The sequence below is a fragment of the Pleurodeles waltl genome, chromosome 11, assembly GCF_031143425.1.
Source record: "Pleurodeles waltl isolate 20211129_DDA chromosome 11, aPleWal1.hap1.20221129, whole genome shotgun sequence".
NCBI classification, from domain to species: domain Eukaryota; kingdom Metazoa; phylum Chordata; class Amphibia; order Caudata; family Salamandridae; genus Pleurodeles; species Pleurodeles waltl.
This window is the reverse complement of record NC_090450.1, coordinates 55998942-57152374: the sequence shown is the minus strand read 5'-3', so window position 1 is coordinate 57152374 and position 1153433 is coordinate 55998942. Positions and strand designations below refer to the sequence as shown.

Genomic DNA, 1153433 nt, shown 5'->3' with positions numbered 1-1153433 from the left:
TTCTTATTATTTTCTTATTTTAGATTGTTTTATATTTAAAATGTACTTATTTAATTCTGTTTGAATTTTGCCTGAATCCATCAATCCATCCATCATAGGCGCACAGCTGCACTACAGCATTCTGGTTTTTTTTTAGGTATAATTCAATTTTCCCTCACTGCAGTGCACTACAGACACATTGGCATCATTTTTTTTTTTAATGATTATTCCATTTCCCCTTGGACCACAAGCCTGCCATGGATGTTTTAAGGATTATTCCATTTACCCATGCACCAATCTGACTACCAAAGTGTCTCCTTTAGAATAAATGGAAATAAAGCAAAGAACTGTATGTTGCATTGCTGGATTTGAACTTTAATTTAATGGTATGGTGGTGTGGTTTGACTTTACAATGTTTGAATAATTTATTATTTATTACCTAAGTAACCAACCACACTAATCTTGCCTTTGTCTGTACTACTTCAACCTGCAACAATGCCATGATTAACTAACTACATGTTTTTCTTGCTTGGTTGCTTTTAGGAGACATCACCCACAGTATTGCCAAACAGAAGGCCTGTATAATGACTTGAGCCCTCCAATCTCTTTTGCTTGTGTAGCTCAGTACCACAGCCTACTGAGCTCTTTAAGATGGCCCCAAAGAAAGTTCCTGCCATGAAAGTGCTCAGTGAGAAGATGTTTTCCACCAGTGGTGTGCCAACCACAACCTTTTTCAGGAGATATGTGCCTGCCACACCTCCCTCCAGGGAGGAACCTGGGAGCAAAATGCCCGCATCAACAGCACCACCCCAACCTAAGCCCAAGACCATGTCTGTCAGTGATGCAGTCACTGCAATCATGGTGATGCTGATGAGCATTCACAGTGAATTAGATTTGTCCCTTTGGCAAAGTAGTACCCATTCATTCAGGAAACAGAGCAAAGAAGATAGCTGCCAGCAATAGTAGACCTTCCTGAATTTGGAGCAGAACAGGAGGATGCGCTTCATGTCAAGCAAGAACCTCCTCTTTTAGAATTATTGGCTCCCAGATCTCCAGCAAGGAAAAGGAAGGGTACTACTCCACTATTTTCTCCAAGCACAACTTCTGATGAGGATGATGATAGGGACATGGAGTGGACCCTAGGAGAGTCTGGGAGATGCCAGGAGAGGCACGTGAAAAGAAAAGTTACTAAAAGCCTTAGAAATATGGAAGGGGATCATAAGGAGGATGATAATGATGAGCCAGTCATTGTGGAAGCTGGCACAGAGAAGTCCAATATTATTATTCAACCTTCTTCAAGGATTGTGACACAAGTAGCACAACCAGCTCCCATATCTGTTGAGACCCAGCTGAGATCTGCACCAACCCCTACCTCAGTAGAAGTATGCACTGCAGAGAGGCAATCAACGACACATCCACTTACCTCCAGTTCTTCTTCAAGTATTGTCGGTACTCTTCCACAGCTTGGGACATTTTTTCGCTTAGCAAATCGGAGGTGAACATTGAAATATGCTCCATTTGCCACACAAGTGTTTGTTAAGGTAAGCCTGGTTCACATTACGGTACTGGAGGCCAAATAACCCATATGAAAAGAAAATCCAGTGGGAGGAGCACCTTAAAACAAATTGCTGAACATGGTTGTGGTGGTAAAGGTTAGGAGAGCCGGGAAACATCAGCTACAAGTCCAGTCATGGTGGGAAGTGATGAGAAAGAAGAGAGTGACATCCTCATGCAAATCAGGCCTAACCCCAGCAGTGCACCAGAATCATCCACCTCAGCGACCTCACAATGGCACAAGAAGACTCAGAGTCATATGGAGACACCATGACATACAGTGAATGCCTCATGATGCACATTGAGTCTACCACCACCTACTGCTCGAACGTCATCTGCCTCAGTGGCCTCAGAAAAGAAGAACATCCAGGCTCCTGTTATGGGTATGTTTAGGCAGGAGGGGCCCAACGACCACAACCTCCCAACAGCATGTTTGTACACGTTTGTACAATGGGAAGCTGGCAAAAATGGTAGTGCTCAATCTCTTCCCATTTTCTTTGTGGAGGCCATCTTCTCCAAATGGAAGGCTCCAAGTCAGACCTATTTTGCCACAGTTGCTGTTCCGACTTAGAATAAAGTGTTGTTCACACTATCTACCTGATGAAAGACATGTGGGCCAGTTGTCAGTCGACGTATTACATGTGCATCACTGCACACTGGATCTCTTTTAGAGGAGTAAAGCAAAAGCTATTTGCAGATCCTTACAATCAAGAAAGTTTGAAGAGTGTTTGGTGGCATGCAACAGTAGCCATGTTCACCATGGAGAAATAACATACAGCTTCAAATATCTTGGACGGATTTAACAGCAAGGTGTGTGAATTGCTGTAACTCAGAAGTCTCAGAATTGGATTTGTGTCACGGACAATGACAGCAACATAGTCAAGGCCATGGCAGACAGTGGTATTTTCAGGGTCCTGTGTTTTGTGCGTTGCATCAACCTGGTTGTGCAAGACTTTCTCAGAAAAAGTCACAGTCAGCAACATACTGACCAACTGCTGGAGAGTGTGCACTCATTTCAGCCATTCTTTTAAAGCCCGGAATTAGCTGCAGATTATTTAGCATGCTAATAAAGTACCAGTTAAAGCCCTGATACAGGAGGTGCAAACACATTGGAATTCGACCTATTACATTTTGCATCGTCTGTTTGATCTAGAAAGACAGATCAATGACTATGGGGGTCATTCTGACCCTGGCGGTCATTGACCGCCAGGGTCAACGACCACGGGAGCACCGTCAACAGGCTGGCGGTGCTCCCAAGGGCATTCTGACCGCGGTGGTATGGCCGCGGTCAGAAACGGAAAACCGGCGGTCTCCCGCCGGTTTTCCGCTGCCCTGAGGAATCCTCCATGGCGGCGCAGCTTGCTGCGCCGCCATGGGGATTCCGACCCCCTCACCGCCATCTTGTTCCTGGTGGTTTTGCCCACCAGGAACAGGATGGCGGTGAGGGGTGTCGTGGGGCCCCTGGGGGCCCCTGCAGAGCCCATGCCAATGGCATGGGCACTGCAGGGGCCCCCGTAAGAGGGCCCCTACAAGATTTTCAGTGTCTGCCATGCAGACACTGAAAATCACGACGGGTGCTACTGCACCCGTCGCACCCTTCCCACTCCGCCGGCTCCATTCGGAGCCGGCTTCCTCGTGGGAAGGGGTTTCCCGCTGGGCTGGCGGGCGGCCTTCTGGCGGTCGCCCGCCAGCCCAGCGGGAGACACAGAATAACCGCGGCGGTCTCCTGACCGCGTAGCGGTATTCTGTTGGGGGAACTTTGGCGGGCGGCGGAGTTAGAATGACCCCCTATGTCTTTCAAAGAGGAAAGGATGCAATTGGGAAAGCTATGACCATGGATGCGGACAAATGGCGTCTAGTCAAATGCTTTACACAGATGCTACTCCCTTTTGAGGTTTTCACATGGGAAATTAGCAAGGAGGACAGTACGATAAGCCAAGCTATCCCGCTGTTGAATCTGCTACAGGACCAGCTAAAAAAGGTGTCTGAAAAGTTTGCACTTGGAAGTGTGAACAAAAACACAGAAGTGCATGCAATGGTTGAGAGCTCAATCCTTCGCTTGGTTTGTAATGCATCTGTGTCACATTACTTGATCTACAGAACAAAAAAATCTGCCCACTTTCATTCCTTTTTCTGAAGGGGATGGTTCAAAATACAAGAGGTAGATTGTTGAGCAAGCTGGAGACCTGGAAGAACAGCTGGAACTTAGAGACCCACTCTGCAATTCTAAGGTGCTGTCTTCAACTTCCTGAGACGACAGTGTTGTCTTACAGCAGCCAACTTCAGCAACAAGAACACCAGCAACAACAGTAACAGAAGAATCAGACCCAGCCACTGTATTAGCTTAGTTTCAAGTGGCAGGTCTTAAGTCCAGTGCAGAGGTGAAGGCAAAAGAGGTTGAGAAAGTGGCTGCATCAATGACCATTCAGAGGATGTTCCATGTGTATCTGGATGACCCAAAAGAGGTCTATGTTGATCAATACTATTGATGTATTGTTATAGGAATGGTCATAGATCAGCAGGCTGGCAATAAAGTATCTGGCATGTCCTGTAGCCAGTGTCTGCTGAGAGTGTGTTCAGTGCAGCTGGTGTAGTTGTTACAGTGAGACAAGCCAGTCTGTCACCTTAAAATGTGGAGGGATTTACCATGATCAAAATCAATGAACATTTCATACTATATGATTACACTGTTCCTGAAACAGGAGGAGGAGGGTGATTAGTCAGAATCAAGTGCGTTAGCTGATTCTCTTAGGGCGAATCATCTGAGTTTGAGGACAAACTCTACTTACTGGACTGAGTATGCCATTGCCACCATAGAACATTTCAATTATTTATTGTTAAACTTCTTTCTTTGCAACAAAAAAAGTAGCTAGTGGAACATTCTGTTTGTGTCAGATTTATGCTGCCCCATCATTTTTTAGTCACATACTGTATATGGCCAGATTGGATTTGGACCAGTGTGTAGTGAAGAAGCCTCCACAACTCCTTCAGGACTTTGGATAGAATGCCTATCTCCCTTGCATGCCTATCCCTTTTTCTGTCACTTAGAAGGGCTGCCCCAGAAGATCATTGATTTACAGCAGTGTTAGTACCAAATTCCAAAATGTTGCCTGAGTCAAAGATATGATTGTGTACCTCACCTACCCGTGCCTGGATTTGAAGAGGCAACTACAACTATTGCAACAATGAGTGAGTGATTGTGAGTGATGGCTGATGATTTATGGGGTGGAAGACAGTGAGGGAAGGTATTCAATTAATAGTAAACTTGATTTGATCAATGTTAGTTGCATGATGGGTGATCATTTTTCCTGAAGGTGATTGGCCTGTAGAAACGTATTATTCAAAAATGTACCTGTACGGTACATTCCATTTTTCAGGTTCTTCAGAGACCACACCAGTCACTTTAGTCATCAAACACAAATCTATATAAAATACTGCAGTTCTGTTTCTCTACTTGTTCTTCAACAGCAGTGCACTACAGGTATATCTTGCTCGAGTCAGGACTGGGATGGAGTTATTCAGGGTCAGGGGGAGTTTGGAAGGACTCAGGGTGGGGCTATCTCCTCAACAGCTAGAAGAAGAGAGTTATCGACTTGAAATGGAAACCATTAGTCTGAGGCCTAGTACTCAGCTATACGGAAAGAAGAGAGGTGTGTTGATTTGGGAAATGTTGCGGAGTGTGTTATCAGTGTGTGTGTTGCACGGGTGGCAAAAGTGAAACTCCTAGTCCTCTTGCTTTTTGCTCTGCATCTGAGTCTTCTGGTACACTCCTCATTACGTTTACCTTCCTTCGGTCCTTCTCCATGACACTACAATACAAATGTACAAACACACAGGCGTTCTCCTCTCCTGCATGAATGAAAAGTGAAAATTGAGCTCAGAACCCCTTCTTACCTACCAGACTGGTTCAGACAGGCACTCAAGAGTGATGGACATTCCTGAGGGGAATGCAGATGCACCCCCCATTTGACAAAACAGTATAATTTTTCTTTTTTAGAACTGGGTGACTGCCATTCACTCCTCCATAGTTAGCTTTTTTTCAAACCTAGAAGACAGAACATTTAGATATCTAATAACGTGGGTCTCTGGGGCAGAAGGTCTGTTTATAATGCATTTAACTGAAGTGTGTCATACTCATTCTTTTGTTTCCTTCTAACATATTGATGATGATGATGTCCTGCTCATTGCCCTGATGAATATTGTTCTTGTGCTGTGTTTGCCTTTGTCACACCTTTCCCCAAATCCCCTTTCCCATCCTTTCATCAAACCCCTAACCCTCTTTCCTTGGGCTGTGTGATTTATTTGGAGGGGTGTCTTAATTTACACCAAATAGATCACACACTTGATGGGGCAGATGTGGTTAAATGCGACACCAACACACCGCTTGATCTTCTATTACCTGAGCAATAGCCAACACCAGCCCCAATTACCCAACCAGGCATAGAAACGTCATTCCCCAACGTCAACATCATCATTCAAGCCTATATTATGCATAAATAAAAGACTTAGCCTTGTTGACTACAGAGTACAGGCTTTGAGTACATTTTTCCTGACTTGAGGATTTCATAACTTTGGTTTTCAAATGCTACGCTTACCATTGCTCAGAATATTTTACTATTGCTAGTTTTTAATATGTGATATTCTTTGATGTGCCTAGTGGTAGCAGTCCGTCTTCAGTCTTTCTAAAGCTATAATATAAATGAATATGCATAAACTACTAACTATTGTTTTTTCTTTCAATTTAGTTGCCTGTGATCCTTTTGATTAATCCCACAGTTGGAGATCACCTAGGTGGGAGTGGGACCTCACTGTGATGCCTTCCCTGTTAGCACACTACCACTGCCAGAAAGAAGGCACCTTGGGAAAGCCTTCAGTAAGGTGCTGGAACTTGGAAGACTGACAGAGGGAGCAGTTGCTGGCCATCACTTCATCTATTCAGGTAAGAGAACTATGGGGTGAAGTAAACTACTTTACTTAGTCCATAACTAACTTCTACTGCAGATGAGATATCTGCTTGTTTTTCCATGTTTCTCGGAGAAATAGATTAAAAAGAAACGTTGTGTAAAAAGGCCTCATTGCAAAGTAAAACACACAAAAAAATTCAGACATAAAGTGGATTATAACATTTCCATGTTCAAAAAGAAACATGCCTATCCCACATTCCCACCCTCTCCACCCACAACAACTCTCTCCCACCAAAACAAAAAATAAAAAAGGGCTAATAGAGGGACCTTTCCTATGAGGGTCTCCAGGTGTGTCATCCTATGGCACAAGTGTGCCAGCTCACGCAGCATGAGGCGATAGTAGAGCCGAACGGAAAGGGGAGCAGCAAAGGGATGGGCAGCTGCAAGCGTCCGGCAGTGATGGTGTGGCCTGGAGATTGAAGGTGTAGGCGATTGGCTGGTAGAAATGGGCCCACTGGCAGGAGCAGGGGCATGTGCCGGGCCCTCCTTGTCCACCAGTAGCAGTTCTGTGGCTGGAGCCGGGCCGTGATCTCCTGCCGGGTCACAATTGGTAGTGAACCAGCAGGAGTAGCTGTATCAAGAAAGAAAAAAAAGAAAAAACAAACACATTGTAAAGAATACTCTGCGCAAACATTTCCTTTATAATTACCTAGTGACAGAGTATAAGCAGACTGATGCTAGTCCCTAAGGCCATTGGAATTTTTTATTTGATTAGGAAAGTCAGTCACAGGGAGGGACATGATTTTAAAAACACGTAAAAACCTCTGACTGCTTGAAAGGAGGCAGCATAAGATTTTTAAAAAAGAGTGATTTTTTTTCAGGTAAAGGATTTCCTAAAAAATGAAACCACATAGACACTTTGGGCCTGATTATGATCTTGGCAGATGGGTTACTCCATCACAAAAGTGACAGATATCCCACCCACTGTTTTACAAGTTCCATAGGATATAATGGAACTTGCAATACAGCGGGCCGGATATCCGTAACATTTGTGACTGAGTATCCCATCCGCCAAGGTCACAATCAGCCCCTTTATATGGAATAAATATAAAAATAACTCTATTTAATGAGTAAGGCATCATCCACCATTATGCAGCAAAAGTATCCTATTCTTGTTGTGCTAAATGACTGGAAGCATGCTAGCTAGCGCATCAGGTACACATTTGCTATTCTCTGCAGTCTGCAACTGCGGCAGCTGCAATGGACAAAAAAATATTGATTCCAATGGCCCTGCTCCTCTCCAATGCCTTTGAATTCTACCCTGACTCCCAAGAGGCAGATGATGATTAATATGTTACACACATAATATATAATATGCCGATAATAGATATCCTGTCTGGTGTAAGTAGACAGTGAGAAAAACAATGCACTGCAGTAGAGGGATAGGAATGGGATATATAGATTTTATTGGGCACGTTCATAACAGAGTATCCCATTTGTGACACACAAAATCACAGACACTACCACTTTACTTCATGGCTTCACCTTCAAGCACAAATTATTTAAATCAAATAGATTTGCTTGGCAGTAGGGGAAGGAAACTGGACTTAGGGGCTGATTTAGACTAGGGTTTGGCGAAGGGGTTACTCAGTCATAAACGTGACAGTTATCCTGTCTGCCGATTTATGATTCATAATATGGCAGACGGGATATCGGTCATGTTTGTGATGGAGTAACGCCTTCCGCCAAACTCTAAATCAGGCTCTTAGTGTGCTACAGCAGGGTAAGGTACAGAGAAAAGGCCAGGTAGGTATGGTAGAGGTTTTGCTATAGAATAGTTGGGGTGTGGTTCGCTGATGATGTATCTTAGGCATAATCAGTCACTGCAGCTGAAAGTGAAAGTTGGTGAATGTCAAATTTGAGCAGGCATAAAAATCCATTATGGAAGCCATATGAGGTAGGAACCACTTGTCTGGGCCGTAACATGAGGCACATGGCAAAAATATTTTTCTTACAATGTGAACAGAACTTAGAAGCAAATAAAGGAGTGTGTTACTAGGGGAGGTTACTGAGTGGGCACTGGGAGGGAAGAGAAAAATACCATGTTTTCATTTCGGTTTGGACCCTATGGAAAGGTTTGTAAATGCTACATTAACAGAAGCAGACGCACATGGCACAACCAACACTGCAGTGCCGGATTGAACCATGATGCAGTTGGGTGTGGTCATGGCCCATGGGCAGGGATGTCATGGATGATAATGGGTGGGATCTGCCTCACTTAACAAATAGAGTTGACATGCTAGTAATTGTCAATAGTCAAGCAATGTGACTTACCATCATCTGTCCCTGCAGAGACTCCCCGTTCAGCTGTTGCATTGTCTGGTGCACTGGTACTGGCCCCGGCACTGGTGGTCTATGTGGCTAGAAAGCACATTACACATTTTAGACGTCAGATACACCTCCATCTTTTTTTTAACAAAATACAACCCCAACACATGACTACAGTTCAGTTCACAGTATCTTCTCGACCATCTAAAATATCACTTTGGGCATTTTGCTGGTTCACACTGTTAGAAAAGTTAGTAGTCAAGCCAACCTTAATGAAGGGGCAGGGATAGAATGATGACTGTGAGTTATTTAAAATGCAAAGAAGGGGTAGAATAAATTGATCTATGAAGGGCAAATGGTTTGCTTTTGGTTGACACATTTGGCAAATACAATGGCATCATCCTCATACTACTTTCCTGCTGTGCTGCACTGTCATCTAAACTGCTGGGATACTGAATAAAAAGTCATACAACACGGCGTTGTTGGGGGGGTCACCATAACCTTTGCCACTCTCTCATCATTTGAGTATGAGCAAGAAATAGAAGGGTTTCTCTACAAACATGCGTAGAAGAGCTTGCTTGGGTCTGAAAACTCTGCATTCTTCAAGTAGACTGCTTAATCTAGTGTCTTCATCTCACAGTACCAGCCCACACGGTACAAAGTTAGGTGAGAGGGACAGCATATCCAAGCAGAAGAAAGCTTAAACTAAAGATTAGTACAGAAACAAGATGAAGTCAGCTACAGAAACAAGAAATATAGAAAAAAGGACAATGCATGGCAGGATAACAAGAATGAAACATTAAATAGAATGAACAACATCTGAAAAAAGGTCACACTGTAGGAGAAAAGAGGAAAATGTAATCTAATGGTGAGAGGTAAAAGTTAGAGAAATTAATAATACCAACAAGAACTTGCTGGGGCAGCAGAGTCATCTGCCGTGGCCGTGGCATTGGTGGTGGTGCTGTAAATACCAGCTGTCACTGTGATGGTGGTGGCACCCTCCTCTGTTCAATCCTCCAATGCCTTCTTCTTGCCCTTGGGTGCTGAGGTAAGAAATAAAGAAGATAACAAACAGATTGGTGGTACGGTTAATCTCCTGGAAAATATTTAAACAGCCGAAGTACCCAGTAACAAATTTACATTGTACTTTTTTTAATCAGATTGCCTATTTTATCGAGTTGATCTATTCCCCATAATTTCCAAAACCTTCCCTAAGCCATACTCCATATTTCCTAAATTACATTTAGAAAAATGAATGCATTGCAACAAATTATATTTGTTTCGCAAATTGCATTTGAAACCCCCTTTAATGGGCCAAATCAATCAGTTTCACTTTTCAACACACAGATGCATCCATCACCGGAAGATTGCTTGGGACCGTATGAGCTACATAAAAAGAAAGACACTAAGGACCTTATTTACAAGAATCTGACGCATCAGCTCCGATGCGTCAGATTTATTGTGTTGCCCAGTGCCCCCCCTAACATCACTATGGATGTGCTGAATTAGTAATACAGAGCTCCATGGCACACATTTTCACAGATGCATCAGAAAGTCAAGCATAGCTGGACTAGCATAAAAATAATGATGCTACTTCAGCAATGCGAGGGGAGTCCAATGTTAAAAGCCCAGCATCACTTTAATGTTTGCTCTGAGCAGGCATTAAAAAATTGATGCTGTGAAGGCGCAGAACAACACAGTCAAATTTTGTTGATTTACCTGCACAAGTTCTGCATGGCTTTTACTGGGGGAATGCCTCGCTTGCATACGTTATACCTAGTGCAGGTATAATGTGGCACAAGGCTTCACAAACTGGTGCAATTATTCCATTGCACCAGTTTGTAAGTGTGATGCGCTGTAGGAGTCTGCTTAGCGCCACTGCAGCGTAAAAAAAAAAAATCATGCTACGGTGGTGCTAGAGGATTGTAAATAAGCCCCAAAGAACACTAACTCACTGATATTACATCACTACTACTACCACACTACTACTATCTTAGTGACAGGGGGACAGAGGAGTCAGCATAACTTCTTAAATATTCAGCCCAAGCGAGCCCTATAGCAATGAACAGAACCAGGTAGGACAAAGCATCTGGTTCACTCAAATTGGATCACATAATATTCAATAGGGTACATTACATGAACATAATTTACCTCTCAGTGTGACCAGCATGCTATATGAAAAAAAAAATAGCATTATAGGATAGGACACACCAAAATTAGTAATAATTAATTACTAGTACTCACCAAGCCCCGAACCTGGATGCCCAGCAGGTCGAGCAGGTCCCTCTCCCGGTGCAGGATTTCACCAAGCTTGCATCATCAGCTGCTGCTGGGTGCGCTGAATCCCAGTACGTTGGCAGATGCAATGGCCCACTCTCCCCCCAGCAGTCGATGCTCCCGCAGGCCCTACCCCCTCCTGGGCCTGCCATCTACTACCAGAATGGAGGGGAGGTGGCACTGCATAAACAAAACAAGCGCTCGCACCTCCTCCTTGCTAAAAATGGCTCAAGGCTGCCCTCCATGGTGGAGCCATAACCCGCAGTGTGTGTGGTTTGCTGCACCCCCTGCACTGATGCTGTCTCGTCCCCAATGTTCAGCTTTGGGTGAAATATAAAAAAAGGATAGAGGGAATAGAAGGAATGGAGGAAGAAATGAGGATGTTAGGGGAAAAAAGTCACAGAAAATAAAAAAGAGGCAAAAACATAAAATACATCAGATAAAGGATAAGTTGGATAAAGTAAGGATGGCTAAGATATAGTAGAGATTGAAAGGTAGGCCGTGCACCATGCACAGAGTAGGAGAAACAAGATGTCTGGATACACGGGCGACCGTGTGCTGCCATTAATGCAACACGGAGTGCAGTACTTGCACCAATCAGAGCGAATGGGCAGCCGAGCACAACTCCGCCGTTTTGTGTGGAGTTGACAGAGTTCACAGAGGTTTTTTTTTTCACTCACCAGAATTCGCATAGTGAAACACCACAAACTCCACCCAGGCCTAATTTTAGGGGAAATGGTGTAAGAAGCAATTACTCCCATTTACTCCCATACTCACCAACACTCCATTGACATTCATCATATGGGATACTTTTAAACTTGTAAGACCGAGTACTTAACAGTTTATATAGCACAAAAAGTGAGTAAGTAGCCTGCAAGACCACTCACTGAAGTGGAATACATTGTGCAGCTCCACTGTTTGTGCCTTCTGCCATGTCTTCTAATACCTATGTTCCCTTGCTGCAGCAATGTGTTTGAATAATGCACAGGTGAACAACAAACAACTGACACTTAATGGTGCATGAACATAAAATTGCTAATGCTCCATACATTCCTCTATGTCTTTCGGTCCATACAGACCTCAAATAGTTATTTTTGCCAGGATTGACACTGTCCTTTTTAAAGGTATTAGGGGACAACAAAAGCTGTGGGAGAGTTTTGTTTCCTAAAGTTCTCTTGGGAGTAATGAGGGCCACATACTTTTTTTTTACTGTCTAATTAAATTCCATCAAAGGGAAACCTCAAAATTCCTGGTAAAATCAGCCACAGATGCCACTGGAAGATGCTGCTGAATTTTGTAGATTCCTAGTCCTTTAGGGATGTTAACCTTAAATAATTGTACAGTTTACATAGGACGTGGAATTATATTTTTATATGTCATGGTATATTACCTGCCATTGGACTGCGGTAATCATCTGCCACATTGCATATATTGTAAACACATTTTCAAAAATCTTTCTAGCCAGGATATTTGAAAATTTGCAAGCAAACAGGAATTAGTGCACAAATCAAAATTTGGTTGCTTGGTAATTACGACAAGTGTCTGATACAGGAAGAGATTGTTTCTTATTCTATTGAGTCCATGAATTTCACCACTGATTAATGTAATCACAGCAAGAACCAACATTACTAGGCAATGTTAGACTTCTACATAACCCTTCAGAAAATTAGTATATGGAACATATGTGGCATGGCAGTTTTGTCACTGTTTAGTGAGCCCCAGAAAGACAAATAGCAAGTATTTACTTCCTGCACTGCTGTTACTTTGGGACCTTTGAAGGGTAGCTGCATGGTGTACACATGACAATCTTTTAAAATTGAGGCATATCAAAGAAACCGAGCTATGGTGCACCAAACCACAAGGAAAATTCATTAAGTCCAGCTTTGTGCTGACTGGATATGAAATGAAGCAAAACAAATTTGTTCCAATTCACATCACTGAGAGATGGTGAAAAGATACTGGTTAACCATGTGCAGCCAGTTATTTATTTTCAATCATTTTAAGAAAGTCAAGGAGATATAAAAATCAAAAAAAAAAACTATTTTAAAGAAAGACAAGGCAATCTAATCTTGCACTACATTTTGCTATTTACATAGTAAAAAAGTTAAAAACTGAATAATCTGACTTTTCTTCGGGATCTACAGTGCACATTAGAGAATTAGAGGATATTTTTTCATCCGTTTATCATGGTAACAGAAAAATAGCGTGACATTAGATTTAGGGCCTGTTTATGACCTTGGTGGATGGGATACTCTGTCACAAATGTGACAGATATTCCACCATCCATTTTATAAGTTTCATAGGACATAATGGAACTTGTAATACAGCGTACGGGATATCCATCACTTTTGAGATGGAGTATCCCATGCACCAAGGTCATAATCAGGCCCTTAGACCTGGTGCACATTTATTTTGTACTGATTCAATATTTCTGAGAAATGGACTGTGGAGTTCATTATTGTATTTTTGTATTGACATTTTGATGCTTTAGTGTGATGTTGTTAGAATTGGAGCTTCTGGTTGGCTGAGGTGTGCAGCCAAACCAGGCAGATCCCACCATTCTAGTCAGGGTAAGTCTGAAACACACTTTAAATTAACCTGTGCCAACCCTCTGATAGCTTAGCTCAGAGCAAGCAGGTGCTAGCGCACCTGGTCCTTAGTAAGTAAACTTACAAGGGGAGGCGTATAGGCCGATGAACCTTTTCGACTGCCTGGAGTTTCCTAGCTATGTAGTAATCGATGGGCAGCAATTATCAATGTACGTATCAATTAATAAACAAAACACTAATCAACAATTGTTGTTAACGTCATCATTTCATGAATAACCACAACTCAATTATACGTTTTATCAATTTTATTTCCCTATTAGTTACAATACTAGTCCATTGATTAATTCAAAGTTTATTCGATCAGCTCACAATTAGTTCATTAATGACCACCAATAACATAATCTAATCAGAACGTAAGCACACATATGCTCTAATGCTTCAGAACAAGCTAACAAAGATGAATATATTGGCATTAATAGCAGAGTTCAGCAATCAGTTTTGTCAATCATTTGTCACTGTCAACGTCACCTAAAGGAACCTTGCCTAACCCAGATCAGCATTAGCTTGTGGGACTTCATGCAAAAACAATTTAGAACATGAATTTAGAAAACATCTAGCTAAAAGAAAATTATTCAAACAGCGCAGTTGGTACCTAGAAAGAAAATCACAAAAAGTTAACAGTCACATTGTCATAGCTACCTATGGATCAGCAACAAAGTCAGTCTTCGTCTTCAGGTCATTAATCGATCAGCAACCATCAGGCTCTCAAGAGCATGAGCCCAATGACAGATTCTCAAATCGCGTCTTCTGGCATCAGCATTCCACCCCTCACATCGTCTGAAATTTTTACCCTTTTTCCATCCCCCTAATTCCTAGTTGGTTAGTCAAGCACCAGTTATTACCCTAACCAATAACTTTAATTTTACAAATCTATGAATTCTAATATTACGTCGTTCTCAGGGTTGATTGGTTCACTGTACGATGTCCTCATCATCCGGCTCATCAGGTATAAAAAATGTTGCATCTTCTTCTCCAGTCTGTGCTTCTATTGTTCAAGTCCTGGGAAAGTACATTGAGTCTGTCTTACACCAAAATTGTTACATGTCTAGTTCCATCATCGCCTGGCCGTCGGTACATTGCAGAAAATTCTAACTACGCCGATTTTATTAACATACGTGGTTCATGGACAGTTCAACGCACCAGCTTCTCTGCAGTGCGCTAGAAATTCAGCTTCTGCATGAGGCCTGGTAACTAGGCCACAACTTTGACTAAGTTAACTCTACAATATAATGCAAAACATGGGTTATCTATCTTAATATGACATGATACTACATTATTATTACAGATTTTCATTTTTTCGCACATTTTTTGTCATTTTTAATATAATTCACGAACATTGGCAGCCACTTTTCGTGGGCACATTTTCAAATGGGCACATTAATTTCACTACATTTAGTTTTCTTGTTAATCAAAACACATAAACATTCATTAATAATTTCTAATTAGCATATCTGCTTCAACACAGGCTTAATTTAAGAAGCAATGTGTAAAGTATTGGGCAACACACACAGACGAGAAACACAATGGAAATACCTCAAAAAGACTCCACACAGGTTTAGCAAAATAGAACATATTTACCGGAGTAAAACAAGATCAAAATAACAAAAATCCAATAAGTAGTTCATGAGATATTAAAGTAAGAAATGCAGAAACAGTGCTTTAAAAGTCATTAAAGGTTTGGATCAGGTTATCGTTGCTACTGCAGTAAGAGCAAGCCATTACACCTGTTGTTTCAGTTTACATTTGCTTCCACAGTAGTTGAGACAGCTATTGTTGGTCTCTTGTGCAGGACTAGTTGTTTGCCCAGGTTAGTTTAGCAAATATGGTTGTGTGAGGGAGTCGAAGAGTAGAAATAACCCTGTTGCTTCACAACACTCAGTACCTCTGAGGAAAAAATGTTGGTGTCGCACTTGGGCTCCTCAGGCTGGCAGTTGTTGATGAGCTTTGGGTCCACCAGGCATCGTTCTGGTAGCCGCATTGTTGAGTGGAGCACACTGAGTGATTTTCTTGATGCAGTGGTGATTCACAAAAAGGAAATGGTGGTGCCTCCACTCAGCACATAGAGCTCAAGTGCTGGTCATTGTGTCTCCCTTTATGAAGGGGCCGCGCCGAGGGAATTCTCCACAGTCCAGCAGCGGCCTCAGGTAGGAATCCAGCGGCTTCAATCAGTACGCAGAGTTGCCATACTGGTTGGTACATCCCAGGGAGAAATGTGGTCACGAGCAGGAAGCCAGCCAAGCGGGGTTGTGGCTGAGTTAAACATGGCGCACTGAGCACAGCGTGGTATTTCCCCACATGATGATCGTTGCTCCCACAGTGCAGATTGCGGGTTTTTGAAGAACAGCTTTTGCAGCAGTGATGTAGGCAGAAAGCGGATAGCAAGGTCTTTGATGTCTCTGAGTCCTCGGTAGAACAGAGGACAAGCCAGTAAATCCTTCGAGTCACTCTGGGTTTTAGTCCTTGGTCCTTATGCAGGGAAAGGTCAGTAGGCTACAAGGCAGCTCAGCAAAGCAGGCAAGTAGTTCCTCAGAACAGTCAGGTACAGCAGAGTGGCAATCCTTTAGCACAGCAGCCTTTACTCCAGAAGAGTTCTTTCCAGGTCCAGTAGTGTACTGAGTTGCTAGGGTGACTTCAAAGTAGCTCCTTGAAGTGCACATGTCCCTTTTTCATCTCAGCCCTGGTCCCATACTTTCAGTACGGAATAATCAGCCGTTTGTGTGGGGACAGGCACTTCCCTATTAAAGTGTTAGTGTGATCTCACCTCCACATTTCCAGACCAGGAAGGCCCATTAGAATGCAGATAAATGCAGATCCGTCCTTTGTCTCACACACACTATTCCTGTGTTTGTGGCTGTCTGGGGGAAATGCACAACGTGTAGCAGTTGATTAGCCCTGACATGTAATAGAGACAAGCTAAGGAATTCACAATGCTGGCCTATGAGTGGAGTAGGTCTCAAAGTAATGAAAAACGACTCTGGGAGTTTTTCATTACCATGACATGTAAAACCTAAAAGTACATGTCCTGGCTTTTTTCTCATATAGCACCATGCCCTATGGGCTACCTAGGGCCTACCTTAGGGGCGAGGTATATGTAATTAAAGGGGAGAATAAGGTTTGGCAAAAGGCTGTAAATGCCTAGTCAAAATGGCAGTGAAGCAGCACACACAAGCTCTGCAGTGGCATGGCTGAGACATGTTTATAGGACTACTTAAATGACTGGCACAATCAGTGCTGCATGCCCACTAATAGTATTCTACAGGCCCTGGGTATATAGTATACTACTTAACCAGGGACTTACAAGTAAATGAAATATGCCAATTGTGTGTCCAATTGTTACCATGAGTAGGGAAGACATCACATGCACTTTTGCACTATTCAACAGTGGTAAAGTGCTCAGAGTCCAAAAGCCAACAAAAAGAAGGTCAGAAACAGAGGAGACGGAAGGCAAAATGGGCTGTTTCCAAAAGATGCGTTGTATTCTTTGGGCAGTGTGATATGTTGTGGTTTTTTGATTCAGTGTGGTGTGTAGTTATGTTTTGGTCGTGTCTTGATTTGTTAAGATTCTATTATTTTGAGGCTTTTGTCTTGTGTTCTGATTTGGCTTCTTGTATTGTGAAGTTCTATAGCTATGTTGTTTGGTTGTGTTAAGCTATGTTGTTTTAGTTGTGTTTTGTGTTTGTATGTTTTATCTTAAATGTTAGCGTATTGTGTTGTGTTGTTGCATGCCTGCTGTTTTGTGTTGTATTATTGTAATTAAGTGTTGTGTTTCTGAGGTACAGTGATGAATTTATGTGCAGTCTATCTTTTTAAGCATACATAAACCGTCATGTTACACACCACTCCCATGGCAAACTCACTTTCATGATACAGTATTAAACGTTGCAACAAAAAACACTGCCATGATTTCCTTCACCTTGTTGTTTAAGGCTCCTTTGACTGTGGAGAGAACTGAGCGATTTATTTTTAGTTGTTTAGCCAAACGCATTTTCATTCATTGAAAAATATCGGTTTACATGACTCATTTCTAAAGAAAACATTTTTGGGTTTCAGCTCGCCTGTTCAGATATAGCATACCGAGAAGTCTTAGAAGAACATACTTAGAAATCTGGAATATAGGGCGATCAATGGGTGGCTGACAAAACATTTGATTTAAATAGAAAAGCAACCTACAGTGAATCAACCAGAAATGCCAGCCTACAGAGTAGGGTCCCGATGAAGGTTCAGAAGTTCTTGCCAAACTTTTCTTAAACTTTTAGTGAAAGTTATAGTCAAATTTGGATGTGCGTTTACAACATATTGTAATACAACACTATAGAAAACGCATTTAGTCTGCCTGTAGTTTTGATTTATCACACCTTTAGTTGCCTTTGGTTTGACCTGGAAAAGGTAAAAAGACATACTGCAAAGGTTGTTCCTCCGCCTCTTCTAGAAATAGAGGGGCATAGTTATCAACAATCTGCACTGGTGCAAAGTCATCAAAATTGATGCAAACTAGTGCGAAGGGCTGATTTGATATTTACTTTCCAGAGCAAAGTAGCTAGAAGGTGAGACAAAGTAGTATTCTACCATGATGTATGGTACTTTACGTCAAGGGGACGACACAGGGATCGTACAAGGGGTTCCCATTTACCCACCCAATGCCAAACCCCATCTACTAAAATAGGTAGGCTGACTTTTAGGGTTAGCAGAGATGTTCTTGAAGGCGTTTCAGAAAATACATTGAGGAGAATGTATCTGTGGTTTATACACTTAGGGCCATATTTATTCTTTTTGACAAAACTGCGCCAACGCAGTTTTGCCTCAAAACGTTTAACGCCGGCTAACGTCATTTCTTTGCGCCACCCAGGTGTCAAATTTATACTTTGACGCTCCGTGGCGCAAACCACGGGTTAGTGTCCTTTTTTTTTGCTCTAACCATTGCACCACGTCGTAAAGCAAAATGACGTTAACACAGCAAAAATGACTTTAATCCGGTTTACGACTTCGCAAACCAGATACGCGCCATTTTTCCCTGCAATAGCGTCAAAAAGCGGCACAAACACAGCAAAATGTGCAAAGGAGCCCCAAAATGGATCCCAGAAGCCAGGAGAGTCCCCAGGAAGACCCCAATTGACCAGGAACCAGCCAGGAGGACCCTGACAAGACCCAGGAGAGGGAGAAGAAGAAAAGAAAGTATCGTTTCAGTGCAGAGGAGCAGGAAATACTGGTAAAAGAGGTGATGGAACACCAGCATCAACGTTTTGTCACCTCAAAATTGACAATTGGGAGGAGAGAGGCAATTTGGCAACAAATTGTGGACACGATTAACAGTGTGGCAGAAGTATGGAGAACAGTCACTCAATGCAAGAAACGCTGGCATGACTGCAAGCACAGGACCAAGGAAAAAATGTCAAGGAACAGGAAGGCAGCACTGCAGACTGGAGGTGGGAGTCCAGCACCGCAGGAGACCCTGGACCAGATGGAAGAGATGGTGGCAGCGTCATCCTAGAGGAGATCGTCACAGGGATTCAAGGACAGGACATCGCGGACTACCAGGAAACAACACAGATGCAGGGTAAGTTGCATGGGGGTCAAAAATGCCTAAATGTTACCTGCAAGCAGGGGGGGGACATACCTACTACACAATGCATGTCAGCCCTGAAAATCAGGCAGTGGAAAGGGCAAAGGGGCATGGCATGGGTTCATGGGCTGTGCAGGGGAAACCAGAGGCACACCACAATACTACACCAACAACTTTTGCTTGGGGGTACTTTGCCATGCCAAGGATGTTGGAAAGGCAAAGCCTGTCTAGGAGGGTAGGGTACAACGTAAAACTGGCCTGCTGTCACACGACAGCTGGTATTGTTACAACATGAACTAGGGCTCAATTTCCAGTCTCAGGCCATATCCACAAGTGGCATTTACCAATGACAACAGTTGCCACTACCACCTGTGCTGTGTGTGTAGTTAGGTGCCCATGGATCAAACACACCCAAAATTTAGGGTTCAGGATTACAACGTTATCAATCCCCTGTAATTCCTAATAAAGTGTAAATCCTGTCAAATGCTCATGTCTATAGGCGCAATAAACATCAGGTATTGTTACTTACATTATGAAGTACACAGCAGTAATGCTATACCCATGCTGCACATTATAGGGTCTACCCCGTGCCTGTGTGACAATAGCTGCAATGCCACCTTGCAACATCCCAACTGTCATACTGCTAAGACAACAGCATTGAGGGGCAGGACATATGTGTCTAGCTAGTTAAACACATCCGCACAGTCATAGGAGGAAATTGAACACTGCCAGGCTCATCAGTGCAATCCAACGTAGCACACATTCCCCAACATCAACATGACATGCTACCAATGCTGACACCTGTATCGTGACATGCCAATTCTGTACATAGTATGTGCTTGGTCTCAGCAACATATAGGTGTATGTGAAATATCAGAGACTGGGTCAGTCCCATATTGTTAAGTGTGGTGCAAGTGGCATCAGAACACCCACAGCCATTGCAAGGCCTCACCATGCCAATGTAGGTAGACGGAGGGTTGAGTAGGACAAGAAGGTGGCAACATACAATTTGGACAGAACCTACACCTAGAGGATGTGACTCAGACAATTCCCCAAACTGCCCACACTACATGTGACATGCAGGTGGGGCATAGGCCTGTGAGAATGCTAGTATTAATGACAGGAACAATGAACAGGAACCAAGATTACAATTTCACACTAATAGGTAGTCAGTAACGTCACATTACAACTGCTACAAGACAAACACACTAATTGCACAATATCTCATTGCAGAGGACGATGGCTCTCCTGTGGATATGCCTGCCCTGGACTTCCCTGATGACATGGATGACGAGCTGACACACATTAGCCAGCAAACCCTCGAAGATGTCCTTGGAACCCTCCAGACCCCACCTTCAGTCAAAAGGAGGAGTACAGATGCAGCAGACATCCCAGAGGATACACCCACCACCCCAATAGTACGACCTGCAAGCTCCAACCCAGCTGAGGACTCTGAGGACACTGGTACCACCTTTGAGAGGACAGTAGTGGGAGTACAGCGGGAGCTGGCCAAGGAGGTGTGGGTGGGGATGCAAAATATGGCAGCCAGCCTCGAGGGGATGCGCATGTGCATGATGTCATCTGCAGAACAGGCAACAGCCATGCAAGCGCTACCATCCCTCCTGTAAGGACTACAAAAATGTGTGAGGGATTTCACCACAGCAGTTAGGGAGTTGCCACAACACCTGGCATCCCGAGCCTTTCACCGCATGCACGAATGCAATCATGACCCCCTCAGGGCTGACCAGGCTGCCTACCACAGTGATGTAGCTGCTATACTCAAGAACCAGCAGCTCCTCCTTGCTGCAGTAATGCCCTTAATAGTCCCACAGTTGCCAGCTACTGGGAATTCTGACTCCACGTCTTCCAACAATGAAGTGTGTGTTGCTCCTTCAAACCCACCACCACCAAGGGCAGAGGAGACAACACACACATCAGAAGAAGAAGACATGGAGCAGATCACCTTCACCCGTAGGAGTACCCGGTAGCACTAGTTCATGCCACGTGGGCACTGATTTCCTAGGTCCTGTGCTTGTTAACATACCAGTCTTGCTACAGTTGGTAACATGCACTGTTCTCCAGCACACTGTTTACCTTCCCACTATGCACTGCAATTGTCTCTCAGTACCTCATTGGCAATTCATTTTCCTCTGCACTGAATGACACTTCATCCCAGCTTGTCCAATGGCATGCCCTCACCATTGCACTTGTGTTGCATCACAATAGAAGGCGTCACACTAATGGACTTACAATCCTGGACTATCTAAATATTGCACTACAGCACTTTAAAATAAATAGCACTTGCACAATCACTTAGTCTCTGTGTAATGTGACACATCAACTGTGTAGGAGATTTGGGAAGTATGTAACATGTCAATGTCCATAGAATGTCAATACAACAGTTTAGAAAGAATGTGGGCTGATAACTATGCACAGGGGTCTGGATTTTATCATCATCTGTGCTTCCTTAGGCTTATTTCTGAAGTGAAATGAGAACAAACAGTATAATGCTGTGTAGAACTGAAAAAGTCAGATCCAAAGTATGTGTAGGATGAAACTTAATGTGGCCAACATTCCCTTCAAGACAATCTTTATGTATGTGACATCTGACTATAAACTTTAATCACACACACACACCATACAGCAGGAACGGATGTGTACGAGTGTATGAACAATTATGTAACCTGGGAGTACAATGTAAGAAATGATAGGTGTAAGTTATGTATACAGAACTTCATCCAATTATAACATCACTCAGATTATTAGGGTTCACATGAACATCAGGCTGCAGGCAGACGTCTCGCAGTTGCCAAGATTCCAATACAGGACTCAAACGATGACAGATTTAAAAACACACCAACCTTTACAACACATTGGGAACCATAGTAACCTTGAGTGGTGGGTGCAATGGATGGCAGATGCATAGAGAAGTAGCTTTGTTGTAGCTGCCAATGTGACAGCTCGTTAGGAATAGGGAATAATCACGTCAATAATAGGGTTCTGATGCAGGATGGAACACAAATACAAATACTAAATTGACACTGTACACCCATGCCAAGTCCATGATCCCCAAGTATATGACACATACTGTAATGGAGTATCTAAAACTTTATTTTACGGTAATAAAGGAAAATTGAACTAGGGGAAACACCTTAACTAACCCAACCTATCCTAACTATACATTATCCACAACAGGCCCTAACTACCCTAATCTAAACTTACTTACCACATTTATCTAAACACTTTAAACATCAACCCCCAACCCTCCTTATATGATGGGACACATGTAGGACAACATTAACTAAGCTAAACATATACTAACTTATCCTAAACAAATATGTATTTTTTTGTATTTTTTTTAATACACATAAACCCCAACATCATCCCTCAACCACCCACCCACCCACGAAAAAATATGTAATAATATAACACCCTCCACCCCACAACCCACTTATACTAACTAAACTAACAGCCTACTCTAACCTAACACTAAGCCCCCTAAACCCACTAAAGAAAAGATTGAGGAAAGAGGAGGGAGAGGAGGGAATCATGGGTGAGGATCCAACATTTACAAATTGGCACTCCGCAGGATCTTTTTGATACCCCGCAGTCTCCTGCTATTGCGGGACACCTCCTGCTGCAGCTTGTCCATCGTGCACACCATTCGTTGCATGTCACGTTTCAGTGTCTGCAAGTCCTGATTGTCTATCACAGCAGCTGGGGTTGTCTGGGTACCACTTGTAGATGGCATTGCTGGTGCCGATGCCGTGGTTGGAGGGGGGAGCTGCAGGAGGTGCTGCTTGTGGGGCCGGAGCAGATGAACTTGAGGGACCTGCTACAGTGGCTGTCATCCTTGGGGCCACTGTGGAATAGAGAAGGTCAAACATTATTGACATCATTGTCTGATGCATCTACAGATGATATTTTAACACTTCATTAAAAATAGCACATACAGTCCAAATCACAGTACAGATGATAGAATGTCCCTGAGGAATTACATGCCAACGCAGCCTACCCATCAACTATCTAACAGCACAGCAGTGCACAACAAGGTGTGTACTTAATTAAATGATATGTGCATCTTTGTACTGCTATTAGTCACATAACAAATGCTGCAAGTACTCCACATGTGCCAAGCCCACTAATAAATATCTTCAGGATCAAAATCAAGGCACACAACAACTGTGATTTGTATATTGAACTGCCAGGACGGTATGCAGTTGGTAATCATGAGGGGGCATTGTAGTTTGGAACACATGAATGCTTGAATTACATTTCTGTCATCTACACTGTGATCATCACACCTAGCTACTCATATTTTCTAGCCCTAACCCTGTGCCTCAGGGGGGGATGGACATGCAACATATACTTGCAAACGTCAAGGACAACCACAAAACTTTGGACAGCTGTCCATGGGTTCAGTCACTCCACCACAAGTAAGGAGGCCTGCCAACTAGGATTGAGTCAACCATTGGACAATCACATCTACATTCATTTTTCTAATTGCGGACAATTGTCAACATCATTAGATTTCACTGACACATTTCCAAAATCAAGCACATTGATGCAAGCACCCATCTGGCCTTGACCTGCATGCACACCTATGACATTTCACTCAAGTGCCCCATAAATGGAGTACAACATGTGGAGCTAGATGCTGTGGGAAAGTCACCCATACAGTCCTGCATTTTCATTACTTAACAGGGATGCTCAAGTATGTGGGTAAAACGTCTGGATCACTGGTCTGTGTGAATCAGGGTATGACTTGCTGACTAAATCATGACACTGGCCACCTCCAAATTAATCATTGGCATACATGTAGCAACAAATCACCCTGTTCACCTGCCCATGCCTATAGCGCAGCACTCAACTCCCAATATATGACTCTCCGCCGCAGAATGTCCAACTCAAACATGGAACAAAATGTCAACCTCCAGTCAAGTCACATATCAGACCATGTTCCAGCACATCATACCTTGCAATGAGTCCAACACACAGGAGTCAATCACACAACAGCTGCAAACACAACACAGGACAAACATATTAACACTTACTGGACACGTCTGTGTCTGCAAATCGAGCCAATTCACCAATTGTATATGCGGCGGGTCCATCTGTAAAACATGGAAGGGTAATATGTGCTCAATGTCTGCTCACTGTACAAAACTTGGGTCAACAAATTACTGTGTGTGACATTTTATATGATAGAGCAGCACATCAGCCATGTAGACATACCAACAGACATAGGTGGTCATTCTGACCTCGGCGGTAAAAGGCGCCTACCGCCGGTCAGAAATCCTCCATAATCCCGCCGCGGTCGCGGTAACCCGCCACGGTCATTCTGACCTGCAGCAGCCAAACCTCCGAAAATCCGACAGCCACAACCGACCGCCAGACCAGCGGGCGGCGGAAAGGTGGAGGTGACCAAACCTCCACCGCCACGCCAACAGAAATACGCCCATGCCATTACGACCCACGAATCCACGCGGCGGTCATTCAAACGCGGTATTCCATTGGCGGGACACACCGCCGCGGTCAGAATACACACAAACGAACAAAACTCAGCCACATTGGACGATTTGAATCCCACACACCTGATACACATACACACACCACTCCCACACACACAATACAATATAAAACACCCACCCACATCACCCACAAACCCCTACGCAAAAAAATTCTGAAAGAAGGCCAGAGCGAGACACCAGCATCCACAAACTAACAGCCACAGCCACTCAACACCATCACCCACACACTATCCACACACAAAACAACACACACTACCACACTCAACACACTTAACTACACATACTCCACCCCACACATCATACACACCACCCCATGGCACCCCAAAGACAACCCCGCTTCACAGACGAAGAACTCAGGGTCATGGTGGAGGAAATCGTTCGGGTAGAGCCCCAGCTGTTCGGCACACAGATACAATACACCAGCATTGCCCGGAGGATGGAGCTATGGCAGAGGATTGTCGACAGGGTCAACGCAGTGGGACAGCACCCCAGAAATCGGGAAGACATCAGGAAGCGATGGAACGACCTACGGGGGAAGGTGCGTTCCATGGTATCCAGGCACAACATCGCCGTGCAGAAGACTGGCGGAGGACCCCCACCTCAACCCCCACAATTCACATCATGGGAGGAGGAAGTCTTGAACATCCTGCATCCTGACGGCCTCGCAGGAGTCGGCGGAGGAATGGATACTGGTAAGTTGAAGCTTCACCACTGCTTCCCCCCCACCTGCATGCCAAATCATACCCCAACCCTCACCCCCATCCTCGAACCCCACCCTCACCCCCACCCCCATCCTCACCCCCACCCTCACCCCCACCACCATCCTCACCCCCACCACCATCCTCACCCCCACCCCAGCACACCTATTCCCCGCCAATGTCTCACCATCACAACCCACACATCCCAAAACCTAGGCCTGCATGCGTCCACTAAGCATGGACACCCATCACCAAAGCATGCCCAATGCATATACACATCCCCCCCACAAGCCACCCTCACCAAAGCCCCCACACACGAATGCCAGCACTTGGGGACACGAGAACCCATAGATACACCCATATGCCACACATTGAAACTATAACCATACCTCTATACTCCTGCAGGACCCGACCGTCAACACACCGCGGCGGAGGGGCCAGAATTCTCCACACCCCCCACCCAAGAGGCCGTCAGCGATGACAGCAGCTCTGTCGACCTGGACATCGATGACCAGCCCGGACCATCGGGGACCTCTGGACAGTCGGTTCCCCTCACACAGGCCCAGGCCACTACAGCCCCAAACCCCTCTGGGAACACCAGCACAGCTCCCACCCAGCGGGCCCATGCCTCTGTCTCCAGGGCGCGTCAATCTGCGGTGTGTCTACCACTACAGGGCACCCAGGATAACCCACCACCCCAACTACAACAGGGACCTGGGGGCAGTGGTAGTGGGCACACCGGCCAGGGGGCAGAGGCCCAGGGAAACAGGGCAACTCGGAGGGCAGCTGTGCGACAGGGGGGGGACGGGCCCAGGGAACCCACTCTCCACGAGGTCCTCACCACCATCATGGGAGCATACAACCGCTCCCAGGAGACGATGGCGACGGTACTGGCCCGGTTCCAGGAGATCCAGGTACTGCAGGAGGAACACTATCGGGGGTACAGGGAGGACATCAGAGCCATCAACACCACCCTGGTTACCATGGTAGGGCTGCTGCAGGACCTCGTCAACACCAGGGCGGACACTGAACAACACCCAAGGGCCCCTGCCACTAGCCTGGACCAAGAACAGCCAACCACCTCCGCCGGCGCTAGTGGACAGGAGGCCCCCGCACAGCAGCAGCCCACCAGACCCCCACCTCCTGCAGGAGAAGAACCACCCCGCAAGAGGGCCCTGAGATCTCGCAAGAAGACAGAGTAGGATGTCAAGACCCCCGCCAGCAATGGATACCACCTGATGTCATCCCACTGTCCCACATTGTCACCCTGTCCATCCTTGAACTGCCCATGCTCCATCTCTCCACAGGCCTCTGGACAATGCACCTGTGTGACTGTTACTCTGGACTCTGCCATGGACATTCCTTCACCATAGCCCCCACCCACTTGAAACCACCCATCCCATTTTGAGCACTTAAATAAACACCAATTTTGCACAAAACTATCTGGAGTCTGGCTGTGATTTCAATATATTGTAATTGACATGACAGTGCAAATATGTCCTTGTACATGGTGAAGTCAACAAACAGCTGCCACAAAGCTGTAGTCCATGGGGAAACGAAGCACAGGACTCGTAGTGGGGACCCCAGATCTGAAATAGGGAGGGAAAAGCCAAAACTCAGTCATCATACACTGGGGCAAATAGACAGGCAGCAGAGATGCAGGAGAGTAGTTAACATTTACTAAATTATCTTTGAAATGTTACCTGTGTCCTATTGGAAGTACTGTTCAATGATTCTGTCCCTGTTGTCTGTTTCAGCCCTGTCGTCTTCCTCCTCGTCACTCTCCTCAGGTTCCACCGCTGCCACAACACCACCGTCTCGACCATCCTCCTGCAGGAAAGGCACCTGGCGGCGCAAAGCCAGGTTGTGAAGCATGCAGCAGGCCACGATGATGTGACACACCTTCTTAGGTGAGTACATTAGGGATCCACCTGTCATATGCAGGCACCTAAACCTGGCCTTTAGGAGGCCAAAGGTGCGTTCGATCACCCTCCTAGTACGCCCATGGGCCTCATTGTACCGTTCCTCTGCCCTGGTCCGGGGATTCCTTACTGGGGTCAGTAGCCACGACAGGTTGGGGTACCAGAGTCCCCCACTAGCCATACACGGTGTCTCTGTAGCTGTTCCATCACGTAAGGGATGCTGCTATTCCTGAGGATGTAGGCGTCATGCACTGACCCTGGGAATTTGGCATTTACATGCGAGATGTACTGGTCAGCCAAACACACCACCTGGATGTTCATTGAATGGTAATTTTTTCTGTTCCTGTACACCTGCTCCCTGTCTCTTGGGGGAACCAAAGCCACATGGGTCCCATCAATGGCACCAATTACGTTGGGAATATGTCCAAGGGCGTAGAAATCACCCTTCACTGTAGCCAATTCGCCCACCTCAGGGAAAATGATGTAGCTCCTCACGGATTTCATCAGGGCAGACAACACTCTGGATAACACCTTCGAAAACATGGGCTGAGACATCCCAGAAGCAATTCCCACTGTTGTCTGAAATGACCCACTTGCCAAGAAATGGAGTACTGACATGACCTGCACCAGAGGGGGAATCCCTGTGGGTTGGCGGATGGGGGACATCAGGTCGGGCTCCAGCTGGGCACACAGTTCATGGATAGTGGCACGGTTAAGACGGTAGGTCAGGATAATGTGGCGTTCTTCCATTGTCGACAGGTCCACCAGCGGTCGGTACACGGGAGGATTCATCCGTCTCCTCGCCCAACCCAGCGGACGGTGCCTAGGAAGGACAACATGGAGCACACAGTCAAGCAACCCACAGGTACGTACTCACAGCTAGCACAGTAAACGATTCTCTATGCAGTGAATGGCGTGTCTGAGTGGCTATGCAAGGCCTAGGCCTGTGTGACGCAGTTGAAATTGAGCCATGTGGGCCCTGGAAATGGCGGCTGCCTGACCTGTGAAGTGTGACAATGGGATGTGAGGTCAATGCGCTGGCGTGGCACACCGCGGCGGGCGGCGGGCGAAGACCGCGGCGCGAAGCCGCATTGGTTAACATTGAAGCCTATGGGTTTCAGGAGCCAATGGCGAAGGGCGCCGGCGGTGGCGGGACGCACCGCCGCGGTACGCACCGCCGCGGACGTGACCGCCATTTTCTATCTACTTATCCACTTGCGACTTGAACTTTCACAGGAGAGGACCTATACTGCAAGTGTTGCTGTGACCTCGGTCTGGAAGGGACAATGGCTGCTGCGCCTGGGGAAAGGGCCCCTGCCTTCACTGGAGAGGAGTTGGAGAAACTTGTGGATGGGGTCCTCCCCCAGTATGCGCTACTCTACGGTCCTCCAGACCAACAAGTGAGTTTAATTCAATCTGGATTTGGGGCCACTGGCTGGCTTGGGGGCCTGGCGGGGGGCCTGGCGGGGATGGGGGGCATGTTGGGCCTGGCGGGGGGCATGGCGGGGGGCCTGGCGGGGATGGGGGGCATGTTGGGCATGGCGGGGGGCCTGGCGGGGATGGGGGGCATGTTGGGCATGGCGGGGGGCCTGGCGGGGGGCCTGGCGGGGATGGGGGGCATGTTGGGCCTGGCGGGGGGCCTGGCGGGGATGGGGGGCATGTTGGGCATGGCGGGGGGCATGGCGGGGGGCCTGTCGGGGATGGGGGGCATGTTGGGCATGGCGGGGGCCTGGCGGGGATGGGGGGCATGTTGGGCATGGCGGGGGGCATGGCGGGGGGCCTGGCGGGGATGGGGGGCATGTTGGGCCTGGCGGGGGGCCTGGCGGGGATGGGGGGCATGTTGGGCATGTCGGGGGGCATGGCGGGGGCCTGGCGGGGATGGGGGGCATGTTGGGCCTGGCGGGGGGCCTGGCGGGGATGGGGGGCATGTTGGGCATGGCGGGGGGCCTGGCGGGGGGCCTGGCGGGGATGGGGGGCATGTTGGGCCTGGCGGGGGGCATGGCGGGGGGCCTGGCGGGGATGGGGGGCGTTGGGCCACTGGCAAGGAAAATGCTGACAAACTTGAACGTGGTATTTCTCCCTCCCTGTACGTGTCACATAGGTCCGCGCCCATGAGAAGATCGGGATTTGGCGTGCCATCGCCAAGGAAGTCCGGACCCTGGGGGTCCACCATCGACGGGGCACCCACTGCCGCAAGAGGTGGGAGGACATCCGCCGCGGGACCAAGAAGACCGCCGAGTCTCTGCTGGGGATGGCCTCCCAACGTAGGCGGGGTGCCTGCTGTCAACTGAGCCCCCTGATGTTCCGGATCCTGGCGGTGGCCTACCCTGATTTGGATGGGCGCGTGAGGGCAGCACAGCAGACACAAGGGGGTGAGTACAAGCATTATCTACTCTGTTGTCGCGCAGTGGAGGTGTCTGGGTGGGGGAGGAGGGCTGGGGGTCCCCCTAGGCCAGGGCGATATCTGTAGGCTGGGCACCCCCGTAAGCCCCTGTGTCCCCAGCCACCACCCTCAGTAGTTTGTCAGTACAGCCATCCCTGGGCCGTGTCATCCATGAATGCAGTTGTCAACTCTAGGCGTGTAGGGCATGTTCCACGGAATGCGTAGCGGACCCCAAGTGCGCAACTTAGTGCAGGGGGCATCTGTGTCTGTCATGTCCGCTAACTGTACCGGAGATCCATGTACTCAATATCCCTTTATTTCTCTCTCCCCCCCCCTTTTTGTTTGTCTTTCTGTGCTTGTGTGCATCAGCATCATCAGGCGGAGGAGAAGTGGCATCGGGGCAGGAGGGAGCTGCATCTCACATGGCCCAGGAGGGCCATGCCACAGAGTCAGACTGGACCAGTGAGACGGAGGGCGAGGGGAGCTCCACGACGGGGACGACTGGACCCTGCAGCGACACGACACGTCCTCGGAAGGGGGCTCCCTTGCGGGGGCGGCACCATCCGTGCCCCCCGCCATTACAGGTACAGCCGCCACCCAGCGCACCATCTCCGCCCTCCCAGCAGCCCCTCAGCGTTCGCCCCGTGCCCGCTCTGCCAGGAAGCCGGGCATCTCCTTCGCCCCAGGCACCTCAGGCCCTGCCCCTGTTACCCCCGCTGCCCTCAGTGAGGAGGTCATTGACCTCCTCCGAACGCTCATTGTTGGGCAGACTACCCTTTTGAATGCCATCCAGGGGGTGGAGAGGGAGGTTCATCGCAGCAATGCGTACCTGGAGGGCATTCATTCGGGTCAGGCTGCCCATCAGCGATCGTTCCAGGCTCTGGCCTCAGCACTGACGGCAGCCATTGTCCCTGTCTCCTGCCTCCCTCTACTAACTCCCTCCTCCCAGTCTCCTGTTCCTCTGCCTGTCCCACCCACACCATCAGACCAGCCTGCACACACCTCAACACCCAAGAGAAGCTCATCCAAACATAAGCACCACAGATCACGCAGACATTCACACACGCAACATTCCGATGCAGACATGCCAACAGTCACTACCACCTCTGTGACCCCCACCTCCTCGTCTCCCTCCTCCCTCCCTGTGACGTCTACACTCACACTCCATTCACCTCACCATCAGCCAGTGTTTCCATCACCAGCACACCCTCCACTCCAGTCCGCACACGTGCAGTCACCACCCCCACTGCCATTTACACGTCCCCTGTGTCCTCTCCCACTGTGTCTGTCACCCCCTCTTCCACACCACACAAACGCAGCCACCCACCCACCCAACAGCCATCCACCTCACGACAGCCTATCCCTCCTGCACCTGCACCCAAAGACAGCAAACGTGACTCACCTACAACCACATCCTCTCCCTCCACTCCCATTCCCACTGTACCTACCACTCTCCATTGTCCCAAGAAACTCTTCCTCGCCACTACTAACTTCTTTCCTGACCCTGAGCCCCCCCCTCCTTCTCGTCGGGGTAAGAAGAGCACCTCAGCCACCACCAGCCCTGCAGCCCCCTTGACAAGGGTGCAGGGGTATTGGAGCCCGCCAGCCCGCATGTCTGGATCTTCGCCCAGCAGCAAGGGGACAGCCAGCCCACCCCCTGGGAAGAGGAGCAGAAGGCGGAAGGGGCGCCGCAGGAGCCCGCCTTCTACATCCCCCCCGGACACCACCCAGAGACAGTCACCAGCCACAGCTCCAAAGGGAGGAAAGGGCCACAGGCCCACGACTAAGGAGGGCAAGGGCAGCAAGTCGGAGAGGTCAGGCAGCAGGCCTGCTGCCCAGGAGGAGCCCACAACCCCCATAGCCGCTGCCCCGGGAGGAACCGGCACAGCTGCCCCGGGAGAGCCCACCACCCCCATAGCCGCTGCCCAGGGAGGACCCAGCCCAGCTGGCCAGGAGGGCCCCACCACCCACAGCCCAGGTGGGCATTGAAGGAGCACCATCCCCGCTGCCCAGGAGGGCACCACCAGGCAATGAGCAGTTGGCCATAGACCGTCCGCCGTCTCCAGAACCGCTGAACTGGGCCCCGCCGTCTCACGCACCGCTCCGCTGGGCCCCGCCGTCTCAAGAACCGCTGAACTGGGCCCTTCAAGGCAAGGAGCGCTGAACTGGGCCCCGCCGTCTCCAGAACCGCTGAACTGGGCCCCGCCGTCTCACGCACCGCTCCGCTGGGCCCCGCCATCTCCAGAACCGCTGAACTGGGCCCGCCGTCTCAAGCACCGCTCCGCTGGGCCCCGCCGTCTCAAGAACCGCTGAACTGGGCCCTTCAAGGCAAGGAGCGCTAAACTGGGCCCCGCCGTCTCAAGAACCGCTGAACTGGGCCCTTCAAGGCAAGGAGCGCTGAACTGGGCCCCGCCGTCTCCAGAACCGCTGAACTGGGCCCTTCAAGGCAAGGAGCGCTGAACTGGGCCCCGCCGTCTCAAGAACCGCTGAACTGGGCCCTTCAAGGCAAGGAGCGCTGAACTGGGCCCCGCCGTCTCCAGAACCGCTGAACTGGGCCCCGCTGTCTCAAGCACCGCTAGGCTGGGCCCCGTCGTCTCCAGAACCGCTGAACTGGGCCCCGCCGTCTCAAGCACCGCTCCGCTGGGCCCCGCCGTCTCAAGAACCGCTGAACTGGGCCCTTCAAGGCAAGGAGCGCTGAACTGGGCCCCGCCGTCTCCAGAACCGCTGAACTGGGCCCCGCCGTCTCAAGCACCGCTCCGCTGGGCCCCGCCGTCTCAAGAACCGCTGAACTGGGCCCTTCAAGGCAAGGAGCGCTGGACTGGGCCCCGCCGTCTCAAGAACCGCTGAACTGGGCCCTTCAAGGCAAGGAGCGCTGAACTGGGCCCCGCCGTCTCCAGAACCGCTGAACTGGGCCCTTCAAGGCAAGGAGCGCTGAACTGGGCCCTTCAAGGCAAGAACCGCTGGCCCTTTGGCAGACGTGGCAGGGCAGGATCTATCTCGGGCAGGGCTGCAGGATGTCCTCTGGCCAACTTGCCTCCTCCAGTGGCAGTGGGGTCTGTTATGGACTGTATGGACCGTGGCTTTGCACTCCCCAGGATGGCCCAGTGGGCAGGCCACCCACTGTATGGACTGTATGGACTGTGGCTTTGCTCTCCCCAGGATGGCCCAGTGGGCAGGCCACCCACTGTATGGACTGTTTGGACTGTGGCTTTGCTCTCCCCAGGATGGCCCAGTGGGCAGGCCACCCACTGTATGGACTGTATGGACTGTGGCTTTGCTCTCCCCAGGATGGCCCATTTGGCAGGCCACCCACTGTATGGACTGTTTGGACTGTGGCTTTGCTCTCCCCAGGATGGCCCAGTGGGCAGGCCACCCACTGTATGGACTGTTTGGACTGTGGCTTTGCTCTCCCCAGGATGGCCCAGTGGGCAGGCCACCCACTGTATGGACTGTATGGACTGTGGCTTTGCTCTCCCCAGGATGGCCCAGTGGGCAGGCCACCCACTGTATGGACTGTTTGGACTGTGGCTTTGCTCTCCCCAGGATGGCCCAGTGGGCAGGCCACCCACTGTATGGACTGTTTGGACTGTGGCTTTGCTCTCCCCAGGATGGCCCAGTGGGCAGGCCACCCACTGTATGGACTGTATGGACTGTGGCTTTGCTCTCCCCAGGATGGCCCAGTGGGCAGGCCACCCACTGTATGGACTGTTTGGACTGTGGCTTTGCTCTCCCCAGGATGGCCCAGTGGGCAGGCCACCCACTGTATGGACTGTATGGACTGTGGCTTAGCACTCCCCAGGATGGCCCAGTGGTCATGGAGTCCCCTCGTGGATCTGGCGTTGTGTACTCAAGTGGCTGAGGTGCCCCCCCTTCCCTTCCCCCTGAGGTGCCTGTCCTATTTTCTTTCTGATGCCCCTGCATTGTTCTCTCCGTGGAGTTCTTGTCGTGGGACTGGGCCTTGCCCCTTTGCACAGGACCCCTGTGATCCACGGACAGTGGTTGGACTACATTTAGTAGCTGTGTATATTTTGTACATAGTTTATTTATTTATTGGGATTACTGGTGTACATATTTCAATATATCTGCCCGTTTATGATCTCTTCTTTTGGTCTTTGCATTATTTCGGAGGGGGGTGGTTTGTGGGTTGTGACAGTGATCTGTGGGAATGCATTGATGTGTGTGTTGTAGTGGGTGTGGGTGGGTGGGTGTGTGCCGGTAATCTTTTCCCTCCCCTGTGTCGTAGGTGCAGTACTCACCGATGTCTTCCGCGCCGCCGGGCGTGCTCCTGGTATATGAGCAGGTATAGGAGTGCGGGGATGACCTGCAACTCTGGTTCCATACTGCCGGAATCTCGCGTGGAGTGCGTAGAGGTGAGCGTTTTCCCGTTCGTAGTCTGTTTCCGCCGTGTTCTTATCGGCGGTGCTCCCGCCCCGGAAAAGGTGGCGGATTGGTGGGTCGTGATAGGGTGGGCGGTACATTGTCTGCCGCCTGGCTGTTGGCGGGGACCGCCGCGCTGTTTGTTTGTACCGCCGTGGCGGGCGGAGTGTTAATACGGCGGGCTGTGTTGGCGGTTCCCGCCAGGGTCAGAATTGCATATTTTAGACCGCCGGCCTGTTGGCGGCTTGGCCGCCGCTTTATCACCGACCGCCAGGGTCAGAATGAGGGCCATAGTCATGCAAACATGCATTGACACTGTCACTCCAGTGAGTGATAGACACACATATGCACACATGCACTGGCCCTAACACTCATGTGGTGCCAAACATGATTACTCAATTTTGTGCATAATTAATTCTAGACGGTACTCCATGGTCCATTATGTGTGTGCCAGTGTTGAAAGTAGGTTACATATGCCACATTGGCAGTGTACCCAGAGATGTATATGCCCCCTATGACAACATGATGGCAGGGATCCTGTGTGTTACTTGATGACAATGTTACGCTAAACATGGATTGGTCATTTATCTGATTGAAAACAACAAAAAGATGTATGCTGACAGTGTCTAATTTGATCATCCGTGACAGAATGCATGGGCAAAGGTGTAGTCATTGCACCTGTAATTGATTACTCTGGGCCCTCTGTACCTATCTCAGGTATTGTAATTCACACTTTGCCACATTCATTAACTTCGAATTGCCAAGTTGGGTGATTTGTGGTAATACAACCAAACCGACACTGTGCGCTAATTAAAACATGGGTTAGCCAATGTCCTACTTCTGCAATCTTGATGAGGTAGGTCTCTATTTGAAAGCAGCTTGTGAATGGCGGCACTCACAGGAATGCTGGCCTGCTGGTCTTAGCATACCACCATGTCTGTGATAGCCTTCATACTGAGAAGTTAATAATTGTACATATGCTGCACTATATCAGCAGGGTTGTACCAAAAGTAAAATAAAAAACTATTGTCACTTAAAATGTATAATGGAAGCAGTCAGTGGTCCCTTGCACAACATCATGCAAATAAATAGTTTGTGACCATGCATTCACAAAGCGCAGGGATCCCATGATGACCCATTCACTTTACAAAATTGTTTGGCTACAAAGTGACACAGATGGTAACTGCACCACCTCTGTACCAGCAATTGTGCCCAAAGCAAAAATGTTGTTGGGCCATGCTACTCAGAGATAGGATTTCCACGCCTACTCCGAAAAGCCACTAGATGAACCTGTTTTGTGCTACTGCAATCTGGTAGCATCCGGGCACAATTAGGTTTGGCCATGTGAAATAATTTCTGTCCACACATAAACACACAGAAACAATAAACTTAGGGCCAGATGTGCCTTTTTTGTGTGTAGCATTTGCTTTATTTGCTTACGCTACAGATATGGAAAGTAGCACAAAAAAATTTGATTGTAGCAAGTGTACTATACTTTGGCATCCAGAAATAATGCAAATGCTGCACAAACAAAGTAGATATATCGACCTAAGATATTAGCACAGGTTAGGAAGAGCTTTTTACGTATGGCCATGAATACTGTTCAGACAAGGTTTAATAAAAATGGTGACTCATTGGTTCCTTGTAATAGCATGTGAAATACATCCCATGCCTGGTACACTCACAGGCTCTGAATCATAAATTGTTTTGTGGCGCATTACCATCATATCTTGATGCCAAAGCAGCACTAATTTACAAGATAAAGTTGTCTTTTGTAAGTTTGTGTAGCTTTAGTGTCAACAATTGACGGTAATGCGTTTCAAATATTGTATAAATCAGTGCCACAGTTTGTTCAACTTGCATTTCACATGTCCACAAACATTGCATGCAGCATGTCACAAAATCTGCTACTGTCACTCCAGAGCATTGTACTGTACACATTAGTCAAATTTGTACTCACCAACAGGGCCACCAACTACCACACCCAGGTGGTCCAGCAGGTCCTGCTCTCAGGCCAACAGGTCAGCCCAGAGATGTTTCAATTGGTGGTTATTGCGCAGGCTGTTAAAGATTCTTCTCAGGTTGAACTGCACCTTTGCCCACCTGAGCCTCCTTGCCTCCGAGTGATACCCCTGTATCATCCGTCCCCAAGCCTCCAACATCAGGGGGAGGAAGTGGCACACCAGTCACACAAAAGCCCCTAGCTCCTCCTCACCCATTCTCCCCAGACGTGGCCTACCCAACATCTCCAAAAAAGTAGATTAAGAAAGGGTAAAGAGGGAAGAACAGGGAAAGTAGGTATGAAAAGGAAACTTAACTAACCCACAGACAGCCCAACAATAACCCAAATAATAATACCCACTAACACACTCCCAATAGTACAAAGACAAATATAATCACAATAAATGACAATAAAACACTTACCCAGATTAACACAGATACTTACAAAACAACAGAATATAATTGCAATAGCACACAGGAGACAAAAGCACAAAATTCACAGAGTCAACTCAAGACACAGTCACACAGTCTAGAATAATCACAGACTGCAAAGTGAAAGTGAAAGTACACACACTGTACAATTTCTGTAAACAGGATATCCTATTAAATCACTTCCTGTCTCAATTGCGGTGTGTTTTTTTCTATTGCGTGTAATTTTATGACGCTGACGAAGTTTGAGTCAAATTATTTTGACGCATATGCATGAAAAATCACCTGCATTCAAGGATCAATACCTCTTTAATAGATAACCGATTTCCTGTGGTGCAGTGTTGGACTTAACGCTAGGGACCAATCGATAGATTATGGGTGTGAGCGTAATTTTTCAACACATATGCATTATATTTTGATGCATATGCGCCATTTTTTGACACTTTTGCGTAAAAACATCTATCTTAAAGTGTGTTTGTGTTATTTTTCATTTTTTTACATGCATGCTGTTTATAACTATATAAAGATAGGATGGTATGACCTGCAGTGTGTGTTCTAGTATTTGGACACATGTGGCAGACCATACAACTGCAGACCATAATACTCATGTTGTTGTGCTGGGTTAGCTCTCTTAACTAACGCAACTGAAACACAAACTTTTAGAATAAAATTGGTATTAACTAGTTTGCGCAGGTGTTGCATCAATAGAGGATAGCAAGGCTACGCAACTAAACTAATAAACTCATGGCCTGTGTGTTTATGTCTGTGAGTTGGCTCTTGAAATTGTTGTTGTGCCTCTGTGTGAACGTCACAAGAATATTCTGGCATAATGTGCATGTAGGAATGTGTTATAATAGTGTATAGCCATCAGATGCTATTAATTGAGGTACATCAGTCATGATATGTGTTTGTTATATCTGTTGCGTCTTATGCTGTGTGTGCTTCCTTGACTTTGGGGTCAAAACATTTCCCATGACAAACTATACACAGGATAGATAGAGGACGGTTGATAATGGCTATGTCAGATATGTAACCCATCACATTCAAAGAAATGTTGAATACCACCTCATGGTCACTTGTGGTTATACTACCCATGAGTCAGGCTTTTGAACATGCTAGGTAGGTACAGTGTTTGTGACACAGGGTCTCAAATCCAAAACTAAAGTTGTTATGTACAACACAGTTTGAGTCATGTAAATGACATATGTTTCTCCTGTGGCTGTGGAGGACCATCAGCCCATGCTGAATGTGTTCACATATTTCCGGTGGTTCATTGCACAAAGGTGTCCAGTTCAAGTGTGTTGCCATGTGTACCCTGTGTCAGTATTGGCCTCCATGTAGTCACAGTTACGTGCAGGTTTAGTCATGAGTCTGTGGAGGCAATTCCTAAATTGACAGAGTATCCTTCAAAGCAGAATTTACCTAAAGCCAAAGATAAATGTGAGACACACATGGGGATAGTCCAGCTATGGCACTGCAGAACTTTTATAAGGCTGACAACAGGGCATTCTTGGTGTGCTCAAACACTTTATGGATCAGTAATAGGAAACAGGCAGGTTTCATCACAACATTTGTACACAGGGTGGGCTCTAAATTTCCCACTGCAACAGGGAACATGAGTGCTTCACGGCTGATTAATCTCACAGCTAGTCACCACGCAAGCCCCATCAAAAGGTGGTGGCCAAAGTGAATCTGTGTGTGGACCGCCAGGGCACAAATATGTTTTGTCGTTACATACACATTAGCAACCCTTGTTTGTTGTGCTGGAGGCACCGTACCGAATCCATGCATACAGCCACAGCACACTGTCACTGTTTGGCACTCATGAATACATGCAAAACCAGACAAGGGAAGGGCGATAGATTACATGTCCCAGAACTGAATACGATAAGTAGACTGATTAAACTATACTATACATTTGAGGATTCATCGTAGACCTACCAGACACAATACCCCAGGAGGAAAGAGGGGGCATGGAAAGCAACTATGAGACAAATGTAGCCACAGGGAAACTCTATGGTTAACGCAAAGACAGGAACCAGCCAGGCTAACAGGATGCAGGCTCTGTCATGAACAAACATGAACAAGGCAAATACACAGTGAGCAGACTCTGACTGGGAAAAGCAGGAACAACACTGTGGGAACTAAAAAGAATGTGTGCTGTGGTCTGCAACGTTACACAATCCACCAAGGGCTCTGGTACACAAGTGATTTGTATGCCAATGCACAACAAGGAGATTCAGAAAATGGCAGCTTCTAAGCAGTTCCAGCCTGCAGCAAGGGCAGGGCAGGTTCAAATGTCTGGTCTGCATGGAAGTTCTCACAGGTGTGTGCACCTTCAGTCTCTCACAAGTCCTGGAGTTGAGAATCAAGTTCAAAGGGCCAATTGGACCTTTCACATGGGAAGCAATGGACAGCTGATTAAAGGTCCTACCGACTACCAGGCAGTGCAATATTTGACCTGAAGTCCATGCAGACTGATGAACTGTGATTATGGCATGCCATACTGAAGAGGGAAGCACACAGGAGTCAGAATGGGAGTCTGGGTGTGTGTAGATGAAGATTCTCAGGACACAGATAGTCCAGTTACAGGGCCCCCTAGAGAAGGGTGGGCAGAGACTGAAAACATGGCAGTGGCAGGACTTATTACCTGGGGTGGACTCCACAGGGCATGTCTTGTGAGCAATGCTTGTCATACCTGGGGCACTCGTGCTATTCATTTTCAGCTTAGATGGACATCTTGTCGCACATGCTCCTTGCAGAGATAGCTGATGTCACACTTACTGCTGTCAAGGGTCTGGTTATACATTACTGTTACCAATGCAATAGCACATCCACTGCCTCATGTATGAAACACTTTTTTGCCTTATGATTGATGGTGTCTTAGTTGTGTGTCATTTGCTGCAATGAACCATGTTAGCAACATGGATGTGTCACATAGATGTGGTCCTCTGATATTGCCCTTCAAATGTGAAATAGACAGGATATATGTCATTTACACTGTGTGTGATATTTGCTGTACATTCATACCCATCAAATGTGATGTGGCTTTTTCAGTATCCTAATCTGTATTTCTGCAATGGTGAATGAGGCTAACTCTGATTATGATTCCTAGGGATCTTGTGATGCATAAATAATTACCCAGAGCATGATTGAGTGATGAAGTGAGGTGTTTAATTACATATGATAACAAAGTGGTGATGGTGACTATAGTTAAAAGAAGTTTTGTATGATGTGTTGTCTCCTACTCAATCCTGCAGCTGTGTTTGGATGTTCCCCTTCATTTTCACGGACAGCATCCTCTTCTTCCTCCTCTTCAGGCATTTGAGTATCTGGTTCATAGAGGGGAATGTTCCTCCTCACACGAATGTTGTGCAGGATGGCACAGGTCAAAATGATCTTGCAGACCATTTCAGGGGAATATAATAGGATGTATCCGGTGATGTCCAGGCACCTGAATCTGGACTTCAGGATGCCAAAAGTTCTCTCAACTATGGTGCGTGTCCTACGATGTGCTTCATTATAGGCACGCTCTGCTGCTGTGCTTGGGGTGGCAATTGGGGTCATGATCCTGTAACCCTGATCAGCTGAAAGAGAAAATGAGGGTAGGTATGTGGTTGTTGGTTGCACCGTGACTGTCACTTAGCATGGCAGTTGTTATCTTGTGTCGTCTGTGATATGTGGTATATCAGTGGTATATTTAGAAACTTGCAGTTCAGTGTGGATCTCCCATGCATTATGTAATGTGTCCGTGTGCCTTCACTGGAGGTGACATGATACTTCCACACACACAATCAATTCCACTGTGGTGGTAACACGGTTGCACTATATGGCCTGAACATCCCATCCAATTTGACATATATGATTGCAGGTGAAATGCAACAGTGAGGCCCTTTAATTTGGCTAGTTGACAATGCACAACACATCTCCATAAGTTGGAAGCACTGAAGTGTTCACAATTGACAATACACAATTATCCCATGTGTTACAAATTCTAAGCAAACCTATTTTTGTGTCTTCACCGAGTTGGCTCATGTGAAAACTTGTACCTACACTACTGAACCTGTTCCAGGTAAGCTGGCTAACTTGGTTGGGGGGTGAAGGTTTTAGTGTTGGAAGGTCCATCTGCCTGTCCATCTGTTATGTATATGGGGGATTGTCTCAATCTGTATGTGTAGCAGTGTGCACTTTGCATTAGTGTCACATCCACATGTTTTCATAGCACAGCCCACTTCCTTATTGGTAGCTGGCAATGTCACCCCAGGAGTGATGTGAGATGTTGGTACTGCCTCAATGATTCCATGTCACCTTCATTAGAGTCAGCATCATCATGCTATGTGTCTTTTGGTGTTTGACCTGCAGCAACAAACATCACACACCCCTCACACAGGCTGTATTAGTTGGAAGGGTGTGCGATTGAGTGTTATTGATGTGATAGTGAAAGGTTCATCTTCCAAGTTGTACTGCCAGTTAAGGCCATGTCATTGTCACACTGTGTGGTTTTAAATTGGTCCTGTGTGGCTCTAGAGTGGCATCTCTTGTTATTTGCATCTGTCTTTTGTCCATAGGTGTGTATCCCATTGGGTCAGGATATCAAACATGACTACCAGTGTCACACCTCAGTGTCTTCCTGGCCACGTGTTAATGTAGTTGTGTATGTGTTGTGTGTCCTACAGGGTTGCTGTGCTGTGTGTAAAGAACTAGGTTTCTGTACTTACCAAAAAGTAGGCCATTGCCATATCGTCCATCCTGGAAGTGCTGGTTGATGGTGCTGGGGCGGAAGATGAATGCATCATGTACACTCCCAGGATACTTTGCCATGATGTTGGTGAACTATCTATGGTGATCCACAATGGCCTGCACATTGATGGAGTGTGTGTGCTTCCTGTTGCGGTATAGATGCTCGGTTGCAGCAGGTGGCACAATCCGTACATGTGTGCAGTCAATGGCACCAAGCACGTGCGGGAAGCCATGAATTTGATAAAACCCCTGTTTGGTCTCCTGCTGCTTCTGCTGGGTGTTAGGGAAGCTGATGTGGCAGGGTGTGAGGGAGAGGATGGCATCAAGTAGCTTGGGAAGGAAGGCAGAGAATGAGGGCTTTGAGATTCTGGCAACCAGGGCACCAGTGGTTTGAAAAGAGCCACTTGCCAACATGTCCAGGACAGCTAGCAGCTTGGTCTCCGGTGGAATGATGTGGGGTGTCTGCAAACTGGGTGCCAACTGTGGCTCAATGTGGCACTGCAGCTTCTGTATGGCTTGCCAGTTTAGTCTTTACCTCTGGATGATGCCATGTTCCCCAAGGCCCTGAAGGGTTGTCCTGGTCCTGAATATCCTCTCCTGCCTTTTGCGTTGCCTTTGGGGTTCCTGTTGGTGTGGTGGCAGCTGCTGCTGTTGCTCCTGTGCTCTGCGTCTTCGTGCTGGATGAATAGCACCTCCATGTCTTCATTTTTGAGCTCTGATGTTGCTTCTGTGAGTTTTCCTTGTGTAGTGGTGTGTTTGCCCCATTTTAACGCCTGCCCTGACCCAGGTGTTAAATTATGGTGCAAATCGGGATTTGTGCCATTTTCCGGATCCCCTACCAGACGTGAGCCTTTTTTTGCACGGTTGGATAAATATGCCGCACGGGTGTTTAAGTCATTTTTTAGACAGGAACGCCTACCTTGCATCTCATTGACGCAAGGCGGTTTCACGCATCTAGAAAATGGCGCATACGGGGATATTTTGACGTGAGACGGGTCTAGCGTCAAGATATAAATATGGTGTTAAGTTTGCACCAAATTAGCGTAAAAAAATTACGCTAATCCAGCACAAAGGGAGTATAAATATGGGCCTTAATAAGCAAATTGATAGCACCAGAGTGGACAGGAGAACTATTGACATTTCTATCTCACACATGAAAAATGAAAAATGGTCTTACATTTATTTATAATTCTGATGTTGCAGTTCGAATCACAGAATGATTAATAAATTGTATTTCTTTTACATGTATCATTTTAAAAATTATTTTAAAAAATAAAGAATAAAAAATAATAATAATATATAGACTAAGGAATATTGACAATTGTACCTGGAGGAAACTGTGGTGTCTTTTAAATGTTCGATTACTCTCTTTAGTCATTAACACCTTTGCTGCCAGGCCTTTTCCCCCTCAGGTGCCAGGCATTTTTTGGCTATTTGGGGCAGTTTGCGCTTAGACCCTCATAACTTTTTGTCCACATAAGCTACCCAAGCCAAATTTGCGTCCTTTTTTTCCAACATCCTAAGGATGCTAGAGGTACCCAGAGTTTGTGGGGTCCCCTGAAGGATATCAAGAAATGAGCCAAAATACAGCAAAAATTTCATTTTTTAAAACAAAATGCGAAAAAAGGGCTGCAGAAGAAGGCTTGTGGTAGTGTCCCTGAAAATGGCATCAACAAAGAGTTTGTTGTGCTAAAACCACCATATTACCAGCTTTCAGGAACAGGCAGACTTGAATCAGAAAACCCAATTTTTCAACGCAATTTTGGCATTTTACTGGGACATACCCCATTTTTACTATTTTTTGTGCTTTCAGCCTCCTTCCAGTTAGTGACAGCAATGGGTGTGAAACCAACGCTGGATCCCAGAAAGCTAAACATTTCTGAAAAAAATAAAAATAAATCTGAATTCAGCCAGGGGTCATTTGTGTAGATCCCTCAAGGTTTTCCTACAGAAAATAACAGCTGAATTAACAAATATTGAAATTGAGGTGAAAAAAACAGCCATTTTTCTCCACGTTTTACTCTGTAACTTCTTCCTGCAATGTCAGATTTTTTAATGCAATATACTGTTACGTCTTCTGGACTCTTCTGGTTGAGGGGATATATAGGGCTTGTAGGTTCATCAAGAACCATTGGCATCCAGAGCCAATAAAGGAGCTGCACTTTGCAACGGGTTTTCATTCTCTACCGGGTATACAGCAATTCATTCGGTGAAATATAAAGAGGGAAAAATAGGCCTCAAGAATCTTTTTATTTCCTAAATGGGCACAAGATAAGGTGTTGAGAAGCAGTGGTTATTTGAACATCTCAGAATTTTAAGGCCCCTATACTAGCATGTGAATTACAGGGCATTTCTCAAATAGATGTCTTTTTTACACACTGTCGTACATTTGGAAGGGAAAAATGTAGAGAAATACAAGGGGCAAGAACACTTGTTCTGCTTTTCTGTGTTCCCCTAAGTCTCCCGATAAAAATGGTACCTCACTTGCGTGGGTAGGCCTAATGCCCGCGACAGGAAATGCAACATGGACACATAACATTTTCCCAAAGAAAACTGACGTGTTTTTTGGAAAGTGCCTAGCTGTGGATTTTGGCCTCTAACTCAGCTGGCACCTAAGAAATCCTACTAAACCTTTGCATTTTTGAAAACTAGACACCTAGGGGAATCCAGGATAGAGTAACAGAAAGTTCTGGAATCTGAGAGGAGCCACAAATTTCCTTCCACCCAGTGTTCCCCCAAGCCTCCAGATAAAAATGGTACCTCACCTGTGTGGGTAGGCCTAGCGCTTTCAACAGGAAATGCCCCAAAACACAACATGGACACATCACATTTTCCCAAAGAAAATAGAGCTGTTTTTTGCAAAGTGCCAAGCTGTGGACTTTGGCCTCTAGCTCAACCGGCACCTGGGGAAACCTACCAAACCTGTGAATTTTTGAAAACTAGACACCTAGGGAAATCCAGGATAGAGTTACTTGTGGGGCTCTCACCAGGTTCTGTTAACCAGAATCCTTTGCAAACCTCAAAATATGGCCAAAAAACACCTTTTCCTCAAATTTTGGTGACAGCAAATTCTGAAATCTGAGAGGAGCCACAAATGTCCTTCCACCCAGCGTTCCCCCAAGTCCTCTGATAAAAATTGGATCTCACTTGTGTGTGTAGGCCTAGTGCCCGCGAAAGGAAATGCCCCAAAACACTATGTGGATACATCAAATTGTCAAATAATAAACTTCCTGTTTTTGTGGGAGGGACCTGCGTTTTTGGTCCTAGGCTCAGCAGCCATATAGGGAAACCTACCAAACTCAAACATTTCTAAAAACTAGGCACCCGAGGGAATCCAGGGAGGTGTAACTTGTGTGGATCCCCCAATGTTTTCTTACCCAGAATCTTCAGAAAAACTCAAATTTAGCTAAATAAATCACATGTTTCCCACATTTCTGTGTGGGATCACTGCACCAGGACACATTTCCTACCACCCAACATTCCCCTCAGTCTCCTTGTAAAAACGATACCTGTGACAGGGAAGAGCCAAAAACATGTTGAAATTGAGGGGGAACCAAAGCGGGTCCAAAAGGGCAGTTTGAAAAAAAGCATTTTTTAGGCTGTCAAGTGGGGCAGAATTTTTATTGGTATAGGTGAGACAATGCTGGGTGGTAGGAATTTTGTGGATTTCTGCAGATTCCGGAAGGTTCCATCACATAAATGTGGGGAAAATTTGTGTTTTCCAGCAAAGTTGGAGGTTTTGAAGGGCATTGTGGGTAAGAAAATGGTGCTGGGTGCATTTGAAGCACACCACCCTGGAATCACCCAGGCTTAAAAATATTTTGCCCCCCTGGGGAGCGGCCCTTGCCCAAGGGGCCGATCCCCTTATGTACAAATATTTTTTTTTTAAATCCCTGTGGCAGCAGAAATGCTGAGAAAGACATCAAAGGAAAGGAAAGGCCTTTTCTTTCCTCTGATGCCTCTCTCGGCCCCTCCACGTGATCAGAGGAGAAATGCTAAAGCATTTCTCCCCATTTCGCGCTGGAAGCTGAGCTTCCAGCACGGAGGGGTAGGCCTCTGATGAGGTCATTATGTGATTGCACGCTGATGTCATCAGGCGCCACTGGGGAGTCGGGGGGGGCGGGGTGGAAGGGGAAGCGATTCCTCTTCCATCCCTGCCCAGGGGAGGGGCGTGCTTGGCCCTTGGGGGAGCGCTGGTGCTCCCCCTGAGGACCCATAGCAGGGCGAGCTGGTCTCCTCCTCGGCACCGGGCAACCATTGCCGAGGACGAGACCAGCTCATCCTGGGCACCCTAGGGGTTAAGGAGAATCCAAAGACATGTCTAAAGCAAGTGATACCCTCAAACCTCTTCCACACCTGCATTAGACGCTTCTGATTCAAGCACCTTCTGGGAGGGATAAATGAGCCAGTGGACGCTTTTCCCAGCTCCCTCACCACCAGTAGTGTTGAATGGAAACAAAATATCAAGTGGAACAGACAGGATGATGCCAATAAAAGACTACAACACCTGCGTGAGCTGGTGATTCGTTCTTCGTGTGCTTCTATGATCCAAAATTTACCTACACAATACATGTCATGATGGCGGCCACACAGCTAGCTGTACAGAGTATAGGCGTGACACATTATTCAGAAAAATTAAGCACTTAGGCCCTGATTTAAGAAAAGTGGCGCAGCACCTAGTACAGCGCCACTTTTCCTGCACCCCTTAGCGCTCCCCTATTGCCACCATGATGGTAGTTAGGGGAAGTAGTGTCAAAAGTATTGACGCTACTTTGGAACGTTGCAGGATTAGTGCCAAAAATGTTGACCCTAATCCTGCAAAGCCCATTGGAGCCCATTGAAAACAATGGCATGCCTCCTTTTAATGCCTGCTCTGACCAGGTGTTAAAAGTGCTGAAACAAATGACGCAAAGAAATCTCTTGGATAGGGAATGCACCCTTTGCATACATTATGCCTGGTGCAGGCATAATGTAGCGCAAATGGTTACAAAGTGGCGCAATGCATGCATTTAAATTTGACGTCCGCAATTTTGGGCCACATCACCATAAACAAAATTATGCTAATGCAGCGCAAGGAGGCACCAGGGGCTCTCAAATCAGCCGCTTAATTTCATGAATGGTGATATTTTCATGGCTAAAAAGTACGTAAAATGGGAAAGTCTACTTATCACTGGTGGAATAAGTCCTTTATCATGAACACATGCTTCTATTCTGCCTTACACTTTCTGATTGCTCTCATTTCCAAGCACCAGAAGTCTATTTCCCCTTCAATCTTGTCTTTTCATTACTTGAAAGTTATTTGGAACACTCTTGCAAGTTTTCTACAAGACATTTAACAATTGTTATTATGATGATTACGGGGGCAGATATATGTCCTTTAGTGCCCAACATAACTCCAAAATTCACGGTACCGAGGGGCTTATTTGTGCAGGAAGGTGTCCCTTCCTGCACAAAAACAATCCCGCCAAAAACGCGGACACCTTTTCATCATGGTGCACGAGTGCCTGCGTTGGCGCTAGGCAGCAATTTGTGCTCCAGCGCAGGGGGAAAGGACAGAAATTCACTGTATCTTATAAATTTTATGCATTGCTGCCCTTTCACTGTGGTGCAGGGCAGCACAGCACAGTCACTTGCTACACTGCCCTGCAACACGGGGCTTGTAAATATGCCCCTAGTGTATATTGCCTGACCCTAAAGTGGCCTCCAGAGGATAATGCCTGCCTCCATGCAGGAGGACATGCACAGTTTGTGGTTTAGAGAGTTGTTGCCATCTGAGCAAGGTGGGGGAATGGTAAGAGTAAGGCAAGGGGTTACAGGCTGGATGAATTATATACACCTCTAGCTCAGCTGTTGCATTATCCTGAGTCTCTGCAGCAGGCTTTTAGCAAGGCACTGAAACAATTATTGAAAGCCAATTTTTCCTACTAATGCAAACATAATCAGCATTAGTAACCTGCCTAAGTAAAGTAAGATCAACAGAAATATGTGAAGGTATTTGAAAAACTGATATTATTTTTCATATTTCATGGTGTTGTTTTACACAAAATGATGTACTTGATGAATAATGCAATACATATACTGCATTTTCAAAGTTATTCAGAGACTACTTCAAGCGAGTACTTAGTGATTATCAGTCGTGGCTTGCGGTAATTCCTGGGGGCGGGGCGGCGCGCAGGGTGGGGATTGGCGGGGCACAGGAGGAATTAATATTAAAATTTAATTCAATAAAAAAAAAACTTACCTCTGCTACTGCACCACGCGACGAGTCGCTCCACTCCTTGCCTTCCTGTGGATGCTGCAAACACAGGCTCCCAGCCTGCCCTGCGGCCAATCCCGATGCTACCCAAAGCAGCATCAGGATTGGCTGGGAGCGCAGGCAGGCAATTCTTATCCTGCATTATGATTGGCCTGATGACTCTGCATTTATTTATTGGAATAGTGGGTTTTGGATTCAAGCTCTACGTTGTTGCAAGAGACTATTTTTCCAAAATGTGGGTACTTTTACTGTGAGACTACTTGGGGGCATCTGACCTTGTTTATCTTTACTAACAGCCATTTTTTTGTTCAATTAATGACTAGATAGTTCATGCTCGGTCATTGGGCCCCCGTTGTCCCATGAAGCTCGTTCCTTTAATGAGGGGGTAAGCTATTCAACAATTTTTGCATGCACTAGTGTGCTACCACCTGCACCATCACAGCGTGTTTTTCACCCATTACAATGTTCTCTGTAGTCAATTTGTTTTAACTACATTATTGTTTTGTCACTTTTTCTTTTGTTTGCAGGGCGACAATTAGGAATAGGACGTCCAAATCACACATTAGTGTAAGTGACAGTAGCACTGACAATTGACAGTCTCAGTCCATATGTATTTTTACAGTTATAGAGAAGGAGAAGTTTAATTCCACCTGGTCCTGAAGAAGCGTCGCTGGATCCATCTGGACCATTAAAGACGCGAAACTTGTTGACCCTAGTTTCAGGGACGGTCTGGTAATTCCACACCATCCTTACTCCATTATATGTCGTTGAGAGTGTTTTGACCATTACATTCATTTCACTCTCCTCGTTTGTTTTAATCTTGGCCTTCACCCTCTTTGTTTGAACAAATGATTACCCTTAGGTTTGGGTCTCGAGCCAATTTTAACTTTTTTTTCTACCATCTTCTCCCTTTCCTTCCAAACTCACTTTTTGGAGTCTTGGCATCATCGAGTAAAGATCTCCGGCAAAGAGCCCCCCTGCAGGGGGTGCCCGTCAGACATTTCAGTGCCAGTCTGACGAGGAGCATTTCCGATGATGAAGCATGACACCCAGTTGGGTGAGTGTGGATTCTTGCTCCTAGAATTAGGATTTCCTTTTCCGTCTTCCTCTTTGGAACAGTGTATTTTGGTGTATCGAGGTTAATACTCACTCAGGCTCGTCCAGGTGCCGGTTCAAGATAGTTTGGGGCTTTTCTGTCTCTGATCAGGAAGCTAGCCAATTTGCCCTTGGAGTCAGTCTGGTAGTTCTGGGTTCAAGTAGTGTGACACGGCTCAAGCAGCAGGGCAGGCATTTGAGGGTTCAATTCGGGCCACAGACAGCAAAGCAGGTTCTCCAGGTGCAGCAAAGCTGTCTTGTGGTGTACACAGCAGGACACAACAGCAGGCAGTCCTCTGATAGTCATCCGCAGTTCCAGAAAGTGAACTGAAGAGTGGGTCTGAGGGTCCAATTTCATACCTGCTTTTTCTTTGAAACAAGAAAAGTTTTCAGAGGGTTCCTTTTGAAGTCCCTGAAGCTTCCTGCCTTTCATGCCCTGTCTTCAAGATGTCTGCATGAACAATGCAAGGGAGCCAAGTACTTCTTTAGAAGACAGTGGTCATCAACTCTGATGTGCCCCTTTTTTTTGCATCGCCCTGCGCTCCACAAACGTTACCATGGTAGCACTGTATTTACTTTACAGCGTACCATGGCACGTTAGCACAATAGTGTCATAATTTATTACACAGTTTTGGCGCTTTGCTGAGCTACCAACATAAATGATGGCGCTGGTCCAACAAAGCATGGGGAGGCCAAAAGGAAACATGAAAAGGTTTCCCCTGTTCCCAATCAAAGTTTAGCACTTAGTGTTAAATGTAATAAGAAAACCCAATGTTGTCCCATGGGAGAGGTAGGCCTCACAGTGCTGGGAAGCTAATTTAGGAGTTTTTCACTACCAGGACATTTCAAACTTAAAATCGCATGTTCAGCCTTTTAAATTCAATGCACCCTGCTCTATGGGCTGCTCAAGGTCTAACTTGGGTGACATATGCACTAAAAGGAGATTGTCCAGTTGAATTGGCAGTTTAAAACTGCATTCAGGCTTCAGTGGTAGTCATGAGACATGTTTAAAGGGGCTACTTAAGTGGGGGCACGATAAGTGCTGCAGGTGCTGTAGTTGCATGTAATTTAGAGCTCCTGGGTATATGGTATGCCACTCTCCAAGGAAAGTAATTTAAATATGTCTATCAGGTGTAAGCCAACATTTACCACATTTGAAGGAATGAGCACAAGCACTTTAGGACTGGTTACCAGTAGTAAAGTGGCGTATTAGAGTCATTAAAAAGTGTAGAGTAAATGCCAAACGTTTGTGGGACGACCACCCTAAGGCTGACAGGTCTAAAAGCCATCATGTGGCGACTGTCAGAAGTGCTGGTGTTGACAATTATCTGCAGGTGCCAAACACTGGAATCCACTGGCTTAAATTGAGCAGTGTCAGGCAGACAACTAACCTGTAAAGCTGCAAATGTTTACAAAAAAATAAAATATTAAATAACCATTGTCTTTTACTGATTTATACTTTTAGCACATACATAAATTGATCTGTCAGGAAATTTAAGGTCATGTCAGTAGTAATGAATACATGATGCTTTCACTGTTTTAGAGAAGAAAGCTTTTCAAATGTTTTTATAATATGCACAAATGTATCTGGTAAATATACTTTCCGTGCTTTCCATCACAAGTCCATTTTGAATCATGTAATGTTTTCTTCTGTTTGGCAACGACTCGGTTTTTAATATAATGGAGGCTATAGACCAGTTTAATAGTTTCCAATAAGCATTGTTAGAGATACATTTCAGCCACAAAAGTTTGCTTTGGGCTGACTTATGTTTACCTAATTGGAAAAGTGTGATCAGCAATATTTTACCACCTTATACAGGGGTAAATATTTCCTCCTGGCCACGGTAAATTTAAAGTAATGTGCTGCTTTTGGCTGGAAAAGTAGCAATATTTGTCACCATATCTAAACTAAACAACAGTACATAACACAATGAATACACAAAGCAAAATAATAACACATTGAAAACAAAATAGAACACATCACAGTAAAACAGTCACATCACAAATTCTGCAGTACATACAATACAACATAGTTACAGCGTAATAATGCAGCACAAAACACAGCAGCATTAAAATTAACACACCACCGCAACAACAAAATAGCACACAACAAATACATGCAAATGGTCTTGTCACACATTACCACTTCCAGAATCCGGTTTTCATGACTCTAGATAAAAATATGTTTATTGCAAGCACTGCCTCAACTTATCACCAAGGACATGACATAGTGCCAGTCAAAAATATTTTGTGACCCTGCCCTGGGTTTTAACTTAGAGTTACTAATGCTGACTTTATGATATTTGGCCCTTTGTCTTAAATGAGCTCCTGAAATATTCACTATAGCCTTAGAACCCGCCGTAGCGGGCTCTACCGGCTATTAAAGGCCCGCTCCCGAGTTAAATGCCCGAGCCGAAGGCGAGGGCATTTAACAAGGGAAAGGGCCTTTAATAGCCGGTAGAGCCCGCTACGGCGGGTTCTAAGGCTAATAGAACATTCTGCCACTCAGGGCAGAATGTTCTCTTAAAAAAAACAAAAAAAACAAATTGCTCACGGAGCTCGAGGGGATTAAAATCCCCTCGGGCTCCGTGAGGCTTTGTTCACAGCTGCTGCTGTGAACAAAGCCCATTGGAATGTTGGCGCTGCGGGGCCCGCAGCACTCCATTGTTTTCAATGGAGCTGCCAACTTCCAGTGTTCTAATTCATGTTATACAGCTCAATGAGTCTATACAGACGGTGACTTTATTGCAGGAAGTGGCCCTGGATTACATTTCCCTGATTTTTATTAGTCTGTGTAGAAATTACAAAAGGTGTCAGTCTTCTTTGGCCGAAATTGAGAAATGACAAATCAGCTCTGATAGATAACGTGCTGAGGGTGGATATACGATCCTGGGCTGACATTTTTCATTTTTCCACCAGTTACATGATTGATACGTTGTGTACGATAAATGCTGAAACTCAAAGTGGCTAGGGGCAGGTTATGTCCCTAGTAGCTTTTTTGCTGCTGACACCGGCAGCACAGTTCAAACTGAAAATGATTTACTTGGGGTGATTTAAGAGTGATTGCACAAAAATAGATTTCATTACTAATCAACTCAGATGGTAACCACACGTTTGTAGATAAAAGATATATCATATAATGTTTCTATTATTAATTCTGTTTTATATACACAAAAACTGTCTGAACGACGGGTGCAAAAATAACGCAGACACTGCAATTTTCAAAGAGATGCACAGGTTTAATTAATCATTGAATGAATCATGCTCTAGGTAATTTACAACACTTAACTGCGATGAAACCTGGAATATAATATTTATAAAGCCATCGAAACAACTAGCTTCGGATCAAATATTTCTTGAAAACGTTTGATTTACCATGGGAAAGGTAAGGATTAGGGTGGGAAAATGTGAGTGTTGATTAATTTCCTTTGCTAAAAAAAATTTGAAACATTAGAAGTTCAAAAAGCGAAACTGAATTTATTTATCCAATAAGATCTGAAATAGGTAACTCTGTAGCAGAGGTGATCTGAAGGTGTGGCTAGCTGCATGAATTGTTCTGTGTCCTCTGACCTTTGAATCAGTAAGGGGTTCCAGTCCTGTGCACTAGCACTAGATTTGTTTCCTACTTCCTCCATGCCCCTCCTCAGTTAGGGGCTGGTATGGGGTACTGAAAGCCTGGAAAGGTAAACTTATATTTTTGTGTAAGTTTACTTTTTATTGCATTCACAAACTATGAGTTAATAGTAAGTTTACGACTTCAGAGACCTGTGCACATAAAAAGGTAGGCTGGCCCTATACAACCTCGAGAGACCCTCTTCCAAACACTCCTAGACCTGTGGAAGTTACAGAAGAAGAACTGCCACTCTGTCAGAGAACTACCCTACAGCGTGAAGAGTTGCCTTGCTGTCTGAGAAGGAAGATTGGACCTACTTGCCTTCATGACGGACTACCCAGAGGGACTCCAAGGGTCAGCTGGCTGATCTCCTGTGTGAGTTGCAGGGACACAGCAAGCTTCAGAGGCCTGCTTCCAACTGCCCAGCTGACCTAATGCAACTGGACCTGCACGGACCTTCAACTGGACCTGCAGCTGGCCTTGGCCGGTGTGAGTACTGATCCCCAAGAGGTACAGAATCCTTTGCTGGCCTCAGAGAGAGCTCCTCTTGCATAACTGAAGGTCACATCAAACCTGGTGTAATGTGGCACAAAGTCCCACAAAGTCTCACCACACGTCGGACAGCTCCACTGGAATTGATTCAGAGGACCGCAAAGCCCCGCAAAACCTCACAACTCAGCTGAAAGCTTCATCAGAACTGACCGAGAGCGACAAGAAGCCTCAGAAAGGCGTGGGGTGATTCCACTGAAAGAATACCACTTTGAACAGTCGGAGCCTCTAATGCACATAGGTGGTCATTCTGACCCTGGCGGTCTTTGACCGCCAGGGCGGAGGACCGCGGGAGCACCGCCGACAGGCCGGCGGTGCTCCAATGGGGATTCCGACCGCGGCGGTAAAGCCGCGGTCGGACCGGCACCACTGGCGGGGTCCCGCCAGTGTACCGCGGCCCCATTGAATCCTCCGCGGCGGCGCAGCTTGCTGCACCGCCGCGGGGATTCCGACCCCCCCTACCGCCATCCAGATCCCGGCGGTCGGACCGCCGAGATCCGGATGGCGGTAGGGGGGGTCGCGGGGCCCCTGGGGGCCCCTGCAGTGCCCATGCCACTGGCATGGGCATTGCAGGGGCCCCCGTAAGAGGGCCCCTACATGTATTTCACTGTCTGCTGCGCAGACAGTGAAATACGCGACGGGTGCAACTGCACCCGTCGCACAGCTTCCACTCCGCCGGCTCGATTCCGAGCCGGCTTCATCGTGGAAGCCTCTTTCCCGCTGGGCTGGCTGGCGGTCTGAAGGCGACCGCCCGCCAGCCCAGCGGGAAAGTCAGAATTACCGCCGCGGTCTTTCGACCGCGGAACGGTAACCTGACGGCGGGACTTTGGCGGGCGGCCTCCGCCGCCCGCCAAGGTCAGAATGAGGGCCATAATGTTTATCTTTGTTCCCCTAATGTCTCTTAGAAGAGATTGGCTGTGGCTACTCTTCCTGCATCTAAACCTGAGAACGTGTAAAGATGCATTTGTTGCCTGTCATTCTGGGAAATTCCTGTAATTGTCAGCTCACTACCTGAAATATATGCAAAGGGAAGATGAGCTTCTAAATGAGAAAATTCTGTAAGCAGATGCCCCCTGCTCAAATCCTTGGATGCGATTGGGCCTTAACAGCACTAACAAAGTGGTCAATGGTGAAATTACTAATTTGTTAATGATTGCATATTTAGCGCAAGAATGATCAGTATTTTTATAAATTAATCATATTTATTGAGCCTTAGGTACAGCATTGGAAATCTTAGATACAAAACAGTTGTTTCCAAAAAGCTGCTAGGGTCCCCGGATTTTGAAATGAGGGCTCGCACCTTACTTCCGAGCCATGATCGAACTGTATAATTCATTTATATGCTCAGTGGCTTTGAGATACTTTTACCTGAAAATGTAGCCCATAACTATCGGCTGTGTTGGCTAAGTCATTCGCCGTTCAACAGTAATGTTCCAGCTCTTACACGTGGAAATGTGTCTTTTTTAATTACTCATTCCTCTTATCATATTGTAAAGGTTTTAATTAACTGAAACAGGCCCCATCATTTTGGGTTACTCTCATATACCATACCTCTCTTAATGCTGTGCAAGAGTTTTACGATTTAGAAGTTTGGCAAGGTTTGCACTGTGTTTATCTTTCATAGTTCACCCATTTATTGTGTACATGAAGGAACTATTGGCCAGGTTTCTCAAAGTGTTGTATTTCCCTTGCAACACACAAGAGTAATGCAACATTAAGGTCAGATTCATCCAAGGCAACATTGCATGGCCCGGCACGTTTGGAGTAACGCAAGGCAGCGCAAATTGCTCCACTGCGTTACTCTGCCCCAGTTTAGGCATTCAATGGTAAAGCGTGGGTGTTCCTACACATCTACCCATTGATTTTGGTGCATTCCCAGATTTACCATTAGTGGTAGACCTGGGAATACATCAAAATGCTTGCCTTCCCAGGTGAGGTGTAGCCAGGAGAAATATCTTTATTTCTCCTCATTTTTTACTTGCACTAATGCAGGAACCGTAATGCAAGGGTGCCTGCATTAGTGCTAGCCAGTCTAAAGTGTCCCTGCACAATGAAAGAACATGAATGTGCCATATAATTTTAGATAGAGCGCACTCCTGCCCTTTCCCTTTCATGCAGCGCAGCAAGGTGAATGCTATGTTGTGCTGCGTGAAAGTATGATAAGTCTGGGCCAAAGTTCTGAAATGAATGTTTGAAGAATAAACTAAAAATAGTGCTTAGAAGTCAATAGCCGTCAAAAGGTTACTTGAGATTGTGAGGGACTGGCGCGAATCCAAATTTCAGGATGACGTGATAGAAAGTGGGTCTGATACAGTAAGTCCTGCTGAAGTTTTGCCCTCTCAGTTTGGTGTGAAGAGTCTTTGGCAGGGGCGAAGAGCCACCTCATGGTCATGAGCGGCAATGCCAGTCTGCAAAGATATGAAATTGCAACCGCTTGCGTTGATCCCTTGTGCAAGCAATGCTGTTCTGGGGCCTGTTTACGGTCACGGTCGTAAAGTGACCAAAAGCTTGATTTCAGGAGTCAAAAAACACTTCCAAGGGCACAGGACTGGACAGCAGCTTCCTGGGGTTATGGAGCTGGTTGAAGACGGGTCCAGCAGCTGTAGTAGAGTTGAGGGGAAGTCTTTGATGGACCTGAGTCTTCTAGAACAGGAGGCAAGCCCTTGGTGTCACTTGGTTCTGCAGAGATCATAGAGCACAAAGTCCAGTCTTTCTCACTCCCAAGCAAGAGGGAGCAGACAGCAGGCCAACACAGCAATGCAGTTGAGCAGAGTGGCAGTCCCTCCTGGCAGCACAGCAGTCCTTTTTCCTGGCAGAATATCCTTCAGATCCAGAAGTGTTTTGATTTGTTGGGATTTGGGGTCCAGCACTAATGCCCAGATGGGCCTCTGAAGTGAGAGAGACTTCAAAGAGTGTCTTTCAAGAGCTTAGAAATCCTGCCCTTCCTTCCCTGGCTCCCGACACTATACAGGGGGTTATGGATCCCTTTGTGTGGGGAGAAGCATAGTCCTATTCAGGTGTATTAGCTTCTCCCTCCCATCTAGCGGAGGAAGACCCACCTCCCTTCCTGTGTAACTGTCTAGAGGGAATGCGTAAAGCCCAGCTCTAATTTAGAGAGAGGCACTGAATTATTAAGTGAGAAAATGCCAAGTTTCTAAAAGTGGCATTTTCAGACTTACAATTTAAAATCTGAGTTCACCATAAGTTGTGATTTTAATTTGTAAGTCCAAAGACACCAGTGTAATGGCAGGCCTGAGACATGTTTAAAGGGCTACAGTAGTGGGTGGTACAATCAGTGCTGCAGGCCCACTATTGACATTAATTTATAGGCCCTGGGCAGGTATTTGCACTTTATTAGGGACTTATATGTAAATTCAAAATGCCAATTTTGGATAAATCAATATCACCATGTTAGGAGTACAGAACACCTGCACTTAGCACTGGTCAGCAGTGGTAAAGTGCACAGAATTTTAAAGCCAACAAAAATGAAGTCAGTAAAACAGAAAATCAGAGGGAAAAAAGATAGGGCAAACCAAGTATGTCAGGTCTAATTGGTGGGGACAGATAATGAATCTTTTGTATTTTCCCCTGCTATATCTCTAAATATTGCAATCATTCAAGTCCCTTTAACACAGTCAGAAGCTGGAATGTTTAACTTTTAGTCTAGGACCTGCATAGGTGCTTTGGAATATGTATTTTCTGATGTGAAAAGAAAAAGATATGGTGGATGTTCTTATCCCATTCTCTACATGAACTGTGGGAGGTCTTCTTATGGCAGTGCTGCCAGTGGGTCTTAGAAAGCTACTCTACGTGTTAGACCTAACCTAACTTATCAGTATGGCTGGTACCCTGAAGAACTGTTCAGTAAGTAGATGCCTGACAGCATTCATTCAGCAGCATGCCCCAAAGCTTTGCATTGGCCACATCTCGAGGTGTCAATCAGGATATGGTCGAAAAGAGGAATTTCTCATAAGTGTCAAAGCATTTTGGAATTTAGGTAAAGTGCCTTTCTCGATCATGTAGGTGTCCCGACAGATTGTGAAAGAAACATGTGCGACCATTTTGTGACCAGGGAAGGAACACTTCAATGAAGCCTTTCAAAGTGAGGATACACCACTCTGTTTATTAGTAGAGGCAAATTCTGAATGAATTGGCAACTCAGTTAATTTGGTCTCACTGCACATTTAAAGCCAGTTCTAAGGGTTAGATTCCTAAAGAGTATTCAAAGGGTTCAAAAATATGTGGAATTGTGGTAATTCAGTTTATTTAGAAAGCATGAATTCATGTTGTTTCACCAAAAGAGGTAGAAATTATGAGGGTGACAGCCGTCCAATTTGCCTTTATTATGTTATGTTAAAAAATTCCAAGGTGCTACTGTCACCAAGAAGTGAATTGAACCTTCATAGCAGGACACAAATACGGGAATTTTCAGAGAGAGCAGCATTCTCAAGCATGTCTTGAATTGGAGATGTTATTTGTTTCTCTGAGTAAAGGAGGGAAGGTGTTTTGCTGGTTAGTTACATATAGAAGAAGTTTGTCCTCCCACTCTTTTCATCCTGTATATGATGGGGTAACCATAATTGAAGAGGAGATTGAACAAAGAGGCATATTAGGGATATATTTCTGAAATTTGTCGACGTAGCGAGCTAGCAAGAACTACAGCCTCCTTGAGGGCAGAATATACCTCTTTGTTCAGTCTCCTCTTATAGTTTTGTGGCATCATATTATTAAGGGTACCATGAGTGATCTTGAGTTAGTATCAGCTACAGGACCTGGCCTTTGAGTTTGTCTTAGGTAATTTCATGGTTTATTGAATCTGAACCAGATAATCGGCTAATCAGAGAAGAGGCGAGCTCTTTACCACGTAAACATTACTGAGTAAAGAGAAAATAGCCATCCGTGTAATATGGAAAGTACACAATTTGGGTTGATCCAATATTCTGGCAGGCCTCACAAGATTCATGGAGTCTACATGGGCCAGCAATCTGCCCAGATAATAAAATCACCCAGAATAATTAAACTGGTAATATATACTATTATGTGACAAAACGTCTTACAGTGAGAAACAAAACTGTGGATAAAAAGATGATGGGCAGTAGATTAAAATACCTGAGAACAAGCACAGAGTTTGAATCCAAGTAATTTAACATAAGGGAAATCATCAAGAGCTAGAGGGCACATGGAAATAGATTTTTTAAATATTATATTCAATCTTCTCTTCTTTACCCTTTGGTTGCAATTGTCTGCTCTGAACATTTTAAAACCAGAGTAGATAGCAAGTAGCAAGTCAGGATTTAACTTAACAGGAAATGGGAAATGCTAGGTGATATAAAATCCACACAACACTACATCAGTGGTGTCTGTGCCTGGTTGGCAAAGGAAAAGAGACAACATGGACCTCATGCCAAGGAAACACATTCAAATAAAGCATTATACAAAGAGTACTAGAAATAATAATGACACTTGACTCCACAAACACTATAATTTATTAGGGAACATTTATTTCATGCCTTCTTAAATGTATTTATTCGCACAACGCGTTATCTGTATACCAAATTGTTGATGCGAGCAAACCTGCTAAAAACGGGTAATTTGTGCGTGATTCAAGATGACGATACCTTACACAGAAGTTGAACATTTAAAATCTTGCTGGTTTATGTGTATTCACACATTTACCAAATTCTACCCGTTAGATCCTGACTAGTTAAAGATCAACTACTGCCAACTCCGGGATTAATCATTGTTTTCAATGTAGAAACAAAGAGAGAACCAGAATCGAAACCACAAGGGCATTGTATATAGCTGCCTTATTGTGCCATTCCCGATTAGAACAAGGCTGTTCCAAACCAACATAATGGCTTAAAAATGGACTTGCTTAGGGGAAAAGAACATCCAAATAAATAAATAAAGAATTGCCCGAGCCTCGGAAAGTCACCGCAGGAGAGCTCAAGAGAACTTCCTATAAATTGGAGTGGTTGGAGGTAAAGGATTATCTCAGAAAGTGATAACAAGTTGAAGTGTGTGACATTTAATAGTAAGAGATAATATAGACGAAAACATATTTCTATGCAAAAATACAAAGTAATCTGCAAGTTGCAATTTCATATGGGTATTTCTGGAATTCTTCAAGAATTTCAAGAAAGCTTGCAAATTACAATACTAACTTTTTTTGAAAATGTGCTTCATGTACATCAAGAATTATTGAACATGAACCTGATTTTGACCATGTACTGCACTCTGCTGTCTTTTGGCTAGGTTTGTGCTATACAACTACCATACACATACATACATACATAATGCTTACATGTATCTTCTACATTAGCATCATCGCCAACCACAAAATTACATTTATAAATAACCTTCCTTTTTCAAGGCTGTTCACTGTTGAATATTTCTGAGCATCTTTCACCTATATGTGTGTGGGCTGGAGTTGAACTTTAACCAGTAAGACAAAAGTGCAAAACACTGGGATACCGGTAGGACCACTAAAAGCCAGACCGCCCACTATTGATGTATTAGATTGGAACCTCATCACCCTTCTTCAAATTAGTGTTTCAAGGCCCAGTAAGCTATATTCCTCATTCTCGAAGGCAGCTGCAGTAGCCAATAGAACATACTCTCTTTTCAGCCTTGATAAATGTAGTGCAGCGTATACATTCCTTATTTCCCACAGGCATCTTTGTTAACGAATTCTGTTTCTCAACTCTTTTTCTAGTCTAGGGCTGAACAAATAGTTTCAACTCTGAAGTCCCACAATTCTTCATTAGGATAATAATTAATGGGCACCAAAAGTGCTCATGAAGATTCCTGCAGGGTGAACTATGCAGTTGTCATACAATTTAGTTAATGAAAGATTTGGGAAGACTTGGAAAAATGCTTTTAGAGCATAACAACTTAATCTTGGGTTTACTAATCACTGGTTCTTCTTCCGTGGTTTTCTTTTGGTACTTATTCGTCACAATTCTTCTTTGCAGTGAACCCTTTAGCTTGCAAAGAGGATCATACTCAATTGAGGGAAGACCAAGCGGAGTTTTGATTTTGACACCTGGCTCCATCAGCTATGTGTGCTAGAGTCATTAGAACAATCTATGTTTAAGGCTAGGAATTGCACTATTAACGTGGTCATTTTTGAATGAGTGAATAAAATTCTATGAGTAGTGGTTTGTTATTTCATTTTCTCTTGCATACTTCATATCATTTCACCTCATGACACGCAATCACCCATTCAACTTTTCTCAATTTTTTTGTGAGCCTTCTCCCCTCCCTCCCTGTAATTATGTCGTCTATATTTTTAGGCTGAGTCACGTGACTTTTATAAAATATCCAATTCCATTTACTCACTTATGTCCAGTATTACAAAAACAGTGCAATGCAACACTACGCAGAGATGTATGGGACAAGGTCATAACATTGAACGTTTCTAACGCTCTGTTTTGCAAGACAGCATACTATATGGACACAATTCACTTATTGGGATTGAACACTATGCCCTGAAGAAGTCCTGTTGTATGGAAGAAAATGTGTTGGCTTTTGCTGTTATGAACATGTGTCCTTTTAAAAAAAAAGAAAGAAGACTAAAAAAGAAGACCTAAATGGACTGCTTTTTTCAATTGGATATTTCAATTCTACTTTTGTTGGTGGTGCACCGTTAGTCAATTATTTCTATACTACGCAGAGATGTATTCAATACACATTGGGCCACATTTGAGGTGTTTGCATCATGAAAGTGAAGCAAACCTGCGCAAAATGTTTTTTTCATTATTTACATTTCAGTGCAAACTGGTAATTGCGTAAAAGTAACACAAAGTAGTGTGAAGCACTGCTTTGTTTTACTTAGCATCACGGAGTGTTACATGGGCGTTCCCATGCTACCACCCATGCATTTTGACCCAAACGCCCGGATCTGCAGTGCTTCCTGTGTGTTGTGTAACTGGGCAGGCATCCCAGATGCTGCAGACTCGGATGTACTCTGTATTTTGGTCCCCTTGGGGCCTGGTGGAGATGCGGTCCCACTGCCTGGTTGGTAGGGGTCAGGGCCAGGTGGGCAACACTGTGCAGAGGTGTGTGATCTTGGAAGCAATGTGCAGTGGATATATTACTAGATCTTGTATAGGTGCTGGCTTAGGCGCTAGGCAGCCCTGGGGGGCCACCTCTGCTTCGACAGACACGGGTTGTCGGCAGCTGCACTGGACAAGACAAGTGGCTTTAAACTGCCTCCCTTAGTGCGGGCTGCACCTTGGAGGTCCAACTGCTCATGCCACCCTATTGTGGCTACCTTGAGGTACTGGCGGGTCACCCGCTGAGTAGAAACTTCTATCCATCGTGGGGGGATCTCACCAATGACAATGCACAATGGCCAAGGATAAAATGCCCTCAGTTTCTAAATACAGCACCCTGGAAAAATATATCCAACCTGGAGGGCTTCCTTCATTGGAGCAATGGATGGTCATTAGGAGCCACTCCCAGAAACAAATCTTTTGGCAGCAGGGACACCCTGGAAGCGAAGATAGCCGCAGTGGGGTAGGAGCTCACCCTGCTCTGCATGGACTTACATAATGCTGTGGAGCTGATCACGGAGGCAGAGACCCGGATCTCGGGGGTTGAGAACTCGGTGGTGTCCCTCCAGCAAACAGTATCTAAACTCACCGATATATCTAAGAAACTGGCAGCATCAGTGGAGTATGCGGAGGGCAGGCCACGCCGCAGTAACATCAGCTTCAACGGTTTTCCCGAGGAGTGTGAAATGCTCCTCTATGGAACACTTCCCTGACTTGTGGCTGTATAAGAAATATTGCCCTGGGTTGTCCTCTCCAATCTTTTGAATTGATCGGGCACCCTGGCCCTTGGTGAGGCACCCTCCCCTGGGCCAGACCCTGTCCAATCATTGCAAAGCTTTTGAATTATTTGGACCGTGTTGCCATCCTCAAGCACGCTTGGCTCCAGGGCAAACTTCAGTACCACTCCCACACAGTAATGATTTTTTCCCACTTGCTTGGTGCAACCACAGGGTCAATCCTTTCAAGTGTGTAAACAATGTCAGTGTGATCTGAACATACAGTATATGCACCTCTTTCCAGCTAAGATGAAAATATTCTACCAGTCCAAATCATTCATCTTCGACTCCAGAGAAGACGGATTCCAGTAAATAGATGAATGGATCCAGGTCCAACTCCACACTCCTCCGAGTATGGACTCTCGCTCCCCCAGGAGGGAGCACAAGGGTAGAGCCCCCAAGATCCAGGTGAAGCATCACAACAGATCCACCTTAAACTGGCAGGGCTCCAAGAGATCAATGGAAATGCAGGATTTGGAGGAAGATTCTTGGGCATCCTAGCTGTCTGGTACCGACTCATCGTGATGACAACATCAGCAATTCAAGTATAAGATGATGACTCCTGCAGTTGCAGAACATGTATTTACACAGGTGGCAATGAACATAAAGGAGTAGTTTTTGGTTTAGGAACTTTTTCCAATGTTGGGGATCGGGATCCTCTGAGGCAGCCAAGGTAGGGACCCGCAGTGAGGCCTGGGGATGGGCTGCCCTGCAACAAGTACTTCTAGTTTCCAAAGTATGGGGGCAGGGATTCTGTTTGCTTATTTAGACCCAAATGTGACATTTATTCATGTATCATGTGTGTATATGTTGAGCATTTAGTTCGGGGTTACATTGTCCTGCCTGCTATCAGTCCATGCACCCTCTGGGTAGTATCATGGAAAGTTAAAGACTGGTTAGATAAAACCAGGGAGTTGTCCTCAAACAGGCAAGCGGATTGGGGCAGACATCCTTTGGTTACAGGAGACCCACACTATTGGTAATAAACTCCTGTATATTGCCTGATATGGGTACACACAAGTCTACCATGCAGGGTTTGCAAGGGGTTCCCGGGCACTGGATTATTGGTTAAGAATGCAGTCCCTTTTCATCACACCAAGATATGGTCGGATAGATATGGTTGATACATTTCAGTTACAGCTACGTTCAAAGGCGAGACCCTTACATTCTTTTGTGTATATTTCCCTCCCCTGCTGGGACAGTCCTTCAACAAACTCATAACAGGAGTTTGTGGGGGGGGGATCTTCCAGCAGACCTCACTCTGCTAGGATGTGATTGGAATAGGGTGGGGGCCCCAAAGCAGGATAGCTGGTGCCACATGCGGAGGTCACTCAATACTGGCCCTTTCCTTTTGTCCTCGTTTATTACGGCTCTGGGATTGATGGATGTTTGGCATGCTTATCACACTAGTGAGGGGGCTATACCATCTTCTCGTCTGTGCTTAGCTCTTACTCCCATCTTGATTACTTCTTGATCCCACAATCAAATCTTCATAGGGTTTCGAGCATTACAGTATTGCCAAGAGGATTGTCGGACCACTCACCAGCAGCATGTGAGCTAAGGGTGGGGGCTCAGCACCAGGCCTCCTGCTGGCATCTCTCACAGTGGACCCAACAGAACACAAAATACCATGAATCAATGGAGCACTCTTTTGAAGACTATTTTACTCATAACATTGCTTTGGTGCAGTCCCAGGCAACACGATCAGAGGCCTTAAAGCACACACTGCTGGGGGTCGATATCAGCTTTTTCATTTCAGAGCAATGGCATAGGGTTCAAAAATTCATTGAACTTGAGGTCCACATCAGGAATCTTGAAGAGAAGGGCTGAGCGCAGACAGTTGAGCAATGTCCAGCAACAATATCGACAACTCTTGTTGGATGAGGCCAAGGTAGCCTGGCAAGCATCCTAGAGCCACATATACCAATGGGGTAATAGGAGAAGTCAGATGGTCCATAGACAGTGCCAGAGCCTGCCCCGCTTGCCCACCTCCCCAACAATTAATGGTGCTTACAGACCCAGAGGAAATCACAAATAGCTTTGCCTCCTATTTCGAGGAAGTATACAGGAGGAGGGAAGTACTAACTAGAACCCAGATAGAGAAGTTTGTGCAGGCACTAACCTCTTAAGACCCTCTCCCCAAATGATTGTACATCCTTAGATGCTGAACTTACTGCTGAGGACCTTTCCATGACACTTGCAGGGTTGTTCAAGAGCCAAGTCCCAGGCCAATTGGTTTCCTGAGCAAGTTAAAGCTTATATGTCAAATCTTCATGAGTGTTTATTAGAGGTGATCAAAACAGCGAGGGTTGATGCTGTCCTATCCCCAGATTGGTGTTATGCTGAGATTGTGGTGTTACCGAACCCAGGTTGTTCGCCAGATGAACATTCCTCTTATTGTCCGATCACCCTGCTCAACCTAGAGGTTAAAATCTTTGCTAAGGCCCTAGCAAATAGGTTGATTCAGCATATTCCAGACCTGGTACACCCAGACAAGGCTGGCTTTATGCTCCATTGCATGACCTATCATAATATCCGCTGAGTCTACAATGCTCTGGCACTCGGCGAACCAGCGGTCATCCACCTGACTGACGTCAACAGGGCGTTTGACTTGGTCGGCTGGAAGTTAAAATTAATTCTTCTTACACACCTGAATTTTGGCCTGCATTTTATTTCTTACCTCAAGTTGCTTTACACAGGTTTAACGGCTTTGGTGCTGGTGATGGTTGCTAGATGATACACTTTCTACCAGCAGCAGCTGTCCCCCCCTGCTATTCCCTCTTGCCATGGGACCACTAGCTGTTTGGGTGAGGCTGGACACCCAGGTGCAGGACTTTGAATGGGGGTACAGGCTTTCAAACATGAATGCGCTCTATGCAGATGATCTTTTTTCTCATTACACCTTCCTCCACATGATCTTGGCTAATGAAATTTATGCAAATTTTTAGCAAAATATCAGGCTTTCATATTAACACCTCTAAATCCACAATTTCCACACTAGATACCAGCCTTCAGGTCTTGGACTGGGCATCTTGACTTCGGATCACCACCTGCTGTTTCCAATACCCGGGGGGGGTATACATCACAGCGGGGTCAGTCACATGGTCAGCAATCCGGAGCCGGCGCTTACTGACATCTGAGAAGACATTAAGGGCCAGATTTAACAAAAAATGACAGTGCATGGCGCTATGCCAAATCCGTGTTTCCCCCAGCGTCAGCGATGTACTTGCTGCCATGTGCCAACGCAGCAACCCTTGCACCATTGTGCAAGGATGGCTGCATTGAGGGGGAGGTTGTTTTTGTGCAGGAAGGAGCACCTTCTTGCATTTAAACAATCTTAAATGGCAATTTGCTCTTTCTATGTGTGCTGCAGAATTCAGCACACATAGAAAGAGCAAAGAAAGAGGAGGAATAAAAGGATTCCTCCTCGTTGCGCCTTGCTAATGCCACCCCTGGGGTGGTGTTAGATTTTGGCACCACCTCAGGTTTATGAAAACTCATAAATCTGGGGCAGTGTCAAAATGCAATGGGTGTTGCTGTGACACGCCGACAGTAACACCCATGGCACGCCCCTTCCATGCGAAGTGCTGCGTGTGTACGGGCCACAGAAAGTGGCTTAACGACACCTTGTAAATACGGTGCAGTGCATAGCGGCACTGAAGCGTCACTAAAAGTGATGCTCTGGTGGCACTAGTGGCTTAACGACACCTTGTAAATACGGTGCAGTGCATAGCGGCACTGAAGCGTCACTAAAAGTGATGCTCTGGTGGCACTAGGGGGCTCTTATATATGCCCCTAAAAATCTGGACGGCTCTCCCATTGACCTTGTCAGTCTTCCATATTTGAGATGGATGATTTACCCAGGCTCCTTTACCAACTGCAAAACATCTCATATGATATTTCACAGCAGTGGTTCTGCAAGCTAAACACCATCTTAGTGACTTCCTATGGGAGGGGGGGCTTCCCCGGTGGCCCTTGGCAAATGTTTTCAGTCCACTTATTGTGGTGGCTTTGCAGTGCCTAATATTGAATCCTACTACTATGTAGCCCACCTTCTTATTATCAATGAGTGGTGGTATGGAACACAGGGTGACCTGGCATACGGCTCAGATAGATAAGTATGGGGGTATCCCCCTCAAGACTTATTTGTATGGAGGCAAGTGGAGAGAGGCCTTCCCTTGGCCTCCAGGGTAGTGTTCTACCTGTCTGGTTCTTGCCTCCGTCCAAAGAGTTGATGGGGCAGATTCACAGAGAACACTTCCTTGTTACAGGTGCTCTCACTACCCACCAGGTTGCTGGACTAGAGGTATTCAAGAAATTGGATTTTATTGGGATCTCCACCTTGGGGGATGTGATGCAGCTTGTAGGCTTTAAGACATTCCAGTCGCTTCATTCCATAAATACCTTCAGCTCTGTCATGCACTGTCTCCATATGTCGCCGCTCTTTCAGAGCTCCCAGAATTCAACCCATTGGATTTCTCATGGGTGATCTCGGGGCTCACAAAATCACAAAATGTGTCACTCTCTGATCTCTAATCGAACCAACACATTTGGCCACCTTCGTGCGGCATGAGAAGCAGACATGAAGGCTTCGAAAGATGAAGATAGGGCAGAAATTCTGAGACTGTCAGATGCAGCTGCAGTGGCATCCAGGTTGAGACTGATTCAATTTAAATACATACACCAGGTGTATTACACACCACCTCGGATGTGGAGGATGGGGGTGATTGCCTCACCGGCTTGCTGTGGGCGAAGGAGGACGCCTTTTTTCATACTGTATGGAGTTGCCACAAGTTAGACACATTTTTCAGAGGCTGTTGATGTCTATGACTGGGGTACTGTCTTGTAGGGTCCTAAGGGATCCCCGTATTGCCCTCCTCCATCTGACCTTGCTTTATATGTGTCTCATGTTGGTAATACGCGATATTGCCAACGAGGGGAGGTTGGTGATCCCCCCCTCCTTGCCGGGTGGAAAAAGTGGATGAATCAATGTATGGGGATGGATGTAGCGGCCTATAAAGCACAGGGCTGTCCCCATAAACACCATAAGATGTAGAAGAGATGGCCTGAGTACAGATCTGGCACCGATCAACCCCATAGATGGCTTGCCGGACACTGGAAACTTGAACATTCCCGAGAGTGCGGGCTGACCCGGTTGCGGTAGTAGGATTGATCTGCAAATTCGGATTTCATTACATGAGCAGAGCATCGGGGGAATGGGGTAGTGGGGGCAACAAGGGGCATGCTTTTTTGCAGTGTCTGTTCGTTATCGTTCAACTTTTTGTAATTGGTTTGCATTTTAATGTCAGCCATGTTAGTCAAGATGTATGTTGGGGGGATGTTGGAGAGGGAAGGAGGAAGCCACATCTCGGTGGATATGGCACTTTCCTGCTCTCTCCCCGTCACGCAATACAGCAGCATTTTTGGCTGCTGTGCAGGGTTGGGTGACACTACAATAAAGCTGGCTGAGAGTGTGCCAATAATCTAATGATTGTGCTAAAAAAGCCTTGCCAGCCCAATGCTGAACATCCTTTGGAATTACGCCATGGCCAAAGGTGAGTGAGTGGTGTCTTGCACGAGTTTTTTATATTTAATGCACTCCCAACAGTATAACTCTCTACAAGCAAGCTTTGCCCCAGTGTGGTATGCGTAAAACCTGCTATTGTGTAGACACTACATGCATTACACGTGGAACTATCAAGTGGTTTGCCTTTGGCACATTGTTTGAGCCTGTTTTTATTTAGTGCTAGGACTCCAAACAAAGCAAGGTCACACTACTTTGAGTGACATTTTGATTATTACGGGATTAATGCTACGCGACGCAATGCCGCTTCATTGCGGCGCTCGTGTCATATTTCAACCTTAAAATCCTTTCTAAAGTGAAAGTTAATGGTCGCTGTTGTGCAGACCGCTTTGTGTTGCTTGGCACCACTTAGCACCTAGATTGCTCATGCGCTAAAGATCAGTAAATCTGGGCCTTAGCTTGCCTATCTTCTTATGACATTTTCAATGTATGACCATGCGTAATTATTTATTGTATGTGCTTCCTTAATGTGGTCTTAATCTGCTTGCTTTGTTTTGCAGGAAATATTCCATATAACGATTTAAAAATATACCACTTTTATCAATCATGTACAAACTCTCAGATAATAAATATGAGATTGCCTGGCGAGTGCCCTGTGCACGCTTTAGAAAGAAGATTTTGGAGAGCTTAATCTTTCCAGTTACCCATTCATTAGCTTTGCATTTAATTTGGTTTTATTTGGATCTAGATGAACCTTCTGCAATCCACAAAACAGTGGAAATGTCCTTGCAGTGCCAGAGAAAAACAGAACACTTACTATAAGGATCTCTCATTATTCTCTGTTCTGAACACAGACATTGACTTAAACCTCCTGACTTACTGATTGCTCTGCAGTCCAGTGTAAACAAGCAGTATATTAATTTGTTGCAAATGATTTGTATAAATAATAAAATGCAACACAATCATATACTGCATGCAGGGGGATTCTGAAACATGCTTAAATGTTTTCAAACGTATATAAGTATTCATGGCAGCATGTTGAATTTATTGGCGTCTCATGATACATAATAAATAGACAGAGTTACTGAAATCCAAATAGACAAAGGCATTTGTGACCACAATTCTCTGAGAGAATGAGAAGTAAAATATACAATACAGCACTGTCACTTGGAACACTTGATCAAAGCAGACACAGGATTCATAATAATTTGATTAGCAACAATCATTATATCAAGGGTATGTAGACACTGGGCGCTAGAACTGGGGCCAAAACCTGTCATCCCAAACATCCCAGCAATTAAAGACTAGAGCTCAGTAACTTAACTTTAATTTAAGGAAAGTTTGATTTCGAAAATCCTTAGCCATACATCCCTGGACAACTTACAGATACATTGGTAGATAGGTACCCTTAATGCTGCACCCACATTCTCCCCCTGCACATTGAAAAGGAGTTAAGTACCATTCACCTACATGGAAAACAACAGCTGATAATGATGTAGAAGTTCAACTAAGGGATGGTGATGGAGTGAAAAATAGTGGCTACAAAGTCGATACCTTTGACATCCTCCAGGATACTGATTTAGGCATAGGCATACATGAAGACAGCTCTATCACTGGTATCCTGTCTTGCAGAAAGAAAAAAATAATCCGAGGGGCCTTTCCTTGGATGTAGAAACACGAGATGTAATAAATATGAAGTGCATGAGCAATAGTGGAAACGTCTGGAGGTAAGTCTTGAAAGATCAATGCCATGACAGTGTCGCCATCAGCTATCATCATTAGTTCACCAAAGTAGCCATATTGTCAGTCACTCTTTCTGGCTTTTTAATGTTCTAGCAGATTTTGGTTTCTACAAACATCTGCGCTGGAAGTAGCAGCCCCTTCCAGGAACTTGTACAAGTAAGGCAGTAACAATAATGGCCTAGAATTGGCAGGATCATTAGAGTTTAACGAAGGCTTTTTCTAAGGAGGTTTTAGTACTGCTATATTGCAAATATAATTAGCAATCCCTTATGCAAGAGACTTTAGGCCTCATTTAGATATTTGCGGACGGGTTCCTCTATCACAGCAAAATATCTAAACAAGGCCCTCTATAGAGATCTCTTAAAAGTGAAGAAGAGAATGCTGCCTAACCTACGGGGAATTGTGGACAAGGATCAGCCCACCTTAGCTATAAATTACTTTTTGTTTATTTGTCAATGAGCTTTAGCTCCAAAGGCGATACTGTGACCTACAAAGACTACACTAGCCTCATGGGACATACATCATACATTTGTGGGTGAGCCAGTGGCTTTGCATTTTAAAATTATTTTGTGCAGATTGGCGCTGTGAGCAAGATGAAGAAGTTAAGATTGTAAGGCCCATATTTATATTTTTTTAGTGCCGCATTTGCGTTGCTTTTTTGATGCAAAAACGGTGCAACCCTACAAAATACAATTGGATTTTGAAAGTTTGTGCTGCTTTTTCGTCAAAAAATTACGCAAATGCAGTGCTAAAAAAGTATAAATATGGGCCTAAATGTTGACTAATGTCTTTGTAAGGGAAAACCTAATAAATGACTGCACGTTTCTGAAGACAAAGTTCTCAGGTTGTCTAGAAACACCATAGACAGCAAAATATTTTTCCCAAATATTGTTACCCAAGCTATCTTGTGCAAATAAAACTCATTTTTTGTTAGTGAAATTTTATGGTTATAATTTCACATCATGTGCAATTAGCAACATATTCTGCTCCTTTTAAAACTGCTTCAACACTTACACCTATGTAAAATTGTTTTGTCATCTTAGAAATCTCTTTTTCTCATTTGCTGATTTACCAACTTTTGTAGATGAGTGTTAGACCTGTGAGCCCTAGGGTGGTCTTCCCGCAAACTATTTGCCTTCTCCACTTCTGTTTTGCTGAACTAGTTTTTGTTGGCCTTAGGACTCTGTGCACTTAACTACTGCTAACCAGTGCTAAAGTGGTTGTGGTCACTCCCTAAAATGCTCAAAATTGGCTTAGAGCTGATTGACATACTTAATTTACTTATAAGTCCCTAGTAAAGTGGTGTGCCCCCATATGCAAGGCTGGTAAATTAAATGCTACCCATTTAAGTAGCCTATTCAAACATGTCACAGGCCTACTATTGCAGACTATGTGCACTTTTAAATTACCAATTCATCTCGGCAAAATAAACCTTTTGCTGTGCCTACAACTCCTTTTTTTTAAACATACATTACCCGTAAGGTGGGCTCCACACTACCCATAGCACAGGATGCAGTGTATTAAAAAATATGGACATGTACTTTTAAGGTTTATATGTCCTGGTAGTGAAAAACTCACAAATTCATTTTTCACTACTGAAAGGCCTACCTCTCCCACAGAATAATATTATCGCATTTATTAACAGACAATTTTAATTGGGAGCAGTTAGAAATGTTATGTTTAATGGTAAAGTTGGATTTTAGCTGACAATTCTGAAAATACCACTTTTTGAAAGTTGGTATTTTCTTATCCTAACCATGTGATGCCTCTTTCTGGGTCACATAACTAGCTGAAGCTGGCAATTAGTCTTTCTGTATTCTTCCATGAAAGTGATACAGAAGGGGACTAGGTGTTGTCAGGATGGGCCAACTTGTCAAGATGGGAGGGGCGGAGCTGTTGCCCTCCACACTTGTGCGTCAAAGGGTTTGCCCAAGAAAACACATAGAGAACTTCACACTAGTCTATTGTCTCCCCAAACCACTGGGAGCCAGGGCAGGGGAAGAAGGAAATTCCAGAACCAGATGAGGGAGGAAGTCTAGAACCTTTCCCACTTCAAACTTGACACCAAGTATTAATATTGGACCCTCAGACCAACACTCCAGTAGATCTGGACCTGAGTATACTCCTGGACCTGTGGGTACTACAGGAGAAGCACAGCCCTGTTGCCAGATGACTGCCTGGCTGTCTGAGGCCTGCTCTGCTGTCTGAGATGAAAGTCTGGTCCTGCTCACCTCACCCCTGGCTACCTAAAGTGACTCTGAGGGTCAGATAACTGACCTCTTGTTCAGAACTACAGGGACATAACAAGCTCCAGAGGCCTCTCTGCATCAGCCCAGGTGACCTGCTGCAACTGGTCTTGCCTTGACATGCAACTGTACCTCCCTTAGCCTTGCTGGCCTCTGCTACAGCGAGTTCCCGATCCCCAACAGGTGCCTTGGTAGATCCTGGGTCCTTGAGTGGCATTAAAGTGCATTCCTGTGAAGAAAACAGGGACATCTTGAGCTTTTGGGCTCTTTGCAACCAGACAGGCTTGTTTGTACTGAGATCTTTGAGGCCACAACAACTGCTGGTATAAAGTTCCAGTCGACCGACTCTTCATGCTACATCGACGACCAGCAACACAAGACCTTCACTTCATACTACAGCGACAACAGCCAGAGGGGCTACCCTTGCAAAGCTCCAGCCACTGCCATTCACAACACCCAACAGGATCTTCGTGCTACAGCGATGACCACCCGCAATACTCTCCCTGCTTCTTGTGGCCTCCTCCACCTGGAAGTGGACTGTTCATGTTAGACTTCAGAAGGTAGCTTTTCCAGCAGGACTAACCTGGTCCCTGTATCCACTGGTGCTCCATCGCATCGGCCTCAACTTGAGAATTTCCCTTCGTCTACAACAACTAGATAACCATTATGGTGTTTTGGGCTTTTAGGCTTTATGCTTACCTAAAGCTTGGAAATCGCATATCTCTTGTTCATCTGATTAGATTTCTTTCATTTTGGTGTGAAATAATTGACTACATTTTACTTTGTTATCTAGATTGGTGTGGGATATATCTCATGTTGTGTTTTAACACTATTACTGTTTGAGTGCTGCATAAATACTTTACCCACTCTCTCTAAGTTAAGCCTGATTGCTTTTGTGCCAAACAACCAGAGGGTTAAGCATATGTTAATTTAGTCATTTTTTTGTGGTTCTCCCTGACATGAATTGTGGCTGTTGCTTGAGAAGGGCTCACACACTACTCATTCATCAACCCAGTTTCTCTCAGTAAGGGTGAGGAAAAGTCTGTTTATTTTGACAGTCTACTCAAATCACCCGTTGGCATGGCAGTCTCTTTTGCAGGTGCCAGTACCAATTTTGTGGGATTTAGAAATCCACACAAAACATCAATTGTGATTCTTTAAGGCTACTTTCTTCACCACTGGACTCTGGAGATAAATTATCTGAATTTTGCTAGAGTGTAGGCATGAGAGTGTTCTTTCCTCACCTATTGCACGATGAAGCATTTATGACAACAAACCACCATAACAGAAAGTCCATAACCACAAACTGAACACAATGATTCTTTATCATTAATATGTGATTTGTTTGACAATTCACCCATCAAAATGATGACCTATTCAATATGTATGGGCCCATATTTATACTTTTTTAGCGCTGCATTTGCGTCATTTTTTGATGCAAAAGTTGCACAAACTTACAAATACAATTGTATTTTGTAAGTTTGTGCCACTTTTGCATCAAAAAATGACCCAAATGCGGCGCTAAAAAAGTATAAATATGGGCCATGGTGTTTTCCTCTCCATGATCATCAGCATCACCCTAAATCTTACTCTTTTCCTAACCTTTTTGCCTCAGTTTTTTACCCCTATTGCTTAGACTAAACATACCACTTTCTCCTTCCCAGTCCTTTATCTTTTCCTTTGTGCCCAAAACTAACTCCATTTCTAACCCTAATCCATAATATTTAATTTTCCATTACTCAATTCATACTGCATCTTTGACAGTAACCTTTACGCTAAACCTAACCATCATAGAAAAACAAATCTGGTGCCTAAAACTAATCTATACCCTAATACCTATGTTTACCTTAAACCAATGTGTACCTTTTTCAAAACGCATATTATGTATTGATTTTAGTTGTAAGGAAAACAATTCTTGAGTCAACGTCTTTATTTTGTTGTAACATTGTGCAGTGTCAACTGTCCCGAATGTGCTAAGTTTACCCATATAAAGACAGTTTTAATGTGACATTTCTTTCCCCAAGGGAGTCATTTGAATTTAAATGTGCCTAAATGATGGGTGGAGGTTAGTCTAATGTGACTCACCAAGGTGTTGTACATGATGACATGATCTTGATCATAGCCAAACACATGAAAGTAAGGGGCATATTTATACTCCATTTGCGCCGGATTTGATTCGTTTTTTTTACGCAAATTAGACGCAAAACTAACTCCATATTTATACTCTGGCGTTAGATGCGTCTAGCGCCAAAGTCCATGGAGTTTGCGTCACTTTTTAGCGTGGACACCTACTTTGCGTTAATGATATGCAAGGTAGGCATTCCCGTCTAAAAAATTTACTCCGAAGCATGTGCGCCGTATTTACACTCCCGGGCAAAAATCACACCCGGGAGTGGGCGGGTAAAAAAAGAATGACGTCCAGCCGCTTTTGCGTCGTTTTTTAGCGCCTGGTCAGGGCAGGCGTTAAGGGACCTGTGGGCTCGGAAGGAGCCCAGAGGTGCTCTCCCATGCCCCCAGGGACCCCCTCTGTCACCCTTGCCCACCCCAGGAGGACGCCTAAGGATGGAGGGACCCATCCCAGGGAACATAAGGTAAGTTCAGGTAAGTAATTTTTTTTTTTTTTTGTGTGGCATGGGGGGCCTGATTTGTGCCCCCCTACATGCCACTATGCCCAATGACCATGCCCAGGGGACAGAGGTCCCCTGGGCATGGCCATTGGGCAAGGGGGCATGACTCCTGTCTTTGCTAAGACAGGAGTCATTTCAATGGGGGTTGGGAGTCGAAAAAAATGGCGCAATTCGGGTTGAGGCGATAATTTTGCCTCAGCCTGACTTGCCCCATTTTTTGGCGCCCAAGCTCCATATTCCCCTACGCCGGCGCTGCCTGGTGTACGTCATTTTTTTTCACGCACACCAGGCAGCGCCGCCGGCTTACGCCGGCTAACGTCATTGTATAAATACAGCGCCCGCATGGAGCTTCAGAATGGCGTTAGCCGGCGTTAACTTTTTCGACGCACAACTGCGTTGGCGCAGTTGTGCGTCGAAAAGTATAAATATGGCCCTAAGTCCCTTTAGGTAGCGAATCTTCAGTATAATAAGAAAGATGCAACCTAACCTTTTCACAATTGGTGATGGCACAGCTCGCTAGGGTCTAAATGATACTATAAATGTTGCTGACGTCTCTGGATGCTTGTAAGATGTTTAACCATTGTTAAGTGGAACAGGCCCATAAAAATATCAACTTTTTGTTAAAGTAAAATATATTATTAGATCTGGCGGAGAAAATACCCCAAAATAATTTGGCATTACTCTGAATGTGATTCAGTATTGAGCAAGTGTCCTCAACACATCTTTTCACACATATGTACATGCTTGCAAGTGTCCTTTGAGAAATAGTTCTAAGTTGGTACACATTCTCTCCTTCATGCATTTCTCAATATTCGAAGCCATCCAATTAAAATGTCATCACTGGAATCTGGCTCTTTACATAGTGGACCAAAATGAGGTACACTGTGCAAAGAGTCCAATCAATCCCCAGAGGTCTCACATAGGTACAAATGATATCCCAAGTGCTCTCTTTTTGAGTAGTGTGGTCAAGCAGTTAGGCACATCAGAGGGAAGTGCTAAGCAGGTAAGGCACACACTCATACAGTAAGTGAGACACACATTTCATAAAGAAATCTGACACCAATTTCTTAAAAATAACCCATACTTTCATATAAACTTTGATGCCAACATCAGCGGAATCAGGTGAGTACTTTTCGAGATATTAATTTATAGAGTTTTTAAATGTTGACACAGTGCAAATCTTGGGGTGCAGTAATGTTATCTTATGGGGGAAAAGCATGTACTACATTCAGACACTTCACAGCGACTTACGCAATTGTTCTCCAGGACTTAAGGTGAGTATGGAGCAGTGTCCAAGGCCACACCAACATGTCACCTCTGGAGGCTCTAGGACACCTGGGTACAGAGGTGTTTTATGGCGGCGGGTATCCCATTCACTTCAATTGGAAATGGTCCAGTTGGGAAGTTGCTGCACGCTGGGACTGAAAGGTTAAACTGAGGGAAACCACAAGGGGGCTCCACCGCTGAGGTCATTGGGCACATGGGGACCCCATTGGTCCACTTCTTCTCAGGCTTTGGGGCTTGGGTACAGTGGTGTCTTCTGACATCGGGTCCGGTGTTGGAGTTACTCACGGTTGCAGGGGGACCTGCAGAAGCAGTCTGCAAGTGTGGACTGGGCAACCAAGCCAGCAATGGGCTCAGGTCTCACAAGGCCGGGAGACATGGGGCCACCCTTGGTCCTCTTCTCCTCTGTCCTGAGAAGATGGGTGTAGAGGTGTCCCGAGGAGTCGGGCCTTTGTCTTCAGGTCACTCGCTGTTGCAGGGGGGTCTGCAGACACAGGCTGCAGATGCTATAGTGAAGTCCACAGTAGGAAAACTCTAGGTGGGCTTCATCTCTAGAGGATCTGGGGACTAAGCTGACATCGTTGGCCCATTTCATTTCGGGCTAGGTGGCTCGGGTGCGGTGGTGATGTCCAGCATCAAGTTGTTTCTGGTCCCAGTGCTCACAGTTCTTTCTTTGGGTGCCTGCAGATGAAGGGAATCAGCTCACCTGTTCCAAGGGAGTTCTTCTTGGCAACTGGGGAGGCACTGGCAACTTTCTGGTTTCTTGGAGGCTGCAGCTGCAAGGGTTGGGTACAGACCGCAGGCTAGCAGGGTTGGTGCCAGGTCAGTCATGATCCTCCGTTCTCGAGTCAGCATTTGACCACTCCTTCTTTTGGGTCCAGCGAAGATCTGAAGTCCTGGTATCAGGGTGTCCCCTAAATACTCAATTTAGGGGCTGTTATGGGGAGTGAAGGGTGGCCAATGGGCTACTTATCCTTGGGGTCACTACACCCCCTAGATGACCACTTTCTGTGGGGAGTCGGTATCACCCTGTCCAGAGTTCCTGAGGCTGTGTTCATTTCAGGCTGGTCACCCTAGGGGGGTGTCCAATTGGGAAATGGAACACGCCCATGCACAGCTAATTTTCCCACCTGTCCAGGTGCCAGATGGGTCCTGGGGCAGTGGAGGGGTCAGCAACTCCCTCTGAGGAAGGTCAGTTCTGCGTACCAAAGGCGTAGGCTTCTTTGAAGCTGCCTGCTTAGGAATGCAGATTTGCAGGTCATCCTATTGGGAGCAGTGTGTAAACACCTCTCCCAGAGCAGACTTTGGCTTCTGACCTCCAGAGAGCAAAGGTTCTCACAATTGGGGGTCAGATTCTTATCTGTTGGTGGCAGACTGTTTAGAACTAGTCAGTGAGCTCACTAGCTTTTGGTAGGTTTTCAGAGATGAGTCCTCTAAGGTGCCCTCTGAATGAATGTATTAATAAATCCATCACTGAAATCAATGAGGGGTTATTGATATGAACTGTTTGATACCAAACATTCCTAGTTTTAGTGAAGCCATCATGTATCTGGGGAAATCGTATTGACCGGTGTCCAGCATTTGTACTTAAATTGGCTCCCCTGTTCACTTACTATGTCTAGGAATTGACAAAGACACAGTAGGGGCATATCTGCTCTTGCATATATGTCCACAAATGTAATATAATGCACCCTGCCTTAGGGCGGTAAGGCTTGCTGTAGGGGTGACTTAAAAATATGTGCAGTGTTTAGGGGACAAGGCACACTGGCTGTGAGCCAATGTTGTGTTTTCACTTTTAGGGAGTGCCTTGTCACGCATCCTGCAATGGCAGTCTGCATGAGGTTGGTGCTGGGTCCCTTAGAGTGGCACAAGTTGTGCTGCAGCTCTTAGGGCCCCTCTTCAGTACCCATGTCATAGGTACGAGGGGTACCATTTACTATGAACTTACAGAGGTGCTGAAGGGCCTGGCCACTTGGGGATCAAGTAACCAGATGCCTTGTTCTGGGGAAAGAACACTGGAATTGGGGACCTTTGGGCAGTACTGCAACCAGAACCCAGTTTCCTACAATCAACCATATATGCCTTTGAAGGGTTAAAAAGAAATGATTATGGCTGATTCATTTTCAGACCAACCTCAGCCTTTTTAGGATGCACCTGCTGAACTCTGCACAATTCTTTGTAACCTCCAGCTCAGTTTTCGTTAACATGTTTTCTTGAGCTCTCTTTCCTTATATATAGACTCATTCTGCTTTTAAACAGGCCTATCTTTCTCATGCTACACTTAACCTCTGTACCCCAAGGGATGCCAATAAGACCAGTTATTTTCTGACAGCAAACTGGGTGCATGAGGAGGGTAACTGGCATTATTTCAATACACATTCTATTAAAAAAGTAAAAGCATGCATAGGTATATATATTGAAACCACTTGGAGGTGTTTTAAAATGCACCATTAACATATTTCTCCATATATATCCTTTGGTTGAATAGCATGTGACAGCTGATGGATATAGGGAATGTGATTCAATATTTGTTGCTACGGTCACTCATGAAGGGATGCTATAATGTTTTTAACATCCATTCCTTAATAAATAAAATTAAATAAATAAAGTAATAAAACTTGTAAGTTGAAAATATATTCATGTTTTATTAACTTGGCTGGAGTGAATGCCTACACACACATATATATTTTTTTCTATTCAACATTCTTTGTGGAGTTTTTTTCTTAAATGTTACTCTTGAGATGCAGGTGTTAGGAGTGGAAACTGAGTCAACAAGAAGCTCATTTTGAGTGAAAGATAAGAAAGCCTGGGAGGAACTATGCAAGGATGAAGAGATGAGTGCTCTGGAAGCTTGGCAGTCATAACTCTTTTGAATTTGCTGAGACTGAAGAGAATCAAGATGGGATGCATCTGAGATTGAAAATTGTAACTTCCAATTAAATTTAAGAAGGGTTTCATTCGAGAAGCTTTGACAGTAATGTCATCGTCCTGGGAAATTGTGATTTAAGGAGGGTTTAGTTAGTGACGTTTCAGACCTTTCTCAGTTTTTTAGAGCTGAACAGACCCTTCTGAGGTATAGACCTCATATTTTGTGTGGCTTCATGCCATCACACATCTCTAAACAGAATATTCTTGTGAGAGAGACTTGTGTCTCAAAGTGGGGCTCAAAGACAGTAAACCTTGGTAATTTCCTCATCATTTCTTTCTACAGTTCCACACCGCAAAATGAAGATATAAAGAAGTAAGTCCTGTGATATCTGATATTAAGCAGTGCATCAGAAGGTGATAAACAGAGCAAACTTATTTTTAAAATGTCTGATGGATAAAAGTTAATTGTAAACATCTAAAGAAGAAAGTAAGGAAAAGACTTTTGTGAGGAACATATAAATACGTATATTTTATATAGGTATATATAATATATATGTGTGTGTGTGTGTATGTATACAAATGTATATATATATATATTTATATATATATAGCAACAAGCAACTTTAATATAATAATGCCAGAAGAAAGTATTCCTTCAAATAAATATAAACTTTGAAACTAAGAAATATAAAGACTGTCTTTAAATGAACAACAATTTCTAGCAAATTAACAGACTGGCATAATATTATATGGCTTCATCCAGCAGAGCAGAAAAGGAATGAAAAGTAATTTGAAACTCCCAACTTAAAAACGTTTTACAAGAAGCAATACTTTTGAACTTAATAGAATGAAGCTAATCCTCAGAAAAGCACAGGTAAAACATATGGTAAATTAGTATTTGTAAACATTTAGATAGTGAAGTTAAGATCGTAAACTTAAAGTAAGTTTCACTGTTAGTGATGATTTAAGTTTTGTTATTATTTATTGTAGGTGCCTTCTTCAGAAACACTAGCAGAAGATGATACAAAAGACAGAGAATTAGAAGCAGCAGGTGTCTGAGGCAATCTCTCTTACTATCCACTTCCCCTTTTCCCTCCACTGGTGTATGTGGCAGATATTAATTGTCTGTAGCATTCAGTGGTGGAGAAAATTGAGGTTTGATCTTCTGCTCCAGTGGAATTTAATTATCAGGTACTCTGACACACTCAGCCTTTCACAACACTCACTCACTCAAATACACAAACATACATTCATACTGCATGCACATTCGCGTGCACACAACAAAAATCAAGAAACAAAACTTACCTTCACTGCAGCTCTCCGAGAAGGAAGCCTGGGATGTCTGAGGAGGGTTGGGACTGCAACCTTCCCTCACTGGTAAACTAAATGTCACTAAAGATCAACAACATAAAAACAAATATGCACATCAAAAACAGGCTAATTTGTTCTGATTTGTTCACATTCTCATAGGCTTTATTCTCATATGTAATTCCAGTACACAACCACTGGGCATCTTTTTATTTTTTCTGTTCTTCATAAGGTTCTCCTGTGAATAAACAGAATTCTTAAAAAAAGCATATCTTGTCTTGGATCACTTACAGAATAATGGAAACAAGAATAACATGTAAACAAAATATTGTGTCAAAAATATCAAGGATCAAAATATCGAGAAGGTGAGTGCAAATAAGTAAGTATAGATATACTATTGTTAAGTCCACATTTACATACCTTGAAGATATATATATTGACAATGTACATATTTGTGGTGCTACTTAGAGTAAGACTTTGCTTAGCTATAGAAACTTACCTTCATGATATGTTTGTCCTCAATTTTCTTGGCATGATATTTTGGCCTGCGATATTTCTGTTTCGGCTATATTGTCTAACCACCTCTTGTCTTTGACAATTCAGTCCAGCTTATAAGCTGCCAACCATTTTATGGCAGGATATTAACAGGTATGTAGAGCTACACTCTCTCTAAGTTTCATTTCAAAGAAGTACTATTAAAATATGGGTGAATTACCTAATACAATAGTGTAGAAAGAGCTTGGGTTGGCCACTTGCATGTTCGTATACTCATAGTCACAACATTATCAATCATAATATGTTGACTCAGTTCTTCACTCACATACACAGTAAAGTGGAATGGAACTAGAGTTTTTAGGTAGATATATAGATTGGTTTTAGTAAAGGTCTTGAGAGTTATTAAGTAGATTAGTTCTAACAGAAATATACAATCTACCAAGAAGATTCCACTAAAAATTAATTAAATATATCTCCACCTCTATTTATCATTCATCTTCCAGGATATGATTAGCTCTATCATTGGCACATGATTTCCTATTTGTATCCAAGGAGAAAACTTATTATTAAGAGACTACAGGAGGTCAAAAACACTCTTACCATGCAGTCATCTTCAGTCACTAACACCACCTAGTCTTCTATACTTGAAAGAGCACTTTGGGCCTAGGTGATAAATGAAAGCCACCTCAGTCCCAGATGTACCCAAACAATGATCTTTGATAAAACTTGTTGGCCCAGACTTATTAACATTTTAATCACGATTGCATCACAAAAGAGAGGCGAGAGTTGTACTGGGATTTACTTTCTAGCTAAAAACATTATTTGCTCTAGAACGTCTCAATAAAGTAACACACAGTAGTGCCAGGTGCTGTTTTGCTTTACTTCACATTATTTTCCATCAACGGAAGAATTCCATGGTTGGTACATAGATATTACAATGCAACCATCCATTGGTTTTGATGCAAATCAATATCTATGAATATAGGTCGACAGTGCTCTTAAAAATGTACACCTTATAATGGCAGAAGTTTTCTTTTTTCTAAAATGTTCCTACTTTGTATGTGTACAGATGTATAAATCACATACCAACTTGGAAAAATAATAACTATGTCAAAGCATAGCATTTTGTTCTAGAAGGGTCCCCTTCCAGTACAAAACCTATGCTATATACTACACCCTTGGATTATGGTGTAAAGATGTATGCAAGGCCCAAGGCAGTTAAGTGCACAAGCACCGGGGAGTGAGAAAGAGCCCCATAGGTTAGAAGGGTTGTATGACAATACATCCATACAAACAATATTGCCAAACCTTATGCTTAAACAGTAAAGACACAAATATAGATAAACATATCACTGAAAATATCTAATCTACAATAACCGTGAAAACAAAAATAAAGAAAAACGAAATATGGCCAAAACATTAAAAATAAGGACTATATATATGCACACACAAACACACACACATAAACACAAATAAACATAATTCGAAATAAAATGAATTTGCATAAAAAAAATAAAACAAGTACTCTAATTAGCATCTACGGTAAATAGGCAAAATGATTTGAAGCTAATTTCAAGTTCTGCAGGCATGCCCAGAATGCAATGACTGGACCAAAAGGAACCAGGAAGAGACATGACACAGGGAATCCGTTGGCTTCAAGGTGGGAGTCACTGTACTCTATAACGTCTGCCAACATTTACGTTGGATGGTAGGTGTTGAGCGGTCCATAACTGGTAAATGGTGGCACTTAATAGTCCTCAGGGGCTGAAGCATTAAAGCTTCTTCTCTGGATACTTGCCTGGCAAAGTGGGAGAAGTGTTCCTTCTGATTAAACGTTAATCAGTCCCTGGTAACTAGTGGGCAGGATGAGTGATAGTAGGGAGGCCTCATTTCAAGGTCAATGTCAAAAATGTGTGCCAGTAGTATGTTAATAGAAAGGTCATAATTCTGTATGAAGTCCAGACAATTCAGGGCTCTGGATCATATGCAACGTTTGAAGTATTTGTAAAAAAAAGTTTCAGTCTGTAGTACTGACCAAATAGAGGTATACTTGAATTAAGTGCAGTTCTATGACCCTTACACATTAAACCTTCAACATGGATCAGACAGCACCCACACACTCTAGTAACCATTCATACAAGCCTCAAATGCAACACATTATATAATTTTGCACAATGCTTTGGAGTCACACCAGTGGTAGCAAGGCACCAAACAAATATCAAATCTAATACAATATATAACGTTTCATATTTCGGTATGTCCTATGTTACAGCAGAGTACATTACCCTGTCCCACAATGGAGGAAAACAAGCATAATAATTCTGTAATTTATTTTTAAAAAGTGTTGTTAACTGAGGTTGGTATATTACTGCACATCCATTCGTATGGCCTTCTTCATTACACAATGGATTTTACAAGGAATAGTGGAAGTTTATATGGTTTTGTGTGTAAACCGTAAATGAACTGAACACAAAACGAAAACTGACTCAGCACGTGCGAAAATGTAAGTTAAAGGAATGCATAAATTGAACCGAAATGAAGCTTTTTCACAACATTCTTTTCTGGTCCCAGCTGTGGAAAACCGTAGTGATATTTATTATATTGTAGAATGCCACAGCTGCCTTTGAGAGGTTGATGGATAGAATAATATGGCCTTCATGGTAGGCCTAATTTATCTTGATGGCATTTTGTTTCACTTGCAAATGTCACAAAATTCTATCATCCTTTCTCAGGGGAGTTTCATTAGTATGCTAGCAGAAGAACCTGTAGCAGCAAAAGACGCGGATAGCGATGGTAGTCTTGGCTTTCTCATTACTTAGTAATGGCAAAAGACACTAAATATTTTCAAGGTTAGCTAGTAAATATTGGGTTGTGCTATTTTGAATACTTTAGATAGAATGACTAAAAAGGGAAATATTGTGTGATGGCTGTTTAGATTTGTAAAAGGGCTGAAGAAGTAAGCATTGGCTCCATTTAACGACCATGAAATCACTTTCCTAGAGAAGCATGAATTAAACACCAGAATCCCCTTTAGGTTAGTCTAACCCATTCACAAAAAAAAAATGAATAGATAATAAGGTCCCTAAATATCATACCAAACAAACGCAGAACTGAAAACTGGGATTTCTCTGCAATCATGTAGCAAATCCCTTTTCCAAATCCTACGAAAAATCTACATTTTCAAAGAAGGCACCTTAGAAGTCACGGACTTATCAGAGGGACACACATCGAGTGGCCATCGAGACCGAGGTCAACCAAGTCACCTTCAGAAAAAAAAACACTCAAACCTATGGGGGAGTTTTATCAACACCTTGTGCCACCACAAAGTCATCCAAAGTGATGCAAAGCGGCGTAAAGTGTTTACTTTCCCAGTGCAATTGTGTAGCACTGGAAAGTAATCCTTAACTCCAAATAGCGGTTTGAGCTGCTTCCCACTACTTTGCATCAAGGGAGTGTCACACGACTGGCAAATGGGTGTCTCAGTGCTTTCACATTTGATTTTTGATGTAAATCCTTATCTATGAAAGTTGGTAGTCAGGCCACCAAAACATAAAGCGTTCTAGAGGGACACGCTGTTTTTATTTCTCCTATCTTTACTCTCATTGCACGTGTGCTGCAAAAAGTTTTAGAGTTAGTCTTTATTTTATACAGTAAGATTATCCTTCAAGTACAAAACATGTGCTACACTTCATGCATTCACCTTTGAACTATGGCGCAAGGGTGAGTGCATGGCACTAGACAGTGCTGGTGAAGAGAACAACACCCCTATATTACAGTATATGACTCTACAATGCCCTCTGCCTCAGTGCAACACAGCATAGCAACTACTTTTTCATAAAGCTCGGTATATGTTTTTCATAACCCTTTTTACACTCATTCATCTCAACAAAGTCCCCCTTCTGGGGAGAAGATACCATTTGCAGAGCCAGGTTAGGCAAGAATATTTATCCAAATATGAAATTTCTTGACTTGGCCCTTTCTGTAGCATCTTCCTCCGACTTTTTGCCTTCCTCCTCCCCTTTTTTCCTGACTTTGTTTTTGCTGGCCTTAGGACTCAGCACACTTTACCACTGCTAACCAGTACTAAAGTGTTTGGACTTGCTTCCCAAAACATTTTGAAATGGTTTATGCCCAATTGGCATATATAATTTATTTGTAAGTCACTAGTGAAGTGGCACTACATGTGCTCAGGGTCTGTAAAATCAATTCTAACAGTGGGCCAGCAGCACTGGTTGTGCCACCCACTTAATTAGCATTTTGAACATGTATCAGGCCTGCCATTGCAGAGCCTGTGTGTGCCATTTAAACAGCCAATTCAACCTGGCAAAATTAACTTTTTGCCTGGCCCAAATCTTCCTTTTTAGTACATATAAGTGCATCTTTGGTATGCCCTGTACAGCCGAGAGGGCATGGTGCCATGCATTTAAAAATCAATACATGTGCTTTTAAGTTTTACATGTCCTAGTAGTGAAAAAGTCTTACTTTTCTTTCACTACTAGGAGGCTTATCCCTCCCACAGGTTAACATTAAAGTTGTCTTATTATATTTTATAAGTGTAATTTCCAAATGGAAGAGATAATCAGATCATGTTTGGTGTCTCTGAAATCACAATTTAAAATCCTAATTTATGGTGATGCCGGTTTTTAAATTGTAATTCCAAAAATGTCACTTTTAAAAAGTTGGCATTTTCCTGCCATAGCCATTTAGTGGCTGTTGCCTGTGTTGGGCCAGATGATTGGGTGTAACTGACACTTAGGCCCTCATTTTAACCTCAGCGGTCTTTTTGCAAGACCGCTGAGGTACAGCCGTGCTGAAGACCGCCAGTGCAGGCGGTTTTCCGCACAGCATATTATGACTGCTGGCAGCACTCCGTCCTTTATCAGACGGAGAGCCACCAGCAGCCATACTGGCGGTCGGCGGGGAAGTGGAGGCTGCTCCACCTCCACAGCCACGTCATCAGAACACCGCCCACCGAATCACATTCCATGATTCGGTGTGGCGGTGTTCTGGTGATGGGGAGCTGGCGGTGGACCAGCCCCCATGGATCCCATACCCTCCCGGAGGATCACCGGACCAGGTAAGATGATCGTCCGTTAGGGGAGGGAGGTGGGGGGTGTTGTGTGTTGTGTGCGTGCATGGGGCTGTGCAGGTGAGGGTGTAGAGGGGGTGTGTGAGTGCGTGTATGCATGCGGGGAGTGTGTGGAAAATGTGTGCGTGTCTGTCTGTTTGTATGTCTGTGTGTATGTGTGTGTGTTTATGTCTGTGTGTATGTCTGTTGCAATGTCTGTATGTGTGTGGGTATGTGTGGTTGTAGTGTATGTGTGCGTATAGGGGGGTGTCAATGTTGGGGGGTGGGGAGGGGGGTCCTGCCACCTTTGGGGGGTGGTAGGGGGGTTGGGGGTGTGGCGGGAGAGCTCAGGGGTGAGGAGACCCCTATCAGTGCCAGGGAAGGAATTCCCTGGCACTGATAGTGCCTACCGCCATGGATTTCGTGGTGGTACAGAACCCCACGAAATCCATGGCAGTATGCGGGTTCATGATACCGCCCGCGCTGTAGTGACAGCCGCTGGTCTGGAGAACAAAGTCTCCAGCCTAACGGTCGTTACCACCCTGGCGGTCGGAGTGGAGAAGTGACGATTTAGCATGGAGGTCACATACAATTTTTGCCGCCGGCCTGTTGGCGGTATTACGGCCAATTCTCCACCGACCGCCAGGGTTGTAATGAGGGCCTTAGACTTTGAGAATTCCTCCCAGACAGTGACACAGTAGAGGAATGAGGAGTGCCTGACTGGGCCATTGCTTACAGGAGGGGGACAGAGCTCAGCACATCCCCATTTACAACTGAAGAGTCTGTGCTCTGCCTCTACAAAAAGGGCCTAAGAACTCTGGATTGCTACTATAGCCACCTTGGAGCCACAGCAAGGGAAGCAGGAGATTCCATGCACTTCAAAGCCACTGGCTGGAAGCTTCTCCCACCTCAAGAACCAGGGCAGAAGGGTATGAAAAGGGACCTCAGACACCAACTCTTCAGTACACTTATTGACCTGTTGGGAAGAAGGGCTCCTGCACTGGTACGACTGCCACTCTGTTGAACTGCTGCTCTAAAGGGATGGCTGCCCTGTTGTGCTGACCTGCTGCCCTCTTGTCTGAGGAAGAAGAACTGGACCTGCAAATTCATTCTGAACCCAGAACACCAGACTGAATCAATGGGGTAGTCTGCTGGCCTCCTGATCTGAGCCTAGGCGACATAACAGGCTCTCCAACCAGCTCTTTGACCCAACTGCTCCTGACTCACAAGTGATGTCTCTCTTTGCCTGGACCCTTGGTGTGGCTCATGGACTCCTAAAATCAAGCTTTTGGACTCTTTGTGAATGCAAATGGGCCCGTTCATACTGAGTTTGCATTGCTCACACAGAAATTCAGTGGAAGCCACGCCAGCCGAATTCTTTGCACAGCAAGCATCAATTGCTAGCGGATATCAACCAGCGCAAAGCACCAGCCCGCACGTCCGCAATGCCTTTCCTGGTCTTAGCGCCATGCCGACCGCCATCTGTGACACTCTCCTTGCTCCCTGGGACCCTCTCCAGCGTGAACAAGATTTCTACTGTTTTGTTTTTGTCATTTTGGTCTTGCTTTATTTATTACATACAGTTCTATTTTGCTACCCTGAGAGGGATCTTTTTGTGTGGTGTTTTCACTGTTTTCCTATTTGAAGTGTTTCACAAATACTTCACACATTGAGTCTAAGTTAAGCTGAGTTCTCTGTGCAAACCTATTATGAGGTTAAGCCCAGGTTAATTTGGAGCTTATTTGTGCCTTACGCTGACTAGGACTGTGGTTGTTGCATGACCAAAGCTCACACCCAGTCAGCCAGTCGTGTGTACATAGGTCGAGCTATATTTATATATATGGATCAGTATTTGGTATCCTCGTCATTCTTCATTTATATTTATTTTTCAGCATTTTAAAAAACTATTTTCAATACTCTTGACAAAAAGGTTTTTGTTGATAGCTCTTTCTGAAATACAATTTTGCGTTAAATTGCACACATAGCAAATTATGTGAAGCTGACAAACATTGCAAACTTTATAACGTGCAAATATTTTTAGGTTTACTAAACTGTGATAGCAATCTGTATATTTCATACACCCTACCTTTCATTGTGTTTTAAAGTAGATTTAGAATAACCATTGGCCTCAGTGCAGAGACCACAGATGGGGGTAAGTGAATTAGAAAACGGACTTTAAGTCCTATGGAGTTCTAATGTCAAATGGCACAAAGACTAGAGCATGAGAGATATGATAACAGGGCATAGTGAACATCTTATGAAAAACACAACTCTGAGAAAGTCTGTAGAATCACCTTCTTTTTACCGGAGTCCTATTCATTAGGCTTTTAACAAAATCATCAATGTGCTAAATTCCAGCGAAAGTGCGAATATTAAACCTAAAAGGTAGTTCAGTGTACTAACATGACACAAGTAATATAATTGTGAACATTGCCTAATCTCCCGCCCTTCTCTCTCTCCAATAGTAACTACTACAGGTATGACAGATCAGATTGTGTGCCGTTGATAGTCCTACCATGAAAAGTGCGTTCATCAATGTGCTTAAAATGGTCTTTGTATTTAGAATGGGCAGAGTCCCCCAACCAGTTATAAGATAAAAAATCATCTCTATTAGGTAGGCTGTCAGTAAATAATCAGATTTAGGGCTCAAAGTTTAAGTTGGCAGGATAGGCTATGGTTGGGAGACCTGTAGACAGAGAGGATCGAAGTGGGCCCCATACTGCTTCCACATTTCTATGTTGGTCCACCATGTTCATGGTCTCTCCGTCCCCATCAAGTTCTAAAAACTCCACTGACAATGAAGGATGGCCAGTGATTCTTCTTTTTCTACTGTGTCAACAGAGTGATTTTTTGACCCCCCCAGGTAATTCCACGTGAGTATGCGATCACTCATACTTTGGTGCTCAAGGACGGTGATGCGCAAGAGAGCAGGGTGAAGATAATATCAGTAAGGATAGGATAGCATAACACTGTTTTCATAGGCAAAAGGATTTCAGTTCAGAAGAGCTGAATGTGGCAGCAGTCCCACTGGTTACATAAGAAATCCCCCAACAACTCCAACAGAGAACACTTCAAAGATATATTTTTGTAATTTCACTAGAAAAAATACCAGTCACATGCTTCTTTATGATAAGCCCCCACTTCCTAAAATTGGACCAGACTTGGGTTTCCCATATACCTATACCCATTGCCACCACCTTTTTTCACCCTGTAGGCATAATATAATGATATCTAGCAGGAGCTAGTATATTGCTAAAGCAGACCTAAAAGAGATGATAGAATGAATCAGATCGATGTCAGGGGAATGAGGTGGGAGCAGTGTGCTTTATTAGTGAGTTCTCGACTGTAAGAGCGGTGTTCGTAGAGGAGCTAAGATAGGCATTGGGGTTCTGTCTTGCTTAGGTTTCCATACCAGGCACCAGATGATTTATATTTTGCCAGAATTTTTCAGTTGATTGGCGGTACCAGTATGAGAGAATAGGTAGCTGAGTATCTATAAAGAGGATGGGAAAGTACTGATGAGGCATCTAACACTTCTATGTAAGTTGTCAAAGGATTTGTAAAACATTTGAGGTCTGCCTTTTTGCCAAATAAATCTAGAAGTAGCATCTTGAGCTAGAAAAAGAAGTCTTTGTGAACCAGGGTGAGTAAAGCTTGAAACAGATATAAGGCCCTGTGTTGTATGCTAATTTTTATGGTATAGATCCTGTCCAAATAGGAGAGAAAAGGGGCATCCATTTTTACAAATCAACTCTGAATTCCTTGAGGGGTGGATAATTAACTTCAAAGAGGACCTAAGGATTGGCATGAAGCCAAAATTATCTAATGGACTGAGTCACCCAGTGTAAAAGCATTTGGGGTTTCAAAGTCTCCATTGCTTCCTATGTCAAAGCTAGGTTAGCATGCTAATTTTGAAAGCAGCATCTCTTTAAAGAGAAAAAAATGGGCTTGTAGGAGAGTGATGCACGTAGCTGGTGATGTTAGAAATAGGCATTCATCATCTGCAAATAATGTTATTGTTTGCATGTTTTGCCAAATCAAATTCCCTCTGCTGCTGTGTCTATATTTATACTAGTTGTGAATGGTATTATACTGAGGGAATTGAGTAAGAGAGAGAGAGAGAGAGAGGGTATCCTTAATGGGTGCTCCTCTCAAGAGATATTGGATGCAATAGACTGCCATACATAGTGTTTCCAGAAGGGGTTTGGGATACTCTGCCATGCCCATCTTATAAAGCCTGGACTAAATCTCATTTTATGGAGTACTCATTGGAGTACGGAGGAATCGTTTGTCCGGAAGGCTGAACGTTTTTTGGGTATCTAAAGATATCATCGCCAGATATATTTCATCCTGATTTTTTCAACCAAATGGGCCATGTGACAGCTAATGTCATGCTTGGAAGTGTTTAGTGGTGTATGAAATTCACATAATTTCCTTCTGTATAATCAAAAAGAAATTTTGAAAAAATTGAGCACAATTATGTGTCATGGTGCGGAATGCAAATCAGTTAGTGCTATGTTTTAGTGTACCATTTGTTCTGACATTAATTTTTTATGTGAGAACTCAAAAATTACAAATGGCACATGCAGCAGACACATGTGTTGTGGCCATTCATGTTATTCCTGGTCTCTCCTGTTAATTTTACTTCAAAGGGAGTGTAATTATGCAATATGGTATAATGTCTTAAATTTAGGAATTTTCAGTAACAAGTGTAATACCGGAATTACGCTGCCATAAATTAAATTTCACACACAACTTGTCTTTTCCAATTCTCAATTAACCTGGACTGGTTGGGATGGAATAAGTCTGGGAGGAGTGCTTATATTTTGACATCAATATTTATCAGTGCAATTGTTCAATAGAATGCACACAGTTTAATATTTTTACTTTGATTTAATATTATGAAAAGATTACCTTGCTTATTGAGGATGTCACTCTCCCCTCCCCAACTACTGCGTTAAAGAGTTCAGTTAGGTATGTGATCATGGAATTAGTAAAGTTTTATGAAAGCTGGGTACCTGGAGATAGTCCAGGTCACTATCTCCTTAATAGTCACATGGACCCTCGAAACTTAGGGTCAGGTACAACCTGCGGAGTAGAGGTCAAGAATGGAAGAATCTCGGAAGATAAGTAAGTGACTTGTTACCTTTTAGACTGGGGTTGAAAGTGTAAACAGTGTAGTAAAAATTATGAAAATCCTTCAGTTTGTCCACTTCTGCTGTGAGGTCATCTTGTTAGGATGACTGTATGCTTCAAATATACCCACTCTCCAACCTCTGTCTTGGATGTCCAGCAAGATGGGTTCCTACACTCTTCCCCTAGTTAAAAATCACTGTTCTCTGATGACCATGATATAGACATGATTTCATGCCAACTGTAACTGCCCCACTCAAAGTTATACCCTCTGTGAAATGAAAGTCAATTTCTTCCTGCAAGACAAGATATAAGGCTGAGGCCAGTGAGGGTCTTTCAAAATCATATATCTTTGGCATTGAAATCCCACTGAAACCATTGGGTTTGGCACCAAATGCTCTACATAGAGCAAATCGAGATTTGGTAGCCAACGAGGTTGCCATGTGGGATACAGCCAGGCAGAACGCCACAAGGTCAGATAGGTTCACTATGAGGTACCACTGATCAATTGCAGAAGGCTCTGAGTTGAAGGAACCTGGTTTCCTTGACAACCTTGATTGTAACTTCCCTGGCCAAGTTTAAGCACCTTCTCACTATAATCCAGAGGTGGAAAAAATGACGAAGGTGTTGATTGACAAGCTTCGGCCAAGGAGACAATAACCTGCAATATTTACAGATCTCTGGCTACCATGTTTCATGCAGACTTTTCCATTTCACAAAACAAGCTCCTAAAGTGAGAGGTTTTTTTGTAAAACAAAAACTTAATGACACTGACACTACGGACTGGATGTTTTCTCTCAGAGTGTGGGGATTATTTTTTTAATTTTTCTGTTCAGGAACATGTATGTTTTCCCTGGTGGTACCCAACAGAAAAAAAGTACATCAGGATGTTGGGCTTTAAGAGGGCAATTAGACTGCAGTAGTATAATAAATTGGGTTTGTTAGTTGACTGCTGTTAGAAATGGGGTCTTTGCTTGGCAGTCAGGTTACCCCCTGTCCAAGCAAGGACCCTCACTCAAGTCAGGGTAAAGGAGAATCACCCTCAGTTAACCCCGCTCACCCCCTTGGTAGCTTGGCACAAGCAGGCAGGCTTAACTTCAGAGTCTAGGTGTAAAGAATTTGTACCAACACACACAGTAACTCAGTGAAAACACTACATAATGACAGAACACAGGTTTAGAAAAATAGAAAATATTTATGTAAACAAAACAAGACCAAAATGACAAAAATCCACAATACACAAGTCAAGTTACGAATTAAAAAGCAAGAAAGAGTCTTAAATCCTTGAGAAAACAGTAAAAACACTGTTAGCGTTGAAAAGTACCTAGATAGCGTCAAAATAACACGCACGGGCGAGTGTGTGTCAGAAAGGGTTAGCGATGGGTTGATTTTTCATCCAAAAGCGACACCGTGTGTTGTTTCTCCTCCTCCGGTCACGTCGGCGTGCTTCGTTTCTTCTCTCCGCAGGAGAGCGGTGTGTCCTTTTTCCGGGCCAAGCGATGTTGCGTCGAAAATCTAGCCGCACAGTATCAGGAAACCTGTGTGGGTTGCGACGTTATCAGCCTCCGTCAGCGGGTGTTGCACGTCGTTTCTCCAGCTGCGTGCATCGATTTTCCAGCCGCGATGCAGGTGGGGCATCGATTTCTGCTGCAAAGCCAGAGGCGCGTCATTTTTCAGCTGCATCTCAGAAGGTCCATCTAAATTTTCCCCGCAAGGCGGTCTGTGCATGGATTTTCAGTCTTGGTGTGCCAGCTTCACCTTCCAAGGCTGCAGGAACTGGATAGGGCACCACTTGGCAGGGCATGAGTCTCAGCAGAGAGTCCAGGTGCTGGCAGGAGAAGTCTTTGATGGCCCTGAGACTTCAACAACTGGAGGCAAGCTCAGGACAAGCCCTTGGAGATTTCTTCACAATCAGGAATGCAGAACAAAGTCCAGTCTTTGTCCCCTCGCACAGGCAGAAGCAGCAACTGCGGGATAGCTCCACAAAGCACAGTCACAGGCAGGGCAGCACTTCTCCTCAGCTCTTATCCAGGCAGAGGTTCCTCTTGATGTCCAGAAGTGATCTAATTTTCAGGGGGTTTTGGTGCCCTTCTTTTACGAAGTTCTTCCTTTGAAGTAGGCCTACTTCAAAAGAAAGTCTCGATACTGCCTTGCCCAGGCCACACCCCAGACTCACACCAGGGGTTTGGAGACTGCATTGTGTGAGGGCAGGCACAGTCCTTTCAGGTGTAAGTGACCACTTCTCCCCTCCCTCCTAGGACAGATGGGTCATTGGAATATGCAGGCTACACCCCAGCTCCGTTTGTGTCACTGTCTAGAGAGAGGTGCAACCAGCCCAACTGTCAAACTGACCCAGACAGGGAATCCACAAACAGGCAGAGTCACAGAATGGGTTAAGCAAGAAAATGCCCACTTTCTAAAAGTGCCATTTTCAAACACACAATCTTAAAACCAACTTTACCTAAAAATGTATTTTTAAATTGTGAGTTCAGAGACCCCAAACTCCACATGTCCATCTGCTCCCAAAGGGAATCTACACTTTAATCATATTTAAAGGTAGCCTCTGTGTTAACCTATGAGAGAGAAAGGCCTTGCAACAGTGAAAAACGAATTTGGTAGTATTCGCTGTCAGGACATATAAAACACATAAGTCCATGTCCCACCTTTAATATACACTGCACCCTGCCCATGGGGCTACCTAGGGTCTACCTTAGGGATGTCTTACATGTAAGAAAAGATGAGGTTTAGGCCTGGCAAGTGGGTACACTTGCGAAGTCGAATTGCCAGTTTAAAACTGCACACACATACAGTGCAGTGGCAGGTCTGAGCCATGTGTACAGGGCTACTAATGTGGGTGACACAACCAGTGCTGCAGGCCCACTAGTAGCATTTGATTTACAGGCCCTGGGCACCTCTAGTGCACTGTATTAGGGACTTACCAGTAAATCAAATATGCCAATCATGGAAAGCCAATTACATAAACATTTTATGTAGGAGCACTTGCACTTTAGCACTGGATAACAGTAGTAAAGTGCACAGAGTAACAAAAACAGCAAAAATAGAGTTCAGCACACATCAACAACCTGGGAAACAGAGACAAAAAGTTAGGGGAGACCACGCCAAGGATGTCAAGTCTAGCAACTGCTATGTGAACCCTGGTCATGCAACAGTCACAATCCCTTGCTGACTGAACCACAAAAGTCACTAAATTAACCTATGCTTAACCCGAATTTGCTTGGCATACATACAGTCAGGCAATATGTAAAGTATTTATGCAGCACACAAACAGAAACAAAAAGAAAACACAAGACAAGAAAAATCCCAAACCAACCTCGAAAAGTAGAGTACATTTTAATATAATAAATTATTTGACACCAAAGTGACAATCCAATCAATATAGCCAAAGTTATGAGTTTTTAGTGAGACCTTGCCTAAAAGTTCAAAACGGCAAATGCAAGCATCTAGTCACGTGAAATTCGGTCAAAATCAAACAATCTGGCTGACCGCAGTGGAGTGCAGTTTGGATACAAGAAGTGAATTGGACCCTGTGAGCCCTTACCCCTGGACATTAAAAAAGAATCTGAGAAAAATGTTCTGAAAAGGTATAGTTCAGCATGGCTGCAGGCGGCATCAGAAGAGGGAAAGTCATCGATGGATGACCTTGGTTCAAAGTTGAAGTGAAAATTTCTATATTCAGACTTAGTGGCCAAATAAAAGACAAATATCTCCGGTGGGATGAGGCAGATGGCTGCAGCCGAAGACAATTCCACAAGTCCAGAAACCCCTTTGATGAAGGTCCACTATAAAGGATTTGCTGCTGCAGAGAGGACATTGCTGGAGGGGGCAAAAGTCAATACGACCGACGATGCGCCTTGGGTGGACAGGTGAGCAGGTTGGTCCTGGTCTCCTCCAAGTTCTCAGAGAAGTTTTTAGCCAAAGAGTTTGGCTATCTGGGCACTTTTAGCACCCCTTCCAAAGGTACAGCACTAAAGGTGCACCACGTGGAAGGTCAGGACTAACTCAGGCTAGGTCCAGGTAAGGGTTCAAGATGGAGGAAGACTTTTGTGTTCCTGTGGCTCTGAAGAGGAGGCCGACAAACTAGCCCTTGTGAGTCACTCTGGAGGTCCTGGGACAGTTGAAGATTTGGTTCTTGTACCCAGGCATAAGGGGATAAAGCAGCAGAATAACAGGGCAGCAATCCAGAAGGACAATAGTCCTTCAGAGCAGCAGTCCAGCAGAGTGGCAGTCTTTCGAGCCGCAAAACAGTCCTTCTTCCTGGCAGAGTATCCACTGGTCCAGAAATGTACAGAATAGTTGGTGTCTGATGTCCTCGTTTCATACCTTGGTTTTTAAGGTGGGATAAGCTTCTAGATAGTGGTGATTAAGTGCCTGGAATTTCCTGTTTCTCCTGCCCGGGCTCCAAGCTGCCTACAGTGACAATGTTGAGCTGTTACACCTTTTGTGTGAGGCAGAGTACTATTCCATTGCAAGTGAGGCTATGCTCAGATCTTCCCCCCCATCCTACCAGCAGATGGCTCATTAAGGCCTCTTTTTATCCCTCCACATTCACAAAGTCTGTCAGGTACACTGAGTCATGTGATCCAAGACAGGCTTCAGGCAAAAATGGGCTAAGGGCAGAAAAATGCCAACTTTGAAAAAGTGGAATTTTTTAAATTGCAATCAAAAACCCAACCTTACCATTAAATATGATTTGTGATTAGAATTCCAGAGACACCAAACATGATTTATCTACCAACTCCCATTTGGAAATTATAGCTTATTAAATGTATTAAGGGATCCCCAATGCTATCCTGAGGGAGGCATATGCCTCCCATTAAAAATCTAAGAGTTTTTCACTACCAGGACATGTAAAACCTAAAAGTGCATGCACAACCTTTGTATTTACATAGCACCCTGCCCCGTGGGCTACCTACGAACTACCTGAGGGATAAGGTATATGTAATAAAAGGCATGGCAAGGGGGTTTAAATGACAAGTTGAACAGCCTAACACTGAACGTAACTGCAATAGCAGGCCTGAGACATGCTTTGCAGTGCTACGTAAGTGGTTGGCACAATAGATGCTAGAGGTCCACTGGTAACATTTAATTTATAGACCCTGAGTATATAGTATACCACTCTACAAGAGGCTTCCTGGTAAATTAAATATGCCAAGTGGTTATAAACCAATCTAACCATGTGTTAGGGGAGTGAGCACAAGCCCTTTAACACTGGTTAGCAAAGGTAAAGTACACAGTCATAAAGCCAGCATAAACTAGTTCAGCAAAAAGTGGAGGGAAAAAGGCAAAAGGTTCAGGGGTGAACCTGCTGAGAGGGCATGGTCCAACAGGTATGTACACCAACAGCCACAAGTCCATTTGCAAAAGGTTTTTACTGACTGAGCCAGTAAGGACTCAATGAGTGGATATATGACTGTCCACCTAACTCTAAATAGAGCAGGAAGACCATCAGTTTAGCAGACAGAGCACTCCTTTATCTTTTTGGTGCAGTACTCTGACCATCAAACTGTAAATGAGGGCCACCTTCTTCTTAGTGATGGAACAGTATGTCCTAATTAGTCACGTAGACCCTAGCGACATAGTGAAGGCTTCTCTGCCGCAGGTCTCTTTTCTTTCCAGAAATCACTCCTGCAGGGTCCAGCCATCTATAGTCAGCCAGGGCAAATTGAAGTCATTAACTCATTTGCTTTTGTAGGAAGCAGGTAAACAGGGGTCTAGTAACATAAATCTTGGAGAACAGTCTGGTTCCTCAGTGCCAGAAGCATTCAAGAGTCCTTGAGCACTTCAGTGAGTCATCTTGTTTCACCAGTGATACATTCTCTAGATTTTCCCACATACACAAAGTATTTTAGACCCTTTGCACAAAGGACTTAGTGAATGCGCACCTCATATCAGAAAACCCATTGAATTGCAACCATTCTACAACCCACTGAATAATATTTGAGCAATTGTGTTCTAGGTAATAGTCAACCACAAGAGATATTACAAGTACAATCAGTAGTACCACAGACCTTTATTTTTTAGGAATAACACATTCAAGAACACTAGAACACAAAGGACCATATTTATGGAAAAGTGACAGAGTGCAGTGCAGCAAGCCACCTTGCTGCGCTGCAGCACAGGGAAAGGGCAAGGATGCCTGGTATTTAAAAGAATACCACACATTCCTGCCTTTTCCCCTGCACTCATGTCGTTTTGGCAGCCTAGCACCAATGCAGGCACACTTGCAGCATGGTGCAAGGGTACCTGTGTTGCATGCAGGATTGTTTTTGTGCAGGAAGGGACACTTTCCTGCACACAAACAACCCTGAGGGGCATATTCCTCTTTCTATGGGTGTTGCAGAATGCAGCACACATAGAAAAAGGAACTAACAAATAAATAAAGTTATTTCTCCTTTTTACATCTCCCCTGGGAAGGTATAGCATTTGCTTAAATTTCCGGCTTTACATCTTCTTGTGAATCTGGGAATGCATCAAAATCCATGGGAGTTGCATAGGAACACCCATGCAACACCCATGGAACGCTTTTCGAGGGCAGAGTAATGCAACACAGTATTTTTTGCTGCGTTGCATTAGTCCATATTGACACGCAAGGCCACCTTAAGAAGGCTTCTTAAATCTGCTTTAGGAGTTGCGTCCCTCTTGCCCCACGTTATGTGGTACAAGAGCAACGCAAACAGGGTCGTAAATGTGGACCATAGAATATGTTTTAAATGTTTATTTTAAAATCAAAATCCTAGTTTAGTGCACCCAATATGAATTGCAACCACAAAGACAACAAAATGGTAGCAGCATTGGTTTCTATAAAATGTGAAGAATAGATACTCCTTCATGATTACTTTTATTAATCTGTAGCCCTCATTTTACTACTTATAAGCAATGATCTAATTCTAGGAAAGCAGACAATAAAATAAACTTTGAGTTTTAGATATGTTACACACCAACTTACCTGTTCGAACAATAGAGTTCTATGTTCAATAAAAAAAAAGAAGGTCTGCTGAATATATGATTTCGTATAGCCTGCCTTAGTGTCTCTTGGAGTGAAGGCTCCTCTCAGGCCTTCACCTCATGTGCTTGATTTTTATAACATAATCTCCTTGTTTCAAATGTCTCAGGGGAACTATTAACACAAAGGAGGTCATTACAACATTGGCTGTAAAAGCTGCTTACCACCGTGCAGAAGACCGCCAACACACCGCTGCGGCCGCGGAATTCCGCCACAGCTATTATGACCCACATTTCGGAATCCGCCAAAATTCAGACACCCACACAAGTCCACCACATCAAAGGTCAGTGAGAAACTGGCAAAAACAAAACCTCAACCGTCACGCCAACAGAAATACGCCCACACTATCACGAACACACGAATCCACGCAGCGGTCTTTCAACTGCGGTATTCCATTGGGGGTACACACCGCCGCGCTCAAAATACACACACTCTCACAAAACACAGCCACATTGGACAATTCCAAATACACACACCTGATACACATACATACACCACTCCCACACACCAATTACAATATAAAACACACACCCACATCACCCACAAACCCCCACAACCAAAAATTCTGAAAGAAGGCCAGAGAGAGACACCACCAGCAAGAACAACAGCATCCACAGGCACACAACACCATCACCCACAGAACTTCCACGCACCTCACACAACATACCACTACATATCAGCACACTTATCACCACACACTCCACCCCACACATCACCTACACCACCCCATGGCACGGCAAAGACACCCCAGGTTCTCGGAGGAGGAGCTCAGGGTCATGGTGGAGGAAATCGTCTGGGTAGAGCCACAGCTATTCGGAGCACAGGTGCAGCACACCTCAATTGCAAGGAAGATGGAGCTATGGCAAAGAATAGTGGACAGGGTCAACACAGTGGGACAGCACCCAAGAAATTGGGAGGATATCAAGAAGAGGTGGAACGACCTATGGGGGAAGCTGCGTTCCGTGGTTTCAAGACACCACCAGGCGGTTGAGCGGACTGGCGGCAGACCCCCACCTCCTCCCCCACAATTAACAACATGAGAGGAGCAGGTCTTGATGATTCTGCATCCTGACGGCCTCGCAGGAGTAGATGGAGGAATGGACTCTGGTAAGAAAAATCTTAATTATTACATCCCCCACCCTACCTGCATGCTATCACATACCCCCACCCTCACCCTCACCCCCAGCACCCCAACTCCTCACATATGTCCCAGCATCACAAACCACCCATCCCAACACCAAGCCCTGCATGCAACAACAAAGCATGGACACCCATCACTAAAGCATGCCCACTGCACATACCCATACAACCCCCTAAACCATCATCACTCAAGGTCCCACACAGGAATGCAAGCACTGGGGTACACGGTCACCCACCCATTGCACACCATGACACACACAGATGTAATAACCATCCTTTTATACCCCTGCAGGACCCCTACCCAACGTCACCGGACAGGAGGGTCCACACATCCCCACACCACCAACAGAAGAGGCCCCAGTGATGACAGCACCTCTGTCCAACTGGATCTAGATGACCAGCCCGGCCCATCGGGGACCTCGGGACAGTCGGTTCCCCTCACACTGGCACAGGCCACCACACACCTTCCCCCCCTGGAAACATCTGTACAGCACCCACCCAGCGGACCCATACCTCCGTCCCAAGGACACGTCAATTAGCTGTGTGTCCACCACTACAGGGAACCCAGGATAACCCACCACCCCAACAACAACAGGGACCTGGGGGCAGTGGTAGTGGGCACACGGTGTAGGGGACAGAGGCCCAGGAACACTGGGGAACTGGGAGGGCTGCTGTGCGTCAGGCCAAGGGAACCCACTCTCCACGAGGCCCTCTCCTCCATCATGGGAGCCTACCACCACTCCCAGGAGACTATGGCAACGGTACTGGCCAAGTTTCAGGAGACCCAGCGCCTGCAGGAGGAACAGTATTTGGGCTTCAGGTAGGAACTCAGAACCATCAGCTCCACCCTGGGCACCATCGTAGGGGTGCTGAAGGAAGTACTCAACACCAGGAGGGACACTGTGGCACTACATGGGGCCCCTGACACTAGCATGGACGATGAACTGCCCACCACCTCTGCCGGCGCTAGTGGACAGGATGCCCGCCACAGGACCACCACACCAGCACCCCACCCCCTGCAGAGGGAGAACCACCCCGCAAACAGTCCCTGAGATCCAGGACAAAGACAGAGCACAATGCCAAGACCCCCGCCAAGAAATTAGACCACCCTGATTGTCATCCTACTGTCCCACTTTTCACCCTGTCCATACTTAAACTGCCCCAGCTCCACTTCATATGCCCATTTGGGCAATGCACCTGTGAGACTAATAGAGTGGACTCTGCCATGGACATTCCTCCGCCATCACCCCTCACCATTTCACTTCCCCCTCCAATATTGAGCACTAAAATAAACACCCTTAAAGCACAAAACAATCTGGAGTCTGTCTGTGATTCCGAAATAGTGTATTATTGTCAGAGTCACCAGATCCTCGGGGTCTGTGCACGTTCCCAACACTTCCACCACAAGACAGCTCCAATACTCTGATTAGATTTATCACAGAGTCTAAGAGAGTCCAAGTGGGGAAAAGGGGATTAGGACAGGAACAGCTCAGAAGGAGACCTGTAGGAAGCAAAAGGTTAAAACACAACATCAAAATTACATCTCATGAAATCAGTACCATGCTACAACTCTAAGCTTCGTCTTTTCCGAAAAAACATGAACAACCCTAGAATAGTCCTAAAACTGACTAGGCTTTAGATGACCGAATGCCTGAGGAGGAAACAGGAAAAGTTAAATAGGACTTTCAGATTCGAGTACTTTCTTTAGCATGAGAATCAGGAAACACTCTGAGCAATTTCTAAACAACCATATGAATCTCCTTTTAAGAATATATTTCAGGAACACACAGCATTACATCTCGAACTCTGGTATTGTTGTGTTCATCTCAGAAAAAACATTGGGAAGTGAATTGCGCACATTGCAGATTTTTATATGAGTATTAAACACCATAAAGGATTGTACACCATGAAATCACACAACGTAGATTCAAGGAATAAATCACGCAACGTGTCAACTTGAAATGTTACCAAGAAAATGTCTTAGAATAGTAGCGCACAGTAATTTACATTATTTATACATGAGGAAAGAATTGCGCATCTTGCCGATTCAAATGCCACCATACAAATGCCAAGAAATGGTTGCCCCCAATGAACAACATGAAAAGCACTCAGGGAAAGAATTGCGCGTCTTGCCGATTCAAATGCCACCATGCAAATGCCAAGAAATGGTAGTGCACAATGAATAACATGAAAAAACACTCAAGGAAAGAATCGCGTGTGTTGCCGATTCGAATGCCACCGTGTAAATGCCAGAAAATGGTAGCGCGCAATGAACAACAAAGTTAAATGCTCATGAAACGAGTTGCACGTCTTGCCAACTCGTAAAACATCATGTAAATGTCAAGAAATATCAGCGCGCAATGAACAACAATGTAATAACGAAGTCAAATCTTTATGGAATAAATTGCGCGTCCTCCCTATTTGCAAACCACCATACAAATGTCAAAAAATGGCAGCACACAAGTAATCTGTTATTCATTTAAGAATTAAAATCAAGAATATGAAAATTCTCAATTACGGTGTTGGGAAATGTCCAAACACCGTCTTACCGCCTGGAAACAGTGATCACCAATGAGAGATGAGCGCAGAAGACTGGAAAATCCAAATAGGCCGCCGGGACAGGAGCTCAGGAAGAAGCTGCTTCTCTGCACCGGGACCTCTGAATAGTGAGCACTGGAAGTTGGGCTGACTCTCTTTTATAGAGTCTTGGCCCAGCCTAGAACCACGCCCAGGCATGTTGCAGGGAAAGTCTCTGGAAGACCCTGGAAAGGGACCACACCCTAACACACTCTGAATGTCTGCAGCAATACATTGCAAATGTACAGTATTTATAAGCACCTTAAAAATGAATCTTTTGGATGGAATTCTGCAATGCAAAAGGTTAAACAATAACATATCATCACAATGCATGAATTACATTATCTTGCGAGTGTTGGGTTTTTGCATTCTAGATGCCCGTAGAGCGCGCACTGTCCTGGTGTTAACAGTACTCCCCTCTCCCAGGCGTGCTCTAGGGCCTGGTTTATCTGGATTGAGACAATGAAACCGTCTCACAAGTACTGGAGCATGAACATCAGATGCGGAGACCCATGAATTACTTTCAGGGCCATAACCTTTCCATGAGATTACGTACCATAGGTTACGCCCTCTTAGTTTAGAGTCCAACACTTTCTTGACTTCATATTCTTCTTCTCCCTGTACTAGAACAGGAGCTGGATGAAGGTGGACCTTTTGGACTGCCTTTTTAAAGAGGGAAGTATGGAACACTGGATGAATCCGTAATGATTTTGGCAATTGTAGTTTATAGGTCACAGGATTGATTTGCTGAAGAACAGTGTAAGGACCTAAAGATTTGGGGTTGAACATGTGCTTCTTCTTGAAGTCTATATGTTTTGTGGAAAGCCACACTTTGTCACCAGGTTGATACTGCGGTCCTTCACAATGTTTCTTGTCATAATGCTTTTTGTATTTTTTTTTGGCTTTTTCTAAATGTTGTTGAATCGATTTCTGAGTTTTATACAAATGTTGAATGATTTCTGACACAGCTGGAGTGAGAGAACTTTCTTGAGGAATTGTGATGGGCAAGGTGTCAGGATTATAGCTAAACAAACCAAAGAAGGGTGTAACGCCAGTAGACGTGTGGAAGGAGTTGTCTTAGGCTAACTCAGCTAACCAGAGCATTGATGTCCATGAATTAAGTGCTTTTTCAGCGTAAGCACGTAGGTATTGCTTCAAAGTCTGATTTAGTCTCTCCGTTTGACCATCTGTTTGAGGATGGTGGCTAGTAGATAGGGTAGATGTCACTTGGAGTGTTTTACACCATGTCTTCCAGAAGTTGGAGGAAAATTGCGATCCCCAATTGGAGAGGATCACTTTTGGCAGTCCATGATAACGAACCACTCTATTCAGTAAGATAGTTGCCAGTTCACTAGAGGTGGGTAATTTCTTGCAGGCAATGAAATGTCCATATTTCGTGAGACTATCTACTACCACGAGAATTACTGAATGCTATTGAACCACTGGCAGACCTGTAATAAAATCTAAAGAGATGTGTTCCCACGGACGACTTGGGGTTGGGAGTGGGTGTAACAACCCTTTTGGTTTTAAATGACTTATTTTAGTGCGAGCACAGACTTTGCAGTTGTTTACCATTGTTTTTACATCCTTTGTTAAGGTAGGCCACCAAAAATAGCGTTGGATCAATTCAAGAGTTTTAGGAGTACCAGGGTGACCTGCTGTAGGTATAACAATCAACCAATGAAACACTATCTTGCAAAGTTTGGTAGTGGGCACGAACAAACGAGCCTCGTGAAAGGGTAATCGTTGCTTGATTGATCTTTTCGGATCTGCTTGGGCCCACGCCTGCCATTTTTCAACAGTGAATGAATTGCGGATACCTTCAAAGAAATCTTCTGTTTTTATGATACATAGGACCTTGTCAGGAGCAATTATAGCTCTGGAGGTTTGAACTGCAGGCAATGTGGTAGACTCTTGGCGGGACAAGGCGTAAGCTTTGCGATTATCTTTACCAGGCCGGAAGGTTACCACAAAATCAAACTCGGCAAAAAACAGCATCCAGCGTAATTGCCGAGGAGTCAAAAGTCTGGCAGAACTCATGAATTGAAGATTGCGATGATCAGTATATACTGTGACAGTATATTTAGCTCCCAACAAATGATGTCTCCATTCTTTAAAGGCGTCACAAATCGCCAGAAGCTCTTTTTCAGCAATGACATAGTTCTGTTCGGCTTCGTTCAACTTCCGAGACATGTGAGCTACAGGATGAAGCTGACCAGTGTCTTTGTTTCGTTGTGACAAGACTGCTCCTATCGCCACATCTGAAGCATCAGCTTCCACTATGAAAGGTCGATCCGCATCTGGATGAGTCAAGACTGGGGCAGTGGAGAAAGCTTCTTTCAAAGTTGAAAAGGCTTGGTCTGCTTCTGGGAACCATACACATTTTTCTTTCTTTCTTAATAACTTAGTAATTGGAGCCACAGTCTGGGAGAAATGATTGATGAACCTCCGGTAAAAATTTGCAAAGCCCAGGAAACATTGTACATCACGAACGGTCTTTGGGATGGGCCATTCAGATACAGCTTTTACTTTCCTTTCTGCCATCACCATACCTTGAGGGGTAAGGATAACCCCTAAAAACTCAACTGTGGTAACATGAAACTCACACTTGGTTAGCTTGCAATATAAATGGTGTTTACGAAGGGCTACCAAAATTTTCTTGACATGTTGAACATGTTCATTCTCATTGTCTGAGTAGATCAAAATGTCATCAATGTAAACTATGGCAAAGATATCGAGGTACTCTCTAAGAACGTCATTTAAGAAAAATTTAAATGCTGCTGGAGCATTGCACAGACCAAAAGGCATGACGATGTATTCAAAAAGGCCATATCTTGTTTTGAATGCCGTTTTCCATTCGTCACCCTCTCTCATTCTGACCAAATGGTAAGCACCTCGAAGATCAAGCTTCGTGTAGATTTTTGCTTTCTTTACTTGTTCCAGTAAGACCGGAATTAGAGGCAAAGGATATTTGTTCTTGATGGTGATTTTATTCAAGCCCCTATAGTCGATACAAGTTTGAAGCTCTCCGTTCGCTTTTGGAACAAAAAATAAAGGAGAAGCTGTGGGAGACTTAGAGGGGCAGATGAAACCATTCTCTAAGAATTGATCCAATTATTTTCGTAAATGTTGATTTTCATGTTCTGACAGGGCATACACACGACAGTTGGGAAGTATCCCCCCTGGGACTAGATCAATTTGACAGTCATAAGATCTATGAGGAGGTAAGCTCTCTGCTTCCTTCTCATCAAATACATCTTCATAAGACGAATACTGTTTGGGCAACTGAACTTCTTTCTCTGCGGCGGTAGCTATGTAAGAATGGCGAACTTCCGATTCTTGAGTCCTTTGTAGACAATGTTCTTTACATAGCACTGATGAGAACACGATCTTTCGTTCTGCCCAATTAATCTCTGGATTGTGATGAGTTAACCATGGCAAGCCAAGGATGATCCCATACTGGGGAGCATGGATCACGTCAAGGATGAGTTCCTCTTTATGTTTCTTTCTTTGATTTTTACCTTCACAAATTATTGTCAAGGGGACAGTCTGAAGAGTTATCGGACCTCCAGTCAAGAGTTTTCCATCAACTGCCTGGATGGTTTCTGGGGTCTTCTTTTCAATACATGGGATCCCCCATGCACAAACCAATTGGGCGTCAACAAAGTTTCCGGTAGCCCCAGAGTCGACTAGAGCCTTCTTGAAATAGGTCTTTTTCTTGACCTGAACTCTTATTCCCAATTTTAGATGTTTGGATTGTGAAGGATCGACGGTGACACCCAAGAGCAACCCTTCTCTGCAACTTGGGTGCTTTAGATTTTCCCACTCGACTGATGCATTGGTTGCAACTTTCTGAACTGGACCTCGCTTGCTCTTTGTTTTGATTGGACAATCTTTGGCGAAATGACCTTTCCGCCCACAATAGAGACATTGCTAATTTTTTCTGCGTAGGTCCTTTTCATCTTTGGTCAAAGGTCTCCTGATGGTTCCAATTTCCATCGGTTCCGGCGTTCTTTCTCTCAGAGTTCTTGAGTCTTTGTTATCATGAGCATGCCTAGAATGTTTTTCAGTCTTTTTACGCGTTCCTTTTCGTTTGTTTAAACGATGATCAAGCCTCAAGACAAGGTTTATTAAATCTTGACAGTTTGCAGGTTGTGGGTCGATTTGCGCTAAGATGTCTTTTAGCTCCTCATTGAGTCCCCTGTAAAACAAGGCCGCTTGTTTTTCTTCAGGCCAGGATGTCTCAGCGACCAGCTGATTAAAGTTGGCTAAATATGACACTAAGGGCGTCATTCTGACTCCCGCCGGGCGCGGTCACCGCGCGCCCGGCGGGAGCCGCCAAAATACCGTACCGCGGTCAGAAGACCGCGGTGGGTATTTTGAGGTTTCCCCTGGGCTGGCGGGCGGCCTCCAAAAGGCCGCCCGCCAGCCCAGGGGAAACCGTCCTTCCCACGATGAAGCTGGCTCGTAATCGAGCCGGCGGAGTAGGAAGGTGCGACGGGTGCTACTGCACCCGTCGTGTATTTCACTGTCTGCCAAGCAGACAGTGAAATACTCGTAGGGGCCCTCTTAAGGAGGCCCCTGCAGTGCCCATGCCAGTGGCATGGGCACTGCAGGGGCCCCAAGGGGCCCCGCGACCCCCCCTACCGCCATCCGGTTCCCGGCGGGCGGACCGCCGGGAACTGGATGGCGGTAGGGGGGGTCGGAATCCCCTCGGCGGCGCAGCTAGCTGTGCCGCCTTGGAGGATTCAATAGGGCGGCGGTACACTGGCGGGAGACCGCCAGTGTTGCCGGTCTGACCGCGGCTTTACCGCCGCGGTCAGAATGCCCTGCGGGGCACCGCCGGCCTGTCGGCGGTGCTCCCGCCGAACCTGGCCCCGGCGGTCTAAGACCGCCGGGGTCAGAATGACCCCCTAAGTCCTGATTCCCTTGGCCTAAGTCTAATAATTCACGATCTGCTGACTGTGTTACAGTTCTACAATCGAAAACTCTCTCAAATTCACGAACAAAATGTTTCCAGTTGTACAACAGGGGACTATTTTTACGCACAAGAGGAATAGCCCAGGTAGCTGCATCTCCAGACAGATATGACAACAAGAAAGCTACTTTAGACTGGGCATCGGGGAAAGTATGTGGTCTGCAGGTGAAGTGAAATTCCACTTGAACCAGAAAAGATTGCGCTTTCAAGGGATCACCTGAGAAGCGTTCTGGGGAAGCTAAAGGAATGGCTGAAGGAACATTGAGGGAAATGTTAGTCGGATTACCTCCAGAAGTCTGAGAAGAAGTACCTGGCCAACACACACCTGTGGGACTTTGTTCTTTCTTCTCAACCTTATTCTGTAACTGACTCACCCTCTCAGCTAGACTATTTGTCAAATCCTTTGATGATACCACTTCTGACTGGAGCTGGGTGATAACCTTGACTAGCTCGTCCAGTGTGGCCATGCTGAGAACATACACAAACCAGGAGGATAATAATTTGTGGGCTCACTATTCTGTAAGAGTCACCAGATCCTCTGGGTCTGTGCACGTTCCCAACACTTCCACCACAAGACAGCTCCAATACTCTGATTAGATTTATCACAGAGTCTTAGAGAGTCCAAGTGGGGAAAAGGGGATTAGGACGGGAACAGCTGGGAAGGAGACCTGTAGGAAGCAAAAGGTTAAAACACAACATCAAAATTACATCTCATGAAATCCGTACCATGCTACAACTCTAAGCTTCATCTTTTCCGAAAAAACATGAACAACCCTAGAATAGTCCTAAAACTGACTAGGCTTTAGATGACCGAATGCCTGAGGAGGAAACAGGAAAAGTTAAATAGGACTTTCAGATTCGAGTACTTTCTTTAGCATGAGAATCAGGAAACACTCTGAGCAATTTCTAAACAACCATATGAATCTCCTTTTAAGAATATATATCAGGAAAACACAGCATTACATCTCGAACTCTGGTATTGTTGTGTTCATATCAGAAAAAACATTGGGAAGTGAATTGCGCACATTGCAGATTTTTATATGAGTATTAAACACCATAAAGGATTGTACACCATGAAATCACACAACGTAGATTCAAGGAATAAATCACGCAAAGTGTCAACTTGAAATGCTACCAAGAAAATGTCTTAGAATAGAAGCGCACAGTAATTTACATTATTTATACACGAGGAAAGAATTGCGCGTCTTGCCGATTCAAATGCCACCATACAAATGCCAAGAAATGGTAGCGCACAATTAACAACATGAAAAGCACTCAGGGAAAGAATTGCGCGTCTTGCCGATTCAAATGCCACCATGTAAATGCCAGAAAATGGTAGCGCGCAATGAACAACAAAGTTAAATGCTCATGAAACAAGTTGCACGTCTTGCCAACTCGTAAAACATCATGTAAATGTCAAGAAATATCAGCACGCAATGAACAACAATGTAATAATGAAGTCAAATCTTTATGGAATAAATTGCGCGTCCTCCCTATTTGCAAACCACCATACAAATGTCAAAAAATGGCAGCACACAAGTAATCTGTTATTCATTTAAGAATTAAAATCAAGAATATGAAAATTCTCAATTACGGTGTTGGGAAATGTCCAAACACCGTCTTACCGCCTGGAAACAGTGATCACCAATGAGAGATGAGCGCAGAAGACTGGAAAATCCAAATAGGCCGCCGGGACAGGAGCTCAGGAAGAAGCTGCTGCTCTGCACCGGGACCTCTGAATAGTGAGCACTGGAAGTTGGGCTGACTCTCTTTTATAGAGTCTTGGCCCAGCCTAGAACCACGCCCAGGCATGTTGCAGGGAAAGTCTCTAGAAGACCCTGGAAAGGGACCACACCCTAACACACTTTGAATGTCTGCAGCAATACATTGCAAATGTACAGTATTTATAAGCACCTTAAAAATGAATCTTTTGGATGGAATTCTGCAATGTAAAAGGTTAAACAATAACATATCATCACAATGCATAAATTACATTATCTTGCGAGTGTTGGGTTTTTGAATTCTAGATGCCCGTAGAGCGCGCACTGTCCTGGTGTTGACAATTATCAATTGCAGTGACAAAATGCTCTTTCAATTATAATGTCAACATACCTATGTCACCCAGCTCTAGTCCATAAGGAATCTAAGCAGATGTCACACAGTAGGACCCACAACTGTGAAATCGTAAGGCAAAGTGACAACTCAGTGGGTGAAAACGACAGACAGTAGAGAGGTAGTACTGTTAAAGTACATGTAGTAGGCAGGTCTGTACTCTTACCTGTGTCTCACTGGAAATATTGCTGGATCAATGAGTCCCTGTTGTTCATGTCTTCCTCCTCTGCTTCCGCGTCTTCACTGTCCACAGGCTCCACAGCTGCAACAACACCGCAATCTGGATCATCCTCCTGCAGAAAAGGCACCTGTTGTCGCAAAGCCAAGTTGTGAAGCATACATCAGACCACGATGATCTGGCACACCTTCTTTGGTGAGTAGAAGAGGGATCCACCTGTCATATGGAGGCACCTGAACCTGGCCTTCAGGAGCCTGAAGGTCCACTCAATCACCCTCCTAGTTCGCCTATGGGCCTCATTGTTGCGTTCCTCTGCCCTTGTCCTGGGATTCCTCACTGGAGTCAGTAGCCATGACAGGTTGGGGTAACCATTCACCTGCAAATGATGAGGGACAACTGTTAGACACGCACTAACCTGGAGGGATATCCCCAGACCCAGACAACCATTCCCACTGACTTGCCTCCAGCTGCTCACTAATAGCCACACACAGTGCCTCTGGAGTTGACCCATCACATAAGGGATGCTGCTATTACGCAGGATGTAGGCGTCATGCACTGAGCCAGGGAACTTGGCATTCACATGGGAGATGTACTGGTCTGCCAAACATACCATCTGTACATTCATAGAATGATAACTCTTCCAGTTTCTGTACACCTGTTCACTCCTGTGTGGGGGGACCAAAGCCACATGGGTCCCATCAATGGCACCTATGATGTTGGGGATGTGCCCCAGGGAATAGAAATCACCTTTCACTGTAGGCAAATCCTCCACCTGAGGGAAAACGATGTAGCTCCGCATGTGTTTCAGAAGGGCAGACAACACTCTTGACAATACGTTGGAACATCCCTGATGCTATGGCCACAGTTGTTTGAAAAGACCCACTTGCAAGAAAATAGAGCACTGACAGCACCTGCACTTGAGGGGGGATTCCTGTGGGATGGCGGATAGCTGAAATCAGGTCTGGCTCCAACTGGGTACACAGTTCCTGGATTGTGGCACGGTCAGCCTGTATGTGATAATCAAATGTCGCTCCTCCATTGTTGACAGGTCCACCAACGGTCGGTACACAGGAGGATGCCGCCATCTCCTCACATGTCCCAGCGGACGGTGCCTATGAAGGACAACAGCGAGCACAGAGTCAAACAACTCAGAGGTACGTACCCTCAGTTTACCCAGAACACCAATCATACACAAAAGGTGGCCTGTATGTGTGTTGAGTCTAGGCCTAGGTATGTGTGATGCAGTTGGAAATGAAGCCATGTGGGCCACTGAAATGGCGGCTGCCTGACCTGTAAAGTGGGAAAATGGGATGTGAGGTAACTGCGCTGGCGTTGTACACCGTCTCGGTAGGCGGTCGAAAACCGCAGCGCGATGCTGCATTGGTTAACATTGTACCCTATGGGTCCCAGGAGCCAATGACGATGTACGCCGGCGGTGACGGTACGCACCGCCGCGGACATGACCGCCATTTCCTATCTGTTCAATCATTCGATACCTGATCTTCGACAGGAGAGGACCTACACTGCAAGTGCTGCTGTGACCTCGGTCTGGAATAGACAATGGCTCGAGTGTCTGGGGAAAGGGCCCTTGCCTTCACATCGGAGGAGTTGGAGAAGCTCGTGGATGGGGTCCTCCCCCAGTACACGCTACTCTACGGTCCTCCAGACAAACAGGTAAGTACACAGGGATCATGTTGTATGGGCTATGCCTGTGTGGAGAGGGCTGGATGTAAGAAGGAAGGGGGGAGAGTGCTGCGTGCATGAAAGATGGTGAATGCATGTGCCACATGGCAAGGGTAGGGATGGGGGCCAATCACTTTGACGGTGCAGCTGGTAATAACTTCTCTTTTTCCCCTGTACATTTCATGTAGGTCAGCGCCCACCATAAAAAAGATATTTGGCGTGCCATCGCCAAGGACGTCCGGACCCTGGGGGTCTACCACAGACGGAGCGCCCACTGCCGGAAAAGATGGGAGGACATTCGCCGCTGGAGCAAGAAGACGGCGGAGGCTCAGCTGGGGATGGCCTCCCAACGTGGGAGGGGTGCACATCGCACCATGACCCCCCTGATGTTCAGGATCCTGGCGGTGGCCTACCCAGAGTTGGATGGGCGGTTGAGGGCATCACAGCAGCCACAAGGGGGTGTGTACACTCTCATTCTGGTGACTTTGCGTGCAGTGGAGGTGTCTGGGTGGGGGAGGTGGGCTGTGGGTTTCCCTAGGCCAGGGAGAGTTCCGTAGGCAAGGCCCCTCCGTAAGGCAGGCCATGTGGCACCCCACCTCTGTAGAGTACCAAGTACACCTACTCATGCCCCTGTGTCATCTATGTGTGCAGATGTCGTCCATAGCCTTGTAGGCCATTTCCCAGGAATTGAACAGTGGACCCCAAGAGCGCGGCGTAGTGCAGGGGGCTTCTGTGTCTGTCATGTCCGCCAACGGTAGCGTGCATGCACTCAACTTGCCTTTCTTCTGTCCCCCCCCCCTTTTTGTGGTCTCCCTGTTCTTGTGTGCATTAGCATCATCAAGCGGAGGAGCAGTGGCACCGGAGCATGAGGGAGCTGCAACCCACATGGCCCTGGAGGGCGAGACTACTGACTCAGAGTTCACCAGTGGAGCTTCACGGCGGGGACAGGAGCTGACACCAGCCACACGGACTCGTCCTCTGATTGGAGCTCCCTTGTGGTGGCGGCAACATCTGTGCCCCCAGCATCTACAGGTACAGCCGCCACCCCCCCTACCAGCACTGCCCTCCCAGCAGCCCCTCAGCCTTTGCCCCGTGCCTGCTCGCCCAGGAGGGTGGGCATCACCTTCACCCCAGGTGCCTCAGGCCCTGCCCCAGTCACCCCTGCTGCCCTCAGTGAGGAGGCCATTGATCTCCTCAGGTCCCTCACTGTTGGGCAGTCTACCATCTTGAATGCCACCCTGGGTGTAGAGCGGCAGTTGCAACAAACCAATGCATTCCTGGAGGGCATTCATTCTGGTCAGGCGGCCCTTCAGCGAGCTTTTCAGACTCTGGCCTCAGCACTGATGGCAGCCATTGTCCCCGTCTCTAGCCTCCCCCCTCCAACTTCCTTCACCCCAACCAATCCCCTGTACCTCAGCCTATCCCAAGCACACCTACAGACCAACATGCACACACCTCAACACCCAAGGGAAGCTCAGGCAAACATAAGCACCACACATCCCACAGGCACTCACGCAAGCATCACACACATGCAGCCACACCAATATCCACTGCCTCCACTGTGTCCCCCTCCTTCTCGTCTCCCTCCTCCCTCCCAGTCTCGTCTACACTCACACCTGCATGCACTACCTCTACAGCCACTATGTCCCTCTCCAGCACACCCACCACCACACCCCGCTCATGTGCAGTCACCCCCCCCACTACCATTCACACGTCCCCTGTGTCCTCTCCCAGTTCGTCTGTGACGCCCCCTCCCAAGATACACAAACGCAGGCACACACCCACCCAACAGCCATCCACCTCAGGACAGCCTGCAGCGCATGCACCTTCACCCAAAGTCACCAAACGTACACCTACTACAACCACCACCTCTTCCTCCACTCCCAAACCCCCTCCAGCTACCCGTCCCAGTGTGTCAAAAAAAGTTTCCTGTCCAACCTTGACCTCTTTCCCACACCTCCCCCTTCCGTCTCATAGGTCCCAAACTAGCACCTCAGCCACAACATCTCCGGGACCAGTGGTGCCTGTAGTCACCGGAATCTGGAGTGCACCGCCCACCAGGGCAGCCAGTGTGGCACGGTGCCACAGCACGGACAGCCCCCCACCTGCGAAGCATCAGAAGTTGGCCAGTGCCCGGTGGGAGGGGGTGAAGACTCCAGCCACCAAAGCCGCTCCCAGGGGTCCCGGTGGGAGTGTGGAGTCAGCTGTGACACCTTCCATGGTGGGGAAGGGCCACACGAAACCCGGCAAGTCTGGGAAGAGCAGCACAGCGGAGAAGACCGCCATCATCCCCGATGCCCAGGAGCCCACCTCCAGCACAAGCCCAGCTGCCCAGGACAGGACCGCCAGCACCAGCCCACCTGCCCAGGAGGCCACCGCCAGCACCAGAACAGCTGCCCAGGAGGCCAGCACCAGCCCACCTGCCCAGGAGGCCACCGCCAGCACTAGCCCCGCTGGGCCTTGAAGGATCGCCAGCAAAAACCCCGCTGGGCCATGAAGGACCGCCTGCAAAAGCCCTGCTGGGCCATGAAGGACCGCCAGCAGCTGACACCCTGCAATGGAGACAGCCATCTGAGGCACCGCTGCACAGGGCACCCCCATCTCAAGCACCGCTGAACAGGGCACCGCCATCTCAAGCACTGCTGCACAGGGCACTGCCATCTCAAGCACCGCTGAACAGGGCACCGCCGTCTCAAGCACCGCTGCACAGGGCACCGCCGTCTCAAGCACCGCTGAACAGGGCACCGCCGTCTCAAGCACCGCTGCACAGGGCACCGCCGTCTCAAGCACCACTGAACAGGGCACCGCCGTCTCAAGCACCGCTGGCCCATGATTGGCAAGGGCACTGACGCAACTGAGTCCGTCACAGGGTGCATGATGTACTCTGGGCACCAAGCCCCCTCCAGAACCAGTGTAGAAAAGCATCCACTACCCCAATCCTTGGCAGGATGAAGCCCTCTGGGCACTGAGCCCCCTCCAGAACCAGTGGAGAAAAGCATCCACTACACCAATCCTTGGCAGGATGAACCAATCTGGGCACCATGCCCCCTCCATACCCAGTGGAGACTGTCCTCCACTTGTGAGGCTGTGGCTTTGCACTCCCCAGAATATGGCAGTGGGCAAACCACCCACTGTAGAGACTTGAGAGACTGTGGCTTTGCACTCCCCAAGATTGAACAGTGGGCAAACCACCCACTGTAGAGACTTGAGAGACTGTGGCTTTGCACTCCCCAGGATATGGCAGTGGGCAAACCACCCACTGTAGAGACTTGAGAGACTGTGGCTTTGCACTCCCCAGGATGTGGCAGTAGGCAAACCACCCACTGTAGAGACTTGAGAGACTGTGGCTTTGCACTCCCCAGGATTGAACAGTGGGCAAACCACCCACTGTAGAGACTTGAGAGACTGTGGCTTTGCACTCCCCAGGATATGGCAGTAGGCAACCCACCCACTGTAGAGACTTGAGAGACTGTGGCTTTACACTTCCCAGGATTGAAAAGTGGGCAACCCACCCACTGTAGAGACTTGAGAGACTGTGGCTTTGCACTCCCCAGGATTGCACAGTGGGCAACCCACCCACTGTAGAGACTTGAGAGACTGTGGCTTTGCACTCCCCAGGATTGAACAGTGGGCATGTGGCCCCCTCGAGGATTTGGAGTCATGCACTCAAGCGGCTGAGGTGCCCCCCCCTTTCCCTCCCCCTGAGGTGCCTGTTTAATCGCTCTCTGATGCCCCTGCAGTGTTCTCTCCATCATGGTTGGGGATCCTGTGTGGGCCTCACCCATACCGTGTGGTCCAAGTGTTCCACGGACTTTCTTAGAGCACTACCTGGACTACTATGCTTGGTATATATTATGTACATGGTGTATATATATATATATATATATATATATTTCTGCCTACTTGCTTTTAATATATTACAATGGTTACACTCATTTTCTATTGTCTTTGCATTCTTCCGGGGGGTTTGAGGGGTGTAACTGTGATGTATTGCTATGCATTAGTGTGTGTGTTGTAGTGGGTGAGGGTGGGGGTGGGGGTGTTGCGTGTGTGTGTCCCTGTTTTTTGCCTCCCCCCTCCCCTGTGTCGTAGGTGCAGTACTCACCGTGGTCTTCGCCGCCGGCGTTCGTGCTCCTGGTAGAGGAGCAGGAAGACTATTGCAGGGAGAATTTGGAGTTCCGGGTCCATGGCGTCCTCGTTCCTCATGGGGTGTGTAGAGGTGAGCATTTTCCCTTCGGGATTCCTGTTTCCGCTTTTTTTTTATCCGTGGTGAATCCGCCCCGGAAAAGGTGGCGGATTGGCCTGTCATAATAGTGTGGGCGGTACATTGTTTCCCGCCTGTCTGTTGGCGGTGACCGCCGCGCTGTTTGTTTGTACCGCCGTGGCGGTCGGAGTGTTAAAGTGGCTGTCTTTGTTGGCGGTTTCCGCCACGGTCGTAATTGCAAATTTTTTACCGCCAGCCTGTTGGCGGTCTTACCGCCGCTTTAACACCGACCGCCAGGGTTGTAATGACCACCAAAGTGTCCTGATGCCCTTTAAATTATTTGCAATTTTCTTTTGAATAACAACAAAAAATGAGGCACTTTGTTGCAAACCTTCTGGAGACTCCTAGAATTCAATATCAAGCAAATGTAAAATGAAGTAGTCATAATTTGAGATCCAATACCAAAAATATACTGACATGGGCTTGTTTCTGACATTGTAGAACATACTATAAACCAAATGTGTGACATAGAAGTCATACATATTCAGCTTTCTGATTAACTAACACATGTAACTCAAGCAAGGAATTGTCTAGAACAGAAAAAAACGAATATTCATTACAACAGGAGTCAAGAGTCATGAGTCTTCTTCCAATCATGCCTTCTTCTTTAGGTTGAGTCTTATGACTTTAAGGAATGTTCTGAAAGGTGGTGGGTGAGGTATGAGATTTATCAAGTGCAGTAGAAAGTGATTAGAAAAATCCCACCACCCAATCCTAACTATTCACTTGCAGACTTTTTTTTGCATCTCTTTCACTTCCTCTTCACCTTACTGTAAAATTCACCAGGAGCTTCTATTTCAAGATGGCAAGAAACCGTTGTCACCCACTCAGATCCTCAGCCACACCCCCATTTAGATGAAGGCTCCCCCAACCTAGCAAAGTCAAACTTTGAATGTCTACATGACTTGGGCTTGGCTGTGGGGAATGGTCCTGAGAATGAAAAGAAGCCCTCCTTGGCATGTTCAAGTCAATGCGAATAAAAGTGGTGATAAAGCTGACCCCTTATTCTGCTGACTGTCCATGTCTACTCCTAGACAACTAATCCCTGCTAAGTGGTCATCATTCAAAACTCATTTGTTTTCCTAGGCTTAGAGGCAGGCTATTGTTCTCTGAGCCAGGGTTGTTAACTTTCCCAGCTAAAGGTGAGTATCACAGCTCTCTCAGGGCTTAGTTGTAAACTAGCTATTGGACAGGTTTGGCTCAAGCAACACAAAGTATATACTTACTAAGTTACTTTTCCACTTAATTTATCAAAACTGTGATTTTACCTTTACATCTGATTTTGAAAAGCAAGTAGAAAATATCATTGAAACATTTGTTTAGCATTTTCCCATGTAGACACAGGAAATAAAGATTTGCGTGCTCTCTAGATCTGTTCAGGAGAATCTGTGCGAAACACTTTATAGGCTTTTAGGTATTATGATTTAATTCACTGTTGGAAATGGACCTTTCTGCAGTGTTTCCTCATTCTTTTGGCCCTCCTGTTTTGATCCTGTGCTAAATTTCATTTTTGCTGGCTTTAAGACATTGCTGACCAGTGCTAAAGTGCAAGTGCTCGCTGTCTAAATTGTATTCGCAATCAGTTTAGCCATGATTGACATATTTGATGTACTAGTAAGTCCCTAGTAAAGTGCACTATGTCTGCAGAGGACCTGTGAATCAAATGCTACCAGTTGGCCTGCAGCACTGATTGTGCCACCCACGAGTAACCCTGGAAACATGTCTCAGACCTGCCACTGCAGGGTCTGTGTGGGCAGTTTGGACTGCCAGTTCAACCTGGCAAGTGTACTCACTTGCCAGGCCCAAACCTTCCCTTTTACTACACGTAAGTCACCCTGAAGGTAGGCCTAGGCCGCCCCATGGGCAGGGTACAGTATATTTGAAAGGTAGTGCATGTACTGGGGTGTTTTACATGTCCTAATAGTGAAATAATTCTAAATTTGTTTATCACTATTGCAAGGCCTATCTCTCCCGAAGGTTAACATTGGCATTGCCTTGAAATATCTTTTAAGTGCAATTTCCCATTGGGAGCAGATAGAGATGTAGAGTTTGGGGACACAGAACTCACAATTTAAAAATACATCTTTTGGTGAAGTTGGTTTTGAAATTGTATGCTTGAAAATGCCACTTTTAGAAAGTGAGCATTTTCTTGCTTAACCATTCTGTGCCTCTGTCTGGCGTTGGAATACACATCTGGGTCAGCATGACAGTTGGGCTGTTTGAATTCCCTCTGGACAGTCACACAAAGCGAGCTTAAGTATGTTCTGCATGTCCTGATGGGTTTTCCTGAGCTAGAGTCGTTAGATGAGCGGACACTTGCACCTGAATAGGGCTGTACCTGTCCATACACAAAGCAGTCTCCAACAGCCTGGGGTGTGTCTGGGGCCAGGGCAGGATAGACAGGGTCTTGTGCACTACAAAGACTGTCCTTTGCGATTTGCCTACTTCAAATGCAGAAATGAGTATAAGTATTGGACCCTTGAGACCACAACTTCAGAGGACTTCTAGACCGAGGACATTATGCCAGGGAGAAGAGCTGGATGCTTTAGGAGAAACTGCCACTCTGCCTGTTGCTTTGCTGTGCTAGCCTGCTTCTGCCCTGCTTGCTGCTTCTGCTTTAGGAGAAACTGCCACTCTGCCTGTTGCTTTGCTGTGCTAGCCTGCTTCTGCCCTGCTTGCTGCTTCTGCCCTGGGAGTTAAAAGACTGGACTCTGCTTCCTACCTCTTGCTTTCCAAGGTTCTCCAAGGGCTTGAACTGAGATTGCCTCCTGTTAAGAAGTCTCAGGGACATCTAACACTTCATCTGCCAGTGCCTGGACTCTTCTGCTGAGAGTACTAAATTGCCAAGTGGTGACAAATCCAGTCCCTGGGCCATTGGAAATGGAAACTGGTGTCACGAGCAAGGAAATCCATGCATCGGCTCACCGCAGCTGAAAATAGATGCATCACCTGGCTTGCGGCAGAAGAATTGACATAGCGCCTGCCTTGCAGGCAAAGAATTGGTGCAGCACCTGTCTTGCTGTGGAATAATCAATGCAGCGCCTATAGGACTGACGCAGCACCTGTTCCCCTGTGGCTCTATCATCACCGTGTGTCTTGATTTTCCTGTGCATCATCTCTGAGTGTCATTGTTGCATCCACCTGCACCACAGCAAGGAAACCAATGCATCATCTCTCCTGAGTGGAGGGAACCAACACATCACCTTCCCTGCCAGTAAGGCACCAATGCATCACACCCCCTGCCAGTAACAAACTGATGCATTGCTTTGTTTTCCGGGACCTCACCTCCTCTGATGTTTGCTTCGTCTTTGTTTTTGACGTATCCCAGGTACTGTGTGTTAAAAAGAGGAAATTATTGATTCCTCTGACATAAGACTCTTCAATAGTAAAATCTTTTCTTGTCTATGTTGGATTTGTTTTGTTTTGGTCTTGTTTTATTCAGATCAATATTTGATATTTTTCTAAACTGGTGGTAAATGCTTTTGTGGTGTTTTCACCGTGTTACTGTGTGTGTGTACACATACTTTACACATTGCTTCTGAGAGAAGCCTGAGTGACTAGGAACATTCAACCCAATACAGACACAGACAGATCGGGGTCCTTCTTGTTTAACATTAGTTCCTTGTTCTAAGACTTGTATGTTTCAATCTTTAGGTGAGGTTCAGGCTAACAAACCTGTCACATATTTTGATAGTATTTAGTAGTCTATATAAACAAAGGTTTGGATCCGAATGGGCCAGGTCTACTTCTTTTAACAGACTCATGCTCCTTTACGGTCAGCCATTTTTTTGTTTTACGTTGACCCGGTCTCAGGTGACTGGATGTCCTCAGTTGGCACTATGATCTTTTAGGTACTCTTTTTTCCTTAACATTTAATAAATTCTGGTTCTGCTGACTGGATTTTTGTCATTTTGGTGTCATACAATTTATTAAAGCCCATTCTTTTTTCTGTAGTTGGTATTGGATTTTCCTTGTGTTGTGTTTTCACTTCATCACTGCTTGTTTGCTACGTAAATGCTTTATACATTTCCTCTAAGTTAAGCCTCACTGTTTTTGTGACACGCTACCAGAAGGTGTGCCACAGTAAAATAAAGTAATTTTTGTGCTTAAGCCTGGTAGGTATTGTGGCTGTTGATTGAATAGGGGCCAACCCCATTTAACCAACTACCCAGTTTCTGACAAGGTTTTATACTTTCTTGAAATGTAGTTACTTCACAGTTGGCAATGTACCAAGATATCTGGCATATCTCAGGGGTTTACTCATTATTTTCTCTTTGGTGCTAAATAAAGTGGTAATTTCTGTATGCTATCATTCTAATTAGAGGACTTTTTAAGTATTTTCAATAAACCGCTATTGTCGATCATCCATTTATTACTGTGCAGTACTTCATGTATTCATTTAGTAGGTAAACTCAACAAGATGAAAGTTGGGGTAAATTCATCTACAGTATAATCTCTTCTGTCATAGCCAAGTCATATGAAGACATAATTTCCCCAACAATTCTTGGCCTTAGGACACTGTTCACGCCTAAACATTTACCTCAGATCCTGTCAGGGTTTTCTGCTGTTCAGTGTAGGGATGACTATTCCACAATGTCACCACACAATTGAATATGTGGTAGGCAATTGTCCTTGAGAAGCTGACACTTTCACAGGCATAAAAAACATCCTTGCTGGACACACCCTACAAAGGATTGAAGAAAACCAGGTAGCTGAAATCTGATAGTGAAATCCTTAAGGAGTGAGTACTCAGGATCAGTAAGTGGAGGCAGCGGGAAAAAAAGCAAAGAAACATAGCTTTGTTGTGATGTACCCTCCAGACAGACTGAACCCTTTTTTATGATAAAAAAATAGAAAAAGAAATATCACATGACAGGAAATACAAGTGATTGGTAAAACCAGAAAGGAATCATGTGAGAAACAGCCAAGACAGAAAATGCAAAGAAACACTATTAAAATTTGAAATCAGCCAATCTGTGGAGTAGATTAAAAAATCAGCTGCAAACCCTTTGCCAGGTGATTGGCATTTTTGACCTGGAGGAGTAAAGGACAGCAACGAGGAACCAAGGAGCATGTGTGAAGGCAGCCCCAGGTGAGTGAGGCAGCTGTGGGCTTCCTGTGACATTTTCTAAGACCCAGGTGTAGAATTGCAGTCATATTGTTAGGTATGGAGGCCCTGAGACTCCCGGGCTGTAGATACTCAATGATAAAGTGAGGCCTGTTGTTGAACAGTTCATAGCCCCCGTGAACCACGTTTATTGTTCTTCACTTTGCTTGCTCAGAACTCATGCATGCTAGCTTCAGCAAAATATTAAGATATCTGTCTTTCAGTGCACATGTTGTTTTTGTGAACAGAAAGTCTCCTGATCAGTATGTAGCAAGTGTAGGCCATGATTTTGTAACCACTGTGACTATTTTAGTGTGTCTGACTTTATCTACCAATATTATGAAACTGTAACTGGAATCATGGTTGTCATGTTCGAGAATTTGACCAGGTGACGAATATTGATTGGACCAGACATGAAACCCCTGGTTATGCCTTTAATAAAAGAATAAAATATTGTATGTAAGTTCCACAATTTAGACTCTCGAACGTGACTTTGCCAATCAGAGTCTCAGTGTCACATTAAAATAAATGTTCTTTTTACTTTCCTTGCTGAGATCCTGTCCTTGATTTTTCTAACCTACACGGGAACCACAGAACCATGCATAGTACTTTGGCTCTCGGATGCCTGGGAGGGGGAGATGCCACAGTGCCACAGTTTCAACCAACAGATAGCAAACATATGCTCTCTCTCTAAAATCAGTTCCCCACATCTGCAGCAGCCAACCTTTAGATAATCCAAATTGTTCCATGCATAGGTTTTATGGATGGTTATATAGAGGTAAAATTATTTCCTATACAATTGAATTGTAAATGTATCTACCAAGGACCTGGCATATATTAGACTTATTTGGTCCGAAGAGGCCTTTTATTCCACAGGGGATTTTCTTGGTGGACTGGCACCCTTGAAAGTCTATGGCCGCTCCTGATGCCTCTGTCCCTTACCTTTTGAGATGCATAGAGGAAGGTATAGGAAGCTTTAAGAGAGTGAGGAAGAGGCTAGAGAGAAAGAAACCAGAGGGGGAAATAGAATGAGGAGGGAGAGAAAATGGATCTATGGAAAGTGAGAGATAGGGCAAGCAAATAAAGGAAGCAGAACAGGTTTGAGCCTTTTCCCTGGGATGCTTTTAGTTCCCAAGTCTGACCATGAGACATATCAAAAAAGGTAAAAAAGTTCATAAAAGTGTTTCCCAATCAAATTGTCCATTCTTATGCTCATCGTGTAATATCATCTTGTAGTGCTTCCAAAAACAGCAGATAGCAGTTTTTAATTCTAATTTGTTCTCTGCACTTTAAAGCTCATATAAATGTGCAATAAACAAATCCCTTCATGCCCCTTGTTGGAATGATTTAGTAAATAAACATCCTGAAGCTGTACATATCTAAAAACATTGGTTCACTCGGATGTGAATTCATTTTGAAGAACACTGAAGGCTTGGAAACTGCTGTAACCAATCAATTTCATTTAACATTATAAGTTCCTTGTACTTTTACTGTAAAACAATAATATTGCTTTCATTTTGCTTACCCTTTATTCTAAGAAGTGGAAATCCATGTTTTCGGAGACTGGTTCACCTTCTTGCCTTGGATACCTGAAGGATTTCTATTGAAAAACTTTAGTCTCAGTAGAGGAGCCAGTAATTGGAAATACCCATAGACAAGAGATGGTTCTTTTACTCTAGAGATGTGATGGAAAGCAAGAAGAAATAAGAAGGTATGGGGTGAAAAAGCAGACAAAGGGTTAGATTGGCCAGCATTTTGGAAAAATCGTGGAATTACCCTAAGACCTCATTAGCCAGGTAGCTATTACAATGAGAATCAATTTTTGCACTTTCCTTTTCCTATTTCACAGTGAATCTGGAAATAAAATTAAAATATGCTGGTTCTTTGTTCTTGGATTGTTCTTATATGTTTCTTTGCTTGGGCTTGGGTATCAGAATTTTTTTTATCTGGGTCTACTTAACTGTATTTTGTTGGTGGTATGCCTTTCTGGCTGCAAAAACAAGTATATCAGTGAGCTGCTGGCTAGGACAAACTAAGGGACAATTGTTGTTAGGCATAACTTTTGAATCAATACAAGCCAGATTTTTTAATCAATTATGCCTGTTCTTTTGAGAAGGAAGGTTTGACAACATCCCTCTTCTGATGATGTTTGCCTATTCTACTGGAAAAGGTATTGTCTTTTTCTGTGGGGACCTTTTGGATTGCTTAATTTGAAAGCAACTGCAGTTATAGAAGTCTCTGCTTGCATGTGAGATTTTCTTCGGCTTCAAATTTAGGGTGCGGACACAACTCTTTGTTACACTAAAAATATAAAAGCAACATCCAATATGGATATCTCTGTTTGATACTTCTGAGCAGGAGGTAGAGTAACCTTTTTAGATTTCAACTTTTTGTACTGCAGAACAACTAAACCATGTGCTTCACCAGCATTTTTGCAGTGTTTTATTGTGCTATTTAGTGTCAAGGTGTGAGGACTCGTCAGCACCAGAGTTCTTGTTCCAGTACCCTCTTCCTGGTTCTTTCTTAAGTGCCTGTAGGAAGGTCAAGATCGTAGTAAGAATTGTTAGTTAGGGATTCTATTCACATGCTTCTTGGGCATTTCTCGGTTTCGCATCTAAATGCTGTTTCTAGGATGAGTGTTCCAGTGGATGAATTTTACCTAGGGATACACCACTACAAATGTAATTTTGGGCAAAATGTGTTTTGCATTCCCTAAATAGCTAATTTTCAGAAATCACTAATTAGGAAATACGAAATGGTATGGAACAAAATAGCAAATCCCTAACAGCGATTCCTACAGAATCGACACCCAACTGATCCTCTCCCTGTCTGAGGACTCGGCTCAACCCAAGAAGAATTTCCACAACGGGATGAGAGCAGTCACCTCCCAGATGGAGGCCAGCTGCCTCAAGCTCAACTCGGACAAGACAGAGATCCTCCTGATCCGCTCCACCCCTTCTGCCTGGAATGACTCCTGGTGGCCCACCGCTCTGAGTAACTCCCCCGCTCCCACTGACCATGCGTGCAACTTGGGCATCATCCTGGACTCCTCTCTATCAATGACCCGCCAAGTTTACGCCATCTCTTCATCAAGCTTCCACACGCTCTGTCTCCTGTGGAAGATTTTTAAATGGATTCCCGCTGACATGAGGAAGCCAGTCACCCACGCACTCATCACCAACAAACTGTACTACGGCAACACACTCTATGCTGGGATCACCAAGAAATTTAAATAAAGACTACAAAGAATCTAGAATGCAGCAGTCAGACTCATCCTGGACATCCCTTGACACAGCCGAATCTCCTCCCACCTCAGAGACCTACTTTGGCTCCCAATCAACAAGCGCATCACATAGAAGCTCCTGATCCCCACCTTCAAAGCATTGCACAACATAGGACTGGCATCACATCAGCCTTTCCCTTACCATCTACGTACCCAACGGATGTCTCCATTCCTACCAGCTTGCCCTTGCAGTCATTCCCAAAATCCGGAAAAGTACAGAGGGAGGAAGATCCTTGTCCTACCTATCAGCCGTACATGGAACCCCTCAAGCTCAGGCAGACCGCATCACTGAAGCAGTTCAGGAAGAAACTCAAGACCTGGCTTTTTGACTAAGCAGCACGTCTACAATCAGTGCCTTGAGACCCTATGGGTGATTAGCCATGCTTTACAAATCCATGATTGATTGATTGATTGATTGGAATCCTATTTGGGATTGTGACTCCATTCATTCCTATGGGCCTTAAGGCCTAAAGGCCCATAGGCAAGAATGGTTTTGCATTAACTGAATTGCGATCTCCTATTAGGAAATTGCAAAATTGGGAAATGCAAACCCAAGGGTGCTGAGGGCTTAAGGCTACTTTGAAACACCCCAAAAATAATTTGTGCACAAGTAAAGTGCGCACATGCCCTAGGGGCATATGTGAACTACATGGCACTTTAAAAAATGCATTTGCATTGCATTTTTTAAAATTGCACATGGTTACCACCCACTTCATTTCCAAAATGCCCATTTCACATTTGGAAAATGCTTGTTACATGTGCTTGGAGGATCACAAATAAGAAATCACACAATTTACATGTAATTTTGCTGAAATTTCACATAAGTACACAAAACAAAAATACACAAATTATGCATACTGCTACTTGTATTGTAGCATTCAGCACTCACCTGCTTATGATCAGATCACCAGTTGTTTAACAGATAATTCTTCCAATTCATAACGTTTTCAGATTTACTCTTCATTATGTATAGTTGAGGTTCCCTCACTACCAAGGGTATTGTTTTCCACCAAGTAGCATCTCAAAACTACAGTGCCCACAGTCTGCATTTAAAATCATTACATAATTTGGCAATGGTAAATGTATGGTAAAGAACAGAAGCAAGGGCATAATGTGATACACAAAACTAATTTCCATGGAAAGGGTGAGACAACGTACAGCACGACCTACTTTTTGCCCTGAGCTTAAATCATTGTACTTGTATTGAAACCATTTGGGGGTGCTCTAATTTACTAACTGTCAACATCACAATGGAGATTATAACACTGTTCGTTTGGTGAAATAAGAGATCAACGAGGTAAAAAAAAAAAAAATTATATCTAGATCTAGTCCATGATATGCCATGAAAAACAAAGGTCAAACCCTGGGGCCTAGATGAAAGGAGGGAATGCCAAGGCAGTTGACATCAGCTAAAAAACGTAATCGGTGACCCTTTAAATCGAAATGATAAAGGTTGCACAAATCTTCATACACTGACATCCACACTTTCTAACTCTTCTATGGAAATAATTGTTTAAATACTTTCGTGGGATATTACGAGGCCCATTACATGAATCAGCATTTGATATTGGTCTGCACAATGGGAAACGTTATCAAGAAGGGTGAATCAATGCCATGTTCTGCACTATGTAAAAGAAATTAGGGCTGCTATTTATCAAGGGCTTGCGCTAGCCTTGCGTCGTGCAGTGTGACGCAAAAGCAACGTACGCAGTAAATCAAGGGCCATATTTATACTTTTTGACGCAAAATTGCGCTAACGCAGTTTTGCGTCAAAAAAATTTGCGCCGTCTAACGCCATTTTGAAGCGCCATGCGGGCGTCAAATTTATACTTTGACGTACGGCGGCGCAACCAACAGGTGGGAGTCATTATTTCGTGACGCACACAGCGTCCGTCTGTCGTAAAGGAAACCAACGTAAATGCGACGCACATCACTGTGGGTCGATTTACGACAGCGCAATCGTGAAAAAGCCGGTATTTTTCACACTATTGCGTTTAATTTTTGTGCGAAAACTGCCCTTTCAGCAGAGGAGAGCCAAAATGGATCCTAGATGCCCCAACAGACCCCAGGAGGATGAGAGCAGACCAGGAACCAGCCAGGAGGATCCATACAGGAACCAGGACATTTAAAAAAAAAAAAAGAAAGTGTCGCTTCAGTGCAGAGGAACAGGAAATCCTGGTGAAAGAGGTGACGGAACACCAGCACCAACTTTTCATCTCCTCAAAATTGCCACTCAGTAGGAGAGAGGCCATCTGGAAACAAATTGTGGACAAGATTAACAGTGTGGCTGAAGAACGCCGGACAGTCACCGAGTGTAAGAAACGCTGGCATGACTGCAAACGTAGGACCAAAGAGATAATGGCCAGGAACAGGAAGGCAGCAATGCAGACTGGAGGGGGGAGTCCAACACAACAGGAGGCCCTGGACCACATGGAGGAGATGGTCGCAGCCGTCATCCCGGAGGAGATCGTCACAGGGATTCAAGGACTGGACAGCGCAGACTACCACGACACAACGCACATGCAGGGTAAGTCGCATGGGGAATTCAAATGCAATAATGGGGACTGTAAGCAGGGGGGGGGATACCTACTACACAATGCATGTAACTTAGCACATATATGAAGTGGCATGGGGAAAGGGGCACAGCAGGGGGGCATGCCCAGTACTGACCGAAGCTGGGGCACGACAAAATACAGCAACAACAACAGTCCCACGGGGACATCCTGTAATTACAACAAGAGAGCCAAGGGAAAGCAGTGACAGGTGGGAAGGACACTACCTCAAATCCACATCCAGGCACTTGTATTGCAAAATCTATTCTACATCAACTAGGTCCCTACCTGTAATGCAGTAGCAAATACAACAACTGCAACGTAACTGCCACAACAGTTGACAATAACACCTCTCATCTCTGTGCAGCTATAGTACCAAATGGCAGGAACCCCACCCTGGAACATACATACCTAAATTAGGGGGTGAGAATGACATCTGCAACTACTCCTAGAAATAAGACAAAGGTACCAGTACACTCAAATGCCGAATGTCCATAACTGACACATACATAAGCCTAAGTAAACAGCAATAGGAGCCACACAGCACCAACGACACACACATGCTGCATACGTCAGGGTCCCTCATGTGCCTGGCTAACAAGGCTACATCACTAATGTCATACTGCTCAGACAACAACATTGAGGAGGGGACACAGGCAACTGGTCACTGAAACACATCTGCACAGTCAGACAAACAAATAGGACATTCATACGATAAACAGGCCAATCCAGTAAGACACACATGATACCCCATCATATTCAAACATCAACAATGTTTACATCCATACCACATCCTAACATTGACATGCATAGGTAATGCCACGTAACATGTACAGATCATGCGATGTGAATAAAAAGTGTATGGGGCAGGGCCTGAGAGGCAAGTGTGCTGGCAGGGCAGTCACAACACCCACAGTCAGTCAAAGTGTAGTGTGGCAAGTGAAACGTATACTTTGCGCATTAGCCTCAGGCTGGAGGCCTTTGTGCATCTTACCCTGAATGTACTTATACTCATTTGCTCACATCTAAGAGCCTCAGAGCACTTTGCACTAAATGAATCTCATTGCCCTTCCTATCAGTTAATGTATCAAATAGTCAGTCCTAAGGTGTTGTCAATTAGTCAAATCACACTGTTTTGCCTACTTCTGCACTGGAGTTTGCCAGAACATATTCACTCTGTGCCCCAGTCAAGGATACCGTCTGGTACATTGCTGATAGATGTGGTAGGGGTTAAGGTTTGGCATTCCTGCGTAGGGAAACTTTGTCATCACCATGACATATGTCTTTTAAATTCACTTCCTCGTCCCAAGACACGCATGGGGGAGTTTCCAAACAGAAAATCACAACTAGATGCTGCCTGCCTTGCTGCTGATGCACAACCAGATCCCAGCCCATTCCTCTGATATGAGGGATGATGTCTCCCCTGTGATTCAGACAGGCAAGCTCCAAACTTAACATGCTGTGCTATACATAGAACAAGCAGAGGGAGAGTAGAAACTGTTAGGCACCATGATAGCTGTGTACTAATGTATTACTCTCCTGCGGACTATTTCAATTCTAACAGTGTGTATTGTTTGGGCTATTGGGGCTCACACCTAAATTTCTACAACTCAGTTGTACAATGAAACTTCATATTAAACAAATACTGTCTTTGTCATTTGTGTATGGGAACATACCGGAAAAGATCGAATTGTGTAGGATCTGAGTGACCACCACTTCCCTGAGAAGTTCCAAAGATGTCATGCGCTCGGATGTCTAAACATTCCTTTGATGTGGGAGACTAGAGGCACTGCTAGTCTGTCTGAGCTAAATTGAATATCTGGGTGACAGAGTTATTTACAAGTCGGTCAAACTTAGTCCCCACACCATTAGCTATCCTGCTGCCTAGAAAGCCAAGAATCACATGTAGGATAATGAGAGCCCACCCAACAAAATGTCCCTCCATAACAATAGTGAAACACCGAGGGAGGAGTAGGACAAAAACACGCCTATTCCTAAATAATTACAAAGCAACACCTAGAGGCGACCTGGCAGACATGTCTGATAGCTCCATATCATACATGTGACACACAGGTGGGCCATAGGCCTACAACAATGCCCTATGACGGACAGCAGATACCAAGACAAACACAGAGTACAAAGTTAAGGCATCCAAAGGCTTGTATCTTAGTGCAAAATTGTCACAACACAGACACACTAATTGTACCCTGTTTCCTTGCAGAGGAACATGGATCTCCTGCCGATATGCCTGTCCATGAGTTCCCTGATGACATGGATGACGAGACCATCAACCTCCCACAAGAGACCATTGACATGGTCCTTGAAAGCCTCCAAACCCCACCTTCAGTCACAAGGAGGAGCACAGAAGAAGCAGCCACCACAGTAGAACCACCCGCCACCCCAATTGTAAGACCTGCCAGCTCCAACACAGCTGAGGACTCTGACGACACTGGCACCAGCTTCGAAAGAACAGTCGTTGGGGTCCAGCGGGAGCTGGCCAAGGAGGTGTGGGTGGGGATGCAAACTATGGCAGCCAGCCTTGAGGGGGTGCGTTCGTGCATGTTGTCAACTGCTGATCAGGCAGCTGCAATGCAAGCCAGAACATCGCTCTTGGAGGAACTTTTAAAAACACAGAAGGAAATCTGCACAGCTGTCATCCAGTTGACACAACAACTCCAACTGCAAGCCAGTCAACGTGTGCACGAATGCAACATAGAACCCCTCAGGGCCGACCTGGCTGCCTACCATCGGGATGTGGCTGCCATTCTGAAAAACCAGCAGGCCCTCCTTGCTGCAGTACTGCCCTTCATTACTCGACAGGGATCAGCCCCCGGGATGTCTGCCTCCATGTCTTCTAACACTGAGGTGTGTGTTGCCCCTTCACAACCAACAACAACAAGGATACACCAGGCAACACACACATCAGAAGAAGAAGACATGGAACAGATAACATTCACACGCAAGAGTACCCGGAAGCCCTAGTCCCTGCACCATGGCCTACTCTGACCAAGGTCCTACATTTTAACACATGCCAGTCTCACTACAACTACCCTCAATGACTGTTCGGCAATCCACTGTATGACTTGTCCCCATTGGCAGTGAATGTTTCTCTCCTACTATTTGGCAATTCCTGTTCCTCTGCACTGTCTGTGACATCACCCCAGCATGTCAGGAGCATCATCCACACCCCGTCTGTAGGATCACCATGTAAGAATGCACCAGAACGGACTCAGCTAACATTGTGAATGGACATTTTGCACTACACCACCTAAAAATAAATATCACTTGCACACCTATTGTGTCTCTGTGTTATTTCACACTTCAACTGTGCAGTACATAACTCCAAAGTGGCTGTGTGGCAACCATGTTGATTCTCTACTGTATACTACTGTCCTGATTTCATGTATACTGAAACATCTGTGCAGTGGCCAGGATTGCATCATAGCTTTACTATACTGAGGAAAATAACTGATGAAGGGACTAAGCACACACAATCATGCTGTGTTGGACAGAATGATGCACCATCTATAGCTATTCTAGACAACTAATGGTGGCTGAGAAATGTAGGCACCATGCAATACAAAAATTAGAAATTATGCTGTAAAATGAAAGGAATGATAAACAAATTACACAGCATCAATCACCCTTACGGCGTATACTTCCATGAAGGAAAGTCATGCTGAATCAGTACACACATGATGTAGGTCAGCAATGACAGCAACAAGACAAGAGTGTGAACAAATCCTCATCTACAAAGATCTCCCTGAACTTCACACTGCTGTCCGACCTATCTATTTACCTACAATAACAAGTCTGGAAGCACTCTTTGTGAAGTAGGATACATACCAACCCCAAACCTTGATAATCAATGCACACTACCAATGGTGGCTCTCCCACATGGTGGATACTTACCAAGTTAGCACACGGGTAGCTGGCATGTTAAACCTCAATAGCCTGGGGATAGCGAGCATAGGACACAAATGTCATACTAAAACTTTCTGCTACACTGATGTCAAGGCCATGAGAAGGTAGCACCTAACGCATCATGTAAAGGGTTAACAATTTTTTTATTTCAAAGTAGTAATAAAAGAGGCAACTAAGGGAAAGGTAAACCTACACTAATCTAACCTGACTACTACTAACCCACAACTGTCCCTAACTAACCTAAGTTAAACTTACTCTACACATGTAACGAAACGATCTAAACATCAACCCCCCACCCACCATTATAAGACAAGACACATGCAGGACAACACTTACTAACCTACACACATACTATACTATCCTAAACAAACATATATTTTTGTGAATATTTTTTTAAAAAAATTATGATTTTTTAATTTTTTTTTTTTTTAAACAGGAATCCCAACATTGCCCCCCACCCACCCACCCACACAAAAATATAAGATAGAAAGAATAAGGACCCCCCACCCTCTTACCTAACACTAACTAAGCTAATTTCCTATACTTATCCTATAACTAACCCCCCAAACCCAACTAACAGTATGAAATAGGAAAGAGGTGAGACGGGAGGGGTAAAAGTTCAGGAGGGCAAAATGACTACTGATTTGCCCTCCGTAGTGTGCGCCGGATGGAGCGCACCTTCTTCTTGACCTCATTCATGTCCTCCGTCAGGCTGTCAACCTTTCGAATCAACCTGTCCAATTTTCGGGACAATGCCTGGAAGGCCGCAGGGTCGATAGGAGGGTCAGTGCTGGTTTGCGTGCCAGTGTAGGTGGATGTTGTTGCTGGAGTTGTGTGGCCACGGGACAGCCCTGCTCCCACCACACGGCTGGGTCCAGGTCTGGAGGAAGATGCTTGGTCTATCCATGTCCCTACATGATGGATGACATCACCCTAAACTACTCATCCAAATCATACCTAAGGCATTAGACATTATGGCACCAGCTCTTCCGCATACTGACTTCACTACATATGTCATTCTATGTGATAACAATCACACTCCTCACTCAATGGCATTTGGAATTAGTTGTGTGCTAAGATTGAACCCCTGGCCCAGAATCATATGTCCACACTAGGGGCCAGATGTAGGAATTTTGAAAAATCAACTAGCAATTTGCAAAGCAGAACGGTGTCTCTGACACCGTCTGCGAGTCGCTATGGGGTCCCTAAAACCCACCTCATGAACATCAATGATGTGGGTTCCAAGTTGCCCCACCTTAGCAACTATGGGCACTCACGGGATGGAGGCCTGCTGGGAACAGCAGAACTCCATAGACGTGACTGCTTTTAAATAAAGCAAGTTATTTTTCCCCAAGTGTAGGCCGTTTACCTGAAAGGAAAATGAGCTGCAATTAGTTAAAAATCACAATTCAACTTGGAAATTTTCACGGTAATTATTGGTCCCTTAGACCACTGGCTGTTTTGCGCAGGATTATTTTGGTCCACTCACAAAGGTGAAGTTTTACAATGAGGACCCCTTCCAGTCAGCAAGTTGGTTACCATCCACTTCAAGTGGATGATAACAGCTACTCACTTTGCAACCACGTACTCGGTTGCAAATGGGATTGCCTACCACTGTGAGTTGCAAGTAGGTCTGGTAAACCCCTTTATTATTTGCATTTTGAAAAGCATTTTGCTAATATGTACATGACCACCAAATACATTTTGGAATAGGAAACAGACGTTTGCAACTCACAAACAGAAATTTATGCCATTTGCAACGTGTAGACATTTTGCTACATCTGGCCCTAGGTACTAACTCAAGTCACAAAAGGTGTTAAGTACGTGTAACATACTGGTTGCTACAGTCCAAGGTACCCTGTTTCACAGTAACATCCCAGCCTTTGTGGGTGGTGTGGGAAGAACAACCAACAATCCCATGTTCAATGCACACCCAGGAGTGTACAGAAAGTTCAACAAGTATGTGCCTTCACACACAACACCTATGAAGGGCTAGCAACACGTTGTAGTCAGCCCAACCTTGTCACATCCCAGGTCCACACATGTCAAAATGATATGACTTAGCCCAACATAACATACTATTAGTGAGGCATGTTTTACAACACACACAGAGGAGGTAGAACACCCATTCTCATGATTTGACAGAACACCTAGGCCATTGCACTCAAGTCACACACACTTCGAGTTCACCTTGTGGAAGTACATGCCCCGGAAGATCCAACCTACAGTGTACACAGTCCATCCTCAACTAGGAAGAAGCACTTGTCATCAAAGCCATGTGCCTAAGCTATCTGGGAGACTGTCAGTCTGATATGCAGACTCAGTTAATGGCAAGTCCCTGACCAAGTCTAACATTGACCAGTGTATTCCAAATGAGTCATACCATTCCCAATTGCCGCCCTAATTGAATGACCTACAGCCCCTCAATCTGAGAGATGACTAGGTATTGCTTTACAGAAACATTATTCCTATTTGATATCACACTAAAACAATCAAGCCAATGAACGGCCAGCACATCAAATCATGAATTCTCTTGAACACACAGTAATCCATCATGCTTCATTACCAAACAATGAAAATAGCACTCAGGCGACACTCACTGTAGGTATCGGGGTCGTCAAAATGGGCCACCTCTCCCACGGTGTACGGGGCTGGTCCACCTGTAAAGCATGAAAGGAAGAATATACTCAGACTGGGTGAACGGACAAATAATTTCTATTACAATGACACTGTGTGAATATGACATGGTAATGATACACTTTCACACATGCTCATCCTGCATGGATGACTTTGTATTCAACATTATCATTGGATGAGTCTCCTGCTCCAGTGACACACCCTACTACACTCATGCAGTGGTCAGGACAGTCATGTGTCGTCCAAGTTAATCCTCCATTAGTATGCCCCAACAATAATGTTATCCATACATCTCAGCATGTGCATCCCAGAGAGACATTCCAAAACTGGTTCCATGAGGACTGCATGACCACTCACAATCAAACAGGCTATGTGGACAGGTTCAACACACAGCAACCAGACACACATGTGACATATGTGTGGACAACATGACTAACTTCATGTGACGTGAAGGCAACACACATGTATAGCATCATCATGTGTTTCCAATTTTCTGCCTAGCTATGGCGTCTACATATGGTGTCTACATATGTAGGTATGTTGTTTCTACATGACGTACTCACTGGCCATTATGACCAGTAGAGTACAAATAGAGCAGTTCACGTGTTGCTTTTCTGACACAAATGCAACACTACATTACATGCAGCTACAGCCATCTGGTATGTGTTGCAAAAATGAGCCATCGGACTGGTAGCATAGGTCTTCATACACATTCTGCAACAAATACACATTAGGACACATATGTATACCTTTGTATCGCAGCATTTGCATCATTTTGTGACGCAGAGAGGGGGCTACTTACCAAAATACAAATAGATGTTGGATTTTACTGCTGTTATTGCGTGTACATGTGTTGCAAAAATGGGGATTTATGTGTATGACCTAGGTTTCCCTAGCATTACACACAGTCAGCTACTTATTTAGCAGATTGGCTAACAATCATCACATGTTCACACACAGATTTCTATTATTCCCATGTAATTGATTTGTACTCACCAACATGGCCACCAATCCGGAGTCCCAGGTGGTCCAGCAGGTCCTGTTCCCTGGTGATCAGATCTGCCCAGCGGTGCTTGACTTGATGGACATTTCGCAGACTCCCGTAGACCCGGACCAGGTGATGGCGCACCTTCTCCCACCGGATTTTCCTCGCCTCCGTGTGATACCCCTGTATCACACGGCCCCCAGCCTCCAGCATCAGTGGGAGGAAATGCCTTACTAGCCATATGAACCCCCCCAATTCGTCTTCACCCATCCTGGACAGGCGAGGCCTACCTGACATATTGAGAGGTCTAAAAATGGACAAATGAAATATGAAAGTAAAAGTGGGAAATGGGGAAAGGAAGAGGTGTGAAAGAAAAAGAAGAAGGAGAAAAATAGCCCAACTAACCCCCCAAACTATGCTACCCACAACAGACTCCCACAGACAATACAAACTATCACAGGTATAGACAAAACAAGACTAAACAGACTGAGACAATGTTATACAACAATAATAGATTGACACTAAGACAAAATACAAGGCACACAGGACACTAAAGCAGTAAAACACAGGACAACACCTTTCACACAACCACACAGTCTAGATAAATCTGAGACTGCAAAGTGAAAGTGAAAGTTAACTCCCAGTACAGATTTGGTAAACAGGATATCCTATTACATCACTTCCTGCATAAAATGGCCGCCGTTTTTATTTTCCCGTTATGCGTCATATTTTGACGCATACACAGTTGTGCGTCATTTTTTTTGACGCATTACAGTGCACATGATGCGGAGTGAAAAAATATGATATGAATATTAATAATTTTTTATGTACATGAGATGACCAACATATTGTCCATGTAGCGTCAATTTTACCACGCAATCATCATGGGCGTCAATTTTTTTACATGTACAGTAGTGCACATGATGCGGAGTGAAAAAATATGATATGAATATGAATAATTTTTTATGTACATGAGATGACCAACATATTGTCCATGTAGCGTCAATTTTACCATGCATACATCATGGGCGTCAATTTTTTTACACGTACAGTAGTGCACATGATGCAGAGTGAAAAAATATGATATGAATATTAATAATTTTTTATGTACATGAGATGACCAACATATTGTCCATGTAGCGTCAATTTTACCACGCATACATCATGGGCGTCAATTTTTTTACACGTACAGTAGTGCACATGATGCAGAGTCAAAAATATTGTGGATGTAAAATATACTTTCAAGGCGAAATATTAAGACACTTTTGGATACATTTGTATTTGACTCTGCATTGTGTGCACTCATGTACGTGAACAAATTATGACGCCCATGCTGTATGCGTAGAATATGGAGCAAATTTATCCTTATGTCTTCATGTTTTTACCTTTGGAAAGGTGATTTGTCATGGTCAAACGGTGCGATGTGATACACATTTGTGTTTGGATATGACACATGTCCGTTGTTTTATGTATAGAAGGCATTCACACTGTAATGTTTGGGATACGTTGACTAATGTATTGACCATTTTTGACGACATATTTGGTGTAATTGCTGATGGCTATTTTGAAATGATGGATGGGATACCATTATGTATTCCGTCTCCAAAATGTGTCCACATTTATGATGGTGATGCTTTTATCTGTAGTCCTAACAGGGAGTGGAAGAGTCACTTACAGTTTTTATGGGGCTAACCATGTCCCATTATGATTTTGTGTTTCAGATTTGTGTTGGACTTATGACATGGAGGCCAAACATGTGCCTTATGCATGTGTTTAGTTCACAAGTACATGATTCTTGTATGTTTTGGGGGCGGTAGAGGTGGACTTAGGCCCCCAGCACCCTAGGATTTGACCATCCAGAATAGCTACTGTATCCATGGAGTATATTTATTATATCATGGCAAACCTGCAGCAGCAGGCTAATGTAAGGCCATATGGTATGAATGACTGTTGACCATTCATTCATCTCATTAGCCCATTTGACGTTTGCAGTAATGATGAATTGGAGCTAACTTGCATACCATTTTCCTATGACTATGTTTGCAAGACTCTCAGCGTTCCCGATGTGATAATGAGAATAATTTTTTGGTTGTCTGTGTCCCTTTCTGCATAAACTGGTTTAGTATCATGTTACAATCTTCCTGCTAGGTTCAAACTGGGACACAACTGTGATGGTCTACTTTCAAATATTAGGTTGATTGTATGACATATGTGTACATGTGTGTGGGAATGTGGATCCACTATCACCTGTCTGGGTGTATGTTGTCACTGTAACTTCAAGGTCTCCGGCTGAGTTAGTGGCAGCTGATGTTGTACCAATTGTGTATTGCTCATATCACACACTTGAGAGAAGCCATTGATGACATGGTCACGTACACATGGATGGTCCCACCCTGTCTCTGAACACGTGTGATGTGACTTTCAAATGATCTCCAATTTTGGGCTGGATGAGAGACTGTTTCAGTTGTTTGGATCCGGCATCTGTAATTGTCACATTTGTACTCTTGTTGGGCTCTGTGTATGGTAATGTATCATGTCACATCCTACCCTCTGTGCACACAATTGTGATGTTTATTTTTGGTGTGATGAATGTTATAGCATTCTTGCTCAATGAGACGACATTCATCTTCAGCAATTTCAAACTAAAGGTGGTCTGAAATGAATAGGCCAAAGCATGATGTGGTGTTTGTTATCTGTGTTTATTTACAAGTGTGGAATACAAGTGATTATAATAACTTAAGTAAAAAAATTGTTGACAATCTGTTGGCGCCTACGCACTCCTGCTGCCGTGTTAGGTTGTTCCCCCTCCTGTTGCAGGCCAGCATCCTCCTCATCGTCATCCTCAGGCATGTCTGGGTCCGGTTCAAGGTGGGGAATGTTCCTTTTCACACAAATATTGTGTAATATGGCACAAGTGAGTATGATCTTACAGACCATCTCTGGGGAATATAGTAGGCTAACGCCAGTGATGTCAAGGCAGCGGAACCTTGACTTTAGGATCCCAACAGTCCGCTCCACAATGCTGCGTGTCCTCTTGTGGGCGTCATTGTATGCCCGCTCAGCAGCAGTATTTGGGTTCCCATATGGTGTCATTATCCAAGGCTGGATGCCATACCCCTGATCAGCTGAAAGAGAAACACAGAATGGTATCAATTAGATGTCGGAGGCACTGTTGTACGTATCTTTGATGGCAGTAGTTGTGTTGTGTTGTCTGTGACTATTTTGTGTACTAATGTGACAACCTATGGTTGTTGGTGAAAACTTTGGCATTGTTTTTTTTCCTTGGCTGAGCAAGTGTTTGTTGGCTAACTGTTTGTCAGCAGGATGTATTGGTTTCTCAAGTACAGTGTGCCCTCCCTTGCATTGTGACTTGTGACACAGGTGTCCGTGTGTCCTCACTGGGGGTGTGATGATAGTTCCATGCAGAGTTGAAACATGAAAGTGTATTAGAAACGTTCATATGAACATACCCAGGCCATCCCATCCCTTAAAACTTATGCATTGTATTCCTGGACAGGTTATTGTGAGCCTTCAAATTTGCAAGGTGACATTTAGGCAACCACAGTCATTAATGTCTTCACACTAAGCTGTAGAGTAAATTCCAATGTGTGAGAGGTTCAATGGTGAGTTGTGAAACATGGCTAGTGATGTGAGTACCTCAGTGTGTTCCTGTCTAGGTGTTGCTATTGTGCTGTATGGGTTGTTTATCCTAGAGGGTTTCTGTGCAGTGAGTATATAAGTAGACTTTTGTCCTTATCAACAAGTAGTCCATTGCCATACCGTCCATCCTGGAAGTGTTGGTTGATGGTGCAGTGACGGAAGATGAATGCGTCATGTACACTCCCAGGATATTTAGCCACGATGTTGCTGATCAGTCCTTGGTGATCGACTATGGCCTGCACGTTGATGGAATGTGTGTGCTTCCTGTTGCGGTAGAGGTGTTCACTCGCAGCAGGTGGCACAAGGCGTACGTGTGCAGTCGATTGCACCAAGGATGTGCGGGAAGCCACTGATCGCGTAGAACCCCTGTTTGGTTTCCTGCTGCTTCTGCAGTGTGTTAGGGAAGCAGATGTGGCGGGGTGTCAGTCCAATGATGGCATCCAGTACTTTAGGCAGGAATGCGGAGAAAGATGGTTGTGATATTCCACCAACCAGGGCACCAGTTGTCTGAAAGGAGCCACTTGCCAGCATGTGAAGTACGGCAAGCAGCTTTGTTTCTGTTGGGATAGTGCGTGGAGTCACTAAAGTGGGGGCCAATTGCTGTTCAATATTTGTCAGCAGCTGCTGAATGGCCTGCCAGTTCAACCGGTACCTCTGGATGATGTCTCGTTCCCTGAGGCCATGCAGGGTTGTTCTTGGGCGGAATATCCTCTCCTGCCTTCTGCGCTGTCTTTGGGGTCCCTGCAGTTGTAGCTGCTGTTGTTGCTGCAGGGCTCTGCGTCTACGTGCACGCTGAAGAAAAAGCACCTCCATGTCTCCCTGTTGCTGCTCTGCTGCTCTGCTGCTCTGTTGTTTGTTCTGTGTGTTCTGATTAAGTACAGGTGTGTTTGCCCCATTTTAACGCCTGCCCTGACCCAGGCGTTAAAATTTCACGATATTCGTGCTTTGTGTGATTTTTTTGCGCCGCCTGCCGCGCGGGAGTGATTTTTGCCCGGAAGCATAAATACAACGCACCTCTGTGTGCGTCGGTTTTTGGACGGGAACGCCTACCCTGCATGTCATTAACGCAGGGCGGGGTGCCGCTTCCAAAAACTGGCGCACATAGCGCCATTTTCCTTGTGCGCCGGATCGGGCGTCAGGGTTTAAATATGGGGCAACGTTTGCACTGAAAGTGCGTCAAAATTTTTGACGCACATTCGGCGCAAACGGAGTATAAATATGCCCCCAAATTCATCAAGCAGAGCAAGAAAGAGCACAACTGCGTCATTTTAGGCAATTTTGCTGTGCACCTGCTGCATTGAATCTGGCTGCATCATACAGGAAATAATTTATGCAATGTGGGCATTCTCATGTAAATTCCAACGCAGATTCAACACAGTGGTATTTATCATTCTTTCACTGCATCACGCATTGTGATGCAGTGTACAGCAAAGATAGAAATGCATCAGAATACTGCACATTACCAATGCAGGCATAGGAAATGATGCAGTGGCTTTAGAATAAAAATCTCACCATCACAACATACTTTGGCAAGCTCAGCTACGCAATGGAGGTTGTCATATCGCAATTGAGAATAGTTAGGAGACAACCACATAGGCAGCAAAGGAGAAAGGCGTGTGCATCCCGTCATTGTATATCCCTCATTGACCTTGGGGAGGAGGAGGTCATCCAGTTATACAGACTGAAGAGGTAAGGTATCATGGAATTGTTGGAGAAGATATCACCATCTATTCAGCCAGCAAACGCAAGGACCAATGCCATCCCAGCACAAGTCAAATTGATGTCTGTTCTAAACATGTAGGCCTCATGATCTTTTCAAAGAACAAGAGCAAGACTGGCTGGCATTTCTCAAGGAGCTTTTTCGGCATTCCTCCCATCTGTGTTGAATTCCGTCATACAACTTACACCCCAGGATCTTCTCTTCCCAAAAAACAGCCAACAACAATTAGCTACCAAGCAATGGTTCTACAACATCACTGGTTTCCCTGATGTGCTTAGTGCCATTGATTGCACACATATGTAATCTGTGCCCTCTGCAGTCACTGCACACCATTTACACCACACAATTACTCGATTAATGTCCGGGCAATAGTGCAAAATAATGGACTGTTTATCAATGTCCTTGCCTAATAGCCCGGAAGTACCCATGATGCATACATATGTTGGCACAGTACCATCAATAAGTGGTTTGAGAATGGCAGATATGGGAAAGCAGATCATTCAATATATCATTTGAAATGGAAAAGGATGAATTAATAGACATTTCTATGTTTGTGTTTAGATCTTGTGTCATGTGCACAGAGTAGTGGTATTTCACTTAATCATATAGCCAGTAATGTACCATTGTAGGTTTACATCACTGATTACCTATTGAAAGTAGAAACATGCTCACTGTGAGAAGTACTATGTCATGTCACACAATGTGCAAGGATAGAATCACAATATGTGCAATATTATAGACATCAACTGACAAATAATGTGTACAAACATTAATTGTAATCCAAGAACAATGAATTAATCATATAAATGTTAGAAAAGGTTGTCTAACAAATATGTTTATCCTAAGCATATGTGATGCACATGGCAGTATATGTAGACTAGGAAAACAAAAAGAAAGTGCACACCAAAAATCAATGTCTGCTCTGCACTGAAAGTGTAGTATCAAATCAGAAAATTAATATGGACTGTAGGTGCATATGTGATTTGAAAAGAGCAAACAGCAGCAAATGTCCAGGTATCATGTCATTCAAAGATAAATTGTACACATAGATTCAAGCCACATTGGCATTAATCATTCATTAATGTGATAGATAACTGGAATATTATCGCAAGTTGCCTACAATATAATTAATTGTTGCTTCCCAGTTTACTGTTTTGACATAGTGAATATATAAGCTTATCAAGACGTGAAACACCAGGAAGTAATCTATATAAAAATAAACCAAGGTAGGGTATCACAGTATATTTACAACAAAAATATGAACCTTCTAACGCTACAAAAAGTTGGTGTAAAAAGCAAGTCATATAAGCACATTTTCACAAACAAGGAAAATTCACATATATACATGTCCATACAGAAAGTGTTGTGGGCATGTCTGTAGATAGAGGTTACTTATTTCACCATCATTCAGCCTCATACAAAAAAGGGTGCATTGCAAAACATATGCATCATTCTTAGTCCATGAATACAACGTACTGTGCAAAAAGCTTTAGCTGATGTATAAGGAATCCCAAATAAAATTTCCAAGTAACATGTTGATTAATGCCTAAATTTACTAACGACCTATCAATGCAAACTTATGTTAAAAAATCTAAGGCTGCACAACAGTTATGTATACAGCAAGGGCATCTTAGGCAAGAAAAGGCTAATCATATGCGTTAGTCATAAAGTAGCGGTCACTGACAGTACATAAATAGCTTATAATTAAGTAATATAACATGATCCAAAGTTGTCAACATGGCATACATATTGAATGTAATTCCCATATAGTTGATGCAAATATTGTAACTTGCTTATTAAACTAAACTGCTGTATAAACATCAGTATTTTTTTGTTGATGCATTGTATGTGTTACACCCAGTACACTAAATGGAATGAACCATATATGTTGAACATTCATGTGTAAAGCAAAGGTCATCATTATCTAAAAATTATCTGCTTTTTGTAGAATAAAATGTGAATGAACTTGCCAACATATATATTAAACATAACTAGTTATGGAAAAGTGACAACCAATCAATAACTGGTATGGACTTATTGTCATTTTAGGTGATCTCTGATATGAATAGCAGGCTTGGAGTGTTCCCTCTATAACTATGCATACAAGGATGGACAGCAGATATATAATTCTGCTCTGACCAAAACAAGAAATGCTGATAAGTACATGTTTGGTGTCCTAAAATCCTGTCTTAGATTCCTTGATCATTGTGCTGGTAGACTTCTATACTCACCAGCAATGGTTTGCAATATTGTATTAGTCTGTGCAATATTGCACAACATATGTCTAAAAACAAATGTACCATGGGACTATGACTGTGCAATCCCATCTGAAGATGATGGGGACGACCAAACACAAGAAGAAATGGAACATTCAATGGCCGGAAGTTTCAGAGCTGAACAAATCAAAACAAATTTGTTTTGTAATAATATATGAATTAAGGTCTCTTATTTTTGGATATGTGAGCTGCAACAATAATATGTTTTCACACACCTTCCTGTACAACAACTGTCCTCAGAGGTTTTTTCTGCTTTCGTTGTGCTGCTGAATAAAGATATTTTTCCTTGTTACGCCTCATCTAAGGAGTTATAGTAGCATTTTGAGCCATCCTAGATCTACCCCTAATGCAGAATCTAGGAATGCACCAAAATCCATGCGTGGATGCATGGAAACACCAACACTCCAACCATTAACTGTCTCTCTGCTGTAGAATAAGACAAGGCAGTGATTTGCCCTGCCATGCGGTACTCTAGATTTATCAGGCCATGAAGGGTCAAGCACGGTGACCTTTGTGTGGCTCACTAAGGGGCATATTTATACTCTGTTTGCGCCGAATGTGCATCATACCGTGCACAATATTTAAACTTTGATGCCCGAGACCGCGGACGTCAAAATTCCTCTGTGTGCATAATTTTTGGGATGCAGGAAACTGCCTTGCATTAATGACATGCAAGGTAGGCGTTCCTGCCCCAAAAATGACTTTAAGGCCTGTGTGCCTTATTTATACTCCTGCGTTATTTTCATGCAGAGGAGGGGGCGGGCCTTAAAAAAAATGGCGCACAGCCTGATGTGCGCTGTTTTTTAACGCCTGGGTCAGGGCAGGTGTTAAGAGACCTGTGGGCTCACTTCCATGGTCTCTGACCATGGAAGGAGTCCAGAGGTGCCCTTCCCTGCCCCCCAGGGACACCCCCTGCCACCCTCGCCCACCCCTTGGGACACCCATGGATGGGGCGACCCGTCCCAGGTAAGTACAGGTAAGTTGAGGTAAGTTTTTCTTAAAAAAAATTAAGTGGCATAGGGGGGCCTAATTTGGGCCCCCCACATGCCACTGTGCCCAATGACCATGCCCAGGGGACAAGGGGGCATGACTCCTGTCTTTGCTAAGACAGGAGTCATTTCAATGGGGGGCTGTGCATCAAAAAATGGCGCAAGTCCGGTTTGAGGCATGATTTTTGCCTCAAATCTGACTTGCGCCATTTTTTGACGCACAACCCCCATTTTCCCCTACGCCGGCGCTGCCTGGTTTGAGTCATTACTTTGACCAGTCCGCATAAATATGGGCCTAAATCTCAGTTAGATTTTTGATCTTGCTCCCTTTGCATGGGCAACCCAAATCCTTGATATATCGCCCACATAGTGTTTGTTTTTACAATCAAACACCTGTAAGAGATGGGATCAATGGTATGACTTAAATGTGTGGTTGTGACAATAAGAAGAATGAGATTTAGGTCACACTACACTGACCTTCATCCTTTAAGACTGACATATTAATAATAATATGAAATGACATTGTAATAAAGATATATTGAACGTGTATCTATACAAAGGATAGGTGTATGTATGGACTGCCTCTTTTTCTTTAACAACAATGTGAGGAAATTATGTAAATAAGAGATGTCCATAGTTTACATGACCTAATATCATGATCATTTTCCACTCTAGCTCATTTGTCTGCAGATGTAGCAAAGACAGTTCCCATGAGAAGGGCAATATATGGGAGGATTAGGAAAATAGCAAATTGTTTTTACAAAATGGGGAAGATCTATGAGTGTGAAAAGGTAGCAGGGACATGGGCTTCCTCTGCAAAGTTCCAGACAAAGCCCACTATATCAGCAATGACTACCTCTCACTTGAGTACTCAGGTACAGATTGTTACACACACTACCGCAGGGCCATCAACTGCACAGCAGAGTAGTGAATCAATTATCCCAAAAAAGGACATGCACTTTACCGGCTCATCCAGAGTCAAGTGAAAATTATGACAAGGATAGACAAGCAACTGCCCAAAATGTCCAAAGTACAAGACCAGCACACAAAAATAAAATGTTTGATGCAAATCTAACCCTGGACTCTCCATCAAACATTTGCTTTCCCTGTATGATTGCCAGTTATATTTGTGTTTTAAGTATTACTAGGTAGTTAGGGAGTATGGTAGGTTTATGGATATTGTAGGTAAGAAATAGTTTAGTAAGATATTTTAGGTGTATTTTAGTGTCATAATTTTTGAATGGTTAAGAATTATATTTATGTTTATTTGTACTTCTATGTGCAGATAGTATTTGTTTGGGATATGGTTTATGTTTGTATTGTATTAACATATGTATATTAAGGGGGTGGGAGATTAATGTTTATCTTAAAATGTGTTAATAGTTGCTAAGATAGGTTACGTTCTAGATAAGGTAAGATAGGATAGTTGTATTAATAAGTAGTGTAGGTTAGGTAGTGTTAGGTAGTGTTTTATATAATATATATATATTATCTCTAAACAAATGTTACCTAGTTCACAGAATGATTTTTTTAAAATTTATTTTCCTATCATTGTGTTAGGAGAGTATCTGATGTTTATATATTTCAGAGTATATTGTACCAAAATTCTGCAGTGTCAGACTCCTCTTCAGAACTGGAGGTCATCCTCACATTGCAGATATGAATGTGCACATATCCATGCTTCTAACAATGATAATGGGGTATATTCTTTTATTTTACACACACCACAACACAGCTAGTCACCTGACTACAGTGCATTGCATGAAAGGAAGAGGGCAGGAATGAGACATATTTTACATGATATGACACATTCATGCTCTCTGCCTATGCTGGCACACAAACTGCTGCTTAGTGCAAATGCAGACACCCTTGCAACATGTTGCAAGGTGGCCTGTGTTGTAGGCTGGAATAATTTTTGGGCACCTAGCTGGCCAAAACCAATCCTCAGAGGCATTTTCCTCTTTCTACATGTGCTGCATAATGCAGCACACTGTGAAGGAGGACAACACAAGGAATTTAAACATTCATCCTCCCCGTTAACCCTCCCATGGGAAGGTGGACCATTTTAAAGATTCCCTGGTCTAGCTCTATTGCTAAATCTGTGAATGCATGTAAATTATTGTGTGGGCGTGTGTGTACCCCCATGCTAAACACATGTAATGCCTCCTTAGGGCTGAGTAATGTAAGGCAGCTATTTTGCCCTGCATTGCATTACTCATCATTTATCAAGTCACACAAGGTTACACAAGGTGGCCTTGCATGGCTTGGTTAATATCATTCAAGGTATTCTGTTGCCCTTGTGCCCCCTTGTGTGGCACAACCGAAGTGCAAGTTCCTGAAAAATATAGGCTTTAGAATCTGGCTAGTATGGGGTCAAACATGCTGAGTGTATTTTAGACAAACGTTTGTGGGAACAGAGAGGTATACAGGTTATGGTTTATGTGGAGATAAGTACTTTGCAGCATAGATAAGGATCAGTGGGACAGTGTGTTAGGTTCAAATACCTCATATATCCGTTTTAGAGGTGGTAAGTCTTTGTGTGCTTTAGATTCATCTCTCCGTGTGTCCATCAAGATTAAGCTACTTGTTGATTTCCTGTGATGTTCCATAAAGATACTACACATTGTTCAATCTTCCATTGCAATGCATGTTATTGTAGTAGTTGCAGATTCAGAGACAGCATGTGATATTTACTTTATTTCCCTCTGGTTTTGATGAACAATTATTTTATCCTGTTTTTGTAAGGTATGTATGAAGACTTTAGAGATTGGACTGTCGAGATCTGGTCATGGAATTTCATTTTTTTAAATTATAAATCAGGGTCAGAACACACATTTCATCATGTGATAATTATATGTTCAGTAAATCATCACATAGTCACATAGTATCAAATACCAATGTGTAGCAATTCACAATAAATGTAGGTAATAAATGTAATTTGCATTTACATATGAAACAAATTGCCATCAGCAAATATGGATGCTATTTGATGAGAACAGTAGGACAAGCCCAATTATTTAACAAAAATAGAGTCATGTATGGGTTGCAAAGAAAGTGGCATGACTTCCAACTCAGAACAGATGGGAAAACTGACCAGGAGGCTTTTACAAATGCTTATAGTGAATTTCTGTTTCTAAAATTGGGGAACTGTGTAACTTCCTCCTCTGAGTATTGTTCTGCTTCCAATTGATGTTGGAATAGGATGTAGAGAAGTGATGGTAACTGCCTCTGAACACAGACATCAGAGGCAGTAGATGTTATTCCCAAATATGTTTGTGAATGCCGGTATGACAGCATGGTAAGGACTTCCTGGATGGACAACATAAGCTACGAGGTTGCTATTGAGGGCATTTGTTGATGCAATGACGAATTCCATCTTGGCGTCCAAAATGATTACCTAAGGCCTCCAGTTCTCTTTCCAAGAACTGGGTGTAGAAATTGATGGCTCCCAGCTGGCTAACAACATCACTGGTGTCAGATGTTGAAAGCTAGTGGATGTTGGTCCTTCTGCATCATTACATCAGCAATATCAGCTAAGGAGACATCAATCCCATAAAAGCAAGACCTAGGCACAGATTTTTCATACTTTCACACAGCCCAATGCAGCAAAGCACCTTGCTGTGCTGCATGAAGGGAAAAGGGAAAAGGGAAAAGGGAAAGAATGTGCTACATTCAACAATTATACAGCACATTCCTGTCCTTTCCTTGTGCTGGTGCCCTTTTGGCTGCCTAGTGGCAACACAGGCACCCTTGCGTAATGGTGGAAGGGTGCTTGCATGGTAGGTTTGTTTTTGTGCAGGAAGGCTTCCGTTCCTGCATGAAACCAATCCTCAGAGGCATTTTCCTCTGTCTACATGTGCTGCAGAACATGCAGAAAGAGTTAAAAACAAGCAGAAATAAACATATTTCTCCTTGTTACACCTCTCATGGTGAGTTGTAGACTTTTGACCCATTCCTGGGTCTACCACTAATGGTAAATCTGGGAATGATTCAAAATAAGTGAGTGGATGTGTGAGAACACCTGCACTCCCCTCATGTAACACCTCCATGGGGCAGAGTAATGCAGGGCAGTGATTTACACTGCCTTGCATAACTCCAAATTTATAAAGCCATTCAGGCCATGAAAGGTGGCCTTACGTGGCCTGATAAATCTCAAGGGGGCATAATGGGGCACAAGGGCTACACAAAACCTTAATACATATGGCCCTGTGGGGCATACTTACAAGCCCCTAGCACTGCATTGCAACGCCCTAGCATCATTTTGTTTTTTACACGAAGGTGGCACTGAGGAGGCCCTCACAGGGCGTCTAATTTACAAAACAGCGAGATGCTTGCAATGTGCCACTTTGTAACCGATTGTGCTACATTATACATGTGCCAGGTTTAATGTATGCAGGTGGCGTTCCCTGCAGGGAGGCCAAAAAATGGCGCAGTGAAATTTGCAAGATTTCACTGTGCCATTTGTTCCGTCATTTTTAATGCCTGCTCAGGGCAGGTGTTAAATTGACGCTGCCATTATACCTTATTGGCTTCCCTGACTTTTGCTGGACTAGCATGAACATTTTTGACACTAGTCCAGCAAAGCATGACAGTAGTGTCCTATTGTCCTAACATGCGCCACGGTGTGCTACACAGTAAATGCTTCATTTGGAGACCCAACAACGTTGTATTCCCTTGCTGAACCTGGAGATGTTTCTATTATATACAGGAGCTGTTGGAAGGTGTCTTCATCAATGGGGGCAGGAGGGTGTCTACAACAGGTTCTTCATCACAAACAGGCTGAACTTCAGGACATATTGTGTGACCCTCCATGAAGAAATAGAGATATGTTACTAATATTCCGTGATTGTATATCACATAAGTGATCTCTGTTACATTGCAACATCATTTTCAATCCCTTTCACGAACAGACAGATATGAAGCACATAGGTTTCTTCAAGTGAACATGCCCATTTTGTACTGTTGTCACTTGTCACAGGGCAAACCATATACATTGATCTCACACTCTCATTGTTAAACCTGACAGCCTTAGGCTGGTCTTTCCCCCAACTTTTTGTCTACCTCCTCCACATTTCTAACCCTGTTTGCACTAACTAGTGCTAAAGTGCTTGTGCTCACTCCGCTAAAGGAGGTAATATTAGCTTGTCCCCAATTGGCATATTTAATTTACTTAGAAGTCCCAAGTAAAATGGTTCTATATGTACCCAGAGCCTGTAAATGAAATGCGCATGGTGGGCCTGCAGCACTGGTTGTGCCACCCACTAAAGTAGCCCCTTAACCATGCCACAGGCCTGCAATTGCAAAGCCAGTGTATGCAGGCTTACACTGCAAAGTCAACCTGACAAAATAACCCTTTTGCCACGTCCATACCTTCCCTTTTCATACATATAAGTTACCCCTAAGGCAGACCATGGACGCCCCAGAGGGCAGGGTACAATGTATTTAAAAGGTAGGACATGTAATTGAAGTTTTTACATCGCCTGTTTGTGAAAATCTCCCAAAGTCATTTTTCAATACTGCAAGACCTATCTCTCCTATAGGATGATATTGAGATTACCTTATTAAAATATCATTATAATTCTTATTTGTGAAAAAATTACTTTTCATGATTGATGTATCTGGAATAACAATTTGAAACCCAAACTTATGGTGAAGTTGGATTTTAAATTGCAATTCTAAACATTCCACTTGTAGAAAGTTGGCATTTTCTTACTTTAGACATTTGGGGCCAGATGTACGAAAGTTTTGCGAGTCGCAAATGGGTCACAGCGCTATTTGCGACCTCGCAAAAAGCAAAATGGTATGCTCCAATGCCATTTCGGAGTTCCAAATAGCGATGCGACCCATTACAGACTCGAAAAAATTGCGACTTGAAATTGCGACTTGCAATTATGAAGTTGCAAATTGCGAGTCGCAAACCGAATGCACAAGGCAGTCGCAAATTGTGACTAGTCGCAATAAGCCCTTTTTGCACACCAAGATTAGCACTGATTCCGAACAGGTGGTAACCAGAACCAAAGTATAAAAGGAGACCCAGAAGGCATCTGGCTTTCTCAAAATGGCTGCACTATACGTGATTGCATGGAGGAGGAGAGTCCAGGCTGCCCAGCAGAGGAGGAGGAGGCAGAGACAGGAGAGGATATACCGAACCAGGCAGACACTATTTCAACAAACTGAGGATGAGATTTATGATAAATACAGACTGAGCAGCGCAGTTATCCTAGAGATCATGGAACTGCTGAAACCTCAGCTTGAACGCTAGACAATGTGTGGCTGCTCCATCCCCACACATGTGCAAGTGCTCTGCTCACTGCACCTCTTGGCCTCGGGTAGCTATCAGTGGGTGATTGCTGAGGCAGGTGGGGTGTCCCAAAGTGCCGTCTCACAATTCTTCAGACGTTTCCTAGATGCCATACTCGCACACATGTCCAGATATATATACCTTCCCAGGAATGAGGTGGAAATTAACAGCACCAAGTTGGACTTCTACAGAATTGCCAACTTCCCCCATGTAATAGGGTGTGTGGACGGGACACATATACCAATTTGCCCACCAGCAAATCTGGAATATCTGTTCCGCAATAGGAAATGTACCCACTCACTAAACATCCAGGTGGTATGTGATGCCCATAATGTCATTACTGACATTGTGGCTAAATATCAAGGGAGTACACATGATGCATACATATTCAGGCACAGTGGGATACACCAACGCCTAGAACGTGGGGAGTTTGGCGAAGGATATTTATTAGGTACTGTCGAGTACACTCTGATGCCTTAAATACATGTCACTGCGTAAACCTGTGATGCCCTGCTAATTTTGCCTCTTTTGTCAAACAGGTGACAGTGCATATGCCCTGAGACCATGGATACTCACCCCATACCTAACACCTGGCAATCAGAATGAGAGGCGATACAACAGAGGGCATCGGCAGACCAGAGCTGTCATTGAGAGGACGTTCGGCTTGTTGAAGTCACGTTTCCGATGCCTGCATAAAAGTAGAGGGGCACTCCAGTATGCCCCAGAAACTGCATGGAAGATCGTTACAACTTGTGCCATCCTCCACAACATTGCTACCAGACATAGGCTATATCTCACCCTCAACGACACAAATTCGGAGGATGAGGAGCAAGAGCTACCACACCGACAGACTGGGGATGGAAGCATCACAATGGAGGGCAGACAGAGACGGATCCACATTGCAACCCACTACTTTGGCAGGTACGTGGCAACCGTGACAATACTCACAAATGTAAGACACACATAGCCCAGTTGTGTAGTACAACAAATTATCCCTTTAATTTGAGGAATTTAATGCAGGAAATATTGTCAACTCAACTGCACGAAAAAAGCAAAACATAATGTCTGACACATTAAGTTCATGTGCCTCAGTCAAAACACAGATTAGGTAGCTCACAGCCTCCTGCGACTACGGCCACCATGGCCCAATCCAGGTGGTCCCCTGATCCTTGCCGGGCACTGCTACTCTGCAGGATCCGTGCTGACGCTGGATATCTCCTCGCTATCCTGAGGGGTATCGCCAATGCCTCTTGCTGCCTGGCTGGTCTCTATCAGGTCCACTGCATGGCTGATGTGCCCTAGTCCTCTTGCCACATCATCAGCAAAATGGCCAAATTTCACCTGCAGCTTCACTGTGCGCCTTGACAGGCAGGTAGTTGTGGTTGCAAGACGCCCAAATGATAGACTCAGTCAGTCCAAACGGGGAGCAGTGTTGCGCTCTCTGCGCCTTGCATGTTCCCTACCTGCCAGCATTTCCCTGACCAAGTTGCTTATGGAGCTTGTAAGGTTTGCCATGTTTGTGTTCATGGCAGTAAATTGGTTGTCCACATTGGCAAAACCCTGGGAGAGTGTCTGCTGCAGTCTGTTCAGGTTCCTATTCATAACCCGCATGTGTTTGACTTTGAAGTAAGGATGCCTCCAGTTCTAATAATTATTAGTCGGTGACATCCTCCTCACTGGCTGACTGTGTAGGGCATTGCCGTCTCCGCACAGACCCAGCTGACCTATGTGGCCGACTCCCACTCATCAGTGGCCCCAGTGTCAGGTTGCCTGCCTCAAGATCCAGATCAGTCTCATCGATGTTCTCTGGTGCATGTTGGACGGGTGGTGTAGTCATGCACTCCCCAGCAGTTACAGTGGCTGCCTCGTCTGCTGTGTTTGTGGCTGGTTCATATCCCTGCACAGTAGGGTTGTTGGTGGGTCCTTGTGGGAGACCTGTGGGACACAGGGGATACACTATAAGTGCCTCACATATGTTTGATGTCTCAGAATCAATATTTCTCAAACGTTGGACTACTGTACTACATTGCCCATATTGCATTGTTCTATAGGTTGCAATATAGGCATGGAGCAAATCTGGAGAATGCATGCTTATGTGTACTGTGGTTGTGTGCATGGTGCACTGAGTGGTGTGAATAAGTGAATTTTGGTACTTACTTTTGGATGTTCCCGGAGCAGAACTGTCAAGGTCTCCAATTCTGATTACAGCCTCCGGCTCCAGAGTGGTCTCCACCATGGTCTCTATGGCTTTAGGGGGTGGTACTGTCGATGGTCCTCCTCCAGTGCCATGCATCTCCCTCATCCGCTCGGCCACCCTTTCCTTGGTTCTGGACCGAGGTCGTACCACCTTTTGTGGACCTCATCTATTGTGCAATGGCTGACTCCAATAGCATTTATCTTGGTAAGGAAGTCCTGCCAGATTTTCTTCTTTTGGGTGTCAGGGACCCTCATTGCTGCCTTCCCAAACAAGACATCATGGTGCAGGCAGCACTCCTCTGTTAGGACCTCCAGCTCCTTTTCAGAAAACTTCAGTTTCCTTTTCCTGCCAGCACTGGGTGTCTCCTTGTCCTGAGCTGACATGGTTGTAGTAGCTCCTCTCAGCTGGGTGTGACTCTGCTGTTTTTGCTGGGTAGGCTCCTCCCTGTTCAATGGGGGTACTTCCTGGTTCTGATGTCATCACTCAGAACCAGGAAGTGTGTTTTTAACTATTTTATTTGCACCTGCGTGCAATTTGCGAGCCAGTCGCAATTTCGACTCCGGACCACACACCTTGTGACCTTGCAAATTGCAAACTCGCAAATAGTGATTTCGCAAATTGCGAGTTTGCAAATTGCAGTGCGACTCCGCACCGAATTGCAATTTGGTTTTGCGATATTTTCATGCACCTCGTTTTGCGAGTCGGAAATAGCGATTCACAAGGAGTCGCTATTTCCAACTCGCAATTATTTTTCTTCCTACATCTGTCCCCGGGATCCTGCTGCTTTCCTCTGATCACATATCTGGGTTGGGTGTCAGCTGGGCTTTGCGTATTCCTTCTAGACAGCCACACACACTGGCAGCTTAGATGTGACTTGCTGGGTCATCCTGTCAGTGTGGGAGGGGGGAGCTGGGATCAGCCTCACATCTTAGGCTGTGCGCTGTCCCCACACAAAGGGCCACATATACCCCTGTAGTGAGTGTGGAGCCAGGGCAGGAAGTGCAGGACCTCTGTGCACTTCAAAGGTCTATCTTTGAAGTCTCCCTCACTTCAAAGGCCCCACTGGGTATAAGTACTGGACCTCTGACACTACCACTTCAGTACACTGAACATTTGGATCTGTAAATACTCTGCCTGGATAAAGGACTGCTGTGCTTCTGAAGAACTGCCAGTGTGCTGGACTGCTGCTTTGTTGGACTTCAGCCTTGCTGTGCTGACCTGTTGCCTGCTGCTCCCTTGCCTGAGTGAGGACTGACCTGTACCCAGTGTGACTCCAAGGGCTACCTGGCTGGCCTCCTGATCTGAAGTCTCAGAGACATGACACACTTCTAACCAGCCTGCTTCTTCACCTGGGCTTTGCCATCTGTGAGTCTACCAAGTGGTGACAGCCTAGTCCTGGACCCTTGGAAGTGGGCCTGGGATGCTTACCAGCTGAACAAATGCATCATCTTTGCAGAGCGGTACATCCTTGAGCAAATTCGTTTCAACTCCTCTATAGATCAGTCAATCCTGAGCAGACCTAATGCATTTCTGCTGCTCTGTGGATTGGACCCTTTGGAAAAAACTTGCATTGCCGGCACATCCCACATCTTGAGTTTGATGCTTCACCTTCGGAACCTCCACTGCATGTTGCTTTTCCTTGCGCAAGCTCCTCCCATCTCCCGTCAATTGTAGCCTCCATGACAACAACAAAACTCTTCATTGCAGCTTCACAGCTCATCAGAACTGACGCATTGCCTCGGCTGTGTAACGCATCCTCGACACTGGCCTTTGCATCGCAAGCCCCGTCGACAGGATCCTCAACATCAACGCTACAAGACTTTGCACCCCAGCCTCATTGCACCTAGGAAACCGATGCATTGCCTTGGCTGTGTGATGCATCTTTGACGTGGATCCACACAATACTCAGGAGCCTAGGATTTAAAGTACTTTTGTTCAACAGGCCTAACTGGGTCCCTGTTGGCAGCCCATGCCTCATTATGTTCAGCCTGAATGTTTGACTTTGTTCTGGTCAGGCGTGATCAAATATTCACAATTGCAATTTATGCTTCTTGGTGTTATTTTTACTTGAAGCTTTGAAATTCAATATCTCCAGTTCTACTTATTGGAATTGTGTCATTTGTTTTGTTTTATTTATTAAACTAAGATCTATTTGCCTAACCTGGTGTGATGTTTTCACTGTTTTACTGTTTGAAGTGTTACACAAGTACTTTACACACTGCCTCTAAGTTAAGCTTGACTGCTCTCTGCCAAGCTACCAGAAGGTGAATAAAGGATAATTTAGAGTTTGCCTGTACCTTACACTGACTAGGATTGTGGTTGCTGCTTGACCAGGGCTCGCACCCCAGTCAACCAACAACCCAAATTCTAACACTCATTAGTCACCAGAAGCATTTAGAGATATACCGTGAAGGATATACCCAGTGGGCACAAAGATGTTCGTTTCTAAACAGTATGGGGCGTGTCTATCAGGGGTATGCATCACCCTTGCACTATGCAGGGGGCGTAAGGGCAAAAATTCCATGTCTCCCCAGGTGCGGCTTAACAAGGCAAAACATCTTTATTTTTCTTCATTGCCTCATCTTTCGAAGTGTGCTGTATTGTGCAGCGCTTGTAGTTAGAGGAAAATACCTCTGAGGAATGATCTTGTACACGAAGGCACAAGCAGAGAGCTTTAATGCACCATATATTGTTAAGACCCCACATTCCTTCCCTCTACCTTTCACACAGTGCAACATATCAAGCTGCCATGCTGCACTATCTTATATGTCATTTATGAATAGTTGCACCCTAGAGTCATATTTGTCAACCATTCATGCAGCACTATGCAGCAAGCAACGTTGCTGCACTCCATTGAATGGAAAGGGTATGGCATATTTTCCATTTTATGGGCTATTCTTTCCTTTCCTAGCCCGCTGTTGGCTGTCTAGTTGCAACGCAGACACCCTTGCTTCATGGTGAAAGGATGCTTGCGTTGGAGGCAGGATTGTTTTTTTTCCAGGAATGGACACCTTCCTGCACAAACACAATCCTGAGAGGTACTTTATTCTCTCTATGTGTGCCGTTGAATGCGACAAACATCAAAAGAGGAAACAAGCAGTAAACTATCAAGATTTCTCATCATAGCACCTCTGGTGGGGAGTCATACAGCTCTGACACATTCCCAGGACTGCAAACTTTTGAAAATGTGGGAATGTGTCATACTGTCTTGGGAGATGCATGGGAACACCCACAACCCACCCATGGCACACCTCCCTGTTGCACTGAATTGCAAATGAGTGATTTCACCTACTTATATTACTCTAGGCCTAGCTTGATGAAACACATTTGTATTTTGCCTTGCACTTGCATCCCCACAAGAACAAAGCTACATATTGATAAATGTGCCCCAGCAATCAAATGGAAATTCACTTTATTTGTCCCTTAGTGGACGATTGATCATACTGTCCTTGTACACTTCTCTTGACATTATAAGCCTTGTTTTCACTCACCCTGTACTTCTTGCTGGTCCTGTAAGTCAGCACTGTCCTGACCTTCCACTCTGGCTCCCAACTCTGTTGGAATGAAGGATGCCACCTGCTCCTCCAAAGGGTCCAGAAACTCCTGGACATCAGGTCCTCCTCCAGTCCTCATGGCTGCTTTTGGTTTCTTGGCCAGGTTTTCTTTTGTCCTACGTTTGAAGTCATGTCACCTCTTCTTACACTCCACTAGTTCTTGGTTGTGCAGTGCAGTTGATCTTGTCCACTATAGATTGCCATATGACATCCTTTTTTGCTAATGGCAGTTTGGAGGTGGTAAATAATAGATGTTCACTACTGGTCACCTGATTGATCAGATTTGGTTTTCTTACTGTGAGAAATTTGGCTTCTTCCTTTTCCACTGGGAAGTTGGCAGTTCTTCAGGGTTAGGGTTGTTGCCCTTCTGGACTCCTGAGACTCCTTCCAAGGTTGTAAATATTGGTGGGGTTGGCAGTGGAAATTGCGTGGCTCTCTTTTTTGTTTTCAAGCATTCCTGCAACACAATGCACTCCTGTCTGACACAATGCTGATGTGCATCAGGTGAAGGTGTTTTACGACATGCAAATCAACTTTGAGCCATATTTTACTACTTTGCAACATGATGCATGATGCATCTCAGGGCCCCGCACCATGGTGCGCCATATGATGAATACGGTGCATACATGGCACAGGAGTTTGCCGCAACACGGCACAAGTCATTCTGATGCAACACTATGTAATGCAGCGTTGCATCAAAATGATAAATTTGCACCTAAATTGACAAAGCAACTATTAGGTTTTGCTATGAGGTGCTGCATAGAACCAGCACTGAACACTGTCAAAGAAACATATTCACCACCATAATAACATGAAGTTATGCAAATGAGGGGATTGCATGAGGGAGAGTGCTGTCCCTAATTGCATTTGCACTCATGGAGCCTTAAGCCCTTTTCTCAAGGACAATGTGCAGTCTGCAGATGGGCAAGCCCTAACAAGTCTGACTTATTAAGATCCTGGAGGACCAATAAATTAATATAGTGCGCAGTCTTATAGTCTTCAACTTGTTAGGGGTGCACAGGAAGATGATTGGGACCATCCATTATCTCCTCCAAACTAACAATGGGGCACTAAATGTCCACCACCTTAAGATTATCAGGCATTCAACTGCGTCATGGGCAAATAACTGTGTGTTATAAGATAACAGTGGCCCTGATTTCGAGGTGGGTGTAATGAAAAACTCTCCGATGTACAGAGGAAGTATCAGGTTCAAAGCATAATTCACCATTGAATTTTCTTCAGGACAGTGGTTGCAAACAATTCCTGTTGTAGATTATCCTCCTGTGGATTATACTCTGTTACTTATAATGTACAACCACATGCCCATTTCAAATATCTCTTTCATAATTCGGCAGCAATATTTACTGTAATCAGACTTGGACTGGTGCCGGGGTGCGGAAAAAATAATCTACCAGAGTAGGGGTTGTCCAAAAACGTGGGAGAAAATCTGGGGACGGTGGGATACCTACAGGAGTAAGGAGTGATTCTCTGAGTGGGAGCACATAGGTGGGCAGGAGGGCTATAGACCGGCTGTATCAGACTATTTCACCTGGGTGGTTTTTGATCGAAATACTACACCTCTGATTCTTGACACCCATTGTAATCTGTCTCTGAGTTGTAGATACATGCTTTGTTCTTTATTGCCTGCATGATACATTGTGCAATAGCTGTTTCTGTTGCTCAATAAAAAGATTTACAAAAAAACAATACTTCCATGTACTTTTATGACACTGAGGATTTTTTTTCAGTATGCGCTACTTCACTTCTCCTCCATTAAGCTGAGGCCAAGCAATTAGAAATAGTTGGCTATGTCCCAGATTTGGCACCTTTTATGAAAGATTATTAACAGGACCAGTTCTGTGACACAAATGAGTCAAAACTATTGTGACTAATGGACAATGTGCCATGACACGGGATGCCCCAGCATTAATCACATAAATTATGTCATGTCTGTGCGTTTTATTTTGGTAATCAGTTTTTAGAATGTTCAGACAAACTCATTTTATATTTCAGCCTGAGCGATAACTCTGTCTGACCTACATTACATGGATGACGCTGTTCTCAGCATCTTTGCTTTAAATCAGGCATTCAGTACCTTATTTACAACAGTGATTCCCTTTAAATGATTTTGTCGCAAGCCTGACATTGAAACCATTAAAAAAATATTGTTATTCTTCTGATTTCTTTTTAAAGGAAAAAGAGTGAAGAACACCCCACTGTGGTTGCCAAAATAAATAGAATGCATTTTAACAATCCAGCAATTCGAGGATTTAAGAGGAAAACGATTTACATTATAAAATGAATATCTAACACTGAATTAACTTTCATCTGAGAACTATGTTTTTCAGTGGAAGTATAAACAGGCTACATGAAATACCGTTTCGGAGATCAATCTGATAATATTTGCAACACCTCTAAAGATGCTCATGTATAAATCAAGATTTGGATGAAAAAGGAGTTTAAATTTAAGTGAAAACTCTAACCAACCTGTCCAGTGAATGACTTTGGCCTCCGGTTTACAAATTTTTTAGACAGAGAAGCTAATTTACATACTGCTGGTATAGAAGGGGAAAACCAAGGGGCATATTTACAAGTCGCTTTGTTCCGGTGGAACCTCGCTTTTAGTGAAGGTCTGCCGGCGCACTCTGCAGGGCCATATTTATAAGGACACCTCAAGCCACCCTGCATGGCTTTTCATGGCCTTGTACATATGGACTGAGTCAATGCAGGGAAAGTTGCTGCATTGACTCAAAACGACAGGAAAGTGTTCCATGGGCATTATGGTGGGTGTTCCCAAGTAACACCCATGGCATTTGACACATTTCCAGATTTTTGAGTTGGGATGCGTCAAAAGCCTATGCCTTCCCAGGGGAGCCATAAGAGATACGCAACCAGTGGCATAACGAAACTAGAGGGGACCCCCATGCAAAGTGTCTTGAGGGGGGCCTCTCTCCTCTGGACCCAGTCAGATGACTGCCACCCATCCACAGTGTACTGGGGCTGCACAAAAACAATCATCACTGCAACGCAGACACTCTTGCACCATGGTGGAAGAGTGCCTGCCTTGGCGCATGGCAGCCCATTGTCCGCCAGGACAGGGGAAAAGGACAGGAATGTGCTCTATCATATAGATATGGCGCATTCCTGTCCTTTTCTTTTGGAGCAGCAAGATGGCTTGTAGCGTTGCTCTGTGTCAAAAGATTACAATATGTCACACAGTGCAGAACTACCAAATGATAGGCCTGATGTTGTTTCATACCCTGTGCTGTTGCACAAACAGACTGCCTTCCTTCATGCACAGCCTCACATCTTGGAGCAGAGGTCCAGTGTAGGATTTCTACTGGAACCATACCCTTCAATTTCAATCCATGTGTTGCTCAAATGAGAATTTACCTTAAAAAACAAAAGGCAAGAGGTTTCTGACAAAACAGGAAATAGTTAGTTTAATAAGATTATGGCCAGGTGAGCAGTTACAGAACCGGGGTCTGAGAATTATCTCTTGTTGTACACCAGAATGAAGCAAGTTGCAATAAAACCAGAAAAATGCATACAGTTGTCACGGAGTAATAGATACAATTCCACATAGGGAATGCAGGTGGGCCTTGTTAGACTTGGCATCACTGGCATGGTCTCCCCTAACTTTTTGCCTCCGCTTACCAGGTTGGTGATGTGTACGGGACTATGTTTTTGCTGTTTTGAAACTCTTGGCACTTTACCACTGCTAACCAGTACTAAAGTGCAGATGCGCCTGTGTAAAATGTGTGTGTAATTGGCTATCCTTGATTGGCATATTTGATTTACTAATACGACCCTAGTAAAGTGCACTGGAGGTGCCGGGGGCCTGTAAATCAAATGCTACTAGAGGACCTCCAGCACTGGTTGTGCCACCCACCTAGGTATCCCAGTGAACATGGCTCAGACCTGCCACCGGAGTGTGTGTGTGTGTGCAGTTTTAAACTGCCAATTCGACTTGGCAAGTGTACCCATTTGCCAGGCCCAAACCTTACCTTTTTATACAAGTAAGGCACCTCTGAGGTAGTCTCTAGATAGCACCAAGGGTAGGGTGCAGTGCATGTTAAAGGTGGGCCATGTACTGTTGTGTTTTCCATGTCCTGACAGTGAAACACTGCCAAATTAGATTTTTTTTACTGTTCCAAGGCCTATCTCTCTCATAGGTTAACATGGGGGCTGCCTTTAAATATTATTAAAGTGCAGATCCCCCTTGAAGGCTGATAGAAATATGGGGTTTGGGGTGTCTGAACTCACAATTTAAAAATACACCTGTTAGTGGAATTAGTTTTTAGATTGTTAGTTTGAAAATGCCACTTTTAGAAAGTAGGCATTTTCTTGCTTAAACCATTTTGTGACTCTGCCTGTTCATGGATTCCCTGTCTGGGTTAGTTTGACAGTTGGGCTGTTTGTGAATCCCCTCTAGACAGTGAGACAAAGGGGGCTGGGGTGTACCCTGTATAACCTGATGAGCCATCTGTGCTAGAGTGGAGGGAGGAGTGGTCGCTCGCACCTGAAAGGGCTGTGCCTGCCCTCCCAAAATGCAGTCTCCAACCCCCTGGTGTATGTTTGGGGCCTGGCCTGGGCAGGGAAGGATCTTGTAAACAAGTGAGACTTCCCTTTGAAGTTTGCCAACTTCAAAGGCAGAAAGGGGCATAAGTATTGGACCCAAATTCCCTAAAAATTAGATCCCTTCTGGAATCAAGAGGAACCTCTGCCAAGGAGAAGAGCTGAAGAGCTGAGGAGAAGTGCTGCCTCTGCCTGTGACTGTGCTTTGTTGGGCTATCCTGTAGTTGCTGCTTCTGCCTGTGAAAGGGGACCAAGACTTGTGGTATATTCCTGCTCGAGAAGAATCTCCAAGGGCTTGGAGTAGAGCTTGCCTCCTGTTTCAAAGCCTCAGGGACAGCAACGGCTTCACCATTCATTTCTGAGTCTGCAAGCTGTGGAATCTAGCTTGCCAGAGGACGCCATTCCAGTTCCTGGGCCCCTGGAAGTGACTTTCTGGAGAAAACCTGTCTAACGACGGTGGACAACCCTGAGCCACTTCGCTAAGGATGCCCCGCACGGAAATCGCAATGCTGCCTGCCCTGAAGCCGCATACCTCGCAGAAGCGCGATGACCCCAATGACTCTGCAAGCCATGCCTTTCTGCAGCTGTTGATCCTGCACGACCTCGCTGATATCAGAGTGTCGTAGGTCCGACATCCGTGACATCTAAAGCCACTGCAGCACCTGCAGCCCTGTGACATCATCACAACCCCATGAAGTCACCCGCAGCATTGTGACTTTGCCAGGCTTTGTATTTGCAGAAACCAAGGGACTGACACCTTGCAACCAATGCCACCTCACCTCCACCAATCAGCAGTAAGGACCCGACGCCACTGTGCGACGCCGCTGCTCCTCTGCCCCATAGCACCAGAACTGACACCGCATCGGATCCAGCAAAGCCTCGCTCCCCGACTCCGTGACCCGGCCTGTTTCCTACTTGTTTTATGAAGGTGCTGTACCTGGGGGACCGTATGACTCCGTAAACGGTGCCATTGGCGTCGCATTGTTGGAAACGACTCCGTCACTATGCCGCTTGACATCTTATTGCAGCATTTGTGCCTATACCAGTATTTTTGTGGTTTTAAGTGCTAAAATCATATTTTTAATGGTGCATTGTGGATTTGTATCATATTTGGTCTCCTTCAGTTAGATAAAATATTTACTATTTTTCTAAACTTGTGTGTTGTGTCATTTAGTAGTGGCTCACTGTGTTACTGTGTAATTTGGGACAAATACTTAACACATCGTCTCTGAGTTAAGCCTGCCTGCTCGTGCCAAGCTACAAAGGAGGTGAGCGCGGGTTAACTGAGTATGATTCTCCGTTACCCTGACTAGAGTGAGGGTCCTTGCTTGGACAGTGGACAACCTGACTGCCAACCAAAGACCCCATTTATAAAAAACCTTGACCTGGCATAGAAACATGTTTATTATTCAAGCACTACCTTCAAAACACATGACTCGTCATTAAGTACTTAGAGAAAGTGAGGCCTCACCAAACTGTTAACCCTGTTAATAGAAATGCACACTAATTGTATGTCATAGATTTTTTCCCAAAATGTTTGCATAAAAATTAAGTAAAATAAACTAAAATATACTCTGCTTCTGCACTATGTGCAAAGTTTCTAAAACCTTCACTTTTTGGTCTATTTAAATGTGTCTTTTGTAGCTGTAGCTTGGGAAACAATAATTTGACTGTGACTGACATTTCCGTGTTACATAGCCCTCCGAATATACATTCTGGAAGCACCAGAGTCTTAACAGTGCCAATACCTGAAGAAAATGCTTTGCATTGCTTGAAACAACGTTTATGAACAAGATGAATTTAGATTGTAAGAAATCAATTTTTTAACCAGTCCTCATGTCCTTGCAACAGGGGGAGGGGATGACTCATTTCCTGGTACCTTGGGGATCTTATTGTATGTAAAATTACCACCTGACATGAAAAACCACAAAACAAGTATGTCTCCAAGATAACATTTGTTCTTCAGAAGAGGAACTCTGAACCTCCCTGTTTGTACAGGCTCCTTGAAAGGCACACCGATAATCACTAATAAATTGTCTTTTTGAAAAGAAAAACATCTAGGAATAGTGAAATTCAAGTGTACCTTTGTTACAGTAAGCAGCATAATTACAACAGATGTTAGACCCATGAGTATGGTGTCAATCAACTCAAACAGCTCCTCACTGATGGCTCCTCATGGAGGCTAAAAAACACTCTCAGTGCTGCTTCAATTCCCTTTGGAAAAAGGACCTGGTCTGGCAGATTGGATTGTACTGTTCCTGTAAGAGCAGGAACAAAGACATGGCCTAATGCGCAGAATAAGGTAAATTTGTATTCTGCGTCCTGGTCAAAAGATCAGCTGGGCATTGCTTCAAGGTGTACACAAGCAGGAATTTCTAATGGCTCATACTTCTTCCTAGGAGTGCAAAGCATTTTTTAGGGCACATTTCCAACATGTCATTTCCAAGGATGTGTCTTTTTGGGGACATTTTGTACATGTCCTCATTCTCAAGAGATAGATTTTGTTTTTAAGTGTCAAATGTGGCAACTTTACTTTTATACTTTCTTTCTAATGGTACAAAAGATCAAAAACTTTCCAAAAACATACCCGGACTACTATTTATTGGTTGCAGGATGATTCACCAAAACTCAATTCCAGGTCTACAGCAAAATGCCAAACTACAAGTGTTTCCTGGTATTCATCTGTAACAGCAGCAATTTGCTGTTTTCCACTAGGCTGCAGCCATAGTTCTGTCAGACTTTAGGACTTTCAGGAAACCTTACCTCTGGATTTCAAGTTGCACCCTTCGTGCTCTTGACCTGGACCTTATGCCCTAGGTAGTCAACAAAAGGCAAGCTTTACCAGCCTTCAAAACAAGTCCCAAAATTTTAAACAGAGCTGCAGACACAATTTTCTCCCAGTCCTTTTGCACATCTCTCTGGCTCTCTAAATCATATCCAAAGCCTGGCCATGTTTCTTCCACCAAGGACTAACAAGATTCTTCAGCTTCCAGGCCCTGTCTGTTCTTCCTCCTGTGCTGGGCCCTTTTTTACTATTTTTAGGTGGGTCTCCTACCCCAAAATACTTTTTGAATTGATAATACCTTTCCTAAGAAAATGTGATCTGGGAGGCAAGGGGTTTTTCGAACTTCCTTTCCTGAACCATCTTTTTTGGATTTCCTTTGAAGTCAGACTAGAGAGTCTTAGGCATGAAAGTGAAGATGAAGATGGAGATGGAGTATGTGAACAGGAGGAGGCCAGTCAGAATGAGAATCAGTGGTTGGCTAAGTACTGCAGCCAGGTTTCTGTCTAGCTATATTTGATTCTTTAAAATGGGGATGGATATCAGAAGTAATCAAAATATAAACTCTTAAATTATTTTGGCATGCTGGATTACCTATACATTATGAATTTGTCATTTGTAGCTCACAGAATTTAGAACATCAAGTCCTCATTACAAGTGGCCCAGAAAATGGTGAGGTATTTTCCCAGTCTTGGAGCTTTTTTTAACTGGTATCACAAGTTGTGACTCTGCAGGACATGAGGCTGCTGATACTGTACTGCAGATGCAAGCAAAGAATAATATTGCAGTGTTAGAGAAGGAAAACATGACAGGATTGATGTTAGTGAGTTGTTTGAAGATGTAAGGCAGAGGAAGGAAAAGTTTCCTCCAAACTAGAAAGAAGATGTTCGGAGGTTTTACAATGATGCCAGACCTGTCACAGGGGTTTCCAAATCAGATCAATACTTCACTTTAAAAACAAGAACATAGTGAGACAGCAATGTTGAAAATTTTGAATATATCTTTCGGACAGTGATCCAGTGAATCATTGGGCTGAAGACAAATACATGTAACACAGTAGGAGGATAAGTAATGAACGCAATGTATAGGTATTCTGATTTGTGATCTAAAAACCTGCAGAATAAATTACTATGAATCAAATGAGGAAAAACAAGAACAAAATTAAAAACACTCCAGTCTATGTATGCCCTAGAACAAACCTGTCTAGCCTTGTCCATATGGGCAAAGGGTACACGTCCCCTCAAATTTTCACAAGAGTAAGAATGTCTGTTAGACTGAGCAAAGGTCAGCTTGACACACTCTCTTCTTTTTCAGGTGAGGCAGCCATGAGCTAAATGTGCAGACTCTTGACCGACTGACTTGAACTTCACACAGACTGAGGATTTCACAGCTCTGTGGGCATGACCTTGCAAATGTGCCTCCAGACCCTTGTCCTCATGATGAGGGAGAGCGCCACTGATTGCCATGGACCAGGGCACTTCAGGTTTAAGCCCTGAAGCACCAAGGGACAAGTGTTAATAAGTGGCACCTCTTCACACTGTGGAGAGGGCTCAGCAACTCTCAGTGAACCCATACCAATCTGTGAGGAGTGAGGGACTGTTGTAGCCCCCACATTGGCTGACCTAGCGTCAGCCAATGAGGGAAGGCAGTATTTAAAGCTTCCTAGCACCACTGAGGCTTTCCGATCCTGGAGCTGCAGTAAAGGTAAGTTTTATGTTTTTGAACAATTCATACATGTGTGTATATATAAAATAATTAATTTGTTGTGAGTGTGTGTATATGTGTACGTTTGTGAATGCATGGGTGTGATTGTATATGTGTCTGTGAGCCGCTACTTTTGCATTGTAGGTCCAGAAGTTGAAGGCAACACACTATTTCATTTTCTGTTCTGCTGTGAAGTGGCATGTACAGAAACATCTCCAAGTCTCCCTCAAGTCTAATGGGGTATTTTGAAATCTGGAGAAGATAAAGGGATCCTACCAACCTGGTGAAGGGGCAGCAATATTCTCTCTATAGTAGAAGGACATCACAGGCCTCTTTGCTGAATACAGCCACATCTGGCTGCCATTCTGGTGGAGAGGTAAGTGTGAGCAGGTTCAACTCACACAGTTCTTCCAACGTCACTGGCTTAGAGATATATGTTTTTTTAATCAGTCAGAGGATCTATACTATATGTATAGATGGCCTAAATGACCAAACATTTGCGGAACTTGATCAAGCAATACCGCCTAGAGTGTTTTTATTTCCTTCTTCCAAAAAATGCAGGGCGAGGTATATATTATCAAATTATATGATCATTCAATTTACATCTCTCCTATGTCTCCCCTTTGAATAAGTAATAGTATTCACTTTCGTGTTGACTCGTGCCAATATGTCTCTTTTTCCAGTCAGGAATTTTCAAACAAGCAGATACTGTGGAATCCTTGTAGGTGGACATTGTCATCCCTTTTGAAGGGGTTCATTCAGAACAGCCAACAATCCCAGCTCCTAAAGGCTTAACCATTACATACAGATACCACAGATATGTGACAATGCACCAGCGACACAGTTTTAATTCACTGTAAAATGTTTACAATGGTAATGGGTGCGTCAAATGTCATCCACATCTTAAAAGGAAGTTCATCATATTTTAGGAACTTGTGTTAGAAATCCGGTACCGTAGTAAAATGGTAAATCTCGCTTTTCCTTCACATTGAGACTATTAAACTAAAATCAACGATGTGCCCAAAGCTACCACCATTATTTTGCTATAAAAAATCTGACTGACTGCATTTCGAATGTTTAAAACAGTTTCCTTTACAAAGCCTGTAGAATTACTTATACATTCTGCTTAAACAATTGCTAAAGCAATGTGAAGTCGTATTTACTTTTTCTTCTCACGTTTGTTCTTTCCCTTACTATTTTTACCTCCCTTTCAGAATCATGGACTCATTTGGATGGTTTCCAGATTAGATGTGGGTGGGCTGCATCATTGTGAAAAGTTGCCTATAATAAAAGTTCTTTGTAAAGCATGCTCCTTGCTCTATGCTTTGGTCCCAAATAAAGAATTGGCATTCAGTATTATGATTATATTTTGGCAGGAAAAGAGAAAAACAGTAGGGCAGAAATGCAAACAATAATGACAGGGATTCCAAAGTAAACCACCGCAATCTAAAGGCACAATCCTTTTAGGAGAAGTTAGGATTACAATGCCAAACAAAATACATACGTATGTTGCACTCTTTGTAAACACCTGCTTCAAATATACAGCAGCACCACTCTTAAATCCAGTTCGATTAAGGATCAGATGTTAAAAATGCAACAAGAAATTGTACACCAACAATTAAAAGATACAGTACACAGTTATGCCTGTATCAGAAAAACTGGTCCTAATTTACAAGCCCTTTGTGCCACCTCTATATATTATTTTTTTTACGCAGCTGTGGCGCCAGCAGCATTGGGCCCCAAGTGTCAGTTTGTAAAGCCCTGCATCACATTATACTTGCAACACGTATAATGTATGAAGGGTAGGTGTTTCCACAGGAAAAACCTCACAAAACTGACAGTGAAATTTACAACAGTTCACTGCTTCATTCTGCGACTTCACTGCATCAGAATGTCACCGACTGCAGAGAGCAGGTGTAAAATTGACGCAAGGCTTTTTCCTATTTGAGACCGCCGCTCCAGAAATGGGTGAGCTTAGCGCTAACAGATGCAGCAGGAGTTCTGACGCATCGGTGAAAATGTGTGCCATGGAGCTCTGTGTTGTAAATACAGTGCGCCCATGGCATTGTTAGGGCATTTGCTGTAAGCAGAAAAAATCTGATACATGGATGGTGATGCATCAGATTCCTGGAAATGATTCCCACAATGTTTAGTGAACGAACCCAGACAGCAATATATAGTGCAGAAAAATACAAGACATGATGAAACTGCTGTCTCATAAATAGAAAAAAACATGCAGGACCTGCATTTGTTGAATTACCTTTCTCACAAAATCCTGAATAAAATCGGACTAGTTGTGCGCAGTTTCCCACAGAGTTACCGTACATAACAATCCACCAAAAATACCTGGGAGCGTGGCTTGACTGCATGCAAGATGGCAGCTTGAACTGGATCCTCTGTAGTCTCATGTTCTTCTCAGGGAGATTTATTGTGGCTGCATTGATCTCCAAGACTTTATTTTGATTTCTCTCAAAAGGCTGAGAAAATGAGGAGTGGCCCGGTGGGTTTCTTTCACAGCCCTTGGGTTTGTTTTACTGCCCTAACAAAATAATAAGGGCTATGGGCCATGTATACAGGTTTTGTGGATGACAATTTCATAATTGTGACTCTCTGCTAATCGCAAATAGGAAATCGCTATCCCTAATATATGAAACTGTGTTTCCTAGTGGGCCCAAAATCTACCTGCCTCATGAATAGTAATGAGGTGGTTAGCAGTTTGCGACCCATTGGGTATAACATCTATCAAAGGGATGGTGACCTGCTGGGGGCACCATATATGTGATTGCTTTTTACTAAAGCATTTTTTTTTTAAACACAGCCCATTTTCCTTTAAGGATGTGCTTGAAAAGAAGAAATGAAACTTTGAAGTTTTATATTTTAAGAGTAGGCAGTGGTCTGTGGGAATATTTCAATTTACATTTTCCAAGTAAAAGGGGTCCCTTCAGGACCCCTTCTAGTTTGCAAATAGTTACTACTTCCTTCAAGGAGTCGGTAAAATATTAATGTTTTTCAACCTTAATTTGGTCACAAAACGTTCAGACATTCCACTCAGATTTGGTATTTTGGAGGAAAGCCCAGAACACGCCCTTCCAAATACCAAACCACAAACACAGATTGCAATTCGGTAATGTGCTACCGAATCACAATTTGTGTTTTGTACACATGTAAAGGCATTTTTGTGATCAGAAAAAGCATATTGTATCTAAGTCCTTAAATCCTTTATCCTACTTGTCACTCCTTCTAAGCAACATAGCACCACTATATGTAGAGTGCAAGTATTTTTTGTTGCGCTCTTCATAAAATGTACATGGTACTCTCAATGGAACTTAATGCTTACTTTTAATAATTGTGACTGATGGATGCTGGCTGTTGAACAAATGGGGTGTGGAGCTGTGAATACTCTTCAGTGCCCTGTCACCCTTTAAGAGTGATTCTTCTTTCCATTCGCTGCTTCTTCGGACAATGGCAAAGCACCCACTATTTTATATACAGTGTGTTCTATTTTGCTGATTCCACAGGCAGGCCACTTACACCTACATTTAGAAGCTTAGCGTCTGTAATGGGCTAATCTAATTCAATAAGCACTTGTGACTAGGTACATTTTCAAATCTGTACCTTCGAAAATACTCAGGCCCATATTTATACTTTTTTAGCGCCGCGTTTGCGCCGTTTTTTTGACGCAAAATCGGCGCAAACTTACAAAATACAATTGTGTTTTGTAAGTTTGCGCCGATTTTGTGTCAAAAAACGACACAAACGAGGCGCTAAAAAAGTATAAATATGGGCCTCAAATTCACAAAAAAGCTAGCAGCATTGAGGATTTAAATGGCTCTTCTTCTCCAGAATGTGTTCTTTAAACCAAGTGCCATCAAGCCAACATACATTAATTTCATAACATTCCTTCTCATATCTGTGGATGGGCAGAAATACACATTTATGTCACAGGATTCTCTCATGGAAAGTCAACATGGTGGATGCTGTGGGATCAATGTCTGATAATGTGACTGGAATTCCTAAATCTTCAAGTACCACTTTATAATTCATGACTTTCAGAAAGGAAAATCTTGGCCCAAGAAGTTTATATAAGAGGCCAGAAATGGATCCTAGTTCACCAACAAAGTCACGTCCACTTCTGTCACTGAGGATGTGATGGACAACCTTAGAAGTTTATGGCTTCTGCAGTCAGTACCAAAGCTAGCCTCCAATGAAGTGAAGAGAAATGGTTGACCCCCGATGCAAGATTTTAAGTTCCTAAATTTGACAAGCTGACTAAAGAAATTGAAGGTCTCAAACAATATACAGAGGATTTAGGAAAAAGAAATCAGAGAAACAAGCATTTTATAGAATTCCTGAAGTTGCAGAGGGGTCTAACATGATCTCTTTTTGACAATACAACCTTCCTAACCTTGTTGACCTTTCAATAGGTCCTATCTTCAACATACAAAGAGCTCACCACATCGGTTCAAGGTCTTCATCTTCTAATAATACTTCAAAACCAAGTGGCATTATTTTCTTTTTTCTACAATACACCCATATCACACTAATTCTTGAAGTTGTTAAACAGTGAAAACAAATATTATGGCTAAGAATTTTCATTGCTCAAAATGATTCTAGAGCTACAGTGGTTAGACAAAATTAGTTCCTTGATATGTGCCCCGTTCATCGAGCTATGAAGGATTGCTTTGAATTGGTATACCCATATTTTTCCAAATATACTTACAAGGACAAAACTATGACTGATGAATGCCCCAGTAAACACTGTGCATTTATTCATTCACAAAAGGGTGAATCAATAGAATTTAATAGAAATAAGTTATAATAACTTTCTTTGACGATTATATATGAGTAATTTTATCCGCTTGTTCATCTGATTTAAAAGTGTTGTGTTGTAATAAGTTATTTTGTTTTGTCCTGTCAAGTTTCATGGAGGACTTGTATGTCTACTTGTCATTTGATATATGACATCGTTTAATTTCATCATCAGTCCTTGAAAATATTCTTTCCTTTCCATTGTCTGCCAAGTTGATAACTTTTTTCTCCTTTTGTTTATTCTTTTGTAATATGGTTGTCTTGATGTATACCTTATACTTTGCTTGCTATCTCTCTATTCCTTTTACATATACCAACTATTTCAGGATTACTATGTTCTTCTGTCTCTTGCTCTTGGTAATTTGCCCTCCTTATGTCTATTTATGGTCATATTTATGGCCAGGCTTCTTTTGATCCCATAATGTCTCTTCTTTCTTACTATATAGGGTTTGTTATTCTCACGATCCCTCTTTTACTTTTCCCCTATTTATTGTTTCATTTCTCTTCACTTCTACTTTTTAACTGTTTTTATTTCATGCAATGACAAGTTTTTCTTAGAAATAGTTCTCTCTCTAGTTTTGAATGTTTCCCCCTTTTATGGCCTGTTTCATATTTAAACACTGCATAAAAGCTGAATATGACCCATGATTTACATATTTTACTACCTGGAATGTTAAGTGCTTACATAGTCCCATTAAAAGACAGAGAGTGGCATCCCACTTATCTCAGATGTCAAATTGATCTCTTTGAGCAGAATTATCTCTCTGTGATGGATATTCATTATTTATCTATAATGTTGTGCTGGTCAGGTACATTGTTCTTTGGCTCATGGGAAAACAAATTAGGTGGCCATTCTGTTTCATATGTCATTACATTTGGAAATTATATTTACTGAACATGATCAGATTGGACGATGGTTATTCATGCATATTAAGATTAATGATATTCCTATTTCTAATGTTTATGGCCCAACAGGTATTGGTGTCTCCTTTTGGAAATTTATGTCAGGAAAATGAGTGCTATGTGCAACAGAGAAATTGACATTTAGTGGTGACTGTAATCAAATTATTGATCCCTTCTTGGGTAGAAAATCCACTTTCAAATGCATTCCTAATAAATGCAAAATAAGCTCCAATTTTAAAAGGGGATTGGTGGATGCCTGCAAGATTTCTAATCCAGGCTGCTTTGAATATACTTAATACTCCACTCCACTCCACATCATCCCACTTCAATGTTAGATTATACTTTTTTTTGTAAAAATGTATCCATTGCTTTACTGAATGCTGAGATTGGAGCTATTTTGATCTCTGTGCCCCAGTGATTACTGATCCGGAGCTTAATTTACGCAATGCTTCGTCAAGTAGGCAGCACTTCACTATTGGTTTAGTTCCTGACAAAATGTTTTTGAATAATTCGAAGACATTGCTGAAGAATTTTTTGTTCCTAATACGACCACGCACTCCTCTATTTAAACTTTATGGGACGCATTCACACCAACAGCAAGGGGGTTCATTATTAATTATAGCCTACAACAAGGCAGTCTTTAAATAATCCAAAGACCTTTTACAACAACTATCAACTATCTGGAGCATCAATATTATTATTTAAGCCAAATTACCTCCTAGGACCATTGACTAAATTGACGCTTGACTTTAATAAGAAGTCTATAGAACAAGCTGCTGGTATTCAGCCTAGAATTAATGCAAAATATAATATATTAGCCAGTTATTTAAAAAATTAAAAACATCCATGTACACGTAAGAGGATTTTCCTTCTACTGATTTATAGGATTTTTATTTTAGTTCCATCCAATAATGTCCTGTACAAACAAATGATTTATCTACACTGGAATGCATCATTGAATTTAATGAGATTCTTAAAGCAACAGCTGAACTTTCAAAAGGAAAAGCTCCTGGTCCTGATGGATTTCTATTAGATGTTTACATTCAGTTCTCAAACATTGTATATCCCAAAATTCTAACCCTTTGAAATAACTTTCATTCTTTTGGACAGGCCAGTGGTACATTTTTAGAAGCCATACAATCTTTAACTCCCAAGAAGGACCACAATTTTTTTTCCTGTAAGCATTATCACCCAATTTTCCTTATCAATACTGATTGTAAAATCTATTCCAACATTTTAGCAATGCAAATTATTGAATTTGTCCCCAAATTAATAGGAGTTGGTCAATGTGGATTTGTAAAGGTTGTTTTACTACTGATTATTTGAGAACTTTCTTAAATATTATCGATGGTGAATCTAAACTTCATGAACCCCTGCCTACTACTGATCTTGATGTTGAGAAGGCCTTTGGCAGAGTTAAATGGAGTTTCATAATGAAAGCACTTCAATGACACCGTTTTCGGAAAATATTTAACAATGCATTAACACATTTTACACATCTCCTAAAACTTCTGTTTTTTTTTATAAATACTCAATCTTTCTTTGCTTCTCTTCAAGAAGGAACCCAACAAGGTTTCCCATTTTCTCAATTCCTTTTTATGTTGTCTCTAGAACCACTTCTAGAAACATATTGTCATTCCCAGCATATTCCATGGGTGAAATAAAGTTTTCTGCATAAGATAATCTACTGTTTGTCTCCAATCCTGAATCTTTCATCCCCAATTTCGTTGCAGAACTACATTCTTTCTCTAATGTTTGTGGTTTAAAATTACATTTTGACAAATTGGAAATTGTATCTCATAATAAACATTGTTTTGAGACATATATTCAAGGACACTGGCATCTCATGAAAGCAGATAAAATCTTGAAGTTTAGTCCTCCCATTCTGTTCAACTAACTCTTCACATTGATATAGATGAACTTAAAATGAACTTTACAGTCATATTGAAAAATTGTCTTCTTTACTTTTATCTAAGTGGGGGAGGTTTATGTGATTACAATGATGTACCTCTCAATTATTAGTTTCTACACATTGACAGCATTTTATCTATTTTTTTATAGAATAAGAAGAGAGCCCGTATTTCTCTCAAAAAACTGAAACAACCCATACCAGGTGTAGGAGTACACCTCCCTGATTGTATTTAGCATTCACCCTTCATCCTCAAACTGTTCCGGACATGCTCTCTGATGTTCCCTACCATACCAAGGCAATTTGACAAACCTTAAAAAGTGTCTTTTCAGACCCTTTACTTGCAAGACTAATATTCTATTCAGACCCTTTACTTGCAAGACTAATATTCTAACGTCACAAAAACCTAAATGTCTCACATCTCCAATAAACAAGCATTTTTATAAACTTGCCGTATCTTTACTTTTTTTAATTGAATCTCCTATTTAAGATTTTGAGCATTCCCATATTTGGTACATAATAAATAGTGTCCTAATAAAATTCTTCACTAGTGAGAATAGATTGATAAAGGTACAATTTACACGTATCAATTATTTAAAGAAGATTCTACTATTCCATTTAATGAAATTCAGAAGCAATATAATATTTCTAAGGATCACCATTCTATATTTGACCAACTATCAGCCTACATTATCCATATTATGTCTAGTTTTCTGATTCTAATCAACAATTGTTCACATATCCTCAATACTCTTATGATTTTGATAGAACTGTTAGAGCTTATTTTCCATATCACATATTTACTTCCCATTCCTGTGACAGTAGAAAAATAAACATTTAATTACAATGGGAGCAGGACTCAGACTTAGGTTTATCCGCTTCCACTTTTAATAAGACAAAAAATTAATGTAACTTCCTGTTTGGCCAGCACCATATATATATATATATATATATATATATATATATATATATATATATATATATATATATATTCAATCTTTGATTGCCGCTCCCAAGTCCACGTCCTCACATGGCAGACCGATATGGGATAGCGAAGCCCCTGTAAATTTCGCAGCTGTTCCTTTTACAAAAAGGAAAACACCCCGGTCACCCACTGCCTTAAAAAAAACAGTTATTATTCTTATAATGGCAAATCAGACATAAAATGATTTTTTTTCTTTTTTTGTGTCTGATTTGCCATTATAAGTATAATAAATGGACATTTTAAGGCAGTGGGTGACCGAGGTGTTTTCCTTTTTGAAAAAGGAACGACTGTGAAATATATATATATATATATCTGGATATATATATATATATATATATATATATATATATATATATCCTTGTAACAAAGATGGTCTGAAAGTTGCTGGGTGGTGCACTCTGCTGCCGGTGCCAGTGACGGAGAGGACCAATCTCAAAGAATACGAATCACCAAAAGTATTCACTGCACTCCATGAAGTTTCAATAGTGCATCTATGCAGGGAGGCTATTGATAAAATACTATTAAAAGTATATAATATTCCAGTCGAATAATGAAAGCTATTACGGTGGAGAGAACCAATATGTGTATATCTAGAATAAGAGAGTAGAATGAAATAAGTGAAAAAAGAAAAAAATGTTAAAATCATAATAATGAATGGATTTATCAAATCTCTCAAGACCATTATTGATATATAGGAATGCTTTAGTTAGAAATGCTACACACTAGAGTGACATCATTTGTCTTAATACATAAATGAAAAATGAAATAGATGGTAAAGGGTAAAGGGTAAACAGTGTCATATGTGGACAGCATCGATAACTACAATGTAGTAATTAATCAGTAGCCTTTGTAAATAGTATGAAATTATGAATTAGGATGAGACAGCACAATACAGAACACACGTAATGAGTACTATATGATGAGAAAGGGATCTTTTATATATTAGATTTATTTATTTTTATTATTAGTTTTTTTATTTAGAAAAATATAGAATTGGGTTTTAATTGGAAACTACACTATCCATAATATATTGTGTATGATGAAGCACTATGGGGTATAAATAGCACAAGGGAAAAGGGACTCATTCCCTGTGAACAAGACTCCTTGGGGAGTTGAAACGCGTTGGTGGTTGTTATTTTGGAATAAATATGCACTATTGAAACTTCATGGAGTGCAGTGAATACTTTTGGTGATATATATATATATATATACATATATATATATATATATATATATATAGAGAGAGAGAGTTTTGTATGTTTTGTATGTTTAAAATGTGAGCCTAACTATAATGTCCCTGTAACATTCTGATTTTTTAAGTGAATTGCTATGTTTCTTAAAATTGTTTTTCCTAACTATAAAGTCCCTGTAAACTTTGTTTTTCAGTGAATTTCTATGGGTTTTTTAATTTAATGTAACTTTTAATGCTATGCGTTAATCCAACCACCTCCATGGATGGCCTATGGGTGTGAGAATACCTGTGAGAGGGTGTATCTGAGTGTGAGAGTGGCTGTGAGAGTGTCTGTCTGGGTGTGAAAGTGGGTGCATCAGTGTCTTTTTGGGTCTGTGAGTGGGTGCATGAAGGTTTCAGTGGGTCTGTGTGTGGGTGTTTGAGAGTCTGAGTGGGTGCATAAGGGTCTGAGTGGATCTGTCAGTTGGTGCGTAAGGGTCAGAGTGAGTCTGTGAGTAGGAAAAAAGATTGAAAGAGAGAAACTGAGGGACAACGAGAAAGAGAGTGAGAGGGAGATAGGGATTTTTTTAGGCTTTGGTGAATGATATACTTAAAATGAGATATTTCTGGACAAATTGAAAAGAAAAATGTATTTGTCGACTGAAAAGGGTGAGCACACCTTTCACTATCAACCTTAAACTTTTGAAGTTTAAAGAAATTAAAGAGGGAAAGTAACCACAGATACACCTGGAGTAGAACCCTCAATTTTAAGTGAGAGGGTCTGTGACCGTAACCTTTAGGCCACAGGTGTCTCCTTACTGTGATGTTTCTAGACATATCTATGAAAGTCAACCAACGCATATGACGAAAGGAAACATGAGTGTTCCATCACTAAGAAGGTTTAACAGTCAAAACGCTAGTAAATAAACAAACACACTGCCAATCGATATTGAGTGACAGCACAAGACCTTGACCATTAAGCCAGAAGTGACTCTGTTCCACTCTGCATCCAAACATAACTATAACATTTGTACCAATCATCTTCCCAGTCTGCCTTTTTTAAGTCATTGTATGGAGAGACCATTGCAATGGCAATCTCTCTCTCTTCCATTCCTCTATGCGATGGAAGAAAAAGAGAGAGTGACAGAAACATGGAAGGCCCACAAGGTCATAGCTGGCTCTCCGCATCCTATGGGAGCCGACATTGCTCCCACAAGCAGGGAGCTAATTTAAATAGCAGCTCCCTCCTTGTGAGAGCAATGTTTTCAACTGTTTCCCTGCACGCATATTACAATACAATGAAAACTTAACTTTTTGCAAGTGAGAGCTGTTTGACCGCCAAAGATGCCAAAGCTCCTGCCAAGTCCAAGCAAACAGCTGTGTCCCGGTGGGCACCAAAGGACATAGTAGGAGCTGGTCCCCGGAGGATGGTGGACCCCAGGGCCATCATTGGCACCACAAGGAGGGCCAAGTGTCTCCCCACCAACTTTTACCACGCTGGGGAGTTGGTGGTCCTGAGGCTTGGGAGTCCACAACGGACCCCCTTCATTCTTCTATTGTAGTCCCATGAGGTAGTGGTCCAGAAAGCTATGGGGGTGGATGACCCCCTGAATTCAATTGGTTCAAAGCCCCTGTTAGACTTTTCATCCTTGGCATGGTCTCCCCTAACTTTTTGCCTCTATTCCCCAGGTTGTTGATGTGTGCTGGACTCTGATTTTGCTGTTTTTGTTACTCTGGGTACTTTACCACTGCTAACCTGTGCTAAAGTGCAAGTGTTCCTTTACAAAATGTGTATGTAATTGCTTTATCCATGATTGGCATATTTGGTTTACTAGTAAGTCCCTAGGAAGGTGCACTAGAGGTACCAGGGCCTGTAATTCAAATGCTACTAGTGGGCCTGCAGCACTGGTTGTGCCACCCACATAAGTAGCTCTGTAATCATGTCTCAGACCTGCCATTGCAGTGTCTGTGTGTGCAGTTTTAACTGTAAATTCGACTTGGCAAGTGTACCCACTTGCCAGGCCTAAACCTTCCCTGTTCTTACATGTCACACACCCCTAAGGTAGGCCCTAGGTAGCCCCAAGGGCAGGGTGCTGCTTATGGTTAAGGTAGGACATAGGGTACGATGTTTTATGTGTCCTGACAGTGAAATATTGCTAAATTCGTTTTTCACTGTTGCAAGGCCTGTCCCTCTCACAGGCGAACATGGGGGCTACCTTTAAATCTGATTAACGTGTAGATTCCCTTTGGGAGAGGATGGACATTTGGAGTTTGGGGTCTCTGAGCTCACAATTTAAAAATCCATCTTTTAGTAAAGTTGATTTTGAGATTCTGTGTTTGAATATGCCACTTTTAGAAAGTGAGCGTTTCCTTGCTTATACCATTTCTGTGACTCTGCCTGTTTGTGGATTCCCTGTCTGGGTCAGTTTGACAGTTTGGCTGGTTGCACACTAGACAGTAACACAAAGGGAGCTGGGGTGTAGCCTGCATATCCAGATGAGCCATCTGTGCTAGGAGGAAGGGGAGGAGTGGTCACTCACACCTGAAAGGGCTGTGCCTGCCCTCACACAATGCAGTCTCCAACCCCCTGGTGAGTGTCTGGGGCCTCGCCTGGGCAAGGCAGGACTTCACATTCAAGAGAGACTTTACTTTGAAGTAGGCCTACTTCAAAGGCGAAATTGGGTAAAAGGAGGGCACCCAAACCACAGACATTAGAAAACCCTTCTGGAAACAAGAGGAACCTCTGCCTGGAGAAGAGCTGAAGAGCTGAGGAAGAAGAGCTGCCCTGCCTGTGACTGTGCTTTGTGGAGCTCTCCTGCAGTTGCTGCTTCTGCCAGAGTAAGAGGGCCAAGACTGGACTTTGTGTGCCTTCCATCTTGAGAAGAAATCTCCAAGGGCTTGATTTAGAGCTTGCCTCCTGTTGTTTGAAGTCTCAGGGACGGCAAAGACTTCTCTCTGCCAGCACCTGAAGTCTCTGGAGAGACTCCTACTCTGCCCTGTGGTGCCCATCCAGTTCCTGGGACCCTGAAAGGAGGAGCTGGCAGCCTAAGCAAAAGGAAATCCACGCACGGAGCGCCGTGTGGGGAAAAGATCGCTGCGGCTCTGATCTGTGGCATGAGGAAACGACGCGCCGCCGGCTCCGTGGTTGAAAATCAACGCTTGCTGAAAACGCGACTGAAGAATCAACCCACGGAGGAGGAAAAACGATGTGCAGCATCGCTGACGGAGGCTAGGAGATCGCAACCCACGCTGCATGGTTTTCGGATCATTGTGCGGGCGGATTTCCGATGCAAGTACCGGTGGGTGTGTAAAAACAAGGCAAGGCCAGCCCGGACCCGAGAGTGCTGACCGGATCAACGCATCGCTCTCCTGCGGAGAGAAGAAACGAAGCGCCCAACCTGACGAAAGGAGAAACAGCACATGGTCCCACTCGTGAGTGGAATCGATGCATCACAAGCCCTTTTTGACGCACACTCGCCCATGCAGGGTATATTTGTGACGCACCCAAGGTACTTTTTCCCGTTAACAATGTTAGTGTGTGTTTAAAACTACTTAAAGACTCTTTTTGCACTTTTATTGATAACTTCACTTGTGTATTGTTGATTTTTGTCATTTTGGTCTTGTTTTGTTTAGATAAATAGTTTCTATTTTTCTAAACATGTGTTGTGTAATTTTGTAGTGTTTTCATTAAGTTACTCTGTGTGTTGGTACAAATACTTTACACCTAGCACTCTGAAGTTAAGCCTACTGCTCTGCCAAGCTACCAAGGGGGTAAGCAGGGATTAGCTGAGGATGATTCTCTTATACCCTGACTAGATTGAGAGTCCTTGCTTGAACAGGAGGTAACCTGACTGTCAACCAAAGACCCCATTTCTAACAGCCCCAGGGACGTGGTGATCCACAAGGGGACCGGGGGGAACCCCCACCTTACATTTTATTAAAGTTCCAGAGAGGTGGCAGTCCCAGGGGCTGCAGGGGGCGCTGGGTGGCCTCACTGAATTACATATTATTAAAGCCCAAGGGAGCAGTCCCCTGGGCTGCGGGGGGCCGTGCATCCCCCTCTTTTAATTAAACATTAGTCCAGAGGAGGTGGCAGTCTACAGGACCGCAAGGTATAGGCAGGCCTCTGCGTACCTTATTAGTTTAGCACCAGGAAGGTGGCGGGCCCCAAAGCTTTGGCAAGCCCAGGTGTGGGGCCCTGTGTGTCCCTTCTCCTTAGTTTTTGGCAGGCCCAAAGGACTTGGCCCATCTGAGGGCTTCATTAAAAGGGCGGGAAATCACACATTTTTTTAATGTCAGGAACATCCATGGATTTTTTCGATGTTTTAAAAAAATTGCATTTAAGCACTGGCTCTCGGACCAGAGCACCAGAGCTATGGGGTCAGGTATCCCTATCCTGGCCCCGTTTATTTTTAATCTCTTTTTTCTGGGAATCGGCAGAAGCCGAATCCAAAGATGGTTGCCAATACTTTCTTGCTGAAGTATTGACAGCCAATCAAATAGCTGCATGAGGACAGTCGGATCCGTGGAAGAGCTTGTCCCTATATATCTATATTTTTTTAACTCTAATTTCTCCAAAACTACTAATGGATGTACAAAAAATCACAAAAAAGTGTGTTTTGAGACCAAGATCTAGCTTTCTGCCAAATTTGGTGTAATTACAGTCAGTGGTTTGAGCTGTAGTTGTGCTAAAATATTTGAAAAATCCCATTGACATAGATTGGGGAAAAAGTGTTTTGGGTCTCCCCTTTTTCTCGGCCCACACTTGATAGATCACCCTGAAACTTTCTAGACAACAGTTGTACTGACCAAAGTAACCTTCTGACTGCTACTTAATAACTCATCTTCTACTGATTCGAATTTTTGTTGTTTTGGTCTTGTTTGACTCAGATAAATATTCACTACTTTTCTACACCTTTGTGTAGTCTTTTTGTGATGTTCTCATTGTGTAAGTGTGTGTATATGTTGCACAAATACTTTGCACATTGCCTCCTAAGTTAAGCCTGCCTCCTCTGTGCCACGCTACCAGAAGGTGAACACAGGTTACTTTAGAATGTGTATCTGACTTACCTTGAGTTGAGTGGTGGTTCCTCCTTGTACAGGGTGTAAACTATGACAACCAGAAACCCCATTTCTCACACCCTGTGACTAGCAGAAGTTATAACACTGAGTCAGTAGTTTGTGTCCTATCAGTACTATTTGCCCTGCAATGGAGAGTAGGGCCTTACTAATAAAAATATCCAAAAACACGGTACTGCTTTAATGATTTGGTTAGATGAAAGGCTGCGATTTCTCTGTCTGTGCTCTAACCTTCTAGCTAATGCTACATGTAGATCGCTGCAAGAAACACTTCTGAACTCTTTCTGCAACATTTCATGTGCGTTGTAAAATGGAAATCATTATCTAATTTAGCAGACTGCTCACAGCATGTTCTGTGCCTCACCGAACCTTCTCCTTTACTCAGGCCTTTGCTCCAATCTGACACCTCGTCCTTCCTTTTAAGTATTTTTTAAATACGTTTGTTTCTGAGAAGCGCTGTAGCATATTCAGAACTTTTCAGAAGAATCGGCGACTGAATCAAAATTCAGACAGTCTGGAATATTTGCAAAGATTTATAAATCACCTTACGTAAATCTCGCAGTAGCGCTTATATTCCACTCCATTTATTTTATGAGGGGCCAGGTCGGAAATAGACGTCATAAACTGCACCAGATTTTGGCGACCTGTCTCTAATTTTGTGATGCAACATATGTGCTTATACGTAGCTTAGTAAAATCTCCAGCCACTGAGGGTAGCTAATCGACGGGCCTATTGCATATCAATTAAGAATGTCATTATTTTCAACCCCAGTGATTGGCTACCAACGCAGGAATGTTGGCCAGGCAGTAACCCCTTGAAAACTACCTGCTGCTACTAAGGTCGCCCAACATGATTCTCAGAGGGAAAGAGCCTCTTCTGAGGCCCCTTCCTCTTTGCACATCACTTAAATTGACACATATCTTACTAAATCTGAATGAGGAAGCAATGCCACCATCTGCGTTTTCCTATGTGTGATTCAGTTTAAGTTGTTAAAACAAGTTTGTGAGTCGGAAATGCATTTAATACTTGTGAAATGGATTCAGTACATTGTTAAAAAGCATATTTCATTTGCAAACCTGTGATTTTGTGAATCACACGGTTTGGAAACTCAAAGATGTTTTGTAGTTATTGACCTTTATTCTTTAGAGCTAATTTTTGTATAGCACTGAGGCAACCCAAGTGTCCCTTCAAAGTGCTTTAAAGAGTGATGTTAGAGAGAACAGGAAATGGGATAAGGAGCTGTAACTAATTCAAACTAGTCTAAGGAAATCCACAGCTGAGGTATTCAATCTTATTAGAGCAACACCACTGCTGAGTATCAGCACTGACTCATGTCAAAATTCTAAAGTCTGAAAAACTGTGAAAATTGTTTTCCATATGTTGGACTTTTTGCCTTACGCAGGGTCATCCTCAGTCTTTTTGCCTCCTTCCTCCTGGTTTTTCTGACCTCTCGCTGTTGGCTCTAGGACTCTGAGCACTTTATCACTGCTGACCAGTGCTAAAGTGCAGGTGCTCTCCCATCTAAAGTTCGTATGATTGGCTTATACCTAATTGGCATATTTAATTTACCTATAAATCCCTTGTACAGTGGTATCTCTATACCCAGGGCCTGTAAATTGAATACTACTAGTGGGCCTGCAGCGTTGCCTGCGCCACCCACTGAAGTAGACTTTCAAACCTGTCTCAGGCCTGCTAGCGCAGGGCCTGTGTGCGCAGTTTTCTACCACAGGAACCTGCCATCTAAATTTACTTGCCAGGCCCAGAACTCCCCTTTTACTACATGTAAGTCATCCCTAAGGTACGCCGTAGCTAGCCCTATGGGCAGGGTGCCATGTGTGTAGAAAGGCAAGACATGTGCTATATTGCCTGGCCTGTCCTAGTAGTGACAAACAGCCTAACTTGGTGTCTCACTGCTGTGAGTGCTGCCTTCTCATAGGATTGCATTAGAAATGCCCTGCCTTATGTGTAAGGGGTATTGTCTGATTTATGAGGGGTAGCGTAGGCGTGTTTGGTATGGTTGTGATGGTGATAATAAATGCTGCTTACTGGTGTGGGTGTATTTTTTATTACTATCACAGAAATGCCATTTCTAGAAAGTGTGCATTTATCTGTGCTTATGACTCTGGTGTTTTGCAGCTTGACTCCAATCCACGTCTGGGCAGAGTGACAGTTGGGGCTTTGTGCATACTTTTCAGACAGCCTATACACAGGGAGGGTGGAGGTGTCACAGAGGTGCATCTGCATACTGAATAGTCTTCCTGGGCTGAGAGAAGGGAGAGGCGGGGCACACCTGCATTTGTAAAGACTGTGCCCTGGCCTCACACAATAGGGTCGTTAACCCCCCACTGATGTTTGGAGCCTGTGCTGAGAGAGGGGGCACTCCCAGAACCAGTTGTAACTGGCTGGAACCTCCTCTCCCTACCATAGTAAAACACTGTAAGAACTGACTATAAGTACAGGGGAATTTCCCCCACAATTTGGAGACTCTTGGAATCATCTTGGAACTGGCCACCAAAGGCTGAAAGGACTCACCAGGAACCGCCATGGACTGCTGCTGCTGCTGTGCTGACCTGTGACCTGCCTGGTCACTGTGAAGGACTTGCCACTTGCTGCCTTTCCCTTGTGCTGGCCTGTAGCTGGGCCCTCCACCTGAGGACTTGTCTTAAGTTTCTGCTCCCCAGGGGCAGGGTGCTGTGGCCCCTGACCCCTGCATCCATTTCTTCACGAGGGGTGCTTCTCCGTGGTTGCGGCTGCCATAGCGCTGATTGCAGCGTGCTTATGGAGCCTTGGGAGCTCGTAGGCTCCTTGCTGCATTGTGCCCCTTTAAATAAGATCACGCAGCGGCCCAGGAAGCTGGAAGAACACTCGCGCACTGCATCGGGTGCAGGCGAGTGTCTGCTCGGGCACCAGGAGGGGTCCGATCTTCTTGTGGCTTCACGGCAGGACCAGGGGAAGGTGCGGGGAGCGCCCCATTCCTCCTGGCCTCTGTGTTAGGAGCAGGACGCTCCTTTTCTGCTGTTAGGTAAAACGGGCATTATTGTGGGCCCCCCCTTGGTGGAAGGGCCAGTGGAGGCCCGGGGGGGCCCCCAGAGATCGCGGATCCCGGGAGGGGCCTGCCTGTGAAAGAGAGGAGGTGCATGTTGCCCTCATCTGACCCCAGAGTATAAGCGAGGCCCCCGTTTTGCGCATAGGAGCGCCGGGGTCCCCATTGTTCGCCTTCTAGGCACTGGAGGTGCCTTCATCCAACTAGGTACTGTTTAAAGGACCAATATAGTTGCAATCCAAAGTTCTTTCTACAGACTTTTGTTTGATTCATATATTACCTACCTGCGTTTGATGTTTTTACATATGTGTATGCAAATGTTCCTTTTATGGACATACTTGCTAATATGTTTTTCTAACTTGCCATATGTTTTCTAATGTTCCTACTATGGGCATTTTATGATATTCTTATGACAAGTGCTGTGATGTAATAACGTGTTTTCCTGACTACTGCTTAAGTTGCAGAATACTGAGTAACCTGTGTGTAATGTGTGACTACTGCTAGGTTGCAGAGTAACTAATGTGTAACGTTCTGACAACTGCTAAGGTAGCAGGATAGTACTGATATGTGATGTTTGGTCTGATAATTGCGTTGTGTACAATACAGTATATTTTCATATAATCTGGTGTTGTGTTTCCTTTGTGGTGGGGATATTGCGTCATGTGTTGTGTGTGTTGTGCAAACGCTTTACACATTGCCTCCAGGTTAAGCCTGACTGCCCGTGCCAAGCTACCAAGGGGTTGAGCAGGGGTTACCTTGGACGTGTAACTCCCTTGTCCTGACTAGAGTAGGTAAGTTCTGCCTGGCTGAGGTGCATACCCTAGCCAACCAGAAACCCCATTTCTAACATTGGTGGCAGCGGTGGGATAGGACTTGCGCTTGCACAATACCATTGTGACTCATTATTTCACTACAAATATTGCGTTTAGACCATCACATGTTTGGCTTCTCTTAACTTTCTCTCTGTGGTCATTTTTCCTGTTTTCAGTTCTCACGCTTGGGTATTGTGGTTGTCACATTTGAGTTATTTTTACCTTTTCAAGATGGGGCTTACCTTTGATTTAGAGGACCTGCCGTTTCACACGCAGGAGCAATTAGAGGGGTTCTGTAGAGAGAGAGGGCTGCCTGTAGAAGGGGACCTCAGGAGATCTCTGAATTTCTTTGAAAGGTTTGTGGCATATACCCAGGTAGGGAGTGTGCTTAGGGGGTACCCAGAGGATCCTGAGTGTAGCAAGGGTTCCCAATCGGAGGGCTCCCAGACCTCATCCCTAGAGAGTGGTAGAGAGACTGATCAGGAGGGTGAGAATGACCGGTTGGGGATGCCAGTTGACAGCGAAGGCCCCAGTGATAGGGAGTCCCTTGCTGGGTCCAGTGTAAAAAGCAGGGCTACCTCTCATTCCTTGACGCCTGATGAGCTAAGAGATAGGCGGGAAGAGAGGAACCTGAAGTTGCAGTTAGCGCACCTAGCTGTTGCGGAGAGAAGGGCTGAGGTAGAGAAGGCCTTAGTACAGGAGAGGATGGCAGAGGCGGAGAGGGCCATTTCCAGGGAAAGACTCGCTCTAGAGCGCAGTCTGAAGGTTCTGGACTCACCAGCGCTGCAGGAGGAGTCCAGTGGTGGCAGCAATGTTCAGTGCTGTAGCAAAGATGTTCCTCACATACCCATAGATCTGGTACCTAGGTTCCAAGAGGGGGGTGACATACGTCAGTGGTTAAAGGAATATGAGAGGGCTCTGGTAGAGCGCAGGATCCCTGAGAAGGATTGGGGAACTGGCCTAGGGAGCTTTATTCTTGAGGAGGGGAGGGATGCCCTACTGACTCTAGAAGAGAGTAACAGGGAGGGGTACTCCACTGTAAAAAATGCACTGATTGTGAAGTATGGTTTTTCCCCTGAGGAATACAGAAAAAGGTTTAGGAGTGGTAAGAAACTGCCCCACCAGTCTTGGGAGGAGTTTGTGGAGGATTGCTGCATTGCACTAGATGGATGGGTGAAGGGTAGCACAGTAAACAATTTTGAATGGCTGTTTAATCTGATTGTCAGGGAGCACCTGCTTCGTTGTTGTTTTTCAGAGTTACGCCAACACTTGTCAGTGTGTGAGCTCTCTGACCCCAGGGAGCTTGCAAAGGAGACAGACTTCTGGTTGCGTACCAGAGGGTCTGGTGTGGCATTAGGGGGTGTTCCTAATGAGAGTGGTCTAGGTGTTTCCCAACCAGGTGTGGTGGGAAAGGCTTGTGTCCCAGGTAGGTCCCAGTGTATTGGGGCGGGTAAGGCACCCCATGTCCAGTCTCAGAGGAGAGGGAATGGGGTTGGGCTGAAGCCCAGGGTACCCGAGCTCCAGTCCCAGGTCCTAGAGGGTTCCATGAGTGAACGGCAGGAGGTGAGCCTAGCCTGTGCCTTAGGGCCAGCTGTTCAGAAGGATCCCATTTTGTCATTAGGATTTGGGCGGGTGGCTGGTGATATCGTTCCGCCGGTCCTAGTGTCTGGTAGTCTCGCTGTACAGCGGAGGAGGCAGAAATCCAGGCATAGGGTGGAGAGGGGGCTGCGGGCCCCAGTGGAGAACCTGGAGGGTCAGGGGTCAGCTCTGAGAGCAGAGCCACCCAGGAATGACCTTGGTGAGACCATTTCTTGGCTGGAAGGGATCCAGACTCTGTCAGATGGGCAGAGGTCAGGAGACCTACGTCAGCCAGACTCATGTGTGGCCCTTGGGGAAGGTGTTTCCCTGGTGGGGGGTAGGTGTGCCCCCCAGGAAGTCCTGGTGCGCCAGGCAATGATTCAACCGCAGGGTGGTGACTCTGGGTTGGATGGTCAGGTTCAGGGGGTAAACTCTGACCTGATGGGGAGTAGGTGTGCTCCCAAGGAAGTCCTGGTGTGCCAGGTAGTGGTTCAACCGCAGGGTAGTGACTCTGGGTTGGATTGCCAGATTCAGGGGGTAAGCTCTGATCTGCTAGGGGGTAGGTGTGCTCCCAAGGATGTCCTGGTTCGCTGGGCAATGGTCCAGTCTAAGGGTGTCGTCCCTCCATTAGATAGACAGGTTCAGGGGGTAAACTCAGACCTGGTTGGGGGGGCGGTTAGAGTGCTCACCCCCGTGTGAAACTTCTGGTGGCTTCTCCCGAGGTGGGGAGACGCAGGACTCTGGAAGTGGGGTTCAGGGAGGGGGAAGCCCGCCCCGGACCCCGGTGCAACCCAAGGGTGTCGTCCCTAGGTTGGGTGGTCAGTCGCCAGGTAGTGATCCTGGGCTGACGAGAGAGTTGTGCAGGGCTGCTGTACCCAGCACCCTGGCAAGTGGGGATTCTGCAGATACCCCTCCTAAGAAAGGAGGGCGGGATCCTAGACGGAGGGGTATAGGGAGGAGAGCCTCACCTCTAGCCCCTGTAGAACCTATCAGTGCGGACCCTAGGTTGGTGGATCAGTGGCAGGGTAGAGCCCCTGAACTGATTGGAAGTGGAGTGGAGACAGGTTGCTTTGTACCTGGGGCTACCGTCCCCCACTCGTTATGGTTTCAGAGACCAGAGGCTCCTAGATGGCCTGGGGCCTGGTTCTGGCCATTGGCAGCTAGAGAACCCCCGTGGGTTGGTCTAGGTTGCCTGGGAAGCATTGAGAGAGAGATCCAAGTGGAGTCAGGAAGGCATAGAACTGGAACATGCCCCTGCTGTTGTGGGCCTGGGTCCTTGTTCTATCGCCCCAATCAGGGAAGTACATCAAGGTATTGATTGTTCTCCCCTGGCTTTTGGCTGGTAGGGGGTTGTGTTGGACTTTTTGCCTTACGCAGGGTCATCCCCAGTCTTTTTGCCTCCTTCCTCCTGGTTTTTGTGACCTCTCGCTGTTGGCTCTAGGACTCTGAGCACTTTAGCACTGCTGACCAGTGCTAAAGTGCAGGTGCTCTACCATCTAAAGTTGGTATGATTGGCTTATACCTAATTGGCATATTTAATTTACCTATAAGTCCCTTGTACAGTGGTATCTCTATACCCAGGGCCTGTAAATTAAATACTACTAGTGGGCATGCAGCGCTGCTTGCGCCACCCACTGAAGTAGACTTTCAAACCTCTCAGGCCTGCTAGCGCTGGGCCTTTGTGCGCAGTTTTCTGCCACAGGGACCTGCCATCTAAATTGACTTGCCAGGCCCAGATATCCCCTTTTACTACATGTAAGTCACCCCTAAGGTACGCCGTAGCTAGCCCTATGGGCAGGGTGCCATGTATGTAGAAAGGCAGGACATGAGCCCTATTGCATGGCCTGTCCTAGTAGTGACAAACAGCCTAACTTGGTGTCTCACTGCTGTGAGTGCTGCCTTCTCAAAGGATTGCATTAGAAATGCCATGCCTTATGTGTAAGGGGTATTGTCTGATTTATGAGGGGTAGCGTAGGCGTGTTTGGTATGGTTGTGATGGTGATAATAAATGCTGCTTACTGGTGTGGGTGTATTTTTTATTACTATCACAGAAATGCCATTTCTAGAAAGTGTGCATTTATCTGTGCTTATGACTCTGGTGTTTTGCAGCTTGACTCCAATCCACGTCTGGGCAGAGTGACAGTTGGGGCTTTGTGCATACTTTTCAGACAGCCTATACACAGGGAGGATGGAGGTGTCACAGAGGTGCATCTGCATACTGAATAGTCTTCCTGGGCTGAGAGAAGGGAGAGGAGGGGCACACCTGCATTTGTAAAGACTGTGCCCTGGCCTCACACAATAGGGTCGTTAACCCCCCACTGATGTTTGGAGCCTGTGCTGAGAGAGGGGGCACTCCCAGAACCAGTTGTAACTGGCTGGAACCTCCTCTCCCTACCATAGTAAAACACTGTAAGAACTGACTATAAGTACAGGGGAATTTCCCCCACAATTTGGAGACTCTTGGAATCATCTTGGAACTGGCCACCAAAGGCTGAAAGGACTCACCAGGAACCGCCATGGACTGCTGCTGCTGCTGTGCTGACCTGTGACCTGCCTGGTCACTGTGAAGGACTTGCCACTTGCTGCCTTTCCCTTGTGCTGGCCTGTAGCTGGGCCCTCCACCTGAGGACCTTGTCTTAAGATTCTGCTCCCCAGGGGCAGGGTGCTGTGGCCCCTGACCCCTGCATCCATTTCTTCATGAGGGGTGCTTCTCCGTGGTTGCGGCTGCCATAGCGCTGATTGCAGCGTGCTTATGGAGCCTTGGGAGCTCGTAGGCTCCTTGCTGCATTGTGCCCCTTTAAATAAGATCACCGCAGCGGCCCGGGAAGCTGGAAGAACACTCGCGCACCGCATCGGGTGCAGGCGAGTGTCTGCTTGGGCCCCTGGAGTGGTCCGATCTTCTTGTGGCTTCACGGCAGCACCAGGGGGAGGCGCGGGGAGTGCCCCCTTCCCCCTGGACTCTGTGTTAGGAGCAGGACGCTCTTTTTCTGCTGTTAGGTAAAATGGGCATTATTGTGCCCCCCCCTTGGTGGAAAGGCCGGGCCAGTGGAGGCCCTGGGGGGCCCCCAGAGATTGCAGGTCCCGGGAGGGCCCTGTCATTAAACCGGAGGGGGTGTGTGGTGCCCCCCTCCTGCCCTAAGTTGTTTTTGCTGGCTTTAGCCCCCCTCGTGAGGGCCAGTTGAGGCCCTGGGGGGCCCCCAGTAATCGCGGTCCCCAGAGGGGCCTGTCTATAAAAGTGAGGAGGGGTCCCCATTGTTCGCCTTCTAGGCACTGGAGGTGCCTTCATCCAACCAGGTACTGTCTAAAGGACCAATATAGTTGCAATCCAAAGTTCTTTCTACAGACTTTTGTTTGATTCATATATTACCTACCTGCGTTTGATGTTTTTACATATGTGTATGCAAATGTTCCTTTTATGGACATGCTTGCTGATATGTTTTTCTAACTTGCCATATGTTTTCTAATGTTCCTACTATGGGCATTTTATGATATTCTTATGACAAGTGCTGTGATGTAATAACGTGTTTTCCTGACTACTGCTTATGTTGCAGAATACTGAGTAACCTGTGTGTAATGTGTGACTACTGCTAGGTTGCAGAGTAACTAATGTGTAACGTTCTGACAACTGCTAATGTAGCAGGATAGTACTGATATGTGATGTTTGGTCTGATAATTGCGTTGTGTACAATACAGTATATTTTCATATAATCTGGTGTTGTGTTTCCTTTGTGGTGGGGATATTGCGTCACATGTGATGTGTGTGTTGTGCAATCGCTTTACACATTGCCTCCGGGTTAAGCCTGACTGCTCGTGCCAAGCTACCAAGGGGGTGAGCAGGGGTTATCTTGGACGTGTAACTCCCTTGCCCTGACTAGAGTGGGTAAGTTCTGCCTGGCTGAGGTGCATACCCTAGCCAACCAGAAACCCCATTTCTAACACCATACAAATGGATACAGACAGCAGTTTGCACAGTACAGCACTACTAGAAATAAGAGATCAGTCACTAAAGCATTTGATTCTTTCCGGTGAATTCTGAGGCTGTTGTAGGCATTCATCCTTGGTCATTTGGTCAGTCACTAAGGCATGATCAACCTCGTAACACAGGATGCAATGAGCCATGAAAGACCTGCTGTACAAGGAATAATTAATCAAACGCAATCATTTGTACAGTTGGGAGTCACTGGAGCAATATCAGAGTGGTCACGATTAAGGGTGGGTGGAACTCGCGGATTGACAGAAAAACTTTCAGTGGAGATCTGTAAAGTCCTTTTGCTTGCACTGATTTTTAGCACATGGAGCTTCTTCCTTACTGTAAAATCAGCTCGAATGGCACCGCACGGTGTGCCAGAAGGTGCTGCTTCTTTCTGATGCTCGAGTCGATTTTCTAATCGAGCGGCAACTTTCTCAGCGCGAATGGTTGCAAATGGTCACAACTTGCCTCCACCGGCTCCATTGAGAAATCTCACCGGGAGGTGTTCAAGCTCCTGAAAATCCTACTAGAGGACAAAAATTCCCACTCATGCTCACCAACTTAGCGTTGATGAGCCCAGTGCAAAGAAAATACTCTGCCGTGCTGCGGTTGGCGGAGTTTTGCTCGAACTCCATGCTGCAAGCAGGACGCAAAGAGGGCAATGCACAATTTCACCCACCCCTAGTCATGATCCAATTTCTGTTTCAATAAGAGGAGGAGGCAGGCAGAATAGCTCTGCAGTTTATTGATGGCTTTCACAGAAAAGCAAGCATAAGCACATTGTGGTAGTCTCTACTACAATTACCATTTGCAAAGCAAGGGAGATCCTTTAAAGTGGAGTAACAGAGGCGCGATCAGTCATAGGCTAAAATTCCATGTTTTTTGTTAATTACATTGATCAGTTGAGGAATCCTTGATAGGTCAGTATCAATGACAAAGCCAAAATTGTGAATAATTTGAGACAGAAATGCTGGAGCATCCTGTGAAGGAGGTTAGCCAAAAGAACAGGAGTGTGGATTACCTGGACCTAAAACAAGAATCTTGGCCTTGCTGAGGTCGAAACACAACCAATGTGAGTGCAATCAAAACATTAGATGGATGGGATTAAAAAATGGTGATCCACCTTCTCAAAACACATTCAAGTTTCAGAAGTCTACAGCTAGAGAATTACTAATTGCATATTTTTCAAGTGTGACTCTGAGGCCCATATTTATACTTTTTTAGCACCACATTTGCGCCGCTTTTTGATGCAAAAGCGGCGCAAACTTACAAAATACAATTGTATTTTGTAAGTTTGCACCTCTTTTTCATAAAAAAATGACACACATGCGGCACTAAAAAAGTATAAATATGGGCCTGAGTGTACTAACAAAAACAATGAGTGGCCAAGCCCTTATCGAACACAATGGCACCCTGGTTGACAGCCTCATATGAATATACTAAGTGGTAATCAACGGAAAAGTCTAGTTGGAGGGTAACAACTAAGATCAAAATATCAGCCACATACCTTAGTAGTCTTATTAATGCAAGCCGATGCTGACACTGTTGCAAGGCAAAGGAACACAGGACTGTGACATGTACCCAGCCCTTCATTTAGCTTCACTTCTGACATTACTTGAAAAACTAGTTAAGCACCCCATAATCGTAAACCCACCCACATAATGTAACATGTACATGTGTTTACTAGGTTTTGGTAGTCATTTTGCAGTTATAATTATGGTTACCAGAGATAAGAATTCCTCTAATTTTTCATGATTAATAACTCAGCACCTGTTTGCCAAAATCTCTATGAAACTTGGCAGACCTATTCTTCCTTCTAGTAGATGCTGCAAAGTATTGCTGTGATTGATCGCAGGGGTGCTAAGATAAAGGGGGCTCCCCAAACACCCTTTTCTACCATTGCATTTTTCATAGACTTTTGCATAGGACAAAAACGCCTGAATGGAGTCACATACATTTTCCACAATTAGATAGTATGGTGCGCAGATGATTCTTTAGGGCACTACAGATAAGCAGGGTGAGTACCTTTTACATTATGAGGCATTTTAATTAAATTATATCTGTGGCTGAGCTATTTCTTTGGCTGGGTGGAGTTCACTGAGTTCTTCTACACGGAACTACGCAAAGTGCTGAAAAAACTCTGCCAAGCTACACGCAGTTCTGCGAGTGGCGTAATGTGGATGAGTCACGCTGTTCCTGCTTATTTTCAGCAGAAGGAGTTCCTCCCACGCTATAAGATCAGCATGAATGGCATCATGCGGAGCGCCAACGGGCACTAACTTCTTTCATGCTTCTCAGTAGATGTTCTATCTGAGTGGCAGATTCTTCAATGCACGCAGCAGCTTTCTCATTGTGAGCAGTCACGGCCTCCTGTGTTCACAAATCTCACTTGGACACTTGGACACCTTTCTTCACATAAACAATCAAGCCCCTCAATGCAGGCACCTTTGCACTATGGTGCAAAGGTGCCTGCGTTGGAGCTGGCACCTAAATGTAGTGGAGAGGAAACACAAGAGTGCGCCATATTTTAGAAAATATGACGCATTCCTGTGTTTCTAATGAGGTGTGGTGCATCACTTTTTAGTAAATCTAGCCCTAAATATCATTATATAATATTAATATTAAATTATATTTTAAAAAATTATAACTTAAAATTACTTACAGTATTCACACACAGTACCAAAAATGACCATTTACACCAAATAATACATTTTCTTAAGGCAATGCATCTGCATCTGTTCACCCACTTTCAAGCTACATCTGTTCCAATTATCACACTCCACTGTACACTTCTATACTCTATTACGCACTACTCTACATCACTTCACTATACACCACTCCACTCTACGCTAGTCCACTGTACACCACTCAACTCTACCCCACTCCATTCTTCCCCACTCCACTCTACACCATTACACTGCACGTTATTACACTCCACACCATTCTATTTTATGACACTCCAGTGTAGTCCAACACACTGTACACCCTTCCACTCTTTGCTACTTCACTTTATGATATGCCACACTCCTTAACTCCACTCTATGACACTACAATCTACGCTACTTCACTCTACGCCACTCCAGTGTACTCTACTTTAGTGTACTCCATTATATCACTGCACTTTACACCATTCCACTGTACACCACTTTACTATACGCCACTCCAATCTATGACAATCAACTATACTATATTACACTGCAAATCACTCCATTTAATGGCACAACACGATACACCATTCTACTCTTTGCCAATCCACTCTATATTATTACATTGTACGGCACATCACTCTACACCACTCTACTCTATGCTATTCCAATATACACCAGTTCACTCTGTGTTACTACACTATACGCCAGTAACACTCAGTAAATTCCACTCTATACCACTCCATTGTATGCTATTCCTGCATGCCACTCCACTCTTCTCCATTCCACTCGGCATCACTCGACTCTACAAAACTCCTCTCTATGCTACTCCAGAGTACGCTATTACACTGTATGCCACTACACTCTACCCCATTACATTGTACCCTGCTCCACTTTACAATACTCAAATCTGCAATATTCCACTCAACAACACTCCACTGAACGTAACTACACTATATGCTGCTCCACTCTACACCACTCCAGTCCATGCTATTCCACTGTATGCCACTACACTGTACCTCAACCCACTCTTCTGTACTATACTCCACTGTACACCACTCCACTCTATGCTATTACATTCTATGTCTTGCCACTGTACACCTCTCCACTCTACCACACTAAAGTGTATGCTATTTCACTGCATGCTACACCATTGTGCGCCACTCCACTCTACACTACTGCACTGTACATTACTCCACTGTATGCCACTACTGTGTAGCTCATTCTGCAATGCACAGTTTTTTGGTCAAACATTTTACTGCAAATATTACATTGATATTATCAATGATGTTTCCAAAGAGGTCATGAGCGCCCTAATTTGTGAGGTAATTAGCCGTTCAAGGTGAGGGCATGAGTTATAGTTACATCAGAGCACAAGTCATAGTTACTTGAGATAACTCTTAACAGGTGAATTTCTGTGGCTTTGTATGTTTAGAATTTGAGTTCAATTATAATGTCCCTGTAACCTTTGTTTTTTAAAGTAAATTTCTATGTTTTTTTCTAATTCTATTTCCTAACAATAAGATCCCTGTAAACTTTGTTTTTTCAGTGAATTTCTCTGTTTTTTTTATGAAAAATAATTTTCATCAGTACACATTAATCCAACTACCGCCACGCATGCCTAAGGCTTTGCATGTGGTGGATGGCCGCACTGCCTCACCATTCCCGTGGTCAGTTCGTGTGGCCAACCTCCCTAATCACTCAACCCCAGATTGCAAATGACCTTTGGGCATGCACACCAGAATTTGGACGCAGGGGCGCATGGCCCCAAACCTCAGCCGATTTCAGCCCGAGAACTCCATCCCTTGGGGCCCACTACAATTCCATAGGGTGATACACGGCCCCCCTTCCTGGGCCAATCTCATCCCCAAGACTCCATCCCTGGGGGCCAAGACATCTGTGCTCGGGCCCCCACAGGATAACCACTCTGTAAAATGGAACCGCAGTCCCAGTCGACCCCCATCCTCCTGCAGGAGCTGGCATTGCTGTCAGAAGAAGGGAGCTGCTAAACAAGCAGCTCCTTCTCTGTGAAAGCAATATGTTCCTCTGTTTCTCAGCCTGCACTACTGCAGGCAGGGAAACAGAGGAAATCTCTGCTTCCAGCAAGCAAGAGCAGTTTGGCAGCTCCCACTTGCTGTGAGAGAAGTGTTTGCTCTGACTTTGAAGGAGCTGTCAGCTCCTGCCAAGTCAGAGCAAACAGCTATTTCCCAGGGGTGGGCACCCTGGGACATAGCAGGATTTGTCCCTGGGGGTGGTGGTCCCCAGAGCCATTTATGGCTCCTTGAGAGGGGCCATGCGGCCCCCCTCCTACATGAAGTAGGGGGTTGGGGGGGGCAACAGCCCCGTGCATTCATTACAACTTAAGGCCCAATGAGGTGGCGGTCCTCAGAGCTGCGGTGGGGGCCGTGTGCCCCACCTTCATTATTACCTAACCCCTGGCAGGTAAGGGGTCCCTGGGGTTGTAAGGAGGTCATGCGCCTTCCCTTATTCTATATTATTTAAGTCCTGGGGAGGTGGTGGTCTCTGGGGCTCGACACACACCCCACATTCCATATAGCTTAAGCCCTGTGGAGGTGGCGTCCCCGGGATTGCGGGTGGGCAAACACCACCAAATTCTACATTACCTAAGCCCCAAGGAGGTGGTGGTCCTCGGGGGTACAGGGGGCCTGCGCACTCCTGCATTCCATATCACTTCAGCCCAGGGGAGGTGGCGGTCTTTAGGGCTATGGGGGGCAAGGCAGCCCCCTGCATTCATTCTAACTTGAGCCCCTATGAGGTGGCAATCCTCAGAGCTGTGGTTGGGGGGTATGCCCTCACCTTCATTATTACTTAAGTCCTGGGAGGTGGGGGGTCCCTGGGTCTGTAGACGGGGACATGCGCCCCCTCATTCTATATTTCTTAAGCTTCAGGGTGGTGGTGGTCCCCAGGTGGGACACACTACCACATTCTATGTTGCTTAAGCTCAGCATAGGTGGCAGTCCCCAGGACTGCAGGTGGGCAGAGCACCTCTGAATTCTATCATATTTAAGCCCCAGAGAGGTGGCGGTCATCAGGGCTGCAAGGGGCCTGTGTGCCCCTGCATTCCATTTGACTTCAGCCTAGCGGAGGTGGCAGTCCCCCAGGCTATGAGGGACAAACGGCCACCCTCCATTCATTATAACTTAGGCCCCAGGGAGTAGGCAGTCCCTGGGGCTGTAGAGGACCTGGGGAGGTGGCCGTTCCTCAAGTCAGTGGTCCATGATGGACCCCCTTCATTATTTACATTCATTCCTGGGGAGGTGGTGGTCCCAGGGGCTGCGGTGGTGCACGCAGTCTCCTGCAGTCATTATTACTTAAGTCCCGGTGAGGTGGTGGTCCCAGTGGCTGTGGAAGGGGCTGACCACCCCAGCCAACATTATTACTTAAGCCCTGGGGAGGTGGCGGTCCCTGGGACTGTGAGGGGGCAGCATGCCCCCCTTATTCTATAATACTTAAGCCCCAGGGAGCTGGCGGTCCCAGAGATTTGGGGTGCCACGTGCCCACTGCATTCTATATTACTTAAGCCCCAGGGAGGTGGCAGTCCCCGAGCTGCATGGGGCCCGCGTGCACCCTGCATTCTATATTACTTAAGCTCTGAGGAAGTGGTGGTCTGCCAGGCTACTGGGGTACACACAGCTGCCCTGCATTCATTATAACTTAAACCCTGGGGAGGTGCAGTCCCTTGGGCTGCGGGGGCTCCACAGCCCTAAGCATACAATGTGAATTAGGCCACAGGGAGGTGGTGGTCCCCAGAGCATAAAAATGCCCTTGGACAGTGCCCCATGCACCCTATCTTTTATTTTAAAGTAGACCTGGCCCACTCAGGGGCTTCATTACAACAAGCATGGGAAAACACTTTAAAAAAAAATTGAATAATAATAATTTGCCACGAATTTGTGACATAACGAATTTGCAGTAACAATTTGGAAAAAAGTGTTTTTTAGCCCAGCGGGTTACCTCTGGGACACCAGCACGAGACCTAAAGGGTCAGGGTGTCTCTACCCTGGCCCCTTTTCTTTTCTTTCCACTTTTTATTTAGGGACTCGGCTAAACTCGAGTCCCAAGATGGCTGCCAACACTTCTTGATTGAAGTGTTGGCATCCTATTGAGCTCTGCAGATCTCTGCACAAGCTATTATTATCCTTGAAGTTGTCGAGGAGGATCTACAGCCCTAGATATACAAATGTTGATATCCATTAATTTCACTTAAACCTTTAAACAGATTTACACCAAATAAAAGAAGTATAATCTGCTTCCTGAAAGCTACCTGTCTGCCAAATTTTGTGTAATTCCGTCCAACGGTTCGGGCTGTAGTTGTGTCCAAAGCTCCTATGGGAATTAACATGGGAGATGCATGTTTTTTGACTCTCCTTTTTCTCAGCCCTTGCTTTACGGATCACCCCGAAACGTTTCATGCATAACAACAATCACCAGCACACTTTATTTGCTAAAGTTGGTGAAGATTTGTAAAGTGCCAAGGATATAGGCAAGTCAAAAAAACCTTTTTCTATGTAAACATGGTCCTTCTGGAGGCCGCCAATAGGTAACAGATATATATTTTTATGTCTTATATTTGATACACATATATAATTAAACATACAATTATACAGTGTAGACACAGTTTTAAAAATACACTTTGCAATTGCATATGCAAAAAAATAATTTCAAAATATTTTCAAGCCTGTACATATGAAAAATGCATGATAATGAATCCACACTCCTTCAGAAAATCATAGTGGACAGTTGTGTTATGCAAATGTACCAGAAAGGGGACTTAAGAATAGAAAACAAGACCTCAGTGGCATAGATATGCAATGCTAAGAAATAATGGAATAAAAATATAGGCAAAGCTATTTATGGGTAATAGTCTTGTTTTAATAATGGCCTTGATATCTGAAACATCTTTGCATCAGTTCATGAAGAGGGCATCTATACCCAGTAATGTCTTTAGTTAAAAGAAAAGCTATAAATAATCCATATTGGAAACAAAATATCTGAGACAAATTGTCTGGTCTTTCCTCTTGTAGCCAACCTGTTTCGGTGATTGTTGGCTGAATGCAAGGACAACATAAACTGTAAGAGCAGTTGGAAAGAGTCAATAAGTATTTGTAGAGCTGGGATTTGGCTATTGGAAACAAGCACATGCCTCAGTTGGGTGTTGACTCTGCTAGAAAGAAAAATGGAAACAGTGGATGAGTTGACATAAGTAAAAAAAAAAAATAGTTATAAGGACAAAGCAGAGTATTTATCTTCCGTGTATGTGAAATACACCTCTTTGGGTGGTATGCAAGCGGTTGACCAAAGACATGCATATGAATACGCTCAGAGTATATTGAAAATGAAACAATTATCAAACACCGTCCATATATGCCTTCTGCCACGTGGTCTTTGGGGTACTGTAAACTACACTTACATGAATCACAATAAAGCCCAGGAACAGCTTATACTCAGCAGGCAAAACTTTAGGTACACATCTGAACCTGTCACAGCATGGCATAAGTATTTGTGCAATATGCAAAACCTCTATATGAATTGTCAGGTAAACACATAATCACTCTAAATAGAGAAACTTAAATCATTCACTTGCATTGTCATTCACACACTAGCAAATTATCAAATTTCTTACATTTCACTGTACATAGAGGCATGAGTAGTCCCACCATGTCAGTACTAACCCAGGAGTGGAATACACTTATTCAATGGTGGCATCTAAACATGTGGCCTGGATGAAGATCCAATCCATTCATAATAATGCCAATAATTATGGGCTTTGTCGTGCAGGGCACCTTGCTGTGCTGCCCTGTGACACAGGGAAAGGGCAGGAGTTTGCCATATTTATCCAATACAGCTCATTCCTGTCCTTTCCCCCTGCGCTGGCTCCCTTTTGGCTGCCTGCTGTCAATGTAGGCACACTTGCACCTTGGTGAAAGGGTGCCTAAGTTGCATGTAGGATTGTTTTTATGAAAGAAGAGACACCTTCCAGCACATTAATAATCCTGAGAGTCTTTTTCCACTTTCTATGTGTGCCACAGAATGCAGCACGCATAGAAAGAAGGAAAAACGAGGAGAAATTAAGATATTTCTCCTCCTTGCAACTCTCCTGGGGAAGCGTGTCTTTTTGGCACATTCCCAGGTTTACAAGTTCTTGTAAATCTGACAGTGCATCAAAATCCATGGATTTTGCACGGGAACACCTATGTAACACCCATGGAAACACCTCCCTGGCGCACAGTAATGAAGTGCACCAATTTGCACTGTTACTTTACTTAAGATATATTAAGCCATTCAGGACCATGCAAGGTGCCCTTGCATGGCTTCATAAATCTCACTTCAAATGTGCATTACTCATAAATATGGTCCTAAGTCCCCAAAGAGACCACCTGACTTGCCTTGACTCCCTGGCTAGAAAATACTAGGCATACTGATTTAACCTGGTTGACATTAGAAGTAGCCTACCAGGAGACAACGCACATGCAGGGTAAGTGGCATGGGGAATTAAAATGCACTAATGTTAACTGCAACCGGTGGGGGGGGAATACCTACTACACAATGCATGTAAGTCATCACATACATGGAGTGGCATAGGTAAAGGGGCATGGCATGGCCCGTTCAGAGAAAACCTGGGGCACACCTTTACACAACACCAACAACCTTTCCATGGGGGTATGCTGCCATTCCAATGATGTAGCAAAGGTAAAGCCACGCCAGGAGGGAAGGGCACAACGTCAACCTGACATCTCGTCACACATCAGCCACTATACTCCCTACATTAACTAGGGCCCAATTAACAACCTCTAGCCATACCGACAACTGGAATGTAACATTGACAACAGTTGTCACTACCACCTCTGCTGTGTGTGCTGGTCAAGTAGCCAATGGCAGTAATGTCCCCATGGATCATACACACCCACATTAGAGGGTTTAGGATGACAACGTTAACAATCCCCTGAAACAAGACAAATGTTCCAGTCCTGTCAAATGGGAATGCCCATAGTTGCCGCAAACATCAGCCAATGTCATCAACATTAGGAGGTAGACAACACTAAGGTCACACCCATGCTGCATATGTCAGGGTCCATCCTGTGCCTGGGTCACAATGCAACATCCCAAATGTCATACTGCTCAGACAACAGCATTGGGGGGGAGGACACATGTAACTGGTCACTGAAATACACCTGCACAATCAGAGGAGGAAATAGGACACTGCTACGACTATCAGGGCAATCCTATGTACCACACATTCCCCAACATCAGCTGTACACATTACCAATGCTGACATCTATATTGTGCCATAACAATGCTATGCATAGTATATGCTACATTTCAACTACATATAGGTGGATGTGAAAGATCAGAGACTGGGGCAGGTCCAGATTGTTAAGTGTGCTGCTAGTGCCATCAGAGCACCCACAGCCAGTGAAAGTTCTCACCATGAGAATGGAAGTAGGGTGAGGGTTGAGTATGACAAGAAGGTGGCAATTCACTATTTGGCCAAAACCAACACCTAGAGGACATGATGCTGACAAGTCCACTAACTGACCACAATACATGTGACATGCAGGTGGGGCATAGGCCAGGGAGAATGCCAATATGAAAGACAGGAACTATGAACAGGAACCAAGATCACAATGTAAAAATAATCAGAAGGCAGGCATGTCACAATACAAATGCCACAACACAGACACACTAATTGTACCGTATTTCATTGCAGAGGACGATGGATCTCCTGCGGATATGCCTGTCCAGGACTACCCTGATCACACGGATGACGAGCTGAGAAACATCAGCCACCAGACCCTCCAAGAGGTCCTTGGAACCCTCCAGACCGCCACCTTCAGTCACAAGGAGGAGCACAGCACAAGCAGCCATCGCAGAGGATCCACCCACCACCCCAATTGTACAACCTGCCAGCTCCAATACAGCTGAGGACTCTGACGACACTGGCACCAGCTTTGAGAGAACTGTAGTCGGAGTACAGCGGGAGCTGGCCAAGGAGGTGCGGGTGGGGATGCAAACTATGGCAGCCAGCCTAGAGGGGGTGCGTTCGTGCATGATGTCAAATGAAGAACAGGCAGCAGCTATGCAAGGGTGAACAACTATCTTGCAGGAAGTCAAAAAAACGATAAAGGAAATCAGCACAGCTGTAATACAGTTGACCCAACACCTACAACAGCAATCCTGTCAACGCATGCACAAATGCAACATTGAACCCCTCAGGGCCGACCTGGCTGCCTACCATCGTGATGTGGCTGCTATTCTTAAGACCCAGAAGATCCTCCTTGCAGCAGTACTGCCCTTAAGACCCCCACAGGTAGCAGCTACCGGGATGTCTGACTCCACGTCTACACACACTGAGGTGTGTGTTGCCCCTTCACAACCACCACCACCAAGGGCAGAGGAGGCAACACACACATCAGAAGATGAAGACCAGGAACAGATCACATTCACACGTAAAAGTACCCGGAAGCACTAATCCCTGCCACATGGCCACCTATTACCAAGGTCCTGCGCTTTGTAACATGCCAGTCTTGCAACAACTGTAGTCAGGCACTGTTCTGCAACCCACTGTCTATCTTGTCAGCCTGCCCAGTGATTGTCTCTCACTAACTCATTGACAAGTCCTGTCCCTCTGCACTGTCTGACACTTCACCCCAGCATGTCCAATTACATTTCCTTTTGCAATTGTGTAGGATCACAATGGAAGATGTCACTATAATGGACTTACAATCATGAACAATGTACATATATCACTACAGCACTTTTCAATAAATAGCACTTACACAACCACTTTGTCTCTGTGTAATGTGACACATCAACTGTTCAGTAGATCACTGAAATTTGCCTCCTGTCAAATATCATAGATACAATACAATAGTCCTGAAATAATGTGGGCTGATAACTATGCACAGTGGCCTGGATTCTACCATACTCTGCCCTTCCTGAGGGTAATATCTAAGCAAAAGAGAAACTATACACCATAATGCTGTGTTGGACAGATCAACGCTTCCTCAAGGGATATCTAACCCATAAAATAGTGCCTTCAAAATGTTGCTTCAATGCAAAACTAACATATGTAACATTGCCCACAAATATAAGCTAACTCTCCCCGAACTGCATGAATGGAGGTGTATGAGTTTACATCCAAATAAGTAATCATGCTGAACAGTGTAACAAATGATCTATGTGAGTTATGTACACTATACTACAAGAGAGCTTACTACCACTCACCTTATAAGGGTTTCCTTGGACATGAGACTGCAGTCAGTCATAACACAGGGTCCCCAATCCTAAATCTGGAAGCACTGTATGTGACATTGAAAACATACATTACGAGAAAAACACACTTTGGGATCCATAGTAACTGTGATTGGTGGTTGCAATGAATGGCCGAATCTTTGCAAGGTGGCTTTGGGGTAGCTGCCAATGTTACAGCTCAGTTGTGATACCCCTGTATCACCTGCCCACCTGCCTCAATCATTAGGGGTAGGAAATGTCCCACCAGCCATATAAATCCACCCAGCTCCTCCTCTCCCATCTTGCCAAGACGAGGCCTACCCAACATCTAAGCAGCAACAGAGAAATTTACACAAATCGGGCTGTGCGTCATTTTCCGACTCCGCCTCCCGGCCGAGTGGCGCGGTAGCATAAATACGACACACGGGTGTTTGTGTCATCTTTTGGACGGGAACGCCTACCTTGCATATCATTAACGCAAGGCAGTTTCCCGCATCCATAAAATGACGCACACAGTGGGATTTTGACATCCATGGGCTCGGGAGTCGAAGTTTAAATAGGGGGCAAGGTTTGCGCCAAATGTGCATCAAAATTTTTGACGCACATTCGACGCAGACGGAGTATAAATATGCTCCTAAGATAGCATTTGTCTAGAGCAATGTCACGATTCACTAACTACATGTTTTTCTTGCTTAGTTACTTGTAGGTACACAAGAGAAGAGACGTCACATCACATGGAGTACTGCCAAAGAGAAGGCCTGTGTCGTTAAGTCCTCAAATCTCTTCTGCTTGTGCAGCTTAGTGCCACTGCCAACTGAAAGCTTCTCAATGGCCCCAAAGAAAGTTGTTTCCAAGAAAGTGGTCAGTGAGAAAAAGCAGCTCTCCACCAGTGGTGTGCCGACCGCAACATTTTTGGGGAGATGTGTGCCTGTCCCACCGGCCTCCTGGGAGGAACCTGGGAGCAGCACTCCTGCATCTACAGCACCACTCCAATGTAAGCCCAAGACCATGTCTGCCAGTGAGACAGCCACTACAATCATGGCGATGCTGACAAGCGGTGACATTAAATAGGATCTGTCCCTTTCTCAAAGTAGTACCCAATCATTTCTGAAACGGAGCAAAGTGGACAACTGCTGCAGCCAGCAATAGTAGATCTTTCCAAAATTGGATCCGAACCAGAAGTCGAGCTTCCTACCGAGCAAGAAGCTTCTCTTTTAGAATCAATGGCTTTCAAATCTCGAGCAAGAAAAGGAAGGATACTACTCCAGCATCTTATCCAACCACCACTTCAGATGACAATGATTGGGACATGGAGCGGACCCTGGCAGAGTCCGGGAGATGCCAAGAGAAGCCAGGGAAAAGAAAAGTTCTGGAAAGTCTTAGAATCATGGAAGGGCACGGTGGTGAGGAGAATGATGACGACGAGCCAGTCATTGAGGAAGCTGGCACAGAGGAGTGCAACATTACTATCCAGCCTGCTCTGAGGGATGTGTCACAGGTAGCACTGCCAGATCCCATAATTGTAAGGCCCCAGTAAAGACCTGCACCAACCCGTACCTCAGTAGACTTATGCCCTATTGAGAGGCAATGAACACACCGCCCTACCTCCTGTTCTTTTTCAGAGATTGGCAGTTGCCCTGTAAAAAAGAAAGTACTTTTCCCCAATTTGGGACTTTTTTTACGATTAGCAAACAGGATGAGAACATTGTGGTATGTCTATTTGTCACGCAAGTGTTCGATGAGGTAAGCCTGGTTCACATAATGGTACTGGAGGATAGACAACCCATATGAAAAAACATCACACAATCCGGTGGGATAAGCACCTAAAAAAAATTGCTGAATGAAGTTGTTGTGATGAAGGTGCCAGGAAACATCAACTACAACTGGTCAAAGCATTGTGTAGTGTAAGGAAGAAGAGGGTAGCATCCTTGTGCAAAGTAGCCTGTCCCTGGCAGTGCACCAGAATCACCTGCCCAGCGACCTCACACTGGCACTGGAAGACTCAGAGTCACTTGGAGACACTAGGGTATACAGTGACTGCACCATGAAGCACATTGAGTCTACCACCACCTACATCTCAAAAGTCACCTACATCAGTGGCCCCAGAAAAGAAGAAAATCAAGGCTACAATTTTGGTCATGGGTAGGCAGGAGGGGTCCTATGATCGAAACCACCCAATGACTTATTTGTTCAATGGGAAGCTGGAAAAAATGTTAGTGCTGGACCTCCTTCCTTATTCTTTTGTGAAAGGAGTAGGCTTCTTAGAGTTTGTGACAGCCACCAGCCCAAAATGGAAGGTCCCAATTTGGACCTATTATGCCTGTGTTGCTGTTCCAGAACTGTATCACGATGTGCTGCAATTTTGCCCAAAGTTTTGTCCACATTATCAACCTGATGACAGACATGTGGACCAGTTGTCAGGCTACTGATTACATGTGCATCACTGCACACTGGATCTCTTTTGCAGAGATAACGGAAAATCTATCAACAGGTCTTGTCCCTGAAGAAATGTTTAAGAGCATTTGGCCGCATGCTACAGTAGCCATTTTCGCCATGGAGAAATCACATACACCTGCAAACATCTTGGATGAATTGAAAACTAAGGTGTCTGAATAGCTGCCTGCCAGAGGTCTGCAAAAAGATTTGTTGCCACGGTCAATGGCAGTAACATAGTCAAGGCCATGGGAGATAGTGGCTGTTTCAGGGTCCTGTGTTTGGCGCACTGCATCAACCTGGTTGTGCAAGACTTTCTCAAAAACGAAGACATAGCAACATACTGACCACCTGCAGATGAATCTGCACTCATTTCAGCCATTCTTTTTTAGCTCAGAAGCAGCATAGTAACAAACTGACCACCTGCAGATGAATCTGCACTCATTTCAGCCATTCTTTTATAGCTCAGAAGCAGTTGCAGATTATTCAGTATGATAACAGAGTACCAATTACAGGTGGTGCCAACACGTTGGAACTCAACGCCTGTTTGAGCAGTACAGACAGATCAATTAATTTGTAATTTTAAGATGGGATGCAATAGGGTAAGCTATGACCATAGATGCCAACAAATGAAGCCTAATCAAATGCCTGACACAGATCCTGCTCCCTTTGAGGTTTTCATGCGGGAAGTTACAAGGAGGGCAGTAGGATGGGCCAAGCTGTTCAGTTGTTGCATCTACTATAGGAGCAGCTAAAGAAGTTGTCTGAAAGGTTCTCACTCAGGTGGGAATGAAAACCCAGAAGCGCAAGTCTTAGTTGAGAGCTTAATCCCTCTCTTGGCTTGTAATGCAACGTTAAATAATGACATTATCTCATCCAAAGCGTGCATCTGTGCCACCCTATTTGATCCATGTAGGATAGAAAACAATTCTTCCCACTTTCATTCTGTTTTCTGAAGGGAGTGTTTCAAAATATAAGCGGTGGCTTGCTGAGCAAGCTGGAGAACTTTGAGTCCCACTCTGTAGTTCTGGGGTGCTGCCTTCAACTTCCAGAGAGGGCAGTCTTCTCTCACAGTAGTCAAAACAGGCAACAAGAACACCAGCAACAACAGCATCAGAAGAATTGGAACCGACCTCTACATTAGCTTGGTTTCAAGTGGCAGGTCTTAAGTCCAGTGCAGAGGCAAAGGCAAAGGCAAAAGAGGTCAAGCAATTGGCAGCACCAATGACACTTACCTGATATTCCAGGATTATATGGATGATCCAAAAGAGGTGTATGTGGATCAAAACCCATTGGTGAATTGGTAGGGGAAGTTGGGCCAATGAGCAGAGCTCAGCAGGCTGGCAATAAAGTATCTGGCTTGTCCTGTAACAAACGTGTCTGCTGAATGTCTGTTCGGTGCAGTTGTATTAGTGCGCCAATGAGCAGAGCTCAGCCGGCTGGCAATGAAGTATCTGGCTTGTCCTGTAACAAAGTGGCTGCTGAATGTCTGTTTGGTGCAGTTGTACTAGTGAGAAGGACCAGTCTCTCACCTCAAAACATGGCGAGATTAACCATGATCAAAATGAACCCGCATTTTATACCACCTGATTATACCATTCCCGAAACACCACAAGAAGAAGAAGAGGATGATTGGACAGAATCGAGTGTGCTTGCTGACCAACTTCTGGGTGAACCACCTGAGTTTGAGGATGAACTTTATAATCCCGGACTGAGTATGCCGGTGCCATCATAAAACTTTTCAATTATGTCTTGTTGAACTTCTTTCTCTTTTGTAACAAAAGAATTGCTAGTGGAACATTATGTTTGTGTCAGATTTATGCTGCCCTACTATTTTGTAGTCACATATATGGCCAGATTGAATTTGTACCTGTGTGCAAGGAAGAAGACCCTACATTATCTTCAGGACATTAGAGATGATGGCTGCCTCCCTCACATGCCACCACCTAGCAAGCCTGCCCCTGAAGATCAATGATCAATGATTAAAAGACTGCCAGTGCCAATGCCAAAAATGTATTGCTACCAACAAAGAGAACATAATATTTTATAAAAACCACTGTGCTTGGATTGTAATAGTAACTACTAACTATTTTACCAATAGGTGGTGATATATTGAGTGATTGTGAGTGATGATTAATGATGTATGTGGTGGCTGACAGTGAGGGAGGGAGCTCAACAAATTTGTAAACGTGTTTCCGATGCTTTTCAATGTTTGGGGCTGATGGATGATAATTTTTTCGTAAAAGTGATTGGTCTTTTAAACTTAGTGAAATTTACCTGCAGGTTCCACTCTTTTTCTGGTTCCTCAGGCCAGACCCAGCACTTTAGTTACCAAAGACAAAGCTACACAAATTACTCCAGTTCTGTTTCTCTATTTGTCATTCAACAGCAGTGCACTAAACAGATCTACCTCATTTGGTTTGGAACTGGGACTGAGTTACTCAGAATCAGGAGAAGGAGGATGGAAGGACTCAAGGCAGTGCCACCTCAACAGCTAGAAGGAGAAAGTTATTGACGTCAAAGAGAAACCATGATGATGCAAAGACTCTGAGGCCTAGTACTCACTCAGCTCTGTGGCTGAGAAATCTTCTTGGTACATTCTGGCTCCTCACAAAGCTTACCTTGCTTCCTTTTGTCCTTCCACTTTACTCTGTAATACAGTTACATTGTTTTTTCAATAAGCAGGCTGAACAAAACTTGGTCAAAGCTCAACACTCCAGCTTACCTGCTCGACTGGTTCAGAGAGGCACACAAGAGTGACGAATATTCCAGGAAGAATGTAGATGCACCACCCAATTTGTCAATACACTATAATTTTCCTTTTAACAATCATAATTTATAGAACTGGGTGGGTTAACTTCAATCCTCAATAATTTGTATTTTTCAAACCCAGAACACTTAACATTTAGAGATATACTATCTTGAGTCTCTCCAGGGCAGAACAGAAGGGCTGTTTGCAATGCATTTGATGGAACTGAGTTATACCTAGTCCTTCATCGTTTTCAGATTGACAATGGTGTACAGCTCAGGACACCAATAAATATAGTCATGGTTTCTTTTGTGTAGTGTTTGTCTTTGTCACACCTTTCCCCAAATCCACTTTCCCATCCATTCATCAAGGCCCTACACCCGTTCCCACAGGCTGTGTGGTTTATTGAGGTGTGACTTAAATTTACACCATAAATGGATTGCACACTTGCTGCGGAGGATGTGGTGAAAGTGGCACCAACTCTTTGCTAGACCTTCTATTACCTGAGCAATATTCCACACTGGCCCCAACATTATCACTAAGGCATTTTGTTATGTGTTGCATAAACGCTTAACCTTGTCCGACCCCTCCTGACTCTGAGTCCACTTCTCCTGACTCCATGATTCAATTTCCTATATTTTGTTTTTAAATACTAACTGCCCACCATTGCTCAGAAAAAGTTGATATTGCTAGTGTTTGTTATTACATCAGGTATTCGTTTTGTGTGTCAAATACTGTCATTGTGGTAGTCTGATCTATGTCTTCCAAAAGTTATGATATAATATGACACACTAACTCTCTGTTTTCTTTCAATCTATTTGACAGTGATAGATAACCCTTTGATTAATCCAGCAGATGGGGTTCACATAGGTGGGAGTGGCACCTTCTGTTTTCCCTGTTAGTGAGCTAGCCTGCTACTACTACTATCACCCTCTTAAGATACCACCTTGGGTAAACCCCTATAGTAAGAAGACTCCCTCGCTTCATCTATTCAGGTAAGAGAAGAACTATGGATTGACGTGAACTTGTTTAGTTCGTAATTAGCTTGACCTGAAGAAGATGTTGTTTGTGTGTATCTAGGTTTTTATATGCAAAATAGGCAATGACAATCAAGTTCGTAATTAGCTTGTACTTAAGAAGATGTTGTTTGTGTGTATCTAGGCTTTCATATGCAAAATAGGCAATGGCAATCATGCCCTAGTGGTCAATATAGTTGCAGAGGGCACTAAAGCAAGGGTATAAGTAAATGACATACATTTTTTAGCAGATTTAAAAAAAACAGGCTACACTAAAAGACAGCACTGTAAACTAAAACACCAAAATAAACATTTGAGGCATAAATCAAGTGAAGTAAACTATCCCCTTTTATTTTTAACAAATAGTAAATGCACCCTTTCCACCTACAACGGACCCACCCCTCTTCCCAAATAGCCCCATCCCCAAAAGGTACAAAAAAAAGTCCAAAATGAAACTGAGCCCTAACTCCCTCCTTACCCTCTTCACCCATAACAAGTCACTCCCACCACAAAAAAGTTTTATAAAAGGGATCTGTCTATTTGAGTCCATAGCTGGTCCAGGCTCTGCTTAATCCTGGCATGCCAGCTTTCCATACCGTCCATCTGCTGCAGGATACGGTGGAGCAATGCCATATTAGAGTAGGAGGGGTGGCAGCAGGTGGAATCAGGGACCCTGACAGCTGGTGTTGGCACCGGAGATGTAGTAGCCAGAAGGCTGGGGCTGGCATGCTGCTGACGTGGGTCCTGTGTCAGAGGCAGCTATTTTCCCCTCCTCCTTCTCCAGGAGCACCAGCCACTGGTATTTGGCCTGTATACTCTCCAGCCTCTGTTGCCACAGATGGGCCGCTATCTCCTGCCTGGTAGGTGGTGCTGGTTGACCAACAGGAGTGGCTATGTTCAGAAAAACAAAAATAAATTGGAAACAATGCTCTGAGAAAACAATTCTTCAAAAGTGGCACAGTAGTAGTACATTGCTGGTCCCCTAGGGACATTCAAATTGGATGTGATTATGATTAGGAGAGTCACAGGGCCATTTTATTTGTTTATCCACACATGCCTCACCTAAAAAGCACTGACTGAGTGGTAAGATCAAGGCAGAATAACACCAGATTACAAAAAACAGTGATTTTATTTTTTTTCCCTTTAAAAGCATTTCTAGTAACTAAACAGATGCTTTTAGCAGAACAAATCTTTATGCTGTATGGAGTTCAAGTTGTTGTGCCAAATTATTGGAAGCATGCTAGCCAGCACGTTGAGTATTTTGCTGCTGTTTGCAGCTAGGACAGCTGTGGTTGACAATTATCTTTCTATAATTCCAATGGCCCTGATCATCTCCAAATGCCTTTCACACATGCCACACATAAAATGTGGATATATTAACCAGTCTGCTATAAGTAGACGGTGGGGAAAACAATGCAGTGTACTGGAGGGAAAGGAACAGGAAAGGAACAGGCTATATAGATTGTATTCTGCACATTCGTCACTGACGCCAAACTTGAAATCAAATTGGGCACTTACTAGTCTCACTTTACTCACTGGCCACCGCCACAAATTCTTTCCAAGAAATTAATTCTATGGCCAGTAAGGAAAGGAAACTTGACTTACCCTACTGCAGCTCAATGCAGAGGGATTAGGTGGTAGGGACAGCTTTGTTATGGAATACCGGGGTGCCACTGATCATTGATTCATCAGCTGCCTAAGTTATGGCTTATTATGTCACTGTATAGATGAAAGTCTAAAAGAAAAATTCCAAACAGGCATAAAATACATCTGTTATGGGAAACCATGAAATATATTTTGGAAATGCTTCACATGTCCATAAAAATGTGGCACAGGCCAAGAATGGATTTTTCAATTTGTTTGGTAGGCTGGGACGGAAGAACCAAGGAAAGAATAAAGGAATGAAGTACTAGGAGGTGACTGAGTGGGCAAAGAGAAACACACCTTTTGTGTTAGCTTTTCATTGCATTGAAAACTTTGTAAATGCAGCACTAACTGAAGCAGATGCACGTTGCACAGTAAACACTGCTTTCACAAATTGAACCATACTGCACTTCTTCGGACATGGGTGGCGAAATGCCATGAGCAGACAAGGGGTTGATGAATGATGATGGGTGGGATACAAATCTGCCTTGCTTAACAAAACAGTGAGTCAAGGAATTAGAACACAAATTACAAATACTCCCCACTTTGAACCACAGCTCTGACAACCATAAAACAAAGTAAGTGAAATAGATGAGCAGCATGTCCCTCCCAGAAGAGCTCTCTTGTTTATTCATCCAAGAAATTATTCAACCATCCTTTCATTCTTCCTACTATGTTCACCGATATCCACCATGACTTAAGCTTTACTTTTCCTCATCCAGTCTTTCACCAGAATTCACAATCCATTATCCATACAGTCAGTATCCACTATCCACCCTTCCTTTCAATCATCCCTTCACCCATCCATCCATCCATTTACCCAATACTCACCCACGCATCCTTTCACCAACCCACACATTCTTTCCTTTCACTCATTTCATCCATCCTTTCTTTTAACTTTCCATTCATTCCCATTTCCATCAAGCCATCATTTTAGCGTAAATCATGTGTGCTATTGCTGAGTTGCAGATAGAAGAGGCCATAACCCAACCACCGCGGTAGCTGGTAATTCCAGGCTTCAGTCACGACTACAACCTTGTAGCTAGTGAGTATAATAGTAATTGTGAATAAGCAAGCAATGTGACTTACTACCACCCATCCCTGCTGCCTTTTCTCTCCGTGCTCCATCTCCTCCTGCAGCGGCACTTCAGTCGGTAGCACTGGTGATCAGTGTGGTTAGAAAAAAACATTATGCAGTTTTAAGGTGCCAGGTACACCTCCACCTAATTAAAAAAAAATGCTATCACAATACAATGCTACAGTTCGGTTAGCCCTGCAGTATGTTCTATCCAAAATATCACTCTGTGCATTTTGTTGGTTCACGATGTTAAAAAAGTCAGGTAGTCAAGCCAACCAAAAACTTTTCATAATGGAGGGGCAGAGTTATAGCCTATGATGATGATGACATGGAATCATTGAAGTGCAATGAAAGGGTGGACTAAAATGGCCAATGAAAGAGGGAAAACATGATAAGGCAGAGATAATAGGAATTAAACAAAGAAAATTGGATGGGGAGTTGGAAAAAAAGGAGACAATATAGAAAAAAATCAAGGCAAAATTAAAAGTCGTATAATAGTGGCAATAGGTAAAAGGTAGGGAAATAATAATAATAAATAACAGGACTTACTAGGATGAGCAGAGCTATCAGAATTGATGCTGGTGGTTGGCACCTTCTCCTCAGCTCCTGCTGGACCCACCTTTTGTGCCCCTCTTCTTGCCCTAGGGTGATGATGTAAGAAATAAAGAAGATTAAAAGAGATAGACTAGTAGTAAAGTTAATCTCCACAAAAATATTAACAGGTAGATGCAGTAACAATGTACTTATCCAAATCAAATCATCTATGGTACTAGAATGATAGACTATCATTGAGTTGGCTATAATACTAAAATCTCTATTCCAAATTTCCTTATCAAAAACTACATTTGGAACAAGTGCATTGCAATGAATGATCTTTGATTCTATTCTCATTTGTCAACCCCCGTGATGGACCAACTCCGTCTCCCTTTTTTGCAATACATAGATGCATACTGGTAGTATTACACATCATTGTGAAATTGCTTGGGACTGTACAAGCTAGATAGATAAAAGCCACAGTGAACGCTAACTCACTGGTATCACTAATCCGCAATGGTGACAGGAGGACAAGGGATTCTGCATTGCAATAGCTTCTTAAATAGTCAGACAAAGCGTGCAATGACAAGTACGATGAGATAGTGCCAAGCACTTGCCCAGCTCCAGCTGAATCACATAATAATATTCCTAATGTAAACTAAGTGTAATTTACCTATGAGTGTGAGCAGCTTGCCATTCGGAAGAAAACGTTAGCACTGTAGAACACAAACACAATAGTATACTTAATACTCACTGAGCTCCGGAATCCTTACACTTGGTAGGTAATGCAGGTCCTGCTCAGGGTCGATGATATCTGCTCAGCAGTGTGTCAGCTGCTGGATGGTGCGCTGTACTTGGCTGGTTCAGCGCTCACATCGGTGGACCCTCCCCCAATGCAGTTGATGCTCCTGGAAGAGGCAGACGGTGCCTTCCACCAGCATGGAGGGGAGGTGGCTCTGCACATAAAAAAGGAGTTCTGCCACCTCACAAAAGATGGGCCCAGGCTGCACCCCTTGGTGGTGGCTCCAACCACAATGTAGCCAACTTCTGCCGCTGCCTGTTTGGAAGGATCTGGCAGCACCATTCCCCTGCTCGCCACCCTGCTCTGCCAGTGCGCTGGCTTGGGTGGGATAAAGAAAATGAAAAGAAACAAGGAAAAGAATGATGGAAGGAATGAAGGAATTACATGAAATAAAGAAGTAAAGGGAAACATAATAAACAAAAATTACAAATTTACAAAAACAATTTCTTTTTTTAAACTACACAGACCCAAAATCCCACACTAATACAATAAATGAAAATGAGGTGTAGATTAATTAAGGGGGTGGAGTATTAAAAAGGTAATAGAAGGATTCAAACTAGGCCCAGCACAATGAACAGAGTAAGAAAAACAAGATGGTCGCCCTCATTCGAACTGCGGGGTGCTGTTTGTGCAAGATTTTGAACACTAGAACATACTTTGTGTTGCAATGCAAGTGGGCGCGACTGGGAACTCTCCCCACCTGCGGATCTCCACTCAGCACAGCAGAGTTTTGGAACACCTTGTTGAGTTCTGCATAGTGCAAATCCTCACACTCCATCCAGGCCTAGTTCTGTTATGATTTGGAGCCACATTTTTCTATAAATTTGTTGGTGCTAAAGTTTTAAAAATTTACTATTTAGATGCTGGTATTTAATCACCAAGCCAAAAGTCTATGGTCATAACTTGAATTCAACAATGTAAAGCACATCAGATGAAGCAATGTTGTAGAACAGTAGTTTTTTTTAAATCAGTGTGTGCCTACCCTGTCTAAATAAGTGTTTCATATTTCTGACATGACTTATTCTGCTACTTTTTCTTCTATAATTTGAACCATCACATAAAAGGATGCTTATAAAATGATGCTGGGAAACACAAAACAGCCCAAAATCAAGTACAAAATTCAGACAGTCTAACCATTTGGATTACAATTCATATGACCAAATGAAGGCAATGGTACAGAAATACAAAACCTTACATGAACAACGGGTTAACAAGCTGCACCTGTTGCTATGTCAGCAAACTATAACAATTAGAATTGAGCAAAATTATATCTGCTTTTACAGCATTTGTTATATATCTATTTTGAATAGAGTGAAATCAACTGCATCTATGTTAATGTATATGGTCTGCCTTAGTATGGAAACAAATCCCTTGCTATTCATTGATAGATATAGATCACAGGACAAAGTAAAATACAAGAGGAGACAATGGTAATTTTTACTGGCCCCGAATCATTATGATGAAAAAACTAATGCCTCCATTTGCAACTACTTAATAATTAGCTTTAAATGATCTTCTGAATCTCACAAGAACTACTGCTTCATAGACAGTTAAAATAAGTTATTGAATTAACATAATGTCTAAATAAAGTGCCCGAATACGAATATTTTGTGTAAATGAATTGTTTTTGTAGATTTGCATCCCTTAAGTATTTATTGATGAATAGCACAACCCTTATTATCTCCGTAGAGGCACTTAGGTGTTGTTAATCTCTCTATTAAAAATGTATGTGTTTCATGTATTTTGCTCTTCTTTTAGACTCAATTTTACTACTTTTAACACAGTTGTGACACAAATTAAACTGGGATGTCAACTCAAATTAACCGCAGGTTTGTACGCAAAAGAGGTTTGCATAACAGTGGGTAGAGCATGGTATGCAGAACAGCATTGTTCATGAAGTAAGTTTGCTTGAATATTGAATGTAGGTACAAGGTTAATAGTACTAGTTATAAATATTCTGAAATCCATTGTAGTTACTGCTTTCTTTTCTAGTTACATGTTGGAAACTGTATCAATGACCTCAAGAAAAGGGATTTCTACTTGAGCATAAAAGCATACATTGTTACTGTGGAAGTTAAAATCACCTCATTTCTCATTGAGGGAGTTCAAACATTTTTTAATCGTTAACTAATGGGGAAGAAACAAAAAATATTGATGCAATAGCATAATATAAAAGACATACTGAATCACTATAATATATAATAAACTACATTCACTATTGCTAATAGTCGGAGAGGCAATATTTTCTGTGCATGTCTCACACCATACAAGTAGGGAGGTGTTAAGAGTGAATATTATAAGACCACCGACCAATGATTCCTGAGACACAGCACCACTAAACATCAAGAGATTAAATATAAACAAATGATATTCATTTAAGGAACCCTTCTGAGGCCCATTGGAAGGCTAGGTAGAAAGGTGTGGGGCTCTTAACCCTCTAAGAACAGTAGGACCAAGAAGGACCAGGTGTCCATTGAGCAAATGAGGTAGGGCCAAGGCAGTCCCTACGTGAAACCCACTACCTCTGCAGAGAGGGAGCCCATAAACAACAATAGGATTGGGCTGACTGTAATGAGTCAGTGCTTGGCAGAGCCAACGGACTGTTGAAACCCATACCTGCTGCTACCAGGTGCACTGAGAAGTAGAGAAGGTCCCACAAAAAGCAGAGGGCATCCACTGAAATCTGCACAACCCAGTAAGGCGAGGGAGACCTAGATCAAATGAGAAAGAGGGGAGATGTACCCCAAGCCCTAGTACAATAAGTGAGTCGCAGAGGCACTAAGGATGCAGCCCTTGATAGGGAACGACAGGAACCTCATCACTACCACTAACCTTAAGAATCAATAAGAGGTAGATCTTCACAATGGCTTAGCACCAACATAAGAAATAGATTTAACTAGAAGATAATTGACCGGGAAGAGACACTCTCCACATCACAGAGAATCTTCACCCCCTCAATCCCTGGCACCTGTCTTGTGCCAGAGGCGACAGGGGAGGCAAGTTCACAAGATTCAACTAAAGATAATCTGCCAATTCCAGACAGTAACCACAGGTAGCAAATGTCTCTTTCCTTGGCCTGAAAAGAGAACTCCCTTCAACCTTTAAGATCATAACTGATTTAGGAGTGTCATACTGTGGAAGCACTCCAAGCAAATACATATTTTGAATACATTTTCATTACATTCCATTTATTCTGCTGCACATATCAGAAACTGAACAGCAACACATGGGCCTCGGATCCTGGATCCTCAACATCATCCTTCTGCTTTTACTGGTCATAGAGAGATTAAAGCACAGTAATCTACTCTGTAACTCATATCTCAGTGCTCAGTGTCTAGCAACCATACCTCGATTCCCAACTAGAACCTGTAATCCAAAGGAAATTCCTGCAGTTTATATACATATATATATATATATATATATATATACTGCAGTTTATATATATATATATATATATATACTGCAGGAATTTCCTTTATATATATATATATATATATAAACTGCAGGAATTTCCTTTGGATTACAGCTAAGTGACTATAAGTGACTAATATATATATTTATATATATCCTAAACCTGTAAACTCATATTTCTATTTAGAAAAGTATTTCATTGAGGCATTGAGGCAAATGTTAGGAACAACTAAGGAATCATCTGACCAGACTAGCCTGGATGATAAGGGGTGCTATCTCGAAACCAGTGCCAGGATGCTTGTTTGCAGTCCAGGGAGGACCTGGCCTGACATTTCAGGCTGGACTGTTCCCATGGGAAGCAGAGTCAAAACTGATTTGCATAGGACTTGGTCCAAACTGGGGTGCTGAGGTGAGCAAAAAAATGATGTATTTAACCCTGATCTGTGACTGGGGGTGAATGTTTGCTAATGTTCAGCATCACATCCATCATCTTTTTTTGTGTTGTTATAGTTACCAAAAGTGGCCAGGGTATGTCCAGATGTTGGTTTCATGCTCACTGTGCCTCTGGATTCAAGTTAGCCTGGCTGATGAGGTGTGATATCCCAAAACTGGTCCCAGGATGCTTCCTTTTAGTCCAGGGAGCAAAAAACAATGGATTTAACCCTTCAGCATTCTGTCCATCATCTTTTTTGTGTTGCTATAGTTGCTCTAAATGGGAAGGGTATACCCAGACGTAGGTCTTTTATTCACTGTGCCACTGGATTAAAACTAGCCTGGCTGATGATAGGTGATAGCCTGAAACCGGTCCCAGGAAGCTTTTTTCCAATCCAGGGAGGACCTGGCATGGCAGTTCAGGCTGGACTGTTCCCATGGGGAGCAGGGTCAAGTCTGATTTGCATATTGGTGGGTCTAAACTGGGAGGGCAGTTGAGCCAAAAAATGATGGATTAAATCCAAATCTGTGACGGGTGGTAAATGTTTGTCAATGTTCAGCATTACGTCCAGCATCTTTTTTTGTGTTACTTTTGGAAAATAGGTGTTGGAAATGGACCTTCCTGCTGGGTCATTCCCAGACTTTTTGCCTTATTACTTCTTGCTTTTTTAATTTGTTTTTGTTGGCTAAAGTGCAGGTGCTCTGTACTCTAAACATTGTAAAATTGGCTTCTCCATAATTGGTATATTTATTATACTTGTAAGTCCCTAGTAAAGGGCACTATGGCCCTCATTCCGACCCTGGCGGTTTCAAACCGCCAGGGTGGAGGGCAGAGGAAGCACCGCCAACAGGCTGGCGGTGCTTCCCGGGCCATTCTGACCGCGGCGGTAAAGCCACGGTCAGAAAACGGGAACCGGCGGTTTCCGGCCGGTTTTCCCCTGGCCCAGGGAATCCTCCATGGCGGTGCTGCTTGCAGGGCCACCATGGGGATTCCGACCCCCTTCCCGCCAGCCTGTTCCTGGCGGTTTACACCGCCAGGAATAGGCTGGCGGGAACGGGTGTCGTGGGGCTCCTGGGGGCCCCTGCACTGCCCATGCCACTGGCATGGGCAGTGCAGGGGCCCCCTAACAGGGCCCCACAAAGATTTTCAGTGTCTGCTCAGCAGACACTGAAAATCGCGACGGGTGCCACTGCACCCGTCGCACCCCTGCAAATCCGCCAGCTCCATTCGGAGCCGGCTTCCTCTTTGCAGGGGCTTTCCCGCTGGGCCAGCGGGCGATCTTTTGGAGATCGCCCGCCGGCCCAGCGGGAAAGTTGTAATGACCCCGTGGTCATTTGACAGCAGTGCGGTCTTTTGGAGGTTTCTGCCCGGCGGGCGCCGCCCGCCACCCACCGGGGTCGGAATGACCCCCTATATGTGCAGAGGGCCTGGAAATTGAATGCTACTAGATTTACAGCACTGATTGTGCCACCCACTACAGTAGCCTTAAAACATGTCTCAGACCTGCCACTGCAGAGCCTGTGCATACAGTTTCAAACTGCCATTTCCACCGGGCAAGAATACCTACTTGCCAGGCCAAACCTTCCATTTTATTACATATGTCACCGCTAAGTTAAGCCCCAGTTAGCCCCAAGATCAGGGTATAGTGTATTTAAAAAGCTGGACATTTACTTTTTAGTTTATCAAATCCAGGTAGTGAAAAACTCTTACATTTGTTTTCCACTGCACCAAGGTCTATCTCTCCCACATTGGGATTTCCATTAAAACATCTTTTAAGTGTAATTTCAAACTGGGAGGAGATAGAAATTTGGAGTTTGGTGTCTCTGGGTGTGCAATGTAAAATCACAACTCATGGTGAAGTCAGATTTTAAAGTGTACATCTGAACATGCCACTTTTAAAAAGTTTACATTTTCTTACTTTGACTATTCCTAGCCTGTCTCAAATGCAGATCTGGGTTGGGATCGATGACAGCTACACTTTGTGAATTCCCTCTTGATAGCCACAATCACAGGACACTAAGCTGCATTCCTCTGCATACTGATGGGTCTTCCTGGGCAGAGGATATGGGGGGGGGTTGACATTTACACTTCAATAGGTGTTGTCCTGTCTCCACACAAAGGACTTATAACTCCCAATAGATATCCTGGCAAACAGGGCCAGAATGAAAGGGACCTGTGTCCACTTCAGATGACTCGCTTTAAAGTTTCTCCCACATCAAAGGACTTTATAGGTGTAACTTTATAGGTATAAGTACTGTACCATAAACCTCACCAAACTGGTTTACTTTGAGGTCCTGAAGAGACTCTACAACTAAGATGAGCAGCACTGCCAGGAGGAACTGATACCTTGCCACCATTTCTTTTGCAATTTTGGCCTGCAGCATGCTGATTGCTGTGCTGCTAGGAGGGACTGCCACTTTGCAATGAGCTCTGCTGTGTTGTCCTGCTGTCTGCTACCTCTGCAGTGAGGGCAGACCTAGCCTGCCCTCTACAACCTTGTGATACCAGGAACTCCCAGGGCTTGTTTGCTGACACCTCTTATAGAGTCTCAAGACTGGAAAATAATTCCCTTCCTGAATGCAAAGGGGTATACAAAGGTCAGAGCAAACACTGGGCGACCCACAAAACATCACGACAGAGCGACTGCATGAAGTACTGTTTGGAATCACCACATTTTGCATCTAAAGATGCTGAGACATTGAGAGAAACCAAGGGGAGTGACTGCCACATTGCCTGGGTGATTCTGTGCTTACTGAGACTGCGTAAGCCCTCATCATATGATGCTGCCTCAGGCAGCTGCTATAGGCATTACTGAATCCTTCCCCCACAAACTAACTGACCGGAGGGAAGAACTGATGCATTCAAAGACTGCAGGGTGCCATCGCAGCCACAATCCCCCAGCTCATTGAGCCTCTGTGCTGTGGAGCACACACATGGACCCCGCCAATGCCCAGAATCATGTGTGAGGGTTTCGCAGGGCCTGAGTTGTCATGTGAGTCCTCTTTATGTGCCTGCCCGTCCCCTGTGTGCCACACTCCCTCCCCATTATAATCTTCAGTGCCATGCGGCCTCACCACGACACGCGCTGGTACTGCTAGCAGGCAGCCACTATTGCTGAGAGGGGATGTCTGCTCCCTATATAAGAAAGTGCAGAGCCTGCCCATCTTCTTCTCTTCACCATGCACTAGCACTGGTAGCGCAGGATACCCTGTTTTCCTGCAAAAGAACTCAGTATTGATGACCTGCTACTCAATCAAGAAACCTTTCTGCTTTACCTGTGAGAAACCCGCTAGCACTGCTGTACAATTGCACTAATCGTACACATACCTCCTTTAAGGAGGACTGAACACTTCTGATTACTTATTGGATTTTTGTCATTTTGGTCATAACTAAGTAATATAAAGATTACTTATTTTTTAATTTGGCATGAAACTATTTTGTGGTGTTTTCACTGTGTTGCTTTAATGCTTGCATTGAACAAATACTTCACACATTACCTTTTTGATAAGCCTGCCTGCTCTGTTGCAAGCTACCAAACAGTGAGCACAGGTTATCTTATTTGTGTATCTGACTTACCCTGATCAGAATGATGACATCTGCCAGGCTTAGGTGTATACCCTCGCCAACCAGAAACCCCATTTCTAACTGTGGGCATCTCTTTGCTCTTACAGATCTATGGGGGTCATTCTGACCTCGGCGGTAAAAGCCGCTTACCGCCGGTCAGAAGGCCGCCACAATACCGCCGCGGCCGCGGTCAGCCGCCACGGACATCCTGACCCACAACTGCAAAACCTCCAAAAATCCGCCCTCCACTGCAGTCCGCCACATCAGCGGCCAGCGGTAAACTCGAGAAGACCAAACCTCCACCGCCACGCCAACAGAAATACGCCCATCTCATTATGACCCGCAAATCCACGCGGCGGTCATTCAACCGCGGTATTCCATTGGCGGTACACACCGCCGCGGTCAAAATACACACACCTTTACAAACCCCTACCACATTGGACAATTTGAAAGGCACACACCTGAAACACATACACACACCACTCCCACACATCCAATACCATATAAAACACACACTCACATCACCCACAAACCCCTACCAACAAAAACCAGAGACGAAGGAGAGAGAGACACATCAGAGAATAGATAGCCAGACACACAGAGGCACACCACAACATCACACACACCACATAGAAGCACAAAGCACCACACACCAACACACACATCATCACATACACCACCCCACACCTCATACACACCACCCCATGGCACCACAAAGGCACCCACGCTTTTCGGACCAAGAACTCCGGGTCATGGTGGAGGAAATCATAAGAGTGGAACCCCAGCTCTTCGGCTCACAGGTTCAGCACACCACCATAGCAAGGAAGGCGGAGCTCTGGCAGCGGATCGTGGACAGGGTCAACGCGGTGGGACAGCATCCCAGAAATAGGGACGACATCTGCAAACGATGGAACGACCTACGGGGGAAGGTGCGATCGATGGTCTCGCGACACAACATCGCAGTGCAGAAGACTGGTGGGGGACCCCCACCACCTCCACCCGAATTCACAGCATGGGAGCAAGAGGTACTAAACATCCTGCATCCTGATGGCCTCGCTGGAGTACACGGAGGAATGGACTCTGGTAAGTACAAGGCCAACCACTTCACCCCCCCCCAGCATGCTAACCCCCACCCTCACCCCCAACCCCCCAGCACACATCCTCCCTGAGAATGTCTCTCCAGCACAACCCACCCAACACCAACCCCTGCATGCCATCCCCAAACTATGGACACCCATCACCTAAGCATGACCACTGCACATACCCATCCCGCCCCCCACAAAACACCCTCACAACACCTCCCCCAAGGGAATGCCAGCACTGGGGGACAAGGGCACCCATAAAACGCAAGCTAATGCACACACAGAAACAATAACCATACCCTCTTACCCCATGCAGGACCCGAACGACAACACACTGGTCAGGAGGGACCAGAAATGTCCATCCCACCCCCGGAACAGGCCCCTAGTGATGACAGCAGCTCTGTCGACCTGGACCCTGATGACCAGCCCGGACCATCGGGGACCTCTGGGCAGTCGGTTCCCCTCACCCAGACAGAGGCCACTGCAGACCCAACCCCCTCTGGGAACAACAGCACAGCTCCCACCCAGCGGGCCCATGCCTCTGTCTCTAGGACAGGTCAAGCAGCGGTGTGTCTACCACTACAGGGCCCCCAGGGTAACCCACCAACCCAACAACAACAGGGACCTGGGGGCAGTGGGAGTGGGCACACCGTCCAGGGGACAGAGGCCCAGGGAAACAGGGCAACTCGGAGGGCTGCTGTGCGACAGGGGGGGGAGGAGAAGCCCAGGGAACCCACTCTCCAAGAGGCCCTCACCACCATCATGGCAGCCTACCACCACTCACAAGAGACGATGGCGACGGTACTGGGCAGGTTCCAGGAGATCCAGGCACAGCAGGAGCAACGCTACATGGGGTTCAGCGACCAACTCAGCAACATCTCAACCGCTATGGGGAGCATAGTCCAGGCCCTGAACCGTATAGAGGACACGTTTCGGGACCATGTGGCATCACACAGGGCCCCTGTCACTAGCCAGGAACAGGAACAGCCTACCACCTCCGCCGGCGCAAGTGGACAGGAGGCCCCACCACAACAACAGCCCACCAGAACCCCACCTCCTGCTGAACAACAACCACCCCGCAAAAGGAGCCTGAGATCCAAAAAACCGACAGAGTAGGATGTCAAGACCCCCGCCAGCATCACATACCCCCTGAAGTCCTCCCACTGTTCAACATTGCCACCCTGTCAAACCTTGAACTGCCCCTGCTCCATTCTGCCACAGGCATATGGACAATGCACCTGTGAGACTGAGAACTGGACTCTGCCATGGACATTACTCCACCCCCACCCATCACTGTTTCACTATCATGTACCAATATCTATGCACTAATAATAAATCACACATTGCACTGAAATCAATCAGGACTCAGCCTGTCTTATTTACAAATGTATGACACATTACATATCAATTACGTATTTTTAACATTGTGAATTACACATACCGAGGTAACTTAGCATTAGTCCATGGGCCAACCAAGCCGAGGTCACGCAGTGGCTCATACAGCACAGAAAAGGGAAGGGAAAATCAAACATCATGTTTATAGTTCTGGGGGGAAATCGACAAAGTTGAGATGCAGGAGGCTTTCAGGAAATGTAAAATGGCATGGGTGATTATTACCTGTGTGCTACTGAAAATACTGTTCTATTACTCTGTCCCTGTTGTCTGTGTCGTCCTCTGAGTTTTCCTCCTCTTCACTCTCCGCAGGCTCCACAGCTGCTTCAACACCACCATCTGCACCATCCTCCTGCAGGAAAGGAACCTGACGTCGCAATGCCAGATTGTGAAGCATACAGCAGGCCACGATGATATGGCACACCTTCTTTGGTGAGTACATCAGGGATCCCCCTGTCATATGCAGGCACCTAAACCTGGCCTTCAGGAGGCCAAAGGTCCTTTCGATGATCCTCCTAGTTCGCCCATGGGCCTCATTGTACCGTTCCTCTGCCCTGGTCCGGGGATTCCTCACTGGGGTCAGTAGCCAAGGCAGGTTGGGGTAACCAGAGTCACCAATTAGCCACACACGTTGTCTCTGTAGCTGCTCCATCACATAGGGGATGCTGCTATTTCGCATAACATACGCGTCATGCACTGACCCTGGGAACTTGGCATTTACATGGGAGATGTACTGGTCAGCCAAACAGACCACCTGGACATTCATCGAATGATAACTTTTTCTGTTTCTGTACACTTGCTCATCGTCTTTTGGGGGTACCAAAGCCACATGGGTCCCATCAATGGCACCAATGATGTTGGGGATATGTCCATGGGCATAGAAATCACCCTTCACTGTAGGCAAGTCACCCTCCTCTGGGAAAATGATGTAGCTCCGCATGAGTTTCATCAGGGCAGACAACACTCTGCTCAAAATCTTTGAAAACATAGGCAGACACATTCCAGATGACATGGCCACTGTTGTCTGGAATGACCCACTTGCCAAAAAATGGAGGACTGACAAAACCTGCACCAGAGGGGGAATCCCTGTGGGTTGGCGGATGGGGGACATCAGGGCTGGCTCCAGCTGGGCACACAGTTCATGGATAGTGGCACGGTCAAGTCTGTATCGAAGTATTATATGGCGTTCTTCCATTGTCGACAGGTCCACCAGCGGTCGGTACACGCGAGGATTCGTCCTTCTCCTCGCAAGTCCCAGCGGACGGTGCCTAGGAAGGACAACATGGAGCACAGAGTCAGGCAAACCACAGGTACGTACAGACAGCTTGCACAGTTAAAGAATGGCAATGGGTTGAAAGGCGTGTATGTGTGGCAATGCAAGGCCTAGGCCTGTGTGTCGCAGTCAAAATTAAGCCATGTAGGCCCTTGAAATGGCGGCTGCCTGACCTGTGAAGTGGGACAATGGGATGTGAGGTCAATGCGCTGGCGGGGCACACCATGGCGGTAGGCGGTCGAAGGCCGCGGCGCAAAGCCGCATTGGTTAACATTGAACCCTATGGGTTTCAGGAGCCAATGACGATGTGCGCCGGCGGTCGCGGTACGCACCGCCGCGGTACGCACCGCCGCGTGCGTGACCGCCATTTCCTAGCTGATTGATCACTCGAGACCTGATCATCCACAGGAGAGGACCTATACTGCAAGTGCTGCTGTGACCTCGGTCTGGAAGTGACAATGGCTGCTGCGACTGGGGAAAGGGCCCCTGCCTTCACGTCTGAAGAGTTGGAGAAGCTCGTGGATGGGGTCCTCCCCCAGTATGCGCTACTCTACGGTCCTCCAGACCAACAAGTGAGTACACCGGGTGCACATGGAATGGGCTATGCCTGTGTGGATTGGGGTGGATGTAAGTTGGTGGGGTGGGGGGCGAATGAGGAGTGCAACGCACGACAGATGAGAGCATGTGCCATATGGCAAAGTTGGTGGGGGGGGCCAATCACATCTAACATGCAGGTCATTGATGATTTCCTCCTTTCCACCCTGTACATGTCAAATAGGTCAGCGCCCATCAGAAGATCGAGATTTGGCGTGCCATCGCCAAGGAAGTCCGGAACTTGGGGGTCCACAACAGACGGGGCACCCACTGCCGCAAGAGGTGGGAGGACATTCGCCGCGGAACAAGGAAGACCGCAGAAACACTGCTGGGGATGGCCTCCCAACCTAGGAGGGTTGCCAGTCGCACCATGACCCCCCTGATGTCCCGGATCCTGGCGGTGGCCTACCCTGAATTGGATGGGCGCTTTAAGACATCACAGCAGACACAAGGGGGTGAGTATCAGCACATTCTCCTATCTTTCTGCGCAGTGGAGGCGTCTGGGTGGGGGAGGAGGGCTGTGGGTGACATTAGGCCAGGGCGCTTTCTGTAGTGTAGTCCTCTCCCTTAGGCATGGCCCTGTGCCCCCGGCCCCCACCGCTGGAGGGTGACAAGTACAGCCATTGATGGTCCAGCATCACCCATGTGCACGTTTGACGTCTCTTGGCCTGTTGTCCTAGTCAGTAGTACTGAGTAGTGTACCCCGAATGCACGGCTTGGTGCATGAGGCTCCTGTGTCTGTCCTCTCCGCCAACGGTGTTGACATTGCATGCACTCAACCTGGTCTTCTTTTTTCTCCCCCCACCCTTTCTCTTCATCTTCTTGTGCATGTGTGCATTAGCATCATCAGGCGGAGGAGATTTGGCATCGGAGCACGAGGGAGCTGCAGGACACAAGGCCCCGGTGGGCCCAGGAACAGACACCGAGGGCACCAGTGATCCGGAGGGCGAGGGGAGCACCACAACGGGGACCGGTGGTGACACCAGCGACTCAGACACGTCCTCGGATGGGAGCTCCCTAGCGGTGGCGGCAACATCCGGGCCCCCCGCCTCTACAGGTACAGCCGCCACCCAGCGCACCAGCACCGCCCTCCCAGCAGCCCCTCAGCCTACGCTCCGTGCCCGCTCGCCCAGGAAGGCGCGCGTCTCCTTCGCCCCAGGCACCTCAGCCCCTGCCCCTGTTGCCCATGCTGCCCTCAGTGCGGAGCTCATTGACCTGGTGAGGACGCTCATTGTTGGGCAGATGACCCTTTTGAATGCCATCCAGGGTGTGCAAAGGGAGGTGCAACAGAGCAATGCGTACCTGGAGGGCATTCATTCGGGTCAGGCTGCCCATCAACGAGCGTTCACTGCTCTGGCCTCAGCACTGACGGCAGCCATTGTCCCTGTTTCCAGCCTCCCTCTTCTTACTGCATCCAGCCTGTCTCTGTCTCCTGTTCCTCAGCCTATCCCATCCACACCATCAGACCAGCCTGCACACACCTCAACACCCAAGAGCAGCTCATCCAGGCACAAGCACCACAGATCCCACAAACACTCACCCAAGCAACACACAGATGCAGACATTCCAGCAGTCACAACCACCTCTGTGTCCCCCTCCTCCTCGTCTCCCTCCTCCCTCCCTGTGACGTCTACACTCACACCTGCATGCACCCCAACATCAGCCAGTGCTTCCATCACCACCTCACCCTCAAGTACAGTCCACACTCGTGCAGTCACCACCCCCACTGCCATTTACACGTCCCCTGTGTCCTCTCCCACTGTGTCTGTCACCCCCTCTTCCAAGACACACAAACGCAGGCAGACACCCACCCAACAGCCATCCACCTCACGTCAGCCTACAGCACCAGCACCTTCACCCAATGACAGCACACCTGACTCTCCTACAACCACATCCTCTTCCTCCACTCCCATCACCACTTCTCCTACCCTTTACCTTGGACCTAAAAAGCTTTTCCTGGCTAATCTTAACCTCTTTCCCTCCGATGAGCTCCCCACTCCATCTGCAAAGAGTCCCAAGAGCACCGCAGCCACCACCAGCCCAGCTTCGAGTGTCACTGTTGTGCATGGGTTCTGGAGTCCACCCTTTGCCAGCAGTGACACATCGATCAGCAGCAAGGACACGTCCAGCCCCCTCCCCGGCAAGAGGACCCGCAAAAACAAGGGCTGCCGTGCGAGGACTGACAGGGCTGCCCCCAAGGAGCAATGTGCGGCCACTTCACCAGCCACACCATCTAGGGGAGGCAAGGGCCCGAGAGCCCCATCAAAGGAGCGGAAGGGCAGCAGGAGCGCGGAGAAGGTGGACCCCACATGTCACATCCCAGCTGGGAAGGAGGACACGAAAGAGGCCAGGAGTCCGTCCCCGAAGGGTTCAGAAACGTCACGGTCCGAGGGCGACTGAGCAGGGAGTGCAGCACAGGTCTGGCTCCCTTGACCTGCTGGATGAGCACCGCTGAAGAGGGCCCGCGGTGCAGAAGAGCACCGCTGAAGAGGGCCCGCCGTGCAGAAGAGCACCGCTGAACAGGGTCCCGCCGTGAAGATAGGCACCGCTGAACAGGGCCCGCCGTGCAGAAGAGCACCGCTGAAGAGGGCCCCGCCGTGCAGAAGAGCACCGCTGAAGAGGGCCCCGCCGCGCAGAAGAGCACCGCTGAACAGGGCCCCGCCGTGAAGATAGGCACCGCTGAAGAGGGCCCGCCGTGCAGAAGAGCACCGCTGAAGAGGGCCCGCCGTGCAGAAGAGCACCGCTGAAGAGGGCCCCGCCGTGCAGAAGAGCACCGCTGAAGAGGACCCGCCGTGCAGAAGAGCACCGCTGAACATGGCCCGCCGTGCAGAAGAGTACCGCTGAAGAGGGCCCCGCCGTGCAGAAGAGCACCGCTGAACAGGGCCCCGCCGTGAAGATAGGGACCGCTGAAGAGGGCCCGCCGTGCAGAAGAGCACCGCTGAAGAGGGCCCGCCGTGCAGAAGAGCACCGCTGAAGAGGGCCCCGCCATGCAGAAGAGCACCGCTGAAGAGGGCCCGCCGTGCAGAAGAGCACCGCTGAACAGGGCCCGCCGTGCAGAAGAGTACCGCTGAAGAGGGCCCGCCGTGCAGAAGAGCACCGCTGAAGAGGGCCCCGCCGTGCAGAAGAGCACCACTGAAGAGGGCCCCGCGGTGCAGAAGAGCACTGCTGAACAGGGCCCGCGGTGCAGAAGAGCACCGCTGAAGAGGGCCCCGCCGTGCAGTAGAGCACCGCTGAACAGGGCCCCGCCGTGAAGATAGGCCCCGCTGAAGAGGGCCCGCCGTGCAGAAGAGCACCGCTGAACAGGGCCCCGCCGTGAAGATAGGCACCGCTGAAGAGGGCCCGCCGTGCAGAAGAGCACCGCTGAACAGGGCCCCGCCGTGAAGATAGGCACCGCTGAAGAGGGCCCGCCGTGCAGAAGAGCACCGCTGAAGAGGGCCCGCCATGCAGAAGAGCACCGCTGAAGAGGGCCCCGCCGTGCAGAAGAGCACCGCTGAAGAGGGCCCGCCGTGCAGAAGAGCACCGCTGAACAGGGCCCGCCGTGCAGAAGAGTACCGCTGAACAGGGCCCGCGGTGCAGAAGAGCACCGCTGAACAGGGCCCCGCCGTGAAGATAGGCACCGCTGAAGAGGGCCCGCCATCTCAAGGACCGCTCCGCTGGGCCCTTCTTCTCAAGCACCGCTCCGCTGGGCCCTTCTTCTCAAGCACCGCTCCGCTGGGCCCTTCATCTCAAGCACCGCTCCGCTGGGCCCTTCTTCTCAAGCACCGCTCCGCTGGGCACCGCCATCTCAAGCACCGCTCCGCTGGGCCCTTCATCTCACGCACTGCTCCGCTGGGCACCGCCGTCTCAAGCACCGCTCCGCTGGGCCCTTCATCTCAAGCACCGCTCCGCTGGGCACCGCCGTCTCAAGCACCGCTCCGCTGGGCCCTTCTTCTCAAGCACCGCTCCGCTGGGCACCGCCATCTCAAGCACCGCTCCGCTGGGCCCTTCATCTCAAGCACCGCTCCGCTGGGCACCGCCATCTCAAGCACCGCTCCGCTGGGCCCTTCATCTCAAGCACCGCTCCGCTGGGCCCTTCTTCTCAAGCACCGCTCCGCTGGGCCCTTCATCTCACGCACCGCTCCGCTGGGCACCGCCGTCTCAAGCACCGCTCCGCTGGGCCCTTCATCTCAAGCACCGCTCCGCTGGGCCCTTCTTCTCAAGCACCGCTCCGCTGGGCCCTTCTTCTCAAGCACCGCTCCGCTGGGCACCACCGTCTCAAGCACCGCTCCGCTGGGCCCTTCTTCTCAAGCACCGCTCCGCTGGGCCCTTCATCTCACGCACCGCTCCGCTGGGCACCGCCGTCTCAAGCACCGCTCCGCTGGGCCCTTCATCTCAAGCACCGCTCCGCTGGGCCCTTCTTCTCAAGCACCGCTCCGCTGGGCACCGCCATCTCAAGCACCGCTCCGCTGGGCCCTTCATCTCACGCACCGCTCCGCTGGGCACCGCCGTCTCAAGCACCGCTCCGCTGGGCCCTTCATCTCAAGCACCGCTCCGCTGGGCACCGCCATCTCAAGCACCGCTCCGCTGGGCCCTTCATCTCAAGCACCGCTCCGCTGGGCCTTCATCTCAAGCACCGCTCCGCTGGGCCCTTCTTCTCAAGCACCGCTCCGCTGGGCCCTTCTTCTCAAGCACCGCTCCGCTGGGCCCTTCTTCTCAAGCACCGCTCCGCTGGGCACCGCCGTCTCAAGCACTGTTTATGGTTCACTGTGCCCACCATGCCTCCTCCTTGACCAGTGGAGACTGTCATCCACCTGATGGACTGTGGCTTTGCACTCCCCAGGACAGTACAGTGGGCAGCCCACCCACTGTAGAGACATTGAGAGACTGTGGCTTTGCACTCCCCAGGATGGTACAGTGGGCAGCCCACCCACTGTAGAGACATTGAGAGACTGTGGCTTGGCACTCCCCAGGATGGTACAGTGGGCAGCCCACCCACTGTAGAGACATTGAGAGACTGTGGCTTTGCACTCCCCAGGATGGTACAGTGGGCATGGTGGCTCCTCGTGGATCTGGCGTCGTGGACTCATGTGGCTGTGGTGCCCCCCCTTCCCTTCCCCCTGAGGTGCCTGTAGTTTTTACATCTGATGCCCCTGCAGTGTTCTCTCCAAAGGACTCAGGTCTCCTGTGTGGGCTTTGCCTTTGTTTCTCAAAACTTTGGCCCACGGACATAATGAATTCGTAGGATGTGCAGGACTTGTTACTTCAGTTATACACTGATGTGTATATCATTTGTTTTCTTGTAAATATCTTTCATGGTTGTACGATAATTTTCAGGAGCTTTTTGGTACATAAATATTTATTCCAAATTTGATTATGTCATAGCATTTTTCAGGGGTGTTTGGGTGGTGTCACTGTGACTTGTTGCTCTGCATTGGTGTGTACATAGTTGGGGGGGGGTCGCATATGTGTGTGGCCGTAACCTTTCGTCCTCCCCCTCCTGTGTGTCGTAGGTGCAGTACTCACCGTTGTCATCTACGCCGGACTTCGTACTCGTGGTAGATGAGAAGGTAGACGAGAGCAGGTAGGATGTTTAATTCGGGTTCCATGCTGTCCTCCTTCTTCCTGGAGTGCGTAGTGGTGTGCGTTTTCCCGTTCGTAGTCTGTTTCCGCCGTGTTTTTATCGGCGGTGCTCCCGCCCCGGAAAAGGTGGCGGATTGGTGAGTTGTGATAGTCTGGGCGGTACATTGTCTGCCGCCTGGCTGTTGGCGGTGACCGCCGCGCTGTTTGTTTGTACCGCCGTGGCGGTCGGAGTGTTAAAGTGGCTGTCTGTGTTGGCGGTTCCCGCCAGGGTCAGAATTCCATTTTTTTGACCGCCAGCCTGTTGGCGGGTTGGCCGCCGCTTTAACACCGACCGCCAGGGTTAGAATCACCCCCTATATGCCTTGCAGCCGTCTCCAATTCATGTCTGGGGTGGGTGGTAGCTACACTTAGGCCCTGATTTATACTTTTTTTGCACTGCATTACCGTAATTTTCTAGCGCAAAATAGGCACAAACTTACAAAATACAACTGTATTTTGTAAGTTTGCACCACTTTTGCATCAATAAATGATGGTAATGCAGCGCAAAAAAGTATAAATCAGGGCCTTAATTCATTCTCTCTAGAGAGCCACAAAGGAAGGTTTGGTGTGTCTAAACACTCTTCTGCATTCATCTGCATTCTGATGGCTCTTCTTGGACAGGTGGAGGGCTGACACACCTGAATAGGCAATGCCTGTCATCACACAAAGGGCTGATTACCCCCTACTGTTATGAGGAAGAAAGGACCTCTGTGCACTTCAAACTCCCTTCTTTGAAGTCACCCCACTTCAAGGCACAATTGGGTATAAGAACTGGGACTCTGACCCTACCAAATCAGTACATTACTGCACCTGTGAAGAACTCTGCTAGAAATAAGGACTGCTGTGCTACAAGGAGTGCCACTCTGCTGGACTCAGCAGAGTGGCAATCCTTGCCCAAGTAGGACTGCTTTCTGCTTTGATGAGTTACCCTGCTGCCTGCTGAGCTCTGTTCTGCTAAGAATACCCATGAACCCCGAGTGACTCTAAGGGCTTGTTGGCTTGCCTCCTTTGATTCTGTAGTGTCAAGGACATTAAAATCTACCTGCAACCTGCAGCTCCAACCTGGCTCTGTCTGCTGTGAGTATTGTTCTGCTAAGTGGTGCCAATCTAGTCCTGGGACCTTGGAAGTGTCTACCTGTGCTACAACCCTAGAGAACCAAAGCATTGACGATGTTGTGCCAATCAGAACTGGCACATTTCCCTGACGCTGATGAATCGCTGCTGCTGTTGTCCAAGCTGCGGACACCACATTACAGACTGCATGATGCATAGTCCCTGTAATCCGAAACATCTTCGATTTGTTGCAGCTCGGTGACAATGCATCACTTTGTGATGAACGCATCATCTCCAGCCCAGCGGTTCGACTACACCACATGGCCCTGACGCCCATCACTACCTGATCTTTGAAACATCCTTGGCGCTGCACAGCTGGGATCCAATGCATTGCCAACATCTTTTTTGATTGACAGCGATGCATGTCCTCCTCTACTGCACACATTGAGTCCTCGACTTCTGCGCTTCTTCTATCCAAAGTACTTTAACAGTGGGCCCTCCGTGGGTACTGTAGCTGTCCTGCCCTCCATCGTGATCAGCCTGAACTTTGGCTTTATCCTGGTCTAGGGTGACGTCAAGTAACCTTTTAGCACCATGACTTCTAGGCAGTCATTTTGGTTTAATCTTTAAAAATGTATAACTCCACTTCTACGTATTGGATTTTTGTTGTTTTTGGTCCTGTTTGACTCATAAAAATATTTTTCAAACCCTATGTGGAGTACTTTTTGTGGTGTTTTGAGTGTGTTACCATGTGAGTCTCTTTAGATGAGTGTGACTAATCCCAAGCTACCAGCAAGTGAACACAGGCTATCTCTAAGTGTAATCTAGCCTACCCTGACTAGAGTTGTGGTTCCTGATTATACATGGTGCCTACTCTGACAACCAGAAACACCATTACTTACACTTGAGATCAGCGGTGAGATTAGGACTTGTGTTTGTACAATAACATAGAGTACCTCAGTGTTCACTACACCTCTACACTAAGGGCCAGATGTACCAAAACTCCAAATTGCGACTTGCAATTTGCGAGTCCCTGTGACTCGCAAATTGCAAGTCGCAATTTGGAATGCAGAAAGGTGTCTCAGACACCTTCTGCAACTCGCAATGGGGTCGCAAAGACCCACCTCATTAATATTAACGAGGTGGGTCGCAGTTTGCGACCCCATTGCGAGTAGTGGCACTCACGGGGATGGTGGTCTGCTGGAGACAGCAGACCACCATGTCCGTGACTGCTTTTTAATAAATCTGTTTTTTTTCTTCTAAGTGCAGCCCGTTTTCCTTAAAGGAAAACAAGCTGCACTTTGAAAAAAAAAAAATGAAACCTTTTGTTTCGGATTTTTTCAGGGCAGGTAGTGATCCCTTGGACCACTGCCTGCTCTGAAAAAAAATTTTTTTGTCCAGTCACAAAGGGGAAGGGGTCCCATGGGTTACCATCCACTTGAAGTGGATGGTAACTGCGATTCCATTTGCGACCGCTTTGGCGGTCGCAAATGGAATTGCATAGCATTGCGAGTCGCAAATAGGAAGGGAACACCCCTTCCTATTTGCGAGTCGGAAATGCAGTTTGCGAGTCGGATCCCACTCGCTAAATGCATTTCTGCATAGCAAAGAGGCATTTGCGCCTCGCAAATGGCGATTTTCGCTATTTGCGAGGCACAATCTCTTTGCTACATCTGGCCCTAAGACCATTTTGATTTTTTAAATTCTCCCTGATTGGCTTTTTGATTTTTCTGCTATATTATGCCTCAGTCTGGAGAAGCAACACCTCCACCTGCAGAAATTGAGTTTGATGCAGGCCAGTTTAGACACCTACTCTGTGCCTCAGCTGAACGATTTCTTTGAGGATTTTCAGGTTTCTCCAAAATACCTCACCAGGAAGGTGGATGTGCAGAAAGCCTTGAAAACTTGGGCAGAGACCTGGGTTGCAGGGGGATGACATTCCAGAGGAGAAGCAAGAAATTCCTGAGGAGGAGGATGGCCTGAATCTGAAGTCTGATGGTGCTGTGGAGCCACCTCTTGAGAGGGCAAACAGCTCGCCAGGAGCAGTGGTGGTTCTGAGACCAGTGTCTCTTCCAGGGACTTTTCCCCAGGGAAACTGGCAGACAGGAGAAGGAGGGAGGATAGAAAACTCAAGCTGAAGCTTGATAAATTAGAGCAGGCTTGAGAGGAAAGGGGGCTGGCCATGGAGGAGAGGGCACTTACCCATGAGCTCAACTTTAAGGAGCTAGACATAAGAGCCTACAAATAGGGTCCAGCAATGGCAAGGGTGGAGCATACCTTCAGTGACCACTGGTGAGTCCAGAAACCATATATCCAAGGATTTGATGCCCAATTATGTGGTGAGGGATGGCATAGACAATTGGTTTGTAGCCTATGAAGTGGCTCTAACAGAGCACAAGGTCTCAGAAGAATTCTGGGGTGGCAGTTTATGGAGATATATGCCCATGGTTGGGAGAGGCAAACTCCTTGCATTAGAGGTAGAGGACCAAACATGCTACACAGCTATGGAGGCCATCCTAGTCATACGTTTGGACTGACCTTGAGAAGTATGGGCTCAGATTTAGTGGCAGACACAAGATCTCATCATAAACATGGGTGGATTTCCTGAATTATGTCAGCAACGCACTGAAGGGCTGAGTGAGGGGCAGCAAAATTGATGAAGTTATTCTGAGCTATACAACTTAATTTTATAGGAGCACATGCTTTATAGTTGTTTTTCATAGCCATCGCCTGGTTGATAGCAAGCTTACTGACCCCAGGAAGTTTGCTGAGGAGGCAGATATCTGTGTCAGGACCAGAGTGTCCAAAAAGGCATCTACAAGGGATTTTCCAAAGGGTGGTCAGGGTTCCCACCAGAAGAAGGAGGGGGGGATAAAAAGACAAAGGGCCTGATTAAGAACTTGGCAGATGAGTTCCTCCGTCACAACAGAGATAGATATCCCATCCATCAAAGTATAAATCCAACATGATATAATTGGATTTATAGTTTGGCAGATGGGACATCTGTCACCATTGTGATGGAGTAACTCCTCTGCCAAGTTTTAAATGAAGCCCAGAGTTCTTTACAGGCCCCAAACACAATTCACAGGGTAAAGGGTCTGGTTCTCATTTCCAATCTTGCCAGCCGAACAAAAACTATCCTGACAACATTCAGCAGACCGGAACTCCCAAGTGCTATGAGTGCTTTGAGTATTGATACTACAAAGTGGTTACCAAGTGTCCAAAAAGAGCACCCCCCCACTTGAGGAAAGATTACAGGGGTGGCTAGTATATTAATAGGGGAGGAGTTTGTTCCAATTACTGGGGGGGGAGTTTAATGAGGTTGACCTCGTGTCCCTGGGTGACAGTGAGATGGTTCCTATGATCCATGTGCCCTCCAACGCTACAAAGTATATGCAATAGGTCACCACAAATGGACATGTTGTGGATTCTCTGAAAGATACATTTGCCAGCATGACTGTAGTAAGGATCAGCTGGTGTCCCCAGAGCAGGTCATTCCCAATGCAGTCCACCAGGATGTGGTGTCTGATAACAGAGAAGGTCACTATCTTGGGGCTCTTGTTCAATTTGAGTCAGGGGGTTTCAGGGCTTCTGAAGCTCACTGTGAGCCCTGCCATGCCTGGGGACTGTTCGCTTGGTAATGACATTGAGCACACTATCTGCAAGAAATTGAATCTAAAGACACATGTGGAGATGTTGAGGTTAACTGATTGGAGCTGTGCTGCGACAAGGTCCAAGGCTGCCCGGGAGGGGAGTCGGAAAAAGCATGAGCCAAGAACAATAGCCAAGCCAGCTGTTAAGAAGGGGAAAGGCAGAGGGCATGGGAAACCAGATGCTGCATGTACCCTCAGTGAGATGGATGGGGCACCTGAAGTGGCCACCCCAGAGTCCATTGAGGAGGACATTGCTTCCCCTGGTGACCTGTCTATACCTGCTGGATAGCATATAGAAGGAGGCTCCACAAAGGAGTAGTTTTGCAAGGTACAAAGGGAGTGTCTAACCTTTGATGGCATGAGGCAACAGGCTGGAGCCCAAGCAGCAGGTGATGTTTCTGGGAGCTATCACATTTACTGGGAGGACAACCTTCTTTACAGTGAGCCCAAGGCTCCTGTACATGGGACCACAAGGGCCCTGATGGTCCTCCATTGCTACAGGACCTTCCTACTGGAGCTGTCTCACGAAATTCCCCTGACAGGACACGTAGGCCAAAACAAGACTTTTGCAAGGCTTGTCCCCCACTTCTATTGGCCCAAGATCAAGACTTCCTCCGATGCATTTTGTATGACACGTGTCATCTGCAGGACATTGAGAAAACAGGGCAGAAGCTGAATGACCCAACCTTAATCCCTTGGCTGTCATTGGCACCCCCTTATAGTGTGCGGGAATCAACATTGTTGGGCCTATGGTGTGGGGTAACCTACAAGTTCTCTACTTCTTACCATCCACTTCTTATCATCTACAAACAAATGGGCTTGTTGAGCATGGAAGACGTTGAGGCCATACTTGTTTTGTCACTTCCTAATTAAGACTGACCACAGGCCCCTCAGGTTGCTCATGCAAATGAAGGATGAGAATCCAAAACCATTGAGGTGGTCTATCTCCCTAAAGGGTATGGACTACAGGGTTGAACACAGACCAGGGGTAGACGCCTATGCTGATAGCCTATCTAGGTTTTTTTCCTCTTAGAACTCGCTAGAAGTTAGGTAGCTCTTCCCAGTTTTACCTGGGGGGTCATGTGTTAGATCCAGTCAGCCTTATGGTGGTTTTCCCCAAAACTTTTTGCCTGTTTGCCACATATTTTTACTGATTCTTTCTGCTGGCCTTAGGACTCTGAGCACTTTACCACTGCTAACTAATGCTAATGCTCATCTGCTTCTCCTCTGAACATGGAAACACTGGTGTATACACAACTGGAGTATTTGATTTACTTGTAAGTCCCTTGTAGAGTGGTATACCATATACCCAGGGCCTGTAAATTAAATGTTATTAGTGGGCCTGAAGCACTGATTGTGCCACCCAATTAAGTAGCTCTTTAACCATATATCAGATCAGAGGATCAATGACAAAGCAGTGCCCCAATTCCGATCACTGCCTGATCTTTGACACATCCTTGATGCAGCACAGCTTGGAACGACGCCTCACCAACATCTCTTCAATTGACAGCAATGCATCTCCTCCTCTGCTCCACTCATTAAACCCTCAAGTTCAAATATTCTTCCATCCAAGGTACTTTTTCAGTGGGTCCTGTGTGGGTCCTGTAGTCAACCTGGTCTTCATCGCAGTCGGCCTGTACTTTGGCTTTACCAATCTAGCGAGACCTCAAGCAACCTTTAGCCCTATTGTAGTATAGGGTACCTCCAAATGTGTATCTAGCTTACCCTGACTACAGTGGTCGTTCCTGCTTGTGCTTACTCTGATAACCAGAAACCTCAATTCTAATACCAACCCAGATAGAGAACTCCATTGGCCATCAACACCACATGAAATCTCAATGTGATCACATTAATCTGCAATGCAATGTAGCGAGTCTAAATGTAATTCCCAGAACCCTTTATAAACTCTTTTGACTATTCTACATTTACTCCTAATCAAAATACTTACAGAGAAAGCATGCCTTGATTTTGGAATGTCACCAAAGTATTCACTTAAAAAAGAAGAATAGGCCATTGAACCTCCCTGCCTCCTAGAACCAATGACTTTTATGAGCACTGATGCTAATGTATATATCGATCTCTTATTTGTCCACCTTAAAAAAAAGCATAGCAGACCTGGGGGCATATTTATAGGCCCCTAGTGCCACAGGAGCGTCACTTTTCGTGATGCTCCTCTGGCGCTAAGCACTGCTCCGTATTTACAAGGTGGCGTTAAGCCACTTTTTGTGGCTTAACGTCACCTTTAAAATATGGCCCCTTCCCACACAGCACTGTGCGTGGAAGGGGCGTGCAATGAGTTTTGTTGTGGATGTGTCACAGCAACACCCAATGCATTTTGAAGCTGCCTCAGATTTATGAAATTTCATAAACCGAAGGCAGTGTCAAAATCTAACACCACCCCCAGGGGTGGCATTAGCAGGGCACAACAAGGAGGAATACTTTTATTCCACCTCGTTTTGTGCTTCTTCTATGCATGCTGCATTCTGCAGCACACATAGAAAGAGCAAAACGCCAGACATGACTGTTTATGTGTGGGAAGGTGTCCATTCCTGCACATAAACAATCATTTGAAAATGACTCTTTGGCACTTCTGTGTGTGCTGCATTGTGCAGCACACACAGAAGAGCCAAAGCACCAATAGAGAATGTTTATGTGCAGGAAGGAACACCTTCCTGCACATAAATAATCACACCCCTCAACGCAGACATCCTTGGACAATGGTGCAAGGATGCCTGCATTGGCGCTGGCAGCTGAATTTAGCGGCAGCACAGGGAACAACACAGGGGTGCACCGTATACATCTAAATATGGCGCATCCCTGCATTTCTGAAGTGACGCAGTGCGGCGCTGCCAATTTTTGCACTGCATTGCGATGCACCAATTTTCCATAAATCTGTCACCTAGTTTCTCCATTGCAACATAGGTTATCCCTGGGAAGGATAGAAGTCAATACAACAATTACTGTATCACTTATGGATGGGAGATAAATCAGTGTTTTTACCTTGAACACTGAGAAGCCTTTTACCAACGGTGGGTGGGACTTCATCTTGGAAGTCATAAGCAAGCTGGAAATACCTGCCATATTAATCAGCTGGATGTGGACAATAATATACAAAATGGGTTTAGCTGACTGGTACAAAGTCTAATGATCTACCACATTTTACATAAATAGTTGTACTTTGAGCCTTTTTTGCTACTTGTTCCTCAGTTAAGGCATCCTTATTACAATGTTGTAAATGTTGTCCAAATTATCAGCATTTGTGGAGGAAAAGCCCAAATGCAATTGTTGGTGAAATAGAGTGTCTCTAAAACCAATTTCTGTGATTCAACACAGATGAAGCACACAATATTCTTGATGGAAATAACCAACAACAAGATGCGTTGGTTAGTAACCACATCAGTTAATGGGATATTCTACTTACTAACAAACACAGAAAGTTGATTTGATTACATTTTTATCCTGTTTAACTCATAAATGTTTAAGGAAGAGAAGAACATCTGATTTTGTCAAGACAGATAAACCTTAGGAAAATTGTTAGCCTTTCCTGAGTCCATCACATCTGTGCACCTGTATTTATTTGGCCAAACTCAAGCTGTATATTCCTTTATTCACTTGGCATCATGGAATGGCATCATGGCTTTTGCTGCTCTCAATGATTTGAAGTCGTTGCGCACTGTCAAATTTTTTGTTCTATTCTTATTATGCTTTTGAGCATAGGATGATCCTCCTTATCCATCAAGAGCTTAACTTTCATTGGTTTATATATTTTTATCTTCAGGAAATCCTTTTCTTGCATTATAAATTACTTATCCCTTTAGCAGCCCACATAGATTAGCTTTAGGTTAGTGTATGGTATTTGGTGCATATTTTAGGATACGTTAAGGGAATTCAAACTCCCAAAGTGTTTTCGTTTTCATACTGTGAGACATTACTGCATAATTTTTTCAAGTTTTAAAGTATGCCAACTCTGTTGTCACTCTTAATTGTATGCTATTTCCCAACTTTATGATGCAGAAGGATGTAAGTAGCTTACTAACTTGGAGTCTCCTGAGTGCATTTTTTTTAAGTTTACACATTTGGCATTATTTTATTACCACCTTGTACATCATGGTCAGAACAATTTCATCTCTGTTTGATTTTTTTAGGAGATCAAGATATTTGAGTTGTATCAATTACCTTTATTAATGATCAAGAATGGTACCAGTGACTGATAATCACTTTGAATAATTTTATACTCCCAGAGGAAGTTAGACATAAAAGCATCAATTTCTAGATATCTAGAGTGTTGAAACACTAACACACTCTAGAAGACTTCTTCATCACTCGCTGGAAAACCAACTGCAGGGGCCAAGCAAGATGGCTGCATGGCATTGAAGCTTTGGGATGGCATGCCCGTAATACAGCAGCCCTCTTTCAATTTGATGCTGTACTCTGGCATCGGGCTACTGTAATGTGGGGGCAGCCCCGCTTCATCTCCCTACCATGCTATGTACCCTGATGGGGGCCCCATGAACATCACGCGTCTCCTGGAACACCACTGCAGCCTGCCTCGCTCTCGGAGTCCCCATGGTGACAGGGGTCGCGGGTGAGCCTGATAGCGGGTCAAGAGCACCACACTGTACTACTGGATTGCTGTTGACATACCTGGGTGATGGCACGCTCAAATGGGGACCCCAAGTGCCCGATCATTGCATGCCTTCCCAGTTCCCACCACAGTAACACTATAATACGCTTGGCAGGGGAGCTAGCCCCTTACAATATCATAGCTCAACAAATTCCATATTCCCTGACTTTACTATCGCTGTGCAAGACACCAGATGCACGTTTGGAGATGCCAAAAATGTCCTCCGTAAACATGGACTCAAATTTGAGTAGAAGTGGATGGCCGCCATCAGATATTCACCAATCCTACCGACTTGATCCAGTTTTGAAAACATTATGATAGACACACACACCTCACCCCCCGAAGCTGGGTCGTTTGAAGCTGGGTTGGCAGGACAATCACCTTCTGCCTTGGCATGTTCTCTGGCACACTCCCCTACCTGATTGACTTTTCCCTCACAGCTGTGGCTTATGGATGGGCAAGTGACCAGACTCCCCTCTCTGATTATGCCTCATCTGCTATCATAATCTCCTTTGACTTTATCCACCACCTTCATGCTTGCACACGTGTGGGCCACAGATAAAATCACCAGTATATACCCTTTGAAAGGCCCCTCCCTTCCCATAGCGTTGCCACCACCTCGAGGTGATGTCTATTGATTGAATCTTGTTTCTTTTGTTCTTAAGGAATTTGCCAGTTATAGTCTAATGGTGTGGGGGGGGTCGATATGTTGTTCTTCTGTTGTTTTGTTTCTTTGTATCGCTTTCACACTTCTGTCACACTATTGCATCATAATATATCCCTTTGCCCATAATGCCTCCAAAGGCATTAGAACAGCAATGCATTACCTGGAACATCCATGGGTTTAATAATGGGAAAACAGAAACAGGTTTTGGCATATCTCATCATATACCACCTAACGTTAGTGCTCCTACAAGAGATACTACTATCCCCTCGGGACAATTGCCAGCTCGCACACACACAGGGTAAGAACCGGTACTCCTCCCGCTACAGCTCATACTCCTGCAGTGTCTGTATACTAATCCATAAATCCCTCCCCTTTATTTACCATGAACATATCGCTGACGATGATGGCAGATATCTCCTTGCTTCTGACACCTTAGCAGGCAGGGAAATCCTACTGATAAATGTAATTGCCCCCAATTCAGACACTCCCTGGTTCTTTCACAATCTTGCTGCCCTAATACCTTGCATGCAAACAGAACTCATTGTACTAGGGGGTGATCTTTACATTACTCATGGCCCACAGATGGACTCCACCAGAATGTCCATAAGTGCTAAACCACGCTAGCTTTGAGCACTCCAAGAAATTATTAGCACATACCACCTCTCTGATGTCTGGCATATTACTTATCCATGTTGTCCATGATATTTGGCCACAACTTGACTACTGGTTTGTCTCCCCAAAGGTTCTACTTTGGCTGTGAGATGTGATGCACAAGCTCCCCACACTCTTCAAACATGCCCCGGTCAAACTTATGATTGTAATAGAATACTCCAGATCGGCCCCAGACAGTGCTCCATGATGCAGTCTTTCGAACAGATATCCTTACAACCATCAATGAATACTTTTCCTTAAACGCAGGCCTCATTTCCAAACAGGCTAACTTATGGGAAGCTGCTGAACTTGTAAAAGGGGTGTCTGCATAGCCACCCACTCAGGTGTTTTAAAGTGCATGCACAATATCTTAACTCAAGAGACTACTGTCTACTGACTGCCCATGACTCCTTCCTACACAAGTGATCACTCTGTAACTCATTGGACCGTGAAAGGACATACCTCAGCAAATATGCACTTCCCCGCCGTTACGGAGAGGTGACCTCCCAGGCCACACTTTGGCTCAACTCGTGTACTCCAACTACCAAATAACCTACATCACGAGCCTTCATGCTGATGACAGTGCGATAATTATAGGTGATGTTAACATCACCCACACGCCCAACTGCGACCAGACACTATACACCTCGGAACACGTGAGTTATTCCTGTGAGATTGGCTCATACCTCTCTAAGATCACCATGGTCTGGCTCACTGATGGGCAGAAACAGTTTTTGGTGGCCCCTTCACATGGGAAGAAGTCTAACAAGCCATTGATGCCTTTGTAAGCTCCAAAGCCCCCATGCTTGATAGCTTCATGGGACACTTTTACAAGGCCTTTAAGCATGTCATGGTTCCACACTTTTCTGAGGTCTATGCAGAGGCCCTTGAGGATTTAATTCTCCCCTCTACTCTATGGGAAGCTGTTATTGCTCTCCTCTTCAAACCTGGCAAACCTCCTCATCTTTGCACCTCCTATATGACCTGACCCTGCTTAAGTACAATAACAAAATCCTTGATAAAGTCATAGCGACGCATATGGTACTCCGTGTGTAACAAAAGATCTCACCACTCCACCTGGGCTTTGTGCAGTATTAAACCAAATCAACTTAACCCTCCCTGCAGATGTTGCCCTCTTTTATGCAGAAAAAGTGTTTGACTCTTGGAGTGGCCGTTCTTGAGAACAACCCTTGAAAGGCTGGGCCTTGCCCGTGGTTTACGTGACCATATGCTCCTAGACACCAATCTGGTATCTTGACTGAGGGTTAATGGTCACCTCACAGATGCATTCCCTATCTCCCAAGGTACCCGCAGGGATGCCTTACCCTCTCCTACTGTTAATCTTCACCCTTGACCCACTAATCCAATAATTTCAGGAATGGCACATGCACAAGATGCTGCACTTTCAGAGAGGCCTACTCCTGGATACCGACTATGAGCGTGATATACTTCTGTTTGTAAGGGAACCTGCTATATACCTCCCCATCATAACAGGTAAAGTATATGGTTTAGAGCCCTCTCGAGCCTCTCGATGAACTGGCACAAATCTGTAATATTCGCTAACTGAGGCCACTGCTTCCTGTCCCCCAGAGTATGCTCTTATGTGGTGCGATGATTACCCTAGATACCTAGGCATTGTTCTTCATAGACAGAGAGACAAAGTGGTCTTTCACAACTACGGGCCTGCAGTCGACACCTTCTCCACCCAAGTTGACAGATGGATCCGGCTATCCATTGTGGGATGTATCGCTAATATAAAAATAGTGGTGCTTCCACTTTCTCTATTTGTTCATCAATATCCTGATCGCGTTGAACAACTCCTTCTTCTCCACATTGTGCACCCTCCTGACAATCAATCAATCAATCAATCATTGGATTTATAGAGCGCGCTACGTACCCGTGAGGGTTTCAAGGTGCTGTGGGGGGCGGAGAGCTGGTGTTACTGGTCGTAGAGCTAGGTGTTGAGGAGTCTTCTGAAGGTGAGTAGGTCTTGAGTCTGTCGCAGGTTGGTGGGCAGGGTGTTCCAGGTTTTGGTGGTGAGGTATGAGAAGGATCTGCCGCCGGAGGTCTTTCTTCGGATGCGGGGGACGACGGCGAGGGCGAGGTTAGTGGAGCGGAGCTGACGGGTGGGGGTGTAGAAGCTGAGTCTATTGTTTAGGTAGGCTGGTCCGGTGTCGTGGAGCGCTTTGTGAGCGTAGGTAAGAAGCTTGAAAGTGATCCTTTTGTCCACGGGGAGCCAGTGAAGGTTTCTCAGGTGGTGGGAGATGTGGCTGTGGCGGGGTACTTTGAGGATCAGCCGGGCGGAGGCGTTTTGGATACGTTGGAGGCGTAGTAGGTCTTTTGCAGGGATGCCTGTATAGAGTGCGTTGCCGTAGTCCAGCCTGCTGCTGACGAGGGCCTGTGTCACTGTTCTTCTTGTTTCTGTCGGGATTCACTTGTATATTCTGCGGAGCATGCGGAGTGTGTTGTAGCAGGAGGAGGAGACTGCATTGACCTGTTTAGACAAGGTGAGGGAGGAGTCGAAGATGAAGCCCAGGTTGCAAGCGTGGTAAGACGGTGTTGGCGGGGTTCCTAATGCGGTGGGCCATCAGGAGTCGTCCCAGGCGGAGGGGGTGGGTCCGAGGATGAGGACCTCCGTCTTGTCCGAGTTCAGTTTCAGATGGCTGTTTCTCATCCATTCAGCAATGGATTTCATTCCCTCGTGGAGGTTGGTTTTGGCGGTGTGGGGGTCTTTGGTGAGTGAGAGGATGAGCTGGCTGTCGTCGGCGTAGGTGAGAATGTTGAGGTTGTGTTGTCGGGCCACTTGAGCGAGGGGGTCCATGTAGATGTTGAACAGCGTCGGGCTGAGGGATGAGCCTTGGGGGACGCCGCAGATGATGTCGGTGGCTTTGGAGCAGAAGGGGGGGAGGCGGACTCTCTGGGTTCTGCAGGAGAGGAATGAGACGATCCAGTCGAGGGCTTTACCTTGAATTCCGGTTTCGTGGAGGCATGATTTCAGGGTGCGGTGGCAGACTGTGTCGAAGGCGGCAGATAGGTCCAGGAGGATGAGTGCTGATGTTTCGCCATTGTCCATTTGGCGTCTGATGTCGTCTGTGGCGGCGAGAAGGGCAGTTTTGGTGCTGTGGTTTCGTCTGAAGCTGGACTGGGAGGGGTCTAGGATGCCGTTGTCTTCAAGGTGGCTGGTTAGTTGTGTGTTGACGACTTTTTCAATCACCTTTGCTGGGAAGGGGAGCAGGGAGATGGGTCGGAAGTTCTTGAGGTCGTTGGGGTCTGCTTTGGGCTTCTTGAGGAGGGCGCGGATTTCGGCATGTTTCCATTTTTCAGGGAATATCGCTGTTTTGAAGGAGATGTTGATGACCTTCCGTAGTTGGGGTTGATGGTGGAGTCGGCTTTGTTGTATACGTGGTGGGGAAAGGGGTCTGACGGAGATCCTGAATGGATGGAGTTCATGATCTTGCGTGTCTCTGTGTCTTTCACGTTGGTCCAGGAGGTCATGTGGTTTGCACAGGTGGAGTGTTCGGTGGTGGGGTCTGGCTTGGGAGTGGCGTCAAAGCTGTCGTGGATGTCGGTGATATTCCGGTGGAAGAAGGTGGACAGTGCGTTGCAGAGTTCTTGGGATGGAGGGATGTCGTTGATGTTGGCACTGGGGTTGGAAAGTTCTTTCACGAAGCTGAGGAGCTCTTTGCTGTTGTGTGCATTGTTGTCCAGGCGGTCTTTGAAGTGGGATCGTTTGGCTTGTCTGATGAGTTGGTGGTGTTTGCGGGTGGCGTCCTTGTGGGCTGAGAGGCTGTCAGGTGTGCGTTTGTGGAGCCATTACTTTTTTAGCTTCCGACAGTCACGTTTGGAATTTAAGAGCTCGTCCGTGAACCAGGTGGCTTTTCTTCTGGCTTGGTTGTCGGTGGGTTTTTTGAGTGGCGTGAGGGTGTTGGCGCAGTTGTTGATCCACAGGGTGAGGTTGTTGGTGCCGGTGTCTAGGTCGGTGGAGTCGGGGGTGGGTTCTGGGCGAGGGTGTTGGTAAGCTGGTCTTCTGTAACTTTGCTCCAGCATCTGCGGGGTGGTTGTTGGGTGCGGTGGTGCTTGGTAGGTTTCTTGTAGGTGAAGTGGATGCAGTGGTGGTCGGTCCAGTGGAGTACAGTGGTGTGGTTGAAGGTGACATGTTTTATATGGGCAGGTTACCGCCCATTAATTAAATGTGAGATGTTTACTCTCCCCTACTCGAAAGGGGGCTATGGAGTGACGAATGTCCACCTGTATTACTTTAACACAATGTCACTTTCATGCTACTGGTATCACCCTGATGCCTGACACCTTTATCCAAAAACTGAACAACACAAGAGGACCACCTTTCCTTGTCCTCACTCCTTCCCAAGGGATTACCCTATGGACCCTGGGACATACACACCCACTCCACGACATGTTGGGCATGGTCTAAAGTTTGCAAATACTTAGGTGTCAACCTTCTTTAGTCATCAGATATCCCTCTTAGTGATAAGCCATGGCTTCCTATGAGACAGATGAAGCTGGTCCAACACACATTCCTAATGTACCAGGTTCACAATATGTGCAACCTGTTCACTTGTGGTAAATAAGACCTCTGCACTATTTTTGAGGTGGTGCAGTCACCTCCACTATGGATCACTTGGTTCCTCTCCGCCTACATATTATACTCCGTGAGATACTGCCCACAGTCCCCGAAGAACCCCCAGACTTTCTCCCTCTTACCGTGATGATCTCGACTGTAGAGAACACTAGACTTGTATCACAATTCTGTTGCATGCAAACTAAGCTGGTTTCCATCAATAGCCAACACAAACTGCTTCACTATAAGTTTTTACCTCTCATGCTTGTGCCAAATTCGACCCTTTGCTCTCACACAAATGTACCAAATGTGCAGGTGACCTTGCTGATTTTGTCCATCTAACTCACAACTGTAACCATTGTACAGGCATACGGGTAATCTATATTCACACTAATCTCCACCATGCTTGAGCATACCATTGACTTCAACCCCCTTCTGGCACTCTTGGACTATGTTAAGCCACTCAACCCTAAACACAGAAGGTTTGCGGCCATGGCCATTGCCAAATGGCGTAACTCCATATAATGGGGCAGCCGTAGAGCACCGATCAAAGAAGACTGTCTGAAAGACTTGATTAATAATGGTAATACTAGTGAACTTTTTGCATCCCTTCAGTCTTCTTTGTCAAGGCCAGACAATATTTGGGCCACCCCAACACACTTACTTATTGGCTCAAGGCATAACCTCACCAGACAATATTTTAGCCTAACTCATAAGTTCTGTATTGTTAAGAATGCAACTATTTCTGTTGTCCTTTGGAAAAGTACTAGTACATTAAAAAACAACTGTGGCAAGCTAGTGTAGATGCCCTAGTGGGATACACATATTGGGGGTCATTCTGACCCTGGCGGTAAAAGGCTCTTACCGCCGGTCAGAAGACCGCCATCATCCCGCCGCGGTAAACCGCCACGATCATTCTGACCCACAACTGCCAAACCGCCAAAAACCCGACATCCACTGAAGCCCACCTCATCAGCGGTCAGCGATAAACTGGAGATGACCAAACCTCCACCGTCACGCCAACACAAACACGCCCATGCCATTACGACCCACGAATCCACGCGGCGGTCTTTCAACCGCGGTATTCCATTGGCGGTACACACCGCCGCGCTCAAAATACACACACCTTTACAAAATACAGCCACATTGGACAATTCGAAATACACACACCTGATACACATACACACACCACTCCCACACACCCATCACCATATAAAACACACACCCACATCACCCACAAACCCCCACAAATCGAAATTCAGAGACAAGGCGCAATACACAGAGAGATAGCACAGGGAACGCAAACCACAACACACACAGGAACCCAACATCATCACCCACACCACATCTACGCACAAAACACCACACACCACCACACTCATCACCACAAACACCACCCCACACCTCATCCACACCACCCCATGGCACCCCAAAGACACCCCAGGTTCTCGGACCAAGAACTCAGGGTCATGGTGGAGGAAATATTCAGGGTAGAGCCCCAGCTCTTCGGCACACAGGTGCAGCACACCACAATAGCCAGGAAGGCGGAGCTATGGCAAAGGGTCGTCGACAGGCTCAACGCTGTGGGACAGCATCCCAGAAATCGGGAAGACATCCGAAAGCGCTGGAACGACCTACAGGGGAAGGTGCGGTCGATGGTGTCAAGATACAACATCGCTGTGCAGAAGACTGGCGGCGGACCCCCACCCACTCCACCCGAATTCACAGCATGGGAGCAAGAGGTCTTGAACATCCTGCATCCTGAGGGCCTCGCTGGAGTAGGCGGAGGAATGGACTGTGGTAAGTCTGATCTCAACAACTTCACCCCCCCCAACCACCAGCATGCCAACCCACACCCCCACCCTCACCCCTAACCCCCCAGCACATATACTCCCTGTTAATGTCTCACCAGCACAACCCACCCAACCCAACCCAAACCCCTGAATGCCAACACAAACCATGGACACCCATCACCTAAGCATGACCACTGCACATACCCATCCCCCCCCCACAAACCACCCTCACAACTCCTCCCACATGGGACTGCCAGCACTGGGGGACAAGGGCACCCACAAATCGCACGCCACGGCACACACAAAATCAATAACCATATTCTTTTACCCCTGCAGGGCCCGAACGCCAACACACCGGCCAGGAGGGTCCAGATTTGTCCATCCCACCCCCAGAACAGGCCCCCAGTGATGACAGCAGCTCTGTCGACCTAGAACCTGATGGCCAGCCCGGACCACCGGGGACCTCTGGACAGTCGGTTACCCTCAGTCAGCCCCAGGCCACAGCAGACCTACCCCCCTCAGGAAACACCAGCACAGCGCCCACCCAGCGGGCCCATGCTTCTGTCTCCAGCACAGGTCAAGCAGCGGTGTGTCTACCAGTACAGGGCACCCAGGGTAACCCACAACCCCAACAACAACAGGGACCTGGGGGCACTGGTAGTGGGCACACCGTCCAGGGGACCGAGGCCCAGGAACAAAGAGGAACTGGGAGGGCTGCTGTGCGACAGAGGGAGGACAGGCCTAGGGAACCCACTGTCCAAGAGGCCCTCACCACCATCATGGGAGCGTACCACCACTCCCAAGAGACGATGGCGACGGTCCTGGCCAGGTTCCAGGAGATCCAGGCCATGCAGGAGGGCCAGTACATGGGGTTCCGGGAAGAACTGCGCACCATCAGTTCTGCAATGGGTACAATCGTGGTGGCACTCAACCAGATTGTCACCACATTGCGGGACCATGTGGCCCCCAAAGGGCCCCTGCCACTAGCATGGAGGAAGAACAGCCCACCACCTCCACCGGCGCTAGGGGTCAGGAGGCCCCGACACAACAGCAACGGCCCTCCCGGACCCCACCCCCTGCAGAACAAGAAACACCCCGCAAGAAAGGCCTGAGATCGAGGAAGAAGACAAAGTAGGATGTCAAGACCCCCGCCATGCACGGAAACCCCCGGATGTCATCCCACTGTCCCACTTGTTTACCCTGTCCAACCTTGAACTGCCCCTGCTCCAACTTCCACAGGCATATGGACAATGGACCTGTAGGAAAGACAGTCTGGACACTGCCATGGACATGCCTCCACCATCACCCTTTTTGAACTATACACCTATTTTAAAACTTCAATAAACACAATTATTGCACATTAACCAACTGGATTCTGCTATCTATTTATTTAAACCAATTGTTTTCGATATAACCAACAAAACATTTCTAGTTACATTGTGATGACAACATACCAGTGTCACACAGCGGTAGTCCATGGGGAAAAAAACCAGAGGGCACTCCGTGGGGATCAGATCACTGAAATAGGAAGGCAAATTCACAACTAAGTTACCATACATTGGGGTGAAAGGTCAGACAGTAGAGAGCCACTACAGTTACAGATATAATACAATGCAGGAGTAGATTATTACCTGTGTGTCACTGGAAATACTGCAGTATCACTCTGTCCCTGTTGTCTGTGTCGTCCTCTTCGTCTTCCTCCTCTTCACTCTCCGCAGGCTCCACAGCGGCCACAACACCACCATCTGGACCATCCTCCTGCAGGAAAGGCACCTGGCGTCGCAAAGCCAGGTTGTGAAGCATGCAGCAGGCCACGATGATATGACACACCTTCCTTGGTGAGTACATTAGGGATCCACCAGTCATATGCAGGCACCTAAACCTGGCCTTCAGGAGGCTGAAGGTCCGCTCAATCACCCTCCTGGTACGCCCATGGGCCTCATTGTACCGTTCCTCTGCCCTGGTCCTGGGATTCCTCACTGGGGTCAATAGCCAAGGCAGGTTTGGGTAACCAGAGTCACCAATTAGCCACACACGGTGTCTCTGTAGCAGTTCCATCACATAAGGGATGCTGCTATTTCGCATGATGTATGCGTAATGCACTGACCCTGGGAACTTGGCATTTAAATGGGAGATGTACTGGTCAGCCAAACAGACCACCTGGACATTCATCGAATGATAATTTTTACGGTTCCTGTACACCTGCTCATCGTCTTTTGGGGGAACCAAAGCCACATGGGTACCATCAATGGCACCAATGATATTGGGAATGTGTCCAAGGGCATAGAAATCACCCTTCACTGTAGGCAAGTCACCCACCTCAGGGAAAATGATGTAGCTCCGCATGTATTTCATCAGGGCAGACAACACTCTGGACAACACCTTTGAAAACATAGGCTGAGATATCCCAGATGAAATGGCCACGGTAGTTTGAAATGTTCCACTTGCCAAAAAATGCAGTACTGACAGCACCTGCACTAGAGGCGGAATCCCTGTGGGTTGGCGGATGGGTGACATCAGGTCTGGCTCCAGCTGGGCACACAGTTCCTGTATAGTGGCACGGTTGAGTCTGTAGGTGAGTATGACGTGTCTTCCTTCCATTGTCGACAGGTCCACCAGCGGTCTGTACATGGGAAGATTCCTCCGTCTCCTCGCAAGTCCCAGCGGACGATGCCTAGGAAGGACAACATGGAGCACAGAGTCAAGCAACCCACAGGTAAGTGCCCACAGCATGCACAGTACACGAATCTCTCGGGATTGAATGGCTAGTATGATTGTCGGTGCAAGGCCTAGCCATGTGTGACGCAGTAGGAATGAAGCCATGTGGGCCCTTGAAATGTCAGCTGCCTGACCTGTGAAGTGTGACAATGTGAAGTGAGGTCATTGCGCAAGCGTGGCACACCGTGGCGGTAGGCGGTCGCAGTCCGCGGCGCAAAGCCGCATTGGACAACATTGAACCCTATGGGTTTCAGGAGCCAATGGCGGTGAGCGCCATTTTCTCTCTGCTTGATCACACGAGACCTGAGCATCCACAGGAGAGGACCTATACTGCAAGTGCTGCTGTGACCTCGGTCTGGAAGTGACAATGGCTGCTGCGACTGGGGAAAGGGCCCCCGCCTTCAGTTCCGAGGAGTTGGAGAAGCTCGTGGACGGGGTCCTCCCCCAGTATGCGCTACTCTACGGGCCTCCAGACCAACAGGTGAGTACACGGGGGGCAATGCATAGTGCCCAATGCCTGGGCTGAGTGGGGAGGATGTACGATGGAGGGGAGGGCAGCGAATGACGAATGCATGGCACGACAGATGAGAGCATGTGCCACATGGCAAGGTTGGGGAGGGGGGGCCACTCACATTGAGCATGCAGAAAAGTGAGGATGTTTCTCTTCCCCCCCTGTACATGTCACATAGGTCAGCGCCCATCAGAAGATTGACATTTGGCGTGCCATCGCCAAGGACGTCCGGGCCCTGGGGGTCCACACCAGAAGGGGCACCCACTGCCGCAAGAGGTGGGAGGACATCCGCCACGGGAGCAGGAAGACCGTGGAGGCTCTGCTGGGGATGGCCTCCCAACCTAGGAGGGGTGCCAGTCGTACCTTGACCCCCCTGATGTCCCGGATCCTGGCGGTGGCCTACCCCGATTTAGATGGGCGCTTGAGGACATCACAGCAGACACAAGGGGGTGAGTACCAGCACATTCAGCTATTTTGCGCGCAGTGGAGGTGCGTGGGTGGGGGAGGAGGGCTGTGGGTATCCCTAGGCCAAGGCGATTTCTGTAGGATAGGCCCGTGAAGTATGGTCCTGTGCCCCCGCCCCCCCACCTCTGTAGGGTGCCTAGTAACGCGATTCATGGACCAGTGTATACTGTGTGGGCAGTTGTCGCCCATAGGCTTGTAGGGCATGTCCCAGTGAATGAGTAGTGTACCCCAAGTGCGCAGCGTAGTGCAGGGGGCTTCTGTGTCTGTCCTCTCCGCCAACGGTGTCCCCAATGCATGCACTCAACTTGTCTTTATGTTTTCCACCCCCCCCCCATTTTCTTTGTTTTTCTGTGAATGTGTGCATTAGCATCATCAGGCGGAGGAGAAGTGGCATCGGCGCAAGAGGGAGCTGCATCTCACATGGCCCCGGAGGGCCATGCAACGGACTCCGACATGACCAGTGAGACGGAGGGCGAGGGGGGCTCCACCACGGGGACCCGTGGAGACGGCAACGACACCGACACGTCCTCGGAAGGGAGCTCCCATGCGGTGGCGGCAACATCCATGCCCACCGATCCTACAGGTACAGCCGCCACCCAGCGCACCAGCTCCGCCCTCCCAGCAGCCCCTCGGCCTTCGGCCCGTGCCCGCAAGGCCAGGAAGCCGGCCATCTCCTTCGCCCCAGGCGCCTCAGGCCCTGCCCCAGTCACCCCTGCTGCCCTCAGTGAGGAGGTCATTGACCTCCTGAGGACCATCATTGTTGGGCAGTCTCCCCTTTTTAATGCCATCCAGGGTGTGGAGAAGGAGGTGCATCAAAGCAATGCATACCTGGAGGGCCTTCATTTGGGTCAGGCTGCCCATCAACGATCGTTCAACGCTCTGGCCTCAGCACTGACGGCAGCGATTGTCCCTGTCTCCAGACTCCCTCCACCCAGTCCCACTCCCCTGTTCCTCTGCCTATCCCATCCACACCTACAGATCAGCCTGCACACACCTCAACACCCAAGGCCAGCTCATCCAGACATAAGCACCACAGGACACACAAGCATTCACCCATGCAACAGCCACTAACTCCTCTGTGTCCCCCACCTCCTCGTCTCCCTCCTCCCTCCCTGTGACGTCTCCACACACACCTGCAAGCACACCACCATCAGCCATTGCACCCATCACCAGCACACCCTCCACACCAGTCCGCACACGTGCAGTCACCACCCCCACTGCCATGTACACGTCCCCTGTGTCCTCTCCCAGTGTGTCTGTCACCCCCGCTTCCCAACCACACAAATGCAGGCAGGCACCCAAACAACAGCCATCCACCTCACGTCAGCCTCCTGCCCAAGCACCTGCACCCAAAGACAGCACACTTGACTCTCCTACAACCACATCCTCTTCCTCCACTCCCATTCCCACTCCAGCCACCCTTCCCATGGCTCCAAAGAAAATTTTCCTCTCTAAAGTGGACCTCTTTTCCTCACCTGACCCACCCCCTCCATCCTGTAAGAGTTCCACAAACACCTCAGCCACCACCAGCCCAGCAACTCCAAAGAACGTCGTGCCTGGTTTTTGGAGTCCGCCCTTTCCTTGGGCTGGGATATCATCCAGCAGCAAAGGCACAGCCAGCCCCCCCTGGGAAGAGGACCAAAAAACTGAAGGGCAGGCGCGACAGGCCTGATACGCCTGCCCCCAAGGAGGGTAGCCTTGCACCGTCACCTGCCACATCGGGTAAGGGAGCCAAGGGCCACGGACAGTCTGCCAAGGAGGGCAAGGGCAGCAAGGAGCAAAAGGCAGGGAGCAGCCGACCTGGCCATGAGGGCCCCACCAGCCCCATTCCGGGGGTATTGAAGGAGAGCCAGGGCCCCAGGACTCCATCACAGGAGGGCCCCGCAACGGAAAGGTCCGATGCAGACTGAGCGGCAAGTATTGGCCAGGTGTGGTTCACTGGAAACACAAGACAGGCACCGCTGAACAGGGCCCCGCAGTGAGGAGCACCGCTGAACAGGGCCCCGCCGTGAGGAGCACCGCTGAACAGGGCCCCGCCGTGAGAAGCACTGCTGAACAGGGCCCCGCCGTGAGGAGCACCGCTGAACAGGGCCCCGCCGTGAGAAGCACCGCTGAACAGGGCCCCGCCGTGAGGAGCACCGCTGAACAGGGCCCGCTGTGAGGAGCACCGCTGAACAGGGCCCTTCATCTCAAGCACCGCTCCGCTGGGCCCTTCCTGTCAAGCACCGCTCCGCTGGACCCTTCATCTCAAGCACCGCTCCGCTGGGCCCTTCATCTCAAGCACCGCTCCGCTGGGCCCTTCCTGTCAAGCACCGCTCCGCTGGGCCCTTCATCTCAAGCACCGCTCCGCTGGGCCCTTCATCTCAAGCACCGCTCCGCTGGGCCCTTCCTATCAAGCACCGCTCCGCTGGGCCCTTCCTGTCAAGCACCGCTCCGCTGGGCCCGTCATCTCAAGCACCGCTCCGCTGGGCCCGTCATCTCAAGCACCGCTCCGCTGGGCGCTTCCTGTCAAGCACCGCTCCACTGGGCCCTTCCTGTCAAGCACCGCTCCGCTGGGCCCTTCATCTCAAGCACCGCTCCGCTAGGCCCTTCATCTCAAGCACCGCTCCACTGGGCCCTTCCTGTCAAGCACCGCTCCGCTGGGCCCTTCCTGTCAAGCACCGCTCCGCTGGGCCCTTCATCTCAAGCACCGCTCCGCTGGGCCCTTCATCTCAAGCACCGCTCCGCTGGGCCCTTCCTGTCAAGCACCGCTCTGCTGGGCCCTTCATCTCAAGCACCGCTCCGCTGGGCCCTTCCTGTCAAGCACCGCTCCGCTGGGCCCTTCCTGTCAAGCACCGCTGGCCCATTGGCAGTCCCGGTTCTGTGTCGGGCAGGCCTTCACGACGCACTCTGCCCACCATGCCTCCTCCATGACCAGTGGTCTCTGTATTCCACCTGATGGACTGTGGCTTTGCACTCCCCAGGATGTAACAGTGGGCAATCCACCCACTGTAGAGACTTGTGAGACTGTGGCTTTGCACTCCCCAGGATGCCACAGTGGGCAATCCACCCACTGTAGAGACTTGTGAGACTGTGGCTTTGCACTCCCCAGGATGGCACAGTGGGAAACCCACCCACTGTAGAGATTTGTGAGACTGTGGCTTTGCACTCCCCAGGATGGCACAGTGGGCAACCCACCCACTGTAGAGACTTGTGAGACTGTGGCTTTGCACTCCCCAGGATGGCACAGTGGGCAATCCACCCACTGTAGAGACTTGTGAGACTGTGGCTTTGCACTGCCCAGGATGGCACAGTGGGCAACCCACCCACTGTAGAGACTTGTGAGACTGTGGCTTTGCACTCCCCAGGATGGCACAGTGGGCAACCCACCCACTGTAGAGACTTGTGAGACTGTGGCTTTGCACTCCCCAGGATGGCACAGTGGGCATGGAGGCCCTTTGTGGATCTGGCGTCGTGGACTCATGTGGCTGAGGTGCCCCCCTTTCCCTTCCCCCTGAGGTGCCTGTCTTTTTATTTTAGTGATGCCCCAGCAGTGTTCTCTCCAATGGACTCGATCTTGTGTGTGGGCTTTGCCCATGTGTTGCTGCACATTGGCCCACGGACATTTGGACTTTGAATGACTGGGCCGGACTTTTGCTACTTTTATGGATAGAGTTATAGATGTGTATTCATTCTTCATATATTGCTAAGGTCGCTATACTTTATTGTTGCAATAATATGGTTCTACTTTTACATTCATTGCCTTTTGTCTTTGTTTTTTTGGGGGGGGGGTTGGGGGTGTCACTCTGACTTTTTTATCTGCATAGGTGTGTAGGTATTTCGGTGGGGGTGAGGGTGGGGGTGGGTGTGTGGCGTATGTGTGTGCCCGTAACCTTTCCTCCTCCCCCCTCCCCTGTGTCGTAGGTGCAGTACTCACCGTTGTCGTCTGCGGCGAGGTTCGTGATCCTGGAAGAAGAGCAGGAAGGCAATGGCTGGGAGGATGTGGAGTTCGGGTTCCATGCTGTTCCGATTCCGCGTGGAGTGTGTCGAGGTAAGCGTTTTCCATTGGAGATGTCTGTTTCCGCCGTGTTTTTATCGGCGGGGCTCCCGCCCCGGAAAAGGTGGCGGATTGGTGGGTCATGATAGGGTGGGCGGTACACTGTCTGCCGCCTGCCTGTTGGCGGTGACCGCCGCGCTGTTTGTTTGTACCGCCGTGGCGGTCGGAGTGTTAAAGCGGCTTGGCCGCCGCTTTTACACTGACCGCCAGGGTCAGAATGACCCCCATTGTGTGTCACCCTTGGCACATTGGATATCTGTATATCACTGGAAGAATTGTGCTCTTTCATACCCTAAAGAATGACAAAAGAATTCTTAACTGTAAATGTATGTTGAAATTGAGTGACTTTTACCAATACAGGGTTAAGTAGGTTTACACAGCCCATTTTGAGAGTTTGTAGGACCGTACAAGGGGAATACTTCCAGTGTCACTTGAGGAATACATGTCAACTATTGTGTTTTTATTTACAAGATAAACAAAAAGCCAGAAGTCTTAGATTGCAAAAAGCATTATTCAATAACACAGCTTGCTGGGGGTGTCACATAGAACATGTGTCAATTTGTCACCTATGCCATGCACATCATAATATACTAAGGGGTTTTATAACACTTTTTTACTGCTCTCATACACTGAAATTGATAAGATGCCAGACGTTCATGCTGTGGTTTGGTTTGGCAAGAGCTTTTCTGTGCTTTTCTGTGCTGTCAATACCTGATGGACCCAATGTCAGTTCCCTAGTACATGCCACACAGGTTCTCATCTGTCTTTCAATGGTTATCAGTGTCTCCCTGTCCTGCCAGTGATTCACTTCGAAAAATGGCACAGGACTTCCCAGTCATCTTTTTGGGTGGGTGTTAGATTTGGCATCCTTAGAGTGGTCTCCCCTAACTTTTTGCCTCTGCTTCCCAGGTGGTTTCTGTGTTCTGGACACTTATGTTTCCTCTGGACACTTTACCGCTGCTGACCAGTGCTAAAGTGTGAATGTTCCCTGCATAGATTCTGTGTGTAAATTAGCTTATCCCTGATTAGCAAATATGATTTACTAGTAAGTCCCTAATAAAGTGCACTAGAGGTGCCCAGGGCCTGTAAATCAAATGCTACTAGTGGGCCTGCAGCATTGGTTGTGCCACACCATATTAGTATTCCTGTAAACCTGTCTCAAACCTGCCACTGCAGTGCCTGTGTGTGCAGTTTAAACTGCCAAATCGACTTGGCAAGTGTACCCACTTGCCAGGACTAAATCTTCCCTTTTTATACATGTAAGGCATCCCTAAGGTAGTCCCTAGGTAGCCCCATGGGCAGGGTGCAGTGTATGTTAAAGGTGGGACATGTACTGATGTGTTTTACATGTCCTAACCGTGATATACTGCCAAATTCGATTTTCACTGTTGCAAGGACTATCTCTCTCATAGATCAAGATGGGGCCTGCCTTTAAATATCATTAAAGCGTAGATTCCCTTTGGGAGCAGAGAAAAATCTGGAGTTTAGGGTCTCTGAACTCACAATTTAAAAATACATCTTTTAGTGAAGTTGGTTTCTAGATTGTGTGTTTAAAAATGCCACTTTTAGAAAGTAGGCATTTTCTTGCTTAAACCATTCTGTTTATGGATTTCCTGTCTGGGTCAGGTTGACAGTTGGGCTGTTTGCACCTCTCCTTCTAGATAGTGACAAAAAGGAAGCTGGGGTGTAGGCTGCATATACTGAAGGGCCATCTGCACTAGAGGGGAGGAGTAGTCACTTACACCTGAAAGGGCTGTGCCTGCCCTCACACAATGCAGTCTCTAGCCCCCCGGTATGTGTCTAGGGTCTGGCCAGGGAAAGGCAGAATCTTGAAAACAACAGAGACTTCTCTTTGAAGTAGGCCTACTTCAAAGGCAGAAATGGGTATAAGAAGAAGACCCAAAACCCCTGAAAATCAGATTACTTCTGGAACCAAGAGGAACCTCTGCCTGGGAGAAGAGCTAGAGAAGCTGGAGGAGGAGTACTGCCCCTTTGCCTGTGACTGTGCTTTGCCTGGTTGGCCTGCAGTAGCTGCTTCTGCCTGAGAGAGGACAAAGACTGACTTTTCTGTGACATTCCACTAGTGAAGAATCTCCAAGGGCTTGAACTGAGCTTGCCTCCTGATGTTAAAGTCTCAAGGACAACAAAGACTTCTCACTGCCAGCATCTCGGCTTTCTGCTGAAAGTTCTGCCTGCCAAGTGGTCCCCTAACCTGTCTCTGGGCCCTTAAAAAGGTGAAGCTGGTGGAAAAAGACAGAAATCCACACAAAGGCTGCTGTACGGGAAAAGGTTTGACACACTCCCCCTGCGGCTGATAAACGACGTGCCACCGGCCTCGCACCTAAAGTTGATGCTCCACCTGTATCGCGGCTGGGAGATCGACACAACACGGCTGGAGAATTGACGAGCAACGCCCGCAGCGGCTGATGTTAACGACGCAAGCCCACACGAAGCAAGTTTCTTGACACAGTGTGACCGGATTTCAACACAACACCGCTTGGTGTGGAAAATCAACATCAACCCGTCCAGGTCAACGCATTGCTCTCTTGCAGGAGAGAAGAAACGACGCAGGCTGACCCGACAGGAGGAGGAACGATGCACAGTCTCGCTTGCAAGTGAGAAATTGATGCATCAATGGCCTTTTTCACACGCCTGTACGGCTTTATTTTGATGCTACTCGGGTACTTTTGTGCCATAACAGCATTCTCACTGATTTCTAAGGATTAAGTGGCAGATGTAGGAAAAAGCCAAATTGCGACTTGTAATTTGCGAGTCCGTGCGACTCGCAAATTGCAACTCGCAATTTGGTATGCAGAAAGACTCGCAATGGAATCGCAAAGACCCACCTCATTAATATTAATGAGGTGGGTCGCAGTTTGCGACCCCATTGCGAGTATGGGCACTCACGGGGATGGTGGCCTGCTGGAGTCAGCAGACCACCATGTCCGTGACTGCTTTTTGATAAAGCAGTTTTTTTTGTTGCCATCTGCAGCCCGTTTTCCTTAAAGGAAAACGGGCTGCACTTGGAAAAAAAACCGAAACCTTTAGTTTAGTGTTTTTTTCAGGGCAGGCAGTGGTCCATTGGACCACTGCCTGCCCTGAAAAAATATATTTTTTTCCAATCACAAAGGGGAAGGGGTCCCATGGGGACCCCTTCCCGTTTGCGACTGGGTTACCATCCACTTCAAGTGGATGGTAACTACGATTTCATTTGCGACCGCTTTCGCGGTCGCAAATGAAATTGCATTGCATTGCGAGTCGCAAATAGGAAGGGAACACCCCTTCCTATTTGCGAGTCGGAAATGCATTTTGACTCGCAAAATGCATTTCTGCATAGCAAAGAGGCTTTTGCGCCTCGCAAATGGCGTTTTTCGCTGTTTGCGAGGCGCAAACACTTTGCTACATCTGGCCCTAAGACTCTTATTCTTTTTTAAATTAATATCTTGACTTGTGTATGTTGGATTTTTGTCGTTTTGTTCTTGTTTTATTTAGATAAATATCACCTATTTTTCTAAGCCTCTGTTATGTCATTTTGTAGTGTTTTCACTGTGTTACTGTGTGTGTTGGTACAAATACTTTACACATTGCTTCAGAAGTTAAGCCTGCCTGCTCGTGCTAAGCTACTAAGGAGGTGAGCTGGGGTACACTGAGAGTGATTCTCCTTTACCCTGACTAGAGTGAGGGGCCTTGCTTGGGCAGGGGGTAACCTGACTGCCAACCAAAGACCCCATTTCTAACAGTGGGTATCCAAGATTCCCACATGCTGATTTTGACTGATGGTAATAATAAAGCTTAGCAACCCATTTAATTTAACTGAAGTGGATATGGCACATAACATTCAGATAGCTTACAAACTGTAGCACTGGGCTTAAAGCACAGTAATCTTGGTTACTGAGGTGCTAAATTGTCCACATGACAATCCTATTAGAAAATAAACTAAGTTAGTAATCTTGCATAAGCACTTTAGGAAGGAAGTTGTCATACTACTTCAAAACACATAATGGGATTATTTGCTAAATTTATCTCACTACATGCACATAGTTGCTGTCCTATATGCGATAGAAAGTATCACTCATAGTGTCAACCAAACAGTATTGAAATATGACATATAAATTCGCTAAAGATGGGGAAATGTCATACATACGCAAGCTCAAAGCTTGGCAGGTTTATGAATCCTGCATTCAAAGAAGGTTCAAAGTAATTTTTATTGTGCAGCTGTTAGTCATTGTGAAAATATATCATATTTGGAAAGGATTACCTTGATCCACTGTTCACCTTTGTGTTGTGGAATATTCAAACTTCAAGAAAATTCTAACCGAAAATGGTACAAAATCAATCACGCCCCATAAGCAGTCTTGAATGTTAACATAGAGGAGCTCAATATTTAATGCATTAATATGTAGCTGAGAGTTGATGACTGGCTGTCTACATTATAAATTCTCTTAAACAAGGTACTGACAGGTTGTAAACTATGTACAGGTAATTATCGTTATCGTGCAGTAGCACCCCACAAGTACTATGCAATTATATATGTTAATGACCATGTGATGGTGAATAATTGTGCGGACATGGAAATAAAGTGTGGTGTTCTGGATTGTTTGGCCTCTGAGTGGGGCAGGAATGGAGTAAGGATGTTCGGAAGTGTTGGGGTGAAGAGGGAGATGAGTTCTAGCAAGAGGAGCACTGAAATATCCTTCCTTTCAAGGTACAAAAGTTGGAGGGGGTCAGCTAAGGACAAGCGTGGCTGCTATTGGAGGCGAAGTCTCAAGCAATTTTACGGGCAGAGATTATCGACTGGTAAAATCAGGTGTGGTGTTCCTGCATATGGCAAGATTGGCTACTGGCAAAACAGCAGGCTGGTGGTGATTAGGCAGAGCAGTATCCCATTCAGCCTTACAGCTCTGCCTTACTCATTTATCAGGCGCATTGTGTTTTGACTAGAAAACTTTATTAGTGATTTAAAAATAAATAGTATGTTACTAAGATTTTGGAAGGCTGACTGAATATTCAGGTGCCATCCAATAAAATAACATTAGTCATTTAGGGCCACATGTGGGTAGCTTTTTGCACGTCGCAAAAGCACATTGCGATGCACAAACCCCGTATTGCGATTTGGTAACCTGCTTACCGAATCGCAAAACGGGTTTGCGACGCGCAATGCAATGTAGGATTGTTTTGTGACCGCGAACGCGGTCGCAAACCAATCGCATTTTGCACCCATTTCAAATGGGTGGTAACCCATTCGCAAAAGGGAAGGGGTCCCCAGGGGACCCCTTGTCCGTTGTGAATGTCACTGTAAACATTTTTTCAGAGCAGGCAGTGGTCCACGTTTCATTTTTTGTTTTTGTAATGCATCTCGTTTCCCTTTAAGGAAAACAGGCTGCATTACAAAAAAAAAACTGCTTTATTGAAAATCAGTCACAGACATGGTGGTCTGCTTTCCTCAGCAGGCCACCATCCCTGTGAGGGCCGCCATTCGCAAGGGGGTCACAAATTGCGACCCACCTCATGATTATTCATGAGGTGGGCATTTGAGACCCCCTTGCAAATCGCAGATGGTGTCAGGGACACCATCCTCCATTCGAATTTGCAACTCGCAAATTGCGAGTTGCTCTGACTCGCAATTTGCGGGTCGCAAATCTGAAAGTTGCTACATGTGGCCCTTATTTCCTATAAAAGAACATTGGGGTCCCTACATTCTGAACAGTGTTTCAAGATCTCTGTGGTATTCATGGAGTTGTCCGTTCATAATTTGTGGCATGAAAATGGACATCTAGGTCACCTCTGCAATCAATAACATTGTTATCTGTTTCCTATAAGGCTGAAAGGTGATCCATGTTGTTTGTAAGCATTTGATTTCAAATGTCACAATGATCACAATAATCCTGAACAGTATATTGTGGTTGCAATTAGAGTACCAGGTTTTGATGTTTTTATTTTGCTATTGATATTTTGAATTAATTCTGTTGAACGAATGCTACTGTTTGAAAATACACTGTATTAACCATTTCTCTGTAGTTTGTTGTTTAATTATTCTGTTAACTAAATTGGACCTCTGGCTGGATATTTATTGAAGCTATAAAAAGTATGTTATACTGTATCAGGTCTTCAATTTCACACCATGTACTTTGAACTAGGACTAGACTGCTCATTCTTGCTATCCTAAAGGATATAGAAGGCTTTAAACAACAACATTCATTCCATTGTAGTTAAAGTTTCCAGCTTTTCGTCAAGCGTGTTCACAATAATTTAGCTATTGATATAGCCACATTGCCACTATTCTATATCTCTACCCTTACCCATATCCTAATCGTATACTAATTCCTTACCCTTTACCTTCATCACATCTGTATCCCAATAAAACTTTTACTTACATATATGGCTCAGTTGTTAAAATTATGGCTAAAGTTTAATAGCACACTCTAACAGCCATAACATTCAACATTCCAATATTCACAGACCAAATCATTACTATAGAAAAAAAACGTATCATGCCCAATGTTCCAAGGACTCTCCTTTGGTTACTCAGTTTGTGCTTTCTTCACTTTCTTCATCAAGGAATTTATGTCAGTTTTTTTATTCATAATTGATCCTACATATTCTCATAATGTTTAAATAACATGACTACTTAAAGGTGGTGGCAACTCCATTTATATGCAGCAGGCAAAATTATCTGAAAACTTGTTCTCAATTCTGTCTTTCAATGCATTCACTGCAATGTTGTGCTGTTTGGCCATAAAGGTCAGGAGCAATGGGAAACGTGTACCTTACTAACCAAACCATCAGGTAATAATAGGACCACTTCTTTTCTTTTGAAGTTCTTTACTATGAAGTACATGCTTCAGAATTAGTATGGTTTTCAGCTTATCAGTTTTTCTGTGGAATATGTGCATTGGGCCCGCCAGTTGCAAGAGAGAGCTAGTACAAAGAACCAGAAAGGACTGGTTAAAAAGGAACACAAATTATATAAGCAGTCCTGAGTGGGACCATTGAAGAGTACTAGCATAATGTTATTTAGAATGTTCCAAAAATGTGTGAATCTTGTACTGATAATTATACTGGTGTGTGTGTGCATGTCTGTGTATGCACAATTATTTAATAGTATTCAGCAACATCTCTTAGAATGAGAAGTGATTTCTACAAGCACTATCATATCCTACAATCTTAGAAAATAATTAGCCTGAAATCAAAGCAATGGTAAATAAACATTATAACGTAAATATGTGCTATCACCAACTAATAGGGATTCCTGTATATTGTTGAATCTAAAACATTATATTAAGAACTAGACTTCGTAAATATGTTAATTTGTTCAGACTTTTGTGAATGTTGATTCTTGGTTGTTAACATTCTTCCATTTAGTTGTGTTTATTTGTAAATATTTGTGCAATGTGTCATGTTTTCAGAAAAAGAACACATCTTAGCAATGCCGGATCTTATACAGAAACTGAATTTTAAAACATAAATCTACAAACATGACACAGTAGTAACGCAATACCCATTTTGGCTCCTTTAATGAGCAAAGATCATGTATTCTAGCAGTGGAATAATACTTTTTGTCCAGATTATCTTTATTTCACTTTGCGGCCAGTCGTCTTGCCCAGAAGTACAAAGTATTTATTTCCATCAAGTAGTATACAATTGTTTGTGTGTAATAAGCTTTCATTCTTGAAAAAGAGTAACTGAAAAGAAATGTTTCTGTTACTGCAGTTAGTTTGTCAGAGAAAGTTCTTCGCATTATCTTACAAACTATCAAAATTGCTAGTAGTCTGAAAAAAATGTAAAAAAAATCACATAACTTTAGTCAAATAGAAATATAGTACAGGTAAGAGAGAAAGTAATTTTCAGGGATGTGCTCTTAATCCACCTCAATTCTTTTTATATAAATGTACATCTGATTACATATACAAACATTTTGAAAGGACTGGGAGATATACATTTACTGGTAAACAACAGGAGAATGAAGAATTGTTTGTGATTTTAGAACATTCATTTAAAATCACACAAATATATAAGACCTTATTTTAAAGTTTCCAGTTGTTGGCACTCTTTTTTGTTGTGTAGCATTTGTATCTACATATGTATATATCTCATCACTGGAGTCAAGTGATTTCAAAGTCAATGCTGGCAACAATATGTAGTTTGCAAGAAAAAATACCTTTTGACCGAGATATTGTTTAAAATGCTTTTGACATGCAGAATGAGTGAAAGTAAAATATTCGGATCTGTAATCAGAGTTGGTTGCATTAGCCATGGAAGGGGGAGGCATCTTTGTAAATACTGTTGCAGGTAAATCTTTGGGCACACTTGACCTAATACCAAAAGTAACTAATATCATTGTAACTAAACCACAGCAAAGCATATAGTTCCTTCAACACAATTTCCATTAACGTTTTAAGTCTACAAATGATTTCAGTGGGCAAAAGAAACACAATTCAGAATTCAAAACTATTTTTCTCTGGGATTCCGATTAGTGATATTTCACCACTACACCTATGATCACAAACCACCAGCAACTAGTTATTTTCAACATAGACGCTATTGTGAACAAAATTACTTCTGCCCCATACAAATTATCTTTCATTTTTGCCAATTGATAATGTAAGCTTTTCTTCAAAACTCCAATGGGAGGAGAAGATTTTATTTAATTACGGCTCTTAATTAGCAGCACAGCCACCAAGCATATAAATTATCATGCACTTCGTGCTAAGATATCCAGTTTTCTTCACCCTATCACCCTATACGCACAGCACTTGTGTGATAATGTCGTATCTGCGTGCCTGTAACCTCTTTATCTTGCTGGCAGACCTCAGCATGGGGCCTCTACTAAGACCTTAACAGCATTGGTGCTTTGTGTACTTATATTCAAATATGTAAATATGATCTACACAATAAAACAGTTAAAAATGGTGTAATTTATTCGACATTCCATTGGTGTGTCTCTTGTGCATATTATTAGAATTTTGTTTAAAATTTGTAGCCAAAGTTCTTTCCTGTTTGTGTTGCACATGCCTAATTTTGTAATGTAACTCAAAACTTCAAAAAATTAACTCTTGAATATGAATGAAACGTATCATTCAGGACAATTGCTTCAAGCAACTGTAATTTGTTCCTTTTGAATCCATTTGTGTCTGTACAATATTTTTCAAAACTTCCAAAGTTCTTGATATGTATATGCACACAATAGTTCTTCATATTTAAATAGTGCGAGTCTTATGCGGTAAATACCAAGAAATACTCAGTAAAGTCACCTGTGGTAATCCATCAAAAATAAAGTCTGTAGTTGCTTTTTGACTGGCTATACCCTGGTCGTTGAATGTGAATGAGGATGCGGGTGTGGGTGGGGATGTGGATGGGGCAAGGTATTATTCTGTCCTCCAGTAAAAGTATTGAATGTGTGTATCGGCTGAATCCCGGGTATAGTGCTAGGAATCATTGTGATGGTGTTAGGGGTCATCAATGGGATATCATCTGGTGACCTTCTCATAGCTAGGGTATAGTCTGGGGGGCAGGCGGTCCGAAGCACCACCTCATGTGGATGGATTGACTCACATTCATGATCCAAATCTGTGTGCTTCATTTGGAGGGACATTATTTCCTCTTCTTGTGCATGAGCGATATCATTGGTCGTGTTACGCTGTGGACTACACCTCCTGTGAACATCATGTCTCCTCTTGTCTTTCTTGTAATACAGAGCTGCAAATGCCAGAATGTTCAGGAACAGCAATGACGCTCCAACGGCAATAGTCACACTCAACTCTGTTGAATAATCCCGTTGATCAACTGAAAATGGACTGGGTTCTTGCTTGTCATCTTGTTTAACTGTGGGAAAGGCTGAAGTAACTGGCACTGGATGCTTTCTTGTAGGTCGAAAAGTAATATCCATTGATGGCACTTTTGTCGTTGTTGAGGTATACTGAGATATATCATTTAGGTTGTGCAGATGAGGCACTAGTTCTAACCACAAGTTCACTTTGTTGGCCCGATAGTGTTCTTTCACACGTGGTTTTAATCCAATGTGAAGATACAATTGATCTTTTTGATTATACCTGGTCCATGCAACTTCTTCAAAACGATTTGGCTTTGTGTGGATGAACTTTGTATCTTGAGGAACTGGTTGGTTTGGGTCCCTGCAAAAATAATGAGAAACAGTTAGATTACGGACTCTCCATTATATTTGCATTCTAATTGTTCTTCGGACATATTTTTAACAATATATGATTTTATTTCTGCATTGATGAAAAAAACACAATTATTTGTATATATTCCACCGACTGTACTTAGAAACATAATTACACATGTAGAAAACCAGTTTTGCAGCTGTGATTAATAAATACTGAGGTTCAGTTTATCTCTGGACTCAAATCCAGAAGCATAGTAATTCAGAGAAGCCTGTTGTTTGGCGGTGGGAGGTCAATTTGAAAATGGGATCAAGAATTAAAAAATGTTAATAGTTCTAAAAAACAGTGTTGAATGTAGGAATAAAAAATGAATACGTTCTAATAGTGGACATATTTATATACATTGTGTTGGAGTTTCACTGAAGATCAGCCTCCTGGTATGGTTTTTCTCTCAAAATTAGCCTCCTTGTATGATATCATCAGTTTAAATTAAAACACCTCATACACTAAAGTTAGCAATACGTATGTTCCAGCATAAAAATTATGCCTGGAAAAAGTTAATCTTCCTGTCCAATACACAATCCATGTTACTGATTTTTACTGACTTAGGGCCAGTTGTAGCAATTTCAGAATTTCAGAATCGCAAATTTGGATGCAGAACAGTGTCTCAGACACCGTCTGCGAATCGCTATGGGGTCGCAAAGACCCACCTCATTAATATTAATGAGGTGGGTTGCATTTTGCGACCCCATAACGATTCCCTGCACTCACAGGGATGGTGGCCTGCTGGAGACAGCAGACCTCCATGTCTGTGACTGCTTTTTAAATAAAGCAGTTTTTTGTTGTTGTAATGCAGCCCGTTTTCCTTGAAGGAAAACGAGTTGCATTACAAAAAAAATAACAAAACCATTTGTTTTCATTTTTTCAGAGTAGGCAGTGGTCCATTGGACCAATGCCTGCTCTGAAAAAACATTTTTGGCAACATTCACAAAGAGGAAGGGGTCCCATAGGGACCCCTTCCCTTTTGTGAATGGGTTACCACCAGTGTGACACTGGTGGTAACTGCGAATTGCTTTGCGACCGCGTTCGCGGTCACAAAACAATTTAGCATTGCGTGTGAGTCGCAAATAGGAAGGGGAGACCCCTTCCTATTTGCGAGTCGCGTTCACATTTTGCGAGTCGGTACCGACTCACAAAATGTGAATGAGCATCGCGATGCGCATTTTGCATGACGCAAACTGCGATTTTCGCAGTTTGCACCATGCAAAATGTTTCTGACATCTGGCCCTAAGTGTATAATCAATGCAAGATTACAAAGAAGGGAAGTGTCTTATCAGGAGTTATAACATGCGACTTTACATCATAGACATTGCAAAAGGATGAAAAAACTTAAGTTGTGAATATAGATTGTGTTCAAATGTGTTTATCATATTTTACAAACTAAATACAAACACATATTGCAATATTAAAACAACTAACAAGAAAATGTTTGGATATGGGTACCTAACTTTGTTGGACAATTAACTAATGGGAGAAAAGGTGCCATATAATGAAAAGATGTAATTAGATATAAACCCAATAACATCTGACCCATAGAATCTCAATTTTTATTTGAACCTTGTCATAGGAGTACCCATCCTTCAAACTATATTCAAACTTAATTCTTCAATTTAAAACTAAAAAATTCAATGCAGCCACAACTGTTTTGAGAAACCTAGAACACTCCAAAGTTGGTTTCACACAAATAACCTACCACTTTAGCTTGGAAAGTCTTTGTAGAAACATTTTCTACATTTCTATTGTCACATATTCTCTTAGGTTCAAAACTTTGTAAGAGGTGCATTTTGTGTTTGGGACAGTATTGTACCTGCCATCCACTGTTAGTGCACATATGTTGACAGTGCCTAGGCTGTTATTCGACAAGCAGAGTGGAGACAGGTTTGACCTTGATTTTGATCTTGTTGAAGAGGCTGGAGAACATCATATCTAAATTTCTGGTTTACACAATAGATTACACAATATTTGTAGGGATACAGTCACAGTGCTAAGGTTCTTGAACCCTCAATGGGAGCAATTGCAGTTAGTTTCTCAAATCTAAAATTTCACAAAGAAAGGCCAACAAAATGGTGTCATCCATGACTTCTATATGTACAAAAGGAATAAGATCCTTCAGTTGTACCAAATTTGAAGTTGGATAATAAACGGCACGGAAAGATGGAAATCACTTTTGCTGCTGCACAAGTCTTTGCAGTTACGGTGGTCAGATTCTGTGCATTTGCCACCACAACAATTTCAATGATAATAATGACAGTAGTTGTAACAATGGTTACATAATAGTACTGGCAGTAAAAATAAAAAATAATATCAACTTGTTCACCTACACCACTTGCTACAATGGAGTTGCATTTTGCAACCGTGTAAATGGGTGTTATTCAACCTATTGGCATTCAATGTATTGATTTTTGAAAGATGAATGACTAAGTCAGCCATTTCAAAATATAAACTCAGACTGAGTATTGCAGGTCTCAATAGTGACCATTAAGTTTGTTTCTCCTGATACACTCACAACAGCATGGACATATGCTGATACATTTATACATTGAAGGACAAGATTATTTACTATTTATTCAAATAGTTTGGAATAGAGTATTTTTTGTGCACTTATGGTCTCTGCAGGCAGGGAGAGCGTAAATATGAACATGTTTGTGAGAAGGCATGCAGTACATCCATGTGCTCTGTAGAAGGAAAACAGATTGAAAGACAGGTATCAACAACATATGAATACTGCCCTTCTTTGATTGTGGCAGATTCTACCTCTAGCTGTTTTAGGACAACACTTAATAGGTATGGAACAAAGAAGTACTATTTTCCTATTACGATGCTTACAGTGGATTGAAAAGCAGAAAAAGTATGTAGAGTTTATAGCACTTTAACAAATTTGAAGGGCCAGATGTACCAAATGATTTTACCCATTCTGTGTCTATGGGAAAAAACTTTCGTACATATGGCCCTTGATCTTTCTTTTTATATGTTAAATGTTTCATTAGACTTGTTTCTAGGAGAATGCTCCAAGAATCATTCTCTTTTTACCTTTCACTTTTCTTCCCTTTTAGAAAGACTATCAGTAGCCTCTCGCAATATCTATCATACTCTACTCTTTTTAAAATTCTGTTTTTGCATGGACATTGAGCAGTTTTCACAGCTTGCCCCATTCTGTCTCACACTGACACCTACTGAGGAGTCAGCAGACGCCAATGTATTTTATTCATGAAATTGGATTCTCAAAAGGTTCCCGAAGCCCAAGTGTCTTACACTCGCAATATATAAACCGAAATCAAAGTGCTGCTCCTAGAATATAGGCCAGTACTAAAGTTGTGCTGGTGGTGTAGGTGATGAGCATCAATTTATGGTAAGAGATTTTTTTTATTGTCAGACTTCGAGGCAGAATATGCAAGGGAAAGACAGCAAAGGGAGAATCAATGAAGCAGTGAAAGATAGGTAAACAATGACAAACATAAAAAAGATATAAAAACTTTTGAGAGGGAGATTACAGGTCAGATTTATCACGACTTTGCTCCGGTGCAGTGCCACAAAATGTGTAATTCAGTAAAAAAACGTGAGTGCAATTCATTGATGGAAAGTTAATTTATGCTATTCAAAATTTTAGCTACATTCAAATATTAGTGGCAAATATGTATGAATGCATTTTATGAAGGATCAGGATTTCTGAGCTACCAAACATTTAAATCCATCTGTGTGCAAGAATTTCCAATTGGCATTCAAAATATCCAGATTTTCCCTTATATAAGTATTCTGATGATATCATGAACTAATGACTCAATGTTACTATTAGCAGCTTGACAAACCCACCCCCTAGCACTATGCTCTATGATTAGTGTTACAATAGGGTAATGTAAATAATGCATACATCAGACAATAAGTCAAACCTTAGAACACACCATTGTGATTTAATTTGTTTCTTTGCTCATAGTTTGTTAGAAATAACATGCACAGTTATTGAGCATGCCCATTTAGTGATTACATCATCAGACAAATGTTTGCTATAGTGTAGCCAGATGTGATTCTGTCATTAGGAATTAGACAACTCTCTTCACCTTTAAAGGACGAAGGAAAAAAACAGGTTTGGGTAAGCAGAACCAAGGCAAGCTCAATATAATGCTGTTAGTAAATCCTATATGCCAGATTCACTTTTGTGAAAATTTGGAAGCACATACAAGTGAGAGAAATGATTTAAAAATGATTATAAATATCTAAAGATTTTACAGTTCCATTGGTGTTCACAGCTAACGTCTGGTTTTAACCTGTAACCCAACACCTTAACTTACACAACAACTCCAAAATAGGGCACATTTGGTTGGTCTCCCACATATGTATGTAACATCTCTCTAAACAAATCAGTGCTGACCTTAGGCCTGTGACTTAGCATCAGGTTTCATATAGTTGCCCAGTTCTGTCTTCAATCAAAAATAATGATTTTCAAATACAGACAATGAAAAAACAATAATTATATGAAGTCGCAATTAATCTGTATGTTTATGTAATTGTTTTACAGAACTAGAATTTACAAACTGTAATGAAAGAGAAACCATTGATATTTTCAGAATCTGCAAAGAGGTACTTACCCTGTCTTAGCAAAATTAGTCCAGTATGTCATTACCACTGCACTTAGCATGACATCATTTTTTGAAAAATTACAAGGAAACAATTCAGTGGGTCCAATCATTGGAATCCCAAATACGTAGGGAACTTCATCTCCATGAGCTGCATCAGCCCAAGCAGGCACCTGGTCAGTTTGGCAATGATGGTAAAAGGCATAGAAATATGTGGGAGAACCAAAGTTTGAGTGAAGGTCTGCTGTTGCTACTGCTGGTGCCACCCACTGATGATCTGTAAACAAAGCTAACAAGGTCTTTCTTCTTGTTTCAGGATTATGCCTGTCTGCCCAATCCGTATACATAAATTTTATGGTTTCCCTCATTATATCTTTCCCTTCTGTGTATCCGTACAAGTTGTCTACAAAATTAGAAACAGTGAAGTCAAAATCGCTTGCTGATATGCCATCCTCATGGTCAACAATACTTTCCACAAATTTTAAGCCTTCTCCTTGGTTAACTCCTAGCATGATATCATAGTTGAGGAATTCCCCTTGTTCCATAAGTATCTGAGGGTCATCGGGTATCACATCACCATCAATCACAGGTCCAAAGGCTATGTGGTATCGTGCAGGTTGAATGTCCTGGTCAACAAGCTCTCTATAAGGCCTTTTCTGTAGACATTCTATTAATTCTATGGTATCTGACATGTTACATCCAACTTTTGTTGCCAACATCCTGGCATATTTGGCAGGTTGGAAACTAACTGCCCAGCTAGAAAGAGCAGTTCCACTTTGAGCGATGGCCCTTTGAAAGAGTCCTGTGGAAAAATAAGAAATAGAAATATTGGTACAAAAATGTAAACCTCAAGTTAAAACAGCATGTACTTTGTATTGAAATGGAAACGTTACAGCAACATATTGATGCTTCTGTAATGTCTATATTCCATTCTATCTTATTATAGCAGATATAAGCTTTTTCCCAAGACATTCTACTCAACAAATTTTTGACTGTGCCTCTCTCTCTATATTACTCGTATTTTCCATGACCATAAGTAGGAAAGTAAAGATAAGCACAATAAGATCATTCATTCATTAGTAATGAAATTAAGGTGTTGTATATTAGCAGTAGCTTTATGTTTAGTCAGTTTGGGATGACTTTTTGGATACATATTGTTTAATTTTTAAGTGCATATCACATCATATCCAGTTTTATTCATTTTAATTCATGGCAGTCTTTCCGACTGTGTGTGAGCATCTGCATGACCTTCTCTGCATATTCTTGTGTGTGTGTGTGTGTGTGCATGTGCGTGCATGTGTGTGTATTAGAAAGCTTGGGTGTGAGAAAGACAGAGAACAGGAGGACCCCAACCATTACTAATAATTATGTAATCTGGGGAGGAACCCAAATTCTCAATATGCAATAATACATAACTACTGTCAAGTTTCAAATAATGCCCATTGTAAATGGCCTACAATATACTTTTTTTATTTGTGAACTGAGCTCTTTACCTAAGTTAGTACTGAAAGTGAGCAGTGTACAAGAGAATAGTTATAATTGTCAAATAAAATCAATATACATACTTGCAGCAGAAAAATAAAAACATATATAAAACAGATGAACATCTAGTCTGTGCAGCACAGATTTGTGTTAAAACAAGACCAATGAGCAGTTACTGAGATTATACATAGATAAGGTAGAAGGCTGCAGGGGATTAAGGGCCGGATGTACGTACCTTTTTTCTTGTTTGGAGAATCGGGCCTCTTGCGACAAGAAAAAAGCATTTTGGTATGTAAAGACCCTATTTTACGATTCGGTAATCTGTTTACCAAATTGGCTATTACTTTAAATAGCAGGTACTGGAGGTTACATCTCAAAACCACTTTAACAAAATTTACAGTAGGTGAGACTCCATTTAAGTGTCTCATTAATGGTAGACATCTAAAAACTAGCCAATCCAAAATTGAAAAATCTGGAGGGCTTTTACTGGTCTGAACCCACTTCTTCACCATAATATTTCTCTAATAAAAGGAGGCTAGAATAATATATATTTTTTTAATTTAAGGCAGTTAGATGGTGGCCAAAATTGGAACATCCAAAGGATCATGTGTTTTTGAGTCTATAAAGTCAACTGTCTTTAAAGACAAGAGGACTGATCACAACACAGTCCTGAAGATGAAAAGTAGTGTTATCTTTTGTTTTTAGATCAGTAGAATGTCAGATTCCTCTAGTTTCTTAGAAACCATTGTCATTACATTATGACATACAGCAATATATAATAAATATCTCATTCAGTTTGCTAAGTATGTGATCAATATGGTTTGTGATAAATGTCTATTTAGGAGTGTTGGGGTTGGCCCATCCCAGAGGGTCATCCCCAACCTTTTTGCCTTTACACTCACCTGAACCCATTTTTGTTGCCTCTAGGACACTTCACACTCTAGTACTGCTAGCCAGTGTTAAAGTGCCAAAACTCTCTCCTTACAAAACTGATAGAATTGGCTTATAGCCAATTGACATATTTAATTTAATTGCAAGTCCCTAGTGAAGTGGAACTTCCCAAGGCCTGTAAAAGAAACTCCTGCAGCACCGTTTGTGCCAGCCACTTCCCCTGCAGTGCTGACTGTGCCACCATTTACGTAGCACTTTAAACATGTCTCAAGCCTGCCATTGCAGCCTAAGTGATTGCAGTTTTAAACTGCCATATCAGCCTGGCAAAGTAAAGCTTTTGCCAGATCCAACCCTTCAATTTTAAAACATATAAGTAACCCCTATGGTAGGCCCTGGACAGACCACAGGGCAGTCTGCAATGTATTTAAACAGTAAGGCATGTATTTTTAAGTTTTATACGCCCTCGTAGTGAAAAACCCTGAAGTTTTTCACTACAGTAACGTCGACCTCTCCTATAGGATAAACACTGCAGTTACCTTATTATATTTTGTAAGTGTAATTTCCACATGGGAACAGGAAACCAGTGTATGCTTGGAATCTCAGAAACTGTAATGAAAAATCCTAACTTATGGTGGAGTCTGATTTTAAATTACAAATTTGAAAATGCCCCTTTTAGAAAGTTGGCATTTTTTTACCTTAGCCATTTGGTGCATGCAGCCTGTCTCTAGGTCACATGACTGGGTGTAGTTGACAGTTGGGCTGTGTGTTTTCCTCCTAGACAGCCACGCACAATAGGATGTTCAGGTGTGACTGAATGGGCAATCACTGGCAGGATGGAAGGGAGGAGCTGCACCACACAAAGGGCTGCATTCCCTCTTTAGTTAGTCCTGGAGCAGGACCAGGAAGGCAGAGCACCCGTGCACCTCAAAGGCATGCCTCTAGAATCTTCTCCCCACTTCAAAGGCACAACTGGATATAAATACTGGACCTCAGACACCAACTCTTCAGTACACATTTAGGCCTGTGGATGCTACACCAGGAAGAATGACTGCTGTGCTGCTGAAAGGACTGACACTCTGCTAGACTGCTGCTCTGAAGGACTGCTGCTCTACTATACTGACCTGCTGCCCTCTTATTTAAATGAGAAGATCTGGACCTGCTTCTCTTGAATCCAGAGGGACTCCAAGGGCTAGTTGTATGGCCTCTTGGACATAACAGTCTTCCAACAACCTTTCATCTGCACCTGGACTCTGCCGTTGGTGAGTCTATCCTGCCAAGTGGTGCCACTCCAGTCCTGGACACTTGGAAGTGACCTTAAGGTGTTCTGCTAGCCTCTGTGGATCCAGTAGAAACAATGCATCTTCTCTGCTGTGCAGAGCAATACCAAGGAGAACCAACACATCTCAAATGCTATGTGGATTGGACCTATCTCAAAGACCCGCATTGCTGCCACAGCCTGCAACCTCTTCGGAACTGCTGCTGCATGATGCATCCTTGGTGCTGGCCTTCGCATACCCTCATTGACTGCAACCTCAATGAAGATGCTGGACTCTGCATGTCTGATTCACAGCTCCTTAGAACCTTAACACCACCCTGGCCTTGTAGCACATCCACAACACCTGAATTAGCATCTCAGGCCTCGTTGACGGGATCTTTCACAACAACACAGGCCCTTGCATTGCAGCCTTCCACATCCTGGAACCGACCCATCACTTCAGCAGCCCAATGCATCTTCTACTCAGATCCTCGCAACGCTCCGCAAACCATGATTTAAGGTACTCTGTTCAGTGGGCCTAGCTAGGTCTTTGCAGCCAGCCCACACTTTATCGCAGTGGGCCTGAAATTGTGACTTTGCCCTAGTCCAGAGCAAACAGATATCCACAGTTGGTGCTTTGTGGCACTATTTTCACTCAAATCTTTAAAATTGAATGTTTCCAGTTTTACTCATTGGCTTTGGTCATGTTGGTCTTGTTTTATTTTTAAATAAAGAACAATGTTTCTAAATTGGTGTGGCATCCTTTTCATATGGTGTTTTTCCATGGTATTTTTCAATGGCTTACTGTTTGAAGTGTGGCAGAAATATTTTGCACATGGCCTCTGAATTAAGCCTGGCAGCTCGGTGCCAAGCTTCAATATGGTTAACAGGTTAACAGGTTAATATAGGGTTTGCTTGTAAATCAAACTGACAAGGATTGTCATTGCTGCTTGACCTGGGCTCACACCCCAGTCAACCAACAACTAGATCTCTCACAAGAAGCTACGCATAGCTTTTCAAGGACAGGATTACCAGGAACCATGTTAAGGACTGATTTGTGTAAATGAAGGGAATTAGGTTTACCAATTAACTTACTTGTGGGGTTAGGCTGAGCAAAGATAAAAATTTCAAATAGCCTTGACAAGATTGATTCTTTGTCCCTGCAGACAAATGATAGACTTTAAGGTCCTGGCAAATTGGCATCATTAAAAAAATACCTTTGTCTTTTGGGAATTTGGCTAACTTTACTTCATATATGTGTACCAAAACTGGAGGAGGTTATTATATTGAACCTAGAGTCTTGAGCGTTGTACATGAATTTTAGCATCACCTTCATGGGAACATAGTTTGAACTTAAACAACTGCAACATGGTCATAGGTGTTGTCAGATAAATATTAAAAATACAGGGAGGTGGTAAGGACGTTTGCATTATTTAAATGCACCAGACACGTTTATGGCTCTGTCTCTATTTAAAGATTGTATTAGGAAATCTGCTTGACCTGAACTAGTGCCTCCTTTTGTGATGATGTAGAAGACTCACTAAAGCTGCTGAGGGAACGTTCACCGCAAACTGGTTTATGTGTGTCTGAATTACCCACCTCCATAAATGCAAACAAATCGTTTGACCCCACCAAGATGCTGAATAAAATTCAAGAACTGTCTTACCCACTCAGTCCTCTAATTTAAAGGTTACCAAAGCTAATTCTCTCAGAACTAGGACCAGGATGCCATGGACCATGACTAGCCCATCCTGCATTGGCTTACGTACATATCATCCATCATCCAATAGGAAGGCAGACAAAACCTTACATACCAGGATTTGTGGGCAGTCACAGATTGGTTGCCATTGTGACCTCAGGTGTCCTTCTCTCTGGAGCTCAACTATCACTTTGCATTGTGGAAAACCATCTATGACACCTCACACTACTGTCAGAAAGGTAAGGGCCAACACTAAAACTTCCAGGAGCACGAGTGGTTCTCTTGGATGTCTTCTCTTATGTTGTCTAACTATAAAAGGGAATTGCAGGGGTTTACTGCTTGAGTGTGCCCTTTGTTTAAGTTTCCAGTGCTGACATATTTCCTTACTTTTTCAATTTATGTATTGTCATTTTGCAAAACAAGAGTATCCAAGAACAGGGAGAAACAGGGAATGGGGAAGGGGTGTATTGGGAGGACATGGCTCACGGAGCAGATAATCTCACACTACAATATTGGGTAAGAGCAAACGTTCATGTTAAAGGAAAATGTAGACATCATGAGTAACAACTCCTACCACAGACAGCAGGGCAGAGCATGATCAAAGATCAAGATGAGAGGGTCATGTGTGCCCACTGTGGGGCACGGTCCTTCAGGAGATAGCGTTTAGGACTGGCAAGTCCTTCACGTCACCTGAGCCTCCACTCACCACCTGCTGCCCGAATCATAGGACCAGAGACCCCAAGAAATCCTTGGTCCTCAATCACATTAATTGAGTTTCTCATATTTTGTGAGCTGTTCCTTGAAAGCATGCAGCGTCCTGTAGCCAATCTTCAATTTTTGGCACCGGACGTCTTTCCCGATGAATGGTCACTTGCCACTTGGCCACAAGAAGAAATATGGCATTGAGCCTTCATGACTCTGGGGTTATCTCCTTTATGTACCCCAGCAGGGCTACCTGTGGTATGCACTGTGGGAGATGTCCAATGTTCTGGGACATCTTGTTCAATATGCTAGCTCAGAAGCTTGCCACCTGAGGACAATCCCAGGCAAGGTGGAGAAATGTGGCCTCAGGAGCGGCACATCGCAGACAGTAAGTTTCTTCTTTAAGCCCCATTCTGTGTAATTGAGTCAGCATGTGGTACAATCTATGCAAGAACTTAAAGAAAATAAGTCTTGTTTGATAGTTTAAAGGGAGGGCAGTGCACTGGCTGCAGCAGTACGATGCCTTTACCAAGCAGGTAGCAGAGAGCAGGCTCTTAAGTTATTAGAGTCCTTCCTGACCAATAGATGGACTTCGGTTAGCTGTGGCGACTTTAGATCCACGGCCTACCTGTTACCTTGCGGAGTCCCTCAGGGCTCGTCGTTGAGCCCCACTTTGTTTAACATGTATGTCGCCCCGCTGGCCAACCTGATTCGGTCATTTGGATTCTCTCCCACTTCTTATGCAGATGACATACAGTTGATTGTCCCAGTTAACAAGAACTGGGAGGAAGTGGCTGATCGTTTTAATAACTGCATGCAGGCAGTTAATAACTGGATGAAGACTAACTGGCTTAAACTTAACGGCGCCAAAACCGAAATTCTTTGTTTCAGACCCGGCAGGGACCAGTGGAACACACGGTGGTGGCTAACAGACTGTGGCACCCTCCCGGTCCATACTACTGCCAGCAGGAACCTAGGAATCATCTTTGATGATCACCTATCTTTCAAAAACCAGGTGAACTTTACTGTAAAACATGCCTGTGGACGTTAAAAATGCGAAGAAAAATCTTTCCTTACCTCCAACGGGAATGGAAAATTACAGTTACTCTAGCCTTGGTCATGTTTAAAATGGACTATTGTAATGCTTTATTACTTCACCTGGATAGAGTTTCCTTGAATAAGCTAGAGCTGATCCAGAACACGGCTGCTAGATCTATCCTCAATCTTCCTCGCTCTGCCTCTGCTAGCGACAGTCTCAATCAAGTGCACTGGCTCCCGGTAGCTCAGCGCATCATTTTCAAAACGCTCTGCATGACCCACAAAGCCTTTTATGGCTTTGGCTCCCAATACCTGGTCTCTAACCTTTGCTGGTATAGACCGAAGCGTCATCTTAGGTCACTTGGGGCTTACAAAATTCGGATCCCTAGAACCAACAAAGTTGAATGGGGTGATAAAGCCTTCACCGTGGCTGCGGCTAAGTGCTGGAACTCGCTCCCCCTGAACATCAGGAAGGAACCTAGCTATTTGGGCTTCAGGAAATTGGTCAAAACCTGGCTCTTCCCGCGCTAGTTACTAGCATCTGCTCTTTTTTCTCCTTTCCCTTCCTCAGCTTTGCACCACTCACCTACTGTTAGCGCTTCGATGTTCTTTTGAGCCGGAATGCGCTTTATAAATACCACTACTTACATACATACATACATACATTACATTATATAAGCGGGTTATGAGCTTCCCTGGGTAGGGTGCAGTAAGAATGTGGCCCAAGGCAATGGAGTGGGGGGGGGAAGTGGTGGGCATGTAGCAGGCACTGTGCGACAAGTACAGCAGAGTTGTTGATACACAAGGGCTCCTAGCACTGTAAGTGTGAGGCAGCTCTTCACGCTAAGAGGCGGAATGGATAGCTTTTTAAGGTAAAGGTCGCTGAACATGAGAAGCCCCCTGGGACAGGTGCACCGGCAAGCTCCCCCATTCTCCAGCAGGGGAGGCAAAGGGTTCCAAACCAGCATCATAGTGGGTGCATACAGGCAGTGGAGTTTAGCCCGATGCCACAGGCCATCCCAGGACCAGGAAGCACATGCCACCCTATCTATATTAGTGTGTGTGGCTTTGTATGGATAATACAGTGCAGTGGACAGGGGACATGGAGCACCTTACTGATTTCCACCGCTGTGTGTGACTGAAAGAGAGTGGGCAGACCCAGAAATGTACAAATTGGGCTTGTGCCCAGGAAACGTAGAATCGCATTTCAGGGAAGCTGAGACCGCCTTCATGGAATTGTAAAGTGAGTGCATCCCAAGCCACTCTCAGCTGTTTGCCTGCTCAGACCAGGGACACCAGGAGGTGCTTCAGAAAGTGTTCCATAAGTGGGATCGGATATTTGTGAATAGGTGGAGAAACGTAGGGAGGATAACCATCTTGACTATGGCTATTCTGCCCACCAGCGCCAAGGGCAACCTGGACCAGAGTTGTAAATACAATTTCAGCCACGCCATTGCCCAATCATAGTTAGCTTTCCGCAGCTCGTCAAGATCTCTGCTAAGCCATATTCCTCGATATCTGACCAGTTCCTTTGCCTATTGTAGTGGATACTCAGAGTCGAATTGTTGCATAGCATCGATAAGGAGCAAGAGTATGAATTTTGACCAGTTGATGAGGATGTCAAAGTATCCACCAAAGCAGATCACCTCACATATGATAGGAGAGAGGTTCGTTCAGGAGTTTCAGACATACAGTGTGATGTCATCTGCATACATCGACACCAATATCCTCCAAGCAGTGAAGTTAAGTCCAAGATCAACATGGTGCTGGCACAACCGGCGGACAAAGGTTCCATTGCTATCGCAAACATAATTGAAGATAGAGAACAGCCTTGTCTGGTAATTGAAAACTATTCTGAGGTGAAGGCACCGGAGGTAATGAAAGAGTTAGAGCCATTCTACTGAACTGAAGGCTTTTGTGGCATCTAACAGCACAGCAGTCACCTCCAGTTGAAGGCCTATGGAGTGCATAGAACATTGTATGAAGATTAAGGGTAGTCAAATGCCCCGACTGCGTGGACAATGTCCAGCAGAAGGTGCAAAAGGTGATTGGCTACGAATTTGGTAAGTATCTTGATATTTGTCATGGATAGTGGTCTGTAGGAGTCACAACTGTTACCTTTCCTTTCTTACTTCCTGCTGCTAAGCCTTGACAGGAAATATAATGGTAGCAATGCAAAAGCAAGGGACACTAATACGGCACTGGGGCATAGACAATTCTTGTTATGTTTCTACATACTGACCTGTAACTCTCCTGGTTAATAATTGTTTTTTGTAGTTCTTCTAAATTTACAGTGGAGTGGCCCAATGAAACATGAATAGGTTATCACTTGTGAGGGAATGTGCAACTTGAGGCTGCTAAGGGGTCCCCTGTCACATTGTTGTGCACCAGCTTACGTGGCACATTTATGTAGCCATTGGGGTGTACAAGATCATGTATCCACGATTTAGAACTGTTAAGGAATCACAGCTAGTAGAGCAATGATTCATAATTCGGAGAGCCCTGATTTACCAATTCAATGGACCTTGATTTACCAATCCTATTAACATGCATTATGCTACAGAATTAACATCCTGACAGTACCAGTCATCATACACCACTGAGTAAATAATTTGTACAGTCGTAAAAATACAAGCCTGTATAACCTTATCTTCACCCTCTAAGGTACATGAATGTTTGCAGCCTTTTAAACCACTTTTCAGAGGCATAATAAGTGCTAGGATTTGCTCCAAAGTATGTCTAACATGTGCAGTGCTCTATATGTGCCTAATAAAAAAACATGCTTCCAGATGCATGCCTTTTTCCAATTCCTAATTGTACATTATGAAGAAACCTAATGAAATATTTATTCACAGGAGGTGATTCATCAGTTCAATTACATCACACTGCAGGTAACATAATGTTGCTGGGTATACAAAATTTAATTCCAGGCCACATATTGAGAAAGAGCTTTGCCATCTACAAGTACATGCTTCAAAGTGGCGTTATTTCATTAATCAAAGCTTAGTCGACAATCCACTACAAATGTGGTCCATGCTGATGTGTTCTTTGATGCAGGTAAAAGAAGGAACTGTCCACCTCGTTAGGCCTGGCATACTTCTGGCCCATCACTGGTAATACATCAAATGAGCCATGAGCTATCGTCAGGCACAGGCAATCCAGAAACCCATCAAATCTACCCTTCAGAAGACAAACCTATCACAGACACCAGTGTTTACCAAATAGTCAAAAGCATCAGCCTTATCGTCCGAATATAGCCAGGACAAAGGACTCATGAGCCTCAGACTCTGAAATGGGTCCAGCATACGAACTAGTTCATCACAGTTACATTTATGTCACTGGTGCAAGTAGACACACTTTCTGAACACAGATTGGCAGTTTGCTGGCACTGACCATGGTCTGTGCTTGGCATTTTACTTGCATGGCTTCCATCTCATTCCATCAGATTTGAACCATGTTTGAGGCCCTCCTTCAATCGAAAATATATCTACAGTTTTTTAGGACTGTCACAATTCTACCATCATGCTCTGAAAAGTTTCTGTATAAAATGGCGAGTCTCAATGCAATTAGTTTATGATTAATGCTAACTTTTGGTAGAAAGGAAACAAAACCCAGAACCAATTTATAGGTCATTAAATTTAACTGAGGTACATTTCACATTGCCAAAATGTAAACCTTAGGAAAGGCAATTATTTACTCAGATAATCACACCTAGTAAAACCAAAGTATGGGAAAATTAAAGCATTAACAAAAACCAGGCCACATTAAAACAAAAACATTTACCAACCATGAACTAGCATAGGTTTTTACAATGTGTAAGGATGTAGAGTAAATAATTAAAAAGTGTAAGTTTGAAATATTGAAGTAAGAAAGACAAAGAAGATCGAAGGAAGGAAGAAACGAATGATGGTAGGAGTCAGAAATGAAGCAAAGACAGGAAGAGCAGAATTCAAGGTGTGAGGGAAGAAAAAAGGAAGGAAGGATGAAAAGAAAGAAAGAAAGAAAGAAAGAAAGAAAGAAAGTAAGAAAGAAAGAAAGAAAGAGAAATCAACAGTAAACATAAGGCACTTATAGAAAAGGCCTCAGGCAGCATAAGATTTATAATATTTTAGTACATCCTCGGGTAGACAGAAATTATATTGGGGAGAAATACTAAAAAGGCTACAGACACATACATGGTAAAACATGCATTTGCAGTGCAACGGGTCTCGCGTTTGCTTGAGTTAGAGCTATTAGCATTGTAAACTCCTAACCAGACTTTCCTTGACACATAAACTGAAAATGAAAAGTAAAACACTTTCACATAAGCAAGCCGACGGCCGCCATCGACGCGCGGCAGCCACACAAAGGGAAACAGAAATTCGCTTTCAGTGAAACGTATCGGTAAAAGTGGAATTATCCATGTAACCGGCAAAAGTGGAATTATCCAGGTAAAACAAGGTCGATGTCAGGCAAAGCGCTCAACTACTGCCAAGCGAAATCATGCTGACTTTGAAATAAAGAGAAAAAGTAGTCCAGAAACCATACGGAAAAAATGGAGCCTCCTATGTTTTCAGTAGTTGGCTCATGTGCTCGGGGAGGGCTAAACACTGGAAAAGGCATGACATATGTATGCCTTTCACTAATGATATCAAGCGAATTTTAAAAGGCAAGCCCCCAAACCAACTAAGCTGATGGCCTTGGTTAAAAGCCCACAGAGAGAGTACCCTAGGGTCATGGCGCTTTGCGCGCTCGACCCTAAAAAATTGGATCATGCCTCCAAACCATTTAGACGTTTTGTGCCAGTGGCACCTTTTGAGATGTAGTCTTTAACTTAGATTTTAGAAGGAGACATACTGGAAACATAGCTAGGCATGTGCCCAAGTTTCAAATCCCAAATGCATGGGGAAATTGTAGGCATGAACCTATCACTGCGTGAGATTTAGTTCAAGCAGAAGATTTCTTGCAGGAACTGACATCCGCATCTGCAGCACCAGTAACGTTCACGGTGTCACTTACAGAACCAAATGGCGCTAGGCACCTCACGAGTCACATTGTATCAGAGTATTTGAGTGTATCCCTTTTCGTTTCTCTGCTGATGAATGCACAGTGTGAGGCAAATCTATATGGGATCATTTCTACGTAGAAGCAAAATGGGAAAAATGGGGAAAAAACATTTTCAAAGAAGTCTAGATTTTGATGCAGACACCTACCTCTGCATAATTCGTGCTTAAAACCCATAATTCTCAAGGAATTACAACTATTGCACAAAGAAAAAGTCATGCAATTTCGCCCGCCCAGGCATTTAGCCTACATAAGTAATGCCGTGCATCTGTTCCTAGGAGCATTGCTGCATTTTTCAAATAAAAGAAACGTCTTTTTTCATACTCATTAAGTCATTAAAACAATATGACTACAATCATTGTTGCTGTACACTCAAAACAAGCAGCAAATTACACACAGATAACTTCACACTGCACAAAAGATGGAGGCATGCAGACATCAAAATATTCAAAATGTGCATCCTGCCGAATACCTTTGGTTGAATTGCTCCAGCGGTTACCTTCAGAGTAATGGGACAAAGTCAACAAATTGACACAAGAAGCACCAGCGCCAGATCCAAAAACTGTGATCCTTAAGGGATCACCACCAAAGAACCCAATGTTTTCGCTAGTCCATCGTAGAGCCTGGATTAGATCAAGGAGGCCATAGTTCCCTTTTGCAGCCTGGTCACCAGTGCTCAAAAAACCTAGAAAACAGGAGACAAAAAGGACGTATTTATTTATACACATCATGTCTTCATGATTACAACATCTGTAAGGTATAGGTTTTAAATCAATTTTTGACAATAGTGCAGAATGAGCAGTTTGTGTAAAACCACGGAACCTTCAGCATTGATTACATTGCAAATCATGTTGTCGGTGGTACACAGGTGCCTCGTAAACATGTCAAGGAGCACACAAAGAGTGAAAAGAATAGAGAAGGCACCCCAATGCAAAAACCGTGCACGAAAATATTTTACAAAATGTTTGCCCACTGGAATGATCTGTGCAAAGTACTATACACATTTATTTACAGTTTACTTTTGTTTTGTTAATGCATTTTCAAAAATTGAGTGTGACATCACTATTTTTAAATTTAATATTGTCCCTTCTCACTTCCGAAATATGGGCACGTGATTGCGTTTTCATCTCTCGATGGCATGGCATTTGCTTGCTTATCTTGTCGGATTAAAGAAATAATTGAACCACTGCAAAATTATTTTCCTTCAATCAAAAAAAAATCTATGCTGTATCAAAGAAAATTAAATATCAAATTTGTAATGTAGCAAATTGAAAAAATAGTGATACAATCCCTTGGTTATAAAACGGGGACGCTGCCCTTTACCAAATGTGTGGGTTAATTGAAATTGAAAAGGAGACGCTAATAAATCAAAACGGAATCAGGGAACCTCCACTCCTTTATTATCTTTAAACCTTTAGCCTTTTTCCTCCAACACACAGGAGATGGCACTGATGTTACTCTTCCATTTTCCCTCAAAGTATACTTTTTCTTAAATCTTCCACGATTTCTCCTGCAGTGTATTTCGAATGCAGAATTAAAATTGTGCAGCTGTGCTAACAAATCATACTATTATTTCCCTTGGCCCACCTTCCTTGCCCACTGCCTTTTATTGTGTGATCTCTCATCCCTTGATTGTGTGTTTGCTCCAAATCTGTCTTTTCACCTTTGGCAACTCATATCTCTCCACCTAGGAGATGACCTTGTGCCAAAATCCAGTCGCAAAACAATGGACTGGAATATTTGCGATTGCCAGTTGCTAAAATGTTTCAAGCATACCACCTATTGTTGTTTATTTTTGTTTTAATCCCTTCCCAAGATGCTGCTTGCCACTGTGTCAACATGACTCAAAAAGTTAAATCGCAAAGTTTTGAAGTATTTGTTCCAAAGATTTTGATTTCAATAGTTTCCTTTCATTGTTTAGAAAACGAACTGGACTTATTAAGAATCTTAAAAACCACGTGGGCCAATGCAATGATTAGAATCGTAGCAATTTCACAGCCATCTTTAGGAGATATTATCTAAACAAAATTAGACTGAAAAAAAGATCCCTTTCAACAACAGAGCACAGACAGACAATACATAAAGTAAGTAAGAAAGAACTTAAATTGAAAAATATTCTACTGCATTTTGTATTTATACGTTTTAGCTCAATTGACAGATCTCAGTACTAGGGGGGCCGAAAATATCTTCGCTAGTGGCTTGGAATTTCCACACAGTCACACATCCCACAACTCAGAATCAGAGGTCCACCCGAGGAATCAGAGCCAAGAAACAGAAACAAAGTTGGGGTTAGCAGTATCAGGAAGACATGCAATGACACAGAAAACTGAAAATGAACAGAGGGGTACGTTGTAAAGTTACCAGTCAGCAATGGAACAGATGAAGTTGGGTGTGACAGGACTGATGAAAAGTGATGGGATGCATACAAAACCATACAGGGAGGACCTACTACAGAGGATAAACGAATAGCACATGCAAACGGTAAATCCCCCAGGTTTTGAGAACAAAAAAAAAAAAATGCGTGGAGTGGGAGGGTCACCGCTGTGGATCTAAAAACAGTGATCTTCCCACACAGAATTTTCCTAGAAGGGATGACACTTTGGCCCATATTTATACTTTTTTAGCGCCGCATTTGCGTAGTTTTTTGATGCAAATGCGGCGCAAACTTACAAAATACAAGAAGTTAATTCTCAGAAAGTTCGGCTTTGTAACCTCATCCAAGTCTAACTTCCAAAGGGGTCTGTTAGAAAGGGGGTTTCTAGTTGGCAGAGGTATGCACCCTGTCCATGTAGAGACCACAATCGTGGTAAGGATAAATCAGATACACTCCCTAAATTAGCCTGTGCTCGTCATCTGGTAGCTTGGCACAGAGCGGTTAGGCTTAGTTTAAGAGCAAATGTGTAAGTATTTGTGCAACACACTTAAAATACAGTAACTCAGTTAGAACATCACAAAAAGACTCCACACAAGTTAAGAAAATAGATAATATTTACCAGATTAAAACAAGAACAAAACAACAAAAATCCAATCAGTAGAAGTTGTGATATGAATTTATAAAGATAAAATGTGCAGACAGTGCTTAGAAGTCACTAATTGGTCAAAAGGATACTTGAGGTCACGAGGGACAAAGTGCAAAGTGCAAAGTCAAAATCCAGGCCTACCGCAATAGAGGGTAGGTTGCCAACAGGACCCAGGTATTGTCAGCTGAAACAGTTCCTTTGGAGGAGTAAAGTGTTGTTGCCGAAGACACAATGCACTGGTTTTCCTGCTGTACTCAGGGTGACGAGTCGTCGGTGGGCTCCGTGAAAGGTGGATATGGTGCATTGATTCCATTGCTTCAATCGTATTGATGCATTATCAGCAGCCTTGCAGCGAGTCATCATCAGGCCGTGCAGTCTGTAAATCTGCTGTCATTGGGCAGCCGCTGCAAAGCCAGCGAAGAAGTGATGTGTTGAATTTTTTGCCACACTCAGAGTGATGCATTGCTTTTTCAAGATTTCAGATGTAAAACCCACTTCAGAGCCACAGAACTAGAGAGGGGCACCTTAAGCAAGGGTAGGACTCACAGTTAACAGAGACAAACAGCACAAGCAGATTTGCAAACAGTCTTAGATGTCCCTGAGACTGCGGAAGAACAGGCAGCAAGCCAGCAAGCCCTAGGAGACACTTTGGTTAAGCAGGATGGATCCAGTCATGGTAGAGATGGGTAGAGAACACCAGACAGCAGGGCAGCTCAGCAATACAGAGAAGCAGTTCCTTTGAACAGTCAGTACAAGCAGGATGGCAGTCCTTACATCACAGCAGTCTTTACTCCAGAAGGGTTCTTCTCAGATCCAGTAGATATCTGATTTCAGGGGGTCAGAGACTCAGTCCTTATGCCCCAAAATACCTTTGATGCTGGGGATGACTTTAAAGGATCTCTCTGAAGTGTACAGGTCCCCCTTTCAGCTCAGCCTTGGCTCCAGACTATCAGTGGAAGGTAATCAGCCCCTTTGTGTGGGCTCAGGTCACTACCCTTTGAAGTGCAAGTGTGAGCCCTTCCTAACCTACTCCCCAGGAAGACCCATCAGCATGCAGATGAATACAGATGCATTTGAGTATCCTGTGTTGTGGGTGTCTGAACGGAATGCCCAAATGTAGCTCTCACTCAGGCCAAGCCAGGTGTGTATTGGAGGAAGGCTGTAGATACATAGGTCAGTGAGAGCAGAGAAATTCCCACTCTCTAAAAGTGGCATTTCTAAACTAGTAATAATAAATCTGACTTTACCAGTAAAGAGAATTTATCATTATCATTCCAATGATATCAAACACGATGCAGCTACTCCTTTCTGGTCAGAAATTACAGCTTAAAAGTATATTAAGAAATTGCCAATGCTGGCCTATGAAAAGAGCCGGTCTCTCAGTAATGAAAAACAACTTTGAGAGATTTTTATTACCAGGACATGTAAAACTTGTGCATGCCATGCTTTTTACTTACATGGCTCCGTGCCCTATGGGCTGCCTGGGGCCTACCTTAGGGTTGACCTATATGCAGGAAAATAAGATTTTAAGGCTTTGCAAGAGGTTTTAAATGCTAAGTCAAAGTGGCAGTGAAACTGCACATACAGGCTCTGCAGTGCCAGGCCTGAGACATTTTTACAGGGCTAATTAAGTGGGTGACATAATTAGTGCTGCAGCCCCATTAGTAGTATTTAATTTACAGGCCCTGAGTATATGGTATACTACTTTACAAGGCAATTACAAGTAAATTAAATATGCCATTTGTGGTACACCAATGTCACCATGTTTTAGGGGCACTTTAGCACTTGTTTGCAGTGGTAAAGTGCTCAGAGTCCTAAAGAAGTGATCATCTTTGGAAACAACTCCTCCCATTGGAATGACTTGTGGTGGCCCCCGCCCTGGGACAACCCCGACCCGAACGACCATGCCCAAACCTCAGCATCATCATCAACAAAAAACTCACCTTCAAACGTCAAATAAACACAGTCCCCTCATCCTGTTTCCACCACTCCGAATGCTATGTAAGATTTTCAAATGGATCTCCATCGAAACCAGAAAGATAGAAACCCAGGCCATCATCACCAGCAGACTGGACCATGGAAACACCCTCTATGTTGGACCCCCCGCCAACTCATCCAGCGACTCCAGACTATCCAGAATGCAGCCACAAGACTCATCCTGGATCTGCCCAGGTGGACCCACAAACCCCCCCCATCTCAGGGACCTACACTGGCTGCCTGTTTACAGGAGATGAAAATTCGAGGTCCTCACCATCACATTCAAAGCTCTCCACAACATCGTACCCAACTTAATTAAACGCAGACTCTCATTCCATCAACCAGCCAGAAAGCTCTGATCAAATAACGTCGCCCTTGCCCTAATCCCGATAATCTGACATAGCCATAGAGGAGGATTCTTCTTCTCCTACCTCTCCACCAGGATCTGTAATGACATACCCATGCACCCGAGGACCACACACACACTCATGGACTTCAGGAGAAAACTCAAAGCCTGGCTCTGAGGAATAGCCACCAGCTCGCGGTCATTCTCCCAGTGCCTACGCACCGCCCAGGATGATAAGCTGTGCTCTATAAATCGGTTTGGAATTGGATTTAGATTTGGAAGGCCAACAAAAAGATACATCTAATAACAGGAGGTGAAAAGCAAAAAGTGACCATCTTCTGGCAGCCAGGTCTAACAGGAACTATGGCTCCTCTAACAGGACAGGCCATAGAAAACCGTTTCTAGAAATCCTCGTGCTCTATCCTAAATTAGTCCATCCGAACCACAAAATGTAGGAAACCGCCTAGGTGCTTAACCATTTCCACATATCTCTGGCAACCTGTCCTGGTCCCGGTTTGTATAATTGCAGAATGCACAAAAAAAACTAAAGGGCTGCAAACAAACATACTTCCAATATTCACATGTAGATAGTCTGCTGCCAAGGATTGCACTGTATATGGATTGTTTGTATCTAAGTCAAAATATGACAACTTTTTGGGTGAATGCTGAGAACAATCAACATGAACGTTTACCAGAAAGACCTTGGTAATTGACAGATGAACAGTACAGAGGGGTGATCTGGAAGAGTCTGCATTCAAATGCCCTTGTATGCAATTTGTGGTCACACACAGGACATATACAAAATTTTCACCAAAAGGAGTACTTTCGAACAATGTTGGTGCATGAGAGAACTTGTGCGTAATACTAGGTAACTGGGGAATTCTAAATAACGAGGGAGGGCAGGAAGTTCACAGATTGAAATATGAAAATATATTGCTCTTTTTTTCTAATGTATCCACCCTCTATATCATATTTCTTTTTTTTTGCAATCTAATTTTCTGTGTACTACTGTCCATTTGCATCTCCATCGATGGATGTAATTAATTAGATTCACACCAGATGGGATAATGAATATATTGACACAAATTTACCACATAAAAGATGCTGGTCTCTCACTTAAATACATTTAAGTCAATAACTTGAATGTCAGTGCACGGATATTGGTTTGCAAATTGATACTGGCAGTGGAAGTTTTGTAAATGAACATTGAATCCAAGTGGTTTAGGACTTTTAGCAGGCAAAGTCATGTTTATGGACTCGTACATTATTGAGCACAGCACTCATCCTTCAACTTCTACACACAAAATTGCAGCTGGTAAATGGTGTCTTCTGTTGCAAAGCACAGATTCAAACACAGAGACACACCAATAATACAGGTGTATTAAAGTAGGGAGAGGAGGAGAACGACAGGCTGGTCTGTTGCCCTTCTATTGCCAATATATGCCATCAGAAGGGAAGGGCAGCAGAACAGTAGGCAGATAAAAATTGGGTATGCAAGGGGACTACTTCAGTTTCCCTCAAATCTCACATGTCCAGTGTGCATTAAAGAGGCAGCAACAAGGGCAAAGAAGTATTGCCAAGAGCAACACTTTTTTCAGGGCTCTGATTGAGCTGATTGCTAAGGAAGTTCTACAGCTCCATGTTTCCCCTCATTGGCTGATCCTTCAACCATAGACGAGGAAGGGTATGATATGGTATTCAAATCTAGTGCAAGACAGCCCTTGTTGACTCTGAACATCCTTGTTCCTGTTATCACTGTTTCCCTAATGCCCAGCCTGTCTAATGCGCCCCAAAGCCTTATCGATTCCTGGCCTACTGTTGTGGTGCTTGGCCTTCAAGCCTCAGGAGACAAAGAGGTCTCCATTGTCATTGAACTCAGAAGTCCTAGCATAGGGTGGTTTGGGGTGATGGACTACAGCTCATCATCACTGTGAACTACATCACTTGTGCACACAGTATGTTCTTGTGCCTCTTACCACTGCTGCCACCATGAAAGATCTGAGCAGAGAGGAAATGCCACTGCAGATAAAGGATCACTACAGCTATCTCTAGCAAATTTAGCAGAAGAGAAGAAGTAGGTTATGGGCAGTGATAGTGAATAATTTAGTGTTTGGGTGCTTGCATGAGTGTACAATAAACCCAGGCGAAACTGAAATTACACCAGCATAATTTATGTAAATTGGGGAACATTGCATTACATTTGTGGCATGAAATTCCTGAAATTAGGAAATCACTCCACTTTGCATAATTAAGTCTCCAATCATGGCAAAATTATAGTGCAGGATCAATGCAAACAACAGCAAGGCAGGCAGCTGTTAGTCATGGCAATCATGTTTTGCATCCTAAAATCAAAAATTAATGTGAGGATGAATAATTTATGCACATATAAAACTTAAAGATGGATTTTATTTTTGGGTAAATACACCTAATTTCACACAGCTGTCCGGAAATGTTGCACATTATGGATATGAAGGTGTAAACATCCTTTACCACTATGTCATGAATGCAATACTGTAGTGCTGGTGACAATCATTGTACATATTTATGTAGATGGAGTGCAACAGTGGTACCCTATTAAAAATCCTGCATTACAATTGTTGAACATTCTATTCATGCAACACCGATATAAAAAAACACCACATCAAACCAACAAAAAAATCCACAACTATAGTTTCACCTTGCAAAAACACAATAAAACATCCAACAACATTGACCATAAATGTGAAAATCGCTTTCCAAATGGCAACATAAAAGATCATTGACACAACATATTAAAGTAATACAAGACACCAATATAATACCCCAATAGCACCACACCAATCACAACATACTGCAATAGAAATCCATAAAAGCACCATATATCAGCACACTAAAACAGAAAAATGCTACACAATATTATCACAAAACCAAACATCAACATGAGATAAAAGCACAGCACAATAGTACATCAATTACAATGTTCGGTGTTTTACGTTGTTTCGTTTTAAGTTGTGTTTTGTATTCTTATTACAGTGGTGTGATGTAGTTGTGCTTGTGGTGTGTACATATTGTGATCTTTTGTGTTTTACATTTTTGAACTGTTGGATTTTGTCATTTTGTGGTGCAATCTTTTGTTACATTCTGTTAAATAACAGTTAATTGATTTTATTATGAATATTTGTCCACAGTTACAAGCGGCTGGAAAAGAATACAGGAGTTTTACAGTTAAACCATTAGTTAACCATTATAACACTGGATTTTGAAATTTGGCACTAGCTTCAATATAGCTTAACATCTTTTGTTATATCATTAACTGTTGGAAATTTACCCAACCAGCAGGGTCATCACGGTTTTTTGCCTTTTGTTGCTGAAGCCTTTGTTTTGTTGGACATAGAACTCTGTGCACTTTACCCCTGCCAGCCAGTGATGACGTATGTGTGCCCTCCCTCCAAACATGTTAAAATTAGCATGCACCAAATTGGCACAATTAGGTTACTTATAAGTCCCTAGCAGTTCAACTTAATGGTCAACTTGGAATTTATAGTCATGTTTTGGAAATGACACTTTTAGAAATTTGGCATTCTGCTCCCTAAAACCAAAAGGCTTTCCTGCCAGAGTCCAATGTGTCGTTTGACCCTTGATAGCTCCCCTTTGGTGAGATTTATTGTTCTGAGACAGTTGACATAGGGCCCGGGAATGGGGAGGGGACTCTTCCTTAGACATGATGGCATATTGGGCTGTGCCCAACCCTTTTCTTAGTTTCAAAGGATGCTTACCTTTTGGCTGGCAGATGAGGCCCACACCTTGGACTGTCTTCCCTTTGCCTCTCTATTAAATGCCCAAGGGTGTAGAAGAACTGAACAGAAATGCTTTAGAAATGGACAATGGCATGACCTCAACCCGCAGTCTGGCACTGGATTTAAAAGTGGACCCTACAGACTTTGCCTCAGAATATTCCTGAATCTGAGGCAAATCAGTGGAAGGACTGCCCTGCCATCCAGAGAACCAGAGGGAAGACTGTACATTCCTGCCTTGAACTCAAGACTTTAGAAGTGACTCCAAGTGTAAGTTGGCTGACCTCCTGTTTGAGCTACAGGCACCCGGTAAACTTCCAGAGGCTTCCCTCCCTGTAAAAGCCCAGCTGTTCATGTTCAACTGGATCTACCTTGGACCCTGCTGCTGTTGGAGTGAATATTAACCGCCAAGTGGTGCCCCAAGGTCCAGAACTCTTAGAGTGTACACTTCCTGTGCAAATAGAAACAGTTGTGAATTGGAAACTTTTTGCCTATTTTCCGCCTGGAGAACTGATAAATACTGAGGTTGCCATCAAAGCCACTACGTTCCTGGTCAGCCTGAGCTTGCTGGTTTGCCCCTCTGAAGGAGATCTGATTTCCAAAAAAGTTGAAAAGTCCAACTGTAGAGGGCTTCATCAGGACAAATTCCGATTATCATCCTGTTATAGTAGGGAACAGTGCCTGCTCAGAGCTTTACCGACTTCATTGATGACCATGCCAGGTTCCCACTTTCCTGCAGCCCCCCATTGATCAGCCCTGATTGGGATCCAGCTTGCCCTGCCAGTGACTTGTCAGCAACAACTTTTTCTTCATAAAAAATTTCTTAGTCTCAAGGTAAACTTGTCACTAGGTTGAATCTGGGCCATGCATCGAACCGGCAGGCAATCATGGTTGGCCTTAACTTTTGATGTTGACCTGGTCTAAAGTGACCAGATAACTGCAGTCGACATTTTGGTGATATATTCAATTTAAACCTTTAAAACTTCATATTTCCTGTTGTACTTTTGTTTTTTTGTGATTTTTGCCTATTGAAATTTTGTAAATTTTTCGAAATTGGTTTGGGATTTTCTTGTATTGTGTTTCAACTTTGCTACTTTTTGAGTACCTCATAAGTACTTTACACATTGCTTATAAGTAAAGCCTGACTGCTTTGTGCCAAGCTATCAGTGGGTTAGCACAGGTTTGATTAGTGACTTTTGTGGTTCACCCTGACACGGATTGTGATTAATATCTAAGGTGGTTTCTCACCCCTTCAGCTAGTACAACAACGTCTTACAGACACTTTTACTTTAATGGTAGCATACTTGCATGGCAAGTTAGATGAACGTAAGTACTTTGAGACAGTCTTTTGGTGATTTGAGGTGGAACAGAGGACCGCATGTACGTTATCCAACTGGATGCAGACCACACATTTGTTATCATATAGAGAGAATAACTTCTCTCTATATGATAACAAATGTAAACACACTTTTGTGAAGTGATGATCAGGAAATCTCAAACCTCAAAAATGAGAGATGCCCAATTGGATCATGTAAGGTCCCCTAGATTATATGTCCAATCAATGGTTTGATAAGTATGTATTGCTGTAGCTTCAATCTGTGGACATATGTGCTATAAATGCAACAAATTTGTAGTGATGCTATGTCTGCAAGACTTGAAAAATTACTGATATGTGTTCTCACTGCTGCTTTGGGCTGTAGCCCTGTTAGTGGGTTGTGTTGTTTTTGTATTGCAATGCTTGGTTGTGTTTTGTGTTGTGTTATTATGTTTGGCTGTGACGGGTTTTGTGTTTGTGTTGTATTTTTGCTGTGTTGTATTTTTGTCCTAGTGTGTGTCGTGATTTTGTGTTCTGTTTTACGCAGTGTATATTAGTTGTTTTTGCTTTCAATTAGCAGCACATTCGGTTAAAGTTAAAGTCATATCTAAGAGGTGCAGGTGAAAAACATGTTCCTTTGGCACCCTTTATCAGAACAGGTTATTGCATTAGTTAAGGTCAGGTCAGTCTAAGGTTTTGTGTATCACAATTAAACGCATTGTATGTATTTTATCTGAAAGTTTCTGGGAGAGAATTCTTCACTTGCTCCCCACTGCTTAAGGTATTTAATTCATGATAAAAGCATTTAACTAGATGTATTTTTTCTGTCATGGGACAACCATTGTTTTTTATGGACTGGGTGCATCTGTGGCCAGACAATTATGTGAGTACCACTAGAGAGGGCTTTGGCTCACCAATACTTCGGGAGTCAAGAGTACATGTTTTGATTGGGCAGAAGCTGTTGGCTTCCACAAAAAAAAGTGCTTGTTCTCCACACAGTTGTGATCATTTTACTTATCCATCTGCCTGAGTTTGAGCTTTTAGAGTTACACATATGACATTGTAAAACTAATAAAGCGTTTTAGATTACTAGAAAATGTATGGCCTTTTTCTTCGATAGCAACACAGATGGGAGTTGGGCTGGCATTAACCTACGTGGATGTTTTGGGCTGGCTTGAAGGTTCCACTGTCACCTGACCTTTTAACAATAAGCAATATTATTCTACAGGTCTTTGCTTCCCCACAAATACATATCCATTCCCATGTTGTCTACCTGTAATGCTTCACGTTATCATACAACATTCCTTAAAATTCAGACCTATTGGCATTGCCAATGCTTGTTATTTAATTCCTTCCCATACTATGGAAATTGGTGACAGTAAATGCACGTAAGACGAAGTACTCGTTATCTACAATTTATGTCACTTTGCACGATTTACACATTTGTGAGTCCCCATAATTTAAGGACTCTTCTAAAACTGGATGAGGAAATCAATGAAGAACACATTTCTGAATAAAATGCGTGAATGGGCCACATAGTTTGTTTGATAGGGAATTTACAAAGGAGTAGTAACAACAACAAGATTAACAAATGTATTCAGGTCGACTAATGAAAATCACAATCAATAAACATTCTAAAGTTTAATTAACAGCTAACCATTTTCTTCATCGTGCGGTTAATGGAGTTACACTGAAATATTTTACTGAACCCGCTAATGATGGGAGGAAAACTTGTACATAAGAACCATACAAAAAGTTTAAAATACAAATGAGAAAAAAAAGTTTGACCTTGGAGGGCAAAACAAACCGTGCAAAATGACATCAATAGCAAGTATTTCATCAACATCATATAATTATTACTGTCGTTAGCACTCCTTTGAGGAACATTATAAATGATGGATACTTAAAATATTCAGAAAATAAGTGAAGTAACTGTATTGCCACATATTACAATTAAATAAAGAGTCAAAACGGCTAATCATTGAATGGCGTTTACATTGGCAGTCACCGCAGTGGCATAAATCACAGAAAATTGATTGATTTTACAGTAATGTTATATTTATGCAAACTGTATAACATTCTTCCCCAACGCCTTGGCAATAAAATACAGATCTAAAAATGAGGGAACATATTGCTAGCTTTTAAGACCTTTTTCCGAATTCTGCATAAGAGAATACATCCATGAAATCACACACATTAAAGCAACCACAGAAACATACCACTGTAATCTGCACTGGATATGGGAGGCTACATGTCTGTAAACACACTTGGAGGCATATTGCACAAACTTCCCAGTTGTGCAAAATATTATGGCAAACGTGTGTAGTACATATTTGTACAGAACAAAACTAGCCGGGAAGCAAGGTTATTCTAAACGAGGGTGAGAGCCCTTTCTACAACTCAGATGAGTTACAATGAGGGAGGTGAAACCTTTGTATTTTTCTGCTTGAGTTGTGTGTACTTCTTGAGAGATGATTGTTCAGCTTCTTGTATTTAAGGAGGGATGCTTCACTTCTAATGTTAGTGGTGGGTGTTGTTCCAGATACTGAGTGCATTGATGCCCTGTCTTTAGGTTCTTGCATCTTTTACCCTCAACTCTGGCGATGTTGTGATTCCTGGCGGGTCCCACTTCATTGGTTAGCATCTTGGCAAGATGTGTTGGAGGATTGTTCCAGTGGCCTTGTGAGTGATGCACCTGGTCATGAAAATGATGAAGGCCTGGAAATGAAGCCAGTGTATTCCTTCTATGTTCGCCTAATATACGTGACCTACTTCACGCATCTGGGGAGGCATGCAGCGGTGTGTCGAATGCCTTTTAGGGGTGTCAACTTTTTCTCTGGAAGTTGAGCAGAGCATTGCCTCCATCCAGGGGGAAGATGACAGCTTGCTCTGCTGTTGTGAGACAGATTTCTGGAAGAAAGGTTTTCACCTTTTTCAAAAGGGAAAGCTGGTGACGAGCTGTCATGTATTATGTTATAAGGAATAGATTCAACTCCAGATTTTAGTCTTGGACTGGGGCAAAACATCTAGTAAATTGATTTCACACTATCTTTAGTGAGTTTATATAAAACGAAATGTCGAAGAGGCAAAATGAGTCTGCAGAAATTGTTGTTACACAAGTAGCAACAATGTAAGGAAACATTCTGCTTAATTTTTATTTTTTCAAAAACATCTTTCTAGGGCTAAGATGTATACCTCTGTTAGACATTACACATTACAAATGATTTGAAAGCACAATTGATGGTATACCGATTCCATCTTTTCCTGTTGCAAGATTCATCCCTTAATATGATCTGGCGCAAAATGTATTTCCCTCGTTCTATGTAGCAAAAGCTGCAAAACTGTGGAAGTGAATTTTCCTTGCTGTTACATCAGTTTATTTTTTCGGTATTCTTTCGGTAATGTGGTCATAAGGCTGTATCATGATCATGTGCACGCATACAAAAAGGTTGCAAAGGGAGGCGTGCAACCATTTTTAAGCAGTATTGTTCTCTGATACATAATCACTAAGTCACCACCATCTTGATTTACTTTATAACTACGGATGCCACAACAGGAACTTACATGTGCTAAATGTGTTAACTTGTGAAATTAGAAGGAGCACACATGGAGCAGAAAGCGATAGAAAGGGATTTTTTTTTTTTTTAAGAAAGGGCTCCTTTGGTAACTGTGCAGGCTTGTGCACTAAATTATGACATAAATCCTAGTCCTTACTGTTAGTCTCGTTTGGAATGCGTACCTACTTTCACTCATTCCTTTTCACTTTGAGGATGTCATACCATTCACTTTTTGATGAGGTCACTTTAAACTAGGCTACACGTAATGCTCTCAAATGAATGGAAGTCCTAGACAATTACCTTAAACTTTTGTGTGTTGGCCACAAAAACAGGCCAGTCGGATAAGGAACAATACGAGAACACTGATTAGAATACGCAGTGCTTAATTTGAGCTGGTGGTTGCAGATTACTCCACTGGCATTTATTCTTGGGACTGGCATGAGAAAAACACAGAAATTAGAGAAAAAGAGAAAGATGGAACAAACATCATAAAGGGAGAAATCAGGAACCTGTAAGAGTGAGATGAAGGGACAGGGAGAATCTGCTAGTGGATTAAAGAGGCCTGACGAGGATTAAAGATTGCCTGCCTTAGGATTCAGCACACCAACATTTAGTAGCACTAGCTGGGGGCTTCTAAGTGGAGTTTAGGGCACTTGCACTATTTTACAAATTAGTCACTGAGAATACAATGTATTAGCTAAATGGGGCATGAACTCATTGGATGGTGGTTCATCATGTATTCAAAATGGTGTGTCCTGTCACTGGAAACCTGTGCATGCCACTTTGAATGCAATGATTCAATATTAGCAAATGGGGAAGCCTATATCTAACTGTGTCAATCCTAATTTCATGCACACAACGCTTTCAGGAGCAGCACTCAAGGATTATCATTAATTAGAAACCCTTCTTCGAACGGACAGAACATACATTAGAAAGTGCCCTAAACAGAGATTTCACACAATTAAAAATGTCACCTATTGCCCTGTATTTGAAACTCTGAGGACAATAGAAAGGATTAGTATTTGCGCTATGTAATGCCATATTCACCCCATTACATTGGCAACAGCTGAGTTATGCATAATGAGGCACTGACCAACTCCACACCCCAATCAAATACAAATGACTGCTGGAATTGCAATGAGTGGCACAGGGACACCAATGATACATAAAATAATTGATAAACTAAACATTTACTTTGAAATTTGAAATGACTTCTTGAACTATAGGGCCATTGGTTATCGATGTGATACCTGTAACTTTGTATCTGTAAATATGTATTAGATGCCCATTTTTCTCCCTCTCTCTCGTTTCTGCACAAGCGCTAAGAGACGACAGAGTGAGGTTACCCTATGCTTACCCAGCCACATTACCTTCTACTATCACTGTGTTTCCCCTTACCTCTATTCTGATTGATCCCCTTCCCAACTTTCTCCCTTTGCCTCCTAACTCCTTTCTCCCCTACTGTTTTGTAAAACAATGCAATGCACAAAGTTGCATTCCTATTACTAATAGGAATACCATTTCCCTACATAAATTGTATAAGGCTGAATCTGAAGCACACACAAGTGCCAAGCTGCCTTTGAAATGTAGGAGGAGAATACTTAAGCTTGTAATATGGACCACCAATCGGGCGATTAATGATTCAATTGGAGACTTGTTCTCAAAGTCAGTGTTAAAGCTGGTGGAACAAAATCTAAAATAAATCAAGGGTGATTCAAATCAGTGGCCATTCATGGAAAGTCAAGTGTTGTGGCAGACTGCTGCGGTGTATTTGTATGAAACACATTGGTCTCCTTTGTAGATTAGCAGAACACAAAACAAAGAAATTGCAATCTCTGCATTGGTTATTGTATAACTGCTGTTGACAGATTTTGTGGAATTCCTATTAAGAAGCTTAATTTCTCACAAGAATAAGATGTATGACCCAGTAATCTACCCCCAACTATTGGAGTGCAATGTGTGCCCTTGATTATTGCCACATGCCAAGAAATCTCAATTTTACCAGCATGTAACTCGATAACCTTCAAAGTAATAGCTTATCATGCTATGTGAACAGATTTCTCTTCTGTATTTATGTGAGAATTAATGAATTTGTGTAATAGCAAAGAAGGAGACATCTGTGTGATTAGCCTAATAGGTTGAACTTGCAAATATGTGTGATGTGAGTATTTTTTCATGTGGTGAGATTATCTGAACTATGGCATTAGCCTTCTTTGCAAGGCAGGGAGTCAGAATTAAAAAGAAAAATAGGGCCTGTGCGCTTTAGAAATAGGAAATGGGCAATTTTTAACACAGAGCTGTTTGACAAGACAATATGCATTTGTAGAATATATTGTACAACAAACACAGTTTACATATGGGCTCTGATTCCTTCAGTTAATTTACTAACCCAATTTCCCTGGTTACTACATTAACACCAAGCATTTGCAATGCAATGTGTCTCGCGTTTGCTCGAGTTACAGCTATTAGCGTTGTAAATTCCTAACTGGAATTTTCTTGCCATATAAATTGAAAATGAACAGTAAAACAGTTAACAGAAGCAAGCAGATTCAAAGCACTACCGCTGCCATGAGCGTGAGCGTGAGAGTTATTGGCTCCAAGCGTGAATGTCTAGAAAGGATTGTGGCTGGGAATGAAAGGTAAACCGTAACCGGAGGAAGGGCTATCACACGCTGTAACAGGAGGATGCCTGGCATAGTGTGATGGCCAACTGAAATGTTCAATTAGTTAAATCGCCTGGGGAGGGAACTCAGCACAAAAAGGAAGGACATTTCACAAAATGCACCAATAAAAAAGAAGCATTTAAAACAAGCACAACAAAGAATGAATAGCAGGAATGGGCGTGGTTATAAGCCCATAGAGAGATTACAACAGGCTGGAGCGCTTGTGCGCTCAAACCCTAAAAATGGTGTCATGCTGTATGTTCAGCGTACATCAAACCTGTTGATACACAGACAGAGGAGGCTTGAGAAATAATCTAGCTGTCACCAAATGAACGCCACCAGCACAGATGTAAAGGTGTTTAAGTACACATCAGCACTAATAGAATGCCCTTAGACTCAGTCAATGTCACAACATAAAGGTAATTTCATTAATGAATACATTCATACCCAAATGCAGTTTTCACTAGAGGATCACTAATATTTTGCATTCAATTTCAATTTATCTTTAAAGTGGGGCATAATCAGTGCAAAAATGTTTTTGATTTCTTTAGGCTAACGTTTTATCACTCTCAGATGTTTTATTACCTTATTACTGATTTGGAATTTAGTACAAAACTCAAGGTATAACTGGTGAAAGTGAAGTAAATTGTGCTAAAGACATTTGCAATCATTCAAGGACTAACACAAATCTCTGAAGGCTTGATTTTCGAAGTTGTTGGTGCACGGAAGGTAATTTAGGAATGCAAATGCTTATCTTTATGATTGTAAGATCACGTCATTGTCACAAAGATGAAATTATATTAACTTATATCAATAACTATGTTTGCTTACATGTAATATATCACAGCAAATGTAGGTCAAGGGGTTTGTTGTCATGCCAGGGCGAGGCTATGAGAATGAGCAGGTGAATATCAATAAACCAGAAAGTGTATGGACATTCTAAAATTAGTATTTAATCCTTATCGAAGGTGGAACATTGAAGGGAATGGCCACAAAAGTCATGGGGGCTTAGTTGGATGTGTTTTCGTATGGAAAGTGGTTTCTTTAATGAGAAAAAAAGTTTTATAACACAAGTTCACTTTTCCAAAGCACCCGCTTCTTTTTATAAATGCAAACATGTTTTCCAAATGTGCAATTTTTAAAGAATTCCCGAAATATATTTGCAAAGCTGCAACAGTCACAACTTCTAATGAGCACGGAGGGAGTGCACTATGAATTCAAAGAAAGTGTGAATTGTACTCAAACAAAAGATCTAAGTGCAGTGCAGTCAAGTTTAGACCTTTTGAGAAACCGGACCTTAGTTAGGACCCTTAGTAACAACAGCTTAGGCTACTGAAGTATTCTAAATCAGCCTGAGAAGCATTCCTGTCCATAGTTTGGATCATATATGTGATAGAAGGAGAGAAGGGATACAGTTTCAAAATAGGCAGTAGCTTTAAAACTTCTTTCAATTGACATTTTGCCAGATGACGAGAACATGCTAGAATAAAAGTGGACACCAAGAAATATTAAACCTCTGCCATAACACTGAGATTTATCAACTCACTAGTGCATACAGCCCAAAAAGCACTAGAGAAATGTCTGCTCAATCAAGAATGCTGATTTATTAAAACCAGGCCCTCCTTGAACTACAGATTGCCTTGTAGAAAATCCTGACATTATTTGCTAACTGATTTGTACATCAGACATACTCCACATTGGAAATGGTTATTTACAAATAGAAAGTGCGGAACTATCGTGACAACTGAGAAGTAAAGACATTTGTAACACCAGTTACTCTGATGGTCTAAAGCAGGAGGGTCTAGAGTCGGTCCATGTTGGCAGAACCTGTGCCAGAATTGCATGTGATTCACAAAAGATGCACATGCATACTATGGGGCAAAGTCACAAAAGCATTTACCAGTATGGGATGCAGCAACCTTTTACATGCCTTTGTGATTTGACTTTTCTGAATAGGTCACAAAACTATCAACTCCCTATTAGTAAAAGTGCAAAGAAGGCAGACTTACTTCTCTCCCTACAAATATATGCATATTTCCATTTTATTTCTCTTTAGAATGGTGTGAGGCCAGTTCACAAAGGCCTGTAAGAGTACATACAAGAGGACTATATGGTCATTACTTTATATTCTCTTAGTTAATAGGCCTGAAGGTCTCTCATAGAAATTATTTACATATATATAGTTGTTATCGCAAATAGATCTACATTTATCCAATTTACCTAGGATGTCCCGGGTCTAAGGATGGTATTAACATCATCACCTCACTATATATGAAAAAGACTAGTACACACTTTAATCCACAAATAGCATTAACTAGGTGGTCCTGAAATACTACATCTACTCAGGTATGTGATTACATTGAGCACAAAGTAATGATACATTTGCATTCACTATGTATTTCTTGCGAATAATTCGTAAATTGAGGCAATATTTTGGAGGCAAGGATTTCGGATACATCAGAAATGGTGGTTTGAGAAATCAATATTACATTTAAAAATGTGCACTTTGCACATAAAGTCCACCTTTTACATTCTTAGAAAGCAAAGGGAGTTCTGTGTTAAGGGTTGTGCGGGTGCTTGCAAATGCTTTGCAATTTACACTGAGTCTGCAGGCTTTTATGATGCTAAATAAATCAACGCAGTGCTTTCTGCTGCTTTGAGCCATGGGTACATCCTTGGTTAATAGCCTCCAAGGTCGTTTCTGAAATGCATGCTTAGGATTTGATGGATCTTGTTGAGAGGTCTCACTTTGAAGCTCTGGTGTTTGCAAATCATAAAACCAAAATCATTTGAGCAGTAAATGTGACATGACATGAACTTTCACCTTGACGACTTCATCAAGAGGTGATCCCACTGTCTTTTGACCCGGGTGACATGCTATTGAACCTTATTTGATCATTATTTGTAAAATAGAGAAGGCAGTAGCAAATCTAGAAGATCTATAACCACTGACTGGTAATAGATAAAAACAACAAGCTAAAAACATTAGCACAAACCTTAGCAATATTTCTTTTTAAATGGTTATTGACGAGATTGTTTAAATCACAGCAAGTGCAACATAGCCCACAACAGTTTCATTTAGAAACATGAACTATGACATTGATGGCCCGGGTCACCCCAAATGATGACCCTAAAAATGTTTTTAAGATCCCTAGAAGATAAAAACGTTATTTCTGATTGAAGAAGTCACCACCATTGGGTATTCATATGTGCAGATTATGACCACGCGGGTTAAATCATAGTCACAAATTACACCTTGTGCTGCGAGAGAGGGTGTTAGGTAGTGCACAGTGCAAATATTGTGAACTTCCACAATTAGGTAAGTGTATGGATATTCACAAATATTTACAGTGCATTTTGGACAAATGTCTGCGGTTCTAAACATAAACCTTTGAAATTCAGGGGGAGTGATGCAATAGGTGTGGGGTAACACACACAAATCCACCTAAGAGCGGAATCTACGAGGAGGAAAAAACAGGTAACTAAGCCTACAAATGCAAGTGTTCTGATATGAAGTAAATGATGTCATCACATAAATGTATGTGGATATCATACATTTAAATAGGGAAATTCAAATGTTTTCAGCCAATAATCTTCTAAGCCTGGCACATTGATCACTAACGTAAAAAAATTCTGCACAACTTTTTTATATGCATACACCTGCAGATAATAGTGCCTTTTTTACGTGATTTGGGAACTGTGTCAGAGTGTGAGAGTGGGAAGGAGCACAGATAACTGTGATGGAATGGCTAGTTGCCTACCGCTCTGTCAAGGTGTGCAGAAGGCCATTGCAAGTTCTGAAGTTTTACACCCTCACAAGATCAGTCATATCCTCCCTCTTAAATATCACAATGCAGAATGTGCATGTAAAAATCCTACTAAGGCGGCCTGGGCCTACCTGCTTAACCGGCTTTCACATGTGTCAACACAGCTCTGAAAAAGTTTCAGGACTCCTAAATGAAAACAGACATGAGATTATATATCTTACCTTTGGCTCTCTTAAAGGTTCCCCTAAGAGGAGCCCTCCCAAAGGTGCCCACATGGGGTTGTGCCAAATATCTGCAATAACAAAAGTGGTAGGTATTCAGCCATTCTCCTATTGGCCTCTGATCATTTATGCATGCTTTCTGAATGGAAATGTTTGCAAGCAAGGCTCCTTCTGTAACATGGGACATGCTGTCGTGAAAATGAGGAAACATCTGTTTAGAACTGTGAAAACTTCAAGTTTGGTCACATGCTCTTGTTCAAGTTGTAGTGCAAGAGAAGTTGCTCATGATTACTTGACATCTTCCTTAACATTATAAAGTGCAAGGTGGAAAAAACCTAGCACAATTGCTAATTGTGAGTTCATGTGGTGGCAGAACTATACGTTGTCACATATGCATTTTTTTATTGAATTCCTATTGTTTCTTTCATAATATATACTGCACAGTGTAATTCAAAGCAGATTGAAACCAAATGCAGGTCTTCTGGAGTGTAGGCCAGTGCAATGATCCTTAGGAGATACGCAAGAATGGTTCTAGTGACTGACTGCATGCTCTGTGCATGGCACAATGACAGACTGGCACATCTAATGGAGGGCTTGCTTCTTCCCACACGTGACAATCGTCACACAAATGAAAAAATCAGGGCTGGGCAGGGCTTTTACCGGGCATTTTCCTGGTGGGCTGGAGACCTTGGAGGCCAATTTTGAAGGCCCAGGTCTGCTCCTGGAGCCTCTGCGAGTTTAACTGCAGCAGAGACCGGGAGAATTAAAGAGAGAGCGAAAAAGAGAGGGGGTAGGGGAAGAAGATAAAAAGCAATCACAGAGAGGTGAGAAACAAAATGGATTGATGGAAAGAGAGAGATTGAGCGAGGAGACAAATGGAGCAGTGTTGGTTTGAGCATTTGTGCCAGGACTGCTTTTGGTTTCTCAGTCTGGCACTGGAGGAAGTGCAGTCCTTACTCCCTAAGGGACACCACTGACCACCTCCCCCTTCCCCGCCCCCCATTAGATGCAACCACATGATGACAGTGGTGCAGATGATACTGGAAAAAAGTAGCATCCTTTATGTCGCACCGCTTGCACCTACAAACATATTTAATAAAAAAGCAATCTGGCCTTTGCTCCATCCTTTGTTCCATTTGTTGAAAGGTCTGGTCTGTCTATGCCCTACCTTCTCTAGTGCACATGTAAAAATAATGTACACATGTGCAACAACATGCTAGTAGTTTTACACTGCTTGTTTACTGAAAGTACTGAAAGGCTCACAAACAAATATTTTCCCCAAATATTTTATAACTGGAGTTAGAATAATTTTTCCTTTAACATATGGTGGTATATGTGTGTATACACACACACACACACACACACATACACACACACTCATAGTTTCAGAGATATAGGCACTTCCTAGAGGCTGGAAAGACGGGGAGGATTGGATGGGTAGATCACTGGCACTGGGCAATTGACTAGGAGAAAAGCAAGTAACCTTCATAATGAAATAGAAGGCTTCATTAATTTCAGAACTTTTAAACATCTTTCCTAAGACAAAGTCCTCCATGATAAAGTTTATTTTCGATATGCGTATGTTTTGCAAAGCAGGAGCCTGCACATTGCATTCTCGTAAATGGAAGTAAACAAATATACACATTTGGCACCAAAGATAGTTATAAAACGTTTAGGTGCAAAGAATTGCTAGAATTGACTAGCAGCTATTTAGATAAAAAAAGAAGGCCAAACCTGGAGTCCCGAGATCGTCGAAATAGGCTACAATGGAACCCAAGTTAATTGATGCTCGCATCATACCTGCTACATCTGTGGCAATCACACATTGGTGCACTTCAATTAAAGAATAATAGGACTGCAAAGTAATTTATACTCATGGATTAGATGTCGTCAGTGAAAAATTACTGATTAACTCAAGAGTGGACCTCTGGAGTCCTGATAAAGCTATTTAATGGTGGTCTGAGTTTCACCGTCCTCCTTCAATTCCATTCAGAGGCACGGTCATTACTCTGTGAATTCATATTTTAAATTAAGAAAACGCTTATTTTGCACTTAATGTGCACAGCTTTCCGAAATGCTTTCATAAATGCTTTCGCAATGCTGCATCACCGAGTTAAGAAATACTATTGTGCTAGGTGAATCGAATCCCTGTCCCGTATGACTTCTGCAGCATGCCTGCATACCCCTAATTAGCAATAATTTAAATATTGGTCAAAGGTACTTCATGGAATTAGCAGGTACATGTAAAGGTTTTTAACGCCTTTTCGATATTGCACAAAACGCCATTCCCATATAACCATAATTCAATTTTAAATAGTGCTACTGCAACCGTTTTACTGTTTCAAGGCATTTTAAGTAACAATTGTTACTAAAATCCGATTTACTAGTACTGAGTTCATCAAAGTCAGAGTAATGAAAAGATAAAATGGCCCTGCGTGGGTGCACTATGGTGGTAAGTGGCACCAGCACTAAAGTAACTCTTGCCAGTCGCGGCTCGCAGTGCTGTGAAGGGGCGGGGTGGCGCACACAGGGGTGGGGCTGGAAAGGGGTGGGCAGGAGGATACACATTGAATTATATATTTTTTTAATTAAAAACGTACTTTTCTCGCTTCATCACCGCCGTTCCATCTTCCTAGTCACAGGAGGCACAGGCTCCCAACCTGCCCTGCAGCCAATCCTGATGCTGCTCAGAGCAGCATTAGGATTGGCTGGGAGCACCCAGCCAGGGCGCTCCCAGGCAGACTGGGAGCCTGTGCCTGCTCTCTCCAGCTTGGCAACACAGGGTTCGGCTGGAGGGAGCCTATTGCGCAAGTGTGTTTGGCAGGCCCGAGACGGCAGGCCAAACATACATGCGCACCTAGTGGAGTGCACAGTGCACTCCCCTCATCCTCGTCATCCCAAATGCACCCAGCCTTTAACAAACGAAATGACAATAAACATTGTTTATTATCATTTCATTTGTTGAAGGATTTGCCGTGGGTGCTGATGGAGGTGGGTAAGGGGGCGACGCTCCTCCACCCTCAGGAGGAGCTGCTGCTGCATCTTGCCATTATTATCTGAAAGATGTTGGTTGTACTTTAAATTGGATTGTGTCCACAGGGACGCAATTGGCACGTTCACAAGAAATGTTAATAGAAGCTTCAAAACCCTTTAGCTGCTAGAGGCCATCCATGGAAATAAACAGTGAGAGGGCATTCTGAACAATTCCCAAAGCTTTTTGGTGGATTTAAGTGAGTTGTATAATGTAATTTTGTGAATTCCTGCGATTCACAACACTACATTACATCACACATGCACATGTGTGCAAGCCCGTACATACACACACAGGTGTTGTCTGCTTGTAGATAAACCTTGAATATTGTGCATAGACTACGCACTGGTAGGTTGCACAAGAAAGTAAAGAAGTGGGATTCTCAAGAAGGGGTAAAGAGAGGTGTTCTGCATTGTGTGGTGAAAATTAGGTGATCATCCGCTGTAAGACCTGTCAGTCTCACGGTGGACTCCCCCAAACTGTTCACATCTCCTCTATTTTGTTGAACCTATTTTTGTTGGCCTTACGATTAGGATTCTAGGCACTATACCATGGCTAACCAGCACTAAAGTGCTGGTGCTCCCTCCCCTAAAACATGGTTAAATTGGCTTTTTCCTAATTGGAATAATGAATTTATTGATAAGTCCTTTGTAAAATTGTATACTGTTAGACCTGACAGCCTTAGGGTAGTCACCCCTAACTTTTTGCCTGCCTCCCTCCACTTTTTGGACACTGTTTTTGCTGGTTTTTAGACTCTGCGCACTTTACCACTGCTAACCAGTGCTAAAGTGCATATGCTCTCTCCCTTAAAACATGGTAACCTTGAATCATACCTGATTAGACTATTAATTTACTTATAAGTCCCTAGTAAAGTGCACTTCATGTGCATAGGGCTGGTAAGTTAAATGCTACTAGTGGGCCTGCAGCACTGGTTGTGCCACCCACTTAAGTAGCCCCTTTTTTCCTTGTCTCAGGCCTGCCATTGCAAGGCCTGTGTGTGCAGTTTCACTGCCACCTCGACTTGGCATTTAAAGCTACTTGCCAAGCCTAGAACTCCCCTTTTTCTACATATAAGTCACCCTTAATGTGTGCCCTAGGTAACCCCTAGAGCAGGGTGCTGTGTGGGTAAAAGGCAGGACATGTACCTGTGTAGTTATATGTCCTGGTAGTGTAAAACTCCTAAATTCGTTTTTGCACTACTGTGAGGCCTGCTCCCTTCATAGGCTAACATTGGGGCTGCCCTCATACACTGTTGAAGTGGCAGCTGCTGATCTGAAAGGAGCAGGAGTGTCATATTTAGTATGGCCAGAATGGTAATACAAAGTCCTGCTGACTGGTGAAGTCGGATTTAATATTACTATTCTAGAAATGCCACTTTTAGAAAGTGAGCATTTCTTTGCACTTAAATCCTTCTGTGCCTTACAATCCACGTCTGGCTGGGCTTGGTTGACAGCTCCTTGTGCATTCACTCAGACACACCCCAAACACAGGGTACTCAGCCTCACTTGCATACATCTGCATTTTGAATGGTTCTTCCTGGGCTGGGAGGGTGGTGGGCCTGCTCTCATACAAAGGACTGCCACACCCCCTACTGGGACCCTGGCAGACAGGATTGAACTGAAAGGGGACCTGGTACACTTCTTAGCCACTCTTTGAAGTCTCCCCCACTTCAAAGGCACATTTGGGTATAAAACAGGGCCTCTGCCCTACCTCATCAGACACTTGCTGGAGAAGAAACCTGAACCAGAAACTACATCCTGCCAAGAAGAACTGCCTGGCTGCTCAAAGGACTCACCTGTCTGCTTTCTACAAAGGACTGCTGCCTTGCTGTTGCCCTGCTGCCTTGCTGAACTCTTGTCTGGCTGTGAAAGTGCTCTCCAAGGGCTTGGATAGAGCTTGCCTCCTGTTCCCTGAAGTCTCAGGACCAAAAAGACTTCTCTCTTTCACTTGGACGCTCCGTGCGCCGAAAATTTCGACGCACAGCTTGTTTTGCGGCGAGAAAAACGCCGCACTCCGACGCTGATCGACGCGACGCTCTTGGGACGATCGAAGATCCGACGCACGGCCTCGCAAGGACAACGCCGCCCGACCTCTAGAGGAGAAATCGACGCGACGCCTGCTGTGAGATCGTAATTTCAATGCGCAGCCCCGCAGATCGAAGTCTAGAGGAGAAATTGACGCAACGCCTGCCGTGAGATCGTAATTTCGACGCGCAGCCCCGCAGACCGACGCGCAGCCGGAGAACAAGCAGGAAAATCCACGCACAGACCCGGGACATCTGGTAATCCCCGCGATCCACAGAAAGAGACTGTCCGTGTGCCGGAAAACGACGCCCGACTTCCCCGCGTGGAAAATAACGACGCAAGTCCGTGTGTGCTGGGGAGAAATCGACGCACACACCCGTTTTCCACGCACCTCTTCTTTTGTGGCCCTCTGAGGAGATTTTCCACCAGAAACCAGGTACTTTGTGCTTAAAAGAGACTTTGTTTATATTCTAAAGACTTAAGACACTTTATATCACTTCCCTGTGATATTTCTACAATTTTCCATTGCAACGTTATTCTTTTTGACCTACAATTACCCTGATAAATATTATATATTTTTCTAAACACTGTGTGGTGTATTTTTGTGGTGCTATATGGTGGTATTGTATGATTTATTGCACAAATACTTTACACATTGCCTTCTAAGTTAAGCCTGACTGCTCGTGCCAAGCTACCAGAGGGTGGGCACAGGATAATCTTGGATTGTGTGTGACTTACCCTGACTAGAGTGAGGGCTTTTGCTTGGACAGGGGGTAACCTGACTGCCAACCAAAAACCCCATTTCTAACATTGGTGATCAGCGGTGAGGATAGGACTTGTATTTGTGCAGTGACATACAGTAGCTAAGTATTTCACTACCTACCCACAGTTGAAGGTCAACTTGGTTTTTATCTCTTTTTGAAAACCTGATTTTTTTCCTGACAATTTTCAAAAACTAAATCCTCACTCAACATGTCTCTGACTGGGTCTCAGACAGGGGACTTTGACCTAGTCCAGTTGGATACATATACGGTCAAACAACTAAGAGGATTCTGCAGGGCACTGAGGGTACCCACCCAAGGGGCCTCCAGAAAGGAGGACTTTCAAGTGGCGCTGAGGGCCTGGGCAGAAGCCCATTTAGAGGATGATGAGGAAGAGGAGCCAGAAAATGGCACCTCAGAGGAATTTTCACTATCTGTGGATGGAGTTACCACTGCAATTGTCCCCCCTTCCAGACCAGGGAGCAGTGTCTCTATGCAAAGCCTGACCGCAGAGGAAAGGAGAGAGGAAAGGGAGTTCCAATTGCAAATGGCAAAACTGAAAATTGAGGCTCAACAGGAGGAGAGAAGGGCAGAGAGAGAAGCCAAACAAGCTGAAGCTGAAAGAACAGCCAAGCAAGCAGAAGCTGAAAGAGCAGCCAAACAAGCAGAAGCTGAAAGAGCAGCCAAACAAGTGGAAGCTGAAAGAGCTTTGGCTGAAAAGAAACTATTGCTGGCTCATGAACTGAGTCTCAAGGAGCTGGAGATCAAGGCGAGACAGTCTGAATCCAGCAATAATGGTGGCAGCATACAGACAGGACCTGCTGGAGAAAAGAAGGTTCGTATACCCAAAAATGTGGTGCCCAGTTTTGTGGTGGGAGATGACATAGATAAATGGTTAGCTGCTTATGAAGTTGCACTAAGGGCTCATGAGGTTCCTGAAGGGCAATGGGGGGTAGCTATGTGGGGTTATGTGCCGCCATTGGGGAGGGACACACTTCTCACATTGGATCAACCTGATCAAAACACATACCCACTTCAGAAAGCTATTTTACTTGCCAAGTTTGGGCTGACCCCTGAGGGATACCGTCAGAGGTTCAGGGACAGCACCAAACAAACCACACAAACATGGGTGGATTTCTTTGATTTCTCCAGTAAGGCACTGAATGGATGGGTGCGGGGCAACAAAGTAGCAGATTATAAAGGTTTATATGACTTGATTCTGAGAGAGCATATGCTTAATGTTACTTATACAGATTTGCGCCAGCACCTAGTGGATAGTAAGCTGACTGATCCCAGGAAGCTTGCTGAGGAGGCGGACCTCTGGGTTAGCACCAGAGTGTCCAAGAAGGTACCTGGGGGGGACTCCCACAAAGGTGGTCAGGGTTCCCAACAGAAGAAAGAGGGGGGAGATAAACTTGCAGATAAGGAACTCTCTAAAGGCCCCCAAAAGAATTCCCAGGGAGGGGGTGGCAACCCTTCCTTTTCCAAATTTGGGAAAAAGCCAGGGACATATGACAAGTCAGGGAAATCTAGCCCCAAATGCATGGAGTGTTACCAGTATGGTCACTACAAAGGCGATCCACAGTGCCCCAAGAGGGCACCGTCCACTACTGGACAGGCACCTGGGTTGACTAGTGTAGCGCTCGGGGGGAGATGGACCCAAGTAGCTTTGGGGAGCAGGTAGAGATTTCCCTAGTGTCCCTGGGAGAAGGAGAAATGGTGCCCAAGGCCCACATGCCCAGAAATACTTCCAAGTACCGGCAGTGGGTCACCATTGATGGGCAGAAGGTGGAGGCTCTGCGTGACACAGGAGCCAGTATGACTACTATCAAGAGTCAGCTGGTGTCAACAGAGCAGATAGTACCTAATACATTCCACCAGGTCAGAGTCGCTGACAATCGCGAGAGTCACCTACCGGTGGCTCTGGTTCCCTTTGAGTGGGGGGGGGTCTCTGGTACTCTGAAAGTAGCTGTGAGTCCTGCCATGCCTGTAGATTGTCTGTTAGGCAATGATCTTGAGCACACTGCTTGGAAAGAAGTGGAGCTCAGGTCTCACCTGGAGATGTTAGGGTTGCCTGAGTGGGTCTGCATGACCACACGGTCCATCGCTGACCGCGAGGGAAGTCAAGGGCATCTGGAGCCTGGAACGATGGCCCAGAGGGCTGCCAGGAGGAGGGACCAGGGGTGCGGGAAACCGTCCCCAGAAGTTCCCACAGTAGCTGACGGGGCTCCTGAGGAGGATGCTCCCGAGCCAACTGGGGAAGACATTGCCGCCCTAGGTGACTTACCTGAGCTTGCTGGCTGGCAAGTTGAGGGTGGACCCACCAGGGAGGAATTCTGCAAGGCGCAGAAAGAATGTCCCACTCTGGAAGGTTTGAGGAAACAAGCCTCAAACCAGGCAGCAGGCGACGCCTCTGGCGATCACCACCTATATTGGGAGAATGATCTCCTCTACAGTGAGCCTAAGGCTCCGGGCTTTGGGGCAGCACGTATGCTGGTGGTCCCCCAATGTTACCGAACCTTCCTACTGGGTCTGGCTCACGACATTCCCCTGGCAGGACATTTGGGGCAGGACAAGACCTTTAACAGGCTTGTCACCCACTTTTATTGGCCCAAAATGAGGACACACTCAGATAAGTTCTGCAGATCTTGTCCTACCTGCCAGGCCAGTGGTAAAGCAGGAAAAAGGGTTAAAACCCCCCTGATCCCACTTCCTGTCATTGGCACCCCCTTTGAAAGGGTGGGCATCGACATTGTTGGTCCCTTGGACCCCAAAACTGCCTTAGGCAACAGGTTCATCCTGGTTTTGGTGGACCATGCCACCCGTTACCCAGAGGCAATCCCTCTGAGGACCGTAACTGCACAAGTGGTGGCCAGAACCCTGATGGGGATATTTACCTGTGTGGGATTCCCCAAGGAAATAGTGTCTGACAGAGGCACTAACTTCATGTCTGCATACATGAAGTCTCTGTGGGATGTGTGTGGTGTGACTTACAAGTTCACCACACCCTATCACCCCCAGTCTAATGGTCTTGTGGAGAGATTCAACAAGACCCTGAAAGGCATGATTGGTGGCCTCCCTGAGGCCATGAGGCGTAAGTGGGACGTCCTCTTACCATGCCTTCTCTTTGCTTACAGAGAGGTCCCCCAGAGGGGGGTAGGGTTCAGCCCCTTTGAACTTCTCTACGGGTACCCTGTCAGGGGACCCTTAAGCATTGTCCAGGAGGGATTGGAGAAAGCTCCAAAGACACCCCCGCAGGATGTGGTCAGCTATATGTTGGCCCTCCGCAACCATAATGACCCGCTTCTGGAAAGAAGCCCAAGATAACCTTGAGGCCAGTCAAGAGGTGATGAAACAATGGTATGACCAGAAGGCCACCCTGGTAGAGTTTCAACCTGGAGACAAAGTGTGGGTAATGGAGCCAGTAGAGCCCAGAGCTCTCCAGGACCGCTGGTCTGGCCCATTTGAAATAAAGGAGCGGAAAGGGGAGGCCACTTACCTAGTGGACCTCCAAACCCCTAGGAATCCCCTAAGGGTGCTCCATGTGAACCGACTAAAAGCTAATTTTAAGAGGTCAGAGATCAACATGCTTCTGGTCACAGATGAAGGAACGGAAGAGGAGAGTGAACCTCTCCCCGACCTCCTCTCTGCCCAAGAAGGTGATGGGTCAGTAAGCGGGGTCATTCTGTCTGACTCCCTGACTCTAAATCAGAAAGGAGACTGCTATGAGCTGTTGGAGCAGTTCTCCCCCCTGTTCTCCCTTACTCCTGGACTGACCCACCTCTGTGTTCATGATATTGACACTGGTGACAGTCTCCCTGTGAAAAACAAAATTTACACGTTGTCGGATAAGGTGAAGGCCAGCATCAAGGAGGAGGTCTCCAAGATGTTGACTCTAGGGGTTATTGAGAAATCCAGTAGTCCCTGGGCCAGCCCAGTGGTGTTGGTCCCTAAGGCTACTGCCCCAGGTGCGAAGCCAGAACTCCGGTTCTGTGTGGACTACCGGGGTCTCAACTCAGTTACACAGACTGATGCTCACCCCATCCCCCGAGCTGATGAGCTTGTGGACAGACTAGGCGCTGCCAAGTTCCTGAGTACGTTTGATCTTACTTCAGGGTACTGGCAGATCGCCCTGACTGAGGGGGCTAAGGAAAGGTCTGCATTTTCAACCCCTGATGGCCATTACCAGTTCCGGGTGATGCCGTTTGGGCTGAAAAATGCCCCCGCTACCTTCCAACGGTTGGTTAACGGGGTCCTAGCTGGCAAGGATGCCTTCTGTGCAGCCTACCTGGATGACATAGCTGTCTACAGTTCCAGCTGGGAGGAACACCTGCTTCACCTCAAGGAGGTGCTTCAGGCCCTGCAACAGGCAGGCCTGACCATCAAGGCTAGTAAGTGCCAGATTGGGCAGGGTTCCGTGGTGTACTTGGGACACCTGGTGGGTGGTGGCAAGGTGCAGCCACTCCAGGCCAAGATTGAAACTATCAAGGCCTGGCAACCACCACGAACGCAGACTGAGGTGAGAGCCTTTTTAGGCCTCACCGGAAACTACCGCAGGTTTGTCAAGGGCTATGGTACCATTGTGTCACCCTTGACAGAACTCACTTCCAAGAAACAACCTAGGTTGGTGAATTGGACAGAGGCTTGTCAGAAAGCCTTTGACACCCTGAAGGAAGATATGTGCACGGCCCCCGTGCTCAAGGCCCCTGACTACTCCCAGGAATTTATCGTGCAGACAGACGCTTCAGAGCATGGCATAGGGGCAGTCCTAGCACAGCTAAATGAGGAGGGCCAAGATCAACCGGTAGTCTTTATTAGCAGAAGGCTATTACCACGGGAACAGAGGTGGAGTGCTATTGGGAGAGAAGCTTTTGCTGTGGTCTGGGCACTGAAGAAGCTGAGACCCTACATGTTTGGGACTCACTTCCGGGTTCAGACAGACCACAGGCCCCTCAGATGGCTCATGCAGATGAGGGGTGAGAATCCAAAACTCTTGAGGTGGTCCATTTCCCTACAGGGGATGGACTTTATGGTGGAACATCGCCCAGGGGTTGACCACGCCAATGCTGATGGTCTCTCCAGGTACTTCCACCTTAGCGATGAGAGCTCCCAGGAGATCGGGTAGCTCTCCCCACTTTCAGCTGGGGGGGACACATGTTAGACCTGACAGCCTTAGGGTAGTCACCCCTAACTTTTTGCCTGCCTCCCTCCACTTTTTGGACACTGTTTTTGCTGGTTTTTAGACTCTGTGCACTTTACCACTGCTAACCAGTGCTAAAGTGCATATGCTCTCTCCCTTAAAACATGGTAACCTTGAATCATACCTGATTAGACTATTAATTTACTTATAAGTCCCTAGTAAAGTGCACTTCATGTGCATAGGGCTGGTAAGTTAAATGCTACTAGTGGGCCTGCAGCACTGGTTGTGCCACCCACTTAAGTAGCCCCTTTTTTCCTTGTCTCAGGCCTGCCATTGCAAGGCCTGTGTTTGCAGTTTCACTGCCACCTCGACTTGGCATTTAAAGCTACTTGCCAAGCCTAGAACTCCCCTTTTTCTACATATAAGTCACCCTTAATGTGTGCCCTAGGTAACCCCTAGAGCAGGGTGCTGTGTGGGTAAAAGGCAGGACATGTACCTGTGTAGTTATATGTCCTGGTAGTGTAAAACTCCTAAATTCGTTTTTGCACTACTGTGAGGCCTGCTCCCTTCATAGGCTAACATTGGGGCTGCCCTCATACACTGTTGAAGTGGCAGCTGCTGATCTGAAAGGAGCAGGAGTGTCATATTTAGTATGGCCAGAATGGTAATACAAAGTCCTGCTGACTGGTGAAGTCGGATTTAATATTACTATTCTAGAAATGCCACTTTTAGAAAGTGAGCATTTCTTTGCACTTAAATCCTTCTGTGCCTTACAATCCACGTCTGGCTGGGCTTCTTGGCAGGATGCAGGTTCTGGTTTCTTCTCCAGCAAGTGTCTGATGTGGTAGGGCAGAGGCCCTGTTTTATACTAAAATGTGCCTTTGAAGTGGGGATGGCTTCAAAGAGTGGCTAAGAAGTGCACCAGGTCCCCTTTCAGTTCAATCCTGTCTGCCAGGGTCCCAGTAGGGGGTGTGGCAGTCCTTTGTGTGAGGGCAGGCCCTCCACCCTCCCAGCCCAGGAAGACCCATTCAAAATGCAGATGTATGCAAGTGAGGCTGAGTACCCTGTGTTTGGGGTGTGTCTGAGTGAATGCACAAGGAGCTGTCAACTAAACCTAGCCAGACGTGGATTGTAAGGCACAGAAAGATTTAAGTGCAAAGAAATGCTCACTTTCTAAAAGTGCCATTTCTAGAATAGTACTATTAAATCCGACTTCACCAGTCAGCAGGATTTTGTATTACCATTCTGGCCATACTAAATATGACCTTCCTGCTCCTTTCAGATCAGCAGCTGCCACTTCAACAATGTATGAGGGCAGCCCCGATGTTAGCCTATGAAGGGAGCTGGCCTCACAGTAGTGTAAAAACGAATATAGGAGTGTTACACTACCAGGTCATATAAACTACACAGGTACATGTCCTGCCTTTTACCCACACAGCACCCTGCTCTAGGGGTTACCTAGGGTACACATTAGGGGTGACCTATATGTAGAAAAAGGGGAGTTTTAGGCTTGGCAAGTACTTTTAAATGCCAAGTGGAAGTGGCAGTGAAACTGCACACACAGGCCTTGCATTGGCAGGCCTGAGACAAGGTTAAGGGGCTACTTAAGTGGGTGGCACAATCAGTGCTGCAGGCCCACTAGTAGCATTTAATCTACAGGCCCTAGGCACATATATTGCACTCTACTAGGGTCTTACAAGTAAATCAAATAGCCAATCATGGATAAACCAATCAACAGTACAATTTACACAGAGAGCATATGCACTTTAGCACTGGTTAGCAGTGGTAAAGTGCCCAGAGTTCAAAAGCCAACAACAACAGGTCTGACAAAATAGGAGGAAGGAGGCAAAAAGTTTGGGGATGACCCTGTCAAAAAAGGTATGTCCTAGGTAGTCCATTGGGCAGGTGATGTGTAATTTAAAGGTTGGACATACTCTTACGTTTTACATGTCCTAGTAGTGAAAAACTAAGAGGCATAGCCCTGTCATAGGATAACACTGGGGATTTCTTAATACATTTAATAAGCTGTTAATTGAGAGCTGGTGGCTATATATTGTTCAGTATCTATTAAATTATATTAATAAACCCTCTTAAATGGAAAAGTCAGATTTTTTATTACAATTTTGAAAATGTCACTTTTAGAAAGTTGCCACTTTTCCTGTCCTTAGCACATTTATGCCTGTCTTGGGTTACTTGACTGGATGTAGCTGACAGACTTCCTGAATTTCTCCCAGATAGTCACAAAATAGAGCGATTAGGTGCGCCTGAGTGGGCCATCTTCTTGGAGGCATGGAGACAGAGATAAGAACATCCCCACCTGCACCAGAATGGCCTGTGCTATGCCTTCACAACAAGGGCCTAACAACCCTGCATTGTCACTTTAGTCAACCTGGAGGCAGGGGAGGTGGGAAATTCCATGCACTTCAAAGCCACTGTGTAGATGCTTCTCCTATCTTCCACAACGGAGGCACCATGGTATAAAGAAGGACCTCAGACACCAACCCTTCAGCACACTTCTAGACCTGTGGATACTCTGCCTGGAAAAAGGACTGCTGTGCTGCTACAAGGACTGCCATTTTGCGGAACTACTGCCTTTCTGTGCCACCTTGTCTATGAATATTATCATTTGCATTCACTTAATGTAAGGCCATACCATCATCAATCATAGGGTGATTTTAGCTATGAGTTGTTTGTTCTTTTAGCTAAGCATTGTTTGTTCTGTTAGCTGTATGAATATGGCTTCAATCAGCCATGTGCATCATGTTTATGACACAGGCATTACTCAAATGTTTGCTTCTTACTTGACCATGGGTGACTGGTTCCAACAGAAAATATTTTACTAAAAGACATATTCCTCAAACTGTTCTGTTACCGGTACACTGTATAACACTGTCTACCTAAGTTATCCACTCGCATAGGATATTCACTTGAGATATCCTGCAAAACACAGTTTAAGCACCTGGTGTGATTTTACATAACTATCCTGAAATTTTAGAGAGGCAGATAATTACCCGAAGCCCTATGTCTACCTAATCCTGTATTAGTTCTAATACATGCTGTGAGCAAGTCAGCCTGCTAAGTTATTGAGGTCTGTTCAGACCTCGAAAAAAATCCTTTGTTTATTTTTTGTTCATTGTGCTTAATACCTGTGTATTTTTGTAATCCTCCACAAAATGCATGTTTTAGAACATGTTAGCATCAATAATATTTGATTATTTTAGAACATAAAGCAAGCAGAGATTTTCATTCACTCTGTGCCTTCAGACTTCAAAAGAAAATTGTGCGCCTTATTTGGATTTCGGCGGATGGGTATTCCTTTATAAACGTGATGGAGATCCCCACTGTCTTATTACAAGCGCAGACTAGATATCCCCTAGCGTATTTGTAAAAAAGAATACAAGATATCCCTCACTTTAGTGACAAAGGACCAGATTGCTAAACTCTGAATCAGGCTCCTTCTTTAGGAGACTTCCCGTATACAGTAAAATGCATTTTGTAGTCTTAAATTAATTCCTATAGCATTTTACAGAGAGTAAAAATAAATAAATGCTTCATCGTTGCCTTATCTGGCAATTTATTTATTCTGGGTGATTGAGTCTGCGTTGCAGGGATCCAAGCTCATGACAATCATATCATGGCAGATGTTTGCAGCGACTGTTAACTCCCTGAGCCATTCTACCTAAGAATGACTATGAATACGGTAAACTAATATAACGAACAAGAATTTTCAAAATTCATTTGAACGGATGCAGAGAGGCGAATTGTATGTAACGTAAGGTGCATTTAGAGAGTTGCTTGTCACCCGTGATGGTATTTAGGTGCTGAATTCCACACTTTGTCACATTTCTAGAAAGGAGCTTTATCCTATTGTCACATTAGGAGCTGGACTTGCAATTATGTGTGCTGATTGTCCATTATCAGCAGATTAGGACCATGTCCAGCTATACTCATATATATCTGAGTGAATCCAAGACATCCGGAGCGTTCTAACCAATCAATTTACAAATGAGTTTGATTAGAAATAGAAATAGGTCTAGAACGCTAGACTCTAAGAGATATAGAACATGCTACGGTGCTCTTTAAGCATGATTGGTTTAGCTGAATTTGGGTATGTGCACACATTTAAAACACTGCTGTACTAGCAGAAACAAGTTAGCCATATTTAATGAATTTTTAACTAACCTCATCACATGTTTTTTTACAATCTGAAAACATCTGCGGGAATGCCCTTTGGGACAATTTTAGTAAAGGAAGTAGAGCGTGAGGAGGAGGAGGTATTTGATGGAACACAAAGAAAGTCTGGAAAAATAATCTAGTTTACTAAGAAAGAAAATATTTAAAATACATCCCAATGCTGGCCTCACCTGGGGAGAAAGCAAAATGTTTTAACAAAATAAGTCATGTTGTTCCTGGATGTTAAAATGGGAAGTACGGAGAAGGGACATGTTCTGGCAGTTACAGGCTGCAAGCACACATGCGGCGCAGCAGAAAATACCCGGGAATGAATAGTCTACAGGGTTAAATTGGGATGTAAAATCAGTGATAGGTGGTGTTTTATTGCTTTCCATACAACGCACTGAGCATGCAGCAAAGTCAGTGAATTTGAGTCTTTTAATATGGGTAACAGGATTACCCCTTCCTGTAAAGTTTAATTACAAAAATGGAGCTCACAGATTTAATTTCTAGCACAGTATTCCAAATTTAGTGCCATAAAAGCCATAATTATTGATGCAAGTAATGTATTCTATTATTTCGGGGTCAGGTCTAGTATCCTGGTGACAAAATTCTTTGTTACATAAAATTGAGCATAGACTGTAATACTGTTGTATGAGAGAGGGGCACAAAGAACTCTGGATACAGATGTTTAAGACATTGGTAGGAAAATAAGTGGTGAAACTGAATATGATTTTGATGCAAAAATTGTGCAGTTTTACTGTCAGACTTTGAAATGGAAATTGTTTATCTTTGTTTTGCAAAAATCCCTGGCCACCCCTGCCTGGTGATGGTGCGCTAGTGGAGGGGTTATGTCTGGTGGTTGAAACGCCATTGGCAACATTGAGAATACATCCCCAAGTGGATACTGACCTGCACGTCCAGTGGAAGGAAGGGATTCTGAGGGTGGTTGGAGAATAGCAAGGCCCACTTACCAGATCAAGATACGTACAGCTTTCCCCTTTCAAAATATCAGAACTGGCCCTGATTTGAAAGTCAACCCAGCCTCTTTGACTTCTCCTACAGAAGTCCAACGTATGTCTGGTCAGTGAGGGAATACAAAGCAAATTTGATACAATAATGTTTGGGTGGTATGGAGGAAGTGATGAAACACTCCTATACCCCAAGCTGTACAGTGAGTGTTCTACCTTTGTGCACATTAAATCAACTTTTGAAGATCTGATTTATAGGTCATGTTTTTCAACTTTAAAGCCAATTACACTTTTTTGTATTGGACTTAATTGTTCGGTTGCGCAAGGACGTTGCCAGCTGCTTTTGGCCATACTCAATAAAACAATTCTTCCTGCAGGGAACACAACTTTTGTTACAAGTTCGACACCATAAAACTTGTGATTTGGACCCAAACAATTTGGAGTTACATTTATAAAAGGTGCGGTGTTTAGGCAGTAGAGTTATGATGTAAATTCCAATTCACAACTGTTCTATAAATTGCTCAATAGAACCAATTAATTATGGCAATTGCAAGTGGGGGCGGTGGTTGTAGAAAATATGCCAGTGATTCCTAATCCAGCCACATTTCCTGACACAAAAAGTTGACCGAGATCTAATTACTTCTTAAGTGAAAACATTTTCAAATGCATGTAATTGTGTCCATGGATTTCTCCTGTTCTTTTTCCAACTGAATCCTGGATTGAAATAGTCTGTTGTATTCTTGATGCACGGTAGGGTTGCCTGCAACACCCAGTACTGGAAACCTCAATCACTACCACTCGCCACACTTGACTTTGATGCGAGGGTGTACTTGTCATGGCTTATGGATGGTCGGGGTGTCAGAAAATGAGCCCTCCTTCCCAATCGCCAAATTTTTACTCTGACAATATTTGCAGATTCAATGTGATTCACACTATAAAAATACATTATTAGGTAGTGTTTAATTTTGCCAACGCAACACCAATTGTTTTGTCACTTCTTCTGAACAATTTAATCTTTCATATGTACTTTGCATATGTAACAGTACCTTAGGTATGAATATAATTTAAAATATTGAAATGGTATATTTGTGCAAAATAATTACTTGCCATCTTCGCTAAATAAGTTCTACATCCAATGTGCTATCTATTTTAAGACAACAGCATATTCGCCTTTTCATTTATTTTACAAAAAGTGTTAATACTTTCCAGATTTTTCGAACATTTCACACTTATTCATTCCAGGCACAAAGAAAGCATAATTGCCTGATTCTAAGTAGGAGGATAATATTTCACCCTACCTTTCGATCCTATCCTCCAAACATTATCTGCACATCAGAAAGGCATCACCTTATATAACCACTCCCACGCACAAGAAAAATAGAATAAAAATGTAATCCATGAAAAATGAATGGAATGCAGAGGAACTGTAAGCGACCAGAGTGAGTATATGTTGTTTAATTGGATTACCTTGTGGTTGCTCATTATTTGTTGACACATTAATATTTTAAATTTCCCTTTCTTTTAAACTATAAATGGCTGCCATTTTTAATATTTTAAATTTCCCTTTCTTTTAAACTATAAATTGCTGCCATTTTGTATTTTTAAAGAGTGTTTTGTTTTGAATGCTATTTATGGACAAAAGACATTGGCAAAGGTAAACAATGAACAAGAGTGTAACACAAGAGTGCATTTCCTGTAAAACCATCGTTCGTCCAAACTCAGGAAACTTTGCCCACGATTGTTAAGTTGTTACAGGCAAAAGTCGAACTTTGCTCGACCCTGCTTTGACATTCCTTGGTCGACACTGGATCTAGAAAACAAGAGACTGGAATTGGAAAACCATGAGATGTTTTAAGGCGCGGGCAATTGTCGAGGACCCCATCTTTCTAGGGGCTCCAGAGTAAATTGAGTGGAACAGTCTAAATTCCTACAATAATCCTGTTCTTCATAAAAACCAGCGTCTTTTTTCTACTTTGTCAGGGGAGTAGTTTTAATTTAAAATTTTGGGCCAGATTTACTAAGGGGTTTGAGCTGTTACAAGTCCTTCAAAGTGAGGCAACGCAGTGCAAGAGTATTTACCTAACAGTGCAAAAGGTATATTGTGCTGGAAAGATGTCCTTTTCTCAGTGTAAACAGAGCTTGGCGCAGCTTTGCACCACTTTGCATTAAGGGTCTAAATTGGACGGATTAGCGCAAGCATCTCTGGTTGTTTTAATAAAACTCAATTTACTAGGATTGCTAGCCTGGGCTTTATTTAAAATATAATGCCCACTTAAAGCAGACACTAACATCACATTACGCACTTTGCATGTGTCCTGCACTGTACATGCAATGTTTTAAATGTTTATGAATCTTTTTAGGCATAGGGTTTTGTACTTTTTCCAATATAAATCCTATACTAAGCAGCCTGTACCATGGTAGAAAGGCTGTGGATGGTGCTAGGTGGCCTGTGATGCACCAGTTCAGGACTAGTGAGCAGCTGAAGGCCACTTTTAATAAATATGCCTCGGTGCTTCCTCCCCCTTGCGTAAACAACAGATTGCAGCAACTACACTGCACTAAAAAATGCAGAATATGCTTCCTGTATCCACCCACTTCCTGAATTCAAAAGCTGCCTACCGGGTACGGGCAAATACAGTTCACATCTGGGCATGTGTGAGGAAACTGCACTAATTGCAGAAACACCCTCACTTTTTGCCCCCATTTTTCACTAATACTGTTGTTTTCTGACTCTGAATGTGCCCTGGGCACTGCTAACCAGTCCCAGAGCTTGGCTCTGAATAAAATGGGTTATGCAAATTAGTCCTAAATATAATTTGCTCTGATAAAATACCTATAAGTCCCTAAACCTATGTAGGTTTAGGGACCCCAGTACAGTTACCACATCCACACATGCACTACCCTGGTGCCCAGTGTCATTTTATAAGCAGGACTGCCTTCTGGTTGCTTTTAAAGTAAAGATAACCCCAAATTTGACTTTGGAACTAAAAGTACTTCCAAAGTCCCAAACTCTCTTATTTTTACATATGTCACCCCTAAGGTCTACCCTAAATGCTCCCAGGCTAAATATAAGCAGGGGCTTTATAAAATATGTTTTATAAGCCCCTAGTATATGGTGTGGTATTTAGGTTTAGGGACCCCAGTACAGTTACCACATCCACACATGCACTACCCTGGTGCCCAGTGTCATTTTAAAAGCATTACTGCCTTCTGGCTGCTTTTAAAGTAAAGATAACCCCAAATTTGACTTTGGAACTAAAAGTACTTCCAAAGTCCTAAACTCTCTTATTTTTACATATGTCACCCCTAAGGTCTACCCTAAATGCTGCAAGGATAAATATAAGCAGGGGCTTTATAAAATATGTTTTATATGCCCAGGTGAGGGAAAAAGAGCTAAAGTCATTTTTCCTCATTGTAGTGAATGGGCTTGAAGACTAACATAGGAAGGCTTTATTTAAAATTAATAAAGTCTCATTTCCCCTAGGAAGAAGCTAAAACAATCAAGCTTAGTTTCCAATTCACATTAAAGATTACAATAAATCCAACAACTTGCCACGGTTATATTTATTATAACTAGTACAGAGAAAGAGTTTTAGAACTCTTTCTGAAAGTTACCAACTTCAGTCCTGTAGTGCCCTTTCCTGATTGGTCAGCCTCTGGCAGCCTGAGCCAAGCTGCCCTGGTGAGTGTGAAGTGGTCTGGGCTGAAACAAAGGAAGCATCTGGTGGGAGGAGAACTGCCTCCGCAGATGGTAGATCAGGATGGGGGAAGAGCAGCCAAACTAGTCTTCTTCGGAGAGAAAGCCACTTGGGACAGAAACTGGACCTTCCTCATTTCCTGCTCCCCTAGACAACTGGAGCCCCCTGAATAGATTAGGAGAGGGAATGGCAAGGGGTGTGTTAGGGAAATTTAGGCACACCAGTGGGTGGACTCAGCCAGATCTAACTTCTAAGGAAGGAATTTTCTCCATCTTGGATTTTTAGAGAATGTTGCTTTCTGGGATTGATGGATTGATTTTTGCCACACTTCACAGGAAGTAGTCACCCCAGAGGGTGGTGGACTGCACCCTATTGGACAGGAGCACCATCTGTTTCCCACACCTAAAGCAAGGATACATTTAGGAGAGCTGCCCACCAATTCAGATCCCTGGTGGTGGAAGATACTGGAGAAGAAAGGCTACCCTGCTGGACCCCTGGCCTTCACCTGGACCTAGCACTACAAAGTACTGCACCAGCTGCACACTTGGGGCTTCAACAATAAGCCTTGCTTCTGCAGCTCCAGGAGAGGACTCCCTGTAAGCTACAGGTACAAAGAAGCTATCCAGAGTTCCTAGCATCAAGTCCTGCAAGAAAGGTTCAGCTAACCAGCGACGGTTGTGTGTCGGAACAACGCAGGTCTTTAGCGCACCTGCATTAAGAACGCGGCCCAAACCACAAATGCGTCTCTGCAACGCATTCTTTTACCACGCACGTCATTACAACGACTTGCCTTGGGGAAAGCACTGGACTTTGGAATAGTATAGTTTACTATTCCAACTCCAGTCAGCGCTACAGTAGGGAAAGTGTTGGACTTAAAGTCCAACATCAGTCCAAAAACACTTTACCTAAGGCAAGTGGTTGTAATGACTTGAGTGGTAAAGGAATGCATTGTGAAGACGCATTCGTGGTTCAGGCCGCGTTGTAAAGGCACAACGTGACTCGAGCCGCGTTGTTAGTGCCGTTTCCCATCAGCGACCACTGGCCATTTGAGGATTCTGACCAGGTGCATTCTGGGAACTGTAGCCCCAACTTCCAAGGAGCAACTCAGAGCTTCTGGTACTGTGGATCAAGTTTGTGGACACTTCAAGTACCCAAAAAGTACTTCTGGAAGAAAATCAAGAAGTTTGGAGAAGTTTAGAGCAACTTTGAAAAAAAGCTCTATAAGGTGACTGACTCATCGAAGAGAGTCAAGCCGACGACATTGAACTGCGACCCAGCCTGAATTTCAGAATTGTCCCACTGAAGTTTTGCACCTGTTCCCCATCAATGAGACTTTTAGGAGTTGACTAGGACCTCACACATAGCCAAGCCGCAGCTACCGATTCGTAACCTGACCTGATAACAAGCCTAGACCAACGACGAGAGAAAAAGCTCCAAAAAAGTGACTAGGTCCGAAGGTAAAAATTCAACCGAGACATCCCTCTTAGTGTAGCCGAACAGGGCTCCATCGCAGTCAGTTTTAACGTTTGACTTTGCCCTGGTCAAGTGTGACCAGATATCCTCGGTTGGCGCTTTTGGTTTTTAGGTGCTAGAAAGCAAGCTTTTTTATTTAAACTTTAAAAATTCATATCTCCGGTTCCCTACATTGGATTTCAGTCATTTTGGTGTACTTTTAAAGGAAAGTCAGAGTGTACCTCTCTCTGCTAACCAAAGGTTCCACCGGATCCAGTGCTGAGTGAAACACAGCCATGCAGCTCCAAATCTCTCCATGCAGCCCCGACTGGAAGCCTCACTAGAGCCAGCACAGTGCGCCATGTATCCTCCCGGAGCCACACCACACAGTTCTTCACTGAAGGCTTCACTGGATCCAGTGGAGTGCAAAGCAAAGCTGTACAAATCAAGACTGAAAACTTCATTGGAACCAATAAAGCTTTATGCGGGATGCTGCAACGCTCTTCAGAGCCGCACTGCACCATCTTTGCATCAAAGTCAAAAGGTAAAAACACCCAGCAGGATGAACTGGGTCCCAAATCTGGCCTGTAGTCCACCACAGTCAGCCTGAACTTGTGACTTTGCCCCCATCTGGCGTGCCCAGGTATCCGCAGTTGGCACTTTGCGGCACTGGTGCAATATTTGCCTAAAATTTGGAAACTCATAACACCAGTTTTACTGACTGAATTTTTGTTGATTTGCTGTCATTTTATTTAGTACATATTCTCTATGTTTCTAAATTGGTTTGGGATTCCTCTAGTCATGAGTTTTTACTTTTTTGTTGTTTGAATACTGCTTAAAACTTTGCACATTTCCTCTAAGTTAAGGTTTTGTGCCACATGACCAGAGGGACAAGCACAAGCTTACTTTTGTGATTCACCATGACAAAGATTGTGAACATTCTTTGACATAGGTTCTCACCCCTTTCAACAGACAATCCAATTCCTTACATAAACTATCTTGTGTTATTTCCACCTTGCTTCACCTCACCTCTTCTACGCTAACCCGCCTTCTCTCTTTATCTCTCTTGCTACTTCTACTTTTCTATGTACTTTTATCCTTTATCTGTATCTCTGCTCTCTTTAACTCACTTTTCAGAATTACCTCTCTCTCAAGATACCTCACTCAACTTCGTCTCTCTCTCTATCTCTCTTGCTCTGTCTCTCATGACATTGCCCCCTCTCTCTACCACTCGCTGTGCCTACTTCTTTATCACTCTCAATCCCTTCTCATTAACTCAACCCTATCTCATCCCTCTTTTTGTACTTCACTACTCTTTTTCTGACCTCCTGTATCTTTCCTCCATCTGTTTTTTCTCAAACAATCTCATGTATATCTTTACCTCACTTCTTTATCTCTTGTTAATGACTCTTCTCCCTCAACTCTCTCTACTTCCCTCAGCCCTTTACTACCTCACCATTCCATTCTAACTATGTCATACCTCTCTCTATGTTACATCTCTCTCACTATCTTACCTCTCTCTACCCCATCCCTTTCCCTCTCACTACATAACCTCTCAAGTTTTCTCACCCTTTATTCACGGGAAAAGGGCCTTTACAACATGGGCTGAGCCATGTGTGGTGTTTCCCAGCAAGCGGAACAATGCTTGCCTGATCCTCGACTCTGCCTGGAGTCTTCCTTAACCATGCATATGCCTTAAGCATGCAATTTGAGGGCTCAAGACAGGGTGGTCTGCTTAGTGTTAAGGGTAGGGCTGTGTCCGTTTTAGGGCTCAGGATGGGGGCTTGTGTAGTTTCAAGAGCAGCTGCCAGGTTTTAGGGCTCAGGTGAGGGAAGAGGTAGTTTTAAGGGGTGGGGTCAGTTTTAGTTCTCAGGGTTGGGTAGCTGGGGTCAGGGTAGTTTTCAGTAGGGGCAGGGTTTTAGGTCTTAGGGCGGGGGGAGGGGAAGGGATAGTTTTAAGGGCAGGGTCATTTTGGGCACAGGGTGGGGACAAGGGGCAGTTTTAAGGGCTAGGGAGAGGTGGACTGTAGGGATGGAGTATGAGCTGTTAGGGCGCAGGGCGGGGGGGGAATTTACCATGCATATTCCTTTACCAATCATGCTTTTACAAAAAAAATTGTTGTAAAGGTATGCGTGCCAAAGACGCGGTCTTGTTTCAGACAGCATTATTTAGGCATGTGTGGTTCAGCATGTGTGGTTGTGTCATACAACATTTGTTCACTACCTCTCTCCTGCAGCCCCTTCTTCCTTTCTACCTCTGTTCCTTTTCTTACTTATCTTACTTCTTTCTGGTGAACTCTATTTTTTACATTTACTGTTTTGACACTATCATCAACATCTATGTCTCTCTCACAAAAACACCTCTCTTGCTGGACCTCTTCTATTTCAACTTACCTCCTCCACTGCAACAATCCTTCTCAATGTCTTTCTTTATAAATCTCTCCATCTCAAAATATCTTACTCATTCTCTGTTTCACAACTCTTCTCTATAAAGCTTAACCTATGTTTCTATATTTCACATATGTCTCACAACTTTCGTTTTTCACTCTAATTTCCCTGAATGATAAGATGCTGAGTGATGCCAGGACTCTCCTCAGTTCCAAATTCAGCAGCTCTACCATTACGCCACATCCTCAATCTCCCCAATGGCAGTAGTGAAGGGTGAGATATGTGTGATAACAAATGCCCAGCAACTAAAGCAACATTTTAAAGCGGTACGTACATATATATTTTTTAATACCATGCAATGGTACGATAAGCATCTACCAAGTCACTCTTAGCATGTTTTTCCTACAATGGAGGTAACAAGCTGGATAAACACTGAATCCTACATAAAGGTTGATGTTATCTGAATAATAATCCAGCTCCAAACTCAGAAAGAAATGGCTTCATTAGTGCTTCTTCAACCTTTCTTTTGGTACTGTTGCCTGGTGGACTCTAGGTAGCCTGAACGCTATGAGGCTTTTATGAGACCTTGTTTCGGAAGGTTTAATATATAAATCAATATTGGTTGACATCACAGAGGGCTTCAATGAGCCACAAATGTGTAATAAATGTAAAGTTGTTTTAAATGAAGGGGGGAGGGACAAAATATATCTTGCCCTGGGCCTCACTAATCCTTAAGATGTCAATGCGTGCTCAAACTAGTTACATAGACCATGAGTAAATACTATACACTTGTGTGTTTGATTGGTCATACAGATTATTAAATGGTTTAAGCAGCCTGAATCCCATTACTTTAACTTTTAATGATGGTATACTTTAAGGAAATATTGATCGTCTTCTGATACAGATGGCGTAATGAGGGTACAACCACAGTTAGTTGAATTTTATAAGTGGAACTGATAATGTGTGGATGGGAGCCAACCAATACAGAACCATGAAAGGACAGAACTTCAGAGAGTAACTTTATTGATGGCACATCAAGTTCTAATCTGAAGTGGCTTTCTAAGGCACAATGAGGATGAGTGTCAGCACATATAATTGTGGTAATTGTAACCTACCAGAAAAGCAGCAGAGGCCTGTACAAGGATGATGACAAGCTTAAAGTCAATAATTTCTAAGGCGGATAGCTGGGTTGTGGACTCTGTAGGTGAGTCTTATACTCTTTTCTAAATGGAGTAGTATTTATTAACCTAGAAACAGATGTATAAACCAAAACAAGAAAAACAGTTTAGAAGATAAATGTGGTGAGGATGGGTCAGATCTTTCTGACACAGTAAGATGCCATGCAGGTGCACTGTGTCTGTGAGTGTGTCAAAATTTATGATTTTAGTTCTGAATTGTATAATCACATTTTCTGATACTTTCAAGTCTCACTTAAGTGTGCTCTCTGCCAATATTTCTTTTTAAACTATTCCATACATCACAAATTAGTCTCTAGAGAGCAGCAGAGCTCTTCACAAAGAACATTCCTATGCAAGGTGGACATTCCAAATCACAAGAATAGAACAGTGTCAACTTATGACACAAATCGATTACAGAAACCGGTAGTGGGGCATGTAATTAGAACTGCAAAAGAAAGGTTGTCACTAAATGAAAATATCTGCATGTGTGACAGCTGTCAGGGAATGAACAATGTTATGTTAGCTGATGCTCAGCAGTTTAGAAACTGAAGTAATTTACTTCCCATAGTCCTCATCCCACCCTATCCACTTCTGTTGCCACCACCACCACCAGCACAAGGACTGTCTACCATTCTGCAAGACACTTTGTTTTGATGTTTAACTCAAGCATGCTGGCAAAGCTATTCACATTCTTCACTGCTTTTGCCCCTTAGTGTTCACTGCTGAATATAAAGAAAACCCATTTGTCTAAGTTACTATGTCCCTGATTAACACCTTTGACAAGAGAGTGTTTACTGCCATAGAGTCCTTCATCCATTAGGAATAGAAGCTTGCCACTTTTCCACATGGCCTCCATTCAGGATCACCAGATACACATGACCACACTCCAATGCCATCACCAATTTGACTGGTTCAAAGCTAAATATAAGATGCTGTACATAGTTCCCACTTTTTTATAGCTATTAAAATACCTCCCCCACCTATTTTGCATCACACCTACTGCTCTCAGCCAACTATAGCCTCCTGTGCATCCTGTAAAGTGTCAAAAACCAAATCCTTTGAACCACTTGGACACCTCCATTGGCAAGTCACCCCTGGAGAAATTCAGGCTTACTATCATAATCATTGGCTTGAAATGTTCACTCTCAATGTTCAGAACATGTAGTTGAAAATCACATCCAACTGCTCCTCCTGACACATATTGTGCTAATACATATCCTCCTAGGCCAGAGGTCTACTCAAAATAAATATATAATATAAATATAAACTATGGGATTAATTTAATCCGTTACATAATGCAGTTTCACAGTCCTTCATTTCACTTCTCGCCAACTTCATTTAATCACAAATTTCAATCTTCGTCAATGTCCTTGTAGGCCATCATATGTCCCCACTTTATTCATCAGGCATGCTCATTGAATGAAGGCCACTCTCTGGTTATAACATATTACATCTTAAGTTACACACACATTTATGGAATAAAAGAGAAACCCACTGAGCCATTTTAAGCTAATTACCACGAATGGATTTAGCGGTCAGCTGTCAGAAATTCTAGATCTTACTAAAAAAAGGTGTGTCTGTGTTTTTAGGTGTCTGTTTGTAAATCAACAATTTTTTACAGAATTGTGGAATGCCAACATTGTACATGTTTGTATTCTCAACAATAACCAAAGATATTCTGAAATTGATGATTTGAGTTTAACATTTGATAGGTTAGTTTATGATACATGGGAAGCCCGTCATAAGGGGCCAATATGATTTACAAGAGCAAAGTGAAACCATTACTAATAAAAGTCTTGACTACCGACCACGGAGCAGTTATTTGAAAACACAGAAGGCTAAATTTCTAAAGAAAAATGGCCTTCAATATAACAAACAGATATTTGGGAATTTTGACAGCTCTACGTGACAACAAGCTAGAGCACTACCTTCATGGGTGCACAAAACCTCTGATACAAACAGGAAATAGACAATGCAGCAAGGGTAGTGGCGGTCAAGGAGCCGCACCTCCGTCACGTTACAGTTTGTATTGGATAGCAAAGTCAAAGATACGAGAAGCTGGTGCCGTGTTGATCGAGTGCCCAACTACCCAATAGGCACTGAAAGTTGTGTATCCAGATACACAATGATAATTGTTGCAAATTGACCAAGGCACTCAGAAGAGTAAAGTCCAGTAAGATCAATGGGAAATGGTATCCCTGGTGATGTAGGTCCAGAAGCGGAGAAAAAAGCACCGATTCCAAGTTGATGTTAATCAAAGTCTTTAATTCTTAGACAGCATTTGTCATAGGTAAGTTTTTGTTTTTGCAGAGAAACAGCCAACACGTGTTTCGTCACACAAGTGACTTTGTCATGGCTGGGCCAGTCCGGCCAAGGAAAGTACGACCGTAAATTGGTATGCAGGTAGGTTGAAAGAATGTGTTGGGTCTTGCAAGTTAAAAGTCTGTTCCTCCAGTAACCGAAGAGGGAGGCAAGGAAGCCCTGATAAGCCTCCAACCGAGTTCCTCGTTAAAATTGCTCGGTCCGTCTGGAGTCCGAAAGGAAAGCGTCCGACACATTCTTTTTATATTGGATCGTGACAATGGAAATTCAGCCTTTCGATGTTGCAACACCTATCTGCTACAGTGGCATTTTAATACTGATCCATTTATGTCCAAGGTACCTGCTGATGAAGTACATCAATACGTGACTTTAAAAGCATGAAAAACACATAGAGTGGATTTCTTCAACAGACTTTTTTCTCAGGTTGCAGCTCTCTAAATCTATTAAAGTTCCAGAGGTGGAGATGAGGTTCTAGTGCCTTCCATAAGAACTTGACATAATAGTTGACCTCACAGTCACAGAAAATGAGCATGGCATGAGGCAAATATTGAAAGGAGCACCAACTCAAAATATTCCATCCAAGTTTGGTTTGACAGTCCTTTTTAATCTGTTTAATAATGGGTTGGCAGCCTTACATAACTAGCTTAAAAAACAGGACATTTTGGAGTTTGGTGGAGTGAAATTCCACCATTTACTACCATACATCACTAGCTTATTATTAATTAGTGACAACAGAGAAGTTGCCTCACCAGTTGAAAAAGAGAGTCAAGCATGCAATGATCTCTGAATATATTTGGTGATATCCTCTAAGGAGGGCTGATGGTAAGGCATCCACTGACTTAGCAGGCTGGTGGACCAACCCCCAGGGCCCAAATGATCCCAATGTCACTATTCTCTAGAAATTCAGGACTACAAAGTAAATAATGGAATTTGTGAAATGTTAAATTCTACAAGAGGATATCAACAAATTTGCATTCTCATATACAACTGGCAATAGTAACGCCATGTTCCAGTCCGTTGATCATGCAATGTTGCTGATTTTGACTTCTCTTTTTTCCTATAATGCACATATTTAATCTGGATATGTTTACTTTGTAGGAGAAAAGGCAGCTATGAAAGGATGGAAATTACCAATTACCTTTTGAGGTTATATCACCACTCCAGGTATTCTTGGCATTTTGTATGCTACAAAGAAATGGAGTGCTGTACAAAAACATGGGTGGCATACCAGAAGGGGGGAATGAGGCAAAGTTAGAGGGCAACGATGCATCAAAGGGTGGAGTGGGAGGGTGTGCAGGCAGTATTAGGTAAAGAAGCAACATTGATCTTCACCACTCTACTACATAATCCTTTTTAAAAAATAGTTTTAGACTTGGCACGCTAGAGCCAGGTCGCTGAATAAAAATGCACCTTAAAGGTATGAAAACCGAGAAATAGTCTGTGTAGCTTGTATTATGGAACGATTTGAATTTATCTTCTAGCCATCAGTTTGAGATACAGAGCATAACATTGAAAAGTAATCTCTGTGCACACTTAAGCCATAGTTTGTGAGTTTTATCACTGTTGGAGACATTCTAAGACTATGGCTGACAGAAATCTCTTTGGTTCTCTGTAACTTACACTCCCATCTCTAAAGTACCTCTGATGAAGGGAGCAGTCTGTTGATCCGTTTTAACCTCCCTCTCCTCACGGACCTCGTTGCTCTGAAACACAGATTTGTAACTAGATTGATTTTAAAATACCATGAATATATAAAGTGATTTTCCACTAAAACATTTAAAACTCAGTGTCAGTCAATTTCAGGTGCTTGTTAATATGGTTGCATTGATCTAAGGCACTCAATCCTTACACTAAAGATAATGAATGATAGTCATTTCTAGTTTGAAGAGAAGATCATTTTTAGGTGTTATTTGTGTATCCAAGAGATTGCATATATGTTTACAGATGCTTACTTTACAATGGCGTGCACTGAATTTCAAAATTATGTCCAGAAGATGCATAAGAATAAATTAAGGCATTTTAACATTCAGAGAAGATCCCTTGATAATGCATTTGATTACAAAAATCATCATTTGGAAGTCTTTATGCGGTGGCCTTGCATTTATTTCTACATTAATGCTTTTAAAAATGCAGTCAGGAAAATGTCTAGTTAAGAGATTTGTATTCAATGGGATAAATTACATCTTGTGGTTCATTGCATGACATTTGCCATTCTCAAATGAATTCTATCAACATATAGAGGAGCAAGTCTAACAAACCCAGGTGCTGCCTGGAGCCGCATATCTCTGTTGAGGCATATAATATGACTCCTAGATTTGACAAACTGGGATCATATGCAACAAGAAGAAGGAACTTATGCCTTATTTGTGAACCTGAAGGCTTTGTGAAATGTATGTCAAGGGATTAGGGAGTTTAGCTGTTGCACCGTGCTAATGTGGCAGATGTTGTCTCCATTTAACAAAATTATTTTGTGGCGGGTGGTTCTTCCGTAAGTAGACACTGGCATTATATTGCAGGTTCCCCATTGTCAATCACACTTTAAATGTGTTACTGTATCCGAGGTTGTCATCAGAGGGCTTGTTTATAGAACTCTTCAGGAGAGCTGTGGACTGTGGCTTTAGGTCTCCGGCTAACCAGGGATCAGTTTTTTTCCTGTCTCTACAAGGGACTGGGGCTGTACAACAACTGTACAACAACTGTGTAACTTCAGTCTCACAGAGTGACTGGCAAAAGCAGGTGTGATTGTACTTAAATGCAATAACAGGAAAGCTGCATCTGCTCCTCAGCATGAATGGTTGGACCCTGACATCGCTTTAAAAAAGAGACGGGGGAGATAGTAATATCAGTATAAAAAAAAGCTCCCCATGTAATACAATGTCAACATAACTAGAAGCAGGAAGAGAAAAAGCAACAGTAATGTTTGCACTTTCTGCTTCCTGACCATGCCTCGATGAGCTTGTCTTGTCTTGCAAGTTTAGAAGCCCCTGGTTTATCTCAGACTCTAAACTGTTTTTATTTGCACCAGTAGAGTTTTGCCAAGAAATTCAACACCCTGTAACTGAAGTACTACCTGTTTTCTTTTGTCTTTGTACTGATAGTGGTCCATTCTGGTATAAACTAGTGAATAAATATTTCCAAAGATATACTACCAAATCATTATGTGACCTACTAACATTTGCTTCATATCTCAGCTCATGCTTGACTAGAATTAAGTGCACTGTTCTGTGGTCTTTCTGTGGTTGCCGGTAAAAAATAGGGCAGGCTTACTTAAAATTCACCAACGTTGTTGTACTGCATCACTTGGAAGGAATATAGGAGGACAACACTATGTCAACTGAGCTATGGTGCAGTTCACTCATTCCCAATCCAGGTCACTTGAGGCTGCTTTGAGTCACTCTCACACCTTAGCACAACAGAGCAAGGCTGCTTGCCTGTTGTGCAGCATATGTGTTGTACTGTACCAAATACTAAGTGGAGGCATAGCTTAGAATGTTTTCCGCGTTGGATGTCTGCCGCAACATTACAACGTACATGCAAAGTGTGAAAGGTTTTTCAGAAAAGAAAACCTCTCAAACATTAGCCTGCCTTGAGGAGGTTTAATTTTGGATGCAAAGCCCTGCCTACTATTTTTAGTAGATAGGATTTCACTTCAAAATTGAGGTATAGTTGCATGGAAACGCCTATGTCCCACCCACAGGGTGCCCCTTCATGCAATATAGTGTGAACTAGCACTTGCACAAATTACCACTAAGCGCTACTTTAAGTTATTTTCAGTGTCTAGTCTACAGCACAAATCAAGATCTTTGCTGGATAGTTAACAGGATACTAATATTTCGCACTGATTTGTGCCACTTTTCTGGCAAACCTCCAGCGCAAAGCTTTTATAAATCTAGCCAACAGTGTGAATTTCAAATGTCTCTGCTTTATCTGCTAGGCTCTTTACTACTTTGTATTGAAACACCTGCAGAAACTTCTTACAAGCTCAAGGGCACTGATGAGAGTCATTTACAGTTACGTCAGTATGGCAATATGGTTGGATTCCCCTGCAGTCACAAATCCATAGAAAATCTCTATCCATGCTCCTTCATCAGAAGACTAAAAAAAGGAAATATAAGCACTACAAAGAAGACCCACCTCTCTAATAAATCTTATGCACTGAACTTAGCCCAAACTTCCAACTATGTTTTTCCTTCATCAGTCCCCCTGTAATTTTACCAGTGTAGATCAAATTTGCTTGCCTAGTTAAACAAATGTTTAGATAGGGCAATGTGCAGAAGGTTATGTATTCTAACAGAGAAGTATGTCTCATGTGACTTTTTATGGACCAAACCAGAAACCGTCAGCAGCACCTCCATTTAAAAAATATATAGTTTTGCCCTGGAAAATAGTTGCTAGGCAAAGATGTTATGTAAATTTGTTCATAACTCCCAAATCAAAAATCTTTCCAAATGATCATTTACTATCTTGGAATTATGGTTTCACTTTACTGCTCATCCAGCTAAAGTGAATTGAGAGTCTGATAAAAACGAATTAACATAGGCATGATATCCATTCAGGCCATCTGTGTGTTTGCTTCTAGCTTCACAGGCTTCCTTGACATAGGGGGATGAGGAAAGGGGAACAAGGAAGAATTGCTGGATCTCCCTCAATTTAGAAAAGAGGCATCAATAGCTTTGCGCGCTTGACCCCACTCAGCCTTAACCTCTACTTTAATTTGTTTTGATTATATACTGTCTTCTGATCTCATTTGTGAGCGTTTATAAACTCCTATTAAACCGTTTCCCAATAGTGCAAATGGCTGAAGATTTAAAATAGACAAGGGCGAAGTAAAACTCTTTCCCGAGTGAAAAGGGTAATGTAACACCCTAAACATATATCTTGTAGGAAAAGGGGCCATTATGAAAAATGTTTACCCCAAGGATTAAAATATGAAAAATATGTGTTGTTGCTTAGCAGCATGTTGGGGAATGGTAACACACAAAAAATGTCACATATCTTTTCTGGGAGCCTGCCTGGATTTATGAGACCACACTTATTTCTGGAAGCACTACTGCCGGGAAGGTTTTTGAGTTTTAAAAAAAGGCAAAACTTCCTTCTCTTTGAAAAATAATTCTCCAAACATCTTCTTACTCTTTAGTTAGTGAATTGAGAATCCAGTTGCTATTTAAGATGATTACCAATGCTTTTTTTTCTTTTCCTGACTACTGTGCCACCTATCCCTTGTTCACCAACACTCCACATGCCCCACCATATGGAAAAGCCGCAGTAAGCTTATCTTCAATAATGTTGGAATATCGAGGTTGAAATCTTAAGTGTTACTAGTTGGTTTTTTTTCTTCTATGTAGCTCTATATCACATATCTGCAGGCTGTAACTGCTATACGCTTAGCATATTATTACCCAGTTTATGGGAAACATTCTACTGTCCTCTGAAGGATGGACTGCAGAGTCTGTCTCACCCTTGCCAGGATTAGAAACTGTTACTAAAGATCACCATGTTCGCTAGCAGTAGCCTTGCACACCTCAGTGCTCTGAAACATTCACACACTTTGAGTCAACATAACACATCTCACTTGGACCCTTTGATTACATCACTCATTAGCACTAGAATATTTTGCTTCCAAAAATTAATTGTCAAAAAAGGGGCACAAGCTGGGGCCATAAGTGCCAACACTTGTAAAACAAACAACATAACACAATAAAATTCCCAAACCAATTTCGAACAAGAGAGAAACATTCTACTGCTTAAGCTTCTTCTGGTCAGTCTAGCAGCCACTACCTTATCAGGGCAGATTGGAGAAAGAGCACCATTTCTTTCTCCAGCCAGATCTCCTGCAGGGTCTAGCTCTCGTTAATCAGCTAAGCCCACTTTGAGTCGAGTCCTTCTGTTTGTTGTGTTCCTGTAGCAGCTGTACAGGAGGCCAACCACTTGACTGCTGCAGAGCAGGTGCAGTCTCTGGAAGTCAGCAGGATTCATGCGTCTTTGTGTGAGTCCTCTTCCAGCGGGTATTCAGAATTCTAGAATCTTCTTCGATGAGGGCTCATGTCTTCATATAGAGTCTTCCCAGGTCCAGTAATGTTCTGAGGGAGTGTTGGTGGGACTGCTGGATATATCATTTATAATAGCCAGTCATTGCAGAAATTCTATCAACCAGTCTTAACTATTTTCTCACGGTCTCCAACCTTTCTTTTCCAGCCGTTACTCTATGCCTTACTGTAGCATTAGCCAGGATCACATGTTTCAACATAGCAGTGCCTAGCTGCCACCAGGCAGGCCTGCTTTCAGCATCTTAGTCACTTATTGACCTGACAGAGTTAAAACTGTTTTTCTCTCCTACTGTAGCTGGACCTGATTGTCTAGGAGCATCCTCTGGATAAATAGGAGCATTGATCTCTGCTACCTCCAAGTCATAGTAAGTCACACCAAGAGATAGTGCTAAAGCTGCCCTTTGTTCTTACAACTGTCCTCATGAACAAACCCACATAACTAATCCCTGCTAAGTGGTCAACATCTAACATTCACTGGCCCATCCTGGACTCAGATGCAGGCTGTTGATATCTCAGCCAGGGTTGTAAAGTCTCCCAGCCAATGGGGATCAGGAGGCGAATCCCACATGACCCACTGAGGCGCTTGCAGTCCCTCCCCCTCCCCTGTTATGCAGCTTCCCAAAGCTGCTTCCTAAAGCTTCGGTTTAATGGTGTGACGCTTGACATACAGTTGCATCCCTGGTCCTGGCTTTTTCTCCCACTGCTGAAGGCAGTAGCAGCATTTTGTGACAACAACACTCAAAGCTCCAAAGCTCCAGTTGGAGATGTGTACTGGATGGTGTGAGGTAGTGTCTACACAAGGTGCCTGGGGTCCTGCTTCCGACTGCTGCTTGCCATTTCCCGGACACCGGGTGCCTGGTAGCAACATCATGTGACAGCAATATTCAAAGACAGTTCTGTGGTATTGTGGCATGAATTCCAGATCTTGGGGCAATGATGGCACACTATGACGGCCCCTGTGCTCTTTTGACACAAGGCTTCATGAGGCCTTTGAGACCCTGTGGCTAAGAGGTATTTAATTCTAATGTAACAAACATTCAAGGAGGATCCATTTTGATAATTAACTCAATATAGATGAATATCAACATTTAATGCTCTAGTCCAAGCATCGACCAATTGAATATTTGAAAAAATCCACATATGACATGATATAAAATTGATGTCAATTTTATATGATCCTCAAATTTGATGTAAGAAATTGGACCAGTAACAACAAGACTGAATAATCATGTCAACAAGCACAGGTAACCTACTTTAGTCCCACTAACTCCACACCTAGGGGACACAAGAAAGGCACCAATCCCCTGACTATCTAATACAAACAACAGTTAATAATAAATCAGTTCTGTCTGATGCCACACAGTCAATCAGAATCTTTGATGAAATATTCCAGCTGAAATGCAATGGGTTTTGTCATGATGGTCTATGGTCGACATTTAGGGTTCCTGCAGCTCAAACAGTCTGAGAGACCAGCCTCAGAACAACGTGATGGAAGGAATTAATTGCAACAATTGTTGCTCTCTGTTTCTGAGACACTGCATCAGGACACTATTAATTCATCCGACTTCCCATTGCAATCCAAAGATCCGCTCAGCTCAATATATTATGCCTCATACTTCCACTCACAGTAAGGAAAGTGTGAGGAATGCTTAATGCAGCTTCTACAAAAAGGTATCTGGACTCCGTTATGCACCCAGGTTACAAGCGCAGTACTCAGATCCACTCTGCTTGGCAGGTACCGACGGCTGCAGCATATTATGTTGAGCTGAGTTGAACGGATCTTTATTTGAGACGTTTTCGCTTTGGAAAAGGGAACAGCTTTACTTTTTTCTGTCTGGGAAACCCTTTAGGCTACAACTTGGGGCAGGTTATCAACTATAGGGACCTCAATCAAAGTAGAGTCCAAAGAGCATAGTCAAGCTTAGGAGTTCAGTAAATGCCGCCTTTCAGGCCAAGAATAACTGTCAGAGGCATGATTCTTATGTGGGGTTCAAGTTGAGTTAGGTACTTAGTTTACAGAACTTTATATTATTAAAAAGATGAATAGCTCCAGGGCTTTCCAACAGCAAGTGTATGAGGAAAGCCCGATGATAGGGACTCTCCCTGCTTGGTTCGTTTGCCTAAAGCGCGAGAATGCATTTACTTCTCAATTGCGGAATCAAGCTTCCGGGGGCTGATCACTGACAAGGCAGCCATGTCAAGAGAACTGAAAGAGCAGCTTTCTTTTGCTGCCTATGGCCCTGGCTGCAAAAAAAGGTGCTGTTTCAGGCCTTTTGTGCACCTACCTATCTCACGTGCACTTCACATGGGGCAGGCCGGTGCACAAGAGGCCTGGGTGTTTGCTGCCTAGGGCCCTGGCCTCAATTCAAGTTGCCACTTCAGGTCTCTTGTACACAGTGAGAATAAAAGTAACATGGACTTACCTGGGCTCTCTTCTCTTCCAGGGGGTCCTCGTTGCCAGGCAGTGGCCTGGCTTTCTTTGCCGCCGCGGACTTCTGCAGCCCAGTAATGGGCCACACAGTACAAACGCAGGCTGTCTGTGCTTAAGCTGTGTGGCCCATAACTGGGCCGTAGTGCGCACTGGTTGAGCATCGCTCTGCAGGGGGGAATAGCTGAGTTTTTAGTGAACTCACACTCCAATCAGAGTGTGGAGTGCCAGAATCTCTGTTAGCTCTGCCAGTAGAGCAGAGCTCGCCACCTACCCCTAACACTAACTCCAATATGTAGTGCAAAATATTTTTATATATTAGCACCCTGCCCTGTGGTTTTACAGGCACACTTTAGGGGTAAGTTTCTAATATATATAAAAAATAAAAATCTACATGGAAATGGTCATTTTCTCGTCATGTATTCATTGATGTTCAATTAAAATGCAGCCTAGACAGAGCAAAGCAGTGACTCCGTCAGAAATACATTTCTATCACATACATAGGTGGTAAAAATATGCACTGCAACCTGCTTATAACATTTACCTTTCCATGTCATTGGTGCACTTTAGGCACCTGTTACAAGGTACTGATTGGGAAGTTAAATAGGCTCAAAAGGCAGTTCCACTTTACTACTGTCTAGAAGTGGTATAGTGCACAGAGTCCTAAAATCAGTCAAATTAGAGTTAAAAAAAGCAAAAGATCTAGTGTGACCATGTAGAAAAGGAGGATTATGTACATGAATCTTATGCTCTTCACTGCTAACTTCATCAAAGAAAACACATATCTCTTTTTGTATCTGTTTGTGTTTGTATCGCAGGGATCCATTTAGCTAAAAATAAATTTTTGACTAACAAAAATACTTTTTTGATAGAATAATCTATTTGCATTAATCAAATATATTGGTCTGACAAATATAATGATCCAGAAGTTTAATTCTGTCTGTGTAGTTCATCACCATTCAGAGAGAATCTGCAGAATCCTTCCAGACTATGGTACTGCAATTTAATGCATTCTCTCTAGATCTCAAATGTATGTAGCCTGTGTCTTTTCCCTACTATTTTAATCAGTAATCAAAAAACGTGTTTGAAAGCTTGTCAAACACACCTCGCTTGATAGTAGGCGGTCAAGAGTTACCTTTTATGAAAACATGTCGAATATGCGATTTAGCTACTCTTTTTAAAACAAATGTAAAGGTTTTCGACCTCCCACAAAAAAGATAATACTGTTGTTTCTTTATGGATTCAAATGTAGCACCTTATATAGGTTTCTTAGTGTGTGTTTCTTCTAAAACAAAAATAGAAATCAATATTTCACATGATAAATGAGGAAAAATGTAGACTTTTTAAGAAAAATATTTTAGTAAAGAATACAAGCCAAGTTGATCAACGCAGCCTTTCAGATTAAAGAGCAGAAGTAAAAATGATTAAAAAAACTATCTAACCAATCATTGAAACACATGCCAGGCTTGTAAATGGAATATAATTCTCTTCATTCCAACACTTTACAAAACAGCAATTTCCTTTATGTTATATTTTTGTTATTGAATAGAAAACATTTCTCCTCCTTTGCTAGGTGTTCCAACTTCCCTCTGGGTTCTGCTCGCCTTTTATTTATCGGTAGAATCTCACGCTTTGATATAAGGGGTGAAGCAAGAATTCACACTTAGCCAGAGGCAAAGAGCAAAAAAAATATCGCAGCTTAGGTCTTTTAACTGAAATCCCTGGCCCTGCAATCCTTATCTAATTTTGGGAGGGGCTTGCTTAAAAAATGCTTCCTTATGGATTTTTTTTTTTTTAAGATGGTTCGTAGAAAATGGATGGTTCGTATGAAATGGATTCCCAAAGGAATTTTATAATCAAGAAATCGAAACTTAAAAATAGTTTGATTGGACTTCGAGAGATTATGAGTCTTTCTGGGACAAGTTGAAATCAAACTGCATTTTGTTCTGGAACAGACAAGCCAGCTGTGCCTTTATTTTTATTTTTTTATTCCCTCATCTTTCTCGCAATAGTACTTACCATACATGCAACAAACAACTATATATGCCAAGGCTATAAATGGTGTTTTATGATGCTCCCTGCTATCCTTTCAAGTGGGGTTGGCAAAGCTAAGGGCTCGGAGCAGAATAAAATTAAATCATAAAGTTTAAATACTAGGCAATAATATTCCTTTGCAGCAATGCGATTAAAAATGAGACAGTCTCCTTACATTTCATATTGGTTTTATATGTGGTGTGTTCTATCATCATTGTTCCACACTAACAAATCTTGTTTTGGTTGTTCGTTTATTCTACACAAGTGCCTCCATATAATGAATTTATCAGTAACAACACAGCCATGTCTATATTGCCACAGAGCACTATTTTACTGCTTTGTGGAGCCCACAGGTAGATTGCAATTTCTTAAAAAACAACCTAACATTGTACCACTAATTGCTGTCTCAATATGTCCTCTTTGTGTAATAGCTGGAAGTGTCAACATAACTCAAATACCCAGTTGGTGTAAGGCTAATGTTAGCACCCTCATAACTGTCGAGTTCATAAAACTTTAATGGAAAAGTGACAATGCCGCAGGAACAATTGAGTATGACAATGTAATGTCACACTTTGCTATTGTAAAAGCTAAAAGAGAACCGCCTGCACCTTGTTGGTATACAAATTCTCTTTGAATTAATCTGATGTTTTGACTCCTGCGAAGTGAATTCCTTGCTCCTTTTATGATGGAGAATAGCAACCTTATATATAGGTTTAAATAACTGTACTCTCAGCAACTTTAACAATATATATTATTTTTTTTACCACACCCCATAACACTAGACTTGGCACAGTGGCTTTTAGGGTTCCCAGTGGTGGATACACATAAAGGCCAAATTCATCCTTTCCTTTGGAAAGGGCTAATGTTTACCATTACAGTACCAAAACCGGTCTCATGGTTCATAAACATTTTTGCCCTCAAACAGTGAAAACACGCTAATAAAGTTCAGATAAAAAAATATTACGATTCCTAAGGAAAATAACGAAATCAGTGGGTTATGGTGAGAAATGCAACCTAAACTTTGGCAATGCACTGCCCATGAACTCTTACTTAATGTCCTAGATGACACCGCAAGATTTACAATGTAATGTTAAAGTGGATCTGGTAATAATATAAATACTAACATTATAAATGCAAACCACCTCTGAAATTCAGCAGTTAGACTATACTGACCTAACTGCAACTCAGGCCCCCACCGTGCACTGCTTATTATCTCCCATATTGTACTACTCATGAAGTAATGTCATCAATAATATTATATAATATTTCAAATGACATGATTGATTAAACCACCAATCGCATCACTGATGCTGCATTTTCAGGTTAAGTATTGATAGATAGCGCTAAACAACCGTTTCCGGACCACAAGGGGTTAAATTCTGCAAGGATGTTTCTAGCCATGAAGTAATTCTAATATGTATTCTGTGAGACTGTTAGCAGTTTTTTTCTCATGACTGTTTCACAGCACTATGGTGAATGTATACATTGCTCTTTAGCAGTACATTTAGAAATATGAGCTTGTCGTACACTTACTTTAAATACCCTTTCATTTGGCTCTATTTAATTTTTGCTTCCCTGAAAAAAATTAAATCAAATATATAAATACATATATTGATTAGCATATTTGTTTGCTTCCTATGAAAGATAATAACACATATGAAATTAGGGAATTAGGATTGGGCTAGTGTAGAGGCAGTTTGATCCCTAGAATTTCATTTACATTTTTATATCAATTGAAGTGTTAAAGTTCATTTGCTACAGATTTGAATAATGTAATTATAAAAATTGCCTACAGCAAGGTTACCAATAGGGTTACACCCAGTTCATTTGAACTTGATCCCAAGTGGGGTCTGTTTTCATTTACGCAATCCCCTTGGTGTAAAAGTCACTTACATGCAAATTGGCTTTACTCCCAATGCAATATCTTGGAACGCGTCTATAAAATATTTCTAATGTTAAAATGGAGACAACTGACCTGGAATTCGCTCTAGAGGGCTACCCTCTTATATCCACAATCAACTTTTCCATATTCACTCATTTGTTAGATTTTGCGACATCATTTTTTACTGTGGCCACTACTTCAATCCGTCCAAATGGTTCCTGAATTTTAATGAACTCTATCCCTCTGAGAAATGAGTTGTTAATTAATGTACTGCATTCTGCATGTATACTTTAAGTACTCATGAATATCAGATTTTCTTTTACAGCTATGGACATTATACAATGATATAAAAGATTGAGCCCTCTTATTTTCAAAGAAATAAAGGATGCAACAAGTACACCCCTTAGCATTTTGTTTTTTAAGAGGCCATTGAACTGTGCTTTCCAAAACTGGGAAGATGTACCTAACTACAATGTTCCCACATTTTTTCTTAACTAGACATCTCAGCACACATCAGAATATTATGTGATGCAGAATTTTAAATATGACAGCAGGGTAATCATAGGGCATAGTCAGGATAATCATAAAATAATTAATTTGCTGTATTCATATTATTGTACCCTGCGTGTCTGAGGCTAGTTCAAATATTATACAAAAGTAACCTTGAGGTTCAAAACTTCCATACTTTCAGATCTTGCTGACATTTCTCATATTGCATAATTTTCTCAAAAGGCTTACCAGCCCAAACTTTGTTGTTAGTCACATTTTTAGAGGAATGGAAATAAAAGGAGAAAAAAGCAACTACCCTCTGAACATGCAGTGCAATAATGTCGAATCCCTTCAACTGAGGGATCGCCTGGTTTTAGATTCACACACTATATACCAGTCTTCCTCATTTATTCTTTTTTTTAAAATTCACTACATTTTAAGTAGCAATGTACCACTTAATTGTAATTTATTCAATGGGGGGAAAATATATATTTTGTAAACATTTGTAAAGCATGTCAAGTCTCAAACAGACAGTTTTATTTTAACCCATCACCCACTACTGTGCATGCTTACCAAATATGTATGGTTTTAGGTGATCACTGGCCACATATAGTTATAGCCACATTAAGTTTCTAGTGTCTTGGGTTGTTTAATATTTTCAAATGCACTCTTGTAGCAGTAAAATCAGAAATGTATGTTCAAAGAGCGCTATACTTTTTAAGATATATTAGGTAAAAGGTAAAATGTGTGTAAGAAAGGGGATTATTATTTGGGGTGGGTGGTTGCCTACTTCAAGGAATAATAGCAATAACCTGAATGCCAAATGTCACTAAATTAACCTGAGCTCAATCCTCTGTTAGCTATGGCACAGAGCAGACAAGCTTAACTTAGGGCAATGTGTAAAGTATGCAGTCCTAAAATGGTAAGAAAGCATGTCACAACAACAATAAAAATCTCAAACTGAATTATGAAAATGAGTACATTTTAATAAAAAAGAATGACTGTACCATGACAAATATAGAATCGGAGGAACCAAGATATAAACGTTTAAACGTTTAAGTAAAATAGCACCAATTGCAGTCTCTGATAGCTGTAGACCAATTTAAGACTGACCGCGCTGGAACACCAAGGTTTTCAAAGATTTTACCTTCTGGCTCTTTTTTCATGGCACTAAAGGTCCTCCACAAGTGCAAGCCTGAAACTGTATCTGATTAAGTTACATCAAAACTGGACACCTTGGCTGTGAGAACCGACTGTTGGAAGTCCCAACTTTGCAGTTTTTATACAGGAGCTCCTCTGGGTCCATTTGTAAGGCTCCCAGGAAGTCTGGCAGAGCAATTAGGCATCAAGGCACAGATCAGTGGGTTACAGGCAACGTCCAATTTGTACTGGTTAACTAGTTAGTTCAGGAAGAAAAGGCCTCCTGCTGCTTGTTGTGTCCACATAGCCACACAGCAGGTCATTCAACTGACACTTGGAGTCCACATTTGTGCACCGGATACAAGAGGGGACAGGTCCAGTCATTCATGGTGTGTCTCAGGCAACATAAAACAACATTCTTCTCTATGCAGAGCCTTTATTTCAATCCAGATGTGTGGCCTGGGAAATGAGTATTTCCCTCCCCTTTGTCCACTCCAAATTGGTTCTAGGGGTAGGTCACCTCCCACTGGGTTTGAAGCCACCCTGACTAGTCTGAACATGCAGAACAATGGTTCGCCCTTCTCCTGGTCATCAACCTATGTTTGGGCAGGCCTCATGTCTGCCCCATTGAAGTAAATGAAGCTCCTGCACCCTTACCAACTGTCGTTCCGGAGCAGAGAGGGATCACATGCCCCAGACAGCCCATCCTTTCACAAGGCCTATTCATTTGTCCAGCTCCTGGAAAAAATGTTCACACCTCATTAAGGTCATACACTGGCTGGGCAGTTGCTGGCAGGGTAATGCATATTAACTGACACAAGCTTCAGGCAGGACATTTTTTTCCAAAAGTTGATTTTTCTAAAACAATAATGCAAATTCAAACTTCTCCAATTAATTGAACTTTTAATAGATAGTTGTTGAGTGACTATACCAACCGTTTCCTGTAAAACATTAACGATTACATTTCATAATCCGTCCTTTAACATTTTCTTGGTTCCAGCAATGACCAAGTAGTGAAATAGCTTTTGGGAGCTAGTCACTGAAGGAACATGGGAACTATAATTTTATTTTACATATTTTCACTTTTAAATATCAGGCACCTTACCAGATAGGTAACAAGGTGCACATAGGTGTGACCTCTAAATATTCAAAGGAGAGGCTCCTGTCTTGAAAAAAGGGTTATTTTGACCGGTTTGACAGCAGGTTTTTAGGCTGTGCCCGTTAGGCTACACATGGTAGGCCTAAAGTTTGTTTTAGCCTGCGTGTTGATAGACAAAGAATCCTACCTCCAGTTCTAAAGTTGAATTTAGCAACTTCTAACATGATGATAACAATCCTGCCCAAGAAGGTACCATTGGCATTTTACTTGCAGTAAAGGTAATGCACACCAGCAATCTTGTCCCTTTAGTCAATCCGCAGTGGGTTGAAAAGTTAGAAGTTTTCGAAATCAAAGACATGTGATCCATTGATCTTAGCTTCTTCTCTTATTCGTTCTCATATAGCATTCTGAAACACTTTTTTTTGCGTGGCTAGCATATGCATTGTACCTCTACACTCCCTGGGAGTGTCCCTAGAGACAACTGTTTTCAGAAATCTGCATATGATAAAATAGGTCAAATAGCTAATTATTATTATTGTAAAATAAAACGTAATGGTGCTATTGTGGTTTAAGCCCATTGCAAACTATGCTAGCAGTAACTCTTTAGTACAGGGCAACATTTCCAGACTGGAAATCAAAACATCTCAGGCAAAAAAGTTTAATTACACTCCTCATAGCAAGAACGTGTGGTGAGAGTATATTGCTGGCACATGGCACTCCATCTAACTCTGAAAGCAGCCTCCCAATCTGCAGTCACTGGGAAAATACCAGAGTGCTAGAAGGACCAGTATGACTCTGAGGAGCAACCTAAGGTCACTGCCAAAAAATGGTTTAGGAATCATATTGTAAGCATTGTACCTGTGGAGAGTTTTGTTGTTCTGCTCTCAGAAATACATATATTTGTGTGTCCAAGGGCTGGCATGCCAGTTGTCCTGAAAAATGTTTTCATGAAAACAACTAAGCAAGTTCAGCACACTCCTGGCAAATTTGTGTGGACGACGGGAGTAACCCTCAATGATTTTTTTAAAATTGAGGCCAAATTAACAATGATTATAACACAGTTACTGAAAATATATTGACTACAGGTTTTGTTGGTTGGTTTGAAGGAAAACCCCTAAAATATTCCACCACTTAAGGATAGATCTGTTTCTGCAGCAGCAAATCACAACTCTGGCAACTCAACAATTCTGTCCAACTCCCTCAATGATGGTTCCAGAACTCGATGAGCAGACAGTCCCTCAGACAGTTCATGTCTAATTCACCTCTTGCTCGTCACCCTTTATGACAGGTTTCCTATGCTATACATAGTCAGACTAGCCTTCACCAACCCTTATCCACAAATAAATGTATTCCAATTATTTTGTGTTTTCAGAAAGTATCCAGAGTTTGACATATAAGCCATAAGAGAAAAAAAAATATTAATTTGCTCTGAAGGTGAAAAAAGATGTGATCTTTAATCACTCTTTAAAGTCCAGTAGTTGTCAGACCTCATTGAAAAGCAACAATTTAAATGAAATTGCCTCTAGGTTGCACCTGTGATTGAATTTGTCTATAGAAAACCGTAGGATGCTTCTGAGGACAGCCCATGGAAGTTTGAAATGAACATATGGTTGTTTCTTATGCCTACTCTTCTGCCTCATTCCACACTTCTCCCTGTGTACACATTGTAACTCTTCTGCTGCCTTTTTCATGTATGGCATAATTATATGTATGTTGGTCATTTGATGCACTATTAGATATTAAATAGCCCCTACAATTTATTCAAACTGCTATGATGGGGAGCTTTTTCCATGCTGCTGGAATTAGTCCTCTCTGCAGAGTCACCCCCAAGCTTTTTGTCTACAACCGTACTAGTTTTGTTCAATTTGTTTTTGTTGGCCTTAGGACTCTGCACTTTACCACTGCTAACAGGTTCGTAGTCACTTGCTATAAAATGGAAAAATGGGCTTATACCTGCTTGGCATATTTAATCTACTTACATATCCCTAGTAAAGTGGTATACCATTTATCCAAGGCTGGTAAATTAAATGTAACCATTGGGACTTACTGTGAGATCCGCTTAGGTAGCCCACCCAACGTGTCCCTGGCCGCCATTGCACCCTGAATGCAGTTCGAAACTGCCATTTTGGCTTAGCAAAATAAACCCCTTGTCAAGCCTTAAACTCTCCCTTTATTGCATATGTCACCCCTAACATAGGCCCTAGGTAACTGAATGGGCAGGGTGTCTTGTAATTAAATGTTTGGACATGTACTTTTAAGTTTTACATGTCTTGGTAGTGAAAAACTCCAAAACTCATTTTTCACTACTGTGAGGCCCACCTCTCCAATAGAATAACATTGGGTTGCCTTATTACCTTTGATAAGTGTTAAGTTTTGATCTGCAACAGTAAACATTTAATGTTTGATGGTTGGCAAAATGTAATTTAGAATTTAGTGTGATGGTAAAGTCTGATTTTAAGTTACTGTTAGAAATGGGGTCTTTGGTTGGCAGTCAGGGTACCCCTGTCCAAGCAAGGACCCTCACTCTAGTCAGGTGTAAAGGAGAATCAACCTTAGTTAACCCCGCTCACCCCCTTGGTAGCTTGGCAAAAGCAGGCAGGCTTAACTTCAGAGTCTAGGTGTAAAGTATCTATACCAACACACATAGTAACTCAGTGAAAACACTACATAATGACACAACACTGGTTGAGAAAAATAGGTAATATTTATCTAAACAAAACAAGACCAAAATGACAAAATTCCAACATACACAAGTAAGTTATTAATTCCTTGAGAAAACAGTAAAAACACTGTTAGCACTGAAAAGTACCTGGGTAGCGTCAAAATAACACGCACAGGCAAGTGTGTGTCGGAAAAGGCTAGTGATGCTTCACTTCGAGTGAGAACGTGCATTGTTTCTCCTCCTCCAGTTGCATCGGTGTGCATTGTTTCTTCTCTCTGCAGGAGAGCGGTGCGCCGTTTTTCTGCTCCCAGTGATGTTGCGTTGAAAATTCAGCCACACGGTATCAGTAAACCATGCTGTGTGGGTTGTGACCTTATCAGCCTTCGTCAGCGGATGTTGCGTGTCGTTTCTCCAGCTGCATGCGTTGATTTTCCAGCCAAAATGCACGTGGAGCGTTGATTTTCACCCGCAGAGCTGGTGGCGCGTCGTTTCTCAGCCACATCTCGAAAGGTGCGACAAAATGTTCCCCGTACGGCTGTCTGTGCGTCTGTGGATTTTCAGTCTTGGTCTGCCAGCTTCATCTTCCAAAGCCCCAGACACTAGATAGGGCACCCCTTGACAGGGCAGGAGTCTCATCAGAGAGTCCAGGTGCTGGTAGGAAAAGTCTTTGATGGCTCCGAGCCTTCAACAACAGGAGGCAAGCTCAGGACAAGCCCTTGGAGATTTCTTCACAAGCAGGAATGCACAACAAAGTCCAGTCTTTGTCCCCTTGCAAAGGCAGAAGCAGCTACTGCAGGATAGCTCCACAAAGCACAGTCACAGGCAGGGCAGCACTTCTCCTCAGCTCTTCTCCAGGCAGAGGTTCCTCTTGATGTCCAGAAGTGATCTATTTGTTTATGGGTTTGGGTGCTCTTCCTGTACCCATTTTGGCCTTTGAAGTAGGCCTACTTCAAAGGAAAGTCTCTCTTGTTTGTGAAATCCAGCCTTGCCTAGGCCAGGCCCCAGACATACACCCAGGGGTTGGAGACTGCATTGTGTGAGGGCAGGCACAGCCCTTTCAGGTGTAAGTGACAGCTTCTCTCCTTCCTCCTGGCACAGATGGCTCATCAGGAAATGCAGACTACATCCCAGCTCCCTTCGTGTCACTGTCTAGAGAGAGGTGCGAACAGCTCAACTGTCAAACTAACCCAGACAGGGAATCCACAAACAGGCAGAGTCACAGGATGATTTAAGCAAGAAAATGCCCACTTTCTAAAAGTGGCATTTTCAAACACACTATCTCAAAACCAACTTTACTAAAAGATGTTATTTTAAATTGTGAATTCAGAGACTCCCAAACTCTACATATCTGTCTGCTCCCAAAGGGAATCTACACGTTAATAATTTTTAAAGGCAGCCCCCATGTTAACCTATGAGAGAGATAGGCCTTGCAACAGTGAAAAACACATTTGGCTGTATTTCACTGTCAGGACACATAAAACACATTAGTATATGTCCTACCTTATACATACACCACACCTTGCCCATGGGGCTACCTATGGCCTACCTTAGGGGTGTCTTACATGTAAGAAAAGGGAAGGTTTAGGCCTTGCAAGTGGGTACACTTGCCAAGTCGAATTGGCAGCTAAGTTAAAATCTGCACACACAGACACTGCAGAAGCAAGTCTGAGCCATGTTTACAGGGCTACTAATGTGGGTGGCACAAACAGTGCTGCAGGCCCACTAGTAGCATTTGATTTACAAGCCCTTGGCACCTCATGTGCACTGTACTAGGGACTTACCAGTAAATCAAATATGCCAATCATGGAAATCCAATTACACATACATTCTTACATAGGAGCACTTGCACTTTAGCACTAGATAGCAGTGGTAAAGTGTCCAGAGTAACAAAAACAGCAAAAACAGAGTCCAGCACACATCAACAACCTGGGAAACAGAGGCAAAACGTTAGGGGAGACCACGCCAAGGATGACAAGTCTAACAGTTACAATTCTGAAATTGCCACTTTTAGAAAAGTGGCAATTTCCTGCCCTAGCTATTTTATGCCTGCAGTCTGTTCCGGGGTCACATGACAGGGTGTAGTTGGCAGCTGGACTGTGTTTATTCCTCCCAGCTGGTGATACCTAAAAGGGATTAGGTGTGCTTGGATGGGATATCACTGGCACTGGAAGGGGCGGAGTAGGGCACAGCCCTACTTGCAACTGAATTGGCTGTGCTGTGCCTTCATATAAAGGACCACTGCATTGTTCGTGCAGACAGCCAGGGCACTGACAGCAGGGCGCTTCAAGCACATCAACGGGAATTCTCTAGAACCTTCTTCTACTTCAAACAATGCCCCAGGTCTAAATATAGAACCTACAGACTGCACTTCAGTTCTAGATGTGTGGAATGACTTCCAGAGGACTGCCTGCTGCTGTAGCCTCCTGTATACTCCAGATGACTGCCTTGCTGCACTGGGAAGGACTGTTTTGCTGCTTGAAACCTGCCTTGAATCCTTAGGGCCTATCCTGCTGCTTGAGCCCTGTTCCACTGTTTAACCCCAGGACTACCAGAGTGACTCAAATGGCTGGCCTCCAGATCAGAGTCTCTCGAAAAGAAAAAGGCTACATCCATCTTAAGCCCCTATCTAGATCCAGCCTGAGTGAGTCATAACCCCTCAAGTTGTGCCCCATAATTCCTGGCCCTTTGGTTTATGGTATTAAATGTACCCAGATAGCCAAAAGACAAATCTTGGCACTTAACTTTTTTTTGGCTAAAATCTAGTCAGAGAACCAAGTGGACACAGGGACCAACCTGTTCCTCTATCTACCCAAGGTGCATCACCGAGTGGCCTGACTTCTCGGCAGCCATTACTGCTTTCTTCTCCACAGCAGCAACTCCTAAATAGTGGTCATGTGCCAAACGGGTACCCTTGACTTGTGGAACTCTCATCTCCTACAGGCTCCAGACTTGTTGCACTGTAGATTTCCAAATTCCAAAAAAGAGACAAAGTCAAAATATACAAATCTTTCCCAAAGCATCTTCCAGCAGTTTCCTGAGAATTGTCTCCTCCCTGGACACTGCCTCCAACCTTGCCCCGCAGAACTTCTAGGTTCTCAGAACATGTTTCTTCTTCGCCTGAAGGTAAGCACCGACCAGCTGAATCCACTCTTTGTATCCGACTCGTGCTCACAGATGGTTGAACATACTTTTCAACTTTGACCCGGTCTTATGTGACTAGAGGTCTAAGTTTGGTGCTTTTATCTTATAGGTGCTAGGGTTATTTGTGCCTTAACTTCACCTTTAACTTAATTCATAACTGTGAGAAACTGGGGCTGATTGCAGAGGCCCCATAACTTTTTGCCCCCATTTTCCACTTTATGCTGGTGTTTTCCTGACTCTGATGGTGCCCTGGGTACTGCTAACCAGTCCCAGGGCCTGTGCTCTGTGTTAAATGGATATGCAAATTAGGCTAATTATAATTGGCTAAGTAAACCTACCTATAAGTCCCTAGTATATGGTAGGGCATGTAGGTTTAGGGACCACAGCATAGGTGGTGCACACCTAGGTGCATTGCTGAGGTGCCCAGTGTCATTTTAAAAGCAAGCCTGCCTTGCTGGCTGCTTTTAAATTAAAGTTATATGCAAATTCGACTTTGGAATTAAAGGTACTTCCAAAGTCTTAAACTACCTTATTTTTACATATAAGTCACCCCTAAGGTGTGCCCTATGTGCCCCTAGGGCTGGGTGCCATGTAACTATAAGCAGGGACTTTATAAAAATAGATTTATAAGCCCTGGTGAGGTAAAAACAGCCAAATTCGTTTTTCCCTCATTGAAGTAAATGGCCTTCATAGGCTAGAATGGGCAGACTTTATTTTAAATTTTAAAGTCTCCTTAAATGTTACATACCAATAATTTGGTATCAAATTGATTGTTATAATAAATCCCACAACTTCCAGTTGTTGGATTTAATATAACTAGTGCAGGTAAAAAGTTTAGACTTTACCTAAAAAGTTGCCAATTTCAGCTCTGCATTGTTTTTGCTGCTGTGCTCTGATTGGCCAGCCTGCAGCAGCTTCTGCCAGGCTACTTTAATGAGGTGTGAAGTGGCCTGACTTCACACAAAGGAATGTGCTTGGGGGAGAGAATCTCCCCTCAGCAGATGGTGAAGCAGGAAGGGGGAGGGCTGCCAAACTGGTCTTCAAAGGCAAAGAAGGACATCTGGAGCACCCAGCAACACCCCCACATCCTGCAACCCCAGACAGCTAGGTGCCCCCTTGATTAGATTAGGAGAGGGCAGGAGAGGGGTGTGTTTATGATTTTTAGCCACACCAGTGGGTGGGCTCAGCCAGATCTCTCCTCCAAAAATCAGATTCATCCATTTTGGATTTCTAGAGACTATTGCCTTCTGGGATGGATTTTTGCCACACTTCCCAGGAAGTGGTCATCACAGGGGGACGACCCTGTCCCTGATTGGAGGACCAGGGCCCCCCTGCTTTTCACCCAGGAGCAAGGATAAAACTGGCAGACCTGCACCCACGCCTCAGATCCCCACCAAATTTCAAGAAGAAAGAACTACAAGGAGAAGAAGGACTGCCCTGCTGGACCCCTGGCCTGCACCTGGACCCTGCACTCAGAAAGACTGCACCAGCTGCACACTTGGGCTTCACCACAAGAAGGACTTTGCCTGGCTTCCACTGGTTCAAGGAGGGACTCCCTGTTTGCTACAGGTGAAAAATTGCTAACCAGAGTCCCCTGCACCAACTCCTGAAAAAGTGACCAGCTGACCACTGCCCAGTGGCCAAAAAGGAGTTTGCGCCAGGTGCACTCTGGGAGTTGAAGTCCGCACTTCCCAAGGACCATCACAGAACTTCTGGACCCTTGGGGTGAGCTGTGGACCCCAAAAGAACCTTAAAAGAACATGTGGGTGAAGCCCCAGAAGTTTGGAAAAGATTGGAGAAATTTTGGAAAAAAGCTCCATAAAGTGACCGACCCGACGCGGAAATTCTAGCCGGCTTGCCTCAACCGCGACCCGGCCTGACTTCGTGGTTCGTCCCGGTAAAGAAAAACATCCGAAAAAAAGACTAAGTCCGAACGTAAAAAGTTGACCGGGACCTTCCAGCCATCGTATCCGAGAAGGGCTCCACGGACGTCGGATCAAGATCCAGGTTTACCCCGGTCGAAGGATTTTCATCTCGAAAAAACGACTAAGTCCGAAGGTAGAAATCACCACCGAGGAAACCGACTTCGCGTATCCGGACAAGGGCTCCAGGAGGTCGGATCCAACTGGCAGGTTCGTCCCGGTGAAGAAAAACTTCAAAATAAAGACTAAGTCAGAAGGTAACTTTTTAACCGAGGCTTCCCGCGACCTGTATCCGAGCAGGGCTCCATCGCGGTCGGCCTGAAAGTTTGACTTTGTCCCGGTCCTGGTGCAACCAGATGACCCGATTGGCGCTTTTTGTTTTTATGCGCTAGAAAATAATAATACTTTAAAAATTCATATCTCCGGTTCCCCTGAACCGATTTTAATCGTTTTTGTGTCATTTTAAAGATAAAAATATAAGCTATTTTTATAAATTGGTTTTGGATTTTTAAACTGTTTCCTGTGTTTTATTTAATTACTGTTGTGTGATATTTGAATGCTTTACACTTTGTCTCCTAAGTTAAGCCTTGACGCTCGATGCCAAGCTACCAAGGGTAGAGCTGGGATTAATTTACTGAGACCTAACTGTACTTTTGTGGAGGTTTGTGGCTTGTTGCTAGGTGTAGGTACCTACCTGCCCTACCAATAACCCATTTTCCAACATAATTGGAAGCAGCGACGGGATCCTGTACTTGTGTTCAATATCACGTTACAGTTTTAGATAAAACAAATTAAAAATCCTTTAAATTGTCCTAGTGCAAAAATTGTTTTTAATTTTTAATTTTAATTTTTTTTTTATTAATTTGGATTAATTTCAATTATTGAATTTTTGTAATTTTTCTAAATTCTTGTTTCCAATTTTTGCAAAAGGTTTTTGTTGACACAAAACTAGGGAACCATGGAGCTTGATCTGGCTAGCCTACCCACACTGACAGTAGTCCAGCTTAGGGGGTTGTGTATTGAGAGGGGGTTGCCTGCAACCCCTGATCTCAGGAAGCAAATCCTGATTAAATCCCTGACAGCATGGGCTGAGGCACAAGAGGTAGAGACAGAGGAAGCTCCAGAGGAGGAAGAAAAAGAGGAAGATGCTAACTCTAACCACTCAGGGGAGGGAAGGCATCAGACCCCAAGTGAGGAAGAGGAGGAACGGTCCTCACTGGATACAGTCACTAGGGGCAGACCCAAAGCTAGTGGTAGGAAGAGGGTCCTTTCAGGAGGAGAGAACCCATCCATCAGGGAAAGAGAGCTGGAAGCCCAGCTAGCCTACATAGCTTTGGAAGCAGATAAGCTGGCCCTAGAAAAGCAAAAGTGGGCATACAAAGAAAAAAGAGATGGAAGCAGCGATAAAGAAGCTGAGGTGTCCATGGGTGGGGGAGTTTGCCCCAGATTACCCAAGGGGGTGGTTCCTGCTTATGTAGAGGGGGATGACATAGATAAGTGGCTAGGGGCCTTTGAGAGGGCACTCCAAATGAGAAGGGTTAAGCCTCAATACTGGGGTTCCCTTTTGTGGGAGTTGGTCCCCAACTCAGGGAGGGATAGGCTTCTGACCTTAAGGGGGGAGGAGGCAGATTCATACCCTAGTATGAAGAGGTGCTTAGTCAAGAAGTTTGGTCTGACCCCAGAGCAATATAGAATGAAGTTCAGGGACACCCAGAAGGTCAGTACCCAGTCTTGGGTTGACTTTGTGGACACCTCACTAAAGGCACTAGAGGGCTGGATTATTGGCAACAAAGTAAATACTTATGAGGGGTTATACAATCTGATCATGAGAGAGCACATCTTGACCAATTGTATCCAAGAAAGGTTACGCCAGCATCTAGTGGACTCTAAGCTGACCAACCCTAGAGAGCTAGGGGAGGCAGCTGATGAGTGGTTGAGAACCAGGGTGGTTGTCAAGTCCCAGGGGGGAGACTCCAAGAAGGGGGGGACAGGTCCCCAAAAACCTAAGGAGGGAGGTGGTAAGCCCACCACAGAGACTCCCTCTGTACCCCAGAACCCTAAGAAGGAGGAGAGTAAATCCCACTCCCACTCTGACATACAGAGACAGGGAGACCCAGGGTTAAAAAAGCTCTTGGACAGTAGGGCTTGCTTTGACTGTCAGCAGACAGGTCACTTCAGAGGAGATGCAGCCTGTCCAAAGAAGGTGGTTAGCACTGGGCTGTCCAGTGTAGCCATAGAGGAGGATTCCTCAGATGATGAAGTCCTCCTAGCATTGTGCTGGGAGACAGGACCAGATGGTAAGCTGGTGATCCCTGAGGGTGGGAGTAGGCACTTCCACCACATTCAAGTGAATGGGATCCCTACCACTGGCCTGAGAGACACCTGTGCCAGTCACACTGTAGTGAGTGACCGGTTAGTGACCCCAGACATGTATGTCCCAGGAAAGACAAAGAAAGTCAGGATAGCCACAGGGGAGGTCACCTCCAAACCTGTAGCCATAGTGCCCCTAGAGAGGGAGGGTATCCTTGACTGGATTAGGGTGGTAGTCAGTGCTGACCTTCCCCTAGATTGTATCCTGGGCAATGACCTCCCAGAGGTGAGTCTGGTCACAGATGGGGTGGTCGCCCAGGGCGCCCCCCCAACCCAAAGTCCTGGGGAGTCAGTCCCTACAGTTAGGAGACAGGGGTCCCCAAGAAAAGGAAAGAAGAAAAGGAAGGGTAGGCCACTCTTAAAGAGAGTTCCAGGGAGCCAAAGGCCTTCTGCCCCAGTAGGGGGGGAGCCCAGAGTTGGCACTGGTGAGGCCTCACCTGACCCCAAGGAAGTCCTGAGTAGTCAGGCAGCTGTCCAGATGCAAGGTGTTGCCCCTGCACTGACAGAAGGGAGAGTGGAAGGAGGGTGTCTGCCACAGGAGGTGGTAGCCCCCCACTCTAGACAGCAAGAGGGGTGCCAGGACCCCAAAGATGCCCCTAAAGCAGCTCAGCCACCTGTCAGTGGAGAGCTTAGGGTGTGGTTCTGGGTACTGACAGCTGTCAGTAGCCTCTGCTGGGTGCTAGCCTTCCTGGCAGCACTGTACTTGGCCTGGGAGGCAGACCCCAGAGCCAATAGCAAAGTAGGCCCCCTGACCCTATTGGTCATGGTGGGGTTGCTCAAGTGTTGGGTGACCTCTTTGGGTAAGCTAGGTGTTGCCCTAGCAAAGTTTGGAGTAGGGGAGGTGGGCACCTCACTACCCAAGTTGGCAGAGAGAGAGGAGGAAGACCCCCCTAGAGGGAAGTTTCATTTTGAGTTGGGTCCTTTTACTGTTGGGATGGCTTCACTACCCAGAGGGAGTGACCCTGACAGGGGGATGTAAGGCAGAGTAGGCCCTGCAAAGGGACAGCCAGTTTTCTTCACTGTCTTCCTCGCCTAACAAGCCAGGAAGACTCTCCCAGGGTTGGGCTGAGTCTCCTGGGCGTGTGGGCTGGGGGGGGGGTTGTGTGAGAAACTGGGGCTGATTGCAGAGGCCCCATAACTTTTTGCCCCCATTTTCCACTTTATGCTGGTGTTTTCCTGACTCTGATGGTGCCCTGGGTACTGCTAACCAGTCCCAGGGCCTGTGCTCTGTGTTAAATGGATATGCAAATTAGGCTAATTATAATTGGCTAAGTAAACCTACCTATAAGTCCCTAGTATATGGTAGGGCATGTAGGTTTAGGGACCACAGCATAGGTGGTGCACACCTAGGTGCATTGCTGAGGTGCCCAGTGTCATTTTAAAAGCAAGCCTGCCTTGCTGGCTGCTTTTAAATTAAAGTTATATGCAAATTCGACTTTGGAATTAAAGGTACTTCCAAAGTCTTAAACTACCTTATTTTTACATATAAGTCACCCCTAAGGTGTGCCCTATGTGCCCCTAGGGCTGGGTGCCATGTAACTATAAGCAGGGACTTTATAAAAATAGATTTATAAGCCCTGGTGAGGTAAAAACAGCCAAATTCGTTTTTCCCTCATTGAAGTAAATGGCCTTCATAGGCTAGAATGGGCAGACTTTATTTTAAATTTTAAAGTCTCCTTAAATGTTACATACCAATAATTTGGTATCAAATTGATTGTTATAATAAATCCCACAACTTCCAGTTGTTGGATTTAATATAACTAGTGCAGGTAAAAAGTTTAGACTTTACCTAAAAAGTTGCCAATTTCAGCTCTGCATTGTTTTTGCTGCTGTGCTCTGATTGGCCAGCCTGCAGCAGCTTCTGCCAGGCTACTTTAATGAGGTGTGAAGTGGCCTGACTTCACACAAAGGAATGTGCTTGGGGGAGAGAATCTCCCCTCAGCAGATGGTGAAGCAGGAAGGGGGAGGGCTGCCAAACTGGTCTTCAAAGGCAAAGAAGGACATCTGGAGCACCCAGCAACACCCCCACATCCTGCAACCCCAGACAGCTAGGTGCCCCCTTGATTAGATTAGGAGAGGGCAGGAGAGGGGTGTGTTTATGATTTTTAGCCACACCAGTGGGTGGGCTCAGCCAGATCTCTCCTCCAAAAATCAGATTCATCCATTTTGGATTTCTAGAGACTATTGCCTTCTGGGATGGATTTTTGCCACACTTCCCAGGAAGTGGTCATCACAGGGGGACGACCCTGTCCCTGATTGGAGGACCAGGGCCCCCCTGCTTTTCACCCAGGAGCAAGGATAAAACTGGCAGACCTGCACCCACGCCTCAGATCCCCACCAAATTTCAAGAAGAAAGAACTACAAGGAGAAGAAGGACTGCCCTGCTGGACCCCTGGCCTGCACCTGGACCCTGCACTCAGAAAGACTGCACCAGCTGCACACTTGGGCTTCACCACAAGAAGGACTTTGCCTGGCTTCCACTGGTTCAAGGAGGGACTCCCTGTTTGCTACAGGTGAAAAATTGCTAACCAGAGTCCCCTGCACCAACTCCTGAAAAAGTGACCAGCTGACCACTGCCCAGTGGCCAAAAAGGAGTTTGCGCCAGGTGCACTCTGGGAGTTGAAGTCCGCACTTCCCAAGGACCATCACAGAACTTCTGGACCCTTGGGGTGAGCTGTGGACCCCAAAAGAACCTTAAAAGAACATCTGGGTGAAGCCCCAGAAGTTTGGAAAAGATTGGAGAAATTTTGGAAAAAAGCTCCATAAAGTGACCGACCCGACGCGGAAATTCTAGCCGGCTTGCCTCAACCGCGACCCGGCCTGACTTCGTGGTTCGTCCCGGTAAAGAAAAACATCCGAAAAAAAGACTAAGTCCGAACGTAAAAAGTTGACCGGGACCTTCCAGCCATCGTATCCGAGAAGGGCTCCACGGACGTCGGATCAAGATCCAGGTTTACCCCGGTCGAAGGATTTTCATCTCGATAAAACGACTAAGTCCGAAGGTAGAAATCACCACCGAGGAAACCGACTTCGCGTATCCGGACCAGGGCTCCAGGAGGTCGGATCCAACTGGCAGGTTCGTCCCGGTGAAGAAAAACTTCAAAATAAAGACTAAGTCAGAAGGTAACTTTTTAACCGAGGCTTCCCGCGACCTGTATCCGAGCAGGGCTCCATCGCGGTCGGCCTGAAAGTTTGACTTTGTCCCGGTCCTGGTGCAACCAGATGACCCGATTGGCGCTTTTTGTTTTTATGCGCTAGAAAATAATAATACTTTAAAAATTCATATCTCCGGTTCCCCTGAACCGATTTTAATCGTTTTTGTGTCATTTTAAAGATAAAAATATAAGCTATTTTTATAAATTGGTTTTGGATTTTTAAACTGTTTCCTGTGTTTTATTTAATTACTGTTGTGTGATATTTGAATGCTTTACACTTTGTCTCCTAAGTTAAGCCTTGACGCTCGATGCCAAGCTACCAAGGGTAGAGCTGGGATTAATTTACTGAGACCTAACTGTACTTTTGTGGAGGTTTGTGGCTTGTTGCTAGGTGTAGGTACCTACCTGCCCTACCAATAACCCATTTTCCAACAATAACTATGGTTATACTGATTGGATTTTGATGTTTTATTGTCAAATAATGTATTAAAATGTACTCTGTTTTGCTAAATTGGTGTGGGATTTTTCTCAAATTGTGTTTCCCCTTTATTACTGTTTGTGTGCTGTATAAATACTTTATAAATTTCCCCTTAGGTTAAGCCTGACTGCTTTTTGCCAAGCTACAACAGGGATAAGCACAGGTTAAGTTTGTGAATTCAGTGGTTCTCCGTGACATGAATTGTGGCTATTGCTTGAGCAGGATTAGTACCCTACTCAACCCATAACCCAATTTATCACACATACAATTTTTTTTTTAAATGTTCATGTGGTAGATCTGCCCTCTTCTACAACCCACACACGTCCTATTATTGATGCACCATCCATTCACAATCCATCACTATTGTATATATGTTAGTTTAAATGCAAAAGAGGCAGTTCCTAGAATATGGGCACTCATCATATATAATTTTGTGTTAATACACCAAAGTCCATTGTATGTAAGAGTGCTTGCATCAGAGTTGCTAAGTAGTGTAAATTGTAATGTATGTACGAGACAATCCATACATGTTAGCTGTTTCTATAACTTAGTTACGTACCATTATTGAATTGAGTTCAGTCAGCAATGAGCTGTTGTACTATTGTGCTTAGAACAAAGTAATTCCATTTGCTATATTGGCTGCTAATTATTCATTTGTGTGAACAGATTAATGTTTGCATTTACATATTGATTAATATTTATGAAGCGGAAGCTATCATAAGACAGCATAAGTAATCATGATGCTTTATTTATGGGCAACATGAAAGCATCTGATGAATATCAATGCTCTAATGAATGAGATAGGAATTTCATAAGCATTTTTTATTTAAACATATTTACTTATGATAAATTGACATTATCGCTGCACTCTACAGTGTATTTCTTATAAAGTGAAAATTATATGTAAGTATCCACGACCTATATATTTGGAGATTTTATGCAAACCTGCTAATACTTACATACTTGTAGAAATAGGTTGTCAAGCATATTCTTTTTTGTTTTCATGGCAAATTACAAACAAATGATCAAATTCTATTTATTTGTGTTTTCACAGAGGAAGAATACTTTATATATCACTAATTGAGAGTAGCACATCTAGTCAATTTTGTAAATTGTACATAAAAAATAAGGATGTTATTCTTACAATTGAAAGATACAAGTTGAAAGGATAATTGTCTTTCAGGTGGTACAGAAATATGTAGCCATCACTTGCATTAAATGGTGTAAAGCATGGACAAAGAGGCTTAGAATAATCTTGTCTACTATAACTCCAAACACCTTGGCACGGCCATAACCAATGAACAGACCCACTCCGTTATCCTGTAAATGGGCCGCTAAAAAGATTAGTTAAGGCAAACTGTGCACCTTCCATAAAGTTGGCTGGCAAAATTGTCAATAGGCGGCCATGGTCAGCAACAAGCAATCCAGTAGACTTATAGGTACACATCTCCACTACAACTATAGCCATACACTGTATCTCCCTATTATGAATCTTGGACTGCATTGACAGGGGTCAGTGTAAAGTTGTATTATTCCTAGTTTACACTTGTTTGTAAAACTAATGATCTTCTGGAGCTCACTTCACATTCAGTGCACGTTTTTCCATTATGGTTTCTGTGTATAATATTCACGTTGTGTACTTTTAGGAGAATATATTATTGTTACCTTCAGTAATTCAATTATATGTGCCATCAAGAATGGTGTTAAACAAATGGTGTTCAACAAATGGTAGAGAAATATGAGTAAAATGAGCAGAGTACTTCTCACATACCTATTAACCAATTATAAGGCTTGAGTATATTAGAAATTAGGATTCTCTGTCAGTAAATATTATCCTAGTACAGAATATTGTGATTTAGTAGAGCTTTAGGGAGTTGCAAGCAACCATTTGTCTTTGTAAGAAGATAAGAACTTTGGGATGCAGCAGTAGGGTGTCATGTTAAATTCATCAGCCATCTAAGGCATCAGCAGCATTTCTCACTGTGGCACCGTTGTGAGCTGGTATAAACTGGAGATAGGTGATGCCTATCCTCTTTCCGTCTCTTGTAGTTTGCAGTGCCTAGGTGGTTTTAAATGGAGTGCTGTCTTATACTAGTACGTCTGCATGTATCAACATCATTTATTTTCATGCTAGGGAAAGTGAGACAGATGTATTAGTTGATCAGTCATTTTATAGTACCAAATGCTCAACCACGTTGCCCATTTTTAGCAAACAATGTGTATGGATTTTAATTGGACACCAGAATCTTGTATAAAGTGTAAAATAATAACTTTAAGAAAATTATTTGTCTTCAAACATTAGCACTTCACACTTTCACCAACAGTTTTTAAGAAAGTATTTCATTGGATTAGGCAACAATACATAAATAAACTCTAGGTGAATTGCAGATGGTATTAGTTCACTATTTAATCAGAGTACATATCACTAATCTGTAAATTGTATAGCATAAAGTATAAAAGGGTGTGTTTCTCCAAAAGTCATACTATGAGTTTTCAGCCTTAAAACATTATTATGAAGTACACTTCTATTAGCCAATGTCAAATCATTGACAGTTCTTTCACTGGATAACGAGGAAAATGTGCAAATTCCATGGTGCAAAATGGAATATAGGATTCCGACTCTAATGAACATGTTATTGCATTTGCTATAAAAAAAAACGAAACTGCTTGCAGTAAGAGAAGTTACAATGTAAATAGTATTATTGGTTTGTGTGTATTGGATTTTAGCAATGAAACAGTGTTTTACATTTAAGTAAGGTATTTGGACTTGGGAATGAATACAATATCTGCAAAGAGTAATTTGAAAGTTTTGCTACTTTCGCACAGACTAAGAATTTGAGCCACATTGTATGGCCCTGTAAGAGGTTATTGTCTTTGATAGGCGTAACAATTTAAACACAATGATCTCACACATTGGCTATGGAAATCAACTAAGGAACAGAAGGGAATCGGTCTAATAACAAAAAATAGTTAAAAGGAACATATTGGAAACACATGTTGGAGAAACAGTTGACTAGCCCTAAATTTGGCTCATCCTCAGCTTTCTTGGATATTAAAGATACTCGATTTTAGTAAAGCTACTTTGCTTAAGGCACTCTTCGAATAGCCAGGCAACTGTATGTTAAGTGTAGAGTGGGCACTCTGCTGGTGAAAGCGTTTCCCTCAACGGTGACAGAATACAGATGTTAAATCTAAAATTAGCCCTACCTTTCACACCGTGTTTGAATACTGATCTGCTCATTGATCGGAGTACCAAAGTACACTTGTAACCTTAATAATTTTGAGATATGCATGAATCCACTGTTTGCAGTGTGCCAAATCTCTTATATTGAGCTTGGTGCATCAGGAGAAAGCATATTAAAGAGACAATCACCTCACATAGAAGTGCTGATATGTGTGTATTCATTGTTTTTAGTGTGGTAACATTTTCATATAATGTCAGGCGTATTAAGAGAAAACTTGTCAAAGAAATGACCACATAAGCACCTATTTAGCTCCTTATAGTAAGCTGTGGTTTCTCGTATATGGTTGTTTCCTGTCTGTTTCTTTCAATAAGCAATTGTGTTTTGAAGTAATATCTCACAGTATAAAAGCCAAATTTATCTATTGGTGATTTTTTGCGACTTTTACTCTATAATGTTTTATTTCCCTGGTCACTCCTCATGTTTTAGAAGTTATGGTTCCAATTTTTTGTGTGTTTTTCAGTAATGATTTGTGGAATGGATTAACAGGTTTATGAATGATCATCTAAGGTTTTAATTAACCAAAATAAAGATTTTCTAATTATGTTTAATTTTTAGGAACGCTACACAATAAATTCCTTTTATGTTGTGGTCAATCCCATCCTGCTTGAACTGAACATCAACAATTGTTCAAAATGCAATAACACAAATAAAAATGAACTGAAATGAAAAACCCCATGTAACAGAGTAACCTAGTTTTCATTAGCAATAGCCACCACATCTTTCATACTGTCCAGTCATCATAATTCCCAAAGGTTAAACGTGTACTGTGAATAACATTTGTATTCTCCTATTAGACTCTTTAGACTTTGTAGAAAGAATGAAGTTACTCCCTAGATATCTGTCAACCTCAAAATATTATGCAAATGTGGATCATGTTTTTACCATGAGCTGTTCCTTTGCCAATTTGGTTTAGGGCAAACTACCACTACCTCATGCTTATGCATTATTCTACAAAGCAGTTTTTTGATATGAGACACCATCCAGGCTTCAGTAATGTCAAGGGAATGTCAATATTCCTCTGATGAGTTCCAAAGAGACAAAAACACACATATATGAGGAGGGCCAAAAGCAGTATCGATGTCAGGCCAAGAGCATGATTCCTTTTAATAATGACCCAAGAAGATCTACTAACAGATGCTGGATTTTTCTTGAAGTGGCTGATGATATACACTATGCATAGGTTCAGATTCTGCTAGGGTAAATTGTAGCATTATAAACAAGATATTTTATTTATGAAGCACAATGCAAAAATCACTGGAATATATGAGAGCAGGGATTTACTTTTAACCATCAAAAAGTGAGAAATTTCTAATACCGAAAAGCTACCAGTAATATTCTATGATATCAATAATACTATTTTCCTCTTTTTTGATGTAATATAATGCTACTAACGTATGCGTGAACGTTATCTTTCTAATAGCACACTTTAAAACAGAACGTGTTCTGATTTCAATAAAATAAAAAGAAAAGAGTGTTATTTTTGCCTTCCAATAATGGCTGTTGCTGCTTCATTGAGGTTATCGGTTTTCTTTCTTTTTTTTTAAACTAAAATTAACACTTTGCCATTACAGTGAACTTGAGGAACTGGTAGAATTCAAAATCCTTAATGGGCATTCAGCGTGTGATAGTTGTAAAGACCACGTTTATAGTGCTACATAGTACAGTAAATTATATTGGTATCCTTTACACCTATGTCAGTTCAATTCAGTATACCTTTATTCAATTTTATCATAAAATTATAAAAGTACACACGCAAAAAAAATCATAAAGGAGTCGAACTCTTTATATAAAAACAAGGTACATCCACAAAGATACAGATTACAAATGCATGTGCAAAGAGGCTTACAATTACATAAGAGTTGAACAACAATACAGAGAACCAAATCAAATGGGGCTACTAATTTGAAGATATTCTCCAAAAGTGAAATTTAAAGTGCACCTGCAAGGACTATTCATAAAACGGACATACAAAAACTTCAAAAATGCAAGATAAAGAAATCCATCAAAGAGAGATGTTTCAGAAGCATGTAGACATAATCAGTGCATATGCAATCCAGATAAAAAATGTGACAAGAAGAAACACACATGGTAAATTGGTTGTAGGAACAAGAACACAGGTCTCACTTTCCCAAAATTCATAGATAAAAGCAATGGGTGAATATATTGATGGCATAGAGTAAGAAACCAGCAATATATCAATGTGTAGGATGTCTGGGATATATGTGTTGTCACAATCACACACTTGCAGCTCCGAACCTCTTACCTACCCACCTTTAGGGGACATCAAATGGTGAAACAGATTTAAACTAAACTATGTCAGTAGTCTGGATAATGAGTGGTCATGCCCAAATTCAAATTCTGTTCCAAGCCACTTACAGGTTTTACCAAAATGAATTGGAACACTGAACGCTTAGTCAATGCAGTAGCCTTTTGCTCCGCTGCCACGCTGGAGTAAAATGTCTGCCTTAAAAAGCAACATCTTCTCTTACTATAAGGTCAGGTTCATCAAAAAGATAAAGTCTGCCCAACTCAATATAGTTTTCCGTAATATGTGCCAACCATGGAATCCTGTTGTAATTCATCCTTCAACTAAAGGGAGAGCCACAATGAGAGAGGGTGGATGCAGATAAAATCTGAAACATATCCTGTCCCCAATTCTTTATGGACAATCTTACTGGAAATACTTTGATGGACTTTAGAAGGCTTGTCATTAACATATTTTGACAACCTGAACAGTGCAATAGCCATATACCCCCAGATTCCGGAACCAAAACTTGTCACAGGAATATATTAAAAATATAAACAAGGGCATTGCCTTGATGGTTTCTGCCCAAGCCATCTTGAAATGTTGCCAATAATATGAATGGAACTTTTAAAAGTCATCATGTTTTTCTTGAGCAATGGTAGCCAGTTACAATGTGAATCCAATAAAGTCCCCAAATGAGTAAGTAATCGACCCTACTATTAAACTGACCCTTAACCTGTAACGTCTTGGATCTGGTGTTTTTGGGACTGACCACCATGAGATTGGGTTTTGTTCTATTTTTGTTGAAAGATCAAGGCCAACCCTAAAATCATCAAAAAATTGAGGAGATGCTGCAAACCCTTAGCCGAATGTGCAACTAAAACAGCATCATCCGCATATAGAATGACAGGCAATGGGGGACCGCCAATGCACTGCATGTCCCTTCCATGTTCATTTACAACTGCTTCCAGGCAATTAATATAAAGGATAATACGAAAGATGGCCAGGATACAACCTTGGCAAAGTCCTCTCTTCGGGCTAAAGAGGTGAATGCATTTTTTATCAATGAGGCGGTAAGGCCATTGTGGAAATTGTGAAAGAAGGCAAAAAGAGCTGTCTCAACCCCACGATCCTCAGCTTGACCCAGAGAGCAACTCTGTTAAACCTGTCAAATGCCGAGTTGTGGATCATTAAGGCCAAGTGAATTGTTCCCCCTTTGCCCTTGTATATTAAGAAATTATCAGACATAAATTCAAGTTTTGTTCTATGCTTCCCGGCCCAGGCCTGAATCCATATTCAGCCTCAGATAAAATGTTATGTTAAATAGCCCCAGTAGTGAGTCAGTCCAATAGAACCCTGCCTATGATTTTAACCTCAGTGTCCAACAAGGAGATTAGATGATAACTTGCTGGGTCAATTTTATATCCCTTTTCAAACATGGGACAATCACAGAATGCCACCAGCTAGTCAGAAGCAAACTATGGACAGCTGCTTTACTATGCAGTGCTCACAAATCTTCTACAGACTTTTACAAATCCACAGGTACCCCATCAGGTCCAGGGTCTTACCTGCTGGGAGGAACAAGATAGCTTTCCTGACCTCCTCCCAGTAAAAGGAATTTCTTGAGGCCTCATTACCAGAGGGGATCAGATGCTGAGCCCTCTCAATATCATACATTGTCTCAAAATGCTCCATCCAGGTCTCGGGGGTATTTTCTTAAGCTTGCTCTGATCGAAATAAAGAATGATTCAAATCAATCAATCAACCAGGATTTAAAAGTGTGACTAATTACCCTCAAGGGCATCCAGGCACTTATAGGTCTCAGTGGCTCATTCGAATGCCACAGTCTTGAAGCAAGAGTGATGCAGCAGCACGGGCAAGCTGGCCCTGGAACCTGCCCAGCTTTCCCCATGCTGCTGCATCTCTCAAGCCCTCCAGAAGCACAGGCCCCCAGAAGGTTATCCTATTTTAATTACCTCAGTCGTTCACTCCATGCCAGGCGATAAGAGGCCCTGTCCTTCCTCACCTCTTCCCTATTATGAGGAAGCTTTTTAAAGACGCCATTAGCACTCTATGGGGGTTATTACAACTTTGGAGGAGGTGTTAATCTGTCCCAAAAGTGACGGTAAAGTGACGGATATACCACCAGCCATATTACGAGTCCATTATATCCTATGGAACTCGTAATACGGCTGGTGGTATATCCGTCACATTTGGGACGGATTAACACCTCCTCCAAAGTTGTAATAACCCCCTATGTGCCTGTGAGCACTTCCTATCAGACCACCTATGGGACGGAGCTGGAGACCAGCCCTTGGCAGAGGAAGGTCAGCCCTAATGCACTCAGAAATGCTTGAGAAAGCTGTCAAAATACAGGCATCCAGAGGCTTCCTTTTTTATACAAATTTGAAACTATGGTTGACACAAGTGGAGAGTATATAATGATGAAAATCAGCTGGTATGACCTTGTTCCATTTAAGCATTTGCCCCTGATCGTTTAGGCTAACTGTTTCATTATATAGACTAATGTTTTGTGCCACAGTCTGGCTTCACTTAAAGTTAGCAGAGAGGGGCTTATAGTCACTGTTTGTGTGTCAGGCTGTGTTAAAATGAATTAATCAAGAAAGTTTAAAAAAACAGACACAAAAATGTTATCAATTATGGAAGCAGCTACTGCCCCCCTGGTGGCTGGAGTCCAATTTTCAAAAGTAACATCCCCCTTATTGAACACATTCACTAAATTGTGATCTAAAATTAGATAACTCATCATGTCCCCCCGTGCTGTATGTTTAAGGTGTGCTTAATCAATACTAAAAGAAACGTCATTATAACTGCTATACAAATAGGAATCCATACAAGGATGCAGGTTAAAATCACCCAACAAAATAAAAATTGTAAAACTGGGTGTATATTGAAATCATCTGAAAACCCTTTAAGATCAATGATAACATCAAACTCCCCCTGGATGAAACTGAATTGCAAACATTCACAACGAAATACCTGAATGTGTTTGATAAGAGTGTAACTTTATTTTTGAGCCGCTGGTAACTCTCAGTATCCTCACACTTGAGAGGGGGAACATTAGCCAAAACCAAAACATAAGTAGTGGTTTGAGGTAGTAGTTGAATAACATCATCAGAAAATGATGTCCCTATGATGATACCAGAGGATTTGGTCCGACCCTTCTGTGATTGACCTTGGTATACTGTATGGGTGGTGTCAGGTATTGAGTTGCTGAAGTTGGAGTCAGCATGGTGGGCAGCAGCGATCAGTCTCCTTCCCCTTCTCTGGTGTGTTGGCACTCTGCAAGTGCAATAAAAAGTGGGGGCATGAAGTAGTCCTCCAGCCCCAATGTCATTAGCAGTTAATGTGCTTAGATTTTAATTAATGTTAAAGATTAGCAATGAACTACTATTCCATATCAAGTATGTAAAATTACTTTATTTTCATCACTGTAGTAATAAACATGTTTTATTAGATGTTAGCAACACAAGCAGATGCAGTACTGTAACAGAGTTTGTGACCTTGATTTGTGTGGTCTAACTATAAGAAGTAGTCACTTACACAACCAAACGGGATAGGATCTGGAGAGAAGGTGGGCTCTATTCAAAGTGTGGACACTGAGCTCCGACTGGGTGTAGTAGGGGCTTGGAAGCTAAAATTGCTTGCCTACGGCTAGGCCCTGCAGTCAACCCTTCACCTCCCCCAACAAGCACAACCTTTGGTCCCCAACCCTCATTTCTTTTATTTATGTATTTTTTTTGGTAATCCTGAGAAGGTCTGACAGGACCATACAGGGGGCCATGCTCGCTCGCACAGAACTGCCGTGGGATCTTTATGAACCCAGTATTTTCTTTCATGGTTCATGGATTTGTGGTATCCCTATACTTACCCTTTTTATATAATTTGAAAAAAAAAACGACTCGGATAGCCAGAACATTTTGCTTTATGTTGCTGCTGCCAATCACATTGCTCAGTCCAAAGGAATTTTTGTGAGCCAAACCACTCTTAATTCATATTTAGTCATTTCTTTCTCACTGGATAATGCAGCAATAGCTATGTATACATTTTAACCCACATTTCTCAAAACAGCTTTACAGAATTACAACAAATCACACAGAGTATGCTTTCTCAGGCAAGAGCTATCATCTAGTGATGCAGATGCAATCATCCAAAAACAATGTTTTCCATTGTTGAGTAGGTACACACCCATTCCCATAAGCTTTTAGCTTTCCGATAACCCCAAAATAATACCAAATCATTTTGTGACATGATCTATTTACAAAATATTCAGTATGGACTCTCATTTTCCCTCTAAAGGTGGTTGATGATCATAAGTGGTATATTTATATTTCAAGTCTGCTTAGGCTGTTACTTCTGAAAACATACTTGTCAATCTTCATGAGGATTTTAGCTACTACAGCTTACATGGCAGAAGCATCTAAATAAAGTTTGTGACAAATATTTCACGAATAATAACAGCATCCTTTTTTAGGTACACGTTTCAGAGTGTCACAGGCCTTTTTAAATTTGCCGGGACATAAAAATGGGTCTGAGCCCTATATAGCTTACTCATACCTCCTATACATCTTCCAAAGGCTTCTTCCTTCTACAGGGCCTATTGTAAGTAGTAGTGAAACACATATTTCAACATCTTCTAACTTTCCTTACGGCTTCTCCTCACCATATTAGTTTTTCACCAAAGGTTTACTTGTATTAAAGATAAGTACATAGATCTTCTAACTCTGGGTTTTGGAATATCATATTACCTTAATCTTTGACTTAGACTGAACTTAAAATGTGATAATTTGGGAAATGGAGTCTAGATCTACCTAACAGAAGGGAGTGAGACTGATGTTTTTTCTTTATGCCTGGGTAACATAATGCAGTGATATGGACTGAATTTTGACACTTCTGACTGATTTTTATCTAGGGATTGCTCATCGGTATCATTACAAGTACCACAGGAGGTAATAGAGAGTAGATCATACTACTGCATGTTGTTTCTGGTACTGTTCTGTAAAACTTGGCATATTGTGTTTTTCTGTGCAGAAATTTCACCAGGTCTTAACTCACAAAATTTGTGCCTGGAAATCAGCATGGCCAATACAATACTACTGAACAAATTGTAATCCCAATCGAGATCCAAGCTCCCATTTGAATGTGAAAGAGATTATCATTACTCTAAAAACGGAGGCCGTAGTGTATTACTTAAAGTATCCGAAGACTAATAAAACAAACTTTTTTCAAATATGTTATATGCAGTTTTGAAAGCGAAACATGACTTCATTTTTGTGGATTTCAGTTTTAGTTATACTACAGTACAACTAACTAACTAACATACAGCCCATAACCAAAAGACAGAAAGACACAAATGACAATTATGTTTTGTTGTAAAGAGCACCAATGACGGACAGATCTGTGCACAATTGCTATAAACTTTAAGGTTTTGTAAAAAAGGAAGGCACCACTTCATAAGATATAACTGACATAGTGACTAATATTAACACTTAATATGGGGGTTTAACAGTGACAATCAGAACTGTCATGATTAAAGAAAGATGTTTTAAAATTTACTTTTACATGTTACACAAGCATTTTCATTCTGAGGGGGGGCTCTGGATTGAGGGAGAAAAGTATCTCTGGAAGTATACATTTCTCATAATAAACAAATGAAAATGCTGAATCTTTATCACAATGATAAAGCTCTTCAAGGTGTTAATATTCATTATTATGGCATTCTTTTAGAATGGATCAATAAACCACTTGCAACCCTTTTTTAAGATCAGACTAGTAACATTCTAGTACAATGACAATACAAGTTTGTTGAAATCACTAATGACTCGTAGTACTGGAAATTGGGAGCACCCTGCAGCAAACTTTACTAGGATTCACACACCACAATACTTCATCAAAATGTCCTGCATTGTGCGATTGCTCATAATTTGTGCTTGTCATATTTATAATGTGTTGCACACTAATGATGTCATCAGCATATGAAAATATGTCTGTGCTTGCATGGTACTAAACCCAATGCAGAATTGTGTCATGGTACAAAGGCAGACACTGATCCATAGTATGTCAATCACACAAACAACTTCCTAACGGTAAACCTTGAGATAATTAATTTTCCGAAAAATAATATATTATGCGTAGAAATATCACAGAAGTCCCCCTTGCTCCTACCTTGATCATTTTCCCATTTAACACGGGTATTCCAAGTAAAGTTAGGTTACACAATTTTGTTTGGCTACTGAATAAGGCATTGTGTGGATTCCTAGGGATGTTTTCACTGTTGCATTCCTCATGTAAGCCCACTGTACATGAAGAATTGTGGGCCATCACATCCATTGCAAGGTGATTTATCACGATGTTCTTGCCAACTTGTGGTGTGAAAATCCTGCCACGTGCAATAGCCTACCAATGTTAATGAGTGCTGTGAGAAACCAGGTCTTTTTGAAGTGTCCTACCACTTTTCATCCCTATTTTTGACCCCTAGATACTGGTTCTCCGACTCTGAGGGTGCCCTCGGCTCTGCTAACCAAAACCCGGGCCACTGCTCTGTTGAAAGGGATATGCAATTTAGATATAATTATACTTGGCTATGACAGCCTACCTATATGCCACTAGTATATAATAAGGCAGGGCAGATAAGAGACCCAGCGGATTTAATGCGCTCTTGTGTGGACTGCTTTAGTGTCATTTTCTGTCATTTTAAAGGAAGCCCTGCTTTGCAGGCTGCTTTTAAGAGCAAAATATATGCAAATTCAACTTTGGAATTAAAGGTTCTTCCAAAGTCTTAAACTACCTTATTTTTATATATAAATCACCCTTAAGGTCTCCACTAAAAGCCGCAGGAGGAGATTGCTGTGTAACTAAAAGCAGTGACATCATAAAAAATGTTTTATATGCCTTGGTGAGGGACAAACTGCCAATATTGGTTTTTCCCACAGTCGTACAGTCGCTCCATGATGGAACACCAGCTGATGCCAGCCTGTTCAAAGCTCACCATCTCACTTTTCCTTGTTCCTGAAAGGAGCAGGTTAAAAGAGCTTTACCTGCAACATACCCGCCAAGGAGGGTCCATCTGACCACCTTCAGCAGGATTTTGAGGATTTACCTGCTGCATTCTGGGAAATGTAGTCCCAACATCTCAAGGACCATCTCAGATTTGCTGCCCCCTTGGACTGGTGTTGTGGACCACTGGAGGCCCAAAGGAGGACTGACTTCTGGAAGGAGATCTAGAAGTTTGGAGAAGATTGGAGAACTTTTGGAAAAAAATTCCATGGGGTGACTGACCTGTTGATGAGAGTCAAGTCGCTGACGTCAAACCGTAACCAGGCCTGAATTGTAGCTTCATTCCACTGAAGCTGCAGAGCTTTTCCCCTTCGATGGGTCTGCCAGGAGTTGACAGGGAGCCCGTGCTGAGTCAAGCCGACACATTGCATTGAATCCTGACCTGACAAGAAGCCTCACCCGACGATGAGAGAAAAAGCTCCAGAAAAACTACTATGGCCGAAGGTAAAGCTTTGACCAAGGCCTCCCCCTCATTGTATCTAAGCAGGACTCCATCGTGGTCAGCCTCAAATTGTAACTTGGTCCCTGTCAAGCGCGACCAGATGTCCCCGGTTGGTGCTATCAGTTTTTAAGCAGTAGAAAGCACACTTTCTGATGTATTCTTCAAAAGTAATTTTAAGGATAGAAATATTTCCTTTTTTTATAAATTGGTGTTGGAGTTTTTAATGTCAGTCCTGTCTTTCCTTTTTGATAAATTGGTGTTTTTGAATGCTAAATACACCTGTCTCCTATGTTAAGCCTGCCTGCTTGTTTGCCAGCTAACAGTGGTTGAGCAAGGGATTAATTTATTGAGAACCTAACTGACTCTTACATTGTGATCCTGGCTTTATTACTAGTGGTAAGTCCCTCCTTATCATTACTAACAACCCACTTTCCAACAATTGCATTGTTATTGTCACTTTGCATCACGAGAGGCTGTACAATGTGATAGTAAATCTGAATCCATTTGTTTAGGAAACACGGACTCTCACACATTTAAAACTCACAGTCAGTAGATACTTCAGGGATATTTTACTGAAAGCGTTTTGGTAAAAAGAGAATACATCTCATATAGAGAGGAAATGATGAATAATATGTATTTATTACGCACTAAAAAAAGTACTGAATAATATGATATGATATGATAAGATATGAATTGGTAAGGCAAGATAGGATTTTGAAATTAATTATACAAAAAGCTTTGGTTGTTTATTTTAATGATTTTAATGGATCATTGTTTTCTAACAATCACAAAGCATTTGGACTATGCCATCTTACTATGTGTCTTATCTTGGTTATTAACACTTGTGCTTTGAAATGCTCCATTTTTTTGTTATTTACATACCGTATTAGAACATCACATATCTAGCCTCCCACACAAATTCTTGAATGTTTTGAGCATATTATTAAGTATTCCTAATTTGACAAAGTGAGTCGGCAGATACTAAAAGATTGGAAAATATTTTGTCTGTCTGTGTTTAGGATGAAATTCAACACAGGTCTTAACCCCTGAAACCTCTAACTCATACATAATTTCTGCTGTGTTTCATGAAACTCTTTTTCTTCTTTATATTTTGGTTTTTCAAGAGCCTTTTAAATGTATAATGGGGTTGGGAGAAGTGCTTAATTTGTTCAAAAATGAGTGCCAGTACCCAAAGTTCTCATCAGAAGCTTGCAGCCTGTGCTATTAAAGGTTAGTGTGCCAAATGTGTGGTTTTGAATCTATCTGCTGCTACTTCAATCCACTTCCAGACACACCCTGCCTCCTTTTTTTCTCTTTTGCACGCTAAGAATTTCTCTCTAGGCAATGATTTTCCATCTTTGTCTTCTTCCATCTATCCCCTGTGTTTGGTACTCTCTCCCTTGGTCAGTGTCTGATGAGGAAAAAACAATGCAGGTACCCAAAAATGTGTGACCGCGGACCCCACCTGCAACGATCACACCGTCCTCAAATTAAACACTGGATGGAACCCATTAATGGGTGGCACCCAAATTCAGATGCCCATCTTCAACTCCAGCAAACTCAAGACTTATATTTTTAACTGAATTTAGCTTGCACATGTTAGTTCTTTTTAATAACTGTATTATTGTTTGATTGGTTTGGGGTACACATTGGGTTTGCCATTATTGTCCAGGGAATTCATTGCTGTCCAAGCAAATCTATGATATCCTTACCCTTCTTGGAACATTGGTGTATGCTTTCTGGGTCTGTCAATTGTGGGTGGTGTTGAAGCTCAGTCATAGCTGATATAAGTGCTCTGGCCATTTTCCAATTATGGCCAAATAGCTGAGTACACAGACCCAATCAGGTCCTCAGAATTCCATGTCCTTCTGAAGAAGTTCAACCTCCAGCCTCATTCCGCTAAATGGTCATGGAGCTCGTTCAAGACATGAATAATCCTCATAATGTATGTCAGGGGGTACTTTATCGTATATATATATATATATATATATATATATATATATATACATATATATATTGCTCCACATGTGATATTTTGATCATCATCATACCCGTGTCATATAGATGAGTATGTTTTAATATTTTACAATAAACAATTTTTTTAAAGTGTAACTTTGGGATTTGGAGCATTGAAATTTTATGCAGAGGCAGTGAAGTAAGAAATGTGGATAAGAGCCATTTCTTTGGCCATTGTAGGTGGATTCTGTTGAAGATCAGTCACTGAGATATCGGTAAAACATGATGGCATCACAGTTTTTTCTTTATGAGGACAGAAAAAGTCACACTGCTATTTTGAGGCAATAGATGAAGCCTCTTTGCTCTGCTGCACCATGTTACTTTATTTGACACTCTTTACAATTATACAGTCTTTTGGTGGAATTATAGCCTACTGCATGTCTCTAAAATGATGAATAGGTCACATGACAGTTCTGTTCAGTTTAAATGTGTGGCAAAAGACATGTCTCGGAATCTTAATTTCAAAGAACAAACAAAATGGTTTATTTGTCCCTAAATAATTTAAGATCAACTAGAGATTCTGATGTGCTAATAAAACAAGTTAAGTTTTAGGACATGAATGAATACACTTAAAATGTACTATATGTTATTGGTTATTTAGTCTTTCTGTAATTAATGTAGTCCATGCCTTGATTATAAATACTTGGAGTGTCTGGTTGATGGCTGACTTTTTTAAGGATAGTGTGTGATTTATTATGAAGCTTATACATGTGATACACCCATCTTCATGCTAAGTTTCTACATAATTTCTTAAGGCAGTAATTATTATTTCATTCTGCTTAGCAAAAGGTACTGCCTTACATCCTTAAGCCTTTGGAGTGAGCATTCTTTTTTGACAGAAGCACTAGTGTAATGTGGATGCTTGTTAAAAGCGTCCTCGCATATTCAGAGCTCTAGTTGTTGCTCTAGTTGATCTCGTAAACTCTGTTAAAGTTACAGTCTCAGTATAAATTCATGCTGAAAAGATTTCAAGTTTAAACACTTTTACTGGCTTAATTTGGGTCAAATTATATTTTGAGCGATTCATCAGTTTTTCCAAAGGAACATCATTGTGTCCAATAGAGGTGTACAAAATACATACATACTTCCCACATGAAAATAATAGAACCGTCTCAGATTATGCTTTGAATTCTGTACATTGCTTTCACACAAAAGACACCAAAGAGACAAAATGGTCCTGTACCTGATTTTGCCTTGACTAAAAACATTCTATGCTTGGAAACTCTGCAAGGTCATTACAAATAATTTAAGTTGTGTGAGATTGGTAAAAATAATTGGACATTGCACCACCTGAAAACAAATCACGTACTCACATTGGTAGAATGAATACATTAGTTTCCAAATGATGTACAATTTATTCTCAACAGAAAAAAACTATTGGAGATGCAATTCAGCATGAGCTGGTCTCCCACATATTCTTTCTACTTGCTTGCGACTGAGGTTCTGCGAAGAAGGTATTTGATGAGATGTTCATGACCTTGAGTGAGGAAATTGAGATGTCTACGCAAACTGTATTTTTTTGTGCACCTATACTAATGTATGTATTCAAAGAAACTTGTTAAGAAGTAGATTCATACCTCGACTCTGTGAATTCAGCCCCTGGAAACTTATTTTTTTTGCAGATTAATCAGAGGCACCAAGTCAAAGATAGACAGTTTCAACACTCATAAACATTTGTTCTCATGCATACATCACAATATGAGTAGCGCTTGAGCAAATGTATACATTATTATTAGCTTAATTACTTAGGCCCTCATTATGACCTTCGCGGTAAATGCCGCCTACCGGCATGGCCCCAGCCACCAAAAGACCGTCACTGTGGCTATCTATAGTCCGCCATATTATGACCATAGCTGGAGTTCTGCCAGAAGGCTGGTGGAATTCCAGCTACGGTCATGGCAGCGGATGGCGGTAAGGTGGCGCTGCTGCCAGCAGCAGCACCACACTAGTAGACCACCGCCAACCGTATCATGATCCATGATACGGCCTAGTGGTGTTCTGCTGGTGGACGCTGCTGCTGGCAGCAGCGCCGCTTCCTGTCTCCTGCCGGAGGACCCCTTGCAAGCAGGTAAGTCGGGTTCTCTGACAGGGGAGAGTGTGGGGGGTTTGTGTGTGTGTGGGGGGGGTGTGGATGTATGTTTTAGTGTGCGTGCATGTGGGTGTGGGGCATTTGGAATGCATCTGTGCATGAATGGGTGTGAGTGTGTGTGTGTATGTTGTGTGGTGTGAATGCATGTGTGCTTGTATGTATGTCAGAGTGTGTTGATGTGGGTGTAAATGAATGTATGAATGCATGGGTGAATGTGGGTATGGGTGTGTGAATGTGTGTGTATGTCTGTGCGTGTAAGTGTGTGTATGTCGGGAGGTCGGGAGGGAGAGGGCGGGGGAGAACTCTCGAGAGGGGGAGGGGATGGTGGAGACCCCTATCAGTGTCAGGGAAGGTATTCCCTGGCACTGATAGTGCCTACCGTCATGGTTTTCATGGCGGTAAGATTGCCACGAAAACCATGGAGGTAGGTGGGGTCACAATCCCAAGGGTGGGACTGTGACAGCCGCCTGGCTGGAGACCGACGTCTCCAGACCATTGGATGTTACCGCCCTGGCAGACTTAATTGTACATTGGCGGTTTGGCTTGATACCGCCAATGTTATATTTAGGGAAATGGTACCACCGGCCTGATGGCAGTACCTTTCTCTGAAATACCGCTGTCCGCCAGGGATGTAATGAGGGCCTTAGTTTTTTCTGTGAATAACATCAAACAACCACATTAGACTCCAAGGGATAAAGAGACTAAACACATTTGGAAATTTCCAAATTGTGTCCATATATACAAAACAAAATGTAGAACATTTAGCATGGTTTTAATAAGGATTAAGCAATCAACTTGAGTGATTGTTACCTAACTAGGTCAGGAAATTCCTCAAAGGCCAAAATAAATCATATGCAGTCAAGAGGAGTTTCTGCTGAGGGAAAAATGGACAGAAATGCAGAGATGTTCAGAAATGAATGCCACACTTTTAAATGTGATGTACAGGCAGCACTGAATGCGTCAAAGGGTGTGGTAAAGACATGCACAGTTCTTGAAGTATTATGAGTCACTGTCTCTCCACACATAGTTGACAAAGAATATCTTCTTTAAAAAAGGTAATAGCTCATATGCTGTGTGACAACAGTGCAAAAATAGCCTTCCCTGTTTAAATAAAAAAAATACACTATTGTACACATGATGCTGCAACCCCTAGCCAATCAAATGCATGATCATGCCATGTGAGAGAGTGTCTTGCTCAGCAGAGGAGCCAGGCAGAACACCCACCGATCATGCCAATTAATTAAAGATCTAGCAATTTGAGAACATGCTGAAAATGTGTGTGCCAGCTCAGAGGCGGTAAACATCTAACATTTCTGCGAATTGGCAGCAGGAGCTGAAAATGTCAAACAGCTCCTACTTTAACCTCAGAGCAGGATAAATGCATGTATCCTTGTTGTTGCACAGTTACTGGCTGCTTTCACACAGTTGTGAATCGACCACTTGTAGTGGCAATAAATGACAGCTCAGCATTGAGGAAAGTGAATGAAATAAGCTTTTGAAGTTTGGCAAGAGAATAGTTATTATTCTACATGGAAATGAGGAAGATTATAATTGTGTTAGGGTCATTTAATTCACATTGATTTTATTCATGGAAGTATCCTTACAAATAAACAATATTGACCTACCCTTTCTTGAATTCACCTGGGTGGCAAATTAGTCACATGTCCTCAAAAACACTTTCAGTCAATCCAATCTTTTAGAGAACAGCATGCAGAGGCTGGGGTTTGTTGGCCCAGATTTAGAAGTATACACAAAACTGTAAGTCTCAGCATGCTGTTGAGTTAAAAAAGAATTGAAATGGCTGAAGTTGCTTCTAAAGACACAGGGAGTTAGATAACACTTGTCATTTATCTGTAACAATATCAGCATTGGCATTGCATCAGAAGTAGTGTTTTCATAAAGATTAGGATTAAGACAAATCAGAAGGAGCAACAGGAGCAGGGCCTGGAGGATCAGAAATAGAATTAAGACCTGCAGGAGGACCACAGATAGAAGGATCAAGATCAGAAAGGCTTGGATCAAGAGGACCAGAACCTGTAAGACAAATAAGGTAAAGATCATTAGGACCAAGACCAGCACAAGGAGGATCAAGAGGGCTATGGTCAGGAGGACCAAATCCAAGACGTTCAAAATGATCAACACCAGAAGAATAAGGACCAGTGTCCAAAAGGTTAGAAAGGACTAGGACAAGGAAGATCAAGTCCACAAAGCCTGGGTTGACTTAGGCCAAGAGTACCAAAGGACCCAAGGGGGCTGGACCAGAAGACTATAGGGACTAGGGCCTGAGAGACCATGAGTAAAATAAGGAGGACCTGGAACAGGACCACAGTCAGTGGCAGGTGGAGAACTAAGGTCAGATGCTTTTTGAGTGTTTTGTGAGATGCAAGTGTCTATAATTTCCATCCGACTTAGTAAATGCTCATCCTTACCCACTCAAATGTGTGACCCACTTTTAGATAATAGCTAAGGCTGTTTATGATTTGCCCTCAGTTCTTGATATGTGCTAGTCCTTTTAGTGGTTGGTGCAAGCACTTATTTTTTAGAAGCTGGGGCTTATTTTGCATCATAAGACTGTGACTCAGAACAAGCGAGTGATGGGCACAATGGAGAGTGAATGTGAAGTAAAAAAGTAAAAGAGGGAGACATTGAGAAAGAAGAATGACAAAGAAAGGTAAGAGTAAGGTCAAAAGATGTGAAAATATGATGGCAGAAGAAAGAGACATGAAAAGGAATCAAGACAAAAGGCCTGATTTAGATATTGGAGGAGGGGTTACTCCGTCACACCGGTGACAGATTTCCCGTCTGCTGAAATCAAAATCCTATTATATCCAATGGGGTTTAGATATCACTGGATGCAATATCTGTCACCATTGTGATGGAGTATCCCCTCTGCCACTATCTAAATCAATCCCTATATTTGACAAACGTAAATTTCAAAGGGATGTGTGACAAGAAATACAGTTTGCATCTGCAGAGTGCAGTGATATATATTTCCGGCTGTTAAACGTATTGGACTCCATTGGAATTGTTTGTTATTCACATATGTAAAACCTACTTGCAAGAAAACTGACCGACAGGCATAAATTCCCCAGTCCTGAGTCAAACAATCAGAGGGCATTTATGCTCCTCGATCGGATTTTGCAAGCTATGAGCAAGTATGGCAGATTGCCTACAGTCTTAATTGAAGGGCTGGGTGTTTGAAAGTGGCTATTCTGCAGGCACCCATGTAAAGTGTGGTGAGCACCCACAAACCCTTTAGATTCTGTATATTCACAATCATTTTGTGGAACATTCCCTAAACTGAAAAAAAACACAAACATACTCCTGCAAAAAGGTGGAATAATGCCTTTTTGAGATGGGGAGGGTGGACAAAATTGCAATCTAGAGCATGGCATTATTTTACACAGTGGATTATTCCTTCTGTGAACAGACCACTGACGTGCATACAATGGAGAGCAAGCACAAACGAAAATAACTGATTTGCATATATTTGCCTTCATACTCTTATTGTTTTTTGTCATTCACCTTCAAATATGAAACACTGCAGGAATCCGAGATGGAAATCGATGTTGCGTATTTTTACATAATCTTGATGAATTTAGACCATCATAAACAAGGCATTAAAATAGTGCAACCAAACTAATGAGCGTATGTATTTACCTGCGGTAACCGCCTTCTGCAATTAAGTACGTTAAAGTTGCTTGGTTTAATGTGGAATTGCGGCTAAAGCTGCTCCCATTTGGATGCATCGAATATAGCTTTACTCCTACCTGTAAAACACTGCATACTATAAAATCCTGCCTCTGTTTATATCGCAAGACTGTTCCTAATCAGGTTTACTACCTCAAACTACAATTGTACACTGTTTACAATCATCCTATGAAACTGGAGCATTACTTAGAAATTTCGGTCTACTCTGTACTGACTGTAATTACATGATCAAACTCGAACATAAATGCATAGTAACCCACCAGCTTCAGTTGTAACCAAACTGCTAATTTAACTTGCATGCTGAAAGTGCCATATCTGTAGATACTCTGTTATTCTGTATTCTGCACGTTTATCTCACTCTATAGAGTGCTCTAATACTCTCACTTATGTTCTACCAGGTTTTAATCTCAAATTCAACAGCCTGTGAGTCTGGGCATATCACTTAGGGCCACATGTACGTACATTAGAAGTTGCGATTTACTAGTTGTGATTCCATGTAACTCGCAATTAGGAAATCAGAATTTGAAATGTACGAAACTCCATTGAGTTTCTTTTGCAATTCCCAGTAGGTCGCAAATACAAATAGGCCTTCCTCATGAACATTATTGACGAAGGTTGCAATTTGGGACCTATTACGAATCGCAAAAAATCACAGGGATGGTGGCCTCCTGGGGTCAGAAGACCACCATGTCTGAGACCGCCTTTAAATAAAGCAATGATTTTTTTTAAACTCAGCCTATTTTCCTTACAGGAAAATGGGATGTGTTTTACTAGAAAAAAGTGAATGTTTAAGTTTCATTTTTTAAGAGTGGAATTCTGCATGCTCTCAAAAAATATTTTCCCAACCATTCTCAAAGGTGAAGAAGTCCCCCGGGGACCCCTTCTGATTTGCGAATGGGTTACCATCAACTTTTCAGTGGTGGTAATATATGAATGTTTTGCAATTGCATTTCGGTTGCAAGGCATTCGCACATACCTTTCTATTTTGGTATTAAGAAAGAACGTCCTCAACATGCCCTTCCTAATACCGATGCGCAAACCCAAATTAAGATTCGTTAACAAGTTACCAAATCGCAGTTTGGACTTTGTATATCTCAAATTGCATTTTTCCAGCCGCAAACCGGCTGATTCTGTGATTCAGCCCTTTGCGACTGGAAAAACCCTTCATCAATGTGGCCCTTCATGTCTTTATGCCTAAAAATTGTGTAACATATTCTGGTACTCATGTAAAGTGCTCTAATTCATATGCGGCCAAGTTCTTGATTTAAATTTTTTTAAAATAAAATAAATGCCCTAACCTAGGTTTGATACCAGTCATTACATGAAGTGCTAGGCTATTCACACCTCGCTTGAGCATTAAGCCAGTCAGCAATTGTTTCACTTGCTCTCACAAAGCTCTGCCAGTGCAGGTGCCAAAAAGCTGATGTCTGCAGGGACCACTTCCACACAGCTAACAGCACCTGCATGAACAGACACTAATTAATGGATGCTTTGTGTTTACCCCAGCAGCTGCAAAGAATTCCTGCATCTCATTGCAAATGGCATGTGGGAAATGCATGTCCTGAGTGCATTTCGTACTTAGTGGCAAGTGAGTTACCTTGGGGTCTTTGCGGGCTGCCACGTTTATTGCAGATGCCAACAAGTATGTAAAACATTGCCAATGACTGAATTCCCGTTAACGGCATTCATACTTACTAAATTGTACATATAAATTATTTAAATGGGTATTTGGATTTATTCATATCATCTTAAAGTCTAAGGTACACGGGTCAGCCAAAGATTGTATATTTTCACACAATTTACTCATTTTATTTTTCTGGTTTTGCAGACAAGGTTTGGTGGCATAAAATCACATTAAATAGTGAAATGAAACATAGGAGCATTGAGGACCGTGAGTTACTTAGGATCTTAAAACATTAGATTACACTACTTAGTTACAAGAATTGAAATAAAATTGTGACTTATCATGCATTCTAAAGCTACCCCAAATGGTGTGAATAAAAGGTTTACAAATTCTTCTGCAAAAATACGGCTCAGAAAATAGTCAACAGAAATATCGAAGAAAGTATGAAAAGGTAACCACAACTATCAATGATGGATTGCGTGAGGTATTTCCAAACAGATCTTCCAAACTAGTCCATGGCACTTAGGAGACAGGAGAACGTTTCTAAATGGCAGGAAAGGCAGAATAAAGACCGCTGTGGGGAGGCAGTCAGTTAAAAATAGCAGAAAAGGGGGAGTTAAACTGGATATGCTAGGAAATATCAGTTGGCTAGAAAATGTTATCCCTTTCATGAATAGAGGCAGAGAAGGGATTATTCAGAGGAGGAGAAATTGAAGCACAGTCAGTGTTGAACTGAGCCACTCATACTGTTTTTTAAATACCAGTGACTCCAAGAGAATAGTCTCAGAACTTGGGAGAGAGCAGACACCGCTATACATTTTCAGATTAAGTAAAAAATAGTGGAGGAGAGCTGGAGTGTACAATTGTGAGCATTCAAAATCCATTTTTATAGATGAGCCTTGCTTTAATAGGTAACCATTTGAGAACAATGTGCATGGGTTAGATTTGAACAAATGGTTAGCTGTCTGGGACAATATTGCAATTCAGAATTCCAGTCTTCTTAGTAACACACTAAAGTATCCAAAAAATGGATAGAATTCTTGAATTATTCTCAGTCATTGCCAATACTGAGATTAATTAAAGCGTTATGTTCATCACCTTATTGTTTTTACATATGACGTCCTAAGTACAACGACTATGCTCAGACATGGGTCCTGGGATCACTGTGCCACTGGAACCAAGCTATACCCAACCAAAGAGCCCATAACTGGGGCAAAAGAGATCCTGGGTTGCTTGTGTTCCTGTTCAGGGAGGACCTGGCAGGTCACACTGACTGCTTTAATTAGGAACAAGGTCAAGATTGATTTGCATATGCTGGGAGGCATGGTGGGCAAAAAGGATGGATTGGGATGCGGCACAGAGTGACTGCCAGTGGCTGAAATTAATTCAAGCATTCCATCCATCACCTTGTTGTTATTTCTCTTTCTAAAACTGGCATTTTCAGAATTGTGACTTAAATCGACTTTCCATGAAAAAATACTTTTAATGAAAATTTGTTAGACACCAAATTGGACTTGTCTAACTGCGTCCAATTGAAAGATATCACTTATTATTAAACAGCATGTAAATATCCTGCATGGGAATGCTTGTAGTTATAGCAAGATAGCAAGATAGTTAATTAGGGTATCATAAGTTGCAGATATCTGTGTGCATTAGACGTTTTCAAGTTGAAACCCCATTAAGGTAGCTTAGTGTGTTATTACTCCTGGTATAGAGATCACTGTATAATCTGAAAGTCCCAAGTTTGAATTCCTACAATGATGACGCAGGTTTCATCCTTAATGTCAATCAAATGCGTAATAAGCATGTTGTCAAATATACACTATTATTACTACTGTTGGTAGAGAAATAAGAATCCAACTAGTGACCTGCATATTACACCCTGAACTCTTCATGGCATACGTGACATATATTAAGTATACTTTCCACTTGTGGAAAACGAAGGATCACATTTATTGAATGTTGATTTCCTGTACCTTGTAAATATTGTTTTGTAACAATAACACTGTGAAACAGACACTCAACTTCCAAGGTTTTATGATCCCAGCACAAAATCTGTAAGCAGAGGGGTTTGCAATTAAAAGAGGTCTGAAATTGACCACATGTGGCAACTGTGGGTGTGATAAAGTCTGCAGTTTAAGGTTTTCCTCTGTTAAATTTAGGCAGAGCTAAACTCATAATACGTCATAAACAGGGAACCTTTGATATGGGATTTTATCAGGGAGAATGGTCACCATTTACCTGTATAGGACACTCTTAATCAAGGATTCAGTGTTATGATCTTGGGTGCTATGGAAGAGTCATGATTATTAATATTGAAAGATTAATCCAGGTTCATAAAGCTGAATAGTTTCCTTCAGATGGAGATCAAAAAGAGCTTAAATTTACTTCACGGTCTGGCGTAAACAATTCTTATGCATCCATAACAAGCTAGGGTATAAATGGTGAACATTTCTGTTAGACTGAATTTGGCTCTTTTTGTCACTGAGCGTACAAGTTGTGTGCCATTGGTGTGGTTAAGAAATCGTAACAAAGATCCTTAGGACACTCTACAAATGCAATGTATTCATTCATTCAGATTCAATAAAGGATCAACCAACCAATGATATATTTTGGGATAAATATCAAAGCACAGTGAGTCAAATCATACCTTTATAAACTGTCACTGCCACAAACATTAAAAAAAACGCACATGGAAAATATGTTCAAACATTATTAAATAAAAATATATGTATAATATGCATCTATTTATATATATAGATATATATATATATGTCCACAGCAAAAGGTCTAAAAGCGGAGCACTCTGACTGCTGGTGCGGACGTGGGGTATAGACCACTACCCCCAATAGAATCAAAGCCAAAAAGACGCCGCACTCCCCGAGATTTCCATATTCAATTTCCATTTATTTACAGCAGCATGGGGACAGACCCCACAACGCGTTTCGACTTCCGTCTTTATCAAGTGGTATGTAGTCTGTAATTATCTCATTAATCATTCAATCATGGCTTTTATAACGCTTATGATTCAAACAGCAGCATTCTGGGGTTTGTAGTTCTCAGTGACACTCCGCTTGGGGCTTAACACTTTGCTGGAGTCATTAATCACATATTTAAAGGTTGGCACAGCTGTGTTCATTTTTCCAAAAAATGAGGATTCAAAAGTTCCATTCAATTATATAAAAGGATCTTGCTTCGTGCACTTCACTTTTTAAACTAATTATGCTGTTGTGTTAATCCTCTCAGTGTCATTAGCCAACACGACTGTATTCATAAAACTTCAATAATTGTGTAAAATTGCATTGTATAATGTTGCTCCGTGCACATCACTTCCTGATTTGATAACGATCTTTCAAAACCTCTCAAACTGTCATTAGTAAGCCATGTCAAACCATTCCAAAGTGTACGATTGAAACAGCGATAGTTACATAGCAAATCTCCAGTTCCAAGTTGCTTGTGAACAAGGCAAGTTGATTTATATGTTATATATCGTCTCCGAGCCCTCCCTCAGTTAGAGGGCCGCATCGATATTTCCAATACACAATAAAGGGACATCTGCTCACCGTATTTTGAGATGGGCCTGTCCCACCGTTGATAGAGTAGCGCTTGGTGCATTAGAAATTCTGACATCCCGTCATCCGTCTTCCATTATATAATATAAACGCAGGAGCACAGTATCCCCTCGCCTCCTCTTTATCGCCTTATGATGTTTCCAGAGTGGCAAATACCGGGTGCTACCGCTGAATTTAAGTCCACAGCAAAAGGTCTAAAAGCGGAGCACTTATATACAGGGAGTGCAGAATTATTAGGCAAGTTGTATTTTTGAGGATTAATTTTATTATTGAACAACAACCATGTTCTCAATGAACCCAAAAAACTCATTAATATCAAAGCTGAATATTTTTGGAAGTAGTTTTTAGTTTGTTTTTAGTTTTAGCTATGTTAGGGGGATATCTGTGTGTGCAGGTGACTATTACTGTGCATAATTATTAGGCAACTTAACAAAAAAAATATATATACCCATTTCAATTATTTATTATTACCAGTGAAACCAATATAACATCTCAACATTCACAAATATACATTTCTGACATTCAAAAACAAAACAAAAACAAATCAGTGACCAATATAGCCACCTTTCTTTGCAAGGACACTCAAAAGCCTGCCATCCATGGATTCTGTCAGTGTTTTGATCTGTTCACCATCAACATTGCGTGCAGCAGCAACCACAGCCTCCCAGACACTGTTCAGAGAGGTGTACTGTTTTCCCTCCTTGTAAATCTCACATTTGATGATGGACCACAGGTTCTCAATGGGGTTCAGATCAGGTGAACAAGGAGGCCATGTCATTAGATTTCCTTCTTTTATACCCTTTCTTGCCAGCCACGCTGTGGAGTACTTGGACGCGTGTGATGGAGCATTGTCCTGCATGAAAATCATGTTTTTTTTTAAGGATGCAGACTTCTTCCTGTACCACTGCTTGAAGAAGGTGTCTTCCAGGAACTGGTAGTAGGACTGGGAGTTGAGCTTGACTCCATCCTCAACCCGAAAAGGCCCCACAAGCTCATCTTTGATGATACCAGCCCAAACCAGTACTCCACCTCCACCTTGCTGGCGTCTGAGTCGGACTGGAGCTCTCTGCCCTTTACCAATCCAGCCACGGGCCCATCCATCTGGCCCATCAAGACTCACTCTCATTTCATCAGTCCATAAAACCTTAGAAAAATCAGTCTTGAGATATTTATTGGCCCAGTCTTGACGTTTCAGCTTGTGTGTCTTGTTCAGTGGTGGTCGTCTTTCAGCCTTTCTTACCTTGGCCATGTCTCTGAGTATTGCACACCTTGTGCTTTTGGGCACTCCAGTGATGTTGCAGCTCTGAAATATGGCCAAACTGGTGGCAAGTGGCATTGTGGCAGCTGCACGCTTGACTTTTCTCAGTTCATGGGCAGTTATTTTGCGCCTTGGTTTTTCCACACGCTTCTTGCGACCCTGTTGACTATTTTGAATGAAACGCTTGATTGTTCGATGATCACGCTTCAGAAGCTTTGCAATTTTAAGAGTGCTGCATCCCTCTGCAAGATATCTCACTATTTTTGACTTTTCGGAGCCTGTCAAGTCCTTCTTTTGACCCATTTTGCCAAAGGAAAGGAAGTTGCCTAATAATTATGCACACCTGATATAGGGTGTTGATGTCATTAGACCACACCCCTTCTCATTACAGAGATGCACATCACCTAATATGCTTAATTGGTAGTAGGCTTTCGAGCCTATACAGCTTGGAGTAAGACAACATGCATAAAGAGGATGATGTGGTCAAAATACTCATTTGCCTAATAATTCTGCACTCCCTGTATATATATATATATATATAATACATATATATATCGAATATTTTTTAAATATTGCACGTAAGGCAAATGACAAAATTAACATGCCACTTTTTTTTTACATAAATAAGGCACAATATACAATTCTACACTATTATGGTTTCCGCAGTGTTTGTGCTCTAGTTATATCATAAATTCCCGTTAAAGAAAAAAATATAGGCCTATCACATAATGAACTTGCAAATTGCTATTAACTCACTAGCAAAGAATACACAGTCATCACAGTGACACAGTAACATGAGCATCATTGATTTGGTCAATTAAAGTAGGTATTGTTTAACGCTATTTGGGATTTTGCATTTTATAGGCACTCATCAATGAATACATTTAAAAAACGGAAAATGCACCATATAAAAGCACACATAATTGATATTTCCAAGGAACTAACAAAACATTGTTGTCAACTGACTCCTGTTTTCCAGAGATGGAGGAGATTCTATAAGTGGGGTCCCATGCTATGGACCGCCTTGCCATATCCATTACAGATGTCAACTTCAAAGCAACATTTAAAAAAAATCTGTCTAGCAATTTCTCTTTTTCAGTGAATTCACTGCCTATTGCAATCTTGCAGAATAATTAGATTTGTTAAAACACAGGCACTGTAAGTTAACCAGTATATCACGTATTTATACATCATGCATTCCACAATTAAATAATAAAAATACTCACTATAGAGTACTAAACATTTCTGTTCTTGTCATACTTATGTACTACACAGTAAGCATGATAGATAATATTTAAGATCCTTCGGGTGTCAATTGTCTCATATGCACACAACAGTGCAGAGAATTACACAGAAAGCGAACTTGTTCCCTAACCCTTTTTGTCCCATATCCCAGTCACTACACTGTCCTTTAACTAATTTTGTTGAATGGAAAATTCCATGAAGTCAGGCACTAGCATCAAGTGACGACTGTTACGGCTGCAAGTGAAACGTTCCTCCTGCTTTTTGCTGCAGCTCCCTCCATGCCCCAGTGAGCCACTGGCTGAGAATTAAATGATTTCAAAACCTGCAGCCCCGAGCGTGCCGGCAGAGGCTCAAGGTCGAATTAGTTCACTGCCTTTCATGGTGATAGCTGTAATCTGCTTCTGATTGTAAAGAATCATTTGCAATTTTGAAAATTATGAGCAAACGCTCAACCTTGACAGAAACCGCTTTTATTATTCATTATTGCTTATTAAATAGAAGCCTGTTGTATTATGGTTGCCAAGAAAAAAAACCAAGAACTCAATTCTGAGCACTCTGAATATTACAGAAATTTGCAAGTGATTACTTTTAAATGAGGAAAATAGAGAGGCAGAGACAAGGCCGTGGAATCAAAAGAGGTGTGCATGAAGATGAGCTGTGATAAGATAATACTAGAAATAACATTACTGCGAACAATATTACAACCTGAGCATTGTAAGATAGTCACATGTAATTAAATCATATTTTAGTTGTTACTCAATACTTGGTAAACTCATGCTTGTACCTAATTCTTTCTATCTATCTATCTATCTATCTATCTATCTATCTATCTATCTATCTATCTATCTATCTATCTATCTATCTATCTATCTATCTATCTATCTATCTATCTATCTATCTATCTTTTGCAATTGTATGCCACCTGGTTACTTAGAAACTACAGGCTCTGAACTATGGGTAGGTCATTACTTTCATTACTTCCACAAATATTTCAAAGCCTTCTTTGTGTAGGCGGGCCTATGGTTTTAAAGGACCTTGAGATCTTGGGTGCACACGAGAACTGAACATCACTTTCGACAAATATCTCTATCTATTGGCCCACAGTGATACCACACTCCAGGAACATCCACAGGGGTTCAAAGGTTCAGCTCTGTACTGACGATCACCAACGCACTTCTGCACATCCACAGGCCCCTCACAATCCTCCTTCTCTTTGCTTTACTCAGAACGTTGATAGTCACAAGTATTTCCACCTGACAAAGGCACTGAGACTTCACAAGTGTTCCGACAAAGCCCCAGTGAAGTCTGGTGAGCTTTAACAAATGTGGGACATACATACATGTACCAAACTGTGCAGAATAAACAAGTCTGACTTCTTCTAGGAAGTATCAGGTTGATTTCTGTCCATAATTATTTTAATACTTGGGGCCACATAGTGCAATGACCACACAATTCTCACATTAGTTCCACTCTGCTACCATTCTAGGTCCTATGGCACTCTTGCTCTGTTTCAGGCCTTTGACCACTCCATGCCCATGAGCTCAACATTCACATTACTCAATGGCAAGGTTACCAGGATCACTTTGTGCTTAACAGCTGATAGCTCACTACATGACCAAGGCTGAAGTGGCTACAGTAGTCATTGGCCTTTCATTTTTAAAATGTTTTATTAGTGTTTAAACAAAAGGTTGCTTGCGATTTGAATGCAAATTGGTGCATGGCCCCGGGAGTACACCCAACCAACATACTCACAAACTATTTATGTCCCCATTACGCCTGGTCAATTTGAGTAATTCAGCGATAGGTCACCAATAGCAAAGGCCTCCAGTGCACTACTTAATAGGGCAGCCTGCTGCTTCCAGTTCTCAAAGTCCTGTTTTGCAATTTGATTCCAGTGTAAAACTAAACAAATTCATCACCTCCTCCGCCACTATGTCTGGATACGAATGTTAAATATTTGGAAAATCTGCCGCTATTTTGGGTCTGGCGGTGGGACCACCATATTACGATTGTGGTGGAGCCGCCATGTTCAGACCTCCGAAACCGCCAGACTGCCGCCAACCAGCAGCCTGAGGTTCCTGGTGGTTGTAATCCTCCAGGACAGCCCTGCAAGAAGCGCTGCCTTGGGGATTACAAGTCCCCATAATCCCAGCCTTTCCATGGCGGTTACACTGCCATGGAAAGGCTGGCGGATTGGGGGTGTTGGGGGCCCCTGCACTGCCCATGCACTTGGTGCGAGCAGTGCACGGGCCCCCATGCACAGCCCCGTCATGCATTCCACTGCCGAATTACAGGCAGAGGAATGCGTGACGCGTGCTGCTGCACCCACTGCACCGCCACTTTGCTGCCGGCTCGATTACGAGCCGGCTTGAATGTGAAGGCATTTCTGCCCATCAGCCCTGCGGTGAACCTGCAATAGGGCCTGCGGTGTTCTGCCCACACTGGCGGGCAGGTGGCGGCACAAGTTTGACGGGCGGCTGAGGCCACCTGACACACTCGTAATGAGGGCCATAGTATGGTTTCTACTATTTATGGTATAAAACTCAATATTTTAATGTGTTTTGTAAACTGAAATATTGCATGCCAAATTACCAGATTCTGAAAAAAAATACTTTTCTTTGTAGTCAATGTTCTTAGCTGTTTAGTGTTACCTCATTTTATCTAAAAATGTGTCTCCACAAATAAAGCACCCGTAATTTCTTGAGTTATAAGGTGGTTAGCCGGATCAAATAATTCTAATTGATTAGATAAGGATTAAAATACTGCCAAGCGAAGTAAGAAAAAAATCGTACTCCACTGAGTGACTTTTATTCCCCTAACAATCAAAAGTGCAGCAACATATTATGTGCATCCTGATACATTGTGAATGAGTGAATTAGCTGCTCACCCTGCCCATGTTCGAGGCAAAATCTATCCCGATGACATTTGGGCACAACAGTAATGCTGAATTAAACAGCATGAAGAATGACTGCATCACAAAGGAAACATTTGACAGTACTATAGGAAGTAAGTTTATAGTATGGAGTATACAACATAGTGTTACCATTAATATCACAGCCAAAATATCAAGGACAAAATATCAACAGGCAAGTGCACATATATATCTTCAATCTACATATATGTGGAGTTTGGTACAGAAAATGCATTCACATAATATTCCATGCTCAAAATAACAGGACAATACTGGAAAACACCACACTTGAAATAAAATAATACATCCATCCATCTATTCATTAATCTGTCTATCAACCCACCCATCTTTTTAAATAGGAGTGTCAATAAACAGATATCAGTACATTATGGTGGCTATTTACTAAGGGGTGTAGGGCACTCATGGAGCACAGCATGGGTTGCACGTCATCAACAGGCTTTTATAATGTTAAGTAAGTGGACACAATGCTCTGAGTCACTTTGTGCCGCTCAAGAACCTACTAAAAAATGTACTAACTAACCTGTGAAATTGTGACACATGGTTACAGTGGCACCATCACAATATGCATTCTTTGACATTTTAGAATTACATGTCAGACAGAACCTATTGTTTCTGTTAGCGTTTTCACTTACAATTACAACCACATGTCAAGTGTCCCCGTCCAGATTTCTATTCCTAACCCATCAATGACCCATATTTCTTTAGCTTATTTATCTTTAAGAAACATCTGTCTAAAATGTTATCTTGACACGCTGTGAATAGGAGCTTTTCCCTAAGTGAGTCATAGCACATCACAGCTTGGAGTGACTCATACTGTCAGCACAGCTACTTAAAATAGACTTTTGAAGACAGACAAACCGGAAATATGTGCAAATTTCGAAAAATACAGGGTCTCATTTACGTGGCCTGTGGTGCAGGACAGTGCAGCAAGGGCCTTGCCTCTCCACCCTGCAACATCGGCAGAAATACGCCATATCTACGAGATATGGCAGATTTCTGTCCTCTCCCCTTGAGCTGGAGCACAAATTGCTGCCTAGTGCCAAAGCAGGCACTCTTGCAGCATAGTTCAAGGATGCCTGTATTGTGGGGATGATTGCATTTGTGTAGGAAGGGACACCTTCCAACAGATAAACAATCACAAAAGGTGTTTTCCTCTTTCTATGTAGAAAGAGGAAAAAACGGGAGAAATATATTTATTTCTCCCTGTTGCATCATTCTTGAGCCACCCCTGATGGGGGATAGGATTCTTATACATTTACAGACCTGTAAATCTGGAAATGCAACAGAGTCCTTCGTTCCATGTGTGTTGTGTGGGAGCACACCAACCAACACCCATGGGACACCCCTTTCACACAGTGTTATGTGTGAATGGGGTCCAAATTTACAAGGCCATGAAAAACCACGCAAGGTGGCTTTGCGTGGCCTTGTAAATTTGAGCTGGCACACTGCGCCACAGCAGCATAAAAAAAATTACACTCCTGTGGCGCAGTGTGCCGCTAGGGTCTCGTAAGTGAGGACCATAGTTTTTGACTTTGTGTCTGTAGGTTTTCCGGAAGAGTTTAGTTACTGACAGGTGTCAGAGGCTGCTGAAAATAGCACTGCCTTGTCCCTTGTGCCTTCATCTCGAGGTGGTGACCAGCAGCGTAGACCTACTTAAGGTCAAAGGTCATACGGAGGCAAAGGCACACATGCCAATAGGCCCGATTCAGGTGGGAGACACTCGATTTTTTTTAAAATTGCTTTATTTTTTTCTGTCTCCCACCTGAAATTGCCTCTCCTTCAATAGAAGTCAATGAGAGAAATACATTCTCCAGATGATTTTTTTAAAACTCTCCCACTTTCCTCTTCTAAAATGTAAAATGTGGGAAGACAGGTTTGTTTCAAACTGCCCAAAGTGCCTTGATATGAAAAACTAGTGCATGAGGTCATGTGACACTATAGAATGCTGGGTCCTGCTGAGGTTTATTACTGAACCCAGAACATAATAGTAGACAGTTGTTGGAAACGTAAATTCCAGGCAGCTTGCGCTTCCACTCTGTAAACACAGTTGATTCCTACACAGCACCTACCAATAATTTGAGGGATGTTCATTTATATTTTAAGCAACAAGTACAATGCTTGAGGACTTTCTGCCTTTCATGCAATATTGCACTGCCAAGTGCATGATCCTCAAAATAGGACATATTTCGACCTTCCTGCAAGCTCTCACGTTTGCTATGTCGATTGTGCTACAGAATATTGAAGACAGAATATCCACAGCACAGAACATTGTGACAAGAAGAGAGGCAAAATGTTGAACAGATAAGTGCACAGAGGGGGTAAGGATCTACCATTTGTAATTATACATCTATGGATTTTGAAGATAAATAAATCAACAAAGTAGGTATTAGTGGAGTTACGTATAGAAAATCTATACAAAATACCCTTTGATATTTTATCTCTCTATATTCTTGTCCCATATGCTGTACTGGCGATATTTATGAGGGACATCTTTATATGCATCCCTGATTTCAGCTTTTTTCTGAGTTCTGAAACTCCGGAACTTCAAGTCCTGCTTCTGAAAATCTAAAAAGAAATACTAATCCCAGGATCCAACAGGAAAAACTGGATTGGAAAAGCTACTCACTTCAGGAAATCTGAGAACACTGAGTTCTTACATGATAAATATAGGAGGCTTGATTTGATTAATGTTATCCATGCATCCACCATTTTTATACAGGCTAGTAAATGTAATATATATATATATATATATATATATATATATATATATATATATATAATTTCTAGGAATTGGTATGTATGTGCATAATATCCAAAATTTGGTTACTTCACCAGTAAATATCGTTTCACAGCATGCACCTGTGGTCCTGCCTCTTTCTCTGGTCCAGAGGAAATTGATAGGAGGTTTTCGAGTGAGACTGGTTTAAATAAAAAGTAATAAAATAAAAAATAAAAAATAAAGTATATATATATATATACCTTCTTTCTTCTGTATATTGCATGTATGCCTTACCCTCTTGCCTTTTGCAGAAATAAATCAAAATGTATCCTGGGTCCAGAATGAAAAAACTAAGCTATGCTTCCGGTTGTACATATGTTTAGGCATTAATGTATTTGTTTTTTCCCTTGTTCACATGCTTCTGAGACGTTTTATTAAGATCCCAGCTTATTAGAAAATACTGGATTTTATGTGAATGATTACAGAATCAGTTTCCTCCAGTGACAATTTTTACAGATATTTTATTTCTGGGAAGATGCTGAATTGATAAAGAGGTTTAATTGTCTGTCAGTGTACCTTATGGTGCAGTTGCCTCATTTACTTCAAGCTCGAATCTCATTACCAGTCCAATTCTCCAGGCTCCCCTCCGTCTTGAGGTGGGCGCTTAATTAGTACAGTCCTGGCAATTCAAGCAAATACTGCACACTTTCTCTCCCCGTCCTCCTGACAAATCTAATAGACTATTGATTTTCCATCCTCAAAGAGATCAGGCTCCACTTTTACCATTCAATCATGATATTAGCTGTCCATTAACTTGAATTCCCTGCCCTGACAGCTTGTCGACACCTCAAGGGCTGCCCACTCAGCCAATCAACACCCCGAGAAAGCCTGCAATAATGTATCCCTGGGAGATTCTCCGCCAAGGCCATTGTTTCTATCTTGGACATTTCTAATCTTTTATTCATTTATCTTCTTAGCATTCATATACAATCAGATGAAAGCCCTTGGCTAGCTGAATGCTTAAGTACATGTTTGTGCTGTTCCAGGAAGAAGGATGTAAAAGCTAGAAAATGAATTTTCAAAAAGTAAGTTGTATAGTACTTGACACATATTCGTTTTATTTGTGTCATCTTTCCGTTTTTTCCAAATTATTTTGCCGATTTTTAATTTAGAACTTGAAAACTTACATTTAATAATAATTCATTCTGCTTTAAGAATAACGTTTCAAATAAACAGGTGATGATGACGTAATTTGTACCTCTGAACCTTCCTCTCTCTTCTTGCTATGAGTAAATGTGTGTTACTGTTTTTTTACAGTGACTTTATAAACCACTACAGAACTAGCTGCCAGGCCATGAACATGTGCCGTCATTCGCACAGGTTAGCACATATATATTTAAACCTTTCATTTTTCTATGAACCTTGAACACACTGTACACTGTAGCCCAACTTTATTTAGATCTTGAATAAAGACAAAACCTGGCTATATGAACTGTGGAGTGCTTTGGAGAGCAAAAGAATCTCGAACATGAGGTTCTGTACACAGAGGGCTTTTGTCTAGGATGTCTAGTTTAGGATGGATTAGAGAAAGCAGCTTGTGATTGGGAAGGGAATGGAATCGTGCAATTCAAGGTACAGGGAGGATGCATGATTGGCTCAGACTATGACTTCTAGTCGTTCACAGTATTAATGATGTACACACCTGGGCATCCCGGCTTGGACAGAGAGGCTAAGGGTGGAGAGGGCATGGGCAGTTGTCTGTTTGGGCCTCTTCGGGCCAGGCCTGGGGCCAGAAATGCTGCCCTTTTTACAGTTCACCAGCTACCACCTTAACCCAGCCACATTCACAAACACTACTCACTTACAACCAAGGAACCTATCCACACGTCAAAACCCCACAAAGCACATCTATACACCATGCTACCCCAACTGCCACAGAACACAGAATGGCACCTTCATTCTACAACAAAACACCACTCAGTCCTATACCACTCTCAGTGGTGTGACAATAGCCCCCGCAGCCCCCTTGGTGCAGGTGGGGCCGGAGCTTCAAGGGGGGCCCCAGGCACTCTGCACAAGACCCTTGCCTAAGAGCTACTGACTGGGTCTGGAGCATGGGGCAGGGCTGGCTTTAGGACGGTGCGTGCACTGACTGTGGTGTGGGTGCTGTGTTTAAAAATAACTTATGGGTTTAGAAGCACTTAACTCACTTGTGCATTCAGCAGTACTCAGGCAACAATAAAAATGTCAAAATAACTCTGGTTATTAATGTTACTGCTGTTGAGAGATCCGAATTTGTGTATTAGCAGTTTTTTCTCATGATAAGGTACCAAGAGGGATAATGTGCCTGCTGTAAAGAACGTGTACCATGCATAGCACAAAACTGTGTAGCAGTTAAAAAAAGAAAAAGAAATGTATGTCAGAGAGGGGCTATGAAGAGGTGAGGGGCACTGGTGGAGAGTGGTAGTGAGGGAATTTGTGGAAAAGGAGTCATGAGGAAAGGGGTGCACCAAAAAAGACTGTCGTACCAGGTGTCACTAGCCTAAAGCAGGCCCTGTATGTGGGGCCCTTTTCATGTATTTTGCAGGGGAACCAGCTCATGTTTCATTACACCACTGACCACTATCAAAACAACACATCACAACGCAACACAATTCACACTATACTTAACCTTAATCCCTACAAACACACACTTCCTGTTCGTACAAAACACCAGCTCAACTACCATACTTAGTATTAACAAACACCTTTACATCACCACTAAACCTATAATGAACCCTCTCTCATGTCACTCACCAACACACTCCTCCTCTTTCTACCTTAAAAACACAACCAAACAATACTTACACTCTGACCACACATACTACTACTTCCTCCTACCAAATCTAACACAAACCCCTGTCCACCTTCCTCACATACCACATACACTCTTCTCCAATGGATATCAGCAACTTCTTTACCACTCAACTTCCACTCACCATTCAACATCCACTCTCTAACACTACTTTACATCTAAATACTTCATAACAATTCACTATATCAATATCTCGTCTCGCTACTCCACAAAAACAAAACGCAACACATACACCAGAACATCAAAATATCACACACGCTTCTTAATTCTATATATTCCATCACAAAATAGAAATAAACATCGACTCCCACCCTCATGACTACACAAATATTACAAATCCTAAACCTCCTTTACTCACAAATCGTCTATCTTCACCAACACTTATCACAAACACCTGAAAACTAAAACACTCATTCACCTACCTCTCATCCATTGCACAATTTAGAGCCTTAAAACATGACACACATGGTTCACCACACCTTTAATCCAAACACCTCCAACCACAGACAGACACAAACAATATCAACAACATGCCACTCTTCACAACTTCACTTTTCCATGCCTATTACACAACAAGGCTACCCCACAAAAACAAAAAACACACAGCTCACCAACTCAATCTCAGCCACCATCTCCACCAGTTACACATGCAGACCCAACAAAGTGACTTCTAAATCATCTGGCTGAGGATTACAATAAAGACAAACAGTATTAAGGTCATACATTTAATAACACTAATAATACACTTGCTTCAACTTCATAGAATACTACACACTCCTCTAACAAAGTCACACTACCGCCAATACACAATCTGTAGACTGTTTACTAATAAATGGCATACTCCCTGGCACAGAACCTGACTTACTCTTCATAACTGAATCACGGTTGGGAGAAAACATGTATCCAGTGTTGCATGAAGCCGTTCCTCCAGGCTATGAAACTGTCACATAAAATCACAAAGGCAAAAGAGGAAGTGTACTAGCTGTTTTATTTAAGAAAACAATAAATCTCACCAAAGCAGACAACATTTCCATACAAAGTTGTGAGACCTTCCTGACCAGATGAAACCCTACGCAGACATCCTTCAGTAACGTCCTTCTTCTTTACACCACCTAGCAATGCAACAATGCAAGACACATTTCTAGACGACGGCTTGAGACGAGGAACATGACGGACAGCTAACGCGCTGCCCGTGAACTCTCGTCGGGCGAGAGACGCCAAACATCGCGCGACCTCAGACGCGAGGTGGATCTCGCCGTTAGTGCTCAGGAGAGCTGCGGTGGTTCGCTTGCGACTCCGGCACCAGTGCCCCCCGACGAGGGGGTGAAGATTGGAGGGACGGTGCGACGCCGGGGAGGAATCCTTGGAGAAATTCCTCTCGCGTACTGTCGCGCGCTGTTCCGAGAGCCGGAGCTCCCCTTCCAGCGCTGGAGGAAGCCCTTAGAGGTGCTCCAGGAGGATCTTCAATGGAGTGACGGCGGTAACATCGATTTTGCATTTTAGGCGAATCAGGGTATACACATTCTGGTGGGCACCCCTGTTTTTTGGGAGCTGCCTCCCCAGGAGAAATGGGTATTATTCCAATCCTGTTGAAAGGACTGCAACTTAAGTAGGTGCAAGTGTTTGTGGATAAAGTGAGTACCCTGCTCTTGGCTTTGCATTCCACACTTCGTCAGGACCTATTAAGTTTGCCACACTTAGACTTTGACATTTTCTCTGATACTGTATAATTTGACTGCGCAAAAGGAGTTTAATGCACTGATTCATATTGGGGGTGAAACAGACACCGTCTACCTAGCGTTCCTGTGTTTCCACTTGTACTGTCTTTTCCAGCTCTACCTGTGAATATGGCACGGGCATAAGGACTCTGGTAAATAGGCGTGCTAATCTGGTTTTTCCCTGATAGTGGTTGGGTGGTCTTTAATACCCGCGTGGTGGGCTGGTAACCTAAAGAAAAAAGAAAAAAGAAGGGGGGATGAATAATCTCTTCTATTAGGCCACGTTAGTTCCTAAATTTCCCCCTCCGAGTGTTTTTTTTTTTTTTTTAGGTCGAAAAAAAATTTAAAAGAAAAAACGGCGAGCAAGAAGGGGGGGTTATTGCCCTCGGCGAAGGGTGGTGGGGTGGTGTCCTGGAAGCAGGCATTGAACTCCAGTATTTGGTCAGAAGCAGTGAGGGGTGTGCGACGCGGGAGATCTTTTACCTTCCGCTGCTATCTTCGTGGGAGTATACCGGAAACTCCGGGGGTCTTCACCAGAGGTAACTTAAATGGGAGTGGAGTAAGAAGCGATTGCGAGAGTGTTGGAGCCTCACGGTGCATGTCACCAATTAAACGTCGTCCCAGGGGTGTTCGGGCAGAAGCCAATGACTCGATTGTTGCAAGGAAAAGTAAGCCTAGCACCCGGGGAGGGACTGTTAAGCATCGGACTCAGTTATCTGGGACAGTAGAGGCAGGTATAGCAGACCTAGACCTTAAATCGCACGGTGAGGGGATTGACTATACAACATCCTTTGGGAGGCACTCTCTACCACTCCTGGAGGAAAGCCAAACTGAGCCTCAAGGGAGGAGCGAATCTTTGATTACAAGGTACTTTCAGACCGCAATTCCTCCACCACATTCTATGGCAGGTGTTCAGCCGGCCTTAGCCGACTCTGGGGTATTAGATCTAGTGGAAGGCTGTTTAGCTGTAGGTTCAGCCCAAAATCCACTAGAAGAGGAACCAGTTAAGGAACCAGTTAAGCAGAGAGAGGATCCCTCTATGACAGCACCCTTGTTGGAAGTTGAGGGTAATTCCTCTAGTGGATCAGTATCACGCGACATGGATGTTCAGGCTTTGTTAATCTCTCTTACTAATGAGATTAGGGGAAAATCTGAGATTTCAGAAACTAATCAAACTAGGATTCGGGAAGCCTGTGAAGTTTTGGAAAGTAAAATCAATTTGCTAACAGACCGGTTGGGGAAGTTGGAGGCAGTAGTGGAGGCTCATGAGGAGCGCGTGTTAGCCCAATCCAAGGATATTTTACAATTAAAACGTGGAGAGAAGATGTTGCAGGACAAATTAGAGACATTGGAAAACAACATGAGGAGAAATAATATTAGGCTTTTAGGAGTTCCAGAGGGTTTGGAAGGGGAAGATATTAAGGGCTATGTGATCGCATTGATCAAGGAGGTCCTCCCTAATACAGTAGGGATTAATCTGGATGAGGACATCCAGAGAGTTCATCGTGATCCTTTCAAGAAAAATCCCGGAAGAAAGAACCCTAGGAGGATTTTGATAAATTTCAACACATATTCTATTAAGGAAAGAATCCTGTCTGAAGCCCTTAAAGTTGGAGCCTTCTCCAAGGGGGATTGGTCTTTCAGGATAAGATCAGATGTGTCTAAAGCAACGTTAGACAGGCAGTGGGAACTGGGAAATTTTATGCGGGAGCTTCGTGCTCTAGGGGCTACAGTTCAACTAAGGTTCTCCGTATTATGTGGAAGAATAAAATGTACAACATGAGAGACCCCCGGGAGGTTAGCGCATTTATAGATCAGATTAAGGCGTCTCAATAAGACCTAGTGGAAAGTCCCGCCCGACGAGGAGTTCAAAACAAGGATAACAGGATGGTTATCCTAGTAGAAATAGGGAGGGTTCCTCTGGGGGGAGGGGGTGGCTTTGGGGGCGTGTTGGTGTTGGGGGCGGGAGGCACAGGGTGTAGGGGTTTGGTTTGGGTAAAGGGGTTTGAAAAAGATAAAAACAAGAACAGTCCTCATAGCTTGTCTAATAGGTTGGGGGGTTCTGCGTTCTGTGTTCTTTCTTTCTCTTCCTTCTCTTTACGATGTCTAAGTACGGCAATCTAAAGTTGAGATTTCTTTCTTGGAATGTGAATGGGTTAAGGGTGCTTGGTAGGAGGAAGAAGATTTTTGAAAACTTGCGATTGGTGGAGGAGGAGATCATCATACTGCAGGAAACTCACCTTCAACAAAGTGAGTGGGAGAGTTGCCTTAAACGGTTGAACTGGGCTTCATTTAGCGTTTGCTCTTCCCAAACTAGCACAATAAAAGGTGTGGCAGTTCTGGTTAAGAAATTTACGAGGTTTAAAGTAGGAGTGGTACAAGTCGATTCCAGAGGAAGATGGGTAGTGGTAGAACTGTGTGTATGCGGTTATTGGATCACAGTGGCGGGGTATTACGGGCCGAACATCGATGATCCAACGCCATTCCAAGATTTATTTAATATTTTACTTTCAGCTAGGTACCCAGTGGTATTAGGTGGGGATTTTAACATATTGTTAGACCCTGCTCAGGACAAGTCAACTCCCCGGGGTACAGTTAATTCACCTAAAACAAGGGCATTGGTGAAACAAGCGATGCAGGACTTAGGCATGGTAGATGTTTGGCATTGGAGAGGGGGTGAAGGAGACAGATACACATTTCACAATAAAAAACATGGCCACAGATCTAGAATAGATTTTTTTTTAATACATAAAAGTTTATGCCCAGAGGTGAGAAGGGTAGCCCACAATACACCATATCTCTCAGATCATTCAGCGGTAACACTACATTTGGATATCAGGGTCACAAACAAGGGTATTAGGAGCTCAATTAATTGTGTTTTATTCTTAGACAACGCAATAGTAGAAGCGTTAAAAAAAGATACAAGAGAATTTTTTCATATGAATCATGGCACTGCAAGTTTATGGTGTGTTTGGGATGCATTCAAGGCTTATATAAGAGGGAGGCTAGTGAGCCTAGCTACTTACAAGTATCGAGAAGAGAGGGAAAAGCTGGGCAATATGGAATTGTCATTAAAAACGCTTCGAGTTTCAATGTATAATGCACGGTTAGAAGGGAAAAACGATCTATTAGAGGAGCTGTCTCGGCAAGACGAAAAGGTTCGGACTTCCTTAGACGCGTTTTTGGAGAATCGCAGCAGGTTAAAGTGGGAAAGTAGTCAATATGCACACTTTGAATATGGAGAAGGTTGTAGTAAGCTGTTAGCGTGGAAGGTTAAGTCGGACCTCTCCAAAAGGCATATCCTATCAGTTAAATCCGAATTTACGAATCAGATCTGTACGGAGCAAGAAGAGATTGAGGGGGCATTCGTATCTTTTTTTCAGGAGATGTATTTAGAAAGCTCGGTTAACTCGGAGGAGTCGGTGAGAGAGTTTCTAGATAAAGCATCTCTCCCAGCATTAGAGGAGTCTAAAATGCGCTTATTGAATGATAAGTTAATTAAGGATGAGCTTGTTGAAGGTATAAAGGCGTTGAAAAAAGGAAAGGCAGCTGGCCCAGATTGTCTACCCAATGTATTATATAAGGCTTTGGGGGATGAAATCGTTCCATTCTTATTAGAGTTATTTAATTCTATGTTGATAGAAGGGGCCCAAATGCCGAATTCCTGGAGAGAGGCGATAATTTGTTTACTGCTAAAGCCGGGTAAGGACTCAATGTTTTGTTCATCATATAGGCCCATCTCCTTGTTGAATGCGGACTACAAACTCTATACAGGGATCTTAGCTAAGAGATTGGGGGGAGCCATTGGCAATTTGATACATTTGGATCAAAAGGGTTTTATGAAGGGGAGGCAACTTCATGAAGTAACTCACGAGTTATTTGCTGCAATAGATCTAGCGGAACAAGAGAAGGCCCCATTGGCAATTTTGACCTTTGATGCGGCTAAGGCCTTTGACCGTGTTGATTGGTTGTTTTTAAGGGCTGTGTTGGAAAAAGTGGGCTTGGGAGTTCCCTTTGTTAGGGCAATAGGGGAATTGTATAGATGCCCCTTAGCGAGAGTCTTGGTTAATGGCCATTTATCACAGGAATTTAGGATCTGGCGGGGTACGCGTCAGGGTTGTCCCCTATCTCCCTTGCTTTTCAATTTATACATTGAACCTTTGGCTATTATACTTCGGTCTTGTAAGGAGATTATTCCATTTCGAACTCGGGGTGGGAAAAAAACTAGCGTTATACGGAGACGATTTAATGCTATTTACGAGCGATGTTATGTCTACTTTACCTAAGGTCAACACCTTGATGGAACAATTTGGTAGATTTTCTGGGTACAGCATAAACACAGAAAAGACGGAAATAATGTGTTGGAATTTGACGTATGCTTCCCCCTTAGTTAAACAGGAGATTAGATACTTGGGGATTCGATTAACAACTGATCTTAGTGAGGTAGCTAAATTGAATTTTGACATAGTACATAGTGAAACTAGAAAACTGTTAAAGGCATGGGCCGCTCTTCCTCTCACGATAATCGGAAGATCTAATATTTTGAAGATGTGCATTCTTCCCAAATTCACTATTCTGTTCAATTCTATTCCATTAGAGTTTAAGAAGAGCTGGTTTAAAAAACTACAGGGGGACTTATCTTCATTTGTATGGGCTTCCAAGGGAGTAAGGATTTCATGGAAAAGGATGAGTAGGAAAAAAGAATGGGGGGGTATTGCGTCTCCGGACCTGTTTAGGTACTACTTGGCTTTTCAATTGAAAAACATTAGAGTCTTATTGAGTAAGAAGTCAGAGTATGATTTAGTCTGGAGAGCGTTAACAGTACATCTTGAGGAAGGAGCTGATCATTTCCTACATAAATTCGGACACCCTAGGTACTTTAAGAAGGTTCGTTTGAAACTTCCCAGACATGCATGTAATGTTTGGATGTATTTTCGGAGGGTGTTAGAGATTCCTTACTTCTGCAGTTCTGCCCCCATTTGGGACTCACCTGGTACCCCCGAATGCCTCATCGATAAATTATCAATTCCCTTGAGAGCGAGTGGGATGGTAAGATGGGGCCAGATAACAGATGGATCTGAATTGTTAAGTTGGTCTGCATTCCAGGATGCTACTGGGAGGTCACTTTCTAGATTCAAGTACTTTCAGATATCTAGCTGGGTAAAATCTCGACCAGTAGGAGAAATAGGGAGGAGCATATGGAAAGGGAAATTAAACCAGAGAATCATTAATAAAGAGGTTGCATTGTGGTACCATGCTTTGTTGGAAACAGCAGAGGATAGTGCATCCCTTCCCTTGTTGAAGTGGGGGGCGATTTTTCCATCATCAGACGTCATAGCACTGTGGCAAAAGTCTTGCTCAGAACTGTGGCTTACTACTAGGCCAGCAGGGTTGAAGAAAAATCACCTGTTTACACTCCACAGGGTGTATTGGGCACCGGCCAGATTAACAGCCATCGGGAAAACCCAGAAAACTGTCCAAGATGTGGGGAAGACAAGGCAGACGATATTCATATGTTTTGGCAATGTTCTAAATTGTTGAGCTATTGGGGGGATATAGGGAATACTTTAAAGGTAATCTTCAACGTTAATTTAGTCTTAAATCTATCAACAGTGGTGTTTGGGGTCTGGGAACAGGGTACAAAGTACTGGAGACTGTCAGTACATCAGGAGCATTTGTTGTTTATATTAATCCTCCTAGCTAGACGAGAAATATGTCGTAAATGGATTGATCCTCTTCCTCCCCGTGCATCGGACTGGCAAACATCTGTAAATCGAATATGCACACTGGAACAACGATGCCCCCTTTCTAGAAAAGACAATTTTTGGTTGCATTGGGAGAATGTTTATCAATAGTGTATTTTTCTTTTTTTTTTGTGTTGTATAGGTTTTGGTTTGCTCTCTTCCTCTAGAATTTTTGAACTCTTAAGTCCAATGATTAGATCTCCCCATACCCTTTTGGGCGCTGCTTTGGTTATGATCAGGTTCCAGAAAATACTAATACTTGATCGATGACATACGTTTGGGGAAAACACAATTAGTAGAACAGGTGGGGCGGCTTAACTGTGGTATGGATTATATACCCGGAGATTTGCCGTGGTCTTACGAGCCTGTGCTTTTCCCCATTAACCAAAGCAAGGGTGATGAAATGAGGACAACAAAAAAAAAGACACATTTCTAGACACCGTTGCAAACCTTATAACACTACATACCAACCTTTGCATCAGTAGTGACCTTAACACATGGTTTGACAAACCCAATATGTTGCATCCAAATACTATCATTGATGGACTAGAAACAGTGAACCTACATCAGATCATTCACAAACACACAAACACATTACTGGAAACATCCAAGAAATCATATTTGCAAAGCCAGAACTAGTTACCTTTTAAAGGACTACTCCAGACCACCATCTGGTAGCTTTCCAACACAAAACACCACAAATCAACATACCTATTGCCCTCATACATGCATCAACCGATTGACTGTGGAGCAAACTATAATTTGTAAAATTTAGAAACACAACTAAGTGCCAACATAGATCTAGACAGAATAAATTCAGCTCAAAAACTTTGTGAGGGAGTCTAGGAAGCATTTAATATGCTAATACCACCAAGAGCAAGAAAATATGAGAAAAGAAAACAAGTACCATGGAGGAGTGCAGAACTAAAAAAGATGAAACAATAACATGCAAAGCCTCAACAAATCTGTCTCAAAACAAATAGCAATCAAGACAAACTTCACCCACATAAATGTAACACATATACACAAGTCAGAAATAAAAAAAATCAAACAGAATTCAAAATGCTAAATGTGCCAACAAAGAATTTTATAAAATTCTCAAATAATTTCATAAAGCTCATTGCGTGATTCAAGATTTTACCAACAAACTGGCAAATCATTACACAACCAAAACAGACATGTTGAACCCCTATTTAAAACAAAGCAAAACTACCAACACCAACTCATTTCCAACAGTACCCTCCAAGAGTAGACTAACCCAACCTCTGCATTTCTTCAAAAGCCTACCACAAAGTGAATTTATGGATCTGGTCAAAGAAAGCAGGCCAAGCGACTGCCCTTCTGACCCTGGTCCATCATAAATCTTCAGGAACACTTTGTAACTACTCCTACTGCCACACCAGTAAGAAAAATCATCAATAAATCTTTAACTAAAGGAATCTTTCCAGAAGACTTATTTAAAAAAGGCACGCATATGCCCATTGGTAAAGAAAACAAACCTGAAAGCACATGACCCAAACAACTACAGACTGAATACAAATAGACCTATCCGAGTCAAACTGAAAGGAAGAGTAGCATTCAACCAAATGTCACAATTCATTGAAGACAACTCCATACTTTCTGGCTTCCAAACAGGATTCTGTCCAGAAAGAAAGAATTTGCCTATATCACCATTTTGGATGACTTTAAAAACACAACACAGTCTACGGAACTGACACCCACACCCTTTGTCATCCAAACTGTACTTCACAAAAGTAGGGGTCCCTCAATGCTCTTTCATCTCACCCCAATGTTTCAACATCTCCATAAATAGAATTTCAGCTCACATGCTATAAGTATGCAGATGACACACAGATACTTCTTAAACTAGAAGCCCCTAAGACATTGGAAAATCAAAAATCTTAACTGGACTCAGAGTCGTTGGTCAGTGGATGACATGAAGCGACCTCACACTGAATCCTGGCAAAACTGAAATACACATACATGGTTATTGGAATATTTATGACCCACTCTGCGCCTGGCCAGACGATCTGGAACCACCCCCTAAAGTGTCTAAGGAAGTAGAAAAACCATGTAATTACCATGAACTCCAAATTATCAATGAATGTCCAAGTAGACAAGTCAGCAAGATCAAGCTTCAGTTCTTCCACCACCTAGGATTTCTACACAAGATCCAAAATACTATCTCTCTTGTACTGTTTATACTCGATTAAGCCAATGGCCACTACCATGGATCATCTTTATCAATTATCAAAAAACTATAACAAATTCAGAACTCTACTGCCAGACTACTCCTACAGGTAAAACCACAAACCCACATCTTCCCTGCCGTGAGGGCCATAGATTAGTTGCCCGAAGATCCACCTTCAGGCTGCTTTGTATCACCTATAAGTTAATACATTGAACAGGACCACTTTTGTATCAGGAATAAAATCACAAAATACGTATAGCAAAGGAACCTCCATTCAATATTGGCACCTCAACTCAAAACCCCAACATACAAGAAAAAAAACATTGGTAGTACTGTTCAAGCAGCAAAACTCTGGAACTCATTTTCTTCAAATATAAGACCATGGATACCATCTCATCTTCAGAAGGCTACGCAAGAATTATCTCTTTCCTACATGACCACTACACTCAAACATAAATGTATGGCATATGCTTGTGCAAGTAAATACAAATTATTTGATTATATGTATGCATTTAGATATATGCATTTCTATGGACACATATATATATATATACATACTACTTAAGATTTAGAAAATATATAGATATTCTTTAGGTCTGCTTAACAAATGTATGTATTACTTATGGTTAAAAATATATTTAAATACATGTATGCATTGTTTTATGCATAACATGTATATAGATCTCACATAAGTTATTTGATATGATGCTTATGGGTCTCTGTTTATTTTATATCTATCACCATATGTAAATATGATCACAACAATTGTATCTGTAAGTGCTTAACTATTAAAATATTGAGGAAAACATAAACATAATATAAATATCTATAAAACATTATAAAAATACTCAAATGCATTAACTTTTAGGTACATCAACACCTGAAAGTCTGGATTTCTAACTATCTATCAATACTTGAACATATGGAACTTTATACAATACCATTTTATATTCCTTTAATTGTATACCCTTTCTAAATATTTATGTATCTATATATTTATTACTTTACTCATGCCACAGAAAAATATCAAAAACAACTTCAACTCCCTCTAATGCACTACTCTGTGTCTCATCCTATACCACTCTCAATATATCCTCTACCTCCACTCTCTGACTCACCCCAAACCTCATTCTATTACTATGATCGCCCTAAGATCCTTTTTTTGACCTGTCCCTCCTCTATCCCTGCATGACTCACCCCAAACCTCATTTCACTACTATGCTCTCCCATATATCCACTTAAAGTTCTTCCTTCTTGAATCCTTCCTTGACTCACCCAAACCTAATTTTATTACAATGATTTCCCTAATAACTATTTCCAGAATATTCACTCCTTTATCCTTCCTTTGATTCATCTCAAATCTCTTCTTTCTAATAGGAACGCCATAATAACTTTATCTAGACTCTTCCCTGCTTTATCCTATCTAATCAAACTGACAGACTCACATGTCTTCCCCCTCAAATTAACAACTTATATTTCCCTATACTAAAACACTGCTAAACCTTTGGATTTCAGAATAGTGTGCTACTTCCTGAAAAGTGCTTCTAACCTCATCAGGGGTAGTAAGCACTATATAAATACAATTACAATTCTAGTTCACTTTGAACCGTTAATGATAACCTATGGATAAAAACGTAGTTTATTAATTTAGTTGTTGTTTAGAATGAACCCCGTGTGTCCAAGTTTGATGGTGAGCAATTTGTCAACTAAACTGCATAGCTTCCCTTTTTTGTAAAGTCAGTTTGCTACTTTGTGGATTAACGTTCAAAATATTACAAAAAGCAAAAGGGAGGAATCGCAAAGTGACCTAATGACATTTTTGGTACAAGAGATAATAAGAGATGATCACTTAAACTGGGCAATCAGTGCCCTCTCACAGTCCGATCTGTGCTTAATGTATACATATGGTTAAATGTTTATGGTCACACACTGTTGATAGAAGCCTCTGATGTGAAACATTCTACAGTTTCTTTGTTATTTTCTACCCTTTACTCAATTATGCATGAACCACTTAATAACTTCTTGGGGCATATATACATTTTTGTTTTTATTTATTTGTTTTCTACAACATTTATTAATTTGCACTCTATTAGATACCTACCATGTTGCTGGTACAAGTATCCAGGGCCTGTCATTTAAATGCTGCTAGTTGGCCTGCAGCGCTCATTGTGCCACCGACTAAGCTCTTTAAAACTTGCCTCAAGCCTAACACTGCACCCTGTAGTGCAATTTTAAACTACCATTATGACTTTGCAAAACAAACCTTTTTTGTCAGGCCTAAACCTTCCATTTTAATACATATAAGTCATGCCAAAGGTACGCCCATGGTGCAATCTACATTGTAATTTGAAAGCAGAACATATGGATTTAGGTTTAACATGTCGTGGCAGTAAAAAAACTCCTGAATGTGTTTTTAACTACTGGCAAGTGTATCTCTCCCATTGAATAACATTGGTTAACCTTATTACATTTAATAGGTGATAATGTGTGATTGGGAGCAGGTAGCCATATCATGTTTAGACTCAAATTAATTTTAATTTAAAAGCCTTTTTCATGGTAAAGTTGGATTTTAAGTCACAATTCTGGAACTGCCACTGACAGAAAGTTGGGGCTTTCCTGCTGTAGGCCACTGTCCTGGGTCACATGATCGTGAATGGCTCTACTTTTGTGGTTTGAGTATTCCAGCCAGACAGTGAAACAAAGGAGACTGTGTGTAGGCAGGATAGGCCATCCTGCCTGGATGGCTGGGGGAAGAGCAGTTCCCTGACTCATGTACACTTCAAAGGGTTTTCCTCCAGCACACACAAAGTAACCTGACACCTCCCTTTTGTCACACCAACGTTTTGGAGCTTTGGCAGGAGAACAAAGGAACTTTCTAGAACAAAATGTGAGGCAATTCCAGGATGTCCGTAATGTAAAAGGTTGGCACTAGGTGTTAAGATTTGCCCCTCAGAAATTATTTTCATTACTAGACCTGTCGACATTACAGAACAATGATTGCCTTGCACTCAGAGGACTGCCCTGCTGCTTAGGATCTGCCTTGTGCCCCCCCAAGGGACTACCCTGCTACAACCTTGCTGTTTGATGACTGCCTTTCCCCACTGAGAATGAATATTAGACCTGCTCCCTTCATCCCAGGATACCTGAGTGACTCAAGAGTTAGTTGGCTGACCTCCTCTCCAAACCACAATCACACAACAAGCTCCAGAGGACTGTCCTGCAGCTTGAGGCCTGCCTTGCACCCAGGGGACTGCACTGATGCTACCATTGTTGTGTTGCATTGGGCCTCACTTGTTCACCAGAATAATGCCCTGCTGTTTCAGTCCTGCCTTGTTCTTCACATGAATGTTTTGCTGCTGAGGCCTGCCTTGACCCCCAAAGGGCTAACCTGCTGCTTGAGGTCTGCCCTATTCTCTGAGAAGGAAGACTGGACCTCCTCCAGTCATACTAGGCTAACTAAGTGACTTACAGGGTCAGCTGACCTCCTGTCTGAGGTAATGGGGCACAAAAAGCTCCAGAGCTCCACAACTGCTCAGTTGACCTGCTCCAACGGACATGCCTGGACCTGCACCTGGGCTTGTCTCTGCTGGAGTGAGTTCCTGATACCTGAGAGGTTCCTCTCCAGGTCGACCCATGGATGGCATCCGTTGAGCTCCTTCCATGAAGAAATAAGAATTCTGAAGTGTTGAGCCCGATCGCAAAAACATTCAGCCACCTCTAAATCCGACTTTTTGAGCTACAGAGACAGCCAGTGACTACCAGCAACATCAGATCTGCACTTGCGCTACAGCAACAACAGCTCACGGTGACCATCAATGCAAAGCTCCTGCAATGACCATCAGCAAGGCCAGGCCTGCTCTTCACTATACAGCTCTGGCCATACGCAACACTCTCTTTGTACATCACTGCCTCTTCCAATGCAAATGGAACTCTTGCAACCACACATTCAGAAGGTAACTTTTTCTGTGGGACTAATCGGATCTTTGTATCCAGGCCACTATCTATCCTGGTCAGCCTTTACTTGTGACTCTAGCAACGAGAACAATGAGTGGCATGTGTTACTTTTCGGTGCTATAGCTACCTAAAACATTGAAATTGCATATCTTTGGTTCTACTCATAGGATTTTTCTCATTTTGGTATCATTTTATTTATTGCTAATCGCTCTAGATTTGCAAATTGGTTTTGGATTTTTCTTGTGTTGTGCTTTCACTTTATTACTGTTTGTGTGCAGCATAAATACTTTACACATTGCTTCCAAGTTAAGCCTGCCTGCTTGGTGTCAAACTTCCAGAGAAGTAAGCACAGGCTAATTTATTCATTCTTTCTGGTTCATTCTGACAAAAATTGCAGTTGTTGCCAAAGTGAGGCTTCCACCCCATTCAACTAATAACCAGATATCTTTATAGCCAGGAGTTGAAAGTTCACACCAAGGCATGCAAAGGCCATTTGACAGCTTGACTGTATTACGAGCTTATCCGGACAGACGGGTTATTTACCAGTCGTGAAGTATAGCCTTATCCCAGGGTATGATATTTTTTTTTAATGTGTTTTTATTGTTATATTACACAGCAGAATTACACAAATAAAACATAACAGGGGGAATAACATTTTGCAAGGGAGTGTATTCATCAAGTCGCGCAAGGCAGCTAACTTTACCATGCCCGAACTATTGTGCTCTCCGCCTACGCCTGTGCTGCTGCCGTGAAATCCGATCCGCTGCAAACCGGTGCAAGGGGGCACGGCTCGGGCAAAGCATCTTACTGCCGCTCCCAATTGCACTAACAGTCAGCTAATGGGGGAAAGGGATAATGAAAAGATAGAGAGGGGGGGTGTGGGGGGTGGAGGAGGCCCAAGGGCAGAAGAAGGGGGAGCGCTAGAGCGGAGTGGCGGGGGTCACTGCGGGGTCTGTTGTTACTATTGGGGGGGGTCCCCCTGTACGGTTGTACTATCTTATTGCAATTGCTATGAGTCCCTATCTCCGTTTAGGGGGAATGCTGTTATTTGGGGGTATATGGTACAGTTATCGCGTGACTTTTAGTACTTTGAGAGGGCATTCAGGGCGGGCGCTCGTCGTCTTTGCTTTCTATTATTGCAATGAAAGAGTTCCAGGTGTCAAGGCCTTTGACCGGAAATCCCAGAGTATGATATTTACCAAGCCTGGTAAGTATTTCCTATTTCAAGTTTAAAATTAAAATGGTGCATAACATGAAGAATCTGTCTCACCACAGCAAATTCAACCTGTTTTGCCTGTTCGCTGGCCATTTTCCTGTGATAAATTTCATCACGTTTTACGTGCCAGAATTTATGAGAGGAAAACAATGAGGATGTGATAATTATCACACAACTCATAGTCACAGGGATCAGAATTTAGTCCTTGACTTGTAATAAGGATATACTTGTTTAATATTATCACATTTGGAAACTGTGTGATTTTAACTCAGATGTCTTCAGTTATGGAAATGCTGATATGTCGTACTCATAAAGCAATTGAATACAGAAATGTGAATTCTGCCTTTCAATGTTCTCCTGTCCAGTCAGAACTAAAAATCACATCTCTCGGTCCCATGTGCCCATGAAGAAGGAGGAGGTGCATCCGCCCTATTTTAAATGATAGCCAAATGTCATAAACACTGATGTTTATGTCATTGGAACCACTGTGGAACCAGTGTGTTACTTAGTATGACAGGATTAACCCTAGGGATATAGCTACAGATCAAAGAATTTTAATGTACCACTTTTAATATCAAATACATTCGTTTGCAACTCTTGCAGAACCATGCAATTTATTTTGACCCTGCTGTTATCAAGAAAACTCAAACACTGCCTATGAAATTCTACAGAACAGCAAACACCCACTGACAATCTATTAAACAGCAGCATTTAAGGTACAGACTGAGGGGCAGACTATTTCCTTTAAATATAGTTCCTTGTGGACAGTACTGAATTAAATGCTCAGGATTGGCCGGTTCTATGCAATGACATATATTCAGACATATAATAAATGTGGAAAAAAACAAAGTAGGTGCCGCTGGGAGGCTTCTTTTCATTTACCCCTTGTAACAGAAGTCACTGCTTGCATTCAGAGTACATTCCCAGGCTGTATAATCTCACCAGTCAAGCTGTCCTGGGCTGGAAGGCTATTGATTTTTTTTTAAAGAGACTGTATTCTATTCGTAAGGCCTGGCCAAGATTTATTTCAAATCTGTCATAGAAGTGCACCTCAATTTCATTGGATGACTTAACCAACGTTTAGTGCTCACTGATACATTTAACAACACAGCCTGTGTTGTAACTTTTTATTTTTCAGAATAAAGGTATAGCCCTTGCCTGTTAGATAGTGGGATTTTCTGTAGCTATCTGACAAGCCTATTAAAATAGCTTTCCACGGATTATGTACAATAAAGAAGACAAGAATACAAGCAGAGCTGCCATAAAGTCTATATTACCATAAAGTGCTTTTAACAAAGTTACAGGGGCTCATAAGAACAATCAGCAAATATGCTGTTTTACAGCAATACATACCTACTTTGTACCTTCATAATCACTTTAAATTGTTTATAATTTAGAATGTAACTGAATAGAGGTGGACGCAGCCTTACTAAATGGCACTATATATATCTTGTGTCAATCTGTAAAAACAGTGTCGAATGTGTAATGCTATTGTTATTAATATTAGACAACTCACGTGCAGGTTTATCAGTGGCAAATGTTCAAACCCTTTACTCATGCGTAAGACAACCTTATAATGTTTTGTTCATCTAGTTTTTCTATGTGACGTTTAAGTTAATATGCCTAATCAGTTGTATTTAAAACAGATTTACCGATTTGACCAGCAAACAACGTATATGAAAACCAATTGCAACTTAAATTTGTAGGTATGTCTGCTGTCACTGAATGCATAACTATGGCGAGTTCATTCTACTGCATGGTCACTGCAATTTTTTTTAATGTTATTAGGGTACTTAGACACTGCTAACCATGCTACAGTATGTGCGCTCTGGCCCTAAAACTAATATTAGTAAAATTGTTTTCTCCTGATTGGATATTTAACCTTCCTTTAAGGTCATGAAAATTTTACTGAAAATGAATCAATGGCACCATGGTTACGTGATGTTTATTGTAATGTGCATTTACGCCACCCACATATATGACAAAAATATATAGCCACAAGGAGCACCACTGTTCCCTGACTGTGCAGAAGTTTAAAAGCACTGCAGTAACACATGGCAAGGAAAAGTGCCTTCGCTATGTAGGAAAACCTATTTTTTTTACATTAAGTCACCACTAAAGTGTGCCTGGTAAGCCCACAAGACAGGGTGCTTAATATAAAGTGTCATGCTATAGATTTAAAGTGTGCCCTCACAGTAACTGAAGGTCTACAAGCTATTTCTCTGTGCAGTACCAGATATATTTTTCTTAAGACAGGACTAAGTTTGATTAAAATATGTGATTCTATATTGCTGCCTGAGAAAAAGCTAGAAGTCAAGTTTATTTTCAAAAGTCAAATTAATAGTGAAATCAGATTTTTGAAAACGCAAAAAGAAAAGTGAACATATAAAAATGTACTTTAGGGTGATTGAGCCAGAACTGGCTTAAACACATTCTGTCAATCATCACACATTCAGAGGTGGAATACACCTCCGTAGCTCCGAGCATTACCAGCTGTGGCTCAGAAGAGACTGGCTTGCCTCAGAACCCTGAAGAAAGAGTAATGTTAACTTTGACCACTTAGGATGCATTTACAGTCTGGGATTGGATAGGTGGAATTGGCTGAACACAGGACATCTTTAGCACTAAATATTTTGATTAGGAGATGCCAAAGAGGGCTTCTCCTGTCCATTCCAAGACTCTCCTTGACATCTAGGTTCTAGTCACAATGGGGGAGAGAACCAGTTTGTACCCTGTCAAGTGGGAGGGATGTGTATGTAAACAGAGGTGTTGCCAATTAACAGAAGGGCCCGCCTGGTGGCAGTTGTTTCTGCTGTATTGAAATGAGGGCACCTGGGTAATTTTAGAGTAAGGCAAGGAGAAAGTTCTGCAAAAAGAGGTGGAAGAACATAGTTTGGATTGTGGTGCAGAATTTCTCGAGCTTCAGGCTAGTGTAGTTGATAAATCTGACACCTCAACCATCAAATCTTCAGACCTCCCTGAACCTACATCAGAAGAAGACAGCCTTTCTGAAAGAACACACCTGCCTCCTACTGAAAGAAGAGAACGCACTCACTTTTATCTCCTGCTAGCACTCAGAGACTATAATTTCTATCCAAGGGTCAAGTGTTTGCCTGTTTCAGGGACACAAAAAGAATAAGAAAGCCTGACTTCAAGAGGACCCAGCTAACTGTAGAGAACTTGACCCTGCAGGAAAATTGGCTGGAGAGACACCCGGTGAGTTGAACCTTGTGATTAGGACCTAGGGGCTCCCAGACTGACAGGACAACACATTCTCAGCAGTTGGAGAAAATTTGGCTGTGGACTCAATTTGGAGCTTGGCAGATAGGGCAGTCTACCACAAATGTGGCAGAGAACCCTGTCTGCCAAACTGATGGTTGGACCAATCTATTTAGAGCTGCCCCATGAAAACCTCAGTCTGATGGCCAATGGAGTTCTGGCCATCAGTCTAAGTACCTCAGGCTGTTTGGTAATTTGGAGCAGATGGTCCAAAGTGCTTATTTTCTGTTTGTGGCAGGCAGGTAAAATGCTGGTGGTAACAAATAAAAATAAAAATTGACCATCACACCCTGGGAGACCACAAGGATGTTGAGGTCACTGCTTCATTTTTTTTTATAAAAACTAAACTTTTGCTTTGGGAGTTTGCATTTGTAAAACAAAACAGTTTCACACTGTTCTATAGGTGTATATTGTGTTCACCACAGCTGAACACCCTGTGCACCTTCAATGAATAGGAGTCTCATACACTGCTTTCTAAAAGTCTGCAAGAGTGCATAGCATTATTTGAAATATGTCTCAGGATATGCAGAAAGGCAAGTGGACAGTGGTGTAATGCAAATTGATGGCCTCCCTGCAGAATGATGTGAGAGGTCTATGAGACTCCATTAACTCACAGAACAGAATGTGGGGCAGCCTGAATGGAGGTCCTATTGTAGGTGATGACCCCCTTAGTGCTGGTGGGGATATGTGTTATGCCACTGTGGGAGTGGATCTAGGCTGTGCTGCCCAGATGAACCTCTCCAAATGTGTGATGCAGAGATCTTCTGGCTCAAAGGAAGGGTATGGATTTCAGCAACAGAGAATTGTCACAACTGCACTCCCTAACCTAATTCTACCGAGAGTCAACCATGGATCTGGCACTGATCTGCCAAAGGTTCCCAGGACATTGTGTGTGTCCCTTGGCATGAGGGTGGCTTTGTACAACATGTATTCCATAATGGCAAAATTCAAATCCCTTCACTTTGTCCTGGAACATGTAAATGATGAAGCTGTCCTCAAATAAGGTTCAGGCACCCCCGCAGTAGTTGAAAGCTAGTACTGGAAAATATGTTTTGCACCCACTGTATAATGACCCAGAGTAAGTAGGAAGTATGCCTAATATTGATCTTATCTGCTCCCAGTGGGTTTTCTTTCGTGGAGCCTACTGTTAAAACCCATTCAGTTATCTGTGAACAAACAAATTCTCAAATAGTTTGAGTATGTTACTGGTCCACATCACACATATGAACAAACATCCAGAGTAGTAATTAGAAAGAATTACTATCTACTTGAAGACGCAAACAGCCTTTCTGAGAGGTTTACATTTTGTTTAAGGATATATGCATCTCAGCTTAGGTAGTATGTGCTCCCACTTTAGAATCAAGCATTCCACATGTTCGAATAGAAGGTGAAAACTGAAAATATGAAGGAGGAAACAAAGTCCAGTGAGCCACTAATCAAATTGATGTGCGATTGTTCATTATTTGCCAGGGCAATCAATGACAATAGAAAGTGCTCTAAAACTCGGACCCAGCCAACAACTTACTCATGACAATGCTTATACACATTAGATTCGATGTTGCAAAAGTACATTTCAAATGAAGTACATTTTTAATAATCTGTCTAAGACAGTTCATATGCATATCCTATACACCTATGTCAATGTCACAATGCCCTTTCAAATGTGTTTTAGCCTCCAAAACCCTGCAGTCATTTATACTGGTTAATACTCGTCAGAAAATGTGTTTAGTTGTGTAGGTCCTTCTTTGTCAGACTTTTGATCCAAATCAAATATCAAAAGTAAGAAACAAATAGACAGAATTACTTGATACACTTCAGTCTTGCAGAATAAATAAGACTCTGTATTTGCATTGTGTATTTGCCCATTCTATTTATCATGCATGGGGTATATCACCAAAAGGTATCTAGGCTCTAATGCTGTCAGATGACAAAGAATGATAGTGGGATAATAACATCTCTATCCATGAACAGCCAGGTCTTTAATTGTTTTCATAAACTAACAAGATAGAATATTTTTCTGAGTAGCTTAAGGTCAAAACGATCAAGGTTTGATAAGTACAAGTTGAAATATCACTCTAGAGAATGATAAAGAGTCTTAAGTTCTTAAAAGCAAGAAGTGTCTCTTGCAAGCACAAAGTACCTGGTTTGCATCTAAATTATAGGCAAGGGACCACAGAGGAGGAGGTGCATGGAAAACAGGAAGGTGTGCATCGGTTTCTTCGGGCACACACAGACGATGCGTTGATATTTTCCATGCAGCAAAGGCCTTGCATCGATTTCCGGCATGCGTACTTGGATCCTCTTCAGGTTGCGGGGTATTTGGACGCCCAGGGACAATGCAGAGAAATCCTGGGCGTGCAGAACGAAGTCACAGGAGCTACGTCGATCCGGTGGGTGATGTGGGGAAATTTCTGTTGCACGGCAGGCGCTGCGTCGATTCCTCTTCACAAGAAGTGTGACTGTGCTGCTCTGGCTTAGAAATGCCTTGATCCAGTGGGCCGTGCGTCGAAGTTCCGGTCGCAGTGCTGGAGCTAGGTCGATCTCCACTCGGGGAGCTGGGCTGCGTCATTCCGGTTCAGCGTGTGGTGATTTTCTCACTGCGGTGCAGGCTGTCCGTCGATTCTTGCAGACTGTGCGTCGAGGTTTTTCCACACAAGGAGTTCTTTGCAGAGATGAAGTCTTTTTGGCTCTGAGACTTCAGAAAACAGGGGGCAAGCTCAGTCCAAGCCCTTGGAGAGCATGAGGGCAGCAAGGCAGCAGTCCTTTGCAGAAAAGCAGTCAGGCAAGTCCTTTGGGAAGACAGGCAGCTCCTCTTAGCAGGCTGCAGGTTCTGGTTCAGAGTTCCTTTCCCAGTAGCTATCTTGTCAAGAAGTGTCTGGGTTGGTAGGGTCAGGGGCCCTGTTTAAATACCCAAATGTGCCCTTGAATGGGGGAGACTTCAAAGAGTGGCTTAGAAGTGCACAAGGACCCCTTTCATTTCCATCCTGTCTGCCAGGGTCCAAGTAGGGGGTTTGGCAGCCCATTGTGTGACAGCAGGCGACTGTCCTTTGACATGTAAGTGTCAGGCCCTCCACCATCCCAGCCCAGGAAGACCTATTCAGTATGCAGATGTGTGCAGGTGTGACTGAGAATTCTGTGTTTGGGGTTGTCTGAGTGAAATGCACAAGGGAGCTGTCAACTAACCCAGCCAGATGTGGCTTGTAAGGCACAGAAGGATGTAAATGCAGAAAAATGCTCACTTTCTAAAAGTGGCATTTCTAAAATGGTAATATTAAATCCAACTTCACCAGTCAGCAGGATTTTGTATTACCATTCAAGCCATACTAAATATGACCTTGTTACTCATTTCAGATAAGAATCTACCACTCAAACAGTATATGAGGGTACCCCTAATGTTAGCATATGGATGGAGCAGGCCTCACGACAGTGTAAAACAAATTTAGGAGTTTTACACTACCAGGACATATACACTACATGGGTACATGTCCTGCTTTTTCCCTACATAGCACCCTGCCCTCTGGGTTACCTAGGGCCTACCTAAGGGGTGACATAAGTAGAAAAAGGGGACTTTAAGGCTTGGCAAGTACTTTTAAATGCCAAGTCGAATTGGCAGTTGTTAGAAATGGGGTCTTCGGTTGGCAGTCAGGTTCACCCCTGTCCAAGCAAGGACCCTCACTCTAGTCAGGGTAAAAGAGAATCAACCTCAGCTAACACCTGCTTACCCCCTTGGCAGCTTGGCACGAGCAGTAGGTTTTACTAGGTGTAAGGTACTTGTACCAACACACACAGTAACTTAATGAAAACACTACAAAATGACACAACACAGGTTTAGAAAAATAGAGAATATTTATCTAAACAAAACAAGACCAAAACTTCAAACATCCACAATACGCAAGTCAAGTTATTGCAAAAAGAGTCTTCATGTAATTTGAAACACAATGCTGTGAAAATGTACCTAGAGTACCTCAAAAATAACCCTGCACGGGCGAGTGTGCGTCAAAAACGGCTTGCGAAGAGTCGATTTCACTCATGAGCGAGGCACTGTGTAATTTCTCCTTTGGTCGGTTCAGCGTGCGTCGTTTGTTCTCTCCACAGGAGAGCGATGCATCGATCCTGTCAGCACTCTCGGGTCCAGGCAGGCCTTGCCTTGTTTTTACATACCCAGTGGTGCTTGCGTCAGAAATTCAGCCACACGATGGTCCGAAAACCACGCAGCGTGGGTTGCGATCTCACCAGCCTCCGTCAGTGATGTTGCGCATCGTTTCCCCAGCTCCGGGCGGCAATCTTCCAGTCGCGTTGCAGGCGAGTGGCGATTTTCAGCCACGAAGCCAGCGGCACATCGATTTTTCAGCCGCAGATCGGAGTCGCGTCAATCTTTTTCCCGCATGGCGGTCGGTGTGTGGACTTCTCACTCTTGGGCTGCCAGCTTCTCCTTTCAGGGTCCCAGGAACTGGATGGGCACCACTTGACAGAGTAGGAGTCTCTCCAGAGACTCCAGGTGCTGGCAGAGAAAAGTCTTTGCTGTCCCTAAGACTTGAAACAACAGGAGGCAAGTGATAAATCGAGGCATTGGAGAATTCTTCACAAGAAGGAAGGCAACACAAAGTCCAGTCTTTGTCCTCTAGCACAGGCAGAAGCAGCAACTGCAGGAGGGCTCCACAAAGCACAGTCACAGGCAGGGAAGCTCTTCTTCCTCAGCTCTTCAGCTCTTCTCTAGGCAGAAGTTCCTCTTGGTTTCCAGAAGTTTTCTAAAGTCTTTTGTTGTGGGTTCCCCTCTTATACCAATTTTGCCCTTTGAAGTAGGCCTACTTCAAATGAAAGTCTTGCTTGTTTGTGAAATCCTGCCTTGCCCAGGCCAGGCCCCAGACACACACCAGGGGGTTGGAGACTGCATTGTTTGAGGGCAGGCACAGCCCTTTCATGTGTGAGTTACCACTCCTCCCTCCTAGCACAGATGGCTCATCAGGATATTCAGACTACACCCCAGCTCCCTTTGTGGCATTGTCTAGTGAGAGGTGCAACCAGACCAACTGTCAAACTGACCCAGACAGGGAATCCACAAACAGGCAGAGTCACAGAAATGGTTTAAGCAAGAAAATGCTCACTTTCTAAAAGTGGCATTTCAAACACACAATCTTAAAATCAACTTTACTAAAAGATGTATTTTTAAAGTGTGAGCTCAAAGACCCCAAACTCTACATATTTATCTGCTCCCAAAGGGAATCTACACTTTAATCATATTTTAAGGTAGCCCTCATGTTAACCTATGAGAGGGACAGGCCTTGCAACAGTGAAACACGAATTTAGCAGTATTTCACTGTCAGGACATTTAAAACACATGACTATTTGTCCTACTTTAACCATACATTGCACCCTGCCCTTGGGGCTACCTAGGTCCTATCTTAAGGGTGCCTTACATGTAAGAAAAGGGAAGGTTTAGGCCTGGCAAGTGGGTACACTTGCCAAGCCGAATTTACAGTTTAAAACTGCACACACATACACTGCAGTGGCAGGTCTGAGACATGATTACAGAGCTACTTAGGTAGGTGGCACAACCAGTGCTGCATCGCCACTAGTAGCATTTGGTTTACAGGCCCTGGGCACCTCTAGTGCACTGTACTAGGGACTTACTAGTAAATCAAACATGCCAATCATGGATCAACCAATTACATACCCATTTTGTATATGAGCCCTTGCACTTTAGCACTGGTTACAGTGGTAAAGTGTCCAGGGTAACAAAAACAGCAAAAACAGAGTCCAGCACACATCAACAACCTGGGAAACAGAGACAAAATGTTAAGGGAGACCACGCCAAAGTGGAAAAGTCTAACAGCATTGAAACTGCACACACAGGCCTTGCAATGGCAGGCCTGAGTCATGGTTAGGGGGCTACTTATGTGGGTTGCGAAATCAGTGCTGCAGGCCCACTAGTAGCATTTAATCTACAGGCCCTGGGTCCATTGTGTGAGTGTCTGTTTCTCCTATTTTTAGATTTATTACCAAAAGTGATTTTTATCTACATTATATTTTGTCAGAGTGTTGCTAATCGTTTGAGGCCTTTTTTTATCTTGTTCCTAAATCTATTTTTAACCTCAGTTTTAATATTGGAAGTACTGAGTACCTGTTAGCGTGTAATTTTGCAGGCTTCTGGGCTCTGGGAGGTGTTTTTTATCGTTGACAACGCGGTCGGCATTTTCCTTCACTGCGTTGCCTCCTGTTTCTCTGTGAATTCCCCGCAGGGTGTGTGGGCCTGTCAAAGCCCTCCCCCCAATTTTTCAGGGTCTCTCCATCTTGGGGGTTTACAGGTTAGCAGTCTAGCTGCTAACCTGAGGTCACAGGGGCCCAGACCGGCTCTTATTTATTCAGCCGGGATGCGGCTGCGCCGCTTGCGCGCCAAAGGCGTGCCTAAGGCAAGCCCAACTGCACCTGTCCGTGTCCGTCTGGGCCCGGTGGCCGGAGGCTATGCCTCTCATCGGCCTCAGAAGAATTTTATTTCCTACTCTTCTCACGCATTTCTTGCACTGGAAGGTAAGCAGACACAGGACGAAGGTTTCCCTAAGAAAATTAGAAGGTTGGAGATGTGTACATTGTCAATGGCCATCTTCAATGAAGTATTAGCCAAGTTCCTTCAAGACTCAGGTAGTCTAGACCCCATGCAACATGGTTTCAGAAAAAACCATATCACTGAATCTTCCCTCATTACCACTTCAGATATGATCCGGAAATTAGTCGATGAGGGAGTTGGCACTATTTTAGTGCTTCTAGATTTATCAGCAGCATTTGATACCATCTCCCCCCAAATTATGACTGATTGCCTATATCAGGCAGGCATTAGGGGCACAGCTCTAGACATACTGAAGACTTTTCTTGAAGACAGATCTACTATAGTAACCCGCGGGGACTTTAAGGCCCATATTTATACTTTTTTTGCGCCGCATTTGCGTCATTTTTTGACACAAAATCGGCACAAACTTACAAAATACAATTGTATTTTGTAAGTTTGCGCTGCTTTTGCATCAAAAAATTACGCAAATGTGGCACTAAAAAAGTATAAATATGGTCCTAAGGCTCCTGCATATCAGCTACCTTGCGGTGTACCTCAGGGTTCTTCACTCAGTCCCACTCTGTTTAATTTGTATATGGCTCCATTGACCAGACTGATTTGCTCACTTGGTTTTCTAACCACCTCTTATTCAGATGATACCCAACTGATCATCCCTATTTATGGGAATTGGGAAGAAGTTGCTGACCGTTTTCACCAATGTTTGTGTGAGATTAATAGATGGATGGGCATGAATTGGCTCAAAATGAATGGCGACGAAACGGAAATTCTTCTTTTGGCTCTAGTAGAAATTTATGGGGCGCACGCTGGTGGCCATCTGTGTGTGGAGACCTTCCGGTTCCGATTAGCTCTACTAAGAATCTGTGGGTCATCTTCGACACTGCTTTATCCTTTAAGCCACAGGATAATTCTCTCACTAAAACCTGTTTCTGGATACTGAAAACTTTGAAACAAATATTTCCCTATCTACAGGAGAAGCTCTGAAAAATGGTCTCTCTTGCTTTAGTAATCTCAAAAATAGATTACTGCAATGCACTTTTGCTTAATATTGACAAGCTGTCACTCAGCAAACTTCAACTGATCCAGAATACTGTGGCTCGTTTAACACTCAATCTCCCCTGTTCGACTTCGGCTAGTGCTACTTTGAGGCAACTACACTGGTTACCTGTGTAGAAATGTATTGTCTTTAAGACAATGGGGGTGATTCTAACATTGGCGGGCGGTTCCCCCTCCAAAATACCGCTCCGCGGTCAAAAGACCGCTGAGGGTATTTTGGGATTTGCCCTGGGCTGGCGGGCGGCCGCCAAAAGGCCGCCCGCCAGCCCAGGGCAAATCGACCTTCCCACGAGGACGCCGGCTCCGAATGGAGCCGGCGTAGTGGGAAGGTGCGACGGGTGCAGTTGCACCCGTCGCGTATTTCAGTGTCTGCGTTGCAGACACTGAAATACTTTGCGGGGCCCTCTTACGGGGGCCCCGCGACACCCCCTACCGCCATCCTGTTCCTGGCGGGCGAACCGCCAGGAACAGGATGGCGGTAGGGGGTGTCAGAATCCCCAAGGCGGCGCAGCATGCTGCGCCGCCTTGGAGGATTCTGACGGGCAGCGGAAAACCGGCGGGAGACCGCCGGTTTTCCTGCACTGACCGCGGCCAAAGCGCCGCGGTCAGAATGCCCTGCGGGGCACCGCCGGCCTGTCGGCGGTGCTCCCGCCGACCCTGGCCCCGGCGGTCTAAGACCGCCGGGGTCAGAATCACCCCCAATGTGTTTAACACACAAAGCTCTATTTACCAGCAGCCCGGAACGTTTAAACTCGGGGGTTCGCCGGTATATTCCCAGCCGCCAGCTTAAATCTGCTAACTCCAATTTGGCCTACGTACCACGGACTCGGTTGGCCAGATGGGGCCATAAGGAATTTGCAGTGGCTGCAGCTAAATACTGGAACATGCTCCCTCCTACTTTGAGGAAAGAACATGATCTCTTGGCTCTCAGAAAGAAGCTAAAAACCTGGCTCTTTCCACATTAGTTATGGAAACTCCTCTTCTTTTGCCTTGTACTTGTGGCCCTCTCACTCCTGTTCCTAGTGCTTCGATGCCTTGGCTGGAATGCGCTTTATAAATATGAAATACATACATACATACATGTAGTGCACTTTTACTAGGGACTTATAAGTAAATTAAATAAGCCTATTGGGTAGGTGCCAGTGTCACCATGTCTCAAGGGAGAGAGCACATGCCCTTTAGCACTGGTTAGCATTGGTAAAGTCAAAAAGTGGAGACAGGCAGGCAAAAGGTTGAGGGTGACCTCCCTAAGGCTGGCAGGTCTAAGAATAGGTTTCCTTTCTTAGATTTCAGTGCATACTCTTCCATGACTTGGCAATGCAACAGGGAAGGCTCTTTCTCCTTGCATGGTACGTTTTAAATGTGTTACTTCCAGAAAATAGGCTATCTCAGATTTCAAGTTATGCTTTGCTTTATAGAAAGCAAACTTGTTTGAGAGACACTCATGAAGCACAAGAAAGAGTGACTTAAATCTAACTCTTTGTGCAAAAGGTACCTCATACTATTTCTTAACAACTGTGACATAGATTTGATTCCTTTGGGTGGAACTGTAATCTCTCTGCTGCGTTTCTAGAAGGGGACAAGATTTCTGCCTTTCCTCCATTTAAGTTCAGTTGGTTTCTGGATATTCACTGTTGGATCTTGATCATACATGTACACATGTCTATATTTGAACCCTCATGTTGGGTTCCCCCTTGATCACAAATAGAATGGGGGTATCCTCATTGTACAAAAGGCAGTCAGGTCATATGATTGTACTGAATGAGACAATGACACCATATACGTTAAGAGAGCACTGCCCTTTGTGAGCACTTCACAGTGAGCTTTTTGACTTTCAATGAGTGTAAACCCATAACCACTTTTGTGGTTTCGTATAGCAAAAAGCTTTGTATCCATTAGTAAACACTACTCCTGATGCCAAAGCTCTCCACGTGGTCTAGCAGCACCTGGTAGTCTACAGTATCCATGGCTGCTGAGAGATTCAGCATAATCAATATGCTGGAACACCTATCTCCACATACTATCAGTGATCACATAATATAGCCGTTACCAAGCTCTCCCTAATACAGCTAGCATGGAGACCTGCCTGCTTTAGATGTAGTATCTCTTGGGCTTCTACAAATGTGGATGGCTGCTTAAACACCACCTGCTCAAGTAATATTGCCATAACTGGGCATTTGGGACACTGGTCTAAAATATTACCTAATCTGGGTCGAAAGACAGTTCCTTTATTAACAGACTGATATGTGACTTTTCTCATTTCTCCAGGACACAACCAGTCTCAATTGAGATGTTTATGATAATCTGGGGTGTTGTTGTGCACTCACCAAAAACTATTTATGACGTTTTGGCAGACTAGGTAGGTTACCACAAATGAAGGTATCACATATTCTCCTCAACTGGTTAGAAATTTCTTCAGTTCTATGATCAGGGCAATATTGGACCTTAATAAGGTATTTAGGTCTGCTATCTTCTGTTTGAAAACATTTGCAAAGACATTCCATTTGCTCTCTGAAACACCTTCCAGTCCCTGTTCAAGGGTTTGTTTCAGTTCTTTGATTGTTGTTAACAATGCGTTAGATAAATTCAAAATATTATTTGAGTGACACCCTTCTTTTTATTCTGTAATCACAGGACTTGACATATTTCTAGTAGGGACAAAATTGAATGTTTCAGTTATTCAATTTAAATATTTTGATTGGACTATATGTGGCTATTATGAAAGACTTGTGAATGGATTTAATAGTACCAGGGTCAGAACTAGTGGCTTCTAAAATATAGTTAAGAAAAAAATGTTTTTACCTGTAGATGCTGATTTTCACATCTAAGAAGGAGTTTTCAGAATGGCTCTAGATTTAGCACAATGAGCAAGCTGAAAGATATCTAAGAAGTACAGATAAATGGAATGTGGTCCTATAAATAAATGAGACTGAGTTTGTATCTGTTCACTACTATATAGTTGTAAAATTAGCACGCTTATTTAAGATATTCCTGATATTTGAAAAATGGTAATTATATGATTAATTATTGGAAATAGGATAACATTTGAAGCAGTTTTGCACGATGTTCAGTCTGGTTCTGAAATTCGTAATTAGGAATAAGAACTGTAGACCATATGAATCATTAACTGGGACTAGTTCCATCTGTAGCATTGTGACATAAATTTCATACTTTCATTGCCATAACTATTCTGTCGTTTAGTTTGAGATATCTATTTGCATTGAAAATATCATCCATCGATATTATTTTCCTAATTGACCTGATAGCGTCTCCAAACACCCTAATACCACAAGTGTCTTTTTGAATTTATGTGCTTGTACAATAGGAGGTTTTAATGTGTTTACTCATTTTCATTTACTGCTTACTAAACACAAGTTTGTTAAAATCCCTTGAGTTCAGAATGTGAATGTCTGCATATCAAGTCTTGATCTCACTATTGAGCTTTTCCTTATCTAACACATAATGCCATGTGAGGTGGCCCTTTTCACAAAGTCCCAAATACAATTTGGAAATTCAACTTTCTTAGTTTTACTCTTACATTTGGAAAATATTTCCAACTATTTAGGAATTTATAAAGAATCTCTGGAGTAATACTGAAAGGCTTAAACACACATTTAATTTCATATTGCAGATGTCAAAATATATTCATTCGAGGTTGAATCTCTGCATGTCCAAATAATGCAGTATTGTCCATTTGCAAAATTAACTTTTTTGCCACAGGGAAATATTATTGAAAGTGTGCAACAAAGTTTATCAATTTTACCTTAGTATTTTAGAAACTTCTTTGCATCACTTCCTTGTCCAACGACGTGTATTGTAATGTATGAACAAACTCTGAATATTTTGTCCGGCCAACTCTTTAATACATTTCTTCTTCTTAAGTTCAGTATTGAAAAATATGTAAAACTGCATCATTGTGTTTGAAGTAATTATTTGCTTTTTAAAACATTTTGTTGTGCCTAATCTAGAATCACATATCCAGTGTAGAAATTCTGCTTCAATAGCTCTGTAGGTAAACATGAAGAGCTTTAGTATTTTACAAATATTCAATAGACAAAACTAGTCTAAACCTTTTTATATCAAAATGATTCACTGAGTCAAGTCAATGAAGTCTTTATTCGATATTTCATCATAAAAGACATGCTACACGTCATAAAACTTATAAAATTATCAGTGCTAATGATTATAACAATAAATACTATATTTCATAAAAGCTACTAAGAACGTATTAAATCTATCTAATGCATCATTTGATAAATATTTTAACATATAAAAAAAAAAAATACAAAAAAAAAAAAAAGAAGTACATTACTTTAAGAACTCAGTTCTACAGTTCAAGATAATTTACTTATCTAAAACATGTAGCTGTTTTAGTGATTCGGAACAAATTATCCATGCCCACCCTAGGAACTTGGCCACCCCTACTGCTATGGTAGGTGAAAGATCAGTTTTAAGGATCCTACAAGCAGTCTCGGCCGATTGTGTGCCCAGACTTTTGCATAGGGGTACCAACCACTTCTTCCTTGGGGCAGCATATAATGGACAAACAAAAAACAAATGGCTCACATTTTCCCGCATCTCGGTACACAATGGGCATTTATCTGGGCCACCAATGCCCCAGGTTGAGGTTAAACACCTTAATGGTAATGAGCCTACTCTAACTTGGTGATATAATTTGCGGTCCATAGGTTTTGTAATAACATCCCAGTACTTTTCAATTGCAGAGGCATCTTTCATGTGTACAAATGTTGTTGTAAGGGAACTACCTGTAAGGGATGAGTGTCTTATGCCTACCACCCATTCCCAATATAGTTGTTTCAGCTCCTTTTTTGAAGGAAAAATAGCTGAATCTGGGTTGTGCCAAAGGGTACCTAGACCCATGGCACAAAGGGTGGTTCTAACACCCTTAAACCAACCGATCTTATCGGATCCTAGGGTGTCCCTTACTTCAAGGCATGCTTTCGCATATAATAACAGCTCTGGGGTAGACCACAACCTCCGCCAGAAGGCCAAAGGCCGAAATCTGGCTTGATCTTCCACCGGTTGGAGCCCAAGGTCATAAAGGAGCGGGATACGTGGGGATGACCTCGGAAGACCAACCGCCCCTCTTGCAAATCTGTTTTGGGCCAGCATCAGTTGATCCAGATTGCTATAACCCCAAAGCTCTGCCCCATACAAGACTGAGGGAAGAATTTTTGACCCATAGATTTCCATAAGTGGGGACATCGGGCAGGTAAATGATCGTTTATATTCCTTAAGAAGGGCACCGCCTAGTTGAACATGTTTAAGTGCTTGGATATCAATCTGAGGTTTCCAACTAAAATTATCACTAAAGTGCACACCCAGATATGTAAATTCATTAGTTTGCTCAAGAATAGTGCCACCCATTTTGACCCTTGCCACAGTTTGTGTTCGACCTCTTAGTACCATAAATTTTGTTTTAGAAACATTTACTTCTAGCTCATGCTCGTCACAAAATAACTCAAATCTGAGAAGGGCCTGCTGGAGCCCTTGCCTTGTCTTTGATAATAACAAGGTATCATCCGCGAACATGAGCAATGGTACTTTCATTCCCGCTATCTGGGGAGCATCCGTGGGATGTGTTACAAAATATTTGGTAACCCCGTTAATAAACAGGGAAAACAAAGTGGGAGCCAGGACACATCCTTGTCTAACACCTTTCAAAACATGGAACCTGTCCGTGACCTCGCCAGGCTTACCCCAGCGGACTTGAACATAAGTGTATGCATGAAGATTCATTAAGAGTCGCACTAGAGCCCTGGGCATTCCGTGTTCCAGTAAGCAATCCCATAATTTAGTTCTAGGGACCAAGTCGAATGCAGATCTTAGATCCACAAAAGCTGCATACAACTTTCCCTTACCCAAAAAAACTGTTTTCCAATATAAAAGGGCAAAACGAAAGGCTTGATCAAGGGTGCTTACATGAGGTCTAAAACCCGCCTGCAACGGAGTCAAAATATCTGAGTCAGTTATCCATTCCTGTATCCTCCCTAAAATGAGGCGCGCTATGATTTTTTGGATCGCATCAATAAGGCTGATAGGCCGGTAATTTGAGGGTACTGAGCGGTCGCCTTTCTTGTATATAGGAAGGATTTCTGCCCCATACCATGAGTCGGGAATTTTAGCGCCTGCTGCAACTGCATTCACCAGGTGGAGTATATAAGGTACCCACAGGTCCTGGTCTTCCAAAAAAATGTCAGCTGGAATACCATCTGGGCCAGGGGCCCTCCCTTTGGGAATGCTTTGCAGGCAATTGATAACTTCAGTAACTGAGAATATTAGCGGCTCGGCGGGCTCAGGACAGTAGGGGATAGTCACTTCTGCTGTATGACACTTAAACTGATCCTCATAAAATTTTACCCACTGTTGATAAGACACAAATGCTGGGCTATAGTGGGCGTCCTGCGAGATACCCCATTTTATGAGGTGCCAAAACTGTTGCATATTGCGTTTGCCACAGGCTTCTGACAGCATACGCCAGTGTTCCTTGTCCCACTTTTGTTTTGCTTTGCGTTTTGCCTCATTAAAGAGTTTTCTACAAGATCTAATCTGGCTATGATTTTTGTTTTTAATAGCCTCAAAGAGAACTCTTTTTGTCTTACTACACTCTTTATCAAACCAGGTAGTGGATGAGTATTTCTTGGTCCTAGGTTGTTTAGGGATAGATTTGATGAACAACTTTTTAAGTTCCTGAAACAAGTCAGAATGGGTACGTGTAAGTTCGCTGTTAATCTCGTCCTGTGAGCCACAATTGTTTAAAAGCTCCACAGAACTAGACACTAAGGTTCTTATCGCCCTACGGGCCCCAGCGTCCACAGCTATTTTGGGCCAGCGAACCCTGCGCGTTTCATTGCTCACAATGACCTCTTTCCCTGTTATATTAGGACCACTGCCCTCAGACCTCTGAAAGCTGGAATCCCTTAAGGTCAAAACCAGCGGGTCATGATCGCTCTCTGGGCGTTCCGTAACTAGCATATCAACAACTGCAAACCACTGCCTCACATCGACCAAAATATAGTCGATACGACTACTGTGTCTGCCGTTGTTGAACGTATGCCTGCCCTTCCTATCTGACTTGACCCTACCATTAACAGCTCTTAGACCCATATCCAGGCATAGCCCCTTGATATAGGTGGCTGAGCTCGACCACTTAGCAATTGAGGGTATCTCGAGTTAGGGAATACCCCAGGATAGATCCTCATCCTCGGTGAGTGGGCCGTCCTCAATACCCAAAGGCTCAAAACAAGTGTTAAAATCCCCCATCACAATCTTGTGGCCATCGGTCGTTGATCCTGATAAAATGTCATCCAACAGGAGGAGGGTCGGAGAAACCCTTCCTCCCTGGAGGCCCCTGACATAAATATTAACCAACAGGATATTTGTACCTTGGTTGGACTTTCTCTTTAAGGCAATTATGTCTGGACTATCAATTGTCACTTCTTCAACTCTTACACCCGCACTTTGGCGGACCCAAATTGTAAGACCTCCAACAGGACGCCCTTTCTGGCCTCTAATTGCTGGCTTGCTAAAGTTCAGATACCCCACCCGAAATATCGGTGTGATAGCCCATGTTTCCTGGAATGCAATTATATCGCCCTGATCTATGAAGTCCCTCCAATCAGGAATACACTGGCTGGACTCCAGACCGGCTATATTCCAGGATATATACCTTGATAGCATATCAACAGGCTCAGCTAAAGCAGAGGGTGAGTCCGTACTAAAATTGGGTAATGCTGACAAAGTACCAACAGGGATGATGTCAGGATTATTACTTTGATCTGTGGCAATAGCCTTCCAACTTATATCTTCAATGTGGGGGGATTTCAATAAAGTTAATTTAACTATTTCTTCTCTACCAATGAGTCAATCATTCTCATCTAGGCAGGATAACGGCCCATATCTCCCGGCAGTAATCAAGGGTTCAATACTTTCTGGTGCGAACCAACCCCTGGGAGGGTTAATAACATTTTTGTTAGACTGGGAGGGCACCTTCACCTCGGGATACACCGTAGGATAAAAATCTGGGAGTTCCCACGTAACTATTGGTGCATCAGCAAGTTGCGGGCACCAGTCTCTCAAAAATGGGACCACATTTGTACTTCTAAAATTAACTATAACCAAATCACCTGGAATATCTTTATTCATGTGGCCAAGCCAACCCACCCTTCTCACATTTAAGATTTTACCATCAATGGTAGGGGGGAGGGGTCTATTCTTAGTAAGCCAGAAGGCTACTTTATTTTTTAAGTCATTGTAACCTTCTTTTTTACCTGAACTAAGTTCTGGGACTCCTGACAATATGCATACAAATGGAGCGGCCTCCGGAGGGAGATCAATCCTAACATTATAATTATTGTTGTACTCTCTTGCTTCCTTATGGACTCGAGTTGGTTGAGGCCTACCCTCTAGTGACCCTCGAATCACTTCGGGTTCCCTAGGTATAGTGGGCTCCGCCTCCAAACTTGTTTCGTTACATGGGGCTTTATGTCTTAAACTGCTATCCGCTAGTATTGCCTGCTCAACACAATTTCCAGATGGTAAATCTAGAGGTACCGTTAATACATCTGCTGGTGTCGATGTTGCTTGTACCCTCAGACTATGAACCTCTTGGGTAAGTACTTCAATTTTCGACAATAATGTGCTAAAAATTTCAGCCATTTTTGTCGCTAACTTATCCTCTACTGTTGCCAGTATATTTTCTATATACTGCCTGTTATGACAGCAACCCACTGGCTTATCAGATCCCCCGTCTAATCCCTTTGTTTTAATAGTATGGGTTTTTGCTTCGAGGGACTTCCGAGAATTGCTGACCTTCCCCACTCCTCTTTTGCCCAAGGATTTTCTACAAGCCCTAACTGCTCTTGCTGGTTGGGGGGGAGTCTCTACCATAACCACGGGGCTAGATGGGCTCTCTGCAATTATACCCATTGAGTCTAAGGGATTAGAATATATCTGTGCCTCAGTTAGTATCATGTCCATATCCTTATCAGTGTTGGCGCCCAGATCCTCAAAGGTAGACACTATATATGGGGGGGAACTAGAGTGTGTCTGAACGGGGGAACCTCCTTTCCCTAGGGAGACTCTGCGATCGCTATTAATCTTTTTAACCACCTTAACCAGGTAGTTATCAAGCGTAGTAGCCCCTAGATTTTTGGCGGAGTTATTACAGTTAGCCATCATAGGTTGGTAGCAGTAAGTACCACCAGCTATAGTTCAGCAATACAAAACACAAAACCGCGTAATCAAGATGTAATACAACTAATTAACAGTTTATGCAGAGTCCCGTGCCCAGTCCAGTCCAGTCTCTACAGGCCTCTGAGGGTCAGAGAGGGGCGCCCCTTGCCCGGCGCCGCCCGCGCGCGTCCCGCGCGCGTCCCGCGCTGCGGTGTACCCTGTTGCAATTAAGGGGCCCGGGGGGCGTAACAGCACTTTCGTGCCACTTGGCGCACAGGAAACCCAGAGAATTCTGGGTGTTGTAGTCCTCCCAGCGTGTCTTCGCAGGCAGCCTACAATAGCAGTGGCGGTGGTGGTCCGAACCGGCAGCCCTGTGACCTGCGGGGGTGCACGGCTGGTTGTTTGTTTCCGATGCCCGGGGTCTGCCTCTTGTGTGGGTCCTGTCTCAGGTGCTCAGGGTCAGTCTCTGGTACCCGATCTCTCTCTCTCTGGCGCCCGGGGTCAGTCGCTGTGGTCTCTGTGGCCTCTCTCTGGTACCCGAGGTCAGGTTGTAGTGCCTGGAGTTCAGTCTCTGGTGGCCGGGGTCGGTCTCCTGGGCCTCTCTCAGGTGCCCTGGTGCCCTGTGCCCTGGTGCCCTGTGCCCGGGGTCGGTCTCTGGCGCCCTGGGTCAGACTGTGGTGAGGGGTCAGTCGCCAGGACCTCTCTCTGGTGCCACAGTCAGTCTCCGGTGCTCGGGTCGCTGGCTCCTATGGTCCCTTTAGATGAAGGAGTATGCGATGGGCTCTGATATGGCACCCTTGGGGTCCGTGGAGATCTCGATGGAGGGCGCAGGTCACCGGCTGCCCCCTGCACACAGCGGGCCTGCCGGTCAGCGGTCTCTCCGGGGGCGCTCTCGGCTCTCCTCCAAGGGTCTCAGTCCGCCCGGGTGTCAGAGGGGGTGTCAGAGGGGCCTACCGGGGGGTTGGGTCACCTCTCGAGGAGTCCCCCCAAGCTCTCTGCGTCGTCCTCAGCCTGACACCGGGTCCTGAGGGACCTCTGCCTCACCCGGGCTCGCCCCTCGGGCTTGCCCCTTGACCGCTCTCTGTCCCCCCCGGGGGGTCGCCCCTCCGCCGGTCTCAGGGCTCCCTGCGGACACCCCCTCACCTGTCTCCGGGCTGTCTCCGGGCCCGGGGTGTGTGATGCAGCAGCAGAGGCGGGCCGGAGGATCTTGCGCTGATGAGGAGCCGCTGACTGCGTGAGAAGCCCTACAGTGGTGACTGGCGGCAGGTGAGGAGCCGCTCAAACCAGCTCCAAGCTCCGCACCTTGAACCACCCGGCGAGAATCCCCGGCGAAAGTTCCCCACGGGCCCTCGAGCCCCCAAAAGCGGCCGTAACCGTAGCGGTGGCGGTGGCGGCGGCGGCGGCAGTGTTCGTATTCCACGCCGCGCTGCACCCCGACGTGAGCCACCCGGCACCTGCGTCTGAGCGTTCCCCTGTGTCTGCGTCTGAGCCTTCCCCTGTGTCTGCGTAATGATTCACTGTTTCTAGTTTGCTATTTTTTCATTTTACACCATACAATTGGGATAGCACTTTTTATTTTAGTAAGACGTGTGGGCTCCACAACACTTTGAATTGGTAGCTCAGTTATAGTTTAGAAAAAATGGTCTTTGAGTAAAAGCAAAAATAATGAAAATATACTTCATCCTATTGCAAGATGACATGAATGTATGAAGAGGATGAGCAAATTCACAATGCCAGACAACTGGATTCAGCTAGGTCTGAGTAGAAAATAAAACAGTAGAAAATTGGTTTTGGTAGGAGTCTCTCAATCAAAATGAAATTGAAATTAGTAGAGCAAACAGACATTTAGAAATGAAAAGATGATGTAGATTGTATACACCAGGTGGAAAGAAATATGAAAAAGTACCTAGACTACAATGGGCCAGTTGAAATGATTACTTCTCTGCCATGACATCAATTTATGCCAGTTTTTTTTGTTGATAAAGGCCCTCATTATAGCATTGGCTGTATGTTCCGCCTACCGCCATGGCAACGGGTGCCAAAAGACCGTTGCCGTGGCTACCAGCCGTCAGCCGGATTATGACCACAGCCAGATTTCTGCCAGAAGGATGGCAGAAATCCGGCTGTGGCCATGTCAGTGGATGGTTTTAAGGAGGTGCTGCTGCCAGCAGCAGCGCCACGCCGGTAGACCACCGCAGAACGTATAATGACACATCCCATCCTGTCTCCTGCCGGGGGACCCCCTCACAAAAGGTGCTCCGACAGGGGAGGGGGATGGGGGTGTTGTGTGCGTGTGTGTAGGGGTATGTGTGTATGTCTGTGCGTGCGTGAATGCAGGTGTGAGTTGCGTGTTATGTGTGAGTGCATGTATGTTGTGTTGTGTGTGTGCGTGTGTGCCTGTATGTATGTAAGTGGGTGTGGATGTGTGTGTAAATGGATGTCTGCATGCATGCTTGAATGTGGGAATGAGTGTGTGAATGTGTGTGTGCGGGTGTGCATGAAGGTGTATGAATGAAGGGGGGTCTGGAGAGGAAGGGACGATGGGGAGAAAACCAGAGGAGTGGGAGGAGGTCGGGAAAGACCTGTATCAGTGAAAGGGAAGGAATTCCCTGTCACTGATACCGCCTACCACCATGGTTTTCGTGGCAGTAAGGTTGCCACGAAAACAATGGTGGTTGTCACCGGGGTCATAATGACATCCATAGTCTTATTTGAAGAGTGTGGGATGGGCAAATGTTAACAGACTTGCAATAAATTCCATCATCTGATGAATATGCACATAATGCTCTTGTTAGGAAAATGTGGTAAGATCAACATTGTACAAGTACATCATACATTTGATTAAGAACATTATGCCTTGCATACTTCCTACCTCAATGTGTAGCCCCTTGAACTATTTGGCTGAAGTGAAGAGCTGGGAAGCTCTTGGACCACCCTATCTGTGGCCTGGTTGACTTGCAGCTTAAATTACCTAGACCAATTAGATTATTAGTAACTAGGCATATGATGGAAATTGACTAAAGCAATGCAGTGAGAACAATCTTCCCTCGGCCAGGGATCTATATATATTGTTACACCATCAGAGAGCAGTTGGGGGCTGGTGGGGATGGGTTAGAATTCAGTGACTTTTAGCTAATCTAATGTGCAGATCGCTATTCTAAGGAAAGCCTTAAAATTACTGTACTGCTGTCACCTGAGCGTACAGGGTGGTTTAAATGCTTAATGTGGTAGACAGGAGGGACTGCTAAAGTAATATAGGGAGCTGAATCCTCTTTCAGCGAAGGGTCATCAATTATTGCTAATTCAAAATTATGATTAAGACATTTGTAATGTTTAAACTGTGCTGTACCATTGAACAACCATTACAGTGCACATTCACCTAAAGTATGGGTCTAGTTTGGGACAGTGCGGGCAGCTAAGATGGATGGCGGTCACCCGAAACCAAATGGAACACTCTTTCCATGAAAGAGAATAGGTTGAATAGCTAAGGGGAGAAAGAGTCAGATGATAACCATCTATGGCAGCCATGCAACTAAAAAGAAAAGATATCTTGATCTTTGCCACAAAGTTAAGTCACATAGATGGTACACGTACATGAGCAGCATGATAAAATGTGAAACTCAATATAAAACGTGGTAAAAGTTTGTGTAAAACTGCAAACGTACACAAGGGCCCCACTGTGTTCATGCTACAGCATCCCTAAATTGCCCAGGGGTGGTCTGCACATCCTCAAAATTAAGAAACACTAGGCCCCAGATTCACAAAAATGTTGACTTTTCGTGGGACAGTGCAGGGAGGCCCTAAAATGGAGGATGGCTGTCAGAAACCAGAGAACTTTTTCCACTAAAGAGAAGTTGACCAAAGAGCTAAGGGGAGAAACATATGTCTGTTCCAAACTTGGCTCCGCATGGGTAGCAGAAAGGTGTACTCCTCTGCGATGGGTGGTAACAGCCTCAGATATAGATATCTCCAGTAGGCAGGCAGATATCTCTACACCGTACGAGGAGCCAGGGCAGGCTCTCTGAAGTCACTGAAGCTTTGCTGTGATGGATCCAGGCTCATTGCAGCAGTATAGCAAAGATTGTTCTTCAACAAACTCTCAGAACTAGAGTTTATTATTGAAAAAAAATGAATGGCCCTAACACGCTTGATGTTTTTTCCCAGCACAGAGGGCTAATAAATTCTATTTTCTGTTTGGGATGTCCAGCATTTCCCTGGTGGTCCCAAACTGGAAAAATATAAATGTGGAATATCTGCTCTTAATAGGGCTGATGGTCTAACATCCAGTGATCGAGGGCACAATATTCATAAGGATGTAAGTAAAAGGTGGCTGCCAGGTGAGCCAACTGAGATTCCATTGGCAGAAAAATGGGAGCACCTCAAATTCTGAATTGAGCAGGGGAACAACAATTTAGGCTACTCGGCATATTTGTGGTGGACTACCCTGTCTGCCAAACTCTAAATAATGCTCGGGGTAATGTATATTTAAATATATTCGTGCCTTACACATTCATAAACTATTCAAGGTGTATTGAGAAACTATTTAAAATTGTAAATTCACAGACATGAAGTTGTCCGTCTCACTATAACTGAAAATTGGAATCCTAATGTTTTGCATTTCCAGAATAAGACAACACGTTATGTTCCGGGATATTTTAATTAACTCTGCATTTTGCTGTACAACGAGCTGTGTAATTCTACCCACTGATTTTACCAACATTTCAATAAAACCACTAAATAAATTACTGCTGATGATAAGTGTGTGGAAACGGAGGTTTGCGGATTTTAATCCCTGCAGTGATTTACACGGGCATTATTTTGGCTAGTAAATGTAACACTAGTTTTTTGTCATAGAGGGATATAAAGTAGCAAACATGCCTTAAAATCCTTCTTAAAAACGTGTTTTATAGGAATATCCCCAGTCCCGTAAAACATGAATGATAATGCATTATTTAACAAGGAGATTGATTAAGAACATGCTCAAATTTCTTTTGATGCAAACATTCTGTGCCTGCCTGTTTCTACTTTTGTACATTTGTTTCATTCTCTCAGAACGGAGAAACTAATGTTTACCGCCCAATAAAATTCTTCCAAATACAACAGCCATGTTTTGTTGGGCAAAAGCGAATGATTGTGCTGTGAGAAGCCTGAATGAAGAGGAAGACGATCCTCAGTTCCCAGTAGGTCCTCTGGAAAGTGACTGCACATTTAAGAGTCAAAGAAATCCAACGCCAGCTGCAATATCAAGTTTCTTTGTGTTCAGCGGCAGTCTGTGTTTGTTATCTAAACCAATTCTCCTGTGAACAGTGTTTTGTGTCTCACCCATTCAGTGGCATTATTAATGAACACAAACAGATCATAGAGTCAGGAAATTGGCAGTGCCTGTAAGCCAGGACAAGCTGTATGGGGCTGACATGGATATGCCTGATGCTTTCATCCTCTGACACTTTGTTGTAGTCGGGCAGCTGAGAAAATCATTTAGCTGTCAGTCATCCTCTAGGACTTGCTTCTTCTTGTGATATCCTTTAATTGCGTATTCGTTCTGAATTATGGTCCCACACTGCTTAATTATTTCTCTAAGCTGTCATGAAAAATATCATTTGGAAGCTGTGATATTAGTTTTAGCAAAGGGTCATGTTTCTTGTGAAATATAAAATGTAGTGTTTGTTGTTAAGTCTTTCATCAGACTGTGTTGATGCCATTATTAGTACGGGATAATGTGCAGCTTTTCCTGATAGAGCAAACAGACTGGCCTCCCCATCACCCCACTCAACCACTCAGTGAATTAACAATTTCACTGATGCCTTCTTAATCTGTCAAGATAACTAAACTTTACCCTTTGTAAAAAAAAATCGGCCACACTGATGTATGTATTATTCTACAGTTACCACTGCGCCATACAGATGCACTCGCATAAACATAAATGACACATTTGTTTTCATTGGCATTATTTTGTATTGTTCAAAAAGCAGTCTAGAAACTTTGGGCTCTGAAACATTTCCAGTGTATGTCAGGGCAGTCCGAACAGAATACATGGCAGTGAGAGAGTGCCAGCTCCAAAAAACTTCACAAAATTTTTAGTAGTAAACAGTAATTTGTGCTTAGGATTCTTGAATTCTAACTTTTAAGGAACCAAACCTCTTCGGCTTCAAAATATCCTATGTTCAACATGTTCAAGAGTTCTGAGGTCATTCTTATGAAGGAGCAATTCATGTCTACTCATGTATTCTTTATGCTGGAAGCCATCTTTGTAAGGTTCAAAGTTTTACTTCCTATAAGGATAGATGATTATAAAGAAAGGCTCCTTAGCCAAGAGGATATACTTTCCACCTAAATAAGGAGCTACTGTAGAGCCATGAGCACTGTATCTTCTTTTGGCTGAGTAATTTCTCAGAAGAAATAACCAACTGGAAGATTTATTGTTAAAAGTTGGGACCTGAGAGAGAGGAACATGACAAAGAATGTATGAGAAGAAACTATTTTGATGGTACCCATATAACCATTTGAATGACTCAGCCGGGCTGAGTAAGCTCACATGACCGTGTATGGAGATCTTTTGTTTTTATTTACTGTGTTTTATTCTCCTTTTGATCAAATTATTTTCTTTTTGCGAAAGGTGAAAGCAACTTTGCATGCCAAATGCACTTACAGAAATAAATCCAAAAATTATTTGGGCAAGAAAAAATATAGCCAGTGGTAATTAGAAGCTCACTTTGTAAGATCTTGTTTCTAATATATATGTAAGTACCATTGGAGTTGAATCCATAGTAGTGAATGATTCAAATCATATTGACCAATTATAACTGTTCAATATATCTAGTGTATTGGAGAAAGGCAAACCATTATTTATATTTCAGAACGAATTGTATGAGTGGAGCATTTAGTTACAAAATCGTTTGGAATAAAAAAAATCTCTCCTCTTTTCTTTCTTCCACCTTCTCACCATCATTCTCTGACATAAGCAATGGTAGGTTGAAAACTCTTAAATATTACTTAAAACCCAAATTGATATACTTGTTCATCTTCAAATCATGTGATATTCAAGTATACACGCTTAACAGTTTTTGAAATTAAAGAAACATGGACACGCATAACAGAGATGTGTCACTTGTACTAACTTCTGACATTGATTTTAACCTATAAAGCATTTCTGCTTTAGAAGTAACCCGTCCCGATTCACTGATTTTTCTCTCAGGGTTCCCGGTTTTACATTATTTTTTTTCCTCGGGTATTTTCACAGAAGAGCTTTACAAAAGACAAGTCCAAGACAATGATAGAAAGAAGACTGTACGGTACCAGGATGCTGGTATCAAGAAATTATATAATGTAGATGAAAGAGTAAAATACCTATGAAGGGCTGCACATAACAGTGAATTTTCAAAAGTGGTCTAGAACTGAAGAGCATTGAGAACGAATGAATATCTGAAAGGAATGACCTCTTTTATTTTGGGGCTAGCAAGAAAGGGAAATGGAGCAGAATTAACCTGTTCCTTTGGCAAACACTGCATAAGGAGTGGTGCAAAAGTACTGCTGAATGAGAGTAACACATTTGTACTTGCTTGGTATAGTGTGCACATCTGATTGTTGGAAAACGTATTGGTGTATAAACATCATTGATCACCAGTGTTAACACTGTTATACAATGAAAGTCATTTTTAAGACCTGTTATTAAATTGTATACGTAAACAACATAAACAAAATTTTTTATTGCCACCACTATTGCCAAGAGCAAACAGCCCCTGTTTATGGCTGTTATGAATGTATCTGATCCTTATGTATTTTCCAGGTCTCAATCATCATAAGTAAATCTTGGGCCCGGTGAATTTATGCACAGTTTCAACAGCTCTGTGATGCCCAAATGATTCACATTCATCTTCAGAGAAAGTGATGTGTAGCTTGTATAATGCAAAAGCAGATGAGGAAAAGACATGAGGCAGAGGTGTGGTCTCTGCAGGGACCACATATTTTTATATGTTCAGGGTGTTCCCATTTATAACCTACATTTGTAGATGGGTATACAGTTCTCTGTTGTATTTGGATTTTTGTTACACTTGCTCAATGACGTACGAGCAACACATTTTTATCAGTCTTGGGCTAGACCTTAGCTAAATTGTCACTCCTCTTCTTTTTCCTGCATGCATCAACGCCTTTCAGTCATCCCTAATAATTATTTTAAATCAATAAATAGCCGCCTACTTTGAATATCTTCCCTAGCCAGCATTACTACATGCAGTTGAGCCCATTCTCATTACCAACACTACAAAAGGGTAAAAGCCAGTTAATTGTCTTGTTGTTATAGCTGGAGTTCCTTTACCTTGAATGATCTTCAAAAACCCCTCCAATCCTTCATGTAATTCAAGTTCCTCCAAACAAGGAGCAGGATGCCGATTATGCAGGAGTGTTTTACCATTATCTTGGAGGCAGTAAGTTACAAGAGGTTGCAGAGGTCCACACCAGACCAAACTACACACCTCATAGAACACATTTCACCACAACACGGTTATATACTCTCCTGTTTGAGAATATGCTCGATTCCACGCCATAATGTTTCCATGAGGCAAGTTCAACTGCAAAACTTTCGAGAACAGTAGTGAAGCCCAAATGGTTTCTGAAAACCAAATCATTGAAGCAAGGTCCTAGATTGGAGGCCTAACCAGGAGCAGGCTAGAACAAATTTCAAGAGAACAATGCTGTCCTTTTGCATAAATATCACAAAAAAGACCCAGAATACGTGAAATAGATTTACAGAGCATGTACATGAATTATCTACACTGTGAGTACCTTCAAATAGGGCAAGCACAGGAAAGTAATATTTAATTGAAAAAGACCATTTAACCTATAAAATATAGTGGCAGCACAGGAGTTCAATTTATGGAGTATACATTTAAAGTCAATTGATGTTATTTCCTCCAGAAAAGGAACACTGTAGGTAGATAGCCTGGCCAATGACGTGCTACAACTGAATGAGAACTATTGAACTTAGCATTACTGTAATCATGTTTATGATTTGTTAAACTGGAAAAATATTGCATTCGCTTGGTGTGACAATTGTATAATTTAATTCATCCATCTACCGGTTTTCAGTTCCACACAAGTACCTGTTCAGTCAAGTGTACACAGTGTATTTGTGGTTTCCACATATCCCAAATATTAACATTACCATGGCAGTAATTTAAACATGGAGAACGATTCGCTTTAAATGGCTTACAAGAATGTATCTTGGCAGAAGTAAAATTTCCATCCTGGAAACTAGGTAATTAGTTCTGGACATCTTATTATGGTCACTGTAATTTCAAGCACAACAATATCAATCTATTTAATTAATGATACATAAACAGTTGTCAAGCTCGGTTCAAAACCACTGAGGTCCATCTGAATACAAGCATCTCGTAACATCTTAATTTCTGACTTGCTGGGAAGTGAAAGCTATTAATAACATTTTTACAGATGTTCATTGAAAACTTAGTGATCTTCTAGGAAAGGCAGAAGTATGAGTCATAGCTCAGAGGGTGTCCATACATATTTCATACAGATACAAGTGAATCAGAGAGCCATTTCTAGTCTGCATGTACCTGCTTAGTAAGAACACAGATGAAGACAATTCTATAGTTTGATTGCATTGCTTTCACAAAGTCAACCCTCATTTTCGTTAATATAGTCTTACCAGATAACCATTTTTCCATTTCAATGAGACTGTCTATGCTTGCAACTACAGGACAGCACCTGAATGTCAAGTGTGGTGAGACAGGATCCAGTCTAGAGTTTCGGGATAACCATTTTCTATGCACATGAGCTCAATAAGATGCATTATGTTGATATTCAAATGTACAATATTTACATATCCTAAAGATCTGGCAGTGATATGGGCATTTATGGCTTAATTTTGTTTTCAGGATATCATTAGTGAAGTTACTCATAGAGAAGGGCACAAAGATCCTCAGGCTGGGCAATCATTTTAGCTGCCATAGTGATGTGACATAAGGCTATGTTCTTGCACTTCTGTTGTGTAACCTCTATATGTGTGATTAAATTCACAATTTTCTGCCTAGTGTTCTTTAATCCTCCCTGTTGTATTTATCCAGAATAAAACTTCTGCTACAGCAATGATGCTACCCTGCTATACCTCACTCCTCTGGGCTCACAAAGAGCCCTGACTATTGCATTTAAACATGCTGGCCACAATATAGTGACAGTAACTTTCTAACGGCTTCGGTGATATGCTTCAGCAAATGGTCAAGGAGAAAAATGATTATATCAATGACTTAAAGCTGTTTGGTGAGTAGTAAATTCAATTGGGGGCCAATTATAAGCTGCGGTAAAATAATGCAAACACTAATGGTAATGCAGCTTGTCGTTTCAACACTAAAAATGCTGGCCTGGAAAAATACTAATTTATTAAATGGTTATTCAATTAAACATATACCCTCTCTTTCCTATTTCTTGCACACATGGGTACCATAGTGCTAATATTTGGTTGGAAAAGAGGAAGTAGGAGCTCTCAGAAGATTCTTCCACCTTTCATAGACAGTTTCCAACATGTGGTGCAGATAGAATTCAATATCACCTCAGTCTGATGCTTTTCAATGATTGCCACATCTATCTGGTTTGTAAAATAACTATTGCTGATGTGAATTCTTTCGTACGTCTGACTTACCTGGGCTTTTCCGACATTATGACACTACACTCAGGTTCTTTGCATCCTTTTTTGCACAAATGAGTGGACAGTTATTGAACATGATACTATTTCTGGTGACCAAGGTGCGAAAAGGTGAAAGTTTGTAAATGAAAGTAAGCAACACCTTCTTGCCCGGGGAACAGATGTCTATCATTGTGACCTATTGTCGAAAAAGTGGGTATGATCTATTCAGTTACTTACGACAATTGACCTGAGCCTTATCAAAAAGCACAGCAATGGGATCCATTACAGGAATGATAGGTTTCTGGTTTCTGACTCACAAGAGAAAGTATTTCAAATACAGTGATGTGTGCCTAGTTTGAGATCAGTGTTAGTTCTGCATGTAAGTGTATGGTGAACCAAACAGACCCTGGTGTAAAGTGTGTGTAAGGTGTGTGGAGTTAGTAAGAAATACTTCAACAACCTGCGATGGAAAACTTACCTAGGAATTTCCCCAGGTTAAAATTAGACATGTAGGCATCTACTACAATGGAACTCAGATATCACATTTGCCTAAATGAACAACATGGTTATTAAATCATGCCCTCACATAAGAGGCCACTGGGGACAGGGACAGATCGAAGCCTCTCCAATGCAACCAAATGGCGCTTGAAAATGAAACGAAAGAGAATCATGCACAAAGGGTAAACAAGGAACATTAAACACAATTCAATAAACAAAAACCTAGAAAAAACTCAAACAATTAGGCAGGCATTGAAGATGCAAGCTTCTGTTGCAGGATAAATTGCTTTTTAGTGAGCAGTGGGATTCCATGATGTTCAAGGTATTTAAAGGCCATAAGCATACTCTTCTATATAAGAGTCAAACAGGGGCACATAGACTTTAGAATAAAAAAGCTAAATCTTCCCCACAATGAGTATTTTTAAACCATGTAGTGTAAATAGGCAGAAATACCAGCCTAGGGTCTTTTTTCCTAAGGAGGATGTGGGGAAGACAGGACCAGTGAAGAACAGGTCCTGAAATTTACAGTTCTGGCAGCCAGGCAGCTGTGTGGGATCACCTACATCAGTTTCTCAGCAGCTGGAAGGAAGATGTCTCAGATGCCTGGATGTTGAGAATAACCAAAGAGGGTTATGCAACAGACTTCACAAAGACTCCTCCTCAGAGTGGTGCCAAAGAAACTCCTCTTCTGTTAAAGTGAAAAAAGAGCCAAAGAGAGTGACTCTTTTGCAAGGAGTAGAGGAATTTCTCAGGATGCAGGCAATTGAGGCAAGTAATAGAGGGGAAAGAGTTCCTATTCAATCGTATTTTTTGTGCAATAGGCGTCAGAAGATTTCAAAACAGTGCTGGACCTATAGTGGTTCAACTTTTGGGTCAAGAGTTGCCACTCATAAATCTAGAGGATTGGTTAACCTCCATAGATTTGGAGGAAATGTATCTTCGTGTGCCCGTAGAAAGGTCTTTTCAGCAATTTCTGCAATTTGCTCTCGCAGAAAAAGAATTACCAGATTCAAGTCCTGCCTTTTGGTCTCAAGTGCTCTCCCAGGATCTTCCCCAAGGTTCTAGCTCCTCTGATGGCTTTTCTGCATTCCAAAGAAATCTTCGTCCATCCACATCTCAATCACTGATTGATTCAAGTGACGCCAAACAATTCTCTCACATTAAGCATGGACAGGGTGCTGGTTCTGCAGATGCATGGGTTTCTCATAAACTGGCAAAAGTCCAATTTAGATCAGGTTTAGAATTAGATTTTTTATAACCACTTAATTCTTGACTTTCAAGGGGTGGCTGGTTTCCTACCTCAGAGGACTGTCAAAATTCAGAGAGACTTTCAGGATTTGTGCAACCAGAATTTCCAAAGGGTGTATGGCTGGCTCAGGGTCCAAAGAGATCTAGCTTCCACAATCTTTTTGGTGCAGTAGACACAGTTTCATCTACACAAGTTGAATGCTTGACTTTTGGATCAGTAGGTCCCGGCTTCCCAAGATCTAAACCACAAGATTTCAATGCCCCTGCGGATGAAGCCTGAGCTAGCTTGGTGGCTTTCTGGTGACAATTTAGACAAATATGGACCTCTTGTTAGCACAACAGATGCCCTTCCTCCTGGTTGGGAGCCTGGGGAGAGGAAATGCAGATTCAAGGGCTCTGGTCTCTCAAAGAATTACTAAGATCCTTCAATTGGAGGGGATTTGAGGCTGTGATGTGGGCCCTATGGCATTTGAGAATCAGGTGATGGATGTGTGGTACTGATTTGGACCAACAATATCCACCAAAGCTAACATCAACAAGTGGAGGGAGGCAAGTTCTAAGACTATGAATAGGACTGTCAAGTCTCTCTTCCCATGGGCACAGGCTCTTCTCACTAAAGGTGATTCAAGTTCGGAGGGGGCAATGTGGTAGCAGATACTCAGCATTCTGTCTTCCCTGGCCTTTTCTCTAACCCCAGCAGTGTTCTCTCTGGTGGTTTGTTGCAGGTGGATCTTTTTCCATCCTAGACCAATACCAACGTTCAGAAGTTCTGTTCTGTTCAAGGCTGAGAGAAGAGAAGGAATGGGCAGCGAATGCCCTATCTTGCAGGTGACTAAAGGGTCTGCTTCATGCTTTTCCCCATTTTCCCATAATCAGGCAGTCTTTGGTGAGATTGAAGCACGAGCAAGACGATGTGATTCAGACTGACTTGCACTATTTAACCCTTAAGCCATTCTTTCTAGTGGCTAACACTTCTGCCAGGAGACTGGGTGAACTGGGGGCCTTGTCTTTGTAAAGCATTATGGGTTGGGTGGAAATGACAACCCTGATGATGATTATACTTTAAAGGTGTTGTCCTCTATGAAGGAATAGAGAGGCAAGTATTCTGTTTCAAATAACGTTTGTGGTGTGGCATATGTGACTATGCCAATTCTGTATTATGTTTGAGCTTGTTACACCATATGTGTAACAAAGGAAAGCGAGGGACAGATGAAAGTGTAATGCAGCAGCGGCCACCGTAAATCTCAAGGGGAGGAGTTGGGGGAGGGACGGGGTTAATAAAAAAAAATAAAAAAATTTACTTGCCTCTTTCCATCGCTGCTGCCGCCACCTGCCGCCTCGGTCCTCTTCTGGTGTCCCAGCACTTACTGCTGGGACACCATCACAAGGTCCCCAGCAATCCTGGCGCTGCTTAAATGCTATATATGGCATGTAAGCAGCATCAGTATTGGTCTTAGTGGCAGTCACTGCCGCTCAGACACAAGCCTGGGTCTGTGCAGTTTCTCCAGCCCGATTGTTAGGAGAAACTTGAGTGCTCGTGTGTGTGGCCGGCCTCAGACAGCCGGCCAAACACACATGTGCACTTAGTGCACTCTCCCCTCCTCCCCATTCCACCTCCCAAAGCCTAGCCACGTCACTCCCTGCACAGCTGTGCCAGAAGAAGAAAATAAAACAATAGAAAACAAATGTTTTATTTTTCTGCTTCTGGCACAGCCAGTGGAGCGACGCTCCTTTGCCATAGCGAAGGAGCTTCCCCTGGTGTAATGCCAACACTACTAATTGAAAATGGCATTATGCTGAGTCCTACTCCATCACTTGTATTCATAGTCCCTCTCGCCCTTCAAATACGCACAACTGACATGCAGTTGGTTAAGATGCTTGATTACTTACAGGAGGTGTGGAGGATTTTTATGATAGGAAAAGGCGTGTGATTGGTCAGATGATACAGCGGTGGCTCATATGTAATGAATGAAAGTTAGGGAGTAGAATCAGCATAATGCCGTTGCCCGTAAGTAATGTAGACATTTTCAGGTAGTGAACTTTTTGTAGATGAAAGATATGAAGTCCCATGCACGAGGGAGAATTTCATACATTGCCGCTTGTTCAACCAATAAACAAGGAATGACGTAACTATGAAAGGGAATGTGGAACTGCAGACCAAACCATGCTTAAAGCAGAGAGAAATAGGAATGGCTGACCACGTGTGGTAAGATGAAAGAGGTGCATTAATACTTTACAAGCATAGAAGATATCCAATAAGTGTAAAACAAATGTGGTGAGAATGATAGAGCAACAAACAATCTTTTAAAATATCTTTGTTAAGCTTTATCTCAGCCCTAGTCCAGATTTCTATCCAAAGGGAAAGAGAGCAAAATGCTGTTATATCAGTTATATAGCCAATTCCCAATGCTTCATGGACTGAAAAGGTAGGGGCACATTGGGGCACACATAAAAGACACCTGAAAAAGTATTTCCAACTGTCTCCAGTGAGATTGGATAGTCATACCCCCATACCATGCTCCTGTAGACTACCTTGGAGACACATTTGGCTCTATAGACCTCTGAAAGGTCTTTCACCTAACAAAGAGACAAAGTTAAAGATTGCTGTATTAGCCGTACAAAGTCCTCCTTTTTCTGGTTCACCAAAGGACAGTAGTTCAAAGAGGAATCAAACAACATACCCTTCAGTAGTACACTAGGACCCAGATAAAAGGCTTTTGTTTTAACAGACAGAGGACCAGCCACCATCACAAATTTCTTTGGACATTGACTGATAGGTCCAGATCATCCATACAAGTGGCAAATGAGTCCAGAAGGGACTGCAGACCATTATCTGTCTTTGTCATTATAACAGCATTGTCTGTATACAGGAGCACCGGTAGGCAGTGCGACCCCACCTGGGGACAGTCTGCATTGGTGGCAGTACAGGAAAGCTTCAATTGATTAACATAAAATTAAATCTTGAAGCAGCGAGTGCATTTTAACTCTTTGGAATAGCGCACCAATGACACAGTATTTAAGTGTAAGTCGCTTTTTAAAAAAACAACGCCCCAGTCTATCCTCATTGATAACATAATACGCCACAATATGTCCCTGTTGAACTGGTCAAAGGCCAAGGTAAGATCCATAAAAGCCAAATGGATGGAGCCAGAACGAGTGATGTTGTATTTACTGAGAACTAAATATAGGTTCAAACACTGGTCCACTGTTGTTCTGCCTGTGCGAAAATCATTCTACACATCAGATAAGACATTATGTTTCTCAGCCCACATCTCTATTCTACCCAAAATATCCCACCCCACTACCTTCACAACTGAGTAAAGTAAAGATATGGGCCTATAACATTGGGAGCTGTCCCTCTTCTCCTTTTAAAATACAAGGACAATGATGGAAATGGCCCACGACTGCTGGAGTCCCTCAATGAATGCCACATTTATAACTGAAGTCAAAACGGGGGCACAAACCTCAACATTGTTAATATACAAATTGGGGAATTTCATCAGGGCAGGGGCCTTGTTCTTGGTTAGCCCAACTATCCTCTTTTTAACTTCAAAATGGAAGAAAGAGAATTTGGAAATTCTCTCTACCAGTCAATCAATCAATCAGGATTTATAAAATGTGGCTAATCATCGGATAGGATATCCAGGCGCTTGAAGGTCTTCCGTACGGTCTGGAGGTGTGTATGGAGGTTGTTCCAGGTTTTTGCTGCAAACTGAGAGAAGGAACGCCCTCCACTTCAATTGGCTGGTGATGAGGGCCTATGTCACTGTGCATCTCGTGTATAGAGGTAGGGACTTGAAGAGTTACGCAGCATGCTCAAAGTGAGGAAGCAGGCAGTCTGTGATTTCATGGTGAGATTGTTGGCATTGATGATTCCAAGGTTCTGGTGTGGTCAGTGGGAGTGGGTGTGGGTCCTAGGTCTGATGGGCATCAGGAGTCATTACTTGTGTTGCTGCTGTTGCCAAAGATCAGTTCTTCTGTCTTGTCCGTGTTCAGCTGCAGGCAGTGGTTCTTCATCCAATCAGTGATGCGTGTAATGCATCTGTGGAAGCTGGTTCTGGTGGTGGAGGGTCCATCGGTGAGTGAGAGGATGAGTTGGGTGTCATCTGCGCAGTAAATTATGTTGAGACCGTGACTATGTTGGCCAGTGGGGTCATATATGCGTTGAAGAGCTTGGGGCTGATAGATGAGCCCTGGGGGACACCGCAGCTGATCTCCTTGGGTTTGGAGATGAAAGGTGGGAGGTAGAGCTTCTGGGTTCTACCAGTGAGGAAGGAGGTGATCCATCTGAGCACTTCCCCTTTGATGCCGACGTGGTGAAGTCTTTTGATCAGCATGTGGTGGGATATGGTGTCAAAGGCTGCCAAGACTTCTACCATCCAACAAAGGTATTCTTTGTTGGATGGGAGAAGCAAGAGAATGCTAGGACAACATTTTCATTCGTAGAGCTGACTGAGTGAAATGCCCTTCCCTTGCAATCACTCAGAACACCAAAACCTTTAAAATCTTTAAATAAATAAATAACTATTTGGCTATTGAGATTAATCACACAAAATCTAAAACATTTTCATGTGAGGACTGTGCATATGGTAGCAGCACTAAGTAGCCTTACTGGATCTGGTGTCCTACAAAGCTTTTATATGTATTTAAAAAACAGAAAAACAGATTAATTCATATGTGACTTCCATCGGAAGGGCCTAGAATGCATTTAGATTGTTTTAGGAACAGAGTGCAGTGAATAAACATTTTGAATTTATCCCTTGGAACAAAGACGCAATGGAAAAGTAAATGGCATAGAATTGGCATAGCCAGCAGGTCAGGCTTGATATTGTGTTACATATAATTTTTCTGTATTGCTTTCTAAATGCAGTAAAATAAATATACTCATGGTTGTTTGTTATATTTTGTAGATAACATTCACTGTCAAATCACAGGAAAGTAACTACCAATAGATGTTTTTAATGTTCCTATGTTTTCATTGTTTTAAGGTGAAAAGCACATTGTTTCTTTCTCAAACTGTTGCAAATCTCTAGTAATACATGAGTATTTAAATAAAAAGTAGGGTTTTGAAAGTTAAAGGGAGAACAATGCAAAAGTGTGCTAAGTAGCAATATAGGTGAGACAAAAAGGCAGATGAAACAGATAAAGGCAGATAGAGAAAAATGGATAGAAAGAGGCAGATAGAGGCTGTTGGACAGTGACAGCTAATGATTAGGAGAGCCAAAAATAAGTTATAGACAAATAGGTATTGAGAGAAAGAGAGAAAAACACAGAGACAGAAAGAAACATACTAAAAACAGAGACATAGACATAGAGAGAGAAAGAGACAGAAAGAAACAGAGGGAGCTAGAGGGCGATAAACTGAGACAGAATTGAGACAGAATGCAGCACACCTAGAAAGAGGAAGAAACAAGGAGAAATAAAGATATTTCTCCTTGTTACTTCTTCCCTGTGTCATTTTGGTGCATTCGCAGGTCTACCAGTTCTGATAAATCTGGGAATGGTTTGCACTACGTTGCCTTAGTCCAGAATGATGGAGCCAATGAGGGCCTTGCAAAATGGCATTGCATGGCTTCATAAATCTCACTTAAGATTTGCATTGTGCATATGCCACATTGCGTGGTGCACATGTGACACACACCTGATCATAAATATGGCCCCTACTTTGCACTTTTTATGCACTGTGCATAAAGACGGTTTCAATAGTGGATTTTTGTTGTCTTCGCTTAAGGACAATACTGCAGATAGATTTTTATCCATGCTTCAAAACATGCAAGAAAAATCAGCTTGACCATTTTTAATATCTAAAAATCAAACATAGAACAAAATATGTTTAGTCCACCTCCCTAACAATGTTTATTCATCAACTGCAACTTTTTTCTTAAAACCTCTGTTAACCAATTAATAAAATATAAATGATTCTCAATAATATGCTTTTCAGTGTTTCAAAATAAGGTCAGTGTAACTTATACCTTTTTGTTCTCTCTCAACTTACATGAGGTTCCATGAAAACATTTTTTAACTTCATATAATTGCAAAGCGTTATCCTTCAGTCACATTTGTGGATGAATCCTGACTTTTTGTGACAATTTTGTCACAAATGGTAATCTTATGCTATAAATATCTGCATACATGTTCATTCTTGGGTGATCATGATTAGACTTAAAATTCTATGAAAATGTTCTTACCATACCATAAAAATTATATTTGCATGGGTGAAATCAAACTTAATTGGGGAACTTCTTAGACCCGCATTACAGGTATGGCAGAGTGGAACTACTGTGTGAAATTCTGCTTTGCTGATCACAAGACAACCAGCCTGAAAAACCGGCAGACAAAATCACTTGAGTTATTGACTGCAACTGCAGCCAAGTCTCTGTCCTGTCCAAGCCAAGTCTTTTGTTTTTTGGCAAGTGAGATAGGTACCTGCTCCACCCGGCCAGAGCATTGTTTTTCTCTCCCCCTCCCAACTCAACTACCTCCCTCCATCCACAATCAACAGGGCATGGAATCTGCATCTACCAGTACCATGCAACTCATAATGAGTGCCTTAATGGACAAAAATGTAAAGTTTCCATGATGGGTCGAATGAAAGTTTCAACATTGAGCCCAAGCTTAAGGAGGTAATTAACAGAAGTATGTGAATGAGTGGAAATGAAGGGTTACAGTTTGAAGATTCAACAATCCACACGTCTAATACAGTCCTCAACAGATACATCATAAAAATGCTTTAAAGAGCTAAAATAAAAAAGGCAATTTAAGCTGTTAAATAGTTGTTGCTTTAAACAATTTCCCTTGGGTTATACGTCATATGATTTTATAATAAAAAACGATTGCAAATACACAGAAGAAACAGGATTCACCTCCAGTGCAAAAACAAATCCATACCATTTCAAACCCAGCGATCAAAGGTTACTTTCATATAATGTGAGCCGGAATTCATCTAAAAATAATCAACTTTTTATCCAAAGCCATATTGCTTTTAAATAGCATCCACACTGATGTAAGCACTTCCTTTAAATGGAGCAATACTTTTCCCTACCTCCAATCATCCAAGGTAATATCTTTTTTATGTTTTTGATTGATCTACTTTTCAAATCAAAATGTGCATTGATGCTTTATGGGTAATGTTTTCTTTAATTATAACGTAAAAATCCTCCACACATGAGATACAGTACAGTGCAACCATTATAAACTATTATTTCTATATGGATTAATGAGAGGCATACAAGTGAGTTCAGAGGAATGCCTAAATGTGACTTCATTTTTAGAAAATTATGAGAACAATAAAGGAGGATGAAATCTGAACAGACCATCTGCTAATGTAAACATCCTGGTTAATATAATCACTAATCCACATTGCGGAATTCAAGTGCTGATTACAGCATATTCTGATGCTCATTTTTAGGTCTCATCTACAGATAGCTACAAGCTGTCCGTTATACAAGAAATATTGTGCATGATGTAGCTGAAACTTTAGTACTGTCGCTCATGTCACAGTGATCATCCATATGTGACAGTGTATGCATTATGTTAATCAAAATACTTACAGTTTGTTTGTAAAGTGATGCACTGAGAAGTCATATTAGTGTGCATTCACCATAAACTAGTCACATAAACCTAGGCGGTACTGAAATTAAATTACGTTTGAAGACTTAATCTGTCATTATGTTATATTTTAGAGTCTAAATTAATAGTCTGCATTGAAACTATGTTAGATTTTTAATATAATTGTGTTTTAAATTTGTATGCTTGAGTAGAGAAATGCAGCTCTATGCCACATTAATGGAAATGTATTGCCAACATTATTTTGATTTAAAGTTACTGTAACATGAATACAAATGAAAATGTATTAATGTGGAATTTACAGTTTCAATATTAAAATGTGTATTATTTGATTGATTATTGTATTGCTTTAAAACACTTGCTTTAGCTTTAATGAGGCCTGCTAGGCCATGTATTTGGGATTATGAACAAAATATCAAGTCATCTTGCTAAAGTGTAACTTTCTTCCAGATTTCATGCTCATGAGAATGCAAGCTTGGTAATAGATGTCTATTGTTCTACACATTGAAAGTATGAGAAAATGTCCTTGATTGAAGACCATTTAGGACTGTGGACTAACTCTTTCAATCTTGCAAGAAATGTACAGATGGACACCGTTCTCATGACAAACCTGGGAAACCATGCTAGTGTTTCAAGTTGGAGTTGCATTAGCAATTTCTATTGGATGGTGATCCTTCAAACTCAGGTGGACTGATGATGTGACAAATCATTTTGCCCTCTGAACTTTTACATACTGATGCCCAGCAGGACTTCGGTGAGAACCGAGGATAGAATCTAGGAGATAGTGAACCTATACTTCCCCATGCAGGAACCTTTTTCCCTATCCCATTTTGCTTGTTGTACCCCTCGAACTCTGAGAGGTATTGTCCTCTCTGCCCTAGCCCCTTTTGAAATGCAATGCTGAGACTAAGAGATTTCTTTCTAGCGCAAAGAAGCAGGCTCTTGACTGATCTTCTGATATGCTAATGCTTTCCCTCTTTCCTTCCTTTTTGCCCATCTTAGTTAGTGACCTGTTGCCCGAGATTTCCTTTTTCCAATTTGTTTTTGCACTTTTTATTATTTGTGTTTTTTGCCCACATGTGTTCCGCCCAGCACTTGTTATTACAATTGGCTGATGCTTATTAAACCTGAGAAATTATTGTTTTCTGTCCAGCAGATAATTTTCATTCGTGTTTTGTATTTTATTTGTAGAGTGTCTAGTTTGCTTAATGTAATTGACTTGAACCTATTTCATCACGTTGGTCAACCAAACGCCTATTATTAGAATCTGCTTTGGGTCAGCCAACTGCTTATCGCTGATTAGCTCTCTTGTTTATCTCATATGTGCACATCCTTTTTTATGACAGTCCCTTCTCTCCTTATGTTCATGTGCCTGTGGATCACCTGGAGCGTAGCTTCTTTGCTATGTTTTTAATTGGATAAGTTGTATTCTTCCAAGGCTGACATCATGGAGCTACTTTTTTCTTTTTGTTCCAACACTCCTAGGAGTGCCTGTGCTTGGAAGCACCAGAAACAGAAATTTACACCTAGGACATTGCTTACCGTTTTCTAAATTTACCAGCACACAATGAGTGACCACCATCTTAGAACATAAAGTCGTGATGCATGTGTGCACATATGTCACACTCTTGGTAGACTCTTTGGCAGACTTCACCATTGGCAATAAGCATTAGCAAATACATAAGCTCAGCTAACACCTTTCGAATGTGGCCCATGCTTTGCCAATGCTTGTTCCCAAGAGGTAGATTAGGTGAGTGAAGTAACATTGTGTCAATATAGTGAAGCCCAGTATTTGACTGGTATTAATAAAATTTCACTGAGGTAAAAGGTGATGAGTGGAATGCATGCAAAAGTATGAACCACTGGCAATAACTCGTGACCGCATTCAACTCCACGGTTGTTTGCCACTCATACCACTTCATACAGAGACCAGTACTATGAAAATGAGTTGCTCCTTCTCTGATAGGAATGGTAGAGCCTCATTTGCTAGGACTAGTTGCCCTTAGCCACAAATACAATCAACTCCAGACCATTCATGACCTAGTTCGGTCTCATCAGTGAGCTATAATTTGAGACCCATGCCAGAGTGAAGACAGGACCCATGTGTAGGCATACCAGATGAATGTGAGGTATATCACTGTGAAAAACACAGAAGGGATAGGAGCTGCCTGCAAAATTCTGGCTGGCTCTTGCTTGGGAATGCATTCCAGGCCATCACTTTTCACCCAGTATTTACTTCATAAGAGCCTAGATTGAGGGACAGGCTACCATGTATGCAACACTTGCAGTGCTACTGGGGGGCACAGTTATCTGGGACCTACTGTACCCCAGTTGTTACTGTCTATATTTCCAATCAGGAAAAGTGAGAGAATATTAGCCTGGCTGGCTTCAGGGCCCAGGCCACTCTTGCTACACCACCACATAACTCTGAATATGGAAATATTACAAATTGCACAATCGATGTATGGAATTTTAAGCATTGTCAATTGCAATGATACTCACTCTGCATGGTTTCAAGTTTGTTCTGTTACTTTACTAAATAAATTCTTGCTTAAGCTGAGAGTGTCAAAGTAGCTGGAAATAATACATGAATTAAGTACGGAAGGGAAAACTAGAGGTCATTAAAGAGAATTGGAAAATAACAAGAATAATTGGGCTGTATAAAGAGGAAATAAAAGGTTTCTAGCCTTGAGATTCTCCTGGGAAGGACTGCGAGACATTATGATACCCAGCAAAATTACATAATGAGCAGCACTTTTCCTTTTATTTTTTTTACTTTAGCTTTAAAACTCACCCACTGAAGCATAGTGTGGTGTCAGTGCCATTCCAGCAGGCCATGGGACATTTCAGACATTCTAGTAGCCATGCCCAATCCAAGTAGCCAAAACGTTTAGTAAGAAAATATACCCACGTCTATACTTGAAAAATGAATTATTCAGATCTCTATATGCCACCTCGAAGTTCTTCTTAGATTTACCTTCTCTTTCAGCTCTTTCTTGAATATATAAGTACAATTGAACACTTGGAAAAGGATGCCCTGCCTTGCACATTTTAGTATTTTCATATTTTTCCTTGAGGAAAATATGTTTCCCCTTTTAGATAACTCTATTAATACACTTCCACTATGTGTGATGGTGTTTTCTATGGACCTCCTTTTTCAGAAAGATATTTACTCCAGTCCTCTGCTGGAACAAATCTCTAACCATTTACAGGGTTGGAAAAGGTTTAAGAGGTGTTTATAAATGCTCCCAAACTCATTAGTTTGGAGTCCATTACAGATTCTCAAGGTAAATCACTCCTTAATCCAACCACCTTCCCACCCTCCCACCCCCTTCTGAATGTAGACATACAATGTAATTATATAGTAGTAAATGTCTTTTCACTTATTTTCCATGGAAACATTTGCATCTATAAACTTTCCTTTATGGCTTAAAATGGCATTGGAAATTTTGGTTACTGTTGCTTAATCTTTCCATACTGCTTCCTGACTCTGCTGCGGAATCATTATGCACAGATGAACAGGAAAATTCATACGAACAGTTGACACCTCTGAGTGCCCCTCCCATTGGCTGTTGTGACATCCAAGTTTATCTCTCTTATAGAAATTGGTATTTGTTTCTGGAACATTGTACATTATTATTTTCTAAATTCTTTGTTGCTCATATGAACATCAAAATATCTGTATGGGCTTTAACTTTTTCATTTACCACAACAAATTGTTTCAAGAACTTGCACTGTACTAATCAATGTCAATGCCAATATATAGAGATGTATGTATGGCCTGTAGGTCTGTAGATCATCAAGGGACCAATCAGGAGGAAAAGCTGATTCCCAGTGATGAGCTGGTATCCACTGGAGCAAAAATCGTCTCTAAAAGTGCAGCACATGCAGAGGTAATGATTATGGATGGCATTTCATTGCAAATGCTTACTTAACTGTATCAAGACATTAGTATGATCTTAGTGCACAGATTATTACCCCGGAAAGGTGTCTGATTGAGAGTAATGTAAACATGAATATTTAATTTGTCTGTGGAACATAGGACTGTTTATCTTCATAAATAATCTCATTATTTATTCAAGCGACTTCTACTAGGAAGAAATGTGTACCTGCTATAATAAGTGAAAAGAGAAAGTCATTAGATAGCAAACATTTTATTGTTTAAGCTAGTGTCTTAACCCAGCTGTGAATTTGCTCTGCACTCAATCAATACTATTTCCTCTAATACCATAATGTCCTGCCCAGGCAGGAGCTGTGTATGATTTAAATAAAGATGAAGATGGCAAGAACAGCTGATGGACTCTTGCCAAACATTTAACAAGCTCGATTTCTTCCTGTAAAAGGAAGATTAGCTGTGAATGCTCTGCTTACAAAGGTGAAGGACTTGCAACTGTACAAAATTGCAATGTTATCCCAAGAAGAGAATACACATTAATTGTATTGATCCCTGTCTGCAGGTCCTATTTTGAAATGCGAACAGGTCGTTTAGAAATTGAGAAATCCTAAAACAGACCTTGCCCCTAGCAAGGACTATCACATGATTAGAGACAGCTTCAGAATGATATCCCACAGTATTAAGTTCAGCTTCATCATTTACCATCTGCAAAGAAACAAATATGGCTCTATCCAAACATACGGCAATATGTATAAATAGTAAATAGTTGTTCTTATATAGTTCAGCATATGAAAAGACTATTGCAATGGAAATAAATGACATACATTGCAAACTAGAGGTCATCAAAGAGAATCGGATAATAAGAGCCAGATCTGGCAAAAAACACTATTGACACAAGTCAGAGAAGTATGAATAATTGGGCTGTGTAAAGGAGGAACGAAAAAGTTACCAACATTGAGATCCTACTGGGAAGGACTATGAGACATTCTAATATTGTGGATAGGTAAGCTGTGCATGTCTTGCAACAGAATTAGTAAAATGGATACAAGTATGCAACTGGTAAATGGGAATGTGGTTTAACTGCAATCAGGTTGTTCAACTTAACCCCTTGGGTGCCCGGGACGAGGTGGTCACGTGTGCTGCCGTGGCGCTCAGGTGCCTGGGATGTAACCACCTCGTTCTGCTACCCCCCTCAGGGGCAGTGCTAACGATCCCCTGAGAGCCTGGCACCCCCCTACCCTGGTCAGGGATGGAAGAGGAATCGCTTCCGCTTCCACCCTTGCCCCCTATCCCCCCATGGCATCTGATGACGTCAGCACGCGATCGCGTGCTGACCTCATCCGAGGCTGCCCCCACCGCGCTGGAAGCTGAGCTTCCAGCATGGATCGGAGGAAAAATACAAAAGCATTTCTCCTCCTATCACATGGAGGGGGCGAGAGAGGCATCAAAGGAAAGAAAAGGCCTTTCCTTTGATGTCTCTCTCAGCATTGTGCTGCCCGATTACGATGCGAGCGGGCAGCAGAAATGCCCACTAGACACCAGGGAATTTTTTTTGTATTTACTTATAAGGGGAGCGGCCCCTTGGACAAGGGATGCTCCCAAGGACGGGCAAATTATTTGAAGGCCATTTATGCCCCCCTGGGGGGCAGATCGGCCTATTATAATTAGGCCGATCAGCCACCGGGGGAGGGTGGAGGTTCAGAAACCGCTAGACACCAGGGATTATTATTTTATTTTTATTTATTTTTTATATGTGGGGAGCGACCCCTTAGGCAAGGGTCACTCCCCTGAGGGCAAAATTAACTTTATGCCATATCTGTCCCTCTTGGGCGCAGATCGGCCTATTTTTCTTATGCCACTGGACACCAGGGATTTTTTTTTTAGGTAAATTTCATGCAATTGGAGCGACCCCTTAGGCAAGGGTTGCTCCCCTGGGGGGGGAGTGGGAATTTGTTTTAGGCCATTTCTTCCCCCTAGGGGGCAGATCAGCCTATTGTAATTAGGCCGATCTGCCCCCAGGGGGGCAGAAAGCTCTAGGCACCAGGCATCATCTTGTTTTGTTTTATTTTTTTAGATGTGGGGAGCGACTCCTTATGGAAGGGTTGCTCACCTGGTGGACAATTTTATTTTAGGCCATTTCTATCCCTCCTTGGGGGCAGATTGGTCTATTTTTATTAGGCCACTCTGCCCCCAAGGGGGGCAGAAACCACTAGAAACCAGGGATTTTTTTTTTGTGCCAATTGCATGCAAGGGGAGAGACCTTTTAGGCAAGGGTCGTTCCTCTGAGGGGCAAATTTATTTTAAGCCATTTCTGCCCCCAAGGGGGCAGATCAGCCTATTATTATTAGGCGGGGACAGAAACCACTAGGCACCGAGGTTTTTTTTTGCACCAATTTCACACAAGGGGAGCTATCCTTTAGGCAAGGGTTTCTCCCCAGGGGAGGTAAACTTATTTTAGGCCATTCCTGTCCCCTTTGGGGGCAGATCGGCATATATCTGTTATGCTGATCTGCCCGGGGGGGCAGAAACCACTTAGGCACCAGGAATTGTTGTGTGTGTGTATGTGTGTGTTTTGTTTTGGGGGGAAAGCCCACAAGAGACCAGAAAAGATTTTGTTTAAAAAAAAAGAGGGTGGGGGTGTGGCCATACCCCCACCCCAGATAAATGGGGCCAAAGTTGTTCTGCCCACTGGTGAGCAGATGGAGCAATGGCCCCTGATCCACTCCCCGGGGGGGCTGAAAGCCTACTAGATGCCAGGGAATTTGAATTTTTTTTACAATTGTTTTTACAAATAATGGGGTGGTGGCTACCAACCAGTATGGGCATGGTTATGCCCCCACCCCAACTGAAGGGGGTAACAGTCTTTCAGCTTTCCCCTGCACACTAAAACAGCTTATCCCACGGAAAGCAAGAGGACATTTGATTATGCTGGGTTTTGGTTTTACATTTGGTCCATGAGAGCTTGTCTAACTCACAAAATCGTCCCACTTGGAATGGTGAGGGCTGCACTTTTTGGACTTTGGGACGCTGCCATGTAGAAAAATCCACAAGACCTAGACACATCTGAAAACTAAACATCTGGGTGAGTCCAGGGTGGTGTGCTTCACATGCACCCGCACCATTTAATTACCCACAATGCCCTACAAACCTCCAACTTTGCTGGACATCACACATTTTTCCCACATTTTTGTGATGGAACCTTCCGGAATCTGGAGGAATGCACAAAATTCCAACCACCCAGCATTGTCGCATCTATACTGATACAAATTCTGCCCCTCTTGTCAGCCTAAAAATATTTTTTTTCAAACTACCCTTTTGAACCCCCTTTGGTTCCCCCCTCAATTTTGACATGTTTTTGCCTCTTCCCTGTCACAGGCACTTGCCCACCTACACAAGTGAGGAATCATTTTTACCAGGAGGCTGAGAGGAATTTTGGGTGGTAGGAACTTTGTCCTGGTGCAGTGATCCCACACAGAAATGCGGGAAAAATTTGATTTTTTTTAGCTAAATTTGAGGTTTGTTGAAGTTTCTGGGTAAGAAAACACTGGGAGATCCTCGCAAGTCACACCTCCTTAAACTCCCTAGGGTATCTAGTTTTCAGAAATGTTTGGGTTTGGTAGGTTTCCATATGTGACTGCTGAGCCCAGGACCAAAAACGCAGGTGCCCCACCGCAAAAACAGGTAATTTTGTATTTGAGAGTTTTAATGTGTCCACATAGTGTTTTGGGGCATTTCCTTTCACGGGCACTAGGCCTACCCACACAAATGAGGTACCATTTTTAACAGGAGACTTGGGGGAATGCTGGGTGGAAGGAAATGTGTGGCTCCTCTTAGATTCCAGAACTTTCTGTCACTAAAATGTGAGGAAAAAGTGTTTTTGTTTTTTGCCAAATTGTGAGGTTTGCAAAGGATTCTGGGTAACAGAACCTGATGAGATCCCCACAAGTCACACCATCTTGGATTCCCCTAGGTGTCTAGTTTCCAAAAATGCACAGGTTTGGTAGGTTTCCCTAGGTGCGGGCTGAGCTAGATGCCAAAATCCACAGCTGGCACTTTGCAAAAAAAAGCTCTGTTTCTTTGGGAAAATGTGATGTGTCCACGTTGTGTTTTGGGGCATTTCCTGTCGTGGGCACTAGGTCTACCCACACAACTGAGGTACCATTTTTATTGGGAGACTTAGGGGAACACTGCGGAAAGGAAACTTGTGGTTCTTCTCAGATTCCAGAACTTTCTGTCATCGAAATGTGAGGAAAAAGTGGGTATTTTTGCCACATTTTGAGGTTTGCAAAGGATTCTGGGTAACAGAACCTGGTGAGAGCCCCACAAGTCACCCCATCTTGGATTCTCCTGGGTGTCCAGTTTTCAAAAATGCTCAGTTTTGGTAGGTTTCCCTAGGTGCTGGTTGAGCTAGAGGCCAAAATCCACAGCTAGGCACTTTTAAAAAAACACGTCAGATTTCAATGTAAAAATGTGATGTTGGGTTCCCTGTCACAGGAACTAGGCCTACCCACACAAGTGAGGTACCATTTTTATCAGGAGACTTTGGGGAACACAGAATAGAAGAACAAGTGTTATTGCTCCTTGTCATTCTCAACATGTTTTCCTTCCAAATGTAAGACAGTGTATAACAAAGATGTCTATTTGAAAAATGCACTGTAATTCACATGCTAATATGGGGCCCTGTTTTTTCACCTCAATTTCAATACTTTTTTATTTCAGCCGTTACTTTCTGCAGGAAAACCTTGTAGGATCAACATAAATGACCCCTTGCTGAATTGAAGATTTCGTATACTTTTCAGAAATGTTTAGCTTTTCGGGATCCAGCATTGGTTTCACACCCATTTCTGTCTCTAACTGGAAGGGGGCTAAAAGCACAAAATATAGTAAAAATGGGAAATGTCCTAGTAAAATGCAAAAATTGTGTTGAAAAATGTGGTTTTCTGATTCAAGTCTGCCTGTTCCTAAAAGCTTGTAAGATGGTGATTTTAGCACCACAAAACCCTTTGTTGATGCCATTTTCAGGGGAAAAAACACACACGCCTTCTTCTGTAGCCCTTTTTTCCCATTTAGTTTTTTTAAACTAAAGTTTAGTTGTATTTTGGCTAATTTCTTGGTCTCCTCTAGGGAACCCAAAAACTCTGGGTACCTCTAGAATCCCTAGCATGTTGGCAAAAAAAGGAAGCGAACTTGGCATGGGTAGCTTATGTGGACAAAAAGTTATGAGGGCCTAAGCATGAACTGCCCCAAATAGCCAAAAAAAGACCTGGCACCTGAGGGGGGAAAGACCTGACAGCGAAGGGGTCAAAGGAATGAAATAATGTTTAGTGATGCTGCTCGGATTCAGCTTGGGGGCTGTAATGAAATGGGCAATGGTCTACGTGAAACAAGGTCCTAGCGTTGAGTGGAAAGGTGAATCGTAATTAAACTGTTGTGGTCAAATACAGTGGAACTGAAATGTGGCTCTCGATTTACAGCATTTAGATCCAGCAAACTAGTATCAACAGTGTGTGTGTGGGAGGTAGGTGGGGGGTGCCCCACAATCAAACCTTCTTCAGAATAACTGCATTAAGACTAAGACGTAACACAAAATTCTGCCCAGTGAAAGGAGGCATAAACGTGAGTCCTGGTTTGAGCAGGGACGTTAGCAAGGAGGATCTCAGTTTCAAGTAACTGCTGTGTTTTCCTTGTAAGTCCTCCTTCTTCATGGACGTCACAAGTAGCAGCTCTCAGGTGAATTGATGCTTGTGGTTATAAACAGCAGGAAGGCAAGGAATCTCATATTGGCAGTTTCTCCTTGTGGCACGGGGAAATTGGGAACTTGGCTTCAACAACTTTGCAACACAACGTGCTTTATTGAAGGATATTACTTGTGCTTGTGAGGACAAGTCTTTTGATTCTACTGTTCCTTTATATACGTAAACTTTTGCACCGTTTCTAGTAATTTTTTAGGGACCAGTCATTATGTTGTTGATGCATTTTTAAGTCTATAAGGTACAATTCACAATTGCCCTCAGTTGACCTACATTCGCTTTTTGAGCATTGGGGTATCTTCGAAATCTCAAGGAGCTTGTTTAGGGAATTGAACCTCAGAAATCAATCACAGGTCATCACTTGAATTTCTGCCTTTATTTTGCTATGCTACATGAATGACAGCTGCACAGGTGAGCAATGTCAGATGCACAGGTCCATCTGCTTAAGTGGAGGAAAAAATAATGTGCTGACCTTTTGGCGGTTTACTGCTGAAGGTTAATAACACCAAAATGTGCCTTTCCGATGATTAGCTAAGACTATGGGTACCCTAGTGATATTCATTAGAACTTAGGTCAGATTTCTCACAAACTGTCAAAGGTCTAGATATGAGTAATATGAGAGGCTGAGTCAAGCAAAAGTTTATAAAATATACATTTGGTAAAAAATATCAGAAAAGGTCAGTTCCAAGTAAGTGGCTGAATATAAACAACTTTTTTTTATTTTTTTAATGTGGTAAAGCTGTGTGCTGCCACAACCTCTGCAGGCCCACTGTGAATGATGTGCAGCCTAACAAAGCACAAAAGCAAGAAGAGGCTAATGTGAAGATTTCCATCCGAACATACTTTTGAAATTGAATAGTGATCAGTGAGGACATCTATTCTTACACATAAAAGTACACCAAGCTAGACCAGCCTTCTTAACAGTATGGTTGTACCCATAAGAAGAGAAGAGTCAAGCAACAAAGTGTGAATGCGCAATGCTGCAGAAATGGAGAAATAAACCCTGTGCCTGGTTCCAGTGTCTGCCTGGTGGTTTACTGTCCGGAGGACATTAACACCATAACATGCCTTTTTGATGATCAGCCCAGGCCTTATTATGGACACATGACAAGGAAACCTGCCTCTTCCATGAAGAAAAAAGTTACTTTTATACATTGGTTTAGTCGTCCCTATAGTGTGCCTTGTATTACAACAAGGCTGTGTGTTTGAAAATAAAAACGATGCATTATGGATATGGGAAAAAGAGTGCTTCAACAGTGAGAAGCATTTTGAAGTAGGAAAAAAGTCAAGTAATCAACACAGTTTTTCCCAAAGAATTTAAATAACATCAGTGGATGAGTAACTTCATAGAACTGTACTTTGCCACGTTTGAGAGTGCACAGGTTAAGAACAGGTTTCTGTCGCTGCCATGTTCCAGACACTGAATGTAACTCTCTGGTTGGCTTTCAACAACCCTCTTCCTGTGAGCCAATGGTTTATTCTACGGCAGTAGGATCATAAAAGTGATGTAAACAGTATCCACGTACTAAGTATTAACCTATTGGATTTGGGACTGGAAACACTGGCAACATAAAGGAAAACTTTCACAACTCTTTCTTTGAAGCGTAGACCCAGAATTAGGCTATACAGAACTGTAACCATTGATTTCCAGAGCCTCCGGAGACTTTCTCCATATGTCCCAGCAGGTGGGAAAACCAGTTCTACACTGGCAGAGCAGTGGACACATTGCCTTCATAATGAAGTGGCCAGAAGGAAGAACTTAGCTGCTGCAGCTGGACAAAAGCTATGGTCACATGTATGTGGGATTCTGGGAACGTTTGAAGTAAGCTGACTAGGCAGCAGCTAGAATTGGGTGTAAGGAATTTTCAAATCACAGGCTCATGCACAAGCTAAGATTGGCTTCCCACCACTACCTTCTCAGACAATGGCATCTGGAAGAAAAAATATCCTGAATAGAGAAGTATCTGTATGCCTGTTGGAATAGAGAAACCCAAGAACTCTAGATTTCTGCTGGCATCCAAGGACAGGAACTGCTCTCCTAGGGTCATGCAGTTGGCCTCTTGTAGCCTGCTATAGGGATACACAAACAGAAAGGCTATTGACCACAAAAGAGCCGAGCTGACCACTAAAAACTAGACTCTACATGTTGAAGAGATTTCAGGGGCTTGGATGCTTGCCCTGCAGACATGAGGCTAGCAGGAAGGACCAGAGGATGTTTCCCACCAGTTGGAGAAGTATAGGCCTTAGCCATTAATTCACTTCAGAAGAACATGGATAAGGTACTGAAGCTTCCCCAAGGAGGGCATGTCCCAACTTTGAGCTTCTTGCTGCAAAGAAAAAGTCTCCAGCAGAACTCACAGCAAAGGTATCTGACATTATGGAGCCCTGTTGGTTCAGCTTCCAGCCTTACTCTGCTGGTGGATTTCAAGAACCGAAAAAGTTGGAAAGTAAAACCTTGGGCTAGGGTGTGGGGGTAAATCTAGTCCAGTGGTATAGCGCCCATGGTGGCTACAGAATTGTACTCTGTTGCGCTCTGACATTTTGGTGCCAAATTTAAAGGCTTCAGTGGGAGCTCAACAACGACATATTGGACTTCTTGATTTGTGCATTTGAAGGGCTTGGATTTCAAAATTGGGCTAAGTCAGAAGGTAAAAACTGTACTGTCTCCCTTGCTTACCTATCGTTCTCTCCATCACAGCTGCTCTGAAATCACACCAAGCGGCTAGTCAGCCACTGAGTTTTGATTGGCACTTTGACTCTTCAAGACACGTTTTGCCTCTAACCTCATATCTCTAGATCACATTATTGAATTTGAACATTGTGGTTTCCTGTTCCTTATTATGTTTCCCTTGCTTTTTAAAAAATGTGGTTTTGGAAAAGTTACTGTATTGTTTTCCCGACTTTAAAATTGTTTGGTACCGCATATCTTCTGGGCATTGCCTGGTGCTTGTGCCTTTGGTACCAGGGTTTTCACTGAGATTCTCTTGGAGCGCTATTGTGACCTAAACAAGGCAGGTCATGATGTGAGGGCTATCTTCCTACCAAATTAATGGTCCAATTCCTCACAATATGCCTTCCTTTGTGTTACATTTGGGGGACACAATGCTGGGCCCTATACACAATCACTTACAATAAGTAATTAGGTAATGCTGCTTTCTTGTAATAGGTCACTCCAAATAGCTCTTAATGAACGTTGGTTCTACTTCTTGGTTGTTTTTAATTATCATGAAAACATTTTACTTGTTTATTCATTATCAGTCTTATTTTGTTTATTTTATTTACAATGGAAACAGATTTATGTATGTTCAGTGCCCTATGACCCTTCTGTGCCTAGTCGGTGCTATATTAATCAGTGCTTAATTTGTGCTTGTTGTTTCCGGTACTAAGCATCAGCACTTATTGTTGAGGGCCAGCGCTTATTCTTCTGCCTCAAGCATTTGCTGCGAGCAAAAGACACATTTAGGAAAGACGGAGGACAAGAAAAACGAAAAAGTGTCACAATGGGAGAAAGCAGAATGCTGCACGAGTGAGCTGAAGGAGAAGGGAGTGGCTTTAAATATATTGAAGAGGCCCGAGATGGCTTCAGGATTACGCTGCCTCAGTATTCCGTGTTCCAACATTTAATTACATTAGCCACGTGCTTAAGAGGAGGGCTTTGGGCACCGGCACATTTTTATTTACAAATTAAACTCTGATATTAATTTTAAAAAAATGAAAAATAACAAAACAAGTAAATGAAGTAATACTGTCTCAATATATTCATCTTGAGATTTGGCACACTTCTTCAGGGAAAATAAAGTCATCTTTAATCACTGGGGTATTTCAATCAGATGGTTCTGAATTTAAAGCACGTCTGCATTTTCCAGGAAAGCCAATATGATGACATTCAGTGTCTGTAAACTACTAATAAGCATTAAGGCATTAGGTGCAGCATTATTAGTTGTGCCTGGTACTTGCACTAACCATTGCCTCATTTATTAAGAGCTATGAATTTACTTTGGTTCCTATTAAACACACTTACAATCTGGGTTGTGAGTGTGAGATATATGTAAAATATATAGGGCCTGATTACGACCTTGGCAGATGGGATACTCCGTCACAAACGTGACAGTTATCCTGCCTGCCATATTACAAGTTCCATTATATCCTATGAAACTTGTAAAATGGCGGGCGGGATATCCATCATGTTTGTGAGGGAGTATCCCATCCGCCAAGTTCATTATAAGGTCCATAGTATTTAAGCGAACATAGATTCCTAAAATAAGCACTCCGGCTGTTACATGTTCATCAGACAGCTTTTGAAAATGTGTGAAGAAATGGAATTGGCTGCAGTGGATGTCGGCTACTGCAACAGCAGACACACTAATAGATACCTTGAGAAACCTGTAAAGATTACAAACAGCTTTTCAAACCCAATGAAAAATATTTATTTTAATAACTAACCCATCATACCTTCTGAATTGTACCAAGCACTCTGGCTAAACTCATTTATATTTATACATTTGGTGCCTCATTTACAAGAACCTGGCCCATAGGCTCTGATGCTTCAGATTCCTGGCGCTGCCCTACGACCCCCTAATAACACCAGGGATGCGCTGTATTTACAATACAGAGCTCCATGGCGCATGTTTTCAAATATGCGTCAGAAATGTTATTGCATCTGTGGTGCTAAACTGACGCTTTGCTGGACTAGCATCAAAAAAATTATGCTACCCCAGCAATTTGAGGAAGGCAGAACGATGCAGTGAAATGTAAATTTCACTGCATGAGTTCTGCATGGCTTTTCAAGAGGGAAGGCTTAATTTGCATACATTATATGTGGTGCAGGTATAATGTGACACACGTCTTTACAAACTGGCGCGTTGGGCTCAATGTGCCAATTTGTAAATGTGGAGCATTGTAAAACACTGCTTGCACCACTGTTGCGTATAAAAACAAATGATGCAACAATTGCACAAAGGACTTGTAAATGAGGTTCTGGGTGTCTTACTCTGAAAATCTGATATGCCTTTAGGATCAACCCAGGACTCCTTGAACAACTGACAAATAGAAATAGAAAAAGGACATTAAGGTAAACTTAACAAGAATTACAAACATTTTTATTATGAAACCTGGAATATTTAGGAAAAGGGCAAACCTTGCAAATAATTCAGCTAGCAAAAGGGAGTTGCATGGCTAACTCACAGTTCCTTTTGAAGTTTGATGAACATAAGTAGAAGCAGGAATGGGCTGGGTGGTATAACCAAAGCATGGGCCATAAAATCCACTGAGGTATCTCATTTTTACTATCAAAAATATTCCACGTCGTAACACTTTACAATGTTGAAGAGATGCCTATTCATTTTAATCAAACCATCCAGATACATCCTGCGGAAAGCTGCTTTAAACCTAATAATCTATACTAATCTTGTACTGAGAGTTTAAATTGGTAAATCACTGGGGTGAAGCCAACTTTCAGGAGCCAGTTATGGTTGTCAAGAAGCTGCTTGGGTCCAGAGGAAAATCTACTCTTTTCAATTTATCATCCTCGCTGTCTAATCTGGCGGGAATGTAATAATTTATTTCAAAACTTTAATTGAGAACAGTTATTTGCCCATTAGTTTTATTTCCATTAGATTAGTTGTGCATTACGCATGCCCGCATATATGTGTGAACGACAGACGCCGCGTGTGCCACAGAGCCACAGGGCTGTGTGTCTTGTGCGTTTTCACCTACAATGCATGTACAGGTTTCTGTGGCTTCCCTGAGAGGGTAATGACTTTTCCTGTACTCTAGTAAAAATATATCCCCACAAATCAAGCAAAAGCCGGTCTCAGACTAAGTGGCTGGGAAGATTTACATTCTACGGCTAACCCAGTTATTACTCTGTAGAAAACCCCGCAGCATCAATATAATGAATCCCTCAACCTCTGCCGCAAGTGCAATTTTTCTTCCCAACCTCATTGGTTCCAAACATTCAGCTTGACCTTTTACAATCTGTGTGCCGCAGAACTTCATTACAGGCTTTTAATGATGCACAGAATGGCACACAACACCAAGGTCACGGCAGATTGCCTAACGTGAACCTCCGCGGCGGCACCGGGATACTCCGCGAGCTTCGTTTGGAGCTGCCGAGAGATCCACCGAAGGAAGGAGGCCTTTGATGTCTCTCAGGGATGAGACTAAATTAAAACAGGAGCCATTTGTTCTAAGAGGATTTAAAAGCTATAATGCAGTGTCTTGGGTCCCATTGCTCATAAACAGATGAAAGCCATGCGCCCAAAAACTTTCAATGTGTAAATAGACAAAAACCGTTCAATTAAAAAAAATACAGGAAAGCTAAAAAAGGCGAGAAAGGGAAACGTCAATGGTTTTGATTTCAACCACATGCCCGTGAATTTTAGGGAGGACTGCCTGCTAACAACAAGAACAGAAGCTATCTTTCCCACAAAAAAGCGTATGTTAATCAAAACTGAGCGAACCGATACCAACATATGCACTGTCTTTCAGAATGAATTCCTCTGCGTACTCTTTTCTACGTCGGGTTCTGTCGAAAATACACATTAATTTAAATTCTTAATATTAGGTCCATATTTATACTTTTTTAGCGCCGCGTTTGCGCCGCTGTTTGACGCAAAAACTGTGCAAACTTGCAAAATACAATTGTATTTTGTAAGTTTGCGCCGTTTTTTCGTCAAAAAGCGGCGCAAACGCGGCGCTAAAAAGGTTAGGTGTGCTGCAGTACACAGGACAGCTGTAATGGATGCACATGTACCAGAATGTTATTATCTTTAAGGACTCCTGCAGACCATTCCATCATCAGCAAAATAACAGTGCCAATGTTCGGAAGCATATGTTTTATACTTAACAAGCCACCTTGGGAATAGTGATGACACAAATGGCCCCTTAGGTAGAGTATTAGTGAGTAGCGGGAATGTATTTACTCTCTAATACAACCAATTGAAAATCAACTAACCAATAGGGGAACATTTGTCTTTTTTCCAAATACATAAATCTCGTCTTTGATGCTTCACACCTGCAGGAGAAAGAGCTAAATATGCGATGGGGACTTTTTTTCCCACTGACCCAGTTTGTCCACCGTCCTGGTGAATTGGGAGCCTTTGAGGTCAAACACTGTGGCAAAGAAAGAATAGTGAAGCTGTGCTTCATAGACAATTACAATGATCAAAAGTGCTTCATATAACATAGGTGCTTGTGAAGATAGATGGCAAAACACTTGCCATCTCAGAATCTTTGTTATCACATTTTAACTAATTTCTAATATTTCTATTGCCTACGATCTTTATTATTTAACTTAATGAACCGATTAAAATATAAAGTAAGAATGCTTACTTTTAGGGTTATTCTAACATCAGAGGGATTAATCACAAGCGAGCTAGGTAGTAACAGGCTTGTTTCTGCTCAAAGGGTTGTTTCATACTTAGTTTACTATGATGTCTCCGAAATCAATTTAATTTGTGCTTTATGTCTGGTTTATTAACATATGCAAAGCAATTTACAAATTAAAATTCCATCATTCAGAGAAGCTATATATAGATTTTCACACTGAATGGCTCTATTAAAGGAACCAACAAACACATTGACACAAGTTTAGTCCACGAAAAACAGCAAACAAAGGAATCAGCAATTAAGTCTTCATTCTGATATGTCGTATCCGTCCCATGCTTATTATGGTCCCTCAAAATCCGGGGTCTGATAAAAAACATAAGTGAATGTACAAAGTGAAGGAATCAATTGAACAGAATTGTGCCACTTTATGGCACCCATGAAGTTTAGAGCTGGATAGAGGTAATATTTTATACTAATGAAGTTCCTTGGGCACTTCAGCAGTGCAAATTAGGGAATATGTGCTTAACACTGTATATTTGACACTACAGGTCTTATCTAGAGAAATATACATATATGGAGAGATGAGAGCCTTCGGGCAGGGATGGGGTCCTTTTTGTAGAAAACTGTGTCTTTGAGAGAAACTCACTGTGCATCCACACAATTGACAGTGGCATGCCATCCCACCCAAAATTAACAGTGGGGCATCCCACACATCATTAGGAAGTGGTAGGTGAATTTATGCTCATGCTCAGGTGAACAGGAAAACATTCAAACATTTTCAATCAGTCACCCAATCAGGTAACACATCAAGAAATGGTTCACCTAATATGAGACACAATTAGTTACAGGCCTATTTGGTCCATGTCTGCTGAAGAATACTATCAGGTGAAGCTGACGCACCACTACCCAAAAGGCTTACCTACATAGTGCAATTTCACAGTCCATGTTTGACTTTGTTTAATAGAATAAACTAAAGATTGACGGTTCTCAAATTAATGCTTATGTCATAGGTTTTTGATCAATTCAAACCATGGATATGATTCTTGAATTTATCATATTAGTTTTAATGAGAACAAATTCTTAAGTAAGTGCTGTTATGAAATTGCTAATATATGTCATTCAATCTCTTTTGTCCTTCATGCCCTAATTTACAAATGTGTATCAGAAATAAATGTGACCTAATAACTGAATTTGGCTTTTTTTTTTTACACCTGCTGTGGGTTCCAAAAGGATTCCTGGTAGTAGAAATGCATGGTGGTGACCCACTGCTTAATTTATTAAGCACAACTACAAGACTGTAAATAACTATGATGCATTGATGAATGTACCTACTGAAGTGTGTGCCTCAAAAGAGGGTTTTGAAATTTATGAGAATTTTCTTCCTCTTACAAACTGTTATTATGGTTATCACCAATCAAACTGGAAAGGCTCCAGATCCTGAGATAAGGGTCTTCCTCATTTTGAACAGTGAAGCCCTAATGAACTTCCTCAAATGAGAGTTAATATTGAAATTCGCAGGTGAGGCCTCTAATGATGCACACCTGATGAATTGTAATACTAGTGGCCACATATACAAAGATCCGGTTTTGAGACCCGCAAACTGCGAGACTTAGCGACTTGCAATTGCGAGTCGCAAAACCGGATGTACAACAGTGTTAATGACACTGCCTGCAATTCGCAATGCAGTTGCAAATTACCTACCTCATGAAGATTCATGAGGTATGACGCAATGTGTGACCCCATTGGGAATGGCGGCACTCACAGGGATGGTGGCCTGCTGGTGTCAGCAGACCACCATGTCTGTGACTGCTGTTAAATAAAGCAGTATTTTTTTTGTAAATGCAACCCGTTTTCCTTAAAGGAAAATGGACTGCATTTCAAAAACAAAAATTAAAAGTTTTCTTTTAATTTTTTCAGAGCAGGCAGTGGTCTGTGGGACCACTGCCTACTCTGAAAAAATGTTTTTGCATGCATTCACAAAGGGGAAGGGGTCCCAGGGGGCCCCCTTCCCTTTTGAGAATGAGTTAGCAGCAATTTGAAATTGGTGCCAACTGCGGTAACAAAACAATCATACATACCATTTAGATTTGGTATTAGGAAGGGATGCCCTGGACATGGCCCTTCCTAATACCAAGTTACCGAATCACAGTTTGGGCTTTGTACATCCCAAAAATGCTTTGTACTTCTGGCCCTTGGCTCTCTTTCAGAAATCTTGAGTTGTGGCGAGCACGGGGGGGAGGGTTGGCAATTGAGTGAATCAATCTGCTTGAAAACGGTCCCTCATGCAATTAGTTGTGGAAGCATTGCTCCTAACAGGTACACTACTCCTCAAAGACCACACATGCATACAAACCAGATGTTTAAAAACAATTCTCCCAAAACTTCTAAAATAATAGTGGCTGTGCAGACTAATCTTAACAATAATTGAGTATTTAACTGTCCACTTTTTTGTATCTAGTTAAGAACATAGGAAGCAACCATTAGCACAGCTCAAAAGAAATTAATAGGATGGGGTTTATGCTGGACTCTGCTAACTTTGAACCCATGCTTTTGAATTTTACTCCCGCAGGCTTGTGAAATGGTCTTGCAGGAGAAACAATTGCTGTGAGATAAAAGGATGTTTCTGTGTAATTTACATTTGATGTAACTTCTATTCCCAGTGCAATTCTTAATCGAGCTCACAGATAGTTTATTCTTCCAGCATATTAGAGTCATCACACAATGGTACAAGTGACTCTGTTGGCTTTCATGATCATATTTATGGCAGAATTGATAGTTAAAATATCAAACTAATGGTGTGTCGGACCTCCATATACAAGAAATTAGAATATCGTCAAAGGATGGGTGAATAATAATGGCCTCTTAGTTTATTTTGTTAGCAGAAAAAGTTAATCACCTGTCCTATGCTTTCATCAGGGGAGGTGAAGACCACAATAGTCCCACTGAAATAGTTTTAACATTCATAAATGGATTCAGCAGGTTGATACTGGATGAAGGACTAAATGTTGCAGGACTTTGACACACCAAGAGACTTGGTGTTACCCCAGGGTTATAAGCCAGGGTTATAAGTATTTTATTGCTTGTTTCAAAATTAGAACTTGCAGGATGGTAAAATGGAGTAGCAGGAGGTTAAGACGTGTGCATCTAAGGAAAAGTGAAATCCAGATATCATTACATTACTACAAAGGTGAGTAACAATTTGGCAGGCTTATTCAATTTTTAATTGCTCAATAGCATACTTTAATTCTTACGTAAGCCCTATATTAAATGCTAAATAAGGTTGTTACTCTGGGTGTACTTGAGGGCAATTTTGAGAACCTTAGAGAAAAGTAAATTAATAATATGTTAGTTTTATTATGGTGATGTAATACGAAAATCAGTGATTTAGATTTGAGCATTAAAGTATTAGTTTGCAGGTTAAAATGTGCATCAAAGACAATTCTGCAAAATGAAGACTCCCTGGATGCCTTCAGTTTATTCGGGCTAAACTGGTACTTTCCCCAGATTTCAGCTGGTGAGACACATTTGTTTTAGAAATTGAAATAGATATCCAATTGATTATACCTTTTTGGTTCACCATTTCATTCCTAGAAATGAAAATTTTGTTGGCTTGCATTTAAAGGGAGGAATAACTTTTCCATAAAGGCAACTATCTTTATCCATATCTGTCTGTTAAAAACTTACCCAATGTAAAATGGTGTGTCTGATTCAGAGAGAGTGATATTATTGGTTGCAATAAGATGCAGTCGTGGCTGTATAATAAAAAAAGGTGAATTTCGCATGAGGCTCAATCAGTTTGGCTGATGGTGCCTCAGATCCTCTAGGGATTTACGTTGAATCTAAGAATTCAATAATTTCCCTTTCACAAAGGTGGTACATTTTTTGGTTGGACAATTTGTGTAGACTGAAAAGCAAGGAGGTTTGGAAGGAGTTGAGGCAGGTGAATAATACAAATGGTTGAGGAGTGTATGCACTTGTTAAGTCCAGCAGAAAGACTTTAAGACATTGTTTAGAAGAAAGAAGAGGAAAGCTACCAGGAAGCCATGGGCTAAAATGCAAATTGCACTCAAAATAATGATAGGAAACATTTCTGGAAGATGATGGCAAAGGGCTCTTTTATACCCCCAAAAGCTCCTCCAATTTAAGTGGGCACATGGGAAAAGTGAACAAGGGGGGTTAAATGATGGACAAAGCATAGATACTAGTGAATATGAACATGACAGTTTTATATTGTGAAAGGATGTGTCAATAATGGAAAGAGAAAATGTTGATGTTATACATAGCATGAAATCGAGTTGGGCATCAGGAACGAGCAGAGTTCAAAACGTTGTTTATGAACAGAAATCAGATTTTGGATTACATTTTTCACCCTACTTTACATTTGTTTATGCAGGTAATGACCAAATATTCTGTCAATGTTCTTTGAAAAGATCTATTTTTTAAAATGGATAATCCAGTCGACCTCACGTCATAATTTTGCCACACTGATTTGCTGTCGTACCTTGAGTTTGCTCATCAGATGTGTACTCTTTTGAAAACGACAAATGGTATTTTTGGTGTTTATAATTAATTTAAAATAATGCACATACTCATGCTGCCCAATTAAGTGTTTTGAACATTTTGTATTGGTTTCAAATTTATAATTGATTATACTTTTTTACTTTTTCATGGATTTACAACCCTTTATGTGAACACATTTATTCAAATTATACTCTCCATTCCAAACTGTATCCTCAATCTCTAGGAATATCTTTTTTTGTTTAAAGTGCAGGTTCATCAACAAATACCTTGTTATGTCGAATTGCCTCATTATCACCAATATATATATATTTGGATTTTCCTTTATCAGATGTCCAATTGAACTGTTTGCAAATATGTTTTCTCACTTCTTGACACCTTCTATACCCATCTGAAGACGTATTTCCCAGATTTAGCCACATTACTGCTCTATTGATGTGCATGCTACTAACACAAAATGCCAGCTTTTCACAGCTCTCCAATGTGTGTACATATATCCACTGGCTCTACCTGATAGTGTTGACATATTGCAAGACCACTTCACTCTCATGAATAACCCCCTTTTCCTCTCTTCTTCATACATCCACATTTGATCATTGTTTAAAGATCAAATGGCATGGATGACTTCAATATCACTGTTCATTTTGATTGACTGCTTTTATTGCAGCATGTTACACATCTTTGAATGGTTTTTCTATTGTCAAATGGTCCTCTTACTTTCTTTTTGAAAGAAGGATTTTCATTTAGCTAATATTGAAACTGTTCCTTGGAGATTTGCAGTCGGCATCTAACTGCAATCATGTGTCCACAAGGCTTCACTGCATACTCCTGAGAATTCAACCATTAACTTAATGGGTATCCTTCTTGTGTATGTACACAACATCAAGAAAGAAGTTATGAGGCTAATAGAAAAGAAAGACAGAAAAGGCTATATTCCTAGAGTTTTGTTACGGTTGATATGTTAACTAAGGGTGTCCCAGGGGCCACTAATGAAAATATGGTCAACATGAATTTTAGACAATAGAACCAAGAAGTCTTAATAACTAATCCTAATTTTGAATTTTTTAGTAGGCAAAACAATAAATACAATAAAAACAAAGATGTCCATGATTAAATGATAGCTTTCACTCTTCAATAACATTTGAATATTAGACAATATGGTCAGTATCTGAGAATTAAAATATTTTCTTAGTAGTTGCTCTTTCCAAGGCACACGCTTTTTGAATTGACTCAACCAAAGATTTTATTGTGGAGACTCAGAATCTTCCCAGTGCTTGACTATCAGCATACAAGCCACTGCCATAATCAGACATGATATAGCCTGTGTAATTATGCATGAATACATGAAGTTCTCCCTAATCCAAATAAAACTAATACTAATTCAAGAGTTATTTGCTCACCAATGATGGACGTTAATACTGCCATTATGTGAGACCAAACAGTGACAAAATGAGGCAATTAAAAATATACCTGCATGACTTAGAACTGGTTTCTGGAATCTAGGACATTGTTGCTTTGTGTTAGTATGATTTCTGAACAGGTTCTCCTGAGCTTAGTATGCATGATGTATCATTGTAAAATGTGGTTGTCGATATCATGCAGATGGAAACATTGAATTAATGAATCATAAAGCTTCTGTCCAAAATTCATTTTCAGCCCATCCCTCTTAAATGAGTTGCATTCAATCTATCCCCTCGTCATGATGTCTTCCATACATCTCTGTAATAGTTAGAGAGTAATAGTCTGAGGATTATATTGCTTAGAAAAATAACGTTCTTCATATTCCAAACTTTCAACATTATTAATCTAACAAATGTACTTTTCAATTGGTAAAATAAGTGCTTTGAAAATGTGTTTTTGGTTCCCAACCTTAAATTTCGGAATTGCTTCAAAGTTCCATCTTCATCTAAGACATGTTTGACTAAATAATCAGGCTTTAAAATTTTGGACTGGAATGGACTGTAGTCTGTAGTAGTAGAAACTTCTTGTTCCTCCAGACTGCTCTGTAGAGGTGAGACTTTACGAATTTTGCATAATTCTGTATGTTTTGCTAGAAATATGTTAGATACAAGGCACACTTAATTTGCTTTACAAAAATGTCCCAAATACATTTGGTTAAGTAAGCCATTGATAAACTGGGCTAGGTATGATTTTGCTAAAAATAAACTGAAACACCTCATTCAATTAAAGTAATTTATTCTGACAGCAATACGCACTGGATGATTCTGGTTTTGATAACTCAATTTCCTAATTTCTGCTCATTTATTTACTTAATGAACCTGATAAAATGACAAAACTGAATCCTCATTTGTCTTACCTGGTCCTCAATCTTTACTATTGAAAAAAAAAATGGTCCTTTGATTAGGCAAAAATAGCAAACTATGGCTTTAAACTTTGATATATTTATTTTCTAGCCACAAAACCTCCAGAACATTTTTAAGATGATTAAAATTATTTGAACAGTCTCTGGGCCCAGCTTTATAACTACTAGACCATCAGCATAAAGTGTTGATAAACTCAACTTAAAACCTGCAATATTTTAACTATCCCTTAATGGAGCTGCCACAAGTTCAATGAAGGCAGAACACAGGAATGGGGATAGCAGACAGCCATGTCTTGAGGCTAATATATTGTCACAGATGGTACTGTCCCCATTAAAACAGACACAGATCATTTAGTTGAATCCTTACCTGCTTTGTTTTAAAGGTGTGCAGCTTGCCTAGCATTCAGGGTCATACATCTTTTAAAGCCCTTTTGACATGAAATGAAATTATAATATGCATATGTCTGCTGCAAACCTCCCCCTTCTGGATGCCTTCCCTTTCTTCAGTGAAGCAATTTCAGTTTTCAATACTTCCATCATTATAGACTGACTTAGTCTTTCTGGTGTCTCTTCTGTGATAATTGATATTTTTAATGCCTCCATAAACTCTCACAAATGTAAAGGAGTTTCATTATTTTCATACAAATGTGCAATTTAGATGGATTCAGCAACGTTTACAAAAGCTAATGGATCTGCCTCACCTAAAGGCAAAATGCTTTTTGTTAGAAATTAGGTCTCTAGTTGGCAGGTTTATGTACCGTGCCCAAGTAGGAACCACAATCCAAGTCAGGGTAAGTCAGTTGCACGCCCTAGGAAGCAAAGTCTTTGATGGCCCTGAGACGCCATGAACAGGGTGCAAGCCAACAAGTCCTAGGAGTTACAGGGGTTTAAAGGTTGTAGAGTAGGTTTCAGTTCTCTCTCTGCCAGAGTCAGCTGGCAGCAGCCCAGGAAAGCAGGCAGCAGGCCAACACAGCAAAGCAATTAGCAAAGTGGCAGTCTCTCCTGGTAGAACAGCTCCTGTTCTTGCCAGACTCTCCTTAGGACCCCAAAGTAAACTAAATTGGTCAGGTTGGGGTCCAGCACTTGCACCCAAATGCACCTTTGTTTGCAAGGTCCCTGTCCTTCCTTCCCTGGGTCCAGACACTCTACAGGAGCTATATAGCCTTTTGTGTGAGGAAGACCCTTCAGGCTGGTGATGGGCCATCAGGATGTAAATGTTGCACCCCAGTTCCCTTAAGAGGGAATGCACAAAGCCCAGCTAACACAGACATGTATTCAGAGACAGGCAGAGGTACAGTTTGGTTAAAGTAAGAACATTTCAACTTTCTAAAAGTGGCATTTTTAGACCTGCAGTTGTTTTACAATTGTGAGTCCAGAGATACCAAACTCCAATTTTCTATCTTCTACCAATGGGAAATTACACTTAAAAGGTGTTTTGAGGCAATCACCATAGTAAATGAATTCAGCACTTTTTCACTACCAGGACATGTCAAACTTAAAAGTGCATGTCCAACTTTTCAAATACATTGCATCCTGCCCTTGGGGCTAACTTGGGTCTACCTTCGGTGTGACTTGTATGAAGCAAAAAGGAAGGTTTGGGTCTGGCAAGTGGGTGCACTTGCCAAATTGAGATGGCAGTTTGAAACTGCACACTCAGGCTCTGCATGAAACATATTTGAAGGGCTACTGTAGTGGGTGGCACAATCAGTAGCAATTAATTTACAGGCCCTGGGCACATATAGTGCACTTTACTAGGGACTTAAAAATAATTTAAATATGCCAATTGTGGGTAGAACGATATCACCATGGTTTAAAGTACAGATCACCTGCATTTTAGCACTGGTCCGCAGAGGAAAAGTGCCCAGAATCCTAAAAGCCAGCAACATTGATTCAGGAAAACAGGAGGTCACAGGGCAAAATGTTAGGAGAAAGTAAGCCAAGGATGCCAGGTCTAATACTGTTTCTATATGGTCTATCAAGGCAACATTTGTTAAAACTGTCTATTAATTCATATATTTTATCCTAATATGATAAGCCTACCACTAGTTATAGTTTGTTTGTACTTTACACAAGCTTTCAACAGTCTTATTTGTATCACATACTTTTAAAATGTATACATTCCATATTTAAACAATGAATCTAGCACACTCTATTTACTTTTTCATTCTAGACCTTACTGTGTGTTCCTTAATTATGACTCTTACAAATGTCCTATTGATGCCCTATACTTAAATAATATGTGTGACTCAGCATTCAATTTGAAAAATTATTTCACCTTGATTTTAATTTCAAACATAGGGTCTGTTTATGACCTTGGCAGACAGGATACTCCGTTACAAACATGACGGATATCCCGCACGCCATTTTACAAGTTCCACAGGATATAATGGAACTTGTAATGTGGTGGACGGCATATACGTCACATTTGTGGTGGAGTATCCCATCTGCCAAGGTTGCAATAAGGCCCATAAACTGAGTATCCATCACAGTGATCTATTGAAAGATTAGCAAGGGACCTTATTATGAACTGTGTAGGTCTGTAATTTTAAAGTAATATTTGCACGATCTAAGCGATACTCATATTTTTAATTATTGAAGAATGAACTATTGCGTTTGCAAGTTATTAACAAATATTATGCAGTAGAATGTTCCGTTCACAAATTATATTACTCTGCCCAGTTATTGAACTACAAGATTACTTTCATGCTGTAATACAAATGGCATCTGAAGCAGTTTAATAATGTACTGCAGAAAACAATAAATGTAGCTTGTAACAGAGCAAACAAATAGGAAAATGATATATTGTGCTACATACAGTTTTTCATTTCTATATTTACCAAACCAAAAGCAAACCTCATTACACTCAGAGTTAAGATTTATATTTTGTGTATCGTAGTTCCACTATTATGTGGAACATTTGCTAAACAGGCAGAGATTGGCCACCCCTGCAACTCAATACACTTCATGAATAGTAGAGATGTGGGCTTAAATGAATCAGCATACCTCTCAGGGTATTGAGAGTGGTTTAAAAAAACAAGTACACCAACCAATCATGCACCTCTCTACATCCCTTAAAATAGCACATTTGGATGATATGCACAAAGAAGGAATTTCTGAAATCTATAATGTTCTTAGAATTGTAATTTTACCTAGCAAGTCAAAGTCAATGTTCTTTAGTACAGTGAAACATTATGCTGCCAGTCATTAATGAAAAGTTCCTTTGATGACAATAGTTGATTAAGAGCTACTCAATAACTCTCCTTTTCATGCTTTCTAAAGTTGTTGACTTGTGAAAATTGTGGCGTTCAGGAACATACAGATCCTCCTTATGCCCCAAGACATCACAGAAATGGGCATCCACTCTATGATGCTCAGAGGATTGACAGTTCCTTACAGTCCCTGGGTCACTTCCTAAAAATCAGCTATTCAAACCCTCGTACAGCTGCAGTAAGCCTTAGAAAGAAGTTAAATGAAAATGGTTGCCTCACTCGCACCCCGATAGAACTCGACTGGCTCCCCTTACAAGTCCACTTCATCTTCAAAACCAGCTATCACATCTGGCCATCCAAAGGCTCTCAGCACATACTCTTTCAGTGCCCCATTAGGCTTGGAAAAAGACAAGAAAAACAATGCAACATGCTCCAATTTAGGAAAGAGCTCAAGACATTCCTCTTTAGGGAGCACTAAATCCCGATGGAGTAACAGTGCACGTTCACTGCCAACACCCAAGTACCATTCCATTCACTCATTGCAGTGCTCCACTGCCTTCCGGTTAGGTTTGTGCTATACAAATATGCATGCATACATCTGCTTGAGCAACATATGTCAATGGAATGCATACATTATCATACATGTACGCTATCCCACAGCGTTTGTGTTTTGCTTTGCTTTTGCCGCCCTAAGTGCGCCGGGTATGCCCAGACGTGGGTCCCGGGCTCACTGTGCCACTGGATTCAAGCTAGCCTGGCTGATGAGGGGTGAAACCCTGAAACCGGTCCCAGGATGCTTGTTTCCGGTCCAGGGAGAACCTGGCCTGGCAGTTCGGGCTGGACTGTTCCCTTGAGGAACAGGGTCAAGACTGATTTGCATATGGCTGGGTTCAAACTGGGGTGGCATGGTGAGCAAAATAATGGATGGATTAAACCCAGATCTGTGACTGGGGGTGAATGTTTGATTGGTTCCGCATTCCGTCCATCCAGTTACGCTATCCCACAGCGTTTTTGTTTTGCTTTCCATAAGTATAAAGAGTCATCCTTACAACAAACTTCTCCCACTAAACAGGCATGATGCTTACTGGGCCCATCCTGATCCACTCTCTATAGTACAGACCACTGACAGATGCATGTTTCTGAGGAACAAAGGCTCCACATCAATAAACGAGAACCTGGATCCAGAATTCCGTAGCTAAAAGAGATAATGAATGTTTGAAACTTCTCAGGGGGGCGGTGAAGATTCCACTCCAAAGGATGTACCTATTCTGTGACACACTCATTCTACATTTTCTACTGAGCAATTGGCAGCTGCACAAAGGCAACTGCTGCACACTGGACTAGAGCACAGAGCCTCTCCAGAATAGCAAGGCCCTTAAACGAAGATGTATCTAGGAATGTTCTGCAAAAACCTTTCTGCTCAAGAGCAAAAGAGAAACTATTCCCCCTTTTTAATAATGAACCCTATTTTTTCCTTGAGAATTTATTAGTGCATTTGTTTTTCTGTACCTTTGTTACGTGTTGGCCACTTATGCTACATGTGGTACTTTTTCGTTTTTGCTTTGTTTGTAATCCATCTTGTGCATACCATACAGTCCCAGCACAGTTTCCTACTTTCAGTATTGTGAAATTGTTTTTTATTGCCGCTGGCGTGCAGTGCCCTGCAGTTTTCTACGGATTGTTTACACAGCCAGTAATTAGCTCTCTAAATAATAAAGGTCTTGAAATCTCTTGCTGCATTCACTGCCTCCTGCGGATCGGCCATCTGTGTTTTTCTTGATGCATTTCCTGCCCTTGGGAAGGTGCAATGGTTGATTTATTTGATATAGGGGAATTCCGTTTTATTATACTGTTACTTATCCGCCAGGAGGTTTCCTTTGTGTTTTGCTCATGTATGTTTATCACGCACTGGATGTGGTTCCTGCTGGCAGATTTTGTGCTGTGTACCTGTGCTGTTTAGTTCTTTTTTTATATGAGGCACATTGATACTATATTTGGATTCGTTATATCGTGAATTATACAGCATTGTCTCTTTTCAGGACATATAATAAAATACTGTTTTTAGGTGCTTGATGGTCAGCCACTGCTTTGCATTTTAACTCCCCAAGGCTGGAATGTTTGATTGATGTGCTTTGGTCTGCACATTGTGCTGTTCTTCTGTAAGAGGACATGTCAAGCAATGGATTTCTAGCAAGAGGTTCCAAAGTACAGCAGGTAAAAAATCGACATTTACAGGGTAGTGATACCTTGCTGGGTTGAGCAAAACATTGCTGCAGCTGTAAATCAGCCCTAGCTGGTACTATAGTCAAATATTTCCCAGGTAAGCACCCAGCCTTCAGTCAACACAGCAGCATCAGGCATAGGACAGCAGCTCCCAATTCTTGAGTCTGTGCCACATGAGCGCCTCGTACAGCATCCTCTTTTGGGGATGGCTGCAGCTGATCTCCTGTGGTCATCCACTGAAAGGAGCAGATGATTGAGGGTCAAAAGGCAGGTCAACGTGCTTTAAAGTCAATCATCCCTAAATGCATTGCTGCAATCACAGGCCAATAATGACTTCTGTATGGAGAAACGAGTTTCAGAGGGCAGGAGCCATTGAGTCTAATTGTGTCATACCCTATGGAGCAGAACATAAATTACTGCTTAGGAAAGGAGTGAGGGGCCCTAACATCTGAATATTCAAAATAAATGAGTGGGTTAAGCAAATAGGCACAGCTCGTTTGTGGCAGTGACCGCACACCTAATAGGGCATATTTTATTTTTAAATGCTGATGGTGTTTTGAGTGATTTCCATGTGGTGTACATTCTAAGATGGCGGTCGTCAGCAGGCCTTGAAATTGTCTATTACAAGGCCAAATGTTAAGGTATACAAAATGCCATAGTTGTTTCCTTCCTTCTGGCACCATTGCATTTGTAGCCAGAGTGCAAACAGCTGAATCATAGGTACTTTCTGAGATGGTTAGATAGTGGGGGACATCTGGATATCTCAGGTTTGTGAGTGCAACAAGTACTACTGCCTGCGTTTGACTAAAACCTTCCTGATGGTTTTTGAGGTGCATCCTGAGGGTTAGAAAGCCTGCGGGCCAAAATTTTAGCTTTATTTCCCAGTGTCCCTGAAAGTGGCAGGTGAGTAGGTCCCAGCGTTCCTGGTTCTATCTGTATTACTTAATTCGAAATATTTGTGCACCTGGCCCAGTGAGTCTCAATATATAAAACAGTAATAGAAGCATTCATTCCAATTGTTTTAATAAGACACAGAACAACCCAAACCAAATTTTATTTAAGAAAATGTGTCTATCTATGGTAGCCCTTGAACGTATCACCCTATCCTGAAGGGATGTGCCCATTAATATCAAGGATTAGCCATGAATTGAATTATGACGTTGTCTACCCAGATATTATTTATTAGAGATATATTGCGTTTATAAGATAAGTGCCGTTCATAGCATTATTATGTATACTCTGAATTAATTTACAGGTATGACATAATTCCTGTGACAGGCATGTTTCAAAATCACCACTTTAGTACTGTAGGAACAAAAAACATGATATCTATCTATCTATCTATCTATCTATCTATCTATCTATCTATCTATCTATCTATCTATCTATCTATCTATTTATCTATCTATCTATCTATCTATCTAACTATCTCAGTGAGTTCTGCCAAGCAAAACGCATTTAGGATGTGACTTGATAATTTTGATGTTCACTTTTTGCAGAAAAGCACACTGACATCTCTCTTAGTACAGCTGTGCTCTATAAAATGGCAAATCAATTTAAAAAAATGTTTGCCATAATGGTTTTAACAATAGGAAATGTAACACTGAGGCAACAGGGGTCCAGCAGTCTCCGAAGAAGTAAGCTGAAGCTAGAGTATCCCTCATGATGACGTGTGAAAGGCTACAAAGGCAACCGCTAAGTGAGGCTTTGCTAGAGCTGACAGAATAGGGGGAAATCTATTTGACCACAGAGACAAATGCAACTTCACAGGAACTAATCGGGGACGACTAAGAAGTGAAGGGAGCAGTAGGACGCCGCCCGGGCCAGTGAAAATCCATTTTTAAGCCACAAGCTTATTTGAGAATTTCTGAGGATGGCAGCTGTTACTTTAATCTCCGACAGCTCCTTTTAAAGATGTTTACCAGCAGCACAGCCTACAGTACTCGTAGGAAGCTGTGAAATACATGCATTTCTGCACAAAATGACAGAATTGTTAGATTTAAAGATAGGCTTCATTCAGATATCAGGACTCACTAAGCATGATGGATGATATTGATTGCACTCCTCCAGAGCTCTCAAAAGCAGATGACAAAGGCATTGTAGAAAGAAATAAAATAGGATGCATTTCCACTCCCTAAATACCCTGACAGTCCTGGCCCTTTCCATTTGGATTTGACAGCAGATATTGTATTCAATGTGTGTATGGTGAGGAAGATAGGGATCACCTGTGCGCTGCTAAGTGGGTATTTTGAGCAGGGAGAGAGTAAAGAGAACTCAAACTACAAATGAAAATTGATCAGCACAGAAAAAGGCAGAGCGAAAAATCAAAATATTTGTTTTTTCATTTCAACGTAATGCCTGCAAAATTTAAGTAACAGTCAATTGTATATTTATTGTCTTAAAATCGAATCTATTTTTCAGATGTTAGTTAACGTAATGTAAAGTGTGAAAAACATACTAATCTCACAACCTTCACCATTAATTTGCCATAATTTCAAGCAAAATGCTTTTAACTATTCAAAAATTGCACATGAAACTATGAAAACAAAAGTGAATAAGTAAAATGGACATCAAGAAAACATCATGTGATATATAAAGAGAAGCAGGATGACCTGACATTGCAATGGTCAGATAGTGCCAACGAAAGTAAGATGATAAATCAATGAACAGACTAGGGCACAACCAATGTTTTGAGGCCACAATTGGATGAGAGGACGTGTACATCATTGTTCTGCTGAAACAAGTAAATATTGCAGAGCTGAGAAGAGGAATCCTGGCAGTGGCGGCCCCTCCACTTGGGAGGAGGAGAGTCACCCGCCAAAAAATGCCCCCTCCCCACCCCCCGAATGGAAAAATAACATGGTAATAAACCAATGGTTATTACCATTTTATTTTTCAGCACCCTGTCCTGAACCAAGTGTAAGGACGGGGCTGCGCAACTGCTGCTGAGTGCCAGCAGAGAGCTGTGCACTTGTTTAAAGTGTGCATGTCCCTTTGACCATCACTCTTGCGACACCCAGCCTGACATGCGCATTTTAAACATCTCTAAACCAGCTGTCTTAAGACAGCTGAGCTATAGAAAGCACAAGCCTCCAGCACTCTGGTGAGAGCTGAGAGAGGCTGCTACCACCAATCCTGATGCTGGTTTCATGCTGATTACTCACATGAAACCAGTGTCAGGATTGGCTTGTGCAGTTGCCTGGGTCCTGTGACCGTTGTGTGTCAGAGCTGGGAGATACAGCGAGAGAAGAGAAGATCATCTTCAGATAAGTGCCTTTTTAAAAAAAATGTTATTCGTATTGTGCCCCACCTCCATCCCCTGATTGTAAATATGAGTCAGCCACCACTGATCCTGGTACATGTAAAAGAAACAAGTAAAAAAATGTTGGAAGATCAAGCTCTTCTCGTGTGAGGAATATGCAAGATGGTTGTTAGAAATGGGGTCTTTGGTTGACAGTCAGGTTACCCCCTGTTCAAGCAAGGACCCTCACTCTAGTTAGGATAAAAGAGAATCACCCTCAGCTAACCCCTGCTTACCCCCTTGGTAGCTTGGCAGAGCAGTAGGCTTAACCTCAGAGTGCTGGGCGTAAAGTATTTGTACCAACACACACAGTAACTTAATGAAAACACTACAAAATGACACAACACCAGTTTAGAAAAATAGGAAATATTTATCTAGACAAAACAAGACCAAAACGACAAAAATCCAACATACACAAGTCAAGTTATGATTTTTAAAAGGTTTCAAATAAAAAGAGTCTTTAGGTAGTTGTAACAACACACTAGCGCTGCTAGCGTGAAAATGTACCTGGTTTGCGGCAAAAATAACCCCGCACGGGCGGTGTGCGTCGAAAAATAACCCGGCACGGGTATATGCGTCGAAAACAGCTCGGCTCGGCGAGGCGCGTCGAAAAAGCCAGCCACGCGACGGTCCGAAGTCCCGCGGCGCTGGTTGCGATCTCTCAGCCTTCGTCAGCGATGCTGCGCGTCGTTTCTCCTGCTCCGGGCGTCGATTCTCCGGTCGCGTCTCCAGCGGCGTCGTTTCTCAGCTGCGGAGCCGGCGTCGCGTCGTTTTCTCAGCCGCGATCGGATTCGCGTCGATCTTTTCTCCGCACGGTGCGCGGTGCGTGTATTTTTGTCCTTAGGCTGCCAGCCTCTCCTTTCAGGGTCCCAGGAACTGGAAGGGCACCACAGAGCAGAGTAGGGGTCTCTCCAGAGACTCCAGGTGCTGGCAGGAAGAAGTCTTTGCTATCCCTGAGACTTCAACAACAGGAGGCAAGCTCTACATCAAGCCCTTGGAGATTTCTTCTTCAAGATGGAAGGCACACAAAGTCCAGTCTTTGCCCTCTTACTCTGGCAGAAGCAGCACTGCAGGAAAGCTCCACAAAGCACAGTCACAGGCAGGGCAGCACTTGTTCCTCAGCGATCAGCTCTTCTCCAGGCAGAGGTTCCTCTTGATTCCAGAAGTGTTTCTAAAGTTTGTAAGTTTGGGTGCCCTTCTTATACCCATTTTAGTCTTTGAAGTCACCTTTCTTCAAAGGGGACTCACACCTTCTTGTGAAATCCTGCCTTGCCCAGGCAAGGCCTCAGACACACACCAGGGGGCTGGAGACAGCATTGTCAGAGGCAGGCACAGTCCTTTCAGATGAGAGTGACCACTCCACCCCTCCCTCCTAGCAGAGATGGCTAATCAGGAAATGCAGATCACACCCCAGCTCCCTTTGTGTCACTGTCTGGTGTGAGGTGAAAAACAACCCAACTGTCAACTGACCCAGACAGGGAATCCACAAACAAGGCAGAGTCACAGAATGGTTTAAGCAAGAAAATGCTCACTTTCTAAAAGTGGCATTTTCAAACGCACAATCTCAAAATCAACTTTACTAAAAGATGCATTTTTAAATTGTGAGTTCAGGGATCCCAAACTCCACCTGTCCATCTCTTCTCTAGGGGAATCTACACTTTAATCATATTTAAAGGTAGCCCCCATATTATCCTATGAGAGAGAGACAGACCTTGCAACAGTGAAAACGAAATTGGCAGTATTTCACTGTCAGGACATATAAACCACATTACTATATGTCCTACCTTATCCATACACTGCACCCTGCCCTTGGGGCTACCTAGGGCATACCTTAGGGGTGCCTTACATGTAAGGAAAGGGAAGGTTTAGGCCTGGCAAGTGGGTACACTGGCCAAGTCGAATTTACAGTGTAAGAATACACATACAGACACTGCAGTGGCAGGTCTGAGACATGATTACAGAGCTACTTATGTGGGTGGCACAACCAGTGCTGCAGGCCCACTAGTAGCATTTGATTTACAGGCCCTGGCACCTCTAGTGCACATTACTAGGGACTTACTAGTAATTCAAATATGCCAATCATGGATGAACCACTTACATATAATTTAAACAGGAGCACTTGCACTTTAGCACTGGTTAGCAGTGGTAAAGTGCCCAGAGTAACAAAAACAGCAAAATCAGAGTCCAGCACACATCAACAACCTGGGGAACAGAGGCAAAAAGTTAAGGGAGACCACGCCAAGGATGAAAAGTCTAACACGTGTCCCCCCCAGCTAAAAGTGGGGAGCAACTACCCAACCTCATGGGAGTTCTCATCACTAAGGCGGAAGAACCTGGACAGACCATCAGCATTGGCGTGCTCGGTACCGGGTCGATGTTCCACCGTAAAGTCCATCCCCTGTAGGGAAATGGACCACCTCAACAGTTTTGGGTTCTCACCCCTCATCTGCATTAACCATCTGAGGGGTCTGTGGTCGGTCTGAACTCGGAAGTGAGTCCCAAACAAGTAGGGTCTTAGCTTCTTCAGTGCCCAGACCACAGCAAACGCTTCACGTTCTATGGCACTCCACCTACGTTCCCTGGGTAGTAACCTCCTGCTAATGAAGGCTACGGGTTGATCTAGGCCCTCTTCATTCAGCTGTGAGAGTACTGCTCCAATACCATGCTCTGAGGCGTCTGTCTGTACAACAAACTCCGTGGAGTAGTCAGGTGCCTTCAGCACCGGTGCTGTGCACATGGCAGCCTTCAGGGCATCAAAAGCGTTCTGGCAAGCCTCTGTCCAGATCACTTTCTTGGGTTGCTTCTTAGAAGTCAACTCAGTTAAGGGGGTAACAATGGTACCATATCCCTTAACGAACCTCCGATAGTATCCTGTGAGACCTAAAAAGGCTCTCACTTCAGTCTGGGTCTTGGGAGGCTCCCAAGCCAGAATCGTGTCAATCTTAGGCTGTAGGGGTGCCACCTGGCCACTCCCCACCTGGTGTCCTAAGTACACAACAGAACCCTGCCCTATTTGGCACTTGCTCGCCTTAATAGTGAGGCCTGCCTTCTGCAGGGCCTCTAACACTCTCCAGAGGTGTTGCAGGTGTTCCTCCCATGTGGAACTAAACACAGCAATGTCATCCAGGTAGGCGGCACTGAACTCATCCAGTCCTGCCAACACCTGGTTGACCAACCTCTGAAAGGTGGCAGGGGCATTCTTCATCCCAAAGGGCATCACATTGAAGTGGAAGTGCCCATCGGGGGTAGAGAATGCTGACCTCTCCTTTGCCCCTTCAGTTAAGGCAATCTGCCAGTACCCAGATGTTAAATCAAACGTACTGAGGTACTGGGCAGCTCCTAACCGATCAATGAGCTCATCAGCTCGGGGGATGGGGTGTGCGTCAGTCTTGCTGACCGCATTGAGACCCCGGTAGTCCACACAGAACCTAAGTTCTGGAGTGGCACCAGGAGCAGTAGCCTTTGGGACCAAGACCACTGGGCTGGCCCAAGGACTGCTGGAGTGCTCAATAACCCTTAGGGCTAACATTTTGGAGACTTCCTCCTTAATGCAAGCCCTCACCCTGTCGGTCACCCTGTAAACCTTATGTTTAACAGGTGTACTGTCCCCAGTGTCCACATCATGTGTGCACAGGTGTGTGACTCCTGGGATCAGGGAAAACAGTGAGGCGAACTGTCCCAGCACGTGGCGACAGTCCCTCTGCTGTTCCTCAGTCAGGGAGGGGGAGAGGATCACTCCCTCCACAGACCCATCTTTCTCTCCTGCAGACAGGAGGTCAGGAAGAGGCTCACTCTCTTCCTCCACCCCGTCATCTGTCGCTAGGAGCATGGATAGCTCAGTTCGCTCAAAGTGTGGTTTGAGGCGGTTGACATGTAGGACCCTCAAGGGGTTCCTGGGGGATTGCAAGTCTACCAGATAGGTGACCTCGCTCTTTCTTTCCACCACCTCAAAAGGCCCAGTCCACTTATCTTGGAGAGCCCTAGGCTCTACTGGTGCCATGACCCACACTTTTTGTCCAGGCTGAAACTCAACCAGAGTGGCATTCTGGTCGTACCACCGTTTCATGTCCTCCTGGCTTGCTTCCAGGTTCTCCTGAGCGAGACGCCTGAAGCGGGCAGTCTGGTTTCTTAGTGCCAGCATGTAGCTAAATACATCCTGGGGTGGTTTACTAGGAGCTTTCTCCAAAGCCTCCTTCACCAGACTGAGCGGTCCCCTCACAGGGTGGCCATAGATGAGCTCAAAGGGGCTAAAGCCAAGTCCCTTTTGAGGCACCTCCCTGTAAGCGAACAGAAGGCATGGCAAGAGGACGTCCCACTTACGCCTCAAGGGCTCTGACAGGCCCTGAATCATGCCTTTCAAGGTGCGGTTGAATCTCTCAACCAGACCATTACTTTGGGGGTGGTAAGGGGTGGTGAACTTGTAGGTTACCCCACACACCTTCCACAGAGACTTCATATAAGTGGATATGAAGTTTGTACCCCTATCAGATACTACCTCCTTGGGGAACCCCATGCGGGTAAAAACCCCCATCAAGGCACGTCCCACCACGGGGGCGGTGACCGTCCTTAGAGGAATAGCTTCTGGGTACCGTGTGGCATGGTCCACCAAGACCAGGATGAACCTGTTGCCCAGGGCTGTCTTGGGATCCAGAGGCCCCACAATGTCAATTCCTACCCTTTCAAAGGGAGTACTGACTACCGGTAAGGGTTGGAGGGGAGCTTTGCATTTCCCCCCACTCTTGCCACTTGCCTGACAAGTCTGACAAGATCTACAATAAGCAGCTGACTGCTTGTTCATCAAGGGCCAGTAAAAGTGGGAGACAAGCCTCTTATAGGTCTTGTCCTGCCCTAGATGTCCTGCCAAAGGCACATCATGAGCCAAACCCAGTAGGAAGGTCCTGAAGCCCTGGGGTACCACCAGCATACGAGCTGACCCCGGCTCAGGAACCTTAGGCTCACTATACAGGAGGCCATCCTCCCAATAAATCAGGTGAGTACCTGGCGCCCCGCCAGCCGCCTGGGCTGCAGCCTGCTGCCGCAGTCCCTCAAGAGTAGGGCATTCCTTCTGCGCTGTGCAGAATACTTCCCTGGTGGGTCCCCCTTCCTGCTGCCACTGCGACAGCTCAGGGACCTCCCCCAGTTCAGCCACCTGTTCCCCTGTAGGTTCCGGGGCATCACCCTCAGGCTCTGCCTCCTCCCGGACCGTGGGAACTTCTGGGGCGGGTTTCCCGCGCCTCCTGCCTTTCCTCTTCTTGGCGGTCCCCTGGGCCACTGTTTCAGGCTCCAGGGGCTCTTGACTACCCTGATTGGCTGCCATAGACCGGGTGGATACGCATACCCACCCAGGCAGACCCAACATCTCCAAGTGAGACCTGTGTTCCACCTCCTTCCAAGGGGAATCCTCCAGGTCGTTGCCTAGCAAACAATCAACAGGCATGGTTGGACTCACAGCTACTTTCCAGGAACCTGAGACCCCCCCCCATTCAAAGGGAACCTGCGCCACTCTGCAGAGGCGCTCAGAGTTGTCTACTGCAACTACTTGGTGAAGTACCCGGGGATCAATCTGCTCTTCAGACACCAGGTGACTCCTCACTGTAGTCACACTGGCTCCTGTGTCTCTCAGAGCCTCCACCCTCTGTCCATTGATGGTCACCCATTGCCTGTACTTCTTAGTGTTATTAGGCACTAGGTTTCTCTGGACCATCTCACTGTCCCCTAGTGAGACAAGGGTCATTTCTGCTGGTTCCCACCCACCTGAAACCAACTCCTCCCCAAGCGCTACACTGGCCAAACCCTGGGACGGTGCACCAGTGGGTGCCGGTGTACTTTTGGGGCATTTGGGGTCCCCCCTCACATGACCCACCTGGTCACATGAATAGCACTTACGTAGGGGACCACCTGCCATTGGCTTCCCTTTGGAGAACCATGGCCTCTTTTCACTGGGGGGTTGGGAATCCTTACCCTGGGAATCAGTTTGGGGCCCTTTAGAGAACTCATCCTGTTTGCCCTTACCCCCCCCTTTCTTCTGAGAGGGACCCTGCCCACCCTTGGCGTGGTCTCCCCCATACCTCTTTTGGACCCTGGTGCTCTCCCAGCGGTCCGCTTCCTGTGCAAGCTTCCTGGGGTCAGTCAGCTTGCTGTCAATGAGGTGCTGGCGCAGCTCTGGAAAACATAAACTGTACAAGTGCTCCCAAGCAATTAAATTGTAAAGCCCCTCATACGTGTTTACCTTACTGCCCTTCACCCAACCATCCAGTGACCTGCAATAAGAATCAACACATTCCAACCATGTTTGGGATTCCTTTCTCTTGTAGGATCTAAACTTCTCCTTGTACTGCTCAGGGGTGAGACCATACCTGGTAAGTAAGGCCTCCTTCATGGCAGGGTAGGTGAGACTCTGAGCATCCCCTAAGGCCGTCAGTGTGTCCCTCCCCTCTGCCTCAAAATGCTTCCACAGGGCTGCCCCCCAATGAGCTTCAGGGACCAGGTTCATGTGGAGAGCTGACTCATAACCCTTGAACCACAAGTAGATATCATCCTCCCTCTTATAATCCCTTACAAGGTCTTTTGGGATGTGTACCCTTCTCTCAGGCTGCACTGTAGAATTGCTGCCACCATCCCTACTGGACTGGTTTCTATGATCTATCTCTTTCAAGCTAAGCTCATGAGCCATTGTTATCTTTTTCTCCTCAAGGGCTAGCCTTCTCTGCTCCAATTGGTACTCCCTTTCTGCCTGTCTGTCCTGCAACTCTTCAGGTGTCAGACCCTTGGAGGATACACTGCTACTTGCCCTAGAGATTCTCCCTTGAGACATAGCAGGCCCACCCACTACATCAGTGTGAGTGACTTGCAACTCCTCTTCCCCCTCTGGCTCCTCATCTGTGTGCCCCTCAGCTGCTTTGGCTGCCACCCAGGCCCTCAGCGCCTTTTGCAGCTCAACCTTCTTGGCTGAGCTCTCAATGGGACAGCCAACATTCCTACAAAACTGCTTCAACTGAGCCACCTTGTAGCTCTCCAATTTCTCCAAATCAAAAGCAGTTTCAGCTAGGGCATCTCCAGACTGAGACATGATGAGAGGTTAAAAAGAAAATATGCACAGTTCCAAAAACAGAAAAGCAAGTTCTCAAATGAAGTTTCAGCAAAGTCAATCCCGGGATCAGTGAAAAAGAAGAAACTGAATGTAGAGAAACACAGTCCAAGTAAAAAACAAAAATCACAAGACTAGTAGTATGTGGTCACGTAGTGGTCTGAGATCAAAAACAGTAGTGTACACTTAATCACTGTATGTCAAGTACAAATACAAGTCCAAATCCCGACCGCTGGTCACCAATGTTAGAAATGGGGTCTTTGGTTGACAGTCAGGTTACCCCCTGTTCAAGCAAGGACCCTCACTCTAGTTAGGATAAAAGAGAATCACCCTCAGCTAACCCCTGCTTACCCCCTTGGTAGCTTGGCAGAGCAGTAGGCTTAACCTCAGAGTGCTGGGCGTAAAGTATTTGTACCAACACACACAGTAACTTAATGAAAACACTACAAAATGACACAACACCAGTTTAGAAAAATAGGAAATATTTATCTAGACAAAACAAGACCAAAACGACAAAAATCCAACATACACAAGTCAAGTTATGATTTTTAAAAGGTTTCAAATAAAAAGAGTCTTTAGGTAGTTGTAACAACACACTAGCGCTGCTAGCGTGAAAATGTACCTGGTTTGCGGCAAAAATAACCCCGCACGGGCGGTGTGCGTCGAAAAATAACCCGGCACGGGTATATGCGTCGAAAACAGCTCGGCTCGGCGAGGCGCGTCGAAAAAGCCAGCCACGCGACGGTCCGAAGTCCCGCGGCGCTGGTTGCGATCTCTCAGCCTTCGTCAGCGATGCTGCGCGTCGTTTCTCCTGCTCCGGGCGTCGATTCTCCGGTCGCGTCTCCAGCGGCGTCGTTTCTCAGCTGCGGAGCCGGCGTCGCGTCGTTTTCTCAGCCGCGATCGGATTCGCGTCGATCTTTTCTCCGCACGGTGCGCGGTGCGTGTATTTTTGTCCTTAGGCTGCCAGCCTCTCCTTTCAGGGTCCCAGGAACTGGAAGGGCACCACAGAGCAGAGTAGGGGTCTCTCCAGAGACTCCAGGTGCTGGCAGGAAGAAGTCTTTGCTATCCCTGAGACTTCAACAACAGGAGGCAAGCTCTACATCAAGCCCTTGGAGATTTCTTCTTCAAGATGGAAGGCACACAAAGTCCAGTCTTTGCCTTCTTACTCTGGCAGAAGCAGCACTGCAGGAAAGCTCCACAAAGCACAGTCACAGGCAGGGCAGCACTTGTTCCTCAGCGATCAGCTCTTCTCCAGGCAGAGGTTCCTCTTGATTCCAGAAGTGTTTCTAAAGTTTGTAAGTTTGGGTGCCCTTCTTATACCCATTTTAGTCTTTGAAGTCACCTTTCTTCAAAGGGGACTCACACCTTCTTGTGAAATCCTGCCTTGCCCAGGCAAGGCCTCAGACACACACCAGGGGGCTGGAGACAGCATTGTCAGAGGCAGGCACAGTCCTTTCAGATGAGAGTGACCACTCCACCCCTCCCTCCTAGCAGAGATGGCTAATCAGGAAATGCAGATCACACCCCAGCTCCCTTTGTGTCACTGTCTGGTGTGAGGTGAAAAACAACCCAACTGTCAACTGACCCAGACAGGGAATCCACAAACAAGGCAGAGTCACAGAATGGTTTAAGCAAGAAAATGCTCACATTCTAAAAGTGGCATTTTCAAACGCACAATCTCAAAATCAACTTTACTAAAAGATGCATTTTTAAATTGTGAGTTCAGGGATCCCAAACTCCACCTGTCCATCTCTTCTCTAGGGGAATCTACACTTTAATCATATTTAAAGGTAGCCCCCATATTATCCTATGAGAGAGAGACAGACCTTGCAACAGTGAAAACGAAATTGGCAGTATTTCACTGTCAGGACATATAAACCACATTACTATATGTCCTACCTTATCCATACACTGCACCCTGCCCTTGGGGCTACCTAGGGCATACCTTAGGGGTGCCTTACATGTAAGGAAAGGGAAGGTTTAGGCCTGGCAAGTGGGTACACTGGCCAAGTCGAATTTACAGTGTAAGAATACACATACAGACACTGCAGTGGCAGGTCTGAGACATGATTACAGAGCTACTTATGTGGGTGGCACAACCAGTGCTGCAGGCCCACTAGTAGCATTTGATTTACAGGCCCTGGCACCTCTAGTGCACATTACTAGGGACTTACTAGTAATTCAAATATGCCAATCATGGATGAACCACTTACATATAATTTAAACAGGAGCACTTGCACTTTAGCACTGGTTAGCAGTGGTAAAGTGCCCAGAGTAACAAAAACAGCAAAATCAGAGTCCAGCACACATCAACAACCTGGGGAACAGAGGCAAAAAGTTAAGGGAGACCACGCCAAGGATGAAAAGTCTAACACGTGTCCCCCCCAGCTAAAAGTGGGGAGCAACTACCCAACCTCATGGGAGTTCTCATCACTAAGGCGGAAGAACCTGGACAGACCATCAGCATTGGCGTGCTCGGTACCGGGTCGATGTTCCACCGTAAAGTCCATCCCCTGTAGGGAAATGGACCACCTCAACAGTTTTGGGTTCTCACCCCTCATCTGCATTAACCATCTGAGGGGTCTGTGGTCGGTCTGAACTCGGAAGTGAGTCCCAAACAAGTAGGGTCTTAGCTTCTTCAGTGCCCAGACCACAGCAAACGCTTCACGTTCTATGGCACTCCACCTACGTTCCCTGGGTAGTAACCTCCTGCTAATGAAGGCTACGGGTTGATCTAGGCCCTCTTCATTCAGCTGTGAGAGTACTGCTCCAATACCATGCTCTGAGGCGTCTGTCTGTACAACAAACTCCGTGGAGTAGTCAGGTGCCTTCAGCACCGGTGCTGTGCACATGGCAGCCTTCAGGGCATCAAAAGCGTTCTGGCAAGCCTCTGTCCAGATCACTTTCTTGGGTTGCTTCTTAGAAGTCAACTCAGTTAAGGGCGTAACAATGGTACCATATCCCTTAACGAACCTCCGATAGTATCCTGTGAGACCTAAAAAGGCTCTCACTTCAGTCTGGGTCTTGGGAGGCTCCCAAGCCAGAATCGTGTCAATCTTAGGCTGTAGGGGTGCCACCTGGCCACTCCCCACCTGGTGTCCTAAGTACACAACAGAACCCTGCCCTATTTGGCACTTGCTCGCCTTAATAGTGAGGCCTGCCTTCTGCAGGGCCTCTAACACTCTCCAGAGGTGTTGCAGGTGTTCCTCCCATGTGGAACTAAACACAGCAATGTCATCCAGGTAGGCGGCACTGAACTCATCCAGTCCTGCCAACACCTGGTTGACCAACCTCTGAAAGGTGGCAGGGGCATTCTTCATCCCAAAGGGCATCACATTGAAGTGGAAGTGCCCATCGGGGGTAGAGAATGCTGACCTCTCCTTTGCCCCTTCAGTTAAGGCAATCTGCCAGTACCCAGATGTTAAATCAAACGTACTGAGGTACTGGGCAGCTCCTAACCGATCAATGAGCTCATCAGCTCGGGGGATGGGGTGTGCGTCAGTCTTGCTGACCGCATTGAGACCCCGGTAGTCCACACAGAACCTAAGTTCTGGAGTGGCACCAGGAGCAGTAGCCTTTGGGACCAAGACCACTGGGCTGGCCCAAGGACTGCTGGAGTGCTCAATAACCCTTAGGGCTAACATTTTGGAGACTTCCTCCTTAATGCAAGCCCTCACCCTGTCGGTCACCCTGTAAACCTTATGTTTAACAGGTGTACTGTCCCCAGTGTCCACATCATGTGTGCACAGGTGTGTGACTCCTGGGATCAGGGAAAACAGTGAGGCGAACTGTCCCAGCACGTGGCGACAGTCCCTCTGCTGTTCCTCAGTCAGGGAGGGGGAGAGGATCACTCCCTCCACAGACCCATCTTTCTCTCCTGCAGACAGGAGGTCAGGAAGAGGCTCACTCTCTTCCTCCACCCCGTCATCTGTCGCTAGGAGCATGGATAGCTCAGTTCGCTCAAAGTGTGGTTTGAGGCGGTTGACATGTAGGACCCTCAAGGGGTTCCTGGGGGATTGCAAGTCTACCAGATAGGTGACCTCGCTCTTTCTTTCCACCACCTCAAAAGGCCCAGTCCACTTATCTTGGAGAGCCCTAGGCTCTACTGGTGCCATGACCCACACTTTTTGTCCAGGCTGAAACTCAACCAGAGTGGCATTCTGGTCGTACCACCGTTTCATGTCCTCCTGGCTTGCTTCCAGGTTCTCCTGAGCGAGACGCCTGAAGCGGGCAGTCTGGTTTCTTAGTGCCAGCATGTAGCTAAATACATCCTGGGGTGGTTTACTAGGAGCTTTCTCCAAAGCCTCCTTCACCAGACTGAGCGGTCCCCTCACAGGGTGGCCATAGATGAGCTCAAAGGGGCTAAAGCCAAGTCCCTTTTGAGGCACCTCCCTGTAAGCGAACAGAAGGCATGGCAAGAGGACGTCCCACTTACGCCTCAAGGGCTCTGACAGGCCCTGAATCATGCCTTTCAAGGTGCGGTTGAATCTCTCAACCAGACCATTACTTTGGGGGTGGTAAGGGGTGGTGAACTTGTAGGTTACCCCACACACCTTCCACAGAGACTTCATATAAGTGGATATGAAGTTTGTACCCCTATCAGATACTACCTCCTTGGGGAACCCCATGCGGGTAAAAACCCCCATCAAGGCACGTCCCACCACGGGGGCGGTGACCGTCCTTAGAGGAATAGCTTCTGGGTACCGTGTGGCATGGTCCACCAAGACCAGGATGAACCTGTTGCCCAGGGCTGTCTTGGGATCCAGAGGCCCCACAATGTCAATTCCTACCCTTTCAAAGGGAGTACTGACTACCGGTAAGGGTTGGAGGGGAGCTTTGCATTTCCCCCCACTCTTGCCACTTGCCTGACAAGTCTGACAAGATCTACAATAAGCAGCTGACTGCTTGTTCATCAAGGGCCAGTAAAAGTGGGAGACAAGCCTCTTATAGGTCTTGTCCTGCCCTAGATGTCCTGCCAAAGGCACATCATGAGCCAAACCCAGTAGGAAGGTCCTGAAGCCCTGGGGTACCACCAGCATACGAGCTGACCCCGGCTCAGGAACCTTAGGCTCACTATACAGGAGGCCATCCTCCCAATAAATCAGGTGAGTACCTGGCGCCCCGCCAGCCGCCTGGGCTGCAGCCTGCTGCCGCAGTCCCTCAAGAGTAGGGCATTCCTTCTGCGCTGTGCAGAATACTTCCCTGGTGGGTCCCCCTTCCTGCTGCCACTGCGACAGCTCAGGGACCTCCCCCAGTTCAGCCACCTGTTCCCCTGTAGGTTCCGGGGCATCACCCTCAGGCTCTGCCTCCTCCCGGACCGTGGGAACTTCTGGGGCGGGTTTCCCGCGCCTCCTGCCTTTCCTCTTCTTGGCGGTCCCCTGGGCCACTGTTTCAGGCTCCAGGGGCTCTTGACTACCCTGATTGGCTGCCATAGACCGGGTGGATACGCATACCCACCCAGGCAGACCCAACATCTCCAAGTGAGACCTGTGTTCCACCTCCTTCCAAGGGGAATCCTCCAGGTCGTTGCCTAGCAAACAATCAACAGGCATGGTTGGACTCACAGCTACTTTCCAGGAACCTGAGACCCCCCCCCATTCAAAGGGAACCTGCGCCACTCTGCAGAGGCGCTCAGAGTTGTCTACTGCAACTACTTGGTGAAGTACCCGGGGATCAATCTGCTCTTCAGACACCAGGTGACTCCTCACTGTAGTCACACTGGCTCCTGTGTCTCTCAGAGCCTCCACCCTCTGTCCATTGATGGTCACCCATTGCCTGTACTTCTTAGTGTTATTAGGCACTAGGTTTCTCTGGACCATCTCACTGTCCCCTAGTGAGACAAGGGTCATTTCTGCTGGTTCCCACCCACCTGAAACCAACTCCTCCCCAAGCGCTACACTGGCCAAACCCTGGGACGGTGCACCAGTGGGTGCCGGTGTACTTTTGGGGCATTTGGGGTCCCCCCTCACATGACCCACCTGGTCACATGAATAGCACTTACGTAGGGGACCACCTGCCATTGGCTTCCCTTTGGAGAACCATGGCCTCTTTTCACTGGGGGGTTGGGAATCCTTACCCTGGGAATCAGTTTGGGGCCCTTTAGAGAACTCATCCTGTTTGCCCTTACCCCCCCCTTTCTTCTGAGAGGGACCCTGCCCACCCTTGGCGTGGTCTCCCCCATACCTCTTTTGGACCCTGGTGCTCTCCCAGCGGTCCGCTTCCTGTGCAAGCTTCCTGGGGTCAGTCAGCTTGCTGTCAATGAGGTGCTGGCGCAGCTCTGGAAAACATAAACTGTACAAGTGCTCCCAAGCAATTAAATTGTAAAGCCCCTCATACGTGTTTACCTTACTGCCCTTCACCCAACCATCCAGTGACCTGCAATAAGAATCAACACATTCCAACCATGTTTGGGATTCCTTTCTCTTGTAGGATCTAAACTTCTCCTTGTACTGCTCAGGGGTGAGACCATACCTGGTAAGTAAGGCCTCCTTCATGGCAGGGTAGGTGAGACTCTGAGCATCCCCTAAGGCCGTCAGTGTGTCCCTCCCCTCTGCCTCAAAATGCTTCCACAGGGCTGCCCCCCAATGAGCTTCAGGGACCAGGTTCATGTGGAGAGCTGACTCATAACCCTTGAACCACAAGTAGATATCATCCTCCCTCTTATAATCCCTTACAAGGTCTTTTGGGATGTGTACCCTTCTCTCAGGCTGCACTGTAGAATTGCTGCCACCATCCCTACTGGACTGGTTTCTATGATCTATCTCTTTCAAGCTAAGCTCATGAGCCATTGTTATCTTTTTCTCCTCAAGGGCTAGCCTTCTCTGCTCCAATTGGTACTCCCTTTCTGCCTGTCTGTCCTGCAACTCTTCAGGTGTCAGACCCTTGGAGGATACACTGCTACTTGCCCTAGAGATTCTCCCTTGAGACATAGCAGGCCCACCCACTACATCAGTGTGAGTGACTTGCAACTCCTCTTCCCCCTCTGGCTCCTCATCTGTGTGCCCCTCAGCTGCTTTGGCTGCCACCCAGGCCCTCAGCGCCTTTTGCAGCTCAACCTTCTTGGCTGAGCTCTCAATGGGACAGCCAACATTCCTACAAAACTGCTTCAACTGAGCCACCTTGTAGCTCTCCAATTTCTCCAAATCAAAAGCAGTTTCAGCTAGGGCATCTCCAGACTGAGACATGATGAGAGGTTAAAAAGAAAATATGCACAGTTCCAAAAACAGAAAAGCAAGTTCTCAAATGAAGTTTCAGCAAAGTCAATCCCGGGATCAGTGAAAAAGAAGAAACTGAATGTAGAGAAACACAGTCCAAGTAAAAAACAAAAATCACAAGACTAGTAGTATGTGGTCACGTAGTGGTCTGAGATCAAAAACAGTAGTGTACACTTAATCACTGTATGTCAAGTACAAATACAAGTCCAAATCCCGACCGCTGGTCACCAATGTTAGAAATGGGGTCTTTGGTTGACAGTCAGGTTACCCCCTGTTCAAGCAAGGACCCTCACTCTAGTTAGGATAAAAGAGAATCACCCTCAGCTAACCCCTGCTTACCCCCTTGGTAGCTTGGCAGAGCAGTAGGCTTAACCTCAGAGTGCTGGGCGTAAAGTATTTGTACCAACACACACAGTAACTTAATGAAAACACTACAAAATGACACAACACCAGTTTAGAAAAATAGGAAATATTTATCTAGACAAAACAAGACCAAAACGACAAAAATCCAACATACACAAGTCAAGTTATGATTTTTAAAAGGTTTCAAATAAAAAGAGTCTTTAGGTAGTTGTAACAACACACTAGCGCTGCTAGCGTGAAAATGTACCTGGTTTGCGGCAAAAATAACCCCGCACGGGCGGTGTGCGTCGAAAAATAACCCGGCACGGGTATATGCGTCGAAAACAGCTCGGCTCGGCGAGGCGCGTCGAAAAAGCCAGCCACGCGACGGTCCGAAGTCCCGCGGCGCTGGTTGCGATCTCTCAGCCTTCGTCAGCGATGCTGCGCGTCGTTTCTCCTGCTCCGGGCGTCGATTCTCCGGTCGCGTCTCCAGCGGCGTCGTTTCTCAGCTGCGGAGCCGGCGTCGCGTCGTTTTCTCAGCCGCGATCGGATTCGCGTCGATCTTTTCTCCGCACGGTGCGCGGTGCGTGTATTTTTGTCCTTAGGCTGCCAGCCTCTCCTTTCAGGGTCCCAGGAACTGGAAGGGCACCACAGAGCAGAGTAGGGGTCTCTCCAGAGACTCCAGGTGCTGGCAGGAAGAAGTCTTTGCTATCCCTGAGACTTCAACAACAGGAGGCAAGCTCTACATCAAGCCCTTGGAGATTTCTTCTTCAAGATGGAAGGCACACAAAGTCCAGTCTTTGCCCTCTTACTCTGGCAGAAGCAGCACTGCAGGAAAGCTCCACAAAGCACAGTCACAGGCAGGGCAGCACTTGTTCCTCAGCGATCAGCTCTTCTCCAGGCAGAGGTTCCTCTTGATTCCAGAAGTGTTTCTAAAGTTTGTAAGTTTGGGTGCCCTTCTTATACCCATTTTAGTCTTTGAAGTCACCTTTCTTCAAAGGGGACTCACACCTTCTTGTGAAATCCTGCCTTGCCCAGGCAAGGCCTCAGACACACACCAGGGGGCTGGAGACAGCATTGTCAGAGGCAGGCACAGTCCTTTCAGATGAGAGTGACCACTCCACCCCTCCCTCCTAGCAGAGATGGCTAATCAGGAAATGCAGATCACACCCCAGCTCCCTTTGTGTCACTGTCTGGTGTGAGGTGAAAAACAACCCAACTGTCAACTGACCCAGACAGGGAATCCACAAACAAGGCAGAGTCACAGAATGGTTTAAGCAAGAAAATGCTCACTTTCTAAAAGTGGCATTTTCAAACGCACAATCTCAAAATCAACTTTACTAAAAGATGCATTTTTAAATTGTGAGTTCAGGGATCCCAAACTCCACCTGTCCATCTCTTCTCTAGGGGAATCTACACTTTAATCATATTTAAAGGTAGCCCCCATATTATCCTATGAGAGAGAGACAGACCTTGCAACAGTGAAAACGAAATTGGCAGTATTTCACTGTCAGGACATATAAACCACATTACTATATGTCCTACCTTATCCATACACTGCACCCTGCCCTTGGGGCTACCTAGGGCATACCTTAGGGGTGCCTTACATGTAAGGAAAGGGAAGGTTTAGGCCTGGCAAGTGGGTACACTGGCCAAGTCGAATTTACAGTGTAAGAATACACATACAGACACTGCAGTGGCAGGTCTGAGACATGATTACAGAGCTACTTATGTGGGTGGCACAACCAGTGCTGCAGGCCCACTAGTAGCATTTGATTTACAGGCCCTGGCACCTCTAGTGCACATTACTAGGGACTTACTAGTAATTCAAATATGCCAATCATGGATGAACCACTTACATATAATTTAAACAGGAGCACTTGCACTTTAGCACTGGTTAGCAGTGGTAAAGTGCCCAGAGTAACAAAAACAGCAAAATCAGAGTCCAGCACACATCAACAACCTGGGGAACAGAGGCAAAAAGTTAAGGGAGACCACGCCAAGGATGAAAAGTCTAACAATGGTGAAAGGTAATTTAAGTGGATGACATTACAGATGAGATGCATAAAAACCATACTGAATGGAAAGTAGTTAATATAGCTTTAAAGCCCTCTGCCAATGACTATATTGTGTGTTAAAGGCCCCGAACTGAAGTGTAAGGCTTAAGCTGGCGATATAGCCAGAGGTACAATTGCATTAAGGCTATTACAACATTCCACACACTAATGGTAGAATGTTCTAAATTAAAATGGGAGAAACATGAACATACCAGCCATTAACCACCTATAACTAAATTATAATTTCCCTTCCTTCCAAAGACGTTCCTGTTAACGTGAGACCAGTCTGATATTGTGCTCACCAGGCTGACAGTCGGTGGTGTTAAATAATAACATCCTGACACGGGTCCTGTAGTAGCTATTCAACCGGATTCAAGCTAGCCTGTCTGATGAGGGGTGATACCCCTAAATTGGTCCCAGGCTGCTTGTTTTCTGGTCCAGGGAGGTCCTGAACTGGCAGTTTTGGCTGGACTGTTCTCATAGGGAGAAGGATCAAGACTTATTACACGTGACTGGGCCCAAACTAATGGCGTTGCAAGCAAAAAAAAAGAAGGATTTAGGCCAGATCTAAGACTGGGAGTGAATGTTTGACATTGTTCAGCATTCTGTCAATCATCTGTTCTCTTTACATTCGTCGCACTAAGTGGAAAGGGTATGCCTAGAATTGGGTCCCATGCTTGCTATGCCCCCGGATTCAAGCTAACCTGGCTGATGACAGGGGATACCCAAAAATCAGTCCCAGGATGCTTATTTCCAGTCCTGGGAGGATACGGCTTGGCAGTTTGGGCAGAACTGTTCCCAGGGGGAGCAGGATCAAGACTGATTTGCATATGGCTGGGTCCAAACAGGGGTGGCGTGGTGGGAAAAAACTATGGATTAAACCCAGATCTTTGTGACTTGGGGTGAATATTTGCATTGTTCAGCATTATGTCCATCATCTGTTCTTTTTGCTTTTGTCAAGTGGGAAGGGTATGCCCAGATGTGGATCATGTGCTCACTGTGCCACTCGATTCATGTGGCCGGGTTCAAACTGGAAAGGCATGATGGGCAAAAAAGCAATGGATTTAGGCTCAGATCTGTGACTGTGGCAAATATTTGACATCGTTCAGCATTCCATCCATCATCAGTTCTTTTTACAATAATAATATCCTCCCAAGTCCAGATACAAGTGGCTTGAGAGAAGCACAATGTTCCCCTCATTCAAATATGTCTGGTGGTCTTGGTGTACCATATACATAAGAATTTTCATTAAGTTTATGGACATACCATGGGGGATTTGCTTTTAATACAGAGTTACACAATAATGACCATTGTTCAACATTTCTTTTGGCCATGCGATGTACTTGAGATGAGATGAGTGCACTGCCAAATATTTTGTAAGTGTTAATCAGAACTGGTGGCACACACTGATTTCATTTATGATGGTGATATGTAGTTTCTACTACCACACTGAAATCCATTAAAAGTTTTCAAATGTAATACCTTCAATATGTTTACAAGGGCTTCATATGTTTTTGTCTCACCTTGGCAAGTATGAGCCAAATGCCAATTATATTTCTATGCCATTAGCGGGATTTGGAGTATGGTGGTCTTTGCTTTGTGTGTCAGGGTGATGGAGAACTTTATAGCTACCACATTCATGGAAATAAGTCCTTCATATTTAGAGATCACAGAGATGTCTGTATGTCAGAGGAACCACATGAACAGCTGTTCTTCCAAAGTTTGCTGAATGGCTGACACTGTTACTAGGCCGTTCATCAAACTTTTTTGTTTTTCAAAAACAAACACCCAAAGCATGAGTTTGTATCTGAACAAGAAAAAACAGATGACAGCCACAGCCTTGTAGGTTTCTCCCAAAAGGTGTCATTATTTTTTTATGATGATAGCCACCAGATTTTTCCTGCCATTGATGGACAGAAGACAAAAAGAGAGTCAGACTGTCCACTCTAAATAGGGTAGCTGGCCTAATGTCCTTACTCCTCTAGTCCCTACTCTATCACTTAAGTTTTCCGATGGCAGACCTAGAAGGGGCACCCCTGTTGGAAAACTGAATGTCCATTCTAATCAAAATAGAGCAAACAGACCAAGGATTTGGCCGGCTACACCACCATATTTATAGTTATAACAATAGTTAGCCTAACAGACCATCTGTTCAGATAACAGGCTTGAATACTTTCTATCAAATCAGCAGTGATAATGCTAGACTGTTGCCCTTGTATGAAACTGTCAAAAAGAGTGTAAACATCTTTTTATAGCCCCGTCTTTCCCTAATCACTTTTTCCCCACAAACTGAGAGAGGCACCGGTCACCTGATTACTGTTATGTGGGATCAAGGGAGGTAATTCGAAAATGAAGAAGTGGGTTTGATCGAAGAGCAACGCTTTAAATGTTAAAGAGGTTCTCACTATCTTGCATTTTACATTACATGTTCTGTGACTGTTCTCCAGCTATAAGCTATAGCACAAACAGCTGCATTTACAGCACCCCACTGTCATTGTTGAATGGGGCACATCAAGATTTGCCGGGTAATAGTTTAGTGGTATTCATCAATGACATGAACCCATTAATTGATCCACTGTTCCCTAGTTTAAGCCTCACGAATGAGTGACAAATAAGGAAATAATCCCTGTTTTTGTAGTTGCAAGATCTCTACTTTAACCGATGCAAACATTGCCAGGAGACCCTAAAGAGGTTCTTTTTTCGCAGGACTCTGGAAGAAAGTCTTCTGAACAGACTCTAAGGAGTATTGGAGTCTTCATGGGATTTGGAACCTGTTTACCTGCAGAAAAGCCCACAATCTAAGACTGAATGCACCTGTGCTGGAAGGAATAGGAACAAGGGAAGGCTGTTGTCCAATGATAAGTTCCCAGCTAAGTGGTTGAGTACTGGAAGGGCTTTGAGAGATTGTTCCTGGGCAATGTGATTTCCATCAACATTCCAGACATGGACCACATTCACTGCAACCGGTCCAGAAGTGAATCACCTTACCAAATTGCCTCAAACTGTCTATTCACATTTTGGAACAAATGTCTATTTATGAGTCTCCATTTAGAAAATTGTTGATGTTGTAAAGTGAAGTCCAGGCTTCTATGCAACTCACTGATCAGCTCTTTTGTTTTATGAGTACTCCAATAAATCTGCAAAAGGACATTGTTAGTTTTCAACATTTGTATCAAACCCCCAGATCAGCCTTGAAACACCTAATTTTTTGCCTCTGGGGGCAGTATATTTTATTTAATAGCTCTTAATTCATATTTAGAATTAATTTTATTAATTATTTAATATTAATCTTATTTAATCTTTTGAAGTGCTTTACACACTTAGGGCCTGATTAGAACCTTGGCCGATTGGATACTCTGTCACAAATGTGACGGATATTCCGCCCTCCCTTTTACAAGTTCCATAGGATATAAAGAAGCTTTTAATATGGTGGACGGGTTATCCATCACGTTTGTGATGGAGTATCCCATCTGCCAAGGTCGTAATCAGGCGCTTAATGTTTATATTTTCAGTTTAACTTGTCTTTGACTTTTTTCCTTATTAATTACAGCTTCATTGCTAAAGCCGCAGGTAGCACCTTAAGAAGATTTCTCTGGAGTTTTGCCATGCTAAGTAAGTTAACTAAACTCTTGGGGATTGCTCTTATATGCTGGTTGGGGTCGAACCATTTGGGCCATGTGGAGCTTTGGACTAAACTCACATCACATACAAATTGGGCATTCTTGGACATAGCCTACTTGTGAAATGTCCCGTATTACATTATGGCTCCAGCTAAAAATAATATTGCACCCAATTATATTTCCTTATTTTAACTTTTTAAATGTAAATACATTTGTTTCATGTTAAACAAATTATATGTAACTAAAACATACTTATTAGTTCATTATAAAATATGTGAATACCCTTAACATTGCATTATTTCACCGAAATCAAATGGTTAGCAAAAACTGTCTATGTTATTACTTTACTCTGATATCAAACTGCAGTTGGGTAACAATCTTTGCCAGAAATGGTGAAACTGGTGCCAATTAATTAACTGATACCAACACAATGATTTACACAAGCAGCAGCTACCATCATCCCCAATCTGAAAAGAACTGCATTCGTGCCTAAACGATATTTATCATTATTTAAGAATGTACAGCTTCAGTAAGATAATTTCTCTGGCGGACATAAGTAGTAAATATGACATGATCACATCACAGTATTATAGCACTGATTTGAAATCAGGGGGGAAATTACATCATTATTAGCCCTATTTACCACCAACTATAATACCCAATTACCACTGACTGCACTTCCACCACCAATTTGTAATATGGCTGAGCAGTCAGACTGATTCGAAGAAAAGGGTTGTCTAGCTTTCCAGAATTGTGTTCATGGTGAGGTCCAAATAATCACTTTCTCCCTCCAAGTCAAGCATTTTCCCAAAACAAATACAAAAGAAAACAAAAGAAAACGAAAACGAAAAGAACAGAGCGGGAGAGAGAGAGAGAGAGAGAATACACCCTTATGGTTAAAATTTGCTAATGTGGTACATACTTTGCAAATAACATTTCTAATTTTGTTTCAAGGTGTTTTAAAAACCTCTTTTTCGAAATGAAACATAATCAGATACTGAGAGTAACTACATTGCATTGATTTACTGTTGTTTTATACAGTTCACAGTCAGTTATTAGCCTGGCCACTTGGGGTGGGGACCTTAGCAGGTGATTTTGGGGTCACATTAAGCCACATACTTACGAACGCAGCCAAGAAACCAGCAATCGGCCTCAAAAATATTTAGCACTTATTCGTCTGAGGAACATTTGGAAACATTTTGGGATTTTGTGCATGTGGACGCTGGCAGACGTTTACCTGTGTTTTTACATCCTACATGCACGCTGGTTGAGGGACCAGCTGACCTTTTGTTAGTAAAAGCATAATGCCTGTACTTTCCACCGACCCCCACTCAACACCTCTCATCTGCAGTAACAGGCATCTATATAGCAGACACCTTTTGTTCCACAGCGGCTTCATGCCCGGATTGTGCATTATTAAAGCGTTAAGTCCCCGAGGACAGAGTTTCAATGCCTGATTTTTCTCGTTGCATCATCCCTGCGCTCTTCCATGTCAAGTGGCAATTTCATGAAGATAAGCCCTGCTGCCAGCATGAGCCTCCGCTGTGATTGGCTGATCAGTGGCACCTGGTGAGCCGGGAAAATGTTTATCATAATTTTCACTGGCCCATGCGATAGCAATTTCTTTCTGCAGTGTTCAAGTTTTGATGTTTTTATTTTTTTATGACATTTATTCGTTTGACATATTTATAAGCAAGATAACACACAGACAATATTTATGAAAGTGGCACACACAATGAGGAGCAGTTTATGCTTATTAGGGTAGCTATATTTTATGTGAACTGTTTTTATAAAGCGTTTAACATCACATTTTTGATGTTTCGAAGCGCTACACTTTACACGTTTTACTAGTTAAGAATAAATGGAACCTAAAACTCATTAACTGCTAATAGCTTAATTTACTTGAAACTGGATAAATTCGTGAAATGTGATTTTTTTTAAATCTTAAAATGTCTCTATCAAAAATTTGATATCACATACATTAAAATACTAAAATATTTAAATACATATTTCTTTGCAAATCACTGGTTTTGCCATGGACGCCATTGTCAATATGAATGCATTAGACATACTTAAAACTAAAACGTGCGATCAGAGTGTAGAGTTTGGAACATTAGGCTGATGAGAACGTAGTACTGACGGTAATTATAAACAAGCGTTGGCAAAGCCTATAGGCCTGGTTTGCATTTTGAGTGCTGATGAAGACATTTAAAAGGACCTGCTGCAGTGAAATATCATGCTGCAATCTAAGCACTCCACAGGAGGCAAAGCTAAACAACAAACAGCCAATTACATTAGGTGGCATTTTATAATTCATCTTCATATACCATCTTAAAACACCCCTTAATGATATAGCAATCTTCATAATTGTACGAACCTGACCCGGCCTGAATATTGGCTTAAGGGGACAAATTCCCTCACATCTTATCTGTCAAAGACGAAGAGAAAGAGCACAGCAATTTTTTTTTATAAAATACAATTTCACATTTAGTTTTACTTATTTCAGGGACACAGAGTATGTCACACCTGTCTGGCTACATAACCCAAAAGTCTTCAAGAAGTTTTCTTACCAATGTTTTAAAATATACCTATAATGGTCTCTCTCTCCACCAAGAGGAGTATTATTTTCACACTTAATGTAAGTGGCTGCTTATTGTATAATTTTGCAAAAATGTGGTGTAAAGCACTTTATAAAAACAGTTTATATAAAAAATATAGCTACCTCTGGTAAGCATTAACTGCTACTCTTTGTGTGACTTTTAAAAATAGTGTCAGGTTTTAATTTGCTTTTAAATATGTAAAACAAACAAATAAGTAAAAAAGAGAAAAAAAAAGGAAAACGACATCAAAACTTGAACCTTAGTGGGTGTGAGCAAGCATACCAGGACCAGAATAACCAAACCGTTCCTGAAGGATTACAGTTCTCCATCGTTTCCCGTGGAATGTTTAGTTTTCAGAAGACAAGATATCTGGGAAGAAAAGCACTGGATCCACGTTAAAACCACATACCTTGGACTTCTGAAGTCGTCGGTAATGGGAACTGCAGTCCCCTTAGAATATAAGGAGAAGATCTAATGAAAGACCCAGTGTGCCGATTAAAAGTTCTGCACGTTCCACTTTGCATAAGGTGTACGTCATGTGCTATGGTGTATGCGGTGGGTGTGTATGACGTGATTAACGACCCCTGACCTTGGTCATGATATGGTATTCATATCTTATTAACTCCTGCTTCTGATTTACGACCTGTGAAGCCTAAATGCCTTAGATCGATGGCGTGTGGTTCATGGTTATAATTCAATTAATTATTAAATAGACGATCAGTGCTTGAAGTCTATATTTTAGTCATAATCCTAACCACAGTAAATGCATGTGTTTAGCAGGAAGGAAAAACAGATAAAAAGTGCCTGTCACTCACAACCGGAAGCTGGAAATGTGGCTTTCTTTTGTAAATAGTGACCCAGAGTAGCGTGAGGACATTCCCAGATATATTCTTGCTTTTCTGAGAACTCTCTCACTTTCAATATCTGAAGAACCCCTTCGACATTCTGTGTTACGCAATTTCACGTGTTTACCCCTTAAAGACATAGGGCCTGATTACAACTTTGAGGAGGGTGTTAATCCGTCCCAAATGTGACGGATATACCACCCGCCGTAATACGAGTCCATTATATCCTACGGAACTTGTAATACGGTGGGCAGGATATCCGTCACATTTGGGACGGATTAACACCCTCCTCCAAAGTTGTAATCGGGCCCTAATTGTCTCCGATTGTATGACATGAAATGAAAATTCAGTGAATTATATCAGCTTAAGAGCACTAAAAAAGATTCTTTGCAAAACTTATTGACAAAACTGATAGTAATGTTACTCAGTACAGAAGAGAGACAGGAATCAAAATTCAAGAGTATTACTAATCACTTAAGATGTGGCTCTATAATAAAAAAAACCTCGATTACCATGTCATGTCGTCTGCATCAAATATGTGGAAATAGTTCATTAAAGCCATTAACGTTCTGTGGTGCCAACAGACAAGCTGTGGTGTATTGCAAACACTGCACAAACACATACATAAAAGTAGCGCACAAATATAGTGCATAAATAAATACAATGCATTCATAACCCCTTTTATCTGGGTGGAATGTCCACTTTAGCATTGGTTACCAATGGTAAAGTGCACAGTGTCCTAAGGCCAACAAAAACGAATTCAGCAAAAAGTAAAGAGTTAAAAACAAAAGGTTTGGGGGTGAGCCCGCCGAGAGGGCCAGGTCCAACATGCATCTCGTGAATGTCTCTGCCTGTCATGGAACAGGCATATCTGTTACCTGCAGTACAGTCAGTTCTGCCTCGGACCATTTCTTATCTCACTACAAGCAACAACTACATCCAAAATAGTGGTCTAGCAAGTTCTGTCACCCCTTCTACATGATATTGATCAATACTAGTGGATCAACTGAAAATATCAGAAACCAGCTATATGTCATTAAGCACAAGCTGGAAGGATCAAATTCCCATTTTTTCACATGAGAAGCCCCACGTTGAGGCACACCCCAACAACTTACCCCTTTCATAGACAGAGTGATATACATTCATGGAAGTGAGTACTTGATCCATCCCCCGAGAGTGAGGTGCACCCACCGTCACTGATTGAATGCTAGTACATACGGTTAATATGCGCAGGGCATCTAAGGGCTGTGCAGCGTGCAACAATAACAACAACCATATTTATCCTCCACACAACTGGTTGGCTTACACCAAATTAAACATAAGTTTCTATGTATTGTATCTATAATATGATTTCACACATCATTGGTTTAAAATATTTAAGTATTATAGACATGAAAAAATACAGGTGTCGAAACAATGTGTTTATGCAGAGATAACACTAAAAATGCTAAATAGTATCTTACCAGGCTGTTAAAAGGATTGCCCTCACAAAACTATCACAAAATGCTATATTTGCCATTTCCAATGAAGTGGCAATGATACATGACTGCTTGTCATCTACAAGCAATATTGTTGTCAGATATTTGATAAATGGCATTTCTCACAGACCACTGCTCCATCCAGACTTGTTACAAATCATCCCCCATTTTTCATAGCGGCAATGAGGGGACAAGGAGAAAAAATAACTTGAAGAAAAAAAAAAATTGGCTTCAGGCTTTATTTTAGAAACTATATCAAACGACTTTAATGTTATGGCAAGTTGTGGAAATTGCATAAATGCTACTGGAGATCAAGAACACGAACGGTTCTCCTGATTTCATCTTCAAGGCTTTCATGTTCAAGTGTTGGATCAAAAGATTTCACCACAGTTTCACAGCAAAAAAAGGTCTTTAATTACTTGTTTATTTGTGTCATTTGCAGTTTTATACAAAGTGAACAAGACCCAGGGGTGCTTCTGTGCCATGTTAGATATGGTCCTTAAAGAAACAGAAAGAAATCTGCTCCTGTATGGTTACTCCTATGCTTTACTAGATTTACAACTATGTAGACATTTACAAAGACCTAGAACTTCAGGAAATATACATTTAGATATTTGAAGGCTCTAAAATTCAAAATGTATGCATGTTGGACATCCCCAATTTTGAAAAGTTTGCACATGTAATTAATGCTGAAATAGTCACTTTCATGTGTAATATTTTCCCCATTAAATATAAGGGTGCACTATCTTCTTTCTAACCCTGGAAAGGCACTCATTGTTGTCTATTACCTAAGTAAATTTGCATATGTATCCAAGGTCAGAAACTACATACAAAATGATTTCAATTGCCTACAATTTAATTCTCTGGCTGCAGATTTGATGATTGCTTCACCATGTAATTACATCAATATACAACTCGATTTCTTTATGTCATGGCATTCCTTTCACATCCCACCCTTTGGACATCACTTTCATTTGGCAAAACTGAGGTCAAATACTAATAAGAAAGGAACAATAATATTTAATAACATGGGGAGCGCTCATAAAAAAATAATCTGCCCTTCAAATTAAGCCATTGTTCATTTCTAATCTCACTTTCACTTAGGGGGCATGTGTCTCTTTAGGACACTGCATGCTCTCTGAATGTGTATCTGCCACTCAGAGGCATCCTGAAAACCTCCTCAAGGTAAGTCTGGAGTCCCTGAAAGTTCCCTCAAGTGCTGGGTTGCAAGATGAGCATTCATGCAACAAGTTAGCACTACCGCTGCTTTTTTTTTATATAGTTAGCACATGGTTATTCAGGAAATCTGATTAGAAAGTGAACAGTAAGGGTACAGGCAGTTTGTTATGGCACATGCCTCTGACTGGGCTGGATGGCTGAGGGGGCCCTCCATGCTCCCAATAAAAATAAACTTTGGCGTGTTTAATGTCTTGTTGCACAGATGAAGTAGTAATAAGAGCTGACAGCGACAAGACACCCTCCCAAGTCAATGTCAAATATAGACTGCTAAATGTTTGCCTCTTCTTGAATGTCAGGCATTTTGGGCCTGATTCAGTTCTCGGGGACTCCACACCAATTTAGAAAAATAGCCAATATTTATCTGAATAAAATAAGACCAAAATGACATAAATCCAATATACACAAGCAAAGATAACACTTTTAAAAAGCTGCAAAGTGTCTTAATCCGAGGAATCAATGGTTGTCTCATTTAACACACAGTACCTGTGATGCATCAAAAAACAAAGCTGATGTGGGCCGCAGATTAGGTGAGGCGCAGGGAAAAAAGCACTGCGTCGGTTCCTTACTGCGCAGGGGAGGTGATGCATAGGCTCCTTACTGACAGTGGAGGTGATGCATCTATTCTGTCCTTGCAGGAGAGGTGATTCATCAGTACCTTACTGGCAGGGCAGGTGATGCACCGGTTCCTTATTGGCAGGAGAGGTGATGCGTTGCTTCTCTCCCCGCAGGAGAGGGGATGTGTCAGTTTCCGGTCATGCAGCCTCAGTTCCTTGCTGCGGTATGGGGTTGATGCACAAATGACACCCAGAGATGATGCATGGGAAAGTCCAGATGCACCGTGATGATAGAGCTACGGTGGAACAGGTGCTACATCGGTCCTACAGGCACTGCGTCAATCCTTCCACCACAATGCAGGCACTGCGTTGATTCCTCAGCTGCACGGCAGGTGCTGCGTCAACTCATCTGCTGCAAGCTAGGTGATGTGTTGATTTTTAGCCGCAGTGATCAGATGCATGGATTTTCTTCCTCAGGACACCAGTTTCCACTTCTACTTCCAAGGGCACAGGGACTGAATTTTGCACCACTTGGCAAGTCAGGACTCTCAACAGGAGAGTCCAGGCACTGGCAGGTAAAGTCTATGATGTCCCTGAGACTTCTCAACAGGTGCCAAAGTTCGAGCCCTTGGAGAACCTTTGTAAGCAGGATGTAGAAAGCAAAGTCCAGTGCTTTCACTCCCAGCTCAGAAGCAGCAAGGAGCAGGCTAGCACAACAAAGCAACAAGCAGAGTGGAAGTTCCCCCTACGGCATCCAGCTCTTCTTCCTGGAAGAATGTACTCAGTCTAGAAGTGTTCTGAAGTTGTGGTCTCAGAGACTCAATACTTATTCTCATTCCTGCCTTTGAAGTAGGCAACTTCAAAGGAAAGCCTTTGCAGTTCACAAGACCCTGCCTTTCCTGCCCTGGCCCCATACACACTCCAAGAGGTTTCGGACTGCTTTGTGTAAGGACAGGCACAGCCCTACTCAGCTGCAAATGTCTGCTCCTCCCACCACTCTAGCTCAGGAAGACCCATTAGGATATGCTGGGCACACCTCAGCTCCCTTTGTGTCACTGTCTAGAGTGAATTTACAAATAGCCCAACTGTCATCCTGATCCAGACGTGTATTCCACAGACAAGCAGATGCACAGAATGGTTAAGAAAGAAAAGGCCCACTTTTTAAAAGTGGCATTTTCAAACTTACAATCTAAAAGCTATCTTCACCAAAATATGTGTTTTTAGATTGTGAGTCCAGAGATCCCAAACTCCAAATCTCTATCTGCTCCCAATGGGAAATGACACTTAAAAAATATATTTCAAGGCAATCCCCATGTCAACCCACGGGGGAGATAGGCCTTGCAACACCGAAGACCAGATTTAGCAGTATTTCACTACCAGGACATGTAAAACACACCAGTACATGTCCTACTTGTTAAATACATTGCACCCTGTCCATGGGGCTACCTTGAGCCTACCTTAGGGGTGACTTATATGTAGTAAAAGGAAAGGTTTGGGCCAGCATGTGGGTGCACTTGCCAGGTTGACATGGCAGTTAAAACTGCACCGACCGACATTGCAGTGGGAGGTCTGAGACATGTTTACAGGGATACTCATGTGGGTGGCACAATTACTGCTGCAGGCTCACTAATAACATTTGACTTACCAGCCCTGGGCACACATGGTGCACTATACTAGGAACTCACTAGTAAATCAGACATGCCAATCATAAATAAACAAATCATCAATACAATTTAGACAGAGAGCACTTGCACTTTAGCACTGATAAATCCATCAAAAACGAAGTTCAGCACAGGGTCAAAAACAGGGAGGTCAGAGGCAAAAAGTTTGGGTTCAATCCTGCAAAAAAGGCCATTTCCAAAACATTTTAAGCTGACAGAGGCTTACTCTTTAAATTAAAAAGTAATGCCTTTCAAAATGCATGGTGTCCTACGCACACAGAACACACTTTTCTTGGGTCAGCATCTGTTCATTCTCCTAGGCCAGGAGAAGGCAAACTTTGATGTTCACTATTTTACAAAATAAGATCATTTGGAAAGGAAATCTCAATTTCTCCTATAGAGAAATATGTGGCCTATATTTTATAATCTAGTCCAGATTGGGTTAATATGCCTATTAAATCAAGAGTTAATCACTGTACAACTCATGCAACCTCTAAGGAAATGCTTCAGAAATTAGGCTTCAGAAACAAAGAAGAGATACTACAGATATGATAGGATCATGGAAGTTCATTAGCAAAACAAATATTACACAAGAGACATTATGTTCCTTTTCCATAGTACCCTATAATTAGAGAGATCACTATGACAATTATGTGGAAGGATAATACCTGGAACTGACTCTACCCATATCAAATACAAATATATTAAACACTAGTCTGATGACCCAGATTGGTGAAAATTTCATTCTTCTGAATTTCCAAGATGATTTGATTGAGTGATTAAGACATTTGAGTATAAAAACATAGTACAATTGTAGCACAAAGGCTACAAAAAGTTGAAAAGAAAACAGGTAGGTAGAAAAGGAGCAGGAAGAGTAACAAGAGCTTAGAGCAAGTAGTACTAAAGTATAAGCAGTGGCAAATATATGAGGGTAAAGATAAGGTTGGGGTGTTAAGTCGAGGGCAGGGGTTTATATTTTTGGGAATATGTTTTTATAGAAATACAAGAATATACTTACTGGGAAACAACGGGGTAAAGATAAGGTAAAATAGAATAAAGAGCGTTATAGAAACTATGCTAGAGGTGGGGGCACTAGGATTTTAGTGGGATACAGTTTCAAGGCTATGTGCAAAGATAAAGATACCTGGATAAAGGTAAGGATGAGGGTACCAGAGTACAGATGAGGTTGTCGGGACTATGCTGTAAGTAATGGTAGAAGTAACAGGGTATACACAATGGTAGAGATTTTAGAATAGAGGTATTTGTAAATGTAGGTGTATAGGCAGGTGTACATGCATTAATCTGTAAGGAAATATACTAGTGTAAAGGTATGGACAGAGGTACTCATAAATAGAGTTCAAACATATAATCTCATGGTAAAAGCTTCTCCAGGAAAAAAAATTTTTTTATCCAGGATCACAAACAAACTTGGCCAATATGTTTTAAAGAAAGTGTGGTGCATGCATGAATCATTTCAGAAAAAGTGGTACTAACATAAGTGGCAATGGAAATTATAAAGCAGCTGTAGCATACAGAGTGTGAAAATTGTACAGAGAAAACCAATGTAACAAAGAGACCATGCAGTACTCTGTATTCACAGAAGGCAGATAGTTCTGCAGGGATCACACCGTTTGTTCCTGCCACCAAAATCAATTTCTAATTTGACTACCAAATGACTACAGATTTCATGGTATACATTAGGACTGGTATGTCCAATGTAGGTTCAAAAGGACAAGGTGCCTGGCAGACTTTCAGGATAACCACCGACTAGGGAATACATTCCATGTATATTCCTTGCATGCATGTCTCTTTTGGATATAGCTTGAAAATCTCCCTTACATCCCACCACTGCAGATCTACAGTGCACAGTCCTTTGTGGGCTGTACAGACTCATTCATGTTTCAGGCACGTGCATGAGCAGTGCTTGCTAAGGAATGTTCAAATTTGTTTCTCAATGTAGATATGTTGTAAGGTATTTGTTAGACAAAAAAGCTTAAAAAACCCAGCTTTGCCAATTTCTTATCTCTGTGCAAAAGTGGTCTGTGGAGAACGAATTTGATCAACGTCCTTCCCTGTTGTCAAAGGACAGAATATAGGTGTTTGAGAAATAAGTTTACCTGTACCTCTAAGGGCATACTGTGACACAAAAAAAACATATGCAAATAACAATATACACAAGAAATAGAAAGTGGGAGAAAGAAGTAGGTACCAGCAAGCAAAAAGGATATAAATGTATTATTGGTGATAATTCTAAAATTAGGTGACGTCAAAACAAAAAAGAGGAAGTGTAGCCATAGATCAAAGGCAGAAAAGAATTAGCGTCTGCTCCTAAACAATGCAAATTGGTGAAGTACTTGAACAGAAAAATTACTAGCTTTCTGACCTAAAAGATTTCATCAATTGAAAAACGGGTCCATAGTCGATATTGAGGAACAAAGATAAAAAAAATGTGCCTCCCACTACGAAAGTCACTTTGTCATTTGGTGTAGCCAAGATTCTGCTAGAGGGAAAAGACTGATGACAGTGTGAATGGCTGAGTCATGAATATATGTACATTTATTGACTATGGAACAATGATTCCATAGTGTACAGCTGGACTTAAAGAAAGGAAGTAAAGAGCCGCAAGGGACAGACATAAAACGACTGTGACAGGATGATTGGTTTTAAGGACGCGGAAGGAGAAATGCGAGCGGAAGTGCACAGGGCTGCTGAGATGGGCAAGGGCTGGCCATTAAGGGCAGAAACAACGGAGAGCTTGATTTCATGGGAAATTCTTTGATTTATGAAAGCTGTAACGAAGTGATTGTTATGTAATTAGTTAACAAATATTTATGAGTTTTAAAAGAAAATAAAAGGCATGCAGCGACACATTGAAACTGTATTTCATTCCCCCTCCTCTTCTTTACGAAATGTTTGCTACTGTTTAGTGTTACATATCACCTTAATGCAGACAAGCTCAATTTAAAAACCATCCTTGGCCTGTTTACGACAGAGTCCATTCCAAATACACTCCATTTTTTATTCCAGTTAGTTTCTGAAAGTGATATCAGGGAATTAAAAAGCAAAACGGAAGAGGGTGAAGAGTTGGTTCACGCTCATCAAATCCGAATTTCTAGGCATGAAGCACCAAACATGGTGTTATATGTGGGGGGAGTATATACTGCGATTGCTTAGTAATATCCAGGTTGGCCGCTAATATTTTTTCAGTAGCTTGGATTGAAATGCCCAGGTTCATTATCCACAGGATCTGGGATCGATAGTCAGTGCTAAAGGGTTGGACACAATTTTGCAACAACAACCAATGAAAAACAATATTTGCAAAAAACATACAGTGCAAAAATGCAGTTTCAGTAGTAATCTTAGATCTTTACTTTGCCCAATAGTCATTTTGAAACGACCTGATAAGGGTATATTTGTGCTGCATCAGATTTTCTATTTGAAAACTGGCCCCTGACATTTTTAATTCTTCCTTGTTTATCCAGTCCTCTGCAAGCCTCCTACTCTAACAACTATGGCGGTCATTCTGACCCTGGCGGTTGAAAACCGCCAGGGCAGAGTGCCGCGGAAGCACCGCCAACAGGCTGGCGGTGCTTCATGGGCAATTCTGACCGCGGCGGTAAAGCCGCGGTCAGAAAAGGGCAACCGGCGGTTTCCCGCCGGTTTACCCCTGCCCCAAAGAATCCTCCATGGCGGCGCTGCTCGCAGCACCGCCATGGGGATTCCGACCCCCTTCCCGCCATCCTGGTCCTAGCGGTAAAAACCGCCAGGAACAGGATGGCGGGAACGGGTGTCGTGGGGCCCCTGGGGGCCCCTGCACTGCCCATGCCACAGGCATGGGCAGTGCAGGGGCCCCCTAACAGGGCCCCATAATGATTTTCAGTGTCTGCCTAGCAGACACTGAAAATCGCGACGGGTGCCACTGCACCCGTCGCACACCATCAACTCCGCCGGCTCCATTCGGAGCCGGCTTCATCGTTTCTGGGGCTTTCCCGCTGGGCGGGCAGGCGGCCTTTTGGCGGTCGCCCGCCCGCCCAGCGGGAAAGTCAGAATGACCGCCGCGGTCATTTGACCGCGGTGCGGTCTTCTGGCGATCTCCGCCCGGCGGGCGGCGCCCGCTGCCCGCCGGGGTCGGAATGACCCCCTATGTCTTTCCTAATAGCTCCTATTGGAAGGATTAAGTCCAATATGTTAGATTTGTTTGTTTCTAAAATATGTTATGAATGGCCATGACAAACAGCACCAAGGCAGGATTTTACAACTGTATCTTTTATTTTCCATTTTTTAGGGGCAGAACATAAATGACAGCTGTAGTCCACTGGAGAACAGGCTGTAACACTCACAAAATGTCCACCAATTTATTGCAGAATGCTCCAACATGTCCTTATATCCCACCTCTGAGGACTGCAGCAGTTGTTAAGTGTCCTGAACCCAAGTTATAATTCTGAGCTGCAAGTGAGGGCCTGTAAAGAGGCAAAGGTCTATAAAGTCTCTACGCAAACATTCAGCAAACCTCGTACTTTCCTCGTTTCTTCAGTCCTATATTTTCTTTCATCTTTTCTTGCTTTTTTGCTGTCATCTGAATAGCAATGGCCTACTTTATTTCACTTAGTTTCTCCTCTTCCTTCAACTCCAAACAATTTTCCATTCTCACCCATGTTTTTTTTGTTTTTTCACTTACCTCTCTTACAATGCAGTTTGTTCTTCAGATCTGGTGCTTTTGTCTCATATAATGAGACTACTGAAGACCCATTACCTGGATCCTTGCTCACCACCTGTACTGAATTCCTAAATGCTACAATCACATATTTTAGATTTTCGCTCCATTTGTAGTCAGAACACAACATGCTGATCAGTCTGGCTGCTAGGAAGATTGGTGGCCCCAATCACGAAGGTAACTGTACACTTTTGTGTAAGTTGACTCTTTTTCGTTATTCACAAACAAACAATTTTATAGCACCTTTACGACTATGGTGAGTACGCAGTTGGGGTGAAGAACTCTGCACATAACAAGATAGGGCAGGCCTATCTCTTTATGTGCAACTTTCGCCGCCACAACCGCAGTCGTAAAGATACTATTAAATTGTTTGTTTGTGAATACCAACAAGTAGTGAATTTACACAGATGTGTATCTTTGTGAATCTGGCCTCTCATCTTTTTCCTGACTGCTCCCTCCTTTCACTTTGTCCACACTGCCTTCGCAAAACTATAAAACTTGATCATGTACTCTTCCAAGCCAACCCATCTGCCTCCTCTCATCTTAGCTATTATTTTCCACCACTGACCATAGTATTCCCTTCATCTTCTACTCCCATAAACAACCTAGCAAGTCAAGATAGATTTGGATAAGGTTGGTTTCTTTCACCAAGTGTACAGATAAGCAATGAATGTCATGGAATGCACCAAAAGTAAACTGCAAGTGTTCAGACTGGATAAAGCCTCTTTTGTCTTTCCTCTTTATAATTCGAAAAATATAGAATTTGGGTTTCTGGGTGGCAGAGGTATGCACCCCGTTCAAGCAGGAACTACAATCCTAGCCAGGATAAGTCAGATAAATACCATAAATTAACCTCTGTTCAACTTCTTGTAGCTTGGCACAAAGCAGGCAGGCTTAACTTAAGAGGCAAAGTACTTTAAAACAGTAAAACACTGAAAACACCACACAAAGATAATCATCATCAGGTTGGGAAAATAGAGCTTAATTTAATGAACAAAATAAGTCCAAAATTACAAAATCTTATTAGTGGAAGTCAAGATATGGATTTTTAAAGAATATCTGCAGACACAATGCTTAGAAGTATAAAGCGCCAAATGGTTGCGCTAGACCTGGTGAAATCTGAAAAGTGAGGCCGATGGCAATTGAGTACGGGTCGGATACAGAGACCAACGTTGTCCCTCTGAAATTGCTACCTTATTTTGGGGTTGCATCGGTGTATAGGAGTGATCCGAGGATCGATGAGAGGAGCAGCTGTGTTGATGCATCCTTATTAATCCTGCCAGTGTAGGTGATGCATCGGTTCCATGCCATGCCGTCCGAGATGCATCAATGTCGATCCCCTTTGATGCAGGAGATGCGTCATGATCAAGCCACGCTGCTGGTGACACAAACGAGATACATGGGTGCTGAGGGACTGTGATTCTATTAATTGTGTTTGACCAATGACTTCGTGTTTCACCACTGCTCATATTAGTTGCTCAATGTTCACCAGTAGCACATTATTCAGGTTAGCTGCCTATTGGCTTTAACAGGGCATTAGACATTACATTTGGTATTTGGGTTAGCTGCCTATTGGCTTTAACATGGCATTAGCCATTAAATTCTGTATTCAGTTTAGCTACCTATTGGCTTTGACATGGCATTAGACATTACATTTGGTATTTAGATTAGCTGCCTATTGGCTTTAACATGGAGTTAGACATTGCAGTTGAGACATTGCAGATGAGCTGTGTTTTTCCGAGCTGTGTTTTTCCACATGATAGATCAAGCTGTGTTTTTCACACCAGACCCTAGCTGATAAGAGCGCGTAGATTTTGTGTTTACCTCTCAATCCAGTCTGAGAACGAGTGAGGCTTGGAGAAACTCTCCAAGTTTCTTCGGTTCTCACACTGAGTTTGCTTTTAAGGATGGCTCTGGACAACAGCAGGGTTAGATGGAAACTATCTTGACTTCAGACAGGAACGGACATCAGTTGCCTGTACCCGTTTGGGTAGAAAATCTCTTTCTCGCAGTTGAACCGGAGTCATCAACTTGAAGCCCCAGAAAGATGAAGCTGAGTTATAGGCCCTACAGCCCAGCCCTACGGTGATGCAATTTTGACTTTTATGCTTTGCTTTGAAGTTATGCTATAATATAATCACATGTATTCGCTGTGTACATTGCAACTGAGAAGTACTTTGATATATTTTGCTTTTATTGCTGCGACTACTTTTGAACGTGTGCTTCCAATCTACTAATTTAGTCTTTCAGGAACCTCGTGGTGAAGTAATAATAACAATAAATGTCTTCTTTAAACTCAGAAGTGCATTCCAGAGAGGTTCTGTATGCTCGGTCATAAGTTAAGAGGAGGAAAGCAGAACAGGGACAAGCATCAGTTCCAAACCATGCAGCCAGCGCTGCAATGTCCACATATTCAGTGGCTGCGCCTTTTAGTCGGCACTGAGGAGAGATGTGACAGTTCTGATCAGCATATTGATGATGATGCATGGGTATTTTTGTAGAAACAGCTGCAGACCCACCTCCAAGTGCTCAGGACCGGATTGGCACACTGGGTAGGACTCACAGTTGGCAGAGTCCAGAGGCTGTAGCAGGGGTGAGTGAAGTCTTTGACGTTCTGGTGTCTTCAAAACAGAAGGCAAGACATCAAGCCATTGCAGTCACTTTGGTTCTGGGGCTTTAGCGATGCAGGTCAATTCCTTTTCACCCCCAGGCAAGGAGGGCAGCAGCCAGCACGACATGTAGAGCAGAAATCCAGAAAAGTCCAGCAGAGTGACTGTCCCTTCAGTAGCACAGCAGTCCTTCTCCCTGGAAGAATGTCATCAGGTCCAGAAGTGTACTGATTTGGTAGGGTCTGAAGTCCAATCCTTCTTATTCCTAGTGTTACCTTTGAAGTGGTGGAGACTTCAAAGAGGGAGCCTTTGCAGTGCACCAAGTCCCTGACCTTCATGCTCTGACTCCAGGCACACAACAGGGGATTATGGAGCCATTCTTGAGGGCTCAGGACACTGCTTGTTCAGGTGTATGTGTCAGCTTCTCCTTCCCATCCTGCACAGGGTTGGCCATCAATATGCAGATGGCCACTCAGTCACACCTAAGCTCCCTTTGTGTTTGTGGCTGTCCGGAGGGAATGCACTAGAGCCCAGCTCTCACCTAGACATGCATTCAGAGAGGGGTCACTTACCATCGACCTAGTTGCATGAGGTCCCACAGAAGTGATGACCTCTGTATCCCAACTGCATCATTCCAAAGGGCTTATTAGCGCAGCTGTCTTCCTGTGGTGCAGGTCACCTACAACCAGCCTAGCTGCACAAGCTGCACAGGGAACCTCATCCCCCATCTTGCAATGCAGGAGGTGCCGACATCTGTTTCTCCCCTGCATCCTTTGCAGTGCTTTTTAGCACAACTGTCTTCCCACAACACGAGTCACCTACAGCCAGCCTAGCTGCATGGGCTGCCACAGGGGACTTCATTCCCAATGCGCCAGAAGGCGCCACTGTCCATCTCCCGCTCACATCCTGCTGCCGGCCTTATTAGTGCAGTTGGAGTCCCACAGCACAGGGTGTGCACGAGCCAAGACTGATTTGCATATGGCTGGGTCCAACCTGGGGTGGCGTGGTGAGCAAAAAAACGATGGATTAAACCCAGATCTTTGTGAGTGGGGGTGAATGTTTGATTTGCTCTGCATTCCGTCCATTATCTGTTCTTTTTGCATTTGTCGCTCCAAGTGGGAAGGGTATGCCCAGACGTGGGTCCCGTACTCACTGCGTCACTGGATTCACACTAGCCTAGCTGATGAAGGGTGATACACTGAAACTGGTCCTAGGATGCTTGTTTCCGGTCCAGGGAGCACCTGGCCTGGCAGTTCGGGCTGAACTGTTCCCATGGGGAACATGGTCAAGACTGATTTGCATATGGCTGGGACCAACCTGGGGTGGCGTTGTGAGCAAAAAAACGATGGATTAAACCCAGATCTTTGTGACTGGGGGTGAATGTTTGATTTGCTCTGCATTCCGTCCATCATCTGTTCTTTTTGCATTTGTCACCCCAAGTGGCAAGGGTATGCCCAGACGTGGGTCCCATGCTGACTGCGCCACTGGATTCAAGCTAGCCTAGCTGATGAAGGGTGATACCCTGAAACCGGTCCTAGGATGCTTGTTTCCGGTTCAGGGAGGACCTGGCTTGGTAGTTCGGGCTGGACTGTTCCCATGAGGAACAGGGTCAAGATGGATTTGCATATGGCTAGGCCCAACCTGGGGTGGCGTGGTGAGCAAAAAAACGATGGATTAAACCCAGATCTTTGTGACTGGGGGTGAATGTTTGATTTGCTCTGCATTCCGTCCATCATCTGTTCTTTGTGCATGGGCCAAGACCTGGTTGGGCCCTCCCTCTTGGTTCTTTTTCCTGGGATATCAGTGACTGTGGTAAGAACCTTCTTTATAGTTTATATTCCCGGAGGTAAAGGGCACCCATAGGTAAACTAAGTATGGGTAAATGGAAATGTATGAAGAGCTAAAAAAACTAATGCCATAACTAATTATTTAACTGATTCTGTGGGCCTAATAAACAACTAAATCATTAACATAGAAGAAAGATTGGCCACTTATTGCCAACCGAGTCAAACAAGGCCCTGTGTGGCGCTATGGTAGAAGTTGTTCGTGAGATAACCCCGGCTAATATTGAGTCTTTAAACTGTACTGACATAGAACAAACAAATATAAACTCAATTAACACTGAACTATCACCCTGTGTTTCAAACTTGCCATTGGAAATAATTGAACTCTCATCAAGTCAAGAGTTTAATTCACCACCAGCCCAAAAAAGTAAACAGCCAATAGGAACAACGAGCTATATTCCAGAGAAGCCCACAAGGGCTTCAGTACCAGCAGTAGTGGCAAAACCAAAGGGATTTGATAAGGAGCAAGAGTTATCCATATAAAAATATGTCAAGGTGATGTTAAAAAAAGTCCACACCAGACTGGATAATATCGAAAGCAAACACCTATCAGAAATTGGAGAAGTAAAGAAAAGAGTCTTACAACTTGAGAACGTTGTTAATACCTTACATGGCACCATCCAGAATGGAGTTAAATTGCAAATGGACTCCAAGGCTACAATGATGAAGGCTGTCGCTGAAATTGACCATCAAACACCAAAGGGTCCAGCCCATGTGTCATTATCTAACAAGTCACATAATGTACAATCTACAACTGACAGTAGTGAGGGGTACCATAATATTCCACTAGACATCGGAAGGTGGCCAATGCACGGGGGGGGAAGTTATTGCAGGAATCTCAACAACCGCCCCTGGATACTTTACATCTTTTACCTGATGCCCCCCCCCCCCCATGTCATCATTTTGAAGGACAAATTAGGCTTGCATTCTATAGAGAACTGGAATGATTTAAAAAATAAAGTTGGCCATTAGCTATTGGGTCCAAATTGTAACACTAGCTTCTGGTACCATAAAATAATAATGGTGAGATGGGTGAAGTAGGTTGAGTACTGATGGAAAACGGGGTATGGTGATTGTATTGTAGTCAACTTTCGGCACCCAGCTGTTGTAAAGCCCCTTCTTTCAAATCTTCTTCTACGGCAAGAGTCCCTGAGTAGTCTTGATGGGAAGATTACAGCTGTACCTTTGGGCTTCTTTTATAAACCCATGGTAAATAACCTACAACAGCAAGGGCTTCCTTTGTACAACCCATGTAAGCACATATTGTCTATGCCTCTGTCCAATTTGAATAGATTTGACTGACATGTTAGTCTTTGTGAACAGGATTGACAACAGGAGGACATTGCGCCAGAAGAGGAACATAGGGGGTTGAGGGCACAAAACACCAACAAGAAAATAAGGGTAGGAAATCCAACGTTAGCAATATCGACAACTTATTAGTTATCAGATCATGGAACGTTCCTGGTATAAAAAATAATATAGAGAACAAAGAATCACTGAGTTCAATAAATAGCATAGAGTTGAGCAACTTAGTGAGTGGAACATTTTAATATTGAAGGTTTTGCCACTATAATTACCCCTGAAATCTCCTCTACAAGGAGAAAACTGTCAGAGTTAATTTCAACCGTAGCTCCAGTAACTTTAAAGAAAACCTATACCAAATCCCCATATTACCAGCTTGCATTTCTGCAGACTGATGTAAAACAAAATATTTACTGATACATTTCGATAATACAATTTTTTTAAACACAAGAAAGAAGGTAGTAGTGGATTTTGATAACGAGTTGGAAAATTTTGAGGTAGACAGTATATATCTGGGCAAGGGACTTTAATATTTGTTAATGTCAGCATACATCTAGAGAGGCATGTGGGTACATGGTTGATTTTGGGAATGTTAAGCTGCATTTTCCATAGGACATATATGGGAAGTCCTTAAACAAGCTGTTGTATCAATATAATTTAGCATTGCTGGAGCAGTGATAACGAAAAAGCTCCAGTAACAATCTCTCGAGAAAATGGTCGAAGTTCAATCATTGATCATATACTGCTCTCAGAAAATGGTTTGGGAATGTTTAAATCATTTGGGGTAGAGCACACTATTTTCAGTGACCATTTCCATTAATACTCACCCTTAACTTTAAAACTAAACAAAGAGAAGTGTCTCATTCAGCAGCACATACTGAATCAGTGGGCAATAACAGAGTAAGTGCCTGATTTAGAGTTTGGCAGATATGATTATACTGTCACAAATGTGACGGATATCCCGTTTGCCATATTAGAATTCCGTTATGTCGTATGAAAATTGCACTATGGCAGATGGGATATCCATCATGTTTGTGACAGATTAACTTGTCTGCCAAACTGGAAATCAAGCCCTAAGTCCTAAGTGGGCACGAATAAAAGAATCTGCCCTTCTTTTTGAAGAATGCATCACCTGCATTGGGTGGGAAGCCACTCCAAGCAAGACCTTGGTAGTCTTTGATAAAATAACGTCAGCAATTGCTAATAAACGAAATCTTGCTAATAAGGGCCTCAAGAAAAAAAATTGTAGGGTGGTTTGATTACTTTTTCTAATGGTCCAACCAGAATCTTAAAAAAGCGTTCCAGTTAGCCTCTAGAAATAGAGAGGTTAGAAAGCTTAGGCTCATTTATAAGCAAGTGGTGGGTATGAGATAAAAGGAACTACGAGAACAGCCCGGGTCAGTCTGAAACAGGTTGCTGAAAATAGAGACCGAACTGTTTTGGAAAAAAAAAAAATACCCCGTTTCTGAAGGATAATTTATCACCAAAGGTGGAGGCACTTGTTTCTCACTGTAGACTGGATCAGTCATTTTGGAAAGATTTTGCACCCAAAAAATGAACATTTAAAGTCGCTTTTAAGTGGCACACATTCATCTTCACCATTATCATTAAAAATGAGTGAGCTTAGAATAAGTAAACTCGGCAAAATAGAGATGTGCCAATGGGAAAGTCCCTGGCCCGATCAGGTTCCAATAGATGTATTTAGCCTGGATTGCATTAAGGGCACCAATCCTGACACACAACATAGCAGTGCAAAGGTGCCCTCCCAGCTACTTGGACAGATAATATAATAGTCCCAATTTTTAAGAAAGGGGACAGAGGCCATGCATAATGTTTGTGTTCAATATCCCTTTTGGACTCATCTGCCAAACTGATGGGTAGAATTATTTTAGAAAGATTAGAAACCCAGGCCACGGACAATCAGGTGTTGACTGATTTCAGTATGGGTTTAGAAGGGATAGTGATACGGTGGAGGAATGTATCAATCTGAACCTCATTATTAGTGAATACATGTTAGTAAAGCAAGGCCACGTCCATTTATGTTTCGTCAATCTGAATAGTGCCTTTAATGTTGTATATTATGCAAAGCTGTAGCAGACTATGGTAGAATTGGATGCCTCTGCAGATATTATTTCAAACCAGTCTCAGATGTATGATTCCCTGACCGCACAAGTATGTTATAGCACAAACAGGGAATGTACGTCAAAATTTAGGATTACAACTGGCATCAGGCAAGGATGTGTTGCTACCCCTGTTCTGTTTTCATTATATATGTATGGAACAGAAAGAATATTGCAACAGGAGAATGCTGATGTCCTGGTGATGCAGTGGAATCATTTAGAAATGCAAATGGTCTGCAACATTTGATAGACAACTTTGCTGTATATATAGAGGAGAAAGATCAGAAAATTAATTTAATGAAAACTTTTATGATTTGTGGAAAGGGGAAATCAAGGGGAAAAAAAATACATGAAGGGACACAAATTAAACAGAAACAAAATGTTTTACCACTTGGGTATACATTTTTCACAAGAGGTCAATGGGGCGGTCAGCTGAGAACTGCTAATTTATATTTTCAAGGACATTTGTAGCATTGTTTAGATTCGGAAAAAAAGATAGGTAGTAAACATATTAGAAGAAAACTGCAAGAATACAAGAGTAAATATTTATCAGGTGTCACTTACAGCTCAATTTTGTGTGGCATACTATGACAATGCAGACCCAGGAGACCCACGTTTTATGCAGATTCCTGGTAGTGTCATCTTCAGTATCCAATTATATCAACCATTAAAAATTAGATTTAAAGATTAGATGCATCTTATCTAGGTGATGTTATCCAGCTAAGCTTGATCATTGGTTGGCACAACTATTGGAGTAAGACAGGGAGTAAGTTTACTAAGGATATTATAGAAGACTGTCCAATATTGGAGCACTGTAATAATAAACTACTAAAATATGTCAATTAAAATATTGGTATTGAGGACTCTACTAGCATCCAGTAAAAAGGAAATGAAAAGGATTTTTATTGGGAAAAGAGAGGCCAAGAGGGAAATGAGAGAAACATCCAATTCAACTGTAGTTAAATACTGATCAGGTTTCATACCACAAGGTATAGAAAGGTACCTGGCTATTGTTAAACATGTACAGAATAGATTTTATCTCACTAGATTATATTTTAGCATTTTACATTATTTGGTAGCTTTTCCCAAAATGGGAACATAGGCTAAAAAGCTACCAAAATGCCCATGTGATGGGAAATGCATTAAATCTACATTGCTTTGTTTTGTAAGTTTTATAAAGATATTAGGATACGCCTTTTGCAGCCATAATTTTGATCAAAGAAATATATTTATCATCAGGATGCTTTTAACTTCTTATGTAATTTGGACAATGCTGATTTAGGCTACGCAGTTTCATCATACATTCTGCTTGCAAACAAGAGAAAAAATCTATTACACATCTAGAAAGATTGACATACGAGTCAAGAAATGGAAAATGGAGAAACGTTTGGTTTCTTTTAATATTTGTGTGTTTAATTCTAATTATTTATAATGATCTATTTATAGTGTGGCCTTCTTAAAAGAATCTGCACTAACTTAGTAAAGTATAATATTTATATTACCACCTGTGGAAAATAAACCTTTCCCCCTTTTGTTTTATAGGATGGTGATCCTTAAAAACATAGCTTCCGAGATAGCTACCTTTTTGTGTCATTTTCGTTATCAGGACATGTAAAACTCAAAAGTGCCTTTTATTTACATGGCACCCTACCCTAAGGGCTACCTAGGACCTACCTTAGAGTTGTCCTATATGTAGGAAAATAATTGGTTTTAAATGGCAAGTCAAAGTGGCAGTGAAACTGGACACACAGGCCTTGCAATGGCAGGCCTGAGACATGTTTACAGGGATACGTAAGTAGGTGGCAAAATCAGTGCTTCAGACCCCATAGTAGCATTTATTTTACAGGCCCTGGGTATATGGTATACCCATTTACAAGGGAATTACAAGTAAATTAAATAGGCCAATTTTGGATAGACCAATGTTATCATGGTTAGGGAAGAAGCACTGTTTAGCAATGGTAAAGCACTGGTTGGCAATGGTACAGCAATGGTAAAGTGCTCAGACTCCTAAGCCCAAACAAAAAGATACAGCGAAAAACAGAAGCTGAGAGGCAAAAAAGTCTAGGATAAGACCATCCTACGGATGCCAAGTCTAACAGGCATTTTCTGAATTACAATTTAAAATCCAACTTCAGCATAAGTTGTGATTTTAAATTGTGTTTCCATAGAAAAGAAACTTAGGGGCCCCATCTCTTTCCAATTGGAAATTACAATGGAAATTACATGGAATCAATAAGTCAATCCCAATGTTAACCTACGGAAGAGATAGGCCTTGCAGCAGTGAAAATCAAATTTAGGAGTTTTTCACTACCTGGACATGTAAAACTTAAAGGTACATGTCTAACTTTTTTAAATACACCGCACCATGTATTAGGTGCTGTGTATGGCCTACCTTAGGGGTGACCTATATGCATTAAAACAAAAGGTTTGGGCCCAGCAAGAGGGTTAACTTTCCTGGTCAAAATAGCAGCTTAAAACTGCACACCCAGACTCTGCAATGGCAGGCCTGAACCATGTTTAAAGGACTACTCAGGTAGGTGTCACAATCAGTGCTGCAGGCCCCCCAGTAGCATATAATCTAGGGGCCCTGGGCACATGCAGTGCACTTTATTAGAGACTTACAAGTGAATTAAATATGCAAATTGTGAATAAGCTAAGGGTATCATGTTTTAAGGAAAGAACACTGGTCACTGGCAAAGTACCCAGAGTCATAAAGCCATAAAAAAAAAAAGTCATGAGAGAACTCATGCCAGGTCCAACAGGATATCATCAATATTTCCACACAATATACTCTCTGTGACAACTTTACATTCAAATTGTGCAATTGGTGTGGTATTTTAGACACTCCCGATCCCTCATGCTTTTCATTCTTCGCTTTTACACTATTTCCCTAAATGCCCTCAAAATTCTCACCCACTTTAGGACTTCTCTGTTAGTTGTGTGTGTGTGTGTATAAAAATGCTTTCATGACACTTTTAGAGTATGGCATCTATTGTATCATGTTTACAAAAAAATAGTGGTTCAGTGAAAGTATTGTATATGATGAATAGATTAATAAAGTGCTTAAAAACAGTTTACCACATTCTAAAAGGGTGGTGTGGAGCAGTTTAATGTATATTTAAATGCATCTATTAACTTGACACTTAAATTCCCCCTGAGCATTCTTCAAATAATTAGTCACCAAATATTTGATAAGTAGATATGTGGAAAACTGTATTGCTTACATAAATATGATTAGTCTGCACAAAACATTCTCTCCAGGGACAATGTTTTAAAGACTTTGACAGGGCTCCAATGTAAAACAATTTCCACTATACTTTTAATAAGCCTAGGAAGAAATATGGCTACATACAACAATTACAGCATGAAGTAATTAGCAAAAGTTCCAGATAAATTAAAATATTTGTTTCATGAATGCGAATGCAGTGTGTGCTGCCCTGAATCTCTCTTCAGGGCATCATACATCCCTGAACGGCACCATGCACAACATTATAAGAGGTGTAACTAATTATACATCACTTCACATTTATTTTTAATGTACATGAAGACATACAGATTGTGAAGGCAGTGCTACAGGAACTAGACCACTGTAGTATTTACTGACCAAGGTTTTACACTGGTGCACACAAGAGGCATAGACAATCTGACCATGTGATGTAACTGTAAAACTTAACCTAAATAAGGTAAAATATGAAGACTTGGATCTACTATTGCTGCACCACTTACTAGCTGAGCCTACAAGTGAAGCTGTAGTACAGCACACAATACATACCAACAAAAATTTGTGGCCTCCCAAAGCATGCATGAACACATTCTAGCAGCCATGATCTCTGCATGAATTAAATATCCAGGCTGCTTGAGGTTATCTTTACAGTTTTTAGTTTGAGCACCTGTTTGTTTGTGGTATACACCAAAAATACTTCTGCCATTGGGCACCATATCAACTTAAAACAATAGAGATTCTGGAGACATGCAGTACATTGCTTCATAGTTAGCATCATAAAGGCTTCCTATGGCCGAGACTGATTATTTTTGTGCATTTAAGGAACGTGGCCAGGTGTAAAGTGGTGCGGGCCCTTGAGTATCCTTTTCAAGTCAATATCAGGTGCTCTATGAGGACAAGGTTGGAAACCAAAACCCTCATATAGAAAGCATCTGCTTCATAATTGCAAACTTTAACAACCCTCCAAGCAACCCAATGTTATTAACACCACAAGTCCTTGTGTTCCCATTCGATCTTTTAATCCAATTAGTTGTTCATTAATGATCACAGTGTGCCTTGTAATTGTATCCCCAATTTATGAAGTTAGGAGGTTGCTGATGTTGTTTTTCTTGTTTCAGAAGTAGGTTTCGGTGGTGTCGGCTGACTTTGACTCATAATTGGATTCACTTTATATACCACACATGAAGAGGTGCTCAAACTATAAAACCTGAGGACTTGGTGGTGTTAATAACACTGGGTTGCTCGGAGGGTTGTTAAAGCTTGATTCTTTCTGTGTACTAGTTCTCCTGGACCTATGGTAATATGCATGCTGACTGAGGATCTGTAGTAACATTAAGGGCTAGTTAGATTGGATACTCAACAACTAATATGGGGGATACCACTGGCATAGATAGAATGTCATGGGCAGGAGCAGAAATGAGTCCCTGGTCACTATTTGAACTGTGAAATACAGCATCAGTCGGAGTTCTTTGGGCAGAAGGTACACCTCAGGCACATATCCAGTTCACCAAGTTACAAGTGCAATATACTGTAGTGCAATTGAAGTATGATGAATGAGATATCCACTAAATTAGGTACAGAGTATCCAGTCTGCAAAGCTCTAAATAAGGTCCTAAAATTCTCATTTGATTCAGTAACTATGCCCAAGTACAAAAATGCATTCATCTTTTTTTCTTCCACTCCAGAATCACCATGTTGTTTGAATCTGCAAGTAAATCTCATAAAGAAATTTTCCATTCTTATATGTTGCTGATATTCATTTATGTGTTCACGGTTTTCAGTACACAATAAGTAGCCCGGAAACACAACATACAAAAAAGCCAAAATTCTCTTTAGTCGATATTAATAATAATCATGAAAGAACAATCATCTCATAAAATATACAATTAGACATGTAATAAATAGGCAATAAAAATTATGGCTAGCACATCAAAATTTCATCATAAAATCAAAGTTATGGCAGCGTATTACATTTTCAAGAAAAGCTCCCACTACAAAACATCAGCTGCAATGCAAAGACAATGAAAAGCTGGCCAGCACTGAAGAAACCGCAGTCTTTCCAAAATAGGTGATAAACACCTTTGCCTAAAAGGTTCCTAAAATTTACAAAATAGAGCAAAGTGCAACAAAAGTATACATCTGGAGTCAAACTGCCCCAACGGAAAATAGAGATTGCGCCTAATGGAGACCAACTGAAACCTAGTTAGAAGGAACCATTCCCATACATTGTTGATCTGTGAAAGATAGGGCTTGTTGGAATTGGGGCTTCTGGTTGGCTACGGTATGCACCTAATCCAGGCAAAACCCACCCACTCTAGTCAGGGCAAGGGAGTTACACATCCAAGATAACCTCTGCTCACCTCCTAGGTAGCTTGGCACGAGCACACAACACATGTGACACACTATCCCCACCACAAAGGAAACACAAAACCAAGTTATATGAAAATATACTGTATTATACACAACACCATCATAAGACCAAATACAACATGTCAGTAATAGCCTGCTACCCTACCAGTTGTGAGAACGTTACACAATAGTTACTCTGCAGAACCAGCAGTAGTCACACATAACACACAGGTTAGTTATTATTCTGCAACATAAGCAGCAGCCAGGAATCACATTACGCAAGAAATGCACTTGTCATTAAAGTATCCTTAATGCCTGTACCATGAGCCACATCAAACACATGGCAAGTCAAGAAAACATATCAGCATGTCATGCCCATAAAAGGAACATCAGCACATATCTGTAGAATATCATAAAACAAACAGGTTAGCCTGTAAATCCAGAATGTCCACACTAGGAGCATAAGAACTATGGATGTGTTTTAATTAAAAGTACCTGGTTTCTGATGTAAAGACACTCCTAGTGTCAAGAGGGACAAAATGGGGCCCCTGGCGCTCCGTGCGCTCACTTTGGGGCCCTGCAATACTTTTGGGGGGTGACACCCCTCCCTCTAGTTTATATAACAGGCTCCTCCTGGGGCCCGTGATCTCTGGGGGGCCCCCATTGGGCCTCAACTCGTCCTCCATGGGGGTCAAAGTCAGCAAACACCACAAAAGAGGGCCTGGTGGCACGGGGAACCTCTGATGAGGCTTCCACCCTGCCCGCCCTTCACCGTACCCAAGGATGACTGGAGCCTCACGCTCCTGTGGTAGGGTCCTTCCCTTACCTCCTCCATGTTCTGCTGTCCGGACGGCCCTGTAAACCAGAGGAGACCTCCAATGAGGTCTTCCTCCCTCCTGGGGCTGTCATTGAGCACATGCCCGCAACCAATATGGTGCATGAGTGTCTGTGCTCCTGGCTGGGTCGCAGCAGTGACAACGCCTAAGTGTGGGCCTGCTGGTGCCCCCGGGGTGCTCCTGAGAGCACTCTTCACCCCAGGGGCACGGTTGGAGCGCGCTAGCTCCTTTTTGTCGATCGAAGGCACCCCGGGGGTCCCAGTAGCAGCACCTCACTCGCGCTTTGGAGATGTACAATGCCCAGGTTGCGACAGTGATTCTCCGATCGTCAGACCGCTTTCCAGCATGGAAACTGTGGGGGCTGGGGGGGAAACACAGCACTCCCCAGGCACTTTTACTAATCAAATGGAGCGCTTTCCAAGCGCTGCAGGCATCTACAGCAGCACGCTCTCCAGGCGCTATGGGCTTCAGGCAGGCACACTCCTCAGACGCCTCAGCCCACGGTGGGCGTTCACGAGGTGCTAAGCAGCTTGGTGCAGGGGTCCAGGGCCACAGCCCTCAGCCCCTGGGGGACAACAGTCAAGGAAAAGGAGCACAGGTGGTAGGACCTAGCAGCAGGCCAGCGCAAGGGGGATGCAGGCAGATGGCAGTCTTTTCCTAGTGACCCAGCATGTCACAGGGCAGCACAGCATAAGCAGTACATGGTGGTTCCTGGTGAGTCCCTTCCAGCCTTCCGTGTCCAGTTCAAAGTAAGTTCCAAAGTGTCATCAAATTGTGGGGAAAACTCCCCTGTACTTATACTCAGTTTTACAGTGTGTTTACAAAGAATGAGAGAGGAGGTTCCAACCAGTTACAACTGGTGCTGGCAGTGCCCCCTCTCTCCTACAGCACAGGCTCAAAACATCATGATTAAACTACCCTATTGTGTGAAGGCCAGGGCACAGCCTTTAAAGATGCAGGTGTGTCCCGCCTCTCCCTTCTGTCAGCCCAGGAAGACTATTCTGTATGCAGATGCACCTCTGTGACACCTCCAACCTCCCTGTGTACAGGCTGTCTGAAAAGTATGCACAAAGCCCAATTGTCACTCTGGCCAGACATGGATTGGAGTCAAGCTGCAAAACACCAGGGTCATAAGCACAGAGAAATGCTCACTTTCTAGGAGTGGCATTTCTGTAATCGTAAAAGAAATCCACTTACACCAGTAAGCAGCATTTATCACCACCATTACAACCATACCAAACATGCCTATGCTACTCCTCATAAATCATACAATACCCCCTAGACATAAGGCAGGGCATTTCAATGCCATCTTATGAGAAGGAAGCACTCACAGCAGTGAGAAACCAAATACTCTGTTTGTCACTACCAGGACAGACCACGCCACTAGGCACATGTCCTGCCTTCTACATACAAAGCACCCTGCCCATAGGGATAGCTTGGTCTTACATTAGAGATGACGTACATGTAGTAAAAGGGGAGTTCTGTGCCTGGAATGTAAATGTAGATGCCAGGTCCCTGTGGCAGAAAACTGCGCACACAGGCCCTGCAATAGCAGGCCTGAGACAGGTTTGACAGGCGACTTCAGAGGGCGGCACAAGCAGTGCTGCAGGCCCACTAGTTGCATTTAATTTACAGGCTCTGGTTATAGAGATACCAGTGTACAAGGGTCTTACAGGCAAATTAAATATGCCAAATAGGTATAAGCCAATCATACCAACTTTAGAAGGGACAGCACTTGCACTTTAGCACTGATCAGCAGTGACAAAGTGCTCAGACTCCTAGAGCCAACAGCGAGAGGTCAGAAAAAATAGGAGGAAGGAGGCAAAACGTCAGTGGATGAACCTGCCAAAAGGGCCAGGTCCAACAGGGCACAGTACCCATATCATACGTAATGATAGCTCTCACAGATGGTTTCTCCAGTTCCTTCAACACCCAGCCAATGCTAATCACAGAAACTCCTTCGTAGCCTATGCAACCTCCCTTTTATTCAATAAATGTGGGGATGAGAATAAATCAGGTTGTCCCAAGCTGTTGGCAATATCTCAGATGTATTTTCACCAGGGTATTTTGAGACCAAGACCATAGGTCAAACAGTCTAAGATGATCTCACTGTTAAGTGCAGCATGCATATTTGCCCAGATCGTGAACCAGAGAAGTGAAGGTGCAAGTTTAACATGGTTTTCCACATCGTCTAGACCCAGTTCATCATGTAGTGCAAAGTATAGACTGCTGTGCCCATCCCCAAGCAGACACCGGCAGAAACACAATACTTTCTTGCCCAATTGTTCTGGGCAAAGTATCAGAGCAGATCCACATTTACCAAACCTAATCCAAACTTGCCTCTACTACGACATGTTTGCTAAAGTTGTCACAAGCTGCTATTGTAATCTTCAGAGGATGCTCATCTAAGTTACTGCTAAGGCCATAACATTGGACTCTCGTTAAAGTGTCATTTCACGAACGTGACCATGTTTCTTTTCTTGGTAGGGTCGGTGTGCGTCCATACTTGAATGAATCCTATAAATGTGAAGTATTTTAATATATTCTAGCACTAAAGATGGGGCACATGAATGCCCAAATGTTTACTTTGAAAAATGTTCTTCTTTCATTGAAGACATAGTTTGCATTTTCCCCCATCGCCACATGTATTAATTATTTTTATAGTCAAAACTATTTAATTTAAATTCTTGAGTGTTCAGTATAATTTCTATTTCATGCATTTATATAATGTGACAATATTATGCACAAATACACAGACATACCACAACAGTGACTGTAAAGGCACTTTATTGTTAATTAGAAGAGCTATTCCTGAAATAAATATGTAGCGGTGTGCAGCATTACCAGGTCATTTTTCTAAAAGCATACATACAAACTGAACCTAGAAATCATCATACTAAAAAAATGACTGAATATCCTTGTACAGTAATTGCATTGACCAATTAATCAAAGACCTTTCCTAGACTCCTTCTACATTGCTTTTAATATGGGCCACATCTATCTACTGTTCCAGTTTTCTGCAGGGTGATCAAAGACCTAATGAATTACAACGCATTACAATTAAAGCAAATGTTACCAGTCTACAGTGAAAGGCAGTAATGCATATAAACAATGCAGCATAGTAGATGCAATATCATTGTTAGGAACATACAATAAAAAGATTAAGTAGAGAATACACAAGGAATATACAGATGAAGGGAGGGGTGCAGAAGCAGGACTAAGCAAAATGTAGCATGCAAATGAAATGAAAACTAGGAGATGATATTAGAGACAAACAATGATAAAGTAATACAGGCACATTGAGCATAAAATTAAATAATCAGGGACAGAAGGATGAGGTTCAAATAGGTAGGTGAGTTGACAAGGTGTTATTTATTTGTGAACTACTACATATTGACTGTTATGGCTATTTTAGCCGAATAAAGGTGTTTGACTAGCAGACTGGGTGGTACATAAAGGGTAACTAGTGACAACTTGGCTACAGTAAAGTAGTCAAGCAGTAACAAAGAAGAAAATAAAGCAAAGGGAGATTGTATTGTTTATGAAGAGCAGTAAAAAGATGAAGGCTTATGATAGAGGTCAATAGGTAATAAGAAAGATCTACTTTGGAAAGAACTTCCAAAAGACATTTCAAATCCATCTTGAACATTACATGGGAAATAGGTGTGCAAGAGCAAAACGGATAGATGTTTAAGTTCTAATAGCCCAGGCAGAATATGATAGGGCTATCATATGCTGTTACTTGAAAACTAGAGTTTCCTGTAAAAGTGATCAGCCTCTAGCAATAGTCAACATTTTGGTCTTGAACACGGGTGCTAACATATGAATATACAATTTGAAGTCATATAATTAGTATATCAGCTTTTAAATCAAGCCTTTATTCTAGTAACAGAGTCCAAACTCATACTCGACTTTCAAGTTACATTATTAGTAGTGTAAAAAGAAACCTTTCTAGAAGTATTCTTTTCAAATTGATGTCAAGTGTGTTTGAAAGTGTTAGCATACAGCCATTTTCCTTGTGAAGCCTTGACGTCAAACAATGAAATTATCACAGATGCATTTTGTTTGTTTGTCGGCTGCTTACATCTCCCAATCTATCTTGCATGCTTTGGCAATGTATACTATATATAGTCTTTGTCCATATTTTCACTTCTATTTAGAGATGAAATTCAAATGCAAGGACATGTGTTATCCATTAAAAAGCTTTACTAGGTGTGCTTCTTTCAAAGAAGAATTATTAGTGCAGTTTTGCTGACTTGCTTAATGAAGTGATCTTGCATATCAAATAACCTTTAAACAATATAGTCCAGTGTAAGGTAAGTCTTGTGGAACAGTAATAGTATGCAATCAGAGTGGACTAAGGGCCATATGTACGAACAGTTTTTCCCATAGATACAGAATGGGGAAAAACCTTTGCTACATCTGGCCCTAAATTACTAGATCTATCCCTATAAGGCGTACAATTATCCTGCCTCATGAATTAAAAGAAATTGTTATTTGTGAAGATTTACTTGTGTGTATACCCCAAAATCAGCAGAATCATTTCAAAACAGCGCCTAAGGCTTTTGTGACTACAATCAGCATTTTTCAGGCTAATTACACAATAGTGTTCTACTTGTTTATCTCATTGGCAAAGCAATGGATTAAGCAAAAAGCCATTATTTCACAAACAATTTATATTGCTAACAACTGTAATGAATCATGTGTTAAATGCATAGCAGATGCTTTGAAATTTTCCCCTCCACAGGCCCAGCAAATCCAAAATGCAAAAAAGTACTTTTTCAACTTTAATTGCTTTTTGATAACACTTTTGATTACTTATCTTCCTGCTCCATTATGGATTCCGACTTGTGCTTCCAAGGTTTTAATTGCTATGTGTTTTCATTAATCCAATGCCCTTAGTTGACTGTTTAGCTAATGGTGGGTGTGCCAATCAATTATTCTGCTGGCCCATGAATCAAGTCAATTAGATAGACTTTCCTGCTATCAAGATATTTTCATTATCTTTTCATATTCATTGTTGGAGAGCCTACCTCTAATACCACCACCAAAAAACAAGTACCAGTTTTCCCTCACTTCAGAAGTATTGCACAATAGAACCAATCACCAAACTCGGTAAAAGGAAGCACATTTCAGAAATAAGCTTAAGCATGTCATTGTGACTGAGTGGAAACGAATGTGACCTCAAGGAACTCCAGCACTTGGTTCTGTTCCTTAGCAACTATTTCTCAGGAGAACCTTAGGAAGAGCTTCAAGCAGACTCCCAGTGGCTCTTTAGAGCTCAATTCTACAGTGTCTGGGCCTAATTAGAAAAACTTAAAATTCCCTTTACCAAGTACTTGAAATTGCTAGTTTTGACTCGCAACATTAGCAACCAATCTGCTATGTTGCAAATTAAGATGTTTTATATACACACACAAGTAAAGTGGGGCATGTCATTAGTACCCACTACTGTCACTACAAAATCTGTTCAGTAAGTTCTCTAAAATTAGTAGCCCTGATGATTTTCATATAAATTGATTACATTTGAAGAATAAAAGCAGGAGACAAGATTAATTTACAAACTCTAAAGGTTTAAGTATACAAGTGAAACACCAAATATGTTTGCTTTATCATTGACAAAAAAAAGAGTCCTACTTAGGAAGACAAGTCTATATCCAACATTCGTTTACAATGCTCATCCCAATCCTGATGATTGAATAAATATTTTACAATTACACTGCAGGGTTTTATATATATGGTGGTAGAAGCTATCTCTGCGGAAATCATACCAGCTCATGTAATAACTTACCCACACTGCTTGCTTTTTTAAAATGTGACTGCCTGTTGATGAGATAGCTCCTGATAGATAATAATTTAGTACATTTTATGTCCATATCAGTGTGCTGCAAAAATGAAATCACCATCATGTTGAAGGCCAAAAGAGCTCTATTATTTGCCACCACTATGTGAATTAGATAGTGGTAGATAGAAAAGTTTGCAAAAATTGTAGAAATTGTCAGTAGCAATGCACAAGTATCAAGAATGCCCAGTACATTTAATTAATAGGCCACAGTGACGCATGTGGTAAATCCATTTGATATATTCAGTGAAAGGCTTTGGGAAGGCTGGGCCACATGTTTACTAATGCAACCTTGTAGAAATCCTGAATTTTAGGCTGTGCATATATTGCTTTACTTTCTTCTCTTTATTTAAGATGTTTGGGTGATTTTGTGCAGCAGACTTGGTTCAAGCAGGAAATGGCCCTTGCGTGAACCGTGAAATTGGGTGTGTAATGTATCTGTATGTACTATGCACTGCATCAGCACCCTTCAGTGGGTATTTTTTAGAAACTGTATATAAATTATATAGAGCTGTACCTCATTTGTCTTGTACATCTCACCCCCAGTTTTTACACACAAGTCCACATAAGCAAAACTTGCATAAGACCTTTCATTTTCCTGGAAATTACACACAATTTCGCCCACTTCTAGTTTTGTGTTGCAGACTATTTTCTTGCATGCTTAGGTCTTGATAATGATGGTGGCTTGGAGTAGCAGTTTCTTACTTCATATGGGAGGCCAAAATGCCAAGTACATATACATTGGCTGCTAGTGTTTCTTGTGGGAGAAGGGGCACTTGTATGCAATTAAATATATTTTGTCAGAAAAAACTCTATTACTTTCCTTCTTATAATGATAAATGAATAATATAAATACATTTGATAATAAGCGTATGTTTTTTGACACTGGTGAAACATAAAGGTGTAAGATAATGCATTTTACATCACAATATAACTAAGATAAAGTAATGACTATTCATTACTAATTGCCGATCTGTATGCTACTATACCTCATCCTGCACTTACTATATAATTACAACTATTTCTACTACTATTGTTACAACAATATAAATAAGAATAACAGTATCACAACTATTTCTACTAATAATAACAACAATAATACTCAAAATTCCTATAAACATGTTTTGAATACAACTCAATACCACAATTTTAGCCATTGTATTCACAGTAGACAGCAGATGCTATTACCGTTTCCCCATAAATAAAGTGTTATGAGTTCAAACAAATTATGTAAAGCACCAGTTGGCATCTGAACCCAAATCCCCTAAGGTTGTTTTTTAAGAGCTGTCTATCTCTGGGGAACTTTCCTGGTCCACATATTCAGAGTAACTCAGTTTTAATCACAAGATGTATCTAGATAATGTAGTACTGTTCCACATGTAAGAAGTCTAATACAAAGTAGTACATGTATTCTGTGACAGAGTTACCTTCACAATATAACTATGCAGCTGAACATCTTACAACAAAATTATTATATATTTGTGGGAATTATTCTACACCACATGGTGTTAATATAATGATGGATATACTTATTAAACAGTTGGATACAAATATTATGCAAATGGCAAACGTAGCCAATTTGACCCATTCAAACAATTCTGAATAAAAATTATGCCTCCAATAAGAAATACTAAATAATTGTCAAATATATGAAAAGGAACAGTAAAACTGATGAAGGCAAATAGTTTATCAGGGCAGCTTCGTTGAGTAAGCACCAGAGAGGTAGGACAATGTGCTTAGCAAACCAACTTAAGTTATTATAGAGCTATTCCAACACACCATTACCATGGAGAAAACAGATATCCTTATATAATATTAAAATAAAGCATGGTAATATCACAGCTTCCATGAATCAGTAGTTTTCCCAGTAACTGTAGGCACGCAAATATATACTTCATCAACCGTTTGCTCTTTGAGAAATTACAAAGGCCATTTAATGTCACAGTCCAATAAAGCAAGATCCCGGGTGCATGTACTGACTGACTGGCCACGTTTTATTCAACTTTGCTCTTTATTCATATTAAGCAGTCCAGTAGAGATACTCTGCTGTAGTTTGCAAAGTTGTGTGTCCAAGAAAGAAATGTGTCTCTATATAGGGCACTGTTATGTTGCAGTTAATATTTAACCAATTGAGAACACAATGGTGGGCACACACAGATTCAAATGTTATACAGCTGGACTCAACTGTTGATACTGATGTCTGAGCACTGAAAAGGGGATAATGTTCGAAGCTTACTAAATATTGTTTTTTTAATCTCTATAAGGAGGTTGCCCACTACTCTACTACTATTGAGAAACATCTCTGCCTAGCAGAGCTTTTATAGAAGACTTGGAAGGTCAACGGGCATTGGGGGGGGGGAAGCACATTTTTCACTGTAACAAAAGGTACATTGTTAGTGTGCCACAAAGGTCCACTCCCCCGCTGTAGCTGTTGGTCAAAAAGGGCCACGCCACCTCATATTAAGCTGTAGAATCCCAAACACAAAGGCTGTACATTAGCTGGTGGTAATCCTTTAAAAAAGGCCCAGGGAGAAAAATGTGAGTGTTGCACCAAACCCCTAAGCAAGATCAGTCCCTATTTAAAAGCATGACCTCAAAATAAGGGATGACAAATTCGTTTTTATATAATTCTCACCAATACAATGTTCCTATATTTATCCTATTGGGTGGACCTATAATGTTTGGGTCCATCAAGCTCTAGTAGAAGTTCCAATGGCCATTTAAAGTCACAGTCCAATAAAGCACAATTCCATTCAGATTGAATGACTGTGTCATGTTTCATTCAACTTTGCTCTTCTGTCATACTAAGCAGTCCAGTAGAGATACACCCCTGTAGCTTGCAAAGGTGTGTGTCCGAGAAAGAAATGTGTCTCTTTATGGGGTGTTATTATGTTGCAGTGAATATGTAACTAATTGAGAACACACACAAATTCAAATGTTATACAGATGGACTCATCTGTTGGCGCTGAGCAGTGAAAAGGGGATAATGTTCAAAGCGTATTAAAACTATTTAAAAATCTCTATATAGAGTTTGCCTAATACTCTACTCTTATTGAGGAACATGTTCTGCCTAGCAGGGCTGTTATAGAAGGCTTGGGGAGGTCAACCAGCTATGGGGGGGGTGCACATTTCTCACTGAAACAAGAGATGCTTTGTGCGTGAGCCAGGAAGGCCCCCTCCCCCTATGTAGTAGTTGGTCAAAAATTGGCACCCCGTAGCAGGCTGTAGGTTCCCAGACACAAAGGATGTACATTAGCTGGTGGTAATCCTTTAAAAAAGGACCCAGGGCGACAAACGTGGGTGTGGCACCCAACCCCATAGGCAAGATCTTTTCCTCCTTCGAAAGCATGACCTCAAAATAAGGAATGAAGAATTAGTGTTTGTAAAATTATCACCAATTAATTGTTCATATCTTTCTCCTATTTGTCTACCTGCAGAGAATGTTTGGGTCCATCAAGTTATTTAGAAAGCATTTGTTACGTAATGTATTATACTAGTAATGGAAGGCCTAGCATTGACTTTTTTTAATGAAGTAAATATCATGTACAGTTCCAATTATTTAAATGTTTTGGATAGTATATCTCTTCAGTAAAACCAAGAGCTATCTGCTGTTTTTGAGACTGTCATTGAATTGCAGAGATTAGGAGAAAGGTATTTGTGTTTCACAAAACTGGTGGTTTCAACTAATTTAAATTAGAAAGGTGTGGTTGAAGGGTATCCCTCATATGGTATAGACAAGCGTTATAACACATCATATACAATGGCAAGGGAGGTGTGGGCCTCTGCAGTATCATTTAACCTGTATGTATAGAGGGTGGCTAAAGATCAGTTGGGTATTTAAGTATTTCACCTTGACAACCGTTTGCAAAGAACTAAACTTCCTTTTTCCTTGTCTTTACCTTAATTAGAAGTTGCAAAAGAGAAGTCAATGGCAAACCACCAAGGTACCAAGGTCTGACATGATCTAGAAGAAGAGGTTCTTGACGTTCTTATGCACAATTTAAACTATAATCTTTGTACTTTCTCTGTGTTAAGGTATAGTGTTTCCGTTTATGTTACCACTGTTTTTTTTCCAGGAACTTAAATCATGGAATATGTGCTAGCATGGTCATCAAACACAGGGTGTCAGAAGTGTACAGTGATTTGCATGTGAAATAACAAGTAAATGTGCTAATAGTCTACAAAACCCCAGGGGTGCACACTCTGAATGTTCATTTCAAAACACCACCCTTGGGCTGCACTATTATGAAGCTTTTTTAATGTTTAAATAAGCATACTAAATAGAGGAAATGGAATAACCAAACACACATTGATTTCTAAGGATTGATATTTTGGACGTACGATATATATTGTAGATACATAGGGCCAGATGTAGCAAAAAAGCAAATTGCGACTTGCAATTTGCGAGTCCGTGCGACTCGCAAATTGCAAGTCGCAATTTGCTATGCAGAAAGGTGTCTCAGACACCTTCTGCAACTCGCAATGGGATGGCAGTTTGCGACCCCATTGCGAGTATGGGCACACACGGGGATGGTGGCCTGCTGGAGACAGCAGACCACCATGTCCGTGACTGCTTTTTAATAAAGCAGTTTTTTTTTTCTATCTGCAGCCCGTTTTCCTTAAAGGAAAACGAGCTGCACTTAGAAAAAAAAAAAAAAAAACTTTTGTTTCGGTATTTTTCAGAGCAGGCAGTGGTCCATAGGACTACTACCTGCTCTGAAAAATTATTTTTGTTTCCATTCACAAATGGGAAGGGGTCCCCTTCCCGTTTGCGACTGGGTTACCATCCACTCTAAGTGGATGGTAACTGCGATTTCATTTGCGACCACTTTTGCGGTCGCAAATGAAATTGCATAGCATTGCGAGTCGCAAATAGGAAGGGAACACCCCTTCCTATTTGCGAGTCAGAAATGCATTTTGCGAGTCGGATCCGACTCGCAAAATGCATTTCTGCATACGGGAGAGGCTTTTGCGCCTCGCAAACGGCGTTTTTTGCCGTTTGCGAGTCGCAAAACCCTTTTTACATCTGGCCCATAATGTATATCAATTAAAACTGTGACTGTAAAGGACAAGACAATATGTAAAAGGTCCAGAATCAGACATACTCAGATTCCCAGAATATGTCAGTCCTGATCTGTCAGTAGGAGTTTATTACCTAGGCAACAAAGCTTTCTAGTGGTCAATAAACTGTAAAAGTGTTATGATTTCCTTGAGGTAAGGAGCCATTTAGAAGCAGTGAATTGACAGCCAGCGATTTCTCTTCATTTCAATCATGTTTACCTAATTAGCATGCCTTAAGCCATTACTTTGTGGCACACAGTGTACAGAACTGCAAAGTTACATTTTTTAATAGTATTTTCAACATAACTTTTTTCTAAATTTTGCATTTGTCTAATGAAAAAATAGTGGTTACAAAAGAAAAAATGCACAGTTCCTATGCAAGCAAAGTCATCCATGCGTACCTGGTGTGTGTTGACTTTGTTATTTTTAAGATTCATTTAGATTTACCTTTAGCGTTTTGGATTAATTCACTTAATTTCAGTTGATTTGATATTAAAAATTGTATTATTTGATAATTCCTCCCAATAGCATATGTGCACAGAACTGTGTTAACAACAATTTGTGAAAAAAACCTTAACAAAATATATAGGAAGTTCTCTGTTTCACGTGGATTGCATTTTGGCAATACAAAATAAGTACTAGCTGTGTCTTTTTTTCGTTGTTCTAAAGTGCCAGCGCATGAGACAAAAGTAAAGTTTCTTTTGAGTCATTTGAATATTTTCGTACATTCATTTCATCAAAATGTTTTGGGGTTTTTCAGAGGTAAACATGAAACTGGAAAGCAGAGAGCTTATTTTAATATTTCAAAGAGATAAGAAATTATCCCCTGGACCATGAAACATAATTCAGAATACCTGCAAATGATATTCTCCCTTCAAATACATGCCTAGGTTTCTTCAATAGCAAGGGATGGGAATTATTGGAGCCCTCACTCTAGTGGCAGACTGAAGCAGGTAATTGATGCAGCAAAGCAGGACATTAGTAATGCTATTGCCTTTGCTAATTCCAGATTTATTGCACACCCTGGCAAAGTCTGATAAATTAAATTTTTCCTTTTCAGCTCTTGTATTTTCCAAGAATTTGTGCAAATTCAGCACTGGCCTCATTTTAGAAACACAAAATATTTAACACATATTGTGTGGGCGGTCATCAAATCACAAGTAGGCTTTTGGGTTCAATTTTGAATCGTTTTGCCACATTTGCATATTTTCTTCAAAATGCTGTTTTTTCATCGCAGTATGATGGGAAGAGCTGCAACTAAAATCATTTAAGCTTCCTTCCAATCACATTAACATACTCCTTTTATATGCTTGATGGCTCAAGAGTTTCCACAAGAAACAGAAATAACTCGAGTGGATTGTATTTAATTTACTCATCATATCTTCAAGTCTTGCTATGCTGTAGGGATAGATCCATGAATTCATGCTTAGGCTGAGGTAAGATGGTGTCAACGTCACTTTTGACAATGCCCTAAACATCCACACACTCAAGGGATGGTACTAAATATATTCAATAAACAACTTCACGACAGAGAAGAAATAGTAAATAACCCTCGTGACGAACTATGCCTATTTTATATTCAATAAATCAGTGCATGCAATACCTGTATAAAACTTGAAACAGTTTGGGTGTAGCCTCATTAATTTGCATACATTCATACCCATATGTATTCTCATATACTTCCCAAACATTTGTGTAAGAGCAATCTCAAGCTTGTTGCACACGGTTTGAGGAGTCTGCTATACACGCTTTATTTGAAAGCACTTCCCATATGGGCCACTCGGTAATCATACACTATCTACCTATCCATATACTAGCAAGTTAAGTGCCTTATCCCTTTCAAATGCAGCTCCATTTCAAGGCCCAGCAACAAGAAAAGAACAGCGCATGTCTAGTCCTCACTTACATAATCAAACAAGAAACGTAAAGGCCACATAGCGGACAGTCTTACGCCCACAACTTTTCAACAGAGCAGTCTGCAGTCCGTGTACAAATCTGCTTTGACACCTCATCAGGGGTATGAAGTGCTATAGAGATGCACTTCCAATGTAATAAGAAAATGACAGCACTACTCTACAGTAATGAGTGGCTCCAATGTAACTTCCTGAGTGTAACTTTCTGAGCAGAGGATCACTAAAAAATGCCACTTATTCAGTTAAAAGAGGAACTTATGAGCCAGCTTGCTTTCTCTTTCATAGAAAATCAGGGCCATATTTACAATGCCAATTGCACCGTTGAAATGTCACTTTTAGTGACGGTCCGCCAGCGCAGACTGCAGGTCCCTATATACAGGGCCATATAAAGTCACCTGCGTGATTTTTCATGGCCTTGTAAATATGGACTGAGGCAACGCAGCGCAAGTCGCTGCATTGCCTCACCCTGCGACAGGAAGGCACGCCATTCAGTATTATGGTGGGTGTTCCCACGTGACACCCTTGGTATTTGACACATTTCCAGATTTACAAGGTTTTGTAAACTAGGGAAAGCATCAAAGGCCTATGCCTCCTCAAGGGAGGCGTAAAGGCAGTGCAACAAGGAGAAATAACATTGTTTCTCCACATTTTTTTCCTCTTTCTACGTGTGCTGAATTCTGCAGCACACACAGAAAGAGGAAAACTCCTCTCATGATTGCTTTTATGCAGAAAGGCGTCCCTCCATCTCCGCAACACAGACACCCTTGCATCACAGTGCACGGGTGCCTGCGCTGGCGCATACCATCCCATAGTGCACCAGCGCAGGGGAAAAGGACAAGACTGGTGCTATATCCTGTAGATAAGGCATATTTCTGCCCTTTTGTTTTGACACAGAAGGTTTGCGTTGCTGCCCTGCGTCAAAACTTTGTAAATATGTCCCTCTGTCACTGGACATTTTTAAGGTATGTTTGTTGTCAGTACTTCTGAATTTTAATAGGAGCAGGGAAATCATTTATGTGCTGGTTCAAATCCTTACTTGACAGAGACTTGCACCAAAATTATTTAAATAACTTAGCAATGAACTACAAGGTGCATATTGGAGTTTTTATTTGCAGTACACATTATACATGCATGCAGAATATTTGCAAGTAGTTGAAGTGTTGCAACAGAAAGAGACGGAAACCATGTACGTAATTGCTGGTTGAGGCAAGTGATATTTCTACCAATTATTGTTAGAAAGAAAACATCAAATATTCTACATTAAAAAATATTGCAAGTCATCCCAGAGTTGTGACATTAAAAAAAAAAAAAAAAAAAAAACTGAGCCTTGGCTTTGTTCAGTTTAGTCTCAGAGCCCCTCTGTAGCTCTCAATAATGAGCATGGTGGTACTTGTTCATATGTGACAATCCAATTGTGACATCAATGTATATCAGTGATTGCAAATTGGCATCCCTAGACTAGAGTGCTAACCTATTGCACTTTACATTATAACTCCTTCTTCCAGGAGACAAAGTGAAAAGCAACACTTTGAGTTCAACATTAAGTGCTACTCAAACAACTACTAAGATGGTTAACTGTTCAGATCCATTTCTTTTGCCAATTCCTTTACAGAAGATGTATAGTGTTAGCTGATAAAAATATATTTATGTTAGTATGTTTGGTTTGTGCACTGCAGTACCAGTTACATTACTCTTCTTAAAATGTGCCTTTCCAAGGGATTAATAACTGAAAGAATTGTTTGTTTTTTTCCTCGCAACACAGATAGGGGGTCATTCTGACTTTGGCGGGCGGCGGAGGCCGCCCGCCAAAGTCCCGCCGGCAGAATACCGCTGCGCTGTCAAAAGACCGCCGCAGTAATTCTGAGTTTCCCGCTGGGCTGGCGGGCGACCGCCAGAAGGCCGCCCGCCAGCCCAGCGGGAAATCCCCTTCCATGAGGATGCCGGCTCCGAATGGAGCCGGCGGAGTGGAAGGGGTGCGACGGGTGCAGTTGCACCCGTCGCGATTTTCAGTGTCTGCGTGGCAAGAAGGTAGTACATAAGAAAAACTTTTGATACAATCAGATACTCAATCAAGTGTAGACCAAGACAATAGAGTTCAACCATATATAATTCCATAATACATATAAACTATGGATCATATTTGTGAAATATTTTTCTTGATGGTCTTATCTGCTGCACACTAACTGCACACCAGTGCTGGTTTTAGGGTGATGCGAATGGTGCCATCACTCCAGGAGCTACACTCAGGAGGCGCTCAATTCTGAAATATTTTATGGATATAAAGCACCAGCCGCAGAGTTCCATGGGTGCCCAGTACTTTTCAGGCAATAATGCAAATGATTAATGCACCTGCTACAGAATACGAGTTTAGTCTAATAGCAGTTTTGACTCATCATAATGTAGTGGAGAGGGTTAATGTGCCTGCTGCAAAGCACATCTAATATGCAGATCACAGAACTGTATTTTACATAGCAAGCTCAATGGATTACTGCTTTTGTCACAGAGAATCCTTTGTTCCAGGCAGTTCAGAAGTTACAATCATTCTAATGTAGCACAGTAAGCTATGAACTGGCATCAAAGTGTTGCATGCAAACTGCATGGCAAAGGTTTAGAACCTTATATTTTCCATCAGTCTGTTTTGATCCTAACGCTGCTTAAAGAAATACATTCTTAGCATCAAAGCCTATGCAAACTTTTGTGCTACATTTTATATCCTGTGTTTTTGCTTCTTCAAACCAAGTACTTTCAAAGTATACTGCCTACCAGTGAATGACACTCTTCTGCTTCATGTAGTCTCCAATGTCTTATGTAACATTTCCTGATTGATTGACGCACACAATCGTCAGTGTCTCTTTATAATGTGTACGATGTAAAGTGATGTGAAGTACAATGGTACCCTACACTGGTATGAGTAGAGCTGTAGGAGAAATAAAAAAATACATACAGTTGAGAGAGAGGCTTTAAAGAGATCGGGGCACTCGTGGAGAGGTTATTCGTGGGTGCCAAGAAAGAGTGTCGTACTGGGTGCCACCAGTGCTAAACCTGGCCTTGCTGCCCAATATGGGATTACTTTACATTTAGAAAACCATAACAGTTACAACACAGGTGGTAGACCCAGAGTAGAGCCCATGTCTTTTAGGGCATGCAGTGCAGAAAGCCATCAATAATATTTATAATATGCATACTAGCCTTCAACTATCTCTACGCACCTGAAGGACTGAATGATCATTGCTTGATTCACCAGCTCAGCTTACCATATGTCCAAGGTGCATGGCTTAAAATCATGGTCACTGCTGTGTTTTCAATCTTTTATCCAAAGACAACAAAATGTTAGTTTTTTGCTTCAAGACTGTTGCACAGATTGCTGCTTATCCTAGTGCTCAAGCAACAATGAAGCACTAGTCCATTCTTGGAGGAACCGAGACCTAAGTCCATCTGGTCTGCTCAGAATATAGCTCTGCAGAGCTAATGCTCTTTTGACTGGGACTGGCTATAAGCTTCACACTAAAGACAAATCAAATAATGCAGGCAACAAACATTCCATCTGACATTAGAACATGCAGCCCAAACATGGCATGGCACTACGTACAACAATCTCAGATACAGCATCATTCCACAAGCAGTGGTTTCCAAAACCACAATGCTTCGTCTTTGGATGATCCAAATCTAAACATCATATTGAAAATAATACTTTTCTGTACTCCACAATTTATTTGATACCGTTTACATAAGAAACTAAAGTGATCAATGTAGACTATAAAAATTACCAGTCCCTGGATCTGTGAATTGATCAATTTAATGTACAGAGCCAAATCCTGATAATGAACAGGCAAGCTAAGCAACATGAATCAGACTCGATGGTGACACACCTCAAGTTGAATGGTTCAATTTCGCACATTGGCTTGCCTTGTTTCCTGTACCAGAAACCCCCAAGTTCAATGATTTCCCGTGAAGGCACTGCCCTACCCTTTAACCTCAGAACCTCTGACATTGCAGTATTTAGAAACCTAACACCATCTTTGCTTTGGTTGTTTCTACTCATGTTGAATGCCACTGCATACATTTGTGAATAAATGAAATCCTAGTAATTTTAACTGAACGTGTTCTGTCCTTGTATCAAGCAACATGTTTGCCTACAAATTAGATGATTAAAAGATTTGTAGATTATGGGGGTCATTCTGAGCTTGGCGGGCGGCGGGAGCCGGCCGCCAAGCGGGAACCGTCAGAATACCGCTGCACGGTCAAAAGACCGCCGCAGTTATTCTGAGTTTCCCACTGGGCGGGCGGGCGACCGCCAGAAGGCCGCCCGCCCGCCCAGCGGGAAACCCCTTCCCACGAGGATGCCGGCTCCGAATGGAGCCGGCAGAGTGGGAAGGGTGCGACGGGTGCAGTTGCACCCGTCGCGATTTTCAGTGTCTGCTATGCAGACACTGAAAATCTTAGTGGGGCCCTGTTAGGGGGCCCTTGCAGTGCCCATGCCATTGGCATGGGCACTGCAGGGGCCCCCAGGGGCCCCACAACACCCTTTACCACCATCCTGTTCCTGGCGGTGAAAACCGCCAGGAACAGGATGGCGGTAAGTGGGTCAGAATCCCCATGGCGGCGCTGCTTGCAGCGCCGCCGTGGAGGATTCCCTAGGGCAGCGGGAAACTGGCGGGACACCGCCGGTTTCCCGTTTCTGACCGCGGCTGTACCACCGCGGTCAGAATGCCCATGGGAGCACCGCCAGCCTGTTGGCGGTGCTCCCGTCATTTTAGCCCTGGCGGTCGTCGACCGCATGGTTAGAATGACCCCCTATGTTTGAAAACTAGATAACATCAGTCAGCGCAAAAGTAACCTGCCTTTTAATCTATTTCTTAGAGACCAAATCTGGAGTTAGGTTAACTTACTCAGTGCCTTTGCCACTGCATGATGCGGCACACTGCTTTTGTGTTTGGTAGCACCCTGCGGAATGTTTGGCATGACGACAGGGAGGTCTCTTGCTTGGAACTCTGGCCTCCAAGGTATGCATGGTGGTTGGGTGAGAGATAGTGTACGTGGCAGCCTACTGTTTGGTACTGTTTATGGACAGTCAAGTCCTGGCCTTCACAATTGGCCAGTAGCTCGGCCTGAGTGGCCCTCCAGCTATCCACCCAAAGTTCAATCTTCTGTGTTCACAAATAGTAGACTATCCTTGGCGCTGCCTGAGCAATTTGACCTCAAGATAGCATTGCTATCTTAATATTCACTATGAACGAGCATGCAATGTGAGATCTTGGCCTCAGATTTGTACGGGGAACACCTTCATGCAAATGTCCGAACACCACTCCTTTAATACAGCAGTGCTGCAAAATCTCTCTAGCACTCGGAGTTGCAGAATGGTTCATAAAACATAGGGTGTTATTACAACTTTGGAGGAGGTGTTAATCCGTCCCAAAAGTGACGGTAAAGTGGCAGATATACCACCAGCCGTATTACGAGTTCCATAGGATATAATGGACTCGTAATACGGCTGGTGGTATATCCGTCACTTTACCGTCACTTTTGGGACGGATTAACACCTCCTCCAAAGTTGTAATAACCCCCATATTCTTTTATTCCGCTGTGTGCTGTACATTTAGAAGGATGCAAAACAGGAGTCTGCTATGCTTTTGCTCTCTTTCCATGCAATTTAGCATCTCCCAATATGCTCATCTTGTCCATATCATTGCATAGCAAGTGTTCTGAGTGCACAGTTGTTGTCCTGGGTACACTGATTGTTTACCTCGTTTCTTGTTTATTCCCATTATTGCCATCTAGGTCCAAAGTTTAAAGAGCTGCTGCCTTATCAATGTTGACACTGAGTTTTCAAATCCAGTAGGAAGGTATCACAGGTGTATACAACAGTCTCAATTTATTTCTTAAATGAAGGATCAAACAAAGGAATGACGAAATTAGCAGCCATGCCTGTAGTATGCATATAATCAAATGGGATTTCCGTTGTTTTTAATTGCAATCAACATTTTAGCAAACAAGTACTTGGTACTGGCAGTAGCTAAGGAATCAGTTTCATCTAGCAGGGATTGAGTTTTTTTTTTTCAAACCTATTCGAATGTTCGAATGTTCTGAATTATGCATGCATGTTGTAGAAGTGTTCAGAAGAATGCCTGGTTCATTTTTCAAGATGCATATTTTAAAATAACCCACGTACTCAATGAGCTCCTCGTAAATATATATTAAGGAGAAATAATAAAACCTATGAAATTTAAGGCAGAACATACTTTAAACATATGGGTTCCTGGAAAAATAAAACCACATGCTATTCCTGGACACTATCACTCAATATGATTAGGTAAGGTCGCTCAACATACTCAATAAAAATGTAAATATGAAACATCTTTAAAAATTAACACAAACACATACAAAGCTGCTAGATTAGTGTCCAAAATGAGAGTGTTACTTCACCTTAGATGTGCTACGCTCACTTGTGTAAAGTCACGCAGACTACAAGAGTTGCAAACAATTGCTTAAGGCTCAATTAATAAATCAGCAGCAGCAGCCCCTCCGCATGTGCTGAGATGTGAGCTACCCCACCTTGTTCTGTCAAAAAGTGTGTCTGAGCAAAGGTCAGCCTGATAGATGCTCTTCTTGCTCAGGTCAGGCATTCAGCGGCTGGACATGCGCATGGCAAGGGGCTGCATCACTGCTTGGGCACTTCAGTTGTAAGCCCAGAAGTGCCTAGGGCTGAGTGCTAATCAGTAATATCTCATCACAGAGTGGGGTGAGGCAAACAAGTCTCATTGACACCATCCCACTCTGTGACAAGCCTTTCCTCATTGGCTGACCTAGGGAATCAGTCCCAACCCTCCGGGGACCTCCAAGACTTCCCCTTCAATGAGCTGTATGGCAGGCAAGTTTCATGTTTTTAATGTTTGGTGCATGCATACATGTAAGTATGACTTTATGAATTTGTTGTGAGTGTTGTGAATGAGTGTGTCAAAGTGAGTGTGTATGTGTGCCCCCACTCCCTTGTAAAATTACCAGCCTCCACTGCAAACCAGGACTTAAAATAACCAGGAATCTACTCACATGTTTTCCTGCTTGGCTTGGAGTAAGTTTTCAAATGTTTGCATATTTCCAAGTATGCTATCAGCTGTATCACTCAAAATGAGCACTGGTGAATGCACCACACAACATTTTTGATTGGCGCTATTTCATGTCAATGGTGGTAAGTTATAGAAGTGGATACTCCAAACAGCTCTTACCACCTTATCATTCGTACATGATCCTGGAGGTTGCATTATATGACAAGAATGTTTGTTCATGTTTTTTGTGTGACATTTTGAGGTTGTGGAGGTGTGCTCTGTTGTTCTCTGTGCAACTGCTGCTGCGTATTTATGCTGCATTATTACAAAGTGAATTTGTTGTGCTGTACTGAATTTGCTGTGTTGCATTATATTTTACTTGTTTTGTTGAGACTAGCCCAGATGCATTTTAACTGTGTTATTTTTATTTGTGTGTATATGGTGTTGTGTTTTGTTTTTTTCTTTAAATGTGTGAACAAATGCTGCTACATGTTCAGTCAAAAGTACCATATGCCTTGAATGTTCCTATGATGAGCAACCATTAACCATGGTGGGAAAATAGCACAGCTACAGCTCTTCAACTATTTAACACATCAATCAGCAAAAAAACAGGAACAGAGACTGTAGCTTTACTTATGACTCCCAGGGCTGAAACACAAAATAATTTTGACCCCTGCTATTTCAAAAACTTGGTGGTAAGTTAAGGAGGTGCTTTCTGCAAACACCTTTTACTGTAGCATTATGTAAGCATGTTCCTGGAGGAGGTAATATTTAACAAGAATTTACATACTTGTTGAGTGGCATTTTTCATGGTGATGATATGTTGTGCTGTTTCTTGTGCTGTTGTGTTTTTGGGCTGCTTTATTGAAATCCGATTTTAAGTTTTACTGTGATTGTCGTATTGTATTCTGCTTTCACTATTGCCCAGAAATGTTGCTCTGTGAATGTTATTTTTAATTAGGTTATGCTATTTACTTTAACTGTCAACAAATGGTGATGCCTTTCCTGTCAAAAGCAATACATGCCTTAACTTAAATCTTCCTTTGATAAGCAACAACTTACCCCAATCTATGGTAGTAAAATAGTTTTGCTGCAGCTCTTTAACTATTTAGGGCAGCAGTTAGCCTAAAACTGACCTGTGGAGCACACCCTAAACATGAGAAAAAATGGGTTTTTTTTAGCCATTTGCTGTTTGCATATTACCAACAGGAAGTGGTGTTTTAAGCCTACTGCCTTACCTTGCCTTATTGAAGTGGTGGTTGAATATCAGGCTAAGTACTTACATATATTCTGTGAATCTCACACACGCACACATACCCACGCACACACACACACACACACTCAAACAAACATTCATAGTGATTTAGAATGGTACAATATATTTTGCATTTAATTTATTATTCCTTCAGTGCTCATATTCTCAGCAGGAATGTGAGCAAAATATGACAGGGAATTATCATCATACTAATAATAATAATTATTATTATTATAGTAATAATAATAACAACTATTAACAACTATTAAATGGGCTCACCATTGAATACAGTCATTTTTATTGGATCACTAGGCACAAAAGACACAGACCCTGCATCTACATTGTGCTATTTCTTAGTGTCACAATCACATGTTAGAGTTCCCTACTTCAATGGTAATCAGAAGCTTACTGAAGAGACCTGTTTATTAAACTGTGACTTCTAGCTTACCCTTAGACGTCTTTCATAGAGGTATTAGAATAGATCATTTATAAATAGGCCTTGAAGAGTTTGTTGGGGTTCATACACTAATTTACAAGCCCATTAGGAAACACAGAGTTTCAAATATATATTTCTAGCCAACAATTAAATAAAAACAGAGATTTATTCATCCAGACAAAAAGGCTAAGTATCAAACATCTTTTCAAGTTTCCTTGCTGAGAGGAAAGAGACAGCTAATGGATTCCAAACGACCTTTGACTGCATCACACTGCTGACCTGAGGCTCATGGATATGATGGGATTTCTGAAAGAAGTGTCAGCTTAGCCCTGTGCCTGGAAGGAAGGGTACACACCACTATAATTCCAAAAAAAATGAAGAACGGTTTGGGAAATGTCACCGTGGTAATAGAATAATTAATAATATATATGTGTCCTCGGTTGTGTAGGATATCTGCCAACGGATCCCAGAATGAAAAAATTAATAAGAGCAAAGTTTTTAATGGGTCTTCTATTCTTGAGGAACCATTAGGGTTGAAACATTCTTTTTATTCATCTATGCATGCTAAAAAATATGATTTGCACAGTGTTGGCATTCTTGATAAATTGTCACTTACAATTTATTTATTTCAAAATGATTTGTAACTTGTTTTAGAGAAATCTGTTAAGTAATTTAATCATCTAAATTATTCTATGTTTGCTCTTTATGGTGGTTTATGGTGTTTACTGTGCTCATTGTGGGGATGGAATTGGCACACTGTGCAATGAATGTATCAATAAATAAAAAAGGAATAGCAGCAAAACAGAGATGTTAACCTCTTCAGTGTGGGCATTGGCACTGGCCGACACCCGCACTACCTCCCTGGTGCGGGTCATGACCAGTAGGTGAAACCAGGGAGGGGATTTTTTTTTTTTTAGAAAAAAAAACCCTGGGAGAAAAACCCCAGGAGACACGGAAGTTCTTCAGTGTCTCCCCTGCCCCTTTGTGATGTCAGCAAGCTGCGAGGTGCGGTGACATCACTATCTGTTTTTCCCACAGGAGCAGGAAAGCTGCCTTGCGCCCGCTTCCTGCTCGGGTTGGGAAAAAAGGCCCAAACCCTTCCCGACGTTCAGTAAGGCCTCGTTTGAAAGGGGAGATTCTCCCCTTTCAAACAAGGCCTTCCTAAACGGGTTTCCTGGCCCTCGAGGGCCAGGAGCCCCCACACTAGACCCCAGGGATTTAACTTGGGGATGTTCACCCTCTCGGAAAACGGGACACTCCCCCCGTGGGCATTTCAATTTTTTTTACAAGGTAGGTTTACACTGGGGGGGCGATTGCGCCCGATCGTGCCCCCCTAGGGGTGTAAACATTTTTGTAAAACAATGTAATTGACAGGGGGTCGCCCATGAGCAGGGCGACCCCCTGTCATAATAATTTATGACGGGGTCAATAATTGTTTTAACAACTGCATGGTTTCCCTGGGGGCCACTATGGCTGTTAAAAAATATATAGATCTATAAAGACATATCTATCCATATATAGATATATCAATATATATAGATAGATATATCTACATATAGATATATATAGAGAGATATGTCTATAGATAGATACGTATATGTATATATATATATATATATATATATATATATATATATATATATATATATATATTCCAACAAAGCGGTCCTCATTGTAGCTTGCATTCCATGATGGTGAAAGCATGAGGAATGGACCTTTCCTCCTTATTTGTTTGGAACAAATAATTGAAAACAATTGTAACGCTGCACTCCAGGAGAGTACATATGCTTTTAATTCAATTGTGTACTCCACCAAACATCAAAACCAACGTGTTTCGACCTCCCGGTCTTGCAAAATATATAGATATACAGTGATCACTTTTGTCAACGCGTGTGTGGTTTCCCTGGGGGCTGCGATCGACCCCAGGAAAACCACACCCACATATGAAAGTGATCTCTTTATATATATATTTATATTCGCCATCAGTTCTCTTGCCACTATGGCCCCCAAGGAAAACCTACAGCTGTTAAAAAAATATTTAGATCTATATATAATATGTAGATCAATATATACATATATCTGCCTATATAGATATATATATATATATATAAATATATATATATATATATATGTATCTCGCAATCACTTTTGTCAACGTGTGTGTAGTTTCCCTGGTGGCTGCGATCGGCCACCAGTTCCCTTGCAGTTGCTGCTTGCGTCTTCAAATCAATGCACATACTTTAACTGACGCGTTTCAACTGTAGCTCTTAGGCTGCAATAAAAAAGTCAAGAAACTCTTGTGATTATGTTTCTGCTAGAAAAGGATCTGACTTTTGTTTAGTGGCAGTTTTGATGCCATAAAGTAGTACAGAAGGTTTATATGCCTATTGCATGGATCAAAACTGTATTATATGCGAATAGCTGAATGGGTTAGTAAAGCCAGCCATTACCTGTGCTATAATACAAATTAAATGTATATGTGTGGGGGGGCTATGGAGAGATGAAATGCACTTTGGCTGGGTGGTAGTGAGGGAATCGGAGGAGGAGGTAATGGGAGTGGGAGAACCAATAATGATTGTTGGACTGAGCGCTAGAGGCGCTAAAGACTGTGACGATTGGTATGTGACAAGGTGAAGTAATAGTGTGACTTTTTAGTTTTTTTGAGTGTCTTGAGAGAACATGCTGATTGAGTGAAGAAGCAAAGGTAAGGTGATCTCTACCGTCACACATACACTCACCAGCAATTTTGTGACCGTCTACGTAGGCTAGTGTTTTAGAGCGACAGTTTAGCCAGTAGCAGAGATGGCATCTCGTTGGATGACTGCTGCTCAAGCCCTATCTCCGGTTATAAAGGACAGCTCTGACGTAGGATCAGAGACTGAGACAGCAGATACTGAGACAGCATCTGAGGGATAGGACAATGGCGCAGACTCTTGGAGAGATTTTTCAGTTGGAGGAGTCCCATTCAATAAATCCTCTTCCAGTGGTTATGAGGGAAGTGATGAAGACAGTTCTGCTGTCCCTTCGAAGGTACAGTCTGTTCAGTGGGACAATAGCAGGTTAGCCCAACGTAGTGAGCAGGTGCATGCAGCGGCAAGCACAGAGAGGGTGTTCTCTTGGGACTTCCCCAATTTAGTTCACCCCCAAACTCCACTGCCCAAATCGTACTGTGGAGACCTCATAATTATCTATCACAAAACAACCTGGTTTTGTAATGCAGGCACCTGCGATTTTGGTCCTGGGCTCGGCGGCCATATAAGGAAACCGACCAAACCCAGACATTTCTGGAAACTAGACATCTGGGGGAGTCGACAGAGGTGTGACTTGTGTGGCTCTACGTACCTAGGTTCTTGATGAACCTACATGCCCGATATATCCCGCAACCAGAATAGTTCAGCAGACGTAATGGTATATTGGTTTCAAAAATCTGCCATAGCTGAAAAAAATTATTGAAGAAAATGTGTCAGGAAATGGCTCTTTTTTTCACCTCAATTTAATTTTTAATTTTTATTTTAGCTGTTACTTTCTGTAGGAAAACCTTGAAGGATCAACACAAATGACCCCTTGCTGAATTCAGGATTTTGTCTACTTTTTAGAAATGTTTAGCTGTCCGGGATCCAGCATTGGTTTCACACCCATTTCTGTCACTAACTGGAAGGAGGCTAAAAGCACACAAAAAATAGTAAAAATGGGGTATCCCAGTAAAATGCCAAAATTGTGTTGAAATATGTTGTTTTCTGATTCAAGTCTGCCTGTTCCTAAAAGCTGGGAAGATGGTGATTTTAGCACCACAAACCCTTTGTTGAAGCCATTCTCAGCTGTGTTTTTTTCCCCATTTTTCTGAGAAAAAAAACTAACTTTTAGTTGTTTTTTGGCTAATTTCTTGGCCTCCTCCAGGGGAACCCACAAATTCTGGGTACCTTTAGCATCTCTAGGATGTTGGAAAAAAGGACGAACATTTGCCATTAACAGGGCTGAATTCTGCTGTCAGCCAGAAACTTTCCCAGTCTATCCCCACACGGTCAGAAGTCCCCCGTGATGCAGTACGTCAATGCCTATTCTTAGTCTGCTATGTCTACAACAGGTTGTGAGGTGCACCTGCGTTGCAGCTGATCTACATATAACTGATCACAGAGGGGATAAGTCCACCTTTATTCTGTACACAGTGACACACAGTATATGTCAATACTTCCTTCCTCTCCAGAGGGAGGCATTTTAAACTAAACAAATTATATTCAATGATGAAACTTTACCAGATTGATTTACTGTGAGTTTTGATTCAAATTAACACAAAACTGTGGTGTCTGTCTCACCAAATTGATAAATGATATTCATTTATAGTTTAACCTGGATTGCCTCAGTGTTATGGAGACACACTTTAAGATAGACAGTTGTTAGATTTTGTCAATATTGGTCCTGTTATACTGAAACGTAGTATTGACTTTCAGAAACAAAAGCAAGCAGAGTACCTCCAATTTTCAGAGATTGTTTGCTGATGAGTATAGGCACCCAGCTGCCTGAAAAGGTAACAAGATGTTCTAGCTTCTAATTTGCAAGTAGTGAGCATAAAAAGAATAAATATGGTGAGTATCAACAGACTTCCATCCCATTATGCATTGTTTGCTCATCGTCAAAGAGTTTACACTTGAAAACAAGACACGCTCTCAGCAACCACATCTGACAACAAGCTCATCACAATTTCTGAATGTTATGACTATTCTGAATTTAACCCAACATATTAACCAACAAGGGCATAACAGCGACACATTTCAAAGCTAATACCATGTAAAAGGATTGCCTATTAATAGATTTCTATTTTACTTACATTGTGGTTTGGCCACTCAGTAGGATAACCTAATATAATGTTATCATGTCAGAAATGGGGTTAAATATATTGAGAAGAGGGAATCACTAACAACCTAACTAAAACAAAGTGATTATGCCAAAACACAGTTGTTAAAGAACGTATGTTCAATATATGGCACAAACAATATGCAATTCCCAGAGAAGTGCATGTTATGGTAAAAAGTATCAATAATCCTAAGGTCATGAAAAGAACAGACTAACAGTAAAAGTGCAATGATGAAAGATACCTAAATATTTACAATCAGATAAAGAGATACTTAGAGATACGAATGCTTAAAATTCCTGGGCTAAAAGTGCTTGGAAAAAGGGAATCACCACTGAGAAATATCAGTTCCCTGTAACTGGACCTAGATGCCATTTCAGGCTGACAATAATGGAGCAGTTTCCTTATATACCAAGCTGGTCAACCTGGTTAAAGCTTTTACCTTCAGACCATGTTGACATCGTGCTATGTTCTAATGTTCGTGATCTTTGCTTTGATGAAATCTTATTCAAGTCGCCATATTATGACAATGCTGATGTGTTTGATGGTTTTGAGACTAATAAACTTGCTAGTAGAATTGTAATCAATAGGGAATAAAGACAAAATTATACAGAGGGGCGAGGCCCAAGACTGAAGCCGGAGAGGGCCCCTCTAAGTTATGTTATTTGACTTTGAGCTCCTTCTGAATTAATTTGTTTTGGAATAAAAAGCTCTGAGTGGGCTAGAGTATGTAGCTGCCCGAGTCACTGCACCACTGGGACAGATTTGCTGCTTTGCCCCATTCCAGGGTATTACCTTCAGACCTTGTAAATTATTTGGTTCTGAAAATTCTTCAGAAGACCAAGGGTTGAAGTTGTAGCCAGGTATGTACCCTCAAGGACAAGATCCTTCTGACCCCATTTTTAGATAGCATGGCAAAAGGGACTGAGATGGACTAACTTATTTTTAATGGCTGCCTCCGGGGTAAATCCACGAGCAAGCATCAGAACTTTGTTACCATCTTCAGAGGTAGCAAAAATACTAAATTTCACTTTTGGCCAGCTGGAGGTAAAGTTCATCATGTTCACTCCTGCACTTCTCAGGTCCTCAGGGCATTGTTCCAGTCACCAAATCTCTTTTCTCTTTAGGCAGAGTTCCTGAAGGATCAAGTACCCTATTTTAGCTTGGCACTCTGTGTTTTCCTATGGAGTTGTTCTAATTTGTGGGTCCTTGCAGAAGGAAAAGGTAGGCCAGCTATTTGGCAGTTGGCGAGTAGTTCTAGACGATGGGCACCAGCAGGAGTCTGCAGTCCTTCAATCATCCTGATTTGAGATAGTGGGCTGGTGGTAGTCTTCTCCTGTGCATTTGCCAGTGATTGGAGTCATTTGCCTATCCAGTCCTATCTTCTCACTCTATGCAGAAAAGTGGCAGACCCCTACAGGAGTGATAGCTCATCCTTTGTGTTGCCACCCTTAGTCTCCTTGGTGATAGAATACATGGCTCTACTAGAGTCCCACTTCTTTTCAAAGTACTTCTGGAGCTACAACATTTGTCTAAAGACTCTGGGATGCATGGCGTTTAGTTCCTAGGTCTTGAGATTACTTTGTAATTTGGATACAAGTGAAAAAGTTGCTATGTGTAATGCTCACAGTGAGAGGTGTTGTGTTTTTAGGGTTCAAGGGCTAGCTGCTGAACAGACTGATAAAGGTGCCTTCGCTGTAAGAGGTTCAGTTTAAATTAGGAGTTCATTATTGTGGACCCACCTATTGGCTGCAATGACCTCTAGAAGATGTCACCATTGTATTTCTACCTGCTGGTTAGTATGTATTTGCCATTATGTCTGAAGTATTTAGCAATATCTTTAATATAATACCTTTCCTTTTTTAAGAAAAAACACTGACTAGACAGTGATTTATTGAGTGTTGTTTATTGTGCAGATAAGTTCTGAGTTTCTAGTTCAAAGTACCCCTTGAGTAAGCCTTAGACTGCTATGCCTTGCTACCCTGAGAGTCAAGTGCTTAAAAAAGACTTGGTTTCCAGTATAGGACCCCAAGACACCAGAGGCAAAGACTAGAGTTGTAAGAAATGAGCCCCATTATTCCTTTCTCTCAGGACCCTGTGATCTATATTGCTTACAAATAATATAACACAATCTTACAAATATTTTAGCACAATAAGGTCTGACAAGAGTGATAATTAGACATAGAGCAATGAGTTGGCACAATTAAAAAAAATGCTTTAGTGAGCAATGCAGATCGAATGATATGAATAAATACATCTTGGGAAAACTAAAGGCAGAACAAGGCCCACTTTTTAAATAACAAAATCTATTCCCTTGAAATGTTCTCATCAGAAGCATGCACAATGTCAATTCCAATTCATCGTAAACACTGTCTGACACCTTCATTAACTACATTGTTTGAAATGCAGAATTTGTTAAGGTCTTCACTGCCTTATCTCTTATGATGCAGGATGTCCCCTTGGCATCAAAATAAATAACAATTAAAAGTAAACAAGATATTTCAACTGATGGTGGCGGTAGTTTTGACTGTGTTCTCCACTAATGCTTTTAGTTAACTCGTACTTATATGATGCACAATGCAAAAGCCCACTTCTTTAGAATCCATTATGTCAATGATTGCTCTACTCTGAAACAGTGAATCAATTTTTTTACAGTTTATGGATGTGCAATTTTTATATTTTACATTTCCTTCTGTATCTGCCACATTTTAAAGCCTTATGCAGCGAACCTTTGAGCCCATTATCTGCAACACTCAAAATGCATTTGAATGTTGGATCAAAATTCATTGTTGACATTGATCTCTGCTGTCAATCACAGGCATTTGGAGAAGGCTGATACAAATTAAGTACCTCACCTATGATGCCTGCATTTCAGTGAGACAGAGGAATCTCAACTTGATGAAGCTATGCTGAACCAGATTTAAAATGAACTCATGATTTATTTTATGATTCTCATGTTTTGTGAGGAAGTCTGTCCATTCATTTTTTTTAAAATAATTCACGGTTTCTAAACACAGCAATTTGAAAGTGTCTTGACAGGTTTAGGTAGATGTCTGGGCAAATTATGTTTGCGTAGTTTAGTGAAGTGCTAGGATACTTCAAGGTCTTTATAAAATTGTTGCAGAAATCTAATGTTCAAAGTGTGTAATATTTCAGAATTTTCATAGTCACTTTTTTCTAATATATTGTTTACTAACACATAGTTGGTAATGTGTACATGTAAGCTAGTTTCTCAAGTTGGCTAGAAAGTCACAGCAGAGATACTAAGGTCCATATTTATGCTCGGTTTGCTCCGAATTAGAGTCATTTTTTACACGAATTCAGCGCAAACCTAACTCCATATTTATACTTTGGCGCTAGACACGTCTAGCGCCAAAGTTATGAAGTTTACAGCATTTTTTGGACGTGAAAACCTGCCTTGCGTCAATGAGATGCAAAGTAGGTGTTCCCGTCCAGAAAATGACAATATGGCCTTAATGTCATATTTATCCCCTGTGCTCAAATCTAGCACAGGGGGATGGGGTCCTTAACTAATGGTGCTAAGCTTGCTTAGCGCCATTATTTAACACCCGGGTCAGGGCAGGTGTTAGGGGACCTGTGGGCCTTTTTCCATGGTCAGAGACCATGGAAAGAGCCCACAGGTGCCCCTCCCTGACCCCAGGGACACCCCCACCCACACCAGGAAGACACCTAAGGATATGGGGACCCCATCCCAGGTAGGTAGAGGTAGGTATGGGTAAGTACAGTTTTTTTATTTCAAAGTGCCATAGGGCGGCCTAATTTCGGCCCCCCTACACGGCACTGGGTCCAATGGCCATGCTCAGGGGACATAGGTCCCCTGGGCATGGCCACTGGGCTGGGGAGCATGACTCCTGTCTTAACTCAGACAAGAGTCATGGACATGGGGTTCTAACGTAAATTTTTTCGTCTCTGCCCGTACTAGCATCATCCTCTGACGCTACACCCCCTGTTCCCCCTACGCCTCCCCCACCCGACTAACGTCCTTTTCTATGATGCTAACCAGGCCTTACCGCTGGCTAGCATCATACCATAAATGATAAGACACCCGGCCGGCGTCTTGGTATGGCGCTAGCCGGCAGTAAACTTTTTGATGCTGAACTGCGTTGGCGCAGTTCAGCATCAAAAAGTATAAATATGGGCCTTAGGGGCATATTTATAATTGTTTTGCGCCAAATTTGTGTAATTACTTTTTACGCAAATTCAGTGCAAAACTAACTCCATATGTATACTTTGGTGCTAGAGGGGTCTAGCGCCAAAGTTATGGAGTTAAAGACATTTTTTGGACGTGGAAACCTACCTTGTGTCAATGAGATGCAAGGTAGGCGTTCCCATGCAAACAATTACTCTATGGCCTTAGCGCCATATTTATCCCCCTGTGCTAAAATCACGCACAGGGGGAAGGAGGGGTCAAATAATGGTGCAAACCTTGTTTTCACCATAATTTAACGCCTGGGCCAGGGCAGGTGTTTAGGGACCTGTGGGTGTATTTCCATGGTGGATCATCATGGAATAAGCCCACAGATGCCCTCCCCAGGCTCCAGGGACACCCACACCAGATGGACAGCGGAGGATGTGGGACCCCATCCCAGGTAAGTATAGGTAAGTATATATATTTTTTAAGTGCCATTGGGGGCCCTGAATTGGGCACCCCTACATGGCACTGGGTGCAATGGCCATGCCCAGTGGACCCTGGTCCCCTGTGCTGGCCATTGGGGTGGTGGACATGACTCCTGTCTTTTCTAAGACAGGAGTCATGTGCTATGGAGGGTTTTGCATCAGAAAATGACGCTAGTCTGGTTAGAGTCTTTTTTTTTTTTTTTTTACTCTAACCTGCCTAACGTTATTTTTTGGAGCAAAACCCCGTTCTTCCTTACCGCCTCCCCCACCCGGCTAACGTAAGAAAAATTAACGCTAGCCTACCCTTTGCGCTGGCTTGCACCACTCCATAAATATGGTGCTCGTCTGGCACACATGAATGGTGCAAGCCGGTGCAAAACGTTTTGATGCAATACTGCGTTAGGGCAGTTTTACACCAAAAAGTATAAATATGTCCCTGAGTATACGTTGTTTTTCAAGCCATAAAGCAGAATATATAAAACAAATTAAGCATAGGAGTCATTTCCACCATGAAAGAGGAAACACTGAGTTGCAGTGAAGTGTTAGATTCATGGGAAGATGAGCAAGGCTTGTTTTTGTAAATATAACAATGTTCAATAATCTTCTTTTCCATTTCAATTTTATTGTATTAATAGAGCGGCATAATGAAAAAGACTATACATTATCCAAATTAAATATGTAGCCGGCAAACTAACAGAAAGAGCACACAGAGCTTTATGTAGTTAGGTGCAAGGTGTGTGGAACAAAAACAAGATGCAAAGAAAGAAATTGAAAAAATTATTGTTAGCGGATAGACAATGAAGCAAAAAGCTGCAAGACTGCAAGTGAGTGAAAAAAATAAAAATTATTCAGAGAAAATACATGAAAGGCAAAGCTGATGGGACTGGGAAACAACAACCGAAAGAAGACATGCAGCAGAATGACTGAATGAAAAAACTTTGACCAAGCCTATTAGTCTCGCCTTTGGGACCAATTGGCTTTGCCAATATCTTTTAGCCACGCTGCACAGCATCCAGGATGCAGTGCAGCATGGCTAAATAGGAAAAAAGCCTATTGTTTCATTTTGTAGGTGGATACACCACACATGTGCATGCCTACAAAATTATGCAGACACGTTTTTCCCCTTTTTAAACTTATATTGTCAAAAAACATATGTGAAAGCATTTTGTGTGAAAAAAGGAAGCAACTCTAGTGGGGGTGCAGAAGATACACAAGTGGGGGTGAAGCACCACTGGGGGCCAGAGCAAAAAGAAAGTTGAGGTTGGGGTAAGCAGCACTGAAATTATGAAGGGGGAGGAAGCAGGCAGGAAGGTGTGCAATGTGAAGAACGGGGGAGAGGGAAAAAAAAGAAAAATGGGCAAGAGAGACCACAGTGCGGGTATGAAAGGGGGAAGAAAGCAAGCTGGGAGGGGAGAGCAGGAGATAGGGTACAATAAGGAGCCTGCAGGAAAACACATGCATTCTTATGGAATGCTTAAATAAAAAGAAAAAAGTAGCAGATGAAAAAGCGAGCAGTGTAAAGACATAGTAATATGTCTATGCTTGGGGTGGGACAAACACAAGAACAGCAAGGAAAGTCCATACATGCTAATGAATACGAAGCAAGCATATGCGAGTGACAAAAAAACACACTAATGGTAACCAGCGGCAGGGCTCTAATTCCACTGTAAGCTGAGAATATGTCTCACAACAGACAGTGCAAGCCCTATCTAGTAGGCAATACCCTTAAAAAAGGAGCAGAGGAAAAAGGGAAATTCCATTAATTTCAACAACCAGAGTTTGAAAAAGAAATATTAAAACATGAGATATAAAGAACAAATAATCTAAATAGTTCCTTGTTAACAGATTGGTAAGGTACATGTTATCTCATGCAGGTTTGAGGATGGATAGGGGTGTGTATTGTATTACAAGTCCATGGAGCACATGGACTTTCTCAATACGTTCACTTACTTTGCTTACGAGGCATATTCTCACACATCTACCTGTGTTTTATTTTGTATATATATGATGCCTTTCTATAGCAAGAGATGGAAATGGTTAGATGTCTTATTTATCTGTGTTACTGCGACTCAGAGAACAAACATATTTGTAGTTACCATACTAAAATTTCAACAAAAGATTAATGGAAAAAAGAAAAGTGGTGATGACAGATAAATGAATTATTGAATGGAACACCTAAGGCATTCACAGGTGGTGTGGGGTATCACTTGATGTGCCAGAAAGCAAAGTCAAAGCAGGAGTGAAATTGATTTCCATTTGTAGGACATCAAGCAGAGCATATTATGTTGCCTTCCAAGGCACCAATGCTTCTAGATTATTAGGAGGAGCGTGCAAAATTTGTTTAATTTGCTTTAGCATAGTTATATGAAATATTAGGAAAAGTCCACAAAATTATAGGAAACTATGTGCAGTGAAAATCTGCCTTTTAGAGCTATATTGCAGCATGAAGTTCATTCTTGTGTCACTTTTTGACCAGAAGAGACATTTCACAGCAAAAAAACACAACTGCAGGGCAACACCAACCAGCAACTCATGCCGAGAGCTCCACAGTAATTAGGTGATGAGGTGAAGTGACATAAATCTGTGAATCTTGCATAATAAATGTTATGCAAAATTTCCAAAACAATGCTTTTACAATTTATATTTCCGTTGGGCCTAGTTATTAGGATGAAAGATAAGCATGCATACTGTCATGGTGAATAGTAAAGTCTTTTCAATGTCACCAACAACTGATAACTAAAGCAAGAGGCATTTATATAGTAAATGAATGCAATCCACCTCGAAGGCAGAAGGTATATAGTGGTCATGACAATACTTGCTAAGGAAATCTCAGGAAGCAAACTTGACATCTGACCGCATAGAAGACAACAGACCATTTAACCAAAATCTCTTGCCTAACCTATTTAGCACAGAGCAAAATGACCATAACTCTTTCACAGATGTGAAGGTAGAGGTCAGAATGAACTCAAATAGAAATCAGTTCACAAGTAAAAATTATGTTCCAGATTGGATAAGTAACATATATATACGGGATAACACCATGTATATATATGAGTGAAATCTTCAGATGAAAATAGATAAAATAAGTTATGAAAGTGAATATGTACAATTGCTACCTTTAGGTTCAGTGTGTCCAGGGATAAAGAAAATAGTTTCCTGCAATTATAGCTAGACCAAGAGATTAAGGAAGCTCAGATTCACAGTAAACCTGTTCGGCTTGATGTGAGGTTGTGGGATTGGGTCAGTCAAGAATTTTGCATTTAGCCTTAGATTCTTCTAGAGAGAAACAAAACAGTCTACCAGAATGAACAAGGACACAGGTGGTTGATGAACAAGTCCCCGTAACTCCAGACACTCTATTTGTTTATGCACAGTGAGAAAGTATGATTCAAGGATTGAAGGAAAATCTTCCAGGTGGAAAGGGCTCTACTGGACTTGAGGACCAGAGAGGCTGCTCTCAAGTGAAGCTCTACTATCATATCTCTACCAGTAAATGACACGAGTAAGCAAGAACAGCTCTTCTTTGCTTGTGCCAATCGTTTACTTTAGCTAATTATCACCCACATTTATCACAATGTGAGATCACCAAATCCTGTGAGACCCTCTCTAGTGCTTTTCATAGTTAGATATTCAATGTTCTGCTGTTTCTAAAATGCCATCATCTAGCTCGTGTAAAACAGTGCTGTAATCCTATGCTTTCTCTCTTCCTACAACCTCACAGATTAATACGGTACTGGTGCTGGTGACACTGAGCCATGCAGAGTGCAGTTGCAACCAAGAATCCCTCTGCATGGGTGTAGTCACAATTTCCTAACTCATCTAGCTTTAGCATGGCATACCTTTTTCAGGCTGGAGGGTCTACATTTATAACTGATTTTTCATAAAAAAGATGGTCAGATATCTCTCTTTACATGACACTGACAAAACTAATGGTAAGAGGTTTAAGCAAAAATAAATTTTCCAAATAACATAGAATAAATCACACTTTGTATTTACCACCTCCTACATTTTAGGTTTATATTTGTCATCACCTTTCAGATAAAATCTTTGAGGAGTGTTATAAATGCTTTAGGTACATGGCCTGTTAGCCCACTAAGGCTTTCACATTTTTGGCTAGATCTACTTTTAAAAGTTGTATAATTATGGTGTCTACCCTTAGGTATGTGCTGTCAAGTTAGACTCTGATTTAACCTATATTTAACCTTTATACTCACTGACACAAGTCTACTAGCTCGTAGAATGTCAAAACAGGATCAGGTTAACACTTGACTATGGTGGATATAGGGTTAGCCATTTCACATAGATCTCATGGAATTAACACAGGTTTGCGGGCCTCAGATCACAGAAGATGTAACAGATACCAAACAGTACACAAAGAAAAACAACAGAGGCGACAACATATGGAGAGGAGATTTCACATTTAATAAAGAAAGGGAACCCAAAATGGAACCTTGAAGAAATTTAGAGATGGCATGATAAACATGCCTTCATTGACACAGATAATTTGTGAGGTCTTTATATACAGTGTTAATGAAATGAAGCTTGACAAAGTAAGAACTATTGCAACACACATTTAAAGCAGGGAGAGTATAATTTCATAGTAGAAGGGAAGATGGCATTTGTAAACCAGCATCATCTGATCAGCAATTTTGTTAATATCTTACCTTCCCCGCAGTCCTACCGGCACCTTTCAATGCACCTCCGCCTTAGCAGATGTGTAAGACCATTTTGTGGCCTAGGTTATGCCCCCTGGGACGTTTTCAAGGGTGTTCCCATCCTATCCACAGTAGGCGGATGGGGTTTCATTATCACAGAGGAGTAGTGCTGTCCCAATCTGCAGACCTACTCATGCAGCTGAATTCTTCATTTTGTCCAGCCCAAAGTTCTATGAAGCAGCTTCTGTCCCCACAATGTGCTTTGCAAATTCCCACCTTAAAGTAAACAGATTTCCTAATTATGAGAAATGTGGATTAGAGAGTGACAGAGCAGTCAGAATGTATGAAGTGGAATCATATTCTGATCTTAACTCTTGACTAGTAGTGAAGCAGAGCAGTCCAAAGCTTACTCAGGGGAGTTGCGGTGGGCTAGAGCTTCAGAACTTAGCAATGCATCCACCAGCAGTATGACATTAGGACCACCCGTTTTTTACATAATTTTTGCTGTGCTTTTTTCAGATGACTCTAACTTTTTTTTTCCACAGCTTCCAGAGCTTTATTCTTTTTATTGTTTGTGCATCTTAATTTGTTTTTAACATGATGCATGTACATACAGTACTACAGCACAGGAACAGAAAACCATTGCTGATCCCAAAGATGGATAAACATTCAATAGCAATTATAGCACTATTATCACATCCATTCCAGGCAAGGAGGATTTTCCCTCATTGCCAGCATCGGGCATAAGGTAGAGCAGTAGGTTTAAGGGGTGACCTCACCCTAACATTTCTCTAATAATTGCTCATATCTCCTTCAAAATGTCTGCAGCACTGGGCACCTGTTTTAAATATGTTCTAGCATGCCCTCATGCCCGCACCTATTCCAAAATTCATCATGCCCACCATGCATAGCACTCAGCCTGGATGGAGTACCATACCATAGCATCATGGTCTTAAACATGTCTTCCTCGAACTGGGACCGGATTGAGGTTCCAAGCGCTCTTGTCCATACTATTACCCATGTGTCACGGGGATAGAATGCTTTAAATCCACCTCAACTTTTTAAATATTGGGATAAGGATTTGTCTTGAGAAACAGTACAGAGCCCCATACAACACAGAAAAGCCGCTGGTTGATATACCTCTATTGAAACTATGTTCATTTTGTGTGACATCTCTGGACCCACCAGATTTTAAGTCGGGTCTGATAGCTCAGTGGAGTAATAGAGTTAATCTGGCATGATCTATTGGGGTCACATGAAATATAGATTAGCATATCTCTTGACTATGACCTGCACACCCATTGTAAGGTCCCTTTAAAGATAGAAGGTATTTTTGCTTTCAATGGTAAAATCATCAGTCATACTTGGGGGGGATATAAGTTCTTTGCCACTGGTGTCAAAGGGTATGCGTGGATTGTCAGCCCCTCTCTATGGTTCACCAGATCCCAAAGGGAGAGTAGTATAGAGGTAGTACTAAGTTCTGATGCTATCATTTATATGTGCCTGTGTGGGAACCATAGCAAAAAGGTGGTAAGTGGGATAAGTGAGTGTTCCTGTGCTACTTCTGCCAAGAGTGTTCTAGGCACTTCCCTCAACCACTCCAGGGCAGGTCATAACAGCAGTTAAGACTGTTTTCAATGTTAGGACACCAAGGCCTCTGTCCCACAAAAGAGATGATCTGGCTACTCGTGGGTGTTTACCTAGAGGTTTTTCTTAGACTGCTCTTCATCTATTGAACAAGAGTCTCAGAGACAAGCCCTCCTGCAACCAACTCCTGTTATCCTCTTCTCTCAGCAGTACGATTCCTTGATCCTCTAGGCAGACTACCCCAGCTGCCTGCATTTCCAGGCCTCCTAGCCACTTGCACAGCAAATCTGCAGGGCATTCTTCCCAGAGCACCCCCAACATGAACCAGTCCAGAAATGTTCCAGAAGTCCCTCCTTTCTACGGTCCGCCCAAAACAAGCAAGTCCACCTTCCACTTTCTGCCAGAGAGAGTTGGAAGTCCAAAAAAGGTACAAGCCTTGTGTCCTTTCCGGACACGGGTTCGTTCACAAGGTGGATTAGCCTTGACATTCCTGTAGTTCCTTCTTCTCTCAAAGTCTCTCCCTTATTCAGAGGTTTAAGGTGGAGGTGGAGAGCTCATGAAAGTGTGCGGCTTTGCCAACTTTAGAGATGTCATATCACCATTTCACCAATGTTATTGCAAAATCAAAAAGGCAAGAAGTATCACAAATATAGAAAAAATGTAAAAATAATTATTTTACTTATGCTTGTATTGACTTTAAATATTGGATAAATCATGTCAATCACCTCTACATGTTACGCCAATGCAACATTAGTATTTTGCACAGTTTCCACAGAACATGCAAATTCATTGAAACACTGCAGACATAAATTTTGGTAAAAACCAAAGGGGATTTTTTTTTTAAATGTCCAATGAATTCTAAGGTCTGAACAAGCTATAACTAATGTACAAATGTTCTCAACTATGACTGGCTGCCTGTGCGCAAATAACAGATAGTAGTTTTACTCACTCATCCGGCACGTTTGCACACGTGTGCACATGTAACCAATGCAGAGCCTCTTACTTCAGTGGCGCAGAAGCGTGCTCTATATTAAAAGATGGACACTGGCATTTTTCTCCTAAATCCATTTTAACAGAAGACATACACAACCACACAGTGACACAATGTTTGTGTATCTCTCACATAAAAAATCCAAAAACCAGGACATCTAATATCATAAAAGCTGGGTGGGTTAAGTTGGTCAGATTCCAATTTCTAACACTATTATTCATAAATGTCAAGGAAAAAGTAGTTTTAAAAGCATCGTCATTCAGAGTTCTTGAACTGTTGTTTCATTAATTGTACATTACAGAAGCATGAAAGAATGTACTCATAATGCATAAAATGTGATTACATATATTTAAGCCCTTTTTAAATAAGAAAACACTACCTAGGAGTTCAGGCTTTCAGAGTCAGAGTAGAGTAGAAATAACACTCGCTTTACATGGTAGTTAACATGGGGTATGTGGTTTTGCAATAAAGGGAAGGGATTGTGGGCCCTTCCACAGTGTGCACTTAATACAATGAGGTGATTCTTGGAGAGAACTTTCGTCCCGCCACAAAACACAGGAATAATCACATCAAAGTGATCGTGTAAGTGTGGGCAATTTCATTCACTTCTCATAGAACTAAAATAGACTACTGCATATGAATCTGTCATTAACTACAGATGCCGGTTTTTACCACTCAGTGGAGATTACACCTCTTCCATGTACTCATCAAAATGATGATGCAATCAAGCATTACTCTTGTAGCAATGGAAGTACTGGTAGGGTGAACACAAAGGGGACTTAAAAAGTACAGTTAACATAATTGATATGCGGCTCATACTGCATCTAAACAAATACACTAGGTCGTAAAAGACTACCCTTAAACAAAAATATATTTTGAGTACAGCGGCCTGGGCAGGGTGCATTTAGTTGAAAAGAATCCTGAATTAATGTTTAATCCGACTAGGGTTTTTGCTAGTCATAAAATCAGCACAAGACTTATCTTATTTTGAATATGGCTATGTGCTTGGTTTGGCATATGGTGTGTGTGAGTGTGGGTGTGTCCGTGTGTGTGTATCTAAGCACATGCAGAGCACTGGGTAGGGTCGCGTGTGTAGAGAGCCATATGGACTCTCCAATACTTTGTTGCCCAGTCCGCGCTTCCGGGTGGAGCACAGACGGAGGTTATAAAAATAAAGACAGAGCTGCGCTGATGCAGTTTTTATATGCATACAACAGCAAAATAAAAAAACATTAAAAAAATAAACCCACTCCTGGCAGGGGACGGTCCCTGCACCTGCCTCCCTCCCGGCAGCGCCTCGCACCACCAACAACAGGTGCAGACGCGCGGAAGCTGACGCCACCTTACTTGGACCGACCGCGCCCCACCGACACCAGTTGTTTTGCTTGTTGAGTCGGGTGAGAGCTGAGAGGTCATCCGCTTCCTCCTCCTGCGCTGCTGCTAAAGCAGACACAGCAGCTGCCACGAGTTGCGCCCGAAGACTCGCTGTGAGCCCCGTTGCCTAGCAACGGCAACGAGCGGCAGAACTGTTCTCCTTGAAGGTGAGAGGCCTGGAGAGTGTCAATATCAGTGCCGGAGGGGGAGACCACGTGTCGGGGCCATTCATTACCCCAGTGGCGCCCCGATACACATACTGCCATGCGAAGGAAACAGAACAATCAAGGAACTAAAGTTAAAATAAGGGAATAAACAATAGACTCAGAAAACTGCCAGCCACACAAAAAAAAAAAGAAAACAAAGAACAACATAATCAGCAGCAGGTAGATAGGAGGTGCACACAGCTCACACAGTGGGTAGCAGGATGAGTGTACCGCCAGAGGAGAGCCCCCAGCAGCCAGCACACCTAAACACCAGTGCCCACTCGTCAATCACAGCATTGCCCCTGTTCAGCCAGCTGATTGACCTGGCCACAGCGGCGCCAAGATGGCGCCTATGGATAAATCGTTTGGACAACTATTTCTGCGCCACGGGGGAAACAGATGGAGCAGTGCGCAGGTCCCTTATGTTGCTAATGGGCGGTGATGAACTGCAAGAACTGTTTGAGTCGCTTCCAGACACTGGCGACAAATCTGACTTTGACGCTGCAGTAACAACTCTGAACAAACACTTTGACCCCCAATTGAACCCAGACAATGAATGCTTCAAACTTCGCCAGGCACAGCAAACGGACGTCGAGTCAGTTGACATGTTCTATGCATGACTGAGGAAGCTAGCAAGCTCGTGCGTAGGCCTCAACCAACAAGAGGAAATCAGAGCACAGATCATCCAGGGATGCCAGTCCAACGCACTGAGAAAACTCATCATGCGCCAGCAGGGCATCTCCCTTGATGAAATCCTGATCCTCGCACGCTCTCACGAACTATCAGCAGTCCGAGCAGACGCCATGGCGGTGGTGACAGGACAATCATTGGCAGCCTCTGTGGCCGCATGTCCAGTCTAGGTGAAGGAGGAGCAGGTAGACGCCATTCAACCTCGTCAACCACCAGGACACCGACCAAACCCCTCTAGACCCAGCGACCGTACTTGTGGGAGCTGCGGATATGAACACAAGTCAGCAATGGGGTGCCCGGCAAAAGGAAAATCATGCAATCAGTGTGGTAAAAGCAACCACTTTGCCAAAGTGTGTAAGTCAGGAAGAAACAGGCAAGGAGACCAAAAGGGAAAGGCGCCAAGGTCAGGAATGTAACCAATGATGAATCCAGAGAAAACACAACCCCCGAAATGCCCATCTTTGAGGAAGATGAGGAGGAGGACATCTTTGTGATCTCATTTACCGGCGGAAGACAACAGAAGAAGCGACCGCCCCCCATGAGTAGCGTAAGGATCAACGGCACTTTGGTAACAATACTCATAGACATGGGGCGTTAGTCAACGTAATGGATGAGACCCTTTTCCAACAGTTATCTCCTACGCCATCTCTAACCCCCAACCACCACCAAAATATATAACTATGGAGGACGATAACCGCTTCTTCTGAAGGGCACGTGGAAGTATCGGTAACCAGCAGGAAGCTCTCAACACAAGCAAGTTTCTATGTTGTGACTGGAGACTGAGGCACCTTGTTGGCGTGCCACACAGCGGAGTATCTGGAGCTGGTGTTCTTTGCACGCCAAGTATATGATTCACACGCCGAACATCTCATCAGCGAGTTTCCGCAGCTCTTTGAAGGGCTGGGACGGTTGAAAGGAAAGCGCATCAAGCTACATGTAGACCCAGATGTCGCTCCAGTCGCACTAAGACACAGCCGTGTGCCATTCCAACTAAGGCCAGCTGTGGAAAAGGAACTGCAGTTGCTCGAAGACCAAGGAGTCATAGAGAAGGTAGAGGGGCCAACACCATGGGTTTCGCCTTTGGTGATAGCGCCGAAACACAAGCAACCAGGAGCCATTTGCCTCTGCGTCGATATGTGCATACCCAATAAAGCCACCCGGAGAGAGAGACACATAACGCCCACAATGGACGACATCATTGCAGATCTGAATGGGGTGCAGTGGTTCTCGAAACTAGATCTCAACACTGGGTATCATCAGCTGGAACTAGACCGCAACAGCAGGAACATCTCCACCTTTTCAACGCATGCGGGGCTCAGACGATACAAGAGGCTGAGCTTCGGGGTGTCCTCGGCAGCGGAGGTGTTCCAGAATGCCATCAGAGAGACCCTGTCAGGGCTGCCCGGGGTGATCAACCTGAGTGATGACATCTTTATACACTCTAAGACGCGGGACGAACATCATCGACATCTGAGGGTCACTCTGGGGAGACTAGCAGATGCCGGGCTAACACTTCACAAGAATAAATGCACGTTTTATCATATGTCAGTGGAATTCTTTGGATACATCTTCTTGAAAGATGGTTTGCAAGTGGACCCGCGCAAAGCAGATGCCATTCGCCAAGCCCCACTCCCCCAAAGTCCCAACGAAGTAAGGATTTTTTGGGGAATGGCAACATATTGCGACAGATTCATCCCACAGCTAGCCACGAAGGCAGAGTCCCTCCGACAGCTCACCAAAGGAGCACACCACTGGGAATGGACCCCGGCCGCGAACAAGGCGTTTGCTAATAGTAAAGCAGCATTGCTGGACAATTGGACCATGGCGTACTTCAACCCCCACAAAAGAACAGAGGTGGTAGTAGACGCCAGCCCCGTGGGTCTCGGGGATGTTCTCTTACAGGAGCAAAACCATCAAAGTGGATTCCTGTCACCTATGCCAGCAGGGCTCTATCAGCGGCTGAAACACGCTACGCTCAGATCAAGCGGGAGGCCCTAGCGATCCGATGGGCATGCAAGCACTTTCATCTATACATCTATGGACATGAGTTTCAAGTGGTGACTGACCACAAGCCTTTGGTCTCGCTATTCGCAGGAAGCCCGCGTCTAGCGCCTCCCAGAATTGAACGATGGCCTGCTCCAACCCTACAGGTTCACAGTCGTCTACCGACCGGGGGTGAACAACTCGGCGGACTACCTGTCCTGACACACGTCGCCCAAAACATCGGATGAATACCAGGAGCAAGATGAGGAGCGCACCAAAGTCTTTGTGAGCATGGTCGTATATTCTGCCTGTCCTAATTCCCTCGCTGTAACAGACATTGTAAATGCCACAAAGGCTGATGTGGTACTTAGCCAAGTCAAGGAAGCGTTAGAAAACAGGCAATGGAAGCATTTTCTGGAGAAAACGAAGATCTCCAACCACGAAGACAAGATGGCCATGCAAGAGATGTGGAGGGTGCGTGATGAGCTGTCCACTGGCAGCGAAAGCCTGATTCTTCAGGGAAGGAGAATCCTACTCCCTCAGAGCTTGTGGACTTGAGTGATAGAGTTAGCTCACCAAGGTCACCAAGGTGCGGCTAAAACTAAGGCTCGGTTGCACGCCAAAGTGTGGTTCCCTGGCATAGACAGCCAAGTTGACGACAAGGTAGGGAAGTGCCATTCGTGCGTCATCACATCTGGAGAACCACCCAACTGCCCAATCATCACCGAACCCACCAGTCAGAAACCATGGGCGAAGCTGAGCATGGATTTCGGAAGCTTCCCGAACGGGCGGCTGACTGTCGTCCTCATAGACGCCTACACCAAATTTCCTGTTGTCAAGGTCATATCATCCACCACGTTTGAAAATGTACACCCAGTACTTCAAAGGACATTTGCGATGTTTGGGCTTCCTGATGAAATCAGGACAGACAATGGGCCCCCTTTTCATGGACAAGAGTTCAGGTCCTACCTGGATGGCCTGGCCACACGTCACCACAAGATCATGCCGTACTGGCCTCAGGCCAACGGGGACTTTGAAAGGTTCATGAGAACTCTTAATCGTGCACTCCGAATAGGTGTGGAGAGAAGGGAAGAGGGGGAACAATGCCTGCAGCAGTTTCTGAGTGCCTATCGCCAAACACCCCACAGCACCACAGGGTGTGCACCTGCAGCTTTGATGTTTAAGGTTCCACCACGAGACAGCATCCCGGCCGGTCCCTACTGGAAGTCACCAGAGCTGGTTGTAGAAGCCACCCAGTAACACTGAGAACTCACTAATCAAAAGGCCGATGAGAAACGGCGAACCAGACATCGCGATCTTCGGGAAGGTGATCGAGTGGTAGTGAATAGTCGACGGGCCGGAGGAAAGTTCCAAACACCGTTTGAGCCGGAAGTGTGGGAAGTCATAGGCATTCGAGGCGCCATGATAACGGCCGCCTGAGGCAGGCAGAGAGTAACCAGGAACGCATCACACTTTAAGAGAGCGGTTGTCTCTGACCCGTCCGAAGAAGAAGGCAGATAGGTGAAGCCACAAGCACACCCACAAGCAGAGAAGAGGGAACAGCGAATGTCCCGGAAGCAGGGCCTAGTACACTAGACACGCCTTCTGGTGACACCGGCCGCAGGAAATCGCTCACCCAAAGTGGAAAGTACCATCTGCGTCCCAACGCGGCACCGAAAAGTCAGCTGAAGGATCTTTTATGTGGGCAAGATCATTCTGAACTGTAATCCAGCACCCCTATCCATCAGCCAGACCTCGGTGAAGTCCTGAGTCGGCGAGAAGAGGACGTCTCAAGAGATCGGGCAGAACAAGGCGATTACTGTGCGGAGACTGGGTGCTTAACCGTTTAACAGCAGTGTTTCTTGTTTTGTTTCTTTCCTTCCCTTTCCTTCCCTTTCCTTCCCTTTCCTCCCCTTTTTCTTTGATCTCATTCTCTGGTCATTTCTTTTCGTTCTCCATGATCATATTCCTTCTGTGTGAAGTAAAACAGGGGAGGGATGTAGAGAGCCATCCGGACTCTCCAAAACTTTGTGGCCCAGTCCGCGCGTCTGGGCGGAGCGCGGACGGAGGTTATAAAAATAAAGACGGAGCTGCGCTGACGCAGTTTCTATATGCATACACCACGACCATGTCTGAATGTTCTCTATTGGGGGTCCCGGTAGGCTCACTACAGCGTGTGGTGTAGTGTGTGATGTGTTGTGGTTGAGGGTGTGGATAAGGAGGGACTGAGCATGGAGTGTGTTATATATTGTATGTTGTCGAGCAAATATCCCAATGGCATTGCCTTTTCTCCTGTTAGGCGTGTAACACTTGTGGGCTGTCTGGTTTGTGCGTTATTGGCCACATACTGGTGACGTTAGTGCGTGGCAATGCATGCCAGAGGTCTGCGTGCCATACATTAATTTCAGGCACTCTTTACTCCTGTAAAAACAGCTAGAAATAATGGTATTCCAACAGCGCAATTTGTAATGAGACTGATATTTAGATGTTCGACGATGCTGCAATCTCAAGAGACAGATGGATGTCAGTGTCAAGACCACTAGCGAGGAAAAATGTTGTGTCTGATTCGAAGTTAATGAAAGAATTAGAAATGGCGTAGCTGGCCAATGCTATAGAGCGGCAGTGACGTGGCTTGGCGTGGGAGGAAAATCTTGCTTTTTACAAAGAAAGAGATAATTAAGCAGGGAACATTTGTGAATGAGGTACAGAACTTTGCATGATAATGTTTTAAATAAATGTATGGCTTTAACGTTTTAAAAATAATTTATTAGATCACAGAGCAGATAAAACAGACTGAACATTCCAATGATGGAACAATTGATGCAATCTCTCTCACATACATTGACCCAGCTTCACAAATGATTCATAATTTATCATGAAAGTGAGTGAACTAGCTACATAAACCTAACTCGCAAAGATGACTTGAGTACTGTGTGAGGGATGTGAAGTATTTGTAGGAAGGCACACTCACATAATGCATGAACCACCTCGTAGGAGAATCCACAAGACATGTAGTGGCCTGAAGTGACACCAATCGGGCACATGCCTTTTCCTCCCTCTGCAAATGATTGTGTAGATAGGAACGCCTGTGGTGGGTGCTTGTTTGTGTGAAATACACAAAATGCACGTCTGCTTGTAGAGGGAGGGAGAAAAAGTATATTTTATAAGCACCTGGGACTATTCCTTTCAGTACTTATTCCTAAGTCTTGACAAACATAGAAGACTTACACCCACAGTCCCTTTGCGTTGCTCTTCAACACATTTGCAAAGCCTGGGTTTATTTGAGAAAAGAAAAAAAAAACATTTCTCCTTGTGTCTCCGTTAAGGAAGCGTTATGTTTGGACAAAAAATCCGGGTTGGCTATCTTAGTAGCTCGGACTTTGTGACAAAAAATATGAGCCCTAGCAACACCAGAGTAATGCCCCCTTAATGCAAGCAGTGCATTTCTGCTGAGAAAAGAGAAGCTTTTCTACTCAAAATTCATCTAGTACTGGAAAGTAAATACCGTGCGCCACTTTGCACTGGCATAGAGTTTAGGAAAATCTCGGCCCTATTGATGAATGATGTGACAATACTACAGATGGACTTGTCAGTGGGTACAACATTACATTTAGAATCAAGCCATGCTGACATACCTCGACAACTGTGATAATAAAATGCCAGCCATGGACCTAAACTACTTAATTACGTAAGTGAAACTAAGTGGCATTTTTATGCCTCCATGATCCATGCTGCATCTGTTACCAGCAAATAAATTATCAGTGAGCTTTAAATGCACCAAAGAAGAGGGCGATGCCCCCATTTCTTGTTATCCGTCTTTTTTATTCCTCTGCATCTGTGTGAATCGCTCCCCTGTCTCTCAAGGCTATAAAACTATTATTGGAATGCCACACAGGACGTCAGAAATAAGCACAGACCTCAAAGACGCACAAGAATGATAGATGCAGCACAGCCATTTCTCAAGGCTAAAGGATGTTATTGAACAATAAAGGTCATCCTCTGCTGGGTACCTCCTCAGGTTGAAAAAACATGGTGCAGTGTTGCTGGGCTATAATGCAAAACAAATACATTTCTACCCATTTCAATTTCAGAAAAACCGCTGATCTTTACAACTGCATATTCAGTGATGGGTGAAAAAGATTATGTCATCTGGATGTCTGATCGCTAACAACAGAAAGTGAATCCTATTTTCAAATAATGGCTTCCAAAGAGCACTTATCAATCATCAGCTGCCACATGATTAAGTACACGGTGCCAAGTATCCCTAGGTCATGAAAGGTACTATTTATTTATTGCACTTTGTGACTGAACACCCTACAGCTATAGAGAATATGTGTGAAACTGCTTTGCAAATTTTAGGCACCTATTCTCTATACAGGAAATGGTTCCAAGTTTTGTCTATACATAAAAACACACACACAAAACACAAAACTGAAGTTACAGTTAGATGAAAATATTAGTTTAAACGCAACTTTTTTGTAAAAATAACAGTGAAATTCAACAGTTGTAATTATTTCTATAACTTGTGCCTCCACCATGCACAGTATTGTCAGTGATTTCAATTCAGTTGTCATCAGTAACGTTATCAATGATGTCATGGAACATGTCATGAGTGTTGTAATATGTGAGGTCATAAGCTATGCATGGCAGAGTCGTGAGGTGCAGGTATGTGAAGAAACTACAACTGTTGTATTTCAGTGGTTATGCCCTTGCATCCAGCCCCCATGGCCCATGCACAGCGTTGGCTTGGCATAGACAGCAGAATTCCGTGCTGCACATGACTGAAGGCCACATGACCAGCCACCTGTTTGAAGGAACCTACAGCAGACATTCAGGCCCAGACCCTTTTTTAATATTTTTCTTCAATCCCACGAGTGTCCTGCAGTAGTCAGTGTGACTCCCTGTGCTCAAGTGGGACTCCTGTAGCATCGCAGAAACCGAAAAAAGGTATATATTTTTTCAAAATGGCCCCTTGGTGGGGGGTCCCTCTTGGAACCTCCCACTCATACCTCCAGGGGGTCAGGGTACCCCTACTCTGCCCCCTTATACTTTATTTATAAAAATAACAATTTCTGGACCCTGGGACCTAGTCCCCATGACCTGAAATCACAACTCAAATATTTCTCTTCATGTTGCGGGCAGCCAATCAGAGTGCAAGCTACCTGTGAGTAGCAGGCAAAGCATGTAGTTCAGGCAGGCCTTGAGTGCAAGACCCATGACCATAGTACACATAGGGTACGCCCTTTAGCCAATGTATAAGTGTGCTCCCTCCCAAAAAAATCCTTCTAGAAATTAGAATATAAATACAACTTTCAGAACACTGTCGAATACAATTTGCATTTTGATAGGCATGCATGATACTTATGGGCAGAGTGTTTTGTTCTCATGCTAATTTGTGAAATGGGACCAGAGATATGAGTGCAAAAAACACAAATTCTTTGCACCGTATGCAATTCCTTTGTAGATAATCTGGCTGGCAGGCTGGTGTAAAGAACACATTTCTAATGTGAGCTTCAACTGCGTGGCAACACTGTCAGAACACATCTAATACAATGTTTTCTCGTACATGAATGAATGAAATCTGCTATATGGTAAGTCGCTGTAAATTCCTTTGTGAATACATAGAATGACTTTAAAGCAGTATAGATTACGTGAGTTTATTCACATGAATGAACACAGTAGGCCTAAAGCTGGGTCTTGGAAATGTTAAGTATATCCTCCTTGGTCTTTGAAAGTCTTCTGGGGGAGGAATCTGTCATAAAATTAAACTAGAAGGCTGTTCATCAGTGGCGACTTTTAGGAATCCTTTCAAAGCCCATAACTGTAGCAACCACAGTTAAGAGAACATTCTCTATTGTATATTTAATGTCCGGGGTGTAAACGCCTATGAAGTGTCCCACAAAATGGGCACACGAGATATTTTGACTTAAATGAAGTTCCATTTTAGCAAATCTGTAACACCATTTCAGAAGTGTCTATGCTACCTGAGATCTGCTAATAAAGACTTCAGCTCCTTCAGAAGTCTAAGTCCTGACACCAAAATACAAATATTTGGGGTAACAACAAGGGCAGTTGACAATTTCTACACCCAGTGTATATCAGTGCTGCTGGTACTAGGAACATTGGATGGCCTTCTGCAATGCCTAAATACCACATTTACCCTTAAATGTTCATAGTGGTACTTCATAGTATGTCATGTAGAGTCAGGGACACAGGGTAAGTTATTTCACTGATCTCCTTTAGAGAGCACTTCAGGTTGAGTTGTGGTCTCTTCGAAGTGATGTAGTTGCACAATCAGGTATGGAGGACTTCTCATCTTACATGAACCAGGAAAAAAAAAAAAGCATTATAAAATGCACCGCTCCAGCTGGGAAAATTATAAACACACTCTCGTAGGTGTGCCCTTTCTGTGAAACTTTTCTTTGTTTTAAATATAAATAATATATAACTAAGAGGTCCAAAAAAATGAAGCCACGTGGTGTGAGTTCATAACCTATAATGAGTCTGAGGTGCTACAAATTATAGCCTTGATGAAACCAACCTCACATTTCAGCGACCCGTTGCCCTTGTCACTCACAAAGGGTCTCAGCCATCTTCTTAACCCCCTTTTGGACAAGGATTGAAAACTCATTGCTAACTCAAGGAACCTTCCCAGACTGCCTGAAAATTGGCCAAGTGACATCCCTACTGACAAAAACAAGGCATTGATTGACTTGAATGATTTGAATGACTTCAGACCAGCCACAAACATCCCTTTTCTAGTGAAATTACTGAAGAAGTGGTTAACAACAAACTGTACTAACACATTAACAACTTCAAACTACTCAGCAAGTTCCAATCAGGTTTTAGACCAGATCACAGTACAGAAACAGCCATCACACATATCTTGGAAGACGCACTCAAAATAATTCCTGTGTGCTTATCCTTCTAGATCTTTCCTCAGCATTCGGCACAGTCAACGACAACAACCTCCATAACCTGCTTGAATGTAGAATGGGGCTTTCTAGAAATCTCCTAAAATGGTTAATCTCCTATCTACAAAACCGTTCACAATTTATCAAATTGGGAAGCTCGTTCTCCAAAATGTCTCCTGTACAACTGGGAGTCCCACAAGACTCCACTATCTCCCTAGCACTCTTCAAACTGTACATGATACCACTAACAGATATCCTCTCCTACCACATGTACGCTGATGACACTCAGATTTACCTAAAGAATACTATAAACATGACTAATGCTAAATCACCTCAAACCTAATTCTCAAAAGATGGAATTCTTGCTCATCTACCCCCCTCATAGCTCACCTCCCCTACAAGAATGGCTCATCACCTGGTTGCACTGGGCTGCAATCCACTATTGTGGAATCCACAAAATCCCTCTGACACAACACTCTACAAAAATCTCAACATGCAAGCTCACATTAGCACATCCACACAGAGTGCACTCCTACATCTTAGAATTCTGAAGAATCCTGAAGAAATTAAAACCATTCATACCGGCTTCCGACCTCAAAATAGCAAAACAATTCTTGGTTATAGCTAGGCTTGACTATGGAAATGTGCACTGTCGGTAATTCCAAAATCATGACTTGTACCGCTAAAGGCAACCCTCAACGCTTCAGCCAGACTGTTAACAGGACTGAGGCACATTGAGCATATCACAACACCACTAAAGTACCTAAAATGGCTTCCAGTCAAAGCTAGGATCATCCTCAAGATAGCCTGCCTGATGCACAAACTCATCCCATGGTACACTATGGTACACTTGAGTACCTAGCCCAGAATCTGACTTTATCAGGAGATATTTGCTCTCTTAGAAGCGCAAACACTCTTCTACTAGAACCAGTGAGATTTAGAAAATCACTAATACAAGCTTGTGATTTCTCCAGTTCGGACCCCACAATGTGGAACTCTCTACCATCAGAGACTCCGCCGAACCCACTGACCAGGGCTTTCAAAAGGGAGGTCAAAGGATTTTATTTATTAGATTCCTCCCAGACTGAGTTGATCCAGATTGTGCTTTTTGTTAATTGGTGTAAATCTGTTCAGTAGTTTAGGAGATATTTAAGGGCAAATAAATTTGTATATCTCTGGCCGCGATTAATCGCGAAAGTCACACATTTTCATGAATATGCATGCGAAAAGAAGCATTGCAATTGGCTGAATGCAACCTGACTAGAAAGTTGTGACCACCATTTTATTTCACAGGACGTGGTCCAAGGGGGTGAAAATTCAAATTGAAAGTGGCATAAGGAGTCAGGGTGCAGATACTCTGACCCCAGGGATGTGATTTAGGTGTGCTTTAGGGGCAAATTATAGTTTAATATAATTTTGCATTAGAGCAAGCAATATTCATGAACATTCACGTATTTTCATGAATTTCCACAATTTATTTGCAGAATATTTGAGATTATGGAAAAATTTGAAAGAAAAACTACAGACTCATTCAATCATACATGCACTCAAAGGCCCATGCACCCACTCACACGCCCACTCAGACACTCATCCACCCACTCAGACCCACTCATAGTCACACACACCCACTTTCAGAAGAACTTAGATACTCAGACTCACCCATCCACTGACAGAGACAGGCCCCTTGGCCAACCAGCTCTGCGCACAGCCAAAGGCCATGCGTGGGGCAGGGTTGGGTGAGGGTGATTATAAGGGCTTGGCTGCAAGGCCTGCCTGCAAGGCCATGCCTTGCAACCTACCCCCCCAGCCGTGCACAGTGGGGGTAGGAATAATGTATAGTAATTTTTATAAAAACAAAGTTTACAGGGACGTTATAGATAGGTTCTCAATTTACTCGTACTAAACCGTAGAAATTCTGCAGTTATAGTTAGAGTTCTGTCAAGTAGCTATAACTCGTGCCCTAAGGTAACTATATCTTGTGCTTTCACCATGGGAGGGGGAGCTAGATAAAGGAGGGGTCCCAAAACACATTTTTCCCATTCATTTTTCCATAGGGATTTTGAATAGCGATAGTACCAAAACCACTGGACAAAATTACACCAAATTTGTCAGAAAGGTAGAAATTTGCTGTAAATCTGTTCAGTAGTTTTTGAGAAATTAAAGAAAATCCAAATTAATATATATATTGCGACACCAAGGATTCACAACCCCTCCCGATCTTGTGCTGAGATCTGATTGGTGGCCAACATTTCAACAAGGACGTGTTGGCAGCCATGTTAGGACTCAGCTTGAGCCAAAACCCAGACAAAAATGTAAAAAAAAGAAATGGAGCCAGCGTACAGACACCCTGACCCCTTAGCTCTGGTGGTGGGGATCCCAGAGGGACCACCCCAGGTCTAAAACAATTTGCTTTTTAATTTTGCCAATAATTACAGTAAATCTGCGGATCCAGAGATTTATTTATTTTTTAAACGAAGAGAGGGCTCTAGCGCTTTGTCTTTTTGAAGCCACTGGGTGGGCTAAGTCCTGGGGGCATTGTTTATTGTACAGAGGGGGCTGCCTGGCCTGCTCATGCCCTGGGAACGACCACCTCCCCAGGGCCAAAGGTTTTTTTATGTGTGGTGAAGGCCCATCGTCCTCTCTCACAGCCACTAGGACCACCACCTCCCTGGGGCTTCAATTTACTGAGATGCGGGAGCCGCTTGCCCCCCTCCGTAGTCCTGGGGACTGCCACCTTCCCGGGGCTTTAATAAAAAATTTGGGGGTCCACCTGGCCCCCCTGCCGCCCTGGGACCACCAACACCCCAGGGTGATACATAAAATATGCGTTGCCCCGGGGACCACTACCTACCTGTGTGGGGTATGTTTTATTTGTGTGGGGAAGGCCTGTCTGCCTCCCCCGCAGCCCCTGGACGGCCAACTCCCTGGGGCTTTAATCAAAATTTATGTGTGCGTGCCAGCCCCCCCTGCAGTCCCAGGGTCCACCACCTCCCCAGGGCATTTATCATAATGTCTGTGGGGGGGGGCATGTGGCCCTCCGCAGCTCTGGGGACCACCAATTCCCCGGGGTGTAATTAAACAAAAGTGAAGGGGGTCCATTCCGGACCCCTGAGCCCCACGGACAGCCTCCCGGGGGCATTGTTTGTAGGAGGAGGCCTCCCACATGGAACCATTGATGGACCTGGGGACCACCACCCCCAGGGCCAGCTCCTGCTATGTCCCGGGGTGCCCACTCACAGGACATAGCTGTTTGCTTTTGCTTGGTGGGAGCTGATAGATATATATATTCAGCCACTGGGTTGTGGTATTGTAAATAATATCTTGAATTAGCTCTCAGCAATATTTTAGTCTCAACATCTTTCAGTTTACTGACTGGATGTATTCTTCCACTTATGTTGGGAAGCATAAGGGACTATTTTACATTGGAAAACTATAGTTGATATTGAAGTGGAGCAAAGTGTGATCATAAAGTGCAAAATGCAATCCAGTTATTTCCTGGTCCAGCGTCATTTACATTTACTAACAAATGACCGACGTATATAAAATTATAAACCTTCCAAACATAGTCTATTCTAGGAAAAATCTTCCCACGCTTCCGTCTCAAATAGCTTGTCTTTGTGCACCCCGCTTCTAAGCTCATATGAAATAGCTATTCACCTGTTTCCTATTCCATCACCTTAAGTACTTACATTTCATTTGCAGTGAAGCAGTCCTCCATGAATATTTATGAAACGCTTCTGCAGTCTTCAGCCGATGCGGACGGTTCTTCCCAAAGTGATTCACATTTTTATAACTAAAATGTTACCCATTCAAACTGATTTCACCAGGATGATATATACATTTTTGTATGGGCAGTCCACTTGAACACGGGTGCAAATATAGAACACTGTACTAGGAAACTGACAATATTAATGCATGATAACACTCTTTTACTTAAAAAAGGTCAAACCATATTTTTGAAGGTATAAGACATGCTCAGCTAAATATGACATCATCAATCTTGCTTTAAGTATTTATATGGTCTTTATGAATTACATTTTGGGCCTGATTACGACCTTGGCGGTTGGGATACCGCATCACAAACGTAACGGATATTCAACCCGTTGTATTACAAGTTCTATTACATCCTATGGAACTTGTGAACCGTCGGGCAGGATATCCGTAACTTTTGTGACAGAGTGTCCCATCCGCCAAGGTCATAATCAGGCCCTTTGTGCATATTTGTCTATGGTTTACTCAGAACTAGTAAAGTTTATATTTAGATTAATGTCCCTTGTAACACATAAACACATTAAAATCACAGACTTGCATCCTGACAGGGCCATATCACTTTCATATTTTTACAGAGTGGGCCCTGGAGGTGGCCACTGAGTTGGGTGTTAACATTAAATATCTACCATTCTAAGAAACTGAAATAATTTGATAATGAGGGACTATGCAAAAAACAAAAACAAAATTAACAGAAAAGTACATGTGCATGCGCTAGCTGCAAATTTAATCAATATGCTCAGTTCCTCCTGCTCAAAGAATTCCTGTATAAGCCTCATCATTTTCCATTGCACATTCAATGAAAAAACTGTTGCAGATTGTTTCCAAGACCGCTCGAGATTTCAGATTTAGAAGTTTTCTGTACAAACAGTTGGGAGCACCCATAATAACCTGGCTCTAAGGAATGGATCTGGAGCAGTTTATTGGAATTAGGGAGAGATGAGCTGGTAATTCAGAAGATCCAGAACAAATGAAGATCAAATTGATGAAAGACCAATGATTTGTCTAGAGAGTTGGCTAGTATTCACATCCAGCCACAGTGCTATGCCTGTTCTAAAACAATCATAAAACTGCCTGCAGTGGGGTGCCTGAGGACAGTACAGAAAGTTGAGATATTAACAGGGTAGTGCGCAAACTAGCTCAATGGCAATTTATCACCACAGCTACAAAGGTAATGGGTGCAAACTACATATTGAAAAAGAGACCTGCTTTCTGGAAGGTAAATTATACCAAATGGAGTAGACCAAAGGAATGCAGATTGAGGGTGTCCTGAAGTGCTGAACTTCTGCCAAGATATGAAAGTCTCCAAGAACACTGAGTTTGGAAAATTGTATTATTTCTCCATGGACTTTTATTTTTTTATTTCAAACTGAAAACTCACTTTTTTGTCTGTTTTGCTATATTCCCTATAAATATGGAGGAAAAGTATGTACACTACCAGATGCCTTGCTCCATCAAGCCCTATTTCATTTAGGTCTCTGTTTTTCAATGTTACACCAAGAGGACCAGGTCAGATTTAAAGGCTATCCAAATGAATATATATGGCAATTAATTCGATAATCATTAGGTATCTGAAAATCTCACAATACTTCAATCATCTTTAACCAACATTGGACATAACTAATTTAGGTGTAAGGTTAGAAATGCAGAGATATTTGGAAAGTTTTAGGACAGGAGCATATTTATTGATACCCACAAAGTTTAAACTCTGAAGGTGTTCACCTCATTTTCAAGAACCGCCCATCTGACCATACTTCATTAGGAAACATAGGCATTATTACCACAATTTATAGACTTAGAAGTGAGCTTTCTGCATACAAAACCATAACAGTCATGACCTCAAATTCAGAAGCAGATTTTTGATGTATACTTTACCACTTCTACCCCAGGTACGTTTTCTCACATATTTAAAAATGTTTGAGTCACAGGACAGAGTTTATGTTTCACTCTCCTACTTAATATATTCTTTGGAAAATGTAGCATTTTAAACAGCTTTCACTTTAGGTCATTGGAGTGGTTATTTTCTTTGTCATTTGACAGACAGATAGACATAGGATGCATGCCTGTTTTGTGTGTTGAAGAGTGAGTGTTTGGCTCCATATTTCTCTTTAAGAGCTATTGGACAGTGTTGTGCTGAAGAAAAACTGGAGTTAATGCCATTTCCAGCGGCAATCAAATTATGCCTGGAGACGATGTAAGAAATATCTTCATAAAGTAACATGTTTTTTGCAATATTTATAAAGTCCAAACTACATTACAGTTTCGGATTGATTCTAGGATTGATTATAAAGCATTTCTGTCAACCTCCCATATAATGGAAGATATATATCAATATTTAGTGAAGTTCAACTCTACAATGTATTATTATATCACACTTTGAAAGAAGGGGCAATCAACGCACTGAAAATCCTCAAATCAATAGAGGAGGAGACGCATACTTAGGCAGGAGACGCTGAATACATCCAGAATTAATTAGGCTTTTCTGACCATATGGTTAATTTTCTAATATTCACATCTTAGATGACATTCTACAAAGACTATAATGTTCACAAAGGAGGATAACAAAAGTCCGGTTATTTCAGGTCCTTTTCACTACTAAATGCCAAATATAAAAGTGAAAATATTGAAGTAAATCGCCAATCACACTCAATATATCTCGAATCACTTGAATATTTCAATGATTCAAGCTGTGATCAATTGTTCTCTCCAATCGAAGCATGTAATGGCGCTTAGCATTAAGTTTCGTCTTAATGCATCAATTATTAATGTTCTTAAATGTTCTTATTGCACTGGCAACAATGGAAGACATAGTTAATGTATCCTATCTTGACAGGATTGTTCATTTGAATATGCAACATATTTAGCTTAAGGCTAAAACAATATCTGGAAAGTGTTAGGTTTAAGATAAAAAGGCAGCCAAAACTAATGCTATCATTTTCATTGCCTAATCTAGGTTATTTTAACACATATTAAACATTAACGGGTTGCAGTTTTTTTTAATATTTAGCACTTACTGTCAGTGAGGCTATATTAAGCATCGCCTAGCGATAAGAGAAACAAATTCTCTCTTTCAGAACAGACCCCCAAGATATTCCCTTGTAATTAATTACTCTATTAAAGTCAGTTCATAGAGATCTATCTTCCAGCCTATACATTTTTCTCTCACAATATGCAATGAGCAGCACACTGCATTTCAGACACTCAACTGGAAACCACAAGATCTGGCTGTTTGCATTTGTCTGCAAATGCCTTATGCTAAACTGTGCCTGAATAACCAAGGCAGACATCAAGCCGCGCGTTGAAAGTGGAGCAGAATTGCCTGTTCCCGCAGGCGACACATCAAAAAGAACTTTGGACTATACGTTTGTGAATAATTTACCAGGTGGTGCTATGTAAACAAGGAATGAATATTTCTCTCTGAGTTATATATGGTAAACAACCAGCCGAAAGGCACTTTTGCCTATAAGATATCTAAATTGTTGGCTGAAGAAACCCAGATAGCATTTCACCAATTGTGTATTGAAACAGAAAAACATTAGCAAATATGACTAACACCGTAATGGGAGATATATTTGCATAGTATCCCAGAAGGACAGAATATGTTGCATCAGCCATGACATAGACCAGCCTTATTTGACTGCATTAGGTAGTAGTGCTAACACTGGGGATACTAGAACACCTATAGGCTGTGGGTAAACTGCATTCTAACAACTCACTTACAAGCCTGATGATTTTGGGGATAGGCTTCTGAATTGACTATTCTACATTGTTTCTGATTGAACATAAGTTTTACCAACCCTGCACTGTGCAATGGACCATAGGTCTTTCTGGCTGTATTGACGATCAATCCATTATTTTCCAATTTGCATCACCTCACCTAAAAAGCCAGCTCATAGCCAATTATACTTTGAGTGTACACCACCACATTATCATGCAGCTATAATTTGATAACTGTACTGGCTGAGCCCATTGTACTCTATTCTGAGGATTCCCACCACCCAAAAACATCACCTTTTCAATCATAAGATTGTCACCCTCAAAAAAACCTTCACATTCATGGCTTAGGTTTTTGACTGGTTGTAAGTGGCTGGGGTACTGCTAAGGTACTTTTGAGTGGGGACTTCTGGAGGAGTTAGGCCTCATGGTATCACAGGGTGTGTAAGTACTTGGAATATGAGCTCCTGGGCAGACACAAATCACAGGAGTTCAAGAGAGTCAAAAGAAGTTAAGGAACTGAAAACTCGATAGACAGACTTAATCAACTATAACTCGGCCCTGTACCATGCACAGTAATCTTATAAATTATGTCATTTGAGATGAGTGTTGATATGAATGCTATGATTTAACATGGTATGAAACGGTGTTTGCACTGCATGGTGAAGGCGTGAGTGATAGTTATTTAGTCTGTCTATCAAATTTACAACACTATGTACAAAGGTGCTCAAGTTAGAGAAAGTTGTGATAGGGACAAAAGTTATAACTTTAAGGTATAATTATGTTTTTAAAAATGTGTAAAGGTTTGTGTACTTTAAGTGTATTTGCTACATAAATAATTTATACAATTATCCTAATTATAACTTCCTTCAACCTTTGGTTTCCATATTGAATTTCTATGTTTTTGGAATGGACAAATTGATTTGTAATTATATAATGTTGTTTACTTAGGTACTAATTCTTTCATATATAATTTTTATATGTTTGAATATTGCAGTTAAGTGAAGTATGCTACAGTAGACTACAGGGGCGTAGAGTGAAGTGGGGTACAGTAGAGTGGTGCAGAGTAGAGTACAGTATTGTAGAGTAGAGTGGTGCAGAGTGAGTACAGTGGCATACAGTGGGATGAAGGAGAGTACCTTCAAGTGGCATACAGTAGAGTGGTGTAGAGTACAGTGGCGTACAGTGCAGTGTCATAGATTGGCACACAGTAGATTTGCATAGGCTGAAGTGGGGTAGAGTGAAGTGCCATTGAGTACAGTGGTGCAGAGTAGAGAGGCATGGGGGCAGAGTACAGTGGTGCATAATATAGTGCAGTGGTGTAGAGTGGAGTGGAGTACAGTGGCATAGAGTGGAAGGGTTGGAGAGGCATAGAGTACAAAAGCATAAAGTAGAGTGGTGCAGATTAGAGTGGTGTACAGTGCAGTGGTGTGGAATGGCATACAGTAGAGTAGAGCAGAGTAGAGTGCAGTTGAATGCAGTAGCATACAATAGAGTGGTGCAGAACTAGAGTACACTGGCATATAATTAAGTGGTGTAGAGTGCAGTGGCATCCGGTCATGTGGAATGGCATACAGTGGAGTAGAGTGTACTAGAGAGGCAGACAATTGAGTGGAGTGGGGTGTGATATGGACTGGCATAGAGTAGAGTGGTGTAAAATACAGCTGCATTTTGTGGGGTGGAGTGATGAAAAGCGGTGTAAAATGAGACTGGGTGGAATGGAGTGCAGTGGCATAACATACAGTGAAGTGCATACAGTGTAGTGGCATAGAGTAGAGTGGACAAGAGTAGAGCGTTAGGAAGTAAAGTAGAATGACATACAGTGCAGTGGCCTAGGGTAGAGTGCAATGCTAAAGAGTGCCCTGGAGTAGAGTGCAGTGGCTTACAGTGCAGTGTTCAGTGGTACAGAGTGCAGTAAATGTAGAGTGCAGTGGTGTACAGTACAGTGGATCAGAGTGGAGTGGCAGAGAGTGCAGTAATGTACAATGCAGTGGCGTGGTCTGCAATGGTCCAGAGTTCAGTAGAGTGGCAGAGAGCCCAGTGGTGTACAGAGCAGTGTCATACAATTCAGTGGCATAGAGCAAAGTGGTATAAATTATAGTGGTGCAGAGCAGAGTAGAGTGGGTCGAGTTAAGTGGGGTAAGAGTGAAGTAGGGTTAGAGTGAAGTAGGGTAGAGTGACAGAGTACAGTAGCATTGAGGGAAGTGGGGTAGAGCGAAATGGGGTAGAGTAGAGTGGTGTACAGTAGAGTGCCACAGAGTACAGTGGCACAGAGAGAAGTTTGGTAGGGTAGAGTGGCGTGGAGTGTAGTTGCATAGAGTAGAGTGGTGTAGAGTAGAGTAAAGTTGCATTGAGAAGATTGGTGCAGATTAGAGTGGGATAGAGTGAAGTGAGAAAGAGTGAAGTGGGGTAGAGTAGACTGGCGAAGATTACAGAGGCCTACAGCAGAGTGCTGTAGAGTGCTGCAGTGCAGCGTAGAGTGCATTATCGTAGAGCAGAGTAGACTACTGTGGAGCAGAGTGGCATGGAATTGAGTGGAGTATGGTGTCTTGGTGTTACACACAGCAGAGTGGTAGAGAGTAAAGTGGCGTACATTAGAGCAGCACAGAGAAGAATGGCCTGGGGTACAGTGGCATAGAGTGAAGTGTGGTAGATTGAAGCAGGAAAGAATAAAGTGGGATAGGATAAAGTGGCGTAGAGTAGAGTGGGGTAGAGTAAAGTGGGCTACAGTAGAATGGCATAGAGTTGAGTAGCATACAGTAGAGTGGCATAGAGTGTAGTGCAAAGTAGAGCACAGTGGCATACAGTAGAGTGGTGCATAGTAGACTACAATGGAATTCAGTAGATTGGAGTGCAATAGGGTAGAATGGCTTTGAGTGGAGTAGATTGGCGTTATGTATAGTGGCATGGAGTCCAGTGTCGTGGACTGGTGCAGAGTAGTGTGGCATAAAGTGAAGTGGGATAGAGTAATGTGGGGGTAGAGTAGAGTGGTCTAGCATAGGTTGCAGTGGTGCAGAGTAGAGTGCATTGACAATGAGTGGAGTTGGGCACAGTGGAGTGAAGTGGTATACAGTAGTGTGTAGTAGCATAGAGTAAAGTGGTGCAGACTAGAGTACAGTGGTGAAGAATCCAGTGGCATACCATGGTGTGGAGTAGAGTATAGTGCATTAGAGTGGCATACAGTGGAGTGGAGTACAGTGGCTTGGAGTGGTGTAGAGTAGAGTGGCGTACAGTACATTGCCATTGTGTGGAGTGGGGTAGAGTGGCATAGATTTACACTATGTGGAGGCGAGTGGCATGGTGCACAGTAGAGTGGTGTATAGTGTAGTGGCATAAAGTGGAGTGGTCTAGAGTAGAGTGTTACAAAGTAGAGTAAAATGGCATACAATGCAGTGGCCTAGAGTAAAGTGCAATGACATAGAATGCACTGGCATTTAGTAGAGCAGTGCAGAGTAGAGTGGTGCAGTAGGGTAGAGTGCAGTGGAGTACAGTACAGTGGTGCAGAGTGTAGTGGCACAGAGTGCAGTAGCATACAGTGCAGTGACATAGACTGCAGTGGTGCAGATGTGAGCAGAGTAGGGTAAAGTGCATTGGCATAAAGTGCAGTGGCATAGAATCAGTGGCTCATTGTATTGGCATTTTCATTTTTTCTTAAAATTGTTGTCACGTTTAACCTACTTAACTTTGTCAGTAGTAATGTTCATTGGCTAGTTTGTTACATACAACTTATATCACACATTTTTTCTGAGAATGCCAAGGTGCTCAGTCTTGTAACACAAGTTGACCTTATCTAATTATTAAACACTGTTAAATGTGGAAACCTCTTATTTGGGCAGCGTGGTAGCTCAACCACATATCAAATCAACCCTGTGGGTTCACATATCTTTAACTGCCAGTATCTTTTTCCACGGTATGCAACCCAAAATGCTGAGAAGATGCAATAGTTTGAGGAGACATTATAAAAAACACAGCAGTAAATTACAGGCCTAGATCTAGCTAAAATAACCCGGACAGTCCGCGATTAGAAGTACCAGTTTGAATTACACACTGTCCAAAATGCCAAGAATCCACTTCGTTCCCACACTAGCCCTTTTAAGAAAACCTTTTTTTTTAATGCAATATTTAGAAGGAAAGAACGTTTGAACTAGTAATACTAAATTTTATCGCGGCCGTATTGTGTTTTTCACTTATTTATATAGGCATGCACTTGGAACCTTACATCAAAATCCTCAATTAAAATTGCTACATTTAAAAAGCAGTGCCAATCACCCTACATCTCGAAACGCACGCAAAAAAAAAAACACAACTACCTTTTTCACGTCCTCGGTCTTGGCTTTCATTAGAAATAAAACGCGCATTGTTCAAAGCGGTTGAAAACGAAAGAAAGTTCTCACAAGAAAGGAAACAAAGCGCTTCGTGTGTAACGTTATTGAAGCTTTTCAGGACACATCACTGCCTTCTCCATCCTTTCGATGGAAAATAGTGAAACATTTGCTGAACCGAGAAAGCCGGTGAACAGAAACAGCCCCGGGTCACGTGGGCGCCAGAAATTGCTGTAACCATAGCAACAGCACAGTGATAAATTAGCCTGTCTCTGCTAAGCATTCCCTCCGATTGTGTCCTGGAAGGTGCCGCGGTGAAGCTTTCCCAATTTCAAGTTAATACCTGATTGAACTTATTTGTTGGACTCACTGTCGTGACAGCACGCGTTTCATTGCGAAAAGAGAGACAAATAACACGTTGGTGAGGATTTTCACGTTTCAGAAGGGCTTTTGCAGTTTAATTAAGGTTGGTCAAACAATCTTGATGGCTCTGTTATATTAAATAGTTTTTTCATTCTGATGAGACATTGTCTTTTGTCATTGAAGACATCCCTGCCGAAGTTAACGTGGATTTCTTACAGGTCTATTTAATTTTTTATTACGTACTCTCTGCTGAGAATGAAGATAAAATGCTGGACTTTCACAGTGGCCGGAATAAAATACATTGGTCCCGATTCCCACACTGCATTTTATAGTCTGTAAAGTAGTACTGCAGTAATACTACAAATTACAATTCACAAATGTATGGCTGGAGACCTCCGCCTTCCCTACTTTTTCATTGTAGTGAACTCCACCATAGTGGCGAAGATCCCTGCAAGCTAGGTACATGTTTAAGTAGTTAGGGGCATATTTATACTCTGTTTGCACCGAATTAGTGTCATTTTTTTTTACAGATGTTATACAATGTATCTGATAAATAACAACACAGTGGGGTATGTTCTATATTGGATGCGTCATGAATTTGTGGAGAATAATGCACCAAAATCTGCATGGTACGGTAAATACTGTATGCTTTTCCCCGTGACATTCTATGGGTTTCAGTTGCTGAAATGTAACAAAGGTTGAGTGATTTAACACAATCGATAATTTTTGGATGTGTGAAATACCTTCAAACTTGTAAGTATGACCCATGCATAAACATGGGCTTATGCATGGCCGAAACTACCTGATCCTCTCATAATCAGGCACAAAAGTTGTCTGCACCATGGTGTCTGTGCTGTTGTAAATTATATATGTATCTGTATTTGTATATCAGTGATTGCTTCTTGGAAGAAGAAAACATTTAAAGAAGGGTATAGATAGAAAAGTTAGGAAAGCATGAAACGTAAAGCAGTTATATAAAACTGAGACAAGAAGAAATATTACAATCCCTGTATTATTTTGTACATTTTTATGGGCTTTAGAACCACATTATAAAATCCAGCAACTCCTGGCCCGCTGTGCAATCCAAATGTCAATGATTCAAGCTTGAGGCAAATTAGTAAAGCATCATGACTTCTGTCCCTAGAAAGCAACTCTCTACACTGTGGAATTTCAATAAAATCATGCTTCAATCATCAAATGCCTTAGGACTACACTTTTCAGGCATGTGGATGAATCTGAAATTTGCAAAAGGGACTCCAGAAGGGATATAATCCTTTTATTGAAAAGGCTCACCAAAACAAACATTGTGCTCTCAAAGATCTTTTGCATGGTCCTCACCAACAGCTGTTGTATAGAAAACCTAACAATTTATCTTGAAGTCCTGCAACTTACAATTAACAACTTCCAGATGGATTCCATACACTCAAAAGCTGTCATAATGCCAAATGCCAGTGGTCTACCAAATGAACAATTAAGTAAATAAAAACATATCTATATACATTCAAAAAGAGAAGTTTCTTTTATTTTTTGTATTAACTATTGCACAGGAAGACAAATGGCAAGATTAGCATCAAGGGATAGAAAAGGAGGAAACTGTGCAAAGAGCAAATTGCGCATATTTTGAAGATTCACAAAATGTTACTTTGCACATGGAGCAAATTATGCATAGAAAACTCTGTACTAATGGTAATAGACAAAACAGGCCAGGTGCAGTTTTTGGACAGCTTTGGTCAAATGACCTGAGTCCAGGCGGTTGCTTTTTCGGAATTCTGTGAAAACACAACTTTAGAACTCCTGCTGCCTCTGTTGCGAAATCTCTGCTGCTTCTGTTGCGAAATCCCTGCTGCCACTGTTGTGAAATCTCTGCAGCCTCTGTTGCGAAATCCCCACTGCCACTGTTGAGAACTCCCTGCTGCCACTGCTGTGAATTCCCTGCTGCACTGTTGTGAAATCCCCACTGCCACTGTTGTGAAATCCTTGCTGCCACCATTTAAACCCTACTAACAGTGTTGTGGAATCCCTGCTGCCACTGCTTTGAAATCTCTGCTGCTACTGTTGTAAAGTTCCTGCTGCTAATGTTGTGAAATCCCCGCTGCCACTGTTTTGAAATCCCCGCTGCCACTGTTTTGAAATCCCCGCTGCCACTGTTTTGAAATCCCCGCTGCCACTGTTGCGAAATCCCCACTGCCACTGTTGAGAACTCCCTGCTGCCACCATTTAAACCCTACTAACAGTGTTGTGGAATCCCTGCTGCCACTGCTTTGAAATCTCTGCTGCTACTGTTGTAAAGTTCCTGTGCCAATGTTGTGAAATCCCCGCTGCCACTGTTTTGAAATCCCCGCTGCCACTGTTTTGAAATCCCCGCTGCCACTGTTTTGAAATCCCCGCTGCCACTGTTGCGAAATCCCCACTGCCACTGTTGAGAACTCCCTGCTGCCACCATTTAAACCCTACTAACAGTGTTGTGGAATCCCTGCTGCCACTGCTTTGAAATCTCTGCTGCTACTGTTGTAAAGTTCCTGTGCCAATGTTGTGAAATCCCCGCTGCCACTGTTTTGAAATCCCCGCTGCCACTGTTTTGAAATCCCTGCTGCCACTTTTTATAAACCCTGCTACCACTGTTGTGAAATCCCAGCTGCCACTGTTGTGAAATCCCAGCTGCCACTGTTGTAAAATCCCAGCTGCCACTGTTGTGAAATCTCTGCTGCCACTGTAGTAAAATCCCTGTTGCCCCAGTGACCTCTGCTGCTGCAGCGCAGAAAGCACATTTCTGTAATTAAATGCCATGAAAACCACCAATGGATTTCTACACAACTGCCTCTCAGGAAAGCCAAACATATGCCAAGACAGTAATGGAGCACACAGGCTAAACATGAGTACATTTTATTCTTGTGTTTTGTGATTCACAAGACTTGTTTGTAGGGTTTACAATTTGTGAGCTGTTGACAAAATTGTAATTGTGTTTTCTTACCGACCACTGTGTCACACGCTTTTTATGCATACTTTTTTTGCAGCTGCATGCAATTTGCACATTGGCGGTTTGCACCCAGGAAGTGCACATACAGCTCAAATTGAGCCAGACACGTTTCACTCAATTTACTGTGAATTATCTGCTTTTTTTTTTTCCTGCACAAACTACAACTTCTATATCGATGCAGGTAATTTGCCAATGTTTAAAAAGTTTCTGACGCTGCCAAATATCATTACCATATCATCACAACCTTTCACAACCCTGTTATGTGCTGTTTTATGAATGATAGAAAAAAGAACATTGAGTTCAAAATATAGGGCCTCATTTATTAGGGAATGGCGCAGCAGAGTGCCGCAAGCTATATTGCTGTGCCGAACTGTGTAATTTCCAAAATGCAGGAATGTGCCGTATTTGAAGAAGAATACAGTGTATCTCTGAGTTTACCCCTGCACTGGCACTAAATCAGTTGCCTACCGCCAACACAGACACCCTTGCACCATAGTGCATGGATGCCTGTGTTGGAGGGGGTGAATGTTTAAGTACAGGAAACCTTCCTGCACATAAACAATCATGAATGGTGATTTCCTCCTTTTATGTGTGCTGCACAATGCAGCACACATAGAAAGAGCAAACAACAAAGGGAAATAAAAGTATTCCTCCTTGTTGCGCCACTCTAATGCCACTCTGGGGAGGCGTTAGTTTTTTGCCACTGCCTCAGGTTGATGATTTCTCATAAATCGGGGCAGCATCAAAAAGCAATGGGTGTTTCTTGGCTACACCCACAACAACACTCTTTGCACGCCCCTCTGCCTCAGAAAACTGTGTGGGACGGCCTATAATTACAAGGTAGCGTTAAGCCATGAAAAGTGGCTTAACGCTGCATTGGAAATATGGAAAATGGTACACGCCACCGGAACCTCACTAAAAGTGACGCTCCGATTACGCAAGCCCCTCCTAAATGAGGCCCGTAGTTTGGCATTCTTCATGGGCTGTTTACAATTAGCATCCGGTACACCTTTGCCAAGGTCATTCACCATCCTGCTTAGCTAAGAGCGATCATATTTTATTCTTTCTTCCAGTGCTAGACTAGAGCCAGTTCAGTGAAATAAAAGACTCATTGCACCTTGAATTTGTGTGCGAACGACTTCTTAATCGGTGTAAAATGTTCTCAAACTTAATTCTTCTCTCGATGACGTTGCCTTTAGATGCTCAGCAACGTATGCTAAGTTAGAAAAGGTGCAAACATTGAACACGGAATACACGAGAAAAATATTTGCTCTTGCTGTGGGATATAAAACGATAATAATATATTTTTCTTTTTGCTGATGGCAAACATGAAACAATTGTGAGGCCTAAAAAAAGACTCAACTGTGATATGATCAACTGGCCGTGCGAAAGAACTAAACGCTCCTTAATTTCCACAAAATTCTCTATTTTCCCTCGCTTTTGTTCTGTAGGTGAAAAAATTGTAGAGCTCATTGCAGCGCGGAAAGGAGGCGGTTGCACGTCCTCTGCCAAGCGCTTGTTTTCCCTAAACCGACGCCGCACACCTCACGAAAAGGAAGCTTATTATTTCAGACATATCTGAATTAAACAGCTTTGCCCACTGTTCCATGCGGCCCCCACTACGGCTCGTTTTGGCAGCAGAACTGCTTGCCCTCGGCCTCTGCCAGCCCCCCTGTTTGTTTTATTGATTTCATCTCCACTGCTGCAGGGGAAGCTGGCACCTCCGGAAAATATGTGCCGATGTTAAATGGATTACATTTAAAAAACAAAATACATATTTTCGTCCGTGGGCTGCTGGGACAAAAAACGCCTTAAAAGGAGAAGTTAATGCCAAACGGCTCAGCGTCAGGTTTATATTCTAGTTTCGGGGTTTACCAAATAAAAAACAACCCTACAATCTCTTGGGACCCTCAGAGCCTTTTTTATACAGTGCCTGTCAATATATTCTTTCGAGGAGGTGGACGTACCAGACTTCCAGATGCAATCTGTCTGAAGGCAAGGTCACGGGGTCACGGAGCTGCAGAGGTGGCTGAGACACCTGTGAGACGCACGTCATCCTTTATAGGGCAATTACCATCATGTCCGCCGTACCAGGCAAAGCACTTTCTACTGGCGATCCGAATTATAAATTGTATTGAACTATTTGGTATTATTTTATTACTGTTTTGTTCTCAAAACCCTATTTTTACTTCTCCTCCGTAACCTGGAGCACTTTTGAAAGGCACAATTATCGAATGAAGAACTTTTACAGGTGCTGTAGCCGTCCATCTAACAGTGACTGAAGGTCCGTGTGAAATTTTCTATTATGGCCCCATAATTTGCCTAGTTCCCAGTTCGTGCTGCAGAAATTAAGCAAAGTGTTGGAAACTACACCAGCCTTGTAGCTCACACTATTTTTTGTTGCAGAGGACTTCTTTGAGGAGAAACTATTTTGTGAGAGACATTTTTTCGGTGGACCACTCCCCTTTCAGGTATCTTCGAAGGACCACTCTCCTTGTTGGTATATCTCTGAGGACCGCTCTCCTTGCTAGTATATCACTGAGGACCACTCCCCTTTTGGGTATCTCTCTGAGGACCACTCCCCTTATGGGTATTTCTCTGAGGACCTCTCCTCTTGCGGGTATCTCTCTGAAGACCAGTCCTCTTGTGGGTATTTCTCTGAGAACCACTCCCCTTGCTTGTATCTCTCTGAGGACCACTCCCCTTGTTGGTATCTCTCTGATGACTAGTCGCCTTGTGGGTATCTCTCCGAGGACGACTCCCCTTGTTGGTATCTCTTTGTGGACCACTTCCCTTGCGGGTATCTCTCTTAGGACCACTCCCATTGCAGGTGTCTCTCTGAGGACCACTCCCCTTGCTTGTATCTCTCTGAGGACCACTCCTCTTGTTGGTATCTCTCCGAGGACCACTCCACTTGCGGGTAGCTCTCTGAGAACCACTCCTCTTGTGGGTATCTCTCTGAGGACCACTCACCTTGCTGGCATCTCTCTGAGCACCACTCGCCCTGCGGGTTTCTCAAGTGAAATTTAGACGTGAGATTTGCCTTTATATTAAACTTTCACTAGAGACACCTAAAAGTGTATTTCATGTAAATTACACGTATTTTCACACAATTTCCCAGCCTGTTGAAATAATTTCTATGAAATATGTTACACAACTTCTCGCGCCCTTAGAATGGTGTCAGTTCAGAATCTCAAAAACACAATCCACCATCTTTTCTAAAATAATTCCATTAAAGTGTGAAATGGAAATGAGAATCTATTCAATGCGTACGTGCAGTAAAAGAGTATAAAAATAAAATTCAACAAACATAAAACATTTGGATAATTATGATGATTTTTTGAGGTGGTTAGTTATGATACATGTAGGGCCTTGTTCATAAAGGTAAACTTACACTTGTGTGTAAGTTTACACTCGTAATACCTTTACTACTTTTTGGTATTCACAAAGTACAAGTGTAATTTTACTACAAGTAATTTTTATGAGTCTAATTTTGCTGCTAGACATTCTATGAGTGTAATCTTACTACTAGTAAAGTTACTAGTAGTACAATTACACTTGTAGTTTTTAAATGCCAGTAGTAAAGTTACTACAGCAAGTGTAAACATATAGAAAAGTGTACATTTACCTATCCTTACTACTGTTTTGGTATTCACAAGCTAGGAGCACATTTTTACTACTAGTAATATTCCAAGTGTAATTTTACTACTAGTAAAATTATTAGAAGGAAAATACATGCATGCTTTTTGAATGCCAAAAAGTAATTAAGTTTCTGCAATAATCGTAACCTTACACAAATGCGTAAATTACCTTTGTTAATCAGGCCCAGAAAGTAGACCCTGGAGTACCTGTACTGCTGTCTGAAGGGCAACCTGGGAATAGCCCTCAGCTGACAGTGGGCTCAGTGTGTCCACACTCATTTCCCAGTGGTCCCAACAGAATCTTGGTAAAGGCTATGTCTGTGCCCAGCATGAACTTGGCACATGCTGTCAACCTGCATCAACAGACTCCCGCACCTGGTATTCAGAGAGAAAGATTTGTTCTGGCTAGTGTTCTGGTTAGTCTCTTTACCATCTACACCTCCTTTGTGACTATTTGGGAGTAGTGAAAAAGGTGCCTACAATAGACATCCAGTCTGTATCTATTTCAAACCAGTATAAGATGAGGCTGTTCTAAGATGGCTGCCCCTTTAGTTGTGAGCTGCAACCCAGTTGTCTAAGGGGGTGAGGCACTTCCTGTATTTAAGGCTAACTACTCAAAGTCCTCACTCCCCATGTTTGATAGCGGATTACTCGAATCATGAAGAACGGTAAGAAGGAACACAACCACAACAATTTTTGTGTAGAATATGTCCAAAGGCGAAGCAGGTGATTTTGCAGTCAACAGTTTATTGGGGTAATTTTCATTTTTCATTTGCGTTTTCCATGCGGCAACTTCAAAATAGTAAAATAGTGTCTACTCTTTACATCTGGGCTTGCCATCTTTATCTTACGCTTACATCTGGTTTGCTGATTTTCCCAGGTGGGAGGGTGTGCAGCATACCCATCACCTTGAGTGGAAGTGGTGTTTATGAGACCTCTTTTTCCACCACTTCATTACTATAAGCATATGGCGAAGACTTTTTCTGGTCATTAGACACATTTGGCCCATGTTCAAGATAGGGATTGCCATTCTGCACATTAACTATATATGGAGAAGTTTTTCATTTTATCTACAGTTTTTTCTAGCTAATGAACCTGCACAGAAGAGGCAGTTTACCTCACAGCGTGTAGGTAGGGATATACGCTACTGCCTTAATGAAGGATCTTGGAGGTTAACAGTTAGTGACAATCCTTTTCCCTTATTTCTGAGATTTTCACATTATAGGAGAGGATGTGAGGATTATTTTTCTGTTTTTTTCCACAGATGTTTGAACGTTATCAGTTTTATTGGTGACCTAGAGGACTGATCATACTTAAGAAACAGGGTGAGAATGATCATTAAATCAGAAGATTTAATTCACCCCCATATAGGTATGTCATAACATCAGGAAAACAATATGTGGGGGAGCACATGTCAAAATCCTAGTGGATATAGGTAGAGGTGCCTTTTCACCTTAGGTTTGACTGATCCTTGGTTTAAAATTCTCCATCTGGGCATATGCTGTCTGACCGCACGGTGGAGGATCACATTGGAAGTAAATATAGTTGATTTATGTTGCACACGGCTCAGAAGGCCTTATATTATGTCTCTGCAGGTCTAGGACCAATGATTAGTGGTTGTCCTGATGAAGGCATTTCACGCCGAAACGTGAGTGGATAAACTTGTTTAGCCTCTAAAAGTAAAAGCCAAATCAATGTATACAATTGTTTAGCCACAAAAAGGAAAAAAACGAATTGATGCAGTCACCATACGATTGTGATAAATTAATGTTACCACTGAATATATGCCTTTCACAGTTACTTAGAACAAAACATAGAGTGTACTATAAGAAAGGAGCGATAATTGTCACAATATTGAAGTTATGTCTAATGAAATATAAAAAAATGTAATCCCACATTGCAAAATTGTAAGGCAACTGTGGTATGGATGAACTAGAGTGACTCTTTCAGTAAGAATATTAAGTTTCTCATGTTTTTAGATGTGAATTTTTAAATGAATGGAACAATGAATATGTATGTGAACGTCTGACAGAGAATGTGTTAGTATGATGTATGAGGTACTTTTGTTATTTCCTGTGACGTGCTGCTGATGTATTTATGGTTATTCTTTTTGCTTTGTGATACGAATCATGTCAATTGAACAATACCATTTTGTTATGTGGAATGATGCAATAATGAATAAAGTAGGAAAATAACGACAGAGACCCTCTGAGCCCCTTATATTTGATGACTTTAATGCATTAGTAACTTGTAAGGGAAGAGGGGACTTTTGATTTCTTTAGTTGTCTGGTGCAGCTGTTCACAGCCTGAAGGCCATGCCCTGCACAACAAAGCCAACTACCTTTCCACCAGTGAAAGGTATTAAGGCTTAGGACAGTGTCTAGTGGGCATAAGACATAGCTATTAACCACAACATTTGTTGGCTAATCCTCCCTCCAGTCCTTTCTACATCTGTTCACGAGACGAGCAGAGTACTGACTGTGGTCAAGCCACATGTGAATATGGCTGCTTGCAAGACAATTTCCCTGCTAGAAGTAAAATTGGAAAATCAAATTTTGAAGGCCTGTTAGCTACATTTCTGGCTTCAAATCTACATAGAATTTAAAGGAACAGACCTAAGGTGAAATGTATCACCTTCAATTTAATTAAAAGGTATTCTAGTAATTAGCAAAATCATCCGTTTTCTCCATTATAAAGCATGGGATAACCATGACAACAGAGATTCTATAAGGCTGTAGTTTTGGTTGCGATACTTATTCCATTGAAAATGTTTTTTTTTTATTATTAATAACTTTGATCTCATTTGGGGAAACTGGAAAAAACTTTGCCGTATCATAGCAACCAGCTCAGACTCATCTTGTAAAACTTGGTGCAAATTGTGTGAGGTGGAGAAGTTATGGATGTCCAAAAGATATAATCCACATTGAAACTCCCATAAATGTGTAATCCTTGCTACTGCAAAAGCAGCAGTATGACATATCACATTTTTCAAAAACATAGTGTGGGCAAAAATGGCTTATTTTTTTGGCTTGGTGTCAATCATTCACTAGTTTAAAAAAAAATAAGAATAAAAAAAACAAAATGTTGACTGTTGCAAAATAAGGAATAGCAAAAAAATATGAGTGGCCCCAACATCTAAAAATACGAACAGCCACTGTAAATGTTTACCCTTGACAACAAATCTTTAGAATTGTTTCATCAAGAGGAACACACACAATCAACCAAGAGAACTGGCTATTTTTGCTTGTTTTGAAATCAGCATTTCCAAGAAGCGGTACTGTTTCTAAAAAACAAACTATCCTAGGACCACACATGCAGGGTGAACACAAACCAATTCCAGCAGGAATGGAACGACTCAGAGAGCACACTAAGGAGCTTTAAAATTTCCCCTGTCTTACAAAATAAAGAAAATAAGTAGATGAGCTTCACAAACAGGAGCTCCATTTGCAAACCTTCACAAAAAATCTGAACCTAAAAACAGATGAAAATTATCATTTATGATTATAACCGAGAGGATAGAAATGTATAAAAACTTGTGAGATAGTGAAACTGATGCATGAGTGAACAAAGGTAAAACATCCAGAGGAGAGGGTAAAATGATAGGGTACACAGCTTGCACATGAAGGGGGGACCCGAAAATCCACTGTGGCCTGGGCTTCCTCTCCTGCCTTACCCTTTTTATTCCAGAATTTGAGACTAGAAGCACCTTTCCTAAAATAAAGGGTGCTATCCTCATTCCTCCTTAGATGGGCACCTTCTTATACCTCTTATATTGGCCCAGGCCCTTCCAAGGCTAAGGGATCATAGGTCTGCTCCTACCTATGTTCCTGCCTATCCAGGGCATGTATTGCAGCTGTTACATTAACTGTCTGTTTCACCTTTGTGCAAGTCAAGCCCACAGGACCACAGACATCTTTCCCAGCTGATGGTAACATCCCATTGATGCATGCTGTGCAGTCAAATAATTGAGCCACACCATTTTCACAGGTGCATTTTCTACATTCATTAGCCTGACAGCTATAATATTGCAACATGGAGGAAGAGCTAACCCATCTGCCCCAGACAAAGTTGTGTGAAGTAAGCAGGGTAGGTAGCAGATGGCCAGACCTGACATGAGGCAACAGAATGTCTGAATGGGTCCTCCCTGGCCAGGGGGACCAACAACAAATCCTCAGTGATTGCCTGTGTGACCTTAGAGGATATTAAATGTTCATTTCTGCATGGGCCTGCCCTCTTTTGACAAAGTGGAGGTACAAAACAGAAAAAAGAAATGGTTTATGGGGGTGTGTTCCTTGTCAGACAAAACCTGAAAAACGCACCAGTGGGAGTATGCAGCATCATGTAGGAAAGGAAAGACAGTAAGGATCATTGGTGAAGGGTGCTCATCTCAACCAGTGAAGGGGTACCGAGCTGTGATGTCAATGATTTAAGTGATGCCTGTATAGATATTACAATCACATGCTCCGCAGCTACATGTAGTCACAGATGTTAATCGCTGTCGGGATACTGTAGAATTAAATGGTAAAACAGATGTCCCCACATTGGATGCACTGTGAAAAAGAGCGATTGCCTGTGCCTTTTTGATGTATTCTTCTGTACGAAGGACAATACAAATTGTTCTTCTTCACAGTGCATATGGCCCTGTGGTTGCTTGCTTTTTGCATTTTGTCTACTCTGTGCAGGATACCCCTATGCAGTATTTAATTTCTCTCCTCCTTTAACAAGGCTGTGCTGGCTTCTATCTACCAGCATTCTCTTCTGTCCATTGTATGTGTTGGTCTAGAAGAATGGTGGCAGCTAATTCATGGTCCAGTTTCCAAATGTGATTTGAATACTCCTGGCCACCTGAGTTTATTGGGAAATGTGGAGTCTTCCAATCACATGAGACAACGTCTAGCTTTCCAATTTTCTCAAAAACACTGTCGGTGTTCATATAATACTGGAAGGTCAGAATATCTGTCAGCTATCAGAGTCTTCTTAAACCTACTCACAGAGTTGGTGGAAGAGGATTGGGTAAGCATTCACAGTAGTCCAGATGGAGAGTGTATGGGGAAAATGTAGGCACAGAAACACACAAATTGCTCCCTGGTCCTTTAGCAAGTCAGGGCCAAAGGAAAATTGGCTCCAACCACAATGATTATGTATTTCAACCTCTTTGTCAGAAAGGGAGCCTTCAATTCACAACAAAGTGCAAAAGGATACGATATAATGCAATAATTATTTATTGTTGTTACTAACCCTACAAGTAATACCCAATAGCTCCTGCTCTTGGGCAGGACAGGAAAAAGAAATGAGGAAACGCATTTGCATGAGAATTCTCTTGCCACAACTTTATGGCTAGGAAAGATGGCAGAGCTCATTGGCACCACCTGATTATGAGGTTTGCTGACCATTCTGCCAAACTAGCAAAATAGAACTGCTTCACCTAATGATGGACTGGCCATAAGAAGGGAAATGTGGGTTCTCCAGTCAGATGTAATTTTAAATTAAAATGTTTGGTGGTTCACAAACTAACTAGCAAATGTAACTGTTCAGATTCAAATTTTACTTTGTGGCATATTTAAAAAATCACTGAATGGATTTGCACCAAACCACACAAAGGTTTTGGTTTGAGTTTGTGTTAGAAATGTCCTTCCTGAAGGGTCATCCCAAGACTTTTTGCCTTCCTCCTTCTCTTTTTCTGACCTCATTTTTGCTGGCTTTAGGACTCTCACTCTTTACCACTGCTAAGCAGTGCTAAAGTGCATATGCTCTCTCCTTAAAACATGATGACATTGGCTCATACCCAATTGGCTTATTTAATTTGCTTGTAAGTTCCTAGACAAGTGCACTACATGTGTCCAGGGCCTGTAAATTAAATGCTACTAGTAGGCTGCAGCACTAGTTGTGCCACCCATATAAGAAGCCCCCTAACCATGTCTCAGGCCTGCCTCTGCAGTGCCTGTGTGTGCAGTTTCACTGCCGCTTCGACTTGGCATTTAAAAGTACTTGCCAGGCCTAAAACTCTCCTTTTTCTACCTATAAGCCACCCCTAAGGTATGCCCTAGGTAACCCATAGGGCAGGGTGCTGTGTAGACAAAAGGCAGGACATGTACCTGTGTTTTTTACATGTCCTGGTAGTGTAAAACTCCTAAAGTCGTTTTACACTACTGCGAGGCCTGCTCCCTTTATAGGCTAACATTGGGGCTGCCCTCATACATTGTTTGAGTGGTAGCTGCTGATCTGAAAGGAGCAGGAATGTCATATGTAGTATGGACAGAATGGTGATACAAAATCCTGCTAACTGGTGAAGTTGGATTTAATATTACTATGTTAGAAATGCCACTTTTAGAAAGTGAGCCTTTCTCTGCACCTAAATCCTTCTGTGCCTTACAATCCACGTCTGGCTGGGCTTAGTTGACAGCTCCCTTGTGTATTCACTCAGGCACACCCCAAACACAGGATACTCAGCCTCACTTGCACACATTTGCATTTTGAATGGGTCTTTCTAGGCTGGGAGGGTGGAGGGCCTCACACTTGCATGTCAAAGACAGTAGCCTGCCCTCACACAAAAGGTCCCTACTGGGACCGTGGCAGACAGGATTGAACTGAAAGGGGACCTTGTGCACTTCTAAGCCACTCTTTGAAGTCTCCCCACTTCAGAGGCACATTTGGGTATTTAAACAGGGCCTCTGCCACTACCAACTCAGACACTTCTTGGGGTAGACACTCTACCTCACAGACACTACCTGGAGAAGAGGACCTGAACCAGAACTTGCATCCTGCTAAGAAGACCTGCCTGGCTGCTCAAAGGACCCACCTGTCTGCTTTCAGTGAAGGACTGCTGCCTAGCTGTTGCCCTGCTGCCTTGCTGCTCACTGGCTTTGGTGAAGAAGTGCTCTCCAAAGGCTTGGATAGAGCTTGCCTCCTGATCCCTGGAGTCTCAAGACCAAAAAGCCTTCATCTCTACAAGAAGGCAAAATTCGATGCCCAGCCTGCCAGAAATGACGCGCAGTCTGCACTGCAGTGAAAATTTCACCACACAACGAACCGTAATGACGCACATCGACTTCGCAACGAGAAGATCGATGCAGCGCCAGCATAGCAACCGGAAATTCGATGCAAGGCCTCACCAGATGGACGCGCAGCTGAGCCGGAATGACGCAGCCCGACTTCCAGAGAGGAATCGAAGCAGCACCTGCCGTGCGGTAGAAGATTTGACGCAACGCCTACCGGATCGATGCAGCTCCTGTGACTTTGTCTTAGCAGTGCTGAAAATCCACGCATCGTCCACGGGGCATCTGAAAACCTCGCAACCCGAAGAGGATCCACGACCAAGCGCCAGAAATCGGCGCACAGCCGTCCCTGCGTGAAAACTAAGCAACGCATCACCGTGTGCAGCCTGAGAAATCAACGCACAGCCCCTTGTTTTCACTCATCTCCTCCTCTGCAGTTCTTTGCAGAGATTTTTCACGCGAACCATGTACTTTGTGCTTGAAAGAGACTTTGTTTGCTTTTAAAAGACCTAAGACACTTTATATCACGTTTACAGTGATATCTCATCATTTACTTATTGCATTTTAATAATTTTGACCCGCATTTATCCAGATAAATATTACATATTTTTCTAAACACTGTGTGGTGTATTTTTGTGGTGCTATATGGTGTTATTGTATGATTTATTGCACAAATACTTTACACATTGCCTTCTAAGTTAAGCCTGACTGCTCAGTGCAAAGCTACCAGAGGGTGGGCACAGGATAATTTGGATTGTGTGTGATTTACCCTGACTAGAGTGAGGGTCCTTGCTTGGACAGGGGGTAACCTGAGTGCCAACCAAAGACCCCATTTCTAACAGTTTGTAACTGAAGATTTGTTCAAGTTTTTATTAATAGCATACATTTGTTTTTAATTTTAATAATGTCAATGCCACACAAATAGCATTTAATAGATCACTGTGTAAAAGTTGCTTGATCGTCCATCCTATAACAAGCTCATAGAGGCAGACAAATCATTGCTTTTTTGTTACAGAAAACTGACACTACAATGGGATTAAAGAGCGCAAAGGTGATCAACAGATAAATGGCTTTAAAGTGCATTTTACTGCTCCATTGTTAGGTCTGCCAATAGCCAAGACTTTACATTTTGATAAAATGATATTTATAATATACTTATTTGTAGGGGTTTCCAGACAGCTATCTTCATTCATTCATTATGTGTCATTCAAATTTTTTTCTTCCACCCACTACAAAATATAGCATGGATCACTGTGTAAGTCCTCTTCAGCCATTGGCTCAATTCACTATTACTGACGACATTCTCCTCTTTCACAAAGAGTGCATCCGAACACAAAGTACTTCACTTAAGTGCCAGTGACAGCTGTCACAAGGAGTGCTTTTGGAGCCCTAAAATATTTTTTTATTAGGATTTCTTTTTCACATTGACTAGTGTTGTACTGCTCTCTTTACATCATAGATCAACAAACACCAAAATAGCCATTGACTAAACCAAAATGAAGGTAACCAGTGCCTGACCTATTGGCTTTGACAATACTTCTTGTATCTTCTAATGACTATAGAGGAAAAATTGATCTTCAAACTCTTCGGAGTCAGACCATGGTAAGATTTTTCATGGTTTACATTGAATGTGCCATTATGAAACGGTTATTACGAAATTCATTGCTGGAACAGGAGACAAATGATTTATCGATTCATTCTCTCCAATTTTTACCCCATTCTGCCTTCTTTTACTGTACTCTCACACATCTCTTGGCAGGTTTTGCGTGCCTAGGTCCAGCAAGTAACTGTTGATGTCTTATCTGTTCATTTTGAGCACAGGCAGAAGTACACATAAACCTTTTATTCGCATACATGGGATGTCTGGCTGTGAAACGATGAAAGTAGAATTAGATTACTCCTAGTCTCTTATTTTCCTAGAGAAAATCATTGCTAGGGATGAGAAGGGATGCAAGCACGTTGGCTCACTGACACAGTAGCACAGAGTGGCAGCACGGGCAGGGAAGGTCAAGCTTGTTGAAAGATCTGATTGACATGATGTTAAGGATAAGACATAAATCATGCTGGTGGCATTGAGCAGTGATTAATGACTCACAGAAACAGCCTGCTACTGTGATCATGTATTTGTGAACATTTTCCCAAAGCTTGTTTCATATTAAGTGAAACTGTTGATTGCAGGGCCTTTCATTATTCATTCAAGATAAATATTAAGTGTTAAATTAATGCATTGCAATGCCAATGTGGGCATCAGATTGTTAGCCTTACATGACTGTATGTTGGTTGCTGTCTGGCCCTAGTTAGTGAACCATATGAATAGAATGACCGACAAAGGGACAGGCTGTTTGACAAGACCAACAAACAAACAGACATTCTAAAGGAAGGGAGATGGCAATAGATATAAACCACTAGAACAGGCAATCTGAAGATTGACATATCCCTAGGAGTAGAGACAGTTTAAGGGACTTTAATATTTGTTTCACTTCTGCTTTTGCTTTAAAGGGCAAGCCATGGAAATGAAGCAATATTAGAAATCAATATGGGATACCTTGGGATGGAACACATAAAGTAATGAAGAATAATACTTATGAGCATATTTTGAAAATGTAGAATTGCTTGTTGTTAGACCTGACATCTTTAGGGTGGTCACCCCCAACTTTTTTCCTGCCTCACTCCTCTTTTTGACACTGTTTTAGGACTCTGCGCTCTTTACTACTGCTAACTAGTACTAAAGTGCATATGCTCTCTCCCTTAAAACATGGTGGCAATAGCTCATACCCAATTGGCTAATTTAATCTACTTGTATGTCCCCAGTAAAGTGCACTACATGTGGCCAGGGCCTGTAGATTAAATGCTATGAGTGGACCTGCAGCACTGATTGTGCCACCCACATAAGTAGCCCCTTAACCATGCCTCAGGCCTACCACTGCAAGGTCTGTGTGTGCAGTTTCACTGCCACTTCGACTTGGCATTTAAAAGTACTTGCCAAGCCCAAACTCCCCTTTTTCTACGTATAAGTCACCCCTAAGGTAGGCCCTAGGTAACCCATAGGGCAGGGTGCTATGTAAGGTAAAAGGCAGGACATATACCTGTGTAGTTTATATGTCCTGGTAGTGTAAAACTCCAAAATTTGTTTTACACCGCTGTGAGGCTCCTTTCATAGACTAACATTAGGGCTACCCTCATATACTGTTTGAGTGGTAGATTTTGATCTGAAAGGACTAACACGGTAATATTTAGTATGGCCAGAATGGTAATACAAAATCCAGCTGAAGTGGGATTTAATATTACCATTGGAGAAATGCCACTTATAGAAAGTGGGCATTTCTCTGCACTTAGATCCTTCTGTGCCTTACAATCCACGTCTGGCTGGGTTAGTTGACAGCCCCATTGTGCATTTCACTCAGACAACCCCAAACACAGGATGCTCAGTCATACCTGCACACATCTGCATACTGAATGGGTCTTCCTGGGCTGGGAGGGTGGAAGCTCTGACACTTACATTTCAACGGACAGTGGCCTGCCCTAACACAATGGACTGCCAAACCCCCTACTGGGACCCTGGCAGACAGGATGGAACTGACCTTGTGCACTTCTAAGCCACTCTTTGAAGTCTCCCCCACTTCAAAGGCACGTTTAGGTATATAAACTGGGTAACTGACCCTACCAACTCAGACACTTCTTGGGGTAGACACTCTACCTCACAGACACTTCCTGGAGAAGAGAACCTGAACCAGAACCTGCATCCTGCTAAGAGAAGCTGCTTGGCTGCCAAAGGACTCACCTGACTGCTTTGCTGTAAAGGACTGCAGCCTTGATGTTGCCCTGCTGCCTTGCTGCCCTCTGGCTCGGATGAGAAGTGCTTTCCAAGGGCTTGGATTGAGCTTGTCTCATGTTTCCTGAAGTCTCAGGGCCAAAAAGACATCATCCCTGCAAAGAACTCCTTGTGTGGCGAAAATCGACACAGAGCCTGCCGGAATCGATAAACAGCCTGCGCTGCGGTGAGGAAATCACTGCATGGCTGAACCGGAATGACGCAGCCCGACTTCCTGCGAGAGGACTGGACGCAGAGCCTGCCATGCAACAGAAATTTCCCGCATTGCCCACCGGATAAATGCAGCTCATGTGACCTCGTCCTGCACGCCTAGGATTTCTCCGCATTGTTCCTGGGGTGTCCAAATACCCCGCAACCTGAAGAGGATCCAAGTCAGTGCACCGGAAATCGCCGCAAAACCCTTCCTACGTGGAAAAGCATTGACGCATCGTCTGTGTGTGCCTGGAGAAACAGACGCACACCTTCCCGTTTTCTACGCACCTTCTCCTCTGCGGTCCGGTTCATACAATTTAGACGCAAACCAGGTACTTTGCGTGCGCAAGAGAACATTATTGTTTTTAATAACTATAAGACTCTATTTATCAGTACAAAAGTGATATTTCAACTTGTATTTATAAAATCTTGATCGTTTTGGTCTTAATCTACTCAGATAAATATTCTATATTTTCTTAAACCTGTTCAGTGTATTTTTATGGAATTAATCTGTGTTATTGCATGATTTATTGCACAAATACTTTAAACATTGCCTGCCTTCTAAGTTAACCCTGACTGCTCAGTGCCAAGCTACCAGAGGATTGGCACAGGATAATTTGGTTTGTGTGTGACTTACCATGACTAGAGTGAGGGTTCCTGCTTGGACAGGGGTAACCTGACTGCCAACCAAAGACCCCATTTCTAACACTTGTCATTTAGGATGATGGATGTGCCAGTTTAAACCTCTTGCATGTTCTCGTGAGAAAATACATTTTCATCTCAAGACAAACTCAAGACAAGAGATTTAAAACTCAACAACCCTTACAAAAGCTAGCATTATTGATAACATTTTTAGAGACTCAGAGAGTCCATCTCACTGATATTTATGTAAATGGAAGAAAGTAAGCAAGATGGTGGAATAAAGACTACAGTTTCAATATTACAATAAAAACACCGATTTAGTGAAAGAACGTCTTTCTTTTGAATCAGCAACGAAATATGACTGCCATCATATTGTCAGCTGTTTTTACTTTGCCATTTTAAAAAGAGAATGGTACATTCCCTTTTTCTGTCAAAAAAGTTCACCATCTGTCTTGGAAACTTTTGCAGAAATATTGCAAGCCTGCCTTTGATCCAGTCTTTCCTAATTCAACACCACAGGTATTTTCTAGACTACTTCCTGGCTGTATATAGTGGTTTAAGATTTATCATGATGGATCAAAGTGCCATCTGTGTCTTTGGCAAAGCTTCAAGTACCACTATATATGCATAATACTTATGTAGGTAAATCGTGTCCATTTTCATATTTACTTTAATGTTGTGAGAATTTGTATACCCATCTGTCTTTCTGTGTGTTGGTGTACTTTTGCAAGTGTTTTTGCTTTTAATTGGTTTTACTGAGTGCATATTGCAACCAGAAATATTATACATAATGGGTTCAAGAGGCAAATCGTGTTGTAAGATACACCAGTGGTGCCTGTGACTGACGAAAAGTTGTCCTATACAAAAACAGCAAATAATATGGAATTAATGTAGGAGTTATACGCAGGGAGGATCAGGGTTACGTGTTCTCAAAACTGAAGAGGTTAATGTTGATTATCAGTCCATGCTTTGTGTATCAGTCTTAATCACTGAGTCAGTTATATCTCCTTTAATCAGGTGTCCATCCCATAACACCCAAACGCAGACACACACCAGAGAAACCAAGACAAGAGGGAATTCCTCCTCTGGATTGATAGGGCTCTCTTTTTCATGTCTCTGCCCCCCGAAGATGTGAATTATTCATTCTATTAACTCCAATGCACACTGAGTATTAGCAAGTGCAAAGCTGAGGCTCACTCGGCTAAGTCTTTGGTTATGGTAGTTGCACCACACGTACCCATTTTGCCTTGTCTGATTTCCTTACCTTGGAGCATCCCACATTCTTATGTTGATACTTAGGAATCTTTATCATACTCTTCACCTAGTGCCTTTTTTATTCCTGAAGTCAATGAGGTAGTCAGGATTATGAACGTTCAACAATCATTATTACAACAAATGTTTTTAATTCTCAAATCCTACCACATATAGGGAAAACACTAAACCTGGTGATTACAAAGTTATTGTTACAACATTTACATGCAATTTGCAAAGAAACTCATCAACATCCTACAAAGACTTCAAAGTCAAGCAGAAGGATGTACTTACCTTAGTGACAGTGTGACCACATGATATCTGCTCCTAAAATAGTCCCATAGCTCAATTTGAGTGCATGAAAATCATGTCCCAAGCATTTGTGACAAAAAAAAGATTGACAGGTGCACAGGGGCATGCTACCTTAGCACTTTCCACTCTATCTATCAGGAACATCCACTAATACCTCTACACCTGGTTCCTAAATCTCTTTCAAAATGTTCTTACTGTCTGACATAATGTAATGTAATCAAAATGTACATACTGTAATCAAAGCATTTTGGTGTAAGTTATATTTCTAAAACCTTTAAATATTTTAAATTAAATAATTACCTTATCTATTATGATATAATGAGGACTACTGCAATTATACATCTATGTAGGGCCAACCAATGCAGCATGGTTGCGTAGATTAAGTAACAAGGAGAAGCAAACTGCTCAGCAATATGAACAACATTTTGTGGTGGTATTATCTCACCATTTTGTCATTGTAACACCTGCTGATAAAATATAGACTCAACACTATGCAAAATATGAAGTATATGTGCAATAGTGAAGTATATGCATTCACAGGTTCCTACTGAAAATGTTCATCAATACATGTTTAGTCTTGCACAGTAGCTAGGGTAAGCAAATGTATTAATGTTGCTTATAATTCATAATAAATTCAATACTGGACTCATCAGAAAACGTGACTGAATGTACACAGCTTTAGTAATAAAAGTAGTTGGACCTCTTTTATTCTGCTTATCCCAGTTGCCTACTAGGACATGTCTTTATTTGGTGGCTAACTCTGTATCCACTCACTCAGCCTCCCAGAGGACTTATTTATTTTAGAAAACAACCTTGCAGAACAATATTTTACATTATGGTCACCGTGTTTTGTTTTAATATTGTTTAAATATGTAGGATATTTTATATGCTGCTGACAAGGCCCTCCCAAATACATCAGTTTGACAATTATTTTATCTCATTATATGGGAATGTCTTCAAATCCATAATTATGCAGAAAAAAATACTTATGTAGATATGACTAATTCAGGTGTTCTGATTATTATTGTGTGTGACAGATCTGCAATATCAAATTTCTTTGCTGTGTAAGTTAGTTAGCTGTGATGGTGCTTGAGAGTGATAGAAGTCAAGATGTTTATTATTATTGTTTTTTAACTGTGAACACTTTCCTTACATTGCCTGTCTGGAACAAAGTAATGCTGGTGAAATATTTTGATATACTATCAATGAAAAAATATGTACTGAAAATCTTTCAAAGGTTAAGCCAAACTGAACAACTGAACATTAAGAAAACGTGCACTGTCATGTTATTTTAAATTTTTAAGTTTTAGATCAACATCCAAACTTTGTAAAAAAATATGTGTAGTTGTATTCCCACTTTCTACTTCCTAAGTGCACATTGGAACCCATTAATCAAGCATTTCCCTTGCAACCAAGTGGGAACTGCAGAAGCAAAAATCAATCTTAAATGTAATATACTAAGAAATCTCTAAGCACAGCATTAGGCTGTTCCACTTATGTGAGTGAACATTCTTCAGATCTGTAGTACCCTCTCCAGTGGTTCCCTGATTATGTGGGTATCCCAAGTCCAAAAAGGTTGTGACAGAAATCCAACACAATTCTAACTTTGTGAATATTCAGACCCATTGGTAATGCATTTCCACACATATTTCCACTTCTAAATGGATATCTAGTAATGATCGAAGAGTGAGTGCTGCAGTATTATAGCAATGTGCACCTGTATTCCCTATGGCCCATGGCATGTGTAGGAAACAAAGATATTTCACTGAAAATAGTTTTCATAAAAAATAAAAGGAACAGATATATTATAAATAGCTGTTCAGGAGAAATGTGTTAAACAATTGTAAAAACTGTACGGCAGTAATGAATGCAAATCATATAGATTTACATATGTATGTTTCCCAGATGTTAAGCTCTTCTCCTGTACACCTGGAAGATATGTGACTCAGTTAACTATGAGTATGTCTCTGCAGTGCAAAGGTGTATCCCCCACTTCTGCGTGCAAATGACTTTCTTTGTGAGTGAAACTTTCATAGTCAAATTGAAATCCGTGCCCTGCCAATGTCTGTTCGAATATGTAATGCTGTCATTTTGAAATTCTGCAGAAATAGTTCCCATTAAAGAAACATATCACACACATTAAAGGATTCGGCAGTAATAAAATTAACATTCGTGTTACAAATTATACAATACCCTGGTGTAATATGCAGTCAACAAATGTTACTTGCATATGAATAAACATTTAGGGCTTGCTGCCACATCTCCTAGAAGTGTTTGGTTAATATCAGGAGCATAGAAAATTCACAGTTTTTAGTGGTGGCTCAGGGTTTAAGATGAAGATGCGTTGAGGCTGTCACACCCTCACGGTTTTGGCCCAGAAAATGTAGATTTGAGAAACACAGAGAACCTTCATAACTGTACTACGTAGTCCCCTATTAACAAACAAACATTTACTTTTTCAGCAGAAATATTACCTCATGTGTATCAGTAAGCTATGCCAATGCATGTTGGCTTAGGACAAACTCCAAGGTATCGATGTTTGTGACTCCTTCAACAAGCTGGAGTACATTACAATGTAAACTATGTTCAAGATATTCTATCACACTAGTCATTGTACTTATCATTTCTTCTTCATCCCAGCTGTTTCCTCTAATACAAAGCACAGTTCTGCATTCACTAATCACTACTTACTGTAAAAAACATTTTCTACACTTTCTATGAGTCAACATGGTACTTTTGCCTTTAAATTTCAGGTATTTTTTCCGAAAGAAAGGTGGGAATCTTGGAATTTTACATGTTATATACTAAAGACAGGACTCAAAAATGCAGTAACAATGTTGCAACATCTTCTCTTAAAGAAATACAAATGATTATGCATAATGTATGGAAGCTGAAACTTGTGTGAACTATATTCTGCTATTTAATCCCAGAACGTTCATTTCATACAATAAAAGATGAAAACAAATACTCTTATAAATAATAAAACAATATTTACACATACAAATGAAAGTACAAACAGTACTTTACTGACCTTCTACATCGAACAGAAACAGGAAAAGCATTGCCAAATGAGAGAAGCTTGATGGTTAGTCTTGGTAATGTGTACATCATAGAGAAGCCATAAAAGGAGGTTCTAGTTATATCTGACTGGCTCGGTTTGAGAAGATATGAAATAGAAATTGGAGTCAGAACCACATACATAATCTCATTAGGAAGAGACACTTCGAACAATTAAAGGGCTAATTGGGAATCTGTATAAAACACAGTAGCAATTACAAGTCACAGGCAATGGGTGCCACTCATTTAATTAACATCCTGTAGAACTATTCTGTGAAGAGTAATAACTAGGAGTGTCTCTTTCAATTTTGGTGAACAGTGATAATAAATTCGATTTTGGGGACAACATTTGAATATAATCTCTTTATTGGCCACTCTTAACAATGACACATATGTATAGGACAGGTCAGTTATATGGCTCTCCATTTCATTATTATTTAATTTTGAAAATTATGTTGCACTTTCATCAAAGAAATTTACAATAAATTAAATAAATTAGAATAATAACAATAAATATTTGAAATGATAAAAATGTATAGAAGGAAAAATGAAAGAAAATCAAGGTGAAAGATGGAAATGAGTTAAATAATGTTTTCAGCCATTAACATGTAAGTGTAGTATTTGATCAGATGCTTTAAATTAATGATCTTATCTCTCACTGTAGTTCCCCAGTGGAGGAGAGGGAAACGTAGCTTAGATTGAAATTTTCATCAGGTATTTCTGAGTCCCTGTAACAGTGAACTTCTCACTTACACTTTCAGCTGATGGAACCTGCACAACCCTGCATTAAAGGGCCAGGAAAGATGGAAAGATGGTAAACCAGAGTGAATAAATTGCCTGCAGATGATGACTACATTCAACAGCAAAGTTACAGTCTCATCTACAGACTGCAGTCATTAGAATAGCAAACAAAACAAAAGCTTTGAGGACACCATAACAAGTTCATACCATAAAATCCCAATGACTGTAGAAACTTCACGTCCAAAACCAATTAATGCATGCAATTGACCCTGAGGAAACATCTGCACCCATTCAGAGCCTACAAGAGCTGACACAAAAAAGCAAGGAGAGGAGATGGCACAGGCATGTGATTCCTAACTATGAATTGCTGACATCACCTTTTCTATTACACTTTTGTTACCTCCCAGATTATCTGACTATTTTGTGTTTGGTGGAGAAAGTCTGCATGCGTACAGGGAAGCTTAGCTCCAGTGCTTGAAGCATTACAAAACTGTGAAGGTCCTAAACTAGAAGAAGCTGCGGATAATTGTAGGAATATTGCCAGTTAAATGACATGCTACTGATGGGGTTTGAGTAAATGTGTTCATTATGAGACCAAACAACTCCTTTCACAATATCTGAACTCACTGCAGGAGGTGCTTTGGTACTAACAAATGCATATTTTCGGTATAATTGCTTCCACTGGCTTTTTCCACTCAAAGTTACAGAGTGATTTACAGGAAAAAAGCCTGGATGTCTTTAACCTTTGCAGAGAGCCCACTAACCTTTTAAACTGCTTAGGTGCCTATGTTTTTCGACCCCAGTGCTGAGTCATTCTTTTGATTTGGGGGCACCTAGAGATTATGCTTAGTTTTTTTCTTCATAGAAGGTAACTAGGACAAATGTTTGTAATTTATAAGCAAATATCCTAGGGATAGTAAAGGTTCCAACCGCTTGTGGGGTCCACTAGAGGGAATAGAGAATATAGCCAAAATCAGTTTTTCCAAAAAAGATCAAAAATTGCTCTGCAAGAAAGTCGTATGATTCAGTTTTTTCTTAAATGACAGCAAAAAAGGTTTGCTGTACTAGGATCACTATCATCCCAGCTTTCAGGAACAAACAGAGTTGTACCAAAAAAATCTTTTTAACTGCTGTTTCTGCATTCTTTTAAGAGGTAGCCCATGTTTCTTACTTTTTTGTTTTCAGAATACTTGCAGTTTGCAGTAGAATCAGGTGTGTAACTCACCGGTGATCCTGGAAAGCTATGCATTTCTGAATTGTAGGAAAAATTTCTGAATTTAGCAAAGGGTAATTTATGTCGATCCCTCAATGTTTTATTGAAGAAACTCAACAATGAAATATAAAAATAATGAAAAGGAGTCGGAAATTATATCACTGGTGGCAATGTTAACATCTATACATTTTTTGTCACAATGGCAAATTTACAAGAGAAATATACCATTATGCAAAATAGACTGTTCTGGTTGCTGGGATATATGGGGGTTTTAGGTTCTCCAAAAACTTATGATACACAGAGACGACTAAGCTGCAGGTTATAAAGCTTTTTTCATTGTGTACTGACCGTGCAGCAATTAATATGGTACAATTTAATTAATGAAAAATAGGTATGAGGGAATCTTCCGTATAGCTAAAATGTGCACAAGATGCTTAATTTAGGCTCATTGGTTTTTAAACACCTCTAAATTTGGGGTTACCTGTAATATCATGTGATTCAGGGGGCATTTTGCAAAATGATACCTATCTTGCACACTGGCTTGAATTTGGAAGTCAAACATACAGAGAAATGTAATTGGTGATAGCGATAGCAAAAGCGTAACTATTCTGTCTTCCTACACCTCTCCCAATAAAGGGACTATTGCATGTGAAACAAAAAAAACAAAATAAGACCTGGAGACCTCACATTTCACCAAACAAAATCGATTTTGTTTACAATATGGGAGTTGTAGGATTTGTTGGCTAGCTCAGCCACCATCCATGGAAATCTTCCAAACCCAGAGGTATCTGAAATCTAGATACTCGGGGGATTCCAAGGTGGTGTCACTTGCATGAATCTCATGATGTTTGTTTTACCCAACAGCCTTAGCAAATATCAAAGGTTGGTTCAAAACACTCTTTTTCCGTAGTCTGTAGGAATCCCCAAATATTCTACCACTAAATGTTCCCACACTCGCCCCACTAAAACTGGTATCCCACAAGTATAGGTGGGCAGCAATAGGCCACACAGACATGTGGATTTTGGGCCTAGGCTTTCACAGCTACTGCGAGTAACCTACCAAATTCACACATTTCTGAAAACTAGACATCCAGGGAGTCCAGGATGCTGTGACATGCATGGATCCCACAACGTTTTTTTTTTTTTACCCAAAGCCCTCGTAAAACTCAAACGTTGAGTAAACGGTACATTATTCTCACATTCTTGTGAGATGAAGTTCTGGAATCTGTCACAATTCACACATTTCAAGCCACCTAGCACTACCACAATTGAACTGATAAAAATGCCACACTACTTTTATAAATGGGACCAACACCAGTGACAGGAAATTTTAAAAATGCAATATGGACTCATCAAATTTTTTAACTCAAAACCAATCCTATTTTTTTGCAATGTGAGTACCTGTGGATTTAAAGCATGGGCTTAGCTGCCACCATGCAGAACCTACCAACTCTAGACATTATGGATACTAGACACAAATAATAGTCCATTGTGGTGTGACTAGTGTGGATTCCCTTATCTTTTCTTACCCACAATGAACTTTAAGGCTCAAATGAAGGAACAAATAGTAATTTTCCTAATTTTTCTTTGCAGAAAACTTCAGGAATATGCTGGGATATGCACATTTTCTCCCACCCAGTGTTCAACACTCGACCAGATAAAAACACTACCCCACATGTGTGGGCCCAAGTCAATGAGACAATGCAGTTTCGTTACATCCACTAGTTTAGCCCCAAATCCCAGATTGGCAGTACTCTCAGGTTCTTCTGGCCCACACGTATAAATCTGTCTCACATCCCAAAGTAGTACAACATGACATCCCAAAGTAAATGCCACAGAGTTGCCTTGTTGACCATCAGCAGTGCCCACATCTACTAAGGTCTTCTACGACTTTCCAGTAATGTCTAGGATGCTGATAATATGACAAGGATTGTCAGTTATATCATGATAGCCATTTTGAGAGGGATGGCACAGTGATGTCAGAGATGGCCACCTTATGCCGTGGCTACCATAATGTCTAGAAAAGAAAACTCACAATATGCCAAGGTGGACCTCTTGTTGTCAGTACCACCATATGCCGTAAATGGCCACAATATACCAAGAAGGGCTAGCTAATCTGATGCCTCTTTAATGGCTACAGTAAAACACAAACTTACCATGCAGCTGCTGTAGTGGGAACTTCTCAATAGCTTTGGCCCTGTGCTTTGTCTATTCAGTGCATCTAATGGAAGACTGCACAACTACTTTTCTCCTCAAGTTACCAGTAGCCTATATGATCTGAAAATGCCTATCTCCATATGTTGATGTTGGTTTCAGAAAAAAAAAGAAGAACCAGTGTGATGCCATGCCATTCAATTTTATGTGTAATAAGGGTATCTGCCATAGATGCCAGTTGTATCTAAGATGGTTGAGAGATCAAATAAGCTCATGTGTAATAGGTAGTAGCTCTATTGTATAATGATAAAGGTGTCTTTAATGACAGAGATGGTGGCTGTTTCATTGCTATACTGCATGATGGTCTGAAACTAGATGTGAAGTCTTTTAAAATGGAAGAGATGTAAATTTGCTTTTCTGGCTGAATATTTTTAAATATTTTAATATTGATAATGTTTTTGAGAAATGGTAGGATTTTGGGTGTGTGGTAGATGGAAGGGCCATCATATCATTTTGATTGCATGTGAAAAGATGCCTTAAGCAAGGGATGTATAGATTATATTGATTCATATCACATCACATGAGCCTGGGCTCAAAGTGTGACAATGGATAGTAAAATGTCCCTTTCTGCCCTTTTTCATTGTCACCCCCAGTATTTGCTACTGTTTGACATCTACACACTGGAACAACACTGTCCAGTGCCCAGGGTTTGTGCTCTGACCTCTAAAACATATCAAATTAATGTACATCTAATTGTGATATTTAACTTACCTTTATGCCCCTCTTATATGCAACAAAACATACACAAAGCCTGTGGATTAAACGTCACTTGAAGATTTGAGCTTGTGTTGTGCCACCACTAATGTTGTAATGCAAAACATGACAGAAGGTCTGCCACCAGTAGCTCTGCTATGCAGGTTTAAACTGCTGACTGGTCAAATGAAAATCTTTTATTGACAGACCGAACTCTCGTTTTAAATATCAGTGAATTACCCCGAAGTAATCCTCAAGTACTCATAAGGAAAGGTGCATGATATTTAAAAGTAGGACATGTAAGAGTTTCATCTGGAGCATGTTCTTAAAATGGCAATGTCCTAAAAGCTATTTTCACTGTACCAGTGTTATCTGTTCCATTATTAGGGTTAATAAAGTTATTCTTTCTTAAAAACCAGTGTTATCTCTTCCATTATTAAGGTTAATAAAGTCATTCCCTCCTAGGAACCAGATAAATTGTTAATTTTGAGATTTAAAAAAAAACGTTTTTTTCAAATCCAATTCATTTGCAAAGTCAGATTTGTAAATTTACAAAAGGTACTTTTTACTTTCAACCGTCTTCAATGAGCTGAATAGCTCCTTGATTAGGTGTAAATTTGCTCCCAGAGCTAAGACAAAGGCATTGGGTGCGTGAGAGAAGTTGACCTTCCTCTGACAGGTTGGCCATCGAGAATGTGCACAGGAACCTAATAAATCCGTCACTAGCAGATGGAGCTCAACATGGCCTTGCCTCTCTTTTGTCTTACTAGCCAGGCAGAAACCACACCCAGTGATGACAAGGCTGTCCTAGCACTTATTTAAGAATATCCACAGCATTTGCTTATTTCTCTGTCCACATCTTTAGGGTAGGGTGGTAAGGCAAATCAGAACCACACAAAACTCTGTGGACTGCACCAGGTTTTGATATTTGTGAAAAAAAACATATCTCTCTGTCAAATATACTTTTCTTGAGATTCCATATTTATAGTAAGGAGGATGGGTCAATGAGCTGAATTGCCTCTGCTGACAAATGCAGTGTACTGGTGAATCCTGATGGGCAGACTCAGCCCTTCACCCTTCCAAGACCTGTAAATCAGTAACTGAAATTTGGCAATAGAAACATCTATTATTTACTGCTCCTAGAAATGACAGGTCCACAATATTTAGGGAGATTTCGGAAGAAGGAGATTAACACAGTGTTACAATGTTTTTTTAAAGTCCAAAATCTGTGCAGTCTGGCTTTCATCCCTCCTACAGTATGAAACTCCTATGTTAGCAGTCACAGAAGATCATTAATTCACTTTAGGCTAGGAGAGAAGACTTGCCATCATATCATTAAATCCGTGATATTTGTTTGATGCTGTGTCACATGAAATTCTGATCCAACAGATGTGCCTTTTTGGTAACAAAAAACAGCACTCCTAATTTTTGATTTAGCATCAGTAAGCGGTATAACGTCCTCCTTTTTACTCAACTTCTATTTTACTTTACTTTTAAAACTTTTATTCTTGGGCTCAGAGCTCCTTTCACAGTCTTGCACTTGTCAACATTTATATTTCTCAAAGATTAAGATTCTCCTCCTTGCACGTCTTCCACGTATTTGGACCTCAGCTTAGTGGCCTTCTGAACTGGGTGGTTTCCCTCTACTGGTCAAAAAACAATAGTATTTTCCAAATCCCCAAAGAAAGGGACCCCTTGCCCTTTATGAATGATGACAAAACATCTTTTAACAGTGCAGAGACCACTGTCTACTCTTACAAAATGGAACTTACATTTTTCCAATGGATTCAATTTTTCTTTTAAGCAACATGGGTTTCATTTAAACAAAATTGCGATATTTAAAATCAATCACAGACATGGGTGGCTGCTGACCTCAAAAGAGCACGATCCCTGTAATGGCTGAGATTCCTTGTTGGTTGTAAATTGTAACCTACCTCATTAATATTCTTGAGGAAGGTCGAATTGTGACCCCTTAGGAATCTGTATTTTGCAAACTGATCTATTAGTACATAGTTTGATTTGAAAAATACAGCACAGTGTGTTGTGACCAGTGCTTTGTTTATCAGGACACAAAGTATACAGTGGTGTCACCTAGTATTCCATAACCCACCAATTTATTCACTCATGAATGCACTGTCATGCCTAATAATTCTTAATAAGGCCCTAAAAGTCAAATTTGAAAAATATACATAAATTAGTTGCCCTAATAAAAAAATGACTAACCTGGTACACTGGAAACCACAAGGCCTTGCAGCAAGCTGCAGGGCTCTCGCTGAAACAAGTAGTCCTGAAGGTACTGGAGTCAGCGTGAACCGGGAGCCCAGACCTTAGAAGCACTCTCATATTTGCTACAATGTTGGTCCCATGAAACTGATAATGCTATCTGGTACATAATGAACAAGTTATTTACCTACGGTAACAAATTATCTGGAAGAGACATATTTTAGCTGCAGATTCCTTACCTTATAATTTCCCCCAGGTGTCAGACTGCATGGGGGGATTTTTCTTTAAGCAGTAACCTTGCGCATCATCAGGTGGCGTCGGTTGACTCCGTGTCTGTCTTTGGCATTTTGGTTGGCGTGATGACGCTGCAGTCATATATAGGTGCCACCCTGCCACGCTGGCGTCAGTTTCTTTTCATGACTTTCCAAACCAGTAGCGCAGAGCCATGAAGAACACTGAGAATGGTGTGCCAGAACTAGGGCCGTGAAAAGGGAATCCCTGTCCCTAGAAATCAGTTCACAGTGCATGAGGATGGCAGGCCAGTAAGGCATCTGTAACTAGAATATATCTCTACCAGATACTGAAGGTAAGTAACTTGTTTATCTGATAGAGACTTCTAGTTGCAGATTACTTACCTTAGAATAGATACCCAAGCGGTCTCGGCGGTGGGCTGCAAACCAAGATCATACTAGAAAGTCCTGCAGGACCGAATGGCCAAACTAGCCGTCTCTGCGGACCTCACTGTCCAGGCAATAATGCTTTGTGTATGTGTGTAGAGATGCCCATGTTGCTGCCTGGCAGATGTGCAAGACAGGAACTCTGCATACTTATGCTGTGGTGGCAGCAGTTGCTCTGGTGGAGTGAGCACACAAGCCCTCAAGGGGTTGCTTCTTTGCCAAAGCGTAGCACATCGTGATGCAGAGCACCAACCATTCAACATGGACTGCTTCTGCACTGCCCGTCTTTTGTTCGCACCCACATATCCTACAAAGAGTTGATCATCCACCCGGAAATCTTTGGTACGATTCAGGTAGAATGCCAATGCTCTTTTTGGATCCAGACGGTGGAGTCCCTCCTCTTCATGAGAAGGATGTGGAAGTGCATAAAAAGTAGGCAAAGTGATGGACTGGCCTACATGATAAGCTATAAGAAGGAAGGTGGCCCTGGTAAGAAGCACCACTTTGTCAGGATGGACAGATAAAAATAGTGGCTTCGAAGAAAGAGCTTGAAGCTCACTCACTTTGCGAGCAAATGTAATGGCAATGAGGAAAGCAGTTTTTAGTGTGAGAAGTCGTAAAGAGCAATTATGTAGTGGCTCTAAAGGGGTAAAGTAAGGACCAGGTTCAAATGCCACTGGGGCATTATTGATAGGGTAGGTGGGAACAAATGGGTGAGTCCCTTAAGGAACCTCCCAACAATGGGAGACTTGAACAAGAAAGGTTGATCCTGCAGTCTGAGAAAGGCCAAGATGGCAGATAGGTAGCCTTTAAGGGTGCTCAAAGCAGAGCCCTACTGGGAGAGGATGAACAGTAGGACCTCAATCAGAGGTGCAGGAAAGGGATCAACTGACTTATTGATACACCATGCCACAAATGTGTGCCAACGACAGGCGAATACCGTTTTGCTGGAGAGAAGCCTGGCTGCCAAGATAACATTGCAGACTTTGGGTGGAAGGTCGGAAGCTGTCAACTGCCGATGCTCAACCTCCACGCAAAAGGGTGGAGACTGGACATGTTTGGGTGGAGGACCGTCCTCTGCTGTTTCAAAAGAAGATCCTCCTGAAAGGGCAGTCTGATCGGAGGATTGGTGGCCATGCTCAGGAGCTTATGATGCCATACTCTTCGCGCCCAGTCCGGAGCCACAAGGATTACTTCAACCCAGTCGTTCTTGATCTTCTTCACAACTCTGGGATGAAGTGGTATTGGTGGTAAGGCGTAAAGAAGGCCTGAGTTCCACTCGAGACCAAAAGCATCGCCGAGCGTGTGCCGGTTAGGAAGCTCCAGCACGCAAAACAGCTGACATTGCGCGTTCTCTGCAGAGGCAAACAGGTCTAACCAAGGCTCTCCCCAATGCTGAAAAAGACCTTGCGCCACCTCCGGAAGGAGACGCCATTCATGATCGACTATGCATCAATGGCTGAGTTCATCTTCTCTGGCGTTCAGAGAACCCGACAGATGTTGAAACACTAGGGATATGCCCTGGTGTTCCAGCCATGTCCACAAGCACAGAGCCCCTTGACAAAGGGTCTATGATCCCATTCTACCCTGCCTGTTGCTGTACCACATGGTGGTTGTGTTTTCTGTGAACACCTGCACCATTTTCCCTTTGAGAGAGGGAAGGAATGTTTTCAATGCAAGCCTGCTCGCCTGGAGCTCCAAAAGATTGATGTGGAGCCCAGATTCCACCAGAGGCCAGAGTCCTCTGATCTCCAACTCTTCCATGTGGCCACCGCATCCCTGAAGTGACGCATTTTTCACTACTGTTACGTCTGGTTGGGGAAATGCGAGGGATCTGCCGTTGACCCAATCTTGATTTGAAAGCCATCACTGCAGATCTTGCGCAGTTCCCTCCGAGATCTGGACTAGATCGGTGTGGTTTCCCTGTTGCGGCACCCACTGGGAGCCTGAATATTCCACAGGACGTGTGACTAGGAGGATGCAGGAGGACATGAGGCCATGAGGCCCAGCAGCCTCAGAGTCTCATTGAAATCCAGGATAGAGGCTGAAACATCAGTATCATAGCCTGAATATCCTGGACTCACGTTTTTGGGCGAATAGGGCACGAAACTGCACTATGTCCAGAACAGCTCTGATAAAAGAGAGCATCTGGGAACGAGTCAAGTGTGACTTTGGCATGTTTATAGTCAACTGCAGCCAATGCAGGAGGTCCGCCGTAGTCTGAAGGTGGGAGACAACAGTCTGGGGCATGCTTGCCTTCACCAGCCACTCGTTGAGGTAGGGGAAGACTGAAACCCCTAACTTGTGCAGATGAGCTGCGACCACTGTCGTACTTTCGTGAACATCCAAGGGTTGCTGGTAAGGCCAAAGTGGAGCACAGTAAATTGAAAGTGCTTGTGATCTACCACAAATCGCATGTAATGTCTGTGGGCAGGCAGGACCGGTATGCGGAAGTAGGTGTCCTGCAAGTCCAACGCCAGCATCCAGTCTCAAGGGTCCACGGCAGACAGGACCTGAGCCAGGGCGAGTATTATGAACTTCTCCTTCCTGAGGAAGAGATTGAGGACCTCGAGGTCTAGGATAGGGTGAAGACCCTTGTCCATCTTGGGCACCAGAAAGTAGCAGGAATAACAACCATGACTGACTTCTGGCACTGGGACCCTCTTTATGGCTCGCTTGGACAAGAGAGACGTAAACTCCTCGCGGAGAAGTGCTAGGTGATCCTCTGTCATCCGATCGTAGGATGGTGGCACAGATGGAGTCATAGTCTCAAAGGGGAGGGAATAGCCCCTTCAGGTAATTTGCAAAACCCACTTGTCCATCATGATAAAATCCCAGTGGGGCAGGTGATGGCGGATCCTGCCTCCAACTGGTCCAGGATGGTGCGATGGACTAGGAGGGTTTGGAAGCTGCAGTGGGGGTAGGGTGATCTGAACAGACCTCTGGCTTCCTGACCCACAAGCTTGTGGGATTCCACGTCTGCAGCCACGCAGGGTCTGTGCAGCGTGCACGGCTCGGTGACTAGCAGGGAAAGGATGTAGTAGTGAGCCCCTTCCGTAGCCATGAAAGGGGCGAAAAACTGAGTGTGGTGGACGAGGAGGAGCTGCAAGACCAAGGGACAGAGCTATACCCTGGGACTCCTTAAAGCGCTCGAGCACTGAGTCTGCTTTGTCTCCAAAGAGATGGGTGCCATAGAAGGGCGGGTCCATGAAAGATTTTTAGACATCCCATGAGAAGCCAGACGTCCTCAACCAGATGTGGCACCGTAAGGCCACAGTTGATGCAACCGATCTGCCCAGTGAGTCGGTCGTTTGCAGGCCAAAACATATTGTGAACTTGGCTGTCTCCCTCCCATCAGCAACAGCTTGGGTAAGGGTGACCGGGCCTCCTCCAGGACCATCGTCAGCATCTGTGCAACTGTATCCCATAAGGTAGGGGTGTAGCGGCCCAAAAGGCATGCAGTGTTCACAGAACACAATTCCAGACTGGAGGAAGAAAACATCTTCTTCCCAAACTGGTCCAGTCTCTTTGATGAAAAAGAAGCCTGAATGACAAGGCTCTCAGGCGTAGGCTGTTGGGACAAGAATTTAGGGATATTTGGCACAGGCTGGTGGCGGCGGCAATTGTCCTATTCAGAGGAGCCTCTGTGCTGGGTCTGGACCAAGTACCCAGTAGGACAACCGTGAGGGCTTCATTAAAGGTAACAGGGGTTCTGAAGTGGAAGCCCCAGGCTGAAGCACCTCATTCAGGAGGTTAGTCCTGACTGCCACAGAAGGGAGTTCAATGCTGTAGACCTCAGCCACCCTTCTGATCACCAAGGAATATGACGCTCCCTCCTCTGTAGCCACAGTAGGGAGGGAGAGCACTCCAGCATCTGGGAGGTATCCAGACCACTAGCCTCCTCCAATTTCTGTGCCTCGTCCATTTCAGGATAGTCTAGCTGGTATTCTAGAGGGTCCAGCGACCCCTCCAAACTCTCCCTGTGCCAGTACCCATAAGAAAAAGGGTGAGGATCCAACTTGTGGTGAGAAGACCCCATTGAAGACAGATCCGGCATCGAATGACGCCATGCAGTATCTGCATCAACCTCGATTGTGGGCCCAACCTGCGTCGGGAGCGCACATGTCTTTGCTGGGGAAGGTCGCATTGGCACGACCGGCATCGCAAACAATATGATAGAGGATCCAGAGGGGCCCTCAGTAGCCAGGGCCGAAGCCGTCGGCACAAACCCCAAGGGACCCCATTCTGACTGCACAGGGCCCAAAGACAATGTAGGGAGGTCGGTCTGCCCAAAAATGAGGTGCACGGCCTCATAAAACTCTCGTAGCTGGGCAGGGGTGGCTCTGGCTTCCAGAAACTTGGGGAGGCGCAGAGCCGACCCAGAAGTAGGCTTCAAGGACGGAGGCCTAGAGCATCAATGCTCTTCCTGCATCATCCGAGCGACAGTGTAAAGTCGAAGAACATTTGGCCTTCTTCGACTTCTTCTTTGTGTGACCTGAGTGTCCCAAGGACTTCGAATGGGATGATGAAGAGTAGTGGTGACTCAGCAAGCCGTCTTCCTCTTGAATGAGATCGGGACCGATGCGGAGTTGAGCACAGGACCGCCATGAGCTTCAGGGAATGACTTCCTCAAAGTTTTCTGGTTCATCGCCAGGCACTCGGAGCACAACTTCGGGTTGTGGTGGCGCTCCAGACACCAGAAGCACACAAGGTGCGGATCCATCACTAACATCAAACGGGGACAGGAGTCATACTGTTTAAACCAAGTCTTCCGTCACATCCTCGATGCACAAAAGAGTCAAAATATTTCGACAAAATGGTCGAAGTCAGTCAAAAAACAACTCTGTTCTCTCCATATCTGCATGTATCTGTGCGTAGACTGGTGCAGAAAGAAAAAACTGACATCAGTGCACCAGGGTGGAGCCTATATACAATGGTAACTTCATCATGGCTACCACACCGACAACGACGGACTCAGAGTCTACTGACGCCACCTGACAGCGCACAAGGGTACTGCTCAAAGAAAAATCTCCGGATCCAGTCTGATGTGCTGGGGAAATTCTAAGGTATGGAATCCGTAATTAGAACTTTCTCTCTGATATCATGTATTAACACCCATGGGAGTCCAACAATCATAAAATGGAATGCATGAGCTAAAAGAATAATAATAACATAATAACTACCTTTATGGTTTTTATAAGCTGAAATAAAGTATTAATATTAATAATAATATTCACATATCAGCTGACATTACACAATGGAAACAACAATGTAATGCTTTCATAATCACTGTTCAAAAATCCTCTACTATGATGGCATCTCTACATTTCAAGATCATGGTGTAAAGGTGTAATGATATGACAGTGTTTCATTGAGCGTGTTCTTGTTCATTGAATATTTCATTAAATATTTTAACGTGAACAAATGTTGCATTTACTTAAACCAGAGCACAACTTAAAAAGGTTTGACAGCCAGTACAAACATCCAGAATCCTATTAATGAAGTTACATCCTCCAGCTGGTAATTGATTATATGAATTTGTCTAGAATGTTATATGTTTAACCTTTTTATTTAAAAAGGAGAAATGCTTTGGGCTGAACAAACAAGCGCCAGGGAAGAGACTAGAACATTGGAAATTTTATTTGAAACGCAGATGCATTTTAAAATTATTTTTACTTTAAGGCAGTACCTGTATATAGTTATATTTCTATCATGCGACAAAAGAGGTTTTGGCAGACAAATGTCTACCCTTTAGAATTTTCATGTACTATATGTTTGCTTAGAGAACAAAAATGTACCTATATTTATTTAGACTTTAAATCTAATTTTAAAACCTGATGCCTTTCCTGTTTTTGTGTCCTCTTTGAGAATATTTTGCAGGCTTAACATTTGTATTGCCATTCTTGCTGGATTTTGAATATTTAATGATTGGTAATCAGGATCAACAATGATCCTGTGCAGTAACTGTGTACTATTTATGGCAATGGTCTCATGAGCTGTTTGATGAAGTTGATACCATTGTTTGTAATTTTCTACAATGCAGTAACATCTTGTAAACACAAAAAGAAATAGAGCTGTAGTAAATCCAAACATCTTTCCACCAAATGTCAGCTGCAATCAATTTAGAGGCATGCTCAGAAGGTATGCCCTATTCATGCCAAATCTACTTATGTGGCTGTGGCCGCCTGGAAGCTGATAAATACTGCAAATAGAAATTAGTTTTCATTGTCATTCAGAATACAATTATTTTACTGCAAATCAACATTTCTATTTATGCTTCTTGGAATTCTCATAAACAAACTGCAGCTGTAAAAATGGTATAGCGAGTTTGGTTGCTGGTTTACTTTGTATGTGTGCTTATTGTATATTCAGCCTTGAACTGCATGTGGGGATTTTTAACTTGAGAGCGTGCCAGGTATGGATAAATACTGAAAATGGGATCATAAAGCACATGCCTTATTGCTTTTTTATTTTCTGTTTTTCAATGTAAATATCATGACAGCTGCTACTGTAAATCCTGCAGTGCAATCAAATCAAGTGGTAAGTGTTTTTATGGGAACCACTGACAAATAACTTACACTGAAGAAACTGCTGGCAAGGCAGCTCCACTGCGGCGCGCTCGTGGCACTGCAAGTATGGTTTCTACGTGATCGCCAGGAGGGGGCATTCAGTTGTCAGCTATAAAATCTGCCCTTTTAGTAACCTGATGTATAATGTAACCTACCTAAAAAATATCAGGTACTGTTTAAAGTCGCAATATATGCAAATCATCAACCATGGTCTAGCTGCAAATTTAGCGAATATATTGCAACCGTCAACCTTGCTATGAATTGGTATTGTAAAGTAATATGTGTTTGCAAGACATCTGATAGATGTTTTGTATTGGTACCATGGCAATGGAGGTAGGTGGTGTAGGTGTCCCACAACTGATGTTGTTGCAGGCATAGTGGTCCCATTTTGGAACATGTTCTTTTGCCCTGCATGACTTGTGAGTAGGGTCTAAGTGATGAGGAACTGCACTGTTTGGTGACTGATATTTTACACCTTATAGAGCCATACAAGAAACAAGCAGAATCTTAATGTTTTTTGTGGATGTGGTGTGCACAGTGAAAGTATGTTACATACAACAACTTCATTTCATGAGATGTCTGCCGGTGCAAGGGGGAGGCTGCAACTTCAGCGCCACCTCTAGTCTGGGAAAAGGTAAGTGTGAGTATTGTGTGAAAGAAGAAATGAACAGATAGCAGATTGACATTTGAGAAATTTGATTTCAAACATAATCAATTGCAAGGAGTAAAAATAATTTTACTGGAGAAAAGCTACAAGTAAAAGCCGAATAGAAGCATTCCTATTTGGAAGCTATTGCTGAGAAATCAGGGACAGGATCAATGTTGAAGACAACATCTTGATGAAGGTGCCAGTGCTTTCCTGCAGCTGGCGCCCAATGCAAAGATGTATGAGTACGGAAAAGTCTACTTCAGTATTTGTTCTGGTGCATAGACTGACTCAGCGGGTAATACTAATGAGGTGAAGCTCAAATGAACTTCATGGCCCTGATGATGGTTGCACATTGTCAAAGTAGGACTTTGAAAATTATGAGTAGGCATGTCTTTCAGTAGCAGCTTTAAAACTTGACATTAACAGCTAGAGACATGACCAAAGACATTTATGGAAGTCATCACAATATATTTCTATGAATTCAATACAAGTGGACATGGTTTCTTTGTGACAGCTACTGACTATGCAGACAAGTATAAAGCACTTCATATGCAAGCCATGGGTTAGGGTGAGATACATACAATATTTTCTGTGCTTCTATCTTAACCACATAACTCAATAGCATATGCTACAACTTAGAATGGTCAAGACCTGCTTAGTGAACACATTGTGCACAACAGCCAATCAAGGACTCCAGATCCCCTAAACACGATAAGTTTCTGCCCCTTAAAATGCCTCACCATACCTACACTACACCAATTCCTGAACCCTAACAGACCTTCCTACCCTTACTCTCCATCCATCCCTGACCCCTTAAGAACTCTCACCATACCCAAAATGCACCCATCCCTGAACCTTAAAAATACCCTCACTGCTATTAAAACAACCCATCCATGACCCCTAAAAACCACTCAACACTCACTGAACCCTAAAGACCCTGTCTACACCAAAACGCCAACCATCCTTGAATCCTTAAAACCCTCCCCTCTCTAAACTCCACCCATTCCTGAATCCTAAAACCTCATCACCATACATAACCTCTACCCATCACTGAACTTAAAAATGCTTACCAGCCCTAAGCTCTGCCCATCCATGACCCCTAAAACCCCTCAACTACCCCACACTCCACCCATCCCTGAACTCTAAAAACACCTCTCACCCCAAGACTTTACACATCAATGAACCCTAAACACCCCTCAACACCCCTAAACTCCACCCTTTCTTCATACCTAAGAAAACTCTCATCACCCCTAAAATTCATCAATCCATTAACCATAAACCCCCCTTCATATGCCTAAACATCACTCATTCATGACACTTAAAAGCCCCTGACCACCCCTAAGCATTACCCATCTCTGAACTCAAAATTCTCTCAGTCCTAAACTTTACCCAAGTTTGGATTTTTACCTTTCCTCTAAAATGTTTCTCTTAATTTCTAATTTACTTGTATTTCCTTAAAATTGTCTTTCCTTATAATTGTTTTTCCATTATTTTGTTTCCTCCATTGTGATTTCTCAGTTTAATTTTTTTTTCAATAATTTGCATACATCAATTAGAAACAGCTTTTGTTGAATATTGGCTGAAATAAAGTAATCATTTTATCTAATAAAAAATATAAAATGTAGACACAAAGTTTTGCCAAACGAATTGTGAAGCAAATTATCACATTTGGTGTGATTTGCCTACACTTTTTGCCCTATCTGTTTTGCTGGTCTTACAGCTCTGTCCAGTTTAACCCTGCTAAACAGAACTGAAGTTCCTGTGCTCCCTCTTTAAACATGATTAAACATGATTAAATAGTTTCACCTCTGATTGACATATTTAACTTGATCACACATCTCTAATATATTGTGCAGACAATGCACCCAGGGCTAGATGTTAAATGACACCTGTGTACCGCAGCACCTACCATGCCATCTACAGACGGTCCCGTAAAACACGGCTTCAGGCCTTACCTGTGTAGCCTGACTGCTGCAGCCTAAAGAAATGCTGTCAGACCTGCCAAAGTAGTCCTTTCTGACAACATGAAACCCTTCTTTTAATATTAATAAGTCCCCACCTAACTTGTTGCCCACAAAGTAGGGTGTTTGACATTTAACAGGGGAATATGTGTAAAATTTAAGTTGTCCTATTCTTCCAGTTATTATTTCACAGGCAAGTCTCCTGGAATTTCTGGATCCTGGGAAATGTCAAGGTACAGAATGTACATTTTAATCTGCAATTGCTAACATGTAATGGCTAATTTAGGCATTCATAATAATATTTTCAGATTTATTAACAATACAATCCATTGTTGAAGTCATATTTCTATTAAAAATGCAGGAAAAATAACTTTAAGAAAGGTATTCATTTCAACCTAAGTACCAGTTACAGTAATTAGCATTCGCGTGGGACTGCTAGGCTGCCAGTGCGTCCCTGACAAGGAAGTGCAAATATTGCCCCTGAAGCAGAGACAGTAAACTGGTGTGGGATTTCATCTTTTTTTACTTGGCAGGAAGGGCAAAGAGTGTGGGTCCAATGATTCCATAACTTAAAGGCCTGGCCTTTCACAAGCAGATATAAAGTGAGACCTGGAGGAAGCAAAACCTTGTTCCCCAAGGCCAACCTAGCCAAGCTGGCTCCAAATCCAGTAGGAAGGAAGCTGCGCCAAAACCAGTTTTGGTGTGGACTCAGGGGAAGGGACTGCTCATTTCCCTGGCCACACCTCTGGATAGACATAAAGGCTCTGCATGAGGGGGGAGGCGTCCCCCCATCTAAAATTTAGAGTGAGATGCCCAGTAGTAAATTTTACTCCATTGCTTGTGGAGGTGCCAGGCATCACCTCCACCCACTTTAAAGCAACAAAACAAAGGATTGTGAAGAGAATGATGTTTTTAGGTGTGCACTAATAACACAGATCAGTGGTATGGAAGTCAAGGATGTTTGAGAAGGGGAAACTGGAATGCCAGGAGTCTGCTAGACAGACAATCAGTGCTTTCCCATGGTAACCTCATTAAACCTAACAAGGAGCAATTGATTGAAGGGACAGCATGTATCCTCTATTGAGTGGGGACATAAGAAAGAAAATTAGATAAAAGTGTGCAGATTCTTTGACAGCCAGGGCATTCAATAGATTTAGGAAAATCTCTTGGATCCTCCAAGAAGACTGCGATCTAGGTTCAGTGACTTCAGCCAGATAGCAGAGAAATACACAGGACTTTCAGTGGGGTATAAACTAGGCCTGGGCAGAATTTCAATATGTTGGAGTAATCAGAGAAATTTCAGTAATTTTGCATCACTCTTTGAAGCAGAACTAATGGTAATTATGCAATTACTCCTCCTCTTGTAATTTAGGGAAAACATCCTACCCTCAAGAGCATATTTAGCAAGCACAAGTGAACATTCATGCTCACTATTCATGTTCTAAAGTATTTAGCACTATTTCTTAGTGCAAAAATGTGAGGGTACATTTTCTGCTAAGAAAATAGCTCTAAATGCTGTGAGTATGTTGGGGAAAAATCCTACCCCAAGAGCACAATTAGTGAATACCTGCTCGCGCTTATTATTTGTTTTCTGTGACATTTACCACTATTTCTTAGCACAAAAATGCCACCTTGCATCTAGAAGGGACTCAAGGGGGCATTATTGCTCTGAGAAATATCATTAAACACAGAACTACTCTTTTCGCATAATTCCGAAGAATGTCCCAGAGCTCTCAGGTAATTCCTCATGATTATGCTACACTGAATTTTGTGAGCTACACCCGCCCTAGTATGAACATAAATATATGAACATTACCAAACAACTTCTTAAGCACTGAGAATTAAAAGTACAGAAACATAGAGGTAGGTAATTTTAAATTGATTTAATGGGGAATATATACAAAAGCTGTATGCATTCTGAATGACTTTAAATATCCTTGTTAGGACTGAACACTTGGGATAGAAACAGCACCTAATTCAAGGGAAATGTGCAGGGTACCTTGTCACTGCAAATAGGGAATGTGTTTTTACGGCTTAATATCTTATAATATGGCCTTTTTAGACCCTGCCTTAGGGTGCATTACAAGCAACAGTTGGGACAGACAGAGATGTGCATCTAAATGTGTCAATGACTGATGGCTGCCAAGAAAGTGATACATTATACTTATTATTACTGACATATTTCTTTTATATGCAACACCCAAATAGGCGTCCCACAGATAATTTTGGAACTGAGAATTATGTTAGTCTATTCCCAGCAGTAGCTCAACTAATTACTGTTGCTTCAAGTGAATTTATTAAAAATATACCATTCTCTAAAACGTAGATAGAATGAAATGCAACTTTTTGTTGTGGTGCTATACTAAAGATACTAATCCTAAACTTAAAATACAGGAACTGATTTGATCTTTCAATAAATCTATGATGCAGTGCGATTATTGCAGATGTCCTAGGGGTGACCAAATCTAACACAGTTGTAAAAAGCATGGGAAGAGAACCATGCCGTTTAGACTACTCTTTAAATGCCCCATCTCCTAGTCACTAGAAAGTACTGGTAAATTGCTATAACCACATGCTTGTATGCACACATATGATTATGAATCTCTAGTGAAATTTGACATGTTATCTTTATAATTCTGTTACTGAATAACTCTAGAACATAACATTTCAATTAGAGTTTAGAGGCAACTAAACATTCTCCAATTTCTCCATTTAGAGGCGACTAAATATTCTCCAATGTCTGTATAACTTTGAGTGCATGTATTTAAACTTAAATAGGAGTACCAGCTGAATTGTTGTGGGGTAAAATGAGCCACTGAATTCTACTTCTTATTTAGAGTTTCTTCCAGAAATTGGGGGCTCCCTCAAACTATATTTGAGGCTGTGAGCTTTTGGTGCGGGAAGGTGGAATCAAGAAGGAAAACTGAACATTGCCGTTTGTGTCATTGGAAATTAAAACATTGGTAATTTTAAAATGTAATATAATTAGACGTGTTTATACATGTAGGTCATGTGTGTTTTATTAAATGTAGTATAAAACATTCAGTAGTAAATTCATAGGCTAGAAAAACATATGTTAATATTCTGCTGCAGAGTGATTTAGAAACATCTAAGAACTTCCATCAGCACACAAAACAGGAATTTTACACACTGCATCAGTGCAATTTTTAGTTTCATTCAAAAAACATTCAGAGTATCTGTTGGATCATGTCACCAAAAACCTCAGAGCTCAGTCTCAGGACTTCCTCAATAGGGGGAATTTAAACAAGTACTAGACAAAACATTTCAATGTTGGTAAAGCAAAGTAGGCAATATAGCTGTTTTGCAATACCCTGATTCATCCCAAACTCAGCATTAGTAAACCATATCTGAAACTTAATCTGATATGACAGTATGACTTAAGATATGCCAAAGTAGTTTCATGTCCCACAGTTTATATTACAGCCCAATTGCAACAGGTTACTTCTGCCACTAAACGCCTGATCCACCGAAATTTACCTAACAAAAGACCAGGGTCAATTACATGAGATCCACTGGTAATATCCCTCGAGTTAGCTATACACCAATAAGAAGACTCTGCACATTATTAAAATAATATTTTGATTAAAAACAATGCCTCATGGATGGATCTGTAGTAGATGTTAATCCACATTCCTGCTTTCTTATGGGCTTCCACTGTTAAATGCAGTGCTATAGCAGGCAACATTCCTTCTGATGTTCATGAATGCAAAATTCATTTAGCAGCGGAGCCATCGGGTACACAGAAATGTCCTCCTACCTCAATCTCTGGCCTACTAATCCGTTTAGCTCCAACCTCTCTCTTCAGCTGATTTAGAAACGGGAGTTGAGCAGCTACCCATAGCAGATGGGGGACAGGGTATTACAGATGATTCTCCCCCTTCTTATACCCAAAGCTTCCAATGTCAAAACCTACATGAGGGACGAAGATAGGAGAGAAGGGGAAGCTGGTTGTCCCACCCCAGGACCACAACCCCTGCGCCTCCCTCTCCTCTGCTTAATTCTATTGTCTGGTCCTGGTAGTGCTTTCCCTTCAGTTATCCATGCCTTGCCTAGCAAGGATGGGCAAAAGCTTCTCTCGCCCTGTCACTTCTGCAAACTGGATGGTTTCAAGGATGAAGGTGGTTCTTCTTGGATGTCCACACCTGCAGCCTAAAGCCTCGAGTAACGGTGCTGTCCATGCCACCCTGTTACCTTTACCCTGGAGGCTTCACCTAAACGTGGGGCAGGAATTTTCAGAGGCCTACGTGGTTGAGGACTGGTAGGGGTGATTATCATTTTGATTGTGTTGTTGTATTTGTTGTCTGTTATAAACCATCTTGTGGACTACTTCAGTTAAAAACAAGGCTGTTTTCCATTGCATTCCTTATGTAACTTACATGTTTGTATGTGTGAAAGCTTAGTGACGGATATCTGAAGCTAGTGTGGGCCCTCTGATGCAGGCCTGGTGCTTTGAACCTTCCAGTTTGGAGTGCCCTGAACTACAATTGCTATCTATCGCTATCTATCGCACTGGATATCAACAAATGTTTCTACACGGCTTACGAATGGGACTGTTCTAATTGTTTCTATTGCATCCAGAACCTACTCTATTTACCGTATGACCTGCTAGATTGAAATAGGGGGTCTTAACCAGAGGCAGACATTGCAAATGATATCCATAATTTTCGGTATTTCTGACAGTTTAAAGTGTTTTAGAAAACACTGTAAGCTCTCATTTTTTCTTTTGTTTTATACGCCACACTTGGAACACTTTAGATTGACATTTTACCACAGGACTGGTGAGTAAACTGACATGGCATTCAAAATATGTTTGTTCTTTCTCCTTTGTCACTAATGGATGGGCGAATCCTTATTTTCTATCTTTCTCCGTTTGTGTGTTGGTTTGTTTGGATAAATATCTGACAGCATGATATGTAAAAGGAGGCTAAAGCCAGCCAGTGATTCTCCCTCCCTTCTCTGCCAAAGCACTTTTCTTCATTTGCCAAAAACAGAAGGAGACACAAGAGCTGCAGACAATTTTCCAGTCCCTCTTTCAGTGCCTCTCATTACACTGTGAACCATGTTAAGAGGGAAGGGGAAGGTTTGCTGCTTTCATTCATGTACAGCCTATGCTTCTCTCATTTTTCTGTGTAATCAACATATTGAGGAGAGGCAATGGATTAGGAAATTATAATTTTGACAGTGGCAGGCCTAGGCAGTGTTTATAACCCTGTACTTCTCTATTGTTTTCAATCAAGCTGTCAACATTCTACTGTTCTAATATAGCCTTAGAGCCCACCGCAGCAGGCTGTACCGGCCATTAAAGGTCTGCTCCAGCGTTAAAGGCCTGAGTCGAAGGTGAGGGCCTCTAACAAGGGAGTGGGACTTTAAATGCCGGTATAGCCCAGCTATGGAGGGCTATAAGACTATTAGAACATTATGCCACTAGATGGCAGAATGATCTAATAAATAAAACAAAGTCCTCACGGAGCCCAAGGGGATTAAAATCCCCTCGGGCTCCGTGAGGCCTTTGTTCACAGCTCTTGCTGTGAACAAAGAACATTGGAATGTTGACACTCCGGGCTTTTACCATCCAGTAAAAGCAAAGCACTCCATTGTCTCCAATGGAGCCCCCAACATTCAAATGTTCTAATTTAGAATAGTCTACACTTAGTTGGTGGAATATTCTAAAACTATGAAAGCCCTTCAGCTCCTGGCTATACTAGCTTTTAAAGGCCCATTTCTTTGTTTGAGGCTTAAGTTAGATGGGCCTCAAAAAGTTGGTATAGCTTGTGGTAGTGGGTTCCAATATTAGCCCCTTAGAATGCAGAGATCTCAGTTAGAAGATAATAAATATCCTCTCTCTCTGTAGGGCCACCTACCCTGATCGAGCCTAAAAGTAGGGGGAATAACTTTTTATGGCCACTCACTCGATTTCAAGGGAGAGCTTAAAATTCCACTGTTTTAATACTTTCTTTCCCTTTGCTTTGGTATTCCTAAACCATGAACCTAAAGCAAAAGCTTTGCAATGACCCCTGTGAAACATTAGGCTTTCTAGAGTCTAGAGTCTAGAGAATATATATATATATTTGTATTTTTTTATTATTGACTATTTGACATTGACATTCTAGCCACTTTACAGTTGTTTTATGCAGATGCATTGAATGACAGAACACTTTCAAATCTGGCAGATCGTTTACCACAAGTAACTCAATAAATGATGAAATGATGTATTTTTTATCATACTCTGGGAATATTCTAACGACCTGGAAGGCTGGAAGTGGATCAGCAGCCCTATTTAACATGAAATTTCAACAAGTTCAACGTCTAAAACAGTTTTGGGGCGACTAATGCTTTGCTTTTTCAACAGGATCAAGTCCTGGGAACATACATTTGTCATCCATGATGTAAATGGATTAAATACAAAGGAAGATCACGTTCTAATTAAAACAGTGGCAGTAAATGATAATCAGCTAAGCAAATTGCCAATATGCGCATCTATTAGGTGTTCCAGCAATGAACTGCAACACATTTATAACGCATTGCTTCAATCTCATTTCCTCAGCAGAAGCAAAAGGTTAGTTTCCTCTAACACGACGTGTCTAAAATTAAAAGATAAATTGTACAGGCTGTTTAAAAAACAATTTCAAGCTTATCATTTAACCACCTCACTGGGTCAATTTGTTGCAGACCAATAATTGTGTGGTTAGAAAATCATTCTATTGAGTGAGGTCGAGGCAAAGCGCAGCTTCAGCGCTTCACATGATGAAGTGGAGGAGCGAACTGAAAGTGCAGAGGTTATACTGCTGCACTCTGGGGGTGTCTTTGAGGTGAGGGTGTGGCGGCGGATGCCTTACTGTGGGCAGCCAATCCCTTGAGTTCTTGGTCATGTCAGGTGTTCAGTGATAATGTTAACCATGTATACACCAGGATGTAATCTACCATGCTGCCTCTGTTGTAAGCGCTTATGGAACAGTCCCAGCACCAGGGTCTTAGGGCCTTATTTAGAGTTCAGTGGAAGGGATACTCTCTAAAAACATGACATATAGGCAGTGCTTAATTTGTGCTTGTTGTTTCCGGTGCTGAGCACCAGCACTTATTTCTGAGGGCCAGCGCTTTTTTCTCTGCCTCAAGCATTTACTGCGAGCAAAAGACACATATGGGAAAGACAGAGGAAGAGGAAAATGGAAAGGCGTCAGAAAGGGGAAAAGCAGGAAGCTGCAAGAGTGAGGTGAAGGGGCAGGAGTGGCTTTAAATGGATTGAAGAGGCCCAGGGTGACTTCAGGATTAAGCCGCCTTAGTATCCCGTGCTTGCACTTTTAATTGCAGCAGCCAAGTGTTTAAGAGGAGAGCTTTGAGCACCGGCACCTTTTTATTTACAAATTAAGCACTGCATATAGGTCCATATTTATACTTTTTTTGCTCCGCATCGGAGTCATTTTTTATACAAAAGCGCGCAAACTTACAAAATACAATTATATTTTGTACCTTTGCGTCACCTTTGCATCACAAAATGGCGCAAATGAGGCACACAAAAAAGTATCAATATAAGCCATAATCTGTACGCTGTATTACAAATGCATTTGTCTACAATGCCCTTGAAATACGGTGGACGGGATATCAGCCACATTTGTTACTAAGTACTCTGTCCACCAAACTCTTCATAAGGACATACAATTTAAGGGGGTTTAAGGTACGAGATACATTATTTGTGGTATTTACTCACTTATGATAATGGTGATCTGCTTCGGTACTGTATGTGGTGCTACCTCTCTAAGGCTAAGGGCCCCATTCACAAAGACATACCTCACTTCTAAACTACAATTCTAAACCAAACTCCAAATCTAAACCACTCCTGAAATTAAGGCACACGTCAGGGGGACATAACAACAACATTTTAGTAAATTGGGCTGGGCCCTTTGAGTGTAGATACTACAGTCACCTACCAAAGGTTTGCAAATTTAGAAGTAGGATAACAGAATAAAAAGTAATACTAGATTTGGTACATTTGTGCTATTGATAGCTACATGTAGGGCAAAGTACATAATTTAAAAAGCCAGTACATGAATTTTCACTTTGGACAACTGTGGAAAGGGTGGCAAGATTTGGAGGTCATACCATTACATTATTTTCTTGTATCCACCTTTACCTAACTTGCTGCACCTTTTGGGAAAAACAGTTTTTATGACATTTTTTAGGCCAGCTTATTTGTAAAATGGAGGGCAGGTGTGCCCTCTGAATGAGAATTGAGGAAAATGCTACAACCTGCCTCCCTGTAACACACTTCAGTTCCCCTGTACAAAAAGGGAATAGGCACATCCGAACAACCAGCAAAGTGATAGAAAAGCTGTCACATTAATGTTAGCCAGTGGCTAGAACTTGGGACAGGATTGTGTAAATCTTAACAGAGATCACCCAAATTAAAATCTGTCTTGGCCCCTACTCTACAAACAATCTAACCTGAATTGTTAGGTCACTTCCCCTCTGAATGGGAACACAAGCAATTCCAGACCGGGTTTGGCCCTCTTGGACCTCATCAGTGAAAGGCAACTTGAGTCGTCTGGCACACTAAGCAAAGGACCTACGTCTGGGCATAGTTGTCACAATAAGGATATCCACTGCAACAACAGCAAAGTGATGGAAGGAACACTAGTATTAATCCCAGCAACAGGTGATTGCTCTGTGCACTGGCCCATATCCTTTGTACCTCTATTCCAACAGCGTTTTTAGCCAAATAATAAATTTTAGCCATTGCAGGAATACCAAATTACAAACTCCTAGGATATTTCACCATCTATAGGTTGGTGAAACCTCCAGACAGGAATGGTGAAACATTTGGAACTGCTGCACGTAAGATGTAGTAACTCCAGTTCCTGTAACAATTTCCTGCTTCTCAAGTCATCACAGTGCACAGATCAGCCATGCCTGCAAGTGCATTATGAGTGATTTAGTATGTGCAAAATGTCACTGTTATTTCCTCCTCTAAATCAAGATGCACCCAATTCACAGGGAAGAACTCACCCAACCATTCAAATTCATCCAAATCTACCAGCCAGGCACATCAAGAACAGGCACAAAGAAGTAATGCAGCAGCTCTGCACCTGATGCAGATCTATATTACGGTGTCTCAAGGAATGATCATGACTTATGAGAAATGTTGGAGAGTTCGAATTCCTGAAGTATGATTGTGCAATCCATAATTGCTTTGTTAGAAAATGTTATGAGGTCTGAAGGGCTGAATGTGGAGTAGTTTGACCTCTTCACTGCACCTCAAAGGAACACATAGATGGGCTTATTTAATAATCTTTACACAGCGCCGAGTCGCAAGCAAAGTTGCTGCACTGCAATCAGTGACAGGGAGAGAGAGAATGCTTCATATTAACAAAGATATGGATCACTTCTGCTCTCTCTCCTTGCACTGGTATACTCTGTGCTGTCTAGTGCCAGTAGAGTCACCCATACATCGTGCTGCAAGGATGCCTGCCTGACGGGCAGAATTGTTTTCCTTCCAGCACCAAGGAATCCTTAGAGGCATCATCCTCTTTCTTTGTGCACTGGAGATGGCAGCACATGTTGAAAAAGGAAGTAACTAGGATAAATACAGATAATTCTACTCATTACACCTCACTGTAGAATGCGTGTGATTTTGATATATTCTCAGGTTAACTAGCTGTAGTAAATTTGGGAATGCAGGAAAATCCATAAATGGGTGCATGGGAACACCCATGCTCCATTCAAAGAATGCCTTCCAAGTTGAAATGTAATGTAACGCAGTGTGAGCAGCTACGTTACGTTACATTTCTTTACAAATATAATTAAAACATCACAAATCACATGCATTGCTTTGTAAATAGTACTGCAGCCCTTATGTTGTTCTTCTACCACCCTGCATGATGCAAGAACCATGCAAATACTTCATAAATGTGGACCACATTGTAAAAGCAACTGACGCATTATGTTTTTTGTAGCATTTGGATTGATTCTGTACCTGACCCTGGCTTAAATGTACTCAGTCTTATTATTCTATCCTTAATTTGAATTGTGTTGCCCTCTGAAAGCACACAAAATGCCATTACTTGATATTTAGCACTCAAAAATCACATTGTAATATCATTGCCTAATACAATTGGACTGCTCATAGGTGTATACAACTCCATGGCAGGTTTCTTATTTGTTTTTGCATGTATTATCTGCTAGCTTCTTGCTTATAATTAGACCTGGGTAAAGCTAAACATTATGCCTACAAAGTTGGCCATAGAGAAAAAACCTCACCCTTTACCAAGACATTCAAAGTTTCCAAAAATCGACCCCGCTTCAATGGAAGCAAATTCTAGACCTCCTGACTTGCAGCCAGACGACCAGCTAACTAAGGGAAGTACATTCTCTAGCACAGAACTGTTTTCCCACTGACCATCAGATACCTCAGCCGCCAGCAAAATGTTACGGGGGCATAACATTTCAATTAACCTATACCTTTTAGGATTTACACTTAGTAGCATTTGGTAATCAGCAGAGAAAGAACAGTGATTCCTCCTTCTGGATACCCCCTAACATCCGGGGCAAGACATTAGGCAGTGGCAAATGTAAGGGTTTGCTGTTGTGTAAGGCACAAGTAAATCCCAAATTAAACTGTGCTCAACTACCTGGGAGCTTGGCTAAGAGCAGTGAGACTTCACTTAGAGGCATTATGTCAAGTATTTGTGAAGCATTTGAAATAGTAAAACAGTGAAAACACTACACAAAAAAAATCCTACACCAGGTTATACAAATAGAGTTTAATTTAAGAATTAAAACAAGGCTAGAATTACTAGAATCTAATTAGTAGAACCAGAGATATTGAATTTTTATGTTTTTTGGTAACATTGTGGCAAAAGGAGTAAAGAGCCAACTGTGGGTATCTGGTCAAGCTGGACCCAGACAAAGTTACAAGTTCAGTCTGACCACGATAGATTGCGGGCCGGATACAGGGACCCAGTTAAGCCCAATGAACAGAGTAACTTAAATCTTGCTTTGCTGAGCATTGAGTGGATCTTCGTTAAAGATGCCTTGCACAGCTGAACTGATGAGTAGATTCTGGGATGTGGCGAGGATGTAGTGTGTGGTTATGGTTGTGTCAATGTTGAGGATCCCATTGATGAGAACTTGTGATGCAAGTCCAGCATCAGGGATGCATTGTCCAGTTGAGGCGATGCACTGGTGTAGAGGAGCTGCGAGGCTGCAATGCGTTTTTTGGGGTTGTTGTCAAGGCTGCCGTCTATGAGAGATGTAGGGACCTGCATTGAAGATGTGGCATGCAGTGGCAGTTCCAAAGGTGATGTGGGCTGCAGGAGTGATGCAAGTCTTTGCGATGGGTCCAATACATGGAGCAGCGGAGGTTCATCGGTTCTGCTAGGGGTTGCACCATGCAGCAGAGAAGATGCGTCTGTTCTGCTGGTGCCAAAGGGGCAGGCAAAGCATCTTAGGCCCACTCCCAAGGCTCCCGGACTGGGGTGGCACCACTTATCAGTGTAGACTTGCAGATGGCAGAGTCTAGGTGCAGATGCAAGAAGGTTGGAAGCCTTTGATGTCTCTGAGGCTTCAGATCAGGAGGCCAGCCAACTAGCCCTTGGAGTCACTCTGGGTTCTGGGTTCAAGAGATCCAGGACCAGTCCTTCTCACCCAGGCAAAAGAGCAGCAGGGCAGCACAGCAAAGCAGGATTCCAGCAGAGTGCTGTCCAGCAGGTGGCAGTCGTTCAGAAGCACAGCAGACCTTCTTCACTGCAGAGTATGCACAAGTCCATAAGTGTACTGAAGAGTTGGGTTCTGAAGTCCCCTGTTTCTTGAAGGTGGAAGAAGCTTCTAGACAGTGATTCTGAAGGGCGTGGAATTCCCAACCTCCCTATCCTGGCTATAAGCTGGCTGCAGTAACAATGTAGGGCCATTAGGCCTTTTGTGTGAAGGCAGAGCACAGGCCATTCAAATGCAAGTGGGGCTGTGCTAAGCTCCACCCTCCCATCCTGCCAGCAGATGGCTAAATGAGGCACACCTAATTCCACTATTGTCACATTGTCTCAGAGGAATTCACAAAGCCTGTTAGTTACACCCAGTAGTGTGACCAGAGACAGGCTACAGGCAATAAACGGCTAAGGCAAGATGATGCCAACTTTTAAAAAAGTGCCATTTTCAGAATTGCAATTTAAAATGCGACTACACTATTTGTAAGGATTTAACTTGTGATTTCAGAGACACCAAACATGAACTGGTTATATCGTACTTTTTTGAAATTACAATTATAAGATAGCTCCAATGTTATCTAATGGGAGAGCTAGGCCTTTAAGAAGTGAAAAATGAATGTAAGAGTTTTTCACTACTTTACTGTAGACGTAGAAGTAAATTAAACATGCCAACTAGGTATAAGCCAATATTACCATGTTTAATGGGGAGAGCACATAAACTTTCGCACTGGTTAGCAGTGGTAAAGTGTTCAGAGTCCTAATGGCAGCAAAAAGCGAATTCAGAAAAAAAACAGGAGGGTGAAAGCAGAAGGTTCGGGGATGACTCTGCAGGAAGGGGCAAGTGCAGAATACTGCATAAGCCCACGTGTAGTTAGTACAAAGCAGCCCTATTGGAGAAAGGGTGAGTCAGCATCTAGTCAGATTATAGTCCTGACAAATGCGGTTAGCAGCCTGAGACCAACATTTTTCAGTTACGCAGCCGATATGTATGGAAATAATCTGGAGCCAAGATCAAATAATTCATGTTTCAGGAGTTTCATTAATTGCATGTAGTATGGTTCTGCCCTCTTTTCAGAAGACCCAGCCATTGACTCAGGATTTCCTGAAGTGAGGAATGGCAATATAACACAGAGCAATACACAACATGGAGTGGTCTGATTTTCTGTGTGCGCATGCATAGAACTTGCAGTATGACATGAAAGAAATTTTAAGGAGCATACATAGGTTGATAAGAATAGGGTGCAGAAGGGAAGGTTGTATGACTGAACCATACATGGTAGAACCCTGTGTGGCTGAACACTGTGGTCGGAACCAGGACCGCTTCTTTATTACCCATGCCCTTACCACACATGCCTTTACAATGAAGTCTGTTGTAAAAACATGGCTAGTAAAGGTATCTGTGGTAAAAACGTGCGTGGCTCAGCCATACAACCCTCCCCCTTAACTTAAAAAAGTACACATATCCCTTCCCCCGCCCTGAGGTCTAATAGTACTCCCCACCCCTGAAACACTCCACCCCCCAAACCAAAGCTTAAGCCCCTCCCCACCATAAGCCCTGACACCCTGCCCCTGCAAAAAAACAAAAAAAAAACGGCCCCCCCTAAAAACCTGGGCCTTGTTAAAAAAAAAAAAAACTACCCCAAACCCCCCACCCAGCCTACGGCGTAAAACCTTACCCCACACTTAAAGCAAAATACTCATGCCACCCCCCACCCTAAGTTCTAAAACATTCCCCGACCCTAAAAAACTTCACCCCCCCCCCAAAACCTGGCCCCAGACCCTCCCCACCCCTGAGACCTAAAACCTTCCCACCTCTAAAAACTAAAGTACCAGATCTCCCCACCTGTCCTGAGGCCTAAAACTGCCCACAAATCTGCCCCTTCCCCTCTGCCCCCCACACTGCTACAAAAAACTACACTTGTCTACCCACACCCTGAGCCCTAACATCGATCCCTTAAAAAAAAAAAACACCAACCCCCCCAAAACTGACCGATGTCCCTCCAGCCCTCCGACTCCACCCTGTCTTTAAAACCCCCCTACTCGACCCAGCCCAACTTAACCATCCGCCGGGTCCCTCTCCCCGCTGTGTGCCTGAACCACGCATATGCATGGTGCCTTAACCATGCATTTGCGTGGTTCAGGCACATGCGTGGTTTAGGGAAAGTGTGGTAACGATTGTGTGCTTACAGTCTGTGTGGCCTTTTCCCCAGAAGGGATACTGGGCCATATGTACGAAAGCTTTTTCCCATAGACACAGAATGGGTAAAATCCTTTGGTACATCTGGCCCACTATCCACTGGCCCCATGATTTTCCACGGCCCCTGCTCATGCTGCCTAATTGATGGACAGATTTTGAAGCAAGCCTACCCACTTTATACACGGCTGTTAACATGGTTTAAAACACAAGATGGTGCCAGATACTGACATGTGGACCCAGTATGACGCTTTGGCCTCAAAACCTTTAAGGTTCCGAGGGATACACAGAGACGTAAGTTCAAAGCAGCTCACATTATGATGCTTCTGAAGTAGACACTGTTACTGTAGTCCATGAACGAAAATATGGGCAACACAGGACTTTTAAAACCTACAGTGACAAATGCCACCCATAAAAGGCTACATCAATTCGCACTACAGGGTTGTTAGTGCAATACCTAATTTAGAAAGTATTAAAATAAATGACTGCACATTCTAAAATAATTATTTTCCCAAACTGTTAATTCAGTAAAAAACCAACACCCCATCCCCTGAAAAATATCTAAGTGTGACAAATAGTAGAGCCACGTGCAGTAAAAAGGGACACCAGGAGTCCTTTCTATCACAAACATTATCTTTTCAGGTTGCTTTTAAGATAAGAGACAGGCCAAAGTGCAGCTTTTTCAAAGATTCCGGGAAATATCCGGATCTATGCTTGTGACCTATTCAATACAATTTACTCCTAATGATGAATAAAGGGCCTCCCATGAAAAATTCATTTGGGCTCAGTACTTAAAGGTTTAAAACTGACATTCAAAATGAAATGAAAACCAATAACGCGTGGGCTGGGGATTATCATGGGAATCAGGCTGGCAGACACCTTCTGAAATTAAAGTTGTGTGTTTACTGTCGGATATCCTCTGATAAAAAAAACATGACCCATTTTAATAAGCAGCCACAATGAACAAGAAAAGGCTTCATCAATGTGAAGCCTGACTAAATGCTGCCATTTAACTAGCAAACCACAGGTAATCCTTGACCCTGACCAGGATTTATGGTGTGTTAGATTACAGGATATGCAACACTTGGTCATACAGTTTTTACCAGCATGGTAAGGTAATTAGCAAACAAATTAATTAGAAAACACAACATCATTCAGGCTTATCTCTCTTCTGGAACAACATGCTAATTAGAAGTAGATCTGCCGAAAATCTGTCTGACATTTTTTCATATTTCCTGGTATGGCATAGTTTGTTTGTACTAGAGACATAGAGAGAATGTGAAAGAAAGACTTGGTACCAGTTGGTAGGGACGAGATATAGGACATTTGCTCCGGTTTGTTTTGCTGAATGCTTCGTGTGTTTTTAATTCCATTGCACCATAACTAACAACTTAAAGACACTATAGAAAAAGAAAATATGATGCATGAGAAGCAGGACAGATATAACGTAATATTGTGGTGTATATTACTTTAACACACACTGCACTTGTTACTACGTGGACATTTAGCGGACCCTGTGGGTCAGCTTCAAATACTGATGTTGCATGTGATTATCTCAATATGCTTCAGAGCTGTACCTCAAAGGGCAGTGATGGGTCCGCACCCCTTGGAAGTGGGATGAACGTTCCAGCAATGGTGACCATAGTCGCTAAAACACAAGGGCCTCATTATGAGTCTGGCAGTCACTAGAACCGCCAGACTTGCGGTCAGGACCGCCGCTACTTTTGAGGTCCGACCACCACATTACTACCCTGGTGATCCAACCACCAGGGTACCACCAGAGTAATCCAGACTGCCTGACGGTGGTGGACATCAGAATGAGCCGGTGTGGCTCTGCATGGGAAGCGAAGGGTTTCCCTGCCCAGCAGCCTCGTAATGCTCACTGCCTGCTGTTCGATTACGAACCTGCAACAAGGCTGCTGCCATAAGCCATAATAGGTCCGGCGGGAAGGTTGCCAGTAAGATGGCAACTTCCCCACTGGAAGTTTGGCAGACAGGTCTTCCCCATCCACCAAACTCATAGGAACCACTTCACTACTTGAAAAGTGGTTCCAGAGTTGAATGCGTAGGTATCTACCCCTTAAGTGTTTCTGGAATGATAGGCCTTAGTTTGAGTGGATGCATGGGTCCTACCAGTGTTCCCACATCCTGAGGAACCACAAAGATGAATATGCACAGTGACCAAAAGAAGGTATATTCCGCCATGATTTGAAGGTGTATGGGTGGGAGTTTATTATTTCTTATCTGAATAAATTCATTCATGCGTTTAGCATCACAGAAGAGGCTAGGTAGCCTCTTTCATAACGTCAAAATTTAACAACTATGCGGCAAACAGCAAACATTGACAAATGGACTGGGTCGCATTTTTAAAATCTTTGTAATGAAACTGACATAACCTCATTCTATGTATCACAATGCTGTGCACTTTTGTAACATATGTTTATTTTCTCAAGAGAAGTAGCTCTTTAGATGGGGTGGGTACACAGTATTCAGATTATTTTGTCTCATGTCATTAAGTTGAATAATTCTCTGCTCTCTTCTCAAATGCAAATGTTTAGGTATTGGTCTGCATGGCCAAATACACTTTCAGAAAACATCTAACTTCCATTTCAGCTAGACAAAATGTGCAGGTAGGGAGGAACACTACTTAGTACAACATTGAAGGTACCCTATTTCCTTACACTACTGCAGTAGTGTGCAGAAAAACATTTTGCTACTCTTGATCTCAGTTCATATAGTTTTGCTTCCATCCTATCCAACATCCCGCTGGGCACTTCCCAGGAAGCCATTTTGGTCCACTGCTTGCGATATCTCTGGTGACTACTTCTGTGGCCAAAGCATGCAACAACTTTAGTTTTGTGTCTTTCTCAATAGACTTGTGATCTGTCCATAATATTCAGCACTCCTTCCCTGAAGAATGTGGTAAAGCTACCATACAAGTTGAGCTGCCGACTTGTTACCTCATTCATTCGCTTTCGTGTGAGGCTCATCCCCAAACACTGTGTTTCCCTAACAGATCACACATTTGTTAGGTCACCCTAGCTGCTTCGGTTCATCACTAGTTGACTTATGTTATGTTCACTGTTCCTAAGCTGCACCTCTTCAGACTAAACAGTGGCTGCCACGCTCACCCTAGGGCAGATCATGCTACTATCCAATGTATAATAAAGTGAAAAAGTAAATTCTATGTTACCTTCACTGCTTATACAGTTCACACATCAGCAAAAATATGTTACACATGTGCGAGTGAATTTTGCACACACATGCAATCTAAACATGATCAAAATCCAAGTAATGGCACACATGAAAAAGTACCTAGCTTGAAAACAAGTTCGGCACCTGTTTGTCACACAAAAGGTGCTGCAAAGACATGTACAAAACTATAAAACTCATTTGAATATGCAAACTTATCTACACTTTCGGCGAGATATATATATATATGAATTGTTTTTTTTAACAAAACAGAGAACATGGGTAATTTTAAAGAGTAACTTCGAAGTAAGTGTATGCTGTTTGGATTACCATTCACAGCTTAATTCAGAGAATAAAGAAATGGAGGCTGTCACTTTGTATCATAGATTTACATCATGCTATAATATTATAGTATGGACTTTACTATATTATCCGTGTTAAATGTACAGTTATACTAATTGTATTGATGATCACGTTTTAAGGAATTTTTATAACGTACATTGTAAAATACGATTTTTTTTTATTTCATATCTTGTTGCATTATATGGATATTTTTATTCTGAGTGAAAAATAAGCCCAGCAGAAAAGAAATACATTCTCAGAACACGAGCCTTCCTTTGCTATTTATGTTATTTCATGCAAAATTATTCATCCTAAAAAACTAGGTGCATACATTTTACTTGTTTATTAGGATTCTAAAAATACTCTACATTCAATCAATTAACGGAAAATATGGTATATCAAACAGATCTATAATGTACGCCTAGGAAAAAGTCCAGCCTCTAAACAGGAGATAAACTTTCATGACAGATGAAGAATCATGGATTGTATTTTTCTTTTATTATTCAATTGAATCAACAAGGATCGCCTGGAAATTTGCCTTTTAGTGGCAGTTCCTAGACCAAAGGTCTTCAAACTGGGGGGCAGGTCCCCCTAGGAGGGCCCCAAGTGATCCTGGGGGGGCGCCAGACTCTGGCCAAACGAATCATTATACAGATAACAGGCCTTTGCTTTAAGCAGAAGCAGGTTATTGCATTTAAAAAAAGGTAACAGTACTTAACTGCAATGTTTAAATAGGCCTAGACATATTTGAACATTGCCATCTTTATCAAATATTTGTGAAAAATTCTGAGGGGGGGCCCCCAAGGATTTTTTATTTTCCAACTGGGGGGGCGCAGCCCCTTACACTGTAGCGGAACCAGGAGTTGTATACAGAACTCGGATTGTTCCAGCTAGGGAAGGCCTATCTGCCAGAGTGACTTTCCTAGGGAAGAGATGATTTATGGAGTCCATTACCCGATATCAGACCCGCATAAACAGTAGAGTAAGAAGAGGGATGCTGCGTGGTAAGTCCCGGCTGCTATCAGTAGCAGTACTACTGCCTTTCAATGCATTTTAATTAGATCTGCTGTGCTTTCTCCTGATAATATTGCTGATCGCGCATGTTGACAGCGGCTGTTGCACTTTATTTTTGTGCTTTGTTTATTAAGTTGAAGGCCCGAATACCGGTCTTTGCCGTTGTTGACAGACAAGCAACATCTGCACAGATGCTCAAGGTGATATAATGTGTCCATCATGCGGTAAGTGATGCAAAAACTGCCTGACGCAAGCATGATTATACACGGTTATAAATTAGAATCTTTAAAATGCTGAGGAATATGAGCACGAACAATGCATTTCAATCAAGGTAGCATTTTTTTTCTGCATCATTATACATTTGACTCTCTCCAAGGCAAGGTTTAAAAAAGGGTGAGATTCCTTTTTCCGTTTCTCCTTTCCCCCTATTTTTGCTTTTCAAGTAGATCATTGTTCTCACAGTATTTCAAATAAAATCTAATTATATGAAGACATGGATAGCAGAGATGAAAGGAAACTTCAGAAATAGGTTTGTTTTTTAAAATCTCTTTAAGACATCTGGTAATTCACACTGCAGGTAAGACCTTGTAATAATTGTTAGTCATTGAGTGTGTACATTGTTCTGAATGTTCGTCCAAAAACTGCATACTTAAGACACTTTTTTTGGGTGACCCATATATTCCACAATGATAACACAAAGTACCCTCATTGACCTGGAAACCCATGCCTATCTTTTTACAGAGAATTTCAAATCGACCTCAATCAAATAATGTCTGCCCACCCACATCACTTCTGCTTGCCACATTTTGTAGACATTCCCAGACATTGTTGAATAAAAATAGAAATACATGCATGCCCATACATACTAGCACAGGGTTATGCAAAGTCAGTCCTGGAGAGCCGGGTCCATGCCAGGTTTTTAGCATATCCACATTTAGAAAAAAGATGATTCAGAAATCTACATTTTTCTAAATGTGGATATGCTAAAAACCTGGCATGGACCCGGCTCTCCAGGACCAACTTTGCAGAACCCTGGACTAGCATATACATATATGGGCAAATTTGTGCACGCCTGGAACAATCATGCTCATCACAGTGTACTGAGAAAAAGTTTTTTGTGGAAAAAGCAGCACATGGGCACAAAAGCATTGGATATTAGTGGAGAAAGTGGGAGGATGGGGAGCAGTAAGTGGGAAACGAAATAGCATTTGTGTCAATGCGAGGAAGGGGGAACATGTTTCAGGCCAGCAAATAAAATTGAAAAAGAATGACACTTACAAAAAGGGAAACCTGTGCATATCTTTCGTCATGAGAGAGGTCAGAAATTCATGACATCACATGAGAGCTTAGAAAAAAGTGATACCTCTATATCTTTAAAGCCACAAATGAATATAGTATAAAGAACATGCAAAGTGAATTATTATTTAATTTTGTGGCTAATGAGATTGGAGACCCACTTGTTATCTGTTTTGATGCAACAGTGTTGTTGATGGTATGGTTTTAGGAATAAACAGTTAATAAACTTGCAAATACAACATGCCTTTCGACTACTAGTGTAATTCACCAATAACACAACTAATTTAGTCAGTGCCTTATGAATCTATAGATATATAGAGCCTTTGAGGAACAAGGGGTTGTTTTCTCGGATGTGATCCTCAGGAGGGATGTTTCTCAGCAAGTTTTTCTCTCAAATCCACCCCTAAACTCCCAGTTAAATGTTTTGTTAAAGACCTTTGCATTCCTGTGTGGTCTTTTGTCAAGCCCTACAGAGAGTAAGGGTGTTTAGTAGAGTTCTAAAATTAGTTGAACCTCAAATAGCAAGAGCAGTGTTGAAAGGAAATGACAAGGCTTTTCAGAGTGCAACATATACCCAAGGTGTCAAGGCGCTACGGAACTAAAAGTCCCAGAAAAATATGAAATCAGCAGAAAAAAAGACCTGCCTTCTGCAAAAGGGTGAAAAGCCAGGTTTTAAAGGCTTTTCGAAACACAGTATGGCCTGAAGGCTAGTGATTGAGCTTGGAAGGGAGTTACAGAGTTTTGATGCAGCCACCGAAAAGGCTCTGCCTCCCCACCTTGCATTATGGAATTTATAAACCACCACCAGATTTTGTCTAGCAGACCGAAGCTGTCTAGCTTGAACATAACACGGGAGCATGGTTCTAACAATGCATAGTGCTTTAAAGATAATGGGGGTCATTATGACTTCGGTGGATGGCAAAGGCCGTCTGCCGAAGTCCTGATGGTCAGGTTTCTGCCAGTGCGGCCACCTACCCTGGGACCCCATTAAGAGATTCCCACTGGGTCAGCGGGCGGAAGTTATGTTTCTGCCTGCTGGCCGAGCGGGAGAAGCCCTACAACATGGATGCTGGCTCATAATGCTGTAGTGCGTAGGGTGCACCAACACCCGTCACGATTTTCACTGTCTGCTAAGCAGACTGTGAAAATCGTGACAAGGCTGGCTATGGGGGACAAGTGCATAGGCATGGGGGCTAAGTGCATGGGCAGTGCAGGGCCCCCCTGGGACACCCTGCATCCTGTCTCTGCCAGCAGTTACATGGCATTGCTACTGCTGTGTAACGGCTGGTAGAGAATGGAGTTGCAATCCCCACGGGGTTGCTGCATGCAGTGATACCAGCACCACCAACCCCACCCATGGAGAAAAACTGGAGGTGCTGATGGTCCAACCGTGGTGCATCCACCACGGTCGTAATATGGCGGTCGGAATGCCACATTGACAGCGGTCCAAACACCACCACAACCCTGGCAGTCTTCAGACCACAAGGGTCATAATAAGGCCCAATGTGTTTGTTCACTGGTAACCAATACCATTTGGAAATCCCTGCCTAGACTGATTGATATTTAGGGATGTCAAGTATTTGGGGGTTGATTCCGAGTTTGTCGGATGGAAAAACTGTCCGCCAAACTCCCGACAGTGTGCCCCTGCCTACGCAGCGACCTCCCCACCGGAGGCAATATGGGTTTCCTGCTAGCTTAGCGGGTGGAAATCTAAGTTTCTGTTTGCTGGCCTAGCGGGAAACAGGGTACTGCAATGTCTCCGGCTCGTGATCGATCCAGCTGCAATCCTGCAGCCCCAGGGTGCACCAGCACCCATGTAATGCTCACTGCTTGCAAAGCAAACAGTGAACATTGTGATGGTGCTGACCTTGGGGGTGGGCTGCACTGCCCATGCCAAGTGCATGGCCAGTGCAGGGGCCCCCCTGCCCCCCCTGCACCTGTTCTTTGCCAGCCTTTTCATGGCAGTGCTACAGCCATGAAACCGCTGGCGGAGAATGAGGTTGTAATCCCAAGGGCAGCGCTGCTTGCAGTCTGCCCTCTAGGATTAGGACCTCTGCCACCTCTAGGCCACCAGGATCCAAGATACTGGCAGAGCTGGTGGTTCCCTGACAGTCTGACCGCCAGGGTTGTAATGTGGCGGTCGGACCGCTGCATTGGTGGCGGTCCAGACCACCACACTAGTAATGAGCCCCTTAGTCTTGCCACATTCTGTACCAGCTGCAGCTTAGCTACTGCAGACTTAGTAATATCAAGGTAGAGCGCATTGCAATAGTCCAGCCTTAAAGAGATCAAAGCTAGAGCCACTTGTTGCACACCTGTAGATAAATAAAAGGAAACATCTTCCTTAAGGATCTGATGATCCAAAAAACAGGTTGATACTGTACGGTTGATTCGAAGGTCAAAAAACTGATTGTTGTCAACCAACACTCCGGATGGTGTTGCCAATACATTGGGGCAACATGCATGACAACTGTATGTTCTTTGCTTTCTTGACAAAATGGTGGTGGAAGCATGGTAACCAATGTTGTACTTATCGATGTACACTGAACAGGTATAATTGAATGCCAAAACCTTACAAAATGCCTTGGGCCAATCAAGTGTATAATGATCAAACTCAGTTGCTCATTAAATATCATAGGTACCTAGGTATTTGATGGTTTTACATCGAGCAACCAGAAAAGCTAGTTCAAATCCATATTTTGAGGAGTGTCTTTATAATTGATTTATATTTACTTTAATTTGTGCTTAAGGGTTTCCTGAAAATGTAGCATAGGCCTTGTTTTCCTGTCCTTGTGATGTTTCTCTTCCATCTTCAATTGAAGAATGCCTTCCCAAGGGAAATCCCTTTCATATAATTATAATTTCTCAATACAATATCACACCATGGCCTTGTACACACTGTTCTTTTCTGTATACATGTGGTTACTAACCGCAAGGCCCCATTCCTGCCCGCATATGGACAGGTGTTAGAAGGAACCAGAAACTCCTTCAAACTAGACTTAATTACCTGGAGATAAGTCCAACTAGCCTGCTCATATCAATGACTGCGCTTATTGGGAGCTCTCTCTGTGTTCTGTATATTGCAAAGCTTTTACTATTCTGATATTCGTTTTCCCACCCAGAAGTACTGATGGATGTGGTTCTGTACACTTACTAAATCACTCCAGCGACTACTATATTCATCTATCAAAAATACCCGTTTTTCTGAAACCTCTCAAAACTGATATAAACTGACATATATTCCATTGATAATTCTAAGAAATTTAAATATTTCACGAAATTTCGATTCTACACAATAAATACCAGACCTAACTGTTTATAATCCTTAAATCATTCTTCATTAGCATTATGCTTTAAGCTTGTCACCATCCTGATTGCTCCCAATCTCTGTCTGGATCTAATCATATTGCTAGAGCTATAAACACATAGCTCATTAGTTGCACTAGGGGAATTATGACTGTAACAGAAAATTATGACTGTAACAGAATTCTCCACTCATATTTAGCTGAATGTTCTAAATTTTATAGCTGATTACCAGTAATGCTGTATTTAATTTAAACTACCTAACTTCTAAGTATTTAGCATTGCATATGTCACAGTGACCTTCTTGACATAGAGTGCTTACCCCATTTCTGCTATAACTACTGCCACATGTGCATACAAGCAAATTCAGTTGGATGAGCATCATATTGTCAAGTGTCTTTCTAAATAACCCCAAAGCCTTTTCTCCCAGGATATACTTGGTAGGGCATATCTTAAGTAGACCTCATACTTTTCGCTAGCTGTCAGTTCACAACTGCACCTCAGTGCCATTGAAATGGAACCAAATATGGAGTGTCAGCTGGAGAAAATGGAGCAGTTACTGGGCATTGCCCATTTCCATGATCCTGCCGTCAGTGTACATTTCTTGGAAGAAAAAAGGGAGCAGAAACCAAGCAAATGGTACTAGGCCAAGAACAATGAACAATAAAGTGTTAAGAAAGAGAGGGGTGCAGGAGGTGTAGCTCCACAGGATACAGAGCTGTATAGTAAGAACGGCCTGGGGTGGGGTCTCCCATGCATAGTGCAGCAACACATGAGATTTTTTGTAAAAAAAAAAAAAAAAACTACCAGCCGTGATTGACAATAGTGAGGTTGTCAAATTTCGGCTCTAAATTGTTCAAGACCTGCTTTAGGGGTCCTGGTGGCCAGAAACACAAGAAACATCACTAACCTTGCCTTTCCCTACAAATAATATGTTCTTATTAGCTTTGTATGTGTGGTTATAGCTTAGTCTTCAGATATGGCCATATTCCTGAGTAATGATTTCCTAATAGCAAGACTATGGTTTCGAACCACAATCTAGACTATATTCTGTATCTATTAAATGAATCCCTAACACTCCCTTTGACCGTCACTGATTTTTCCAGCAACAGGTGGCACTGCTCTCTAACTTCACATGTTATTCTGCAATGCACTAGGAGAACACGTTAGTGATCCCCATTTAACGGTGCTAAAGAGAGGATAGTACAGTTACATAATTTCACTTTAAATGCCACCTTATATCTCTCATTTCAAAATGAGAATGAAGCAAAAACCATTCTAGCCCGAGTCAATCACATGGAGTAGATTATCCAAGCTCAATGGCTGACCTCCAACCATGCCCTTCACATGCTACCAGAACATTACTAGAACGCCCATTTAACATTTCCTCCAACAAGTATAATATATTGAAATTACATTTCTGCAAATGCTCAGTTCAAGAATATTGCAGAATATATTTCAACAGGACAGCCAGTGGCTTAAGGCAAAATGTTGAGGCACCCCTGAAGAATGTGATGAGAGGCCTGAGACGCCCATATTTCATAGATATTTGTTGACCTAGACTGAGAGGGCCCCCTCTATGAAAGGTTGGGATAGCTGGAGGTTTGTGGGGCCCACTGCAAATCAGGAGCTGCAAAGGCCTGTGTTACACCCCGGAGGTCAGGCATCTCTCCATTATTCTGTCACTCTGTATGGTTTCTCAGCCATATTAGTTGGAATGTATATATTTAAGCAGCACCTATAGAAAAAGCCCCTGCTTTCCAAATATTACATTTCCTCATTACTGATATCCAGAAAATTCCACCCCTTCAAAGCTTCTCAGTGAATTTGAAGCCACTCATTTGTGTGGCTGAGAATTATGCTGCTTGCATTCATCATGCATGGCAATGGCATACCCTCAATACCTGGAAAGAGATATTTTCCACAAAAAAACTTAAGTCAGTCAAACAGATGTTGAACAGAAGAAGAGAAAACACTTCTACTTAATTACTCTGGCAACATGAGATGCCCATCTATCTTCACCTAGCAACAAGTATTCACATGTGCTCTGCTTAGCTTAAGTGAGTCACAGTACGTTGATCCTCGCTTCCATTTTATTAAGTTTCCTCTAAAAACCTGACCTGTCTGCTGCTTCTAAAGCGGCTCTGGAAAACATAATGGTTACAAAAGCATAGCCCCATCCACTCCATACTCTCCTTTACTAAGTGCCCAAGTAAGACAAGGCAAAGCCTTGAAGGATAATTTCCACCAGGACAACATTTTCTGACTGTGGTAATGGGAAGGTTTGCAATTCAAGTACCATTTGTCTGAGCAGTGCAAGTTTGGCTTGCTGGAAAAAAACCTGGAGGCATCCATTACGAATAAAACAGTTTCTTTGGATCACAGGAATATTCCTTTTCAGGGATGGAGACACTTAGGCCCTCATTACGACCCTGGCGGTTTGTAACCGCCAGGGCCGCGGCACGCGGGAGCACCGCCGACAGGCCGGCGGTGCCCCGCGGGGCATTCTGACCGCGGCGGCATAGCCGCGGTCAGAGAAGGGAAACCGCCGGTCTCCCGCCGGTTTCCCGATGCCCCCAAGGAATCCTCCAAGCCGGCGCAGCTTGCTGCGCCGGCTTGGGGATTCCGACTCCCCCTCCCGCCATCCAGTTCCTGGCGGTTCTCCCGCCGGGAACCGGATGGCGGGAGGGGGTCGCGGGGCCCCCGTAAGAGGGCCCCAAAATGTATTTCACTGTCTGCCTTGCAGACAGTGAAATACGCGACGGGTGCAGTAGCACCCGTCGCACCTTCCCACTCCGCCGGCTCGATTACGAGCCGGCATCCTCGTGGGAAGGGAGTTTTTCCCTGGGCTGGCGGGCGGTCTTTTGGAGACCGCCCGCCAGCCCAGGGAAAAACTCATAATACCCTCCGCGGTCTTCTGACCGCGGAGCGGTATTATGGACGGCGGAATCCTGGCGGGCGGCCTCCGCCGCCCGCCAGGGTCGTAATGAGGGCCTTAGTGCCTCTAACAAGGAATCATGCTGGGTCACAGAGATAAATAGTTCCAATAAGAACATTAATTGAAGTTAACACTGCTCACTGAACTCAGGTCATTTTCTTAAATTGTGAAAAATCCAGGTGGGCCAGGTGTTTTACTATGTTAACTGAATAACTCAAAGCACAGGATCCATTATTCAGTGGGTACACTTAGAGGGACCCTTTAGAGTTTGTTGATGTTTCCCAAGCAATAACTTTACAGCTATGTTACCAAAACCTCCATTCAGGGCTGGCTTTAGGGCGGTGCGGCCATACCAGGTGCTGGCCTGGATTAGGGGGCACTGGGCTCAGGGGCCGCTATGTTTAGCAATAACATACAAAACTAGGGATTTAAAAGCACCTGCTGAAAAGTTCCTTGTGCATCCAGCCTTCAGGAACCAATTAAGATGTCAAGATGCCTCTTGTGATTAATGCTAGAGAGAGAGATCAGAGTTTTGTCTAGCAGCAGTTTTTACTTGCCATTAAGTAGCACAGAGGGTTAACGTGCCTGCTGCAAAGAAGAGAACTATATTTTATGCTCAGTGGATTAGTAAAGCCAGCCTTTACAAGCGCTTTAAAACAAATGAATGTATGTGAAAGGAGAGCTATGGGGAGATGAGGGTCACATTTGCCCTGTGGTAGTGAGGGAATCCGAGGAGGTAGTCATGAGATGTGGGGCGCTAAAAAAGACTGTTGCACAGGACGCCACCAGCTCTAAAGACGGCCCTGCCTCCATTTTACGTAGTATGAAACCAAAATAAACAGCAACAGGGAATTCAATAATAATGCACCCACTCGTCTTTCCACAACATCTTAAAGAAAAGAGTGACACGTCTGTGTGGGTGTTAGAGGAGCATTGCTTTAAACCAATAGACATAGACAACCACCTGGACCCCTTCTAAGCCCTATCTTTTCTTTATAATAAAGGTGCTGATGATTTCCAGAAACACACGCTTTTCTATTTTCACCACTGGGTTGACAAATGATTTAATAAAGGTATTTTGTTGAGAGTAACGCCGCAGGGATATTTAAATATTTATAGACAGCACAGTGTATTTATTCCGCAGTCCCTGTCATGGATCGCTGTTTCAGGCTGATTCGATTTCCTTCTTGTTTTGTTCATCCCCTTTCATATATTTTAGCATTTTAATAAAAAAATCAAAGAATGCAGCATATTTTTCATGCTTTGTAAATAAACTCACCCACCCCAAGACCATAAAATCGTGTATTACTGGAACGATTAGGTTTAAACTTAAAGATAGGCTTACATTGACTTCTTGTTTATTATCCAACGACCATGATGCCGTAAACTCCTCAAAAAAATGTTTTTGTAATCTCATACATAAGCATTTTCGGACAGTACCAATATATCAAACAAGTGGGGAATTTACAGCTGCTACCATGAGTGCCAGAATGCCATGCCACCGCTCTATTTAATGGCGCATAGCAATCAATGCAACACAGCTCCACCGACGTTTGAAAGCACTGCAGCATATTAAAAACAACCAGCGATGACTAAATTGCTTTTGATCTTTTGAATGTTTCTAATCTTCTGCAAACCTTTTTGTTTTTGTGTATGCTTTGACGTGTAATCTGCGCCGCCCTGCCTTTGTTATTTATGATTTGCCTATAAGTGTTTAATTTTCTGCCTAGTTTTCAAATGACATGCATTTCTTAATAGTTTTAGCCTGTGTTTTGTGGAGGTTTGTGTCTTGACAGCAGTTCTTAAAATAAATTCATATTTTAGGACAATGCCAGAATACAAAATATAGTAATGTGTAAGTTGGTAGCAGAAAACTATCTGGCACCCAATTCACTGCACTCCTCCACACCTAAGAAGTAAATTTACCACCTACTAGAAATGTACAGTAATAGGAAAATGCCTCTTTTTGAGGAGTACCCAATATTTCTTTTCAGTGCTCTTGCTAGTTTATTGACTATGTGCACTGGGCTCTGCTAACCAGGCCACAGAGCAGCTGCTCTGACCTCTAACATGTTTAAATTGCCCATACCCCTAAATGGCATAATTAACTCACCTATAAGGTCCTACTACGTGGTACATGGTGTAGCCAGGGCATGTAGGTTAAATATAACTAGTGGACTGCACACTCATTATGCCACCCACTACATTTACAGTTCAAACATGACAGCCCATCATGGTAGCCTGGCTGTGGCAGTTTTAAAACTGCAGTTCAACCTGTCAAAATAAATCCTTTTCATAGGTCAAAATCGTTGTTCTAAAAATTAGCACGTCACCCAATTCAGACCTTATAAATCCTAAGGCCGGGGGGATAGTATTTAAAAGTAGGACATGTAGAAATTTAATGTTATACATGTCCTTACAGTAAAAAGGCCCCAAAAAGCTATTTTCACTGTAGCAAGGCTGACTGTTCCATAAGAAGGCACTAGATTACATTATTGCATTTAATCATTCTAATGTTGGTTAGGAAACAGGCATATAAGGCTCTTTTTAATAGTTATTTGAAATCTAATTTAATGGTAAATGAATTTGTAACAACTATTAGGGGAAAAGTACTTCTAGAAAGTACTTTTTCCTGCCTAAAGTCTCCGGAGGCTCATTTGGATGAGCTCCAAAAGTCACATTGAACTAGAACCACCTTGATGAGGCGTAAAAACTGCTTTCAGAGCAGAACAAAGACTGAGATTGAGGAGGTATTTCTGATCCTCTGGCCACTGGCATAACAAAGGCTCCCACAGCACCTCAGAAACCTTTTCAACTACAAGCTTCACATGTCAGCCCAGGTCAATGCTTTCACCACAGACTGCGGAAAACGCAATTTAAGTGGCTACCTAACAACATCGGGAAAATCATACCTAAGCAGTTATCACTAGCAGAAAGACTACTGGAACACTCGCTATTCAAGAATCACCAAGTAACTCACAAAAAAACTTCAGATAGAACACAGCAGCCAGAATGGTTCTCAACTTCCCATGATAGTCTCACATGACTCCAAACCAAAGGAATTACACAAACTACTGATACAGAAGGGCACACAGTTCAAGCTTCTCACCCAAACATATAAAGGCCTCACAACATAGGTCCATCCTACCTGAACAGCCACGTGCAGTTCCATCAACCAACCAAACTCTGCTGATTAGCTGGACTCTCTGTAGCACACATCCCACATATTGACAAAAGCAGAGCAGGAGGTTGTGGACTCTCATGCATCGCCCATAAAGAGTGGAATGGCTCCAACATAAAATTAGAGCCTCTTCAATTCTTCTTGAACTTCACAAGAATCTGAAGCTCTGGTTCCTCGAGTAAGCTCCTTCAAGGATTGCACCACACACCCCCAAAGGGCTGGTGATAGTGCTCCACACAAATCCACATAGCATAACATTGTAAAGTAGTTTAGGTTTTAAATATATTATGATAACAACCAGCAATGGGTTTGAATTTGAATATTTCAAATTTCCTGGATTAATTGTTTTACTATGTATTTTTTGCTTTTCTGTAGCACACACATTCCTCAATGGGCATCAACAGGCTGTAAACCAATTATAGTGTACATATGTGAATGAAAAGGTGTAAGTTGAAAATATTTTTTAAAGTAATGTGTCTTTTAGGGGAATAAAAAAAGAGCAAATAAAACTAAACATAAAAACTGAACTTGACAATCTAAATGTTGTTGAAGCAAGCTATTCAACCATTAAAGTAAATCAGGTCCTTGCGGTTTTTCCACCTTTCATTGTCAGTATAACATCTCTTTAAAATGAATCTCCTGTGATAACTTAGAATAGGTTCTTAAAGGTCTATGGACGTTCAAGGTAATGTTTAAAATATTCTACTTGGACCACTACCAACTACAATAGGCAATTTAATTATTTTTCTGCATTTGTAAAAGGTGCGGTGCAGAGTAGATGCATTTGAGAGGAAGTTGAAAAATCACCAGTGACTTAAGTAGCACGTGGGACCTTGGAATCTTTCCTCTGAAACCCAATTCCGCAGAGCACTATCTGAAACACGATCAATATTCACACCAGAATGATTGAAGCTAAAAGAAGAGGAGAGGGAAGAATGGCATAAAACTCATTCATGAATGGGAAACGTGCAATTATCATATGCAGGTTAGGCTGGTGTGTCTCAAGTCTCATTTTAATGGTGGCTCTCAGAAGGAGATAACCCAAGGCTGACAATGACCTTGGGAAACTGCAAAGTTTTCTGGTTTACTCATGATTTTTTTACAGGTCTTCAGTGCACTGAGTATTATTCACGGACTCTTGTTCTTTCAGTCTGTAATCTGAAGTGTCTTCTATGTGTGTCTACTAAGTTTGAACTGCTTCAAGTCTAAGGGAATATTTATGATAAAAATAACAGAAAAACACAACTTAAGAAGAGACAGGGGTCACACACAGTGTGTCCTTTGGGTTAAAGGGAATGCCATCCATGCCTACAACTGTGAAGCTTTCCACTTCTGGGTTTGGCATTTGGAGGTTGTGAATAATGTGTATTTGGATTTCCATAAGTTATTCAAGCGATAGGAAGCTGTTAGAGCGTGTTACTGTAGATGTTATCTGCTTTATGTATACAGCCCATGGCACAGACATCTTACTATAGGCATGTCCTTTTCTATTTATTTTGAGTCTGATGGAGCACTAGGCCCTTATTCTTACCATTACTCATTGGATATATATGTATAGGATGATTGAATGGTAAAGGAGAGTTAGTTCAATTTCACAATCCAAATAGCAGTGCCATCTATTTAGTCACACATTAAGGACCAAGAGACCATAAGTAAAGTGAAATGATTTTTTTTACAATGCATAGCAGACGGTGAAAAGTGCGACGGGTGCAACTGTACCCGTCGCACTGCCGACACACCGCCGGCTCCATTTGGAGCTGGCTCCCGTGTTGCAGCCGACATCCCCGCTGGGACAGCGGGGGGAAAATGGTTTCCGCCCGCCGGCCCAGCAAGGATGTCGAAATGGCCACCGAGGAACTGCGGCCGCATTGGCGGCAGCGCAGCGGTTTCAATTTGGCGGGCGGCGTTGTAATGAGGGCCATAATCTGATGATCCTCCTGTCTAAGCCTGGGTAAATCTAAAATAAACTAAAGTTGAGCCTAAACTAAACTAAAGTCAGGAAGCCTTATTTAAATCTAGGAAAATAGGAAGATGTTAGCGTAGTGCAGACATCTGCAGAAGTTCTTAATGAGAGGTGTTGCATAGCATAAAGCAAACAGAAAGGAATAAGGGTAGAGAGGTCTGTACCCCTTAGAGAATCTGCTCTTCACTAACAATGTGAATACCAATTAAGCTCACAGAACCTTTGAGAAATTCATGCCATCAACACCGTAGTATTCCCTCTACTCACAATTAAAACTTACAACTCCCCTTGAGATTCCCATCCCACGGTTTGAACATGACGACAATCTTGAGTTTCATCCCTACTCCTGATACACAAACAAGAGTACTTTCTTCTTAGTTTGTTAGTGCCTTTTGTCCTTGCCAAAGTATCCTCCAAGGCCTCACTATCTATAATACACAATAGGCCTTTCACTAACTGTGGGATCACACAAATGCACCTGGAAGGAAACAACTTTGCAGCGTAAGCAAATCTTCACATTTAAGGTTAAACACAAGAAGCCAAATGCTTAATGCCTATGGTCATGCTTTCTTAATAATACAATCAATGCACATTAAAAATGTATGATTGTAAGTGCATCTTCCAATTACAGAATAAATGCAATAATTATAAAGGAAAACATGAATATATATATATATATATATATATATATATATATATATATATATATATATATATATATATATATATATATGGGAACTACAAATTTGTATGTTAAAGTTAAACATTGTAACACACATAAACATGAAACTATAGTCTTTTATAGTGAATGCACCTTCAATAATGTTTAAGTGCTTCACTTTACATTACCAATGTTAAGTCACACAATATATATAATGTTGGTTACATGTTTATCTGACTTCTTTAATGTCCAAGGGTGAAACACAAATTATGCTTCTCCAGGTACAAGAGGAAGACAAAGATTAAATGAGCTAATTTTGTCCATTGATTATTTATTTGTCCAGAACCCACACATCTTGGAGGGTTTATTATAAATTCCATTCTGCTTAGCCCATCATACCTAACATTCGTACTGCTTCAAAAAGAAATAGTTTCTAAAGAATGCCTTCTTCCCATGGCTGAAATGAACACCGGAAATTAATTATACTTACAAATGTGTAATAAGATTAAATGCCACTGTTAAACAGTAAGTGGAACACTCAGATTTTGCCAGTCAGAAATATTGAAAAAGGGTTCAAAACCCAATAGAAAATAGAAATGGGCAATCAAAAGTGAGAAATGTGGACAAGGAAGTGAAATGTTACAAAAGCCCTCTGTTATTCAATCTAAGTTGTTCTTTGTGGAGCAGGATTTCACACATCTGCCAGAGTTAAAAATGGTTGCCACTGAAGAATGAAAATTAGTTGCTACTGTGGAGAATGCCAATTCGGCATTACAATCCATTGAACATTTGTTACATCATACCTGCACACACATTATGGTATGTCTTAGTTCATTAGTCCATAAAATCTCTTGAAACAGATTATTGATCCAATTTAATGTTAATTTAGAAAGCCAATTAACTTTAACAACCGTTAATATAAAACTAAGACAAATAAACTGAGCACATTTTAGGAAGCAATGTCTAACAAGATAGACAATTATCCAGGTGTAGGATTCAGAAAATGTAAGTTCTGGTACATTTAGTCAAAAGTAAGTGTGGTGGATGCAAACAGTGTGATTCAACTACGCTCCATGATAAAGCCAACAAATATGAAATTCAGCCATCAAGCGATTACTCATCTTCAGTATGATACAAAACTATCGGTAAATAGGAAACATGGTCATTCCTTCCCAATCACAAACTGGAAATATGACACATTTTATTGTTGGGCAGTATAAAGTGTGAAAGAATACCCATATGGCATCATTTTAACATACATATATAGTACTTTACCATATTGATAGATAATCTTATAATTGATTCCTGGATTGCCATGTTTTGTTCTTTATGTTGCTGTTGAACCATCAAGGATAATACTTTCCTGTTTCATTGGCCAGGATCTGGAAGTGAGAACATTATTTGAGGGGTTCCCGGTGACAGGAAGAGGTATGTTCAATCTATGGGCCCTCACATCTGGGTATGAGGTGACTTCTTAACTTTTTATGAGGATCTGATCAGTAATAACCAATAAGCAAATTAATTACAGACCAAAATACCTCAGAGAGATAGTGACTATAATATATGTGCAGTTAGTCACGTGAGTCTGTTGATATTTTCTGATTTATTCTTAATGAATCATCTGACATCCAATATTTTGTTGAACACATACTCCTTGCCAGGAGTGAGTACAGTACTTCTCCTCTCAGAACAATTTGTTGGTTCAGCTTAATTGACTTTTGCTTGGTTTCATTGGATAATAGAGGTTAGATGCTTAATTTCAAAGTGGACCTATAAACTGAAAGAGACTTAATATTCAAAGAAGCTGGACTGGAACCTAACCATCATCATGGCCGAATAGATGATAAATGATGATTTAGTTGTTACATCAAACTCACGGATTATGGCCCATAGTTATACTTTTTTTAGCGCCGCATTTACGTAGTTTTTTTACGCAAAATCGGCGCAAACTTACAAAATACAATTGTATTTTGTAAGTTTGCGCCAATTTTGCGTAAAAAAACGACGCAAATCCGGCGCTAAAAAATATATGTTTTTTCGGAACAGCCACAGCAGGCACTACTGATCCAATCTTTTTGTTTACAAATATGGACACCATGGAATACAGAGAGAAAAAGTACAAACCGAACTCTAGCCACACATATGCTTTTTAGAAACGTTTCATTGGTCTTCGACCAAACTAAGGGAAAAAAGAGATGACAAATTATGAGCCTGGCACAAATATGTGCCTGCACGCAGACAGTGGACTAGCAAAAACATTACATATCATTTGGAATTATTCTCTTTCTTTGAACTTTAGTTAAAGATTCGGACTCTACTCTGCATCTCAAAGGTTAGTCAGACTTTGACATTATACCTATAGAAGACCCCAAATATTCGTTATAGTAAATTCAAGCAGGGTACAAATAAAACTTTACTGTTCCGATTATAAAGATAAGCACTGACTATTGAACAAAGCCTTACGCCGTCACTTCTGCATTCAGAAAATATAAAGTGAACAGTTGGGACTGTCATCTACCAAAGCACAGACTCAAATCGATTAGGCCTTTTCTTTCCCTTTTCTTAATTCATCGTAATACAAGAAATTTAATACAACCAATGTATGCTAAAATATAAAAAATTTACGATCCAAATTAACAAGTACCCCAATGCTAAAATGCTGCACTTTGTAATTAAGCGCCGTTCACTGAAAAATGTATTGCGAGTTCAAAGGAACAGTGCAAATGATCAGAATGCAAGATGCTGCTGTTTGCAGTTTCGTTTTGTGCCAATTTTAACTTTGCACTAAAATACATGGCAAAATTCCAGTTTTCCATTTCTCGCAGACTTTTAGACAAAGCGGTGCTTTTTATGTTTTATGTGGCATATACATTGGCTTGAGTCTAAGGAATATGGGGGGGGGGTATTTTTGCAGATAAGTGAACTAACAACCAAATAAAAAGGGTACCTCTAAATTATGACAGAAATGTTGTCAAGTGTGGAAATGTGGAGGCCCAGAGTCAGATTATCCTTCTGTTCCGCAACCTGTATTTCAGCTGCTCAACCTCACCTCCCTTCAACACTACACCTAAAACTGCATAGTGCATATTGAGATACGTCAATGACTAAAAACATTCACTTGAGCCCAACATCAATCCCAGGCCTTACACCATTCAGATATATTTCACTGTGTGAGAGGAGGTGTGGGTTTAAGAAGGCAGGGTGTGTGGTGAGAGAGGGCCTTCAGGCCCAGAATTGACCCCCAACGCCCCCGCCCAAACAAAAGCTTCTTTGGCTGCTCCTGATGTGCTTGGGAGTTTGCAAAACCTTCAATGATCATCAGTAGTGCCAAGCTTCCAAACACAAGCTGGAAATCCGCACCATACATGGGTTTTCAGCTACTATTATCGCGCAATATGTGATATCAGCTCACCACTGATATCTTCTGACACACGGTGGGACTGTGTATGTTGGCAGGTTTTCAGTCCACCCGGATCATCAGTAGATTGTACGTGTATGGTAGCAGAAAGTAATAATGTGTGCTTTAATTTTGCAATGCACCATCCAGAAAGAAGATCGTTAATAACACAGCGAGAGAAGCAATCTGAAGTTCAGGTGGGATAACCTGCGATGCTTATGAAGGATGACTGTTGTAAAGAACACCACAAATGTACTCATGGACCTATTCCAAATTACCCTTTACATCGATTAAACCAAATACAAATTAAACACATCCGCGTCCCCAACTTTGAAGGTCGCAAAACTTGAAGAACGCATTTTTTTGTTTCACCCACGCTCTGTAATTTTCTGCAATACTTCTCTGCACGACTCCCAACAATGAAGGTACTATTCAAGGCCAGGGAGAAAAATAAAGGCAAGTTTAAAAAAAGATCAATTACCAGCAAGAGTAGCGAGTGAGTTGGACCTGCTGCAGTTGTGACTGGTGGATATAGGTAACTAGGTTGTTAGGCTAGAGAGATGGAAATGACAGTCCTGAGTGGACACCTAGAGATCCCAGGCCAATACTCTGATTCTCTGACGAATGTTCTGGCCAGTTTGGTAGTTACCAATAAAGAACAAGGTTTTACTCAATTAAAATATATGCCTGCAGTGCAAGAGTAGCACAAACAAAACAACGATACATGTAAGAAAGAAACAAAAACGTGAACATTTCCAAACCAATTTACTTAAAGAGGAAAATGTCATGAGCAAATTGAGAGACAGATGACAAAATCAAATGTAGATGTTGTGAGCATTGTAAAACCAAAGACCAATCCATGTCAGATAACGGGATTTAATAACTCAGTGTTAGTGTAAGGGTTGTGGTACATCAGGGCCCTTCATAGTTGAACACCAAGGTGGTTATTACAACTTTGGAGGAGGTGTTAATCCGTCCCAAAAGTGACGGTAAAGTGACGGATATACCACCAGCCGAATTACGAGTTCCATAGGATATAATGGACTCGTAATACGGCTGGTGGTATATCCGTCACTTTACCGTCACTTTTGGGACGGACTAACACCTCCTCCAAAGTTGTAATAACCCCTCAAAAGAGTACGGTTGGCTGTAAGGTGATGATTTGCCCTTTCCCACATATAAAACATGTGAAGGTCAAAAATCCTCAAAATGTAAGCCTATAAACTGAAGGCAAAATAAATGGGGCTCTACTAGACTAAAAAACACACTTTCACAATCCTCCTTTAGCTTCAAACTTCACTGATAAAAAATACAAAGTGGGATGGACCACTAACACATATCCAGACGATACGTTTTTCAGAGGCTTGGCAACCTTTCCCACTCATAGAGTGGCTATTACTCCAGAAATACTTATTTATCTTATTATTCTTGGACTCCAAAACTCTCAGGCAAAGTTCCTGCGGTTTCAGTCCATGGGTTCAGGTTGTAAGAAAGCTCTTTTCCACTTCAGTGTAAGTCCAGTGAAATACTTCCAGTTAACCCTGACACTTGGAATTCCTTTGGAATTCAAATTCAACTCCATTTGTCCACACTTAAGAGGCGCACGCGAGGTATTTTGCATGGACAGGCAGTAGAAATGACCAATCACAAAAGGCCAATTGATTTCATTCCGACAGACTTAGTTACCTCTGTCTCTAGTAAATTCTGCCCTCTCCAGTTGCATTTCCAAAGTGCAAGTATGTTTCACTCTTCTGGAAATTAGCAACGAGAACACACTGTTTAGCAGTCATAATAGCCAGTGGGCTTCTGGTACATTACAGGTCGAAGACTAGGTATCAGAAATAAAACACTTGGTGGCACGAACAAAAATATGGATTTCCGCTCATCTGCAAACACTTCAAATGGCCAATTGCTACATCTTTTATGCTAAAGTTTAAAACAGCACCCAAGAGCATTTTTGTTTTGCAGCTGCAAAACCAGTATACATTGTAACACCCCCTTGTAAATTCGCCCCTGCATACTAATCAGGCCATGCCAATGACAACCCTGAGCAAGCAATAGGAGCTGGTCCTGCAAAGGATGTCTTTAACCAGAAAAGGGAGCTTAGGCACACTAGGTTCAATTTCATTTTGATAGTTTTGTGCTTCTGTTCGTCTCAATAATAGCTGTACGGGATGCTCCCAAATTTATTCTGAGCCCCGCTGCATGCAGTGCTTCAGGGTTGCTCAAGCCTTGCCTTTAACAGTACATTTTTCGAAATGAAACTACAGTGGGTAAAAAAAAATCACAGCAATTTTAGTTTTGCTGGTGTGCGTCGTTCAGATGACTATACCCACTGGTGACAGGTGATCAGATAGCCATCAGCTTGTAGGACAAATTATTCAACAGCCGTTTTGAAAGTTATCAGGGTAGGATTCTAATCAGTGGGTACCAAACAGAAAAGGACCAGAATCTGGATTTCCGGTTTAGTGTGGAGTTTTCACCAAGGCAATGGGTGAAAAGTAGAGCTCAGGACTACAGTAAGGGTTGACCTACAAAAGCAAAAGGGAAGAGCTGAGACAGAAATCAAATTTAAAAACTGGTATATCAAACCTACATATGGACTACAGATGAAAAACATGAATGAACCTGACCACTATCTGAAGGTGGAGGTTCATGGGAATGGCTTTTATAGATGACAGGGAATGCATAATTATATTTGCACAGAATACCGGATTTGTTGATGAGTGTCGCATATTGTAGTTTGGATAACGAAGTGCACAAATTGGGGGAGATTTTATCAGTTTCTGCCCAGTAAATAAGTTCGGCCAACTTTCCTTTTATCTACCAAATGGCACAGAAGTGTCTATTTCATGATGCAAGATTAAGGTTTTCTGCTGACACCATAAAATGTTAGGTTATTATGTTTGCACAGCCAGATCCAATTTTAAAAAAGTGAAATACTTTTATTATTGAGTTCTATATTGATTCTCTTTCGCCCAGGGATGGGCATCTCAGTGTTTCTCAGCAGGGCAAGCAGAAACGGCCTCTTGTCTCTTTCAAATTACTTTTTTTTAGGAAATTGTTGAATGTTGAAAAAGAAATATACTTTTAATCAACCAATATTTACTTCCTCTGTCTCTAGACCATGTGTACAGTTAACACAATTATTGTACTCACAGCGTAAAAAAAGAAGGGAAAATAAAAATGGCACTTGCCAGGTCGCGTAGTAGCAAACACTTGCACAGCATTAGCAGTGTGAACCAATAAAGTCTTTTGACTATATGTACGAAACATTTTTGCATTCACAAACGGCCCACTTTGCAGAATTGGGCCATTTGCAAATGCAAAAATCCCTTTTCTTATGTCCAAAGCCCAAAATGCCTGTTACTTAGTTGCAATTTGGGTTTACGAATCAGTATTTGGAAGGGCGTGTTTTGGGTGTCCCTTCCAAATACCAATTTGCATTTGTGTTTAGGAATGTTTTGTAACCAGAAGAAATGAGGTTGCAAAACATTAACATTTTACTGCCAGCTCCAGTGGTGTAACAAAGCTTGAGGGGGACCCTCCAACAGTACGTGCAGGCCCCCCCGCCCACCACCTACTACTTGTACTGAGGGCCTCCTGGAGCTCAGGGTGCTGGGGCTTATGTTATACCACTGGCTAACTCAAAGTTGGTGGTAATCCATTCGCAAATGGGACCCCTTCCGCTTTGAGGCTGGTTGAATAAATATTTCTTAGGAGCAGGAAGTGGCCCTACAGACCACAGCCTAGTCTTAAAAAATGAAACTTTTCATTTTTTATTTTTAAATGCATCCAATTTTCCTTTTAGGAAAACAGGCTACATTTAAAAACAAGCATTGGTAAATGCAAGAAAATAGTGCTACAGCTAATAGAAACAGAGGAAATGTAAGTGGCAAGCACTGGAATTAAGCACGGTACACAAGGTGTGCAGTCGAAACCTAAAAATTATTGCTTTATTTAAAAGCAGTCATAGACATGGTGGTCTGCTGACTCCAGCAGGCCACCATCCCTGTGATGGCAACGATTCCTAGTGAGGCACAAATAACGACCTACCTCATTATTAGCATTAATGAGGTAGGTCTATTTGCGGCCCACAACAAATCGATAATGGGTCACAAATCACTTTCTTACATTGGTAATAGCGATTACCAAATAGCTATTCACAAAAAATTGCTATTTGGTAATTGCCATTACCAATCTTCACACATCTCACCCTTTGTTCTGTGCTCTATGTAAAATCCAACATAACTCACAGGGGCCAGCCACAAGAACTTGCAGAAATATGCCTTACATGTATCAATAAGGTAGGTTTCAGTCTGTGAGTACTTGTGGGTGTCCATCAAGGCAGATATGGAGACCTGCAAGAACACCACACCACAGCTTCTCCATTTCATTTAGCAAATTGCCAGTATAGTGACGCCTATCCCTTAAAAAAAGAACAAACGCTGAAAAAATAAAAAAAAGTCACACAACCTAAAAAAAACATTTGGGTACATTTACCAGTCAATATTAACTTATGGACCACTAACACATCAATAACTCTTACTTTAGGAAGATCACCTTTCTGTGTCCCTGGACTCATTTCCATTTATGGTCCTTGACCTACCGCTCTGTCTTACTCTGTGACTTAATATCTGAAGTGCATCTTCTCTGACACTTAAAAATTGTACAAATAATAATTCCAGTTGCCATACCGGGCTCTTCGTTGAAGTCACAGTGGTATCATGCAGAAAGTGTAGCAATGGCAAAAGGCAGATATCACATGTCGGCTGAAACATGGCTTTTCATTAGCCACATGTTTGACATGCATAGCTTCGGAGGTTACACTGCTGGCTTGACATTCAGTAGCAAAACTGGCAACTAGCACATCTAGAAAACTGTTTTTGACATGTTGGAAAGACAGCTTTTAAAATAAGTTAAGTCACCAATTGGTAGTGACTTGAATCCCACAAAACCTAGGTCCATAGTTTATTAGTGTCAAATATGGAATCAGTAATAGGAGGGCTGCAGCTATCTCCAAACAGTGTCCCCAGCTTCTGTTTTACCTTGAAAAATCCTCAGAAATGCGCTTAGGATTGGCAGATGTATTATGAACTAGGCCTTTACTAGTGTAAGAAATACTCCCAGCCCAGAGATTTCAGAACACACCTGAATTTGCTTTGGAGAATAACAGAAAAGTTGGAGCTTGCTCTCTGCACCCCTCATTGAAGAGGTTTGTAGCTGGGCCTGCTCTACCCTTGTGCCCAAGCTCTGGAAGGACTACCCAAAGGCCAAACTTGCTTTCTGCCTGGAGTACCAGGGAGGTAGAAGAAAATAAGACATTTTTATAGATAAAGTTCAATGGGATAGAACTTTAACATAAAAAGCAAGATAGACATCTTTACAAAATGAACAGTAGAATATTTGGAACTGGAACATGTGCTGTCTGGAGCTCCAGGTGAAGACTGTGGTTGCTTACACTACTGTATAGCCTTGCTTTAAAGGAAGCTGCCCCTTGCAGTTTTGATGTTTAGGAAGGACCAGAAGGAAGGTCTTACACAGTTTGAGGAGTTTAGGAGAGTTAAGATTTACCAATCTGTAAAGTAACTGATCCGTTCTGCTCTCCAGGCCTACATACAATATAACCATTTCTTAGTAACTGCTTTTAATTTTTGGACAAAATTAGATCTTCTAGAGGCCAATTTTGATAAATACCGTAACTACCATTTACTTGTACTCTCCTATTCTTTTATATTGTAGGCTATCTTCCAAAAGGTCAACCTCTGATACAATTTGTACCAGTTTGTCTTGTTTTTGCAGTTGATTTGACTTCTTTCATTACATTGACCTAGGATCTTGTTTTTTTTGTTTTGATGTCGATTTGGCTCTGCTTAAGTACTTCACTTCAATCCCTCTGAGGAAAAGCCTACTCTTTGTAACTTGGCCACCAAGGATAAATCCATGTTTTATCATTAAAACTATGTTTACGTCACAAAGCAACTAACTTTGTGGTGGGGTCTCATCTTACCCTTTGACAATCAATAGACCATGATCTCAGAATTACCAATTTAGAGGGGCGTAAAGCCACCGAATGATGATTTGCAAACAACAGCTTACAGACCACTGATACATTTCCTTATTGCTTGGGAGTATACGACACTTTGCCACCCTTGTTTTATTAAAATTTGCAGCGACTCATGATGTGCGCATTGAGAGTCACAGAGCTAATTTGCTACACTGATATTTGTTGTTCTCTATCACAAATCGCAGGAGAGGGTTTTCAGGGGAGAACATGTTTGCTACATCGGCCTTTTTGTTTACTAACGTGAAATAAAAATGCATAAGGTGTGAAAAAAAGATAAAATCCATGTTAAATGTTGTTAACCACATCCAAAGGTGGCCATGTTCAATAACAGTCCATAAATAAATACCTGGCCAATAACCTTCTCATTTCTGAACGATCATTTTGCCATGTTGGAGGTGCTCATTTTAATCTGGTGATTTGGTTTCCCTTTTCACTGCATACACAGTTTCCCTCTGACAAAATCACATCACCGACTTTTTGCTGAAATGTCATGGATTACTGCAAATCGGTACCCTAATGCTAGTCTTATTAACAGACGTGTAATAGTAAAGACATGTAAATCAAAACTGTGATTCCTCCACGATTGTGCTGGGTCAGGCTGAGGTCAATTTTACATCCCCAAGGGGTGTCTAACTAACCTTCTTGAAAACTAAACTAACTAACCTTCTTGAAAAATCAGAGTGAGGCTAATTAAAGTAAGTGAACTGACACAACAGATGGAGCCATTGGTGACATTGATGCAAATCATATATGGGCAGAAGTCCCTTTTTAGGGAACGGCACTGCTCAGATGCTAACAGGAATCTATATTCCATCATTGGCATTTAGTGATAGGGATAGGCTCAGTTGAGTGAACTACTTCAAAGCAAGCCTAACTGTGACTTTGTCTAAGTAATCTACAGTTCAGAGTTAGAATGTATCAGAGATTGGTATTCTGTAACAGGTGATAACTACACACCCACAATAACTTGTTACTTGGTGTCACAAATTCACAATATCTGTGCATGAAAAATCAGAAATAAATTTGGCTGATTTGTGTCTATTCACTTCATTCTATTTCCAGACTCAGTTTGTTCTATTTTGCAATGTAGCAAAAATGGAGCAAGAATATTTAATTATTTCGTATGATACTTAGCTAATGAATGGTTGTTCAATATGCATTCAACTGAAGACCTTGCGCTCTATAAGAAAAAAATGCTCGTCCTAACACTCATCTAAAAATGTTTTTTCAATTCACATTTAACTGAAGCTGTGTGCTCTTTTAGAAAACAAGTGCGCGTCCTGCACAGTCAGCACTTTAAACATTAAAGCATTGTGGTCTTACAGAAGGACCTGCATGGGATGTATGGAAAGCAGAGCAGGGAAAGTACTCACTCAAACCAAGTACTCCTTAGCACCTACTCACCAATCGTAAAGCACTAATCAAGCCAGCTGTGAGAACATCACAAGCGAAATCTCCTGAGCCCTTTATATAGTGGCTTTTTTCATTTACAGAGGATCCAGTAGTCTGATATGTGCAAGAATCAATTTTCACAGCCCTTAACAACAGAGCATCTCCCTTGCTGTGATTCATCATCTCGACCCTCCATAATGGTCTTTTGTAGGTATGTATGGTCGTTATCGTACAGGTGCATCCTCTGTTCCCTTTCCCTTTGTAAGAGGCCTTCCCCCCTCCAAACTATTACAAAATTGTTAAATGCTCTGTTATATTATATTATTGTTCACTAGAACATCTACTGCAAATTTTTATCAACTGATATGATCTTTGGTCCTATCCATAGACTTTCTTCTAGGTTGCAGTGATATTTTTAATTTACTTTATTCTAGTGAGATTTATTATCTGCATGTTTGATTTAATTCTTTGTATTGTAACTTCAGGAAAGCATTTTCAAACAGTAGCAATCATGTAATTTGCTCTCATGAGTTCAAATACTATACATACTTATGTCAGTCCAATGATGAATGCCAATGTGGTGCTGCAGTCCTCTTCCAAAATATGCTTCTCTTTTACACCTGAAAATGATGATCTGCAATGAGACAATCAATCTTCAAGATGTGAAAGACACTGAAGGGAACATGGAGTTGTCACATCTGTGGGCCCCCCAATTCCAACAGCTCTCTTTGACAAAGGACAGCTTCCACTTTATGAATTGGTACCACCTCTTTCCTGTGCCATAATCCAACCAGTGATTTGCAACCCCAACTCAAGCTGCAAACAATTGTTACATTAAATTGTGAATTGTTCAGGGCTAGCAACACCTTATATTTATAACAACTAAACATTAATTTATAAAGTGTCTTGAACTATGCATTTTAAAACTTTTTATATCAGATGCCATAATAGCCTAGTAAAAGCTTACTAAAGAGCGTTACAGCAAGCGTGATTTAATAAAAAAAACAGCAAAGCGTTTTCTGTGATAACCTGTCCACTTATGAACAGTGGGTTAGCATTTCTCCTTTCAAACTCAGATTTGTGGTGGTTATTTTAAATGAGGTGGATATACCAGTTGGTAATTCCACCTGGATAAATGTATTTTCTCTATGGAAGAATTGCCATCCCCATTCTGAGTTAATTAGGCTGGAAAGAGTGATAACCCATGGTAATAAATGTTCATGCATCCCTTTATTGCAGGTGTTCCATCTTTCTGACCACTTTCCGCCAAACTAGTTTTGCTAGGGAGATTGGCAGGGTATTGACTTTCTTGCAGTCTCCAGTACAATTTTGGAATACTTTGCCACCATAGTTAATGAGCAAAATAGCTGTTTCTAAGATGGTTCTTCTACCCCATTGTCTTTAACCAATTCAGAACGCATTCTGTCCCCTTCCCCCAGTTTCTTCAGGAAACTAGACTCATTGCTTACCTCAGTTCTTTGGGAGGGCAAACAGTAGGAACTTCTGAGACACTTTGATGAGGAGCTATGAATATTAAACTATTTTGCTGCTACTATGCAGCATGCAGCCTGGTGGCTGTCCAACAGGAGTAACTGGGAAAAGTGGTTGGTGGAAGGGACTTTAGGAGGAGAGGATCTACCTAAGTTGTTGAAGGAATGGTCGGGTATATCGGCGGACTTACCTTATGTGGTCAGACAGAAAGAACATGTGTGGCTGAGACTGGTAGCAGTGGTACTTTGGAGGGTGCCATTTCACTGAGAACTGTCGATATACATCTTTGCTCCACTCTGGTGCATTGCGGCCAGGGGATTGCACCTTATTTGGTGATTTGTATCCGAATGAGAAATTCATCTCCTTTGAGAATGCATGATTAAGTTTGGGGTGGTGACTGGTCACTTTCCCCACTATGCTGGCTTGGTGGAATTTGCCCAGCAGACCTGGCAAATGTATCCGTACATGCCTCCTACATCCAACACCCTGGAGACCATTTTGTCTTGTGGGTCAGGGCGACACATGGTGTTCTTTGCTGTATAAAGCCACAGTAATAGATGTTGCCATTAAACTTTGCTGGCTCAGTCAGCATGGGACTCCAGTCTTGGGGGCCCACTGTTGGATGAAGGTTGGCCATGGATGTGTGCCCTGATGAGGACAGTCTCTAGCAATACATGTTTTAAGTTGATTCAATGTAATTTTCTCCACCGCAAATATGTGACGCCCCGGACACTGAATGTTACTTTTCAGGATTGTGCCACTGCATATTCTCGCTATGGCTTTGCAGGGGCGGACTGTCTGCATGTGGCCTGGGGTTGCCCACCAGTGAAAGCTTACTGGAACTTAGTTGTAGATAGACTTGTACTTAACCCAGCGGTACCACAGTTCTGGCTGCTGAGGAACACAGTGAGGTGGAGAATAGCTTACAAGTTTTTGCACCTGACCCTAGTGTTGGTTAGGAGGCAGGTAGCTATCTCTTGAATGGGACAAAGGGCACTGTCAGTGTACTACTGGGAGATGGATGTGGACGAGTGATCCTTAGCAGAGGATCTTCACATGAAGCACATAAGTAAAGATAAGAACCTTCTAGATGACTTGGATGAATGGAGGACCTTGTGTGAACGCTTTGTGTCCCCTGATGGGATATGCTTAAGTGCAGAGGATACTGACTCAGACTCATAGAGACACAGGTGGTCATTACGAGTCTGGCGCTCTTTTGACCTCCAGACTCAGGGTGGCATTTGGACTGCCGCCAATGAACAGTACAAATGCCACATTATGACCACAGCGGTTGTGCTGCAGTTGGACATCCAGCAGTGCCAGGATTAGTTGTCCTGGTGGTCTGGTGGTCATGGTGGTCCTAATCCAGCACTGCCCTGAGGATTACGACTTCGTTCTCTGCCAGCGATTTCATGGCAGTAACACCGCCATGAAAAGTCTGGCAGAGAACGGGTCCCATGCACTTGGCATTGGCAGTGCAGGGGCCCCCTAGCCAGCACCGTCTCAATGTTCACTGTCTGTAGATTATGAGCTGGAGGCAATGCTGTAGGGCGTTTCCCGCTAGGCCAGCGGGAAGAAACCCAGATTACCGCCGCTAACCTAGTGGGAAACTCATACTGGGCCCAGCGGGGAGGTAGCCAAAATGGAGAGCCTCCCAGTCAGAAGGTAGGTGGATGGGCAAAATCGTCTACCGAACGCATAATGAGGCCCACAATCTTTTCACCCAGAACATACCAGTTGTTGTTTGACTTGTTTTATGTCTTGCTGTATCATTAATCTGCACTCTGATGCTTGCCTCCTGAATGAGGTAATGTATTTTAAACGGCTGACCCTGTGCAATGTGTATGTTCTACTGCACCCAGTGTTAATCATGCTGCATAAGTGTTTGTATTTTGTTACTTTAAAATTGAATAAAAACTGTTTTTGTTTTAAAGTTTGCGGGTTGAAAAATTATTGGGAGTGAGCAAAGATTTCACATTTTGACACCAATTTGTACATGTTTTAGAATTATAGGGCTACTCAAAAAGAGGTATTACATTCTCTCTATAATGTTACTAATACTGTGCTGTTCGTGTCGTTAAATTCACAGTCAAATATAATCATTTTATTTATGCTAATCTAGTTTCACTAGATTTGACAACGGTTGTGGTGTCTAGAGGCAAACAACAACTTCTTCCTCACATCTTGAAATATTTTTGGTCGATAGGCCCTGTGAAATGTAAAGAGGTTGATTTCGCAATTACTGTATTTTTTTTTCTACATATGTCAACACAAACACGACCTGTTGGCATTAACTATAAAAGTCAAAAGGAAATCACAGATTTCCGATCATTAATCCTCGTTTCCATCAGACTTGTGAATAAATTATGCAAATCATCGCCTGCACATATCCATGGAGTGCATCTACTTTAACGGCCAATGGTCCATTTCGGGTCGATTTTCTGTCATTGCTCGCATGTAGTTTTGCAAAAGTTTGAAACTTTACTACTTTACATCATTGGTATTCATATATTTTAACATTAATTTCTATTTGTTTAGCATTTCCTTTGTATGCGGCCACTACCCAGATACTTCCATGGATACGCCAGCGTACGCACATTCACTTTAAACCTATTTGTGTAGGTTTTACTTTGTTTCACATTGGTAATACACCGTGTGCAATTCAACTTTGCCAATTGCACGATATGAAATGCCAAGGAAGAGAAGAGCTGAAGCAGCGATATTTTACCACTTTACAGGTAATTGGTTCTTGTCATGGAATCTTTCAATGTTGGTGCTGCTTCTGGCCATAAACATAGCAGCATATGTTGGCATATATAAAGCAATGAAATACCATACACAAAGTAGTAGAGAAAACTCGAAACATAATGACATATAACAACAAAATAGTCAAAACAGAAAGCATAACAGAACAGAATGAAATGCACCAAAATAATTGCAATAATTCTGTACTAAAATAAAACAGCACAAAAAAAACAACAGAACACGCCCCCAAGTCCGCACAGCAAATGTGTACAAACTTTAATGTCACTCATTACCACCTCAAGAATCCCGATTTCATATAACGGTGGTAGAAGGTCCTTGGAGCAAGCCCTGCCTTACATTACAACAAAGGACATGATATAGCACCAGTCAAACATGATTTTTGCCCTGTCCCCTGAAATTTCTAAACCTGAAATAAAAAGTCGTGAACCGACCCCCATTGTGTGTTTAGTTCATGATTCATGTAAAGTCCTGGGTTGGATAAAGGCACAGTAATACCCTTTATTGTCTGATGGTGGGAAAACACATTGAAAACATCAGTTACCAGTTGTGTTCTACAGGACGTCTGAGCAGCACAAAATGTCCAGAATTAACCTTCACAAAGGCACATCAACTGCCCACATAATCTAAAAATTACTCTTGCGAGTAGACCCAGTACCCTTGTAAACGGAAATGACATTTCAATGTCATCAGTTGCACGCGGTGAGGAGGTACTACAATAAGAACTGAACATGAATCACTGCTGACAGAATAAAGTCAGAATCTTGGGAAGGTCGAAGGTGAGACTGAATTGAACAGTGAGGTATTAATTTTCAAAAACACATTGCGCAGCAAATGGGATTGAGTAGTTAATAACTTGGAATGCATGTATTAGTAATTACATCATTAGGCCTGGAATGAGCATTAGCAAGTAATTTAAAAGGCCATGTTAATGACAAATGTTCATGTTATAAATAATGCACCTAGTCAGATTGTTTACATATGCCATCAAATAAGTAGTATGTTAGAGAGTAGCCCTTGTATTGTGCTGGAAAATAATGCTAGCTGATGGTACGTTAAAAAAAGTTCTGGTAATTCCAGTGTCTAGACAGCTTGAAGAGTAACAAGTACTCACGAGTCCACCTTCTCCTTATTCATTTGGTCCTTAGTTGTATCTCATAAGGTCTATCATGCAGTTTGTGAGGGATATGTATCCTATCCGTGAATCCCACCTATGTCTTCGCTCACGGATCTCTGATTTATTACCCCTGCCATGGCATGAGATTCCCAACTGGTGGGAACTTACTCTAATGCTCCATACAAATAGGCTTTGAGCTGCAACATCCAGTGCTAACTTTTTAAGGTAAGGTTAGCTGGAGTGGACAGCAGGGGTAAGAGGCTCTGCAAAATGTGTGCGTGGTATGTGTTAAATTCATGTGTACCTGCAAGCTGAGTGAGGGAGACAGTTGTCTGACTTTGCCTGGAATCTCCACACTGATAGCTCTGTGGCAAATGGGGCCCATTCTAAATTGTTTTAATTCCACTTAGTACTGAAGAGAACTGCACCATTACCTTTGGGCAAAGTGTATGATGTAGTGTTATCCCTTTGTGCTCTCTGTGATAAGCTGTGTTAAACTTTAACTTTGAATTAGCACATTATATGTGGACCAGAGCACAGCCTTTCTGGACCTCAAGTTCATATTTAAAGTCAGATTTAACCTTTGAGTGAAATGATACTTCACTGAGAAAGTCTGCACTGAAATTCACTATTTGAGCTTAGTGGCTGATGGAGATAATAGCTGCCAGATCAATGTCCACAGTGAGAAATAGGCACATTGATGGGAGACTAAGATTCTCAAGTTGGAGGAAAGGGTAAGGATTGTGAATTACCATAGTTGCTACCAACAGTTCCTAGCTAATTAAGGTAGGGAACATTCCCTGGTTTAACAGTAGGGAAAAGACGTATGTTGGTCTGAGCTGCCAAACAGTAGTACTCTTTGAAGATTTTGAGGGAAGATATCAGGCCTGCAGGGGCAGAGAATGACCCAAAGGAATTATGGCGGTCATTCTGACCGCCGCCCGCCATGCGGTCACCGCCATTTGGCCGCTCCGTGGTCAAAAGACCGCGGAGGCCATTCTGGCTTTCCCGCTGGGCCGGCGGGTGCCCGCCAAAGGAGCGGCCGCCAGCCCAGCGGGAAAGGCCCTGCAACACAGAGGCCGGCTCCAAATGGAGCCGGCGGTGTTGCAGGGGTGCGACGGGTGCAGTTGCTATGCAGACAGTGAAAATCATGCTGGGGCCCTGTTAGGGGGCCCCTGCACTGCCCATGCCAGTGGCATGGGCAGTGCAGGGGCCCCCAGGGGCCCCACGACACCCGTTCCCGCCATCCTGTTCCTGGCGGTCAAAACCGCCAGAAACAGAATGGCGGGAAGGGGGTCGGAATCCCCCTGGCGGCGCTGCTTGCAGCGCCGCCATGGAGGTTCAGCCCTGCCAGGGGTATTCCGGCGGGAACCCGCCGGATCCCCTTTTCTGTCAGAATGGGCAATGAAGCACCGCCAGCCTGTTGGCGGTGCTTCCGTTACCCGCGGCCCTGGCGGTTTAGGACCGCCAGGGTCAGAATGAGGGCCTATGTGCTCTGTCATTATTTTGGATTTTCCCCAACATGCTGTGTTGATGATTGTAAGAACGCATTATTGTTACCGAAAGCTTGTTTTTCAGAGAGACTGTCTCTCCTGATAGCAGATTGCTGTCAGTGATTGATGTGGGCCTCCTCCGTGCCCAAAAGTTATGTGATGAATTTTGGTATACAATTTGACAATAACCTCTCATTTAAACCACAGTTAAGGGCAATCACTGCTGTTTTGCCCTGTTGAAATCATTAAAGAAGATCTGTACATTTCCAGCTGGTGACAAACGCAAAACAGTTGTGCCTGCTATGATCCCTGTGAGGTTGGACTACATGAACACTGTGAGGCTGAACTACATGAACAAAGTACAACTGGTCCAAACTTCTGCTTCACACTTAATTTTGAACTGTCCTAGTGACAATCCACCATGAAAAATCTTAAGATACTCAATTGGCTCCCTATTAAACAGAGGCTAGTGTTTAAGGTTCTGATAATTTCCCACATTGCCCTGTATCAAGCAGGACCTCTTTATCTTCAAAGATGGTTTAAGAAATATGACCCCTGTAGGCCTTTATGTTCCTCCAACCAGTGGCAGGTGTGTATCCTAAGGATACACAAGGAAAGCCCAGAAAAGTGGTCCTTCTCCTATTTAGCATAAAAAAAACTGTGTGTGCCTGTGTATCAAACATAATAATATGAAAGCATGAACTGACCAGTGCCATTTAGATGTTGATGAGTAAAGCAAACTAACTGCAGTAAATAAAGAATTATAATGGTAATTACTGGAGATGTCATGGAAGAGAGAAGACAGCAGAGGTGTTTTGAACACCATGGGAGTAATGCTCTGAATAAAGTCCACATTACAAGTTTCACATAAATTCTGATTACGGCAGAAAATTAACTGAGTTTTCTTCTGAATCAGTATTAGGAAATGAGTTGAAATATCAGTACCTTCAGGCTATTAAAAGGCAAACGTCTCCTAGGTAGGTAAAGCATGCAAAATATCCTCAGATGTGTATGATGCTGGATGATGTTTACAATTTTAGGCAGTTTATCTTTCTTATTAAAGAAAACATCTCTTACAGATTCTTGCATCCCCTATACATATGTGCAAGCCAAGATACAGTATGCGCTACATTTCACTTAATGCATTACATAAGTGTATAAAGGATATTTCATTTAGGAAAGTCCCCAATACTCATTTCTTCAAAAAGCATTTTCTTACCTAATCTCCCATTTCTTCAGAGCAACTGCCTTGCCTACTATGTTTTAATCCTATGTTCCACTTCCCTAGACATACACAATCTCGTTGGGTGCTCACCTCATTGAAGATTGATTTTAATGACCATGATCCAAATGTTAAGTGTCTATGGATGACCCCAAGATTTTACTCTTAGGACATTTTACTCTTAATGACCCGGATCAGTCCTGTCCACTGATATACTTGTGTGAGGCTTGTATGGGCTTGTGTGTATGTATGTGTGTTTGAGTAACATTTCTTAATAGATAAACGTTTTTACTACTCTATTTTGTACTGGCCATGGCGCTCCTAAATCAAATGTAATTTGTTTGCATAACTTAGGGCCAGATGTAGGTAGGTTTCCTTTTGCGAGGTGCAAATTGCGAGTCCCAGCGATTCGCAATTTGCACCTCGCAAAAGGAAATGCAGAAAGGTGTCTCAGACACCTTCTGCGACTCGCTATGGGGTCGCAAAGACCCACCTCATAAATATTTATGAGGTGGGTCGCAGTTTGCGACCCCATAGCGAGTCTAGGCACTCACGGGGATGGTGGCCTGCTGGAGACAGCAGACCACCATGTCCGTGACTGCTTTTCAATAAAGCAGTTTTTTTTTTTCTCTTTGCAGCCCGTTTTCCGTAAAGGAAAACGAGCTGCAAATAGAAAAAATACCGAAACCTTTTTGTTTAGTTTTTTTTCAGAGTAGGCAGTGGTCCATAGGACCACTGCCTGCTCTGAAAAAATATTATTGTGAGCATTCACAAAGGGGAAGGGGTCCCATGGGGACCCCTTCCCGTTTGCGAATGAGTTACTATCCACTTCAAGTGGATGGTAACTGCGAGTGATTTGCGACCGCTTCGCGGTCACAAATCAACTCTACATCGTGGTGCGACTCGCAAATAGGAAGGGAACACCCCTTCCTATTTGCGAGTCTGAAACACATTTTGCGAGTCGGTACCGACTCGCAAAATGTGTTTCTGCATCGCGTAAGGGCTATTGCGCCTCGCAAACGGCGTTTTTCGCCGTTTGCGAGGCGCAAAAGCCTTCCTACATCTGGCCCTTAGTTTCTGGAAATATTGCAATAGCTCAATTGGAAATATAGTCTTTGTAATGAAATCAGTTGCCAAAGATAAACATAAGTGGTACACCTAGTTTCAATAGAGAAATCCTGATTTTAAATTCAAGCCCAATCCTTTGGTAATTTCCACAACAGGGAGCAAGTAAGGGCAGGGAGTCCAGCAGGTGTCAATTTAATATGGACATCTACTATTTACACCTTCCATTTGTTTATTAGGACCTGTATGGACTTACTTGCTTGATTCTAATGAATATGAGGGTCCCTGCCTGATGTTGACTTTCAAGTTAGGAATCCTTGCCTGTTGTTGGTCTGCGAGTCAGGGATGTCCTTTCAGCTTTCACAGATACAAAATCTGGCCAGGAGGGAGATTTTCACTTTGAGAGTCCCTTATTTTTTGATAGATAATTGTGATGCTGAGAACGTAATGGTAGGGACTACTGAGATTCCCTACAATGGGAAAACTGAGGAAAACCTGATGCACCCCTTTGTAAGCACAGTAGGTGGAATGCTACATGTCTGGTACCTTGGTTGGCAGATAACATCAAAGTGTTAACCTCAATGAAATCATTCCTTCTGGTGACCTTACAAAGCAGTGGCAGAACATAGAACAGAGACATCAGTATGGCTGTGCTTGACCTACCAGAGTAACATTACCGTCCCAAATTCTTCCAATGCAGCCTCTCACTGTAATTGAGAGGTAATCTTGATTAAGGTAGAGGCAATTGATGTTGCACCTTAAATTTAGACAGTAATGATCCTGATACATTTCTGATGAAATACTAACCATTTCAGTTTTCTTTGTCGTTTGATCAACGTGCTTTCTCATTTCTCTATCCTCTCCTCTCCACTAGCGCTACAATAGCATGGATATGTTTCATTGCTGTATTCACAACTTTGTCTGCTTTCTATATCAGTCAGTCTTCAAACATACTTCACTATACATTAGCAATGTGATGTTTGCTCATTGGACAGAGTTTGATACATCATTTTCAGAAGGAGTGTGAAAGAGAACTAAACACCTACTACTGATCTGAAAGAGTCAGAGGTTAAAAAAAGACACTGTGATTAGAGGTATATCCTGAGTCCCAAAAAGGCAATTCATAAACATGTTTGATATGTATAAGCTGCCTCACAGTCAGTCATTTATTTTTATGCTCAATGTCTTCAATAAAAATATGGAACTTCAGAATTCAGCTGTGGATGTGCATGCTGTAAGGAATTAAAATGCTATATGTATATTGGGTCACTTCTTGGTCTTCTGATTGGCCCCTGAATCAAAGGGGATGCCTTTAAATGAGCATTATTAACCACCGACAAAAAGAGGATCTCCATGGCAAACACATGCAGAGAATTGACAGACAGATACAGAGAGACAGTGAAAGTGAACGGTAGAGCTGGAGAAATAACTTTTGGAAGATGATATGTGTGAGTGTGTGAGAGAGACCGACAAAAAGAAATAAAGACAGTTATGAAAGAAGGAAGATGTGTGTGAAATTGTATGAATTAGTGTTTAGAGAGAAAGACCAAGAGAGAGTGTGAGAGAGAGATAAATGCAGTGAAAGACGGGCGGGCATTCACAAACTGCATTTTATAGTACTTTTTTTAAGGAGTACTACCATAGTACTATTCACATTCTACAAAATACTATTCACAAAACTATGAGTAGAGGCTTCCACCTCTGCCTTCCCTATCTTTTCTATGTGGCGATCTCTGCAAAATTAGATGTAGATTTCAGTGGTAAATGTGGGAGAAACCTAATGGGGTAGCTGGAAAAAGGGGCATACTATTTACTAAATGGGAGGGGACTGAGGGTGGTTAAAGAGGGGCTTAAAGAGGGGTTTAGAGGGATATGAAAATGCAGACACGCACCCTCAAAATAGTATGCCTATTTCTATTCACAAACTGCACTTCTAAAGTTATTACAGCCAAAAGGTACACAATAGAAAAATAAAAATATGCCACCCAAGCCTTGGAGTAAGTTCAGCACCACGCATGGCTAGTATCAGGTACGGAAACACACTCCTATAGAAAATAATGGTGGTAGGAAAAAAAACTGCTTCCCATATGAAATAATGCTAAATAAAAACATTAAAAAAGTTGTGTTTTTAACCGTATATGTATATACATATATATAGATACACATATATCTATATATGTACACACACAGACATATATGTGAAAGAGATGTATATATGTATGTGTGTGTATGTAGTGTGTGCGTGTGTGTTAAAATGTACAGTCAATTTGACATTTTTCAAATAAAATATTTTTTCTTCAAATAAAATTACATAAATGTTATAAACTAAAAAAATTAAAATGAATTAAACAAATATTAAACAAGTAGGTTTTAATAACATTTACTAAATGAGAATATTACATATAAAAACTTATAGGGTGGTATTTCTAACAATTAATTTAAAATGTGTAAGTGAAATATATTCTATTTATTTAATTATTTTTTTAATATTTAGTTCGTGACTTTTTGTTTAGTTTCAGTTTAGTAATAATTATGTTATGTTAGGTTTTATTTTATTTTACATGAACTGTTTTAATATGTTTATAATATTTATTGAACTTTCTTATCTTCCACTAAACATTCCCATAGTCAGCTCTCCACCCCAGTGGTAGAGTTCCTTACCTATGTGTGAAAGTCACTAGTAGTAACTTTAAACTCCCATGTCCTGCTCAAGCAGGCTTCACCATCAGTTTTGATGAGGTGGAGCTCGGTGTGCTTTGTTTGCATCTAGTAGGTGATTTACACTTGAAAATTGTGAATAGCAAAAAAAGTGTAAAGTTTTTACTGGCTGCAGTAGTAAGTGTATATGTGCGTTCACCTACAGGTGCAAATTTATAATTTATTTATCGGTCCCAGAGAATGAGATTGCGAGAGGTATGGAGTCTGGATTGTGGAATGGGCATTGTTGCCATTGGCTGTTCTTAGGAATAATTATTACATGGTAAATATCAAATGTATGAGAAATTACAAAAAGTATTCCATAGCTCATATTCTCATTTTCCTCGCCCACTACCTCCTTCTTACCCTCCACCATTTGCAGCTACATCAAATTCCCCACTCCTTTCTTAGCATGATTTAGATTGCAGAACGAGGACAATCAGATTTGTGGGGAGAGCTCTTGACAATGATGTGTAGCGGCATTCTCTGAGATCCCCTCTAGGGTATGACCGGAGGTAAGGCTTTACCTTATGGCCCCTGTGATGTATATATGGATGTACAGTAACTTACAGCAAATATGCCTCTAGCGCAGCTATTGTCAGGTCCGTGATTAATTTCCAGTCATACCTTTTTAATGTGATTCATAAGGAGATCAATTTTAGTGGAAATTGAGTAGAAGCCCTGCACTACAGCTTTTCATATTTTGACAAGATAACAAATTAACCATGAAAATAAACAAAGCGTGAAGTTAATTCTAAATTACTTGGGGAATGCCAAGAGCAATTGCTAGCTCAAACATAATCACTTCCAGTTGCTGCATTTTCTTCTAGCACTAGCAGCAAATAGACATTATTTCATATAAGGTTCCATATGGGAAGAAGCAGGTTATTTTTGATTCTCCTACATTTCTGTGTATATCTTAATTTTAAACAATAATGTGGTGGCATAACAAAAAATGACAGCTTCGTCCTGCAGACTGGGAAGAGAGGCCACCATATTTCACAGATATTCAAAGGCCTTGGACTCAATGGGTTGCATGGTCCCTGAAGACTTGGATGCCCCTGTCCTGCAGCATCCGCAGGGTCTTGCATTACCCTCTGCTTCTGAAACAGCATCAATTAAAGCAATGTAGAATAAGGAGTGTGCGATCACGTTATGCATAGGATACATCCCCTTGTCTGCAGTTAAAGAAGAATTGTATTGTCAAAGCATTAATAAGCACGGCAAGAGTGACATGTCTGTTCCCTCAGGGCACTACACATGCACAACATATCGAGCTCAATGCCTTGCACCAATTACATTTCAATGTGTATCTTGGTGATACCCAAACTCCCCTTAATCTGGGAGTAGGTTCTGCAAATCAAGACATCTCAAAATGTCTTTCACATATTCTCCATTGGATAAGAGCAAGCTGTCTGTGCCTCAACAGCTCTGGAACAAGTGTTAGGATCCCTGAATTGACTTGTCCTTTCGTCGTCCCATTTGAACCAACCACTACCATTTGGAAAACCTCTAGATGCCATTGCACTCCAAGTCAGTGTATGTTTTCCTGCTGTGGAGACGTTTTATAATGTGCAGTAATGGCATCTTCTCAGCCTCACATTGTACAGTTAAATATCATTGTATTCAATTGCTAGTGCACAGGACTGTCAGTCCATAGTAGCCACAAGGTCACATGCATTACTATACAAAACATTGCCAATACATACATACATAAATAGCTTAGCAAGTAAATGCCCCAAAATATCCTATTGAATTCATTTTCAAAATGACAAGAGTGGGTGCATCTAAAGTGTACTCTCAGCCAGTGGACAGAGTAAAGAAAACATGCAATAATACACTTCAATTCAAGTGTCCTATTTTGGTGTGTTCTGCAATGTTTGGAGAAATCTTGACTGTGAATTTTAGATCCAAACCTATATGGCATTAAGGTAACCTAAAATATTTGTTACCAGCGACCAACTACATGCATGTGAATTCTTAAATACACTTAAAATTGAATTCAATAAAGCTGTTTATATGCAAGAGACTTCGACTTCCTTTTGGAAGCTGGGTAGTACTTACTCAAGGTCCAAGGCAAAATCAGCAGGCCAGAAACCCTGAATCAAAAAAAGATGATGGAAGGCTGGTGACAAATTCATGGACTTACACTAGGCATAGACTGTAGGAGCACTGCCTGAAACCGGAAGTCACCAGACACCCACAGCATAGTCAAGGGCAAGCAGATGTAGAAAGCTGAGCTCGAGCATATGAAATAGCCGTACGCCTAGAAGACACGCAAGAACGACCCGGCGAGCAATGGCAAAAAGATTGAGTCATCTTCACTGACACAAGTGCACAAAGAATATGATAAAGATACGCCACTGAATAAGTGCTCATGGCCACTCTTCTTGTGGGAGGACACACGCAAGAACACCCATTCATATGCGTTTAGATCACTAGTCTCATGGCCCCCCTACAAAGCTACATCAGCCATGCCACGGCGCACGCAAGTGTTGATAAAAAGAGAGGGCCACCGCATCATAGTACTCAATTGGGAACGTTGTTTGGTATAATTGTTTTAGACATACATAATGCTGCATTAGCTGAATAATACTGATACAGTAAGACACTGACTGAATCGCATAGGAAATATACGTCTGTAAGGTGTATCAGGGATTAGCAGCATATCACAGTTGTACGTTAAGAAAAATGCACAATAAAAACATTGTTAAAAAGATAAATAAAAAAGATGGTTCAATGAAGGGCCTGATGGTCACACAGAGTGTTTGTTTTTTGGTTAAATGTGGGTATACTGATGGTTGAGCAGTTATGGATTCCCTCACTACATTTGCCAGGGGTTCCCAGTAACTTGTAGTGAGATAGGAAGAGCAATAGCTCAATAACTCTTGCACTGGACACTTTAAGAATATAATTTTTATCCATTAAGTGATAATAATGGCAACAAATTAACAATAAATGTGGCAGTGGATCACCAATCGCTGTTTCAATTTTATGAAATTGTGAGACCAGAATTTGTCTCAGGCTACCCAGCACATATGATTACTAAATACCATCTAATTATATTTCTAAATATACACAGTGAAGGCATTACAAGGGCTGCATGTCTCAGAAAACCAATTCATTCATTACGAGGAATCTGGTTGTTAGAGGGTTGTCATAAATAGGACCCAACAGGCTGGCATTTTGCATACAGTAGGAAAAAAACCTTCATTTTTCACATTTAATGATACAAACATCTACTGTTTTCAGAAATAAACAAGTACATTTTGTAATGTGGCTTGCTGCTTATCCATTTTTTAATCACTTGACAAAACTGTTCTCGTTTGAGCTCATGATTACTATTTTAATGTGCCTCCTACAATGGAGTAATCCTAAGCCCCTGAAGTGCGGAAGCATTTCCCCCAGTGCTGAGTCTTTTTTTTAAATTTTGCGGCAGTACACACTTAAACCTTTATAAATGGTTACCTTCAAAGATATTGAGGTCAAAATTGCTTCTCTTTTAGCAACATGTAGGGGATTCTAAAGGTAATCAGGTTTTGTGAATTTATGTGAAGGAAATTGAGAAAATAGCTAAAATCTAGGACATTTTTTTATAAGGATGAAAAAATTGCTGTGCTGGAAAGTCTGTGTTTTGTTTTGAAAAACAGCATAAACAAAAGTGTCTCTGTGCTACATTTACCCTCTTCTCAGCTTTCAGGAACAGTTTCAGATTTTCTAAATGGTAGTCAATGTTTCTTACTACTTGCTGTTCATTGACACATCAGTATTGTTTCACTGAATTAAAAAAATTGGAGATGTAGGGAGCTGAGGTATCTGGGCCCAGAGTCAGTCAAGACCAAAGGAAACCTTCAAACCCAAGTCATTTCTGAAAAATAGCAAGCTAGGACAGTTCAGGGTTGAGTGTCTTGTTTATATTCAATTCCTTGTTTTCCCAGCATGCCCTGCAGACTTCTAACATTGGCTAAAGATATACTTTATATACTTTTTCATGTTTTAATGAGAGAAAGTTCCAGAATCTGTAGGAATTGAAAATAGTCTTACCATTCAGCAATCCCAATCACTGGCTGATAGATACAGGGCCACACTTGTGATGGTGGGCCTATCACATGCAGCATGAACCAGTCAAAACTTGGACTATAAGAAGTCAATGTGATGTTAATGTGGTCCTCACATGGTTACATTGTGGGTCCATTGCTATGCTTTGTGTTAGATCCACCCACCAATTGGGCAGCAGCATTTTAATTGGTAGACATGCGAAAAGGAAGGGTTGTTAGGCTTCAGCATTTGACTGAAAGTGCAAAAGATGTCTATTACATAACAATGGGAAAATAGTGTTTTGACCCCTAACTTAATATTTGTAGTGCATACTGAGTAAGAAAATGTGCTGGTATCCATCCATGCCACAGTATTCTGGATTCCACTTAGTCTCTAGTTTTCAGAAAAGACCAGAGTTCAGAAGGTTCCTTTTGTGACATCGGTGCCAAAGCCAGAATATTGCATCCAAGCCTGTGGATAGAGAGAGGTAATTGGGTGTTTTAGGCACATTTCTGGCATTTGCAGGTCATTCCGGATAAGAACACGTAGTGAGATCCATGCTTGCCTTGCCACCCTGGAGTCCCCTGGTTCGCTATGCTTTAGAAAAGCCCGGTGTAGATGGGGCTCCCTGGTTGTAGGCTGTACAAGAGCACATATACTGTTGCCAATTACCATGGAAAGTGAACCTAAATTGGAGTTTAACCTCTCTTTCAGTCTTTTTGTCAAAACTGCACACAAAAGATCACAATATTTCTCTTTCCCGCAATTAGGATTGCTCCAGCATTCAGGCCAAGATAGAAAACTTCGAATTTTACCATGCAGTTTTGTGTACTGTGATGCCAAACAATATTGAATTTTACTTTAGTGACTGAGAAACAGAAATGCACAAAAGTCAGCTGGCGAGAAAGTTACCTTTTCCAGGGGTCTCTTGGAAAGCGGGTGCCGTGGGTAATTGATCACTATGTCCATGCCCTAAAATGTCCATGAGTGGGTTTCTGCCACCACAAAGAAGGATAATGGAAGTACATTCTCCATTCTCACTGCTGGGGGCAAAAAGATTTTTTCCCTTCAGGGAATGGGTACAGACTGATACAAAGACAGGCTGGAGCCCACTTGTATTACTTTCACTAAAAAAAAAAAAAAAACAGCCATGGTGTGTGTAGTTAGATTTTGGCAGATTGGAGTAAACACTCCAACACATCTTGCAAACTCACTCATGGTCCAATGAGTGGATCTATGTTACAGGATCACCTTCCTGTGATAATCCACGAGCAGAGATCCACAGGGAAGTGCTATCCTTGGAAGTGAGAGACTTCTGTCTTTTCAATGATTCCTCTCCCTTATGATCGGTTTTGGGGGCCTGAGCTGTGCCCCTGCACTTTGTATAGTGATGGAACCAGTGAACTAGGCACAATGATCAGCTTTCACATTAAAATGCCTCTAGCTACTGACAAAGCTCTTCCCCAGCAGCCCATATGACCTCTCTTTAATGCAAGCACTAGATGGATTCTGTGCTCATATTGTCTTTCTCCCCAATACAGAGGTATTGTGGAGGACGTGAACGTCACTTCTCCTGCATAGAAGAACCTAAAACAAATGATGACATGAAAACCATTGATGTATCTTAGTGCGTTATTTTGATTGTATGATTTGCATTGTGTATATGTGTGTGCATGTACAGGTGTTCGACTTGCCTGTATTTCACAGCAGTAAAATCTGCATTTTCTTAACTGCACAACAGCATAAGGTCATGTTTATTATAACACAAAAACATATCTATTTACAGACTCCACTGTCCCCTCTACATTGGCCTTTTTTTGCCTCACCATCTGTTGTATACGCTTCTGGAAAGATGTAACAGTCTATACAACACACAGTAGCTACCTTGGCTCTAGTATGAGAGAGCTAACCATCCCTGGCAAAGGAGCAGGAGTAGTGGAATAAACAGAGTTTCTTTTGCAGGGGCTTATAGAACACTTGATTTAGAATTTATCAGATGGATTACTGCATCACAAACATTGTGGATATTCATTCTGCCTTATCACAAGTGTATTGTTTACTATGGCGCTTGAGAAAGTGGACTGGATATCTGACACATTTGTGATGGAGTACTCACATAGCCTATGTAAAGAAAATTCTGCATGCATAACTTAAAAACTTATTTTCAAACTGCATTCACTGTACATGTTTAGCAATATTTTTAAATCAGTAATGCACTTGTTGCTAGAGAGAAAGTTGAGTGTTAAGAGAAAAACCTGTTTCCTCACTTAAAGGAAAAAATATTAGAGAGTTGCAATTGATGTACAGTGCTCACTACTTTCTTCAGTGTGTAATCCTGTAGACCAGGACCCAACGTCTTCTCTAATATAGACAAATATCTGTAAACAACCTACATGTGTTTCAGTTTCATCACTACCACTTTCTCAATTTTCAAAACAAATATATTGTGTAAGAAAATAAACAATAATTAATCAATCTTACCCTCTTCCTATTTTTGCTTGCAGTAGTACTGCCACTCTGAATATGTCAAGGGTTTTTAAAACACACACAACCGAACCTTCTCAGGTTCTTCAATTGGAATAGATTTTATGGACTTAAATTTAAATATAGGTGAGCTATGGATTAATAAAATACATTTTTAGGCTTTCCCTCCTCTTTAGAACATGCAGCGACAGAGATAAGAAACATTTTGAGCCACACATTAGCCTTCTGTGCAGAAAATATAATTAGTCAAAATTAGTTTTGTCTAGCAGCACATCTCTCAGTATTGGTACTCTCTTTGATCCAAATAGTACTGTATCTCAGTCTGGATTGTGTTTTAATGAGAATTGTCTATGCTGAAGGCTATGATCTCTCTGTTAGTCACTGGCTTACTAAGAGCCAATCAAAATGTAGTGTTTTAACTACAATGTAATCCCTTAGTACAACTGGACCAGAGAAGGGTCCAGATTTTCCCTCCTCCTGCAGTTACTAATTTTCGGTATATCAGTACATCCGGGTGTGGCGAAATAGAGGCCATTACAAGCGCAATGCTGAGGTCACCCTTAGACTGAGGAATTAATGAGGAATCAGTAAGCCCTCAATTCCTTCCATTTGTGTTTCTGGAAATTATAATCACTTTCCAAACACTAATTCTCCCTGTGAAAATATCAGATCTACACGAACACCACATATCTCAGAATGTTTATTGGGCTCTTAATTGCTTTTACAAGTGCCATTGGAATTAGGAGCAACTTGTAATAACAGCCATGGTGTAGAATGATTGAGAGCAGGTAGTTATTCAAATAATGCAGAACTGAACAAATTACATTGAGAAGTTAGTTGAGAAATTTAGAATAATCGGTCAAACCTTTAAAATTATTTAAATGAAACAGCTGTAGCTTTCACTAGTGTCTGAGCGGACATGTAAATGAGATCATGATAGCTTGGACTCAAGAGTGGGGGGCTCAAAGCATCCATACACAATATCCTTCAAAGCCAGATTCTCTAAGTCTTCTCTTCACCATTTCTGTTTGTCTCGCAATTGTGTAGGTGCTGGAGAAACCGCGGATACTGTCCTGGAACATACACAGTTTCTGATACATGTTATAGAATCACTTGGGAAAAGTAGGTGGTTTGCCAGAGTAGCCTGAAGGTAGCCTCTCTGCCTTTGGCCATTACTGAAAAGGGGAAATGATTTTTGCTGAGACTCTAGTATTTGGAATGGAACCTATTGTTGCTTTTTTAAAAGCATTTAAGTAAGTTACACCTTTCATCACAGTATTTGAAACCATGTGTGATAATTTACGTCTAGTCTTGTATGAATAATAGTGCACATTCATTTGTTTGCACTGTTTATATACACTGCTGCATTATGACGGTATTTGCGATTATACTCTTTTCTCTCATAGCAGTTGCTATAATGAGCTTTGATTCACATTACACATACTTGAACTTCAATTGTGTTGTTTCTTTTCCATGATGTGTGTTGTTTCTTGGCCATGTTTCTACTATTCCATATTAGCACAATAGCATTATCCTGGAATTGATAAAGGAGTTCAGTTGTAGCAGGTAGATCTGTTATATTCAGTTTCATTCATGTCACCTCATTACCTTGGTGCTGGAACTCATAGTGTAAGTTGGTGTGTTCAATTTCATTTTTGGTACCCACACACCATGCACATAACTAATGCAGTTGTGTTAGTGCTAGATGAATTTTTTTTCTGTACATTATTTTTGGAACTTGTGGTAGTGATGTTGTAGGTTGCAAGGTGGGTTGAAAGTTCAGGAATCAGGTGATTTTTCTCCTCATATTAACTCAGCATGGGCACAAACTCATGACTGTCACCATCTGACTTAACACCATATTTGTTTGGCCAAGCAAGCTACAATTAACTGTAGGGGAAACTGAAGATGCAAGCAAAACGTTTTGCATTCCAGTGGATAAACTTACACCCCACTCCTCTAAAATGTACTCATGCATGAGTTTGGTGGATAGTTTTTGGGGCACTCACGACTCATATTGTCACTGGGAACGAGTGCATAACATCAACTAGGTAGATGCCTCAAACTGTTAATGCATGGAAGAAAGGCTGTTCAGCGTATGGGCCTAGCTTCCATTGGTGCAGCAGGTGCAGAGACGGAGGGGCCCAGAGGACCGATGGATCTACTGAACCTGGTGAATGCTGTATTTCACTGTTCAAAGAGTAGCACAGGGCCCATTTTCCACCTTGGACAAGGGAGTATGCGACATTAGCTATTCCACTGCTTCCCTATTGATCAAGGCTGTCTGTTTTGGCAGGGGCAACTGGCATATTTCTGTTTTGTGCTAATTGCCCTTCTCAACTGTAAGTCTGGTCCTGTGTAAATCAGCCTTTACGTACTTAAGTTCAGCTTTACTTTGGGACTCTATGACATTCTATATGTTCCACATGTACATGTTATGTCTGTTAATAGGGACTTGCATGTCATTTTTATAATGTATTTACATTTTACCTCATATAAGCATTAGCACAATCTGTTTACACAATGGTTTTGTTCTGTCAGCAAAAAGCAATTTACCCAGTTTTTCTTCTATGTCTCGTAAGGTTGGGGGAAACTCTTTTTTTGAGATACCCACATGGCAGGTCAACGTCCTTAGAAAACAAAACCTGCAACTCATACCCATGACAAGGCTTTAGAAACAATTCCACAGATTTGCACATAGCTTTAGCCAGAGACTATATGGGTCATGCTGACACTTTAATTTAATGTTGGTTAATTAAAGCATTCAGTAACTGACCTAAGGCCTGATTTAAATGTCCTGCACCAGGAATACTCTGTCACAAATGTGACGGATATCCTGTCCTCCGTATTACAATCCCCATAGGATAGAATGGGATCATAATAAACCTGACATTTGTGACAGAGTATTCCCGCCTCCAACATCTAAATCAGGCCCATATTTCTACATATCTTTCTTAGATTGATTTAGTGAATCACACGTGTTTTCAACTCATTATCAACGCAGTCCTTTACAGGAGTGAAGTGTGTTTGTGTCTCGTTCAATAACTGCCCATTTCTCTCAGCTTGGAAAACTGCTCCTAATTGAGCCTTAAACATTCCAGCCCTCTCTCCTACCATTTCACACCCATGTTGGTAAATATAGACAGTTTCCTACGTTTTACATAAATGTTATTTGTTAAACAAAATGTAATGACAATGAGGCAAAAAAAATCACAGTGGCTTATATATAAGGGGTCGCATGCCAATGTCATCACTGGTCACACATGAATTGATGTGCAGTGTTTTCTGACATGATAGAGCATTGTTGTTTATTTTGAGACGATGGCAAGCAAGAGGTGTCTTGCTTAAATGTTTACTCAAGGCACATTCTGAAGTAGAAAACTTCTCAAGTAGATGAGCACCCACTGGTCAATCTTGCAATATGTGTAATTTCTGCAGATATATCACACACTACAGATGGAAATATGATGTGTTTGCCTTTTGGCAATTATTTGCAAGTTTTTGTAGCACTGTGAAAAACCCGGTTGTATTACAATTCATGACTATAGTTCCTCTGACCTTGTATTCAATGGAAACTGTGTTTGTGCTGTCTATGTTCCATGACACCCACTCTTGACAAATTATGAAAGTACTGGGGAAAGGTGTAGCATAGGAGTCAGTGCTGCATCATCTTTCAGTGCAAAATACCTTTTGCTTCAAACGTTGATTGATGCTACCTTTTTCATAATTTTGGCCAATCAAATTTGAAAAAGGCTAAAGAATGAGGACTCAATGATCATATCTGGAGATAAATGTCATGTTTCTTTTAAATTCTTCAATCAAAAAATCAGCGTCACAAGGGTGGCTTTTGTAATTTAAATTTCTTCTTTATATCCTAAATTGCTGATGGAGATACACAAACAGACCACATTGACTTCACTTCAGGAATTGTCAGAAGATTGATTGACAAGGTAAGTCTTAGAGAAAGACTAATTTATATTAGAGTGCAGACATGAAGCATTCTGAAACCATTCTGTGCTGAGTGAGTTTTGATACGCGCAGTTCCAAAGCCCACAAAAGTCTGAAAAAAATTTAATTGAACACATTGGTAAAGGCTTGGGAAATGCACACTTAGCAGCAAAGATGAGAAAGGCCATGCTCCTTTCTTGCAAATTCAAAGAAAATTAGTTCTTTATCCAGCTTTAAATCCTGGAAGCTCTGATAAAGCAAAATGGTTTTATTGTTTGCATATTTGACTTGCTTAATAATCTTAAACCCCGTATAGCTGTTAAATTGATAAAATGAGTATTACAGTTCAAACTGAAAAACAAATCTCTTGCAGTATAATTAGTATTATTATTCTGCAATGGTGCAAGGAATATTAACAGTACTATTATTGGGACTCTTTAAAATGAATTTGAGTTCTACTTTATTTATTACATCTATGTAAGGTCTCCAGATTGCATACTTTGCCAAAATTAAGGTGCCTACTGGGAAAATTATCAGAATAATTTTTTTAAACCAACTTTATTGGCCACAGATCACGGATTCACTGTCTTTCACCTAATTCTGCTGGCAGAAAAAGAAAACAAAGAGTTGTTTCCCCTTGTTAAAATTAACACCATGAGGACAAATGCAATTTTCTTGATTACCCGTTTTAGTGCACCTTATTCCTAAATAGAATCCTAAAGGGCCAAAAACTCACATTCTTGGTACCGCTTGGCTGCTCTTTCATGACATTGTAGTGAGCTGCAGATGGGGCTTAAATAATTTTGTTAATGCACTTTGGGCCAAATGTACGAACACTTTTTCCCATTGACACAGAATGGGTAAAAACCTTTGCTACATCTGGCCCTTTATCTCTTTGCATTGGCTGATTACACCCATTAGAGCTGTCCCATTACAAAATAATCTTTTCCTAGAGCAAATAAAAATATATGACTGTTTCTACACTTGAAATATCTTGTCAGTGTTTTTCAGGCATACAAAATGTTACATTGCCAAAAAGCCAGACGTTACAGCTCACCCGAGGGTGATCATCTTCATTAGATAGCAATTACCCCAAAGTAGGAGTGAAACAATGCACAGCAGAGTCCCTAAAGGAACAATTACATTTTCTTTTCAAGTGTTTAAAGTGTGTGTGTGTGTTTTGGGAGAACCTAGAGATTTGCAGACAAATTGTTTACCCAGGGCACTAGTGTGAAACACAAGGATCAAATATTTTGTAATTTTCAAAAAATCTGTTTTTATTAGCCACATATTTTTGGAAAACAATTAGAGTTTTAACACTTAGCAGTCTCCCTAAGAACACTCATGCATGTTAACTGCCAAGCTAAATATAACTTAATAAACACAGAATACATTTTAGTTGTGAATACAGAATGCATGAAGTTAATGTGCTATCATCCAGAAACTAGATTCATAACTGTTCAGAAATAACTTTTTCCTTAGTCATTGCTTCCTCGAAACAAATACTGTTCATTTTGTTATTTGGAATCGCCTGAAAATACATGCTTTGACTGTTTCATGCCATAGGCAGCACTCAATTAATTTAATTGTCTAAACATTGTGGTGCACTTATGTGTGTCTACATTTTTGAGGCTGTCCTAGACAAATGTAGCACCAATACAGCGCCATAGACAACTATTTCTGTACAGACATCTCTTCCCTAAAAGTACTGAAATTCACAATAATATACCTCATGTTGCAGGTTTTACCATGATGCTTGTTTGATAAGCCAATCAATATCTATACGCTGAATAGGAAAGATGCAAGCTGTATAATTCGTCTTCTACACAGAGACAAACTGTCTAAGATTGAGACCGAGTTCGTCTACCCAGATCTTGAAACACCTTTTACAAAACTATGTACAACTTATACCATATGCAAATACGAGAACCTACACATTCCAATGAGAGTGACAATTGTCACATTCACAACAATCTAGCATGACAACACAGTCCGATAAGAAAAGGGTGACAAAGGTATTTTTCCTGGTAATACTGCAATGCATTCAACACAATGTGAAATACGTACACAAAAAATCATATTTCCAAAATATCCATTCTAACATGACTTGCAATAATTTGAAACTACTGTTCTTCTCAATGGGCATAACAGGTGGATCCAAAGCATGGTAATTATACACAACCAAACCAAGATATTAACACATCATGTATGAAAGTGCAATGAACACTGTGCTAAATTATACATCATCACTGACAGCAATATTTTCTGTAGCCCACAACATGTAATAGGAAATGTAAACCTTTGCTTACCAAGTACCCCGAGTCGATAGTTGACTGTGATGACTATCACATTGCCATAACTTGCCAGAACACTGCCATCAAACAGATTTCCAGTGCCTTCCATGTAAGACCCTCCATGAATGTATACCATGACAGGCTTTGGCCCCCCACTGTCCCGAATGTCTGAAAAAGACAATTTGATGACATGTTATGTAAAATATTGACAGAGCAATCCAATAGTCAATACACACCCGATTCGTACCTACCAGCTTTCAGAACTAAAAGTTTCTTAAGCGACACATTGTGGTTTCTGAAATGGATCCTAAATGTATTATAAAATGAGGTGCTTGGCACAACAGCTCAAGAAGCACATATGAGCAATTAAAAATTCAGTGTCATGTGGAAATTAGTATGAAACTAATCCACGCATACCTTGCCAAATTGTAATCGATAACCTAGACTGGAAAAACAAACAGGGAAATTGGATATCTGCATTACGCTTGCAGTAGCCTATGGAGTTATTTAGCACTTCTATCAGCAGTGAGTGTTCATTGTGGCTCTTACTAGAGGGGAATTCTTTTCCTAAAACTGCTCTAGAATAGGCATCCACTTGATCCACTTGTGAACCAGAACTTTCAGGTAATCACTGAAATGAATTTATTCCTTTTTTTTTTATATAATGACCAAAGGTTGTAAGAACAATACAAATAAGAGATAGTTCACGCTTCATTCATGATAAAAGGGAATTGTAAGTGCAATTGCTCAGTCCTAAAAATTGTAAATTATGATGAATAAATATTAAGATGCAGTTAAATAGTTCTTCGGGTGGAGATAGCTTATTAAGAGAACATTTAGATCTGTTTATATCAGTGGGTCTCAACCTTTTGTCTTCTGTGGACCCCCACTTTATTATTACTGGAACCCGGGGATCCCCACTGAATCATTATTGGAACCTGGGTACCCCAATGAGTCATTACTAAAAGCTGGGGACCAAATCTGTTAATATTATTTAATTTTCTAAGCAGTCATGGACCCCCTGAGGAGGTTTCGCAGACCCGTGGGGGTCCCCAGACCCCAGGTTTGAAACCACTGGTTTATATGATATGTCAACAATATCATAGTCCAATGGTGATACTAACTAGATTGCAGAGTGGGACATTACAATTGCACATTTTAGAGGACTTCCAAACCCTCAGCATTGCTATTTTCGCTAAATTATGGTGAAATTGGTTCAGGTTTTAAGTGTAAAATACAGTATTATTGTGTAGCACCAAAGAAAGTCCTGAAAGGAAGCAATTTTTGGCTTTCATATCATGCACTTTGTCCATCATAAAGTGTTTGGGTGTGTTGCCAGTGGATTCATGCATTTTGTTATCTGCCTGGATCCCAGAAACCTATTCCTAATACATTTCACTGTCTTTAGGTCTTCATGTTAGGGATGTAAGGATGCTCGGTGTATGCTGAATGCAGTGGGAATGGCAAGAGAGCTAACTATTGCAAATACTTAAGTCCATATTGAATACCTGCATTTGTTTGCTCATTAGTGTAGTGACCAGCAAGGTAAGTAAAATTGTGATAAAGAAGTCTCAATATGCAAGATGAGGTAGCACATACAGCATTGCTCTGTCACAATGTGCAATCTGCTCTCTAAAAACAGTAACAGTATGGACAAACGTACTTTGGAAGTATATACATACTTAGGTGGGAATTTTGTACACAAGAGGGCATATTTATGCCATTTTCACTCAGTGCATCACACTGCACTGCATGAGAGGGAAAGGGCAGCACTGTGTCGTATTTACGTCAATGCAACACATTCCTGCCCTGTCCCCTGCTCTGGAGCCATTTTGGCATCCTAGCGCCAACGTAGGCACCCTTACATCATGGTACAAGGATGCCTGTGTTGCATGCAGGATTGGTTCTGTGCAGGAAGGGGCACATCACTCCATATAAACAATCCCCTGAGGCCTATTCCCCTGTCTGTGTGTGCTGCAGAATGCAGCACACATAGAAAGAGGAAGTAAAAAGGAGTAATAAAGATATTTCTCCTGGTTACGCCTTCCCTGGAAGGCACAGCTTTTTGGTGCATTCCCAGGTTTACCAGTTTTGGTAAATCTGAGAATGCATCAAAATCTATGGGATTTGAGTGACAAACACCAAGGCAGCGCCCATGGAACGCCTTCCCCAGGCAGAGTAAGGCAACATATTGATTTGCGAAGCATTACCTTACTCCAGATCTATTGAGCCACTAAGGATCACACAAAGTGGCCTTACACGGCTTCATAAATCGCATTTAAGGTTCGTGTCACACATGTACCACTTTGCGTGTTGCAAAAGTGACACAAACCTAATCATAAATATGTACCAACATTCTTACATATATGCCTGTTTTTCAGAGTTTCACCATGGTTAAGATAATAACTGAATTATTTGTCATGAAAATTATTTTTCACCACAGATTGTTTTTTGCTTTTCCAGAAAGAGTGCCAGAAGTTTAATGTAGGAGTAAATTATTAATCTGTACGCCTTAACTGACAGTTCACAGCAGAATGTGCAGACTGCTAATTACACGTTTGTTGGTAGCACAGAGGGAGATTGTTTTAGAATTCTTCCTTAATTAACATTACATAGAATTAGTGAGGACCAACTGTGTGAAGTAATGAAATGTTTATGGTACAGTTAATCCTCCTCCAAAAAATAAGATTGCTTGGGCATTTTGTGAATAGTGATTTCTTTTCAACTGAGTGAACACACAGAAAGAGGAAACAGGGAGCACATGGTACAGGCTCTTTCCAAATATTTTTGATAGAGGACATTCTGGAGAGGTTTGTTTTATTGGACGAATAGGACCTTGTTCATTCTGCAGTAATGTAGTATTTCAATACTGATTCGAAAAGGGTTGTGCTTTTTAACACTGAGCTGAATACCAACATATTCTAGTCGATTTGAGTTTCTTAATGAAGCGAATGAGAGTTTCAGTGAATAAAGCCTTGTGGGCAGGCAATCATTTCTTTGACCTGGTGTTCTTGCTCAATGCAGATTATTGGTTAGTGATCGAAAGTTCATAGGTCAAGAATTTAGACATTTTGTTATTTCTAAGTGATACTGACATTTTTGAGTGAGTTCTATAATCTGTCACATCAGCACACCCTATAGTATTAGGATTGCATCTTTCCTACTCTAAGGCCATGTTTCTCATAGAATCTTCTATTCACCATGTACATAGTCTGAGGGAAAAGATGAGGGCATAGCCAATCACTCAATGCTTCAGGTAGATGCACCCCCTACTTTGTCAATACAATCGTAAGTCAAATCAATACATTGAAACTGATGCATAAGGGATACCAGATTCCATAATTTGGTATTAGCAGAAGACTGATCAATCAAAGTTACCTCATGATGCGCCTCTAACAATTGGCTTATGTGTTTAGTTTTAAAGTGTGCTCTTGTATCTCTAAAGTATCTGGTCTGGATGCGAAGCATGATATATTGCATTACTATCAATTGTGCTGGTTCAGAAAGAGTATGGTTTTAAATAGAAAGACAGGTCTTTTGGTGTTTGTTGAAAATGTGAATCTGTCATTAACAATGGAGTTGAGAACTTTAATTTGTAAGAGTTGCAACCTCAAAAAAACCTCAACAAGTGTGTGTGGTAATTCATAATGTTTGCTCTTCTCTGTGTTCTTGCACCTAGGCAAGCCAATTGTTTATGTATTTGGGGATTATACTCTGGTCCATCTATTCCAGCAGATAACACATATTGACTTTACTAAATATTTTAGGAGAAAGGCACAACATTGATAAATGGTGATATTTAGATGGTAGATTCAGATCGTCCCATTGTGTACTGGAACCAACATTTCATCCTTCCATATTTCATGGGATCTGCCAATTTAATTACAGCATGAAATGATGCTGTCAACAGAGGCACCCATCTGGATCACCTGCTAAAATAGCTGATCCTGTGCCCAGTTGAGGATTAACAGTTTATACCAATGTTACTTGTTTAATTTACAATTCTTACACTTATTTATATTTTGAATTCCTCAAATCACATAGTAGAGTTTATGCATAAAACACTTTAACACCTGGACTTCTAGTAATAAATTAGTTTGATTTCTTATTGTTATTTTTATTTATTTTTTTAACTTGGGCGGACACAGAAGTTATGCAGACCTTATTTCACTGATACAATAGGAGGTTAGTTAGGCCCAGTACCTTTCTGCACTTTTTCTGATGCTTACCAAGTAAATGTGAGTCAATGCTGTAATTAAAGAAGAATCATTACTATAGTGAGCTGGGCCTTTAGGCATACCCATAGGTCAATTTCTTACAGAATATGTAAGCTTAAGAACTCATATCGGAGTTATTATTTTGGTGAAAAACTTAAAAGCAAGAAAAGGACATCTTGCAATTTCATTTGTGCAGACAGAATTATCACGTGTTTTGCAATCACATTGGATAAATCAATGGCTCTGTCAAGAATAAATTAAAGACATATTTGCAAAGACCACTGGAAGTCATACGACAATGTCTCAGCTCAATAGAGGCAGTCAGTGACACTTTCTATCCCAGAGGGATAAGTTACTTGCTAAAAGGAATGCAAGTAATTGGGCTGCACATCTTAGTTGGTATGGAGGATGCATACTGTATGTGGTGGAGCTTATTTTAAAAAACTGGGCCTAGACCATGTTTCGAAGTGTGCCCATTTGGCGGACTAAATGGTGTGTCGCTATTAAGGCTAGATTATTGATGCTTGATGCAGTGACTAGTTTTATACGATAGTTTGGCAAATCTGATTTTATTATATATTATATGATGCAGTTGTGGGGTATATTGTACATGCTTTTTGATACACTGAGCTTAGCACCTTATCATAGCGTTCTTTCACTGGGAGAAGGAACAGTAAATATTATGCTACACATGTGTTGCATTAGAAACTTTACTCAACATACCTTCAAGTGTACATAACAGTGTTGAGTCTGTCAGTAAGATCTGAGAAAACATATGTGCACTTTGTGAGTACACAAATACATCAATACATGAAAGAAAGGTTAGAATACATGCAAAAATGTGCACATAGAGAATAAAAAGGGGAGTGTTAGTTCAAATCTGTGGGACAAAATTCAGTCAAGAGGAGTGGATGCACTATACCAAAGTTGGTTGCAAGAGACAAGAAGGGTTCCTCTGGACATAAACTGACTTGCAAAAAAGTAGAACTTAAAAAACACTCAGTCTTTAAAAAATGACAACAAGCAAGAAGACAAAACACATCAAAAATGGAGCAAAATTCTTTAAGAATAGGTACAAGAAGTCAAAAAAAGAAGGGATAAAATATTTTCAGGGATCCTTGTCATGCAAATCGGTTTGGTGGCATAAAAAATACCTTCATCCTCTGCACCTTCATTATCCCCTAAATCATCTGTGTGTTTCTTTGTAAGGGGACCTAGGATTGAAACGGAGAAAATGGAGGAAAAAGACAATTCAAGAATATAGAAGACTGAAGAAAAAGATAGCAAAAGTCAATAAGACACTCCAAGAAAAAAACGGATTGGGACAACTGCTGGAAAGAAGAGTTGCCAATTTAGAGTACTTTTATACCAGTAGCAATAAAGTACCAGTAGGCATTCATACCACATTGAAAGCGGCATTGTGATTGCAGAGAGTGCCTCGCCTTTCGGTGACAAAATGAGGAGACACTGGCTCATCCCACCACACAGAAATCGATTGTGCATTTATTTCTAAGCAGACTGAGTTAAGCATCAGTGCAATTTTACCTGGACAGTTCCAAGAAAAAAATGGCATTTCATACTAACCAATGCTGTTCATAGAAACAAAAGAAATACAATTCCCACTCTCCGAATGTAAACTACATTTGATGGCGGAGATATAGGCTGAAGAGAGCAGTTAATACAGCATTACATCACAAGAACATTGATGGTTTTTCATTAGTCATGCACTTTGCGTCAGAATACACATGAGCATTATAGAAGCCCTTAAACTAGTCGTTGTTATGTTATTTTATCGAATTACGAAAGCAAGCCGAGAATTCGGAAGAAACGTGATTGTTTGCCATACAGGTGTGTTTTCACTGAAGGGAATATTATTTTTTTAAAGTATATTGTTTTATGGCATGACTCCTCACTTTCATCACACCAGCGTGGTAGAATTATCTGCTCATATAATGGGGTAGCCCACCAATAAATTGTCTGTTTTAATGTAGTGTAATAAAGGGTTGTCAGTATACTGCCATAAATAATCAAGAAATATGCCAGCAGGGGGAAGGTCAAATGCCAAGCAGAGGCACTTTGCAGAATGTCATGTTTTAAATCATTTCGTACAGGCTACATCCTCGCCAAAGGCACCAGGGCTCTCTCCGTCATGTGTGTTCTGACTACGTCTTTTCGTCGGTAACGTGGCATGCAGACAGAAAATGGCGCAGACGGGTAAGATGCGTTGCAATGCAGGCCATCCACACAGGAAAAAGCAGCATTCTCAATGCACAAAACAACAGGCATAGCTTGGGAGAAACGAGGCGACATGAGCTTTACCATGCATGATGTCAACACAATAAACAGATCAGTTGGATTTTTTTTCTCCGATGCAGTCGCGGACACGTTTTTACAGTCTATACCATCCTATAAGAAAAGGGGCGTGAAGTGTTGTTTACAAAGAGTGTCTGCATTAATACCGAGATGTAATTGTCATCACAAGGCCATTAGCATCACATGTTAGTTATGAAACGTGTGCTTCTAAACAGCAGTTGCGGCCAGCATCAGCGCCGAAAGCGACCTCAAGGTCATTGCAGAAATAATGCATTTATTCATTGCGTTTATTTAGGTGCTCCGAAATCTTACACATTTCGACCCTGCAATTCCAATAGATCATTGTGTTTGCTATATTCTAAAATAAATGTGAATTTACCTGTTCCATTTTTTCTCAAATGTAATACAATTTCAATAAAAAACATATTTAGGATTTGTTTTGAGCACAAACTGAGCAAGTGAATAGGCAAATACATTTTCCAATATTATTTTTCCACATTTCCATTTACTACCGGATTTAGAGACGTTAGGTAATGGAAACGGAGTCAATTCTGTAGGATCCAGTAAGTCTGCCACGCCAACAAGTCAGTGGTGATGACAATAGCCATAAATCCTTTTTCACTAATGCCACTGATGGGAGATTTTTCTCCTCTCCTGTGATTGGCTGGAATCTGAATTACCACCTAGCTTTAATATCAGTCCCTAAATCAATTCCTGTCAAATAAACGATATGCAGAAATTCAGGTGTACTTCAAAACCCCGATAGAAAACCAAAACACATACTTACTGCAGACAACTAGGACACATGATAGTCATTACCCAGAGGATTGGTCCCTCATCCAACTCATTACCTAATGTTAGTTAACCACCATTCTCGCCGCAAAGCAATTCTATGGGGCATATTTAAGAGCCCCTAGTGCCACGTTAGAGCCACCATAGCGTAATTTTTCTGACGATACGGCAGCACTAGTGAAGCTTTTCTGGCATGCCACATTTACAAAGTGGTGCAATGCATGCATTGCACCACTTTGTAAACGTTTGCACCACATTATGCATGTGCCAGGCATAATGTATGCAAGGGGGTGTTCTGGTGCTAGGAGGCCCTCAAAAATGGCCCAGTGAAATGTAAAAGATTTCACTGTGCTGTTTTCGGCATCATTTTTTAAAGCCTGCCAGAGCAGGTGTTAAAGTGACACTCCCATAGTAACCTATGGGCCTCCTTTCACTTTGCTGCACTAGCTGAACAATTTTTTACACTAGTGTAGCAAAGCGCCACAATAGCTTCAAAAGTTTTGACCTATTGTGCTAACGACCGCCATGGTGCACCGTATTATCAATATGGCGCAACCATGGTGTCATTAGGTGCCTGTGGGGTTGGGGGGGGGAGCGTTGCATCATAGCTGATGAGCCAATTTTTCTTTAAAATGGGCCTATGTGTTTCAGTACAGTGAAATACCTTTCTAAGTGCAGTCCATAAATTTATGTAGTATATGAAAGAGCCCACGTTAGATCGATTTAGTTTGGCAAAGCTTCAAGTGGTTATTTGTTGCTACTGTAATCTACCTTCTAAGTCCACAGTGCAGAAACATCTGGGGTTAATGTGCATGGTTTAATTGGACTTTTAATGAAGGGCACGTTCAAACAAGAATTCTTAAATTAAGTGCACAATCTGCCGTCCTCATCACTTATTTCTGGTGGAGAAGAATTAGGTAAAGAAAAAGAGACTTGACTTTTCTTTTTGTGCAGGGCAAATTTAAGTACAGATAAGGAGTTGTTGGGGATGCAGAGGTTTGAGATATGCCCATCTTTGCTGGCAAGAAACTAATATCACTTTAAGGCTAACAGATACACATTAAATAAGAATTTAAATAGTTGCTATTGTTCATAATTATCATCACCAACATCCACCTTCCTTTTCTTTATAAATATCAGTTCAACTCAGAAATCGTGTTATTGTATAAAATGTGTCATAATATGTAAGGTGTGGTTGTGCTGTATCCAGCATCAGGGTTTGCACGTTAAGGGACAACTTAAAAAGAGATGTCCTACGCTTTGGTGGTGCACACTCATTTCATGCAGGCGCGTCAGAAGTGTGTCTTTGGTGGAAGTGTAATCCGACTTCTTCCGAGGGTGATCCAGAAGGTCAGATGGAAGCCCCAAGGCACCTAAAATCTCCGTCACAAAACAACATTTTACAGACTACTCCTGGGGTGGTTCTATTGGCATCCTGTCAGAGACCAAAACAACGTCCAAACGTCAGCTGGAGCTAGTTTGTGGGGGCTCAGAGCTATTTACAAAGAGCTAGCCAGAAAAATGCATGCCATCAATTCAGTCATTTCCAACCACCAGGGTTGAACAACTAGAGAGCAGTGTTTATCACAATGTTTTAGAATTCTTGCGGTTTGTGAGAGTACAGGAAGTAGCAATAGTCACAGCTTTCCGGGATTACTCATGTATAACATTTGTGAATTACCAAATGCAGGCATGACATGGTAATTATACCAGCATGTTTATACATTGAGTATAACTGAACATGCAACAATGCTTGAACATTCATGCAATTGCACTCTGTTGACTAATATGATGCCACAGGATATGTTTCTGTTCCAGCATCATTTAGAGAGATATTTGTAGGAAGTCATAACACAAGAGGCAATGCAAGACACCAACGAGAAGGGATAGTGTATGCTTTGAATATCCATATAGAATTCATGTAACCACTATAATACGTTATTTAATCTTAATATATATTAATGCCCTTTATTTTTGTGTTTCTAGACTGTCCGCCTCGTGAGACTGATTTTGACACACCTGCTTTTTTCACTTCATGATAATATTTTATCCACATATACATTTTTTGTTTATATGGGTTGTAAAGCAAATTTTATAAAACACTATATAATAAATAAGCAATTAACCGATAAAAAAGAAGTAATTGATGGAGATAGCACATTAGATGCAAAAAATATAACAAATTGTTAATCATACACCACTTACCAGCAACACCAATCTGAATCACCACCAAAGTGGGTAATGCAAGTTCAAATTAAATTGATTGACCCTGGACCACTTTTGTGACCAATTTTCCCTTCCCCATGTAATGGACAAGGTATAACTTCAGGATACATTTTAGTGGTCTGAGACATTGGTGACTACCCTTACAGCACTACTTCATGTGAAATTTCACCATTATGTAGCAAACCTATCAAATATGTGTATTGACAAGGGTGTACACCTTCTGAAAGGTTGCATCTTTGCAACAGACCACAAATAATTGACCTCTCCAATAGATCATGGGATAACTGAAACCTAAGGGACTATATGAATACAAGAAGCCATACCTTTGGTGACCGGGTGACAGATTTGGGAAAGACATTACGCATTTTACATTTTTCTGTGGTCAGACGGACCCATCCATACACTAGGAAATGAGATCTTTGCAAACTATTACATTAGTGTCATGTAGAAGTTCATGCAGAATGAACCATGCTGGCTGCAAGTAATTGTATAAATATACAGATGGAAATAATAAAGGATGGTTTATAACAATGGATTTCTTCTTAGGTGGGTTTTCTGCCAACGACTTGACTGGCTTTACGTACTAATACACTTACAATAGAGTGTGCTGGCAGAATTTCCAGTAGTTACATATGTTTGCTATAACTAGAAGGCATGGCGTGCTTGTGATGTCTTGTGATGCAAACTTTAAGTATTTCCTTTCTACCATTGTTTTCCTTGTAAGGAGTTGCCCAATGCAATTGCAAGGAGTTACGTACCATACGTATGAAATGAAGGTGCTTGGGTGTCCCAGTCCACCTTTTGTAATCATTACAGGACAGTGGGGAGTGGAACAACTTCCACAGTCTTGCAGCATAAAAGAAATATCAACCAGGATGCAAGCAGTTTTACACATGATTTTAGATACTGAGGCAGGCAATATTGTTACTAGGGCTCAGGATGTTTCCATGTACAACTTCCTTCAGGTTGTACCCAGAGACACTTACATAGGAATCTAGGGGCCAGATGTACTAAATTATTGGTTGCAAGAAACAGTATAATTTGCAACCAATATTATTGTGACCAGTATGGAATTTTGAGAATCAACCAATTTACTAATAAGTAATTTCTCAAAATTCCAAATTGGATTAAGTCACAATCCAACCTGCCTCGTTAATATTCACGAGGCAGGTTGCAAATTGTAACTAACTCTGATTGGCTACAGTCATGACAAGGATGGTGGCCAACAGATGTCTGCGGATCACCATGTCTGTGATTACTTTTAAATATTTTTTTTTAAAGTAGACAATTTTCTTCAAATGATATAGAGTTGGTTTAAAATTTCTTCTTTGACAGTTGGCAGTAGCCCCCTGGAACACTGCCTGATCTCTAGGAGACATTCTTTTTATATATCACAAAGGACAAGGGGTTAAAAGGGTTACCCTTCCTTTTTGTGATTTAGTTTCTGTGCCAACTTGGGAGTCAATACCTTTTCAATGGTTTTCAAGTGGAATTCCCATTGCAATTATTAAAAGTTAAATGACTTTTAAAATGCCATTCATACATTAGAAAAATCTATTTTTGCGGAGCAAATGCTCTTATTTTGTGAATTTGAGCCTTTGCAAACTCAAACTGGTTTATTATTTCTGACACTTTGTCCTGATTTTAAGTTTCTGCTATTCCGAAGGAAGAAAACCATAGTTTCACAAGACAGTAAATCTAAACCCTATGGTATTCCTCATTTTGACAACCAGAGCTCAGAATCCGGAGCCAAAACTGTCCAATCGAATCCGTTTGATTTGCTTTAGCAGTCATTCACTGGGTGATTTTGCCCTCAATATCAGGACATTCGTGCCTTGAATTTTGAAATCTGAGTTGGAATAGATATATTGGTGATGATGCATGTTATTGATCATGCTGTAACCACTGGCCTCCTCAGAATATCCACTAGATGATGGCCTGAGTGCTGAGGTATATCCTAAATTTATAAAGGTTGAGATGAGAGATAAAAGAGTAATGTTGAAGTAAGTAATTCGCAATCTACAATACGCTGAGGGTTTCCTCAGTTCTTAAGGTCACATCCCAAACTGCCCTTAAGCTATATCAGTTGGCTTATGTACATGACACAGGTGTTGGGGAACAAGAGACCGGGGATTTTACTGTTTAGAGAAGGAGCAACATTCACACCTAAGTGGCTGATTTAGAGTTTGCCCGAAAGGTACTGATATTTAGAGTTTGACCGAAAGGCACTGATCACAAACTTGGTAGATATCCATCCGCCTTATTACAAGTGCATTATATCCAAATGCACTTGTAATATAGTGGACAGCATATCTGTCACATTGTGATGGAATTCCCACCCACCAGACTCTAAATCAGGCTCTAAGAGCAAAATTGTTTGTCTGTCGCCACTAGGACTCACCCTCAATTTGAAAGGACTGAGAAGAGGAAGAATGGACTTAGCAAATTGGATAAGATTATGGAGCTTCTGACAACAAGTGAAATCAACTTGTGAGTCATAGCAGTGAATTTTTCTTCCAAACAGATTTACAATGCTTTATAAATTATTTGACATTCAAGTTGATGACTGCGTAATTTCTTTTGAAAATCAAAACTCAAAGGAGCCTGGCTCATATCTAATTATCTCTATTGACATAAGCGTGGAGCAATTCAATGTCTCTCTCAGACAACACTGGATGAGGACCTGTCACTCAACTCCATCCATATGAAAAAGCGTCTTTTCAAGCTAAAAATACATATTAGATTATGTTGAATATGAACTAATTTCAGCCTTTCCAGCTTGTGTTTGCCTAAAATGCACAAGCCTTAAAGGAGCCATCTGATGAATGATGTTACAGTAGATCTCAAAACCCCAATTGACATCATCAAACAATCTAATATTCTAGAATGCCTTTTGTTGGTGATTGCTAAGAGATGCCGGATTGGGTAAAGAGAATTGTGTTTCTCTACACTGGATGGACCCTTTAATAGTGAATATTTTTATTCAGATTTTAACGGTAATTACTTGCTCAGAAATAATTGTATCAGCCCTATTTGGAACCACTCACAATATTTGGAAACCACTTTTCCCATTGTGTTCTGGGAAGTTGTGGCATGTGTGCCCAATGTGTGTGATGAACAATACCTGCTATTAGTAAAGCACTTGAGTGAGAAGCAAACCTTGCTTCCCTCAGCTATCAATGTGATTGAATGGTCTTCTCTCCGTTATGCATGATAATACCAGCTTTTAAAGCTTAGGGGTGATTTTCTAAACCCAGTCCTGCAAAATGTGGGGCTCCAAATGTTTCTTTCTATCACTCACAATAAACACATAACTCTTCTTGGATTGTGTCATAATCCACTAGAGGCTAGGCTTGAGATTCTAAGTGTATATAAAAGTTCCTTGTACCCAATGTGCTGCTGTACAATAATAGTGGGCTCTCTTTTTTCTTCGGCATGATTATAGGATTGGAAGAACCTAAAAAGACTGCACTATTAGACAGAACACCAGAGAGGAAATATATGTTCTTTCTTAAATTCTAGTAATTTCGTTGTGTTACTCTGATATGTAGAGCAATGTTTTTAATCTTTGGTATGTTCTTTGTTAGTCAGGTCTTATAATGAATTTCACAAAGTCTGTTTCAGAGGAGATTGCACTGAATCCCAGAAATGTGGTCATGTAGGGTTACTTCTACCGTAGGAGCTAAATTCTGAATTTCTTTCTTTTTCACCATTAAGAAAACATTTTACCAAACGGAGAAACTCCTTTAGGCGTATTCAACTATCTGGGTATCCCCCATTCTATCTCATTCCGCAAACACATTTTGGACAGTTTTCATGGGGGGAAAATAATTTAAAATACTCATACTCTTGTTAGCGTTTGATGGTACACCAACTTTGGCATGTGTCCAACCTTAGAATGCCAACTGCGTGCCTATGGGACTTTCCCTCACACATAAAATTTGACACCAGTGGTATAATCTTACATGACATTGAATCCATTCTGACGTGCAGATTCACATATTATAAATTACAAAGTTAGATTAATATTCATGCTATTTCTGCACATAAGTGTCATTTATCTACACAAATAAGTTTGTGAATTAGGCCTGTACTCAGAATCTCAATATATGTTTTGTTGTGTCTGACGAGGGTTAGGTATACACATCTAGTACAATCTCTTATTGCATTTTTTAGCACAGTGCATTCACTTTTAGTAAAGTCAAGCAACTACATTTGACAAATACCTTCATCGCAGGAAGGAACTGGCAAAGGAGGAGAAAGGGAAACTTTAGGACAGTTGGCTGGCTATGTGAGACTGCCTTGCTCCACTGATCATCTGCTTGCAGGAAATTAGCTTCTGGGGGTGTCTGATTGATCCACAACCCATCCAATCATGAAAGCATTCATAAATGAACAGCACACAGTTTCTTGTAGTCAAATTCATTCTTTATTGCTGCTTGAAAATATTGCTGTGGCTTCACACCAGACAATGAAGCATTGGAATATTATATGCATCTTGCTTCAGAATAATCAATGCAATTGAAAACAGTTTCAAGTGAGAACAACCAAAATAATGGTTGAGTTCACATTTTTCTTGCAAAGTGGAACTTGTAATAAAATACTTTCTAAGGATGTTACTGCCACCCAGTCCTGCCCTACGCCATGGGATAGTGGTGGGCTAGCTTTTATGGAAGACTGAAGATATGAATGAGGGGGATTGTTTTGTTCTCCTGACATCTAGCCTTACAAACTTCCGAAGGTTCTGGCATCCCTATACCATAAGATATTGGTCATTAGTAAGAGATTTAGGCCGAACTCTTAAAACCTTCTATTTTTCAAAGAATTAGAGCAGATGTGGGGACTGTCAGCTGCTAGAACCAAGTAAAAATTTGTTTTGTGGTGTGGCTACTCAAAACAAAATTAAACATTAAAGCAGTTGGAAATGCAATTAATATAATAGTAATAATAAATGTTTTCTGACATGCATCCTCATGTGTAGTCTGAATTCATGTATTTGTATTAGTATTGGTTCTGGGTCTTTACCATCTACAGTGTAGTGCTAGACAAAATGACACTGTGCAGGACATCACACATTGAGGAACCTGTCCTCACCATGAATAAATACTGGCTTCCATTCTATTTTCAGATAGAGAAGTATTAGCAAACGCTTGCTGACTATGGGACCGATTATCAGCATAAAAAGGGTACTCTAAAAAATTGCATAACACAGAATCTGAATCAGGATTAATTGGAAAAATAAATAAATGCAGCCTCCACTATGAAAAGTGTAATACATGTTGGCATATTTTTTACTGTGATCTCTCAGATATACTTTGCAAATAGTTCAGCAGGGTTGTAGATTCTTAATAAATATACTTAATAAGAGGCAACACCTCAGAAAAGAAAACCAATTAAAAGTACAATGTTTGACCTCACAAAAGGTCTGATCTGATCTAATAAAAGTAAAAAAACTCTAAGTAGTTTGAGAGAAACAGTAGTGTACTGTTATTATTTGCTCACAGCACAAGGCAGGCCAATGTAAAGAACAAATATAATAATAACACATCAAGAGGAACCTACTGCTTGCAAAGCAATGTAGTCATTCTGAATGTTGCTGATCAGCCATGAGTTAAGCAGGATATTTATGTTAGGTAATTAAGAAAGATTATGGAGAAGAGCGAAAGACGGGGGCTCATAATTAGAACCCCAGGTAATGCCCTATGATCTAAATTCCGAGTGTTGGCGATAACTACTAGTTTCATTCTAAATTGTGAGCATTTATAATGTAGTATACTAGTGTAAATTAATTTGATAAAATCCACTGTGGATGGAAATTGGTTTTGAAGCCAATTTCTTCTCTTCTCTTGTAAACTCACACAGTGTTCTTCCACCAATCCCATGATTGGATGGACTCAACAATGCATTTATCATTAAAAACTACACGATATATGCACTCATTTGGTACTATCTGAGGGTCCTTAACAAGTGAAGCAACAAGTAAATATTAAGGTAGATGCAATTCAGGATTGTAACATTTTTTAAGATTAGTATTGTACAGTTAATGTAGGGCTGCAAGGGCTGGAGAAAACTCAAGACCTTCTGAGTCTAAGTACAAACTTGTGCCTGCACTGTAACGGTGCATTAGTGAAAGAAGGATCAGCACAGCGGGCTGCATTTGATAGGAGGACACTTTCAAAGAAAGTTCACGGGCGTCTCACTGTTTGCCACCTCACTGAGGTGCACTCACTGAACCTGTGATGGCTTCTTTGCCTCTGCTTCTCCATCTTTGACCTGGCAAGGACAAAAGGCGTACCTCACTTGTAGGGGACCATGCATCCATGCAAATGAGGGATTGCCCCCTTCAGATAGTGCCAGAGCTTTTTCAGCACGAGCCAGCACTAACTTATAGCACTAGCTCAATCTGCATTGCAGAAGGGGCCATGAAAACTTCTGCCCTTCTTCTGTACTACAAAGGTGTCCTGGGGTTCTGAAAGTAGGCACAAAGGATAATATATATTTATCCCAGGTTTATCTGGTGGACTTGGGGATCACAAGTTGATTCCATATAGGCCTGTCTGGAATGGGACATAACATGCAGAAATTGGTGAAATTGACTTTTTAATTAAGTCATACAGTTGTGACACTTAGGAATTGTCCCCAGTAAATAATTGTTTCGGAATATAGGGAACAATAACATGCAAGACGTGCAAGAATATTACAACTAAAAATGTGCAGTGCTGCCTGAAACTAGCTTGCTGAGCTACTATTAAAGAGGGCCTATGTCTCTTTAAGTGGGCGTATTTATTTTGCAGAGTTCTACAAAATCCATGTTCATTGTGATTTCATTGATACATGTAGTTACATATAGTTGCATTTAGTTGCATAGCAACATTGGTATATAATTCCCTTGTGTGTTACCTGGTCATTCAAATATTGTGGATTATTAGAGGCAGTGCTCTCAAAATCACAACCTCCTTAGCACCCCAAAAATATGAAGTAATTTCCAATTAATATATCCAAGCTGACCTGTTCCTGTAGCATAAGCATAATCTTTCTGGTCTGTACTCATGCATTCACAGCTACAGTTGTGACTCAGTGTTCAAATACAACACCTATACCACTAAGCCCCAGCAAGTAGAGCCCAAGGGTCACCAAGGATGGACCTAATATATAAGCATATAAACTTTATGGCTTGCACGTGCCAGTTTACTTATTATCATCCATTTAGACATAGTCTATGTGGTCCTGCCTGTGGGAAGTTATTTGTCATTTTAATCTTCACTCACTCTCATGAGTATCCACAGATAATTATTACACTAACTACTAAGGACACTCTCACACCCTCATCCTCACAGAATAGTAAGTGTAATTGTGACAGAGCTGGAGTAATGATCAGTAATCTATAGTAAATGAAATGCTGAGCCAAACAAATGCATTGTCCCTCAGTAGAATAGGTCTGGAGCACATCTCGGCTAGATCCACCACCACCATTCCTAGAAACATTCCTCTCCATAACACATAAATAGGGTGCGTTTTTGTTTATTAATTAGAGCTGGCACCTACTGCCAGGCCATCTTCCTATGGTGCCCTAAAGTGCCTCAACTAATCTTGGAACCATAACATTAAAAGCTATTCAAACTGTTCATAATCATTGACATGGCGAGGCATGGTGAGGAATTGATAATGGTCGGAGGATGAAAGTTCTATGGCCACTAAAGGTACTTGAGCTTGCATAGACTAAAAATAATCTACTATTCTATATTGTGTTTTATATGTGTGTGTTAATGAAGATGGGCATGTAATATGTGTGTGTAATTGCATTTTTAAAATGTTGTTTATGTTTCATATGTATGACATACCACACAGTTTCATTGTATTAAAAATTGTGATAACATAGTAAAATCAGATGAAGCAGCACTACATTAATAGGAAGAATGTTTGTCACAAACATTACTTTTTATTATCAAACCAACACTTTTTTCATCCAGGACCAGTCATTGTGAAAGGGGTGGAAGTACATGCTGTTTATATGGCTCCAGTAACATATGATGTCTTAATATCAAGCCTCATTCTTACCTGACCATAGCCAGACATGCTCTAGCATGTCTGTTTCTATGAACACTGATACATACATCTATTCCTCTTTCTGCATAACATGATCTTGCTATAAAAAAAATTACAGTAAATGTGAATGGTCTTTCGCTGACATTTGACAGCTTTGTTGTGATCATTTGATTTGCTACAGAAATATTTTGGATTAAGTGTGATCACTGACTATATTTTTTCAAAATATATAACAATATACAAAATGTGTTATTAACTTGGAATGTGACTTTCAGAGTAAAATTTGCCAGAATATTCACGTATTGTGATTGTAGAAAGTATATCAAACACACTTCTTGTAATAAACTGCATGGCTTGTAATTACCAGTTGATTAAAATGTATTAGTTACACAGGGATGCTAGCATATACAATTCTCCCCTTTCCTTCAACAATGCAGGGCTTTCAGAAGTGATGGGTCAATATTTTAGGTTGATATTAATCAACACTACAGGTACCAGCATGCCTATTGTTGGTGATGATAATTCATCAGCTGGCTAATGAATTCTATAATGGGTCATATCGCTAAGGCCATGCCTATGAAGTTTTATATCACCCACCCAGGCTAAAAATGTTAATGCACACTGCGCAGTGGACATTACGCAAAAATGAAGTGTGCTATTTATACAGTTAAGATAATTTGTTAAAATAAATGAAGTATCCAGCAGTATAAAAATGCAATTTCTAAACCAAAAACAACAAGTCTTGTGTGGCGGTGCCATTGCATTGATTTTATCAAGAATGCATTTCCAGGAGTCTACCTTTTTGCCCAGGGGACCCTTGATGTGAAAAATAGTTTTTTTCCCCCATCTTACTCTTGCTAAAACCCTCCAGAGAACCTACCCATTCATGAATTGTGCTCTCTTGGCCTGTGCCCACCTTCTGGCATGACGATCTTTGAAAGTTAGGATGTTTTCGTGCCACCTTGTGTCACATTTCAACAGTAACATTGTCCACTGATGTTTTGCAAGACCCATGAATGTGGTGCATCGACGTCCTTGCCCTCATGCAACAAATAGCTATAAATATAGGGGCTTATTTACAAGCCCCTTGCTCTGCCGTAGTGTAACCTTTTTGTGCCACTGCGGCCGCTCAAGCAGTCCCCTACACTGTACCACATGTGCAAACTGGCACAATGGGACCATTGCACAAGTTTGTAAAGCCCAGAGCCACTTATAGATGCACCGGGTATAATGTTTGCAGGGTGGGCACTCCCACGTCAAAAGACACACAGAACTGGCTGTGTGAAATTTACTACAGTTCACTGCGCCATTCTGCGCCTTCACACCGTCACGTTATTAACGCCTCCTCGGAGCAGGCGTTTAAGTGACGCTGGGCTTTTTAACATGGGACCCTCCTCTCATTGCTGCAATGCAAATTACCGCCGCTACTCCAGCATGCACCACTTTTCGCCAGCAGATGCCGCCAGAATGTATGTGGAATCGCACGCTACCATGGCGTTATTAAGCAGTCTGAGGCTGGAGCAAGAAAACTGCTGCATGGATGCAAATGTGCCCGTTTCTAGTAAATGAGGCCCATTGTGCTCTGTTGTATACGACTTGTGCGACATAATGCTAAATGTTTTTGCAGCATACATTTATTATAGCTGTGCCGGTAAGCGCAATGTTGGTTCAAGACTGGCGCTATTTTTGACCAGTGTAGGTGCACAGTCGCTCAGCGCCTGTGCAAAATAACCAAGCACGTGTATAAATAATGTTATTTTGCCCCACACACCTGATTCTATCATAATCTTCAAAATAGGGGGAGAGCTAAAACTAACCATTTAAACAAGTGTGCATTGTCTTTTACTAAATTATCTATCGGAAAAGTAAGTTTAGTTAGTGAATAAAAAAGTACTAAAAATAAGAACTGTGTTATTCGGACATCAGGTCTTGCTTCGGAACACAATGAAACCACAGCCCAGATAAGAGCAGACCTGCACTGCACTTAGTCTGCTTCATCAATACTCATTAAGGGGAGCGCTGACAGGTGGAAGATGCTGCGCTGTGTGGAGCATCTTGTGACATTGTCAAGATCTTTAAAAGGGCAGTAGTCACGAATCACCGAGCTGCCAGGAAAAAAGTGATAAATTGGGTACATAATGATTTCTTTCTCTAAAAGATCTGGTGGCCTGTTGACATTTCATAATTTTCAAGCACTTCGAATAATATGATATGCATTAATTGTTGCTGCAATGAGTGATATGGGACCCAAATATAAGATAGAAAAAAATCAGCCAATGTGCGTGTTATAGAGAGCATGGAAATTAATCTATTAACAGAACAATGATTTATCCCAAAAAATAGGCCTGGATTTTCTTTTCAGCTGTACTCGCTGTTTGATGCGCTTTCTTTGTGGAACTGATTTATTTTCAAAGATCGCTCACATTTGCATTGGTAGTGTCTTCCTACACGTCACATCTTTTTTTCCTAAGTGCAAAGAAAAAGTCTCACAATCTGCATGTAAATGTCTAAACTATTTTTCCAAGAAATCTCCGTATGAGATGAAGAGATGCTCTTGTGGTTTCACTAATACAGATCGAGACACTTGTGCCCTAATGCAAGACAGCATTATATTTTAACCATAACCAGTATGGGTCTGTTGCCACATTTGTCACTGTAGTTGCAATGTTGTCATCAAGCTTAACTAAATACTCTCATCATAAGCCTGCCCAAAACACAGACAGTGACAAATGTTCTCAGCCTGTTTTTATTTATGACCCTACGAAAAAGAGAGACCAGTTGCCACTTAAAAGAGTGCATATTGTGTCTTTTTCTCGGACAAATCAGTCGATTGAGAAACTAGGACATCATCGTATTGTTAAAAAAGGCTGGCCTACATCCTAAAATGGAACCCATTTACAGGTGCAGAAAAGAAGACATAAGCCATTTGCCTCAAAATCATGAACAAACCGTGCTGAGTAAAGAAGGACGGATGAAAAGATTAAATAGTTTGATAACTCAGTGATAGGGGGTAATTCAGCTACTAAGGTCCAATTCAGGAGCCATTGAGGATTTATTCAGCCACTGAGGACCAAAATCCAAACTATCAGAAGTTTTGACTGATTTAGGTGACAAGAAAATGCAAATTGTGTGGCAGTATTCAGTACATTAACTGGCTATGTTGTCTATCTAACAAACATTAATCCACAATGTACAAAGCTTACTTAAAAAGAAAAAAGACACATTCATATGATCCAATTTTATGTTGCAGGGAACTACAGAAAAAACATGTTTTGCTAAAACTGTCCTTTCTAACTCCCAGAAAAAAATAGTTTGTGTAATGCTTACAATTGCCCTTTTCAAGTAAAAAGGTGTGCCTCTTTTATTCTGCATATTACATTTGCTTAGTACTCATATTCACTTTTGGTTTACTCTGCTCAGTGCTTAATTTGTAAATAACAACGTGCCGGTGCCCAAAGCCCTCCTCTGAAGCACGCGGCTGCTGTATTTAAATGTGCGAGCGCAGAAAACTGATGCGACGTAATCCTGAAGCCATCTCGGGCCTCTTCAATCCATTTAAAGCACCTCCCTGCCCCTTCAGCTCACTCTTGCAGCTTTCTGCTTTCTCCCATTGTGAGACTTTTTCGTTTTTCTCTTCCACCGTCTTTCCCATGTGTCTTTTGCTTGCAGTAAATGCTTGAGGCAGAAGACTAAGTGCCGGCCCTCAAAAACAAGTGCCGGTGCTCAGCACCGGAAACAACAAACACAAATTAAGCACTGACTCTGCTGTGAAATAACCAACATTTTTTAAGTCTTTCTAAACAGAGAGAGGGAGAAAGTGTGTGTCTTTTTTTGTCTCTGTGTGGAAAAACTCCTATTGAAATCTGACACACACCACACCGTACCGGACTGAAAGAACCAGCGCTCAACTATTTATCACAAAATACATTTATCAGAGGGGTGTAACACCCCACCCCCTGAAGCTAAATCCCTGAAGATAAATACAATGTTTGGGATTTTTCTGTACTCAGAGTGAAGTAACTGCTGTTTTGAGAACAGGGCATGTTGTGTAACAGTAATTTGCATGTCCAATGAAGCTAAACTTAAAATGTTGAAGAAGTTTTCAATATGTCTATCTTGTTTGATTTACATTTAAAGCTATCGAGTTTAATTTCATGATGCAGTCACACGCCCTCAGTACATCAGCTGGGGACATGGACAATGCATGGGGGGAAGATTCACCTCAGTACTACAATGGTAACACCCAAATATGCAGTCAACAACTGAGAGGGGCAACGTTGCTGCCACAGTGATGACCCAAGTGTAGTGCATTGTTTTGTTAATGTTTGGACACTTTTGGTAAGTTTGAGCAAGATGCTGCATAATGTGGAGCAGAATGTGGACTTAGTGGCAAATCACGTGGAAGACATCATGACCACACTTTTCCTTTCTCCAGTGGCTCTGCCAACAGTGAGCCCACATTTTCTTGCTTTTTACCCAGCAGAAACCTAAAACCCTACGAGATTTCCTATATACTTGCCTCAGTCCTCCGTAGCTTCAAGGGAAATTTTAGTCATGGCAGAGAAATGAATGAAAATTAGTCTAATGCACAATTTGCAAAAATGTCTTAATATTTTCTTCACATGGTTTAACATAACTTTTTTTAAGCAGACCTGCACCTTGCCTGTAAAGGTTTTGCTAGATACCAACTGAATACAGTTTCTGCCTGAACCAGTGACCTGCTTGAATCTCCCAAGTCTTATCATGCGATGTGCGCGCTCGCTTAAAAAAAGTTACAAGTACAAACGAACAAACAAAGTTTAGTTATAAAAGTTTCAGTTGTAATAATTTTCCACAGTTTTTATTATATGTTGTGAAGTTTCCTGAGAAAAAATAAAATAACAAATTTCGCACATCCCTAGTCTTCGTGTGCTTCTCTTAAAATGACTAACACTTCAATCGTTTCCACATCACACTAATAACAATCTAGCACTTGTAAGGACATTTGGCATGTTAAATGTACACCTGCCTGACCTGTGCTTATAAGGTTAAAGGTCAGAGTGGAGAGAAATGTGAATTCTCGGACTGAGCCTGTCAGCATAATAACACACAAAATATTGTGTACTTGTGGATACCTTTATGAAACACGGATTGCATATTCACCTTGGAGTGAAACCTTATATGTATGATATGTAGTTCTTGGGGTAGTGTTTTTTTTTACATTTTTCCTCATAAGATGCTTTAAATGTTGTCTAAATTCAGTCCCATTAGATAATATAATTCAAATCTCAGAGACTGGCCTGCCTCTCAAAAGCTATGGATAGAGGTAAACAAGTGAATATGCATGTTTTGGGAACATCTCCCAGAAGTATCTTACTTTGGCCTGACACAAGAAAATCATTTAGCCTTTGTTACCCACACTGGTTCCAAGATTGACGCACAGCCTCCTCTTTCTGCTTTTCCTTAGTAGATGGGTTCTGTATAAGACGCGCCACCAACCTAAATCAACGTATATTATCTCTCGGTCCCACAGCTAATGTGGCCTGACATTTTTCGAATTCAAAAGAGGATGTAAACCTTAGATGTAGGAATATATCTAGCAAACATCCTATTATAGTCTTACTGCTGTTACAGTGGGTGTAGGTTAGTTATGGCAGGTTAGGATTGATGATGTACTTTAAACTTGAAAAATATACAACCAATACACATCCACACAAATCCATACCTTGGGAATCCAGTGACATTTTAGGCAATTTGGATCTAAATGATTATGAAGACTTGTGCTCCATTGTGCTAGAATCTCTCTTTTACCGATGGCTTCTATTCAGGTTGATCAAACCTAATTCCAAACTTGCCCTTCAGACTATTGGCACTTTGCCTTCTTCTTTGCCCTTCTTAGCTTTTGTGGGATCTCTAAAAGCTATGCCAGTATGGATGTCATAGACGCTTTAGCACTCAAAGAGAACAGAGAAGCTAGAAATTGCACTGGACGATTCCTTAAGCTTGAGTAGCAGTGGGAAAACTCCTTTGCCTATGCACAGAAGTATGAAAGATAGCCTTCAGGTCCGATTTCCCTTTAGGGAATGTGCATAATGTAAATCCTTGGCATCAGCTATAATTTGTTCTCTCTTCACCCCTTTAAGAACTTGGGTTATTGATTGAGGGAGCTGGAAGCCATACATAGGCAACAACTACAGTCCTTTACAGGGTGAATCATAAAAGTAACTAAAATAACCTGTGCTTACCCCTCTGGTAGCTTGGCACAAAAGAAGTTACGTTTAAATTAGAGGCAATGTGAAAAGTATTTCTACAGAACGCAGACAGTCAAAAAATAAAAACACAACACTAGAAAAAAAAGCTAAGCACCACTTGCAGTCATCTGAATGTATAAGACCAAGAGAAAGTCACAAGTTCAGATTGGACATAATGGAGAGCTGGTCGATAGAGAGAGCAGTTTAGTCCTTCCGCAAGAGTTGCCTAAACAAAGTATGGTGTGCTGAGTTCGGTTCGCAGCTTAGGAGGCCACCAGGAGTAGGGAGAGCATTGCAGATGGCAGTTGCTGCAGCGCAAAGAGCAGGCTAGGTGTCGCGGGCTGTTGTAGCCAAAGTGTGAGGAGCCAGTAGGGCATTGCAGATGCTCAGTTTTGAAGCTATGCGACGGTCACCATGGGCTGTCATTGCTGTAGGGCAAAGTGCAGATCTTGCGTTGCAGGCCGTGGCTGGTGGGCACTGTAGCGCGAAGAGCAGGTCTTTGCTGGAGTTTCCTATTGGCAGTCATTGCAGGCATAAGAGTCTGGGCATGATGGGGCCCATTCACAGTCACAAAGAGCCCAAATTTAAGGATTTCAACATTTCTTCTTGGGAGGAGCTCAGACCAATGTCAGCCAATGGTCCAGGACCTGGGAGGGGCACCTCTTGTGGATCAGGAACTCACTCTAGCAGAGGCTAGCAGAGCTCCTGCACACCCAATATCAGCATGTCAGATGGGCAGTTGCAGTGAGGCCTCTGGAAATTGTTCTGCCCCTGTAGCTCAAACAAGAGGTCAGCCAAGTGACCCTTGGGGTAACTCAGGTTAGCTTAAGAGAAAGGTAAGTAGGTCCAGTCTTCCAACTCAGACAGCACAGCAGATCTCATCCAGCATAGCAGTACTTCTTCTGTAATGTCCACAGCTCCAGGAGTCTTCTGGGGATGGATGTGGAAGTCTAATATTTATATCTGGTGCCAGCCTTACTGTTTTGGGGGAAACCCGGTCTTACCCTCAATCCTGCTGCTGAAAAGTTTTTCCCTTCCCATGCCAAGGTTCCAATGAGTCTTGGGTGACAAAAGGCAGGGTTGGCTTGATTTTAGATTCCTTTGTGTGTGCAGGAGGCAAAGCCTTTGAAATGTGGGGTGGGCTGATTGCAGCCGCTTCTAGTCACCCTGCCAGGAAGTCCCATCGTGTCCACACCTAAGCCTCCTTTGTGCTACTGTCTAGAAGCAATACACAAACCCCAACAGTGTGGCCATTCACAGTCATGTGATCTAGGACTCTGGCAGAAGGCACACATGGTAAGGAGAAGAAAGGGACAACTTTCTGAAAATAGCATTTTCAGAATTCTGACTGGAAAGTCCAACTTCACTTTTGAAGAGGGCTTTAGATTACAATACATTTCACTGTAAACAGCATATCTTAATCTGCTCAAAATTCAAACTTATTACTTATGAAATATTATTAAATATAATAAGGTAACCCAGTGTTAGTCAATGGGAGGGATAGGCCTTACAACAGTAAATAATGACTGTAGGGGTTTTTCACTAAATAACTTAAGCACACATGTCCTACTGTTTAAATACAATGGCACCCTGTGCTTTGATCTTTTAGATATGACATAAGGGTTGTCTTATAATTATTAAAAAGGAGGGTTTGAGCCTGGCAAAGGGTTTATTTTGCCGGGTCGAAATGGCTGTTTGCAACTGCACTACAGACTGCAGTGGCAGGCCTGAGATATGTTTTAAAATGGTACTTTAGAGAGTGGCAAAGTAAGTTCTGTAGCATGTAATTTAAAGACCCTGGTTAAATGCAGTATCATTCACCAGAGACCTATAAGCAAATTAAATGCTTCTGTGAGAAACTGAGTTGTTGGTTGAGTGGGCTGTTTACGCCACAATCCCTGTCTGGGTGAACCACGAAAGTCTTTAAATTAAGCTGTTCTTAACCATTTGGTAGCTTGTAACAAAAGCAGTCTGGCTTAACTTAGAGACAATGAACAAATTACTTATGCAGCACACAAACACCAATTAAGTGAAAACACAACATAAGAGAAATCCCACACCAATTTAGAAAGAATAAATTGTAATAAACAATACCCCAAAAAACAACAAAAATCCAATTAGTAAACCAGAGTTATGAATTTTTATGCACTAAGGTAAAATATAGTGCCTGAAAGATGAATGCGCCAACCACAGACATCCAGTCGCACAAGAATGGGCCAAAGTAAAAAAAAAAAACAATATGACAATATGTCCGACCGCGATGGGGCACTAGATGAATACAAACAGTGGATTAGGCCTGGCCTTCTCTTGGATCTCAGAGCAGTTTTTAGCCAAAGATTTAGTAATTTCCAGGATTTGGCTTTTGGCTAACTGGTCATCTCTTTAGCACTATCACCAAGGGTCCAGAACAAGAGGGGCACCACTTTGGGAGTTAATACTCACTCAGACTGGGTCCTGGTTCAGGTTCAAGATGGTTAGAGCCTTTTCTGTCACTGAGGCTCTGATCAGAAGGCCAGTAAACCAGCCCTTGGAGTCACTCAGGTAGTCCTGGATTCAAGTGATGATTCAGGGATCAATCAGCAGGGCAGGCCACTGAGGGATCAATGCAGTCTCCAGGCAGCACTGCAGTCCTCCCAAGTACAGTAATATTCTGGTAGAGTGCACAGCAGGTCACAGCAGCAGGTAGTCCTCTTACAGTCCTTCCACACATCCAGAAAGTGAACTGAAGTGTGGGTCTTAGGGTCCAATTTTAATACTTGATGTTTCCTTTGAAGTAGGTGAAGTTTTGAGAGAATTCCCTTTGAAGCACTTGAAGTTTTTTGACGCACTGGCTCCAATGCAGGGTGGCAAGTCCTTTGTGTGCAGGCAGAACACAACCTAGTCAGCTGCAAGTGGGCATGTGCCTAGCTCCCCTCATCCTGCCAGTTGACAGCCAATCCTAACACACCTAGTTCCTCTATTCTTTGGCAGTCTGGAAGGAATAAACAAGGTCCAACTGCCAACTACACCGAGTCATGTGACCCAGGAGCAGACTGCAGGCACTAACTAGTTAGGGCAGAAGAAATGACAACATTCTAAATGTTTAATTTTCAAAATTGTAACTTAAAATCTGCTCTACCATTAAAGAGGATTTTTAATTACAATTTCTCAGACACCAAACATTAAATGCTAACTGTTCCCAAAAAAAGGTTAGCACTTATTAAATGTGAAAAGGCAACCCAAGGATCCTAAGGGAGAGGTAGACCTTGCAGTAGTGAAAAATAAATTTAGGACTTTTTCACTACCAGAGCATGTAAAACTTATAATTACATGTTCTATCTTTTCATTGCTATGCACCTGCCCTTTGAGCTACCTGGGCCTACCTTAGGGGTGACTTATATGTAATAGATAGGGAGTTTAAGGCTTGGGACAGAGGTTATATTGCCAAGTTAAATTGGCATTTAAAAAAATGCATTCAGGCTGCAATGGAAGGCCCGAGATATGTTTTAAGAGGATACTTAAATGGATGGCACAATAGGTGCTGCTGGCCCACTAATATCATTTAATTTACAGGTCCTGGGTACACAGTATAGCAGTGGTTCCCAACCTTTTGACTTCTGTGGACCCTCACTTTATCATTACTGGAGCCCGGGGACCCACACTGAATCTTTATTGGATTCTGAGGCTCCCCCACAGCGTTATTACTGAATGCTGGGGACTTAATCTGTTAACATTATTTAATTTTCTAAGCAGTCGCGGACCCCCTAAGGAGGCTTTGAGGACCCCCAGGAGTCCTAGGACCACAGGTTGGGAACCACTGCAGTATAGCACTCTACAAGGGAATTATAAGTAAATTAAATATGTCAATCAGGTGGAAACCAATTTTACTATGTTTACAGATGACAGCACTGGTTAGCAGTGATAAAGTGCATAGGGTCATAGCACCTACAAAAACAAATTTCAGCAAAACGTGGAGGTAAAGGCAAAAAGGTTTGGGGTGACCCTGAACGGGTGAGCAAAGTCCAACAGTACCAATTTGGTATATGTCAATTGTACAATGTTTTGGGAGAGAGCACAAGCATTTTACCACAGGAAAAGGGTGACCTGAGACCTTACACCACCAAAAAGGTGTTGAGCAACAGAAGACAACATTCTGGAGGAGACCATTCAAAAAAGGACCAGTTCAACAACCTCCTTTACCTGCCACTGGTTCAACAAAGCCACAGGGATCTGAATTTATGACAGTGGGCCATACCCTAATTATTTAGAAAATACTCTCATGCGAATGATGAAAGGGATTCTGATGAACAAAGTATTGCTCAAAGATTTCTTTCACATTTGTGTTACAGAAATTGTAGCATGGCCCCTTGTTTAATGTCACTGTGTAATAGACAAACATCCATGCACGCAGCAATGGCACATACTTATGCACCCTGGTGTACATTCAAGCAGCCATTAACACTCAAATCGGAATTACATCCTGGATGCAAACACTATATAGGAGGTTTATCTCAGGTAAAACTAGCAAAAATAATTCAGGCAAATATCGCACCTTGGATTGGTGATGCACTGTTAGGACTTTACCTCTTATTATGAAGTGGTAAATTAGAATGTGGTGCAAATTACACATACCTGGTAAATAGCTAACCCCATAGAGTTTGAATTTAGCTGGTGTGTAACTTGTACTCAGGATGCAGCACAATTCATGTCCCTATCGAAATGAGGGACTCAATGTTCTTACACTGATTTATGTTAAATCAATCACAAATAAATAGGCTTTGAAACTGCCTCAAGTGGCATGTAGATCCTACATTAATTCATCAAATGAAAAAATCCATAAATATATGTATTAATTACTACAAGCACATATAATAGAAATAATATTTAATCTAGTTCTGTAGCTTGCCAGTGATAGATTCAAGACTTCAGCATGATTCATATTCTATTTTAGCTGCATGTTTGTCTAGTCATCTTCTCTGGAGTGCTTTTCAAGATGAAAAACACTTCACAATTTTAGAAAGTCAGCATTTACAACATGTGATTACTGTATATCAAGGTCATGGACTTTAGAGGTACAAAGTTATTTTTTATCTCGCTATTTTAATCTGGGAAGCTTATTTCACCCGGTGGAGTCAGACTGCCCCCCAATTTCTTAGTCAATGGTAGCTCTGTCTTCAACTACAAGGATTCTGTGGGATTTGTGTACAGTTTGGGAAAGTTATTGTATCATTTATATAGGATTTCGTGTGACTTTACTATTGACTATTAGAACACCGAATGATTGTGTTCCATTAAAGTAGATTGGTTCAAGGCAACTCATGCCTCGTACAGATTGTTTGCTTTAACATTCCAAAGTTAGTCTTTCCGTTTATTTAGAACTTTCTACCTCAAGTGGGTGGAATAATAATTTAATAGTCCTTCTTCCTTAGCTTGTGATGGCTGTTGAAAGTCCCTTATTTCAGTTAAAGGCCCTCTCCTAGGACTTGGCCAAATAACTCAGGTTTGGTGCTTCAAAAAACCTTATAGCTATTGGCAGGAGGCTAAAATACTATGGTAACAGTGGAAGCATACATCAATGAGGGTGGGTAGAAGACACACACATAACTAGCGTCATATGGATGTCAAATGGAACATACTAACATGAAAAATACTTACCGGAGGAACCTCGGAGTTGCCACTCTCCCTTTATGAGTTGACTGAATACAAGTAATTGATGGATCAGACTTTTTGTTCCAACATTCTAATGTTGGTCTTTGTGGTTTATCTTTTTAACCTCGAACGTTCTATCTCTAGAGTGTGGATTGTTCTAATAGCATTATAGTTCTTCTCTCTTAGGCTATACCGGTTGTTAAAACCCTCATCTTTGTTAAAGGCCCTCTCCTGAGACTTGGGCATATGACCCTGGTTCAGGATCTAAAGGAATCTCAAAAGGTGGAATGAGTGCAACTCTGAGGCACCATGGGGTGTATAGGGTGTCCCTAGTTGTGGTTGATATGTTCAGATTTAAAATGAGGAGCTGTACTCTGTATTTCGTCAGGAATACAACATACTGATGTCACTGGAGTCATTCGAAATGAGGTGGACCAGAGGCTGTTAATTTGCAACTAAAAATATGTAGTCATGTATGGGTTTTACAACAGTAGCCATGCTAGGCCACAGATCAGAAGTTGCTCTTTTATCAGAAACAAATTAACATAGCTCCCTTCTACCACCTTACCATCCTCATATTTGACAGATTTGTGAAAAAATAACTTATGGGAAAAGAAAAGGCTCCTTTAGGATAAAATGTATGTTAAATAGCATAGATAGCTACTGATTATGTGCTTTACCTATCACAAGTTAACCCTCACGCATGTTTGTGTGTTCCACGATGTTTTCCAAAAGGTATTAGAGCAGATGCGTGGTTTGTTGGAGCAGAACTCAAATGTTTTGTTGTTAACACAAAATGCTTCGTTTTTTCAGTCTTCCTACATCTTTTCCTAATGCATTCAATATCTCTCCATTACTTTGTAGCTGGGGTCACACTACATATGTAAGTATATATACAATTCATATACATGTTTTGGCTGGTATTTCTGGCTACCTTCTATGGCTAATCATGATACAAAGATCAGTACTAGAAAACGTATTTACACTAAAAACTTTAAGCCAGCTTTAAAAACGGGTTTCACCGCACTTGAAAGCTACCAAAAGCAGTGTAAACAGAAAGATATTTACTAATTGATAGAAGGGATGTGTTTCTGGAGTAAACAAAAGAGACTTCGAGGTTGTTTAGGGCTTGAGAACTACTATAAATCAGTAACTCCCCTTTCTCGTCAAACCTGCAGTTTCTCACCCATTTAGAGTTGGGGGAATCACAAGGTTTGCACCCCTGCAGTCTCAACTGGCTCCAAACCATTGATCTGTCATCCGACTGCAGCTGGATCACAAAGCACAGTGATCGTCACTCTGCCCTATCTAGGGCAGAGTGAGCATCACTAGGTTACCCTGCCTGGCACAACTATGTGAGGCATGGAACTCCCAGGCAGGGAAACCAATTATGATCCCTGAAATACAGGGAGAAAACTCTCTGCACACCAGGGATGTTAGTTTTTATTATTTTCACCCAAAAAACTAAATTGTTTTTTCTTTTTCTGGAAAACAAAATACTTTGCTGATCAGGTACAGCCGTGCGGGAGCATGCTCAGCTAGGTTCCCAACCACCACACCAGAGGTTTCACGAAGGCTATAGAACTCCTGGCCCAACAACCAGGTCTCTAACTATGGCGGTCAGTCCTCCTACCCTGCGATTAACCTAAACTGCTATAAAATGTACTTTAAAATGGCATTCATAGGAAGGGGAGTTCTAAAACTAAACGCTAAAATAAGCTGCATAATAGTAGCCTCTGTTACCTAATCACTTAAAAATGCTACCGGTGCATTAAGATTTGCTACGTAAAGAGACATTAATATTATTATCATTATTACTAGTATTACTATTTGAATTATTAGTAATAATAATATTAATAATGTCTGCACATGATTTGAGATTTATTTGCACAGAAGAATACATGAGAGGTTAACAGTAAACATTCCCAACATTTTGTACACAAAGACTTATTGTAACAAATGTTTTCAATGATGAATCTCACAATCCTTTGGGCATCTCCATTTTGCTACCTACTGTAGCGTATACAGAGCTGTTCCCTTCACCAGGCTTCATTTAATTAATAGTGGCTGAACCCACAATAATGACCTGTTCTATGATGTGCACACTATGAAAGTGAGATAATGTTGTAACATGTAAAAAAGTCAGTTTTGTTGATTGCTTCTAACTAACGTCTTTGAATACTTATTTCTTTTGTATGGTGGTTTATACTGTTTTATCAACCTCAAAAGGATGAAAGGCCGAGTCAGTCTACCAGGATTTACACCCTTTCTTGTCCGTCACACACATGCACGCACAATCTCAGCAACAAGCACTCAACACGCTCAGCTGCTTTACAAGGGAGCTTTCTGCCTAATCGTACGCCCCAGTTGGGTTTTGCCAAGCTCTGCAAAGTTGTTGAATCACTAGCAAATATATCTTGCAGTGCTGACCTCCAAACCCGCTCTATGAATTGCTGTGTGAAATTAACGTTTACCCTATTTATTGTATTCCTAGGTCATGGAAACATTCACAGAGGCATTTCGCAAGCAGTCGTATAGATACCAAAACCACATCCATTTTTATCACATTAAAATTAAATCCTGCATAACCACTGGGAAATAAAAAGCCACGTTCCGATTTAGAACTGGAAACACGTCTGTAGGTCATCTTGATATTTAAAGTGGTAATAATGGAATGCCTTATGTTTTAAGGCTATAATTTTGATCATTTTCCAATGCAATTATCTTCGTAATAACTTTGAATTTCCAGGCCCGACGCCGCTCTGTGATTACAGAGCAAAGTTATCAACCGTGATCAAGGGTGGCTGGGAAATTAGGTTTTTAAATGTTCCAGTTCCAGGCCATGGCGCAAAGGCAGAATCAATGCCGGGAAAGGCCACGTCTCCAATTAAAAATAGATATTTCAGGTATGTACCCACTTATTTGCATCTCTTAACAAGTGTAAATACCTGAAAATACAAAAGTACAGTCCCTGGTTTCCAGGCTAAATTCAGCATGAAGACCATTGCCTTAAGGGAACAGTGTCATCTATGCAAAGCTGGATTGGGAAAGCTCCTCAAATTCTCTTTAAACTTGAATTACCATCGTATAACATGATGTAGAGACATCAATACACCCTAAATAGGGAGGACAAGGAATCCGCAACTTTTTGGTGAATGTCCTGCATCTACCATACTCTAATCCCACCCCTTAGCACATTTAAATGTACATGCCAATAGTAGTGGGCGATTCTTAAAGCTATTTCAAGAATAGAAATAACCCCTCATTTATGAAGAGATGTTGCTTTGCCTAACGCATTCTTAAGACTGACAGAAGATTAGGCTTCATCACCTAAGACAATCTTAAAACAGTCTCTTCTCGGAAGAAGTGCAGTAAAAACTGTAGTAAGGCAGGCAAATTAAGACCAACATTCCTAACTCAACTTTAAAGTATCACGGAAGTTCACCAGTGAGATAAAGTGAGTTTTGAATGGTTAGCTAGTATACTGTTTAAAAGGTTTCGAGTGGCTGGGCCAAGTGATCTAGTAAGTAGTGAGCATTAAAATACTTAAGGCAGATTTATTTTCACTAGACACTTGTGAGAAATTAGCAAAATGTCCAAAAACACAAAAAACTATGCATTTTTAGGTAAAATGCTGGCTTTGTGTGTTTTTTTTAAACTATTTTTTAGCATACATGCTTAAGTCCATTTTTTGTGTAAACCCAAGCATGACGCAATCAACATCTATTCACATTACAAACGCAATAGGATTTGCACCCGAATGAAGTCTTGTTTACACAACGAGGTGTAATGGTGCATTCTCCGGCATTTCACGTAACAATCAAAACCTGAAATGCTAGGATATATGTGAGATTACACAGGTGTAAATAAAACCTAGGTCTAATTTCCACCTATTTTTAGTTCCTTGGGATGTATTCTATCACTTGAATTGCTTTGTAGCATTCAAAGTACGCTCCACGTAGAAAGGTTCAGATCCTTAAAGAGTTTTTTGTCAAAGTAAAATATGATGTCGGAAAAGTAAATCAGTGATAACTGAACTGCAGCAACTGTTGAAATGAAAGATTTCCTCGAAAATGTATTAGCATTTTACTAGAAAATGAGGACAAACAATGAAACAGATATTTGTAGAGTGCGACTTGTCACCCCTGTGGGTCTTCATTCGAAAAGTCAGTTCTTGAGCCCTTTCCTGAAACTGGTCAGCATAGGGGAGGTAAGGAGGTGGTGGGGAGGGCATTCCAGGCCCTGGAGGCGAGGTGGGAGAAAAAGTGCCCACCTGTGCAGCAGCGTTGAGTGCGGGGATGTGTGCGAAGGCCAGGTGTGCGGAGGGGAGGTTCCTGGGGTGGTAATGGAAACTCAGATGTTGGTTCAGATAGGCGGGTCCCTGTCGTGGAGGGCTTTGTAGGCACAGGTGAGGAGCTTGAAGTGGCATCTCTTCTGGACTGGGAGCCAGTGGAGGTGTTTCAGGTGCTGGAAGATGTGGGCTCTCCTGGGTAGGTCGATAATCAATCAGTCTGTTAGCCACTTTCTGTACTGATTGGATCTTCTGCCTGAGTTTGGTGGTTGGGCCTGTGTAGAGTGTGTTGTCATAGACAAGGCGGCTGGTAATGAGGGCCTGAGTGACAACTTTCTTGTGTTGATGGGGAGCCACTTGAAAATTGTCTGGAGTATGCATAGCGTGTGGAAGCAGGTTGAGGCAACACAGTTGACCTGACGTCTCATGGAGAACCCACTGGTTAGTATAATGCTGAGGTTGCAGGCAGGGTCTTTTGGCGTGGGTTTAGGCCCGAACTCCAACGGCCATGAGGAGTCATTCTAGAGGGCGGTATTTTTGACAAAGATGAGAACTTCTGTCTTGTCTGTGTCCAACTTTAAGCAGTTGTCCTTCATCCATGCTGCAACGTACTTCATGCAGCTGTGGAAATTTGCCTCGGTCATGTTGGGGTCAGCAGAGAGTGATAGAATGAGCTGAGTGTTTTCAGTGTAGGAGATGGTGGTGATGTTGTGCAGTCTGACTATGTCCATGAGTGATGTCATGCAGGTGTTGAAGAGCAGGTGGCTGAGGGATGAGTCCTGGGGAACCCTGTAGATGTTATGCCTGTCTTGCGATGTGAAAGAGAGGAGGCAGACTTTTTGGGGTCATCCAGTGAGGAAGGATGCAATCCAACTGTGCACGTCGTATGTGATTCCCGTCTGCCATAGGTGGTGGATGAGTGTGTGGTGGGTGACCTTGTCGAAGGCAGCTGATAGGTCAAGCACAATGAGGGCGGTAGATTCTCCTTTGTCGAGTATGGCTCAGATGTCGTCTGAGGCAGTGATCAGAGCTGCCTCTGTGCTGTGGTTGCTTCTGAAACCTGATTGAGATGAGTCTGGTAGGTTGCTTCTCTCCAGATGTTCTGTGAATTGGAGGTTGATGGCTTTTTCCAGGACTTTGGCTGCAAAAGGGAGCACCAAGATTATTCTTTAGTTTTGTAGTTCGTTGGGGGTCAACCGAGGGTTTCTTGAGGAGGGATCTGACCTTGGCGTGTTTCCAGACGTCCCGAAAGCTGGCTGTGGCCAGTCAGGCGTTGATGATAGTGGTGAGGTGGCGAATGCTCTCGTTCCTTCAGGGCCTCCCTTTTTGCTGCTCTGATCTGTCTGTGTTGGTCGCTGAGTGCTGATTTGAAAGTGGCTCTATCGGTTTAGTTCTTGCTGGTTCGCCACCATCTTTTGAGTTGTTTGCACCTGTGTTTGGTGGAGCTGAGTTCTGGGTCGTACCAAGAGGCTTGCTGGCTAGTCTGAGAGCTTTTGCTCGTTTGGTGGGGACAACTTGGACTTCTTGGTGATCCAGTTCTTGAAGTTCTGGATGGTATGGTGCAGGTCGGGGCGTAGTTGAGGTGAGTGGCGGTGAGGGTGTCGACCTATTGTTGCTGAGAAACTTTGCTGCAGCTGTAGTATAATGCGCTGTGGAGGTTGGGGATGTCATGGGTATGTACCTAATATTGTTGCTGGAAGAGCAAATGAGGTCCAGCATGTGTCCTGCTCTGTGCTCTCGATTGGTGACTACCTGCCCAAGGCAATGTTGTCTAGTTTTTCTAGGAAGTGGTTGGAGTTGGTGTCGGTTGGGTCATCTAGATGGAAGATAAGGTCACCCATGTCCGGATTATATGGCAAGCAGTGATGAGTTCAGCAATAGCGTTGCTGATTCCCGTCAATGGTCCTGGTGGTCTGTAGCGAGGGTGCTTTTGATGGTGGTCTTGTTTCCAATGTGGTGCTGGAATTTCATGTGTTTCATGAATGGCATGGTCTGGTCATTGGTGATGGTGCAGGAGATCGACTCCTTGTGTATGACGGCATTGCCGCCTCTATGTTTGTTGCTCCAGTGTTTTATCTTGTAGCCAGTGGGAAATGCTGTAGGGATGTCTGGTGTGGAAGCTGGGGTGATCCAGGTTTCTGTGATGAAGGTTACATCGGGGTGCTGGTGGAAATGATGTCCCAGATTCCAGTGGCATGCTTGCAGAGGGATCTGGCACTGAGTAAGATGCAGCTGCGTTGGCCGGGTGCACTAGGGAAGCTGCAGGTTTAGTCAGACCTGAGTGGGGGCAGCTAAAAGGTCCCACTGTGACCCAGGGCAATGCTAGGTAGCAGTTGTTGATGTGACTAGGATCGAGGGAGCAGTGGTCGGCAGCGGAATATCTGCAGAGGTCTGGAGGTTCAGGGCTTCTGTCCCTGGGCGCGATCCAGGCATGAACGGGTGCAGACAGCATTGTGCGCCTGGCAGCGCGCCTGATGTGTGTGGCTGCTGTGCAGCCACGCTATGACCTCAAGTAAATAGGTCCTGGGAAGGGTGGAAGGGTGTGGGAAGGCGAGAGGGTGGGAAAAGAGTGGGAACCAGGAGCACAGGAAGGACGGGAGCCATGAGCGTGGAGAAGCGGGACACCAAGGACAAAGCATATGACCAGGCTCTAGGAGACCTTGGTGCTGTTTGGTGATGCTAGAGAGGGCGGCAAGTAACCTGGCATGGCGGCAGGTCAAACAGGTTAGAGGTACCTGGCGCTGGGCAGAGAGCCTGGTGCTGGGGTGCAAGGTTAGGACTTTAGGACAGAAAAAGGACATCAACAAAGCAAGGATCATGTCTACCACAATGCTATGTGGTTAGAGGTACCTGGCGCTGGGCAGAGAGACTGATGCTGGGAGTGCAAGGTTAGGACCTTAGGACAGAAAAAGGACATCAACAAAGCAAGGACCATGTCTACCACAATTCTATGTGGCCTTTTCAAAGGCTGTCTTATTGAACGCACACACCCGTGAAAATGTCTCTGCTGAGCAATCTGTGTTTAAAACAAAAACACATGCACAGAGCAGGGATAATGTATACTTTTTCTCTCAGCTATGACCCCATTACTTTTATCAGTCTGGCCAAAATAGTGTTGAATAAGCTAATTGCATAGTAAAGAGTATTATGTCAATATGCAACAGACTTCCCATTTACAATTGATAATTTATGCTATTATGGTTATGTACCCCTAATGGCTCTATTTTAACTAGCCCAGCTCAAGAGTCCAAACGTAAATCATTTTTGAAATGTGTAGGCATACTTAGAAAAAAATCACGATACATCAAATGTTTGTGCCTTTATAAACGTTAGATGATAAATGACCCGCACATTGTTTTAGCTGCAGAGAAAACACATGATTGCGTCCCTACCTGATGTGTAAAATTGAACTCCATGTTATAATATTTATAAGCCAGCGAGAAATAATGTGATGAATTACTTTAAGCATCATGCATGGTAGGGCTTTCGCTTTGGAAATTCGAATGAAAAACACAGGAAAAAATGTAAACAACCATCAATTGCAAAGTACATGCCAGAGTTTATTTTTAACTGGTTTGATGTGATCAAATACATACATTGCAAACTATGGAATCTGGAGGCCCAAATTCTGTCCTCCCTAATGAGGACTTCACACTGACACCTCTTAAGGGCATCTTACACATAGCGGCACATCCCATCCAGGGCCTGATGCCATATGGTCAGACCACCTGGTCCTGATGAAACTCCTTTGGCTTCCTCTGTCGGTGTGCATCAACTTCAAAACCAGCTGCATCGTTTGTAATGCCATTACAACCAGCACCCTCATTATCTTGCACACAAACTCGCCAGCTTTGGTTGTTCTCGGCACACTTGCAGCTACGACATCACCAGACTGCAGACTAAGAAACGTAAAAAAACCACAAGGCAGCAGACTTTTCCCATCTATCACCCAAGATCTGGAACTACATCCTGCATCCATCAGGACCACTCCTATGCTGTTCCAATTTAGGAAAGAGTGAAAGACTCACCTTCTTAAACAACCGTAAATAACAATGAATTAACTAACTCAGATACCTCTCCTATCACTTGTAGTCTTTGTGCTTGTCTGTGGCCCTGCACAGTGCTCCCCTGCCCTCTGATTAGGTTTGTGCTATAGAAATACTATATGCATACACACAGATTACATTATGTGATTTGGAGCATATTTGTTCCTATATGTGTGGGTCATTTGCAGAATTGTGAAGGGACTAGGGGCGAGATGTATCATCACGGCCCTTTGCGATTCGGAAATAGCAATTTTTAAGAAATCGCTATTTCCGACTCGCAAAGTGCCATGTATCACATTTGCGATTCGGTAATAGTGATTTCTTAAAAATCACAAATGCTATTACTGAATCGCAAATTGCGATACAGGCCCCATTCGCAGCTATGGGCCTGTTGGCCCATATCTTCAAATTTTTTGCATTTTCAAAATTGCGATTTCTGAACCAGAAATCGCAATTTTGGAAATGCAAAACCCCAGGGTGCTGGGGGGCTAAGGCCCCCTCTGCTGCACCCCAAATTTTTTGGGGGGGACCTGTAAGGTGCACACAAGACAAAAGGGCATATGTACTTTACATGTACAATTTAAAAATGCATTTTAAATGCATTTTTAAATTTTGCACATGGTTACCACCAAGTTTAACTTGGTGGTAATTAGCGATTCCTAAATGCCAAAATTGCATTTAGGATTGCTTCATTCATGTGTTAAGAAATCGCAAATAAGGAATCCTTATTTGCGATTTCTAATTTAGAGAGTCGCAATTTGCGACTCTCTAAACAGGGGCACAATTTTAAGGAATCGCTATTTTAGCGATTCCTTAAAATTGCGTTCAGAATGTATTTTATACATTCTGGACTGGCATTTTGCATTTGCAAACGAGCATTCGCACCGTTTGCGAATGCAAAATGCTTTCATACATCTGGCCCTTGAAGTGAGGTAGTGTGCCAAAGCAAACAATGCAAAACAGCCTTCTGAAATTCTTGGGGGAAAGGGGCGTGAACAGAAGGAATCAGTTGGAATCTTAACAGCAGGGTCCTTTCAGAAACTACAAAATTCAAGGTTTTGTAACAAAGTGCATGAAATAAAATTGACCAAAATATTTTGGTCACCCAACACCTTAATAATAACAGCTCGATTTTATATAGTGCTTTATAGCACACTGGCTGTTTCTAAGAGCTGGAAGTAATACATGTTATTATCACGTAATACATGATGCTCAGTTTACTGAAAGCAGAAGAATGGGAGCCTGCCTCGAATTTCTGACCTTGAAAAGGCTGCACTTCTCAGTGGCAAATGTTAAGCTCACTGAGCGATTCTCAAGACTTGTCATATCACGCCCTATATAAGCAACCTACTTTAGAAGCATCAAGAGAAAATACATGAGAGGAACGGACAGAAAAGAGACATTCTGCACTGACAAAGGTTTGCTTTCAGAAGGAGAGAAATGGTTGAAGGATCACCTTGTACTGTACCAGGAGCAACCTCGTTTTGATCTGCCTCAGAGAGCTATTGAGATCAGAGAGCACATTTAATATTAGTGCAGCAGTGCAAGCCTGCTATTAAGTAGGTCACTATACTTTGGACTCTTTCAAACCTCCTGTGCATTTAGTTTTATACACTGACAAGAAATTTATTATTGCATTTCAGTCAAGAGGACATCTGGGCATTCATCATACTGGCAATATGTGCTCTTCGGAGAAATGTCTGAGCCAGGACTTTAAATGGGCAGACTTTTTTAATGCATGCACTGAGGTCTGTCCAATTAAAAGGGCTGTACTATGATGGGCTTTCCTGGCGCAGAGCAGAGATGAGTGCCTGTTTTATGAACCAGCAGTGTATAAAGTGAATTCATTTAACAAGACATTTCTTTGAGTTAGTGCTTTTTTTCAGATAGTACAGCTCGGATACAATGAGCAAGATTAGCTTCTTTCTGTAAGTGGGAGCACAGCACTTTAAGTGCACAGACACCCATCCAAGAGAATCTGAACTTGTGAACGGTCAATTGGGCCTAAGATACTCAAAGGATCTCATCCTAGACAGATTGTGCCTTATTTTGTATAACACCAAAGAGGGGTAGGTGTGGTAACTGGCGCGAGGTACACAGCTGAGAATCTTAAAGAGGCTCTGTGGTGTCTTAGAAAGACATTGGAGGCTTTTCTGGGCCTTTTCAGAGATGTCAACATGTAATGATCTGGATACACTGCAGCTACACTGGAGAGAATGTTGGAAAGCCAAGACAAGGTGCATTACAACAGTTCCAGCAAGGGAATGTGCATGCTATGATGAGCAGCACATGTAATTCAGGTAGAAGAGGAGGAACTTTTTTTCAAAATAAGCAGATAAAGAAAGCCGACAGAGTTGACTACACTGGTTTGACTCTTCATTAATATGCCTTCATCCTGTATAACGCCTAAATACTTTACATTGTCTATCCAGTCAGAGGAGCATGCAGCAAGCAGGCATAATTGATATTGATAGTGTAGGCTGGACATATTGAATCCAAAATATTGATGGAACAGGATATTGTTATCATGATATCGAGGGGCAAAATATAAAAAAATAAGTTTCTATACATTTTCTATGTCTAACTCCACATATACGTACTTTGGTGATAAATATCTTCAAGGTAGAATAAATAATGGTACATCCTTGCCTTCCTCTGTAGAATTCCCTTTCAAAATCTTGTCTCTTGATATTGTGGTTTCTTTGCCTAGCAGAAGAACTTGAAACCAAATACCCGTATATGGTTCATCAAGGGTTAGACATGCCTTTTAAACAGTACTGGTGAAATGACATAACAAGGTGATCACTACAGCAGATGGAAAAACCATTGGTACTAAATGATAAAAAGGAGAAAATGTGTGCACAATTGGACACAAAGCAACTAAAGGAAATGTAAATAAATGTATGAGCTAAAGATACCTAGGGGCCAGTTATGAGTTACATCGTGTGAAAGGGATGGAATTACCAGAGCACAAATTATTATTCCAGTTTGTAATTCTTCACAAGTTAAAGTAGCCACAATATGGGAATAGCAATGCAGATCCTGGATTAACCAATTCTTTTCTGCATAGTTGTTAGAAATTGGATTTCTCATTTGCATCTGTCTAAGCAGGAATCACAATCCTAGTCAGGATAAGTCAGTTACACACCATAATTTAACATGTGCTCACCCTTTGGTAGCTGGGGACAGAGAGGTATGCTTAACTTAGGAGGCAATGTGCAAAGTATTTGTGCAACACTTAAAACAGTAGCACAGTGAAAACACCACAAAAAGGCTCCATACCAAGTTCATAATATAGATTATATGTTTATGAACTAAGGGAGACCAAAATGGCTAACATCCAATAAGTAGAGTTTAAGATATTAATTTTTAAAGAATATCTGCAAATGTAGTGCTTAGAAACTTAAAGAGCCTACTGGAGCTCTCTGGTCACACTAGACTGGGGTAAATCCAAAAGTTCAGGCTGACGGCGATGGAGCACAGGCTGGCTACTGGAACCAACCTTGTTCCGCTGACAAAGTACCTTGTGTGCAGAGCTGGGTCCATGTCCAACATCCGATGTTAGGAGCAGAGGGGATGATGCATAGGTGATGAATTGGTTAATTCTGCACACTCATGGATGCGTCATTGTTGAGCTGTGCAGTCTCCGAAGTGATGTCCTTGAGCAGTGGTGCGGCATCGAACCCTTTGCAATGCATGCAATGAGTGGTTGAGTTGAGAAACCAGCGATGCAAAGGCAATGCATTGGGACTGAGAACAATGTGCCAATTCCAAGCCATGCAGTTGGTGCTGAAGTCCTCAGCGACAGCGGTGATGAGTCAGTGTCGAGGAGGGAAGTGGCGGTTCTGATCGGTTCACCGACGGCGAAGCATGGATTTCTGTAGAAACAGCTGCAGAACCCACTTCCAAGGGCCCAGGATTGGATTAGCACCACTTAGCAGGTCAGGGCTCACAGTTGGCAGAGTCCCAAAGCTGAAGTCTTTGATGTCCGTGAGACCCCAGAACAGGAGGCAAGCCAGTAAGCCCTTGGAGTCACTTTGGTTCTGGGGATGTAGAGATGTAGGTCCAGCTCTTCTAGCTCCCAGGCAAGGAGGGCAACAGGCAGCAGGGCAGTCACAGCAAACCAGAAGTCCAGCAACATCCAGCAGCATTCCAGCAGAGTGACAGTCCACACAAAGGGCTGCATAACCCCTGTAGTCTTCAACCAGGGCAAAGAGGACAGGTCTTCTTGCATTTCAAAGGCATGTCTGTGAAGACTCCCCTAATTCAAAGACACTGGACCTCAGACACCACCACTTCAGTACACTTCTGCACCGGTGGATACTCTGCCAGGAAGAAGGACTGCTGTGCTGCTGAAGGATTGCCGCTCTGCTGGACTGCACTGTGCTGGACTCCTGCTTTGGTGCGCTGACCTGCCGCCCTATGCCTGGGTGTAAGGACTGGAACTGAATCACTTGAACTCAGAACTCTGGTGACTCCAAGGGCTAGTTGGCTGGCCTCTTGAAGTCTAAGGGACATAAAAGATTACAACTACCCTGCTTCTGCACTTGGATGCTGCCATCTGTGAGTCTACCCTGCCAAGTGGTGCCAGTCCAGTCCTGGACCCTTGTAAGTGGGCCTAAGGTGCTTACCAGTAGAGCTGATGCATCTTCCCTGATGAGTGACCCATCCCCCAGCAAAACGTATTCATCTCCTTGGCTGAGCCGCGCATCCTTAAGCACAACCAACGCATCACCACTGCTGCGTGGATTGAACCCGCCGCAAAACACTCTCATCACTGCAACATTCCTGTGTCTTGGGTACATGCATCACATTCAGAACCACCTCTGCATGACGCTTTTCCTGGCGCAAGCCCTTCGCATCTCCTGCCAATGGCATCCTCGACTCTGATGACAAAACTCCCCATCGCAGCTTCACTGCTCATCGGAACCGACAGATCACCTAGACTGAGCAACACATCCTCGACCCTGGCCTTTGCATCGCAAGCCCCATCGACAGGATCCCCAACGTTGATGCAAAAGGACCTCAAACCGCAGACTTGCAGCATCTCAGATGTGTTGCATTGCATCAACTCAGCTGTGCAACGCATCTTCAATACGGATCAACGCAGTGCTAAGCAACATGGATTTTAGATACTTTGTTCAGTGAGTCTAACTGGGTTGATGTACCCAGCTCGTGCTCCATTGCGGTCGGCCTGAACTTGTGACTTTGTTTTGGTCCGGTGTGACCAGATACCCCAACAGTGCTTTGTGCTTTTTGGCGCTATCTTTACGTAAACATTTTAAATTCCATTTTTCTAACTTTTTTATGAGCTTTATTGTGGTGTGTTTTCACTGTTTTACTGTTTTAAGTGTTGCAGAAATACTTTACAGATTGCCTCTACGTTAAGGCTGACTGCTCTGTGCCAAGCTACCAGTGGTTGAGCACAGGTTAATTTGGGGATTGCTTGTCTCTTAACCTGACAGGGATTGTGGTATCTGCCTGACTAGGGCTCACACCCTAGTCAGCCAACAACAAAGATTATTACAGCAATAAACCAAGCATTTCTGAAAGGATGAATTTAGACCCCCTAAAATATAATCATGTACATTTCGAAAACACTTAGAGGAAGAGATGGTGTACTGTGAAGATTTTCTTTTGACTATTGGGACTATTACACTCGTGTTTTATGTAGACATGTAATTTCACCACTGCTCCTGCCTATATCTCCCTTACTAAAGAGAACCTCGGAAGAGCATCATTTTTAGTTACTAAATTTTGAAAAGCAGTCTTTGCTCCGGAAAAATATTTGCTACAATCCTAACTGAATAAAGGCACTTATTCTTAGCATGCCTCAACGAATGAAAACAAAAAAGCCACGGGGCAATAACTCCTTACAAAGGACCATTAATCAGCAATGTTTTCAGTTTATGTCTGAAGGCCCCATGAGTCTTTACTTAATAAAGTCACTGTGATTCAAAAAGATTAGCACCACATTATTAGTCAGGGTAACTCATTACAGGCAACTGCCCTTTAGACTGCCCGTTAGAATAATATATGGTTCTTTATGAAATGAATACAATGCAATGAGATGCATACAGATTTCGATTAATCATATCCTTGGGTACACCAGCTTTGTTTGTAGGATACAGCAAATGCTGTTTGCAAAAACTGACAAACTACCTCATTCCATTGTAGTGGTGCTTGCATTATACTTCACTGAAGTGGGTGTATGAGGTGTTGATTGGCAAAGATGGGGTTTCCAGCCCATTAATGGGGAATTAGAAGACTAAGGAATGCCGAAAAAGACTAAGGAATGCCGAAGGAATTCACACAGGCAGAATTAGCAGTTCAGACGTGTACAATCCGCTGGAAACACCTCCTTTTAAAACCAGGGGCGTTTATGGGCCATGCTGCAGAGGAGGGAGAACGTCTTTTGTGACAATGTTGAGCGGGTCAAGAGCACAGGAGGTTTTGTGGTGCAGCCAGGCTCATTCCAGGACACAATAATCAGTACAGAGTGGTTTGTGTTTAACAGTGTTTACTATTCTTATTTGCTGCATTGAAATATGAGCAAGTGCATTCTCACATGGAAATTCGATTTTCAAGCGCAGAAGATTTGTTTTGCAACGTACACAGTATCTTTCTGCTACATTTGTCTGTCAATCAAATTTTGTGCATTAATAAAATTAAACCCTAGATGTGTCATTCATGTTTTGGTTTGTCACAGGGCAAAAAGAGTTCCTGGAATGAAACTGGAAAGTACACAAATTCTGTTCCGCAAATACAACATAAATATATATTAAGAAAGAATGTAATACTGTTCAAAGGTTAGCTGATTAGGTGAATAAAAATGAATGCAATACAAAGATATAAGTATAGTTATTTTGTACTTTATAATACCAAATACCAAATGTATTGGTTAACTGATTATAAATGTTTAAAAGTAATAAATTAAAGTTTATATCTAATTTTATGTAATATTTATTTATATTTAAATATATTCATTTAATTAAAAATAATGTGCTTTTTCAAAAAGCTTATATCAATTACTATTATATGTACACCATATACTATAGCCTTATAACCCACTGCCGAGCGTTGTACCGGTTGTTAAAGGCCATGTACCCAAGTTATAGGCCTGAGCCGCAAGTGAAGGACTATATTGAGGGAGACAGCTTCTAACAAACTATATAGGTCAAGGCAGAAGGCCTATAAAGCTATGAGAACACTCCACCCACTAAGGGAAGAATGTTCTAAATTAAAAAGCTAGAAAGATGAAAACCACCATAGGAATGTTGGAGCTCTGGGCTTATACCAGCCATCATAAGTCCAGAGTCACTCCACTGTCTTCAACGGAGCTCTCAGCATTCCAAAGTTATAATTATCATTATAATATCAATATATTAGCCCACAATATTCTTGCCCATGGCATTTTTGTACTTCACATTACAAATACGTAAATTCAGTATACAGCTCCCGATTCTTTAAAATAGGATGTATCATTGTACCTCTGGGTCATATGTTTTGCAAATCAAAGTTGAATTTAGGCAGGGCCACTGGAATTATGTGGCAGGGGAACACCAAATTATGTGGCAGGGATGACTGATTTATGTGACAAAACATGAAAATTGTGCTGTATAAGGCAGCACATTTTTTAATAGTATAACTTCATTTTTATGTAACTTGTATACATGGGAATACTGTTTGGGCAAATATTTTACCTCTTTATTACTATCAGATATATACACACATATCACCACGTTTTAGTAATCTTTGATCTGTATGAGCAAGAAATATTTTTTTTGTTAAACTCTCCAGATCATATAATGGAGTATATATCAAATCCTTAATTATGCGGAAAAAACTGCGGTAGCTGCAGAATCACGTATTTCCAGTGACTCTTAATTTAGGTGCCAAACGTGTATGTAACCTGATCTTTTAATGCTTTAGATGGGGAAGATGGACTTTTGAAAGGTGAACGGAAAAGGGCCCATCCCATGTTAAAAAAGTAGAATTGATTGGTAATAGACGTTAATGGCTGAATCACAATTTTTAATGATGCTTAAACTTGCTCAATATTTTCAGCCCCAGACATTTTGCCTGCGGGCAGCAGGTGAACTTTGCTGGAGAGAAATGACCAGAACATGGTGAAAAACGTGAAAAAAGTGCAGAAAGACATTCTTAGGTGTTAGTCACTATTTCTCAGGGGCAATCTCATAATTATCCAGTATTCTTGCAACTCAGGAGTAAGTACACACTTGTATTTCTTCTTCTGGGTGAAGGGAAACTGATGAACCCTCGACCATAATACCTGGATACTGTTGGGGGAGCGTGTTTTTCATCACTAAATATAAAGATTGTTACATCCTTAGAAGTAAATAATAAGTTATGTTTGAAAACTAAAGATCTGATAATGTGTTGCACGGTATTGACAGGGTACAAATTTTAAACCCTAAAATCGTTCGCAACTTGCAAAATTTTTCATCAGTACTGAGTGAAAATATGTCTTAATCCCTCCAGAATCGGAAATTACCGTGAGGACTCAGTTTTTCCAGTTCAAATTATGCATGGTACTAGAAACTTCATGGAAATAAAAACTCCCATTTACCACCCGCTCTGATATGCCTGCTCACCAGCGGAATTTACCACCCACATTTTCCAGTGAGTAAAATCAAAGCCTGTTGCTCCCGCTGCAGGAAGATCCAGATGCTAGAACACCAAGCCTGGGGTAATAGGGAGAGTAATATACCCTTTCTTTAATACCACACTGCATGACTCTTAATCAGGTTCAAAGAATAGTATTACTGGTGTATTGAATGACATTACCTAATGGACCTAACTGTTGTTAGCTGCTGTCAAACTTTATCCTATTATGGGTCGTCTTTTATCTGTTCTTTCTTCTACAGACCACCACGTCTTCTATGATTATAGGATTTAGGAAACATTATGTGGACAAGTGCACTGTGTGGAAGTTATTAAGGAAAAAATAGATCATTACTGATCAGTAAGTGAGCTTCGTTCTCAGCTTTAAATAGCCAAGCAGCAAGTAAATTTGTCATAGCGTTAATTAGTACTCTTGTAAGGAAAACTGGTGTCAAGCCAGCAACATTTGAAATCTGCTCTCTTCTACTTTTAATGATTGAATACTACATTAAGGTGGCTAATAAAAATGTGCTATGGATTTTGTTTCCTTGCTGGTCGATAGTAATGATTGATATATTCATCAAAGAAAAGTATAGAAATTTTATGACCCTACATTTGCCTGTCCTGTGATCAAATCTGAAACCAAGAGAGGAGTTAAATGATACGTACAGATGATGAACATTGTAAATTATAAGATGTCTTCAGGTATTTTTTTTTTAATTAGGAAATGAAGGTCTAATTTAGAGAAGATCAATATAATTATATTAACTCTTGGCTTTACAGATTTTCTGACCATTTCTTCAATTAAGAGGTTTTTTTTTATTTCAGAGAAGGAGGGTTATTTTTCTTTTAGCAGAAAGGCATATTTAAGAGTTGATCTGGAATTTCTCCATTATATTTTTGCCTTCAACAATGTTATTCTTGGTGAGTGGGCATATTTCAGCAAATACACCATGACCAATGAGCTAAATAATGCGATTTCCCCTCAACCTTCTCCAAGCAAATTTAATTATAATCGTAAATTTTCAGTGTACAAATTATCTTCTCGGAATTGATAACCACATTTTTCTATAAAACTCCACCTACGGCCTCAATACAAGCACCCAGTAGCAGAGGGTTTTAATTCAACATCTATGCAATTAGGAACACAGGGAATCCTGTTGACTTCATGGGTTCAGAAATAATGAGATTAATTCCTTGGGAATTTTCCGGAGAAATCATAAATTAATTGGGGAATAAGGCTGATCCTCCTGTAATTCTTCATTTTCCTGCAGTGTTTCAAGAGATGAGTTTTTTTTTTAAATCTGCGAGGAAAGCATGACATTCTTGCACCACTACTGCTGACCTTGTAATTCTTAGTGGAGCCACTAATTTTATCATGAGCTCTATTATGAATTCTGCAGTCCTTGTAATGATACCTATCATCTAGTGTTTGTGATGCACGTGTACTAATGCATGCTTTGGTGGTGCATATAAGCAATAATGAAGATCATGTGACATTAGTATAACTGTATGAATGGCTGAGGCTAATTGTGCATGGTGTAAGAATGGCTAAAGTAAACTGTGCAAGGAGTAGGAATGGCTAGAATGGGAGCAGCTATTTGAAATGGCTGTCAACATGGCTTTTAGATCTTATGTTCACACCAGATGTACGTAGTACAAGGTATATGCTAAAGCTAGGCATGTCACATGGCATGTCACGTGGGAGCTATCATGCTCTTGACATTGGCAGCACCCGCGCTGTGTCGTTGTAATGTTCATAGCAAAATCTCCTGCCTGTCTATAAATCAATGGTCTTTAAGGACTTTGCATAGAAGTCTAGACAAAATTTTCTAATGCAAAGAGCTGCCTAGCTAGAATGTTCTGTCAATTTTGATGTTCTCAAATGCTGCTGCATTGTAATCACTGCGTAAATAAAATCTCCACCACCAGCTGTGCTCGCAATCACTATAACATAGTCAAATGTTGTCAAGTAATATCACACCCAAAATGAAAAATGCTGACATACCAGTTCAATGTCAGTATTTATAATGATGTGGTGAAATAAAATGTGTAAGTGCACATCAGTTCAAGACTTTGATGTTTCACTCAAGCTTTGAATTTCTCTAAATTGGAATGATGTTCGTATCGAACCAGTGATGCTCTGCTGCTATGTTCATTCTAATTACAGAAGTTGATCCCATGATTTTTCATAGACACAGGTTTTAATTGTGAGAGCTCAAATTTTTTGTCATTTATGATGCCGGCCTTGTCATTCTCAAGATAGTCCTCCGAGTATATCAGAAGGACTTATTTTAACTTGCGCTATGTGAATGCCGGAACATGTCTGCACTGGATCTTCCATCTTGGGAGAATTATCAATCCTCATCAAGAACATGTCATGAATGTACTGAACTAAGTTGTTTGATGTATTGAAGGATGTACATTTTGATTCTATACATTATACAAAGTTTGACCCAGTTCTTATATCTCCTGATAACCAGTTAGAGACTACATAATCTAGTAAACACCTAATTACTAGGTCAGGTAGGTACTGGAGTGAGGATAACATCCCTATGTAATATAAATCAGCAACAACCCTACACCATAGAAAACATAAGCAATATAGAATACACATGACATTTATCAAAACATTTAAAGTGCCTGTTGAGGATGATATTGAGGTGCATTCTTTTATGATGGACACGATGCAATTCAGGTGCATGCTGTAAGGTTTTACATTTAGGATAATGTGCTTTGTAGACACTCTCATGCTTCGTATACTACAGCCAATATATTTCTTGCCTGCCTTTCTGAATTCACTAAATCGTTAGCTAGCATATCCCACTCAATGTGCATCCAGTACTTTCAAATAAATCACTAATTCTGAAAAGCAAACGCATGGAAATGTACAAAACACTCTGCAGACCTGTTTGTGAACTGTTCTCATCTTGTTACCAATTGACATTGATGAAGAATGAACGAACTGTACCTTAATGGCAAGACACAATGCACATTTGTCTAATGAGGATTTTAAAGCTTAATAATAAACTGAGCAATATTTTCCCCCAAAACAGTGCATTCCTTCGCAGCTTTGTCTGGAGCATTTAGAGGAATATGAATGGTCCTTGTAGAAGTTAAAAGGTCAGACTGTAAACTCTAAACCTCCTCTTTTCAAAAGCACTCAAGCACTTATAAGAAGTACAAAGGTTTCTTTGTTTACGAATGCCTTGTCTTTTAAGTTCGGCAATGGCAGTGGTTTGACATTTAATTAGAGATTTTCAGAGTCTAGTCTGTCATCCTATCGTGTCCAAAGTATATTTTCCACAAGGACGCTGGTGTGGTGTTTGTTTTGACTGCAGACTACTGTCTCACTCTATTTACAGAGGAGCTCATAGTATTTCACATGCCTAACATTGCTCGTTTATGAGTCACACAGCTAGTTATTTTGCTATTGATAGAATCATTTTTTGCTATGCTCAAATATTCAATATCTTTCTGTACACTCAATGTATATGAAACTGGCAAATTACAGTTCTTGACTACATGTGGAATGGTGAAAGTAACTGCAGGAGAAATTTACGGTGGTCGTTCTATCATTTTAGAACTGACAAAAAGCCTAGAGAACTATGATGGTTGTGTCTTTTTTTCGATTCCCAAACGTGTGTGTTTATTTTTATGACTTCTGTTACAACATAACACCAGGATTTTGTTTAATTTGTACTTAGGTTGTCTCCAACTTAGACATGCCCTGAGGGTCCACTTACCAGCTGCAGGCCCCTTGCCAGAATTGAATCCACTTGAGGCCAAACTACTAATGGGAAAACTGGGGGGGATGGTGTCTCCTAAATCTATAAAATGCTAACTAACAACGCTCCCGGGGACCTAGGACCTGTTAGAACCAATTGGGAGTTATGGGTGGGGGCCCTGGAGGAAACGGAATGGAGGGAAGCTATGATGGCGCCCAGGGTCTAAGCGGTGTCGGCTAGGCTTCGTACAGTGCAATTCTACTATCTGCATGGCGCATACCTTACACCAGCCAGACTACATGAGCGGGGCTCCGCCCCTCTGCCTAGTGCCCATGATGCTCGAGCGGGCCTGCTGATTTTTTTCGTATGATTTGGTCCTGTCAAGTGATACAGTCCTACTGGGGCAAAGTGCTCCAAGACTTGGGGAAGGCCCTGGGAAAAGAGGTACAGAAATCTACGAAATTGGTTCTGCTAGGGGTGATGGAAGAGATGGGAGGATCACGGGCGCAACAAGCCCTGGTTGTCACAGCCATGTTGATCGCCAAAAGAAATATAGTCGCGGCCTGGAACTCCCCCGAAGGCCCATCACTCCGAAAATGGAGAAGGGGAGTTGACTGGTGCGCAAACCAAGAGAAAGTGGTATATGAATCCAGAGGATGCCCCCGGAAATTTGAGAAAATAAGGGGTAGATAGGTGGACATGATGCCATAGAACGGGATGAGAAAAGGACTATGACGGTTGTAAAGGAATCAAAACTGTGGTCCACCCTCTGGCTCAGACTACCGTCCCAATATTGCTGTCAATGGTGGGTCGTTGTTGGAATTTACTGCATTGCTACACTGTACTGTAAATGTTCTCTGCTCTGCACGCTCTTTTACTTTTCTTTTCTTTTTCTTCTCAGAACAATAAAAATTTGTTTATCAAAAAAATAATTTGTACTTAGGACATTCTCTGGAATGGTGGGCCTAATTATAACTCAATGCATGCTTGCATAAGTTTTGCCGTTCAGACGAGAAAGAGTATTGAAAATCCCACTTATACTTTGTGGGTCTTGCTGACAAAGGGATTGCCAAAATAAAAAATGTTTTCCTTGTGGGCAAATAAAAGAAAAAGGGCTCATTAGCAAATGTACTCTAATATTAGGACTATTGCGTGTCTATTCTGCAGAAAATCTACAACTGCAATATGCTGCACAATAGCATATACGCTGGAAATTATATAAATATAATTCAGTCCTATATAATAAAAACCCAGTGTTTGTCTCCTTCTTTAAGTGACTCTTGTATTCATATTTCTTCCTACCATGCTCAGCTTTTTTTGGCACAATTTATATCACAGTTCAGATATCTATAAATATGTTTTAAATGCCACCATGCCCATGTTCCACCTTATCTCTATTTTTGATCCCTCTATATACCCCTAACTTCTTTACTCTGTCTCCCATTTCCTCCTTTCCAATTCCCGACCTACCTGCACCTCTTAATAATTTTGTTCCTTCACAGTACTCGCCCCATGTCTCTAGAACATTGGCCAGATTTCTATTGTGACTCCTGACTACAGCACACTGAAAGTAACCTTGTTAAATGTTTTTTATATACCTGTCATGCTGCAACACAGAGACTAATACCATACTAATCGTAGATGATGCCCTCTTGACCACATAGATGACCTCCTGCGATTGCCCGACCACTCATTAGCCTTCCACATAATTGACCATTCCTCCCTCATATGCACTTGAGTCATGAATGGGAGTCACTGCCCATGACCTTGAATTAACCCTCAAGAAACATATTGACCAAAAACACAAAGGTGATTTGGTCCCAGCCCTCTCTACTAAACAATGTGAAATAATATTGTCCTGAAAACAACTTAAGAACTTTTGTTCAAGTTCTTGTACTCCCACATCTCAATGGTCATAATGCCCAACTCCTTGGTCGTTTTGACTCAACATTGGCATCTGTTAAGGACATCTTAGATGCTGCACCTTCAAAACTAGCTGTATCATTACAAATCCATTATTACAAGCACCCACCGTGTACCATTCAGACAAGTGCACCATCTCTGGCAATACTTGGAAAACTCACTGAAAAAAATGAAGGTTACAGGGACGTTATATTTAGGTTCACATTTTACCCCCACAAAACAGTAGAAATTCAGCAGTTATACTTCAGAATTGTTTTGGCTAGGATGGCCAGGTGGGTGGGTAATAAAAAAACTCACAACCTCCCCAACACTCCTGTTAGATGTTTGTGTAAGCTTACATTTCACCAACAGTTTATTCTTACTCCAATTTCGTTTGGTTCAGCCTCAGCCTCCGTTTTCCTCACCTGTTTTTGCAGTTCATTATTCTCAGCCTCCCCCCTTTTCTGTCCTCTGTTATTTCTGTGGTTGTCCTTTGCTGCCTCTATTCTCTCCATCCCCATCATCTGCCTGATTTTGACTCTCTTCTCTCATTTTCTCTTATCTTTTCTGCCACTCTTGACTTCTTCACCCCCTACTGTTCCCCAGCCAGCTCCTCTCCCATTCATCAGTCCAATTCACTCTCTTTTTTTAAATGTCTGTCTTCCATCCCTCTATTCTGTCTATTCTAACCTTCTACCCCTATCGTTCCTTCTCTGCTTCCAATCTTCCCTTCTCTTTCCTTCGGTGTCCCTCACTTTGCCTTTTCCTCCCTCTCTTCTCCTTGCACCCCTCTCTGTAACCCTCCTGTCTGACCAGCTCAGCCTCCCATCTTCCTCACATCTCTCGTTCCTCGGACAGTGCCTCTCTCTCATTCTCACTTTCATGATCTTTTTACCCCCATCTGTTCTTATATTTCTCTCCTCATCTCCCTTTCACCTTTTGTGCCCTTAGACTCCCTAAATTTCTATTGTTCCTTCCTCACCACATCCCCCATCCCTGCTTACCGCTCTTGCTCGCCTGCTCACCGTTGTCCTCACACACCGTCTCCATTTCTGATGTACCATCCTTTTCTTTCTCTTTCATTTTTTCTCCCATCCCCCAACATGTCTTTTCCCCTATTAATACCCTTCACTCTTCTCTTCCTATCTCTCCTTTGCTTTCCACTTCCAATTCTCAACCTCTTGCCCTCTCATCCCATTCCCTGACCCACTTCCTCTTTATTCAGGCCACTCTCCTGTGTATTTGCTCTCCCTCCTTCCATCTGAGTCTCCTCTCTTCCCTCTTATGGTCTTGTTTTCTCTCTCCTTCCCTGTCTTCTGTTCTCCTCTCACATCTCCTCTTTCCTTGCTCAATCTGTGCCCTCGTGTATGATCTCTCCAGTCACCAGAAGGAACTGCGCCCCCCTCTGCCGTAAAAACACCGGATACAGAAAGAGCATAAGGGAAAGGAAACAAACAGGCGAAGGGAAAAACACAACCAAGAGTGGAACACTTAAATCTGCTCCAGAGATGGGGAATAGAGCAAGCCACCTGGAAATGTATGTATGTAGAGACACCTCCTTGGGAAAGCCCCCACTCCCCAGATCAGACCCTTTCAATTATTCTGTAGCTGTTCAGACCAGACCAAGTGACTGACTGGTGCAACACATCAGGCTCAGGAAGGGGTTTAATTGGATTCAGACAGATTCATACAGATCCCTCTCTCCATCCCTCCGCCCTCCCTCCCTTCTAGAGTTCCCACCAGCCCCCTCTTTATTTTTTGGCTTTGCTTGCGCACTACTTGTGAAATCTATTGTTAAGAAAACAAGTACTGGCAAAGCCAATCGGTTTTGCCTTTGTGTTTTCTTTTGCATTCTATCTTACTATGTAACTGAATTTTAAATATTAGAAAAAGGTTATAATAATGTTTGAAAATTGATAAACCATTAATAGTTGTTTATATTAGTAACTATAATAATATAAAAATAACAAGAGTGGGAAATAAACACTTGTTTTTGAAAACATTTGGCCACAGATCCGCATATTTTCCATGATAGTGCAGCACCAGACAGGTAACCTACCACCAGGCCTAGGGGGTCAGGCTTTTCCTACTCTGCCCCCTTGTGTTTTTATGCATTGTTTCTTGGGACTTGACCAAGTCTTAGTCCCAAGATAGATGCCACCACTTCCTTGTTGAGGTGGTGGCATCCAATCATGGCGGTACTCGTGACACGTAGATCCGCATCTCCAGATATACATATATCTATTTTCTTTAATAACACCAAAATTACTGAACAGTTTTACACCAAATACAAAAAGTGATCTCTCTGGAGCAAGATCTAACTTTCTCCCAAATTTGGTGTAGTTATGTTCAGCGGTTCGGGCTATAGTTGTGTCTAAATTCTCTATGGGAAATTTCATGAGGAAAATGTGTTTTGGGACCCCCTTTTTCTCTGCCCCTAGCTTGCCAAACCACTACGAATCTTTCCAAACAGCTGCTGAATTGATTGGCACACTAGTTTTGAATGGTTTGTGAAGATTTGGCAAACGGTGACAAAGTTATTAGCAAACTAAAACGGTTTTCCTATGAAAACTAGGTCCTAACTATGGTTACCTACTGGTGAATGGATATATAGATGGTTGCTATATAGAAGGTAATATATATATATTTGCTAACAATGAAAAATGATTATTATTTGTTTTAATTGGTACTAAACATAATTTGGAAAAAATAACCCTTTAACCTACTGGAAACAAATGTAAACGATTTTAAATACGTTAAATATCCCACTTTTAACTGTTTACTAAATATTAAATGAGAATAAGAATAAAGATGTTAGTGACTGTGAATAATTGTTTTTTTATAAATAGTTGACAATTAACAGTGTAAACCAAAATAATATATTTGAAGTATTGTATTATTTAACTATATCTGTAATTGCCAGATTATTAATGAAGATTTTAAATTAATTTACATTTATATTCTACATCGCAATATGTATATTTCCTTAGAAAAATTGCCATTTAGCAATCTTCCCTATGCTTTCCCAGAGTAATACCGCCAACCCTGTGACTGAGATCCCCACTAACAGATCAGAAATTAACAGTATTAACTATACACTGTTAAACTTTGTTGGAAGACGCTCAGTCCTCATATCTGAGGGAGCTGAGAAATATCAGTGTACAACTACGAGTAAATCTCCATTCAGAAGTGGGGAGTTACACCTAGGGGTAGGAGTAAATGTTGACAGAAGTATAGGAGATAGTCATCTTTGTGGCTCGGACCATAAGAGTACATCAGGCTGATGAACAAAAGGTTTTTTGCTGTTGAAAAGTTTGTGCTGGGACTAGTGTAGGGTTGATGGAGGGGAAAGCCAAATATTAATGTATGTTGCAAAAGTCGGTGCGACTCCCAATGTCGATTTTATGATTTCTTGCGCATTACAATAAAAGAACCTCAAAAGGGAGGCATTCTGCTATGATTGTGCATTAAAATAAATGTATTAATATTTTTCCCCCTATGCAGTTGATAATCGTTGAAGGTATACACACTACCCATTTAAGAAGGTAACCGTTTAGCCAGTGGTACTTGCCTCCGAGGGACCATTTTCACAGTGTGGGAAGTTGTTGGCAATGTGGGCAACACAGAGTGGTCTCATACACCACAACATTCTCTTCTGATGATTCTTTTGTAAAAAATGCCTCTTTATTTGTCCATTGCTGGCAATGCACTGCAATGGACAGCAGCATGCACGTCCTTTAAGGGTCGCCAGGGGTTGCAAATTCAGTGCCAGGAAACAAGTGGCATCCTTTGGAACACCACTTTCTTTGTTTTCTGTCATTTTCTTATTACACTATTAGTAAATAATAATATATTATTCACTAATAGTGTAATAAAACTGGAGTCCAATTAGCTGGAATATGTCCTTCTATTGCAGCTGAGGTAAGTAAAAAAATGTTTTTAAATGTACGCTGTGTACATGTTTGCGAGTGACTGTGTTTATGTGTGAGAGAGTGCATGTAAATGTTAATGTGTGTGTATGTGTAAGTATGTGTGTGAGAGTGAAAGTGGAGGTCAAAGGGCATGTGATGTCCCTTCCAGTACCGCTGGCATTTTAGTGAATTGACGTCCATGGGCCGCAGATGCAGCTTTGCTGCCTCTTGCAGGCCCATATGAATGCATTTTGACGTGTGGATTTACCCAACAAATCCTGCTTTGTGAATATAGAGGAAGCAGGATTTCTGTGAATCCAGTCAACCTCTTGCTGTGCTGTTCTGTGGTCCAGGTACTTCGAACCACCTGGAAGTGAGGGACCTTGCACTGTCGGGGGGACTTTACCACAGATAGGCACGGTCAGGAATCGCAACTATTTTCCTGGCGGCGCTGCACCCTTCCTTGTTTTCCTGCTTCTGGAAGACCATTGGCAGAAACATTGGGCGTTGGAAAGGAGTTCATGTGAATGAGCAGTAGTAGTAGTGTTTCCAGTGCTGTCACTCAGAAGGAAGCAGGGAAACATGATTCCCTGCAGCCTCAGTACATATCCATGGTAGGAAGGATATCAGTTTGCAGGGAGGTGGCAAGCATCTGGCAAATGCAGGGAACTACAAACTTTCTTTGTTAGAAATAACATTTTCTGAACTTGCCAGAATATGAGGAAAAATAAAATTGTGCTCCGCCCTTTACCGTGAAAAATAATGAGTTGCACAGTTGTGCTTTATAAATGTCATCATAACTATGGGAACTATGAGAAAACTTTATATAGGACAACAGTGCGCAGTACTCCGTGTGTAATATATATAGGCCAATATTTAACAGAAAATGACTTAGTGCGACACTGCGCCAAAATTGACAGCACCACGCTCCATCTTCTTCACAATGCAGGGATGCGCTGTATTTAATAGAATACAGCACACCCCTGTGTTGTCCCCTGCACCGGTGCTAAATTTGCAACCGAGCGCCAACATAGTCAAACTTGCGCCACGGTGCAAGGATGGCTGAGTTGAGGGTGAGATTGATTTTGTGCAGAAAAGGACACCTTCCTACAAAAAAACAATCTGAAATGGCGATTTGCTCTTTCTATGTGTGCTGCAAAGAATGAGGACAAATAAAAGTATTTCTCGTTGCACCCTACTAACACCACCCCTGAGGTGGTGTTAGATTTTGGCGCTGCCTCAGGTTTCCGTAAACTCGTAAATCTGGGGCAGCATCAAAATGTAAAGGGCGTTGCTGTGGCGTGCCCACAGCAACATCCATTGCACGCCCCTTCCAAGCGAAGTGCTGCGTGTGAGAAACCTAATTAAAAGGTGGTGTTAAGCCACAAAAAGTGGCTTAACGCCACCTTGCAAATAGGGTGCAGGACATAGCACCACCGGAGCGTCACAAAAAGTGACACTCCGGTGGTGCTAGGGGCTCTTAAATATGCCTCATAGAGTCCTATGTATATAAAGTACCACTGATCAAGTGTGTATTAGCATGAGGGAGACACTCCTTTACATCTCCAGTGAGTGTCACTGGTGAACTTGTCACCATCCACGGGCTCTCTATCCAATGTGAGGACATTTTCATTTGGTATTTGAAGTTGGCAGAAAAGTGAGAGTGCCACAAGTAGATTGGCTGACCAGCGATCTTTTCCATTTGCCACTTTTTCGAACCTAAAATATGGCATTACAACTACATAAACAATTCTCATTCTACTACAGTATAAATTAATATATGTATGAGACTGGATTGGTTAATCTGTGATTGTTACTTTGGCAGGACTACATTTTTAAGCATTACAAGTAGTTTCAACACTTGTCAAACATTCCTTAATGATATCTATTTCTGGGCAGAAAACACGGCATATTGCTGCAGCCTGAAAACTGGTCCTGCAGCTCCATCTTAGGTCTGCACTGACAACGTCTCCTAGGCAACGAGGCAGCGCTCGAAGCAGCGCCGTGTTTGTGTGAAACGTGATGTGGAAGGCAATCGGAGGTTACATTCAGAGGGGAATTGTCTCCAATGTTTGCGTCTCACTGTAGGAGAAACTATTCTCAAAATGAAATCGGTTACGAGAGTGCAAGTCGTTCGCACAGTTTTTTCCCCCAGGGAGAATGGATGCAACACGGTTCATACAATGTATGTGTTAGTCTGTATGACGCGTAGCATGTTGTGAATTTCTTTGTTCGTCTACTGCATGACAGGAGAAGGAAACTATCGAACGTAGCGAAATTCTACTACAAAAAAAGCGCGTGTTCTAATTGAGGAGTTCTACTCACCTCATCGTTTTAAAATAATTTGGAATTATGCAAATACGATATTGTACAAGATTTAAAATGTAGATGAACCCCATTAAAAGGACCATTCTCAGTGCAGATAACCCCGTTCTCATTGACCAGCACCCATCATTAAAAATAAACAACAATGAACATTCTAAAATGTTTGTTTAAAGATGTCATCTGGGGTTTTAAAAACTATTGTGCCATCATTCGCTGGATGGTCGCTTTAAGATGGTGACAAGCACAAAAACCCCACACATTTGCACTGTATAAAATATGTGTGCACTGATCAGGTGATGGTGTGCCGTTAATCCGTATACACAAGGCACAGTGGATGTTGTAAGACATTACGCAGCTCTCTTTCGCCACGTGCTTACCACCTCGTGTGCCACTTGAAAAGGGTTGCTGATAGCTCACACCAGCCCAGAGACGGAACATAGGCCCATGCAGCCCCTGTGGTGCAAGGCGGTTCCCCAAATCTTCAAGGGACCCCCAATATTTCAGTGGGCCACCATTCAGCCCAAGGCCAATGAATATCTGTGAGATATGCAGGACTTAGGAGTCCCTCCTCACATTCTGCAGTAGGCCCTATCATTTTGGTTGACACCCTTGCAGCAATCACAGTCAGAAGTAGAAAGTGTTACGCAACTTGCAGAATATCAGACAATAATAATGAGAGTGCAAGGTGCTCGTAACGAATTCTGTAGCACAGAGGGTTACACCGGGAAGTACCTGCTATCCATACTCAACAGTCATAGCATGGGTCTTCCAGTTGCAGCAGTGGGCCAAGTGAAGAAGTGTTATGTTTATAATGGACCAAAAAAAACATATTAGAAAGGAAATCAGCGGCAGGCCAGTGAAAACCCTGGTTCCGTAAACCTTCTAAGGACAGAATGGCATACAGCTGGAGAAGTGATCAGTCTAAGGAGCTTTGGAACATGCTTGTAACAGGCCTTGAAACATTTCTGCACTAGGACTGGCCTGTGTTGAACTTTGGAAGATTTGGTAACGTAGACGAACCGTATTTTGAAGCATTTCCAATGAAATTAGATCCATTGTACAACATTTGAGGTTTCATTTTCATGGGAATGATGGAATAAGAACGAATCTTAATCTTTTGGCCAATGTGGACAATTTTGGAAGCAGTAAAGTGCCTCAAGCCTGATAGTCAATCTGAAAAACCAGAGACGTTTTACGGCATGGGCAAATTGGGCTCTGGCCCAGGGTCCCAGCCTTTCAGGGGGGCCCTTGATAGTGCCAGCTCTCTTCTGGAGGGAGTCTTGTCCTGATGACCTTCAAAAATTCTTGGACAGATTGTTTTAAATGCAGTTTTCATATACTTTATTTTTAATGTGGGTGATGTCTGAGCTTCAATTACAGACATTATGCAAATAAATGTGTTTGTTTCATGAAACATATACAAAAAAGTTTCTTTTATATCACAACAGAACCTCACATGAGAGAAACAGGAGGGTGTCAGAGAGATTATTTGAAGTGATGTTAGTGAGCAGCTGCTGTGTTACAATATTGAAAACACACGTCACAGCTCCTGAATATTAGATGTAAACAGATTTGGAACTTGGAGAGTGCGCCTGTACACTGTCAGTGACCTGGCCAAAGAGGGCATGAAATAGCTGAAATTGGATCATAATTATGAATTCAAAGCTGTTCAAGCCCCCCCCCCTTAAATACGTTTGGTCAGGGGCCCCCATAATCCTAAATATGTCCCTGTAAAAAACCTGTGGTTGCCAAAGATAAAAATCTCAATCACTGATGCACAGAATTTTAGAATGTTTATGCAATCTATTCCTAAATTACTACCACAAAGCTGATACATTTAGTGGTACGATTGCCAGAGGTGTGATTCAGCCTGATGATAATCGACTTATTATTAGAATAGTTGTAGAGCAACAATTGGAGAAATGTCTCTGGGCCCCAGTAGCACAGCAGCTCCTCCATCAGTGGAGGTATGCTGCTGATATAATGTAGAATTTCCCTGCAACACAGATCTATGATGGTGACAAGTGTTACAACACACAAGATAGTTCAAACTTAGTCTAGATTGCCAGAACAGTTTGGCTTAGTGGATGACCAGCAACCATAATAATTTGATATTGCATAAATTAGGTAACCAATATTCTAATATGACAAATTTACATTTGTATTTTATCAAATTGTGTTTTTTTAGTTTTGTTTTCCTAACATAATAGGGCATATCTCTGTGGTACTTTGTTGGGGATGATAGATGGCACCTGTAGAATGGCTTGGTGAAAGGTAGTAAGAACTTTGTGCTTACACCCACCATAAACTGACAATAGGAAAAATATGTTATCTGACATTTATACTGCACACTCCTGAAGACGTCCGATTCAATATCTGCAGAAGCGCTTTCCAAGGTTTGCACATAGCCATTATTTTAAAGCCCCCAGTGTCTTAGCTGTTCAGCTATACTTGCTGAGTAACCTTTCAAAATACACAAAGATTGCTGAAATCTAGTGCTTATCAAAAGTAGCAAATGTAGCAGTCTTCACATTCAAATAATGCTGCTTCTGTCTAGAGTCTTAAATCCTCATATTGCATGATGTCTCAAAAAGCGTCCTCCAATTCATAAAATCCAACATGAAAAACTGACCTTTACTTAAAATCTCTGATTGTTTCATTTTCCTTTTCCTTTGAAATTACCTTCTTCTCCCGTTTTCATCCTCTCCATCTTTTTTTCCCTCTGGGTACAACCATTTCTAAGTCACTTGCATGTTTGCCTTAATCCCTATTGTATTTTTCCAATTTGCTCGGAACTCATTTCAAAGATCAAAACGTCTTCTTTTTTGAAAGCCATACCCCTGTAATCTATCAATATGTAGCCTCCCATAGATCATCTATTAATCCAACCAAACACCTGTATTAACACACATCCCCGCTTGCCTCTACCCTCACTGATTATACCTAACCCCTATTAATTTAATCTACCATAAAGAAATTGGTGTGAATGTATGGAATGGTTTGCTCAAGTGCACAAGACTAATCCGAATAATCAACACTACCTGTAACACTGGACTATCCACTGACCATGGGTTTCAGAGCAACGTGCCTTCTCATGGGGTAGTAAGCACTATATAAATGCAATTGTAATACAGTACAATAACCTTAATACCGTGTTATTGTTATTGACAAAACCACTGCACTGGCAAGTAAATTTCCATCAGAAACTGTCCACCATGCCCAATTTTGCGACTTTACCTTTGGCACCTTAAATTAAATGAACTGAGTAAAATCTGTAGTAGTCTTGCCCAATGCGATCTGCATATGGACAGACAAATTCACCGCTAAGGAAAACAGGATAGTCACGTGGGTTCGACAGGTAATGTGTTATCCACAAGGCCACATGATTCTCTCTCAAGCAATCCCTGATTTGGTTCGCAGGCGGCACATACATATCAAATGGCATTCTCAGACTGAATTTAGGACAGGATTGGATATCTATATCACTGTCGATATAAGTGTAACCAACACCATGTACAAGTTACTTTTTAAATATTTCTGAAAAATTAAAAAAATCCGAAAACCCATTTATCCCTCTGTTTTTCTTTTTTATTTGTTCCTGGCATTACAGTATGCTAAAATTATGTACATAATTCATAATTTTGTTAACTTTACTCGAGCATGACTGCCTTAACAGCAGTATGATTGCACTGGGGATTTTTTAAAGTTCCCAATATGTGATTGGGTGACCTTCAGTTAAATAGCCCAGAGTGATGCATTTAGTAAAAACAGCTAGAACATTGAAAATGACAGGTAAATTAAAAAATACCATAGCCCAAATATTTCAGTGGCAACTTTTAAAGATTGCAGGTGGGAGGCTAATGGTGTACACTGAAAGGGTGAGTCACACTGCATCATTGACTTAATGAGACAAATTCTAATGTGATGCTCTGCATAGGGATGAATCAAGAAAAGCTTCATTAATTGGATTTCCTTGGATTTCCTTATTTTCCTACCTAATATCCACTCAATGATTTCATTTTGCTAAAGCCCAGCAATACATATGGTTTTCGAGCATAAGGCTCTTTACTATAATCCCCTTTAAAATCCCCTCCCAGTGGGGATAGGAATTTGCTTTCAGACGGGGTATTATGGTCAAGAACGCTTTGTAACAAAGTCATATGAAAGGAAAAGTGTTATTCGATAGACGAGAACTCAGCAGTGCTAAAACGACGTTTATTTCTGATTTACTGACACTAATGTGCCACCAGCTGCGCTGCTATTAGCGCTAACATTATAATGATAGTATCTTCATAATGGCCACTTTAGCACTGAGGGACACATATCCTTACAGATTTAAGAAGATTGGATATAAATAAGAAATGAGTGAAAGGTGCATGTGCTGTGTGTACATTCATTTCGATGACATTAAAGAATGATTACACTGGCCTGGGCACAGGCGGATGCACAATCCTATACCAAAAAAAAAAAAAAATGAAATCCAAGAAATTCACTGCATATGGAAATGACAGTAAGAATGTCAGGACCTGAGTTTATCAGTTCTTCAGGTCTAAGAATTGAGATAATGATAGGTCCAGGACCATGGCATAAAAAATAAAAAGGTTCAACTCACCCCTTGTTCTAATCGTGGTGTAAATAAAGTTAAACTCCTGAGCATATTGATGGCCCTCAAACCCTTCCTTCCTAGCGTGTTCTCTCATTCCTAACTAGAAGATCAGATAGTAGATAATCAAAGAGGAAAGGCTGGTATGAGCTATGCCCATGTCGCGTCAGTCTCTTTCATTGGTTTGTGGCCTTGCCTTTTAAAATCTACTTGCTTTCATTAGTGAAAGGAATGCAGACGCCATGCCTTTTTCGGTGCTTAGCCCTCCTTGAGCGCGGCGACCAAGTCCTGAAAACATACGAGGCTCCATATTTTCCATCCCGTCTCTGGACTACTTTTTCTAATTTTTTGAAGTGCGATCTCGCTGGGAAGAAGTCGAGCACTTTGCATGACATCTATCCTGTTACATAGGTAATTGCACTTTTGACGGTTACGTAGATAATAGCACTTTTGCCGTTTACATGGATAATTGCACTTTTGCTGATAGGTTTCACGGCGAGTGAACTTAAATTTCCCACTGTGTGTTTGCTTTGCACTGCTATTGGCCGTCAGCTCGCTTATGTGAAACTTATACTTTTTAGTTTATATGGCAAGGAAAGTCCAGTTAGTTATGTGAAACTATTTTACTTTTCATTTTTAATATATGAGGCAAGAAAAGTCAGGTTAGGATTTTACAATGCTAATTGCTCTAGCTGGAGCAAAAGCAAAACCCATTGCATTGCAAATGCTTACTTCTCACCTCCTTTCACAACAAAAATGACAAGAAACTGTTTTTGATGTCTGAAGGGTCAGATCTGGGAGTAGACAACACACCAACTGTGTCAGCCCTTCCATTTCCCACCTGCCTGGGAAGTCGATGGAGTAAAAGCGGGAAAAGAGGACATGGGGAGGGATGATAATCCTTTGAAAAAAATATATAGATAAGTGCCATGGCCCAAGATGCCCTTAGTTATTCACCCCTGGTGCTTCTTCTTACAGTCAGCTCCTCCCACAGCTGATGCTGCTATTATCATACTGTGCTTATCTCGGACATTGTTCATACATCAGGTGTATTGCAGCATACATCTCTTCATTGATCCCAAATGTTATTTGTACAGTACCTTTGGAACACCAATATATTCATTGCATTTGGCAATTTGTTCTGCATATCTCAGAGATGTTTTAAGGTATGGGCAGAGTGGGCAATTGCCCAGCGTCCCACCTTCGAAGAGGCCTCTGGGAAAGTGAAATTTGTCTTGTGCTCACTTCATTGTATTTCTGCATGTCAACTTTTTACATTAAATCAACATTATTTGTTAAAACACGACTAAGATTAGCAAAATAACGGATAATATTAGTCTAAGGTGTTCCAAACAGCAGCCTCTAAAATATTTCTTGCCGAGGGCCCTCAAAATCCTTACAATGACACTGGCATATCTAACGTTGCATATGTATGCAAAGACTGGTGATTGTGAGTTGTTCCACGTTTGATGATAGTAACTTGTCAGTGTTTTTTTCTTTGTATTTTGAAATGTGTAATCTAACATTTAGAGTAGAAGCAAAGTTCAAACAAGTAGCTGAATTAAATACAAAAATACTTCGATTGGGTGCCTGATGTCATGGGTCAATTTGGGAGTTTGTATTTGATTTTGCAGGGGCTTTAAATCTTAATATAAATATAGCCATGCCAAAGTCAGATCAGCCACCCATTATAACATAACTGAATGATTCCATTGGAAAAAAGAAGGTAAGAATGTATTGGCCTAAACCACCATGTTTTAAAACATCCATGGAAAAGCAGGATTTTGGCTCCTCCTCTTTTGGCATGAAGGGGGGGGGGGAACAACACCCAACTCATCCTCTCACTCACCAATGACCTCATCACCAAACAAGCTTCCACAGATGCATGTCAAGCGCTGTGGACTGGATGAAAGAAAACTGCCTGCAGCTACACACAGACAAGACTGAAGTTCTCATCTTCGACAAGAACAGCAACACATAGAACGACTCTAAGTGGCCTTCAGAACTAGGATCTGCACTCACTCCCTCCGAACATGCCAGAAACCTTGAAATCATCATTGACAGCAGGGTCACCATGGAATCACAGCTTAATACCATCACCTCCGCCTGCTTTTTCACATGCTATGTAAAATCTTCAAATGACTGCCCGCACACAAGACACACTGTGACACAGGCCCTCATCATCAATTGACTAGACTATGGCAACGCCCACTATGTAGGAATTGCCTCACAACTCTTACAAAGACTTCCGATCATACAGAATACCGCAGCCAGATTCATCCTGGACCTTCCTTGGCGATTCCACATCACACCACACCTTAGGCAACTCCACTGGCTCCCCATGCAGAAGAGGCGCGTATTCAAACTGCTGATATATGCACACAAAGCTGTACGCAGCCAGATTCATCCTGGACCTTCCTTGGCGATTCCACATCACACCACACCTTAGGCAACTCCACTGGCTCCCCATGCAGAAGAGGCGCGTATTCAAACTGCTGATATATGCACACAAAGCTGTACACAACCAGGACCCATCTGAAATTACAACCACCTGGATTTCTACCAAATCGTCAAGAAGACAATGCTTTGCCTCCCAATAGCTTGCCCACACACCATGCATCCACCAAAGCAGCAGTGGGAAACGTGCCTTCTCCCACATAGCTGTAAAAACCTGGAGCATCCTCCCCACACATCTCGAGACCAACACCTCTCATCTGGAATTCCGTAGGGCCGTCAATACCTAGCCATTCAAATGAGCCGCTGAGATCTGCAAGCGTCTGGGTGATTAGTCGCGCTTTAAAAATCCTGTTTGATTGATTGATTACATGCACCTTGTCTCAGAAATGGTCACTCTGTTTCACCAGACAATGTATTTTTCAGGAACTTTTATTTCTAATACAACACATGCGGACTATCTGGACAATATTATTGTGATTTAAATGTATGAGCTAACAAATTTAGTCAATACAACCTCCTGAGTTGGCGTATTATGTTCTCAAGATATCTTCATGACCCACTGAAAAACACAAGTGAAAATACTCATTGAAGAAACCGTAAACAGCAACTCTCAGAAGTAAAAGGCGACAAGAAGAGCTGTTCATTTGAACTAGTGCCCTACCTAAACCAGACCTGCTTTGGACAGGGGGAGACCGCAGCTTCCTGATTTACTCTCAGACATAAAGGGGTACACTGCCTTCACCACCCAGAAAGAATTATGCATCTAATTTAACAAAATGAATGTTAGTATACAATGTCCTTATCACAGAATGCCTCATGTATTTTATGTCCATCAATACTAATCCAAAGTCAAATTTATACTTGATAAAGATTGGTGATAATTGTGAAAGAAGAGAGAATTGACATGATTTCCACATCTTCTGCTTAACATTTTCATTTTTAGGTGAAAACAATTCACAGTGCATACAGGTTTAGCACCAATTATTAATTATATTGTCCAGTTTAAATGTTCTCAAAATACTCACAGAACTCTAATGCATATGTGATCTCTATTCGATCTTGCACTAGGAGTCCCAGTTCCACGTTAGCTGCCACCTTCACTTGCCTATTAAAAGACTGTCCATTTGTGTGTGAGTGCATCTGCACATATGACAAGTGCAATAACAACAGGCCATTTCTGTGAAATTCTCCGTTTGGTGAACTGAACAAACTATGCACTGAATTGATGTGCAGGAAGAACACATTTAGAGGACTTTGATTTCCTGGTTGTTTCACACACCATGAAAACTTAAATCGGAAGTATATACTCTGTGAGTCAACACATAACTTAAAAAATGGCTAACCAGTGATATCGGAGTTCTGAATAATAAAGCTGAATAAGCAGGATCTGGGGCAGTTGTCTGCTAATAATTGATAACAGTAGGAAATGTGGTAAATGTCTGAGAAACAGCTGTTAGGGTCAATGCATTTTAGAAATGTGCATCTGGCTCAATGCAGTAGCACAGTTCAAAAAGAGGAAAGCAAAGCCCAGGGTTCCTCAATTTAAATCGTTGGGAACCTGTAAGAATTGGGATTTCACAAATTCAATGGCTTTGATTTTTGTAACGACATTGAAAATGTGTGATCTGCAACTACATTTAAAATCAATCACCCTCTGTAATCCTCATACTTGAGTGTAAATACCATGGGTAGGCTGAATAAAAGATGCTATCTCTGCAAGAAAATAGACTTCTTAGTTCAAGCGGTATATTACTCTACCCCAGTTCCTGAGTTGCTATTATCTATGCATTCAGCCTATTGAGAACTAATACATAGGTAAAGATTAAAAAAGAAAACAGAAGAGGAAAGATAAATAAGATAAAAATTCGATTGTTGAACAATAAAATAACTTGAGCACCTTTTTATGAACACTGGATTTTAAAACACTAACATATTTTGATTTAAATACTAGCTGACTTATGATTATTTCAATACATGCAACTTTATGTTGCATCATTGCCCAAGCCAGAGACACCAATCCTGTCTTAAAAGTGCACAAAAAGTAGTTCAGAAATCTAATGTAAAAGCGTATTCCTTATTACATGAACATTTTTATAATAAAAAAATAGGTCAATTGCATGCTATGTTTCCTGGATATTGGTATTTGCCAACTTAGCCTTCATTGAATTAAAGCTGCCTCAAAATTTGCTAGGAAAAAGGCACAAATCAACATATAATGTAGACTACACACAATACTTCTCTGCATGATAAAACGGATGGACAAACACGTGCGTTGAACAGAAGAAGTAATAAACATATAAACTGCACAACCAAGGTGAGGCTAGGCCCCCTAGCAATACTTTTCATGCAATGCTATCTTTTGGTTCTGGTCGGCAACAATATGGACAATATTGCCTCAGTGCTTAATTTGTAAATGCAAAGGTGCTGGTGTCCAAATCCCTCCTCTTAAACATGTGTCTGCTGTAATTAAATGTGTGAACATGGAATACTGAGGCTGCGTAATCCTGAACCCATCTCGCTTCTCTTCAATCCATATAAAGCCACTTGCTGCCCCTTCAGCTCACTCTTGCAGCTTTTTACTTTCACCCATTGTGACGCTTTTTCATTTTTCCCTTTATCCGTCTTTCCTCTATGTGCCTTTTGCTCGCAGCAAATGCTTGAGGCATAACAATAATCCCCGGCCCTCAAAAATAAGTGCCGGTGCTCAGCACCGGAAACAAGAAGCACAGATTAAGCACAGTATTGCCTACATCTGCCCAATGCCTCGTAGTTACAACAAGAACCATTGCTTAATCCCATGCAGAGTAGGACACGGAATTAAACATAGCTCTACATATGTGTGCAAGTAATTCACCACAACAGCTCATCTAAATAATTTGGGTGGAACACAAACCACCTGGGTTTTGTGATCATGTTTCAAGATGATTGAGCTTCTACATTTTTAAAAACAATGCATGAAAATGCTTGAACTATTCACAATTACTATGGGAGCATTCCATCCCATAAAGTTTTTGTTTGATTGCGCCATCAGCGACAAGGACCAACTATTCTCAAATTAGTCTTGGATCTGCCGTTAAAGAATCCATACATCCCAAATGCTTGCTATTTTTGAAAACTCCAAAAGTGCCTCGTCTTATTAGTGAGTTGGAGGATCAGTTGTGTGGCATAGCAAGCTCTATGTCCAATGCCTGGTGATACCCCTCACAGTAGATGTGGTCTTACAGTTTAGTCTGGACTGTCTTTTTTGGGGTGGGAGCCAAAATGAATTTGCATATGATTGGTAACTATCTGCAGATGAGCAGTGAACAAGAAAATGGGCTGGAATATAATTACCTTTATCAGTGGTGCACTTTATGGATCTTGCACCAGAACGTAAATGAAATGGTAAGGTAATGTATGCCAGTTACTGAAATTCTACCCCACCTCATCTTATTCACATATGGTCACCTAGATATAGGCCTAAATTAGGATTGATAAGTGGGTTCTAGTTTTACTTTTTTCAGAACACGTCTGGGTTGGTCGTAAACCTGCAAATGGACCAGATATCTACAGTACTCCATACAGGTAACTACATCTTGAAGACATATTGGTGTCAATTTTGTCAATACACGAGATGAATATTTATAGGAGATCTGCTTAATTGTAAGATGAATGTCACTCTAATAGTTTTAGGCATACTATCAATTTTGAGAACAAAATATTTTAGTTCAGATAACAACTACATTATGAAGGAGTGACTTCCACAGTAACTGCTTTAGAGATATCTGTTAAATGCTTAAAAAATCTTAATATGTTCTTACTGATTTTGGGTTCAGGCCAACAGGTGTAACAATCAGCAATCACCTTAGCCTGGGCCAAACTGCTTGTCAGAAAAAGGGAATCCAAAAACAATTTTAAAAAATGCTTCTTGGAAATCAGTGATATTTCCCATCTTATGTCTGCAGGATGTTTGGGAAATATTTTTTGCTGACTAATGCTGAATGTGTTCTTGCAAATAAAGGGAAAAAATGCTTCTGGGTGGGATAATTATTTTCAATCTACTTAAGATAACTGATGTACTAATCAGTCACATGGCAAAATGGATAATCACTGGAACTCACGTTTTGGGTCTCATGTAAATTATATTGAATGCAGTAACAGAGGCCTGCGAGGAACAGCCGATTTTCACTGCTGCATTCTCACGGTTTTTTATTTTATTTTAAAGCAGCTTGTGCCCCTTTAACAGAACCGGGAAACATTTAAGAAAAAAACACATGGAAGGAAAGATATTACAGAACATGAATTCATCCTCTCTGCAATTGCCCCAAGTTGGCTTTTGGCAACTAGTGGTTTGTGAGTGCAAGTGCCTTCATGAACCACTGACACACAAATGTAACATTCAATTTGGAGGGGAACACCACTTTCATGCTCCTTCTATTTAGTTTTCTTACTTGCCAAATTTCGTTTGTGTGCTTCACAAAAGGTGTTTTGTGGGTGCAAAGCATGTGACCCTGTGAGTCACTGGCTTTGTGACTGTAAACTCCCTTTGTGCATCAGATACTGAGATCTGCATCTCATTCTTAAAATATGTAAAGGTTTTCTGATGTAATTTAATACTACTTACAGAAGATGTTTAGCTTGCATGGCTCATTGTAGATGGTACCATGGTAGTGGAAAAACAAAACTTACAACTGGCATCCCAATTATAAAGTAGTTAACACACAGATGAAATTAGATTTTAATATGCTAAATGAAGATACAAGGCCAAGTGCCACACGAATTGTGTCATTTTGTTGCTACTAGCTCACCTCACATACAAGTTCTCAAACGTACCATTCCATTTTTAATCAAACGGATATACATTTTTAACATTTTCAAAACTTCAAATGATTTGACATCAAATAAAACAAAATTGCATCTCCCTGATGCATTTCCCGAGATTTAAAGCATTTTGTCAGACTGGCAATTTTAAATGCTTTCATGAACTTTAAGTGGCAATGCTCAGACACTCTCTGCTCTTTCCTTCATCAAACGTTATCAATGCAGGCAGGCAAGCCTTTGTGAGCTTTCACTGTCTTCCATGTCTTTATAATTTCTAATGTACAAAGAACCATCAAAGCCTTTGACCTGTATTTCTCTGTTGACAAAAAGATGAATTTACAAGGCCTAGTAACCACATTATTTACCAACATTAAACGTGTGGGTTACTTAATATGTGCAACAAAACAAAAATGGTTTCAGACAGTGTGATATTTTATTGTATAATATGCACAATATTTTCAATTTTTACAAACATATTCTCTTTTCAAAACATAATTGTAAATCTTCAATAATTGGATTGCACAAACCATTGATGTAGAAGATGAGTCTAACATACTGCAGGAACAAACCCTTGGACTTAGGCCTAATTACAAGTCTGGCGGTCTCATTACAGTGGTCAGACCACCACATTACGACCCTGGCAGTTCGACCACCAGGGTACCACCGCCAGAACCAGGAAGAAGGTTCCCGATGGTGTGGCAGCGTCAGAGTCATGGTCAGCCACGGCCGTGCTGAGTTCAGCGCCGCCGTGCTGAGTTCAGCGCCGCCGTGCTGAGCACGAGTCCAGTTTCCATCAGCCTGTTCATGGTGGGAACCCTACGGTTTGCACTGGGCTGACCGGCGGAAACCTACGTTTTCAGAAGTTTCCGCCAGTCAGTCTATGGAAACCTTGTAATGGGGCCAGGAGGGGGAGACAGCCAGCTCAGCAGCGGTCTCCTCTCCACTGGGCTGGCAGTCGGCCCACCAGCCTCATAATGAGGTCCTAAGTTGTGAATTTCAAAAGCATGCTTTTTTCTATAGAATATATGAAGAAACATCATGTAAAGTAATTTTTAAAGACATAAAAATAATATATGAAGGGAATAGGTAACACAGTAATTTCGGTAAGGGAGCCATTAGATTGTTCTGCACACTTTAACTTATTTCTTACTGTGACAACAGTTGCAAACAGCATGACCTAACTTTGTATACAATATGCTAAAGGCCTATTGGCCTTCTGCCCCACAATACTAATAGCACTACAGTTGCCAATGTTACTATGTGTGAGGCAGGAAGGTATTGTAGTGGTTAGAACTTGAGGCCAGAGGGAGGCTCAGGTGACCCAACATAAAACACTGCAATACGGTCATAAGATTAAAATACTGAACAAATAATTGTGATATGTCTTAATTCTCTTTTTCGATTAATCAACATATTTTTATGATTCCTCAGTCCAATTCATTTGCAATTCCTCTCCACCTTTTTACTTTTAAATGATACAGAAAATATTTACTAATGTGCTGAGCAGGTTGATCATTCTCACTGCCTGGAAACCAGTAAGATGACCACCTATTTTATGGGAGAACTATTTTATATTAATAAAAAATACCCCTCCAACACTAACACACATCACCTGCTTTGTTCCACTATAGCAGTAGACTTAATTGATGAATATAAATGCTTGAGCAATAATTCCCAGTTGCAAGAGCCCCATGTCAACATTTTCCAGTAAACATATTGTAGGGAACAACCAGACTGCAGGAAAATTGTGTCAGCATTGTCATATCATAAAAAAATAGGATTAACTAAATCTACGGCTACAAAAAAAAGATTGAATTAAGTCGTACCTTATAAGGAAAGTTACAAGGGGGCATCTTCCTGCTAAAGGAGTGAGGAGAATTAACACTGAGGTGGGAAAGGGGGTAGCAGAGTAGTACAGGATTTTCAGTATTCTGTGAAGGGTAGCATAGAGTTAGTTTTGTGTTTATATAGGTTCCAAGGATTGGTATAGGTAAGGGTTAGTTAGGGTCCTTTAGCATTTAGGGAAGGGAAACAATAAAGTTTAATTTTGGTTTTAGGGGTTCGGGAAGGGTAATATGAAGAGATATTAGAGGTTTTTAAGGCTTAGGGAAGATTGCATTAATGCGTAGTAAGGTATTTGTACTGCTGAGGTACATTTAAAGGCTTTTAGCATTCAGGGAATAGTAGCTTTAAGGGGTAACAAGAGTTTTTTAGGGTCCAAGGAAGTTTATCACTAAGAGGTAGTTGAGGGGATTTAAATGTTCAGAGATGGGAAGCTCGAAGGGGCACTAAGGGGTTATTAGGATACAGTGAGACAAATTAAAGGTTGAAAGTAATTTAACATTATTTTTTTTAACTTGATATGTCTAAAATTGTCATATGTAATATTGAAGGATTCAACATTATTACTTCGACACTTTCAACTCATCTTTAAAGTAGTCGACATTTTAAAAGTCAAATTTATCACATACAATCTTTCTAATTAAGAGCCAAAACTGAAGAACTTCCAGTATGAGGCTGGTTTATCCTATACCTGGCTAACATAAATATTTGGTCACACAATACCTTCAGGTCTGTGATTGGAAAAAATATCCATTTAATGCCACGTGGCAGACCTGGAGAAACATTGTTATCAATTAGTGCCTCTTTGAAGTTGTAGTCCCAAAAGTAATGCACCCATAAAGTTTCTGATTGGCCATAGCCACGTGTTTTCATTAAAAGACCTTTTGCATTGTTTGAAGCACGGCATGTGTGTGCTTAAGACGCAAAGCAGAAACTTTCTAGAAAAACTGAGTTGCATGAGTACTTTTGAGCGAGGACAAATTCCGCTAAATACATTTTCATTTGCCATCTATTTCTATACTTATAATGGGTGGGTAACCGCTCAACCTATTGATACTGTGATCTGTGGAATGGTGAGATGTTCCGATTATTCCGGTGTCTTCAGGGTGAAAGCCCAAGTATTGAGCATCACTTACAAATGTTCTTTAGTTATTTATTTACGTAAGTAATAATTTCCAATTGTGTAGATACATGGAGAATTATAGATTGGTAACAGTGGGTTATGGGGACGTTTTTCACCAAGTAGTTCTGAGTGACATCAATTAGACAACGAGAGCAAATCTATGATGTTACTCAGAACTCCTTGGTGAAAACATCCCCATAATTCACGGTTACCCATCTGTAATTATCAGATTTAGAATCTGGTGTAAAGCATTGAGGTTTCCTATGGAAGCCATGCATCACACTAACTCTAATAAACTCCAAGCAAGTAAACAACACAAATTAACTGCCTTTTATATTTTACTATTATACAAATGGCATCTACCTAACTTGGACATAATCTACAAGACCATTTTGATTCTGAGTTCAAAAAAATGTAAAATGTGAAAAAGTTCTCATTGGAGCACTTTCCCAAAGCGATGAACCTATGGCCCGAGCACATATAAGGGTCTCATGATACAATAGGAATTGTTACTGATCTAGCCTTGATGGCAGTGTGAGTGATAGACAACCTTATAGACAAACATAAAACAATATGTATTTTATATTTGGACTTTTAGATATCACCAGACTTGTCCTAAGAGACACCCAAGAGAAACTTGAGCAATGGAATGCCTCCATGACAAACACAAATTAACGTGTAGCTCTCATCTGCTGTTAGGTGCCACCATGCTGCACTGGGAGAAGTATGAGTATAGACCTATAGACTTTCCATGCAATGAAGTATTCCAGCAAGGCCACTCAGTATGAGACATAGGATCCTATTTAGAAGGTGGCGCGTATGGGGAACCTGCCAAATAACAACAGATGCCATTCTTGCACTTTCCCTGTGGCTTGTGGGGAAACATTGAGCAGAGGTGGCTCCTCCATTAGGGCAGGCTGGGAGCCTGTGCCTGCCTGCAGCAAAGGGAAAAAGAGGAGCAGAGTGGAGAATCTGGTAAGGTATTTTTTTTAATGTTTTATCTTTTTCATTAAATTTTACTCCCACACCCATGTGCCGAACCTGCCCACCACTTGCAAGCGAAGCGAGCTGTCCATGCCACTGAGTTCTCTCTGATGAACCCTCAGGTGGCTATACATGACCTCTATAGTCCGAAAAGTAACATTCCACTTGACCACCCAAAGAAAACATGCAGAAAGAGAGATAAATAAATAAAAGTGACTGCATCTTATACCATATATCGGTAGCCCAGTGGACATTTCTCAAGAAATGTAGGGAAGTCATGTAAATTACGGGACAAGACAGGAAAGAAATTATTTCCATTTCATTCTCCAAATAACCTAATTTTTTTTTATATATTCCTCGAAAATAAACTTGCTATATCCCACTCCTGCCACGAGGTGGGGCCACATATGGACCGCAAACAAATTAGATAGGTAGCTGAGCACACTGACTGGCAACGAGGTTTGAATCTTTGAAAGGTAGCCATATTTAAACTAGTGACTTCGAGATATTCATTTGAAGAAGTGCTGAGTCAAGCAATGTTATTTATTAAAACAACAATGATTTGTACAAACTGGAAAATGGGATAAACGATATAAAATTCACAAGATGGCATACCTAAATGAATAATCTGTTTATAAAACACACTTCAGGCTTATTTAGAGTTAGGTGTATGAAAGAAACCTTTGTACCTTTTTCTTGAAATATATTTATTTATATATATTTGTTAACCTTACTTTAGAGCATTTGTGAAACTCTCTGTGATGTGCAACACATAAACGAGAGTGCTAAATTTCGGTCCCTTACAAAATTGAATCCCATTTTTAAAGAGACTCCATCATTAGTGTACCTGTTTTATCAACTATGTAAACAATAGTAATAGCTTCTCTTTAGCCGTTCCTTTGTTGTTTCTTTTTTTTAGATTTTGTGATGTGGATGCTTAATTCTATAAATATTTTATAGCATGAATAGTGTTGAAGCTACTTAAAAAAGTGAACTTTTTCTTGAAACGCATATATTTAGCTTTCTTTACAGCATTTTTGAATCACTTTCTGTCATGTAAAAACTGTGTGTATAACTCACAACAGTGATATATATTTTACTGAATGGATAGATATCGGTTAAGCTCCTTAAAAAGAGAACATATGTGTTTTTTTTATCTTGAAATATATGTATATTTACTTTACAGCATTTGTGAAAACCTTTCTCCTTTGTAAAAATCAAATTTACCTGCTAAATACCAGTTACTTAAACAATTCAATCTCATTTTTTGATTTCAAAGATATTTACTGAAATTAAATTTTATTTTTAAAACAGACTCTATTATTACTTCACCTGGTCTGAAATCTATACATTTATAATAGACACAACAGTAACATCTGCTTTCCAGCAGTTCCCTTTTTGTTTCTTTTTTGATCTTTGTGTTTTTTATTTTTTTTATTTTATCTTTTTATTGAAGGTTTCAAACAAAACAAAGATGCACACTGCTTATGTCTTTAGAGCAGGAAACCAGTTGTATATGTTCCCCATCCTATACAAAAATGGATGTTTAATTCTACAGATGTTTTTACAGCATGCATACATGTAATCATTTGACTTTCATATTTGCTGGCTTTTCTCGTTTCAATATGCTTTCAAACTCTGTTGGGCACTTCATATACTCATAAATAATAAAGCATTTATGTAAAATATGTGAGTGAATGGAGAGCAATGTAATTCGTGGTGTCGACAGGATTACAGCTTTTATCTAAAGCTTAACCGTATACATCAACGCTATTATTGACATCTTATAAGAGATGTTACTGCATTGTTATGTATACCATTAAATGGGGGCGCAGGCACGGATTGTGGGTATGTGGAAAAGGCAGACATACACAAGCATCCTATTGTGCGTGTCAGTGTAACGCTAAACCCATCGCCGAGGTCTATAAGGCGCATTACAGGGGGTCCAAATGGCGCATGCGCCGCGGGAACCACGCGCCAGTTCTCACGCTACAATTGGCTTACGCCTGGGCCGTGACTGTTGTCAGGCGGTTCCTTGTCACGGCGCCGCCTTGAGGCCCGACGACAGCCTCCTGCCCTTCAGGAGTAATTTAATGAAATCTAACGCGAACCGCTTGCTGGAGGGGAAATCAGATACTAGAAATGAATCCAGGCGCTGGACTCAAACTGCAGCTTCATTGATTAATGCCCGTCAAAATAAAGTGCCTAACGGCTGAGCCTTCACTCATTAGTGTTTACACTGCTCTGGTTGCCAGGCCGTCCTTCCACGGATTTGTAGCAAATATTTTTTTATAAGTAGTGGACATTCAGTTGTATCGGAAACATTGATGGACAGGCTCTTAATTACCCGCCCTCCCGGTCAAAAGGCTCCGATTTAAGAAAGGCTTCTAAATTTCGCATGAGGGTGGACATGGTTTCCTAGCAACTTCAAAGTTCATCCTCCTAGACAGCAAGTAAATGAAACTCCAAGCTAAGTTTATAGCTGTGATGCTGCAATATAATGTAGCAGACGCACACATGCTTCCACAACTAATCGCAGCTGTGATTAACGGGGAATACCATGCATTTAAGAAAACAGCCTTAAAATGTTCAGAGATGTAGAGGATTGCAAGCAGTGACGGAAAGGATGTTGTTGAATATGCCTCTGGATAGTAGGACTGGTGTCAGTTGGGAGTTTGGAAGGTGGGACTCAACAAAGTACCATATCCAGTGTTCCATGCACCCTTGAAATGCAAAATACATCAACAACCAGGGTTCAGTGGGCCCCGGTGCCAGTGCACCTGCTGAACCAACGGAAGCTACGTCTCCGCCTCTAGCAGTGCATCATTTGCCTTTAAAGTGCCACTGCATCATTTTCCTTTAAAGTGCTTGCACTTGGAATAGGGTATGCTGACTTTAGGAGGCAGTGTCATTGCAAGAGTTAGCCTTACAGAGATGTCGCCTTCACCTTGATTCTTCTTAGTCACTCACAAAGGGGGAACCTAAAATTTAGGGCACAACTAAAGCGAGCAATCTTTAATAACGGTGTCCATAGGGAACCACTATGGTTCCTTCGTCCCACCCAGTGATGCGCTGTTTCTCTGAATTCACCGGTGATACAGTATATACTCGTGAAAGTTCAAGCACTCCTTTGGCTAGTTTTTTTTTTTATCCTAACCTAACCACATGTAGACAACAAGGATGGTGTTCAAAAAGTCTGAACTGGTACCATAGGAGATGAGCTTGCACGAGTGGCCGGGCTCCAAATTAGACAAACATGAGTAGGATTGGCATGATCTGAGATAAAGATGATGGCAATATAAGAAATGTACTGCTATTTCGCCCCTGTGCAGCTCCTAAGAGACTTTTTTGGCTTTAAATGTTGCACAGTTGCATTATGCAGTCCTGGCATTAACCTTGCAATGTAGCTTCCATTTTCACAAGCATATATGCGTGTCTAAGGTGCTGTATGTTGTCCTTCCGGGTTAAAGTTCTACTTGACCTCTGCTTTTCTGTGCAATGTAAACTTTCAACATTCATACAATATCATGTGTCTCCTGACTGTTCATTTATTAAGGGTATGTGGGACTTAGTTCCACGTTGCCCAGTTAGAAGCTGTATGTTTCTTTGCACATGCAGCAGGGACACATTTGGGAATGGGCATATGGTATGTCCGTAAATCGTGTGTTCCCTTAGGATATACATCTCTGGTTGCATCATCACCCATTAATATCCCACCCCATTAATGCAGTGCACATGCACCGTGGCTTAGACCTTTCCATCGTGTGAGATTAATGATACAGTATGCGGAGGGTCGCCACTAGAGCAACTTTCTGATATTCTGTTTTCCACAGCATCAAATCTCCAATGACTTAGGCCGTTAGAGCCATTTATTTGCTTTATCTACACAGTGGCTTTATTAGTAAGTGACCTGTTGGGCAATGGTGTAGTAGTCACATAATATATCAATTGTATCTAAACCCATCCGCATTAGTCGCATGCAATTTTTCTGAAGGCCAAAATATCTGAAACGGTTACACAGATAAGTATATTATATCCAACATGGTGTATCTATAAGGTGGAAGAAATGTATCACTCTACTGGCACTGAGTGAGAATTGCTTAAAAATTGTGGGTTCTTTCAGGGCAGTTGCATAGTGCTGAAGATGCATTTTTTTCTAAGGAATTGCTGGGATGCTCTACACTCAGAATCACCGGTCCAAGTTCTAAAATATTTTTCTACTAGTAGCGGCCACTTAATTTCTTGGGACACTTGTGTTGCTCCTGGACCTCAGGAAATAGCCGAGAGTACTACAGGAGTAAGCCACAGCAAAATCTTTGTGAACTCGCTCCTTTATGTACAGACTGGGGTACAAAGTCAAATGCCTTGAACTCTTCCTCACGACTAACATTAGCTCCCCCATAGAGAAAGGCCAGTCCATCCATGGTTCCTCCTGCTCCGCCTGGAAGTTTGAATCTACTTCTGTGTGTTCATTGCTTACCTTGACTAGATATGATCACCAGCATGTGGTAACTAGTCTGCAGTTCTGTCTTCCACAGGAAGTGGTCTACATTATACCAGCAATATGTTGTGCACTGTACTCACACACATTTTTTGGGCAGTCGCTAATAGCTGTTTTGTTATATGGACATAGTGGTTGTGGTCATATTGTAATTTATATATACAGTAGAGATTGGGCACACACTCATAGATATATATCTATATATCTATCTATCTCTCTCTCTCTCTCTCTCTCTCTCTATATATATATATATATATATATATATATATATATATATACATATACACACACACACATGCTTTTTGCTCTTGAAAGGAAACATATTTTTATCGCACAATGCATCATCTTGTATCAAAAATTCTTAACCAACAGATGGATTGGATGAATAATAAAATGGTCACAACATAGGAAGGCAACACTTTATAAAGGGCTGATTTCCGGGATGATGACTTAATGGGTTGACTTGAGCATGTGGCTGTACCGTGAAGGCATCACAATTGTTGCATTAGCTAAGGAAACGTAATTCTCTTCACAGTTCTTGAAACCATGAGATAGCGGTAAATCAATACACAAGCTAATATTGTCAATATTTGAAAAATTAGGCCAGTCACTATCTTCTTTGCCAGGATGCTACAACTTTAAACAACGTTCCCTATATTTAGATTCCATTAGCCCAGTAAAGGGACTCTTAACGAGACAATTTAGTTGCCCCTCTTATATAGAGAATTTACATAGCGTGATATTGACTTGAATCATAGTAACAAAAAAACCTAGCAGCGCTGCAATGCCGAGGTCGTTTCAGAGGCACCATAGGGATTGCTGCAGTGACGGCAGAACGCTGATCGCAGCATTCTTCGAAAACAATTCCGGAAATGGAATTAAAATGACTAAGGGATAGGACTGTACAGTCTGCTTAGTTAGGGAAAGTTAATCAATGGGCGAGCGTGCAAAATGATGCTGGTTAGGATGGTAGGAACCCAAAGTGTAAAAGGTATTCAGCTATAAATAGCAGCAGGGGAACTAAGCATTTTCTCACCCATAGTTTATGCAATGTTTTTACAAAATTCTGCATATTATGCAAATCACACTTGCGGATCATGTGTGTGAATCTTGTAAGGAAGGAATGACTTCACATACAAACGTCATGCAAGACATCTGGTAGGTAAGTTTTCCATCCAATTTCCATATATTCTACTAAACATTCTCTCCTCAAAAGTGTCTCCAATGAGCAAAAATTAGAAGTAAAACATAAGCAGGCAATAAAAAATAATTAGAATCCTGCATTAATGGTATACCTTAAAACCCAAGTTCAGGGCATTAGTGTGTGAGGATATCTTTCTAGCAATTAATATGGATAACAGGCACCTCAGTTTTTAGGGTGAGTTTATAAGGCTGAGGGCACAAATGAAAGCACTCAGTAATAAATGCTTCGACCACCACCAAACCCAAGTTCCTAAATTTTAAGAATGTGATATGGGGATAAAATAAGCTACACCTTTCTGCAGAAACATAACAGGGATAGGGAAGCACTGTATGTTGCTAATACACACTCAGGAAGGGGAGCCATAATAAAGCTGATATATCCTTAGTATTCTGTTGTCATAATCATAATCTTTATACATGCTGTGTGGCAATGAAATTGGGGAAATTTGCTGATTCCTTGCCGGGACCGAGGTACATATGCTATCCCAGTTTCAGCAAATGAATACCAGAAGACCTGTTACTCCTCAGGAACTTACTGAATCTATAAAGGGGGCTTCACTAGGGAATGCCACAGGTATGGTCTCAATCCCCAGTGACCCAGTTTAACTGCAGAAAGATCAACACTTTTGTTTTTAAATTAATCAATGACATCATGAAGGGCGGTCCCCTGCATGGCTCATTGGCAGAAGCTAACATTATGTTATTCTATATAAAGTTTTAGGACCCCACTCATATACAGCCTCATAGAATAATCTCCCTGCTATACCCTGAATATAAAATCTATGCTTCTATTTTAGCCGCTAGACTCATTGCAACAATCCTTGACTTGGTTATCCTATGAAACCATTGATTGATCCCAGCAGAGACACCACTAGTCATACCAACCTGTCCACAATTTAAAGGACTGGACAAAAATCACACTTAACTCCCTCTCAATGATAACTTTAGATACGGAAAAAGCATTTGATAGGGTGGGATGGCTGTTTCTTTGGTGGGTTAAAAGCCTGTTTGGGTTCCCTGAACTTGTTATCAAATGGACACAAGCTATTTACCAATGGCCAGAAATGTCATAGTTTTACATTCATCTGTGACCTTTTGGATACCATGATCGAAATCCCCCATATATCACAATGGGCCAATGCACAGCTCCTGTATCAGGTATATGATTATTGTTTTTTTTAAATGAATCAGCATATTAGAAATGAGTTTATTATTCCACAGACTGAGTCTTTTGATTTTTACAAAGCCAATGCTTCTTAAATAAAAGGCAAGAGTGCAAGGTGCCAGACTGCTTATCTCATATATGTGTCACTTTCCTAGAAAAAGGCCCACTAAGGATTGCAGACTATTATCCAATCTATATTAATGCAAAAGAAGATCATAACCCAGGTGAGTGGAAACATGTTCTGGAAAGGTGGGGGAGGAAATGCCACTGGAAATTCTGCCTCAGTCATTTAATAGGAGCAAGCTATATAACACGTTCAACATTTTAAGAACTTCTATAATTTTAATATAACCTCTGCCAAAGTTGCTAAATGGGTCGGGCATAAGGCGAACCAGTGTCCAAGATGTAGCACAACAGAAGCCAACTGAGTTCATATGTTTGCCGCTTCCCCATTGTTAAAATCATTTTGGTAGGTAGTATTCAGTTGCATCAGTGCAGCAAGGGATAAACCTAAACTGCAAAATGATCAGTCTCAATTTATATATGTTTGAAATGGAGTTTCTGGTTGGCTAGGGTATGCACCTAAGCCAGGAATAACCCACCACTCTAGTCAGGGTAAGTCAGTTACACACCAAAGATAACCTGTGCTCACCATATGGTAGCTTGGTGCAGCGCAGGCAGGTGTATCATCAGAGGCAATGGGTAAAGCGTTTGTGCAACACACTCACACAGCAACACAACAAATACACCACAAAAGAGACTTATGCAAAAACAGATTGTTATATTATACATCCAAAAGACCAAAACAACATGAATTATAAATAATATACAATTATTCAGATAGTTCTCATTATTTTGATCACTACAGGACTTAAGCGACCACATTATAATTACTTTGCAGGTAATGCAGACTTGTTTAGAGACAAACACTTGTATCATGATACCTAACCATAAAAACATATGGCAAGTGCACCTGTGCTCATATTAGGTTGGTTATGGTAAATTCTGTGAGCCTCACTGAAACGTGTGCATTTGTGAACCAAATGTAGGACATAGGAGGCCTGCATGCCTACTAGACATGATATGTAATCAAATTCACTAGTAGTCATGCCTCTATACACGTCATTGTGCTGCTCTTGGGATCCCCTCCAGAGGTTTCCCCCAGTAAATGGAGCAGAAACAATGCCCTCACAGTCCGTCCTAAAAGGAGAAGTGGAAGGCACAAACTTAAGGTTGACACAGTGCAAACTTAAGGAGACTTTGGGGGTTATTACAACTTTGGAGGAGGTGTTAATCCGTCCCAAAAGTGACGGAAATACCACCAGCCGTATTACGAGTTCCATAGGATATAATGGACTCGTAATACGGCTGGTGGTATATCCGTCACTTTACAGTCACTTTTGGGACGGATTAACACCTCCTCCAAAGTTGTAATAACCCCCTTTGTTTGGTCCCTGACATTCAGAATGCCAAAGCAGCTTTCCGTGAGCGCTCGGTGCAGATGTCAAAGCACAGCCCCCTTTGGCCCAAGCTCCCCAGAGGTCTCTATTGAGCTGGCGGTGGTGTCAGCCTGGAAAGGGGGCTCCTCTTCAGCGTTCTGACAGGGAACTCCTCTGTCAGGGAAACAATCCACCCGAAATTCCTTTGGGCTAGTAAGAGGTTGTCGGGCCTCCTGGGTCCCAGCTCACTACCTTTTCCACACAGGGCAGTCCTCATGACACGAGGGACGCCCTCTGACCCCTCACTGTGCTAATCTGATCCGGGTAGGGTTGCTCAGGCTAGCAAGGGTCACTGCAATTCCACTGGTCTTCTAGCTGCAGCGGCAGCACAGGCTCTGTAGCCGTGGAGTGGGAAGAAAGTCTGGTTGCTACGGCAACACCGGTGTGGCTTTTGGGAGGACTTCACTCGAGTCAGTGGTGTTCTCTTCTCAATAGGTGTGGCACAGAGGCACACACGCTGATTTGAGGTGACCATGAGGCGTTGAGCTCGCACTAACCTTCCAGAAATAAGGGAGCGCTTCAACATGTGCTGGACAGAAAAAGTAATGAACAGTTAATTACAGCTCTTCAATCACTACCGGACTCACAAGAAGAAGAGTACCACAGTCATTTATGGCCCTGAGATTGCAGGAGCAGGGAGCAAGCCAACAAACCCTTGGAGAACACGTGGGGGCACAAAGAATGCAGCAGGCAGCAGGCCAGAACATAAAGTCAAATTGCAGAGTTGCAGTCCTCCAGCAGCCTAGCAGTTAGCAGGCAGAAGACCTGCGCAACAAAGCAGGTAGTCCAAATGGTGTTTCCTCGTGGCAGCACAGTAGTGGTTCCTCTTCCCAGCAATGTGAAAATTGTAGAACCAGCAGCATTTGGCTACAGATCCCCATGCAACGTCTCAAAACATGAAGGTCAGAGCCCAGGTACATATACTCAAAATACCTTTATGTACGTGGTGATTCAATGGAACCATCAGAAATGTACATCAATCCCTTTCATCACAGCCCTGGCTTCAGACAATCGGTAGGGGGTAAATCAGTCCTTTGTGTGTGGGCAGGACACAACCTATTCAACTGTAAGTATGAAACACCTCTCCCTCTCCCTCCTCAGGAAGACTACCAGTACATAGATGAATGCAGATGTATCCCATCACACTCAACCCTTCCTGTGTTGTGGCTGTCTGCAGAAAATGCACAAAGTGTAGTAGTCACCCAAATCCCATCATTTATTGGACGCAGGCTGCAAAGCACACAGAGCTATAAGCACAGAAAATATGCCCACTTTCCAAAAGTGGCATTTCAAAAACCTTAATGTGAAATCCAACTTCACCAGTAAGGAGGGTTTATAATGACCATTTTAAACATACCAAATATGACAAAGCTGCTCTTTTCTGATCAGGAATTACCATGTAAAGGTATGTAAGGAAATCCCCAAATCTAACCTATGAGAGGAGATGGCTTCACAGTGGTGAAAAATGAAATAGGCTGTTTCTCATTACTAGGACATGAAAAACATAAAAGCTCATGTCCTACCTTTTACTTACACAGTACCCTGCCCATAGGTCTAGCTAGGGCCTACCTTAGGGGTGACCTATGTGCAATAAAAGGGAAGTTTAAGGCTTGGCAAGTAGTTTTAAATGACAAGTCAAAGTGTCAGTTAACGGCACACACAAGCATCGCGCTGGCAGGTGCGAAATAGGTTTGAAAAACTACCTTTGTGGGTGGCACAATCGGTGCTGCAGGCCCACTAGTAGCATTACATTTATAGGCCTATGGTACACTGCATATATCTTTACAAGGGACTTACAAGTAAAACAAATATGCCAAACAAACCAACCCAACCAACCCATGTTTAGAGAGGAGAGCATGTGCACTTTAGCACTGGTTAGCAGCGGTAAAGTGCTCGGAGTCCTGAAGCCAACAAAAAGAAGGTCAGAAAAATAGGAGGAGGAAGGCAAAAAGTTTGGGGGTAACGCTGCAAAAAGGCCCAGATCCAACAATATACAAGAGATCTGTTGACTTTTCTCGCCATTTTGATTAGATGCCTTCAGCTAAATTGAATGCAGAAGAGCCTAAATGAGCCCAGCTGAGCCCAGCTACTGGATATCTATAATCACGAGTAAGCTAAAATCTCCAGTTTAGGTGCTCAACCCAAAGGAGGGAGGGCTCCTGATGCTACTAGATAAGCTTAAGGGATCGAATTTCAGATTAAAATTATTAGTTGGAGGGCAGAAATGTTGATTGTATACGTCCATTTGCCACGTATATTGTTTCTGTGCCTAATATTCTATCAAAAAAATAAAAAGGGCAAAAATATGAGAAATACTGGCGTACCAGTATTTAGGAATTACGCATGATTCTACTTTCATAAAATATTTTGTTAAGGAAAAGTTCTAAATGCAAAGCATGAATACATGTTCCACCAAGCTCTTCTGTCAATTAACAAAAGGACAACTTTCTCAAAAATCTTCAAGGCCACTATTGAAAACATGTTAAATAGCAAAATGGGACCCTTTCACAAAAGGGAATAATAAAGCACATCAAGTGAGCATGTGAACTACATACTCAAAATGCATGTAACTCCTACGTAAGTTGAGCATACATGAATAGGTATAAGAATACACATACAGGGCTAGATTGATCAAGGCTTTGCACCAAGTCACAAAAGTAATGCAATTTGGCAAAAAGTTTTGATGTGCCATAAAATTGTCTAAAAGTGATATCTAGTTTACTTTAAGTTATGGCAAGGAGTGTTCAATTAGTTGTAAATGGGTGTCCCCATGCTATCATCTGTGGCTTTTTTTATGCAGAACCCTATTTATTAGCAATGGTTGACAAAGATTTGAGCCAATAAATTATACCTGCTTGAGGCATAGGCAAAGGAGGAGAAAGGTTTTTTTGTAAAAACTTTTCAAAACTGTGAATGTGTTCAGTATTGTTCACCACACATATAAAGTGTGAAAAATGTTAAAATATGTCGGAGCATGGCATATGATACTGGAAGGCTACCCCCCACTACAAAACCTATGCTATGCATCACACGTACATCTTTGCACTAACGTGCAAATGTGTGCGTGCATGGCTTTAAGCAGCCTGAAATTGTGGTGGCACTTGAGAAGAAAGCAACAATGCCATATAGTTATTGTGCTGTGCTGCTCTCTGCCTCTCATGCCACACAGAGCAGGAACTTTAGATGATGCACTGTGCTTCGTTAAACTCTGGTAAATCTGTCCCGTAGTATGCAAAAAGCAATGCAAATAAAGTCCACTTGAGTTACATAACAGAAACAAACTATTTGACCTATGTTTCATGAAAGTTGAGTACTGTTTCGACGTAGTGTGAGAAACCTTCTTTCGAACAATGTGTCAGGAGAACGGTGAATGTGTATGCCTAGTTTATTGAAAATAAAGACCTCCTACCCAAGTTGTAAAACTTACTTTTACAAGATCAGGAAAACATTTTCATTGCCACAGACTTAACCCGTTTAGTTTTGAACACATTTTCCCTTACAGAATATGTGTGTCTTTTCATCACATACATTTGTGTGAAGAATTTAAGTGAGCTGCAATACCTTTATGTGACTCAAGACAATAATTAGGAATTGGCAAATATGTGTAATTGACAAATGGGTTTGCAATTTTGACTGCACAAATGCTTTAAACTTTTATTTTTTCTCAGGTACGTTCACACTGACGGTGCAAAAATATGAACTGCCTATGGATGCAATTTTATGGTGCAACATTCACAGGTGAGCACATAGTGAAATTTCACCTATATCTGGAATGCCTGAGTGTTATAATATTGTATTTTCTGCAGCCAGACTTTTAGTGTTAGAGTCAGGAAGTGGAAGGGTAAGTGATTCATGGTGTGCATGAGCATGGTGCTCATTTTATCAGCCCTGGAACCATTTAAATGGTACTCTGTTTTATCAAGTATCGAATGATGAAATGCTGAGTTATATCGACCACAATTTGAATCTGCGAGACGTATATTGTTAGATAGCCACAAGGGGCACGTAACACGCTGAAATATTTCATATTGAGACTCCACTAGTGATATGGCTATTTACCGATTTGTAGATTCTGGAACTACTGACACAGAAATAGTTTTCGTCATATCCATTCTTGTATTTAGCATTACTGCGAATTTATTCCAAGGAATTATTTAATTGTAGTCTTAAAGTGAGTCATCGCGTGATAGAACAGCCTTGAGATATTTCAGATACCCTTTCTACATATAAATAGCCCCAAAGAGAAGTCCCCTGGATGGCCACCTTAATAAGTAGACCATCAAAAGACCTCGTAGCCCAGGGCCAGCAGCTGACTTGCTAGCTTCTGCTAATGGCCTGCTCTGCTCATTTGGATTTTAACTGCAAGGCTCAGTTCACTGAATACTCATGTCACTGTAAAGTCATTCTTCGAACTGTGCCTTAGAAGCCCGAATGTTTTGCAATGATTAACAACTATTGAAATATTTGAGGAGTCACTGCCTCCTCTGCAGCTGTTGCGATGACAAGCTAAAATGCAACTGCACAATGTGCAGGTGATTTAAGGGATGGAGACTTTGCCGCTCCTAATTGCTCTAAAGATCCGAATTGGAAAAGCCATAGGATGGTTAAGAAAGGCTCTATGCAGTAGGACTATAAAGCGTAATTATTTCTCACAAAGGCGGCCATTCCATTTAAAGCTATGAGCAATAAAGGCCCTGCCATTAGCAATTAGTCTCCTGCACACTTAATTAGGCTCCAAGAGATAAAGATGGCTCTAAATTTAATGACGAATCCCATATTTCTGCTTGGGCTCAATATTCTCCAGTTAATTGTGTTGAAAGACCTTGCGCTTCCTAAACCCACACGGACTGCAAAATAGGGTACCGATGCCATAGCCCCAAGATTGCCACTTAAGTATTGGGAGTGGACCACACAATGAATCATCACATTTTGGATTAACTCGTGAGGACATTGCAGTTAGGAGCCACTGAGTCTCTATATGAACAATAAGCTTTACATAGATGCACTCAAGGATGTTTTATATTTGAGTGTATTCACTTTTTCTGATTTTTAGACCTCTTGAAAATCAGAGCTATCAGCCACGTTAGCATTACAAGATTTGCAGTAAAACCTCACAGTGAAACTACTCCACTTGGAGTTACAGAGTGAATAATTATTTGGGGGCGGTATTAAAAACTACTACAGTAATTACTTATTTCTTAGAGAGTAGTCAGGTTAAACCTATCTGCAATGAATCCAAATAGTCCAAAAGAAGAATAAATAAATATAATGCTTCAGACATGTAACCTTCTGCACCAGCCTTTACAATACTGATACAGTAGTTAAAGGTGGTGAAAGAGCGAGGAACTCAATTGGGATGGATCAAACCCCAGTACAAATTAGACCTGCCCCAGTTTTGAGCTTGCTAGTGGGGATAAGCTCTATGTATTATCAGTGGTAATTCCCAAGAATGGCAGAGAAGCTAATCAACACTGAGCCTTGTGTAATGTGGCGTGGGTACCTCTTCTGCCAGTTGTAAAGCAGTACATACCGCTCATTTCTGTAGTTTAGACATGAATCTAGGACTACCGGGTCAAACACTGATCCCTGTTGCGGAGGCAGCAATTACCTCCTCCACACGCCACCAAGGTCCCTTGTAAACCTGACATCACAAAGGCTGCAACTTTTAAGGAATTCTGGCAAGACTTTCAAGTTTTCTTCAATGCTGTGCCGCTGCCATAAAAATATTGTTAAGTGGGAAAACTGCAATTAGAACTCAGTACGCAGTTTAAACATTGAGGGGCATATTTATACTATGTTTGCGGCGAATGTGCATCAAAAATGACTTTAAGGCCTGTGCGCCTTATTTATACTCCTGTGTCATTTTGACGCACAGGAGGGGCGGGCCTTAAAAAACGGCGCACAGCCTAATGTGTGCCGTTTTTTAACGCCTGGGTGAGGGCAGAAGTTAAGGGACCTGTGGGCTCACTTCCATGGTATCAAATCATGGAAGCAGTCCAGAGGTGCCCTTCCCTGCCCCCAGGGACACCCCCTGCCCCCCTCGCCCACCCCAGGAGGACACCCATGGATGGGGGGACCCATCCCAGGTAAGTTGAGGTAAGTATTATTTTTTTTATTTTTTAAAGTGGCATTGGGGGCCTAATTTAGGCCCCCCTACATGCCACTGTGCCGACTGGCCATGCCCAGGGGAAGAGGTCCCCTGGGAATGGCCATTGGGCAAGGGGGCGTGACTTCTGTCTTTGCTAAGACAGGAGTCATTTCAATGGAGGTTGTACGTCAAAAAATGGTGCAAGTCCGGTTTGAGCCATGATTTTTGACTCAAACCTGACTTGCAACATTTTTTGACGCACAACCCCCATTTTTCCCTACCCCGGCGATGCCTGGTTTGAGTCATTTTTTTTTACTCTGACCGGCTAACCTCAATCCTTAAATAAGGCACCCGCATGGTGCGTAGGAATGGCGTTTGCCGGCGGTAAAAGTTTTGATGCAAACCAGCGCCGGTATAAATATGGGCCTAAAATGCATATTCCTCCACTTCATTCAGACTTTATTCAATCTCATGTTACCTTCTTTTTGTATTATTGACTTTCAATATACGTGCCATCCATTTACACTGTGGATGTTCAATTTCAATGGACAATATTTTAACTGGTCCAAAAACTGAGAAGAAAAACTACCCTATAAACATCGACACCTATTTCCTAGAAGAGGACAAACAATTTGTTTTCATAAAAATCTGTGAAATTTAAAAAACTGGAAAAAAGTATTGCTCCTTTTTGATATAATGGTATGGACACGGATAACATATATATATAAAACTATTATGGAAACACAATAGAAAAAACTACCCAAATGGTAAAAACTAAAAACCACAAACACCACACATAGTTGTGGCGTTTCTTCCTATTTACAGTGCACTTTTAGATGTATGTATATACTTTTTGGAAATTGTCGCTTTTTTTGTTACTATTCTACATTGTTTTTTACTTCATAAATCACCACCTGTGTTTGTAATTTATTTACACACGCGTATTTCAAAAGTACATAGCTAAAAACTAAATGACTGCTGCACTGGGTGTGGTAAAAGGCGGAGTAAACAAGAGGGAGACAACCGGGATTACGGGGATATGTTTGTCAATTTTTCAGGGTCACTTGGTGGAGCATTGCGAAAAGATTAGAGTGCCAGCTCTGTCAGGGGTAAGTCTAGCATTTAGTTATTTGATTACACCTACAAAAGGAAGCAGCAAGTTTGTAGCAACATCTGATTATGCATGGCTGAACTTGGGTCTAGTAGAAATAATGAAACAGCCATGATCTTATTATCCTTCTTCTTGTCTTACCATTCTAGACCGAAAACTATTTCATCAAATTCAAGCCACAATATAATGGGGGTCATTCTAACCCTGGCGGTACGAGACCGCCAGGGCTAAAATGACGGAAGCACCGCCAACAGGCTGGCGGTGCTTCCCTGCCCATTCTGACCGCGGCGGTAAAGCCGCGGTCAGAAAACCGGGTCCGGCGGTTTCCCGCCGGATTTCCCCCGGCTGGGCGAATCCGCCATGGCGGCGCTGCAAGCAGCGCCACCATGGGGATTCCGACCCCCTTACCGCCAGCCTGTTTCTGGCGGTTTACACCGCCACAAAGAGGCTGGCGGTAACGGGTGTCTAGGGGCCCCTGGGGGCCCCTGCACTGCCCATGCCACTGGCATGGGCAGTGCAGGGGCCCCCTAACAGGGCCCCAGCCTGCTTTTTACTGTCTGCCAAGCAGACAGTGAAAAGCGCGGCGGGTGCAACTGCACCCGTCGCACACCTGCAACACCGCCGGCTCCATTCGGAGCCGGCTTCAGTGTTGCAGGCCCCCTTCCCGCCGGCCCAGCGGGAAGGTCGGAATAGCACCAGCGGTCTTTTGACCGCGGTGCGGCCAAATGGCGGTTCCCGCCAGGCGGGCGGCAACCGCCGCCCGCCGGGGTCAGAATGACCCCCAATATTTGTTAAACACTCAAATTAATCAATAAAGTGCTTCTAAGTCGATATATTCTTTTGTCATGAGTATTGTTCTCATTTTCATCAGTATCAGTATAAATGATTGCAATTGCAGAGAAGAAATATGTTTACTTATCTCATTTCAGCCCTGAAGAAGAGGCATAGCTTGCAGCATAACACGTGTTGGCTGAAAGTTGTCAAGTAGGCTGAAGGCTACTGAGGCTGAAGCTAGTTTTGGAAGAAAATCATTTTGCTTTTACATGTTATAATAAACCTATGATGGTATTTGTGTCCTTTTCTATTGTTACTCAAGACGTCTACTGATAAAATTGAGAACACTCATTAAAAAAGAAAATAACTTATAAGCACTTTATTGATTAATTTGAGGCCCCACAAATATTACTATTTGGTATATCAAGTTTAGGGCAATTTGTAGAAACGGATGGATTTAGAATGTAAACAAGACTGTGATCAATTGAAGCATATGCAAGAAAAACATAAATCCGCATAGTGAGATTGGCTGGATTGGCACATTTTAAGAATAACAGTCATATTTCAGCTCTGTCTATATTTGCTATGTATCGTATGTAATGTATCTTATTTGCATATCATGAAAATCTAGCAAGGACTAACCCTCTCCAGCCTTCCGTAGAAGCCTCTGATATGAATGCACAGTGAGGGGACATAGATATGTCTAATTTAAAATCTGATATGGATAACTTATTGAAGCACTCAAGGTTTTGATCCCTTTTATGAAACTGATTGAAAATGAAATGAAGCATTGATGCATTACATTAGCTTTCAGAGTTCCACTGTCTAGGTGGCAGGGATCCAGTACAACTACCATCTGTAGACAGTGTCTGGCACTCCAAATCTAAACAATGCCCAGAAATATATTTCCATTTTATTTTCAGATGATCCAATAAAATGCCTAATACTCTGTTGTGCTTGGATGTTTAGAATGGCCCAGCAACCTTTAACTTTCCTTTTTGCACAATTAGGCATTGAAGAAACCAAGCAATTTTGTTTTCCAAACCATGGAAATAACAGCACATCCACTCTACCAGCCTCTAGAGTATATTCAACTTATTCTGCTGCTGTTAGAGACTCATTGTATATTCAAGTAAGTGGGCTGAGAAAAACTTTCCAGACAGTCTTCTACCCATTTAACTGCAGGTCTTCCCTTTCACTTGAATTGGGTTACTGTCTGCCAGGCCGTATAGCTGTATGGCTAAATGCAACTCTATGCAGAATTGGCTTGTAAGAAACCTCTACCTGTTGTTATTATTATTATTATTATTATTATTATTACTATTACTACTACTATTATTATTATTAATAATAATGATGATAATAACAACAACAATAATGATGATTATTATTATTATTATTATTATTATTATAATTATTATTGTTGTTGTTGTTATTATTATCATCATTGTATTTTTATCCTTATTAATATTATTTCCCTTACCCTTTCTATTGTAGTACTTAAAATCATGATATTATTAGAAAGACTATGGGGCTGCATGTACAATGCCATTTATGATTTGCAAAATCACGGGGTTTGCAACTGCAAATGGCTTTTTCCTGTTTATTATACCCATTATGTGATTTAGAACAGTCTTTCTGACTTGCAAAATGGGTTTTTCAATCCATTCTGTATGGCATTCAGGAGGGGGCATGAAAGTGGCATACAGTCTTAATTATGAGTAGCAATGGTGTGAACAAATGGTTTATGGCCACAATTGTGTCTCGAACTTTTGACCACTTCCCAAACACCTCAAAGGAGTTGTAAGTGATTTGTAAATAGAAGAGTGTCCCTTTGATACAAATTGGAAACTATGGGGCAGATTTATGAAAAGTGGTACTGCGCCCAGTGCAGCAACACTTTTCTAGCTCTTCTTAGCACCCCCTCTGATGCCACCATGTGTGCGCCGTATTTAATATATGGTGCTCACGGCGGGAGGTAGGTAACTAGCATCACAACTTTTTACTCTAGTTCGGCGCTTTGCAGGATTAGCATAAAAAAATTTGATGCTAATCCTGCAAAGACCATTGAGCCTCACTGTAAACAATGGTGTGCCTCCTTTTAACGCCTGCTCTGTGCAGGCATTAAAAGTGGTGAAAAAAATTATGCGTAGAAATCTCTTCGATTTCTTTGCCCCCTTTTTTCGGCCTCCCTAAATGGGGGAATGCCTCCTTTGCACACATTATGTCTGGCACAGGCATAAAATAGAGCAAAGGGATACAAAGTGCCGCAATGCATGCATTGTGCACTTTGTACATTTGGGGCAGTGTTCTTGGCCTCAGTGGGCCTCACGAGTGTCAAAAATATTACGCAAAAGTGGCACAAGGAGGCGGTAGGGGCTCTTAAATCTGTCCCCTATGTTTTTTTGAAGTACCATCGGGTCTTTTAACCCCTCGGGTGCTGAGGACGAGTTGGTTACGTCTGGTGCCATGGCGCTTGTGCACCAGGGACGTAACCATCTCGTCCCCCTTAGTGTCGTCTGATGGAGTCAGCGGGTGATCATGCGCTGACCTCATCAGAGGTCACCCCCATCATGCTGGAAGCTCAGCTTCCAGCGCAATTGGAAGAGAAATGCCTGCATTTCTCTTCCGATCAGGGGTGAGGGTGAGCAGAGAGGCATCAAAGGAAAGGAAAGGCCTTTGATGTGGCAAAAACCACTAGGCACTAGGGATTTTATTATTATTATTTTTTTACTGATGGAGAGCGACCCCTTAGGCAAGGGTCGATCCTCTGGGGGGCAATTTTATTTTAGGCCATTTCTGCCCACCTTGGGGGCAGATTGGCCTATTTTTCTTTGGCCAATGTGCCCCCAAGGGGGGAAGAAACCACTAGACACCAGGGATTTATTTTTTTTGTGCCAATTTCAAGCAAGGGGAGCGACCCCTTAGGCAAAGCTCGCTCCCCAGGGGGGCACATTTATTTTAGGCCATTTCTGCCCCTCCTGGGGGCAGATTGGCCTATTTTAATTAGGCTGATCTGCCCCCAAGAGGGGCAGAAATCACTAGGCACCAGGGATTTTTGTTTTACATTTTTTTTAGAGATGGGGAGCAACCCCTTAAGCAAGGGTCACTCCCCTTGGAGGCAATTTTAGGCCATTTCTTCCCCCCTTGGGGGAGATCAGCCTATTTCTATTAGGCCGATCTGCGCCCAAGGGGGACAGAAACCATTTAGTCACCAGGGATTGGTGTGTGTGTTTTGTTTGAGGGGGCATCGCCTTGGGAAAAGGTTGTTCCCCATAGAGGCACATTACTGTTGGGCATTTCTGCCCCCTTGCGGGCAGATCGGCTTATTTCTGTAAGGCCCATCTGCCCCCAAGGGGGCCAGAAAGCCCACTAGACCCCAGGGAAGGTTTGTTTTAAAAAAAAGAAAGCGGGTATGGCCATATCCCCACCCCAAATAAATGGGGACAAAGTTGTTCTGCCCACCGGTGGGCAGATGGGCTAATTACCCCCAATCCACCCCCCCCCCCGGAGGGCAGAAAGCCTACTAGATGCCAGGGAATGAAAAAAAAAAAAAATAGTGGTATGGTGGCCAACTAGATTGGGCATGGTTTTGCCCCCACCCCAACTGAAGGGTTTAACAGTCTTTCAGCTCTCCCCCTGCACACTATAACATCTTATCCCACTGCAAGCAAGAGGACATTTGATTATTTTGGGTTTCGGTTTTACATTTGGGCCATGAGAGCTTGTCTAACTCCCAAAATCGCCCCGCTTGGAATGGTGAGGGCTGCACTTTTTGGACTTTGGGATGCTGCCATGTAGAAAACTCTACGAGACCTAGAAACATCTGAAAACTAAACATCTGGGTGAGTCTAGGGTGGTGTGCTTCACATGCACCCTCACCATTTTCCTACCCACAATGCCGTGCAAACCTCCAACTTTGCTTGAAATCACACATTTCCCTACATTTTTGTTATGGAACTTTCTGGAATCTGCAGGCGTCCACAAAATTCCTACCACCCAGCATTGTTGCATCTATACAAATTCTGCCCCACTTTTCAGCCTAAATTTTTTTTTTTCCAAACTGCCCTTTTGAACCCGCTTAAATGTGGGAAAAATTTGATTTTTTTTTTAGCTAATTTTGAGGTTTGCTGAGGATCCTGGGTAAGTAAACACTGGGGGATCCATGCAAGTTACCCCTCCTGAACTCCCTTGGGTGTCTATTTTTCAGAAACGTCTGGGTTTGGTAGGTTTCCCTAGATGGCTGCTGAGCCCAGTACCAAAAACGCAGGTGTCTCCCCCTACCAGCAAAAACAGGCCATTTTGTATTTGATCATTTTGAGGTGTCCAAGTAGTGTTTTGTCATTTCCTGACACGGGCAATAGGCGTACCCACACAAGTGAGGTACCACTTTTATCAGGAGACTGGGAGGAATGCTGGGTGGAAGGAAATTTGAGGCTCCTCTCAGATGCCAGAACTTTCTGTCATTGAAATGTGAGGAGAAGGTGTTTTTTTTGGCAAACTCTTGAGGTTTGTTAAGGATTCTGGATAACAGAACCTGGTGATAGCACCACAAATTACCCAATCCTGGGTTCCCCTGGGTGTCTAGTTTTCAGAAATGTCCAGGTTTGCTAGGGTTTCCTAGGTGCCGGATGAGCTAGAGGCCAAAATCCACAGCTAGGCACTTTGCAAAAAAACAGATCAGTTTTCTTTGGGAAAAATGTGATGTGTCCATGTTGTGATTTAGGGCATTTCCTGTTGTGGGCACTAGGCCTACCCACACAAGTGAGGTACCATCTTTATCGAGAGACTAAGGGGAATGCTGGCTGGAAGGAAATTTGTGGCTCCAAAAAGCACAAAAAATAGTAAAAATGGGGTATGTCTAGTAAAATGCCAAAATTGTATTGAAAATGTGGTTTGCTGATTCAAGTCTGCCTGTTCATGAAAGCTGGGAAAATGGTGATTTTAGCACCACAAACCCTTTGTTGGTGCCATTTTCAGGGAAAAACCACAAGATTTCTTCTACAGCCCTTTTCCACCATTTCACCTCCAGAGGAACTCACAAACTCTTGGTATTCCTAGAATCCCTAGGATGCTGGAAAAAGGATGCACATTTGGCATGGGTAGCTTATGTGGACAAAATGTTATGAGGGCCTAAGTGAGAACTGCCCCAAATAGCCAAAAAATGTCCTGCCACCTGAGGGGGGAAAAGGCCTTGCAGCGAAGCGGTTAAGAAACATGGAAAAGAGAATGGGATACTTACACAAAGATCCAGTATGGGAATGCAAACACAGGGAAAGTGAACTGATGTTCCTTACAGGCCACCATCACTGTGTTTGGAGCCAATCACAAGGATTGTAAATAGCATCATGTCTAATTAATAATACTTAGACAGGCCAATCTGTGACCACCTGCAACTGAAGATTTTGTGTTATGACCTTTCAGTACATAGGTAAAAATGCAAAATAAGACAGGCAGGTCGCAAAAATTGGGCGCACTATTTTGGGCCATATTTTGCAACCTGTCTCTTAGTAAAACTGACCTGTTACATATAAAAATTATATTAATTGCATATAACATAAATACTTTTATGAGCCAGCTCCAACAGCCGTATCTTCTTCTGAACTGTATAGCTTTTTCTATGTGAAAATACTGACAATTTAACATCACAGATCCCGGAAATTGATGATAATGGGAATTAAAAGAAAAGTTGGAAAAGACAGCCAGGCAGCTTGTTGGTAGATTGACCAATGACACTGTCAAGCATTCATTTGTGATACACTGTGCAGTGACGTGACAAAGGCCCCCCGCAGGCCCCGATGTGCGGTTTGGGGGCGGGCATTGGGGAGGAGGGGGGCAGGGGGCCCCTCAGCACTATACCATGTGCACGGACGGCAGGCCCCTGACTGGCCCAGGGGAGAGGGGGGATACTTTGCAAGGGAGGGGTAGGGTGACCACCCGTCCGTAAATTTCACGGACTGTCCGTAATTTCGCCCTGCTGTCCGTTGTCCGTGATGAAAGTCTTCACGGACAGCATTTGTCCGTAATTTTAGCCTTTCACCTTAAGGACAACGGAGGCAGGGCGAAATTATGGGCAGATCAGTCTCCCCAGCTGGTCTGGAAGGCTGGGAGTCTCCTGCGCTCTGAGGGAGGGGCAGACAGATAAGAATCAGACCTTCTTGCCAGGGGCTCTCCTTCCCTAAAGACATGCAAATGTGCCCAACTGGTAAATCTGCAAATGCAAAGGGGCTTGAAAACCTGCATTGACTTTACTAAAACGAGTCACTTGAAGTTTTCTGGTGGCAAAGATATTTCTTTTAGAGAGGTATTGTAATGGTGTTCCAAAGTGAGCTGTGGGGTGTGTGGTTTTAATGGAGTGTTATAACATTTTTTAGTACTAGGTATAAACTGTATATTATTCAAATCTGTATTTGAGAAGCACTTTTTTTTTATTTAAGCGAAATGTATTTGTGCATTTTGTAGCAGCCTTTATTATGATGTAATTGTATTTTTCACAGTTCTTTCAGGTACCTCGGTACCTCATAGTGCTAACAAACATTGGTAAAGCCAATAGGTCTCATCTACGAAAGAGTTATTGGCCTTGCTAATGTGTTTTAGCCATAAGCAATGTTGTACACCAGAGTAGCTGCTGTTCAGCATGGCTTAAAGTTAGTGGCATAGTTGTGTGGAGTGGAGTAGAGTGGCATAGGAGCAGTGGTGTAGAGCCCCGTGGTGCAAAGTACAGTGCAGTGGGGTACAGTGTAGTTGTTTAGAGTGCGTTAGCGTAGAGTGCAGTGGTTTAGAGTGCAGTGGCATGGAGTGGCGTGGGACAGAGTAGAGTGGCATAGAGTGCAGTGGAGTAGAGTGGCATACAATGGAGTAGCAGAGAGAGCAGTAGTGTAGAGTGGTGCAGTGGCAAAGATTGCAGAGTAGACTGACGTTGCAGGGAGTGCAGTGGCGTAGTGTAGAGTGGTGCAGAGTAGAGAAAAGTGCTGTAGAGTGGAGTGATGTAGAGTGGCATAGAGTGCAGTGGCATAGAATGCAGTAGTACATAGTACATTGGTGTATAGTACAGTGGTGGATAGTGGAACGCTGCAGAGTAGAGTGTGAGTGCAGTGATGTAGAGTGGAGTAAAGTGGCACAGAGCGCAGTGGTGTAGAGTACAGTGGTACAGAGTAGAGGGCAGTGGCGTACAGTGCAGTTGTTTGGAGTGCATTGGCGCAGAGTGCAGTGGCATGGGGTAGAGTTACATAGAGTGCAGTGGAGTAGTGTGATATACAATAGAGTAGCAGAGAGTGCAGTAATGCAGAGTGGTGAAGTGTCAGAGTGCAGAGTAGACTCATGTGGCATAGAGTGCAGTGGTGTAGGGTGGTGCAGAGTGGAGTATTGTAGAGTGGTGTAGAGTAGAGTATAGTGCCTAGAGTGCAGTGGCATAGAGTAGAGTGGTGTAGAGTGCAGAGTTGCAGAGTAGAGTGTCAGTGCAGTGGTGTACAGGTTCTGGCAAGGCGAGAGAAAGCTGTGCATGATAACCCTGAATGGTGATCCGTAGAATGGTCAGTAGGAAACGATGAGCAGTGCATTAAGCCTTTCTTAAAAGTCTTTACTGGTAAACCCAATCTCATGCAGGGAGGTGGGCAGAAAGCCAGTGAGCCATCCATTGGACCTGTGCAGCTGAATAATAGCATTCTAAGTCCAGAAGACCTAATCCACCCGCAGTCACAGTTAGTTTTAGAGTGGAAAGAGTTCCTGATGGCGCCGCAGTGACCAAATCAGATGTGTGGCCTGTCTGAAGAAGGAATGAAGGACGAGCAGAGGAAGGTTTGCAAAATAATACTATCATTGGGGTAGCACACCAACTTCACTAGTGCCACATGGCCTCTACAGAAAGCAGAAGAGAAGACCAAAAAGCAAACTGGGCTTGGAGGGACCGTTCGCTCTGCCGAGATTTTTTTCCTGGAAATCAGTGTAAGAATGGTAGATATTAATCATTAGGTATCAAAAGGTTGAAATCTAAATGTATATAAAGGCAAAAACAGTGTCATATGTCAAAGAAACACTAATTACATTTTACAATTTGTAAATTGTGTTTGTGCAATTTACATCCCAAATATTTTGAAGATTCTATGTGTACTTGACACTTAGGGATACCCCAGATCTCTAGTTTGGCTTTTGCTCAATTTCAAAACCATATAAAGACATGGACAAAGTGGGCAATTGCCTTGCACAACCTTGCAAGGGGTCTGGCCCCTGCTCAGCCTTCAAAAGCACTAACAGCGGACCATTGCACAAGAAGAGTTTGCCAAGGTGGATGGGTGTTGCTTGCTCAACCACTTGACAGTGCCCCTTCTGTTTCGCTCCTGTGTGCAGAGACAACTCCCCAGGTTCCCAATACCTTTGAATAGTCTTGGTGGATCCCATCTTGTCTGATTTTAGGAATTGTCCCACCTTGTACTTCTCTTCCTTATTTACCCAGTTCTTGGCAACAACCCTTTGAATTACTTGCCGTGGATCTCCCATTTGCTCTCGATTTCATCCTCCTCTTTTATTATCTTTGATTGGTAGTCCGGGCTCCCATTTCTGAGATAAATGTAGAGTCCCGGACATACACTCTAGTGCTGTGAGACCACAGACAAGTTATGGGTACATCACATCCTGACATTAGGTGTGAGACTGTCGCCCACACCATCTGCCCTGCCTCGTTAAGTTGAAAGTCCATGGGCGGTTGGGGTAAGCCAGATGTTTTTGTTCATTTGTTTAAACTAGAATAAGGCTAATTACCTTAATGTTTCCCAAACTGTTTGCCAGGGGTTTTAAAATGTTCAGAAACATAATCAAAATGTTGCTGTTACTTTCTCTTCAGGAAAGATCGGGTAGATTTGGGTAGGGGTGATGACCTTGCCGAAGTACTGAAGGGCATTAATTTACTACTGAACAAGGACATAATGTGACACCTGAATGTAGCATACCAGGAGGCAATCACAAAAAGACCACAGTGAATAAATAGTGCTATGTTAAAAAAGAGTAAATAAATGCACTGACAACATAGTGAGGTATTGCCTCTCTTGCTCGTGTCTGTAAAACTGACGTTTGTTCTTGAATTTTTGTCCTGAATTTTGACCCTTTGTCCTGAATTTTTGTCCTGAATTTTGACCCTTTGTCCTGAATTTTTTACAGTCCTGTCCAGAATTTGCCTTAATGCCAGGTGGTCACCCTAGGGAGGGGACTCTTTAAGTTTCGTTGCGTGACACACGTGACACAGTGAGGAAGCTTCTGAAAGATATTTGCACCAAACAGTAAATCACATTTGTGAAAGCACAGTGTGGATGCCAACTGAGTCATAACGTGTTTGGAGTGACAGGGTAATGCTGTAAAGCCTGATAATGAATACGTGCACGCCAACAATCAGACGACGGACTCAGGCGCCTACCAGGTTCCATCACATGATATCACAATGAACACAATATTGTCTGCAGTAAGTTGTTTCTGTCTCTCGGAAGCCTTTAATCTCCCTTCCGGGCCCCAAGTGTCCAAACCCTTTTCGTCAGTTCAGCACATCTCGTGTGCGTAATTAGGTTCAGTCAGTGAAGTTTCTTGTCATGTCATGTTAGATCACTGGCAGAATGGCTCACTGCAGAGTTACAGAACCATGCGGAGTGTGGAAAAATGCCAAAACGAACAAAACAAATTAATTTGAGCTCAATATTCACGAAATCATTTGTGCAAACAAAACTCCGGTGGGCTGCGCATTAAATTCACTCATTACGCGAAACCACGTAAACGAACACATAGATCAGATACATACATACGGCTAATTATATTTAAATGTGCGTTGGCTTCTCTGACGCACATGACTGCAGGCGGACCGTTACATTAAAAAAAATAACGGAGCTAAATATTTCATACAAATGTTTGCGAATATGGATGTATATAATACGATGAATTTAGTCAACGAAAGCATATTTAAACATGAGTGGTTAAATAATACTGTATATTGTGAATGTATAGCAAGTCTCTGGAGAAAAATTTAAAAATACCTAATTAAAAAAGCGATGACAGGTAGAAGTGTAATGAACAAGCATGCAACAGTATTTGTTGATTAGGGGGTGCACATAAACTATGCTGGAAGTAGTGAATATGTGGGCCATTTGCATATTGGATAGTTTTTGTCCATTTAAAAGCTAGTGGATCGCATCGACTCACGAAAATATCCTTTCCAGAATATTAATTACCGCTGTCTCATCGAGGTAAGGACATATACGTTATTATGTATGTGCTACTCATAAATGCACGTCTATATACCTTATAGGCAGGGGCGTCTTTATCATTGGTTCAGTAGGTGCAGTAGCACCAGTACCCAGAGGACTGATGGACCCACTGAACACTGATTATCACTACAGTATTTTTTTATTGAAACAGCAGCCAGGTTGTCCAGTTCCTTCCCTGCACTAGGGCCCCAGGCACACTGGCTACGCTGTAGATATGTGTAGAATCGAGGAAAGACACTTAGCTTAGTAAGAAAACATGTATAACTAGTATATATTCATGATGCTTTTTTCTCATTTGCACTCTATTCACAATTTCAAAACAATTTACAAAAATCAAAAAATGAAAAGGCTGCATTTGCAAAGCTTACCTTCCACTCTAATTCGAAGACCATCACATGCATTAATGTCTGCCCCCATTTAGAAGTCAACTAAGAGTTGCATGGTGCACAGTTAGTGGAATTACAGGTGCCAGGGTCACCAGTTCTGGCTGGTAATTGAACCACTGCATGGTGCACTTACGAGATTTAGGTGCTGATTACGACTTCAGCGGTCTTTTCGAAAGACTGCCGAAGACGTGGGGCCAAAAGACTGCCAGTGCTGGCAGTCCGAAGACCGTCATATTCCGACGTTGTGACAATTTCTGCCTGATTTTGCGTGGAAATCTGACACCGTCTGACTGGCCTTCGTCATAATAGAGGCGGTTTCCACCACTGGCACCGCCATGCCAACAGGATGTCACTCGCTGTATTACGATCTGTAATACAGCGCAGCGGTTTCCTGAACGGCGGTGCGGTGCCTGCAGTGGAAAGCACCTCCCGGACGGTCACCTTGCCGAAGCAGGAAAGTTGATCGTCCAAAAGGGGGTGGGGTGTGAGTGTGTTGAATGTGTGTGTTAGTGTGTGTATATGTTTGTGTGAATGCGAAGGGAGTGTCAGTTTGAGTGCGTGTATGCAAATGTATGTGTCTGTTTAAGTGCATGTGTGTGAGTGAATGGGTGTATCTGAGGGCGTGTGTGCAAGTGAATGGGTGTATCTGAGTGTGTGTGTGCACGTGAATGGGTGTATCTGAATGCGTGTTTGGGTGCGAGTGTGTGGGGGTGTATGTAAGCGAATGCGTGGGTGAGTGGGGGTGGGTTAAAGTAGGTGTGTGGTCATGTAGGGGTGTGTCTGCCAGTGACAGGAATCTCCATTCAGCATTTTCGTAGCAGTCGCACAGCCACGAAAATGCTGGTGTTCTGCGGGGTCATAATACCGATGGTATTACAGCTACCACCGGGCCGGAGGTGCTCACCTCCGGCACGACGGTCCAACCGCTCTGGTGGTATTGGCGGCGTTTCAGTCGTTTGGCTTTGGCCAAACTGCTGACGTCGCAATATGGCGGTAAGACCGCCACCGCGAGTCTGGCAGTCCAAGGCCCACCAGACTCATAATGAGGGTCTTAGTCCCCAGTACGGGAATTATCATGAAAACATAGGAATATACGGTCCTATACTGTATGCTGATCCCCTATATTTGGTGCTTTTCAGCACCCATTTACAACATATTCTGAGTAAGTTGTAAATGGAAGCAGGGGTGGGGAGCAATGTAGGTTGCAACATGGATGTCTTGAGGTTGTGGGTGTGGGCAAGGAAGGGTTTCTATGCTTAAGGTGAAGAAAGGGTCCCGGTGGTGGCTAGGCTGTGTCTGTGCCCACAGCTCCTGCAGGCAAAGGTGCTCTTGCTAGCTGCAGAAATGCACCTGGTACTGGTGAACTGCAACCGTTCAGGCATCGGTTTACTGCACCACATAGAATGGAACTGAACTGTATCCCTCTGGTGGTACCACTCCATCCATTTGGTATTCAGTCCATACTCTTCACACCCACTGCTCACCAAATGTCATAGAGCTTCTGCATACAATTTTTACCAAGCCTGGAAGTTCAGATTTTTATGTATCAATAACATTTATTTGCACATATCCTCATGTGCATATCGATGGACCTATCATATTCTAAAAGTGTATGGATTACACCACGTGCAATTTTTGGGTTCTTGCAAACATTTTCCTAGGGGCCATATAGTATGGTCTGTAGTGAGATTGAGGGCTGCATTGATGCCAGCAAGGTGGGGCCGGTGAGGGATGTAAAGTCGGAGTAAGGGAAGCAAATCGTGTACATAGTGTGTACAGCAAGACATGGAGTTAGTTTGAGGATTTTTTTCTGTGCTACCTTTAAATGTATCCAACTTTCTATTTCTCCAATGTACCCTTCTTTGGTTACTATCTCTCCCTTTGACGAGTGAAGTATACATAGGAATTATTCAACTGGAATGCAAACAAATCTTAGGTCTCACAATCACCTTATTGCTATAGTCTATTATATGTAAACACTCATAGTTCTTACAAATAGGCTCTGTTAAGGTAGTGAGTGCTATAAAAATCCTTGAGAATGGCCACCCATCAAGGTATGCAATTCACGGACAGACACAAGCACCCCATGCTGACATGGAAAAGTGGGAAAGATTTAGCCATGGCACTGAGACTTGACGTTTAATCCTGGCTTTTCCCCTATGCCAAAATATTCTGGTTGTGACCTCTGTATTTAAAGCACGGGAAGGTTCCACAGCACAGTGGCAAACAAGGCCTTCGGTTGAGCTCCTTTATAAGGTCATCAAACTTCAAGGTGAATTGCAATATCCTTTTAACTATTGAATTCCAGAGCTACAGTCACACCACCGCCCTCTCCACAAACTGCACTAAGCCTTGCTGTCTAGCGCTTGCATAAGAAAGAGATACTACATTTGCTGTTTGCAGATATGAGGAAGAAAAATAGCACATGGAGTGTAAAATTACATGTTCCAAAAGGCAGTTCGAAATTTGTTACACAAATGAATTAGAATCAATTTAATTAATTCGAATTTTTTAAAAATTGCAGCTCAGAAAATGTAGAAACATGCAGAGATGCTGCTATATTTCCTGCAATGATCTAAAGTGTTCAAAGTAGCAAAGTTGCCACAAATATGTACTTTCTGCGGATCACTGTCCATTTACAAAATGACAGACCAGACCAATATACAAGCCAGTTCTAATTTTTGTTATTTAAACAAAAGCTGCAATAAGGCTCCGTGACCTGTCTTTGACCTTCTTGTTACTGGCAGCAGGAATTACATCGTCTGGTTATTGCATGTGATTAGATATGTCAAAACTCCACTGAAATAAGAAAATTAGAGGTGGGTATTCATGCATGGATGGACTGCAGGCCCACCTGCATTATATTAAGAAAAACTCTCCTAATCCCTTTTGAGGCAAAAGTACTATCCTATGCTTTTTGTTCTTTTCTTGTATTTCATTCGCTCTAAAAATATCACGAGGCATAGGAAAGGTTGGCATGAAAACTGCTAGCAGTAATTATAATTCACATTGGGTAGCATCAAATTACGCATCACAGGAGGGGAAAATTCCATGCAGTGATAAAATCATCTGCACCAGGTTACTGCCAGGAGGAAAGTGATTACCACCAAAAGTAAGAACTAACAGATCGCCATTAAAAAAACTCAAAACCTGCTGCAGCCTCTTGAAGAATAGGTTAGCAGTGGTTAAACACTAAGGTAATGACAGATGGGCGGAATCCCCTCCAGGATCCCTTCCTTGGCAAGGAAGCAAGGAAGGATGCAGTATGACTATCTTTTTATGCACCATCAGCAGGGATTTTTAGCCCCGGTGTTATTACATTTTTATGGGCATATTTACTAAGAATTGGCATAGGGCAGTACAGCAAGCCTGTCTGCTGCCCTGTCCTATGCTAATTGGAAAGGGCTAAAATGCACCGGATTTACAACATACAGTGCATTTCTGTCCTTTCCTCCCTGTGCTGGATCATGAAGGGATAGCTTCCTGTACAAAAACAATCCAGAGAGACATTTTTCTTAGTCTTTGTGTGCTTCACAATGCCGCGCACATAGAACGAGCAAACAATGAGGAGAAATAAATATATTTAACCTCGTTGTGCCTGCCCTGGGAGGCATACAGTTTTGATGCATTCCCAGGTCTACAGGCTCTTGTAAATCTGGGAATGAGTCAAAACCCATGGGTGTTGCATGCGAACACCACACACAGTGCCCATGGTAGGCCTCCCTGATGCAGTGTAAGGCAATGAGTCGACTTGCACTGCCTTGCACCATATCTATGAGGCCATGAAAAGACACGCAGAGTCGCTGTGTTTGGCCTTGTAGATGGGGGTCTGCACTATGCATGCCGCTGCATCACAAAATGTGATGCACCAGAGGTGCATGGGTCTTAGAAATATGCCCTTTAGTGTTTAGAATGAGGGATGTGGTGCATTAGACTTACTTTTGACTATGGCAGAACAAAAGCAGTCCTATTCAGATTATGGCCAGGTGGACCATTAGTTCATTTGAGGAGAACTGAGTTTATGTCTAATAGTATGGGAAGAGTGTATGACAGCTGTTGTCCAGGAAGATTTGTAGGACTGCGTGCTTCTTAGAATATTTCCTTAGTTAATAGATGGAGAACAATGTGCAAGTGGTGGGAAACATCCTGAACCACAACTCCGGAACAACGATGTCGTCTACAACGCAAGGGTAACCGCGCTTTCTGGAACAATGCACGGCTTTTTCTCTGCTTTAACCATGCATGTGTTGAATTATGCATATGCATGGTTAAGGCAGAGAAAAAGACAGAGTGGATCAGGAGAGGGGGCAGTGAGGTAAGTGGGGTTGGGGCAGGGTTGGGTGTAGTTTTTAGGTGTGGGGGGTGTATTAAGGGCTTAGGGCGGTGGTAGTTTGGTTTTTAGAGGCGTGGTGGGGGGATCGGGGTAGTTCGGTTTTTAGTGGCAGGAGTGGGGGGATTGGGGTATTTTGGTCAGGTAAGTGGGGTTGAGGCAGTGTTGTGGGTAGTTTGTAGGGGTGGGGTGCATTAAGGGCTTGGGGCAGGGGTTGGGGGGTCAGGTAGTTTGGTCTTTAGGGATGGGGTTGGGGGATCGGGTAGTTTGGTTTTCAGGGGTGGGGTGGGGGGTCGGTTGTTTTTAGGGTATGTGGGATAGTTGGGGAAGGTTTTAGGGCTCAAGTTGGGTAGGGGTGTTGGGTTAGGTTTGTTTTAGGGGTGGGGTAGATTTGTTTTTAGGGGTGGGGTGGGGGGGTCGGGGTAGTTCAGTTTTTAGGGGTGGGGGATCGGGGTAGTTTTGTTTTTAGATGCAGGATGGGGCATCGGGTAGTTTAGTCTTTAGGGGTGGGGTGGGGGTCCGTTGTTTTAAGGGCAGGCGGGGGGTCGGGGAAGCTTTTAGGGCTCAGGGTGGGTAGAGGTGTCAGGGTAGTTTTGTTTTTAGGGGCAGGGGTGGTGGGGTCAGGATAGTTTTGTTTTAAGGGGCAGGGATGGGGGCATCGGGGTAGTTTTATTTTTAGAGGTGGGGTGGGGTTATCAGGGTAGTTTTGTTTTGAGGGCCGGGGTTGGGGTATCGGGTAGTTTGGTTTTCAGGGGTGGGGTGGGGGGTCGGTTGTTTTTAGGGTATGTGGGATAGTTGGGGAAGGTTTTAGGGCTCAAGTTGGGTAGGGGTGTTGGGTTAGGTTTGTTTTAGGGGTGGGGTAGATTTGTTTTTAGGGGTGGGGTGGGGGGGTCGGGGTAGTTCAGTTTTTAGGGGTGGGGGATCGGGGTAGTTTTGTTTTTAGATGCAGGATGGGGCATCGGGTAGTTTAGTCTTTAGGGGTGGGGTGGGGGTCCGTTGTTTTAAGGGCAGGCGGGGGGTCGGGGAAGCTTTTAGGGCTCAGGGTGGGTAGAGGTGTCAGGGTAGTTTTGTTTTTAGGGGCAGGGGTGGTGGGGTCAGGATAGTTTTGTTTTAAGGGGCAGGGATGGGGGCATCGGGGTAGTTTTATTTTTAGAGGTGGGGTGGGGTTATCAGGGTAGTTTTGTTTTGAGGGCCGGGGTTGGGGTATCGGGGTAGCTTTGTTTTTAGGGGCGGGGGATCAGGTTAGTTGGGGTTGGGGGGTCAGGGTAGTTTTGTTTTTAGGGGCAGGGGTTGGTTGTTTTTAATGTGGGTGGCGGGGTCGGTGATGTGCCATTTTACATTCGCAATTTGTTTCAGTCATTCATCGTTAATGTTTATAGCAACAAATCTATATAGTCAGTACAATGTCAACAATGATGTACTCTTTACTTAAGAATTGGCACCTGTTAGAAATGGGGTCTTTGCTTGACAGTCAGGTTACCCCCTGTTCAAGCAAGGACCCTCACTCTAGTCAGGGTAAAAGAGAATCACCCTCAGCTAACCCCTGCTTACCCCCTTGGTAGCTTGGCAGAGCAGTAGGCTTAACTTCAGAGCGCTAGGTGTAAAGTATTTGTACCAACACACACAGTAACTTAATGAAAACACTACAAAATGACACAACACTGGTTTAGAAAAATAGGAAATATTTATCTAAACAAAACAAGACCAAAACGACAAAAATCCAACATACACAAGTCAAGTTATGAATATTTAAAGATTAAACTCAAAAATAGCGCTTAGAAACAAAAATGCTTCAATGAGATGTTAACACGGCGTCGTGACGGAGTTGTTCCCAACAAGCCGACACCAGCGGCGCCGGACACGGAGTCGTGTAGACCCCCAAGTACAGTACCTTTGGTGAAGAGTGAAAACAAGCTGATGCGCAAAGTCGGGAATCGCGGCGTCTGTGCGAAACGTTGAATCCGTGCACTTCGAGCGGCGTCGGTCACGACGTGGTGCGGCGACTTCCACGGAGTCGCGGACTTCAGCAGGACTGCTGAGGCATCGGGCCTGCGAAGAGCGTCACGTTCCAGCGAAGGTCACGGCGTCAGGTGAAGGTGGCGTTACCGGATTCAGCAGCGGCGTCGGTCCGAAGTCGTCCGAAGTCGATTTTCTTTTGATTCCACCAGCTTTCCTTTCAAGGGCCCAGGGACTGGATAGGGCACCACTTGTCGGGGCAGGAGTCTCTCCAGAGACTCCAGGTGCTGGCAGAGAGAAGTCTTTGCTGTCCCTGAGACTTCAAACAACAGGAGGCAAGCTCTAACTCAAGCCCTTGGATATTTCTTCACAAGATGGAAGGCACACAAAGTCCAGTCTTTGCCCTCTTTCTCTGGCAGAAGCAGCACTGCAGGAAAGCTCCACAAAGCACAGTCACAGGCAGGGCAGCACTTCTTCCTCAGCTATCAGCTCTTCTCCAGGCAGAGGTTCCTCTTGGTTCCAGAAGTGTTTCTAAAGTCTGTAGATTTGGGTGCCCTTCTTATACCCATTTTAGTCTTTGAAGTCACCTTTCTTCAAAGGGGACTCACACCTACTTGTGAAATCCTGCCTTGCCCAGGCAAGGCATCAGACACACAGCAGGGGGTTGGAGCCGGCATTGTCAGAGGCAGGCACAGTCCTTTCAGATGAGAGTGACCACTCCACCCCTCCCTCCTAGCAGAGATGGCTAATCAGGAAATGCAGGTTACACCCCAGCCCCCTTTGTGTCACTGTCTAGTGCGAGGTGAAAAACAACCCAACTGTCAAACTGACCCAGACAGGGAATCCACAAACAAGGCAGAGTCACTGAATGGTTTAAGCAAGAAAATGCTCACTTTCTAAAAGTGGCATTTTCAAACGCACAATCTTAAAATCAACTTTACTAAAAGATGTATTTTTTAATTGTGAGTTCAGGGACCCCAAACTCCACATGTCCATCTACCCTCTAGGGGAATCTACACTTTAATCATATTTAAAGGTAGCCCCCCTGTTATCCTATGAGAGAGACAGGCCTTGCAACAGTGAAAAACGAAGTTGGCAGTATTTCACTGTCAGGACATTTAAACCACATTACTATGGGGGTCATTCCGACCCTGGCGGCCGCGAATGACGGAAGCACCGCCAACAGGCTGGCGGTGCTTCCTAGCCCATTCTTACCCCCGGCTGGGCGAATCCGCCAGGGCAGCGCTGCAAGCAGCACTGCCTTGGGGATTCTGACCCCCTTCCCGCCAGCCTGTTTCTGGCGGTTTTCACCGCCAGGAAGAGGCTGGCAGGAACGGGTGTCCTGGGGCCCCTGGGGGCCCCTGCACTGCCCATGCCACTGGCATGGGCAGTGCAGGGGTCCCCTAACAGGGCCCAGGGCGGCTTTTCACTGTCTGCTTAGCGGACAGTGAAAAGCGCGACGGGTGCAACTGCACCCGTCGCAACGCCGCAACACCGCCGGCTCCATTCGGAGTCGGCTCCTGTGTTGCGGCCTTCATTCCCGCTGGGCGGGCGCTAACTTGCTTAGCGCCCGCCGGCCCAGCGGGAATGTCAGAATGCGGGAAGCGGTATTTTGGCCGCGTGGCGGCCAAATGGCGCCGCCCGCCAGAGTTAGATTGAGGGCCTATATGTCCTACCTCATCCATACACTGCACCCTGCCCTTGGGGCTACCTAGGGCCTACCTTAGGGGTGCCTTACATGTAAGAAAAGGGAAGGTTTAGGCCTGGCAAGTGGGTACACTTGCCAAGTCGAATTTACAGTGTAAAAATACACTTACAGACACTGCAGTGGCAGGTCTGGGACATGATTACAGAGCTACTTATGTGGGTGGCACAACCAGTGCTGCAGGCCCACTAGTAGCATTTGATTTACAGGCCCTGGCACCTCTAGGGCACCTTACTAGGGACTTACTAGAAAATCAAATATGCCAATCATGGATAAACCAATTACATACAATTTACACGGAGAGCATATGCACTTTAGCACTGGTTAGCAGTGGTAAAGTGCTCAGAGTTGAAAAGCCAACAGCAACAGGTCAGAAAAAAAATAGGAGGCAGGAGGCAAAAAGACTGGGGATGACCCTGCATAAGCAAAAGTCCAACACGAACCCCCTACCAGCCTAAAGCCAGGGGAGAACAATCAAAACCTTGATGTACTTCCCTGATTGGGGCGATAGAACAAGGACCCAGGCCCACAACAGCAGGGGCATGTTCCAGTTCTACGCCTTCCTGGATCCAGTTGGATCCCTCTGTCCGTACTCTCAGGGCCCACTAAGCTAACCCATGGGGAACCCTTCTCCACATCTACAGACACCATCTGTGCAGCACCTAACTTTACTTTGCTCACAGATGTATTGCAATGGGCAGATAGTACCACCAGGGCCAACACAGTGGTGTTGCGCACTCCACCCCCGGGGTGTGACTCTCGCCCCCCCCCCCCCAGGGGCAACTCTGTCCACCAGGACAGCAAGCCATAGTGGCCCCGGACAACTGTCAGGGATGAGAGCCCGACCTCAGGCCTCTCCAAGCACTGTGACTGCGGAGAGTGGGGGGCAGTAGCCCCAGGTGCCTGACACCCTTTGACTACTCTCCCTTCCACTAGGTCAGAGAAGATAACCTGACCCTGGTCCTCCCCTCTGGGGCTCTGTACCCTCCCTCCAGGAGCAGCACGCCCAGAGTAAAAAATGGTCAGGGTGCTTGTAGAAACAGTCCTGCACAATTCTTCCACCAGTGCAGGGATGTTAGCCTAAAACTGATCCTCCAACCTGGGGTCTGTACCTTCAGGTTGGACCAGGGCCAGGGGTGAGGCTTCCCTCCCCCTGCCCTCTCTTCTGGGGTCCTGAACCACCCAACTAGGAGTGGCCCCCCAAGAAGACAACATGGTAGGGGCACTGTTAGCAGTAGCCCCTTCCTCCAGGTCAGGGGGGACACCCTGAACCTGGCCTTCCAATCCAGGGTCTGTACCCTTAGATTGCTCTGGGGTCAGGGGTGAGTCTTTCTCTCCCCTTCCCCTACTCTCAGGGTTCTGCACCCACCCCTCAGGGAGAGTACCCCTTGAAATCACACCAGGGGGGTGATTGGGCAAACCGCCCCCCCCTTCAGGTCAGGGTTTATCCCCTGCACCTGATCCTCCAGTCCAGGGTCTGTACCCACAGACTGGACCACTGCCTGGCAACCCAGGAATTCCTGGGGGGCATACCTACCCCCCACCAGGTCAGAGTTTACCCTCTGAACCTGGTCATCCAACCCAGGGTCACCACCCTGCGGTTGAACCACTGCCTGGCGCACCAGGACTTCCTTGGGAGCACACGTACCCCCCACCAGGTCAGAGTTTACCTCCTGAACCTGATCATTCAACCCAGAGTCACCACCCTGCGGTTGAACCACTGCCTGGCACACCAGGACTTCCAGGGGGGCACACTTACCCACCTCAAGGGACACACTGTCCCCAAGGGCCACACAAGAGTCTGGCTGGTGCAGGTCTCCTGACCTCTGCCCATCTGACAGAGTCTGGATTCCCCCCAACCCAGAAATGGTCTCACCAAGGTCATTCCTGGGGGGCTCTGCTCTCAGAGTTGACCCCTGACCCTCCAGGTTCTCCACTGGGGTCCGCAACCCCCTCTCAACCATCTGTCTGGACTTCTGCACCCCCTCACTAGGAGTGGTACTGCCAGACACCAGAACCGGTGGGACGCTGGCTACAGCCGCCCCCCCAAGTTCTCTTGACACTGTGGGGTCTCCCTCAACAGATGGCCCTATGGTACAGGCTAGGCTCCCCTCCTGGTGTTCCCTCATGGAACCTTCCAGGACCTGGGACCGGATCTTGGGCACCTTGGGCCTCAACCCATCCCCATTCCCTCTCCTCTGAGACTGGACATGGGGTCCCTCACCCATCCCACTACACTGGGACCTACCTGGGACACTACAATCCTTCCCTACCTCACCTGGTTGGGAACTACCTAGACCACTCCTCTCAGGAGCACCCCCAAATGCCTCTTCAGACTCTCTGGTACTCACCAAGAGGTCTGCCTCCATTGTAAGCTCCCTGGGGTCAGAGAACTCACACTCCACCTGGTGTTGGCGTAGCTCTGGAAAATAAGGACTAGACATATGCTCTCCAGCAATTAAATCACTCAGCCCCTCACATGAATTAACCAAAGTACCCTTCACCCAACCATCCAGTGACTCTTCTTTGAAAAAGCACCCCACATCACCCTCATGAGACTGGTGAGACAGTACCTGACTGTCCCTGACACTCAACCCACACTCTTCTGGGATGTCTTCACACTCCATAACCAGGACTTCTACCTGGGGGGACCCCCGCTCCCTGTCACTCTCACCTAGAGTCAGAAGAGTGTCCCTCCCACCAGTAGGAATATGACTCCCCATGCCAGTTCCCCAATCCACCTCAGGGACCCTGTGCATCACTGGAGCTACCTCATACCCCTGAACCTCCTGGTGTGTGTTAACTCCCTCCTTCAAGTAGGGCACCACATCTCTGGGCATGTGCACTTCTTCAGCAGCACTAGATATAAAATTGTTGCTGCCACCATTCCAGCTGGATTCAGCCCTCATGACTTCCAGCTCCTTCATTTTGAGCTCATAAGCCCAAATCCTCTTTTTGATCTCTAAGTCCCTCCTCCTTTCTTCCAACTCCTTCTCCCTTTGCATCCTCAACTCCTTGAACCGCCGAGCCCTCTCTGCCTGTCTGTCCTGTAACTCTTCAGGAGTCAGACACTTGGGTGGCACCCTGCTACCCCTCCTGGGGACCCTCCCCCCAGGCGTAACAGGTACCTCTACTACACCACTGTATATCCTCTGCACTGCCCCACCCACATTCTCCTCCTCTGTGTGCCCTCCAGCCTTCTTGACTGTCTCCCAGGCCCTCTGTGCCTTTTGCAGCTCCCCTTCCCTGGTGGAGCTCTCAGTGAGACAGTCAAGATCTTTAAGGAACTGTTTCAATTGAGCAACTGAGTACTCCTCCAGTTTCTCTATTTCAAACACAGCTCCAGCTGTTGCATCTCCAGATTGAGACATGATGGTCACAAGTGCAAAGTTCCAAAGGCAGAAAATAAGTTCACAATGAAGTAAAAAGAATCCGTCAAGGGATCAGCAAGATCATGGAATTAGAACAAAAAGGAGTCCTTAAGAGAAAAAGCAAAAGATCACCAAACAAGTAGTATGTGGTCACGTAGTGGTCTGAACTCAAGCAGTAGTGTAAACTTAATCACTGTATGTCAAATACAAGTCCAAATCCCACCGCTGCCACCAATGTTAGAAATGGGGTCTTTGCTTGACAGTCAGGTTACCCCCTGTTCAAGCAAGGACCCTCACTCTAGTCAGGGTAAAAGAGAATCACCCTCAGCTAACCCCTGCTTACCCCCTTGGTAGCTTGGCAGAGCAGTAGGCTTAACTTCAGAGCGCTGGGTGTAAAGTATTTGTACCAACACACACAGTAACTTAATGAAAACACTACAAAATGACACAACACTGGTTTAGAAAAATAGGAAATATTTATCTAAACAAAACAAGACCAAAACGACAAAAATCCAACATACACAAGTCAAGTTATGAATATTTAAAGATTAAACTCAAAAATAGCGCTTAGAAACAAAAATGCTTCAATGAGATGTTAACACGGCGTTGTGACGGAGTCGTTCCCAACAAGCCGACACCAGCGGCGCCGGACACGGAGTCGTGTAGACCCCCAAGTACAGTACCTTTGGTGAAGAGTGAAAACAAGCTGATGCGCAAAGTCGGGAATCGCGGCGTCTGTGCGAAACGTTGAATCCGTGCACTTCGAGCGGCGTCGGTCACGACGTGGTGCGGCGACTTCCACGGAGTCGCGGACTTCAGCGGGACTGCTGAGGCGTCGGGCCTGCGAAGAGCGTCACGTTCCAGCGAAGGTCACGGCGTCAGGTGAAGGTGGCGTTACCGGATTCAGCAGCGGCGTCGGTCCGAAGTCGTCCGAAGTCGATTTTCTTTTGATTCCACCAGCTTTCCTTTCAAGGGCCCAGGGACTGGATAGGGCACCACTTGTCGGGGCAGGAGTCTCTCCAGAGACTCCAGGTGCTGGCAGAGAGAAGTCTTTGCTGTCCCTGAGACTTCAAACAACAGGAGGCAAGCTCTAACTCAAGCCCTTGGATATTTCTTCACAAGATGGAAGGCACACAAAGTCCAGTCTTTGCCCTCTTTCTCTGGCAGAAGCAGCACTGCAGGAAAGCTCCACAAAGCACAGTCACAGGCAAGGCAGCACTTCTTCCTCAGCTATCAGCTCTTCTTCAGGCAGAGGTTCCTCTTGGTTCCAGAAGTGTTTCTAAAGTCTGTAGATTTGGGTGCCCTTCTTATACCCATTTTAGTCTTTGAAGTCACCTTTCTTCAAAGGGGATTCACACCTACTTGTGAAATCCTGCCTTGCCCAGGCAAGGCATCAGACACACAGCAGGGGGTTGGAGCCGGCATTGTCAGAGGCAGGCACAGTCCTTTCAGATGAGAGTGACCACTCCACCCCTCCCTCCTAGCAGAGATGGCTAATCAGGAAATGCAGGTTACACCCCAGCCCCCTTTGTGTCACTGTCTAGTGCGAGGTGAAAAACAACCCAACTGTCAAACTGACCCAGACAGGGAATCCACAAACAAGGCAGAGTCACTGAATGGTTTAAGCAAGAAAATGCTCACTTTCTAAAAGTGGCATTTTCAAACGCACAATCTTAAAATCAACTTTACTAAAAGATGTATTTTTTAATTGTGAGTTCAGGGACCCCAAACTCCACATGTCCATCTACTCTCTAGGGGAATCTACACTTTAATCATATTTAATGGTAGCCCCCCTGTTATCCTATGAGAGAGACAGGCCTTGCAACAGAGAAAAACGAAGTTGGCAGTATTTCACTGTCAGGACATATAAACCACATTACTATATGTCCTACCTCATCCATACACTGCACCCTGCCCTTGGGGCTACCTAGGGCCTACCTTAGGGGTGCCTTACATGTAAGAAAAGGGAAGGTTTAGGCCTGGCAAGTGGGTACACTTGCCAAGTCGAATTTACAGTGTAAAAATACACTTACAGACACTGCAGTGGCAGGTCTGGGACATGATTACCGAGCTACTTATGTGGGTGGCACAACCAGTGCTGCAGGCCCACTAGTAGCATTTGATTTACAGGCCCTGGCACCTCTAGTGCACCTTACTAGGGACTTACTAGTAAATCAAATATGCCAATCATGGATAAACCAATTACATACAATTTACACGGAGAGCATATGCACTTTAGCACTGGTTAGCAGTGGTAAAGTGCTCAGAGTTGAAAAGCCAACAGCAACAGGTCAGAAAAAAATAGGAGGCAGGAGGCAAAAAGACTGGGGATGACCCTGCATAAGCAAAAGTCCAACGGCACCTATAGTCGAAACTCAGTTCATTTTAATCTTTGTCTTCCCTTGACCCAAGCTGAACCCTTTTTGGACTCAATAGACATTCTGGGGCATATTTATACTCCGTTTGCGACGATTGTTCGTCAAAAATGTTGACGCACAATCGCGCAAACTCTGTCCCATATTTATACTTTCACGTCCGACCCCGCGGGCCTCAAAATTCCCCCATGTGCGTCATTTTTTGGAAGGGGGAACCAGCCTTGCGTTAATTATATGCAAGGTAGGCGTTCCCCTCCAAAAAATGACTTTAAGGTCTGTGCCCCATATTTATACTCTGACGTCATTTTGACGCACAGGAGGGGGTGGGCCTTAAAAAACGGCGCACAGCCTGATGTGCGCCGTTTTTTAACGCCTGGGTCAGGGCAGGTGTTAAGGGACCTGTGGGCTCGGAAGGAGCCCAGAGGTGCCCTTCCCTGCCCCCAGGGACACCCCCTGCCACCCTTGCCCACCCCAGGAGGACACCCAAGGATGGAGGGACCCATCCCAGGGAAGTAAAGGTAAGTTCAGGTAAGTATTTTTTTCCGATTTTTTTTTGTGGCATAGGGGGGCCTGATTTGGGCCCCCCTACATGCCACTATGCCCAATGACCATGCCCAGGGGACATAAGTCCCCTGGGCATGGCCATTGGGCAAGGGGGCATGACTCCTGTCTTTGCTAAGACAGGAGTCATGTCAATGGAGGTTGGGCGTCAAACAAAATGGCGCCAATCCGGTTTGAGGCCTGAATTTTGCCTCAGACCTGACTTGCCCCATTTTTTGACGCACAAACCCCATTTTCCCATACGCCGGCGCTGCCTGGTGTGAGTCATTTTTTTTGACGCACACCAGTCCGCAGCGCCGGCTAACGTCATTCCATAAATAAGTCGCTCGCATGGTGCGTTGGAATGGCGTTAGCCAGCGGTAAAATTTTTGACGCACAACTGCGTTGGCGCAGTTGTGCGTCAAAAAGTATAAATATCGCCCTCTGTGTTTAAATGGCCCAAAGCAGAAGTTACTAACTTGAGCAGTCTCATATTTTGTAACACTCACAATAAACATCGTATAACCTCCTATAAATAGTCATTATAATGTATTTATTTGAGAAATATGTTTATCCAGTGTGTGCATAGGAACTCCCCACAGTCTCTCAAAAGAAGGTGCACGCGTATTTCATTTAATGCTCGCTAGCTTGTCCAGGCCACGAAATTCCCAGACATCTTAAAACGCTCATTAGACAAACAGATTGCACAATTCTCCGAGTTATCTCACAAACCTCTTAGACTCCAGGAACTAATGGTATAAATTCGAAATTAGCTCACCAACGGATGGAGTCATTTTTTGTGGCGCTCTTTGTTTAATAAGCAGTTGTACATGCACAGAAGTACTTCCGAACACACTGCTTAGCAATAAAGATAAGGGTGGGTTTTAAATCTCAAGTGATGGGTTGGATGGGCCAGCTCTGAATATGCTCATCCGCGCTCTGCGGTGAGAGGATGCTTCCACCGCAAGGTTTGATCACCGGGGCTTATAATGAATGAATTCCTATACTGACTTCTGTTTTTGATGACTTAAATTTCAAGATAGTCGAATATGTATGTAGCAGATCACTTACGCCCATTTCCCCTTGCATCTCTGGGATTTTTGTTTATATAATTTCAAACACTCATTAGTAGCACTAGCTAGTTGTGCATTGTTTGAGTGGAAATCTATTCTTGTCTTTCTGATCTAACGAAGCCACTACAGGAGTTTGTTTTTAACACTGTAGTCACTGCATGAGTTTCATGATCAGTGAAATTGGAGCTGTGAGTCAGAGATCTCTCAACAGACACTATGGTCTACCCACCTCAAAAGGTGATACACACAGCACCTGCGGTTTAGGAGCCGGAGTGGTACTGAGAAGAATGGCAGAGGTTACGGGTGCCGTTTAGAGAGAAGATAATATTCTGAACATTAAACCTCCTTCCTGGCAACATTTCAAATCTATCCAAACACTGAGCTCTAAGAGTTTGGAAAAACCTGGTAATACATAGATTGGTGAATTACCACGTGTCACAAAACACCTTCTGGTTTGGGCTTCAAGCCCAGTGAGCTATTTTAGGAGGTTGATCATCTGCTGCAGTAAGCTGTGAGTAAACTGCAGGTTACAAGTTCCAGTCACAGAAAGAACATTAGTTGGTTTAGTGCAGTTGCTGCACAATCCACCAAAACTGTGACCAAGGCAGCTTTCAGGCTGAGACTCAAGGAGAACTCACAGAGGTTGAGTCTCTGCTTCATCCTTCTCTGTATGACTTCTCTTTTTAACTATAACCTCACACCAAGCACATACACAACTTGTTTCAAATCAGCAGTGGTTCTGTCATTTCCCCAAAAATCCACTCACGATCAGTCATCTTACTCCAGCTATCATCTAGTATCTTACCTCAACTTTTTCAATGAGATATTTCACAGACTAGTCTTTAATCACCCCAAACACCTTTACCATATGATTTCCATGCCCTAAAATTCCTTCACTCCACGGACAAAAAACATTATCACTTATCCAACTTTATCATCACTGTCCATCAGAAAAGATTGTCTTCTGTCCTCATACTCTTAGGTCTGCAGCCTCCACCACTGGTGACTTTCATACTATACTCCTCCCACTAAATTCCTTTGTCATCACAATCGTAGGACACAAATGTCTCATTACTACCTCTCTGATCACTGTTTACCGATTGACTTAGGATTCAAAGTCATCAATAACCACCCCACTTCCAAAAGGCCCTCCAACAATGGTGTGCAACAGGCTCGCTTCCTTTTTAGACCTACACCTCATTCTTGCACAGAGATATTATCTCTTTATTTAGGTTCTTGTATCATCTTTATGGCGACGAAACACAAATCATATTTTTTCCATGTACTTTCTTCCTGATCCTCTGAAATACAACCCTTCAGCTAGAAATATTAGGGTATTTTTAGTTCATCCATGAAGATGGTGTCCTTTATTGTGAGCACAGATACCGCTGAATGATGTCAAATGTAAGTTTATGCATTATAGGTTACTGCACAGCATTCAACATAGCAAAATGCTAATCAGCTTCTTATTTTTCAGAAGACTGGACTACTGTAAGAAACTTCAAGTTGGTCCTCCAATTTATTATTTTACAACACTAGGAAGTCTGTAAACTTTGACACTCAAACTCTGCATAATTTAACCAGACATATCTAAGCATGCTGTTGGCAAGTCAGCTGACTCATCGCCACGGTCTGACGCTATATTGCCTTCTGAGACTAACACTTAAAGCAGGAACTAGCCTGCTCCTCTCTGACATTCTACCTCAATATACATCATTTACAGCCCTACAAAACACAAACTAAAACCATTTAGCAATTTAGCCACTACTTTGCCACCTCATGCTGCTTCCAAGTTTTAGTCTTTCCATCTCCTCTGCTCGCCACTCTTGAACTCCCTGCCACTAGACATCCACAGTATCCACACTCTAAAAGGAAGTAAAAAAAACACTGAAAGATCAAATATTGAAACTCAGAAGATGAATGTATAAATGTGTGCAGTTCAAGCTATTTTTCTCCATTTATTTCCAATAAATGTAATGGACTTAGCCAAAGGATGGTCTATGCTAATCACAATCTTAGACTTGGTGCAACTAAGCAATACAACTACTATCTTCTAAAGCAATTTATCTTTTCCACTACACCGATCTATCACGAATGGCTATGTAAGATGTTTCTAATTAAAATGTTACTTCTACTGGTGCTAATTAAATAAGAAGATAAATAATGCAGATTTGGGATGTCATTGATTCTACAGCAAATAGAGGGATGGGGGAGAAAGATACAGAGAAATTGGCAAGAGAAAAGTGATGTATTCTTTTACCTTGTAGCAGAAATCTGATGTAGTGTGAACCTAATTCCACGGCTTCAGAACGAACATTTGACGTCAATGGGAGCACCTCAAATTTGAGATGCTGTGATCAGATCATTATTGTAGTGCTCCTGTGGTTTATTTGAAACCAGTTTGCAAACCAACAAAATGTGAAGGAGCGATCAAATGGTACATTTCCACTGGAGTTTTTAGGACTGCTGATAAGATTATATTGGTCATGTTTAAATTTAGAAGAACTATAAGAGGAATAACCCGTCTGCTAAGTTCTAAATCAGGCCATAAATCACATCTTTGGGTGAAAGTGAATTCAAGTAAGATATGAAGGCTGGCATTACAATGCCCATCTGCCTTCCCAGTTAAACAATACATTTATATGTATCAGAAACATGAAGTGGAAACATATTTACTGGTTGTTGTCTTAAACTGTCAACCAGGTGTGAAGAGAGTCCTCTACATAGCCCACCTGCCTTCTCCGAACACAGAGAAGTCATAACTGTCTACACCACAGGGGACATCTTGCCATTTATTTATCTTAGGGAAGCTGAATTTTAAATATTCTGAAGATTAAAAGGTGGATCGCTTGTTTAGGAGATGCGTCATTTTGTATTGATGTTATCTGTAATATTGATTGGGCCTTCCGGACTATATTGTTGGTCATCCAAGCCCTAAGTGACTTCACAAGGTGGACTATCACACGGCTGAGAAAGAAAAAGTGGGACTTATGAAGACCAGATTGTATTTGTTTGGTAGTACTAAAGAATGGTATGTTAGCCTGTTCTATGTTAAACCACAAGACTCGCTAGTCCTCAGGACTCAAGAAGATGAAACTAGAAGATAAATAAATTTACTTTATCTACCTGGTGAAGATAATACCTAGTGAGTTGTGTCAACCTTCTTCAGACCCTGTCTTGAAAAGCTGAAGGCTTCCAATGGCACTGAAATCTTCAGAATTACACTCGTAGACCGTTCTTTTTTGGCAGTGGAAGCACAGGCCCTAGTCACATCATCCCCAACATCTCTTTTCGGAGTCTGGCAGTCAGACTCCTCCCTTTCACAATCCATGTTAAAAATGACTTCCCAGTTACAGACCTTACTGAATAATATAAATGAACAATATAGATGGTGAATAATGGAATAAATGGTGTGAAACATGAAATATCTAGAGATTTACAACAACTGCACAGAGATGCAGTGAATATTAGGATTTCTTCACTGGTACGTTTTAATCATTTAATCTGTAATGCTATCATCTACTACTGAGAATATTTTAGAGTTTATCCATAAACTACCGCAGGCTTTTGCGAACAAAATTGTAAATTGAGAATGCCACACAACTATTAATGATCAGTGAAGTACCAGCATGTCAAAAATAGTTTACTAATTTAGAAATGTGCAATCGTTCTATCTCCAAGGGGTATAGCCCACTGCTTGGTATAATTAGTAACTGTCATGTCACTTAATTCAAATCAATTGTCACATTAATAGCAGCGTATCTTAATTGATTCTCAGCTGAGATCATCACTGGAGATCTTGTAATTAGCGGCTCTGTGTACACATTGCCAGAGCAAGGAAAGTCAGTCCTTAGACACTCTGACAATGATGGCTAACATAGATATTACAGTATAGTTTCTTGCATAGGGACAGAAGGCAGATGATAGAGAGATGGCTGGAATATTCATTTTCTATGTTTCCAATGTTTTATGATAGAATTGTGTTGATAGCAACATCTGTTACTCATAGATTGCCCATGGGCTTTTTTTTTTCTTTCGCCTTTTGCAGTTCTATCATGAAGCAAAGTTGTACAAAATAACATCAACTTGGGGGGGGGGGTTAGAATAACAGAGACAAGACTATGTTGTTGAACTGTATGAGTGTCATAAATGTAGCCTTTTGTTAGGATTCAGAGAAAACTGTCTTGCTCATGAAAATCAACAAAAATGAAGGTTTCCATCTCTATGCCTAGTACTCATGTGTCAAATATTGCCCTTTGGAAAATGTACTGATATATATTATATTGAAGGTGAACATGTGCCTTAACTTATTGTACCCTAATTTACCTTTTTACCAACTAGAAATTATTTTCCAGGTGGAGCAATCCTTCCACAGCACTCCAGTGAAACACATTTTTGTACTGTTGTTTTTATTCCAACAGTATTACAAACTTTTTTCTAGGGTAGTTCTCCAGAAAAGTGTCTGCACCTCCTCAGACAGTTTAAATTTTGTGAATGCTACAAACAATTTTTAAAGTCTCGTCACCTGCTGACACAAATGATTTCCAATTTTACCACTGGTAGCTCTATTCCTATGACTGTGGAATATCTGGCACATTGAGAGATTTTATCTTGTAGATCTTCAAACATATTTGTAAATCAGTTCACAAATATTAAAAAATACTCATACAATATGTTTATGGCACCAAATGAAATTGCCCTCACGATGTTTAAATAAAATGTAGTCTAAAATCTAGCGCTGAACTTTCTTTAACTATGATAAGGTATGCAATAAAAGTTAATTAGGCATAGCAAAAATTACATTTTATAGCAACACAAAGAAGCTTAGCAATTCTTGGGAATCTAACTCGTTCAATCCGTTTACTATGAAGTCCTTAAAAAGGATCCCCCCTTTTTGCCTGTAAGAAATACATCTGGAGAGGGAGAGAAAGATCCCATACTTCATGTGTGGTGTGTTTGGTCTCCCACAAAAATGGAAAATGGGACCTCACCTGAGGAAAGGGTCCTTTCCCTATGTGTACTCAAGCTCATCTTTTGACAAAAGGGACAGGAATTAATATCACTCATTAGAGGTAGGGGAAATAATGGAGGAATTTATAACACTTCGAAATAATAACAGTTAAAAGAGATCAAAAACCTAGAGGTCCAAGTCATGTTTTAATATAAAAAGGGCAAACATTCAGTATCTGAAGGCTGAGACTATGAAAAATGAACATGTACATCTAAAGATGCAAAAAAAAGGTAGAGCAGTCCCAGTAAAAGTAATTTACGGCACCATTCCCCAAAAATCTATGGCACTGCTTCCTATAACAAATACAGAACTATCATAATATTGGTCATGCCCCATCATAGAAATTTCAGCTGAACCTAATGAAAAGGTGAAACCAACCCATAAGTGCACAGTGACTGAAAGCCACCTAATGGCAAGTTACTGTAGATGTAGTGTCTTAGCTTTCTGAACTTACATTTTCTAATTTCTAGAGGAAACATTTAGTACAGAATAGAATTCACTTATTGAATTTACTGAACAGTACGAGTGTGAAAACTCCATGGAAGGAAACATCTTTATGACAACATTTCCAGCTGCTACAAAGCGCTGTTCAATAACAGATAACAAATACATGGTCTACGCCTTCCACCAGTCATGTCTCTCTTTTCAGTTTCCCTGAAGATGTTTCTGCACTTTATTTTTTAGGTCCCTGCCTGGTGAGGGATTAGTAAAGAAGATACATTCAACTTTTTTTACTATTACACTGCTAAGCACCATGGTTTTGATGGAGCGCCCCCCCCACGAAATTGGGATGTGGCCTTGCCTCAAAGGCTTCCCAAGGAAAACTGTAGCTGTGCTTAGGTGGGTGTAAGGGGCACACAGCACTTGTGTCATGATTAACACAAATGTAATTATGAAGGAGCAGAATTATCATCTCACTTAGAAATGGCTCAGTCATGCTTCACTTCCGGCCTGCACCTTTTACAGAAACTAAACCTTGGTATAAAAAACACTGTAATTAGGAGATACATCAGAAACATTGAAAATGAAGTGCTTTAATCATAAAGTCTAAGGGCCTGATTTTCATGCTTGCTGTAAGCAACGGCGACAGAATATGCTTACCTCCAACATTATGGTCTGCCTGCCGAGTTTCGATGCAGGCGTACCTCTGGTTTAATCACACCAGAAACTGCTCTGTCTCCACTGTGATTAAACACCTCCAATGGAGTAAAGGCCATCTGAGGCAGATCTCTAATTCCACCAATCTATTTTAAAAGGGCATCATTAGAGACAAGTTTTTACTGCCTGTCAAAGTCAGTAAAATTCAGATGCTAAGGGGCAGTGAAAACTACTAAAGGCTCCCGTCTGTGTGGAAGATGACTCTCATGGTGAGAAAAGCATTAACTTTCTGAAAAGACAAAAAAACTGTTTGGTGCAAGGCTCTGTCATGTTGACGAAGCCGTTCACCAAACTTCAAAAAGCATTGACAGAAACCCTTGTGATGGCAGTACCTGCAAATGCTTTAGAAATGACCACCTGCTTGGCTGACATTTCTACATATGGTGGGTGGAGTAGTCTCAGCCTGGCGGATGTTAAGCCGTCTGCCAGGCCAAGGGAGGTTACTCCATCTACCAAATTATAAATTGCGCCCTACGTTTCAGAAGAAGAAAATGCACAGCTACTTTTTACTTAACTTGGGGCTACTTCTTGCACATTTCTAAGTTTTACAAGATTCACAGATAATTCCAGGAGTGGTAATGGAAGTCCCTGGAGTATTTCTATAATCAATGGAATTTCCACCAAGTTGAAAGTTCTTAATGTGTAAATCTGCATAGACTGACTTTAAGTATTCCTCTTCTCTGATGGGGGAACTCTGCTGCAGACATCACATACTTAATCACCATACACAATCACAATGCAATCCTCATCAAATGGACGCTGTTTGATTCTTCACATGTCTTTCTGTACATAAGCTGTATGATAGTTACAATACACCGTCCTCACCTACACAGCAGAAGAAGGCCTCACCGTGATCCACAAGTCCTAGTGCAAGAATCTGCCATCCTCAAACCTTGGGAACGTCTCTTCAGTCACATATCACTTTCCACCACAGAGCAGCCACTTTCAATCTCATCTAATGGCCATCATGACCCATGAAAGACTTCATGGACCAAAAGAAAAATTGATTTTACCACCTTCTCCTTCATTTAAAATACTAACAGGACTTTGCATTCCCTTTGATGAGCTCATGAGCAGAACTTCCATATTTCACTCCACAACTAACGTCAACAAAATTCTTAATAACCTAAACACAACAATGAAAAGCACCATCAAGTCAGCAATCCCATCATCCAAGCCCTCTACAAATGCGTACCTCAAAGAGTGCAATTGCACCAAATGCTAAACTCTAGACAGTTTGCTCCAGATCCACACTTCTTATTACGACAGGCAATGCATTACTGACAAACCAAACAAAATACACTTGTATAAGCAGTGAAACGTTACACTGTCCATGGCCGTACCTTGTCATACCTCACTCCAAAGGCAAATGTAAAATAAGCAGTCAGTTATTCACACAGAAAATAAAAAAAGATCAAACACCACATTGGCAACACAAAACAGACCAACACCATCATTATACCTTACAAGAATGGAGGCAAGTCAACCAATGGAAATATTCACTATTATTACTAACCTTAATGTCACCTTCTACAAAGATGACATCATAGTCTCGTTTATTATGTATTCTCCCATGAAGCACTTCCTGCCCCTCTCCATCATTGACAACTCCCTAACCCAAGGCACTTTCATCTAAATTCTCAAAAAAGGGCAGCTCCTACCACGGATGACAAATTCGATTTCGACCTTCCTGCATTACACTGCACCTACTAGAGCCATGTCCGCAAATAATACCAACTCAACTTCACTTTAGATGTGGCACCAAGACAACAAACCTCCAAATTGAAGGCAAACCCACTTTCCCCATTACTTGAAGAAAACCCCATGCCTCCTGATCTTGCCTGATCTGATGGCAGGTTTTGGAACATCAACCACAAAATGTGAAACTGAAAGCTAAAAAATAAGTTCATATCCTGAGATAAATTCGTTGGAAAAGTACAAGTACATAAACAGAACACAGTATGGATGGTCGGTGGCCTCAATTGAATTTATAAACGCCCCATCCTTCCCATTAAAATTAAAATTCAGATGTTTTCATATTTGTTTGTGAATTAAATATTTCACTATTTGTGTATTTTTTTGATGAATGCTTTCATCCCTATTTTAGTGTATTGTTTTGAGGTTCAAATCATCCAGTTTACTTAGGCCGGGGTACCTGGGAACAAATAATGACTCAGGGGGGCCTCCAAATTCCAGTAATGATTGAGGGGAGTCCACAAAAGTCAAAAGTTTAAGAACCACTGCCTATACTTTTGTAACTAGATGTGTGTTGGCCCCCATTAGAGGCCACTGCATGCTTACATATGTGGATGAGCAGTACGGAAGAAGTCCCAAATCCATAATCGAGGAAACATTAATTTCGATTTTCAGCGACAAGGGGATGTGGAGTATGGCTGACCTATCCATGTAAGGTGAATTAAAAGGGTTACCCCGATTAATGCTGAGTAATATGCTCCCACTGCAAGTGAACTTAAAAACACAATCGTGTCGTTCATACATCAAAATAAAGTAAGAAAGTGGTAGAGGGACAACACTGTTAAAACCACAGAATTGACACATATTGATACCATTGCGGATACAAAGTAATGTGTAGCAGACAAAGTAAGATAAAATAATCTAGTCACAGTTCCAAAACTTCCTTTTTAAAGGCCACTAGAAAGTCATTCTGCGTCACCATGTACAGAGAGCAGGTCCTAGCAGTCAGCTGCAAAGCGTTTTTTTCAAATATGTCAACCATTGAATTATTAGAGGAGAAACTCTTTGAAGGGTGAAAAAGGACGTTTCGATATATTCCTTCTGTAAACTCGAACAACAAGATTTTTGGATATGTCAAAGCAGGCACCATGGAACTTTAATAGGAGAAGCAAAGAAGAACGGATGTTGTCGCAGGGCTAATGAAACACCAGCATTTAAAATATGTTTGCAAGCTTTTCAACACGCTAAGTTCTATGGACTAATACCATTTGCTGTGCATTCAGGTATTAAAACTGTACTTTTTTTAACTGCATTGTGTGGGCGCCTGCACGTATGATATAAGCTTGAACACAAAGTCAAATCGGGCAAGCTGTAAATTAGTTGAATAAATCATCTCTCAATGATATAAACAAGCTGTACTTGAATAAAAACAGAATGAAACTGAGGTGATATTGTCGACCACAGCAAAAGTCCCCTTCGTCGGCTTTGCTTTGCATGATTCACTCTCTGGAGAAGCAAATCTTTACTTGCCTTGCATTTGTTTATTCACAATTACAGGATCATTTCTATCGATTAGCTCACATAAGTAAATCATTTTCTAATCAAATGTATTCTGTGATCAATTACTTTTATAATGACCTTTATGATAAAATATCAGTCATGTATCATAATATCGGTTATTCATGAAAAAGCAACTACCCATGTATTGGCAGGGTTACCTTAAACAAACAACACTTCTCAAATTACAAAAGGAAAGATTGATGTGTTATTAATCACTTTGCAAAAACTTCTCTGGTCTTCAAATTATAGTTGTAGGGATGGGCTCTCCCTTAACTTTTCATTGGGGATGCGACATGGACCTTACATTCAGAAAAAAAACTACTGGGGGATATCTGCAAAAACCTCTTTGTCACCCACTCCACCAAGATAGCCTGACCATTCCGAATAAAAACTACTGGCTTTTCTGTTCCATGAGTGTTCTCATTATATTTTTATGTTGGTCACCAATTCTGACTGCTGCTACCCCATCTTAAAAGCATAAAAAAACAGTTTTCTGACTTGCGCAAAGTGAAAGACACAGTAGCCTAAACTGCAGCCGCAGCCGGTCCTTAGGCGCTGAGGGGTCACGCCTTCCCTTTTGCCTTGCAAGAAGAGTGCCTGTCAGGCTGAGCAAAGGTCAGTTGACAGACACTCTTCATTTTCAGATCAGCAGCCCCAGGAGCTAGGCATGTGTTACTTTCGCACACACCTAGATGCCTGGGCTGAACTTTGCTGTGCTGAAGAGGTCACAGCTATTATGGGTGTGACCTCCTCAGCTCAGCAAAAGTCCTTGAGGCCCTCCAACTCAGTGACGAGGGGAAGCGTCACCCATTGACTCCAACCTGGGAGCTTCAGGTTTAAGCCCTAAAGCATCCAGGGCGAGTATCAATCAGTGACACCTCGTCACAGAATGGGTTAGGATCAGAAGTCGCACGGACCCCATCCCACTCTGTGATGAAGTTGGGACTGCTGCCTTCCCTCATTGCCTGACCTCCGGTCAGCCAGTAAAGGAAGGCAGCAGTCCCACCCTCCTGGGACCTCTGAGGCAGAGCTCAAGGTAAGTGTGTGTTTGGTTTTTAAATGAATGTTTGGTGCATGCATGCATGCATGTATGTTCGAATATTTGATAATGAGTGTTGTGAATGTGTTGGAAGGAAGGTCATTAGTTGTGTGGCCTGCACAAGTAATGGGTCCACACACGACCACCAATGGGAACCAAACACCCCATTGTAGTTCTTGACTCTCATAGTGTAGCGTTGCAGAGCAGTCCAAGGCTTACTCAAGGGAGGTGGTGTGGGCTAGTAATCCCCATTCACGAGATCACACGCATGACATTCAATAAATGATTGTCCAGTCTGTGCTTTTTCTTTTGATAAAGTAAAAGTGCATTTATTACACACTACTCAATACTATGCAACAATTTACAAATATATGCAAATTGATGGATTTACTCTTGGATGACATTGTGTAATCTCTCATGTCTCCCCCCCAAGGGGAAATATAATCCAACAACACACATGGCAAAACAATCCCAATGCAATATTTTGTTGTAGTTTAGAGTGAGAGCACCTAAATCTGGCTAATAAGTACATCTACTTTGCAAATAGATGGCTGTCAGTCTCATTACTCAAATCAGCATCAACAAGGAACATGTAGAGACACGTTTAAGTAATGTAAAGATTAAGATTACTTTTATATTTCTTTAAGATTACTCCTGAGTTACCCTTGATTAACCTAGTGTAAAACCATCCTACATCCCTAGAGGGTGCAGTCCCACAAGCAAAGAACAAAAGTTCAAGAGATTTGTGCTTTATATTATGGTTACAATTCCTATGTCCCACCCAACCTAGGGTGGGGACATCAATGGTACGTTGGGGGCAACTGCGCTGCTCCTGCAGCTCCCCCTGTCCATGGGCACTTGGTTGGTGGAGGCCACATCTTTCTGGGGCCACCACGGGCTGAGCAAAAAGCTCAGATAGACGTTGGGCCTTGCAAGGCCTTGTGGGGCATCTGCATATGTAATTAGCGGCTCTTGCGCTGTGCCGGGGAGAGACGCTTAGCTTAAAGTTATGCAGCATCGTGCCCCTGCATTCCTCTTTGTTTGGGGGCTGTCTGGTCCCACCCGGTCACCCTTTGCATGGCTTCCTAGTTGCAGGGCAGCGTGGGAAGCCCACACCTGGCAGCCCTCAGGTTGGGGGGTGTCTGGCCCCACGCAGACACCCCCATCATGACACCTCTTCTTTGGAGGGCAGCGCAGGGAGCCCACCCCTGGCTGCCCTCATGCTGGGGGCGTGTCCGATCCCACACGGACAACCCTGTCAGGTAGTTAACATTGGTGAGCTGCTCTGGGAGCCCACCCCTGGCCGCTCCCATCAGCTCCCCGCACAGGCAGCACTTCCAGGTGCTGCCGCGGGAGCTGGCCCTGCATTGGTTGTCTGCATGCTCATGCGGGCAGATGTGAGTTGCTGCGGCAGCCCGGCGGGCCACCTGGGGGGGAGTGTGATGGCATTCCCCCTCCTCTCCTGCTACATAGGGGCCTCGAGATGGGGTCCGAGCCCCTCCTCACCTTTTTGGGGAGTGTGATGGCGCTCACCACTCGGATGGCCCCTCTGGATAGATTCACGGGGGCGCAACGGCACCCCCCGACTTTGACATCCACAAGGGGGTCCCGGGATGGGGTTTGGGGCCCCATTGGTATTTTTATAGGGAGAGCGACTGCGCTCCCCGGGTTTGTCTTTGGCCGCTGGCCCCTTCCCCAGCCGGCAGCCATCTTCGCAGTGGACGCAAGAGCCTCCCCCGGCTTCGCTTTGTGGCGGGGCCCCGGAATGGGGTCCAGGGCCTCTTCTTTCTTTTGTTTTACACAGGGAGCACGGCGACGCTCCCCGACCTAGCCTTCTCTGTGGGGCCACAGGATGTGGTCTGGGGCCCCTACCAGAATCTTCATGGGGGTCGCAACAGGAGCCCCCGGCTTTACTTCTCTCTGGGGACCAGCCCTGACCCACCCCAGGGGCATCAATCAGAGCAGTGGCAGAGCCCCACGTGCTTCGCTGCTCGCTCTGAATGAGGTCAAACATCACAGACCTTCTCTGTGGATATCTCGGGCCCCCGTAGGCCATTTTGGCCGATCTTGGTGTCTTTTCACTCCTGGTAGCAAGCCCATGTCACCAGGAGCACTTTCGTTAGGCCTCCTGGCTGAGAAGGTTCCTAGATTGTAGGGAGCCAGTCCCACTGACTCCCTGCACCAGCCTTTCCTGTGGGTGCCTTCCTTTTCTTCTGGGCGGTGCACTCTCCTTGCGCCAGCCCAGTCTTTCCCCCAACTAGTCCTCAGGGGGAGTAAGGGAGCCAGCTTACTTGGCCCTAGTATGCGCCTCACTAGGCAAGAAGTCTAGAGGGTAGTCAGGGGGTTCTTCTTTCCAGTTGTTCATGAGGCTTGTCTTCAGTCTCAGTGTCCAGCAGTGAAGCACAGCCAAGAGAGAGAAAGAGCTCTCCCCTGTGCAGGATCTTTTAAGTGGGGATGGAAGTGTCCAGCAGGCCTGCACCTCTTGCCTATCCAGATGTGCCACCTCATTTAATTTGCCCTTTCCCCTCCTTCCTGCACAGTCTTCTGGGATAGCTCAAAATGGTGTTGTCTAGGAGCTAGGGCCACATGTGCTCTGAGAGTCTCACCTCCTCCTACCTGACATTCCTTCCAGGGCCCCTCTGCCCATTTCCTAGCAGGGGCTGACAGCTGGCTGATTTATGCAAGGACCTGCTCAGGCAGCTGGATAGAGCAGTAATTGAAACTAATCCTGAGTGGAGTCAGAGAAAGATTACATTCCTGGATGACCCATAAGTCATACAACTATGCTCTTGTAACCTACTGCATCATTCTTTTCGTACAGGTTACAGTGTACATTGGTGTGACTTTGGTCTCTGTGGGCCCTAGGGGACCTGAGCTATGCCCTAGGCCACTCTTTCCCATTTACATTTAATGGAGTGACCCTACAGTGAAAAGACAGTAAGTACACTGACGTTGACATTTACTGGAGTGTCCCTACTGTAAAAAGACAGCAAGCACACTAACTCTCACTTGTGTACACACATCTCATGAGGCCTACTCCACGTCACCACCCACTCTGCATAGTTCCTTCAGCGCCACGCCACCGAAGCACAATTCTTGGGCTGCGCACACCAGGAATCCTCCCTGTGCAGCCCGCATATGGGTGCACATGTTTGTGCACCCATGATCATGTGTAACCAGCCCTGGGCCTCCTACTCTTGCTATGCCACAGAAGCCTTTCCTTAGCAAGATGTCACCGGCGGAAACCACGCGCAGTACATTTCATCATGAGTTTACTGTGGGTGGGACCAATACTAGGAGGCTCCCTCACAGTAAAAGTAAAAAACCAGGTGGTCAAAAAGCAAAAAATCAGGGTGGACCAGATGGTCTGAACCGTCCTCTCACAAAATGGATGTGTGCGCATGTGTGTGAATAAATGTGTGTCCCACCCACCCACCTCCCTCCTAAAATTATTGGCTGTGAGTGCAACACTGTTACTGATATGTCTTTAGAAAGATTAAGTGGGTCCTGTTTTTGGAAAACTACATTACTTCCCTTCAGTGGCACCAGTTTGATTCAAAATTCTCATTTCATGTCAAAGAGGAAGTCTCTTATTAACAAGACTTATATTCTTTCCTTCAACTTCTTGACAGTCTCTGGACCACAGATCTGCTCCTCCCATATGCCCCCTATTAAATAGTCTTTCCTGAATACCTTTTTCCCCTTCTTTAAATTGTTGTCTCTTCCTGTTCCTTTTCTATAAAATTCACATTATTTCTAAACTTTATTTCTTAGACACTGTATTTGCCTTTTTAAAAATATGTAGGCTCCCAACCCTTTGTGCTATGTCATTTTTTTACAGGATATTTATGAGCATCTGTGCACAGTCTACAATCAAAGTCAAAGAGACCACAAAAAAGCAAATACATCATTTGATGTGATATCAGAGGAGCCCGCAGTGCCCTGGTGGTTCAGAGTGCTCCTGACCATCAGCTTCTATTAAGTACTATGGCTCTCAGCAATCTTGGCAAGACACTGGTTTCCCTTGTAAAATACGATATAATTAGTGACTGCAAGTGCAATATACCACAAATGGAAAGTGTAAGCATTAGTGTCCCACTCTTGAGGTTGTTTGGGCTCCACCCCGACCAAAAATCTTTATCATCACTCTACAGTGCTGAGGTGCAACCTCCAGCTCCAAATCCTCAATGTGTTTTCAAAATCAACGTTGAATCTGCCCCTGTGTTTTAGCTGAAATATTATGATTTTTGGAGGTAACTACACCACTTCTCTGTGAGAAAGTTGTGGGCTGAATTTATGACACTCGGTTCTATAGCTCGGCAATGTGACCCTATGCACCAAAGGATAGTCAATAGTCCATTGCTTGCTGTATGGTGACTGTCTGTGTGGCGGACTTGCAATGTCATCTACATTTTAAGTATGTATGAGTGAAGGCCTATACATACAGGATCTACTGCTGGAGGAGAACAGTTGAGCCAGGTGCAGAAGCCATAGCAATAGCCATAGAGCCAGAGCAAAAAATAATTCTCTAGTGGGCTAACATTGAAAATGTGGGCGTGTCTGTGAGTAAGTGCATGCTTGTGTAAATTCACTGAAAGTCTCAATCATCTGTCCCCACCCAACATGTTGGCGGTCTAACTAGCATGGTATGACTCATCCCTGGCACAGTGGTGTTTTTGCCATAATTGTGGCTATTCTTGGCCTACTGTGGGAAAGTTTTGTAGGATGGAATCTGCCCATGGTAAAATGTCGGCCTTGATATAATTTGCTAATACTTGGTGTATTTTGGACATTCTTACCATAATCATAGAAATAATGTTGGCCCAGGCTTAATAATTGGCCCAGGCTTAATAATCGGAATTCTAACCATACCCCCAGCTTATTTGGCATGCTGGTGCCCAGCTCTGTCATAATGTTGGTTCTGACACAATGGGGTAATTCTAGGATAATTGGTGGGCATCTTAGTCATGATAATGTTCACTCCTAGCATAAAGTAGGTCCTGGCACATTTCTGGTAATTCTTGCAATGCTGTGGGCATTCTTGGCATGCTAATTATCAACCCTGATATGATGCTACCCATTACTGCATATTGTGTGAACCATAGGCTTTATGAAGCATATCTCTGGCCTAATTTGTACACTTTGACGAGGCACCACTTTGACGAGAGTTAAACCATATATACCTTTTGACATATGAGATTGACTTTTAAGTGGATTGTCAGCTAACAAACCATCTTCACTGAGCCTATACACATTTTACTTTATTTTTTAGGGTTTTCATACAGTTCTATATGTCTCCTACCAGCATATGGGTGACTGTGTGAGCTGTGCTGTGTCTGCCTTACACAAAACATCCTTACTCTCAGCACAGTTTAGGAGTGAATTGCACCATAGAAATGATACCATATGAGTAACAGGCTTGAATTTCAAGTAGAGTGTCATCTAACAAGCTGCTTGCACCCAAGTGTAAGAAAGTGTGTTTAGCCCATTAGCAGGGACACTGGAATTTTGCAATTTTGCAGCCATTGCTTTTTTCGCATAATTATAAATTTGCCACATTTTCCACATAATCCATCCTCTGCTGCATAATCTGCAGATTTTAACTGGTCATCTTTCAGTTGTTTATTTCGTTATTTGGTTACTAAACGGGTAATAGTGAGGCGAATTGTTTGCCCTGGCAGTGTTACCATGTGTAAAAATCACACACAAAAAAACAAAATAAGTAATTAATACTACCTAAAACATGTCCTGTGTTATGCCGCATAATTTGCCATAATCTAATCAACTTTGTTGCATAATTTGATGCTCCCCTGCCGCATAATTTCAGTGGCCCTGCTCCTATGCTAGCGTGTGTGGTCATCTGCCTCTAACCCAGGATAAACCCCGATCATCTGCAGGACTAAACCTTTCAAATCCCACATAATTTCTTCACCCCTCCCCCCAACGCTAAGAGAGCTACAGAGCACCTTGGTGAAAGTTATGGAAGTGTAAGAGTTTGCACAGTATCTTTCAAATAATGTGATAATCAGCTTTGCAAGGCACGTGCACGGCTAACAAATAACTTTGACCATAGCCACTGGAAAACATGCGCCGTGAGAAGCGGTGTTTAATGCACTGCACACTTTGTTCTTCTCTCTGGGGTCCTTGGGTCTCGCTGACAGATATTTGTCTTCTACTCTGCACTCCATCCTGCATTCCAGCATCCTCACATTTATTTTCCGGAAGTGAAAGATGCCTCATTTCCTCTGTGATGAATTGTGATGGAGCTGCATTCTAAATACAGGCCGATGAAGAAAGTGAATGCTGAACTCGCGGCCCCCAAGTCCCCGAAGAAGATACAACGGACGCCTTTATCGACAGCGCAGACCTCGCTGACAACCCCGTGCCTGAGACAAGCAATTCACGAGCAAGGTTAATTGGCACGAGGCTGCTCACATCTGATTAATGAAGATCTGCAAACTAATAACAAGTTTATGGCACTTATTAGAGGATGTTTCCCATCCGTGCCTACACAGCAATGACTTGTTAACCTTTCCAAGATACAAAATGGCTGTTTTGGTCAAAAGCATCTTTCCCCTATGCCCTCGGGAGAAAGGCAGTCAGTGCAGATTCTCGCTTAGTGTAAACTGTTAACACATCTCCCTAATTAATTAGTGCAGAGCAGAGTCTCGGAGCAGAAAATATTTTCTAATTGCAGTGAATTTTAAATGAGAGGTCACAACGCGGGGACAAGAGTACAGGCCGTTTAAGAACTGTATTTCAGTTGCAATAAACATGCAGAACAAAGGATGGCAACTTTTAGAGCTAAACATCGATTGTATATTTCCCTGTCCACTTGATTAGAGCCCAACTCAACTGTTTTCTTAAATCAAGATATAGTCTATCAATGCTTTCAATAAATACAAATTAATAATCCAACATGATTTTTTTTAAAGAGGGATGATTGTATGTTATTTTTTAAAACTTTGTAAAGCGCCGATAGCCTAATTATAGCTTCATAGCGCTAATTGAATGGCGATCTTCTGTTCTATTATAAGCAGTTAGAAAGCACCAAAAGACTGAGTAGCATATTTACAAGCCTCTAGTGTTTGTTGTGCCACCCTAGCATTATTTATGTTTTTTTATGCTAAGGCGGAATCAAGGAGGCCTTCACCAGCACCAGATTTACAAGGTGGGGCACTGCAAGCTTTGTGCCACTTTGTAACCCCTTTCCCCACATTATGCCTGCGCCAGCCGTAATGTATGCAAGGGGGGAGGCCCCCCATTAGGAGGCTTAGAAAAATGTCTCAGTAAAATTTACGAGATTTCATTGCACCATTTTTCCTCTAATTTTTAATGCTTTCCCCAGGCAAGCATTAAAGTGACACTCATTTTTTCCAATGGGCCTCCCCACATTTTGCTGGCCTAGCGCCATTAATGTTGGCGCTAGTCAACCAATGTGCCACAATAGCGTAAAAAATGTTGATGCTATTAGGCTAACGTGCACCATGGCGTGTCTTATTGTAAATACAGCACTACCATGGCGACGCTAGGAGGAGCAAGGGGCGCACTTTCTTGTAAAAATGCCCCCAGTTATGGATTCATGGCGCTAACTGAATGGCGAAACAGAATAAGATGTCCAATACATTTATCTGCGAGCAGTAATACAGTTGTTTTCACAAAATGATTTCATTCTCTGACAGACTTTGGAGATTGGCCCATACGAGTTTCACCTATACTGACCTCCTGAGAGATGAACCAAGTAATTGGACAGCGAGTGGCCCCGTGAAATGGGCGATCACAAGCCCAGGAGACACAGATTTAAGGCTGATCCTCATGTTCACATTTTTTTCGGAAGAATTGCAAAACGCATTGGTCAGCAAAGCGAAAACACACAAGTACTTAGCTTCATGTGATGCCTGTTGATCTCAAGTGAACTCTCAGGATGATAAAAGGCATCATTTTGGAAGATGTCACTGCTCCGCTTTATTCAGCCACTGTTAACATCGTACACCAATGTCACACTTCTAAAATGAACTCAATGTACACAAAATTGGTAATGATTCCGATATTTCAGTGACATTTTGTGATCTTTTGCGTGATTAAATGTAAGAATTGGGAAATGAAGTGCATGGCTACTGTTTTTCCAACTTGCAAGGGCTGACACATGGCTTACGGTTCTTTGTAACTGATTATGTGCATTTTAAAGTCCTAATTCGGGACCGAAACTTTCTTTTTTATAGCGGTTTTCTAGCGGTTAGAAGATCTGAATAAGGTAATGCATTGATGCTGTTGTACACCAGGCTCCCATTTTCTGTACAGCCTATAACAGCACCTGCTGTTTTTTTTTTTTTTTTTACTCAGATGAATTTTGCACGTGTGTTTGTACCGTGCATGTTTTTTTTTTTTACCTATGCACGACTTTCTGCATAAAGACAAGACTAGCGGAACAAGCACTGGCAAACCAAACCGGTCTGTTAAGAACACAATCCCTTTGAAATGCTGCATCCAGGTGGTAAGATGTTTCTAGAGGTCCCTGCAGTCAGACTTAAGTCTTGACTGTAGCAGGCTGCAATACCCTGGGATGGTATTAAAGGTCTCGAGTAAGAGACAAGGGCTTGCAGTGGTATGCTAGAGTACCGTAGTCTGTTACAAGAGGTCCTGTGAGTCAGACTCAAGTGCTTGCTATAGCTCGCTGCATGAACTTATACTGTTATGAGAGATCCAACGTGCTTGTACCACTGGCCTCAAGATCAGGATACCAAAGAATTATGAACAGAACAGATGTCCTTGAATGTCTCCCTTTGCTCAACGAGAAAATGAACAATAGCAAAAGCACAGCCTGTGTTTTGATTCTCATGACAGCAGCTCATGCAGAGGGCGTACTTCAACGCTCACACTTTCTTACCCATGCCACAAATGTAATAATTTTTGCTTATTTTCTATGACCTAAATATTTCAACATTAGGCTATAGTGGTGAATGCACTCTGTTCAATTTTTAAACGATCTAGAAAAGCCACCTAAATATTTATGGGTAGTACCATTAAACATGCAGACATTTCGAAACAGGAAAGAGGAAGATATTGACATGAAATTGGGGTACATTTAGGGCCATATGTACGAACACTTTTTCCCATAGACACAGAATGGGTAAAAACCTTTGCTACATCTGGCCCTTAGTTTCCTCATTGATTAATAATTAAATAAAGGTCATTTTAGGCAGAAGACAGGTAAAATGAAGTCATTTTGCCTCTAAAAACGAGGAGCCTCCCATCTGAACTGGTCTGCTGGCATGTGGATACCACTCACCCTCATACGCAAACTACCTCTATTCTACATAACAATCAACTCTTTAGCAGTGATTAAAGTATGCAGTAGGAAAGGGGCAAAGAATGAGGGAGAGAAGGATACGCAGCTATAGAAATGAGCAAGGGAGGGAGCCAAAGATGATGGGATTACAAGAAGGAGGTCGTCAAGAGATGGAAGTGGTTGGAGAGGGAATAATGGAGGGTTCTTGAGGAGGTAAGAGGGAGAAGATGAGGGAGCAAGAGGCAAGCAGAGATGACAGGGGAAAGAGGAAATATGGATGAATGGATTCATTGATGGGAAAGAATGGGATGATGGACTGCAACAATGACAGGGACTGAGGGAGGGAGAGACGAATGAAATACAATGGGGAGCGAGGAGGCAGGTTTGAATTTGAGAAGATGGCCAGGTTGAGGGTGTGGAGGGAGGGGACTGAAGGAGAGAAGATGAACAGATGGGAACTAAGTCATTCACTGGTAGTGGCAACTTTGAAGTCTTACCTAGCACTAAAAATAAATGAAAATAGAAACAGGAAAATGGGGCATTCCAGCAAATGCCATGGGCTTGAAAGTGAGCCTATTCAGACAATGACAAATCTTTAAAACTACATAAGAGCCAATAGCTGAAGGGGCCTGATCCAAAGGCCATTCTTTTTTATCTCTTTGATCGATTCCATATATGTTTTTCTTTAAATATTGGTAACATCAGGTTTCCAAGCCATACATAGCTGACTGTACCAAGACATACAAAAGACCTGAATGCAACAAAAAAAGTGGGAACCAGTGCACAAAGTGTCTTCAAAGAGCACCACATAACATTAAAATACTTCAGAATGTACCAATGTTACAATGGGATTTTGGTAGCAGCTTTGGATGGTTGTGTGACCAAATCTAAATGAAAGCTTTGTAAAAATATTCCAAAAAGCACGTTCGAAAAAGTTAAGACAGTCGTTCTTTGCCACATTCTCAGTAAATTACGGGATTTGGGCCATTGTGGAATAGATATTATTGGCTGACGAACTGTCAATAGGTTGAATTCTCCAAAAAATGAAGCTTTTGCTGTTGAAGGCAGATGATGATTAAGTCATGCAGTTACATTAACGGTGCAGCCTTTTGTGGGTTGTCCCTCACTTGTTAAGGCATTTGACTCTAACCAGAGGGTGCCTTCTGCAAGCCCCCTGTTAAACAGGGGACAGATTCTTTGAACTAGCTGACAGAAAGAGGCAAGAAAGCGAAAAGATTTTACCCACCTAAGTATATCCCTCATTTACCAGGTTAGCGTGCTAGGAAATGAGACACAATATTTATGGAGTCACAAAGCAAATGCACGTGTAGTCAGGCACCAAATTGGCTGGGTAAAGACTTTCAACATATCAACAATCAAAATTAGGAATATCTCTGCATAATTCTGATCTGTGGAGTACGCAACTAAATATCTTTTGAACACATAAAGAACCCTACCTGTAGCAGAATTTGTATAAGTCCACTTAGAATGGGCACCTACAAAAAGAGTGGCCCTCCTGCTTTAACCCTGAAATCATGTGAGGTTTAGCTCTTGGAACACATATGCTTGGAATCACAGATCTGCCTGACCCATGTGCCGCCTTATACGAGCGGAAGGAATCGTTTGTGTCCTAGAAACCTGAAATTTAGGAGCTTTTGGGTCTACTGTCTAAAATTAAAGAAGATTTTTGTCAAGATATTAGTCACATGTTTCCATAGGAAACATGCTACACAACTGAAGGCAATGATTCGGAAATAATGACAGTAATTCAGTCAGTCATTCCCTCATGTTGGTGATATACCAACCCGAGACTGAGATCTTCTCCTTTGGAAGCACTGGGTCTACTTTCACTGATCAACCAAGGAAGGTCTGGCTTTTAATTCGATCTGAAAGAATCCTGAGGAAGGTAGGAACAGAGCTTTCTTTCCCTTGAGTTTGAATAATGATAGCCCAAGATTTTTTGTTTCTAGATACGTCAGTTAAAGAAATATCAAGTGACACCCCCTGCACGGGGTTTCATTTTGAGGTCTTCGGTTCACACCCAGGAACCTCTGAAGATGAGACTGCTGTGCATGAAAGAGTCAGTGTGGAATGAACGTTTCCCAGCACAACCGACATTCTCATCAAGCTGGCTCAGTTCACTCAAGATTCTAGAAGAATCAACATATTACCAGCCTCAATAAGTTGAAAATACTGACGCTAGATAATGTCTGCAGGGAACGACTCCTGAGCTATAAGATTATCTGCAATACATACACCCATTCTGACTCCCTATTGACTGTCTGAAGCTGAACTGCTCTAACTACCACGTACTTACTAGGACGTCCCTATATCAACTAGATGGGGGAATATAAGGGCTAACTGCCACTACTCGTAAGAACTGTTCTTAAAACTATTATCACATTTTCATTTTGGATCCTATTTATATTCCCTTTAAAGGAACTGATTGTGTAGATGGAAAGGAAAGTAGGAAGTATGCTTCTATAGAGTTACCAAGCTGTGCTGCTTGTAGTAGCAGACTTAGATCAAGTCTTTTCTTCTAAAAAAAATCACCCCATTTACAGTGACGGCTGCTGTAAATCTCAAGAGAAAAGGTGTGGGGGCGGAGATGGGGGGGACATTAAAAAAAAAATTACCTGTTCCTGCCTCCGTCACCTGTCGCCTCACTCCTGTGGTCTTCTGATTGTGTTCCAGCAGTCCCTAGGACACCATCACAGGCTCCTCCACACAATCCTGGTGCTGCTCTCATGCTATACCTAGCATGAAAGTAGCACCAGGATTGGTCTGAGCGTCTTGGTTTGCCGCTCAGATAGTGCACTGGAGCCTGCGCAGTTTCTCCAACCCTGCTGTGTAACACAGCAAGGTTGGAGAACCCTAAGTGTGCATGTGTATTTGACCTGCCTCTAGACGGCCGGCCAAACACACATGCGCACTTAAGTGCCCTCACTTTGTCCAGCCCCACCCCTCCCTGGACATGCCGCTGGCTGAGCAAGCAGCTGAAAAATAAAACAATAGTAAAATATTGTTTCTTTTTTCAGCTGCTGGCTTAGCCAGGAGAGCGATGCTCCTTTGCCATTGCGAAGGAGCCACCCCTGACCATTTATGAACCATAACACAATGGAAATCCATACACTTTGCAGATGAATGTGCCATTCTACCTTTTCATTCAATATGCTGACTGACCAAGTATTATTCCCCCACTTGACTCAATGTTTGTGAGCCCGCTGAAAGGTGCTGCACATGTTTTGTTACACCAGCAGAGCTCAAGGCTGGATGAAATTAGGAGCATACCCAATTGTATCACACCCATAGCACAGTACATCTGGTGTCTCCTCACCAACCAACGAGTAGACTCGTGGTGGTAGCCAGAAGTGATTCAATTCAGAGGCAAATGTCTTTATATTAATAGCCTTAGGTGACAAGTCTGCTAGATCTCTAAGAATTATGTTCATGCAGTATCCCTAACTTTCCTATATCTTTTCATATGAGTGTGTGTCATTTATTACCTGTTATGTGCATGAAGGCCACATATTGTATTCACGGGGTCCTTAACTGGGATTATATGTGGCAAGTAGCACAACATAATGATTTCATGTACAGGGGTAGCTCTTTCCAGTATCAGTATCTTTAGAGGAACTCCTGTCCTTTGTCTTGAAGGCTCACTTTTGTTTATTACATTAACTATTCAGCCCAAATACCTGTACTAAGTTAAAAGAATGAACATTTTCAGTTCTGCCTGCTGTTTGCCAGTTCTACCTGCAGATAACGCTTTAGATAAGCTGAACCCTGCACTGGATGTCTAATTTATGCAAGGTCCTATGCCTATCCTGTGGGAGCTATGACCTCCCCTTTCTGAATTTCTGAGTACCATCAGAGAGACCCAACTCAGAGTTTACTCTGCCTTTAAGATAATCTATAAATTTGGATCATGCTCTTTTGACAATACATATATAATTCTTGCTTCGCTGGTATCCTCAGACTTTGGTCGTTTGTGTGGTGCATAATACTCCCAAAAAAAGGCAGCTCATCTTTTCTAAATCCAGACTATGGCCCTCATTACGAGTCTGGCTGTCTTAAGATGCGGTCGTCGTGGTCCGACCACCACATTACAACCGTGGCCAAGGTCCGACCGCGACACTGCCTGGCAGTCTCGGTGGTTGTAATCCGCCACCCTGTGGATTACGACTCCCCAATCCATCAGCCTTTTCATGGTAGTTGGACTGCCAGGGAAAGGCTGGCGGAATGGGATCGTCAGGGCCCTAAGGGGGTCCCTGCAATGCCCATGCACGTGGCGTAGGCAATGCAGGGGCCCCCATGGAATGCCTTGTCGTGCTTTCAACTGCCCAAATTACGGTCAGTGGAAAGCAGCTCGGCCACATTGCTGCTAGCTCGATTACGAGCCGGTGTCAATGTTAAGCCCCTGTTTCCCGCTGGGCTGGCGGGCGGAAACACTGTTTCCGCCCGCCTGTCCAGCAGGAAACTTGTAATAGGGCCGGCAGTGTTCTGGCTGCACTAGCGGTTACATGGCGGTAAAAGTTTGGCGGGCAGCCTCAGCCACCCGCCAAACTCGTAACAAGGGTCTTTGTGTTTATGGGTGCATGAACACCTCTAGTGTCAGACCTAAGCCCAATACCAATCGGCAACCAAATAAGGAGGACGTGGGAGTGAGCAAAGCAGAGTTTATACCATGACAAGATGTCTGGCTGTAGCTTCCAATGGTGCAGCAGGAGCTCGGCACTTGGGCCCAGAGCTCCTAGGGCCCACTGAACCTTGCTTATGGCTGTAATTTATAATTCAAACAGCAGTCAAGGCCTGTTTTCTTCCTTGCACTAGGGCCCATGACACACTGGCTACACCACTGCAAGCACTGGATAAAAACAGTCCGCACTGACACCGCTACAGCTGTATAAGAAACCACTCCTGCAGTACATGACTTGACCCTGTCATTCAACGTAGGTCCAGTGTTGCAAAGATAAAAGCTACATATCGACATTAATTCAAAGATGCATAGTCTTTGGCGTTTGTTGCAAACATGTTGCACACATTAAAAACATATAGGCCCCGATTCCAAATTTGTCTGAATGCAGGTGCTCTTTTCTCACACCAGATACAGAACGATGTCCTCTCATATTGAATTTATCCGGTGTGACATATAGCAGCCATTACAAGTTTCTGAGGAATAAAATTCAGAATTTAGGGCTTACCTCACCAAAATCTGCGTTATATGCTAAATATTGTTCACTTTTCCCCTATTAAATTCCGGTAGGTTTGACCTGTCAAAAATTTAACGAAGACTCAGATGTTTAACCTATCGCATCATAACCAGATCTACACCCAATCTAGAAGTCTGACCCATGCGCAGACAGAGGTTTACGTCTGCATTGGAAAACACTGATTCACGCGTAATCTTGGCCTACGTTATATCATATACCTTATTAATGTAAAATATACACAGCCTGCTGACATTTTACTAGACTTGCAGTCTTTCTGGCATTCAAGCAACAAAATCCCTCACGGTTGTTCTAAAGTAAACTTCTAGGTTTTAATAACACAAGAGCACTTGATAGGCAGTCAGTGTTTAATAGGGTGTCTGACAATTGCCTGCACAGTGCAAACAGCTACTTCCCTTGGTTAGCATTTTTGTTAATCTACTTTGTGTATGACAAGAAAGGGAAATTCAGTACATATATGCTGCCTTTTGTGGAAAACCAGCTATGTCAGTATTTTGATATTTAGTTGACAGTGTTTTTTAACAAAACCAGTTCTGCCTGACCTTGTTTTTCACTGCTATGTCTTGAAATGCGATCTCCTTTCAGTAGGATTCAAGACTGAATACCCATGAATAATACAATTTAAAAAAATAGATTCGGGGTTAGACCAAAAATCACCCCTGTGCAGCATCCTTTCAATAATTGGAGAGGTGTCGTGGAAGCGACGTAGAAAGGAAATGTACTGCAGGTTCTCGGAATGACAGTACCTGCGAGAAGAACTGTATTTCTTAAATGTCAGTCGCCTTAATTGAGTGATGCTTGGTGTACGGATGCAGTGCTCTGCAATCTTCTGGAAGCTTCCACAATACAGGAGTGGCTCAGATCCATTTAGTAATAGCCTACTACTTTAGCTGATGTAGTGGTAAATTATCGACCCGCTGAAGCTGTCGTGATGTTTAGCAACTTTTCACTCAATGCTGAAAGCGCCAACAAATGTTATGGAATGACGCCACGTCCCCGTCTCCGGCGAGGAAATCCGTCTGCAGCCAGCCAGGTTAAACATCATTGATCTGGAATAGTGTAAAGTGAGTAGGCTCAGATATGAAATAGCCGCGTGGATTTTGGGCAGGGGTTTTAATTGTGTTTCATGATTTGATTGTAATGGCAAGATAATATGTGAGTTTATCTATAATTCAAAACAGTGTAAACCTATTAAAAAAATGGCAAAAACGGTAGAAGGCCCAATGTAGAGGTGGAAGGTTGTGGAGCACCCGCAAAAAATCAGCAGCGGACTCCCAGAATGCTCAGGTTTGGAAATACATTGTGACGCACCGACGTCAGCAGAGCTACCTGCTCCAAAATGGCCGCTCTATGTCTGTCAGTGTATGGCAGGCACAGTATTCTGTGCCAGGGCATGGTAAAAATTTAACTGTTCCCAGTGCTAAGGGAGAACACTCACAGCATGTTGGAGACAAAGATTTTTTTTTTGGGTGAGGGGGTTGTGAGTATACACAAAACAAGCAGTAATTCTTAATTTTCATATATATATATATATATATATATATATATATATATATATATATATATATATATAAAGTAACATACATTTTATACTCTTGTAAGCTTTACTCTGTCTCCCCATCACCCTATGTCTCAATCTATCCTCCATCCCCACTCTGACTCATCCCACACTCAGTTTTCTACTTTCATCTCCAAAATCACCCTGCCTAAGCTCTTCCCTCCTCTACTGCATCTAGCTCACTCCAAACCTCAGTTTACTACTATGATCTCCCAAACAACCCTATTAACTTCAACCTCATCTCACATTTGACTCATCAAAAACCCCTCCTGCTACTATGATCTCCCTAACCCCTTTCCTCATACTCTTCCCTCCTCCATCTCTCCTTTAATCATCCCAAGCCTCATCCTATTACTATAAACTCCCAATTAACACTTCTGTATTCTTCCCTCCTCTATCCATCCATCACTCCAGTCAATCCAACTAACAATCTCACATATCCTCTGCTCAAATTAACTCATACTAATACCAATACTAATATTGTACTTATATTTCCCTATACTAATCCAACACTAATTCCTCTTGGGTCCCGGAGTAGAGTGCTACTCGCCGAAAAGTGCTTCGACGCCTTGTCAGGGGTAGTAACTGCTATATAAATAAAACTGCAATTAAAATTGTTTTGCATGCTTCACACTCGTTGGCTTTGTGCAGTTTCACAGTCGGTGCTCCTAGCCAGTTGGAAAAACACTTTCTGCAAAACTTTGTTGCAGGAACAGCAGCAATCCTTGCCTGCTCCAGCAAAAACAAAAAAGCCTTTTCCTCATATAACAATAGCTTACTGCAGGAAAATGTCAAAACCAACTGGGAAAAAGAGTAAAGATGAATGAACAGGCAGAAGGGTTAAGTGGAAAAGCAAAGAGAAGGATTTCAATGGGATTTCTATAATGTGAAGAACAAAAAGGTAGGTAATGTGGTATTATGCAAATCAATGTGAAGACGATGTGGCTTATCTTCTAGGTCACTCTTTGTTGGGGATCATGGAAACTCAGAACGATTGAACCAATAACCATATTTAAATCATTCCTCCTCAAAATGGATTCTGGGAAAGCACAGCAATGAGTTTGACCTCTGGGATCCAGACAACCGGGCAACTATAAGCAACTAAATAAGGAATTCCTCAATACAGCTATCAGCCACGTGGAATTTCATTTTGCTACTTTGATCTAAGCTTGCCCAGGGATCTGTGGGGCACTTGGGTAGGATCACAGCTCCAGACACTAAGATTTTCTACACATAGTTCAAGTTTGTTCAAATCTTAATGGCACCAGAGGTCAGAGTGCAGCTATGCGTGCCAGAGAGAGTGAGGTCAGAATAAGGTTGTACACAGTAGGGCAGACAGTTTCAGAATAAACCAAGGGGAGCGTACGTGTTCATACTGTGGAACACAAAATTGTACGAAGACATAGGGAGACTGCCTTGCCCCACCATTCCCTGCACGGAAGACTGGAAAAAGCATAGGGTGGTCATTCTGATACCATGAGATGGAACTTCTGCTGTCATTAGAATGACAAAAGCTGTATCCAATGGTTGAGCAATCTGTGGATATCAGCAGCTGGGAGGGAGAGAACATTGGGTGTCAGTTGTGTGCCACCATCCAAAAAGAAGCAATCCTGCAGCTCCATGCCATCTCCGCCTTTGAACGTCCAGCTATAGTCTTGCAGAAGCCAATAGGAACCCTATGTTTTGGTAAGACATTTAAAAACCACTGACAATTACCATAATGCACTAACTTACAAAGGTAAAGTGGATTTAATTAAGACCTTAATTTGTGCTGCCGTTCGCAGGTGCTCGGCATCGCCACCTATTTGTAAACACTGAAATTTATTTATGAAAAACCACCACATGGTGGCACTGTGTGTGTATTTTGTAGCAGCGTTCATTAGTAGGGCATTCAACTTTTTAATATAACTTAAAAACACAATAAAATTAGGACTTAAAACTACAGGTTAAAGTGCCATGTGAATGGCACCGGCTACAGTGGACCGGTGAAATACCCTGGGCACTGACACTTAGGCCCATATTTATACTTTTTTAGCGCCGCATTTGCGTCATTTTTTGACGCAGAAACGGCACAAACTTGCAAACTACAATTGTATTTTGTAAGTTTGCACTGTTTTTGCGTCAAAAAGTGACGCAAATGCGGCGCTAAAATAGTATAAATATGGGTCTTAATATCTTAGACATTTAGGGGGTCATTCTGACCCTGGCGTTCATGGACCGCCTGGGCCAACGACCGCGGAAGCACCGCCAACAGGCTGGCGGTGCTTCCGGGGGCATTCTGACCGCGGCGGTAAAGCCGCGGTCAGAAAAGGGAAGCCGGCGGTTTCCCGCCGGCTTCCCGCTGCCCCAGGGAATCCTCCATGGCGGCGCTGCAAGCAGCGCCGCCATGGGGATTCCGACCCCCTTCCCGCCAGCCTGGTTCTGGCGGTTTTCACCGCCAGAACCTGGCTGGTGGGAACGGGTGTCGTGGGGCCCCTGGGGGCCCCTGAAGTGCCCATGCCACTGGCATGGGCAGTGCGGGGGCCCCCTAACAGGGCCCCACATAGATTTTCAGTGTCTGCGTGGCAGACACTGAAAATCGCGACGGGTGCAACTGCACCCGTCGCACCCCTTCCACTCTGCCGGCTCCATTCGGAGCCGGCATCCTCGTGGAAGGGGGTTTCCCGCTGGGCGGGCGGGCGGCCTTCTGGCGGTCGCCCGCCAGCCCAGCGGGAAACTCAGAATGACCGCTGCGGTCTTTTGACCGCGGTACGGTCTTCTGGCGGTTCCCGCCATGCCGGCGGCGGGGGTCAGAATGACCCCCTTAGCACTGATTAAACTCCTATAGTCTGTCCATTTACATTTCTGTAAACCAGAACCAGCTCAAAATGGAAGGCGATTTTTTTTTACAAGGTTGTCAGGTTAGAGTTCTGGGGCTCAGATGATGTGTTTAGCATGATTAATTGTAAGGACGGGGGGGAAGGAGCTTAATGCACGGAAGGAACACACGGTGTCCTTTTCCACCACTGAGAAACACATCTTTCGTCGCGGGAGAACCACCGAGAGCCACAGCTGGAGGTAATTAGTCATGGGAACATTGCCGGCATCTGCTTGGTGCACTGACACAGACTAATAGGTGGAGCCGAAGCATTTTACATCTTCCTCAAAAGTCAAAATTAATAATTGTAAGATTATAAAGAGGACACGATGCAGCATCATATTTTATCGAAGCCATATCGGAGTTCAATGATATATACACTACTTCAAAGTTCTCGTCATGTTCCAAGGACTTCTAAAATATGTTTTTCCTTTGCTTATTGTGAGAATATGAGAATTTGCTTGGAGTTTGGGGGTATTTTTTCTTATGTTTGATAGATATGCTTTCAGACAAAGCACAAAAAATCCCGAATTTCGGAGAAAATGATTTAACTTTGAAATGATTTTCTTCAACCACTTTTGCAGCTTGCATAATGGGAAACCACCCCATAATGCAAAAAATATTTTGTACCAGGGCTAACAAGAGGGAAAGGATTTAGAAACCAGGGCAACAATATGCCAAGCGCTTATTATTCATGAAAAAGAAAATCTGTTGCAAGAATACGTTTAAAAAAACAAAAAATGCTTCTTGTTCTTCATTTAGTCTACCTCTCTAATAAGAACAAGATACCATCGATTTTGCCTCTGAATTAGATTAGTTACCACACTGTGAAAGGGGAGACAATTGCATCTTTTTATTCGATTCCATAAAATGTAAACACAGCTAAAGACACATATTAAGTTTCTTGCTTTTTTTGTGCTGCATATTTTTTCACACGTGGAAAGTTTGCATAGTTTGGCCCGAGACTTACTGCGCGCTGGTGATATTGTCGAACTATTTTTTAAATGTGCTGGATGGATTCACAGACCACTTTGCAATTAGAGCTGTCAATCCTTTTAATTTGGAAAGCAAGCTCTCCCAGAAGGAAAATGGTTCTGGCCTGCTGGGACACGAGATGAACACAGCATGGAAATGACATCCACATTTCACTTTGTTGATGAGAGTATTAAAGAATGAGATCGCCAAACCAACATTATCAGGTGCATATTCCCTTGTTCTGAACATGTGAATGCGGTATTCGAGTCATCCATGTGTGATGAATGATGTGTATTTAACCTGCCGTATATTTAGACAACAATAGTTCAATTCATAAAGCAATTGACCACATACCTTTCACTAACATGAACCATTGGCTTTGATTATAACTGCAGGGACTTCATAAAAGGTGACCTTGCAGTCAGAAATCCTTTTATACACGCAAAAATCACGCCGCAAGAGACTAATATTGAAGAGGGAGTAAATTCTTCCTACCTGATCACATCCCTATCAACCAATCACCCAGAGACACCTGCTCCGCAGGACTCCTACTCGCACACATACCATGCATTAGAGCAGTGGTTCCCAACCTTTTGACTTCTGTGACCCCTGCTTTATCATTGACCCCCAGTGAATCAGTATTGAAATCCAGGGACCCCCCCACTGAGTTATTACTGAAAGCTGGGACCCAATCTGTTAGGATTACTTAATTTGCTAACCAGTCGGGGACACCCGGAGGAGGCTTTGCGGACCCCCAGAGGTCCCCTGACCACAGGTTGGGAACCACTGCATTAGAGAACCAGATCCGGAGGAAGGGTATTCTCTTTCATTGCTCCTAAAGTCTGGCACATCCTCCATCTCCAAATCGGAAGCTCCTACTCTCTTCTTGAGTTCGGCAAGAAGCTGAAGTCCTGGCTTTTGAAGTAACCAAGCAACCACAGCTAGGCACACACCCACATCTGTTCCGCACTAGGATGGCCTTGTGAGCAATAGTGCACCTTACAAAATACCCACAAATGTTTTAGTCTGTGTGTAATTGTTCTCTCTGACACCATCACAACCTTGATCTAATGAGGAACTGTAAGCGGAGAGTGAGCCCTTCAGAACCACCGCTATCTGTTCTCCAAACATTGCAGAAATGTAGGGGAAGGGTTTTGTCGCAGGTAAGAAATATTCCCAGTGGAGAACAACTGTGAAATAATGTGCCAGTGCCCAAAAGTGCCAGTAGGTGTAGCTGTACACAATGTACAATTATACCTGCGTAAATCCCAAAAAATACACAGGCCCAGCCAGGAGTTCTCAAAACCTTTTTTCAAGTGTGACTGGAAAACTGTGCCTCGTTCAGGTGTACATGAGTAACGTGGAAAATCTTTTTGAATGCCAGAAAGTCATAGACTTACACCCATGCAACGTCTTAGAACTTCAAGTCAAAATTCATGACTTTTGATTGCAGATTATGCCTGAAGAACTCTTTTAATAGATGCAAATCATAAGGGAAATTCTGGCACGAAGACAATATATCATATCACTGTCTTAGGGCTTTCTTCAACTTTTCTGTCACAGTGATGTTTTCTATGGCAGAGCTCTCGCAGAGAATATATTTTCTGGATTTATTTGACCACACAGCTAACTAATTGAACTGTTTGTCCAATTCTAGCCTGCAACCCCCAATTATTCACTGATCCGAAAACTTTCAGGTGAATTATAGTAAAGAATAGTATTGAGGATGGAAAACTGGTACTTATATCTTTAGAGAAGTACCTGAAACACGTCTAAGTGTGTAGATTAACAAACCATCTCTCCCAATGGCAGGGTAGAGGGTAGGTACAATGGTGATGCTGATTATTCACTATCCCAAGCATTTGTCAATAAGATCTGTGTTAGAAATGGGGTCTCTGGTTGCAGCCAGTTTGCACTCTGTCCAAGCAGGGACCCCCAATCTAGTCAGGGTAAGGGAGTTTCACTCCTAAGACAATCCCTGCTCACCCCCTTGGTAGCTTGGCACAAGTAGTCAGTCTTATCTCAAAGGCAATGTATAAGTATTTGTACCAATAAAAACAGTATGCAGTGAAAACACTACAAAATGGACACCACACTAGTTTAGAAAAATAGCCATATTTGTCTAAATCAAACATGACTAAAATGACAACAATCCAACAAACACAAGTCAAGATATGAATTTTTAAAATAAAAGGAGTCTTACTACCTTGAAAACAACGGATGCATAGATGTTACACGAAGTACCAGGTTTCTATAAAAAATAAAGCTTCACTGCGAGCGTGTGTCGGAAAAGTCAGTGAGGCTTTGATTCCCTACTCACAAGTGAGGCCGCGTGTAATTTCTTCTCTGATCAGGTAGGCAATGCGTTGTTTTTCTCTCCAGCAAGAGAGCAATGCGTTGATTTCTGGACGGGCATCTCGGGTCCGGGCAGTTTCAGAATCAGTTTCAAGCCCTGAGATGTTGCGTGCAACATCTGGCCACACGAGGACGAGAATCGGCGCTGCATCAGGTTTGGGTCAATTTCAGCAAGGGCAAGTGGGTGTTGCGTCATTTCTCCATCCGCGAAGCGGGTGATGTGTCGATTTCCCAGTTGTGATGCAGGTGGTGCGCTGTTTTTTCAGCCACCTTGCAGGTGGTGCGTCAAAACGTTCCCCGCACGCCTCCTGTGCGTGGATTTCCACTTTAGTTCTACCAGCTTCACCTTTCAAGGGCCCCTTGGACTGGATAGGGCACCACTTGGCAGGGTAGGAGTCTCAGCTGGGATTCCAGGTGCTTGCAGAGGAAGTCTTTGATAGCCCTGAGACTTCAAAACAGGAGGCAAGCTCAGTCCAAGCCCTTGGAGACACTTCACAAGCAGGAATATACCACAAAGTCCAGTCTTTGTCCTCTTTCAGGCCGAAGCAGCAACTGCAGGCAACCCAGCAAGGCACAGTCACAGGCAAAGGGCAGTATTCATCCTCCAGCTCTTCAGCACTTCTCCTTGGCAGAGGTTCCTCTTGGTTCTAGAAGCAATCGAAGAATCTGTGGGTTTGGGTCCACTACTTATACCCCTTTCTGCCATTGAAGTAGGCAAACTTCAAAGGAAACCCTCTGCTGTTCACAAGATCCTGCTTTGCCCAGCCCTGGCCCGAGACACACACCAGGGGGGTGGAGACTGCATTGCGTGAGAGCAGACATAGCCCATTCAGGTGTAAGTGTCAGCTCCTCCCTCCACTCTAGCCCAGATGACCCATCAGGATATGCAGGCTACACCCCAGCTCCCTTTTTGTCACTGTCTAGTAGAGATTCACAAACAGCCCAACTCTCAGTCTGATCCAGACAGGGAATACACAAGCAGGCAAAGTCATAGAATGGTTTAAGAAAGAAAATGCCCACTTTCTAAAAGTGACATTTTCAAACTGACAATTTAAGAAAAACTTTACCACCAGAAGTATTCGTAAATTGTGAGTTCAGAGACCCCAACCTCCACATCTCTATTTGTTCCCAAAGGGAAACTGCACTTAAGAGTTATTTAAAGGAAGCCCCATTTTATGAGAGAGATAGGCCTTGCCACAGTGAAAACCGAATTTGGCAGTATTTCACTGTTAGGACATGTAAAAACACACCAGCACATGTCCTACCTTTAACATTCACTGCACCCTGCCCATGGGGCTACCTAGGGCCTACGTTAGGGGTACTTTGCATATATAAAAAGGGAAGGTTTGGGCCTGACAAGTGGGTACACTTTCCAGGTCTAATTGGCAGTTCTGAGGTGCACACACACACACACTGCAGTGGCCGGTGTGAGCCACGTTTACAGGGCTTCTCAAGTTGGTGGCACAACCAGTGCTGCAGGCACAGTGGACTAGTAGCATTTGATTTACAGTCCCTGGGCACCTCTAGTGCACTTTACTAGGGGCCTACTAGTAAATCAAATATGCCAACCATGGATAAACCAATCACTAATATCATTTATACAGGGAGCATATGTAGTTTAGCGCTGGTTAGCAGTGGTAAAGTGCCCAGAGTCTTAAAGGCAACGAAAACTGGTCAGGGAAATAGAAGGAAGGAGGCAAAATGTTTGGGGATGACTGCAAAAATGGCCAGGTCCAATAATTTGTTGGTAAGTCTAGTTAGACATTCCCACCACACCCAGGCAGCAATAGCCAAAGATGGTGCTGAGTGGCAAATGTGGGAACGCGCACCTGCCCACCGCACCCACGTATGCTTCGATTGACCATGCATTATGTCATTATGACTCTCCATTTGGAGAACATCATTTTGGAAAACAATAACTTTGCTGCACTGGGCTTCACATATGCTTAAACCTGTCATTGCAGCAGGTTGTACCAACTAGAAGCATTTACACAATAATACCCTCCACTACTATCTGCACCCGGTGTTATTGTTCAACTGTAGGAGCACATATTAATTTCAGCAGCTCCCAAGTCAAATATACTCACATCTTTAAGTCTTGTTATGAATGATTCATTGGCATATAAATAAATCTAATGATACCGATTTCAGATTGTAGTGGTATTCAACAATTAATATTCTGGTGTTGTCAGAAATATCAAATTTGTCTGGGTTTATAAACTCAGTAAATGATAATAAACCAAAAAAAGGGCCATTTCAGAAACCTGTTGTGCTGACTCAGTTTGGAGCTCTGCCCCTGTTCTATGAGATTTCAGTGTCTAAAGTGCTTACACATAACTCTGAACATTCACCCCTCCTTGGAATCACACCTGTGACCTTCAAGCTGTGTACATATTTCAGACATAAAAATATCTTAGCTTCTTTCTCGCTGAAAGTAATCTTTAAGTAACTGACATTTGCCTTGGATATAACTTACTTTTCTATAAAATGCCACTTTCTCTGACAAACAAGCTGATTAACCAGCATGTAGGTGAGGCATTCTAGTAATATACCCTCCAGGAAGCCAGGGTCTTCTCTCAGGACTTTCAGCTCCTGCCACTTTCTGTTAATCAAGGACACTGGCCCATCATACAGAAAAGGACGACATTAAAAGGCAAGAGACAGTCTGATTGCCGTCAGTAAGATTACAGGGCATTAACTGATGCCTAATGGCATTGGACTTTGGAAGGAATTGGAGTGAAACCGACGCAGAGGCATGATTAGAGATGCAGAGGCTATTTAACAAGCGGGTGGCTGCTTGTGGTCAGCACAGAAGGGGAGAATACACGTGTTCCAAGGGCAAAGGCGTAACCCATTACAGTTATTCAATCTAGAGATTACTAGACCATAAATTGTCATTTCAAACACAAGGGCAGCTGAAGTGGAAAGATATGACGTGTAAGAACATGCCTCAGAAATAGCATCCGTCTAGATTCAGGCATTCAATTGTCTCTACTTCGCGCATGGTATACTCTTAGGTAGCACACATCAGTTGTCCAGGACCCCTCTGCTGGTTGATTTCATGTTTATTTACAAGTCCTCTAGGTAGAGGAAATACTTCTTTTGCTCAAGAAATAACAAATTAATACAAATTAAAAACAAAGGACCAAAAAAGAGAGAGGAGAGATAGAGAGCAAACACCCCCCCAAAAAAAGAAGAAAATATGCGGACTTGACTATGAATCCCACTTTTCACACAAAAAACATGTCTGCATGTAGAAAATTTACTCCGCAACTGGTTGTAAAATTTAGCTTTAGAAACATGTCAATCTTAAAGTCCTAAGCCTTTACACAGGAGGCAAGCCTATAAGACCTTACAATACTTTTGAGGATATTTTATTGATATGTTCTGCTAGGTCCTAGCTTTTGACAAGGTGTTTGCCCTTGAATGTTGGGATTTCTACATCAGATGTGAACTCTGAGAAGGCTGATAAAATACTCTGCCATCAGGGAGAAAAGAATGGGCATTATGTTTTAAGTAAAATTATGTTATTTGAACATGAAAAATAGAGAACATTTCCATACCTATTATGTAGAACAGAAAATTTCTCTTCTACCTGGGCACAGGATCCAATCTTCTTTACCCACTCAGAGCAAACAATCCCCTCTAACAACAGTTGCAACACAAAATGACAACCATTGCATACCCACATAGAAGTTATTGCAAACCTCTCAGGGAAAGGATCATTCTTCCTGCACTTTTGGAAAGTACTAGAAAGTACCAATTCTGTACCTTTGGTGGATGTAATGAGACTGGACCTTTACCTTGGTTAGTACTAATTTTACTGCAAACATGCAGCATGTATATTTCCATTGCTGGGTTCATTTGTTTTGCATAAGTGCACCCAGGAGTCGTATGACCTCTCCTCACAAGTATTTGTTTACCTAATTGCAGCACCCCATAGAACCTTCCTTTTCTAGAGCAGCTTATATTTAATTCCCTGTCGATGACCAACATTACCAACTTCCTGAAATTGCAAGTCTGAACTATGAACAGTGAATGCGTCTGAGTGGACCGGGTGCTGAGGTATCAAGGCAGTGTGGTACTGCCATATTTTTGCTTCATAAGACTCCCTTGAGCTGGCTGAGATGAGTTCTGAGTGATGCACCTGCGCTCAAAAAGTAGTGCTGTGACCTGAAAAGACTGTTGAGGTGTATTTCCAGCACCTTCAAAAGCATGTGTTACTCTCTACTGATGACTGACAACTATCCTGAACCAAGTGTTAATGTCTAGAGATATTCAGAACTGACTGCACTAACCATGTTGAAAGGAAAGGGTTGATTGGCTGCACCATCCATGATGAAAATGAATAAGTGTTCAATGGAAATGTTACCATGCACTCTACTTACCAGAATGAATCTGAGTGAACTCGCTATTGGGGTGTCAAAGTCATGCACTCCAGCCCTGTGCTGTCTAGTCTTTACACTGTATTATGATGATTGGGTTCATTTAGCAATAGCACGATTAGATTGCATATGTTCCCAACAATCAAGCTCTCTAGCCTAAAAGTGAAAGTTGTCCTCCTGAGGCTCATTCTTCTGCCATAATGGAGCAATAAAGGCCTACCTCAAGGAAGTGACCTAAAGGCTGGAACAAAAGAAATAGCAACACATGTATTAAGGTTTCAATAAGACCAATGACCAGATTTATCAACACTTTGTACTGGTGCAATGTTTCCAAAAGTGATGCAAACTGGCTCAAAGTGTTTATTTTGGAACTACTTTCTAGTACAAAACTATTTTTACTTTGGAAAGTTGCCCAAAGTAATGCAAGTAGTTCTTTTCACTACTTTGAGCTTCTTTGCAAAAAGTGGGCATATCATGGGTGATACATGAACATTCCCATGAAACCACCCATGGATTTGATGCAAAGCCACATCGACTAAGATTTGTAGACATGGCTTTGCTTCAAAATGTAATGCATCCTTGCGGTAGTTGCAAAGGAGGAGAGTTTTTTTCCCCTCCAGATCTTTCTAACTTTGCACGTGTACTGTAATGTACAACATACAATTTCAAAGTATTTTGTTCTGCAAGCAAACTCTTACAGTACAAAACCTATGCTAGGCTAATGTAGATACGATTGCATATACTCTACTGGTGTGTGCGTGGCACTAGGCAGCCAAGAATTACACCAGAGCTTCGGAAAAGAGCATCAGTGCTGCATCTTTGCAGATGTGGTGCTGTCCAGCCTGATTTTCTCATCAATAATTTCACTGCAAAGTGCTGCAGTGTTATTATAAATTATGTCATAGAAGATGTCATAAGTGGTGTAATATGTGGGGCAATTAGCAGTGCATGGCAAGGGCACTAGTTATAGTTATCGTAGGACACAAGGTATAGTTACCTGAGATAAATATATAACTGTAACTGGTGAATTTCAGTGATTTTTAGAGTTTGAAACATTATGTTATCAAAGAACATTTCACCTTCCTATAAGCTAGTTTAACCGCTGTTGTTTCTTTCAGTGAATTTCTAGACTTTTTAAAAATGCAAAATATTATCTAATTACCATACATAAGCGCAATTTCCCACCATGCGCAATAGGGGGTTGGCTGCAGGGTCTGGTCTGCAGCCACACCCTGCAGCCCCCCCGCCCCCATGCCGACAATGCCATGCTGTGCACAGCCTTCACCCGTGCATAGTGGAGGGGTTGGCCACAATGCCTGCCTGCGGTCAGGCCCTGTGGCAACACCCCAAAAGGAAGCCAATTCTATGCTGCACACAGCCATCACGCACACGCTGCAAGAGATTGGACACAGGGCCCAACGCAATGGACCACCAGGCCCTTTTCTTAAAGAGAGGGGCACACAGCCCTCCTCCAGAGCCTTTTATAGCCCAGGCAACCCCATTCCCAGGGCCATATACATTTTGAATGGGCCCCTTCTCAAGCCTCATTAGGCCCAGGAGACCCAAAACCCCAGGACCTTATTAATCGTATAAGCTTTATTTGGCCCTAGGGACCCCATTCCCAAGGGCTACTACTTAAAATAAAGGAGAGGGACTCTGTGGCCCACCTTCCTGACCCCATCCCCGAGGCCTGCATTACTTAAAGGTGGGTGCCCTGGTGCCCATCAGGGCACCCACCATTAACTTGTTTGGTGCCACGGGGAAGCCCCAATTCCCCGCAGATCCTACTGACTTCTGACATGCAGCTGGAGCAGACACTGCCCCCACCCACAGGGGTGCCCAGTGTCCCTGTAACCTTTTTTTTAGTGAATTTCTAGGGTTTTTAAATGCTAATTCCTAATTATAACGTCTCTGAAACCTTTGGGTATTTTTCAGTTAATGTAATTCTGTTTAGCAGTTTGGGCTGTAGTTGTGTCTAAAATCTCCATGGGAAACATCATGGGAAAAACACAATTTTTTCACCCCCTTTCTCTCATTCCCCTCTTCCATCTTGACAGATCACCTCAAAACTTGCCATGCAGAACTAGACAAGGAAGAGCAATTTTTTTGAGTTGGTAACATTTCCTGAAGATTCATCAAACCGCACCAAAGTTATAAGCAAACCAAAAAATGCTATAAATATATACAAATGCTCATTATTATATCTCTCTCTCTCTCTCTCTCTCTCTCTCTCTCTCTCTCTCTCTCTCTATATATATATATATATATATATATATATATATATATCTATAAATAATTTTTTTTTTTACAATAACTTTCCCAAACCTATCCTACAGTTGGTTCAGCCGCTGTCTTGAAAGTTTTGGGGTTACCCTTCAAGCGGGGGCTGATAAAATGGGGTTCCCAAAATGCATTTCCCCATTCATTTTCCCATAGGGTCCTTAAACACGCCTCCAGCCTGAACTGCTGAACAGAATTGCAGAAAATTTGGCAGGAAGCCGGATCTTGGTGCGCAGATTGTGCTTTTTGTGAGTTGGTGAAATCCGTTAGGCTCACATTTTAAACATACAAAACCATAGAAATTCAGCAGTTATAGTTAGAGTTCTTTCAAGTAACTATAACTTGCACCCTAAGGTAACTATAACTCACGCCTCACGCCTGCGCCATCCACTGATAATTACCCCAGATATTAAAGCACTCATGACAACTTCTACAATGTTATTAGAAATATAATGAAGCATAAGCAGTCAAATTATTGAAGAAAAAACTGTGCATGGCTGTAGCACAAATTATAGTTACCTTAGGGCGCAAGTTAGTTACCTTTGTTAACTCTAACGTTTGTATGATCATTTAAGCTGTGAGCCTAACTATACCGTTCCAGTAACCTTTGTTGTTTTAAGTGAATTTCTATGTTTTTTTTATTCTATTTTCTAACTATAATGTCCCTGTAGCCTTTGTTTTTTCAGTGAATTTTTAATATATATTTATTACCGTGATCAAGACAATGAAGGTTGAAAGGCGTTGGTGATTGTTGCGGTAATCATATTGCATATTAAAATGAAGATTTAAGAATCCTGTGAGTGCCACGTCTTTGACAGGAGTGTCAAGTTTGTGTGATTATAAGTTAAGGGAATGTGTCCTTCCCTGGTGTGGTCACCAACGAAATAGAGCGCACCTTGAGTGGACCTTTCGGGACATAGTTTGTTGTTCTTGTTGTAAGCATAGGTTGGTGTACAATGTGGGTATTATTCAGTTAGTGATGTTCCTGACATTTTAGTTGTACTTGTTATAAGTTAAATAACTATTCAGAGATTTCTGGTGGTTCTGAACAGAAAAAAAACACTAGGACAGGTGATCCAATGCTCTTATCTGGACCCTTTCCATCAGGCCATCGGTGTAGGCTTCCGATGGCAGAGCCAGCGGGTCCCTCCTGTCAGAATATCCAGGTCAGCCTGACTCAAAACCGAGTGCGCAGATCGACAGTTTGGCTGATAGGGCATTCCTTCACAATGTTGACCGAGTATGCCCAGTGGCGGCCGGTAAATTTAGGAGGGAGGGGGGCTGACACACTTGCACACTCACACTCACTCATTCATTCACACGCACACATACACATGCATGCACACAAGCACACACACACACATCCATTCACAGCACTCATTATCAATTATTGCAAACATTCATGCACGCACAACCATTCATTTTAAAAAACCCACACACTTACCTTCGGCTCTGTCTTGGAGGTACCAGGAGGGTTGGGATTGCTGTCTTCCCTCTCTGGCTAACCTAAGGTCAGCCAATGGGGGAAGACAGCAGTCCCAACTTTGTCACAGAGTGGGATGGGGTCAGTGAGACTTCTGAACCCACCACACTCTGTGACAAGGCGTCACTGATTGACACTTGCCCTGGGCACTTGAGAGCTTAAACCTGAAGTGCCCAGGTCAGAGTCAACGGGTGACGCTTCCCCTCATCACCGAGGGGAAGGGCCTCGAGGCACCTTTGCTGAGCTGAGGAGGTCACGCCCTTAAGAGCTGTGACCTCTTCATTCCAGCAAAGTTCAGCTCAGGCAGCCAGGAGCCTGCGCAAATCGTGCGCAAATCGTGCAGATCTAGCTCCTGGCTGCCTGATCTGAAAATGAAGAGTGTCAGGCTGCCCTTTGCCCAGCTTGACAGACACCCTTCTTGAGGGGCAAAAGGTGGGGGGGGCATGGCCCCTCAGCCCCAATGGATCGGCCATGGCTGAGTATGCCATTGATGAAGCTCTACATTGAGCCCTGGCATAAATAGAGAGTACTCAGGGTACAGAGGGTCCATTATATTAAAATGTTCACTTATGTGCATTTTAGTACATGGACTTTATATGACACAGAGGACCTTCCATCTGGTATCAAGACATGAGGTTCATGATTTTGATCAATCCTCAAAGTTTTTCCATTACCTTGAAGCACATCATGACAACCACTACCAATAAATGCCATTTGGTGACAGTAATGAATCATTGCGTGACAGAGACATTACAGAGACATCAAATCCAAATAAAATCATGCTCACACAGGAACATATTGTAAAATACATATATCAAGCAGTCTCCACAGTAGATGGCGTAGCTTAATGATTTTAAAAGTCAAAATAGATTATAAAATGGTGATGGGTGAGATCAGACATCTTGCAAAGTATTACCTACAATGACTAATTTCAAATAAAATCAGTATACTCTAACAGGAATCATTACCCCATACCAAAAAAGCAAATTAGCTATGAGCAGATTAATAGGACCAACTCAATTAGATTGATTAGGGAAACACAGTCATTTTACAAAATATACATATTTATTCCCCTTTTATAGATATACAATTTAAGAGAATCAGGAGCAAATATTGTCATTGAAGCTAAATAAATACTTTTGTTGTCACAAGTTTTTATCAACATTTCATCTTCAAAAATGTGGCAGGAGGTTCCTGCGTATGAACTGTAATATATCTGTAAGTACTGGAAAATAATAGGAAAAGCACCTTTGTTATAATAATAATGACTTCATGATGGAGTCATTTCTTAGTGATCTGTTTATCAAGGATAAAGTGACATGTTTCATGTGATTCAATGGTATTTAAAAATGTTACTATTCTAGCATCCTAATAATGAAGACAGTACTGAAAACACCAGCTTAACATATCAAAACTAATATACTAATGTATCACAAATGTTTTACAATGCACTGACGTAAATGGTTATCCTTATTACTCACTAGAAATTAGTGGTTTCAAACCACTTCTGGTTCAACAATGTCATGTCTTCCGGTTCAAATAAGTCATGAATTCATGGATTCAGCAAAAACTGAGTATTAAATGAATTACTATGTGGTGCTGAGGCAAAAAGATGGAGGCTTCAGAATGACCGCAGAAGGATCCATTCATATGGAAACATATGAAAATGCGATGCTCTTCTGTAAATAGGCCTGTGTGTAGCAAGTTAGGCGTGATCCAAAATTTCATTTTAGATGTAGTTTTAGATGTAGGTTGATGCAGGTGGAGGGGCTCCAGGGAATAAAGTTTTGGTTACTGACTAAAGACCATAAGTCCATTTGATTAGTCATTTTAAATTGGTTAACTAACAGACATTGTGATCAAAGTCACTTTAGGGCTGTGCAATGAGAACCATGAGAGGGATGAGAAATACCTGAGTGCATAGGAATAGGAGGCAGGAAACTCTGGCCAAACCATGAAGGATGTTTTAAAGGCCAATGTTTTAATTTGCTCTGAAAGTGTCTTCTGTTGGCTATAGTTGGCTACTAAAGCTGAGTGAACATCTAGATTGCCATGGTCCTTCAGAAGCCAGAGAGGTTTGTCTAAATGTTTGTTTAGTGGAATTTCTATTTCCCTTTGAATTCCCTGGGGGAAGGAGGGCATCTTCATTTTAGAAAATCTGTTGCCTCTGGCTACGTATTACTGTTTGTAATCTGACTTGCTGTGGTTTGGTTGTGAACTTGAAAGAAATATGGGTTAAGAAAAGTTTGTATCACAGTAGTACATTTTTTGAGGAACTGCAGAAGATCAGATGAGTTAATTATGGGTTGCGCAGCAGGATGAATACTTTCACTGTGGCGTGCTGCATACTCAAGTTTGACATACTTCTAACTAAAATAGAAAAAGGCTCTTTAGAACATTGACTTTCATGAAGATTTGGGTATCATCAAAAGGGAATGGAACAATAGGTTGTGGGAATGGAAAGTATGCAATCCTACATCATGATGTGGATATTTGCACTGTGTTTTGGTTTGAAGGCCAATACATGTGTATCTAGGCTGGTTTTGGTTACCTTTTATTGTAGGGCCTATGCTTATGTAAATTGTTCAATTCGCTTTCATAATCGGAAAAGAATACTGTGATAGATGCTCATATAATGAGAGCTAGTAAACTGTATTTTTGTATGCAAAACATTGAGGCTTATTTTGTAAATTAACCAACGTCATGCCAGAGGAGGTGGAAACATTGATGTTGTTAGCAAATAGGCTTGTAAGAAGGACAGCACAGTTCCTGATAGTGTGGCATGTGATTCCCTTTGGGCTCAGTGACAGTCTCATACATTTAAGTATACCCTTAGGTTGATCATTCTTTATCTTTGAAAGTGTGAATGTCTGGGCAGGGCTGCTTGTGATGCTAACAGCAGGGTAATGGGGAACAGTTACAATGATAAGTTGAATCAGTTTACAGTGTTATGCTTTAGAAAGCTCCAATATTTCAAAATCATTCTGTTGAATCGAGCACATCCAGCCTGATCCTTGATATCTCTGAAGTACACATTTCTAATATGTTGAACAAAACCTCTCCCGACAAGCATAAAAACATTCAAACTGCCTTTCCCAAGGATCCACATTTCAACACCAACCTGATCTATTTCTTTAAAACTAAAATGCTTTCAATCTTCTGGCTTCCATCTTACATAGTAACCTTCTTCCTCTACTCTATTTTGACTATGCATGCCAAAAACAAATATTTTTTCCAATGGTACAAACGTTTTATTGTTTCATATGAAGTACTCACCTACAAAAAGTGGCTGTATCCCCATTAAATAAACACATTTAATAAAAAAAGGAATAACTTTTTATTACTAAATTATGCTAGCCATACCAGGCTTCTTTTAACACCTGGGGTTGTATTACCTAAAAGTGCCCTTGAGGTGCGAAGGAGATTAGTGTTGCTTTCTGTGCCACTTTGGTATTACAGAATGGGTCACAGACAGATGTTCCATGGTTCCTTCTGTAATTCAGATGTTACCGGTTCACATGAGGAGCTGACACTATCATGAAGGGCGTTACCTTATTTTTCTGAGGCGTCTTTGTAATGAAGGAAAGACTTTAACTCTGCACCGAGCAGAGGAGAATAGGCCACCAGGAGGTTCCCTGTCTGTGTGATGCAAAGCAGTGTTGCATAGTTGCACAGTCATTGCCACCACAAGGGCAACCTCTGAAAGGAGCGAAAGAGGCCCCATGAACCCCACCAGACTTAATTTCATCCTGCAAACGAAAAACAGGCTAACTGTTTCAAACGGAGTTGCACTTTTCACTAAAGTTTGGAGCTACCCTAGGAGCAATGGATTATCTGTAATAGGGCGTACTTTTCCTGATTGCACATAGTGCACTTATTTAAAGATGTGCTGCAACATGTGAAGGAGCATTTGTATGGCTACATATAAGGTATCCCTCAGATCCTGTACCTAAATCTACATTATGGGGTACATTTGCAAAAAACATTTATGAGTACTGGAAGTTGTACTCCAAGTGGCCCAAAACCTTTCGATTACTTCAAGTTAAAATGCACAAAGAGTACAGTCCTTTCTATTGGTACTAACTGCATATGAACCATTACACTTTATTCTCAATTTAGATGTTGTAGGGAAAGGCATGTATACTTCTGGAAAACACCACAGCGGGATACTGGGTCACATACTCAAAAATACTATTTAGAAGTATGCTATCTTAAAATATTCAAAAATGAAAAACAGTTGATGTGGCTGCTTCAGAAAATATTTCCAGACAAATTCAATACTCTTTGTAAACACAAATTGAACTTGTATAATGCAGTCAACTGCTCAATCTTATTACCATAAATTAGTTGTTAATAAGGCCTGGTATGTGCATTCCTGCAACTCTGATCCAGATGCAACTCAATTCAAAGTGCTATTAACCATGTCAGAGCTGCTGTTGGTGCTTATATATTTCATCTACATATTCTATGAGCACAATGGCTACCTATATGAACTAAGCCACATTACGCCTGTCTTTGTAGTATAGGCTTCACATTACATGAGAAATGCCAGAATGATTGATCTGTTTCCTATTGACAAGAGTCAAATGACAAATGCATTTTTAGGTCGAGATAATAACTATATAAAAATACAGCAATAATGGATTTTCTCTCAGGCATGTGCACTTGAAATACATTACTGGCTATGACTGCAACATCAATACTCTTCCTGCAGAGTTATTACATGGAAAAGTTTCCATTTTGCTAGACACATTGACGGAATCACCAAGGTGTGGAATGGGCCCCTCAAGGGCTGTTATTTTTAATTTCTGCACAGCTCCCAACATTTTTTCCTATAGGTTTTGTCAAAATCTATCTCCTTTGCCAGAGTCAAACTCATCATTGTCAAAGGTGGCTTTAGGTGTTTATTGGCTTCTAGCACAATTGAATCCCAGAAGGCAGAAAGGCACCAAGAAATGTAGTTTACAGGTTGACCACAGCAGAGAGGCATTCTGAAAATTTAAGAGTGAAAATGCCTGCCCTTTTAGAGTATAGCGCCATGGATTTGAGACCTTCTCTAATTGATTGGTACTAAATAAAAAATGATCAAAGATAAACTGCAGGCCTGGGCAAAATGCACATTAGAGCGCCGTAATTCACCAAATTCTTCAAATTATGCCCCTCCATGTAATTATGTGCCATTCCATTTGTGCCAAAAGTGTACCCCAGACACATAAGAACAACAAAATGTGAGCAGTTGTTATTCTCAGTGTTTTTGTTTAAACACACCCTTGCACCAAAAATAACACAAAGTCGCAGTTTGCGGTTGTTAGAAATGGGGTTTTTGGTTGGCAGTCAGGTTACCCCCTGTCCAAGCAAAAGCCCTCACTCTAGTCAGGGTAAGTCACACACAATCCAAGATTATCCTGTGCCCACCCTCTGGTAGCTTGGCACGAGCAGTCAGGCTTAACTTAGAAGGCAATGTGTAAAGTATTTGTGCAATAAATCATACAATACCACCATATAGCACCACAATACACCCCACAGTGTTTAGAAAAATATATAATATTTATCAGGGTAATTGTAGGTCAAAAAGAATAACGTTGCAATGGAAAATTGTAGAAATATCACAGGGAAGTGATATAAAGTGTCTTAAGTCTTTAGAATATAAACAAAGTCTCTTTTAAGCACAAAGTACCTGGTTTCTGGTGGAAAATCTCCTCAGAGGGCCACAAAAGAAGAGGTGCGTGGAAAACGGGTGTGTGCGTCGATTTCTCCCCAGCACACACGGACTTGTGTCGTTATTTTCCACGCGGGGAAGTCGGGCGTCGTTTTCCGGCGCGCGGACAGTCTCTTTCTGTGGATCGCGGGGATTACCAGATGTCCCGGGTCTGTGCGTGGATTTTCCTGCTTGTTCTCCGGCTGCGCGTCGGTCTGCGGGGCTGCGCGTCGAAATTACGATCTCACGGCAGGCGTCGCGTCGATTTCTCCTCTAGACTTCGATCTGCGGGGCTGCGCGTTGAAATTACGATCTCACGGCAGGCGTCGCGTCGATTTCTCCTCTAGAGGTCGGGCGGCGTTGTCCTTGCGAGGCCGTGCGTCGGATCTTCGATCGTCCCAAGAGCGTCGCGTCGATCAGCGTCGGAGTGCGGCGTTTTTCTTGCCGCGAAACAAGCTGTGCGTCGAAATTTTCGGCGCACGGAGCATCCAAGTGAAAGAGAGAAGTCTTTTTGGTCCTGAGACTTCAGGGAACAGGAGGCAAGCTCTATCCAAGCCCTTGGAGAGCACTTTCACAGCCAGACAAGAGTTCAGCAAGGGCAACAGCAAGGCAGCAGTCCTTTGTAGAAAGCAGACAGGTGAGTCCTTTGAGCAGCCAGGCAGTTCTTCTTGGCTGGATGTAGTTTCTGGTTCAGGTTTCTTCTCCAGCAAGTGTCTGATGAGGTAGGGCAGAGGCCCTGTTTTATACCCAAATGTGCCTTTGAAGTGGGGGAGACTTCAAAGAGTGGCTAAGAAGTGCACCAGGTCCCCTTTCAGTTCAATCCTGTCTGCCAGGGTCCCAGTAGGGGGTGTGGCAGTCCTTTGTGTGAGAGCAGGCCCTCCACCCTCCCAGCCCAGGAAGACCCATTCAAAATGCAGATGTATGCAAGTGAGGCTGAGTACCCTGTGTTTGGGGTGTGTCTGAGTGAATGCACAAGGAGCTGTCAACCAAGCCCAGCCAGACGTGGATTGTAAGGCACAGAAGGATTTAAGTGCAAAGAAATGCTCACTTTCTAAAAGTGGCATTTCTAGAATAGTAATATTAAATCCGACTTCACCAGTCAGCAGGACTTTGTATTACCATTCTGGCCATACTAAATATGACACTCCTGCTCCTTTCAGATCAGCAGCTGCCACTTCAACAGTGTATGAGGGCAGCCCCAATGTTAGCCTATGAGGGGAGCAGGCCTCAAAGTAGTGCAAAAACGAATTTAGGAGTTTTACACTACCAGGACATATAACTACACAGGTACATGTCCTGCCTTTTACCCACACAGCACCCTGCTCTAGGGGTTACCTAGGGCACACATTAAGGGTGACTTATATGTAGAAAAAGGGGAGTTCTAGGCTTGGCAAGTAGCTTTAAATGCCAAGTCGAGGTGGCAGTGAGACTGCACACACAGGCCTTGCAACGGCAGGCCTGAGACAAGGAAAAAAGGGGCTACTTAAGTGGGTGGCACAACCAGTGCTGCAGGCCCACTAGTAGCATTTAACTTACCAGCCCTATGCACATGAAGTGCACTTTACTAGGGACTTATAAGTAAATTAATAGTCTAATCAGGTATGATTCAAGGTTACCATGTTTTAAGGGAGAGAGCATATGCACTTTAGCACTGGTTAGCAGTGGTAAAGTGCGCAGAGTCTAAAAACCAGCAAAAACAGTGTCCAAAAAGTGGAGGGAGGCAGGCAAAAAGTTAGGGGTGACTACCCTAAGGCTGTCAGGTCTAACAGCGGTGAAATATATTGAGTAGTGACAGATTTGCATTTTGCATAATTTTGCAGAAATTTCACTTAATTGCACAAAGGCAAATGACTCAAACTTCGCACCCCCCAAATGGTTTGAGGCTGATATTCTGGATCTGTCATGGTGCAGTGCATAAATAGGGTCACATGGTTTGGTACAGTTAAAACCAGAGGGATGACATACTGATCCTATTTGCTGGTCCTTAAATGAATGCATTGGCCAAAACTGAAAACCAAATTTTAAATGCAGAGTTCATTTCTGTGGCTGTAATACTTTATATCTTCATATAATCCAAAACTTGCATGGAAACTGTAAAATGAAGTACCAGTCATATATAAAAAGTATTATTCGTGTATGTCTACTATTCTGTCTTCAGTGTGTCTAAAGCTCAAGCAAACTCTGAATATACATCAGAGCAGCCACATGAAGATATATTCACTGGGTTGAAGACAAGGGGGGTTATGAAAATATAGAATTCATGTTACTCAGCATCACATATGGTATCCACAGCCTGAAAATTGTGAAGCATTACTATAATATTGCACAATACTGCAATTGGGCAAGAAAAAGAAGAGCCTCACATCAATTATGCGTTTTTTCAAAGGAAACCATGTTATTTCAGTGTAGGCGTTCTTCCCAGGACCTTAATCAAAACCTAATGCCTGAGAAATATTATTTATTCAGAAGATGTATGTATGGGTGCAACACTGCACATTTCCCACAAATGTCCCCTGTCTATCCAAATGAAACAGTACTTCAACATCAAAAAAACTTCAGAATTCCAAAATCTAAAGTGGTTATTGATTGCAGTGCAATAGCAAAACATATTTTTATGCCTGAAGAATAATGAATTGTTGTTCCTTAATAACAGCATTTTCAAGTATCTTTAAGAAATCAAGTGAGTGCCTATGTCCTAATAGTGAGCTATGAGTGCTAACTTTAAGCATATTATAACATCCTTAGGCGATCAAGTGAACAACTCTGTAAAATCTCATAAATTCTCTCAAAAACTGGAATAAGCATTTTGACACAAATGTGGGGCCAGGACTGTTTGAATGAAGAATGTATTTAACAATATTTTCCAGACTGCTGAAGGAAAATCAGTACCGACCATCATCGTAAATGTTTTGCCTCCATTTGGTATTTTGGAGTACTACTATACAAATCTACAAATTATGAAGGTTGTCCTTGGGTTCAGAGTAAACCGAGATATGCCTCTGCTTTTCCCTTTTTAACTGAAAGCTCTAAACCACCTTTCAGAATGTCTCAGTTTAACCAGATCCAATGCTGCTTTCTAGATAACCCTTTCATTCATTTTCCATGCCTACACTCTACAGATCTTTTGATTTTTTTCAAACGAAAATTGGTAAGCGTCTGATCAAAAATAAACTCATTTCTCACACTGATTTTCAGCCATTCATCGTTTTTTCTCAGCTTTCTAAAGACTCCTGGCAGCAAGATGCTTCACACTGATTTTCACGAGTGCATAGAGAAGATTCAGGTCACAGCATGGCACTAAAAACTACCCTAAATCAATTAATGATGCAAGAAAACAATCACTAATGACTCTCAAGGTTGCTCGTCAATGCTTTGATTAAGGGATCAACGCAAGGGTTATGAAGCAATTAATCTGTTTCTGCTCTTTGTTCTAGAAACACAAGCAATAGCTCCTGCAAAAATTAAGGTGGGGCTCTATAGAGTATTAGTAGGAATCCAAGGCCATCAATGCACCTAGACTAATCAAATGGGTACTTTGAGAGTAATATGAAAATGAATGGCGTGGGGTTTTCTAGTGTAACATAGTGATTTGTCGGCATGGGTGTACCGCTGTTGAGTGAGAATGTAACAACGACTCAGGCTTGATCTGGGGCAATACATACAAAAACACACCTAAAGGACAAATTGAGTGGCATAATAAGAAGGTAGCTATCACATATATTCTGAAAATAATAAAGTTATCACTAAATGATTTCCTTTGAAAATCTCTTTTGAATATTAGTTTTCAAGTTGAATTATTGAACTATCTGCACTCACTCAACAATATAGAATATCTCACTTTGAGAGCTCCAGACCCCATGATGATGTATTTTAGAGCTCAGTTCATAAAGAAGTAATTTTGCATCACTTTGGAAATTGTGTACAATTTTAACTTCCTTCTTCCGCTGTGGACAAGGGCTAGAAATGTTAAGTGCAATTCACATGATTTTCAATTCTCAAAGAGAGAAAAAAAACAGACACCTGCTTTCCACTTCCCTAACCCTCGCTCCAACCTGCCATTATACATGAATGTGTTCCTTCCTTATATAGCTGGAAACCAATTTGATACTGCTTTTGGCATACCTATATTTGCATGTAATTCTAGAGTGTCAAACTACATGCTGCATATTAGCAACTACCCATCTAATGTATGGGTGTGGGTGTTCATCTAGTTTTGTTGGTAGAACTAGCTAGGGACCTGCAAAACCTGTCAATAACCATATAGGCAAAATTTATATTTTTGCAAATGCCATTTGGAAAGGTAATCCAACAGTTCCCATTTTACATCTCTGTATTAGGAATTTTGCCTTTGGAAAATGACGATAGGCACATACATGGAACTCAGATGCCAAAACACATTTTTGAATATTGCCCATAGAATGTAAGAGGGGTGCCAAGTACGCTGCCTGCGAAACATAACAAAGTAAAAAAGAGAAAACAAAAGTTACATTCACCTTGTGGCTAAAAGAATGCAAAAAGAACAATGCAATCCAATAAATCATACTATTTTTTTGTACTGTGAAAATGTGAAAGGTTATGTATTTTTGCTCTGCCCTCAGTCTGCCCTAACAACGTTGCTTAAAGATGAACCGAAGAGGAAGGCTCTTGCCTCAGCACATTACATTGTGTCCTGTGGTGCGAGTCTGCAGAACCCCAGGAGAAGCGAGCGTCTGCCAATTTTCACACATGGGCCCTTGTGTCTACTGATGAAAATGACATTGCCTTTGTTAATTATGCCTTTTGCTATTTACGCTTTCCTGCCTCTGTGTTCTTTTCACAAGCATTTCTTCGGGGTCTCCAAGGAGGGTCTATGTACTCGGCTTGTGTGAACGATGCCAAATGCTCTGTCATTACAAAGCCAAAAGCAAACAGAGATCTTGGGACGCAGCAACATCAGCTATTCTATGTGTAGCCATGCGTGCACTACTCGTTTTGATTATGTTAACAAAGTACAGTGCAAACAGTGCTCATGTTCACCCTCCTGCCTTTAAAGGTGTCATCTAGTGAACAGGAAAAAAATGTTCTTTGCCCAATCTTGCTTCACTAACAATTACCAACAAGAAGCGTTCCAGAACGTTGCTTTGTTTGATGATGTCTACAGACATTGTGACATCATATACTGTATGGCCTCTTTAAAGGTGGTACCCTCCCTCTTGGTAAAGTGGTCATGTTGTGCTATTGGTGTTTTTATAGTGCTCTAATCACCCGTGAGATTATCTAGATGCTGTGTAGCTGGGGTGTGAAGCCATCCCTGGGGGTAACTGGAAAATCCAGGTTTTAAGCTTCTTGTGAAAGTCAAGGAGTGAAGGAGGTTCTGATGTGTTGTTGAAGGTTGTTCCAAGCTTTAGGGACCAGGTATGAGAAAGCACAGCCCTTGTTGTGCTTTTGTGTATGCGGGGTCTGTGTGCTGGTGAGAGAATGGCAGAGCAGAGGTGTCTAGAACAGTGGTTCCCAACCTGTGGTCCGGGGACCCTTGGGGGTCCACGAACCCACCTCAGTGGGTCCGCGACTTCTTAGAAAGTAAAATAATATTAGCAGATTAGGTCCACAGCTTTTGTAATGACTCAGTGGGGGGTCTCTGGATTCCAATAATGATTCAGTGGGGGTCCCCGGGTTCCGTTGATGATAAAGTGGGGGTCCACAGAAGTGAAAAGGTTGGGAACCACTGGTCTAGAAGGTTGGTGAATGTGGCTGTTCAGGTAGGCAGGGTCAGTGATGAGGAGAGCTTTGTAGATTAGAACTATTTTGATGAAGAATAAATAATGCTAATTCCGTTGAATCTCTCATTGCCAATCCTCCAGTTTTTTGCGTTTGCTCTCACGCCTACTTGGGGCCCTACTAGACACATTCTGCACTGAAAAATACAGGGGAAATCATTTTGTACTGCTGTTCATGGAAATGTGAAAATAAATTATACTGTGATCAGAATTACAAAAAGGGTTTCTACCAGGATAAACATGCGAAAGCCGGTTTTGGAAAAACTGCTGATCATACATTTTTAATACACTTTAGTTGCTTGTAAATCAATTAAAGTGCATCTCAGAGATTTCAACCTCGTCCTTAGACGTTATTATTAAAACAATGAGTAACTTATTTTGCATTTTTTGTGTCACATATTCATTAAAAATAATTTGACCCAAAAATTACTTTTCAAAAGTAAAGAAAGTACTGTCTGAGAATTTTATTATGTAAAAAGGACAGAATAAATATGAAATCGGTTTGTTGCATTTTTCCTCTGATTCAAATGTTGTTTTCTCAATTTTGACAGCCAGCGAAATAAGAATGAAGGAACCTTTTATTTGAAACATGAGCCAGCCAAGCAGACATAGAAACGTATCTAATAGTACAATTAGTGAACACCTATAAAAATATATATATATAGATAAGGTTTTGCATACTCTCCAGCAGAAGCTAAAGGCAAAGGAAAGTTATGCTATTTGGAACTATATGAAAAGGGAGTTGTACAATATAAGGAGATACCCTTAATGAAGAGAGAAATTGGAGGGTAAATAGGTTTTCTCTTTGCAAAAAATCACCTTTCATGTACCAAATCCTTCAATAAAGCGCCAACCGTTTATCCGTTTGAATACATAATCCTATTAAGGAGTCAAATAAATGGGAAGAGGTGTTAAGGGGAATAAAAAAACATGCCTTGTTTCAAAGAGAAAATAGTAAATACTGTCTTCTGGTAGAGAGATCATTCAATTTGCATTGTTTTACTATGAGAGAAGACATAAAACACCTTCATAAAAAGAAGTTTTATTGTAAATGAAGACTATTCTTTTGAGCGCTTTGTTATTTTCCTATTGCCATTGAACTACAGCTATCAAAAAATAAATAATATTTAATTAGGCTATCATCGAATCCAAAACAGCAGAATAGATTGTAAAAGCTGGTGGTGTGATTTTTCATTGGCTTTTTAAAAGAGCACCGAGAGTAGCACTTGACTTCAGTTTTTATCATTTATTTATGTATTCAGTTTCTCAATTTCCCCTTGGTCTTTGTAAGCTACATATATTACAGATCGACAATAGCAAGCACTACAAATCAATGCAGCGATGAGTACAATATGCCATTTCTGATAGGACTCCACTAATATCATAAACGTTCCTGGGGAACTTTTGTGAAACTGAATGGGTTTGTGGGAATGAAAATGTAGTAGTTATATAAAAAAAACTAGCATTGGTAAAACATTCAGATCTTTCTTTTTTTTTAAACATGCAATGGCAAAGCCAAGAGTTTGGGCAGTTTGTTAGGGAAGTATTTGATAATAGTTTGACAACTGTGCTCACCCAGCTGTCCTGTAAAGAAAATATCACAAGAAGCAACCTAAGGGGCTACAACACTGTAAAAGCTAGGAGTGAGACACCCAAGCTGAACACACTGCATTAGGGGACATACAATGAGCTCTCAAACAGCAGTAAATTTGAAAAAGGAGTGAGAAAGTTAAGATTTAGTTGTGAATAGTAAGCTTAAAAGGCAAGCATAGAAAAATATTGCACAGTAGATCATTTTGACAATGGGCCGCATTTTTAATCGCTTAGTAAAAAAAGACTATCGCCCTCATTATGAGTCTGGCTGTCTTGAGACTGCCAGACCCGCAGTGGCGGTCTCACCACCGATGGGCCGGTGGTGAAGACCGCCAAATTAAGAGTTTGCGGTTTGGCCTAAGCCAAACTGCCGATACTCCGCCCACCTTGCTGCTTTTCAGCGGTCTGCCGGGCAGGAGGTGAGCACCTCTGGCCCGACGGACGCCGTAATACAGCTAGCAGTAGTAAGACGCAAAAGATGTCAGCATTTTTCTGGCGGTCGCACTACCAGAAAAAGCTGGCGGCCTTGTATCCAGGCGACAGGAATCTGCATTCTTGTTGCTGGGATTTCCTGCACACACATCCACATACCCGCACACATGCACCCACTTAACTCCCACACACAAACACACCCCCAGTTACTCACACATTCACGTCATACACCCCCATTCACACTAACTTACACACACATACACCACACTCACACACGCATTCTCTCCCCCTACCTCAGCCCATACATACATTCACACCCCTCTCCCCCTGCACCGCATACATGCACTCCTGCACTCTCCCCATCCACTGACACACACGCACCCAGTCTCCCTGTTAACTCACACAAACATGCACCCCCTCCCCTCCACCCAAACAAACACGTAGCCCCATCCCCGTCCACTCACACAAACACTCACCCCCCTCCCCGTCCATGCACATACACAGGCACATTCACAAACCCTCTCACCCTTTCTATCCACTCAATCATACTCACACACTCAGTCGCTCACACCCGCACACATGCACTCACGCACTCAACTCCCTCCCCATCCACGAACATGCACACACACACCCCTCACCCCACTTACAATCACTCACACACGCACCTACAGACACACCCTGCCCCCATTATTCATGATATTCACACACACACTCACAAACTCGACACACACACCCCTCTCCTGTCGGACGATCCATTTACCTCATCCATTGAGGAGGTCCTCCTGGAGGGGTCGGGTCCCGGTGGCAGTGTCCCACCATCAGGACACCGCCACACCGTATGGCATGCGGCATCTTTTGGCATGGCGGTGCCAGTGGTGGAACCTTCTCTTCACTGCAGACCACTAGCACAACTGGTGCCAGAATTCTGCCCGATTTTGGACAGAATTCTGAAATCAGTCATAATAGGACGGTCTTAAGACTGCTAGCACCGGTGGTCTTTCGGTGCCCCCAGCTTCAGGGGTCTTATGAAAAGACCGCCAAAGTCATATTCAGAGCCTATAAGTGTGGATGCCTTTACTTTCCAAACAAATAAAACTGTAAAACCAACAGTATATTATTATGACAGCAATACACAACAAATGGACATGCACTGGTGGTGTGAAAAAATCACGCCACAAGCCTGCATCACATACGTCCTGAAAACAAAAGGCATAATCCAGCAATTACAATGAATTCATAACAGTAAAGACAAAACATAAAAAACCACACAGCAACTCTTAATTATGATGTACAAATAGTGTTACATCAGCACACTGATAAAAGGACTAGTTAAGGCAGTGTTCAAAACCCAGTTGGAACACAAATGGGGCAATGCAATCATTCACATGGGCTACTCATCTAAGCACTACCAAACCATGAAATACCCATCAAAGCCTAAGACTGAAGAAGGCTCACTCAACTTTCACTTTCTATATTATTTCACAGATGCATATGTTTAAAGTATTGGAAAAATGAGGTCTCTCAAACAGTTATCACTGTTTGTAGCAAGACCTGAAAAGGTATATTATATATTCTATTATCTGGCCCTATAGTTGAGCAGTTAGTTGTGAAAAATATGTGTTGTAGTTTCATACTCAAGTGATCTGATACACTGATGTAGGGTGAAGATACTGATTTACCATCCCACAATCAGTGTATCAGTCACTACACTTAATTATGTAATATTAAGGGCCTGATTGCGACCTTGGCGGATGGGCTACTCTGTCACAAAATTGATGGATATCCTGCCTGCTGTTTTAGAAGTTCTGTAGGATATAATGGAACTTGTAATATGGCAGGGGATATTGGTCACTTTTGTGACGGAGTAGCCCATCCGCCAAGGTCGTAATCAGGCCCTAGGTACTGAATGGGCTGACTGATCAGAGATTGAAAGGTAGCTTCCTGAGAGCAGCTAGGAAAAAATTACCCAATCTGTGTGAAGGATAAATGGGACTTAGGGGCTTATTTACAAGCCTCTTGCACCACCGGAGCATCACTTTTAGTGATACTCCGGTGGCGCAATGCCCTGTGCCATATTTACAAGGCCCCTTTACATGCATCATTTAGCGTGAAGGGGGCGTGCAAGGGGTGTTGCTGTGGGCATTCCACCACAACACCCATTGCATTTTGGAGCTGCCCCAGATTTGGCAGAGGGCATTGCACCACCGGAGTATCACTAAAAGTGATGCTCCGGTGGTGCAAGAGGCTTGTAAATAAGCCCCTAAGTCCCATTTATCCTTCACAGGTAATTTTTTCCTAGCTGCTCTAAGGAAGCTACCTTTCAATCTCTGATCAGTCAGCCCATTCAGTACCTAGGGCCTGATTACAACCTTGGCGGATGGGATACTCCGTCACAAACGTGATGGATATCCCGTCTGCCGTGTTACAAGTTCCGTTATGTCCTATGGAACTTGTAAAACATCGGGCGGGATATCCATTACTTTTGTGATGGGGTATCACATCCGCCAATGTCGTAATCAGGCCCCTAGTCTGATCCATCGTGAACACAATTCACAATATCACTGGTCATCTCAACTAGGGTCCTTACTTTGCTATCTTCACTCTTTAAACACTCTTTCATAAGAGGTTCCACAACCACTAGCTTCTTACTGGAACTGTTTCCCATCTACATGTTGCTAAATGTTATGTATCTTTATAAACTGACCGGGAGGAGATATTAGTAAAGGCATATCTTAAGTAGGTGAATTTGGCTGTGTTCAAGGTAAAGATACACTAAAAAGGAGTTAGATCAGCGGCATTGACATTGGTCTGATTCTAACCTCTCTTTGTGATTGTGTATCCAAGTGGGAAAAGCAAGCAGTGTCTTCTGCAACAGAGTGGGCATAGCCACAGTGATGCAGAGGGTACCACCTAGTAGGTTAGTGTAATTTGTGCTTTACACTGACCTGTTTGTGACATTCTTCTATAACTCAAGTCTTTGACCTTCATCACTAGAGATTTTGTTGGTTGGGACCATATTTAGAAAGGAGACTCTCCATCCAAATGTACATTCTCTTCCCTTCACCTGCAGCTCCAAACACTGAGCTAACATTACAGTGTCAGGAGTAGATAGATGCATATCTCTGAAAGCTTCAGCAAGAAGTTTAATATCTAGCTCTTTATTAAGCACCTTGGGTACCACACACCTATACATCTGCCCAGATTACCTGGATACAATCTTGGGGGATAAGTGTGCTGTACAAATTGACATAACATAGCAAAAGAAAATGGGCATTTTACTAGGATACAGCTTATTCGTATCTACTCTGTGAATCCCTATGTCTCATAACACCTGTCTCTAACTTTGAGTATGGTTGGCACCACACTGCTGTTTTTTGTTGAATGGAGCTTCTTCCAGTATGTCTCACCAGTGGAGTGATTGCGGTAGCCTGGTAAAATTGGCCCTTTAATTTGTTTCTGCCTGGGAATGACTATTTAGAAAACTTCGAACCATCAATCAGTCACAGAGTTCTTACCTGTTTGGGTCACTTGAGTGATACATTATTTCCTCTGAGAACAGTATTCAAAATCTTTTTCTAATTTCTCCAAAATCGAGATGTAAAGTGTTCCTTCTCACAAAGAGTCATTTTTCCCAAAAGGGTATTAGATTATTTACACAAAAGAAAGTGGATGTGATCATATCAAACACTGGTGCTAAATCAGACTGACAACTTGATGAGAAGAGAAATTGCTATCTAATTTTCAACCATGATGTGTTTTTACTGAATTTTGTTCTGTTACTCCACAAAATCACATATTCAAACAGATTGTATATGACATCCACTGGGAAAATGAATATGTTAAGTCATTGTACATGTCTGTGATATTGCATGTGATGTATTCACCAATGCATGGAATGACCCTCTCAAAGACCACAATACCAGAGTCATATTTTGAAGATAATACAATCTTCAAGTGTAAGCTGGCAGCCCCAGAGAAAGTAGGCAGTGGTATAAACTACTGCCTGCCACACTGCCCGCTCAACTCTTTCCAAAACTGAAAACCTTTTTAAAAAGCATCACTGACTTCCTTAAGGAGAACAAGCTGTATTAAAGAAAGTATGTTGCCTTTTCCACAATGAGGAATTGGATGTGTATGCACCATATAATTGGACATTCAGGAAATTCAGGAAATCTGGACAATTCTGCATACATTTCTTTTTTTATCCATGGGTAAAACATTTTTCCCCGGAGTGTAAACGGCTTGTACTGTACACCAACAAATATTACGGGTGTTATCTGTTAAATTCCTGGAAAGAATTCACCACTGCCTTGACTGGTCTAAATCTCTCACATTTCCATGGTGGAAAAGTGCTGAAGAGGAGAATCCCAATAATCACAAATAGATGTGTATCTAGATATTCACAAAAACCAAAGCAAATCATCGCCATCACCACTTTACATTTCCCACTCACTGTATGGGATTCACTCCTATATAATATTACACACCTCTGGGGTAATAAATTAATCTGCATGTGCACGGTTACTTTTTGTGAAAGGCTTGTAGGCAAGAGACAGCTATTTTGGCTGTAAAATTACATGTATGGTTGTAAATACCTTGCAAAGAGGGCCTATTAATTGGTAAATTAACTAAATCCAGATTTTCAGCTGCTGTTGTATCTGCTTCTACAGTAATCACTTCTGTTGTTGTAGCCTGAATTGTTCCATTCAAATCCCAAGCCGTTATATTAAAAAAAGCTACTAGGCCCCTGTAGTTCCCATGACAATAGTTCTTTCAGATATCAACATAGAAACTGAAATTGAAGGGATTTAGGTCTTAAAAAAGAAATCATTTTCACTGTTCTCACTGGAGATTTAGTGAAAGAAGGAAAAAGTCTTTACCCATTGAAACTCCATGGAAGTATGCGGATTAGGGCATCGATTTGATGCTTGCTCATTCAAGTGGGCCATTTTTTGCTGCAGATGTTTGTGCCTTTAGTATTCTGCTCTCTGGAATGAGTTCCCATTAAGACTTTGTAGTGATACATTTTTCCTGAAATTGACAATTGTCCCTTTTAGCTTGCCACAGCTTGCCATACTTTGGCTTATATGCTATGACTTCAAGTTATTAATTTAAGATTAATTTATATCACAATGATTTGTAAATATAACATGCTCCCTCATTCAAAGGGGGAAAGTATGCTTACAAGTATAAAAGGATCAGGAGAATCAACAAGGTTCGTGGTTGAGGTTTGCACTGTACATATACATAAATATGCATACAAGTGTATGAAAAGCCTTTCTATATGTTTGCATGGATGTTTATAGCATTTTTATAGTGTGAACCTAGCCAAAAGGTCCGATGATTAAAACAAGAATAAAGTTAATAAGTAAGAGTGGAGGAAGCTGGGTTGTGCATGGTTAATGCAGTGTGTTGTAGCATTCTTTGAAGGGGTGACTCATGGTTTTAAAAATGGTGCGGGCTGGCAAGGGAAGCAACAGAGTTCCATCAGAAAAGGAGTGACATACTCATATTTCTTCAGGTCCTGAAAAAGGTGTGCTGCATCATGTAGAATGCCCCATATCAGTGCTAGAATGGACTCTGGGAGGATATGGATGGGGCCATTACAACCGCCTAGATGTAATTTTATGATTGCATGTAGAGCTGTTCTGAAGTCTCTTTCTGGAAGAAATGGTTTGACTTTCTTCAGAAGAGAGAGCTGGTGCAAGGTCATTTTTGATTTCTTGGCAGTGTGTTCCTTAAGGGTGAGTTTGGTGTTCAGGGTGAATCCAAGTGACTTAGAAAGTTGAGAGTTCAAAACTGTCAATGTTCATGCCAATGAGCTAGGGTTGTTTTATTATCTTGTTTATTGTTCTTGCCAAATAACATGATTTCTTCCTTAGGTAGGTTGCACTTCAGGTAGGTTTTGGACATCCAGGTCTGGATGATGTGCAAGCAGGTTTTGAAGCACTGGCTAACTGAAGCAGAGGAGACTTCCAAATAGTGTTATGCACCATCCGCATATTAGTGAATCATGATGCTGTTATCTGTGAGTAGAGCACAAAATTCATCCATGTTTAGTTAGAGACATTGTGGAGCCCTGGGTGACTTCACAAGTGATAAGGCTCTTTTCTAACCTGGAGGTGCAAAAGTGAGCAAAATGGTGTCAGTTGCAAAGGTATAAAGATAACCATTGATCAACAATGCCAATGAATTGTGCTGAAGGCAGCTGAGGGTCCCAGCAATATAAGAAGGCAGGGTTCATCTACTTTTGTGGTCCTGAAGGAAATATCTATGATGCGTAAGGTATGCATTTCTAAGATGCAGCATGATCTCTAGCCACACTGATTTTTCTGAGGAGATGGTTAGTACTGGTGTAGTCTTGGAGTTAGATTGCTTGCTGATAAAAACTGTGGCAGTGTTGAGTCCTTCCTATTGAGTTTAATAACAGTACATTCAATCAGTAGCCGGCTGTACTGCACAGTAAATATGCCACAAGCTTTGAACAACTGGCACATGCACCCAAACTCCTTAAATGGACTGATGTAGTTACTGGTTAAATATTAAATTCATATAAATCTATCAAATACTTTTTTCAACTCCAATGCATTGCCTGAAAGACACTGTTCTTGAATTTATTTCTGTCTCAACAATAAAGCATAGCTGGTGGACAAATGACCAACATGCATGGCAGTGAGATCTAGAGGAGATGGAGAGATAGATGTTAATGTAGTGTAGTTAATGCTATCTAATGCTATCAATAGCCGGCTGTACTGCACAGTAAATATGCCACAAGCTTTGAACACCTGGCACATGCACCCAAACTCCTTAAATGGCCTGATGTAGTTACTGGTTAAATATTAAATTCATATAAATCTATCAAATACTTTTTTCAACTCCAATGCATTGCCTGAAAGACACTGTTCTTGAATTTATTTCTGTCTCAACAATAAAGCATAGTTGGTGGACAAATGACCAACATGCATGGCAGTGAGATCTAGAGGAGATGGAGAGATACATGTTAATGTAGTGTAGTTAATGCTATCTAATTGCCATACATGAATTGGAAAACTAAAATCAAGATGTTTATAAATTACTAGGGCTATGAAGAAGAGTCAATGTGTCTCTAAACTGGCCTAATTCAGTTTGTCCTTACTGTTAAGTACTCCAACTGAATACACTATCTGAGAAATGACATGAAATAAGTCCCCAAAGGTATTTCTCAGCATTTGCTTATATATTCAGCTACATCCCACATGCAGCAATATATCTCTTTGTTTCAAAATACTATAACATTAGTTTTTGGCCATGTTGTTGTTCACAGGTTCTTATAGTAAGAGGACTCAACATATTTCAAGAAAGCATGTAGAACTTTGGGTGATCACAGGCAGAGCACAATATTAACTGCAAATATTAAATCTTGTGTTTAAATATTAGGTATTTATTGGGAAAATATAGATCTTGATCCACTTTGTGCTAAATATCCTTCATGTATAAGCTGAATATGATTTAGGCTGATAAACACCCATTTGATATTGTTTCCCATAGCTGGTTAGGATCAGAATTGACCACAGTCACCAACCAGATCCTAACCCATGTTTCAGGGTCTAGGTTTACTAGCAAAACCAGTGTTCATTCATCTATTCAGAGGAGACACATGTCAGCCCAAAGAGAAATGTGACGTATAGTTTAAAGGCCCAGCTTAAATAACAACTATTTTGTCCAAAAATATTGTTGTTTAGGCATAATCTATTCAAGTTGGAAGCACTGCCCCTCAGCTTGTAACACATTAGGAAAATTCTGTTATTAAGTAGGTTATTAATTTGAGAGGGGTGACTACTAGCAACTTAGTAAACAGAAAGGTAAAAACACAGTCCTTAGGAAATCGAGTAGCTATATCACAAGCTGCAGTCAATCTCCAGAGAAATAAGTGTTAGGTTCAAGCTTTACCAACAATTTTAAAGTAATAAACATAACACAATAATACTCCCAATCTAAGTTATGAAGTACAGACAGTTTTAATTAACACTAAACACCAAGATCATACAAACATGTTAAAGGGGATTGTATAAAATAAATAAAACATATTAAGACAACTAGCACCTGTTATAAGTAAAGTGCTTATGAACAACTACAGCTAGCAGTTTCTGTGAACCCAGTTACAATTTCAGGGTGACCGCAACTAAGCGAAGGTCACATACATCAAGTTGGTGACCCCAATCAAAGCTGTTATCTCTGCTCCTGATTAACCCTTGGTGTGGGTGCCAAAAGCACAGAGCAGGACAAAGCCAGAATTCACGGCTGCGGAGGGTGCTTTGTCATTTAGACAAATCTGTGACCTTATGCTCTTTAAATATTTTGGACTTCTAAAACCTACAGCAAGGCAAGGCTTGACGCTTTAGCCAGCTAAGTCACTATTAGGCTAAATAACTTTCCTGCATGGTATGATGAACCTGTTTACAGGCCAGCGAAAAAGCACTCAGAGGGGTTAATCTAGGTTTCTTGCTTAACCTCATCACATTGTCCCATTCTTCTACAAGTGGAAAAAATAACTTTTCAACAACTGCTGGGAAAGTTACTTTCAGGTCAATCCTGTAGCACCCTATCTCCTCAGAGCAGGTTTTTAAGCCCTATGTAACTCTCTAGCCATGTTTCCTGCTGGGTCTACTCCTTTGCTGTCAGTTGTTCTACCTTGTAATCAGGGGTCCTTCTGCTTATTGTATCCCTACAGCAGGCAAACAAGAGGCCAACCATTTGTCTATTTAAGAGCTGCTCCAGTCCCTGGATGTCAACAGAAAGTAGGAGGCCTTGTGTTCTTTGGCGAGTTCTCTTCTGCAAGTAAGAGCCAGGAGGAGTCAAAAGTCTTCCTCCAGCAAGCCCTTATTCAGGTATAGTCTTTACAGGTCCTGGAATGTTTTGAGGAGGAGTTGGTTGAGTACTAGTCATTGCCTTGGATAAATTCTGCCACTGAATGTTAAATATTTTTGCGTAGTCCCACACTTGCTTGTGAAGCACTTCCTTTTTGTTTTACTGTACAGTTACTCCGGAACCCCTGTTTCGTTGGGGCAGAACCCTATGCCCACCAGACTGGCCTGTCTTCAGATCCTTGGCAACTCCCCAATTTAGGTGAGCTCCCCACACTTGACTGGGTCCAAACTGATGTGCTCTACTGTAACTGTGGCCTGGGTTTTGGTATTGGATAGGAGAAGCACTCTTCGGTTATTTCCAAGTCAAAAGAGGAAATGCTAAGATCATCCTTTGTTCTGCCAACGGTTCCAGTCCACTACCAGAAAGCCAACCCTTGCTAAGTGGTCAGCAGTCAAAACCCCATGTCGTTCCTCAGTTCTGAGGCAGACCCAGGCCATTGTCTTGTGAGCCAATGATGTAACCTCTTCCAGACATGGATGCAAAGTCCAGCACTGGAGGTATGATTAGTGGTAGACTGGTTTTCAGCCACTTCAGGCTCAGAAGCCTAAAGTATGTTTTTATAAGGCTAACCTTTTACTGATTTAACCACTTAATGCAATTTTGAAAACGAAGCACAATATAAATATGAAGGGTTTTTCCAGCATTTTCCTAGGCAGAGATAAACAGTTACATCATTAAATCACACCTAGGCCTTCCCTACGAAAAATGAATCTGAACCTACACAGTGAAGTGGTTTTTAGACATATGGTGCGCCACATTTTCATTTGTTAGATATCATAACTTTGTGGGTGTTGGAAAATGGGTTATTGGTAGGGCAGGTAGGTACCTACACCTAGCAACAAGCCACAAACCTCCACGTAAGTACAGTTAGGTCTCAGTAAATTAATCCCAGCTCTACCCTTGGTAGCTTGGCATCGAGCGTCAAGGCTTAACTTAGGAGACAAAGTGTAAAGCATTCAAATATCACACACCAGTAATTAAATAAAACACAGGAAACAGTTTAAAAATCCAAAACCAATTTATAAAAATAGCTTATATTTTTATCTTTAAAATGACACAAAAACGATTAAAATCGGTTCAGGGGAACCGGAGATATGAATTTTTAAAGTATTATTATTTTCTAGCGCATAGAAACAAAAAGCGCCAATCGGGTCATCTGGTTGCACCAGGACCGGGACAAAGTCAAACTTTCAGGCCGACCGCGATGGAGCCCTGCTCGGCTACAGGTCGCGGGAAGCCTCGGTTAAAAAGTTACCTTCTGACTTAGTCTTTATTTTGAAGTTTTTCTTCACCGGGACGAACCTGCCAGTTGGATCCGATCTCCTGGAGCCCTTGTCCGGATACGCGAAGTCGGTTTCCTCGGTGGTGATTTTTACCTTCGGACTTAGTCGTTTTTTCGAGATGAAAATCCTTCGACCGGGGTAAACCTGGATCTTGATCCGACGTCCGTGGAGCCCTTCTCGGAAACGATGGCTGGAAGGTCCCGGTCAACTTTTTACGTTCGGACTTAGTCTCTTTTTTGGATGTTTTTCTTTACCGGGACGAACCACGAAGTCAGGCCGGGTCGCGGTTGAGGCAAGCCGGCTAGAATTTCCGCGTCGGGTCGGTCACTTTATGGAGCTTTTTTCCAACATTTCTCCAATCTTTTCCATCCTTCTGGGGCTTCACCCAGATGTTCTTTTAAGGTTCTTTTGGGGTCCACAGCTCACCCCAAGGGTCCAGAAGTTCTGTGATGGTCCTTGGGAAGTGCGGACTTCAACTCCCAGAATGCACCTGGCGCAAACTCCTTTTTGGCCACTGGACAGTGGTCAGCTGGTCACTTTTTCAGGAGTTGGTGCAGGGGACTCTGGTTAGCAATTTTTCACCTGTAGCAAACAGGGAGTCCCTCCTTGAACCAGTGGAAGCCAGGCAAAGTCCTTCTTGTGGTGAAGCCCAAGTGTGCAGCTGGTGCAGTCTTTCTGAGTGCAGGGTCCAGGTGCAGGCCAGGGGTCCAGCAGGGCAGTCCTTCTTCTTCTTGTAGTTCTTTCTTCTTGAAATTTGGTGGGGATCTGAGGCGTGGGTGCAGGTCTGCCAGTTTTATCCTTGCTCCTGGGTGAAAAGCAGGGGGGCCCTGGTCCTCCAATCAGGGACAGGGTCGTCCCCCTGTGATGACCACTTCCTGGGAAGTGTGGCAAAAATCCATCCCAGAAGGCAACAGTCTCTAAAAATCCAAAATGGATGAATCTGATTTTTAGAGGAGAGATCTGGCTGAGCCCACCCACTGGTGTGGCTAAAAATCATAAACACACCCCTCTCCTGCCCTCTCCTAATCTAATCAAGGGGGCACCTAGCTGTCTGGGGTTGCAGGATGTGGGGGTGTTGCTGGGTGCTCCAGATGTCCTTCTCTGCCTTTGAAGACCAGTTTGGCAGCCCTCCCCCTTCCTGCTTCCCCATCTGCTGAGGGGAGATTCTCTCCCCCAAGCACATTCCTTTGTGTAAAGCCAGGCCACTTCACACCTCATTAAAGTGGCCTGGCAGAAGCTGCTGCAGGCTGGCCAATCAGAGCACAGCAGCAAAAACAATGCAGAGCTGAAATTGGCAACTTTTTAGGTAAAGTCTAAACTTTTTACCTGCACTAGTTATATTAAATCCAACAACTGGAAGTTGTGGGATTTATTATAACAATCAATTTGATACCAAATTCTTGGTATGTAACATTTAAGGAGACTTTAAAATTTAAAATAAAGTCTGCCCATTCTAGCCTATGAAGGCCATTTACTTCAATGAGGGAAAAACGAATTTGGCTGTTTTTACCTCACCAGGGCTTATAAATCTATTTTTATAAAGTCCCTGCTTATAGTTACATGGCACCCAGCCCTAGGGGCACATAGGGCACACCTTAGGGGTGACTTATATGTAAAAATAAGGTAGTTTAAAACTTTGGAAGTACCTTTAATTCCAAAGTCGAATTTGCATATAACTTTAATTTAAAAGCAGCCAGCAAGGCAGGCTTGCTTTTAAAATTACACTGGGCACCTCAGCAATGCACCTAGGTGTGCACCACCTATGCTGTGGTCCCTAAACCTACATGCCCTACCATATACTAGGGACTTATAGGTAGGTTAACTTAGCCAATTATAATTAGCCTAATTTGCATATCCATTTTACACAGAGCACAGGCCCTGGGACTGGTTAGCAGTACCCAGGGCACCATCAGAGTCAGGAAAACACCAGCATAAAGTGGAAAATGGGGGCAAAAAGTTAGGGGGCCTCTGCAATCAGCCCCAGTTTCTCACACAACCCCCCCCCCAGCCCACACGCCCAGGAGACTCAGCCCCACCCTGGGAGAGTCTTCCTGGCTTGTTAGGCGAGGAAGACAGTGCAGAAAACTGGCTGTCCCTTTGCAGGGCCTACTCTGCTTTATATCCTCCTGTCAGGGTCACTCCCTCTGGGTAGTGAAGCCACCCCAACAGTAAAAGGACCCAACCCAAACTGAAACTTCCCTCTAGGGGGGTCTTCCTCCTCTCTCTCTGCCAACTTGGGTAGTGAGGTGCCCACCTCCCCTACTCCTAACTTTGCTAGGGCAAGACCTAGTTTACCCAAAGAGGTCACCCAACACTTAAGCAACCCCACCATGACCAACAGGGTCAGGGGGCCTACTTTGCTATTGGCCTTGGGGTCTGCCTCCCAGGCCAAGTACAGTGCTGCCAGGAAGGCTAGCACCCAGCAGAGGCTACTGACAGCTGTCAGTACCCAGAACCACACCCTAAGCTCTCCACTGACAGGTGGCTGAGCTGCTTTAGGGGCATCTTTGGGGTCCTGGCACCCCTCTTGCTGTCTAGAGTGGGGGGCTACCACCTCCTGTGGCAGACACCCTCCTTCCACTCTCCCTTCTGTCAGTGCAGGGGCAACACCTTGCATCTGGACAGCTGCCTGACTACTCAGGACTTCCTTGGGGTCAGGTGAGGCCTCACCAGTGCCAACTCTGGGCTCCCCCCCTACTGGGGCAGAAGGCCTTTGGCTCCTTGGAACTCTCTTTAAGAGTGGCCTACCCTTCCTTTTCTTCTTTCCTTTTCTTGGGGACCCCTGTCTCCTAACTGTAGGGACTGACTCCCCAGGACTTTGGGTTGGGGGGGCGCCCTGGGCGACCACCCTATCTGTGACCAGACTCACCTCTGGGAGGTCATTGCCCAGGATACAATCTAGGGGAAGGTCAGCACTGACTACCACCCTAATCCAGTCAAGGATACCCTCCCTCTCTAGGGGCACTATGGCTACAGGTTTGGAGGTGACCTCCCCTGTGGCTATCCTGACTTTCTTTGTCTTTCCTGGGACATACATGTCTGGGGTCACTAACCGGTCACTCACTACAGTGTGACTGGCACAGGTGTCTCTCAGGCCAGTGGTAGGGATCCCATTCACTTGAATGTGGTGGAAGTGCCTACTCCCACCCTCAGGGATCACCAGCTTACCATCTGGTCCTGTCTCCCAGCACAATGCTAGGAGGACTTCATCATCTGAGGAATCCTCCTCTATGGCTACACTGGACAGCCCAGTGCTAACCACTTTCTTTGGACAGGCTGCATCTCCTCTGAAGTGACCTGTCTGCTGACAGTCAAAGCAAGCCCTACTGTCCAAGAGCTTTTTTAACCCTGGGTCTCCCTGTCTCTGCATGTCAGAGTGGGAGTGGGATTTACTCTCCTCCTTCTTAGGGTTCTGGGGTACAGAGGGAGTCTCTGTGGTGGGCTTACCACCTCCCTCCTTAGGTTTTTGGGGACCTGTCCCCCCCTTCTTGGAGTCTCCCCCCTGGGACTTGACAACCACCCTGGTTCTCAACCACTCATCAGCTGCCTCCCCTAGCTCTCTAGGGTTGGTCAGCTTAGAGTCCACTAGATGCTGGCGTAACCTTTCTTGGATACAATTGGTCAAGATGTGCTCTCTCATGATCAGATTGTATAACCCCTCATAAGTATTTACTTTGTTGCCAATAATCCAGCCCTCTAGTGCCTTTAGTGAGGTGTCCACAAAGTCAACCCAAGACTGGGTACTGACCTTCTGGGTGTCCCTGAACTTCATTCTATATTGCTCTGGGGTCAGACCAAACTTCTTGACTAAGCACCTCTTCATACTAGGGTATGAATCTGCCTCCTCCCCCCTTAAGGTCAGAAGCCTATCCCTCCCTGAGTTGGGGACCAACTCCCACAAAAGGGAACCCCAGTATTGAGGCCTAACCCTTCTCATTTGGAGTGCCCTCTCAAAGGCTTCCAGCAACTTATCTATGTCATCCCCCTCTACATAAGCAGGGACCACCCCCTTGGGTAATCTGGGGCAAACTCCCCCACCCATGGACACCTCAGCTTCTTTATCGCTGCTTCCATCTCTTTTTTCTTTGTATGCCCACTTTTTCTTTTCTAGGGCCAGCTTCTCTGCTTCCAAAGCTATGTAGGCTAGCTGGGCTTCCAGCTCTCTTTCCCTGATGGATGGGTTCTCTCCTCCTGAAAGGACCCTCTTCCTACCACTAGCTTTGGGTCTGCCCCTAGTGACTGTATCCAGTGAGGACCGTTCCTCCTCTTCCTCACTTGGGGTCTGATGCCTTCCCTCCCCTGAGTGGTTAGAGTTAGCATCTTCCTCTTTTTCTTCCTCCTCTGGAGCTTCCTCTGTCTCTACCTCTTGTGCCTCAGCCCATGCTGTCAGGGATTTAATCAGGATTTGCTTCCTGAGATCAGGGGTTGCAGGCAACCCTCTCTCAATACACAACCCCCTAAGCTGGACTACTGTCAGTGTGGGTAGGCTAGCCAGATCAAGCTCCATGGTTCCCTAGTTTTGTGTCAACAAAAACTTTTTGCAAAAATTGGAAACAAGAATTTAGAAAAATTACAAAAATTCAATAATTGAAATTAATCCAAATTAATTTAAAAAAAAAAATGTTACAATTAAAAATTAAAAACAATTTTTGCACTAGGACAATTTAAAGGATTTTTAATTTGTTTTATCTAAAACTGTAACGTGATATTGAACACAAGTACAGGATCCCGTCGCTGCTTCCAATTATGTTGGAAAATGGGTTATTGGTAGGGCAGGTAGGTACCTACACCTAGCAACAAGCCACAAACCTCCACGTAAGTACAGTTAGGTCTCAGTAAATTAATCCCAGCTCTACCCTTGGTAGCTTGGCATCGAGCGTCAAGGCTTAACTTAGGAGACAAAGTGTAAAGCATTCAAATATCACACACCAGTAATTAAATAAAACACAGGAAACAGTTTAAAAATCCAAAACCAATTTATAAAAATAGCTTATATTTTTATCTTTAAAATGACACAAAAACGATTAAAATCGGTTCAGGGGAACCGGAGATATGAATTTTTAAAGTATTATTATTTTCTAGCGCATAGAAACAAAAAGCGCCAATCGGGTCATCTGGTTGCACCAGGACCGGGACAAAGTCAAACTTTCAGGCCGACCGCGATGGAGCCCTGCTCGGCTACAGGTCGCGGGAAGCCTCGGTTAAAAAGTTACCTTCTGACTTAGTCTTTATTTTGAAGTTTTTCTTCACCGGGACGAACCTGCCAGTTGGATCCGATCTCCTGGAGCCCTTGTCCGGATACGCGAAGTCGGTTTCCTCGGTGGTGATTTTTACCTTCGGACTTAGTCGTTTTTTCGAGATGAAAATCCTTCGACCGGGGTAAACCTGGATCTTGATCCGACGTCCGTGGAGCCCTTCTCGGATACGATGGCTGGAAGGTCCCGGTCAACTTTTTACGTTCGGACTTAGTCTCTTTTTTGGATGTTTTTCTTTACCGGGACGAACCACGAAGTCAGGCCGGGTCGCGGTTGAGGCAAGCCGGCTAGAATTTCCGCGTCGGGTCGGTCACTTTATGGAGCTTTTTTCCAACATTTCTCCAATCTTTTCCAAACTTCTGGGGCTTCACCCAGATGTTCTTTTAAGGTTCTTTTGGGGTCCACAGCTCACCCCAAGGGTCCAGAAGTTCTGTGATGGTCCTTGGGAAGTGCGGACTTCAACTCCCAGAATGCACCTGGCGCAAACTCCTTTTTGGCCACTGGACAGTGGTCAGCTGGTCACTTTTTCAGGAGTTGGTGCAGGGGACTCTGGTTAGCAATTTTTCACCTGTAGCAAACAGGGAGTCCCTCCTTGAACCAGTGGAAGCCAGGCAAAGTCCTTCTTGTGGTGAAGCCCAAGTGTGCAGCTGGTGCAGTCTTTCTGAGTGCAGGGTCCAGGTGCAGGCCAGGGGTCCAGCAGGGCAGTCCTTCTTCTTCTTGTAGTTCTTTCTTCTTGAAATTTGGTGGGGATCTGAGGCGTGGGTGCAGGTCTGCCAGTTTTATCCTTGCTCCTGGGTGAAAAGCAGGGGGGCCCTGGTCCTCCAATCAGGGACAGGGTCGTCCCCCTGTGATGACCACTTCCTGGGAAGTGTGGCAAAAATCCATCCCAGAAGGCAACAGTCTCTAAAAATCCAAAATGGATGAATCTGATTTTTAGAGGAGAGATCTGGCTGAGCCCACCCACTGGTGTGGCTAAAAATCATAAACACACCCCTCTCCTGCCCTCTCCTAATCTAATCAAGGGGGCACCTAGCTGTCTGGGGTTGCAGGATGTGGGGGTGTTGCTGGGTGCTCCAGATGTCCTTCTCTGCCTTTGAAGACCAGTTTGGCAGCCCTCCCCCTTCCTGCTTCCCCATCTGCTGAGGGGAGATTCTCTCCCCCAAGCACATTCCTTTGTGTAAAGCCAGGCCACTTCACACCTCATTAAAGTGGCCTGGCAGAAGCTGCTGCAGGCTGGCCAATCAGAGCACAGCAGCAAAAACAATGCAGAGCTGAAATTGGCAACTTTTTAGGTAAAGTCTAAACTTTTTACCTGCACTAGTTATATTAAATCCAACAACTGGAAGTTGTGGGATTTATTATAACAATCAATTTGATACCAAATTCTTGGTATGTAACATTTAAGGAGACTTTAAAATTTAAAATAAAGTCTGCCCATTCTAGCCTATGAAGGCCATTTACTTCAATGAGGGAAAAACGAATTTGGCTGTTTTTACCTCACCAGGGCTTATAAATCTATTTTTATAAAGTCCCTGCTTATAGTTACATGGCACCCAGCCCTAGGGGCACATAGGGCACACCTTAGGGGTGACTTATATGTAAAAATAAGGTAGTTTAAAACTTTGGAAGTACCTTTAATTCCAAAGTCGAATTTGCATATAACTTTAATTTAAAAGCAGCCAGCAAGGCAGGCTTGCTTTTAAAATTACACTGGGCACCTCAGCAATGCACCTAGGTGTGCACCACCTATGCTGTGGTCCCTAAACCTACATGCCCTACCATATACTAGGGACTTATAGGTAGGTTAACTTAGCCAATTATAATTAGCCTAATTTGCATATCCATTTTACACAGAGCACAGGCCCTGGGACTGGTTAGCAGTACCCAGGGCACCATCAGAGTCAGGAAAACACCAGCATAAAGTGGAAAATGGGGGCAAAAAGTTAGGGGGCCTCTGCAATCAGCCCCAGTTTCTCACAGTGGGCTTGCCAGGAATACTTTAGGAACTACTTATTTATTATACAGAAATACATTTCTCTATAATGCAAACTGTATGTTTTCTTGTCAAGTTTTGCTGCTTCTCAGCTGCAGCCCTGCAGGGAATTCTTAAATGTTTGCCCTATATGTTGATGTTGTAGATATACATTGTAACCCACATATAATATTTAACTCTTGTCACTGATGCATATTCTGCACCATCTTTATAGCTTTGCAGGAAAGTTAAATTGACCATTTAGGTGAAAGACATTTTAAAATACCATTTAAAGCCAGAAAGCACACACTGTTGCACTCAATAGCACAGTCACAATGTCCATACTGTAATGCCAGCAACAAACAGGGCCCAGAAAGAGGTGAAAATCTGGAATGATCAAAGATGAACGCTACAAGTGAATTGCATACCTAAATATGCATTTAAAAACAACATTGCATGATGCCAAATTTCAATAGAATTCCTGCATTTGTAATCACAGATTTACAGCTGTACAAGGGAGTTCTCCCCAATTGATTCTTTGCTCTGCATTGGTAACTAGTCAGTAAGTATCAAATTCCAATTGCTTTAGCGATGATGTCAGTAGAGCACCCACATAAGATCGATTAATCATTAGTAAATCAAAATAAAAAACAAACTATTTTTAGAGCCTATATTCTCCAAGTGCAAAATGCATGTTTCATTCAACATGCATACTCATGTCAACTGGTCTTCTGATGCTTTTGTTGAATTTCACCAAAGAAGAAAACACTGGGTAGTTGATTTGTCCATGGTCTTTCTTTCTATTTTCATCCAAGAACTAGCAATTAAGTTTAATATATCGCTATTGTGCTTTTACATCAAAAGTTTAAATTAATTTCTTGTTGCATACTGGTGTGGTACTGGACAGAGGCTTTGTATATTACAATATGAACAAATATATCAAAATAATAAATAATAAGTCAACGTTCCAAGGTGTTGTGTACCAAAATGTTTTTTTCTGACCCAAACAAACCTAATTGTCACACAGATTCTCTAACTGATATGACTAGAGAATAGACTCACATATGTACACAAACATGGTAATGTGTTCCAAATAAGGTGACAATGTGCTCGGTGATGTACGAGCATGGTCTTGCACTCTATGATGAGAAATAAATATCTTCACCACAACCCAAACGGTAATGAGTGAAAAAGAATTAAAACTAATATCCTCAACAATGTGGAGTGTAAGGCTAATCTAGTGTATATTATGATCGACCAATCTCATACGGTTATTTATTAATGATCCACTTGGCAGCCAAATTTCTCAAATAATGGTCGGAAGAGTCAACTGTATCAGCCATATATTCGAGGTGGAAGGGGTGGGTCACCATTGCTCAGAATATACTCATGGTAAGCTGATCAGCAAGGCAGTTTTAAAAGGTAGAAAATATATTACACCATTCCAAAAGTGTAATTCAGGTTTCTGGCAGGGTTGCTATCAAATTATCCTTGGTAACACATGAGCTATTAAACCATTGAATGTATACAGGGTCATGTGGATAAGCGATATAAGGAGTGACCAATAGGTCATAAATTCAAATTAGAAAGAAACTACTTTACCCTTCTATCTTTCCCAGGATCATTGAAAGAGATGCTCAAAAATGGGTAGTAGTAACGTGTTACATACAGTACTTAAAAAACAATGACAATGGTATTACCACCGTAGAAATATTTCGTACATTTTCTACATTTGGACATATTCTACATGTTGTACATTGATATTCCTAAAAAAAAATGGTTGGTGTAAAATGAGTGCTAAATTTAACTAAACCTACCAACAGTAAAAATGGGTGTAATTTAGGATGTTGCATTGGGTACTATTTGTGGCACACTCCATTTCAGAGGAAACTAAAACACTTGGGGGGTCATTCTAACTTTGGCGGGCGGCGTAACCCCGTCGAAAGACCGCACCGCTGTCAAAAGACCGCGGGGGTCATTTAGACTTTCCCGCTGGGCCGGCGGGCGACCGCCAAAAGGGCGCCCGCTGGCCCAGAGGGAAAGACCCTGCAACAATGAAGCCGGCTTCGAATGGAGCCGGCGGAGTTGCAGGGGTGCGACGGGTGCAGTAGCAGTGCAAAGCAGACAATGAAAATCTTAATGGGGCCCTGTTAGGGGGCCCCTGCACTGCCCATGCCTGTGGCATGGGCAGTGCAGGGGCCCCCAGGGGCCCCACGTTACCCGTTCCCGCCATCCTGGTTCTGGCGGTGTAAACCGCCAGAAACAGGCTGGCGGGAAGGAGGTCGGAATCCATGCAGCACCGCCATGGAGGATTCTCCGGGCCAGGGGAAATCCGGCGGGAAACCGCTGGATCCCCTTTTCTGACCACGGCTTTACCGCCGCAGTCAGAATGGCGCTGGAAGCACCGCCAGCCTGTTGGCGGTGCTTCCGTTGCCCTCCACCCTGGCGGTCATAGACCGCCAGGGTTGGAATGAGGGCCTTGGTCTGGGTCTCCATAATGCAACACTAGAAGGAGGAAATGATCAATAGCATTATTTAAGCAAAATATTTTCATGATGATTGATGCTGAGGTATTTTTCACACCTGCATAGAGTAGCAGTTAAATTTATCCACAACTTCTAAAATGATTTCCTTAGATTGAATTCTGTACGTGCATCAAACATATCTTCATTTATAGCCCTTCAAATTATGAGCTTCACAATACCAATATTATTTTCAAGACAAAAGAAATGCAATTCATGATTTATCGTAAAAAGAATAAGCTACTCTTAAATAAATTTAATTATATATGGTAAATGTATTCAATTTGTTCACAATTCGCAAGCTTAACTTGTTAAGCTAGCGGCAATATGCAAATAATTTGTAAGACAATGATGATTATTAGCAACGTAAAACAAGCCTACATTTGCTTTCTTGTAACAATGAATGTGCCTCGTGCGACATGCAGACAAGAGTATTAGGCGCTGTTGATCTAAATGATAAACATAAGTTGCCCAGAAGCCCCGGCTCTTTGGAGCCGCTACAACAGCATGATGTGCGACATAAATGCTATATTGTGATATAATTATAAGGATATACATAATTATTGCTGCAAAATAGTGGACTGCAAAGCAGCACACAACAGTGATGAGGATGATACAGACACCACAAGATATTCTAGTTGTCACACATATGTCTTTCATGGTGACACCTTGCACCATAGTACCAGGGAGAACTTCATTGTGTTTTTTGAATCAGAAATTCTTTCAAGCTAGTTAGAGAGTCCATCTATTTGGCTCATTTGTTGGTGTGGGAGAATTCAACCCAATCTTCATGCTCTCAGTGCCAGCTGAAGGCACCAAAACAAGAAGTACCCAGATACACCAAAGCACACAAACAATGAAGTTGTCTAGGTATTATTTTCAGCCACAACCTGCACTGCCAGCTGCCTGACTATGTGAAGTGATACTCTGAAACTTGGTGTGGTTGTCAAGTTACCCTGGTTTGGCTCCCACTCCAGAGCTAGGATAGAGGGGAAGTATAAAAAGGCACTGATAAAATGAGGACTAAAGTCACATTATTGGTACAGCTGTAATGAGCATTTTAGTAACAAGTTTGTGTCTCTTGTTTGTTTATGAATGCCAAAAAATGTCATACATTGACATAAGCTTAAAACTGTGAACAAAGATGGGAAGTCTGAATTAGCTACACAAAATGTTGGATTTATGTTCCATTTTTCCATTTAAAAATGTCACCTACTAATGCGGAGAGGTCTATCCACTTGAGTGAAATCGTAAATGTTTTTCATGGTGTTTTCCAACATGGAGTCACACAAAAACTACTCCTGAAAAAAAGCATATATAGCATTGTTTCCAGAGCAGGAAGGGACTTTCAAACAGGGACAATATGGGGCTACTCTGAGCAATCTAACATTGTCATTCATGTCTAAGGGTAAACCTTAATCACCTATGTATAGGAAGAAATCTGTATTCACTCTTGGTACATGACCTCCTTTAATCTCATCCAATCAAGACTGAGATTGCAACTTTAACTGCAACCCTTAAAGGCAGAATAAATGTAATTCGATGTAATTAAATGCTAAATTGTAATTTACGAGATGAAGTGCTCTGAAACCTCGTGCTATTGCAAGTTATCAGGGACTTCATTAGCAAATAAAGAAAAAGGGCTCTCATCAGAGATCTTTCAAAGGTTACAGATCTAGGAGGTCTGTGCAGTATCTTTATATTTAGAGAACAGGGCCAAACTTTGCCTTGTAATTATTGGCTTTGTATTTTTCTAGATCTACTTTTATATCTAATGAGGAATAGATAGACTGAGGAGCTTTATATAGCAATAATCCATATATATCAGAAAATGAGCAGGTGGGATAGTTAGATGAAGGTAGAGCTCTTGATATGAATAACCTGAAGCATGAACACATGTCCACAGGTGAATCCTTACAAGCAAAGTTTATAACACAGCAAATGAACTAACGGGATTAGGGTCCATTTCAACTTTCAAGAACGTCATAGGAGTGCAAGATCCTAGAAGGTGCAGCTTCTCAGGGAAGTGTTTTTAAAATAATAATGTGCTACCAGTCAATATTTACCCATAGTGTAGCACTATATATTGCTCACTCAGCAGATTGGGCATGCTGATTTCTGAAAGTAATGGATAAAGTCAAGTTACTAACCCTTGGGGATCCCATAGTGCCTCTGACATTTAGGTCTAGATGGTGTTTATCTCGCCAAGTTTACATAACAGTTCAAAAAATTCAGTAGCTGTCCTGAAAATGTTTTAAAGAGATACTGTTGAAGGTGGCAGAATGAATTTTGCAAAACCACTAGTAGCATTTATGTACCATGCCCTGGGTACATATGGTATCATACTCATCATCATACGTTTGCACTGGTGAGCAGTGGTAAAGTCCTAAGCCAACATAAATTCAGCAAGAATAGGAGGAAGGAAGGAAGACAATATGTTTCGGGGACTATCACCCAAGGGTGTCACCTACTATGGCAAACTAGCCAGTCAACTTTGCAGGATGGCTATTTTTAAAATGTTTAAATATTTGCATAACAATATATTTTTATTTTATTTCCATAATATAGATTTCACACCTATTCCTCATCTCAGCACATGGGAGAAGATTGCTTCACATATTGAAAGTGAACATGAATGAAAGGAGTACAAATACCCTATCCGTACTTGAAAGAGTTAAAGAGATATTCCAAAGCTACTTTAAGTTACATGGGGAGTGGGTGTCTGTCTGTCTTGTAACAAAGGTTAATTTTAATCTATCATTACTCAATAATGACCAAACATATTCTGAGAATTAAAATACCAACATTGTAGCTGTTAATTACAGGCCTTACTTAGAACTGTTCTCTGGAAGAAGTGCAAAAATGATAGAAAAGTGTACTTACAAACCACACATGAGAATTCAAACATTTGACCCTCTGGCTTCGCACATGTGCACACATTAAGAGTCGTCAATGGCACAGCTTCTGTATCCAGCTGTAACCAACCGAACAGAATCCAATGCACAGAAACATAAGCTGCCATTATGTAACATTGCAAAGGGCATCGGGGTTTTGCCCTAAGGATTCTACACACAAATGCTGTACAGAAATTCAGACAGGTACACATTTTGTGATTAAATGGTGGCAACCTCCAATGTACTTTCATGCATCGAATTCCAGCCAGGTCAAGAAATAGTTTTTTTTTACAGATGATAATCTAGGTTTCCATAAAAGAGCACACATTTTCATTTAGGTATAGATCAACTCAATATCTCATGACCACAGCTTTCACATAAACAAGTTACAAATTTGGAAAAATGTGAAGTATCTTGCAGCATACCCAAAAAAAACACAAATAAATGTGGTGAAGGATGGTGTAGTCATTTCTTTAACAACCAGCTTCTCTGTGACAATCACCAAATTATAAGCTATTTAATAATAAAAATGTTAGAATTAGACTCAGGCACCTAACCTAGGGACAGATTCTTGAACAAATGCTTCGAATGATGACTTGAGAATTTCACTCTTCTATGGGTATACATTTACCTATTTTAGGGAAAAGCCACACACACTTTCAGGCTACATCTGGAAAACTTCAATGCTCACAGCAATCTAGGCTTACTCCTGTAAGAGTTCCTTTTTTGGCCCTGGCATTTCCTCTACATGAAGCCACTGTGGAAAACCAATGCCTTTATGTAATGATGCATTTTTTCTCCATGGAGAATATATATGTGGGTCAATACCTTTTTATCATGTTCTTTATGAAATGTGAAACGTGCCCTCTGTGCAAAGTGTATAAACTACTGAACTGGGTCAGTACTTGATTTCTAAGTAAGTACCAAGGCCTTTAGCAGGAGGCCACTGCAGCTTGCACCAACCACTGCCCACACCAGCGCTGCCAATGTCAATACCAGCACAACTACTAATCATCACACTCCTACAAGAATGACAACTCTTGACTATTCAAGGACACACATAGCTTTAAGAATGGGCAAGTCAGCAGGAATTAGTTATTTTATGTATAATGACTTTTAGTAAGCTCACGTAAAAAATAGACAAACATCTCCATTTGGAGGACTGTCATAAGTGCCTGAATTGAGAATTGAGTGCTGGTGCCCAGCAGCACCAAACAATAGCTCAAGATAATCAATGAACTAGATACATTGCCATATGAGGAGCCAGTGGAACAGTCTGAGATTTGAGTGGGATAATCTAAGGATTCCAGGAGCAAACTGTGCTGCTGCTTTCGGAATCACCTAGAGTTTTTAAAGCAAGCCATCCTCAATAGAAGGGATTTACCAAGTCTAATCATCAGCATGTCAAAGCCACCATTATCCACATTTTCCCAGTTTAATTTAGAAAAGTTACACAATTTTCTTAGAAGCTTACCAGCCTTATATGACAGCTGAAAGTCAAACACAATTTTCTCCATCATGGATAATTATTGGAGCTGTCACTCTTAGGTTGGTCTTTCACCCAAACATTTTGCCTTCACTCTACAATTTTGCTGAGTTTATTTTTGCTGGCCTTAGGACTCTGTGGACTTTACCACTGCATAGTAGTGCTAACGTGCTAGTGCTCACTCACTAATACACAGTAAATTTGGCTCCCAACTGATTGAAGTATTTAATTTACTTATAAGGTCCTAGTAAATTGTATACCTACACCAAGGGCCTATAACTTAAATGCTACTAATGAATACATAGGATAACAGTGGGTTGCATTTTTACGTTTAATATTTTCTAACGTTTGATTGGGAGAAAGTAGAAAAGTTATGTTTGGCGTCTGAAGAATTGTAATTTAAAATCCTCTCTAATGGAAAGTTGCATCTTAAGTCACAATTCTGAATATGCCACTTTTAGAAAGTCTGTACTTTCTTGTCTTAATCCTTTGGTGCCTGAAGTCTGTTTCCTGGGTAACATGACTAGATGTAGTTGGAAGTTGGCCTTTGTGTATTCCTCTCAGACAGCATTACAATAAAGATTCTGGATATAGGAAGGATGGGCCATCTCTGATTGCTAGGTGGGTGGAGCTGTCACATACCACGTTTGCACTTCAATAGCACTGACTCAGCTAACATTCAAAGATCTTTACACTAGCTTATTATGCCCCCAAAAAGGTTAGGACCAGAGCGGGAAGGCAAGAAATTCCAGATGGATCTGTGGGGGGAAACTCAAGAAGCTTCTTCCACTTTAAAGTGGGCACCAGGTTTAAATATTGGACCGTCAGACTGACTGCTCAAATTGCTTTTGGACCTGTGGACTCGCCAGCTATGAAGTCTGTACTGCTGCACAAGCCCTGCCTTGCTGATGAAGGACTGTTTCACTGCCCAAGGCCTGCCATTGTACCAGGACTCTTCTGCTGCCTTGAGCTGCCCTACTAAATCCATCCTGCTTGTGTGGACCCAGAACTCCAGAGAATCTCCAAGGGTCAGTCGTCTGGCACCCTGTTCAAAGCCACAGGGACATAACAGGCTTCTACAACATCAACACAATTTCACACATCTCAAACCAGCAGGACTCATCTTGTCTTTTATGCTCACGAATCGCAGCACAAGCCCGGCAAGCTCCTGTTGATAGGTTTCTCAATGACAACACAAGGCCTCACAACAAAACCTCCCATCAACGGCTTCATTGACTCCGCTGTTGCTTGGCTTCGCCATTGCATGACGCAGCTCGACGCCGGACCTCGCCTTGCAGCTTCTCATCATCAAGTCTTTGACGGCCGTCAAGTCTTTGCATAGGGCTCCTAGCAATATCAACTAATATCCCAATTTCTTAGGGTACCCTAGTTATCAAAAGTGGCACATACCACCAGTGTTCAAGTCTGAATGCCTTTGTGCCAACCTACCAGGGGTGTAAACAAAAATAAATTTAGTGACTTTAATGGTTCACCCTGAAGGGGACTGTGGCTGTTGTTTGAGAGGGGTTCTGACCTCCCTCCTCAACCAACAACCTAATTTCCCAGATTAATCAACTTTCACAATAAAACATGTGACTGATTTGTCTGGAATGTGAAAAACAGCCATCTCAGCAGGCCAAAAGGTATTAAATCAAAGATTGTGTTTTCAGATTACCAACAATGCCTTTTAGTGTTAGGTATTAACCAGTTGCTTTCCATCCAATTCAATATGGCTCTCACACATTGTTATAATTGTTGGCTTGAAAACAGTCCATCGTCCAGCTGGACGAATGGCTGGGTATCGTCCACGTACATATAGATGCAAAACGCTAATGCTTTGAGTAGTTTGGCAGATGGCTAATCTACATTTAGAAAACAAAATGTGAATGCAGAGAACTTTGTTTTACACTGTTCCACAGGTAATGCTGAGGCATTGTACAGTGCTGGACTAACTGACAGATTGTTAAGAATCAATCAATCCAGACTCAGGCCTTTTTCGTATGAATAGCCACGTTGGTGCATCTACCCATATCAGCATCCCCATCATGAGCGATAATACATGTAAAGGGCCTCAAGACCTGCTATAAGAGTGCATTTTGGTACCATTCCAAGCCTTTGATAGAAGACCAACGAGCAGAACAAAACATCCAGTGGATCCATAGGGCACCAATGTCCTACTAGCAAATCCCTGTCAGCCAGACTATAGATCTTCGACAAGTACTCTACCGCTCTACCGTCAACCGAGACAGGGAGACAAGTCTTGGGCAGGAGATAATAAAGGACCCCATTCTAGGAAATCGCAGGAGCATGTTGCGCATTGCTGCATCTTGCATTACAGAATGATACTCGTGGTAATTAAAGTAAACTAGCGCGGGCTCAATACACAAGTGCAATTCTAGCGATAATTGCTGAATTTACTCAACGTGCATCTTAGGTAGACCCCTACCAGGTTAGTCTAAAGAATCTGAAACTTTTTAGGTGTATCAGCGGAAGATTGTATTTGCACTCAGGGGTAAAGTTCAGCCAACACACAACATAAACAAACAATAGATCACATCTTAGTTAGAACAACGTAGTTGAATAAGGGGCCACAGATATATCTCTGATAGGGATTCGTAGCCAGGATCGCACATAAATGACATTTATTGTTTTAAATTCTATCTCCATGGTAGGACATTGAAGGCTGCAAATCCGAATATTTAAAAGGCTGGCGTTTTATTATACAGCTTGGTTTATTTTTACTGATGGTGCCGTAATTCAGTGCCACTGTATTTTATGTCTAATATATGTATCTAATAATCATAAATCGAAAATCAAGAAAGGATTTGAAAATACCCATATCACCAAATTTAGTTTTCCTGCAGTTTTTAGGTCTCGTTTTTTTAAACCTCACTTTTTGTAGAAAGGGTAGCCACTTTCGTGTTGTTACGGGTTTAATATCCATTTTTTAATGTCCAATTTTCTCACAAGGATTCTAAATGTTCCCTTGTGGCAGAAGAAAAGCTGGAGTGCGATGTTATATTATTAGAGAAGGGAAAGAATGAGATAAAACAGAAAGTAGTTTAATACCTTAGGACGCCCAGTGCAGCAATTTTGTTTTGTGCCAGGATTTCATTGCTGCTGGGGGCATTGGCACAGCCGGTTATATTACACGCCGTATTGTGCAGCAAACATGATATTGGCCATTTAAAATGGCTCCTGCTCACGCCTGAATTTATTTTTTATTTGTAAATCCCTATGAGATGCTGCTAACAGGTTCATATGCTGCTATGAATATAAATGCATCCGAAGAAAGGTTTTCTTATTAAGACAGCTACTGGTATATGACTATAAGGTTTTTTTTTTTAATGAAATCTTTCAAGCGGGTGCTTGTGGGACACAATCACAGTCTTCGAGGTTATTTTTGTACAATAAAAGACTGCAGGAATTAGACCCAATTGAGAGCCACGACAGATCTCTGTCAGAAGGTTTTGTCACAGCGGGAAACCCGGTTGGTATTCATAATTCTAACGCATCTGCGCCCTGCCTTTTTAACCAGCGGTGTTTTTTAAAGTCTTTTGTTCTGTCCCCTTTCAAGGTCTCACCTTGTAAAGCAAACTCTCTTAGTGTCTTGTCAGAAGATTTGTGCTAATGGTCTAAAAATAAATACCTTTATTTCTAAACTGGGTGATGCAACTTTCGAAGACAGAGTCTCAACAATCCTAACTTTCTTTCCATTGCATTTATGTAATTGTGTTCATACCGGTCTGCCTCGTTTGTTCAGATTTATCCTTAAAAGACCGTCCAGTGAAGGGATAAGAAGAGTTCCCCTTACCCTGCCCCACGTCACTAACTCCCACCTGTAATAAGCAGGTTAGAACACTCATTTGTTTGATGAAGTCATCATGGGTCAAGAGACATGTTGAAGCATCGTTTCCCAGATGCCTCATTTTACGATGGATTAAACTGTGGCTCTCAGTTCACGATGGATTCATCTCCTCCCATATTTTAAAAGAAAATCTTAATATTACTTCATAAATATGTTAAAATCTTAATCGATGTCTCTGTTCTGCCACTGCAATTAGAAATAAACTCAGTGTTAAAACTCCTAAAGAGACAAAAAATGATAATTGCCTGCTGCTGAGGGGCATAACACTTGTTAATGGCCCTGAACCAGAGTTACAAGTCCTGAGCTACAGAGAAGGGCCTATGAAGAAAGTGTCAGGCAGAAGAGCTGTAAGGTTATTAGAATATTCCACCCACCTTAAAATGGGAGAAACAGAAAGACAGACGCAAGAGTTTTGGAGCAGGAGGTCTGCACCAGCTTTTGTATTGGCACTGAGCCATTCCACTATGGTCAGAGGAGCTCTCATTGTTACAGTGTTGTAGGTAGCATCACTGTTACATAGCTGTAGACAGCCCTTGAACCGAAACAAGTCGAATCACCAGCCCACGTTCACTGACTCATAGGCTGTTTTACCTCCTATCAATTTCTTCTATTAATGGTGCTCATGTATACTGTATCCATTTGAATATCTAGTGATTGTCTTATTGCAAAAGAATCCGCAATCATTTTACTGGCTCCAGGGAAAGGAATATTTTCTGTCATCTGTATAATGATGCTATTTTACACTCTTTTCATTAGGAGAATTATATGCCTGATTCAGGGAGATGTGCTAGGGTAAGAAGAGGAACAGAGATTACATGCCAGAAAACTAAACAGACAATCAAAATCATAGCTTGCTTCACTGAAACCACCTGAACTGATCTTTGTTTAAAAAGGGTCTATAAGAATAAATGTTATCAACCTGCTCCTTGCTGTTCTATCGATCCATCAGTAGAAAACCATTGATCTACCAACAAATGCCGGTATAGGGGGAGGTCCAGTAAAAAACTGGAACTAAAACCTGAACCAGAGGAATCATACCTTGTGTGATCTTTACCAGAACTGGCACACAACTATGAAAGCTGGACCTAACCAGAACTCAAAGAGAACCAGTGGGAAATCATCCAGAGTTGATCCCCTTATCCGATCCGCCATAATGGGAATGAAAGCACCTAACTGGTCTAGATTGAGTGTATACTAATGATGGAAAAAGGCAGCAAAAGGCAGCAAGAAAGGCCACCACTTGACCAAATAAATTACTGATGTAGTCTGATACATATTCCTCTGTAAATTAACAGTCAAAATGTTTTATATATCAAACAAGGTTTATATGATGTTCCACAGTTACAAGGTGGAAACATCATCCCACCAGTGTGAGAAACTGGGATGTTGCTTGAGTGGGGTGTTAACCGTTCTCAAGCAACTGCCACAATCCCTGTCAGTGTGAACAACAAAAGTCACTAAACGAGACTGTGTTTAAACTACTGGTAGCTTGGCACAAAAGTAGTCAGGCTTAACTTATAGGCAATGTGTAAAGTATTGATACAGCAAACAAACAGTAAAAAAGTGAAAATTAACACAAGAAAAATCCCACACCAACTTAGAAAAATATAGTCCATTTTATTAAAGTGTCTGACTCCAAAACAACAAAAATCCAATCAGTAGAACCGGATTTATGAATTTTCAAATTTTGAGGTAAAGACAAGAGTGCCAACTGGCAACATGTAGTTATGCAAGACCAGATCAAAGTCCCAAAATATGGCCGATCACAATAGAGCGCATGTTGGATACAAAAAGTCGATTGTATCCTGTCAGCGCTTACCTTCGGACTTAGAAGAAATTTTGACAAAAAGTCTCTGAGATGGTAAATGTTCAGCAGGGGAAAGGCTGCAGGCAGTGTCCCAAGAGGAAGCATCATTTACGGGGAGTTGCTAGACGAAGCTGAGGTAAAGATTTCTTCATTTGGACTTAGTGTCTTTTTTAGAAGTCAATAATTTCTCAAGTGGGATGAGGCTGGAGACTGTAGCGAATGAGAGTTCCAGCAAGGCTGGATTCCATTTGGCGAAGGACCACTGAACAGGATGTGTTGCTATGGAGAAGAACGAAGCAGGAGCCAGCATGAAGTGAGGCCAACCGGTAATGCATGTTGCTCCTAGTCTTCCCTTGGTTCTCAGAGGAGTGTTTAACCAAAAACTTTCTAAGTACCAAACTTTGGCTTTTGCCTATCTGAAACCTTTAGCACCACCATCAAGGGTCCAGGACTGGAGGCTGGAGGGGCACCACTTGAGAGGATAGGACTCGCTTAGGATTGGTCCAGGTGTGGGTTCAAGATGGTTGGAGCCTTTTCTGTCCCTGAGACTCTGATCAGGCGGCCAACCAACTACCCTTGGAGTCACTATGGTAGCCCTGGGTTGAGCAGCACAACAGGATTCAAACAGCAGGGTAGGCCTCTGAGGGTTTAAGGCAGCCCCCAGGCAGCAAAGCAGTCTTCCAGGTGCCGCAAAGCAGTCTTGTGGAGTACACAGAAGTAGGCAGTCCTCTGAGATCCTTCTGCAGGTTCAGAGAGTTAACTGAAGAGTGGGTCTGAGGGTCCTATTTTTGTACTTGGTGTGTTCTTTGAAGTTGGAGAAGATTCTAGATCATTCCCTTTGGAGTGTGAAGGTTCATCTTTCCCCTGCTCCTATCTGCCTGCATGAACAATGCAGTGGTGACAAGTCTTTTGTGCGAAGGCAGAGCACAGCCTATTCAGTTGCAAGTGGGGCTGTGCCCAGCATCCTCCCCCCCAGTCCAGCCAGTGATGGCCCATAAAGGCACACCTAATCACTCTATTGTGTGAATATCTGGGAGGAATAAACATAGTCCAGCTGCCAACTATACCCTGTTATGTGACCCAGCACAGGAACAGGATGTAGACAGAAATAGTTAGGGAAGGAAAATACCAACTTTCTAATGCCATTTTCAAAATTATAACTTCGAACCCAACTTCACCCTTAAGGAGAACTTTAAATTACAATTTCTCAGACAGAAAAGATGAAATGTTTATCTGTTCTCAATCCAATGTTAGCATTTATTTAATATAATAAGGCAACTCAATGTTATCCCAGGGGATAGACAGGTCACACAGTATGGCAAAATAAATTTAGGAGTTTTTCACTACTGGGACATGTAGAAATAAAAAGTACATATTGAACCTTTCAGTTACTATGCACCCTGCCCTATAGGCTACTTAGGGCCTACCTTAAAAGTGACTTCTATGCAATAACATGAGAGTTTTAGACTTGGCAAGGAGGTTATACTGCCATGTTGAATTGACAGTTAAAACTACATTCAGGCAGACCTGGGGCATTTTGTAGGGGGCTACTTAAGTGGGTGGCACAATAAGTCCTGCAAGCCCACTAATAGCATTGAATTTGCATGCCCTGGATATATGGTACACCACACTACAAGGGACTTCTAAGAAAACTGAATATGCCAATCAGGGGCAAGACAGTTTTACCAGGTTGCAAAGAGACAGCACAGAGTCCTCAAGTCAACCAAAATGAATACCAGCAAAGAGCAGAGGGTAAAGGAAAAAAGCAAAAAGACCACTCTAAGGTTCTCTGTTCACTAGCCTTTTTAACAGTTCACACTAACATGACACTCTGATTATTCAATTACATCACATCTCAAAGGCTGAGCCGAAGAGCACAAATGTGCACATAGACAAAATACCCCCACCAACTCCCATTATGCAAACACCTTTAAAGCAATCCAAGGCACTGGACTAGTGTTTGTTAGGTATTAACTCAGGGCCAGATTATTGAGCGGTTTGCACCATGCTTTCACCTCGCAACGTGGAACATGCGTGGTGCAAACCACTAAGTCATATTTTTAGAGCCACTTTGCGTGGCTTTGAATAGCCTCAAAAAAATGCAATAAGACAAGCCAGCTCAAATCGCTGTGTTGCCTTACTCTGCACTCCAATGGATTTTGATGCATTTCCAGATTTACCAAGCCTGGTAAACCTGGAAATGCACCAAAAATATATGGTTCCCCAGAAGAGGCGTAAAGAGGAGAATTTTTTTTTTCTCCACATTAATTTCTCTTTCTATGTGTGCTGCAGAATGCAGCACACATAGAGGAATATGCATCTAAGGATTGTTTTGTGCAGGATGATGCCCCTTCCTGCACAAAAACAATCCTGCATGCAACTGACGCATCCTTGCACCAGTGTGCAAGGGTGCTTGCGTTGGCGCTACACAGCCCATTGTGCGTCAATTTGGAAGAAAGGATAGAAATGCACTGTGAGACTCGAATACAGCAGATTCCTTCCCTTCGCCAGTGAAGCAGTGCAGCAAGGTGTCTTGCTGCACTGCACTGCACCCCATTTTCATAAATATGGACCTCAGACTCTGACCAGTACACTACACTTTGAAAGAGCTACGCACCAAAGTTTTAATTGGATTGTGGGAAAGGGGAAGGCATGACCATGTATTATATGTGATAAAGTACCACGCCATACATTATAAGGATATTGCAAGTTGCCTTGGAGTTCAATATCCTCATATGTTTCTATATGGTTAAGAAACTCCTTGGTGACTTGCAGTATCCTTAGAAGGTGCACCAGGGATACTATATCCCTTATATCATCCATGCAGAGAACATGTATAGAATACCAGGCATTAAAAATCAGTATTGTATGACTTTCCATACAGGGACAGATTGGCACTTTGGTCCATCAGGCTTTCCCCAGGAGGTTGGAGCCACTAGAGGTTGGTTTTGAAGGTTTAGAGCTGTTGCCTCTGCCTCCAGTTCCCAGGGTGTTTATGGCTTCAGGCAAACAGAGAAGGAAGGGATCATGAAAGGGAGAGAGAGAGAGAGAATGTGATAGAGAGATAGAGACTGGAAGGAAAATCAGTAAAGAAAGAGATGGGAAGGGATCAGGGGCTGGTTTGGACATTTTAAAAGCAGCACCTTTGAACAATTTTGCCTCGAAAAACTTTTGGTCACACTCCGTCTCGATTCCATATGAGATTTCAAACATTAAAATTAAACACAAAAAAACCCTCAGTGCATAATCAGCCAGCATGTGAAGGGAGGGGCGATGCTGGGGCGTGGGAGGTGGGATGAGGAATCGAGTGCCTTAGGTGCACATGTGTGTTTGGATGGCCTAAGACGGCCGGCCAAACATACGCGCACTTAGGTTTCTCTTAGCTGTGTACGAAGCCAGGCTGGAGAAACTGCACACCTCATGGTTGTATCTGAGCGGCAGTCACTGCCGCTCAAACCAACCCTGATGCTGCTTTCATGCCAGGTTTAGCATGGAGGCAGTGCCAGGATTCCTGGGGAGCCTGTTCTGGTGTCCCGGCGAATGCTGCGATACCTAAATAAGAAAGGAGGACGAACGAGGTAGCACGAGACAATGACGGCAAACAATAAGTCTTTGTTAAAAAAAATATTTATTCCCCCTCATCCCCATTGCCTCCCGCCCCTCTCCTTGATATTTGAGGCAGCCACCACTGATTGCTAACACATAAAACCTCACAACATACAACACAGAGGTAACACATCTTTATCACTGTGCAAGCATTAAACAAGTACATAGGACATATCCTCCTTGATGAGCAGCATAGTAAAGAAGTCAGTGGAAGTATTCAAAGCTGGAAAAAACCTGATTTGCATAGGAATGTGCTAATGTCTATTTGTTTCTTCACTTTTTAAGATTTTGAACATTCCACCCATTCTGGGCAGAATGCAGTGGCATAAACAAACTTGAGGGGGCACCCCTGCAGAGTACATGAGGACTAACTCAGGAGGTCTCAGGTCAGTGTACTGTGCTGAGGCGGGCACCTGGAGCTCAGGGCCGCCAGCACCACAGTGGGCTGTGGGGGCCTTTGTTATGCCACTGGCAGAATGTTCTAGTAGACTTATAGTTCTTCCGCCGCAGACTACACTGGATGTTAAGGGCCCTCTATCTCATGATCAGTCAGCACTTGCAGCTCGGGCCTATAACTTAAATTCTGGGAATTTAACAACTGTTATAGCCCTAAGCAGCAATCAAAAGTAAAATCATCATATTCTGAAAATGTTAACACTAGTGGAGAAACAGACAACTTCACGTACTGAAAATATAGATAGAGGAAAAGCATTGTGAGACAAAGGTAGGATTTTGTTTGACTTAGAACCCTTTATTCTTGAAGTATGTTGTTGTCATGTAACCTCTGGACCATCATATGTAACCTGGAGCGGCAGCAAATAAACAATGATATGCTAATTACATATGAAAGTTAGGTGTGCAGCCTAATAATATTTAGCTACAACAGCAGCTAATTGGTTTGATAGCTCAAAAGTTCATTTTAACGTTTAGCACACAAATATAATATATATAACATTGATATGAAAATAAATTTGGAGATCTGAATTGATCTCTAACAACTTAACTAATAATGGCTAAAACTGTTCAACTCTATTAGTATTACTTTCTGTAAGAAACATAAATCGAGCTATGTTGTTTTTCCTGCATTCCCTTTTGTTGGTCTATGGCTTCTTTCTATAACTCTCCTTCAAAGTGAATCACAGCATTTACACATTACGAACACAACTCGATCGCCATATTGCTTTTTTCTATTGCATTCCCCCAAGTCTCCCGAGAAAAATGGTACCTCACTTGTGTGAGTAGGCCTAGTGCCTGCAACAGGAAATGCCCAAAATCACAACATGGACACATCACATTTCCCCAAAGAAAACTGACCTGTTTTTTGCAAAGTGCCTAGCTGTGGATTTTGGCCTCTAGGTCAGCCGGCACCTAGGGAAACCTAGCAAACCTACATATTTGTGAAAATTAGACACCTAGGGGAACCGAGGAATGGGTAACTTGTAGTGTTCTCACCAGGTTCTGTTACCCTGAATCCTTTACAAACTTCAAAAAACACTTTTTGCTTACATTTTGGTGATGGAAAGTTACGGAATCTGAGAGGAGCCACAAATTTCCTTCCACCCAGCAGTCCCCCAAGTCTCCCGATACAAATGGTACCTCACTTGTGTTGGTAGGCCTAGCGCCTGTGACAGGAAAAGCCCCAAAATGCAACATGGACACATCAAATTTTTACATTGAAAACTAACGTGTTTTTTGGAAAGCGCATAGCTATGGATTTTGGTCTACAGCTCAGCCGGTACCTAGGAAAACCTACCAAACCTGTGCATTTTTAAAATTAGACACATAGGGGAACCCAGGATGGGGTAACTTGTGGCACTCTCATCAGGTTCTGTTACCCAGAATCCTTTGAAAACCTCAAAATTTGGCAAAAAAACAAACACTTTTTCCTCACATTTCGGTGATAGAATGTTTTGGAATCCGAGAGGAGCAGCAAAGTTCCTTCCACCCAGCATTCCCCTAAGTCTCCTGATAAAAATAGTACCTCACTTGTGTGGGTAGACCTAGTGCCCCTGTCAGGAATGGATCACACAACGGTCAATGCTAGTCCTTACATGAGGGAAACTGTTGACCCTGGGGGGATCCATTCTTGACACAGGCACTAGGTACATGCACTCAAGTAGAGTAGCGTTTTTATCAGGACAGGTGGGGAAATACTGGGTAATAGGAATTTTGTGGATCCCAGCATATTCCTGTAGTTCGTGTGACAGAAATGCAAGACAAAATATAATTTTTATTCAACATTCATCTTTGCAGGGTATTCTGGGTAAGAAAACTTTGAGGAATCCAAACAAGCCACACCTCTGTAGACTCCCCCGGGTGTCTGGTTTCCAGAAATGTCGGGGTTTGGTAGGTTTCCCCTTTATGGACGCCAAGCCCAGGACCAAAACTGCAGGATCATGCCTTACAAAACCAGACTGTTTTCTGATAGATAATTTTGATGTCTCCACAAAATTATTTGGGTGGTGGAATTTGGGGCTGAACTAAATTGGGGAGCTCCCAAGAGATCACTCTCTCTGTGCTTCCACCTGCTCTCGGGGTTGGGCTAACCCGCTATTGTCCCGCTGCACAGACTATGCTTGCAAAGGGACAGCAGGAATGTCCTCATCACCTCCCTCAGAATCACTGGAAGAGGAGTTGTCGGAAAAATCACTCCTAGAGTCTGCACCGTTGTCCTACCCCTCAAATGCTGTTTCAGTATCTGCTGTCTCAGTCTATGATCCTACGTCAGAGCTATCCCCTATAACCCAAGTTAGGGTTGGAGCAGCAGTCATCCAACAAGATGCCATCTCTGCTACTGGCTAAACTCTCGCTCTAAAACACTAGCCTACGTAGACAGGCTGGTGGGTGTGTGTGTGATACATGCAACAGTAAATGTGAGTCACCTTACCTTTGCTTCTTCCCTCAATCAGCAAGTTCTCTCAAGACACTCAAAAAAATAAAAAAGACACACTATTTACTTCACCTTGTCACATACCAATCGTCACAGTCTGTAGCGCCTCTGACACCTTGCCGAACAATCATTATTGGTGCTCTAATGATCATATTTATATCTATATTGATATATCTATATATAGATTTCTCTCTCTCTCTCTCTCTATATATATATATATATATATGTATGTATGTATATATATATATATATTTATATATATATATATATATATATATATATATATATATATATATATATATATATATATATATATGCATTTCAAAGATTGTCCCTGTTTTGGCATGTTCTAGCGCACTTAATTCAGCGGTGGTGCTGGTGACGGCAGGACACTCTGTAATTTATCAACAACATTCATGAAATACTTCACGAACGACCGCACTCCGGGATCTCTTATTTCACAAAATTCATTTATTCAGGCTCCGTTAACTTCGTTTACAGCTCAACAATCACCTGCCCTACGCGTTTCGGTCTGAGAGACCTTGATCACGGGCATTTCATATACATATATATATAGAGAGAGATCTATATGTATTTGTAATAGCTGTATGTTGTTTCCTGGGGGCCATAGTGGCCCCCAGGGAAAACATACAGCTATTTTAAAAAATTGCCCACGGGTGACCCCCGTAATTATCAATTTTTATTTTTTTTAAAGGGGCCAGGGGTAAACTTTTTTTTGTTTAAATGTGCTTACACTTATTCTGTATGCAGTAAACACTAAAGGGTTTCTTAAGTCCAGGTAATTCATATCATTGTCCTCTGCAAGGTCCAAATGATGGCACTTAAGAAGTGTAGATTCCTATTACACTACATTTTTACAAGGTCATGTTCACAGGAGGTTATGGCACATAAACCACTGTTCAGCATACTGTTTAAATCAGTTACAGATTTCCAATACATGTCTCAACTTTCACTTTCGATCGGAGCCTAAATTGTATAGATTCTCAAGTTGAATTGAAAAACTATTTTGAGAATCCCCCTGAAACAGTATGCCAAGAAAGGAGGTACGTTTGCATGAGATGTTACCACAGCAAGATCTTCTGAATACGCATATTGCATAGCCAAATTGGCCAAAAATGTCCCCAAGGAAGCACTGATTGCATGAGAATCCTACATTTCAGAGATGAAAACTCTGTATATCGCACAAACTTCTTATTTTATAGTTTGGTACAGTGCATCATAGTTTGCTATATTTTCAGATGTTTGATAAAATTATTATTTTCACATCACAAAATTATCGATCCATAAGGCATCAACATTTCTGGGTGCAAAATTACCTAATTAGGCGATCTGGCACCCCAGGAAAGACATAACAGCAAGATGGTGATTATATATGTTACAAACTCAGATTCTGAAGGTTACTCGGCATACCCAATGTGTATTTAACTCTGCAGGAATAATGCCTGTAGGGTTTCATGAGCACAGGAAGTGATGCAACAAACAATGTTTCAACCATTCTTTATTTAAAGAAACCTTGCTCTGAATCAAAGAGGATCACTGATATTTATGTTTCCAGATCAGAAAACCTCTACAGCTGGCCTCTTTCAAATACAGCTACTACAATGGGTTTGAAAATGGACAGGAGCACAGAGAGGTCAATTGGTTTGGCAGGCGTGCAGAAAGACATTCACATTGAGGGTAAGAGTTGAAACTTTGGACCGAGGCATGACATTAATGGTGTGCTGAAGTCCTTCATCAATGCAAAAATAGACCTTTAAAAATATATAATCCTGGACCATTGGCATGTCCTTTTGAAGAAATGATGCCAAAATGAGTAAGATAGCTCTTGGCAGACCTTTAAGAAGTATATGCCAAATATTCTGAACTTATTTCTGAGCCACTTGAACTTCATTGCTAAATAACAAGACACAATGGACTTTCCGCATTACATCAGTTCCTAGTGTTACTATTAGAATTCAATTTACATGAATTAAACTGATTTCCTATCAACCTCAAACTACCTCCATAAAGTGAAGGCACAAAGTAGCTGAAGTAATGCATCTTGCAACACATTCTGATGAAGGGACGTGCATGGTTTTGGTGTGTTGTCTTTGTAATTCAGTACACAAATATTAGTTTATGTGTGCAAAGTATGATCGTGTTGAATTCCTGCTATAGCATAGTGGCCAGATTTGGTTCTCGTAGAAGGAATCTGGCATCTCAACGCTTCTGGAACATTAAATACACCTTTTATGACATTTTCTAGAAATAGTCCAATAGAAAGTTTAGTATTTTGGCTTTGAACTGAGCTAATATGTATCAATAAATGAGGACTCTAAGAGAAAGCTGCATACAGAAAAAGGTATGTAGAACCCAGCAAAGGCATAGGGCAGGTTCTCATGCAATGAGGACTGGAAGAAGAAACTCACTACAACCGTAGCTATCACATCCAACCTTGAGGGCTTCAGCCACCAACAAATTATTTCTGGCTTATCTCACTACACAACTCACACACACATTGAATGTCACCTTTGCCACCTCCATTCTGGAAATGGGCCACAGTGCCTGACAAATCCTCAATATTATGGACCAACCATAACATCATTAACTTCAGGATCAAGTTACTCTTCAATAACAAAACTTCAAACACATAAACTGCTACAACAAAAATGCACATAGAGACAAAGGAAAAAACTGGACCTCATAACACCCAATTCTTATTTCTAAACAATTCCAAAAAATGCAATTTTATGGCATATACACCTTCTTCAACTGGATCTATTAAGTAATAGACAACTAGATACTATATATAGGGTTAACCACAAGAAGAAAAACACAAGCAAATGGAGGAAATCAAAGAATGAAAAAGACAACATCATACTGATGCAGATTAACAGAGTCAACAACACAGCCAACAGAACCACAAAAAGAAAATACTACTCCACAACCATAATTGAAGAGGACTGTTCATCTAATGAACTCCACAAGATTCTAGCAGAATCCCCCCTTTGAAAGTGCCAAAACACAGAAACACTACTGTTGCAAGCCTTCTGAGACAAAATATGCATGAAATTGTTCTTTAAAATTGAAAAGATTGACAATCACCTTAAGTAGACCACAGCTATCACCCCCACACATGACTTAATCATCACACACAGTGACAACACCAATCTTTCACCACTCAATATACCCTTTTAGAAAAATAGTTACACAGTTTTGCAAGCAGAATATATCAGGAACACCCTGGCACCCAGCACCTCTAAAACATTTTAAAAATATGCTACAAACAAATAGAGCAGGGGAGATATCTAGAAGCCCGTTTTTCCCTAGATCTAGGTTCTTATCGTCACAAGTTGTAAATCGTCTGCATTATAATTATACCATTCCCCAAGAAAAAACACAACCCATAGAACCCAGTAAGCTGCAGACCAATATCTAATACCTTGTTACGAGGTAAAATATGACAAAGAACAGTTTTTACTCAGCCTTCCAAGTTTACTTTGGAAAGTTATTTGATGTCATGAAATCTACATTCAATCCAAGAATTGTAACAGAATCAGCCCTCATTTCCATATGGAATGACCTAAAACTCACAGAGGACAGGAACAGAGTGGCCATTCTATGGCTCCTGCATCTATCAGCCACACCTGACATTGTTAACCAAGACATGGAACCGTAAAGACTCCTTCTTCTTGGAATACATGAGGATGCTATGAAAATGGATTGTGTCATACCTCAAAGACTGACATATCATGGCGTGCCTACAACCATTTTCATCATCCTTTAAAACCCAAAATTGTGGTGTCCCCCAAGGGGCTTCTCTTATTTAACAGCTACTTATCCACTTGGCAAAGCTGATCAAACTCACCTCCAACACTGTATGGATAAAATCACATTAAAAATGGATTCCCCAGAAGACCTCTACATTTTGAGATTTGACAACTGAGGCCTGGACTTTAATGTATCGATGATGAGTTACCATCAAAAGCTCAACATTGCGAAGACAGAGATCATGACAAAGGCACAAATATCAGCCTACCTCCACTTGGCACAAGGAACGTAATGCCCCTTCAACTATATCAAGAGAGGAAAGCAACCCAAGAGTAAAACTGAATTTAGACCTATCCTTGACACCACATCAACAGACTCACAAGAAGTACCTTCTACACTATAAAAACACCACAATGCATCATCCCATACCTTGAATACAAACAAAATCTACAATATATAATCATACTCATAGTCTCCAAGCTCTATGATATCGTGGCATCCCCAGTTTTAGCATATGCAAATATAGCTACAATCTAAAATGCTGCAATACAGATACTTCACTTCCATCACAGACATTTCATGGACCAAGCCCTGCAACCGATCCACTACCTGTAGCTAGAGGAGGAATGTTCAAGGCACTTTTCACTGACAGCAGAGCCTCCATAAGAACCACTATACCTACAAGTTTAATTCATGCAATACATACAAAATAAGACATTGTGGCCCAGGCTTGCATCACTGATTTTCATTAGTATAAGAAATTCATGGTAGCCACTGATTTGTCTGTACAGGCCACTGAGTAGAAACTTTCTACTAACCAAAATTGAAAGCATCAAGCAGTAATTAGTTCAGAAAAGATGTGAAAACATGTTTGTTTCCAGGATGAACACAACATTCCATAAGCCCAAGATGCAACCTGGAATAAGAATAATTTCATCATAATTTACAGTCCACAGATATACAACAGCCTGACCGGCACACCCTATTCATGTTTCCAAAGACTCCAGTAGCTTTCTATGACCATGTTAGTTACAAACAGATGATCTGTGTCTAGCCTGGATATTATTACATAGTAATATGAATTCATAACCCTCCTGCCTTTCACTAATACTATATCTCTCAGAGGTTGAACTGCTGATTGTAATTCAAACAGGCAAATTGGTGTCATAATAAGTCCCTTATATAGCCTAAACCTCTTATACTCAAATAAGCCCTAACCGTTACAAAGACTATCTACCAGTCCACATCAGCAAACCACTGATCCCCATTTCAACAGACATTGAATACTTAAATAGATATGACACATACCACTAGCTACCAAGGACTTTAATTTAGTTCCACTGCAGGTGCCAACTAACAATATATTATAACCACTTTTTGACATCTCACAATGACATTCAAAAAGGAGTGATCAGTACAAAGTCAGTACCAGCAAATCTCTTGACCATCTGTCTAGCCAACCCATACCTGATGAGGACTATAAGTATAAACAGAAATCTCAGAATGAACACCATGTGTGGTAACTAACGTAGTTAATTGTGATCACAAACACCATTAAAGGTACTGCAGAGCTGATCAAGGTTATTAGCTTACCAAAAATCATAGCCTGCATACTGTCACGCTTCTTCACCCATCACACTGCTCAAAGCGTTTCCCATGACATACTAACCACACTTTAGCGGTCTTCACTCAGTGCATGGAACACTTCCCACATAAGACCAAAATAAATTCAACAAGCTTTCAAACATACACCATGCAGTGTGTAGAATGCTACCCATGTAGGCAAGAGCTGCTTCAGGGATTGTAAAGACAATTAAAAGCCACAGTATAATACAACATAATACAAAGCATGGTGACTGAAACAGTTTTGGGATGACTAGTGTCTTAATAGTTCCAGTAGTAGGCTATTACGACAGTAATCAGTGGTAAAAGCCCTCATGATTTATTTTTAGTGGTTACATCCATAGATTCCTACAGAGTACTGTGAGAATAGTTAAATGAGGCTTTTAAATTGACTCATACAGGGGCGGCTCCTCCATAAGAGCGGTGGAACGTCGCCCCACTGCCAGAAGCGGCAGCTGCAAACCTTTACCCAAAAAACGGTCATAAACTGTGTTTATAATTGTTTTTGGGGGAATGGGGAGGGGCCATGGGGGTGACGAGCAATCAGGGGGAGTGCCCAGCCTGGGGCTGGCCAAACACACATGCGCGGGCTGGACAGTTCCTGCACAATCTCATCTCCCAGTCTGCCTTGTCGCGCCCAAGCTGGACGCTCCCAGCCAATCCTAACGCTGCTGTAAGCAGTGTCAGGATTGGCACTGGGCAGGCTGGGAGCCTGTGCCTGCCTGCAGTGAGATGGGAGGAGACAGAGGAACGACGCGGCGCAGGAGATAAGGTAAGAGTTTTTTTTTAGAATAGTTTTTATTTAATTTAATTCTTCCCCCCCCCCAGGATGCGTGCCGCCACCCCTTTCAATTAGCACGAGCCATGACTGGACTCATATAAACCTATATCCAGTGAAGAAGTATTGAGGTGTGTTTTATGTCTTGGCTTCAGTTTACGGTAAAACACATCCTGTCAGACTAATGGTCTATTTCCGAAATGTAATATTTGGCTCTCATGTGAAGCAGGATACAATAGTTCAATTCAGCCACCTCTTCCTTCTGTAAAACATGGTGTGACTCCGACATAAGCCTTATTACTTGTTCCGCCAACTGTGAATTTTCTGTAAGATCTGGTACACAACGCTGAGGAAGGAAAAGGCACCCCATAAATATGGTTTGCAGACTCGCACAAAAAATAACAAGATCACATTTTTCAGTAGAGATATTTTGAGGATGTACTTGAAATGTATTTAAACACAAAATGGAACATGTTTCTCCTATATTTGGAAAAATGCTTCATATTGTGTCTTGAAGACACTTTGAAGCTCAGTGAAAAGGGCTTCACATTTTCAGTTCAGATTTTCAGTGTCTGATATATCATAAAGTGCAATGCTACAATATATTTTCAAAGCAGAGGCATTCATTCAAATGTAAAAGAGATTTATCTGTGCTGTGAGAAGACATGGGTTGTTGACCTAGTGTCACAGAAAAGAACAGTGTCCAGCACAACATAATGTAAGATGTGATGTATTGTTAGTCACTGCACTTTGCTCTTACCAAAAACAACATTAAAAACAGATTTTACAACAAGAAATCAGACGTTTCTCACTACCCCTCTCCAAAAACTTGTCTTCCTCTCTAGTGGAAACTCTAGTTTTATCACAAGCATTATCTTTTCATCCCTTAGATGAAAACTATGTATTTTCCTCAAAATACTAGTATATTGTGAATCAAGAATGCAGCCATGGGAATATCTGCTTGCCTAAAAGAGCTTCTTCTGTAAGGAGATAAACAAGGCTTCCATAAAACCAACATCATGTAAAGATGTAAAATACTCTGTGTCCTCATGGCTCACCTCTTTGTAATGTAAGACTTCCAGACTCATGTCATAGTTTTATGTTTTAAAGTATGTGTTACCAGAAGCAGTGTTCTTATGACTATGAATGAGCCCAAAACTCTGTTCCCATCACAACTAATGTACGTCTACTGTAAAGTGAAATTTGTAATGATGGAATCTCTTTGAACCCCATCTTGCAGCATTTGATACTGTCAATGACTAAAGTCCTGATTTAAATCTCGGCGGATGGGTAATTCCATCACAACGGTGATGCATATCCCATCTGCGAAATATAAATCCCATACCAAATAATGGGATTCATCTTTCAGCAGTCGGGATATCCATCACCAGTGTGACGGAGTAACTGTTCCACCCAAATCTAAATCAGGCCCTGAATCTTCATGAGCACCCTCTGATGTTACATACTTATCAGTCGTAGTCAAGTACCTACCTGCAGTCTCAATATCATTTGAAATAAGCAACTTCATGTCTCTAGTCTATGGGTTATTACCACCTGCCAAACAACCTTCAATTGCCCTTTTCATCTTCTTGTTCTGAAGGACCTGCAGAATTTTCTATTTACAGGATTTGTCCTTTGCAAATATAAAACCTTCCTACTATACTTCCCAAGACCTCTCAACCTGCCCTTCCAGAGAATAATTCAGAATTCGTAAACTCTAACCCCCATAGGACGTTGGCAAAAGTCTACTCCTGTGCCATTTTAAACTTTGTTTTATGTATCTGATGGGTTCCCCTTGTTATGTATAGCACACCATTGTCCCCCTGGCCTAGATTCTTGCTTAATAATTAAGTTAATAACTATAAATAACAAATCACAATGAAGAGTACCGATAGCATTCTAAACAGGTTATTGTTGTACTGTGTGCACTAGGAAGGACTTCTCTTTGAAATATATTATCTTTGCTGATTGATTTATATACTCAAAATTCCATAAGAGTATTTCTTTCCTACATTAAACATGCTAATGACTCGGTACCTAATCACTTTCTATGCAAAATTTAGCAACTTAATAGGCTGAACTTATCTGATAAAAACACATTTTAAGTTGGATTCAACATCTTTCATCGGCTAACATTGAAATGGTATTTACTGTATCAGCATTAAAAGGAAGAAACAATATATTTTACACAGCACCTGATTAATGAGCCAGTGCTTAATGCATCCTGCTATTATAATGTGACAGCCAACATCATAATGGCTTGCAATTGTGTTAGCTGGGAGGTAGGAGTAAGAAGTTGTTTATTGGGAGATAAATTTGTAGAGACTCCAGAACAAATCTCCCTCTACGTTAAATGTAATAATTTTATGAAATTCTGCGGTTTAACATTTGATTTAAACAGGGCTTACTGCAGTAATAAGATGCCTATATAATATATATATATATATATATATTATATATATATATATATATATATAACATATATATATATATATATATATATATGTTTATTTTGTATGGATTTATACAGCACTTCGTGCTACTTTTTCAGCTTTTTCAAAAGGACGAGGAACCCTGGTTGTTCAGAGCTAAACACCCACTCTACATGTTAGTCCAAAGGCCTGATTGTCCATAAGATCAATAAGGTTATTTTCAGTACCATAACACCTTATTGCAATTTCAGAAGATGTCAAGGGAAGTCTGTTCTTTACATTGATAGCAATAGGAATGCCAGTGTAAATTCAGTTTGATCCCCACAGGCTAGTTAATGGTGTCAGTGAAATTACTTGAATAAATTATCCCCTAATTTCGTGAGAGGTAAAATCTTTCTACAATGTATTTAGTTCTCTTATTTGTATTGTAAATCACCACCTTCTTAATTCTTGTCCACTTCAGAACATGGTGATGCCAAAAATGGTTTCCTGTATACTCTTGGATCATTTAGTGTTGTATTTAAAATTAAGTTTTGTAAATACAGTTTGTATAAACAGGGTAACAAACATGCATAAACAGTATTTGAGACAGGAGATGTTTGGTGGTCTGTAACTAGCGTATATATCCATTGAGAAGCATTGCCAACAGCCAATCCTGCATACCTGGTTATCAGAGAGACTGGGAAGCTTCTCTTGGTCAGTCTGCTGCTTGCAACCTTTATGGCAGTCAAACCTATTCAGTGGTGTGGCCTTATATTTGTGATACATACATTGAGCATTTGGAAGGAAAATGTCAGAATTATGCCTTTAGGGATCTTTCTGTTAATAATTTAATTACTTTTTCTACATTTGTTTTTGTTAGAAATGGGGTCTCTAGTTGGAAGTCGGGTTACACCCTGTCCAAGTAGGGACCCTCACTCTAGTCAGGGCAAGGGAGATACCCAGCTCAGATATCCCCTGATTGGCACGAGAAGTCAGGCTTATCTCAGAAGCAATGTGTACAACATTTCCACATAACACAGAGTAATACAGTGAAAATGCTACAAAAGAACACCAAACCAGTTTTAGAAAAATAGCTAATATTTATCTATTTGCATACAAGATTCAGCACCAAATGTTATCCTTATTTAATACATATCAGTGTTCATATCCCATTATCTTCAATTTCCAAATGCTCCAGTAGTTTCACCTCAACTCCTAATTTGCAGTGTTTCAATTTAATATTTATCTGTGTAAAACAAGACCAAAACTAGAAAAATCCAACATAAAGTATTAAAGATATGAATTTTGCAAGAATGACTTAAAATTACAGTTCCTTGAAGTTGATAGCTCCATCTGGGGCTATCATAGCATCGTAAACAACAAATTGAACAGTTCAGGCCAGACGAGGAGTCACGGGCCGGCTACGGTGTCGGGATTGCCTGAAAACAGTACCTTTAAATGTGGGGTGCTGTGATCCTCATGATGAGATCCAGAGCGCAGCATCACTGGTGTTGGCAGGGGTCAGTTCCAGAGGTCGGTGCAGGGGTTGTCGGGTTCTTGAATTCACCCATGTTGCAGATCGAAATGCAGGCTGATGCCAAAGTCAGGAACATTGGCATTGACAGCGCCGGGGCTGTGGTGTGAAGCAGGATGGTGGTACTTGCGGTGCCCACAGGTCACGGTGACAGTGTCCTGCGGCGTCTGTGAGAACAGGGCTGGGGTGTGAAGCGGGGCAGTGTAACGTGCAAAGCCTCCAAGTTACGGTACAAGCCAGCATCATCATCGTTGCTGGAGTGCTGCCATCGGTAGGCCAAAGCTGGTGGTGCAGCGCAGGGCAGGCTCCGTATGGGGGCCACGAATCACGGTGCAGGCAGGGGCACCTGCATCAGTCGACCTGGCTGTGGTTCAGGAGGGGAGGGTGCTTTGTGTACCTTGAGGTGTGTCCTCGGGCCACTGTGGAGGCAGCGATGTCGGTGTCAGTGTGGAGCATCATCCTTGGGATGCCAAGGCTGTGGTGTGAGCAAGGCAATGCGGGGTGTGGGGCCTACAGGTCACGCTGCAAGCAGCGGCTCGGTGAGTGTCAGGTGGCGGCGTCCGTGAGACCAGGGTTGCTGTACGATGTGGGGTATGGCTCTGTGTGGTGTTGTCAGGTCACGGTGCAGTCAAGGGTGTCATTGACGGCGTCGCAGTGGTATTTTTCTGTTGCAGCACAAAACACACAGTTCCCAGTGCTGTAGGCAGATGAAACTTAAGTCTTTGATATCCCTGAGACTTCCAACAGGAGGGAAGCTATACTCCAAGCCCTTGAAGAAACTTCACAAGCATGATCACAGCAAAGTCCAGTCTTTGCCACCTTTAAGGCAGAAGCAGCAAATGCAGGCCAACCCAGCAAAGCACACACAGCAAAGGGGCAGTACTCCTCCTCCAGCTATTCTCCTTGGCAGAGGTTCCTCTTGATCCAGAAGTGTTCTACAACTTCTACACTACTTTGAAGTAGGCAAACTTCAAAGGAAAGACTCTGCCTTGCCCAGGCCTGGCTCCAGACACACTCCAGGGGGCCAGAGACTGCCTTGTTTGAGGACGGGTACAGCCTTTTCAGGTGCAGTTGTCAGCTCCTCCATCCCCACTCTAGCCCAGGAGACTCATCAGGATATGCAGGATAGACCTCAGCTCCCTTTGTGTCACTTTTTAGAGGGAATTTACAAACATCCCAACTGTCAGTCTGACCCAGACGTGGATTCCACAGGCAAGTAGGGCACAGAATGGTTAAGCAAGAAAATGCCCACTTTCTAAAAGACTCACTTAAAAATGCTCCTAGAGGAATTGTTTAGATAGAGTTTGAGTACATATGATCCAGTCTTCAATTAATATTTCATTAAAAACTGGATCATATGTACACAAACTATATCTAAACAATTCCTCTAGGAGCATTTTGTAAGTGAGACGCGGTCTCTACCCAGTTCTTAGGGGAATACTGGGTAGCCCCCAAGTGTGTTCACTTTCTAAAAGATTCTCAAACAGACAATCTAAAAACAAACTCTACCAAAAGATGTATTTTTAAATTGTGAGTTCAGAGACCCCAAACTCCACATATCCATCTGCTCCTAATGGGGAATTACACTCAAGGGGAATTTAAATGTAATCCCCATTTTACCCTATGGGAGAGAGAGGACTTGCAATACTGAAAACTGAATTTGACAGTATGTCACTATCAGGACATGTAAAACACACCAGCATATGTCCTACCTGTTAGATACACTACACCCTGCTCATGGTGCTACCTAGGGCCTACCTTAGGGGTGACTTACATGTAGTAAAAGGGAAATTTTGGGAGGTCGAATTGGCTCTGCAAAACCGCACACACAGACACTACAGTGGCAGGTCTGAGACATGCTTATGGGGCTACTCATGTGGGTGGCACAATCAGTGCTGCAGGCCCACTAGTAGCATTTGATTTACAGGCCCTGGGCCCACATAGTGCACCTTAACAGGAACTTACCAGTAAATCAAATATGGCAATCATGGTTAAAACAATGACCAGTACAATTTACATAGTAAGCACCTGCATTTTAACACTGATCAGCAGTGGTGAAGTGTGCGGGGCAACAAACCAGTAAAAACAGAGTCCAGCATGCCATAAAAACAGGAGGTCAGAAGACAAAAAGACAGGTGAAACACGCCAAAAGATGCCACCTCTAACAGTTTTGAATAATCTTTGTTGAGAGACCAAAGAGGTTCGTATGGTGGCAAAAAGCAAAGAAAGATGTTAAACCTGAATGGTTGTGAGTTAGCCAACTTGAGGACATATAACAGGGAATTACAAGCTTGAAGTGCTCTAGGTTTGATCAAATTGAATTTTATCATTTGATTTAATGGGAAGAAAACCACACTTTTCTTACAGTCGCTGGGAGAGAGATCCTTAGCCTAACATTGGTGCAGGAAACAAAATTAGTTTCGTTTGTGATGCCGCATTCAATTTCCTATGGAGCATCTAAGCTTCAGATAATGGAGACAATTGCATGTGTCTTCAAATTAATTCTCACTTCCACCGGGTGTCAGTGGAGATCAATCTGTATAGCTGTTATAAGAGGATTTTTCATGGCTTCTGTTACCAATCTTTCTGATAGACTAAAGATTTAATTTGATGTGGTGATTGCTGGTATGTGCACCTATACAAGGATAGCATTACCAGTGTATAAATAGGACAAGACTTATTTGGATGATGTGTGCATCTGTTTTCAATTTGTATTGTTGGCATTGTGCCAGTGTAATCAATTTTGCAAGGTCATCATGAAGACACAGATACCTTTCTGTACCAATCCTTAAGGATCTACTTACTAGCATTAGTTTAGTATAATGTTCACAGATTTTGCCGTTTCATACCAATGTTTGATACCAGGAGTCTCTATCCCAGTCAGAAGATTTAATTTAGTTTCTATGGATTTAACTTAAATGCAAATGATGCCATACAAACATCAATATTGTCTAGCACAAATTTTACCTTAGTGATCAGTGAGCACAACTATTGAGTATAAGAGGCTATAAGAAGGTGTATCATGCAGATTGTTGAACTTTTCTTTGACCACAGCTATTTCACATGGATGTGTACTATAATGGTCATAAACACTGATACTTAGGGCACTATCCACAACAGGGGAAGAGAAGGAGATCTTGAAGATCCTATTTGTACAAAAATAATTTCTTATTTTAATACATAAGTTAAAACAGCTCAAAACATAACTGCTAACCCCCAGTTGTGTGCAATGGTTATCTAGTAATTTGATGTTCAGTATAAAACCCCTCTGGGAGAGAAATCAGCCCCAGAAGACAGGCTTTGTCATTGTTTATAATATGCAGAGTCATGGCCAGAACAACAAACATAGCCATCTCATGTGGGGATGTGTTCCTGTGGTTCATTAGCTGCTATTTTCTCAATTCATTTGCCTGCAAAGACAGACTTGTGAAGTTATGACGCTCCAGATAAGGGCTTGATGCAGTACATATCTCTCTTCGGGTATAATCACTAGCCACACCCCTATCACAAGGTTTTTCACAGGTAAAACCGTGACATTCATCATTGACTACCAACTCCATTGCTTTGAAATCTTGAAGTGCATATGATCAGCTTGTGATAGGCATACATAACTCCCACATACCATTATGTGCCCATGACTCAATGTATGCTACATTAATAATTTGTTTCTTTTAGCTCAAACTTGCATTTGCACACCAATGCTACAATAATCACAGAATTATATTAATGAGTCGTTCAACGTGAGACACGTCCACCTCTATCACCCATGGGCTTGGAATGCAAGGCACATAGTTTTGAGTCAAAATGATTTAAAATATCAGGGTTTGTCCCAAGCAGAACTGTCTCTTACATTAGAGAAGACCTCCAGCTGATGTATAAAGAGACAGCATCAATCATATATTCACTTTAACACCTTTCTGACCTCATCACATACTTGCCATGTTTCTTCCAATGCATCTGAAGTTAAGTTTTAGATCAAGTTTGGAGAGGCCCTCATGTATAAAACCCTTTTAGGAACCTTTCTATTGAATAAACTTTCCTATGGCTATTGGGGTGATTCACAAAGCCAGAGCCTTGTGTCCTAGCAATAGGCACAATTTCCTTCTTCAGTGGTCTGCCCATGTGTGGGTATTCCCTGGAATTTGGCTTGCGTCATGAGCTGGATTTCACTAACTTGTGTATGACAAAATTTACTCGGATGAGTAAAATGAGATTGACTTATGTTAATCACTAACTGTGATTTCTTGCTTTTTGCAGCATTGTTTTATTTAAAATATTACACATTTGACAATTACAATTAAGTCTCGAGCATAGCCTCCACTAGTTTTAGTTATACCATACTATTGCTTCTTTTCGAGAATTTCTTACAGTTTTCTGAATATTACCTATTCCATGTTTTCATGTTGTGTTCGGGTACTGTTGTTAAACTTAGTATCACCGTCTGACGAAACGGTTTGTGGCAATTAAACTATAGTTCATAATTTATATACAATTCTCCATGATCCTCATTTCAAACTTTCACTCATTCATTCCTAACATGACCTTTGCCAACATGGCCTGGAGTCACACACACTTTGCACTCTTCTCGGTTAACAACTCATTTCTGTATTCCTCAGTTTTTAAGAGGAGAGTGTCATGAGTCACCACAAATTAATAGTGTTTCAGAAAACTGCTTGCTAGTTCGGAGGTCATTAACCCTGAAGCGCAGGAGTTGCTGAACTTTCAACCGAAGGAGTAAGTCTGAATTTACTCCTGGGGCAGAAGTTCCTACTAAGGAAACACGCAAGTGAGGCCATTTTGAAAATTGCTTACAACACATGCTCTCAAACCAGTGCATGGAAGGCGTCTCCTCTGAACAAAGAGATCCACTCTACACACTAGACTAGCAATGTTGCCAAAAAACTGGAGACGAATGAGCGACATTTTAAGCCATCACTCTAATAACGTGTTTTGTGCTGTGCACCATGGTGATGCCTCTAAACTTAAAAGCATAATAAAAAACATACAAAATAATATATACCGATGTGTTGGTGTCATGGTTATAACCTTCCATGGAAAATACATTTTACTCACTCGCAACAAAAGTCTTGCCTTTACCAATAAAACTGAATGTAAATAATGAATATACAAGATTAAATGGAAAAATACTAAATAAAAATACAAAATAAGCAAATCTAAAAAATCGGCTTTAGTCTAGTGCTATTTCCACTGGTGATAATGGGAGCTTAATTCTCCCCAAGGATAACAATATAGCACCTTGAAGTTTTTATCTAGGGCAATTTTAGTTTCACATATCGGGGTGATGGGATATGTGCTGATGGTTGTCCGCAAGTTTTAAACCTTTCTGACTGTAAGACTCAAAAAATGGTGCTGATTCCCTGCGCAAAACACGGAAAAAATGGTGGTGAAAAAATGTGTGTAAAATGACATTAAACCCCATGTTGAAAATTTCGAACAATTTGAAAAACTCAGAATGAGAGTATAACAGAGAAAACAGTAAGAAATGGAAGGCAAAAAAACTGAAGGATTTCTAAAGAATTAAATGATAATAATTATTCTCTTTCAATATAATACTCACCGGAATTCAAGCCAACCCACAGTTACAACTACTATTACCGACAAACCCATTAAATGAAAATAATGGCTTATCGTCTTTAGGAGCCCTCCTGCCTTTCATTGGCCGAGAGCAGTGCGCGGAAGGCGCGTGACTGGAATGGAATAATAAGGCAGTGTGCTGGTAAAGTTCAGCTGCTGCTAATTCCATTTCCATGGAACTACTAATGAATGCACATTATACTAACGTTCCGTCATTTAAATACATTGAAAGCTATGTGCAATGGCATGATTCATTGTGCACGCGCATTGATGTACTGTGGCACTAAGTCATTCTAAGGCACACTTACTGCTCTCTTCGGCAACGTTAGTGAAAACGTTCGTAAACAATAAATGGCACTTCTCTATATACTAGGAACATAAAAGTTAAAATACTTCTTCTTGAAAATGTCTGTAATCAAAAGTTCTGCCACATACTTGTGACTGTGGTGACAATTATAAATGGCCATTTGGTCTGTGTGGCGGGAAGCTCATCCGAGGCGTGTGACTTGTCAACAGTACGGGGTTAAGAAGGAAAAGGAAGAGGGGCAGTGGCGTAATGCATCTTGAGGGGGGCCCACCTGCAAAGTACACGAACGCTCTCCTCCCCCGAAACCCAGCCAGGAGCTTTCAGGGCACTGTGTACTGTGCTGAGGGCCCCCCTGGAGCTCGGGCCTCTCTGCACCGCGGGGGTGAGGGTGCTATTATTGCACCAGTGACGAGAGAAGTGGGTGAGAAAACAGAAGGGCAGTGGTTCCCAACCTTTTGATTTCTGTGGACCCCCACTTTAACATTAATGGAACCCAGGGACCCCAACTGAATCATCAGGGGAATCCAGGGATCCCCGTCTGAGTCATTACTGGAAGCTGCGGACCTGATTTGTCAATATTTGTTAATACTTTTTAATTTTCTAGGCTATTGCGGACCACCTGAGATGGCTTCGCGGACCCCCAGGGGTCCCCGGACCACAGGTTGGGAACCACTGCAGTGGGGTATTAGGGTAGCTTGGAAGGGGGAAAACTTTTACCAAATCGCAGTCTATCTCCTACAACTGGTAATTGTCTACCTGAATAAAATTGACACAATTATAATGCAGGGACAGAACACTTTTTCTTGCTATGACTGACTCACAGCTTGCTCTCAGCTTCTAATCTCTTATTTTCAGTGAGATCTTTACATCTGGCTTGACATAAGTCACCTGAACGTCCAAAGAACCTTATGGGAACCAACAACTGCCAACCTACCTATAGCTGCCCAAGAATAACCTTAAGCAAAATAGAGGATGTTGCATGCTTACGAAAAAGGAGAACAACATGTTTTAATTCAGAAGTGGAACAGCGCATAATAAAAATCATAACAAAATTATAACACTCCCAGTTGTGTTACAAAGAACACAGCCATGTACTTGTGTGTGTGTGTGTGTGTGTGTGTGTGCTTGTGTGCGTGTGTGTATGTATGTAAGCATGTATTCACTGGAAAAAAACAAAGGTTAAAGTGACGTTATAGTTAAGTGAATATGTCAATTAAAACATGCCATTTTAAAAGTACAACACCACTGAAATTCACCAGTTATAGTTATCTCAAATAACTATAAATCATGCTATAAGGTAACTATAACTCATTCCCCCACCTTCTAATCCTCATTTTCTTATGTAACATCTTCTGCAGACTGATCTACACACATAAGATTCACTGTCTCTCAACAATGTGTATGTGATGCTAAGTGTTCTGAGACCCAACACTGGTAGGGGTAGCCCTATAAACAAATGAAATGCATGTGAGAGAGGGCTAAGGAGAGATAAGGGACTCTTCAAGGGTGGTAGTAAAGGAATTCGTGGAGAAGGAGGTCATTGGGGGATGCCAAAAAAGACTGTTTCTTCACAGAGAAAACCAAAAGTTACAAGGAGGAAGTTATAGGTAGGCAAACTATAACTCATGGCCTAAAGTTATTTCACAACACAAGTTATAGTTTCCACAGATAAGTATAACCATAACTATAACTATAATTGCTGAATTTCTATGGTCTTATGTGGGTAAAACATCAGCCTAACTATAACATCCCTGTAACCTTTCGTTTTCTCAGTGAATTTCTATTTTTTTTAATTTAAAGTAATATATAATTACAGTACAAGACAACTACTGCCACGCATGACAGCCAAACTCTCTGCATGCACCCAACTCCATGCCGCTCACAGCCTTTAATCGTGTGCTCCGGGGGTTTCGTGTGACAATGGCTGTCTTTTTTCAAGTCTGCTTTGCATCTGTGGATCCATCGGAGATTTACACTTGGGTTGTAGCACTGGGCCCCGCAGTGGATAAGTGGGTCAGACAAAAAAAACAGAAAGACCTCTTTTTTTGTCTTTGTTCCTCCATGTGTCCTATGGGGTCAGGATACCTGTACCCTGACCCCTTATGTATTTGTCTCCTTTTGCGCCTCCCCGGCCCAAGTGAGAAAGAAAATGGCAGCTGTAACGTTTCTGTCAGGTTGGGGACAGCCAATCAGAGCCTTCTTTTTCCTGGATCCACGGATCCCCTGTTTTAGAATTTGGGTCTCTAGCTGGTAGAAGTTTGCACCCTGTCCAAGTAGTGATCACAATCCTAGTCAGGGTAAGTAAATTACCTGTGCTTACCCTTTGGTAGCTTGGCACAGAGCAGTCAGGCTTACCTTAAGAGGCAATGTGTAAAGTATTTGACCAACACTCTAATAAAAAATACCACAAAAAGGTTCCACACCAAGTTAGAAAAATAGAGAGTATTTATCTGAGGAAAACAAGACCAAAATGACAAAAATCCAATTAGTAGAAGTTAACATATGAATTAAAAAAAATTAAATGTGAAAATAGTGTTTAGAAGACTATATTGGTTAAAAGGTTACTTGAGGTTACGAGGGAACGGTGCAAAGTCAAAGTTCAGGCCGACTGTGAAGGAGGGTAGGCTGGCTACAGAGCCCATTGAAACTGTACCTCTAGAGGATCAATGCATCCACCGCAGAGACACAATGCGTCAAAATTTCTCCCGCACTTGGACGATGAGTCGACGTCAGACTCCTGTTAAAGTGGATGCCATCTATCATCGCTGGCCAAGCAGACTGTTGTCATTGGATCATGCAGTGATAACGCTGCTATCGTCGGGTAGCAGCTGCGTCGTCGACAGGGATGCAATGCATTACGTTTTCTGCCATGCTCAGGCTGATGCATTGTTTCTATGAGGTGGTGCACAGATTCCCCTTTCAGCCCAACCCTGGCTCAAGACTATCAGTGTGGTGTTATCAGCCCCTTTGTGTGGACTCAGGTCACTACCCTTTGAAGTGTAAGTGTGAGCTCTTCCCAACCTCCTCCCCAGGAAGACCCATCAGTATGCAGATGATTGCAGATTCAGTGGAATATCCTGTGTTGTGGGTGTCTCAAGGTAATGTCTAAATGTAGCTGTCACCCAGCTTAGGCCAGATGTGTATTAGACACAGGCGGTCAGGCACACTGGGCAGTGGGGGCAGAAAAATGCCTACTTTCTAAAAGTGTAATTTCTAGAATAGTAATAATAAATCCAACTTTACCAGTAAAGAGGATTTATAAAACCCATTCCTAAGATATCAAACATTTTGAGGCTACTCCTTTCTGATCAGGAACTACAGCTTAAACGTATATCAAAGTATTCCAAATGACTGCCTATGAAAGGAACTGGTCTCACAGTAATGAGAAATTACTTTGGGAGTTTTTCATTACCAGGACACGTAAAACTTAGAAGTACATGTCCTGCCTTTTACTAACATGGCATCCTGCCCTATGGACTACCTTAGGGGTGACATATGTAGGAAAAGGGGTGGGTTTAAGGCTTGGCAAGAGGTTTTAAATGCCAGGACGAAGTGGCAGTAAAACTTCACACACATGCTCTGCAGTGGCAGGCTTGAGGTATGCTTGCTGGCCTACTTAAGTGGGAGGCACAATCAATGCTGCAGGCCCACTAGTAAAACTTAGGTTACAGGCCCTGGGTATATCGTATACCACTTTACAGGAGACATACAAGTAAATTCCATTGTGGATACACCAATGTTACTATGTTTAGGGAGGAAGCACATACACTTTAGCACTGGTTAGCAGTGATAAACTGCTCAGAGACCTGAGGCAAACAAACAGATATAGCAACAAAACAGGAGGTAAAAGGCAAAAAGTATGGGGTAAGAACACCCTAAGGAAGACAGGTCACCGTGAGTGGACCCACAAAGGATCCTCATACCTAGATATCTATATTTCAAGTTCTTTAAAAACTCCCAAATTACTGAACAGATTTACACAAAAGTCCAAAAAGAGCTCTTTCTAGACCAAGATCTACCTTTCTGCCAAATTTGGTGTAGATTAGTTCAGCAGTTCGGGCTGTAGCTGTGTTCAACAGATGCAAAATCCCTATAGACACTGCATGGGGAAAGAGCATTTTGGGACCCCGCTCGTCCCCCACTTGACAGATCACCCAAAACTTTCCATACAGAACTAGGCAAACTAGGGCACTTTTTTGGACAATTTTGTGAAGATTCATCAAATGGCGCCAACGTTATTAGAAATACGAAAAACGCTTTGTCTATGTGAAAAGTTAGTCTTATCTGTAATTAGCTATCGCCAGTAGTTAATATATATATATATATATATATATATATATATATATATATATATATAGAGAGAGAGAGAGAGAGAGAGAGAGTGAGAGAGAGGTGTGGGGGAGATAGTGAGTTAGAAAGAGAGGGAGAGAGAGCAAAATACCTTAACACAAACATTTCCCCACTCTACATTGTGTATTAGTCTCTAAATTGTACAGAAACACAGTCTCTTTTAAGCAGGCCTTTTAATTGAAAATAAATCATGAATATTTTTGATAATAAACTTAATGAATGTATAATGTGGGGATCAGTGATGTGTAAATGATTTTTTAATGTAAAATATATTAGATAAATAATAATGAAATAGACATGGATTTTAATCATAATAATACAGAACTTGTAATGCAGCACACAAAATGTTAAAGGACTGCATTAATTTCCATCATTAGAACACAGTCTGTAATCGGTCTTACACATTGATAAGCACTCATGCTAGGGCTGAAAATAAGTACTAGGATAGTCCAATAGTCACAATGAGAGCAATAACAAATTTCCTTCTAAAAACACTGCAACCTCTTCCTGGGTGTCTAAAGGATTGTTACTGCAAGATGCCCTAAAGAGCCTGCCATCAATCCTTCTTTGCGCCACGTTTGTGCAAAAGTCACTTTCCGCCATCGGAGGCAACACAATCTGACAGAATCTCTCTTTGGAAGCCAGCTCAATTGTTCAGTGACATTTACAGTCTTCCAAAGAGTGCCACTCATTCCTTTGTTAGAAACCAGCACCAGCAAGAATAACAATAGAAACATATATTTGCAGTGTAGTTCACTGTCGCTCTTACAAGAGGCTGTGGCCTAGAAAGCGTTCAGGAAAGTGCTGCATATTTCCTAATTTTATAAATGCAGTGACAACAGTTAATGTTGCTTGATGATGTAATATTTTTCTGCACATGCCACATACTTCGGTGACAATGATGTTATCGCTTATAGTGCAAAATGCAGAAAAGTTTTCCCAGCTTGGCCAAAGTACGTAACTACACAAAAGCGTGCTGCTTGTGAACACGTGGTGCAGCCCTTAATCATTTATGATCAGTGGCGACTCGCGGGAGGGAAAATGGGCGGGGTGGCATGTGGCGGGGAGACAAAAAAATATATTAATAAAAAACAAAAGTACCTTTTTCACCAAGCCACTCAAGTCCACTGTTGTCCTCCACTGCAGACACAGGCTCCCAGCCTGCTCTTTGTCCAATCCTAAGGCTGCTTTCACGCTGCTGGCAGCATGAAAGCAGCATTAGGATTGGACGGAGTGACAAGCTATGGTGCTCCGAGGCAGAGTGAGAATCTCTGCCTACTGTCCCCGACCCGTCAACACAGTGCTGGGTTGGAAAGAGCCCAGTCCGCATGTGTGTTTGGCCGGCCCGGGATGGTGGGCTATACATACATTGGCACTGAGGGGAGTGCTGTGCACTGCCCCTTTGTGCTCGTCACAGACCCATGGCCCGCCCCTTTCACTATAAAACAAAAATAAACTTAGTTTATTATCGTCTTATAGTAAAAGTTTTGCAACTGCGTCTGCTGGTGGGGAGAGATGCTCCTCCGCCATAGCAGATGAGCTGCCACTGTTTATGATTCTAGTAGACCTTGACCAACAACTTTATAGCAGAATACATTGGTAAAGTGGGAAGGAGATTTCATCTAGTTCGAATATTCCACATGTTGCATTCCATAGACCTAGCAACGATTCACAAAGAAAATTGCGATCCATAAAGTTACAAGTGCGGACTTGCTGCACTCAGGACGAGTACTCTGCACTGGTGGCATAATCTCTGAACTGAGCGCTGCAGTGCAGAGATTAGGCCCGGGGTGCGGAAACTCAACACTTGTAAATTTACACATCGTAAGTCCCTTTGTGAATCAGGCTCCCACTTCATAATATTGTACGTTTGCTAAGAAAGCTTGTGTTTCTGGATCAATTAACTTATCCCCATGTGTTCAGACAAACAAATTTTGGTTAGTGTGTTTAACACGGGGTTTCATTTTTAGATGTCTGGGTTATAGGACATTTGCGTTGGCTACAGGCCTCAGCCACATACACTGTGCTAAAATGATGCACCCTATCAGGAGTAAGCAATTGGCACAAGAGATTCCATTCCATTTCAGCTTGTGCCAATGTTTAAAAGTTTCCCTTTAATCCTTTTGCACCACGTCCCGCACAGTCAGTGATTTTAAAAACCTTACAGTGGAAGTAGCAAGCACTGGCACTTGACTCCTGAGGACTGGTTCAGGGATGGTGCAGTGATTTTTCCTTCACTGTCCAGGATTACAGGCATTGTCCTGTTTAATATCCTTTGAATGTGACATGAATGAGGACAATATGTTAAAGATATCACCATAGACCTCCATGGATGCGTCAATTCACCAAAATGCCAGGCGTTGATGTTGTGACATCACAAGTCCTTTGACCTTCACTTTTAGTCACACATATACTTCCACATACTGCCTCTCTTAGATAAGCACACTCAAACCCGCAAGTACAGACAGAACATATTTTTTAAAGCATTTATTTTTTTACCTCAGCTGCCAGGGAAGGTCATATTCAAGCTATTTGTACTCTATTTTGTATTATACTAAAACAGAATAATGCAATATCATTAGCTATTAGTATAGTTTAAAAACTGTCATAAAACAAGGAGTCTGGCACCCAAATCGATGTCCATATGGACTAGCTGCTCTTGTGTTCCTGGTAGTGATTTTGCCAACTTGGAACTCAGGGGTAGTGCCAGTGGTTGCAATGAACCAGCTTGGGAACACACCAGAGCCCCAGGTGACCTCTAAATGACATCCATATGGTCCACTTATTTTGTAACATTACTTCTTATGTACTAAATTGCGGCCATTAAGGCCAGTCCCAGCTTAAAAGCCTCTGGTCCAGATGGGGTCCCTTTAGACCTATCTAAGAGCAACCTGAACCTGTGGGCTCCTCTGGTAGCCAATGCCCTCAGAGCAGCGAGTTCCTCCTCCAAGATTTCTTTTTGGTCAAACTCGCTCCTCACCCCGATTTTTAAGAAGTGTACCCGGGAGGATCCCAGCTCTTACTGTCCTATCTCCCTCCTGGGCTTCCCCGTGAAGGTGTTGGGCCACATCCTACTCTCTGACTTGGTGGCCTGGGCAAAGGAGGCCAGCATGGGTTCAGAAAGGGATTGGGGTGACAGACCAATGAATCAACCACAGTCTTTTTCTGGGGAAATATACAACCACTAAGAGTGGTGCGCTCCACTTGGGCTTCATGGACCTGTTCAGTGCCTTGGACTGTGTATCTAACTCAAAACTGTGGGGCATCATGGAAGATCTGGACATCGATAGATAAGACAACAATACCATTAGGGAAATTTACTTTGACTCAAGTGCTGCTGTTAGATTTATGCTGGGGCAGTGCTCCAAAATGTTCAGGGTGCACAGGGGCGTCAGGCAAGGATGTGTCCTCTAACCTTACTTATTCTCCCTTCATGTTAACCACCTAGATGGGGACTTAGTCTTAAGGTGTGGGGACATGCCCAAGATTGGAAAGTGTCCAATATCAGCCCTACTGTACGCCAGTGATGCTGTTATTATGGGTCATGCACCCAAAGCATTGCAGCTTCTTTTGGATGCCTTTGCATCCTTCATGGACAGGCGAGACATGAAGATCACCACCAAATCTTTTGTAATATCCTGTGGTTACAGACTGCACCCGAGACCTGTCTTTGAGCTCCAGGCTCCCCGTGTTAAACATGTGGCTAACTTTAACTATTGGAGCTAACCTTCAATTGCAGGGTATCCTGTCACCCGTAGATAGACAATAGAAGCAATCAGCTAACAAGGAGTACCAACACAGTTTTTTCCTCTGCCATTAAACTGGTAAAAAAGTTGCTTGCCCACATGCTGGCTATATATTGTGATAAATGTGTAGGGTTGGCTACTTATACTGTAGGGGTCTGGGGCTCACAGGTGCAATCGCCACTATAGACCACCTAAAACACATTCACACATTGCCTATTGGGCAATGGATGGATGGTGATATGGATGGGCTTATCACCATCCATCACCTCTTTCATCACTCTTAGGGAGCGAGGACTTGCCCATTTCAAGGATATTTTAAGAACCTGTCCACTGCTGCTATGGCAAGGGATTTGGGTTAACGAGGCCCACTCCTTAAACAGATTGCTAATCAAGGACTGCCTGTCCCTAGGTAGTGTCCCTGGGCAGGCGGGACTTATTTGAGGACCCCTCATGCTCCTTGCCCACAATGCCCAAAAAAACACTTAGGGGCGCATGCCAGAAATTCTGGGAACACAATAGATGGGCTAAGGTGTCTGCACTCCCTTCTGTTACCCGCTATTTGCAGCTTGATACCCTTAGGTGCATTCAACCTTTCCTATTGTATGATGCACAGCACTATCAGCACTTTATCTTGCCAAGGTTTTGCCTTAACATATTTTATAAACTGATTACTTTTACTCCGTGCAGTGACTGATTGCATAATCTCTTGCCCTGTCCATGTGATCAGATGTCAGTACAAAGCATTTTACAGGTGATGTTTGTCTCTGCCTTTTATTCTGCTCACATGTCCATAGTTCTAAAGCCTCTTTTAATTAAGTACTCCCTGTGTCACTGTACAAAAGCCCTGCACTTTCTACAGTCTCTGGGATCAGAAGAGATTGTCTTTACTTTTTATGCCTTTTTGAGGCTGGTGATCAAAGTAAGGAAACTGCATGGGTATTTCTGTAGATAAGGATGACACCTATGTGCATCCCTGCCTTAGATCCACTTTAATCCTGCTTCCCATATTAATCAAATATTGTTTATTGTTGTGCTGTATTTTAATCCGCATTTCTGTAGCACTTTAATTGCAGATGTTTATCTTTGCCTCACGTCATTATGTATTGAACTCGGTGACTGCACCTTGTTTTGCACCTTGATTTTAACTTTGTGGGCATGGCTTGAATTTGCTAGGTTTTATTTTATTATGTATTGCTTTGTGTATTTTATTTGTGGTATATTTTAATACGACCAAATAAAGTTGATTTGCCTTGACTTGATGTTGTAACTTTACTGCTGATGGGTCCCTGACTATACTGACAAAGGGCCAGATGCATCAAAGATTTTTATCCATTCTATGTCTATAGGAAAATGTGTTCATACATATGGCCCAAAGTCCAGTACAGCTGTGATGGGTGCAGCACTCCTACTCAACATCCTGTGTGATAGAGGCTTCCAAACTGGGTCAAAAAAGCCGAAGTTCGTGTATTAGATGGTTGATGCTCCGAAATAACATAGCAGACATTTTGTGCAATTGGAACAAATCGTGAGTGACTTTTAGGCTATTCATGGGTTCAGCATACGTTATGTATACTGCCTTCTTCCATTCTGTAACTCAGTCACCTCATTACAATAAGCATGGGAAAACTTGAAGATGTCTGCTGGCTTTGCATAGCAGCCAGAACATTTGGAGTCATCACATCACATGTAGTGCATCAGCAGTCATTACATCACAGGTATGTTTTTCTAGATTTGCATTGGCAAACTCTACAAAGCATTTGGCATTTCTTTGAAGGTCAGAAGTGTTATAGATCTCACAAACACATACAAAAAATGTAAAACAGGTTTGACAACTAAAAAAATCTAAACCTTGGGGTATATTAGATGTTAATATTTAAAGTGATTAAAAATTAAATATATACATAGGTGTAAATATTTAGACAATACATTTATGTATACATGTGATTATGTAAATATGTACATATAAGTATACATATTAAAGTGCACACATAACATTTGAAAAGAACATACTCACACATACACACATACAAATATAAAATGCTAAGCTTACCACTGAAGATACATTTAAAGAAACTGATGCCCTATAGTCATCCCCACTGATTTCCATACAAGTAGTTCTAAGTAGAGCTGATTTCAAGAATTGGGTTGGCTTTTTTTTAATGTAAAAGAAGATATCAGTCATAGCTCGAAAATCGATTTATCAAAGTGCAAGTGGTTAGACAGCATGTGGTTTCACCTTTGCAAGATCATGCTTATAAAGCAGTGCCCTGGGCAATGTTTTTGTGACTTTGATGGTCCTGACATAATTCAGAAGTAAAAACGTGGTCAGTCGCCCTAGAACACAATTGTATTTATCAGGTTACAGGAATTTTTGCAGCAAATTATTTGCTTTAAAATTCAATCAATCTTATGAATTCAGAATGCAAAGTTTGCTCTGAAGGATCTCATTGGCTCCTTCAGCGGCCCAAAATGCAAGGTCACGAGGTCTATATTTAAAGATATAGGGGGTCATTACAACCTCAGCGGTCTTTTTTGAAGACCGCCGAGGGACCGCCGTGCGGAAGACCGCCAGTGGTGGCGGTTTTCCACTCGGCCTATTATGACCGTTGGCAGCTCTCCATCCTTTTACCGACGGAGAGCCGCCAACAGCCATACTGGCGGGAGGCGGGGAAGTGGAGGTTGCTCCACCTCCACCGCCACGACAAAAGAACACCGCCCAGAGAATCACGTCCTGTGATTCGCCGTGGCGGTGTTCTGTTGGCGGTGTGGTGTCGGCGGAGCTGCCCCCATGGCTCCCGTCCCCTCCCGGAGGATCGTCGGACCAGGTAAGTCGATCGTCCGTGAGGGGAGGGGGGGGGTGTTGTGTGGGTGCATGGGGGTGTGCATGTGTGTATGTAGAGGGGGTGTGTGAGTGCGTGTATGCTTGTAGGGGTGTTGTGTGTATGGGAATGAGTGCGTGTATGTCTGTGGGTATGTCTGTATGGATGTGTGCGTGTATGTTTGAATGTGGGTGTGCGTGTCTGACTGTGTGTGTGGATGTAGGCATGTATGTCGGCATGTGTGCGTGTAAGTGTGTAGGTGGTGCCAGCGTGCGTGTCGTGTGGCTATGGGTGATGTGATGTTCAGGGTCGGGGTGGGGAGGGGGGCCCTGCCACCTTTGGGGGGTGTCAGGGGGTGTATGGGAGGGAGTCGGGGTGGGGGTGGCGGGTGGGGGAGACCTTCTATCAGTGCCAGGGAAAGAATTCCCTTGCACTGATAGTGCTTACCGACATGGATTTCATGGCGGTTCAAACCGCTGGAAATCCACGGCGGTAAGCCGGGTCCAAATACCGCCGGCAGTCTAGTGACGGCCACCAGGCTGGAGACCCAGGTCTCCAGGCCAGCGGTCGTCTCCGCCCTGGCGGGCGGAACGGAGAACCGGCGGATGACCATGGCGGTCATAATTCCCCACAGTGAGACCGCCAGCCTGTTGGCGGTCTTACCGCCGGTTTAACACCGACCGCCAGGGTTGTAATGACCCCCATAGTCTAGATCCAGTATTCCTAATTGAGGAACAGCCCTGCTGTATCACTTTCCATTTACTCAATCTCATTTTGTCTGATGGAAGGTGCCAGATGTACCATATTATGAAAACTGTCCTCTGAAGACAGAATGCATGCAAGGTTTTTTGGTAGACCCAAAATGCATATTTGTGAGGATGGGTTTCTATATATTAATTTTGCGTTGGATACTTTAGAAAAGTGGCCTGCTTGCAGTGCTTCAGAATATGAGCTGGACACTGATTTTAACCAGATTTAAAACTGAGTAGACATAATGTAACATTAAGGGACATGGTTTGTAATCAGTAAAACATCGATCTGTGTTCTTTATTCCTTACCAGGGACTTGATGTTCATACTAGCATATGAATGCTGGCAGGTCAGTAATTAAATGCGTGCCTCGCTTAGTCAACTGTAAATTATAAATACCAAGAAATAGCTAAGATGTCACATTGCCCCTATTCAATCACAGCTCTTTTCAGTTCTCCTTTTAAAAGAGGACCCAGTTCGCGTGCGGAGTGTCCTGGATTCCAGGAACAGGCCAAAGGCACCACTGTCTGCTCCTGGAATTCAGGAGGAGTGACCATGTAGTGCCACAATAGCAAGTCATAGCAAAACCTTTGTGAATCGCACCTCGTGTTTCAGGAGGGGGCTGGCGTGTGAGTGTGGGTGGGAGGCAGTATTTGTGTTCATTTCAAGAGGGCATTCAGAATATAGAGCAATCACAAACATTTCCATATTGAATGTACTGTTTCCAAAAGCAATGGTGTTGAAACAGAATAGCTCAAAACTACGTTTTAGAAGTTGTATTTCAGTGCATGAAAACGCAGAATAAAATAAGCAGAACATTATGACATATTTTTTTACAACCAGGGTTTTAAAAGACTCCGGGGCATATATATGCTCTGCTTGTGCTGAATTAGGATAATTGTTTTTACGCTAATTCAGCGCAAACTTAACTCCATATTTATATTTTAGCGCTAGACATGTCTAGCTCCAAAATATTGGAGTTAAAGGCATTTTTTGCTTGCAGAAAACTACCTTGCGTCAATGAGATGCAAGGTATGCATTCCTGGGCAAAAAATGAAGATATGGCCTCAGCGTCATATTAATACCCCGTGCTAAAATCTAGCATGGGGAAATGGGTCCTTAAATAATGGCGCTAAGCTGACTTAGTGCCATTATTTCACGCCTGGGACAGGGCATGCGTTAGGAGACCTGTGGGCTTTTTTCCACGGTCAGAGACCTTGGAAAGGGCCCACAGGTGCCCTTCCCGGGCCCCAGGGACACCCCCACCCACACCAGAAGGACAGCGGAGGATGGGGGACCCCATCCTAGGTACTTATAGGTGAGTAGCAGTAAGTATTTTATTTTATTTTTTGTAATATCAAAGGGGGCTGAATTGTGCCCCCCTACATGTCACTGGGCCCAATGGCCATGACTCCTGTCTTAACTAAGACAGGAGTCATGTCCCTGTGGTTTTAACGTTAGAAAATGACACTAGTCTGGTTAGAGGCATTATTTATGCCTCTGCCCATACTAGTGTCATCCTTTGATGCTAAACCTCCTGTTCCCATTATGCCTCTCCCACCTGGATAGCGTCCTTTTTTATGACGCTAACCGGGTTACCGTCTTCCCATAAATATGACGCCCGTCCGACATCTTGGGATGGCGCTAGCCGGCGGTACACTTTTTGATGCTAAACTGTGTTAGCGCAGTTTAGCGTCAAAAAGTATAAATCAGGGCCTCCATGTTTTCTGCTGGGCAAAGGGAACATATAGTTTGCATATAAAGGATGAAATGCTTTCCCTACCCTTCAATTCAAGACAAAGACATTCCGTGTTGGTCAGTTATGGCTTTATTCATTAGGACTGCAATTCTGGTGCGTTGGGATCCCCTTTAAATCAATACCTATCCTTCTTATGGTTTAATATTCCAAAAAGCATTAGTTGCCTTTACTTCTCCCACATTTTAGTCAACCAAATGACATTATTTGGTCATTTATTTTCTGCCACATAGCTCAGGTACCTTCGTCTGCTATATGACAACATCGAATGAACCCTAAAGCTCCTCTGGCATGAGTGAACCCATTTAGAAGTTCATGCTACCAGACTTTCAAATGGCTTGCTCACTAGTTCTTCTCTAATTTCTCAATCAGTACCGCAGGTATAAGTGTAAAAATATTGTAAAAAAAAAAATTCAACTTCCCATCCCTCTGCAAAAAGTATTTTCCGTCTTCAAAAATAAAGAATATCAGAATCTAATATTCCAATTCATTGAAATCTCTTGCAGTTGTAATCTCCAGAAGTTTAGAAACAAGCTTTTGTTTGCGCAACTTTTGCCCAAAGTACAGGGCTAAGTGTTACGCCATTAGCTGAGTTAGAGGCGCAGAAACCACAGAGATCCTGAAATCTATTCATGTCACACCGCCCGCTGACAAAGACAAAGCAAAGTTTTTAAAAGCTCCTGAAATAGCTCCCAAGGTTCAGACTCGGAGCAAGGCCCCTCTTCTGTCACAGGCCTGAATTCAGCGGCGGCAGCGAGGGCAGTGCGCGCGCAGCACGCGTCAACGCCCATTGAAATTAATGGGCGATTCACAGACGTAGTGTGCCAGCCTGCTCCGTGTGGACTGCACAGTAATGGGCCGGAGCAGCCTGATTCAATCTAGGTATTGAGGAAGGAAAGTGCTTCCATTTAGCATCCCTGCCACAGTCAACCGAGAGCATCAGGCTTCGAGGACAGTTCATCTATCTACATTACCAGCTGCAACTTCTGGATAACACGTGGGCCATGTAGGCGCTTCCCAAATAAGCAACATCAACCCAGTGGGAAGGCGAAGCCTGGCCTCTTACTACTGTTTAATTTTCAATCTTACGAAACTGGATTAAATAGTGAAAAACAGTCACTAAAAAGAACCTGGACATATAAAGTATTAAAAAAGAAATTAAAGAAAGCATTAAACTAATCTGTGGAAACTTTTGGGAACATGTAAATCAAAAATAGAAAACAGATAATCAAGAATGGAATTGATGGCCAGAGCCCAAAACATGTTTTAAGATGCAAGTCAGATTAGCTTTAAGAAAGCCATGTGAACTGCCTGTTGAAAATCCCGATCTGCAGAAGTTTGAGATTTGGAATGGATGATCGAGTGAAGCTAGATGGGCACATTTTAACCTTTTTAAGTTTCGCCTGAAGACCTGAAAAAGTGCAGAGAAGGGCAGGTCAGAGCTGTGTCATAATGATTCTCCCCCAAAAATGCTTGCAAGAGACTCAAGTGCTGTGGGGCTAACGTGGAAGTTTCAAGTTACAGCTACAAGTTTAAAAGAAGTTTCTAAAATGTTTTACAACATAAGCACCACAGAAGCTGTGTGAAAGACTAACTGTGCCCATGCTTCTGGCCACTTGGAAGCATAGATGTGGCTATCGGCATTCACTCCAATTAACCATCTCTACACACTTATGCTCCCTATTGAATATTTTTGATCGAGTGCAGTACATTTGTTTCCTTTTATTTGTGTCCATCTCTAATTACCTTCCCTATTTCCTGCTAGAACATTTAGGGGGCCATTACGACCTTGGCACTCACGCGGCCCCCATTATGACATTCCCGCTGGGCCGGCGGGGATGAGGCCGCAACAAAGGAGCCGGCTCCTATTGGAGCCGGCGGTGTTGCGGCCGTGCGACGGGTGCAGTTGCACCCGTTGCGCTTTTCACTGTCTGCTATGCAGACAGTGAAAAGCTGGCCGGGGCCCTGTTAGGGGGCCCCTGCACTGCCAATGCCAGTGGCATGGGCAGTGCAGGGGCCCCCAGGGGCCCCAGGACACCCCTTACCGCCAGCCTCTTCCTGGCGGTGCAAACCGCCAGAAACAGGCTGGCGGTAGGGGTGTCATAATCCCCAGGGCAGCGCTGCTTGCAGCGCTGCCCTGGTGGATTATCTCCGCCGGGGCTAAAACGGTGGGAAACCGCCGTCCCCGGCGGTGCGACCGCGGCGCTTCCGCCTCGGTCGTAATAGGGCTAGAAGCACCGCCAGCCTGTTGGCGGTGCTTCCGTCCTTTTAGCCCTGGCGGTCTCGGACCGCCAAGGTCAAAATGACCCCATGAATCTCTTAACGCTATTCCCACTGTTTCTGAAGTATTTAATTACTTTTGTGTGCTTAAAAAAAGCTAGTTTTGGGCATTCAAGTTAGTACTTTCTAAACTGTATTTTGGTTTTGTTGTGCTGGTATTCCCTTTATGCATTTTCTCTAAGTATCGCCTTATCCCTCAGACATGGCTACCAAGAAGCCCAAAGGAAGATCTATTTACATATGTGGACTGGGAAGCTGCTAACTGCCCAGCAAGCATGTTTCTGAGAAAGATCAATCTTTAATTTTCTTCGGAAATTTGTTTATCTAGTTTACCTTTCATAGCAAAGCAGTATTGGAAATGTTTTTACTGAAAATAGTGCCTTGAAGGGAGTGCTCAGCCATCATTCGTCCTCTTTAATAGTTGGCGCTATGTGATATGTCTGCAGGCTAATAGTTCAAGTATAAGTTGGATATGGAAACAAGAAATACATTTAAATGCCTTTATTAAAATGATTATGATAATTATTTCAATAGCCTATCTGTAACAAAAAAAGGCAATCGAATTGCTCTTTCACAAAGATTTACTATTACAGGCAGGGCTGTGTAAAGTTCTTCACTAATAGTTAAAACTTTTAAATGTCTGCATTTATGCAAGATGGTGAAGAAATGTCCATGCAAACAAAAAAACTCCTTGAAACAGAAACTAGAGGGGTGTTGTGAAAAAACAGGGATCACTGGTCTGACAGTTCATTGTTTCACAAAAGGTATCTAGTTTATTGACATTATATGGCAGACAACAACTGTCTGTGGGCCAATACCCACTAAGGCAAGGCGATGAGTCTATTTCAGACCACGGCCTGGCAAGGAAGTAAGCTTCAATGGCCATTGTACAAAGAAGCATCAACAATCTTGGAAAGATTCTAATTGGACACAAACAGTTATTAAAATGTCTGCACAACAATTAGGGCTCTGTAACAACAGGCTTTATTCTATTATTGGGGAGGTCAATTGTCTTTCTTGAGCGACCTGCTCGAAATGGTATTTACACAGTCCATGCACTGGCAGCAAATGTACTTGCAGTCACAATAGCAATGTACAGAATAAACATCAAAACATCTACTTTTTACTCGGGATAATGACTGCAGGCATGTCTTTGGTATGCAGAGTGGCATTTGCTACTAAAATCAGCAGCTGTAGTTTGGGCATCATAACACACACCACATAGATACAAACATTGATACACCCATGCATCCTAATAATATTGTCCTGTGACATCAGAGCCCAGCAAAGCATGGTTAGGCAGCCCACCCTCGCCGTCAAACTGTTGTAGTGTCTGAATAAAGTAATGGACTCAAACATTTTAGTAGATTTTCACCCAATTTAGTTCTATGACAAGGAGCTTCATCCATCTTCAAAGCACACTCTCCGGTACAGACTTTACTGGACCCAGACATTCTGAAGTAAACATTCTGAGAGTTACTGTTACACATATTCTAACTCCAGTAAGAGATGTAAAATAGGATACCACACAGCTCCTCATACATGTTTAGGAGTAGGAGCATTATATTGCTGGAACGAAAATGGAGGAACAGCAAAACAACCACAGACCACACAACCTACAAAGACATAGTCACCATGTACCACCAGGGCATAGACAAGCTGCCATTCAAGAATGCATCAGCACCAACACACACAACAGCAAGAAGCTATTCACCATTATCAGGGAATGCACGAACCCCGGATCAGACACCTCGGACATCCTCCTCTCTTAAGACCTCCGCAACAACCTCACCACCTTCTTCCATGGGAAAATCCAGGACATAAATGAAGGATACAAGACCATAACATGCCCCCACTGCCCACCAACTTCACCATGGACCCCAGGCTGTAGACCCTCAACTCTGGAGCTCTACCTCTAGTGAAGACACCTGGGAACTCATGAACTCCATCCATTCAGTGGCACATTCGGACCTGTGCCCACACCACATCTTCAACCTGGCTGGTGCCACCATCACACCAGAGTTCTGCCAGACTATCAACAACCCAATAAAAACCGCCACCTTCCCATCTGACTGGAAACACGCAGAGATCAACCCTCTCCTAAAGAAACCCTCTGCTGACTCAAGGGAGATGAAAAACTACAGACCCATCTCTCTGCTCCCCTTCCCAGCCAAGGTAACATAAAAGGCCATCAAGATGCAACTGATGGAGTTCCTTGAGTCAAACCACATCCTAGACCCCTCACAGTCCAGTTTCAGGAGCAACCACAGCACTGAGAAAGCCCTCCTCGCAGCCACCGACGACATCTGCGCCAAACTAGACCACGGTGACACGGCCACCCTTGTCCTCCTTGACCTCCCCTCGTTCAACACAGTCTCCCACTCCACCCTTGCACCAGACTCCATGATGCCGGCAATTACAGCAAAGCACTAGAATGGATTTGTTAATTCCTGTGTGGAATAACCCAGAATGTCAGACTCCCACCGTACACCTCGGTGCCCAAAAGAACTGTTGCAGAGTATCCTAGAGATCCTCACTAAGCCTGACCCTCTTCAACATCTACATGGCCTCGCCTGCCAAATTCATCAGACACCACAGACCAAACATTGTCTCCTGTGCCAATGTTACCCAACTGATGCACTCCCTTACCATGACCCATCAACAGCCAAGAGAAACTTCCACAACGGTATGAGTGCACAAGCACGGAACTTCGGTATCATCCTGGACTCTACGCTTTCCATGACCCGTCAAGTCAACGCTGTCTAATCAGCCTGCTTCCACACCCTGAGCCTCCTTCAGAAGATCTTCAAGTGGATCCCCACCAAGACTGGAAGGACGGTCACCCATGCTCTGGTCAGCAGCAAATTGGACTAAGGCAACACACTTTGTGCCGGCATCACAAAGAAGCTACAAGCAAGGCTACAGGAACCAGAATGCAGCAGCCAGACTCATCCTGGACATCCCCGCCACAGCCACATCTCCGCCCACTTCAGAGACCTCCACTGGCACTCAATCAACAAATGTATCACCACTGAGCTACTGACTCACAGCTACAATGCTCTTCACAACATCGGACCAGACTACCTCAACCACCACCTGACCTTCTACACCCCCACTAGGCAACTCAATCCTCCCATCTCGCTCTCGCCGCCATCCCTGGAATCAGGAAAAAGCACAGCCAGAGGCAGATCCTTCTCCTACTTCGCAGCCCGGACAAGGAACACTCTCCCAATCAATCTCAGACAGGCTGCATCACTGAAGCAATCCAGGAAGGAGCTCAAGACCTGGCTATTCGAGTGATCAGCATGCCCACTACAACACCTTGAGACCCCATTGGTGATAAGCCGCGCTCTACAAGTACTGTTTGATTTGATTGATGACAAAAAGTAAAATTAAGACACTCATTCCACCCCCCATGCAAATTTATCTTTGGGTGCAAACAGGACTCTGTCACTAAATCTGGATTCTGAGTTGAGCAAAATTAGTGCACCTCCATAATTTCCTTTAGATACATTTGCCCAGAAAATGTCATGCACAATTTAACATAGAAAAAGGACCAAAGAGAGGTAACAGGCAGTACTCTGGAGAGCAAAATCTGACGTGGTACGTTTCACTTTGACCTCTTAAGCTTGGAATGATGTGAGAAATGGTAAGTGCGAAAACATTGTGCCCGATGGGATCGATATTTACCAGTAGTTCCGTAACTATCCAGAACTGTGCAAGATTTGGAACGAGGATTTAAGTGGTCTAGAGATCTGTCGGTAACCTGCTGGGTGTCACTGTTGCTGCAATTTTCACTTTACCAATGAGGCTAATTTAACCCAAAATCCTGCTAAAGTAGTCCATCTTTCAAGAGACAAGACCCGCAGTTCAGAGCATACCGTGCGTTTCACTTAGGGCTAAGGCTGATTTGCACAGGGTTTGTTTTGGAACGACTAACAGTGTATAATGAAATGTCAATCACAAGAGCTCACACCAGTCAGGAGGACTAGGGGCCATATGTACAAACACTTTTTCTCATAGACACAGAATGGGTAAAAACCTTTGCTACATCTGGCCCTAGATTTTTACTCTCTCTTCGGCAAAAATAACACAGTAAGATCTATCTAGGTATGTCATACTACATTACAGCCTTATCCAAATACTGATTGCCTAGGCTGAAATATGTCTGAAGACATCCGAAAAATTACACACAAAATCTTCAAAAATAAAAACAGTACATAATATTATAAAGCTGCTTGTCATGAACAGAAATATGATTTACATGCAGTATTACCAAATCTATTTAATTTTTTGCCCCAGAAGTACATACATCGAATATATGTACCAACACAGTTTTCTTGATATCTTTCAGACTGTCTTGAGCACACTGATTTTGTCTTCGGCGAGTAAAGTTAGCACCGATTATCCAAACTTAGGATCCAAAGAATGCAAGGCATTTATGACACATCATTGGGTCACCAATGATGTATGGCTCTATTTTCTATGGCCTTTTCATGGACATATCCATTGGACATCATAGCACTTATCTGGGCAAAATATTTGCTTTATGGAGTGGTAGTCCAAACACTTTCTGGTGGGAGCACATGACTTTGCCTTCACATGTGTATAACGATGAAAGCAATAAAACATTATATAGGGAACTTCATAACCCACTGCTATTCGAAATTATAAATGACATGGGTTACTTCTTCCCAATTTCGGAACATATAACCTGCCCATTCTCTTCTTCCCAATAATTTGAAAGGTAGACTTTTATACATTTTTGTAATCTTTGCAATTTAGCTAGCAGTTTAACTGGAATATCCAATTGTACCACTAACCGCCATAATGGGAAGGACTTACACCATTATTTGAACTAGATCTTGCCTCTTTGCCTGTTTGCAAAAGGATCAAAATACTAATTACATGCTATATACATTTTCACGTTAGATAATATACTTCAAAACATAATTTCCCTAAGGGAAAATAAGTTGCTGATTTGGAATCAAATGTAATGACAAAGTTAGTGGCTTTTTTCACTAGTAAATATTCATTTATTAGGCAGCCTGGAGGGCAACTGGGTGAATTACTATTACCCACTGCTAGAACATATGGCTTGGTGCCTGTCTTATAGTGGCACTGCTATAAGAAAATTAACACAACAGTACACTTTACCAGTCTTTGGGCTGTCCGGATACAATAATGACATTGCCCAAAAGTGGTTTCCCCTGGGAAGTAAAGGGCCACGTTTTTATAGGAGGTGTTTTTTTTTTTTTGCTAATAACTTTGGGGCTCTTTTCAAAATCTTCACAAATTTTTTTTTTTTTAAAGTCTCATCCACCTCAGCTCCTCACTGGAATGTTTTGGGGTGATCTGTCAGGTAGAGGCCAAGAAAAGCGTTTTCCCCATGCAGTTTTCCATAGGAAGATTGAACAGTTATACAGAAAAAATGGCTCAACAGAATGACACTAAATTTGGCAGAAAGGTACTTATTTACTTGGAAAATGTGCATTTTTGTGATTTGTTCTAACGCCATTCTAAAGATTTGGAGGCACTAAAGTTCACACTTTATCGAGATCTGGACGATTGGGTATGTAAAAGTCTCATGAGCACACAATTTAAAATAATGGAGCAATCTAATTGGCTGAAAAGGCCTTTTTTTTCCTTTCAGCCATCTTGCAGCAGTGAGAGCCCCCAGCAAGTCCTGCAAGAGAACTTGCGTCAATTGGCTGGCTGCAACACAAACAGAAATGGTGCAGCCACCTTACAGGACTCAGGGGTGCGGTCTCTGTGTCCTGACAATTAAAAATATTTAAGGTATAAGGGAGGAGGCAGGGATACCCTGACCCTTTAGCTTTTATGGGGGATGTCCAGGAGGACCATGCCCAACAGGGGTCTGATTGCCCATGTGGATGTTGGGTGAAGGCACAGCTGGAGATCATGCACAGAGGCAGGTTATCCACCTGTAGGGGGCTGGGCACAGGGCTTGGTCACATTCCAAGCCATATAGCCAACCCAACACCGTGCACAGTCAACGCTACACAAATGTCCCACACAGAACCTTTTTTTGTTTACAACCCCCGTTTTCATGCCTTTTTTTTTTCCAGTTTAATTTTAACTCTCATTTTCCTGAAATGACAAAAAATAAATGAACAGCTGAAAAAACACCAAAAATGGTTCTGTTAAGAACCCTCCTTTTCTGGTTCTAAAATAGAAGAATTTCATGTTGTTTGTCATGTAAGTGTCTTTTGGCCCCATTAGAGTTTGACGGTCCCAACGCAGGACTGGCAAACTCGCAGGGTCATCCCCCCACCCTATTACAATGTTCACACAGGTTTGACCAGTGGAAACATTGTATTAGAGTGTTCCCACCAGTCAGACAGGCGGGAACAGTGCTACAAGATAGCACTCGGCTACATTGAAGGAGCTGATTGCGATCCCATAGCACCAAGGGGGGGACCAGCATTCTGGGAATGCACACTGTCTGCAAAGGATACAGTGCCCATTCTGAGGGTGCTGGTCAGGGGGCCCCTGGAGGTCACCGCCATGGCCCCTGCACTTGTTCTCTGCCAGCCTTTTCATGGTGAGGAAACCACCATGAAAAGGCTGGCAGAGAACACGGTTGTAATCAGCCAGGCAGTGCTGAGTTCAGCGCCACAGTGGCTGACTACAATTGAGACCACCGTCAACCCATTCAGAACAATGTTCCCGGCAGGGATGGCAGTACCTTAGTGGGTCTGCCTGCTCAGTTCATAATTGAGTGGTTGGAGCACCCAGAGTGCGGTGGCCCGGTCATCAACGCAACTGTGGCAGTCATCAGACTGCCACACTTGTAATGAGGTCCTTTATGTTTCTATTTGTTAAAAGGCTTCTGTATCTTAAAAGCCTGCTGTAGACTCTGTGTGTATGTTTGTGTGTGAGGTGTATGAGTGTGAGCATGTGGGTCAGGGTGTCAGACTGTGTGTTGACTGTGAGTATGTCAGAGTCTGTATGTGTGTGTATGTGTGCTTGCGTGCATGTCAGTGTGTGTTTTTACATGTGTGTCATTGTGAGAGTGTGTTTGTGTGTGTGCATGTCAAGAATGTGAGTGTGTATGTGCGACTAAGTCAGAATCTTTATGTGTGAGGGTATGTGTGTGAATGTGAGGGTGTGTGTGTTTAGGTGTATGGCAAAGTATGTGTATGTGTGGGAGTCTGTGAGTGTGTTTGTGTAACTGTGAAAGTGTGTGTATATGGATATATCCATGCCTGTGTGTATGTGTGTGTGTATTTCACAGTGTATGTATGTGTCTGAGTATGTGCATGCATGAGTGTACAGGGCGAATGTTTTCTGTGGTAGGGTTTGGTAAGAGACAGCGTGTCCACAAACATTTATGTACACAGTCAACACTGTGCATAGTAGAGTTTAATAACAGACTCGTCTGTTCACAAAGGCCACTCTACAGGGCTAGGGCTGTGCATAATAGGGTTTGGAAAAGGACTGGCCTGGCTGTAAAGGCCTCCAAACAGAGGATAGGCTGTGCATAATAATGTTATGAAGGGCTGCCCTCTCTGCAAACATCTCTGTTTAAAGGGAAGATGAGGAACGGACCTGTCCACAAAAACCTCTACATAGGATGAAGGCTGAGCATTGTAAAGTTTAGGAAGGAACTGCCCTTTCTGCAAACACCGCTTTACAAGACAAAGGCAGTACATAGTAGGGTTTGGAAAGGGACTGGCCTATCTGTATAGACTTCTGTTCAGGGCAGAGGCTGTGTGTAGAAGAGTTTGGTAAGGAACTGCCTGTCTGCAAACACCTATGTACAGGTCAAAGGATGTGCGTTGTAGGGGCTTGGTCACTCGCATCTCATTGACTGTACCCAAGAGATCACCTACCCATGAATGGCATGATCCAGGCAAAGGGTTTGCACTGTAGGGGCTTTCACACTTAATGGGGAGCAGCAGATTGAAGGGAGTGGGGTCACCATGAGGCTTTTCCACCTAAGGAGACGTAGGTCAAGAAGGAGTGTGCTCAGCTTGAACACTTCTGTACAAGGCATAGGCTGTGAGTTGTAGTGTCTTGGCTACTCCCATCCTATTGACTGTGCCCAAGAGATAAGCAACCCACAAATAAACTAGTACAAGGCAAAGGGTATGCATAATATGGGCTTAAACGCTTTATGGGGAGTGGCTGTCCAAAGGAAGTGGGGTCTCCTGGATGTCTTCTGTACAAGGTGTAGGGTGTGTCATAATAGGAGCTTTGAAACCTAAGGAGAGAATGAGTGTCACAAAGTAGTAAGCTCTTTTTAAAGACTTCTGTGCACAGCATAGTCTGTGTATAGCAGGGGCTTTGCCACCTTAGTGTGCTTTATTTTTTTTCTTAATCCATTCCTGCAGGAACCTGCACTGCCTCTGTGTGCTCTCGTGGGACTTCAGCCACCTGGACTGTAGATGGTCTCTAGGACCCTCCCACTACTGCAGGAGGGGGTCAGAATACACCTACCATACTGCTTATCCTTAGGTTCAGGACACAGAGACCAAGTCCTTGTGTTCTGTAATGAGTGCTGCTTCAAAAAATTTCTTCATGTTTAGGCCACCAATCACATCGCTTGGTCTTGCAGTCCAAGATATTAAGGACACTTTATTACCTGTACAGTTCTGTGGGACTTTCGCAAGAGTCCTATGGCAACAGATATCTATACATTTTGATCCTTAATTTCTCCAAAATGCTGAAGAGATTTTACACCAAATCACAAAAATCATGCATTCTGGGCAAAGATCTAGCTTTGAATTATTCTGTTCGGCCCTTTTTGCAGTATCATTGTCTAATTTTCCATAGGAAAACTGCATGGGGAGATTGCACTTTGGGATTCTTTTCTCTTGGCTCTGCTTTACAGCTCACCCCAAAACTTCCCAGGAAGGAGCTGAGGTGGAGGAACTGGCTTTGGAAAAAGATTTGTCAAACGGCATCAAAGGTATTAGCAAAACAAAAAACACTCTTCCTTTGATAATTCAGACCTAACTATAACTATACAGTGTCGACCACGTTTGTACATTACTTACCAAGTACAAAGGCTTTCAGGGGTACCATTCATGCTTGTTTGAATGGTTCGGGAATAAATAAAATCCTTTACTGATCTATTTAAGGTGTAAAAAGTGCTCAGCACATAATTTCGTTTGGTGAAACATGTGCAGCACTTCCATATATGGGTTTCCTCAAGATCAAAGAATATTATTTTCTAGCAACTTTTCCTAACAATTTACGAAAGGCAAATACCCATTAATTCATAGCAGGAAACACTGAAGAAAATAACAATACTTTCCTCCTCCATGGGAAGAAGTGACGTGAAACTTTATAGAAACGTTCCACGTTCTCTACCTGTAAAGGAGACAGAAATTCGGCATTCCACAGACAAACTAAGCTTTGATGAAAAAATTACTAGAAGAAGAAGAAATAAAAGATTTAAGAGAGACTGGCTTCTCTCAATTTCAATGGGTATGTTTTTTTATTTTACTGTGGGAATTTATATTGTATGAACATATTTCCAGAAAGCAGCTACGTATTCTACATACCAAAAGGATGGATAGGTCTCACATGAGTACAGAGAGAAAGGCAGTGCATGTTTACTATGAGAATATAGGCCAATAAATGTACACAAATACAGAAGAACCACAACATCCATACAGTGGGGAGAGGAATGAGAGGGAAGATAAATGGCCTAGGGTGGAAGGAAGATTGTGAAGAGTTTGATCGAGATAATCTCCCTGAATTCTACAATAAATGAACATTTATGAGGGCAACAGTAGGGTATTAAAGAATCTTTGTCCATGCCTGTATCCTGAGAAAGCCTATTGTCTTATGCTTTGTTTGTGAATCTTTTGGATTTTCAGCTGGCCCCTGACGTATTCCAAGTAGTGTGCATTCCGTGTAACATGTTCAGTTTAGAGGGAAGGTACTCATATGGGTAAATAGAAAAAGGGACTCATTTAACATTTTGCTGGTGGCTTAGAAGGTCGCAAGGCCCATATTTGCCCCTGCCTCTGCCTCCATGGCAGTGGAATATCTGCTTTATTTCAAGAACCTCACTTCTCTGTCAGGGAACATTTTGCCAATAATGCATCCACCAGTGTGATGGGTGCTATTTTGGTAAAACAGAATGCCTGGTGGACTTCCATGCTTGTTTTGCAGAAAGAACCCCTAAAATTGTTTTTTTGCTGCAAAACAAAAGAACAATGATTTTAACAAGCAGGAACATTTAGTTCCTAAGTTTCAGAAACGTTTATCTATACTCCTACCTGCCTGAGCAGGAAATATTTGTGGTAGAATCCTGCCCTAGATAAGACTGGGCATCCATTACTGTAGCCTAGCACACCTTTGGTTGACGCCCCTCTGCTGAAGAGAGCAGACGGCCCAATCTTAGCGCCTTGTCAGTTAGCCCATTTCCAACTAAGGTAATAGACATGGCAGGCTAGAATTTAAATTATATGTAGATTAGCTCCTGCACACTCAAATCGTAATTGACGCCCTAAATAAGCAAATCGTATCATTCTAATTGAAGGTCATTGCTTTTATAAAAGCAAATTATGAGCTTCCGCCACGGCTGGACTAGTTACTGGGCGTTTCTAAACAAAAAACGCAAAACTAATGTTTTTAATGTACTCTTTCATACCATTGGTTTTGCATTGTTTATTTAAAAATACAAAACTGGCCACCAGGGCGGTGAAACCAAGCCGCACCACGCCAGCCCACTAAAATGCCTGGTAGTCCCGCAAACCTGAACTAGCACATATGGTGTATTCTAGCACCAGTGCTTAATTTGTGAATAAAAACGTGTCGGTGCCCAAAGCTCTACTTTGTAACCCGCGGCTGCTGCAATTAAATGTGTGCGCACTAAATGCAGAGGCAGCCTAATCCTACAAAAATCTTGGGCATCTTTAGTCCATTTACAGCCACTCCCTGACCCTTCGGCTCATGCTTGCGACTTTCTGCTTTCTCCCTTTGCAACGCTTTTTTTGTTTTTCTCTTCCTACCCCTTTTCCATATGTCTTTTTCTCGCACTAAATGCCTGATGCAGAAAACTAAGAGCCTGATTACAACTTTGGAGGAGGGTGTTAATCTGTCCCAAATGTGACGGGTATACCACCCGTCGTATTACGAGTTGATTATATCCTATGGAACTCGTAATACCGTGGGCAGGATAATATCCGTCACATTTGGGACGGATTAACACCCTCCTCCAAAGTTGTAATCAGGCCCTAAGTGTTGGCCCTCAAAAATAAGTGCCAGTGCCCCGCACCAGAAACCACTTGCTCAAATTAAGTACTGTCTAGCACTCAACTGAGAAGACTGTTCAGCCCAGTATGGGCATTACGGCAGATCATCGGACAGGTCTGTCCACTGCAAATTCGAAAAATGTATCAATTAAGCCTAATTCAAAATAGCATAGCACAGGGATAGGTTAGTGTCATGTGGGGTCACAGCACGGATAAAGATATCCATGTATCAGTTGGTAAATCAGGGCCTACCATAAAAGGATGTAATCATGCTGTAACTCTTTCGGGAATTTCGAAAGTACCTCTGAAGTTGTTATTGTAGATATTTTCTCTAAATACGTTTTATTTGACATGCTGCAATTCATTAGGACAATGCAAGGAGACATTTTTGGGTTCTTGCAGACTCAGAGTTTAATCGGCTGAAAAACTTTCTTGCTACATTTTGCAATGTGCAATGTAGCATGCACGACTAGAGTTTGCATGCTGTAGAGTAGACGAAGCACTTTTTGTTGTTCTTATCTATTAATATTGCTTAATAGAACAGTCCACCCAGTTGAGCATTAAAACCCTATACTAAGCACTTCCAAGTAAAATAAATGCCTTAATTGAAAAAAATGGGCAGTAGGAAAAAGTGAGTTTCCCGACTCCCTGAAGACATTTAATTCTCCATATTCTAGCGAAATACATATTGTTATTATATGAGTGCTGACTGATGCAGGTTTCAAGCATTTGGGAGGGCGTAATGTGATTGTTGAGCAAATTGACCAAACTATACTGAGGAAGGGGGAAAGGGTTTAACATTTCTCAAAAGATACATCCCATGAATGGTTTCACCCTCTGTTTCCACAAGGACTTTTGCAATGTACTGCTCCCTGATTACTTTAACTCTCGGTGAAAAACGCAAGAAATCCACCTCTCTGCGGAGCAAGTGACTGGTGTCTTGTCTCCTGTACAGAAAGTTAAAAGGTGTTGACTATATATATATAGTATACCTAGTACACCTATATCTATACCTGGCAATAATCTTTAGTTAGAAATATGTGCAGGTTTAAAAGTAGAATGCCAAAGGCCCAAGTGGGCTGACCGACTCCCCCGTGCTGTATACTGTAGTTGGTTGGTTGAAAGCCTCAATAACTAAGTACACATAATATATCATTTTGTAAAATCCAAAGGTCTTAGCTAATACCAGACTGAAAAGTCAAGGCACTGAGGTAAGAGTGGAAAGAGGTGGACACAGTGAATGTAAGAAAGAGGACTGCTGTCTGAATAAAATGTTGCAGTGAGGAAAATGGAGATCAAAGTAAAGTCCTGCAGTACAAAAGAATACAAAACTAAAGTAGAGAGGTGATTGTGCAAAAATGAGGGAAATATGCAAGAGGAGCAAATCAAGAGATGGGTGAAAAGCAGGCAAGAAAGTGAGTGAAAAAGAAGACATGCGATCCAGTTGTGTCTAAAAAACGTGCATTGATCAAACTCATACTGCGCCACCTGGAGAATGAAATGCCATTGAAATGCCATTGCATGCTCAACTGCAGATGCGCGCAGATAATTTAAAATGCTTGGGGGTTCATGTTTATATGCTTCCCCATTGGGCATGGAGCCTTAACATCCTCATACTGTTGATACAACTAGAAACCAACCTCTGCAATGGGCCACTCCTTAAAATGATAGCCCTCCACAAATGTTTAAATGCCATGCAAAATTACCCGTATACTATTCTGCAGTCCTTTTTTTGACAAGGTAAATGCCACCCTAAGAAGGTTCTTGTAGCTAGCCAAGGATAGCCTAGGCCAAATGTATACTGGCTAGATATGATTGTGGTTTGGGTACAGCAGATTTTCAGCTCCACTTCTGGGCCGCCCAACTTGATCCAGCACGTAGACTGCGGCTGGATTATTTCCAAGACACCAATCCTGCTACCTTTTATATCATTCCATGATCCTTAAAGACTTTCCAGAGGTCGCTGCGCTTGAGATGAGTGTCTGGCATAAAGCAATATCATACATTACTTAGTAACAAAGACTCACATTGCAAACCCCACTATTACAGGGTGACTGACTTCTCACCACCAAGATGGCACCAAAATGTAAGACCTGGGACTTTATAGGAATTTCCATGTTCAGCGATATCTGGGATGGAACTGTCATGAAGTCTTTTCCTGCTCTATGTGAGGAATTCCATTTACATAGATTTGCATTTTTTTTTTTAGATTTTACAATTAAGGCACATACCGGATTCATTGCAACTTTGTTTGGCACATCTTTCTGAATTCAACCTTTTAGATTGCAGCGTGACAATGTATCCTTTAGGGAGAGGTGGCATCTCAAGAATATACTGTTCTTTGATAGCTGATACTTCTTACCTTATGACACAACTATGAGCTAGATTGAAAGCAGATATTGGCAGGGTTGTTGTCATTGGGAGATGGCCCATCACACACCGGCAATCTCAACTCACTGTTGTCTCATTAAACTTCACCGTTTACATGTAATATAATATACCCTGACAAATTGTCCAAAATGAAACCAGGGCTGTCCTCACAACGAACTAAATGTCATAGAGAGAGAGAGGAACCTTTATACACGATTTGGGAGTGCATAATAATTAAGCCTTACTGAGAAAATATTCTCAGATGTTGCAAGTCATACAACAGATTTAACACCCAGTGTTTTCCGGCTATGGATTATGGATGAAATGGGTGGCAACAGAACAGCCTGTTGCCTGACCTGTCTGAGATTTCTTGTGGTCCAGACTGAAACAGCAAGATGATGGAGGGCAGAACTACAACTTCTCCGAACGCAGGAGTGGAAATGGAGAATGGATAGATGTTCCGCATTAGAGCACACAGTTTACATTGTAAGGAGATGTACACAGAAATTTGACAAAATATTGGGTGCACATCTGGAAAAGGCTTGAGGTTACACTAAGTCCAACCTGGTGCACAACAAGAGTCAATCGTAATGCTGCATGGTCCTTATGTGTTGTCAAATGATTCAGATAGCTACAGGCCTGTAGGTGTAGATGGATCATTGTTTATAAGAAACATAAGGTCAGAGATTTGTATATTGTGCATTTGAAAAGTCGGTATTCATATTTTTCTGTTTATTGTGTTTTATGTTTGAAAATGCCAAAATCTGAGAAAACACACATGCAGTGCACCTATTATGGAAAAATGCCAGTGAGGCTTAAAATATCTTCATATTTTGATTTGTGGGTGAACTAGGTAGCATCTTCCGTCTATGCAGTCTATCCAGACGTGTCCTGAGAAGATGCTTACTTTAACCACAGGTTGCCTCACACTGCATTCTAATGCACATTTGTTCACTGTTCTGTGCATCACTCCAATGCCACAGGGTTAGGTTTATACTTCATAAAAAGCGTTCAAATAAAATAACAAATCAATATGAAGTCATAAACATTATGGTATGCACCAAATGTACGTTTATTAAAAATGCAACGCAAACTGAAATTTGTGCCCACTTCCATTTGACAAATTTTCTTTGCTTTAGTAATATTATCACCATTTCCTTAATGTGCATCCTTTGATCATTGTCCAGCTTGAAGATCAAGATATTTATGCACAGCTTTGAAATAGGGCTCATTGGTCTAAATCACCTCACAATCATATCTGGATACTATCTCCTTCTCTAAGATAATGATCCTGCATGTGTTCCTTTCACATTCATTTGAAGTCGACTGAATTAGAGCAATAGCTTCTGTGACCTATTTAGCATAAAGCAACCTATCACCACTGTCTATAGTTACACGTCAATTGTTCAGTTGTTCAATTAGACTTATATTGCCAGGTACAAGGGACATATCCCAGAAGAAGAGCTCCTGTTTGCTATGTGTATAACACTATCCTATAAGTACTTGGTTGATACAATAGGGGAAGGTGAAAATACTGTTATGCTAAATCGAAAAAATGATTTGCAAATATGTTTTACATTATGATGCAAACTAAAGTATCATGAATGGACATCTTAAGTACACCCGGGTGAATCTATTTATACTTATTCGTTATCAACTATATTTTTGGGTGAGTCAGTCTTATACTAAGCACACATGTTTGAGTGGTTCTGATTCACCGCGTTAGAATGTTGAAATATGTTCAGAAATGCATGACAATAGTAAGGCCCTACAAACTTGTTGAACAAAACATTGGCGACTTCCACTATACCTAATGTTTTAGATTGATTTCCAAAAAAAGTCTGAAATGTCCACATTCTTAAGTATATGTCTAGGACTTGCAAGATTGTTTTTAGTGTAACCAGTTCACAAAACCTCTAGATATTCAAAAAACATGAGTTACCATCCTTATTGTTGTGTTTGCTGGATTACCCTTATCATCATCTGCCCTGAGGATCACTATGAAAAGTATGTCATTAAATATGTAATTCTTGTGATAGACCTTCCCTTCTTCCACCTCGCCCCAGAACATGCATACAACAGTCAACAAGAAATTCTGGCTGCTACCTATATACGTTCTGTAGAACAGTGTTTCAGCTTCTGCATTTTCTATGAAGTTATATTTGTGAAGTTCAGAAACCTGCTAATGCTTTTTTAGTTATAGTGTTTACAATATAATTGCATGGAATTGCTAGCTATTGAGCTATTAACTTGCTATGGTCTTTGAGTATAAGGGGTAGATGTACATATGTTTTTGCTAAAAGAACAATGGAGATGATTTATCATTGTCACTTGCACCAGTGAACCATATTTAGTGAAACAAGTCACCAGTCTTTTTTCAAGGGTAGTGGGATTCTTGTGGAGGATCCTAAATACATTTTAAGAATGCAAAGATGTAAAACGTTTCTTACAAAGCAAACACTATCTGCAAATTGTTGGATTCAGCTACTTGGTGTCAATATGAAACAAAGATAAACAGATTAGAGCTCAATTGAAACTTGGGAAATGTCTTTGTTTCACAGTTTCATAATGAAAAGGGCAGTAGGTGTTATACAAATGTATGTGTTATGACAGCAGGGCTCTCACTATGTCATTATGCAGTGACATCATTGCAGATAGCTCCTCAAATTACTCGCATTTGAATAAGATCATAAGCCATTTTGTACACGTCCAAATTAATCAAAAACAGAGAAATTATTTTACCTGTATGTTTTGTAGTCTGTTTCTTAGGAATGGAACACACATATTATTATCCCATGAAGAAGCACTTTATGTACCTGAGATATAAAGCTCAGGACATATATTCATATTCTTTACTAAGGGAATATTTTGATGAAGGTACCTCTCATCTTAGCCACCCAACAATAGACCCTTTTAAAATAATTCCAGTAAATCTAACGTGAGGGGTGTTAAGTGGGGATTCCAAGACATGGTCTGCCTTGGACTGGTAGGAACACCAACAAACATGCAATTATGTCATTACTAAATTTCTTTCCAACGACTTTCCACCCTGAAAACAATCCGAGATTGCAGTCAAAGGCTGGAGTAACTGGAGTAATTTCACTTCCAGGATGGAACAGGACTGAATCACACAAATTTAACTTGGGGTGTAGGGCTTTACTCATGTTGAAATATACATCCACCACAGCAAAAAAATATGCATTTGAACAGGAGGCTCCATTATGCTGTTGTACAGGTAACTTCATACAGGGGCATTAAAGACCATTTAAAAATGTCACATGACACCTCATTCATACATCTGAAAACCTATGCCTGACGCAGCTTTTCCAGTGGACTACTAGGGATGTGAATGAAAAAAATAATATACACCCAAAATGAGGTATAAAGCTCCACCCATATTGTTATATTTTTTCGTGAAAAGGATCCAATATCTACATTTAATACCTATATGAAAAGAGTAAGATGATCCTGATCCTATTGCTTCCCAGTCATCTGCCTCTAGTTTTAGGGGCCTCTTCACAAGAGAACACTCAAAGGTAAACGTAAGTTTAAGACAGAATTTACGTTACTCGCACCTGCAAGGAATTCATGAAGGGATTTCAGGCAGGCATAGGCTCTTTTGAGAGGGTGGAGATCTCTGCCAGAAGTGGGCAGTAGGAATTGGGGTGCTACTAGTCATTCCAAGATGTAGTTGGTAGAGATGCCACCTATCCACTTTTTTACTGGCCCGGACAGTATTTTTAGGTCTAAATCTATAAAAATAATGGGAAAATCAGTGAAATTTATTGATGTTTCCCCCTCCTCAAAGATAAGTCTACACCAGTAAAGAAATAAACCAGTTGAAAAATATTGGAGAGCCACCTAAATTATTTCAGAGCGATTACTAGAGCAAACAAAGGGATAATTGCCTTATTATAAAATAATCTTTACCATTTTATACAGATCTGCTTTCACCTCCCAGCTCTTGGCCACTACAGAATAGCAAAATGTAAACCAATGGGCGGTATATTTTCTAAAAAGTGTATTTTCATTAGTTAGCTTTAGAAGTTTGTGACAGTCCAAAACCAAAAGTATTTGCAGGCATTCACAAAGTGCTTGAATTTAGCCTTAGAACATGCAGTAGTGGGCTCTACAGGCCATTGATGGCCCGCTGCCAAGTTAAAGGCAGAAGGCGAGGGCCTTTAACAAGGGAGCGGGTCTTTAATGGCCAGTAGAGCCCGCTATGGTGGGTTCTAAGGCTATTAGAACATTCTGCCACTAGAGGGCAGAATGTTCTATCAAATAAAACAAATTCCTCACGAAGCCAGAGGAGATTAAAATCCCCTCAGGCTCTGTGAGGCTTTGCTCATAACTGGTGCTGTGAACAAAGAGCATTGGAATGTTGACGCTCCAAAGCGAGTAATGCCCGGATCTGCAATAGAGCTCCCAACATTCCGCCTTTCCAGCTTGGAAAGGGTTTGAGTTTCATTACAGCCATGGGTGTTTCTAAATCCTTCCCATGATGAGATGGGGAAGGAGACATCTCAAATTTGGTGGAAATATAGGGAAAAGAGTTTATCCATGGGGAAAAATATTTTCCCCAGAGAGAAAAAAGAAGAAAAAAAGTGCATTTTCACATGGGAATCTATTCACGATGTGCATAGTAGTCAGTCACTGTGCAACTAGAAATCACATGAAGGATATGCCAGGTGCAGCTTTTCATGTGGATTCCACTTTGAATATATGAATTCCAGACAGTAGTAAAACTACACTAAGATGTACATTTAAAAATTAGAGGGTGTGTCTACCGCTTTTTGTGAATAGTTCCCCATGTCTTTGGAAGATGGTTAGGCAGCTTCTGAAGGTTCACTTTCATTTAAGTTGAAGCCCTGAGTCCCATGATCAGTTCACTTAGTAGGAATATTTTTTTTAACACCAACCCTGGTAAGATGGCAAGTCATACCTTATCCAGATGCAATCACAGTCTACTGACATGTACCCATCTTTGAATCCGAGATTAATTAACAAAGCACTGAAGATACTTGATGCAACATTCATGTCAATAGAATCACTCCTGTGTACAAACAGGGCAAAATAGAAAGACAGGTTGGCAAAATGGGGTTACAAGCTATAGACTCCTCCTGTTTCGCCTACCTCCCTGCACATAAATCAGGGAATGGCTTATTTTCAGTCTGAGATGTGAATCCACAGAGGTAGAGATGCACTCATGAGATCTTTTTTGTAAATGTAAATCCTGAAGATTATGGTACCAATTGCCTTAGAAACCTGCAAGGAGGGGATTAACGTGACTGGTTTTCATTAAATGTTTAATGAGTGCATTGTAAGGAGTGATTAAAAGTACATAATATGTAACCATATTTGTAAATGGGTTTGATCTCTTTTAAACACATGCAACATATATACGTGAAATAAAATGTCCCTGCCATAAATTATAAAGATTTTGCAAGTCACTGGTGACCTTCATGACCATGTAAAGGAACACGTTTCTCTATAAGGTCATGGAACACAGAGGTGACTTACAAATTCCTTATCACATGGCAGAGACTATTTTGTGCCTTACGATACATGATAACAGTAACACCCTTCACACCAAGTATAAATCATTTCATATGAAAGAGAAAGTATGGTTATGGGAAGATAGAGTTGAATCAGAATCTGCAGTATGAAAATATACACACCAAAAAGCAATTAATACGTTGTTGTGAAAAGTTATCAAAGTCAATTTAATGTGAGGCAGATTAAAAATACTATAAAAAACATGCTGAGTATTCAGTCTTTCCTGCATTGATCTTTAGCTCATGAAAAATAATATTTAGCCGTAAATATGTCATTTCTGCTTATCATTATTCATTTTAGATAAAGAGATCAAAACAAAAATGCCAGTTCTGATTTTGTTGTTTGAACCGCAGCTGTAATTATGTTCCGTCAACAGTCTTTTACTCTGGTTGCTGGCTCTGTAAGCAGGCATTTAGACATCACAATTCTACTTAATAATGTATTACAGTTGAGCACCTACATCAAATTGTTGTTAGAGACATCACCACTAAACTGTATTAAGGGCTTTAGAGAGTAGCCTTTATACACTGATCGCACAATTATGTGTACTATATACTAATTTTACTATTTTATAAAGAAACTTTAAAAACTTTAAGAACCTAAAGTCTATAGGGGATAAAATTAACAATTTTTGACCCTTCCCCATCATCTACTGGACATGGCGGTACACTTACACACATGTCACCTACTTAGGGGGTTACCATACTACAAACCGGAAGACACATTTATGGATGGCTGACCATCACAGAGGCATGGTGGTATCAATGAGTTGTAGTAGAATGACTGGTCTAAAAACAGATGTAAAAATCTTCATGTGATAAAAATAAGGCAGCAGAGTGGAATTCATTGTTGATTCAAAAAGAAGTGCTTCCCACCTCACCAAAAACATTTTCAGAAGGAAATAGAATATGCATTAGCATCCCAATTAAGGCAGAGCACAGGAGGTTCAATATGAAGATAAGTGGTATCACTAAACTTGTCTTGTTGTGACCTCAGTGTATATACTTTCTGTTTGAGGCTGTGTTATCTAAATATGTTCATCAACTGTGGTAAGGCCAACAAGACATATCTAAAAGTGGAGTCACAAAGGTCTAATCCAAGTCAGCAGGATGACTCAGTTAGATGAATGCTTACCACTGAGACATGGAATGGTGTTCAAATCAGGTGTTTCAGTCCTGGCAAGGCTGGTTCGTTTCCATCCTTCTCAGTAAAGTGAGTACCACTAAATCGATTAATAGTAACATCTGTAATTTACAGCGCAACAGGTGAAATAAGGTAATAGTCATCTATTTTATTCTCTCTGGGCGGCTTTGTCCTTCATACTGTAAGATAGGCATGGGGGACTAAGACGTTTCCCCGACAAAAGTCAAGATTAGTTAGAAATCCCCCATTTTGAGGAACTGATCATCTCACATGTGGCCTTTGATCTACGCTTACAATTAAAACATATTTTTAGATTGGTAAATGTTCAGCAGTGGAAAGCACATTAGATAGCATGCAAAATATTTACGGTGTCCTTTGGTCCTATGCACTTTGTCAGGGCAAAGCCTTACCATCAATGCGCCAAAGTAGATTATTTAAGACTAAATGGATTACTTTTCCAGGAATGTAATCCTAAAGTAATTGCGTCAGTCAGCACGGTAGCAAGGGTGTCATAGGCGCTAATAGAAGTCACCATAATGGGCATCTCTACACCTAGCTGATAAATAAAATACGTTCTTAACTGGGATATAGTGGGCCTGGTACTCATGGCCTTGAGCCCTGTGCCACGTGCCACTGCCCTTGCTTCAGTAATAACAGCTCCGCCCCTGGTGCAGACACCATTCACTGGCACCTTCAGTTACATATCTCTTCTTCAGACATATTTGTCATTCCGGTGCAGGGTTAGACAGGGTGAGGTGTGGAGTTTATGATGAAGTCATGAATCTATATTTATGAGTGTGTGAATTTATCCCAGTGTGAGAGGCGGCAGAGGTTGCTGTGCTAATTACATACGGCTGGAGGACTGCATAATAACTGCAGCACCGCGCATGTAAATTACTGCAGACTTTCATTCGGTGATGTGTGACCACCGTACTCCTTTGAGTGGCTTTGCGTGACATGCTGGGGCCAATGCACAAAAGCATTTATGCATACAGGACGTTGTACTTCAAGAGTACCTTTTTTCTATATATTTATACACAGTTCGGAATTGGTCCTGAAACGTCCAAGTCCCTATTAGGAAAAGTGCAAAAATGGCACAGTGCTTCCCTATTTGTGCAAATTGCGTATTAATAACCCATTTTATTTCCATTTTAGATGTGTGTAGCCAATTCACAAAGACATGTAGGAGTAGGTAAAATAATTCTACAGGAGTATTCCTTTGTGTATTTTGAAAAGCCTTTGTGAATATGCCCTCTGACTCTATGCATTATCATTCAAGCCACCACTAGCCTATGTGCACACTCTTGGTGGAAACTCCCTGTTCTCATTACACTAATGGTGTTAAAAAACGACAACACAATGAGTTGCTATGACTTACTCTTGCAGTATGGCTAGCTTACTCCTGAATTCCAGGAGTATGTCAGGAGTAATTCTGGCTTAATCCTGGAGTTCAGACATAAACGACCAGCACTTCAATAGGATTTCAAAGTAAAATCTTTGTTAATGGGGCCCCAGAGGATTTGATGGTTAACTAACAAATATGTTTTCATTCATATTCAATGTGCAGAATATCAAAATAGACTAAATGGTGAACTAAAATATCGCCACTCCAGTTTCGTGCATACTCTTCTGCACACTAACACTGGGAATTTAACTAGAAATATAATCGTTAAAAAATATAAAGACTTTAAGTTTTAGAAAATATTCATCTACGTATCCAAACTACCTGTCAAATATCACCAGCAGTGCAAGGGCCAAATGAGCTTGGCTATTTTTACATGACATACTTTTATTGCATTTTTAATTGCTGCTGCATTTATTCAGGTCAACATATTAATGAATTCTCAGGCGTACCAGCTGTAATTTAAAGTAACGTGTTAATATTCCAGAAGAAAGTGACATGACCCAAATTGCCATTTTGTAATCCCCAAGCAAAACTAGATTGCTGAACACAATGGGCAATACCATTCATCTTTTCCTTCCCTGCACTTTCTTTTTAACTATACTGTCTTCTCCTCCCTGCTGTTTACTTTGATTTTCCTGTTTGTAATCACTTTGTTTTATTTAATTTTGGTGAATATTTTTCACTTTTTGGTACTTTCACCTTTGTACGTACCATAGCATGGTCTGACACAGGATCAAGCAGAAATGCAATGTTATTCTACTGATTTGAGTTATTTCTAGTAATTTTTGTACTCATTTTCTCATTCAAATATTCAAAATGGCCCACACGTGGGCTAATCTGAAAGTGCATCACAGGCAATTGACAAAAGTGGTAGCAAAGAAAATGTTTTAGGGGTCTGTATGAGCATATCATGGGGCTGGCAAGAGGGTGGAAGCACGCACAGATTGTCTACAATTTTCTAGACAGTGCAAGCGGGGAATTATATTGAATATATGCAGTCTGGATCCAGTGCTGACTTTAGGGCGCTGTGAGCGGTGCGCCGCACTGGGTGCTGACCTTGATTGAGGGCGCTGACCTCAGGGGTGCGCTGTGTTTAGCAATGACTTAGGAAACATGTGATATAAAAGTATCTGCTGAAAAGTTCCTTGTGCGTCCAGCCTTCAGGAAACAATTAAAATGTCAAGATACCTTTTGAGATTCATGTTCCTGCTAGGGAGAGAGATGGGCAGCTTTGACTCGTCATAAAGTAGCGCAGAGGGTTAATATGCCTGCTGCATAGGTAGATACCTGAGTAGATTAGTAAAGCCACTCTTTACAAGCAGTTTAAAACAAATAAAATAAATGTGAAAGGGGGGGCTACAGAGAGATGAGGGGCACATTTGCTTGGTGGTAATGAGGGAATCCGAGAAGGTAGTCATGGGGTGGGAGGGGGTGCCAAAAAAGGACTGTCATCCAGGGTGCCACCAGCGCTAAACCGATCCTGTCTGGATCCAGCAGACTAAGTTCTCACGGCTCTCCATCAACATCGAACAGTCCAAACGTGTGAAGTTAAGTTGAGTATGATCACCTCCACCTTCACCATCATGATATTTCAATATTCATTTTGACTTGATTACATTCAGTAGGGCCTGAAAGGTACTGGCTGCCAGAGCCAACTATTTAATGTCAAATCCAATTGATAGTATGGAAAGAAGGGAGGGACACTCATGTTGCAGAAAATAGTGCCCCACGTGTTCAGCCCCCCAGAATAATGTCTCGTTCAATTATATTCCAATATCTTAATTATGTGAATAGGTAAATCTTTTGCTGAAAAATGCACTTTCTAAGGGTAGCCAAAATATATGTGTAAATTCACCTCGCTGTTTCCGATTGTTTTCATTGTTGAGGCGATTATCAAAATACCAACACACTGCAGTATTCCCGGTGAACATTACACCATTGTAAAGGAATTTGCAACACAATGGAGCATGGCACTGTCAACAACTAATCTACAAAGAGGGGTCTTTACTGGAATTCCATAAGAAATTATGACCTAAACAAGAATGATAAGACAATCAATTAAAAATTCGAAGACAAACATTAAATACATATGTATCAATAGATAGTGTGTTACTTATGTTCGGCCAATAAGTTCTTCTGCATATTGCACAGCTGTATATAATGCATTCTTGTAATTAATTTAATTCCTATGGCAAGCACATAAGAAGTGTTTTATGCATTATTCTGAAAGACTTTGAGTGTTAATGGAATGCATGGAAGCAAAATGGACAATAGGTGCTTCTTGCTGGCAAGTACCTTAAGAGAGCTATACAGCAGTGTGTGATTTGTTGGAATTGTGCAAACATCTCTTAGGGTCAATACATCAGCTATATAAATGCTGGGTTCAAACATTAGCAGAACCTATGTTCAGCATTTCCTGCCTTGGTGCATCTTTCAAGCTTCGGTGATCTCTGGATATTCATAATATTGCACACATTTGTTAGGATTAATTATACTCTGCCACTAGGGGGATAAAGAACTTTTTAGGTTGATGCCAGTACACTCAGCAAGTCCTTGGTGCACACATGGAATTACGTCTAACTTAGTTTTCAAGTTGACAAAGGTCGCCCTCTTCTCTTAAAGGTAGTCTTGCATGTATTTAAGTGTTCCTCAACTACTGTCATCAAACACAAGTTAGTCCCTGATCTTTCGTTTACAGTATTAACACACTGCCCCAATTCAATTCTGCTTCTTTTTCGCTTCATACGTACCTCCTTTTCTACAAATTCTCTTGCCGGGTTTTCTGGCACATTCCTTGGATATTCTTTTGACTGAAAAATGAATAGAAGACTACAAAATAACACGGAGCTCCATCACAGACAGTCGGAGCATGCATCGCCACTAGCTAACTTATAATTTCCTGCTTTTCATTTTTTTTTAGGGGGGGCAGAATCTCAGCTTGTGGTGCCTTCACATGCAATGAACAGATAATGCAAATTCTGTAAAGTCAGTGGGTAGGAATGAGTGTTAGAACCACCTTTCAATGTGATACACGTGCCTTAGAGGAACAAAATGAGTGTGGACAGGGACACTGCAACAGACGCGCACACAAGGAAAGCACCATGCACAGGTAAGATGGCATGCAAACAAGAGAAGCCATGCATGCTACTGAAACACATGAAATCATTTTGTTAGAAAGTGTAATTGAATGAAAGGTCTCCTGTTTCTCCATGGATTAACTCACCATCCTCAGTGGGCACATATATATTTAAAAAGAGGCAGTCTTCATTCTGATCCTGTACGTAGGAGGAAACTACATCCAGGTTATTGGTAAACCACACGGGAAGCATGACTTCGGGCAACCGGCCCTCTATAATGTTCTGCGGACATACAGGAGCAAACTGTGTTCCATTTTTGATCTCAGGCCAAGGAATTGGAGGTTCAGGTGGTTGAAAACGGCGCTCCCCTACTGGCGGGGCAGCATACGGAACACCAAGAAACTGTATAACTGGCCCCAAAATTTCATTGTTAAGCTCCTTCTTGACTCCCCTTATCTTGCCGTATGTGGTTGTCACCACTGGGTCAGCATCGTCTAATTTTTGGCAGGATACAGCTGCAGCCTGGAACAAAAATCCAAGTACAGAAAGAGCAAATGTCACATCTAGACCAGTGTGGAATCTACAGACCTTAATCCCTCTCCATACGTAGTCCAGCCGTATGTGTTGTGGATGTGCCATGGTCCCACATGAGTTGTACAGTTTCAGAAAAGCAATCCTATTTGTTTTCACTTGAGTCCAAAGAGGGCATTCAAAGGATAAATGCCAGGCTTCAAAAAGCAAAGGCTGTCACACAAATTTCAAAAGGCTTTTCACAGGGCTAGTATCTCCCATTGATTCCACACTTTTGAGGCTTCATCTTCACTCAGCGCCATTTGTCAGTCTGCAGCCTATTGACAATTCTCTTTTCCACAGTAGCAAAATGAACAGAGAGAAAGGAGCCATTTACTGCAGATGTCCGTCTTATAAATCAAATCCAGTGAGCAGCAGTTCTATACCCTGGGAAAAACAAAACAAATCATTAGAATGAAAGAATTTATATTGGCAGAAAAATAAGCAGTAATTTGCAAGTTTCTATCCATGCAGACTTAAAGCATACTGTTGGAGTGCAAATACAATTACATAAGAAATTTCTGTTAAATATTTAAAACCGTACCAGCAAATATTTTTTAACTGTTGCATTGTTTGATCATTACGAGTCGCCACCATCAAACACCAACCACCACCTCATGTACATGAGCCACCCCCTTCGAAAATGTTATTCCCCACCTTATTTGCTACACAACACACTTCTTGTCAAGAGATTTCCAATTCAAATGAATACGAAACATAAATAGAATTGTTTTGTTTACAACTGTGATTTCTAGACTAAGGAGATCACAATGGAGCTTCACAAACATTTTCCAACATTTGTTTTGAAGGAAAGCCACAAATTGCATTATCAATAATTACACCAATTGAATGATCTTACAATGCTGATGTAGATCAATAAGGGCAACAATTTGATACTTGTTAACTGTAAAGACTTCTTTTTTTCTTGTACTCATACAAATATTTCCTATGACAGCAGAAAATATAAAATCTAAAACGTTTAAACACACGTGATCACAACATACAAAAATGAGAAAATACCTGAAACGTGATTTCAACAAGGCATACAAAACATGCTAAGTCACTCTCTTTGTCTTCCATAAGAACCTTCCAAAAATAAACAACTGTGGGCCTGATTTAGATTTCGGAAGATGGTTTACTCCATCACAACGGTGACGATATTCCATCCCCCAAAATATAAATCACATTATTTCCTAGGTCCTTTTCCCTAGGTTTGCTCATGAAGGAAAGAGTGACCCCTGCAGACCCAGCAATCTGGCTGAAACATGACACCCTGGGCAGCGGCAAGTTGTGGTTGGTACTATATGGTTCTCAAAGCCCGCACGCACTGCCCCCAGTGATTGCTATCCCTGTGGAATGCTGGCAGTCAGCCCTGAGATAGGTTGGGAAGGAAAACCAACAAAGAAACACCCTATGGCATGGAACATGGCTTCTGAAGTCTCAGGACTTCCAGGATTCTGGTATTGTGACACAATTGGGATCTCCAAGGTGGGAGATATTTGAGATTCCAATCACATGTTGTCCTATGAGCAACTGACAGATGGCTTTGGGCTTCATAAGGCACAGTTTTTTTCTTTACTTGGAGCTTAGATATGCATTAGATGTGTACAAAAGAAGGCTGGTGGTCCTCCAACACTTAAGCACGCTGGAATGTAAAATCACTATGGAACCAATACTAGGTAAGGAGATCTCAAGGATATACATAACATTAATAATTGATGTCCCAGATCCCTACCGGAGTCTGAAGGAAAGTGGGAAGGCACTTGGGAGAGCTTCAGGACTATGAATGGACCAATGCTACGATGGTGTCCAGGCCCCTCGTAATCCCAACCAGACTTTAACTCATCCAATTTAAGTACTTCCACAGAGTATACTCCACCATGGAGGTACTATGGTGGATAGGCCACTATTCGTACCCCACATGCCAATGCTGATGAAGGGAAAAGGGAAGATTCCTGAAAGTAATTTGGGGATGCGCAACCATTAAGAGATATGGGACCTGAATCTTTCACACAGAGGCAGTGGTAGGTTTCCCATTTGAGAGAGATCCCAAGATGGCACTGATGGGGGTATACCCATGTGGAGACGGTAGCGCAGGACACAAGCTCCTTTTGGGAATTGGATATGTGGTTGCAAAAAAGGGACAAAGCGAGACACTAGCACTCTACTGAGGCATCCCGGTTCTCCGAATATCTGTAGGGCATGGGCTACCCCCCATTAGCTCAGCAACCAGTGTAGAGATCCAGAGGGTGCACCCAAAAACACGTCTTACGACTACAACCTTGTTGCCTCTCTGCCTAAAGAGTCATAAACAATCACATGTTTACATGGCTTGACTACTTTAGAAGCACAAGAAGGAAACATTCTTCTATGTAGTAAATCTTAAAACTCTTTTTACATACATGTTAGAACAAGATGTAGGTTTCTTCTGTAACCTCAACCAATGTAAATTTATTTTTTTCAAATCAATATGCCAAATGTGTTCAACTGTGATAAACTAATATTTTAGACAATTAGAATCATTTTTGACTAATATCTGAACATGAGACATAATCTGATTTTAATAAACCACATCAGATACAATAGTGTTCATGTAGGTGAATGCCACACATACTATCTAAAATATTATTAAAACGTATTTCCTAATATGCATCAATTTGTTTTTGATAGCCAACTTTTATTGATTTATAAACATAAACCCAAATTGCAAAGAAGAAGGTACATTTCATGATCACATTATCACATTTGATTACAGACTCATAGATGAACAGGTCCATGTAGCACTTGGGTATGTTAGAATGTTCATGTGCGGGCAGAGCCCAACCACACATCCCAAATCTTATGGTATTTGCTTTCACAACCCCTTGCCTGGTAGACAGATCGTTCCATTTCAGCACACCAATCCATCCCCTTCCTCCACTGTTGTAGCGAGGGAGGGGTCTTGGACGCTTTGCAACAAGTAAAACTGTGCCCACAAGTGTGCAAATCGCCCAGGTGTCCCCAGTGTCTTCCGTCACCCCAAGCAGAGCAACCTTGGGGGAGGTCGTCAAGGTGAGATTCAGCAGAGTAGAAGGATCATGCAGGATGTGTGCCCAATATCATTGGATCCTGGGACAGGACCATGCTATGTGGAAGAAGTCCACCGGTGAGTGAAGGCATTTATTGCACTGAGAGTTCGGTTTGAGCCCAGCATGAAAGAGTCAGGATGGTTTCAGATAGGTACAGTGCAAGAAATACACCTGCACTATATGCAGCCTCGCTGGGATTGTGAGGATGCACGGAGCCATCAACGCATCCCGCCAATCCTCCTTAACCAGATGGCCGATCCAGGCTTCCCAACGGGCCCGTAGAGGCTGAATAGGTGGAGAGGCATTCAGTACAAGAGAGCAGTAAATGTGCGACACACACCCCCTACCCAGAGCCCCCATCATCGTCTTCGCCTCCATAGGACTGAATTCAGGTATCGGGGGTACCATTATTAATATGGGCATGTATTGCATGTCTGAGCTGTAAAAATTTGTGAAATTGTGTCTGATTCAGGGCGTATAGTTCTTGGAGTTGTTCGAAACACATCATGTGTGTACACTCCCAGACATCTCCCACTACCGTGATGCCTATGGCGTCCCAGCGCATGAAGCCCTCAAGGTTGGCAACTTCATGTAGCCACGTTCCCCGCCATAGCAGGGTGTGCTTGGTGACCCGGCCCCACCACCCCGTCAGTTTTTGGGTCATGCGCCACCCATGTAGACCTGGCTGGTAATAGCCCTGGAGATGGGAGTTCCATATAGCATGTCCATAAGGTGTGTATGAACCCCATTGTTGATCATTCTAAATGATAGGCTGGGTCGTCCCATTCCCCGGTGAGCCATTCATTGATGGTGATTACCTGCACTGCCAAGTAGTAAAGATATAGATTAGACATAGCCAGACTGCCGTCGTACACGTCGCGCTGGCATGTGTCCCAGGATAGGCACCGTCGGCCCTCACACCATATAAAAGATTGGGCCACTGCATCCATCTCCTAAAATCAGTGTAGGGGAATCCGGATGGGGAAATTTTGGAGGAAGTACAGAAAACGGGGTAGGACCAGCATTTTATAGAGTGCTATGTAACCCATGGCGTTTAACGGCAAGGTCTCCCATTTTCCCAGGTCTGCTTTCACCTTACGGGAGAGTGGGGTGAGATTGAGGGCCCAGGTCATAGAGAGTTCGAGTGCTACTTTCATGCCAAGGTACGTGAAGCTTAATTGTCGGATAGGGATGGCCGTTTGACAATCAATCAGCGCACGAGACTCCAAAAACGGGACCAGCAGAGATTTTGTAGAGTTCATCTTAAGGCCAGAGGCCTCACCAAAAATGCGTAGCAATTGAAGACACCTTGGACCGCTTATCTCTGGTTGCAATAAGTAAAGCAGGACATTACTGGCGTAAAGCGCAAGGCGGTCCTCCCCACTCCCACCCACCGCCATCCTTCCAGGAAGGCTTCTCGGCGAACCAGTTGTGCGAGACGTTCTATGGTGAGAGCAAAGTGGAGGGGGGTAGGGGACAACCCTGTCTAGTGCCTCGCATAATGGGGAAGACCTCCGACAGCCTCCTGTTCACCAGAACATGGGCCAATGGTGTATGGTATAATAACTGAACCATGCGCCTGAAGGGGTGTCCCAAGCCCGCTTTCCGAAGGACCAAGTCTAGGTAGCTCCAGTCCACCGTATCAAACGCTTTTTCAAAATTGATTAGGAGGAGGGCCAGTCGGGAGCGGAGCATGTGTCTGTGCACCAGTGCAACATGGAGCCTTTGCAGGCAATGTCTAGTGCTACGGGTGGGCATAATGCAAAATGCCACATTGGTCAGGGTGGATCAAGTGCCGTAGAACCGGCCAAAGGTGAGTAGCGCAGTGCAAGGAGGGCAGCCTGGACTTAGGCAGCACAGCGATCGTGGCCTGGTCCAAGGAGAGAGGAAAGGCACCCTGCTCCAAGGCCTCAGTATACAGACCGTGGAGCTGGGGGCACTAATATATCTCTGAACTTAAAGTAGTATTCTGCTGGATATCGGTCCGGGCCAAGGGTCTTCCCAGATCTAAGATTCGTGATGGCCTCCCCTATTTCCTCCACAGTTATGTGGTCGTTAAGACCTCTGCTAACAAGGGCTGAGAGGAACGGCATGTCTATTTCATTTAACAGTGGCATCTGCTGTTCGATAATAGGTCTGGGTGCTGCCGTGTATAGGGTGGCATAGTATTGAGCGAAGGTCTAGGCTATGTCATGGGGGGCCTTATGCATCAACCCGGAATTGTCTGTTATCTCGGGGATCACTCGTCCCTTCATCGGTTTGGTGGCCAGCCAGTAGAGGACCTTACTGTTCTTATCCCCCAGCTGTAAATTCAGGCTTGTGTTGCCCACCAGATCTGCTTTGCCTCTTCCAGGGAGTGGTTTCTAATTTCTTGCCTCACCATCTCCAGAGCTTGTCTGTGTCCCTCCCGATTCTCAACATCTTGCATTCTAAGAGGAGTGGGCTTGTTTCTCCCTCTCCTGCCGTCGCAGAAGACCCTTTGCATGGCCACGCATTGTGGCCTTACCTGCTGCCCAGAGAGGGATACGGGACTGGACCGACACGGTAAAGTAGTGTTTAACATCTCTGTGGAGGTCTGCAGAGTAGATCTCATTTTGTAGAAACCAAGCATAGAGACACCACATAGGTCTCCGATTCTGCTCCGGGTGGCCAATGATCATAGATATAGGGGCGTGATCTGAGAGGCCACAGGCATGTATCTGAATTTGGGTAACTAGGGAGAGGTCAGTGGCCTGTGTAAGGATCATGTCTATACGGGCCTGTGTGTGGTATGCCGCTGAGGTGTGGGTGTATTGCCAGCGGCTGGGATGCCACGATCACCATGCGTCAAAGAGGCCCGTGGTTGTCATCCACCTGGTAAGAGCCAGGGAGTGCCTGATGCGAGTATCTGACAAGGGACCCGTGATGTCCAGGTTCGGGTCCAAGACCGCGTTCATGTTGCTAACCACTGCTGTGAATCCTGTGGGCATCTGAGCTAGGAGGATGGTGAGGGTGCGAAGGAACCCCTCAATCCCGTGGGGAGCATATATGCTATGTAGATTGATGATATGTCCATTTAACCGCCCCATCAAGGCCACGTACCTCCCCTGTGGGTCCTCCCATGTCTGTTGTATTGTTAAGGGATAGCCCCGGTGAAGAAGGATTGCCACGCCCCTGACCCCCCCGAGTGTACCCAGAATGGTAGATCCGGTCAAAGCCGTAGCGGACCAAGAACGGACATGTGGACCTCAGTAGGTGGTCTCTTGGAGAAGTAGGCTCAAAGGTTGGAGGTGCTGCGCATCGCGCAGTACCACTGTCCACTTAACCTTGTCAAGGAGGCCATTAACGTTCCAGGAGACTGTCGTCTTGGGTGCCATATATTGTCTTGAAGCAAGGCACCCCCCCAGAGCTGTGCGCACAGCCGGGGCAGCATGACATTGATTTGAGTGAGGTGTGGTGAGTATGGGCCCTGCATTTGTCCAGTGTCTGTGCGACCTGTGTGTGCTTTCCAATGTGTGACCTCCAAATGATGAAGGCAAAGAACAAACAACAACATAATAACGGCATCATACAATGATGAATACCTCCCAACTCCCCCCTCCCTATACTTCCCCTCCCAAATTGAAGAAGCAATTCTCACCCTACGAAAGCCCCAACAAACCAACAGAAAATGTAAGGTGAACCCCTAGTGGTGTGGAGTTGTGGGCCCCTCCATTGAGTTGGATCTCATCTACGTTCCATTAATGACCCATGCAGAGCCCTTCGTCACCCCCTGGCGTCAAATTAGCAGAGTCTGACTCAGTCTTTCTCCAACTTCCAGAGTGGAATACCCCGGCGATGTCGGTTTATGGGAGGCCTCCGTCCATTGAAGCAGCAATGGCGAAGGGGCGCCCGCCCCGTGGGCCCCAGAGGTTCGCTGGGGTCGGCGTCTTCGGTGGCAGGAACCAGCGCGAAGGCGCTCCGAGTGGCCGGAGCCCCTGAATATCACCCCAGGCAGAGCATCCAGAGGTCTCTCAGAGTGAGGGGGGGATCCCTCAGTATGCCCCCAAAGTGGTAGTTTCTCTGTCCTCCACTCCCAGGCCGCCTACGGTTTATCAAAACAATGCGCCTTGCCCATGTGCAGGAAGTTAAGGCGGCCCAGGAAAAAGGAGCATGTACTTTAGGTGTAGCGCCTTTAGTTTTTGTTTTACCTATTCATATGAGAGCTGCCTTGCCTGGACCTCTCAGAAGTAGTATGGGAAGATCAGGATCCTCAAATTCTGATAGGTGAGTTCCAGCTGAGGACGTGCCTTACGTCGGATAGTGTCCTGGTCCCGAAAGTTGAGCAAGTGGGCAATGAACGCCCTGGGCGGTGCCCCCGGTGGAGGTCTCAAGGAGAAGGCCCTATGGGCATGTTCAATAGCAAACCATGCGGACAGTTTCTCTGACAGCACCCATGATTTGAGCCAGGTCTCCAAGAACTTCAGGGGACTGGGCCCCTTGGCTACCTCCGGGAACCCCACAAAGTACATGTTATTCCGTCTTGAGCGGTTTTCGGCATCCTCCAGGCGCTGCTGTAGGTCATGTGTGTGGGTTAGAAGGCAGGACACCTTGATTTTAAGATCGTGGACTTCGTCTTCCACTGTGGACACACGGGTCCCTGCCTCTGTGAGCCGCACCAAGACATTCCTGAAATCCTGGAGCAGCAGCACCATGTCCACTCTGACCTCCCCAATTTGTTCTCCACCACAGCTTGGGAGGATTGTACGGTGGGTAGGATCTTGTCAGTGTCTCCCTCGGTCTCTCCAGAAGAGCCCCCGCGGCACCACTCTCAGCCACCCCAGCCGAGGTAGTGAACTTTTCAATCCGAGGTTGAGAGGAGGATGGTTTGGCTTGCTTGTCCTTCCCAATGGAACCAGGAGTCAATGCGCTGCAGGAGCAGCTAGATCCGCAATATACCGTGAGGCCTGGTTCCTCCTCACCAGGCCCAGCGGACTCCAGCCGCGCAAGGCCCTCCCACCCGGCAGGACCACCAAAACGGGGGGCCAGCAGGCGAGCCCTGTCGCATTCTACGGGCTGAGGAGCGAAAAGCCAGGACCAGGCTCAGGCCCTCCCATCAGCCTCCCCAATCCCACCTCCCCCAATCCGGGCCACATGCTCAGCCGGCTCAGCAGAGTAGGTTCCAGTCAGGCCCAGGCTGCTGGAGGCCAGCAGGAGAGTCCCGGAGGCACTTCCTCCAGCTCCGATCACCTCGGGTCCCGAGGCCCACCAGCCGTGCGATCCCAGCAGCCGCGAGCCTTGCCCAACACGCCACCATGCCCCAGGGAGCCAAGTAGCAGCAGCACCCCCCGCCCAGGGAGGCCACCAGTCTTCACCCCCACCTCCAGATCCAGGGCACACCTTCATGCGGGGGGAACAGACAAGGAAGAGGGGGCGGAACAGTCCCCCCTGCGGTCTGACAGCTGCGGGGCCCCCCCAATCCCAATTCACCGCTGCAGGGCCACTCACCGCCCCACCACCACCTCCAATCTCAGGTGCGGCTGGCATCAGAGTCCTCTAGGCCCCCTCCGCCGGTACGCACCCCGCCGGGACTCCAGGCAGTCAGCCACGACTGGCCAGGCGAGGGGCAGGCCCGATCTCCTCCAGGGCAGCGGGGCGCCCAGGCACGAGGCGATTTGGTCACAGCGCCGACCTCAGCAGACGCCCGCCATCCCGGGCGCCCGTCATCCAGGGCCCTCAAGGGCCAAGCAATCCGCGCACCGGCAGGTCTGTGATGCACCCCCGCTTCCCCCCAAGTCTCCCTACAGCAAGGCCGTCTGCCAAATGCCCGCGGTCAGGTTACCGCTAGTGCGGTCCCCATCCCGTCGGTCCCATTAAGAGTATCTAGCTGGGTCAGCGGGTGGAAATACAGTTTCCACCCGCTGGCCCAGCAAGAAATGGCCTGTAACATTGACACCGGCTTATAATTGAGCCAGCAGAAATGCTGTAGTGCGTAAGGAGCACCAGCACCTGTTGGGATTTTCACTGTCTGCAAAGCAGACAGTGAAAATCACGACGGGCTGGCCAGGGTTCCCCTACACTGCCCATGCCAAGTGCATGGGCAGTGCAGGGCCCCACTGGGGCACCCCATCTCTGCCAGCCTTTACATGGCTTGGCTACTGACATGTAATTGCCAGCAGAGAAGGGACTCGGAATCCCCAGGGCAGTGCTGCCCTGGCAGATTTGGACCACCAGCACCGCCAGATTGATGAAAAGTCGTGATCTGGCGGTGCTGGCGGTCCAACCGTGGCGCAACCACCACGGTTGTAATGTGGCTGCTGTACCACCACACTGGGGGTGGCCCGACAACCACCGCGACCGTGGCGGTCTCAAGACTGCCAGGGTCGTAATGATACCCATTGTCCTGGTGACAGTGTTCATCCATATTTTGGCAAATATAAACTATTGAATTTAAAGCATGATAGTTTCTTTCTGTGTCTTGCAATTTGGTACTTCCCATATCATTCTCAGTGCTACTTCCCTCTTGGGGATGCCCCGGCATCATTGCCATTAATCATCTCCCTTTCAATGCCCCCACTTTGCACTAAAGCCCAAAGCAATGTTATCTGCCAGTTTTTTTTTCATCTATAATAAATAGCCATGTGAATTACCTTATGTGCTCACACTCCTGATTTGTATCGTAAAGGCTATGTAAAATACTGAACAGGATGGCACATTATGTCAGATTGCTTGTACCAAACAGCAAAGCCATAGGCAGAAGAAAACGCGATTACCTCTCACACCATGCTCCACAGCAGAGGTGACTAAGGTTGGTCTAGAAAGGTCTGATTCATGTCACAGTTCACTTTGTAAACAAGTTCTATTTAGGTTTGATAAAACTGATTCACAAACTTTTGCTATGATTAAGTGTGAATTACTCTTTTTCTGGCTAACTCATTTGTTCCTTTAGTGTAAATATGTAAATTGTAAACAGACAAAAGGGCCCAGAATTTGGAAAGGAAATGCAGTAAATGGCACAGGATTTGTGGCTTATGTGTTACTCCCCATTCTGGGCCTCAAAGTTGTAATGGCAGGAAACCGGGGCAAAAATACCTACAGGATTCAATTATATCAGGCAATGTATCACACCAGGCCAAGTAGGAACGGATGAAATTATATTTATAAGGCACAACTGCTGCCTCAGAAGAAGCTTCCTGGCGCTGAAATACAACAAGGAATAAAAGAGGTTCTAAGGTTCAAGGAACCAGAAATGTTGAATTGAGGAACAATATGTACATTGAATATGACTATTAAATTAACATAAATACAATAATGGTCTCCAGATGTACATTACATGGCTACACAAATTCACTGTAGTATTCCAACATGCTTCGAGAATTGAAGTATGGGTGCTCAAGGGATTTGAAATGCCTATTCATGGTTTACAGATAAGTTAATGTGTGGTTATTACTTTTATTTTATGAAGCATGCAATAAATTGCCATCAAACTTTCCGGAATCTGTCAAAGTGTGGCAACACTTATGCAAATCAGTGAAACTGCAACAGCAATAAGTGTCTGAAATATATAACTAATTTCAATGAAATGCTTACACATACATCCCCAAACTGTCGGTTATGGTGCAGCCCAATGTAATTAATGTGCCCTCTGCCTGTCACTTCTAATGGAATGTTTTGTACGATGCATCTATAATTTCACAAAACTCTCATTCAGTTTCCTGGTTTGAAGTATCATTATTAGTTTAATGGCAGGTAACAATACATATGTTTTTGTCACTGGCAAAGGAAATCTTTACACATCCTTTTCATAGATGGTTGTGTCTCACCTGTAATATCATTGGACTACTTTAACTACCTTTTATAGTCTAGACTGTTTCAGGGTCTTCAGTGTGCTTAACAAATTTAGAAAATACACAAACATGCATTTACTTTTCCTTCAGAGTTTCTTTGTACCATCCTCAGCAAGAGGAAAAACAAATTGATCACCACTTTCAGACAAAGAAGGGTACAGTTTGCATAAATAGCTCCTGGGAAAATGTAAAGTGCATTCATAAAACAAACTCAGAATCAGAACAAATGGTGATTATTTTAAATTGTCCTACACAAAAGGACATTGGACCTGAATTGAATAATATAGTCCAATTAGGGAAACAAACAAACATCTACTCATTGTGATGTATCTCTTTTGTTGGCATGATTCATCAATCGAGATAAGAACCCAGCCTTAAACTTGATGTGGAAACAAAAATAAGAGCATTTCTGCGGTTCTAAGAGTGGAACCAATACCTCATTGTGCAATGTCAATAGCCCTTGAAGCGGCTAAAGAAACTTTGGGGTTATCGCTCAATAAGTAAGCCCACATATCAGCATTTACCACTTCATATTTGAGATACTGCCCAAGCACATGCTATGTTGGAAAGAAACTTGGAGTAGAAAACAATTGAGATATGGTTGTGCTCTTGAGACCACAGATGCAAATTGGCTGCTAACATCTATCCATGTACACTGGTAATGAACATATAAGAGCATCCGCATGGAGGAGAAAGCTTAAAATTGTGAACCTGTGGATTTGTGGCATTGAATGTTTGTGAGATCTGGCATTTTATTTTACTTTTTACATTACACTGTGTAGCTGCATACCATTGAAATTTTCTTGGACCTTTAAACATATTTAGAGTTCTTGGAATTTATGGGTGTAACTACCACTTTTTACATACCAACATAAACATAATAAAAGCAACACCTTTCAAAAAGCCCTACAGAGCTTACTTCACTGCTGGCACATTCTGTGAGCTGTAGGCCACACGCTTAATTCACAGCAGTTCTCGCTCAGCATTTCATTCAAAAGGTAATAGTACCATCCTGGCAATCTCAGCCACTGGTAATCACGTTGGGCCACATCTCAGTACATCAGGTTTGTGCTTACTGCATTGCTACAGACTGGCACCAGCCAAATGCAGAGACAATTGACATTGTTCTCTGTTCACCATCATGAATTCCACCTCATTTGTGATGGGCTTTGGAACATACTTAAAAGCCTTGAAATGCCTGGCCATAACAGAATTCTCATTGAATATCATGAAGAACTACATGCTTGAGCGGATTTTGATTAACTGGATATTTAATTCATCGATTTAGCATCTTTGACTGAGATGAGAAGAAAGAAGAATGTCCAAGCATGGTATTCCAATCAGAATGAAACAAATGAAACTAGTTAATAATAGGTTTTACAGATGCTTAAACTTGTTTTCCAGGAATATGAGAGGATTATTGAATCTACTTTGTTATCTAAACAAGAGAAAAGCAATATTTGATTATGAATACAAATATCTGAGTTCTTTTAATTGTTAGTCAAGGAAAAACAGAGTATGGGACTTTTTGATTTTTACCACACTTGTTGTAGGAGATAGTGGTAAAAGCATGGTAATATAAAGCAGGTACAATATTATGCCTTAGCAGGTTTCTAGTCAAGAATACTGCAGCAATTCACAGCTTCTTTGACTAATGAACTGCAAGCCAGGAATATGAAAAAGGACAACAATATTCATAAATGTTTTATGTGAAAGAAAGTTACAATGTCATCTTTAAATTAAAACTCCACCTAAAGAGAGAGCCTTATCTGTAAAGCCTTTTTGATAAAGACTGGCTTTACAGTGAACATGTTTCATCACGCAAAATTGAAGTAGCAATTGTAAAGCATATATAATCTCTTATTTAAATCAAAATATCTTTTAAGTATTTGGAAGTTTGCTAGAAGTAATTATTCTTTGGTTGTGTTACATAGGGGTAAATTACGGTAGGATCTTTAAAAAAAAACACATGACACAAACAGTCTCATTTCACCATGGTGCAATTCACAATTACAAATCTCATGGTAATTTCAACATAGTTACTTAGGGCCAGATGTAGCAAACACTTTGCGACTCGCAAACGGCAAAAATCGCCGTTTGCGAGTCGCAAATGCGTGTTTGCTATGTAGAAATGCATTTTGCGAGTCGGAACCGACTCGCAAAATGCATTTCCGAGTCGCAAATAGGAAGGGGTGTTCCCTTCCTATTTGCGAGTCGCAGTGGTATGCAATTCCAAATGGAGTCGCAGTTACCATCCACTTGAAGTGGATGGTAACCCACTCGCAAACGGGAAGGGGTCCCCATGGGACCCCTTCCCCTTTGTGACTGGACCCAAAAATATTTTTTAGAGCAGGCAGTGGGCCAAGGGACCACTGCCTGCCCTGAAAAAATCCGAAACAAAAGGTTTCGTTTTTTTTTTTCTAAGTGCAGCTCGTTTTCCTTTAAGGAAAACGGGCTACACTTGGAAAAAAAAACTGCTTTATTTAAAAGCAGTCACGGACATGGAGGTCTGCTGTTCCCAGCAGGCCTCCATCCCCGTGAGTGCCCAGAGTCGCTATGGGGGCGCAAATTGCTACCCACCTCATGAATATTAATGAGGTGGGTCTTTGCGACCCCATAGCGACTCGCAGAAGGTGTCTGAGACACCTTTCTGCATACCAAATTGCAACTTGCAATTTGCGAGTCGCAGGGACTCGCAAATTGCAAGTCGCAATTTGGTATATTGCTACATCTGGCCCTTTGTCCTCACATTTCATAGATCAGTTTTATCTAACATTGCATTATTGGACATGTAACTAGTATGTGGAAGACTATAGCATTTGTGAATAGTTTGCTTTGGCCAGGGAATGAAACAAAACAAAATGTGAAACTCTGGGTGAGATGTCCCATAAAATGTTTTACTCACCAAAGTTTGATTTCAGAATAATCTTTTACTATTCATAAATGCCAGTGTCCTCCTCTATGTCATACAACAATGTGTTTGCTGGCTCATAATGGACTTATGACATATTTTTCCATGAATAAATCACAGCTCATAAACCCACAAATATGTTATGATTATTGCCTGCCCATTCCCACCTGTGGAATAATGTATTGACTGCCTTCTGTCAGAGGGCACATATGCAATTACTGGAAAGTATGAATGGGTCAGGAGAAGGTTTATGAACACCCAGAAATAAGTTCATTTGTGAGCGTTCCCAAACGTTTAATGAGCACTTCCTTCCCCAGTCATCAATAAATTCAGAGGAAGACCTTTGTGAGTGCAACTATTTTTATGAGTGCAAAACTATATTTTGTGAAATGCAGTTTTACATTGTTAAAAAGCCTATTTGCAAACGTATGTCAAACACACAAGAGAGAATAGCTTTATGAATTAAGCCTGACATGTCAAAACATAATGTCATAGCCCTATCCTCAGAAAAAGCTGATGATTCAAAATTCATAAAAATTTAAATTTTCCCAGGAAACTTTCTCAGACCTGTGCTAATAAATATATTTCTCATTTCTGCAGTGCTCCTGCAGCTTTAATTTGAAATCTACTTTGTAAGCTCAGTCTTCCAGCGTCCCACAGTTTTGAGCAATATGTGACTAGGGGATTAGTGCCACTCACATACCCTTAAAGCAATCAGGGATAATAAATATACTTTTCTAGGGAATCTAGAAATAGGAAATACTGAGGGAAAACACTTTTAAGAAAGCCCCACTTTTTTCTGGCATCTCATCTTCCCACAGAAAATGCATCAAAAAGATTTTAACAGAACAGAGAAGGCGCAAGTCTTCTAACCTCAGTGACCCATTTTCTCACATACATATACAGGGAGTGCAGAATTATTAGGCAAGTTGTATTTTTGAGGATTAATTTTATTATTGAACAACAACCATGTTCTCAATGAACCCAAAAAACTCATTAATATCAAAGCTGAATATTTTTGGAAGTAGTTTTTAGTTTGTTTTTAGTTTTAGCTATGTTAGGGGGATATCTGTGTGTGCAGGTGACTATTACTGTGCATAATTATTAGGCAACTTAACAAAAAAAAATATATACCCATTTCAATTATTTATTATTACCAGTGAAACCAATATAACATCTCAACATTCACAAATATACATTTCTGACATTCAAAAACAAAACAAAAACAAATCAGTGACCAATATAGCCACCTTTCTTTGCAAGGACACTCAAAAGCCTGCCATCCATGGATTCTGTCAGTGTTTTGATCTGTTCACCATCAACATTGCGTGCAGCAGCAACCACAGCCTCCCAGACACTGTTCAGAGAGGTGTACTGTTTTCCCTCCTTGTAAATCTCACATTTGATGATGGACCACAGGTTCTCAATGGGGTTCAGATCAGGTGAACAAGGAGGCCATGTCATCAGATTTCCTTCTTTTATACCCTTTCTTGCCAGCCACGCTGTGGAGTACTTGGACGCGTGTGATGGAGCATTGTCCTGCATGAAAATCATGTTTTTCTTGAAGGATGCAGACTTCTTCCTGTACCACTGCTTGAAGAAGGTGTCTTCCAGGAACTGGCAGTAGGACTGGGAGTTGAGCTTGTCTCCATCCTCAACCCGAAAAGGCCCCACAAGCTCATCTTTGATGATACCAGCCCAAACCAGTACTCCACCTCCACCTTGCTGGCGTCTGAGTCGGACTGGAGCTCTCTGCCCTTTACCAATCCAGCCACGGGCCCATCCATCTGGCCCATCAAGACTCACTCTCATTTCATCAGTCCATAAAACCTTAGAAAAATCAGTCTTGAGATATTTCTTGGCCCAGTCTTGACGTTTCAGCTTGTGTGTCTTGTTCAGTGGTGGTCGTCTTTCAGCCTTTCTTACCTTGGCCATGTCTCTGAGTATTGCACACCTTGTGCTTTTGGGCACTCCAGTGATGTTGCAGCTCTGAAATATGGCCAAACTGGTGGCAAGTGGCATCGTGGCAGCTGCACGCTTGACTTTTCTCAGTTCATGGGCAGTTATTTTGCGCCTTGGTTTTTCCACACGCTTCTTGCGACCCTGTTGACTATTTTGAATGAAACGCTTGATTGTTCGATGATCACGCTTCAGAAGCTTTGCAATTTTAAGAGTGCTGCATCCCTCTGCAAGATATCTCACTATTTTTGACTTTTCTGAGCCTGTCAAGTCCTTCTTTTGACCCATTTTGCCAAAGGAAAGGAAGTTGCCTAATAATTATGCACACCTGATATAGGGTGTTGATGTCATTAGACCACACCCCTTCTCATTACAGAGATGCACATCACCTAATATGCTTAATTGGTAGTAGGCTTTCGAGCCTATACAGCTTGGAGTAAGACAACATGCATAAAGAGGATGATGTGGTCAAAATACTCATTTGCCTAATAATTCTGCACTCCCTGTATACACTCATAGCTATAAGTACAATACTCCAGAAGAAGAGTTACAGAATCAGGCAGATGTGCAATAGCAGATAGAATTCCTACTCTTTCACGTATATTTTCAGGAGTACCAATTGTATTTTTAAATGGAAAAAATGTTGACAGCATGCTATGAGTGTACAAGTACCAGTTTATGCACATTTTCTTCTTTTCTACTCCTATTAGAAAGCAACAATATGTTTTAATACCAATGCTCCTCCCATTTATAGCTAAAATAATATTAGTTAGAATATTTATGCTCAATTAACCTGGTGTATGGTTTACTAAGAAAAAAGGGATATTAATTATCTAGTAAGAAACGATTGTTAGAACAGGCTGCTGTTAGTTTATGACCAATTGACCAAAACATGGTTAGAGAGTTCAATGTATATTCCAATGCAAAAGTTACAGACATTATGGGCCTGTTTACGACCTTGGCGGAGGGGATTACTCCCTCACAAACGTGACGGATAGTAAGCCCGCCATATTACAAGTTCCATTATATCCATTGCGACTTGTAATTCGGCAGAGGGGATATCCCTCACATTTGTGACAGAGTAATCCCCTCCGCCAAGGTCACGATCAGGCCCTCTGTCTGTTGCAGCTGAAAATGCACAAGTCCTAATTTACAAAATATTTTAATCATTCGCGTACCTCTAAGTTTCAATGTCATTTATAAGATTTTCGCTCCAGGCACACGCTAATAGTTGTCTCTTGATGTAGAATTTAGTTCACATAGATATCGTCCATTATTAGGCGCCTTTCGTGAGAAGCAGTATGGCTTTGAAATATATTGAGTAAGGTCTGGTACAAGGAAGATCACATTTTTCTAATCTTTACACCATTTCTTTTGTGAAAAAAGGATTTCTTAACTTGGCATGAGAGCTCCATTTTGTCTAACATTTCAGTTCAATTTGTTCTGTGCTACAAACAAAATTGTATGCCTTCATTACCTGTTTAATTTCATTTGTTGCAGATGTGCTGGTTTCTTAGAGTTGCTTTCGAAACTTTGTAAAAGGGTTAAATCACCCTATTTTCTAGAAATGTTATCTCTGTGTTTGAACATCCTGTTCTTGTGGTTCAAAGTTGTTACAGGAAATGTTTGCTTGAACGCGTTTGGAAATTATGACACATGTATAGTGTGGTAAAGTGTTTTTTTTTTTTGCAATAAAAGACATCAAAGGCTGAGGGAAAGGTTAGTTGCTTTGACCAAAGAGTTTCATTTTGACACTTTTGGGGAGTGACCCACTGCAGTGAATAAAATGCTATCTTGAAGAATAATCTGAATCCTTGTATTCTATTTAGTGGAAAATCAGCCTCTTCCAAGAAGAGACTTGTAAATTTATTTCACAAACTTGGTGGCCCGTACGGGGACTCGTGGAGAGAAATTCAACAGACTAAAAGGCTGTGACAGAGGAAGGAGAACGGAGACCACGGATCGTGGGGGCCCTTGCTAAAAAAAGACAAGTTTCTTGCACCTGCCATCTAATGTTGCCAACTTCCATTCCCTGTAAAGAATGTCTCCCACTGAGACCCAGTAGGAGGCCGAGGAGACATTTGACCTCAAGAATACGAGGATCTGGACCCATCATATATGGTGAGACTGTTCTATGTCACTTGTAACTTGTAAACTTGTAAAGCTGTATCCTGCTATTGAAGTCATATTCATCTTGGTATTTGATCTTGGTACTTGTTTGTGACCTTTTCATAGGTGAACTCCGCATTTAGGACAACCATGAGTAAGTTCAAAAAATGCATTTCTAAATGTTGTTCTTGTTTCTGGACTTTTTGCCTGGTCAAGTCTATACCCGTGCCAACCGAAGGTAGTCCAGCCTGGATAGTAATGAAAAAATATGGTGCGGGCCCGACCCTCTGGGGCCCAGTTTGGCACAACTATACAAAGAAAGGGGGAGACAGACAGTGGCCATTAAAGGATCCTTTGATGATGACAAATTACATTTTTTACAACAGACATTATATAAGAAAAATGTTAGACAGACAATGTGGGACAGTTATTAGACCTGGGAAAAAGAGACAAGAAAAGGGTCATGGGAGAGGCCAGGAATATGTAAAATAAAATAAAAAATCTATTAAAAAAAAAAACAGTCAGCCTTGACACTGAAAGAATATAGTGATGTTAAAAGAGGGAGACAGGGGATTTAGAATGACTACAAATGAAATGTATTGGTCAGAAAATGACATACGACAAGGGACTACATAGGATGAATTGTTGGAGAATATTTTGGACAGTACTCCACCTTATGTTCCCATCCAGCCCAATTCTCCAGTGCAAAATGTTAACGTTAATTTCCCTAATCCCTTTCCTCGTGTTACCATTCTTCCTCCCCCTGGATCTGCCCCTAATGTCCCCATTGTTGGCAGTCAGGTTCTCTGTCCTCAAATATTTAATGCAGCCCAGACTATAAATATTCCTCCCAACCCAGTCCCCATACAAATTACACAAAATACTGCTATACTAAACACAACAGGGGGAGGAATACCTCAATTGAATAGTACTCAAAGTATTATGGTGACTTTACAGATTCATTCTAACATGCAACAAGGAACTATTTCCTATACTCCACAACAGTCACCATACATTAGTAACAATGTTAAATATAAGAAATACAAGAAGGGCCCCAGGCCCTCAACAGTGGGACACACTTCAGAAACCACTCCATGTAGTGTTCCGAAGGACCCCACTCTAAGGTTTTGTCGCATTAGTTTGCAAGATGGTCTCCTCTCTGAAGGAGAAAGAATAAGTAGATCCCGAACAAATGGAATGGCTTTGCCGGTCACTATAAACAGGTGAATGACGGATGCTCCATATACAAATTCAGCCATCATTTTACATGAATTTCAAAAGTATAATGATTTTCAGCAACATTGTCTTTTGAACTTGATGTCTAAATGGATCAAGGGGGAATGTTTAACATGGCCGCTTTTGACAGAATAAAGGCAGTCGAGGAGCAGACAGGCCAACAAATGTTTGCAGATAAATTCATTAATAACATTCAAAATAACGTCTGTGATTATTTAAAACACTAAAAATATATGGCCAACTAAGAGCCCGTCAGAATTCCTAGTTATGGCCACATGTTACGAAAATGTGTCCAAAAACAAGAAAGAGGTTTGTGATAAGAAAATAAAAGGATTTGAAAACAAAAGCGTTAATGCCACAGGCTTCCCTAACCAGGCCCAAGGTACAGGACAGATGGAGAGTACAAGAGGAAGTGGATGGTGGGTTGGCAGAGGACAAACAAATACTCCTGCACAACAGGGAATGAGAGTCATAGGATATATTACCTGTGCATATTGTAAACAAGAAAGACACTTGTCCAGAATTACAAAATTCTGGCCAAAGAATGCAGAGAGGAATGGAAAATAGGAGAAAACAGGGAGTAAGAGAGGAGTGATCTAGACAAGATTTTGCTGCACATTCTCAACAACAAATGCACTCTAATTACTTTGAAACAACACACATGGACAGATCATATGTGGTAAATGATCAAATAGACAATATGGACTAGGGATGCCCAAGAGAGGAAGAAGCGAGATTGGAAATTCCAGCAGATCAGCAGCCTTTTTCTTAGACACTGGAGTTACCCACACCACCACCATCCACAGCCATTTTCCTTGGGCTCCCCTCTCTGGGTCTATTAATACTTCAATTGGATTTGCTGAAATGCCGTACGAAGCCCCATATCAAAGCCTTTGGATGTTACTATTGGACCTTACAGTTTTCCCAATTCATTGATTTTCACTGAAGCCTGTGACCAAAAATTTGTAGGCTTGTGTTTGTTAAAGAAAGTGCATGCTCATATTTATTGTTCCCCTGATTCAGTATCTGTGACAATTGTTAATACTTCTATTTCAAAGAGTTACCTTGTTATTTTCGCATCTAATTTACACCAATAGTTGTCACATATAGATCCGTCTCTTTAAGCTACAGGAAAAAAAAAGGTTTGGGTTTCATATTGTTAGAAATGGGGTTTCTGGTTGGCTAGGGTATGCACCTCAGCCAGGCAGAACTTACCCACTCTAGTCAGGACAAGGGAGTTACACGTCCAAGATAACCCCTGCTCACCCCCTTGGTAGCTTGGCACGAGCAGTCAGGCTTAACCCGGAGGCCATGTGTAAAGCGTCTGCACAACACACACAACACATGTGACGCAATATCCCCACCACAAAGGAAACACAACACCAGATTATATGAAAATATACTGTATTGTAGACAAGGCAATTATCAGACCAAACATCACATATCAGTACTATCCTGCTACCTTAGAAGTTGTCAGAACGTTACACATTAGTTACTCTGCAACCTAGCAGTAGTCACACATAACACACAGGTTACTCAGTATTCTGCAACATAAGCAGTAGTCAGGAAAACACGTTATTACATCACAGCACTTGTAATAAGAATATCATAAAATGCCCATAGTAGGAACATTAGAAAACATTTGGCAAGTTAGAAAAACATATTAGCAAGCATGTCCATAAAAGGAACATTTGCATACACATATGTAAAAACATCAAACGCAGGTAGGTAATATGCGAATCAAACAAAAGTCTGTAGAAAGAACTTTGGATTGCAACTATATTGGTCCTTTAAACAGTACCTGGTTGGATGAAGGCACCTCCAGTGCCTAGAAGGCGAACAATGGAGCTCCCGGCGCTCCTATGCGCAAAACGGGGGCCTCCCTTATACTCTGGGGTCAGAGGAGGGCGACATGCACCTCCTCTTTTTTATAGACAGGCCCCTACGGGGACCGTGATTACTGGGGGCCCCCCAGGGCCTCAACCGGCCCTCACGAGGGTGGCCAAAGCCAGCAAAAACAACTTAGGGCAGGAGGGAGGCACCACGCACCCCCTCCAGTTTCAAGACAGGCCCCTCCCGGGACCCGTGATCTCTGGGGGCCCCCCCGGGCCTCCACTGGCCCTTCCACCAAGGGGGGGGCACAATAATGCCCGTTTTACTTAACAGCAGAAAAGGAGCGTCCTGCTACTAACGCAGAGGCCAGGGGGAAGAGGGCACTCTCCGCACCTTCCCCTGGTCCTGCCGTGAAGCCACAAGAAGATCAGACCCCTCCTGGGACCTGAGCAGACACTCGCCTGCACCCGATGCGGTGCGCGAGTGTTCTTCCAGCTTCCCGGGCCGCTGCGGTGATCTTATTTAAAGGGGCACAATGCAGCACAGAGCCTACGAGCTCCCAAGGCTCCATACACGGGCTGCAATCAGCGCTATGGCAGCCGCAACCACGGAGAAGCACCCCTCGTGATGAAATGGATGCAGGGGTCAGGGGCCACAGCACCCTGCCCCTGGGGAGCAGAATCTTAAGACAAGGTCCTCAGGTGGAGGGCCCAGCTACAGGCCAGCACAAGGGAAAGGCAGCAAGTGGCAAGTCCTTCACAGTGACCAGGCAGGTCACAGGTCAGCACAGCAGCAGCAGTCCATGGCGGTTCCTGGTGAGTCCTTTCAGCCTTTGGTGTCCAGTTCCAAGATGATTCCAAGAGTCTCCGAATTGTGGGGAAAATTTCCTTGTACTTATAGTCAGTTCTTACAGTGTTTTACAATGGTAGGGAGAGGAGGTTCCAGCCAGTTACAACCGGTTCTGGGAGTGCCCCCTCTCTCCTTTCAGTACAGGCTCCAAACATCAGTGGGGGGTTAACGACCCTATTGTGTGTGGCCAGGGCACAGACTTTACAAATGCAGGTGTGACCCGCCTCTCCCTTCTCTCAGCCCAGGAAGACTATTCAGTATGCAGATGCACTTCTGTGACACCTCCACCCTCCCTGTGTACAGGCTGTCTGAAAAGTATGCACAAAGCCCCAACTGTCACTCTGCCCAGACGTGGATTGGAGTCAAGCTGCAAAACACCAGAGTCATAAGCACAGATAAATGCGCACTTTCTAGAAGTGGCATTTCTGTGATAGTAATAAAAAATACACCCACACCAGTAAGCAGCATTTATTATCACCATCACAACCATACCAAACACGCCTACGCTACCCCTCATAAATCAGACAATACCCCATACACATAAGACAGGGCATTTCTAATGCAATCCTATGAGAAGGCAGCACTCACAGCAGTGAGACACCAAGTTAGGCTGTTTGTCACTACTAGGACAGGCCATGCAATATGGCACATGTCCTGCCTTTCTACATACATGGCACCTTGCCCATAGGGCTAGCTACGGCGTACCCTAGGGGTGACTTACATGGAGTAAAAGGGGAGTTCTGGACCTGGCAAGTAAATTTAGATGCCAGGTCCCTGTGGCAGAAAACTGCGCACACAGGCCCTGCGCTAGCAGGCCTGAGACAGGTTTGAAAGTCTACTTCAGTGGGTGGCGCAAGCAGCGCTGCAGGCCCACTAGTAGTATTTAATTTACCAGCCCTGGGTATAGAGATACCACAGTACAAGGGACTTATAGGTAAATTAAATATGCCAATTAGGTATAAGCCAATCATACCAACTTTAGATGGGAGAGCACCTGCACTTTAGCACTGGTCAGCAGTGATAAAGTGCTCAGAGTCCTAGAGCCAACAGCGAGAGGTCAGAAAAACCAGGAGGAAGGAGGCAAAAAGACTGGGGATGACCCTGCGTAAGGCAAAAAGTCCAACACAACCCCCTACCAGCCAAAAGCCAGGGGAGAACAATCAATACCTTGATGTACTTCCCTGATTGGGGCGATAGAAAAAGGACCCAGGCCCACAACAGCAGGGACATGTTCTAGTTCTACGCCTTCCTGACTCCACTTGGATCTCTCTGTCAATGCTTCCCAGGCAGCCTAGACCAACCCACGGGGGTTCTCTAGCTGCCAATGGCCAGAACCAGGCCCTAGGCCATCTAGAAGCCTCTGGTCTCTGAAACCATAACGAGTGGGGGGCGGTAGCCCCAGGTGCAAAGCAACCTGTCTCCACTCCATTTGCAATCCGTTCAGGGGCTCTACCCTGCCACTGGTCCACCAACCTAGGGTCCGCACCCATAGGTTCTACAGGGGCTAGAGGCGAGGCTCTCCTCCCTCTACCCCTCCTTCTAGGATCCCGCCGTCCTCTCCTAGGAGGGGTATCACCAGAATCCACACTTGCCAGGGTGCTGGGTACAGCAGCCCTGCACAACTCTCTCGCCAGCCCAGGATCACTACCTGGCGACTGACCACCCAACCTAGGGACGACACCCTTGGGTTGCACCGGGATCCGGGGCGGGCTTCCCCCTCCCTGAACCCCACTTCCAGAGTCCTGCGTCTCCCCTCCTCGGGAGAAGCCACCAGAAGTTTCACACAGGGGGGGTGAGCACACTAACCGCCCCCCCAACCAGGTCAGAGTTTACCCCCTGAATCTGTCTATCTAGTCCAGGGACGACACCCTTAGACTGGACCATTGCCCAGCGAACCAGGATTTCCTTGGGAGCACACCTACCCCCTACCAGATCAGAGCTTACCCCCTGAATCTGGCAATCCAACCCAGAGTCACTACCCTGCAGTTGAACCACTGCCTGGTGCACCAGGACTTCCTTGGGAGCACACCTACTCCCCATCAGGTCAGAGTTTACCCCCTGTACCTGATCATTCAACCCAGAGTCACCACCCTGAGGTTGAATCGTTGCCTGTCGCACCAGGACTTCCTGGCGGGCACACCTACCCCCACCAGGGAAACACCTTCCCCAAGGGCCACACAAGAGTCTGGCTGGCACAGGTCTCCTGAGCTCTGCCCATCTGACAGAGTCTGGATTCCCCCCAGCCCAGAAATGGTCTCACCAAGGTCATTCCTGGGGGGCTCTGCTCTCAGAGCTGACCCCTGACCCTCCAGGTTCTCCACTGGGGCCCGCAGCCCCCTCTCAACCCTATGCCTGGATTTCCACCTCCTCCGCTGTAGAGCGAGACTACCAGACACCAGGACCGGCGGAACGCTATCACCAGCCACCCGCCCAAGTCCTAATGACAAAATGGGATCCTTCTGAACAGCTGGCCCTACGGCACAGGCTAGGCTCACCTCCTGGCGTTCACTCATGGAACCTTCCAGGACCTGGGACTGGAGCTCGGGTACTCTGGGCCTCAGCCCAACCCCATTCCCTCTCCTCTGAGACTGGACATGGGGTGCCTTACCCGCACCAATACACTGGGACCTACCTGGGACACAAGCCTTTCCCACCACACCTGGTTGAAAAACACCTAGACCACTCTCATTGGAAACACCCCCTAATGCCACAGCAGACCCTCTGGTACGCAACCAGAAGTCTGCCTCCTTTGCAAGCTCCCTGGGGTCAGAGAGCTCACACACTGACAAGTGTTGGCGTAACTCTGAAAAACAACAACGAAGCAGGTGCTCTCTGACAATCAGATTAAACAGCCCTTCAAAATTGTTTACTGTGCTACCCTTCACCCATCCATCTAGTGCAATGCAGCAATCCTCCACAAACTCCTCCCAAGACTGGTGGGACAGTTTCTTACCACCCCTAAACCTTTTTCTGTATTCCTCAGGGGAAAAACCATACTTCACAATCAGTGCATTTTTTACAGTGGAGTACCCCTCCCTGTTACTCTCTTCTAGAGTCAGTAAGGCATCCCTCCCCTCCTCAGGAATAAAGCTCCCTAGGCCAGTTCCCCAATCCTTCTCAGGGATCCTGCGCTCTACCAGAGCCCTCTCATATTCCTTTAACCACTGACGTATGTCACCCCCCTCTTGGAACCTAGGTACCAAATCTATGGGTATGTGAGGAACATCTTTGCTTCAGCACTGTACATTGCTGCCACCACTGGACTCCACCTGCAGTGCTGGTGAGTCCAGAACCTTCAGACTGTGCTCTAGAGCGAGTCTTTCTCTGGCAAAGGCCCTTTCTGCCTCTGCCATCCTCTCTTGTACTAAGGCCTTCTCTACCTCAGCCCTTCTCTCCTCAACAGCTAGGCGTGCTAACTGCAACTTCAGGTCCCTCTCTTCCCGCCTATCTGTTAGCTCATCAGGCGTCAAGGAATGAGAGGTAGCCCTGCTTCTTACACTGGACCCAGCAAGGGACTCCCTATCACTGGGGCCTTCCCTGTCAACTGGTGTCCCCTCCCGGTCATTCTCACCCTCCTGATCAGTCTCTCTACCACTCTCTAGGGATGAGGTCTGGGAGCCCTCCCATTGGGAACCCTCGCTACACTCAGGATCCTCTGGGTACCCCCTAAGCACACTCCCTCCCTGGGTATATGTCACAAACCTTTCAAAGAAATTCAGAGATCTCCTGAGGTCCCCTTCTACAGGCAGCCCTCTCTCTCTACAGAACCCCTCTAATTCCTCCTGCGTGTAAAACGGCAGGTCCTCTAAATCAAAGGTAAGCCCCATCTTGAAAAGGTACAACTAACTCAAATGTGACAACCACAATACCCAAGCGTGAGAACTGAAAACAGGAAAAATTACCAAAGAGAGAAAGTTAAGAGAAGCCAAACATGCGATGGTCTAAACGCAATCCTTGTAGTGAAATAATGAGTCACAATGGTATTGTGTAAGCCCAAGTCCTATCCTCACCGCTGACGACCAATGTTAGAAATGGGGTTTCTGGTTGGCTAGGGTATGCACCTCAGCCAGGCAGAACTTACCCACTCTAGTCAGGGCAAGGGAGTTACACGTCCAAGATAACCCCTGCTCACCCCCTTGGTAGCTTGCACGAGCAGTCAGGCTTAACCCGGAGGCAATGTGTAAAGCGTCTGCACAACACACACAACACATGTGACGCAATATCCCCACCACAAAGGAAACACAACACCAGATTATATGAAAATAAACTGTATTGTACACAAGGCAATTATCAGACCAAACATCACATATCAGTACTATCCTGCTACCTTAGCAGTTGTCAGAACGTTACACATTAGTTACTCTGCAACCTAGCAGTAGTCACACATAACACACAGGTTACTCAGTATTCTGCAACATAGGCAGTAGTCAGGAAAACACGTTAATACATCACAGCACTTGTCATAAGAATATCATAAAATGCCCATAGTAGGAACATTAGAAAACATATGGCAAGTTAGAAAAACATATTAGCAAGCATGTCCATAAAAGGAACATTTGATACAAATATGTAAAAACATCAAACGCAGGTAGGTAATATGTGAATCAAACAAAAGTCTGTAGAAAGAACTCTGGATTGCAACTATATTGGTCCTTTAAACAGTACCTGGTTGGATGAAGGCACCTCCAGTGCCTAGAAGGCGAACAATGGGGCCTCCGGCGCTCCTATGCGCAAAACGGGGGCCTCCCTTATACTCTGGGGTCAGAGGAGGGCGACATGCACCTCCTCTCTTTTATAGATAGACCCCTCCGGGGACCGTGATTACTGGGGGCCCCCCAGGGCCTCATCCGGCCCTCACGAGGGGGGCCAAAGCCAGCAAAAACAACTTAAGGCAGGAGGGAGGCACCTCGCACCCCCTCCGGTTTAATGACAGGCCCCTCCCGGGACCCGTGATCTCTGGGGGCCCCCCCCGGCCTCCACTGGCCCTTCCACCAAGGGGGGGGCACAATAATGCCCGTTTTACCTAACAGCAGAAAAGGAGCGTCCTGCTCCTAACGCAGAGGCCAGGGGGAAGGGGGCACTCCCCGCGCCTTCCCCTGGTCCTGCCGTGAAGCCACAAGAAGATCAGACCCCTCCTGGGGCCCGAGCAGACACTCGCCTGCACCCGATGCGGTGCGCGAGTGTTCTTCCAGCTTCCCGGGCCGCTGCGGTGATCTTATTTAAAGGGGCACAATGCAGCAAGGAGCCTACGAGCTCCCAAGGCTCCATAAGCGCGCTGCAATCAGCGCTATGGCAGCCGCAACCATGGAGAAGCACCCCTCGTGCAGAAATGGATGCAGGGGTCAGGGGCCACAGCACCCTGCCCCTGGGGAGCAGAATCTTAAGACAAGGTCCTCAGGTGGAGGGCCCAGCTACAGGCCAGCACAAGGGAAAGGCAGCAAATGGCAAGTCCTTCACAGTGACCAGGCAGGTCACAGGTCAGCACAGCAGCAGCAGTCCATGGCGGTTCCTGGTGAGTCCTTTCAGCCTTTGGTGTCCAGTTCCAAGATGATTCCAAGAGTCTCCAAACTGTGGGGAAAATTCCCCTGTACTTATAGTCAGTTCTTACAGTGTTTTACAATGGTAGGGAGAGGAGGTTCCAGCCAGTTACAACTGGTTCTGGGAGTGCCCCCTCTCTCCTTTCAGCACAGGCTCCAAACATCAGTGGGGGGTTAACGACCCTATTGTGTGAGGCCAGGGCACAGACTTTACAAATGCAGGTGTGACCCGCCTCTCCCTTCTCTCAGCCCAGGAAGACTATTCAGTATGCAGATGCACCTCTGTGACACCTCCACCCTCCCTGTGTACAGGCTGTCTGAAAAGTATGCACAAAGGCCCAACTGTCACTCTGCCCAGACGTGGATTGGAGTCAAGCTGCAAAACACCAGAGTCATAAGCACAGATAAATGCGCACTTTCTAGAAGTGGCATTTCTGTGATAGTAATAAAAAATACACCCATACCAGTAAGCAGCATTTATTATCACCATCACAACCATACCAAACACGCCTACGCTACCCGTCATAAATCAGACAATACCCCTTACACATAAGGCAGGGCATTTCTAATGCAATACTATGAGAAGGCAGCACTCACAGCAGTGAGACACCAAGTTAGGCTGTTTGTCACTACTAGGACAGGCTATGCAATATGGCACATGTCCTGCCTTTCTACATACATGGCACCCTGCCCATAGGGCTAGCTACGGCGTACCCTAGGGGTGACTTACATGGAGTAAAAGGGGAGTTCTGGGCCTGGCAAGTAAATTTAGATGCCAGGTCCTTGTGGCAGAAAACTGCCACACAGGCCCTGCGCTAGCAGACCTGAGACAGGTTTGAAAGTCTACTTCAGTGGGTGGCGCAAGCAGCGCTGCAGGCCCACTAGTAGTATTTAATTTACAGGCCCTGGGTATAGAGATTCCACTGTACAAGGGACTTATAGGTAAATTAAATATGCCAATTAGGTATAAGCCAATCATACCAACTTTAGATGGGAGAGCACCTGCACTTTAGCACTGGTCAGCAGTGATAAAGTGCTCAGAGTCCTAGAGCCAACAGCGAGAGGTCAGAAAAACCAGGAGGAAGGAGGCAAAAAGACTGGGGATGACCCTGCGTAAGGCAAAAAGTCCAACACATATACATGGAACAAGTCAGGGTACGCGTTAAAGAAGGCGTATCCTTACCCCTCGTACTACAATACACATTATTACCTGAAGCCGAGGAAGGACTTTTTTCTGTAGTACAGCACCTCCTTGATAATGGTATTGTGAAGGAGAATTATGGTAGTCTCTGTAATAGTCCCATACTTCCCGTCAACAAGGAAAGTCCTACTGGACAACAGACAGAATATAGATTGGTTATTGACCTGAGAGTTATTAACAAGATAGTAGTACCACAATACCCAGTTGTACACCAGACGTCACTACCCTGTTCACATGATTTCACCCACTGACAACTTTTTCTCTGTAAAAGATTTAAAGAATGTTCTCTTTAGTATATCCATTGTGCTCTAAAAAGCCAATTGGACACTTAAAATTACCGGATGGCAATGTCCTTTTACAATACATTGATGAACTCCTCATGTACCTGACACACTTGAACAATGTGAACAGGCCACATCAGAATTGCTGTCACAATTAGCCACACATGAAAAAAAGGGTCTCCCTATCCAAGTTGCAATATTGTCAACAGGAGGTGTCCTATTTAGCACCCCCCTGTCAGAGGTGGGGGTAGAAGACTAGAATCACAAAGAATATCAATAATTTTCCATTTACAACACCCACAAACACAGAAAGATGTTTGAGGTTTTATAGAGATTACCTCATATTGCAGACAATGGATACCTAGTTATTCCCTCATAGAAAAACCTTTGGTTGCCCTCACTCTGAAAGATGTAAATGTACCAAACACTTGGATTGATGAATGTGAAAGAGCTTTCTGTGAATTGAAAAAGGCTTTGTGTAATGCACCTGTAGTAGGCACCCCAGATTATCAGAAATAATTTACCCTAATTGTACATGAAAACAAAGGTTGCAGTCTTGCATTATTGACACAATCACATAGAGACGAAAACAGACCATGTGCTTATTTTTCATCCAGTTTAGACCCAGTAGCATGACCATTGCCACGTTGTCTCAGGACTGTAGCAGCAGTGGCGACAGTAGTAAAACAGAGTGAAGTATATGTACTTGGACATCGATTAACAGTGATGGTACCCCATGCTGTAGATGCCCTACTGAATAAAATACAGACACAACATTTGACAAATGCTAGGTTGACAGGCTACAAACTCACTTTGTTTTCTCCGCATATCTCAATGTGGAGATGTAATGTTTTGAATTTAGCAACTATATTACTATTACTTAATGAAGTGTTACCAGAAGAAATACATGACTGTATTATCAGAACAGAATAAGAGACCAAAGGTAGAGGGACCTCACTGACAGGCTATTGGAAGAGTGGGATGGTGAATTGTATGTTGATGGTTCCTGCTCAAAATTATCTGATGGACCACAATTGCAACCTATGCTGTTACTACATAAAGATACTTTACAACTCTGCGCAGGACGCAGAATAGATAGCCTTGATGTAAGCAGGTTAATTGAGTGATGGTTTAAAGGTTAATGTGTACACTGACAGATGGTATGCTTTAGGGGTAGTACATTCTTTTGGAAGATTGTGAAAGAAGAGGGGGTTTATGACTTCTCATGGAACACGAATACATCATGGTGAACTCATTGTAAGGTTGTTAAATGCTTTAACGTTACCTGAAAAATTGGCTGTGGTAAAATGTTCAGTTCACAAGAAAATTGAGAATGATGTAGATAAAGGAAAAGCATTTGCAGACAGGACAGCTAAAAATACTGCACAAACTGAGTAGAGTATGACGTATGTGACAGGGACAGTTAGATGGTTATCAAAAGTTGACATGATGAACCAGACAACAGATTGTGTAAAGGATATTCAGAACTCACCTACTCCGGAGGAAATATAGTGAAGGATGTTGGATAGACAAGACAAAGAAGAGGAGATGGATGTTACCTAATGCTTATGTGAATGCCATAGTTTCCTCAGCACATGTACATGCACACATTAGCTCTCAAGAAATAGTGGATACATTGGATCAAGTATGGCATAACAAGAACATACCAAAATATGCACATTCTCATGTACAAAGGTTCATCATGTGCCAGACATACAATGGAGGAAAAGGTACTCTTGTCCCTAAAGGAAATTTTGCACCACCAGATTTGCCATTTGAAGTCCTGTGAATGGATTTTGTAGAAATGGAACTAGTGAACAAGAAAAGGTATATGCTGGCAGTAATATGCACCTTGCATATTTCACTGAACAATTGGGTTCTATCCATGAACAGGTCAAAGAGGCATTGCCCAGGAGAATTGACTCCATCAAGCCAGGAGATTGGTTCTTTCTAACAAATTTCCAAAAGAATAGGAGCCTTGAACCCAGGTGGAAGGGGCCCCTGCAAGTTCTCCTAGCCACCCAGACTGCTGTGAAATGTGATGGGAAGAAGAACTGGATTCATTCATTACATGTTAAAAAAGTGCCCTTTGCCTTTACCTTATGACCAGTGGTTATTAGACAATTGCCCGGATACCGAGACTGAGCACATTCCGTACCAAGTTCCTTTTGAGAATGGGGAAGTGATTTTAAATGGTGAAATGAGGACACCAGCTGAAACTTCTTCTTCTCCCCTTGAATCTTTTGATTCTGAGATATATAGACATAGATATAATTTGAGGAACAGGGTACGGTTGAACTATAAAGAGACTTAAAGGAAGAAACAGTCCCAGGAGGGACTGCACCCCATGCCGGTGGTCGAGACCGCCAACGTCCGGACCAGTACATAAACTTGCCAGTGAGACTTGGAAGTAAAGGACACTGGGGGTTATTGTATTTTTTGTCTATTAGAGTAGATAGGGAAAATGGCTAGGTATGACAATATCTCTGAAGAGAAAAAAGGTATTGGACAAAGAAAAGATGGGGTATCGTAATATTTGCTGCACTGATTTATATTTGTTTACTCATATTGGTGACGTTTCTATTACTTGAATGGTACAAAATGTTCTCCTCATGGCAAAGAGAGTGGTTTGTGAAAAATTGATTTTTTAACTTGGCATGAGGGCTCCATTTTGTCTAACATTTCAGTTCCATTTGTTCTGTGCTATGAACAAAATTGTATGCCTTCATCACCTGTTTAATTACATTTTTGTTGCAGATGTGCTGGTTTCTTAGAGTTGCTTTTGAAACTTTGTAAATGAGTTAAACCGCCTTGTGTTCCTGAAATGTTATCTCTGTGTTTGAACATCCTGTTCTTGTGGGTCAAAGGTGTTACAGGAAATGGTTGCTTGAACACGTTTGGAAATTATGACGCATGTATAGTGTGGTAAAGTGCGGGGTGGGTTCGCAATAAAAGACATCAAAGGCTGGGGGAAAGGTCAGTTGCTTTGGCCAAAGAGTTTCATTTTGACACTTTTTGGGAGTGACCCACTGAAGTGAATAAAATGCTATCTTGAAGCATAATCCGAATCCTTGTATTCTATCTTGTAGAAAAGCAGCCTCTTACAAGAAGAGACTTGCAAATTTATTTCTCACTATCCTGTAGCTTATGATATTTTTTATATATTTTGAAGAATAATTAATACAAGGAAAGGGCTTACAATAAATTCAATTTTGACATGCTGTTGCCTTTTGTAAACATTTGCTTTCCTGCCTGACTACAAAATATAGAAGGAAAGGCACTTTATCATCTGGACACATTTTAAATGGTTATGGAAAGAAGCTACTGCCTCAAATACATCCTGCTCAAGGTCAAAACAATGTCATTCAGCAAATGTTACTGTTTCTAGAAAAATTTCCATATTCATTTTATCTGTATTTACCCATATTTGTTTGGCTTTTGTGAACAAATTATTCTATTTCTACATTTATTGATCCGATAAATGTGTACTTATACTTGAATGTCTGACAGGTATAAATATGAAAACCTACAGATGGTAAGTTAATGTCCTTATATGAAAACATATCAATTTTAGTTTCATCATTGTGCAACTAAACTGCTGGTTAAGTCTCATATTTTTTTAACTCCTTACCTGTCGATCCACACAGCTACTGGCCTAGCAGTCATGACTGATAGCATTAATTATCACTCAAAAAACTATCAAATTTCCATGTTTATCCACATTTAAAAATAGATATATACAGGAAACTTTACAGTTTTCTGTCTCTATTGATCTGTAATTATCATAAAAATGAAAAAAAGGAAGACTTAATTATAAGTGAAACATTTGCTCCCACATAACGTTGTCTTAAACATTTATCAATTGCATTGGGAGCCCCACTTTTTCGAGTACTGCAAAATAGAAATCCAGTGTAACACATCAAATGCTTTATCAGCATCTAAAAGAATAGAGGTCAATAGAACTTTGTTGACTGATACATAATCACTGACTTCCACCAAAAAATGATAATTGACATTAAGTGACCAACCTGGCATAAAGCTGGTTTGATCTCTATGCATGAGCTTGTGTATAACTGCTGCAAGCCTTAAAGCAGTTCATTTTGCCATGATTTTATAATCGGTATAAGTAACATTATTGGACAAACTAAATTTAAGTTGCCTGGATCCTTCTTCTTTTTATGAAGCAAATAATATTCCCTTTAAAAAAAGATAGGGGATTTTACTTTCCGATTAAATATAACTAAATAGTTCTATCATTGGACCCTTTAGCTGTTCAATAAAGGTCTGGTACGACTCAGATATATACCCATCCTTGTCTGCAATCTAATTTTTGGTAAATTCTTATTACCCCAACTAGATCTTGCTGCGTTAATTGGCTAGTTAATCCAGCAGCTTCTCCAAAAGGAATTTTTGGAAGGGGCCACTTCCTGCTTCTTAGTAATCTGAGTAGCTATGGTTTTAACTTTCATATGCCATGCCAGCAGTTTACCACCATGCTCTCCTTCCTCATGGAGTCATTGTCCTGCTGATATCCTTTTGACCATCACTTTTTCTAGAAAAGAGGTTCCTTCACCTTTTCCCAATGACAACAGCTATCTTGATTAATCCCCTTATTCAGGGCTCTTCAGCTTGTGACAGTGTAACCTGTTTGGAAGGGAATTCTTGGTTATGCCTCTTCTTTTTCAGGATTTCTAGGGACATTACATTCCCTCTCAAAATAGCCTTTAAGGCAGAGATTCTATGGGTGCTGAGAAAATGCTTACCTCAAAAAGGGTGAGTATTGGACCCTTAATGCTTTTACAGAATTCTTCATTAAATAACACTGACAGGCCTAACTTCTAGCTAGGAATTTCTTCCTGGAGAGGACATAATTCAACAACTAAAGTGCTGAGTGGGCAGGAAAACATTTAGACAGAATATAATAAAATCCAATAATCCCAAACTTGGACGTTAACAATAGAGGCTGACTGAAGCCTTTAGTGAAGGAGGTGTATTTTGAACTTAAGGGATTGTCATAAATTATTCAAGCCCGATACAGACTGTAAAGTCTGGAGTGCTTCAGCAACCTTTGTATTTTATTTTTTTTGCACCAACCATTTTTGAAGTATCTAAAGACATTGATTGAAGTACAATAAAATCGCCACAGATAATTGGATTTGGAAAGTCAACTAGCACCATCCTAAGGGGGAGGAATCGGGGTCATCTTATAGTGGCGCGTGTTCTACTGTCCAGTCTTGCAACAGCTAACCATCTACTGGCTTTGTCCTATTTAATAGCCACTGTAAATTTATTTGATGCTAGTACTGTGACAACCTCCCACCCCCCGATGAGCCGCTGCAGCAGGCGATAAGGCCATTGTTTCCCATTTTCCAATACTACTACCATGCAAAAATGTTCATCTTTTATTTCTCATCTGTATAAATTGATAGGCACCAAGGTATATGATAATATTTTTTTTGACCAGGGTATATAGAATGTTATTCCCCAGTTAAAACAACCTGTAAGTAATCCAAAATTGGTAAAATAATCAATTTTGAATATAGCCAACACTTGACTTGCGCAGTTGTTTCGGTTTTTATCTATACCCAGAGTTTATGCACAATCACCAGTAGTTCTATGCTCCTGGAAATTATAAAAGGGGAATTAAAGTGTTGAGGGGCTGAAGGGCTGGCAAAAGTGGGCAATTTGGTGATTAATGGTAATCTTGAGTCCCAACATTATGTGCAACAAAAAATAGCACAGCATGGACTCTGGTATGAATTTGCACTTAATCAAATGTTTATATAATTAAATAAGTTAGACATACTAGAACTACAAAGATCTAGAGCATTTGTGGAGCATATTTGATAGGAATAGTACTTTTTCTTTGAAAGTTAGCTACTCTTTTCTACACACACAAAAGACACTATAAATTGCCATTTAGCAGCATGAATTCAGAAAGTTGAAAAACAAAACTGCCTCCAAGATTCACTTGCAAGACTGGGAAGATGTCAGTCAATTCAATCCTACCACTTTGCAAAGAGTTAATTTTAGGAGTATGCAATTATGCACACAATGCCCAATTTAATATACACTGGTGTCCCTAAATAAAAGAAATCCAGATCTCCCATAAATGCCCTAGATATGGGCAGAGGGGAACATGGTTTATTGATAAAGACTTGCAAAGCCATAAGGGTATATTGCAAAACGGTTTTAGCACCCACATGTAGCTGTTTTTCAAATGTAATACCTCAGGATACACTGACGCTACTAATGAGGGGCTCAAGGCACTTAGGCTAGCTTTTAAGAGGGCAAAGAGAGCTTGTTTATTGCCATTCTCATACCAAGATCAGTTATATCAGCTAATTGGCAAAGACACAAACCCGCTTAGTTTTTTTCCAATGTAAGGATAAACTGGACAAGGCCTATTAAAAAGATCAAATTTATGCAAAGCAAGTTAGTACTTTTAGGAAATTAAACAAGACATGGGTGTTTGTTGAAAATGTGTTGTTCTAGATGTTATTTTGCTCCTTTGCATCATGTGTTTGCTGTTCTTGCTATAAACCTGGAGAATTTAAATGACATTTACAAAAAAACATGCTAAGCCTTCTCTCATGGTTGTCAGATCCAAGATTTCTATTTTAGATGGCTTTCTATTTTTTAAGGTTTCTGAATCTATCCAAAAGTAAAAATTCAAAAAGAAAGATCTACTAAACATGTGACATTGTTGAATTTGAATTTGACTGAATGACTGATACATCAGGACCAATTCCAAAAGCCATCTGTTGCTTGGATCCCTTTTAATTGACAGAAATAAACTGCATTAGGGATGTGACCAGTAGGTTACGTCAATCACACTCACCAACAACATCCTACAGGGATTATGTCTCACAACCTTCCAGTTCATTCAGCTACAGTGACTATGTTTTGCCTGTAGGACACTGAAAATCAGATCTCATTTAGCATAAGCAGGAGGCATGTAGGTGAGTATGTCATCTACTGCTGTTTCCAGCTGGTCTTGGAAATAATCAACCAGAACTTGATATGCATTACACTTCAAGCAACAAATCCTGAATAGATACAGACACAAGGCCTTTCGCTGGATATTGTCCCACCTTTAGAAGGATCCACTGCAGTTCATCAATCACAACAGTCCAAAATATCTGCATCTATGGTGGGCTTTTAAATTTTAAGCAGCCTTCTAAAATGCAAATCAATAAACTCTGATTAGTTCAGAACATGCTGCCTGGATGCTCAATAGCCTATGCCACTCTATTGTCAATCATTTGTAAATTCAGTAGACTGGCTGACACTTCTGGCACTTATAAATCTCAAGTCTCCATTACGAGCTTGTTTGCAATTCTTTAGCTTGATGTACTGGATAAAGTATGCACTGCTGTACATTATAAGGGTACTGCAAGTCATCAAGGAGTTTTGTGATGATATAGAGGAACAAGACCAAAGGCTGAGTTCATTTATAATGCTGTGTAACTCAGTTGTGACTTGCAATATCCTTGTTATGTATTACCGGGGGTACATTATTCTTCATAATACATGGTCAAACAACTAGCACCCCTTCCATAAACTGCTTACATTCTTGCCGTGCTCTTTTTTGGGAATGAGACAGAGATTTGCAAACATAAAATACAAAAAGCAGTTAGTTATTTCTGGCAATATATATTAGAATCAGTTTAATGCAAGTCAGTTTAAATAGAATACTGTAGCTTAGAACGTGTAGAAACAGAGATATTCTATTTTTCTATAATTACCAAATGTAGGCAAAAAATAAACATCTTGCCATTAATATCTTCTTTCTGCTGATCACTGTTCATCTACAAAAAGAGCAAACTCAGGAAAGGTAGGGCTTCTTATTCGCTGTTTAAACTGCACCTTTAATTAATTAAGCTCTAAGACCAGACATTCCCCCGGTTGCTGGTTTTAGCAGATGGCATTATGACATCAGAACTGAACTGTAATAACTCACAAGAGATGTTACAATTCACTGCTATGCTGGCTTAACCACCAAAAGTAAATCTATATATTCTATAGGAATATCAGGTTTAGACACCCTACTCGTGTTTTTTGGAAAATGTAGCTTTAAGGTTCACTACTTGCCTCTATATTATTACCATTCTCTACAGTTTCAAGTTGTTTGCCCACTGTATGCCACTTGCACTGTGATCAGGCACTGTAGTTCCCGGTGTCCTAGGTAAACAATCTATTTTCATCAATGCACACAAATAAAGGACATGTACCCCCAAAATGAAAATGGGCACAGAAATGTGGCTCACACTAAATATGGTTTCCAAGTCAAGAACTTAACTTTTGAAGGGCCTGATTCACAAAGGTAAATGTACATTTTCTATCCCTGTTTGCAGTCCACAAAGTGACTTCTGGCAGGTATAAATGCATATTGAAGTGTAGGTTTCTCTGCAAGAATACAGAGAATACTACAAATGGAAATTCTTCTCAAGAGTTAGGAAGCAGGCTTCCAAAGTGAGATTTGACTCGAAAGTTTGGAAATGCCCATATACGCACATTTGTAAGCATTCCCAAACTCCTCTTACAACCCTTTCAGCTCTGGAAATATGCAGTTATACTCCCGTAAGGGGTTGAAGTAATTTTCCATCCAAGGTGGGAGGGGGAACGGATCACATCCACATTAGATGGAAGTGTAGAGGAAGGACATGGAATGCTTGTTTATTCCAAAATATAGGTGGTCATTTCAACTTCGGCGGTCTTTTCACAAGACCACCGAGGGACCGCCATGCTGAAGACCGCCAGTGGTGGCGGTTTTCCGCTCAGCGCATTATGACTGCTGGCAGCCCTCCGTCCTTTTCCGGACGGAGAGCCGCCAGCTGCCATACTGGCGGTCGGCGGGGAAGTGGAGATTGTTCCACCTCCACCGCCACGTCAACAGAACACCGCCCACCGAATCACGTTCTGTGATTCGGTGTGGCGGTGTTCTGTTGATGGGGTGCTGGCGGCGGAGCAGCCCCCATGGATCCCGTCCCCTCCCGGAGGATCAACGGACCAGGTAAGTTGATCGTCCGTTAGGGGAGGGGGGTTGTTGTGTGTTGTGTGCGTGCATGGGGGTGTGCGTGTGAGTGTGTTGAGGGGGTGTGTGAGTGCGTGTATGAATGCGGGGGTGTTGTGTGGCTGAATGTGTGCGCGTGTCTGCCTGTTTGTATGTCTGTGAGTATGTGTGCGTGTATGACTGTGTGTGTGTATGTTGATATGTATGTTGGCATGTGTGCGGGTATGAGTATCGGGTGTGTCTGTATGTGTGTAGGGTGGGGGGGTGTTGAAATGTTGGAGGGGTGTGCGTTTTGGGGTGCGTGTGGCAAATGTTGGGGGGGTGCATTTTGGGGTGCGTGTGTGAATGTTGGGGGGTGTGCGTGTTGGGGTGCATGTATGTATGTTGGGGGTGGGGGTGGGGAGGGGGGTCCTGCCACCTTTGGGGGGGTGTCAGGGGGGGTGGGGGGGACTCGGCAGTGGGGGTGGGGGGTGGGGGAGACCCCTATCAGTGCCAGGGAAGGAATTCCCTGGCATTGATAGTGCTTACCGCCATGGATTACATGGCGGTACCCAACCCCATGAAATCCATGGCGGTAAGCCGGGTCGTGATACCGCCGGCGGTCTTGTGACGGCCGCCGGGCTGGAGACCCAAGTCTCCAGCCCGGCGGTCGTTACCGCCCTGGCGGTCGGATCGGGGAAGTGGCGGATGACCATGGCGGTAACCGCCATGGTCATAATTCCAATTTTTTTACCGCCGGCCTGTTGGCGGTAGGACCGCCACTTCTCCGCCAACCGCCAGGGTCGTAATATAGGGCCACAGTACTTTGCATACACACATAGATGTAAATATACAGGTACAGATTTACTACTTTTTTCTGAAAAGGGACATAAATATATTGAAGCCAAAGTGCATCCCTGACAACTGCCTTTGTGGATACTGCAGCAAGTATTTTGCAAACAGCAATATATGTACATGGAAAAGGTCCATTGAATGAGATTTTGAACAGTCATCAAAAGTCAATTTGCATGCTTAATGAACTTTGCTTTCATCAAAGACAGTTTCTCTTGATTCTGACCAATATTTACATATTTCCAAACGCTAAAAGCTTGTAATGCGCTTGTCATGCCCTAGTTCCCTAGCTATGCAGTTTAAATAAAAGTTATTGTTCCTGTTGTACCAGGGACTACCATAATTAATTGCAAAACATCAGAAAGAAAATAGGTGCTTAGAATATATCGAATGATGTTGAAGGTATTCTTATTCTCTGCAAATATATATTAGAGCATGTAATATGCACTCTCTCAAGTAATTCACCTAAAACACAATTGTGGTAGTAACCACACAGAGCATCCGTCATGCTCAGTGGTTGAGGCTGCTTCTGGGTGATTGTGGACATCCACCAAGATGGTGGGCGTGTAAAGCGCTGCATCTCAGCACCTCTGAATCTGCTGCAAAATCAGATTCTTCCTCCTTGCTTCTTCGGTCTTCGGCAACCTGATTTAGAGAGGGTCAGGCCCCATGAGTGGCAAGCCGGTATGCCCATATTTCTGACCCCAGCTGAAACCCAGAGTCACAGGGTCAATCAGCATCCTATGCACTGCTGCTGCACCTGCTGGGGAAATCAACAATGCTGAGCTGCTGCTCTTCTGTTCCCATTTGATCGCTGCCTCAAATATCTCCAGCCCAAAACCATGCCGACATCGACAGAGAGCGGTTGACCAAACAGAGGTACTGGGGCAATTATAATATGTACTGCAGTGTTTAAGCAGTCTTGCATTTGTAGAGCGGCTTTGTCAAGATGCTTGCCCAGGATTGGCATACAGAATGGGTGCTTGTTGGCAGAAGAATGCCAATTTGGCATGCAGCAACTGCAAAAAGCCTTTGAGTCTTAAATAGAACTGGTCGGCGGTGAGCAGGGAGTAAGTGGGCCATGTAAGCAAGACGCAGGAGCTATATTTATATAAGAGGAGAACAGCAAATATGACTGAGTATTATAATCGTTTGACGATTGTGCGTTGTTAGAAATAGGGTCTTTGGTTGACAGTCAGGTTTCCCCCTGTTCAAGCAAGGACCCTCACTCTAGCCAGGGTAAAAGAGAATCACCATCAGCTAACCCCTGCTTACTCCCTTGGTAGCTTGGCAGAGCAGTAGGCTTAACTTCAGAGTGCTAGGTGTAAAGTATTTGTACCAATACACACAGTAACTTAATGAAAACACTACAAAATGACACAACACAGGTTTAGAAAAATAGGAAATATTTATCTAAACAAAACAAGACCAAAACGACAAAAATCCACAATACACAAGTCAAGTTATCAATTAAAAAGCAAAAAGAGTCTTTATGTAGTTTAAAACACACACTAACAGTGTTAGCGTAAAAATGTACCTTGGGTGCGTCAAAAATAACCCCACATGGGTGAGTGTGCGTCCAAAAGGTCTGGTGATTGATTTCACTCACGAGCGAGACCTTGCGTTGTTCCTCCTTTCATCAGGTCGGGTGCATTGTTTCTTCTCTCCACAGGAGAGGGATGCATCGATCCGGTCAGCACTCTCAGGTTCGGGCAGGCCTTGCATTGTTTTTACACGCCCAGCGGTGTTTGCGTCAGAAATCCAGCCTGCATGATGACCCGAAATCCATGCAGCGCGGGTTGTGATCTCACCAGCCTCCGTCAGCGATGCTGCATGTCGTTTCTCCAGCTCCGTGCGCCGTTTCTTTGGTCGAGTTGCAGGCTAGTGTAGATTTTCAGCCGCGGAGCCAGCAGCGCGCCGATTGGAGTCGCGTCGATCTTTTCCCCGCACGGCGCTCTGTGCATGGATTTCTTCCCCTTAGGCTGCCAGCTTCTCCTTTCAGGGACCCAGGAACTGGATTGGCACCACAGGGCAGAGTAAGAGTCTCTCCAGAGACTCCAGTTGCTGGCAGAGAGAAGTCTTTGCTGTCCCAGAGACTTCAAACAACAGGAGGCAAGCTCTAAATCAAGCCCTTGGAGATCTTCACAAGATGGAAGGCACACAAAGTCCAGTCTTTGCCCTCTTACTCTGGCAGAAGCAGCAACTGCAGGATAGCTCCACAAAGCACAGTCACAGGCAGGGCAGCCCCCTGTCATCTCTGTCTGCAGACTTATGAGTACTATGTCAAGGCATAGGCATTCCTCAGCTCTTCCGCTCTTCTCCAGGCAGTGGTTCCTATTGGTTTCCAGAAGTGTTCTAAAGTCTGTGGTTTTGGGTGCTCCTTCTTATAACCAATTTCTCCTTTGAAGTAGGCCTACTTCAAAGTAAAGTCTCTTTTGAATGTGAAATCCTACCTTGCCCAGGCCAGGCCCCATACACTCACCAGGGGATTGAAGACTGCTTTGTGTGAGGGCAGGCAGAGCCCTTTCATGTCATGTGTAAGTGACCACTCCTCCCCTCCCTCCTAGCACAGATGGCTCATCAGGAAATGCAGACTACATCCCAGCTCCCTTTGTGTCACTGTCTAGTGTGAGGTGCAACCAGCCCAACTGTCAAACTGACCCAGACAGGGAATACACAAACAGGCAGAGTCACAGAAATGGTTTAAGCAAGAAAATGCTCATGTTCTAAAAGTGGCATTTTCAAACACACAATCTCAAAATCAACTTTACTAAAAGATGTATTTTTAAATTGTGAGCTCAAAGACCCCAAGCTCCACATGTCTATCCGCTCCCAAAGGGAATCTACACTTTAATCAGATTTAAAGGTAGCCCCCATAATAACCTATGAGAGGGACAGGCCTTGCAACAGTGAAAAATGAGTTTAGCAATATTTCACTGTTAGGACATATAAAACACATTACTATATGCCCTATCTTAAACATACACTGCACCCTGCCCTTGGGGCTACCTACGGCCTACCTTAGGAGTGTCTGACATGTAAGAAAAGGGAAGGTTTAGGTCTGGCAAGTGGGTACACTTGCCAAGTCGAACTTACAGTTAAAACTGCACACACAGACACTGCAGTGGCAGATCTGAGACATGATTACAGAGCTACTTATGTGGGTGGCACAACCAGTGCTGCAGGCCCACTATTAGCATTTGATTTACAGGCCCTGGGCACCTCTAGTGCACTTTACTAGGGACTTACTATTAAAACAAATATGCCAATCATGGATAAACCAATCAACAATACTATTTACACAGAGAGCATATGCACTTTAGCACTGGTTAGCAGTGGTAAAGTGCTCAGAGTTCAAATACCAACAGCAACACGTCAGAAAAAATAGGAGGCAGGAGGCAAAAAGGTTGAGGATATCCCCGCATAGGCAAAAAAGTCCAACATGCGTTGTTTGGGTCACCTGGGCTGGCTCGCTAGGCACCGCATCAGGCAGAGGGAACCTATAGTGTAGCAGTCCATGTAGCAACGGATTTGCCTTGTGACCCACTGCAGGAATTCCCATTATACGCCCCAAACCTGTTTGCAAGCTTTAGAGTGAGCTCCATCATCTGTCGCTCAGGTTATAAGCAGTTATTACCTGCCCCTGGATTCAAATGAAGTGACTTTCATGGGGCACCTAGGCAAGAACATGTGCGGCTGGCAAAAATGCAAGGGGCACCAAGCGCTGCATCTATACAGCATCTGTTTTGATGCAGGGGTTTAAGACCTTAGAAGCAGCGCAGCAGATCATTTCCCCAGATCAACTGCCAGATCACCTGCCTCATGAGATAAACATTCAAGAGCTAGCAGTACTGAAGTTTCAGGCAGCCCTTGGGGAAGGATCTAACAAAACTAATCTTATTGGTCCCTCAACATCGAAGTTGTCCCCCTATATATCCGCCATAAGAGGAAATCACAAGGGAAGTCCTAAGACAATTATCCTGTGGTGTGTTCCAATTCTGAAAGTGCTTTCTGTGAAACCTCACTCAGTGCTGCAGCAATGCCAAAGAATTGGCCTGGGTATTCCATGTTCCCGGCTGCTGGCTCCAATGAGCCGCAAAGGGAGGCTCTGGATCCAGTGATCGAATAGAGCAAGGTATGCAATGTTAGCAACACTAGTAAGGGTCTAGAAGGGCTACATCACATCTCAGCGACCCTATCAATTTCTCCGCTTGGTACAGCTCAAAGGAAGACATCTGAAACCCCCAATGGTCAAGCAGAAATCTTGCTGAAGATCCTAATTCCCCTGAGGCACAGCCAACAGCAACATCACAAACCCCAGCAATGTCCTCAGCCCAGGTACTTCCAATCGAGGAGAGCCTACATCAAATATTAGGTGAACGTAGGAAGGTGATGATCTCTCAGGAGGAAGCCCATAAAAAGAAGAATGACCAATTTGGCCAGATGAACGCCAACATCCAGCTGCTTACCTCGCAGTTACTCAAGTGGAGCAAAGAGTCTCTGACCTAGAGGATTTTAGGCATAAACAAGACTCCACAACCCTAGCTACAACAGAAACCTGATGACGCTGAAGAGAGATCTCGCTGTTCCAACTTGTGGTTTGTTGGAATTCCTGAGGGTCACGAAAATGGCCAGACTGTTATCAAATTGATTATGGATCTCATCAACAAACATGTGTGCCCAGAAACAGTAACACGAACAAGTGACGGACGGAATGCTGAACAATGTCAACATTCTCCCAGTACAGGGATCTGGGCCTAAATTCATCATTTTTTTGCTACCCATGCCATTCCAGTTTGGACCCAACCATATACAAAACAGTCTTGATCCTGCACCCCATGGGAACAGTCCAGCCCAAACTGCCAGGTCAGAACATCCCTAACCTGGAAACAAGCACCCTTCCTCATCAGCCAGGCTAGCTTGACTACAGTGGCATGGGAAGCACAGGACCCACGTCTGGGCAAACCCGTCCAAATAGGGCATCAAACGCAAAAAGAACAGAAACAGTAACCAGGAACATGGATCTTACAATGACCCAGGCACACAGAGTCCATGCATTTAAGCCCCCAACTTTAAATATTGACAAATTATCTTGGTGAATTTTTGCAACTTCTGCTTTAAAGATTGAATTCTGACCAATGCCATTAGGGAAAAAATTTACCATACTCCAGAAAACTAGGACTTCAAATATTTTTGGGATATGTCCCTATCTGCTCCATGGCGATATGAGGAACTCAAAGGAGTGATTGATAACTTAAATAATCAAGGGGCCACAGCAGGGATTGTCCAGCAATCTAAGTTGAATGTTTTCTATAAAGGAGAATAGTCACTCTTTCACTTAGTGGACCAGGCAAAGGACATTTTACCCTCAATTCAAAAGCTTGAGAAGGGAAGTGGGGGGGGGGATTTAGTAATATATGATGTATGTTGTCTTACTTGTCAAATCCTATAAGGTTACGTAGCAGACTGGGACGCCCCCTGTCATCTCTGTCTGCAGACTTATGAGTACTATGTCAATGCCCTCACCTGGGGGAAAGGGGAGAAGTGAGGGGTTTGAGGAGGTAAGGGGAACACTCAAGGGTGGGTGGGCAGCTGCTTCTGAGGAAAGCCAGGGCAGGTGGTGCTCCAGTGGCAGAGGGAGTGGTGGGAGTAGGGTCACATTAGGTCAGCAAAAAACAGGTACAAAAGTCCTGAAGGTTATTGTCCTACTAAGTAGAGCTATTAGCAAAAGGCCCCAGCAAGATTCTTGGAGCTTGGGGTAGCAAGGGGCTTGGGAGAAGGTCAACCAAGCTTCCACGTTTAGTATGGGTCAGTCCAGCAAGGTGATAGCAGGTCAAGGCTTTGAGAGGGTTAGGAGACAGCTGTCCAAGTCAGTATGAACCCCTTAACCATAAATCCTATGTGCTTTAGGTAGTATCTTGCAATCCCAATGGCATCAACAACTGAGCCAAGTTTACATCCTTTCTGGCGTGTCTGAAGATATCCAAAGCTCAGATAATTTTTCTCCAGGAGGCCCACCTTAAGGCTTTGGCCTAGCACCCCAAAACTTCAAGCTTTGTTTCACATGCATGTTATGCGTCAGCTAGCATGGCAGATAGGGCAATCTTGGTCTCACAGGATATTCCAGGTGAAGTGCAGCAGGTAGTAAGAGACCCTATGGCCAGGTGGATACAGGTTAGCCTTGTGGTCCATAAACAGCTTATCCGCCTTGATAGTTTTTATGTCTCAATTGAGGACGATGTGTGTTCTCTCAATGAAGTTTATAATATTTGACTCCCATTAAATGGATTATTGATAATTGGGTGGGACTTCAATATTATCCAGGACACTGACTTAGGTTTCTCCCACAGGAATGAACAGTAAAATAAATCAAGGGCATCACGCTTTTTAGCAAAAATGAACAGTGATTCCGCTTTAGTTGACCCCGGACAGACCGATCACCCCCAAGTGAGAGAATGTACCAGTTTTTCTAAATCCTTTAACTCTCCTTCATGAACCAATTTCTTCCTAGTATCTCATGGGGGGGCAGAAACAGATCAGGTATACTGTTGAGTCGATCCTCTCATTGCTCGGTCTCCTTTCTGGGTGTGTCACTGAATGTTCATAAGGCCTAACAGCCTTGATGGTCGCTCGATAAACCATTGCTAATGGAGGAAAGCTGGGTTGTGATCATGCATTTAGCCCTAGACTAGTTTTTTCTTAGAAATATAGTCACAACTTCTGCCTTTGCAATTTAGATGGACAGGAAAGCCATTATTCGGGGCTAGGTGATCTATTTCAAGGCCTAAGTTAATAAGTTAATGAGAGAAGAATTCTTGGTCTTACAATGCAAACTTAATCAGCCCACACTTGAATATTCTGCACTCAACACTTCTAGAGCCAAGCTCTCACAAACAAGCCAACACCTAAAAGATTATTATATGTCCAGGGAATTACCTAATCAGAATACATGCTTCTAGAAATATTTGGAGGAAAGCAAACATGCTGGCCGGTTTTGACTTGGTCTGTGACGAAGAAAGGGAACAATGAAGCCATTAAAACAATTTTTGACGAGGCAAAGAACCAAATAGCCCTTCAACCTGACCAAATTGGCAAAGGTTTCCTTGAACACTGCACAGGCCTGTATGCCTCCACTAACAGCACTACACTAGAGAAGATCGTGAAATTCTTGCATTCAATTGGACTGCCTGCGCTAAATAGGAACCTCCAAACTACAGCCATTGCTCCTATCATACTAGTCGAAGTGAAAAATGCTATTAAATCATTGCCCGACACTAAAGCGTGTGGAAGTGATGACTTGCTGGCTGAAATTTATAAGGAATTTCAGGCACAGGTAGCAAAATGTTTAGTCACCCTATTTAATCAAATTTTGGAAGGTTTCGAGGTACCCAACTCCTTTACAGAGACAGTGATCATTAGCATTCTTAAAAAAGACAAGCTGCTATCACCCTGTCAGATGATTAAACAGTGATTACAAGCTTATTACAATAATTACAGCATCCAGGCTAGCCCCTTTAGCTCACACTGTGGTCCACAGTGATCACAGTGGATGTTACCTGCAAGATTGATTTCATCAAACACCAACTTCCTGGTGCAGGCAATCGACTACTACTCAATCAATACATTAAAGGCAACCATCATTAAGCTTGATGCCGCAAAGGCATGAGATCTAGTAGAGTGGGAGGTGTTAGGTATTATTTTCCACTTCAGAACTACCTGAAAGTGGTTTCATTTATTGAAAACCCTATATAAAAAGGCTGAGGCAAAAATTGTAATGAATTCACAAACTGTAGTGTGTGTCCATCAGAAGAGGTACAAAGCGAGGGTGCTCTGTGTCTCTGGTTCTCTTTGCCCTCTTCATAGAGCCTTTGGGAGCCACATTAAGGCAAAATCCAGAGAATGGGGCCCCCTCCAAACAGTGTCTAAGATAAAGCTCCTTGCAGATGATGCCATCCTCTATCTAGCCGTAGAGCAGCAAAACATCCTTAAAACATTCGCTAAAATCCATACATTTACAGATATAGAAAATATAACATGCCAAATCCAAAGTTCTCTTGTTTAAAAGTACCCCCCCAATTCTACCCAGCAAAATGAGGCCGCCCTATTCCGCTTCACACCTTATTAGTCATCTGGGAATTTAAGTTTGACATAACTTCGCAGATCTATTTAAACTAAATTACACTGCCACCGTCAATAAGGTACGACGTCTTCTACTTCAATGGCAATTCCTGCCCTTGCTTATTACAAGACGTGTAGCTCAAATTAAGATGGCCATTCTCCGGCAATTCATTTCCATTTTCTCTAACATCATGATTAAAATCCATCAATCATTTTTAATGAGATAGACCAACCATTACGCCATTCCTTGTGGCAGGGTTAAGAAGGCCCGCACCAACTTGATGACTATACAAGTGAATATAGAGGATGGCAGGCTGGCACTTCTGCACATTAGAAAGTATTATCAAGCAGCCTTTCTCGACTGGCTCGGTCAAACAGCAGCCATGAGTAGCCAGTCAAACTGTTTGTATCTTCAGAAATTGTTGTGCGGGATAATATTTGGCTTCCTGTTTTTCTCAAAATCCCCAAATTGCCAAAGCACACCAGATATATTTTTTTCACACATTTTGGAGTTTAGACATACAAAACTCAAAGAGGATTTTCAGTTTTCCCAGTTTCAGCCCCACATGTACATATGAGAATATACTCTTTTTCCAGGATAGATTTAGAGATTGGAGCCGCTAGGGGTTGGGAAAAGGTTGGCTTTTTTAGGCTTAGCGATTTTATGCTGACCAGGAAAATGAAACGCTGGGAACAGCTGACCACCAGTAATAGCCATCCCTTCTGACCTACCATTCTCCTACCCACAAATCATTCACTACATTTGGAAGAACCAACTGACAACCAACTCACTTGCAGCTTAGCTTACTTTGTGAACAGCCTTATTGGAATAGGCAACTGGTACCACCTGCTTTATCAGCAATTGTGTAAAGTGGTTGTTCTCGCTGCACTGACCAAGATTACAACCTCCACAGGATGTAAGATGGATTCGCGTTCTAGGGGCTGGTCTAATGAAATCGCTCACAATCTCTTCAAGGTGTAAATTACAAAAGAATGGCTTTCTATTTAAAATGGATGCTATGTTACACTCTTTTCTACATCCAGATAATGTATCCCTCAAACTCAGCTGCATGCTTCAGATGTAGACACGACAAAGGAGGTTGGCTTTATGTATGTTTTACCCGTCCAGCCCTCGCTCGGTTTTGGACTAAAATATTCTTGTCATTTAGTGAAGCTATAGATTTGCATGACTCTAGACCCCCTTGGAGTGCTATTTGGTATGTCTGCTTCACACAGGCCAGTTACAGAAAGACAGCAACAATTTCTCTTTATTATCTCCTTGGTAGCCAAATCGTTAATTCTGCAAAAGTCCTCCGAGGTCCCAACTTTCTATTCATGGGGAGGCAAAATGAAGCAGGTGAGGCAACAAGAAAAGCTTTATGGACAAAGAATTGGGGACCTTAAAAAATTCAGGGACATTTGGTGTGATGCGTCAGACAAATTTCAGTAGCATGACCTAAGATATCTGATTGCGCTTGCGTTATCTACGCTTAATTGTTTTTATGTTCAAGCGTCAGTGTGTAGGGGAGATCTTCCCCCTTCATGAAATGGTATTAGCATGTGGTTTTCTTTACTTATTTTGTGCTGCTTTAATACTTACTCTACGAATGTCAGTGGCATATCATTGCTAATGTTAATGACTTTTGAATCAAGGCAATTGTGTTGTAAGGGACTTTTCTACCTGATCAATAAAATAAAATAAAAAAATAAAAATAACATTTGACTGCTCATCCAATAAAAATTGTTGCATATTTATTTTATATCTAATAGCAAGATCCACAATCTACACTATTTTAATTAAACACAAAATGCATTTGAAATCAACGTGTGTTTTCTAGAGTTTTTAAAGTTTCTTTTAAAAATAAGGTCCATAGTTCTCTGCCTTTAGTGACTTCTACACATAAATACAGATAGAAATCAATCTGGTTCCTTGTTTGTATTTCTGTTTTAAATACAGAACAGAGTAGGTATCCATTGCAGAGACTCTCTGTGCTGTCAGTTGAGACGGACAGGCCAACGACTGTGCAGGCAAAGAGCTTGGAAGTTACATAGGATAGGATACAGAACTTCTGTCGTAGCATGGTCCAATAATGCCATCAAAGGGTTCTGTTGACACACAAAATCATGAAGTCGAAGGCTGAGTGGTTTGTAAACGTCATCAGAGCACCAAGATAGAAGTATTGGACCATCTTACATGTTGAAGGTGCAGCTAACAAAGGGCACTGTTAGGAAGTAGAATATGAATATTTAAAGCCATTTTACTACTCAATTTGCATAGTTCCCATAGTTCACACAAACTGCTGGTTGCAGCTCAAATGGATGAGAATAATACTGACAGATAACGTGCTGCATATTTTGCCTTTTTGCCACATAATTAAGATACCTATGTGCCTAATCTGGTCTTCCATGGCACATAACCCTAGAATACCTGACAAATAAAACAACTCTACTGATTGATTTGGGAGTTAATATTATGACTATGAAATCCATATTTCACAGGGAATGGTAAAACGTTCTCTAAATTTCACAGTTCCTGTGAAATATGGGTTTTTATACCACTGCATGTATTGTGATGAAAGACACATATATGTAAGATATATGCTCACACCACAAAAAAGGGCTTTGTCCAAATGTTAGCATTCAATAATCAAGTAAATTGAGAAAAGATATTGGTTGTGACGTCATTTTCATTTTTAGTTAACAGATGTTAACTATGGATGACTACTGTAGGATGCTAGAAATGTTGAAGAAAATGCCACAAAACGGGGAGCATTTACCTACTCTGCTCATGGTTCAATTTTACGATCATGCAATCAGATCCTGCCAGACTAAAAGATAAAAGTTCTTTAGTTTACTCTTGGACCAAAGTTAGTCACAGTCACAGTCATCAATATCAAAATATTATTAAAATCTCCTGAAATCTTCCCTTGCACAACTGATCCTCCAGTCCCACCTTCACACCTGCCACCTAACAAAGGCCAGTGCTTCCTGATGTCTAATCAGAAGCCCCTGCTAACAATGTATTCATTGTGTTTTTTTAAAGGGAGCCCCCTCACCTCAGAGTCTGGATCTACACACAGAGAAATGCAGGCAATACACTTCCACTGTTTGGGAACGTGTCTTTCCCCTCCATTTTGAGGCATGTCAAACAAGAGGAATCCTAAATGGATCCCACTGTGCTTTAGAGTTAATATTGTGAGCCATCCACGAGGCTGAATATCTTTGAACATCTGCTCCAGCATTTGCAGAATCTTTGTTTAATGTTTGGGTCCAGCTCTTAATTTACGCTTCCAACCCCAAAGCTGATCAGTGATCCTTGTGGAACTAGTGGGATAGTGGTGACGTCGCAGTGGCCAGAATGTTCGCCGTACTGTAGTGCCTATCAAAGAACCTAATATAGCACTATCCTCACATACAAATGCTGTTTTGTTCTGCAGTCTTGCATCCTCAAATTGCATACTATCTCATAGAATGCCCTCTAGATATCTAATTTCCTTCATGAAAAATTAATCTTTACTTTTGATAGTCACCTCTTCTTGTTCCTTTCAAGGGGCTCTCTCCTTTCCTTCCATCCTCTGCATGCCTTTTCTCTCTGAGTACAACCACTCTGAGTCACAAGCATGTTTGCCTTAATCTCTATGAATGTATTTATACAATTCCCCACAACTCATTTAAAAGCTCACAACCTCTCCCTTTTTGGAAAGTAATACCTGTGCAACCTAACACAACCTAATCTCCTCTAACTCACTGATTAACTCCATCAAACATCTGCATGAACTCAAATTGCTCACTAAACAAATGAACACATCTACCTCCTATTAATGTAATCTGCCACAAAAAACTGGAGTGAATGTATGGAATGTTCTGCTTTAGTGCACGAGACTAATCCAAATAACCAACAATAACCAATAACACTGGACTAACAACTAACTTTGGGTTCCAGAGCAGCATGCTGCCCAGTGTAAAGTGGTACAATGTCTAATCAGGGGTAGTGAGCACTATATAAATGCAATTACAACTGCAACTGCATCTATTAAGCAAAGATAGTCCTTTCAGCCCAACTTCTGATTTGACAAAAATCAAGGTGCATTCCATCCTCAGATTTCAGAAACATGGTGCATGCACCTGAACACACTAGAATTCACATCAGTAAATCTAATTAATGCAATCTAATTTCAGATGGCTACATTGCTGGATACAACTAAAATAGATGGGAAAATAATTGCATGTTATTGTTTCTGAAGAAATTTGGAATATCCACCTCAATAGAATGACAAGACAGGCATCTAGGTGTAATTTATACTCAACTGACAATAACAGTACATGAAATTTAACATGCATGGAATTCCTCTCACCTGAGCCTAATACTTAGTGCACTCATCCGGAAAGAAGCTAAATTAGTAATCATATACTTATGTGGACTTCGAGTGCATAACTCTAATTTACACTTACACAGAGGTTGGTCAAACAAAAAATCCAGTAAGAAGGGGTTCAGAAGAGCCAACAATCCAATCCCTTTCACCCTCCAGTCCAACAACTCCAAATCAGGTTCAGACTTACACAGATGCTTCAGCTGGTTATTCTTCATAATTTACTTTCACTGCAGGAGAACTACAGCTCAGACCCATCGTTTACAATCTGTTAAAGTCACATGGTGCATATTATATCAAATGTGCTTTCAATTTTATGTTGAAGAACTGAATGTTGATTTTTGCTTTGACTTGATTTGAGACAACTATGAGTTAAACCTTTCTGGTAAAATACTTTTCTAGGGTTCTTGGCTAGAAAACCGTATTTTGACTATGTGTTAACCTTTCAAGACTTTGGCGGTCATTCTGACTCTGGCGGGCGACCGCCATTTGCCCGCTACGCGGTCAAAAGACCGCTGCCGGCATTTCAACCTTCCCGCTGGGCCGGCGGGAAGGAGGCCTGCAACACAGAAGCCGGCTCCGAATGGAGCCGGCGGTGTTGCGGGCGTGCAACGGGTGAAGTTGCACCCGTCGCGCTTTTCACTGTCTGCTAAGCAGACAGTGAAAAGCTTCATGGGGCCCTGTTAGGGGGCCCCAGGACACCCGTTCCCGCCAGCCTCTTCCTGGCGGTGAAAACCGCCAGAAACAGGCTGGCGGGAAGGGGGTCAGAATCCCCAGGGCAGCGCTGCCCTGGCGGATTCGCCCAGCCGGGGGAAAAACGGCGGGAAACCGCCAGCCCCGGTTTTCTGACCGCGGCTTTACCACCGCGGTCAGAATGGGCTTGGAAGCACCGCCAGCCTGTTGGCGGTGCTTCCGTCATTCGCGACCCAGAATGACCCCCTTTGTCATTTGGAAGTTTACAAAATATATACTTGCTTCCCCAGTGTTAATTATTTCAGGTTCCTTGCTTTCTGTCAACTACTTTCAGCATAAAGTTCCATCATCAGTGATGGTGTGACCGTGTATTCAAGAACTCATACACAGTATTACACCACTTCTGAACTAAAGACTGTCTGTGCTTATAAATGGTACAACATAATGTCAAATGACTATTTGAGCTATCTGGCTAAAACTAAAATGATGTAGAGAATTTATTAGATTTGGCTATTTCTGAAGAAATTGGCATGCTCAATTTAACACCTCATTGTAAGGGCTAAATTCATATCCCTGTGGAAACACAAGACTGCACAGAACTGGATTTATGAGTTGTATGACAATTATCACACCCTTGCAGTTTTCTTCTTGTATCTTTCCGCAGGTCAAAATGTATCAGGATATTGATAGAAATGGTCTAGAAAAAAAAGGCACACAATGGAATTTGGTGTGATAAAAATTCTGCATGTTATGGCTCATTTCCCTGTTGAAATTTCAGAATAGGAGGTAGTTATCATGTGCATAATTATGAGACCCAAATCCACCCAACAATTGGAGCCCTAATGAAGTGATTAAAACTGGTCTTAGTCTAAGCACAATTGTCACCAGCAACAAATGATGCATAGCTGTTGATGGCACTAAAAATATTAAATTATAAAGAAAGATTAGGCTTTTTGGAGACGCAGAACACTGCAATCCCGTCTCGCAAATATAACAATTATTTGTCTTGAGGCTGAGAATTTCCAGAAGGATGTATGTGACTGAATTAAACTGATTCTTAATAAGGAGATCGAACTGCATCCGAAACAATAATTCACAATTACTTTTTTTTCATTTAATCCTTCCAATGTCTATCTACTACTATTACTACCCAGCTTCTGGAAATCGCCTTTTTAATTTATCTATGGAGTGTTGTATTAAAAACTGGTCATATTTCGCTTTGATAAAAAAAGTCCCTTTCTGCAGTCCTGCACAAGAAGTATCATTTAATTTGAAGTAGTATTTAGAGCTTGATTATTGGGGAAATCTATTCTGATACATCAGTGCGCAAACATTATTTTGGTGTCATTTCTCAGTTGTTGGTCCTATTGATTTTGCCTTTGGGCCTGATTTAGATCTTGGCAGAGGTGGACACCCAATCACAAATGTAACGGATATCCCATCCGCCGATTTCGATCCCCTCATATTCTCTGGGGATCGTAATATGGCTGACGGGATCTCTGTCACATTTGTGACAGACTATTCCATCCGCTGAGATCTAAATCAGACCCTTAGTCCTTGTGTTAGCTGTTCTGTCTCAAATCTGCCTGCTATTTGGCATTCACTTAAACTGTAGTATGCTCATATTTTGAGTTGTTGAAATATGTATGCCCTTAACTACAGTTTGGTCAGTGGAGTACTGTATCAAAAACTGAGGAATAACCCATCCATCATATAACAAGTATCATAGGCTAGAAAGCATTTGTAATATGATGGACAAGACATCTGCCATGTATGTAATGGAGTATCCCATCCGCCAAATTCTATACGAGTCTCCATACTTCTCTTTACATTAATTGTTCACTAGTTCTTACTATAGTTAACTGATGGATGATCTGTACATTTTCTTTTCAAATAATACATTAAATATGCGGCACTACAATTCAGACAGTCAAAATCCACATTAAAATCTACTTTGCATGTCACAGCATGCCTGGCTCTGCATGTCACAGCCTTCCTTAGCACAAGCATCAATTTCTTCAAACTCTTCATTTCAATCTTTCAAATCCTTCCTACCCCCTTGTTCCTTAGATTTGCTCTCCATCTAAGCTACACTAACTGAACTGTAAATCCTATTGGTAATTGAAAAGTAAGTCATGATGTGTGGCTGTCCTGCAATTTCTGAAATTGTTGCAATTATGAAAAATATCCAAACGCCGTTACTGGAGGGACAGAAGGATCTGAATAAAAAAAAATATTTTACAGTATCTTCTGGACTTATTTTCACCCATTCATGAATGGAGTGGCCAGAAGATTCAAAAACTTGTACTTCAAAGCAAGAAGTCATGTTCACAACATACAAAGGTGCAGAAGAGCTGTAGTGAAAAGGACAGAGAGAGCTTGAGCAATTAAGAAGCTTAGATTAATAAGCCTATGAGAAGAACTATCCATAGAAGACCACATTCCTCCTGTTTTCCGCAGGCCCAACAATGGGTAGAAAAGAAAATGATAACCAAATATCAACATATATAACAGTGTTTTGCACTTGCCTTTTCTCACTTAAAAAAGAACATACCTCAGGCTTGATAAAAAAGAAGTTGGTTTAGGTGTGACACATATGTTTTCATAACTGAATCAAATTCAGTCAATGAATGTGTGATAATTGAGTGTGGCAAAGTTATATTATGTAAGGAGGAAAAAAGAGCTCAGTGGCCAAACTCCATACTTCAATATTATCCCTGGCTAGAAGTATGTCAATGAAGAGCCCAAGAAAAAGAGCAGTACCTGATTGCACCCGATTTGCCTAGTTTCACCCTCAGCCCCTGCTCTGCATCTGAATTCAAGTCTTTTCTTACATCACATTTCTTCTTCACTTTGTTTTCAGCAATACAGTCTAAAAAATCCCTTTGTCCAAAAGACCTCACCAGGCATGATTCACAACTAAGTCAACAGAACATTTTGTTTTCATTTATTTTTCAGTCTAATGCATTGATTAGATGAAAACTGTAACACAACACCCCCACATCGAAGTATCAACTTGCTATTTTTATGATTCAAATTTCTGTTTCCCCATACTCCTTCATTCCCAATACCTAATCAATCTTAAAAATCTAATTGCATAAAAAAGCCCAGAATGTTTTCCCATAAGCACAGAATTAAACAACTCCACTACATTTACCCAATTCCCAATGAGTTATTGGCTACCAGCTACAATTAATGATGCTATGTTTGTGGGATTTAATCTTTGAAATGCAACCTACAAAACAGCAATGTTTCCATAAATATGCTGAGCCTAAACCAGTGGATACTGTGCTGAGTGAAACCCTTCAGTTTTTAATACCTCCACATGAAAAGTATACTTGCAGATGGGAAAATTCCTGGTTCTATTCCTCTTCCAAATTGGGAGGTGCTGAAGAAATTTCACAGATCATGTACTCAGGTAATAAAAAATGTTGCTACTGAAGTTATGTATGGAAACTCATTGTTTCAGTGTTAAGTGAATGAATCTGAATGTTCACTGCATTTTGATGTTGATGAGCCATCTCCTGCCCCTACTGTGGAAAACCAGTGCCACTACAATCAATACTTTACTTACATAAGTAGAATAAAGCACATTGCAACATTATATGCAATTATAACTTGAATTTTGAGTTAAAAAACCCACCAACGCAAAACCTAGCTCCATGAATCAGAATTTGAATGAACATTGGCCCCAGATTCAACTCTTCCACATCAAAATCATAATTATCAAATAGAATTCTTCCCAAGTGGAAGTATAATTAACAAACAATTGTAAATTCAGTTCACTGTACTGAACTTGGAGACATTTTGCTCTATAACTATAGTTAGGTTTCAGGGAAATGCAACATTTTAAGCACGTCTCTTGCCATCCATCTATTTGACATTATTTTTCCCTAATGGCCTTTATTGCTTTTTCATGTCCCTTTCGCATTAATCAATTTTAAATGTATTTGAAAATCTGCCCCTTCTCTTTTTCACTTGAATCTGTGATTTTCAATATGAAACTGATTCCCTGTGCACATATGAATTTCGAATTTGAGAACCTGCTTTTGCACTAAAATGGAATATGTGTGATAGCTATTCAAGGATTTGGCCAAGTTGATAATGAAACAATAGATGAAAATATACAAAAGTAAAATATCTTGGGAATTGTAGTCTTGTCCTAAGTCCCTAAACATCTATCAAAAGAAACATAATAATAAGTTGAATGGTGTATTTAACAACACCAGCAGCAGAGACAGCATTTTCACAGTGACATTGTTTCAGCCTCTATTGCCTTCAATTGTATGTTTCTACTTAGTGGGGCCAGGTACCATCCATTTCCAAGTAGGCTTCATTTTTTGGTCAGGTACAACTGGTCCTCCATATGCAAGTGCCCAGGCGTAAAGGGGTTTCAGTGTACTAAGAGGTTTCTCAATGCATTCTTATTAGGATTGTTCTCAGTTACCTAAATCCTAAATTGGAGTTCATGCCAGGGATCTTTCAAAAACCCCACTCAGGTCTTTAAATTCTTTCCAATAGCACATGAACACGTTATTTATCTCACTCTTCAGAGGCAAATTATTACTTTATTAATTAACTGTGACTCAAAAAAAACATAAAATATTCACTCATTTGATATTTATAAATGAAAAGAAATAACAATGCCTTCTTCATAGTTGTTAATTTCAACTTAGCTTAAATATGAATCTTAAATATTGGGTCAATGCTGGCACCAGGCCAATATTCTTAAATAAAGACCAATTATTAATTCACACAAAATAGGGTTGACAGGGCAGCCTGTTGGCTCATAGTGTGGCTTATTGAGGGTATTTTAGACACTTAGAAAGAAATAGAAATTGATCAACTGCCGAACCTACACAGACTTAACTAATTTTGAGAGACCCACATATGCTACAATTATCTTAGGTCTAAGTCAATAGACCACAAGGATCTAAGACATGGGGAGCTTTGAAAGTTGTACTAAAAAAACAGCAGAAATTGACAATCCAGATTATGACTATTCAAAAAAATAATGGGTAACAACAAGAAAATAGAATACCTCACAATAACGTATGGGCATATTGATACGTTTGTCAATGAAATATCCATGCACAAGTTTAACATTAAATGTAAAAATAGAATGACAGGTTAGTGAAAAGATTACTAAACAGGTTCAACTGTGACAGTATTCCTTTTGTATTATATTGATCTAATTTGAAGCTGTAAATTTAACTTGATTGGCTGCACTGCTTTTTGTTTCTATAGGAACAAGAAGGCCAGCAAAGGAAAATCTACATACACTTAACTGTTTCCTTAACACCCTAATTTAAGCTGATTACACCAAACGTCTTTAGGCGTGTATGATCACTGATTGTATGGTCCAGGCACTGCACTTAAAATCCAGAACCTTCACATTATGATTAAGCTCAAATTTGAAAAAATGATGTCTTGTTAGATACATTTCAAGGTATTACATGGCTGAACATTCTATCACATCTTGCAAAACCTCCTTTCAAAATTTGAAAAACCTGTCTGTCTCAAGTCAGAAAACCTAAAATAGATAATCAAAACACCTGCCGGGAAACCTATATGGTTTTACTTCTTCAAAGACCTATACAGTGTTAATGACCACTAGCTATTTTTATCTTCTCAATTGCCCCTGCAAAGATTGAAGGTGAAGTATGAATCGTTCTAAATGCTTCACCTGCATTCAATGTATAGTGTGGAAGAGTAGTATATTGACTAAAACTTCAACTTTGTAATTAGAATTCCAGCCATGCCTATATAGCAGTTTCTGGACTTCGTGCATTATACATTTTTCCAAATCAGTGTATCTTACTGAGGAAATCCGTCAACCTTTAATTTTGAAGATGGACTCATACCTAAAGTTTGCACAAAAAGTATCCAAAAAAGTTAATATCACTGATTGGGATAAACAAATGAAAGATTTTAAAGTCACATAAATATAAAGCACAGAATAAACTATTTACTCTTTGTGAGGTTGTGGGTGTACAATATGATAAGGCTGTGGGGCCTTAATGTGCAATACACTCTCAACTACAGTCTCAGGTCCAGTAAGATGCATTTAGTTAACCTTAAGCTCTACCCTGGGTATCTGTGGCTGTGAGCAGTAAGGCTCAGCAAATGAACAATGTGCAAAGCTTTTAAGAGCGTCAAACAATGAAATAAGAAAGCAATGGCACACGAAAGAAAAAAGACTTGAGTTTATAAGAATAGATTATGTGTATATGAATTTTTATAGACCTTGATGAACAAAATCCACAAGAGGGTTCCGGAGATACAGGTTTTAGAAGATTTTATCACTTTTAAATGCAACTACAAACAAGCATTGGTCAACAAAAACTTTGGAAACTTTTTAAAAGTTTGAAATAGTTAGGTCGGCTACTCTGGTCCGGTTGGGTGGCCAGTTCCAGCAGGATAGAGGTCTAGGGGCCAGAGTAGACTCTTTGGACAGTTACCTGGCCACCAGAGTGTCCTTGAAGCAACATCTAAAGTTTACAGGACAACCGCCGTAGACAACAATGGAGTGTTCCTGATGCTGAGGGGCGCAGGCAAAAAGATGCTCAAAGGATGCTCCAGTTGTGTTGCGGTCAATGAAGGTGTCTATGTGGGTACTCCTCGGTGGGCCGGTGAAGTGGGGTGAACTTAGCAACATAGATTGGGGTTCCTCAAAGTCCTCTACATTTCAGGCCATCCCATGATGAGCTACTGCTCAGTCTGCACTGCAGTTTGGGAGAAATCCTTGGATGGGGGCTAGTGTCCCTTGGATGAGACAAATCCAGACTTGAATAGCACTACCGGGTCATGCAGGCTCCATTGCAACTTTTGGCTATCCCAGATTTGTCCTCTTGGGTGCCTGGCTACTAGTAGCAGCAAAACTTCTGTGTTGGGTACCAACATGCCGATTTGGCCAAGTTCAACTCTTGTGCCCCTGGAGCTGGTTCCAGGAGATCAGCCATCTGATTCTTGGCATCACTGATGTTGTTGGATATCAGAAATCAAATGTTCCCGAGCTAGGAGCCATAAGCACAATGAAAACTTTGCTAGCCCAAGGTGGAGCAGTTGCAGTTCTTCTGAGAGTGCAGCCTCTCTTTGTGGAGGATTAAGGGCCCCCTGGCAGAACCTCCAGTCTGATTCCAGTGTGATCTGAGGGTCAGAGTGCCAGGGGTGCCATATTTATCCCAGGAAAGTAACCTGATGGGACCATACCATCACTAGCCAATGGGATACTGGGTCCCCTCCAACCTAGTGATGATTTTCCTATGATGTGTGGCATCTGGCTATCCCAGAGTACCACATTCTTGCCCCTTTCAAGATGGCACAACTCTTCCTTGGTCATTAGGACCTCAGCAACCCACCCTGGAGCTGTGGCTTCCAGAGGGCTACATGCCCCCAGTAGAGCCAGTTTATGAGTGAATTCTCCCTCCTTGACCTGGTCTCCACTTTGCCTCCAGGAATAAAAGGCATTCTTCTTAGGGGTGTTGGCACCAATTCCCTCACAAAGGCGTCTTCACCTGTGAATCTCACATTTTGGGCTAAAAACCCTGAGTGACATCCTGGGGTGGACGTGACACCCCTCTCTGCGGCAACTGCCTTTGTTCAAGTGTTTGGGAGTTATTCACGCTTCTTCCTAGGCAGTCAGAAACCTGTCTGTTTGCCACGGCATTGGTGAGCCCACTGAGCTAGCTGGAGCACAGAGTAGCAACTTTAAAAAAGTTGCTTACCTTTCATAATCGTATTTATTTGACCTGGGCATTAGGTCGGGTTTAATGTCATGATCAATTTCATACCTTACATGACCCAGTTTGGTAGCCCCATTCAGGAGTTAGCCGGAAGGGTATACCAACCGGATACCCTGTGTTAGCCATTGGGACTACTAACTTTATCCACAGCAAAATTTCAACTTGAAAGTGTTGATGTCAAGACATATAAAAAATGTATGACTTACTTAGCAAAATAAATCTCCCTGCCATCGAGCTCTATAGGCCTTTCTTAGGGGAGACTTATATAAAGTGTTAAAGGGATAGGGTGCATAATCCTGGAACTCTGCAGTCAGAAGGAAAAGTAATTGCAAGAAGATAAACTGACTTTTGATCTCTGTCTCTGAACACAGAGCAAATGTGACAAGAACAGGATTTAAAGGTGTCTTTATTGCTCCTGCACTTTCTGACTGAACAGAACACCTGTTCTTTATCAACTCGCCAGAAGGGGCAGGTAGGTTCTAAAAATAGCGCGACCTGATAAAGTATGACTTTCCATAGCAAGTGGGTGAGCAGATTGTTCGAGGTGTGGTGTGGCTTTGACATTGGTGTGAATAGAAAAGTCAAACTGGCAGTGAAATTGCCATCCTTCCAGTCTGCAGTTGCAGGCTCGAGTCATTGTGTACCCTGTCAGACACAATCAGTGCTGGAGCCCTGAGTGGACACTCTGCCTTACATGCCCTGGGTATCCTGGGTACCTTATACTAGGGACTTATAAGTAATTCAGTCATTACCAAATGGGTGTATCCAATTCAACATGCAATTTGTATTGGGTCAGAACACTGGCACTGAAGTCAGGTTAGCAGGCCTCAGTGCACTCTCAGAATCGATAAACCAGCAGCATCAGTCCAAAAATATGGGGGTACACATGCAAAAAGAGGATTTTACTTACATTCTTTCACTGTAGCCAGACTTGAGACTGAAATTGATGGCTGCTGTGAATTACTGTGTGAGTGGAGAACTGCAGATGGGCACTGATACATATGTGCCATCTCTTTCAAAGTACTGAGTCACATGTGCAAAGAGTGATGTTATGCATTCTGTCAGCATCTTTAGATTCATTTTTAGAATCCCAGACAAAGCAAATGACTAGGTACTTACAATACCCTTAATTCAGCCTCTCAATAGAGTAGTATATGTTGCAATGTTGAACATGTTCCATAAGATCTACTGTGTGAATACTGACACCAATTCCATTTGCCTTAATATCTTATTTCATAATTGAAAGCATGTCATCACAGATTCCACTAAAAATGTGATATGTCATATCAAGTGGAATTTTTTGACAGAGAAGTGAATAAAGCAGGTGTACCACATCAAGCTATGATCCCATACCTGTACAATTCTTATTAGAATTTTAATTATCATTCTTTACAATATAAGATTTTATTTAATAAAAAACACATTATTTCTTCAAATGGGACTGCTATAAAGGTAGAGGACCAAAAGCATTACTTATTTTCAATTACAATCATTTTGTGCATTAGAGTACAAATGTTGCAAATGGGAAGAATAAACTCAGCACATGTGCTGTTATTTCAGAATAAAGAGTACTTCAAATATTAAGGATCATATAATTAATTTCCCAGGAGGATGGGTGTGACTTGCTGCATCTATATCATCAATGAAAGCTTTTGTAGGTTTAGATGAAATAAGCCTGGCAGCTACATTCCATTGTGCAAATGTGAAAAGTGTTTATGAATCGTGGACTACATGCTACAAAGTTGTCAGCAGCATTCCCAATGAGCCATACAAGCTCCACTGAAGCAGCCTGCAACAACCATGTTCAATACAATTCTCCTTGCACATAAGTTGCAAATGCTGGGAGTACTTTGATGTGCACACAGAGAATGGATCCACAACGTTTGCATTTTCTGCTATGCTGCAAAGCTGCTCATGGGTTCTGAAATGTGTTAGTCTCCACTGGCTTGTTGGGCTTAACGAGAAGTGAAGAGGAGGGTTTAGGTGAGTGGGGTAAGGAAATGTGAGGGGAGTAAATTCTTCCTCGTTAGTCTATTTTTATTTTCAAACCTTGTATATAACCCTTTATTCATGATATGTTATTGCCCATTGCTTAAGTAACTTGCTGGCCATTTTCCTGTTCCTGCAAGTCTGTAAAGTCAGCTATCTAAAAAGCATGCTGTTCACCATCTTTCCTCTTAAGTGACATCATTTTAGGAAGCTGGTACCCCTGTTGTGTTTCTTTGGTGAACATATATTTTATAGGGGAATCTCGCTTTTTTACATTGTGAGAAATGTTGGGCTCCTCTCCCCGTGATTCTGTCTCTCAGGGATATATTGTTTAGTAACACTCTATATTTTATATCCAGTTGTCCCCATCCATTTGTACTTCCCCTAATGCCAGTGTAATTGATCTTCCCACTATGAAAAGACATATTACATGAGGTAGTTGGCTTGAAGTCCATGCTCTTCACTTTTAAATCTTGCTGTTCCTTATGGCCAATTTTAGATCGGCTGCTTTTGACAGTGGTTGCACCTTCTGTGCTCATGTACTCGAAACTCTCAATCTTTTCTTTTTATTTTAGGAGTTTCTTCTATGTGGGTTTTCCTTTTTTAAGTAAAAAGAATCCTAAAGGTCTGACATCATGAGAACCTATCATGAATTTGATGTAACTGAAAATGTTCCTTTAAGATGCTTCTGTCTTCCTACAAGTATTTCATATTTAGCCATAAAGCAATGTATTGCACATTGTGTCATTAAGTAGTGGGTATCTTCAAAGAGAAACTTCTCTCTGGGAATCCTTCAATAAAAGACTTGGTCTCTCTTTCGCACAATATTGAGGTCAACAGTAAAGTCAGAATTGTTATTCTTTTTGTTTTAATAACATGTACATATGAACATGGACACTACATATCATTTGGGGTATTGCAAATGGCATTTGGAGGTTTACAATCATTAAGGAGTGAATTATTGGAGAGAGAGTATGGTCTTGAGTTGCTTTCAAAAAGATGTTATGTCGAGTTCATTGTGGCGATGCAGTCGCAGAGAGTTTCAGATGGATGAGCCTATAGGAAGCAGCGGTATTCTCCAAAACTCTTTAAGAACAGCAAGAAGTGGTGTAACATAGTTAAGGAAGAATGAACTTATATATATGTTTGGATGACATGGAGTAAATAGCTTGGTGAGAGAGGCCAAGGTTGTACCATTCTATGATTTGTGTTCCATTCACTGGATTTTTAAATCAATCATTAGGCAGCCTGCGGGGTGACTTTAAAGCTGACGTTTGGTAATCTGAGCCTTTCGGGCCAAAAATAAAATAGGCTGCAAAGTGCCTTGATTATTAAAGTTTGTTTGATTATTTGTCTCGGAGACCCTATGGATAGAGCTGTAGGAGATAATGCATAACCAAGCAACTGCTATGAAGAGGGTGATTGTATTCCGAGTTTGAAGTACCCTGAGTATTCCTCAGAACAGCAAATATGTCTGCATTTGTTTGGGTATGGAAGAAGACATCAAAATGGGTGGGTTATGTGTGTGAATGTTTCTGAGTTTTTCATTGGCCAATAGCGAATCATACCTATGTTCCTCCGGTGCTGGTTGCCCCAGGAATTATGTACATCTTCCCCACAAAAATAATCTGTAAATGCATTGCATATTTTATTTAATTGGTTCTCATATATGCTATTGCTTTAAGACCATCATTTACTTACAGTTATTAAACATTTAACTAATGATACAGGTTATTTTATATGTCCAGTTTATCCTGTTTTACTCAGTCTTGGGCCATTTCCCGAGACATTACTGAGATACCTGTCATTTGCCATCTTTAATATGAGCATTTCCAACTAACAACTGCAACCCTTATACATTTGTATTTCATATTTTTTTCATTCAAATCAAAGTTGAGGTTTATAATTTTAGGTAGGTACTTTAAATTATGAATGCATCTTTTAATCTTGACACATTTGTCAAGTAATGTAGCCCATGTGGTAAATAATATAAACTTACATTGGCAGAAAGTATATTCAAATTACTATTAACTACAGAATTCAAAAACACAGCAGTTCCACAAATACACTAAAAATCTACTGATTCTCTTCTCTTGTGAATTATCAGATAATGGCCAAAGGTAATAAAAGTACTACATTTTATTATAGTGGCTCCAAATCAGATGTACAGCTTGACAACTTCCTCACGTCATGCTTGGAGTTTATCAAAGAAAAGAAACAGGAAGAATTGACAAGTAGGTGGGGTGGGAACCTATTGTGACCTTCCTCCTCTTACAAGTTATGAAGATTTTAACTTGCTTTACATCTGAGTATTGTAAACATTTGAACTGAAAGAATATAAGGAAGTACATAAAATAGAAACTCTACCATTTGTTCAGGTCTTCTATCCAGAGAAAACTAGGAACTGTAATCAAATCGCTGTTACTTTCCCACAAGTTCACATGTAGTGTTAACATCAAAAGTATATTTTCATAAATAATTGATTACATGTGTTTGAAAAATGTAAGCTATTGTCATCTATAACTTAAGTACAGGTTTTACTGGGTAAAGTTTAAAAAGATTGTGTTGCATTTTGCATTATATTGAATTATGTATGTAGAAGTATCTCTAGCTTATCTTTGAAACGTGACACCTTTATTCCATTATCAATTTAACTAACAACATCTTTTAATAGAAATGTTTCCTACACAAGTAACTTTCCTACTTCAAATCAATAACATTTGCTTATATGTATTTAATGTACTTGACCACAAGACATTTAGGGGGTCATTCTGACCCCGGCCGGCGGCGGAAGCCGCCGGCCTGGCTGGGACCGCCAGAATACCGCTGCGCGGTCAAAAGACCACCGCGGGTATTCTGGGTTTCCCGCTGGGCTGGCGGGCGACAGCCAGAAGGCCGCCCGCCAGCCCAGCGGGAAACACCCTTCCATGACGATGCCGGCTCCGAATGGAGCCGGCGGAGTGGAAGGGGTGCGACGGGTGCAGTTGCACCCGTCGCAATTTTCAGTGTCTGCATGGCAGACACTGAAAATCTTTGTGGGGCCCAGTTACGGGGGCCCCTGCAGTGCCCATGCCATTGGCATGGGCACTGCAGGGGCCCCCAGGGGCCCCACGACACCCCATACCGCCATTCTGTTCCTGGCGGCCAAAACCGCCAGGAACAGGATGGCGGTATGGGGGTCAGAATCCCCATGGCGGCGCATGGAGGATTCCCCAGGGCAGCAGGAAACCGGCGGTACACCGCCGGTTTTCCGTTTCTGACCGCGGCTGTACCGCCGCGGTCAGAATGCCCATGGGAGCACCGCCAGCCTGTTGGCGGTGCTCCCGCGGTCGTTGGCCCTGGCGGATTTTACCGCCAGGGTCAGAATGACCCCCTTAGTCAGAATGGAAAATGACAATCATCTGCTGACGGTTAGTTTGTCAACTGCATTTCCAAATTTCTTGATCATTTTGATGAACTATTCTTGTGTGAATAATTTTACAAGTAAACCATAAGAAAGGCCACAGACTGATACAATATTGCATGAACTTGTCAGTTTGACCAATTATTTTTTCATGTTGTTTTGTAGTGTGATTTAAATCATCATCATCCTAAATTACAAGTAATAAAGGAAATTAGCCAGGACAGAAAAATGCTTAACCAGTCTTTTTTGTTGCTCTTAATCAAAGAATGTTACATCATACAAACCACCACTCGGGCTAACACAAAAGTGATTTCTATATGTTACTGTGCCTTAAAAAGCTTCAAACTTTCTACCCTCCCTAGAAAGATCACTATTCCAAAAAATACACAAATTTTGCTAATTCAATAAATGTTACCTGTAACCTTAGAATTTATAAAGTGTATAAATAAAATTAAAACAGTGTGCACTGAACAGTAACAAAAAACTCTGGACTATGTGAAAAATGTATTTGAAGGAGAAACATCTCTTAAGAATCATTTATAGTTAATATAATAACACTAAGGGAGTAGTCAGGTTCTCAGAAACTCTAGCCAAAGGTATCTGGTTTATTTTAGATGGAAAGTTTTGTTTCAAAACAGCTCTACCATTAATATACACTTATCAAATAATATGCATACCTAAAATGCACTAATGTGCATGGATAAATAATTCCATAAAACTATTCTCCATAAAAGGTCTAAAACATTTTACTCCAAGCAATAGCACCCTCCTACATGTAAAACTCTGGGAAGCCTTTTGACCAGGATATGGTAAGAAAACGTCTGTATGGCTCTACTTACAGTAACAATATATGTAACCCAACAATTTTTTTGCAAGCCTCATTCAATAATGAATTAACTTGTCAAGAACTTGTAATGAAGGCATGTGTCTGATATGACCTGAAAGAAACATTTATCACACTTAGATGATGCAATCCCACCTATGGAGCAAATTCAGTAGACATGCACTATCCAGACCCATTTGCTCAAATACTTCAGCCATCTCATGCATCCTCAAAACTGCAAGATTTCGGGAGAAAATTGTCCCTCAGTTGTAGTCCTTGGCCTGTGTAAAATCCTCCTCTGGTACATCTGAAACTCCCCACAATGTTACAGCATTCAGAAGAAACCTGAAAACCCACCTACTCTAAATCTCATAGCCCCACCACTTCACTTAATTTAATTCTCGTAAAAACTTAGAAGTACTTTAGTTATTCACTTAAATGATACAAATCAAATAAATAAATAAATGCATGACAATTAATTCTAGAGTCCACAGGGAAGTAGAAAATCCTGGTAGGGTACATCATTGTCATGGAATCCCAATATGACAATGACATATTTCGTGAGGCATGTGTTCTTTTTGGTTGAATTACAGATGGGAGTTCGTACAGTATATCATGATTTGTTAACGTATTGTTTTTACACTGTTAACATTCAACGGGTCTTTATTTTTACAAAAAAAAAGTCCAGTGGAAAGAAGTAGGTCAAATGCAATCAGTCCCAGATTGATGTGCACACTTTCGTTCATTCGCGAACACTAGAGTGTGACTTTGAAAAGAGGGTATTACAACCTTAAGTCGGGTCCCTTAAGATAGGAAATGTGTCAGGACAGGTATCCAAGGTTACCTCTGAACCACTAATTACTACTTGAATATTATTTTCTTCCACATAGCACTTCAGGCTTTTCTATGCATTTCACATAGTATGTATTCTTACACCCCTATCTGACGGTACCCAGTTTTTGAAACTCGAAAAGGTAAATGGCCCAGTGGGCCTTGGCGGGATTCACACATGCTACCTGTAGATAGCAGCTTACGCCCTCAGTGAGCCTTTAACTCGCTGTGCCATCTACCAACGTAAACACATACGCTTAGAAGAGTTAGGAAGAAAACATATGGACATATATGCAGCCAATCATGTTTTATGTAGTCGGAAATAAGACTATATTTAAACCAGCGATATGATTCGTGTCTGTGGGTTGAGCACTTGCTACAGATGGTTTTTTTTATGGCATGCAAAAGATGAATAAATATCCCAACGAGGTTCACATATACTTTTAACATTCCATGGCCAATAAAATTAGTACCACTTATTTAACTGACAATCGATTTGTGATGTGGGCTACACAAGTATATCTAATATCTACTAAAAATATCACAGCGTGTGTAAGCTGTTGTTGATGTTAGAGATAGCTATAGGATTGATCTGGTTCCTACTAGCACGTGTCACTCTTTCTTGCTCCAGTTTCACACTTTAACACACAAAGATTGAACATTCATTTGTTCAGGTGCCAGTTCTCTGTGTCTCCCATTTATGAGAGGAACTCCTCCTGTTTCTATAAATTCCTTTTGCTCTCAGCAGATGTGGTAAATATAATTAGGGTTTCAAAGGCAAGACTTGTCTGTGCGTTCACTCCACTTAAAATGCGAATTGTTTTATCTTAAAGCAGGGAAGGCTGCTGGCGTTCTTGTAGGAAAATGTCCATCCCTTAATGTTCATCAATTACACTAGGAGGACGCATAAACATGAATTGCATCAGTAGGTAAGCGACTGGAGAACAGAGATGTAGGCGCGCCCAGATACTGTCCATGCGACAGATGGGATCCGGGTTATCAGTGCAGATATCGCGATCACTAGGATACGGGTCGTGGAATAATGGCCGGCTAGACTCAGACATTCAGGTGTTTAACTGCGCATGGGGCGCGCGGGGGGCGGGGGGAGAGACAGAAATAATGTGTCTTTGTTATTGTGGGCTCGCGAGGCAGAGGTATAAATCGGCGTTTGTGTTTATGACAGCGAAACAAAGTATCTTTGCATTTGCATGTGTACAAAAGACACATACTGTCTGTGTACGTATGTTTGGGGGAGGCAATACCACAAAAACACACGGTGTGTGTGTGTGTGTGTGTGTGTGTGAGAGAGGACAGAGAGAGAATGGGAAGACAGTGTGTGTATGTGTTTGTGTGTGTGTGTGTGTGTTTGTGTGGATGAGAGAGAGAGAGAGTGAAATACATAAGATGTGTGGGTTTTTCATTTCTTAGCAGGAGGGGGTTGGTTCTTTCCTGTAAATGCCCTTATATGTCACCTTCCACATTCTGCCTAAGGTGGTATTAAAAAGTGTGGACCATAATCCTAAAATGGTGTACCACATGGTCTTACAAGCAGTGTTTTTTCATTGTTTGTTGTTACACAGTTACAGCAAACGCCTTGACTTCCGAGTCCCCAAATGTGACGTGTACGTGTGTGGGTCTGTCTGGGAGGTCATGCCACCAGACAATGCACACACTGCAGTAGTGAAAAGGAACAGAGAGCATGTATACTTCTAAGGTGTTGCACTTCATGAGACTGCATGCAGTGTTCATCCTTTTGATATGAAAACGTTTAGCACTCAGTCATACCCCCAAAACAAGCAGTCATTATCTGTCACTCAAAAAATAGTGAACATACGTTCTCACTCTTGACTCCAACACAACTATGCTAAAAGTTGGTGACCATGGCATGTTGTAACCCATGTATGTGCTCTTTGAGACACGTCTTGTTTGCTGCGGGTACCCGTTTATAACAGAGAAACGACAAAATGTTACTGAGTGACAGACGTAGGTCCTAGTGCCTACACATGCCAACTTATATCTGGTAAAGCGCTTGCCTCTGCTGCACCGAGAACGCCACCCAACCAAACTCAAGATGAACCAGCACACTGAAAAAAAGCTCATACGAACTGCCTGCTGCCTCTATAGAAACACACATGCCCTTTGAATGTAAGAGCCACCCCCTGCTACGGCTGGCTGGCTGGTCTGCTATCATGGGCATATTACGGACACACATCTCTGTGGCTGTGTTCAGAGGTGTACACAAACACACTCGCTCCTACCAGTGCAGAGCCCCACTGCCAAGTACTCTGCCCTCAACAGAAGATGGCTTGAAATGCCGAATCCCGAGCCTGCCGAGAGATCTGATTGGCCCATCCCCCTCTCGATTTCAGTAATGGTGGCACAGGGGCACTCTCTCCCTGCCGCACCTGCCGCATATTTGATGGAACCTCGTGCATGTAATGAAACCCCGGCGTGCTCCCTCCTTACTGCAGGGGTGTGTCTGTTTTTGCCAATTCACTGTGATCCGACGAAGCACACAAGTCAAACTGTCATCTCTTTGGTAATCCCGATATAAAACAAATGGCTCATCTTTTTCGTTTTTTTTCCCCGCAAGCTGTCCTTTTAGATGTGCCTTTTCAGAGAGTGGATGCCCGACTGTAAACCCAGCTGGTACAGGCACAACTCGAAAAAAGTGTGTGGAGTGGGAGGGCTTCACAACATTACCACATTGCCACTAATCAATCTACGAAACACCTTAGGAAAATGAAAACGCAAAATCTGGGTTTGGCGCGTGGTGCAACTAGGTAGTCTCTGTGAAGCAGGCGTGACCTCGATTTCATATTATCACAGGTGCATTACATATCTTTTATAAGGTAGATCCAGGTTTCCCCGAGGCCCACCGGATACACACAACGCACAATAAAGCAATTGCTGCCTTTTGTGGGCACAGGGCTGTGTCAATTCGAGTGTATAAAACATACGTGTGTGGGCAAAAGCGCTCTATTCGGATTTATAGCAGCTATATATTTCCTCGTCATATGGATGCATTTTTAACGCCAGACTTGCTGAAATATTCAGTCTAAAACACACAAAAAGTACTACGTTTTCTTATATATCTCAACACTGTCCCCGGACAGCATGTAAAAATCTCATAATCGGTTTACTTTCATTAATAGTTTCATCTACGTTATGATACATATTTGTGACAAGGGCAAATTGTCTGCACAGTAAGATCTGATGCACTTTTTTCTGATTTGTAAGTTAATGCGCAGGTTTACAGACCGATTAAAATGAAGTAATCTGTCCGATTAATTTTAATTAAATCAGTTAAACATTGATTTTCTGTCAGTAAGGGCAATACTCCATGGCCAGTGGAAGACGGAGACACACGGGTTCGCGCAAATGGGCCCAGATTGCACAACATGAGTACTGCTGGGGTCCCTGTTGTTAAATAGAGACCAAAAGGCGGACTCCTGGGTTGCACCGGTCGTGGCACAGACGGCGCCTCTGCAGAGAAGTTTCCGTGGAGATATCGCGCGCAGTACGTGATTGAGAAGGTATGCCATGCTGCAAACAATGGCACCTCTCTCTCTCTCTCACACACACACACACGCACAGCCTACATGCTGGCCGACCCGCCAGCCGAGAGGAGCCCGAGCGCGCCTCCCCTGCCACCCTGAACCACTGCTGGGCGTCAGCCAAGCGTGCTGACAAGATCACAGGGCACCAAGGTCTGGCTGGCACTGCCAATGCTTCAACCACTGGCACAATTCGCGCACTCCTCTTAAGGGGGCGGCGGGGGAGCAGTTTTCATGGCCGTCATGATTTCATTATCTAGAGATCAAGGCGCTGTCAGGAAGAAACGTCCAGAGAGCTCACAAGAAGTCACGACACACTCGAGGAGCTTTGGCTAATTTGTACCGTGTCCTTTACCAATAAATAAATATAAAATAAAACTCGCGCGAACGACAGTGAAGGTTCTAGTGGGGGGTCCCATACAAGACATTTCCATTAAAACTCCAAGCACACACACCGTATTATTTTTTTAGATAATACCCTGCCACTCTGAAATACAAAATGGAAAGGGGGCACAATTTCACCGCGCACTTAAAAGCCATGAAAATGATGGTACGCGCATCCACTGAAAGCAAAGTTGCAGTTGGCACATCTCCGCATGAACGCGAGCCTGGCAGCTTGTAGATATTTACCAGTTTTTAGGAGCCCCCTGCAGCCGCCCCAGTCGTGCAGCGCCAGCTGGGCTCCCTGCACCTGCTTCCAACATCCTCATCCCAAACCACCGTCACCCCCGGACATCTCCAAAGTATCCATCCATAGCCGCACATCCCCTCCGGTGGTAGAAAAGGCGCCCCGCCAACATCCGTGCCGAGCTCTCTACCCTGCCTGTGCAATCCGCAGCAATCCGCACGACCAGACGCGGCGCCTCCGCCAGCAGCCACCAAGCCCAGCAATCCGCTACACCTATGAGCTCCCCGCCGGAGCCCCTTCCATCCGCCTGTGCGCCTCGGGCCCGCGCTCTGCAGGTAGACGGGGCACGGAAAGGGCCTAAAACGGGATCTTTCGGCCGCCGCATGCACCGCTCGCCAACACGCAGAGAGACCCCCGGTTTTTCCCCCGAATACAGGTTTGAACTTCCATTCGATGGAGCGAGGTGAAAAAATGGTGCTCAGACGCGCCAAGCGTCGCCCGCAGGTACTGCAGCGAGCCCGGCGCGCAGCATCGGCGGCGGAGGCGGCTTCCTGACACTCAGGGAGGAGGCGGAGCGAGGCACCCGGACCGGAGGCGAGGAAGGTGCAGGGCTCCCACTCGGGAGCTGGGGGAGCGCACCTATGCACCCTCTGCCTGAGCTTCAGTCCGGAGGTGCCATCTCTGCCCATCCGTCCACCTTGGGGTTCTGTCCCTTAGGGATCAAGAGAGCGACTGGAGACTACAATTCATCATCAGAGAACCGCAGAGTTACAAGTGTGGCTTTATCCACGTTTTTGAACGGGAAGGTCCACATGCTTAAAATGTCGTCCTAAAGCTGGGGATCCCTCTTTCGCATAGAGGTGACATATCACCTAGTCAGTCTCAGCGGTGCCACAAACTTTAGTGGACTCTCCATTTTTGTCACCACGTCTCTTTTCAAATGATCCACGGACTGCATCATGCACAGGTGCGCTGGCTCAAGTATAGTCGTCTGTTTTTCTTCGTTTGCAAAGCCTGGGCTTCAAAAACGTATCTCGGAATGTCTCCAAGTTACTAGATGAATTCAATGTAGCACAAGTCGGAAAAAGAACGAGACAATCTCTGCTCACCGTAGTTCGATCTGTGCTGGCTGTATTTCATGTTGTAACTCGAAGACATCATTAGATACATGCATAGACTCTAAACACCTCAAATGCATAAAACAGGTGCTTGGCCCGTATCAGGCAGAGCTGCAGTGTTTCCGGGCAGAGCCAACGTCTGTATTATTGCGCTTGATATGTCTCAAGTTCATAAAACTTACATTTTTTACGAGTCAGTGCATGAACTTTGGACAGAACAAGTCATTGAGAAGGAGAGAGGTATCTGCCAGAGCACAAGTGCTAAATAAAGAAGTGGGGGGCTAACCAAATTAGACAGTATTCAAGTGACATCATGGTGCGTGACATCACAGTGCTTGACATTAGCGCTGATTACAACTTTGTGCTCCGCTAGCCTTTTCATGGAGATTTCACCAGTGCTTAATTTGTGCTTGTTGTTTCCGGTGCTGAGCACCAGCACTTATTTTTGAGGACCAGTGCTTAGTCTTCAGCCTCAAGCATTTGCTGTGAGCAAAAGCCGCATATGGGAAAGACGGAGGAAGAGAAAAACAAAAAAGCATCACAATGGGAGAAAGCAGAAAGTTCCTAGAGTGAGATGAAGGGGCAGCGAGTGGCTGTAAATAGAATGAAGAGGCCTGAGATGGATTAAGGATTACGCTGCTTCAGTATTCCATTCTCGCACATTTAAATGCAGCAGTCACGTTTTTAAGAGGAGGGCTTTGGGCACAAATTAAGCACTGGATTTCACCACCATGAAAGGGCTGACTGAGAACAACTGCAGGGGGCAACAGGGGGGCCCCTGCACTGCCCTGCCCCTGGCATGAGCAGTGCAGCCCCCTCCCCCGCCCAGCACCATCAGAATCTGCACTGTCTGCTTTGTGGACAGTGCACATTCTGAGGGTACTGGAAGGCCCGTGCTATCCTGTAGCATTGTTCCCACCGGTCAGATCAGTGGAAACACTCTATTTCAAGGTTTCCGCTGGCCAGGCCAGTGGAAACCTTTTTGATAGGGTGGGGGTGGAGGCCATCGCCATGGTGGTGGCATCCACCTTGTGATTTTGGCTGTCCCATGTTGGTACCGCCAAACTGGTAATGAGCCCCTTTGTGATTACAAAACTAGGACTTCTGTATAGTGTGACGCAAGCCATTAACCATCACCATTAACAATCAATGTACATTATTTAGTGTCAAGCTCCTTCCGTTTATATTAGGAAATCAATTATTTATTAGTAGTGTTTCTTATACCACTGCTAGATCCCATAGGATTCTGTATTAAAAAGTCACATTTAGATCTCAGGTGTAGATCTTAGGAGTGTTAGGAATAGAACCTACACAAGTGGGTGAAAGTAAATGTGGCCTAAAACATGTTATGTGAAAAGAGTGTACTATTAAACACAGATTCACTCATTTATTACTCCAGTATGAGTGTCCAGTTCCAAGTTACCATCTCAGTAGAAGTTTGGTGATTTGAGGAAACAGTCTTCAAAGATTATTTTCTGGAATCGTTTTACAAGGGATAACATCTAGGTCCACATTCTGAAAGCTTAGCTATTGTGATGCTAGTTCACCAAAAGGCAAACCTTTGTGTTCTATTTTTTGTGTTTAAAATATTTTATTCATTTTTAAGATGAAGAAGACAACACACAAAATAGTACAGAAAGGGTACATGAACATGAGTATGTGTAAAAACGAAATAAGCATAATAATAATTACATGTAGAAAAAAATGAAGAAACGAACAATAGTTAATTCTTATATATATATATATATATATATACATATATATATATATATATATATATATATATATATATATATATATATATATATATATATATGTAACCATAAACGACTAAGATTAATCTGCAGTCAATATGAAGATACATATATGGATGCATATGCAAATAAATATATTAATCATCAACAGGTTTCAAAAAATGTTGCAAGGAGATGGTATTAGTAAAATAACCAGTAAGGGATAAATGGGCACCTCGCCTAGTCAAAGTAAGCCTGGACCATGAGGAATGCACTGATCAGAAAGATTAATTTTTCCAGGTTGATGCAATTGGTTTTGTAGCTGAGGATAATAAGAAATCAAATAGTTTGCTATGAATATTGGGTAAATTACATAGTAGCAAATGATTTACTGTTAGAGCTGTCAGCCTTAGGGTGGTCTCCTTCCAAACTTTTTGCCTTCCTCCTGTTATTTCTGCTAAGCTTGTTTTTACTGGTCTTTGGGCTCTGCACACTTTACCACTGCTACCCAGTGATAAAGTACATGTGCTCACTCTTAAAACATGGTAATATTCACTTATCCCTATTTGGCATAATTAATTTACTTTTAAGTGCCTAATAAAGTGGTACTACATGTACAGAGGGGCTGTAAATTAAGAGGTACAAGTTGACCTGCAGCACTTATTGTGCCACCCAGCTAAGTAGACCTTTAAACATGCCTCAGACCAGCCATTGCAGCCTGTGTGTGTGCAGTTTTAAAATGCCATGCCCCCTGACAAAATAAACCTTTTGCGAGGCCCAAACCTTCAATTTAAATTCATGAACGTTACCTCTAGGATAGGCTCTAGACTGCCCAGAGGAGAGGATGCAGTGCATTTAAAAGGTTGGACATGTGCTTTTAAGTTTTACATGTCCTGGTTTTGAAAAACTCTCAAATTCGTTTTTCACGATTGCAAGACCTATCTTTTCCATGGGATAATACTGGAGTTACCTTATTATATTTAAGAAGCTGTATTTTCCAAATGGGAACAGATGATCAGATCATGGTTGGTGCATTTGGAATTGTAATGAGAAATCCTCTCTCATGGCAAAGTCGGATTTTAAATTGCAGTTTTGAAAATGCCAACCTTAGAAAGTGGGCATTTTCCTGCCTTAGCCATTTAATTCCTGCAGCCTGCTTCAGAGTCACCTGACTGGGTGTAGCTGACAGTTGGGCTTTGGGTAACTGCCCGGATAAGTTATTAGTCGCATAATGGGAGGGTGGAGCTGGGCCCAGCCTTACTTACACTTGAATAGGTTGTATCCTGCCTCCAAACAAAGGGTTGCACACTCCAGGTAGTTTAGTTTGGAGCCAGGGCAGGGAAGGCAGGAAGGCTGTGCGCTTCAAATACAAATTTCTAGAAGCTTTTCCCACCTTCCATAGGAATGGCACCAGGTATAAAGTTTGGACCTCAGACACAGCCTCTTCTGTACACTTCTGGAACTGTGGAAACTCTGTCAGGAAGAAGGGCTGCTGTACTACTGAAAGGACATCCATGTTACTGGACTGTTGCTCAACAGTACTGCTGCCCTGCTGTTCTAACATGCTGCCTGCTCCCCTCTTGCCTGGGTGAGAAAGATGACCTGCATCTGTTGAACCCAGGACTTTAGAGTGAATCAAAGAGATAGTTAGCTGGCCTCCTGACTAGAGTCTTCTGGACAGAAGGCTCCAACAACCTTGAACCCCCTCACCTGGACTTTGCCATCTGTGAGTTCTACCTTGCCAAGTGGTGCCACCCCAGCTCTGGACACCTGGAATTGGGCCTGAACATTCTCTGCCAGCCCATTTGTGGATCAAGCAGAACCAATACATTCCCTCTGCTACACATCGAAATCCTGAGCATTACCAACACATCGCCTATGCTGGATGGGTTCATCTGACGCAAAGGACTAACATCAACCTCATAACCAAAGCCTCTGCAAAGCTTTCACAATGCAGGCCCTCACATCTCTCATTGATGGCAGCCTCGATGATGATGCAGGTTCACGCATCACAGTCTCACAGCTCCTCAGAACCAACGCATAGGCTGTGCAGCACATCCTTAACACAGAACCTCACAACACTCTGAAACCAGCTGCTGAGATCTTTTGTTCAGCTGGCCTAACTGGGTCCCTTTAGCTGGCCCGCACTCCATAGTGGTTGGCCTAAACATGTGACTTTGTACTGGTCAGACATGACCCTACCATATATCCACAGTTGCTAGTTTGTGCGTTTTGTAGCTAATTTCACTAAAATCGTTAAATTGCATATCTCCAGTTCTACTGATAGGATTTTCATCACTTTGGTCTTGTTTCATGTATTAAAATCTATTCTATTTTTCCATCCTGGTATGCAATTCTTTTTGTGTGGTGCTCTCACTTTATTACTCTGTGAAGTGTTGCACAAATACATTACACATTGCCTCTAAGTTGTTAGACCTGGTAGCCTAAGGGTGGTCCCCCCAAAACTTTTTTAATGCTTGCCTACAATTTTGCTGAATTTGTTCTTGTTGGCCTTAGGACTCTGTGCACTTTACCACTGCTAACCAGTGCTAAGATGCTTGTGCTCTGTACCTGAAACATGGCTTGATTTGGTATATACCTAAGTGGCACATTTTATGTACTTATAACTTCCTAGTAAAGTGCACTAAATGTGCCAAAGGCCTGTAAGTTAAAATCTATCAGTGGGCCTGCAGCTATGCTTGTGCCACCTACTCAAGTAGCATTTTAAATTATGTACAAGGCCTACCATTGCGGCCTGAATGCAGTTTTATGCTGCAATGTCGACCTGATATTTAAAACCACTTGCCAAGCCTTAAAAATTCACCTTTTATTACTTATGAGCCACCCTAATTTAGGGTCTACATAGCCCATAGGGTAGGGTGCTGTGTAAAAAAAAGGCACAACATATGCTTTTAAGTTTTACATGCCCTGCTAGTGAAAAACCCTCAAATTAATTTTTAACTACTGCAAGGCCTACCCCTCACAGAGGATAACATTGGGGATTCCTTATTACTTTTAATAAGCTATAATTGCTAATTGAGAACGGATGGCTCTGTCACATTTGGTACCTATGGAATTGTAATGATAAATCCTATTTAATGGCAACATCTAATTTACCATTACAATTTTGAAAATGCCACTGTGAGAAAGTTTGCATTTTCCCGCTCTTAGCTGTCTCTCAAATACATGTCTGGGGTGTTTAACAGCTGAGCTTTGTGTATTCTCTCTAGTCAGCTACAAACAAATGTAGCTTAGATGTGACTGATGGGCCATCGACGTCCTGGCGAGCTATCCAGGGCAGGATTGGAGGGAAGAGTTGGACATAGCCACACTCTTACATCTGAATAGGTTATAACCTCACCCACTGTAGTGAGTATGGAGCCAGGGCAGGAAGAGAGGACCTCAGTGCACTTCAAAGCCCTTCTTTGGAGCTCCCCCCCACTGGAGCCATATAGAGCCGCAGCAAGAAGGGAGGACCTCGGTGCACTTCAAAGCCCTTCTTTGAAGTCTCCCCCCACTTCAAAGGCACTACTGGGTATGAGAACTGGACTTATGACCTTACCAACTCAGTACACTTCTGGACCTGTGGATACTCTGCCAGGAAGAATGACTGTTGTGCTGTGAAGGACTGCCACTTTGCTGAACTGCTGCTCTTGAGGAACTACTTTCTTGCTGTGCTTACCTGTTGGCCTCATTTCCTGGGAGAGAAGGACTGGACCCACATCATTTGATCCCAACATGCAGAGTGACTCCAAGAGCCGGCTGACTGGTCTCCTGTTTTCTGAAGTCTCAGAGACACAAAACACTTCCAACTTACCTGATACAGCACCTGGACTCTGCCAACCACAAGTCTTGCCCTGCCAAGTGGTGCCAATCCAGTCCTGGGCCCTTGGAAGTTGGTGTAAAGTGCTGTTCAAACAAGAATCCACACATTGACGCTGTTATGCCACTCCGAACCGGTGCATCTTGATCAACACCAACAATTTACGGCTACTGCAAGGATCAAATGCATTACATTGCCGACAGCATGGCTGCACCTCCATTTGTGATGTATCTCTGACTTTGCGAGGCTTGGAATTGATGCATTGCCTTCATCCTAAGGATCGACAATGATCCATCGCATCCACTGCTCCTCGTATCTCCCTCGACACCGATGCAAACAACGTTCTTTGCAGCAAGCCAAGGCTGGTCCCTGTACCCAACCTGCGCTCCATTGCAGTCGGTCTGAACTTATTGATTTGACTCGTTCTAGTGTGACCAGATAGCCTCACTTGCCACTCCATGCTTTTAAGCACTGCATCTCAGTTTATTCTTAAACAATTCATAACGTATGATCTACTTACTGAATTTTTGAAGTTGTGGTCTTGTTTTGCTAATTAAATTAAGCTCTATGTTTCTATGTGGCATCTTCTTGTGTGGTGTTTTCACTGTTTGAAGTGTTGCACAAATACTTAACACATTGCCTCTTATGCCTGACTGCTCTGTACCAATCTACCAGGGAGTGAGCACAGGTTAATTTTGGGTGTATTTGTGACATACCCTGACTGGGATTGGAATTCTTGTTTGGAGAGTGTGCATGCGTTAGTCAACCAGAAACTTAATTTCTAACAGAGGTTAAGCCTGACTGCTCTGTGCCAAGCTACCGGTGGGTTGAGGATAGGTTAATTTAGGATTGGCTTGCGCCTCACCCTGACAAGTATTGTGTCTGCTGCTTGACCAGTGCTCACACCCTTTTCAACCAGTAATCCAATTTCCTACATCTACAAACAATTAATTCATAAGAACACATATCAAGGATGGGAAGAATTGTAGTTATAACACTCCAATTTTTTTCCAAAATTTTGAAATAACAGTACATTCAAATAAAATATGTTACAATGGACCATCAGCCACATTATATTACTAGCACAATGGAGTATCTAAAAGTTTTGGCTTAAATAGCTTAAAGTGAAGTCCATAAACAGTTGATTAAAAGAAGTATATTTCTTTGGTATAAAGTAACAGGGAGCTAGCCAGAAATATTTCACAACCAAATTTTCCTCCAGGTATCCTAATAAAGGCCATGGGAAAGTTCTTCATTCCCAAAATTACTAAGAATTATTTCATTACCATCTCCTGTTTTGTTTAGTTATTTATACAAATTAATAGCTATATGTGGAGAAAAATTAAAGCAGGTTAACATATTTCTGAGTCTGATGAATTGGTTGTAGGGATAGTGTTCAGTAAAGCATTAAGCATGAATTTGCATAAAGTTTTATATTTAGAAATATCTTTTTATAGTAATAAAAATGTATGCACCAGGTCTGAAAAGGATATAAAGGCATAGTTGCTATATATCATGTAAATAAAAAAGACCCACATCAATCCAAGCTTTCCAAAATGTAATATTGTGGTCAAGATTTATTAGTGAATTATAACAAAGTTAGAGTTTTTAAAGTCGGCTAAGTGGCTGATATAGATATTTAAAGTCATGTAAAATTAACTTTGTAGATTTGATAAAAGGTTAGGAGATGACCAGCAAATGTGAATTGGACATAGATTATAATGCTAGTAAAGGGAAAGAAAAAGCTACCTGTTATTCAAGTTGAAGTCATTTAAATATATCATTAGCATTGAGCTTTCTGAACCATAAGAATCCTTGTGTTAATACAAAATCTCTATGATTTTTGCAGAAGTTTGGTAATCCAAGTCCATACTTGATTTTAGCAATTTTTAGTTTAGCATAAGAAAGTCCTGGGAGTTAATTATTCCAAACAAATCTTGAAACAATCATATCTATTGTCTTATAGAAAGTGAGGACAGTTATAAAGGTATCATGGATAGTACATAAAATATTTGAGGGGCAATGATCATTGAGATAGATTCAGTTTTACCTCACCATGTAAGATGTAGGGGAGACCATTGAATAATTTTGTCTGTAATTTATGAAAGTTAAGAATCATAGTTGATTGTAACTGTTTGCTTAACGAGTGTGAGAATTAAAAAGTATTTTATTTAATCTTTTGTGAGAGAATGTGAGTATTATTTAGCATGTATATAGTACACTAAACAATTTGAGGAAAACATTCTGTTTTATAAGTTTGTAAGGTTGAACCAGAGAAAAGGAGTTTGCGCTGTCGCAGCATCATTTTTTGTTATGCAGCGGCATCACTAAAACAGCTCCATATTTACACAGTGGCGCTAGAGGCCTCTAGCATCACTTTTTCCACCCCAGCGTCTTTTTTTAACAGCGTAGGATCTGGCTGAATCAGATACCGAAAGCGATATGCAAGGTGAGCGATCACCTTAAAAAATGATGCTGCTGCGATGCAGCCGTATTTGCAAGGAAAAGTTGCGCTAAGTATGACTAGCATCAAACTTTTAACACCTGGTCAGACCAGGCATTAAAATTCCTCTTTGACACAGGTTTATAAGGAGAACACCCACAAAACACCCTGACAGCCTGGACGTCAATAAGGATTTGCTGCTACTACAGCTTAGGACACCAAGAAGACCACTGCAGCCCCCAACATCACCACCACATCCACCAACACCACCACAATCGCCACCACTCGCACCACAGAGGCAGTGCAGGAAAAAGGAATGCATCTAGTCCCTGATTGCCCTCAGGGAGGAAGATGTCATCACCTTCTACCGGCTGCGCAGGGAGTCCATCATACAACTACTCCACCTAATTGCGCCCAGACTGCAGGCTACGGGCGACAGGGTGACCATTATACCACCACTGACCACGCACCTGGCATGGAAAGAGAGCGGAGTGTGAAACACAACTATTCAAAGGCAACACAGCAATCCATATGACTATAAAAATGAATCTCCCATGACAACATACACAGATACACATATTTTATCCATTGTGTCCAAAAAATTGATGCATTGTCCGAATGCATGTTTTTTCAGCAAATATGTATGCGAAAAGTTGACACATCCAATGCGACGCGTCAGGACTTCCTCATGGTGCTTCATCATGCATCCTCAAAAATCCACGCATTGGTGTAAAGTGTAAAAAAAATGAAGCATTGGCTAAAAACATGCCAGATCAGCCCAGAAAATGATGCAATGGATCAGCCATGTTGCAAACCAGGAACTGTAAAGTCACTTTCACTTTCTATTTCTATCTGTGCTTGGGCGAGGTTGGGTGGAGGAGTGCTGTTACAGGAGTCTTTTCTGCTGTCTGCTGTCTCTGTTGTGTCCCTGATGTCTGTATTGTTGTGTCTATTCGTATATTGTGTTGCAATTTACTGTGTATTGCCTGGTGTTGACCTTGGGGTAGATTAGTCTGTTGGGGTAGTTGGGAGTAGTTGGATTTTCTTTTTTTATTCGGTTAATCGTGGGTTTGGGTTTTGACATTTTGGGGAAGGGAAGGACCTGTGGCATGAGTGCAGAGGACTTGGGGGCTTTATCTGGCTGATCAGTCACTACCTGCCAAATTTGGTGGCCAAAGGCAGGCAAATGATCCTGGGGCACAGAATGGAGGCACGCAAGCTGTGGTGAGGGAAGGTCCGCTTCCACATGCAGCGGATCTTCAAGGTGGAGCAGACGACCCACCAACTCAAACATCGATGGGCAGACATCATCTCACGGAAACATGACAACCTTGACTACCTCGGGATAGAGGTCAGTGGAATTGTTGGTAAGTACACAATCTTTGTGAGTGATTCCTGTATTGCATTTGCAAGTAGTTGTTAGGGCCTCCTTTATTTAGTTAGGGCACAGGGCAGGGCTGCAAGTCGTGTTGCTGCGCCAATCAACATCCCTGACAAGTGCTGCAATATGCTGTGTATATATGACAGATGGCACAGTCCTGTACTTGTACCCTGTGCTAACTCCCAAGTTGATGATGTGCACCAATGCAGGCACCCTTGTATCATTTTGCAAGGGTACATGGTTGAAAGGGATGAGTGTACATGTGCAGGAAGGGACATCTTCCTGCCCATACACAATCATCAATGGTGTTGCCATTTGTCTATGTGTGCTGTAGACAGCAGCAAACATAGGACATAAGGTATTTCATTCCCCTTGTACCACCATGACGCTCCCCCTGAGGTGAGGAATGACTCTGATGCATTATCAGCCTTGTGCCAATAGCTAGGCACACTGTGCCACATAAACTCACCAGACATGTTGCTCTGGTGGTGCAGGCTGATACTTGAGCTGGTAACTGTGGCCCATTGTGTCAGTGGTTGACATATGTCAGGGTTCAAATGCCATCACCCCCCCCAAATAAAGCCATTTCAGAGACAAAGCATGACACAAAGGCTTCTGAAAACTGGGCTGTCATGCTGAGCAGTGTCCCTAGCATGCCTGTCGGGCCCTTTCTTGTTAGCACCACGCTGCAGGTGCTGTGGGCAACCTGAGAAAGTGTGCACATTTCCAATAATTGGCCTGCTGCCAGGGCATATGTCAACATGTGCTGCCCTGGGAGATGTCCGTTAGCATTAGAGATACAAATTTGAGACACTTCAGTGGATCTTGTCTCATTCAAATGACACATGATGTATGTGACTATGTACATAGTTATAACATGTTGAATCTCATACTCCTGTATATGCCACACACATGTTTGTACCTTAAATTTAATTGCAGTGGTTTGGGGATGCAGAAAACATGTATGTTAATTGTCTTTGGCCATGCAACAATGACACCTAACGATGTCTGTTAAATGAGGGGACAAGGATGTCTAACTAATAAGGTAAGTTGCACAGTCATGAGCAAGTGATGACAAGAGTGAGGAAGGAGCATTGCTAGTCATGGCTGAGTGTGTTCTGTGAGTCTTGTAGGTGCAGAGTGTCATTCCACTCAGATACCCTTGAAAAATCTTGCAGTAGTAAGTCATTTGAAAGCCTTACACTATGGGCCAGATGTAGGTAGGTATAAAATTGCGACTTGCAATTTGCGAGTCATAGCGACTCACAAATTGCAACTCGCAATACGAGATGCAGAAAGGTGTCTCAGACACCTTCTGCGACTCGCTATGGGGTCGCAAAGACCCACCTCATGAATATTAATGAGGTGGGTCGCAGTTTGCGACCCCATAGCGAGTCAATACACTCACAGGGATGGTGGCCTGCTGGAGTCAGCAGACCACCATGTCTGTGACTGCTTTTAAATAAAGCAGTTTTTTTTTCTTTTTGCAGCCCGTTTTGCTTAAAGGAAAACGAGTTGCAAAAAGAAAAACTTCCAAAACCATTTAGTTTCGTTTTTTTCAGAGTAGGCAGTGGTCCATAGGACCACTGCCTACTCTGAAAAAATATTTTTGTTGGCATTCACAAAGGGGAAGGGGTCCCATGGGGACCCCTTCCCTTTTGCAAATGGGTTACCATCCACTTCAAGTGGATGGTAACTGCGAGTTGGTTTGCGACCGCATTCGCGGTCACAAACCATCACAGCATGGCGATGCGGTCGCAAATAGGAAGGGAACACCCCTTCCTATTTGCGAGTCGCAGCCTCAAATTGCGAGTCGATACCGACTCGCAATTTGCAGTTGTGCATCGCATTTGGCCTTTTGCACCTCGCAAACTGCGTTTTTCGCAGTTTGCGAGGCGCAAAAGGCTTGCTACATCTGGCCCATAGTTCCTGAGACATGTATGTAATGTACCATTACATATGAGTACATATCACCCTGGCCTACCAATGTCTGACATTGAGACATGTCAATGGCCTATTTGTGTTGTTACAACCATAAGGCTTTTATGGCCATTTGAACTTCATGTGGAATGTGCAGAATATGACCACAGTGTTCACTGTTCAACATTTACAGTGCTATGTCTCATGTTATATCTTGCATGTGGACCCGAGCCATACACCACTAGAGAGGTAGAAAGCTCCCATGACCCGGATGCTACCGGTGAGTGTCATCCTTTGTGTGTACTGGCTAGTGCAAGGAATGTGTGTGATGTTGTATGCTGTGTGCAATGCCATGTACAACGTGCATGTCTACAAATTAAACTCCATAGGCTATACATGTGTATGGACAGTAAGGTGAAGGTTGGGTCAGAGATGTGCATTTGCATCTGACTAATGTCAAGGAGGTTCAGATTGCTAAGACTGAGGGCCTGCAAATTTGCTGGTATGACAAAAGAGCAATGACCAAAATGGCAGGATCTGTGAACATATGTGATAGTGGAATCATAACTGAACATGACAGGACACAGTATACTTGAGTAAAGCTTTTCATATGCACAGATAGGATCATGGTGCAAACTTTTGAGCTTATTTACAAGGCCCTTGCGCCTCCAACAAAACACTTTTTCCCATATAACAAGTGACCCACAAGCAGCCCAAGGGGCCTGTAAATAAGCCCCTGTGTCTGATGTTTCCGGCTAGCCCAAGCATGATGTATGAGTCAAAACACAGTAATGAGAGTAAAAACATGTGCCAGAAGTACCAGGTCCCACACATCTATGCAGGGTGATAATATGTGGTTCACAGAACATCACAGTAAATAATGTTCTTCCAAGACCATGTGAATAGGGCCCTAAGATTAGCAGGGCAGTGGTCAACATACCACACTTGGATTTACAGTTGAATTGCCCACTCATGTGGTGTGATGCCCCATACTCTATGTTGTGTGTATCAACAATACTATCCCCTGTCATCTTCAAAGATCTGGAAATGTCTGTTAGACTAGAGGGATGTCCGTACAATAGTGTCATACAACATGCCTGTACCAAACTCAGCTTCAGATAGTGCTGGCCCTGATAGTTTACAAGATGTGATGCAAACATGGAATACAATGAGCAGCATTAGCTATAGCTGTTTCAAGATCACTTTGCAGATGAGATGTAGGGCATGCATGCATCTACCTATTAAATGGCTCTGCTGTGTGCTGGTTTCAGCAAGGTGACATGAATTATGCAACCATATGTACAGGCAATGGTTGCATAGTATGACACATACAGTTACTCGGGGTATATGCTAGGAGTGATGGCACAGCCCACCATGTACTTACATGAGTGGATATGGGAGTAGTTTCATGCATCTCTGTGTGAGGTGAGTGAGCTATCCATCCTCCATTTTCACATATGATATCTGGCACATGTATATTCCATGTAGCAATGTGTCCAGATATGTGTCCATGCCATATCAGGCACATAATGTTGTGAGGCATGCCACCTAACCTACAGTCCTTGCTCAGATGACTTTGCTAAATGCCAGTAGATCCAAGTTTAATGGAGTATGCAGAAGGGACATTGATGAGCAATGCAACATGATGAGGGTACCATACCATATTCACGAATCATAGTCAATGATGACATGGTCATTCAAAGATGTCCCAAGACAGGGTATTGCTATTGTGTAACATTCACTTGGCCTTGATATCATGACCATAATCAATATGGAGATGATGGATATTGGGCAGACGTTTATTCACTTTGCCCTCCAAGATATTATTGTGATTTGTGATGTGCATCATGTGATGTCTGCAGATAGTTATTATATGGAATGTTTGATGTTCATTTGCCAAATTAACCTTTGTTTGACATGTATACCTTCTACTTATTCAGACAACATGACCCCATCCCAGAATCACAATTTTGAAAAGAGGGCCAACTGCTATTGCCACATCTGCCATGTGTGAAAGGCCTTCAAGAGGAAGAGGAAGAGGAAGAGGAAGAGGAAGACATATGAGTGTCTTTCCTCAAGGGGCTCCAACCATGGAACCAGCCACCTCCATCCACCATTGAAAGTTCAAGGCCCGGGCTACAGACCGGGGTGTGCCTGTAGGGGCAGGTCCATCCATCTCCACCCCCACAACTGCCCCATCCACATCACAGGCCCCACCAAATGTACTTTGGGCAGATTTTGAGTGGGACGTTCGGCAGGAAGTGGTAGACATGAAGCTGCAGTTGTCCAGCCTGGAGCACAAGCATGACCAGGTGATCACCATGCTCCAAGAGATCAAGCAGCTGTGATAAGACAACGAGGAGCAGGATGGCCCAAATGGACACTTACCTCACCTCCCCTCCCCTTGAATATAGTTTTTTGTTGTTGAGGATTTTAGATAGTTAGTGTTAGGTAAGTTAGTGTAGTTTAGGTTAGTTGTAGTATATAGTGTTTTTTTTTTTATTAGGGGTGGGTACCTAATTTAGGGTTTCATATTATTGGGTGTTGTTACGGGTGGGTGATGTTTTAAGTCTGTGTACTTAAAAAAAAAAAAAAACTTAAAACAATTTCAAATAAAAAATATTATATCTTTGTTTAGGCCTAGATGTTTAGATTGTTGCCACTGTCCTTGCTTAGACCAGCTACATGTGGTGTATGTTACATCAGCTGTCACAATGACTGCATGATACCTGTTGCATTACATGCTTGGTAGCCAAATAAAACTATTTGTTATCAATGTACATATCTTATTCTTCAAGTATGTTCACTTAGTCTGTGTGGCTTTATCTCAGCCTGCAATCCACACATATCCCTTTTGGTAAGCAGAGGGTATCCGGGTGAATTGTTTGCAGCTGGTCACCCGCATCATCGCAGAAGCCCAGGACAGACAGCTGGCCAGGAGGTATGGTGTCATCCTCTGCACTTAAATGGAAGTAAGGTAATGATGCCCTTTGCTAGATGCTGACATAGGTGATAGGGTGTACAATTAAGGTTTTCCAAGACCCTAGCAGCAATCTCCGCCAGGAGGTATGGTGTCATCCGCTGCAATTAAATGGAAGTAAGGTAATGATGCCCTTTGCTAGATGTTGACATAGGTGATAGGGTGTACAATCAAGGTTTTCCAAGACCCTAGCAGCAATCTCCGCAACTGGAGTGTCATTGTATTTGAAGCTCCAGTGGCAGAGTGTGCAGACTTCTAATTTACAAGACCACACCATGCCAACTTGGGTAGCTTGTCATGCCCCTGTAATTATGTACCCTTTTCATGCATTACAGTGTATAAAGGTAGAGTTCCATGGATGTTGCTGTGGGTGTTTACCCGCAACACACATGGAATCCAAAGGAATGTGACACATTCCCAGATTTAGATATCTGGAAATGTGTCAGATTGCTACACAACCTCTGGGGTGGCATGGAAGTGGTGCAACAGAGAGCATTGACAATTTAGTCATTTAATTCTGCAGCATACATAGAAAGCGGAAGATACCATTCATGACTGTTCACGTTCAGTAAAAGTGCCCCTTTCAGCACATGATCAATCATCCCTGCAACGCAGGCACCCCTACACTATGGTGCAAGTGTGCCTGTGTTGGCACTTGGAAGCAGTGAGTACACCATCACTGAGGAAACATTACACAGTGATCCTACCCAAATCCTACATTCATTCTCTCATGCCTATGACACATTGATCATGCATGTCCATATCCACTAGGACTACATGTTGTTTAGTTATAGACTGCAATAGTTGGGGTCTCACCCCACATTGTAGTGGTGGTGTGATTGGGAGCAAGTCCCTACATTTGAATCCAACATCATTAGGCCCACCCCCTTCAGCCTGAGTTGCTCCATGGGTTCGATAAGTTGTTGCCGCTAGGTGTTTTGTCAAATCCCTGTTTGACATCCTCCAAATTGTACATGTGGGACTGTGAGACATTGTTGCATCACACTCCTTACTGGCATGTGCTAAATGCTCCCCCTAGTCCACATTACATGTAGGTTGTGGTCCCCCAATGGGTTTTCTCTGTCATCCCAAGCCAGGTTTGCCACAAGCGTTGCACCGGTCAGATCCAGTGGTACATTTTTATTTGTGTAGGTATCATGCAGTATGAATGTCCATTCAACCACCTCCCCAGTATGCACAGACTCCCTGTTCTAACCAAATGTAATTTTGCCATCAGGAGTCAGCACTTTCCATGCGGAGCTGTAGCAGTCTCCCACCATGCCCACATATAGTCATTAGTCTGTACACACATGGTCCAGTGTTGTGCATTTTTCACATCACCCACTCTCCAATTGTTTATTTGTGATGAGTTCCAGTGGTCGGTTCCATTGCAGCTGACACCTGTGTGCACTCTCCTGCCCGCCATGTTAGGTGGGTGCAAGTTAGTTTCATGCAGGGTACAAAAGACATGTCTCTTGCCATGTTCCTATGTGTATATTCCTCCCATCAACAACACCTGGCCTCCTCTCAGATGAGTTGTTTGTCTTGTGACACAGCCATTCCATTCTGAGGAGTGTTGTGTCCTGGGACTCCTGTCACCAACTCCTCAGGGATGACTGCTGCCACCATCTCCTCCAAGTCATCCAGCTCCTCCGAGGGTTCTGGACTTCGACCTTCAGTCTGCAGTTCTACCTTGCTGGCCAGTTTCTAATATCTTCTGCGCTTGCAACCATGTCAGCGCTTCTTACAGTCAATGACTGTCCTCTTGACTCTGCCACATTGTTGATTTTGTCCACTATGGACTGCCGTATTGCCTCTTTCTTCCCCAACAGCGAGGTGGAGGTGACAAAGAGCTGTTGTTGATGCTCCGTCACCTTTGTGATCAAGATGTTGTTCTCCTGGTCACTGAACATGCACTTCCTCTTTCTCTTCCTCTTCTCCTGGGAGTCTGTCTGGACATCCTGGTTGGTACTGGGGTTGTTGGGGTTGTCCTGGGGTCTCAGGTCTCCTGGCTTCTCAATTCCTGCAGTTGTTTGTGTGTTTTTTTGTGTGCAAAGTACCATTTTAAGCTGTTATTCTGATGCTTTTAAGTGCAAAAGTGACACTAGGATGGCTAGCATCACTTTACATACTGCTAATTGGGCTAATGTCACTTTTGCAGCACTAGCGTCATTTTTTTTTACTAAGCAACGTACAGGCTAGTGTTTTTTTTATGCTGCCCTGATCCTAACACCCTGGTGCGCCGTTTTGTAAATACAGCGGAAGCATGGAGTTAGGATCTGTCGTTACATGGTTTCAAATACTTTGATACAATGCTGAGACAGAAGTGCATCATTTTTTGAAAATAAGGCCCTAAGTATGTATTAGAGTGTGATCAATCAGTATAGTGATGTCTGGGTTACTAGTAAATAATAATATGTCATATGCAGATATTTTAGGATGAATGTTTTTAGAATTTAATCCTTGAATCCCGTTTGAGTTGCATATGGTGGGTAGTAGGAGCTCTACGGCAGATAGAAAAGTAAAGGAGATAACGGGCAACCTTGTCTAGATCTGTGAAAAAGGGGGGAAAATTCCCATTGATAAAAATCTTTGCTGAATGTGAGGAGGGGTGAAACCATTCTAATGAACGAATCACCAAAATTAAAGCTAGATTTGGTGCAGAATAAAAAATACTAATGGGCCTTATCTAAAGCTTTCTCAGCAAGGCCAGAGATAGAATATAATGAAAGGTTATTTACAAGAATGTGAAATAAGAGCCTGGTGTTATTTACAGAAGGTCTATTTTTAAAGCCTCTTTGATCCATGTGGAGAATATGAGGCAGTATATTGGACAGTCTGGTGGCAAGAATTTTTGCATAAAATTTACAATCTTGATTAATAAGGGAGATACGGCGATAATTAGATACTTTACTATGATCTTGACCAGGCTTGGGTAATGCCCTGATCAAGACTTCCATGAAGTATTTGGAAAACATCCCTGTAGTACTAAAGGTAGTGAATAGTGGAAGTAAGTGAAGAGGACAGTACTCAGAGAATGTTTCATAGAATTCAGCAGGGATACCATCAGGTCCCAAACATGGTTTTAAAGATTTAGTAGCTGCATTAATTCCATCAATAGAGATGAGTGAGTCTAGGGTCGATTTATCAGATTGTGATATTAATAATCCTACTTATCAGTGAGGTTGGATATTATATTACTATTTAAAAATGCCACTTATAGAAAGTGAGAACGTTTTGTGCACTTAAAATCTCACTGTGCCTTACAGCCTGTCTCCAATCCATGTCTGGGCTGGGCTGGTTGACAGCTCCCTTGTGCATTTCACCCATACAACCACAAACACAGGATACTCAGTCACACCTGCACTCATCTGCATACTGAATGGGACTTCCTGGGCTGGGAGGGTGGAGGGCCTGACATGCATTTCAAAGGCTAGTGGCCTGCCCTCACACAAGGACTGCCAAACCCCCTACTAGGACCCTGGCAGACAGACCTGTACCGAAAGGGGACCTTGTGCTCTTCAAAACCACTCTATGAAGTCTCCCCCACTTCAAAGGCATTTTTTGGGTATATAAACTGGGTGTCTGACCTCACCAACTCAGACACTTCTGGACTTGAACATGCAACCTGTCAAGAGGAACTGCCTGGCTTCCCAAAGGACTCATCTAGACTGCTTTGCTGAGAGGGAATGCGGTCCTGCTGTTGTCCTGCTGCCCTGTGGGCCTCTGACTTTGCTGCGAAGTGGTCTCCATGGGATTGGATTGAGCTTGCCTCCTGTTTGCTGAAGTCTCAGGGCCAAAAAGACCTAATCTATTCAAGGAACTCCCTGTGCACCAAAAAGCAATACAGAGCCTGCTGTTAACGATGCACCGCCACGGTGCGACTGAAAAAATCGCTGCACAGCCGAACCGGAACGATGCACCCCAACTTCACAAATGAAGAGTCAATGCAGCGTCTGCCTTGCGGCTAAAAATTCGATGCACAGCCCTACCGGATTGAGGCATAGCAGAACTGGAATGACGCAGACCAACTTCCCGAGTGAAGAATCGATGCAGCGCCAGCCGCATGACAGAAAATTTGATGCATCACCTACCGGATTAACGCAACACCTCTGACTTCATCCTGCATGCCCAGTATTTCCACGCATTGTCCCTGAGCGTCAAAAACATTCCCATATCACAGGGAGGAACCAAGACTGCGCACCATAAATCGATGCAAAGCCCCTTGCAGCGTGGAAAGAAATGACGCATCGTCTGTGCCGCACTGGAAATTGCGACTAACACTCTATTTTTCCACGCATCTCCTCCTTTGCAATCTCCATGTGTGTTATTTTTTACGCAAATCAGGTACTATGTGCAAACAAGAGACAACTGTTGATTTCTAAGATTCAAGACACTTTTTAATCTTGCAAAAGTGATATCCCAATTTGTGCTTATTGAATCTTTATTGTTTTGACTTTAATTTAACCAGATAAATACCTTATATTTTTCTAAACATGTGTGGTGTATTTCTGTTGTGTTTTCACTATGTTACTATTTGATTTATTGCACAAATACTTTCACACTGGTTTCTAAGTTAAGCCTGTCTGCTCAGTGCCAAGCTACCAGAGGGTGGGCACTGGATAATTTGGATTGTGTGTGACTAACGCTGACTAGGACTGTGGTCCCCCCTTGGACAAAGGTGTATACCTCTGCAAACTAGAGACCCCATTTCTAACATACACCATCTTGCCTATAGTAAAAGGTGAGTTGTCTAGTAGTAAACACATTGAAATCAGAGCATGGCCTGAGACATCAGGATTAATGATACAGTGAACTAGATTTCTTGATGCGAGTAAATAATCAATTCTGGAATTTGACTTATGAGGATTGGAAAAAAACTGTGTATTCTTTGTGAGTTGAAAAATATAGCCACCAAATATCAATAAGGGTTGCATTGTTAAACAATAACTTAAGTGATTGGAGAGACTTAGGTGGTCTGAATTTGGTAGTGGAAAATCCATTGAGAAGAGAGTCACATCATAAGATAAAAATCTCCATCTACAATAAGGGGAACATTGCCAAGTTTCAGAATTTCAGATATAGGGGGTCATTACGAGATCGGCGCTGATGGTTAACAGAAGACCGCCAACGCACAGAACCCCCCGGTAATGTAGCAGTGCGGCGGGTGCAGCAGCACCCGTCGCGCATTTCACTGCCCGTAAATCGGACAGTGAAATGCATGACAGGGCTGTGCATGGGGGGCACTGCACTGCCCATGCCAAGTACCTGGGCAGTGCAGGAGCCCCCAGGGGGGCCTGAGTCTCTCATTCCTCCAGCCTTTCCCTGGCGGTTTATGGCTGGTTGAATCCGATTCATTATCTGGCAGGCAGCGCTGTGTGCAGTGCTGCCCAATCTGATCAGAATCGCCACCACCACCAGGCTGCCTGGTGGCAGAAGCCTGGTGGTGGCGTCATTTCAAACGTGGCGGTCCAGACACGTTCATTATTTGGCGGTCTGGACCGCCATGCCGTTGGTGGCAATTACCGCCACTTCTGGCATGGCGGTCCAGACCGCCATGTTCATAATGAGGGCCATAATCTGGTTCCAAAAGGATATATCATCAGTTGTAGGACCATAAATATTGATGAGATGCAATACAGTTGTATCAATTTTAAGCTTACATTAAATAAGTAGTAACGGACAGAGTATCTGTCTAAATCTGTATTTGGAGCCTCTTTGAAAATAAGATTAAAACTAATTATTTTACAGTTTGCTGGAGAGGAAATAATATTCCTGACCCATTTTTTATTAATAGAAAATGATATTTTTCATTAGCATGAGTTTCTTGGAGCAGCAAATATTAGCTTTATATCTAGCCAAGTGATCTAATACCTTAATATGCTTAGTCATATGTCTTAAACCCTTTACATTAAAAGAGCCAGATTTAAGTTGTTTTGAAGTATACATGTTGTAATATAATAACAATGAAGAAGAAAAGGCAGGGGAAACGAAATATCAGGAAAAGATGTAGTAAGAGAATGGCAATAAAATAACTTTGAAAATGTACACAAAGATAGAGAACAAAAGAAACAAAAGGCGACATACATCAACAGAGAACATTCATGATGGATGTGAGTCACACACATACATATACAAGATGAGCCAGCCAGAACAAGCTGTAATCAATAAAGGTCAGAAGAAGGGCACATTAGTGATATCCAAGCCACTATTTTTACATCAGTTGAGAGGTTCCTGTGTATCTATAGAGAGAGAAAATGCTGGTCATGGTATGTTCTTCAAGAGGTGAAACAATCTGGATATATCGTCTTTCCAGATACACATAGCGGAAGGGTCAAAACAACGATATTTGAAGCTAGAATGTTTCAGTTTGGATCATAGTGTAGCTAATTCCTTTCATATGGGCGCTGTTTCTTTTGAAAAATCCTGAACTAACAAATTTTATTGACAGTTGTCTGATAGAGAAGGGATTTCTTGGGTCAATTGGTCAATCATAGATTTATTGTCTCTTACTTTAATTGTGTTGTCCGTGACTTTCATGAACAGACAAGCCATATATTTATGAATCATTCAAAATTGTGGCAAAGGAAGGTTCAGAAGAGAAGATACTACTAGTTGTGATTTAATAGGCAGCAGAGATACTGTTTGTTTGCATTTATTAGCCTTAGAAGGTGTTATGTTACCATCCATTAAAAAACACAATCAGAAACAGGGGTAACTGCAGAAAATTATTAAAGTTCAGTAGAAAATGAAATACTGAGTCAAATGAAAGTTTTACTACAGGTACATAAGCTAAAACCAGCTGTGGGACTATTCAAAAGCCAAGGCCACACCATTTCCTAGAATAACTCAACCTCCTCTGACAGGAAGCTTTAGGAACACATTCAGGCATTGCATTGATTCCATAGCAACCTAAAATGCCTGCAAAAACTCATTACCAGAAGCAGGATATATAGCAGGTAAGTAGGGTGGTGCAAAATCTTTTAAAAGTGTCCCCAAATTGGCAAAAATATTGCTGTAAAAGCCAGCTTGCTGATATTTATTGGGAGGCGGCTGCCTTGAATCGTGCGCTTTGCTGTCTCTAACCTTTGTGCTCTGATCACAGTTAAATAGCTTTGCAACTCCTGTAGCTGAAAACAACACATGACATAAAGCATATATTCAGTTGTGCTGGGTGGAATATCCTGTTTATTGCCATTGTTTAGGGAGAAGAAATGTGTTGTGACCCACTCAATTCTTCACCTCTTGAGAGTTGAGTCTCCTTCCCACATTCAACAAAGGCAACAAATAGTACAATACACTTATTGAATCTCCAAGTATGGTTTAAACACATAGGCTATCATTACAACTTTGGTGGTCTTTTGGCAAGACCGCCCCCGTGTCGGCTGCAAAAATAACACCCATCCCCACCCACAACACAACCACCATGTCACGTCGAAAGCACCCACGCTTTAGTGAAGAAGAGTTGAGGGTCATGGTCAATGAAATCATCAGGGTAGAGCTACAACACTTAGGAGCACAGGTACAGCAAACCTTCATAGCCATTGAAAATGTAGTTATGGCAGAGAATAGTCTACAGGGTCAACTCAGTGGTCAACCATCCATGCACAAGGGAGGAAATCAGGAAGAGGTGGAACAACTTACGGGGGAAGGTGCATTCAATGGCATCCAGGCACCAGCAGGTGGTACTGAAGACTAGCGGTGGGCCCCCACCTCCTCCACCAGAGTTCAAGCCATGGGAGGAGAAGGTCATGGACAACTTGCATCCTAAGGGCCTGACTGGAATACCCATATGACTGGACTCCGGTGAGTAACTAGCACTCCCCTGCCACAAATGTAGCATATTCATCATGGTTCCTCTCCTCCCAAACAGTCCCCAAGTCAGCCCATCTCCCAAGACACCTACCACCCAGTCACCTAATGCCCCTTTCCTGCATGCCACACGACCACCCACCCGCAATGCCCACACACTGCCTGCCAAGTGCACGGATAGCACTGCCAAGTACAATCACTATGACTCCCACAATGCACTAGCCCAACCACATCTAAACCTGCAATGTGCATGTTCCATCACACCTCCTGCATGTATGACTATTGCACTAGCTACAACAACTGGATGTTTCGACTGAGGGACACCAAATGGCAATGCCAGCAATGTAATGGCACTATACAATGTCAGACTAGCCCAAACACAGGCACAGCACTGTCACCAATCCTAAGAGCCACTAGTGCAGGTCTACTACCCTGAAATGGACTTATGCTGGCTTCGAAAGTAAGAAGGTATACTCCATGCACAACAGGCACAGACAGTCAAAACAACCTTACACACACACACCCACCCTTCCATTTGGACACCATGCAGCAATGTCCAGCCAATCCCACTCACATATACCAAGCCAGAATGCCAACGAGCTAACAGGGCAAACCTGTAATGTGAACCATCACACAGGAACCCACCCACCTATCTAAAGTGACCAAGCCTGATTCACAACAACTCCAAGTAGCATGGTACACATGTCACTATCCACTATCCACAAACAGTGTTAGCTGTGCTGAACATCAGTGCCATTGCTGGAATTCAAGTCAAGCCACTGTATGCATCATACTAACAGACAACCATACAAACCTCCAACATTTAACTCTCTCTCACTCCATCCACAGGTAGCCCTGCCACAGCCACCACAGAGAGGTTACCAGAGACGGCCGGCCCTCCTCAGGATGAAGGCCCCAGTGAGGACAACGTAGCCGGATGTCTGGACACTGACTACCTACCTGGCCCATCTGGGATCCCTGGTCAGTCTACCAGTCCCTGCCTCCCCCTGCCAACATCACCCCCCAACCCTGTGGCAACAACATCTCAGCCAACTCTACGTCCCCAAACCTGTGCCTCAAGGACTGTCCAATCAGTTGTGTGGCCCACAGTACAAGGACCTGAGTCCACCCCTCACACCTAAGACAATGAAGGTACTGGTGTAACTGGGAGAGGGCACACCTTGCCAGGGGCACAGGCACATGGGGAAGGGGCATGGGAGGGAACCTATGGGCCAGAGGACGGGGCAGCCAAGGGAGGGCTCTGACCAGGAAGCCATCTCCCAAGTCCTGGGAGCATATCAACGATCCCAGGACAGGATGGGCCATGGGAGAACATTAACATGTTGGGGGAAAACTAGAGGCTACAGAGGGAATACCACCTGAGGTCATGCAGCAGTGACAGGCCCACAATGCCACCATGGCCTCCATTGCAGAGGTGCTCAGGGACCTTACCACCATCATGAGTCATTCCTCCACCCACTAGCAGGCCCCTTCCACTAGCCACATCACCCCTGAGTCTTCTAAATCTGTGGCTGCTAGTGGAATGTAGGCCCTGCCAGGGGAACCACAGACCTCAGACACCACTCCCTCTGTAGGTGAGGAACCCACCCCCTCAAATGTGGACGTCCATCCCGACATCCGGCTGGAGCAGATGCCAAGACCAAACCTACTGCCAGGAAGTGACCCTCTTCTGATTACTCTCCTTTGTGTGCCACTGAGACACCCTGTTGGCTGTTCAATGACATTAATCCATTTTCCAATGGTCCCTGGACACTGGACCTGTGCTACCTACAGCTGTGCCACGTACTCTGAGGACTCCATCTACCATGACACCACTCATCACCTGTCTGCCACTGTATTAGCAGTAAACACCATTGATCACAGCTGCTACCTTTGTGTCTTTATTTGTACAGATACAAATGTTTGGTCTGCAAAATGTAATGTGGGTATGGCTCCTAGTTCAACAGGCAGTGTAATGGACTGCATAAGGAGGCATCCTCTGGAGGAGATACAGTACAACAAATATGTCCCAGGGTAGATGTAAGGGAGTCACAAGGACAGCCACACACCAGAGTACATCCAAAAATACAACCTGCAAAAAGAACATGACAGAGATTACTATCAGGATTGTAGGCATGGCACCACACAAAGCACATGTGCAGTTCATAGTTGTCCTGTCCAGTGTAGTCGGCCATCTAAACAGGCCACAACAGATGTGACATGAGAACAGGAGAATGCAGGACACATACCACAATACAGGCCTGTCCATAGGAGATGTGAATCTTGCAACCTGCTGAGAGTACACATGGTAGAGATGATACATTTACAGACAGAACCTTACATGCATCCAGACACCCCCCCACAACACACACATAGGGATAGCCACACATTACACCACCACTGATTACCAAATCAGCAAACTATGTTGCAATAGTACACATGCAAACACACACACAGCATACCTGTATGTTACTGGAAGTACTGCTTGATGAGCTCAACACCTTCCTCATCTGCCTCATCACTTTCCACTTTTGCATCACCAGCTACTGGTCCAGCTGCCTCCTCCTCATCACCTAGTTAGGGTATCTGACGCCTCGGAGCCAGATTGTGGAGCATGCAATAGCCAACTATGATCTGACATACCTTTTGGGGACATTAGAGGAGGGCACCTCCAGGGACGTGCAGGCTCCTGAATGTGGCCTTCAGGAGGCCAAATGTCCTTTCTGTTACACGCCTTGTCCTGCCGTGGGCCTCATTGAAACGGAGTTCCCCTTCAGTGCCAGGGTACCTCAGAATTGTTAACAGCCAGGTAAGATTAGGATAGCTAGAGTCACCCGTGTACACAGAGTGTACCTGTTACAATACCGGCACAGACACAGGGAATAATGTGATGACAAGTGCCCTAACAGAAACACACATCCAAATTCATACATACAAATGAGCCAAGCCCTCTCTCTCTGTAGTCGTGCCATCATGTGGGAGACAATGCTGTTCCTCAGAATGTAGGAGTCATGAACTGATCCAGGAAACCTGGCTGTCACTTGGAAGATATATTGGTCTGCCATACACACCACCTGAACATTGATGGAGTGGTAGTTTTGCCGGTTCCTATACACCTGTGCATTGGCACTGGGAGGGACCAAGGCTATATAGGTGTCATCTATGGCCCCTGTCATATGAGGGATGTGCCCCACATCATAGAAGTCTGTCTTCATGTAGGCCAAATCCCCTCATTGGGGGAACGTGATGTAGCTGTCCAGATGTTTTACGAAAGCAAACAGTACATCCTTCAGCACAAGACTGAACTTGGGCTGTGACATCCCTGCTACCAAGCCAGCTGTAATTTGAAAGGATCCTGTGGCAAGAAAGTGTAGCACTGACAGGACTTGAACTGTGGGACGGATGGCATAGGGATTATGAATGACAGGCAATAGATCTAGCTCCAGCTGGGTACATAGATCCATGATGGTCTGATGATTCAAATGATAGGTCTGAATTTTATGCCTCTCCTCAAGGGTTGCAAGGTCCACTAGCGGGCAGTACACTGGTGCATGTCTCAGTCTCCTCATGACAGGGTATCTGGGATAGTGCAGAAAGAATGTACAACGCGATATGGACACCACACCTGTTAGCAGTATGTTTGAAATGGGGTCTTTGGTTGACAGTCAGGTTACCCCCTGTTCAAGCAAGGACCCTCACTCTAGTCAGGGTAAAAGAGAATCACCCTCAGCTAACCCCTGCTTACCCCCTTGGTAGCTTGGCAGAGCAGTAGGCTTAACTTCAGAGCGCTAGGTGTAAAGTATTTGTACCAACACACACAGTAACTTCATGTAAACACTACAAAATGACACAACACAGGTTTAGAAAAATAGGAAATATTTATCTAAACAAAACAAGATCAAAACGACAAAAATCCGACATACACAAGTCAAGTTATGAATTTGTAAAGATTAAACTTAAAAATAGCGCTTAGAAACAAAAATGCTTCGATGAGATGTTAACACGGCGTCGTGACGGAGTCGTTCCCATCAAGCCGACACCAGTGGCGCCGGACACGGAGTCGTGTAGACCCCCCAAGTACAGTACCTTTGGTGAAGAGTGAAACCAAGCCGATGCGCGAAGTCGGGAGTCGCGGCGTCTGTGCGAAATGTTGAATCCGTGCACTTCGAGCGGTGTCGGTCACGACGTGGTGCGGCGACTTCCACGGAGTCGCGGACTTCAGCGGGGCTGCTGTGGCGTCGGGCCTGCGAAGAGTGTCGTGTTCCAGCGAAGGTCACGGCGTCAGGTGCAGGCGGCGTTACCGGATTCAGCAGCGGTGTCGGTCCGGAGTCGTCCGAAGTCGATTTCTTTGGATTTCCACCAGCTTTCCTTTCAAGGGCCCAGGGACTGGATAGGGCACCACTTGTCGGGGTAGGAGTCTCTCCAGAGACTTCAGGTGCTGGCAGAGAGAAGTCTTTACTGTCCCTGACACTTCTAACAACAGGAGGCAAGCTCTAACTCAAGCCCTTGGAGATTTCTTCACAAGATGGAAAGCACACAAAGTCCAGTCTTTGCCCTCTTACTCTGGCAGAAGCAGCACTGCAGGAAAGCTCCACAAAGCACAGTCACAGGCGGGGCAGCACTTCTTCCTCAGCTATCAGCTCTTCTCCAGGCAGAGGTTCCTCTTGGTTCCAGAAGTGGTTCTAAAGTCTATAGATTTGGGTGCCCTTCTTATACCCATTTTAGTCTTTGAAGTCACCTTTCTTCAAAGGGGACTCACACCTACTTGTGAAATCTTTCCTTGCCCAGGCAAGGCCTCAGACACACACCGGGGGGTTGGAGCCGGCATTGTCAGAGGCAGGCACCGTCCTTTCAGATGAGAGTGACCACTCCACCCCTCCCTCCTATCAGAGATGGCTAATCAGGAAATGCAGGTTACACCCCAGCCCCCTTTGTGTCACTGTCTAGTGCGAGGTGAAAAACAACCCAACTGTCAAACTGACCCAGACAGGGAATCCACAAACAAGGCAGAGTCACAGAATGGTTTAAGCAAGAAAATGCTCACTTTCTAAAAGTGGCATTTTCAAACGCATAATCTTAAAATCAACTTTACTAAAAGATGTATTTTTAAATTGTGAGTTCAGGGACCCCAAACTCCACATGTCCATCTACTCTCTAGGGGAATCTACACTTTAGTCATATTTAAAGGTAGCCCCCATGTTATCCTATGAGAGAGACAGGCCTTGCAACAGTGAAAAACGAAGTTGGCAGTATTTCACTGTCAGGACATATACACCACATTACTATATGTCCTACCTTATCCATACACTACACCCTGCCCTTGGGGCTACCTAGGGCCTACCTTATGGGTGCCTTACATGTAAGAAAAGGGAAGGTTTAGGCCTGGCAAGTGGGTACACTTGCCAAGTCGAATTTACAGTGTAAAAATACACACACAGACACTGCAGTGGCAGGTCTGAGACATGATTACAGAGCTACTTATATGGGTGGCACAACCAGTGCTGCAGGCCCACTAGTAGCATTTGATTTACAGGCCCTGGCACCTCTAGTGCACCTTACTAGGGACTTACTAGTAAATGAAATAGGCCAATCATGGATAAACCAATTACATACAATTTACACAGAGAGCATATGCACTTTAGCACTGGTTAGCAGTGGGAAAGTGCCCAGAGTAACAAAAACAGTAAAATCAGAGTCCAGCACACATCAACAACCTGGGGAACAGAGGCAAAAAGTTAAGGGAGACCACGCCAAGGATGAAAAGTCTAACACGTGTCCCCCCAGCTAAAAGTGGGGAGCAACTACCCACCCTCATGGGAGTTCTCATCACTAAGGCGGAAGAACCTGGACAGACCATCAGCATTGGCGTGCTCTGTACCAGGACGATGTTCCACTGTAAAGTCCATCCCCTGTAGGGAAATGGACCACCTCAACAGTTTTGGATTCTCACCCCTCATCTGCATTAACCATCTGAGGGGCCTGTGGTCGGTCTGAACTCGGAAGTGAGTCCCAAACAAGTAGGGTCTTAGCTTCTTCAGTGCCCAGACCACAGCAAACGCTTCGCGTTCTATGGCACTCCACCTACGTTCCCTGGGTAGCAACCTCCTGCTAATGAAGGCTACGGGTTGATCTAGGCCCTCTTCATTAAGCTGTGAGAGTACTGCTCCAATACCATGCTCTGAGGCGTCTGTTTGCACAACAAACTCCTTGGAGTAGTCAGGTGCCTGCAGCACAGGTGCTGTGCACATGGCAGCCTTCAGGGCATCAAAAGCGTTCTGGCAAGCCTCTGTCCAGATCACTTTCTTGGGTTGCTTCTTAGAAGTCAACTCAGTTAAGGGGGTAACAATGGTACCATATCCCTTAACAAACCTCCGGTAATATCCTGTGAGACCTAAAAAGGCTCTCACTTCAGTCTGGGTCTTGGGAGGCTCCCAAGCCAGAATTGTGTCAATCTTAGGCTGTAGGGGTGCCACCTGGCCACTCCCCACCTGGTGTCCTAAGTACACCACAGAACCCTGCCCTATTTGGCACTTGCTTGCCTTAATAGTGAGGCCTGCCTTCTGCAGGGTCTCTAACACTCTCCAGAGGTGTTGCAGGTGTTCCTCCCATGTGGAACTAAACACAGCAATGTCATCCAGGCAGGCGGCACTGAACTCATCCAGTCCTGCCAACACCTGGTTGACCAACCTCTGAAAGGTGTCAGGGGCGTTCTTCATCCCAAAGGGCATCACATTGAAGTGGAAGTGTCCATCTGGGGTAGAGAATGCTGACCTCTCCTTTGCCACCTCGTTAAGGCAATCTGCCAGTACCCAGATGTTAAATCAAATGTACTGAGGTACTTGGCAGCTCCTAACCGATCAATGAGCTCATCAGCTCGGGGGATGGGGGGTGCGTCAGTCTTGCTGACCGCATTGAGACCCCGGTAGTCCACACGGAACCTTAGTTCTGGAGTGGCACCAAGACCACTGGGCTGGCCCAAGGACTGCTGGAGTGCTCAATAACCCCTAGGGTTAACATTTTGGAGACTTCCTACTTAATGCAAGCCCTGACCCTGTCAGTCACCCTGTAAACCTTATGTTTAACAGGTGTACTGTCCCCAGTGTCCACATCATGTGTGCACAGGTGTGTGACTCCTGGGATCAGGGAAAACAGCGAGGCAAACTGTCCCAGCACGTGGCGACAGTCCCTCTGCTGTTCCTCAGTCAGGGAGGGGGAGAGGATCACTCCCTCCACAGACCCATCTTTCTCTCCTGCAGACAGGAGGTCAGGAAGAGGCTCACTCTCTTCATCCACCCCGTCATCTGTCGCTAGGAGCATGGATAGCTCAGTTCGCTCAAAGTGTGGTTTGAGGCGGTTGACATGTAGGACCCTCAAAGGGTTCCTGGGGGATTGCAAGTCTACCAGATAGGTGACCTCGCTCTTTCTTTCCACCACCTCAAAAGGCCCAGTCCACTTATCTTGGGAGCCCTAGGCTCCACTGGTGCCATGACCCACACTTTTTGTCCAGGCTGAAACTCAACCAGAGTGGCATTCTGATCGTACCACCGTTTCTTATCCTCCTGGCTTGCTTCCAGGTTCTCCTGAGCGAGACTCCTGAAGCGGGCAGTCTGGTTTCTTAGTGCCAGCATGTAGCTAAATACATCCTGGGGTGGTTTACTAGGAGCTTTCTCCAAAGCCTCCTTCACCAGACAGAGCGGTCCCCTCACAGGGTGGCCATAGATGAGCTCAAAGGGGCTAAAGCCAAGTCCCTTTTGAGGCACCTCACTGTAAGCGAACAGAAGGCATGGCAAGAGGACGTCCCACTTACGCCTCAAGGGCTCTGACAGGCCCTGAATCATGCCTTTCAAGGTGCGGTTGAATCTCTCAACCAGACCATTACTTTGGGGGTGGTAAGGGGTGGTGAACTTGTAGGTTACCCCACACACCTTCCACAGAGACTTCACATAAGTGGATATGAAGTTTGTACCTCTATCAGATACCACCTCCTTGGGGAACCCCATGCGGGTAAAAACTCCCATCAAGGCACCTCCCACCACAGGGGCAGTGACCGTCCTTAGAGGAATGGCTTCTGGGTACCGTGTGGCATGGTCCACCAAGACCAGGATGAACCTGTTGCCCATGGCTGTCTTGGGATCCAGAGGCCCCACAATGTCAATTCCTACCCTTTCAAAGGGAGTACTGACTACAGGTAAAGGTTGGAGGGGAGCTTTGCATTTCCCCCCACTCTTACCACTTGCCTGACAAGTCTGACAAGACCGACAATAAGCAGCTGACTGCTTGTGCCTCAAGGGCCAGTAAAAGTGGGAGACAAGCCTCTTGTAGGTCTTGTCCTGCCCTAGATGTCCTGCCAACAGCACATCATGAGCCAAACCCAGTAGGAAGGCCCTGAAGCACTGGGGTACCACCAGCATACGAGCTGACCCAGGCTCAGGAACCTTAGGCTCACTATACAGGAGGCCATCCTCCCAATAAATCAGGTGAGTACCTGGCGCCTCGCCAGCCGCCTGGGCTGCAGCCTGCTGCCGTAGCCCCTCAAGAGTAGGGCACTCCTTCTGCGCTGTGCAGAATGCTTCCCTGGTGGGTCCCCCGTCCTGCTGCCACTGCGACAGCTCAGGGACCTCCCCCAGTTCAGCCACCTGTTCCCCTGTAGGCTCCGGGGCAACACCCTCAGGCTCTGCCTCCTCCCGGACCGTGGGAACTTCTGGGGCCGGTTTCCCACGCTCCCTGCCCTTCCTCTTCTTGGCGGTCCCCTGGGCCACTGTTTCAGGCTTCAGGGGCTCTTGACTACCCTGATTGGCTGCCATAGACCGGGTGGATACGCATACCCACCCAGGCAGACCCAACATCTCCAAGTGAGACCTGTGTTCCACCTCCTTCCAAGGGGGATGCTCCAGGTCGTTACCTAGCAAACAATCAACAGGCATGGTTGGACTCACAGCTACGTTCCAGGAACCTGAGACCCCCCCCCCATTCAAAGGGAACTTGCGCCACTCTGCAGAGGCGCTCAGAGTTGTCTACCGCAACTACTTGGTGAAGTACCCGGGGATCAATCTGCTCTTCAGACACCAGGTGACTCCTCACTGTAGTCACACTGGCTCCTGTGTCTCTCAGAGCCTCCACCCTCTGTCCATTGATGGTCACCCATTGCCTGTATTTCTTAGTGTTATCAGGCACTAGGTTTCTCTGGACCATCTCACTGTCCCCTAGTAAGACAAGGGTCATTTCTGCTGGTTCCCACCCACCTGAAACCAACTCCTCCCCAAGCGCTACACTGGCCAAACCCTGGGATGGTGCACCAGTGGGTGCTGGTGTACTTTTGGGGCATTTGGGGTCCCCCCTCACATGACCCACCTGGTCACATGCATAGCACTTACGTGGGGGACCACCTGCCACAGGCTTCCCTTTGGACAACCATGGCTTCTTTTCACTGGGGGGTTGGGAATCCTTACCCTGGGAATCAGTTTGGGGCCCTTTAGAGAACTCCCCCTGTTTGCCCTTACCCCCCCCCCTTTCTTCTGAGAGAGACCCTGCCCACCCTTGGCGTGGTCTCCCCCATACCTCTTTTGGACCCTGGTGCTCTCCCAGCGGTCCGCTTCCTGCGCAAGCTTCCTGGGGTCAGTCAGCTTGCTGTCAATGAGGTGCTGGCGCAGCTCTAGAAAACATAAACTGTACAAGTGCTCCCAAGCAATTAAATTGTAAAGTCCCTCATACCTGTTTACCTTACTGCCCTTCACCCAACCATCCAGTGACCTGCAAAAAGAATAAACACATTCCAACCATGTTTGGGATTCCTTTCTCTTGTAGGATCTAAACTTCTCCTTGTACTGCTCAGGGGTGAGACCATACCTGGTGAGTAAGGCCTCTTTCATGACAGGGTAGGTGAGACTCTGAGCATCCCCTAAGGCCGTCAGTGTGTCCCTCCCCTCTGCCTCAAAATGCTTCCACAGGGCTGCCCCCCAATGAGCTTCAGGGACCAGGTTCATGTGGAGAGCTGACTCATAACCCTTGAACCACAAGTAGATATCATCCTCCCTCTTATAATCCCTCATAAGGTCTTTTGGGATGTGTACCCTTCTCTCCGGCTGCACTGTAGGATTGCTGCCACCATCCCTACTGGACTGGCTCCTCTGATCTAACTCCTTTAAGTTAAGCTCATGAGCCAGCTGCATCTTCCTTTCCTCAAGGACTGCTCTTCTCTCATCTCTTTCTTTCTCCAGATTGAGCTTCTGCAGCTCCAATTGGTATGCCCTCTCTGCCTGTCTGTCCTGCAACTCCTCAGGTGTCAGACCCTTGGATGAGACACTGCTACCTGCCCTGGAGACCTTCTCCCTGGACATAACAGGCCCACCCACAATACCATTGTGTACTGAACACTCTTCCTCATCCTCCTCATCTCCCTCATCCTCTGTGTGCCCTTCAGTGCTCTTGTCTGTCACCCAGGCCCTCAGCGCCTTTTGCAGCTCCTCCTTCCTGGATGAGCTCTTAATGGGACAGTCAAAACTTTTACAGAACTGCTTCAACTGAGCTTTGGTATAACTCTCCAATTTCTCAAGGTCAAAGTCAGCTCCAACTGATGCATCTCCAAGTAGAGACATGATGAAAGGTAAAAAGAGTGCAAAGTTCCAAATGCAGAAACAAGTTCCCAAATGAAGTTCAAAGTCAATCAAGGATCAGCGGAAAAAAACAAAGTGGACGTAGGGAAAAATCCACAAAAAGAGAAAAAGCAAAAATCTCAAGACAAGCAGTATGTGGTCACGTAGTGGTCTGAACGCAAAACAGTAGTGTACACTTAATTACTGTATGTCAAGTACAAATACAAGTCCAAATCCCAACCGCTGATCACCAATGTTAGAAATGGGGTCTTTGGTTGACAGTCAGGTTACCCCCTGTTCAAGCAAGGACCCTCACTCTAGTCAGGGTAAAAGAGAATCACCCTCAGCTACCCCCTGCTTACCCCCTTGGTAGCTTGGCAGAGCAGTAGGCTTAACTTCAGAGAGCTAGGTGTAAAGTATTTGTACCAACACACACAGTAACTTCATGTAAACACTACAAAATGACACAACACAGGTTTAGAAAAATAGGAAATATTTATCTAAACAAAACAAGACCAAAACGACAAAAATCCGACATACACAAGTCAAGTTCTGAATTTTTAAAATTAAACTCAAAAATAGCGCTTAGAAACAAAAATGCTTCGATGAGATGTTAACACGGCATCGTGACGGAGTCGTTCCCAACAAGCCGACACCAGCGGCGCCGGACACGTGGTCGTGTAGACCCCCCAAGTACAGTACCTTTGGTGAAGAGTGAAACCAAGCCGATGCGCGAAGTCGGGAGTTGTGGCGTCTGTGCGAAACGTTGAATCCGTGCACTTCGAGCGGTGTCGGTCACGACATGGTGCGGCGACTTCCACGGAGTCGCGGACTTCAGCGGGGCTGCTGCGGCGTCGGGCCTGCGAAGAGTGTCGTGTTCCAGCGAAGGTCACAGCGTCAGGTGCAGGCGGCGTTACCGGATTCAGCAGCGGCGTCGGTCCGGAGTCGTCTGAAGTCGATTTCTTTGGATTTCCACCAGCTTTCCTTTCAAGGGCCCAGGGACTGGATAGGGCACCACTTGTCGGGGTAGGAGTCTCTCCAGAGACTTCAGGTGCTGGCAGAGAGAAGTCTTTGCTGTCCCTGACACTTCAAACAACAGGAGGCAAGCTCTAACTCAAGCCCTTGGAGATTTCTTCACAAGATGGAAGGCACACAAAGTCCAGTCTTTGCCCTCTTACTCTGGCAGAAGCAGCACTGCAGGAAAGCTCCACAAAGCACAGTCACAGGCGGGGCAGCACTTCTTCCTCAGCTATCAGCTCTTCTCCAGGCAGAGGTTCCTCTTGGTTCCAGAAGTGGTTCTAAAGTCTGTAGATTTGGGTGCCCTTCTTATACCCATTTTAGTCTTTGAAGTCACCTTTCTTCAAAGGGGACTCACACCTACTTGTGAAATCTTTCCTTGCCCAGGCAAGGCCTCAGACACACACCGGGGGGTTGGAGCCGGCATTGTCAGAGGCAGGCACCGTCCTTTCAGATGAGAGTGACCACTCCACCCCTCCCTCCTATCAGAGATGGCTAATCAGGAAATGCAGGTTACACCCCAGCCCCCTTTTTGTCACTGTCTAGTGCGAGGTGAAAAACAACCCAACTGTCAAACTGACCCAGACAGGGAATCCACAAACAAGGCAGAGTCACAGAATGGTTTAAGCAAGAAAATGCTCACTTTCTAAAAGTGGCATTTTCAAACGCACAATCTTAAAATCAACTTTACTAAAAGATGTATTTTTAAATTGTGAGTTCAGGGACCCCAAACTCTACATGTCCATCTACTCTCTAGGGGAATCTACACTTTAATCATATTTAAAGGTAGCCCCCATGTTATCCTATGAGAGAGACAGGTCTTGCAACAGTGAAAAACAAAGTTGGCAGTATTTCACTGTCAGGACATATAAACCACATTACTATATGTCCTACCTTATCCATACACTACACCCTGCCCTTGGGGCTACCTAGGGCCTACCTTATGGGTGCCTTACATGTAAGAAAAGGGAAGGTTTAGGCCTGGCAAATGGGTTCCCTTGCCAAGTCGAATTTACAGTGTAAAAATACACACACAGACACTGCAGTGGCAGGTCTGAGACATGATTACAGAGCTACTTATATGGGTGGCAGAACCAGTGCTGCAGGCCCACTAGTAGCATTTGATTTACAGGCCCTGGCACCTCTAGTGCACCTTACTAGGGACTTACTAGTAAATGAAATAGGCCAACCATGGATAAACCAATTACATACAATTTACACAGAGAGCATATGCACTTTAGCACTGGTTAGCAGTGGGAAAGTGCCCAGAGTAACAAAAACAGTAAAATCAGAGTCCAGCACACATCAACAACCTGGGGAACAGAGGCAAAAAGTTAAGGGAGACCACGCCAAGGATGAAAAGTCTAACACAGTACATATCAAAATAGCACACACCTAACACTGTAGACATGCCACACACTTCTGACATATCCTATATAGGGCATGCTGAAGTGGCATGGACTTCACCCTTGATGCACATTGCTGCCCCTGATCTAGAGTTTCTGACAAACATCACATGTCATGTTCCGTATGTGGTACACTGACCTGTCCTGCACTGAGCATGTATGTAATCATGCCATATACCAATACGGTGACAGGGCCAATCAGCTGACTAGTAACTGGACATGCTGGTCATTAGACAGCCAGCCTCATAAGGCCACTGTGTTATGCATGTCACATGTATGTGCAAAACCATGATGACACAACTGAGGCCTACTCTGCATACTGCCAAAAAAGGTTATGGCGCTCTTATTTTGATGCACCAAGGCATGATTTGTGCATAAAATGGCACCGCCTGTCTTGCTTCACAGGACAGGTGGAAGTGAGCTAAGTCTGCTGGCGTATGTCCTAGCAACCACCAACGCAACTTTTCATTGGGTAACATTGCTGCCTATGGTAGACTGGGTCCAATGGCGATCATCGCTGGCGGGGACAGTCATGTATGCGATGGCCGTGACTGCCATTTTCTGCCACATAGCTCACATGACTTCTGACAATCCTGCAAGCAAGATATACATGACATGAGCTCATGTGTACTGTTTCTAGGAGCCATCATGCCATGTCCAGCAGGTGAAAGGGCCCCATCCTTCTGCCAAGAAGAGTTTGAGAAACTGGTGGAAGGGGTCCTACCCCTGTAAGTATAGCTGTATGGGGCACCAGAGGAGCAGGTGAGCCAAATGCCATTGTCATGTGTGATAGGGGTGTGTGTCAGGGTGAATGGCATAGGCATACCAGCCAGGGAGTACATGCATACAGGGAGAATGGAGTTAAGGTGTGTGAACTGTTACAATGGATTTGTGTGGATAGCTGGTGTGTCTGATGTGTGTAGTCCACTGATGTTGATATGGTGCCAGTCTTCATTACTTTCTCTTTCTGTCTGCGTCACCCATCCTGGTCAGCACCCATCGGAAGAAGGGGATTTGGCATGCCATTGCCAAGCAAGTGCAGACCCTGGAGGTCCATAGCTGTTGGAGCACCCATTGCAGAAAGCGGTTGGAGGACATGAGATGCTGGGCCCGGAAAACCGCAGAGTTTGTGATGTCTTCTCAGCGACGGAAACCTGACCCCCCCCCAATGGCCTGCATTTTGGCGGTGGCCTACCCTGAGGTGGATGGGCGTTTGAGGCAGCCACAAGGTTGTAGTACTGACAGTATCCTCAGACTTGATAGGCCTTAAATGGGATTGGGTGGCTTACTGCTGGGAAAATGTGATTGTGGTCAATGCTAGATGCACATCGACAATGGGAAATGGGTATCAGTCACCCTGGCAGAGTATCTTTTGTAGATGTATGACCATACTTGCTGTCAGTGGATGCGCCTTTCACATTTCTATTCCTCTCTATGTCTGTAATGTGTAGATGCACCAATGACATGGCCACATATGTGACTCCATCCTGGCCATAAAATGGTTGTGAGTGTTTGGATCACCCTAAGTATTGTGTATAACCAGCTCCATCCATCTGCATTAGTGTTCCTGAGGTGTAAGTCCAATCCCATCTGTGAAGCCATCGTGTATGTGCTTGTACTGTAGTCGGCATAGTATGACTGTGCGGCTAGTATTACAGTTCCACCACATGAAGGGCCTCAATGGGACAGGAGTATTGCCCTGATAGCTGACTAGGCATATATATATAATCTACATAGTGTAGGGTATGTGTAGGGAAACAACCATGGGATACTGATAAATGATATTTTATGAGGGCAGATTGCACAGATAATGCAGCCCTTGGAGCTATTACTGTAGGGATTTGGTCTTTCAACAATGGGATGGTACTATATTTGGTAAGTGCCCTGGGGGGGGGTCCCTGTTTTTCACCATTGTGTGTTCATGTCATGTATGACAAAGCCCTAGCAATTCCTATGCTGCAATGCAGAGTAACTGCCTTCATCAGGCCAATATGTTAAATTGGGTGCACATCTGATGTCCTATGACTATTACAGCTTGGCTGCTCGGGCAATAGGTAGTGTCAGAATTGGAATGGAATTGGTATGGCATGACACATTGCAAGGGCCTTGGGATGAGCATTGCCAATGCAGACTCATTGGGCTGGCTTCTGTGGTAGTGGGATGTGTAGCTGTAGTACAAGCTGTGGTACTTGTCCATGTGTGCCACATAAAAGCACATTATTCCTCTCTAAGAAGTGTGTTACCTGGGCTCAGTGATAAGGTTTGACATTTGTTGAATGGTGTTTGTGTGTGGCTATTGTTGTCATGGTGCGCTGTCCAACTACTGTTCCTGCAAGTGTAGTGGCATTGAAATTGGTCCATGATGTGGTATGTGTGTTCCAGGGGTACATATAGTGTCACACTCCACTCAGTGGATGTGTGATATGTGGTACATGGCCCACAGTTGATGCAGTGAACAGTATGCTGAGTACTGATGTATGTTGTTGGGGTCAGCTGCTCAGACTATGTCATATGGTCTGACTGGTCAAATGGATATGCCACAGATTCACATGGTATGCCTAAGATTTGGACTGCTTGGGTGTGCGACTTGTATTGGCAGCATCCAAGTAGTACTCCATTTTGCCATCACTGTACGGAGTGTGCAGGCAGGAAAATGACAGCTAGATGCTGTGTGGTCTGTGAGTCGAGTTTTCTACAGTGTAATTGACATGTTACAGTTGACATGGAGTAAACAGGTGTTGAAACTGTAAAGGCCAGAAGTGTTGTGTTCTGTCAGCTGTCCATCCAATGGGCGAAAGGTGAAAGGAAATGTGAGATATGTTTTCAGCCATACTATAGATACAGCTTCCAGGGCATGATGTGCCAGCTAAAATTCCTTTGGCTTGCATCATGGGGATGACTCTAGTAGTACAGTCCTACTTCGCTATTGTTGTAGATGTGAGTGTTAGCATACAGGTGTGGGTAGTAGTGACATGTAATAACATGGTGTTGGTTATGTGTATTGCCATATGCAATTGCCTAGCCATGATATGCAATGTAAGAGAAGCAAATGTTCATATGTGTCTATGGGAGGTGTGTTTTGACCCTTTTCCACCCTATCTTTCTCTCTCTCTCACTCTCTCCCTCTCTTTCTCTCCCTTTGTGTGCATCAGCATCATCAGGCAAAGGAGAAGGGGCACAGGCGAGTGGGGAAGCAGCATCCGACGTGACTTAGGAAGCTGGTACCAGCAAGGCCGATGGACCTAGTGGAACGCAGTTTGAGGGGAGTGACATGGGGGAGATCGGATCTACAAGCTCATCTTTGGAATCCTCCTCCGGTGGACACTCTCTGGTGTGGCGGACCTATCTGGGACCACCCCAGTACCATCATTGTCTGCCACTCCCCTTACTAGCACCGCCCTCCCTGTAGCTTCCCACCCAGTTGCCCATGCTCTCTCACCCAGGAGGGTGGACATCACCTGCGCCACAGGGACCTCTACCCCTGTCCCAGTCAGCCCTGCTGCCCTCAGTGAGGAGGCTATTGACCTCCTGCGGTCAATCTCTGTGCGTCAGTCCACCATTGTGAATGCCACCCATGGACTGGCAGCTCAATTCCAACAGAGCAATGTGTTCCTGGAAGGCATTCACAGTGCCCTGGCTGGCCTCCAGAGATCCTTTCAGGCTCTGGCCTACTTACTGACGGCAGCCAATGTCCCTTTGTCTACTGTGCTCCCTCCACCTACCTCTTCCTAATCCCAAACCCCTCTCCCCACACCCATCTAGAGCACACATTCATACAGGCATGCATCTACCTTAACAGACATGGTTGGCACTGACAAACACAACCACCACAGGACCCTCCACTGGCATGCACACAGACAAAAGCTACCTGCAGACACAACAACATCCACCCCCTGCACATGCTCCCCTACTGCCCCCTCCTTCACAGATATTACACCTGACACTCGTACAGCCAGCACTTCATCATTTGCTGATCCAGCCACCAGTCCCATCTTACCTACAATCACCATAATATCAGGCCTACAGACATCCACACCAGTCACCACATCCGCACTCACCACAACCACCGACACACCCACATGCAGCACATGAACCATACCTGCAGACACCACCCCACCAGACAGTCACCCATCCAGCATGGCTTCTCCCAGCACCTCCTCCCCCTCTCCTCCCAAGACACCTAAATGCCCACATTCACCCACCTAACAGACACCCAGCACACACAAGCAGTCCACGCACCCACCTGCATCCAAGACACTCTCAGACATCTTACCACCACTCCCTCTCCCTCCACTCCCAAACCCTTTTCCATGACCGCCACTGTGTGCCAAAGAAACGTTTCCTCTATAAGAGTTCCCTGTTCTCTATCCCTCTCCCACCCTGTGAGACCCCAAAGCGCTCTGTGTTCCTCCCCAAGTCCAGCCCTTCCATCTCTAAGTCCTCCCCTACCACTCCTAGTAGTGCCCATGCCCCTCCCCCTTCCAAAAAGTCAACCTCCCCAAGTCGTAGGACCCCCCTCCCAAGCCCAGGCCCAAGGACCCCCACCCAAACCCAAGCACCCCCCTCACAAGCCCAAACCCTCCCTCCAACCTGCCCCTCTCACTACTGAGGTGCCTGCCTGCCCCCTTGATGCCCCTACCCTGTGGAAGTCATTTTGCAGCCAGGAGTGAAGTTGGGGCATAGTGAGGTGCCTTGGCACCTCTGACATTGTAGTGGCCTTTGGCCCTTTTTTGTACCTATTTATTGTTTATTTATTTATTTTCACGATTGAATACATCTGGGCCAACAAGATGCTTGCATCCATCGAACAATACGTGTCCTACCTTTTTTTCCCCATGTCAGATTTGTGTTTGTAGTACTTAGTTTGTGTGTGTGACATGTGTGTGTGTGTGTGTGTGTGTGGTGGTTGTGCATGCTGTTGTGCATGGCCTGCATTTGTGTGTGAGGCCCTGCCATCAGTCCTGCTGTGATAGATGTGTATTGTGTGTGGGATATGATTGTGTAGTTACATGCTTGTGTGTAGCTATGTTGTGTATTGTTCGATGTGCAATGTGTTGTGGTGGTGTTGTGTGCCATTTTGTGGTTGATGTGTGTGCGTCCGCGTGTGTGGTGATGGCTATGTCATATTTGTTGTGTGTTGTGTGGGCATTGTGTGACATTTGGTACGTTGTATGGGTGTGCAATGGTTTTGATTGGTTGTGAGTTGTCATTCCGTGTTGTTGTCAGTATGTGTTTTCATGTGTAGGTGCACAGTGCAATGGCTTGCCAACGTGTTTGTGTGATTGTGGTTGTGATGTCGCTGTGTGACTCAGTGGTGTTGTTTTTGTGTGTGTTAGCCAGTGGCGGTGATATGTGTGTGCGGGTTGGCGTGTAGTTGCCACAGGTGTGTGGTTTGGGTGTGCATGTGTGCATGTAACTGTGTGTGTGTGTGTGTGTTTGTATGGGTGTGTGGTTGCGTGTGTGTGTGGCCATCACCGGCCATCCAGGCTGTGTGTTATATGTGCGTGTGTTATAATGGCTTTCCCTCCAGTGTGTGCTAAGTGGGTGTACTCACGGTTGTTGTCTTCATTGTCGCCGTTGCTGCTTCTGGAGTCGTAGTGCGAGCAGGAGCAGCAGGAGGACTTCGTGTTCTGGTTCCATGGCGGCTCCGAATTTGTCTGTGTTCCTGAAGGAGATTGTCTCCTTTTATTGAGTTAGTTTCTGCCAGGGTTTTGGTGGTGGTGTGATCGCACAAGAAACCCTGGCGGTGTGCAGCCTCGTCATGTATTCAGCGGAAACATGGTCCCCATTTATCTGAAAGTGCCTGCCGCCATCTGCTGTGGCCTGACTGCACTGGCGGTACTGGCGGTTGTTTCGCTGTGTTCTACTGGGAACACTACCATGGTCAAAATCTGGTCGTCTTCACCACCAGCCCATCTGTGGTGCTACCGTTGCTGCCAACATGGCAGTTCTGGGACTGCCAAACTCGTAATGACCACCATAGTGCCATTGCATCCATAATGACATAGTGAGGAGCAAGACATGGTAGGGTATTAAGATGCTAACTAACACCAGACCATCCCAGTGATCAGAGTTATAGGTAGTTTCACCAAAGGCCTTTTAACTAGAATTAGAAGATCTCCCATAATTGTCCAAGTTGTATGGGTAGGGCATCCCATTTCTTGGTCATTTGATAATAAGGAGCTTTGAAGGGTAAACCTTTTGTTGAAGTGAGGTGTTTTGTGGAGAAAGATAGATTTGCTTCTTCTGGTCCTGTTTATGCTTGGTATGCCGGGTGTTGACCTAGGTATTTGGTATGATATATGAAGCCAGCTGTCTAGTTAATATTTCTAGACTACACTGCTATCCATTCAAATGAGTTTCAAAATTAGAGTAAGTCTGTAATTTTACTTTATCTCTGGCTGCAGAGTGGAAGATATTTCCTTTGAGAGGAGCTAGACACCAGTAAGATGAGTCAAGTCTACTTAGGAGAGTACTGCTAGCCTCTAGTACATGGGTGCTCACAAACATTTCTTAGTGGCTAAAAAGAATGGTTTGTGGTGTGCCCGAGGGCCACATTGATGTCAGTGGAGCGACAGTGGTGTTTTGGCAGTGCAGTGGGGACGGGGGAGTACAAAATCTGGATATTTTGCATTCTAAATTTTAAAGAATTAGTGAATTATTTATTTTTGAATCACAAATTTATATTGTGCGAAACTAAGGCTTTTATGCAGAGTCCTCCCACTTTTTGTCCCCATTTGTAACTACTATATACTGGTCTACTGACTCTGAGAGTGTCCTCAGCTCTGTAAACCAGACCCAGGGCCTGTGCTCTGATTAAAGGTATATGCAAATTAGGCATAATTATAATTGACATGCCAACCTAGATTTAAGTCTCTAATGTATGGTAGGACATGTAGGTTTAGAGGCCCAGTAGAGTTAATGCACTTAAGTGTGCACTGCTGTGGTGCTTGATGTCAATTTAAAACCACCCCTGCCTTGCAAGCCGCTTTTAAAATAAATTTATATGCAAATTCAACTTTGGAATGAAAGGTAATTCCAAAGTCTCAAACTACCTTATTTTTACATATGTCACCCTTAAGGTCTCCCCTAAGTGCCCCAGTGGTAGAGTGCCTTGTAACTATAAGCAGTGACATTATATAAGATGTTTTACATGCCCTGGTGAGGGAAAAACTGCCAATTGAATTTCCCCCCATTGTAGCACATTAGTTCCATATGCTAACTTTGGAATACTTTATTAAAGTATAACTATTGATAGAAAAGAGCTAACAATGTCCTTCTTGGACTCAAAATGATAGAATAAATCGAACGACTTGCCACTGTTAGATTTATTATAACTAACACAGAAAATAGGTTGCAGAACTTTCTTTTCTGTGAGCCAAAATCCAGCAGCTCTTTATGATTGGCCAGCCCCTGCCAGGCTGAGCAAAACTGCCTTAATGAGGTTTGAAGGGCCTGCATGGAGACAATGGGACTTCTGGTGGGTTGAGATCTGCGAGCTGCAGAGCAAAAGGCAGGAAGGGGGCGGTGTAGCCAAACTGGTCTTTAAAGGGGATGACAGTTGGACAGAACCCAGACTCACACTCCCACGTCCTGCCACCCCAAATATGATGGGAGCCAAAGCAATTAGATTAACAGCGGCGCTGTGGGGGAGTGTCAGGGAGATAGGGCCACACCAGTGGATGGCTCTCCAGATCCTGACCTCAAGAAGAGATTTTCTCCATCTTGGATTTTGAAGAATAGTGCTTCCTGGGATTGATTTTTGCCACACTTGGCAGAAAGTGGTCACCCTAGAGGGTGGCACCCTGCATACCATTGGCGAGTGTAGCCCTACTGCTTGCCAGCCCAGGAACACTGGAAAATATGGAAGAGTTGTCCAGAAACTAAGAACACTGCCTGCACCTACAAGAAGAAGACGGACTGCCCTGCTTCACCCCAAAGGACTGCACTCTGCATGACTGCTCCAGCTGAACACTGAGGAATTACAGATCTTAGGACTTTGCCTGGCTTCAAGAAGGTAAGGAGTGGACTCCCTCACAGCAACAGGTTAACAGAGCTTCACCTGCACCATATCCACAAGAAGAATTCAGCTTGACAGCCTCCAGTGGCCTTTGAAAGAATTGCCCAGGTGCATTCTGGGAAACATAGTCCCAACATAGCAAGGACCATCTCAGAGCTTCTAGACCCTTGGATCGGTGTGGTGGACCCCCAAAGATTCCTGCCTGGAAACAAGAAGAAGAAGGAATGCCCCGGTGAACCCCTCCTCTGCACCAAGGACTGCACTCACAAGGACTGCACCTACTGCACACTCTTGGCTTCACAAAATAGGACTTTGCCTGGCTTCTAAAAGATTCAGGGGTGGACTCCCTGTAAGCGATAGGTAGTAAGAAGCTACCAAGAGTCACCTGCATCAAATCCTGGCAGAAGAACCCAGTTGGATAGCATTCAATGGACTTTCATGGATTTGGCCAGGTGCATTGTGGGAATTGTAGTCCAAACGCCCCATGAAGCAACACAGAGATTATGGAACCTTGGATTGATGTTGCGGACCACTTTCCTGCACCAAGAAACACTACTGGAAGTAAGTGTAAAAGTGTTCCATCCCTTTGAGTGCTATTTGCTTCTAGCGCTAGTTTAACTTTTAACGTTTAAAAATTCATATTTCTGGTTCCCTACATTGGATTTTATTCACTTTGGTGTCATTCTCCTCATACAAATATTAACTATTTTGGCAGCTTGGTGTTGGATTTGTATTGTGTGTTGTGTCATACTTCTTTAATGTATTAGTTTTTTAAAATGCTTTACACACCTGCCTCCTATGTTAAGCCTGCCTGCTCATTGCCAGCTATCAAAGGTTGAGCAAGGGATCAATTTACTGAGACCTCGACTGGACCTTATATTTTGATTGCGACCTTTTTAATAGTGAAGGGTACCCACTCATCCCTACTAATAAACCACTTTCCAACAAATATGTACTCACCACCTCCTTTACCAAAGTTTGATGTCTGTGTGTTCGTATTCACTAAATACCAATTTCCAATTTCCAATTCAGTTTGCCCCAACTCATAAATCACAATTTGTGAATGTTGCAGCAATCTGACACTTTGGAAAGTTCATAGAAGTCTGACACATGTTTGATGCAAAAATGGCCAGCAAGCATCAAACACTTTTGACGTGCAAATTGGCATTTCAATATACTAGCACCTGGCTATTTCATCAGTTATACCACATAGTTATAAATATTATGTATTTCGGCTCTACTTGTATGCATTTTTTCACAGTGAAATAGGCAGAGGAAAGGACACATAATTAAAGAGACACTAACATGGGAAAAATGCACGAAGCCCTTAAAGAATAGACAAAACAAGTTATGGTGGAAAGACTGATGTTGCTAAATCTGCATGTCGCACTTCGTCATGTCAACTTGAGAATGAGTCTGTGCTTACTTGTCCAGTTAGGATAACTGCATGTTATACAACAGGGGATAATAAAAGTGAGAGTGTATTTAAAATACATGTAAATGTGCAGTAATGGTGAGGAGTTTAATGTGCTTTAAGAACGTATGAACAAATTAACATTTGTTAACACAAACAGCTAGGTATACACATTATGTCCTCGCCTCCCAGACAGGGGGAGAGTCAGAACCTTTGCAGCAGAGCCATAGGGAGGAATAGATTTTACAACCACTAAATTAAATACAATGCAGAAAAAAATGTGAAGCCGCGAGCCACAGGAGGAGTTTGCGAGAAAGGGAACAAGGAGCTCCAGTGAACAGGAACTGAAATTTCTGGTGGAAGAATGTATGACTAAAAACTATAAACTTTTTGGGAAGGTATTGTTCACCATCCCTGATGCTACCCAAAAGCAGATATGAAGGCATAGTTGAGACTGCATAAATATTGTAGGAGTTGCCAGCAAGCGCCCAGATGAAATTCACAAATATTGGAAATACCAAAAGTCCAGGACCATCAAATAAAATGTTGACCGGGAGGATTCGACACCGAACCACTATCACCATCAATGAGGGATTTTAGAGTATCAAAGTTCCAAACAGGGATGGTGACTGGAGTTTCTACAATAGATGTGCCAGCTATAAGACAAAGAACTCAAGTGTATTTAAATAATACATTTTCCTTAATATTTGAAGCCATATAAACTAGTCAGGAATGCAAACTAAGCATACTTTTAACAGAAAATAAACAATTGTCAAACATTCCATATTAGATTTTATATAATCACACACAGTGCATCGTGGGAAATGTAGCCTCTAAATAATGAGGCTTTTTGCCAATGCTAAATCACAAATATGACTTCCACCGAAAACGTGAACAAGAAAGGTCATCATTTATTCAATATATACATAGTGCATCTGACTTTTCTTTTTACCTTCTCACAACATTGAACTTGCAGCTTTATATGAGAATACCTATTTTTTAAACTGGCACAGAATATTTCTCAATCCATAATTAAATGATATTAAACATTCTGTATAACCTAAAAGAGACACCTATCCAAAGAAGAAAGATCACGACTGAGGGGGAAAACCATCAAAGCAGGAGACATCGATAACACGTGCTTCAGAAAATACAGCAGCAACAGGAGAAGAATCAACTTTGTAACCAAGGCAACCAGTGCTGAGTTCTCCAACACTAACTTCAAGATCTGCAATCATAGTCACCCAGTCATTAAACACTCACTCAGTATAACAAATGTATGGAGACAGCAAGTTCAGTCATTAGTCGGAACGGACAGGCACACTTGGTGACATTTCAGCCAAGTTTTACCTGAGGCACTAATTAGCACCCTTATTGTTCACGTTAGAGACACTTATGCTTATTTTCTTTAAAAGATCTCTTTATTGGCATCTTCTCATCATTTCATTGTCACATATAAGAATGATGTCTCTAAGCACCCATTTTGTCATGCCCCTTCATGGAGTCGTATCTTTGCAATATAGCAGCAAAGTTCACAGAATATGTAATGAAATGTTATACACATACTTGTCTCCCTTCATAACTACATTCCTCTTTCGGAGCATGGAGTCCAGAACAGTGCATAACCCTTATTCAAAGAATGTTCATATATCAAAACCAAAAAATCATAATCAACAAAAAAAGCAACAGTACCCACAATGCAAACAGTGGGTTCCAAGTGCGCTTCGACATAAAGAGTGGTACAGGCAGAGACCGATGCCTGAGGGAGCACTCCCATCCATCGACAAGTGCTATGTGAGTCATCTTTCGCAGTAGGGTGCACCCCTTCTTACTGCCTCCAATAAGTGGACACAAGGGGCATTCTGCCACACTCATGACCAACCCCTCACAGGACCCCCACACATCCCGGTGTGGTGTTCATACTTCCACCTTTACACCGCTTATCGGTCACCCTGTCTCCACTCATAGATCCAGGACTTCACAAGGGTGAAGAACTGTTGCCCCCAGGATTCTCGAATGCCTTCAGTACTTCTGCTCACAGAAGCCCTATTTGCCTCCTGCATAGTCTCTGTGCCTCCTCCCTACAGAGTGCCTGGTCCTCAGCCCGGATGCGTTCCCTAACCATTGATTCCCACTGGGCCATCGCTGGTCCAGCCACTTACTTCCAGGTCAGGGAAATTTGCTGTTTGTTCAATATTAACCCCAAGTCAAGGAAGCGGTTTTCCACTTTCCAGGGCTTCGGACGTGGGAAGGACCACAGTAGGTAGAACTACAAATTACACAGCAGCATCTGCTCTAGCGTTTCACTGAGCCTCTGCGCCACCGGGTACCAAAACACTCTTACAGTATGACAAGCCCAGGTCATATGGCATGTCAGCCTCCATTAGGGTGCAGGAGGGGGAGCATTTAGCTTCCTCCCCAAAGATCCTAGTCAGCTTCATCGGGGTGAGGAAAGTTTGGTGAAGGTAACTGAACTGGACAACTATAAAGCAGGAGTTCTGCAAAACTTTCTAAGGGTAACCCAGCATTTGTCCCCATTCTTGGTCTGAAATCCCCTTGCCCACTATGTCATCCCATCTTTATCGAAGGACAACCAGTGGCTTCCGCACCATCTCATTGAGGGCCCCATGTAAGAGAAATCTATGCTCATAGTTCAACACCTAGTTACTTAATTTCTATCTGTAGTAAACCACTTGCTCCTTTATTTTTTCACACAGGTTCATCCTCTGTCTGAAAACCCCCACCTTTCTTCTCTTCCACCTCGACTGGCTCTTAGGCTTTTAGCCATAACATAGAGTTCTGCCAATGTGAAAGTTTGCATTGCATTTTGTGAGAACTTGTCCACTTTGCACCTGGTTACCACCCACTTCCACTTGATGGTAATGTTTGAAGGGAAAATACATAGAGTATGTAGGGTTAAGCACAGCAGGAGAAAGGGAAGTTTACATTACACTGGAAAGTAACATAGAGGAATGTGAAGGCAATATTGACTACATAAATTCCAACAAAGTATACCAATATTATCTGTTTATGGGAAGATCATAAAAGCTTAGTTAAAGTATGTTCATAGTTCAAGAGCATCAAAATACAAACAAATAAGAAATTCATTGAAATATACAACATTAAAGTACTGTTACGGTTCAGGCTCAAAACCTCTGCAATCCACTGATCTACAGCACAACTCATAACTTAAACAATACCATACGTTGTAGGTGACATCGCAAATGACGTCACTCATCAGATCAGCAGGAGACTCGTTGCCCTGCACTTCTTGTAGACCCAACTTTGGCACTTGACATTTGAAATGATTGAACTGCACACAAGATGAAATGACAATAGTTACTCCGAACCTAGCAGTTTCAGCTTATGCAACTATCTTGTTTATGCACAAGGTCTACATTTTCTGTCCTTGTTCCTGTTGTGAAACTTTGTGCAGCGAGAGCGAGTCAAATTAAGCTTAATGTAATGTTAAGCCACAGGAGGTGGGATAAGTGTAGTTTTTCATGTGGAAAACATCAGTTACATGTACGGATGTTTGCTCCAGATGTGTATTTTTTGTGGTCGGACAGGACAGTTTGCAGAGGAATAATGAGTATTTGCAGAGAAGAATCAAGGAGAAGATCATGCAAAAGATTTGCTTCTCTGAATATCAAGGACAAAAATATTGTCTGGCTTAAAAATAATTTCTGAAATATCATTTCCCAAAATGGGTCCAATAAAGATTTTTTTGTAAACCGTACTTGGGCCACGATATTTATGTCAGATAATATTTCAATGATGATGTTCCAGCACAACCCTGCATGAGAGATCAGCACTCACAGGGGCAACTTTGGAGGCATGCAGAAATATTTTCAGTGCCTTTCATACATGTGTTATACCGTACTATGCTATGTTACGTGAATTCATATTATTTTCAAAATTCTTTTTATGTGCACCATATATCCTCGTGCCACTAGTTGTAGAAGAGAAAACATTCAACTACTTGGTGGAGAAACTAAAGCAGTCCTTGACTCCTTGACTGTCCAAAATTATACACCGTTGCTTTAGAAGTTTAAGCTTTCTTCTGAAAGTTGTCGTCTTCCTATTGTTTCTTATCCAGCCAGAATTATAAGGCATTCCACATTTGGAGTGGCAATGCAACAAATCAGTGAATATAGATGTTTTTCGGAATTGTAATTAGTGTAATTGATGTATATATTAGGCCATTTTGTGAGAGGAGATGGTGAATTTCTTTGTCAGGACCTTGTGTATTAATTACTTGATGAGTAAGGCAACTGTGATCTAGGTCCACTGTGCGACAGTAAGGCTGTGCACTGTTTGCAGGCAGGAGCATCAATAGCTTTGTTTCCGACATGTCAATTTCCGAACTTCTGCACTCAGCCTGGTCTGAAGTATATGTGGAATTTTAGTAGGTGTAATAGCATTATCATAGAGACCAAAATCGTGGCGCATCACAGCACTTTCTGTGAATAGACCAGAGGCAGAAGTGAAATGGCAATTCAAGTTGATGTCTTGATTTATAATGATTTCATGCTTATGTACCTAATTTGGAAGTAGTGGGCATTTGCCCGAAATATGAAGCCCATAGAATAGCGCATTGACTGGTACCCACCTTAATCAGCATTTATGACTTTTATGAAGTTCAATTTAAGCTTATTGTTCCACGTTCTTCGACTCACAAACAGCTTATATGTAGATTGTTTGTGCCTTTAACAAAAATGAAGAGACATTTACCAGAAGTTGGGAATTATATACATTGTTGTATGTCAAGTTGGATTACAGTACCTGCTGCAGTGCCAAAACAGTAGCAAACTGTGAGTAGCAAATTGCGTGGAATACAACTGGCAAAAAACAAAATAACATATAAGAAAATATATAATCAAAGGGATGACGTGGTGTTAGTAAACATTCAAAGTAGTTGGAAGAAGTCAAAGGTCAGTGTCACACCAAATCTCAAACTCGGTGCCAAATGTGCGGAGTTGCACAGTCTAGATGTGTTCAATAAGAAAAGAGCTGTGCCACTTGAATGGCGTACATAAGCCCAAACTGGCCAACCAATCAACCAAGATTGGTACGTAACAGAGATGAATGCTACTGATGGAACCAGTAGGTTCAATGAGCTGAACTTTCTCTGACTCCCTAAATGCTAAATGATCATCCAAAAAATGGAAATGTCTTCATACCTGGTGTTTGGGTGAAACCCAACATGCGGAGCTGATTATTACGACCCATAAACAGTTGCAGTTACAATATTATTGCCCATTCTAGGTACAGGGGGTGTAATTTTGTGTTTGCTGGCATTTGAGAATCACTGTAGACTGGAGGTGTTTCTGAGCTGCCAAAGCCACTCTTTCTCTGCCCCATTTAGAGTCAGCAGAAGCACTATGGCCCATATTTATACTTATTTAGCACCGCATTTGCGCCACTTTTTAACGCAAAACACAATTGTATTTTGAAAGTTTGCACCGCTTTTGCGTCTAAAAATGACGTGAATGCGGTGCTAAAAAAGTATACATATGGGCCTATGTTTCCAGTGGCAATCACAGGAATACTGATGTAGATGTATTTGTGCTTCCAGGTAGTGCTAGATATACAGTCTCCGTTGATTTTTCAGATTGAGCAACTAAGGTTTATAAGAACTAGTTGACTCTGGTATGGCACCTCACAAAGGAGTTTAAAGGGATAGTAGCATCTCATGCCACATTAATTCAATCATGAAACTCTTCCATAAACAAGACACTATGGGGTCGATTATGACTTTGGTGGACGGAAAAGGCATTCTGCCGAAGTCCCGATGGGCAGGTTGCCGCCAATGTGGCCGCCTTCCCGCAGGCCCCATTAAGAGTTTGCCACTGGGTCAGTGGGCAGAAAAGGTGTTTCCGGCCACTGGCCCAGCAGGAAACAGCCTACAGCATTGTCTCCTGCTTAGAATAGAGCCGGCGGCAAGGCTGTAGTGGGTAGGGTGCAGCAGCACCCATCGCGATGTTCACTGTCTGCAAAGCAGACAGTGAACATTGCGATGGGGCTGCCCTGAGGGTCCCTGCATTGCCCATGCTAAGTGGTGCTGGCACTAATGGTGCTGGCAGTCTGACTGTGGTGCAACCGCCACAATCGTAATATGGCAGTCGGACCACCACATTCGTGGTGGTCCGACCCCCACCACGGCCCTGGCAGTCTCAAGGCCATCAGAGTCCTAATGATTCCCTATATTCTGTTTTCAGCTAGTGGATAGGTGGAGTACCTGTAGTTCAATGTGCTCAGAGGTTGTGATCTGGCTGCAGTCACACAAGAAGATTGTATTTTTACATTGTAGCAGCGCACTCTTCATGTCATATGTAAGGAGGGTGAATTTAATTGCTGAACCTATAGTCATATGTGAAAGATGGAAGTGTTATTAGTGATCATGTTTCCTCTTGCGGAATTCCAACTAGATATACAGGGGAAGTCCACCTAAATATTTAGATCACCAGGTGGTAAAGCAAGGATCCAGTCTGTGGTTAAATCATCATAGGAACCAATTTGTCATGTTGGTACCCTTGGGTGTCTATGTAGGAACACGCACAAGTGAGTGTAAGGGTGTGAAGATGTAAAGGTGCACAAAAGGGATTCAGCATCTGAGACTTCCTTCTGCGGAATCATGTCGGCTGTAAATGGCTTTTATGGACTATCATTAATATGACTCTCATGCTGCGCCGATGATTAAGCTCCATGACTTTATAGCATACAGAAAATATGTTAGGAATGTAGAACAATAAAAGGTATTCAGCCAAGACACTCTATTAATGGTTCTGTTGGTTTTATGTTCATTGAGTTATTCTAAACTACCTGTACTGAATTCGACCAATTGTTGGTATTTGCGAAAAAGGATGATGAAGTCTTGGATATGAGAATGTGGTATTAGCCCTCATACGCTTAACTTTACATCTTCAACCACTTGCAAAGAACAGTGAATTATTTTTGTGTCTTACCTAGCCCTATGTAGCACCCCGGATAGAACTGTATGTTTTCCTGACACCTGCTGCATACACTCTCTGCACACCGATACCCAGCAGACCTTCCTAGCGAGGGTATTACCTCTCAAACAGGTTTGACCAGATATGAATACCATGGCTTGGTAGTTTTACTTGCAACATTTCATCAAGCATCTTATGCTGTTACATCTCTAACTTTGAGTGTCAGCATAATGTATAGCCCAGTGGTCTCCAACCTTGCGTGTAATAAGAGCTACTAATGTTCATTGAAGACAATTCTGAGCTACACATATTATTAGTGTTTTAATAGTAGCCACATCAGGCAAGAGCGCATCAGCAGTCATCCTATGTAACATTATCAGCTATGATCACCTCACTGCATTAGGCAGGGTCGCCAGTAGTAATGTAAAACGTATTTTCAACTTGGAATAACTTTAGATAGGTAAAAAATATTGGCCATAGCTCCAGTGCTTGTGGCACAAAGGTAATTAATTATATTAGTAATAAGTCTCCCCAATACCTCATGATGTATCTCTCAAATATCAGTTTAAAATATTTTGGAAATTAAACAATTTTTCTCCAGAATCATCTTATGAGTTCTGAAAATACACACATTTTTGTCAGGAATACACCATTTTCAATTATGATATAGATATAATAATTCTACAAAGGAAACGTTTCGAATTTAGTTGGATAGGCTGCACACAGAGAGCTCCTCACAGGTAGCTAGAGAGCTACCAGTAGGTCACAAGTTACATGTTGGAGAAGCCAGGTATAGACTTGATACAAATGCAAAGTACACAGTCAGTTTAAGGGATTAACTGCCAGAAGTCTCAATTTGCTGCCACGGTGGTGCCGCTTTACCCCTCCATTCTGATGGCTACTTCCAATGGAAAGGTACTTTAGGAAAGCCATCTTTTTCTATGTTACCTCCTTTTGTGCTCGTGACATCTGGGGCCAGATTTGCAACGGGAGTGTGTTACCTTTGCTTCACCCAAGACGACACAAGGCAGTGGAGGCCCTAGACTGGGATTTACTAAGCCACGCAAAGCCACATTGCGTGGCTCTGAGTGATTAAATAAATCCAAGGTAACATAAAGCAGCTATCTTGAAGAAACTTTCTCTTTTCTGCTCAGCTCCTTGCAGGAGTAAAACTGCTGGCAAGATGAAATGAGTAAAACTGCTGGCAAGATGAAATGAGGCCGCTGGTTTAACGTGCCCTGCAGAAAGATGAAATTGGAGCTCTCAAAGGTGCAAAGCATGTAGCATTCATCATCAGTAAATGAGGATCATTTTAAAAGCCTGCGAAAAGAGTGCAAAGGTGTATAAAGGAATAAGAAGCGACTGTACCAGAAAGGAGTAGTGGAGGACTTTAGGAAGACAGCAGAGGATGAAACCAGCAGAAGATTGTGCGGGCAAATAGCAACAATTTTTGGCAGTGGACTAAACAATCAGGAGAACTATGTCAATGCCTAGTCTTAGGTGGAGCACCTGAAGACCTTATATCAAGCTAGTTCTGAACTCTTCTGCCCTAAAGCAAACAGTACACTACCATTGCTTGAGTGGGTTATTACTCTTCGGGCAGAATCAGAAAGAGTAGTTGTAGCTCAGAAGGAATATTAAAGCACCCTGCCCGACTTCATTCCAGCTGATATATTTGGCTCGGATCCTAAACTTTGTCAGTGGTTCTGACCAAGGTCTTTTTTGCAGTTTGACCACTAATTCGAGTTCTTATGCATGGTCTTCTGCTGTAATTATTCCTTTACACAAAAGAGTAGTAAATTGCTGTCCAGCAACTACAGGCCGATATCTTTTTTGGACAGCATAGGTAAAATCTTTAGTCGGGTTTACTATCAGACTGGAGGCCTAGGTTGACCAAAAATCAATCACAATTGATGCCAAGGGAGGGTAATATAAAGGAAATAGTACCATCGACCAGGCTACCAAACTATATAGGATATGTGTCAAGTGTCCCAAAACACATAAGGCTCCCTTATACCTCTCTTTTATAGACCTTAATGGGCATTCAATTTGGTGAACATATCCAAATTATGGCAAGCTTTGGAAACCTTGGGAATGGAAAAACCGAGGTTATAAAGTCATTAAAAACTAGCACGAGGAGTCAAATGCCTGTGTCCACGGACGAGCTGCAGTAGAATGAAGAGATTTCTGTAGCATCCACTCTGGAATGCGACAATAATGCGCGTTTGTCCCATTATCATTTTCCCTCTTCTTGAATGATATTGAATAGTATTTAGGGAAAGAGGGCCCTGATGTGCGAAATTAAAGATCTTCACATTAACCCTTCAACAACAAAGACCATAGCAATGTCTCCATCACCATCCCATAGAAGGCATCCATTGATACTTGGACATCTCTTTGAAAATGTTTGAGCTCAGCAATATATGGTGCAGAGCTGTGGGGCTATAGTAACACCAAACAACTGCAAGTTAGTGAGAATCATTTTCTAAGAGCCCTCTTAAAATTCTACTTGGGTACGCCTATAACTCCCCGATTCGCGGAGCTGGGACTACACCCTATTTCTGATAGTATTGCTTTTGCTCCTGTGATCTACTGGTTGCATCTAAATAGAAATCAATATGAGGAAAAGCTTGCTTACAAGTTGTGATTGAAGCATCAGAGGTTTCGAAACTTCCAAACAATGCAGGGACATCTACATGACTAGGATATAGTCATGTTTGGACCAAGCCAGCAACAAACAATCTTGAAACTATCCGTAGTGTAAAGGATGCATTTTTCGATTTTATATTGAAGGCACGCATAGCATCTGCATTATCTTCCATGCTGGCTGCTAATTTCCTCCTCTTCAACAAACACGGGAGTTAGACAACTATGTCAATACAATAGTCCCTGAGACTCATCACACTTAATATATTCAATTTCAACCAGGGTTTTTCCTGCTAGGTCTTCTTTGCCTAAGCTTACATATAATCAATGCACAACTGAAATCTGTGATGGTGAGTTGGGGGGGGGCATGATGCTATGTTACATTGTCTTCTATTTTGCACCAGAACTAAACATTTATGATATAGATGGTTAGGACCATTATGGAAGCAGTTTTCTATTTCATCTTATAATACTGCACTTGCACTTTGTTATGGAACGGATATTCCATTCATTCATAAATCAGTGGCAGGTTACCTCTGGGCAGCTTGGGCTACGATGAGACGATCAATGTTAGCCCTTTGATCTATGTTTTTCATCTTAGGGGGGAAGTCCTTCTTGAAAGGTTGCACCTACAGCGTAATTGTTTATTACCTTTACTTCTGTTTACGGTATTTACAATGTAGGGAATCAATGTTATTATTGGAGCAGGTCGCAATCGCTACAACTACCAATATATCAGGCCAATTATTACATGGCAATATCCTAATATGTTTTGATGGCAGTGAGGCATTATCAATCAATCAATCAATCATTAAATTTATAAAGCGCGCTATGTACCCGTTAGGGTTTCGAGGCGCTTAGGGGGGGGGGGGTGTCGCTGCTATCGTTCGAAGAGCCATGTCCTGAGGAGTCTTCTGAAGGTGAGGAGGTCCTGGGTCTGGCGTAGTGAGGTCGGGAGTGAGTTCCAGGTCTTGGCGGCGAGGTGGGAGAAGGATCTGCCGCCAGAGGTCTTTCACTGGATTCGGGGGACGATGGCGAGGGCAAGGTTGGCAGAGCGTAGTTGGCGTGAGGGGACGTAGAAGTTGAGTATGGTGTTCAGGTAGGTGGGTCCGGTGTCGTGTAGTGCCTTGTGTGCATGGGTGAGGAGTTTAAAGGTGATCCTTTTGTCCACGGGGAGCCAGTGGAGGTCCTTCAGGTGGTGGGAGATGTGACATCGGCGGGGTATGTCGAGGATCAGGCGGGCGGATGCGTTCTGGATGCGTTGGAGTCGTTTGATGTCTTTTGTTGGGATGCCTGTGTAGAGTGCATTGCCGTAGTCGAGTCTACTACTGACGAGGGCTTGGGTCACCATCTTTCTGGTTCCTGTTGGAATCCACTTGAAGATCCTGCGGAGCATGCGGAGGGTGTTAAAACAGGAAGAGAAGACAGCGTTGACCTGTTTGAACATGGTGAGAGCAGAGTCGAGGATGAAGCCGAGGTTTCGTGCGTGGCTGGCTGGGGTGGGTGGGGGGCCCAGGGCGGTGGGCCACCAAGAGTCGTTCCAGGCCGAGGGGGTGCGACCAAGGATGAGGACTTCCGTCTTGTCGGAGTTAAGTTTCAGGCGGCTGTTGCTCATCCATTCGGCGATGGATTTCAGTCCCTCGTGGAGGTTAGCTTTGGCGGTGAGAGGATCTTTGGTCAGGGAGAGGATGAGCTAGGTGTCGTCGGCGTAGGAGAGGATGCTGAGGTTGTGCTGGCGGGCCAGTTGTGCGAGGGGGGCCATGTAGATGTTGAACAGCGTTGGGCTTAGTGAGGAGCCTTGGGGGACGCCGCAGATGAGGTTGGTGGCTTCGGAGCGGAAGGGTGAGAGTCGGACTCTCTGGGTTCTGCTGGAGAGAAAAGAGGAGATCCAGTTGAGGGCTTTGTCTTGGATACCGGCTTCGTGGAGGCGATTTAGTAGGGTGCGGTGGCAGACCGTGTCGAAGGCAGCGGAGAGGTCTAGGAGGATGAGGGCTGAGGTTTCGCCGTTGTCCATTTGTTGCCTGATGTCATCTGTGGCGGCGAGGAGTGCAGTCTCTGTGCTGTGGTTGTGTCTGAAACCGGATTGGGAAGGGTCTAGGATGGAGTTGTCTTCGAGGTAGTGGGAGAGCTGTGCGTTGACGATCTTCTCGATGACTTTCGCTGGGAAAGGGAGGAGGGAGATCGGTCGGAAGTTTTTGAGGTCGTTGAGGTCAGCCTTAGGTTTCTTGAGGAGGGGTTGGATTTCTGCGTGCTTCCAGCTGTCCAGGAAGGTAGCGGTGTTGAAGGAAAGGTTGATGATCTTGCGGAGTTTGGGGGCGATGGTGACGTCGGCTTTGTTGAAAACGTGATGTGGGCAGGGGTCAGAGGGAGATCCTGAGTGGATGGAGTTCATGGTCTTTAGGGTTTCGGCGTCGTCTACTTGGGTCCAGGTGGTGATGCGGTCGGCGTGGGAGGAGTTGTTGGGGGTGGGGTCTGGCGGAGGTGTGGTGTTGAAGCTGTCATGGATGGCTGCGATTTTCTGGTAGAAGAAGGTGGAGAGGTCGTCGAAGAGTTTCTGGGATGGAGGGACGTCGTTGACGTTGGCGTTGGGGTTGGAGAGTTCCTTCACGATGCAGAAGAGTTCCTTGCAGTCGTGAGCGTTGTTGTTAAGGCGTTCTGTGAAGTGGGAGCGTTTGGCGAGTCGGATCAGTTGGTGGTGTTCGCGGTTGGCTTCCTTGAGGGTAGTAAGGTTGTTGGGTGTGCGCTCGAGGATCCATTTCTTCTTGAGCTTCTGGCAGGTGCGTTTGGAGGTGGTCAGTTCATCTGTGAACCAGGTTGTTTTTTTCTTTTCTTGGTTGACGGTGGGTCTCTTGAGTGGTGCTAGGATGTTGGCGCAGTTGAGGATCCGTTGTTGGAGGTTGATAGCGGCGGAGTCCGGGTCGGTGGGGTCGGGTGGTGGGTTTTTGGCGAGGGTGCTGGCTAGTTGATCTTCGGTGACTTTTCCCCAGCGGCGGTGAGGCGGTAGAGGGGTGCGGTGGTGTTCGGTGTTTTTCTTGAACGTGAAGTGGACGCAGTGGTGGTCGGTCCAGTGGAGTTCGGAGGTGTGGCTGAAAGAGATGTGGTTGCTTGCAGTGAAGAGTGGGTCAAGGGTGTGGGTGGGTGTGTTGACCAGTTGACAGAGTCCGAGGTTGGAGAGGTTGGTGGTCAGTGATGCGTTGTTGGCGTCATTGTTGTTCTCCAGGTGGAATTTAAGATCTCCCAGGAGGATGTTGAATTGTAGTGTATGAATTGTGGGCGCATTTAAACTATTGCTCTTTTTTTTAGTAATTACAATTTTAGCATTATGCAGTTGTTATGGCTTATGTTGAAAACCATAAAGGCTTGATCGACTCATTAATTTGTAGTGCAATAGTATATAACGTTGAGATTGAGGAGCCCCGATGTCATTCCAGAGCTGGGTGAAATTACATATTTTGTTTTGTTCATTATGTTTTCTATGGTTTTCACCCATCTGCTTTTGTTTTGACTGTGAACAAATTTATATATATCCTGAAATATTTTTTGTTGGGTGGTATATTTACGAAAATCCCTTAAGCCTGGCTGGACAGTCACATCTTTGTATTAAGTCTGATAACTGTGTTGGGCTGTGCCTTGACAGAACTGTAAACCACGTTCTTTGAGCTAAACTTTGAATGTACATTTCTATCAAGCCTTAGGGCCAATGAGGTATGGGAGACTAATTTCCTTTTGCAAACGGGGTTACCCGGTGCCCTGTTTAGTTGGAGAAACCTGCCATTTTTGATAGTTCTTGATTGTTTTTTTCTATGTAAGGATCAGGGAAAAGCCTGACATATACACAAATGCGAAAACACTTGACATTCCTCATGCTTGTTTATGTTGTGTGAGGAAATAAAGATCTTCAGAGGAACAACAGTTTTACGTGATAAGGAATAAGGAAAAAGAAAAGCGTGTGGATTTTTAATAACAAACTAACGCTGTGCACATTATGAATTTCCCACAGTGTGGAGGTACCACCCGGATGAGAGAAAAGAGGAAGACACCAGGGAAAGTAGGTTATTTGTGAAGGTCTGTCCTCATTTGCCTGCCACCTGTATAAAGCAGGTAAGTTTGTAAATCCCTTCCAGGTGTATGCTTGTGTATGTGAACGCTTACATTTTCTCTGGTGCATCAGGCCCTTCTTGTCAAGTGATGAACTGACAAGGCAAAGACTGTTCTTTACCAATGCAGAAAGCAGGACAGTCTCTTGCCCATGATATGACAGTAAACCCACAATATTAGCGTCTGATTTGACAGCATGACCTCCACACCCCTGCAAGGTCCTTCCTGTCACATTATCTGACAGCTTAGCTTGAGAAGCAATCACAGAGATAATGTGCCAAAATTAAACGACATGGTCGACCAATTTTCAGTTCTGCACTTTCAAACTTGTCATTCTTACTACATAGTGAAGACAAAAATAATATTGAAGATCAATTTGTGTGCTTAGTTTGTATGCTAAGGTTACATCTCAGCATACTCATAGTTGGGCTAGTGCCAGGAGAGGTTGTGGCGTTAGGACTAAAGCTTCTCGACTCTTCAGCTGAGAAACCAGGTTTGTGTCTCGGTGTTGCCTCAACATCGTGCGTTTATGGGCAAATCACTTAATATCTCCCTGCCTAAACTACAAAATTATTTCACTATGTGTAATGTAACTGGTGCTTATGTAAAGCGCTCCAACCAACCTCTAGGTCGTATTGTTGAGGTATAAAACTGCAAAAAAACAAAAAGGGCGACGCAGTTGTGCAAATGGCACTGGGGACTCTTCATGGTCACCCGATATAGCTGAGGATGTTCCTGAGGCACGAAATCTCTTACTCCAACATCTTTATACAGGGATTATAAATTCCACAGAATGAGGAATAACATGCAGAACCTTTAATACTTGCTCCAGGTTCCCCTGTCTTCCTTTCCACATTTACCACCTGTTTGGTACAGGTGGTAAATGTGATGTGCCTTTTTTTCTTGGCAGTCGTACAGTGCGTGAGGGCAGCTGAAGGGCATAGTGATTTTTGCTTAGGAGGAACATTTTCACCTCCTCCCTTGCTGACATATGCCAGTGGGCACTGGCTGCCTGAAGCAAACAAAGCTCACAGGGCCAGATTTACAACGATCAGAGTTTGCGACACTCAATTAGCAATTTTTTGCGAATTGCAAATTGCGAGTCGGAAACTCTGATGTACAACAGAGTCTGAGACACTGTTTGTGGTTCCCAAATGGGTTGCAAGGTATCTGCCTCATTAATACTCATGAGGCAGATCACAATTTGCAATCCATTGAGAATTGCCGGCACTCACAGGGATTGTGGCGTGCTGGGGACCGCAGACCACCATGTCTGTGACTACTTTTTAAATAAAGCAGTTTTTTTTAATGCAGCCCGTTTTCCTTAAAGAAAAATTAGATGAATTTCAAAAATAAAAATCGAAAGTTTTCTTTTCATTTTTTAGAAGAGGGCAGTGGTCCCTCAGACCACTGCCTGCTACTAAAAAATAGTGACGCCTCCATTCACAAATGGGAAGGGGTCCCTTTGAGACCCCTTCGCATTTGCTAATGGGTTACTACATCCTTCCCGAAGTCGGTACAGTATGAATGTTTTGTAGCCACACCTTGGTCACAAAACATTTATGCATGGCCCTACTGCTCGCTATCAGGAAGGGGCAGCCTTAACACGCCCCTTCTTAATAGGGCTTTGCAAACCCTATTTTGTGAGTCTGTACTAGGCTGCCAACTGGCAAAATAGGGTTGGTACATGCCAAAATGCATTTTGCCAGTGGCCGTTTACAACGTAAAATGCGTTGTACATCTGGCCCTAAGTCTGTTGTATCCAGGGGAGAATTATTGGGCCCAAGGTTCACAGGACCAATTATACTCAACATGGAGACACCAAGAAAATCGTTGTTGCCAGTTACAGTATTCCAGGGGATGCCATGACGGTAAACTCACAATGAGGGTCATAAAAGTACCAAATAACAATAATGGTGTGGGATGTTTTTTTCAGAAAAATCCTACATGGTCAAAACAACTGTTCTCATTTATCGCAGCACACTCTTTACAAGTATACACCAGACATTTAAGGCCCTACTGCAGCCCTTGGGAACAACTGAACAACTATCAACCAGCAGTGAATTCAAAAGAACTGTCATTGTCCACGATTGCCTGAAAAAATAACTAAGAATTATGTACTCCAGCTTCAAAAGCTAGCATTGTGGTGGGCTCTGTAGCTACGTTTTATAGATAACAGTAGCACATCTTTCTGAACACTTCACTTCTTGATAATTGTGCTCTAAAGTGCAATGCCATTTGGCTTGAATTTCCAGGAGCTGCACAGAAATTAATGTTCAAATGCTTTCTCCCTATTTGAAATACATACTTAATACAATTGTTAATTTGCGTTTGTCTTCTTTAAAATTCAGACGTCTAATAGTTCATCATCTTTTTAATACCATTAAATACATATTGTTTGTCATCGCTACAAGACTATGATATTTTATCTGCTTGGCAAACCCCATGCAGAATACAGTGCAATTAATCGTGCCCAGTTTACAAGGACATTCCTGTGATAAAACAGCTTAAAGTTAAGGCAGTTTATAACAAGAAATTGTTAAAAACGTGTTGAAAATATAGAAATGTACATATTGTACTTTACTGGTGAGAGCCATTTCAAGTGCACTATTAATCCAGTGGCAAGAAACAGCTTAACATTTATAAAATCAGAGTCAAACTTTAACACCTATAAGAAAATGGGTTATTATTTGGGGAGGATGTGGGTTCTTCTCAAATAACAAGTTCAACATCTTGGCAGGTCAAACAGAGAAGTTCAAAAAGTGACCCTGGTGTCTGTGGCACAGAACAGACAGGCTCAATTTATGTGAAATGTTTTCAGTATTTGGCAGGACCAAAACAATTTAATTTGATTTAAAACTCAAAACACAACACACTAAAAATTCCCTAGCCAATTTCTAAAGAGACAAATGTTATAGGAAAACTGACTCCTCACCTGATACAGTCTACAGCCCTGCCAAGCTGCAGGATTTCGACTTCCATTTCTGAGGCTAAGTCAGAAGTAAAAATCTTTGACCATGGTGACCCCCTTGTGTGATCTGTCTTTCACTCCACTGCGGACAACCTGAAATTGCACCTAGGTTCCAGTCAACAACAAATAGTGACTTCAGCTTGGTGCTTTACTTTTCTTGATGCCTTTTAACCTAAAACTCTAACAATTCATATCTGTGGTTCTCCTTACCGAATTTTAGTCATTTTGTGTAATTTTTACAAAGCAAGGAACAAGCAAGAAGGAATGGAAAATGAATCTGAGCTTCATAGTGCTTTAAACCTTCATGTGGTTTAGATCTTCATACTTCAAACACCACTTCCTTGCCTAGTTATCTTTAACACTGGCCAGAACACTACTACCCTCTCCTCTATGTCCTCCAATTTCCTAGTTTTCCTACACAGCTCCCATCTTCAGTTAGTTATAGGCAAAGACTACTACCTTGAACCTTCCTAGTCTAAAGACATATTTATTTCATGTACTTCATTATTAGGAGAGAGAGAGTGCATAATGGAGAACAATGTAATATGGTCTTTTATAGAATCAAGGGGATCCATGGACATCTTAAACTCTAAGCCTATAAGTAGTGTGATTTATAACTGGAATCAAACTCAAGGCATGGCCCTGGAGGACCATTTGACATAGGTGAAGGTGGTCCAGTGTCTGACTTTATGCCTGGTCTTGATGCCACCACTGTGTCCATTTACTTGGGTGCAGGGACATGCTGATGGCAAAACCCTCACTGAACCTCTCTATGGACTTAACCGACTCTTCAGGCATACTTTACTGCTCAAAGCCTTCAGCCATGTACAACTCTGGTGAGGCCTCTCAATAACCCCCAAGTTAGACTACCTCATTTGGAACATGTCTTTTCTTAATTATTGATTAGCTGGTAGGCAATCTGCAAACCTCAGTGCCCTCATCTACCCTGTAGAGCCCACAACTAAAGGGCATGCTGACTAGTCTTTAATATTCTTTCCATTTATTCAGCTGCATGAAGAACCTTGAATCACCAGAACTGTTTTAAAACAGGCCTGCCAACTCACATGGTGCAATGTGAGTCACAGATATCGACGCTCTTAGCACTTTCACCCGATGCAGTGCTGAAATCAGACGGTGAGCACTAGGTGAGCTAGAACTACTCAACACTGATTGGGTTTCTAAGTGTCATGCAAAGGCTTGACAGAGTTTTCTCTATGGACTGGGTTTTAAAACTTCTCAGACCTCAAAAGCAGCATTTTGTGGGAGGGTATGAATAGTTCCCAGAGCCAGTGGGACATAAAACTCCTTCCTATGTTCATGTGGCCACCTCACGTCCATGGTCTTTGTTAGCCCCTTGGGTACCGGAATAGTTTAACTACCAACCCCTCTCTAACCCTGCCTGCTCTAACACCCCCTTCTCTGTTATATGGTGAAAATATGTTTAGGGTTGGCAAGTCTGTTAATATCTGTCACTTTTCAGGTGGAGAAGAAGAATGTGCAGATTCCTGATATGAAATGGTAAAAACTTTAATTTTTTGTCTTGTGTCTCCCTGAACTTCAGAAAGGACAAGAGATGTGCGGTCTACTCATTGATTTTCTGAAAAGGTGCCATCAGGCATGTCAGAAGTCTCTAACCACTAAGGCCTGTTCTCGCTGGCTGATAGAGAAGTAGATTCAAAATGGGCACTGTCACGTGAATTGTTTTTTAAGGATGGTGTGAGGCATGGGTGCGTACAGAAAACACGTTTATTCTCAATTTCTTTGCTGATTACACACAGTTTTAGCTGCAACGAGTAGTTTTAGCCCCAAAATAAATGGCTCTCATATCATATCCCTTGTCTCCAGAGGATACTAAAGGTGTTTTTCAAGTACTGTATTAAGAAGAAAATAACAATAAATAATGACAAAACCAAAGCTTGGCATTTGGAAAACGAAAGCCAAAGAATAAATGACACTTAGGTAATACAGAATTAGAGGTAGTCAATTGGTATGGATTCTTAGGGATGTGATTTGGGAAGAATTTGTAGAGGACGGAGCAGAATTTAATTTCTACAAGTCAGATCACTGTCCTCTGTGTATTGGCTCAAAAAAGCAGCAAAGATTATGGTAGGGCATATTTAAAAGTTGTTCTATCAGCCGTCCTTACCATGATCCACCCTTGATTTCAATACAGTTTTGAATTTTTTTGTTTAACTGGTAAACTTCATTGGGACCTCAAAGACGGCAGATGATTAGAAAGTTTCACTACCGCTTTCAGCAATGCTCCAACCAGTAAAAATGGAAACTGACATAAATGTCTGTCTCTATTTTGCCTTTGCCAATGTGATAGGACTCTGGGCTTGGGATTCGAAATAGTGCACCCAAAGAAGTTGCCACCTTCTGTCAAAATTAAATAGTGAGAGTTTGTTAGACCTGGCATCCGTAGCATGGTTTTCCCTAACTTTTTTGCCCTCTGACCCCTGTCATGCTGACCTCGTTTTTGCTGGCTTTAGGACTCTGGGCACCTTTTGCATATTTAATTTACATATAAGTCTCTAGTAAAATGCACTACATGTGCCAAGGGCCTTAAATTAAATGCTACTAGTGGACCTGAAGCAATGGTTGTGTCACCCACTTCAGTAGCCCTTTAAACATGACTCAGGCCTGCAAAGCGAGTGAGGTCAGTTATAAACTGCCATGTTGACCTGGCAAGTTAACCCTCTTGTGAGGCCCCTTTCAATACAAATGCCACCACTGAGTTAGGCCCTGGGCAGCCCCAAGGCAGGGTGCAGTGTATTTAAGATTTTACATGTCCAGGTGGTGAAATCCTCCTAAATTTGTTTTATACTACTACAAGGCCTACCTCTTCCACAGGTTAACATTGAGATTGTTATATTAAATTTTATGTTTGAATTTAAATTGCGAAGATACGGAACACCCAAGTTTGGTGTCAATGGAATCACAATTTAAAATCACAACTGATGGTGGAGTAGGATTTTAAATTGAAATTGTGGAAATGCACTTTTAGAAGGTTGGTATTTTCTAACTTTAAACCATCTAGAACCTTCTGCCTGTCTCTGAATACACATCTCAGGTAGTGACAGCTGGGCTCTTGTGTATTCTCCTCGGACAGTCACATACAATGGGAACTTAGGTGTGACTGATGGACCATTAACATCCCGATGGCTCATCCTAGGCAGAATGGGAGGGTGGAACTGAGAATTACACCTGAATGGGCTGTGTACCGATACCACACAAAGAGCTGCATAACTCTGTGTAGTTGCCCTGGAGCCAGGACAGGAAGGGCAGGGACTCTTTGCACTTCAAAGGCCTCTCTTTGAAGTCTTCCCCCCTTCAAAGGCACCACTGGGTATAAAAACTGGACTTCTGATCCCACCAAATCAGTACACTACTGGACCTGAGGACATTCTTCCAGAAAGAAGGACTGCTGTGCTGCTGAAGGGACTTTTACTCTGCTGAACTCTACTGGACTTGGCTGGACTCCTGTATTTCAGCACCTACCTTGCTGCCTGCTGACCACTTTGCCTGGGAGTGAGAAGGACTGGACCTGATTCTCAGCATCTCCAGAACCAAAGTGATTCCAAGGGCTTGCTAGCTCGCCTCCTGTTCTTCTGAAGTCTCAGGAATACAAAAGAATTCCAACACATCTGCTACAAATCGGGGACCCGTCTTCAACCAGCTCCTAACCTTCGACCATTGCCTCTCCAGTCATGGGCCCTTAAAAAAACTCAAAATTTGTTTTGTGGCTTCTGAAATCAAGCTTTTGGACTCTTTGTGACCACAAACTGGCCCACTTGCACCAGAACTACTATGCTCCCACCAAGACTTAGCATGAGCCACCATAGGTTTCTCTGTTCACACAGCAGACATGGCCACCTGTAACTGTGACGCTCCAGTTCACCCATCTGTGATGCTAGGCCAACTGTTTAAGCAAGCGGACAACTGCCAGTGATGCTCCCCTTGCTCCAAGCAAACTTCTTCCTCGCGAACAGGACTCTTGGATCAACCCTCTGAAGGTAAAACCTCAGCGAAACTCATCTGGGACTGTATCTGACCTGTGCTCCATTGCAGTCGGCCTGAACGTTTGGATTTCAACCAGTCTAGTGTGACCAGATAGCCCTAGATGCTTATGCTTTATACTTGTAAGCACTATATTGCATTTTAATCTTTAACAATTTATAATTTGATTTCTTTTTATTGATTTTTTTTGCTTTGGTCTTGTTTTGTTCATTTAAATTAGATCTATTTTTCTAACTGGGTGCGGTATCTTTTTATGTGATGTTTTCACTGTTTTACTGTTTGAAGTATTGCACAAATACTTTACACATTACCTCTTGAGTGAAGCCTGAATGTGCTGTGCCATGTTACCAATGGGTGAGCACTGGTTAACTTATGGTGTGTAACTGACTTGCCCTGAAAAGGATTGTGGTCCTGCTTGCACAGGGTGTGTTAGACTATTCATCCTTGGTGTGGTCTCCCTTAACTTTTGCCTCTGTTTCCCAGGTTGTTGATGTGTGCTGGACTCTGTTTTTGCTGTTTTTGTTACTCTGAGCACTTTACCACTGCTAACCAGTGCTAAAGTGCAAGTGCTCCTATACAAAATGTGTATGTAATTGGTTTATCCATGATTGACATATCTGATTTACTAGTAAGTCCCTAGTACAGTGCACTAGAGGTGCACAGGGCCTGTAAACCAAATGCTACGAGTGGGCCTGCAGCACTGATTGGTCCACCCACGTAAGTAGCTCTGCAATCATGTCTCAAACCTGCCACTACAGTGTCTGTCGTTGCACTTTTAACTGTAAACTCGACTTGGCAAGTGTACTCACTTGCCAGGCCCAAACTTTCCCTTTTCTTACATGTAAGGCACCCCTAAGGTAGGCCCTAGGTAGCCCCAAGGGCGGAGTGCAGTGTATGGTTATGGTGGGACATATAGTAATGTGTTCTACATGTCCTGAGAGTGAAATATTGCTAAATTTGTTTTTCACTGTTGCCAGGCCTGTCCCTCTCATAGGTTAGCATGGGGACAAACTTTAAAAATGATTAAAGTGTAGATTCCCTTTGGGAGCTGATGGACATGTGGAATTTGGGGTCTCTGAGCTCACAATTTAAAAATACATCTTTCAGGAAAGTTGATTTTAAGATTGTGTGTCTAAAAATGCCACGTTTCGAAACTGAGCATTTTCTTGCTTAAACCATTTCTGTGACTCTACCTGTTTGTGGATTCCCTACCTCTCACTAGACATTGACACAAAGGGAGCTGGGGTGTAGTCTGCATTTCCTGATGAGCCATCTGTGCTAGGAGGAAGGGGAGGAGAGGTCACTCACACCTGAATGGGCTGTGCCAGCCCTCACACAATGCAGTCTCCAGCCCCCGCGTGAGTGTCGGGGGCCTGGCCTGGGCAAGGCAGGATTTCACAATCAAGAGAGACTTTGCTTTGAAGTAGGCCTACTTCAAAGGGGAAAATGGGTATGAGAAGGGCACCCAAAACCACAGACTTATGACACTTCTGCAAACCAAGAGGAACCTCTGCCTGGAGAAGAGCTGAAGAGCTGAGGTAGAAGAAGAGCTGCCCTGCCTGTGACTGTGCTTTGTGGTGTTATCCTGCAGTTGCTGCTGTTGCCAGAGTAAGAGGGCAAAGACTGGACTTTGTGTGCCTTCCATCTTGGAAGATCTCCAAGGGCTTGATTTAGAGCTTGCCTCCTGTTGTTTGAAGTCTCGAGGACAGCAAAGACTTCTCTCTGCCAGCACCTGGAGTCTCTGGATAGACTCCTACTCTGCTCTGTGGTGCCCATCCAGTTCCTGGGACCCTGAAAGGAGAAGCTGGCAGCCTAAGAGGAAGAAATCCACGCACCGACCGCCATGCAGGAAAAAGATCGACACTACTACGATCTGCGGCTGAAATATCGATGCGTCGCCAGCTTTGCGGCTGAAAATGGACGCTCGACTGCAACGAGACCTGAAGATTGACACCCGGGGCTGGAGAAACGACACACAGCATCGCTGACAGAGGCTGGTGAGATCGAAACCCGCGCTGTGTGCTTTTCGGATCAACGTGCTGCTGGATTTCCGACACAAGTACCGCTGGGCGTGTAAAAACAATGCAAGGCCTGCCTGGACCAGCTGACCGGATCGACGAAACGACGTGCCAAGACCCGACGAAAGGAGAAACAACACAAGGACTCACTTGTGAGTGAAATCGACGCATCACAAGCCTTTTTTGATGCACACTCACCCGTGCTGGGTTATTTTTGACGCACCCAAGGTACATTTTCACGCAAACAGTGTTAGTGTGTGTTTAAAACTACATGAAGACACTTTTTGCTTTTTCATTGATAACTTGACTTGTGTATTGTGGATTTTTGTCGTTTTGGTCTTGTTCTGTTTAGATAAGTATTTTCTATTTTTCTAAACCTGTGTGGTGTCATTTTTTAGTGTTTTCATTAAATTACTGTGTGCGTTGGTACAAATACTTTACACCTAGCACTCTGAAGTTAAGCCTACTGCTCGTGTCATGCTACCAAGGAGGTAAGCAGGGGTTAGCTGAAGGTGATTCTTTTTTACCCTGAGTGGAGTGAGAGTCCTTGGTTGGACAGAGGGTAACCTGACTGTCAACCAAAGACCCCATTTCTAAAAGGATGCATGCCTCTGCCAACCAGAAACCTACTGCATGACCATGGTAGCAGACTTGATGTGAACCAATTGTCTCAGCTCAACTCCAACAAGGAAGAAAAGAAATACCAGTCTTTGGCAACAAGACCTCTCCATGGGACTCCACCTGGTGGCCATTGGAGCTAGTACCAACACCCACAGACCACTCATGAAATCTATGGATCATCGAAGACAACAAGCTCAACAAGTCAACACAATGTGCTCCTCCTGCTTCCACATCCTACACATGATACAAAAGATCTTTCAATGTCTGCCTCAAAACACCAGAAGGACTGTCAGGCAAGAACTCATCACCAGCAGGTTGGACTACAGCAACACGCTCTAGCTAAAATCTCTAAACAACTCCTACACAGACCAAGCAGACCGCTCTGCAAGACTCATACTTGACCTCACACACTGCACCCACATCACACTGCACCTCAGAGAACTTCACCGGCTCCCTATTCACATGAGCAGCCAATTCAAACTTCTCATACACACATACAAAGCCCTACACATCTCAGGACCAGAATAACTGAACAGCCACATACACTGTCACCAACCCACTAGACACCTATGCTCTGCCTCACCCTAACTCGCACACATTCCCCACATCCACAAAAGCAAACCTGCAGGTTGCTCATTCTTCTACAACACACCTAAGACATGGAACGACCTCTCAACACATCACAGCCTCCTCCTCCTTCTTGAGTTCCACAAAAAGCTGAAGACCTGGCTCTTGTAGTAAGCACCTCGGGAACCTCACATCTAAACACCTGCCAAGCAACTGGATACTCTCTCAGGTGATTTGTGCACTGTACAAATCAATGTAATATATCATAAGAAGATACAGCTTTACCAACATAGTGGCAAGCACATTTTTTGTAAATGTTCAGTGTGCTCTTATATAGTTTCCTGAATGTCAAGCATTCCCCCTCTTATTTATTAAGCACTCAGCCCAGTGAGCTTACAAGCACATTTCTTGAATTGCTTAGCTGATCTATAAAAGTAGGTTTCCTATAAAGCAAAGCACATTTCCCTTTGACGTGGGAAACTGCAGTGCATTTAAACTGAAGTCCAGCCAGAGGACATTGGTACTCTTTGGAGTCATAAAGCTTGTCAGATTTTTATGTTAATAAGCACCGTCATCTACATATGTCTCTTAACTTCCTCAACACAGGTGCATTTCTGTGCGATCTACCATAGCCTCGCTGGAATGCAGGTAAAATCATCATACAGCACCTATTTTAGGGGGAAAGCTCATTCCACGAGAGGCCCTGTAAAGTAGTGTCATAGCACAGCACAGTCATAAGTGTGGTGAGCATAACACTAGTGTCTTACCAACCACATTTGTAGCACACAATCTGGACGAAAAGCCTTTGAACTATGGGGAGAAAACCCCTTTCCATTTTGCCTGCCCATAACAAGGGCTGCAAAAGAAGCCATCCTTTGAATCCATAGATTTTTTTTAAAGTGAGAAGCAGCACTGTGCATGCAGACAACACTAAAATGGAAATTTAAAACGAAAATTATCATGTTACTTTCAGTTTGGTAGGGAATTGGGTGCCCAGATTTAGTCCCTGAAGCAACAATATGCACTAGAGAAATGCCATGGGATAGGGGACACTATTCCCTTTGTGGCGGTACCTCACAATGGTGGATCCCTGCTTCAGAATCCACAGAGGACAGTAACTGGGCAGGGATCCTCCCACTAGCCATCAGGAATAGCAAATGGAGGAGCAATGCATTTTTTTCTGCCCCCTGGGAGGCAAATTGTGGTAGCTTACCCCAATCTACCCACCCCTTAGGGGAATAAAACACTCTAGGTGTCAGGGTGAGGGATTAAAAAAGGAGATACATCACTTGCGGGTGGGTGGCTGGCCTGTCTTGACAGTTTTTCTGCCATCTCAGTCCAGATTGGGGAGGATTCCATTAGTCTGCCCTCCTGAGGCAGGAAGTATATTATTCACAAGGGATAGAAAAAAAATAATAATATCGGAGTAGGAGCAGCCTTTCCTGGTATCAGACACACCACCACTCCTCAATCACAAAGATTCTTCTTTCCCCCCAGGGTGGCATATTGGCTTATTTACTCCAAAGCCACCTTATCCGGGCGGGGGGAGGGAGACTACACTAGGAACTATGTTATTTTTTAAAGAAGTGTGGTAAGGTTCACAGACCATCCTTGTAACAGGTTGCACAACCTCCCCTAAAGTCAACACAGCCCTTCTTTTTCCTCCGGTTGGCTGATTAGGGATTTACCCTCAATTCGCCCTCCCCTTGCGGTTAGAAGGCACATTAAAAATCAGGGCTGATTTTTTATTAAAGAATAAGGAAGAGCTGGGGCCAGCCTGTCCTGAGATTGGGTTGGAAGCTTGCTGCCAAAGCCTGCACAGCCTTTCTCCCACGTCCTCCCCTGGGAGATGCATAGTGAGGGATTTACCCCAATCTGTCTGACTCAAATAATTACTAACTGGTAGATTTGGTTGCTACTGCAGGAACAACAAGAAACCCACTAGACTCTTTACTATCAGCAGTGCTGAACACATCTAAGACTGTGCTAGTTACTGATGGAGAAGTGGAGGAAGGCTAACAGAGACATGAACGAAAGCACACAAGGGATGTTGTTGGGTTATAGTCACAAAGCTCATCTCGTCAAACTGATGATCTCCTATGTGTTCTGAAGTCTCTAACCAGTGAAGACACTTCATCTTTCTAGAACCAAGAGACTTGTTAGTGGACTGGACCTGACCTAATGTCATATCCAGATTAGTTAAGCCTTCAAAACTTTAGTAATGGAACAGAAACAAAGGTTCACTCAGAATTTGTAAATAACTCTGCAAACATTTTAGTGAAGGCAAGACATAGTTGGAAGCGGCCAGTCGAAAATCCAAATATAGTTTCATATTCCAAAGAAAGAAATGTAACTCTCCCTAGCCAAGAACTAAATTAAGGCCTCTGTAAACAACATGGGAAGACGTCCAAGAGCACAAGGAAATCCTTTGAAGACATCTCAGGACTCATGAAAATTATTTTTCGTGACACTCAGCACCTGGCTTAAAGATAGCCTCACTTGGAGAGTCAGCAACACAGGTAAAAAGCAGATTACCAACAAAGGAACAAAGATGAAGAGCAGAATCCAAGCAAAGGCTTCATCTCATCAACCAGAAGGGACGTCAGGCGCAAGACCATGCCATCAAATGGCTTTTATAGACTGTGAGATGTTTGAATCATGCAATAGATACTCAAATTATCTAGCAGAGCCTCAAATTACAGGCTCCCGCTCACTGAACCCTCTCAGGAACTTTGATATTATGGATGGGGCCACGCATGCTTGTGTCGTCCCTTCTGTAATACGGATCATGTTTGAGCACATCTTGCACTGACGCAATCATGAAAGGCATTCACTATTTTGAATGAGAGTGTGGCTCAATGTAATTGAGGCAACACTTTCCTTTTTCAACCATTCCTTATTACAGTTGCAGATACAGAGGCAAAAATCTATTGGGAGGTGCACCGATAGTACACCAAATAGAGCTAGTACGCCATCAGTGTGGCCCCCTTCAAGGTGCCTCCTGAGAATGAGAGATTGTCCCATTTCCAGTAAACAAGAGAAGCGTAGTTGGAACCCACTGTCATGGGTTTCACCAATGCACTCTCCTTAGCAAAGATGTGAACTGCAATTTAAACTTAACTGAGGACAGTTTTTTTTGTAATTGGGCATACTGTCTGAGTCTGTGCACAGTGCACCTAATTAGGGGTGTGCTGTGGCACAAATATTGTCACTGCTTCTGATGTGTAGTTCTGGACCAAAATAGTTTTTTAATAAAATAAAATGGCATTGAGGCTGGTCTGATGTGGCACAGGGCCATACTTCCACCCCTGGGGACAAAACAAAATGTGTGCATCATTGAGACTAGAGCCCCAATACTGCAGCCGTCTCTGTGACAAATTAGAGGTTCCTTTGGATATAGTTTTCATATATGGAACAGTATTCTGTCTCTTCTGGGTGGAAGGAAATCTACCTAATAATAAGGGGTAGGACCCTGTTACATTTTTGGACAACAATCCCTGGTGTCTACTGGACTTTCTTTCTCCTGGTGGAGGACGATAGGAGTTGAACTCTCCATTCTTCCTCCCAAGCAGGCGTACAGACTGTCTGGTGCCAGCAGTGAGGACTGCAGTTGAGCCCCAGGATGGGAAAGCCCCACGCCTCCTTCTGTTTATCACTTTTTTCCAGATGTTCTGTGGGCTTTCTGACCTCATCCCTGGATGGGCTGAAGAGGGTAAATGCCCCAATTTGTCAAGCTGGTTGGGGGTGTAAACACCTACCAGACTGCCATGAAAGAAAAGAAAATGAGAAAAGAAATGGGGTCTGGTGCTGAAATTTCTAGGCATCAGACTCCTAAGCACCACACGATAGACATGACTTACACATACTATGGTGCAAATTTGTGTACATAATTCAAGGCAGCCGGAAAGTGTATCAGCGCTTGGAAAGAGAGAAGCAGCAGTGCCATATATTTGTGGATACAGCTCTGTTCTGCTTTCTCCCATTCATGCACACAGTGCAGCAACTTTTAGTACTGGGCTGCCTTGCATAAAAATAGTAAATTTGCCCGTAGGTTTTGCTTACTTACAAATTTCAGGCTCTACCATCCACTGGCCAAAGAGTCTTCACCCAACGTCCCCACATGTCTCTCACTAAAAACAGATATATCAGTGGACCCAATGCACTCACCAAAAGTGTAACCATGAATAAACCACACTGACATTACGTGAACCTGACAAGCTTTATGTGCAAGCTCAGGACTTAAGGGTTTTAAAGCCAGCATGATCAAGTTGAAAATGTTCAATACACCTACAAAATGATTTCATTTCATACAAGAAACATGTCAAGAGCACTCAGAACAGGAACACACTACTGTGCCATACTAATGATTCAAATTGCTGTTCAAGGGGAGAGACCATAACATGATATGGCATAACATAACTTAATATAACATAATCTTGAATTGAGATCCACCGCAATGCCTCATCCCCTGGCTTCAAAAAATGTCTGCAAATTATAGGATCCTTGACATTTGAGGTAGCAGCCAAACTAACGCCCCTAAGTTAAGTAATTTCTCACCAGTTTCTCAGACAGCCTATTGCTCCCTATTGAAAAATGCATAGCTTTTAAATCAGCATCCTGAGTACATAAAACATGGCAGCTTAAAGGTTCCTGTCAAATGAAAAATCGTCTTCACTATTATTTTCCACAGAGACTGCTGAGGTGTTGGACGAAAAGTAATTTAATAGAACTTACACTTAGGATAGACATCAAAGGGGTAAAATTTCAAGAAGATTTCTGAACTTAATTAACTATAAGAAAAATCATCATTGTTATGTCTACAACAAAATCTTTCCTCTGAAGCATATGTATTGGTGCAGATTTCTTGCCACTCCGTATACCTGTGGTGGAAACTGGACCCATCGGGCATCCCTGCCACCCTTTAAGGGCAATAATGTCACTGAATCAAGGAGCCTAGATCCACATGAAAACTGGGAACTGCAATGTTATGCTTAAAATCAGCACCACTTGTGGCCTAAAGCAGGGCTGAGTTCTCACTCCACTCCTATTTAATCTATACATGGCTGGCCTGGGGAAATACATGGGGAGCGGCTGTATAGTACCCCCAAACCTCGCTAGATACAGAAATAAGAAACACCTTAACTGGCATCTGGGTAGTATGACCATCAACACTGCTAGAAAATATAATTATCTGGGAATTTGGTTTGTTGAAAATACCAAACAAACCTCACAAATTAAATCTGTGAAGCAGAAAGCATCTATGGCACTAACCAATTAAACTCAACACTGAGGAGAGCCTCAACTGAACCCATTCTCAGGGTTATATATGCGATTCTCCTCCCAGCTTTGCAGTTTGCACATCAAGCCTACCCCGGTGCCCTGGCTTCTGCCTTGGAGTTTATTCATTGTACTACCTATAGGAAAATCTTTCAGTAGCCACTCTACATTAGGCAGTCAAGGTTAAGACTAGAATTCGCCTTGGTGAAACAATCCTTAAATCGCAAAGCTGCCCTACAGAAGCAATACATCAGGATTATGAAGGCGCCGATCAGCTCATTAAAGGGAAATCTGAAATGCATTGTAGAGACCCCAGATACCCTCTTGGCATAACTATCTGCAGGACGTCACTAGCTCTGTTAACATAGATGTATCAAACATGCAGGCCCCCTATTGGCCATGGAAGAAAGTAATCAATAAGCAATTGAGGGAATTCTAAAGGGACCAGGGCCTAAGGTCATTAAATAACTCGACACCTTACTTCCCCCGACAGCTCCACAGCCATATTTTGTGGAAACCTTAAACAGGGAGACCCGCAGGGCAATTATGTATATGCAGCTTTTAGGTTTACCACTGAAAGATTATAACCCCCTTGGGCCGGCCAAAGAGGAGCTGGGTAATGCAGGCTGTGCAGCTATAGACACTGATCACGGGTGCACATATTGTGCTGTTGCTCTAAATTAGACTCAACCAGGAGGAAACTGTTGAAGCTGGTCTTGTTGGTCATGGAGCCCATACATGTCGAGAAGCCTCCATGCTTTGCTTCACACAGTCTGCCCCAGGAGTCCTGTCGGGATTGGAGAAATTAATGGATGAATTTAGGTCCATGCTTCAACCACAATCTGCCAGCACAACAAGTCAACTGTCTAACCCAAAAGCTTATAACACACTTCTTCAATTAGCCAGGACTAAGCAGTGAGTCAGGGTGGTCAGAGCTAGAAAAAAAAAGGGTGCGTTGTGCCCACGGGCAAGTTCAATCGGGCAGTGGGTAGAAGCGGTCTATATGAAACCGGGCCTGATGGGGTTGGGTTGGTTGAGGACAAAACATGCAAATAATTGAATAATTGAGAAATGAGATTAGATTGGCCTACTTTTATAAACAAAAACAGGTGCGGCTGCTAGCTAGATTTGACATGATCTGGTGGCGCACCAGCACTGCTAACCCACCTAGCATCAGTTCAAGGGGTGCAGAAAGCCACTCTTAGGGGCTTATTTACAAGCCCCCTGTACCCCTTAGCGCTGCTATAGTGTCATTTTTTTATGTTACGGTGGCGCTAACCACCCCCCCACCCTGCATTATATTTACAAAGAAGCTCAATGCTAGCATTGCGCCACTTTGTAAACCCTTGAGCCACATTATACCCGCAATAGGTATAAAGTATACAAAGGGGTGTTACCCCACAGAGAGGCCCAAAAAATGATGAAGTGAAATGTATAAGATTTCACTGTGCCATTCTATCGTAATTTTTTAACACCTGCCCAAGCTGGCATTTAAGTGGCGCTATGCTATTTTCTATGGCCTCCCCAAGCTCTGCTGGACTGGCGTCAAAATGTTTGGCACTAGTCCAGCAAAGCACCACAATAGCATCAATATTTTGAATCTAATGTACTAAGGTGCGCCATGAAGTACTGTATATAAATACAGCGCTACCATGGTGTCATTACGGGGGCTCAGGACGACGTAAGTAAACCGGCGAATCGGAGCCGATGCGCCAGTTCCTTGGAAATATACCCCTTAGTTTAGCAATTACCACACCCAGTTATTCTCATTTGTGTGATGTTGCTTTATATTTTCACTATTTTTAAGCAAGGAAGCAATTGTTTGCCTATTAAAGCCTCACACTCATATTCCTATTGTGGTGAAGTTAGTTTACACTTTTTTAAGTAGTTTTTTTTAGCATTTATCTGTACAAATAAGTGACTTTTGCAACACATTTTTTAGCTCTCGCTCGTTGGCTCATATTTCCAAGACCTCCTAGCAAGAAAGTCATTTTTAACCCAGCAAATTATCACGATCTTCTATTCTTATTCCAGTGCTGCTGGTTCTCATTTTTACCTTTAGATAGAGTTTTGGGTAATTTCAGTATTTAATAAGACACTTTGGTAACACATTTGTATTAGCTCCTGCTAAGGCAAACCAAGTAGTCTAAAGTGAGGTCAGGGAAACAGCCCCACCCTCTAACACCACAAGCAGGGTCTCAGCAACCCCTGCTAATAACAAGGATTTCTCATCAATCAGGTGACGAGCCCTTGGCGGAGGGAAACGAACTTGTTCTTAGTGGGGCCCTGATTTAGCACTGTGGCGCGCTTAATATAGAGCGGGAACGCGGCTTTGATGTCATTCAACAGGGCTCCCTCTTTCTTGTACATCAATGAATTGGAGGTCAGGGGTACTAATGAATATATTTAACCGAAAACATATACGCAGTGCTGCTCAGCGGTAACTCTGAATCTTGTTGTCCCGCAAAGCAATTTTATTGCTATTAATGTATTTCCCTTTTTTCTACATTTTTCTGTTTTTCCTGTATTTCTATGCTGCTATGATTTTTTTCATCAACTAGCCAATATATTAAACTTGATTTAACCTTCGTATATTGGTTGAAAATCTTTGAAATGTGTAAGCCTTGTATAGGAACCCAACCTAAAATAGCCCAATCTTTCCGTTATGGGTCCGCATCTTCTTTTCAACATTTGTGTCACTTTTATGACGTCTTCAGTTTGGGTTTAGCATGTCCATAAAAAATCTGTGCATTTTCCATTAACATTCAACTCTGAATGGGGCCTTTGGTTTCCATCTGCCTTAGATAGTATTCATGCTTCGAAGATACTCCAGTGGTGTAACAAAGGCCCCCGCTTCACCCGGGGGAGAGACTGGGGGGAGTGGGCGAGCTCCATGGGGCCCCCTCACCACAGTACCTCAGACTGAGGCCACTGGTTTGACATTTCTGCCAGTATTTGCAGATCATGGGCAGTGGTATTCTTTTTTTGATGACAAGGACATTTTTATCATCATACTTTGACCCAGGGCAAGAGAGAGATGAGGAGAAAAGGAAAAGGAAGATAAATATAGGAAAACAGTGACAAAGGGGGAAACAGGGGTGAAAAGGAACCCCAAGGAATAATGAACAGGACATGTGAGGTGATGGAAGAGAGAGGAATTAGAAGCAAGACTAGGCAGCCATGTTCGTCATCAACCGTGGAATTTGGCAGTAACAACCATAGGCTTCTATAAAAAACTTAAGGGCTTATTTACAAGAAAGTGGTGCATCAAAGATGATGCACCACTGTTCTTGCACTCCCTAACAACACCATGTGTGTGTCATATTTACAAATACAACACATTAGGCCAAATGCGTGAAAAATGTTGATGCTATTTTGACACTTTGGTGGATTAGCTCTAAAGTTGATGGTGCTAATCCTCCAAAGTTAAGGGGAGCTCATTGAATACCATAGGAGCTTCACTTTAACGCTGCCCAAGGCAGGCATTCAAAATGATGCTAAGAATGGCGCAGTGAAATCTAGTAGATTTCACTGCACCATTTTTCTGGGATTCCTAATGGGGGAATGCCCCCCTTGCATACATTATGCCAGGTGCAGGCATAATGTGGCGCAAGGGGTTCCAAAGTAGTGCAATGCTTGCATTGCGCCACTTTGTAATTATTGCATTACATAAATGCTTCCTTAACACCATATTAGCATTAAAAAAATTATGCTATTGTGGCGCACAGAGGCGCAAGGGGCTTGTAAATATGCCCCTAAGACCTCTGCTGCTATTTCTTGCCACTAAATAAGCATCATGATTCACATAAAGGATGTGAAATGAATGCAGGGCAGGGAAGCATAGGCAAACTGACAACATAGTGCCAGAGTAATTAGGAGCTTGAGATGTGAGGCCCTAGTCATGAAGAGCAGTGGAAAGTCCCTTCGGCCCAGAGACATGTGGGGTGGGAATCAGAGGATATGATGCAGGGATATGGGGCCTTAACAGTAGTCAGAGAAGGTAAGCTGAGGAGGAAGGGACTGGGATGGCCACATGCACCAGAGACAATGTCATGGGGGTGTGGCCTCTTACTAATTGTGCACAGAGCTTATTAATGGTGCACAACTTACACCAACCGTCGAGAACACTGTGCTCTGCTTCCCTTTCACTTGCCAATACTCTCCACATCCACAGAAGCAGAAGTGTAGGGCACTCTTTCTCTCACATCACCGCAAAAACGTGGAACAGCCTCCTCTCGCACCTCCAGACCATTACCTCCCTTCTGGAATTCCAAATGGCCATCAAGACCTGGCTGTTCGGATAAGCTTCTGGGACCTCCAAGCACCTGGATACCATTTCAGGTGATTAGCTTCACTTTATAAATCCTGATTGATTGATTGACAACTTCAACAACCAAGAAGGTGATCAATAAGCTTGCAGAATGAGGTGGGATGACTGGTTCACTATAAGGGGAGGAGTTTAATGGTGAAAGGACTGCATTTCAAGGTCATAATCAGAAGTGGAGTCATGCCATGCTGGTTAGGGTTAATGGCCAGATCCTTCCGTAAGGAGGGCTGTTTTTGAGTCATTTGTATTCCTGAATTACTATTAGGCAATGTTCAGAACAGAAGTTGCTTAACTTGAAAATGTCATTCAGAACTCAGCCTTTTGAGGGAAAAGTATTCAGCCAAAGCCAATGACTTTGGAAGTTATTGCTTACCTCCCATACATACATGCAAGCAGAGAAGTGGTACTTCTCTGTCAGTGAGGTACATTTCCCTTCCAATTCAGTGGTTTTAATTATCTTGCATCCGGCTCACCTTTCATCTTTCAATGCAACAATTACATGTTTCTACATGCGTGCTGCAGTTTGTAAGTAAACACCCACATCAACTACTTACCTTATTTATGATTTCTGAAGCTATGACTCAGAGATTTCAAATTAAATCAAGCATTAAGTTGGCATACAAATATCATACAAATATAACAGCACTCTTTAAATAGACAATACCTCCTACGTACAAATGACTAGCCTGGACATTTGGCATCAGAAAATGGCTAATGCTTCTGCTCCAGTGCCAGGAACCAGGAACAATTGTCAGGATGGTTGAAATTTATTGAAATGTATTTTCAGCACACAGTATAGATTGTGATTTTTAAGACAACAGAGAAAGACAGCCAGCAGTCAAAGGAATGTTTTCTTTTCACAGTGTTTTCCTGTGGTGTTGATGTTACGATTCAAGGTTCCGTGAATATTTTTGATGATTGATGATAATATAGTTAAATGACGTCTAACTTTATTTTGAGCCAGAATAGACAATGCATAAGGCCTGTAATTATTTTTGAAATTTGTGTGCAGTATATGAATCTTTTATTAATCTATGGTTATGTTTGAAATTTGGGCACAATTTAGAAATCAATGTTACAGATAACCTCACGAGCAACCAAATTAATATTCCGAACCAGATAGTCAATATATTGCAAACTAGTCTTTTAGTCATACTATTTGTGTTCTTGAGTATCACAATGTTGCCTTGATTGTAACAAATGTGGTCATCATAATGTTGCCCCTATCAAAACAATGTAGCCAACACATGTTTCATTGCTGTGTTGTGGTCACCTACAACTTCATAAGGGCATAAATCCACTCCATCCACAAATTGTGTTAGAATAATGTTTGGATACATATATCCATATCCAATATTTTCATACTGTATTCACATATATCGAGCTCAAAGTTCCACTCTGCACAATCCATATATTGTCTGTAGTCAAAGTTACAGAAAATCATAATCCCGTCTGGAGAGTACTCCAACACCCAGCGTGTACGCTAGCAAAGTCATAGGTGACCACACCACTGCAATGAAACACATGTTGGCTACATTGTCTTAATCAAGACAACATTATGATGGCTACATTTGATATAATCAAGGTGTCACTGTGATACTGAAGAACATGAATACTACAAATAACAGGCTAGTAGGGAATACATGGTCTATCTGGTGTGGAATAATACTTTGGTTTCTCGAGAAGTTTTCTGTAATTGTGAGTAGAAGCTCTTGTTTCCTTCACAAAGGTTTAAGTTGGCCCCTTCGTCCTCTCTTGAGCACCATACGGAACTGCGAATCATACTTAAGTTGGATATGCAAGGGTTTATACCTGGTTCCCTGCCAGGTGGACTTAGAAATCAAAAGTTATATAGCTCGGTCTGGAATGCAGACAATTGAAAAATGACAATAGGGAATATGAGTATATAAGTATGTACCATAGGAGGCAAAGTGATGCTCTGGTAAGCACAACAAAAACTGTCTTTATCATTACATCTGTCCCTGAGAAATCCTTTGGAAGATATTTAAATTGCTGATTGGAATGGAGCTTTGCTGGCCATGCTAGCTGGAGCTCCTGACATTTCTAGCTTCTTCTCCTAGCCAGAAGAATCTGCTGGCCTCAAAGAATCAGAGGATAAACAGTGGGAGTGCAAGGAGTGGTGGAGGGAAACATATTACATTCAGACTACTTGTAGATGATGGTATAAAGAAGGATAAATAAGCTTTCACTCATGTAGGTAGATGCTCAAAAAGTAGAGTCTTTATAGTGGACCCTGTTGTTGAGCACTCTTGTCTGCTTAGATCATCCCACTGTCTCTGGGCAATTTGATGCTTGGGATTTTCCTGAACATTACCAGTAAGAGCAAGGTTAATAAGCATGGTTTCATATTGGAAGCCGAGTGGGAGGTGGGGAGAGTGACAAAGACAGTGGGGAAGTTTCTCTTGTTTGCAGCATCAACATACTGGCCCAGTCTAGGTCACACACTGAAAAGCTACGTACAGCTTTTGGAGACTTCACAATGTCTGGGAAGAACAAATAAAAACGACAAACAGGATTTTTTCCAGCTCCAGGAAAGGAGGAGAAAGTAGTTGAGGAGGAGAATAAAGAAGTAAGGAATGTTGATCAGAAAGAGACAATCTGGTCCTAGCTATTATGAGGAAGACATGTGAAGAGGTGCATATATCGGTGGTAGGAGTGAAATCACAGATGTTTCAAATGGGGAATTGAGTCACATGAGTAGAGGAACCTATCCCTACATTAGGGACAAAAAAGTAGATGACAGCTAATGAGTCTCACCTCAGTGACATAACAAGTTTAAATAGAATGCTGTGAGTGCATTTTGATGGTTGAAGATAATGTTTGAAATTTGAAACAACGTTTGTGTTTTGCGATTTCCTTTCCTTGTTGATAATATGGGCATCTTAACTAAAGTGAAGGATTGTTTTTTGCAGGCCACTTGATGTCCCTTAACCATCTATACTCCATGAAGAGGGTGTATTCTAGTAGCCCTCCAATAAATCCAAGATGTTGTCCATGTGTCACTGTTATACAATTTGATGGTGTTGAACCGTCTGAGGTAGGGTGAAGTGGTCTTTAGTAGACAGCTCCCTTAAAAGAGGGCCTCTAATATGGCAATCAGAGAATCCTCCTATTCCCAGATGTAAGTACAGAGATGCATGAAAGGACTTACTGACTGAGGGTGTGTGCTGTGGAAGGAGCTTCTATGAAGGGATATCGTTCTTGTGAGGATGCAAAGAAAAATTCTGGGGTTGACTTTCTTTACTGAAGTCATGTGTTTAACTGAACTAGATGGTCCGTGGCTTGAAACCAATTTTTGGTCACTTTCTTGAGACATGAGTGGGATAAGATGAGTTAAGTTTCTTGTGAGTCACTGGTGTGCTTTGGGCTTCCCTTAATGCAGTGGTCTTCAAACTTTTTAATGCCGCGCCCCCCCAGTTGAAAAATAAAAATCATTGGGCCCCCCTCAGAATTTTTCACAATCATTTTAGAAAGATGGCAATGTTTAAATAGGTCTAAACCTATTTAAACATTGCAGTTAAGTACTGTTACCGTTTTAAAACTACAATAACATGCTTCTGCTTAAAACAAAGGCATGTTACCTGTATAATATTTCTTTTGGCCAGAGTTAGGCGCCCCCCTGGGATCTCTTGAGGCCCCCCAAGGGGGGCCCGCCCCCCAGTTTGAAGACCTCTGCCTTAATGTCTTCTCCCCTCACTCTGTTCTCCTCATTTTTCCTTCAGAAGAAGTTATTATCGAACGTTTAGGTGTTTTATATTAAGTAAACAGCTACAAAATAGAAGGGTGTGCACTTTTGCAATTGTGATGTAATGGTGTTTTATATTTCTGAGCCAACCACATTTGATAATAACTACAATAAAATATTAGTTAACCTAACATTCACAGCCCACACAATTAGGTTTTTCTCTTCTCCTGGCAGAAAGACCATCTGAGGTGGGCCAAGGAATGTACCTAACTTCAAAGGGACCTACCTGGTAGGCGACATCTGGAAAGGCCTCAGCCTTTGTTCCCTTAGTCAGGCTAGCATTAAACATAGTGAGAGGAAAACTACCCCAGGTCTGGTTTTAAGTGACCACAGAGGAAAGGACTGCTCAGTACCATGGTCACACCTCTGGGTAAATGTATAACCTCTGCACAAGGGGAGAAGGGTTTACCATCTTGAATTTTGAGACTGAGGGGCACCATGCGGTTGTTTGCAAAAGGGCAGTTAGAAATTGCCACCAGGAACTTTTGCCACATTGGTTACGGAGTGTCCAAGAGTCACACCACCCACTATCTAGTACCGGACATGAATGTAGCACCTAAAGGTACCATTGTCAACACACTAACTGAACCTGTTAAAGATCAGAAGAAACTGGTCCTGCTGTCTACGACCCTAGAGGAGCTCTGAAGGACTAGACCTGCCCCTTCTTGTACACAGTCGAAGAAGTGGCCTCAAAGTGCCAGTTGGCTTACTCGTGTGTGACTACAGGGATACAAGAAGCTGCAAGAAGCCTTCTTCCTGAGCCCAGCTGATTTGTGGGCACTGGGTCTGGACTAGGCTTTGTTGCAGGCCTATGGCTAATAACCTGTGAGTTTGTAAGCACCTTCCGTGGAAGTCCTGATAGCCTTAGAAGTGAACTTAAGTGGTTGTTTGTGCACCAGAAAGAAGTTTGGATACTTTTTCCTCCAGGCTTCCAAAGCACCAGCAAGACCAGCTGGAAAAATTATCTGACCAGTGTCGTATTAAACACCAGCTTTGTCCTGCTCAAGGCTCAATGCACTTATGAGAAAAACAACATAGTCTCATTCTGCATTAGGACTTAAAAAGTTTTTAAGAGAAATCTCCAAAGCTCCAGAACCCCAGCATGACCAATGTGCTTCATGTATCCAGCGTTCGGTTCCACATTGGCAGCTACAATTTCAGCCCATCATACTCAATGAGAATTTTTCTTTTCAGAAAGTCGCAACATCTGTTTCTGCAGTGGGACTCAGAGGAAGTTTCAAAGCTTTTCTTCAAAAAAGTGACAAAGCTCCTTTTTGAATTTTTTGACTTCCAGACTCTACACTGGAACCAGTCCACTTGGTGTATCTGACCTGGATTCCTTCACGGTCAGCCTCACATAGAATGCAATTTAAAATTAAGTATGAATTTTAAAAAAAGCCACTTTTGGTAAATTGGAGATTCCTGGAATGGGTTTATCTAAACAATTCTAACATTAGGGTTGTCAGAAGATGATACAAAAATAAAATGTTGGCTCCTGTGAATACAGAACTACATATTTAGCAGCAGTTACTGTAATTATCGCATTCTATTATGAACTGGAAAACTAAATTGCCGTTCGTGGTGGTTCTTGCTCTTGGTTTGAGATCTCCAAAAATAAAATAATAAACTGAGTTTCTCAGTATACTTAATATATAATCTTTGATTATTTGAGTCAGTGCATGTGTGTGGGAGGAGATGCATTTGTTGTCCACAAATCAGAAGAACATAGCGAAGGGTCACAAAACATTTCTGCCTGCCACTGTTTCATATCCACGTTGGTATGTTCAGGCAGAGCTTGGAGCAAACACCTTTTATCATTCTATTATGAAAAGAGAGTTCAGAACATAGCCATATGTGAAAAGAATGTTTACACATATTTGTTATGTGCCATTATATTGTGATAGTGATGCATGTTGTGGTTTTTCAAGCTGCTGTGTTTTTGTGCTGCATTATTGCAATGTTATATTGTGTTTTGTTCTGACTGTTTCATGGCATTGTGCTCTGTAACAGGGCTTTTTTCCACTGTCTCACCACTTTTTGCCCCCGTTGTTGACTGGTACTGGTGTTTTCCGACACTGTCCTGGCTTCTGCTATCCAGGCCCAGGGTCACTGCTCTGTTTAAAAGGTAAATGGTAATTAGGCATATTTGCAATTGGATCTGACAACTTACCTGTAAGTCCCTAGTATATGGTAGGGCACGTAGGGTTAGGGACTCCAGTGGAGTTAAGGCGCTTAAGGTTGCAGTGCTGTGGTGTCTGCTGTCATTTTAAAGTCAGTCCTGCCTTGCAGGCTGCTTTTAAAATAAAATGAAGTCAAAATTTAACTTTGGAATCAAAAGTATTTGCAAAGTCCCACACTACCCTATTTCTATATGTGTTACCCCTAAGATCTGCCCTAGGTGCCCCAAGAGTAGGGTGTATTGTAATTATAAACAGGGACATTGTAAAAGATCTTTTATTTTTCCTTGGTGAGGGAAAAGCTAGCAATTTCGTTTTCCCCCCATTGTAGCACTGACAGTACCGTAGGCTTACATGGGAAGGCTTTATTAAACTTCAGTAAAGTCTAACTTTTGATAGCAATAAACCCAATTGGCCGGAGGTGCCCCCTGCTTGCCAACCCAGAAACCTGGATAAATATGGGAAAACTGCCCAGCACCTCAGATTCAAGCTGAAAAAAGTTTGAAGAAGAAGGACTGCCCTGCTGCACTCCTGGTTTGCATGAAGAGAGAACTGCACACCCAAGGACTGCGCATGCTGCATTGCTCCTCTGCTCTTCTTCTGGTGTTCAGCATTCACTGGGGCATGAGCATAGGCTCCCCAGCAATATGGGTATGAAAGCAGGCCAGGAATGGTCTGAGCGGCTTGTTCTGCCGCTCGGCCACTATGTGGGAGTCTGTGGAGTTTCTCCAGCCTGGCTGCGTAGCACAGCCGAGTTGAAGAAACTTAAGTGCGCTTGTGTGTTTGGTCAGCCTTAGACAGCCGGGCAACATGTAGGGCCAGATTGAAAGAAAAGTGGCGCAGCACAGTACTGCGCCAAAATTGGCAGCACCGGGCTGTGTTACTTTAGAAACAGAGTGATGCAGTGTATTTAAGGGAATACGGCGCCCCCCTGCGTTTCCCCCTGCGCTGGCACTAAATATAGCTGGCAGCACCAACGCAGGCATCCTTGCACCATTGTGCAAGGATGTCTTTGTTGAGGGGTGTGATTGTTTATGTGCGGGAAGGTGTCCCTTCCGACACATAAACAATCACTAATGGTGCTTTGGCGCTTTGGCACTTCTGTGTGTGATGCACAATGCAGCACACACAGAAATGCCAGAGCGTAATTTCAAAAGATTGTTTATGTGCAGGAAAGGACACCTTCACTCACATAAACAATAATTTCTGGCATTTTGAAATATTGTTTTATCTTTCAGCTCCTGGTCTAGTCAGCAGGGAAACACTCCTTCACCACTGTGAAGGAGCCACCCCTGGAGCATACCATGCCTTCTATCCAGCTTATCCGCATGCCAGAACAAAATGGATTGCTCCATTATTACAACATTTTGGTGTAAAGAGAGCATAAAGAGGCACTAAGAATTAATACAATCAGATAGAAGGCAATGTTTATGTTTTGCAGTTTCACAATATCCGTTGGTGTGGATCCTGAGCATTGTGGTACTAAAATAAGGCATTAATTATGTACAACTAGTGTACGAGATGTTTTACTATGGCCCATAGCACACACCGAGTAAGGGCATGCTTTTTAGACATTTTGAAGGCCATTTAAGTAGTCGAGCATAGATCCCATAGTTGCTGCAATAAAATGAGATTGTCAAGGCATTGTATTTTGTGTTTTTTTATACTTTACATACCTTCTTTTTTATCTACTGCTCTGTTTCTATGCATTTATGTCTGTGATTTTATTTTGTACTTTTTTGGCTACTTGCCGAAATAAAGATTTGTTTATATAATGAAGGCCACATTTTTTGAGTCTACTAGTGCCTCAGTCACAGCTCTCCTGGAGGCTAGTACTTCTCTGGTAAACATCGCCATTCCGTAAAAGGGTGATATCTGCACAGCCTTTGCAAATGCATTAACACATTGCTTGGGGGTTCAGTAATCATTAGTATTGTTTTTTTTGCTTATTTAAGAATGTGGAGCCAGTGTGTCTTTGATTAGAGTCTGATATAAGAATAGCAGTATATGTTTACCTCTATGTAGTGCATAGCCAGAGACATTATGAGGCAAGGTCAAAGTGGCCGATTGCCCTGGCCCCCACCTTCCAATGGGCTCCCCCCATCTCACCTCTCTCTATTTCTATGTCTCAAACTCTGCCCATCGTGGTGCCTACCTCATTCAAGTTCTCTCCCTCTCTGGCCAGTGGCATCTTCAGGATTTTTAGGATCTCTGTAAAGACATATTTCTGTAGTCTTTATTTGACCCTCATTTACAAACGTTTCTTGGGCATCATGTTGGCTTGAATTAGTAGAAAAAGTGAAACAAAATTAAAAGTTGTTCAGAACAGGGGCCTTCAAAACATGTCTTGCCCGGCCCGAAAATCCTTAAAAAGCCTCTGTGTAAATTAGGAGCAAGTCCTGAGAGAGAATATCTCACACATTTCCTGTAGCTTCAATTTCCGTAAGAGATTTTGTTCATTCTCTAATTCAATGACTGATATAATATCGGAACTAAACATTAAAGGATCAGCATGTGTGTAATTTCCAAACAAAATGGTTGCCTCTCGAATTGAAATTAGCTTCAATACAATGATGCACAGAACATATGAGCAGGGTAATGTAGAATTGCAGAATTTGTTAGGACCATTGTCCTGATATAAAAATTGTCAGGTCATTATTTCGTTTGTCCATTGTGCAACCTACATTCTTATTTGATATAACAGGCACAAAATAGATTGCCACCACCCACAAAATCCATCTCAGCCTTGTTACATTATCACTCAGAATGATTCCTTTGTCGATCATCATAGATCAAGCTCGACTGTTTCTCCGAAGAAACGTGGAGGCCATCGTTAGAGCATTTTAATTCATTTGACACATTTCATCCATTGCTCTGAATAACGTTATGTTTGCATCACAACACTGAACTCTGATATCTGAATCTCTTTCCACATCAGCTTTTTGGGCGTTTATTAAATGGTCATGTTCGGGATGTTGCTATATATATATATATATATATGTATATATATAAATATATATACATATATATATATAGTACTGCGACCACACACAATAATACATTTACCTTTTACTGCAATATGACCAATGTGTATGTCAGTTCCCCTTCTCCTATCGAAGAATTTCAAATGGGACTCTTCATCTAGCATCTTAAAGAATACGCCTGGGACTTGGACAGTTTTTTACTGGAACCCTGGAACCATAGAGTTACAGGATTGCCAAAGGAGGTTTTTTTTTCTATGTGTGTTGTTTTTCCTTCTAACTGGGTCCCACTTAACGAGACACTCAATATGTTTCATGTATTTATGTGCAGGGTGGAACTGTGGATTCAGTAAGGAGTCATGCTTCAAGAATCAAGAATGGTGCTCAACAAACATTCTCATTGTCCAGTACTTCATAGATATAACACAACCAACTCCTTTGCTTTCCTATTGCTATGAATTGCTCCCAAGACCTTGCAAGAGTTACAGTCTGTCTTGAAAATTGGGTACCTACAGATCTTGGTGTCATGACCTACAGTCATTTCTTTACTTCCTTCAAGTACCAACATTTTGTTTGGGATCTGATAACATTAAAAAGGATGCTGGGCATGTGATACAATCCTATTCTAAAATGGCTTCGAGGAATGTTGGAAGTGTTCAGTTCTCTCTTGTCAGATGTGCATGGACCTACCTAGTGTTAGACGTGGTTTTCCATTTTGCCTTCAGACATCCTGTTTTTGATTACTTCTTTTTGCTGGCTTTGGGAATTTGGCACTTTACCATTGCTAACCAGTGCTAAAGTGCATGCACGCTATGCCTAAAACATGGTAAGATTGGTTTGTCCACAACTGGTATTTTTAATTTACCTAAAAGTCCCTAGTAAAATGTACTACAAGCACCCAGGGCCTGTAAAGGTTATGCTACTAGTGGGCCTGCAGCAATGATTGTGCCACCCAGTTAAGTATCCCTTTGAATATTTCTCGGACCTGCCTCTGCAATGCCTGTGTGTGCAGTTTTAAACTGCCATGTCGACCAGGCGAGTTAACTTACTTGCCAGGTCCAAAGCTTCTTTTTTATTACAGATAGATCACCCCTAAGGTAGGCCCTGGACAGCCCATGGGTAGAGTGCAGTGTATTTAAAAAGTAGGACATGTGCTTTTAAGTTTTACATGTTCTGGCAGTGAAAGACACTTATATTAATTTTTTACCACTGCAAGGCCCATCTCTCCCATAGGATGACATTTGGATTGCCTTATTACAGTTTATAAGTGAAATTTCCAATTGGGAAGAGATGGGACCTCAAAGTTTTGCTGTCTCTGGAATCACAATTTAAAATCACAACCTATGGTGAAGTCAAATTTTAAATTGTAATTCTGAAAATGCCACTTATAGAAAGATGACATTTTCTCACTTCAACAGTCTGGTGCCTCCAACCTGTCTCCAGTATACATCTGGGAGGGGTGATACCTGGACTTTGTGCATTCCCTCTATACAGCCACACTTAAAAGAAGAGTAGGTGTGACTAAAGACCATCAACATCCTGATGGGTCATTCTGAGCAAGATGAGAGGGAGGATTAGATAATTATACTTGAATGTGTGGTGTCCTGGCCCCACAAATATGGTTTTATATCCCCCTTTAGTGGGTCTTGTGCCAGGCCCGGACAGGAAAGAAAGGGACTTGTGCACTTTAAGGGCATCTCTTTGAAGTCTCTCCCACTTCAAGAGCCCTACTGGGCATAAATACTGAACCTCTAACACCCAAAACCCATAACACTTCTTGAACCGAGGACATTCTACCAGGAAGAAAGATTGCTGTGCTGCTGGAGGTACCACCACTTTTCTGAACTGCTTCGCTGTGTTGGTCTGCAGCCCGCTGTCTCTTGCCAGGAAGTGAGAAGTACTGATTCTGCAATCTCTGTATCCCAGAACCAAAATATCTTCAAGGGCTTGCTGGCATGCCCCATGTTCAGAAGTCTCATGGACATTAAAGACTTTAATTCAATCTACAAACAGCACCTGGACTTTGCTTGCTGTAAGTTTTTCTCTGCCAAGTGGTGCCAACCCAGTCCAGGCCCCTGGAAGTGAGTATAAAGTGTTGCAACTACCAAAACCCCTGTGTCATGGTTCCCAGAGTTCTAATCCAAAGAACTCCTTTGACCCTCAGGAAAAAACTCGCCCTTGACCCATGCAACATCCACCACCATGGGTTATGTTCTTTTGTGTGCATTGCGTGATTTGGCACTCTCATACTGAAACAGTTGTAATAGAAAGGTTTATGATTCACCAGCTGATGCTACCATGAGCTTATATTTGTGCATTTACTATCTTATCCTAAAAACGTGATGATGGCAACATGTAACTTTTTTTGTTGTTTCTATTTCAACATTCTTTTGACCTACAACACATGAATGTCTTCTAGTTGGTTCTCAAGACCTCGTCAACTGAAGCCGTCACCCAGCTTGTTTTTACCACGTTGTAGGCCACAATGATGTCACTGATGCACTGAACTTGACTGCGTTGGGAGTGGCTCCTATATTTAAACCGTGCCTGACTTCTGGATAGCGCTTTTCCTTCAGGAAATCTTCCAACTAGCTTTGTTTCTTCAATGCTCCTCCCGAGGGTGGCTTTCTTTGTCTCGAGAAGCTTACCTGATCTCTTCCTGCCTCCTGCACATCCAAGGCATCATTTCTCAGAACTGTCTTCCTGTAGAGGATCTTCTGCATTGCATTCCGTCTCCTGCAAGACACTCCACGAGAAGTAAACTGTAAATAAAGGCAGCCTCATTTTACATGCACAGAACAGCAAAAACTCAGCAGGTATCCTACACAAGCAAGCACCGCTGCCTCATTCAGAACTGTGGACAATTGGAGGATGTGATTATTTAGTAAACTAACAGGACATACTTAATTCAGCTAATACCTCAAATCCATACTCACCTTGTACTCTTGGCGCTACTTATAAGACTACTGTGCATATGTAACTCACCTTGTGCCAATTTACAAGTTAAGGATTTAACTCTATGTATGTTACTTACCTTGTGTTATCAATGAGTTAAGGACTTAACCTCTGTGTTCTCTTAAACTGTTGCATTATTGTAAAGAGTTGATACATGTGAAAGTAAATAGGGTGCTGTACTTCTGATTACCATAAAGATACCTTCCAGTGCTGAAACAAAGGGGAATCAGTGAGATAAAGACAGTGAACCAAGTAATGTGAGCTGTGATCCCACATTAAAGAGATTTTGAATGATTGAATAACAGAGTAAAGGCCAAAGTACCTGAGTTGTGTAATTTTTCATTCCATGTTGCAGGTTAATACTCTTATGATTCATGTCTGATCCTCCCTTACTGTTAGGATCACAACACAGAAACATCCTTTCACTCACAGTGCACACAAAGGTGGACATCTGGACCGTAGCAATTGATCCCAGGTAGAAAGGATATACCTACTGATGTAGGGAGATAAAAACAGACAGAGGGTACAACAATTTAAGGAGAATTAGGTGTTTCATGATCTGTCTCCTCTTCCTTGAAGGTCGACAATTGCAGAGGCATCAAGAGCATCCAATACCAACTGGCCCTCTTCTCCTGCCCCTACCACGACTCCCTTATGGACATCGCCAAAACTCAGGCAGTAAGGTAGGGTACCAGGAAGTGGGCTCAATTTTTCCCTGAGAACCACACAGTGCAGGCTACAGGTAAGCATACATTGTTGACCTCTGACACCATGCAGCTTCATTGGAGCTGGTGCATCTTCACCGTTGCATGGAAAAACCCAGCACATCACACTCGGAAACCAGCACTTCGCCATCGGAATTGCTGTACCTGAACTATCGCATCGCCGCCACTGCAGGGACACGATCAACACATCACCTCGACTGCTTAGAGAAATCCAGCACTTCGACTGTGGAACCAACACATCTTGGAATCAGCACTTCATTTTTGGAACCAATGCATTGCGATCATTACGCTGAGAAAATCGAAGCATCACTTCTACTGTGGAATCAACAGTGATGTATTACCCGGGTGCACCTCACATCTCACGTCGTGAACAGGATTAAGGTACTTTTGCTCCGTGCTTCCAGCGTGGGTCCTGTATTCAGTCTGCGCTCCATTGCGCTTGGCCTGAACTCATAACTTTGTCCTGGTCCTGCATGACCAGATACCCCAGAAGCCGCATATTGCTTCTAAGAGCAATTTTCACATTTATTCTTGAAAAATTCATATCTCATCTTCTACTAATTGGATTTATGTCTCTTTGGTCTTGATTTATGTATGAAACTATAATCTCTATTATTTCTAACTTGATGTGGAGTCTTTTTGTGGAGTTTTCACTGTGTTACTATTTGAAGTGTTGCACAAATAGTTTACTCATTGCTTCTTAATTAAAGCCTGCATGCTTGGTGCCAAGCCACTAGGGGATGAGCACAGGTTAATTTACGATGTATATCTGACTTGCCCTGACTATGATTGTGGTTCCTACTTGGACAAGGTGCATACCTCTGCCAACCATAAACCCAATTTCTAACACCTATGTAGAAGTCAATATGAATAATGCTGATAGTCATTTCTTCTTCCTACTGATAGTAATGAGAATAGATAAGGGAATCATCATTATTACCTCTGCTGTGTAGTGGTGCTGATGGAATGATCATCGATGAGGATATAGTCACAAATCATATTATTCCAAGGAAATTTAAGGCTTCTGAAGAGATTAGAACCGATGACTCTATTAAATTCAGCGCCAACACAAGAGATCTCATTTCTATTTTAGTTCTCTTTTGGCAATTATGCAGATGTGCTATCTTTTGACAATGTAATCTTTCCTAAATTCATTGTAAGTTTTGGATTACTTTGATTACCTGCGTCATATCATTGCCATCACAGTTTTGTCATGACCATTGTTATGCTTCAGGGCATTATTTGTCACTGACTGATTTACAGTTTTTTATTAAGCCTGAAGTTTGTCACTTCCTTCTTATAGGGAATATGACTGTGCAGTACCACATAAATGTGATGGCATTGTTCCTTTTGGAGGTATTTGTTCCCTAACTGAAAAACAGACGGTGGTCCAAAAGGCTTATTTGCAGAAGAATTAGCAAAATTGATTAATTGCACTTAAATATAAAGATTGTGTCTACTGAATGGAACATACAAAAAGTTATGAGACTAATGTTGTCAACCACTCCACTAGTAATTGTTCAGTGTAGTATTCCAACCAGTATTTTCACCAACTGTGTCACTGTAGACGGAGGCCCTCCTTATGCAAATTAGTACTGACCCTGCAGCTCATGAGAACAGTCCATCCCAGACTGACAGAGGCACATCCTAAGTGGTTTTGGACTTATTCTGATTGGAGGCTATTTGAAATTTGAACTGATTGCCAGTACTTGCCGCGTGTGATAGTTCATCAGTGCAAGAATAGTCATCATCCTAAAAGGGCATTTAAATTTGCACAGCATAATTTTATCATCACTTATATTTCTGGTTCAAAGAATGTGCCATGGAATGCTTTATCTTATTGTTATTTTGAGCTGTTGCCCACTCATAAGCAGCCTGTAATTCAAAAATGTATCTTACATTTATGAAAGGCTTTGTGATCGGCCTTCGGAGTTGAACAAACTTTATCCTCAGTGTAAGTGATCTTTCTTTTCTTCATGGTCACTCCAGAGCTTTAGCCTTTTTTGGGCCCTAAATTTGCTGGCTTTAGGACTCTGTGGGGGTCATTCCGACCCCGGCGGTCAAGGACCGCCGGGGCCGGGGATGCGGGAGCACCGCCAACAGGCTGGCGGTGCCCCGCAGGGCATTCTGACGCAGCGGTTTGGCCGCGGTCAGACAAGGAAAACCGGCGGTCTCCCGCCGGTTTTCCGCTGCCCTGGGAATCCCCCATGGCGGCGCAGCTTGCTGCGCCGCCATGGGGGATTCCGACCCCCTCACCGCCATCCTGTTCCTGGCGGCTCCGACCGGCAGGAACAGGATGGCCGTGAGGGGTGTCGTGGGGCCCCTGGGGGCCCCTGCAGTGCCCATGCCAATGGCATGGGCACTGCAGGGGCCCCCGTAAGAGGGCCCCACTTTGTATTTCAGTGTCTGCTGTGCAGACACTGAAATACGCAACGGGTGCCACTGCACCCGTCGCACATACCCACTCCGCCGGCTCCATTCGGAGCCGGCTTCCTCGTGGGGAGGGGTTTCCCACTGGGCTGGCGGGCGGCCCTCTGGCGGTCGCCCGCCAGCCCAGCGGGAAAGCCAGAATGGCCTCCGCGGTCTTTCGACCGCGGAGCGGCCATTTGGCGGCTCCCTCCAGGCGGGCGGCTCCCGCCGCCCGCCGGGCTCAGAATGAGCCCCTGTGTCTTTTACCCTGCTAGCCAGGAGCTGAGTGTCTCCGCTCCTCTTTAAACATTGTTAAATGGACTCCTCCTTGATTGGCACATTTAACCTGGCTGCAAGACTCTCAAACATGGTGTAGAAAGTGCACCTAGGGCCTGGAAGTTAAATACCATGTATTGGCTGCAGCACCTATTTTGCCATCCACTACAGTGATAGTACAATCATATTTGAAGGCATTCTATGTGTAGCCTGACTGCTGCATTGTAAAACTTGCAGAATGAACAGTAACAATAACCATTTTGACACATAAAAAACTCCCTTTTAAATATTAATGAGTCACCCTACCTAGGCCTTGTACCCCACAAGGCAAGTTTGCATGGTGTTGAAAAGTAGGAAAGATAGAAAGTTAATATTTCCATGTTTGTATTCTGCCAAGGCCAAAAAAACTATTTTCACTGCAGCTGGCCTATCTGTCTTAGGTAGAAAACCATTGTGCAGATTACAATATTAATGCTACCAATGCAGCGAAACTTCTAGATAGAAATATAACTGAACCACTGTATTCAAAAGTTATCAAAATCCCAAACAATGGTAAAATTGGATTTGAAATTAATAATATGGAAATGTAACTTTTCAGAAATTACCCTTTACCTTCCTGAGCTTTCAGAGCATATGGACCTGCCAAACTCCGGACTGTATGCAGCCTTGAAAAAGGTGTGAACAAGTTGTGAAATTCCTCCTAGAAGTAATACAATTGGTTGACCTGAATGAACTCTGCACAATCTTCAGGCTATGGGCTGTGGGCCTACTTTTTGACACCACAGTGTAAAGTTCTGCCTGATGGTTCTGTTTGAGCAACATGTAACACTTTTATGCACTTGAAAAGAAGAGAACAGGATACCAGGATAATTCTTGCGTATCCCTGTCTGGGTGCCCTAGGAATCTACCCTTGTCCTATCAGACTTCTGTCTCAAAGTTTGTTGAGGGTACAGGGCCTGTTAGAAACTGGATTTTAGTGTTAGGTGTTGGAGTGATTACCACAGTGCACTCCCTTATACACACAAACCTCTCAGAGCCTGCATTAAGTGGCTGAAGACTTAGACATTTTGAAATGCCATTACATATGGCCTTTTGGACTGGTTTGCAATACAGTGACTAGGGTAGCCCACAGGAACCTTTACCCCATTAGTTAGGAAGTGCACAGAGTCATTGCAACCCACTAGGTAGTAGTAAACATAAATTGGACACCCCAGGGGATGCCATCAGAACACTTTCTTGACCAGTGTAAGAACAGGAATGGACCTGCTGTCTATGACTTAAGAGGAGGCTCAACAAATTGAACCTACTTCCTTTTATACCCATCACAAAGATGTGAACTCCAATGGTCAGCTGGCTGACCTCCTGTGTGGCTCCAGGGACACAACAAGCTTCAAGAGACCCTTTTCCTAAAGTGCCCAGCTGACCAGTGGAAACTGGATTTGGACTGGACTTTGCTGAAGGCTTCTGTTTAATACCCTAGGAGTCTCTCAGTGCCCTTCTTCAGATCCTGTGGGCCTTAGAAGTGTACTTCTGGGTTTTGGTACCAAGACAATTTTTCAAACTTTTGAAAATGTTTGCCCCAGAGCCAAGAGGGCCTACATCAAAAAGTAGTTGACAGCCAGTTCCATGGTTTCCATCATTCAAATGAAAGTGTATGCTTTGAAGATAAATTCCCATTTCCTTTTTTGGGTGGAGAGACATATTTTTGTCTTCTAATTTTATTTGTCCACACAGGTCCAGGTAAACTTCAACTATGATTCTGTGATCCATTTGTGAGCATCATCAAATCAATTCTATGACTTTCGGTTGTCAGTTGAATTTGTACCTGAAAGATTTATTCTGTTTTCGTTCATCTAAATGGAAAACACATGTTTCTTGTCCTTACCGTTTACTTTTGTCTGAGCCTCTATCAGTTCCGGTGCATTGTCAACCTCACTATGACGTTAAAAAAATCTGTGATTCCCAGAAGTTTAAAGGTTGGCTTCAACTTTATTGTCCATTAGAAGAATTAACCTCCCAATGAGCACTTTTGGCCAGATGCTTTTTCACTTCATGTCCCTTAACTAGTTTTATTTCTTTCTTCATCGCCACCGTCATAAAACATAGTTTCAGGAGGAGTGCAAATTGTTACATCAGTAGTCTACTTTCATATCAACTTCAGAATATTGTGCTATCAAAATATCATGTTACACAGACACAAGAGAAACCCAATGATCAATACGGACCAAGGGCAGTATGTGATTAAAGGGACAATGGTCCCTAAACAGTAACTATGAACGCAGTACTCTGGGGAAACAATATAGTACCCAGGAATTGTCCAATTGACAATAAAGAGAACTTTTTATTTTCAAAATTAAGGGCAGATTCAGAGTGTAAGCCAATGATGTTTTGATCCTCCATGACACCAAGATATGCTTGCTTGCTTTCACTTCCTCTAGCGGGACCACAGGGACACGGTCAGCCCCCTCAACTGGCTGTACTCTTGTTGCGGACAGGCTTCACTGACCTATAAACATCACTGGACATGGCTTTGGATTTTGATTCCACAGTGACTTTGGACTACCGCTGAACTAATTACTGGATATTATGGAGACCCATAACTACCCACATATATATTATTTATATATATATATATATATATATATATATATATTTAAAAAAATCACCTAATTAAAATAAATATAAATAAAGGCACTGTTGTAGTAACAAACTACGATGTGAAGGTATGTCCCTCTTGTGAGGTACATAGTGTATATTTTAACAAATAGTTGAAATCATTCAGCCTGGAGAATTCCGACACTGCTGAAGTGATATTTAAAATCAGTCTTAGCAGTGAATGGAAGTCATTAAAGTATATTGTAATACAGCAGTACTGTAAATATAGCTATCCATCTAACTTTTAATCATCTATCTCTCCTGCATTTTGTCGAAATTAATGTCAGAGAGCACAGTGACTGCCTCGCTATGTTTTTAAAAAAAGTCTGCTACTTATCTCCCTTTCACTGGCTTGGCGTCATGGAGAACCAATCTCTTCTCACTGTTTCCGATCCGCTCCATCATTAAATTGGAGATTTTGAAATTTAGGCCCATATTTATACTTTTTAGCGTCGCATTTGCGTCATTTTTTGACACAAAAGAGGAGTAAATTTACAGAATAGAGGCCCATATTTTTGCTTTTTTAGCACTGCATTTGCGTCGCTTTTTGACATAAAAGCGGCGCAAACTTACAAAATACAATTGTGGCCCATATTTATACTTTTTTAGCGCTGCATTTGCACTGCTTTTTGGCGTAAAAGTGGCGCAAACTTACAAAATACAATTATATTTTGTAAGTTTGCGCCGCTTTTGTATCAAGAAATTACGCAAATACGGCACAAAAAAGTATAAATATGGGCCTGTATTTTGTAAGTTTGCGCTGCTTTTGCATCAAAAAATGACGCAAAGACGGCGCTAAAAAAGTATAAATATGGACCACAATTTTATTTTGTAAGTTTGTGCCACTTTTGCGTCAAAAAGCGGCACAAATGGGGCACTAAAAAAGTATAAATAATGGCCATAATATGTATGCTGTCGACAGTGCGGTTTGAAGAAAACCAAACGCATGAACTCGGTCTGCTTCTATAAAGATCACTAAACGGGGTCGTGGTAGGGCCCCATACATCATCTCTGAAGAATGAGATGCTGAGCCTGCCCTGCGGGATTTTCATTTTGGCCACCAAGTTATAGAAGCATGTTTTTCTGCCACCGAAGTTTAACTCGCTAAACTATTGCTCGGCTGATTCCCTTCCTAATCTATTTACACTCGTATATTTCACTTTCTTATCTAGAAATTTGATTTAATTCCCGGCTTTTTTCAGATTAAAAACACACTGTGAATGGCTTGATGTGAATCCTTTGGTTTCGAAAGCGGCCAAATCCATAGGGTCCTGAATGGGCAGCGGACCATCAATGTATTGAGTGAGTGGTTTTCAGACCAAAGAAATATAAGCGAAGGCAGCAGGCCTGGGAGACAGACACTAAAATGTCAAATCGATGCTTTCTTAATGGCTTTTGAGTGTCTTTTGCATAGTTAACATATTTCTGCTGTTGCTGCGCATTTCTGCATAAAAGCACTGTAACTCGTGCATCAGACTGCGGGGTACACCACAAACTTTGAGGCACCAAACACTACTTGGAAACGTCTATTACTGCACTAATTACGATCGGTGCTTAGACCTGCAAGGCTCTGTTTTGCACAAGACAGAGGTCATTTATCTGCACTTGTTTTCTTAACCCAAAAAAGAAATACTTTCTCTTTGTGTGAGTTTCCTTTCTTTTCCAGACTTCAGTTCCCAAGGCCTGGCATCAGTTCCTTTCTTCCCACCCTTTGTATTTCACTTATTGTCATCAAAGAGATTCTCTCCACAGATCCTTGTCACAGCCTCTTTCCCACTATCTATCTTGGTGCCCCTGGGGTGCTTCCTCTCTTCAGCCCTACAGTAGATAGGAAACATAAAGTGTTTAATTATGCAAATGTTGATGATCTGCTCTTTTGGGCTGATGCTGTGCCTTTTGTATTTGATCGTGGTTGTCCCATTACATGGCATGCACGAACAAGTAAACTGTTTTCTCTTCCCCTGACCCTCCCCCTTTAGCCCATCCCTGTGTCTCGGATCTTGTTTTGACATCATCATCTTAACTTTGTGTTGACTCTCAATGCACATAGTGTGCAGATATTCATTACGAGAGAGCACTTAAATGCTATTAGTTGCTTGTAACTTCTTTGTGGCAATATGTCAGTGTGTGTAACGAGGTGCAGACCAGAAGACGATTTTGGAAAATATTCATGTGCCAGTCACTAAGGGCCATATGTACCAAGCTTGTTTTTAGTCGCAAACTGGCCGGTTTGCAGAATCGGCCCATTTGTGACTAGAAAAATGTTTTTGAGATCTACAAAGCCCAAATTGCGATTCGATAACTTGTTACTGAATCGCAGTTTGGGTTTTGCGACTCGGTATTACCAAGGGGTGTGTTCTGGACGTCTCACCCTAATACCGAAACTGAATGGTCTGTATGATTGTTTTGCGACAGTGAATGCGGCCGCAAAACAATCGCAGTTAACACCCTTTTCAAATTGGTGCTAACCCATTCGCAAACAGGAAGGGGTCTCCAAGGGACCCATTCCCCTTTGTGGATGGAAGCGCAAATATTTTTCAGAGAAGGCAGTGGTCGTGATGACCACTGCCTGCTCTGAAAAAAAATGAAAAGAAAACTTTTCAATATTTGTTTGAAATGGAACCCGTTTTGCTTTAAAGAAAACAGGCTGCAGTTAAAAAAAAGCTTTATTTAAAATTCAGCCAAAGACATGATGGTCTGCTGTCCCCAGCAGGCCACCATCCCTGTGAGTGTGGCCACTCCTGATGGGGTCGCATACTGGGACCTGCCTCGTGAATATTGATGAGGTAGGTCATTTGTGACCCCATTGGGAATCACAAACAGTGTACTTAACACTGTTGTACATTTTGTTTTGTGACTTGCAATTTACGACTCCCAAAAGGATGGTAAATTGCGGGTCTCAAAACAAAAGATCATACATCTGGCCCTAAGTGCTGACTACATGTGCGCAAGTGGAAGACCATGTCTAAAGTACTACAACTCTATATATTTAATTTTAAAAACCATTTTTCCAACACTGAAGGGGTGGGGTGGGCGAGGATCATTTAGTATGGTTTTTGAGGGTGCTTGTGTGGCACAATGTGAAGTAAAACATTGTCTCAATTTAATTTCCATTCTAAAAGCCTCCTGGCACTGCACAAACTTGTGCAACAGCACTGGAGTTCTCACACAAATGTTAGTAATTTTGCCCCTTGGGTCTCAATGACATCTATAGATCTGAAAAAGAAAATTTAATAATAGATTGACAATTCCTCCAGAAATCAATTTTCTTCCACCTCACCTACCTATGGTAAGTCAGTCCACTTACAGGCCTTCCCTCACCTTTCCACATCAACTCCATCACTAGTGCATCAGCTCCTCACTAGTTGCAGGTCAGTATATGTCTGACTTCAAAGTGGTCCCTCGCAATCCACATCCAAAGAGACCAAAAGGCACAAGCTTCTCTGCTCCAGTATCACAACACATGATTTCTTATCCTTTGTGCAGCCATCTTTCCACTGGCTCCCAGTGACCACGGGAATCCAAACTACATCATTTATGCATTTCTCACTAGGATTTCCATGACCTCTCCAAATTCACACTGTACTTAAGGACCTGGCAAACAGTTTGGTTGTTTTCTCAGTAACTCCTTAAACAACTTGTTTGCATGATTACGGGTTGGATCATTCATCAAGAAGCCGCCATGCTGGACTGCAGTCACTGTGCAAGTGCTCCCAACGAACAAGTGACAGGTCACGAGAAAACCAAATGCGTTGGTTCCAATATTACAAACTATTATTTTGTGAAAGGTAGGCAACTACGACTATGAATCGCAAAGTGTTTGCTTTTCCATTGAAAAATAGCTGTGTTTCTCAGTAAGCACTTTGATTTAATAGTCATTGTTTTATCGTACAACATAACAAGTCATGGATTCAGATGTTTTTTTTATAAACATTTCCTCAGCAACAAAATCAGCCCCTCTATTTTGTTAAATTTGCAGTACTTGAGACAGTTCTTTTCTTTCTTTCTTTCTTTCTTTCTTTCTTTCTTTCTTTCTTTCTTTCTTTCTTTCTTTCTTTCTTTCTCTTCTTTTCTTTCTCTTCTTTTCTTTCTTTTTCTCTCTCTTTCCTTTTTTCTTTCCTTCTCTCCTTTCTTTCCCTTTTTTTTATAATATTTCCTTATTTCATTCCACCTTTCTTCCAGTTTTCTTTCTTTCTTTCTTTCTTTTTTTGTTTTTGCCTTCTCTATTGTTTTCCTTTTTTGCTTTCTTTCCTTCTGTCTATACCTTTTTTTGTGTTTTTTCCTTCTTCCATCTTCCCTTTCATCTTTCTTTCCAGTTTTCTTGCTTATCTCTTTTTTCTTTGTTGCTTCCTTTCCTTCTTTCTTCCTTCATTCTTGCTACTTTCCTGCTTTACTGCCTGCTTTATTTCCTTCTTTCTTTCTTGATCTCTTTCTTTCTCTCCTGCTTTCTTTATGGCTAGTTTTTTCATTCTTTCTTTTTTCTTTTTTCCTGCTTTCTTTCCCTTCTTTTTCATTCTTTCCTTCCTTCTGCCTATATTTCTTCCCTTGTTTGTTCTTTCTTTCTTTCTTTCTTTCTTTCTTTCTTTCTTTCTTTCTTTCTTTCTTGTCTTGCTTTCACTGTTCCTTTCATTTTTTTTGCTTTCTTTCATTTTATTTTGCATGCTTTCCTTCTTTATTTCCTTATTTCTTGCTTTTGTTCATTTTTTCTTTCCTTCTTTCCCTCTTCCTTTCCTTCTTTCACTTCTGTTTTCTTTCTACCCTTCTTTCCATCTTTCTTTTTATTTTTCTTACTTCCCTTCCTCATTTTTCTTTCCTTCCTTGCACCTTTCATCGTTCTATCCTTTCTTCTTTTCTTTCTTTCTTTCTTTCTCAAAGGCAAGCGGCTGCAGCTAGGGGCAAAACGATTTACTTTTTTTTTTAGCTCCGTGTTAGCCACAAACTGTTGACTTTACTAAAATGAAGTGTATGACATATTTACTTATAAGAGTTTGCAACCACACATCATCAATTTGTCTATGGTTCTGTCATTCACATTTTCTTCCAAACCACTCAAGCATGCCTCAAGAGTCAATACATTAGCCCATTTCAGCAATTGGCTGACTTCACTATGCGCTATGTGTTAGAAATGGGGTTTTTGGTTGGCAGTCAGGTTACCCTCTGTCCAAGCAAGAACCCACACTCTAATCAGGGTAAGTCACACACAATCCAAAATTATCCTGTGCCCAACCTCTGGTAGCTTGGCACGAGCAGTCAGGCTTAACTTAGAAGGCAATGTGTAAAGTATTTGTGCAATAAATCATACAATAACACAATATAGCACCACAAAAATACACTACACAGGGTTTAGAAAAATATATAATATTTATCTGGATAATTGCAGGTCAAAACGAATAAAGATGCAATGTGAAATTGTAGAGATATCACTGAAAAGTGATTTAAAGTGTCTTAAGTCTTTAAAAAGCAAACAAAGTCTCTTTCAAACACAAAGTACCTGGTTTAAAGTGGAAAATCTCTGCAAAGGGCCGCAGAAGAAGAGACACGTGGAAAAATGGTGTGTGCATTGATTTCTCCCCTGCACACACAGACTTGCGTCGTTATTTTTCATGCGGGGAAGTTGTGCGTCATTTTCCGGCGAGCGGACAGTCTCTTTCTGTGGGTCGCAGAATTACCAGATGTCCCGGGGTCTGTGCGTGGATTCTTCAGCTTGTTTTCCGGCTGCGCGTCGTTCCGGGAGGCTGTGCGTTGAAGTTTTGCCTCACGGCAGGCGTTGCGTCGATTTCCCCTCTGGAAGTCGGGCGCCGCTGTCCTTGCGAGGCAGTGCGTCGAAGTTACGGTTGCCCCGAAGGTGTCGCGTCGATCAGCGTCGGTGTGCGGCGATTTTCTCGCCGCGGAGCAAGCTGTGCGTCGAAATTTTCGGCGCACGAAGAGTCCAAATGAAAAAGAGAAGTCTTTTTGGTCCTGAGACTTCAGGGAACAGGAGGCAAGCTCTATCCAAGCCCTTGGAGAGCACTTTTACAGCCAGACAAGAGTTCAGCAAGGCAGCAGTCCAACAGCAAGGCAGCAGTCCTTTGTAGAAAGCAGACAGGTGAGTCCTTTGAGCAGCCAGGCAGTTCTTCTTGACAGGATGTAGTTTCTGGTTCAGGTTTCTTCTCCAGCAAGTGTCTGATGAGGTAGGGCAGAGGCCCTGTTTTATACCCAAATGTGCCTTTTGAAGTGGGGGAGACTTCAAAGAGCGGCTTAGAAGTGCACCAGGTCCCCTTTCAGTTCAATCCTGTCTGCCAGGGTCCCAGTAGGGGGTGTGGAGGTCCTTTGTGTCAGAGCAGACCCTCCACCCTCCCAGCCCAGGAAGACCCATTCAAAATGCAGATGTATGCAAGTGAGGCTGAGTACCCTGTGTTTGGGGTGTGTCTGAGTGAATGCACAAAGAGCTCTCAACTAAACCTAGCCAGATGTGGATTGTAAGGCACAGAAAGATTTAAGTGCAGAGAAATGCTCACTTGCTAAAAGTGGCATTTCTAAAATAGTAATATTAAATCCAACTTCACCAGTCAGCAGGATTTTGTATTACCATTCTGGCCATACTAAATATGACCTTCCTACTCCCTTCAGGTCAGCAGCTGCCACTTCAACAATGTATGAGGGCAGCCCCAATGTTAGCCTATGAAGGGAGCAGGCCTCACAGTAGTGTAAAAACGAATTTAGGAGTTTTACACTATCAGGACATGTAACTACACAGGTACAGGTCCTGCCTTTTACCCACACAGCACCCTGCTCTAGGGGTTACCTAGGGCACACATTAGAGGTGACTTATGTGTAGAAAAAGGGGAGCTTGAGGCTTGGCAAGTACTTTTAAATGCCAAGTCGAAGTGGCAGTGAAACTGCACACACAGGCCTTGCAATGGCAGGCCTGGGACAAGGTAAATGGGCTACTTGAGTGGGTGGCACAACCAGTGCTGCAGGCCCACTAGTAGCATTTAATCTACAGGCCCTTAGGCACATCCGGTGCACATTACTAGGGACTTATAAGTAGATTAAATAGTCCAGTTGGATATGATCCAAGGTTACCATGTTTAAAGGGAGAGAGCATATGCACTTTAGCACTGGTTAGCAGTGGTTAAGTGCGCAGAGTCTAAGAGCCAGCAAAACAAGAGTCCAAAAAGTGGAGGGAGGCAGGCAAAAAGTTAGGGGTGACCACCCTAAAGCATGTCAGGTCTAACACTATTGAATGCTGTCCCTCCACAAGGAGCACATCAACACACAAAGTATTTCCCTTCATTGTCAGGGAGTTCTATGGTCATGTGTTCTTTTTTTAGACCAAAAACATTTTGCTTGTATTCAATGTTTTGTTTTAGGTTGCTGAGTACCTGGCAGTTTTCTGAACAGTAAAGGTTTGTAAAAACCATGAAAAAGCGTGAATAAAGTGACCCACTACCTTTCTCCCCCACCCCTGTCTGACATCCACAAATGACTTGGACTGAAACCACTTTTTTGGAGTTGAGATGAAATGATCTTGGGCCGTATTTTATTGTACTTGCAAAAAAGTATTCACATTAAAATGTAATTAGCCCCACATAACATTATTTGCACAGTCACCACATTTCCTATTTACAATTTTGTTACAGAAAGGAGTCAGTCCTTTACAGAGCCTCTAATACAATCAAGTCCCCTAACCATAGCTACTTTGTTACTGGGCAACCAAAAGAGAAAACAGTTCCTGAATGAAATCATGATTGGATCCATGACACCTTCCAATCCACCCCTAGGGCAGATGGCAGGAGCCTCCATATTGGAGATACCCACCTTCCAGCTCGCCATCTGGGAGCTCTTGTGTAGGAGGCTCCTCTGCCCCTAGGATACCTACTTTGGGCATTCCTTGCACACAACCTTTTCCTGCCCTGAAAGGCCTGTGCTATGTCGAACCCACTTTGCCTGCATGGGAGGTGACAGGTAAGGACCCCCATGACCCTGCTACTTCCTTATGAATTGCTGATGCCACACCTTTGAGGTTTCTCTGATGTTTTACCCATTGTTTTGCTAAAAAAGTGCCTAAGAGGATGCGATGAGTCCCCATCAATCAGGACCTCACAAACATGAAAATACAACAAATCTGCATCAAAATTACACTCCTGCTCTGAAAATATGAAAGGAAAAATTGATAGAAAAAAGTACACAACACTCTCACAATGCCATAAACCTCTTCTAGTGATCTAGACCTCCCTTCTCCCTTGCTCTGGAGATGTTAGGTGGGGAAACAAGTTCCCTGTCCGTGTGGCTCACAGAGAGGGCAAGTAATTGAGAGGCCGGCAGCTGGCATCTGATGTGGATGTTGGAGATTTTGCAGAATGAGTTGTCCGTGACGGGAAGCAGGCCACAAAATGTCCTGCTTCCCATCTCGTCCCCATTATAAAAAGCCTTGATCTGTGCACTACCAACTAGCCGGAAGCTGTCTTTTATCCCGGAAGCACTATGTCCTTACTGGGCTGAAGTAGTAGTGCCCACGGTCCCAGGCCCAAACCACTGGTCCATAGGCACGACCACCACCACCGTCCTTCAGCACATCACCCCGGAGTCGGGAGAACCTTGTCCAAAACTGCCAAAAAGGTGGTGGACAATGCTAGACCTACTGGCTTTGCAAATGCTTGTTTCTAGTTTGAAACAGAAAAAAAAATATTTCCTGCTTCTTTCAGCAGCTATTGCATCACTACCAAGCACATGTGCTACAAATCCCTTGAAAGTTGGCCTTGTGTGCGCGAGGAACCTCTGCAGCGCGAGGGAACAGCCCGGTTTACTGCCTGCACATGAGTCAACCTCTTACACTGCATCCCTGCCAGGTGAATTTGCTAAGCAAGAAAAGCAACAGATTGATTAATGTGCAGTTGCACAAGATCGAGTCCCAATTTAGCGCAGGCAAGCTGGCAGGAACGCACCCTCACCAATCCAGCCATAAAGAGTACTGTATTTAATTAGGCCCACACTCACGCAAGGACGGTCCGTGGAGCATGGCTCGACATATACAATTCGACAGGCAGTGACATTTGATAACATTTTCATTTCCTGTGTGCAAACTGAGTTCTACGAAAATGAAAGCCTTGAAAACGTTTTAAATGTAGCAAGTAGCAAAGAGTTTCCGTTTTATCAATTCAAGTCCTACACCAATTTATTGCGACCTTAAAAGTTCATGTCAATTAAACTCATCAAAATGTTTGCTCATTTGCAAATATGTTAAAGAAGGCGAGAAAAACTATAGCCGTATTTTTAATATTTTTAATAATATTTTACAATTCTAGGGAGGTAGACATTTGCTGCCAACCTCCTAAAAATTCACGTTTTGCTTATCCCGTCATTTTGCATGCGCAACAGCCATCTTGTACTTTTGCAATTATTATAACTTTATTACAATTAATACGATTAAGGCCCTCATTCTGACCTTGGCGGGCGGCGGAGGCCGCCCGCCAAAGTCCCGCCGTCAGGTTACCGTTCCGCGGTCGAAAGACCGCGGCGGTAATTCTGACTTTCCCGCTGGGCTGGCGGGCGGTCGCCTTCAGACCGCCAGCCAGCCCAGCGGGAAAGAGGCTTCCACGATGAAGCCGGCTCGGAATCGAGCCGGCGGAGTGGAAGCTGTGCGACGGGTGCAGTTGCACCCGTCGCGTATTTCACTGTCTGCGCAGCAGACAGTGAAATACATGTAGGGGCCCTCTTACGGGGGCCCCTGCAATGCCCATGCCAGTGGCATGGGCACTGCAGGGGCCCCCAGGGGCCCCGCGACCCCCCCTACCGCCATCCGGATCTCGGCGGTCCGACCGCCGGGATCTGGATGGCGGTAGGGGGGGTCGGAATCCCCGCGGCGGTGCAGCAAGCTGCGCCGCCGCGGAGGATTCAATGGGGCCGCGGTACACTGGCGGGACCCCGCCAGTGGTGCCGGTCCGACCGCGGCTTTACCGCCGCGGTCGGAATCCCCATTGGAGCACCGCCGGCCTGTCGGCGGTGCTCCCGCGGTCCTCCGCCCTGGCGGTCAAAGACCGCCAGGGTCAGAATGACCACCTAAGTGTATGAGAATGACTTACCCCACATTTTTTCTAGCAAATTACATTTTCAAATAATCCACATGTGCTGTGAATGTTAGTGTCAAGAATGGGTGAATATGGCTTCTGCAATGATAACATTTGTCTCTTTGATTGCCACAGTTTTCACACATAAAACTTTGTTTCATTTCTGTGGGTCAGCTTGTGCAAATCCTTGCTAGTATTTTGTCAGAATATTCCATCCCCGTAGCAGAAAGTCCTATTATTGGGTCTAAATATTCAATCCGAGTATCAAAAGAGCCCCTATTTATATGTGAAATTTACCAAACAGCCCATCACTGTTCCAGGGTATATAATGCCATATATGGGTTACTGTTAGACTTTTCATCCTTGGCGTGGTCTCCCTTAACTTTTTGCCTCTGTTCCCCAGGTTGTTGATGTGTGCTGGACTCTGATTTTGCTGTTTTTGTTACTCTGGGCACTTTACCACTGCTAACCAGTGCTAAAGTGCAAGTGCTCCTGTTTAAATTATATGTAAGTGGTTCATCCATGATTGGCATATTTGAATTACTAGTAAGTCCCTAGTAATGTGCACTAGAGGTGCCAGGGCCTGTAAATCAAATACTACTAGTGGGCCTGCAGCACTGGTTGTGCCACCCACATAAGTAGTTCTGTAATCATGTCTCAGACCTGCCACTGCAGTGTCTGTGTGTGTATTTTTACACTGTAAATTCGACTTGGCAAGTGTACCCACTTGCCAGGCCTAAACCTTCCCTTTTCTTACATGTAAGGCACCCCTAAGGTAGGCCCTAGGTAGCCCCAAGGGCAGGGTGCAGTGTATGGATAAGGTAGGACATATAGTAATGTGGTTTATATGTCCTGACAGTGAAATACTGCCAATTTCGTTTTCACTGTTGCAAGGTCTGTCTCTCTCTCATAGGATAATATGGGGGCTACCTTTAAATATGATTAAAGTGTAGATTCCCCTAGAGAGTAGATGGACAGGTGGAGTTTGGGATCCCTGAACTCACAATTTAAAAATACATCTTTTAGTAAAGTTGATTTTGAGATTGTGCGTTTGAAAATGCCACTTTTAGAAAGTGAGCATTTTCTTGCTTAAACCATTCTGTGACTCTGCCTTGTTTGTGGATTCCCTGTCTGGGTCAGTTTGACAGTTGGGTTGTTTTTCACCTCACACCAGACAGTGACACAAAGGGAGCTGGGGTGTGATCTGCATTTCCTGATTAGCCATCTCTGCTAGGAGGGAGGGGTGGAGTGGTCACTCTCATCTGAAAGGACTGTGCCTGCCTCTGACAATGCTGTCTCCAGCCCCCTGGTGTGTGTCTGAGGCCTTGTCTGGGCAAGGCAGGATTTCACAAGAAGGTGTGAGTCCCCTTTGAAGAAAGGTGACTTCAAAGACTAAAATGGGTATAAGAAGGGCACCCAACCTTACAAACTTTAGAAACACTTCTGGAACCAAGAGGAACCTCTGCCTGGAGAAGAGCTGATAGCTGAGGAACAAGTGCTGCCCTGCCTGTGACTGTGCTTTGTGGAGCTTTCCTGCAGTGCTGCTTCTGCCAGAGTAAGAGGGCAAAGACTGGACTTTGTGTGCCTTCCATCTTGAAGAAGAAATCTCCAAGGGCTTGATGTAGAGCTTGCCTCCTGTTGTTGAAGTCTCAGGGATAGCAAAGACTTCTTCCTGCCAGCACCTGGAGTCTCTGGAGAGACCCCTACTCTGCTCTGTGGTGCCCTTCCAGTTCCTGGGACCCTGAAAGGAGAGGCTGGCAGCCTAAGGACAAAAATACACGCACCGAGCGCCGTGCGGAGAAAAGATCGACGCGAATCCGATCGCGGCTGAGAAAACGACGCGACGCCGGCTCCGCAGCTGAGAAACGACGCCGCAGGAAACGCGACCGGAGAATCGACGCCCGGAGCAGGAGAAACGACGCGCAGCATCGCTGACGAAGGCTGAGAGATCGCAACCTGCGCCGCGGGACTTTCGGACCGTCGCGTGGCTGGCTGTTTCGACGCGCATCGCCGTGCCGAGTTGTTTTCGACGCATATAACCGTGCAGGGTTATTTTCGACGCGCACAGCCCGTGCGGGGTTATTTTTGACGCAAACCAGGTACATTTACACGCTAGCAGCGCTAGTGTGTTGTTACAACTACCTAAAGACTCTTTTTATTTTAAACCTTTAAAAAAATCATAACTTGACTTGTGTATGTTGGATTTTTGTCGTTTTGGTCTTGTTTTGTCTAGATAAATATTTCCTATTTTTCTAAACTGGTGTTGTGTCATTTTGTAGTGTTTTCATTGAGTTACTGTGTGTGTTGGTACAAATACTTTACGCCCAGCACTCTGAGGTTAAGCCTACTGCTCTGCCAAGCTACCAAGGGGGTAAGCAGGGGTTAGCTGAGGGTGATTCTCTTTTATCCTAACTAGAGTGAGGGTCCTTGCTTGAACAGGGGGTAACCTGACTGTCAACCAAAGACCCCATTTCTAACAGTTACCTATTGCTGCACCACATATTTGCAAGAATATACCACAATTCGCCACAATATTGTGTGATTTCTTACCAACCATAGTTGATTATTCACTTAATCTGTCAGAGTGACCTGTCATTGATTCTGAACTATGTCAAATATTCTGTCGCTTTGCAAGAAAATCTCATCAACATGTCATAGTAACCAGATCCTATGCGTGAACTATGATGCTGTGTACAATTTACGTGCCTGAATATCCAATAATTGTGCCAGAACTGGGCCAGAACATAATGAGTGTCTGATAAGATATAATTTAGGTAACAATAAATAAATAATTTAGTTTCCTTATCATGACGTGGAGAGTCACCCCTAAGGAGTGAATTCAAGAAAGACCTGTTGATGTTTTGCGTAGTTGCGTTTGCTAGTGGAGTGAGCATCATCGAGCCGTATGTACTAAAATATAGCACTGCTTCTCTTTCCCGCAACACTGACGCACAAAATGGCTCCTTAGCACCACACACCCTTGCACTATGGGGCAAAGGTGTGTACGTGTTGTCTAACTTAGATTTTGAGTCAGAAAGCTAGCCTTCCAGTCCAAAATACTATGCCTAGACATTTTTTAATTTTCAAACATTGTATGTGGGCTATACAATAAAGCATTCATTTGAATAGTGTGAAAAGTAATAAGGAATAAAAACATTTCTCGTTGTTGGCACTTGCCTGAAATCCAAGGTCGTGAGACCCTTCTTTCATAGGATAGAGCCTGTGGTCACAGAAATTGACAACTCCTATGTGGTCAGTTTAAAACAGCTCTGGGGACAGCTCCTTTCCCACTGATTGGATCCTGTTTGGCTGGGACACAAAAGAGGACCCTGCCCAGGTGTCAGCTGACATTTGCCAGCTGCAGGGTAGGCTTCTCTGAAGCTAATTAGATTTCTGGGCACAGCCCAGATTGTCATGCTGATAGAGGGACAAAACACATCCTCACACCCAAGCCCTTTGTCTCAGCTCTAGAAGCAAGTTCACACTTCATGAAACTCCTCAGTGACAGTTGACGCTCACAAAATTGGGCCGCTAGAGGTTTTAGGCAGTGAAAAAGGCAATTTTCAAAAAGTACCTTATCCAAAATATTTACTACAAATCTGACTTGACCAGGGAATTTGGTTTGATATAAGTATTTCAAAATACCCAAAAATAAAATGTATTTCTTTGCTGGAGATACCAATATTAAATTTAATAATGTACCCCAATGCTTTCCTATGCAACAGCCAAACCAGCTGCAGTGAAAATAGTTTTTAGGGCATTTTCACTGAAAGGAATTTTTTTAACACTAAATGTTTACATGTCCTACATTTAAATACTGTACGCCTACTTAGGAAAGACCTATTGATATGTAAAAAGGAATGTTTGGGCCTGTCAAAATGGGTTACTTTGACAGCCTGAATTTTCATCTTCAAAATTTCCCAGCCAGGCTACAGAGGGTAGGTCTGCAGTCATGCTTGCATTGTCACAGGAGTGGGTGGCACAATGGGTGCTGCAGCCAATTTGTAAAATTTAACTTGCAGGCCCTGTGTACACTTTGTGTCACATACTAAGGACTTATAGGTAAGTTTAACATGACAATTATGAGTATGCCAATTTCATCACACTGAAATTATATGTATAAGGTACTACATACAGGTGCTTTAAGCTAGCTCTTTTCATCCATTGATCTGTGTAGGAAGTCGGTTACCTATGTAGTGTACCATTATAAGGGGACACTATGCAGATAGTTCTGGGAGACCCTTATTGGCTGGCAGGAGTTTAAATAATAACCCTAGAAGTTCTCTTTTGTGGTAGTGTGGACAAGCAGTTAGGCATATTAGAGGACAGAGTTAAGCATTTATTGCACACACAGAACCAGTAAGCAACCTTTGATCCTGCTTGCAGGTAGGTCGCCCCCTCTTTGCCCTCTGTGCCCCCACCTTTTGCCGTTCACTCCTGCTCTTTTCCCGCCGCTGCGTCCCCTGCGGCCCCTCCCGCCTCCCCTCTCGTTCTCTCTCCGTTTCTGATTCCCTTTCCCCGCCGCTGCGTCCCTGCGTCCCCTCCCCCCTCGTTCTCTCACCGTTTCTGCTTCCATTTCCCCGCCGCTGCGTCCCTGCAGCCCGTCCCGCCTCCCCCCTCATTCTCTCACCGTTTCTGCTTCCCTTACCCCGCCGCTGCGTCCCCTGCCGCCCCACCCCTCAGCCCTCTCATTGGACGAACCCTCCCGCCTCCCAGCTGCCACTCCCACCCTCCAGTCCTCTTATGGCAGCCGTGGCGCGCTAGCAGGGAGCAATCTTTGGCCCTGCTTGCAGGTAGGTCACTCCCCGCTTTGCCCTCCGCGCCACCGCCTTTTGCTCCACACTCCTGCTCATTTCCCGCTGCTGCGTCCCCTGCGGCCCCTCCCTCCTCACCCCGCGTTCTCTCTCCGTTTCTGCTTCCCTTTCCCCGCCGCTGCGTCCCTGCTACCCCTCCCGCCTCACCCCGCGTTCTCTCTCCGTTTCTGCTTCCCTTTCCCCGCCACTGCGTCCCTGCTACCCCTCCCGCCTCCCCCTTGTTCTCTCACCGTTTCTGCTTCCATTTCCCCGCTGCTGCGTCCCTGCGGCCCCTCCCACCTCTCCCCTCGTTCTCTCACCGTTTCTGCTTCCCTTTCCCCACTGCTGCGTCCCTGCGGCCCCTCCCGCCTCTCCCCTCATTCTCTCTCCGTTTCTGCTTCCCTTTCCCCGCCGCTGCGTCCCCTGCGGGCTCACCCCCAGCCCTCTCATTGGACGAACCCTCCCGCCTCCCAGCTGCCACTCCCACCCTCCCCTCCTCTTATGGCAACCGCGGCGCCCTAGCAGGGAGCAAACTTGGACCCTGCTTGCAGGTAGGTCACTCCCCGCTTTGCCCTCCGCGCCACCACCTTTTGCCGTTCACTCCTGCTCTTTTCCCGCTGCTGCGTCCCCTGCAGCCCCTCCCACCTCCCCCCTCGTTCTCTCTCCGTTTCTGCTTCCCTTTCCCCGCCGCTGTGTCCCTGCGGCCCCTCCCACCTCCCCCCTCGTTCTCTCACCATTGCTGCTTCCCTTTCCCCGCCGCTGCGTCCCTGCGGTCCCTTCCGCCTCCCCCCTCGTTCTCTCACCATTTCTGCTTCCCTTTCCCCGCCGCTGCGCCCCCTGCGGCCCCTCATCCCTCCCCCCTCGTTCACTCACCGTTTCTGCTTCCCTTTTCCCGCCGCTGCGTCCCCTGCAGCCCCACCCCCAGCCCTCTCATTGGACGAACCCTCCCACCTCCCAGCTGCCACTCCCACCTTCCCCTCCTCTTATGGCAGCTGCGGCGCGGCCACGCCGCTGGCGTGGCGAAAGCGCGCCAAAGGCAAGCCCGTCTGCGCCCATCCGCATCTGGGCCGCGCCCAGCGCCACCCCCCTGGTCCGCGAGACCACTGCGCCTCCAGACGCCGCTACACGGCCGACCAACTCAACGCCCTCAACCCTGGCCGCACCACAGCATGCTCCCAGTCCTCACCAAGGACCACCCATGGACCCTTCGCATGCCGCACCTGCAAATTCACCTGCGACAGAACAAGGAAACCTACAAAGACCGGAACAAACCACCTCCACTGCATACTCCTCAACACCCGCTCCGCACGCAAGCATGCCATCGAGCTCTGGGACCTGCTCTACTCCACCGCCCCAGACATAGCCTTCCTGACCAAAACCTGGTGGAACGACTCCTCGGCGCCCGACATCGCAATAGCCATCCCGGACGGCTACAAGATCATCCGTAGGGACCGCAACAACGGAATCGGAGGAGGCATAGCCATCGCCCACAAATCCTCCCTCAAAGTCGACACCCACACCGACGAATCCCTCAATACCGCTGAACACCTACACTTCCGCATCCACACCGACCCCAACACCACTCTCACAGGAACGCTCATCTACAGACCCCCCGGTCCACGAGCACCATTCAGTGAATCCCTCGCCGACCTCACCAGCACCCACCCCCTCACCTCAATGGATTACATCCTCCTCAGAGACCTAAATTTCCACCTGGAGAACAACGACGATACCAACTCCACTACTCTGGTCGACAACCTCGCCAACCACGGCCTCAGACAACTCGTCAACACACCAACCCACATCGCCGGCCACACGCTTGATCCCATCTTCTCCTCAAGCGCCCACGTCACCTTCAACCATACCACCGTACTCCACTGGACCGACCACCACTGCATCCACTTCACCTACAAAAAACATACCGAGCACCATCGCACTCAACAACCACCCCGCCGATACTGGAACAAAGTTACGGAAGACCAACTTACCAACGCCCTCGTCCAGAACCCACCCCCGACTCCACCGACCCAGACACCGCCGCCAACAACCTCACCCTGTGGATCAACGACTGCGCCAACACCCTCGCGCCACTCAAAAAAACCACCGACAACCAAGCCAGAAGAAAAGCCACCTGGTTCACCGACGAGCTGCTAAATTCCAAACATGACTGCTGGAAGCTAAAAAAGGAATGGCTCCTCAAACGCACACCTGACAGCCTGACAGCCCACAAGGACGCCATCCGCAAGCAACACAAATTCATCAGATAAGCCAAATGATCCCACTTCAAAGACCGCCTGGACAACAACGCATATGACAGCAAAGAGCTCTTCAGCATCGTGAAAGAACTCTCCAACCCCAGCGCCATCGTCAACAACATCCCTCCATCCCAAGAACTCTGCAACGCACTGTCCACCTTCTTCCACCGGAAGATCATCGACATCCACGACAGTTTTGACGCCACTCCCACGCCAGACCCCACCCCCGAACACTCCACCTGTGCAAACCACCAGACCTCCGGGACCAATGTAAGCGACACAGAGACACGCAAGATCATGAACTCCATCCACTCAGGATCTCAGTCAGACCCCTGCCCACACCACGTATAAAACAAAGCCAACACCATCATCGCCCCCAACTACGGAAGGTCATCAACATCTCCTTCGAAACAGCGACATTCCCTGAAAAATGGAAACACACCGAAATCCGCGCCCTCCTCAAGAAACCCAAAGCAGACCCCAACGACCTCAAGAACTTCCGACCCATCTCTCTGCTCCCCTTTCCAGCAAAGGTGATTGAAAAAATCATCAACACACAACTAACCAGCCACCTCGAAGACAACGGCATCCTAGACCCCTCCCAGTCCGGCTGCAGACGAAACCACAGCACCGAAACCGCCCTTCTCGCCGCCACAGACGACATCAGACGCCAAATGGACAATGGCAAAACATCAGCCCTCATCCTCCTGGACCTATCTGCCGCCTTCGACACAGTCTGCCACAGCACCCTGGAATCACGCCTCCACATAACCGGAATTCAAGGAAAAGCCCTCGACTGGATCGTCTCATTCCTCTCCGGCAGAACCCAGAGAGTCCGCCTCCCCCTCTTCCGCTCTGAAGCCACCGACATCATCTGCGGCATCCCCCAAGGCTCATCCCTCAGCCCGACGCTGTTCAACATCTACATGGCCCCCCTCGCACAAGTGGCCTGACAACACAACCTCAACATTCTCACCTACGCCGACGACACCCAGCTCATCCTCTCACTCACAAAAGACCCGCACACTGCCAAAACCAACCTCCATGAGGGGATGAAATCCATCGCCGAATGGATGAGAATCAGCCGTCTGAAACTGAACTCGGACAAGACGGAGGTCCTCATCCTCGGATCCACCCCCTCCGCCTGGGACGACTCCTCGTGGCACACCGCACTAGGAACCCCACCGACACCGACCAACCACGCTCGCAACCTGGGCTTCATCCTCGACTCCTCCCTCACCTTGTCTAAACAGGTCAACGCAATTTCCTCCTCCTGCTACAACACACTCCGCATGCTCCGCAGAATCTACAAGTGGATCCCGACAGAAACAAGAAGAACAGTGACACAGGCCCTCGTCAGCAGCAGGCTGGACTATGGCAATGCACTCTACACAGGCATCCAGCGAAAGACCTACTACGCCTCCAACGCATCCAAAACGCCTCCTCCCGACTGATCCTCAATGTACCCCGCCACAGCCACATCTCCCACCACCTGAGAAACCTTCACTGGCTCCCCGTGGACAAAAGGATCACTTTCAAGCTTCTTACCGACGCTCACAAAGTGCTCCACGACACCGGACCAGCCTACCTAAAGAACAGACTCAGCTTCTACACCCCCACCCGTCAGCTCCGCTCCTCTAACCTCGCCTTCGCCGTCGTCCCCGGCATCCCAAGAAAGACCTCCGGTGGCAGATCCTTCTCATACCTCACCGCCAAAACCTGGAACACCCTCCCCACCAACCTCCGACAGACTCAAGACCTACTCACCTTCAGAAGACTCCTCAAGACCTGGCTCTTCGACCAGTAACACCAGTCCCCCCTCCCCCAGCGCCTTGAAACCCTCACGGGTACGTAGTGCGCTTTAAAAATCCAATGATTGATTGATTGAGTGAGCGAGAGACACACTCAATGAAGAAATCCAACACCAATTTAGAAAAATAAACTTATTTATATGAATTTAGATACCAAGATCATCAGAATCAGGTAGGCAATTTTCGAGTTATGAATTTCTATACTTTTCAAAAGTTGACACAGTGCAATTTGGGGAGCGTCAATACTATCCTACTGGGAAAACATGTATTGCATTTGGGCACTTGTCAGCAGCTTCCAGGGCGTGAGTATGGGGCACAGTCCAAGGACACACCAACAGGTAATCTCTGGGGGCTCTGGGGTGCACGGTGCAGAGGAGTGTTCCATTCACTTCAACTGAGATCAGTCCGGTTGGAAAGAGGCTGCAAGCAGGGACTCAGAGACCAGTCCGGGGGAACCCATCGGGGTACTTGCCACTATGGTCACTACACCCCCTTTATGACCACTTCCTTTCGGGCATCACCCTGTTCCAGAATTCCTAATTCTACCACGCACAAGATTTTGGAATTACTAACACTTCAGGCTAGTCACCTTAGAGGTGTGTCCAGCCTGGCACTGCAACACACCTCCTGCATAGGACATTTTCCCACCTGTCCTGTTGTCAAATGGGGCTTAGGGCAGGGGGCTGCCTCTACCAGGTCTAGGAGAAGCTGTGGATCACTGATCAAAAGTAGACTTTTAAGGTCCTAGCCTTGGTATGCATATTTACTAGCCATCCCCTTAAGGACCTTCTTTAGTACCCATGCCTAGGTACCAAGGGTACCATTGACTAGGGACCTACAGGGGGTCTAAACAATTAGACATACCTTGCTTTTAAGGAAAAAGCACTGGCACAGAGCTCTGTTTAGCAAGCCTCAATGCACTGTCAGATTCGAAGACCAGCATCTAGTAGTTCTAAAAGGGGGCAAAAGGTGTGGGGACATCCGCAAAGAAGCCCAGTTTCCTACAACCTGTTGTCGTGTCATTCACAATTTGCTTTAGCCCACAAGATGGGGAAGTGGGCCAGCCTACTTCAACCACTGGCTAACTTCACTTTGAGTGACTGCATTTTGCTCTTTTACAAGGAGCACATCCACACATATCGTAGTTCTCTTCAGTGGCAGTATTTTGTTTTTAATTTATAATTAGTTTAGTGTTGCCTTTGTATTTGGATCCTGATGTGACAGCAGGAAGCTGTTGATGTTGGCACAGGGCACATTCTAACTTTATAAGTTCCTGTCTCCTGCTAATTCTGTAGTAAACCCCTTTTGTAGTGGCCTTTGTTTATCAGAGTGCTACTATTAACAACATTGCAGATCGTGTCTATTTGAAACTGGTCTTTGTACTCTTTTTGTCTTGAAAAAAATGAAGTACAGTGCACTTGTGTATGTCACGCTGCCATATATATTAATTGAGGACTTCACTTATATTTGTTAATTTAGCCTGTGTGTCCTGCTTGTAGAGCTTTCTGGTTTGTTTCAGTGCTCTTGTATGTCATGCTTGTATAGACATTTACATATTATACCACTAATTGAAGCTGTGCCATTTATTCCAGACTATCTATTTATCTATCTATCTATCTATCTATCTATCTATCTATCTATCTATCTATCTATCTATCTATCTATCTATCTATCTATCTATCTATCTATCTGTCTTTCCGTTTTTGCATGCCTCTCTACCTTTATGTCTTCGCAAGCATCTCTATGTATCCATCTTTTCAACTCTCTCTTACTGTATCTTTTCAACTCTCTATTTATCTATCTTTTCAGCTCTCTGTATTTGTAATAAAGATTTAAAGCAACATTACAAAAAAGCATGCGCAGAGACATGAGATTGGCATCCACTACCAGCCAATTGGCCTTGTAAGGTCTGCATTTTTCAAAAGTATGTCAAATTATGTTAAATTACTAAATGATGCCTATCACCTCAATATTTCTAGATACACTTAATCCAATCCATCCAATAGTCTGTAGTTTTCTCATTCACATTTTTCTTCCACCTACTCCAACATGCATCATGGGCAATGGCTCAGCCGACTCCAGCCATTGGCTGACTTGTCTTTTAGTTATGGTATTCGGCCCTTTCACAAGGAGTACAACCACAAGTAAAGTCCCTTTAGCGTCAGGGACTACTATGGTAATGCGTATTTTATTTCGACCAAAAATATTTCTATCTTGATGAGGTCGTGGCAACTTCCCTAACAACAAAGTTTTCAAATACGTGACAAAACAAAATAAGAAATGCCAAAGCCAAAAGGCTGGCGGCTAATGTCAGACCTATTGGTCTTGCCAATGCTTGTTGTTTTTGAATTGCATGTATTGTGAGCCTCACAGCATTGACACTTTTGAGGACTGGGAGTGTTCAGGTGTAAAGCTTTGTAGGTTAGGCAAGCAGCTCTCATAATGTCTGTGGTATCAGTCAGCACCCCTGTGTGGCATTATGAGGTCAGTGAGCAGGTCACCTAGGAACCATTCATATGTATAAACGAGTAGCTTGACATATATATTTGGAAACTGCCATCCAAAAAAACCAGATGTTTTCCAGTTGAACCTTAGTATTTCAACATCCATTAACATATGATAGCAAACAAGTCTTGAGCACGCGGGCATCATAAAGTGCTCTTCAATCATTGCGCAGCCACCCTTTTCATGTACTTATCTACATAACATATGATAACATAAATAGATTGAATTGAACTGAATTAGTATTAAATTGTGATGTTGACCCATGGGCATCTTGGAGCTAGATTATATAGCTAAGGCATTTTGATCTGTACTTAACATCTATTAGATGATGTCCATTAGTTTGCTTTCTTCTAGTGCTCTGAAATTGCTGAAGTGTAGCACTTTATAAAAGTCCAAAATATATTACACAAACGTCATAATATAATATAATATAATATAATAATATTTCTGGTATGCAGGTTTTTACTGTTATTTTCCCTGATATTACCGCAAACATCACCTGCTGCACACACAAAAGTAGGCATTAGCCCATACCTTGCAAAGGACTTGGGGTGATTCACAAAGGTAAACTTACATTTTTGTGTAAGTTTAGGATTGTTTGTTATTCAGAAAGGTATTTTACTAATATTATCTTTAAGACTGCGTAGTGTCCGCACATAATGTGATCCGCGCATAAAAAGATAGGACTGCCCTGTCTTTTTATGTGCAGAGACACCACTGTCATAAAGATACTACTAGTAAAATACCCTTGTGAATGGCAAACAGTTGTAAAGTTACACAAAACTGTAAGTTTACCTTTGTGAATCAGGCCCTTAGTGTGCCATTACAAGTTCAAAACACGTTTTTTAACCATCTGATTCACTAGTAGGGGACACTTTTATTTCAATGCCCTGGCTGTATTTTCCGTCCCAGTCTGACCCTGATAATATAATGTAATATAATATAATATAATATAATATAACCCTTATTATATAATATAATATAATACCAAGATAACAATAACACTAAGATAACATAATCTAATATAACCTATTATAATATAATATAAAATAATATAATATAATATCATATAATATCATATAAACACATATATGTCCCTCCTTTCTAAAGAAAGATACACAGTTATAAATCTGTATTTGTTGTACCTTCTCAATAACATGTGTGCTGAAATACTCAGACTCTCTATTTGTGATATAAATATTGTACTTGCTGTGCACACTAGCACCACTGACTGCTGCCTAGAGAGGCCTGCCACACACCCCGAATGTGCCTGCGCGGACGAGGGACTCAGCATACTGAAATAAACAGATAAGGACGGCTCAGAGCGCTGGATAAAGCGCTGTTGTCTGCTCATGGACATCACATCCAAGAACCGTGAGCATTTTGGCACACAGCCCGTGAGACGTACCAGCCTTGCAGATGCCAAGAGCGTCAGAGCCGGGTCTCGGATCTCTCCACATTTACAAGATCTGAGTTTCAGAAATGATTAGGATCAAAGATGCCTCCGTTTTCTATATTTGCATGTGTGTGGGCAGGGAAAGAGCTGAAAACGAACGGATGGCTAACCATTACTCACATAAAACCATTTCTTTATATAGTGCAGGTATTGTGTTAATGAATGTTTATGGATGCTGCTCCAAAACGTTGAGGCCCAGATTAATGGTGGCCTAGCGTTAGCATCATTATTTTGATGCTACTGTGGCGTTAGAAGGGCAAAAACGCAGCACCATATTTACAAAGTGGTGCAATGCTTGCATTGCGCCACTTTGTAACCCCTTGGGCCACATTATGCCTGCACCAGCCATAATGTATGCAAGGGGGGCTTTCCGGCGCTAGGGGCACCATAAAAATGGCACAAAGGAATCTATGAGATTCCTTTGCACCATTTGTATTGGCATTTTTTAACGCCTGCTAGGTGCAGGCGTTAAAAAGAGGCTCCCATGGTGTTCAAAGGGCCTTTGGGTGCTTTGCAGGACTAGTGTCAACATTTTTTACGGTGGTCCTGCAAAGTGCCGGACTAGCGTAAAAAATTATGACATTAGTCCCCCTGACTACCGTCATGGTGCACCGTATTTTAAATATAGCGCACACATGGTGGTGTAAGCGGGGGCGGTAAGGGTTGCAAGAAAAGTGGCGCTGCACGAGGTACAGCACTACTTTTCATAAATCTGGGCCTGAGTTTCTGCGATTCTCTGTGAAAGGTGTATGCTCAGCCTTCTTGAAAGAAAATGCAGAGCAGTTCAGGCAATAAAGGGATACTTTAAATCTGCATTGCTTTCTTAGTGAATGTTTTCAGAGAGGTGAAGCTCCCTCGACACATAGCACTCAAGGAATGGAGATCAGTATAGAAACAAGCATTTGCAATGCCAGAAGGTCTGGCTTTAAAAGAATGTGGTATGATAATGAGAAGCATTGCATGCAAATAGCATAGCTATTGGTGTGGAGGCAAGAACTGCAGAATAATATTGCTGTTGGTTAAAAGGTCAGGGGCAGGTGCACTGTCAAACGAGGCCTAAAAATCAATGGGACATATTTACTAGAAAGTGGATCAGTCCCAGTGCACCACTTTTCTTCCGTTGCTGCTGCCCCACCTAACAACACCATAGTTGCGCCGTATTTACAATCATGTGCACCATGGCAGTCATTAGGACAATAGCATTAAAATTTGACAAAACAACATACATTATCTTGTTATCTAAGACACTATACTTGCATTTAAGTGTCATGCGTGTGCCCTTGAAAGTCTAGGTTTAGGCAACTGAACAAATAAACAAAATGATCACAACTTTGTTGGCAAGCACTATTTTGTGGAAGCACACAACTTCTTCCTAATCAGAACATGTACTCCTGGCTCCCAACATGTGGGTGAGCCAAAACATCTCTTTACTGATGCCCACATAACTGTCTATCTGGTCACTGCTGCGCTGTCAAACCACACCATGAAAAAACTGCCTATTGAAGCAAGTCGATGTGCTTTGTATCTAAAATGAGTGGTCCACAGCTTTGCAGTAAACTCAAATTGCCACCCTAAACATTTGAATCATGCTTTTGCTGTTGTTAAGTTGTCTTCTCCCAGGGTGAAATTGGTATCTTCAAAAAGGGAGAGCCCTGTATACTAGGTGAATGCTATATGCAGCACAAAGTCTCTGCGTGGTAAGTCCTCAATCAGGACTGGCCCCACAACCCATCCACATCACACAGCAAGGTAGGTGTGCCAACAATGTTACTACTGCCCAAATGCTAATTCGTTTCAGAAGACCGCTGTCAGGACTATCTCACACGTACGTAAGTCCTCCGTAATTACAAGGGCTCTCCCCCACCTGTGTCTGATTGTGCACATCATGTGTGTTTTACAATGGCAAAAGCTACAAAAATGCTTTCCATAATTGAATGATATACTGTCCGTGTGCATCACCAGTGCAGCTCTTGTATTGCGGACAACTCTGCCATCTGCCTCAGCTTCTAGTGTTGAAAAAAAGTTGGACTGCCTCACAATAACCTTCATGCCCTCATTCATGTTCCTATGTGCTACAGTAGGAAGTGAAATGTGTACCTCTTGCAGCCATATGCAAAGTATTCTCACATATCTTTTGTCAGCATTGCTTGGCACAACTCACCTCTATTTGTGTTTGTTATTGCTGATGTTGCCAGTTCTCATGCACAAACTCCAAAAATGTGTTGGAGCACTGTGACTTGACATTGAAGCAAATTAGGTTGAAGCCTTCAATGTCCATATGTCATTGCATGCAGAGGTCCAGAAGGTAGATGTGATCAACATCTGTATACTTGTCTTGACTTGTGATTTCACTGTATTAATTATTGTAGTTGATAGTGTCATATGAGCAGATGTAATACCCGCCCAACTAAACAAGTATAGGACTTAGCAATATTGTACCAACACTACTTAAGCAAGCCAGTACATTGCAAAACTACCTTGACTCTCTCTTTGTGCATATTGAACATCTGCCTTTTGTTTTTAAAATTATGCAATTACAATCCCCATAATGTGCTTGTTCACAGCAGCAGTCACTCAACATTCTATAGTAGCATCACTTCAATCCACCGAGTATGTATCAGAATGCCCACTACAAGTGAGGCACCACATTTCTGTTGCATGTCAGTTATGTAGGTCCTTAGCAAACAATGCCTCAGGAAGACCGTGTGACCTCATGCAGCACCATAAGGTCTCCATTAACTAATGCATTTATGCATTTGTTCCACACATTTTCGTTGAGAAAGGCTCATGAAATAACATCATGCATGCTTGTTTTTACAATAATATGTTGTATGTCCAAATTTGTTTTTGTTTTAATTCTCTCAATGTGAATTTCAACTTATTTTTCACCAACAGCTCTAAGTTTCTGACATCAACACAATTTACCAGCAGGTAGGAGAGCCACACATAGAAACAAACACATTGACAGGGAAGACATGATGGGGGACAAAAATCTCTGTGCCGTGATATTGTGTATGTCATAAGTCATGTCCACTTTCTGAAAAAGCACTCACCTACTCACATAAACCTACATATGCCTCATTGGAAGTGTTGATACTTTCATCATACAACATGTCCATGCACCCTCAAATGTGTCAATTTAATACAGAGCAACTTTGGGAGAGGAGCATGGCCATGATGCTATTTTGACAGAGGGTGGTTCATTTTATGAGAGAGATCCTCTTGGTTCTGCAGTCTGACAGCTTGCAATTGCAAACCAGGGATGGTGGGGCAAGAAGAATGTGGACCTGATGATGGAAGTCCCACCTTCCTCCAAGGTGCACCCACCACCAACTAGATATAGTCCATACTTTCGGTTC

At 42.9% G+C, this 1153433-nt stretch overlaps 1 protein-coding gene across 9 annotated transcripts; it reads right to left on the bottom strand.

Moving 5' to 3' along the window:
* Window positions 1–257924: 257924 nt before the first annotated feature.
* NLGN1 (neuroligin 1) lies at window positions 257925–1030637 on the bottom strand. 9 transcript variants are annotated; one of them, XM_069213050.1, is made up of 10 exons: window positions 1030107–1030581; window positions 987829–987948; window positions 958888–959698; window positions 958415–958474; window positions 908660–908752; window positions 700351–700410; window positions 694995–695147; window positions 277983–278195; window positions 265413–266202; window positions 257925–260778 (listed from the first exon to the last, which is right to left on the bottom strand). In XM_069213050.1, exons 3-10 carry the CDS (start codon window positions 959378–959380, stop codon window positions 259947–259949), a joined length of 2694 nt encoding a protein of 897 aa, XP_069069151.1. In that variant the 5' UTR covers window positions 959381–959698; window positions 987829–987948; window positions 1030107–1030581; the 3' UTR covers window positions 257925–259946. The 9 variants fall into 9 exon arrangements, with proteins under 9 accessions (XP_069069151.1, XP_069069153.1, XP_069069158.1 ...); XM_069213052.1 differs by lacking the exons at window positions 908660–908752; window positions 987829–987948 and having other exon boundaries at window positions 278010–278195; window positions 1030107–1030580; XM_069213051.1 differs by lacking the exons at window positions 908660–908752; window positions 987829–987948 and having other exon boundaries at window positions 257926–260778; window positions 1030107–1030637.
* Window positions 1030638–1153433: the final 122796 nt, after the last annotated feature.

What these genes read in the sequence shown, in the direction of transcription:
- NLGN1 (XM_069213050.1), bottom strand. Translation starts at nt 959,380, where the DNA reads ATGGCACATCCACAACACATACGGCTGGACTACGTATGGAGAGGGATT. An exon ending in GAGAATTTGTAGAAAAGGAG is followed by an intron (nt 908,753 to 958,414) that starts GTACGTATGAAG and finishes TTCCTTCCTCAG; the next exon opens with CGTTGTGTACCAGATCTTAC. An exon ending in CTGGAGCAATTCAACCAAAG is followed by an intron (nt 266,203 to 277,982) that starts GTATTCGGCAGG and finishes ATTTTTCCACAG; the next exon opens with GACTCTTTCAAAGGGCCATC.